Source organism: Podarcis filfolensis, assembly GCF_964270895.1.
Source record: "Podarcis filfolensis genome assembly, chromosome: 8".
In the NCBI taxonomy this organism is placed as follows: domain Eukaryota; kingdom Metazoa; phylum Chordata; class Lepidosauria; order Squamata; family Lacertidae; genus Podarcis; species Podarcis filfolensis.
The window spans coordinates 35,647,871-36,701,765 of record NC_139611.1 but is presented as its reverse complement, the minus strand read 5'-3'; the positions used below and the strand labels follow the sequence as shown (position 1 = coordinate 36,701,765).

Sequence of the window (1,053,895 nt, the reverse complement as noted above, 5' to 3'; positions counted from 1 at the left end):
CGTTGCAGAATAGCCTCACGTGTAGTCACATAGGATGCACACAGGAACATAGGAAGGTGCCTTCTGTTGAGTCTGCCCATTGGTCCCTCTAGCTCAGCATTGTCTCCATTAAACTGTCCAATCAGTTTTCTACAGTAGGATTTTAGGAAGCAAGCTTTTCCCAGTCCTACATGGAGATGGCAGCGATTGAATCTGGGACTTTTTGCATATAAAGCAGATGCTTGACCACCAAGCGAAGGCATCTCCTTTTACAAAGCAGCATCAGTGTGTGAGGAGACATTGAACTGCACATGGCAGCATGGGTCCGCCCACTCAGGCCAAACTCTGGACTTTCCAGGCAGGAAGGAATATACAGGGCTTTCTCATCCAGCTGAGCCAAAGCAACAAAGTCTTCCAGAGCTCTGAGGTCTTCCTGGTTATCCTTCAGTCCTAACATGGTCTTTGTTTCTGACTGTTGCCTTGCCCCTCAGTCCTGACATGCCCATTGAGTTCTGTCCACTGACCTGTTTCATGGCTCCTGACTCATCTCAGACTGTAGCCCACAACCCAGCCCTAACACACTCTTCCCCATATCCAATGGTAATCACACAACAAGAAAGTAGGTGGGTAAGGCTCCCATGAAAGCCACATGGCTGTTACCTTGCTGCTGTCCTTGGTCCTGCAGATCATGCTACTCCTGCTTGACAGTGATGGTCAACCCACTGTTGACCATTCCTTGATGACAGCTACAGCTTTTCCAGCTCAGGGGCTACATTACTGCATGGGCACCCTCCCAGGGGCTGTGCACCAATAATGAGTGGGGCTGGAGCTGAAAGTGGGTGAGGACAGAAGGAAAAGTGGGTGGAGCAATAATGGACAGAGCAATGGATGTGCCTCTTACCTTCTGTATAGTAGGCTACGTGTCATCTATGCATGCAAAATACAGAGACTTCTACACCACAATCCCAAAACCCAGCCCTCTCTATCCCCAAGAAGAATTCTTACCATTCAATGGCATATTCCATCAAGGTAAAAACACCCAACAGACCATGGAGCAAAGACAGGTGGCTGGATGGGTGACCAAGGGATAGGGGGTGGCTTGGGAAGAGATGACACAGAGTAGAGGAAATCCCAATTGCAGGAGACAGAGGCTTTGAAGGCCACATTCAGAATGAGAGGCAGAGGGTTCCTCACCCCTGCTTCAGGATCATCATTATTGCCTCTTGCAGGACCTTGCCCATGTGGTGCTGTGGACCTTGAACTGAGAAGGTTTCTCCATCCCAGTCCAGGGTATGTCATGGACATGAGTCACAAAATTTCTGTCCTCTCCCTCCTTCTCTCCCCCCCCTCTCTCTTATATATAAAAAACACAAAGCAGATGCCATGGGGGTGTGGCATAACACAAAGTGACTGCCTCATCTGAAAAAGGGACATGGCCACAAAATGGTATGGACATACCACCTCCCATAAAAAAACCACCCACCTCAGTCTCTGCCACACTGACTCTTAGCACTTTTCGTCTTTTCAGAAGGGATGGTGGGCGGGATATCCAGTCCTGGCATCCAATGAAATGTGGGCACATTTAAGGATGGACAGGGTATTCTATGTAGAAGAGTCTGAGCCACTGAAAACAGGAATTGAGCAAGGACAGCAAACTGTCTTTCATGCATTGTGGAGGCTTAAGGAGATATCGATCAAGGTCTTTTGCAGGTGCTATAGGAGGTACTGGGGGGCATACTGGTGCCCATGGGCACCATGTTGACAAGTTCTGGGGCACTTCAATAGCAGAAGAACAATAAGTGAATGATTGAAAGAAAGGAAATCTCCTTAATAGGTCAGTTCATCTCTTGACTGGGGGAAGCATTGGAGACCCCAGTGTGGTTATATTGCGTTCTTATCACATGACAGCTCTTCCTCTATAGAGGGAAGCACATATCTTTGAATTATGCATTCCATTTCATATAACAAATGCATCTCTAACAACATAATGAAATTTCATATAAAACTTTCTTTCCAGAAGAATAATCTTTTACTGGTATGAAATACCTCCCCGGGATTTTGTCAGGTTTTAATTTCAGCTTGAATAAATAACCTACGACAGCAGGGCTGGAAGGAAGATAAAAAGGTGAATTTCATGTTCTTCCAGCCTGCCTTAATGGAAATAATAACTACTTTAGTCAAAAACAAGTTTCCAATTAGTTTCCATGAAACAATATTATCCCTCTTTCCCCCCTTTTTCTTTTTTATAGGCACGGTAGCTCATTTCGAAACCTCATTTTGATAATATATAAACATTTCCAGAACCAATATCTGCAATGCTAGAATGACAATTACTGACTTTGGTATTACATGTGGGGAGTTCATCTGAAATAAAAAAAAAGAAAGAAAAGAAAAGCCTATCTTTTAAAATTCTTTTACTGAGTTTTTCAACAATAAAAAGAAGGAGAAAAGAGGAGGAATCAATTTAAAACCATCCTTCAATGAAGATGTCTTTCCGGGAACACTTTATGTTAAATTATTGGATAATGACCACAAGGCCCAGCCTGCCAGAGAAACGGCTTTCTAAAGTTATTAAATTTCATTCTTTAGAAAACAATGAGGCTTTATTGTTTTCTCCTTCCTGCTTCTCATTTGCTTTATTCTGTCTAATTCTGCACAGTGCAGAGAAGTGGGGGGAAGTGGCAACATTACTTAAATTCAGCTCAAGGTTGCCTTATTTATTTTACATTTCCAAGTGCTTGAAAGAATAGGGAGGGGGGCAAGAGAAGAAACCCTGGCAAGCCTAGATTAAATAATTTGAAGGAATTTTTTTGATAAGAAGTGACAGCCCAGGATTTCTTGTTAGCACTGCCTTGTGATTAATGTTTTTCCTCATGTCTGTCATCCATAATCAAACTGTACAGAGTTGATGAAATAATAAATGGAATCTTATTATGCAGTACATTGTATTATGTATAAGGGGGGGGAATACCGGTATCTATTAGTTCCACGCAATAAACTCGTCGCAATGAACCAAGTTAATGGAACACATTTTAGGGCTTGATCAAATTGCCATTTAGTCTCTTTCAACTGACTGCGCTGGACACTGAAGTGGAGACCTTGAGGTATTAGCTCCGTCTGCAGGCAAGGGTGGGGATGCTGTGAATGGATAGCCCAAGCCAGAGTTGCATCGAAACATTGTAGAGCCCTCTCAAGAAGCATATTGGATATATATAACAATTACAGAGTGTGGTACAGAGGGCTGCCCTTGAAGAAACTTGAGTCAGCTTCAAAAGCAGGGACTACATTATCTATTGGAGCACATCACAATAATGTATATATGAAGAGCCCAGCTTTATCAACCAAAGGTCTATATCCAAGCAACTAGTATTGAGAGATAGTACATAACAGTTATGCCTCAGAGCCACTGATAGTCTTCTCATCCATGGATTTGCCTAATACTCTTAAAAATATCCATGTTGGTGGCCTTCATTACATCTTGTGGGAACAAATCCCATAGTTTAACTATGCACTGTGAGAAGAAGCACTTTTTTTGTCCTTAATCTTCCAACATCTCATTTCATTGGATGGCCCCAGGTTGTAATATTATGAGAGAGGGAGAAAATGTAATATATACTTTTTTTTTTTTTGCAAAGCAATTTTCCTGTACACAATGAATGTTTGCATGTTATTTTCACTAATAGATTCATTTGTATGCACACATTACCCCAACGTATGCATTTTTCTGTTCAGACTGCTTGGCTGGAGAACATTGTAGAATTTGGAGAAGTGCGACTTTTGAAGGATGGCTGCGTTTTGATCCGTTCCAAATGTGCAAATTAGGTAGATTCTCCTTTAAATGCAAGCTGAATAGAATTATCCCCTTCCCTAACCAACAGTGTGAGTTCACAGCTAAACCATAGCTTAGTTTAACTGTGGTTTAGAGCAGGTGTGGGGAACCTCTGGCCCTCCAGATGTTGCTAAACTACTCCACCCATCAGCCCCTGCAGGTATGGTCAATGGCTGTGGATAATAGGAGTTGTAATGCAGCAAAAACTGGAGGGCCAGAGGTTCTCCACATCTGGTTTAATAATGACAAGTGAATGTGACCAGTATAGTAAATCAACTGTTTTTGTAGAAACACAAATTAGATGCCACACAGATATCATGTGAAAATGAGTTCATTGCACATGCTAGCATAGGAAGTGGGAAACAAAAGGAATAATAATAAAAAAGTATCTGGTTTTTTATTTTATTTTATTTTTGGATAGTTGCCATGTTCCTGACAACTTGGTAATGATTTTTTTTATGTTTTTATTTTTATAAAGAGAATACCAAAATGATAAACACCATATCACAGGCAACAGAAGGCTGCAGGTCTCTGATGTTGGAACAAGAGCTTGAATAAAAGAATATGGTAAGGCGATGGGGATACAGGCAGAATGCATTTAAAGAAGGGAAGCAGAGTGATAAGAGGAAAAAAGGAAAGAGACATTTACAAATAATTTTATCTGATTCTTAAAATTACATGCTACAGTGTAGGCTACCTGCACGCCTCTGTTTTGAGCTTGCTGAAAATCAATTGAGATTTGCAGCTGGGCAAACAGTGGGCGAAATGAATCTGAATATGTCTACAAATTCAAAAATCACATTTTGGCTTGCCTCTGTTTGCATCTTGCTTTTCTGCCTTTGGATGTTCTTGGAAGTGAAGCTGTATTTGCGTGAATCTTCGCAGAGCGTGAGTTCCAGGCTGGTAGCCAAGGCTCCCTCGACAAACTTCATTTTGGGGATGAAACTAAATTATTTTTCATTCCAGAGGAAAAAAGAAAGAGAAGTAATTTATCCAACTTAAGAACACAAGGAGAGGACTGTTGGAACAGGCCAATGGACCATCTAGTCCAGCATCCTGTTCTTACAATGGCAGACCAGATGCATCTGGGAAGGTTGTGAGCAGGACCTGAGTGCAGCAACACTCTTCCCACTTGTGATTCCCAGCAACTGGCCTTCAGAGGTATATTGTACTGTCTTTGACAGCAGACACAGTACATAGTATCACAAATCATTCCTAGCCTTATCCTCCATGGCACTGTCTAATACTCTTAAAGCCATCCAGGTTGGTCACCACCACTCCTTATGGGAGCAAATTCCATAGTTTTTAACCATGCACTGCATGAAGAAGTTGTTTCTTTTGTCTGTTTGAATCTTCCAACAACCAGCTTTGTTGGATGTATCCGAGCTCTAGTTACGTGAGAGGAAGAAAGACTAACTTCTCAGCATCCACTTTCTCTACAACAGGGGAAGGAAATTGGAGTCTGGATGGTGCTTAGAGCATAAGAGGACAGGGGCCTAGTTTGGAGACTGGAGAACATAAAGTGTGTGTGTGGGGGGGGGACGTGCAACACTATTGTGGTAGGGAAATTTTATTATAGAACTCTTGGCTATTTCAACCTGTCAGGGACTGGCAGGGCTCCGAGGAGTGTGTGGTGGAAGCCACAGGGTGAGAGGCTGATACAGGGGAAGGAGGCAGTGAGTTTTGTGCCGCCCATGAGGCAGGAACCAGGGCAGGAGGAAAGGGAAGAGTCTAGGAAGTCAAAGATGGGGGAGGAGGTGCAGGACTTTGGGCAGGAGACAGGGCTGAAGGAAAGGCAGGATGTGCCAGGAGCAGAGGAGGAGATGGTTCTGGGGGGAGGTGGCAGCTTCCTCTCTGCTCCCTTCCCCACTGTCCCCCAGGACCAGGAAGGGCTTGAAATGACAACTTCTGTGTAGGAGAAGTCTCAGGCTGCTTGTATGTGCCCCTTCAAATGAGGGTACTTACGTTTGGGTAGAGGCATGGTCACACTGTTGCTACAACAGTCCAGCTCAGAGCACAAGCCTGGGGTGGGGATGGTCACTACTTAGCCGCCAGAAGCATGTGCACCAATAAAGAATTAAACTACCAGCTACTTGTCCCCCTTGGGCTACGGGGGCTCAGGACATCCTATATGCCTTCCCCTTCTTTTGGATCTTGCCTGCAGCCTGGGGATTTGGGGTGCTGTTTGTCTCTCTAATTCCCACTCCCTGCATCAGGGTAGCAGTGAATAATAGTCATTACTGTCTGTAGGATCATTCACCGGGGATCTTTTTGGAAGAGTAATCGCCCAGTTGAGAAGTATTTTCTCATTACGGCTAATAGGATGATGAGCTGAAAAATGATCGCAGACACTTATCTGTCTAAAAGCTCCCAGTCTGAATAAGCTAGGATAATTCAGAAATAATACCAGCAAAAGGAATAATGAATCTAACAAAACAGCCATTTCACTTCCTGAATGACATAATCGCTCACGCACCTTTTGAGATACGCCAGAGGGAAGGCTGAGATGTTAGCACGAAAAACCTTTGCCCGAAGCTGTTTTCTTCAAAGGGTAATCACAGTTCTAATTGATTTATTGGTTACATTAATTGATTACAAACCCTGCATAGGTGTATCCTCCCTGGCAAGGCACCAATTGATCAGGCACCTGATACAGGCATTATAAAATCTGCAGATAGCTCACTTTCTAGGGTGGAGGCATCACTCATATATGGGGAAGAACAGGGAATATACCTCCTTGGCAGGAGGCACAGCAATATGTGTGGTGTTCAAATAAACTGCAGTTGGCAACCATCTCCTTTAAGCCCTGGACTGACTCCATCCACCTAGGCTGGCTATTGGATCCTCCTGGAAAGGATGAGGCATAAAAGGGTTTTCTGTTCCAGCTGAGCATTGCTTGACCACATGCTTCTCCAAAGCTCTAGTGTGTCCCTGTAGCCTTGGATAGTCTTTGGTCTGGCCTCCCATTTTGTCCTCTGGTTCTGATTATGGGCTTGTTCCATGGCTCTTGGCTCCTGTCAGATTGCTGTCCACAGCTTATTTCTGACACTCTTCTCAGATGATGCTCACCACTACACAATACTTTTCCCCAAAAGAAATAAATGGTGTCCACTACCATAACCCTTTGCTATTCTGATGAAAAGGAGCTAATTCCTCCAGCCCTTGGGTGGGCAGCAGGTATGAAATGTTATGGGATGAAACCTGCTCCCATTGCACAGAATTCCTGCTGGTGCCCATCACTGGGTGACCACCATCTCTCTCTACCCAAAACCCTCATCAGAGCATCTCCACATCAAGTAATGTTGCTCTTGGGCAGTGCTATTTTCTAGGAAAAGAGGTGATGGAAGTCACCATGAATATCTCCCTCATCCTTTTATAATGACAATGGCACCCATCTGAGAGATGCTGGAACTGAGTTCTGGTGAGTTCTGGCTGAAAAAAGCCCTGCTCTTGAGGGATGTAGAATTTGGGGGGAAATAATGGCAACTGGCAGCTTGCAACTAGCAGGAAAAGCCCCAGATGGTAGTGAACCCTTAAATCCCTCTTCCAAAATTGACTTCCCTCCCTCCATTCTGTTGCTCAGTGATGGCTGTTGCCCACTGGAACTGGTAGGGTAGAAGGCAGAAGAAGAAGAAGAGTCTGGATTTGATATCCCACTTTATCACTATCCTAGGGAGTCTCAAAGCGGCTAACATTCTCCTTTCCCTTCCTCCCCCACAACAAACACTCTGTGAGGTGAGTGGGGCTGAGAGACTTCAAAGAAGTGTGACTGGCCCAAGGTCACCCTGCAGCTGCATGTGGAGGAGCGGGGAAGCGAACCCGGTTCACCAGATTATGAGTCTACCACTCTTAACCACTATACCACACTGGCAGGGAGTCCAACAGCAGGTGGAGCCAAAGGGCCAATAAGAAGACCGAGCCAAGTAATTCTAGTTTTATCCCAATCTTCCCACCCTCTGCTGAGTTCTACAAGGATAACATAAGGACTAAGGAGGAGGAATCTGAAAGTAGGTGCCATCCCCAGAACTGGACACAAGTAAGAAGGCAGATGGCAGCTGACTTAGGGCAGACTGAGGTTGGTGGGTCAGTGCCTCATTTGCCCCAATGGACCATCATCTATTGCCATAAATAGGGCAGTGCAACTTGGTGAGGAGAGCATTTCGGCTTGGCTGCATTTCACTGACACACCCAGGCTCTGATTAGCCAAGCTTCTGTTTTCTCTTTGCTGTTTTCCTCCCCTCTTAAAACGAAATTTAAAAAGTACCGCAAGGCAACTTATGGCTTGGTAAAGCCATAAATATCTACATTTATTATTAAACATATAAAATATTGACAAGCTGGCATCTGCAGCGGGGCATCATCTCAGGATTGATCCTGAAAGCCAGAAAGGTATAATTAGTTTAAACGTAAAGAGATAATCAAGTTGTTATTGTTTCTATTCCTTTCAGTGCTGTGATGGATAGGAGGGCTTGACGGTGAACTCAATAAAAAGCCTTATTGTCATTAAAGAGAGGCTTGAAGGGCACTCTAAGGAAACAAGCATATAGCAGAGCAAGAGGTTTTCCAATCTTCCAAGTTAACATAACCTTGATGGCCTTTGGCTTAGATCAGCCTTTCCAAACCCAAGGTCCCCCAAATGTGGTTGAATTACAGCCCCCATCATCCCTAGGCAGCAAGACCATTTGGCCAGGGATGATTTGGCTAGAGATGATGGGAGGTGTAGTCCAACAACAACTGGGGTCCCCACAGATGTTAGGAAAGGCTGGCTTAGATGACTATAAAGTATGAGCAGACAAATCTCTGTTGAATGGGTGTATCGATAGTTGCTGGTCACCATGACAAATGGGATCTGTAGCATCTGTAGCAAAATGCTGCAGTATGTTGGGTATGCCTGTCCTAGCTGTGCCCTCTTCCAGGATACTCCATTCCACCCCTACCTTTGTTTTCCATTTTGTTCCTCAACAGACATTCAACATTCTATGACTAGTGAGTATGCTCAGCCCTCATTTATTTTTTTTGCCCGCTTTGTTTCTCCCCACAACCCCAATTGGAGCAATTTTCTCCCCCTCTCATGAAAAAGGTAGATATTGCCGAATATAGCTCTCTGCACTAATATAGTTGTCTGTGTGTAGAGACTGTCACATGCTATTGGTTTGTGCATGCTGGGGTGGGTGCGATTCTGGCTTCAGGTTTCCAGGGGCCTGTGGGCAATCTTCCCTCAGAAGTCTCCCCTCTCTGTGGTCTTCCCTTCCCCTCTGCAAGGCAGCACCCACTCGCCCCTTCTTACTACACCCACTCAGAGTGAGGGAGCAGAAGGCAGGTGGAGGTTGCCACTGTCTTCATCGCCTCACCCCTGTCAACACTTGCATCAGGGGCTGCCCATCTCATTTCACCACCTGAGGCAAAATGGGAATTGCTACCTCCTGGCCCTGCACCCCTTCTGCCACTGTGACACACCAGCTCTCACCAAACTCAGTGGGAGCCAGGGCATTCTTCAAGGTGCTGCTGATTGGCATCCTGCCCCCAGGGCAGAGGAGCCAATCAGCAACATGGAACTTGGAACTTGACGGGAGCTGAGGCACTTCTCAAAGCATTTTTGCATGCCAGAACGGCCCCCGCTCAGCAATGGAAGCGGCGGGGTGGACAGAGTGCCACCTCTTGCACTTCTGCCACCTGAGGCAGGTGCAGTAGGCTCGCTTCAGGGGTGTGGCCCTTAGTAGGTGCCCAACAAATCCAGCCACTGGTGCCAGCTCTCTGTGTGTGTTCCTTCTCTCCTGTGAGAATATAGTTGGCTAGAAAACTGTTAACTGAAGCAGGGGTGGGGAACTACAGGCCTAAAGGCCAAATGCAGCCCTTTAAGCCTTTGCAACCCCCCCAGGCTGCACCTTCTCCTTAGCCACACACCCCTCTCCCAAGGCCACACCCCTCACTTGAGGTTTTTGCCTGTCTGGAATTTTGCACCTGGATGGAGGACAGAGAGCAGTGTGGCTCAAAGGAAAAATGTACATTAATTGTGCTGTCCATTTTTGCCTCTGGCCTTGCCCAGCGCTTTCATGTGGGTTCCAGAAGGAAATGAGGTTTTTGTTCTGAAAAGGGTTCCCAATAGTTGAGTTAAGGGCTGGCAATCATGGCAGGATGCTATCAAGAGAGCAAGTTATTAATATTGTATTCTTATTTGGTTGTGATGAAGGAACTGCTTCTGTGTGCAGCTAACAATAAATGGGAAAATTAATAATTCCAATCCCCCCAAAGTGGGGGCAGAATCCACTAATCCAACTTGGGGTCTATCTGTATGCTGACTATGGATATTGAAGACAACAAACTCCCTAGAGCTTTGAGCAGGATTAGAGCACCACAAAAGCGACATTTATTTCAACTAGGATGTTCATTTGGAGCTTTATTCTGATTGTATAGATGGGTAGTCGGACATCTGGCTTAATTTTTGACATCCACAAGCTCGGAAAATATTGTTAATCTTTAAAATCAATATTGCATTTAGGAGATTGCTGGCAGGGCCCGACATTTACAGCTATCAGTTGTTCCGTGCAACATTTCATGAGTCATTTAACCTCATACAAAAAAGGGGAAAAAGAAAACACGTGAGTTCCATTGATCATTCGTGGTCACTCATATACTCATTGTTCTTTAAATTATGTTATCGTTTCTATTTACTCAAACTAAATTCAAGGTTTTAAGGGGGAAATGTTTCGTTGAAAACACAGATAATTGAGAGGAAAGTGCTTGTTTAAAAAATCCACTTTAATTAAATGCCTCCAATAAAATATATAATTTCCTCATCCATGTATATGAATAATCACTGCAGGAGGAGAATCAAATAGCCTTTTAATAGCCTGTGATCTTTATTTCCTTTAAAACTAGGGAGAGAGACAAGCTGTCCTCTACTCACCTTCAACTAACCTAGAAATGATTGCCATCTCTCCCTCACTTGCCCAAACAGAAAGATCTCAGATAGTTTCCCAAGTCAATTGGAGGCTTGAAAAAAATGACACCCCACACCTCTCCCCCAGTATGCAAACACCCTTGCCACTAGTACTTCTCTCTCTTTCTTTTCAAGCCTGGGCAATGTGTATGGAGGTCCTGAGCTGCCCAGATGACAAGATCTCCCTCTCGACCTTGCTGATGTGGTCCAAAGGAAAGCAGAGCAATATGTTTGGCACTAGCTGCAGGAGTTGCTGGAAGGAGGCATACAAGGCGCCAACCAACCATCTTAGGGACTCCACTCCAGATTTGTGTAGGGTTTACTCCTTGACCTTTTCTTCTTCTATCCCACAAGGCAGTGGGTACAGATTGTTTCCCAGGGTTTACTCAGTGCCTCACTCATCCAAACATTAAATCATCTTCCATTTACTGGCCATCAGCTACTGCAGGAACATTGCTGGAAAGCATAGAGGCTTCCCACAGAGGTCCCTTCTGGGGTCTCTTCCAACCCCTGGTCTGAAAATGTTTCTTCACCTTTGTATTAGGTGACCTCAGCTCTCCCACAAATAGCTGTATACTTCAGAAGGGTTTGAGAGGGATTTGTTGTAGGGATATCTGATATGAGCAAAGTGTGAGGAAGGAGGATGCGATGAGAGATTCAATCAATGTCAGCCCTTGAGAATGGAAAGAAGTCATATTTATGGGTATACTTGTTCTGGTGGGGAAAAGTTGTTGTGCAAGAGACGGTGGCTCATAACTTTATTGTGCACAAACTGTTGCCCAAGAGGTTCCTGGTAGCACAACCATTTCATTGGATTCTTCTGTTGCACAACATTAAAACTCACTGTTCTGCTTGCAACCTTACAGAGAACACTGGATTCTGCCCAATTGCTTCTGCAATACTTCTCCCCCTCATCATTCCCCAAACCTGCTGCATTCAATCTCTTCCATGCATTATGGAAATCTTACCAGGTATTATTCAAAACAGAGAAGTAGCATTTATCACACTGGATGCATTGGTTTGTAAAGAGAGCTATAGAAGTTTAGGCCAGAATCAATGCACTGTGATAACTGGAGATGCATGTTTACAGTAGAGAGCTGGTTTGCAATTAAAGCGTGGATAAATACGGCGAAGCTTTTTAGAGATCAATACAGGGTTGATGGGGAGAAAGCATCTTGCCAATGTCCCTATGCTAATTAAGAACAACAAGCTTGTCAACTTGAGCATAACAAGATGGTAAAGCACAAAAAGAACGGCAGGTCATCCACTCTATGGATAGTGTACCTAACAACATAATTGTGGCCTTGGATGCAGGCAAGTAATGTAGGTAAGAATGAAATAAACAAGCCTTCTGGGAGCATAATAACAAAACAGCCCTGTAAGACAAGAACAAAGGTCCATCTAGTCCAGCATCCTGTTTCTTATGGCCAACCATGTGCATTCAGGAAGCCCACAATTGGCAAATCATTGCAATAACCCACTGCTGTTCCCCGCCAGCAGGGATTCAGCGACGTACAGTACTGGAGTTTGATATTAAGACTGTGTATGCCCCTCCAGTCTGATTTGGGCCTGCCCCACCGCCTGCAGTTACCAATATTAAACCCACTTGCTGGTGAGCTCACTGTTCAATCCTGCCCCAGTTTGGCTGTGTATGTGTGTGCTCTCCTGCTAGGAACAGGCACACAGAGGCAAAACATAGTATGTGCCTGTTTGGAAGACTTTTTGCAATGTGGCTTGCAGAAGCTGCCTGCCTCTCCTTCTGTTCTGAATAATACCTGGCAAGATTTCCGGGATGCATGGAAGAGATTGAAGGGAGCAGGCTTGGGGAATGGCATGGGGGGAAGCACTGCACTTGAGTATAGGTGTCTTCAGGGCTAGTACACATGATAGTAACTAGGGCTTCAGGCAAAGCCTGAAGCAAACTGGGCTGATTTAGGCTGAACCAAGTTTTAGCCAAGTTGGGTTGAGACAGTCCCAGATTGCAGTTGAGTCAAGCCATCCAGAGCAATCCAGTGCTTTTAGAAGGGGTGGGGCAGTCAGACAGTGGGGAGTCAGTTATGGGCTGAATAAATATCATAGGTGTATACTGTAAAAAAAAAAAAAAGAATTTGTGAAGAGATCCCAGCTGTGGATTAAATCTAGTCTGAATTGGTTCCCATACATGGAACTTAATCCACGGCTATATTTCCCTTACTTTGTGCCCAACTTATCTGAATCACTTACAGATTTTTAAGTAGCAGAAATGCTTCAGGGTGTGTGGGTGTGTAGATTTTCCCACTGTCGGTTTTCTATCCTTTAAGGTCATAAATCTCACTTCAGCCGATATAAAGAGCACCAGTGTCCTTGCCTTCTTATAATAAGTATTCCAAGACTGCCAGCCAGACGCCGTCCTTTTCCATAGACAGCTCTTGAATTTCTGCCCCTTGCGTAGTCATTAAATGTCTAAGAGCTATAGCAAGGAAACCAACATTCAAGGCAGATCTCTTCCTTCTCGAAGCAATTCCTCTATTCCCAGAAGCTGATGAGAATACCACCTTAGCTAGCTTACAATGGATCCTGGGTGATTTCACTGGGTGGAATGCCCAATAAACATCAGCATATTTCCAAGTCTTAATGTACTGTGATTTTATCCAGCAAACGAATTTATAACACACAAGCTGTTGAATTTTGTCAATAACCATGTGCTCAGGACTATGATAACATTTTGCATGCAACTGGAAGAATAGCAACCCTAAAGCAAGGGAGATTCATACCTGACTCTTCTCATGGCTCCTGTACCAATCCCATCCTTCCACAATGGAATGCACCACATCATGCAGGCTCTCAAACGATCATGCTAATGTCTTGACAAATTGCTAAATCAGCTAGGGTTACCAGGTTTTTTTCCTTTCTTTCCTGGCACTGCTCTTCTATCTTTTACAACTTCTCTAATTTAGCAGGTGAAACTTTCCCCATCACTTTATGTCCATGCCAGGAAAAGGCTTTGCTTGTTAAATTTCTGACTGTCAGACTCAGGAGTAGGTTCAGGAAAAAAAAAAAAAAAAAAAAAACCAGTGGCAACTCTAAAAACAGCAAAGCCCTGTATTTCCTAGTGTTTCCAGTCAAGCTAATAAAAAAATGATAGACTGAAGAGATTCATACAGTGTGTAGAGCTTAAGCATGAAGGAGTTGTTCTTGTTGTTGTTGTTTCACTTTATACCAGAGCTGGGGAACCTTTTTATCTCCTCCTCTGTGGGCCAACTTGGACCAGATGTTTGGTGGCACCACTCAGCTGACCATACATCATGATGATGTCAGATGACTGATAGGTGGGTGGCCCTGCCCACCTATTAAAGTTGACCTGTGGCAGGATGAGGGAGGGAAAGGGGTGTGCTTTGCTAGAGCGTTCACTGCAGGTGAAAGCTCTGCACATCAGAGGGTTTTATTCTGCTCTCTGTGGGGGACTGTTTCTCCCCTACATTCTCCAGTAGAACTGAACTCTGCCCATCTGCTGACTTATGTGGAAATGTGGCAAACTGAGCTTAAGACTGGAAGAACTTTGAGAGAAACCAAAATTCACTCATCCCTAGCTGAGAGTGACCCAGAGCATAGCAACTGTCACTTTCAGGCTTAAGGTTTGATATTGCCACTAATGTTTATAGCATAAGCCATTAACACATTTCCCCTGCTTCCTACAACACTTGGATGCTGAAGGAAGCACACGCATACAAAGCTGGCATGTGTTCTCCTTGCTGCCCCCTTCCCTCGGTAAATTATTTTTGAAATAAAGCCACAAAGTGGTCCCAACTTCTGGGGGAAAACTGAGCTAGGCTTTGGGGGGACAGACCTGATTGGGTATCCACCCTCCCATAATCCAATGTGAATTCCAGTATTAATTAATGTAGGAAGTGGCAAACCTGTGACCCTCCAGATATTTTTGCACTCCCATCAACCCCATCCAGAAGGACCAATAGTTACCTGTGAAGGTCACTGGTTTGCTACCCCTGAATTCAACTACTGGAACATTGTTCTCCTTTGTTATCAGTTACCCTTTCTTCACCTAATTTCAGCCTACAAATGAAATGTCCTTAGAAGCTGTGCAACTTTAATAAACATTCCCAGTGCACTTTTTAGCGCAGCGAGATATGAGTGTGTGTTTCAATTATGTGAGCACTTTAGAACTTTGGGGAAATAGGCATTCCACATTTCTTCATCTTCTAAAATGGTGAATGCGGTCTAAGTTAGCCCCATGGACCAGCAAAGAAGGGTATGTTTGTATCGGGTCACATCGTTAAAAAGATTCTCTTGCGTATATGAAAGCAGTTGCAAGGACGGAAATAATAAAGGCCAGGAAAGCTTTTGATGGGGTACAGAAAGGAAGAACGATGATGTGAGAATTTTTATTAAAGAGCACATCAAACAACTCAGGAACTTCTGCCCCTCTCACTGTCAGGGAATAGTCCTAATTGATTCAAGCATCCCACTCTAATTGCATGGGTTTGAACTCGTCTGTCTGTTCACTAATCTAACAGAGTCATGCCAGCTATTAATCTTATTAATGGAACTAGCCAACCTGTTGCAGATTAGGTACTTGAGCACGGAAGAGCGGCCACCTTGAGGAGGTGAAGAACATGAAAGGAGCCCTGCTGGATGAGAACAAAGGTTGGCCAAACATCCTGCTTTCTGCAATGGCCAAGATAATGCCCATGGGAGGCTCATCATGTGACAGCAGTAGGACTCTCCCACAGTTGTTTCCCAGCAATTATTGTTCTTCTTAGTTTGTTCCCTGGCTGTGGCTACCTGTGGCTACCTGGGAAAGAGATCTCCCACCAGGAAGGCAGCTCATCAGTGTTCTAATGCAATGAAAGGGGGGGGGGGATCTATGCTAGGAATGACTAGAAAAGGGACTGCAAATATCACAATGTTATTATGTAACTCTATGGTGATGCAGCCCCACTTAGAATACTGTGTATAATTCTGCCACAAATGAATCTCTCCTTGATTCATTTGTCTAATCTCCCTTTAAAGACACCTAAAGCTACAAATTTAGCACTATGTACCTAGGAGGGAGCACCACTGAAGTACCAGTGATGCTTACTTCTGAGTAGACATGGTTATGACCTCAGCCAAAGCTACTGATATCAGACAGGTGCCTTCACTGTACCTCTTTTTGGTGCCTGCTAAAAACTTTTATTTTATTATTATTAATAAATACATAAAATAAAAGCTGCTGAAAACATTTTACCAAGATATCTAGAATGCTGATTTGTTTTTAGTTCATTGCTGGTTTTAATTTTTAGAATATTTTATTGTTTTAATTTTTTACAACCAAGCATTAAATAAATGTTAAGAAATAAATAAATATTGGGGGGCCACCAGGGGGTGCATTGGAAGATGGCCGACAATAACATCTCTCCGACCCACACAAGGTAATTAAGAGGCTGATATGGGAGTATGCAGCCTCCCTTGCCCCCCAAGGGAATGGGGGGCACTGCCTTGCCTGCTGTGTCCATAATTCACCCCCGGACTCGAAAGAAGGGGGTGAGGGCACTAGGCACGAAGCCCTCGGGTGGGGTCGGCTCTCCCGGACACTGTCTCTGATCGCGCACTGGTTTGCATCAGCTCGAAATATATAATTGGAAAAGAAGCAAATGCACATATTTCAAGTGAAGATCGGGAGTAAAGACTGCTAATTAAAGGGATCTCTGTGATGTGGAGCAACGGGCTGGATTCAATAATAAATCAAGAAGAAGTCTCATCAAAGGATCGGTATGTCGGAGCAAGACTGAAAAGGGGGGGACTTTTCTTTTTTTGTCCTATGTGAGTACCCAATAACCCTCCCTCCTAAGAAAGAATTGTTGCAAATTACTGATTACAAGCAGGAGGACTAAGAACTGTGTGGAAATTAATTACTAATCAAAGATATGGCTTGTGGAACATCGAGAAAAGAAAGAAGGTTCTTTGTGATGCAGTTAGAAAAAGAGGCTGTTATGGCAGATCTGTCCGCAGAAGGAGGGGGAGGAGGACTATGGCTGGAATGTGAGTTCGGCCTAGCAGGGCCCCCTGAAAAAAATTTATGAGAGCGGCAGGTCTGTGGAAAACAGAACAGACCGTGGGAATTGTTTTGTACGGAGTGTTGAAATGATGTCTGTTTATTTTGATATGGCTCTTGGACGAACGTAAAAGCCACACAGGATATAACAACGTTTGTTTTCAACCCACTTGTGGAAATTATCAGAGATCACAAAGAAAGGAATATATGATAACAACAAGAAGATGAGGAAAATAACAAAGAGAAGATTGAATAGAACTGTGACTATTATTTGGACAGAACTATGTCATCAAAGCAGCAGCAAGAGAGATATTTGGATCCCATTCGAAGCTGGAAATATGGGTACCCCCAACAAAAAATTAAAAATTTGGCTATGTAATTTGGAATTGATGTGATTTGGAATTAATGTGATCTGATTGGCCTGTTAATAAAAATTATTTTCAAAAAAAGAGAGAAATAAATAAAGCTGGTGACTGTCAGCATAGCTTCTGGCACAGCTGCATAGATGACTTTTGTGAAGAAGTACAGCATGTTCTAAGCTAACAGTTAGCCGGGCTCTTTGGATGGCTCTGAGTTCTGTTCAAAAATTTTAAATGTGAAAGAGGTGGCCTTGAACTGTGCAGGGACCTATATAAACCTGAGGAACTGGCAGAATGATCCAAGCCCTGACTGGGCTGTTGCAGGTGAGGACAGAGTGGCATCATCGCCTCCACACCTGCTGCCCCATTGCTCACCCTGACTGAGGCAGAAGGCAGAGGGGCAGACAAAAGCCTAGTACTGATGTAGCAATTGGGCATTAGAATCAGGCATCAACACATCGACCACGAAGCAGTGGCAGTGGCGAAGAAAACTGACTTTACCACCACCATTGTGTCCTCAAGTAGACATCTGGCAGAGCTTCCAGTATTCAGCTTTATTGAATGAACCCAGGTTAAAGGTAAAGGTAAAGGTACCCCTGACCATTAGGTCCAGTCGCAAATGACTCTGGGGTTGTGCGCTCATCTTGCTCTATAGGCCAAGGGAGCCGGCGTTTGTCCGCAGACAGCTTCCGGGTCATGTGTCCAGCATGCCTATGCTGCTTCTGGCGAACCAGAGCAGCACACGGAAATGCCGTTTACCTTTCCGCCGGAGTGGTACTTATTTATCTACTTGCACTTTGACGTGCTTTCGAACTGCTAGGTGGGCAGGAGCTGGGACCGAGCAACGGGAGCTCACCCTGTTGCGGGGATTTGAACCGCCGACCTCCTGATCGGCAAGCCCTAGGCTCTGGGGTTTAGACCACAGCACCACCCGCATCCCTGAACCCAGGTTAAAAGGTAAAGGAACTCCTGACTGTTAGTTCCAGTCATGGCCGACTCTGGGGTTGCGGCGCTCATCTCGCTTTATTGGCCGAGGGAGCCGGCGTACAGCTTCTGGGTCATGTGGCCAGCATGACTAAGCCGCTTCTGGCAAACCAGAGCAGCGCACGGAAACACCGTTTACCCAGGTTAGGGTTGGCATTATTATGACAGGAGAAAACACCTCTCTCTCCACTTTTCCCAAGACGTGCATTCATTTTACACACCTCTCTCATGTCACCCCTCATGCACCCAAATGTTGCAACTTTTCCAACTGAGTTCAACTGGACTTACTCCCAGGTAAGCAAGCAGAGAATTCCAACCTCCCCGCTCCCATCTCTGATTCTTTCCTTGCTAGAAAATGGAGAATCATCATAAGAGCCAGGGGGTACTAGTTGGCTGTGTGTGAGAGAGAGAACATTCATTATATAAGCAATTGTATGAACTCTTGTAACCTTATTATTAGATGTCAATTTTTGTGGTTGCATTTGTTGTTGTTTCTTAAATTGTTTCAATGTTGTATTTTAAAATGTTGGAACCTGTCCTGGGATCTTGGGGTGGAAAGGCGGGTAATAAAATAATAATAATCTAAGAATGTAAGACCTGCTGGATCAGGCCAGCATCTCATCTAGTTCAGCATCCTGTTCTCAGAGTGGCCAACCAAATGCCTATGGGAAGCCCAAAAGCAGGACCTGAACTCAACTGTGCTTTTCCCACTTGTGATTCCAAGCAACTGGTACATTCCACTGGTACATGATTCTACATTTATGCTGGAAAAGTAAGGGTGACGAATATTGTAATCGAGACAGATTTGTATTCCAGACTAGGTAATCACAAACACTGTCAGCATTGCTAATTTCAGCGGGCTTCATTCTGCTCAAATCTGCACTGGACTATGGCCAATATCTTTGATTTCACCCGCATGTTGTGGGAGCTGTGACAGTTTTAGCACCTAATCAGGAAGTGTTGTTTCTTTCCTTTCCTTTTAAATTATTATTAGAAATGAAAAGCTGAAAAATTGAAGTGACGGGATTATAATGGGACTGCATTCCTCTTGCTGTTGACACCAAATATGGGAGGCTGTCAGCGAGCCTTAAACGAGCAGAATTAACATGGCAAATATATATATATATATATAAAATTTCATTGCAAGTCCTTGGTTTTGACTGCTGAATCACTCAATATTCGACATCCAAACACTAATGGAAAATAAATTAACAGTATATGGGATTATTTCCAGAGGCTTGGAACTGTACCCAGAATGAATCTGAAGGCAAAGCATATGTACATAACAGACGTGATGTGCTTTAATACACTATTCTGGCTCCCCAGAATTGTAATTCCATATACTGTACTGCACTCCTCACCTGGAACAGCATGCCCCATTCTGGGCACCACCTTTGAAGAAGGATAATGACAAGTGCGTGAGGGGTGTGTGGGGATGGAGGACCTGCAGCCCAAATCCTATGGGGAATGGTTGGAAGAGTTGGGTATTTTAAACCTGGAAAAGAGCTGTTTAAGGGGTGGTTTGGAGGGTTGTCACATAGTTGCGACAACAAGAGAAGGGGCCTTTTCTGTTCCTGTGGTGGCTCCCCAGTTGTGGAAAGCTCTCCCCAGAGAGACTTGCCTGGTGCTATTGCTACATGTCTTTAGAGGACAGGCAAAAACATTCCTCTTTACCTGCGAAAAAGACCCTCAAGCCAGTTTACAAAAAGAATAAAGCAATGAGATTATCATAAAAAAGAGTTAAAAATAGCTGTTTTAAACATTTTAGAAATAATCGCAATCAACAATAACCTATAAGCAGATAAGGGAGACGCACCAACATTCTTCGTGTCTGAAAAGGCTTATCTAAACGTGTGTGTGTTTTTTTAAAAAGCAGGTGCCGAAAAGAGTACAGTGAAGGCACCTGCCTGATGTCAATAGTCAATAGGCAGGGAGTTCCAAGGTGTGTGTGCTGCCAAACTAAAAGATTGATTTCTTACAAATGTGAAACAAATATTATGTGGCACTTGTATATGTAGGCATTTCAGCTCATACTTTTCTCTCTCTCTGGTTTATAGCTGCTATGGGGTGGGAGAGATGGGGAGAAGAATGCTCTGGATCATGATCAAAAGGGGTAGACTCCCCCTCCCCCCACTGTGGCCACAGCCCAAAGCATGTAATCTGGCTGCTTTTATTTATTCTTTTTTTAAAAAAAAATGGTTGTACGCCATCATAATGTATGTATAGCTTGGCCTTTATAACCTGAATTCAGAATGTTGGATCAAAACAGCTTCTTTTTAATGTTTGGAGGCATTAAAGTGGGATAACTGGCCTCTGATCCATAATAATAATAATAATAATAATAATAATAATAATAATAATAATAATAATTTATTATTTATACCCCGCCCATCTGGCTGGGCCTCCCCAGCCACTCTGGGCGGCTTCCATAAAAACCAAAAATACAATAAAATATCACACGTTAAAAACTTCCCTGAACAGGGCTGCCTTAAGATGTCTTCTGAATGTCAGGTAGTTGTTTATCGCTTTGACATCTGCTGGAAGGGCGTTCCACAGGGCGGGCGCCACTACCGAGAAGGCCCTCTGCCTGGTTCCCTGTAGCTTTGCTTCTCGCAATGAGGGAACCGCCAGAAGGCCCTCGGCGCTGGACCTCAGCGTCCGGGCAGAATGATGGGGGTGGAGACGCTCCTTCAGGTATACTGGACCGAGGCCGTTTAGGGCTTTAAAGGTCAGCACCAACACTTTGAATTGTGCTCGGAAACGTACTGGGAGCCAATGTAGGTCTTTCAAGACCGGTGTTATATGGTCTCGGCGGCCGCCCCCAGTCACCAGTCTAGCTGCCGCATTCTGGATTAGTTGTAGTTTCCGAGTCACCTTCAAAGGTAGCCCCACGTAGAGTGCATTGCAGTAGTCCAAGCGGGAGATAACCAGAGCATGCACCACTCTGGCGAGACAGTCCGCAGGCAGATAGGGTCTCAGCCTACGTACCAGATGGAGCTGGTAAACAGCTGCCCTGGACACAGATTTGACCTGTGCCTCCATGGACAGCTGTGAGTCCAAAATGACTCCCAGTGTGTATATATATATATATATATATATATATATATATATATATACACACTCAGCCCATGTCAAGGGTTATTCATTTATATTCACACATTGTCTTGAGCAAAACGGTTACAAGAGGGAAGTTCCGTTTTGCTCTGTAACCTCTCTGGCATCTTCCTCTGACATTGTTCCCAAGCTGCTGCTGGTTAATAAGAGAGAATGTGTTAAAGAAATCTACTCATTTGCAAAGCCAGTCGTTAGTAAGAGGCAAGATGGTGTTACCACTAGGGAGAACTGGCATTGCTTGGCTGACAAGGTCCCTTACAGTCTTGTAGAGATTTTAAATGGAAGGAACAGGCTGATGTTGTCAGCTTCAATTTGCCCAACCATCTGATGGTGCTCCGAACAATTAGCATCTACAAAAGAAAGAGACAGAAGGAAATAAAAAAACAACTAAATATAAATATGGAGATATGCTCCCTTTTAAATAAAATATTACAGAAAGCTGCCTGCTATCTAGTATTAGGCTCCAGGGTTGCCACTTGGAAACTTTTTCTTCTTCCCTGGAACTGCAAGCACCCCCCGATCCTTGGTGTGTGTATATATATATATATATATATATATATATATATATATAGCGAGAGAGAGAGAGAGAGAGAAAGAAAGATTTTAGTAAGAGTCTGGTGCAGAGACTTTGAAATAATGACAGTCACAGCATGCGTCAGTTGGAACAACCTGCACTGCAGATTTCTGAAAGGAGCAGAGGGAGAGCACCATTATTTTCTCTGCTTTTTTCTCTCCACTGCGATCTGGTTGTTTTGTACAACATTTAGATTGTTTTATCTTGGCCCACACTATGAAAGGTCAGAAGCAGGCCACTCTCCATTTTGCCTTAGCCCCAAGTGAGTCAAGTGTACTGATGGAAGGATCTGACAATTTTGGTTCATTTGTCCAATCTTAAATTCAGTTCTGTACATTTCTGCAGCGATGTGTGAATTTCTTTCTTAAAAAAAAAATCTTCATGAAAATTCATCAGTATTTCAATGTGAATTTCTCCTAATAAACACATTTTTCTACTAACATATGCATTTTCGCAAGCTATGTTCCTTTCTATATAATGCATTTTAATATACTATTTTCCACTAACACATTCATTTTGTATGTAGACTTTCCCCTAATGTCTGCATTTTTGCAAACATTGTTTGTTTGGAGCATTGCATTGCACAATTCAGATAAGTGCAAATTTCAAAGGATGTCCATAATATGGTTCTCTTTTGATTAAGAAAGTATGGATTTGATAGAGTCATTTTTAAATACGAACTGAATCAAGTTTTTCCTCCATCTTTAGTCAGGAGCCAGGAACAAAAAGCTAGGGGCAAAACTAGTGGAACAAGAGGAAGACCAATGAAAGAGCCTTGAGGCAGAAGCAAGAAGCAAACCAGAAATAAGGATTAGAAAATAATAATAATCAGGAACATGCCAGAGCTCAGAAAGACCATGCTTATGTTCACTTATGTTCCTTCCTGTGTGGGTGAGCAGAGTCAGTTCAGGGCTGGAAGGTATTTCACGAAGAGGGCTGCCACCTGCAGTTCAGTAGTCCACCACATGGGGCATCTGTGCATAGATTCAAGAGCTCCAACTAGTAAGAGATGCTGGTCACTGCTATGGGCTGATGGGAAGAAGGAGACTCCTGGTCTTATTGGTAACCATTAAGAAACAGGTGGATTCTCAGGTGCCTCAGTCGGCATCATGTAAGTAGCCAGTTGCTGACTGGATAGCCACCTCTACTGATGTCAAGGGCCCGCACCAGGAGTGGCAGTTCAATCAGCAATTACATGTCTGCCTAGTGTTGATGGCAACACTTCATATTTCTAACACCATCTCTCTGTTGGGATGCACCAAGATCTCAGGTGTGAATATTTGGCTCAATGTTTAGGGAGGCTGTAAGGGGTTTGAAAGCAAAGTTGTTCCTAAATAGATTCTTTGAAAGTAAAATTACGGAAAACCTAGCCCATTTTGTCTCATTGCTTTCCCCACCCACCCAAGAAATCACTCAAAGGGTTTTCATTATATTGACTGCAAATGGATGGAGAAATGGAAGACATATCACAACTCTTCTCAGCCTTTCAATGCTTAAGGGCTATTACACTCAGGTCCTCCTTGCAGGCTTCCCATAGGCATCTGGTTGGCTACTCTGAGAACAAGATGCTGGACTAGATGGGCCATTGACCCAATCCAGCAGGGCCCTTCTTATGTTCTCTTTAGAACCCAAAGAATTACCACCTTCTTGGCTTTTCTTGCAGCACAGAAGAGGCAGTGAATACTTCTACACACAGCACATAGATTCACTATGGAATTTACTCCCACAATAAGAAGTCAACTTGGATGACTTTGAAAGAGGATTAGACGAAGTCAATGATGATACAGCTGTCAGTGACTACTAGCTATTATGGCTATGCTCTACCTTCATGGTGAAAGAGATAGTCAACTGAGTGCCAGTTACCAGGAATCACAAGTACATGTGGGCTTCACACAGGTATCTGGTTGGTCACTATGAGAACAGGATGCTGGGCTAGATTGGCCTGATGCAGCTGTAGGGCTGTTCTTATGTTCTTATATTGTGGAAGGGTGAGAATCGCCCATTTTCTTGATTGCCTTGAAGCAGTGAGTGGTGGTTACTGCTAAGTAGGCACAACTTTGTGTATTCAAATTTACTCTGGAATAATCGATAGCATCTTTCCCTGATCTGGTGCACTCAAGATGTTTTTGGAGCACAACTCTCATGGATGCAGGAGAAGTGGCCATCTTCAGACCTGAAGGCTGGCCCTTTAAGGACTTTAGATCTCAAAAAGGTGCCTGGGCAGAGGAGGACTGGAGGCAAAGGCTCAGAAAGCACCAGCTCACTTCCAGCCCTTACTGGAGCAAGTTGCTCACTGGGAGCTTTCCATGGTGATGCATTGTGGACTCCTCCATGGGCCCAGAACAGAATATTCACACACCCACACCATCAATTTAAAATACTCTTATACCGCTCTAACAGTTAAGGAGAATTTTGGGAACTGCAGTTTGTTAAGGGTGCCGGGAATTGTGGTTCTGTGAGGTCAGCTTCCTTAAGCTGCAGATCTCAGGATCCTCCATGACTGTTAAAGTGGTATAAGGGAGCTTTCAGTCTACATTGTGGATGCAACGTTGGATTTCTGTTATTTTTTTAAAAAATAAAACAATGAAATGAAAATTGCAGAATTCTGACTGCATCTGTTCCACTAGGAGTTCCAAACTCTGGGGAGACATCTGAGTGAGGAGATTATTGGAAGCATGAATTTGGAAACTGAGCCTCCTTGACATTTAGAAAAGGCAAGAGAAGTTTATTCCTTTTCCTGGTTGTTGGCTGGTTTGCCGACTGTTCCTTCCACAGATTGTTTAGGAGAAGCCAGGAGTGTCTTCAGTGGAATGGTGTGTTAACACCCTAGGAACAGCAGAAAGTTAGTTTCAATGCACATATAAATTCATGTGCTACTGCTAAACTTCACAGCTTGGAGGAGTTTTTTATTTTAAACAAAGATGTATTTCCCATCCAACTCCCCTCCCCCCAAGTATAATTATGGTAATATATACTTGTTAAGTTTAAACATGAAATGCAAACTGCTTTTCTCCCTCTCTCAGTTTTTGGTTAGCAAACTATCTGTACTGGATGCAAAAAAATGCCTCTGATTTGATGCCAGATGTTTTTGATACATTTCTATATTTACTTCAGAACAGTTTAATTATGATTAATGCTCAGAAGGCAGCACTCACGTAATGTTCATGAGGAAGAAGGAAAGTGATGGTGGCGAGAGAAATATTTACAAGCGTATAGTCAAGCACAAACGCTCTGCGTTCCAGAACGCTGGACTGAAAGTTATACGTAGTAAATGGATTGCAGACAGACAGAAGACACACACACACATACACAGAGAGAGGCAGAGAGAGATTCTTATGGAGAAAATATACACAAATAAGACATACATACTGAACATTGCCTTCAAGCCAAAGTGGACTGAACCCTTTTTTTTTAAAATCGAGTAATGCATCTTGAGTAACCCTAGTGACCACTGGATGTCACTGTTAAGTCATACAAAGACAGTCCCTCTGCCCTTCTCTGCCACTGCTTAAAAAGATATACAATTTTTCTTTACCCCCCCCCCCTTTTGGTGCTTTCTTCTTTGCAACAGTTTTTATGCTTGCATGAATGCTCATTTTGGGTGTGTAAATATCATATTTGGGTCCAGGAGAAGGGAGTCACCCAGTTAGCTAAGAGAGAGAGAGAGAAGTTGATCTTTTGGAAGTTATAATAAAAAAAGGAGTTTAAAATGTCAGACAAGAGCAGATCCTATGAGAATCTAGCAAATGTGGAGAAGATTTTGCAGGGTGGGCTGTGGTACATTAAGATATTATCAAGGCTTCCTCTTAAGCAGTTCTCAAACAAATCATTGCACAACCCGCAATTAATTTATGAAATTCATCACTGTCCTGATGTAGAGCTGGCTGAGTCTCAGCTTCAACAGCTTTCCAGAGCAATTCTGTGCATGTTTACTTAGAAGTAAGCCCCATTAGTTGCGTGCAGCATCCTCCTGGGACTGCAGCCTTAGCGCTGTATTTCTGATCAGTCTCACCTTTGTTAAAAGCTCAAGAACCATGTTGGGGGCAGGGGATGATGATAAACTGACCACAGTGAGAGCCATTTGTGAAAAATGTTGGACTGCAATTCTCCAAAATGATATTTTAGTGGAAAATAAGTGGTGTCTGCTTGGGTGAAAGTGAAGAATTTCAAGAAAGTAAAAAAATACAAGCAATATTTCTCAGTGCTCGCTCAAGACCTTTGGCTATCTGAAGTGGTCCCAGAATGCCTCCACTTCCCTATTAAGTTTGTTCTGGACCTTCCCATTCCTGTTAACTGCAGTTAGCTGTGTAGAGCAACTGTTCAGAGTTTGTAGACAAACTGGGGGCTGCATGTGAGTGGTAGATGGAGCCAGAAGCAAAAGTAGGTGATGATGTGGTTTGTATACTAAACCACATCTCGGCCATACAGAAGTCAGGTATTCTGTGCCTACACACACACAAACACACATCTTCTTCCTCTGAAACAGGGGCAGAGAACCTTTTCCAGCTAGTGGAAGGCTAGTGTAGGCCACCAACCTCTGTGGGCCATTTTGACAGGCGAGTGGTCCTCCTCTTGTTAATTTGAAATTAAATTGTGTGAGTCAAAGCAAAGGGCTTTGTAAGTGCTGACCATCTGCTAAGAACCTAAGAAGAGCCTGCTGGATCCAGTATCCTGTTCTCACAGCGGGGGAAACCTGATTGATGGCTGCAATGATCAGTGGCTCCTGTGAAGCCTGATTCCTCTACCATGTGGTTTGAAATCGAAGGCACAGGACTTTCAGCAGAAAACGGATATCTCTATTTGCAGGTTGGTGTGGCTTGAGGAACACAGCCTCATGGCCAAATTAGGCCCACAGAGTGAAGGTCCCCCACCACGGCTCTGGATGGAAAGACCAGATTTTTCCTATCCCCAGTTTAGACACTACTAGTCTGTAGAAATCCTAAGCATCTTTACTCACTGAGTTTGATGGGACAGGTAATTGTGTTTGTGATTGTCAGCCGAGTGTCCTGTTCCAAATTCACAGCTGTTTTGAAGAGTTGTGTGAAGTCTGATGCAGTGCAAAACCTCACATCTGGTGTGTGAAGCTAATAAAAGGCATCCATCCACTCATCTATTTTGAGTCACCTCCAGCTTCTGAGCTAGTTTTGCAAGTAAGTGTTGCACAAAGAGGGAAAGGCACCCCACAGGTGTAGAGCAGAATTGAACTTCTAGGTAAGTGCAGGAAAGAGATCCCCTTTGAGCTGGAGTTGAAGTTAGTGCTCAAACATTAGGAGCACCAGAAACTTAAAATGCTCCGTTGACGGAGTTCAATTATCTTTTTGTCATTCCTTTTTATGACTGCAGAGTACAGCAGCAATCAAGACACTAAGTCAGAGGTTGCAGATCCCACAGCACTGGACTACATACAGCTGGAGCTGAGATGCTCATAGATGCTTCTTTCTGAGGCAGAAGACCCAAGCACATCCTGACTTAATTTGCAGGTCCAATGGTGCAGGGAGTGCAAGGCATGAAGTGCTGGTCTGTAGGCTAAAGGGTTGTCCCCTTAAGGACTGTAGTTCTTACAAAAGGGAATGGTACCTAGGAGAATCTCCAGCAAATTTTGCTGGAGGAATTTGCTCAGGTGGAGCTCTCCATGGTGTTGAGAACCATAAGCGTACAGGCACATTCGACTCACGTGCGGCCGCGTGTACACATGGGACCGGGAAATAAATAAATACTTCAATTTAAACTGCAAAAATGGTGTGAAAAGAGTGGGGGAAATGGTTGCTAAGTGCTTCTGGTTTTTTAAAGGGTTTTTAAAGGGTTTCCAGAGCTTTAGAGGGTTTTAAACAGGATTTTTAGATGATGTTCCCCACTATACGTGATTTAATGTATACATGCTGTACCTGGGAAGTAACCCCCATGTAAGTGGAGTCGCCTGTCTATGACAGCCTAGGAGAGATGGAGCAAAGTCCCTAAAGGGTTTGGCCCACTTCTAATCTTTGCTTGAGCAAGTTGCTCACCCAGAGTTCTCTGTGGTGCTGAGAGCCATGAAACTGCAGCTTAGGAGATATGGAATCAAAAGCCTTCAGCCCACCTTTGACCTTTGTTGGAGCAAGTTGTTTACTCTGCAGTGCTGCTGTGCCCTGTGGATTCCTCTACAAGACCGGATCGGGCATTCCTGATGTTTAAGCTCCTTACATTGCCAACCACCCGATATGCATTTGGCATGTATATGCATAGGGTGCAATCCTATGCCCCCTTGATTGTAAGCCCCACTGAAATCAATCCTGCTTATTTCTCAGCAGATATGTGCTGGGTTGCACTGTAAACTCATTAAAATGCACAGAAATGGCTGATGACAAAGAACGGCATATGGCATTAAAACAAGAAAGGCAGAGAGAACATTAAAACACTAACGTTTATCCACCCGTGGCCAAGATGCCAATTTCTTGTGACTTGTTGAAGTCTCAGGCACACCAAACACACATTCAGGCTTCAGATAGCTCAGTATTTATCCGTTGGCTCCAAAAGAGATTTAGTGATTATTTGCCGCTGATAAAGACACAAAGGAAAAAACATCATTCATAAAAGGAAAAGGGCATGCAGGAAGAGAGAAGGGGAGAATTGTGGCCAGCGAAACGTTGTCATTAATAAAAATGACCCAAAGCTGGTGTGTGATGCACTGAGAGTTTTCAGGATTCAAGTGTAAGAGGTACTTATATCAGGTTGACTGAGGAAGCTTTCCAGTAAAGTCAGGGGTGGGGAACCTCAGACCTAGTGGCCAAACGTGTGTCTCCAGGCTTTTCTAACTGGCCTTTGGGACTCTCCCCAGCTGCATACTCTCTCCATTGTCCACACCTCTCATCAGCTGTGCTTAACACCCTCCTTGAATGCCTTTGGCTGGCTGGAATGTGTCCTTGAAAGCTGAGGATGCTTCTTGCTTGTCAGAACGGAGCATGTGTGAGTCTGTGTAGCAATTAACCTACTATGCAAAGTTAGCATTGACAATGATTGCTCATTTTGTTTTTGCCTCTGGCCCTGCCCACCAGCATCATGTGGCCCTCCGAAGGTTATCCAGAAGGGAATGCAGGCCTCAGGCTGACAATGGTTCTCGTTTTCGGTCATTATCCTGCCTTCTCAGAAACTCTCCCCTTTCTCTGAGAATAATGCTGCCTTGTGAGGAAGGTGATGTCAAGCCAAACACTGCAGTCCAAACCAGTGTCACTCCACTGGTGCAGAGATGCTTGTTTTGCTCACCAAACATGCAGGTGGAAGTGCTGCTGACAGGATCCCAAATTGGGTATTCCAGGGATAGGGAGGGCTCAGCCGGCCTGGGATCTTCTGGATACTGAGTCAGCCCCACTCCTCTTACATGATTTCACTGGTCCCAATTCAGCCCTGATCAGCAATATGTCTGTCCCCACCTATTATCATTGTCACTGATTTATTAATCAACTTTTAAACAACAGTTTCAAGGCAATTTACACAAAGATAATTACAGTTAAAAACAGCAAATGCATTTAAAACAAGACTAAAACTATACAAAGTAGGCACTCTGAGTAAAGACCCATTCATGTCCATTATTATCAACAGGTCTATTCTGAATAGGACTACCTGCGAATACAATTCAGTCTTTTTGCTTTGGAGGGCCAAGTATAGTAACATAATGATGATATACTGTAATAAACCTGTTTTGAAAAAGGAGGCATGGCCAAAGATGAAAAGTGATGCTCCAAGGATACAGTGGTACCTCAGGTTACATACGCTTCAGGTTACAGACTCTGCTAACCCAGAAATAGTACCTCGGGTTAAGAACTTTGCTTCAGGATGAGAACAGAAATCGTGCAGTGGCAGCGCAGTGGCAGCGGGAGGCCCCATTAGCTAAAGCGGTGCTTCAGGTTAAGAACAATTTCAGATTAAGAATGGACCTCCGGAACGAATTAAATACTTAACCCGAGGTACTACTGTATGGCTAAAGGAGAAAGCACAAGCCTAATAATATGTGTAATCACCTATATTCTATTTTGAGGGCTGCATCCAACTACATTCTACTCAGAGTAGACCCATTAAGATTAATAGCCATAAGTTAGTTGTGCCAGTTAATTTCAACAGGTTTGATCTGAATAGAGCAGTAACAGCATTCGCACCACAGTTTATTCCATTTCCTCCATGTTTCCTTAACTCTTAATTTCCACATTATATCCGAGCTTTCACATAACGTAAAAGCCATTTTCAGAAAACTAAGGGCATATACAGTATGTGCAGTGCTAGTTTCCATATTATTTGCTTCCAGAAAAAATCCATTTGCAGCCCTTCTTAACCTGGAAAATTGAATATAGTGATGACATTTGGGATATTATACTGGCATACAGTTATTTCCTGCTGTTTTCCTGCGGGAATCGTGAGGGGAACAGAAGCATGCAAGTGTGGAAAGGATGGGGGGGGAGTAGTGGTGTGATCCAATGCCATTTGTTGTGTCACACCACACCTGCTGGTGTGATTGAATTTTAGTGCAACATGCCAGCATATTGGTAAAGAATACAGGTTCCATAATACAGGTGCTGCAGTGTGAAAGGAACATTTGGAAGTGGGACAGAAACACTAGCATCATAATCAGCAAAACTAAGGCAATATTTCTGAAGCCTGAATGCACCCTTAGTTGGGTGCAACCTTGAGCCTCTAGAGTCCTTCTCCAGTTTCTTACCATTCTATTAACCTTCTCTACTCCTTTCTAGTCAACTGTATAGAGTTATCATGAGTTACATGGCAAAGCTTCATTCTGCTTCCAGAATCACGGTGCTTATTGCCTTATAATTTCTTCTGACCACTCTCTATCCTACCATCTGGTCTCCAGTTATCACCACTGGAGCAATTCAATAAAATCTCTGCAATAACATGATATGATTCACAGAGACAGGAACCTTTATGCTCCTGGTTTGTTCTGCTGGTATTATTGCTATTATAATTATTATATTACTCTAGCTTTAATTTGATTTTTCCCCCTGCTGCCCTTCAGTCACAAGTTTATCAAACTTTTTCAAGACCTGCTTAACATATTTTTTTCCCATGAGCAACTTTGGATAAGGTAGAAACAGAAAAATAAACCTTAAATGTGTTAAAAATAAATGCATAAAGATTTCATAGGAATATTAATTCTATTGATTGCAGCAACCACCAAAGGGTAAGCCAACAGCCAGAAGACGAAACACGGAACAAGCTGTTCGATAATCATGCCGTCCCTTTATAGCACCCCAGGGCAGTGGCCTCTCATTAGGAGAAACAGCAGAGAATGTTCAAACTCAGCAAGATCTTGGCAGAATTATTGGGAGCTGTTTTAGAGCTGGGCATTCCGTTTCCCTAGAAGATCTCCTGAAATCAAAAATGGCCCAGCTCAGGAGAAACAAAAGACATGCCTATCTCATTAATCATTGTCTTGGGAAACCGACCATCTCATCCCCATATGCTGATACAATATTGTGGTGTCCGTATTCTTGCCTCTCCTGCAAAACATGGAGAATCTGCCTTCTCTTGGGCATGGTGGAATCTGCTACACAATAGTGAGTTGAAGCTGAATGATTAGCTGCACAGCAAGCAGCCTGTGAAACTGGCCCGTCCCCAAGCAACAGGAGTAGAAACTATTAGTCCCATCCTTCCCAGATGGGATTTGCAAGAAGGAGCCTTTGTCTCAGACTGTTCTGAATTCCATCACCAAGCCGTTTCCAATATGAGGTAGGACTGAACTGAAATGGCCTCTGTGTATTTTACAGCCACATTTTCAGGTGGCAAAATGCAGGAGGGGGCTGGCAGTCTCCCGGGAGTGGTGGTGGTCTTGGTCCTCTTGATACCTAGGAGGCACCATTTTGATTTCTCAGATATTTCCTTCAGATGATGTAACATGATTTGTTTTATTTGAATCCATTTATGCACCCCATAAAACATCTGTACCTAGCCATATGAAGCTCACTGGGTGACCCTGGAATCATCACAAGGTTGTTCTGATGAGAGTCGAGCTGGTTTTAATTTCAGTTCTTTCCTCCCTGATATATCCTTAGGGTGAGGAGGGAGGGAGGTCTTCCTGAATCCATGCCTCCTCCAAGCTGTATAACCCAAAGTATGCAACACAGGTTCACCTCAAATGTTGTCCATACCTTGCTCCACATGTTCATAAAGCCATGTGTGCAAGTCTCTGAATTCCCTTTTCAACTGAAAAGTGCCTCTGGGTACTCACCACACGTGATCAAAAGTCAACTAAAGCAATCAACCCAGTTATGTAGCACCCACTGCTAACTGCACCAGGATGTCATACATGATGATCTGCTAACATCACACAGCATACAGGGTGGACCGGCTGGGTGCCACATAGGCCTCTCTAGGCAGAAAGAGGAGAAGGAGGGTGGCAGGGCCAGCCAGCCATTAGGTGGGATGAAGCCACTGCCTCTGCTGGCGGAAGCCCCTGAGGTGGTGCCCCCACAGATGTCCACCCCACCACCTCCTCAGCCATCGCATTGATGCCAGTCTCAACGATGCATGAGATTTTGCAGAGTGCATGAGATCTCACTGGAAATCAGCGAGAGCTTGCCAAAAATTGGTGGCAGCAGCACAGGCGGTGGCAGTAGCAGCAGCAGCAGCAGCAGGGCAGGCCGGGCAGCACAATTCATTTTAAGTGGCAAAATGGGATGTGCTGCCCCTGAAGGGCAGGAAAGCTTTTATAGTCTTGAGGTGCTCCTCCTCTCTGCTGGCAAATGCAGGCAATGTCAGCAGAAAGTGGCTTTTTGCTCCACTTCCTGTCCTCTCACAAACATGCAACCCACTGTGCCCCTGCGGGGAGCGATGGTCATCAAACACATAGTAAAGAGAAAGAACAACAGTATGGTGATTGATGAATAGATGGGCCTACAAATTTTTTATACAGTTGTGTGTCACAGCCACCCATCCGCATTCATTTTGCAGTCGCAGCAATTGCTGCCTATTCTGTACATGGTTACTGAACACACACCAGCGATGAAATTGTGCTCAGGCGCTGATCCGAGGCTGTCTTCAGTTGTGTGAAAGCACCTTAAACAAGAGAAAGCATTAAGCTCATTACATTTTAGAATAGCAAAGCTTGATTAAAGGCATTCGGTCTGCCTTAAGGAATGGAGATTGCTTTCACGCCTCACTAACTTTACAGTTCCATTGAAACGTTATGGCAACTACGATCATCTGCGGTAAGGAGATATCGGAAAGTGTTCCGCAGTAAACCTCACACAGTTACAGTATGGGTCCAATCCCACATTCATTGTCAAGGTGGAAATATCATCCCAATGTAGCATTTAGCCACTTCCATAGTTGCTTTGGATTGTCAACAACTGTGGCAGGGGCTGAGGTTCACCACCCAAGATTTAGGAGCATCCCTGTTGGATCAGGGCAATGGCCAACCAGATATCTGTGGAAAACCAGTCAGCAAGACCACAGGAATCTGTTTGTTTGCTGTGAGAACAGGTTGTTGGATTAGATGAGCCATTGTCCAGGCTTTTATTCTTTCTTATGAATAAGTACATTTGACATTCTGGGCTGCTCCAGAAAACAACATAAGAGGAGTCTGCTAGGTCAGGCCAATGGCCATTTAGGCCAGCATCCTGTTTTCACAGTGGCCAGCAGGGTTTGGTCTCCAGCAGTGGGTATTCAGAAGCATTTCTGCCTTCAGCTATGGAGGCAGAACATACCCATCATGACTAGGAGCCATCGCTCCATGAATTTGTCTAATCTTTTTAAGTGTTCTAGGTTTGTGGCCATCACTGCCTCCTGTGGGAGTGAGTTCTGTAGTCTAGCTGTGCACTGCATGAAGAAGGTCTTTCAAACATTTGCAAACACTCAAATGTTGATCCTGGACTTCTTTCTTGCTACCAGCAGAAAAGAGTTTATTACTATGATTCTTATTCATCAATGCCCCTTGCTGATTCAACCAGAGACTGCTGTTGCTCCACAATCTCAAAAATCAAGATTTGTATTTTCTGGGATGGGAGTAGGGAAAGAACCCCACCAGCAATGGATGCTGACCGTGATCTTATACAATATAACTGCAGCACACCTACAATGTTTCCCCTCTTGCCAATTAACTTGCCTCAGCACCTGTGCTTGGAACCTCTTTGAAGAAAGGAGAGTAGTTTTTTTCTTCTCTTTTTAACAACACCCCTGTTCTGCCTCAGCTAAACAGAAACAACTGTGCACATCTCCTTCAGAAGAGAGAGGGGAGGGGAAGAGGAAAATCTAATGGAGCAGCCACCATGATATGCAAAGAAGCACAGGTATAATTTCTGAGCACAGTGAGAAGCTTTTAAGAGGAGCTTAAATAAGTGCCGTATATATGTTTACTACCACAGCAGCTGACATGTGTTTGTGAGTGCAGGTCTCCACGGGGATAAAATGAGAAGCAGCAGAGGGCTAGTGAACACTATAAATTTTCACAGCAAGCCAGAAGAAAATTATTTAGCACTGGGTGGATGCTCTAATTTCTGCAGATCTGAGAAATGCGGCATTCTCTTGTCCACACTAGAACTTCTTCTCTTTTGAGTCAAATTCATCCCTGTGGTAACTCTGCGTCACTAATGTTTATGAGCAGAGTTGCAAGTTGAGCAGAAAGCATCAAGAATGCACCTTAGTCTTTCCATTGTCTTTAAGAAAAGCACAATTTGGGTTGTGGGATGAGCAGGTGAAGCTTTGTGATAGCCTAGAGATAATAAGCAGGATCACCAGCTAATTTATTTGAAGATTTACAGTGGTACCTCGGGTTAAGTACTTAATTCGTTCTGGAGGTCCGTACTTAACCTGAATCTGTTCTTAACCTGAAGACCACTTTAGCTAATGGGGCCTCCTGCTGCCGCCGCGCCACCGGAGCACAATTTCTGTTCTCATCCTGAAGCAAAGTTCTTAACCTGAAGCACTATTTCTGGTTTAGCGGAGTCTGTAACCTGAAGCGTATGTAACCCGAGGTACCACTGTATTTATTTAGAGCGTTTGTGCCTAGCTCTTCAGCAAAAAAGCACACACACCCCAAACCAGTTTACATGCAATCAACTTAAACAAGACAGTCCCTGCCCACAGCCTTACAATCTAAAAACAACAACAAAAAACCCACAACAGCACACAAGGTAAGAAGGGCAGGGAGGGAAGAGGAAAAGAAATCAAACTCAGACACCGTGGTGTCTTTATGATATATAGTTTATTTACACATATATACAACCTGAAGCCTAAATGGAGAGGGATTCAGTGCATCACATCCCAAGAGGTTTCTGTTTCTCCCCTCATGACAGCCTCGCAGCAGCAAATCAGCCATTTCTCTCGGACCCCTAACTTCCTCCTGTCAGATTGACTCATATAATTCCTTCCTAATCTTTCATTGCCCTGCTCCTTTTGCTGTGCTAATGGATCATTATCCCCAGGCCATAACCTCAAAGGAAATTAGGCTGAGTTAATGAACTTGTACAATTGTTTTACACTTGTTGATTCCATGGGATTAGGAATAGCTGGCACCCTGCTCAACACGCAGGGCCTGACTTAATTAGCCTTCACATATGCTAATTTCAGGGGCTTTGAAGTGGGGTCTACACAACCTATTACACAAACTGGGTCTGACATCCCATTTCCACACGTAAGCGCTAACTGAATTCTAACGTTTGCTGAACCCAGCCATCCAGCACTCACTGATGGCTATCTGGAGTTATGAGGTGGTTCTGTCTTCTCCTCTGACTCAAGTAAGGTGTCTTTGGCAACAGGTTAGTTAGGGAGTGTGTTTGTCTGTGTGTAGACATCAAAGTAACAGAGCTGGTCCTTGAAGGAATCTGGAAGGCCAGACTGTAGAAGCCAGAGATGGGGAACCCTGTGGTATATGTTAGATGTTCTTGGCCTTCAAACTCCCAACAGCCCCAGTCACCATGGCCTAAGGTCAGGGATGATGAGAGTGTAGTCCAGCCACATTTGGAGTGCCACTGGTACCCTAGCGTTGACGTAAGCCCTCAGTTGAGATATGGTAGCACTGGAATAAAACATTTCAGCTCCGAGTGACCTTGGGCCAGTCACTCACCCTCAGCCTATCCTACCTCATGAGGTTGTTGTTGTTGTGAGGATAAAATGGGGAGCATGTATGCCACCTTGAGCTCCTTGGAGGAAAGGTGGGATAGAAATATCATAAATCCATCACCCACAATTTCTGAGGGTGCCCTAGGAGGTATTGGGAGGCATACTGGTTGGCGACCCTCATGGTATAAGATGAAGGAGCTGGATAGAGGAAGTGGAGGCACAGACTCCCTTATTTATTCTGCACAACAAAGATGCAAGACCCCATCCAACCTACTGAAGCCATAGCACTAAGAGCCATTCTAACCACATGTGCCAATGGGATTTAGATGCAGACAACCGAATCAGACACTTTTCAACTGCTGGAATGTAGCATCACATGGGTGGGTGTGCAAGGACATTTCTTATTAACATAAGCACCACAGTCCTTATTTGCATGGTGAGATGCTGGTTTATTGCTTTAAACCCATCACTCTAAATGGAGCAGGGTGAATACAAGTCAAATATCTGTTGGTCCTGGATCTGAGAATGGGGGGTTAACCCTTTACGGCATTAATAGCTTGTCACGTCCCCTGACATCTGAGGAGTCCTGCTGCTTCTGAGCTTTGAGGAAGTCGCTTTGTGCTAATCCTCAGCTAAATCCTCAATCCAGATTATAAACTTTGTTCTCTCTTTGATGTATTCTCTCGCCCTAGGAATGTTAATGGAGGTCAGGCACCCCATTCAGAAAAGGAAGGATTCTCGCTCTGTAAGAACACTTTTGAACTTTGTGGGAAGTGGGAGGGAACTACCTTCCTGCAAGCATTGAACAGAATTACCACATGCTGCTGAGGCTTCTCTTTTGAGGGCTGCATCCTCTTCCCAATCAAAGTTTCTGCACTTTTCACAGGCACAAATCAACAGCCAGGCTTCTTCTGGAACCTGAGCCTTTTCTCTTCACTTCTGGTCCCTTTTCCTTTTGTGTCATGTATTTTAGATTGTAAGAAAGGGCTTTGAACTGAAACGCTTCTTTGATGCATCTAGATCCATCCCAAGAGGCAGCAGCATAAGCCGCCTGCAGCCAGCACACTCCAAAGACTGATTTCACCCCTTCCTTCCTCCTCCTCCTTCTTCCCAGAAACCCCTTGCCCTCCCCCAGAGCAGTTACCCTGGCAACCTTCCAAATCCCCAGTCTCTGGACACACCTGGGGCAAGAAGTTCTCTTGTCTTCTTGTTGTTGTTTATTCATTTAGTCGCATCCAACTCTTCGTAACCCCATGGACCAGAGCACGCCAAGCACTCCTATCTTCCACTGCCTCCCGCAGTTTGGTCAAACTCATGTTGGTAGCTTTAAGAACACTGTCCAACCATCTCGTCCTCTATCGTCCCCTTCTCCTTGTGCCCTCAATCTTTCCCAACATTTTCCAGGGAGTCTTTTCCAGGGAGTCTTCTCTTCTCATGAGGGGACCAAAGTATTGGAGCCTCAGCTTCAGGATCTGTCCTTCCAGTGAGCACTCAGGACTGATTTCCTTCAGAAAATCTTGTCTTTTTAATGACCCTCAATGGCTCTCTATTGTTCCCTTAACTAGGCTTGCCATGTTTCAAAAAGTAAAAACCAGAGCTGGATGTATGGCAGCCCTACCTAGCTTGGCCAGGCTACCCAAGGATACATTTGCAGTTTATATTTCTCCCTTCCCACCCCAAATAATCACAATCCTAGAATTTATTAATTTCTAGGTTGATCCTGTCTATAACACTATTTTGATTATGTATTTTGTGTTTTTATATTGTGATTTTATCCTGTGAACTGTCCAGAGAACTTCAGATATAGGGCAGTATACAAATTTAATAAATAATAATTGATTATCAGCCCAAATCAGGTCCCGGGACTGAAGGGTTAGCCACCCATGGTGTCTACTTAGGTAGGTTCACCATTTCCCCCTGCTATCTGCTGCAAAGAACCAATAGGTACAGAGGTTAACGTCTAACTTGTTCATCTCAAATCCATAGCCTGTAAGTAGATTAATCCAGCCTCGATAACAGTGACATGTTGTTTCCTAAGTTTCATTCTCAGTGCATGGCATTAATAGCCATGCAGTTGTTCTTACATTAATTAATGAATGCGGCATCAATTCCCCCTGCAATGCGTGGCATCGTCATCACTTATTAACTTTTATGCTGCTAAAACAGGCCAGCCAGATGCCCTGGACACTCTGCAGCTGTTGTGCAAGAGGGAATTTTGGCAGATGCAACTTCTCTTCCTTCAAGGGGCCTGATCTACATCCCTTGGAAGCTACTGTGCTGTAAACAATGTGCTATGAGTGTCTGTGGCCATTTGCAACATGCCCATCAACTTTGAAAGCGTGTCTGGCATCCTCCTTGATCAGAGCTGGCCCTACCATTAGGCAGACTGAGGCAGCCATCTCAGGCAGCAGATATTTGAAGAACAGTGGTTCCATTCTCCAGGTGTTCTTGCTGAGTCTTCCCTGGGTCACATTGCCTGCAAGCCATTCTCATCCTCCTGAGCCAATGGTGAATACATTTGCGCGCTTGTGGACACTGATGCCAGAAAAAAAAGGCACCAAATCCAAACAGTGCTTGCAAGGGAACAGAGCCTCTAGGATATTGTGGAACATTAAATTAGGCACTCCTGCAGAGGGAGGGAACCATTTCAAGTGCCCACAATGCTCAAGAATTATGCTACATCAGATTTTCAGGACGTCCCGGGAATGCTAAATGGCCATCTCTCTCTCTCTCTCTCTCTCTCTCTCTCACACACACACACACACACAACCTGGGCACTGCTCACCATGGATGGAGAGGCACCTTCTACAGAAACATTTTGAGCATCTGGGCTTAGTTGTTGACTTGTGGTGAGAGTTGCCCCTGGTATTTTTTTCATCTCTTTTGCATTTTTAGTACATGGAATAGTCTCTGTAATGTGAGTCAGGAGGGAAATTTTATTTTAGAACAGGGAAATTGAAGTGCATGTGGAGGGAAATTTGATTAAGGAATTCTATTAATTCTCTTCATTGGCTGGAGCACTGAGGGGGGCTCTGTTGCCATCTTCCCTGTGAGAGGCTGCCCTTCTCTCTTCCCTTCCCCCTTCCCTATTTGACAGAAGTTCTTTTTCTCACACAGTGGTGCATTGTATGGACAAAGAACATGACATAAAGCCTCTTAAGTACAGTGCAGAGGGGGTGCCAGGATAGGGTTGCCATATTTCAAAAAGTAAAAACCAGGAAACTCCGAAAGTTGTTTTTTACCAAAAAGAAAAGCAGCAAAAAAAGCAACAACAACCCAACACAATTTTTCAATTGACTCACCTAAGATCCAGGACAAAACACCGCCTTTTGGAAATCCCCCCTGGACATCAATTCCGCCTTTGAAATCCCGGTAATGTCTGGAAAATTCCAGACGTATGGCAGCCTATGTTCACTGTTCCCCTGGCACCACATATCCAGTTGCTGGCACCACAGTTTAAGAATGATATTGACAAGCTAGAATGTGTGCAGGGAACAGCAACAAAGCTGATAAAGGGCATGGAAACCATGCTTTATGAGGAATGGTTGAGGGAGAAGAGTATGTTTAGTCTGGAGAAGAGAAGACTGAGAGGTGATGTGGTACAGTGGTAAGAGTGCTGGACTATGACCTGGGGGACAAGGATTTGAATCCTTGAATTTGAATTTGAATCACATGTAGAGCAAGCTTGTTTTCTGCTGTTGTAGAAGATGGGACCCAAACCAATAAATTCAAATTACAAGAGAGAAGATTCCTACTAAACATTAGGAAGAACTTACTGGCAGTAAGAGCTGTTTGACAGTGGAATGGACTCTCTTGGAGAGTGGTGAACTCCCCTCCATTGGAAGTTTTAAAACACAGATTGGGTAACCATCTGACAGGGATTTTCTAGGTGTGATTACTGCATTGCAGGGGTTTGGACTTTGCTGCCATCTTGCCCTTGGCCTCAAGCAGCAAAATATATTGGATAAGCCCTGCTTGTAGCCAGTCTAAAAGATAAAACCAGTAAAGTCAGATTGGGGGACCTGTGACCCTCCAGATGTTGTTGGATTCCAACTCTTCTCATCCCTGATGGTTGGCTGGGGATGATGGGAGTTGGAATCCAACAACATCTGGAGAACTTGGGGGTCCCCCATTCCTCAGGTAAAGCATGGCAGATGAGAGGCTTTGTGTTGGCATTCTGTCTGTTGCATTTCAATTTCCATTGCTCTGGGTCTTTCCCTCTCGGCCTATGGAGCGAACATATTTGTACAGAGTCATTTGTCATGCAGCCAGTGCATTTTGAATCTGCACAGTCTTTTCACTGCTGATGAGGAAATATCATAGAATCCCCTCGTCTCTTTCCACTTAGCCATGGTTCTCTGCTTTCTTCTCAAGCCACCCGGAGCAGCAGAATAAAGCAAGAGCCCCCCTCCATCCCCCATCCCAGGCAAGGGTACATACGAGAGGTCTGGTGTCGACAGTGCAGTTTGTCACACTGGCCTAGGAAAAGAAAAAAGCTTACAAAAGCTTTATTAACAGGCTCATTAGCAAAGCCTGATTTACTCGTGCAGACTTTTACCACTTTCCCGGAGCATCAGTTGCAGGGCTAATGAATTCGCTCTGGTTTGCATGCTAATGAACCTTCTGCGACTGCCCGGGATCTGTTCTTCAGAATCGAACTTTGCTGTCACTTGGAGAATATTAATAGATGTAAAAAAGGGGAAGGAGGGAGGAAATAATAATAACCTCCAGGTTCAATGAGACCAGTAGCAATCTGAAACCAGTGTGGTGGAAATTGTGCTTTGTATGTTGTCGAGTTCCCAATCTCAGTTTGAATTAACTGAATTTGAGATGTTACTTCTAGAAAATTTCCCTTACATTAGCTGTCTGGAGCCTCAAGTGAATAACTAACTTTTTTGTGGCTCTACTTTGAATTCCTATAAACAAATAAACAGAATTATGCACCAAATGATTTTCAATTGCATGCACTCTGAAACACACACATACACATTCCTCCACTGGGATAAAATGAGTACAAATTCCACCTGGCAATAGGTATGAAATGGGTGGAAATGTTTCTTTTTGGAGGGTCCACAACTCGGTGGCTGAGCACATACACTGCAGAAGGCGTTAGGTTCAATCCCTGACATCTCCAAGTACCTTTCTGTCTATCCATCTATCTGAAGGGGCTTTTTCAGATGACCTGCTCATTGAACATTCATCTTGATTTGCTTGACAAAGCTTTTGCAGAGGTTGAATTATGTCCAGTCCTTATTGAGCATTCATTCTGATTTGTTTGCAGGGTAGTTACACAACAACAATCATTAAACATAAGAAGATTCTGCTGGATCAGGCCAAAGGCTCATCTAGCTCAGCATCCTCTTTGCACAGTGGCCAACCAGTTGCCTCTTTTGTGAATCCCACAAGCAGGACCTGAGTGTGACAGTGCTCTCCCCACCTCTGATTCCCAGTGTCTGGTTTCCTGCCTCCAACACTGGAGGTAGAGCATAGCCAATGCGGCTAGTACCATTGATTTCCTCATCCTCCCCAAATTTGTCTAACTTTCTTTTAAAGCCATCCAGGTTGGTGGCCATCACTAAACACTTGCAGGAGAAAATTCCATAGTTTAACTAAGTGATGAATTTTTGAACCAGTTATATAGAAGTCAAAATTTATACCCCCCCCCGCTTTATTTGTATTTTGAGACCCTAAATACAGTGATACCTCTGGTTATGTACTTAATTGGTCCTGGAGGTCTGTTCTTAACCTGAAACTGTTCTTAACCTGAAGCACCACTTTAGCTATTGGGGCCTCCCGCTGCTGCTGCGCCGCTGGAGCACAATTTCTGTTCTCATCCTGGAGCAGAGTTCTTAACCCGAGGTACTATTTCTGGGTTAGTGGAGTCTGTAACCTGAGGCATATGTAATCTGAAGTGTTTGTAAGCTGAGGTACCACTGTAATCTGAAGGCCTAAACCATAGCTTACTTAGCATATGCTTTCATTCCAGCACTGACTGTGAAGGTATGTGACTGTTTTGAAAAATGTTTTTAGATAGAATCATCAAATTAATTGTAGAAGGGAACCGGAGGATCATTTAGTCCAACGTCCAGAGATGTTCGTAGTTTAGACCTTATGTGAGTTTTCTGTATCAGTACCACCTATGGAAAAGAGAGAATGCAGTATAAATTTGCAGGGAGGTGTTCAGAATCTTCTGTGGTTAGAACTGAGAGCCCACAGCTATGTACACAGTTGTGCTTGCAGGAGGGGATCCCCCCCAACAGAGGATGATTGAACAGGTATTGTAGGCTTGTAGGGTTAGGGAGGCAGGTGGCTTGGCGAAGCCTAACGGCATCCCATTTCCATTTCTTATCCTTCAGGACATGACGTTCATACATATTCAGGATGGTCTTTGCAGCTGCTAATAAGGACTGGCACCTTAATAAAAAATTTAAGGACCTGTGAAGCCTCTTCATACACCACCGGATTCTCGAAGTGCACGCAGACCTGATAGAAGAGCAAGCACCTACTTTGTGCTCATTTCTTGGATTGCGGACGCATTGTAACCAGAGACCTTTACACTACATAAGTGCTGAAAACATTTCAATGTCAAGTATACTTTTTCTTTCTCTTTGAGAGCTTTTGACATAGCTTTGACTTCAAAAGAAGGTTTCTACATCTTCCCTCTGTACATACAGCCCATCAGAGTTGGCACACCTATGAACTTTTGTTAAAATACACCCCCCCCCAAGAAACAAACATTAATATTTCTCTATGCCATGCTCCAAAGGTCAGCCTTCAGTGGTTTCAGAGTAGTTAGCTGCGGGCTTAGGAATGCCGCAGGCCTGCCAAGGTCATTGAACTACGTTAACCTTATGTTTGAGGTTTTTTCTTCCTTAATTTCCAAATCAATGGAAGGTGATTTTTGACAAGCCTGGTCCCAGACAAGAGTCAGGCATTTGCCAACGACACTCTGTTTCACCCCTCCTTCAGAAGCATTGCTTTTCCCTCCCACTTCACTAACAAGAGATCAAAAAGTTAGTTGACACTCAAGGCTGATTCGTGTGCCTTAGAAGAAAAATGGGAGGTGTTGGGATTTTCCTGATGATAAACAATGGAGGAAGATAAAAGGGGAATTCTTCAAATAATACAGTTTGGGATTGGTTAATGGGCTTGAGAGAGAAGCCATAGTCACACCACACATGTGGTCACATTTAGGTAAAAGGTAAAGTTAAATGATCCCTGGATGGTTAGGTCCAGTCAAAGGCAACTATGGAGTGTGGCGCTCATCTCGCTTTAGGCCAAGGGAGCTGGGGTTTGTCCACAGACAGTTTTCCACCACAGGTGGAGCACATTTATGTCACTTTAGCAGTCATAGCTTTCCATGAAGAATCCTGGGAACTGTAGGCTGTTACGGGTTCTTTGGGAGTTGTTAGGAGTCCCCCCTCCATTCCCACCACAGAACTACAATTCCCAAAGTGGCTTAGCAATCAGTCCGTCTCCACAGGGAACTCTGGCAATTGTAGCTCTGTGAGGGGAGTAGGCATCTGCTAAGAACACTCAGCATCCTTAGCATGCAACAACTCCCAGAATTCTGTGGGGAAAGCCATTGCTGTTCAAAGTGGTATCATATTTGTTTTAAATGTACGGTGTGAATATAGTCCTGATCGTGCTGCTGATGGAGACAATGTGATCAGGTGCAGTGATCTTGTATAGATCAAGTAATCTGGGATGGAAGGGAGATGAAATCCTCCCCCACCCAGGACAACTGACACGGAGAAGATCACTGACCCTGATAATAGTGTCAACTTACCCTCTTTCCAGTCCTCCCAACCTAGATCACTGTCCCCATTGTGGAGGGGCTGATGTGAAGGAAATTGCTGTTCAATCATGCTTCTATTAGCAACTGAGTGAGAACAGTAATCTTGGCTGGATTGGGAGCAGGGGATGGAGGTTTTTAGATTTTGAATGCGGCGGGGGGAGCTTTTGATGATCATCTAATCAAAATTATCTGTGGCATGCATTATTACCTTGCAGGATGCTGGATTGAAGAATATATGGGATTTTGACGGAACACTGTAGCATTATTCATAAAGCTACGGATAGAGGATGTCATAATGGCTAGCATAGTAAATTAGCCTAAAACAATACCCTGAAATTATAGACTGGAGGTCATTCTTTTAAAATAACAATAATAATAAAAAGGCTGGCTTGATGGCAGTGTATGCTTCATTTAAATTAATTTCCATGCTACACTAGAGAATTGAGTTATTCGCTGCTTTGAGCAGATCAAGTGCATGGAATAATTTTGCTTCTCGGGTCAGCCCGGGGAGTTTTTTGAGCAGAATTTGTTCCATTCAAACTGGATAGAACTTTTGAATAAAAGGTGGGATTCTCACAGATTCTCTTTAATTTCTGTGTTGACCTTCTTGGCCTCTGCCAAATGCCCTCTTTGAATTGGTGGTATGTCCCATGTGAGGTCTGAAATCTTCAGGAGATGGGATCATGGCCCAGAAAAAAATCAGAGTCTGGATTAAGAACATAAGGAGACCGTGTTTGGAACAGATTAAATGCCCTTCTTGCTTCAGAGCAGTAGCAAGCCAGATAATATCAAGAAATCTGCAAGCAGGTAATGAAAGCACCCATCTCCCACTCACTGACACACATCCCACTTCACTGGCGAGTATTTGTGGTTCCTTGTAGCTATCATTGTTAATACCCATTCATATGCCTGTCCAAGTCCATTAATTAGCCTAAATCTACTTTTAAAGTTGTCTATGTTGATGGGTACCAACTCACCTTGTGATGGTGAGGTCAATTAATTGCATACTGTACAAAGGAACCCATTCCTTTGTCTGTTCTGAATCTTCTGCCAATGGATTTCATTGGCTGACCTCAATTTCTATTATTACAGCAAAAGGGAGAAGAAGGGGGGGGGAGAACTCTCTATTCTGGAGCCTTCAGAATAATAGTGTACTCAATCATATCCTCAGCTGTAATTTCTACTGTTCTTCAAACCAGCACAATGAAAAACAGCTGGCTCCCCCTTTCTGAGACTCAAACTGGGGAGAAGGTAGCATATCTTATACATAATGTATCTTGCATGTGAATCAGTCCAGTTGCTTACAACAGAGGTGTTGAGTCTGTGGTGCCAATGGACTACATCTCCCATCATCCTTGACCGCTGGCCATGCTGGTTGGGGTTGATGGAAGTGGGAGTCCAGAAACACCTGGAGGGCCACAGGTTTCCTATCTTCACCTTAAACATTCAGGCAAACTCTTGCTTCACTTTATTTCCTGCAAAGAGATTGGTCAAGTAACTCAGGATGTGGTTTTAAACACAGCTCCTAGGCAGCAAGTCCTCAGAAGTTCATGGGGTGATGATTTTGAAGAAGGTATTCTTTGAAGTGACCCCAAGGCTCTGGAATTACCTCCCCACAAAAGTGTATGTCATATCTTCATTCTGTAGTTTAGGAGATGCACCTTTGAATATACAAACATGGTGGGGGTGATAAGTTTGCTTTCTGCCTTGATGGCTCCATTCCTTAAGAATCAAATCCCCACCTGCCTACATAACTCAACCATAAACATTGTTTCCTGAGCACCATAGAGCAGATCTGTGGCACTCCCATTATTGTTGGACTATCATCTCATCATCCATGACTACTGGCCACTACTGGAGCTGATGGGAGCTGGGTGGAGCTTACTATATCAACATTGATATATTAAGGGCGGCCTGATTCCTTATATCCTTGACTAATCACACAGTCTCTGTCAGTGGTCCCCCATGGCTCAGATGCACAGCTTGCATTTATCAAGAGCCATGCTTTCCGGCATTGTGGGCCCAATTCTGTGGAACTCCCTCCTGGCTGAGATCAGGCAGGCCCCTTTACTGGCCACCTTCAGGCACTCGAAGATGACCTTTCCATTTCAGCAGGCATCTCCCACCCTGCTTAACTTATTTTTTAGTTCCTACCAATATATGTAACCAACAATCTTCATATACCCCACCTGCAATAAATATTCCATGTACATACAATGCAAATAATGCAGAAAAATCCTAAATTTGTAAATAGTGTAGAATTGATTGCATCAGTTAGGTAAGTGTCTTCTATTGTCTCAGAGTGAGCCATGTGGTGAGGGGACAATGTTGTCCTTTCCAGATTACTAAAGCCAAACATTTTCAAAATGTCATTGGGTCTTTGTGTTCCTGAATTCTCTAAGATGCTTTGCTAGTTTCTCCATAAGGGCTATATTCCGTGGTGTATTCCGCCATGCCTCTAGAGTTAAGTTAGCAGCTGTTTTCCAATATTGTGTTATTATGTTTCTAGCTGCAGACATGCAAAATATTAGTAGGTCCAGTAAATTTTTGTGGACATCTATAAACAGGTTGAATAAAGCAAGCTTCAGAGTAGTTTGTGTCACCTGTCTCATAATAACTTATTCAAATACTGTTTCCAAAATAATTGCTCAGGTTCACATTCCACATATAGAAATATGAACCTAACTGTTGACATCCTCTCCAACATAAAGGACTTGGAACTTGCATCATTTCTTCAGTGTGTATTGCCATCTGCATTTCAGCAGGGCATCTTAAGTAAGTTGTGCCATGCCAATTTATCGAACTTATGTATGCAGCTGTACTGTTTGTTTGTCTTCAACACCATATTATTTTGATGGATGAATTGTTGATGGATTGTCATGTAGGCTGCTTTGTGACCATCTGTGGTGAAAAGTGCTCTATAAATGAAATGAAAATGAATTAAAAATTTGTGGGCACCAAAACTGGCTAATCCTGGCATTTAGTAACCAAACGTACATGTCAACCTGTATGCCTAGAAAAACCACAATGTACAACAATGCAAAAAGTCCTTGCAATAGTACTTAATGCAGCAAAAGACCAATAAAGAGAAAAAGAGATATTATGAATGTAAAGATTTAGGTACCCCCCTGACTATGATACTCTGAGGGCAATGTGCAACCATATATTTAATGAACAAAATTAATTGGGGTGGGTGAATGCCTGTAACTTAAGACCAGCATATTAAACAATGAAATGTTACTCTAAATATTGTTTTACACTTGGATAAGCAAGACATGGTTCCCCCCACCTCTCTTTTGTTGGAGAGACGGTGCAGATTCTAAATTACAGTTTAATTGAGGAATTGCAGTGACTGGCTTTATCTTCTGCTTTTTGTTTAGGCATTATAAAATGTGCCTGGATGCCAATGGCAATACCCAGAGGCATTCAAAGAATTCCACTCTTTGCATTATTATTATTAACCTCCCCAAACCCGTTCTTTCCAGCTTTGCTTGATTGAATTCTACTCTGTCAGTTGAATAAAGATATTTCATTAGCAGCGAAAGGGCAAAGCTGGGCAGTGATCCATCACCACACTCACCCTCTTCACTTACCGTGGATAGTGATGGGCAAATCTGTCAATTTCGGTTTCTCTGTAGCTGCTTTCACATGGCAGTTTATTCCATTTCCCTGACGTTTTCCTGACTGTTCATTTCCGCATTATATTTGAGATTTCGAACGATGCAAAAGCCACTTCCGGAAAACTAATGGGATATAGTACAGTACATGCTTAGCACTCACTTCTATGTTATTTGATTCTGGGGGGTGGGGGATCCAATTGCGGCCCCTTTCACCCAGAAAATTGCAGGAATAAAATGACAAAATTTGGAGAGGTATTGTCAGGGTACTGCCATCGGATCAGGGTAGGGAAGCAGAGGGGCAGTTGGGTTACAGGGAACCTCCAAAAATCTTGTGAAGCAGTTCCTCTTCCTGTGGTGAGGAAAACCCCACCTCCAGTGGGGAAGAGGGGAAAGGACCAGAGGATGCTGCTGGGAGCCTCAGCACTGCTCCTGGCCAAGCCGGCCAGGAGGGAAGCACTCCCCTTCTGTTGCCCATCCTGCGCAGAGGTGTAAAACGCAAAGAAGGAAGGAAAAGGCTGGGGGTGATGAAGCTCTTATGCTGGGGGAGGTCCCAGAAACAACCACTCCCGGATTCTGCTAGCGACTGAGGCAGACATGAACTTGTGGCTCTGCACTGTAAATAGTTTTGCACCAAAATAAAACCTGTTAAAGACAAGTTGGAGTCCTGACTGGTTACTCATGAGCAACCACCATTGTCATCTGACAGATATACCATGCCCACTGGTGTGAATGAAATTTAGCATGACATGCCACAGTCAAAAAGCCACAGTTTCGTAACACAAAAGGGACTGGAGTATGAAAGGAATGTTAGAAAATGGAACAAATGGGATAAATATTTTAGAAAGCATATTGAAAAATGAACCTCTTCAGTTGATGCCTGTCTTCCAAAGGATTGGTGCCACCATGCTTCTGAAATCATGTGGAATGGGCCTCCTAACAGGATAGTATCTGCAGCATGCTCTCTCGTGCACAACAGTGATTGGTTGGGTATGTAGGAGATGAGGTCCCAAGCTGGTCTCAGCCCATAGCTATATAGAGCTTTGTACATGAATCTTAGCACCCTGAATCTAGCTTAGAAGCCTTCCAGGGCTATCACAGCCAGGACACTGACTTGGGTGGTGATGTGCAGTTTCAGTGAGATGTGGCCTCAGAGGCCTGTCCCAGTTGCTAGAGTAGCAGTTGCATTTGGGACTAACTGCACTTTCTTAGCACTCTTCAAAGGCAGCCCCACAGACCACACATTGCAGTAACCTAGCCATCAGATCAAGATTCTTCTTCTGAGATTCCCCTGAACCTTCAACAGAGCAGGGGATCTTTCTCAGTGCAGTTCCGGGAAAAAGAGCACTGGCTTTTACCATTTTATGTGAACATCTAGCCATTTCCAGCTCTCTCTGTGCCCTCCCCACCCACTCTGTTTCTGTACCAACACTTTGAATCGGGATCTTTGAGCGACAATGTGATAAAATGATTAACTTTTGGTTTTACTTTCTGGAGTCCCATTATCTGAGACCACGAAGGGACTAATCAAGCACATTACTCAGATCATGTTCACACTGTACTTTTTTGTCATCATTTTAAAAGCAACTATTTCTTGCCTTCTCCATTGTGGGGACGGTCAATTACATCGTGTCCCAACATGAAGGGGGGGGGAGGAGGGAAGGCGATGCTTGAAACCAGTAAACAATAAATATTTAATTAGCTGTCCATTTAGACAATCACAGCAGGCAGCAATTCATCACAGGCTTTTCATTTCATATTCATTGACATGTCAGTAATGCAAACTTAGCATCGCAGCTCAGCCAAAGGCTCGGCCGTGGCCTTTAATGAGATCAGACTGAGATGACGTTGACTTGATCTGAGCCTGTGATCTCAGCCTCCAACTCCCTCTGTTCCAGCACAGATCGTTACTACACTTCAAGCAGCAGCAGCATAAGGATGGAATGTGCATATTAGAATCTCACTTACTTTTTAAAAGCCTGCTTCTCTGAATCAAAAATATATTACAGTGTTTGCAAGAAGAGGAACGGTGGAGGTTAAAGGGTGTACAGTGGTACCTCTGGTTACGAACGCTTCTGGTTACGAACACTTCAGGTTACGAGCTCCGCTAACCCGGAAGTAGCTGCTCCTGGTTGCAAACTTTGCCCCAGGATGTGAACGGAAATCGCACGCCAGAGGTGCACGTGCAGCGGGAGGCCCCATTAGTGAAAGCGCACCTCAGCATAAGAACAGTTTCAGCTTAAGAACGGATCTCTGGAATGAAGTTCGTAACTAGAGGTACCACTGTATATAGTTACATGCTACCCCAGTCTCTGAGTGGTGAGAGACTCCAGAGTTTCCTTGGAATGAAGACTGTGTTTTCTTTAGGATATATGGTTTTATTTGCACATCCATACATCCTGACCATAGGATGGACGACTTCCCAGCATTAACACTCCAACAGGTCTTGCTTCTCTACTTAGTTTCCAGGGGAGCTCCAATGTCTACCACAGAGTCAACACACCTCTGTCTGCAGCTTGTAATGTCAGCCCAACTCCCACAACAACTCTGTGCCTTACAGAAGCCCTTTGGTCAATTCTTCTCCATCCTAGGATGATATGACACCCAGACACATGAGGTGGGGAAACCCCAGCCATTTGTTCCTATGGCAACAGACCTCGTTCTTTTCAGATGCAAATGATGGGTACCTAGCTGAGCTGATATATAAAGCTGGCTTATGCTGACTCAGCCCATGGCTCCATGTAGACTAGCACTTCATGGAAAACCTGTGATCTTCCAGACATCGTTGGACTTCCATCAGTCCCAGGCAGCATGGAGAGTGGTCTTGGATGATGACATTTGTGGGTCCTCTGGATTTTTGTGCTTCAGCCCTCTGGCGGCCAACCATAGGAATAGCACCAAATCCAGCAGCCTATAAATCTTAGTATTTTCAGTTTCTCAAGCAAACCCCAGGTCTAGAGTTTGAGCCCACTGGTCAGCTCTCACAAGGAACAGTATAAGAGGCCAAAAACTATCTGGAGGCCTTGCTGATTCAACAACAGTTTGTGACTTGTGCTTTGAGAATTGGACATCTGAACTTCTGGCTGAATCTCAACATTCATTCTGGCCTTTGCTCCAGCTTGGCCATTCTAGCTTCTGATCTTCAGATTTGGACCATTCTGGTGTCCTCTGATTCATGCTTCCTACCAGCCTTTTCCTCAGACACTAGCCCGTCTTTGACATTATTGACCACAGCCTGGCACACTCGGCGTGAGACAAATTGCATCATCCCTATGTAAGACTGCCTGGGAATTATGAAATATCTGAAATAACAACAATAATCATATTATTAAAAAGATACATAACAATTGGCCTGATTCAAACCCACTGTCATGGTCCTGTCTACGGGCGATCAAAGTCCCAGCTGAGGACGTCGGGACCGGGGGCAAGATGGTGGGGTGGGAGCAGGAACGAGAGTCCAGAAGCCAGGGGTCCGAGGGTCAGGAAGCAGGGAGTCACAAAGTCAAGGGTCTGAGGGTTGAGAAGCAAGGAGTCACAAAGTAAAGGGTCCAAGGGTCGAGAAGCAAAGAGGCACGAATTCAAGGGTCCAAGGGTTGAGAAGCAAGGAGTCAAGTAGCTGAGGTCCAAGGATCAGGAAGCAAGGAGCCAAACACAGCAAGGCAGGAAACGTGTTTCTGTGGCAAAGAGCCAAAGGCAAATGCTGACCTTATATCCCTTCCCGGCTCTTGCCACCAGGTGCAGTGAGTTACCAAGCGGCCTCACCTGTGCGGCTGTGCCTTGCCTCTCCAGAACAAGCTTAGGAAGGCCCCAGTCCTGCAAAGCCCTACTGGTCACGGGGCCTGGCTCCTGCATGCACTCCTGACACCACTGCCTGAGGACTGTTTACAAGGAAGCATTTCAGCAGTCTTTTTTTGGTGTTGGTGGTGGGGAGGAATGCACACATGGCTTTAAATGTCGCATAATGGAGTGCAAAGCTTAATTTAGAGCAAGACAGCTTAAAAGCCGCATGGAGTTGATTGATGAGACACCCCAGTTGTAATGATGGCTTACCACGCTTTCTGTTGCTAACAGTGAAGTTTGAAACAATGATATATATTTAGCAAAAAAGAGAGTAGAGCTTTGGTATTCCACTGCTCTACACAGATGTTAAATAATGATAATGGGCCAGAGACAGCATTTCACACAAAACAAGTCCTCAATGTAATAAATGAAGGGGACTGTTGTTTGTTTGCTTGTTGGTGATGTTTATTTATTTATTCATTTTTTAAAAAAAACAATTCACTCAGGATCAAATAGCTCTCATTGTTCATACTGCAGAAAAGGGGAGGGCATGTTTTTTAAATACCTATTTTTAACTGCCTTTTACTGATATTTTTAGTGCTCTATTCCTTTTTGCAAGCCACATAGGTTTTAGTACAATCAAGTGCTATATAAATTTTGCTAAATAAAATAAATCAGTATAAAAACTTAGTACCACGCCCAGCAATCTTATGTTGGCAACCATTTTCCTGCCATCAAGGAACAACACTTGATGGTCAGGGAAATAAAATATATTTAACAACAACAGCAGCAGCAACAACACTGCTCTCTACTTAATGAAATCATTTAAAAATACATCATAAGAAGTAGCCGGGGTTTAAAAAGAAGATCACACTGTGATGTGACATGCTTTTTCTTTTCTTTTTTCTTTTTTTGCATTCAGGAATTTGCACATGATTCACAACCCACAACATGATTCATTCATTCAGAATTAAATGGTGAATTGCAAATTGGAATATGACATGAGATGACAGCTTGTGTATATTAATATGAAGATTCCACAGAGCATCCCAATTCAAAAGCAGATTGAGATGTAGTACAGTATAAAATCAAAGCGGGTGATTCAAGTCTGGATGACTATCATGCCTATTTGGAGCCATTTTTTTAATGCCTGGGGCTTATAAACAGGGAGGTGCTGAATAACAATCGATCCCTGTTCTCCATTACTTTGTTGAATGTCTTTGTAAAAAGCCACCAAGACTAGTGACAATCATCCCATTTTGTGGGAGTGAGTTCCATGAGTTGAAATGAAAGCATCAAACAGCACTTTGGACAAGTTTGATCTGGATTCCAGTAGGATGCAGTTAATAACTCAAGCCATGTATTTATCATGCTGGACACAGGCTGGCCTCAACCTGGATGTTAGTACCAGCATTGCTTAGCTTCCGTGAATGAAGTCCTTCTGAGCACTCCATCCCCAAAGCTATAGGACTGCCGCCTTGGAAAGAGCATTGCTTTTATCAGAGCAGCCTATAAAGGCGGAAGCCTCAACGTTTTGCTATAAGTATTTAATATTTTAGGCCATATGAAAAATCACAGATCACCAGCTAAATATTGCAGAAGATGCTTTCTTAATTGTTTGCATAAACCTGGTAGCATAGAAAGGTTCTCAGCAAATGTCGCCCAATTAAAATAGAAGATGCTTGAAGATGCTCCAATGTCTGTTGGAGGATTCAGCTATGCTATAAGATATTATTACTATTACTATTTACTATTAATCTGCACAGCTGTGCCTTGATGATATTGCTGTATAATTCACTGATTATTTAAAGAAAGGCAGAACAGGAGTATTACAAATAGATAAAACAAACTAGTCCTGTCATTCTTTTGGATTTTTATGTTTTTTATTTTTATTGCTCTACATTGGAATGCAGCTGTGACAATATTTAGGCAGCAAAAAGCACCCAGAAGAGAATCTCAGATTTAGGTAGACAGGGTTTTAACTTAAGACAAAATTGCAGCTGGTGGGAAAGTTGCATTCCAACACGTTTCACTATTCCCCATGTGAGCCTTAAGTATTTCAGTGCAGGTATTTCATCAATTATTTCTCATCCCCCTGTAAAAGGTGATCTGTTGCCACCCTCTGCTTAACGGCTCCCTAGTCAGGCACAGGAAAGGCTGGCCTTGCTGGAACCCTTCCTACCTCCCTCAGATAAATCTATTTCCTGACATTTTACAATGGGGGGATTTATTGTTTTGGCCCCCTTTTCAAGGCGAGAGAACAGCCACATTTATACCATAAATGCAAAGTGCTATGACACCACTTTAAACAGCCACGGCTTCCCCCAAAGAATTCTGCAAACTGTGACCTGCTGCCCCCTTTTTGGCCAAAGGAAAGGGTATAAATGTTTGTGTGTGTGATATTTCTTCCTGCCTTGAAGGATCCCAAGGCCAGCCTGGGTTGGCCATTGGCCCAGGGACGTGGGTGGTGCTGTGGTCTAAACCACTGAGCCTCTTGGGCTTGCCGATCGGAAGGTCGGCAGTTCGAATCCATGTGATGGGATGAGCTCCCATTGCTCTGTTCCAGCTTCTGCAAACTGGTAGTTCAAAAGCATACCAGTGCAAGGACACAAATAGGTACCACTGTGATATCTCCATGAGCTCTGTCACTTGTCAAGGTGTTCTGTTGTGGCAGAAGTGGTTTAGTCATGCTGGCCACATGACCTGGAAAGCTGTCTGTGGACAAATGCCAGCTTCCTCGGCCTGAAAAGCAAGATAAACACTGCACCCTATAGTTGCCTTTGACTGGACTTAACCGTCCAGGGGTCATTTACCTTTACCAGGGCCTGAAGGTACTCCTCTAACAAGGCTGCTACTCACAGTTCAGTGTTTCACCTCATGGAGCAGCTGCACACATGCACACAGATCCAGCAGCTCCTAGCAGGGTGTATCTACATTAATGTACATTAAAGACAAGGTGGCTTCGTCCACCTGGAGCAAACCGGTGGCACCCTCTAGATGTTGTCAGACTCCAGTTCCCATCAGTCCCATTCAGAATGGCAGATAGTTGTCATGATGGGAACTGAAGTCCTGCAGTCCAGGAGGTTTCTGGACCCAACACAGTGTGGATCCAGAAACCAAGGACCTGCTGTTTATGGCAAAGTGGCAAACAGAGAAAGGGTGAGAAAATTTAGTCCTCTCACCATCTGTAGCTAATCCTTTCCTTCTCCCAGGCCTTTGGCTAATTAAATAATATTTGGTCCTTTAAACTGAGGGAGGGGGTAGTTATTGTTTTTGTTTGTTATTATGTGTTTCTAATTGGGACGCGGGTGGCGCTGTGGGTAAAAGCCTCAGTGCCTAGGACTTGCCGATCGAAAGGTCGGCGGTTCGAATCCCCACGGCGGGGTGCGCTCCCGTTGCTCGGTCCCAGCGCCTGCCAACCTAGCAGTTCGAAAGCACCTCAAAGTGCAAGTAGATAAATAGGGACCGCTTACTGGCGGGAAGGTAAACGGCGTTTCCGTGCGCTGCGCTGGCTCGCCAGATGCAGCTTTGTCACGCTGGCCATGTGACCCGGAAGTGTCTCCGGACAGCGCTGGCCCCCGGCCTCTTAAGTGAGATGGGCGCACAACCCTAGAGTCGGACACGACTGGCCCGAACGGGCAGGGGTACCTTTACCTTTACCTATGTGTTTCTGTGTTGTAAACCGCCCTCTGAATTTCAGGTGAAGGGCAGTATAGATATTTAAGAAATAATAATAATAATAAAAATGTCCAGAGGGCTACAGGTAGAGATAGATGATCTTGCACCCCTGGCAGAACTGTCCAGGTTGCACCCCTAGCCACGGACAAATTATCTCTTCTTTCTGCCTCTCCTCCAACCCACCCACCCCATTCAATTCACCCTCTATTTAAAACCTTTTCTTATGAAGCAATAATCAACATTTTTATTTATGGACATATTTTTAGCGGATTTTGCGCTCCCTCTCACCTGTGCCCCCTGGTGGGTGCCCACCTCTCCACCTTTGGCCCTGGCTACAGGTAGCTGATACTTGGCTGAGAGGGTTAATTTCTAGAGGGAGGTTTGAGCTGCAGAATTCAGAGAGAATGAGAATCAAGGTAAAGAAGAAGAGCGATAAAGGGACCATATGGTAGAAATCTATTCATCCACGAATGAATGAAGCTTTCAAGCGGCTGCTGTATATTCTTCTATGGAAAAGGAGCTCTGGTAGAAATGTGTTTACTAAATACATCATTATCATGCATTGGTACTGCCGCACGAGCCATTTTTCAGGTTGTGCATGATAAATCTATAGGCAGCCCTAGATCATTTGCGTTGCTCGACTCAACCAAGCACATGACAAAAGTTAATTAGAGTATCGCTGCCTGGGACAGGATTACCTGCTGAGAATGTTCCATTGCTCACGGCAGTTCAGCCAAATGGTTACCCACAATGATTTTTATTATTAATAAATGCACGGCGCAGTAATTATAGACTTTTTACAAGCAACACAGACTCATCTCCAGTGTCGTTAAACCATTATGCCACTCGGAGAGACACACATCGCGCAGCATCTGCGATGCTTTAGTGGAAGGTTTTGGTGTCAATAACACCATTTGTTATTCTTATAAATAATAATGGAGCACATTTTAAATGGCCCAGTGACGCTCATCCTAATTGGTGGGCACAGTTAACAGCAAGGCGGGAGGAATCTGGCCAGTTCAAGTTTACAAGAAACAAGACAACAAATAAACAAACCTATCCACTTCTGTTTCAAATAAGAAGTCAGATACCCCACACCCTTTGAAACTCTTTCCATTTCTTGCATGCAGGTGTTCCCAGTCTCAGTGGCCAGCACCTTCAAGTAGGGCAGGGGAAACCATCCCATCCTGAAACTTTAGAGAGATGCTGCCAGTCAGTGTGGACAACACTAAGCTAGATGGGCCAGTGGTATTACCCAGTATAAGGCAGCTTGCTATCTTTTTCTAGGGAAGGGCCGTAGCTCAGTGGTAGAGTATCTGCTTTGCATTGAAGACAGTCCTAGGCTCAGTTCCCAACATCTCCAGGTAGGGCTCAAGAAAACAGAATAAAGTGCTCTCTGACTGCAGCCTAAGTCTGAGAAAATGTGGCATTTCACCGTTGTCCATACATGCCATATAATTATATATAATATATATATATATATATATATATATATATATATATATATATATACTGCCATATAATTGTAGATACAGTGGTACCTCAGCTTACATACACTTCAGGTTACATACACTTCAGGTTACATACGCTTCAGGTTACATACTCTGCTAACCCAGAAATAGTGTTTCAGGTTAAGAACTTTGCTTCAGGATGAGAACAGAAATTGTGCTCCGGTGGCGCGCCGGCAGCAGGAGGCCCCATTAGCTAAAGTGGTGCTTCAGGTTAAGAACAGTTTCAGGTTAAGTTCGGACTTCCGGAACGAATTAAGTACTTAACCTGAGGTACCACTGTATATGAAGAAATGTCTCTCCCCACCTCACTGATTATGCTTGGCTGTTTCCCCTGCAGTTGGATCAGTTATTTACTTCTCTTTTGATTTTATCCTGTTTTAAGACCAAAAAATGGTATATCAATAACATTGCAAACTAACTTCTTAACATATTATGTAGGACAGCTTCATGCATCATGAATCCACTGGAAACACTGGCATTTCCTGCAGACAGTATGCAACACTGGTGGATTTCACACACGAGTGTACTAGAGCTGGGGAAGATGTTTGATGCAATTCACATTCATCTACCTAATTCACACTTTCCAAAATAATTTACAAAGTGAAATGCAGCCATGCTTCAAAATTCGCACATCTCTGAATTTTGCAATGCACTTTCCTGGCCACACAAGCTATACAAAAATGCATTTATGATAGTTAAGCATTCATGAAAATGCATATATTGGTGAAAATAACACACAAAGCTGCATTACGTTTCTGGAAACTGCTAGGCAAAAATATATCTATTAAGCAAAACAGCATGCAAAAATGTGTATACCAGGAGAAATTTGTACTAAGATGCTGGAGAATTTTCACGAGGGCTTAAGAAATAATAATTTGCAAACTGATGTTGAAATGTGGAGAACTGAATGTAAGGTTGGAAAAATAAGAAACTGAAAGAAACCAAAATTCAGATGTCCACTCATCCCTAGGACATGCACATATCCTTAAAGTAAACACTGGTATGTGCTTGTTTCGGAAACCTCAGGTTTCCCAGAGAACTATACTACCCTGGCACACGCACACTCCTGTGTGTTGATGCTCACTTGCTATGTGTTTGTTGTGGGAAATGGGGATTTAACCCTTGATGTTTCCTGCAGCCTCTGTGATGGAGGAGCTGCCATTAATTTTGACTTATGAAAACTGGGGGGGGGGGGATTGAAGGTCCCTGTTGCAACAAGTTCATGATGTTTTGTAGGTGCTGCTGAAGTATCCTTGGCCACACCCCATTTTGTTGTATTGATTTTGTTAAGAAGCAGCAGCAGCAGCTGAAAACAGTAATAATAAGGCTAAACCATAGCGTGAGAATTATAAAACAGAATATACCATAATGTGACTGTCAGCTGATATATTTCACCCTGATGTCATTGTAACGGCTGCTGTCCTGGAGGGCAAAAGAAACCCCCCAGGTAAACTCACAGGTGGCTTCAGAGGTAATTAAGGAATGGTTTCTGAATCATCCTTCCGACTTGTCATCTGGCATTTACAACACACAGCATTTGTCAACATGAGGGCAATTCTGTTCATGTAATTACCGATGTAAACTGCACATTTTGTCTTTAAATAGAAGCTTGTTATGAAATTCATTTAACACCTTTGGATTCAGTCAAATGAAAAACTCCCAGGCCCGATTCCAGGTTCACCTCCTCTAGATTCCTGCAGAAATGACATCCAGGATGTCTGGTTTTATTAAAGCCCAAAGCATCTGCTCTATAGCCACTCCACAAAATATTTTGTGGCCGAATGTGGTTGCTGGATGAAGCATGAAAGGAATAAGGGCACAAAAAGATCTTAACACTGGACCTTCCAAATCTAACTCTTGTCCATCACACACCTTTACCTGGAATTGGCTTATGGAGCCCATCCATGGATGCAGTAGAATGGTGCTCGTCAAAAGCAGTGTGGAAATGTTTTCCCTGTGGGAAATAGCCTCCCCACCAGTAAGACCCCATCTGCACTTTGCAGCAGCATCCAACTTTAAAGTGTCATAGCTTTCCCTCTAGCAAAGAATCCTAGGAACTATACTTTGCTAAGGGTGCTGAGGCCCTCTAATTCCCCTCAGAGAGCTACAGATCCCAGAGTTTTTTGACAATCAATCCCTGTTCCCAGGGAACTCTGGGAATTGTAGCTCCATGAAGGGAAAAGGGGTTTCCTAACAACTCTCAGGCTGGAATAAGTTCCTCAAGTCTGTTTTATACTATATGATGATCATCTGCCATTGTCTTTTCACTTCTGCATCTCTCTGCGGCTCTTTGCTCCAGCAATCAAGTCCTTGGTCAATGCAATGTGCAATAACTCACCAGTGTTGGGTATAAGCACAGGAGGAGTGGAAAGGCAAATTTTTCTCTGTGCAGATGACATTCGGTTATACATCACCCACCCTTCCCTTGGCAGCGAAAGTTTCCGATTGAACTAGGGGGATCAAGTTTGGGATTTTTGATAATGAAATGAAGAAGTTTTATTCTTTTATTACTATTAAAGACAGATGATACAAAATGGAGCAGGTCCATTTTCTGGGAATGTTAGTCTCTCTTCATACCAGTAACAACACTGCAAAGGGCAGGAAAGGTTTATGAGTTCCATCTTACCTATGTTCTGAACCTGAAACTGGCACTATCCCATTCATAAGCCTATCAGCCCAGTCCTCACTTACATTAAAAAACAGCAACAACTGTGTAAGCTTAGCCACACTCTCAGGACACCACAAAAATGTTGTACAAGCAGAGGAGATACACATGCAAAGTGACTGGGAAAACAATTTAAAATCTAGGCTTGGGTGTGGGCCCTGCTACTGGGAGAGACTGCAAAGTCACCTGATACGTGAGATTAGAAGACAAATATCAAAATAGACAATTTCCTTCTGTCCAATAGGTGTATGCATCAGATAAAATATTCAGAAGTATTCTGTTCCCACCGCCATCATTGGTACTAATAGGAATGATCATTAAATGAAGAGAGGCTTCTGTAGCAGTTCGTCCATAGGAAAAAAAATGTGCAAGAAAGGAGGAAGAGGAACCAATTTCAGCAAAGGAACAACAGGGGGAAAAGAAAGAGAAGCAGACAAGAGTTATTACTGATCTACGGTGAGAAAGATTAAAGGCAGCACCTACCCGGTGGAATTCTGCAAAATAACCGGCACATAAGATCAAAGGGGATACAGAGTGAAAGCTCATGGCTATTAAACTGGCAAAAAAAGCACATACAGAAAGTAGGAATGAGATTGTTAGCAAAGGGGGCATAAGAATTCCTCTCTCCTTCTTTTTGATCAGGGGGAACAAAATATGGTGGGTAAGCAGAAGGGTTTTGATAGAGATTTGATTTTGTGTCTGCAGAGGAGAAAAAGGTCTTGCGACTTGGAATTGGGCACTCTGGGTGCCAAATTCAATGGTTTTGCACTCTGCACCATCATGAAAGGTCAACTGAAGAGGGAACCTTTTTTTGTTGGCTGTGCTTGGGCATCTTCAGTGGAAGCTGGCCCAAAGGAGGTACTGAAGCAGGAAGAAGCAGGGTCATATCTCAGAGGTAGAGAGCATCTGCTTTACATACAGGATTCTTTGGGAGACATCATGTGGCTTTAAATGTCGTTTAAATCAAATGCATCTTACGTATGCAGCCATCATTGCACCAAAGTACCGTAAGTGCTTTCCTAAACTTTCCGATGCAATTAACCATCACTTTCCTTACAGCAAAAAGCCCAGTCTTTGCGGGAAGCAGGTTTGTCATGCAAGACCTCAACTACAATTCCTCAACCTCTGAATTTGCTAATAGGTGATTAGTTCCCATCCCCAAACAGCAACAATCAGATAGCACCCCATATTATTTGTTTTTATGGTGCTCTCTTTTTAAAAACGTTTTATTGCTTTTATGATGCATTTTTGCATATGGCATAGAGCATTTTATAATACTGGGCTTAAATAAATAAATAATAAACAAATAAAATGTGCTTTTATGGTGTGCACATTTCTGTTTGGATCTTAACCAGACTGATGCCGACCAGTGGTTTCTTGAGGTTGAGCAAAAGCACTGCCCTTTTTACCTACCAATCCCTCTTAAAGTTTTCACTGATGTACTGTGACTGCACTTTCCAAAGTAGCCTGTGGGGATATTCATCACTGTGTTCATTGAGGTTAATCCAATCACAGCTAATGACGATCTCCTGTCCAGCTATGGATATGAGACAAAAAGGGGTCTTATTAAATGCATTCTTGTGCCTTAACACTTCCAGCCATCCCAAAAGAAATTCTGTTGCCTCCAATCCATCAGCCATTGCACAGCAGTGGTGGAGGGAGTCATTATCAGGTGGGGGAAATTCCCCCTCCCCCCATTGACAGGGTGATCAGTGGCTTTCAAGATCTATGGCTTTCTACCTGAGCAAACTTCTAAATCGCCCTTTGTGATTGATACTGGCAGCGCTTTAAGGAACTGAATCATTCAGTGTTGCAGAAAATAAGGTGCTACTTAAGGCGTTGGATTTTTAAAAAGTATATACTTTAACCTTTGGGTTGTTGCAGATGACAAATAAGCGGGGGGGGGGGACTGTAAACGATGGATAGTTTCTCAGTGACTGGACTCCAGGCTTGGTGGAGTTTCATGGACCTTATAAGTCAAGGATAGGGAGCCCACAGCTCTCTGGATGTTGTAGTACTCCAAATCCCATGAGTCCCAGCCAACATGGCCAATGTTTAGGGGTAGTCCTAGAGGGATAGTATGTTTAGTTTATGTTAACGTACTCACTGTTTTTTGTACCATCTTCATGTGTTTTATTCAGCTGGAAAAATAATGAGTGATCTGAGGTTTGTACCTTGGGCCTTCTGCATGCAAAGGGTGTGTTCTACAGCTGACCTGCAGTCCCTTCCAAAAAGAAATGGGAAATGCTAGGCACCCCCATCCTGGCAACTGGATTTGCATCCAACAGTTGCACCACCTTGGCCAACCTGGATTTAGGAGCACACACTCTGCTGATCTAAGGTGCGGTTTCACCTTTGGATCTGACTCTATAACTACTAGATGGTTTTTTTATTTTATTTTTAGGAACTGATTTGCCCTCATTATCTGAGGCAAAGTCACTGAAGATGCAGTTTCGGAACAGAAGGACTTGTCTTCCGTTTCCCTGCATTGTGTCAAGCAGCCTCCAAAAAGCCAGCTGTCAGTCTTACACATCATTAAGAAGCAGGTTCCCTATGGGGAATGTTCATGTATAGCATCTCTCTCGTTTGCTTTGCTTTGCTGAGATGGTGACTATTCCCCTCACGGAGTCTATATCCGGAACACCACATCTTTGAATGATGCACGGGTGCTTTTCCAGAGCCAGAATAATATATCTGAAGGGGAGAGTGGTGGGGAGGTCAAATCAAGAAGATGCTTAAGAAATGCAGAAGCTTTGTGGAAGTGCAGTCTATTACTTTAACTGTGGTTCAACAGGAAAACATCACACTGGAAGAAAGAATAGGCATGCCACAAATATCCACATCTTGGAAGTATATTTTACTCCTGAAGTGTTGTAATTGCAATAACAAAAATATGTATTTTTGCTTCGGCAGATGAGTGTCTTGAACAAGAAACAGGTTTACAATAATTTCCTTGGGTCTACTTTAAAAACACACCAGTCTAATGGGCTGTACTGCTGTTAGGGATGTGAGAAAGCACCACTTCCCCTGTATTCATTGCATGAGCATTGTTTCCATTCCACTGCAGTTCACTTTCTGCTGAAACCTATATTATATGTCTTGCTGACTCCTGCAGCAAAATTATGCCCCATATATAAGTCATTGCACAAATTATGTAATTTACGTTGTCGTTACCCATGTCGTGGAACGCCCGCACAAGGATAGAGAGGTTAGATTAGCTCCCTCCTTGTTATCTTTCCGCCAGCAGGCTAGTCCTTTGACAACTAGGTGCAAATGATGTTGACAACAGAGGCTCTGTCAAGGCAATTGGTATTTTAATGCTGGTTCGAAATGTGTTGCATTGTATTGTATTTATACTTTTCAAGTTTATACATTTCAGGAATTTTACAATCATTTTGACATTTCAAAACTTGACTTCCTTCCCCCTTTCTGCAGTTCCTTAGATTTGTTTTTAATATCTTCTGCATATCCAGATTAACTTGATTTGCTCATTTATTCATCTTCTTAAAATACATACTCTTATAAAACTGCAGGTTATTACAATAATCCTGCCAATGTTTTTATCTGCTTATAATTTACCCGTAAATATTCAATAAACCATTTCCATTCTTTTATTTAAAAGTTATTTAAAGTTTGCTGACCCCTGGTTTATGACTTGGTTCCAGGCCCTTTCACCTTCTGAATGACTTCTATCCCAGGTGAGTCTCTGGTCTAGAAAAGAAACTTAGCCTTCAATACATCAAATATTATCTAAATTCTACCTTTATTTATTTCTAACATTCACTAATTCTAGCAGTTATGGGTGCCCTTGCACCCTCAAATCTCAGATCTGTAACAATATTGTTTCTGGACTGAAAGCAACAACACCACTTAATACCAATCATATTCGCAAGAATAATCTGCATTTCAGACATGGGGTGAATATGTGAACACCACCCATTTCTGCTTTTGTTTTTGTTGGCATTCTCCAACTTTCCTAGCTGTTCTTCACTAGATGAATTGAACGCAGAGCAGTGCTTCCAATCTGTGAAGCTCCCTGGGCTTTTGGGTGGGGGAACAATTAGAGACAGTGACCTGCAACACGCACAACCATGATTTGGACCCATTTTGCAAATGAATGAATGAATGAATGAATAAGTGTGTGTGTGTGTGTGTGTGTGTGTGTGTGTAGAAACGCCCAAAAGATGCAATGCCAAGGACAAAGGGAGTCAGAAAAAGGCATGAAAATAAAGGGGCCAGTCTCACAGAAACTCCCTAAGGAAGGATGTGTCAAGTTGGGGAAGAGAGATTGTCAGATGAAGCTTCATGGATTGGAGTTTTAATTTGAAAGTGGTTGTGTTGACATAAAACAATATAAATGTCAGGGCACTGTTGCTTTCCCTAAAGGTCAAAAAGAAAGAGCATACAAAAACTGTCTAAAGATGACGTCCCTGAATTGCTATTTTCAAATATTTAGTCATTGTGGAGGGGGTATCTATCAATTTCAGTTGTAGAGTGGTCAGGTAAGAATCAGATTGAGCCAGATCTACACTAACTTAACTCTTCTGGACAAAACTCCAAAAAGAATGGATATGAATCTCACCACAGGGTATATTCAGATGTGGGGAAGATTTTGTTAGTTTTCCTAATTATAATGCTTGTGCTTCTGTCCTGTTCTCTAACATTTGTTTCACACTGTAATACCCACTGCATGATGGAACTGTGGTTTTTTTGACTGATATAATGACATGTCACACACAATTTCATTCACACTAGTGGGTGTGGGGTGACGCATCAGTGGACATCACCGGACAATGTTGCTGCTTCCTTCGCATATTCACACGTGTGCTTCTGTTCGCCCCATGATTCCTCCATGAAAACAGCAAGAAAGAACTTTACATATTTGCCCTAAATTTCACCACTTTACTCACCCATGAGGCAAGGTGAGGCCAGGGGTGTAGGAAGTGGGGTACAGCCCATCCCAGATGTCACCCTGATGGGGAGTGACAAAATGGCAGGCGGCACTCGTCACCACGGGGCCTGCAGTGCGCACAAGCCATTTCATCTTGGCACCCACAGGCTCCGAGCTGTTCGCCCGCTGCCTCCCCCCAGCTGTAAGGCAGCTGAGGCCCCGCTGCATGCCCTGTCCCATATGGTATGCGGTGCCCATAGGGACAGCACGGGACAACATGGCGCAGGGGATGACATGAGCCCCCATTCCGTCCCTATGGGCATCTTGCTCCACCCCTATGGTCAGTTCACCCCGCCCCTGGGCACGATGCCTGAGAGGCTTCCTCCGCTGCTGCATGAGGTGGCCATAGGATCATATTGGGACAGTAGATCTGGCCATAGCTGTCAACTTTTCCCTTTTCTTGTGAGGAATCCTATTCGGAATAAGGGAATTTCCCTTTAAAAAAGGGAAAAGTTGACAGCTATGGATCTGGCCTCCAAGGAATGCATCGTCTGCTGCTGCTGCCTTTGCCACAGTGGCAGCAGCAGCAGCTGAATCACCCTTCTTGGAGGCCAGATTCCCTGCCTTCTTGGCAGCCCTCCTCCCAAATTCTGCCTCTACAGTGGCCACTTGGTGAATAGGAGATGCTGCTTGTCTCCTCCCACCCCTAGGGAGAAAATGGGGGCTGCCTTCTGGGGTCTCCTGGGCTTTGCACCTGCCCAGCGTGATCTTCACTCCCCCTCCCCCACCCCCATTCCTGAGGTAGTTCTTCACTCGCTGCTTCATCTCTGGTGGGAAGGGGCACCATTTTGAGGTTCACCTTAAGTGCCAAAATGTATCGGGCCAGCCCTGACTTTGCTCCCATTATTTCCTGGGTTAAGTGGGCCGCAAATGGAATCAGATAACACACAAATGAGTGCTAAACATGCACTCTGTTCCATTAGTTTTCCAGAAGTGGCTTTTATGTCATGGGAAAGCTCAAACCGTAAGTGTAGTTAGGGTTGTAAGTAACCAAAAAGTGACCTACCTGCTCAGTTGATCTTCCTGCATAATCTGCCCTTTTTACACATTGCGGTATTGCTGATATTGCCTCAGTCATTTATCATCAAATGGTTTGTTCTAATTCATGGGGTGAATTTTTTCTTATTGTCCTTAGCCAATACTTTGTTTTTAATCGCATGATATTATATGAGAAATGGATTCTTGAATGTTGTTCTTTACTTTTAGTTATATTTGAATCATTGCAAGATGGCAATGTGATCTTTTTGTTCTATATTTTGTCATTTCTGTGGGTTATAAACTGCACTGGGTGCACCATAATGCTGAAAAGTGGCATAATGTGTGGTTTTTTTTAAAGGGGGAAACAACCTGAAACGAAAAAAGAAAAGACCTTTTGAGAAGCCATAACATAAATGCCTAAAATAAACAGATATTCCAGCACCTCCTTCCCCCCTGCTCAACAGTGCAATCCTGTGCATGTTAGATCAGAAGTAAGCCTTTCTGTATTAAATGGGGCTTATTCTCTCATAAATGTGCTTAAGTGTGCTGCGCTATAGAATCATATAAATTGTTGAGATTAATTTCCTTGTCTTGGGACTCATTCTACAACAACATATAGTGATTTTACTCAAAACATGCTTCCCAAGCTCCACATGCTGTATCCCATCCCCCCCCCCCCAACAAGAAAAGGAATCATTAATATTGTCAATGCAGACATGTCATACAATGTACAGAACTACAACTGTGGGTGCATTTTTCTCTCCTAAGAGGATTGCGCTAATTAAACAAGGAGAGATTATCAGACTTTGTCTAAAGCTGATAAAAATCCTGCTACAAATTAAAATGGCATGTAAAAGCTAATCTATCACAAACCGGGGGGGGGGGGGCGGGGGGGGGAAGCTAATGTATTTGCATTTATTAAAAATGTTATTCGTCCTTCACACAGTTTCCCCTGCCAAATGCAAACACTACCATCAAACAGAGCTTTTTAAAATGATGCACAGTGGCAGGATCAGGTAGTTACTTTTAACAAAGTGTTTTATTGTTGATTGTTGTACGGGTGACTCCTGAATTTGCCTTTATGCTGGTGAAATCCAATATCATAGACGGGGAGGCGGGGATTGTTAGCCTTCCAGATGTTGTTCAACTCACATCACCTAACATCACTGACCATGCTGGCTGGGGATGTTGGGTGCTGGAGTCCAGTGTTATCTGGAGGGGCCACAGATTCCCTATCCCTAGCACCCTTCCTTAACCTGGTACTCTTGAGCTGTGTTTTGGACTCCAATTCCCATCATTCCCAGAATGCTTAGCCAATGGCTAGGGATGGTGGATGTTTTAGCCCAAGAACATCTGGAGACTCAAGGCTGAAGAACATTGCTCTAAGCCAAACTAGCTGGGGATAAGCTAGACTCTACCATTGCACCCAGCTTCTTAGGAAAGCATACCCTCCAACACTTCTCTGATGAAAATAGGGATGACCCATTCCACAATGATAATTTTACTATTTATAGCCCACACATCTTACTGGGTTGCCCCAGCCAGTTTCCAGCACATATAAAAACATAATTAAACATTTTTTTAAAAAATTCCCTATACAGAATTGCCTTCAGATGGCTCAAGGTTCAGATTCCCTCCAACATTTCTCCAATGAAAATAGGGGCATTCTAAGGAAAAGTGGGACATTCTGGGGTCAAATCAGAAACTGAGATGGCGTCTCTAAATCCCTGGATAATAGGGACACTTGGAGGGTCTGGGAAAGTCTCATTTCAGGTGGGAGTGGAGATTTAGTGCCAGCTCTACCATTAGGCAGAGTGAGGCAGCGGCCTCAGCCAGAAGATGCTGATAGGCAGGGAGGGGCTGGACTGCCCTGTGGCCCCTTAGATAGCTGTCTGCCAGAGCTAAAATTCTCAGAGTGGTTTAGCAGTCCCATATAATTATGGGGATTGTAGCTCTCTGCGTGGAATAGGGGTCTCCTAGCAACTCTCAGCACCCTTAACAAACTGCAGTTACCAGGATTCTTAGGAGGAAGCCAAGGTTGTTTGAAGTGGTATGATACAGCTTTAAATGTATAGAGCAGGTGGGTCCTTAGTCACATGTCTTAATTTCAATGCATCTACTCTAAGTAGGACTAAGAGTGAATACCACCCTTACTCAAAAAACGCACTTCTCTACATTTCCCAAACAGCATAGTTTATTTCTGGCTTGTCCTGAGAACACAGTAAATACATACTCTCTCTTTAAAAGCTTTACCTAATGCTTACCTTCCATCTCACGAGAGCCCTTTCGCTCTCACACAGGCAAAGCGAGGAATTTCTTTGCTTATGCCGCTTCCTGGGTCTCCAGCCCCGAATACATTGCCAAATTGCTCCAAGTGCCAGCGCAATTCAGTGCGCGACATGAATTATTCATAGAATGGTTATTGCCAGCCCGGATACATAATGAGCAGTGTTGTTCTATGTACTGTACGCATGTTAAATTGTTCATGCAATCATGCTCTTGTCAATACGGCTTAGGATTAGAAAGTCTCCAACACGAATATTCACTCTTTAAAAGTATAGACACGGCTGGCATATAAGTGAGCCTCCCTGCTTATGTATCTGTGGTTTTTATAAATCAAAGGTATCAGGAGGTGACTGATAAATTTAAGCAAAAATGCAATAACTGAAAATGTGATGGGCTATTACTATATAAAAAATAGAATATTTTTATGGGGAGGGGGTCAGTCTGGCTGATATCTGTGAATCCCTTCCAGGACTGTGATCCAGTGTCCAATATGGGTTTGAATCCAGTGGAAGAGGCTGCAGAAGCTGCCAAACCATTTCTTTTGTTAAGATAATGGCTTTGGCTGGCCACTTACAGTAAACACCAGCCTCCCAAGGAATAAGCTACATTGCATGAGCTACAACAAAACTATGGTGCTCTCCAGGCTAATGGGTGGACTTTTCCTGCCATATAGGAGAACAATAGCCAGAGCCACTGTGCTTGAGAGTGCTGAAAAGCTGAATGCTAGAAGCTGCAGAGAGAGAGAGAGAGAAAGATGTTTTCACTCTGTGTTGGATCCAAAGCTCTGACTAATGGAGAAGCAATATCTTTTGGGGTGCTAATGCTGTGAGGCTCTCCATTTTTATGCTCAGGTTATATATGTGTGTGTAAACAAAACCACATATCCTAAAGACACCACAGTCTCCACAGACCTAAATTCTAAGGAAACCAAACCCCGGAAAAGTGCTTGAAACACCTGGAATCTCTCACCGCTCAGAGACTGGGGTGGCATCTAACACTAAAACATCATTAGAAAACAGCATTAGCCATTGCTTGTGTACATGGGATGTAAACACCACGGAAATAAAAATAATGAAAGGCAGTAAGAAATAGGGAGAGGTCAGGGAGGTCCCTCTCCAATGCACCAAGGCACTGGTTGTCTGAAAGGAAAATGTGCCAGCTGGACTAGGAGTGACATTGCAAGCAAAGTGTGCTGAGGATGCAGAACTGCTCAACCCAAGAGAGGATAAAGCCGAGTGGGAGACACGCTGAGAAAGAGAAGGGGAAGCAGGAGCTGAGGAAACGACATGCAGGAAAGGAGGAGCGAGGGAAAGAGGTGGCAGCAGAGAGAGTGAGGATGAATGGAAACCTAGGAGAGAGAAGGGGAGAGAGAGAGAGAGAGAGAGAGAGAGAGAGAGAGAGAGAGAAGGTATGGGTGAATGCAGTTTGAGAGTCAGGCCTGAAGGAGAGATTGAGTGAGTGGAACAGAGGACAGGAAGGGGGCACTAATGTGAGACTGAGCATGAAACAGAGGGGGAGGAAGAAGCAGAGAGCCAGGAAGCAAACAGAGAAATTGAGCAGGGAAAGTAACAAGAGACAGGCGTGAGACATCAAGGAAAGCAGGATTAAGGGGAAAGAGAGTAGAGATTGCAAGTGAGGAAAAGTGGATGGGAAGCATCAGCAAAGAGGGAGGGAACAGATAGGGAAGGAAGAAATGGGAACGGAAGTATGTGTGGAATGTTGGGGGCAGTGTATGCCGGCAGCAGGCTAAGCGGCAGGATTCCAGACACGAGACTTGAAATGTAGGGCTGGAGATACTGGGAACTGAACATGGGGACTTCAGCATGCAGCAAGGATGCTCCACCACTCAGCCAGGGGTGTCTCCCAAATAGACCTAGTGGGTCATGTAGCCATGAAATCCCTCTCAACATACAGTTGCAGATGAGGCAAATTCTGTCAGCCACAAAGTACCAACGTCTCACATCCAAAGTCAAACAGTCTGTGAGGCAGTGAAGTGGAGGTGAGATGTGGAAGGGAAGGAGAAAGCATAGGCAGATGGTGGTCCTGGCATGCATGTCATGGAGAATCACCAATACAGTGTTTAGAACAGGCATCACCTGACCCAGAAGAGGTTTGTGTACACATGGCTTGTTTGCTTATTTAAACTTATTAGGATCAGGATTTGGAAACAACTTCCCAATACATGTTTCTGAAGCAGTCAGAAGCAGCTCACAGGATGGGGAGGAGCCGCTTTACTAACTTCTGGGCAAGGAACTAAAGTTTCCAGTGTTCTCTGGGGACAGTGGTTAATTGTGGGGATTTTGGCCCTGTGAGGTGAATAGGAGTCTCGTAACAACTCTTAGCACCCTTAATGCAGTTCCTTGAATTCTTAGAGGGATAGCTATGACCATTTAAAGTGGCATGATACTCCTTTAAATGTATGGTGCAAATGTGGAATAAGAGCCGCCAACTGCATTTCCCACAATGCCCCAGATGTAGCATTACCCCACAGCATTCTGGGAAATTAAAATAGTGACTTCCACCTACTGCTCAATGGGGCCTGCTGGCACAGAAATGCTTCAGGACTGTTCAGATCTAGAGCTGTCCTTGTTTATAGCCCAGCTGTTAAGCAATTCATGCCTGGTAAAGAACAAGAAGGGAAAAAAACCAGCTGAAAAGTGAATAATAAATGGGGAAAAGGAGAGAGAATGACTGCAAAGACAGTGAGAAATTAATAACTAACAGGACAAAGCATCTCTGCTTACATTCCCCGTAAACCAATTTCCCATTGGCATGTGTACAATGGCTTTGTTTGTTGATTTGTTTATCGGTTGAACAGGATACATCCCTTCAGTCTCTTGGCTGCTCTGAGCTGCCGAGGTTTTGGCAAGCTCTGCTGCTTTAGTAAAGTATCCATTTGTTTGCAGTTTACTCCAAGAAGGCTGTAATGCATATGAAAAGTGTGCAGCTGATTCACCAGGACATTGCCTACTTGTTAAATATGCACTTTTCAGGAGTATGCTGGCCGAAAAACCCAAAACAGCGGTGGCAAGGAAAATCGCCCTTTACCCCTCTTTTGTAAAACAGGGTGCATAGCACGAGTGTTTATGGTAATTATGCCTTTGTGACAGCAACAGAAAGAATGCCATTAGTGGGAAAAGGTTTCCCACAGCCCGGGTCTTTTGATATGCCTTGCATGTTGCACAATAGTAACAACACAACATCCTACAGCAATTGCTAGCAGAGAAACATTAACTTTTCCCGATGCACTTATCTTAACTGATCCCATTGTACTCAGATATTATAGCTTATGGGATACAATATATTAGACAGGCTGCCTGCTGTGACAGAAATGACACCAACAATTTCTCCAGTTTTACATCCGTTTAACCCTAGGGTTGGCAGATGCTTCTTAGATCCACCCCTCCCCCCCCGTGTGATGTCCGTCATTTTTAATATGTGCTTTCTCATTCCAGAGCTGCTCAGCCCTGTGAAACATAACCAATGTCATTTATTCCTTATTGTGTAGCAATGTGGTATAGTGGGTTGAGCACAACTGCGGGAACCTGGCTTCAAACCTTCTTGCTCAGCCAAGAAGCGCAGAATGTGGCCTTGATCCCAAATCTCTTTTGGTCTCAAGCTACAGTTTTTGGAGGCTTTTGTTATTCATTCCTCCACATTTTTTTTTAAATATAATTTTTATTAACAGGCCAATCAAATCACATTATTTCCAAATCACATTAGTTCCAAATTATACAGCCAGATTTTTAAATTTTGTTGGGGGTGCCCATACTCCAAGCTCTGAACGGGGGTCCAAACATCACTTATATTGCTGCTTAAATTAGACAGTTCTATCCAGTTCTGTCCAGATAGTCTCTTTATTACTTTCTTCACCTTCTTGTTGTTATCGTATATTCCTTTCTTTGCGATCTCTGATAATCTTCACAAGCGGGTTGGAAACAAACATCGTCTGTGTGGGTTTTACACTCTCCAAAAATCATATCACATAGGGACAGACACCATTCCACACCTCCGTAAAGAATTTATCCTCGGTCTGTCCATTAATTTTCCCAGGCTTGCCAAGTATATCTGAGGGCTCTGCCAGGTTTAGATCACATTCCATTCATCATTCACATTCCGATGATCCTGGTCCTCCTCCCCCCGTCTTTCTTAGACAAGCCTGTCTTAGCGAGACGCCATTTAAAACTGCGTCATAAAATTTTCCTCCGTTCTCCAATATTTACCAGTCCTCTCTTTGATCAATAATTCACTCCACACCGTTCTTGAATTCCTGCTTGTGATTAATAAAATTCAACGATTCAACTTTCTGGGGTGGAGGGTTATTAATACTCACATAAGGCAAAGAAAAGAAAAGTTTTTTCCTCCACCCCCCTTCTGTTTCACTCCAAACATACCAGTCTCTTAATGGTGGTTTATCACTTGATTTATTTGTCCCGGCCGTCTCTCCAGTCACAGAGATCCATTAATCAGCAGTCTTATCTCCTGAACTTCGCTTGATGTATGTGCTTCAGCTTCTTTCCAATTATATATTTCCAATTATGTTTTCGAGCTGAAGCAAACCAGAGTGCGATTGGAGAAAGCGTCAGGAAGAGCTGACTTCACCAAGGGCTTGTGCCAAGTGACCAGGCACCCCCTTCTTTCGATTCCGGAGGTGCATTATGGACACCGCTGGCAAGGCAGTCCCCCCATCTCCTTGGGGGGTCAGGAAGGCTGCATACTTCCCATAGCAGCCTCTTAATTACCTCGTGTGGGTCGGAGAGATGTTATTGTTGGCCATCTTCCAATGCGCCACCTGGTGGCCCCCCCATTCCTCCACATTTTTAACCCTCTCAGGCTGTGTCTGAGAGCAAGCAAGATGATTCTAATAAGTTTCCTCCCCAGTCTCAAACCATCTGTCAAAGCCTAAGGGTGGTGTGGTTGTTCTTGTTGGTGTTGTTTGTTGGTGGTGGTGTCTTGTTGGTGGTGTCAAGGACATATTGAAGGGCCCCCCGGACTAGGTTTTGAAAACAGGAGTGTTCCACAACATATTCTTGACACTGACCCCATTTCTCCTATGCATTTAAAGCAGTTTCATACTACTTTAAACAGTCATGGTTCTCCTGCCCCTCCTGCCCTGCCAGATCCTGGGAACTGAATTCTGTTGAGGGTACTGTGGGCTCTCAGAGACCTTCAGTTTCCAGAGTGCTTTAACAATCAAACCCTTTCCCCAGGGAACTCTGAAATTGCTTTCACAAATGAATGAGATTGACATTCCACATATTCTAACCGTTCTTCTGTTTCAACAAAATTAATAAGTGCATTATTTACTTTAAAGCATTTACCTGCCACATATATGGCACTTCAAAAACCTTTAATATCTAATACTTGGGGATGTGAATTTGAAGGATAGTCTTTGCGCTGGACTGAGTTGGTTGATAAAGGAAGAGAGAAAGATTGACCCTAGCTGAGCTGTTCATTGATATAATGCTTCAGTCGCACTGGAGGACAGTGAATCAAGAGGAGCTGTCCGCCCACTTGCAGCTAAGCCACTAAAACCCCACATATCAAAAAAAGGCAGAACAGCTGGCCACATTTGTGATGAGATGGGGTGGGGGCAGCTTTGTGCATGTGTAGGAAATAAGCTCGTACAAATGAGACCCGAAACAAAATGCAACTGTGCAGAATGCTTTGTTGTGCATATTCCAAGTTTTCCTTCTCACCAGCTCACCTTACACCTCATTCTGTAGCCACTGAGCATGCCTCTTGTATGGCTTTAAGAGAGGATTGGACAAATTCCTGGGGAACAAGGCTGTCAGGGGCTACCAAGCCATGATGGCTAGGCTCCATCTCCATTGCTGGAAGCAGTAATGTTTCTGAATACAAGCTGCTGGAAACCACAGGAGGCGATAGCTCTCTCGTGCTTGAATCCTGCTTGTAGATTTCCTACAGGCATCTGGATGGCCATTGTAAGAACAGGATTCTGAGCTAGGTGGGGCATTGGCATGATCCAGCAGGATCTTCTTATGTTCTTATGTGTGTGAAAGAGGGTCCTCTCTGAGGGCTTAACCCCCCTTTCCAAACCTGTACTGATGGCTTTTGGAGGGCCTGCCTAGGGCTCCAAATCTGCTTAATAGTCAGCCATTGCAATACAGTCAAACCTCTTCTTACGTCCACCTCTGCTTATGTCCATTTCACCCAACGTCTGCGGCAAACCCGGAAGCAACCAGCAGGTTTGCCTCCATCCGTGCATGCACAGAACGGGGCAATCACCGCCTGTGCCTGCGCACAATGGCACCTCTCCCAAAATGGGTCCATTTTGACCTCTGGACGGACCTCTGGAATGGGTTGGGCACAAGTAGAGGTTCCACTGTATGTTGGACTGTTAATCCTGGAAACTTTAAGGGGTTAGCTTTCTATTAGGATATATTAGATGGGGGGAAATGCAAATATGAATGTGGCAATATGAATTCAGACCTGGGAAAGAATGAGAAACCAAGAGAAAGTGAAATTGACAAATCTGCCCATTCCTAAGCACCACAGAGATGCCATGCAGGTGACACCTAAGCAAGATCTTTAGGAACACAAACTAAACCATAGAACAGAGGCAGCTTACAAAAAATGTTGCTCATGGATGGAAATATGTCATTTCTGCAACAGGCAAACTCAGATGTAAATCACCATCACATCTGACTACTATAATTCACTCTATGTGGGGCTGCCCTTGAAGACAGTTCAGAAACTGCAGCTAGTGCAGAATGTGGCTGCTAGGTTGGTAAGTGGGGCAGCCCAGTGGGACCATGGGCCATGCATCCTGAAAGCCCTGGACTGGCTGCCAGTGAGCTACCAGCTCCATTTCAAGGTGTTAATACTAGCATCTAAAACATAGTTGTCAACTTTTTCTTTTTTTTTTTTTAAGGGAAATTCCCTTATTCTGAATAGGATTCCTCACAAGAAAAGGGAAAAGTTGACAGTTATGATCTAAAACCCTAAATGTCTTGGGACTCAATTCCCTAAAAGAGCACCTTCACCAATACCGACCACTTGAGACCCTATGATTTTCAGCTGACATCACCAGAGGGCTTCTTTGCAAAGGAAAGCTGAAGTATAAATTCAATAAATAAATTGATCTGTGAAATGTATAAAGAAGGGCTGTTTTCTATCCTGCTGCTGCAGAGCATGCCTGACTGTTAAAGAGGGGCAGTAGGACAAACAAAAATCCCACCAAAATACTTTCCAGTCCATCTGCCACTGTGTTTCCTTCCTGAGCCATTTGTTGATGGGCAGGTTGTATCTAAAGGTGTTTTCAGCAGTTGAAGCCAAAAAGAGAGAGTTCAGAATCCCATGTGGTCAGTGAGCCATGCAAAATGCATGTGCCACAGCTGTGTGTTTTATTTATGAGCCTTTCTTTTAAAATGGTGCCCACGGCTGTCATCACTATGCCCTATTGCTACGGATGGCATGTGCTTCCCCCCAGCTGAGCCTCAAGCTGCAGAAGAGACTATACTAGTTGGTGCTGTTGTTAGAAGAGAATGCAAGTGGTATGCTGGTAGCACTGTTTAAACATTAGTGTTTAAAGCCCTAAATGACTCAGGCCCCCAAATACAGTGGCACCTCGGAAGTCAAACGGAATCTGTTCCAGAAGTCTGTTCGACTTCCCAAATGTTTGAAAACCAAGGTGCGGCTTCTGATTGGCTGCAGGAAGCAGGAGCATCCTGCAGCCAATAGGAAGCTGCGGAAGCCGTGTCGGACGTTCAGGTTCCCAAGAACGTTCACAAACCAGAACACTCACTTCCGGGGTTGCAGCGTTCAGGAGCCAAAACATTTGACTCGCAAGGCGTTCGCAAACCAAGGTGTGACTGTACCTGAAAGACTGCTTCCTTCCCTACAGACAGTCTCGGGTGCTGAGATTGCCAGAGGGGGTCCTCTTGGTTGTTCCACTGCCCTCAAAAGCTCAGAGTAGTGGTGACCTGGGCAAGGGCATTCTCTGTGGCAACCACTCAGTTGCAGAACTCCCTCCCCACAGAAGTGAATCTGGCACCTTCATTATACAGTTTCTGATGAATGCCAAAGGCACATCTCTTTTGACTCTTCAGACGTATATTTTTCAGACCCACCTTAAGTTTTCTGACTGTAAGCTGGTTTAGACTGTTTATAATATTGTACTCAGATTGTTGTAACCCACCCTGGGACCTTAGTGTGAAGGATGGGATGATTATGATGGTGGTTGTGGTGATTAGAAATAGCAGCAGCAGAAGAAGCAGCAGCATTGCAAGGCTTTGTCCAATATGCCCAAAGTATTGCCAGTACTTTTGGAAGTGGCATGGATAGATTGGTTTGTGTTTCCACCTTTGGTGGGGGATGTCTAACAGTGCGGGAATTCCGGAACCCAGTTGCTGATTACTGCCAGGAACATCTCCACCTTAGACTGCAGGCAAGTCATAAAACTCTGCTGCTTCATCGTTTTGAACCTAATGACCCTGGATTCCTGCATAAAGACCTTCTAAAGCAATTGTGTACAGCGGCAAAGTCATGTACAGCATGTAATTGGAAGTCTCCCAAGCACCTTTCTATAAAAAAAAACTTGTTGATTGATAATGTTTGGGAAGCCATTATTATGCAACACCTTACTTAGCAAATGCACAGAACAAGGAATCCCCAACTTTTTTTCTTTTCTTTTAAAGATGCTATACAGTGGTACCTTGGGTTACATACGTTTCAGGTTACATACGCTTCAGGTTACAGACTCTGCTAACCCAGAAATAGTACCTCGGGTTAAGAACTTTGCTTCAGGATGAGAACAGAAATTGTGCTCCAGCGGCGTGGCAGCAGCGGGAGGCCCCATTAGCTAAAGTGGTGCTTCAGGTTAAGAACAGTTTCAGGTTAAGAATGGACCTCCGGAACGAATTAAGTACTTAACCCGAGGTACCACTGTACTGACATAGATACTGTTTTTATCCCGTGTGGAAGCTCTGAACAAATTCTAATCAAATACAGATGCATAGTTTTTCTTTTCTTTTCCTGATTCTGGCTTGGCTACATAACTTAAGCATCCAAACTCTCCCAGTACTTAAGCAAGCTGTGATTCTGATGGAAATTACTCCCTCCCTGTGGTGCCAAATAGGAGAATTTTTTCTTTTGCTAAATTGTGGGAGGCGATTTCTGTTGGGGTCGCAGCTGGAGGAGGGAAGGGTTAAATGTCCCTGGGTACTATCGCATCTGTGAAACTTGCTGCCCTCTGAGCCTGGGATTTAATTTTATAGAATGTTCCCACAAGTCAACTAATTAACACAATGGCTCCAGTTTGGCCTGCGTTCCTAAATACTCAGTAGCTGTCAGGACAGGGGCAGGGGGCACTTCTTATCTGGCTTTCCAATGCTGGGGGTACATGATGGGGAGGGTGAAAGGTTAGCTACATCTGCTTTATCATCTCTTCTTCTAGGGACAATTATTCATAATATACCCTGAGGTCAAATCCACCCAATACCTTTAAAGCACATGGCTCCCCTTAAAGAATCATGGGAACAGTAGCTTGTTAAGGGTGCTAAGAACTGTAGCTCTGTGAGAGGTAAACTATAGTCCCCAGGAACGCTTGAGGGGAAGTCGTGTCTGTAGAAGTGATACTGATGTGTTTTCAGTGTATGCTGTGATTGTGACTTGATCTCATTCCCTCTGAAATACCTCCATGACTTAAGGCTGCTTGCTTCATACTTGAATACCTAGGCAGGGGTGAGGAAGCTGTATTCCTTCCTATATTATGGGAATGCAACTCCCATCATTCCTTGCTATTGGCCTAGGTTTTAACATATGATCCGTGTTTCTCACCATATTCTTAGCTTGTCATCCAGCAACAATTCGAGCAGATGCAACAAACATTTCTTCTTTATGGCCCCCCCGCCCCGAGTGTCTGTAATATTTAAAAACTGTCAACGTATCTTCCCTTAATCTTCTTTTGCCTAATCCAATTCATGCAGTTTTTGCCCCACATAACTCATCTTCTAGACCTGTCATTATCTTCATGGTTGTCCTTGGAATCTTTTGAAACGTGTCAATAACCCTGTGGAACTGTAGCACCAAAAACAACTTTCTGTTCTAAAAGTGCAAGTTGTGCATCAATTGCAATGGGGTTCTGTGATTCAAACAAACTTGGCCCGACTTCAGAAAATGTGGTTAAGAAGCTTGACTGTGTTGCTCTCGCTCCTGAACATTGCCCAGGTTCACATGATACATCTTGCTTGTTGCCTTGTTCCATCTCTCTTAATGGCTGTTGCTTGTGCAAGCTCCCTGTGCAGCAACACAGACAGAAGTGTGACCCCTTCCTGACCTGTCACATGGAAGAGATGAGAGGGATCTGATTTTTGCCCATAAAGCCAGTCCCTCGCACCTAATGGCGCACAATTTGCGGCCCACATAAAAGGAAAAAGCAAAGAAATATCCCCAGCCATATTTATGGGGCAGTAGTATAATTCTGAACTCGGAAGGTCTCAAGCCTCTGCGCCTCCATCCCATTCAGCTGAACTGCTAGTAGAAACCAATATTTCACACCAAACGACCAATAAATGGAATTAAAAAAAAATCCACACACAGAAAGAGAGATAAAAGCAGAAGGAACCACCTAACACTCAGAGAATTATGTGTCATTGGCCCATATAATATTAGAGGCTGATTATAAACATTTCAAACTGTCCAAAGAAGTCTCTGTGGGATTATTTTTTTGTTTATATGTAATGGCCTCTGAAACTCTTTATGGGTTAATGCACAAAAACATGTTTGCGGCCAAACCGCTTGCCCAGGCACCGTCCCCCGCCAGGCGTAGCCGTTCGGATGACATCTTCCTTACCGTCCATAAAAATGATCTACAGCAGGCTCCAAAGTTATTCAACAAACAATTTCCAAGGAACACTTTTACTACACTGTATAAAGCAGCTGTAGGACTCCCCTTTCGGAGATGTCAAGCTTTTACACCGCATCCACAATACGCCCATAGATCCTCGTCTGGAGGGCGGACGGCGCTTCCAGTTGTTAGACAGAATGTCATTTGTTCCTCTAAAAGGAAAGGGGAGCAATGCTTTGGATTGGGGTCTGCGACTGTGCGTATAAAGAGGCAAGCCTACCAAGTATGTGAGGTCAACATTTGAGTGGGGGAATATTTGCCACACCCTAACTCCAATCTTACAGGATTTGAGACATGTGGAGTTTAACATTAGCTGGAAAAATAAGCCACAAATTATGTGTTGCCAAACGCTTGGCAGACACTGAAAAATTATATGCTGTTTGGTGTGATTTCATCTTAATAAGCAGCAAATACAGTCATGCAGTACTCTCTCTCTCTCCACAGTACAATGTGAAATTTGGCTTTCCTAATAGTCTGAAGTAAGTTACCAACCTAATATTAAGTCTCTCTCGGATATTCTGCACTGCTTTTCATAGTTCTATGATCTTTATTGTATTTATTTATTTGATTTACTTCAATAAAATCTTTTTCAAAAGTTTGGTTCCCTGCGACTTCTTTACAGGTGTGCTGCCATTGTTCTAACACAAAGGGCAATGGAAATAGAAATAATAAACGTTTATATTTGCATATATACTGGTACATAGGATGCAACTGAAGACTTGCTTAGGCCCACATCTGCACTATACATTTAAAGCAGAATAATACTGCTTTGCAGTGCTATTTTTCTGGGAAAAGAGGTGCCAGAACTCACCATGAATGCCTCTTATAATGTTCTCTTATAATGGCAATGGCACCCACCTGAGAGGGGCTGGAGCTGAGTTCCGGTGAGTTCCGGCTGAAAAATGACTCCTGCTTCTTTAAAGAGTCATACCTTTCCCCAAGGAATCATGAGAGCGACAGATTGTTATGAGTACTGAGAGTTGTCAGGAGAACCCTGTCACAGTGTTACATTTCTCAGAGAGGTTTAGTGAGAGGAACAGGGAGAGGAGGTGAGGCCTTAATAGCGGCAGCAGTTCTCTAGGACCTGAGGCAGATGTCATTCATAGATATAGATATAGATATAGATATAGATATAGATATAGATATAGATATAGATATAGATGATATAGATGATACAGATACAGATACAGATACAGATATGAATGAGATCCTTCCAACTGGAAATGCCAGAGATTGACTTTGAAGCCTTCTGCATGTAAAGCCTTGAGCTATGACCCCTTATCAAAGTTGTGGTGCTGCCATATACCACACCACACCATTGTCCTGTCCATGACACTACACTGGCTCTCATTGCCAAACAAGAGTAATAGTGAACAAGAAGGGGTGTCAAATGCAACTGATCTAACACCGCTGCTGTCAAAATTCAACCATATGTAGATGTACAGGTGCTCAAAGTAAAACAACAACAACATTGTTGTTGTTGTTTATTAACTTTGTTCATTTATTTCTTACATTTCTTACATGTAGTAAATTTATTTATTAAATCTCTACCCAAAGATCACAGGGCAGTTCACAGCAGTTTTACAACAGTTTTACAAACCTTGCTTCTCCAAGCTGGAGTTGCTGCGGTGAAACAAACTGCTTCTCATCTTTGATGTGTGTGGATTTTGATGCACCCATGGGTCTCAAGTTTGTAACTTGATATAAGGTGGGTCACACCAATGTTGCCACCTTTTGGAGCAAGAAGAGGAAAAGTAGAAAACTCAGAGAAAGGATCAGGGTGCATTTATTAATTGGACTCGGAGGGAGAGTGAATGGACAGCATAGACAGTGAGGCGGAGGCTAGGGCTTCTGGCACAGCCTCATATATTGGGATAGTCCCTATTTTCAATATTGAATGAATCCACTTTGGCCAAGAACCCCTGGCACATGCTTTGATCACATCATTCTTGATCTGTCTCAGTTTGTATGCTTATCATTTGGCCCGCTCTGAATAGTTTGCTTCATCTGACTCAGATCCGTACTGATGGCACATTCTGAATGCCAGTACAGCAGCCTATTACTGTAATTTTGCCCTCTGCCGGGCCGTATGTGGTTATTACTAAGTGGAATGAGGAACATCCTCCTCCATCCCGGCTTGTGGAACACATCTGCTCATGAGGAACCTTCTCATGGGTAATGTTTAAGGGCTGTGTGGTAGGCTTCAGCCATAGAAAATGCAGTAGTTTAGTTACATATTTCACAAAAGTTGCATAGCACTTTTTTTATATATTTAAAAAAACCCTCACGTGTGTTACCAAAAGAAAAAAAAGTGACAGTAAAAAGAGAGTAAAAAACAATTATTTAAGCCATAAAAATAATTAAAATCAACAATAAGCTAGAAAATTTAAACACATGTCAACATTCTACATGTCTGGATAGGCTTGTCTAAACAAAAATGGTTTTTAGCAGGTGCTAAATAGGCAGGGAGTTCCAAAGTCCTGGGCCCTGCCATGCTAAAAGATCCATTTATGACAAATGTGGAAGGAATATGATATAGCACTTGAAACATCATCAGTTCTGCACAGTTTACATATATACTTTTGTGTGTGTGTGTGTGTGTGTGTGTGTGTGTACCCACACCCACCCACCCTTCCAGGCAAGCAAGAGACATGATCACAACTCAAGGACACAAGCCAGGCACAAAAAAGCACTCAAGGAAGGGCAGAGCATAAGCAAAACGGGACATTGCCTGATGCAGGGATGGGCAGCCGGTGAACCTTCAGATATTGCTGGACTACAACTTCCATCATCCTTGATGGGTGAGGCTGATGGAGTTGGAGTCCAAAAACATCTGGAGGGCCCCATCCTTGGCCTAGTGAGAAAGGAGTGGATAGAGGGGCCTGCAGGGCTTCCACACCCCCATAATAAAGGAAGGGATAGAAGCCTGTTACCTAATACCTTCTACCTTTCTATTTTTAAAGCCAGCCGTGCTTCATACAGAGCAGCAACATATTAAGATCAAGGGACATCATTGCTATTCAGATGCAGGCCCTCCAGCAATAAGGAAATGAATGTAAAATTTCCAACATTGCACTGACCAAGCACATTAAATCCTTCCCTACCTAGGCCAGACAATAGCATCCGACAATTTGCATCTCATTCCAGGAAGCAGGGGGTGAGCGGGGCAGGACACACGACGGCTGCAACATACAAAACTTCTGCAAAAGGCAGTCAATTGTCAGTGTGAAGGAAGGTGATGGTATGACTGATGTGATGCTTACTGATGTTAAATGTGGAGCTGATACCGAATCTGTAGCCAGGAAGCAGAGGTAAACGGATTTATGCTGAAATTTCATTGCATTTAAAGCATCAATTGGTGTGTGCACTTCTGCCTTTAGCAGCAAGCCGGCAGACAATAAATTCTGGTTGCAAATTTAGGCCTTCACGGCAGTGCCTGCTGTGTGATGGGCCACAACAAACCCCCAGAACATTATATTTCTTCTGCCGCTTTGATTACTTGCATTTTGCCTGGGCGACATGACAAGCAACCAAATCCGACAACGGGAGAGAGATACACTGAACGCAGGTCCACATATATAAATATATGAACCTAATAGCCTTATAGATAATGAAGTTGCTGTTGCTATTAAATAACTTATTGATATAGTGTTACCTGGAACTTATGTTCCCGCTCCCAGGAACTTAAAATGGAAAAAACAGACAAGGGTGGGGGACATTTTTCAGCCAAAGGGCCATATTCCATTGTATACAACTTTCCAAGGGCCACATGTGAGTGGTGGATAGGGCTGGAAGCAAAAGTGGGTAGATCAATGGAGAGGACTTTTGCCTTTGTACAATAGGCTACATGCCAGCCAAAGAAAATTCAGAGTTTTCTCCACACCTCCACCCAGGCATTATCACAGTTCAAATACACATTCCAGACATATAACAACAGACAAGGAATGTATAGAATGTGGCCTAAGGAAAGTCCTGAGGATTGGATGTAGATAGACTTGGAGGGCTGAATTTGACCCCCGGGTCTGAGGCTCCCCACTTTGATATGAATGGGCAGTGGGTTGTTGCAAAGGCTTCGTAGAAAATATGGTCTTTGATGAGGGATAGGTAGGAAGGGAGTGATGTGATTCCATACAAGTGTTCTGGAAGATCGTGCTAAGCATACAGAGCAGGAAGGAAGGAAGCATGTTAGTATTTGATGGTGCCAGAGTCTTTTGGACAGCTGAGAATGGTGAAGCCCAATGAGAAATGGCCACTGGCAGGGATGTACGAATCTGTTAATTTCAGTTTCTCTGTTTCGCATGTTTCCAATCTTCAATTCAGTTCTCCACATTTCCACTTTGACTTAATAAAAGCCCTCATGAAAATTCATCCTTTTAGTGCAACTTTCTCCTAATATATACATTTTTTGATTAACAGACACATTTTTGCAAAGCAATTTCCTCATATGTAATGCATTTTTGCATGCTATTTTCATAAATATATGCATTCTATGCACATTTATCCTCGTATGAACACTACTTGGCTATGCATTTGTAGAAGTATTTTGAGGGATAACTGTGTTCTGGATTGCATATTGTTTTGGAAAGTCAACCTTTAAATGTGAGCTGAATTGAATCTCCTATCCCCTCATAAGAGGAGAAAGATAAGTGCACAAAGACCATGGAGAGCTTGGAAGGGAAAGATGGGAAGCTTGTGCAGCTGCCTCACTGTACTGGTAGTGCTGGCTCTGTACTCTTCAATATTTTGTATAACTTACAAGGATGTCCCTCTTTGCTCCTGTGAAATAATTGGAAGGTATACAAAAGCCAAATGTCAGCCCTTAGATGCTTCAAAGGAAGGGGCATAGGAAGGGGGGGAGGTGGGGGCAGACCGCATTGGGTGCCCTCACTGAGGGGGGTGACATTTGGCGTGCCACCCACCCACAACTCACAAGCCTACCCTGAGCTGTCAGGGTAAGGGGGGAGCAGCGCTGCTTTGCCGGCAGCATTCCCCCCTTCCCCCTTCATTTTGACAGCTTGGGGGAGGCCTGGGAGTCGTGGGCAGGCGGCGTGCCAAATGTCCACCATGGGCAGCTTGTTCTGCCCCCGTGAGCTGCTTGCCCCACCCCCATGGGCGGCTCTCTCCACCCCTGGCTGCAGGGTGTGTACACCGCTCTGGGCACCCAAGCAGCTATCCTGTGCCTGGGAGGGCACCCTCCATGCCACGCCTCCCCTTGGGAGCACACCTGCCCTGGGCAGCACGGGCATATGCTCCGCCGTTGCCTAAAGGGAATGAAATTTCAAAAGCAGATAGAGGATGTATTAATCACATTTTTGCAGCTCCATTTCGTAAAGTGTCTGAAAATAATCCCCCCCTACAATAAACTAAATTGTTGCCTCCTGTTACGATTCTGTCTGAAGTTCAGCCATTCCCTGAGATTGACAGGATTGCCTCCCGTAAGGACAGTCAGGTTGGCACGCCTGCCTACTTTCCACATCTTATGAATAAGCATACAGTCAGGTGCACATCCCCTGTAAATCTCTATTCACCCCAAAGGAATAATTGCTTGGCAATTCTGTGCAATGAAATGAGCCCACGTGAAAGAATTTGTGCTCAGAACCATTCCTCGTGACTCCTTAACTTTTCCTCCATAAGCCCAAGAATATTCCTCCTGCTCTCAAACTTCTCAATGAGTAGCTTGAAAAGTTTCCAGGAATGTAAAGAATGTAAGGATTGGGGGCTTTGTGCCCTTGCTTTTTTCAATGTCACAACTGTCTCCTGTGCAGAATGCACTTCTGGCCAGAGGCAATGGCTTAGCCATTCAGTTCAAAACAGGCATCCCCAAATCCCAGGACACCATTTGACAACAGCCTTCGGCCAACCTCTCTCTCCCCTCCCTCACTTGGGGGGCTCTGGCTATTTATACTTACCTCGTTCTCCAGAGACAGGGTTCTGGTTCAACTCACAGGTGCGACATTGGCACAGATGTGCATCACTGGGAACACAACATACACATTGTGAGCTATCAGTGACTCTAATTAATTTAGGCAGCATGAGAAGGGATGGGAAAATCTATCTGTTTCATCTCTCTCTGTCATGTTCTCATTTTTAAAATCTTCATTTCAGTTCTCCTCATTTCCGTATAAGTTTGTGATTTTTTAAAAAAAGTCCTCCTGGAAATTCATCAGCATTTTGGTGAAAATTTCCTAAAATGTGTATTTTGATATGCAGTTTTGCTTAATATACACATTTCTGCAAGCAATTTTTCATGTCTGCTAATTTCACAGATACATGGATTTTTATGCGCACTTTAGCATAGCACATGTATTTGTGTACTCGTTACTTGGCTGCAAATAGGGCATTGCAAAATTTGGAGAAGTGTGAATTCTAGAGGCTGCCTGGTTTTCAAGTCAGGTATTGTTTTGGGAAGTGCAAATGACCTTTGTGTGCAAACTGAACTCTGAATTTCTTCCCCATAGCTTAACGTGAGAGAAGGCTGTGGAATGAATTGCAATAGGAATAAATGAGATTAGCAAAGGGTGTAGAGGCTGAATTGTGAATAGGGAAGTCCCTGGTGTGAGTCTTGTCTCTGCTATGAACTCACTTTGGCAAGCCTCAAACATCTGCCTCAGTCATCTGCAGTACGGGGATAAAACAGCTCCACCAGTAATAGGCCACGTGGATATCAACTAGAGTATTAATTAAATGTTTATTATGACTGAGTGGTGCTTGACAGGACATGTGTAGTTGTGGCTAGGTCTGCACTCATGAGAAACGTGGCACTGTTGCACCATCTTCAACAAGATAAACACTTTCCTGGCTACACCTGCTACTTGGACATCCAGGAGCAAATAATCTGAGTCAAGGAATATTTCCAAAACCACAAACCTGTTTTCCCAGGATGAGGATGATCCTATATGAGACAGTCTGCACCCTTATCCAGTGACAGTGAATGCAAATGTGGGGAAATCCACAACATCAGAAAGAAGGAGTTCTTCACACAGGTAAACTACGTCAGGGGTGGGAAACTGAATGAGGCCAGTGGCCCAGATCCTTACCTTCCCCACCCCGCATGGGCCAACTTTATGTCATTATGACATTGAGTGACAACTTTAAAGGAGCTTCTCTCAATGCCCAACATCCAGTGGGTGCTGAGAGGGAGCTACTTTGAAGTCCTTCTGCAGGGGGCAAATGCTGATGGTCTCCAACTCTCATCAGCCCTGGAAAACATGGGTAATGGTGATAAATGATGAGAATCTAACAACTTTTGGAGAGCAACAAGTTTCCCACTGCTGATATTAAACAATGAGCCACAAGTCCTCTGCCTCTGAATTATCATGAGTGAGAAAAACGTGGAGTGACCAAGTGGTCTCAGGTTCAGAGTGGGGATTTTGCTGAGAGCTGGAAATCCATTGAGGGCAGTTGTCCAGGCCCCACAAAATCTGGAGCCAAGCATGGGGATGTGCTTCCCCTGTCTAGTTTGGAATACAGAAAAAGGGGTGATCTGGATAAGGGCAAATATCAATAAAGATATCCCTATTGATTGCGATAATGATGTTAATAAATGTGATGGTCCTGCTGTGTCCCTGCATGCCAAACAAATCTTAGTTCTCTCTTTATGTCAAGCATTTTGTCTGCTCCATCAGATGGGATATAGATTTCCCCTTCCCTCACCCTCTAGAAAAGATTATCTTTTTAATTTGATTTCTTTTTTCCCCTTTTTGGGAGGGGGGAAGTTGCCACACTCATATGTGCTATGGATTGTGACGCATAATTTTGCTTGATAACATATTGATTTTACAAAATTGGCGGCCTAAGCTTTCAGCAACTTCCACAGATCAGAGAGTTTTGATGCTTACGTTATTTCTTTTTCAAACACACACACACACACAGCGCTGCAGAAAAGCAACAACCATTATCTGAAAGGAATTGCAGATCATCTCGGGTGAATCATGAATAGCTGGAGCTGTTTTGTTTCAGAGCAGCTATGAGAAGGTAGAGGGACAATGGGCAGAACAGACCTGCCAGTGGTCAGTCGATATGTTTCTATGCTAGGATCTTGCCTGTTTATCTCTTTTTACTGCCTCCCTCAGACACATTTATTCCTAGACTTTGGAACTGAAGAGACACTGTAGTGTATTGGTTGAATGTTGAACTAGAACCTGAGAAACCAGAGTTCAAATCCCTACGTGGCCATGAAGCTCGCTGGATGACCTTGGGTCAGTCACTGCCTCTTAGCCTAACCAACATCAGAGGGTTGTTGTGGGGATTAAATGAGGAGGGAGGAGGGGACAACAGATACCACCTTGAGCTCCTTGGAGAAAAAGGTGGGATATAAATGCAATCAATCAATCAATCAATCAATCAATCAATCAATCAGTAAACTAGTACACTGCAAGTGTAGCCACACTGTGAATCAGAAAGAAAACATGGTTAATATCTTAGCTCTGCCACAGGAGCAGCTCAGTGGGTGGAGATGGAGCTGCTCTAGCTTCCTGACAGGTGGGTTGCTGTTGCTTGTTGGGAGGGGTGAGGTGGTGGACTATGGTCCAAACCTCCTCCATTTTGGCCTGTGAAGGCATTTTCCTAATTCACCCCACTTGCCCCAGACCTGGGAAGCAGGTGTGAATCAGGTAAGGATACAGCTGGATCAGTTGTGCAGTTAAGTTACCTGTGAAGAAAGCACAGCTGAACTCACCACCTGCTGGATGATCAAAGCCCTGAGCAAAGACCCTTGTGCTGTGGTTCCCAGTCTCCTGACAACCAGCTACATATTGGGTGCTTGGGAAGTGATGCACAAGCGAAGTGGACAGCTGGACAAGGCAACCCACCTGTCAGTCATCAGAGTCCATATTAACAGGCAGGTTGTCCCACCTACCTGTCAAAGTTGGCCTGCAGGGGTAACAAGCCAAAAATGTTTCCCAACATTTATTACACCCAGCTGGCTTTATTAAACCCAATGTAATGGCTTGTGAATTGTACTGTACTTGTTAAACTATTCATTTTTATCACAGTGTTTATATTCTTTGATTTAGACTGTATACCCTTCAGAGTAGAATTTCTTATTTTAATTGTGTACAGAGCCGTGTAAATTGCTGGTGCTATATAAACAAATGTTAAGCATCACCTTTCTTCCAATGAATTCAAGTGGTGCTTGTGATTCTCCTCCATCTCCCCATTTTATTTGCACAATAACCTTGTGAGGTAGGTTAGGAGGAGAGACTGGGAGTGTCCCAAGGTCACACCCAGGGAGCTTCATAGCTGATTAGGGCTGAACCCTGGTCTCTCAGGCCCTCCTCTGAACTCTGCATCAAACTGGCTCTCTGACTCATAAGGCTGGATTCAACCAAGTCCTACTCAGAGTAGACTCATTGAAATAAATGGACCTCAGTGATGTCCTTTAGTTTCAATAGGTCTACTCCACATAGAACTAGCATTGGCAACAACCCAAAATGTTTTACTCACAAAGTTTTGGAAGTCTCCACTTTTACACATCTCTCCCCCTCAAATAAAGTAGATAATAGGGGGGAAAGGTGTTGAGGGATTTTATTTTTACAACCCTCTGCCTGAGGGTTACAGCAATGGTGTGCCAGGTCAAGAAGTTGGCCCACACAAGTGGACCATCTGTTTGGATGGGTGGGTGGAACACTGATGCAAACTTAAATTGTGGGCTATAAATAGGTGGAACTGGCTGTCCTCCAGGGCAAAGCATTCATTGAAAGTCAGCTCCTCTCTCTAGTTATTGGCTGAAACTGTATTCCCCAAGAAGGCTAACACTGCTGCTGTAGACTGTAATCTTAAACACCCTTCCTGATAATGAAAGGGCCATTAAAGCCAGCGGGACATCCATCAATGGATGTGTTTATGATCAAGGTGTTTGTAGAAACAAGAGAGAGAGAAAATTAATAGGGCTGTCAGTCAACTAAAAGAAATCTGTATTGATTAATCACACAAGCTTCGGTCAATTAATTGGTTAACCAGTGACTTAAATTTGCATGTGGATAAAAATAGTGGGTTGTATCCAACTAAGCTATGCTTAGAGTAGACATGATGAAATGAGTGAAGCAAAGTTATTCATGCCCGTTAATCCCAAAGGGTCTGCTCTGAGTAGGACTTACACTAATACGACCTGTTATGCTGCTCTAGAGCAGGGGTGAAGGACACATTTTTCAGGTATTTTGAAGCAATCCCCCCTAATTGTACAAATTCCCTGTAGGACACCACAAACTTTTTTTAAAAAAAGAAGAACAAACGCAAAGTGTGTTTTGCTCCTTGCTTATGCTCTGTATCAGTGGCAGTTCCTTCACAGGAGCCAGTAATTCTTATCTACTATATATTTTGGAAAATGGTTTGTCTGCCCATCCATCTGTTCTCCAAAGGTTTGGCCACCCCTCAAGATATGGTCACCAAACTTGGTATGAGAGTTCCTGAGCTAGGGGGGCAGGTTGTAGGTGTCTGGCTGCTGGCTGCCATTTTGAATCAAGACAGCAGACTGAAGCATGACTTTGGCATGACTTCTCCATTCTTTTTGGCATAAGTCTGGCCACCTCTCAAATAAGCAAGGACCAACTCTCTCAATATGAATCTACCTGGATGCTGAGATCAGTCTCTGAGGCCCTTCTTCATTTGTCTGCTCCACGAGAGGTTTGGCGGGTGGCAACACAAGAACGGGCCTTTTCTTCATCGGCTCCCTCTTGTGGAATGCTCTCCCCAGGGAGGTTCGGCTGGCACCTTCATCACACACCTTTAGGCACCAGGAAAGACTCCTTAACCAGGCCTTTGGTGAATTGACTTCTGGAGCCCTTTTAAATGTGTTGTGGAAAGGGGGAGATTGTTGGTTTGTTTTCATTCATATTTTTATTATGTATTTTGTGTTTTTTATATTGTAATTTTATGTTGTGGACCACCTTGAGATCTACAAGTATAGGGCGGTATACAATTTTGATAAATAAATCATCATCATTGCTGAACTTGGCACAAAGATTCCCAAGGTGGGGGTCTTCAACCATGTTTGGGTGCTGGGCACCATTTTGGATCAAGATGACAGGCTGAAACCTGACTTTGGTGTAACTTTATCCACTTATTTGGCATAGCTTCAAAATCCTCTTGAGATATCGTCCCAAAACTCAACATGAGGCTTCCTGAGATAGGGGTGACAGCTTTCATTTACATTTGGGCATGGGTTCCATTTTGAATCAAGATGGTAACCAAAATGTTATATTGGCATGACTTCACGCAGTTTTCAGCGTGGGGGGTTCAAATTCACAAGTTACACTATCTGTTTAAAAATCACAATATTTTATGGTTTCTACAAATTCCTGGGCAATACAAGGCACTCCTTGCTAGTCTATATTTTGAAAAGGTAGTTTTGTCTGTTCACAATGCATTTGGATAGCTTTTAAAACTTCGTAATCAAATTTTTCATGATGGTCCCTGAGATCAAGAAGCAGGTTTTTATCTATGTTTGGATACCATTGAATACCATATTGAATCAAGATGGCAGACAGAACTTTTGAAAACTGCATTGATTTTTTTGCTTTCTTGGAATTCCCAAGCAACGCTGGGTATGAGGCTCCTAGTCTATTATACACCAAACATTCATTTATGTGTTTGCCTTCATTCAGTAACTGACAGGCACACACACAAACAAGACAGAACACTTTAAGGCTTTTTATTTATAAGGATGTGACGAAGTTTCACCTGCCTGAAGATGAAGTTGAATTGGAGGAGGTTTCAGACAATAAGAAGTGTTTCAATATGGTTTTGGCAGTTTGCTTTCAGTTTGGAAACTGAGAACAATCTACCTTTATCTAATTTGTGAACATGCTGTCTCTGACACTGCCTGTCATTTCAGTGCTTAAAAAGCACTTTCACTTAACGCACCTAAACCCCCTGTTCCTGTTTTTCAAATTGTACGTTATCGGCTTTCCAATGGTGCACCCTCCCCCACAAATTCCATATTTTTTGTCCAACTGCACACTTAAGAAGAAAACCTTGCCAAGAACTACAATTTTTCATGCAAATTATTTCAGGGGGCACATGACAGGGGTGTGCAGAGGATGCCCAGCCATGACATAACTCACATGTTTATACACAGCACACACACACACACACACACACCCTACATCCAGTCACACAAGAGGATTTTCACAGTTCAATGCCATATTCAGACAGACAAAAGTATTTGAGGATGGCATAGAGTGGAGCTATGAAGGGCATGGTTTGGGGAAGGCCTCAAGGGCCAAATAGAGAGGCCTGGAGGGCCTCAAAATGGCAGCTGGGCCTGAGCATGTCTTTCCCTGGTTCTGGTCCTGGTGCTGCAAGCCCTCCCTCTCTGCAGCTGCTATATTTAGAAACCAAACAGCCATGTCAGAGACCTTATAACATCATGCCTGTTGTGGCCCCGAGCTTCTAACTTTAATTAGAAACTTCCACATGCAATGAGGTGATACTGGGGCACCACTGAGGTGATTACAGGAAATACCTGGGGCTGAAATAAAGGTATCTGCCATTGCAACGAATCACATAGCTTCAACCCCAATATAAGTCTGTTAATACTGAAATACGAAAAATAATACTCTCTGTGTGAGAAAGACACAGAAAGACACACACACACACACACACACAGAAAGAGAGAGAGAAAGAGAGAGAGAGAGAGAGAGAGAGAGAGAGAGAGAGAGAGAGAGAGAGAGAGAGAGAGATTCATCCTCTCTTTTCAGCCTGAGAACTACTCCCCTCATATGAACTGTTTCTGGATTGACTTTGTATTAAAATGACATTATGCTGCAAAGTGTGGGAGGGGGACAGATATGTAGCTGCTGTCATGAGAGAGAAAAATGAGAAAATGTGGGCTTTGATTCTGTTGGCAGGCTGGAGGGTAAGGTAATTCCAACAAGGAGGCAATGAGGCAGGATTTAAGATTTCTCCCTGTTGAATTTGGAACCTGGCGTGGAAGTGTGGGTGAGAATTGATGTTATTATAGGAACCCAGCTGGGATCCAAAGCTGTCGCTTATGTGTTGCATCTAAGAAGACGGTGAATAAAGGCCACATCCACACTATATGTGCAGAGCACTATGATACCACTTGAAACTGTCACGACTTCCCCCAAAGAATTCTGGGAGCTGTAGCTTGCTAAGGGTGCTGAGAGTTGGTAGGGGGCCCCTCTCCCCCCCCCCCCCGAGCTACAATTTCCGGAGTTCAATGAAAAGAGGGATTTATTGTTACATTAAGGCTGTCATACACCTGGAATTTCTTGGACATAGCCGGCATAGCTGTCAACTTTTCCCTTTTCTTGCAAGGAATCCTATTTGGAATAAGGGAATTGCCCTTAAAAAAAGGGAAACGTTGACAGCTATGATAGCCGGGATTCGCCTGTCAGAAATAGCGTCTGGGTGGTTTTCCTAAAGAAAAAGCTCAAAACCTCAATTTCGGGGGGGCAAACTTGGGGCAAAAAAGGAAAAAGCTACCTCAACAACTTTTGTATCCAGGCAGTCCCTGAGCTTCCCCGAACCTAAGTTTTCCCGGGCATTGTACATTTATACAAGGACGTTGATCCTGATTTGGTAGTAAGACAGACAATACAGATGCTTTAACAATGATATCACATGTTGTCAACCAGATACTCCCATCAGCAATCTGGCTGCAGCATTGAGTGGTCAGGTTACAGGGAACCAGGCAGAGGGCCTTTTTGGTAGTTGTGTCTGCCCTGTGGAATGCCCTCCCAGCAGATGTCAATCAGAAAAGCAGCTATGTGATTTTTAAAAGACATCTGAAGGCAGCTATGTTCAGGGAAGTTTTCAGTTTGTGATGTTGTGTTGTGCTTTTACTATTTTTTGTGGGGAGCCCACAGAAAATAGTCATTGTTATTATCCAAACAATATGATCCACTGTTTACAATATACATTTCAAGCCTTTCATTTCCATAATTAAAACATCACCACCACCAACATGAACCATATTTCTCTCCATAGCACTGAAACAGCTCTGAAAAAGAAGCATCCATATAGACACTGAATCTTGTGCAACCTATTTGGAGCCCAGGTTGCGATGGTGCCACATCTGAAGAGTGTGCAGCTTTGTGGCACATTCAGTACATTCATAGCCATGGCCATATCAGATTCCGTCCCTGATGCTGCAAGTTGTCCCGGAGCAAATCTGCTCGCACATTTATTCCCAGCAGCAATTTGCTGCATTTGGGGCAGGAAACTTCCTCAGTGATTTTGCAGATGGCACTTTGCAGAGACAGGCTTTACCTAAAGCCTCAAATGAATGAGATGCTGAATTATAAGCAGCGGCATTCCTCTCATCCCAGCAAGTGTACACGGTCATCCCTGGATCTTCTGGGGATAAGCTGCACAATATTTCGGAGCTCATTTCACACAGTGGGCTGGGCTTCCTCTTAAGGAGAGTGGCTCCACTAAAAGAGGATTTAGTGTGTATGTGTAGACACTGTGAATCAGTACACCAGGACAATCAAAACAGCAGGCTATGCAATGCGTTTTTTTATTTATTCATTTATTACTACATTGTTATCCCACTTTTCCTCCAGAGAGTTCAAGGCTGTGAACAAGGCTCCCCCCCCCTTCCAGTTTTATCCTCACAGCAATCCTGTGACTGGCCCAGCATCACCCAATGAGCTTTATGAGTGGGGATTTGAACCCTGGTCTCCCAGGTTCTAGTCCAACACTCTGACCATTGTACCACACTATCAAATGATTCTGGTTGTGATCAGCCACCAACTAACCAGGAACAATTGATGAAGTTACAACAACTCTCATAAGACTGTGCAGGGCAAGACGCACAACCAGCCCTACCATTAGGCATTTTGACAGAAATGTTCTTGTATGGAAACTTCAGGCTTTACTCTAGAGAAACGTCTCTCAAAGTCCACTCTCGTCACACCAGAGATGGAACCCAGGATCTTCTGCATACAAACCATAGGCTCTACTACTGACATAATCTGCAACTGTGCTGTGTTAGCTTACTCACATGTTTGAAAGTCCCAGACAGGGTTTCATAATGCCTTCCAACACATTTTTCAATGAAGTGTTTCTTTGATGACTTGGTGAAAATGATGAGGACAGTTGGGCCTTCACTGCAGAGACTGGGGAACCTATGTCCCTCCAGATGCTCTTTTTATCCCTGACCATTGGTCACACTGGCTGGAACTGATGGGAGACGGAGTCCAACAACATTGGGATGGCCCCAGGTTCCCTATTTAATAGTTGTGCTAAAGAAGAGGTAGCTTCCTTCTTTTGCACAATTCTTAAAGGTGCATGAGCACTCTGCCCTCTTTTTCCATCTGGCCACCTCCAGTGTTAGATCCAGAATAAGCCAATTGGGCCCTATTGAAATTAATGGGACAGAGTAGCCATGACTTAACTTGAGTCCCATTTGTTTCAGCAGGAACAAAGTTCAACTAATTTAGTCTGGATATAACCCTATGTTTTCCTGCTGGTGATGTTGGAAATATGATAGGGCAGAGACAGCTAACTCTGGGTGCTGCTAACCTCCAGCTCCCATCAGCCCCAACCGGCATGGCCAAAAGTCAAGGATGATGGGAGCTGTAGTCCAATAACATATGCAGAGATGCAGTTTATCCCCCTTATTTTGGGCAGCCACTCCCCCTTTCCCATCTCATCTTTTCTCTGATTTAACTAACTCAGTTTTATTTTCTTATTCTTTAGAATCACACTTATATTTAAGAATTCTGACTGTATTTCTGCTCTTGGCAGTTCTAAGCACACAGCTGAGCACACGCAAAGCCTAGCAAGGATAATTGCACCAGCTGTGACATTTTAAAGCATGCATTTGGACCAAAACAGAGTGGTGTGCCCCCCCATCACTTCTGATTGACTTGGGCTTTACTTGGATTTGCATTTTGCAAATTTCAAATATTAGCTTTCTGCTGGGATGCTTAAACACTTTGAAGACTGTTGCAGGTGGCAGGCTTGGCGCCTTCGACCTGGAGGTGGAATTCATGTCACGAGTCATTGCAAAGGTGCATCACAATGAGATCACCTCCCTAGCTGTAGAGAACTTCGTTACTTGGTAATAGGTAGAAGGAATTAAAAGAAATCTGTGATAGTTTGGGTTGTAGGAGGGAGAAAGAGTGTGTTCATCATATTTGGAGGAACACGCAAACCATTCCACTGAACAGACACAGCCAGGACTCTCACCTGTGAACATATCATCGGAAACTGCTAGATCTTCATGAAGCTGCTCCATGTGGGTAAACTACTGAAGTGCAGGCAACATCTTCTCAGTGAAGTAGAGGCCCTAGGCTGGCTGCACCCACCCAGGCTGGACAATGGATCCTTCTGGGCAGGAAGGAGTATAACAGGGCTCCATGCTGCAGTTGAGCTTTGCTTCATGAGATACTCCCACAGTGTGGGCAGTGATAATCAAGAGACACTAGGAATGTCAAGCTTGCATCAACTTCTTATGAGCAAATCTCCAAATCTTGTTGATGTCTTCCAGGTCTCTGGTCACCTCTCTCTTACAGTTTCCATGAGTTTTTGTGTGTCCCTGCAAATGTGGCTGTACTTGGGTGTGGACTTGCCCTACAGTCCTTATTCTTTACTTGTTTTCTTATTCTGACAGGTTGCTTGGCCCTGGCTGTTCTTGGGTCCCATGACTCCTGGCTAACTCCAGACTACTGCCCATGGCCTAACCCTAAGGCACAGGAAGCTGATTTGTTCTGGACGGACCATTAGCTCCAAGGAGATCCCAAGCAGAGGTTTTTCCCAATCTTGCTGCCTATAATCCTCTGGCTGGAAATACCAGGGTTGAAGCTGGGACCTTCTGCATGCAAAATACCATTGAGTTATATTGTTTCAAGGAACTGACACCCAGGAACTGATCTGCACATAATAAGAAACACTTTTCATATTGTTGTTGCTGTTATGAGTAGTATATAGACTTCTGGTTACAACAAGATGTTGGACTAGATGGGCCATTGGCCTTATCTATCAGGCTCTTCATATGTTATGTACTCCCTCCAGCTTTCCTCTCCCCATAAAACACTTTAGGCACCTGGATTATAGTACACACATACAGGTTTGGATTCAGGTATTGGATCAGCTTCATCCCAACAGTAATTTACAGTCTGGGAGCAATTGCCCAGCTGTTTCTTACCTTCGAGCTTCTGGCAAGGTCCTGGAGGTCCTTCATCATTGGAATGGCTTGCAGAGGATGTCACTAAACACTCATTTAAGCAAACCCTCCTAAGTAAAAGAAGAAAACAGAGAATGGAATAGATCTTAGACTTCAGAACACTCATCTCTGTAGACCTGATGCACTTTCACACTTATCCAGGCTGTGTTCATTTCCCTCTTCCAATCAGAATGGGCCTGAGTGGCAGATTATTAGCAGTCATGGAACAAAAGGCAATAATTGCTCTTCCGAACAGGTGCATTACAAGGTTACAAACAGCATCTCAACCACCAAACATCAATCAACACAATAAGATAACGTCTGGTTATGTATCCTTATTGAAAAAATAAAATAGCCAGCAGTGGTCATTAGGTAAGGTGTGGCTTCTGACACTATCAGTATAATTTTCATCCAGTGTAACCCCTTATTAAAAATTGCTCCCATAGCTGGGATGCAATTACTCCATCAATTGTTACAGTTGTGTGTTAATCATTTTCCATAGTTACCACCATTTGCTAGAGTTGATTGCATGCCACAGTTTGCTTTGGTCTTTTATTAGGCACTTGCTCAAGCCAAATATTGGGGACAGATGTCTTAAGTGGGGTGTCACCGTCAGTAACAGATGCCAAGCAAATCTATTTAAGAGGAAATAGATTTTATAGGAATGCCCCTGAGATCCCATGCTGGATAATAACAGCTGTTGGCATAGTCTCTCACTATTTATTAGGCTGAGACTGTTCTCACTTGCCATCGGTGTGAAGATTAATAATAATAATAATTAAAAGCAAGGCATAATGAATCACTTTACTACAAACTACCTCTGTGTATAAGGAAAATGGACAGATTATGCTTTCATGTTTTTGTGCATGTTCAGACATTTCTACCCTTCACTTCTTCTGCACAGTAGGTGCAGCACAATCCCCTCTCCATCTTTTAAAAGGCACTGAGTAAGGAGTACTTTCCCTATCATCAGTTTTGAGTTGAGTTTGGTTCCTAGAACTTCTCATGAACTATAGTGGTGCATTGAGTGATATAACAGAATCCTTACTGAATGTTGATCTATCAACAAGTCCAAAACTAACATTTGTGTGCATGAAAGGGTTAACCTGAGCCTTGAGCTCAAGTTACCAGAGTGGGTGTGGCTTTGCAGGTTCTCTAGGCAACCTCTGCTCCCACCCTTTTCAGTCTTTTTCTCTCTTCCTGCTTCCTGGAACAAGCAGAAAAGGAGCCATGCGATTTGGCTCTCAACTCAGCAAATTGTGGAAAAGAACCAGATCTCTCCAAAAGTGAGATTATACAACCTGCATCTTTGCTAATCCAAAGATTGCATGATCCCTTTGCAATGAAACCAAGTAATTGTCTGTTTAAAGCCATCTGGAACCTCTTAATCTTTATTTTACTGCCAGTGGATGGAGACTTGTTTGCTGTAACTTCTGGAAACAATGTGAGTAAAATATTCACTCCTCACCTTATGCAGGCTGCAATCATATAACCTTGGAGTAAGCTCTATTTAATTCAACTGTGCTTCCTTCTGAGTGGACATGCATAAGATTGTGCTGTCCATAGGGATGCAAGGAGTCAGCAATTCCCATATTGTCCTGCTCTAAGTAACCGTGGAGCAGGCTTCTGAGATCCAGTGCTGTTTTTCAGGGGGTACTTAAGGGTATGCAGTACCTGCCCCTCTTTTTTGTTGTTGTTGTTGCTGTTAAAAGGTGCGTCACTTACTGTAACAACTTCATGGTGAGTACCAGTACCTATTTTTCTAGAAAAGAAAAGCACTGCTGAGATCTATGGGGTTTGCAGGAGTAAATCCTCCACAGACTGCAACAATCTACTGGGTATAAGGGATAAGGCAGGACCTCAAATAACCTGGATCTGAGATGTATGGAGTTTACCTGTATATGTTAGTACCACAACCTTGAACTTACTTGGCAGCAAAATTTCAGCCAGAGCAAGTCCCACAAAGTAATGTGTCATGTGCTGGTGGTACTTTGTCTCTATAAGCATCCTAGCCAGTGCATTCTGCTCCATCTGCCACCTCACGCCCAACCTAAAGGGTATCCCATATAGAAGGCATTGCAACAATTTATTTATTTGTTGCATTTATATCCCACCTTATCTCTCCAAGGACCTTAAGGTGGAGACATGGTTCCCCCACCCCCATTTAATACGCACAACAACCCTGTGATGTTGGTTAGGCTGAGAGGCAGTGACTGGTCCAAGGTCACCCAGTGAGCTTTGTAGCTGAGTGGAGATTTGAACCCTGGTCTCCTAAGGTCTATGTCTGACACTATAACCACTGCACCACACTGCCATCACACTAACTGGGGGAGTTACCAATGCGTGGATAACAAATAAACTTAAAAAGAATGCTGACCCATTTTTATTTTGCCAACTCAGTGAGTAAAGAACTTGAACTCCAGAAAGGAGGGGCGACGTTGCTTTGGACAGAATAAAGAGACAAGGGACGTGGTTATTTTTAAATGTTAAAAGCGTTCGTCTGCTAAGAAGCATGATAAGTGAATCAATCAGAAAGGAGTTGGTGGGTAGAAGGATTAAATGGGCAATAAAAAGGATACACGGCTGACCTCCAATGGAGGAGGGAGTTGATAATGGGATAAGTAAATCTTATGAAGATAATAAGGATATAATTATGGTTGAGCTCAAACTACTAAGTACATAGTTTGAACCTCTTGAGATATATGCAGATATAAAATTTCAGGATAGTTTGGTAGCAAATGATTATTTTCCGTGCCCCTGTGTAAGAGGCTTGATTAGTGCAAATACGTGGTCCTCTTAAACTTCACCTACCATTCATAATGAGGAATATGGAAGGTCTTTTAGGGTTTCTTTCATATTCTCAGTGTCTCAGGGCCGTAGGGATAGTGGAGATGGTTGGGGGTTGGTATCCCCCTCACAGATATTCTGCTAGGGTCAGACAAAACTGTCAACTCTCTCCCAGTTTGTCCCTTTTCCAGTCTCCAGTTCTCCCCATTTCAATGCCAGTTTCTATAACCTGCATGAAAATCTGTGTGCATTTTCTGTTTATTTGGGGTGTCATGAAAGATCAAGGCAGTAGTTGGTTGTGTAATGTTATTGCATTTTAATAGGGAGGGGTAGAGGCACTTTTGGAATTTGTATGTGTGTGCTGCAGGCGCCCAAATAACTTCATGGGTCTTTATGAATATTAATATAAAATAAAATAAAAATAAGTAAGCAGCGTTGCAGTTAAGGGCCTGGGAGCCACATTCTTTTCTGGGTAAATTTCCAGAGGCCACATGCCAGCAGTTGGCCAGGCAAGAGGCAAAAGTGAGCAGGGCAATGGCAGCAATTTTTACCTTTCTACAGTAGGCTAGTTTCTGCCCACATTCACACATCCTTCTCTATTCTTCACCAAGGAAGGGAAGAGGCTCTCTCAGAGAATGTGTTCCAGCTAGACAATGGCACTTGCACTACCCCAACTACTTTTTAGATCATTTAGATAAGTTATTTTATTTTTTTACTGCATTGTTTCAATACTGTGTTGCCACCCTGAGCTCCTGAGGCGGCGGCGGCGGGGGAGTAGAATATAAATTTAATAAGTAAATAATGAAGATGTTGAGGGCCAGACTGAGAATTTTGGGCAGGGTGGGAGAGGCATTTTAACCCCAGGCCTGAGGTTCTTCTGAGTTGTTTACTAAGGGCCAATGAGGGCTGAGGAAATGGAGAAGCACAATTCTTTTAGATTGTTCAGAAACAGGGCTATGTATTTAATGCAATTGAACAAACTCAACCCTAATGAGACCAATGTATTTATGTTGTGGCTAATCTGTGGTTCCTTTCTTCACACAATGCATAAACAGCTGAGGAGCTGGGGGAGGGGCTCCTATCCCCATAGTGGCAGACTCAGCAGGAACACACAGGGCTAGGTCACAGCTTTCTTCGTTATTGGATGAGATGCATTGCATTTTTATTTAGACTGTAATCTTTTCCAAATGTGCATTTACTGCATACTCATTAGCACATGCAAATTTTATGCAAATCGGTGTCCTCTTTTAACATTGGCGAGGCAATGCTGGAAGAAGAAGAAGAAAAAGAGTTTGGATTTGATATCCCACTTTATCACTATCCTAAGGAGTCTCAAAGCGGCTAACAATCTCCTTTCCCTTCCTCCCCCACAACAAACACTCTGTGAGGTGAGTGAGGCTGAGAGACTTCAAAGAAGTGTGACTAGCCCGAGGTCACCCAGCAGCTGCATGTGGAGGAGCAGAGGCGCGAACCCGGTTCACCAGATTACGAGTCCACCGCTCTTAACCACTACACCACACTGGCTCTCTGGAGAAGTGAAAGCACACCCCCTAGGCATGACTCAGTTGCATCTGGTTTGGGTGGATGGAACACCCTCATCCACAGATGCAGGAATAGGGGCCATGACTGGTATGGGAGAATGTGGGAGGCTTGTTGTGGAGTGAAGGTCAGGCTCCACCATGGAGGCAGAGCAGCCGGGTGGCTCATTCCTGGGAGCCACTCAAAAGTCCGAGGCTTCCACATATCTGCACATGCACACACATCTTGCCGTCTGAGGAAGTAAGCGGCATGATCCCAGTTCAAGGGAAAATTCCAGCCAGGCAAAATGACTCAAGGAGGGCATGCTTATGAAGACTATGGCCTGAGAAAGGGACTGTGGCCTGAGGACAGGTTGTAGCCTAGGGAGGTTCTCAAGGCACTGAGGTTCCTCACCCCTGAGTTAGGGCCTACTCTAAGCAAGACAATGGAGGCAGGGAATGTGTGAGGCAGGCCAAGAGGAAAGAAATTCTATGGTTAGGGAAGAAGCAGAAGCAGTAGAAGAAAAGGACCACATGCACAGCCCCCTTTCCTCTGGCCAAGGCCAAAGATTTGCTCCAGCTCTCTATCAGTATCCCATTTCCATTAGAAAGCAGCAGAAGTTAAATTTCAAGGATGGAGTTTGAATGGCCTTTAACCAGAGTTTTCATCCTGCAATCAGTCGACAGTCCCAATACTAGAATTGATTTCTTAACACCCACTTCTCTTGGTGCAAAGAGAGCACCTGATCTTTGGCACTCAGGAGCACTTAAAGAGCTCCCTTTGACTTCATCCCCACCTGCAATTTGTGTGATGGTTCGCTTTGATACTTTCCAAACACAATTGGTTGCAGCAGTGGCAAAATTTGCTCCTGCTGTTGATTGCTGGTGTGTGTATAAAGGCTGGTTTAGAGAGTGGGGGGGGGGGAGCAGCTTGTGTTTTAAGGAAGGCTAATTTTCAAGAGATGATGGAGGTGCTTAAGAAGTGGAAAAACAGTGCATAAAGAATGGGAGTCATGTTTCAGCAAAAGTGACAGGTGCATGATTGAATAAAATGAAAGCAAATGTGACAGACAACACGGGGTCTTGCAAGATACCGTAGACTTTGTAATTTTTTTTTTCTTTTAGCGTTCAAAAATGCAAGCATAGCCCTGGGAAGCAGCCCTTGAATAACTGTCAATCAAAAAGGAACTTTAAAGTGCCGTGGGGCGGGGGGAGGGGAATGAAACAAAGAGAAGTACAAAAGCTTCATCCAAACCAAATTGCTATCTAGGATGTTTTCTCTTTCCCGCACCCACCCCACAACACACACCTGCTTATGCAGAAATATGCACATAAACTGTACACATCATTATGGCTACTTGGATGCAGGTCAGGCTGTAATGTACGCAAATGAATACCTAGATGAATAATGGGTGATGAGACAGTGTGATTGGCGTGCACAATCAGCTGGAACATGCACAAGCAAATTAGGTCATTGCCTCCATCGTTCTGCAGTGTCAGTGTAGGCGCATCCATCACAATGTGGGTTGCCAACTTTGGACTTGAAAATACTGGGCTGTCTTGGTGGGGCCAGGGGGGGTGGAGTGGAGAAGAGGTGTAGCTTAATGGTGAAGTATATGTCTTGCATACAGATGGTCCCAGATGCAGTTCCCTGAATCTCCAGATATAGCTGAGAAACATCTTGTCTGGAACTTGAAAAACTGGGGCCAGCCAGTATAGATAATGGTGGGGGACCCCAATGCTGGGGCCAGAATGTAGCTCTTTAGACCTCTCTGCCTGGCCCTCAGTATGCTCCCCAACTCACACTGTGTTCATCACCAGCCCTACTCCAAGCCCCTCTAAAAATACTATTTTGTCTATCTTGTGAACTGTGATTCTTGCCTGGATAAATATGTGTGAGTCTGTGTGCTTAGAAACATCTTTTCCATAGCTGGAATGCTTCATCTACTGGCATGTGGCCCCTGGAAGTTTCCCAATGATGAAATGGGTTTCACAAGCTGAAAAAGCTTCCCCATCCCTGTCTTAAGATCCAATCTTTAGATTTGCCAGGTAGAATTGTCCCCTGCTTGGAACCCTGGGGCGTTGCTACCAGTCTGTGTAGATAGCACCGAACTAGATAGACCAAAGGGTCTGACACAGCATAGAATCAAAGAATTGTATAAGTGTAGAGTTGGAAGTGACACTAAGGGTCATCTAGTCCAAGTTCCTGCAATGCAAGAATCTCAACTTAAGCATCCATGACAGATGACCATCCAACCTCTGCTTAAAATAGGGTTGCCATACATCTGGAATTTCCAGGACATATCCAGAATACCACAGTCGGAAGCAGTTTCGAGGCAGAAATCGGCAAAATGTCCTGGAAAATCTGGACGTATGGCAACCCATGTCTGCAGTGCTTTTTTCACTTTTTGAAATACTTACTTAAAAAACTCCCAAGGAAGGAGAATCCACCACCTCGTGTGGGAGTCTGTTCCATTGAAACTGGAAACCAGGGATGCTTCCCATGTTCCTAATCAGCTGGGGAGGGCAGTTGTGGGATTCCTTGGAAATTCAGTCTGCCCACTGCATGTCAGTATTCAGCCCTGCCCGCACCTGGAGCCTGAGGTCTCCTTAGAGGAGGAACAGGATTGCTCAGCAGATTCTCTGCACCTTGAGGTGTTGGATCCAGACACCAAAACCCTGAGACTAGACTTCTTGACACCAGTTTATAAGTGTTGACTTCTCTGAGGGTGGATCCTTTATGTAGCCAAACTGGTGGATCCTTGTGCAGCCAGAATGGTGTCATCCAAGTCCATGCAGGATATGGGGAGAGCAGGTTGGTACGCTTGCCCTGAACCTCAGAGGCTAAGCTGGTTGGAGGGCCCCACCCAGGACACACTGCTTTTTTTGTTTGTGTTTATAACTTTAATCTAATAAAACACTTATCCTAGGCCTCAGACAAGCTCTCCAAGGGCCTGGTGCCATCCATGCATAAGCTGGCAAGGTTTGCAGAAGAAAGGAAAATCTTTAAATAAAGAAGGAACCCCAAAATCAACTCAGTGAGGACTGAGCATACCCAGTAGCCATGGAATAAGTAAGAGAAATGAAATGTAAAACTGGAGCAGGAGGATGGATTGGAGCATCACAGAATGAGACAGGGCCGGCTGGTTGGAACCCTGAAGAGGAAGACTCCATTTTGTTGAAGGTTATACTTCTAAGGCCAAACAAAGAAGCATTCAGCAGGAAGTTGGAACTCTTTGCTGCTTGTGATTACGGTATTGAAAGCAGACAAGAAAGAACTTTCATGGGACACGCTTCCCAGCCAATCAGTGATGGTGTGCCTCTTCTTCCCTGGAGTTTCCTTCCCTTGGAAAGACATGTCCTAAAAAGCCTTTTCACCAACAGGCCGCATATTTTATGCCCTTAGGCTTCATTGACTATTTATTAATTGTTGTTATTTGGCAGATTTATATCAGGCCCTTTTAGAAACAGTACACAAGGTGCCTTACGTAAAATCAATAAAGGAGGAGGGGACAAATAAATAAAACATTTGTAATGTATAATAAAATCAAAATTATTAAAGAGAGAGAGAGAGAGATCTGCTTTGGGTGCAGCTGTCTTCCCAGCCCATCCAAATCTCTTCCGTCTTCACAACAGTTATGACTATGGTTAATACTGAGTAGCTAAACTTCTCTGGTCTTATGCTAATTGTGAACATTCTGTGACATCACAGAAGGAAGGTCATTGGACAGCAAGGTTTGCAGACAACAGGTAGTCATTTATACCCTATATACTGTTTTCTGAATTTTCAGTATCCATTTACCTTATTTTCATTTTTAAAAAACATTTTCTACTGTATGTTTTCTCTCCCCTTGCCAGTGAGGACAATTTCCCCTGTACCCAGGAGGCAATTCCAGCATCTAATAATTTTCTCTCTGTTAGGAAGCTTTCCCTGATGGCACAAACAAAAGGCCTCTTCCACCCATCCCCAGGCCAGCTTCTGGATTTAGTTGCTCCATGGTGTTCTGCTGCACAGATGTCTCCAAAGAGACAATGTGTGAAGCTGCCTGCCAGATGACAAGAGATGCTTTGAAATTTAGGCTTAGACAAAAATAATATTTCTGGTTAACTTATTTTTACAGAGTGTGACAAAAGCAGAGTTGAGGATGGTAGGAGAAATGAGGAACATTCTCCGATTGTTCTCTTGATATGGGGAGAAAATTAATGGCAAATGAAGCATGCCTTCCTCACATGAGCTGCAAGGTCTGCCCCCCAAAAAGATTCAGTTGCAAATCTCAGGTTGAGTTTTCCTTGAGTGCAAGTCAACATGAATGTCTTCTGTGTATCTTCTGTTCACTTCAATGGGGCTGCCCCAGGAGAATTTTCATGAAGAAGCAGGCTTTGCTTTTCTTCCAGCAAAATTTAAGTACATTTCATTCATTCATTCATTTCCATTTTTCTCCAAAGAACTCAAGGTGGTATACACACATCTCATCCCCATCTTATCATCACTCTGTGAGGTAAAGTTAGGCTGAGAGGCAGTGACTGGTCCAGGGTCACACAGTGAGCTTCATGGCCAAGTGGGGATTTGAACCCTGGTCTCCCAGGTCCTAGTCTGACACAGTAACAACTATGCCACACTGGCTTTTTAACCCAGGGCCATAGCTCAGCAGTAGACCATCTGCATAGCTGTCAACTTACAGATTTGAAAATAAGGGACCAGCAGCCGCAAAAATAAGGGATCAGCAGCCAAAATAAGGGATTTTCCAGGCACAGGTATGTTCAACTTCTGAGCCCCTCTGAGCCAAAGGCCAGAAAGCCTAGCCAGCAGTCAAACGAAGCCTGAAGCCTCAAGGAAAACCACCGTCACCTCTCCGCTGGGAAGCGCTGAGCAAAGGCGAGTCCCCAGGCAACACAGCCAATTTGATCAGCACAAGGCATGCAAGCTCCACCCCCCAGTCGTTCTTAGACTTCTTATTGGGTGAGCAACGCAGCCAAGCAACACAGTTGGAGCCTCTCTCCTCCCTGGCCGGCAGGGAGGGAGAGGAGCTGCTTCCTTTGAAACCCGGGAAATTTAAGGGACATCATCAATAAGGGACAGCAGCGGGACACAGCGCTGGGATAAGGGACTGTCCCACCAAATAAGGGACGCTTGACAGCTATGACCATCTGCCTGGCATACAGAAGGCCTAAGGTTAAATCTCTGGCATCTCTAGGTATGTCTGGGAGAGACCCTGGCCTGAAATCCCAGAGCAGCGCTGCCAGTAAGTGAGGACAATACTGAGCTAGATGGACCTCACAGAGCTACACTTCCCAGAGCAGTTTAACCATCAACAGGGGTCTTCTAACAACTCTCAGCACCTTTAGCAGACTACAGATCCCAGGATGCTTTGGGGAAGCTATGACAGTTTGAAAGGACATGATACTGCTTTGAATCTATAGTGCCTTAGGAGCTTCAAAAAAATCCTTCAATTTTGTGATACATTTACATCTCTTTCTCTTAAATTCTCCATGCATTGCTCTGTTACTTATTACAGACTGAGATCAATTAACTTCTTGATTTCTTTTTAAAGGAAGAAATGAAATACACACGAGTGCAAGAAACCTTCAGATTCTCTCTGTGCTTTGCCTCTTGCTTACTATGTCAGTTCATATCTGCAGGGAGAGAAAGGGAGGTAACTCTTATGAGCTATGAAATATTCATCGCCACACCAGTGCGTTAACTTGGCCTTACCTCTTCAAAGGGAATGCTTCTCGGCTTGGATCTCAAGAGACCGGTTTGCGAGTCAGGCAAGCTAGTGAGTAACTTATTGTGTCATTAATATATTGGTCGTGTCATCTCCTCGTTCTCATTAAAGAAACTCTGAAGTCCATGTCAGCCTGTGAAGCTGCCCAGCTTCAGATGATATGTCGTTTCCCTTCCTCCTCTTCTCCCTATTTTTATTTTATTATTTTTGCATTCAGCAAGCAGCAGGATGGATTAACCCTCCAGGATTGAAAAGTGAAAAGGTTTTGTAGATGTGTTGAACAGATGCTATAAAAGATCTTTCTTTTTTTTAAAAAAAAAGAAAAGATGAGGAACAAACCATCCATCAACTGGGATTTGGAGTGAAATATTGGACTCTCTCACGGTCAGCACCCTGGCAGCTGAAGCAGCATTCAAAATCCTGTTGTTAATTCAATTCAACATGTTAGACCAGAAACGCTAGCAATGGAGGAGGGAAGGGACAGATGATAGCTTACTCATTTGGTTTCTCTCATGGGTGGACTTGCCCCACCCTGCATTGAGGGGCGAGAACATGGCCTGAGTTGGAGAGGGTCAAAAGGTTTACTGCTTCAATATTTTATAATCTGAAATCTGTGAATTAGAGAAGACCCCTAGCATGAATTAGACACGACCCCTAGCTTGGTATCACCCTCATGTCCTGGTTGTGGGCTTTCCCAAGCTGGTTGGTCACTAACTGTCAGAGGCAGCATGCCTCAGCATACCAGTTGAGTGCAGCAACACTTGTTGTTCCAAGCATCTCCTGCTTGCAAGCTTCCCATTGGGGGCATTGGTTGGCCACTACGAGAACAGGATGCTGGACTAGATGGGCCACTGGACAAAGATCACTGTAAATCTAGCCTACTGGAGTAAGGTGGCTGTAGGTGTAGCCTACTGGACAATGTAGCCTATTGGACAAAGGAAGCTGTAGATTTAGCCTGCTGGATGAATGTAAGAGTCACATCTATTTCTCTGCCCACTTTTGCCAGTGGCCCCACCCACCACTGACATCTGCATGTGGCCTTCAGGCTGAAGAGGACCCCCCAAGCTTTAAAGTCTCACGAGGACATAGCCCTCCAAATAGCAGTTTGGCTGCTCATTCTTCATTGTCCAAAAGTCCTTGGGAGTTTATGGTTCAGTGCTAAATCTGTATCTTCCTTTTTGATGAGCCTTTTTATGATGGATAGTGTAAATTATTTTAAGGTAACTTTTTTTGTCAGCTTGAACTCCTGACAAAGATAAATTGATGTGATGTCTTTTAAACTGCCCTTATGAATTAACGCTCAACTCCCCTTCCCCTCTCCCAGTTCAAGTAGGAGTTTCAAAAGGTTTATAGATGATTATTTTGCCACTTTTCAAGGGTCCCAGTTAGGGATGCAGAGTCACCCGCTTGTTCAGCTCAAAGGCTATTGGATTTTTGCAAGCATTCCCTTTGAATATTCAGAAACACATTAGAGGGAGTTTTGTGTGTGTGAATATTCAAAATGAATGCCTGCAAAACTCAGTAATTGAAAACCAAGTAATTACAGATATGCGAAGTCACTCAATGTCACACATGCTGCAGGCTGAGAAACAAGAAGGGGATCAGGGGTCATCTCAATAGCTTGGATTGTTCTGCCCTCCATCACAGCAGCTGTGGTAAAAATGGCGCCTCTGAGCACATTTTGGCATGTCACTTCCGGTAGATCATGGGAAATTACCCTTTCTGAAACATCTCTAGCAGGAAGTGGCATTTCTGATCATTTCCCCAATCATCCCCAGTTATTTTTTTTATTGATTTTCCACAGTTTTTAACAAATGATGACCAACTTAATACAAATATAAAAGCTGACTCCCCCGCCCCCGATGTTCCTTTTATTTTCCTCCCTCCTTTGCTGTTCCCAATACATTTCCACCAGTTGCACTTGTAAACGTTTTGTTTGTGAAGTGGGCAGGAAGGTGGCAGGAGGAGGTCATTGTCAGTCATTTCCAATATCGGCCCAGTCATTGGGTTTAGCTTGTCTCAAAATGAGCCCTGGATTTTTATTTTTTTTAAGTGGGGGCCTGAATTTTTGAGGGGCCCCCCATTTATAATTACTCACTATATATCTAGCCCCACGGCTTTTACTTCTTCATCACAATAATGTCTGTATAAGAGCTCTGATGCATCTCAGTGCTATGCTAATGAGAACTAATGCAGGAATATTTATGCAATCCTTTTGAAATGCCAAGTGTTTGGGGAAGAAGGAAGTGCAAGGAATAAGTAGCATGTGGTGGTTAGAGTGCTGGACTAGGATCTAGGAGACTAGAGTTCAAATCCCCACTTGCCCATGAAGCTTACTGGGTGACCTTGGGCATGTCTCTTAGGTTAGCCTATCTCACAGGGTTGTTGCAGAGATTAATGTGGGTGTATACCTCCTTAAGTTCCTTGGAGAAGTGGTTTGAGATAGGTGTCATAAAATATAAATAAATACATATTTACATGAAAAGCCAGTGTGTTATATTCAGGAAAAGACAGAAAGGAAAACTACAAAGGGAACCCCTGTCTCACCTGCCACTAAAAGGCTGCATAAGGATATCATAATGTAAGTGGGATCTGCATTTGATTCTTACCCAACTTAATGAGTTAGAGAACTTGTTCAATATACTTTAAGGACCAGCTTTCACCAGCATTTTCAGAAAGCAGATTCTAGAGTTGCCACCAATTTTCTCCCACAGCAAAACTGGGAGGAACTATGCTGGGGAGTAACGTCCAAAGAATCTAAGCAGAACAAATAGGGTTTCAATAAGGCTAGTGGAATTTCATGGGGAGGCGATGCGGGGATACCTACATCGCTGCTTGCACATAATACTCTTGTCAATCCTCTACTGGGTAGGGGCAAGAATTCTGCAATATTGGAATTCTTGCTGGGAATCTGTGCTTCTTGAAGGTACTCTCCATACAGTAGGTAAAGTTGGCAAGTCCTGGAACAAGCTGCACAGAAATCAATTTTTGGTTTGTATCCAATGTCATTCTACTCAGAGGAGACCCATGGAATCTAATGGACATGGTTAATGCAATGTTATTAATGTCAATAGGTCAACTTTGAGCAGAACTTAGTTGGATCGATGTGTCCCTTTGTGTCTAATTCAGTGGCTCCCTTTGTGGACAAGCATAGGTTTTTTTGTGTCTTTTAGAGCAAATGTTTTCTATATGTGATGAAAATGTAGTGTAGGGAAATAGAAAAAGTTATTAGATCCCCTATATCAGTAAAAAAATATTTTATTTTATTGCAAAAGGGTAGAGATTCACTTTTTCTTTTCTTTTACCACACTCTACTGATAAAGAACCTCCAGAAGTGGTTAGCAACCTGAAAAGCAGAATTATAATAAATCCAGTGATAGCATAAAACAATCTTTTTAAAAAGCAATAGCTGCAAAGAAATAAAAATGCACATTAAAACAGTAATAAAATCCTTGGGGTATATTGAAGATGCTCTCAGGTGCCATCAGGAACTAAAAATTAAAAATTAGATAATTAAGCTTAAGAAATATAGAGATAGCAAATCCATAGAAGAACAGAGGAGGTCCCAGTATAAAAGGAAGGATTAAAAAATAATGAGATGCACATTATTTTGGCTATGAGGGATGGCACAAGAGTTCAGCCCCTGCCAGGCTTGGTCCTGATGTCACCCGATTTTGTGATGAACTCAATGCCACAATTGGATCACAACTGGAGGTCCCTGGAGCATCTGTGAATTACACCTTGTGGGATCAGTTTGAGTTGTTACAGCCCAAGGATGTGAATAGGACACTTTTCGTGGTGAGGCCAACTATGTGCCCTCTTGATCCCTGCCCAACATGGGTGATAAAATCTAGTAGAAGGGGATTGACTGAGTTGGTCCAGGGAGTGTGCGGTGCCTCACTGTGGGAGGAAGATATGCCCATCACCTTGAAAGAGACTGGGTGTGGCCCTTCTTAAGGAGGGTGTCCCTGGGAATATATTTAACTCTGATTAAATCCTAGAGGGAAACAGGTGGGTGAAAGAAGAAATAGGGTGGATGCATTTGGGGTCCAAAATTTGTGATATGCAGGTGGAGAGATTCAGTCCCTTTTTGTGGGGGGAGATTTTATTTTTTAAAAACTAAAACTACTAATAAAGCTGTTAAATAATTGGAGGTTCCTCTTCCGGTCTGGGGCTCAGTCTGAGAAGATTGAAAAGAAGCTAATAAAGTTCTAAAGGGATTCATGAGTTTCAGATTTGATATGTTCTTCTTCAACCCCATCCCTAGAAAATGGTGTCCATTCTCAATATCATGGAAAATAAAATGGTGTTCCAAGATTAAGTGATTTGCTTTGGCTACCCACTGGTCCATAGCCAAGCTATGATGCAACCACAGTGGTAACCCAACTGACCCTTATTTACATGACAGTAAGTAGAGAGGGGAGCATATGTTTAGACAGATAAATCTGGAAAAAAATACATGGACGTTGATGGATGAGTCAGGTTTTGCCAGGTGGGCTGCCTGCGATGATAAATCCCCTTGGCTGTTTGAGGGATCTTTCCGCTATAATGCACCTCATTGTTCTCCCTAATGCAGGGTTCTAAGAATAGGATTAATTAGCTCTCGCCACACCACAGTCAGAAAGGGTTGCGTTCATTTTCATTAGTGTTGACCTGATCTCGTCTCCAAACCCACATTGTTATAATTGTTAACGATGCTCCTGAGAGGTATTACTATTAGCGAGATGGAAAAGGCACCAGGCCAGCTTGTTTATAACCTAAGGTTTGTTAATCTGTCAAGTAGGAGAGAACTATTTGTGTGTGAGCTTTGTTGGCATGTCATGAATCAGTCTCCTTGTCATCGTAACTTAGTGTTTTTTTGAGGAGACCAGCAAAAAATGGAATCGCTGTTCAAAACAATCAACAGTTGAGTTAATAATGGTCCCATGCATTGTGAGAGGTAGTCACATTCACACCATGCATTTAAAGTGGAATGAAAGAACTTTTAACAATCATGGCTTCCATCAAAGGATTCTGAGGGCTTTAGTTTATTTAGGGAGCTGAGAGTTGTTAGTAAACCCCTATTCCCCTTCACAGAGCTATAATTCTCAGAGTTCACCATTAAGAGGGATTGATTGTAGCAAGTGCCTTTTTTTCTAGAAAAAGAGGTGCCGGTTCTCACCATGAAGTTGCTACAGTAAGTGCCACACTTTTTAACAACAACAAAAAGAGGTGCCGGTACTGTATACCCTTGAGTACCCCCTGGAAAAAAGCCCTGATTGTAGCTTATGGAGGGGAATGGGATCTGGCATTCCCCTTCTGCTCTGGCTGGTGTGAGTGATGGGTTTGCAGACGTATCTGTGATTGCTCCACTCCTTTAAGCCCCACTACTGGAAATAGGAAACTGCCTCATACCAAGTTAGACTCCATCTAGCTCAGTGTTGTCAGCACTGATTAGGAATGGATCTCCCAGTTTTCAGGAAGGGGAGATTCCTAACCCTACCTAGAGATGTTGAGGATTGAACCCAAGTCCTCTTGCATGCACAATGCATGCTCTACCATTGAGTACACCTAAACGTAAAGTAAGTTTATAGTCCTTATGGCTCTGAAGAAAAGCTTGAAATACGCACATAGGAAACTATTATATACCAAGGCAGACCACTGTTCCATCGGGCTCATCATTGTCAACAGCAGCTGCTCTTCAGGGTTTCAGATAGGGAAAATTACCTGCCCTACCTGGAGGTGCCAGGAATCAAACCTGGGAACATCTGCATGCGGTGCTGATACTCTACCACTGAGCCACAGCCTCAAAGGACGATTTCTTAGGAACATAGGGAGGCACCTATATATCAGACTTGACCATTGGTCCATCCAGTTCAGTGTTGTCTACCCTGACTGCCTGTGGCTATTCAGGGTTTCAGGAAAGAGGTTTTTTCCCTCCATCCCCAATCCTACCTAGAGATGCTGCAAATTAAACCTGGGAGCTTCTGCAAGCAATGTGGATGCTCTGCCGCTGAGCTACGGTCCTTCCACCAGCAGGGATTAGATTCTCCCCCCCCCCCCCCAGATAGTGAAGCTGAAGCCTGGGGCTTGGCCAGCGTGTCACTAGAATCCAGGGGTTTAGCCAGCAATTTAAAAATGGAACCTCCTCATGTATTCCCCCCCTTTCCGAGACCCTGCAGTGCTATTTTTCCAGTCAGAATCAGAAATGGGCACTTATCCATTGAATAAAGTCCTTTGAGGAGTTGTTAAGTTTCTAAAGCAGAGTGAAGCATATCATTTTTCATTATCAGCACCAAGTAGCTTTCCTTTCTTTTTTACCCCAGTCTTTAAATAGCCTGCAGGCATGATTTCCATACGTTTAAAATGATCCTTAAATACGAAATCGTTTTTACATGCTTACCATCTTGTCTTAGACCAAGAACATGCTATTTTTAAACAGAAATGAAAACTATTATTTTTTCCCTAAGCATCAAAGTAGACTGATTGCCAAGGAAAGAACATTAAAATGGCCTGTCCACCCCAAAACAACTATGAATCATCCATGCAGGTTCCCATCTTTTTATGTCAGGGCTTAAGCAACACCTAAACTTCTAACAAACTTCTATTGTAATTTAGTGATGCTAGAAATATTTTCCTCTTTGTAGGAAAACCCAATTGATAAGAGCCAAATGGTGATGTATTTTCCTTTCTGTTTTTAATGTTGTGGAAGGCTTTGATATGGAGCAAAGCATTCTAGCATTATACTGAAATTTTCTACATTTTTCATTGGAGCTTTGTCAAGTAATGAAAAAGGAAGTTGCATGGGGAAATTATCAAGAGAGAGAGAAAATGTTGGTGGAATTCTCATGGGTGGAGCTGTCTGTGTGTGTGTGTGTGTGTGTGTGTGTGTGTGTGCGTGCTTGTGCTCACCTTACTTTCAAAGTGTCTGAGGATTTGTGTGAGTGCCCTTTCATTTATTCTACAAATCTCTGGTGGTCTGCAAAAGCCAGGTCTCCTGGGTGCTCACACTTGAAAGCCCCATGACACCCTCTGTTGAGCTTTCCTGTAAGTCCTCTGAGGATGTTTGTGTTCACCTAACTTTCAAAGTATACGGGCATTTTTGTACATGTCCTTTCTTTCATTCTACAAATAATCTCTCTGGAAATCTGCATGCTGCAGGCTTCCTGGATGAACCTCTTTACCCTAACCCTTGGCTGCTGGGAAGTGTGTTTTCAGGGCCCACCCTGCTCCTGTCTTCCACTTTAATTGTTTTCAATTCTAAATTCTAAATTGTTGTAGATAGTGAAAGGTATAATAATAATAATAATAATAATAATAATAATAATAATAATAATAATATAGGTTGCATTGAAATGGACTGATGTTAGCAGATGCTAGGTACTCAGGTAACAACTTTACAAGGATTGGAAGTGACGCTGGCAGCCACTTCTGGAATTGTAAATCAAGGCTTTGTCAATGTGCTGTTTCCTTTTGTCAATAATTTGGCAGGTAATCGCATTAGGCCAGCTCTAATCAGTGGAATGTTCACTCCCTGATCATAATCATAGGGGACAGCAACAATGTGTACTTTGGTAGGCGAAAACAGAAGTGGACTTCCTAGAAATGTATTTTTTGAAAAATCATCCATATTTATTTATTTATTTATTAAAAAAGATGTGCTAATGTAACCATTTGCCTGTTCTATGAGTTTTGTCCTTAATTAGTCCAAGACGAAAGGGCACTGCTTATTAAAGATGCTTTTATCACTCCACTCGCAGTAACCAACAATTAACAAAGGGAGCTTAAGCAGAATATGATTGGCCCGCTGAAACGACCCTTGTTGTTTCTTTGGAAACGCAGCCACAAGGGCCTGTCATTTCCCCTTCCCTAATGTGCATATTAATTAGAGTTATGTGGAATGCTCAGCCATTTAGATTTTTGGGACAATAAAGACCTTCCAGGAAGGGGGGGGGTGTTCCATGTTTTTCTGTGTATAAGACGATTTTTTTTCCTTATAAAAAAATGTTTAGAATTGTGGGTCGTCTTATACATGGATAGTGCTGAGGGAGGATAGGAGATTGGTGGCAGCTATGAGCAGGAGATTGCCAGCGGCGATTGGGCGGGTGATTGGTAGCTGCGGCAAGGTCTGCTGATGATTGGCTGCTGCTGTGGCAATTGGGCGGGTGATTGTTGGCTGCTGGTGACGAGCGTGCAGACGATTGGTGGCTTTGGCAAAGTGTGTGATTGGCAGCAGCAGTCAGGTGGGTGAGTGATTGTTGGCAACCCGCCCCCCAAAGTTCAACAACTCTGGGCAATCTCCCCCCATTTCCTTAATGTGGGGTCCCCCAAAATAGGAGTCGTATTATACATGGGGGCGTGTTATACACGGAAAAATATGGTATTTCTTAAAGCCTCCCTTAAAGAACACAACTTTGATGCTGATCGCTGCCAAGGGAATAGAGAAAAGTTTTCTCTCTCTCTCAGAACACTGGAACTCATAGGCACCCAAATAAGTTGAAAATTGGATGACTCAGAAGAGACAGAAGAAAGAGACAGCACATAGTTAAACTATGGAGCTCACTCCCACAGGAGGCAGTGATGGTTACTAACTTGGAGGGCCTTAAAATTCATGGGGAAATTCATGTAAGTTAAGGCTGTATCAGTGGCTACTAGTCATGATGGCTATGCGCTTCCTCCACAGTCAGAGGCACTGTCGGATGGACAGAGAGATGCTGCACTTATGTCAAGCTTGAGGACTTCCTGCAAGCATCTGGTTGGCCTCAGTGAGAATAGGATGCTAGACTACCATAAAATTATGAAATGAAATCATCCCTGACCATTGGCCCTCCTGATTGTAGCCAATTGGTGTTACTGTCCAAAACATCCTAAGAGAAGGAAGCGCCAAGGTGCCTTAAAATAATTCCAGCTGAACTACTGAATTCCTCTTGGAGGCTATATCCATCCCCACCTAGTATGTGCTCAGGAGAGAAGTCTCCGTTCACAATTCAACAGAAGTTCTTCATTTTTCAACGTTAGCATTTATTACCATTTGCGATTGAGAGAAATGAAATATAATATTATAGGGGAGTTTGAACTCTTCACATAATTACATGGTTTCCACCAACACTGGAAGCTATCAAGCTGCTTAGTTTGAGAAGGCAGATGAAAACATCCTACCCGGTGGTGCCAATGTTCTCTTCACTACTTTAATATATATCATTTATTAACAAAATTATTGATTGGCTAATGTTTATCAAGCTCTTTTGAAGAGGCAAGACACGATGTAAAACTTAAACATTCCTATCTATGCCAGCCGTCATTTACTAAAAGAGTTAATGTATTCATTCTGATGCAGAGGGTGCTACCATAAGGCTGGGCATATGCTTTCTGTTTCCTAGTGATTTATGCATGATGGCTGTCTCTTGTAGGAAGAAACAGTACTCAACTATACACTGCACATTGATCTAGCTATCTTTCTATATCTGCGCACACACATTTTATGGATATCCCTTTCCCCTAAATAATATAAAGAACAGGCTGTGGTCAGAAGTGTAGTGGTCCCGGGTCATAGGGGATTGAAGACCTATTACTATTTGTGCAACACTCACCCAGTCAGTATGAACAGGGAGCTTTTTGGTCTTTTCACCCTTTGTGCTGATTGGAAATAATCAGAGTGAAAGGAGGTGAGTCAGGCACTGAGGATTGTCTCCTAGGGTCACGCTGGAGAAGGTATTGAAAGAACATTGAGGAGTTGTTCTGTATGCTTCAAAGCTAGCATTTAGGAATGCGGAAAACGCAAGGCACTTCTGTTTCAAGAGAATGGTGTGCAAGTTCTGTTACATACAATGGAACTTCAAGGAAAACACAACTTAAGTCATTCAGAAAGAAGATACTGGAGCACTCCAAATCATTTGCTCATGTACATCCACAGAAAATAGTGGAGTAGATCTAGCTGAAAGGCAACATATGGCGCTCCGCATTGATTGTTTCAATACATTACTGTATAATTATAATTAATATTATTTCATCATCTTAGAAGTTTGTAGAATCTTAGAAGGGGGTGTGGCTATGAGGGGTGTTGTTGTGAGGGGAATGGTTGTGCGTATCTTGAAAGGACCCTGCACTTCTTAATTCTCTGCTACATTAGTGGCTGTGGTTAATAGAAGAGCCCTGCTGGATCAGATCAGTGACTCATTTGGTCTAGCATCCTGCTCTCACAAAGGCCAGTCAGATTTCTATGGGAAGTCTGCAAGCAGAGCCTGAGTGCAAAAGCACTCTCCCTGCTTATGATTCCCAGGATAGAGAACATTGGATACAGCGCCACATCTTCTGAACCCTAAGGTAATCCGTAGCCATCCATTTAAGTGTGTGTGAAACTTAGTGTTTGTGATAAACGCTATGCAAATAAATGTATAGTGCTGTTTCCAGCTGTTTGCATTTATGTAAAACACAATCAGACTGATATAAATTGTTGGGAGGGAAAAGTGATCTTAAAACAGAATGTCTGAAACAAATTGCAAAAGAAAAAGGAAATGGATGTGGTCACTGAGAGAAAAGCCAACCTATTTTAAATTCTAATTATTAAAATTTCTCTCTCTCAACAAGTGAAATGAATTTAGCCATTCATGCATAGTAGAAAAGTCAAATCGTCCGAGAATTAAACAAAAATGAAAATGAAAATGAAAAAAATATATACAAATGGGAGTGTTCTGATGTACCACTGAGGGAGACATCATTTACAAGTTGACATTTTGCAGCTGTACTGAAGAAGAATGCAATTTTTTTATTGTGCTAGGTAAATCATGCTCTCCAAAGAATGTAGAAATAATTGAAAATGTTTGCTATTTTTAAATAAACATGATAAATCTCATAAGTCTGTAGTAGTTGGATAGAAAAAGAGAATCAAAACGCTGAAGCTCCACAGTGAGGATTTTGGTTTCTGCTACACTGATCTGCAGCCTGCTAAAGCAGAGATGGGGAAGCTGTGGCCCTCCAAATATGGTTGGACTCCAGTTCCCATAAACCTCAGCAAGCACTGCCAATAGCCTGGAATTATGGGAGTTGAATTCCAACATAATCTGGGGCAGGGTGGCAGGCAGGCAATGTTTTCACATCCCCAAGTTACAAGAAGCTTGCTTTTACCCTTTGAGGCTGGTTTCTTTCAGAGTTGTGCATCTGAAAACAGTCACAACCTACACATTTGAAATGGCATGACATAACTCAAAAAGGCCCTTTACTCGTAGCTGGGAATGTCACTGAATCCGTAAAATGTAGTGTAAATAATTGCCATCTGTTTGGTGTAGCTGACCTTACATGCTAATCACAAAATTACAGAAGTTAGAGGAAGGAGACTGTTTACCTCTCTATCTTCTTTCTTTCATTGAGCAATTGTGCATTAATGCACATTTTGTGGCATTTAAGGATGGAGATTCTGATTCTTCCCTTGGGTGGTTCAATGGTGTAATGGCAAACTCCAAGAAAAGAAATACGTGCATTAGGCTGGAAGCAAGATTATCCAGAGGCATTATTGTTAAGCATCTTAAAGGAGTTGTCATAAATGCACCACTATCCTTGTTATGTCCCCATTATTAAACCTAGTAAACATGGTCTTCAAAAACTTGAAAAAGTCATTTCATCAGAGGTAGAGGGTAATGGTGTCAATGGCCTGGTTCACACATAATGCCATGAATTAATCACGAGTTGTCTCACAGACAATAAAACAACCCATGGCTTGTTTCTCTAAAGTTTGTTTTTCCATCTGTTCTTGCCTCATCCCTTTGTAATATGGCTAGCATCTGAATTGGTGTGGTCAAACAAACCATGGTTTAGGAAGTGTGCTAGATTGATACATAACAAGCCATAGTTTGCTTAAAAAAACAATCACCCAAAGTTAATAAACCATGGCTTTGGATGGTGGTTTGTGGGCAAGATTCACATATAACAGTAAGTTATGATTTAATAAATGAGATGATGCAATCATATCACCCAGGGGTGGGGAAACCAGGGGTAGTGCCACATTCCAGTGGTAGGTGGGTGGGGGGGCAGAGAAAACATTGGGTAGAGTAATGGCTGTGTCTTTTACCTTTGTAGGCTACATTTCAACCATACAAAGTTCAGACGGAAACACACCTGCACTCCTTCTGCATCCCCCATCCAGAAAGGGAAAAGGCATTATCAAGGAAACATTACAAGCAAGGAAAAGCACTCAGAGGTGTAGGTCAGGGTCAGTGAAGGGTGTGACTTGGATAGATTCCTGAGTGTTGGAGAGAGGGTTTTGGAGTACCACATTCAGCCCCTCTGGGCCCGAGGTTCCCCACTCCAGTATAGATATGACAGTACTTGGATGTGTTGAGAGAAAACCTGTTTCAGCAGACAATCACAAACTAGTTCATGAGAGTCCCTTTCATTTGAGGAAGAGGACTTAATTCTCCAGATTGGGTTGCAATTGATGGACAATTTGTAGAGAGTGCCTTTTTTATTTCAGCTGCAAGCTTTGCTCTTCATGACTAGTGTCTGCCTTTTATCACTAATATGAGCTAAATTCCCTTGCAAACAAATTGCATCTGGTGTTTGCTTCATTGAGGGAAAAAAATCTTTTTTGTTCAAAAGAACTATGCAAAGAGGCTGTCTCCACTATTTTCAACAGGACTGACTCCACACCATCTGTTTGGCATGTGCTCACTAGATTGCTGAGTCCATTGCTAGAGAATGCGCCCCAGAAACTGAACAGATGACATTTAAACGTGACTGACAATTAAGCAAAACCTCTTGTCTTTTTCTTCTTTTTTTTTGTAATAGCAATGGTCAACAGGATTAGGGAGTGATCTAAGGGACACAGGAAGATGGAAACTGTGTCACTTTGCAGAGCGCTTCAAACACTGTCATGTTGGTGACTAGCTGTGAATGAAAAAGGGAAAAAAGACTGTCACCTCAAGCATCGCCAATTAAAGCAGGATTTGTCTAAGCTTGTGTTTGTCTCTCTACCAAAATCTGTTGGCATATGTGTGCTCTACAAACAGAAGATAGAAATATGATATACTAGCATACACCTACGGAGCGACACTAACTAGGGAATTAGCACATTTGTTTGAGAGAATTGTCTTTTTTTCCTCTTGACATGCTGTGATAAACTTTATCTTCACCCACACGGTGAACCTCATGTGTAACCCATAAACCAACCAGAAGGCAGGCTTAGGTTCTGTAAAACTATCTCTCAGAAGGACAAAGACTTCTGGGAGTCAGAGAGAGCACCAGACAGGATTGTCCCTACAGAGCTATCCCAGTGCCAGGAGTACAAGTAAATCCTCAATCCCAACAAAGCCTAGACTGCTCCTGACTACACCATGCTATCCTACATCTAAAACATTTAGTGGTACAGACTGTTCTTGGCTTCTCACAGTGTTCTAGCTATTCATATTCTAACTTTTCATATTCTTTACTAAACAGCTATTGTTCCTCTACTGTGAGGAGAGAGCGCAGAAGTTGCTTTAATACCAAAACAGACCACTGGTCCAGCTTGGTCAGTACTGTCTACAACAGCCTTCTCCAAGCTGGTGTCTGCTAGGTGCTGATGGTCTACAACTCTCTGACCATTGGCCATGCTTGAAGGGGATGTGAGTCCAGCAACACATTGGGGAAGGTTGATCTATGCTGACTTGCGGTGGCTCTCCAGAGTTCCCCCCTTCCAGTCCTTGACCCTTGGACCTTCTGTACGTGACACATGTTCTACCGCTAAGCAATGGCCATTCTCACTAAAAGCAGCTTCTGACTTCCTAGAGAATGTAAATAATCTACCATTAGGAATGAGTTTTATGATGAAATGAATTGGGTTGGGAGAAGCAATCAGCCAAATGTAAAATAATAATAATAATAATAATAATAATAATAATAATAATAATAATAATAATTTAGATAAAATAGGGGAAGCAGGTCTGCAAATGCCCGATTCCAGGGGAAGAGCAGAGTATAAGTGCTTTGCTTATTACAGGGATGGGCTGTTTCCCTCCAGATGTCATTGGCCTACAACTCCCATCTTCCCTGACCATGGCAATGGGAAATTCAGCCCATCAACCTCAGAAGGGTCAGAGGTTCTCTGTCCCTGGCTTATTGATTACTTCCAGGTTTATCATAGCTAATCTTGCTTTCATTCACCAAGAGCTGCTTGACAGCAAGGAGGCTCAATGAATCTGCACTCCACAACATTATTTTGAACTTCAAAATAAGGTCCTCGGAGCTGGACCTCAGTGTCCGGGCTGAACAATGTGGGTGAAGACAGGACCAAGCCCATTTAGGACTTTAAAGGTCAACATCAACACTCTGAATTCTGCTCAGAAACGTACTGGGAGCCAATAAACATCCTTTAGGTCTGGTGTTATGAGTTGGGTAGCCTTGGATTTTGCAAGGCCTTAACTCTTTTAGTCCTAGTTTCTCATTTACCTTTCAGGGCTGTTGTGAGCATGCTCAGACTGGGAGGGGAGGCAGGCATGCATGGAAATAGTCATGTCTGGCAAGAACTTATTCTACCTTTGGCAACTCCTGATTTAGTCATGTGTTTCTCATGAAATCCTCATTTGTGGGGCCTATTTTGTATTAATTTTAAGTGTTGCTGATTTGGAACTCATGAATATTCATGCACCTAATTTGCTTGCTGCCTGTTAGAATTATATCTCCACAGTGTTTTGTGTGTGTGTGTTGTTTGTTTTATTCCTGCATTTCTCTATGGCACACTGCCCCACACCCAATTTCCTCATGCTGGCGGTTCCTATTTCAAGAGTCTCTTAGCACTCTTCTGCTTTGCAATCTAAAACTGCAGCATCTTTGCCTTCATCAGGTTTTGCAAATGTGTTCCTGGTTCCACAAGCAATTTGTTTCTCCTGGCACCTCTTCTGACAAGGAGAACCTTCTCCTGAAGGACTAAGCGATGCTCCCTGTGAATGTACAACTTGCAGCCTATTCTTGCTCCCCTTTACTTAGAAAGAAAACCCGCTGTGGGGTTTTTATTTCCAATGGGATTTATTCCCAAGAAAAAAAAGCATATGGGATTGCAGCTGAAGATAATATCCTTTTCCTCCCATTTTAATAAACAAGAACACTCCAAATGTTTTGCAAGTTATTTAGAAGTTTAGCAAATATATATATAGCAGAAACAAATGCACAGAATACTATGTCACTGCAAAAATATATATCCACTTCTGTAATCATATTTTCCACACCATGCATTTGTCCATTATCTCTCAAAAAGAATTGAAAATACTGCCATTTTAGTCCCAGTGATAATGATATTGGGTGAATTTTGGCCATTCCAAAGTGACTTAATCAGAACAAAAATTGCAGCGTGGCGGCAGCAGGAGGCCCCATTAGCTAAAGTGGTACCTCAGGTTAAGAACAGTTTCAGGTTAAAAACGGATCTCCAGAACAAATTAAGTTCTTAACCCAAGGTACCACTGTACCCTTAACCAAGAGGGGCAGGCAGAGGCTAAAACCTCCCCTCCATGTCAGTATATGAAAGCATCGCAGCTGCCGACACCCAGATTGTTGACATTATATGATGCGGCTATCTGTGGGAAGGAATTTTCCCGGAAGTTCACAGGCTGGAAAAGGCTCTGTGAGGAGTGTAATTTGAAACCTTCCGTTTGTGTTTGTACAGGAAGTTTGTCAGACTTGCTAGAAGAATTGGACTGAACGGTCATGTTTTTCTCTAGTGCTGTAGACAGAAATAAAAGAATGTAAAAGAGACGTTTCTGTCTGTCTCCTTTTCCCTGCTAGGGAAGAAGCAGGAGGAGGGGGTGTGCATTTACCCACGCTTGGGAAAATGCCGCCTATCTATATCTCCCTGGTCTGTCTGGGAAGTCAGCCAGAGGAGGTTACCGGTATGCAAGCTCCAAGGACAGTGAGAGGGGCCAGCCTCTGTGGAGGGGGCTTGCAAACTAACACTCCAGCTAAGACTAAGGCTTACCTATGCCTAACCTCACAAAGTTGCGACGATTGCTATGAGGTAGGTGAAAAATAAGTGGCAGTTGCCAGTTTGCCACAAGAGAAAACTCCTGCCCTCCTGACAATGTCCATAGCAAGGTCTTAGCATTAAAGAAGCAGCATATAAAAAAGGAGTAGGAAATCTGAAAAAAACAAGGAGGAGTGCTAGGCCAGCCTCAGTTTACGCCCCCCCCCCCCCGGGACAGACCCAAGCAAACTGTGCCCACCCTCTGAACAATCCCCAGTTCCATACCTTCCTGGGTTTTAGTTGAGATTCCTGCATTGCAGGGGTTGGACTAGATGACCCTCAGTGTCCTCTACATGTCTGTGGTTCTATGACAGGTTTTCTTATAAGTTAGTTGGTTACAACCCCATGCATTTATATAATGCTGCATATGGCACTTGTAGCACTGAGTGACTTTTCCTGAGACTTCCTGGTTCATCCTAGCAAACCACTTCAACAGCCAGTTTGTAGAACCATACAAACCAATGAATTGTGTGCACCTTTTGCACCAGTCTCAGAGCTTTGCTATACTGTTGGTGGCAGTATGCCTCTGAATACTAGTTGCCAGGGATCACAAGTGAGAACGTGCTATTGGGACAGTGGGACATCTGTTGGCCACTGAGAAAAGGATGCTGGACTAGATGGGCTTTTGATCTGATTCAGCAAGACTCTGAAAATGCTCTTCATCCAAGTACAGAAATTTGGGTACCAAAAGAACGCAACCTACACAGATGAAGGCAGCAGAGAGGAGAAAGTGGAAAGAAAGAGGATGGGAGAACAGATCTCTATAATGGACATAGAGTCAAGACACTGACGTTCCCCTATCTGGTTTACTAAAAATTTCTGGCACTAGGCTTCCTGAAGCTGCCGTACAACAAAAATTTGTACAAAGGCTTAAGTTTCAGCAGCCCTATGTTGGCTCTGATTACTTAACATATTAACATTTTATCAGCTGAAATCCCTTGTGATGTAGTAGGAAGCAGCCAGGCAAACCCACCTTTCTCTCCTATGCAATGTCCTTCTGAACAATCCAGGTTTTTATTAATACCCAGTAACAGCTGCCCTTCTCAGGGGAAACATAGGAAAAGTTGATGCCTGAATTCAAAAGCAAAACAAAAAGCACTGATTTCATTCAAACCCTCTTCTTAATACATAAGAGCAGAGGAGATTCCATCATCCATGTATATGTATGTGTGGATGCACACATATATTTGCTACATTATTGCAGGGAGAATGAAAGCTGCTACAGACACATTTGCAAACAAGAAGAGTTGTCTAAGTTTTTGGGTGCATCTGAAATTTGAAGAATGTATAGTGTCTGCATTTTAAGGTTGGCTTGAAATGTAACCATGGTGTCCAGCAAAAATCAAACAGCTCTTGGGCTGCTTGTGAGTTACAGAATTGCTTCCAATCCTTTCTTCCTTCACTCCTATTTTTCAAAGGCATGTGCAGCATTTTCGTTTCTGCTTCTGTTACAAAGCATTGCCTTAGGCAACTGTCTTGGGATAGCAAGCATTGGGGACAGTCTGGAGGGAAACTGTTTAGAACCAGTCCTGACAGATTTTGGAAGCAGTGAGGTCACCTATTGGGTGGAGGCAGTGAAGGTCCCTTGGCTTTGTGGAGGATCTGTCTCCACTAAGGTTGTTCAGCATTTGTGCAGAGAGACAACTGCACATTCATTTCATCTGTTAAAGCTGGAGGAAGCGCTGCCAAAACAGCAGTTCCAAGATTAAACCAGCAAAAAGTATCACTGTCAGTGCTAGGCTTTAGGTAACTGTTGAGTCAGGAGTCAGGAATAGATCTTGCAAAGATGGTACAGTGGAGATGTTGCCTAAGTACTGTCATTTTTTGACCAATATTGCTGGCATAGCATGCTAAATTTAATTCACACTTTGTGCTTCTGTTCCTCCATGATTTCCCCCTGAAAACAGCAGGAAAGAACTGTATGTATACCACCCCAAATTCCATTCCTCTACCACTGGGTTAAGGGGGCTGCAAACAGATTTTTTTCTGGAATCAGATAACATGGAAATGAGCACAAAACTTGCACACTATGTTTTCTGGCAGCAGCTTTTATGTAAAAACTCAAATATAACTCATGTAAAAACTCAAATATAATACATAATGCAGAAATTAAGAGTTAGGGAAATGTCAGGGAAATGGAATAAGCTGCCATGTGAATGCAGACAGATAACTCATCCACATTTCCCCTTGTCCCATGCCTAGAAACTACAAGTCTGAGCTGTTTTCCTGTTGCACTGCAAGTTTCCCAGGAAAAACCCACTCTTTAGCTTTAAATTGGAACAAACAGCAATCAGAGAACCAAATTGCTGTTTGTTCTGATTCTGACCGAGCACTAAAAAATGGTTTTCCCCAGGGAAGAGCAGCAGGACAAGAGGAAGTGTGGATAGGCCCTGAGTAAGGAGTCCATTAGGGACACGAGTGGCACTGTGGTCTAAACCACTGAGCCTAGGGCTTGCCAATCAGAAGGTTGGTGGTTCGAATCCCCACGACGGGGTGAGCTCCTGTTGCTCGGTCCCAGCTCCTGCCCACCTAGCAGTTTGAAAGCACGTCAAAGTGCAAGTAGATAAATAGGTACCGCTCCAGCAGGAAGGTAAACGGTGTTTCCATGAGTTGCTCTGGTTTCGTCAGAAGCAGCTTAGTAATGCTGGCCACATGACCTGGAAAAACTCTTATTTTTCAGTATTTGGCTCCAGCAGGACTGGGAAGACAGGGGTACTCCTCCTCTAAATCAGAGGGGGATGACAGGCCTGTTTCCTCCAGCCAGGAGGTTTGGAGGGTCTTCTCCAAAGATGAAGTCAGAGCTTCATCTATATTGAGTATATAAGGGTCACAGCAGTCTCCCAAGCAACCTGGTCCTAAACTGACCACATTATATATTAGCACTAAAACACTGAACTTGGCTCACATGGTGAAGCCTGCCATTTTCTTCCCCAAGACAAACCAGTAAAGAAGGACAGAACACCAAGCACAGCTTGAAAAGAGCCTCCAAGAAATTGGGTGGGTGGTATATCCTGTTTCATCTATGTTAAGTGAACCCACTGAGCAGACATAATATTCTGGAGCTCACATTTAATCCACAAAACCCTCCAATTCTACCTAAAGTTCAAAATACCATCCGGTTTTGCTTTCTACTATAACTTTGTAGATATAAATATGAAAAGATGCAGTGCTCTCTGTCTGGCTCTCCCTGAGAGATACTGGCATCCTGTGGTAGCTAGAATCCAGTTCTTTAGCATGTGCAATTTTCTGTTTGATCTGAGGGGCTCTTGCATCTTTCCACTTTTCTCAGGCCTAGCATCTAGCCTTAGAAGTATCTCTTAAGAGTCTCTTTGGAACAAGAAAAGCTAGAAACAAGGGAGGGGGTATGGAGGAGGAGGAAGAAGAAGAAGAAGAATGAGGGAACATGCTCTTGAGGAGGTCACTCTGTTCATCTAAATTGATGACAGGAATAAAAATCAATCACTGCACTCCAACACTAATTCATTTTAAAGGCTCAGAGGGAGTCACACCATTAAAAACAAAAGCCAGAAAGGAAAGCAGATTGAAGGAAGAGGCCAATAGCTGTAGATCTAAAGCAGACTCTTAATGGAGCCAGCGGGAGCATAAGGAGAAGTATTCCAGCAGGAAGGATCGCAAACGGGGCATGTGCTGTCTTAGCAATTACAATCATCAAAAACTTGTGGGAGCGTCCATCATCTACTTAGAGGGAGAATGACAAGAGGAATATTATGGAAGTCCTCAATATGCTGAATTTCAAGGTGAATTCAGCTCTGTTGTGGACAGCCATGTGATTTTTTTAAAAACGTTTTTATCTGCTTATCATACCAAGAAGCCACAAGGCAATCAGTTGACAAAGCCAGTGTGGTATAGTAGTTAAAGTGCCGGACTTGGACCTGGGAGACAAGGGTTCAAATCCCCACTGACCCATGATGAAACACACATCTGGGGCTGTTCACAGTCTCTCAGTCTAATCTATCTCATATGGTTGTTGTAAGGAGGTGGCAAACCAGGTAGGCCTCCACGAGCTCCTTTGGAGGAAGGTTAGCATAGAAATCTGAAAATAAATGAATAGAATAATAGAGTTGGAAGGGATCCTGAGGATCATCTACTCCAACCCACTGCAATGCAGGAATATGTAGCTGTTTCATACGGAGATCAAACCTGCAACCTTGGTGCTACAAACACACTGCTGTAACCAGCTGAGCTAAATTTCTGAAACTAGGGAACCATGACACAGCTGAAAACTTTATAGAACCAGATGGCATTCCACTTCCTTGCTGTATTACCTGAATCATGTTGATCTGGTAGCTACATTTCCACCCTCTGTCCCTCACCAGTGGTGGCACTGCAGGGCATCAGGAAGCAGCCCAGCCCAGCAGCCTCCTCTCCTGAAAGCTTAGGGTAAGGTATAATTCCTGCAACCAACTGTCTCTACTGAGACCCCTTAAAGCAAAGGCAAGTATGCTGCCCCCATCTCCTGAAAATTTTACTAAAGTGTCAGCTCCCGATTCCAGATCTTAGTGTGATGCTGAATTAGACTTTCATTTTTTTAAAAATAATTTTTATTAACTGGCCAATCACATCAAATTAAATCACATCACATAATTCCAAATTACAAAGCCAAATTTTTAAATTTTGTTGGGGGAACCCATACTTCAAGATCCAAAGGGGGATTCAAATCATCTTCTTATTACTGCGTTAATGTCCAAATCAGTCCCATTCCACATCATATCTTGTTCATATAATTTCTATTTTTCCTTTACGATCTCTTCTTTTAGTCTCCTTAAGCCGATAAGCAAAATAATAATCCTGTGTGGATTTCCCGTTCCTCCACTAAGTCCAGATGGTTTCCATATATCTCCTTCGTAGATAGCATCGCTCTTTCCATCATGAATTTGGCATTTGTCGCTCTTAAGTCCCACTGAGGAGTTGATCCACGATATGTAAACAACTCTATTTCTCTCTTTCTCCTCCCAGACCCAAGAGCTCCAACAATGCCTCCCAAAATGGCGACGGCATTTTTAACTGCGTCATTCCAAAACTCTTAGCTTTCCAGCTTCATCTTGAAACATTGCTTTGGTTCGAAAGTTTATCTCCACACAGCCTTAAATCCACAGCTTAAGTCCTTAGTTTCTGACTCATTAGGGGAGGGGATTCTTGTTAAATCACATAAGAAAAAGGAAGGCAGGTTTTTCCCCCCTCCCCCCTCAGTCATTTGTCATACCGTATCTTGATGTATCTTCTCATATTTTATTCTTGTCTTGTTATCAGAGATCTCTTCTGTCAGCAGTCTTTACTCCCCTTTTTCCTTGAAGCATGTGCAATTTATCTCGTCCAAATTGTTTCTTTTGAAGATGCTTGCAACTAGCGGCGCGAATCAGGGACGGCGTCCAGGAGTGCCGGAATCCCACAGGAGGGCTTTGTGCCTAGTGCCCCCACCCCCACAAATTCGGGGGTGGTATAGGACACAGCAGGCAAGGGCTGTCCCCCCCACAATCCTGGGGGGGTTAAGGAGGCTAATTACCCCCATCATAGCCTCCAAATTACCTCGTGTGGGTCGGAGAGATGTTATTGTCAGCCATCTTCCGATGCGCCACCTAGTGGCCCCCCCTGAATTAGACTTTCAAATTATTTAAGATTCATTTCCCCCACTAAACACCAAGCTGCATTTTGGGAACAGGAGGCAAATTTGCATGGAGAATTTAAGCAATGTATTCTGCAAGGGAAGAACAGACTGCTTGGTTTCTTTTATAACAACACATTAGATTTCTCTTATCAGTATTCTGGGGGGAAGGAAGGGGTAGGATGAAACAAACAAACATCGATGAAGGAAACAGCTTTCTGCTCTCCCCCCCCCCCAACAGCTTGGTATTTGCTCAACTCCCTCCCTCCATTCTTCCCAATATCCCTTTAAATTAAAAGGGCATGAATATGAAACAGTGGAAAATTAGAATTGTAAGCTCTTGCTGGCTTGATTCTAGTCGCCTGCTGGTATTATTCCATTCTATTTATTGATCCTTGTCCCTGATTTACACCTCACTAAGAAGCTGGCACTTGAGCTGCTAAAACCAAGGTATGCATTGGCAATCAACATGGAAATCACAGCCCAAGCAAGTCGGGTAGCTGGTCATCAACAAGCAGAACTTATCGGGCTTTGGCTTCTTGGCAGACCATCTCCTTTGCATACAGAAGGTCCCAGGTTCCATTCCCAACTTCTCCAGGTACGGCTGGGAGAGACTTGAAACCCTGGGGAGCAGCTGCCTGTAGATGCACCAGTGATCTGACTCAGGCAGTTCCCCATGTTTCCTATTTAGGAAAGCTAAAGGTAGGAATGGCAATTTTGTTTTCTCTCATTCTCCTCCCCACAATCTGAATTTCAGTTCAGCCTGTTTCTGCTTCAGTGTATGGATTGTTTCCTCCCCTCCCATAACTGCACAAACATTTGTGTACATTTCAATGAGCATATCTCCTGGTTTCTGCACTGCAGCCTCTGACTCCAATTCTTGATTGCTGCTGGACTCTGGTGTCATGACTCTGGGCGAGTGGGCGGGGAGAGGAGGGACAGATAGACCACTCTATAGATTGCCTAGAGGTCCTAGGTTACAGCTGTGCCCATTTTATTTATTGATTCCATTTATACCCTGTCCTTCAAAGGCATCATATGAGCAGCACAGAATATTAAACACCATTAGAAAAACAAGAACCCTGAACGCACAAAAATAAGGTAAAAAGAGCAGATCTGTAAAAGCTGCATGGAATAAATCCTTAGTGCAACAGATTAAGTTAAAAGATCTGGTTTAAAAACAACAACAACAACAACTGTCTTTGCCTTTTGTTGCAAAGACAGAACAGAGACCAGGCAAAACTCTCTGGGTAGAGCTAGGGTCACCAACATGGCACCCATGGGTGTTGGTTTGCCAGCCAGTACCTCGTCTGGAACCCACAAATATTCATAAATATTGCCTCAATAATCTACATTGCACAATATACAGGTATTGCTTGAGGGCTTCTCAAAGGCACCTGGTTGGCCACTATGAGAAAAAGATGTGGTCAGAGCAGTATGCTGGACTAGATGAGCTTTTGTCCTGACCCAGCTGGGCTTTTCTTATAATCTAATATTCTCATGTTATCTGGTAAGGAAGCCTGTCCACTCACACTGTCCCCATTGCTTTCTATGCTGGTTCATCTCTCAGCCTCTAATTTCCATTTTATTTCAAGGGTTTTCATCTCCCCCACCCTGCAAAAAAGCCTGTGTATTTTCCACACATACCCACTGGCAAACAACAATCTAAATATATATTGAAAGCTAGTAGCAATTCTCACAAAGAGAACACACCAATCACACATCTCTTAGCACTCTCCTCTCAATTCTTTGGGGACTTGTACAAACAAACAAAAAAAAGCCTACAGGTGTGCTTGCACCTCCAAACAATAAACTTGATTGTTTCATCAAACAGACTTTATAGAAGCATCTATTTGCATGACTTCAACGCACACGTGCACACACACACCCATTTATACATAATTGAGATTGTCCCCACCTTTAAGACAGACTTCATACAAATGCAAGGAATGCAGGTGGGCAAATAAAGCTACCCCAAGATTACAACAAAAAGTTTTTATTTGGATCAAAACCAGAAGCTGCATAATTCCTTTCTGCATATTTTGAATTGTTGCCTAACCTGCAAAATACCTCATGAGTTGGAAATCTAATACAGTGCTCATCTCTGCTTTTGTGCAAGAGTAATAATCCTTCAAATAGTCATCACAGCTACCCTTCTGTCCCTAAACAGTCCCTGGCAGATGTGCCCTTATTAATTTCAGGATTTAGCCTACCCTGTTCTGTGGGCTCTGGATGGAGAACAACATTTCAAAACAACCCCCTGGGTGGATTTATAATTAATCCTGTTTAGCAATGATTAATTAACTGGACATCAGTAAAATGCCCTATAATTTATCTGGATTTTTGTCTCCAGATTAATTACAAATGTCTTTAGGGCTTCAGTGTTAGAATTGCCAGGTCTCCAGATGCTGGGGCCCTGAGATATAAGAGGTTCACTAGGATGAGGCGAACCCTAGTAGCACTATGGAGAATGTGTAGATGGTGATTCCTAGCATGTCAGTGGGTGGTGTTCTGTCCAGTCGCTTCACTACTACCACTTCTCAAGGATCTATCCCCCTTCTGGGTTCTTCCAGATCAGAAGATATGGTTTAGAGTCAATTACTTCTAAATAAGGTAATGGCACTTTAAGACCTCAGGCCTTCCCAGATCGGTGGAGCCAACAGTATTTCCAAACCAGCCAACCTTTATCAGCTCTCAGTAGTCTTTACAGCCTGAAGAAGCAGTGATCTGTCCAAGGTCCTGATCAAGCTCTGTCTCTCTTTTTTGGCCACATGTAGTTGAAGGAGCATCTCCACCCCCATTGTTCAGCCCGGACACTGAGATGCAGCACTGAGGGCCTTCTGGCAGTTCCCTCACTGAGAGAAATGAAGCTACAGGGAACCAGGCAGAGAGCCTTATACCGATAATGGCGGCCACCTTGTGGAATGCCCACCCATCAGATGTCAAGGAGATGAGAAACTATATAACCTTTAGAAGACATCTGAAGGTTAGATCTATGTTTTTATATATGTGGAAGCCACCCAGAGTGGCTGGGGCAACCCATTCAGATCGACAGGGTACAAATAAATTATTATTATTATTATTAGTAGCAGTAGCAGCAGCCGCCGCCGCCGCAGGAAGAGCTCTTGTGACAAGCAGAAAGCAGTTTCTCTCTTTGGTCCTGTTACTGTCAGGTCTCAGCCAAGCATGGAGATAAACCACAGCTTTTTCCTGTTATTCCCATACAGTTTGTTGCCGCCCTACTCCAACCTGATGTCTTGGAGAGCTGCTGCCAGTCAGAGTAAGCAGTCCTGGGCTAGATAGACCCAATGATCTAGGTGCAAGGCAGTTTCAGCTGACCCACAGAAAGCCTAGCAGCAGGGCCAACCCAATACATTTTGACACCTGATTTGAACCACAAACTGGCACTCCCATCCCCACCAGGAAAGAAGATCCACACCCAGGAACAAGGGAGGAAATAAAGATGTACACTGGGAACAAAGGGGGGGGGGTGTCAAATCACCTTAACCCAATGGCTGAAGTGGAAATCAAAGGCCATCACTCTGAATTATGCTGTGTGCATTTGTGCAGAGCCCAGGAGACCAAGAGGGCTGCCCCCACCATTTCCTTCCTAGAGCTACTGAGAGGTGGCATGGGAGAGCAAAGGGCAAAAGCACACAGAGCAAAAAAAAGTGGAACCCTTAATAACAAGAATAACCTGTACTTTTTCCATAGGTTTTAAGAAAACAATTTGCTTTCTTTAGGAGCAGCAGAGACTGCTAGTTGTTGGCAGAATTCTTATCATGCAAAGTTGGAGGCAAGTTACTTTCCACCCCACAGTTCTAAGATTTCTATTTGCTTCGCTACTGCCTTTGGCCTATCAACAGTTTAAACACTGACGTGTATTAGCTGTTTGCCTTCACACTTGTGCAGTTGTTTTCAGATACATTGCAACATGCATTGCTCATATTCTCTTGTGTTTCATCAGTGTGGATGTTATGGCTTTTATAATCTTGGAGTGCTAGTGTTAAGATAGATGTATGCGAAGATCTGTCACATTTAATTATCTCCTCCATCAAATTCAGTAAGTGGCCTATTAAGAGAGAAATGACTGGTTCATATACTCATTAGAAAGGGAAGATTTCATGGTACAACAAAGAGAGAAGGAATTTTTATTTCTGACTCAGCCTGGAAGAAAAGGGTGGTTGGGGGTGGGAAACCTTCACAATGCTTAAATGAGAATGTGATAATGAATGAACAGAGTTGGGAGCTTTCAGAAACTAGCAATAGATTGCGGTTCATTTATAATTATGGAGAAAGAATATGAGGGTGAGGTATTACTCACTTTTGAAATGTGAAAACCATGCAATTAAAAACTGAAAACCTTCTAATTAAAAAACTACAATATGTTTAAGACAAGCTGAAGGAAGAACCACTTCACACAAACTGTGGAACTCTTTGCTGCAATATATTGCACTGGATATTATTGTGGTGAATATAAATGATCATTATGGAGGATTCATGGAACTGAAAATAATTGTCCTGTTGATTATTATCCCACAGTATTATTATCTTTGCTCAACCCAGCACCTCCTACGTATGCCACCAGGGCCGGGGACTGTAAGAGGCAGCAGTAGACACCCAATGAGAATGTCCTGGCCTGCGTGGGACTAATATCTAACTGCTTCCACAGCCAGGAGATTCAGCTGCAGAATGGCATTTGCTGGAGACGGTGGGACTGAAATATACCTTTGCCTTGCTATAGTGACTATTGTATCACTGTGTGTTTTATTGTGTTTTAAATATATTGTAAGCCACCTCAAGAACTTTGCTTAGTAGGCATGATAGAAATACTCCAAAATAAATAAATAAATATGCCTCTTCCATTTCTGAGACAATATATCCTTGGCTGCCAGAAATAACAAAATTAAGAAGAGATAAAATATGGAACTCACTGGGAACAACAAATTACTCTGGAGGCAAGTGAGTGAGGGATCTGGTTGGTTAGACCCAGTGGAATAACCCACCTCTTATTAATAATGACCAGAGATTGAGAATTTGGCAAAGCATAGACAGAATGAACTACTGCCCTAATCCCCACATTGGTTTGGGCTGAGGGTGTTGCAGAATTCCAACAAAAGAACAGAAGTAGGAGCAGAAAGTGCTGGTGTTCACTTAGTTCTCCCATGCCTGGAATGGAAATCAAGGCATTGAAGGCAATCTGTGTTCACTGTTGCTTTCAGTCCACAATTGATGTGTAGCTGATTGCCTGCCCTCTACCCATATGCATTCTGTTTCCTTTGCATTGAAATGAATAGCGTAGAAAAACATAATGGCATAATTTACATAATCAGTTGTGCAAATTGTGGACAGCAGGAAACAATAATGTAGCTTTTGGTGGAAGATTAGCTGCAGTGGCATGGAAACAGCGTTGCACATAGTACACACAGAGCAGAATGGAAAATGGTGTTTTCTACTTTGGCCACCTCATGAGAAGAGAAGACTCCCTGGAAAAGACCCTGATGTTGGGAAAGATGGAGGGCACAAGGAGAAGGGGACGACAGAGGACGAGATGGTTGGACAGTGTTCTTGAAGCTACCAGCATGAGTTTGACCAAACTGCGGGAGGCAGTGGAAGACAGAAGTGCCTGGCGTGCTCTGGCCCATGGGGTCATGAAGAGTCGGACACGACTAAACGACTAAACAACAACAAATATCCCTAGTCTGGGCAGATGGGGTCAGGTGCATCTGCATCTGCTTCAGAAGTGTGGTTTTACTGGTTTACTGAGAATTGTCAAGAGTCTCTTGTTCCCCTCATGGAGCTACAATTCCTAGAGGTCTCTAGGAAGACAGAGGGGAATGAGGGTCTCCTGATGACTCTCAGCACCCTTAAAAACTACAGCTGTTCTTTATGGGAATCCATGACTGTTTAGAGTGGTATTAGAAGTGTTTTAAATGGGTCGTGTCAATGGGTCCTGGCATAGTCTGAACTGGTGGTATAAGACAATTTCATATTTACCAGATAAGCCAGGCTAGAAATGCCACTCCTTATCACTCATCATAACTTTCCACATCGGCTAGAAGCCTATACAGTGGTACCTCGTGTTACAAACACTTTGGGTTACAAACACTTTGGGTTACTAACCTGGAAGTAGTACCTCGGGTTAAGAACTTTACCTCAGGATGAGAACAGAAATCATGCGGAGGCGGCGTAACAGCTGCCCGGCCGCAGTCGGAGGCTCCATTAGCTAAAGTGGTACCTTAGGTTAAGAACGGTTTCAGGTTAAGAACGAACCTCCAGAATGAATTAAGTTCATAACCAGAGGTACCACTGCATTTATTTTGCAGGGGAAATAACATTACGTATCAGCCTTTGAGTTTTCTCTATAGAGCTTCTGATGAAAACCCTTCAGAATATATATACGCTGAGGGAGAGGTTTGGTAAAAAGAGGGTGAGAGCAAAACAGCAAAGACGTGATGAGATCCAATGAAAGTCTACTAGAGATGAACTTCAAATACAGCACCTTTTCTACCTGGTTATTCCTTCCCCTTATAAATAATGCTCAAAGAGCTGCTAACATTAGCTGTGGGGAGCTTCTAGGCACGTTAAAGGGAACATTAGCACACATGCCAGGGAGATAACCTGAATATCTGTGCAAGGCAGATGAAAGATGAGGCACAGAGAATACAGAGTGAGTGAATGGAATGGCACCCCTGTTTTAAGGGCTCCCGTAAGGAGCCATCTTGAGAGGGCCAAGTCTGAAAAATGGACTCTCCAAGAAATGAATAAATGGTAGCCCATATTTGATCAGTGCAAGTACCAGGGCTAGGTACAAATAAACACACACACCACTAGCCAAATCACAAAGCAAGACATACTAAAACAGACCATCAAACAAATCACACAGCTGTATATTAGGAGTAGGTATGAACTGAGTAGCCTAACCCTGTCCCATTCCTACCTTCCTGATGATGATGATGATTACTGCAGTTGCTTTCTTTACAAATAAAGAAACCAAGTGGCTTGCAACAAAAAACTAAAACCAAGTACAGGGGTACCTCGGGTTAAGTACTTAATTCGTTCCGGAGGTCCGTTCTTAACCTGAAACTGTTCTTAACCTGAAGCACCACTTTAGCTAATGGGGCCTCCCACTGCCGCCACGCTGCCAGAGCACAATTTCTGTTCTCATCCTGAAGCAAAGTTCTTAACCCGAGGTAATATTTCTGGGTTAGCGAAGTCTGTAACCTGAAGCGTATGTAACCTGAAGCGTATGTAACCAGAGGTACCACTGTATAACAAACAAACAATTTAACTTTTTTAAACACCCTATACAGTTAAAAACAGAACTCAGAGGTTCCACTAATTTTTTGTGAAAAACTAATAATATTTTTTATATATATAAAAAGGCCACAAATACCTGAACTGTGGGACTGAAAAGGAGACAGCACTGAAGAGCAACTCTAAATTTAAAGACAATCTTGAAGCCAGGACCAACAAATAACCCAGAATACAAGTTTAGGAATACTTGTTAGTCCATCTGGAACAGGAAGTGCTCATTCTCTCCAGGAACATCCAATTACCAACCTGAGTGGATTAAGTCTGGGGCCTGAACAGTCTGAGAAGTTGGCACTTGCAGTTCCATGGCTTACCACATGAGGCAGGCAAGCATATATCCAGCAGTTTTCAGTAGTGGTTTTTTAAAAAAGAGTGTATCCAGTTACTTACATAGACACATATCTTCCCCCTTAAAAATAAAACTACCGGTAAATGTAATTTTTTAAAAAATATGCTTTTGGGAGTCTGCCAATGGAAAAGTTTGCTCTCTCTTTCTCTAAAGACTAAGGTAACACTGGTGCATTTATTCTCTCTCTCTCTCTCTCTCTCTCTCTCTCTCTCTCTCTCTCTCTGCCTCCTTACTTCTGTTTGGTAAACTAGAAATGAACTCAAAACAAAACAAAAAACCAAAATAAATAAATAACAATACAGTCGGTTGTAAATATTTACCAGTCTTGTGAGACATAACTTCTCAGGTAAGGCACTATATCTGTGGCTTTCCAAATACCAGCCCGGGTTACAGGTGTTCAAACAATCTGTGTGGGGAACACTACAAAATCAAATCAAGCACTATATTTAGCTAATTGTCAAGGAGAGAAGGCGAAACGGTGCTACCCTCCCATTCCTTTATAGTTATGTTGTTTTGCAAGCTGGGCTCCATATGCTTCTAATTGACATACAAAGGGAAGTGTGTGTGCTCCTGCTCGTTAATTTGCAGAAACCAAATATTTTGTCATCCCCCTGAAACTATCTGAGATCCATTTTGAAGCAACCTATAATTAGACTTCTGCTATTTGTGAAGTGAGGGAGGATGTCCTGGCTTTGACTCAGTCAGCTGAATGAAAGAGGGGCGGGGAGAGGAAGATAATGATGATTCCCTACCTCTAGGCAAACAGCTATTGGCTTGCACCATTTAACTTTGTGATTACTCTGACAGCAGCAGTACACTGGGGCAGAGGACATTGAAGAAGCAGTAAAAACACTCAGTCGTGCAGGAGCACATGGTTAGAAACTAATGATTCCAGCTTTATGGAAGGTAGATTGCAGGCTGTGGCATATTGGTCATATTCAATATGGTTATGAGTTTTTCTATAATTGGACCAGAACTAAGGCTAGTGAGTTCCACATTTCCTGGAGGATTTGTAGCGTTTCTGTCTTTTATTGCAGGGGTCACCAACATTTTTTGCCCAATTTGGAATTGTGTGAAAGTACGATGGGTGCCAGTCACAAAATGGATGCTATGGAACATGTCATGGCACACAAAATGGCTGTCTGGGGGGGTGTTGTAGTACAATTACTGTCACAGAAAAAGATACAGTTTAAGTAGTGTAATAGTGCTTTAAATGTATGGCACAGATGTGGCCTCTCTCTTGGCTTTTTCGTGTGTTTCTATACAGAGTTTTAATATTGAAAATGGATCACTGAGATATTGTAAACAAGTCTGGCACCAGAGAGAGAGATAGAGAGAGAAAGAGAGAGATTTTCCCCCAAAAGGGGTCAATCTTGATTAGGCAAGGGGTGGTGGTAAATAAGGAGCCCCATCAGCACTATACATATAAAGCTGTATCATAACACTGTACACAGTCCTAGCTTCCCCCAAAGATTACTGGGAACTGAAGTTTGCTAAGAGTGCTGAGAGTTGTTGAGATCACTGTTCCCAATGTGATTTAATAATCAATCCCCATTCACAGAGAACATTGGGAATTGGAGCTCTGTGAGGGGAATAGGGAACCATTAACCGCTCTAAGCACCCTAAGCAAACAAGTTCCCAGAATTCTTTGGGGGAAGCCAGGACGGTTTAAAGTACTATTGCAGAGCTTCAAATCTGTGATATGAATGTGGCCTGTGTTTGCACCAGGCGGCTGAAGTCAACTGAACATAATTTCTGAATTTCGTGCAGAAAAATAAAGCTCTTTGAGCGGCAAACTGTTTTCACTGCTCCATTCCTGTATTTATTTAATGTTATTATTTATTCATCCAATTTGTGTCCCACCCTTCCTCCCATAGGAGCCCAGAGAAACAAGCAAGTGATAAGACAATTTTACAAACACCTTAAACACACCTCTTTAACAATAATCTATTTCAACAAAGTTGCGGACTAGGAAATATCTCAGCTTAGAAGGCGGAAGACTTCAGCAGGTGTTGAAAAGACAACAGAGACGGTGCCTGCCTAATATTCAAGGAGAGGGCATTCTAAAGAACAGGTGCTACAACACTAAAGACCCAGTTCCTACAGCATGTGGAATAAACCTCCTGATAAGATGATTTCTGCAGGAGGCCTCCCACCTGCAGAGCACAGTGGTCGATTGGCTATACAGTGGTACCTCGGGTTAAGTACTTAATTCGTTCCGGAGGTCCGTTCTTAACCTGAAACTGTTCTTAACCTGAAGCACCACTTTAGCTAATGGGGCCTCCTGCTGCCGGCGCGCCACCGGAGCACAATTTCTGTTCTTATCCTGAAACAAAGTTCTTAACCTGAGGTAATATTTCTGGGTTAGCGGAGTCTGTAACCTGAAGTGTATGTAACCTGAGGTACCACTGTATAAGAGGTGAGACAGTTTTTTCACAACTTTAGCTCCTTTTAATACCCCCGCCCCACAATGTTTCCGAGGCTGCTGGGAATTGTAGTAGTGCAAGAGTATCTACAAAGGGTCTACACTGCAAACAGATCAAATCTACAGTGCATGGAAACTGGGTTGGTGAATGCAAATACAGTACTAGAAATAAAAAAATGTATCTGTATAGGAATGTGGCTTTTATTGTGAGGTGCATTCAGGAATTATTACTGTTTTTGTATTCAAATAACCCTGCTCCCCATTCTGAGTGGGAAAATCTGTAGGAGGTGTTCTTTGTGCATCTGGCTGAATGTGCTTAGAAGAAGCTTCCTCGTGATGGGAACCCCTGCGGCTCCACTGCTTTCTCCATGAGATATTTGAGCACATTAATCGTAATGCCTGAATCAGTCTTCTGTCTGTGAAGCACCTGCAAAATCAATGTAGAAATTCATATACATGAAATTCCATTCAGCCAAGGAGCTGAGAAAGAAGGTATACTGAATTATTCCATCGCTGACTTTGGCTCAATAGCACATTGGGAGCATAGTTTATACTGCAGTGCACCCAGCCATTGATGATCAAAAGAGGTGCTTGCATACTCAACCCAAAGCAGGTCACTGGGCCACTACTTCCATTGTCCATGCTATCAGAGATGGAGTCCAACACCTTCTGATGGAGTGGGATGTAGTCCTCAGTGCACAAGCTGCTTCCACAATGCAGAGTACTAACCAGTATACGATCACGGCCAGTGCACAAGCTGCTTCCAATGGGATTTTAATGTAATAGCATACTGAACTGTGGCAACAGGAGATTTACACAGACACTTCTGTAAAACTACCCTTCTTTTCACTAGACTTGAATGTCAGGATGTCTCTAAGACATAAATGTCAGGAATAATCTGATCGATGCCCTACCTCATTAAGGGAACCAGCTCAATTAACTTGGCAGTCACTTCTTCAGATGAATTTAACATTTGGCCATCTGATGTGCACGTTATTGGGCCATGAAAGGATATCAGGTGTGGTGGGGCAGTCCTAAATTTTCTAACAAATCAAGCCCTCAGGAATTTCCCTTGGGAGAAGTGTGTATTGCAACAAATCCAGCTGGAGGGGGATTATCTACTAAGCAAATATATGCAAATGTTTGCATATTTTCAGCTTTCTTTGACATGTAATTGGAATGGCCTTAGTATATAAAGCTGGAAGGAAAGTACTGTCCAAGACGACATGGAAAAAATAAAATAAAATTGTGAAGATTCTTGAAAACCTACTGAATAGCACAAAACACAATTCTGCTTTCTTGGACTTGCCTGGCAGGCAGAGCAGAATGTGTGTCCCTAAGAACAGATGGGCCTCTTCTCAGAAACAAGACTTCCTTCCAAGTAACAGCAAACATTCTGTACTGCAGGCTTCCAGGAGGCATCTGTCACCATTGGAAGCAGGATTCTGGGCTAGATGGACCTTTGGTTGGATCCAGCAGTGCTGTCCGATCCAGCAGAATGCCAAAAGAACTTCTCAAAATGGATTGAAGAATGACAGTAGCTCAGCGGTAGAGCAGCTCCTCTGCATTTAGAAGGTCCTGGGGTATCACCAGGTAAGAATGAGAGAGATCTGGAACCCTGGAGAACAACTTCCACTCAGTGCAGTCAATACTGAGCTAGATGGATCAATAACTGAGGCAGCTGCTACTGTGCTACTGTGATGCAAGAAAATGACAGCACAGTTGAATGGGAGAGATTGAATGTCATGTTGAGGCAATTATTCTCTTAAGACAAGTGTTTTGGTTTATGAGATGGTGTGATTTTCTCATCTCCTTCCCACTGTCCCAGGGTTTCTTCCAGCCCCCTCCCCAACCAATTTCAGAAAAGACACAAGGAGGAAGAAGAGAGGAGAAAGCCCTATTGCACAAACAGAAGTCCTTGCACAGAGGCTTCTACTGATGGGACTCTTAAATCACACAGTGCAATACATGTACTCTTGGAGAGGAAGGGTGGCACATAAATTCAATTATTAATTAATAGGGGCAGATTGGGGAGTGAGCAATCCTAATTTCATGTTGACACTGATAGGGTAACGGAACCTAGCTTTGTTCCTCGGGCTTCCTAAGGAGGTAAATAGTATATACAGGATTGTAGCCAACTTTTACTCAGAGTAGACCCAGTGGGTTGTAACCAGTGATAGTCATACTCTCAGTATAAAGCTAAATATCAGTGATACAAGCTCTACCTGTTGGCATTACAAATCTTATAAAGGAATACAGCCAATTTTTGAGAAAAGGGTGTAAATGACTAAGCTTCTCAACAAAATTTCCTCTTCCTGGCCACCACCCTTAAAAATATTAAGTCATCCCAGCATGACGAAATCCAAATCTACTATGCTTTGAAGAATGCAACATTTTTTTCATCTTGGAAGTTTTCCTCAAGTATTCATTGATTTCATGGTGGCATTAATAAACATTGGGTGTATAGAAATTTTGGTTGGTGGATAATATGAAGAATATTTTCAAAGTCCTCAGCTTGGACTAGGATACCTAGAAGATAACCTTCCTCAGTACAGACCAGATTGATCTTTAAGACCTGCTGTGGGCCTTCTCTGTTTTAGCACTCACCCTGTGGATTGCCGTCCCTTGTGTAACTTATGAGGTACAGATAGTAATGCTGTTTAAATGCCTCTTAAATAAATGGATTCTTACTCTTCATTTCCCACCCCCTTTCTTCTACACTGCTCAGTTTTATTTCTCATATGCAGTTGTGCTTTCTTCTCTTTTTCGTTTATTGAATGTTGTGTTTTTGCTGTATTTTTATGTAAATCTCTTAGAGGTTTTTAAACAGCACAAAAACTAGTATAGGAATAACTTTGCAACATGTTAACTCTTTGGAACCACCACAATCATCATTGTTTTGCATTATTTTTATTTTAACTCTTTTTGCTGCATTCAGCAGTCTGCAATCTCATCAAGGCTTTGTCATATTCAAGGTGACATATAATGAAATGCATGTGATATTTATACACTTTTGAGCACTACAAATCCAAGGCTGCAATGTTACCAAGAGCAAAATAAGCAGGTGGTCAATATCAAATTTCACAAGCCATCAATTAGCCCAGTAACTATCAGATACTAAGACCACTGGACATACCATTACTTAAACAATTGTTGAATATCACATATTGAAATCAAATTCACACAAGGCTGCATGCAACTAAGCCATATCCAAAGCAAAGACTTAAGTTAGGCATGTGCATTGATATCAGTGGACTGAGTGTGTCTTCACCAACCTAATGTCCTCCAGATATTTTGGACTACCACTTTCTATGCTGCCTTCTATGATGGCCAAATTGCTTGGGGCTGCTGACAGTTTTAGTTCAAAATATCTGGTGGGCACCAGGTTGAGAAAGGCTGGCTTAGTTGGATAAACCCCACAGAATACTCTGACCAGCTCCTCTGTTCAAGACCCATAGAATTTAATAGGGTTTTCAATGAGAACATGCTTTGAGGATTATTGCTTCTCAGTTGAAAGGCTCCTGGTTTGAAATGGCATCTCCAAACTTCACACCCCACAACATTTAAAATATTAATGGCAGTTCTTTGGCATGTTGTTCCCTGTTTGGAACTGAAGCTATTGCTCTTTAGCTGACAGTCTGGAGCCAACATGATTAACAATCAGGAACAGACATCATGGCTCATACCAGTCTGTTGTTTGTTTCAGAGCTTTGAGAGCACATGCTCAAATGCAAGACTCTTTGTTGGAGGATAATGGAAGTTGGGTGCAATCAATATAACATTTCTGTTATTACAAATGAAATTTCTCACCCAGTTTCTTGAAAGCTTTCATCCTCTTTGAAAGAACCTTACATTTTTCAACCTCATCATTGCAGCACTTGATAATTTCTTCAAAGCTTTGGACAGTGTAGGGTTGAGCTTAGCATCTCCTTGCAAGGATGGCCATGGGTGGTATGTATTACTCTTTCTATTAAATATTTCTCTATCTACCTGTGCTTCCCAAATTGAAAACTCCCCATGGAAGAAGTAACCCTATGTTCTTTGCCTCTGAGCTTTGATGGAAGCACGGGAAGACAGGGAAACCAAGCACCTGAGATTGGTGTGCTTGTGCATTTTGTGTTCAAGGGAAGTTCTACCATTTATCTTTTAAATCTCTCCGCACTAATTCCTTTAAAGGAAATAGACTTTATTTATTTATTTTTATATAAATGTCATGTGTACAGAAGACACTCTCCCCACCCCCCTATGATTACAGGGAACCCTAGCTGAGGTTCTCACGGTTTTCCCCCAAGAATTATGGATACCAAGAAAGGCTACAGAGTACAAACATGGGAGAGATGATTTGCAGATTGAAAGAAACAACATTCACAAACATATATTGGTCACCTGGAGAGTAAGGCAAGCACAACACAAAACATGTACCCCACACATGAGGTGTTGTTTTTTTTTTTACAAGGAATGGGTGAATCTGCCAATTTCAATTTCTATTTTTCCAACCATAAATTCAGTTCTCCACATTTTCAAATCAGTTTGCATTTTAAAAAATAAATAAGCCTCATGAAAAGTTTAGTGCCGATTCCTCCTAATATACACATTTTTTGTATGCACTTTTGCCTAATGTACACGTTTATGCACAGCAATTCTCCAAAGATATGGGCATGTTATTTTCATTCATGCATACATTTTTATGTACACCTAACAAAAATGCATGCATACACATTACTTGGCTGCAGAATTTAGAGCTGCAAAATTTGGAGAAGTGCACACTGTGAAGGGTGGTTGTCTTTTGGTTTGCATATTGTTTTGGAAAGTGAAACTTCAGTAAGTTTGCCTTTAAATGTGAACTGAATCAAATTTCTCCATCAACTTGAGGTTTCACCAAATTTGTTCTCTCTACTTTGATAATTTTGGATGTTGTTTCTTCTGAATGCAGTTGGCATGGGTGGGCATTGCCATGGCTCCATCCTCCTGGCGGCAGCATCCCTGCCTCTTACCTGGAAAGGGCAGGGGAGCAGTGCAGGACAGAAGAGGAGGGCAGTTGTGCTACTGGGGCTGAGAGAATACAACAATTGGCTTTCCTGTCATTGGCAGGATGTCTTTGTGGAATCATCCCACCATACCCACGAAAATTTCACCCCAACATTTTCTGCCAGTTTGAAATGGCAGTTCCAAACCTCACACTCCACAACATGCAATTTCTTTTCTCATTAATTGGAGGAGAATAATGAAAAGTTTTTATCACAACATCTTTCTCTCTATATATAATAAAAATGTAATAATGTCATCACGCAGGCCCCACTGGAGAATCTGTAGTGCTGCATCACTGTCTTGGATTTGTATGAAGTCAGAGTACAGGATCTATTGCAAGACTCTTCATCTTCACGCTCACTCTCTCAAACACTTTTTTTCTGCAACAGACTAACATAGCTACCCACCTGAAAGTCAACTTTCCAAGATAACTAAACAAGTGACACCTTCAACAAAGTGTTGCTGTGCAGTGATCCTGTTCAGATTTCCAGCAAATCAGCCATCACCTTTTCCAGCACACTCCTCAACTCCTCTCACCCCCACCCAGTGTTCCACCTCACCACCAAACAAGCACTGAGTATGCCCAGCCCTCATTTTCTTTTATGTAGCCAATCTTATTTATACACATTGTTCTACCTACAACATGAGAGTCCTGGGGCAGCAACACTGAAGAGAAGTACAGCCAGCGGATGATGAGCCACTAGGAGGCTTCACCCTCTGCCTCCCAGGAAGAACATTGTGACAAGTGGAGAACAACCCTGTCTCGTTCAGAAACCAAAGAGGAAGCAACTGCAGGCAGCTTGCTTCACCATTTCCTGCTAGAAAGCACACTTTGAAACTAAGAAGTAGTACCTTGGTTTTGTTTTCCCCTTCTCCCTCTCAGCCCCTTTTCCTTTTGTGCCATGTCTTCAAAGCCTGATGCCAAGCATTGTCTTATTTATTATCACTGTACACTGCTCTGGAAACCCTTTTCAACTGAAGAGCAGAGTAAGAACCATTCAAATATTTAAACAAACTAAGCAGGATTTTCCCTTTCTTCTCCTCCCTTCCCCAGCCCCTCCCTTTTCGTCTTTGGAAAATGGAAGCCACAAGTACATGCAAATGCACTCACCGTTCTCTCCAGTAATGAACATGAAAAGCTCTCAAATATTACAGAATCTCCTCCCCCTCCTCCCCTCATTTCAGGTTTATGCCTCTTTACTGTATGTGCACGGTGGCAACATTAATGGACCTTCGCAAGATTGGAAAGCTTATCTATTTGCTCAGCTCCCTTAATGCTCATTGTTTGTCCGCTGCTGCCCACATAATGTTTACTTATAGAATACCCTAATTAAACTGATGTAAGAGTGTGTGGGAGAGTGCTGTTAAAGTTAATGGGCCAGTGCTTTAAAACTCAAGGCGCTTTTAGGGTCATACATATAGTATATTGAAATGTGTTTTAAGTTCACCGGGTGTGTGTTTACAAGCATGTTGGCGTTAGGCATGTTTTGAGCAACAAATCTTTTGACTAAGAAACCTGCAACAGGGTGCCAAGCATACTTTATGGATGTATTAACCCCCCCCCCACAAAAAAACCTGAAATCCATTGGTATAAAATTGTCTTTGATAATCCTGCTTTAATTCCAGAGGCAATTGCCTGTAATTCTAGCTATCCATAGCTCCCCCAAAGTGATAGTGCCGTAATTAAGCACCATTAAAATTTAATGCCTGGGCTTTAACTGCTGCTTTCCTGAATTGCTACCTCATAACCCTAATGATGTGGGAGGGCGTGACACTAAATAAACTATTATTAAGTCCCTGATGTGGAAACTAACTCACCAACTATCTCTATCATTCTGTTGTTCAGGAATAATTACTGAGAAAATTATATACCATGACGTGGTGTGGAGCTCTGGAATGGTTCTTTGGTTCACATACTGAGGTCAGGTGGTTCCTGCAGAAGAGAAAGGGAAAAACTGGGACGTGGCAGCCCCAAGCTTGTGGTGAGGTGGTAGCATTCACCCTTTGCTGCCACATTCAGAATTCAGCTTGCATTGGGATGCATTTAAAAACCATAGAATCATAGAGTTGGAAGAGACCACAAGGGCCATCGAGTCCAACCCCCTGCCAAGCAGGAAACACCATCAGAGCACTCCTGACATATGGTTGTCAAGCCTCTGCCTAAAGACCTCCAAAGAAGGAGATTCCACCACACTCCTTGGCAGCAAATTCCACTGTCGAACAGCTCTTACTGTCAGGAAGTTCTTCCTAATGTTTAGGTGGAATCTTCTTTCTTGTAGTTCTGGGCACCACAGTTCAAGAAGGACACTGACAAACTGGAACATGTCCAGAGGAGGGCAACCAAAATGGTCAAAGGCCTGGAAACGATGCCTTATGAGGAACGGCTAAGGGAGCTGGGCATGTTTAGCCTTCTTGAACTGTGGTGCCCAGAACTGGACACAGTACTCCAGGTGAGGTCTGACCAGAGCAGAATACAGTGGCACTATTACTTCCCTTGATCTAGATGCTATACTCCTATTGATGCAGCCCAGAATTGCATTGGCTTTTTTAGCTGCCGCGTCACACTGTTGGTTCATGTCAAGTTTGTGGTCAACCAAGACTCCTAGATCCTTTTCACATGTACTGCTCTCAAGCCAGGTGTAACCCATCTTGTATTTGTGCCTCTCATTTTTTTTGCCAAAAAAAACCAAACCAAACCAAACCACACAGCAATAAGCTTGCTTAGCATCATCATCAGCATGTGACCACTTTGGACAGCTGCTAGGGCTCTTGGTGCAGAACCCAGCACTGACACCTGGCCCTCCACCTTTTCCAGTGCTCCAATCAGCTTTGCTCTCTGGCATGAAGCTGACTAATGGCAGGTAGTACCCATTTGCCTTAATGGACGCACGTCTACTGCTGCAGAGCTTCTTCTGAAAAGGCAAAGCATTTTGGGCATAATGGTTCAAGTCACAAAGCTAACCTTGGGCCACTCACTGTCTCTCAGTCTAACTTAATTCACAGGGTTGTTGTGAATATATAATGAGGGAGGAGAACCCCATGTTGAGCTCCATAGGGGGGAAAGGTGGTATATAAGTGCAATAAATTAAATTAAATACTTCTTTTGTAAAGGGGGGCAGTTTTTTTCTCTTTAATATTCATTGCTCCGTCAAATACCTCAATATATCTTTGGCTATTCCTTTCCCATCCCCAGTATGTCTTCTGAGGCTTGTTTCATTTTTGATTTGCCATTAAGATCTTTGTTCTAAAGGGAAATCACCTGCTTAAACTTGCTCAATTCATCGCCACCAAGAAAAAAATCAATCATTATGAAGAATAGGACTCTGTGGCTGCCTAGCTGATGTAGCTTCTTAAGCATATGCTAACGTGCATGTCACTGTTGCTTAAACAGTCACTCTGTGTTGAACATTTTCACCAAACGCACACTAGACATCCTTGTAATGACTAACACTGTGTACAAATCAAGACATGCTCAACAGATGAAGACAGAACTTGAATTTCGGAGTGCTGTTATGGGCCCAAGTCAAATGTGTTACTGATACGAAACAAGGCTAGATTGGAATAAGTAAAAAGATGTGCCAATGAGTTGCTCATGGAGTAAGGAATGATGGGCTATAGCAGCAAAATCAATGGGTCATTTTTTGAGCCAAAATGGCAGGTTGTTGGATATAGAGGGTACAGAAAGGCTTAGTTTTTGCCACGCTATCATGGCAGATGACCTGTTGAAAGTATTGCAGATACCAGATCTTACATTTTTATTTATATAAAGAGAGAGGTAATTATCATTCATTAAATTTATAATCTCCTATTCAGCTGGAAGCTTCCCATAGACAGACAGACAGACAGACAGACAGATATCTAGTAGCCTCATACATAATGTTGCTCTGGAATTCTAAGAAACCCGCCAAAAAGTTTGTTTACAATATCTTAAGAGGTGTCCAAATGCATAACAAACAGACATTTTTCGAAATATATAGTAGATACTGTAAGAAAAACACTGGGGCCTAATTTGATTAGTAGAATGTCTGGCATCTGGTGGGTGGGGGCTTTTGTGTTGTGCTCCAGAATTGGCCCCTCCCTTCAGGTGTTCAGTTAAATTCAGTTAGAAAGGCCAACTGTCATTCTTGCCTCTTTATTGCCTCATGATGTTGTTTTAGTTTCTCTCAGATAGTATATTATTGTGTTACAATTTTATTTATTGTTGAAGCTTTGTTTCACATATATGTGAGCCGCTGAAATGGTGGAACATTTTAAACTTGGTGAGTGAGGGGATATTCTCAATCTGACAGAAGGATTGATTTTTTAAAAAAAAATCACCTCACCCTCCACAACAGATACAGCTCTCTCTCTCTCTCTCTCTCTCTCTCTCTCTCTCTCTCTCTCTCTCCCCCCTTATTCATATTACGCAGGTGCTTTCTTTGTACTGTTTTTCATGACTGTTAAAACTTCTAAGAGGAGTCCTCTTGTGGCTCAGCAATTGGTTGAACAGCAGGAAGCAGAGAGCAGGAATAAACAGACAGCTCTATGGATGGAAAGATGTAGAAACTGAGTCCCCCAAGGAGTACTGTGACCTCTGCTTTTTAACCTGGCGTTAGCACTGAGGTGGTCAAGTTTGCTGATGATACTAAAGTGTTCAGGGTTATTAAAACAAAAAAGGGATCATGAAGAACTCCAAAAGGACCTCTACAAATGGAGTAAATGGGAAGTAAATTGGCAAATGTGAAGAAGTGTAAAGTGATGTGTGTTTGGGATAAAAAATATCCTTAATTTCACATAAATTCTCACAGGGTTTGAATAGATGGTGACTGACGAGGAGTGAGCCTTATGCTTCCAGTGGATAACTTGATGAAGATGCTGACCCAGTGTGTGGCAGCTGTGAAAAGCATGAACTTCATTCGAGGGATCATTAGGAAAGGAATTGAAAATAAAGCTGCCAATATTGCAATACCGTTGTACAAATTGATGCTGCAACTGCATTTAGAGTATTGTGTACAGTTTTTGATGCATCTTATCTATTTAACTTACAAGCACAAAGTAGGAACCCCATCATGAAAAAGTAAAACAACCTCTGCTTGGTTATTTTCTTCACTCTCTGATTTCCTCTATGCTTATTTGTCAAACAACAAACTTGCAAGCCTTACTATCACTTGCAAAAGCAAGGGGTTTCTGTCTATAAAATGATTTCACGACTCCTCTTCTGAAAAAAATATTGGAACTGGCTGTCCTTGCACCCCGCCCCCTTTCTAAGGACTCATTTCAATTATAAAACTAAACCAACAGCCTACACTAAAGATACTATATAACCCACCTCAGAAAATCAGATGAGCTAAATTAAAACAATTAAAACAATTAAATACCCAATCGGCAGTTTTAGTAAAAGCAGATTATTTTGGGTTTTATTTAATGTTTTCAGATTGATATCACACCAGTGAATGTGAGATGTCAAATGAAAGTTGAAGCTAAGGTGGTGAGAAAATGGGTCTCCCCAGTTTCATAGCCATAGCCAGTTTATTTATATATCACATTTTTCACAAACACATCTGTGCTTGAAGTGGTTCACATAAAAAACGTCTAAATATAGCAGTGCAATAATTACATAGTGAAGTATCATATCACTGCAATATTACACTAGAAAAATAACTCAGTTCATTTAAGATAAAAGTTCATTTGGAGAAAGTGGATAGAGAAAAGTATTTCCCCCTCCCCCATAATCTATGAGTTGATCTACACACAGGAAAAAACATACTATTAATAAGTCATAAATTCAATCGTTATAACGAAAGAAAAAATGCTATGTAAAACTGCATAGAAAAGTTTTGTGCTCTACAGCGCCATCTGGTGCTGCATGTTCATAATGCATTCAAAACACTGTTTATTTGACTAATGTAGCTGAGTCCTAGGACTCTTGAACATCCAATGAAGTGGAATGTTAAAAGATTCGGGACAGATAAAAGAAAGTGCATAGTTAAACAATGGAACTTGCTCCCAGAGGAGGCAGTGGTGTCCACCAAGTTGGATGTCTTTCAATGAGGGCTGGACAAATTCCCAGAGGACAAGGCTGTCAATGGCTACTAGCCCTGATGGCTGTACTTCGCTTCCACAGTCAGAGGCAGTATCCTTCCAGTTTCTGGAAACAACAGAAGGGCAGCATTCTCTTGTGCTCAGGTCTTTCTTATGGGTTTCTCACAAGCATCTGGTTTGCCACTGTCAGAACAGGATGCTAGACTTGATGGGCCATTGGCCTGACCCAGCAGGCTCTTCCTAGGTTATTAATACAGATCACAATTTAAGTGAGCACAAAATTCACCAATTGAATCCATCCAGTCCACCATTCTGCTTCCCATAGTGGCTAATCAGAAGCTTCCATGAAAGCCACAAACAGGGCATGAAGGCAATTGCCATCTTCCATCAGGGTTCCCTAGCAACTGCTATTTTGGGAAATACTGCCTCCAAAAATACAGCCTGGTGCAACATTAATGCTTGTGCCATTACAGCAAGTGGCTCCCCAACACATATTTAGCCAAGGTCAGGGTGAGTGAATTTTGGGGGCCTTCAGAAATTTACTGATGAATACCAGTGAATATTTTACCACTCATTCTGCTGCCACAAACTCATCATAATCGTAATCACTTTGGCACTCCACTGCTGATGCTAATTTTATCCAAAGAAACTTTGGGATGGGGACATATTTGTGTCTCACCCCTTGATGGATTATCCCAAGAGGTAGAGGTGGTTTCTGAGCTGCTTAGCAAGCTCTGGAGTCCACATTACACAGAAGGACATACAGCTGTTGTGTATCTCATTTTCCCCAAACTCACTGTAGCATTCAGAGGGGGCTGCCCTTATAAAAAAAAGTTTGGGACTAGCACAGAATGAATAATACCTTACGCAAAGTGAAACACAGCTATCCTTCAAAATTCACAAACTTGTGATGCACTTCTCTAAACCCCCCAAAATGTGCATGTTACAGGAAATTATATATTAGTTAAAATAAAAAGCACTTTTAGAGAAGAGAGAGACTTCCTGGGACTTATCCTAAGGTAATATTGGGAGGACCAATTATATTTCATTGTCTGGCCTGTCTCTGGTGATGCTGTGTGCTTCCTTGCCAGAGAATATCTCTGAAATACAGACTGGGCTTATGGCACAGGGTCCATTGCACTTCTGATTTCAAGAGACGATGGAAACATCCCACTCGCACACAGCATAAATCTGGTAGGCTGAAACGGTTCCCAAAGGAAATCCTTTGCACAGCCTTTTTTAAAAAAACTGTTCCTCAAATGAAAATGCTGCTTGGCTCTGTTCCCTGCTGATTGACCTCCCAAGGACAATTATGCATTATGGAAGGTGCTTTTTATCACATTTGTAACAGGCAAGTACTTTGCAATCCTTATCTCATTTAAGAACACAATCATGTTGTGGGCTAGGTCAACAATATTAACATTTATTATATTTTTTGTTGCTATTAGTATTAGTATAACCTGGGACGCGGGTGGCACTGTGGTCTAAACCACTGAGCCTCTTGGGCTTGCTGATTAGAAGGTCAGCGGTTCGAATCCCCATGGTGGAGTGAGCTCCCTTGCTCGGTCTCTGCTCTTGCCAACCTAGCAGTTCGAAAGCACACCCAAAAGTGCAAGTAGATAAATAGGTACCGCTCAGGCGGGAAGGTAAACAGCATTTCTGTGCACTGCTCTGGTTTCGCCAGAAGTGGCTTAGTCATGCTGGCCACATGACCCGGAAAAACTGTCTGCGGACAAATGCCAGCTCCCTCAGCCTGTGAGCGCTGCAACACCAGAGTTGTCTGCGACTGGACTTAACTGTCAGGGGTCCTTTATCTTTACCTTTTTTAGTACTGGTATGAGTATGAGTGTTAGTGCTGGGACTACAATGCTAAAGATAAGCAAACTCAGACCTCTGCGAAGGCCTTCCAGATTGTATGAGTGTGTTTATGATAAAGCGTGTTCTCCTTCATGGAGTGCACGTGTTGCAGTGGGGGCTGACAGCACACTCCAAAGTTGTGGGGCGGGCTAATTGATTGTTGGCCACTGTTGTGATTGGGCTTCCCTTGCTGTTGGGAAGAAGTTAATGTTGCCATTTGTTGATTGACAGCCAGAAATGCTAAAACTCCCTGCACGAGGCGTAGAGCTTCCTCTTTTCGCCCCATGCATCGGATTGCCTGTCCCCCCCCCCGTATATTTAGGGTTGTTCACTTTGAGCTTGCTATGCCTGTCATGGGGTCGTCTGCTCTTGGGGCAGGGGCCCGGTAGGAATTTTGTCCATCTGGTTGATTGGCTGGGGCCATTTGGTTTTTGCCTACTGCGTAGCAAATTGTCACAACTTGTAAGGTTGCGGTTAGGCATTGGTTTATGGTTTGGTTGGTTGAGGGGCATGGATTGGCTGTGCCTGCCCCTCTAATGCTGCTGCTGCAGCATTAAAGGAATACAGGGGCTTACTATTGCTTTTTTCCGAACCCTGTCAAGGGGCTAGGGCCACGCAAGAGCCCCTGGTTGCATTTGGGGAGGGCTGAGAGCAGGTTCCCTGCTCCGTCACTACCCCCAAGTGTATTCCCCTTTTCTGACTTTCGCAGGCATGCGGAATGTCAGTCTGTCCCCCACTGGGGGGCAGATAGTTGCAACCAATGCCTAAGCAACCACTCACATTTTTGTATTTTAATAAAGTTGTGACCAAAATTATGCCAAAAACCTTAAACAAAATTTCTGTGTGATGTGTGAGTTATTTGGGGTGGCCCTGGGGACCTCGACACACAATATAACTCTGGGTGAGGAGCCTGTGGTTGAGGAATGGACTATGCTTTCAGTCACCTGTCTGTTCCATCCTGTGTACTATTCTGTGCTATTGTGGACGAATCCACAATGCTGATACACTCTTAACTTTTTCCTTCCTCAGTTGCTGTAAGAACACTCATTCCAATCACCAAACCCAGCAACACCTGTTCTGAGGTCCTCTGGGACCTTTGCTCTAGAAGGGTTTCTTCTCAAATGAAGCCTGCCTATGCAGAGTGCAAGTCCTCTGGAGTGATATGCATGAATCCAATGAGCACATTGATAAATCAGTGGACAAAGGTGAAGTGGCTGATGTAAATATTATGCAAATGTGAGCAGCACACCACACAAAAGGTTAATTTCCAAAGTCACTGTGTGCGATGTGCACAGGAAAAGGACATTCATTTCCAGCCACACATGGCATTGAGAAGTGGGTGGAAGACATTTGGATCAAGAAATGGATCAAGGAGGTAAACAAGGTGAAAGCTTTGCTTCCTCTTAAGGTAGGTTTGCATTTACTTGTTTGTCCCAGTTTTTGTGTGTTTGTTTGCATTTTATTTTTAAAGTAGTGTAAGTTGGAGAGAGAGAGAGAGAGAGAATATTGAACACAGGTATATCTGGAAACCGAGACAATGGGACAGGAAATGTGATGGAGGGAAGCCAATTTTTTTTTTATAAATAGAAAAAAAACCTATTTGAAGAGATTAATTAGGTGGTTTATCTGCAGGCAAGCATCTAATGCACTTTTGTGGAGCAAAGCTTATGGTCACATCTCTGGAGATAAAAATAATTCTGGGGCTATATATACTCTTAATACGAGCAAGTTTTGACAAGGAAGTTTGGAGATTATGGGTACTGTCAGACATTTTGGAAAAATAGTATTGTTTATGAAAATAATTATGGAAACTGGGGAACAATTGCCTTATTATTTTTTTTTACTTATACCTGTTTAGCTTGTCCTTACCTCAAAAGTATATGCAGCAATTTCCATGTTTATCCTAACAACTACCCTGTGAGGTAAATTTACTCTAACAGATGGTGATGAGTACAATGCCATCCTTGTGGTCAAGCAGAAACTTAATTATTTATGAGGATATTTAAAGAACCAACAGCTCGTGATAACATGTGGGGGTAAACACCAAATAACAATATCAGTTCATTAAAACATCAAACATTCATTTTTAGGAACTGGGTTTTGTAGGGACACGTTGTACTTTGAACAAAGGTGGTGTATAAATCAATAGAGGACTGTGCAAGAAGTATGTGTTTGTGCCAGAAGAGTTGACTAGGTAGAATAATGTCTTTACTCTCCAACTCTGCTGATCCAAAATGGCTGCCTGAGTGTGAGACTGGCAGTGGCATCAAATCAGGAGAGTTCATAGGGGCTGCCCTGGCTATTCCTCTGCACTTCTTTAAACCTTCATTTCCCTCCTCCACCTCACCTACCCATGCTGTGATGATAGCCCAGCAGTTATTATGCTGTTGTCATGCTGTAGTTCACAGCGCCATCTGTCAGGTCAGTTTCAGCTTATTCTTTGCTGGAGCAACTTCATAGCTCTGTGTTCTGCAGAGCACAGCTTGAACCCTTGCTTACAGGCTGAACCTTGTCCCTCCTTGCCTTGTCTTTCAGCCTGGTTGGGCCTTGCCTTCCCACACTACAGAGCATAGTACCCCCATTCCTTCTACTCTAACATAAATTGGGTAAGTAGACACCCATTGTCTGGCTTTCCAAGGAAGACATTGACCACATTTAATGAGTATGTTAAAGCCTGTTTTGGTTGTTGGTGTATAACTTTGAGAGTGGGGAAAGGCAGAATTAGAGGCAGTGCCCAAAACCAGAAGAACACCGGGCCAGAACAAAATAGTATCTTGTATCTATTCCTCTGTGCTCAGCTATTGTTCCTTTCCATGTACTAAATAAAGCACTGTAACAGCATCTCTTTCTGGATGCTGAAGGATGCTTCAGGGAGCACAGAGGAAGAAGTCAAGAGCTCACCAGAGGAGCTAAGACATTCCATTCTTTCCCTGCTGAAATAGTCTCCTGACTGTGGGAGGCTTGTTATGTCTGTGTTTCTCAGTTTACAGGTCGGTCCACTTTGAAGTCGGTAGCATGGCAGCTGGGGATTGTCCAAACTATCAGTCTTGGTTTCTCTCAATTTATCATTTTTCAAATCATGAGTTCAGTTCTCCATGTTGCCACATCAGTATAAAGATTGCTTCTTTTTAAGTCACCACAAGAAAGTTATCAAATGTTTAGTGTGCTTTTCTCCTAATCATATTTTTGCTTGCAATACACTTTATACAAGTAATTTAATCCTAATAGAATGCATTTTTGTTTTTGTTTTTCATTACAATGCATACTTTTATGAACACTTTCTCTAACATCTGCATTTCTATACAGATTATGAATTTGGCGAAGTGTGAATGTCAAATTATGGCTGGGTTTCAGTCCACATCTTTTTTCAGGAAGTGGGAATTGTGTAGATCTATAGGGTGTGTGCTTTTGTGTATGCATGCTTTATATGGAGTCAGATAGTCGGTCCATCTAGCTCAGTATTGTTGGCATTGAATGGCAGTAAGCTCTCTGGGATTTCAGAGAGGGATTTTCCCCAGCCCTACCTGGAGATGCGAGGGGTTGAACTTGGGACTTTCTGTGTGCAAAGTATGTGCTCTGCCTCTGAGCTATATGGGACTTACTTTCAGTGGCAGTTGCGTGTAACAAGAAATGTAGCTTGGCTTTAGGACATCAAAGATATTTAATTTCTAGCCCCCAACCCTGCCTTGGCCATTCTGTCACAAAGAAAGAGGTCTGTAGGAAAAGGTCAAAGCAAGGAAGGAAATCAGACTTTGAAATGTCTTCTAACACAGACCTCCAGTTTAGAAATAGTCTGTTTGTTTATACTCAGTGGGTCTATTGAGTATGGCTTAGTTGGACAACATCCAGAGTCCCTACATTAGAACATAAGAAGAGCCCTGCTGTGTCAGGTCAATGGCCCACCTACTCCAGCATCCTGTTCTCACAGTGGCCACCCAGTTGTCCGTGGGAAGCCTGCAATCAGGACCTGAGCACAAGAGCACTTATCCCTCCTGTGGCTTCCAGAAACTGGAATTCAGCAGTATTACTGCCTCCAACCATGGAGGCAAAGCTATCACGGCTAAGTAGTCATTGATAGCTTCATCCTCCATGAACTGATAGTGTTAGTCTCTTGAGCCATTTTCAAGTGAGTATCTTCAAGTGGGTGAAGTTCCCCATGTAACAAAAACTTGCTTCCTTATTTCATTGTGCCATGGTGATTCTCTCCCCCCCCCACTTTTATTTTTTATCATAGATCACCTCATTATAGTATATAGGCCAGGCTCACTTGTCTGCTGATGGAGAGCAAAGGAGTGACCTTTGAGCATCTAAGTTCAGGAGGAAAGAGGCATTAATAACATCTCTTTGGACACAGGGGAGATGCACGCTGACCCTCTAACAATGATGCGGCACTGCTGTGCTACCTTCACTGCAGGTGTAAGTTCTGCAGTGACTTTTTGCTGTGGTGGCCATCAAACATTCCAGACACAGTACTAGAGCAAAAACACTGCAGACAGAGCTTTCTCACACACCACATCCAGACCTTAAATTCAAAGCACTTTAGCAGCCATGGCTTCCCTCGAAGAGTTCTGGGAGCTGTAATTTGTTAGGAGTGCTGAAAGTTGTTAGGTGGCCCCGATTCCCCTCATGGAGCTACATTTTCCAGGGTGGTTTAACAATTGAGCCTTTTTCCCAGGGAACTCTAGGAATTGTAGTCTTGTGAGGGGGGTGGGGGTCTCAACAATTCTCAGCACCCTTAGCAATTACAGCTTGTGGGATTATAGGGGGGGAGCCATGCTTGTTTACAGTAGTGTAATACTGCTTTTATAGTGCAGATGGGGAATAAATCTGGAATGGGGGGAAACGCATGCTGCCATTTTGATGACATTGACATTATGTGGATGCTGCAGATGAACTGGAATGAATGAGAAGCACCAACCCCACAGTAAAGCACTCATCTAGTGGCACCCTTTGCTTCCCTTTCCTAGTAAATGGAACCTTGCAATTTATGCAAAGCAGCTTCATGGATATTTCATGTTTCTCCTGGGGATTGCACAGATATTTATAATGCAGCTGTTTTCAGCAGTGCACACAGAAAAATCCTGCAAGTCTTATTGAAAGCCTTTTATAACCTATTTATTACCTATTTATTATGTTCTCCTTCCTCCAAGGAGCTAAGAGTGGCTAAGAGTGGCACATGAGGTTCTTCTTCCCTAGGCATAGTGGAGACATAGTAGCTAGATGCTTGTAATCTGATCAAGTAGATCAGAATTTATGTTTTCTCCCATCAATACCTGAACCATTCTCCATGCCCCACAGCAGTCAATTTGTGATCAGAAACCACAACACTTACTCAGAGTTCCACATGGGGCCATGACCCCCAAAATGTTGATGGATGCCCCCACCCCCCAATGTAGAAGGTTCTGGGCCAGACAAAACAATGTCTTGATAGATACAAGGCAGCTTTACAAGACCAGCATTAGCCCCCAGAACACCTGGGAGGCTGGAGAAGAAGACTAACCATTTCACTTTCCTCTTTCAAAATACGCCATTGTTCTAACTGTTTTATATGATGTATTATTTCAAGTATGTATATACTGCTGCATATTCTGAATTTCTTTTCTTTTTTCTTTTTTAATTTTTTTATTCAAAATTAAAACAAAACATATTATCCAAAAACATATCATCCTTATTCCTCTCCCCCATTTTTCCTCCCTCCCCCCACCCTCCCACACAAAACCTACTCCCCTCCCCCCTCCCGGCTTCCCTCAGTTCCAGTCTTTGGTTTCTCTGAGAATGCTGTTTTCTGCATGTTACAAAGTTGTATAGATCCTCAAACTATTTAGCTGATTATTATCAATAAAGAGTTTGTGAATGTTTATTCAAAGCCAGCCAAGGAGTCCAGTTCGCTTTGTTGCGTCTTCAAATACTTTGTAAAGGGTTCCCATTCATCTTTAAAGTCACAGTTATCCTTGTCCTGTAACTCATATGTCAGTTTTGCCAGTTCTGCATAGTCCATCAACTTTTCTTTCCATGATTCTTTAGCTGGGGTTTCTTCAGTCTTCCATCTTTGTGCTATTAGAACTCTTGCAGCCGTAATATTCCGAATTTCAATGTAGTGTACCTAAAATGTGTAAAACACCTAAGGAATGAGAACAATTAAAATCTATCCCAGAAACAGAAGCTGCCTTACAAATGGCTGTTGAAATAGGAAAGTCTTTCCCAAGTGCCTGAAGTTCAGCAGGAGAAGGTCTATGACAACTCAGCCAACATAGAGAGAGCTCTGTCTTCCAACATCTCACTCCCTGCTACCTCAGGCAGATTCCTTAATTTGCCCAATGGCAGGATCGGCCCTGAGTGTCACCAGAAGAGTTTTCCTTTAAAATCAAATAGCAGATCTGGATAGGTAGTTTCTATTTTGACTGTGACTGGGGTAGGATAGGAGACTTGAACTCTCCTTCCTCACCCCACTGGTCTGAAGACTACTCACACTTTCCTTTGGGTGTTATCTGACCACACATCAGATGCCTTCATGCAATTAAGCTCATGTGTAGTTTGGTCCAGAGATCCCAATGGTGCCCATATGGGATGAAGTACTCAGCAGTCTCTTCTCATGGTCTCCCCTCTACTCATGGATTTGAAAGCATCAGTCTTTGTTCTTGCTTTTCTTCCTGCAAATTGTTGTCTGCACTGCTTTTGTATCATTCTGATCCATCATATGGGGGCTGCCTTATTGTGTCTTTGATCAGTATTGTAATGTTCTCTTTCCTTCTGCTCGTCTAATGCATTGTATTTGGCGATCTCACTTCTCCATAGCCTCCATAAGCCTAAGTCTGGGCTGTAATTTTATTGATATTATTTTAAAAATCTAAGCAGCTCCCCAGCGGGTGAGCTGCAAATCTCCTGGTGTGTTTTGTAGCACAAACTCCAGTAAGAAAGTGGTGCAAAAAAGGAAAGCCAGTCTGATCTCAGACAGAGATAGGAAATTGGTTCCAGACAGCAGGATGATTAGTACCTTCCCCACCTTTGGAAGCCGAGTAAAACATTTGAAGGGGGGCACCGCTATGGAACTCCAGTTCTAAGAGGCCAAACTGCCCTGCACTCTGCTTTCCTTTCATTGGTAAGCAAATACTTTTTTTGCTCCAACAGGCCTTTGGCCACTAAATGGCTGTTGTGGCAGGCTCTTCTGAGTGTAGGTGTTGCACTTGTGCGTGAACACACTTTTAAATTGCTTTAAGTGTTCTCAGTGCTGTTTTAATAGGATTACTTATTTAATTGGGTTTCAAAAATATTTATATTTATGTTGTGTTTCTGCTGGATCTGTTTTAGTTTATGCTGTGAGCTGCTTTGACTCCTACAATGGGAGAAATGCAGGTTATAAGTAAAACAGATTAACAGCAACAAGTCACATTCCTGACCTTTTTGCTATACTAAATCCAACTTTAAAATGCCTGCTAAAAACACTTCTATTTCACCATGCCTGTGCAAGCAATTAAGAGCATAACTATCTACTATAGTTAACTGAAGTTTGATTTCAACTTTTTTAATTGTATGCATTTAAGTACTATTGTTGTATACTGTTCTGGCTTGCTTTTTAAAAATGAAGTAGCACTGTTTGTGTGTGTGTGTGTGTGTGTGTGTGTGTGTGTGTATTCTTATAAACAAATATATCCACAACCCCTTTTCATGCCCCCTTGTCATCTTGGACCTAGGGACTGGGTAAAGGAAATCCTCTATCAGCAATGTTCTACTGTGACCTTTCATGGGGAAAGTCTTGCTTTCCTACGTGAGGAGTGAGGGAAAGAATCGCTGGTACTGAAGGAGGAAGTTGGACAAACAATATTAGGAAAGAGTTAATGGCATGGCAGAGTTTATTTGCCGGACTTTCTCTGATACCATCATTGCTGGAGGAATTGGCTTCTCATTGGGCCAGTGGGCTCAGCTGCATGCATTTGGCTCAGGGTACCGTACCTCAACGTTTTAATGCTTGAGGTCCCAGCTCACAGCAGAGCTAATTTGGAAAACTGTCCTTTTAGAACTCAGCCAACTCTCCTAGACCTCTGACAATTTCCTGGGAAAGAAGAGATTTGCTGCTGAAGTTCTTTTCAGTAGAGACCTCCTGGTCTGGCTCCCTTCGAGCAATGAGAAGGGTTTCCAGAAGCAAAGGAGAAGAAGGGTCTGGCACATACAGCTGTGCCCCACAACAGATTGGAGTGGCTATGGGGGATCAGGAGAAGCAGCTAGGGGGCTACAGCACCCAGCATTGCCCCCAAAGTAGTTGCCACACTCTGCTTAATGGTAGCTGCACTTCTGGACACCTCCGAGCTGTGGATTTACTTTCTAAACATAAAAATCCCTCCCTCCCAATTGACCACTTCATATTTAAAATTGTAAGTACAAATGCACATTCACCTGACTTTGCTCCCAACCTGAAAATTTCTACTCCTCCCAAAAATTTGGAAGGTTTCCTCCCCCATGACCCCTGCCCCAAAGTTGTGACATTTGTGGAGGGAGTGTGATGTATTGGATCAGCCATACTTTTTTTGTTTTTAAGTGTCATACCAAAATACACATGGGCAACTCCTTATAGCATGGGGAAAAATATAAATTATTCTGTGGATTACTCAATGGTTTCTTGTACAACACAACTATAGCAAATATTCCCCAGGGAGGAATTAAGTTGTCTTGCCTGTCATTCCAGGGTAATTGAATTTCCTTCTTTGGTCTAGCTCTAAGTTATGTCTCATCATTCTCTGAAGGAAGATTGTTTCTCCCATTGGAGTTATAGGAAACTCAGCTAGTAGTTCCTTTCTTTAAAAAATGATGTGTGCATATATGAAACTTGTTTTAAAGCTGCTGGAAATTGTATGGTGATGAAGTGCAAAGCTTGCTTTAGAGAACCTTGGTTAAGTGTCTCACTGTGTTTTGCACAGAGCAGTATACGAATGTAGGACCAACTGATTCACTGACCACTCCCCAAACAAGCCTACCACAATTGAAACTCCCCACTGCCTCACACACAGGACTGGTCCTAACATTAGGCAAAGTGAAGTGACTGTCTCAGGTGCCATTTGCTAGCACTTCTGCCACATTGTCTAACCTTCCTTTCACACTTCATTATCTGTTGAATTGGGGACTGTGCCATTTTTGACCAATATATTGCTCTAAATTTCATTCACACCGGTGGACATGGTATGACACAACAATGAACATGATTGGACAATGTTTCTGCTACCGTTACTGCCTGTGCTTCTGTTTCCCATGGTTCGCCCATGAGAAGAGCAGGGAAGAAGTGTATGCTAGTATAGCACCCAAATTTCATCACTTTACGCCCACAATTTTCTTCATTTAAGGGGGCTGCAAATGGATTTTTTTCTGGAATCAAATAACACAGAAATGAGTGCTAAGCGTGCACTATATTCCATTAGTTTTCTGGAAGTGGCTTTTATGTGATGTGAAAGCCGAAATATAATGCATAAATTCACAGGGAAACATCAGGCAAATGGCTTAAACTGCCATTGAATGTAGCCTAAGATTCAACTTCTAGGTCAAGCTGTGGCTGTATGGGGAAGGAGTGCCATCTTGTCATCCAAAATGTCTTCAGATGGACCTGCTCAGACAGATGTTTCCCCCTTTTATGTCCCTGGACCACGTTTGATGCCTCATTAATTCACCTTATGCAATGTGTCTGTAAGATAGCTGATCAACTCCTGAGTCCTCTGAGTCTCTTGTAGGCCACAGGCCACATGACCGCATCATACACAGAATCATGATGAAGATAACAAAGAAAGAAGCACTTATGTTTTGAGCTAGGCACAGAGCCAAGAATTTAGGAATGTCCTTCAAAACAAAAACCATAAAGAGCAAAACTCAAATGTTCAATGAAGTTTTCTTTCCCCAGGAATAATCAGTGGTGGAAGGGCAAACACCAACAGATGATCTGATAGTTCTTTGCTTCCCAAATCTTAGGATATCTTGACATTGGTGAAAAGAATGGAGCTGACCCAGGAGTTTAGGTGACGTTGTCTAGCATCCATCCATTCCTGAAGGATTATTTTAATGGCTAAGGTTAATGGTGTTTCTAATAGGTTTTATCCACAAATAAATGCTTGCCTTGGTGAAATCTGCATACTTGGCTGATTTGAAATTATTAATGGCATGCCTTAGACTAGCTACTCAGGGAGAAATGTCAATAACATGCTCTCAAAATAACTGACGTGAGGGGTTTCGCAGTGGGGTTTTTGACTTGGACACTTGCTTCTGACACATATAACCACTTATTGATTTGAACGGGGCCAGTTTTGATGTGCATGGGGTTTTTTATTTCCTTTTTTTGCTAATTCAAACAAAAAAAATGAAACAAATATGAATACTTCTAAGTCTGTGTGGGTCTGCAAACTCAGCCTCTTATAAACCAAAAAACAAAATGAGACCATTTGTTGGGCCGGCTTAGAAAAGGAATATGCAATCTTACAAGTTTTATATAATGTTGGCTGCTGCTGCTTCCAATAATGATAATTGTAACAATATTTTCTTTAAGGGGAATGGGTAAATCTCTGTTTCTGATCTATGCCAATTTCACACATTTTACCTGCAATTCCATTTTATTTATTTTTTGCATCTTCTGCCTTAAAAATAACACTTCTCAAAATACAAAGTATGCATTTTATTATTTAGTAGTATAATGCATATTTCAAATGAGCATATTCTCTCAAAATACTTATTTTAAAAGTATGTTTTGATGCCTTTAGACTGCCAGAGTGCCTTGGAACATTCAAAGTAATCAGATGTATGGAGAATAGCTAAGTTCCGATCTGAACAGAAGACAGAAGCAGGCACTGAAATGTGTCTTTCAATTTCTGTTTTCTTCCCTGACAAAGAGGCTTCCATTCCCTTTCAGGCCCAGTGGAAGCTGTTCCTTTGGGGCATATGTGGCCCTGACTGCCCCAACAATCCCAGTATGACCTCAGCCAGCTTCCACCTACCTGGCTTCTTACTTACAACTAGTCCAGGGCATGGAACTGTCAGCCAGCTTCCTCCTCCTCCTCCTCAGTCTCAGTGTTGCCTAGGGTTCCCAGACACATCCAGTTTTGAGGTGCCTCTGGGCATTTTTTCCCTTCATTTTGGATTAAATGTCCGGGTTTGGGTTGTTGTTGTTTTTTTGTGTGGCATGCTCAGAAGGCGCTGTGCCCCAGATCAGGAAGCAGGCATTGTGTGGCCTGGAGCAGCCTGTTGGGCGTCGTGCTAGGCCTGGTGCTGTTTCCGGCCACCACCAGGCCTTGCATGCCCTTCCTGGGGCCGCAATAGGCCCCATGCCAGTCATGGCAGTTGCCTGGCCTTGGTGACCTTCCTGGGGCCACTCAGCCTCCCATCCTGAGCAGGAGGTTAAAAACAGCAAAGGGAAGATACGGGGAGGGAAGAAGGGGGAAGCAGGTGGGTGAGGAAGGAGTTAGCAGCAGGGAGGGGGCAAATGTGGGATATGCAGAATGTTGGTGGGTGTCCCAAAGGTGGTGGTGTCTGTGTTTTTGAACCCCAGAATATGACAACCCTAGTGTTGTCCTTGTAGAATTCAGCAATGAGGAGGGGGATGGGAACCAAACTAGAATCAGTTTGGTGTTTGACTTCTCCCCCAGGAGGCAGTGATGGCCACCAACTTGAATAGCTTTATAGAGGATTAGAAAACTTCATGGAGGACAAGGCTACCAGTGGCTGCTAGCCACAATAGCTATGTTCTGCCTCCACTGTAAGCGGAATCATGCCTCTGAATACCAGTTGCTGGGAATCGCAGAAGGGCAGAATTCTGCGGAGCTCAAGTTCTGCTTGCTGGTTTCTCACAGGATTGATCAGCCACTTTCAGAACAGACTGCTGGACTAGATGGGGCATTGGCATGATTTGCCAGGCTCATCTAATGGACTTACCTAAATTCTCTTTCGCTTCCCTGAAAATAACTTGGAAGTTTCCTCCAAGCAAGAGTCTCATGGTACACCAACTTCTGCAACAATGTAGAGATATGTTGACCAAATGTTGCTATTTTACTTTTGACTGAAATAATTCAGACATCTCCTTTGCACACAGAAGGTCCCAGGTTCATTCCTCGATGTCTTCAGGTAGGTTTGTTAGAAACTGAGATATGAAAGCTAGGAGCTAAATGGCACCTTAAACCTAGGTTGTGGGCGCAACAATGGAATGTCAAGGCACACATTTTTATAACAAGAACACGAATCTGAAAATGAATGAACTGCAGCTAAAATATTATGTTCATTTTTCACATGGTTTTGTCCTTCCCCTGCTCGCCCCCCTAATATTCTTAAGAGAGTCTCTTCTCCAGTCTTCAGAGAGTAGCTGGAGATGGGGAGGCAGAAAAAGGTCCTCCTTTCCTTCCACTCTGCAGTTTTACTCTGAAATCTTAGGTGCAGTATTGCGTCCAAAGCTCAGAAACTGCTTGCTCTAATGAAATTCCCTGTCACAAAATGTGCCTAGAACAATGCGAGTTTCAAACACTGTTGGGAATGTTCCATGTCTGAAATCCTGTAGAGCCTTTGCTGGTAAATATAGACATTACTGAGCTAAATGGAAGCTATTCAGTATAAGTTTGCCTCCTATTTCCCCTTTTCCAGATTTCCCACCTGGGCACAGCTTCCAGATTTGCCTCAAAGTGTAACTTGAGGCAATTGGCAGTGATTGCAATCCTAAACATGATCTTGGTGGCATGCCTAATAAGTCCTTTATGAGGAAAAAAACAATCTTTTTGGTAACCATTTTCTCTTTCAAAGTTTATTATTTCCCCTGATATTATGCCTATTAATTTCCCAAACTCCTTACAGTCATGAAAATTGGCTATGGCAACTCTTCTCTTTCTCTTTTGATGTATATTTTTATTAAATTGTGTTTTTCCCCCCTGTTAAAGTCCCCAGGAATTTTATGGAATTAGAAAACCCTGAAATGAGAGGCAAATTACTTAATTTGCTCCACACGTAATTCACAATTTCTAGGTATTTGGGAAATCTGATTGCTGTGGAAAGCATAATTAATCAGAAGAGCCTCTGAGGATAAAGTGTTGTGTCATTAAATTAAGTTTCCTTGAGGTATCCTGCCCTATGAGTGACATGTGGAAGCAATTTCCAGTCCCTGGAAAGGGTCAGTAGAATCAGCCTCTGGCATCTCCTTAGTGAAGGCTTCGTTTATCATCAACAGCTTTGAAGTAACAGATATACTGCTGAAGGCCAAGATCAGATAGCTCAGGAAACCATTGGACTCCATTTCTGAATGTTGTTGGGTCTGCTTGCATGGACAATATTCTCACCAGCATAGCCTAATGTTCACTTCTATCTGATTTTATCCCAAAACCTTATAATGCAACAAATGGAATCAAAGCTGCAATGAAACCGACAACATTGTGCATGTCTTTGTTGATATTGTTATAGCCCCCGCCCCAATCTCCACAGCCATGCTGAGATTCCAGGGGTTACCCAGGGTTTGTGTTTCCTATGGAATGAAGCAAATGGAGTTCGTGGCATCTTTCTGATATATGTTTTATTTACACTTATATACAACCTGAGCCTCCTGTGGAATGGTTCAAAGCATGACACTCAAAATGGGTTCTGTATCTTTCCTGGCTTCAACGTTGGATCCAAAACTGGAGGCAGCCCCCATGGTGCTCTTATCCCTACTTTCTCCAGCTTACAAACTTCTTGTAAAACACAACTGTTTTTCCAAAGGCCAGCTAGAGAGGCCTGGAGGGTGACATTTGTCCCCTGACCTGGGGTTCCCCACTCCTGACAAGTTGTGTTGTGGCAAATTCAGAAGATCAGGGTTCCTTCATGGTAATCACAGCAATGGCCCCTCACAGTAATGCCCTGTTAACAATACACTACCTTCTAAGATTATACAACAATATTACAATTATACGATAATATTTATTATTAGGGATGCATCACTATGATCACTGCAGATCTGCACGTGTTGCCTTTCAGCAAAATCAATATTCTGTGCATGTACATTGGCAAATGATTTGGAGTACTCCAGTATTATATTTCAGAATGACTTAAAGTTGTGTTTTTCCTTGGATTTCCATTGCATGTCATAGAACTTGCACTCCATTGTCTTGAAACTGAAGCACACTGAACTGCTTTCAGTGTTCCTAAATGCTTAGCTTTGGAGCATTGAGAAGAACCCGTCGGTTTTCTTCCTGAGTGCCTTCTCCAGAGTGACCCCAGGAACTAAACCTCAGTGGCTGATTCACCTCCTTTCTCTGAGAGTGTATTTGAACTGTTTGTCTTATGTGGAATTTTTTTTTTAATAGTGTTTTTACTGTGAAACCACTTCAATATTATTTTATGGGAAGTAATTCACAAATGGGAGCAAATAATTAACAAACAAACACCACTGAATTATCAGTTGCAGTTACACTGACTGGACATTCCTGAAGTCCAAACGCTTGTGGCTATTCTGGTCTTGCACATCAGCTGCTCCTGCCAACTACACCCAGGTGCACCTCTGCCTCTTCTGTTAACAAAATGCTTCTTTTTATGATGCTCATGACAGAGCGTGGGCCCATATATTAAAAGGAAAGGGTTCTGAGATGTGCTGCACCTGTCAGTCAGGCTGTGGGCAGCTGTTGACTGGAGACTGTGAGGTCAAAACCAGAGAACAAAGGAAGGCTTGTCTTGAATGGGAAACCTTTATAGCTCTTCCTGGTGAAGAGAGCCAGTTGCCAGCTTGGTGGGTGGAGTCACCCCAGGACATAGAAATGCTTAGCTTATTGCTTAGGTAGACTCTGCATTTTGTGTGCCCATCGCACTGCCACACAGGGCAGCTGTTGATTCTTGGCTCCTGCACCAGAAGCTCCTGAGAGCATATTGCACAGGAGGGATATGGGAGTCCACATCTGAGAGCAGAGCATGGTGATTTGCACCTCTGTGGGCCTCTCTCTCTGTCCATCAGCACTCTCACCAGCCCTTACTGTCCCTGCTTTGTGCTTTGCCTGCCTGGAAGGTGTCCTTGAACTCTGACAATGCCTCATCCTTCCCACGATGGAGAGAAGTGTGTGTAGAAACAGGCTTAGTGTTAAAAAATAAATAAAAATGCATTCATTGTTCCACCCACTTTTGTCTCTGGCCCCGCCCACCCTGCACATGGCTCCCTGATAGGTTGCCCAGATGAGAATGCTGCACTGGCTGAAAAAGGTTGCTTGCCCCTAGTGTGGAGAGATGTACCTTACAGTTTCACCCAACTACTCCAAGGCAGTTCATGGGGCTTTTCATAGCAGGTGCTCCCAGTGGTTTTGGAAGGAAAGCTACAAAATATTTGAGGGCCTATCATCTGATTGGAAGGGCATATATTTATTGCTGGAGCTTGCCTGCCTGTGATTATGACACAGCCATTATGTGGTTGGTGCAATGTAGTGGCAGAGGCAGTGATCCTGTGTATGCTTACGAGGGAGCAAGTCAACATGCACACTTGGGAACTTGCTTCTAAGTAAACATGCCTCAGGGTGGCAGTGTATATGATTCAAAAACTCCTGACTAAGAAGGGGGGAGAAATTGGATTTGGTTGGATTTTAATGAGAAAGTACCTAATTCAGCTGGTTTTAAACTAAAGCCCAATTATCCTTCAAAATTTGCACTTCTCTGATTTCTATAATGACCGCTCCCTGCATTAAACGGGGGGCGCCCTTTGCGTGGACGCGTGCAGCCCCTGGACCCAGTGCGGCTCCATCAGCATAGGCTTGGCCTCGCCTTCCCCCAGGTGTGATACCTGAAGGTCTCCGCCTACCTTCAGGTGTACCTCTCGGCCCAGTATACCGGAAGGAGCGTCTCCACCCCCATCGTTCTGCCCGGACACTGAGGTCCAGCGCCAAGGGCCTTCTGCCGGTTCCCTCATTGCGAGAAGCAAAGCTACAGGGAACCAGGCAGAGGGCCTTCTCGGTAGTGGCGCCCGCCCTGTGGAACACCCTCCCATCAGATGTCAAAGCGATAAATAACTACCTGACATTCAGAAGACATCTTAAGGCAGCCCTGTTCAGGGAAGTTTTTAATCTGTGATATTTTAGTGTATTTTTGGTTTCTATGGAAGCCACCCAGAGTGGCTGGGGAAACCCAGCCAGATGGGCGGGGTACAAATAATAAATTATTATTATTATTATTATTATTATTATTATTATTATTATTATTATTATCCAATCCCACCTGGAGGAAGCGTTGCCAAGGAGACCAGGCCAGGTGGGGGAGGGACTACCTGCCCACACAATAGAGGGAAGATCTTACCTGGGAATCCTCACTTGGCTCCAGAGCTTCTCCCACCCTACCCACCCTCAGTTAAGTCTTATTTTGCAGGTTAACCTTTTCTTCACAGGTATGCGGGCGCTGCTATGTCAAGGTCGCTGTTGAAGGGCTGGAAAGGAATTCCCCTGCATTGGCAGGTTTTTGCCTTTCCCGTAGCAAAACGTCACAACTTTGGCGGTATCAGGCCTTGGGCGGAATCCTTTAGTCTATCTTCCTGAATGGGAGGGGCGTGCAGCGGTGACCCACGCCCCCTTCCTCTTTGCCACGGTGATACCAGGTTCCCCGTTAAAGGGGTTTCTGAGGGGAGGCTTTGACCGTACGCCGAGAGGTCGTCATTGCTCTCCCCTGCGACGGTGCCATAACGGGGGTGGCTATCTCTGCTTGAACATATGTTCTCCAGAGACGGCCTGTTCCCCCCCCCCCCACTGGATAACCCTGATGTTCCCTAGATCCCCGGCTGGGGACTGGGGAAGGATAACGTCCAATGCCTGAGCCAAGGTCTACCCACATCTGAAATATAATAAAGTTGTGGCCAATTTAATCCCATAGCACGTTGTCTTGAGTCGTTATTCCACATGGGGGGAGGCGCCCAGGGTTTGGGGGACTCCACCTGTCCACACAATGCAGTTTTCCAGGCAAAAGCAATTAATACAAAAATGCATACATTAGAGGGAAAGTGCATAGGAAAATGCATACACCTGTGAAAAGAACATACAAAAGTGCATTGTATTAGGGGAAATTGCTTGTAGAAATGTGTATATTCAAATAAATCCACACTAAAATGCTAACAAACTTTCATGATACTTAAAAAAAAATGCTACAGAAATGTGAAGGATTAAATTTAAATTTAAGGTAGGAAAAATGAGAAACTGAAATTGACAGATTCATCCACCCCAAGTCCCAACTAAAGCAACAGACCTAACCCTGCCTACCTGTGATTAAGCCCCATTGCATTAAATACAGCATTCTTCTAAGTAAACTTGGTTATGATTGTGGTATGAAGTAGCATATTGGATGGGCAGGGGAGGTAAGGGGAAAGGGTTGAACCTCACTCACTGTCATGGCCACAATTCAATGTGTGGGTGGGGCTTTGTGAAAATAAATTTAAAACTTTTACAAGAATGCTTGAATCATGGATCATCAATGTCAATACCACTTCCACTCTAGGGTGGGAGCAAATTGCCATACCCCCAATCACCCAAAAAGAGCCAAGTTCATTTAGCCCTTGGGAGGATCTAGGGGTGGTCCATTGTTGGGTTCAGACCGAAGCTCAGCCAAGATAGATCAATTTATCAGTCAGTTCTTCCCCAAACTCTCCCTCCTCTTCTTTATGGCATCCTCCCTGCCTCCCTTTTAGAGTGCGAGTTGTGTTAGACACCTGTAAAAGGGTCCGAGTAGGAGTTTTTGGGGAAGCCCCTAATTGACTCAGGATAAATTTCTGTTAAATTCCTGAGGCATTGTGGGTAGGCATACTCTTTGGTTGCCTTATGCTGCATTGCTTTGTGGGAAATTGGGGGTGCCCTGTGGTCTGGACATGTGTGCCAGGGAGAACACTGAACTGGTGGGGCCATGGTGTGCTTGTTTGATTCACAGCCCATGCCCGTGTTAACAAGGAGGAAGAGGTCATTTCAATTCTTGCTACTGGAACACAGGTGGCTCCTGATTATATGTCCAGGAGCAGGAAGAGAAAGGATTTCTCCTCCTATAAGGAACTACCCTCCTCAAACTATTTTGATTCAGTTGATTTGTTCAGTCTGGTTATTTGTTTATGCAGATCCTCCTCATTCCGGTTGTTATATTTCAATAAATGTAACCTTTTCCCATTTTAAATTGAGTCTTGAGTCTTCTTAAAGACTCCCTTCTCATTAGTGAGCATGTTGGATAGTTCAAATTTTTTTCTGCCTCATTCCTGCCCTGCAATATGGTGGTGAGAGGAGCCTACCTCTCAGGGTTGTTGTTAGCATGATGGAGGCAATGCATGCAGAGTGCAGTGAGCAGTCCATCGTGCAATGTTCAAACACTGCATGTGGATTTTTTCCTGCAAGGAAAAAAGTTTCTGCTTTGGAAGGACATGGACTTTTGAGAACTTTACCCCTGGATGACTGCTCAGTGAGTTTGAAAGCCAAAGCCCCACTGTAACCTGAGCAGTTAATAAAATCTATTGCCCCATGATGGATTTTTTCGTCAAGTAGAATTGATCTGTCCTCCTTGTGATTTGCGAGATGGAGGGGGAAACAGCAAATGCAATCAGGATTTCTGGTGCCCCTGAAAGAGCACCGTTCTGTCAGTCTTTTAAAGTCTGGGAGTAACTGAAGGCTGTGGTGGTCATTTCTTTGATTTATTGAAAATAAAACACCCTTGATTAACATTTTAATAAAGAAGGTCTTTCTTTTGGCACGCAGGGTCTGAGGAGCTATTCTCCCCTATCGTGCAAATCTATTCCTTCTCCGGTGAGGGGAAGAATTCCCCCTTTCCAGAAATCCATAAAAGAAGTGATTTCTTAAGCTGTTACTTGTACACACCGAAGTGAGAGCTTTCTTGGGGTGCGCTCTCTCTCTCTCTCTCTCTCTCGTGTGTGTGTATGTGTGTGTGTGTGTTTGCTTGCGAGGGGTGCGCTCCCGATATGTGTTATGCAAAAATGAGGATGATTTGTGAAGAAATCATCCTTGTAAAGCTATTGGTTCTGGTCATCAGCCTTTATCCAATGCTTTGGTGATGCTGCTGCTGATCTATTTGGGAAGTTGGCTGGCTCTCAAGGCAGTCTCTCTCCCTCTCCCTCTCCTCTCTCTCTCCTCAAAGGCTGTTCCACAGTGAAAATATGCTCAGTGCAGTTGAGTGCATGAATGAAAAAGCCTCCAGTATCTTCTAGGCTAGCAAAATGCAGCACAAGGCTCAACTTACCCTGGCTTTCCTCCTGTCCCAGGTAAGGAATTTGGTGCTTCGATCTGGTCCTAGGGGTTATGTGTTTGTGTGTTATCTATCTGTGTTTCTTTCTGGGGTTTTTTGGGGGGGAATGTTTTGCATTTGGCTATCTGGAAGTGTCTTGATTTCTCAACGATCGCATGCCGACTTGAAAAACACACAGATATGCACGATGAAGTGTGGATGTGAGAAGCAATTCTCCGATGTGAAAAATGCCTCCGTGTGCTTTCCAGTGACAGGAAATTAGCGACATAATACGTGTGTGTGCATGCAAATTGTATTTCCTTCACATGAAAGAGAGTACGGATTGCTGGTTCCGTGGTGCCAGCAACAAGATATTCTATCACCTTCAATGCTTCAACTTTGATTTTTTTTTTTGCTTCTCCTTCCTATGGCTTCTGCCAGGACAAGATCATTACATTCCTTACTCCCCACACTCGTTAAAAAGAAAAGAGGAAGGGAGAAAAACGTGATTAATTTTTTTAAAAATAAAAAGGGGAAGAATAAGGGCTTTCCCCTGCCTCTCCTCCTCTGCCCTACCGCTTTGGTGAATTTGTAAAATCGAGTATTAATGAGCAGCTCGGCAGCCTTACCTCCCGCCCTCTTCTCAACTGTAACAGATCCCACCCCCCTTGCAAAAAGGTAAAAAAGAAGAAGGACATAGACACCCAGCCTTTAAAAAGCCAAGAGGCTGTGGAGCCCTGCTGTTGCTGTCAGTCAATAGCCGAGGAACTAGCTGCTCTCCAACTTCTGCACTCCTCCCTTGCCTTCCCCTCTGTGAATATGATACGGATTTCATTTTGGGAAGCAGCGTGTGATGTTTAAGGCTCCTTTGTTGTCATTCGGTGTGATGCTCCTCCATCCCCTTGTTCATCCCCTCTCTCCTCTCGCTTGTCTTAGGGAGCTTAATCTCTCATTCAGCTACAAGTCTCTGTCTCTTGGATCCCTGGGATGGTACTCCATGGTGATAAAAGTTAATTCCCTATTGGCTTGGAGACTGACTCGTTTTTTGCTTTTAACCCTTGAGGGTGCATGGGAGACCAATGCCTCAGGCGAGAGCAACTTAATGTGCACGATGCCTCCCAAATGAGAGGAACAGCTGTAGCTCGCTGGTAGAACATCTACTCTGCAGGCAGAAGGTCCCAGGTCCAATCCTCAATGGTCTTGAACCTCCAGATAGGACTGGGAAGGACTCCTGCCTGGAAACCTGGGGAGCTGCTGCCAGCCAGTGTAGAAAATGCTGAGCTATGATTTGACTTTGTAAGGCAACTTCTTAAGTTCCTAAAACATCATAAATCTGGCTGCCTTCTACTAGGTCACAATGTTTGTCTGTCCAAGCCACTGCTGTCTGCTCTGACTGGCAGCAACTCTCCAGGGTCTCAGGCAGAGGTCAGTCCTAGCAACTGCTACCTGGCCATTTTAGCTGGAGTTGCCAGGGATGAGATTTAGGACCCTTTGCATGCAGAACATGTTCTCCAGCACCGAGCTATATGGCCCCTCAGCACTTCGACAGCCCTCTCTATTTATGGCATATAAGTTGCAACTATTTCTCTCTCCTCTTACTGTATTTTTTTTCCTATTGAACCTGGAAAAATGGGACCTCCATGTGTATTTTAGAGACAAAACTGTGAAGATACTAGTAGAGTACAGAAACAAGTAATAAGTCACAGTTCCCTCTGTTCAGCCGCAGCAGGGTAGTGTCACATGCGTGCTCATAACTTAGAGCGGGGGCACTACAAATTGGTGTCGTTGGGCTTGGCGATTGCTTGGGTAGTGATTTAAGGACAAGACCTGCCATTTATTGAATTAACTCATTGTTTAAAAGTTTTCTAGCATGTAGCAAGCTGGGATCTTGGCCAATGCTGCAGTAACTCCCATTACCAGTAGCTCCACCAAAAATGTTAGCTTTACTACAGAGTCCCAATGTTGTGTGAATCTGGCTTCTAGTTGTGTACACTGGTGTTAGGGCAGCAAGAGTTATGGCTCTTGTCTCCTAATACAGCTCGATTAAGGCGGATTAGAGATCTTCAGTGTCAAGTGAGAATCAACTATGATTGACCATGTGAAAGCCATGGTTCGCTAAATGAAATGTATTGAAGTGGTCTTGAAGCAACAAAATCTAGGGAGCTGTGGCGTGGATGCAATTTACATGGCAATTGGATGTGTTGAGGTCATTTGAAATATGTGCAAGTGCTGTGTGGAAGAGGGGGAACTGTGTGCACGTAATAAAAATGGATGGGACAGGATGTGAAGAGAAAACCAAAACAACTGGTCAGTGGTTTAACTGGTTGCAACTAGCAAATATATACATACACTTTGGAGTGTGAGAGGGTTGTGGTATTTGTGATGTTGCTACTGGTGACAAAATAAGGTGTCAGATGTGCCTTTTCCCCAGTGTGTGACTTGGCTTACTTGCTTGAGTTATCTGCTCTGCAGTCCTCTTGTGCGATGCACCTTGCTGTCTCTCCTGCCCTTTGTTTGTAGCAGCAGACTATGATTTGGAAGATTTTCCCTTTAAGGTTTCTGTAGTTGGGCACACAGAGATAGACTTCCTGAGGTCAAGGAGAAAGAAAAGGTGAAATATAAAAGGAGAAGAGGAAGGAGGCAGGTGGAGAAAAGGAAAAGAGCAAATGCTGGTAGAAAATAGGATGACGAGTTAAATGTTGTGACTCAAATCCAAATGATTGTGCCCTCCTTGCAAGGAATCAGGGACTGTCTGTCTGTCTGTCTGTCTGTCTGTCTGTCTGTCTATCTATCCCAAAACCTGCTCCTCTGTCAAGCTATTCAGATGCCCTTGGACGAATGACTATGTCTCAGCTTAACAGACTTTACAGGGATGTTGTGAGTTGCAAATGCAAGCCTGAGCTCTTTAGCAGAAGGGCATTCAAGACACACATGTGTAGCATTGCTTTTTTTTGGGGGGGGGACAACAAACCTGCAGAAGCTGACCTGTTTCTAGTCACATGCTGGTATGTTCAAATGCTAGTTTTCTGCTCTAACAAGTCCTCTTTTATCAGCATGGCTGGAATGTGTGAAAGTCAGTCTCCTTCTCCTTCTCACCTGTATTTCATGACTCATACAAAAGATGGCCCACATTCTATCATGTCTAACATGTCCTTTGTTAAAGATCAGATGGTATCAGTTGATAGGGCTTGTCCTCAGAAGCTGCTTCAGTGCCAGAACTCAATGTCCAAACACATGGAGCAAAGCAAATGAAGAAAAGATTAACTCTGGGTATGTACAAAGTGCTCCACCCTGGTGACAGAGTTGAAATGGAGAGGAGCAAGGTTTGCAAACTGGAACAGGTGATTCACTCTTCTTCTTCTTTGGGAAAGCAATGATTCTGACTGAAATACCACACTTTTTTGGTGGAAATATTGGGAGAAAGAGGCATTGATGAGAAGCCTTGCGACAGCTGGTGAGATGATGAGGAAAAGGCTGCTGTTAAAGGGGCTACTCAGATGGATTGCTTGACTTGGATAGCTTCCGTGCAGCAGCAGAACTAAATGGTACAAAATGGGAAAAGTTACCTGCATGCAGCCATCTGGCAAGGCTCGTAGGCGCAGTGATATTTTTCTCTTCCTCAGCAGCAGCTACAACTCATTATTCCTTGATATCCGGCAAGTGGAAATGGGCAACATTGATCTTGATCAACTGATTTATAAGCGATGCAAATCTGTTGCTGTAATGCCTTCCAGGGAAGAGTATAATTCAGCTTTGAGTTAACGATCTAAGTTTGGGTTACAGTGATTAGGGAGAGAAAGTACCTTCTGAGCAGTGTGTTGTAGGCCCATCAACATTCTAAACATGCATAAATTACTCAGTAGGTGAAAATGATTTTTTTAAAAAAAGGGGGGGTCATAAAGATCATGCACTCCCAACAGAACTTTGTGAGACAATCCTCTGCTGTTCTGGGGGACATTTGAGGCTCAGATGCGTTCAAGAGTCTTCTTACATATCATAGTAATAATAGCAGACTGGGTGTGTGGAACTGAGCTGTAATTCCCCTTTCTGTGCTTTTGGAATAGTGTCAGGAGCAGGGAGTTATGGCCACATCTGGAATGTGTACATCTTTCCAGAAGGAAGATGCAGAATTCCTCCTACATACATTTCCACTGAAGCATGGAAAGAAAAAGTGCATCTTGGTTCCCACAAGTTGGCCATAGTACATCAACACGTGACCAGATCATCACTGGTGGGAACCAGCACATGTAAGTTTCTAAAATGGGGATAGGGTGTGGAACTCCAACCCCCATCAGTCTCAGCCAGCGTGGCCACATTGTGAGGGATGATGGGGTTGTAACCTAGCAACATCTGGAAGGACATGGGTTCTCCACTCCTGCCCTAAAGCAATTTCCCTATGTTACATAAATGGGCCCATAGCTATGCCTGGTGCCTGTTATAACAAAGAGCAGTGTGTGTGTGTGTGTGTGTGTGTGTGTGTGTGTGTGTGTAGCACTCCATTAAGCTCTTATGTCCCATTGGTATTTACTATGGATTGCACACCCTAACAAAGGGGAGGACTCTCAACTGCAGGCAGCGTTCTGTGCATGCTGGAGCCACTCCAGTCCCTTCTGTGACTTCATGAAACATGCAAAATGGTGTAGTTTTGATACACATAGAGCCTGCACATCTTTCTGCAGTGTGATCAGTGTACAGAAATTCCTGCCATCTTCCCAGTACCAATGGAACAGAGAAGTGTCACAATGGAGAGCATTCAAAAGCCAATATCAAGTGGTAGGCTAGATGGCTATGGCTGGCCACTTCTCTATTTATAGAAATAGACAGAGCAGTCTAATTCATTTTCACATACCCTTTAATGCTAAATTCACTGTGCCCCATTTTCTGTGAATTCTTTTAAACTGCTGAAACATTCACATTTAAAATGCACGTGTTTGTAAGCACTTTCTTTGCAATACATTTTGTCCCTGAAATATACGGTACTTATTTTTTTCACCCAAACTGCATTGCACATAACTGGCAGTGCATGTGTGCAAACATATTGATACTTACATTCTGCTCTGTGTAGAAGTTTGTGAAGTCTGGGATCTGTGCATTTGTTTTAAAATTTGAGACCAAATGAACTTTGAGCTTATCCACCCTTACCTTTCCACCGCTCTTTCCAGGCATGGTCTGCAATTTAAAGATTTGTGTCTTAGCAACCCCCCTTTTTTATTTGCACCAGTGCTTTCCCCATGAAAACACACTCTTTAAAGCTCAATCAGAGCAAATGGCAATCCACTGAGAACTTGAAGTTTGCTCTGGTTTAATGCTAAAAAAAAAAAAAAAAAATCCCATTTGGACACAGAGCTTTTAAGCATGGAGTTGTGCCTCGAAAGAGTGGAATTAAAGGTCCTACATACATTTCTGCTGATTTCTAAAAGGAGGGAGAAAGGTATACAGACTGTTGAGGCTGTCTAGAATTGACACTGGAAACGGGGTGTCCAGGACCTACTCTTTCTAAAAGTTCACCTTATCCAGCCATTGGCTTCATGCTTTATAGCATTTTTTCCCCCACATGATGAAGTTGGGCATGGAGTGCTCATTTGCTAAGATGGGCTAGAAATAATGGGCATAGTTGTTTAGCTAATGTGTGCCTTATGGAGGTCTATGACAGCAGCAGGCAACCTAAGGCCCGGGGGCTGGATGTGGCCCAATCACCGTCTCAATCCGGCCCACAGATGGTCCAGGAATCAGCATGTTTTTACATGAGTAGAATCTGTCCTTTTATTTAAAATGCATCTCTGGGTTATTTGTGGGGCCTGCCTGGTGTTTCTACATGAGTAGAATGTGTGCTTTCATTTAAAATGCATATCTGAGTTATTTGTGGGGCATAGGAATTTGTTCATATTTTTTTTTCAAAATACAGTCAGGCCCACCACATGGTCTGAGGGACCCATGGCTGAAAAAGGTGGATAACAATAACTTGAGCTGTAATTGCACTCAAAATGGAAACAATAACTTGAGCTGTAATTGCAAAGGAAAAAGTCTCATACGCATGATCTACTCGGAAAGCTTATTTTTTAAATACATAGTGAATTATAGAAAACACAGAAACCACCAACTTTTTCATATTTCTCCAGAAGAGGGCTCCCTGCACAGCATGAAAACCAGAGATAAGATTCAAACAGAGGGATGGGTCACAGCTGTAAAAGAGGGAAAGATTGGGGGGGGGGGGGAGAGAATCACATTCTATACAGAAGTCATGTCAAAATAACTTTAAGGGTTGAACTCTGAGTTACTCACTCAACTTGATCTCTTGTTCGTACCAATCTAGTGCAGTATTTGATCATTAATCGTTTTCAGTGAGATAGGTTTTCCTGTGGTGGGGTGGAAATGAATAATTGATACAGAAATGTCCTTTAATTTTGTTTTTTTCCCCAAGGAATGAAAACAAGAACCTTGGCAAATGACCTTTCTGACTATGGACTCTGTACGTAGTTGTTGCTTTCCATTTCCGATGTGAAAGCAAAAAATAAACATTGTCCTTTGCTATTATGGAGAAGCATCTTGAGCAGGCAGCAGGTTTGAAATGCTGTTTCTGGGTCTGGAGGAAAGAAAAGTCAGATGGGTGCACAAGATGATACACCGTTAAGTCAGTTGGCATAGGATGCCACAAAAATAATTTATATGTGCAGTACAGTGCTTAAACTTTAACGTACTTCTGTGTGCTTTCATGGGGAACATGGTGGACAGTTAAGCTTATCACTGCAGATGGTAACATGCATGCAATGTGTGGTTGTGATCATGGTCTGCACTATGAAAACATAGATCAGATTTTGAAAGCACATTCTGAGCATGTGTTGCTAGCACATACAAAGGTAGGGAGATGGATGGTGAGGACATATATTTTACATTCCTGATATTGTTGTCAAAGGTCTTTGCTGACATGATGAATCATGGCTTGAGGTACTTGTACCTAGGTACCAATTAATGTTACTGGAGTGGTGCAGAGCTGCCACAGTTCCCTCTAGGTGGATCCTATGATGTGCTAATACTTGTAGAAAGGGAGTTGGGATAGAATCCTTAGTATTTCTTCCGGGCCAAAAGGAACCAATGCCTGGTGGGCAGAGGCAGGCTAGACCTGGAAGCAGAGGTTCCAAGCTGCATCCAAAATTTGGGGGGCGGATGCTGTTGCAATGCGCAATGCATGTGACACCCACCCCACCTGCCCAGGCCTTCATTTGTCTCCATCGCTGCAAGACTGAGACTGCCTCCTCCCCTGCAGAGGCACTTTTGTGTGTTCCTTTGATATCTGGTGTGCCACAACAGAAAAGGCCCTGCTTCTGATCAATATCGACTTACCTTTAGACACTGAAGGGAATTGGAAGCAGGGCCTCCCCTGAAGATCAAAATGAAAAGTGCACTCTTGAAATTGAATGGCATGACTTAAAACTGTTATGTACTGAAGTTCTCACCCTGGGCCAGCAGGGGGATACTGTAGATAGTTATGCAAATAAGGGATTGAAAGTGACGTTCAGTGATTGGATAGTTTTAGAAAATTGTTACAGTTATGTTGTACTGGAACTCTATATAAGCAGGCTGACTGAACCCTTCAGTTCAGTTCTGTCCTGGCCTGTGAATAAACAAGAGCTATTTGAAGAATCGCTGTGTCGTCTGATATGTTCACCCACAACTTAACAAAAACAGCCAAGCTGGTGCCAAACAAGTTGCTTTGCTTTCCTTTGGACCACATCAATGAGGCTGAGAGGGGCTGCCCAGACTTACGCCCTGGGGAGGTCACTTAGGTGCTGCTAACACAGAGGTTTGACTTCACCCCTGGAGGCACACTCCATTGTCTCTGGAAACAGACAGATGCCAACGACTTAAAATAGGGGTGAGAGACCTCTAGCTCACCAGATGTTCTTGGACTTTAGTTCCCATCAGCCCCAGCGACGTGGTCAATTATCAGGGATGGTGGGAGTTGCAGTCCAGTAGCTTTGGAGGGTCAGAGGTTCTCTGACACCAAATTAAACTGCTAGATAAGCTTTCCCCAATCTGATGCCACTGAAAAGTTTTGGACTACTGCTTACATCAGCTCCAGTCTGTATGGCCTAACTGGGGATGATAGGAGTTGCAGCCCTACAACTCCTGGAGGGTTCCAGGTTAGGGAAGTCTGTTGTAGATTCATTAAGCAGCCATCACCTCTGGTATCGTAGCTGCAGTTGTGCAATCGCATGCCTTAAACTTCAATTGAGTGTTAGCTGGAGCGACTACTGGCTTACACTGCAGCTTTTGCTCACCCCTGTAATTAACAGAAGCAGAGGCAATTAATGTGAAATTGCCAGCTGAATGAAATGTTTTTTTTTTTTAATTTGTATTTCCCCCTGTTGTCCTATGAATCCTTCGTTTATTAAACATAGCACCAAGTTCCCTCTATGAATTCTGGAATACTTGAGACCCCCCGCACCAGGCTCAACTCTACACAAGGCATACAGTGTGTGTTCTGAAGCATTAACCCACCCTGTCCCTCTTTGCAGCTTCCAAAGCTGTCGGGACTCTTTCCCACTCATATGTTGCTTATTTTCCACTGATGGAACAAGCCCATTTGGCTGCAGGCTCCCCACCACGACAGGTTTTTTGTTTTTGTTTTGGTCTGTGTTGGATGTGCATATAGCTTTCTGTTAGGCCAGGATTTGGATCAAACAGCTTTATTATGAGTTGGCAGCTTTTGCCTGACCTTCTCTGCTGCCATTTCCACTGGGGCGAAGTGTAAAAGCGGAATCTCATCTTGCAAAAACACCAGTGCAACTCCCGGCAAGTCAGAGAAGCTGCAAAGGCCTTGTGTATACAACCCAGTAAGACTTTGGGATCTCCTTTTAGCCTTGTAAGCATTCCTTCATTGCTATAGCTTCTAGGAATACCATAAGAAATAGCACCGCTGAGGAATACTAATGGGTCAAAGAAGGCTGGAGTATTAAATTAGGGCTGTCAGGGGATGTTTACACAACTGTTGGATGTGTGCCTGCTTTGAAGAACAAACTTCCTGATAAGGAGAGAGGGGAATTGGTTTAAATGTGGGGCTTTGTGAATGTGTGACCGCAGGAACCTGTTTTAAACACAGGATGTAGGAAGCTTCCAGTGGCTACTGTGAGAAAAGGATGCTGGACCAGATGGGCTACTGACCTAATCAAGGAGGCTCACTTTACATTCCTAAACCTGGTCAGGCTATTTGCCAGTCTAACCCAGCATTGCCTACTCTGACTGGCAGTAGCTCTCTGAAGTCTCAGGCATGGGCCATATATACAATCTGAGCATAGGTTGGAGGAGCTTCCAGCATTAACACCCCAACAGATCTTGCTTCTTCATTAGTTTCCAAAGGTGGGGGGGGGGTCCAAAGTCCAGCACAAAGCAAACAGTCTTTGTGCCTCTATATTCCAACTCATGCATACATATAACTCTGGATATTGTTCTTCTCCAGACCAGCCTGATGCGGAGATAAGGAAAGGCCCACCCATTTGTTTCTATGGGAGCCTCTTTGGACTTGTAAACCACAGACCTTAATTAGCCAGCCAAAGCAATTACCTTGACAAAGGAAGTGTTTTGGTAAGCTTTCCCTTATGCATTCTATATAGGATTGCAGGTTCTGGAAGGGGAGCCAGGATTCCACCCAGATGTCCCCCCCAACTCATTATCAGTATGGTGTGATCGTGGCCTCAGTCAAAGCTGGGTTTTGACAGCCAACCTTCCCTATTTGCTGCTTCATGGGATTGCCATATTTTAATATTATTTTATTGAAACTTTTTTGAGTGCAATACCAACACTGCAATGCAGTCATCATCCTGCCATTGTTGAATATGCGCCCTCTGAACTCCTGAACTGCAGTCATTTTGCTGCTGCTTTAGGAGACTTTCGATTCTCATTCTCCCAGTATAATGACAAACTTCTGAAATGCAATCGTCTCATTTTTTCTCTCTCCCAGTGCCTGTAACTGCTTCCCAGGGGAGAGTGAAGCTCTGGAAAACAGCTTTGCCAAGCCCGTTTGAAGCTCTGGATGCTTTGGCCTTGAGGCATCTAGGCAGGCAGGTTTGCAGCTTCTAAGTGCTTACTCACTCCTGCCTTGTAAGGCTTATTTTACTAATTTCCCTAGAGATGGGCCCTGTTCTTCTTCTTCTTTCCCTTGGAGACCCAGGACAGTCAGAAAACCGTAGAATTAGCATCCCTTAGAATTGAGGTAAATACAAATAATACTTAAGAGTCATGGAACTTGAAGGCATCCTGCTCTGAAGATGATAAAAGGGTTAGCATGCCCAGTCTAAACTTGAAGTATAATAAACACAATAGGATTTGGATGGAAATCTAGCATTCTTGCAAAATTGGAATTGTTTCCTTGGATGAGATGACCCCTGCTCCAATTGAATAAGTGGAGTCCTTATTTTCTTATCCATACCCTTGGTAAATCAATATCCCTATGTCTGTGTCATGGGGGGGGTGCATTTAAATTTTGCTAGCATTAATAAACATATCAGCATTTTTTCCAAATTTAGCACCAACTCCAGGCTCTGCAGAATCATCTCCTCCTCCTGATTTCCTACCCACCTTTCACCATGAGGTCCCAGGGTGGCTTACAACAATGGAAAAATACAATATGAAAAACAATTAAGTCTTATGTGTGATCCTATGCATGCCTTATTTACATCCCATTTGGATTACAGTAACACACTCTACATGACTACCTTTGGAAAGTGCTCAGAGACTTCATTGGGGCCAAGGCACAATGGCCAAGTTGCTGGTTACTGGGAGAACAGGAACTCCTTGTCACAATAGCTCTGCTGGTTATTGGTCAGTTTCCAGGCACAATTCAAAGTGTTGGTTATGACTTGGAAAACCCTACACAGCTTGAGCCCAGGCTTTCTGAAGGACTGTATTTCTCTATATGAGCCTGCCTGGGTTTTGCGTTTTTGGGGGGGAGGTCTTTCTCTCAGTCCAATCTGCTTCACAGACATCTTTGGTGACGACTAGAGAGAGGGTGTTTCAGTGGCTGTCCTCAGATTGTGGAACTCCCTTCCATGGGAGACTAGGCTGTCTCCACCCTGCTTTCCTATTACCAGCAGGCAATGCTGCCTCCTCCTCCTCCTCCTCCTCCTTCTTCTTCTTCTTCTTCTTCTTCTTCTTCTTCTTCTTCTTCTTCTTCTTCTTCTTGTTCTAGCAAACCTTTGGCCTTCAACAGCATGTTCTGACAGGATTTTCTGTGGGTGGTTGTTGAACTTGTGTGTGCTTTGAAATGGTTTTAAGAGTTTTCAGTGCTGTTTTTAATAGGACCATTTATTTAATTGCACTATTATTATTATTGTGTGTTTTTAGTTGTATCAGTTTTCATTTATGCTGTGAACCACCTTGGGTCCTGTACTGTGAGAAATTTGGTATATATAGCAAATAAGCTAATAAATAGCAAGTCCTTGTCCAGACATACAGAACCAGTGACCACCCAGAAGATGTTGGGCTCTCATCAGCCCCAGCTTCCGTGGCCAATGGTCTGGGCTGATGGGAGTTGTGGTACTGGAAATGAAGTGAGCAGACCCATTGAGACAGCAAGTAGAAACCTCGCAGCTCAGCCAGAGGCCCAGCTCTCACTGGCCTCTGCTGACTGGCAGCACCTCTCCAGGCTATCATCTTTCCCAGCTCTACATGAACTGAATGCCTATGAGTCTGTGTACTTTGCTGCCAGACACACAATTTGAACAATTTGACGTTGTTCCTATTGTAGGCAACATATCATTTTCTCTCTTGAAATTGGGCTGCAAGTGGGCTTTGGAAAGGGAGAAGAAAAGAGAAAGCTGTGGATAAAAAGTCAGGCTGAGCCGAAAGTGGAATCACAATGTGAATGGGAAATGGTTGTCAAGGCTGGCATTTATATCCCTGAGGTACTTGACAGCTGGATATGGTGTTTAGACCAGGTGGTATTTCTGTCTCTCTAAAGCACGGACCATAATTGATGAACTGATTTGAACTGGCTGGTGATGCTTTGAACTCCATAAATTGTGCCTTGTGCATAGGAAGCACCTCATTAACCTACAGCGGACACGACTGGTGTCCTGAATACCAACTTTCCCTTGGTTCCTGTGGTTGGCGAATGTTACTAGACTTCAGCAAAGAGACAGAGGGAGTTGGCGGAAATAGGTCACCTATTGTGCAAACTAGGCTCTTACGAGCATTGGATTATGACAGGCTGTGCTTTTCTTCAAATGCCCTTTTTATATATAAAAAGGGGGAACAAGGGTTTACTTGCTTGCAAACGGAAGTCTGTAGACTGCTCAGTCAATTCTTTTTTTCATGAAAGAGAGCAGTATGTTGAAGGAGTTTGATATCTCCCTCTTCATCCATTCTAATGAATTGATGGAGGAACCACTAGCCTTCCAGGTGTCAATGAACTACAAGTCCCATCATCCCAGACCATTGGCCATCCTGGTGAGGGCTGACAGAGCCCAACCACCTCTGGAGGGCCACCTCTGTTTTATTGCAATAGTTTTCAGCTTATTCAGACCCATCTTTTAACCCAAACATGAAGTTGGGAACTGTCATCATTTGCCAACCGAACCCTGGGCCCATCAGAAAGTTGGATTTGACAAACAGTGTGCCCCCTTCTGTCTATCTGCCTGCCTTCCCTCCCCATTAGTGATCCACTGCCATTAGGTGAGAGATGTACTTTTTTTCCAGGCCACCTTCCACCAAACAGCCCCAAACTCTCTTGTGTCTCCTTGATAACACCTCTTGGTGGTGTTGGCTTTGACTCTTGGATGTAGGTTGAATATATTCATAGAAACCACAAAGATTTGATGAATCAAGATTAAGTGTTTACCAACAGGTTTTTCTTGGGGAGGGGGAGATGTTAACATGTGAATTGTTACATTTACACAAAACATTCCCCCAAATAAGCAAAGTGTACAGAATAGAGCATAAACTCACCTGGCTATACCTTAGCTATATGGGTTCCCAACTGCTGAAGCCTTACATAGAATCTTGTGTTAATGCTGCTCACCTTATGCCCTCTAGCACTGTGTGTGTTCATTTGTATTCTGAGACCCATCTTGATCTGCCTTTCACTATATATACCCTTAGGCTAAGTGGTCTCTCAAAACTCAATCTACAAACATTTCAAACCTCAAAAGAAAATACACTTGTCCTGATCCTACAGCAGAAATGACTGACTTGCAACAAACTTCCCTAATTTGTAACACAACCCCTTCCAGTTTGTTTATGAGACAGGCAGGGTTAAATAACAGGAAGCAAATTAATCCCTTAAAGTCCAAACAAACTATGTATTGGACTTTTTAGTTCTGTTTAAACAGTCCAGTTCTATCACAATGACCACATTCTTTTCTTTTCGTTTTCTTTTTAACCATATAATGAGAGTAATGCTGCTATTAAAACCCACCATGGCCCAGTGGTGGGTCCCAATCCATCAGTTGGAGGCCAGCATAATACAGTGGTACCTCGGGTTACATATGCTTCAGGTTACATACGCTTCAGGTTACAGACTCCGCTAACCCAGAAATATTACCTTGGGTTAAGAACTTTGCTTCAGGATGAGAACAGAAATCTTGCTCTGGCAGTGCGGCAGCAGGAGGAGGCCCCATTAGCTAAAGTGGTGCTTCAGGTTAAGAACAGTTTCAGGTTAAGAACAGACCTCCGGAACGAATTAAGTACTTAACCCGAGGTACCACTGTAATGCATGCCTGGGTCTTAGTGTGTATAAAATAGCTGGAAAACTGAGCTACAGGAGACCCTTCCCCTGAATGGTCATTTATTCAACTTTCTCAAGCAACGCATTCAGACAGTTACGGTACTTGGCCTTCCCCTGCTGCAGTAGCCGGTACATTTTCTTTCTTTATACCATATAGATAATGGGATTATCTGTCCTCACACACTGGCATTCACACATGCAGAAACTCCAATAGTGGCTAGCTTTCAATATGTTGGCCTCTCTTCCAATCAAACCCATGTCCTGCTCCCCGAAAACATTTTGTTGTTGTGGTCAGGGAGGAAAGTGGGAAGAGAAGCACATATTTTGAATTCCTTGTATCAATTGCTGACACCTTTTGTTGGAACTAGGTAGTCAGCTCGTAACACGTTTGCTGTAGCATTTTGTATGGAAAGAATATTGATTCTCCCACAATGTTACAAAGATATCCTTTGAAATATTTCTCTGTGTTTGTATACAGCTGCATCTTCAGCAGTGCACAGCTAAGGAACTGTGACCTGAGAATGCAGTGAAAGCTCTCTCTCATCACAATCAAACGTAGCAGCAATATGTCACTGATGCAAATGTACAACCGGGGGTGCTTCATGAGGAACTAGTTCTTTGAAGAAATCCAATGCATCTGTTCTCTTGGACTAATGTGCAGTGAAGAACTGGATGTCTACTCAGAAGGAAGAACCACTGAGGTTAATGGCACTTGCTCCTGGGAAAATGTGTACAGCATTGCAGCCTTAACCATCTGTTGCTGCTGCTGTTTCACTTCCCAAGTATTCAGACAGTTTTTGGCTCAAAAATAAAATAAAATAAAATATCTAGATCAAAATAAATTTAAGAGGAAATACATTTCAAGAATGCATATTTAATTAGAAATTATATTTGTAGATTTTTTTTAAAAAAAACATGCTGATTAATGTGGAAATGAGCCAAACTGAACTCATGAACTAACAATGAACACATGACAAACTGACGTGGTTTGCAAATAGACCTATTCACTCCTACCTAAGCATCACTCTGTTGCAGGGTTCTTTTGTGGTGGATTCTTCTTCACTGGAGGTTTTTAAACACAGGTTGCATGTCAGGTATTCTTTAGCTGTCATTCCTGCATTGCAGGGGGTTGGACTAGATGGCCCTTGGTGTTCCCTCCAGACTCTACAATTCTATGATGTTCTTGTTTTGGAATTCTTCTTTTTACCCAAAGGAAGTATTTTAGTGTGGATTTCAGCCAATCCGAATTATTATCTGGAAGTTAATCAATGACAAATTGTCACTACTGGATTAACAGCCAGCTGTTTTAAAGCAAACAACATGCCATGGGAAACTGCTACTGACATCATTTCCCAGCTTAACAATAATACTAATAATAAGAGGCTGCGGCAGTAGCAACAGGAAGATGTGGCAGATTAGATTTTCTTTTGCTATAATGCTGACTGTCGCCTCTTAGAATTTCCTAAGAGGAAGTGGGAGCTTGCAATGTACTTCAGATATTTGGGCATCATGTTAAGCAGCTGTCCCACATTCACTCCTGTGTGACAAACTGAACATCTGCTTCAACCATCCCTCTCTCATGGTAGTCTGCTGCAATGCTGTAGTCAACACAGGGAGAGAGGAAGCTACCTTATAATGAGACAGACCATTGGCCTATCTAGATCAGTCTGCACAGACTGTCAGTGACTCTCCAGGATTTTCAGACAAAAGACATACCGAGTCCTGTGTGAGGATGTTGTGGGTTGAACCTGGGATCTTCTGTATGCAAAGATGTCCTACCACTGAGCTACTGCCTTTGCCTGTGAGAAATGATAGAGGTGCATGCCCCCTTCTAAGTACACCTGATGTTAGAAGGATGGCCCTAATGTTAGGTAGGGTGACATTGCAGCCAGTTTGGGATGTCGTGAAAAGAAAGCAAATTATTCTATATTTTGTTGTTAAGAGCATAAGAAGGGCCCTTTTGGATCAGACCAAGGGTCCATCTAGTTCAGCACTGTGTTCTCACAGTGACTAACAGGTCTCATGGAACCTGAGTGCAACCACAATCTCCCCACCACCTCATGATTCTGTTATACTGAGGCATACTGTCTCTGATCAGAAGGTCAGCGGTTTGGATCTGCATGACGGTGGTGAGCTCCTGTTGCTCTGTCCCAGCTTCTGCCAGCCTAGGAGTTCGAAAGCACACCAATGCAAGTAGGTAAATAGGTACCACCATGGTGGGAAGGTAAACGGCATTTCCAAGCGCTCTGGCACTTGTCACAGTGTTCCATTGCACCATAAGCAGTTTAGTCATGCTGGCCACATGATCTGGAAAAGCTGTCTGCAGACAAACGCCAGCTCCATTGGCCTGAAAGTGGAAATGAGCACCACACCCCAAAGTCAAACTCCACTGCACTTAACCATCCAGGGGTCCTTTACTTTTACCTTTGTGAGAAGAGATCTTAGGTTCATGATAGGATTTTTAGGTGGGGGGGGTCATTCTGGATGATGCCATGAGTTGCTTTCAATTCTCCCCCCCCCTTTTTTTGAGGGGGGGATCCTGAGCCCAGGGCGGGTTAGAATCTAATGGAAGAAGTTGCCAAACTGGTCAGACAAGTTTATTTGTAACTGTAGCTGGCCACTTAAGTGCCCTCATCAGCATCCCAAAAATGAGCTAGGTTGCAGAAGCTACAGCTGTGTGATGGTGCCCTCCAGGTGGGCCTATCCTCCACCTCCCTGACCTAGCTGCTAGGTAAAAGAACAATAGCCAGAGAGTGTGTGAGAGAGCTCATCTGGAAACAGGCTGGAAGTTGGAGACACAGAGACATGCTTGTTCTGTGCCAGATCCAAAGCTATAACTAATGAAGAAACAAGATCTGTTGGTGTTAATGTTGTGAGCCCCTCCATCTTATGCTCATGTTGTATATATGTGTAAATAGAACCCTGTATCCTAATGGCACCACAGTCTCCACTAATCTTCCTTCCAAGGAAACAGAACCTGGGAAAGTTCTTGACAACTCTGTAGTCTCTCAACCCTCTGAGATTGAGGTGGTGTGTAACAATATAGAGAGTGGCTGTTTGTTAAGATTTAAGATTTTGAATTTTAGTATTTTCTTTGTCTCAATCACTGTGCAGGCTTCCGGGGTTTCATAGACTTGACCCTTCTTTCTTATCCAATTCTGTTGCATTATGGCTGAGATGTCCTTGTGCTGCTAAACTCTTAAACCCTGGCTCCAGTCACGGCTGGACCTTGCGTTTAGCTTTTCTGTATCTCTGTAATATTTGCGCCATGGAGAGTTTTTTAAGATGCTGAAAAGCCAGCCGTATCAACGCAGTGATATATGGTGCTGGTTTCTTGCTGATGTAGCTGCTGAACTTAGTATCCCTTCTCATGTGCTGACAGAGGAGTCTGAGCAAGTAGATAAAAATTGAATATATTGAAAAGTGCAAAACAAATTGAAGAATGAAAGTTTTTAAAAAATCAGTTCGGTCTACTTTTTGTTGTTGTTGGCTTGCTGCTTAGAGGCAGAAAAATATCATCTTGCAGTAGCTGATGTATGACGAGGAACGTTTAACCCTCTGAGTTCTAAATAAAGGCATGAGCACACGTCTTATAGTGTTACGATATCTTTCTTTAAGGGAAAGGGTTTTGGATTACATGATACGTGAGGGAAACCTTAAGACTTTTGATCCATGAAACCTTCCTGAGGTGATTGGAGCATCCAGGATAAGCACATGGGGCCTCTCCAGATTTTCTGGGTTTTCTGGTTGTAGTAGTGGTAGTTTTTACCAGGTGAATTCTGCTACATTCTGTGCAAGTGTATGCACAGGAACTAGCCCAGTGTCGAAGGTAGAATTTATGTTCTTTGCTTTACCCTTGTGAGCTTCTGGCTCCACCCACCACTGACATGCAGCTCTTGGAAGGTTGTCCAGAATGGAATGTGTCCCTTGGGCTGAAGAGGGATGGGATAGCTCAGTTGATAGAACATGAGGCTCTTAACCTCAGGGTTGCAGGTTTGAGCCCTACATTGGATGAAAGATTCCTGCATTTCAGAGGGTTGGACTAAATGACCCTTGTTATTTCTGGCTATGCAATTCTATGATTCTGTGAAAGTTCTCAGTGCTTGTTTTAAAACTAAAAACATCATGCAGAATTGTTTTCTTAAAGTCAACAAAGGTTGCCTGCAGAATCATAATCACATACTATATTTTTCTATGCCTGGTCACCGGAGATGTAATCGGTCTTCACATGAACATTCATGACAATACATTACTGTTTTAGCACTTAGAATTGGGGGATTGATCCTTGTTGTAGGTGTTGGGAAATAACTAGGCCTTGCGGGGGGGGGGGAGCAAGGTAAGAATATATCTCTCCTGGTCCACTGTAGGACTGAAGATGTAGAGTAGATGGAAGCCAAGGGAGATCAGTAAGAGACTGATGAGAATTATTTTGCACTGCAGCTGTCTGCTTGCCAGACTTTTGAAGCTGCTTGTCCATCTGTTGGCAGTTTTCTGTGGTGCCCTCTCACCTAACCAGCTGCAGAGTTGAGGTTCATTGGGAGGCTGCCGCATAGCCACTCTGTGAAGCAGCCAGCATTTGTCTTAGCCTTTGCTGCAGATGCTGTCACTTAAGTGGGTAATGGTAATAATAGTGTAATCATTTGTAGGAGCAAAGGAAAGATGTGTCTGTCATGGTTTTTGGAGAGTGGAGGAAGGAGAAGAAGGAGGTCGTATCATGGTTTGATGGTGGACAGATGTTGGGGTTGTATTCTATTCAGAGCAGATTCCACATTAGTCACATCCAACACTGTCAGTGGGTCTACTCTGAGTAGATAATAATATAATAATAATTTTATTATTTATACCCTGCTCATCTGACTGAGTTTCCCTAGCCACTCTGGGCGGCTCCCAATCAAGTATTAAAAACAACACAGCGTTAAATATTAAAAACTTCCCTGAACAGGGCTGCCTTCAGATCTGCCGTTAGCTCACAACCATTGGAATCAAGGGGGAGCTGTCTGTCAGTGATGCATACAGTAGACACAGCAAGCAAGGACCATGTTTTGCAGGGCAGGTATCGTATCAATCCCATTTTTGGGGAATATTGCCTGTGCGCAAGATGGAGCTGATGGAGTACAACAACTTCTAGAGGGATTAACCATCCCTGTAAACATAAGGACCTAACAAGAGCCTGCTGGATCAGGCCAGTGGTCCATCTAGTCCAACATTCTGTTCATACCGTGGCCAGCCAAATGCCTGTGGGAAACCTGCAAGTAGGACCTGAGGACTTTCACCTCCTGTGGTTTTCGGAAGAGCAATCAGATCATGACATTGCCAGTCAAATTTGGTTACATGGCAGCAATATCATGGAGGGTAATCTCAAAGCCTCCTTTCCATCAACCTTTTGCACTAAATTGGAATGGAAGGAACACTTCCCTATTGCCAGGATAACTATCTTGCTATCCTGCTCTAATGGTGATATTGCCCACCAGTCAAGGCGTGTTGATGACTTAGGGTCAAGACAATGGGATCACTTTTCCCTTGAATCAATCCTTGAAGATGAATCCCTTGTTGTACCAAATGCAATGGATTTCACTTTGGTTCTGGGCACAGTTGAAAATGCTGGTGATGACTGTGGTTTAGCACTTGAGTATTCATTCATTCATTCATTCATTCATTCATTTTCTTGGATCTGTATTCTGTCCATCTTCCACCATGGAACCCAAGGTGACACAGATGTGATTCCCAGGCAGGTTGGTCATCAGGCACTGACCAGAGCAAGACATACTTAAGCTTCAGCAAGGAGGTGATCTCATTTGTCTTCAGACCATATCCTGGAATATCTGAAGGACTGCCTTCTCCCATACAGGTTTGCTGACCTGGACATGGGTGGTTGTTGTTGTTCAGTCGTTTAGTCGTGTCCGACTCTTCGTGACCCCATGGACCAGAGCACGCCAGGCACTCCTGTCTTCTACTGCCTCCCGCAGTTTAGTCAAACTCATTCTGGTAGCTTCGAGAATACTGTCCAACCATCTCGTCCTCTGTCATCCCCTTCTCCTTGTGCCCTCCATCTTTCCCAACATCAGCGTCTTTTACAGGGAGTCTTCTCTTCTCATGAGGTGGCCAAAGTATTGGAGTCTCAGCTTCAGGATCTGTCCTTCCAGTGAGCACTCAGGGCTGATTTCCTTAAGAATGGATGTGTTTGATCTTCTTGCAGTCCATGGGACTCTCAAGAGTCTCCTCCAGCACCATAATTCAAAAGCATCAATTCTTCGGCGATCAGCCTTCTTTATGGTCCAGCTCTCACTTCCATACATCACTACTGGGAAAACCATAGCTTTAACTATATGGACCTTTGTTGGCAAGGTGATGTCTCTGCTTTTTAAGATGCTGTCTAGGTTTGTCATTGCTTTTCTCCCAAGGGACATGGGTGGTACTGTGGTCTAAACCACTGAGCCTCTTGGGCTTGCTGATCAGAAGGTTGGTGGTTCAAATCTGCTTGACAGTGGTGAGCTCCCGATGCTCTGTCCCAGCTTCTGCCAACCTAGCAGTCTGAAAGCACACCAGTGCAAGTAGATAAATAGGTTCGGCTGTGGCAGGAAGGTAAACAGCATTTCTGTGTGCTCTGGCACGCATCACAGTGTTCCGTTGCACCAGAAGCAGTTTAGTTATGCAGACCACATGACCTGGAAAGCTGTCTGTGGACAAATGCTGACTCCCTTGGTCTGAAGCAAAATGAGCGCTGTACCCCATAGTTGACTTTGATTGGACTTAACTGTCCAGGGGTCCTTTACCTTACCTGGCTGCCTGTTGACATCATCTTTGTAGGTACTCCTAGGTGTGTGGGAATGTTCCTGGAAATATTTTGTATTGGGACAAGGAAAAAGACCTTCTTGGTGGTTGCTTTGAAACTCCCTTTCAGTGGAATCTGGTTTACAACCCTTCTTTAATGATTTCCTAATTCTTAAGAAGACATTTTGATTTTAAAGGGTTCTTTTAAAGGGCTCTCTGGTTTTAACTGTCTGTGGATTTTGAATATATTTTATTGTTGCTGTGCTGTGTTAGGTCTTGTTATTATTTTAGTGTTTGATAATGTTCTCAACTGTTAACCTGTTCTTTGTTAGCTATATTGAGATATGCTGAGGGAAGGTGGGGCATAAAAATTTTAAATAAATAAGAAGAATAGAGTACAAAGAGCTATGTTTAGAATCAGGGAATCTACTCCACAGATGAATGGATCAGTGCATGTCAATTTCACATGTGACCTTTTTAAAATCTATTATCGATTTCATGTGTGCTCATTAGCAAGTCTATCCCATCCTGTCTTCCCCCCATTAATTTGTGGTTTTGTTTGAAATACACATCAAGACCCATGTTTGAGCGCACATTTAATCACAAAATACTTCATGCATTTCTAAATATATTTAGTTGCATCCAAGTAAGTTTGACTTGGAATAGACCCATTGGAATTAAATTCTTTCCATTCACTTCAATTATTCAGCTTTTAGCATGTCCGATGCTAGAGAGAACCTTTTATTCTAACATAGTTTTACACGTTTTGCTACATTTTTTGTGCCAAGACATGTGTCACAAAATTCAGAGAAGTGTGAAATCTGAAGGACTGAACCATGGATTAGTCCGAAAGGTGTGAATTTGGTTGGCTCACTTAAAAATTTTTTTAAAAAAATAAAAAGGTGCATGGAATGAAATTCTCCTCCATCCTCATACCAGGTAAAGTAAATTGAAATTCATTGCATGGGCTTCCAGTGTGCATACAACTACCATGAACTACCCAGACAAATTGAACAGCAAAATGCCTTGTTTGTTAAAACTTCATGGCCTTTCTTTTCCTTCCTCAGGCTTGTGAGTTTTGTCCAACACAGGGCTGCCTTAAATAAGCCATTACCATCAAATCCTGTGACTTATGAACAATTAATTTACTGTTGCAGCATCACCACGGGTTTTTGCAATATTTACTTGTGACTTGCATGATTCATCTAGCGCTGCTGGAGTTTAAGTGCCAGTAAAGGAGCGAGGACACAGATGAGTTCAAATATATTCAATCTCTTATAATATTGCCAAGGAATATTGAAATATTGTTTAGCTACACTAATCGTCAGTTGGTCAGCATGTGGGGTTGAACAACAAGAGAGCAGCCATTTCATAGAATCATAAGGGTTGGAAGGGTCTCTTTTGGGAACTGTAGTGATGAAATCCTAAGAATTACGTTAGGGAATCCCCCACTTATGCTTCTTGGAACAACATTTCTTGGTTTCACTGTAGAAATGGAATTATGCTGGAGTAGTTTAAGACTCTGATGCAGATATGCCCAGTGGTGTATTTTTTGATTTTGACATTGTTTGCAGTTTGATCATCCATCTAGGGATGACCAAATTCGTCAATGTCAGTTTCTCACTTTTACTTTCCTAAGCTCAGTTCACCCCTTTTCTTCAGCAGTTTACAACATGCATGTTTGTATGCATTCCTTCTAATATATGCATTTTTGCAAGCATTCTCCCCTAATTGTTATGCATTATGTGTGTCTGTGTGGGTGGGTGTGTAATTTGTGCACATGTACCCCTACCACAGGATTATTATTATTTTTGTACACCATTTTTTGTTTGTGGGGCTAGCATTACAAAATTTTGAGTTGTGTATTGCTCTGGGAATTGTGAATTAGGTAGTTTCCCATTACAAGGCAAATTGAATGGATTTCTTCCCTGTCCTTACATCACTTTCCTGCACTTTACTGCATAATACAAAAAAAAAAAAAAAAATAAAAATAAAAAATCAGCTGCTACAAGATCGTTTCTGCATCTTGCCAATTTTTCAACTGACATAGTTGTATTTAAGCATTTATATCCCTCTTAGAACCTAAAAATAATGAAAGTACATTAAGTTCTTTCCTTTTGACTCGGTGTCCTTCTATGCAGGGCGTTCCCCTCCAGCCTACAGAAATCATGAGTAAGCTGACCATGTACCAGAGCCAAATAGAGTTGCAATGGAACTTAACTCCCTTTGGAATTGCTGTACTTCTTGGTTTACTGTTAGATCTTTTATTCTCATCCCCTCTTGACAGCCCCCTTTTAAAACTCCTGAAAGGCCCAGGGTCAGAATGTTCATTTGAGGCCCTCCTTCTTCTTCCTGCACCCAGGGTCAATAGCAAACCAGCCCCCAAACTAAAAGTGGGGGGTCCCTAAAAACTCACACAATCCCTTTTAAGTACACACACTCTCTCTCTCTCACACACACACACACATATAATCACATGGAAGGAGTAGGTGAAGATTTTTTGTCTCTAAAATGCAAATATAGCAATTATATTGGGTTCACTAGAAATATATAAAGCAGTGTATCCAGAAAAATCTATCTTGTTGGAGCCCAAGATCAGAGATGCTGCTGGGGGCGCATTGTGATTTGCATGTGCTGCTGAACTATATTTGTGCACTTTGTGTGTGCGTGTGCATGTGCGCATGCACAAGCTTAGGAGTCACATTTCATGACATTTACACTCCTCCACAGAGTAACATAACATCCTCAGAACTGGGGATTTGACAGCAAAATGCAGAAGTGTGTTGTAATGAAAGCTTCATATCAGAGCCATCAGAAAACCTAACCAGTTTCAGTTTTTATTTGGAATGATGGACACCCCCCCCCAAAGGGGGAAAACAGATGCACAAAGCATAGCATCCCTTCTTAAGTGTATCCTATTATGCTGCTGCATGCTTTCTGGCATAACCACCCATATCATCACATTGGCACATAGCTTCTCATCGAAGGGGTCCCACATTCTAGAAGGATTTTGAACAACCTGGGAACATTGGTTCAGCACTCTATGGTAGGAGTGGCTAACCTGTGGTCCTCCACATGTTGCTCAACTCTGACTCCATAGTCTCCAACTGCCCTGAAAATTCCAGGACCATCACAAAAACCCTTAAGCCATCATGGCTTCTCACTTTCTCATGTAGAGTCCTGAATTTCCATCTTTGTTGAGGCACACTAACAGGAAATGACTTCACATTGGGGGAAGCGAAGGGAAGGAAGAGTCACTGGCTGAGATCTCCTCTGCCACCCCCTTGGCTGCCGCTCCTGGGAGCTGGAGAAGGCAGGGTGAGGGGAAGAGGGAAGAGTTATGCCAGGTCCAAGGGAGGGAGCCACGCAGGCCAACTGGCCAGCTGGCTGATGGAGTAGCAGCAGCAGTTGGAAGAGGAGAAGGGGTAAGACAATGGAGCCACTTCTGTCACCACCACTAGTTCTGCTATGGGACCCTGTGACTGTCTGGCCTGGTGGACCCCCAGCCACACCAAATAAAAACAAGAAGGAGAAAGTGAACGAGGCCAGGTCTAAAGAGAAGGCTGCAACTGGAGGAGACCGTGGGCAGGAACAGACTCTGGGGTGTGGGGAAGGGTGTAGCTGGTGGGGTGCAAACAGGTCTGTGGAGGGCTAAAGTTTGAGGGGTGTGGTGGGCAAGGAGATTATGGGGGTTTGGAATGAGCGCTGGAGCTAGCTGGACTTCAGGGTGGTTGTCTATCATGAAAAACTTTGATAAAAATATTAACATGAATGAACCTACCCACCTACTCTGGCAGTGATACTAATGTAGAATGGAATGGCCCTTTTTTCATCTGAAGAATGTTGGAGGCTGTGTGACGCCCAACAACCAGAACCTGCATGGTCGATGGTCAAAGATGATGGGAGTTGTAGTTCAGCAATATCTGGAAGGTCACAGGCACCAGCAGAAGAATGTGTTTTCTCCTTCGCAATTGGATGCTACCTGAAGATACAGAGCAGCTTCAATTGACCCACCTGTTATAGTAGACCTTGAGGCTTGGGGGAGACCAGTCAGATCTTGGGGTACGCCAGCTGGATCCATTTCTCTAACGCCTGCAAAGTCAAGCAAACAAACCACTTGTAGTTTCAAAGCAGTCCCTGCAGTCACGTTGAATCCATTTTAAATGCATACTGTTAATGTATTTCTCTTTTTTAAAAAACAGTTTCAAAATACACATTATTTCAATGCATGTTGAATATGTTTTTGTGAGCTGTGAACTATGTCACAATATGTAGAGAAGTGTGAAATCTGATGGATCGCTATAGTCCGAACCAAGCACCTGGGAGTCGGGTCAAATCAGAATGGCAAAGATCAAATTCTCGAAGCAGCTCTTATCTGTATGCAGTCCCCACACATTCCATTGATATTACATGTTTGCTGGAAGGTTCATCCTTGCTGGCTGCATTCCTTTCCTCTAGAACGGCCTGTCTTGCTTTGTTTTAAAAGCCAAGACAATGTTTTGTTTTTTGGGTTAGGTGGGGAGGAGAAAAAAGCAACAACATAGTTGCCCTACAGGATGCTGGCACATCGAAATAGACCTCAGCAGTTTCAGTGTGTGAAATGGCTGGTGGTGCACAGCTCTTTAGAGTTCATATATATATATATATATATATATATATATATATATATGCATTTTATAACTGTATGCACTAGAGCCAAAACTCAGATTTAAGTTCTCAAGGCCCTGGGGAGGCAGCTGAATCTTAAAGAAGAACAACTCCTAACAGCTTGCACTAAACATTTGAATATACATCCCCAAAAGGCAAAAGCATGCAAACAAAAATGAAGAACAGAAATGAGATGGTTATTCACCAGTGGCAGCTAACAAAACAAGCACAGGGTCTATTATTGCTCAATCACTGAGGGTTTTCCAGAGGCCTCTGGTTGACCGTATACTTTGTAAGCTGTACTTCATGAGGTTTTGGTACAGTGGAGGCTGTTCTACATGGGTAAATGGGACACTGGCCCCAACTTCAGTTGACTCCAATTATTTGCTCTGGCACCACCTACTGTTCATCTCCCTGTCTTTCCTACCAGTCCCAATGGGCACTAACAGCCACAGCATTGGTATGATCCGGTAAAGTAAGAATTCCTCCATGCTGAAGTGGATTAAATTCTACTTGGGCTTGAACTGGGTGAAAAGTTTAGTTCTAATCCAAAGTGGTTCAGGAGGCAGCCTCTAGAAAACCTGTCTGAAACTTCCTACTTTTGGATTTCACACCACCACAGCTGTTTTACTGGGATATTATTTTCAGTAAGATATGCATTTCCTAGAGAACTGTAGTGCAAAATTCAGAGAATTGCAAACTTTGAAGGATGGCTGTGTTTCTGTTTGCACACTGTGCCAATTGGGTAAATCCAGTTTAAATGTGATCTGAATCAGGTTTCTCCCACCTCCACAGTGGAGTGTCTTAGTTTGGTTCACAATGATTATATTTTGTCTCCCTATTCTAGAAGACAAAATGATGATGAAAGGTGGAGCTTCACACCAAATAGTTTACTCTCACTATAGCAATCTTGTTTTTGAGCATTTTAATCCCAACCATTGCACTGTATAAACACACTTTCTTCAAAACAGGATGATCTGCTTCCATGTGGTGCCGGCTGCTTTGAAAACACCAAGCGTTTTGTTGCTTTCTTCTTTCCCTTACCTCCAAGACTCAAACAAACAAACAATATTATTATTACTTTTCCAGAGGGGTTGCTTGGTGCAGCACAGGATATTTTGAGACTGGCTGTGTAATGTTTTGGGAATGTACTAGGACGTCTGTTTCTCATAACGTGGCAGTGAAACCTCCCAAAGCATGCCAGCTCAATGATGTTCAGAATGTCTGTTCCAAGGGTGGTGGCTTGCAATGTTCAGATATATAAGCTAAAAATAGGATGCATTGGAACCCAGAATGCAATAATGCTTTATTTTTATTTTATTTTAGTGAGAGGATGAGTGCTTTAAAAGAGTGAACCTCTAGGCACTAAGAAGTGTGAGGCGGGGAGGTCACTTAAATCCTTGATATGATTTGATTAGATGGAACCTAATCCATATAAAATGATTCATAGTAGTACTTGTTTTTGAGTTTTACAGAGAGGTAGTATACAGCTGTAGCTGAGAAAATGAGCCGGGAACTAGTAAGAGCTAGTTAAAATCTCTCCTCCTGCTCTCTTATGGTGGGACAGGAGGAGGAACATGCCAGTGGTTGGCGGGACATGAGGCAAAGTGGGTGAGACAATGGAGAATAATGTAAGAAATATAAAAAACATAAGAAGAGCTTGTTGGCCAATGGCCCATCTGGTACAGCATCCTGTTCTCACAGTGGCCAACCAGAGGCCAGTGGGAAATTCCCCAAAAGAACCAGAGCAAAAGAGCACTCTCCTCTCCTGCAACTAGTATTCAGAAGCATTTACTGCCTCCAGCTATTAAGGCACATAGTGATCATGGCTAGTAGCCTTTGATAGACCACCAATTTGTCCAGTCCTTGTTTGTCCAATACTATGGAGAAGTTCTTTTCTCTCTCCTGAATGGATGACTCCTCCCTTTGGACTGTAGGCAACAGCCACGCAGAAGCCAAAAGTGTCTGCATCTCTTTACATCTCTCCATCCTGGCTAGAAAAAAGCAGTCCATGAGCCGAAGATTCCCCACCTCAGGCTTAATGAAAAGCATCCACAAAGTCGCAGATTCACTCCCTGGTGCTTCTGGAATTGGAGAGAGGGATGAACCCTGTCTGTAGCTCCAGAAAGCGGTTCCTTGGAGGAAATAGTTCAAGACTAAATGGACAAATAGCCTGGCTTAGACTGCATTCCTGACACTACTTACCTGGAAATAAACCCTATTGGATTCAATAGGACTTATATTAGAGTAGACACTGTTTATGAGAGTCAGTGAAGTGTAGTGACCAGAATGTTGGACTAGGGCCTGTGATAGTGGGATTTAAATTCCTGCTTGGCCATGAAGCTCACTGGGTGGCCTCGGGCCCGTCACTATCTTTCAGCCCAATCTACCTCACAGGGTTGTTGCAATGTACACAACCTTGATCTCCTTGGAGAAAAGGTGTAAAATAAATGTAAAAGTACTGTAACTTTTTTCAAAAAAATGACTGCAATGTTAGCAAGTCAATAGTAAGGCGGGTTTAATGGAAGGCACATACCTGATTGGTAAGGCAAAAGCTCTACATGTAGAGATCCCATGTTCAGTTGCTGGCATCTCCAGGACTCTGGGAATAGGTTCCACCTGATAATCAGGATAGCTGCTGCCAGCCAGAGTAGACAATACTAGCTAGATCAGGAAGAGTGAACCTGCTACTCTTCAGATGTTGCTGGACTCCAGCTCCAATCAGCTCTGTGCTGGCTAGGGCTGATGAGAGTTGGAGTCCAACATCATCTAGAGGGCCATAAATTCCACACCCCTCAGCAGAGAGCAGCTTCATATGTCCATAGCCTAGTGCAGAAGTATAAATGGGTATCTTTGTAAAGATCCAATCATACAACTCACCTGAATTATGAAGGGGAGGAAAGTCAATCCCCATGTGCTTTATTATTTTTTTTACAGCATTCATTTTTCTTAATGCCAAGGTTTATTTCTACTCTCTCCTAGCCTCCTGTACAAGGTGCGTCACTGCTGTCTCGAGACAGCAAAGATATATCTCCAGTGTGTTTGGGGAATAGCAGTTAGCGGAATGTCATCACCTGTAAGGGAAGCTTTAATATTAACATTTTGTTCTTGCTCAATAAACGGGGAATTTATTGATGACTGGCACATTAACAAATGTAAAATAAAGTGGGAGTAGATGGTATTCAAATCCTTTCCTTGTGCTTGATTTACTTCAGCTTACAGCTCTTAAACCCCAGGTTCATTATTCCGAGAATGTACTGGAAATGGTGTCTTGTCCGTGCAAGAGAAAATGCAAAAGGAAATTAATTGATTTCAGAATGAATTTTTCTGACAATGGGGTAAGAGGCAGCAGTTGGGCCTGAACATTTAGGATTTCAAATGCCATTTTTTGGCTTTTGCAGTGGTCTCTGAGTAGTTTTCTGCCACCTCTTGTTTCCATTCCCCCTTTCGTTGATGCATTTGTCAAAGAAGAAGAAGAAGAAGAAGAAGAAGAAGAAAAAGAAGAAGAAGAGGAGGAGGAGGAGGGGGCAGGGGGGCAGAGACCTGCATCATGTGCTGCTCTACCCCAATAGTTACACAGTGACCTGTGAGCTAGCATAGACCCGTTTTGCACATAATGCTAATCCAGGGGTGGGCCCACTTCAGTCTGGCAGGCCATTTATGCCAAACTGTCCCAATTGTCGTACCTAGAGGCAGGTAAAGCCATGACTGTCATAATGATGAAGTCTGTTTTTAATTTTTTTAAATTAAAACCACTTGCAAATCATTTGCAAAGGTGAGCCCCTTTCAAGTTGTTACATATCACCACCATTTCTTACCCTTTCTTCACCCTAACACAATATTAAAAGCAGTTAAAGACAATCCCATGGGAGTGTAGGGATCTGGACCACTGGTCGGATTCAGTCCTGCCCCCTCCCCATGGTAAGCCAAGCCATGAATGCATGAGAATGGGGGCTTCCAGAGAAAAGAATGTGCTCCCCCATGAGTTCTGCTACTGTGCTGCAGAATGCTAAGCCACAGTTTAGCTAAGAATGTCATCCAGGCCAGGAACTGTAAAGACGTTTACAGCAGTTTCATTTTTGTAGGAGCTTGTGGGGTTGTTGTGGTGGTGGTTATTAAAAAAAAGAGTTTATAATAATCACTGTCTCATGTGGAAATGTAGTGAACTGAACTTAAAGGTTGGAAAAAACAGAAACCAGGAAAAGCTGAGTTTTGTCCTTTTCTGGAAGTGTCACAACTAGCAGCAGAAGGAATGGAGCTTAGCTTCCCATTCTGTACTCCAAAATCTGCTTTAATGACCCTAGATACACTCAATAAATTTAAATACACTCCATAGATTTAAAACACTCCATAGATTAAAAGTATATCTGACCCACCTTTAAAAGACATGATTTCCCCCAAAGAATAATAGAGACTCTTGTTTTTTAAGAGTGCTGGGAATTATAGCTCTGTGAAGGAGAAATGATAGTTCCTAGGATTCTTAGAGGGGTGTCATGTGATTTTAATGTGGGTTGGATGTGTTTTAAATATATGTCTGCTCCCCACAGGATGTGATGACATCACGAGATGACTGGCTTATACTTGCCTTGGTTGCATACTGGTCAGAGGACACTTGCAAAGCTCACCTTGCTTACAGATCTTTCTGGAACCTTTCCTGGGAGGTGTGACTGAGCCTCTCTACTCATAGTACTCTATAATGATACCCCATTATAGTGATACACCTTGCAAATTGTATTAGGTAATTTCCCTGACTTAAGACTGTAAGTACTTAATATAGCTCCAAAAAGCTCTGGGTTTATTTTTATTTTTTTTTAAAAAGCAAAGTGACACCTCTTAATTTAAACCTAATTTTAATTCCTGTAATGCCACTTGTAATAATGTCTAAAGTCCTCAGTATTAATTTGACTGGAAAAAATCCAGAAGGACTTTCAATTTTTTCTCATTAAAAAACATTATAGATATCTTAATTAAGCACTGTTATTAATGGTAATATTACTCAATTTAAACCTACACTAAGATGCCATTACCTCCAGCATGATTAGTCAGATGAGCATCGCCACGCAAGGGTGCACACCACAGTTGTGAATGCCTCCAGATCCTCAGTTGTCCTAAATCGATGTAGGTCATTCGGGAAGCCCTTCCAGACATCATAATGTTAAGTCAGTTGAGGATGAGATGGCCATTCTTGCTATTTATAACTAGGGCTGCTGGTTGACTCTTCGCTAAAAGCTGTGTGTGTTGCTCAGTGATACAGTACTCAGTGCAGTGGCATATTACTATTATCTCAGGTGTTGAGATCCACAGAGGAGGCTCTCTTGGTAGTTCCACTGCTCTCAGGAGCTCAGGGTGTGTGGCTTGCATAGGTGCTGGCTCCCTGGGGCCCCAGGTGCCTGAGCACCCACAAATTTCCCCACGAAGGGGCCAGGGTCCCACAAATTTCATCTCCAGGGCCATACACGCTACATAGCACCCACAGTCCCAGGCATCCACGGTTGCAGGGCCAAGCTGGCACTCCTGGTGGCCTGGGAAAGGGCATGCTCTGTGACAGTTACCATCCTCACAGAGATGCAACTGGCACCTTCACTCTACACTTTTCACCATATGCTGGAGGACAAACCACTTGACCTTGATCTTTGACACATGAGGGGTGGGTGTGTTTGTAGGAGCCACACTATTATTGTGATTTTTTTACAACTGTTTTTATATAGTATTTTAAATTCTTGTGACCCACCCTGGGTGAAGGGTGGTTAATTAACAACAACTACAGCATTAACATTTATTTGCCTCTTTTCCCATGAAAAGTGACTCACACTTTTTACGACTTACAATAGAGGAGGAGGAGGAGTTTGGATTTGATATCCCGCCTTTCACTCCCCTTAAAGAGTCTCAAAGCGGCTAACAATCTCTTTTCCACTTCCTCCCCCACAAGAAACACTCTGTGAGGTGAGTGAGGCTGAGAGACTTCAGAGAAGTGTGACTAGCCCAAGGTCACCCAGCAGCGGCATGTGGAGGAGCGGGGAAGCGAACCCAATTCACCAGATTATGAGTCCACCGCTCTTAACCACTGCACCACGCTGGCTCCCAAGAAGCATTGAAACCAAACAAATGAATAAGAGTAAAACAATAGTCTACAATGCCTCTCTAGAAATATGGTCCCATCTGCACTGTGCATTCAAAGCAGTATCATACCACTTTAAAAACTCATAACTTTCCCCAAAGAACCCTGGGAACTCTAGTTAAAAAATGAAAATGCGGGAGGGGAGACCCCCTCACACATGTTCCTGCACCTTAACTTTTGTCATTCCTGTTCAGCGCTGTTTACACTTAATATAGGTCTCTACGGGCAAAAGCTTTGCGTTGCTGCCACATCAGCTGCCGTGCAATGCTCAGCAGCTTTAATTGGGCAGCTCAAGTGGCTTAAAATGAGTGGTTTATGACTTGCCATCGGGGTATATGGCTTCATTTTAAATAGCAAATGCTTCAGTGTTTTGAAATGATTAGGGGAAAGCCAAGGGCCTAAGTGGGCCTGAATGAAACCCAGCGAAGTATTTTGATACATTTTATCATCCTTTCCATTGAAATTCAAGGCACTGATTCCATGAGCATGAAAGATGAGATGTCTTTATAGCAGTCTTTGTACACGAAGACTAGGAGGAAAGGAGACCAGAGCAACAAGAACTGATTAGAATACCCTCTTTTTTAGGGAAAAAAAATGCAGGTAGTGAACAGTCATGTCTCTACCTATGTTAAAATGTACAGGTGTGCGGGAAGCTGTTTTCCAAGGGAAAAAGGCAGATGAGTGTCTAACAACTGGCATATCAGCTAGCAAGGAGTTCTCAGATTCTTGTAGACATTTTCCTATGTTTGCTGATGTGCATAATAGCATGTTCTGGAGGGCCCCAGAGTGTGAAAAGTAAAAGGCACTTAATAGCTTTTGCTTTAATAAATCATTGATTTAAAAGAGGCATCATCCTGCTATTAGAATGCAGTTTTGGAGGGAGGAAAAACTTCTTTAAAACTGAGCATAATGTTGTGTATCATTGTGGAACATCTGGCTGCCATTTCTGGCAACAGCTGTTTAGTACCTGAGATCTAAACTAAACAAGATTTTATCCATTGATGGTGGTGTTAATTTTCCTGGAAGTATTATGTTCTTACTGAAATATGACAGTCAGTATGTCTCTTTACGTGAAAGGTTTCAAATAAACAGATTGATATCAGCACCACAGTGAAATGGACATCATCGGAAGGTGATGAACTCTCCTTCACCGGAGGTTTTTAAGGAAAGGTTGGGTGGCCATCTATTAGGGATGCTTTAGCTGAGATTCCTGAATTTCAGGGGGTTGGACTAGATGCCCCTTGAAGTCCCTTCCAACCCTACAATTTTATGATGAGACATCTACTAATCTATTAACAGTGTCTAAAGAAAAGAATATTAAGAGCAAACCTCAAGGATCAAGAAGGCTCTCTTCAGAGTCCCAGAGCCAAGGGCACTATCCCATGCATGTCTATTCAGATTTAATTCAATGGGTTTTTATCCCATGTTAGCAGATATAGCATGGGTGGCAAGCAACTGTAGCCCTTCAGTCCTCTCCCTCTGGCCCTCAGAACTTTTTCCAGACTCACTGCCCCTGCTTTTTCCTACAAATGTTTTTGCTTGGCTGGTATGTGTCCTTGAAATTTCTCAATCTCTCTTGGTGCCCTGGATGTTGGTTAGAGAGGAGTGTGTGTAAAAACTAGCCTACTGTACAATGGTAGAATTTGCACATTTGTTGCTCCACTCCTTTTTGCCTCTGGCCCCGCCCACCACTGGCCTGTGGCCCTGGAAGGCTGCCCACAATGGAATGCGGCACTCGGGCTGAAAAAGGTTCCTTGTCTCTGGAGTATAGTATCGCAGCCTGAATTAATTTGGTGCTGGTTTAGCACCCCTTCCCCCTACTCCAAATCAAATAATTTCCACTGATTTGCAATTGATTTGATTCACACCTGTGTCCCTTCCTGAAAACCAGTGTGTGGATCACACCACTTTTTTATTTTAAAAAAATATTTTTTATTTAATTTTTTTAAAAAAATACACGCAGCACATTACATTCCAAAGGTGCACACTATGTTTTATTGCTCTATTAATGTTCAAGTGAGATATAAATAACTTCTAGGAAAAAGCTGAACAACTGAGTTAAGACCATATTTTGCTTATGGAACTTGCAAAGGATTTGGATATATTTTCCGACTGAATTAAAGAACTAAATGGCATGAGGTGATATGTGGCTGATCCAGTCCTTGTGTGATGGGAAGAAACCATGGGAGGGAAAGTCCTTGTCCCAGGTCTGGGACTGGTGTTAAACTGATGTGGGCATGGCCTGGTGCAATATAGGGTATTGTGTGTGTGTGTTCCCTTCCTGCACCAGCTGTGATTCAGCCCCATCATTATAATTCTGCCTTCATGTCTGCATTCAGACAGCATTTTATTCCACTTTCCTGACATTTCTTTACAGGATAATCTCCACATTTTATATGATATTTCACATGGTGTAAAATCCAGTTCTGGGAATCTGGTGGAATCTAGTAGAAGTTTAGCACTCATTTCAAGGTTAATTGCTTGCATAAAATAAAATAAAATAAAATAAAAAAACTGGAGCACAGGATGAAATTTGGGGTGGTATCCCAACATACAGCTCTTTCCTGCCATTTTCATGGGTAAATCACGAGGGAACAGAAGTGTCATGTAAAGCAGTGGTTCCCTGATAGAGTGGTACCACCCCCTGGGGAACAGTGGGATTACCGGGGCAGGGGATGGTGCACTAAGAGTCAAGGGAATGGCTAGGGGGCGGCTGCACTGGAGGTATAAATGACTGTCAGATTTTGAAAATCTAGCATCACTGGATCAAGTTCACTAATTTGGTTGAGTTACTTAATTAAACTAAATAGTTTTAATTGGATTTTGAATAAATGTGCAATTAATTGCTATTGTCTTGAATTTTATTGCGTTACTATCTTGGTGTGTCTTGCAAACCACCATTCTGAATAATGCTTTTTAATAGCGTAGGGTAGGGGGCACTGGGGATGAGTTTATGGAACCAAGGGAGCCGCGGCATGGAAAAGTTTGGGAACCACTGGCATAAAGGGTGGTGGTGTGTGTGATGACCTCTGCTGATGTCCAATGGTGTAAATGCAATTCAGTGTGACATGACTAGATTTTGATTTAAAAAGCCACAGATCCTAAACACAACAGGTAATGCAATGTAACAGGAAGATTAGCATATAGGGCAGAAGCATTTTAAGCAGGAAAAATAACACAATAATCCCCATACCTGAATGGTCTTAAAATCTTCACCAGTGGTGATGGAATGTTCTGCAGGGATCTTCCACTGCTAAATCTGACATGGTCTTATTATCCTATGCCCCCTCACCTTTCAGATCTTGAACATTTATTTATCTATTGAATTTCCAAGTTTCCTTCCTCCCAAAAGAAGTTCAGAATTTCTCTGGCTGTTCCACTAGGGCAGATGGGTCGCTGCCCCATCAACCTTAACCTGCCCTCAGCCAGCCCTCACCTGCTCTCCTACTTATTTACTCCAGGGCGTGGAAGCACTGCCCTATTAGCTTCATCCCCCTTGGTCTAAGGTGTTGCCCTTATATAACTCACCACAAAAGAGGATGGGGACAATACTAGAATTAGTACTGTCTGCCTGGCATTGGGTCTCCGGCTCCACCTACTGCTGAACTCCTTAATTTCTGCCACATCAGTCTCAAAGGGCACAACACACCATTGTTGTTGTTGTTTAGTCATTTAGTCGTGTCCGACTCTTCGTGACCCCATGGACCAGAGCACTCCAGGCACTCCTGTCTACCACTGCTTCCCACAGTTTGGTCAAACTCATGCTGGTAGTTTCGAGAACACTATCCAACCATCTTGTCCTCTGCCATCCCCTTCTCCTTGTGCCCTCCATCTTTCCCAACATCAGCGTCTTTTCCAGGGAGTCTTCTCTTCTCATGAGGTGGCCAAAGTATTGAAGCCTCAGCTTCAGGATCTGTCCTTCCAGTGAGCACTCAGGGCTGATTTCCTTAAGAATGGACAGGTTTGATCTTCTTGCAGTCCATGGGACTCTCAAGAGTCTCCTCCAGCACCATAATTCAAAAGCATCAATTCTTCAGCGATCAGCCTTCTTTATGGTCCAACTCTCACTTCCATACATCACTACTGGGAAAACCATAGATTTAACTATACGGAGTAAATATTTTTGAGAGAAGTCCCTTTTGTTGCTGCAACAAAATCTCTGATCTGGAACTTCTGCAGAGTAGAAATGAATGTTCCTCACCACAAGCATGACTTTCAGAGCTTTACTGGAAACACTCATAAAATAGTTACAAATAAACATTATAAAATTACTCTTTAACAAACACATTGCTCTTTAACAAACTAACAGTGCAGTCTCATCTTCATTTTAGTCCTTTATTCAGCCCACAAACTTTCCTCTCTCTGATCCCAGAGAGAGAGATCCTGTGCAAACATCTTGCTTGATCACCATTGTGGAGCTCAGCTTCTACTGCTATTGCTCCTGGCTCCATCAAGATGCTGAATTCTCAAATTTCACCTCATGCTGAGAAAGATATGTTCAGGTTTCCAAAGATGAGTCATCAATTAGCCTTAAGCACTCTCCTTGTCACATTTACTAGAGACAAACCCCTTGTGCCTAATGCAAACTGCTCTGCAAAGCATTTTAAATACAATGCATTCAAACAGAACATTTTATGCATATGAAACTTATATTGTTAAAACCTTTCTGTCACCCATTCTGCATGAGAATGTAGGAAAGGTCTGGTGGATCAGGCCAATGGCTCATATGGTCCAGCGTTCTGTTCTCACAGTGGCTGGTGAAAAGCCTACAAGCAGGACCTACAAGCAATACTCTCCCTACTTGTGATTCCCAGCAACCCATGCTTCCGCCACACCCTCCAATTTCCCCGATTTTCCAGGGACAGTCCTGGAATTATGATTTGATCCTGGAATGTCCCTATTTTCCCTGCCAGCTCCAGTGCCACCAAGCTTGGGGAGGCGGATGACCCGGCGCTTCTCCCAAGCCGATGGCAGAGGCAGCAGCGGTAGCTATGAGGAGACATCCTGTTGCCCCTCCATGGCCACCGCTGCCAGCCTCCTCCCTTGGGCAGCTCATAGCGGCTGCTGGAGAGCAGGTGTGGAGGAGGAAAGGCTGCTGGCTCTGAGCGCTAGGCAAGGGACATGGTTGCCCTGGGCAGGAAGAAAGGAGGAACAGAGCTCAAGGAGTCTTGGTGTGTTTTTTAAAATGCTTTGCGTGTCTGCATCTAATCTTTCCCCTTTCTAAAATTTATTTGTTGGTGTGTGTTTTTCATTTTGTGAATCTACTAAAGAATCAAATCAAATCAGGGTTTTCTCAGGATGGTGGCAGGTGTGTGTCCCATTGGTGAAGTGTTGGTAGCACTCACTCTTCTTCTAATAGGAAGTGCTCTGCGAGGGACACAAAAATGGGGGGTCGAGGAGCGTCCGTTACAGGGGAGTGATAAATGTCCCTATTTTCATCTGAGGAATGTTGCAGGGTATGGCTTCCTCTTACTGCCAAAGGAGAGCATAGCTACCATGGCTAGTCACCTTATCATTTTCTCTGCCACACGGCTTAATTCAAATTGTCTCTTTTGCATTCAGTCTGTGTTAGGGCAGCAGCCCTTTTGCAAGCACTAAGCAATGTCTGACTTGGAAGATGGATTAAGGTTTACCCTGCTTGACACACAAATCAAGTTGCTTTTGTATTGCTATAAGTGGTGCTGTGGAAAGGCAGGCTGTGAACTGTGACTCTGTCTTGTTTCGGCTTTGGGACAGGGTGAGAAGAAGCCGGCTTTGAAAGCCTGTGCCCAAAGAAAGCCAATTTGGGGGTGTAGGATCCTTTCCTTTTGATGTTTCCTCCCAACAATGATTAAAAAGTCTCCCTCCTGGCTTTCTAATCCAAGCACACCATGCATCTAAATATATTTGTCACAGTGAAAGGAGATCCATGGCTCCACAGATGCTGTTTCTGATTTATCTCAGGCATGCTTAACGAGAAACGCTCCTTTACTCTCTCTCCCAGTTTGAATTACTGTGAAATGACATGTATATATATATACATAGAGAGAGAGAGAGACGTGTGACTGTGTGTGTACACAAAAGCCCCAGCACTCTACCCATACATTGATTTAAATGTTTTGCGCTACATACTTTGAAGTGACAATATTTCATGTGGGTGACGGATGATGGAAGGAATATGTTCGGAGAGAAAAAAAATAAGCAACATTAATTTCACATTTAATGCACTTAATGTTTGTTTTATGTTAAGAAACTGGAGGACAAGAATGGCATATTAGCCCTTGGACCTGATTAATTCTAAATAGAGGTTGCATTTCACTTCTGTGCGTAACATTGGGTTTTCCCCAGCACGTGTCAGCATCTTGTTTCTGTGTTACAGTGTGGTGGAGTGGTTACAGTGTGGGAATTAGGATCTTGAGAACCAGGGTTCAAATCTTCACTTGGCTATAAAGCTCACTGGGTTACATTGGGCCAGCCACTGCTTCTCAGCCTAATCTGCCTCACAAGGTTTATTGTGGGGATTAGGTGGGAGAGAACCATGCACACCATCTTGAGCTCCTTTGAGAACGCCTGTCCCACCCAGAGAATTTGCCACACCCCAGCTTCCCTTTCCAAGAAGGCTCAGTTGGCTTTGCCCAGGGGAGAAGCTGGTGTGGCCACCTGTCCTAAGTGAGAACTAGTCGGGAGAGGAGATGACCTGGTTTTATAGGCTTGCATCTCCTCCAAATGGTGCGGTCCTTTCTTTGTAGTGTCTCCCATCTCAAGGCAACATGGGCTTTGTTAGTCACCTCTTTAGAGAATGAGTAGGAATTTTGAGGGGAGCCCCTAAATGTTCTTAGGGGAGCACAACTAGTTTGGTCACACTGGGCACAGAGCCTCCAGGGCACTGCGACTATGATGTAGAATGGAAGGTGGGGGTACCAATTTTGGTGTTTCACAGGGTGCTACTGAAATTTGAGACCTCTAGGTCCGCCACTATCAGGACTCTCCTTTTTTGCCTACTTCATACTGCTGGGAGTCTTGTTTTAGGAGTGCTGTAGTTTGGTTTGGTTTAATTGCCTGTTAGTCTTGTTGGGAAAGACAGGTTAAGAGGGGTGAGATAGCCAAATGAGGTGTTATTGGGTTAATGACACGCTTGGTCACTCTGTGCTTTGCAGGAATCATGGAGGGTGCTTTTTGGCATGCATGCCTGTGGTGGGATGCTGAGGCAGCAGGGCCATGGTGTACTTGTCGAACTCTTATACGCAAGGTGTTCAGAGCAAGGAGGAAGGGTCCCTTCCAGTCCCTTTCTCTGAAAACATGCCTGCAAATGTGCTCAGCTGTAGGGAGGAACTTGATCCCTCATAACTTAGGGAACGTCCCTACTCCAACAGCAATACAATTGCATCTTATGTGGGGGGGTCGGTTCCAAGGGTTCCACATATTTGCAAAAACATGTATACTCAAACTGCCCCCGTGCAAGTATGGCTAGCCTTCTGGAGCTTGTGTGCTGAGCAGGCCTTGCCCACCAAGCAAGACTGAGTGCTTAAAAGCTCTTTTTGTGTCTGGAAAACCCAGCAGGAAAAGAGCTTTGAAGCTCTCCTGCCTTGCTTGCTGAATCTCAACCAGCTGACCTTCAACCAGGTATGATCGAAATCACACAAGTTGAATGTGTGTAAGATGTGATCATGTTGCATATTCCTATTTAATTAACCTGGCTGTTGTTGCTGCTGTTGTTGTTGTTTTACATATACTCAGAGTTGTGTTTTACATTAATATAATCTTTGTCCAAAGTTTGTGTCCTATATCGTCTTTTGGGGTGCGGTGGTCAAAAGGTGGGGTATAAATGCAATTGATCCATAAGTCAGGAAGTGAACTTATTTGTGAGGCTATTTTTTAACACTTTGCTTGGAACAAGCTAGAAATTAAATTAAAATAAATCCATTTAAGAAAATGGTGCACCGCCCCACCAACCTCACTGGCCTCACCAGCTCTCAACTGCTGGCCTTCCCACTTACAATAAGTCCAGAGGGTGGTGCTGTCTGTTAGCTTCCCCCTCCCCCTTCTTCTTTGTATTGCCCTTGTGGAACTCAGCAGGGAGGAGGATGGGGGTTAATCCAGAATCAGCTGGCTCTGCCTGTCATTGGCTCTGGCGCCATCTGCTGTTGGTCTCCCTGCCTCCCCCCCTACCAGTTTCAATGGACACCATCTGCCACTGGTACATATCAATACAGATCCAGAGGTTTTCTTTTCCCCAGCCGTAGCAATCAGTGTCTGAAACTGATGAAGACATCCCTTTTTAGCCTCATACATTTCATGAGAAGAGAACAAGCTGAAAGCAGTGATTTAGCCTCACCTACAGTAATTCTCCTTCACCTTTATTTTCCATCTGTGGCAAGTAAAATTAGGTCTGCTGAGTGACCACAAATTTACTATCTTGCATGGGCAGATCCATTCACCCCCGGTGGCAAGCATTCAGTCAGTCCTGATAGATGGCCAATTTTGTGGTAGCAAGATCAAAAAGCCAAATGTGCAAGGGCATTGCTTGTTTTGGCACCTTAACAAGTACTTAACAAATGGATGCCAGGAGGCGACTGAGATTAAATTGTAAAATCAGCAGTTAGTCAAAAGGTAGGAGGAAGCACATTTTCTCTCTCAAAAGGTAAGTGAGGAAAGTCAGCATATGGATTTTTTTTTTAGAGGGTAGGAAAAATGTTTTAAGTGCAAGAGATGAAGGATTGGTGTACAGGTACACGAAATGGTGTGAACTGCAGAGGGGGAGAGCACAGTTGCACTAAGTCTCTTCAGGCATCTGGTTGGCCACTGTGAGAAGAAACTGGTGGAATAGATCACTGGCTACTGGACATTATGGCTGTGCTCTGCCTCCATTGCTGGAGGCAGAAAGCCTCTGAATACCAGTTGCTGATAAATTACAAATGGGGGAAATGCTTTTGCACTCAGGTTCTGCATTGCATTTACATTCACCATCACCTGTTTGTTTTATCATAACAAAGGGTCAATGCAAAAACTATTGGGAGCTCTGAATGTGCACAGCTTTCAAAGATGCTGTGCTTGTTAAATCATTTTTTGGAGGCAGGCATGACTTGTAAAAAAAAAAAGAAAGGTGTATGTATTTATTCATGAGACGGTTGTTCCATCCCAGTCCGTGCTAGACGACACCTTTTAAATGTTTTATTAGTGGCAGATTAATTTTCAACACAGAGCACTGAGAGGAACCAGTTAGGATGTGTTTCAAGCGAGCCGAACAAGTGTATGAAAATGCGTGAAACTTGCTAAAGGATTATGCAATGAATAATTTAAAGGCTAAATATGAGACAAGTAAAGGAAAAAGCTCAACAAAGAGAATCCCTCACCAAATAAGCCACTGGAGATGTACAGAAATGCAAAAAGGAAAAGGGGGAAAAAAGGAAAAGAAAAAAGAAGAAACCCAAGTCTTCAAGTGTAATGTGAGGAAGGAGTGGTGGCAGGGGAGTTGCCAAGTGGCAATGGTAAAAATCAAGATTGCATCATTTATGATCTTCCACCCAATAATACAAATAAAAGTTAAAGGAGGGTGGAAATTCATCCCATATAAAAAGTGCTGCTTTGTAATGAAAGATTGGGCTGTGTCTAAGACACAACTGGGAAACATTTGACCCTCCAAATGCCTTTGAATGACAAGTCCTATCAACTCTGACCATTGCTGACTGGGACGGATGGGAGTTGGAGCCCAACAACATTTGGATGGCTATGTGTTCCCCATACCATCTCTCTCTCTCTCTCTCTCTCTCTCTCTCTCTCTCTCTCTCTCTGTGTGTGTGTGTGTGTGTGTGTGTGTGTGTGGTGGGTGTGTGGGTGTGTGTGTGCATACAGATATGTATACCTTGGGTGCCTTCACTCCCTTTTTTTTTTTTTTTTTGGCTTAGGGCCGGGTATATTGCCTTTTCTGTGTGAGCGCTTCCCCTCCTCCTTTAATTTATGTGCTCATTAATTCTGGGACTGCATCTTATAGAGATGTAGGGAAGAGTTAGAGTATGCGGTAATTCTGAGCTGGGGACCTGACATTCTCTGCTCTTGATTTAATTAGAGGGACAATAAGATGGAATTAATTAATTGTTTCCCTCCCACTCCTCCTATCTTCCAGGCCCCGTAAGGCACTCTCTACCAAAATGCTTTGATCTTGAAAGAGTTTGAAGTCTTTGAAGGACTTGATTTGAGCGAGGGCTCACCAGTGTCCAGCCCCAGATGCTGCTTAGGAGGCTCCGATTGGGCAATCCCAGGGAAAGAGGAGTACTAATTAAAGAAGGCTGTTTGAGCATGTGCACTGCAGGCCATTCCCTCACAACTGAATCTGAACAGTGCCTGCCCCCACCACAAAAGGGAACAGCAAAGGCCGGTCCATTGGGGCAAATGGGGCACTGCCTCGCCAACCTCAAGCTGCCCTCAGCCAGCCGCTTTCTTTCTTATTTACCAGCTGTCCAATGGGCAGCACTTGCTCCCAACTTCCTCCTTCTGAGGTCTCAGTTATGACTTTTGTAGCAGCTCTGCTTGTCACTGGCTCTGGTTCCACTCACTGTTATCTCCTAGCCCTCCACTCCACCAGTCCCAATGACCACCAGCCATTACTGGTCTGGGGCTTCTAGGCAAATGTGAATGCTATCTTCTCTATTTTTATTATCCTGTAATTCAGTGACCAAGGTGGGACTATAAGTTTAAGTCCAGCCTCTACAAGCTATTTTTTTGATCAATCCATACTGCAACGTGTGTGGTTTCCATGTGAACCAACAGATCCACTACCTTACAGAAATACTGTAAGGAACAAGAAAATGTATGCAAAGAACTCTTAGAACTCTAGAGTCATAAGGTCACTTCTCTACATGCTCATATCACTTTGCTTTTTTTAAAAAAAGTTCTCATGAAAAGTCACCAACATTTTAGTGCAAATTTCTTAGTTCAAATATATACATGGTCGTATGCGATTTTTGTCTGACACACACACATTTCTGCAAAGCAGTTTCCCATAATATAATGCATTTCAGTGCACACCTTGCTCTGGTGTATGCATTTTTATACTCATGACTTTGCTGGAGACACACACTGCATGTTTTAGAGAAGTGCACATTTTGAGCAATGTTTGCATTGGGCTGGTACAATATTTCAAAAAGCATGGCTTTTATAAGTTCACCTTCAAATGAGAACTGAATCAAATCTTCTCCCATCCCTAGTTGTGAGGCAACACTGGCTAGCCACACCCACTGCAGCCACCATCTGCATGCAAAAGATCTCTACTCACATACAGTTCTTCTATGCAAGGGGGAAATCTGTCCCATTCAAGGTCTCCCACCCACCTCACGTGCAGGTTCTCTAATGCGTGTAAATCACCACCCTTTCCCAAATCAGCCATATGTGCAGATCAGGGGTCAGCAAACTAAGGACCGCAGGCCAATTCAGGCCCAATTGCCTTCAGGATCCGGCCCACAGACTGTCTGTGGATCGGCATGGGGATTCTGTTCGTTCGGGCTGCACCATTCTTTTTTCCTGTGCCATTCCATTCCCCCCCTCCCTCCCTCACACCACGGCGGTGCCTCCTCCCTCCCTCCTCCTGGCTTCTCCCCGCCCTGCCTAGAGGAGGAAGGGGGCTGGGCTCAGCTGGCTGAGTGCCATTTTAAGCAGCCGCTCTCTGGAGCCAGCCCTTTCACGCCGCTCATCTCTCCCCCCCCCCCGCCACCCTGGTGCTCCCGTGGGCCAGAGAGCAGAGCGGATGAGTTCTCTCTGCCTACCCACAAGAAGCAGCAGCAGCAGTGGTGGTAGCAGCAGCGGTGGCGGTGGTGGCAGCCCCTGGGAAGGTAAGCGCAACGGCTGAGGCTGGGGCTGGGGGGGTGGGGAGGAGGGCTACTTGCCCCCCATGCCTCTTCTTCAAGCTGCCTCCCCTGGTGCCGCTTCTCCAGCCCGCCACAAAGTCTGAGGGACAGTGGACTGGCCTGCAGCTAACAAATATTGCTGGTGTAGATGAGGAAGAAGCATTTGTGCTGTGGGTGATGGTGCGGTTGTGGTTGCTACATGCATTGACAGCAGCGACAGTGCATTTTTGGGACAAGCACAAGACTGCTCACCCATCACTGAGAAAGGTGAAGATGAGGCATGCTCATGCAATGCAAACAAATGGATGATGTGCATTGGTATCTCATTTCCCACAAGATGATGCAAACTGTTTGGGATGTCATTCATTAGTATGTTGAGGATTGGCAGGTTGTTTATCATAGCACCCGTCACTCCAAAGTGCACTTTAGCTGTTTTTCCAGCAGCTCTGGATTTATTCAGAGTGTGAACTTGCTGATGGAGAGCAAAAAGAGAGGAGAGTGAGTATGAGATGGCAGGGAGAAAAGTATGGGATCTCAGTGATGATGGATAATATTCCATTAGTTGCCTCTAATGGGAGCTGGTGGAGGTTTTAAAGGAATCTGCCAAATTAGAGCAGCTGCTGGTAAACTTTCAAGTACATTTTAGAAAGAGGGAGAGAAAGCTGTTATTTTCTAAGTGGGTGCATATTGTACAAATAATTAATTTGCTGGTGTTCAAAACAGAGTGTGTGTTTTGCAGGGGGTACACAATTTCAAAGTTTTTATGCCAAGTAGGGATGGGATAGAAATTTTTATTTTATTTTATTTGCATTTTAATGAGAAACTACTCAATTTGTACTTCTTGAACTAATAGGCGAACTGAAACACAGCGATCTTTCAAAATTTGCATTTGTTTGAATTTTGTGATGCAGCTTTCCAACCATGCAATGTGTACAAAAAATGCACATATTGGGTGAAAGTTCATAAAGATGCATCTATTTGTGAAAATAGCGTAGAGCAATGCATTATGTATGGGCAAATTGCCTTTAAAAAAAAGAGAGAGAGGGTGTATATTAGTCCAGACTAAATGCAAAAATGTGTTTATGAGGAGAAAAATTGCCCTAAAATGCTGATAAATTGTCCTGGGTGCAGATTGCTTTGGAAGCTCAAATCAGAAAATGAGAGAAAGCAAAATTGATGGAGTTGCCCATCCTTAATCTCAAGCTAAATTTGGTATAGGTAACAAAATAGGGTGATGAGAAACAAACTATCAAAATCTGCTCCATTGTTGAGCCTCAAGATGACACTCCAGGCTGGGGCCAGAAAATAATGCTGTTCAGATGTGCTGGCTGTGTGTAAAGGCTAGCTGTGAGTAAGGTGTGTGGGTATGAGTGTGCTAAGCCAGGCTCCCACCACATCACTATTTCCATCATTCTCCACGAAGTAGAGGGCAGAGTCTGAAGAGGTTACCTCCTCTGCTTGTAGAGGCTCCCCACATAACTTAGCATCCCAGTAATGACATCATCAATGTGTATAATGCTTCTTGAATTCTTTGCAAAAGGCAATTTTTTATTGGATATTTCTGAGCTAAGACCTAGAGATCTTAAGTCTTGTAACACTCTTTGTATGGTAAGCAAGGACCTCTCTGCTTGCAGCAGCACCCAAAGTTACTTTGAACCATTGGCAATGTGGTCTTTGTTTCTCGCAGCATCCCTAGAAACTGCTACCAATATGTTCAGAAATATCTAGGGCCTTATTCTCTTTTGTGGTATGCCTGCAAAGAACAGTCCTTCCAGATGTTTCCTCCTCTCATCTGCCCACATTCTTCAATAATTTACAATGAGATGGGCTAGCCCAAATTTAGTCCCACCCTAATGGTTCCGTATTCTGACTCTCATCACCATGGATCCATTTCTGTATGGGATGGGCCCTGATCTAGCCTGATCGCAGTCCAGGAGACCAAGAGGCCTCTGTCCATTCCATCTAAAATCTAGTGCCCAGTATCTCTCCACACCCAATCCATATGCATACACATTTTGAGTGAACTCTAGCGAAGGATCACATACTTTAGAGTTAATAGCAGTGACCTTTGGAGTAGCTGCTTAAGGCTGAAGATTAATTAGGGATGAAACTGAATTTTGAGCCATTAGAGAAACTTTGCTTAGGAGTGAAATCTTTGTCGGGGGGGGGGGGGGAGAGAATAGAAGTACTTGAGCTAAAAGAAACCAGAATTTTGGGTAATCTAGCTGTGATGGGTTTAATTTCAGCTCTTGCTCCCCATACCTTGAAAGATGGATGGTTTGTGGTGATCTTGGTGCTTTAAGCATGGATGGAAGATATTTGTTTTGTGTTGCTGCCCATTTTAAATGACACTGTTAGGGCCCTGAAGCCATAAAACCTGACCATCCCTGACAGAAGAGCCCTACCTAGACACACTTGCCCAGTGAAGTCCTAAGGATAAATGTGTCCTTTCCATCTCTCTCTCCCCGCTAGGAAGTTTCATCTGTAAATTAACTAAAGTGAAAGGAAAGGTACTTAACTTTGTGAACTTGATGGGCAAAAACCTGAGAGACCATTTATACTAACACCGGCCTGTAGATAGATGGAAGGATAATACTTGGTGCAACTGAGGGGACAGAGATAAAAAAAGACAAAGAGATTCTTGAATTCTGCAAGGTGAGATTTTCCAGATGAGTGACCTGCTGTCAGGATACATTAATTTTTGCTGCAAAAATACATTGACAGCAGCATCTCTTTTGCAGTGGTGGGAATTGAAGTTGACATGATACACGTCTCTCTGATTGGGCAAGTTTAGTATTTTGTCGTACCTGTACTTTGTGGTTTTATGTATGGTGGTAATTGGTCATTTTTGTCCATGTCTTGTTGGCTCTTCATAGCAAAGGGGTAACAGGATAAGTCTCTTCTCTTTCTGTCCTCCTTTAAGTACAGCTCCATGTAGGCTATCTTCCAGTGAAGTGGTGGACCTGTACTTGAACTTCAGAGCAGAGGTGGAGAAAAATAGAAAACAAACATAGAGAACTCATGTGTCAGGAAGAAGGCAAGGCTAGAATACTGATCCCTGACATCTAGTTTATGTAGGTATTTGTATGGTGGAGCATTCAAGTCCATAAGGCCAGTAGCCCATCTAGGCCAGCATCCTCTTCTCTCCAAGGTCATCCAGATTTCTTTAACAATCCCAAAGGAAAGCGCTAGGTGCAACAGTGTTCTCCCCACTTGCGATTCCTAGCAACTGGTATTCCTTTGCCTATGCTGAATCTTCCAACATTCAGCTTCCTTGGAAGTCCAATGGTTCTAGAGTTACAAGGGCGAGAAGAAAACCTTTCTCTATGCATTTTCTCCTCAGGAAGCCCAACCCATAGTCTGGAGTGGTACAGGGTAGTCACAGTTTTACCAACTGAGTTAGGACTAGACCCATCTCAGTTTTTTAATCTTGTGAAACCACCCTAAGACCTTCACATGAAGGGTAGTATATAAATTTAATAAATAATAACAATGATTTCCAGTGTGATTGTATCAGGCTTCAGCCCCTTTACTGCTCTCCAGTTCCTCATTGGTGACTTGCTCATAAAAGGAATGGATTTTCTTTAACAGCTCTCATGAGCCACCTTTTGGCAACAACTCAAGGCATTGCAGTAGTAGATGACAGCAAGTACTGAGCAACTACAGACTTGCCACCATCCCCCCCCCCCCCATGGAAGCAAATTCAGAGGATTGCACCTAAGCTGAAACATTGGGTTGGGGGGGATTGCAGGAAGCTGGAAGTGCTTTGATAAAATTGGCAAATTCTTTTCTGGGCAAATTTTGCACCCATCCTTTTATTCACCAAGGCTCTCCTAAATCAGAGGTGGTGAACTCTGTACAGATTTAATGTGGTCCTCCATGCCTCTCATTGTGACCCTGTGATTCTCCTGGGCATCTCCCATCTCCAGGCCACACCTCTCAGAGCCCCAGCTTAGCACCTTCTCTGAGTCCTTTTACCTAGGTGGAATGTGTCCATGAACTGTGGCAATGTCTCTTTCTTGCTGGCCGGAGGATAGAGAGGGGTGTGTGGAAATCCCTGATTTTTACATGGCTGGTTAAGACTCATATCCATTGCTCTATCCACTTTTGACTACACACCGCTCAGCATATGTGCCCACCCAGGTTTCTCATGAGGGAAAGTTTCCCTCGAGGTGACAACTCTTTCCCCATCCCTATTATAACAATGTATAACATGAATATAAATCCCAATACATAGAAGACATATTTTGTTTGATTGGTTTGGTATACAATACCAACAGCAGTACTACATTTTCTGTCATTATTCTCATTTCCATAATATGGAAGGAGTATGTGAAGAACAATTCATTGTTTCATTTCAAGTCTCTCCAGGAAAGTTCTTGCGAAGTTGGTGATGAGGTCCTAGTTTCATGAGTCCCCGGCCACAGAATGAACCCATGCTCTGCAAAATAATCTCCCTTGTCTGTTTCTCTTATTGCTTGCACTTGCTTTGCCTTTCTTTCCATTACAGCATATTGCCATCTTAAAATTTCTGTTCTTGAAATGTTCTTCTATCTTCAGTTTTTCCAGTTCCTTGCTGTTACCTGTCTGGATTCAGCTTACAGCATTGTTTACACCTCTTTATATGGTACACCTGATTTTTGGTCATCAAACATTTTTGATATATTTCTATCCCTCTGCTTTGGTACAGATATTCAGTGATGTTTTCCTCTCCCTGTACTTAAAAAAATAAAATAAAACCACTGTTTTCAGAGAGCCCATAAGAAGCACATTCATCTGGGCAGTAATTCAGCTAATATTGCTTTGGTTTTCACCAGCTTACTGCTTCCCATCTTCCCTCCAGTGGACTATCTTGCAGGCCTCGCTATATTTTGTGTGTGTTCGCCAGACAAGGCATTAAAGTCATTGCAAGTCTGCTGGTGTAATTGCTTTTGTTGCTCAAACGATGGCTTGCGGGAATATCAGGCAGGTGTAATGCTCTCTATTCCTTATCGACATAACAAGGAGTGTGACTTTGCTGTTTCTGCACTTGACTTGGCAGCCGAACCAGGTTTTTTGAAACTCGAGGGGCAATGATGGTCTCTGTGAACTCTCTCACCCCAGTCCCTGGTGTGCCTTATGCCTGCATACTATTTCATCATTTACTTTTATTGTGCCTTCCAGTAAAACACAAACATGAAGCATATGCCTGTATGTGTTTGTTTTACACAAGCAAGGATGCCTTGAGCCAGCCTTAGAGCAGATGATGGAACAGGCAAACCTAAGACAGCTCATAGGAAGCTGCCTTATACCAACTGAGATTGCTGGTCCAACTATTGCAGTATTGTCAACACTGACTGGCAGCAGCAGCTCTCCAGAGTTTCAGATAGGGGACATTCCCAGCCCTTCTTAGATGTTCTGGGTATTGAACCTAGGACCTTTTGCATGTAAAGCAGATGGTCTATGGCTGACCTACGACCCATGATATGAGATAAGACTTCTGTTGCAATAAAATGGATTTTACTTCTAGGGATGGAGGAGGAATCTGTCCGGTCTTCCTTTTGCAGTGGAGTGCCCAGATTCAACATTCCTGTAATTGCTTGTGGACCAGAACATAAGTTTCAGTTAGGATCATAGGAAGAGCCTTATGGAAAGTCAATCCATTGGCTTATTTAACTTAGTATTGTGGACACTGAGTGGCAGTGACTCTCTAGGGCTCCAGGCAGGGATCTCTCCTAGCCCTTACAAGTTCCCACTGTTTGAACTATGGTGGTTTTTTCCCTCCCCAGCCTGAACTTGCTGTAACTCAGTTTCGGCACCTCTCAGGTGGGCACCATGAACAAGGGAGATGTTCATTGTGTGTTCCTGAACCTATTTTTCTAGAAAAATAGCTCTGGTTTAAAACTCCATCTTTTGCATGAAAAGTATGCATTCTGGGAAACAAAATGATCATAGACATTCCCAACAACAAGCAGAATCAGACACGGAATAAAATCACCACCAGGCCCCTTTGTTCAAACTGTGTTTGTTTCTGACAAAACGCCACTGCCTGCAGCTCACCTAAGTGTACAGTATAATGATACATACAATTCTCTAGGTATTCATCCTATGATTAGTCTGTGTGAGAGAGGCACTTGCATGGCACTTAAGCAACCAACAGAGCTCTCTACAAACGCAACTCCATTGCCACCCCCTCCCCCGCCACTGAAAGGTTATCCCTGACATTACATCAGGCTGAGCAAGATGTTTAGGGCACGTTCGATCAGATGATTAATAGATACATGTGCCTGCGTACACTATGATGTATTGCAATGCCCCTGTTGCTTTGACTCAGAGTTGCTTACTGCCAATGCAAGAGTGCACAGCTATTTAAAAATGACACTCTTCTGTACCTCTGGATCCAGTGCCATAAGCATCTAATAGGCCAGGATTCCACGAAGTGGGCCTTTGCTCATGACAAAAGGTGGAGGGATTGCAAGACTTAATCATTCAGCTGCCAAGTTGGAAGGAACTTAAGATGCCATCTATAGTCCAACCCTCTACAATGCAGGAATCACTTGTACACACATTTGACAGTGTTATCATAAGTTGATCATTATATGGAGCAGGGATGAGCTCCTTGTTTATGCAAACTGGTCCACAAGCAAGATGAATTTGGCAACACTCAGAACCAAGTCATGTCCACACCAGTCATTTAAAGCACAAGATTTTCCCCAAAGAACCTTGGGAACTACAGTTTAAGGGTAATGTGAATTGCAGTTCTGTGGAGGGAAAACTGCTTTTTCCAGGATTCCTTAGGTGAAGCTACATTCTTTTTTCCCTTTTTTTTTAAAAAAAAACCAAATGTTATTGGTTTTTATACAAATACAAATACAAGAACCATTAAACAATCACCCAGCAGTACATCTAGTGGTATTTGCTCTATCCACTGACTTTGGACATAAACTTACACATTCGGTGTTCAAACATAATACTTAATGTAACATCTCCACTGAGAATATTGAGCTGTTGGTATAACAAGGTCTTAATCTGGGTCGTTAACACAGTTTAAGAGGGGTCCACATTCCTTGGAAGGTATCTCTATTCGTTATTCCTTTAATTGCCCTCCTGCCTCTGGTGAGACACTCATACATTGTTGTATCCTATATATTATTTCCCCATATGTATTTCAGTCTGGTTCTTCTATTGTTGAGCGATTGCTAATCATGCTGTGGTTAGTAAGAAGCCTACTAGTTCTATGTGGTGCAGGGTGGAGCCCAAGTCCAAAGACAGTAGGGCTAAGGCAGGATTTGGAGAAAGGGGTTGGCTTCTAATAGTGGATATAATGAGGAATACTCTGTTCCGAATGTTTTTGACATTGGGGCATTCCCGCCAAACATGAATAAATGAACCAAGTTTCCCACAACCCTTCCAACATAAAAGGGACAGGGAGGGATTCAATTTTACCAACCTGACTGGGGCCCTGTGCCAGCAGAGGATGACCTTGAGGAGGGCTTCCTATAAGGGAGAAGAGATGGTTTTATGGAGGAGACAGTGGTCCAGACCACCCTCCCATTGGTGATGTTCAATTGGGTGAACTAATTCTGATTCCCATACTATTCGAGTGAAGCCATGTTCTTTGAAAGTGTGTTGAATGTGGTTTAAATGCATAGTGCGGATGTGATCAAAGTATATTCTTAAAGGAAAAATGAAACTTCTGAAGAAAGTTTTACAGTGTCAGATGCACTTGCATTTGACAGCACACAATTTCTGACATTTAAGCATATTGGGAGAAGTGGGTGAGCGGGGGGGGGGGGCTCTGGAGCCCAACAGAGAGAAGCACACAGTGCTGACTCGCTCTCCCTTTCCAAAAGGGTTTAAATGGCATTTTGTGATAGGGGGAATTAAAAGCAGAGAGCCATCTGACAGGAAAGCTTAACTCTTAGGGAAAACTTATGCTGTAGTTTGTTTATAAAGCCATAATAATAAAGATAACTGATCCCCGAGGAAAGGGATAAAATTGGATTATATTCCGCAGTGCCTGCTGTGCCTGGCTGCCCCACAATAGAAATTCTATACTTATCTGTGGGTGATGCACTTTTCCCCCATTTTTTTTAACACGATGCTTGCAAAACAACAATTATATACATTAACTGTAGTCGGTGCCAGGCGAGAAGTTATATGAAATGCACAAATATAATCCTCTTAGACAACCTAATCAAGCATTAAGGCTGTTGCATTTGTGTTTAGAACAAAGCCCATTTGATTGATTTTTTCCTGACTTGGAGAAGATTTTTTAAAATACATGTTTCAGATTTCTTTTGCTGAAAGCAAGCTGCTTGCTGGCACATTCTTTGAGTTCATTGCCTAATTATGAGCCCCATTGATTGCCTGCTCTCAGACACCCACAGCCTAACCCCAGTTGACAGCCTTGATAGGAAGAATCTGTGGGTGTGTCATTGAAAATCAAGTCTCTGGGCTTTCCCTCCTGCTGCTTTCCACAAGTCTCTGGTAATAGCATCGATCTCATGTGCTTAAAAAATTCCCCTGCCCACCCCACATCTCCTTCTCTCTCTCTCTCTCTCTCTCTCTCTCTCTCTCTCTCTAACACACACACACACAAATAAAAAAAAATAAAAAAATGACCTGACTCACTCTTCATTTCATCGGGGGGTTGCTCTCATGTTGTGAGTGGGCTAGTTCTTATTAATGTTAATGAGACCTAGTGTGTAAATTCAATTAGCACTAATGAGAGTTACTCCTATAAACTTTGCATGGATCAATGGGGCGCTCAGGGCAGGCTCCAGCATAACATTACCTATTGAGTTCTTAAAAAAAAAAAAAATCTCTGTGGTATAATTAAGTACCTGCATTGGAATATATGAATCCGTATTTTGAAATGCATCAAACTCTTATTTTTTTTCACCTGAATTTACATGAATGTGGCGGTGGGTGACCATGCATCTCAGTCTGAGACGTATGGAAAGCTCCTTTGAGAAAATTCACTGGTTAATAGCCTAGTTCTCATGGAAGAGATAAACTTGAGTCTGGTCCAAGGGCAGCTGCCTACAGTCCTATGATTCTAGTGGGTTGATCTGTGGCTTTAGTATGTGCTCTGGCCACACTAGAAACCCAATTTTCAAAGCTGGTTAGGAGAGGAATGTGGAACCTCAGGCTTGGAAGCTGAATGTCAGGACTCTCTAAGGGGTCTTCAGGACTTGCCACAGGCCACATCCCCTCCCCAGCCACACCCCTTCTCCTCAGTCTCCTCCTCAGGCCCTAAAAAGTCCAAATCACAATTGTTCAATCTAGAGTTTAACTTCTTGTTTGTTTGTTTTTTTAAAAGGGTTCTAGCTCTCTTCAGGTATGTGGTTGACAAAAATGATACATGTTACCCCCAGTTATATCCTACTGTGCCAGACAAGTGGACCTTCCCACACAGCCATACTAAGATTAGTGCAGGTAACCAGGGGTCAATCAGTTTCCCATGCAGAGCCAATGCCCAACCATTTAAAAGGGCGAATCCGATGGAATTGAGGGAGGAGGTAACAGAATTCTTCCCTTCACTTGGAAGGCCCAAAGGGAACAGGTTATTGTTTTATTAATCAAAAAGCGATTCAACATTCATAGCCCATCTTCTTTTGCCATTTCAATCAATGTTCTTTATCTCTCTGAAAGAAACTCAAAGAATGAATCTTGCTTGCAATAGTATCTTTTGTAACTGACATATCTTGAAACACTTTACCTGAAAAGATAGTGGAATAGAATAGTTTCACTGGGATGAAACAACAAGGTTTGGGGAGCCGGGATGTACGTGACTTGATTCTATCATTGTTGTAAAGTTCAGGGAGAGATGAGGGTCTCTAGAGCAAGGGCAGCAGTCATGGAAGCCAGGGTCATTGAATGAAGCTGCTTCAACTCTTATTATCCATGGCCTTTGGCCATACTGACCGGGGGAGAGAGCACCATATTGGCTATCCTGTTCCATCCTATAATATGGTAGTATTTCTCTTGAGCACTCATTTATTTTTAATTATTTATTACACTCATATACAGCCTTTCCTTCCAATGAACTCGTGTGCATTGGTCTACTCTCCCCATTTAATCTTCATGGCAACCCTGTGAGGTAGGTTAGTCTGAGAGGCAAGGAGGAGTCCAAGGTCACTTACACTGAGTTTTATGGCTGAGTGGGGATTCAAATCCTGGTCTCCCAGTTCAGAGTCCCAATCCCTAAGCATTACTCCATGCTGGTTCTCATATTGACACTCGTCTTAATGAGTGCTTTTATTATTTTTAGAAAAAAAGATGCCAGTACTCACCATGAAGTTGTTACACTAAGTGCCACACTTTTAACATGTGTGTGTGTATTTGGGGAGTGTCAGTACTGTGTAAGGTACTCCCAGAAAAAAGCACTGATCTTGACACTTCCCTCAAGCTCCCTTCCACCAACTACATACCCTGTGGGCCTTTCACAGGGAAATGCATATGTAGTGAGATTATTATTTCATTCATCAAAGGATGCAGCTCAACTTCACACACCCTTCCCCCTCCCAAAAATGTTCAGTATGGCTTTCTTGTCAGTGTCTGATAAGCCTTGGAACCTGACTACCTCACTAAGCAAAAAAAATATATATAATGTTATCCATTCCCCATCCCATTTCCCCAATTAGCTCACACAACACTACTTTTCCACTGCTTGAAAGTGCATTTCACACCACAGTGATCTGTCATAGAACAGTGTGGCTCAACAGTGCAACAGAGACAGTCTCAATGGACTGCCCATTGCATCCAGAAATGAATAGGCTTGTATTTCTTTCTGTTAATCATTTTCAAAGCAGGCCCATGTGAACACGTGGACCTAAACCGGGTATGTCCATTGAGTGCAGTAGGTCTACTCTGAGTAAGACATATGTTGTAAGCAAGCCATCACCTTTCTAGAGTTCAATGTTTCCACTGCTAGATCCACAGAGAGAATAGACATGGGATAGTGAAAGCGGTGGCCATTCAGATGTTGTTCGACTCCAGCTCCCCAAAGTTCCCAGCCATCATGGTCAATAGTCGGGAATGGTGGGAATTGCAGTCCAACAAGGTCAGGAAGGCCACAGTTTTCTTATCCCTAAATCACATCATCTTCTGTCACTATGCCTGTATTTATGAAGCAGTATATTCTGTTTTCCTGATATTTCTGTTAATTTCCACATTGCAGTTGCACTTTCACGCACAATGAAAACTCCACTTCCATAAATACTGTGGAATACAGCACAAGTTTCACACTTACTTCTGTGTTATTTGCAAACAATTTTCTTTTCTGGAAGCAAATAACACAGAAATGAACTCTAAACTTGCACTATATTTCATTATATTTCCAGAAGTGAAAGCTAAAACAAGAGCCTCAGTTACAGCTCAAGGGCACTGCTCAAGAGACAAGGCTGCAGTTTAGTGGCAGGGCATTTGCCTTGCATGCAAAAGGTCCCAGGTTCAATCCCCAGCATTTCCAGGTAGGGCTGGGAGAGACCCCTCACACCTGAATCCTTGGAGAGCACATGCCAATGAAGACAATACTTAGCTAGATAGACCAGTAGTTTGACTTGGTATGAAGCAGCTTCCTTATTTTTCCAGCTGGGTAAGAGCACTCATGGATGGAGTGGCCTGGGAGACAGTCCCAAGGGCCAAATCAAGAAGCCCAGAAAGCCATGTTTAATACCCACTCCCAGGGCAGAGTTTCCCCCTGCCTGATTTTGTTCTGTTTCAGCATTCTGTTAAATGCATGAGGGCACAGACTGTGTATTTAATTTAACGAAAATGATTTCTTCGCATAAGGTCCCAGTGTGGGTTAGAACAGTATAGTAAGGCGATATTAAAATTGCTTAAAACAATGTGCAATGGAGTATTAATTACTGAAATCAGTTAAATCCATTTACATCAGATGAATTTGATGGTCTTAAGAACATAAAAAAGCCTGCTGGATTAGACCAATGGCCCATCTAGTCCAGCAGCCTGTTCCCACAAGGGCCAGCCAGTTCCTTGTGGGAAACCTGCAAGCAGGATTCAAGCAGAAGAGCACTCTCCTCTCCTATGGCTTCCAGCAATTGGTATTCAGAGGCATTTCTGTTGTGGAGGCAGAGCACAGCTATGGTGGCTAATAGCCACCAATAGCCGTCTTCTCCATGAGGTGATGTGTGCCCTGCCTTATTCCCCTGAACCATCCAGTAATTCATGCAAAGATCTGGAGTTTCTAAGGGCATTCAGATGAGCATGTTGAAAAGACTCCTTGTGATCTGGAATTCTGGTAGTGTGGGGGGGCAGTGTTCCTGTTGCTGGTACTACCTATCCACTCACCACCACTGTTGCTGCTCTGTATAGAGGACGGCCTTCCCGCTGCACTGGAGTTTAAATTCCCAGTGCACGCGTCCTTGTTGGCCCTGATTGGTTGGCGAGGCTCAGCCCTTGAGTGAGGTCCCACCCAGCACTGACAGCACGGGGAGGCAATGGCAGGGCCCAGGGCCTGGCTGCAATGCCAGCCACCAAATAAGGTAAGCAGACCTATGCCACTGCTGCTCTGTATAGCTGACCCCAAAACTTCCACCGCCAAGATGCAGCAGAGTGCCTGATCGACCCTACCCTGATCTGAGCCTTTCCACCTGTTTACTTGCATCCAGTCCAGGGGGTGGTAGCATTGCCTGACAGCTTCCTCCTCTCCTCTTCCTCCTCCTTAGCCTCACATTGCCTTTGTAGAACTCAGCAAGGAGGACAGGGACAACATGAGAAGTTATTGGCTATGCCTATCATTGCCTCTGGAGCTACTTACTGTTGGGATTCCTAATTCCTGCCCCACCAGTCCCTCCTCCCTTTTAAATTCTACAAGGGCAGCACTTTGTCTTCCTGGACCCCTCTGTGTCTTGCTTGCATGCAAATTTCTCCCCCATTTTTCAGGAGACCCTCAGAGGTGTAACAATAACAAGGTGACACCACGGATGACATTCTGCCAAGAAGGCTCCTTGTGTGATAAAAATAAAACAAAACCTTTAAGGCAGCATTCCAAGAGCAGCTGGTCTCAGGAGACCTCCACAGTAGGTCCTTGGAAATTAAAATGGTCCATTAGAGCTTCGATTCTCTACCTGAGATGAAATCATGGCATTTACTTAATGTACAATTAAGGCAGCACTGTTTTGGAGAGGAGGTTTTCAAGGTAATAGTATCTCATTCCATTCTAAGGCAGAGAGAATGCCCTCCCCTTCACTCTAGCCATTGCAAACTGTTGTGATGTGTTTTTGACTTCAGAGTATGCGTAGGGCCTGCAAGGTGTCCCCCAGTTTACAAATGTGCCCACAGGCCCAAAAATGTTGGTAACTTCCATTCTGCCGGTTCATTCTGCCTTGTGTTCTGCTCCTGATGAGCTCTAGTTCAAAAATGAAAATTTGTAAAATGGATGCGGCAAGTGGAACATATTGGGGCCAGCCCTACCATTAGGCAGAGTTTGTTGTTGTTTAGTCGTTTAGTCGTGTCCAGCTCTTCGTGACCCCATGGACCAGAGCACGCCAGGCACTCCTGCCTTCCACTGCCTCCCGCAGTTTGGTCAGACTCATGTTTGTAGCTTCGAGAACGCTGTCCAACCATCTTGTCCTCTGCCGTCCCCTTCCTCTTGTGCCTTCAATCTTTCCCAACATCAGGGTCTTTTCCAGGGAGTCTTCTCTTCTCATGAGGTGGCCAAAGTATTGGAGCCTCAGCTTCAGGATCTGTCCTTCCAGTGAGCACTCAGGGCTGATTTCCTTAAGAATGGATATGTTACCCCTTCTTCTTGTGCCCTCAATCTTTCCCCACATCAGGGTCTTTTCCAGGGAGTCTTCTCTTCTCATGAGGTGGCCAAAGTATTGGAGCCTCAGCTTCAGGATCTGTCCTTCCAGTGAGCACTCAGGGCTGATTTCCTTAAGAATGGATATGTTTGATCTCCTTGCAGTCCATGGGACTCTCAAGAGTCTCCTCCAGCACCATAATTCAAAAGCATCAATTCTTCGGCGATCAGCCTTCTTTATGGTCCAGCTCTCACTTCCATACATCACTACTGGGAAAACCATGGCTTTAACTATACGGACCTTTGTTGGCAAGGTGATGTCTCTGCTTTTTAAGATGCTGTCTAGGTTTGCCATTGCCTTTCTCCCAAGGAGCAGGCGTCTTTTAATTTCGTGGCTGCTGTCACCATCTGCAGTGATCATGGAGCCCAAGAAAGTAAAATCTCTCACTGCCTCCATTTCTTCCCCTTCTATTTGCCAGGAGGTGATGGGCCCAGTGGCCATGATCTTCGTTTTTTTGATGTTGAGCTTCAAACCATATTTTGCGCTCTCCTCTTTCACCCTCATTAAAAGGTTCTTTAATTCCTCCTCACTTTCTGCCATCGAGGTTGTGTCATCTGCATATCTGAGGTTGTTGATATCTCTTCCGGCAATCTTAATCTTAGGCAATCTTAGGCAGAGTTAGCCCCCCCGCCAATGGTGGATGGAGGTGGGATGTGGAGCATCACTGCCTCTTGTGGGAGTGAACCCCAGAGTCAGAATCATAAAGTTATAGAGCTGGAAGGGACCACGAGGGTCATCTTATCCAATCCCTCCAATATTTTGTCCAGTGTGGGGCTCAAACCCACAATCCTGAGATTAGGAGTCACATGCTCTACCAACTGTGTGTTGTGTGAAGAAGCACTTTTTCCTTTGTCTCTCCTGAATGTTGTTAGTTGACTTGTATTGGTTTCATCAATATTCTATGGATTTTGCATTTATTGATATTATGATTTATTTGTGTCAAATGTTCATATTTATGTTTTATTGCATGTGTTGTGAGCCTTCTTGGGCACAAGCTTGTGGGAAAGTGACATACCAATAAAAATATGGTGATGTAATGCTGTTTAGACTCAATGGAGGAAGAACTTGGGCTTTGGCTGACAAGTGAAAAAAATAGAAATAAACAAACACTGTTGCCATGTTCTTGGCTCATCTCTAGCCTTTAGTGACAAGGCTAATGAAGTGCCCAACGTTTCATCAAATTTTGAGTAACACATTTTTAATAACCTACTACCTGAATGAACGTGCTTCCCCCGATTTCCCCAAGAAGCGAGAGTAGCCATGGCAACCTCTGCAATTAATTTTCTCCTGCAGGATACCTTGAAATCTAGAATCAAAGAGCAGAGATGCCCACCGCAAATGGTAGGAGAGAGTGACAGGGGTGGTGTTGCAGCATTGTGCCGGTGGGGGAGAGAACTTCAATAGGGAAAATATCGATGATCAGTTGCAAGAGAGAGAGATGGACAGAAAGATTTGAATGAATGAATAGATTTGATGGTTCTCTTATACTAAAAGAAAGAAAAAGAAACAGCAAGTGACCTTCATTCATTCCTCTCCAGGGATCAGATGAAGAGGCTACAATCTTAAAGCTCCTTTTGCTCTTCTGAATGTGGACTCAGGAGAATGGAACACTTGATCATTGTGCTTTGATATAATCTGTCCTATGTGCTGGCGCTCTCTAAAGCTCTTCCGTTATCATGTATGCCCTACAAAAGAGGGTTATAAACACCAAGTGTCAAGAAATTAAAAAGAGATGGGGTACAACAGAGTAGATCAGAGTGGAGTCTTCAAAACAAAATCCCAAGCAAAAATGCCTGGCAAATGGAAGGCAGAAAATGCACAGTGACTCAAATATGTATCATCAAGAAAACACACACAATGAGTATTTCCCCCCTTTCATGCTACTTGTACAGCTCTATGAGACTTAAGAGAGAAGGTGTAGACCTACATTTCCTTTTTAAAAGTAATATTTTATTTTGTTTTACAATTACATACATATCGTATAAAGTCACAAAATAGACATGTAAATGTACAAGTGGGGAACTTCAGAGCTTTGATGCCTTTAGACTATATGGGTTTATTTACACATCTATACAACCTGAGCATAGGATGGCAGGGCTCACTGCATTAACACTCCAATAGATTTTGTTGAATGTTGTGTTGCTTGTCTTTTGTTCTCATACACTTTACATTGCTACTTCACGCTTTTCTACTTAAACAAAGATTGCAAGCAGATTTTCTTAGTATGATGTTTCACCAGTAGGAGAACATCAGTAAAGCATTGCCAAAATAATAACAGCTGCTGGAGACCCCAGGAGGCAAGTGTGCTCTTGTGGTTGGGTCTTGCTTAGGGTTTCCTACAGGCATTTGGGTGGCCACTGTGAGAACAGGATGCTGGACTAGATGGTATGATCCAGCAGGCTCTTCTTATGTTTTTATGGTTGAGACAAAATCATACCGTTCATATGATGTCATCAGGTTAACTTATTTGCTTGCAATGTTTTAGCAATGTGGATGTCAACAGGAGGAGGGGAAGAGAAATAGACAAAATAAACAAAGGAGCAGGATCCTTAAATTTTGGAGCTGTGAAATTATATTTTGGAACAATTCTAAAACCCACAATTAGGGCAATATCTTTATTAGGCCAACACACATTTTGCAAAAAAATCTGTGTGAACTTTTGAGACTTTTAGAAAGCTAGGAGACCAGAATCAAACCAGAATTCAGTGGGAGTGGAATGCTGGGCAGAGCAAATCCACATAACTATAAAGCAAATTGAACTCTCAAATCCCTAATCAAACCAACACATCTGCTCTCTTTGTCTCTTGTGCCTTTCCTATTTGAAAACCACCCAAGCCAATGCTGCTGTATGCCCTCTCACCAAGCTATAGTAAGCCAGCACTCATTTTCGTCTCCATCTCTCTCTCTCTCTCTCTCTGCTCCACTCTTATGGTGATATTAGACTTTAGAAGGATTAAGTGGATGGAAAAACAAGGAACCTCAAGATGTTTATTTGCAGGGAGATTAGCAAGTACAAAAGATAACAGCATCCCACTCAGCCACCATCATTTTCAAGGGAAAAAGCCCACCAACCAAGCATGGCATAGAAACTGCTTTTCCTGAGGTCATCTTAATGGAGTCGCTTTATTTTAGAATGGGGTGGGGAGGGAAGCAATGTCTCTTTGGCATGCATGCAGTAGTCCAGCATTTAGTCATGCTCTGCCGACCCAAAAGGCAAAATTCATTTTAAAACAATACTTGTCTGAGCAGCGAACACAGAGGCTGCTTGGCTCATGGAACTGCACACTGCACTCTGACTAAAGTGTTTAACATCACTTGCAAAATCCAGCAGCTTCAGCCTGAAATCCAGGTTTCCATAGAAGAAAGACCCAGTGCATTCAATGGAGCTTACTCCCAGGCAAGTGTGTGACATAGTGAAGTCCTAATGCATAGCTTTTGCTGTATAACATTATCTTTTCATTTGAGGAGCCATTTGTCTGTGGACCTGGGCAAACGGAATTGTTTATCACAGGATGTGGTGATGGTTTTAAAAGTAGGATTATACAAAGCCATGGAGTTGCATTCAGTGTTAGTCCTACCCAAGGAAACCCATTGACATTAATGGGCATGACTAACTTTGGTCCATTAATTTCAGCGTGTTTACTCTGCATGGGACTAGCATTGGGTGCAACACATGGAAGGTAGGACTATCAATAGCTACTAGTCATGATGTCTGTAAACTGCTTCCAGTCTCAGAGGCAGTATACTTGGTAGAAATCAGTTGCTGGTAGTTTTGAGTGGGGAGAATGCCCTTCTACTCAGTCCCTGCTTGTTGGTTTCCCATAGGCATCCAACTGGCTACTTTAAGAATACAATGCTGGACTAGATGGGTCTTTACTCTGATCCAGCAGGGCTCTTCCAATGTTCTGTTATTGAATCAGGAGAAATGGTTTCAAATTAGAGCTACCACTTATCTATGAACTTTCCCAACAACTGAGCAATAATATTCTATGTCACTGTCATGACTAGCAGCCATTGATAGACTCTTCCTCCATGCATTTGTCTAATCTCCTTTTAAAGCCATCCAAGCTACTGTCCATCAGCACGTCTTCCTCCTAATCTGATCCTAAGAATGCCAATCATTCCAGACTGGCTGCAAGGGAATGGACTTCTGTGGATTTTAAAATAAATAATATCCCAAGCACAGAAGCCTGGAAAGCAGAGGGCAACAAATGCACAGTACCTCAACTGTGTTTCATCAAGAAAAAAAGCTCTATGGGACCTAATAGAGAAAGTGTCTATCTGTATATTTTAAACAGGGATGCTGGCTAGTTATGTGAAAGCAGGGTTGGGGAACCTTAGGGGCAGGGCTCAAATGAAGCCCCACAAGCCTCTTCATCTGGCCCTTGGGAGTCTGCCCTGGTCTCACTTACAAGCCCTGCCTTAAAACCTCCTTGGGTGCTTCTGCCTGGCTGGAATATGCCCATGAGCCCTGATAATGCCTCTTGTTCATCTGGATAGGAGAAAGAAAGGGGTGTGTGAATGTGTGTAGAAGCTAGCCTACTGCCTCTGGCCCTGCCCACTACTGGCATGTGGCCCTTGGAAGGCTGCCCAGAAGGCAATGTGGTCCTCCAGCTGGAAAACATGTTTTCCCTGGTCTATTGCCTCTGTGCGGAATACCAGAGGTCCATCAACAGTCTCTAGTAAACTAACTGCTACAAAGTACCGGTATATTAGAAGATAATGTGTGTTATTATGTAAAGCCTCTGAAATGACTCCCCTCCCCAAGCATATATATTCTTTTCTCCTTTTTTGTGCTGCTTATGATTGTTTTACTGGCATAATGCTTCATCTTTGCAATATCAATTTGCTGCAATCCCTTTCTCACTAATCACGTATATCTGAGCGGTACTTTAAGCATCCGGCTTAAAGTAGAGATGCCTACATCTGTGTTTTCAGTTTATTACCCCCAAAAATCTTGTAAAAGGCATGATCTGTCTCACTTAATTAGATGTCACTGGCATCCTCTCTTGAAAATGTTCATTGAATGGGTTCTGAATATTAAAATACTGTGGTAGTGATTGGGCGGGGTGGCAGCAGTGGAGAGGCAGTCCATGAGCTTGACAGGTGAAGCAGAGATAGACGCTCAGAACATCTGTGTCTAAGTAGGTCTGACAGGGACTGTCGGGAAGTCTCTTTCTCTGCTGCAGAAGTAAGAATCCATCTGAGGAAAGAAGATAATGCCTTTAATTAGATAATTTTAAAGCTAGATTGTCAGTTAAGTAATTTGAAACTTTAAGCATGAACCCAAAGAACAGATCATGGTTCTTCTCATAAAGCACTCCAGGATAAAATGTAGACATTGAAAGATGGATATAGATAGATAGATAGATCCACACACCCCTCAAAAAGCAACATTTATAGGTCTAGTTTTAAAGTCAGTAATAAGGTGTGTCTACCGTAGTCTGTTGCTTTTTTGTGGGTTAGTCACACCACATGCTGTGAGATTTTGACAAGGAATTTCATTTTCTAAATAGTAAGATTTTGCTATACCCAAATATCAAAGGGGAAAGCTCCCCCCCCCCCGTCAGATCTTGGCAAGGTTTAGCCTCCAGGGCTTAACTCTGACTCACAGGTGCTTTCTTCAGACATTTCTTAGAACATATATATGGGTGGGATCACGGACAAACTACATTCCAAGATATGTGGTAGATTTGTTTTAAAATACACATTTAGTACAGGTCAATGCAGAAATGGGACAGAATGGCCTAAGAAATGAACTGATTTGAAACTGACATGGACTGGTAGTAGTAATAATAATTTTTTATTATTATTATTTATACCCTGCCTATCTAGTTGGGTTTCCCCAGCCACTCTGGGCAACTTCCATGATCCATCTATTTCTATTCCTTTCTACTGTGGTGAAGTCTACCTTCTTTCCAAATTAGGTGCCACCTTGAAAACCTCTTTTACTGCTTGCCCCTCAAGCTTGTCATAGTCAATAGACTGCTCCCTACAAAGCAGGGGTATAAAGGCCCCATTTTGGAGAATGATGGAGTATGAGCTTCCTTTTGTGCAGCTATATACCGGTCACCATTGAGGGTGTGCATTAACCTTATTTTTCCAATAGTTCTCCTTCTTTTCCATCATCTACTTTCCATATCATTAGACCTCAACTTTCAAGAGGTTTCTTTAGAAGAAAAATCCATTTGGTGAAATACAGGTTGAAAAAATACACTTGACTTCTTTGTCACTTACACAGAGAAATCTGGATTTTTCAGACACAAAGACTTGCTCATATGAATCAATTTTAAAACATTTCCTGCCCCTCCCCTTTAAACAAATATATTCAGCCCTAAATGAGGTACCTTTCAGAATCTAATGTTTGCAATATAATGTAGGAAAAGTATTCCAAAAGAATAGTTTAGAGGGGGAATTACATGGCCTGCAAAAATAAGTGCTCTTAATGTGTTTCCCAGGTTACTCTTTTATCAAGTGCCTAGACAGATTTTTCACTGCTAAAACATGTTGCTTATTTTTTTTAGCAGTCCTGGCTGATAAGTGCAGCAAGGAAATTTGTGATTAAGCTACAGTATCTGTTTAAGGTGCTTTCAGAGCCATTTCTAGCCCTGAAGGGCAATTTCCAAATCAGTACTTCTAAGATTGTAGGTGCATTGGTAGATACTATATAGGAAAGATAACACACACTTTTCTCCCACGAACCTGCAAAGAATGATTATTATATGCATTTCATATGAACATAAGAAGAACCCTATGGCATCCAACTAGAGGTCCACCTAGGCCAGGATCCTTCTTCCATCTGGCTTCGTGCAGCACCTCCTTGAGGACCAGCAGCAAGGCATGAAGGCAACCACCATACTTGGTTACTTGATCTTGCCGCCAGCAACTGGTACCTGGAGGTTCAATTTAACTGTCACTCCCTCTTAATACTGGACTCGGGCAGAATGTGCCAACAAATTTGTAGCCCACTCACAAATAAGAGAGAGGTATGTCTATCCAATTACTTGGTGCAATATGGTTGACAGGCGTTAAAAAAGCAACCAGCCTGTGGGCAACTAGCTTTTCCGACACTGCAAGTCGAAGGCTGGTGCTGAGGCTTCTCTAGTTTCTAGTTCTTACAAGGGCAGGGCTGTCAAAGGCTGGGTCTGAGAACATCCTGTCCTGGTATTCAGGACCTCTCCCCATGACGATGGGTAGTTGGAGTCCAGGGTTCCAAAAATGGTTGATTCTGGGAAGGTGTGTGTGTGTGTGTGTGTGTGTGTGTGTGTGTGCATAGCTACAAGCAAGCTGACAATCACTGGAGGGGCGGGGCATATTTATCTGAATATCTACAAAAAACATCTTATATTACCTTGTTTGCTTATTTTAAAAAGTACTTTGTTTGTTTGTTTGTTTGTTTGTTTTTTAAAAGGGTACTTGACTTGCGTTGCTGAACACAAACAAAAAATATGCTTCTTTCTCTTCAGAAATACAAATCTAATTAAGTGTCCATTTGCATTTCAAAGGGGATTGCAACTAATGAAAGAGTAATCTGCCAAGTAGGCATCTGTCTTAAGAAGCAAGAGAAGAAAACTTATTACCAGTTGATGTAAAAAATCTCTCATCTCTGTACGTCTCCACTGAGCTGCTTTGTGTGATTTGAAAGGAACACAGGAAGCTGCCTCATTTATTTATTGCATTTATGCCTCACCTTTTCTCCCGTGAACTCAAGGTGGTGTACATTGTTTCACCCCCCATTTAATCCCCACAACAACCCTGTGAGGTAAATTAGGCTGAGAGGCAGTGGCTGGCCCAAGGTCACCCAGTGAGCTTCATGGCTGAGTGGAGATTTGAACCCTGGTCTCTGAGATCCTAGTCTGACACTCTAACCACTTCAACACACTGGCCTTATCCTGAGGCCATTAGTCCATCCAGCTCAAAACTGTTGACATGGACTCATAGTGACCGCCCAAGATTTCCAGCAAGGGATATTCCCAGCCCTACCTGGAGATACCAGGGATTTAAACTGTGACCTTCTGCATGTAACACACATGTTGCACTACTGACCTAAGGTCCTTTCCCCTGTATACATGTTCAGTAAGCTCACAACTTACACAGGGCTTACATCCCAGGCCTAAGGCCAAAATCATGTATAGTCAGAATATATTGGGTACAATGCTGGGTGGGATTGCCAAAGACTGTTTTCCCAGACACCCACCCACCCACTTTCCAACCTGCCCCCATTTTATTTTGTTTACATTATTTTGCCAAGCACACAAAGCTGAATGTGCACAAGTTAAATGTGTGTAAGTTGCAGGCTTACTGGATACCATGTTTGATTGTCTTGCTCACATCAACTGATATGCAAGAACCAATGTGGTATAAAGGAAAGGATTTGAGACCAAGCGAGTGCTCAACACTGAAGCTCCCTGAGGGATGTTGAGCCAATCACTATCTCTCAGTCTAATCAACCTCACAGGTTTGTTGTGAGTATAAAATAAGATCGCCCCTTATATGCCAGCTTTGAAAAAAGGAGCACTTACATGATAAATAATATTCTAATTTGTAACTTTCATATTAGTGCTCATTTGTCTATATTTATATGTGTGGTACTTTGCTGTTGCCGGGAGGCAACAGTATTCAGCATGCTAATTGAAATCTGAATTAATATATCTAGCACACAACTACCTGGTTTATTGGAGAGTAGGGTTCCCCACTCCTTCAAAATTTATTAATGTTGCAATCCTATACTATACATATTTACCTGAACCATACAGATGGAATTCATTGGGACTTACTTCTGAGTAGACATGCATGGGATTCCACTGTTAGGTATCACTAGCAAAATGCTCAGGATGAGAAAGGCCTTGTGCACTGCTGTTGTGTTGATGAGGACAAATAGCACTGGCGTGGTGGCAGAGAGGACAAGATGATACAACTTGAGTCTGGCACCATAACCTGAAAAACCAGGACAGCTGCTCTCATGCCTCTACAGGGTCCACAGGTGCTGATGTTTGGTTTAGGCCAGGAGTGATGAACCTGTGGTCCTCCAGATGTTGCTGGAGTACAACTCCCTGACCATTAACACACTGGCTGGGCTTGCTGGGAAATGTAGTTCAGCAACACCTGGAGGGCCAATAGTTGCTCACTCCTAGCCTCTAGGCTCACCTAGCCTCCAATCTCTCCAGGGCCTGGTCTTACTATGTCAACTTGGGATCCACCATTTTAAATTGCCCACAATGCACTGGGACAGAGCATTGTGGGCAGCTGAAAGCCAGCTGCTTTAGATCACGTTGTTGACCAGTGCTGCCAGGAAGATATACATACATGCATGCATATATATATATAATATATATCTCCCCCCACACACACTTAAGCAAAAAGCTTTTGCATGGCTGCAAATGTATAATAAACTAGGATTATGACAATTTGCCTATAAATACTTTGTCATAAGTCAGGTGTGTGTGCTTGCATGTGTGTTTGGCAAATGTGTCTATTTGTGAAATCTGTTCCACTCAATTATAAAGCCCATTCCAGCTGTCTCATCTTGGCTTTCCATTTTGCTGATTAACCCAACTACTTGAATAAATTTAACAAATAGGATTGTTCTTAACTACAAAATCAGGAGGTTTCTTGCCCCATCCCCCTTGCCGTTTTTGCGTAATGTCACCTGAATGAATGCTAACTGTAACGTGAGCTATAACAGGAGATAAAGGAGCAACATAATGTACAATTTCCGACCACATAATGGTAACTCTGAATAACACATGCTCCAGGAAGAAAAGTAATTCAAGCTATATTATAACAAATGCCATATTTCAAAATGGAAACTATCCATCACGGGCTAGAAGGAAGTGTTAGTGTACTACAATAAGTCTAAGGAATGTACTTAGAAATTCTTGTAAGAAGTCCATTAAAAATAAATTGATTGACTTAATTTTGGGACAAATTGTAATAAATTGTAAGTGACAGTTACATATGGTTCTCTCTCTCCTCTTTCTTTCTTTCAGTGCAAAGGAATCATAATTACAGACAGTCAATGGGCAGAATGCAATATAATAAGAAGTAGCTGCTGTCCATAACAATTTTTCCTTCTTTTTAAAGAGAGCTGTCAATGTGAAAAACCCACAAAACTTTAAATTAGATATTTAGATATTTATTTTTTCCTCAGTTGATTTACAGCTCCCCTCCTTTACAAATTTTACCGCTGAAAATCAAAGCATATAAAGTGACAGTAAATAATAATAGGAAGGACCCATTTACACCTATTGTTCATGCTGGCATCAGAAAATTGGAAATCTGCTAGGAGAGTTATTAAACTCTCCCTCTCTCTCCATGGATAATTCATATATACATGTATATTTCATGCTTTCAAATGAAGACTTACTAAAAGGTGGAGTAACTTTTCTCTCAGTGTGGCTTTTATTACCAAGGAAGGACACAAGGCAGGTGGCATCTATCAAACTAATTTTAAACTGGGGAGTTGAATTTCAATGGGAGGGTTCTGTGTTTGGCGGCTTTGCAATCCTCTGTGTCTGAATGTCTTTGAGAACAGGTTGTGGAACACATGCATCCTGATGTAGAGTTTCAGGTGGGCATGACTGTGCAAGGATACATTTTCCATTGATTCCAGTGGTGGAAGCCAAACCCATATGCCCCAGTGAGCCACAGAGTGGGCATTATTCAAGGTGATCTCGGAAGATCTGTGTCTGAATATCTGCCTAGTCATGAAGCCCATTGAGTTTTCCTGGGAAAATAACTCTAGGTTGTATCCAATGCTAGCCTACATAGAGCTGACCTATTGAAGTTAATGGATGTGGCTAGCTTAGGTTAATTAATTTCAGTGGGACTGCTCTGAGTAGGACTTACCTGAATGCAATCCCATCTCTTAGCCTGTCCTACTTCATAGTGTTGTCGTAATGCCAAGCAAGTACTATCAGAGTCGTGACTTAATACAAAGTGGATGGCAGCTCAGCTTTTATCAGATTTCTTTTGGTTATTAAAAGGGAACAGCATCTTTATGGTAGGGAGTCTCTGCTAGAAACCTAGTAAGCCCACCACCCTCCCACCTCCTCCCCATACTGAGAATGATCTCATCCTTCTAAAAAGCCTCCAGATCTGCACCCACAAATTTCTCTCCTTCTCTCTCTCTCTCTCTCTCTCTCTCTCTCTCCAATTTTGAACCATTTCCAAGCTGAGAGTTTCAACACTGAGAACTTGGGGCTCACACCTGTGTCTTGTGGATATACATCACCATTTTCGAAGTGCATGGATAAAGCAGTGCGGAATCATCGCCATCATCTCAGCCTTGAGTTCATCCAGTCTAACATGTCATTCACTGCTGTGACTACATTGCCAGAGTCTTGTAACTATAGCACCCAAGATAAGAGTTCCAGAAAACGGTGCACTAACTGCTGAGGAAGATGGCCTTGTAGGAGGCATAGAGATCAGTTGCAAAAGGAGTTACATGCATTTCACCTGGAGCTGGAGTTAACAGCATCCATCTCTAAGGGCATGAGACTTCTATGCAAGTTAGACCCCCATTCCCTCTTATCTTGAATAAAGTGCCAGGAGATAATGGACATAGCAGTCTCCCCACACACACACCTTCCGGTGAAAATTTAGCAGAGCAAATTCTTCCTTCTCTCTCTCTCTCTCTCTCTCTCTCTCTTTTCCAGAACCTCTAGCGCTGTGCTTAACCAGAGCTTTGCAATTTGCTTCATTATTATGTATGAGGAAGCAAATGGGCTCTCTGGCGTGTCAAACCTTCCTTTTCGAAATATCCCATTCAATTATCGCCTATTGTAGGCCCCTTTTTTACTTATGGAATCATTCAGAACAGAAGTAGATAGAAGGGCTGTAGATTAACTGATGCAATTTTATAAATAGCCTCTTCAGTGGGTGCTGAATTGCGGCTCTCCATCTCTGCATTGGTTTGGTCCCATTTGCTCTCATATTTGATAGGCAGATAAGAGAACAATGATAGCATAAATAAATCAGTCATATTAACCAGATCAAAGAGGCCATTAAAACCCCTGTTTGGAGGGCACCCCAAGACTGGCAAACTGGAGGTATCTTGCTGAAGCCCAATCCAAACAAAAATTGATCTAGGGACTGCATCACATGAAGAACTTTTGCCATGTGGATCAGCTACTACAGGGGTAGCCAATATAGTACTCTCCAGACACTGGACAACTCCCACCCTGAAAATATAAGAAGAGCCTGCTGAATTAGAAGAAAAAGAAGAGTTTGGATTTGATATCCCTCTTTATCACTACCCGAAGGAGTCTCAAAGCGACTAACATTCTCCTTCCCTTCCTCCTCCACAACAAACACTCTGTGAGGTGAGTGGGGCTGAGAGACTTCAGAGAAGTGTGACTAGCCCAAGGTCAGCCAGTAGCTACATGTGGAGGAGCGGAGACATGAACCCGGTTCACCAGATTACGAGTTCACTGCTCTTAACCACTACACCACACTGGTTCTCACCAAAGGCCCATCTAGTCCAGCATCCTGTTCTCATAGTAGCCAACCAGGTGCCTCTGGGAAAACCCACAAGCAGGACCTGAGCACAAGAGTGCTGTCCTCTCTTGCCATTTCCAGCGACTGATATTCAGAAGCATACTGATCATTGTCCATACTGGTTGAGGCCAATAGGAGATGCAATCCAGCAACACCTGGAGACCACTGTGCTGGCTTGACTACCCACCAGCTACTATCAACTCATCTGTATCTTGCTGGTGGTTTGCAGTAGTGTGAAGAACACCACATGGGCTGCATCCACACTTCACATTTATAGCACTATTGTACCACTCTAACAGTGATGGCTTCCCCCAAAGAATCCTGGGAACTGTAGTTTGAAAGGATTCCCAGAGTAATTTAACTATCTATTTCTCCTCCCAGGAAACTCTGCGATTTGCACCTCTGTGAGTGGAGCAGGTGTCTCTGAACCTGTACCCTTAACTAAGTACAGTTCCCAGGATGCTTTGGGAGAAGCCACAGGTGTTTAAAGCAGTCTAATGCTGCTTTAAATGTATTGTGTTCATGTAGCCACAATGAACAATCAAATTTGCAGTGTTTCTATATATTACAGTGGTACCTCGGGTTAAGAATTTAATTTGTTTTGGAGGTCCGTTCTTAACCTGAAACTGTTCTTAACCTTAGGTACCACTTTAGCTAATGGGGTGTCCCACCGTCACTGCACTGCCACCATGCAACTTCTGTTCTCATCCTGAAGCAAAGTTCTTAACCTGAGGTACTATTTCTGGGTTAGCGGAGTCTGTAACCTGAAGCATCTGTAACCCAAGGTACCACTGTAGTCATTACAGATTGGATTGACTACCACCAATCATTATAGCACTATTGAGGATTTCAGACAAGGGACATTCGAAGAGCTACCTGGAGGTACCGAGAATTGAACTTGGGACCTTCTGGTTGCAAAGAAGATGCTCTGCCACTGAGCTAAATAGGTTTCATAAGTGTTTGCCAGCTCCCTAGAAAAAGTAACATTCAATGTGAAGATCAAACCCCATTTAAAATAGTTTACTTCTGCTGCCAAATCACATGTGTGAAATTAATAGATTTCTTTCCCTCACATTTTTCTGGGTTGTAAAGTTGTTTTGTGATTTTAGAACACTGCAAACTAGACTTTGTTTCCTTTCCCTTTAGCTGTATTCTCCAGATGCACATAGCAAAGGTCACTTGGCACGCATAACTGGCAGTGAGACGAATTAGAGGCATGCTAATCTTGACTGTCTTTTTAGAAAGCCACCATAACACATAGCTAATCCCCTAGAGTGGTGTCTTGAAAGTGATATTTGTTTGTATAAGATTTTCAGAGAAGAGTAAATGGAGATTCGTCAAGGTGTTACATGGATTAATGTTAATGCTGAACTTTCTGTTCTGACTCTATTAGCATGTGAAAATATAAGAATGCCAGCTTTCGAGAGCTGTTTCACACAATCATTTGAGCCTAGCAGAGTTGGGCTTGAAGCTGATGGGGTCAAGAGGCATCATAAATGATGTACAGATCTGAATTTCAGGCTCCTCAATTACACAGATAGTGATATGCCTTTACCATGTTGGTGAGACTAGTGGGTGTCATCTTGGTCCCCCATATGAGACACACTTATGTAATGATCATATCTGGAAACCAATTGCAACACTAATCTGTTGGTATCTGAGTGGAAGCGCTAGGGCTGAATCCAGCACTGCAGGTCCTCTGGCACAATGGACTTCCATAAGCTCAGTGGAGCTTACTTTTTGTCCCCTCCAGCCCCCCATCATACCCTCAAAATCAACTCTGGAGGGTTAGGGGACCCTCTAGATCATATCTGGGGGTCATGCAGGAGGTGGATGAGATGAAATGGAAGTTCCATTGTGCCAGTAAAACTATGCACACAGAGCACTAGATACAACCCTAATTCTACAAAGTAAGTTATTATGCTTTAGGAGTCCACACAGTACTGGTAAACCATTTTGTTACATTTGCATTCCCAGGAGAATTTCAGCTCGACCTCTGTGGTTTTCAAGCACTCACCCCTTGTCGTAATCCATGGGACTAGCCCAAACAAGGAGGTGGGTCACTGTTTCCAAGGAGACAGAAAGGTAAAACAAGTTTGAATCAGCACCATGGAGAGGGACTTGGTGGGTGGGTGTCAGCTGAGGCAGAACATAAAAGTTATCTTAGTAGTGCCCTAGAGCAACTGTGGGGTAATAATGCCTACCTCTTCCCAAAATGCTACATCTAGCCAGTTAAGGGACTAGTGCCTTCCTCTGCAGCCATTGGCTTCTTCTAGGTTTCAGATGGTAGGGCTATTTCTATAGAGCTCTCCTGATCCTCCAATGAGTCTATGGGCCAATTATGAGAATCTAGTGGCAGAAGAGTCTCCCTTGGGTCTCAAGGGAGGAGATATGGGCTTTGATGGTCTGGACTGTGAAACTGCAGAGTGGCAAACGAAGCCTATCAGTAACAACAGGCTAATTCCTCCTCCTTATTAGCATTCACAGAACCACAACAAAGCTTGATGCCAAGTGGCAATCAGGATTGAGTGCATAAACAGGGCAATTGTGCAAACAGCTGGCCAGCTGTGCATCTGCAATTATCCAAAATGCGCATCATGCAATTGCTGCAGTAATAAGGCCTTCGCTTGCATTCCTCCAGCTTAAAAATATCCCCCTCCCATTATATACATCAGGGTGACATTTCAGAGAATAATAGATGTAATGGGCCGAAGTAGAGTTGTAGGGGGGCTTGAGTTATTTTGAGATGCTGTAGATGGTTCTGTATCCTGTGTGGATAATGACTAAGATTGTTAGTCTTCTTAGAGTGATTCATATGGTGTTCTGGTGGCACAATCCTCAAGCAGGAGTAAATTTCAAAGTTTACTTCTGGCATGTTTAAGTTGAAGTAGAGGGGATCCAGGAACTACAGATAGAATTCAATAGGAATCTTAGGGCTCATCCACATACTGCTGAATCAGAGCAAACGGCAGCTAGGTTTTCCACAGATTGCTCTGATTCAGTGGTAAAGCACTGGTTTTCCCAGGGAAAGTGCTGGGACAAAATAAAAAAATAATAATGCTTGGACACAGACCTAGAAAGCTCAGACCTGTGCATAGAAAGTGCAGAGAAAAGGTAAGCGTGGATGAGCTCTACGTGCTGTACATGTTTTAAGCTGGTTACTATTTTCCCAGGAAAAGAAACCTATGTTCTTTATTTTTACATTTAAATTCCACCTTCCATTCAAGGAGCTCAAAGGGGTGTACTGTGGTACTTCGGGTTACATACGCTTCAGGTTACATACGCTTCAGGTTACAGACTCCGCTAACCCAAAAATAGTGCTTCAGGTTAAGAACTTTGCTTCAGGATGAGAACAGAAATTGTGCTCCGGCGGCGTGGCAGCAGCAGGAGGCCCCATTAGCTAAAGTGGTCTTCAGGTTAAGAACAGTTTCAGGTTAAGTACGGACCTCCGGAACGAATTAAGTACTTAACCCGAGGTACCACTGTACATGGTCCCCTCCCATCATAACCCCAGAACAACCCACTGAGATAGGCTGAGATTGAAGCAACTGGGCCTAGCTCACCTAGTGACTTTTTTGGAAGCAGAAAATGTGCAGAAACCCCCTAGGCAGCAGGCCCATAGGTGTGTCACCTGCCCCACCACCTCCACCAGGAGGTGAGAAGCAGTGTGTCCATCAGCACCAATTTTGGTCGAGATTGCATCCATTTTGGGTGAGATCTCACCTGACATCAGTGCGATCTTGCCCCCAATCAGCGCTGATGGTGGTACTGCTTCTCTGCCAGCAGTGGATGTGGCAGGCAGTGGCGGAGCAAGCTGATCAGGCACCTGGGGTGGCGTGATTGCCCTGCGCCCAGGGGCAGTGCCAGCCACCTGTAGGGGTGGGGCCAGCTGGGTCAGGACACTCCATGGGGCCTCTGAGGAGTCTGCCTGCCTTCTCCCACTCAGCCGCCCTACAGCTGAGGGGTAGAAGGCAGGCAGACTGTTTTGGGGCAGCGCGGAGCCTGCAGGTGCCCAAGCCACCTCGTCACTCCCAGGAGAGACACATGGCTCAGGCGAGCTGCAGGCCCCGTGGTGAGTGCTGCCAGCATTTTGTTACCCACATCAGTGGTGACACCTGGTGCTGACCGCCCCCACTGCCCCCCTTCCTCCGCCTCTGGTGGTAGGAGCAGGTAGGTGGGAGTTGGAGCCATGGCAGAGCAAAGTGGCACTTCCCGTTTCACCTCAAGCATGAAAACAGGATGTGCCACCTTGCCCTTAGCAAACTGCAGTTCCGAGAAATCTTTGGGAGAATCCACATCTGTTTAAAGAGGCAAAAGAGTGCTTTAAATGTATGGTGTAAATGTGACTAAAGTTTCCACATGCACCCCAGCACCACACACACACACCATATAGTGTCACAGAAGCAGATACTTGTTTTAGTTTAGTGGACTTGACATATATCCACTTCTGTAGTTGCTGATTCTTCTTTCCATCTGCCTTTCTTGGTTAGATGGAGAGGTCGTGTTTGGAAGCAGCCATCTTCCTTGGCTTCCAATTGGCCCTTCACACTTACAAAGAAAAATCGCTTGATAAGGAACTCTTGAGAAAATAAAGTATTGGACTTGTGGCAGGAAGATACGAGTCTAAAATAGGATGAAGTGAGGCAAACAAAGAGGACAAATGCTTGCTATCTGAAAAGATTAGATAATTCCTTAGCAGATTGCTTTGGAGCCTGTCAGGCTGCTGAGCTGTGGGATGTCTCTTACCTGAACTGATGCTGAGCAGAGCTGAGGTTCTGAAGGGCTTGGACAGAAGTGGAGTCAATTGTTTTAGAAAGTCATTATCTTCTGTTCATAAGGAGGACATTGCTAATGCTTATGGGGGTCCTTGTCTTGGCTCTGTAGCTGACCTTGCTCCACCCTTTAATGTTGATGCTCTTTTCTTTTTTTAGAAAGTGATGGCAGCTATGGGTGGATGAAAAAATCCAGCTTAGTCCGCATCATAATGCAAACCTATCTAGGCAGCAAGCATTCATACAACAGACTATTCCATTTCCCTGACATTACCCTAACTGTTACTTTCCATGTTATAGTCAAGCTTTTACATAACATGGAAAGTCACTTCTGGAAACCCAGTGGAAGTGAGGTGCTCATTTGCGTGTTAATTGCTTCTGAGAAAAACCCGTTTGCAACTCCATTAACTCAGAAAACTCGTAAAGTGACAAAATTTGGGGTGGTACACCAGCATGCAGTTCTTTCCTGCTGTTTTCATGGGTGGGGGAATAATGGGGGAACAAAATAACACATGTGTAAAAAGGGTGAGGGAGTGTGATCCAATGACATTTGCCCACTTGTGTGAGTGAGATTGTGGGTAACATGCCGGTGTATTGGTAAAAAATAAATAAATCCTGTTTTGCAATATGAAGAAATAATTTACAAATGTGTGTGTGCATGTGCATGCAAATCAGGGACTCTGATAAAGCAGGGTTGCCGCCCCCCCCCAGTGCATAGAGGGATGTACTTGCACTCAAGCAAATTGTTGTTATTTATTCATTTACTGCTCCATACCAAAATAGGCTTCTAAGTGGTTTACAAAAACAAAAACAGCAGTTTGACAAACATTAAAAAATAAACATCAGTCATTACAATACATGGCAGGGAAAACCTGCTAATGTGGCCAGCAGCATCTTTAATAAGGCTGCTGTGGCATGTCTTCTGTTAGCCAGTCAGCCTGATAAAGACCACTATTTCCAGTCTTCCCCACCTCCTCCATCCTGTGGAGGTGGGCATCCTTTGCGGCAGGTGATACCAGCAACAAGCCAAAGTGAGCCTGGATAAGTGGGTTGCTAGACAACACGGAAGGCTGGGTGGGAGCTATCAAACACACACACCCTTCCAGTTCCTGCTCTCATCATCCACGTCAGGGTCAGACAACAGTGAAATATTCAGCAGCAGAATGGCTGGGGAAAGCTCTGTCACATCATGACTAAGTAAGTCCATAAACTCTCCCAACTGCCCCCTTCTGCAATGAGGCTTCTCTCTTTGAATGTTGTTGTTTAGTTGTTTAGTCGTGTCCGACTCTTCGTGATCCCATGGACCAGAACATGCCAGGCACTCCTGTCTTCCACTGCCTCCCGCAGTTTGGTCAAACTCATGTTCGTAGCTTCGAGAACACTGTCCAACCATGTCACCCTCTGTCATCCCCTTCTCCTAATGCCCTCCATCTTTCCCAACATCAGGGTCTTTTCCAGGGAGTCTTCTCTTCTCATGAGGTGGCCAAAGTATTGGAGCTTCAGCTTCATGATCTGTCCTTCCAGTGAGCACTCAGGGCTGATTTCCTTAAGAATGGATGCATATCTCTTTGAATAATTCACTGCAAATGTCCCATTGCATTAATGCGGAGCAGGGATGGGGAATTTTTTTAAAGGCTTATGCAAAAGAGTTGCTTGGGCACAAGCTTGCATTTCGGTGAAGTAGTTCCTTTGGATTTTGGCCTGTCTTGTAAAGATTGGGGAAGTGCGGGGGGAGAGAAACCTGTAAACATGGCGGGAGCACAACTTGAGAAAACAACCACCAAATACCCACTAAAGACCTTATCAGTTAGGCTGCGACAGCAGCAAAGAGAGACATACAAGGAGCAGCATCCACTTCTTCAGGGTTTATCAGTGTGGCACAGGTGGTGTTTCAAAGTGACAGCAGGTACCTACTAGGACTGCTATATCCCGCAGCCGCCACCATCCACTCCTCCAAACCCCAGTAGGATGTTCAATTTTAAAGTAATTTCAAACACCATCCAGAAAGTTAATGGAATTCCACCCCAGCTCCTTTTTTTTAAGAAAAAAAAAATAGTCTGTTTTGGTACTTTTTTGTCAGAGCCCATAGAGTCCCTTAACAAATCCCACATTTATGAAAGGCCCTTTACAAGCACAATGGCAGAATTATCACACCGCTGCCAAAAGCATTTGCTCTTGGTTAATTCTAATATCTCTGCATACATATGCTTAGGCTGAATGAAGGGACCTTCCCTAGTTAAATCCCATCATCTGCTTTGCTCCCTGCACTCTCGCTTTCATTTGCTTGCCTTCTGCAGCAGAGTGGGAGCCGTTACAGTTGCACAAAACTGAGACCTCATGCCTTACATTCAAAGCAGTATTGTACCACTTTGACTGCCATAGCTTCCCACAAAGAATCTCGGGAACGGTAGTGGGTTAAGGGTGCTTAGAGTCAACAGGAGACCCCTGTTCCAGTCACAGAGCTACATTTCCCCTGAGTGATTCAGCAAGCAGTCCCTCTTTCCGGGGAGCTCTTGGAATTGTAGGTCTGTAAGGGAACAGGGGCTTGCCAACAACTCTCAGCACCCTTAACAAGCTACAGTTCTCAGGATTCTTTGGGGTAAAGCCATAACTGTTCAAATGTGAGATGCAGATGTGATGTAATGAGAAGGGTATTCATAGGATCAGAGCACCCATGAGGTTCTGGGTTTACAACATGAGTATGTAGAATCATAGCAGATGGGTATCGTGAGGTCTGAAAACTTTTTACGCCACCTGGAAACTTCTTGCTTATTCATATTCTGAACCAAGCCATTCCTCTGTCACATTGTAAGTTGCTGGGAGGGATATAGGTTTGCATGCCTAAAATTCTTCCACATCTTGTGATTGTAAAGGGTGCTCAGGTAGTGATTCTGATTAGGGGCTGAATTAGGGGCTGTAAGCCACCTTCTGGCAAGCATCAGTGCTGGGCTATAGGACTTGAGTTGTTGTTTTTTCTCCTGGCATGGTCAGGACTGGAGTTGGATGAAACCCTGGGGCAGATCAACACAGATCAACACAGAGGGTTGATTTGTGACAAGTCGGACCAGTGGACCATCCGTCTCAGATGTCTTGACACTGACCTGCAGTCCATGATTTCAGACAGCGAACCTTTTCCCAACCCCTGCTTAGAGACCCTGGGGATCAAAACTTGGGCCTTCTGCATGAAAAGCAGGTGCACAAGGGTCTTGTGGCACAAGACCTTTTCTCCAGGATCCTGTAAATTAGGGGTGGCTAACCCATGGCCAGTGGATCACATCCCACCTCCATCAGTAATTGTAGCCCCCCAAGATCACACAAAATTTCTCATTTGAAAAACTGTCTAATATTTCCTGATTGCTTCAAAGGTCTCTTGCTGGGATGCCAAACAAGTTGTTTTGTCTTCCCCTCCCACCCCCGCTCCTCCAAATTTATCTCATGTATATGAAAATATTACTTTCATTCTCCATTTGTCACCATCAAATAGTTCAAAATGAGGGTAAAGCCTGTGGTCTCCTTGCCTGGTTGTCGTGAGACGGTACTGAACTGCAAGTTTAGGCTCTTGAAACAGTGACATTCCACTAATTCAATATTAAAGAGAAGTGCTTTTCTTTCTTTCTTTCTTTTTAAAGAAAGGTTCTATTGCATATCTTTCTGCAATAAGCTTCTCTCTCCACGAAGAAATTAATATAATGTAACCATTTTGAAATGCCATATAATAAAAATGAACATGGGTTATCACAACCTGAAAGAAGTGATTAAAAGATCCTGCTTCATTTTCCGTTGTTACGGTGAAAGGGAAGAAGTTCTTTCATAATGCAATCTGAGTAATTATCCCCGTAATTCTGTGAGAAATAGAACCCGGCAGGTGATGTAATCTTGTGAAGAAGCAAGTGACCTGTTTTGGTTTTTTGGGCAGCAAGTGACAGTTCTTCCCACACTCCTTTTTTTTTTTTTTGGTTACCGGATTCAGTTGACTTAAGAAACGACCTCTGTTTCACTTAGGCCCGAAGCGATTTCCTAACATTTTAGCTTTGTATATTGCTTGACTGGGGAAAACGGAACTGGATTGCCAGAGGTCCCAATATAATATTAATTTATTAATGAAATGCAAATGAGGTCATGCTAAAAAAGACATAGACAGATGGTTTCTTCTCTTTCCCGTGCCATCAAGTCAGGAAATGTGATCAGAAGGCAGGATGTGAAATGCCCTTTAAGTGGCGGCAGGCTTGGAACTAGCTTCAGGGATGTCAAAATTGTCATAGGCATTTGGACACTGGCAAAATTAATGACTGATGAAGAGTGGCATGCAAATTATGAGTGAATGGCACCTGCCTCCATTGTCGAACATGCAGTTATTTATTTGCATCACCCCAGACACACCTGGGATGCCAAGTGATGTGAATGAGAGTCCATTGTCCAGATTGTCTTGTATCTAACTTAGTTTTATTCAAAGCAAAGATGCAGCTGCAGGATAGATTCCTCCTTTTCGTGTTTTGTTCTTCCTGTTCACACTTGCCTCATCTTCCTACTTGACACTTTGCACCATGCAACCTGACCTGTAAAGATCTGGGGCTGTTTCAGTCCGAGTCAATCGTTGCCCAGAACCTTCTGAATATGCCCAATTTGGCTCAGACCTCAATCAAATATGCTGTACAGCCTTAACTAAAACAACAATGAAGGGCCATAGCTCAGTGGTAGAACATCTGAGTTGCAAGCAGAAGGTCCCAGATTCATTCCCCAGCATCTCCAGATAGGAGATGCCTGAAATCCTGGAGAGCCACTGCTAGTCCGTGTAGACAGTACTGGGTTAGATGAACCAATGGTATGACTCAGTATAAAGCAGCTTGCTATGATCCTATGAACTGAAGACAGAATTACGAAATCAGAGATAGGGCAGAAGGGCCCAGTGCAAGTGGTCAGCAAAAGTCAAAGCAAGCAAATGATGGAAGCGGCCAATGTCCATGCCTCCTGAATAACAGAAGGAGTAGAGCATTCCAGAGGGTAGGGGCTACCACAGAGAAGGCCCTGCTTCTATGCTTTTAAAAGAGCATGTACTGGCCACCTACTTGGATAACTTTGAAAAAGGATTAGACAATTTAAAGGAAGAAAAGGCTACCAATGGCTACAAGCCAATGTGGTTATATTCTACCTTTGGTATACCTCTGAAAACCATTGATTCACAGGTGAGGAGAGTGCTGTTGCTCTTGGGTCATGCTTGTGGGTTTCCATACAAAATTGGTTAGCCACTGTGAGAACAGGATGGTGGACTAGATCAGTAGATCCCAAAGTGGTAGTGGGATTACCTAGAGGATTCTAAGAGGCAAGGGGTCAGCAGGGGGGTGTTGAAAATGAAAATGACTTCCAAATTTTGACCAAGTTCATCAGTTTTTCTGAATGAATTAAACTTAATAGTTTTAATTGTATTTTAAATAACTGTGCAATTAATTGTTGCTGTTCTGAATTTTATTGTGTTGTTATCTTCCTTAGTGGATTGTGTAAACTGCTATTCTGAATAATGCTTTTTACAGAGTAGGGAATGGGGCACAGGAGATGTGTTTATGGGACCAAGGGGATCGTGGCCTGAAAAGGTTTGGGAAACATTGGACTAGATTGTTCTTTGGCTTCATCCAGCAGGGCTCATCTTATGTATGTTCTCATAGGAGGAGCACAAGGATGCTGTAAGACTGCAGCCCTCTCCTCAGAAGGAAACTGGGGGACAGAGATGCTATGAAACCATCTGGTGGGAATCTACCCTCTCTCCCTCCCTCCCTTCCCAGTAGAATTCCTTTGCACTTGGTCCTCTGTTATTTCTTCTTCTTCTTCTTCTTCTTCTTCTTCTTCTTCTTCTTCTTCTTCTTCTTCTTCCATTTTGTAAAATGGTTTGGAAAGAATGCTTCTGTCAATACACCACAGTCTCCCTTTCTGATTAAATCTCACCTGCTTTACTCAAACAAAAAGTTCTTCATGTCTTGCCTGTGCCCGGAGAATTAGTAACTGAAGGCATAAGGCTTTTACCAGTAGATCACTGTCTCTGGGCTAGCAGCAATCAATACAAACTGCATTGTTCACACACACACACACACACACACACACACACACACACACACACACACATATTAGGGGTCCACATCAGCAGGGTGACTTGTCTCTGCTTAACTTGAGCCCCTGGACCTGTGTTTTTCTAGATGGTATTTCTCTTTTAAACAAGAAGGTTTCCCAGTCTGCTAAACAGAACAGTCAACAATCCATTACATCGGACTGAGCAGGTCACCAGAAAGCAAAGTGCTTCTTTGCAGAGAAATTAGCTGCACGGTTGCACGCCTCTTGGCTATGCATACCATCTGAGCCAGCATGTATGAACTGCTGAACTGATGTGTCTGGAAGCTTGTTTTTGCTCAGATAGATAACCAGCTAAAGGGGCAGTCAGCAATTCTTTGGGACTTATATTCCCCATCCCGTTTTATCCCATATTTATATATTTTTCACTGAGCCAGCATCTGCTTGTTTCAACTTGGAAACATATAGGCTCCAGAATTGCATAGAATGAACAGAAAGGTAGCTAATTCTTCAGCTGTATACGGAGGGAGTGAAGATGTATTTGTAACTGACTTCATTGGGTGTCCCTTGCCAACTCTTTAATACAGGAAGTGGCCATTCTATGGACTGAAATCATTGATCCATCTACCTCAGTATTACCTACACTGACTGGCAACCACTGTCAGTCAGAATAGGTAATACTGTACTAGCCTAGGTGAACAAATGTTGTTGTTGTTGTTTAGTCATTTAGTCGTGTCCGACTCTTCGTGACCCCATGGACCAGAGCACGCCAGGCACTTCTGCCTTCCACTGCCTCCCACAGTTTAGTCAAACTCATGCTGGTAGCTTCGAGAACTCTATCCAACCATCTCGTCCTCTGTTGTCCCCTCTTCCTTGTGCCCTCTATCTTTCCCAACATCAGGGTCTTTTCCAGGGAGTTTTCTCTTCTCATGAGGTGGCCAAAGTATTGGAGCCTCAGCTTCATGATCTGTCCTTCCAGTGAGCACTCAGGGCTGATTTCCTTAAGAATGGAGAGGTTTGATCTTCTTGCAGTCCATGGGACTCTCAAGAGTCTCCTCCAGCACCATAATTCAAAAGCATCAATTCTTCAGCGATCAGCCTTCAAATAGCCTGACCCAATTGCTTCCCATGATTCTTATGTCACTCAGCCTCATATCCCTGTCTGCTATATGGGAATGGTAGCAGTGACCTACCTTAAAGAGTTGTATGTAAAGACTGAATAGGTAAGTGGTGAAGTTTTTCATGTTAAGATGTTAAGTGGTAGTAAGTTGATCAACAGGATGAGACAAGTCATACGAAGGAAAGAAAGGGAGATGGGGCTTATCAATTCCACCTTTTACAACTCCTAAATGAGAAACATCTCAGCAGTCCATTCTTTGTTGCACGTTCTGTCCAAACATGTTCTGTGAATAGGTGTTTGTGTGCTCTGATTCTCCATATTGATCTGCCTTGTGTACTTGGTTCTTTCCTCACTTTGTATTTAATGGCTGTGATTTTTCAAAAGCTGTTCCTCCCCCCCCCTCCCATTTCTGTTGGGGCCTGCAAGAAAGAAGATTGCCTTATTTCTATAGGGCAAAATTCTAGAATCCACTATGCCCTTGTTGCCAAACTTGAGTTGAGCTTTACCACAGAGCATTTCATAAGCTGTTGTTGTGGCCATAGCTCATATGCACTGTTGTGGCAGTGATCCTATGCGGTGCCGCTTTGTTAAGTGGCTTTCCTACCAGAAACCTGCTTACAAAGCAGTTACTGCACCCTGCAGGATTGATACCTCCCCTCAATAGCTGTTGAGCAGAGGCATTGATCCTGTGAGGTCAGTCAGGTAGTACAGTCAGCCAGCACTGGGCTCCAACCTTCTCCTGGGAAGATGCAGCCAAAGCTCATCATTTCATGGGTTTCCCCACCTGCCTATCTATCTTTCCTGCCTGCCTGATGCATCACTCCCTGGCAGACCCAGATTGCTCTTGACCTTGCATTGTGAACCGTGTCTCAACCCAACTTTGAATTCCTCCAAATTGTCCTGTTTTGGCTCAGTGTACAGCCCTAGCATTCAGAAGAATATTATCACCAGCAGTGGAGATATAACACTGTCCCTCATGCCTTGTAGCCACTGGCAGGCTTAACCTTTTTGAATTTGTCCAATCCGCTTTAAAAACCATCCAAGTTGATAATCAGATAATTATGACAACCCAAATACAGGCATCATGCTATACTTGCACAGAGAATATAAGCACCTCATAATGTGTGGTACATCCCTTTGTGAGTCCTACTCTGAATGAATCGCTTTGAGAACTGCATTCTCTATTTCTTCCTAATTGGCATTGCCTAGTGTTTTCCTATGTGCTTCTTCAAGGGCAATAAAAACAATAGATAAACCTCCTCCTAAATCTTCCCTTTATTCTTCTTTTCCTTTCCAAATAGCTGCCTTTAAGTAAGAGATATTAGTATTATCACTGGCTCTGAGTAGGGATGGCTCCAGTTACAATATGAACATTGTTTAAAAACAGCTTTCTCCCCTTTCTCAATTGGAGAGGTTCTCTGTTAATTCCAAGCACCAAGAGACAAATCAAGAGGTTTGGCAATGCTAGGGAACTAACACCGCTAATTTGAGAGTCAGATACATGCATTTTAGCTGCCAAGAGTGTGCAATATAGGCGTCTCATTACAATTTATTTCCTTCACATCGACTTGTAGAGCAGTTAGTCTTCTTCCAGCAATTTCACCTCTGGGTTCGTGCAGCGAGAAGGGGGCGGAAGGCAACCAGCATACGTCTACTCCATCTCTCCCCTTCATTGTCATTCTGGTTCCGTAACAGGGACGTGGGGGTATCTGCCGTTCTCCCTTTTGTTAGCTTTCCATTCAAATTTTGTCAATCAAAGTGAACACATGGTGGTCATTTAGAAGTCACAAGGAAGCTTAGCAATGGAAAGAAATGGCAATCAAGAAGCAAACTTCAGGGTTGGATTCTGCGTTTTACTTACACCAGTGGCTTAATGAAAAAACTCTGCTGCAGGGGTGGGAGACGAATGTGATTCAGTTCACATTTAAAGGCAAATCTACCTACTTTTCACTTTTGGAAGCAATATGAGAACTGGAACAGGGCAAATGCTTCCAAATTCATGCTTCTGCCATTTTTGCAGTGCAGTTCTCCAGGCAAGTAAGGTGTACAAAAAAGCTAGGGCAATATGCACATACAGACACATATGGAGAAGAGAAGAATGGGATGTGGGACACTGTCTAAAGCAGGCTTCTTCCAACTCGGCCCTCCAGATGTTTTTGGCCTACAACTCCCATGATCCCTAGCTAGCAGGACCAGTGGTCAGGGATGATGGGAATTGTAGTCTCAAAACATCTGGAGGGCCGAGTTGGAGGAAGCCTGGTTTAAAGCTACCCCCTTCATTAAAGTACTTAAAATACCTGAATATATGTCAGTATATCTTAGGCTTTTTGACATCTATTGGACTTGATACTTTTAGCTGCATTATCAGTGCATTATATTGTATCATCTGTTGTGCCAATTTTATGTTATGTAAAAATCATGGGTCCCCCCCTTTTTATTTTCTTATTTTCTTTGGTCTTTATTAATGGGGAAAGAATGGTTAAAAATGCATATATTAGTGAAAATAACATACAAAATGCATTACATTAGAGGAAACTGCTTTGCAAACGTATATGTTGGGCAACATGGCCTACAAAAATGTGTATATTGGGAGAAATTCAGATGCATTTTCATGAAGACCTTTTTTAAAAAATCACAAATTGATGTAGAAATGTGAAGAAAGGAACTTAAAGGAGAACTTATACTTGAAGGAGCATCTCTACCTCCATCATTCTGCCCGGACACTGAGGTCCAGCGTCAAGGGCCTTCTGGTGGTTCCCTCGCTACGAGAAGCCAAGTTACAGGGAACCAGGCAGAGGGCCTTCTTGGTAGTGGCACCCGGCCTGTGGAACGCCCTCCCACCAGATGTCAAAGAGCAAAATAACTACCAAACTTTTAGAAGACATCTGAAGGCAGCCCTGTTTAGGGAAGCTTTTAATGTTTAATACGTTATTGTATTTTAGTGTTCTGTTGGAAGCCGCCCAGAGTGGCTGGGGAAACCCAGCCAGATGGGTGGGGTTTAAATAATAAATTAGTAGTAGTAGAAGTAGTATTAAAACTAGAAAAATGAGAAACTAAGAAAAGAAGAAACTAAATTATACTGATAGACATTCCAAGCTCTCCAAAGAAGAGCAGCAAGGTAAGCAAAAGTTAGTCTGAAGTCTCTCACTGCAAACTCTCACTTTTCAATGCATTCACCAGTAAAATACCTATTTTATATGCATCTTTTATGTAAAATTTTGTGAGCACTTTTTCCCCACTGAAAAAGCACTGAAAAATCTATAGATGAGCATAATCTGACTGGGAACTGCATTTGGATCTGTAAGAAAGGCCATGTGTGCTGGGATGAGAAAAGCAAAGCAAATAATTTCCTCCAGTATTTCTATCTGTCAATTTCAATTTCTCTCGGTTTCCTTCCCCCCGCCCCCAGTCTTCAGTTCACCACAGCTCTGCACCAACTTTGACTTTTAAAAAATCCTCATGAAAATTCATCAGTATTTTTCATTCACACATCCCCTAGTACGCATATTTTTGTGTGCACTTTTGCACAAGCAACTTTCTATGGAAATCACATACTTTATCTATTTTCCTCCTGTAGTACAACAATATTGTTTAAATTCAGTCGCCTGATTCACACATATCACTAAATTGTGGTTTATTAAAGGATGGTTTATTAAACCTTGATTTAGATTTATGCATGACTGCAAACCAGTAGCTTAACTGTGGTTTGGTTAGTGTCAACAAGCCACAATCCAAAGCCATGGTTTGTTGTTGGCTTATGAACTTTATTTTGTTTTGTCTGAAAGCTTGGTGCTACGTGTGAACTGCGCACCCATTCTTAACCATGGTCTGTTTGGCCAGCCCAGATGCTCACCAACATGTGTTAAGATGAGTTAGAAAACAACTCAAACTTTGGAGGAATCAATCATGAAGGGATAATACATGGTTGACTCATGGTTTCTTAAACAAAGCATGGGTTAGCATTTTATGCAAACCAGGCCAATGTCTGTGCTTGCATAGTATAAATTACAGAGTGCAGAGAACTCTGATTGTTTGTGGAGGGAAGGGGCTACTAGCAATAGGATGGCTTTAATCATTTTCAAATACTGCTTTGGAAGCAATCAACTGCCTTTTCAGTAAGGAGTGGGAATAGCAAAAATCCTGACTCTTATTTTTTTCACTACTCTTCAGTCAACAGACAATGAAAGATGGTGCCTATTGCACAGGGTCTGTTTAGCCAGAGGCTTTGCTGTTTCTTTTCAAGCAGCAGAGGACAGGAATCCTAACCTGCAGAGCTGCAGGAGGTAGGGGCAGTGGAAAAAGGGGGGAATGAGTTTTGAGATACAATACTTTGACCGCTCTGTTGCTTGCACTTAAGTATGCCGAATCCTGCTGGTTTGCAACTGTTACAAGGACTGCACAGCTTCTCGCCATGTACTCTTTATTTTGTGGAGCTGTGCCTGGGGCTCTCTATGAGCTGAAGCTGGCTTAAAACATGTGGATTTTTTCTTTGCCTGAGAAGAAAGAGTAGGTCTGGTAATGAGGAAGTTCTACAGGTATTCTGTGTTTCTCAATTTCCACTGACTGACTGATTTGAGGCACAGGTCTAGCTCACATATAATGTGCATTTACTGTGTGTATGTGTGTAAAGGAAACTTCCAGACTGTCACTATTTAAAGGAAGAATTCAACGACAGAGCAGCAAATTCAGATTGCACAATTATAGTTGATTAGGTGGTCTTGTGCAACAAACTCACAGTGAGGGGCTTTGGGTTCCAACGGTGCCCTGTGAGGAACTCTTGGAGTTTTCAAATTGATGAAATTTTGGTGCTGCTGTGATTTCTATTTTACTGAGATAGTTTGCTGCTGGTGACTTTCAGTTGTATTCATTTTTTCTTTTATGATCTTGCTTTGGATACACTTGTGTCATGGAAATCTTATCTAAACAGATGTGTTTTGAATAGATGCTTAAAGTCAAATGCAGTTGCCTGAGAGCATATCCTCTCATCCCCTTTTTTGTGTGAGAAAGCATGCTGGCCATTTTGGGCACAGTGATTTCCCCCCCCCAGCTTTTGTGGTGCCCCAAAACACACATTTTGGGTGTGGTGCTCTCATGTGCTTTTGTGGCTGTGGGCTTGCATGGGTCACATGACTCATGCAGGAGTCATGCCCTGGAAGACATGTGTCCCGATTTTCCACACATCCCAGTTGGAGGGTATGTGAGAGTAGGTGTCCCAGAGTGTCCCAGATGGACCGTGCGACAACAGAGAAGGCCCTGCTTCTGTGATGATACAATATGAAGATGGCCATGGTACATCTGGCAGGGCCTCTTCTGAATATCATAGGGATTGACTGAGTCTATGAAGGAGAAGGTGGTTCTCCAGTCCTGGTCCCAAGCTATCCAGGGCTTTATATGTCAACAGCAAAAGCTTAAATTCAACCTCAAATTTGAACTATCCTTCCTCTTCTTAACCCACCAAATCTTCTCAGACCTGTGTTGCCCCACTGTAAACCCAAAGTGTATTATGCAATATGCTTTCCTCTTCATTTCCTAGGTGGCCACAATCTCTGGAGATTAGGTTATTTAACTGCACTGGCTCAGCAGAAACAGATCTGCTTTGTGGATTTTTCACTCTGAGCGGAAGGTCTCTGTTTCTGAGTCTGCCTGCAAGCTCATCTAAGAATCTTGATTTTGAAGAGAGGGTTTCTCCCAAACTCTACTTCATGTCACAGTTTTGCTTTGCTGTGTGCTGGGTGGAGTCAAGAGGAAGCATGTGAACCCTAGTTCCTAGGAGATATTTGCAATATGCGTAAGAAGGAAGACCATAGTTCAGTGGTAGAACATCTGCCTTGCTTGCAGGAAGGTCCAGTTCCCTAACATCTTTAGGTAGGGCTGGGAAAGACAATTGCCTGAAACCCGGGAGAGCTGCTACCGGTCAGTGCAGACAGTACTGAGCTAGATGGACCAAAGAGTCGACTCACATGCTAAAACCCAAAGAGTATGAGCTATGTTCCTACATAACTGGAAATGGGTATTTTGCAACTGGTCACCTTGGCTGCAACTAGTGCTCTAGTTCTTCAGGTGCATGTTGGAAGAGCTATTGGTCCCTTTGGGTTGCCTAGTAACTGAAGGAGATGTTTCCAGCTTCAAAATCTGATATTTTCTTTTAAAAAAAATTATTTGGGGGAAAAGAGAGCTTTTCAACCTAAGGTGATTCAGTAATAGATCTCCTGCACCACAAGGAGGGATGAGGGAATTGGAATACAATATATTCCAATTAGGAATCCTGTTTATACCCTGATTTCCCCCCCTTCCTCCAAGGAATTTTGAGTGGAGCAACTGATGCAGGTGGAACAATTGATGTGACACTTATCTCTATAAAGTCAGAGAAAATCCAGTGGTTTCTATATCCTCAGCCTTTACACAAATGCTTACCAAACATCCATCCATCCATCCAAGCAAAATGCATTATCACAGTTCTCACACAAATTCCAGCAATGGTAAAGGAGTGTGCAGAACAGGGTATGGCCTGGGGAGACCCTTGGGGGCAAAATAGAAAGGCCCGGAGGGCCACATTTGTCCTCTCAGTCTGAGGACATTAGTGTCTAAAAGGAAGCCCCCAGGCTTTTCAACAATTAGTTTGGGGATGAGCTCAATGTGATAGGGTCCACATGGGGGAGGGGGCAATGTAGCAACATCCCTCAACTTTCCTCTTAGTTTTTGTGTTTTCCCATATCCAGACTCTGTATTTCAGCTATTGCATCCATGTCTGTTTCCCGTTTTGCCTTTCCTGTGTCTAGAAGTTGATGAACTGGCAACAACAACCTTCTTTTGAATTTCTTCACTGTGTGCAAATGCCTAGGAGTGTTGACAGTGCTTAAATCCACAAGTCTCTAAACGCAATCCGGCTCCAAGTCCAGCCGCTCATTATGCTATTGTTTTGCCGAGGTAGCGGCTGGCTGGCCTGAAGCCGTGTGCTGTAAACAAGCTTTATTCATATCGGCTGTACGTCTGTGACACGCAACAATCCATTTGCTTATGAGCCCAAGACCCCCCAAACAGAGCAAAATTAGCAGCATTGTCTGTGCTGATGGGCAGCATCTTCTCATATTTCCCAAGACTTAAATGGTGATGCAGAACCATAATTAGTGGATGTAAAAAATTCACTCTAAATCAGACAGATTGGTTGTCTGATTGTTTAGATCTCATTTAGATGCCTGTCTGGGGTGCAGAAGGGTTGCCAGTGTGGCAATGGACTGCTGAGCTTGGTTTGGGAACAAAACCAACTAATTGTCCTTTTACACTCCACACCACAATATATTATTCTCCAGACAATATATTTCTATTCTGCAAGCTGAATTATCATCTGATAAATGGATCTGGGAGACAATGTAGTCTAGAGTTAGAGTGTTTACCTGAGATCAGGGAGTCCCAGGTTCAAATCCATATTAATCCATGAAGCTCACTGGATGACCTTGGAATATTGCCTCAGTTTTCCTGATTATCATACTAGCACTTCTCTCCTGTTTTCTAAAGTGTTCCTTTCACACTGCACTACCTGTAGTGTTTTGGAACTGTGGCTTTTTGACAGATAAACTAGCATCTTGTGATAAATTTCATTCACACCAGTGGGTGTGGTGTTACACAACAAAGTATGTCACTGAATAACATTACTACTCTGTGAAAAGAGATTGGTTGCTAAATCTGTGGGTTTTAATATTTGGTTAAAAGGGAAAAAATAAATATATACAGTAAAAGAAGGAGAATTCCTTGGATGCCTGTATCCATGTTTGGGGCAAGTACTCTTTGGTGAGAGAGCCCATCAGAGATTTAAAATGAAAAGTCATGCAGCAAAGGAAAACATGGAAATATAGGCTGTTAGACCTTTAAAATATCCCATTCTAGGTTTCTTCCAAAGCTCCCCTTTTCCCTTAGCATAGAAAGAGACCATACATTTGGCAAGTTAAAAATGGTTTACTTACGAACCCTTCAAAGGTCCAGTTCATGTGCTTTTCCACACAGCAGCAAGAAAAGATGAGCAGTTTAACTTAGTCTCACAATGGCAAATGTTTCTAAATTATTTGTCTAGAAATAATAATAATAATAATAATAATAATAATAATAATAATAATAATTTATTTGTACCCCACCCATCTGGCTGGGTTTCCTGAGCCATTCTGGGTGGCTTCCAACAAAGATTAAAAATACATTAAAATGTCACACATTAAAAACTTCCCTAAAAATGGCTTGCTAAAGTCATACAGTCTAAGCTTGGATCATCCTTACTGGAAGGGTTCACATGGTGCAAGTGAGAGAACAAAGAGTTTAGTAACCTCTCCTCTCAAAATAAGGGGGTGTGACCAAGCTAAGCCTGGCATGACAGCTTATTCTATGGTCTTAACCCCGTCATGCATTAGTTAGAGTTAAGTTTGTTGGCTATATGAGGCTGGCATATCTCACAAAACAATTCTGGGAAATGGAGCTCTGGGAGAGGTGCAGGGAGTGTCCTTACAAATCTCAGCGCCTTTGACATACTTCAGCTCCCAGGATTCAGGGGGCGAGGCGGGCATGATTGTAAAAAGTGATATCTAGTGCTCATATGGAGTACATTTGGCCAAGGTGAAAGAATGTCCACTTGTGGAGTTGTATACTTCAGCTGTTGTGCACACAGATATATACAGACTGTGCACTTGTTGATTGTTACATTTGAATAACTGTATGAGAGCTCAGTTCAGCTTCATGTACACAGATTGTGCAATCATTGAATGCAGTATGTGAATACCCAAATGCCTGAACAGAGTGGACTGTGATGTGAACTCTGATCATGCCACTTGCCTGCTGGCCTAAATGCAGGCCAGAGAGGGGTGTGGAATAACTAACCTCCAGTACAAAAGTAATATTTACTTTAACTGCCCCACCACTTTTGCCTCTGGCCATGCCCACCATATCAGGGTGACCCACAGAAGACTGCCCAGAAGGGAAAGCGGGTCTTGGGTTGAAAATGCTGCTGTTCCCCAGTTTAAAAGAACAGAAGCATGTGAGTCATCATAAGTTAGAGGACAGTGTTTTATCCCTGTGCTTTGATTATCTTCTTGGTTGACTTTGTGCCGAATAATATAAAATGATTACTCTTACTTTTTAAAAAGAAAAAAGAAAAGAAATGGATTAAATACATTGTTGCTTATTCATTGTGGCTTGCACAAATTCAGGTCCCTCAATTGTTATTTTCAAGGTTAAACAGCTTTCACAGCAACAATTGAATCACTTTTGCATACTTGAGGGTACAGGGTGACGGAAGGAAATTCCTCATGTTGTCTCAGCGAGCCAGCTATGCCAGCAATAAGCTTCTTCTCACTCCTTCAGGGCAATCCCAGCTCACTGACACCACTTGCAGAACTGAAAATAGCAACCTTTGAAATACTACTGCAGGGGAATGAATTCCAAACAGCTCATATTTTATTGTATTTGTAGATTATTCCTCAACTTTGATGTACAATTTTGCAAGTGTGATTTATCCCTTTCAAATAAGACAATACATTTGCACATCTGGCTCTTATCACCATTACTTAAACCAGGGATGGAAAACCCATGGCCCTCCAGATGTTTGAACTCCAGCTCCCATTAGCTCCAGCCAGCATGGCTTACGGTCAGGGATGATGGGTGCTGAAGCAAACAACTTCTGAGTGGATGTGGATGTGGAATAGTTTGTTTAAATGTTAGGGTTCATTATTGTTCCACAGGGTGTGTACCACTTTAAAAGCCAGGATGCATATCCTGACCTAGTTTTTACAGCTGTGTAGCAGTGTAGCACGTGCCGATAAGTCACTGTAATTAGCTGGGTCAGCAATTGTGAATGGTTTATAATGTGCTGTATGTACCTTACTAAGGGACACAGGTGGTGCTGTGGGTTAAACCACAGAGCCTAGGACTTGCCGATCAGAAGGTCAGCGGTTCGAATCCCCGTGACGGGGTGAGCTCCCATTGCTCGGTCCCTGCTCCTGCCAACCTAGCAGTTTGAAAGCATGTCAAAGTGCAAGTAGATAAATAGGTACCGCTCTGGCGGGAAGGTAAACGGCGTTTCCATGCGCTGCTCTGGTTCGCCAGAAGCAGCTTAGTCATGCTGGCCACATGACCTGGAAGCTGTACGCCGGCTCCCTTGGCCAATAAAGCGAGATGAGTGCCGCAACCCCAGAGTCGGCCACGACTGGACCTAATGGTCAGGGGTCCCTTTACCTTTATGTACTTTACTCTGCCCTCTGGTGGATGGATGGGTGACGATTATAGATACTATGTAAGATATATATTAGAGGAGTTTTGTTATTAAACCATGCAAATATATTTTTGTGTCTCTTCAGTGTTTCCATCTGTATGGTCTACTCTGCACGCACTCTGTGGAATGTTCAAATGCTTAATAGTGGAAATTCCCCATCCCTAGCCTGTAAGGCAGCTTCTGCTTGGGGAATATTGGACCTAATCCCTTCCAAAATCAGGACCCCCAACCCTATTCCTCAAAAGGGGTTAACCCACACAATTGGATATAAATTAAATCTGCAGCCTCAAGCCAATGGTGCTGTCAACTTCATCATTTCTAGATGTAGCCATTTTGGCTAAATCCCTTGTTCAGCTTACAGGGGAGTGAATCCAGTTCCCATCTCTTCCAAAAACACTTGGATCTGCACCACTAAAGTTAATATCAATGAGCCAACAATTCCAAATACCTCCTGGTGTGTTGGGCTCCAGCTCCCATCACCCCAAGCCATCATGGTCAATAGTCAGGGATGATGGGAGCTGGACCTCAACAATATCTGTAGGCCCACAGGTTACACACCCCTGCAGTAGAGGTTGAGCAGATATGCCTTCTAAACTCACTACTTCTGTACAACATTGAAAATGAATGCAGAACATATCTTTACAGTAGTGCTTTCCTAAACATTTCAAATTAAGGAACCATCACCCCTATTCTTAAAACTGGAAGTTCATCTTCATCTGCTTTGTGGCCTTCCACTTCTGTGAAGGTTTCCAGCAAGGCTTGTGTGGTCCTGTAGCTTGAGAATTGGTGTCTTCAGGCTGCAGATTCTGAAGTCTGAGGTTCCCTTTCCCAAGTTTGTAACTTCCTTCAGAATGAGCCTGTCTGACATTATGAGGCATTTGATAGAAACTCAAGTTCCGTTGCTTTCAGTTTATGAGCCATTATATTCCAATGCACTGGCAGCTTTTTAGCAACCTATTGTTTCAATTCCCTATTTAGTATGCATAATGCAACCACACACCTGATGTCCTCAGCAGGCTATGGCAACACCAGTGGAGAAAGGAACAGGGTAAATCACTCAGAATAAGTGACTAATTAATCATAATCTTGATTCTAATAACATACTGTCTCCGTCGGCAGATTTGTTTGTCTTCAATCTCACAGTCTGAGAAATTCTAGTAGTCAGCCAGCCCCCCATGGTTTGCAAATTGACTTTATGGAAGGGAAAGTGAGAGGAAAAGTTTCTGTCTTGTTAGGAAACTTGATTATGGAGGTAATTACTATGGTTTTCTAAGCAAGACTCAGATTAAGGGAGAAAGGGCATGATAACTGGCCATGTTTCCCACTCCAAAAAAAAAAAAAATGTTCTTGCCTCTTGGTGAATAATGAGAGCTCGTATTTTCCATCCAGCAAATCATTCCCTCTCTTGTGACTCTGTCTCTATTATGACCTCAGGCTTAAATTAGGAAAGGCTTATAAATTCAGGTACCTCCTCGGATGAAAGAAGGAAGCGAAATCTAAGGCAGGTGTGAGATGAAGAACAATGCAACTGAAAAATTGTTTCGAAATTACTTTAGACACATTATCAGATTTAAGCACACAAGACAAGCCCTGCTGGATCAGGCCAATGACCCATCTAGTCCAGCATTCTGTTCTCACAGTGGCCAACCAGATGCTTGTTGGAAATCCTCAGACAAAACGTGACACAAGAGCACTCCTCTCCTGCGGCTCCCAGCAACTGGTATTCAGAAGCATTGCTGCCTGCAACTATGGGGACAGTGCGCACCACCATGGCTAGTAGCCATTTATATCCTCCTTTAACCTAACCATGTTAAAAAGTACTTTCTTTTATCTGTTCTGAATCTTCCCAATTTGTCTCTATCTCCATCTCTATTCAGTTACAGAAGACTGCTTTGAAGGTGGTGGTGGGCAGATCCTGTAAAAACATGCTTTTAAGAGTATCATTCCAGAAATTAGGGGTGCATTTTGATTTTGCTTAGCCTCTCATACAAGCTTACTGCATGCTTAACTGCATTGGCGAAATGTGTTCTCTCCCTCTCTGCTTTCAAACACAAGCCCATTAGCTAGTCTACCAGGGAGTAAAAATAAGTTAAGTGAATGGCACTCACAGTTAAAGTCATAACTTTATAATTAGCATCCCACTTTTGCAGGGAAAGAACTACAGAGCACTCTGGCGAAATATACTTTTTGCAGGCTGTGCTTAAGGGAGCTTTTCCGGGAGGGAGGCGGGAGGGGTGAAAATGACTAACACAGCCATTTCAGAAAACCTTATGTACAGTAAGTAATAATTAGTTCTCCATATTATTAACCAGAAGAAGCACTTAAAGTTTTTTGACATACCTAATCTCTGTGCCTGGGGAGCAGTGCGGAACATTTGCATTAAATTATTCCCTTGTTTCCCAAGCCCTGCCTGCCCCTTTCGTATGAGACTTTTGCTGCCAGCATTCTTGAGTCTGGCACCAGCCTGCATATCTTACTGCTAATATAGCTGTCTCCTGCCAGGCACATCAATGTAGGGTGCACTATAGTACTGCATGACAATAAGGAAAGGAGGAGAACGAGGCCGTATGGATCTGGCGCCGCTTCCTTCAAATTAATGGAGCGACATCAAAGGGCAAAGTGCCTGATGCGTTCCAGGCATGGGCTCTGCCAGGGCACTTGGAGGAAGGCAAGGGCAGGAAGGTACAGTCTTGAGGAAGAAGAAGAGCAGTGACAAGGATAATGGAGATATTTCCTTCCCTTGCTGCTCATGGTACAGAGCGTATAGCAGCTTAGTGCACAGGGTTTTAGTAATGTATTCGATGGATTGACATTTGTACAACCTGCTTCCAAGGCTGCCTGCTATGACTGCACTGATACAACCATTGGTCTAGGATACTATCAGGTGGATTTTCCAATAGCTGACTAGGTTTTTACACCTTGGTTGAGAGAGTGGGAATGGGAGAGGGAAAGAGAAGCTTTGCAAAGCTCCTCCATCCTCTTCAAATCAGTAATGGCTGGACTTGTAAATGAAACAAGCTCCACACAGGAAGACATAAGAGGAAAATAAAAGATGGGGAAATCTCCTTTGGAGAAACATGGTTGGAGGCAAGGATTTCCCTTTGAGCCTAGGCAGAAGTACTATTTCCTCTTGTGCACTCCTGCATGGAAAAGCAGAGAGCCTGCTGGATCAGGCCAAAGGCCCACCTGGTTCAGCATCCTGCTCTCTCTGTGGCCAACTATGGAAATCCCACAAGCAGGGCCTGAGTGCAATAGTGCCCTCCTCACCTGTGTTCTTCAGCAACTGCTTTTCAGAGGATGCTGTTTCAACAGTAGAGGTAAGACTTAGCCATCATGGCCTATAGCAATTATAAAATTATAATTATGAGGCATTATTATTATTATTAAATTTGTTTGATGCTGAACACAGGGTGGCCTTTAGGTGACTTACATCAAGTTTTAAAGACATACACAGTTATTTAAAATGAACACAGGAGCATAGGAAACTGCCTTATATTGAGTCAGGCCATTGGCCCTCTTAAGTAGTATTGCATACGCAGCACAGCAGTGCCTCTCTGGGGTTTCAGGCAGGGTCTCTCTAAGCCCTACCTGGACATGCCAGAGATTGAACTTGGAACCGCCTGCATACAAAGCAGGTGCTCTACCACTGAGCTATGGCCTAAATTTAACAAATCAATCCATAAGTCAACAGCAGATTCCACAGGGTGGGAAACAGGTTTTTTTTCAGCACCCAAGGGTGACAAACTCTTCACACACCTAGACCATATCCCATCAAATGCCCAGGAGAAGATGAAAGGCTTGACACAGAAAATATGTCAGTTTCAGACACAGGCAGCATACATTTTTGTTTCTAGTTTAAGATTTATAATGCCACCTTTTTATGTTGCAGTTTTTGTTTTGCACAATTAGATTTTATTTTTATTTTTTTACAAATAAAAACTTTTCAAAAGAAAGCCACCATTCATGTGAGGTGGGATTTTAAAGGCCCCTGAATTGACATCTGAGCTAGGCTTGAGAGAACTTTGCCAGTAAATAAACCTAGTTTTGAATTGACTGTCCAAGTTGAGACACCTTTTCCTCCTGGACTAGACACATCTAACAGATCACACAGCCTGGAAGCAAAAGTGTTAAGCTATGGATAAGTTGTGAGCTTGCAAACTAAACACATCCTTACCCTTGACTGTCCATAATAAGTGTGTTTCTTCTATGCAAAAGATAATGTAAACCAAATAACCTTTTAAGCAAAAGCCAGTTCAGCTCAGGCTTACGATTCATTCTATGGCACTTCACCTCTGAAATCATACAATGCATTAATATTCAACCCCCAAAGCTTCCTGTACTTGATCCTTTAAGCTCATTAATCCTCCTGCCCTCTTCTAACTTTCAACAAAGAGCAGCACAGAGAATCCATATATATATATGCCCATGGGGGTAGAAATGTATAAACCTTTTCCTTCGTGTATGAAATTAAATCCCATAATCAAAGCCATATTGTAATAAGCAATGGGTGCTTATTAGGGCTGTGCACCCAGTCCAAACAAATTCCAGATCCAAACTGAATTGGGCCAATTATCCAGTGTGGGTTGAGGCAGCCCCAGATTGCCCTGGGTCTGACAGGGTCTGACTTTGGGTGTCAAAGGGAGGGGGAATGGTCAAGACATGAGGACAGTGGGGTAGAGAACAGTGGAGGCAGAGTCTCTGCTTCTATCATATGCTTTCCTCACTCTCCTCATTACCAACTGCATGTTTAATTAGAGTTTAAAATGATATTTTTAACTTAGGGGCTGTGGAAAGTAATCAATTGGTCTCAGGCCCTGGATTGGGCCTTAGGTTGGGTTGGGCCCAGATTGGTCCAGGTCAGATCAGGGCCCAATCAAGATTACCAAATCATGCCTGCCACCTTAAAAAGCAAATTGCATGTAAGGTTTGCCCTTACGAGCTTCCCAAAAGCAAGGTTCCTGTTTGTTATGTAATCCAACCAAGTTGCAAAAGTGGCCACAACTCAGTGATAGAGCAAATGCGTTGCACAAACAAGGTCCCATGTTCAACCCATGGCCTATATATCTCAAACAGCCTCATGCTTGAATTCTAAGAAACATCAGTGTCGTTTTGAAAAGTTCAGTGTACCACCTTGATTCAAAATGACACCCAGCTGTATCCAAACACACGCAAAAACCTGCTTCTGAATCTCCGGAATGATCATGCGAAACTTGGTTGTAATATCTTAAGCGGAGTCCAAATGCAAAGTGAACAAATATATGGTAGGTCAGGTGGAAAATGATGGAGAAGACTGTTCTCTAGCTGAGACCCTAGAAATCTATTGCCCAGCGGTGCTGTGTCATTCTTCTGTCTGTGTTTCCCCAAAACCATCATCACAGTTGTCTATCAGTTAATGGGGGAAATGCCTTTGAAAATTGTCAGAGAAACGTAGATTAGTGGTAGAGCATCTGCTTTGTATGTAGAAGTCTCTGTTAGTCAGTGCAGACAGTACTAAGCTAGATGGAGAAATAGTCTCACCCAGTATTAGGCAGCTTATTTTGTTCCTAAAAGGCATTCTCTCTCTCTCTCTCTCTCTCTCTCTCTCTCTCTCTCTCTCTCTCTCTCTGTGTGTGTGTGTGTGTGTGTGTGTTTGAAATTCTCATTGGTAGGGGGCAGGCTTTTTAAAATTGCAGTCAAGAAAGCTCACAGGTTTTATAAGTGTTCCTCTCTCTATTGGTCGAAGCATAGCCACTTCCTCAGGTGCCGGCAGTTCCTACCCCCGCCCCTCCACCCAATACATCATCTTCATTATCACTGGAGCACGGGATTATTGGCCTTAGCTTAAGCAGGGAGTTCAGAGTTGTGCAGAGTGGATTTTAGAGAGATGGCAAAGTCTGATATGCAGTTCCAGACATCCTCCTACAATCCTTTGCAGATGTTCTGGAAGGGCTAAAAGCATGTCCCATGTGCATTATGAGATCTGTGGCATTGTGGGGGCACCCTGACAGAACATTTGTAATGGGGCTCATAAACATAAATTGCGAAGTGGCTTCCTTGTCTGAGATTGTTCAATGCCAACTTGCTTGGAGCAAGTTGCTGAAGATGTACTGTAATTGTCAATTAAAAGCATTTAATTTCGGCAAAAAGCTACTTTAATAAAAGAGCATTGTCTCATTCCAGATAATTATAGCTTGCATCCAAACTGCATAGAGGGAGGGCAGAGAATATTTGACCAGATGCAACTTATGAGAAGTGACACAAAATAGACGCAAAGGAGTAAATCATAGATTCAATTTTTGTTGATTACTAGTTCATATATAATTATGGACTCCAGTGTGCTCTGCTGAATGGCAATTTGCTGCTTGTTGTTGGCCTAACATTAATCATTCTCCTTTTCTGGATCAATTGTGAAAAGTGTTTTTTCCTTTATCTTATGAATGGTTATTTGAGGATTATTTAATAATTTAATCTATTAAAATGGATACAAGTGCTTCTATTTCCCCCATAATTTAACAAATGAAGGCTGCAATCCTTAAAAAGAAGAGAGGCTTCTACCCTAGCCATGTCTACCCAGAAGCAAGTCCACCCCCAAGCATGCTGATCCTTTCTTCTTATATCTTGTGGACCTGTCTTGACTCTAAACCTCATCACTAGAGATTGCTGTTTGGAGGTGAACATGTGGTTAGGATAATACTTGGTGATAGCCATGAACCTGCAACCCAGAAGGCCAAGTGCCTTTGGCAAATTCTAATGCTAGCAGATGGTTTCTGCCTAGGCCATATAAGTTTGAATAAAATGAGCAAAACATTTCTTAGGGTGGGTGGAAGCAGACTACTTCTTCTCCTTCGCCGCCTTCTTCGCCTTCTTCTTCTTCTTCTTCTTCTTCTTCTTCTTCTTCTTCTTCTTCTTCTTCTTTATCCTAATATGTGGGATATGACATTCCCCCTGCAGACTAATTCTGGGGAGAAATGTGATTTAGGTTCCTGATAAAATGTGCATATAAATGCATGTATTAGTAAAAATACCATACAAGCACACATTATATTAAGGGAAATTGTTCTGTAAAAAAATGCACATATTAGGGAAAAAACTGCATTAAAAATGTGTATATTAGGAACAGCTTTGGGTAGTTGGGGCAAGGGTGGATGATTTTAATCACCATAGCAGATTAAGCAATTGTGATATATTGCTTAAGATATTGTGATTATGTATTGACCCCTTTACACTAATCCCCAAGGTGATCAGATGCATTCTCTCTCTCTCTCTCTCTCTCTCTCTCTCTCTCTCTCTCTCTCTCTCCTGATCAGAAAACAACCATTTCTTCCAGGGGGCTAAATGTTGTACTGCTGAATGTAGCACTCACCAAGGATTCCTTTGAGAAAACTTATAATTTTGTTTTCTGTGCCCAATTTTGTTTTCTATGGTATTATACAGTTCTTAGTCATTTTATTGTCATGGTTCTCTACTTAGTTTCGTTTGGTACCTTTTCATATATTTGCACAAAGTTCCTTTTTGAATACTGGTCATTGACCGTACCAATTTGGTTCATTGATAAACTGATTATTGATCACAGACATGGATGAAGCACAGGGTCCATCCCCACCCCTGCATCACGATTGTGACACAAGCTGTAAATGAAGTACCAGGATACACTGACCAGAGATCAGGTTCACTATGTGAAGTTTGGCCCAAACTAGCTTGCTGACTTTCAAAAGCCATCAATATGCCTAGCTTCAACAGAATTGCCCAATGCCCTTTTAAAAAACCATCGCTTGAAGAGCTAAGTAGTGCTTTCAACAGCTGTGTAATTGTGCCTCATGACAAGTCCAACCAGTTCATTCAGAAGCGAAGTCTTTAAAAGCCAAGGATGCACCATTTAGATCGTACCCTTAAAGCACAACCTGCCAGCACAGATCTGTGCGAGATGAATGGTGCCAGGCTGACTCCTGGATGTTTCCATTGTGTCGTCCCCCAGCAAGATGTGGCTATGGACAGAGGAGGGGGGTGGAAAGTACAGATGCAGTAGAAATCTCTAATCAATAACTTTCTTCCTGGAGAGGGTTTTGCATTTTGGTTTGTGGTGCCCATCATTTCAGTCTGCTATAATGCCAGACTAAAATGATACTACCTCATAGAGTGCCATTCACCAAAAAACGGCAGCTATTACAGAATTGCTGTTTTTTAAAGAGGTGGAAATACAGAAGACCATGAACCAATGCATCAAATCAGGAAGAAAATTGTAGGCTATTTTCAGTTTCAGGGCTCCATCCCTCAATTTGCAGTGTCATCAGCTTGGCCTTACTTATGGTGTTTAGAGTTACAGTAGGAAGGGGAGAAAAAGAGCAGCAGGGAACCTGGCTGAAAAAGCCAGAGAGATCATTAGTTCAATTGGGAGGGGGAAAGCACAGAAAATGAACTGCGGCAGAGAACGATGGGGTGTCCAACAACACACAACTTCTGAAGCCTGCAGAAAGTAGGATATGGTGAGATATTTTCCTAACCCTGCTAACTAAGAGGTCAGAATTATGGAAAATAGGAAGTTGCTTTTATTCTGAGTCAAGCTCTTTGGTTTTTCTAGCTCAGCTCCGTCTACACTGACTGGCAGCAGTTGTCCAATGTGTTCTGCCCCTTCCTGGAGATGACAGGGCTTGAACTTCTGCATGTCAAGCAGATGCTCAGCCCTTGAGCTACGTACCTTCTGGAATGGAAGCAAGAGAAAGAGAAAGGTCTAAAATTTTGCTTGCTTATAGTCATCCCCATACTTCTTCCAGTGGATAACAGTGAAACAGAGAGTGCAGCTGGAGCCTACTGGAGGTCACAAGAACATAAGGAGAGCCCTGCTGGATCAGACCAAAGGTCCATTGAGTCAGGGATCCTGTTCCCAAAGTGGTCAAGCAGTCACCCATTAAAAGCCCACAAAGAGGCCCATCTGCTCTCCAAACCAGCTGGAAGTCAGAGACACACCGCCTCCAATACTGGAGGCAAACATAGCCATCAAATCTCATAGCCACTTATCCCCCATAGATCCTCCGTTGAAGCCATCCAAATTGGTTGCTATCACCACATCTTGCAGGAATGAATTCCATAGTTTAGCTCTGCACTATTATTGTGCTTTGATTAGTGGAGATCCAGGTCCCAGAACATTCTGTTCTGTTACTGGCAAAACGTTTGTGTATGACAGGAAGGGGGAAATTCTTTATTCCCAATGACAAAAAGTGAATGATGGAGGTTCTGTTTCATGGTTTCCCCTTGGAAAACATGGGCTTTCCTTTCTGAACCTTTGCTCTTCATTTACTTCCTGATCCTCTCTGAATATTAGTTTCTTCTTCTCCCTCCCTTAGTGTTTTACGGCTGTGCTACCTCAGGGTTATTGGGTTGACTGTTTATTTCGTGGTCCCTCCTTAGAAGATGAGACTGATCTCAATTATTCAGTCTGGAGAAATTTTCTCCCTGACATAGTTTTCCCTTGGCACTTGTAAGCAAAGCATAGACATGAAAAGGAAGAACTTAGCCGACATTGATTCTATCAGTATTCTATGTGGTTTGCATTTCAGCTATTGAGACTTGACTAATATTCTAACGAATATAATAATTTCCAGCTCTTTTGGAGAGTGTTTTGCCTATATGCAGAAATGGCAGCATGCACAAGTTGTGCATCATTTCCTGATCTACCCTTTGCTGTTACATGTGGTACTGTTTCTAGAGGAAGGTTGTTTTCTCTAGCTCTGGAAGCTAGGACCTGAATCAATGAATTCAAGTTACAAGAAAGTAGATTCTGAATAAACATCAGGAATAACTGTCTGACAGCAAGAGGTGGTGGACTCTTGGAGGTTTCTAAGCAGAGGTTGGCTGGCCATGTGTCATGTATGATCTAGCTGAGGTTCCTTCATTGCAGAGGGTTGGTCTAAATGGCCCTCAGGGTCTCTCCCAACTCTACAATTCTTTGATTCTATGATTCATTTGCCATCAAAAGCAGAGTTACTCATCTCACTGTCTGCTGTGGTGAAATTACATAACTTGTACAATTTATGCAATTAGTTGCCTAAATTGCATAATTAATTAATTATGTATGTTACATTATTATGTTATTCTACCCCATTCAGTTCAGTGCAAAGGAAACATAATGCAAATAAGGTAAAACAAAACAAAACCACCTCATAGTGAATTACATCTGCAGACCAAAAACAACAGTTAATACCAATTGTATTCCACTGGATTGATTTCCATTCCAGGCATAAGTGAACATAGGCAATTTCTGAACAGAACAGTTCTCCCTAGTAGAATGCATTTCTGTATGTTGTTTTAACAAATGCACAATTTGCATGCGCACTTTGCTCCTAATATATGCAATTTTTGTACATGTTGCTTGGGTGGAGAGTCACATTGCAAAATTCAGAGAAGGGTAAATTTCGAAGGATGGCTGTATCTCATTTTGCACGTTGTTTCAGAAAGTGCAAATTAGGTAGGTTCACCTACAAATGCAAAATTAATTGAATTTCTTCCCTGACCCAAGTGAAGAATAAAAGGGCCAAACAGTGTTCAAAGAGCAAGCCACCTCTCCCACCCGTTGTTCTTTGTACCATCATTCATTCTCTGCTCCTTCCCCTTACATGTTATTCTCATTGTTTCTTTGTTTCCCTCCACTACACCACTCTTTGCTTCTGGTTGAGGCCAAAATTTTGGGGAAAGAACAGTTTGTAGAAGTTTTGCCAGCATCTGCAACTCAGGACTGCTAAGTCCATGTGGTTTAGAAGGCATTTTGCATAGGAGTGTGTTTGCTGCAAGCTTTACTGATAGCTCTCATTAGCTCTCCGGGGGTTGCACACATGGTTTTCGAAACCAGTCATCACATTATTAATTTGCATAAAACCAACCATCTTCTGCTGCTGTTCTCCTTCACACATTTGGCGTGGGAAACTTGGAACAATGTACTTTCACATTTCTGCGACAGAAATGTGTGAACCACTAGGAAGCTGTAATTTTTTCTTTAAGCTCTATCTGTCTGCCATCTTCTCCCTCTACTACCACCAAGAGTTAAGATATACCCGATGAAATTATAGCTTTGGGTCTTGAAAAGTATCTCCCTTACAACATAGCTACCAGATCTGTGATTTACCATTTCATTAACCAAAAATAAAAAATAATAGTCCTTTCTGGACAGCAAAAGAGGGTTGGATTATTGCAATTTACAGCTTTGTCTTAAAATCTTTACAAGGTAAGTCCTCAGCAGGAGAGGCAGATTTTTATTTTTTATTTTTGTATTCACCTGACCTGCCAGCTATTTTTTAAGGCCCCTCTGTTCATTTCCAAGAAGCCAGACTGCCAAACTCCAAAGAAGAAAACTTTGCAACAGCCTCATGTATCACAATGTTTGAAGTAGGTATTCACCATGGCTACATAAAAAGTGCCTTGAGGAAGCTCTGGTGCAGCTGCCTATTAAATGTTTCTTCTTAGACAATAAGAATGTCAAGGGCAGCTCCTACAAAGCTGGAGTGGTGGAGAATAAGGTGAAGGCTGGGCAGGGCAGAAGCAAACAAGCACAGGGGCATGATTGCCTTCTTTGAAGAGAAGGGCTGTATCTCAGTGATCCTGACAGAGCAACAACTGTACATATGAAAGGTCCTGGGTTCAATCCCCATCCAGGCTGTGAAATGCTCATGTATGAAACATGAAGAGCTGCTTCCAGTCTTTGTTGATACTATGGAGCTAGATGGATGGTGGTATAAATGGCACCTCTGTTCCTATGCTTAGAATGGTAAAGAAGCTCAGCCTGAAAGCTTTTGTAGCAATTTGGCAATATAGGTGATCCAACTTCTTGGTGTTAAGAGATACTCTTGCTGGTCATGCTTATTTCTTTGCAGTTTTCTCCATCAGCAAAAAGCTGATTGATTCCCTGTCTTGCATATCTCCAATTCAAGGACCATCTGCAGATGACAAAATCCACTATGTGCCTCCACTATTTGCCTATTAATATTTGGCAAAGAAAGAAAGAAATTAATTCTCCTCTTGTTTTGGTTTAAATGGCAGTGAATAAGCTGTCACCTCTTGATTAAGATTTATTGGCAATCAGTATGAGACCTATTGGTCTTCAGTGAAACTCTGGAAAGGAATCTAAGTCATAGGACCCAGAGCATGGGATGAAGGCACATGAGGCAATAACCTTGGCAAAGCTAAGCAGGTCTGAATCAGTGCCTGGGAGTCCCCATCAGAGAACCCTGTTCTTGCTGCCTTGAGTTCCATCATAGAAGAAACAATGAATACATGAAACCAGTGCCTACCTAGATTTAGAAACACTGCCCCTGAGAAATTCACTAGTCCCATAAAACTATTCTTATCTTCCTTTGAAACTCACACTCATGTGCAGGACCTCCAAATTCCCTTTGAAATTTGCTTTAAGGGATAATGACTCGTTTGTCTGGATGTGTCAGTGTGTATAGAAACTGGCCCATGGTACAGAGATCAAATTTGCATTTGTTGCCCCAAATTTGCCTGTGACCCTGCCCCCCAGCAAGTGGCGCCCCCATGGGTTGTCCTAAGAATGCAACCCCGGACTGAAAAAGTCCCCCACACTTGCATTACAGGGTGAGTTGCCTTGTAGAGTTATTGTCAGAAACTTGCATATTCTCTGAGTCTTCTGTCCCCTGTCACAATAGCCAGGAGGACAAAAGGAACTCATGTCTGAGCAGCTTGTGGGCACTTAGTGGCCTTGCTGCCATTCATTTTAAACCCTTTATTTCACGAGGTGCGCCTGCTGTGTTCATCATAATAGGCTAATGCTTTCCTGGTTTTAATTTCGGTCAGTCCCTTGGTCTAATTGAGGTTCTTTGCACTTTCTTTGATTGTAATAATGCAAAGCTTTGCTTAAGCTCAGTTATTCCAGTGATGCCTTGCGACTCAAATTGCACTCGGCAAGCGTGGCGCGCGTGACTGTGGGGAAGAGACAAAAGCAGAATCTTTCCCAAACCCAAGACACATGTTTTTGAATGATAAGCCATGTCCGTACTTTTGTTTCTGAATCAAATGATATATTTTGGAGAGAAAGAAAGAAAGGAAAAGGGATTTACAACAACTGAAAACTCTAAGACCTTCATCCTGGGGGAGTGACTGCAGTGAGCACAATTAACTCTGGATAAAGGGTGGCTTTGTACAGCGCATCTCAGATGTGAATATTTTTTCCCCATAATTGAAATTGGAACAGGGGGACTTTTTACAGCCCTTGATGGGAAGGCAGAGCAGTAAGAACAAGACACTTTTGTTTCAATTTACTGTACCCTACAAGTGACTTTTTTGACTTTGGTGTATGCAAAAGTCATGAAAATCTACCCCCCCCCCTCCAGATGTATGAAATTCTACTGCTCCCTTAAATGATTCTGCCTTAAAGCGGCTTAAGGCTGCATGAATAGAACCATCATTTCTGTGTGACAGGGAATAATGATGCCACTTTGTGCTATGCTAGTTACTCCTCATCTGGAATATTCCGGTCAGTTTGGGGCACTGCGCTTTAAGAATGATATAGACCAGATATTAGGAACTTCTGACCCTCCAGGTGTTGTCTGACTCCGGCATCAGCCCCACCTAGCATAGCCAGTGTTCAGGAATACTGAAAGCTGTCCAGTAACATCCAGAGGCATCCCCTCACATGGTGCCCTCCAGATGTTTTAGTCTCCAACTCCCATCAATCCTGATCATTATACATGTTGGCTGAGGCTGATGGGAATTAGAATCTGAAACATCTGGCCCTCACTGCCATCAGTCTCATCCAGACTGATTCTTAAGGGTGATGGGATACGTAGCCCTGAAATATCAGGAAGTTCCCACTGTGATGTAGGGGGGAAATCCCTGGGGAGGAAAAGACACAGGCAGCTGTGGGGAGGCAGGGACTGTTCCATGGGGCAAGACCTACCTTGAATGAGTTCCTGTACACATTAGATCTGGGGTTTGGTCAGCAGCTTTCCCCAGCCCTACCTGGAGATGCTGGGGATTGGACCTGAGACAATCTGCATGGTCTACGGTCCTCCCCCCAGATCAAGAGGATGGATTGCATTCAGAGCCATTTGGCCACAAACACCTTCTGTAGCCTAGGCACTAACTGCAATCCCTGGTGTTTGAGGTTCTGTTTCAATCTGTGGCCTTTTTATTGAGGTTAGGAATTCAACATAGTTGGGTTTTTTTAATATTGATGCTAGCAATTAAAAGTAGCTTCCTGCTTCAGGAAGTGGGAAGCACTGATGGAGCAAATGTGTGTTTTAAATAATTCAAAATTGCAGAGTGTGGCACAAAACCAACCTCCTTCCACTTTCAAATGGAAGCTTTTTGTTAAAGGGAGGCGGAAAGGAGGCCCTTGGAAAAAAAAACCAAATTATTTCATGCCCAGCCATCACAGCTCCCCTCCTCAAACAATTTCTGGGCTGAGCACGGTTGGAGGGACAAAAATGAAAAGAGTGCTTCAGTAATTTTAAATTGCTATGTGTGATTGAAATTACTGGATGTCAGTATGTTTCTCACACATTGCTATTTGTTCTTGTTTACAAGTGAAGATGAGTAGATTTTCTCTGTGGTACAGCTTTAAATGTGTCAAATCTACCTATTTACAGTGGTACCTCAGGTTAAGTACTTAATTCGTTCCGGAGGTCTGTACTTAACCTGAAACTGTTCTTAACCTGAAGCACCACTTACTTTAACTAATGGGGCCTCCTGCTGTTGCTGCGCTGCCGGAGCACAATTTCTGTTCTCATCCTGAAGCAAAGTTCTTAACCTGAAGCACTATTTCTGGGTAAGCGGAGTCTGTAACCTGAAGCGTATGTAACCTGAAGCGTATGTAACCTGAGGTACCACTGTACTGGCCAAGAAATTTTTCACTTCCGCACAATAAAAATAATAGCTGTGCTTGCACTACCCCTGTAGTCTACATAACACCAAAAGCTGTCTTACAGGAGTTGGTCCCACCATCACCATGTAAACAGGGGGGAAAGGGAACTAGACTAAGACTCTTCCCTCCCTCAACCCCCCAGAAACCTGAATTAGTATGTTAGATACTCAAAAATGTAAGAAGAGCCTGCTGGATCAAGTCAATGGGCCATCTAGCCCAGCATCCCATTCTCTCAGTGGCCAACCAGATGCCTTTAGGACACCCACAAGAGCACTCTCCCCTCCTGTAGTTCCCAGCAAATGGTTTTCAGAACCATTTCTGCCTCTGACCATGGAAGTAGAACATGAGCAGCGTGGCTAGTAGCCATTGATAGCCTTCAGCTATTGATAGCCATGTTTTTACAATTTTCTTTTAAAGCCATGCAAGTTTCCTTTCCTCCTGTAGGAGCAAGGTCCATAGTTGTATGAAGAAATGCTTTTATTTATTTTTATCTGGCCTGAATCTATCAACATTCATCTTCATTGGATGTCCATGAACCCTAGTGTTAGGAGAGAGATAGACAAATTTTACTCCATCTGCTTTCTCCATGCCATAAATAATTTTATAAACTTCAATCATGCCACCTCTTACTTGCCTCTTCTCTAAACTAAAAAGTTGCAAATTCTGCAACCTTTCCTCATAGGGGAGTAACCCCCTTGATCATTTTTGGTTGCCTTTTTCTTTATCTCATTCTGGTGTTTCTCATTCTGTTGTATGTGAACACTGAGCATTCAAGCTTTATCTGACCAGAGCAGGGGTGACAAAGCTGTGGTCCTCTATATGTTGTTGAACTCCAACCCCCACCAGCAACAGCCAGTATGGCCAATGGTCAAGGATGATGGGCACTGTCATTCAGCCACACCTGGAGGCCTACAGCTTCTCCTCGCATGTCTTAGGTTAGTGATATTGTAGAGCACCCTTCAGTTTAGGGCTTTATTAGGGATGAGGAATTGGAGGCTCTCCAGATGTCTCTGGACTTCACCTCCCATCATCCCTGACCACTGGCCATTCTGTCTGGGCCTGAAGGGAGTTGCAGTTCACATTTTTACATTTCCTTAACACCATCCTGAGTTATACAGGTGTAACAGGTATCACAGAACAGTAAGACAAGTGGAATAAAAAGCTGAAAAAGAGTCATGGGTTGTTGGTTTCCCATAACAGATATATATCAGGTGGCACTTTTAAGTGGTGGCTGTTTCTTCCTCGAGAAGTAGTTTATTTGGCAGTAAATACATTTGTGGAGAGAAAGAAAAAAAAAATAACAACAGTTTTTGTCCCTAGCAAACATATATTTATAGAAGGTAGCATAATTCCAGCAGACTGTATGCTAAGAGTTTATGGATCATTAGGAACACTTTTGCTGCTTTGGGAGCATTTCAACACACATATAAATGTATGGTTGGATGGTGGGAGGCACCAGCTGAGGACTCCCTAGGGAAGAAGATTCAGAGCCAGGGAATTGGTGGTGGGATGACAATGAGTGGTCAGAGGGAGAAGACTGGGAGGAGGAGGTGTCAGAAGCAGAAGAGGGGACAGGGTTTAGTGATCAGGAAGAGGCTGTGGCAGAGCACCGTTCAGCCTCTGAGGAAAAACTGAGGGTTGGGCAGGAGTGGGGCCAGGTGGCAGAGAGACTGACTATGGAAGAAGACGATGGAAGAAGTCTCCTCCTACTTGCAACCAGCTCACCTCCCCCAGTCTCCCACATCACACAGTGAAATGAAACAGGCAGAGCAGAGGGGGGCTGTGTGCACACACAGCCTGAGACTGCATGCGAAAGACCTTGGAGAGGAGGAGTTGCAGCGAGCACTGGGAAGAGTTGCCGGGGCCATGAGGCCAGAGCTGTGGATTGTTTCCTCAAATAAAGAGTTAATTTCACTCCAGCCCTGACACATAAGGTGTTTTGGAAGGTAAAATACTTTTATGTTTTGGATGCTTTTCCAAAAAATACACGTTGGACCAGGATCTGTTGATGATCAAGTATGTCTGCTTTCCTCTTATTTGTTTGGGAAATCATATACTGTCCACACATTTCCTTATATATATGGTTATTTGCCTCACTGTGTATACAGTGGTACCTCGGGTTACATACGCTTCAGGTTACAGACTCCACTAACCCAGAAATAGTACCTCAGGTTAAGAACTTTGCTTCAGGATGAGAACAGAAATCGTGCAGCGGCAGCGGGAGGCCCCATTAGCTAACCTGAAGTGGTGCTTCAAGTTAAGAACAGTTTCGGGTTAAGAACAGACCTCCAGAACGAATTAAGTTCTTAACCCGAGGTACCACTGTATAGAATCCTATGAACACTTACATGGGAATATGCACCATTGGACCCGATCAAACTTTTTTTAAAAAACACACACACACACAAACTAACAAAAAGCAAAAGCAAAAACGGGCATGGATATGTTTGCGGCACACAGCCTGGGACACAACTGGATTCAGTTTTAAGAGGTTCCTTCTGGAGGTCCTTCTATGTTTGCAGACTCTGATGTGCTCTAAGTTATGCCAGGTACTGGTGCTATAATTTTGTTTCCCACATTGCTCCAGTGTGATACTACATTAGCAGGATAGGGGGATGGCATCTAAACCTAGTCTCCTGGTATTGTTCAATGTATCAGACTAATCTTTTAAGGGGGGGCAGTCATAGGTGAGCCCTGTAAGGATGTGGGGACCTGGCAGCTGCCCATAGATGTGACATGAAATACATCCATACCATAAGCTGGCATCTAAGAGAGAAGATACCAGAGAAACCAGCAAGTTTAAATCTAGCTTGATTTCAGGTTAAACCTCTGAATCACCAAAACAATTTACAGAATTTTTTTTCTAATCCTGATTTTTTCCTCCCAGCTGGTATATAGAAATTCCATATACATATGTAGTTTTGCCACACTACTGATGTGTGGAAGAGCCAAAGTTAATTTTCTGATAGGGTGGTGATTCATGTTGCTCCAGGAGGAGGGTGAGTTTTCATTGAAATCACTGCTAAAAATGAGTTTATCCCATCACATGTTAATAGTGCTTTTAATGCAATCTGTTCCCGTATGCTAGAGAAAGATGCACCCAACCCCAATCTTCCAGCTATGTCAATCATTCTCTGGTCTTTATCCCTGTGTGAAGCAATGGAGGATAATCAAAACCATTTTTTCCATTAGAGTGTTGACTCTAACAGAGCAAGATTTCAATTTTTCACATGCAAAAACTTTCTTGGGGACTCTTAATGCATTTGAGGTCAACAGTAGCTCCTTTGTACATTAAAAAATATTGTGTTCTGCTGCTGCTGCTGCTTCTTACTTTTATTTTATTTTTTTAGAAAAGGCAAGTAATTACAACAGAGGGTTATGGACCAAGGTCTTGGTTGCATATTTGTGAACTAATTAATTTATGGCAGGTATAGTTCTCTCCCCCCCCCCCTTTTTTTGTTTGCCTATTAAGTGTTTATCTGTAATGGTTTGCTTCTACTTCTAATGGGTTTTGCTCCTGCAAAAAGGTCATTCCTGATGCAATGCCATAGTTGCTACTAGGATATAGTAAGCATTAGAGCTTTTGCTTTATTATAATGTACACACAAAATGTTCAGCTGTTGTGCTGAATGACTTCCCAGGTTCTTTCTGAAGAAAGGGGCAAGGGGATGAGGATGATGGTGATGATACTTAATGGTATGCAAATATTAATAAAACCAAATTGAATTTAATAATATTTTAAAATGAGGAAGAGCTGTAGCTCTGTGGCAGAGCATCTGTTTTGCTTGCTGAAGGTCCCAGTTTGAATCCCTGACCTCTCTAGGTAGGGTTGGGAGAGATCCCAGCCTGAAACCCTGGAAAGCAACCACCAGCCATAGAATCATAGAATTATAGAGTTTTATAAGGCTACTCTGAAGGTCATCTAGTCCAATCCCTAAAATGCAGGAATTTGCAGGTGAACAGTATGGGGACTTAACTCACAATCTTGGTGTTATCAGCACCAAACTCTAACCAACTGGGCTAACTACCAGTTTTAACAGTATAAGGCATCTTCCTTTGCTCCGAAGGGCCTTGGTGTTGTGAGTTACTCCAGTATATTTGCACTGATTTAGCCAGAAAATTGGGTGATGGAAGGCAGCTCCAAACACACACACAAACACCAATCTTAGTGAGTCATTGTCTAGAATAATGCCTGCATACTCTTCTATGTAGCACAAATTAAAGGTCTGGAAGCTGGAAGTATCAGCCTTAGAGAATCCACATGGGAAGTAGATTCCCACAGTTTCTCCAATGGTTACAGTCCTGCTCTGCCCACAACAAAGAAAAGAATAGAGAATTTTTGGGTAACTTCATGTAAAGGGCTACATTTCATTAAAAAAAAAACAGTGGGTGAAGAGTGCACGGCTAAGCCTAAGCCATGTTCCTTGCATTGCAAAAGGAACTGACGTGATCTTCAGCCTTAGTGACAGCAGCCAAGAATAGGGCATCCTAGTAGGGTAGCCCTCTAACTTGAAAGGTTGCCATAAGGGACAGTTGTCTGATGGCATCATCTATTTGAAGGATGTGTAGTCCAAATCTGGTTTAGAGAGAAGGAACCATCAGAGTGCAGATTGGTGCGGGGGCGGGCTTAAAGTTGCATACCAATAGTTTACTTCTGCAAAGGAGATCAGTGCAGGGACACTTTCCCACTATGGAGATATGGACTGAATTTCTATTTAATTTTTCAGGTATCATTTCCAAATTTCTTTCTATACATATAAACCTGCATATGCAAATTTTATGAAAATATGTCTGTTTTGATGCATTTCCCTTTTTTTGTTGAAGTGTAAAGAGTTAAAACATGTTAAAGGCTGTAAAATTAAGTCTTAGTTGAGTCTCTATACCAGCTACTTTGTGAAATTTTTTGTAGGTGGGCAGCTTGATGCTTTGATGCTGGGAAATGAACTTCCTGGGTACCCTACAAGACTGCAATTATAGGAAATGGGATAAAAAAACTGTTAATGTCCCTTTGTGCCATAAAATCCAAAGCGAGTAGTTAGATAAGCCTCATAAAAAGTGTGTGTGCGCGCGTGTATTGTAAATGTGATATGCATAATGAATGGTTGGATAAATTCCACTTTCTCTCTTCCAGTTAGGCAGGGTAATATTAAACAATTAAAACCCTTCAGATGTCCATTAGTACTTTAGTCTATTTTTTGTCATTTCAAATAAGTTTTTAATGGTAATAGATACCTACAGTATTCTCTTCATTATGCATAGATTTCCAGAAAGGCAATACCGGTAATTTTCATCTAAACGTTTTGTGATGGAGCGCAAATTAACTTCTGAGCCAACACAGTTATTTTCAAAGATTGTTGGGTATGATTTTTTAAATTCCTCTGCAGATTTTGAAAGACCCGCTGGTATGATCTAAAGTTAGTAACATCTCTCTAATACAGTGGCTTTGATTTCAGTGAGATTCCTTGGACATATGTGGTTTCAGGGTTATTTTAGCAAGTCATGAATGCATGGTATAAACTAATGGTACGCCCCTGGATGTTAATACTGCAGAACAGTGCACAGAAGAATGTAATTTCAGTTGCTGAAATGTGATGAATGTTTCTCAGGAAGTATACTTGGACCTCTTCTGCTGCTGTGCTGTGTTATTCTAACTGCATTGCTTTTGGTGTACATTTCACATTGACTTTTTGTTTTATGTACGCTGCTGTTATATTTGTGTGAGCAGCTTATTTTAAATAAAATAAATAATATATATGTGTTTTCCCATTTCATACATAGGAAATAAGAGCTACTAACTGGCTATGTAGTTTTGGTTGCCTATTTAGCTGACTGTCTTATCACTACAAAACCAATGATGCAGTCAGCTAAATAGGCAACCAAAAGCATTGAACAGCCTGCAAATGAAATTCTCTGTAGCAAAGGCACTGTCAGTTGAAGCAGATCTATCCAAAATCCAAAATGGCGGGACAAATGTCCCACGAATCTGTCATAATGGGTCTTGAGTTCCAGATGGAGCTCTTTGGGGAATTTTGACATGTAGTGCAGACACCTGCTTAAAAGTGTGATCCTCACAATGTGCTTCTTATAACTGACTTAAGTTTTAGATGGCTCCTCAAGCATATCTGTCTGTCACTAAATCACCTTCTTAATGGTCCACTGTCAGGTTTTCCTGTCTTTGACTATCCTGTGTGTGATAAAACAAGATTATAATAAACACATCATTTCTTTTATGAGTCCTTTTTCTTATAAAATTTTCCCTGGCGCTATATGGCTCGTCTAAAGAGATTGTCATGTTCCAATTCCAGTTAATGGAAGCCTATTGCTGCCATACCTTTTTAGTGGGAAGAGAGCTTGGAATTCATATGAGCCAATAAAGTTCCTATAATTTGCATTTTCATAACCCACCTTTCAGTGTTCCAAGTGTGACTTTCACTCTTAGGACAGAGCCTGGCTGTAAAAAGGAAAGGAAAGGCCCTTTAAAGGGATATTTGTCATCTCAGAAGGATCTTGCTGCCAAATCTTAATAGCATTTCTCACAAAAATGACTTCAATTCACTATCTGATGTGGAAGCAACACCGTAGAGGTTATGAAGAGAAGTTTCATGAATTATCACTGGGTTGTTGGGTGTCTTTTTCCTCTCTCTCTCTCTCTCTCTCTCTCTTTAAAAAAGAAAGGAAATGTGGAAGAGGATTAAATTCTATGCACACAAATCCAACAGCCCACCACAACTCAATGCACACACAGCATTGCATGGAACTGTTGACTGGTAAAATATGATCACTGCAGCTTTTGTAGGCTGCCATGGCCAGACCTTTGATGTTTTATCACTCAACAGCTGTCCATCAAAACTGGCATAAATAATGTGGGCAGGTGGGACAGCAGTTGCAGCAAAGCAGATCTATGACTTCTGAGCATGCCTCCTGGGGGTTGCCAATCATGTGGGGGAGGAGGGACGAATCCATCTATTTCCATGACAGGGAAGGATGTGTGAGTGTGAAGAAACTGCAAAGTAAAACTCATGTTCATTGTCCAGTTTTGCATCTGGACTTGACCACCACTTGAATGTGGCCCCAGAAGGCTGCTGAGATGATGTCAGGGACTGGCAGAGCTCTGAGGAGTGGGTGGAAGAGGTACCAGGGCCAGAGGTGGATCCATGGGAAGTGGGTAGCAATTTATGGGGTTTTGTGACTCCCATGTGGCAGGAACCAGAACTGGAGGATAGGGAGGGGTGTGAGCAATTGGAGACAGGGAAGGAAAGACACGGCATGGCAGAAGTGGAGGGGGAGATGGTGCCTGAAGGGAGAGAGCTGGCAGAATCCCCTCCATCCTCTCCCACACTGTCCCCCAGGACCAGAAGAGCCTTGAAGAGGAAGGCACAGCAACAACTTCCGCGTTACAGAAGTCGCAAGTTGCTTGCACTCTCACAGTCAGACAAAGGTACTTAAATTTGTGTGTGGGAATGATTCCACCATTACTCCAGCTGTCTACCTCAGAGTGCAAGCCCAGGGAGGGACACCAGCTACAGTACCAAGCCACCAGAAGCATGTGTGTGCATGCTTAGTGCACCTCAGGAAGTTCATGCTTTGTCAGTAAAGAATTAAAACTGCTGGCCATTTGCCCTCCTTGTGTGACCAGGACATACAATCATACCTTGGGTTATGAATGCTGCAGGTTGTGCGTTTTCGGGTTGCGGGCTGCGCTGAACCCAGAAGTACCGGAATGGGTTACTTCCGAGTTTCAGCCATACACAGAAGTGCCAAATGATGTCATGTGCATGTGCAGACGCAGTGCTTCAGGCTGCGAATGCTGTGGGTTGCAAACGTGCCTTCTGCACAGATCACGTTCACAACCCAAGATATGACTGTACAGCAGTGTAGCCCTCAGGCTTCAACAGGGTCCCCAACCATGGAGAAGACAATGTTTGTCTACAGTGGAGGCTGTTCCATTTAGGTGAATGGGGCACTGTCCCACCAAGCTCCAGTTCACCCTCAGCAAGTCCCCACAGGCCTAACTTCTTACATACAACCAATCGGGGGTCAGGCACTGCTGGTCAGCTTCCTCCTTCTTAATGTTGCCTTTGGAAAACTCAACAGGAAGGATGATGGGGACAAAGCTAGAATTAGTTTGCACTGCCTATCATTGGCTTCCTGGCTCCACCTACTTTTGGCCTCTCTGCTTTCTGCATCGTGAGTCCCAATGGGCAACAAGACACTACTGGTTGGTTAGCTGGGCCAATGACCTATCTTAGCATATGGCGTTTTCTACATTCCTGGCATTGAGGACAGAAAGTTACATAACTTTCTCCATTGACTGTGCTCAGGTGTTTGGCTTTTTTGAACAGTTTCTTCGCACAATGAGCCCTGTGTTGCATTAATAACCCTGGCCAAAAATTCATCGTGGCAGATGGCTGGGTTCACCACTGGAGCCCCGCTTAAGATGATTTTGAGGGCTGAACTGGTGCTTAAGTTATGGGCGGCCATCTAATTGCCACCCGGATGTGCTGAGACACTTTCAGCTTTCGAAATGAAATTAGCAGTCTGGAGCTTATGGCTTTATGATCTAATGCCCCTGAAGGTGATAAATAATGGAGAAGAGTTACAGTGGAACAAGTTGAGAAAATGATTTCTAAACCTGAAATTGCCCAATCTATTTTGATGACATTGAGACCAGCTAGTTGGAAATTAATTTTATGTTCTGTGCAGCAGCTTGTTTCAGAGGCTATCTCCCTGCTGTTAAGAAACTCTCTGGAATGCCTCTGGAGGGGGAAAGAAAGGAATAAAGAAAGAAAAGAGAGGAGGAGAAATGAGTCCATAAACTGATTTTTTGATGGACGGGAATTGCTAGCTTTTTTGAGCAAAACTCTGTTCCTACTTAATACTTGCAGGATCAGAAGAAGTTCAACAAGTGCAGCATGTTGTGCAGCATGACTAGCCTGTGATAGAAGCAAGTTTCACTTCCTGAATTTTTGCCACCATTAGATCAACAGTTGCGAGTTATGGCGAATTGTTTCTTCACTTAAAAGCTTAAGAAGAGCTGGTGCAGCAGTAAAATGGCTAGCACATTTGCAGAGCTAAACAGTGTCTGGTATGGTTTCAAACTGGATGGGGAAATTGTGTGTTGAGACCCCTGCATTCCAGGGGTTGGACTTGAAGAATGTTTATTGCTCAGATAAGCCTTGGCGTCCAGCCCGCTTCAGCTGCGCAGTTCTGCTAGGCCTCCGGACTTCAAAGGCCACATTCCAAAGGCTCTGAGCAAACGCAGAGATTAAGCAGCGGCAAGAGAAAGCTGTAAACTCAAGCACTTTCTTCAGTGTGCTTAAATAAAGTCCACTCAGGATCTTAGCAGCTAAAAGCAGTTTTTATTTACAGCAGACTATCCATTATCTATCACAGTGAACAGCATCATGAAAACACGTCCTCTCTCCTCAAAAGCGAAAGTAGAGAGAAAGAACAAAGGCTGGAGACTCTCGGAAATGACGAATCTCCCCCCTCCCAGATTGTAGGCAGGGCGTACACTCTGAGCTGTTTAACCCTGTAAGCTCAGGTTCTCCTCACAGGACTAAATGACCCTTTGGGTCCACAAGTCTATGATTCTATGAAGTCCAGCATCCTATTCTCACAGTAGCCAACCATCTGCCTGTGAGAAACCTGCAAGCAAGATTTGAGCACTCCTGTATTTTCCTAGCAACTGGTATTCAGAAGCATTACTGCCTCCGACCATGGAAGCAGAGCATAGTGATTGATAGCTTTGTCCTCCATGTATTTCTTCAATCCTCTTTTAAAGCCATCCATATTGGTGATCCTTATTGCCTCCTATGGGAGTGAGTTCCATCATTTACTTGTGTGCTGTGTGAAGAAGTACTTTTTAATATCTGTCCTGGATCTAGCATTCAGCTTCGTTGGATGCCCATGAGTTCTCGTGTTATGGGAGAGGGAGAAAGCATGTCTCTATTTCAAGACATAGAGATGGTCTCCAACTTGGATAAATTTTGAAGAGGCTCAGACTGGGTGCTATCCAGTGTTGGAGGCATGAGACTTTTCCTCTGATCGATAAACTGTTTGCAGCAGGGGTGTTGTTAACACCCTCAGCTGTACTTTGTTAATGAAATGAATGTTGTAGGTTAAACAGAGTATGTGTCCTTACCCCCTTCAATGTTTGCATGGTAGGTTCTTTTCTCAGTTTGTATTTATTCTGTTCTGGGGACTGTGAATTTTTCAAAGCAAGGACCTTTAGCAGACAAGACAGCCATTTAATTTCAATAAAGGAATTTTTCATGGTGTATGTGGGTAAGGAACGCAGAAGCAGGCCTGTGCTTTTAAAAGATAATTAATTAAAAACCTTCTGGGTGCAGGTGAATTTGGCACCTTGCCAAACATCTAGGAGAGAAGAATGTGATGGGAATTGTGCGGCTAGAATGATCTCGTTTTGCAAGAGGGCTGGGCCAGCATCTTGTAATTATTCCCAGGAGAAAGCAGGGCACTTTGGGTCAGTAAGATGATCTCACACACATCCCTTGCAGGATAATTTCTGAAGCCATTCAGGGTACTCATTTCTTTAGTTTGATCTCCACAGTAAGCCAATAACACCTATCTGTTTCTTTGCTGAGAGGTTTGGATAAGAGGTTTTCACTTCAGCTCTCTCCAAATGCTTTAGTTTCCTGTCCCTTTACCATCTCCAGATCAAGATTCCATTGATAAGACATACTGAGAAAAGCAATATTGATGTGATTGAAAGTATAAAGATGTAAGAACATCAGAAGAGCTCTGCTGAATTTTGGCTTCTCTGTCCCTCTCAAACTTAAGTCCAGTGCTCCATATTTCCACATCAGCTGTTGATTTAATTTTTTTAAAAAAAAATTATTCCAATGAAGATTCATCAGCATTGTACAGTGGTACCTTGGGTTACAGACGCTTCAGGTTACAGACTCCGCTAACCCAGAAATAGTACCTCGGGTTAAGAACTTTGCTTCAGGATGAGAACAGAAATCGTGCAGCAGTGGCGCGGCAGCAGCAGTAGGCCCCATTAGCTAAAGTGGTACCTCAGGTTAAGAACAGTTTCAGGTTAAGAACAGACCTCCAGAATGAATTAAGTTCTTAACCCGAGGTACCACTGTAGTTGAATTTCTCCAAATGTACACATTTTTAATGCAATTTTGAATATACACAAAATGATTTCCCAAATTATAATGCACAACCTAATGTTCTTTACCTTAGGGTTTGGGGGGAAAAAATTAGGGGGCTTGCAAACTGCATAGCAAAACTCTGGGAAGCGTGAATTTGAGTGATTACAGCGTTTCAATTGGTGCATTGTTTCAGAAATTGCATATACAGCATTGTAAGTTCACCTTTACATGTGAACTGAATCAAATTTCTCCATTCATACCCAGAGAATAAGGTGATCTACAAACTACTGCTGTCTGAACACTGTAGGGTGGACCATGGCTTGTTCTTTCTGTCCCACTCCTGGCTCCTTCCAATGTTCTAGTTTATCACTTGAACAAAAGGTCAAAGTTGTTGCACACCATTTAGGATGAGGAATATATCCATCTGCTCTGCCTGAGCTCTGCCAACTTGTCTTGGCGTCAAGCTCTCAGGCTACCGGCTGAGATACATTTAAGTGAGAAGAATGGAGTTCAAATGCCAGGTGTGTTAAAAAGCACCCACAACACCAACCAAATAAATTATTGGGTTGTATGCAGTAGGGTAGTGGCAAATTCAGAAGTTCAGGGCTCCTTCATGACAGTCACTCCGTCTCAAAACCATGGTTCCTTGCAGCCACACATCCTTCTAAGATTACACTACCTTCTAAGATTATACTTGTTGTTCTTTAGTCATTTAGTCGTGTCCGACTCTTTGTGACCCCATGGACCAGAGCACGCCAGGCACTCCGGTCTTCCACTGCCTCCCACAGCTTGGTGAAACTCATGTTGGTAGCTTTGAGAACACTGTCCAACCATCTCGTCCTCTGTTGTCCCCTTCTCCTTGTGTCCTCAGTCTCCCAACATTAGGGTCTTTTCCAGAGAGTCTTCTCTTCTCATGATGTGGCCAAAGTATTGGAGCCTCAGCTTCAGGGTCTGTCCTTCCAGTGAGCACTCAGGGCTGATTTCCTTCAGAATGGAGAGGTTTGATCTTCTTGCAGTCCATGGGACTCTCAAGAGTCTCCTCCAGCACCATAATTCAAAAACATCAATTCTTCGGCGATCAGCCTTCTTTTATGGTCCAGCTCTCACTTCCATACATCACTACTGGGGAAACCATAGCTTTTACTATACGGACCTTTGTCGGCAAGGTGATGTCTCTGCTTTTTAATATGCTGTCTTGGTTTGTCATTGCTTTTCTCTCAAAAAGCAGGCGTCTTTTACCTGGCTGCTGTCACCATCTGCAGTGATCATGGAGCCCAAGAAAGTAAAATCTCTCACTGCCTCCATTTCTTCCCCTTCTATTTGCCAGGAGGTGATGGGACCAGTGGCCATAATCTTAGTTTTTTTGATGTTGAGCTTCAGACCATATTTTGCGCTCTCCTCTTTCACCCTCATTAAAAGGTTCTATATAATTATACAATAATAATAATAATTCGTGGTGCATTGCAAAGATCAATGCAGACCTCCGTGAGCTGCTTTTCAACTAGATATATCTATTTTCTGTGAATGTAGGCAAATGATTTAGTGTGCTCCAATATGTTCTTTCAGTGTAACTTATCTCAGTTTTCCTTGAAGTTCTATTGTACGTAACAGAATTTGCAAACCATTCTCTTGAAACTGAAACACCTTGTGTTTTCAGTGTTAATGCTTAGCTTTCCAGCATGTAGAATGACTCTTCCTCGGTGCTCTTCCTCACCTGTATTACTCACCTCCTTGCATATTGATTGGCTCTGAATAGCACATAGAAAAATACTTCTCAGTTGCTTAAAAACTCCACTTTCAAGCTGATTGGGCGGCTCTAAGGTGCTGAAACCTCTAGGCCAAGAATGAGTAACCTGTGATGCTCCAGCAGTCATTGTCCCAGACAGCATGGTCAGTAGTCAAGAACAATGGGAGTTGTAGTCCAACAGCATATGGAGAGTCACAGGTTCATTGCCCAAGCTCTTGGCTTCCTGATGGTTTTTCAGAGCCATGTGCGTGCTCCACTGAACCTTTCAAAATATTGGGCAGTATGTGTTTGGCTTGTTTTGTCTCTAGTTTTCCATCATCACAAGCTTGTTCTTTATTTAAGATTACCCAGGAAAAAAGCCTTATGAGATTTCAGCTGCACTCAGAGGAATCACTTTGGAAGTGGACTTTGACAAATTCCTTTCTTTTTGCCTTTCTCCTCCCTTTCCTTGGCCAAGCGCTCATACAGTGACAAGGCAGATCAGTGATCTCATACAAACACTGACACAAACTGTACTTAACTTTCACCTTCAGATTCACCTTCCAGCATGCTGCAAACATTTCATTTCAAGTCTTCCTCCAGGTAAACATCTTTTGAATGATAGCCAAAACTGGGTAAATTGTGGCTTATGCTGAAGATGGGAAGTAGTGTTCCTCCCGCCTCCTGCAGGCTATGTTTTCGTCTTCCTCCAAAAGACTGAACAATGAAGCTGTGTCCAGCTGAAAACTTTGTTGTCTTCAGGGCTAGAGTAGTCGTTCTCCAAAGTACCCCGTATGATAGAGGCTCAGTGTTTAGTGTTTTTGCTGTGATGCATTATTCAAGAGTACCACTGTGTTGAAAATGTTCCTATCCTTCCTATGCTGTGCAGTGCAATATATTTTGCTTCCCAATTGCCTGACAGGGAAAGCAATGTCTCCATTGAAGTATTGCTCCATATTACAGATATTGCTTACATCATCTTATTCATCCTTTGCATGCTGGTGGTCCCAGGGTTTACTCATGGGAGCTCCAGTTAAAACTATCTCAGGTTGCCATGTTGGATCAAAATAAATAAAAATAAATAAATCAAACATGCCAACTGATTGGCAGTGGCTCTCAAACATACAGAGTTTTGGACAAGAATCTTTCCCTCTCCTGCCAGGGGCTGAGCCTGGGACCTCTTGCAGGCAAAATATGTCCTCTACCATTGAGCATCATTAAACTCCCTGTTCCCCGTTTGCAACATTGGTGGCTGCTTGTGGGAATGGAAATTGTAAGCTCAATGGTGTCATGGTTGGTAGGTAGCAGCCCATAATGTCCCTGATAATGGCTACTTTGGGCCTTAATTAACAGATTTGCACCATGTACAATTAGTCCCATGGACTCCTCATTGCCTTTCTTCCCCCCAGTGCCCACAGATGTTAACATTTCAAAGACATTTAACAGCTTGCTTCTCAGAGACTGCTTCCGCACAAACTGAACTTTCATGTCCTGGGAGATTACTGGCACTCAAACACTGAAATCAATGGGCAACCCAATAGGACATACACACACACACACGCCAAAGATGAGTGTCCTGAAATACCTGTTTGATGTGCTTTGTTAACTGCATTAGATTGACTGCATGGGAAATGAATTTATGTCACTTCCTCTTACAGTTTGCATGAAAGCTCCACAGTACACCCTCAAGGCAAGAACTAGCAAACTTAAAGGGAAAATTTTAAAGTAACTAGCAAACTTAAAGGGAAGGTGTGATGTAAGGGAGCATTTTTAATCTCGTGGAAAGTTGAATCCAAACCTGCTATCATTTGCAGAAGCCAGCATGAGCGGTGAACAAGCAGATATGAAAAGTCATTTTCCCCTTTGTTTTCTCAGGTGCTGCTGCATGTGTTCACGGAAGATTTAGAATGCATCCCTGGATTCCAACAAAAGGTTTTTCATATTGAACACCCGTCTGCATTCATGGCGGACCAGCCGATTCTGAATTGTAAGGAAGCTTATTTTCATATGTCATTTCTGCACACGCACACAAATTGTATTAACCACAGCCTGTGTGTTCCTATCATTTTTGGAATATATCAGAAAATTCATTGTCCTTGTGACAGGCTCCCCTCTGTTGTTCCTACAGGAGTGTGATTACTTCTATTTATTTTATTATTATTATTTTGAAAGCGGGAGAGGCTTTTTCTAAACCCGTATTAATACAGACTTTTCTTTGTATTATGGTTCTGTGTTGAGTAGTTCCTGTCCATTAATTAATGGTTGGCTTGAATATTGATGTGGACACTGGGAATAATCACTGTACCCTTTCTCTTGAATTATTTGGTTCTTGAATTAATTTGGCGGTTTTGTGCTGATAACGAGTGAGTATGCTGGAGAACCTTGAGTTGCAATTGAGTGTGTGTCTTGCAACTTGTCTACAAGATGTTCCTGCTATGTGTTGAACCTCAGAATCTGCTACTCAAACCTTTCCAGACATTATCCTATCCTCTGCATTTGAACCTCTGGTGACCAACTGCTATTGCCAGTTGGGAGTATGAATGAACTGCATGGCCAAATTCCATTTCCAGCAGACAGGTGTTGCATTAAAGTGCTGGCACTGATGGGAAGAGGCTTTGTGTGCTTGGCAAGCAGATAGCACAAGGCTAAATGGTCCATAAAGTCTTAACTGTGCTTTCTGCACTTGAGTTGTTTGATCAAGGTACTAAGGGGGAACTGGAGAACATGTAGTGGTGTTACCATTCATGTTTCTGGAGGTTTCATGACCGATGGATGAAGTGTTGCATCCACAAATGTCTTGGATTTGAGCCAAGGTTGTCCAAATATAGTGTTGGTGGTATTTCTCATAGAGGAACTGCAGAAAGCCTCAACTGCATAAGACTCTTGATACGTGGTTTGGAAGAGGTTTTTTCACTTGTCTTTGCGGTGACAAAAGTTAATGGTTCCTAATGCCTGGGTGGAGTGGATGAAAGCCCGGAAGCTGAGCTTGAACGCTGAGAAGATGGAGATGCTGCGGGTTGGTGATTCCAGTGTGCAGAAGATGGGCCAGTTGCCTGTGCTAGATAGGATTGCGCTCTCTCTGAAAGAACAGATACAGAGTTTGTGGGTGCTCCTGCACCAATATTGGTGGCTCAGGTAGCCTCAGTGACTAGGGATGCCTTTTACCAGCTACAGCTGTTATACCAGCTATGGCCATTTTTGGAAAGAGATTGTCTGGTCACCATAATTCATGTTAAGCTAAAGACTCAATTACTGCAATGCATGCTGTGTGGGGCTACCCTTGAGATGCCCAGAGTGACGGGGGAAACCCAGCTGGATGGGCAGGGTATAAATAATGTTGTTGTTGTTGTTGTCCAGAGACTCCTGCTGGTGCAAAATGCTACAGCTAGATTTTTGATGGGAACAGACTATCACCAGCATGGAACTCCAGTGTGAAAAGCTTGCATTGGATGCCCACACCCTACCAGACCAGGTTCAAGGTTCTTATATTAATTAACAAATCCCTTCATAACTTGGGTCCAGGAAACCTCAGGGACTGCCTGATCCATTATATCCCTGCTTGGTCACTAGGGTCTTTGAGGAAGTCCCTGTTAGTGGTCCCCCATGGCTGGGTTGCATGGGTTGTATCCACAGAGGGTCATGTGTTCAGTATTGTGCCACTTGAAATCAGAAAGGCCCTTTCCCTGTTGAACTTTTGGCACTTACTGATCACTTCTTTATCCTTCAACAGGCTTTTAATTGAATTCTGTTTTTATTGTTTTAATTCATTTTTAACTATTCTTAGAATTGCTTTTTTAGTCTCCTGTGCACTGCTTAGAGACAAGTGTGATTAAATGGCATACAAATCACTGTAATAAATAAATAGATGCCTGGTGACCACCGTTCTCAAGGGGTGTGAAGCAAACCTTGTGCATTCATAGCAGTTTGCTGGGGAATGACCTGACTTGTTCTCTGCCTGTTTTTCATATGTGCCATCCTTGGACAGAAGGAACAATGCAACTCTTCCATGTTTCCCAGTTAGTGTGATATAGACATATCTCAGCAATGCATGCTCTCAGTGATACTGGATCTGCATATTGTAGGGAATCTTGAATTCCCAAATAATTCTCCCTGTAAAAAATTAAAGTGAGTCAAAATACTCTCAGTGATTTGCAGTATCCACTTCCTTTGAGCAAAAGGGAGCTTTAGCTGTCTAGTCGTCATTACTATTGGACATCTTGTTTTGATGTTCAAGAGGCTCTCATGGATATTTGATCCTTCTAGGTTGTGTGTGTAAAAGGATTCTGCGTGTGTTTTATTGTGCTTGTTTCAAGGATAGTGCACATGTTGTTCTAGAAGAACATGCTCTAACATCATATCCCCCTTTTAAGGCACATATGCTTGATTTTTGAACATCATTCATTCAAAAGGACTGTGGCTCAGTGAAACAGCACATGCTTTGTATAGAGAACCCAGATACAATCCCTGGCATCTCCATGTAGACTCCTGCCTAAAAACTCTGGTCAGTGTAGTCAGTAATGAGCCAGATGAACAAATGGTCTGACTTGGTATAAGGCAGTTCTTTGTGTTCTAATACCCCACCCCACCCCATGCTCAATAGACTCTAGGGCTTAATATGACTTCCCAAGAATAATTTTGGTCATGCAAATCTTTCTTCCTTTCCTTGACCCTGACCATTAGGTCCAGTCGTGACCGACTCTGGGGTTGTGGCACTCATCCCGCTTTATTGGCCGAGGGAGCTGGCGTACAGCTTCCAGGTCATGTGGCCAGCATGGCTAAGCCACTTCTGGCGAACCAGAGCAGCGCACGGAAACGCCGTTTACCTTCCCGCTGGAGCGATACCTATTTATCTACTAGCACTTTGATGTGCTTTCAAACTGCTAGGTTGGCAGGAGCAGGGACTGAGCAACGGGAGCTCACCCCGTCGCGGGGATTCGAACCGCGACCTTCTGATCGGCAAGTCCTAGGCTCTATGGTTTAACCCACAGCGCCACCCGCATCCCAATCATGCAAATCTTAATGCCAAGCTAATAAAGGTACACTCCACCATATTTAATACTACTTGAAGGTACGAAGGTAAGTGTTGATAAATTCACTGGAATGTTTCAAAAAATGATGTAGACCCCTTAGTTCTGCCATGCTTTTGAAATTATGAAAACAAGGCAAGGATATGCTACAGTGTGAGTTTCCATCATACACTGAAGATGTACCTTTTTACCATGATTTTGGACAGTTAAGGTATTCTTGTAGAACTTCCTCTTCTCTTTTGGTTAATATATATCATGTTGTTTCTGCTTGGGATATTTATGGTGAAGGGTGGGTAAGAAATCTTATCAGTAGTTAAATTAAAATTTCCTCAGAAACTGAGGGGGGCAGGAGGAAAAGATAGAGGGAGAGAAAGAGGACTGGTTGTTAATTTGAATGAGCATTTTGGCCATAGTTCCCAAGGGGGCTTAGTGGTTTCAAATCAAGCAGGAGGAAACAGCCTCATTTTTTTGCCTTTTGCCATTGGCCACCTCAAAGTGATGTGCAGTTGGAGGGTGTCTGATTCAAATGTCTTGTTGGCTTTTTCTTTTCTCTGTGTTTGATCCTATAGAAAGGAAAAGCTGTTTCAGCCATATCCAATTGCTGCTTCTGTGATAACCAGCAAATGGCACTGGTGTGAAACTGGCATAATAATTAAGACACCATTTTTAATATTAAGTCAAGGAAAGACAAAGCAAGGCTGCTGCTTGTTATCTTGTTGTGGTTTTATATTTGATGCAAGCTGCCCCTTGGGGAAAACATAAATATAATAAAATTATATGTATAAAACTATAATGATATAATAATAATAATAATAATAATAATAATAATAATAATAATAATTTTTAGTGAAGAACTTAGGCAGTTCTACTCATCAGAGACACCAAATTGGTATGATATATCATATTCCACTTCGGTGGAATGTTGGCCCTACACTTCTAGCCAATTTAATCAGATCAGAAGTTCTAGGTCTCAGTCATGATGGATTAAACCCTGCACTCTCATTAGACACAAGGGGCATCAAGGCAATCCACTGTGCCACACTCTGGGTGAAGTCAGCCCACCGCTACCCTGCATTAGTACAGTAGGTGCATTGCATGCATGAGGCCACCTGGAGAGAGTGATTTGCCTGAGGCCACATTCATGCCACACCGTGAAAGCACTATGATACCACTTTAAAAAGTCATGAGTCCTCCCCAAAGAATTCTGGGGTCTGTAGTATGTTAAGAGTGCTGAGAGTTGTTAGGAGATCCCTGTTCCCCTCCCAGAGCTCCAGTTCCCATGATGGTTTAACAACCAATCCCTCTTCAATGGGAACTTTGGGAATTAAAGCTCTTCAAGGAGAATATCCTAACAAGTCTCATCACCCTTTATAAACTACAGCTTGCATAATTATTGGAGGGATGCCATGGCTGATCAGAATCTATGTGCTTTAAATGTGTCTTAAGTCAGTGGTATGGAGATCCAACCTCAGGATCCAAGGTTGATGTGTCTTTCATAGCAAATGTCCCAGAGTCCCTACCAGGACCAGCCAATTCCCTTTGGTCCCAACATCTAGTGGGCTCAGCTAGGGACACCCATTCCTCTCCCAATTAGGAGAGGCATGTGTGCAGCTGGAAGGTTGGGAAAATAACAGGTCAATTATATTAGCCTCTCCTCAAAATCTTTGACGCTCTGGGAATTCGATCCACATATTTTCAGTGTGGGATGATAGCAGTGTCCTACTTGAGGGGATTGCTTAGCAGAATGAGATAAGAGATAAGGGCAAGAGGGTATAATCAAACCCCAAGATGGATCAGTGCGGAAGAAGTGCCCCTAAACCAGAGGCTTTCCAGCCGACTCATCAATATTTTTTATTGTCTGTTTGACTAGGCTGAGCACTTTTTTTAATGTTGCCATTACTCAAGAACAGTGTAATTTAGTCGTTGCATCTGCATGTGCAGCCCACCATGAGTATGTAAATTAATAGAGCAAATATGCAAAGCAAGTCTAACGGTGATTGCTTTTGTAGTCTTCAATAAACAGAGTACTTTTAATTCTCAGCTGAAGATTGAAAAGAACAGTCATATTTTGTTGTAGGGGAACATCTATCTCCCCCTCCCCATGCTCTGCAAATCCCCTTGATATTTTTAATTTAAACAGAAACATGCCACACATACCATTGCCACTGCTTCCGTCAGTAATTAAGAACGGGGCTTTTTTTTTACTTCCTTCTTATGTATTTACTACTTAGTTGTAAATGCCCTTGTGTTCATTATTCATGAAAGTTACGAGGGGAAAGAAAGAGGCAGAAGTGAAGAGGCCTCTCTCTCTCTTTCTCTCTTTATTATTTGCATGCAGGCTGAAGCAATAAAAAAGTTTGCTTCCCACATTCAACAACCTTTTAAAATGCCTTGTAGTGAGATATAAAACAAAGTGCAATAAAGAAGTTTGAAACAGGGTGGGGAGATGAATGTTTTGCCTATTAATCTATGAAGGAGAAAGCATCATGAGAATGTAGGGAGAGCGTGCTGGATCAAGCCAGTGGCCCAAATAGTCCAGCATTCTGTTCTCACAATGGCTGTCCAGATACCTCTGGGATACCTACAAGCAGGACCTGAGCACAAAAGTTTTCCAGCAGTTGATTTTCCAGCAGTTGGTATTCAGAAGCATTACTGCCTCCAAACATGGAAGAAAAGTCTCACCATTATGGCTGACAGCTGTTGGTAGCCACTACCTCCTCCATGAATTTGTCTCACCTTTAAAAACCCTCCAAATTGGTGGCTATCACTGCCTACAGTGGGAGCAAGTTCATGTGCTGCATGAGCCGAAATGGGACATTCCAGGATCCAATCAGAAGCCAGGGTGGCTTTTGTAATTCTGCAATGTCCCGCTCAAATCAGGACTGTTAAGGGATGTGGTGTGGTGTACAGTGGTACCTCACAAGACGAATGCCTCGTAAGACGAAAAACTCGCAAGACGAAAGAGTTTTTCGTTTTTTGAGTTGCTTCACAGGACGAATTTCCCTATGGGCTTGCTTCGCAAGACGAAAACGTCTTGCAAGTTTGTTTCCTCAATGCATTCCTATGGGAATCCGTGCTTTGCAAGACGAAAAATTCGGAAGACGAAAAAACTCGCATAACGAATTAATTTCGTCTTGCGAGGTACCACTGTACTCCAGCCCTAGAAAAGTGTCTTTTCCTGATGCATACTAGGATTGGAACAAGAACCAGACCCTGGTAGGAAAAGAGGCTTCTCCAAGACTCAGTTATGCCTTCCCCTGCTCTGCCTCAAGACTTACAGATTGTTTGGTTTACAGAATTTATATCTTGCCCTTCCTCTGGGCATGATATCTTCTTGCTTATACATACACCTCAATGCTGCTATAGTCTTTCTAACAATGACTTCAGAAGCAGATCATCTTTGTATTATGAGCAGGACTGTTATGATAACAACGATAACAATCTTTAAAATATTTTAACAGAATGAATGCTTGCATCCTGATCCTTTGCATGATTCCTCATAAGTGTGGGGAATTCGGAACATGTGGGCCCTCAACCTCTGGTTCTGAGTGTGAAAAATTGTCTTCTTGGTTTGAGTTGATTTGAGTAAGTAAGTGTGTGTGTGTGTGTGTGTGTGTGTGTGTGTGTTATTATGCAAACACAGAGACACAATAAATGACTCAGGTCAACTTGAAACAAGAACACAATTTTCTACTGAAGTTTCTGAGCATGTTTCATCCACCGCCCCCCAAAAGCAAAAAAAAATGCCTGAGCTCAAGAGAATTTCAGATGACAAGTAAAAATGGAACACAGCAGGCAAACTCAGGGTAGCAGCAGTAGAAACATTTCTGTTGGTGCACCTAATTTCTCATTGTTGCTTTCCTCTCTCTTTCTTCCCCCTTCACTTTAGCTTTTGACTAACCTACGAAAAGATAGCTAAAATGTTCTGCCCCACCCCCCAGCTTCCAGTGTTTCTAAGGAAATCAGCATGACTTCATCTTATATCTTCTTGGGTCCCAGAGACACTGGTAAATGTTTCATTGCTATAATCTTTGAAGCCATCCTCTAGATATTTAGCCACTGCTGACATATTTATGTGGCAAATGACACCTTTCTTCATCTAGTTTACTGCAGAATTATGGCGTTTGCATCCTGCTCACCTTATTCATAAAAAGATATATATACCACCAACTTGTATAAAGTAACAAGGCAGTGTACAGCAGACTACAGACACTCACGAGTCTTAAGCTCAGCAGAAGGGACACTCTTGGAAGTTCCACCTCTCTCAGAAGTTCAGAGGGGAAAGGAATTTTCTGTGGCAGCCCCTAAGTTGTGGATTTCCACCCACACAAGATGCTGCTCATTGTTCATATTAAAGGTTTTCAAAAGGTAATTGACCCTGTTCTCTCACTAGATGCCACCTATTGGAAATTTCCATTGACTCCATCATCATGATGCTCCTGGCTGCACATAGCTCTTTAGCTTCAGTAACCACCTGGGTCAGCAAATTTCTAGCAGTGGCAGTCGTTCTTCATGCGGAGATGATAGAACATCACCAAGCAACCCTGCTACATGCATAAAAATAATCATGTTGCATTAATCATGTTTTACTTTTTAACATACACGAGTTGTGGCTTTTGCGGGGGGGGGGTCCTTTTTAAAAAAAATGACAATAAATGAAATGGTATACATGAAAAATGAAGGCAATTAACAAAAAGCATTGGGATGGCGTGCTGTGAATGCAAAGCCAGGAAGAGCATTGCCAATGATTTAAATGTCAAAACAAAGGCAGTTGTGACCCTTACTTGAAAAGCTTTAATTTGGATGTTAATTAATGGCTGACCTCTTCTGTCACTTACGTGATGGATTGCATTTTCTGGGTGTGCAATCCTTCAGATCGGGGTGGGTGGTTGTCTGTCCATCGGCAGGTTCTTGCGTCTGCTGGATTTTAATGAAGAATTTCCTTCCCAACCCCATTCATTTTGCCCTGGTGCTGTTAGCTTAATTTACTTCCACTGTGTGGGATTTATTAACTGATTAATCACGGGTGCTTTAAGGTGTCTCTGCTGCGTTCTTTGATGAAAGTTGCACTTTTGTTGAGCCTAACAGCAGGGTCCTCTGAAGAGCATCCAGTACTAGAGCAACTCATCGTAGGGGGTGCAGATTTTGTAAACACAACACAACACGCCGGAATACAAAAGCATATTCCCTAATGCTTTCCTATTAGTGCATGAAAAACATACATAAGAGAAAGGCATAACTCATTCCTTCTGTGCACACAGCACCTGCTTTCAACCTCTTTCCGACATTCCTAAAGGTCAGCTTTGGAAATGCAGCATTGGGGAACATCTGTGACCCTCCAGATGTGGTAGGACTCCAGCCTCCATCATTCCCAACCAACATAGCCAGTGGTGAGTGATGAGGGGAGCTGTAGTGAGCTACAGTCTGAAGGTTCTCCATCCACAGCTTCTCTACCCCTTGCTTCACTTAAGGACTGTCACCTGAGCTGGATGGTACTCTGCTCCTAGCTGTGCATCTTGGTCCTTTTAAAGCCAGAAGAGCCATAGCTCAGTGGTAACAACATTTGCTTTGCATGTGGAAGGTCACAGGTTCAGTCCCCAGTATCTCTAGATAGGGCTGGAAGAGACTCCCTGCCTGAAACCCTGGCGATCCAAAGCCAGTCAATAATCACCCAGATAGTCTGACTCTGTATAAGGCATATTCCTGTTGTTCCCATGGAAATTTAGAGCAAGTTATGATGAAGGCAAGCAAAGCCCCTCAGGTTATTTTGAAATTTGTATCTATGCATATAAATTAGCTTATGCAAGTGTTACACAAATGTGTGACTCCCTTTTTGGTGGGACATTTCCTCTTCATTGGGAATGTGGCTGTCCTACATCTGGTTGGGCACAGCAGACAGCATTGTGCTAGACCAGGGGTTGGAAACCTCTGGCCCACAGCCCATATTTGACCTGCCAGTCCTCCCCATTTGGCTCTCCAGGCCATTTCATAAGAACATAAGATGAGCCTGCTGCATCAGTCCAGTGGACCATCTACTCCAGCATCCTGTTCTCAAGATGGCCAACCAGATGCTTGTAGGAAACCTGCAAACAGAGTCTGAGCAAAAGAGCACTTTTGCAGTTTCCAGCAATTGGTACTCAAAACCATTGCTGCCTCTGACCCTGGAGACAGAGCATAGTCATCATGGTTAGAAGCAATTGATAGTCTTTTTTCCTCCATGAATCTGTCAAATCCTCCTTTAAAGCCACAGGAGATGGAGGCCATCACTGCCTCTTTTATATGCAAATGACTTTTCAGAATCTTTTATTTCAGCTAAGCCATGTCCATCTGCCCTCCACCTGCCAGGATGGTGTAGTGGTTAAGAACGGTGGACTCATAATCTGGTGAACTGGGTTTGCTTCCCTGCTCCTCCACATGCAGCTGCTGGGTGACCTTGGGCTAGTCACACTTTTGTGAAATCTCTCAGCCTCACTCACCTCACAGAGTGTTTATTGTGGGGGAGGAAGGGAAAGGAGATTGTTAGCCACTTTGAGACTCCTGAAGGGGAGTGAAAGGCGGGATATCAAGTTCTCCTCCTCCTCCTCCTCCTCCTCCTCCTCCTCCTCCTCCTCCTCCTCCTGCCCTGACAGGGATGCTTGGGAAATGCTGCACAAGGGAAAAGAAAAAATGCTCATTTTTTTAAGAAAGGAGCATTCTTTTTTTCTTTCCAAAGAGAGCAGTTTGTATTCAAAGCACTTCTTCCCAGTGTTTTGAATACAATGATTCCCTGGATTCTTTTGATGTTCTCATAACATGCCATAGATTGGCGGGGGGGGGGGGGGCAGGCAGGTAGGATTTAATATCTTGGGGCGGGGGGGGGGAGTGATTTGAATTCAGCTCTTCTAGGCCAGGCTTTCACGCACAATTTCATACCATTTTACTGCATGTTTCTTCCAACACATTCTTTGTGTTTTCCCTAATGTAATGCATAATATTTTCATGAATGTATACATATTTTGTGAAATCTTATTTGGTTGGAGAATGGCCACATCCACACCATACATTTAAAGAACTATGAGGAAACAGTTATGGCTTCCTCCAAAATAAATATGAGCGCTATAGTTTCTTAGGGGTACTGTTCCCCTCACACAGCAGCAACTCCCAGAGTTCCATGTCAATAGAGCTTGATTGTTAAACTACTTTGGAGAATTGTGACTCTGTGGGCAGCTGTTCCAGCAGTGGGAGAGCTGGGAAGCAGAGCTCACTTCCATACATGCCAAGCATAGGCACCAGGTCTAGGGAACTCTGGGTGCCAGGGCACCCCCCCCCCAAAAAAAATTGGGGGTGATTAGCACCCACAATGCAAGGCTCTGACAGTACCTCCCAGACCACGTCGGAAGTTCTACCAGGCCTCCAAATGCGACTTCTGGTAGAAACCTAACGCAACAGGACATCATAACACCACGTTACATCACAGGCGCCATTGAGCACCCATAACCTGGGGCCAAAGTCAGCACCCCTGGCGCCAAGTGTCCTGTAAAAAGGCACAACCTGGATTTTTTGTAGGAGATCATGTTTTTGTTACTGCATGAGATTGTGCTAACTGTTACCAGGGGACATCCATTCCATTAGACTGCCTCCGTGTGAGATGTAGGAAACAGGGCTTATTTAATCAGCTTTGCTGGAAGCCTAGCTTCATCAGGGACCTCCTGTCCCTGAACTGTGCCAACTGATCATTATAGAGACAACTATGGAGTTTTGATTTTGATTTTCCTCTTCCCTCCCTGCCCCTTTTCTCTTGCTTGGCTTGTTTGCTTGGACTGTAAGCCTGTTGGTAGGGACTGTCTTGCTTTGATTGTTTGTAAGTCACTATAAGAGTCTCCCAACAGCTCTTAACAAATTAGAGCTCCTAGGTTTTTTGTGGGGGAAGCCATGACTGTTTAAAGTGCTATCACAGTGCTTTAAATGTATGGTGTGAATGATGAACAGTGTTGCATTGCACCACTCTCAGAAGTGTGAGTTTCAAAGGACAGCTCTTATTCAGTTGGTCTTTATTAATTTATACACCGCTTATATGTCAGTATATTAATTTATACACACTTAAATATGTGGTTTACAACTAGCAAATCAATACATAATTAAAATACAGAATAACAATTCCATTGGGAACTAAAACATCCTTAATTAAAATATACAATGAAATGAGCCATTAAAAGAAAGGCAATTACAACAGTTTTAAAAACAGTTAAAACAATGAAGTCTGAAGTGGTGTTCTGGGGAATGTGTGCCTAAGCAAGGATGTCATCAGGAGATGTCAGAATGCCAACACTGATAGGACTTCAGGTAATATTTCAGAGAGTGTGGATTATGTTGGTCCACACTGTATTGTGAACCAAGCTGAATTTCTTTTGCATCCCTGCCCTTGTGTGCATTTTGTGCACTTTAAACCACCCTTCATTAAAGGATGTAAAAGACGTGTGTGTAGGGGGTATGAATTTGAAACCCCATTGCATATAGGAGAGGTTTGTGCTTGCAAACATCTTCACAGCATGTCTTTCTGAGCCCATCACCGCATTGCACAATTTGTGATGCTTCTTCTTCTTCTTCTTCTTTTTAAACATGATCAAAGCTTGCAAAGAGCACAGTTGAGAGCTGCCAGGTGGCCAAAACAGTTGCCTCTTTCCAGCCATCCGTGTCAGCTTTTTAATAGGGCCTGAGGGGGGAAATGAATTCTGAAAGAGGCTTTGATCTTTATGCATATACTTTTAATTTTAACTTTTAAAAGACATTTCAGATCAGAGCAAGGCTATTATGCTGAACGGTGTGTGAGGGAATTAATTGGTGGCTGAACTACAGTGCCAGGGCTGAGTCCAAGTGGGAGCCAGGCGGAGACGCTAATATTTGCATTTCATTATTTCTGCTGCCAGGATTTAAAAAAAGAAAATCCACAGAATGAGCTCCACCTATGCTAGAGTCCCCACATATTCAAGAGAGTCTTGGGTGTCTGTTTGTCTCGCGTGTTTTGCATGTGGCAAACCACTTTAGAAAATGCATTTATTAACATTATTAACAACTCAAAAGTGCAGTAACAGAGCATTATATCATACAAAGCAAACAAACTAAAAGAAGAGAAAGAAATGGTGACACACCAATATAAATCAAGACATCCATATTTCACAACATAGGCACTGACTCCTAGGGGCCGAGGCAATTTCGGTCCTCCAAATATGTTTTTTAGGGGTCTGGGCCCCTTCAGTAATCAGAAGATGTCTGTATAAATTGTTGTGGTGATTCAGAGATTTAATATGAAATCAAGCTGGATTTGAGTTTGTTGATGTAGCAACAGTAAAAGTAAAAAAGAAAAACAAAAACAAACTACATATAAAATCAATTAAAATCCTGGGCATTTTTTTTATTGTTTATTTGGAAAATGTCTAAAACGTGGCTCTTTGGGCAACCCAGTCAACCCATAATTGCTTTTGTTTCTGGTGTTTTTGATCGGTTTTATATTTGTTCTCTTTTGTAGGTTATCTTGAAAATCTAGATTAATAATCATAATAAAGAGTTTGTTTGTGTCTCTGGTAACTTCTCTCTCTTACATCTTGAATGTTGACAAATTGGATTTTTAAAAGGTGAAAAAATATTAGAATTGGAGCTGTCAGAGAAGCACAAGGGAAACTGTGTTTTAAAGCTCAGGAACTTGGCAAAGTTTTTTATATTATGGATTTTTATATTATGAATGTATGTTCTGTATTATTTTATTAATACCATTGCCTAATACAAGATTGTCATGGCCTTTGGCTAGAACAATAAACTTATGAACTTGAAGGTTTTCCATTGCAAGCTATTGAAATCCTAGCTGCAGCTAACATTCATGTGTCAAACCACATTTGATATTGGGGGAAGTTACACCAGAGGCAGATTTAGGGGAGTGCAACTGCTTTGCCTGCACTGGGCACCAAGTCAAGAGGGAGCCAAAGGGGACAGACACTGCAATCATGACTTAGAACAGAAAGTGAGAGGTGTGGGTGGGCAACAGAGTTTGGCATTGCACTAGGGGCTGCTGAAATTTTAAAGCCCAAAGTCTGCCACTGGTTACAGCAGCACTTTCATAAAGCTAGGAAAGTTTGATAGCTTTCCACCCATTTGATGTGACACACATTTTCTAATCTTACTGTCTTCTACATGAGAATGGCTTTTGTTGAATGGCAGTGACTGTCTGTCTGGTGGATAGTGAAGTTCCAGGCTGCACATTAGTATGAGAAATGCAGAGATACAATTATGTTAGAAATGAATTTATAAACATATAATTTATGTTGCTTGTTTGCTCCCCTCTTATTGGCTATCTTTGAACCTAGTGCTGTGGTTTCCAAGGTGAGCAGTACTGCCTCCTGGGAGGCAATGAATTACCTAGGGGATGATAAGAGGCAGGAGACTGGCAGGGGGTGCTGGAGATGTAAATGATTATCAGACTTTGAAAAACTGGTGTCACTGAACCAAGACCATCAGTTTTGCTGGCCTTCTTACTTACAACCCATTGAGAGTTTCCTCCTCCTTAATCTCAGCATTGCCATTGTAGAACTTTGCAAAGAGGATGGGGGCAAAGCTAGAAATAAGTGGTTTTTGCCTGTCCTTGACTCTGGTTCCATCTACTGTTGACCTCCTCTGCCTTCCATCCTACTAGTCAAGGTTGACTTGAATTGGCCCAATTCAGTTTGAGATTCAGCAGAATAAGATGCACAGCCCTAGTGTATATATAGGTACTTGAACATGTTGCTTATCGCGGTGCACATCTTATAGGATACAGTGAATAATTCATGCTGCTCACCATGTCTGATTGGTGAACCTCAGTGACTTTTTTTTTGAGGGGGAGGAGCAAATTATACCACTGTGAGCCCAAGAACTTTAGAACAGAGATCCTGGACAGGAGTGGGGGTGGTAATACAAACTGCAAAGTTTGACTTCCTGACATCTTTTGGCATAAAATTGTTTTGTCAAGCATCATTTACTCAAGGCACATTCATGGAAATAGTGGATGCAAAGAATTTTTGCAGCATCAGTTGCTCCCAAATGAGAGAGCGCTAGCATAAATAAAAAGGAAAGGTTTTTCATTTTCTCATCAGGTTTCATAATTGTTCAGAGGTTGGGGGAATCAAAATATAAAGCAAGTGTGTCAGCATCATCTGTTACTGTTTTCTTTTTTTAATGCCAAACACGCCTTTCCAATGTAACTTGCACATAAATAAAGGTGATGTGATGAAGACAACATGCTCCATTAACCTCTTGGTTGTGAATGGAGGTGATTGAACTGCGGCAACTGAGCTCGATTTGAGATTAGATCTGTTCCTGGAGCCATGCCAGGGACCAGCCTAGTTTACAAATCACACTTTTTTGAAATATGTCTCAGCTTTGGTTGGGTGATGCCAGACAGCTGTTCATCTAATAGCCTAAATCAATGGCCAACTGCTCACAATTAGGAGGTATGTCAGTTGCTCGGTGCAATGAGAAAACCTTACATTAATTATGTTTTCAGAAGAAACTCTTAGTGAAAGAAGGGGCAAAAGCCAAACTCTTTCCCCCACCCTTTATTTCCTATGCCCAGTTGGCACATCCAATATTAATCAAAATTTCAGTTAGGTAATATTTTCGGATATAACTCAAATTGACTAGCACAGTTAGGTTAAAAAAACTTTTTTTTTAATGACCTTATCAGTATCCTCTTCTCATTTATCAGGTAACAAGGATGCTTTTTGATGCCCCTTTGAAGGACAAGACTAGGGTGTCTCACCATTCATGACAGTGTCCGGATCACAAGAACTAGCCATTCTATTCTGCAGTAGTTAAGCCATATTTTGAATACTGTGTTGAGTTCTTGATGCCACATTTTAAGGAGGACATTGGCAAACTGTTACATGTCCATAGGAGAACATCTAGGTTGGTGTGGTTCTGGAAACTGAGTCCTGTGAGGAATCCTAGAAAGAGATGGTTATTTTTAGCCCAGAGAAGAGAAGGGAAGACAAGATAGCTGCTTCTGAATATCTGAAAGGTTGTCATGCAGTGGATAGTTGATTGTCACTGATGGCCTTATTCCCAATGGATTGGTCCAGTCTTTCAAAGCCATCCAAGTTTTTGGCTAACATCACACTTCTGAAAGCAAAACTACGCCGTGTTTAAATAAGTCATTTCTTTTGTCAGTCCTGGATCTTTCAACACTGCAGCTATGCAAAGCCCCTCTTTTTGGCATGTTAGATATAAATGTATGGGGCTGTGTACATTGCTAGTCCCACTCAAAGTTGACCTGTTAGAGTGTGGCAGACATAGCTTCATTAATTTCAATGGGTCTATTCTGAGTTTAAATTAGTTTGAGACGCCACATTATATGGCACAATTTTAGACTCTTCAGAAGCTCAGCTGTGAATGCATAAGAAATGCATAGATATACAGCCATCTCCTCTGGAGATACTTTTACTCATAAGAAATAAAGACAACAGTCAAGTGAGCAGTCATTGGGGTACTTGATATATGTACATGCTACATAATGGAATACAATACAATAGGTGTTTTTTTAAAAAAATGCTCCTTTTGGTGTATGCATACATTTGTTTATTGTCAGTCACTTTGAGTTCCTGTGGCAAAGAAAGCAACTAATTAATATAGAATACTAATAAAATGCACAGGAACTTAACTAGAACCATGCTGGATCATGCCAAAGGCTCATTTAGTCAAACATTCTGTTTCCAAAGTGGTTAGTCAGTTGTCCCTGGGAAGCCTGCAAGCAGGACTTGAGTGCAACAGCACTCTCCCCACTTGTGATTTCTAGGAACTGGTATTCCACTCAAACAGTGGAAGTATAACATAGCCACAGTAGGGGGTAGCATGGTGAGGCTGCAGTGCTCACCTACCTCCAGGCAATCACATTGGGAAGTTGAGGGGTGAGGTGGTGGAGAGGTCTGTGTGGGGAGAATGCACCGGCAGGAGCACCAATTAGCTCTGCAAGTGCATCTGAACCATGCAGACCTCACTGCTGCCTTGTCCCTCCACTACCATGTAATAAGCAGCAGTGACACAACCAGGACAGATGAATAGACATGAACTATTATTTAAGTCATAAAATTTATATAATGCTTGATTGTAAAGACACAAACACATCACAAAGCAGTCAGGGTCCCAGAGTCCAGCAGCATTCAAAATTCTGAGCCGGCGGCTGCAGAGTCCTCAGCTTAAGGAGCTAAGACCATGGGCAGATTCTGCACCTGCTGGAAATCAGGAGACCACTGAGCTTGAGGCTGATGGGCATGACCCACTAGCAGAACCTGCAGAGAGATCGGCATTGGCTCCCAGTACGTTTCTGAGCACAATTCAAAGTGTTGGTGCTGACCTTTAAAGCCCTAAACGGCCTCGGTCCAGTATACCTGAAGGAGCATCTCCACCCCCATTATTCAGCCCGGACACTGAGATCCAGCGCCGAGGGCCTTCTGGCAGTTCCCTCATTGTGAGAAGTGAGGTTACAGGGAACCAGACAGAGGGCCTTCTTGGTAGTGGCGCCCGCACTGTGGAACGCCTTCACATCAGATGTCAAGGAAATAAGCAGCTATCCCACTTTTGAAAGACATCTGAAGGCAGACCTGTTTAGGGAAGTTTTTAATATTTAATGCTGTATTGTTTTTAACACTCGATTGGGAGCCGCCCAGAGTGGCTGGGGAAACTCAGCCAGATGGGCGGAGCATAAATAAATTATTATTATTATTATTATTATTAACCTCCTAAACCTGCAGAGTGAGAGACTGGACCCTCCCCACCCCCAGAGGCACCTTCCCATATTGAGAAGCCAGTGTGGTGTAGTGATTAGAGCAGAGCTTTCCAAACTTTTCGTGTTAGTGGCACACTTTTTAGACATGCATCATTTCACGACACAGTAATTCAGTTTCACTAGCAAATGGGAGGTTGAACTTACCCCTTTCTAGCCCCAGGAGGAGCGTGGGGAGCATTTGCATGACACACCTACACACTGCAGTTGACACACTAATGTTTCACACAATGTGGAATAGGCTGAGATTGAGAATGCTGATTTTATATGTTGTGGTCTTATTGTGAACCACCCTGAGACCTCCAGGTATAGGGTGGTGTATAAGTTGAAAGGAGGAGGAAGAGGAGGAAGAGGAGAAGGGAGCCTCCTGCTTCAGTCTGAGAACAATTAATTTGCATGTATGTGGTGGGTTCCAAACCTCTTGGTGGCAGAACTTCATTCTCTAGATCTGCAGTTGACATTCGCTCAATGATTATAAACAAAGAAAGCAGCTGCTACCAAGTCAAATAATTGGTTCATCTAGTTCAGTATTGTCTGCACCAGCCTTCCCTTAACCTGTTGTCCTGTAGGTGTTGTTGGACAACAGTTCCCATAATACATGATCATTAACCATGCTGACTGAGGCTGAAGGAAGTTATAATCATATTGAAAGCATCAAATTGGGGGAAGCTGTTCTGCACTGGTCTCCAGGTTTGAGCCATGAGTCTTTTTTAGCCCTACCCAAAGATTCTGGGACTCTTCCTATGCAAACCTCAAAATGCTAGCTCTATTCAGAGTAAATACATTGACATCAATGGAAGGGGCTAACTTAGGTTCATTAATTTCAAATAGTCAACTCTGCCTTAGTTGGTTTTAGTTTTTGGAAATCATTAGATAATACATGTCACACCCATATTAGTTGTCTTCAGGCTGCTGAACAACTTAGGTTAGTGACCTAGAGAGCTGGTATGATGCAAAAAGTGATGAAGGGCATCAGCTCCAAGCTTGGTTCAAATTGCAGCTCCCTTATAAATTGAATGAGTAGCTTTATGTGAGCCATAGTCTTCTACTTTTAGGGGGGTTTTGGTATGGAATATGGAGGCAAGATTACAAGGCTATCTAGCATTGTTGCAAAGATCACAGAAAATGTACACAGGGCATTCTGAGGATATAGAAAGTAGGGCTATATTATGCTGTGTATGAGTTTGCACCGGTACAAATGCTAAGAGTACAGCACTCCTTTCTGGAAACCCAGAGGATCAGGCTCTTAAGAACTGTCAAAACATAAGAGGCCAATCAAGTTGAATTATTCTCTCTCTCTCTCTCTCTCTCTCTCTCTCTCTCACACACACACACACACACACAGAGAGAGAGAGAGAGAGAGCAATAGAGAGCAGTAAGTTAAAGTTGTAAACAAATGGCTTTTATATGGAAATAATTTTTATATCTTTATACCTGCCATAAAAAAACACAATTTGAATGAGACATTTCCTGAATGACAAGAAGATGGGGTTTATAAAAAAGATCTCAGAAGGTGGATATTTATTGTTCAATTAAAAGTTAAAGGTCACAATCCAGTCCAGAGTTAAGTGTGCTTAAACCTATTGATTTCAATGGGCTGAAGTGCCCTGTAATAAATCTAGGTTGAATTCTCCCCAAATTGCATGCATTTCAAAACGTTCATCCTCAGAAAGAGGTGCAATCTATAGTATATGCATATACAGTGGTACCTCGGTTTACAAACACTTTGGGTTACAGACTCCGCTAAGCTGGAAGTAGTACCTTGGGTTAAGAACTTTGCCCCAGGATGAGAACAGAAATCGCACGGTGGTGGCACAGCAGCAGTGGGAGGCCCCATTAGCTAAAGTGGTACCTCAGGTTAAGAACGGTTTCAGGTTAAGAATGGACCTCCAGAACAAATTAAGTTCGGAACCAGAAGTACCACTGTATACTTATAGAGACCATCTGTTCCTATGGGATACAGAAGGGTCAAAAGTAGGGCTATGCACTGTCGGCTTGATCTGGGGGTTCGGAATCAAGACGACCCTGATTGAAGTAGTTCAGGAGTGCAGCTTATGTTTAATTAGTAAAATATTTTTAAAAAACCCTAATTAAACATACAGTTGGGAGCTGGGAGGAAGGAGACTTATTAATGTTTCAGTGTAAACCTATCTTTATGTTAAGGTTGCATTCAACTGTAATTAAACAATCAAGTCTTTTCCTGGTTGCATGGATATTGTGTGGCCTCAAAACATTAAACCAATGAGCAGTGGTGCTCCCCCTCCAAACAACAACAAAATAAAGTAAAAAGAATATTGAATGCTAAGGGCATATAAGATAAGAAGAATCTTTTTCAATGAGTTATTTTTCAATCATCTCCCCCTGGAACTGACAGGAAGAGAAAAAAACCGCATACTTTTATGTTCTCTGGAAATCCCAAGAGACTAAATTATAGCATGACAAATAAACAACTTGCTGAATTCTGTTAGAGGGGAAACAGTTTTGTAAAACAACAGGCATTTGAATAAACCATTTATGCATTTCCTGTTAATGGCAGCAGCAGGTGAAACACCTAAGCAATGGTAAATTATAAGAAAGCTCTGTGGAGTTTTAGAAGATTAATTGTCTCCTTCTAGGACCAGCAGCAATGAAAAATTAGTGTTCATTGTGAGAAACAATGGCTAACTTAGCCATTGTCACAACCTGGGCTAACAGGCTAGCATTATGCTCTGGTCCAAAACATGCCACTACTGCCATGTTGGCAAACATGGTCATTGTTAGATCTGACATGAAACACAACATTGGGTTGGATCCAGAGCAAATCCATTGAATTTAGGTCTCATTGAAATCAACTGGACAAGTTAGTCATAGCTTTCTTCAGTGAAAGACTGTAGAAAGAGGAGTCTCCTAAAGATAAGAATTGAGATTTGTGATGAATAATATTGCTTTGTTGCCTGGTATGACCTCATACCAGATATGGTAGCACACAAATGATGCCTCTGGGGAGCAAGGCTCATAGGACAACATCTGTGAAGGTCCATGCTCAGGTTCTTCAAGCTCTGGGCTACAAGATTACTGTAGGCTACAATTCTCTATCTGGAGGCACAGCAAAGAAACCCTGTATTTGGCCAACTCTTCCTCCTCTGACTCTGAACATAACACTATGCAGGATGCTTCCACCTGATTTGCCCAAGTCCACTTACTGAGTTTTATAGTTCCAGTTACAGATAGGTAGCCGTGTTGGTCTGCCATAGTCAAAAAAAAAAAAAAATCCTCCCAGTAGCACCTTAAAGACCAACTAAGTTAGTTCTTGGTATGAGCTTTCGTGCGCATGCACATGTGTATCTGAAGAAGTGTGCATGCACACAAAAGCTCATACCAAGAACTAACTTAGTTGGTCTTTAAGGTGCTACTGGAAGGAAAAAATTTTTTTTGTTTTGAGTTTTATAGCTGAGTATGGAATTGAACTAGAATCAAACACAGACATTAGGGCTACCGTACCAGAATATTTGTGCTTATTTTTGTAGGACACTATTGCCTACCACACTTGAAAACTTGTTCACATTCTGAGACTCTTGAAATGTTAATAATTTGTCTAATAATGCTGATTGCTTGGTTTGGAGAAAAGAAACAATCTTCTTTTGTCTAATCTTCTTTTAAAGCCATGCAAATTAGTGGCCAACACTGGCTATCATGAGAGTGAGCTCCAAAATTTCACTATACACTCTGTCAGATTGCCAAAAAAAGCCCTTCCATCTGTTGTCTGACACTGTAAGCAGAACCAGGCACACCGCTTGTAGTAATAAACTTTATTGCTCAGTAACCAAGGAGTCAGCACATGGCACATCCATCAGACAAGCAAGTAAGTTGCAGAAGCTAAAGTTCTGGCCCCTCTTCCCCCATATTTATACCTCCCTCCTTGCATTTTTCCGCTGTGACTCAGCTTTTCTTAATTGTTCTAGCCTTTTCTCGACCCTTCAGTCCTGTGCTGATAGTAGAGGAGGGGAAGGAGATGAATCAGGGCTGTATTGCAGAGCAGGAGACACAGCCCCTGCTCCGTCTCTGTCAGCACCTGAGGCTACCTCAACTGTCTCCTTTTCACCCTCACTCTCTGCTGATGATTCCTCCCTGTCCCACCAGTCTGAACCTGGTTCAATGTCCTCTTCCCTCTCAGGTGCCTCCTGGGTCACTGGCTGCCACCACTTTCCCTCGTCCAGCCAGTCCCTGACACACTTCATGAATAAATTCTTTCTCTTTATCTGACCTTACTCTCACAACGTTCTGCTTCATTGGAGGTCCACAAGTTCTACTGTTATGAGAGATGGAGAAAAAAATATTTCTCTATCCACTTTCTCCATGCTGCACATAATTTTATAAACATTTATTATGTCACCTCCAGCCATTAGGATCGCCCTGTAGTTCTCACACTTTCCAAGATGCAAGAGAAAGACAGAACACAGGAAGCTGCCTTAGACTGAGTCAGACCGTTGGTCCATTTATATCAATATTTTCTACATTGACTGGCTGCAGATCTCCAAAATTCAGATGAGTGTCTTTCCCAGCCCTACCTGGAGATGTCAGGAATTGCACCTAGGGCCTTCTTCATGCAGGGCAGGTATTCTCTCACCAAGATATGGCTCTTCCTCAGATGCATCACTTTGCCCCCATACACGCACTGCAATGCCTTTAGGATGGTAATAATATTCCAAGGTGTTAAGAGCTAGCAATATGCATAAAATTGTCAGTTGACCTATAGATATATTCTCATTATTACTTACTCAGCAGAGAAATTAGAGGTATGCCTTACTCAAGTTGGTGTAATAGTATTTATTATCTCTCGCTGCTCTAGAAATGATTCCTTGCAGCTTAATTGCTCTCCTGCTCTCCACCTCCTCATTATTTATATTTTGTGGGGGAGGGAGAGGGGAAGAGATTAAATATAAGGAGTGAACCATAAGGGTTTTCTTTTTTCCTTGCTTCATAAAATAAATAAAAATCAATTTATATATATATATATATATATATATATATATATATATATATATATACACCATGATAAATGTGTCAGGGTGAAAAATGTCCTCAGGAGGTACTGGGATTATCTTAATAGGATAGACAATTAAAATGATTCCTATGTACTGATCTAGGCAGATGTCATGGCTAAAAACCTTTGTGATTAATTCTAATTTTAATGCCTTTTCTCAGCATTTGTTTACCCATTCATATGGAACATGTGAGCTTTTTTGTGTGACTTTCCCCCCACAAAGAATGTGCCCTAGACTGATACTGCACAAAATTACTCACCACCAAGCTAAAGATCATCCAATGATGCTGAATGCTGAAAGATTCCAGACAGACAATGCATAGTTACTGTGGAACTTGCTCCTACAGGAGGCAATGCTCGTTGTCAATTTGGATGACTTTTAAATAGTTTTAAAATCTGAAGCTTGTCTCTCCCAGGCAGTAAAGTCTTCCTCTCCTGCTGTGTAGCATCTATATATATGGCATATATACGGTATATATATACGGCATATATACGGTATATATATATATATATATATATATATGGCATTTCCGTGTGCTCTGGCTTCCGTCACGGTCCTCCTTGCACCAGAAGTGGTTTAGTCATTCTGGCCACATGACCCAGAGAGCTGTCTGTGGACAAATGCCAGCTCCCTTAGCCTGAAAATCAAATGAGTGCTGCACCCCATGGTCGTCTTTGACTGAACTTAACTGTCCAGAGGTCTTTTACCTTTTTACCTTTTATATGTAGCATGGGAGGTGGGCAAGGAAACAGGCCATCCTAGCTGAATGAGGGGAACTTGTCAGAAGCTGCTGGATCTAGCACTGGGAAAGCACAACTTTGTGTACAGTGCCCCATGCAGAGATCCAGTGTATGTGCAACTTGGAGCATCCTCCTAGACAATAAAGCGTTCTGGATATACAGTAGAGTGTCTCCGCAACAGAGAGTTCTGCAGCTTAGGTGCCCTCACCAAGAAGGTCCTGTCTGACACATCGGGACTCTCTCTAAATATTGTGGGCAGGTTCATAAGGCTAGAGGTGGCCTTTTAGGTTTCCAAGCTCCAAATATAGTGTTGGCTGTTTTTAAAACATTTGTTTTTTAAGGGAGCTGTCAGCTCCCTGAAGAAGGAAAAATTAAAAAGTCACAAAATAGTACATGGGGACTAGTTCTCCACCCATCTAGGCTGGCCACAGCTTCTCCCCAAGGACAATCCAAACTTCATGTTCAGACTGAGACTTTGCCTGGACAATGGTAGCCTTTACTTACTCTGAGCTTGGTTCAAACTCCCAGCTCTAAACTCTGTCTTGACTTGTGGTTCCCACTCAGTGGCTGACGTTTTCTCGGTACTGACACTTAGGCCTATAAGAAACATCCATCCTTCATGCTTATGAGGATTGAGCTTGGTTATTCCACACCTTTCCTGCTGACAAATGTAGGTAGCATTTGAACTGGCAATTGCAAGAAGGTTAGAATTTCCATCTGATTCCAGCTGAGTGGGAACTGGGGAAATGTTTGGGACTACTTTGGGACACTCATCAGGCTCTCAGAAGACAGATGTTCTAGTTTACAGACTTCATGTTTTGACTGGGTTTCTACAGATAAAAAAGGTTTTGCTTTGTTTTCCTGGCTTTCATCACCGTGTTTTTCAATCTCATTGCTTTTATTACCTGGTTTTATTATTGCCATATAACCCTTATTTTGCATTGTGTCTTTAATGGATCCCCTATTTTTTGTGAGAGTTCCAAAACTAATAAAACTTCAAATTAAACTTTGTGGAAACAGTGTTGGCATCAAGGGAAGAGCCAAATATCACAAATAATGATGATTACAATTACATTTTAAAAATCCTACTCCTTGATGTTCCCTCAAAGGATTCTTCAGTACTCTTAAAATATCAGTTAAAACATGATTTAAAACTTTACTATAATACAAGATTGTTGCAGTACATCCAAATTAGGCAGTCAAATCTCCAGAGCATTTATCCACCTCCAAAGGCCTTGGCAAAAAGGTGTTTCTTGGTCCATTAATGAAAGCATACAGTGACGGGGCCAGTTGCACCTCAGATGGGAGAGAACACCATAATCTGGGGAGCACCAGGGAATATGTCTTCTCATGCTCCACTTCCCCAAGGTTAGAACCTCAGAGGATATTGGCACCATCAGTAAGGTCTCCCTCACTCTTTTCTTTCCGGGCTTAATGGAGGGAGAGGAGTGGGTTATATGTGTTTTCCTCACTTAAAGGATAACCTGTGAATCAGCTGTAAGATACATTTATGAGCTGTCGAGGTCCTGTCAGCAGGTTGCTTGAATGGCTACAGCAACTGGGCTTTTTCAGAAGCAAGAGAGAGAGAGAGACCACAAAATTAACTGCTGGGCTCCTTAATGTTGGCCAATTACAATGATATGCACGGTCTTAACTCGAATAAATATCCTGTGGTTACAACGCACCAAATCCTGTTAATAACGTGGTGACCTTTTAAAAAGAGAGTGAGCACACGTTGTGTTATATTACTCTATTAATGGTGTAATTGCTGGAAGTTGTTCTTGGCCAGTCAACCCATTCTGGCACGGTGAAGCAGCTAACAAGAAATGATTTTTTTCTTCTTAGAGTAGTCTTTCGGTTTTAGCATGGCACAGGACGCTCAAAATCCATGTGGCAGCATTGGTGGGGAATCTAACAACATCTGGAAGGCTACAGGTTCCCCATTCCTGGTATGTAGGGCATTGAAAATGCAGGATGTTAAAGATTTAATGTCTGACATTTGAAGATAAAAGGATCTTCAGTTTGGAGGCTGGGAAAGAACTCTGCACAAGACTTGGAGGGCTACTACCATTTGGGAGTGGACTCGATGGATCGATGGCTCTTGTTTTTGTGTAACACACAGCCTTATTTATTCAGCCTTGTGACCTATGAAAGAGAAAGGAAGTCTTGTGCTGTGTTCTTCCTCCCTTTTATAACTGCTGGTCTACTGTAGGAGAAACAGTGTGATTAAGATTTTCCTGGGTTCTTGGGAGAAGTTGGCTGCGTTCAAAGAATCTCTGACTATTTGTCAGCCACACCCTTGCTCTGGTACTGCTGATTACCTTCTAGCGTGATTTTTAGATTTCAGCTGACAGATGGTCAGTTCTTAGTCCTTTTCATTCCTTCACTGTGATCTGCTGTCTACAGTCTTGTAGGGTTTCCCTCCGGAGAATAGAGAGACTATGTTTGTGGCCACTTCCTTTCATGTGTGGGTGGATGGTTATGATTAAAACTTCCCTGGGCAATGATCCAAGTCTTCTTGCAGTGGAAAATCAGATCCATCCACATCCCTTGGTCCGCGTAGTTTCTCTCCATGTAAAGATGCAAGATCTCCTTTGAAGGAATCACCTGGGTGTTGCACAATAGCTGGGCTTTTAGTTCAGCTTTAGATATGGGGCATTGTTGATTGTCTCTGCTCCAGTTTTGAAATGCGAACAAGAGTCACTTGTGGTATTTAATATGTGCATATTTTTGGTCCTTCTTTTTATTTTTTATTTTTAACCAGAACAGCTTGACTTGTTTTCCTTTGACAAGCTACATACAGACTCTTCAATAAATTAGAATTTGGCATGGGTGACACACGGCATGCTTAGCTGGTGCTGTTCATTTTCCTGTTCTAATCAAAGAACTACCCTCTATCCTTTTGCTTGCAAATTGAGTAGCAGAACACGGCCCCTCTTTCATCTTAGCTTCAAGTTTACAACAGTTTTCTAAGCTGCATGTCAAAGTGTTTCTCTTTATTATTATGAATTATTATTAGACATGTGGCGGCTGTACTGCCAGACCTTATTGTAACTCTAAAAGTTAACTAATTCAAGGTCAGCAAAACAGAAGTCAAGAATTTCAGCAAGTCCCTTTTCCTTTGTAATGTGTGGCTTTATTTTTATTTTTTTAAATATATAGGGCAGAATTGCTGACATTGGAAGTCAAGGCATGGGGTATAAAATCAAAGTCTCCCAGAACGTTCTTATCCATCTTTCCTTTCTCCACCCCCCCCCCCAAGACAGTGTGATTCTTATGTATCTGGCTGAAGCTAATGCTAAAATGATTAGAGTACCATGACATTTCAAAACAGAGAGAGAGAGAAACAATGTAAGTTGTATTTTTATGTGGGTGTTTTTAAAACCCACAGTCTAGCATTTTTCTGTCTATGTCACTACTGGTGATGTTTGAATTTTCTTTTCTGATCAAGTATTTCTTTACTGTGAAGAATATAGTTGTTCTGAATGTTATTCCACCCATTTTATATGGCCTAGTGATATCATGCATGATCAGGTGCACCAAACTCTAGGGTGTTTGTAGAAAGGGAGCCGGGTCCCCCTCAATGTTGAAGGAGCCCTGCATGCACCGTGTGCGCAAGATGTCACATGCTGTGTGCGACGGGCATCACAGCTTCAGCAGCTGTCTCCTCCAAAAGACATGACAATGTGTACTGGGCCCCCTCAATCTTGGGCGCAACCGGGTGTCCTTTTTGCATGATAAAATGCAGATTGTTTTATGCAGGATTAAGAGTACAACAACCATGATGCATTGTGACCACAAGCAAATATGCATAACATGAATACACCAAGAACTATGACAACAGCAAGATATCACTAATGTAGAGTTTATGGTTGTGTGGACAAGGCTTCCTAAATATTTTTCTTAAAGAAGAAGGTATGAGAAGTGTGAGTGAGCCCCCATCTCCATCTATGGCTTCACCTTACACTTTTCCAGCTGCTGTTTGTGCACTCAAAGATGCATCCATATGTGTTTAAATGGAGAAAAGAGATTTGCTGTGCAACTGAGAATGAAAATTGTATGTTCAGTATTATATTGGTAAATGCTAGTATCTACCTCTGTTTGAGTCAACTAAACCTTACTCATAGAGTCATTCTCCACCTCCATTCTTTATGCATTTACATAAAGTACTTTTGCATGGTGTAGGTGTTGAGTAACAGTTGCGTGGTTTCTTATTCTAATTATGTTCCATTAGCCTTGTCCACATATAACACTAAACCATGGTTAGCAATGTAAGAACAGGCTTCAGTGAGTCTTGGGCTTACACACTCTCCTCTCTAATGGATTTGGCCAATAATGTCTTGATCACAGTTTGTCATGCCAGAAAACATACTGACTCACAGCTAACAGCAAAAGTAAAAAGAGGGGAGGTGGCAATATGAGACTTTCTGTGGCTCATGTACATCACACTAAACTGTGATTTAGCATGATGTATGAACTTGGCCATTGACTTAGCAATAGGCCAGATGAAAATTTAATGCTCATGTTTCCCCAACCCCCCCAAATGATGTCAGTTAGAAAAAGTAGTTTCCTTAATCATAGCTAAATGCGAAAAAGATAGAGACTAAACAATGCCACTCTGATTATTTATTCCAAACATCTCATTTACAGGAAGCTCCCCGCTCCTCATTTGGCTTGACTAATCTAAGGCATAGCAGAGGAGAGTAATAAAAACAAGCACTTGCAAACACTTGCTAATTAACTTTGACACAGCATGCTTGTGAAATGCCCTTATATAACAATTGCAAGCTGTTTAACTGAGGTTAAAACATGCCGCTGGACAAATTTGAGCTTAAAGTTGCCTCTATACACAGTGGATATTGACCTGTGTGTGTGTGTGTTTGCAGAGTCTTTTACAGAAATCCTCAAAACAACACAAGGAATCACTACCAAAAGGGTTTCCCCCCCTTAAATTTATTAAATGCCACAAAGCAAACACTGAGAAATGTGCCTTTCAAATTCCTGAATAACTACTCCTAAACAAACATTTGATATCTTGGGAAGATTCATGCATGAAAATGAGTGTAAGATTGTGGCAGATAAAACCAACTCAAGACGTTTTACCATCTGAAGTAGAGAACAAGTTGGTACCTCTTTCTCTCATCCCCATTTCATGTACCTCCAGGTGGTATCATATTTCAGCAATGGCAGTGGGACAGTGTCTTCCACCATATTTGAGTGTGTCAGGTGTGTTGTGGTGCCTGGCATTTTCAATATTTCCCATAAAAGTGATAGCTCATATATATTGAGATGCCCAGGAATTTTACACCAATTAAACATGAGCAGGCATTACAGCATTTGTTCGACAGTGAGCATGTAACCAGGCAGAATGGCGAGAAAGTGGTGACAAGGAAATGAAGATCGGAGACAGGCATGCTCCGTTGCTTGCGCTGTGCCCCATAACTTTTCTATGTAATACAGGCTGTCATTTTTCTATATGGAGGATGTGGCAAAAGTTTGTGTGAGTGCCGACTCTTATGCTGAAATTTGGATGAGCAGTCATGGCTGGAACTGAATAATTATGGAAGTGTAGTCCTCTGAAAACATAAGATGAGCCCTGCTGGATCAGACCAAAGGTCCATCAAGTCCAGTATCCTTGTTCCCACCATGGCAACTAAATGCCTGTGAAAAGAATCTAATTGAAGGACACGGTTAGCAATGGTTGCTAGCTATAATGGCTGTGTTCTACCTCTACTGTTTGAGGAAGTATTACTCTGAATACCAGTTGATGCAAATCACGTGGGAAAAGCACATTTTCACTCAGGTCATGCTTATGGGTTTTCCATAGGTTTCTGCTTAGAAACAGCAATGTTTGTGGGTTTCCCATAGGAATCTGTTGCGCCACTGTGATAAAAAGATGCTGGACTAGATGGGTTTTTGGCCTAATCCAGCAGTACTCTTCTTATGTTCTTATTTCACAAACAGGGCCTGAAGAAATCATCGTGTTGTCCTCTCCCCACCCCCCACCCCAACACATCTGAGGTTATTAGGATGGTATTCATTCATGGAATCATTCATTCATGGTTATTAAAAATAAAGCAAGACACCATTGTGATGTTCAAATCACATTTTTTTTTTAATCCAGAAATTAACTTGGGCATGTATGTGATCTCCACATCGCAGATCACTCCACACAGCCATTTCAGCACCCAACTCTTTTAATATCCAGTACTTGATCCTTAGAAAATTAAAGAAAGCTATGAGAGCAAAATAATGAGCTCAATGAGGGGGACTTGACTACATTGACCAGGTATAATCTATCAATGGATTTTCCTGAACTTCAAGCCTTCCCATCCATTCTGAAACTCTGCACTATTCTGGGAGGTATAGATTTTCTTTCTACATCCTTGTACTTCCATGTAGAAAAAAACTGTTGTGTTTTAAAGAGGAGGAAGGAAGCTATCTAGGATGAGACATCAACTTTTGTGTTAATATCCCTGGGTGTATTGTGTGAACAGAAGCTCATTAGGGCTGTGCAAATACACCTCCTTTGTTGGATTTTTTTTCTTCCAATGATGTGGGGGGCAGGAAGAGAAATTCATCAACTTCTATTGGGCTGTAGGAGTGGGCAACAATCATTAGTTTTTTGGACCAGGGAGGAATTAGTAAACTGACAATTATAAGGTACTCCAAGGAACCCTTTTCCTCCACCCCCACTTTTTATTTTTTTTTAATTAAAAAAATAAGGTGAAAGCTACCTTAAATATCTAGGAGATATGAGTCCCATTGTGAGCATTCAAAATGGAAATACTGGGACAAATGAAGAAGTAGTAATTATCAAAATACAAGAAAAGAGATGCAATAGGTTATGTAATAAATCAGGCATGAATTTATTGTGATTTAATTAAATCTAATTGGTATAGCAGTGGAAGTACCAATTATAACTGGCTGTTGTTTAATTGGTGTGTAAATCTTGAGTGGGCTAATTGTTGACTGTCATGCTTAACAATGGCTTTGTCAGCTGCCCCAGGGAATGGAATATGGACTTCATATATTACTTTTTTTTGTTTTTTTGGTATATTGTCAAATTAAAATGGGGTTCAGAAATGTGCCTGGGAATGAAACTCAGTGGTGACAAACTCTCGTTTGCAGGTATGTCATATAAGGGGGGGGGGATGCAAGATATCTGCCCACACATATTGATCTAGGAAATACCTCCTGGCTTGCCATGTAGCAGCTAGAGATTGGGTGGAAAACTTGTCTCATTTTGCACTTAAAGGAGAACCTTCCTAACTGTCCCCTTCTGAAACAGTGGGAGAACCACAGTCCTTTGAAATCCAGTTGTCCAGCCAAGCAACAGGTACAAACAAACAAACAAACAAACAACACATACAAGGAGAAAGTGTGAATAAAAATGGATATATGAGTTAAAATATGAGACAAAAACACATTGCATTGGAAGAAATTGCTTTGCAAAAAATGTGTAGGCTAAAGTGCATACAAGGCTGTGTATATTGGTAGAAAAATCACACTAAAGATTGGACTAAACTGAGGCTATTGGAAGAGTATGTGTGTGGACACCACCAAGACATATTTTTCCCCCTTTCTGTTGCTTCTGCCCCCTTTTCCACTACCCAGGGACATTGCCTCCATAGGAACATGGGGACAGCCATCTTGTTCTCCATGGGTCTGAGAGAGTTGAAAGGGGTAAGTTCACTCCAAAGCTCAGAGTGAATCCTCACTGCCCTGAACTGTGAGTAAATATTTGCCAGTTACCAGGAGGCACAGATTGCAGGAAAAGCAACAGTTAGGTTAAGAAAGGAAGTAAAAGAGAAAGTGAAAAGAACACAAACAAATGGATAACGAAGTGAATGTGCTCTTTAAAAATGAGACTTGACCAAAACAAACAAAGAAAGCAAAACTAATGCACACTATTATGATAGCTATAAAGAAAAGGGCTCAATAGCTAGTTCTCTTCTCCCTTCCCCACACACGCTTTTCTCTTCCAAAGCTGGAACTGAGTCATAAGTTGGCAGCTAGGGGGAGGGACAGGGGGCTGAAGAGATCACAGTGAGCCCGCAGGCAGCCACTCGCTGATGTCTGTGATTAAGTGCTGTTTATAATATCGAGATTCAGAGTATATTATCTTATTGTGGCTTTTGATAGCAAGAAAAATCCAGTGTGTTTCGGGTCACATTAATACCATACATTTAAAGTGCTATGATCCCATTTTAAAGAGTCATTTGCCTGTTGTTATGCCACTCACAGTGTTGTTATTCCACTCACAATTGCCAGGGTGGTCTAACAGTCCATCCCTCTCCACAGGGAACTCCGGGAATCATATCTCTCCTAACAACTCTCAGCACCCTTAACAAACTACAGCCTTCATTTTTTTTGGGGGGGGGGGATAAAGCCATGACTTCTTCAAATGGTATCATAGTGCTTTAAATATATGGTGTGAACCACATAGCTTCTGCTCCTGAGTCCTTCACAGGTGTCTGTGGGTAGCTTTACACTCCACAGTTTTGGACAAGTGAGCTGTCCAGGCTGTCTTTGCACACTCAGGAAGCAGTTGCATGCTATGCTGGGTGGCTGTTTTAACATACTTTCCATCTCATACCTGTATCTTGTTGCATTTATAAAATCATGGTAGCCATTGGCACCAGGACCATGATGACCTGCAGATGACTGCCATAGTCACTATAGCACAGTGGCAGAGCCTATTATTTTCCTGCCAATGGTCTTGGGTTCAAACCCTTCAGCACATAAGAAGCTGAATCACACCATTTTTCCATCCAGTATTGTCTACAGTGAGTGACAGCTGCTTTCCAGGGTTTCTAGTCCAGCATCCTGGTTGCAGTTCTCTCCCAGCCACATCTTGAGATGCTGAGGAATGAACGTGAGGCTGTCTGCATGCAAAGCAGATGCTCTACCATCAGGTTCAGCATGTTCGGTTAAAGGGTACCAGTGATGGGAAAGAACTCTGTATGATACCTTGGAGAAGACAGGCAGTACTGGACAAAATGGACAAATAGTTCTGGTTTAAGGTCTTAGAATTAAGCTTCCCTGGGCCTGGGATTAAGCACAAGACCTGGGGCAAGAGAAGTAGTTTGTGGGCTTTTCAGTTGAGCTGCAGGTTTTCCCCCAAAGGAAAATGATATACACCCGTCAAGCCACATTAATCCTTCTATATACAAGTGGGACCCGCAACAAAATTTAGGAATATATCCTTACCTCCTAACTGTTCTGTTTGAACGATGAACTCAGCAGCATGGAGTCAAGGCAAGGCTTGTGATACCCTGGACAGCTCCAGGCAGGGTTCAGGCTAGAGAATCAGATAAGAGCACAGCCCAGATGTTACGGTAGCAGTCATACTCCAACTGAGTCTCACATAAGGAACTGCAACTGTATCTCTGCTGCTAGCTCTGCTTCTGTGACAAGAGTCACAGTCCAAAACTTTTACACTTGTCTGTGAGTATATTTTTTTTTTTTTTTTTAAATTAAGCATACGATCTTGTAGTGCTGGTGGATCACAGCTGTGCTGGAGGCTCTGCTAAAATAAAAAAGAGCCATCAAGCCACCAATCTTTATTCATTTAGTGCTGATGCAAAATCCCCTTGAAAGCAAAACAATTTTTAACAGGATCATTAGCATATGAACTATTGCTCTTGTTCTGCAATGTGTGTGTTTCCATTTATTTATTTTGAAATGGATTGCTTGAGACATATTCTGTCTTTCAATTCCAGCTGCCTTTTCAGGGTCTTTTTGACCAAGCCTATCTGATGTCCTCTGCAAAGCTCACACCACTTCATTATATTTATGCACTGACACTTTGCAAATGTCTGCCCACAAGATTCAATTCCAAGTAGCCAAATTAAACACAGCTTGGAGGAAATATTGGCAAGATGGCTCTTTCTCCACACCCCTTCTATATTTTATTGCCCCATATTTTAACCAGCACAGATAAGATGAAAAGGTGTGTTTTATTCAATGTGTAGTCACACATTTCCCCCTATCTTTTTGTTTTATCTACAAATGCTGAAATTAAATACATCAGAAATGTGTGCTTGCTTTTGCTGTGCCGGGAATCAGATCCCTAAAAATATATTTTAAAATATCTGATTAAAGGCCTTTGATAAACGTGATTGTGGAAGATTCATTAATAGCAAAGCCATGCTGCCAAGGATGTTTTCATCGCCGTCTCATGCTGAGATCTTATGATACCAAGGTTTTCATTCCGGAATGATTTCTTATGGCGCTTTTAACAGCTTAATTATAGCTTTTTGTTCACCATATTTATTTTAAAGCCTCATAATTGTGGATGTTGATATCATAAGTTTGCCTTTTTGATGGTGGTACTATCTACTGTGAGGTACAATGCACAGTAGAAATGTTTGATTAAACTGCTCTTTCACGCCTGTATCAGCACAACTGGATGCCTTCATCTGCCCCAGCTGTAACAAAACGTATCTCTCCCATATCAGTCTCTACAGCCACAGCTGTAACTCTCCAATGGTTTAACTTCACCCCCAAAGGTGCACTCTTCCATTGTCTCCTAAGGCAGACAGATGCCAACCTCTCATTTAGATGTTCTACACCATAGGTGTCAACTCCCTGGGGTCCTGGGTGCCTGAGCACCCACAAAATTCCCCATGAAGGTGCTGGGCACCCACAGTTTTTTGTGCCAGGGCCATGCACGCTGCATGGCACCCACGGCCCTGGGCACTCCTGTTCCACTCTATGTGAGTGTAAATATATGGGAGGGTAAGAGTGGAGCTGTGCTTGCTAATTGCCAGTAGTGGCTGCTAGCCAGGATGGCTATGCTCTATCTCGACAGTCAGAAGCAGTAGTGCTTCTGATTACCACTTGCTGGAAACTACAGGAAGAAAGAGTGCTCCTTGGTGGGTGTCCTGCTTGAGGGTTTCCCAGAGGCCCCTGGTTCGCCAGAGGCTGCAGTAGATGAGCCATCAGCCTGAACCATTATGTTAATCGCTTGCAGATTGGCAAAGGAGGTGGGGTGTTGCTGCTCTGGCTTCACAAAGCACAGGTGAGCCTGTAACATGGAGCCTCTGGTATGCAAGCAAGCTTCTCCCACAGTTAATCACCTTGCATGATCTGTGATCTCAGTCAAGGTGGAATCCTGTCCCTTTTATAAACACTTTGCCCCATGCATGAACAGCAGTGGAGGGCACTGAAGCTATAGGTCAGTGTTGGGTAATCTACTTTGCTCAATAAATGAATTCTTTGGGGGTGTCGCTGTTGGTGGTCTTAGGGCTCAGATAGGTAGCTCATTTCTGCAAGGAGCCCTGTTTTGCATAGTGTGGGTCCAATTTTGTGGAACTCTCTTCAAGATGAGGTCAGACAGGCTCCCTTCCTATTGGACTTCTGGTGCTTACCAAAGACTTTTAAAATATTATTCCAGCAGGCTTTCTAATTGAATTCTGATGTTACGTTTTAAATTCATTTTTTACTCTTACTGTATTAGATCTCCTGTACGCCACTTAGAGACAACTGCGATTCAGCAGTCTACTCATGGTTGAAATAAATATATCATGAAATAAATAAATCTGCTCTGCATAAAGAAGGCCTCAGCCTTCTTAATCCCCAGCATTTCAAGGTAGGCTAGGAGAAGTTTGCTTGAAAACCTAGATAGATGCTGCAAGTCAGTGTTGACAGTAGTAACCTCAATGGACCAATGATCCCCCTGTGAATGTACAATCCAGAGTCATTTTAGAAGATAGGAAAGTTGCGAGGGGAAATAGCAGTTTCTGGGACTTACGTAAGTAGTGTACTAAAAAGCATAGTAGAAAAGACCAATATGAAATAGTTGCACATTTTCCCTTCTCTTGAGCCACAAGAGAGGATGTAAATGCATGGTCATGCTTCCCCTTTAATAAATAACAATGGGCACCATTTCTTTGCTCCCCAAATATTATTTCCAACAAAGGTCAAGAAGGGTTGTGTGTGTTGTGCTTTCCATGCTCATGAATCGAAATTTGCAGAAATGACTTTCAATCATATCCAAATGGATTTCAGAAGGAGGGGGAATAGATGGGTTCTCTGCAGTGACGCAAATGAAAAAAAAAAACAACCCAACAACTTAGACAATTTCCAATCTGTCGTAAATCTTGCATCTATTTACACGCATTACATGCTGCCTCTGGGAGTTCTTTGGCAGGACATTATCCATTTCTGCAAGTGGATGTGAGAGAAGGGTCACCATCACCTGGCCTTGAAGATACCTTTGTACTATTTTAATAGCTTCGCAGCATAGGACGCGTGGTGCTGGGTGATGCTTTGCACACTGAATATATTCTTACAATAAGTTTTGGGTCAGAAGCAGGGATGTAAGAAGGCAGTGATTTCCAATGTGATCTGTATTTGGCATAATCGGTGCTGTTTAAATTGTACTGCAGTTTGGTTTATTGTGTGCATGTTACATAGGTTATGGAATGTGGGTGGCACTGTGGTCTAAACCACAGAGCCTAGGGCTTGCTGATCAGAAGGTCAGAGGTTTGAATCCCCGTGACGGGGTGAGCTCCTGTTGCTCGGTCCCAGCTCCTGCAACCTAGCAGTTCGAAAGCACGTCAAGGTGCAAGTAGATAAATAGGTACTGCTCCGGCGGGAAGGTAAATGGCATTTCCGTGTGCTGCTCTGGTTCGCCAGAAGCGGCTTAGTCATGCCAATAAAGCGAGATGAGTGCCGCAACCCCAGAATCGTCTGCGACTGGACCAAATGGTTAGGGGTCCCTTTACCCTTTACCTTTACATAAGTTACACAATTGTGTAATATATGTAACCGACATTCACTTCATTGTAAAGGAAACTTGAAAGCAATGTTCAAAAGTGGGGGAACTCATTCATTACATATCTGTTCCCAATGGGAACATGGGAGGATAGGAAGCTGCCTTGTTTTGAATTAGACAATTGGCCCATCCAGCTCAGTATTTTCTGCACTGACTGTCAGCAGCTTGCTGGGATTTCAGGTAGAGGGCATACCTAACTTTACCTGGGGACGCCAGAAACTGAAGCTGGGGCCTTCTGCATGGAAAACAGAAGCTCTGCTGCTGAGCTATGCCCCCCTCTTTGTTTAAAGAAAGGCCATTTGTTAGTTACATTCTAAGCAGGTCACCAAATTCTCTATCGCAAATGAGGACACTGTTAAGAAGGGTCCTAAATCCCTAGTTGCTGGAATCACTAGGGATTCACTTCTTCCACAGTGTAGTCCCTAAACGGGCCTGTTACCTTTCTTCTATATGGTTCTATCACTGCCAGGTTATCCTCTGGGAAAAAGTCAAGAGATGCTGCATTTATGGGGTGCTGTTATGTTGATGGCATGTCCTGCCTGGCCAGCTCTGTTGCACAGTAGCCATTGATTGACTTAGCCTCCATGAATTTATCCAAAACTCTTTAAAAGCCATCCAAGTTTCTGGCCTATATAAGGCAGTATAAGCATGATGGGCCAGAGTTTCAATATGCAGTTTGGTTTGACCATTTTGCAATGAAGTATCCCCCACTTCTCTCCCCCTCCTCTGCTAGTCTTCCTGAATCCCTTTGCCCTTTGCATTCATTCCTTAACCAGTGTTTAATTCATTACTGTCATTAGGGTAGAGAATAATACGCTTAGTATCTCAGCACAGGCAATGACAAGTCCTTGCCTCCTCTCCCTTCCCCTCCCATACAATGTAGCAACACAGAAACTCTTTGCGGCAATTTCACTTTATCTTAATGCACAGTATCTGGCTACTGCTGCTGCATGAGATATCCTTCTGTATAGCTTTTCAGTGATGAATAGGGGATTATGGTACAACATGCCGGTCGACACTCTATTTCACTCTGAGTTTGAAAAACCGTGCCTCCTTTCTTGGAATCTCTAAAACGAGAGAGGGGGAGAAAGCTGGAAACAAAGAGAATAACCTATTCAGCTATGTATGGTCTACAGGTAATTTTGAGATAAATGGCTGAGTCAGCTTAGCTTCTAGCTAAGCAGCTCTGGCTATTTGCAGTGCTAGTGTCCACTCATTTTTTCCCTTGTACCTCAGTGCAAATTCTAGTTACCCCTTTTTCAGCAACTGCCGATGGACACAAGTGTAGGAAGCTAAGAAGCAATAGCTGCTTTTTCTCAGTGGGGTGATTAAACACTGAAATGACATGTTGCCTCCTTTCTGCTCAACTGCATATTTTTGCATTCATCCAGTGAGATACTTCCATCCTACTCTTCACCAAAAGTGGTCACATAACAGCCTGAAACAAAAGAAAGCACCAAGGCCATGCAAAATGTAATAAGCCAGAACATTAAAATTAATTCTTAGAAATAAGGGAGCAATCCTAATCCAAGACCTGTCAGGATGAGCTGGGTTAGGATCCAGAGGAACCAAGAGGTTCCAGACACAGTTGGGAAATGTTGGTGTAGCTCCCCATCCTGTCTTAGCCAAGACCCAGCAAGCTGAGCAGAGCCCAATAGATCTTAAGACAGCATAAGCCCTGAAAAAGGGGCGTGGCAGGTGTGTGACTTGCTCAGGACCAGAGAGAAGGGTCTAGGCAAACTGATGTAATGTAAGCCAGCAAAACGGGTGGTGTGACTCAAACACTATATGAAAAACTTGCTTTCCTTCTGCTAGGCTGAGGCCAACTCAGTCAGCAGTAGCCCCACTTTTGAATTGAGTTTGGATCTAATAACACAAGAAGAGCCAAGTGACCCATCTAGTCCAGCATCCTGTTCTCACAGTGGCCAACCAGGTGCCTGTGGGAAACCTACAAGCAGAACTTGAGTGCAAGAATCCTCTCCCCTCCTGCAGTTTCCAGCACATAGCCATAAGCATTGCTGCCTCTGACCATTGAGGCAGAGCATAGCCATCATGGTTAGTAGCTGTCAGTAGCCCACTCCTTGATTAATCTGTCTAATCCTCTTCTGAAACCATCAAAGTTGATGGCTATTACTGCTTCTGTGGGAGCAAGGTCCATAGTTTAACTATGACTGTGTAGAGTAGTGGTTTCATTTTATCTGTCCTGAATCTTCCAACATTCAGCTTCATTGGATGTCCGCAAGTTCTAGTGCTATAAGAGAGAGATGTACTTGACACTGACTCCAGCTTGTTTAATGTCAGCTTCTTGTGTACAAGATTGCTCTTTAACATAATTAACAGCATAATTATCAGAGGAGGAGATCACCTTTAATTTTTGCACAGTTGAATTATTCCAGATATCTCCTTTTGTTAATAATAAATAGGGTGGTGGCCCTAGTAAGGAAGGACAAAGACACTGGTTTCCATTCCAAGACATCTTTGTTGCATGCAGCACTGTTTCCATTCTGCTGCAGTTCACCTTTTGACAAATACTATGTCATTTGTCTCACTGTTTACTGTAGTAAAATTTTACAAAATCACTTGCCTAACTAATTATGCTGTTATTGCATTCATTTCACACACCCTTTATTTCAGTGAAAAGACCATTCATTTCAATGCAAAGGAAACAGTGCAAATGGGGGAGGAAGAGACCATCACCAAATGAGTTTTGTTTGCAGACTGAAAACAACAACAGTAAATACTACTCATATTACCTGGATTGATATCCATTTTAGACTTCGGAGAAATCAGTGAATATTTGCAGTTTCCATTCTTGTTTCCAATGGGATACTCTGAAATCACTAGGCCCTGGTTAATTCACCTCTTTATATCTTGCCCCTTTCTTCCTCATGTGGGCAAAAAAATCCTGTAAAAACCCAGGGCAGATGACCTTTTTTGTCTTTGTTCTGATGCAGAAATTAGACTTGTCAGCCATGGATTTAGGGGATTAGCTGGCTGAGTTGCCACATGTTAAAAGGCAACAATTTCACCAGTGCCTTCTATTAAAACTTTGGCACAGTATAGCAGATTCAGTGAAGTGTCTGCTTAGAAAGAAAAAGACTGAAGAATGGATTTGTTGCCTGGAGGAAGAAAAGAAAGAAAGAAAGCAGAGTAGGACAGTGCTTGCTTGAAATTTTCCTCTTGGTGTTTAATTAGAATCACAAGTTATTTGCTTTCCTTTTTAAAATTCCAAGTAAATATGTTTTTCAAGCTAGAGCACAAAGGATCAAATTCATTATAGAAAATAAATCCTTCAAAACCAGAGGAAAGCTTCACCATGACTATGGGGATGATGTTATAAGAAAGCAAACCTTAGTAAGAAAAGCTAAAAGGACTGGGCAGGTTCTGCTGAATGAACAAAAGTCAAGGTCTTGACTGAAAACTTCAAAATGCTTAAGAGAAAGAAGAATAGGAACAACTGCTCACTCTATCCATTGTCCTAGCAAGACAAGAAACAAATGGTTGTATCCAATGTTTGTCATACTCAGAGTTGATCCACTGAAATTAATGGGCATGCATAACTCAAGCCCATTAATTTCAGTATGTCTACTTCAGACATCGGTGAGGAATCCAAAGGTGCAGTGCAAGCCAATGTGCATTTACTCTGAAATAAGTCCAACTCTACTGAATGGGCTTACTCTCAGGGAAGTGTTTATATGTTGTTTATATGCCTTAGATACCTGATTAAGATACCCGCTTAAGAGGCTCATTATAATGGGGAGATGTTGTAATGAGGTTGGGGTAAAAAGAAATTAGGGTTTGGAGTTTGATCTCTCTCTCCAGCCATATGATTGTGGTATATAAAAAAGAGACTGCTAAAGAGGTCAGGCAGAATGGACAGTCTTAGTTTGGCAGATTCCTTTTCATTCATTGGGTTAAAGGGAATTTGTGTAACTAAAAAGCTGACAAAGTACAGGTGATGTGTTGCCACAGAAACTAAAAAGCTGCACAGCCTTCTGGAAGAGGACATTTATCTCTCTTCTCATCACTAGCAAGATATGATGCTATCAAGGTATCAGGGGATGAAAGAGAATAATAGTCTTGAAACTGGGTCTGAAGGAGACACAAGTATTTGGCTGTTTCTCTATAATGAATCCAGTGCCATGGCATTGTGGATTTCCCTGGAAACCTAATGGGGCATCTGCTGGAGTGTTCATGCTGTGAACCTTCCATCTCAGGAGCACCATGTGTGTAAATGAAACTGCATTTCACAGAAATGCCTTTAGTCACCAGTTACTTTCATTCAAAGGAAACCCAACTGAAGGTATGTGCCAGGACTCCTGAACCACTTGAAAATTAGGGTTTGCATAACACTGGTGTTAGAAATGGGATTGTGGTCCCTGGAAGAGAAACTGTGAGCCAAGGTTGCTTGAGCTAGAATAAGGGGAGAAACAACAACACTTCAGGACTCAGCAACCTATTGAGGGTCTCACGGCTAGTTTGGAAATGCAGCTGAAGCAGAATCTGGAATCTTCACAGCTGCAAAGAGTTAAGGTGCATCCAGAAGCCCAGTTCCAGGGCTCCCAGTCAAAATTGTCAAGGACCAGCCATAAAATGGATGATTGGATGACTAGCTAATACTTGATAAAATATTTAAGTCTGTAGCTAAATCCCAAATGACTTTGGTCAGCTTAGAACTGGTGAATGGAGGTAAAAATGAAAGGCTGAACAAAGATTGGTGGAGACTGGAAAGAAGACTGCAGGAGGTGAAGCAAGAAACAGCCTGCCCTGGGAGGGAGTGGCCTAGCAGTCTGTAATGTTGGGTAAGGAATTCCCAGTTATAGGCTCTTCTGCTCCATACACTCCCCATAAGGGTCTTTATTTTATTTTTTTAAAAGATATTTATTGAGATTTTACAGACAATAGAAAATTACAGAATAAAAAAGAAGAAAAAGAAAAAGAAAAAGAGAAAAAAATACAAAAATACCAAGAACAATACAAAATACATGAAAAAATAGGGGGAAAAAACAGAATTAAAGACAAATCAATCTTTTCACATCTTTATATTTCAATTACTTGTTTCCTGACCTCCTCACGCCTCCCTTTTTTGTATTCCAATTCACATAATTAATTCAGCAAATCCTTACCCGCTTTGTTTGTATCTTGATTATATATCTTAACATGTTATTACTTTATATTTCCATCTAATTATCAATCCTTTTTTAGATATTCTTTTAACGTTATTACTAAAACCATCTCATTTCAATCCTACATCATTTTAACATTCATTAATTTTACAATGTTTCTGCAAATAGTCTTTCAATTTCTTCCAATCTTCTTCCACCAACTCTTCTCCCTGGTCTCGGATTCTGCCAGTCATTTCCGCCAATTCCATATAGTCTATCACCTTCATCTGCCATTCTTCCAAGGTGGGTAAATCTTGTGTCTTCCAATACTTTGCGGTAAGTATTCTTGCTGCTGTTGTTGCATACATAAAGAAAGTTCTGTCCTTCTTTGGCACCAATTGGCCAACCATGCCCAGGAGAAAGGCCTCTGGTTTCTTCAGGAAGGTATATTTAAATACCTTTTTCATTTCATTATAGATCATTTCCCAGAAAGCCTTAATCTTTGGGCACGTCCACCAAAGGTGAAAGAATGTACCTTCATTTTCTTTACACTTCCAACACTTATTATCGGGCAAATGGTATATTTTAGCAAGCTTGACTGGTGTCATGTACCACCTGTATATCATTTTCATAATATTCTCTCTTAAGGCATTACATGCCGTGAATTTCATACCTGTGGTCCACAACTGTTCCCAGTCAGCAAACATTATGTTATGTCCAACATCTTGTGCCCATTTTATCATAGCAGATTTAACCGTTTCATCCTGAGTATTCCATTTCAACAGCAAGTTATACATTCTTGATAATGTCTTAGTTTTGGGATCTAACAGTTCTGTTTCCAATTTTGATTTTTCGACCTGGAAGCCAATTTTTTTGTCCAAGTTATAAATCTCTCTCCCATAAGGGTCTTTAAAGCAGTGGACAGGTCCCTCCAGCTGGAGTACTCTAGAAGCTCACTCTTATGATGGCAAGAGAGCCTTGGAAATTAGAAATAATCTCCCAAATAAATGGTAGGGGAGGTATACAAGAGAGAAGAATTCTGGCAGCTAGCCTTCCCAGCCAGCTGTGATAGTTTTGCAGAAATTACCATCCAGATTTAGTAAACATCTTACACCTGCAGTTTGGAGTACTAAAGTCCCAGCTAACCAGAACTCGGTTTGGGAGTCACCAACTAAATTTTACTCAGAGTAGATCTACTGAAATTAATGGACCTACGTGAGTCATATTCATTTTAATGTGTCTACTTAGAGTAGGACTGTCATTGAATGCAACTCACATAGATGGAGGGAAACCTGCAAAGCCGTTAAGTTTAATCTGAATCTCATTATGATACATTCTGAAATGGAACAAGATGTTTTGAGGTGTTGTGTAATCTTGTTCCTTGTAGGCTAAATCAATGGACCAGCATCTCTTGCCAATGTTGCTGTTATACAATAGCCAGTTTCTGAGAACCAGGAGATTTCGCACATGGGGCCACATGGTCCAGCTGACATCCTTCTGTGAGCTTATGTTGACTGATGGAAGGATATTGCAGAAGATCAGTATGCAAAATGCAGAAGGGTCTGTTTTGATCTTAGATATTGGAGACTGCCTATCCTATACAGTGGTACCTCGAGTTACAAACACCTCAGGTTACAAATGCTTCAGGTTACAAACTCCACTGACCTGGAAGAGTTACCTCGAGTTGAGAACTTTGCCCCAGGATGAGAACGGAAATTGTGTGCCAGCAGCACAGAGGCAGCAAGAGGCCTCATTAGTGAAACCACGCCTCTAGTTAAGAACAGTTTCAGGTTAAGAACGGACCTCCAGAACTAATTAAGTTCGTAACTAGAGATGCAACTGTACCAAAGTGCCCTGCATCCTATACATCAACCTAATTTTATGTAGGTTTAGAAGAGCATGCTTAGCTGCTTTTGAAATGGGTAGAGGTGGTCAAAGGTAGTTTATCAAATGACAAGGGAATGCAAACATTCCTACTGGGCATATACAAGCTATTCTAGCAAATGATGACACTCTGGATCAAAGTCATAAACGTTGTTTAAATATATTTAAACATAATGCAATACAGAAAAATGGATTGTGAGTTATCTGTTCGGTGAAGCATGTGGTGAAAGCGGTGTCAGCGAATGACGTCCAAGATTGTGGGGTTCATTTTTTCTTCTCATGTTTTGTTCTGTCTTTTAAATATAATTTCCAATTTCTACATAGTTGAAAGACTACATAGGTTTCGTCATGATATATGGCATTATTCTTAATCAAGTTTAGTTGTGGGTTTTTTGGTTGGGTTTGTGTGTATGTGTTTCATTAATGACCTACAGACATAGTCACTGAGTTCTGTCAAAACAACTGTGTGACTGTAGCTATTTTGGTGGAGAATCTTGCCAGCTAATTGTGAGATCATATGAGGGAGGGAGAATTTAAAGTTAGACCAAAATACTTCAGTTCTAAAACTTACAATTTATTTGTGGAATTTATATCCTGCATTTCAAACTTCAAGGCTTACAGCAACAAAACAACAACTTCCAGTGAACAGTAAGACTAAAAAAAAAAATAAAAAAAAATCTGTCATACATGACTAATAGATAAACAATTCGGGCTGCAATCCTGCACCCAGTTTCTTTGGACTATGCCTTACTGATGTCCAATGATATTTCAAAGTAGGATTGCATAGAACTGCACTGTAAGGCTGTGATCCTGCGTGTATTACCTGGGAGTATGTCCAATTGAGCTCTGTGGCATTTACTTCTAAGTTAAAATACATAAGATTGCACAGTTGTTCTTGTAAAAAAACAAAACAGCAGCTAAACGGCATTTAAAATCACCAGACGTACCACTAAAAAAATATAGACTTGGGTGACCAAAAGATAAGATGGTGCCAGAAGAACATTTCTTAGGAGAGACTTCAATCGTTTGGACAGCAAACTCCAGTATCCAAATCAGGGGGCATTATAACCGAGTTAGCTGCCCGATACCAAGTCTTGCCATTTGTCCATATCACTCAAAATTATCTTCCTGAGTTTTCCTAGCTTGGTACCCGCCAAATGCTGTTGGACTCCAGCTCTCATCATCATTGACCATTGGCCAATCTCCCTCAGGCTGTTGGGAGCTGGGATTCAAAACATTGGAAGGCACCAGGTTGTGGGGCTCCCACTTAGCTGTGGCTCTCCAGGGTTTCGGATAGTGTTGGATATTTTATAACGCTATGATTCTTTTGTAACAGAAGATGTTAGGAATTGAACCTGGAGTTCTTAGCGTAAAGCTACTTTGAAATGGAAATGCAATTTCTTTAAGTGATGTCTAAAGTATGTTTCCTTGTTTGAATCTATATACAACAATATGGTCTTGATGTGTCTTATATTTATTTGAATATCTTTAATGTATTTATCTATTTACTGACATATTTATAATCTCCACATGCATAAAAGCATAGTAAGGCGTGTATATAACATACAAATGTTATATATATTTTTAAGATAAGTAAAAGCAGCAGTAAAAGCATAATTTAGAACATCAATAAAAAGTCAGTAAGCACTGGTTGGTTGGTTGGTTAGAAAGAAAAATCACATTGCCCAAGCAGGCACATTTCTATTGCTTGTGCATGTGGTGGATGCAACTAAGACTGGAAGACAGTGTTGGCAGTATGGATTAAACAGTAGGCCCCCAAACCTTGTGGCTGAGGCCTTTTAAATCCTTTGGTCCCTCCCCTCTTACAAGATTCTGTGGGGTGATTCCCATCCTGCAGCATCTCACAAGAGCCCAGCAGGGCGATGTAATCCTGCTTCCCGCACCACTCTGGGAGCTCCTGTGCTGTAAGGCAAAGTTGCCACACTACAAGGCAGGCTTGGAGTGGGACCTTCAAAGGCCTGTCTAAACAATACGGGTTTTCAGATGATGTCTAAAGGAAGGCAGGGGCAATTCCTACCAAACCTCTACTGGTAGGGAATTCCACAGGGCAGGGCCTGCCATTCTGAAGACTCGGTCCCTGGTAGAGTTCAACCAAACTTCAGGGAAATGCCAAAAGTTCCAGATCAGAGGATCTCAGTGATTGAGGTGGAACATAAGGGATCAGACAGTCCTTCAGGTACTTTGGGTCCAGGTTGTTTCAGGCTTTGTGAATTAACACAAGTACCTTTGAACATTGTTGAATATCTTTGCATGGTGAACTGTGCATCGCCATCCAAAGGTTTTCAGAACCCCCTGAATGCTTAATCAGCTCAACTTCAGCTTTTAAAAAAACAAGCTCTGAATGCTTGCTACCTTGAGGACAATTGGGCTACAAAACCACCACAACTAAATATCATGGGGAATGTATCACTGTCCTTGTCAGCACATATGTTATGTTCATAATCACCACTGGGAAAATTTCCAGAGATAACAAATTGACTGGTTGCCAAAATGACATGAGCACCAGCTGTTATCCCAGTTTATTAAGCATTATATATATGTGTGTGTGTATATCTATCTATCTATCTATCTATCTATCTATATATATATATATATCTCACACAACACATTTATCTGATCCTCAAGAAAGTCATATTATATTGACCAACAATGGATATTTCACTTTCCATGGGGAAAGCTCCTCAAATACTGGGAGGCTCATGGAGAGACATTGTTTCTTCTGGAGAACCCACTAATGACGTCAATTACTCATACTCCAGTTTACTCTGAAGGGCAAGAATAGCCAATATAGTTGCTGCTGGGCTACTACTCCCATCGGGCCCCAGCCACCATGGCCAATGGTCAAGGATAATGGCACTGTAGTCCTACAACATCTACAGGGTAACCACATTGCCTATCCCGGCTCTAGTCTATTCAGTAGCAGTGTCCTACTTTTAAGCTGTGATCCTTATTACTTTTGCAAATGATGGAAACATTCCAGTATTGGCAGCATTCTCTGCCATGGGTTCCCAGATATTGTCTCACATCACAACAAAGAACAAGTTCCAGTTTTCTGCATGTTAGACCAGATAACGGTAAACACATGTTCTGACTGAAAAGGCAGGACTCAGGAAGAACTCCAGGGGTATGTTACACTATCTTCCCTGCCCCAGGATCAATCCCTGGCATAACCAGGTAGGAGAACTGGGAGAGTCACTGCCATTCAGTGTAGACAATACATTGGCAGATGGACCAATGGTTTGACTCAGAATAAGGCAGCCTCGTACGTTCCTATGGGATATGCAAAGAGAAATTCTTGGAACATATTATACTGAGTCAGATCACTGCTCCATCTGCCTTGGTATTGTCTAAACCAAGGTTCCTTAAGAAGTTATTGGGCACTAACTCCCATATCCAAAACCATAGACCATTCTGACAGGAGCTGATGGTACGTGGAGCCTAATAACTTTTGGAGGGCACCAGGTTGCTTACTCTTCTCTAGATGTTGGTTACTCTTCTCAGGACTGACCACTAGCAGCTTTACAGGATTACAAAGATTGTTTCCTAACCATTCCTATAGATGCCAGTGAATGAGGCGGAGACCTTTTGTGTGCAACATAGTAAGCTACAGTTTACCCCCCTACAATTTGTTTGCTGTCTTCAGTACCAAGCTTCTTATTTAGGGATGCCTCAGTAATCCAAAAAGGTTTGATTTTTGGACTAAGTATTGCTGATCAGCATGGGAAATTAATGATACTGAACTCTCCCCATGATTGATTCTATCCAAGCTACTTTTCTTCAGAGAAAATAAATTATTGATTCATAAATCAATTTATTGGGTAAGCTAGCTGGGGGGGGGGGGGATGATGATGAGTTGTGCAAACTAACTGAGTAATTAAGAATAATTATAGAATGTGCATAACTATGGACTGTTGAAATGAAGTGAGTACCTACTAGATATCGTCCTCATTCCAAAATACATTCAGTATACTAGAGATCCCTTTGAATTTTTCGGGGATCAGGCTGGCTTTGAGTTTCAGGACTTACAATACTCCAATGTGAGGTAAGTTTTGCAAGCCCCATCACTTACTCCCTGGCTCATATTTTACAACTCTTGGCTTGCCCAGCACCTGCAATTATAGGAGCCCTTGGGAAAAACTACATTCCCCATGGGCTGTGCAGGACTTCATTTCTGGTACTCTACCTATATGTTGGAAAGGGAAGAGAGGCAGAGATCAAATCTCCCCTCTTCTCTCTAACTGCAGCTGGATCAGAACTATCTCTGCTGCCCCAGCTGGGTAAGTCTTGATTAAAAGGAAGGAGGCTAAGATCTGGGGATCTGGGTGGGAAGGAGAAGTTGGGAGACTTCTGAAGTCAAATTGGTTTAAGAAAACAGGAGTGCTTAGGCATTTCCTTGAACATTCAGTGTGGACAGGGCAGGGTCACAACCCAAACACCCCCATATTTGTCACTCACCCTTCAGACCTTCTGTGGATTGTACAGAGAAGATCAGGATGTGAGAGGGTACTACACATGCAAGAATATTGGGTTTGGGCTTGTGTGTGCTTGTGTACCGCTGCCCTGCCCTAAATTTGTGAGTGTTCATATGTTTCACCAAGCCCCCGTTCTGATGAAAGCATGCAGATATTGTCCAAATATGGGGACGCAGGTGCCGCTGTTGTCTAAACCACTAAGCCTCTTGGGCTTGCTGATTGTAAGGTAAGCAGTTTGAATCCATGTGGCAGGGTGATTTCCTGTTGCTTTGTCCCAGCTCCTGCCAACCTAGCAGTTCAAAAGCATACCAGAGCAAGTAGATAAATAGGTACTGCTGCGGTAGGAAGGTAAACTGTGTTTCCATGAGCTCTGGCACTCATCATGGTGCTCCATTGTGCTAGAAGCAGTTTAGTCATGCTGGCCACATGACCTGGAAAAGCTGTCTGCAGACAAATGGCAGCTCCCTTGGCCTGAAAGCGGAGATGAGTGCAGCACCCCATGGTCGAATTTGTCTGGACTTAACCGCCCAGGGGTCCTTTATCTTTACATTTACCCTGTCCAAATCAATAGGATGTGACCTATGGAGAAATCATCAATCTGTATAATTTTCCACAGTTGCTTGCAAAAAGTAGGATATCAGAAACATTCCATGAAATTTTCTTAAATATCAAGAACATAAAGCAGAAAGAAGCAAGCCTCAGTATAAATAAAGGATCAAGACATTCTGTATTCCTCTCTTCTTTTTGCAAAGGCTCACAGTATTTGCTAGCAGAACTATTTTTTTAAAAAAAGAGTGTCATTCACTTGCAAATCATTTGAGAGCACATTGAAATTATGCTGTGTTTGAAGAAGAATTTGTAAACTCACGAGAAGCCTGTTAAAACTTTTTCCATCAAATGGTCTGGAAGTCTGTTGCAAGGATATTCTCCATGGTCAATTAGAAAGCTAATTTTGGTGCCATATTCCCCCCCTCCAGCATTGTATTGATTTCTTTTTAAAAACAAACAAACCCCTGTCCATTTGCTGAAACATTGAATTATGTTTTGTTTGGGTTCCAAGTCCAATTCCTGGAGGGGTTTGTGTGTTTTTTGGTCAACACCAGATGCTGGGTTTATACTGTGGCGGAAAAAGTCGGATACAGATTAAATGTTTGGTATTGGTTATATCTCATTTTCTCTGAGATGCCTGTCTGTTCACAGTTCAGAGATTTTCTTGGAGATAAATCCTCTGGGACAGAATAGGTATTATTTGTATGCAGTTCAATAGTATATGAGATTGTATTTCTTTCTTCTGGGAGGGGGATCTTCTTTGAGGAAACATGGAACCTTGATAGCATTTACTCAAGCAAGAACTGAACAGCCCAGTGTGTGTGGATTTGACTCATTTGCTGAATCCATTTTGGAGGACAAGATCAAGCTATCTGTTTTTGATAGAAGAAATCTTGTTTCCCTCCTTCAATGAGAAGTGTTGTATTCTTATCATTCCTCAAACTTTTGGGATAGTTGGAGGAGGTGTATCTCCGTGCTCTGTATTCAGGGTTGCACCCTCTTCAGTTATTCTCAGAGAAGACCCATATTCATTAACTTCAGTAGGGTTACTCTGGGTAGGACAACCTCAGTGATTTGAGGTGCACAACCCTCCACCTACCCTCATGAACGTTGAGAAATAACGTTAATGAAGTGTCTCATGGGATTTATTCCCAGTAAGTAGGTATAGCAGTGGTGGGGAACCTCAGGATCTGGTCCTCCAAGCCTCGTTATCTGGCCCTCAGAACTGTCTCCAGGCCACACACCTCACTGGACCCCCTGAATTGTTTTTTTTGCCTGGCTGGAGTTTTCCCTTGAACTCCAGTATGTTTCTTGTTTGCCTGGATGGAAAATGTATGACGATGTGTGAGTTAGTGTTGAAATCCAGAAATCTACTGTTGCCCCACACACCATTGGCATGTGGCCCCCAGAAAGTTGTCCAGATGGGCATGCACCTCACGGTCTGAAAAGGGTTACCCCTCCCTCGGGTGGGTGACTGCAACCTGAGTGTAGCAATGCATGAGAAATGGACAGTATTTCACAGGCTTGTTTTGCTGTTCTCAAGAAGATTAAATTTTCCAAGGTATTGGGATTTCAGCTCTTAAAAACAACAACAATGCAGATAATGAGATTTTTCGCCCTTGCATGCTGCACGCAGATGTCGAAGTGAAAGAAATCAATTTTGCTTGCATGTGAGCATACTCAAGAGGACGGTAATTCCATTTTAACTATGGAATACTCTTTGATTTATTAGCATTTTTTGATTATTCCATAAGTTTCACAGATATTGCAGCATGCTGTCATGTACAGACTGAACACTCACAATACCTATTATGGAGGAGTGCCAATTGTTTCTGAAGGTGTGGAGAACTCAAGGAGCTGTCAACAAAACCCAGATAGCTCATGGGTAGGTAAAATAATGAACTGGGCCAATAGTGCACTTAGGAGTTGTTCAGTCAACGATAAAGCATGAGCCCCCATTGAGTGAAGGAAGGTGGGTAGATGCCCTCATTTTACCTGATCCAGAATGGCCAATCATTTGACCTGATTGAAATGAAGACCCCAAGGTCCAGTGACGAGCCTGAAGCCATGAAGTCTGAAGGCCTTATAAGGGGGGCAGGCGACTTCAGTGCCACCCATGCAGCATTCTAGTAGCAGTGATGGCTGGCCCACTGGCAACAGAGGCCTGGAGGGACCTGTGACTGTCATGTGAAAGCATATTCATCTGTGGAACCAACGGGCAAGACCAAACTCCCTCTCAGCCTCTGAGAATATCAACATCAGAAGGGGCAGGTGCAGCTACCCAGTGATGGAACTGGTGCCTCAAGCCCTAAAAGACTAGACTCCCCAGGAGTAAAGGGTACCTAAGAAGCAAATGATTCTTTAGAACCAAGGAACCTGGATGGGTGAGCTAACCAGTGGCAGCTGGGGCTGGACAGGGTCTGGGTGACTAGGCTCCATAAGCTGTCATTTGCAGGCTGTTAGCTGCTGGATCAGGTCTGTGCAGACTAGCTGCTTCTATCTGCTTCCTACCCTGACTGACCTTTTGGCTCCTGCTAACATGTTCCTTTTGGAATCCTGCCTACTTTGACTCAGTTTTGCATCACAACCTTTTTAGACTGCCTCATCGTGCTTAATCTCTGCTTTTCCTCAAGACCCTACACTTCTGGAGTGCCTCAACTGCTCCCCCTTTCCTGGGGGATCTAGCTTCCCTCTCACCTTTGCCTCAGGTACCAAGCCAGGATAGTCATGAATAAGACCACCTTGGGGGTGGCTCCCTAGCAGTGCAATAGCCCATCCAAAGAGGTCACCTGTTGCTGTCTTTATGTTCTTTTCAGCTAACAGGCTTTTTAAGAAAACCTTTGTCTCTCACTCTTATGGTATGGTTTTGACTCTGAGTTGAACATTGTTTTAGTCTATCCCTGCTAAGAAGGAAGTTTTATCATTCATTTCTGTTTCTTGTTTAGTGCTGTTTGTTTTGATTCTGTTTTGTAAACCACTCAGGGAATAAATCTTCAGGATTTCAGTGAGGGGTCTTCATAGTCCAGTGTGCCTGGGGATTGATCCTGGCACTCTTTGCATACTCTATCGCTCAGATTTCCATTTAAAATATCATATCCTTTCCAACCACTGGCACTGCTAGAGGATAGTGATATGTTGATGACCCTAGATATATATAAAGAGCCACTGCCTTTTTTATGGGGGTACTCAATGATATGCAGTATGGCACTCCCCCCCCAAAAAAAGTTAAAAGTGTGGCACTTACTGTAACCAATTCATGTTGAGTGCTGGAATCTTTTTTTTCCCTTAAAAAGCCCTGAAAAAGTCTACTAAAGAAGTTTTCAAAGTCTGCTGGGCAAAATATGAGAATGCAAAGCAAAGCTACAAGACCTAATAGAAGGGTGGAAAAGTGTATAAAAATTAATTCTGACTTGGAGTCCTGTCATATCATCACAATTCTTTGGTCACCAACTATCTTAATTTGCCTTAGTGAGTCCCACAAAGGAACTATAGCGCTCTCCCTCATGACTGGGCACTTAGAAATTATTCCCTGAGCCTGCACTAATGGGTCCTGTGTTAACAATCTTCCCCAATGCAGACTTCTATCAATGTTAGACAACTTTAATACACTTTAGGCAAGTCCCCCCCCACACACACCTTTCATATGATAATTTGGAAGCCTGTGAGTCCATTTTAAACAAATGATGCTTGGATACACCAGACATGCTGGAGAAATGTGTAATTTGGCGAAAAGATCCTTGGTGGGGATGCTTGCTTTGAAAAGCGCACTTGAAGTTCTGTCATACCTGCTAGTGATTTCTATTAGTGGGAGATATAACCCCCCCCACACACACACACACAATAAATAGCAGGCTCTTATTTCAAGGGATGTCAAAAAAGATTTGTTCAGTTGTGTGTCACAAATGTATAGGGTAAATAATCTTGCAGTAAAGCATCTGCCAACAGCTGCATTTAACCCCCCCCCCCCTTTCTGGAAAAAGCCTGCTTTGCTAAGCAAATAAGAAATGCTACTTTCAGTTCTTCCTAATTAAGCTTAAGAGCATGCCAACTCTCAGCCTGACAGCATCTCAGCTAATGTTTTTTAATAGCTCCCTCTCTCAATGCATTCCCAATTCACAGCAATCTGCAGTAAAATATATTCTTTCCATGACTTCATAAATTGGTTTAAAGTATAGGAGCTCCATGGAGTAGCTGAGTTTCATTGCTGTGTCCCTGGTCATACCGCCTTGTTAACTACCATCGAGATGGGGAGGAGATCAGGGACAGAACACATGCTTTGCAAAGGAAAACACACGCGCACACACCCAACTGGTGGGCTTGTCTGTGTGTATGTGTGTGTGTTAGCCTGTCTGTCATTGGGTGCATTCAAATACGGGGCATATTGCATTAATAATAATAATAATAATAATAATAATAATAATAATAATTTATTATTTATACCTCGCCCATCTGGCTGGGTTTCCCCAGCCACTCTGAGCAGCACCCAACAAAATATTAAAATACAATAATCTATTAAACATTAAAAGCTTCCCCAAAGTCAGATAGTTGTTTATTTCCTTGACATCTGGTGGGAGGGTGTTCCACAGGGCGGGGGTGCCACTACTGAGAAGGCCCTCTGCTTGGTTCCCTGTAACTTGTTCCCTGTAACTTGGCTTCTTGCAGCGAGGGAACCACCAGAAGGCCCTCGGAGGTGGACCTCAGTGTCCAGGCAGAACGATGGGGATGGAGACGCTCCTTCAGGTATACTGAACCGAGGCCGTTTAGGGCTTTAAAAGTCAGCATCAACACTTTTACTCATGCTCAGAAACCAGTGTTATGTGGTCTCGGCGGCCACTCCCAGTCACCAGTCTAGCTGCCGGATTCTGGATTAGTTGTAGTTTCCGGGTCACCTTCAAAGGTAGCCCCACATATAGCGCATTGCAGTAGTCCAAGTGAGAGATAACTAGAGCATGCACCACTCTGGTGAGACAGTCTGTGGGCAGGTAGGGTCTCAGCCTGCGTACCAGATGGAGCTGATAAACAGCTGCCCTTGACACAGTATTGACCTGTGCCTCCATGGACAGCTGTGACTCCAAACTGACTCCCAGACTGCGCACCTGGTCCTTCAGGACCACAGTTACCCCATTCAGGACCAGGGAGTCCTCCACACCTGCCCGCCTCCTCTCCCCCAAAAACAGTACTTCTGTCTTGTCTAACTCTCCTGATTATAATGCGAGCACTTCTACCCCATTTTCTACCATTCTTTCCATGTTGCAGTCCTGTTGCTTTTTGATCAATACAATAATTTTAAACCAGGATGAGAAATCTTTCCCCAGACCCAGCTTTGGCACTCCTATCCTTGGAGTGTGGGATCAACTCATCTATCATGCATAAATCTCTTATGCTCATGCTTCTTGCAGAAGGCAGATTGACATTGGCTGTCCATTGGAAGGCCAAATCACCTCCTTCTCAGGAGGAGTGGCTAGAGAAAGTATTGGACATTGCATTGTCAGAACACCTGACATATTAATGGTTCTTCAAAAATAGATCCTATTTATTTGATAGGTATTGTTATTTTAATTGTTGTTATTATTATTTTATTTATACCCCACCCATCTGGCTTGGTTTCCTCAGCCACTCTGGGCGGCTTCCAGCAAAATATAAAAAATAATAAAATGTCAAACATAAAAAAGTCCCAATGCAGTGGTACCTCAGGTTACGAACTTAATTCATTCCGGAGGTCCATTCTTAACCCGAAACCATTCTTAACCTGAGGCGTGCTTTCGCTAATGGGGGCTCCTGCTGCCGCCGTGCCGCTGCAGCGCGATTTTGGTTCTCATCTGGGGGCAAAGTTTGCAACCCAAGGTACTACTTCCAGGTTAGTGGAGCTTGTAACCCGAAGTGTTTGTAACCTGAAGCATTTGTAACCCGAGGTACTACTGTACAGGGCTGCCTTCAGATGTATTCTAAAAATGGTGTAGTTCTTTATCTCCTTGATATCTGATTGGAGGGTGTTCCACAGGGAAGGTGCCACAGAAAGCCCTCTGGTCCTGGAAGCAAAATTTAGGGGTTCAAAATTTAGGATGTCGAAATCCCAGGACCTTTAAGCTACCTTTCTTTGAAATGCTGCAATTTCCACACAGAACAAGAAGAGCTGAGTAATCTCAATGTGTGAATGAGATGGTAGTGCTGGGAGCAGTGGTAAGGATTTGCATTAAAATGTGAAGCTGAAGCAAACATGTTTCTCCCCCTTCCCTGAAACCCATTCAGCTTAAAGTTGTATATATGGCACAAACAGTGGATGTCGTTAGGATGTTTTCTCTGTGAGTTACTGCATTGTATTTTTTCATTTGATTATTTGCAAGCTTCCTGAAGGCTTGTTGAAGTCAGATTGGGAGAGTAAGAAAGGAAAGGGAAATAAGTAAATGTTGTTGCAAACAAGGAGTTATCTACCTTTGTAGGTAAAAGCACAACAGCAATATTTTCAGAACTAAGTGCAAACAGAGTGGCGATGGGGCTTGTAGCATTTTAGGTGGTAAAATAGAATGTTGTGCAATTGTACTTAGATGAAATGTGTTTGTTATTTTCTTGCCTTCCCAAATGTAAAAGTATCAGAATTTAAATCAGTTAATAAATATTCCAGCACAAAACAGAGACATTAAAATTACCATTCATTAGTGGTCAGCGCCTTTTTCTTTTTACAAAGGGATCACAAAGCTAGAAAGTAATGCTAAAACATGTACTAAGCCATTAATTCAGGAGAGTATAAAATTAATTTTGCCCCATCCTCCTTTTTAAAAGCTCACCATAAAAATCTTTATGCACCCAGCTGTCTATAAAACATGATCAAAATGATAAATTTGATTAAGTGTGTGTGTTTTCAACATGGCATGATAACAGGCAAATGTTGGTGATGACAACCTAGAGAAATTGTGAGTCTTTCAAGGACAGTGAAGAAACAATCCAGTTCATTTGCATGAATCCAAATCCATCTATGAGAGCATTTTTGAAGCAATGGTAACTTTCAGTATACTAACTGTGAAAGTATTTTGCCATTACTTTCCAAAACACATTCACCTATGTCTACTTTATGGTAAAGACATTGTTCCTGGAGATCTTTCTGTGTCGTTGTCCTTGACTCTTAAGTTATGATGCAATAAACAAGAATTGCAGACACCAAGCCAAAAAAGACTTTATATCCAAAATGAAAGGGCAACCTCCATAGACTGTTAGGTTGCAGTTTCCATAATCCCTGACCATTAGCCATGATGGCTTGAGTTGACGGGAATTGGCAACATTTAGAGGTACTTGAGACCATATTATCTGTGAATCCTGTGAGACCAGCTCCCTGCTTTGCGGGCCTATTTCCACCTGGCTTGGGAGGGCCCTTACTGATTCTAGGTACAGAAGCTGTTTCTGAAGGCATCACCTTCACCTTTATCATACCTTCTGGATCCAATGAAAGTGGATCATGTGAGCTCTTATGGTTGCAAAGGGGCATATACTTGGAGGCTGAAAAAGTTAATGACCATTGTTCAATGGTCTGAAGATCTTACTGCCCTTCCTACATTTGAATTCATATTGCTCAGTTCTTCATTTCATTTAGTACTTGAGTTAATGTTGATGGGAGTATCAGATCAGAATTGTTTTGAAATATTTGTCTTCCCCAATAGTTTTCATCCAGACAAAAGCACTTCTTTCAGAATGGAACTTGTGATGACCCCACCCTTTCTTTTCAAAATTTACAGAGGTCAGTTAAGCTTGACCTAGAATGAGAGGGCTGTGGAGTTGCATTATCATCTTGAGGCTCAAATTACATTGTCATCTTGATTTATGAAAGCAATTTGTCTATGCTTATGGAGGTTGTATGCTTAAACCGTTGAACATTTAATTGATGAAGATACATTGGATCACCAGTATTATTATTTTTTTAATTCAGCTGCTCCCATGGTTACAACTGGGGGATTTCTTAAAGCCACTATCTATAATGTACTTTATGCCTGCTATCTATTCTCCCTCTAGACCAGGCTTTCTCAACCTCAGCCCTCCAGATGTTTTGAGACTACAATTCCCATCATCCCTGACCACTGGTCCTGCTAGCTAGGGATCATGGGAGTTGTAGGTCAAAAACATCTGGAGGTCCGAGTTTGAGGAAGCCTTCTCTAGACCATAACAGGCATTATTCTTTGGCATGTGAGGGGTGTGTGGGGGTGAAGACTCATGCGGGTGAGATGAGGAACCTTGGCTGCTTCTAGGGCTGGCAGAAGATGTCATTCCTTTTCCTCCTCTTGCTTTCTGTCCCTCTTCCTGCTTATTTTAAAAGGACGTTGCTGAAGGCAGCATGACAAGAGCACCATTGGTCTCTCTGGGTTGCTCTGAAGATGGTGGGGGTCCTTCCTCAGAATGAAGCATTCTGGGTGAGGTGCCTGCACCATTGCTGCTTTTCCACAGTGCCTAGAAATTATCCTTTAAATTTAGTTGAGAGTTGAAAGACACACCTTAAAGTTTAATTTCAGAAGAGGGTTTCTAGCCACCATGGAAAAGTGATGGTGGCATAGGTACTCTTCTGGACCACCTCAAATAGAATGCCTTGCTCACCCACCTTGGGGTGGGTGCTCTGTGGAGTCCTGAAGGAGCTGGGTGTGTACCGCCAACATCCGGCAACATGGTGGCACCATCACAGCTTGGGTAAAACTCAGTCTGGAGCAGATGTAGAAGTCCCCATCTTTAGTTCCATCAGCTTCAGGTAAAGTTGTCAAAGACTCCTGCCTGAAACCCAAGAAAGCTACTTCCAGTAAGTGGAGACAAACCAGAGTGGATGGACCAATGAGCTGACTGTATAAAACAGCTTGGGAAGGTCTATAGTTTAATTGTAGAACATTTTCTTTTACATGTGACAGGTCCCAGTGTGCCTTTTTGTGTGTGGCTGCTCTCATACAGTGGAATTTCCTCCCAAGAGAATATAGACTGACTCTTTCTTTGTTATACTTCCTCTGGCAGAAAGCTTTTGAAAACTAAGGGGCCGATAATGCTGATCACTGGGTTGCTGCCAGGGCAAACCTTTTTTTAATTTCTGGTTTTAAATGCATTATCATTATTGTTTTTAACTAGTTTGTTGTCTTAATCTGTCTTCTAAAAATGTTGTTTTCTAAATGTTTTACACTATCTTGAATCCCCAAATGGGAGAAAGGCAGGATACAAATATAATAATAGTAGTAGTAGTAATAATAATACCAAGGGTTGGGGGACACTCATCTGAATCTCTGGAGAGGGTTGGTGTATGGAGGGGCAATACTCAACTTTCATGTCCATCCTAGAGTAGGTGGACCAGTGCTCTGATAAGGCAGCTTCCTCTTTCCCGAGACAGTCCTGCAAGGCTGTCCCTCAAAAGCCTGTTTTGTTCATTTCGTCTTTATTATTTTGCACGCTGCAGCCGTCTTTGAACTCTGTGGCTCTCATGGAAGGAGCGTGCTGCAGAAATTCCACTGCTCCGCTGCTTTTGACAAATAAACGCCTTGAGAATTCCAAGGATTGCAGACGGCAGAGAAGAGAGAGAGGCGCACACACATTCAGGCATACACACATTCGCACACTGGGAGCTTTGCCCATTTTTCATTTCCAGCCAGGCAACTCTTGTGTAAAAGACAATGACATATGGGGTGGCATGGCACGGTGTCTGAGAAAATTACATTTTCTCTGAAGGGGGGGTTGCATACGAAGAAGCCAGCACTTTTCTGCAACTCACGGTTGCTTCTCACAAGATGGCTACCTTGGGAGGAAGAGAGACAGGCTGCTGGAAACTGCTTAGGTTGGGACGGCTGCTCACAAGGATTGTGCTGACATTACCAAGGTTAATGAACAGGCACATGGAGAGGAGTGGGATTGCTGGTCCCTCCTCTCCCCTACCGTGTTCATTGCTATGCCTACGTGCCTGTACAAGCAGCTGCAGGCTCCATGTAGAGTTTTTGTATGTTTTTCAGGAGTTGGACTGAACATAGTGTTGGGACCAGCAAGTGTAATCCTTCTTTGTATAGTCTATGACAAGGAGCATAGGAAGTGGCTTTATACCAAGCTAGACCAATGGTCCATCCAGACATTATTTGCATTGGCTGACAGTGTCTCTCTAGGACTTCTGGCAGGAGATGCCATGGATTGAACCTGAGATCTTCTGTGTGCTGAGCTATGACCTAACCCATATTTTACCAACATAGGATTCTCCCTATGTTGATAATACTGAGTTAAATGGATCAATGGGCTGACTTGGTGTAACTTGGTATTGTTTACACCAGGGGTGGGGAACCTGTAGCCCTCTAGATGTGGTTGGACTACAACTCCCATCATCCCTGACCATTAGCTTTGCTGGGTGGGACTCATGGGAGCTGGTGTAAAACAGAATCTAGTTTCCCAGTTCCACATCTCTGCACTAGCTACGCATCCTGATGCCCACTTGTGTCCTGTCCCAGAATCCTCCTAACAACAATCACTGAAAGGCTGGGGCTCATCTCACCTGCCTCTCTATTGTAATTCAAGCATTGCTTCACTCTTTCTACTGGATCAAGTTCTGAAATGTTCCACATCCCTTGTCTTGTTTTTCAAAATGTGTATATTACAAAAAAATACCAAAACAAACCAGAATGCATACAGACAGGTGCATATTAGGAGAAATTCATACGAAAATGCTGATGAATGTCCATGAGGACTTTAGCAAACAAATGTGGAAATGTGGAAAACTGGGTTAAAAGAGAAATGGAGAGAAACAGAAATTGACAAATTTGCCCATCCCTAATCTTTTCAGCACTACAGATGCTGTTTTGTTTTTGTTTGTTTTTGTTCTTTTGTTTTTGTTTTTGTTTAACCATGCCTGCCTGCAATGCTTGATGGTAACATGGAGACAAACTGTGTGAAAGAAACTTATCTGCATTGCAATAAAACGTTGGAAACTAAGTTCAACATTTGCACAATTTGGCTTGGTGATCAGCCACATAGAAACAACTGCTCCATGAAGGTTATTCCGTTCATCCATATGTGCTGGCCATATTGCTGGTAGCACTTTGAGTCAAGTACAAAAAATATATATCTCTGCATTTATAGTAGGGATGTGGTGAAGACCGTCCCCACTGGAAATTTCACTAGACTTTATCAAAACTTAATTCACTTCCTTCAGAGCTAGAGGAACCCCACAGACTGAACTTCTCCATAGGGGGCAACTCTAGTGAATAAGGAATAAGTAATGGATTCAGCTACAAGGCACACATTTGTCTTTCTTTTCCTTTAAATGTGTGTTGATGTGAGCCTGGCTTGAGTGGATTGTAGAGTAGAGGCCTTTAATTTGCAAGCTCTCCAGCATAAATCTTGTTTTACATAACACTCTCATACAGACCTTGCCAAATTGACATGCCCCTTCCAAAATAATTCACCATGTAATTAAGTTTAACATAAAGTTTATTTTGTACGACGACGCCTTCTAGCCCAAAAACACTTAACTGAATTAAATGGTACAAAACCAGCTTTTGATGAATGGAAAGAAGTGGTGCTCTGGAGGCACTGAAATGGTGGAGAAATTAAAGCATTCAGTGTTGCAGGTGGGAGAGAGTAATCAAATTGAGAGTAATCAACAAAATACGGGAACTGTGGAAATAGGGGAGGGAGACTGAAATATTGGTTCAAGGGGAAAGGATGCAGATTGGAATCTTCTTCCAGTTGCAAAACAGAGGACACCTAGGGCACACTCACACCTTACATTGAAAGTGCTATGATACCACTTTAAAGAGGAATTATGGAAGCTGTAGTTTGTTCAAAGTGCTGAGAGTTGCTAGGAGACCCTTATTCCCCTCACAGAGCTACCTCTCCCAGAGTTCCCCATGAAGGGGGATTGATTGTCAAACCTTTTTGGAAACTGAAGCTCTGGGAGGGGATTAGGAAGTCCCCTAACAACTCTCAGGACTCTGAACAAACTACAGCTCCCATAAATCTTTGGAGGAAGCTATGGCAGTTTAAAGTGGTATCATAGTGTTTTAAATGAATGGTGTGAATGTGACCCTAATGTCTTTTTACACATTCAGTGAATACGTGGGTGATTTGAATTGGTGCCTGCTGTCTTTGCTTCTGACCTCCATCTATTCATGTGACGGTCTGAAAAGTATCTATGCATGTGGTATACATTCCCTCTGTGTGCTCTGGAGTCACGAGAACCAGGGACCTGATTGCATGAAACACCTTGATTGTTCGCCACCTCAAGCTCCTTGGAGAAAAAATAGGTGGGCAATAAATGCAAGCAACAACAGCAACACAACATGAAGAAAGACAAGGAATTTGAAGGCTGTCAGGTGGCCTTCCTTAGGCCTCTAGACTTTATATGCAGGTCATGTCCAGTGCAAGGATCCATGCAAAATGTAGTTGGTCAGGACTTCTGGGACCTTAGAAACTGAAAGGCTGGAAATAGAAAGTGTCTGTGAGGACACTTTATTGGCAATGGGCCAGTAAAGTAGGAAAAATCCAGTTCCCAAGCTGCCCAAGACTATCCCAGGCATTGGGCAATCTTATCAGCTGTTCACAGTGAGTGCACAGTTTGATATACAATGAACTCTCTGTCTCATGAGCTCACCAATTTTGCATGCATGGAAGCATGAAAATAAGCTAATAGGGCATGGAAGATAGGGTTTTGTGTGTGTATGTGTGTGTGTGAGAGAGAACGAGAACACTGAGTCATGGTGGCTCATGATTCAGGACACTTCCCGGAGAAAGCGCTCTCTCATTCTTCATTGCCTCCCTGAAGGCAACATCTAAATGACTTCGTCAAGAAACATTAGAGGAGTTTCACTGAATGGACTCTGCATAGACAATGTCTATACCCATTCTCAGCAGTGTTCCCTGGAACCTTCCCAATGGTTACTAAGAGCATAAACCATTCAGTGCACTTTATTTTCTCACTGTTTCTTTGCCTTGCAAAATTTCAAATGCTTGCATGAATAAGCTCACCAGTAAACCATTGCCAAACTCACTGAGATTCACTCATACATCAATAAATATTCTCAAGACAACTGATTGACTTCTTCAATCTGGAATCTGTGTATGCATTCAAGGGGTGATTCAGAGTCCACTGGGCTGAAGGGCAACTCTTACAAAGACCAGGTGTTCTGAATTCATCTCTCCCTTGTCCCAGGTAAATGAGCCAACCAAAGAGTGCCAGGATGACTATCCTGTTTAGAAGTAACAAAAGAGTTTACAGCACCTTTGAATACAAATTGTAATTATGGCATATATAAGTTTTTGTGGAATAAGAGAAGAACAGGGGACAGGCTTACATGTTCTTCGGATCTGACCTTCCTTCACTGAGCTTTGGGGAAAGGAATTAAATCAGAGTTTCTTTCTAGTCACTGTCCAACTATGTTTGTCTTCATGATCTAATTGCTCTCTTTTTCTGATATTGATTGCTCTTGCTTAATTGCTTCTGAACACCTCTTAAGTAAAAGGTGTGAATGGATGCAATAGTTGGAACTTGGCCAACAAAATGCTCAAAATTGCTTGGAGGCTTTTTATGCAAAGCAAGCAATCAGAAGACTTCGCAACCTGATTTTCCAGGGCAAGAAAGATCCTTGTGTCTGTCATTGATATTGTAGATATTAATACTTTACAGATGAAAGTGACTGGATGCATAAAAAACTTACTCCTTTAGGAATGAAACATTGTCCAGACCCATTAGATACCATTAAAAAACTTTACTTGCAGATCTTTCTTTGAAACAGAACAAGAACATCAAAAATAATTCCATGCAATATCTTGTGATGTTCAGCACAGGCTCAGCTTCTTAGAAATAAAATATAATTCCAATACACAGGCATTTCACTGTGAATTAAACAATTATAATTAACAAATGACACACAACAGCTAGCAAGAATGTGTGGCTAAAACATTCTGCACTTCCTATGGGCAGACTCAAGTTGGTCATGTTGTTGGCCAAGAACCACCTGAATTTTGCAGTAACAAAAGAATGGGAAAACTACTGCTGTTTGACTCCCATTCCCTTCAGTTCCTGCCAACATGGTCAATGTTCAGAGAGACTGCAGGTCAGTGGTATCTGTGGAGAGCCACAGATTCCCCATCCTTACTAATGTAATCAACAAATGTTGCCACCTGTCTGTTTCGAGAGACAATGGAGTGTTCATCCAGGGGTACTGATTTTTCCTCAGGGTTTACTCCTGAAGCCTTTCTCATGAGTGTATCCACAAGACAGCATTGGTTTAGAATGAGAGTTTTGCTTCTGTTAGATGGGCTACCTTCCCAGGTTAACGAGTCCCATCTGTCCCTCATTTCCCTCTACTTGCAGTAACTGCCTTCTTGACTGCTGGATCCACTTGCCTAGGAGCAAGCTGGGCTGCATTCTGAGCAAACATGAATCAGGCTGTGCTGGTAGATGAAGCCCTATGAAGTTATCTCTATGAAGTAAGTGGTCCTCTGCTATGACACCGATGACTGAAATTTGTTGTCATGTCACAGACTACACTGTAGTAAAAGGCCACTTGTTCAATTTACCTGGCACTTTGAAATAATTTTATCACAAGCTCAAAAGCAATTCTTATTTCTTATGCCTTATAGCTATTCCCCCCCATTATTTTTCTCAGATCATATTTCTACCTGTTTTTTCCTCTCAAAGCAAGTTCAGCTGAGTGTCAGAAGTTAAAAAGTAAAGGGTATTGTCATTTACCCCACATTAACTAGTTGTGACAAGTGAAATAGCTTCAGGGTTGCACAGAGTTGGAACAAGGCGGGGGAGAGACAAACTTACTCTTAGGAACAAGGTGGGGAACAAAGGCAGGGAAAACATTGGCATTCACATTCCGCCACCATATTATGAAAATAAGAATAATGATACAAAGGGGAACATTTTATACCAGACAAATGAAACCAAATATTGCTTTTATGTAATGTAATTATTTACATGCTATTACCGTTGGAAAGTTGGTGCTTTAAATGTGTCTCTAACCTGGAGACATTTCTTCAAAATAAACCAGATAACCATTTTCATACAGGAGAAGAGGGGATTGCACTAAGGAGGTGTCATTACCAATGACCCAAGGGCTTTGTAGGATGCAGGAAAGAACTCTGGTAAGAATGAGGTTGGGCTGCTTCCTCAGGGGAAGAACTATCTGTACCTTTTGTAGGCTACACCACTGACTCAAAATGTGAGTTTGTTGCAGCATTGCTATCTCCCCTGCATTGCAGAAGTCAGATATTTGCAAAGTAAATCAAAGAGCATTTAAACACCTATCCAGTTCTTCCAGGGAGGCAAAGCCTGCCACACCTGAAATCTGCCAAAAGGCTTCAGTTGGTTCTGCCTCCCTGCTGAGACAACATTTTCCTGTAACTGCCCTAGGGTGGGGCAACTAGTAGAATCCCCTGGAGCTGTCCAATGTCCTTTGCTTATTTGCTTTCTTCTTTGTCCTGATTTCTTTCACCAGACACTACATGCTCTCTCTGCAAGCCTCAAGCTCTCCACACAACTGGACAGAGCCACCATTAACCTGCTGGTTGGTAGTGACTCCACATGTGCATTCATTGTGCCAAATTTAGTGTTCCTTCTTTCTAGTGCATTATCTAAAAGTTGTGATGGGCCTAACAAAACCCAGCTTGAGGCTAAGGGTAGTCCCTTGCCAATTCTCTATGTAAATTGCAGTGAAACTAACCCACTATAGTTTTGAGGATCACATATGCAATTCCTTCAACTGTTCCTTATCAGGCTGGGTTTCTAGACCCTTGATCGCCCTCCTCTGCACATGTACCAGCTTGTCCACACCCTTCTTAAACTGTGGTGCACAGGACTGGACGCAGTACTCCAGGTGCGTTCTGACTAAAGCAGTATACAGTAAAGTGGTAATTTTTCAATAGGAATTCATATTAGGTTGGGTTGAATAAAACGAGCCATACCATATATGTGCATGAACCTAGCACAGGAGTCTGCTTTAAACAACCTTGTGATTCTGTACAGAAGTGTGATTACACTTTCTTCTGGAGTGGCATAAAAAATAATATAGTGTGCATGTCCATGTGTATGCAAATCAATTGTAACCCAACTTCCTTTTTGCGTAGCTCTTATTTTGTTTAATGTGTGTTCGCAGTAATTTGCAAAAAAAAAAAAAAGTTTTTGTGTGGGTATTATTTGATTCCCTTCCAGATATTTACTGCACAAAAGATGTTTGTTTTTTCTATTGATATAAAGTGCTCTTTGGAGACCATTTCCCAGCATTGTATAATAGTGTGACACCCCACCCCACATGCACTCATTTTTATATAAATATTTTTTAAAAACCTGGAAAGCTTTTTTCATTCTTTTCCATTTTGCAAACATGTTATTTTGTTGTTTTACCAGCAATGCTGTTCTTTGACCAAGCCAGGAAAAATAATACTGGCATTCCAAAACTATGCCCCTTACAGGGTGTGGAACTGGGATTGGTCTCCCTAAGTATAAGGAACATTTATTAACTGGATGAAACAAAAGATTAGGGCAAACAAATAGCTATTTCTTCTTTCTACATTGCAAGCAATTTTATGAGAGCACAAAACAGAGAGTCGAAGACTGCTTCTTGGGGTTTTTTGTCCCCATCCAATTTAACCAGTGAAAGTGAAAGACTTATTATACAAAATGGGGGGAAAGAGATATTTGAAACAGTACAAAATTGGGATGGTGAACCCTTCTCTGTATGAGGGCTGGATTTCCTTCTAGGGGCCATATGCTGATGGAAAGTAGAACCACAGGCAAAAGTGAGTGGAACTGTGAATGTTTATTTTTCCTTGGTACAATAGACTTGTTTCTACAGACAAGCAGACATCACTCTGTATCCTCCCTGCAGCCAAGCAAGAAGTGTTATCAGAGTCCAAGGACACAGTTAAATGTTTTTAGGTGCTCATAATTCTTTGTACCGTAATTGTTTTTAATGTGTTTTGGTTTTAATTGTTTTTACTATATGGGGAGGAAGGGGAGGATAGAAACATAATGGTTGTTCCAGGTAGCAAAAAAACACTCAAGGGGATGGGAAGGTGGGCCAAATGAACATCCAAAAGACCTCTTGTCTTCTGTAATGCCCTAGTTGCTTTTAGGTTCCCATCTACTGCTACCAGTGGCTACCAGTGGCTAGTTCAAATGCCCTTGTTTATTTTTGCAACTTCCTGGAGGTGTAATGCTTGTGTGATTTGCACTGGCTACCAAAGTGCTAGTACTAACCTCTAAGTCCCTAAAAAAGCTCAAGACCAGGTTGCTTGAGAGACCACCTTATCCCTTACACACCCAACAGATTTCGGAGGTCTGTGGAGGTTTCTCTTGTAACCTCAAAAGATCTCAGAATCCTGCTCTGTAGTAACCTGGAGCAGGGATCTTAGTGTGGCTGCCCATATTCTGTGGAATAGCATTCCTGTTGAAATATGGCAGGTGCCCCCTATCTGCAATTCCCAGAAACAACTGAAGACATTTTTGTTCCAATAGGCTTTTCCAGCTGGATAAATAGGTGATTCATAGAACTGTAGAGCTAGAAGGGATCTTGGGGGTCATCTAGTCCAACCCTATGCAATGCAGGAATTCTGCCCACAGTCATCCCTGGGTGGGCTCAAGCCACCGACCTTTTGGTTAACAGCTGGATGCAAAGACTCGGCAATATAAATCAATATATCGCCCAGGACTAGTATGAGGTACAGGCTGCGTTGACAGTTTCACTCAACGGTATATCACTGGTGAAACCATCACCTTCTGAGTTCCTGTGCTACCAGCACAAGGGAGAAACAAGTTGCAAGCTGGGTATTGGAGGCAGAGGGACTCAGAAGGTAGAGGTTTCACCAGTGATGTACCGCTGAGTGAAACCGCCATCATCTGCCCTTCAGCATTTGCCAGAAGGTGTATAATGAAGGTATCAGATGCACCTCTGTGAGGAGTTCCACAGCTTAGGGGCCACCACAGAGATTGTCCTTCTCCTGGGCCACTGCTCCAAAGCTTTGAGGGTGGAGAAACTACCAAGAAGACACTCTTTGCCCATCTCATCATCTAAGAGGGTATGCAGAGAAGGAGATAGTCTTTCCACGAATATCAACTTGTTAGAGTTTTAGTCTTGTTTTAAGTGCCATCCCTGAAGGCTTTATGGTATAAATTTCCCTCAGGGGTTCAAGATGGAGGCTCACACCAAATTCCTAATTGGTCAGACTTTATGAACTACAGGACAGAAGAGTCCATAGGATCTTTCCATTATGACACTCTCTATACAGTAGAAAGATGGGGGGAAACATATCTGTATCTGCCACCCCATTTCTTCCCCATCTCTTCATCCAGCCACAATCCTTGAAATGCAACTTGCTCAATTCATTTTCACTGCAGCTATCAGAGCCCTCCTTGTTAAGTTGTTCTTCACCCTTAACAGTCAGCATTAGGTTCCCCATTAACTGGTTCTTAGCTATTTTGTGATCAAGCCGCACTCTTATGTAATGACTCTGGCCTCACTGATGATTTGGTTTTACAGAAATTCTGTGTCAGCTTCAAACTGAGTAAATGTGCATGCAACCGTGGGCAAAGGTAGATGGGGAGAAAGAAAGATGCAGTGCAACCCCCCCCCCCCCGCCCATCTCCTTCCATCGTTAGCCAAATGCAATTTTTTATATAAAACTATTAGTTGTCGCCCGCACATATTGGTTAGTGTCCTGAAGGGGATTGAACATTTGTTGGAGAATCTGATGTAGGGCTTAATCGTAAAGGCAATGTGGGGGGGAGGCAAAGTCTGGTTGATTAAATGGGAACTGAAACAGGCCCATTATCTGTTTATAGCTTTCTTTGAAAGGTGAGTCGGTCTCCAAGGCCCCAATTTTCCAAAGCTAATAAGCAGCTTTTCTCGACTAAAAGAAAAAGAAAGAAAAAAAGTGACTAGAAATTGTACTTTTTATGTTCCTCAGCGTTCTCTTCTGTGTTTGGCAGCAACTTGCTCTGATCAATGCTCTTAAAACTTTAAGCATCAGCACTAAAAAATAAGAAGAGGTTCCTGGGGTTGGAGGCAGGGAAAGAAAGGTGGACAATAGTGCTTACCAGATTGTTTATGTGTGTTTGGTACCTGCTCCCCCCGCCCCACCTCATTTTCAAGATCTGGATGACATTTTACACTTTCCTACAGCAATATCTTTTATGGGATAATTGCCGTAGGCAGAACATAATGTACTGCTAAACTTTCCTCTGTTTAAAAAATCTTATTTCTCTCTGCACTGCAGAGTTGTTTCTGCTGTTTGTTTGTCAAAGCACATGCCAAGGCTCAAAGACTTGGGAAAGGTGGAGTGTTTGCTTGGAGCTCTCAAAATTGTGCTTGAGTGCAGGGGGTGGAAGTGGGCTTGCAGGGATCAATTTAAAATAACTTGATCTGCGGCTTTTAAAAAGCCATAGGCCATAGAGGGGAGGCTTGGCTCTGCATCCTCGATCAGTTTAAAGAAGAAGAGGGCCGTCTGCACGGAGACTGGACTCAAAGCTTTTACTTACGCAATAAAAGTTTATTTTATTTCCTATTCTCCTTCCTAATGGCTGCTATTACTCTGAAACTATCCGACTGTTTTGTAGTCAATAAAAAAGGCCAGAGAAGAGCCTTTCTCTTCCTGAAAATGGTGTAAAAACTAAAGCGCTTGCGAAGACACTTCCTGAAATGGAATGCCCAGGTGTCCTCTCCCTGGGGAAACAGTTGCAACCCATTAATGCACATGCATTAGCCAAGAGCCAGGAAGGCAAGCGTGGCCACATTATGAATGTACAATTTGTTGGGACATTTCTCTCTCAGGAGTTTATGGGATGGGGTGGGTGAGCTGTCAATTTCTTTCAGTTTCTCATCTCTTCCAACTATATGACTGGCTCCTTCCTTGTCCTGCCAGCAACAGGCTTGTTTCAAAAGGTTTTTGGGAACTGACTGTTTTTAATGAAAGGGCTGGTGCTGTGCTGTGCTGTTTGTATTGTAATTATATATTTAAATTTATTTTTATGTGTCTGTGTGGTTATAATTCTATAAAAGTTTAATTGTTTTAATGGATTTCCCCCCATTTTTTTTAGCTGTTCCTATCCCCAGCCCACCCCCCGTAAGTCACTTTGAGTTCTGTCAGGTGGGGTATAAATAAATATATATTAATAATCATTTGCTCACAATATTGACTAATATTTGTATTTTGCATGCAAATTTCCCTTAAAATAGTATGTGTTTTTTTCACTGTGGCAATAGAAAGTATCAAATTCAAAAAGTTCTGAATTTAGTCAGGAAAGTATGACTATAGAGCACATTTAACAGGTACTCCTGAGTCTTCTGTTGCAGCCACAGTCTGCAGTTTAAATCATATGCCACCGTGTGATTGGCAGGTGGGCAGCCCCTAACCCTCTGGCTGAATCCATTTTTCCCATCCCTGATTTTCGTAGTACAAACAAATTTCTCTCCTATTCCTAGTGTGGGATCTGGGCAAACATTCCTAAGTGCAGTTATTTTGGGGTTTTAGTATGTAAATGTCCACATTACCAGAGTTTGTTTTCTTTTTCATGCTGGCAATTCCCCTGATGTAGAAGATCTGACATAAGTGCAGTGGATTTTTGGATCTGGTCTAGAGCCATGGGGACATAGGAACACTTAAGGGCATTCAAGTTGAAAACTTGAGTGTAAAAGAACAGCTGTGGAAGGAATTCCTATTTTCTAGCTCATGAATGTTTGAAACCACATACTGGGATTTGCTGGAGCCAAAACCATTCTGTGCACACTAGTTTTGTGTTATAAACCATCAGGGCTACAGGCTATGCCATCTCTCTAGGTCATCCTTTTCCAACCTCGTGCCCTCCAGATGTTGGTCACACAGGATGGGGCTTATGGGAATTGTAGTCCAAAATGTCTAGAAGGCATAAGATTGGGGAAAGTCAGTTTAATCCCTTTGAGCAACCTTTCCAACCCAATGCCCTCCATATGTTTTGGACTACAATTCCCATCACCCTTGAGAATTGGTAGTGTTGACCAACGGCTGAAAGGAGTTGCAGTCCAACCACACCTGGAGACTACTAGGTTTGGGGAAGGCTGCCCTAGGCAATAAAACTTTTCCAGGTAGTAGTCACAGACCAGTGGTGGAACACATGTCTGGCATGCAGAATGTCCCCAACTCGATCCCTAGCATCTCTTGTTTAAAAAAAGACTAGGTAGCAGAGAGGAATGTGAAGAAGCAGTGATTTCTGTCCCATCACGGGCTCATTTCCATTCTGTGGCAGTTTTGCTAAAATCTATGTTTTTCATTTTGCTATCTGCTATGCCCAAAATGTACGGTACTTAATTAATGATGTCATTAATATCAATGCATTTCAGTGGAAGAATGACATCAGAACAATGAAGAAAATAACAAATATGTAACATTTGAGGACTAAAAGAAGCAGCTCATATTCACTTGCATCTTTTCCATCCACAACCTCAGTGGAATGTGACCCAGTGGAATTCCCACTCCTGTTTCCCTTTGTAATAAAATTCTCCCAGACACTGGGTTGGACTGACAAATATACATACCTGGTACCTGATAGTTTCTCTCTTGAGTTTGCTGATTCTTTATGCTGCCCTTAGTTAGATTTTGGTGACAAATGTGGCAACATGTTGTGTTGTTCACCTTTCTATATAATCTGAGATTGAAATCAGCGAGAGTCATTTGTTCCTTTCAGTTGTCATTAATTAGCAGGATTTATGGGGCTGTTTCAGGAATCTGCTCAGGAACTCCCCCCTTCTCCTCTTCTGGCTTATCCCTAACTTTGTTGATAGAATTATATATGGGGAGAAGACTGTTGCCATCCATTTCCCCCAAGTGCCTGCTAATTAACACAGTGAAACAATATTGCTGTGAGCTCTAATGTCCTTGGTTTTATTGCCTCAATGGTCTGATATGCAAATCATCTGAATTTCAAAATAGCAAATGCACAAGGGGTAAAATAAATAAAACCCATATCACAGCTCTATGGCATGCTTTTGTCTGCAGCCATTTCTCTCAAAGACCCCCTTCCTTCCAAATAAATATTTGGGAAGGCTCTAGTGGGATATGCATGAAGAAGATGCAGAGAGCTTGGAAATGTATGTAAATAGGCTTGGAGCCATTGTTTCCAGGACAACTGCAGTTGTCAGGTCACAGGAAGTACTGTAATGGTTCCACTTTATGCTGCACCAGTTGGAGCTCTACTAGAGTAATATGTTCAGTTACATAGCTTTCTAGTCTCCAACACTGTCCCTTTACTTTGGACTGCTCCACATCTTAGAGGAAGGCCTTGAACAGTTTCTTCTAAGAGATCTTGGTGCTGAAATGTCTGTCAAAGTGTTTTGATACATGCACCCAGAGAGAAAGCCCAGGGGATTCATACATCTTCAAACCTCAGCAGTCCTCATACTTAGCTGGAACCAGTCACTCTCAACTATTCCTTATCATTCAGGCTCAGATTCTGTCTCTGGTCCAATTTGCACATACCCAGAACCCAAACCATGGCTTGCTATGAGCAAGCAAAGGTGTGGGCTCCCACAGTGAAGATCGTGGCCACTGCATTCCTTCTCTAGTCATCCTGCTGGAACATTGCTTGGTACTAAGCCATAGTTTGGCTAAGCATTGTGTCAATAAATAGGAAGAAATGAACCTACCTCAGTATTGTCTATGCTGACTAGTAGCAGCTCTCCTGGATTTTAGACATGAATCTTTTCCAATCCCTACCTTGAGATGCTGGGGATTGAACCTGCGACCATCTTCATACCAAACATGTACTGCCAGTGAACTATGGTCTGTTCACTTTCAGAATGGTATTAGAGCACATGGAATGGATTCAGAGGAGGGCAAGAAGACAATCTAGATTGATGAAGCATTGAAGCAATTGAGTAAATTTAGCTTAGACCAATGGAAGACATGGAATGAATTCTTCAGTAATCTGAAAGGGGGTAAAACTTGTTCCCTACTGCCCAAGGATGAGATCTAATGGCTTAAGATACAGGAGAATAGATTTTGGTTGAACTTTAGGAGGATTTCATGATTGTGGAAGGAGTTCATCAATATAACCAATTATGTCTATTGCAAGTGGGTTCTTTCTTTCAGAGAGACTAAAATGTTTTAGACTACAATTTTTATCAGCCCCATCCTGCATGGAAAATGATCAGGGATGGTGGGAGCTATAGTCCAGAACAATTGGAAGGCACAAAGTTGCTAAAAATTGCTTTTATCTGCTTATTTTAATTGATTGCATTTATAGTAATTATTTTTGTTTTCGTTGTGAAAAAGGGGGAATATGGTATCCTACTAAAGTTAAATTTTCATGACTTCCGGGTTAGCGCCATCGACGAATGGCGGAGTTCCTCAGACCGGAGGAACGGGCTCTGTGGAAATTGGGTCTTCCTGTCACGGCAAAGGCGGGGACCTGCTAGAAATCCCAGGCGGAGAAGCCTGGGAACGTGGGGTTCCGCAGAGCACCAAGAGCGCCTCCCCTACTCGCGAGGAAACCCCTTTTCGGGGCTCCGGAGTGAAGTGGGTTGAGCAGCGCGGTGCTGCGAACTGATTGCTATTTCCACGGAGGGAAGCCGCACAGCCATTGCCGGAGAGCGCTGACTTTTTCCGGATGACAATTGGACTCTAAATCAAGTACCCGTGAGTAAAAACGGAAAATTGGATCAAGAAATCTGTAAAATTTGTGAATTAGGCAATGAAGCGGGAAGGTTTAAACAGGAAGTCCGCCTTCCGCTTTTTGTATATAGACTGAAGCAAAGACCTTGCAATCTAATAGCCTGGAATACTGTTTTAAAGTTGGAAATTTTCTGCATCTACGACCAATAAAACCCCCTTGGAAGCAGGAGAAAAGGGGGGGGGAATTTGACTGTTAAATTCCTCTACTCTCCTCCTGCAGGATTAAAGTTTCCATCGTCCCAAACCTGGGGACGGGGTGTCTGGACAAAAATTGTTTGAGACGTCCATTGATTGAAAGTGGAGCACTTTGACAGATAGTCAAAAAAGAAAAAGAAAAAGAGAAACAAATTCATTTCAACGCTGCTTTCTGCATTTCTGCATTTTAAAGAAACAAAGTATTTGAAAATCTCCTTTGTTGGATACATTTTAAAGATGGATACAAATAGAAATTGTGTCCCCTAGAGGGAGCCTGTCAGTTTGTTATTGCAGCTTACTTGGAGACCTTACAGCTGTGAGATTGGGATCGTGGGACCAGCCGCTTGACCTTGAACAGAAATGTGTTGGAAGGAAGGTTTGGTGTCTGCCCTTGGCATGACAAATGCTTTGCTGGAGCAGATGCATGAGAAAATGAACTTGATGAATGAAAAGTTGGACTTGATGAATGCTGTAGCCAGTGAATATGATTTAACAGGAAATAAGGATAAAGAAGCTATACAGCGACCAATTCAGGAATCTGGTTTGACAGGGCAAGTCCAAGGGCAGATGAGGAAGGAAGAGGCTGCGATTACACCTCAAACAACACAAATGGAGAGATCCAAAGTCCTGCAGGAGCAAAAGCCACTGTATTGGAAGATTGAACTTGGAGTGTGTCTGGAAGTGTTTGGAGTCAAGGAAGCTCTTAACTCTAGTGGGACTATGAAACAGGTGGACAACTATCTTTTGGATAACTATTTTTTGGATTACAAAGATGATGACAGGGAGTGGGACTGTGGGGAATGGGCTAGTCTGACGAAGGAAAATGGAAATTACTACTGGTTGGAATCCTCCGGAGACCCACTCCCCAAGGAGAAAGGGAAGAAACTACGAAAGAAACCAACAAAAGACAAAGAAGTGCGTAAGCACAAACAAGAACAAGAAAATCTGCAGAAGGGGCCTAGAAGGGACTTAAGGGCCTCGGACATAAGATCACCAGATTGATGGACTGGATGTAATGGTCAGAAAGGATTGACACAACCCGAGACCAGGAAGAAGGGACGTTGGATAAAAAATAGAAATATCAAGAAAATTTCCTTTTTATGTATGGAATTAGTGTAACACTAATGAAATATCAGGGAACATGCTGGAAAGGAAATAAATTGGCTTTAGTAGAAAAGATTTAAGGAGATATGTATGAATATGGTTTAAATTTTGAAATTTTAAGGTTTTTAAGGTAAGATAAGGTTAAAGAAATTAAGGTAAATTGAATAACAGAATATACTAAAAGATGGTAAGGATATGTTGAATTAATAAATAAGATAGATTGTTAAGATAAATTATTTAAATTAAAATTGAGAAGTATGGGAAGAATTTGCTGGAATAATGAATTAAATTAGAATACAAAAAGGGAGGTGTGAGGAGGTCCAAGAAATAAGCAAATGAAAAGATGCAATTTGAGATTTGTATTTTTCTTCTTTTTTTGGTTTTTTCTTTTTATTTTATTTTATTTTTATTTTTTGCTGTATTTTTCTGTATTTTTCTTTTTTCTTTTTCTTTATAAATTTTTTATTGATTTTTCAACACATATTAAAAGACAATACGACACAATACATAAACAAACAAACATATAAACACGTATAATTTCTTGATCTTTCTTTCTTAAAACCTTCTTTCAGCGACTTCCCCATACCTCCCCTTTCTGCATCCCTGTTTTAAATCAATCCTGCAACCCCTAATTTCAACTTCTTATAGCTCATTCTTTAACTCTTTTTTTCCATATCCAATTGTTTGTCACTGCAATTCTATTTTACATTACCCAAGACATTTTAACATTCATTAATTTTACAACAATTCTTAAGATAAACTTTAAATTTCTTCCAGTCTTCTTCCACCGTCTCTTTCCCTTGGTCATGGATTCTGCCAGTCATCTCCGCCAGTCCCATGTAGTCGATCACCTTGGTCTGCCATTCTTCCAGTGTGGGTAGCTCTTGTGTCTTCCAATACTTTGCTAAGAGTACTCTTGCTGCTGTTGTAGCATACATAAAAAACGTCTTATCTTTCCTTGACACCAATTGACCTACCATGCCCAGGAGGAAGGCTTCTGGTTTCTTCGCGAAAGTGCATTTAAGCACCTTTTTCATTTCATTATAAATCATTTCCCAGAAGACCTTGATCCTAGGGCACGTCCACCAAAGGTGGTAAAAGGTACCTTCCGTTTCCTTACATTTCCAACATTTGTTATTGGGCGTGTGGTAAATTTTTGCCAGCTTGACTGGGGTCATGAACCACCTATATATCATTTTCATAATGTTCTCTCTTAAGGCATTACATGCCGTGAACTTTATACCGGTGGTCCATAACTGTTCCCAGTCAGCAAACATAATGTTATGACCAATGTCTTGTGCCCATTTAATCATAGCTGATTTAACCGTCTCATCCTGTGTATTCCATTTCAACAGCAAGTTATACATTCTTGACAGATTCTTAGTATTGGGTTCCAGTAGCTCTGTTTCTAATTTTGACCTCTCCACCTGGAAGCCAATTTTCCTGTCTTGTTTAAAGACTTCATTTATTTGGTAGTAATGAAGCCAGTCTCTTACTTTAGACTTCAATTTCTCATAGCTCTGCAATTTCACTTTTCCCTCCTCATACTCTATAATTTCCCAATATTTTGGCCATTTGGATTCCATATTAAGTTTTTTCACTTCCTTAGCTTCCATTGGTGACAACCACCTGGGGGTTTTGTTTTCCAACAAATCTTTATATCGAATCCAAACATTATATAATGCTTTCCTGACAATATGGTTTTTGAAACCTTGATGGATTTTTACCTTGTCGTACCATAAATATGCATGCCAGCCAAATCTGTTATTGAACCCTTCCAAATCCAAAATGTCTGTGTTTTCAAGAAGCAGCCAGTTTTTCAGCCAGCAAAAGGCCGCTGATTCATAATACAACTTCAAGTCCGGCAGGGCAAACCCCCCTCTTTCTTTCGCATCAGTTAATATCTTAAATTTTATTCTGGGCTTTTTGCCCTGCCAGACAAATCTAGATATATCTTTTTGCCACCTCTTGAAACAATCCATTTTTGTATTTTTCTTTTTTCATACTTATGTACTCATGAAACTTTGAATAAATATCATTTTTAAAAGAAAAGTTAAATTTTCATATTTTTATAGAAATGTTTTGGCATTATGTTGTTGAGGCTGCAATAATAGGAGCAATGTGATAGCCTTATGTGGTGGTCATGCCTGGAAGTATCAACATTCTGGGATCAGATAATTGAGGAAATTGACAAAATCACACACCAGCAAGTTGTGAGGACCTCAGAGTTGGCACTACGGGGCCCATTTACAAATTAAAATCAGGACTTGACTGACAAACCTTTAAATGGATTTATTCTGGTGACAGCACATAGGGTCATGAGCAACTTCTGGAAAGGCTTCAAAGGGGCTACTTTAAAATCTTGATATAGAAGAGTGTGGTGTATAGCCCTCACTGTAAAGCTACAACACTATGACTGGCAACAGGCATAAAATATATGGACACTGTTACTGGAGAGTGCTGAAACTTTGTCTTTACAAATACATTAGAAAGTGGAATTCTAGTATGTATGGTTTATATATGGGTTTCATGATAATCATTTTTTATATACGGTACTTTATATTTATAGAAATAGCTTTGATTACTGTGTGGGATTTTTTATTATTATTAGAAGGGTGACGATATATCCAGAGTGGGGAGTTGTAGTTCTTTGGTTTTCTTGACTTTGATTGTCTAATTCAGCTGTAAAATGACACTAAACATTTTTGTAATTTTTTTTTAATTGTTGCAGTTTCTGTAGTTGAGTGGATTTTGGGGGATCTGTTTTAGTTTGTGACCATGAAGCTTAGGAGTTATATTCCTAAGAATTTTCCATTTGGTTAATAATAATAATAATAATAATAATAATAATAATAATATAATTTGCAAGTCTGCCAGGGATGAGATGTGTGTAGGGCCCAGCTCTGTAAAAAAATAATAATAGTCAAACCTGTAGCCGCTCTGTGAGTGGCTGTTTAAATCTCTACCCCACCTTACTTCAAAGTTGAAGAAACCTACATTCACATTTGTTTGTTTTTTTAAATAAAACCACAAAGAGCTTCCAACTAGTTCCTCTTTAATTTATTCCATTGAAAACCATGTGAGAATCTAAGTGAAGAGACTTGTCAGCTTTAGCTGGCCGTAACTAGAGCAGGCTGTCACTTTGGTCACTGATAACCAAAATACATGCTCTGAATCATGTTTAGGCAGACATGCATTGTCTTAATTGATCTGTGTTTCACAGCCTGTGACAAGGAATAGCTGTGATTGCCAGTTTATCTGACAAACAACTCATGGGAAGATCTCTTTTGCTGCAATTTCTCTCTCTTTCAAAGAGTGTTAACTGTTCAGCGAGCATGGGAATTGTTTTTTCTTTTCTTTTTTGGGGGAAATTGCATGATGCTACACGCTCTTTTGGATCATACCAGTGGACCTCCACATGTCAAAAGGGGACTCTGTTAAAATATCAGATGTACCGAGGTGCCTCCTGAAATTGGGAGGGGGGGTTGCATTTGCATTTTGTCACACATGTGCCACCGCCCCCAACTCAGCCAGGCCGACTCGGCCCGCCACCCCCACTGCCAGACACCTTACCTTTTGTTCAAGGCCATGAGGCTGAGGCCACCTCAGCGAGGCCACCCTCTCCCCTCCGTGAGGCCCATTGAGATTACTAGGGTGCCTTCCCTGTGGTGATCGTGAAAGGGATGTGCCAGTGTGAAGAAGCTTTGCCATGGCAAATCCTTTTAAGGATCACCATGGAATTTTGTGGGTGACTCAGGCCCCTCCTTGAAAATATGGGGGGCTATCACAGTTCAGAGTTAGCTGTTGCACCTATGTAAAGATCAACAAATCTTGTTAAGGCAATGGTGGGGGGGAGGGCAATGTGTAAGGCAGCTCCCCAACATCCTCCCTTACCAGCAGATTCTTCCTATGCCTGTTGGGGGGCAGTAAGAGAGGTGAGGTAGCTTCTTCCTTGCATGGTTGTGCCTCACCCCGCTCCCCCGTATTTCTTGCTATGGATGAGCATTAGCCACCTAAAAGGACTGGGGAGGAAATTTACTTGCATTTGAGACAAGCTTAGTGAATCAAGTTATTTTCCTCCTCCTTCATAGCAATAACCAAAGTTTTTCCAATCATGATGCCCTACCATTTCATAGCAACAGTTTTAGCAGGAGTTGAGGGCACTGAGCTGGGTTGATAGCAGGGATAAGTAGAAGTGGACTCCCTACACCCCTTAAAGGGAATCCTATAAAGGATCTTGGGATTGTCTGGCTCTGCTTGGGGGTTGGCATGCCAGCCCCAAAAGTATGGCAGTAATGCCATAATATCAGTCCCCACCATGGTGGGCCTGAGCTTGGATTCCCCCATGGAGGATGATGGCAGAGAGTTGGAGAGAAATTTGGTTCAACTCAGTTTTTAATGTGAATCTAACAAATCTGTGCTTCCTGAAGCAAAGTGTGAACCAAAACACAGCTGTGGAATGGGGAGATCATGCCATCAGTGTCAACAATACTGAGCAAGATGGACCAATGGTCTGATTGGTTATAAGTTAGTTTCCAAGGTTCCTATGACCTGACTAATTTCTGTGTCTCCAACAGCTGCTTGAAAGCACAGAAGCAAGCTCAGGTTGTTTTTTAAAAAAGAAGAAGGCAAGAATGAAATGATATGAGAAGATGGTGGTGGTGGTGTCCCTTTGCCGGCAGACACCATGACAGTGAAATGTTTTAAGGGGTATGCAAATGCCCTGTCAACAGAAATAATATTTGTGGATTAAATCTATGGGATTGGGGGATTGCTCTAACCTGGTGCAGTGAAGCAATGGGGGAAAATGGGAATGAAAGGGCTTAGTTCTCTCTCCTCTCTCTCTCTCTCTCTCTCTCTCTCTCTCTCTCTCTCACACACACACACACACACACACAAAATATATGTATACATGGGGCTCGGTAGAGATGCCTACAAGCACAAAATGCAGTTGTCATAATTTTACTTGAAATAACCGAGAAAGACATTTGATGGATTCTCCAAAACTGTGGAATGGGGTAAGCCAACATGATGCCTTCTAGATATTGTTGGACTACAACTCCCATCGTTGAAGGCCTTTGGGTTAAAAACCAGTAAATGAATAGACCATATCATGCCACCATCCCTATCCCTACTGTAAAGACTATTTTAAAAAAATAAATAAATCATAAAATGTCTAATTAACAGGTACAATTATTTTCCTGTTCTATTAAGGTGTCTACAGCATTATCCTAGCCATGTCTACTGAGCAGTAAGATCTACTGACTTCAGTGGTCCTTGCTCCCAGATAAGTGAAGTTCAGATCTTTTTAAATAGCTGACCATGTTGTCAACAGAAAATCCTGCAAATACTAGAAATGATGGTTTCCCACATCCCTGTAATAATTCATGCACTTCCAAGCACAAAAGAAGCAAGAAAACACACACACAAATGCAGCACAAAATGAAAGGAACATTAATTTGTAAGAGCAAAAGTTCCCCTTCGTATATTGCCTTTTGGAATCTCTGAATAGAACATTAATTGGCTAGAAGGATTTGTGGAAGTGGTATGGGACCCAGAGAACTTGACTTAGCATGAGGCATGTAGTTTCTGCTCTTCAGAAGGCAGCACAAAGCACAAGAGCCTCGGAGGGTAGGAGAAATCAATTTTCAGCAATTGCACAGATTTCCAGCTTTGTGCTTTAATTCTCTTTTCTTGTTCTCTGTGATAAAAAACCAACAACAACCGCTGTGTTGGGCAGGTCCCCCCATGTTCCAGATTATCTTTCCTCAGCATCACAGAGCTGAAAAGTTGTACAGAGTTAGACAAATCTGGAAATTCGTCCCATTCCCAAACTGTGAATGAGAATTTATTCAGGGCACCCATCCTCAGTTTCCACTCTATAGCTGCTTCTGTTCTGGCTGGGCTGTTCTGGATGGGCTTCCACCCATGAGTGGAAGAGTACTGAAACATTGGTTTGAGCAATAAAGTTGATCCACTTCTGCTTTTGACTCCAGCATCATTGTTCAGAGAGTGTAAAAAGCTTCACTTGTACCAGGAATCTTACTTCACATAAAAGAATCCAACCCATGGGATAGTCCATGCAAATGCTAGGAGTGTTGAAAGAGTTTCAGGGGGGTTTTGGGGTGGAGAATCATACTAAACATCAATGAACCAATGCAGGGGAGACTCCATATGAATTCGCTGCTAAAAGCTTTTGTCATATATCAAACTTTAGCAGCAGCCAGGTGCAGAAGGGAGTTATGAACCAGCTAATGCATGCAATCGCCTCAGTTCCTCCTTGCAAATAGCTATGTTTTGTGAAGCAGCAGTAGCCTCGATGTAGCTTTAGTTAAATTGGCAGATTATACTAATGCTGCTCTGACAGCATTTGTCTTCATGCTCTTCAGCAGCACAATGACTGTTACAAAGCCTTAATTCCAGAAATAAACATGCTTTGCATCATACATAATCTTGCAGCTTTCATGTCTGGTGATGGTATTTATTTCGGGACTCTTTTCCTTTTCCCACTTCAAGGCTGTGACAGGCTTAGTGTATAGGGTGCTCCTTAGGAGTCCAGTTAAATGATTGAGAATGGATTTGCAGGGTATAAGCTGTTTAACCTCATTCCTCCATGTTCTCACCTGGCCATTATTGAATATTACTTCTCAGGTGGAGTCCATAGAAAGCCTGAGATTACTCCAGCCACCTATCCTTATCTTTTGCTCTTACACTCTTTCTTTCCTTGTTTTTCTGCAGTTAGAAACTTTAGGTCAACTTTAGAGGAGGAAAATTCTTCCTTTACTTCCATCCCTTCCTGTGCATGCAACAACAAAAAACCAACCATATCCCAACTATAAGAATTTCACTCAAATTTTCTTTCACCTATGACAATTACCAGTTGTAATTTCTTTCTTGTTAATTACCGTATTTTTTGCTCTATAACTCACTTTTTCCCTCCTAAAAAGTAAGGGGAAATATGTGTTCATCTTATGGAGCGAATGCAGGCTGCGCAGTTATCCCAGAAGCCAGAACAGCAAGAGGGATTGCTGCTTTCACTGCACAGCGATCCCTCTTGCTGTTCTGGCTTCTGAGATTCAGAATATCTTTTTTTTCTTGTTTTCCTCCTCCAAAAACTAGGTGCATCTTGTGGTCTGGTGCGTCTTATAGAGCAAAAAATATGGTACTTTTCTTCTTGTTGAAGAAAAGAAAAACAAGATTTTTTTGGCACATCACTCATATTTACCAGTGTCCATTTGCACATCAGTAAACACACACACACACACACACACACACACACACACACACAGAGCATCTTCATATCTGAAATCAAGATTGTGGTGTTTGTGTGTGTGATGTATTTTATTGATGGAGAGGATGCAAATGAATGGAAGCTACTGAAAGCAGCAGCAAACTGTACAAGCCAAAATTCCAGCATTCACATTGGAAATTCTGATGAATAACATGGAGTTCAGAAGCAGCAGATCATGCACTGAAGGAAATCTTCTCATCCTTACACCATGCATGATTTCCTCCTGTTTCATCCTCAGATTTACTCCATGGGTGGTGGTGAACCAGATGAGTTCCTTGTTCTGTGCAGGATTCTCTGCTCTCTCTTTTCTCCTGACACCTCTGAGTTGCTTAGAGTTCAAAAAGAATTGTGAGGTAGAACAGGATTGTTCCCGTTTTACAGGTTCGAAAGGGAGCCTGAAGGCTAGTGACTTGGCTGTGCTAAGACATCTCTTTCTTTCTGCTAAGCAGTGGCCAGGACAGTGGATTCTCACATCATCAAACAGGGGAAATTGTAACCAAGGCTGTCGACAGAGCAAAAATGTTGTATTGTGAATATTTTGAAACACAACTGTTAAAAAGAGAAAAAAGAAAACATTGACAGACATTCATAAATAATTGAAAGCAAACTGGTGCCTCTTAAATAGAAAAGAAAAACCTCATGAACGAACAGTCAGCTTGTTATTGGAAGAAAAAGTAAAACCAAATTAACTAACTGAATGGTTATAAATTATTCACCCAGGCCTGCTGTTTACTAACAAATGTATTTAGGATGACTTGTTCATGTAACTGTGGAAACAATATCAGAATGTTGCTTAGGTTTCTGGAATATCAGCACTACAAATTGTGGGTGGGGAAACTATTTCTATTAAGGAAGGTTTTGTGTTGTTTTTGTTTTTTTAAAGTTTCACTTGGCAAATCCAATTCGACAAGAAATAAAGTGTAGCTTTAATGAAAAGTGTTAGATGTTTGGTGCAACATTGAGTTTTGCATAATTATTTTCTTAGCTTTGGGTAAAGCTGCAATATGTACAGGAGAAGTAACATTTGAAAAAAGTCTCTGATTCCCTGAGGTGCCCTTGGGGAATGTGATGTGCTTTTAGTATGCAAGGAGCAAACATGGGAAGTCAAAGGCCTTTTATGTTCTACATAATGACAGTATCAAGTTGACTAAACAGTATTTCACACTATGAAACACAGAAGTTGCAGGGATCTGGTGTGTGTATATGCAAGGTAGAAAGAGAGAGAGAGAGAGAGAGAGAGGTAGTTGGGTATGTTTTGGATTTGTTTAAATCCTATCTTGTTTATAACCCATCCATACTCAGGCAGCAATAGTTAAAACTATGTCTGGTCCCAACTCCCCTCTTCTGCATGATGTGGAACTAATAAATGGTTCAATCATAGCACCCACATCTACCCTTAATTCAGCCCTTATAATGAGGTTCAAAAACAGAGGTCTTGATTGCTGGTTATCAACATGTGTTTTCTTTTTAAATAGTTGCAAGATACAGTCTTGTCAAAGGGGAGCCACGCAGCATGTATTAATATTGCATGGCTATTGCTCTATAGGCAATGTGCTAATGAGGCTAGGCCAGCAGGATGCCATTTCTGGTTTATTTAAACACAAATTGGAATTGGCCATAAGGCATTTATGCAAAATTATAGATTGCTTGTTGCCTTTTTTCCCCCTCTAGGAGAAATTTTTTGGCAATTAAATTGAACCGTCGTTAGGTAACTGGAAAACTAATCTTAGGAGGATGTCGGAGAACATTTTGCCGATGGGCATGTACAACATTTTGAGATACACAATGGAGGAAGATCCCTAGCTGGGACTGAGTGGAGTTGGGCTATCTTTCATCTGCCTCTGACAAATTAACAAAAGTGCTGTGTCAGGTTTGTTCGCTTGAGGTTTTTTTACCCAACTTTCCCAAAGCAAATTGGAAAGCGCATCCTGAGCATTTCAGTAAGACTGATTGTCAGACTCTTTGGGGCCTACAAAAGGGAAAAAGGGTCACACTGTGTGCAGGGGTGTACCTAGGGGTTGGGCAGGTTGCTCCCTCGCTAAGGGTGCAGGCCCAATGGGGTGCAAAAACCACACCTTTCCACTCCATCAGGAGTGGCTAGCAGAGAAGGCAGTGAGTGGTGGGAGGGAGGGAGGCAGAAAGGCAAACAGGTGAGCCAATTGAGGAGGAAGAGGGGAGGCAGTGCAGATTGACTCCAATGGCCATGGAAGAAGTCACTGGTGAAGCACAAAAGGTGACCAAAAGCAACCTATTTGAGTTTCTGGTACATGGTCTCTCCCAGCTTTGGAAGCACTGATACACCCCTTTGCCAAGGGCACAAGGAATGGCGGGTTGGGGGTGGGGTGGCACTAATACAACTCCTTACCAAAGGTGCAAGAGAGCCTTGATATAGCTATGGCCATGTGAAATTAAGGATGCAATCCTAATCCCAGTTAATTAGGATGCATTGGGGGTTGCTTCTGAGTAAATCTGCGCAGCATTCCACCGTGCCTTATGGAATTTCCTGGCAGGAGATGCAGATTTGGCTTGGATGCCTTTAAAAAGGATGCTGTGATGACTGTGTGGAAAGTTCAGAGGCAGTAGATCTTCAAGTACCTGTTGCTGAGGAACCATGGGAGAGGACTATTGTCTGCATGCCCTGTTTCTGGCCTTCCCAGAGGCATGTGGTTGGACACTGTGTGTTGTTTTTGTCTCATACAACAGGGCTCATGGAAAAGGTTTGTCAGCAACCCTTAGTCACAATAGCTAAATTGGACCCTGCACGGTCAGAGGCCATATACTCTTGAAAACCAGATGCTGTGGACAAACAAACAAATTCTTTGTTGTGTGCTGTTTTTCCATGTTTGTCAAATTATACAAGCAAAGAAACCAGCCACTGCGACTGCATCCCACCATGATCTCGCTTCTCAAAGCTGTTGGAGAAAGCCTAACAGCACACCCAAATTATCTTTTAAAACCTCAGATTAGCCACTGTCAGTTATTTTTAACAAAAGGTTAAAATGTTCCCGTGGATAATTGATGCTTCACCATTGTGTAGAATAATAAACAGTTAGTGTGTGTATGTGTGTGTATGCACACACTGAATTGGAATCCTTAATTGAAGCAAGGATGTAAAAAAACAGATGCGGTACATGACACATTGAGAGTGGATGTTTACATGGCCGTTGTCATGGAGCAAGAACCTTTCTGGTAAATTCAGCTCTTTGTAGACTGAGCAGCAATGATTTTCCCCACCCCCAGGAACTGGAATGAAGTCTGCTCTTCCCTCCCTTGGATTATTTTAGGGGTTCTTTGGTTCTTTTTGAGGCTGACCCACCTGCCTTTAGCTGAAAAGTGAAAAGGCATCTGATTTTTCACAAGAGATGGGCTGCAACAAAGCTTTGGGGTCTCCAAACCTTTGTGCAAAGCCTGAGTAGCATCAGTGTTGCTACCGTGCTGCTGGTGCAACACTTGGATCGTGGTTTTGCTTCCTGACATGGCTTTGCTTTGCTTTGGCTTTGTGACAGCACATTGCCATCATTTTGCATTGGCTACGTGATGATTCCTGAAGCCTACCCAGAGATGGGATACATGGATGTGTGGTGGATCCTACCCCAATTCTCATATCTTCTGTGTTGTAAGTAGATGTGTTTGTGTGTGGCCCCAAGTAGGAAGGGCAAGTGATGCCCTGATAAATAGGTCAAACATTTTGTTCTGGTCTGCATTCTCTTCCCCCCTGCAAAAAAAACATGTTCTAAAGGGTGCAGGGTAGAAGACTGTTTGTTGCCTGTAAATTGGGGCATATAGTTGGGGGTATTTCAGCCCAGTCCTATGGTTGCTACAACATGGACATCACTCTTCTCTTCCAAAAAGCTCACGTGGTTCATCTGTTGATGGGACAGTTATTGGGATTAAACCAGTTGTGAAAATCTCCCTTTCTGATACAAATGCTCTGACCCTATTTTAGCATCTCTGCAATTCCCAATAAAACTAAACATCTCCCAGTCTCTACCTTGACTTAGGAAATGCTGACCCATCACAGAGGCCAAAACTTTCACTCTGCCCATTCCCCAGCTCAGTAAATCTGCCTTCTACCTTTCTCTCTCTCTCTCTCTCTCTCTTTCTCTCTCTCTCTCTCTCTCACCCACCCACATACCCACCCACCCACACCCTGCCACCAGGGCAGATATATTATAAAACTATTGCAGTTTAGGTTTCAGGGTGCCTAATCCTGGTTGGGCCCCAGAATCAACTTTAGTCCACACTGCTTAAACATTTTTGGTCTAATAGACCCAATTAGAGTCACACAACTCAAATTGATTAATTTTTGTTGTCTGTATTTCAACAATCTCAGAGTTTGAGAGTCAGTAGCACAGATGCTATAAAGGTTGTTGTAAACAACCCCATTGAAGGAGGCCCCATAACAGTTCATGCTTCAGGGCCCCCAAAATTTAGGTCCACCATTGCCCACACCCCACCTTGTACCAAACATTTGCCTTGGTCCTTTACCACTCCTTGCAACACAGTCTCCCAGAGACTTAACACAGACTCATCACTCACCCAACAATCTTGTGATTTCTCTCAAAGTTACTCCTTGTTTATCTGCCATGTTAAGTTGTTCTCCATCCAATGGGTAGGAGGAAAGCTCATTGTGAAACTGTGTCTTGAATAAATCCCAGCCTAAAAGGCCAACAGTTGCTTTGAGGACGCAGATATGCATCAATTAAGTATCCCTTCTCAAAAAGAAACTGCTTGCAAGTCCTTATTTACTGTGTGGATGTCACTATCATATCTTTAGCTAGTAGCAAAGTGCAACCCAGATGGAGCAAGGCAACAGTATGTAGCAACACCATCACTTACTAATGCTGTAAGAGACTAGTGCTTTAGGGAAAGAAGAGAAGCTGGTGAAGGGCGGAGGAGTAGAAAGGGGGAGAGTTCTGTTCCAGCAATTCATTCTTTATAATAGGTTTATAACCATGAGCAATGACAAGCCAAGTCAGACTGATTAGTATCTTATCTCTGTAAGCTTCCTTTGCATGATAATCATTAAGATTTTTCTAATCCAGAAGAATAAGAAGCTATTAGTCAAGCAGTTGTCTCTGATAAGGGGGGGCTAAGTCTTGTTCCTCAATGAGGTCAGAGGCACAGCTTTGAAGGACTGGTCATGAAATGTGGGCTCTAGCTTCAGTGGTCCCTCAAGCTAAGTTTCCCCATTGGGCCTCTTTCTCCTAGAAGAGGCAAGAAGTGCAGAGTGAAAACTCTGGTCTCATTGGACGCTTTATGATGCCACTGGGACATTTGCCAATGGGAGGGGGAGGGCTTTGCCTTGTCATTCCCTGAACCAATCTGTAGCATTTCCAGTCAGTCCCTTTTGAAACCCCCAAGAGCCTCTGCCAATCAAAGGAGACAATGATAAGCTAGAGGAACCAATGGTCTTACGTGGTATAAGACACCTTTCTATGTTGCTATGAGTTCCTCCATTGAGTAAGGGTTGTAGGTCAGTGACAGAGGATCAGCATTGTGTGCAGAAATTCCCTGATTCAATTCCTGGCATCTTCATATAGGGCTCCTATCTGAAACCCTGGAGAGCCACTGCCAGTCCGTGTAGACAACACTGAGCTAGATGGACCAATGGTGATGGACTCAGTATAAGGCACTTCCTATGCTGTTCCTATTATTACTGCATTCTGGAGGCATCTCTGGGCTCACATGTAGTCTGATTTTAACTTCTAGTGGCACTGTTCCTTCTAGATGAGCCGTTCTGATGCCCTGACTCAGAATGGGATCAGATGGGCTTTATATCTCATGGGTGTCATTGCCAACATACCCATAAAGAAGACTCAGTAAAAGAAGCTTGGTTGGGGGAAATGTTATATTCATTTAAAATATAACAAACTGGAGGATCTGCAAACAATAAATCAACATGTTTACCCAATCAAAATATAGTGCAGACAAGGATGTCCTTTGGTAGGAAAAACCAACTTCCTCCCCACAACAGGGCATATTTACAGGCACATCCTGTAGTTCCATTGTAAAGGATTAGAAAGAATTCTTCCTCCTTTCTATGAGAACCTTGAGAATGTGAACTCGACGAGTGAATATGGTGATTGTTAGTACGGAAAAACTACCTGGCCTTCGTGTATTGGGTATAGGATGGGGGTGGGGAGTCAATTTCTTTTTGATGGTGCTGACTGGTGAGGTTCCCTTGGCCCCCTGATGGCTCTTTTGCTGGATAAACAGAAGCGGTTCTTTGTGTGAGTGTGAGTATCAAAGGCAATGTTTGATGTGAATAGAAGCCATGTTGGGAATGGCTGTGAAAGGCAAGACAACATGGCACAGTTTTAATGAAATTGTTCTCAACAGCTGCACTTGTCTGAGACTAAGAGTCAATGTTAAAAGATAAGTTATGTCACTTTGTAGCTATTAGGCTTAGCCCTGATGGAATCAAATGTAGTTTGTTGCAATGCATGGAACACCCCTTCCTGAAAAAGCTAGCAGTTCTGTTTTGATGAGCATTCTCAAGAAAGTCCTGGGCTCCAGCAGGTTATAAATCAGGGTGGTCAGTTACTGGCCATTTTTTAGTTGATTAAGGGTGGGTGTGGATCTCTCCCACACCTTCAAGACTAGTGGATCCCAATGTGTGGGACGTCATTAATGAAGAAAGCTAGTTCTCATGGCAGATAATTCACAAATCATACCAAATAGTTCACACACACACACACACACACACACCAATTAAAATGAAAGAACACGTGCAATTTCTTGAAACAAATATTTTCTAAAGTCAGATACATTCCAACTAACAACTCTTCTTGAGTGGTAGATCAAGTATACAGAGCACCAATATGAACATATTTTCAGAAGGTATAATTATTTTTTATGATGTGCTGCAACAAAAATTTTGAAATTGATTTTAATGTGTATTCAATTTTGTCAATGTCATTATACAGAGAGGATTTATTTATTTATTTTGTATACCACCCTTCATCTGAAGATCTCAGGGCAGTTCACAGCATATAAATTCAAAAATAAAATATAATAACAAAATAAAAACACAAGTTACATAATAAAAACAAGAACAAAAACAAAACAAAAAGCCCCTAACTATGCTATTATTATTTTTATAAAATTATCATTTTAAAGTTGTTTTATGTATGTAATAGATTCATATTTAACTCATAAGCTACCTTTTCTTTTTCTTTTGTATCCATCCATTCATCCATTCATCCCCAAAAAGGATATTGTAGAACTAGCAAAGGTTCAGAAAAGAGGTTCCAAGGGATTGCAGCAATTCCTCTATGGGGAAAAGTTAGGGTTCGGGCATATGCAATTTTTGCCCCAACTTTTAGTGTGAACTTATGTTGAGGAGATAGCAACAGAAGTTAGAGTGCTGCTGCTACCCACAAATATTTCACTGTATATTTCCTTTGGTGCTCTCTGCTGTATTTTTGATCTACTAGTGGTTACCATGGTCACCATATGCTAACTGTTTCAGACTATATTGACGTTTAAGAGAATTCATTAACTAAGTGCTATCTGGTCTGCTCTAAAATGTGGAATGTTTAACTGTATTTTTTTGGGGGGGGCAGGTTGTATTTAATTTGTGATATTTTAGGAAGCTTGGAGATTTTCTCTGAAATACGAAGTGGTGTAAAAATTGCCTAAATAAATCAATTACTAGTGACTGCTATGTGGATTGTTGACACCACCATCAAGAATAAGACTTTTGAAAGACAGAGACAGAGAGAGTAACAAACTATGGAGAAGCCTGTTAATACCTACTAGTCATTCTGGCTATACTCTACTTCCACAGTTGAAAGCAGTGGTTGCTTCTAACTACCATAGAACCATGGAATTGTAGAGCTGGAAGGGACCACCATCTGGTCTACCCCCTGAAATTCAAGAATCTTTGAATCAACTTGGACCTTGAACCCACAACCCTGGGATTAAGAGTCTCATGCTCTGCCAGCTAAACTATGCAGCCTCCAGTTGCTGGAAACCACAGGAGTGGAGAGTTTTCTTATGTTCAGGTTCTGCTTGAGGGTTTCCCACAGGTATCTGGTTGGCCACTGTGAGAACTGGGTGCTGGACTAAAGGGGCCACTGGCCTGATCCAGCCATAAGGCTCTTCTTATGTTCTTATTTCCATTGTTCATCAGTGTTGTTGTTGTTTAGTCATTTAGTCGTGTCCGACTCTTCGTGAGCCCATGGACCAGAGCACGCCAGGCACTTCTGTCTTCCACTGCCTCCTGCAGTTTAGTCAAACTCATGCTGGTAGCTTCGAGAACACTATCCAACCATCTCGTCCTCTGTCGTCCCCTTCTCCTTGTGCCCTCAATCTTTCCCAACATCTTTTCCAGGAAGTCTTCTCTTCTCATGAGGTGGCCAAAGTATTGGAGCCTCAGCTTCATGATCTGTCCTTCCAGTGAGCACTCAGGGCTGATTTCCTTAAGAATGGAGAGGTTTGATCTCCTTACAGTCCATGGGACTCTCAAGAGTCTCCTCCAACACCATAATTCAAAAGCATCAATTCTTCAGTGATCAGCCTTCTTTATGGTCCAGCTCTCACTTCCATACATCACTACTGGGAAAACTATAGCTTTAACTATACGGACCTTTGTTGGCAAGGTGATGTCTTTGCTTTTTAAGATGCTGTCTAGGTTTGTCATTGCTTTTCTCCCAAGAAGCAGGCGTCTTTTAATTTTGTGGCTGCTGTCACCCTCTGCAGTGATTATGGAGCCCAAGAAAGTAAAATCTCTCACTGCCTCTATTTCTTCCCCTTCTGTACATCAGTACGACCCTCTAAAACCTGTACCATTTTGCCTACTGTAACAATCCTCCACCCCATTTTGGGTGCCCCCTGCCGAGCTAAAAGTTAAGCTCATACCTATTGTACCTGAAACAAATAAAGAAGGGACACATAAGAAAGCTGGGGAGAAGGGAAAATGGGGCCAAATTGAAAGAGAGGAACACTTATGATCAGAACCGGAGAAATGTACCATTCCTTTGTATTTACTAAGACATTTATTTGTGTGCTTCTCCCAATTCGGTACACTTTAAGTTTCTGCAGAGCTGTGAAAATGCAGGTTTATCTACTCAGGGCTTCTGTTGTCACAGGTCTTTAAATATCTTTATTTTTTCCCCTCCTGTTTTGAAAGAGAAGGAAAATATTGCAGACCAGGCTCCGATTATTACTCACTTTCATTTTGCTTTGCTACATAAACGATGAATCATGTACTATCGCCAAAACAAGCAAGCACTTTGGAAATAATGCTCTGGTATCGCTTACGCCGCAGGTGGTGAGAGACAAAGGCTTTCATTTTGGGTGATGCTTCTTAAGATAAATCTCTTACCCTTTGGAATAAATAGTGTTCCCATTCATTTCGTGCAATTTTTAAAGAATGCTTCCCACCGAGTGCCAGCTAATGTTTCTCTGGCTGGTTTGAGTAGTAATGGCAGAGTCAGGCATAAGCAGTTCTTCAGGGAGAGCGAGGAGAAATTATTTCACCCACATGATGCCACTGTGAAGCATCACTAATGGCAGCACTCTCAATTGCACATGAATGGATTAGTCAATTTCATCTTCTTATTTTCCAGTCTTAATTTCAGATCACCACACTAGTTTGCATCAAAATTAGTCAGCATTTTAATGTGCATTTCTATAAATATATACATTTTGTGTGCAATTTTGTCCAATGTACACATTTTTACAAGCCATTTCCCCGTATACAATGCATTTTGCATGTTATTTTCGCAAAAGTTTGCAGTTCTGTGCATATTTTTGCCTAACAAGACTCCTTATTGAATGGTTTTAAAAATGGAAAATTTTACCACAACTACTGTAGAAGTGTTGATTTTGAAGGCTAGGTGCATTGCAGTTCACTGTTGATGCAGAATGTGTGAATTTGGTATTGTCTTAAAAGGCAAATTGAACCAACACCCCCTGCCATACCTCCTGTCAATGTACATGGTGATGATCCATGGTTGCATCACTAGTTGCACAAAGGCACACAGGCAAGAATGATGATTTACCAGGGATGGATGCAAGAAAACAGAAGATCTCCCTTGCCTCTAAGGACATTGAGTACTACCTTAGTTTCATTTTTGGATGAGGTCTATGCGGTTAAGTTCAAAGCTTCAGGGGGAAATGAGTTTTGCAGAGGGGTATGAAAGATGTTGAAAGCCCCCTTCCCAATTTACATAACGGGACGCAGGGCCATATAATTGGTCTTGCATCCAGCATCATGTGCCTACCCACTTTCATCCTCCAATGTCTGTGCATTAAGCATTGATGTCTGAAGAAGGAGAGCCTACAAATAACACATGACCTGGAACCTTGCACAATCAGGGTTTCATGTTTTATGGAGAAGCATGGTGTAGGCCCCCCTAACAGCTTGGGACCAGTTTACTTCTGAGATCACCTTACCCCATCTTTGCCTACTTGACTGCTTCAACTGCTTTACTCTGCAGACATGACACTCACTAAACATTATATGTAAATAACCATATGAGTGTATGGCTCAACTATTTGTGAACACAGATTGCACACTCATTGAATGTAATGTGCAAATATTCCTCAAGGGTTGAGTAATCGAATGATGCACGTTAATTAGCTCTCTAATACGGTGACCTTGACAGTGACTTAAACTGCAGACCAAAGTTTATGGGAGAGGATTTAAAAAGAAACCCAATGCCAGTTTAGTGTAAATTATCTGGCAAACAAAACACAGTTGATTTTTGTTCTCAGAAAGCTTGGGAAGCATATTGAAAGCTACAAAAAGCTATAGTTTTCTGCAGTGTGGTTTGCAGGCGTTGTCCAGGTATGCCTGCCCTTACATTTTGGTGATAGGCTGCAGGTGCTAGACTGAGAGGTTCTGGTTCCTTCCGCTGATCTAGCTTTAAATTTCTTTTAAGGGAAGGTAGATGTAAAATATATGAATAATGAAGAAGAAGCAGATGAGATGATGGGCTCCAGTTTGTTTGCTATGAACCAGTTGCTTCTGCTTTTGCAGCATATCCAGCATAATTGGAAGTAAGACTTTCAAAATAAAGTGGAATTGATATCCATAAATTTGGAATAGAGGAAGCTGCCTTATACTGAATTGGACCATCTAGGCCAAGGGCGCTGGCTGCTAGGGTATTGGACACTGTGGAGGCCCCCCTTTTTTTGAAGGGGTCAGAGCCCCTCAATGTTCAGAGGACCACCCCACATGACATCAGGACATTTCACAGAGTTGTACATGGGTCCCCTCATTCCTCCAGAGAAGGTGGCACCTCTGATATCGGCCGATATCATTCACAATGCCTGGCAGCTGCCATGAGATTGATGGGATGTAGGAGGCCTTTAAAGCACTTAGGGGAGAGACTAGGGATTTAAGCTAGTGCTTCTGCCTACAAACCATGTTTTCGACTGCTGAGCTACACCCCTTCCCCAAGTTTGCTGTGCACCACAGCCTTAATCCTTAGGGAGTTGAATCAAAGGGCAAATATCCACTGCTACAAACACAAATCAGTGTTAAAGTGTTCTAACTGTCAGGGACATAGAGTCTTTGAGAATGTTAAGGTTTTATTTTTGCTTGCTTGCTTGAATATTCATTGGAAGCTCTAAAGAAGATTCAGGGTGGTGAAACCTAAACTCTGCAGTATGTCAGACAAAGTTTCTGACCACCACATCCTTAGCTCATGGCTGACAGTAGCCCATATTTCAAGTCCTTTCCATGAATTTCTGAACAATGATCAGAAAACAAACTACAATGTTTGCGTATCAGCTCTCTGGACCCGTAGAATTGACCTGTATTTTATTTTAATGTATGTTGCTGCTGCTTTTGTCATGTTTTGTTTTGTTTTTTAATGATTATTTGGGTCAGACGTGGGAAGACTTAGAATTCCCTTTTCTTTTGAGGTTTTTCAGCTCAATGGGAGAGCTGTGATTAAATTTGTAGTACACATAATGTCAACTGGCAGACAAAAACACACCACACACACACACTGTAGAATACAGATATAAAAAGTTTCTTGAAGGACCTGACGCTGAACATAATGCCAACAGACTGGTAAAGGAGCAACAGGATGAATGAAATATAGTTTGTTTTTCGTTGGAAGATGCTTGGCACAGACTCTGTTCTCCTCATGCTGAGTTTTGGAGCCTATTCTGAGCCATACGGCATATTAAACATAATAAAGATGTTCACTTGGCAGAGGCAGCATGACTAGGGGTATCAGAAGAGCCATACAGAAGATATCAATAAATAAATAACTTTGCACAGAAATAAAAGTTTGAATATATACACATCAGAGTGTTTTATGGAAGTGAAAAATGAGTGGGTGGAGTGATGTGATGGGTGTTGAAATGGTTGAGCGATTTTGTTTTTGGGATTGCAGTTTTTGTGGTTCATAGTTGTTTTACTTAGTGCATTGTTTTAGAGGCATTTATTTAATTGTATTACTTGAACTGTATTACTGAAAATGTGGAATTATCATGATGATTAGTAGTTGTAGGGGGGGCATTGTTTGGTTCTGAATATGAACTGTGCATTGTAGTCCTTACATTATTTCCTTTTCATTGGGATTTATAATCTCATTTAAAGGTTTTGGTTGAAATATGACATGGTATATAAATGAACTAAACAGATAGATCGAGTCATTTGGATATGACTGGTAGATTTTTTAAAATATGTATTTTTATTGGGAATAATGATGGGAATTGGTAAGATGATATATTAATTATATTTAATCTTCTAAAGACCCATGTCTGTGGGATAACAACAAAGGGAAAATGGCTTGGTGCCTGGATTCAAAACGTAGGGCTAGCACACAGATAGCCCCAGTAGCAGACTATTGAGTCCCATCATTAGGCGGATTCATGAAGCATATAAATAGGCTATTGAACGTTATTTATTTCATTCAGCTGTGTGAAGCAGCTGACCCCCTTTTACCCCTTTTTCAATTAATGCAATGTAATTTTAAAATGTGATATTTACAGTTTCTAGGTCTCAGACATGCATTTTCCTTATGCAACAGCAATGAAATAATACAAGTAAGATTCTGTAGTTGTTAACTGAAGCAAAGTACATGGGCTGAAGCTGGGAGCTAATGTTTAGGCATGTCCAACTCCTTGGCTTGCACCTAAGACAGAGACAGAAGTACAGGAAACAGGCTTTACTTCTTCTATTTCAGGAGAAGAGGAGGTGTGAAGTAACTGAGCCTATTCTAGCAATTAGAACTCTGTGGTCCTTAACTCCTTCAAATACTATGCCATTCACAGTGCAATCATTAAGATTCATAAAGTCAGCAGTTGACATAAGTGAGCATGGCCATACCTGTTGGTACTGCTATTAAATGGCTGTTTAGCAGTGCTTTTTTCTTTAAAAAATGTTTGGGGTACTCTCATTTTCCTACTCTTATTGAAATACTGCCCCTTGATGAGGTCAAACTTAGATTCACAAAATGTTTAGGGCTATGCATACCCCTGCATCCCCCCAGAAAAAAAGCACTGCTGTTCAGCACCAATAATGGGGAAGGGTCAAAGCTCAGTGGCAGAGCATCTGCTTTACGTGCAGCAAAACCCAGGTAGGGTTGAGAGCTTCCTCCATCTGAAATCATCGAGGGTTGCTGCCCATCAGTATAAACAATACTGAGCTAGATAGATCAGTTGTCTGATCAATAAGGCACTTTCCTATGTTCCCAATACTTTCTTAAATATGCTGCAGTGGTGGATGAGCTCCCATTGACCAAACTCAGCTATTTCCACCACTAAAGAATAAGGAAGTAGCTTGCTGTTGTTTCCGTGGGCCCAAATTAAGAAATCTAATTGTGTTCCGAGTGTTCTCATCAGTACTGTGATGGGGCCCAAGCCCTCCTTTATATTCCTTTGAACTCTGCTGTGTTGATCCCTTTCCTCCCCCAAATTCCCTGGTAGGTCATCAGCAACATGATTTTTTCTGATGTTCGCAGTATAAGGTCTTTCTCACAGGAAACTAGAATGATATGTCAAGGGTGCACAGACATTTTCACTATACACCAATGTAACGGTGCCCAGGGCCTCTGCTCTACTAGTATAGGATCTTGGTGCAGCATTGGGCCAGGAGGCCAAATATTTCTCTCTAGTGGCAGAACTGAGAAGTATTTTTTTCCCAGGAAACTGTGCTTTGTTGCCTCTGCATCACCCTGAATGGTAAATTGGTCCTCTGCACTGTGTGTGTATATATATATGTATGTATATAATGGGTGTCCATTTATATTTTTTATTTGCATTATTGATTTTTTCCAGAATAATATCAGTTCAATAAAAAAAGACACTGAATTGCAAGGTGTGGAGAAATAGCAAATCCCACTTTATCTAATCAATATCTCCTCATCTCCCTGAATAGCGAATTTCCCTCACGGGCATTACATTTCCAGCATGCTATTGTTAAAGCTTGTCAAATTACAAAAAAGGAATTAATTACATTGTCTTACTTAAATGTGTGTATTGTTGCTATTTTGACATTTAAATGATTGCTGGTGATACAGACTCCCATCGTTGATGGGAGAGGATGCTGATGGCTGTTTGAAAGCCTCATGGAAAGTCTTCCTTCTCAATCTAGGCAAAAACAGCAAGGGGAGCAAAAGATTGGTTCTTATTATTCCAGAAAAGTTCTTGAGCATAACACTCCAGTTGCATGACTGCTACATAGCTTCTATGCTGCTGCCAATCTTTCAGTCTGTCAAGGGGCATATGAATGGCGTCCCCCAACTGACAGCTGAATTCCTCCACAGAACCAATGTGTGTGGGAGGTCTTTCTCTGTCACTCTCTCTGTCTCTCTTTCTCTCTGCCAGGAGTGGCTAATATGGTACCCTCCAGAAGTTTTTGGATCACATCTCCCATCATCCCTGACAATTCCTGTTGGGGCTGATGGAAGTTGGAGTTCCCATGATCTAGAGGGCACCAGGTTGAGGAATGGCAGAAAGCAAGTCTTGTTATTTTATTTCAATAAATGCCTTGAGCTCATAACTTCTGCATTAAAAATATATATGGTGCATTTGCACCTAATGAAACAGAGAGCTTCACAGATCAGCAGCCTATTAGAGATGGATCTCAATTCCATAAATATGAAAAGCTTTCCATAAGAAAAAGCCCATGCTGAACATAATCACAGTGGTCTACACAATAACAATTATGGCACTGTTGAAGTGTGGAAATTCATATATTCAGGGAGGCGCTTTGATAGTCAAACCAATCATCCTACAGTAATTTCCATCAAACAAACAGAATTGGTTCTTAATATGAAACAAAATTATTACCCAGCACTGTGTTGTTAGGCTTAAGGATTTTAGATGCCCAGGCCAAGCCCGGGATGATTACTATATCATTATTAACTGAAAACATTTTGTTCTTGCCTGCTGTTTCTCACATTATAAACCTGGGGTAACTGCTCCCAAAGTAGATGCTTATATTTCAAGTTTGTTTAACTCTGCTTCTGATTATATTTTGGTGAATAAATTTCACTCTGGACAAATACTAGAAAATAGTTCACTTCTTTGGACTTCACTGTGTGAAAGATACCCAGTATTTTTGTCCTAGAGTGTCAAGAGGGCTCATTTGGGAATCCTGTAAACCATTAGGGTGACCACCTATGCATCACTCAAAGAGAGGACAAACAAGGGGATAAATTTGCATACATTTTGCATATGCTAATAGATGCAACTTGAGAAAAAAATATTATAATTTAAATATAAATACTGAGGCTACTCATTCTACCATTTAGGTGCCAACTGTTGATGGGTAATTTCAAGGCCCCTATACTCAATTCTTAGGATCCTTTATCTTTAAACCGGACTTGCACTCGACCACCCTTCAAATATAGGACTTTTTCAGATAGCAGATTGTCCTCTGTAAAGTCTGAAATGTACCCACCCTATATAAGATTGCCCCATCTCTCCAAAAGGATATTGTAGTCCTGGAAAAAGGTATAGAACCAATCATCCTGCAAAGAAAAGTGAATGACATCTGGGTTGTTTTCTTCACTTAGGGAAATAAAGACGGCTATAGGTGGTGGTGAGCATGAGGATAGAAGTTTATCAAATGATGTGTATAATGTGGCATGTATAGCAATGCAGGAATTGATACTGTTTAGCAAAATGAGTGCTGTTGGGGAACTTGCTTCTCACTGAAATTAAGGAGCAAGGTGGAAATTAGAAGAAATCTGTGTGGATAAACTTGACATTGAGATTTTCAGAAAATTCTACCCTTTTGTGCAAAGAGTTCTTTGGATCGTGAAAAAAGTCTACAGTAACTTTGACTCCCACAGCCATCCTGCATGAATTATCGCGAAGCTGTTAAGACCTAGCTACCCCAGTGCTCAGAACTTAAGCCTTCACTGTCATACCCCTTTTGACAGATACACATAAACTTTGTGAATTCAGATTGGATTTCAGTGCCAAAAGTTCCCTCAGAATTTGGCCCTGCCCCCCCCCCCCATTTTGCTCACTGACACCAGGTACAATAAACCAACCAAGTATTGTATATGCATTAGGTCACTGCAGTGCATTAAAAGCCTCTCCGTCAAGAATGCTGCTACGAATTAACCTGGAGCAGGGTTTTTAAGTGTAGCTGCCCCTTTTCTGTGGAATAGCTGTCCTGTTGAGATAGCTGTGCTTCCCAGAAACAAATGAAGTCATTTTGGTTCTAACAAGCTTTCCCTGCGAACAGGTCTTTGCCAGGGTGATATTGTGCAGGGGTCCTGCCTGAGAGTTCCCACAGGTCACTGTGAGAACAGAATGTTGGACTGAAGGAGCCTTTTGCAGATCCTGCAGGATCTCCTTATATCCTTATGTTCCTATTGTTTTAAATTTATCTGCTTTTAGTTTTTGTGTAGTTTTGAACTGTTTCTTTGCTGTTTTATTACATTTTGTATATAGCCTTGAGATATGTGTGGAATGATTAATAATAATAATAATAATAATAATAATAATAATAATAATAATAAATATTTAATGGACACTTATGCTCTTGTTTCTATCTCCCCCCCCCCTTTGCCTCTCTCTAGTGGTATTTGATGATTGTCAAGGAAATCACAAATTGAACTTTGAAGTTTCAAACCCAGGCTTCAAGGTGGAACCAAATGGGGTTTTAGTTGCACTGAGAAATTTATCGGACACTGGCAGAGCCTTATTCATTCATGCCCGGTCAGCTCAGGCTGAAGATACAGCAGAAGTATTGCTTGTCGACAGAAAAGAGAAACAAGGTTCTTTAAAGGTAAGACTAAAACAAATGTAAATCAAAAGTTTTCCTGCCGCTAGGGCAGATTACTCGGGACTAGCAGTTAAATGGGGATGTCCTTTAGCCATTTTAACAGAGAATAGTCACTTCAGCTTGATGTTATTTTCCAAAGACTATTAATAATATTTTATGCTCTGCATTGTGAAAGAACATTTGAAAGGAAAACAGTATAGTTCATATTGCATCCAAGCAGTACGAACTCAGAAGTGTTACAGGAGCAGCTGACCCTTGAAAATCAAATAATTGATTTTGGTGTCTGCCCTGTAATGTGTTGAATGCTTCACTGATTTGAGAGGCTGTTTTTTTCGTTTTTTTACTAATTGTGTTTTTATACGTTGTAACCCATCCTGCAAGAAACAACAATAATTGCTAGATCACATGCATTTTTCTGAACTACGTAGTCATGAATCTTGTCAAAGGCATCAATCCAGGTCCACACTCCATACTTAACTACTCCAAAGCGGTCTGACTGAATGCATTGAGATTGCCCCAGCGGGTATGTCATTTGGGAATATTCCATGCTTGTGTTGCTTTCAGTTTATCCCTTTCAGGACAGACAAAAGGAACTACTATTCAAAGAATATATACTCAAGCCATGCCATTTGCTTCCTTGAGATGCTGTGATAGTCATTGACCTAGGTGGCTTTTAAAAAAGAAAAAAGAAATAGACAATCCCTGGCTACTAGTCATGATGGCTATACAGGCCTTGTTGCTTGTTGCTGGGGAACAAGAGTAGGGAAGGGTCATTGTCATCATGTCCTGCTGCTCTTTCCAGAGGCAGCTGGTTGTCCATGTCAGGAAACAGGGTTCTGGAATAGATCAACCTTTGGTCTGATCCAGCCGGGCTCTTCTTATGCCCTTTCATATCCAACTCCTTTCATATTTTGCAATTTCAATCTAAATCCAGCCTTGGCATACAATGGAGGAGGTGGCAGAGAATTGAGGTCCTTTTGCAAACTGATCGAAATGTTTACAGCACATGCAACCACATAACAAAGGAATATCTGAGATAGCCTTCATTTCTGCACCATGGCATTTAGCAAAGAGGCAGTCACGACAATGACTTACAAGACAATTACGCCAGGTACCTTTTTTTACAGACCTATAATTTAGGATGACAAAGAAGCCATAATGAGAAGGTTATAAAGGATGACTGATCCATTGTCTCTCTCCACTATTTAGCTCATCAGGCAGGCAGCAGTTTCATCACATTTCCTGCAGACTTGGTAGTTTGACTTAAATCTTCCGTTTAAGAGAAATGTTGGCTGGGAAGAGAAGGCTAAGGCAACTTTTCAAATTATTTTCTCTGCCCAATGTGTTTTGATCTCAACTATGATCTGTAGAGTGTCTCGTGCAGATTGTGTGGGCAGATGTGTGTTTTCTCTTTTGTTATGTGTGAACCTCCTTTGAGGCTATACAGGGGTTGGAATGAATGGATCACTCTTTTCAGTGCATGGCAGTTTCACATGTTCTGTTTCCCACATTAATAAGAAGTGCCATGTTTGATCAGGCCAATGGCCCATCTAGTCTAGCATCTTGTTCTTACAGTGGCCCAACAGATGCTTGTGGGGAACCCACAAGCTACACCTGAGTCCAAAGGCACTCTTATCTCCTGCGGTTTCTATTAACTGGTATACGAAAGCCTAATGCCTCTGGCCATGTGATATGCAGTGGTATATCCCCATTGGGACTGGTGGGACGGAAAGCAGAGAGCTCAACAGTAGATGAAGCTACTGCCAATGAGAGACAGTGCCAAATAATTATAGCTTTGTCCTCATCCTCCTCCCTGCTGAAAACTGAGACTAAGGAGGAGGAGGAGGCTTACAGGCAGTGCCACCTTCAGGAATGAATGTAAGAAAAAAGGCAGGCAGGTGGGGGCTGGCTGATGGCAAATTGAGGTTGGTGAGGCAGTACCCCATTTACTCTAATGGCCCAGTTTTATGTGTCTATCTGGAAATTCGTATTTAAGTACATATAAAACCATTGCCATAATATTGTTTTCAGTTATCTGCATAGAGTTTGTCTCCATTTCACATCTAAGGCCCTCTGATCTATTCAGGTATAGTGGGTGGGCTCAAGGAACAGGGTCTTTTCAGTTGTGGTGCCAATGCGCTCAAAAGTTCTCCTCAGAGAGGCCTATATGGCCCATTTCCTGACTTAAAAAGGGAGCCAATGAACCAATGTAGGGGTTTGTAGTGGGGTTTTTTGGGGGAGGGGGTTGTTCGTTTTTGTTTTGCTGCTACTGAGTTTGCTGCTAAGTTTGCTATCTGCTCTAACTGCTGATTTCTTATTGCTACTGTTTTTATTATTGCTGATATTGTCACTATTGCTATTGTTGGTTCTTTTATTGTATTGCAAGCATTATGATTAATTTTGCTTTCTATGATTCACTGATTTGAGTTTTCTAGTGGAAGACAAATGATGCCTAGGCATCAGGCAAAAATGTTTCTCTATAACCAGGCCCTTGCACTGATTAAACAATCTATGGTCTTTTAAGGAAAGTATGGCAGAAATCCTGCACCCTACCCATGAGAATTTCACCCAAATGTTATCTCCCATGTGATCATTTTCAAATGCAATTCATTTTCTCATTAACTGATAGAGATTGGTTGCGGGGGGGGGGGGGGGACATGACAGAAAAAATTCCCCTAATTTTAAGACAGATGTCTCCACTTGCTGGCACTCTAGCTTGTACATCTACAGAGTGTTTTCTCTCTAGGCTAAAAGCTTTGCCAGACACACATTCTCGATATGGTCTGTTCCCAGCCTCTCAAACTTCAATCCGGTGTGATTTTACAAGAAGCTTGGCTGCTTTTATTCATGCTTTGTAGCCAGAACATGTCAGCCGGCAAACAGTGCCACGTCTCCATCTGTGGGCAAGATGAATCTTGGCTAAGAATAGCTCTGCTTGGAACCTTAGCTTGTTAGTAAAATTGTGTAGGGTTAAGAATAGGCATATGCTGGTTTGCTGCTTAGCGTTTCAATCTGCAGATGTAGTGGAACCTCATTTAACGAGAGCGTAAGTATGCTTTAAAACCTTTCCCCACTGACTGTGACTCTTGCTCCTGTTTGGAATGCTGTAGCTGACACCTGTGAAATCCTGTTGTTAAATTGCCCTATTTGCGGGAAACCTGACATATCTGGGAATGACTGATGGCTCAACGGTCTCTTAATACGTGGGCTGCCATCTGGGGGAAACTTTGCTCTGGAGAACAACACATCAAATGGTCCTGAGGCACATGGTGCAGGTTTTTTTGGTTGAAGCTAAGTGGACTTGATCCTGACAATTGTTTGCATGGCAGATTATTTGGAAACCATGGACACAATTGGGTGCAGAGTTAAGCACATGAGCAGTGCAATTCCATCTTTAAATTGGCAGCGTGTGAATCCACTACAGATCAACCACTACTGATGTAATGTGCTTTATGTGGGTCTTGTATCTGATCTGGATCCGGAACTGTTATATTGCCATGGTAAATATAATGCTTGACTCTTGAGCATCTTGGCAGACTGTAAAAGTGGTGTGCAGTGGCCAGACCATTCACAGGAGTAGATGGCTGTCATCAAGCTACCCCTCTGCTGAGAGATCTTCACAGGTTGCCAATTAATATCCAGCCAGGTTGTAGGTTCTTGCAAGGCCCTAAACAACTGGCCCCAAAGAACCTCAAGGACCACCTAATTTCTTATGCTCCACCCAGTTCACTGAGATCCTCTGATGAAGCACTTCGCCTGGTTTTCCACACCCCTAAGGTTTGGTTGGCCTTTCCTAGGGACTCAGCCTTTAGTGTAGCTGGCCCAGGCATGTGTAACTCTCTGCCAGTGGGTATCATCCCTGTTTTACCCCAACAGCAACCATGCTTGAGAGAGAGACTTCATAACTGATCTAACTATAGGATTGAAGCAGGGCTTGTCCCCCCATTGTAGTGGATTGTTATTCCATCAGAACAGAGGAGAGAAGGGAAGCAGGGCTGTCCTATCTGAGTGACCATCTGCCTTGGTTTCTCCTGAACCAACTCCTAGAGGCCAGCTACCTGAACTGTTTCCATCTCAGCTGCTTATTAAACTGTAACTTTAATGAACTGGTGCCAGACCTTCCTCCCCCCCGCATCCTTCTTCCCTCTTCCTCACTTTTTCCTTGTGTGTCATGTCTTATAAGATTGTAAGCCTGAGGTCAGGGACTATTTTACTGTTGATCTTTACAAGCTGCTCCAGAAGCCTTTTACGGTTAAAAGTGGGGCAAATCTTGTTTAAATATATACATGAAACCAATTCAGATCCAGGTCTTACAAATCACAGCCCAAACAACAACTGCAAACTTCTAACCAATACACCACACTCTCATGATTTCCACTCTGCATACAACAAATGTAAACTTTGCAATAATCAAACCTCGTAATAAATCAAACCTCAACATACAATTTGCTTTTATTCCATTTAGCCTTCGTGCTTTTGTATAATGTTTTCCCTTATGAAGCAGTCCAAACGCTGAGCTCTGTAATTTATTGGGGCAGTGGAGACACAGCACCCTAGCATGGGGTTTTTCTCATCAGCATAGCTTTACCATATTTGGCTCTCACTGAGCTCCACTTTGAAAGCTCCAGTTTGTTCTGAGTCACAACCTTGGGCGAATAAATCATCACCTCTAAGCAAGGAGGGAAATATGTTTAATCAACAATTAGGCTTATGCAGCTAGAGAGCTACCTCAATTGCATCTAGAAAGCTGAAACGTATCCCTCTGTCAATATATAATTGGGGCAACGTTGCTTAGTGTTTTTTGAACAGTGAGAGAATACACCAGGGATACAGAACTCTTTTCAACCTGAGGGCCACACTTCTTTCTGGACAACCTTACAGCGGCTGCATGCTAGGGGTGAACAGAGCAATAGATATATTTTTTTACCTGTGTACGGTAGATTGGCAGCAACACATTGGATGGGATTAATCATTGACATTAATGAACTTAAATTCAGTGAGTCTACTCTGAGTAAGACTAGTGTTGAATACCACAATACTCCTCTCTGACCTCCATCTAGGTAAGCAAGAGTTGTTATCAGAGTTCACAGTCATTTTCCAGCCAGGCAAATGTGAAAGGTGGGGCTGGTGAGGGGTGGGGTCTAAAGGGAGTACTAAGGGCTCAGCTGAAGCAAACAGAAATTTGGGTTTTCTCCGAATTGACAATTGTTCCGATTTAGCACAAAAGAGCAGGTTTTCCCTGAGAAAGGAGAAGGGCAAGGGGGGAAATTCTCAGAGCCATGCTTTCTAGGCATGGGACCAGTGGCAGTATTGACAAGTCCACAGTGTCCTTAGGAACATAGGAAGCTGCTTTATAATGAGACAATCCATTGATTGGTCCATCCAGTGCAGCATTGTTGACACAAACTGTGCCATGGCTCACCGATAGAGCATCTGTCTTGCATACAGCAGGTCCCTGGTTCAATCCTCAGATAGGAATGAAAGATAATCCTCTTTGATATGATGTAAAGCTGCTGCCAGTCATTATGGGCAGCATTGAGCTAGATCAGGCATAGGCAAACTCCGGCCCTCCAGATGTTTGGGACTACAATTCCCATCATCCCTGACCACTGGTCCTGTTAGCTAGGGATGATGGGAATTGTAGCCCCAAGCATCTGGAGGGCCTGAGTTTGCCTATACCTGAGCTAGATGAACCAATGGTCTGATTCAGTAGGAAGAAGCTTCTAATATTCCCATGACTGGCAGCACCTCTACAGTCCTCGATCTGCAGCCCTAATCTGGAGATGCTGGGGACTGCATGAAAAGCAGCACTTTGCCCTGGGCATGCACCTGGCAACTCCATAACTGTTGCATTTCCACATTCACAATGATACCACTTATGAGAAGCTTGGCTCAACTTATTTGCATCTTTTGCCCAACAGGGCTGTATTTATAGGAACATGTTTTTTTGATTGATTAGTCCCTCATACGTTCCTGTAATCTGTTGGTGATGGACATGCTTTCTGCCAGTTCTATGTAAGTGCTCCTTGTCAAGGGGTCAAGATTAATAGCTCCTTTCTTCTCCATCCTGAGTGCTTTGAGAAAAGACTTAATTGCAACACTTACACCAACTCATAATCATCCTGAAATGCGTTTTTCAATTAATAAACCAATCTTCAAAGGCAGTGAACACACTGTGTGATGAATAATACTTGATAACAACAAACCGAGCTAGAATATATATCTATATCTATATCTATATCTATATCTATATCTATATCTATATCTATATCTATATCTGAATGAGAGAGATCTATATATATATTGGTGCATTTTGCAGGACAATGAAATGAGAATAGCTTGATTCTCAGTGAAGACTTGTCAATAACAGTGAATGGAGCACTGATCCACCAACCTCAGTCTGCCCCCAGCTAGCATACATGCCTTTTTACTTACAAATAGTCAGGGGATGGCTCTGCCTATTATTGTCTCTGGCTTCACCTACTGTTGATCTCCCTGCCTTCTGCCCTACCTGTCCCAGTGGGCACCGGCCACCACTGTTGACTTTTGATGTGCCCCCCCCCACTCTATTTCAACTAGCACCTCTGCTTTCTAAGGCAGCTTTGTGTTTCAAATTAGCAACCACACTCCAGCACACCTATCCCAACCTGGCACCCTCCCAAGGTAATTTGACACCAATTCCCATCACCCCCGACCATGGGTCATGAGGACTGGGGTTGATGGGAATTCAAGTTATGCAGCATAGAATCATACCATAGGATCATTTCATGGGATCCCATCTGGAAAACACCTGGCTGAGAGAGCTGTTCTAACAGTTTTGTCATCCTTTGATACCTATAAGCAGGAGTCATTGGGAACTGCTGAAAGGCCAACAGGGAAAACACAAGAGGAAAAGCTCTTCCAAATGCCTTAGCTTTCTTTATGTGGGGTGATTTTGGTGCATGTAGATGTGTGTGCATGCTTGTGCACATGCTTTCACAAGAGCCACACACCCGGGAGAACTTTTTATCATCTTTAATATGATCAAGACACATGTGGGTGGAATTACGCTGTCCATTTTTGGTTAATTATAGATTCTGGTAGATTACACTGCTGGGGAAAGCTTGCATCAGGGATAGGGAATCTGTGGCCCTCACTCCAGATGTTGTCAGCCAGCTCCTCTCAGGTATGGGTAATGCAGCCAATGGTCAGGCATGATGGGATCTTTAGTCCAGCAACTTCTAAATAGCGGACAACAGATTTCCCTTACCATCTTACTGGGGGGGGGGAGGAATCCAGCATAAAAAGTCTCCTAGATGCAAAACTGAAACAAAACTTGGAAGGTTATTAGGCTGGAAGTTTTTGTTCCTCTGGCATGGTATATCTGTGTGGAAAAAAGAAAGAAAGAAAGAAAGAAAGAAAGAAAGAAAGAAAGACGACACATCCACCCCTCCTTTTGTTTGTTTTTTACCCTCTTTCAATGACTTGTATTCCAAATTGTTCTGCAGAATATGTGCCCATTCCCTTTCAAAACTAGGCTTGAACGTTTTTGTGGGGAAGAAACAGCAGTAGTTGATGCAAAATAAAAAATGCTGCCAATATGAGATTTTTCAAAACCTATTTAAAACAACAACAAACCCTGACCAGCCAAGTTTAAAAATATTGGAGAATCAAACTTGGCCATTTAGATGGTCACCTACATAATTTGGTTCCAGCGTTTGCAAAACAGCAACTAATTGAGTCCCAGCACTCTCTTGATTCTCAGGTCACGACACAACTAGGCACCAATCAGTCATGCATTGTATGACAAGCCCTATTAAATATTCAGCTGTTCTCCGTGGTGATTAGGAACCATTGTTTAAAACGTTTCTGCTGCAATGAAGTAAAACATCCAAGCTTAGTTTGATTGGTGATGCAAACACACAATCCTTTTTAAGCACCTTGGAGAACTGTATCATGCTAGGATCTTATGGTATGAATCCAAAAGAAGGCAAAATACACCACAGACAAAATCTGTGAATTTATTTTTGAGAGAGAGAGAGAGAATTAATTTTTGCCAACTTAGTTTCTTCAGCAACTGCAAGCACAGAATCCAAGACTTATTCCGAATGAACCATAATGTTTAGTAGGAGAAAATATTTGATTATATTTCTATGCTGCTTTTCATTCAAATGAATTCCAAAGTGGCTTACAAACAATAAAATAAGAATAGCATGATAGAGCATCACAGAACATCAAAACTATATCACATATCATATAGAATAATTAACAAATCATCAGTGAAGCAATTACAATCTATAAAACAATTGACAAAGCAGCAACTAAAATAAGCTAAACATCACAATTAAAAGCAAATGTCATGTTATATGGTTAACAAATCAATACAGCATTTATAAGCTATAAAACAATATTAACAACATTAACAAAACAGCAGCCAAAAATAAACTAAGCAACTACGGAGGTGGTGGAAATGAGGGAAATCATTCAAAATTTCTGCCAAATTCTGCTGGCAGCACATTCTAGAATTGTTGGGTTCACTCACTGAACTGTAGAGGAAAAATCATGTTTATCATCTATTTATTTTATGAAATCAGAATCTATAGAAGTGGCTGAACTCTGAAACAGGCTATGACAGGGTCAAGATTGCTTCACAAGACCTGTAGTCTAGGTCAGTGGTAGATGGTGAAATGGTGAGATGGTTCACTAAGCAAAACTGCTAGCTGCCTTGGGGAAGAGCCCTGTAGCTCAGTGGTATAGCATCTGGTTTGCATGCAGAAGGTCTTAGGTTCAACCTCTGACATCTCCTGGTATGGTTTGCAAAAACACTTATCTGAAACCCTGGAGAGCCACTACCAGTTAATGTAGTGCTGAGCTAGATGGACCAATGGTCCGACTCAGTTTAAGGCAGATTCCTCCTTTTTTTATGTGTGGCAGTAGAACATAGGGAGGAGCCCTCTCAACCATTGCCTTTCCTAATCTGGTGGTGGCGTAGGTGGGGAGGGATATAAAAAGCAGAACTGTGCAAGTAGACACTTATTATTTGAATGGTTGTCTCTGCTGACGTCAGTGACCTGAATCCAATTCCCAGAATGGTTTAACAACTCATCCCTCTTTCCAATGAACTTTGAGAAGATGGGGCTTAAAAAACAAACACACACTTGAGCTTTCTTCCTCGCCTGCTATTCAACTTGCTTGGTCAGGTTTTGGTTTCTGGATCACAGCTGTGTTCAGCTATAACCCCCAAGGCACAACCACAGTGATGTGGGAAGCTCTGAGCCACTCAGGAGCCCCTGGGCGGTGGAATCTGTGAGTTCTCCAACTGTTTTATGCCATATCAAGCTGCCACAGGGGGTGGGATAGGATCTGACAGCTATGTTCCACATAAAGCGATATGCAGCATGGGGGAAGAATGGAGGGGGAGAGAACATTTCCGAGGTGAATCAGCAACAGTATTTGTTTCTCATTCGTATAAAAGTTGCAGAAAATAGCTCTCAGACATGTGCCAGGACTTTCTTGAGGTTAAATCTAGCTGGGAGCTTCATGGGGGTGAATAGGAAAGAAAGTTCAGAGCAATATAAGCAGTGTAAACAGTATGTACAGCCATCCAAGAAGGTTTGCTGGAGTAATTGACATGACCTAAGGTGACATCCTCTCTGTCTCTTTTTCTTTCATCTACAACACAATGTGACAGTATTTTTTCTCCACCAACAGTATTTATCTCTGTGTTGCTGCTGTGTGTGCATGTTGCTTGCTGCATGCATTTGTGTGGATGTGTGCATCTGGGGTAGTTAATAATGTGCCCTTCAGATGTTATGAGCCCTAGCCAGCATGGCCTATGGTAATAAGAACATAAGAAGTTTGTGCTAGATCAGGGCAGTTTCCCATCTAGACTAGCATCCTGTTCTCACAGTGGCCAACTAGTGGGAAACCACAAGCAGGACCCAAACACAATATCACACTCCCTTCCTGCAATTTCCAGCAGCTGATAATCAGAAGCATCACTGCCTCTGACTGTGGAGGCACCACTACAGAGGCATTGTGGCTAGTGACCATTGATAGCCCTCTCCCCCATGAATTTATCCAGTCTTCTTTTAAATCCACCCAAGTTGGTGGCCATCAGTGCATCATATTGGAGTGAGTTCCATGGTTTAACCATGTGGTCTGAGCTGATAGGAATTGTAGTTTGGTTGGCACCAAGTTGGCTGCTATTACTATTTATTAAATTTGTATACCACCCATCACCCACAGATCTCCACAACATAAAAATGCAAGATAAATAGCACAAAACGCATAACAAAAACAAACCAATAATCTCCCCTCCCCTCCCACAAACTCATTTAAAAGGGTATTGGATGTTAATCAGCCAAAGGCCTGGCTTAGGATACTGGGGACATGCTATGTGGTTGGAATCAATATGGCCAATGTCTGTCTAGCTACCTCCATGAGTGACTGCTGTTGTATGTTTGTGGAACATGTGCTGTGTGAAGTGGAGTCCAAATTAGCTCCCTGCTGAGACTGGTGATGTCTAAACTCCCCTTAGCTGAATTTGAAAATGGCTCAAGAGCTACATTCACTTTTGTAGCTATCAGAAGCAGGAAAAACAATTCATTTCCCTCCTTAGAGTTCAAAAAAGACATGTAATAAGGACTGGTGTCAGGAGTCACCACCCTCTGGCACAGGCATAGGCAAACTCGGCCCTCCAGATGTTTTGGGACTACAACCCCCATCATCCCTAGCTAACAGGACCTGCGGTCAGGGATGGTGGGAATTGTAGTCTCAAAACATCTGGAGGGCTGAGTTTGCCTGTGCCTGCTCTGGCACTTGCTAAGGCCTATGCAGCAGTTGCCAACCTCTAGCTCAGCAATTCCATTTACCTTTGGAGAGCTCTCAGAACAATCTAATTCCATCCCCTCTAGACAGAGATGTGATCAAGGCTGGTGTTGAGGTCAACAGTGTCAGACATGATAGGTCAGCATCATCAGGCTCCATCCACCCTGTTGGGATGTCCTGCATGCTTCCAGCCAAAGAATGCATACAACAGATACTTATTACTTTATTGTCAAAGCAAGCACTTACGGCAGCTCCTACAGGGCTCCCAATACACGGGCACACATATTCTAGTGCCTGGGCAACTGTTCCCAGGTTGGTGCCCTACAGAGAAGGTGTGGCAGCATGGGCGGCCACACTCCTCCACCAACTTATGTACCCTCCCCTGACGGGTTGTGCTCATGCAACTGGAAATTTCTCTGCGGAAGTCATCACTGCTCTTCCCACTTCAAGCTTCTCCTGGTTCTAGGAGACACCAGGGCAGGGAATGGAGGGCATTCTCCCAATCCTGCCCTGATGAGCCTTTTCTTCCTCCTCTGTTGTGTCCTGTGCCCCCTTCCATCCCTGATAGCTCCAACCCCTCCTCTTGCCCAGGCTCCTGCCTCTGAGGTGGCACAGAACCCCCCCAAAGCACTGACTCCCTCTCCTAGTCTGCACCTCCCTTGCCTGCAGCACACTTTTGCCAGAGCCCTGCCAGTCCCTGACATGGGGCCTACTACCAACCACTAAAGCCTCCTTGACATGGTCCTCCATGCTGATGTTATCTGCTCATCTGTCTTCACCCAGTGACCAAACAATGACAGGGGGAGCAGCAGCTGCCTTTGCTCTCCTTGAACTTGGCCCTTTGGGGAGCAGGTGTGGATTGGGTCCAGTGAGGAAGGCAACTGAATAGGCAGCAGCAACAGTGGCAAAGAGAAGGAGACTTTATTCAAGGAGGGGGATCCACTGGAAACACGGCTAACTAAAAAAAGATGAAACAACAACCCTGGAACTTGCACGGTGCATAATGTTCTTATACTATATTAGATTGTTTATAATTTCATCTATTGCTTTTCTGAATTACTGCTTACACAGAGCTAGACAAGTGACTGAAAGGAAGGATTTGTAAGACCCACTGGTCTCTGGGGCCTTAGAAATCCTCTTTTGGACAGTGGGTCTTTGTTTAGCTCCACGGAAACACTAATTAGTGTCCAATATTATGACTAAAAATGGATTTAAGTTTTAATCATGTGCAGGAACTCGTTTGTTTTTATTCCAGACTGCAAAGGAGCTTTTGGGACTGTCATGTTTCATTGGTTGTTTTGTCTTGCCATGTTCAAGACAGATATTTTGCTTAATATCATCGGGCCTTTCTGGTTACAACTGCAGCAAGCAGGAAAGTGAAAAAAGAACAGCAATAGGCAGCCCAGGAAGATCACATAGGAAAAATGGCATCTGTTCCTAGGTACCATTTGGCTGCTTTTGCAAAGAGCTATTTAAAATAATAATAATCATACAGTGGATGTTAATTAGGATTGGCAAATCTGTTAATTCTGGATGTTTCTTATTTTTCCAATCTTCAGTTGTTTACATTTCTACATCAGTTTGTGATGTTTTTCGCTTTAGTCCTCATGAAAATTTATCAGCAAATTTTTCCTAATATAACATTCAATAATTAATTTAACTTGCTGGATTCTCTTTTATTTATTTCTGAATCTCTTTTATTTATTTATTCTTCTTTTTTACAAAAAGTAACTCCAAATGACCTACAACAATACCTGTGTTATTTGTCTAATATGCACATTTTCGCAAAGCATTTTCCCCTAATATAATGCATTTTTTTCCTTTTTTCTTTTCACGTGTGTGTGTGTGTGTGTGTATCTCACAATAGCTGGATGGAAGACTGCATTGCAAAATTCAGAGAAGTGCATATTTTGAAGGATGGCTCTGTTTCCAATTATGTATTAGTTCAGAAAGTGTGAGTTGTGTGAGTTTAGCTTTAAATGCAGAGGGAATAGAATTTATCCCCCATCCCTCGGATGCTATAGAGATGCATGGTGTAAGCATTGCTGAGAAAGAACCTGGTGAATTTGACTAAACTCTACGAAAGACTGTTAACATTGGCTTGCACATTCCTGGCAGTTGCAAGTTAGACTTCTAAAGTTTTGCTGTCAGTGTTAAATCATCAAGAAAGATTACTCCAGGTAACTCTTCCACAGCTCCCATCAATAATGCCTGGCCGAGCTCCGTCCTTTAGAGACTTAAAATTTACAGTGAGCCTAACATGCTTTTGTGGCCACATAATTATTTTTATTATGCTCTGTGGCGGTGTTGGCTGCCAAAAGAGGTTGTCCTAAAATCCCAATGTGACAAAAATCAATTTTCAGATGCAAATTAGGGTGCCATAGGTGACATTTTTCATACCCAATAAATTGCTTGTCTGTGGCTTTGAACTAATGGCCACATAAACAAGAGAGATTGGTGGTGAGGCGTTGCATTATAATATCTACCTATGTGACTTGTGCTACACCAAACTACAAAGGACCTCACAAGGGTTGCTGTATTCTTTCCTACATTCTCCCTCTAAATTTAGCCTGCATGTGAATTGAATCATCTCTCCTGTCCCTCCAGAACAGCCTAACACAACGTTGGCTAGATGCTGTTGGACTTCAACCATCATCATCTCCAGCCATCATGGCCATTGGTCAAGGACAATGGCAGCAGTAGTCCAACAACATTCCCCCAAATTTGGGAAGGTTGCTTTGGGCAGGGTTGGAGGAAAACTCAGGTTGAATGCAGCCTTCCATGCTTTGCTATATGCCCCTCCTCCTTAGCCACACCCACCCTCAGCAGACCACATCCTTCACTGGCCTGGATTCATACCCTCCTGGAGTGTTTTTGCCTGGCTGGAATGTGTCTTTGTACTCTGGTAATGCTCCTTGCTTTAATGGAATGAGCACTGAAGTGGGGGGGGGGACTAGCCTACTGTACAAAGGCAAATTGTAACTTTATCATTCCACACATCATTAGAATTCAAATACTATGATCCAACTCACTGCTATGTTCGCTTGTGTTTGGTCCAGAGGTTGCAGCTAACACAGAATGCAGCAGCCTGGCTCTTAATGGAGCATCCCATGAACCTCTGCTTAATGACCTGAACTGGGTGCACACAGCCAACTTCAATGCCTTATTGTCAAATCTGACCCTCCTGACCTCCCACACCTTGCACGTCTTTGCTTTAACTCTGATAATGTCTCCTGCTTGTCTGAATGAAGGATAGAGAGGTGTGTGTAGAAACCAGCCCACTGTACATAAGTAAAATTCACCTTAATTCCTCCACCTACATTTGCCTCTGGCCCTGCCCATGACTGGCATGTGCCCCTAGATGGCTGCCCTTCTGGAACTGCAGTCTGGGGGTAAAAATGTTTCCCCACCTTTGCTACAGAGCCTTGCTTAGCCCTGATCCTCAATCTTTCTTTCCCTGTTAACTGTACTCTCAGTGACACCCTCTGTCTGGCACAATTTTTTGCTTCTTTGTTCAATGCCGCTCTCCGTGCCTCTCGCTGGAAAGCTGTCTTCAAAGAAAAAAGAAACTTGTCTTTGTTACATTCCAGGAGATTTCACTGAGAAAAGCCTGAAAAGGTACGTCGTGACAAGATATCATTTGAAGCCCCCTTGAGGATGGCTGATGTGATGAGCCAGCTTGGTCTGAGTAACTTTTGATTCAAATGTGTAATGTAGAGAACAGAAGTGGCAGTATGAAGGAGGGCTTGGTGATGGTGTTTCTTTGGAATCCAATATTTTCGGAGGCCTGCCTCGGATATAAAGATCTAAATGCCTTTGAAACTCAGAAGGGGGTGAAAAAAAGGGAAGGGGAAGCAGAGTGTCTGAAATTTTAAAACAGAATCTCTTTATTACATTCGCCTGTTAGGAGATGAACCAGAAATACTGGATGCTGCAAAGTAACTTCAGTCTTTACTGTATTCATTATCTGCCCACGAGTGACAGGACTACTTCCCCTTCTCTCTGCCACCATGCACACTCCTGGTTTAAACCTCTTTCTAATTAAGAGGCCATAATAAGCACAAAGGGATAACTCTTGATTAGTTATCACAGCTGTGTTTCCCTGAATTGCAAACACAACAGCTTGGATACTAGGCTACAGGGGAAACGTCTGCTTTTGTTGAGCCACAACAACATAACTCATCTTCTTGTGGGTGAAACACACTCTACAGCATGTGCACCAAAAGAACTGAGTCCATCCTGGGAGGGGTGTTACTGCTACCTGTGATTTTGTCTTAAAACAAGAGCAGCAATAGCAAAACAGAATCAAAATTCTAAATAATCTCATTTAAATAAAGAGGGAGAAAGCTGGGTGTTCAGCTATTGTTGAAACAAATGAAGCTGCCTTATGCTGAGTCAGACCAATGCCTCATCTAGCGTAGTATTACCTACACTGACTGGCAGCAACTCTCCAGGATTTCAGAGAAGTTTGTCTCCCAACCCTACCAGGAGGTACTGGAGATTGAACCTGGGCTGCAAGACAGATGCTCTACCACTGATATATGGGGCTTCCCCTTATAGATATCCATCCTGGGCTTTTTACTTCTCTGAGTGGCAACTGAGTTTTACCAGTTGCTGCTTTGAAATGGGGATTGGGAGAAGTGAGGCCCATTTCCCTTTCAGGTATTTGGGAAATTCCATCCAATGCTCCCGCCATTCTGCAATGTAAAGCAGATGTAGAGGTGGAGAAGGACATAGAAAAGGTACAACAACAAGGAAAAAGGTGCTGTCCCACCATCTATTGCTTGCATACTCCCTTCTTGACTTCTCCAATCATTTCCTACTTGGAGAAAGGAAAAGGTACTAGAGATGGAGCACATGATAGTGAGAATAGTTTCTCATTGGCCAACAAACCACCAATGACTGACGAGCTAGTAATTGATGAATGAGCACCTGGGTGGGGGGAACAAATGCCAGTTGTGGCTACATCAACAGACATGACTTTCATCTCTGAGTAGCAGCCTGCAGTTGAGCTATGCACAAGGCAGAGCTTCCTACATGCACATGTTTCCATCTGGGCAAGCTAGAGACAGGAATCATTACTGTTTGCCAGCCAGGCAGAGAAACTGGAGCAGGGCCAGTGAAAGGTGTGACCTGAGAAGGAGGAAGTGTGGCATGGGGAGAGTCTGGAGGGCCACATTTCCTCTCTAGGTCTGAGGTTTACAATCTCAGGAGCAATATGAAGAAGGTGGCTGCTATGAGTTGAGAGCAGTCACTGCAACAAATATTTTTATGGGCAAATGGTTCCAGGCAATGCCAAGTGAATCAAATGATACATATGATTTTCTAGCGTACACTCGCCCTATATGGCAGAGAGAGCACCTTTGTTAAAAAAGAAGGAAGGAAGGAAGGAAGGAAGGAAGGAAGGAAGGAAGGAAGGATCTAATTCAAAGACTCAACTCCCATCTTCCCTGCTGGTTGGGACTGATGAGAGTTATAGTCCAAAACAGCTAACAATCAGTTATTATGATCAACAGACCTGAAAGAAGAGCAAAAAGAAAATCATATAAAGCAACATAATCTTAAGTACAGAGGAAAATACAAAAGAAAATGTCTATATAGTATGCATGTACACAAGATAGCAAATGGTCTAAGTTGCCCCCTGCAGCTTTGCATGGTTAATTATCCGCTTGTTCTCACTGTCTCTGATAAAATTTGGCCACTACTGATCACACCTAATGTATCCTCCTAGTTTGAAAACATAGGAAAAGTCAGAAAAACAAATCTGTCCATCCATCTAGCCAGTCTTCCTATCTGATCTGCTCACTGGGTTGCCTAATTTGCATTCTGCCCTATTCAATTATGAATGTTTCTGCTGCCAACATCAACCATTTTTAATTGTGAGGGGGTCTTTGATGCATGCTTTCCTTTCTTGAAACACCCTGAACAGTTGTCTGGTTCCAAACCATCCAGTGTCTGCCTTTTAAGCAGATGAAATACAAACCAACAACTCTTGTTATCTTGGCTTTTCCACTGCAATAATGAAGTATCGCAGACTCATAAAAGCAAACCATTTCATGTTTTGCTTATGCCACTCCAATGGGCGAGTTGCATGGGATGGTCCAGCTTTTCCTCTTTCCCACAGCAGCTCCCTGATGAAGACCGGCGGACAGAATTTTGGGCTGTGAACCAATGTGTACTCCACCCTGTTCTCTTGGCAAGAGGTGTAGAGATGGAAAATATGGAGAGTGATGTTCCCTTTCCTTTAAAGGGCATGGCAAAACATTCCCCAAGCCAGCTGTGCAGTCCAGCAATCTGGATGCCCGAATAACCTCTGGCTCATTTATTGGAAATATTTTGCAAATAGCTATGTGGCAAGCACTCAGGCTGAGAAACATAGAGTTATGCAGTCCAAGATCTCTCTCTCCATCTGCAAATCAATTGTTTATATGCTCAGTTTACTTGTGATTATATTTGGAAAGGTTCAAAGTTGAAAGCAACTTTACAAATTGTGCATGTTTTCTAGACCACAGTCCCAACAGAGGGACCAGTATCAGTTGCACGATACATTTTAACTCATAGTTACTCAAATGTTTGTGCACTTTTGGCTCCGTCTAAACTAACTTTGTCCCCTGAGCCTATCATTGCCCAGGTAGCTCCCTCTTCAGCAAGCAAAATGTGCAGATTCCTCTCATGTACATGCATGCTGTTCACACCTATCTATGTAAATCAGGGGTCACCATGGTGGTGCCCTCCCGATGTTGGATTACAGGTCTCATCTGGCATGGTCAGTTTTGGGGGATGTTGTGAGCTGTAGTCATCTGGAGAGTTCCACCTTGTCTATCCTGGGTGTAAAAAATCTATGTATTATGGTGCTAAACTTGTCTTACACTGGCATTAGAAGAATAGAGTATCTCCGACCTCTTCCTAGGCCTAGCCAGCCAGAGAAGACAGGGGTAGATACAGTTGCTGTCACCAGGAGCTTCCATAGATTCCCCTTTCCATGGTTCTGGCATGGAAGCTATGCTGACTATAATGCTAAACCTCTGTGACTGGAATGAATGTGCCCATCTGCTGCAGGTCTTTGTACACACAGTGGTCCATTGGTTTAGCTTGGCCAATAGATAGCTGGATAATGATAGGCATGCTCAGTATGGAAAGTGTCACATGAACATCATTACTGTTCCTCTTATGTTTCTGAAATGTATAGATCAATTGGGCTGTCTTAATACATTTCTCAGTGGAGCACTGTTCATGGTGTTATGCTGGGAGAACCTAGTTTATTTGCTACCAATGCACGGTTATGTGGTACATTATAGTGGTACATAGTAGCTTGTACTTCAAAGGTTTCAGAAGAAGTCACATGCCCCACCCAGGCAACCTCCATCCAGGCAGAGCTTAGATTTGCAGCCAGACTGTAGCCTGTGCTTTCAGAACAAACTAGGCCAAATCCGTTATCTTGCTTACCTTCACAAATCCTTAAAAGCAGCCAGTCTCTGAGCCCATCTGCAGCTCCTTGGGCTTACTCTGAATGGAAGAACCTACAATCTTAAACTGTATTCAGATTCCCATTTACTGTGCCCTCCCTGAATTTCCAGGGCTGGGCTTTTAATCCATTTTCACACACCATTATCCTAAATGGATATGTATCCTATATTTTGTGATAAGGTAGCACTGTTTATGATGTGTCCTTTCTCACAACAGCTTCACGCCACTTGGAGTTCATGATAAGCCATGCCTAATTTGTTTCTAGCCAAGGTGTAAACACCTTTGCATAAGGTTAACTATATCCCCATCCCATCAGTGCCTGGTGTGTTCACAACAGAAGCAGATCTGACACTAATTAAGCCCTGATGATAGGAACAGCTGGGGGGGGGAGGGAGCTGTGAAACACACCATGGAGATGGACAGGAGCTCCACTGTGCCTAAGGCAGTAATGTGAACACACTCTTAGTCACCAACTGCCCATGGTCAGAAGAAACAGCAACATCACCTTGTGTTTGTGTACATAAACACCAACATATTTCTAGTCATAGTATACATTTCTCTCCCCTTCCCAGTTCATAAGGACCCAACAGCCATGCTGTTTACTGCTATCTGTTTAGAGATCTCCTCCCATTGGAAATACCTCAAAGTTTCATCTCTGATGGGATGGCAAGGGAAAGTTTGGGATCTGGCTTTTTCTCAGCATCTAGCGCAACACAGAAAGGTTGTTAGAGATCAAACTAAACATGATCATTTTGACAATGTATGGCTCCCATACATGAGCTATGTAAATAGAAGTGAAGTCAATGTCAGACCTCCAGCCACTCCTGCTTATTTATGGAGAGGCTATGTCATGGCCAATTGAAGCCTTAGCAAAGCATTCAATGATTTAGTTACTTGCTGCCCCCTGCTCAGTTTTCCTTCTTATGTGTGACTGATGTATGCACTCTACGGGTTTTGCTGAAGTTGATCAATGCCATTTTATTATTATTTCTTAAAAATCTACTCCCTAAAATTCATAATGTACATTTGTATGGATTTTATTTCTAAGACACTTAGGGAGTCAGTCTTGGTTGAAAAGCTGGGTCTAAATAAATACATTTAGCCTGCATATCACATTCTCAACAATTTGAGAAGCAGGTTGTGTCTGAGGATCCTCCATGGAGCAGTTTGGTTGCCCACATTTGTTCCTTCTTTGGCAGAGCAAGTGCATAGCAGAGAGAGAGAGAACATTTTAAAAATGCAGTCAGGGTAGAGGAGAGAATTCTGAGTCAGGAAATATATTCAATGATACACCATTAGGCATTTTAGCACTGTGAGAAATGTTAATGCATAGCAGGCACATGGGATTTGATGCTCAGGCTGGGGCTTAGCATTGCTCATGGCAAAAGACCAGTCTTCTTCTTTTTTTGAAAAGGACTTAGAAAATGGCATAGTTACATAATCTGCCCTAAAATAACTTTTTTTTTCTTTTTTAAGGAAGAAGCTCCACGAGTTAGAGAAATTCTGTCTGCATTGCAGTCCATGTTTAAATCCAAGAAATCATGGGTTACAAATTAGTTTAGCATAGTTACAATCTTGGAAGCTGGAGATACTGTCTCATTCTGTCTCGTTCACACATCACCGTCTTGAGGGGCTGGGAGCTGGGGGCACTGTCATACAGTGGTTCCGCTCCTTCCTCCTGGGCCGTGTTCAGAAAGTGGTGGTGGGGGATGAGTGTTCAGACCCCTGGGCTCTCACTTGTGGGGTGCCTCAGGGTTCTGTCCTCTCCCCCATGTTTTTCAACATTTACATGCAGCCGCTGGGAGAGATCATCAGGAGGTTTGGGCTGGGTGTTCATCAGTATGCGGATGATACCCAGCTGTACCTCTCTTTTAAATCAGAACCAGTGATGGCGGTGAAGGTCCTGCGTGAGTGTCTGGAGGCGGTTGGAGGATGGATGGCGGCTAACAGATTGAGATTGAATCCTGACAAGACAGAAGTACTGTTTTTGGGGGACAGGAGGCAGGCAGGTGTGGAGGATTCCCTGGTCCTGAATGGGGTAACTGTGCCCCTGAAGGACCAGGTGCGCAGCCTGGGAGTCATTTTGGACTCACAGCTGTCCATGGAGGCACAGGTCAAATCTGTGTCCAGGGCAGCTGTTTACCAGCTCCATCTGGTACGTAGGCTGAGACCCTATCTGCCTGCGGACTGTCTTGCCAGAGTGGTGCATGCTCTGGTTATCTCCCGCTTGGACTACTGCAATGCACTCTACGTGGGGCTACCTTTGAAGGTGACTCGGAAACTACAACTAATCCAGAATGCGGCAGCTAGACTGGTGACTGGGGGCGGCCGCTGAGACCATATAACACCGGTCTTGAAAGACCTACATTGGCTCCCAGTACGTTTCCGAGCACAATTCAAAGTGTTGGTGCTGACCTTTAAAGCCCTAAACGGCCTCGGTCCAGTATACCTGAAGGAGCGTCTCCACCCCCATCATTCTGCCCGGACGCTGAGGTCCAGCGCCGAGGGCCTTCTGGTGGTTCCCTCATTGAGAGAAGCAAAGCTACAGGGAACCAGTCAGAGGGCCTTCTCGGTACTGGTGCCCACCCTGTGGAACACCCTTCCAGCAGATGTCAAAGAGATAAACAACTACCTGACATTCAGAAGACATCTTAAGGCAGCCCTGTTCAGGGAAGTTTTTAACGTGCGATATTTTACTGTATTTTTGGTTTCTATGGAAGCCGCCCAGAGTGGCTGGGGAGGCCCAGCCAGATGGGCGGGGTATAAATAATAAATTATTATTATTATTATTATTATTATTATTATTATTATTATTATTACTAATATAAAACATGCAGGTCCCATTGATGAAGAAAAAATGTCAGTTACTCACAGCTTCTTCATATTTAGAAGAATGTCTTTGGATTCTAAGCTCACATGGTAGGAATCAGTTTTGTTAGGAACCATGTTAGGAACCATGAAGGGGAGGAGTCTATAGGGTTCCGTAAACAGCAATTGGTGAGGTGGTGAGCATTCTGTTTGCAGACAGTAATATGAAGAGGAGACTTTCCAGGTTCCTTCCCTCCCTTCACCACCTCTTGTAGCGATCAAGAACCATTCACCTAAGCAAGGACTCAAGTGATTAGAACACAGCAGGTGCTAAACCCATCCCTGAGCTTATCTTTGTGTTTTGTAGCTGGAGTTCATTAACTTGTCAGCACTGATTCCTTTTGAGCAATGTGGAGAAATGAAAGCGGTGGGTGGGTATGGAGGAGAAAGATGATGAAGCAAATCAATACAGGCTCTTAAGCAAGTGCCCTGCTTTGAGTCTGAAGCCATGCAGATGCAAGCTCAAAATGGTTGCATCATGACATTATAGCATAGGTTAGTGGTTTTCAGAGTCTGGTCCTAGGAAGCTTGAGATTCTTGGGTTTGCTCATGAGCAGGGGTGGGTGGAGGTAATTACTTCCCTGAAAGGCAGCTTCACATGCACTAGCTATTTATGAGAGACGGTCCATGTCTTCTATTAAGTTGGACCATTCTCGAATGATGAGGGTGAAGTTTTTGTTAGGAAAAACGCCGGGAAGGCCACCAACTTCCCAAGACACCGGGGCGGCTCTCCCAGTCATTCTCTGGTTGTAAATCTCCCTCAGTCCAGAGAGACTGGCGATAAGCGACCCCTCCATCCTGAGAGGAGCACATTTGTCTTCTGGCAACTCATTGCAGAAGAAAGAGACAGTCAGTAGCTCTAAACTACTTCATTTTACAGTCTATATGCAAAGAATCCATCAGCGTGTCTGTGCTCTCTCAGCAGCAGTACAGAAAAGCATCACACACAGAAGTGAAACTAAAGTTCCAGCAGTATTGAGACTTCCTGTCTCATGCTCTCAGACACTCACATGATATAAACAACATAGTGCTACATACTGGAGCAGCACGGGTGGATAAAAATCCTAACAGTTTGGATAAAAATCCTAACAGTTTTCACATGCTTGAGAATTGCATCCAATTCTGAGAAAAGAATTAAATAAAAAATTGTCCAGTAGCACATTAGAGACCAACTAAGTTTGTTCTGGGTATAAGCTTTTGTGTGCATGCACACTTCTTCAGATACACTGAAACAGAAGTCACCAGACCCTTATACTGTATATAGTGGGAGGGTGGGGTGCAGTTTTTCTCAGAAGGGTAGCAGGAGATGGGTGATGGACTCTATGGGTATGGTAAACCTGTTGACAACTGTTAATGACTACAATTAGTCCTACAGGAAAAAGCAAGGGATAGTATGCAGATGACCAAAAATAGCTTTAGCATATGTAAAGAGACAAGAATGCAATATCTCTATTCAGACTAGGTCTCTCCATAGTTTTCAGTTTAGTAATAAGTTGTAATTCAGCAACTTCTCTTTCAAGTCTATTTCTGAAATTCTTTGGTAATAAGACAGCTGCTTTGAGATCCTGTATTGAAGATCGTGAAGCTAAGGCTCCAATACTTTGGCCACCTCATGAGAAGAGAAGAGTCCCTGGAAAAGGGAAAAGACCCTGATGTTGGGAAAGATTGAGGGCACAAGAAGAAGGGGACGAGATGGTTGGACAGCGTTCTCGAAGTTACAAACATGAGTCTGACCAAACTGCGGGAGGCAGTGGAAGACAGGAGTGCCTGGAGTGCTGTGGTCCATGGGGTCACGAAGAGTCGGACACGACTAAACGACTAAACAACAAAATTGAATTTCCTGGGAGATTGAGGTGTTCTCCTACAGGCTTCTCTGTCTTGTGATTCCTGATGCCAGATTTATGTCCGTTTATCCTTTGGCATAGGGTTTGGCCTGTTTGTCCAATACAGCCTATCTCAATCAGATAAAAAAAATAATATTTTATTTTCTTTCTTTCTTTTTTTAAAGAGTAGTTTTGTTGTAGATCTGCAAAATTGCCCAAAGAGTAGTTTGCAGTACATATGGAAGATTCTTCTCATGCATATGTTCTAAGAAAATATTAAAGAAAGCCAAATGATTATTTGGGTGCATTCTAATATGGGAGATATTGCATTACTTTTCCTGATTATAATGCTAGTGGTTCTGTGCCATTTTCTAAGGTTCCTTTCACATTGCAGTTCCTGTTGCGTCATAGAACTGTGGCTTTTTGACAGATAGACTGGCATGTCACACTAAATTTAATTCACACTAGTGGACATTCTGTGAGACAACAATGAATGTCATTGGACAATGTCATCCCTCCTCCACCCTTTCTGCACATGTGTGCTCCTGTTCCCGCATAATGCTCCCGTGAAAACAGCAAATGCATATTTCAGCCCCAAATTTCTTCACTTTGCGCCCACATTTTCTGGGTTAAGGGAGCTGGAAATTGATTGTTTTCTGGAATCAAATCATGTGGAAATGAATAGTAAACATGCACTACCTTCCATTAGCTTACAGGAAGTGGCATCCACATCATGTGGAAGTTCAAATGTAATGCAGAAATTAACAGTTAACCGAACATCAGGGAAATGGAATAAACTGTGTGAACAAAGCCTTCAAGGAAAATAAAAGCAAGAGTCTTCTTTGCACATCCCTGTTGGAGTACGTCTGCAGTGAAGCATCCATCTCCCTGGCCAAGCCTTTGCATCTGGCCAGCATGTTATCCAGACTGCGTGATGCAAAGTTGCACCCAATCTCTTTGCCAACATTTGCCCTTATTTGTATCCCCGAGCAGAATTGCTAAGCTCTTAGCACCAAGCAGTTAATGCCCGTTAATTAATTTGGATAGAGGAGTAAATGTGTGAAGTGTGAAGTGGATTGATGCACTTACATTTCCTAGCTCTTTGGATTCTGTTTCAGAGTTTAGCTTGTTTCAAAACAAGCAGTTTGGCCTTGGCCTCCTTCTATGTGAGCATTTTGTCTTCATCACGGACCACCACTTCAACTGTCAGCCCTGGCAGGCTTGGCTTAGAGTGGGAATACAGGAGCACCGTGATGAGCATTCATTCCTTACGACCCTCATCTCAAAGGTTGTTTTTGGCAGATGCCAGTGGCTAAAGTAGAGAAGGTCAGGATCCTCTCTCGATTACTAGACCTCCTTTACGACTCGACATTCAGACTGCAGCATGGAGGAGTTCGAACAAGAGCTCTTCCACTCAGGGCCCTTTTCAGAGAATGCCTATGAACTCTGACAAAATGAGCCTTTCACAGAAAATTTGACATTTGTATGCATTGCAGTGAGCATGCTTAAAAGAAACAGCATTAAGTTTGTGGCTGGGATGAAATGAACTTCAGGGTGCAACGAACACCAGTAGCGATGGTATCCTACTTGAACACACACACACACACACACACACACACACACACACGATTGGTTCAGAAGACCCTTCTTTGAATAAATGATTTATTCCACAATCTGAAACACACTTGCAAGGGAGCAAACACGATTGAATACAGCAGTACTTAATTGCCAAGTATCCATATATCAGAATGAGTTTTTATTTAGCAGTGTTGCCAGATTTTGCATTTGCTGGCTCGGAAATAGCCATCTCAGTGGTTTGAAATATTTGCCCCAAATATGAGACACAGGCTCTATGAGGTTGTTTCATGCCAAATCAGCCCATTGGTCCATCTAGTCCAGATTCGTCTGCTTGGACCAGCAAAGTCTCTCAAGCAGACGTAGGTCTTTCTCAGCTGTACTACATGGAATCTTTTTAACTGAGGGGGATGGATACTGAACCTGAGCTCTGATGAGGCCAACGGATGTGCTCTGCCACAAGAGTTGTGACAAAGCACCAGCCCCATCTTCCCTGCCCTTTCCACCATCTGTACAAAGAAGCTGTGTGTCTCATCCCTTTTTGTCAATTCCTGGGCATAATACTGTGCAAAAACAGACTCTGCCAAATAAGTGAGAGAGAAAATGAAGGGCAGGGGGCATAAATCACTGCTATTACTGGTTGAGTTTTAGGGTACTAAAACTGATTTTTCACCAAAGGCAGGGAGCTGAGTGCACCACTGTGACTTCAGGGATACAATCGTTCACTTCACCTCACCCGTCTAACCTGCAAGTTGATGCCACTTGTTATATCTTGCTGTGTTCCTTTGTTTAGAGATGGGGATATTTCTGGTCGCAAGCTATCCATCGAACACCAGAAGGAATTTGCAAAGTGCACCCGCTGCGTGCATGAACTTCTCTTCTCATTATATTTGTTTAAAGTGGCTTCCCTGTGCACAGATGCCAGCAGTGCATCAATAGACCCAGATGGATCATTTTTATTTCAGCACAGACCTAGACTACCAGGGCCCTGTATGGCAGAGCCAATAAAATATCTAAAAGTAATTTTTACATGCTGCACTATTGCTTAAGGGAAACGAGAAATTGCTTTTGTGCTTCATTCTCATAATGGAATGAGATCCATATTGGACAATGCACACACATTTATATTTACTTTTTAAACATATATATATATGTGGGTGGAAGGCACAGTCAGTTTATTTATATATGACATTCTCCAAATATACAGGTGTGCTCAAAGTGGTTTGCAAAAACACACACATGTACAATAGGACACACCTTACTTTGTAGTTTTGTTTTAAAGTTTTTAAATATTGTGTAATATTGCATTTGAATATGAATGTTGTGTTTTAATTATTCTACCCCAACCTGGGGCTTTAAGGTGGAGGGTGGGAAATTAATTGCAAGAAGAAGAAGAAGAGTTCAGTTAAAATATATTCAAAGGAAATTCATTAGCATAAAGCTTACCATGAAGTCAGTTAACAGTCTCCCAAAGTTGGCCTAAAGGAGGGGTGTCAATAACAATTATTAGATTCCCCCATTATAGTGAATGGGGTCTAGAGGACTTCATTGTCTACATAGTAATGCAGTAAGGTAAAGGTAAAGGGAACCCTGACCATTTGGTCCAGTCATGGCTGACTCTGGGGTTGCAGCGCTCATCTCGCTTTATTGGCCGAGGGAGCTGGCGTACAGCTTCTGGGTCATGTGGCCAGCATGACTAAGCCGCTTCTGGCGAACCAGAGCAGCGCATGGAAACACTGTTTACCTTCCTGCCGGAGTGATACCTATTTATCTACTTACACTTTGACCTGCTTTCGAACTGCTAGGTTGGCAGGAGCAGGGACCAAGCAACGGGAGCTCACCCCGTCGCGGGGATTCAAACCGCCGACCTTCTGATTGGCAAGTCCTAGGCTCTGTGGTTTAACCCACAGCATCACCTGCGTCCCTAGTAATGCAGTAACAGGTTGCATTTTTAAAAACACTGCGCAGGAGGTGGGGGGTGGCCTGAGAAGAGTCCCAAAGGACCTGGAGGGCTACATTTGTCCTGCTGGCCCGAGCTCCTCACCACCACCCTGCATTTCATTTCATTTATTTATTTTATATAACCCACCTTTCAGCGATCATGGAGCCAAAGGCATCATACATGTGCTTCCAAGGTGGCCACCCATTCAAGGACTGTCCCAGACCAAACACAAACCCAGACCTGCTTAGTGTCATCAAAGGAGCAGCCTCATGCACTTTCAAACCATACCCTGTGACCATCTCCTTACTGTCTAATCTATTAGAATTTCCAAGAAATGTTTCTAAATAATCTCTAAACTTCTGGCTCTGGGAGATACTTCACTGGGACATATGGAGTCAAGAAGCAAAGAGAATTTATCTGAAAGCCAGTGCTAACATTCCCAGTGAGGAAATTCATTGCTGTGGTATGTTTTTTCAGGGAAATAACCTATATCTACAGTTTAAGGAAAGAATATGAGAGCGTGAAACTGATTGACTGATCACATTTCTTTCTCCAGAGCTTCAGACAATGAAGCTGCTTGGAAACTAATGAATTTGAGCTGAAACTGCATTCTATTGAGATGTATGCGGCCATGGCATTATGACTAATGGCATGAGACTGACAAGATGTAAATCATTTACTGTGCTGTGTAATGCTCAAGTCTCATTCAGCTTGCCTTACAGATATGAATCATTTTTAACTAGACTAGGGAATGCCCCCACAAAACATTGATTAAGGGTAGAAAGATCTGAGATCCTGACCTACGTTTTATAACAAAGTATGCAAACACCTGGAGTGATTCCAGTTGACATTTTGGTTGGTGAGATTCCATGACAGAATCCTAAAAATAAGCTGGATTTTACTGCTCTGTGACCATTGGACCACCAGAACCATTAGATGCAAAAACCTTAGAACATTCAGAAATGGGTGGAAGATTGTTGTGCCATAGAAAGAATCATTAGAGACTTCACTCTCTTAAGCATCCTGTGAATGGAGACGGACCATCTTACTAACATGTGTCTGATCTGCACGTGTGTGTGTTTGTGTGTATCCCCAAGACTTCTGTGTATCTCTGTTGGGACTCAACTTCAGATTGCTTATTGTAGTATCTGGAGCATCAAAGTAACAGATTGTTTGGATGCCGTCTTTCCATCTTTTATGACATGGGTGGCTAATGGTAGTGCTCTGGAATACACTCATCGGATCCAGACACCATGGCCCTTGGGAACTGGATTCTAACATATGGAGGATGATCGGTTAACCACCCCTGCTTTATGGCTAGCCTTCTCCTATATCTGTTGGGAGTTGTAATTCAGTAACATATGGAGGGCTGAAGCTTCCCCAAACCTGTTTTAGAGGATGGTCCAGAGTCCTTCAACTAGTTCTAAAAGGGCAGAATCTTTCAAATCTAATTAATTATCAAGTTTATTTTCTTATCTTGGAGGGGTATGGGGAGGGCTGGGAGTGTGAGGTGATTGTACCTGGGTAAGATTTCTGTAGATAGGTCTGAATTTATTTATTTATTTATTTTTTTAAAAAAACCTTTATTCATTGATCTGAGATTTATTTGAACAGCTGTTCTTTTTGCTCAGTTATGAAGCCCGGAGCACTGCAGAGTCTTTGAGAGGGCTGTTAATAAGAACAAAGATTTTTAATGATTTGGCAAACATTTTTGAAAGTATTAACTGCCAATATAGAGTCTATGATAACAATCAAGTGGTGCTTGGGATAATTTGTACTTGGCACACTTGACAGATATTAATTATGTCCGACAGGATCCGTGTGAACTCCTGGCAGGCAGGGAAGGTATTGCGACACAGACAAAATGATTTCCCAGTCATCCAATACAAAATCCTCCTCTGGAACTGCAGTGATAGAATGTGTGTGTGTGTGTGTGTGTGTGTGTGTGTGTGAGAGAGAGAGAGAGAGAGAGAGAGAGAGAGAGAGAGAGAGAGAGAGACTGGTCTATCTAGCTTTCAGGTTGGTACAGAGAAGAAGCAGGTGCTGAAGAGTCCTCCAGAAGTAATTTATCCAAATCATAGTCTTTCTTCCAGAAGCAGGGGAAATGGCAAATATTGTCTATACTGACTGGCAATGGTCCTCTAGGGTTTCTTGCCTCTCTCCCTCTGTATCACTAGTCTCCCATTCTCCCTCTCCTGCCAGTGGGCACCACAACCTGCTGGGCCCTTCCCTGGGATCGTCTTCTCCCCATTCTGTGCTCCCCCAGGCTCATCCTGCTCCTGGCTCTGCCAGCCCCTGACATCCCACACATGATGTTAGCTGTAGAGCAGGTGGGCATGGTTTGGTTGAAATGGCATTGTGGGTCAAATGAGGAGGTCTTGAATGATTAATTAAGCTCCCTAGCCCTGTTGTAGACTCTTCAACTAACATCATGAATGTTAGTTTCCACTTTGCAATTTCATGGGTTTTTTGCTTGCAGCCATTTCATAAACTTATGGGGAAGGAGCCATGTTCCTGCCCCAGATCTACACAATCAAACCTAATATATAGCTAATCAACATGGAACACAGCTTCCTGGTCAGCCATAATAGGTTACCGATTGCCACGCCAATGATGGTTCCAACTCTTATTGTGACAAATAGGCAACGGCCCAGCTGTCTGACTCATACCCATGACGGCTTCTAATGAAGTTTTCCTTGCTAAGACTAATGGTGTCTGCTACCAGGAAGTGGCCAGGTCATTCATTCAAATTTTGAATGTGTTAGGATCCCAAAGGGACTTTCCCCAGCAAAAAATAAAACAGAATGGAAAATTCTACAGCAAGGGGAAAAAACATTATGCCCAAGCAGCATTCCACTTTAGATGGACCTTAAATCTGTTTAGTTGGAGTCCACAAAAACAATTTCTGTGTCACTGTGAGCATAAGCCATGATGACAGACAAGTTATTGCTCATATTCGGTAGGAAATCAAACACCTTGATACTATGGTGTTGGAGTGAAAATGTTCCTTTTGAAAAGTGCTATGTGATTAGCATGATAGTCAAAGGATATGTGTTTATAGTGTGTGCAAAATGTATGAAGATACATTGAACCATTAATCTGTCTAGTCTAGATCTGCAACTCTCCAAGATATTAAAGGGGCCTTTTTCAGCCCTCTTAATTGAGACTTTTTCCTCTGCCAAATTTGGAGTGCTAGGAATTGAATGTATGTACTCTTCCACTGAGCTATGCCCCTTGACTTTTGATAAGATTTGTGTGGGACATAGGTCCTTGGTATTTTGGGTAATACCAAAATTTGGGGGATTTTGGGTAAATTTTTGTCATCACTTATGCTGGTGCTGCAATCTTGTTTAGGTAATTAGTATTGCATACATGTAAATGGTCCTGGATTGACTCCCAGGAATCCACAAGGGTGGATGTTGTTGTTGTTCCTACTGTTTTTAATACAGAAGTCTGATTCATGTAAGTTGACACATCAACTGTGTGTTTTTGCATGTGTGTGGACTCTCTCTCTCTCTCTCTCTCTCTCTCTCTCTCTCTCTCTCTCTCTCTCTCTCTCTTACACACACACACACACACACACACCTCCTTGGAGAGAGTGAAATTAAAAGGCAAAGCATTGCAGTGCTCAAGATCCTCAATATCCCATACAATGAAAGGCCAAAGAACCAAGGCAACTGTCTGAGGATGGAGGCAAATTCAGTGTTAGCATGAATCTTTCATAAATAATGGAAGGTGATATATAATGGCAAGAGAAGATTGTGCCTGTGCAGTTCTCCTGACCAGTGGTGTAGCTAAGGTTGGGTTTTGGGGCTAAAGCCCAGCACCAGGATCTAGACTAAAATAGATATGCTGGGGAACATATATGCAAATGTTCAGTGCTGGTTCTCTCTGTTTCTCTTTTTCTAGTCATAAATTTAGTTCTTCATGTTTCTGGAGCCCTTTGTGATTATTATTTAAAAATAAATCTCATAGAAATTTGTCAGTGTTTTGGTGCGAACTTCTGCTAATAAATATATTTCTGCATGCATATTTGACTAATATACACATTTCTGCAAGCAGTTTCACCTAATATAATGCATTTTTGTATGTTATTCTCACTAACATATGCATTCATATGCACACTTTCTCATAACATATGCATTTATGTGCACATTCTTTTGACTGGAGAAGCACATCTGTTCTGAGTAGAATTAGCATTGGATCCAACCCTTGCTTCAGAAAGTAATGGCAAGTTCCAACATACAATGTGGGGCATCATTAGACTTCCTCTTCTGAGACATCCTGATACATGAACACCTATCCAGGATGCAGCCAATACCAACATTCTGTGTTCCTGCAGGCACAGTTGTACTCTTACTTCAAAATTGTGACCCACACACTTCTGCAATCAGATCAAACAGGCTGACAGTCTCAGTCACTTGTGCTGGCATTTCTCTTTCCATACCTTCCTTCAGCAGAAATGGAGAGCTGCTAATATAATCACTACTGCTTTCTTGACACAATGTGGTTATAGGGATGCAAGGTGAAGCATGAATTATCTGTCATTATTGACATTCTCATAAATAGGCCGATCCTGAAGATTTCACTTGAAGAAGCTTAATAATGATCTTCATTAATCAGAAGCCTGATCCTGTGTCTTGAACTAACAATACTTCTACAGCTAATGAAGGTTGAGAAAGTCTATTAGTAGGACTCTGGCTCATGGATGCTTTTATTCAGAAGTAAAAAATATGTGCAAGATGGATAATAAATTATGCTGTCCTAAGAAGCCTTGGGCTAATTAATCTCATTATTCTTTCCTTCTTTCTTTAGGAAATCTTTAAGGCAGAAGGCAGCCTTGGAATTGTAAGGCAAAGAAGGTCCATTGTGGCAACTCCAATCTTAATTCCTGAAAATCAGAGATCTCCATTTCCAAGGCCCGTGGGCAAGGTGAGTGATAAAATCTGCTGGCCTTAACCTAAATTGATTGTAACCATTTGCCTTTGCAGAGTTATCCATGGCCACCACCAATGTGATTGAGTAGATCTTTTTTTTTTTTTAGTGTATTTGGATTAGTGGTGCTTCTGAATTTCCGCCAGCCCAATTTATCTCTGAATTTTAAAGTACTGAATGACCCAGTCTTATTTTCAGAGTGAAATCAGTGCATTAGAATCCTCTATCTTATACTTATACCAAAATGCTGGGAAGAACATGTGCAAGAATAGTTTGCTGCAGATTTTATTTCCTTCAATTTATTCATAACTTCTATCACTTTCCCTGCTTTTCTGGTTCTAGTTCAGTGGTAGCGTATATGTCTTGCATGCATAAGATCCTAAGCTCAATTTCTGGAATCTAGGACGAAGAAGTATCCCAGTGTGAGTTACTGGAGAGCCACCCAAAACCATAGTGGTCTAATTAGTACAGTGGAATTCCTTGTGTTAACATGTAAATAAATAAAATACTCGCTGGGGCCTCCGAACCTGAATCTTTTTAAAGATAACTATGAAAAATGTTGGTCAGAAGTGAAAAAGGACTTAGAAATATGGTCAAATTTGAAGCTTTCCTTGCTAGGCCGTATTGCTGCTATAAAAATGAATGTATTGCCAAGAATGTTGCTTCTGTTTCAATCACTGCAAATTTTGGACAAAATGGACTGTTTCAAGAAGTGGCAGAGAGATATCTCTAGATTTGTCTGGCAGGGCAAGAAGCCCAGAATAAAATTTAAAATACTAAACGATGCAAAAGAAAGAGGTGGATTTGCCCTGCCAGACCTCAAACTTTACTATGAGTCAGCAGCATTTTGCTGGCTGAAAGAATGGCTGCTTCTTGAGAACACAGACATTTTGGATTTAGAAGGTTTCAATAATGTATTTAGGTGGCATGCATATTTGTGGTATGATAAGGTCAAAGCACATAAAGCATTTAAAAACCATATTGTCAAGAAAGCATTGTACAATGTTTGGATAAGATATAAAACCCCAAGGTGGTTATCACCGATGGAAGCAAAGGCTCAGAAAAAGCTTAATATGGAGGCCAAATGGCCGAAATATTGGGAGATCTTGGAACAAGAAGGAGATAAATTGAAATTGCAGAGTTTTGAGAAACTAAAAGACAAAGTGCGAGATTGGCTTCATTATTATCAAATAAGGGAGGCTTACAATCTGGACAAGAAAATTGGCTTCCAGGTGGAAAAATCAAAATTGGAAACAGAACTGTTAGATCCCAAAACTAAGATATTATCAAGAATGTATAACTTGCTGTTGAAATGGAATACTCAGGATGAAACGGTGAAATCTGCTATGATAAAATGGGCACAAGATGTTGGACATAACATTATGTTTGCTGACTGGGAACAGTTATGGACCACAGGTATGAAATTTACGGCATGTAATGCCTTAAGAGAGAATATTATGAAAATGATATACAGGTGGTACATGACACCAGTCAAGCTTGCAAAAATCTATCATTTGCCCGATAATAAATGTTGGAAATGTAAAGAAAATGAAGGTACATTCTTTCACCTCTGGTGGACGTGCCCAAAGATTAAGGCTTTCTGGGAGATGATTTATAATGAAATGAAAAAGGTATTTAAATATACCTTCCTGAAGAAACCAGAGGCCATTCTCCTGGGCATGGTCGGCCAATTGGTGTTAAAGAAGGACAGAACTTTTTTTATGTATGCTACAACAGCAGCAAGAATACTTATTGCAAAGTATTGGAAGACACAAGATATACCCACCCTGGAAGAATGGCAGATGAAGGTCATGGACTATATGGAACTGGCGGAAATGACTGGCAGAATCCGAGACCAGGGAGAAGAGTCGGTGGAAGAAGACTGGAAGAAATTTAAAGACTACTTATATAAATATAAGTTAAATATAAAATTAATGAATGTTAGAATGATGTCGGAATGAAGTTAAGTGGTTTTAGCGGTAATGCCATAAAGGAGTATGTAAAAATGGTCTGTTATTAGGTGAGAATGCGAAGTTATAATACAGTAAGGTAAAGGATTAAGATAAAAACAAGGAGGGAAAGGATTTGCTGAATTAACCAATTGAACTGGAATACAAGAAAGGGAGGTGTGAGGACGTCAGGGAAACAAGCAAATGGAAGACAAGACATGAAAAGATTGATATGTTTTTAACTGTTTTTTCTTCTTCTTTCTTTATTTTTTTTCTATATTTTTCTGTACTTTGTATCTTTTCTTTTCTTTTTTCTTTTTATTACATTGTAACTCTTTTTGAAACTTTAATAAATATCTTTTTTTAAAAAAGTAAATAAATAAAATAAAATAAATAAATAAATACCACCACTACAAAAAAGCAATATTGATGTAACTACATGCATGCTGAATTCCTTTTGTGTGCTGGCTTACCATCATCCACTTGTAGTTGTGCATCATGATTAAAACTACAAAAAGCCCTATTCATGTGGTTGTCTAGCTGGCTGTGTTAAATTCTTTTTGAATTTTGTTTTACTGGTCATAGGAGTTCATGTGAACATCAGTAAAACACCATACAAAAAGAATATTGATCTAGTCCTAGGTATGGGCTCACCAAAATGGTTTTTTTGCAGTGTTTTATATGCGGGCATCGGTAATGTGGAAGATTAAAAAAAATGGTGAGGTGAAGGGAAAACTGCAATTAACTGCATGTGTTTCAGTACCAAAATTGATTTTAGAAATTCTTTCATCAAACTGGAATAAAGGAGAAGGTAAAACATCGGCAAAAGTGAGTCTACAGAATAATAAATAAATGGAATGCGATAAATTGACTCTTGCCTTATTTTGGAGAGAGAAGCCTGGTGTTTGTTTGTGGAATGGATAGATTTTTTCATTGGAACATCTAATTTGGTACAGAAAGTAATTTCCACTAATTGAGATGGGTTCCAATTGCCATATCTAAAGCCACACTAGCACACTTACCTCTAAAATTCCTATATGTGGTTGCAATGGTTTGTGTTTTCAAGATGTGGGGGGCAGAGTTCTTGTGTGCACTAGAGCACTTAACAGATTTGTAAGAAGGAATTGTTTTAAATATATATGCACATCTGGCAGTGAATATGGGAAGGTGCCTCATTTGACCTTTTTCACAGTTGCATTACATTTGAAGGGCAAAGCACTTATGAGATGTTTATCAGCAGCTCTATATTCATCCACCACAACCCCCCTCCCTTTTTGTCAAATTCAGGAAAAGGTTGCTTGGAATACCCTTAACATTTCAAGTGGCAAACTCAGCCCTTGAATCACAATACTTATTGTTGGATCAACTGAATCAGATGCGGGCTAGGGTGACATTGCAACATTGCCATACTTAAATAGCTGAATGTAATAGGGAAGAGTTTTAGACTTGGTTATTTCTGTATTCAGTAGGATTTTAACCCTGTTGCATGTTACATTGCTGTGAGAGCTGGTGGACTTTAAGAACATATGAAGCCCCCTGCTAGATCATAAAGTATTGTTTTCCAAGAAGAGCTGAAGACAAGAGGTCTTCCCCCTTGTTGCTCTACCCCAGCCACTGGTACTCACCAACATTCCTCTTGATGTGGGTCCCACTTGGCAATTGGTTTAAACTAGGGTTTAACCTAATTTGGGTCTCCAACTGTTTTTGGACTACAACTCGCATCATCCCTAGCTAGCAGGACCAGTGGTCAGGGATGATGGAAATTGTAGTCCAAAAACAGCTGGAGACCCAGGTTTGGGAAACACTGGTTTAAACTGTCTTTGTACATAAAAAAAAGACCACGAGCCCTGCTCAGTCAGGTCAAGAGACTCTCTTGTCTGGTATCCTGTTTCCCATAGAGGCCAACCAGATGCCTCAGATTAATCTGCAAGCAGGATGTGAAGTCTTCATGAGAACATGGACAGTATGAGAACCCAGGATGAAGTGCTTTGCTTTAAATGAAAGCAGTTAGAGGGGAAAGTGTGTTACTATCAGTGTCCTGGTCTTTGAGAGGCCAAGGCTCAGAAGAAGCCTAGCCAGATGCTATCAAGAGGCCAAGTCAATTGACTGTGTCGGTAATCCAGATCCCCTGCAGCTCCTTGGGGAGATCCCAGGGTAGCTATACCAAACCTTGTCTCTGTAAACTCCTGAATCCAACTGAAGTCTTCTCTGTGTTGATTGAGCTTTAGTTTAGTAATCCCCACCTCCCTAGGAAAGCTCACTGGCTGGCTTTTAAAATAGGCATCACCTGATTTTGCAATCTTTGGCTCCTGTGAGTGTGGGGAGATTGGGTACTGTGGGAGACAGTTCCACTGAATCAGTTGATGGCAGCAAGGGTTTGTCTTCTGGCTGGAAGGAGCCTTAAAAAAGTGCTTTGGTCAGATACGAAAGTGGTATTGAATATCTAATGCAGGGGGAAAAGAAAACCCATGTGGGGGCTGAGACAGTCCCAGGATGCATGATACCACAGGTTTGCTGAACTTATCTGAAGTTATGCAGGTACTGGGACAGGGGTATGCACTTGTGAAGTGTTAGCTTTGTTACTTGCTTTCCTTTCTAGCAGGCCCATTTGCTTCATTTTCCACTTGATATTGTGGAAATTGTTTTCTTTTGTTACTGTTCCGTAAATGTTTAATTTGTTTTGCTTTGGCACTGATTACAATGGAGACCTGGCCAATCTCTACAACTTTGGAATTTAGCATCCAGATGGCATGTAGCTTGCAAAGGAGTGTTGCACTGTTCCTGAAGGAATCAGACTTGCCAAATGCAAATAATTCATATTATATAAGCAAATGAAAAGGGTGAGGTGGGGTGGGGTGGAGGTGAGGGTATCCTCCAAGTTTCATATAACTTCCAGGGACTGCTGGGGATAGAAGGAATGCATAATAGAGGCAGGACGGCCAAGGCTGATCAAGAGGAAGAGGGTTAACAATTTATGGGGATTTCTGCCACCAGCAAGGAAGGAGCCAGGGCTGGTAGAAGGGAAAGAGATTGGAGATTGGAGAGGCGTAGGATGTGTCAGCCAGTTACTTAGTCAACAGAAATGTGTGTTTGTGTGTGTTCAGTGCACCTTAGGACCTACTGTAAGCGTGTGCTCTGTCAATAAAGAATTAAACTACCAGCCATTTGTCCTCCTCAGACTGAGTGTACTCAGGACAAAAACCTTATAACTGGAGAGTTGGAAGGGATATTGGAGGTCATATAATGAAACCCTCTGTTCAACAATGGACCTACATTGCAGCATGAAACAGCATTATGTCTGTCAGATGGCTGGTCAGCCTCTGTTTAAATACATCCAGGAAAGACAACCCCATCTCATCTCTTGATAATTTGAAGCTACTGTCAAACAGTTCTTACAGTTCAAAATTCCAACTACTGCTTAGCTGTAGTTCTATACTATTTCCACTCCCTGGATAGGAGGAGAAACAGGGAACAAATCTGCCCCATCTTCTGAAATGTAGTTAGTGAGATAAACAGCTACCATGTCCCTGCTTAATCTTAAGAACAGAGGAACTGCCTTATACCAAGTGAAATCATTGGGCCATCTAGCTCAATATGGTCTACACTGACTGGCAGCAGCTCTGGGGTTTTAGACAGGGAGTCTCTCTCCCAACCCTACATGGAACCTCCTGCATGCAAAGCACATGCTGTGCTGCTGAACCACAGGCCACCATCACATTCTTCTGAGCAACCCATCTTGGCAGGCTTGGAAAACTACCCACCTGAACAGTGACTTTGCATTTTGAGGATAATATAGGAATAAAGGAAGCTGCCTTATACTGAGTTAGACCATTTGTCCTTCTAGCACTGAATGGAAGCAGCTCTCCAAGGTTTCAGGTAGGGAGTCTCTCTCAGCCCTACCTAGACATGTTGAAGATTGAACCTGAGAGCTTCTGCATGCAAAACAGAAGCTCTAACTACAGAGCTATGGTCCTTCTTAGCTGCCTAGGATAGTGTTTGAACAGTTAAACCTGCCTTATGCTGAGTGAGACCCATGGTTTATTAAGCCCGGTGTGGTCTACAGTAGCAGTAGCTTACTAAGGTTTCTAGCAGCCGTCTTTCATAGACATATTTGGAGATGCTGGGGATTGAACCTGAGGCCTTCTGCACACAAATCAGATGTTCTGCTATTGTCCTCGTTTTTTTCTTGTCTAAACAAACCTATTTCTTCAAACCATTCCTCAAAGGACTTGGTATCAGACTCCTCACCATTCCGGTTGCCCCACTATGGACCTGATCTAGTATGTCAGTGCTCATTTAACACAATGCCCAGAAGTGGACTTAATATTCCAGTTGTGACCTCAACCATTGCTTCATATTGGAGAATGTTCATGCCTCACCACATTCAGAACACTGAAAGATCCCCCCTCCTATAGAATTTTCTTGGAATGTATCAGCCTTCATTCCTAATAAACCTAATGCTGCGCCTCTTGGCAGTTTCAGGAAATCTCTCCTATGAGGAAACAATGGGAAAACAAAAATGAAATGACTTTTGCTTCTACCATTCATGTATTTATTTCCATTCACTTGTCATAAAAAGACATCAGGAAGGAATGGGGATTCATGCATTCATTATTAATTTGCTTTACAAGTAAATAAATATCAATGGTGTGCCCAGGCCACAAGTGTTTACTTGTACTGTACCTGTGAATGTAGCTTTGGGAAGCAGCTCAATCTGTTTCAGAGCCACAACATTTCTTTACAATTTGACTTGTTATTTGGGACCAAATTACATTTGTTAAAAATGAAACTCTTGCCTCCCCATTCACTATAATGGGGAAACTACAAATGGCTATGGTTTGGGGGGTTTTTTTGCTTTCACAGAAGTGAATGAAATTTGCAGGCACAACAGTCCCTCCACATTCAACTGAGCCTGCTAAATTGTAGGCAGGTAGATACAACAATTTTATTACAGGGCATCTTTAAAGTTCTATACTAGATATGATTCTCAAATGCAGAAACTGGGGTGGAGTGGGGCATTCCACTAATTATTTTTTGATCAGGAAGACTGAAATTCTCCAACAGTTCAGTCAAGTCCTGAAAAAGCACTCTCAAATTTTCAACCAAAATTATTTTCATAGCAAATCCAGTCCAGCTTTAATTTGCTTTTCTTTGCATTTCTGGGCTGCTTCAATGTAGCTGATTGTTGAAAAATACTGGACAGGGAAAAGAAAGTACTTCTTCACACAGCAGATAAACTATGGAAGCAGTATAACTCTAAATTCCAATTGCTGGGAATCACAAGTCTTAAGAGGCAATAGTGCTCAGGTTATGCTTGCAAGCTTCCCATGGGCATCTCGTGGACCACTTTGTGAACAGGATGCTGAACTTGATGGGTCTTTGGCCTGGTCCAGCAGGGCTCTCCTCCTCGTCTTGTGTTCTTAGACTTCAGGCAGCTGATTGAGTGAACACTAGACTGCAAAAGATTGTCTTTGGTACAGTGATGTGTTGTGTGTTTCAATTTGAGAATGGGGGCATTTGCTTTTGTTTTGTTTTCTGTACTGGCAGAATCTCAGAGAAACCAAAGAAGAAAAAATGTGCAGGCGAGCCAAGCAGCTTGGGTGTAATAAAAATGTAATATTGAGTGTTATTGAGCTTGCTCCCTATAAGGACGTACACAGCTGAGCTGATCAATAAAATGCTATAATGAGTTATAGTCATCAGATTGGAGTGGGGAAAATGAATTAGCTATAACTTCATACGGTCATTTTCAGAGAAGTTACTTGTCTGGAAAAGCTACTTGCTGGCAATCTGTGCTCCTCCGGCAGGAATGCAGTTACAAACCACTTCTGTGTCAACAAGGAATAAAGACAGAGCATCTCTTGTTCCTGAGCATGTGGCAATGTGACAGAAAGCTACGGCCCATGTCCTCGTGTAACTGGAGACTGATTTGAGCTGCCAGTGGCTGAAGGTCTCTTCCTCTAGGGAGTTGGGCACGAAGCTGCCTTTGCTAGTGCAGTGACTATGAATACAAATTGCACAGTCGAGCTACCTAGTGTTGTAAGAAGAAATGCATTGCACAGTGGGCTAATGGCAAGTCATTGGCTGGATTCAGACATATCAATATCAGTCTGACAAACCATGGTTTATTGGATGGAAAAGAAGTGTTGTGCATTGGTACTTTAGCCTTTTACATGCCTTAACACAGGCATAGGCAAACTCGGCCCTCCGGATGTTTTAGGACTACAACTTCCATCATCCCTGACCACTGGTCCTTTTAGCTAGGGATGATGGGAGTTGTAGTCCCAAAACATCTGGAGGGCCAAGTTTGTCTATGCCTGCCTTAACACATTGCTTCTCTGTATTGCTAGATGTTTGAACTCTGAAATTGTGGCTTAAGCCTCTGGTTGGTATGCAGATTACTCAGAGTAGACACATTAGAATTAATGAGCATGATTAAGCAGCTTTCTGATGAGGAAAGGCTGCAGCATTTGGAGCTTTTTAGTTTGCAGAAAAGGTAAATTAAGAATATACACATGATAGAAGAGTATACAATTATGCATGGCATGGAGACGGTAGCTATGTTCCTATAGCTAAATGGGCAAATAGTCTGACAGGATAGAAGGTACGTAGTTTCCTTTGTTCCTGTAGCAAAACAAAGTACTCTTTGGCATATCTACTCTTCTGAGTGTTCAGGTGTTTTGACTTGCATGTTGATGTACAGCTCTGGGCTCAAACCTATAATGCTCTGATGTCTGGGTCCAGGATATGCTTATTACTGATGAATCTCATCCCTATAGCTTCTTCCAACATTAGCCATATGTGTGTGGATGATACACAAGCCTAAGGCATGTGCTTCTGCTAAAAACTGGAGAGCTGTGCCTTAAAAGCTGACATGCTTGAGTGCTCTGCTAGATGAGGCTAGAGCGTGCAATACCTTGCATGACTGAATCTTACATGAGTACAACTTGATTTGTGCTTGCAATTTCCTCACTAATAAACATACAACATGTCCAAACTTAGCTAGGACTAATTTACGACTGTTTTGATGAACTGAACCACTGCATCAAATCCCGCGGACGATACAATGTTTGGGAATGGCCTTTCTTCCTTTAAATAATGCAGCCTAGAGACTATGGACTGGAGGAGAAAGTCAATTCGGTTTGCATTTAAAGACACTTTTGCACTTTCTGAAACAATGTGAGAATGGAAGCACAACTGTCCTTTGAAATTTACACTTATCTGAATTTCGTGATGGAGTTCTCTGACCTACCAACGTTTACAGAAATGCACTCCATTGCTTGTGAAATGTGTACAAAATACAAACATGCCTTTACTAGAAGAAGCTCACAGAAATGCTGAATAATTTTCATGAGATTTTTTAAAGAAATGCAAATTACTGCAGAAATGTGGAGAACTGAATAACTTGGAAAACTGAGAGAAGCTAAAAGTGAGGGATAATAATAAAATTAATAATACCATTTAATGCCAAAATAGGCTTCTAAGCAGTTTACAAGTATAAAATCAAATTCTATTAAAATATAAAACATAATTTAAATACACAATTAATGTTTGCAATAAAACAATTCAATTAAAACAATAGTAATTAAAACAGGACACACAGCTCAAAAGATCAAGGGAATACATATGTAAACAAGTGCAACTTCAAAAGTCGGTGGAATACCAAGTAGGATATAATTCAGTGGGGTGTATTCTATAACACTGGTGCCACCATATAAAAGGTCCACTTCTTCATCGCCACACACCGAATTGTGGTGGCGATTTTTTATGAGCTTGAATGTTGCAATATTGGACTGTTGGTTTCTGCATAACTCTTCTGCACTTGAACACTTTGAGTTCATCTTCACTCCCTGAAGCTGTTCTTTAGTTCTGCCATGTTTCCTGTGGCAAAATGAAGATGTTTCCTTACACCAGGAGTGGTCAACATGGTCCCCCCAGATGTTGTTGCCTACAGCTCCCATTACATCTCAAGTGGCCATGCTGGCTGGAGCTGACGAGAATGGGGTCCAACAATATCAGGGCCTCACATTTCCCCAGACCTAATATAGACATTCTGAAGAACAGCCTGATTTTTTACCCAAATGCAAGTTCACCACAAGCAATGTTCTTGTTGCATCATTCCTGGCTGGTCACATTTGCTTTGGGAGTTTTCCAACCCTCCGTTAATGACAGTAAATGGGAATAACTAAGCATCTGCCTTTTTGAAAGCACAGAGGCAACACTTTCATAAGCGAGATGGACATTTGTGTTCTTTAATTATTAAAAAAGAAAACTTCTAATTAGGCAGCACAACAAAGACACAATGCAGAGATCCATTTCCTCCTTTATATTATTGCCGGCCTCTCCTGTCCGCCTGGGAGCCAGCTTATTGCTTGTAACTGACTACCCCCTTCCTCAGTATCTCTTAATTAAATAGCTATCAGACACCAAGCATGAGCCTGTGTTGATGGGCCTGGCCATTTAGCAGACCTTACACTTCTGCATGTGAGGCAGCATTCTTGTGGGAAAACAATGAGATTAAAATATTTTAATACACTCTTGGCAGCGCTTCCGCTCGACGTCCAGATGGCCTGGGTTACCAATGTTGACGGGTATTATTGATGCATTTCCTCACATTCTCTTGCTGATACAAGCAGAGGGATGTCATATTTGGGGGCTGGCAATTTTTTTGGTCTCCATCCATATGCTACTGTTACAATTTATTTGTCCGCCTCAAGTAGGATGAAGTATGGAATAATGGGATGCACCGTACCCTTTAATTACTGGGATTGTTTATTTGTCAGTTGCTCACGAAGAATGACAGATATTTATCCTATGACGAATGGAAGGCTGGTGGTTTTATCTGCTTTACCTGGTGGAATTGTGTTTTGCCAATTTCTTTTTTATATTCTATCACATGCAGTTAGAATCAGACGCTGACAGTTATGTCAGTCAGGAGCTGGATGTCTCAACTTGACGCTGGAATCATTTGAGCATAGGGATAGTCAATGTAATGCCCTTCTCCAAATGTTGTTGGACTGCACCTCCCATCATGTATGTGTGACATTATGCATGCAATGTGCACACATCACATCACCAGGTGGAGGCCAAATGGAGAGCCCAGCGTGGCATGGCTCAATGGCTGGCTCCTCCTGCGAGAGAGGAAGATGCACTGCACTGGGCTCCCCGCTTGGCTGCCTCCGGATGATGCAACGTTGCGTGTGTATTGCAGGTTATGCATATGACAATACACACGTGCAATGCACATTGTTGGGAGGAGGCTGAGTGAGGAGCCAAGTGCAGCGCGGCTTCCTCTCTCATGTTTGGGAGGAGCCAGCCATTCAACCTCCTCCACCCCCTCAACATTCAGGGGGCCTGGCCCCCTCCCAGCAAATATTGAGGGGGCCAAGGACCCCTCCATTGCTATGCCATATTCAGTTTTCTCTGTGCCCTAGCATGGTTTGGGACACTGTCAGGACCTGCCAGGACTGGAATCAAGAACTGTTGGCTTTGTTTGTTGAGATACCAGAGCTATTACCTTGGGCAATGCATCATTGTTCGGCTACCATGAGATAGATTAGGCTGAGACATGGGCTTGTATAAAATGCTGGTTCTACTCAGAGTAGACCCATTGACATTAACAGGCATGATCAATGGGCCAATTGATTTCAATACGTCTATTCTGAGTAGAACAGACATTGGATGCAATCTGTTGTGACTGACATGGGTTTTGAACCCAAGACCAGTCTAAATTTGACACTCTTGTCTCTACACCTCCGTGCTTCTCTTAGAAGGCAGAGTAATAAAATACAATAATTTGCATTTGCTCTTTCCTGTTTGGGGTTTCTAGAAATTACAAGACATGGGCCAAAGCTACTCATCACTTGGCACCACTTGTTTAGGGAAGCTTTTAATGTTTAATAGGTTATTATATTTTAATATTCCGTTGGAAGCCACCCAGAGTGGCTGGGGAAACCCAGCCAGGTGGGTGGGGTATAATAAATAAATAAATAAATAAATAAATAAATAAATAAATAAATAAATATATTATTATTATTATTATTATTATTATTATTATTATTATTATTTATACTGAAAAAGACCCTTCTTCTCATTTGGCTATTGGGGGATACTTGGGGTGGGTTTTTTTTTGGGGGGGGAGCAGTGAAGTCTGTTTAATAGGCAACAGTTGACATGGAAAATTAATTGGTTCTTTTCTAACCGTGGCACAAATGTGCCACCTTCCTCCCCCCCATTTGTACAAGTGGCACGTGCATGCCACGCAGGCTGCACAATTAAGGTGAGCATGTTATGCAGCATACTCACAGGGCCACTGTGGATTTTTGAGGGGGCTGACCCCCTCCTTGAAATTTTGGGGGTGCCCTTGCACCCCCTGATGGTGCCTATGCTGTGGTACCATTTACACTATACATGTAGAGCAGTATGGTGCCACACTGAAGAGAATTCTGCAGTTCCCAGAGTGGCTGAACAATTAAAGCCCTATTCGTAGGAAACTCTGGGAACTGTAACTCTTGGAGGGGAATAGGGGGTCTCCTATCAACTCTTAGCAAACTACAACCTCCAGAATTCTTTTGGGGAAAGATATGGCTGCTTAAAGTGGTGTCATAGTGCTTTAAATGTATGGTGTGAATGTGGCCTGTATGATTCTTTGATGCCTTCATCACAGAGTGGCTGCAGTTCAAAAGACTACTTTAAAGGAGTGTTCAAAGACTGGCATGCATGGAATTTCAGATTCCACCTCTTTAACTGTTGTCTTTCTGCAAATACTGTAAACTGAATTCCTTCCTCCCTGAAAATTCTCCTTAGTTTCAAAAGCAATTTGGGTGGGACTGGACTTCAAGAAAAAACAGGATTATCCCAGACTGTGTGTGCATGGAAATTGCTGTGTGGTCCTAGAGGGGGGAGAGAAGTTGTTTTTAACCTTTTTTAAAAAAAGAAGATTGTTTTAAATTGTTTTAGAAGTTATAACTGTATTAGGATTGACATGTTTGCTGCTCTGAGCTCCTTTGGAGAAAAGTTGTGGAGTAGAAATCGAATTAATAATAAAATAAAAAATAATTTGTCTCATGATTGGAGCAGAAATCAATCCATCCAATATTATCAGTATTCACTGTTGTTGCTTTCAGTCTATAAATGATACCTAATTGATAATGTTCCCCATTTGCAGTGCATTTCCTTTATATTGAAATGAATTGGGTGTGTTGACAATGTGACTTGCTCGGTTTGTGCAGCTTTTTGCAATTACGTGAAATATGCAGGTTACATAATTTTGCCACAGCAGAGAGTGAGATGATGTATTTTTGTAGGTGGAAGACTAATTTCAGTGGAATGGGAATGGTGCTTCTGTGTGACAAACGTGGGGCGAAAAATTATGCCTTGGAATCATAGAGTTGGAGTGCAGAAATCACATCCTTCTTAAATCCCTAAAGAATGGTACTTAGGAGCACAGTAGGCAGCCATTCTGTGCTCACAGTAAAGCCTAGCTAAGGACATTATGAGGTTTTGAGGAAGCATGGGCTCCTAGGAATGCACCAGAGCAAGGTCCACCTGAGAGAATGAATGAAAAAGACACTTTGTGAGCCACAGCCCCCGGCTGACAAATCTGGTCAGCCAGGGGGCATGGCTTGGGCTATTTAAACAGCTGCATGGCTGGGGGGCTCTCCCTTCTTGCCTACTTGTGCTTCGGATCTCCTGCCCTCCCACCATATTTTCATGTGTTCACCATCTTGGCCTTGCTATGGACCACGATTGGTCACCTGTTGAGGGGGGCAGGTAGGAATTTTCTCACTTGGTAAATTGACACCAGCCATGTGGTTTTCGCCTGCCTCGTAGCAATCGTCACACCTTTGTAAGATTTGGTGGTTAGGCATTGGAAAAACCTGGTTTATGGGAGGGGAGGTGAAGGCCTTCACCTGCCCCTCCTCTTTAAGGGTATTCTCTTAAAGGGATCTGGTGTGTGTGGATCTTGTCTGAAGCCCAACTAAGGGATAAGGCCATGCCATGACCCCATGAGGGACCCTTGGGGAGTTTGCAGTTAATGGTCATTGGCAGGTGGTTGACCCTTACTGGACCACCTGCATGGCGGGCAGGAGTCAGATATAGTCATTTCTAGTCCAGTGCATAAGCCAATACCACTCACATCTGTAACCAATAAAGTTGTGGCCTTATTTAGCCCATAAACACAAAATTCTGGTGTCCTTGACATGCAAAAAGACACTTTGCAAACACTTCTTGCCATCTCAAAATTAAGGCAAATGTAACACACAGACAGACAGACAGTGGTGTCGCAATGGGGGCGGGGGGGCAGTATGCCCCGGATTCCATGTCTGCAGGGGTGACAAGTCACCCCATGGGGGCTCGCGGTGGTGCGAGAGGCCATTGTGCCGCCGCAGCTGCATGTGGAGGATCCTCCGTTCGCGGCTGTAGCCGTGAGCAGAGGATCCCGGCGCCGGCGGCAAATTGCTAAGTACAGCACATGTGTAGTGTTGCACGCATGCACTGTACGTGGCGATGCCACACATGCGCTATATAGCGGTTTGCCACTGGCGCTGCTCCAGTGCCTTACAGACGGTGCCAGGATCCCTCCATTGCCGCTATAGCCATGAACGGCTGTAGCGGTGGTGGAGGGATCCCAGCACCGTCCGTACAGCACTGGAGCGGCACCGGCGGCAAACTGCTATACAGTGCGTGTTCGGCGTCACTACGTACAGCACATGAGTGCAACGCTGCACATGCCCTGTACTTAGTGATTTGCATGCATTGTATGTAGCGACACGGCACATGCACCCTACATAGCGATGCCTGCCCCAGGTCTCACGACACCTTCCTTCATCCCTGCAGAGAAACAAAAGGATGTCATCAAAATCTTCTGTCCTTTGTGATCATTTTTGAATGCAAATTGTCATGTCTTTAACTGGGGGTGAATGGTCTTAAACTGAAGGAAAAAATTGGGCATAGGACTACTTTAAATGAACACAGCCCTGATGAAATATTCTTGTGCAAATAGTTCTGCTTGCATAAAACATTTTCAGAAGTATTGTTGTTGGCTAAACTGTAGACCTCACACATGATGACAAAGTAATTATAAACTGAATTATAAATACCACCCTCTTTTTTAAGCAGTTGTTTTGGACTGAACAAGGGAAAAGGACGTGGAAACTTTTTTGTTTTTTTAAAAAGAGGGAATGTCCTTATCTAGTTGCTGCGGTGACAGATTGGTGGGAGATACATTAGTTCTATAGCAACAGCAGAATTAAATTTTCTGCCCAATATTGAAATATCAGTACCTAATTTCCTGTATCTTCATAATAAATCACACTAATGACCTTGGATATATAATCTGGTCTATGCTCAAGAGCTTACTTAGCAAAGGATAATATGAAGGGATTAACTCCTGTGCTGGGAGTGTTGACCTAAGCCTTGGGATTTAAGGAAATCTTGATTTCTTTGTAATGAAAAAGTAGAGATGTAAGTGTACAATGTCCCGTAGACGTGCTTGGGTCTCTTGCTACAATGTGGCATAGTGAACAAATAGATTCTTTTTTAAAAAAAGAAAGAAAAGAAAATGCCTCCTAAGTATCTGCACACCATGAATGTTCAGTGTCAAGTAATAGATTTGGATCTCTATTAGCAGTGCCATTCCTCAAGAGAACTACTTTGAGGCTGCAGTCCTAAACATTCTTACTAGGGAGAAAGCCCCACAGAAGGCAGGGGGCCTTACTTTCAGTCTACCTATTTTCCATTGAAAAGACATGCAGGTCAGGTTGGAGGCTGTGGGTAGGAATCTGGGGACCACTGGTTTGTGTGTGATAAGAAGAGCCTGTTGGATCAGGCCAGAAGCCCACCTAGTCCAATATCACAGTAGCCAACTAGATCCCTGTGGGAAAACATCAAGCAAGACCCCAGCACAAGAACACTTCTCCCTCCTGTAGTTTCCAGCAACTAATATTCAGAAGCATTTCTTCCTCCAGCTACATCACCATGATAGCAGCCACTGGTGTAGCTTTCTCCTCTATGAATTTGTCTAATCCTCTTCTAAAGCCATTCAAGCTGGTGGCCATCACTGTCTCTCTTGGGAGCGAATTCTGTAGTTAAGAACTGTTTCGACTGTTCTGAATCTTCCAACATTCAGTTTCACATGACGTCCCTGAGTTCTAGTGTTATGAAGGAGGATACAAACATTTGTCTATCCACTTTTCTTCATGTCATGCATGATTTTATAAACTTCTGTCATGCCACCCCCCTTTTGCCTTTTCTTCTAAACTAAAATGTCCCAAATGCTGCAACCTTTTATCATAGTGGAGTTGCTTGATCCCTTTGATAATGTTGGTTGCCCTTTTCTTAATCTTTTCCAGCTCCCTGAACCTCAAAGACACAGTGGTTCAGGCAGCTGCATGTATATAAGCAAAGGACGGCGTCTGTGTTTCTAACCAATCCAGAACATAGAATTCCTCCCTGGAGAGCAGGGAGCAGGCTAAAGCTGAAATACTATGCACACATAGTCCCGCTGAACTGAGATTTAGTCCTTAATAAACATGCATAAAAATATGCTCACAAGACAGGTGGTCCAGGACACCTGAGAGTGATAGGAGCTCATCAACTGAAATATTAACCTCAATCCAAGCAGTGCCACCTCTGAGATCTATGACTGCTGCAGACATACATAAACCCATGATCATTGTGGCAAAAAGATGTGTTAGAGACTAGCATGGACAACCTAAAGCCTTGGGAACATATCTGGTCTAAGGGTTTTTGCCTGAGGGGGAAATCATTTGGCACACCAAGTCAATGGGCAAGCAACCATACAGAGGCAATGAAGGGTTGAACTGGTGCTGGTAGGAATTTCAGGCCTTTCCTTGCATCTCTTCTCTCAGTCAAGAAGTTGAGCACTTAATTTAGTGGCAGTTTCTATTAAGGCAAGGGTAGGCTGAGGTTCCACAAAGCAGAGCTGGCTATAAATTATGAAAAGGTTAAGGAAAGCAGCCAGACAGATGATTCCCAAAGAAGGTAATGTGTGTTTTATATGGATCTCATACGCCGTCACATGTAATTAGCTGGGACTTTGAGGAGGGGCAGATGTTTGAAGCTCTTTCCCCTGCCTTTGTGCTGCTAGCACTATTTAATCATCAGTGATTAATGGGGAGCTTTTGATAACAGTAAATTAAAGAGGGGAAAGTGCTACCATCATTTCAGCAAAGCTGAGTATATCACTATCTCATGGGCTAAACCCCATGTCAGCTTGTTTGTTAAAAATATATGTAACACTGAACCAATCCACATATAAAAGATATGATGCATTATATAGTAATTGCATTTATTACCCCAGGCACAGTTATGTTATTTGGGGAGCCAGGGAACACATTGACCTGGATCCAATGATAATTGCTATGTAGAACTACGTGACTCTCATGATTTTGCTGCTGGTGAGAGCAATCCAGCTGTGTCTATGTTTGAACCTGGAATCTCCTACATGCAAAGCAGATGCTCTACCACTGAACTATGGTCAATGATTCTCAGGTCAACATGGACTGATTCAAAAGGTACAGCAGCCACGGGCTCAAACACTTAATTTCTCTTTCAACTTGATTCTATGATCTTCTTTGAACCTGTCTGTCCTCAACAGACCTGGTGCTAGATCCCAGCTGTTGTTTTGCCAATGGTGAGATATGTTGCATTGCTTTGTAAGCCTCTGAGGATGTGAGTATAAACCACTAGTAAATAGCAAATACTTTTGCTGTGACATGTTCATAGAGCCACAACTATTGATGTTTCTCACTCAGAGGACTAGTAAAATCATTCAGAGAGAGAGAGAGAAAGGGTGCTGTCAGAAAATCAACTACCAAACCACTAATAATGCTAGTCTGGGGACCACGAATAGATAAGGAAAAAGACCACTTGGAATTGATTTCTCATTTCTTCATTCTTGTTCATCTCTCATTGGTAGGACTGACCCCAAATCTTCCTCCCCTTTTACCACTTCATTCTCAATGAGTTAAATGGAGGGGATTTCATTGATTTGGGGGCAGCAGTGTGAAGGGGATGGAATATATGAGCCTTCCAAATGACCTCAGATCCACCATTTTTATCTTCAATAAGTCCTGTGCAAAGAACCTAAAGAGCAGCCTGCTGGATCAAGCCAGTAGCCCATCTTGTCCAGCACACTGTTCCACTAAGCATGGGAGAGAGATTCAACTCATTTCACATTTAAAGGCAAACTGACTTAATTCACACTTTCCAAGAAAATGTGTGAACCAAAACACAGTCATACTTTGAAATTCACACATCTCTAGTTTTTTCAGTATGGTTCTCTGGTCAGGCAATTTGTACAAAAAATGCATACTAAGGTAAAGTGTGTATATAAATGCATGCGTGTGTGTACACATACATTTAAAGGCTAAAACACTATATTAGAGGAAGTTGCTTTGCAAAATAATGTGTATATTAGGAAAAATTGCATGTTATTTACAGAGAAATTCACACTAAAATTCTGATGAATTTTCCTGAGGACTTTCTGAAAAATTACCAACTAATCTGGAAATATGAAGAACCGAAGACTGGACAAATGAGAAACTGAGATAAGCTGAAGTTGATACATTTGCCCATCCCTAGTTCTCACAATGGGAGAAGGGAAGCCTCCAGTAAGGATTTGAGCACAATAGCACTCTCCCCTCCTGGGGCGAACAGGTGGTATTCAGAAGCATTTTGCCTCTGACAGTGGAGTTAAAACATAGCCATCAGGGTTATAGTAACCATTGTACTGTACAAGGTACTGTGCATTGCCAAGCAGTGTAATTCCAATGAAACATCTGTGCAGAAATTTTGATTTGACAGACGGCACTATTACCCTGCCAAAGCAACCTTGAGGCACCTTCATTCCTTTGACTTCCAAAATCTGGCTAGAAAAACCTTGGCTCGGCCTTTGAGTCAGGGCCCAGCCATTCCCAGACCCTGAACCTCAAATCAGCTCCTTGGAATCCCCCCAGTAAACTGCTGCAGAACCAGCAACTCCAATGACCCATTGTTCCTGAAGAGTCTCCAGACCCCATTGTAAAAAACAAACAAACCAGGAAACATAGTATCTACGGACTTCACATGAATTGCCTAGGCTTCCAGCTGGATGCTAAACCTCAATTCATCACCCCAAGGCTACAGAAGAGGAGATTATGATCTTTACTTTAACTTCAGGACCATTGGTGAAGTCCTTGAGTGGCTATTGAAGTTACTATATAGATACAGCTGCCAGGATCAGAACCTCACTGAGAACTAAGAAGTGCCAGAGCTTACATCTCCTATACAGGTTCTCAGTTTGAGCCAGGCCAATGATGAAGCAATAGCTTCCTTGAGCTGTTTGACAAGTTCCTGTTGGTGAGCTTCTAGGAGTATAGTCACACTCACTATGGACTTAGCAAGGTATTTCAGGTAGGAGTCCCACTGTCTTCCAACTGATAGCCACAAAGTATTATTGCAGGTTGTTAGTCAAATTGTGTGCTGTGGGAGTCACCTGCTTCCTGCTAGCATAGGATGGCCTTTTCCATATAGGTAAGAAACTGCACATTGGACAAGTTCTGTTGTGAGCAGTTGACACCTAATTTTGCCTCATGCAAAATTTCAGGGCCAATTGGTAACGTTGCCAGAGCAATACATATGTGGGAATTGGGGAGGAGGTGTCTCTCTAATCTTCTCCTACCATCTGTTTATTTGTTTGTTTATTGTACATACTGCTTAATCGAAGTGGAATGCATACAAAATTTCAAACAGTCTATAGTCAATAAAATCAATTAAAATAATTAAAATGAAAAACATCCTTAAAATGCCTGCTGGAACATGAAGGTATTTGTCAAGCAGCTGAAGCTTAAGGTGTGGAGGTGGGGCTGTTTGATTTCAGCCAGAAAGGAATTCCACAGAATTGGGCCCAGAATAACAGACAGCTTCTGTTGCATCTGAGCCATGGGGAACACCAAAAGAGATCCCCAGAGATCTTGGTGGTTGGGTAGTTACTTACAATGTCCTTGGTCCAAATTTCTAACAACCTAGAACTTGGCTTGGCAATATGTGTACAACCAATAACATAACCAGTGGATAAAAATAGAATCACACGCACTCAGGGTTTGGTTTTTGCTTCTATACTTCTAAATTGCGTGACAATCAGATCAAAGGAGTGTGCTTTTTCTCTTTCGCACCAAGCACTACTGACCTGTGGGCCAGCTTCTGTGTTTTTGCTTTTGCAAGTATTTTAAAGGCTTCCCTGCTCTCTCTCTCCCGCCCCCCCTCCCCCTCATCTTTCCCTGCTTTCTTCCATCAGCACACTTCAGGGCAACAGAGGCAGTTCTCTTATCTCCCTCATTAATTGTTCGTGCCACACAACTGGTGACCTGATCCAAGTGAAACTCTCTGAAGTCCTCAACCCAAGCTTCCCACTGTGGGAGGGACGTTTTGCTTGGGCATAGTTCAGCCAGGGATCTAAAACAGGAAGTGAGAAGGCATTCTTCTATTTCTTGATGCATCTCATCATGATCCTCTCGGTCTCTTTCCTTATAGCTAACAATGTGCTGAATAGTCTTGCCAACAAGCTTTGCCTCCTAGTTTATCAAAGCCTATTAGCAAACTTACGTTTGGAACATAGGAGTCTTCCTTGTACCAAGGGCTCATCCACACTTACACTTACCCTGCTGCTTCCCCCAGGAAAACCCATTGTTTACCACTGAATCAGAATAAATGTCTAACTTTTTTGTGGTTTGGTTTTTTTTTCTGATTCAGCAGTAGATTGTGTTTTTTCCCAGGGAAAGCGGCAGGATAAACCCATGCCTAGAAAGCATGGAACGAGTGGAAAACCTTTTGGACCTGTACTTTTTAGGCACAGGTGAAGCGGAAGTATGCATGAGCCCTAAGGGTATAAGTGTAGAGCTTGATGTGGTATACAGTGATACCTCGGGTTAAGAACTTAATTCGTTCTGGAGGTCCGTTCTTAACCTGAAACTGTTCTTAACCTGAAGCACCACTTTAGCTAATGGGGCCTCCCGCTGCTGCCGCGCCACCGGAGCACAATTTCTGTTCTCATCCTGAAACAAAGTTCTTAACCTGAAGCACTATTTCTGGGTTAGTGGAGTCTGTACCTGAAGTGTATGTAACCCGAGGTAGCACTGTTTTGACTGTAAGTATAGGACTGACAAATAATTAAATGTTTCCTGTTGTGTCTTAGAATTAAGGCTTTAAAAATATTATTATAATTATTACTATTGATTTATTCATCATTTTCCAAACCACCATTTGAAGGCAATTCACACACAAGATAAAAACACAAAAACAACAAATCCATTTAAAACAAGTGTAAAACCCTACCAGGTGGAAACTCATGGTAAAGACCCATTTACCATGGGTCTTTTTACCCATTTCCAGCTGGAAAAGCTTGCCAGAACAAAAGTGTCTTCAATTGTTTCCGGAAAGTGCAGCTAGTGAGTGCCAGTCATATCTCAACAGGAATGCTATTCCACAGAATAGGGGCATCCACACTAAAAGTCCTGTTCTGAGTTTCTGCAGAGCAGGCTTCAGAGATCTTTAGAACTTGCAGGAGAAACTCCGCAGTTGTGGAGGGATGTTGTCAGTTCTTCCTCTCTGCACCTCATACTAAATGCAGCCTCATCCTTTGAACACAGGACCAAACTGAAGTAAGAATAAGGGATCATTTCCAGTGTGTTAGATAATTCAGCCAACTAGGATACACACCGTGTATTAGATAATTCAGCCAACTAGGATACCATATCAATAATCACAAACACCTACTTGTTGTTTTTAAATGAGTATGTGAATCCACTGATGATCAGGTTGCAATTCACAGGCTCATGTTGTACCTTTAAGGTCATAGTTGGAGCAATAGGTGAGGAGTGGCTTCCCTCTGTGGTTCTTCTGCCGACACCTCCTTCAATTGCAGGAATCATAGATGGTGGGATGACTGAAGAGAGGAGGAAAAATGAAAACGGAACCCACAACAATTTTATCTCTTGCTTAGAGGTATAATTGTTCTCTGGCTTGCTGTCTGGGAAACCTATTTTTCTGGCATAAGCCAAATGAGTTGTTTTCTTCTTTTCTTTTTTATCTATGACAGATCTGAGTGCTTTAAATATCAATTTGCACACTTCAGAACTTCCCACATTCCTTGATAATCTGGGAAATTTCTCTGCATCTTCCAGTAAGCACCATCAATCTTGCCCAGAATACACAGACTCCTGAAATGATTTTAATATTTAATAAAGTTTAATAAACCTACTGAATAATTTTCATACAAAGTTCAAGATGTGTTATTGTCTCATTACCATGAACTAAGCAGTGTTGCTAATGCCATTAAATCATTTGTTCTTTTGATTTGCCAGAAGCATTCACATTTCAGGGAAAATTAGACAACAAAGCATGATCCTGGGAAAGGAGCTTGCTTCATTAAGCGAAAAGTTTGATTTACTCCAGTGTTTATCCCTAGAGTCTGTTTGCCAGTGAATGTGCCATTATCTTGAATTATATATAAAAGAATCTGTGATCTGTTTTAATGTGTCTCTGAATTCATGAATCTTGGCATATGCGAGTGGGTGTTGTGGATTTTAGTTTGGTTTCCCATCCTATTCTTTAACAAACTAATTATGGAAACAAAGGCATTGATGATAGCTTTCTCGAAGGAGGCAGCCCCTGCACTGTAATGACCGTGAACTTATTTTCCAAATCCTAAGGGTGTGTGGAGTTCAGGAGATGTTATTCTTAGGAGCCGCTTGCATTGCATTGTCTTAGCATTTCCATATATACTAGGGAGGTGGAGATACCCCAAGTATCCCATTTATTGGGAACAATACAGGGATGTTGTGCTTGCAAGGTCCTGCACTCTTGATCCTGCATTGAAAATGAGGTTGGATTAGATGACCTCTGAAGTTCAGCTCTAACTTTGACTTCCTGCTTACTCAGGGGAAAGGCATTCCATTTCAAACCCTGCTAAATCAGAGACAATGTGGGCAAGTGATTCCCAGGTATGAGAACTGTGGTCTTTGCACTCCCTATAGATGGGGCTGCACTCCCTCTGAAGGAGCAAGTATGCAGTTTAGGTTGCCTCCATGGCAAAGACCACCTACCACCAACTTTGTCTGATGAATCAACTGCACCCTTTCCCTGCCTCAAGGATAACTTGGGCACCATGATCCATGCACTGGGAACCTCATTTTAGACTACTGTAGTGTGCCATGTGAGGGACTTCTCTTCAGAGTGGTTCCGAGGCCTCAGATTGTGCAAATGTCATGACAGGGTGTGGAGTCATGTTCCTTACTGCACACAGAGCTGAAGATCTGTACTAGCTGCCTATTAGCACATGAGCCAGTTTTAAGGTATTGCTCATTATATATAAAGCCCTAAACAACTCTGGGTCAGGTTACTTGAAAGGCCAAGTTCTTCTTCATTGCCCAGTGAAGCTAGTTAGCTGCAAATCTCTCTGTCTTTCTGTATCATATATTAATAAGGCCCTCCCATAAACGAAGAACTATGCTTGCATTATTCAAAGTGTAGAATACAAAGCCATTATCCACAAAAGTTACATTTCTTAAAGTTTAATAATTTAATAGCTCAGACTTTTCACATAATCCTACCATTAGGCGTAAAAACAACAATGCTGCATAATATTATGGCAAACAGTTGTGTGTGCCTTGAAATTATCTCATTTTTCAAAGCAGTGTGAGGAAATACACTATTACATTAGGCTGATTCTTATATCCATTTTCCAGTGTAATGGAGAGTATTTTTTTGGGAGATATATTTATATATTTCACATATGATTTATGGTCCTAAAGTCCAGGAGTGACCAAGACACTGACTCAGAGGCATAGATGCCAACTCCTAGGGGCCAAAGCAGATATATTTTGGAGGGGATTGGGCCCCCTCAATTTTTAGAGAGTGTTCAGCACTACCCCCTGGATCTTAATGACATTGCGTGATGTCACGTTGTCTCCCCCCCCCCATCCTCTGAAGAAGCTGGTGCTGCTCAGAGGCTACAGTGTTGCAAGGTGGGGAGCCAGATTGGGTATCCTATCTCTGAGCCTGATGGTGGTAATGAGGAGAGCACTAGGCACAAGCCTTCTGAACAAGCTCCCACAGGTACAGGGTTCACAGAACCACAACCAGGACTCCCACAGACACCAATTCCATGGCCTGAATAACTGCATGTCTCTTGCAGTACCTCTCCAGTCTAGTGGTACAGGAAGTGCACAAAGTGAGGAGCCAGTGAATGCAGGGCGGGGGGTCTTGAGGGCAGAGGGTTGGCCCTTTAAGACACTCCAGTTCTCCAGAAGGGGACACAGCCTGGGAGACATGAAATGGAAGCAAAGGCCTTCATTCAATTCCAATCCCTGCCAGAGCAAGTAGCTCACTTGGAGCTCTCCTTGGTCCTGAAGCAGCTGACCTGCCTTGCCACATGGGCTCCCTCATGGGACCAGAACGTATTAGGGTTGCATTTTGCTCTGTCTGTACCCTGAAATACAATGTGAATTTAGGTTGATTTGGTGGAGGTTCACATGTTTTCCTTTGTTGTTGTTTTCAATCAATTTTAAAGATGCACTTCTGGGTGTACTACCTACAATTTAGCACTCTGAAGAGGCTCATATGCCTATAAATTCCATAAACTTTTGCCTGAAGGAGAAACTGCTCTAGACATTTTAGATTGCTCGTTATAACAAATGGGGGAAACTCTTTCATCAGAGCAGCTTGAAGATGGGAGTACAGATCCAAAGCAACTTAGAAACAGATCATCCCCCCCCATTGCACAAATACAATGTGAATCTTTGGGGCTCTGCACACCCCTATTAATTATCACTACTCATTTTAAGTTAAATTGTTTGAATTATTTGAATTTGATTATTAGCAAACTTGCAAACCTTGAGACTCATTTTGTAGCTTTTGAACCAGGGGTGGGAAATCTTATGTAACTCAAGTGGTTACTGGAGTACAATTCCCATCCTATCTCTGTGTTGATCATTACATCTGGGGCTGATAGGATTTGGGGTCCAGCCATTTAAAATGTAATTCGAAGGGAAATGAAACCACCTAAATATCTTCTTTCCCCTCTTTTACGGTGTCAGAATAATATAAAAGCAACTGCATTTTTTAGCTCATCAAGCTTTCAGCCTCATTTTGAGCCTTCATCTGCTTCCTCCTGATCCCAAAGATGAAGCATAGAGAGCATATTTTATGCTGCATTATTATTTCTGTATATCAAATGCTTCACTAATATATAGGGCGCTAATGCAGAACTTGGAATCCAAAGGGCTTTTTGATAGGCATTTTCCGTTTCCAAAGTTTCAGAGAATGGTTGTTTAGGAAATATATATCCACAGCACCACTTATATGGATGTAGGTAATGTGATCAGTGTTGAAATTAATATTTTTGGATAGGAAGCATGGAGTCAAATTCTACTGTGTGTATATGTATGTTGGGGGTGTGTGGATTCAGAGATAGGTGACCCTGATGGGGCTCTGATGAGGAGTGGTTTGTATCTGGCCACACCCATTAGTGGTATGTGTCCCCCACCCCCCAAAAAGGTTTTATATGAGGAGATTCCCCACCCTATAGGATTCCTAACATTCCACAGTGGTGAGCCCAGATCCATCCCTTCCAATTGGTCCGGAAAGCTTTAAAGCCATCCAACTTTTTTGGTAAGTAAGCATTCAAACTAACATGTGACTTGATACTGATTGATCAGCCCACTATTTTATATCACTAATCATATAAAAAAAGCAATGACATATTTCAAAATGCAGGCAGCTCTCACTTACACATGCTCAATATGTGTGTGACCATGTATGCATGCATTGCGCTGAACTCGGAAGTGACCTGGAAACATCATAAAGATGTCACTGAAGCGCCACTAAAAATGTGGAATGGGGTGTTTGCAGGCTTTTTCAATGAGCTTCAATTATACATGATTTCACCGATGCATGCAGTGCCTCAGAACGTAACCCTGCGTAAACGGGGGGCTGCCTGTATGAAATTCAAAAAGCATATGAACACTCCAGCTTCTTTGTCAGAAGACACTTCAGTTTTACTTGGTCCTGATTCCAATTGATTTTTTTTTTGTTATGTGTGAGCTTAAATTCAATGCAATATCATCAGCAGCACCCCCACTCCAAGGGTGTTTTATTGGAAAAAGATGCATAAATAATGCATCAATGGAATGAGCTACTTAGCAGATCGAAAATGCTGATGGACACTCATGACATAAGGATAAATGACCATTTTTTGAATTGTTTGAATCAAGTGAATTGTGTTTCTTTTATGGTGATGGTGAGAAATGAGGTGTCAATGCTATTATCGACTGGGTACTTTGGACAGTTACTTTCACAATCAATAAAAAGGCTTATTTTGATGTTAGTTTTAAAAGACTAGTGCAAACAAACATGAGACACAACTCTTGGCATCTGGGCTTCACTTCTGATAATGCTGATGATTCCATTGGATTACGTATCCTTTTGCCAATTGCATCTATTCATCATTAACCATGGTGGTGTCCATGGCACCACTCTGGATGGAGCAGCTACGAATGGTTTGGTTTTTTCAGCCAACCCTGCATAAAAAGGCTAAAACAAACAGAAAACAGCCACCAAAGGCACATAAAGTCTAGCTTAGGAATGGCTAATGTATGACTTTCCAAATGTTGTTGGACTTCAGCTCCAATCATCTCATCCCTTACTATTGACCATACTGGATGGGGCTGATGGCCGTTGTAGTTATACAACATGAATTGGGCCACAGATTAGCTTCTCCTCCTCTAACCTGTGCCATCCAGCAATCTACAACACATATGTTAGGATGTTCCATATCCTAAGAGCCTTGCGACTTTGTGTGAAAGCTTTATATACTCCAGCACCTTGGGTTTCTTTTCAACAGGGACCAGTCAGGTGCCTCTGGCAAGTCACAAGTGAGACATGAAGGCAATAGCCACTTCCTGCTGCTGCTCCCCAGCAATTGCTATCCAGTGGCATACCAGAAGTGGCATATAGCCATCAGGACTAATAGCCATTCATAACTCAAACCACCACAAATTTGTTCAATCCACTTTTAAGTCAATTACAGCTCATGATCACCAGCATATGTTGAGGGAGTGAATTCCATAAATCAATCATGCAGTTATTTTTTTTAAAAGCACTTCCTTTTGTCTGTGCTGAATGTACTGTCAACCAATTACGATGAACGAAATCCTTTGAAAGCCCATGATGCTTGATGATAGAAAGTCAATGGCAGGACATTCCAGGTAGTGGCAAGTAGAGTTGTCAGAGAATTCAGAGAAAAACAGAAACAAAATGGGAACTTGACAGTGTTCACTTATTCATCCCATGTTTGGAAAAGAATTCAACCCAGCAAATGCTATTGATATTCATTGTTGTTTTCTGTCCACGAATGATATGTAGTGATAAGTACTTGAAGGCTCCCCCCACAATTTGTGGTGTGTTTCCTTCACATTGAAATGAACGATGTAGACTAAAGTAATGACAACATAATTAATTACACAAAATTTTGCCATAGCAGGCAGTGAAACTGGTAAAACAGGACAGAAGCTGAACTGCAGCAAAATGGAAACTGTGTGGTATGCAATGAATACAGGGCAAAATAGAAATATTGTATCCCTAGTGGCTGGTTTCAATAACCATCTATTTCATTTTCCATGATTCTTGCATGCAGCAAGAAACTCAGCCAAGTTAACATTCCACCATAGCAGGAGGAGACTTTATCAGTTCTCCCAGCGAAGGCCTTTCCAAACGACTTCAGGACTGTAGCGAGAATTCTGTCAAAATCACTGAAGCACATCTTGACTTCTAGAGTCAAATAGTCCATCATTCCACAGGGATGCTCATTTGGGGAACTCATTAATGGCTCATCAGTTGCCACTGCTGAAAGACTTGAAAAGTAAACAGATTCCTATTTTTGAATTCTATTTTTGCATTTAATTTTTAATGAGGCAGTTTGCATTAAGCGTGTGCACACGCAAGTGTATATGAACCACCATCCGCCGTAAAGATTATTTTAGGAAACTTTTCGTCCCCCTTGGCAGTTGCAAAGCAAAGTTGATTGGCTTTTTAATGAACTCTTGCATCAGTTAGAGAAAGAACATCATCTATCAAAGTGAGGTGGGGGAGATGAATAGTTTTAAAGTAAAGATGGTGATGATTTTGTTTTTGTTTCGATTAGACCTGAAACAAGTTACGCCCAACAATAAACCCTCATCAGGTATCTATTGTATCCCAACAGGGCTTCACTAGTCAAATGACCCACTTTACAAAAGGCAGACCCTTATCAGCATTTGTGTCAAGTCTCAATCATTAGTCATGGTTCAACAGACCACATATTTCATTTTCATTTTATGTGTAATGCAGGTTAGCTCAGCACAGAATTTTGATCTTTCTCTTTTTTGGCAGCAGGGCATAGATACCTTCCCACTATGCTATGCTAAAATCCTGAGTGGTCGAAGCTGCTCCAATTCTGTCTGGGGAGTGATGGGAATATTGCGGTTGATTTCAGATCAGAGCTGAGCTAGTCCTGCTACTTTATGAAGTGCTGGATTAAGAGAGGATGGCTTGAAATTTTGCAGATTGAAAAACACGCAGACTGCTACTTACTGACCTGTTTCCTCCAATATTTGATGCTTTTTCTGCACAGAGCATTGCGAGAAAGTGCAAGCTCCCCTGGTTATCCAGAGCTTATATGATCAGTGAGTTTGCACAAACAGGAAGAACAGAGAGGGACACTTCTTTACCGAGGTCGATTTTCAGCAAAGAGGCACTAAACATAAAAAGTTACAGTCTTAGTCGCCCATAGCAAAGCAGTCATGCTCTCTAAAATTCAAATCGAACACTCAGATATGGGAGGAGGATTAGGAAAGGATTATCCTGGGGCTTTTGTTCCAGCCTTTTATTTCTACTTCTTTCTTTCTTTTACTTTTGCAGATTTATGGCTTCTTTTATATATAGCTTTTTACAGCCCTTTAAACCTCCTATTTATTGTTATCATATCTCGCTATAATAATAAAGTCTCACCAGCTCCAGTATTTCAAACGAGTTTAGTCAGAATGTTTCATAGTTCATTGTACCAACTGAGAAAGCAGCAGTCCCTCAATGAAGGATATTTTCCCTACATGCACACTGATGCAGTTGGGGCATTTGTTCAAAACCCAGTTATTTTGTGATGCCTTTGCTGGTCACTAATAGTCCATTAAGGGCATTAAAATCAACACAGAGAACCTGGCTAGCCTTAGCATTTCCTATCTGGTTGTGATGATGCAGAGTCAGATTTTTTCACTGCTAACAAGAGTGTTGCATTTCAGCAAGGAGAGCATTCTACAAGAGGCCCTATCTTTATTGGCACCCTGCCGGCTTTTGAAAATGCCCCTCTTTACACAGGCATTCCCTTGGTCTATTCATGTGGGTCTGGTGTTTTAATTTGTGTGTGGATTTATTGCACATTTTAATCAGGGGCATTTCTGCTTTAATGTTTTAACAGAATTGTTTTTATTAGGGGAAAGACTAGATATTAATATTGTTATTGTTTAGTTGTTTAGTCGTGTCCGACTCTTCGTGACCCCATGGACCAGACCCCATGGACCAGATACTACTAATATTAATATTAGTAGTATTAATAAAAGCATATTTTAATTATGGCATGTTTTAATGTTTATATTAACAATTGTATACTTCTTACATTTGTAGACCACTTGGAAGTCATCTTGGCATCAAGGAGGTCAGACATGCTCCTCACTGTTTCTTAGCATGCCTAGACTAATGTGGTCCAACTTTTTAGACCAAGTGGGCTGCAAGAGAACTTTGACATGGAACTCATGGGCTGTACACTGCCTTATCACGTGGAGGTGGGGAGGAGCAAGGCCAAAATTTTACACCCCTCCCCAGCCTTTGCACTCCCTTCCCAAAGCTGGCTAAGTGAAGCCCTGGGCTTTGGGAAGGAGACATGAGGCACTGGCTGGATCCCCAAGCTGGGGAAGTGCTAACTTGGCTTTGGGAATGTTAAGTATAATTGATATACAGTGGTACCTTGGTTCTCAAACTAAATCCGTTCCGTTTGACTCCAAAACTGTTCAGAAACCAAGGCATGGCTTTGATTTGGCTGCCTTGGGTTGGCATTTTTCTTATGAAATTATTTGGATGCATCTTTGATGTTTCTGTTTTGAAGAAAGTTCTCCAAGTAAAGTCTTAATTAAACTTAAGGGCCCCAACAATGTGCCCCCCGAAAGAAGTGAGTTTTCATGCATCCCAGGAGTGCCAGCTTGGCCCCAAGACCGTGGGTGCCTGGGGCCATGGGTACCATGCAGTGCGCATGGCCCTGGCACCAAAATTTGTGGGTGCCCAGCCCCTTCATGGGGAATTTTGTGGGTGCTTGGGGCCCCAGGGCCCCAGGGAGCCGGCACCTATGGTGCATCCAGTCACTTCAAACTATGCAACATTAATTTTTGCAATGGGGAAGGAGGCAGGAGGACTCTATGACCCTGTCAGAGCCCTCACACCTCCTTCCAAAAGCCCAACATCTTGCTTACCTGGCTTTGGGTAGGCAGAGTAAGTGCTGGGGGTTGTGTCAAATGTTGCCAAGAGTGATGCCATGGGATTGCTAGATGTCTGAGAAGTGGAGGGGAAGCTGGCCAAGTCAGTCTCGACCCAGCCTCCTGAAAGCAAGCTTCACTTGGTAGCTTGAGGAGCCAGCTGGCCAATTGGTACAACTGGCTCGATCAGAGGTGGAGAGAGAACCAGAGGACGGGACTTGAGTCCAATCTTCAAGGATGTACCACCTTCAGCACAGGCATGAACGGATGTAGATCCCAGCCCCCACGAGTGCTCAGAGGCGGGCAAAGTTCTCACACTCGGAACACGAATCATAAAAATGACTAGGCCCATATCACATTTTAGAAGTTCAGTGGTGGGGGAAGTGTCAGGAGCTGGGGCAATATCTTTGCTTTTGTCTGGACATGACTAAGAGCTGGGGAAATGGGGTTCAAAACTCCACTCAGCCATGAAGCTCACTGGGTGGCTTTGGGCCAGACACTCAATCTAACTTACCTCACAGGTTTGTTGTGGGGATTAAATGAGGAGAGGAGGTAAAACCATGTACAGCACCTTGAGTGCCTTGGAAAATAAAGGTGGGATATAAATATAACAAATAATCAATCAATCAATCAATCAATCAATCAATCATAGGTTTTGCTGATGTACCTTTTGAGCTGTGCAACCTACAGTTTGAACTGGTGCTAAGACTATGTGTGGATTTCTTTTAAGTATCTTTCAGGGTTTTCATAGCCAGGAGTCCATGTGTTTTATACAAGGGTGGGAGCAGGGACATCAGGGGCTAAATGAGGAGACTTAGAGAGTGCAATCAGGTTTGCGGGCCAGTGGTTCCCTATCCCTGGTTTATCTGAAAGTGGCTTTTATTGGTATGAACCCATTGTCTAGAAGACCATTGTATTATGTGTGTTTAAAAAAGAATGGAGCCTTAATTAAGGTAAAATGTTGATCTTTCTGAAGTGTGAAAGTAAAAAGAAGAAGGGGGGGGGAGCCATAGTAAAGAGCAGGGTTTTTTGCCATAACATTAGAGAGGCTAATAATCTTCAGATTTATTGTGGATTTTGAGCCTTTATCTCTGGAGAAATGAGCATAGAAGAATTAAGAGCAAGAAAGTGCTGTCCGTTGTAGTGAGCAATTATTCCGAGTCCTCATGTTAGGGCATTATAGGGCTTCGGATGTTCTCATTAATTCAGAACCAGTTTAAATAAAAAGATTTATTTAAAAGAGGAAGGGGAAGGCAGAAAACAATTGAAAACACATTGCCTATATTTACTCCATGTGGTAGGAAGTTCCGAGAGAAGCCTCTTGAGTTCTGTGTGGTTCAGATTTAAATGAGAACCTACCCACTTCCTGAAACAACCTGTGATCCAAAGCTCGGCTCTCCTTCAAAATGTTCACTTCTCCAAATTTTGTGATGCAGTTCCCCAAAAATGTACACAGTAATGCATATATTAGGTAAAGTGTGCATGAATGTGCATATATTGATGAAAATGACCCCCCCCACACACATTATATTAAAGGGAATGGTTCACAAAAAATATTTCTTGCAAAATTGAATACAAAAGGGAGTATATTAGGAGAAATGTGCTCTAAAATGCTGGTGGGTTTTAACAACAACAACAAACTGATGCAGAGATTTGGAGAATTAAATGTAGGACAATGAAACAGAGTAGATACTAGGAGGATGTTGTAAGACTGTGATTAAATGTGTGTGTGTGCGTGTGCTTGTTGATGTGTAAGAAGGGAAGTATGTGTGTGTGTATGTTTATGCATGCATGCGTATGTAGGAATGGTAGGGATGAAAAGAGGAATTATTTTCTGTTCTACTCTGCATTTGTCACATGCAGCACTGTTTCCACTCCACTGCAGTTCATTTTCTGCCTTTTTTTTATTTACATTAAATGCAAAATGGGGGTTGGGAACTGCAAGCAATTATATATGTTTTGGGAGGGACAGAAAGCCACAGCAACAGTGAATACTAATCACATTCCCTGGATTTCTGTTTCAGAGACAGGAGTAGTAAGTAGTAAGGGAAGTTTCCACTCCAATTTCCAGTTCTGTCTCAATTCCTTGACATAGCTAATGAATGAGTGTGTAGGACATTAGCGTATAGGAGAGCACCTGGCTCACTTTTGCATTAGCATCACTCACACCCAACCCTGGCCTGCAGACCTCATGAAGGTTTGCTGAGCTCTTGCTGAAAATGCCCCCGCTCCTTGATCTAGAGATTACAATAGATGTACGCTGCCTTTTGCCACAAACTTACTGGGTCCAATGTTGCATGTTAACAGGTAGACAGCATCCCTGCAGGGATGATGATGAAAATACCATAGGTTGCAACATTAAAGCACAATATTAAAAACAGTTTGAAACAACTTACAATCACAAAAGTGAAATGGGTCCTAAAAATATTAATTCCAGGTATCAAAATAGCTGCGTGTTCACAATTCATCAAACACTGTATAATGAAGATGTCAGACACACCTCTCTAGGGACTGCCACATAGCAAGCCATCTGTCAGGCCACACCACCTCCAAGCTTCAAAGGCTGGTGGAACACCCAAGGGAATGAAGTGGTCTTTCAGATATTTGGGGCCTTAGTTGTTTAGGGCTTTGAACACATTGAATTGGGCCTGGTGACAAACCAGCAATCAAGGCAGGTGTTTTAAATGTGAGAACCCCAGTCAATAATCTGGTCACAGCATTATGGACCATTTCAAGTTTCCAAGTCATCTTCAAGGGCAGCCCCATGTAGAACACAATGAAATAATCCAACCTGGAAGTTCATGGAGTAGAGGGCCAAGTTATTTCTGTCTGACAGGGTCTGTAGATGGTGAACCAGTTAAGTGCAGACAGTGCTGTTGTATTTGGTTCCTACTTGTGAGCTTCCCATAGGCACCTGTGAGGCCAGGATTCTGGACTGGATGGGCCTTTGGCCTTATGCAGCAAGCCTCTTAGGTTCTTATGATATGATTCCAGCGCTTTAAGATACCAGAACTAGGCTCTGGCAAGATCTGAAGGATCAAGGTTTCCCCAGCCCTGTTGCTAAAACTTGCTGGAATTCATAACTAGATGTACTTACAGATAAAATATAGAACTCCACCTTTTGCTTCATCAAAGACTTACGGTTTCTTGCATGCTTAATATTCAGTATTACAACCCTTCCCATTACTGACTGTAAATAATAGCATTAAAAACCAGGCAGCATATTTCTAACATCATATCAACATAAAGTGCCTTTTAATATTCACTAAAACCAATTTAATGTGAATGAGTTTACTGATTTAATGTTTTTTTAGCTAGCAAATGTTTATTTAGTACGACTCTCTGATGTGAATTAAATAGTGTTTTAGAGCAGCAAAAGTGAGCATTTATTTATATTACAAATGATTTGAAAATGAGAAGGGATATGATGTATAAAGGGGTGGAAATTTTTATGATACGGAGTTGACCTAATTTGGGCTCTTAAACTTGCTTTTTGCTACCAAGTCACTTCACATAGGGATGTGGTCTTGTGACACCATGCTGCTTGGGTGAATATTAATCAAGTTTGCAGCAGCAAATCGAAAATGGCCATTGCTTTCTTGGATGCAGACAGTGCAGTGGTCCAGGGGTTCAAATGTCACCCTCAAATGCATATTTCCATAAGGGTCATGTATTGTTGCCATGACCACTGCTTCAAAATTTTGCCTTACTGGTGAGACAAGGAAGCTGTTCAGTAAGTCAAGGATTAAGGTTTCAGAGGAAGTTCACCGGGATAAGGTGTTGCTTCAGCACTTTGGTGTAGGTGAGCCAGTGTGGTGTAGTGGTTAGAGTGTCAGACTATGACCTGTGAGACCAGGGTTCAAATTACTAGCCAGCCATGAAGCATGGGCCAGTCACTGCCTCTCACCTCACAGGGTTGTTTGGGGGATGCAATGAGGAGTGGGAGAACCATGTACACCACTTGAAGCTCCTTAAAGAAAAAGGTGGGGTAGAAATGGAATAAATAAATAATGAATTGAACTGCTTGGCTCTGCTGCCAACTTTTCATTGGCATGTCAGTGTCCTTGCCCTCATAGCCAGATGAAGAACGTGAAACTCGGGTTTCTGTTTTTGCCAATTTTTTTGAAGCCTTGGTACCTCGGGTTAAGTAGTTAATTCGTTCTGGAGGTCCGTTCTTAACCTGAAACTGTTCTTAACTGGAAGCACCACTTTAGATAATGGGGCCTCCTGCTGCTGCCGCGCCGCCGGAGCACGATTTCTGTTCTCATCCTGAAGCAAAGTTCTTAACCCAAGGTACTATTTCTGGGTTGGCGGAGTCTGTAACCTGAAGCATATGTAACCTGAAGCGTATGTAACCCGAGGTACTACTGTACATAGGTAAGGCAAGAGCTAAAGGCACAGCAGGTGAATTGCATGTCTAAGCTCCAGTAGAAATGCTGACTCAACAAGCTTCATGCCCCCAATTTTCCCTTTTGAAGAGCAGGGTGGGCACAAGCCTTAGTGTGGCAAATGACAGGCATCTCTGGTCTGGGAAAGCACTTCTGGACATGCACTCTGCAAATAGGTTGGGCCTGTGAAATTTGTTTGCACCAGCGCTGGCAACTCCATGTCCTTGGCAATGGAGGTGCTGGCACAGTCTCTGACTTATTCTCAGGTCAGGAGGCTGCTGCTAACTGACAGGAGTGATAGGAGGGACTGGCAGTGGCCCTTCCTGAGGTGTCTCATATCACAGGGGTGGGACACCTCTATGACAACCCACTTGAACCTTCCTCAGGACCGAGCTCCTGACACTTTGGACCACTGCCCCCCTTCTCCAGCTCAGACATAATTTTGACTCCCTCATCCCTCTCAGACCCTACCCCTGGTTCTCTCTCCAACTCCCTCATATCTTCCTCCTCCTCCTCCGAATCCACCCATCCCTTCCATGACATCTCCACTGGGCTCATGACACTCAGGAAGGCTCTGATCTACAGACCATGGAAGTCATCTGGCTTCCTCCTCATGAGAAGGGATGGAAGGTGATGTGTTAAATACGGGCACCATCTCTCTGATATTGGTCTTCTACTCAGGCACTACCACTGTCTCTGCTTCTGATATAGGACCCATTTGGAGATCCTGGAGGGTTTGGATCTGGTAGTGGCACCAGTAAGGGCATATGGATTGCCCCCCACCCCCACCTCAAGCAGGGTATCTTCCCAGGCGATGTTATTGGGGTGGTGGTGGTCTGTATCTGCTGACTCCCCTTGAACTCTATGTGTACTAGAACAGGTGATAGGGTTATTTTCCTCCTCAAAGATCTCATCTGGTTATAGGCTGTTCCTGAGAGAAAGCTGGTGGAACATGCCAGGATAGTGGCAAGATCCCACTTCTGCTCTCCATGCATCAATCTATTCTGTAACTCACAACTTATGTATGCATATGCACCCTGAATATTGGCAGGCTATAGATTTCATACAGAGAGGGTATTAATGTAAAGCTTGCACACATTATATAGATGAGCTAGTCAACATGTGAATATAAGGATCAGAACCAACATCAACACCTCTGCTTCACATTTAGGGTGCATTCAGATGAGGGTAATATTGTGTTAGTTTTCCTGATTCTAATACTAGTAATTATAATCCTTCTGCTATTTTTCTAACATTCTTTTCACACTGCAGTAGTTGTTGTGTTGTGGAACTGTGAGGTTTTTTTAATCGATGTACCACCATGTCATGCTAAATTTCATTCACCCCAGTGGGCATGGTACGATACAACCGTGAACATCCTTGGACAACATTGCTGCTGTACCTGCATCTTCCTGTTTCCCCATAAAAATGGCAGAAAAGAACTGCTTCAGATTTCATCACTTTACTCCCCCCATTTTCTGGGTCCACGGGGTTACAAACAGAAGATTTCTGGAATCGATTACACATGGAAATGAGTGTTAAACTTCCCTCATGTGCTGCTAGGTTTCCAGAACTGCTTTTTGCACATGTGAAAGCCCAAATATAATGAATAAATTACCAGTTAGGGAAACAGAATAAACTGCCCTGTCAGTGCTGTCTTGGTTCCAGATTCCATCTCTAGACACGTCCTATTTTGCCTGCTGCTTGTTTTATAATTCAATCTTCCACTGGCCACTGTCTGTGTGCCTCTTGGTGTTACAATGCAATCAGCTTAAGAGCAATGCAGAATAAATTGCAAGCACCACACCTGTTTATCCATCTTTCCCATTCTGGAAGAGCAGCAACCACAAAGCCTATTGATTAAAACGCTTGGATCGGTTTCTGTGCTGCCATTTTAAGCTGAAGTGCAGGGACAATTTCTGAATAAATATCGTACGATAACCTATCAGGCATGCCATCCCTTCCTGTTTTTTTAGATATTCACATTGGTTTCTCCTTGTTCCTTACTTTGTAACCAAAAAAATGTGCACCCCCCAAAAAAAAAACCCTCATTGGATTCCTCTCTTTATTGCAAGAAAAAAAGTAGGTGTTTTAATTAATAATTAAAGTATTAAGGGCTTACAAGATTTAAAAGTTCAAGGTGTTAAATTGGTCCAGTGGACCAGCTGTCTGTCCTTGACAGTAGTGTCATTATCTTGTCACCATCCAGACCTGTGACCTCTAGATAAGTTACTTATACATGGGGGTGGGGGAAAATCTTCCTCCCATGACCTTCAGTACATGAGCCATGGATTTGTTTCCTAGGGAACTGGTAACTGAGAAAAATCTATAATTAGATCTGTGGGTTATAAGCTACATATGGGAACCGGGTGCTATGTGTTTCCCTGCAAAAGTAAAGCATTTAGATGTAATAAGCTAGATCCAAGATGATTTCAATTATGAGGGATTCATTTGAGAAATTATATCAAGTACTCTGGATTTTCTTCTCACCTTTCTCCCTACCCCAACCCCACCTCTCTATGCCGCATGAAGTTTTGTGTGGGATGATGTTATTAGGAATCATATCTTGTCGGAAACAGTTGGAGTCAGGACCTGATTGCCCATAGTGAAGTCATTGGGAGAGGATGAATTCTGTCATTTACACACACACACACACACACACACACACACACACACACACACAGCTGTGATCCTTCAGGTTTCTAGTTTTGTGGTCCTCATTCGACAAACCTCTCTGACTTGGAGATGCAAGATTAGGAATGTGAAGGCAAAATAAGGCACTGTTATGCATGTTAATACCTCCAAAGTATTTCTGTCCTCCATCTGTCCTACATCAAGGACTTATCCTCATCTCAGTGTATTTATCCTCATGACAATTTTGTTAAAGTAGATTTACGATGTGGCATAGAGATAACAACATGCCCGATCCTACCTGAGATTTGAACCTGGGTCTTAACGTTGTGTCAGAAGCAGCTTTCCAAGGCTTATATTTTCAAAATGCTATGGTCTGTTGTAGAGATTTTCTGATTTTTTCTTCCCTTTGGGTTTTGAGCTATATGATTAGATAAATGCATTGTTATCCTCGCTAGTTTATAAATGCTAAAGAAATGCAGGTTTAACTCCCCACCAAAATACCCATGCAAGCTGTGCAGTGGGATGGTTAGTGCATTGGACTAGGACCTGGGAGACCAGGGTTCAAATCACCACTTGGACATAAAGCTCATTGTGTACCCGTGGCCCAGTCACTGTTGTGAGAATAAAATGGGGGGGGGGACATGTAAGCTGCTATGAACTCCTTGGAGGAAAGGTGAAATATAAATCAAATAGTGAAGGTCTTGTGAGATTTTCATCCCACAAATTTTGCATTGCAAAAGGCGTACCTTTATGTTGGTTTTCATGTAATTTATTTGAACTACAAACTTTGCAAACCCTAATAGTGCAGCAACAACAACAAAAAAGTGTTTGGCATGTGTGTAGATTAGTGCTACTCCATGGCCTTGGATATCTGTGCAGATTATTGAGCATTGCTGCAAATGAGGCAATGAAAATTCGCATGTGGATATGGCTACTGTTTTGATTTTAATTGGATTGTAAAGGTAAAGGACCCCTGACAGTTAAGTCCAGTCGCAGACGACTCTGGGGTTGCAGCACTCATCTTGCTTTACTGGCCGAGGGAGCCAGTGTACAGCTTCTGGATCATGTGGCCAGCATGACTAAGCCGCTTCTGGCAAACCAGTGCAGCACACAGAAACGCCGTTTACCTTCCGGCCAGAGCGGTACCTATTTATCTACTTGCACTTTAATGTGCTTTCGAACTGCTAGGTTGGCAGGGGCTGGGACTGAGCAACGGGAGCTCCCCCCGTCACGGGGATTCGAACCACCCACCTTCTGATTGGCAAGCCCAAGAGGCTCAGTGATTTAGACCACAGTGCCACCCGTGATGGATTGTATTCAGATTCAAATCCAAATGAGCATTACTTAGCACAGATACACATGCAGATTTGGAACAGGAAGGCCAGATTGTCAATCTATACTCAGGCATGAAACTCACTGGATGAATTTTGACCAATCCCTCTCTTGGGGCTCATCCACATTCTCCTTGGACTGAACAGTTTTCCCTTTGCCCCTCTCCTTTCCCAGGGAAAGCCTACTCCTTATCTCTAAAATGGTGCAAACTTCAATCTGGTGAACACCTGAATTGCTCATTTGCTTTGATTGAACACTAAAGGATGGTTTTCCTCGGAGGGAATGCAGAGGGACAAGAGGAAGTATGGTATTCATAGAATCATAGAATCTTAGAGTTGGAAGGGAGCCACGGGTCATCTAGTCCAACCCCCTGAAAATCATAAGCTCTCACTCAATCTAACCTGCCTTGCAGGGTTGCTATGAGGATAACTTTGGGAAAGTTGGAAGGGAGAACCATATATTCCAGTTTTGAACTTCTTGGAGAAAATTCTGCTGCATTTGCAACAAGAATAACAATGTGTTGCAAGAAGGCCTAGCTGCAGCTGTGCTGTAAACTTCAAAATACCTCTAGGGAAGCTGGAGAATTTTGTTCAATCTGCATTTAAAAATGAGCTGACCTAATTTGCACTTACTTCCTGAACTAATATGGAGACTGGAATGCAGTTTTCCTATGAATTGTGCTGTTCACTGAGTTTTGCAATGCAGGAAACTCCCCATTTACGTGCATTCAAGGCACGCACATCACACCACCTGTCCATCCCCCAAACGTAAGAATGGGATATAAATGCAGTAAATAAGTGATGCATGTCTTCATTCAGCCACCATTTCTGCACCCTAAAATGCAAAGCTTTAGCCTAACAATCTAGTGTCTCCTCAGTCATACAGTGGTACCTTGGGTTAAGAACTTAATTCGTTCTGGAGGTCCGTTCTTAACCTGAAACTGTTCTTAACCTGAAACACCACTTTAGCTAATGGGGCCTCCGACTGCCACTGCACGATTTCTGTTCTCATCCTGAAGCAAAGTTCTTAACCTGAGGTACTATTTCTAGGTTAGCGGAGTCTGTAACCTGAAGCGTCTGTAGCCTGAAGCATCTGTAACCCGAGGTACCACTGTACTCATAAATAACTTATCATTCAGATAACTCCCCAGAGTCTTTTCTGTTCACCCCTGTTGGTATAAGTAGAACTGAAAAATGACAAGTCTATCTAGGTATTTGATGCCAGCCCCTAGAAATGTAAAATCCTAGGTGCCCTCTGATGCTTTTGTCTGATAACTGTTTAAGTGCTTCCTATATTCCTTGCAAGGGAGGAGGATGGGAAGAAAGCCAGAATAAGTTGACTCTGCCTGCCATTAGCTGTTCTGTCCCACCAGCTTCGGTGGTTACCAGCCGCCACGGTTATGGGGTGCTGTGAAAAAGCAGCATCTTCTCAATTATTTTGTTTATTACCGTTGTGGGAACGCCATTTTGATTTTCTGCCTGAGGCATCAATGTGTCTTGGCCCATCTCTGTTGGATATATAGCCCTAAAGCCTGCAGGAAACCACAGCAACGCTTTGAGGAGCTGCATTGCCCAGCAGATATACATTTTATTATTATTATTCTGCACTTAAAATAGTAAAATTAGAGCAGCATTTCTAGTCACATGCATCTCCCAATTAAAATTGACCCTTGGGGATTTGACATCGAATAGAGGATGGGGAAGAAAAACTAATTAAACCTGCAAAAGGAAATATAGCAAAAAGTTAAGAGCCAGACTTAGTTTTCTTTGCTGAATTAAATTGTGCCTGTTTATTTGTTAGTGTGCAACTTTTCTGCCTGTCAGAAAAAAGGAAACATTTATTACAGTAAAGAAACACACAACCAAAACCAAAAAAGTGCACTGCAAATACAAACACACCTACACACACACACACACACACACACACACACACACATTCATAATCTGTACTGCTGGATTCCTGAAAAAATTATGTTCAAGAGAAAGGAGGTGTACATGATTATTGTTGTTCTGTATCTATTTATCTCTTTTTGAATTACATGTTTTGGTTACATCCACGCCAGAGTACTGTAATGTGACTTAAAGATGTTTTGGACACTTTGTATAGGGCAGAATGTGGCAGCTGAAATGCATGTTGGCATTGGGACTGCATTACACTTCTTCTGTGGTGGTACCACTGGCTGCCAATTTTTTCCCAGACCCCATTTAAGGTGCTGGAACTGACCTTTATGTCCCTAAACTGTTGGGGACCAGGCTATCTGAAGGATACCTATATAATACCCACATGAAGGATACCTTTGAGTTCAGTTTCTTTGGTCCTGATCTTTGACTCGCCACAGAAGCTGTCTGGTTGGAGCACACCATAGGCAGGACCCTTTTTGGGTTGGCCCCACACTGCTGGAGTGCCTTCCCAGGGAAATGGACATTGCTCCTTTGCTGCTGATTCTTAGAAGGTGCTTAAGGGCTCCCCCCCCCCCTTTTGATCTGCATTTGGATAATTTTATTGAGCTCTGTTTATGCTGATATTTTTAACACCTTTTTAGCACTGATGTTTTGTGCTATTTGATTTTTTTTCATCATCTGGGATTGTTGATACATTTAATAATTTCAATGATAATTTTATTATTTGTACCCCACCCATCTGGCTGGGTCTCCCCAGCCACCCTTTGTTTTACACACACACACACACACACACACACACACACACAAAACAATATTTCTCATTATATTTATAATACTTTTTGTTATGGTTTGCTGTTGCAAATGTAAGCTGCCTTGTGAGGGTACAGATACACTGGGAACAGGGATAGAAATCTCCAGAACAAATAAATATATAGTATATAATCCAACCCTGTCAAGTAGGCGAATGTTGCTTTTAATTTATACTGTGTAGACTTAAGGTCACCCCCCACCATGCATCTAAAACACTCTTACAGCATTGTATCACTTTAAGAGCCATGACTTCTCTGAAAGAAGTCTGGGAACTGTAGTGTGTTAAGGGTGCTGAGAATTTTTAAAAGACCCTTAACTAACCATAGTTCCCAGGATTCTTTGAGGGAGTTGTGAGTCTTACAATTGAACGAGATGATGTGGGTGCCTGGAATGTGTAGAGCAGGGGTAATCAATGTGGTACCTGAACTACAATTCCCATCATCCCTGACCATACTGCCTAAGGTTGATGGGACTTATAGTGGGCACATGTGGAGTACACCATCTTGGATACCCTTGGTATAGAGCTTCTGTTAAAATCCAGGTACTTTTGTGTTGGGAAATGGAAAATTATTTTGAGTGCAACCACATACCTGCCTCTGAGACTAAAGGATGTGCAGGAATACTTGGTGTTTGGGGGGGGGGGGTAGACAGTTATTAAGTAACATCACCTCTGTGGTTGCTAAGCTGGAATAATATTGTCAAAAGCAAAATTGTTGTGGTTATAAAACTACACACACACACAAATCCTCTCCTGGGGATATTGTGGGCTGATGTTCCCTCCGCCTGGCTCCACTTATCTATTTCTTTCTCACTCCTTGGAAAACGCTCTGTGATTTACTTCTGTGATAAGATCAGAACAGCTGAGGGATCATACTGTTGAAATGAGCTTAGCTGGAAGGGACATGGTAACACCTGTTGAAAAATGGTGTTGGTGAATTTCTTCTGGCCAGAATTCACTGAGTATAAGGGACTTCTAAGTATAGTTGCCCATTTGTTTTATACTGCTTGTAGGAGTTTATCAGCCTTCGAATGCCATTTGCCTTAGCTTTGATTTCCCTTATGGAGAAACCTCAAGGGATGCAGTCTTTTCCTGCTTCAGAAGTGCTCCTTTTCCTGTTCAGAAGATTTGAATTAGGCCTGAATCTCACAAGAACATTTATTCACAGGGGGTGTTGGAGAGGGCAAAATGGGCAAGGAGCCAAAACCAACCCCTGCCCAGATTTTTCATAGTGTATTTTGTGGAAGCAATGTAACTTCTCTTGGCTGGGGGGGCACCTTATAATCCCCCCGTAAGTCTTATTGGAGCAATGCCACATCATGGCACAGAACAGCCACCTGTAAACTGGTGCCCTCCAGATATTTTGGCTTACAATTCCCATCTTCCCCAGAGAAGATGGCCAGTGGTCCAGGATGAAGGGAATTCTTGTCCAAAACATCTGAAAGGCAGAAAATCAGGGAGTGCAGGAACAGAATCATTGCAATGGGAATTATGGGAAGAAATTGGGTTTGTTTTCTCCACCTGGCTTGGGGCAGGGCCTGACAGGCTCCATAAAGGAGTGCTGCTGCTGCTGCTGCTGGGCAGAGAGGGCTCCGTTTTTGTTTTCTTTTTAAAATTGCTTTTATTTTTATCTATGTCATTTTAGATTGTGATTGATATTAATGCTGTATTCTTAGTTTTTAGCTTTTATGAATTAAGTGGAAACTGCTTTCCATTTCGTTGTGTACTTTCTGATGTGTTTTATTTATTGTTTATGACCTTCATTAAGTTGGTGATTATGTAATTCTTGTCATGCTGTAAGCCGCCGAGCATTGTTTTAACTATGGAAAGGCGGCTTACAAATAAAAGGATGATGATGATACACTGGGATAATGATGGTGAAGAAACAGGGATGGACTGTGGCCAACTAAGCCCTACTCAGAGTAGACCCATTGCAGCTAATGTCCTTTAGCTTCAATGTGTCTACTCTGTGTAGGGCCAGCATTGGATACCATTTGATGAAATGTTCTAAAGATGCCAGAATGGTGTTGCTCTCTTATTTATTTCATTTATATCTTGCTTTTCCTAAAAGGAGCTCAAGGTGATATACATGCCTCTCCCTATCGCTATACTATCCTTGTGTGGTAGGCTACTCCGAGAGCTGGTGTCCAAGGTCACCCAGTGAGCATCATGGGCAAGGAGGAATGTGAACCCTAGTCCCTCAGGACTTAGTTTGACACCTTAACCACTATGCCACACTGGTTACTATTACCTGGACCCTTAAAAACATGGCATTTTGATTTCTGCCAATCCCCCCACAACTCTACACTCTTCGGTGTTATCAAAACAGGAGTGCCAACACACTGTGGGAGCAGATAAGCCCCGTCCCACATAATTGATCACATGATATGGTGTGTGCGCACACCATTTGAATGGCAATGCCCATCAACTTTGGGGGTGGGGTAGGGTGGCCCCCTCAAATATTTTATTGGGGGTGGGTGAAGGGACCTCAACCAAAGGAGCACACATTTTGAATTGTGTCAACATTCTATAGGCATTATGGTTTTCCCCAAAGGATTCTGGGAGCTGTGGTTTATTAAGGGTGCTGAGAGTTGTTAGAAGGCTCCTATTCCCTTCCCGGAGTTACAATTCCCAGAGCAGTTTGACAATCACTTCCTATTCACAGAGGATTCTGAGAATTGTAACTTTCTGGGAGGAGTGGGGGCCTCCTAACACCTCTCAGCACCTTTAACAAATTGCAACTCCCAGAATTCTTTGGGATAAGTCCTGTCTATTTAATGTGGAATTATATATGAATGTCACCTCAATTAGAAGAGGTCCATATTTCTGTCATTTTTGGGAGCACGTAGCTCCCTCTTGTGGCTAATTAAACTTTAAACAAAGTATCAACTTAGAAAGACCTTCTTCTGGGTAATTGTCAATGTCGTCATTCCAGACTTTAAAAGAGCAGGTGCAAGGATAGACTCAGGGATGGGCAGACATAATTGGATCTTGACTCTTGTGCTTAGTTTTCATTGCAGGTGTTTTGCTCTGAACCATATCTAGGAGGGTTTTTTAATGTTAACTTTATTTGCAAAATTTGGAGGGAGAATGACTAGAGGCAACAGCAAGCTTTTCAGGGGGATCTGAATGACTGTCCTTCAGAGCAATAGAATGACTTCCTGCAAAACAAACTCCTTTGTCTTCTGAAGCACTCACTTTGACCACATTCACTTCATACATTTAAAGCACTATGATACCACTTTAATAATAATAATGGCTTTGTCCAAATAATTCTGTGAACTGTAGTATATAAAGGGTGCTGAGCACTTTGATTGACCTCTATTCCCCTCACAGAGCTACAGCTCTCAGAATGGTTTATCAATCATACTTTCTTCATAAGAATCATACTCCTGTGAGGAGGAATAGTGTTCTCTTAACAATTCTCAGCACCCTTAAAAAAAACTTCAGCTCCCAGAAGTCTTTGGGGAAACCATAGCTGTTTAAAGCAGTATCATAGTTCTTTAAATGTATAGTGTAAATGAGGCCTTGAAATGTTGAGAGGGTGCTGTGGACAGCAGTCAGAACCAAGACTTCCTGAAAACAAACTCCTTTGTCCTCTGAAGTGATCACAGATCTCTCATGTGGAAGAGCTTTGCTGTTCACTTCTGACACCATGTGCAGAATTCCCTCTTTGTTTTAGTGAATTGAACAACTCTCCAGTTTCCAGTGAGAACCGGTGGCGTTGCTTGACCCAAAATGCAGCAACTGTACACTTTGCACTATTTCCTTCTTGGCAGTGCCACTACCACCCTCAGATATTAAGGGGATGGTTTTCCAACAGAAGGCATTATCTGTAGCAGCTGTAGAATTCCCTCTCCCCAGAGGCACACCTGGGACCTTTATGATGTAGCCTCATTGGATGCTGCACACACACCTTTTTACCCTCACATGGGTGGGTAAGAAATATTATGAATAATAATAGCCAGCACCACCATTGTATATATAGAGGAAACAATATTTCTTACATCATGAATGTTGCCTCATATTATGGATAGATGAACTGTATTGTTTTATTGCTACTGTTGTTGCAGGTTTGTCATGGTCATTGGCTAGAACAATAAACTTATATTGAATTGAACATCTTTAAAGAGACATGGCAAGAGTCATTATTATTGTTTAACTGGCAGCTAACATTGATGGCAAATCTCTCTCACACACACACACTCACCTCCCCCCCCCAAAAAAAAACAGGGAGGGGGCACATCGAATTAGTGTCTGCTAGGTTCTGTTGGCATCAGGTTACACCTAGGATTCTGGGGGAAGGCAGGGAAAGCAATGTCCTGATCTCCATTGCTGAAAACATAAACCCCAGCTGTTACCTAGACCTGTCTCATGCCTTATGTGAGGCCCCATCTGCACTATACATTTAAAGCAATATCATGTCACTTTAAAAAGTCATGGATTCTCCAAAGAATCCTGGGAACTGCAGTTTGTTAAGAGTGCTGAGAGTTGTGAGTTCCCCTCACAGAACTACAGTTCCAATACTACCCTAGGAAGAGGGATTGATTGTTAAACTACTTTGGGAATTGTAGCTATGTGAGGTGTAGGAATCACAATATAGGCATGCTACAAGATGATAAATTGTTCCTAATTCCTTTTTGCTGCTTCCTTGGCTTGTATCCTCACTACTGTGTTTGCCTCATACAGGTGGTAGACAATGACAGACCAGAGGGCTCCAAATTTCGGATTTTTGGGAAAGGTGTGGACCAGGAGCCAAAGGGATTTTTCAAAATTGTCGAGAGCACAGGAGAGGTCCTTGTGACACGGTCTCTGGACAGAGAAGCAATGGCCACATACCAGGTAAGTCTCCATGCAATGTATTTGTGTGTGAGTGTGTGCGCATGTTGTTCTCTCTCTCTCTCTCTCTCTCTCTCTCTCTCTCTCTCTCTCTCTCTCTCCCTTTTAACTTGTGATTGCCTCCAGACTGTCACATTTTGTCTGAGTGATTCAATCACATACCAGACCTTTATGTTTGTGCATTTGAAGTGGATTTTAAAAACTTTGTCATCCTAGCACAATAAATCCACTTTTTAAAAAAGAAAAGAAAAAGAAAGAAAGACATTTTGTGGTTTGGAAAGTGATGGGGAAATGCATTAGAAATTGTGAGATGAATGTATGGGAAGGTTTATAAACCCTTACAAGCAAATCAGGATGAATGCAGGACAAATGCTGATTGTTCTGTAACCACCCTGCCAACAAATCAGGATGCATGCTCAGTAAATACTGGATATAATGCAACTTCTGTGTGATCTTTGTGCAAGAAAATCAGGATGGATGATCAATAAACAAGTAACCTGGAGGGGCTCTTTATCTTCATGGGATGTTGCAAAAGTTATGCTTTATGTTTCTTGGCTTCAATTTGCTGCTTCTTCATAGTGTTGTAGATAGTGATGTAGAAAATTCAAAACAAGTGAAGTGATGAGGCTGGCCAGAATATGTGAATCTTGTAGGGCCTGGGCAGAAATTTGTCCCCTTTCTGTTGCTTTCCAAGAGCTCACTATGCAAAAATTCATTTATCAGAACACAAGAAATTAGTACCCAAACCTCACTATATGCACTGCAGAATCAGTCAAAACGAAAAGCCAGACTTTGTCCACCTCCTTATTGGTGTTTTGCTTGTCAGTGCCAAACATTTTAGGATAGAAACCATGCAGGGAGGAAGAGATCAGAAAAATATATATTTTTCTTTTGTCTCTCTTCTGCTGGTTGACTGCAGCCATTTCAAGAAGGGTGGTGAGAGTTGGGACAAATCACAGATTAGAGATATAGGAAACAATGGCAATTGTCAGCTTGTTATGCAAACACTCCCCTAACAAACAATTTCCTGGGTACACATTATGTTCAGAAAGCAGGACCTGTGGGTATTTACCAAATATCAAACCAAGCAAAATACAGCTCCTTCAAAACTTCTCTGAATTCTGTGGTATGGACAGGAATTGGAACATATCAAGGGTTTCAATGTGTCCACAAATGCCACTTTGTTGACCTCTGTTCTAAAGACAGTAGCACTGCCTGTAGAACCAAGGCTGCAGTACCTGTAGTAGCAGGATCAGACCATATATAACAAGGCTGTATGGGCCAGAAAATAGACAAGAAAGGAAGAAGGTATTGTCAGAAAGTAGGAAGGCAAGTTACAACTTAATGGTTCATCTCACCAACAAACTGTATAGGCTATAGATCAGATAGTTGCAGAGGTTGGGTCTCTTGATTCTCATGGCACAGGGAGTAGGAAGTTAGCAGTGCCTGTTATTCAGGGCTCCAAATTCAAGAGTGTAGGCATGTAACACTCCTTTTAGGTGTCAAATCCTGTATGGCCAAATAGTTGGGCAGCCTTCTCTCGTAGTAAACCAAAGCATTCCCCATGCTGGAACGATTACAGCACGTCTTCAAATATAACCCCAATTTATTTCCTTTAGAATAGTCTCCCCATGCCCTTAAGCCTTGCAAATCACATAAAACAATATATATTGCAGCATGCTAGATGAGCCAGAAAGGAGATGCAAATGCATCTTTTAATGGGCTGCAACTCTTTCTGTGTGACCCGTGATAATTCTGGTGCTCAGCAGGCCAGCCAGAGTCCCGTTGAGCAAGCTGCAGTCAAGAAGATCTGCAGAAGGAGAATGCTCAACTTGATTAGTCAGTCTTTGGAAAAACAATGAACTGGAATCAATGAAGATGTATTGTGAAGTCAAGAAAGCAGCAGGGTTCTGTCCCCCCTTTGATTTTTCTTGATACATGAAAGTATTTGAGTCTCTTGCAAAGTCTTGGGAAAGTTTCTTTTTTTTAAGAAATGCTTTCCTTCGTTTGGTGCTTATGAATTATTTTAAGAGCACAATGGAGATGAAAAATAGGAGGAGATGACTCTCCATGGAAAGATATAAATATTTTCTGAACTGTCAGTGCAGCAGAATAGAATCCTGGTATTCTGCAAAGCTGGAAATGATAAGTGGGTCATCTGGTTCAATGCAATAGGCTTGAGAGATGGGCCCAGCTCATTCAAATTACAATTTTGACAGAGAACTTCCTGCGGTACATTTTTTTTTCTCCAGCAGAAGAATGATTTGCCACTTGTCTGGAGCAAGGAGCCATTAACCTCAAGTAAATGGCTGAGCTGGAAGCCTTCTAGGTAGTGTCACCATTAACTTCTGCCTAAAACAAAATTTAATGTGAACTTGGAAGTTCTTGCTTGAGCAAGGAACTTTGATTTGACTACAAATCCCATCGGACCAGCCAGCATGACCTAGTATCAAGGGTAATGGGAGTTGTAATTCAAAAGACCTGGCCGGCACCAAGTTGGGGAAGGGAGAATTAATGTGTAGATGTTGCAGCTTTATCTTTTAAAAATAAAAACAGAGACAATTGCATTTAGAAAGAAAGAAAGAGAAAGAAAAGGAAGGAAGGAAGTAGCACAGATTAACTAATGGAATTAGCTCCCACCTTTTCATTTAGACTCTCACAGACTTGGTCATTCACAAATTATTCTTCTAGTCTGAGTAAACAGCTTGCAAATCAATTCAATAAACAGAAATACTAAATCCAATTCTGTAGATGGAAGGCTATTAATACATTAACCACCCAATGTTTGTGACAGATAATTTATGGCTAACAATCAGGCTCCAAAGTCATTTTATTTTCCCCAAATTGAAAATGTGTTTTCGTTTCACGGAGTGTGCTCAGCTTAAGCGGGGGTTGAGGAAATCCCTTAATTACTACAAAATATTGTTCCACATAATATTGTACAAAATATTGAAAACAAAATCCCTTGTTTGGAAGAGCAGTTTTGTCTGGTACTTTCCAAAACATAGTGAAAGTCAAGTCTGTCTGCGTGGGAACCAATATTTATTTTACTTACTTGTTTGCTTATTTCGTATATTTATATGTCACTTTAAAACTGAGATGCTTTCAAAGTGGCTTGCAACAGATGCTAAATAATAAAAAGTCTTTAAGCAGCCATAGGAATGGCTGGTGAACCTTTTTCAGGCCAAGGGGCTGCTCAACCTTCTGGGTACCACATGCCAGGGATGTTGGAGATTTCTGAGTCCTGGGCCCTTGCAATATATGATAAAATGTGATAGCCCAGTGGCAGAGTACATGTTTTGCATGCACAAGGTCCTAGGTTCAACTCTCAGCATCACTAGGTAAGGCTGGGAAAGTCTCCCTGTCTGAAACACTGGAGAGATGCTGTCAGTCAGTATAAACAACACTGAACTAGATGGACTATTGGTCTGATTCAGTATAAGGCAGCTTCCTGTTTTCCTACTTTCCAAGACTTTCCTGGGTGTCATTCATCTGTCACATAAAGTAGGCTCCCACTACCATCATTATTTGATTTTTATTCTTTCCCCTCCCCCCCCAACCTGATTTTAATAATCATGTTCAGTATCCCAATTAATCTCTCTCAGAGAAACAGGGGTGCTTTCTTGCTTCTCTGACGGAGCTGTGGGCTTAATTGGTCTGAACGCTTCCTCTTATGTGTCACTATCTAAAGCTTGGGATCCTTGTCTAGGAAGACAGCCTGTCACCGCAAGAGAAGGAAATAAAATGAAACGTGGAGAATGAAAGCTTCTTAACAATTGATTTCACATCCGGCACTTGTTAAACATTTTTCTTAGACAAATTTAAAAAAGAAAAAGAAACCTTTCATAATCTCTGTTTTGTTTCCCTTTTCATAAAGGGGGAATTGCCTAGGTAAATTTTGTCAGGATTCCAATTTTCATGATGCTGGCTGAGTGGCATTATCAAACTTCTCCCCACCCACCTACCTTGCCCCGATGTCTTATGCCTGCAAAGTGTCAGTTTCCGATTGTGTTTGGTTTCAAAGTATTTGTGCTCTGAAAGCAGCTACATAAAAGATTTGTGACTGGCTGCTATTATCTCCTTAAAAGCTGGAGTGCTCCAAAAGGCTGGCTCCCCACCGCCTAATTCTGACTCTGGAGCTTTTAGAGCTGACAAGTCTCAAGCTTCTGATCAGAGTATTTTGTTGTCATATAGGCCCCACAAATTAGTGTGTTTCAGGAGAAGCTTGGGATCCCTTTGGTAAGTAAATGCATGCCAGTTTTAAGAGGGACAAAGTGGGAGAGCGCTATTGCCTTCAAAAGAGAATGTAAGAATAGCCCTGCTGAATCAGACCAAAGGCCCATCTAGTCTAGCAACCTGTTCTCTGAGCTTCAGGCATTTTGCATGCCTGCAAAGTATATATTCTGTCACTGAGCTCTGGCATTGTTCTGAACCAGTATTTTGGGTTTGATAATGATATAAACACATAGGAAGAGCCTTGCTGAATCAGGTCAATGGCCCATCCAAGCCAGCATAGGACAGCCTCAAGCAGAACCCAAGCACAAGAGCCCTCTCTTCTCCTGTGGCTTCCAGCAACTGGTATTCAGAAGCATGACTAGTCATAATGCAGAGCACGTCATCCTTATCATCCATGAATTTGTGCAGTCCTCTTTTAAAGCCATCCAGGTTGGTGGCACAGTCTCCTGTGGGAGCAAGTTCCATAGCTGAATGCACTGTATGAAGAAGTAAACAGCATTTCCGTGCTCTCTGTTCCACTGTGCCAGAAGCGGTTTAATCATGCTGGCCACATGACCTGGAAAGCTGTCTGTGGACAAACACCGGCTCCCTTGGCCTGAAAGCGAGATGAGCACCACACCCCAGAGTTACCTGTGGCCGGACTTAACCATCCAGGGGTCCTTTACCTTTACCTATGAAGAAGCACTTTCTTTTTTCTGTATTGAATCTTCCAACACCCAGCTTCGTTTATATTACTCTTACCTTTTCTCTAAACTAAAACATCCCAAACATTGCAAACTTTCTTCAAAGGAAAGTCACTCCATCCCCTTGATGATTTGGGTTATCCTTTTCTGAAACTTTTCTGACACTACAATATCCTTTATGAGGCGAGTTGGCCAAAACTGTGCACAGTATATGCAATGTGGTTGCTCCATAGATTTATAGAATGGCATTATGATGTCAGCAGTTTCATTTTCATTTTCACTTCATTTCCTAATGATCCCTAGGGCAGAATTTGCCTTTATACATCTCTTGCACACTGATCCAGCAGAATGTTCATTCCGTATAACAATTAAATGGGACTGTAGTGTTCAAAGAAAACAGTATACATACCTCTGAACACCAGTCCCTGGGGGACATATAAGGGTGTTGATGGTTTTTATCTTTGTGACATGCTTGTGGGCTTTCTGGATATAAGCGGTTGTCTACTGGGTTAAGCTGGATGCTGGACTTGATGTATGTTTGGTCTAATCCCCCAAATATCTGCCTATGTTGCCGTTCCTGTTCTGTGGAACAGCATCCCTTTCAAAATTGGACAGGCACCTACTATCTGCACTTCCAGAAGATATACTTGTTCCAACAGGCTTTCCCAGCTGAAATAATAGGTCCTTGTCTATTTTGTATTGTTTTAGTTTTAAACTTATCTGCAGTTTTCATATTTGTGTGTTTCACTTTTTTCTGTTTACATCATACATCACCTTGAGACATGCCCAGTATTGTGTTTTGGGCGGGAGGCAGGGCACCCAGTTCCTCACATGTGCATCTGTAGAACACAGAACTTTGCAACATGTGATTGTCATGTACCTTACTTTTGTGGTGTGGGGTCTTGTTAAATCATTTTATGTACAGGCATCAAAATATGTAATCCAGTAAATGTCACAGAAGAATACTTTTGCATGGCAAAAAGGATTATTTAAGCAAAAGCTGGATTTTAGCAAAACAGCTACCTAAATTATTATTGTAAGGTATTAGACTCACAGCACACTTTTCCTTCGGAAAAGCTACCATCCAGATCAGAGGAGGTCCAGTCCCATTTAACTTCAAAAAATGCATCAGATCTTTCTACATCATTAAATGGGCCTTGGTGTGCTTTCATGTTCTCTGTCACATTTGGTTATGTAATATAATAAATCCTCTTGCTGTTTTCTCATCTGTTGCAAGGCGAAAGAGGTATTTTACTTTCTACCTGCAAAAGAAATATCCCTCTGAGGCTTGAAAGCCCATGCATGCCAGTGTTCAATTTCCATGCTCCATTTCCACATCTGTTAAACAAAATTTTCTTTTTAAAAATCTGCACAAAAATTGTGACTTTTTGTGTTAATTTCTCACAATATGTAGTCTTTTTTGCTTTTATTTGTATCATTTGGCTTAATATTTGCATTTCTGCAAGTGATTTCCCCCAATATGTTGTAGTTTTATACAGTATTGTCGCTAACCTGTTCAATTTTGTGTAAATGGTTTGGTTGGGGAACTGAGTCACATAATTCAATGTGTGAATTTCAAAGAATAGAGGTATTCCGGTTTACTTATTAGTCCAAAAACTGTGAATTGGGTAGGTCTGCATGAAAATGTGAAGTGCACACATTTTTCCCCCATTCTTCCCAGTATTACATAACTTGTGCCGACAAAAACATGTATCCTCCCCTATTTTGTCACTGCATATGAGTTCCACCAGGAAGCTGGGTTTTGCTGAAGCGAGACAGAAAAAGGGGGGGAAAGAGCCCTGGATATGGCTTTAAGAGCTAATGCATTTAGATCAGTGGTTGAGTCTTAAAATGATTGTCACAGGATGCAAACAACCAGAGTAAAATACATAGCAGTCACTGAAGAAAATGGATTGAGTACATAAAGAGAATGGGTAAATGAGAAGGTTAAATGGTAGCTGGCAACTCTTCTGTACAAACTGTTGCAGAAATTGAAATGTAACTATATTCGAGGGAAAGTAGAGCTCCAACTTTATATGGACAGCCACAGAGACAGCCCACAGGCCTGCGTGGAAGAACATTGTTAAAATCCAGTGCATCCTGTTCTGCCATCCTTGTTTATTAAGTGAGAAGCAGTTCCCCACAGTTGTGGTTTTAACACACATATTAAGGATGTAACCTGGGTGTTTCTTAAATTGTGATTTCTGATGTTAGGATTGGTTTATATTCAGATCTTTGTGCAAAACCACCTTCTCTCTGAAAAGTTTTGTCAAGTCACACATGTTACACAAAGGGATCTTTACTGAAGCAAAGTACAGTCATACCTCTTGTTACATTTGCTTCGTCCCACGGCAACCCGGAAGTACTGGAAAGGGTTACTTGAGGGTTTTGCTGCTCGCGCATGCACAGATGCTCAAAATGATGTCACACGCATGCACAGAAGCGGCGATTCGCGACCCAGAGACGCGGGTTGCGTTCTGCGCATGTTGCAAACGGTGCTCCAGAATGGATCCTGTTCGCAACCAGAGGTACCACTGTAACAACAAAGATTCAGCTTCAGGCACAAAGTTATAACAGCCCCGGCAGCCAGGTTGTTCATCAGCGCAAGATGATCTGAGTATATTACACCAATCTTGGCCTGACTGCACTGGCTACCAATTAGTTTCCAAATCCAATGCAAAGTGCTGGTTTTTGACATATAAAGCCTTAAATGGCTCAGGACTGCAATACCTCAAAAACAGCCTCTCCATATTAACCTACCTGGACTCTGAGATAATCATGTGAGGCCCTTCATGCAAGAGAGGTCTGGAGGGTGGCAACTGGAGAATTGGCCTTTTCTGCAGTGGCTCCCCGTTTGCAGAATGCTTTCCTCAGTGAGACTCGCCTGGCACCTTCATTATATATAGGCACCAGGTGAAAATGTTTCTCTTCAACCAGGCATTCAGCTGATTAACATTCAATGGCTTTTTAAATTTGTTTGTGGGATGGAGGTTTATTGATTTGTCTTTGTTTTATTATGTATTTTGAATTTTTATATTGTGAACTGACTGGTGGCAACTCATCAGAATTCCAGGCAGTGTTCTCTCCCAGCCCTACCTGGAGATGCTGGGGATTCAACCTGGTCCCTTCTGTAGCCCTTTCTAATGTGACTAATGTACATTCTCAAAATGCTTTCTAATACAGTGAGGTGGTGCAACAGAATACAGATTCTAGCTTATGGAATCTGAATTGCTCCCTCCCGTGCTGGAATACCTTGGGAGGTGTACAGCAGTGGCCATGCCTTGCATGCTGCAAGATCTGCAGGTCAGAAAGGGGAATGCCAGAACACCTTGCACAGGAGACCCCTGTTTATATCTGTCCAGAGCTGGCCTGGAGTTTGTTTGAAAGTAGTGACTAGCTGAGCCTGCATCCCTCTTTCTGTAAATACACATGTTGGAGAAGCTAGACTTGGCAACTTACATAGTGACACGGTGAGCTTATTGATGCATGGAACTACTAGCAGAACATTAAACTGCAATCTGTTCTGTACAGAGACTTCTTCACTCTGCAAACTGATTATCCAGTCATTTAATTCCTGGGCACTCTTCTTTGAACAATGGAGTAAATTGCTGTAACACCTAAGCAGAGAGAAAAAACACGTGTGCCCACTTAATAGCCTAAACAATGTGTCAATATGCTGAGGGGGTGTAGGGAGAGCAGTGATAGATGTGCCATTGTTTTCACAGTTAACATGTTTTTAATAGCAACCATTAATCTGGGTATTAAAATATGATGGGTCCCTACAAAATTGTGGGAGGGTGTGGGAGGAATGCAGTAAGTTTAGGAGAAAACATGCCACTAACAGAATTGAGAAATTCAAGGGCATGCCTCTGGGCCTCATTGTTTTTCTTGAGCAGTAGCTATTGATCAATACAGTGCTTACTATGTGTAGAACATGCTTTGAAGTTCTGGATGCAAGCGTCTATGTAATTTCCCCAGCCTCTCATTGACTGAGCTACCTGAACTGAAATCTAAGAGGCAACTTAACTCCTAAATCCAGGTTGGCAAGGTTAGGAAATTGATCAGTTGAATTCTGAATAATAATAAAAATACCATTAACAGGGTAAGCAGGGAATATTTCCTAGGAAACTTGGAATTAACATCAACCCCAAAAGTGGTGGGCGGGGTGGGGATGCAGCCAGGCTTCTGAAAGAAATGTTCATTCCGTCAACAACATAGTTGGCAAAAAAAGAAGACGATGGAGAAAACTTTTTCATGTCCTCTGGTAATGTTATGCATTTTAGCAAAGATGTAAAAAATGGAAATAAACTGTGACTGCTTCCTCACCACTGCCCCCCGCACCTAATTCTGTTCCATATATACAGACAAAATGTAATTTATTTTAGAAGACAGGAGATGCATTTCAAGGGGGGAGAATGTACTACTAACCACCGCCATTGGCATTATTTAACTTTGCAAATGTTTTACACTGGAAAAGGGCATTAATTGTGTTGATGTGCTTTGTGCAAGGCAAAGTCAACAGAATATATGCAGTTCAAGGATGCGGCAGTGGTGAGAACACAGCCAGAGCCAAGATTCATGCCTTTGATAGAGATTAGATCACAGGCATCTAAATTGTTTAGGTGGTCTTCCACTTCCCTATTTTCAGAGGGAATTAAACTATGTCTTTCTTTTAAATAACCATAGATCAATGGGAATAATGAAACAGGCTGCTGCCATCATTTATCTCTTGCAGAACTTTTGGATGAACTACAGTGGGTGGTGGGTGGGTGTTTGCATACACATGCAGCACATTATTATCAAAAACAATTTCTATACTGCATTTCATTTTGCAGCACCCTACTTTCCCCCTATATAGTGTGGGCTTCAGCTAGTTGTATTTTGGGGGGCTGAGTAGGAATTCCCTGGTTGGCTCTTGTGACTTCCTGTTTCTGCCTACTTCACACTGTAGAACATATTCTCTTGAGTTGGCATTATTTGGCTGATTGACATTCAGTTTGGGCAGGTATGGAAATGTAAGATCTGAATTTACTGCAATCCAGGGGCATTCTGCGGGTGATCAATCACTCAGAGCCAGAGACTAGGTGGTAAGTGGGAGTTCCCTTGGGACCTGGCCTATGCATCACGTTGAACATTGGACAGTGGCTCCTTAGCAAGGAGAGAGGTTTTCTCCCCATCCTTGGCTGGGGAACACATAGTCTGCTAGTTTCCATGTCTAGGGAGTGAAGGATGCTTCCCTTGTTATGTAAGCAATTCCCCCCGCCCCCATCTGTAATTTGGCAGATCCTCTAATTTGTTACTTTTTAATAAACATAACCTTTTTAAACATTGACTACAGTGTCTTAAATCTTCTTTATGGGTGTGAGGGGAAACATTTTGTCTATCATATCACTTGAGCAGTGTATGTTTTTAAAAATATTTTTAGCGCTGATTAGAAGGGACAGATGTAGGTCACAGATAAAATAACAAGGAACCAATGAAGTTCTTGCATGTATGATGCACCCTGTAGCTCCAGTTAAAAGGATCTCTGGTTGCTGGTGTCTGCCCGAGTTCCCTGGAAAAGCCACTGCCAGGTGTAGCAGTTAACAATGGATTAGCTAGATGGGCCAGTCATCTGTTTCAGTGGAAATAGCTTCATATGTCCATTCAAATTCTCCTTCAGGAAATGAAATGAAACATAGAGACACAGGAAGCTGCCTTATCTGAGTCAGGCCATTGCTCCATCTAGTTTTAAAAAAATAAATGGTAAAAGTTTTTTAAAAAGATTTTATTGAAGTAAAACAAATCTATACAATAAAAATAACTGAAAAACAAGATTTTGTTTACTGAATCTCTGGGACCATCACCTGAAAGCTCTCAGCTATCAGGAACTCTTGACATGGATGCCTCACAATGGAAAACCTTATAGCACTTGTGACGCTCACTATGGTATAAAAGTATACGGGGTTTAGCATTAGCTGGAAAAATGACTCATAAATTTCATGTTGTCAAAGGCCTGGAGGACCCTGAAAGGGTCTATATAACAAATACAGATAGATACACAGTACTCCTTCTCCGAATTACAACATTAATTTTGGTTTTCCTAATGGTCGTAAGTACTTTACTCAACTGATATTAAGTCTCTCAGGGACAGACTGCTGCTTTATTTTATTTTATTTTTAATTCAGTATTTCCTACACTCACTGGCTGTAGGTCTTTAGGTTTTCGGTCAGGGAATGCTTCCATCTCTACCTGGAGATGCCAGGAATCGAACCCGGGACTTTCTGCATGCATATCAGTTACTTTGTCATGAGCAATGGCCCTACCATGTCACATTGGGTGCCCCAAATTGGTGTCATCATTGAAAAGACTTCAATTTTGCAGGAGAAGAAGGTGTTTGTAGTTCACAATTAAATTAACTAATATTCAGTATTTTTCAATCCACTGTTTTATACAACACATGTGGGTAGGGGTGGGGTGCAATGTTCTTGCTTTATGGGACATGCACTCCTTCCAAACCTTTGCACATTTCTGAGGAAGCGGGGAAATGAGGTGCCCCTCCCCCTTTCAGAATTGCCGTTATCTCGGGCAACATTTTTCATTAATCTCGTTACTAAACTAACCCAGCTTCCCTGTGGAAATTAATTACTATGGTAGCATCAGGAATTTTAATTTCCATAATATACCAGTGAGATATACTGCTGTTTCTTTATATATGATCACACAGCGGGGCAATAATCTATTGTAATGAGCTTTATTACAGAGAGAAGGGGACAACAACATTTAATTAAAACCAGTATAACATGTTCTGAGAAGTTGCTTTTGAGTTCCCCGTTGCCTTTGGTGGGTCCAGATTTGGCAGTCTTAATTTGCAGCATTAGCCTGATGACTTGGGCTGTAAGCCTAACTGCCCCTGCTGCATGGTGGCAGGGGAGGAAGAGGAGGCAGGTTACTGAACTGGTGCAGCAATGAGACCCAGATTTGGCTCGATGTTGGGCCTCATGACAGCAGCAGGGCTGCCTTGTTCCCTCCCTAGCCCAACTTCACAGCTCTCTGCAAGCAGCAAATTCACTTGCCCATAGCTTCAATGGGTGAAAGGCGAGGTCTATGCTTTTGGGATGATGCAGAGAAGCTGGTAGGGTTGGATAGAGGGACTGCTCTGCCTAGAGTTGGAAAAACCTGTTGATTTCAGTTTCTCTCTGTTTCTATTCCACCTGCCTGCCTCCCATCTTAAGATAAATTATCAGTTTGAAATTATTTCTATTTTAAGTCTGGCTGGAAATTCATCAGCTTCTCCCCCTAGAATATACAGTACATTTTCAAATGCAGCTCTGCCAAGGAACTTATTTATTTATTTATTTATTTATTATTATTATTTGCCATTTCCTCTTATAATGCATTTCAATTATACCTTCACTGATGTATTCACACTTCTCAGAATTTTGCAGTGCAGTTATTCAACCAAGTAATATGTACAAAAATATGTGTATTCAGGCAAAGTGTGCATAAAACTGCATAATATTGGTTGAAACAACAAACAAATATTATGCATTATAGTAGGGAACATTGCTTTGCAAAAAATAAAAATGGGTATAATATACAAAATTGCATACAGACGTGTATATAACGAGAAATTTGTAGCAAAATGGTGGTGAATTTCCGTGAGGATTTTTTTAAAAAAAGAGCAAACTGATGTGGACATGTAGAAAACTGAAATTAAGACTGAGAAACTGAAATTGACAGATAAACCCTTTGCTACTTACGAAAGAGGGCAGACCATCTTGGCAGATCCATACCTTGATTTTTCTATGAGTTAAGTACTGTAAAGTCTTCAGGACTGGGGTGAAAAATAAAGAAGGAAATCCACATTTCTCAGGTTCTTCCTGTTTCCTGCATGGCAGCTTATTAATGCCCATTTTAAAAATGCAAGATATGAAAGTAACTGTCAGGGAGATGACATAAGTTGCCACCAAAGACCATAAATGCCATGAAGTCCATTATTTCTTATTTCTAAATGAAAACGTGGAAATAATTTATGAGTTCTGGGGTGGGAAATTGCTATCAACCAGCATGCTGCGTAGGGGGTGCTCCCTTGAATTCTACTCTCATGGTTATCTCTTGCTCTCCAATTGTTTGACTACTATTGTTCCCCCCCACATAATTGTAAGGAAATTCTCTAATAAATTCTTGGTGAAAATTAACTGTCAGTTAGTACTACCAAGAATAATAGTCTTTTATTAGAAGCATGACTATTATGTGGTGTACGGTAATTTATAATATCATGTTTTACCAACCCCCGTAGGATTTTTCTTCGGTTTTTGCAGCTGTTTCCAGAATATATTGGTTACTGTAACATTATGGCTTTGGGTAATAAATGCCATATACTTTCCCCCTTGCTACCTTCCCTCTTATTTTCTCTAAGAATTTGGGTCTAATTTCAAAGGGTTTCAAAGGGTAAAAATGTCCCTGCTTTCAATTTGTTATGATTTATGTTTTCCCCCTTTATACTTTTACATAAGGGTGTTCCATTACGGTGAAACACTTGGATTTCCATCTTTCTGTAATGCAATGAGTTTGGGACACACAGGTCCACAAAGGATAGTTTTGTTGTTAGTTTCCCAACTTTCATTGAGTGAAAATGTTATGCTGTCATGATACATGTCATGATAAAATACATTGTTTTATTTGGCTTCACATATTGGGGGAGATAATTTCTCTCGGGTTTTGAAGTACTAGATGTTACTGGGACGAACTGTAGTATATAATGTCCCCCTGCCCCCCTGCTCACCAGCTACAACGCGATGCAATGCTCTTAAGGACAGGACAGCTAGAAATAATGGATGGGAATTTCAGGGAAGCAGATTTTGCTAAATACTAGATGATTCTTCCTTGTGTTAAGAGCTGTTTGGCAGAATGCCTGGTGTGTGTTTGTGTTGATAGTCAGTTCTGAGGATCTTTTTTATTTCTTTATTTCTTTTTTGTTTGTTTAAAGCATTGATGTCCTAGAATCCATTTTCAAGCCATTGGCTCCTTAACTCCAGTTCCCCGTTACATTGATCAGTTTGCTTTTGATGACCTGGAGTGAAGCCCTGACAATTCTTCATAGAGACAGTGATGTGGAAGGGAGCAAACTTTGCCCTAAAACCCATCAGGCCCAGCCAGTATGGCCAATGGCCAGGGGTTGTTCTCCAGCTAAATTAGTTCCCGATCTGTTTCTGAGCTAAGTCCATGATCTTAGAATTAATCCACAAGACCAAAGAAAACTTGGAGTCTAGCTATCTGAAATAATTCCTCTCCCTGCGTTAGTTTACCTGTGCCTTCATATTGTGAGAGGCATCACATCGTTCCACTACCATCTAAAATATATCGGGTGGTGATACAAGATAGAGTTGTATTTTTATTGATCTACTGCTGTTTCTCATTGTTGATGGTTTTAATAGTTTTATTAGATACTGATTCCTTGCATTATATTTTATTGTTGGTCTTAGTACTGTTGTTGGGACGCGGGTAGCTCTGTGGGTTAAACCACAGAGCCTAGGACTTGCCGATCAGAAGGTGAGCCGATCAGATGGGGTGAGCTCCCATTGCTCGGTCCCTGCTCCTGCCAACCTAGCAGTTTGAAAGCACATCAAAGTGCAAGTAGATAAATAGGTACCGCTCTGGTGGGAAGGTAAACAGCGTTTCCGTGCGCTGCTGTGGTTCGCCAGAAGTGGCTTAGTCATGCTGGCCACATGACCTGGAAGCTGTCTGTGGACAAACGCCGGCTCCCTTGGCCAATAAAGTGAGATGAGCGCCACAACCCCAGAGTCAGCCACGACTGGACCTAATGATCACGGGTCCCTTTACCTTTTTAGTAGTTGTTACTCATCCTGGGATTTATATGAAGGGTGGCTTACTAATATATGTAACTAACCAGAAGTCTGCAGGCCCTAATACCTGGTCTAAACCATACAAAGATGTACATCTGGCACATGAGAATATAAGAAAAAGAGTTGAAATATGTTCATTTTGCATCATAAATATAATGTGAACCATTATTTTTGCAGTTGAGGCATAGGAACATATGAGGTTGTCTTACATAGAATCAGTCTGTTGGTCTCCCTCCCTCCCCCACCCCCATATTGCATCTAACTTAATGTTGTCTACTTTACCTGGTAGTGATTCTCCAGAGTTTCAGAGAGGAATCTTTACCAGCTGCACCTAGAGCTATGACCCTTCCACATTATCCTTTCTTTGGGTCAAACCACTAGTACCTCATGATACATTAACTTCAATGTCTAGCATAATTCAAGTTAGATATATCAGAGTAACAGAGTCTCCTGGAATATTGGTGTCAATGAGCAAACTCAGTGTTGTTCTGGAAATCTATTTTGCAATCCAGGCTTAAAATTAGTGGGGCAAAGGGAAGGGTGCTTTGCTTACAAAATGTCCCAAGTTTCAATATCTGATATAGGGATATTGTACGTTGTCTGATACTGAGTCAGGTTGCATGTCCATCTAGCTCAATATGGTCTACACTGGTCAGCACTGACTTTACAGACTTTCAGACAGAGGTCTCTCCTAGCCCAGATTGGAGATGCCAGGGATTGAACCCGAGGCCTGTGTGCTGTGTCCCTGCCCCTTAGATCTCTGTAATATCTGGACAGTTACAGTCAGTCAATGTAGACAATACTGAGCTAGGTGGACCAACAATCTGGATCAGCTTAAAGCAGCTTCCTGTGTTCTGATGTAAACCATTGCCACAGGGGTAAGCTACCACCAGCTCTTAATATTCTGTGACACAGAAGGGCTTAAACTTAGTGTTCTCTCTTTCTCTTCTCTCTCTCTCTCTCTTCCTCCCCCATGATTTCAGATCAGACGAACACAGCCCAGTTTCTTTTGTCTTGTAACACAATAGTAATTCTCAGTGGTTTCTCCACTCTGCTCAGCTTGTCCCATTGAATTGTCTTTTGTCTACTGATCTACAGTATCCCTTTCCCCTTCACTGAAATTGAACTTTTATGGCCACGTGAAATTGCTTACTGAAGAAGGGCTCCGTGAAATGCCCCAGTCCAATCCTTCCTTTTATATCAAAGCTAACAGCATTAAGCTTTGTAAGTTAACCTCATTAATATGCTGAGTTCTTGCTGAACCTGCACACGGGACATGAGGCATGAGGTGGGGAATTCAGTTCCAACACTAAAGAGAATGACTAAATAAACTTTGATCTTCATGTTTTATGCAGAAGAAAGGGAAAGAAGGAGAAGTGGGGTTTCTTGAGAGACGGATTGAAAGCCTGGCTCCAGTGGAGCAATATCTGTAACAAATCAGAGCTGTAGATTCATGTATTCAGGGAGCAGCATGCCAGTGATCCTGTTGGGAAGATATAACCTGCAGGCTTCAGCTAGGAAGATACTATCCTTGACCCTTCCTCAGATGTCTAAGTAAGTGTGAATGTGTGGTAACCTTAGTTTTAAGAATGAGTTCAAAGGCTGCCGATATCTCATAAGAACATACAAAGCGCCATGCTGGATCAGGCCAATGGCCCATCCATCATTCTCTTCTCACAGTAGCCAACCAGATGCCTACTGGGAGCCTATAAGCAGGACCTGAGCACAGCCACCCTCTCCCCACATGGGATTCTCAGCAACTGGTATTCAGAGGCATGCTTCCTCTGACAGTAGGTGGAGAACGTGGCCATCATGCCTAGTAGTCATATTTTACAGCCATATGAGTTGGGGGCCCTTGCTAACACTTGTGGTGGTTAATTCCACAATTTATCTTGTTATTATTGTTATTATTTGATGTATTTATTTCTTGACTTTCTCTCAAGTTGGGGTTCAAAATTAAACTGTGGTACTGGCTATGTTCTGAATATCTGATACCCACTAGAAAGGCTGCAATGCTATTCCTATTTGCCTTAGAGTAAGTCTTTTGAACTGAATGGGACTCACTTCTGAATACACATAGGGCTGTAGTGGAAGTCAGACACCATGCCTGCTTTCGTGACATGTAAATAGGGCAAACAACATCCAGGTAGTGGACTGGTATATAAGTTCAAGTTAAAATTTAACTACTCATCCATCTCTTCAATGCTGTTGTCCATTTTCCTCTATTCAATTTCCTCCTTTGTGTCTCCTGTGCTGAATTGGGTTCTTCTAATCATGGAAAGTGTCCCAATTTCTCTCTTTAAGTACTGTTTCTTTTGTCTACCCTCAGTGCTTTGTCAGCGGTAGAATTTTTAAAAAAGTTTTACTCAGTTACGGTATTGATGAATGCCTAAACCTGTTCTCTGCTCAATCAGAAATAAAGCTCTCATTGATTTACAATGAGAAGAACTGGCCAACAGCAGCAATAAAATGAAATGTTTTTAACAATTTACTACTGTGCCAGCTCTCTCCTCCTGAGTGTTGCTTACAGTGATACTTGAGTCCTCCCATACTTGGAGGTAGAGCATGACTGCTAATGCCCAGAGAAATTGCTCTCAACACAAGTTTTATTAGATTCATAATGCTGTATCTTTCTTGAAGACCCCAAACAAGAGGTGTTCAAATGTATTGCTTAGCCTGCAACTTGTTTTTAAACTTGAGGGTTCACGCGATAACATTATGAAAATATTTACAGAGTATGAAGATCTAAAAGTGAGAACATGTGCATTAAATATTTGCCATGTGCCTTACGTTTAGAACAACCTATTTTGCTCATAATGATAAGCCATGGTTAATGTTAATCAACCATAGTTAAAACTGAAGTGTCTGGTAGACAGTCACTTAAGCCTTGGTTTATAACATTGCACAGCAGCTGAGCTTTGAGAACAGTTTGAATTTTTCCCTGCTTTTTAGACACAGTTCTGTAGGATTGGGTCAGCAATGGCTCCCTTAATACAGTTAAGGAGGAGGTCCAGGTTCACATGTAATACTAAACTACGGTTAACATTAACCATAGCTTATAAACTAGCTACAAACCTTGAATAATAAGTAAACTTTAACCATAGTCCATAGCTGTAGTTAAAGCACTGGGCTGGCTTCATGCATAATATTACAACATGATTTAATAAACCCTGGTTTAGCATCAGGTGCAAACAAGGCTAATGAAAGCTATGGAAGGGTAGTGGTGTTTAACGAGGAGTTAAACTAATTCAGTCTTAATGCAAGACTGACCAAACCATTTGTATTCATGATAAGTACCTCATCAGTTCTATATTATCTCTAGTTGAAGCCGATGCAAAAGATGAAATGTATGCAGCCCTCCCACAGATCTAAACAAATTGTCATCATCATGGCTTACCTGCTGTGAATGGAGAATTGATTCACAACTGCTTTAGGTACACAATCACAATACTATGCTTGGCATAATAGGGTCTTGCAGTTATCATATCTCTCAATTTACTGAAGACACCAGAAAGTGACTATTCAGTTCCAGTGATTAGAGGCAATACCCTGCAGACAGCTTTCGTGAAAAGAGTTTCTTCTTAAATGATAATAGTTAAGGAAATGTTGCAATATGGGCAAATTGTGACTTGGTCAAAGGACCAGAATTTCACACTCTGCAGGGAGGTTGGATACACTTAACACCAATTGTATAAAGTTGTAAATGTGCTATTTCTCAACAACGTTTAATGAAATGTTTTCTTAAACAGCAGAAAATCAAATTGTGACACACACCCTCCTGAAAGCAACTGAGTTCTTTCATTGAGGATATTAAGTCTTCCCAACAGGCAGTACTAAGGGGGGGGGGAGGGTGTAGTGGTCTTTACAAATATTTGTTTGGGAAGTTCAAAGATGGTAATTTCAGAATCTGAGCAGCAAATCAAGGCCATTTGGGCAGTCTCCTCCCATCACTTCCATAAAACCAAAACACACATGCACAAGTTCTCTGACAATGCAGCTACTTTTTTGCAATTCTGCCTTTCTGTGTCGAATGCTACCATTTCAAAACTACCACTTTCAAAAGCAGAAATAGAGGACATATCTCCCCCTATTGCAAATACTGGAAGATATATTTTTTTAAAAATAAAATAAAAATATTTTTTTTGAGCAAATTTAACAAATCAAATTCTAATTCAATATAACAAATTACATTTTTCTCCCCCCTCTTTCCCTCTCCCACCCTCCAGCGACTTCCCTCAGCTCCCCTCTCTGATGTGTTTATACATATTATTCTCTGCATGTTATAAAACTGTACATATAATTGCCTTGTCTATCATATGTTCTACAGTCATACCTAGGGATAAATACACTTCAGGATAAGTATTTTCGGGTTGCGCTCCGCGGTGACCCGGAAGTAACGGAGCGTGTTACTTCTGGGTTTCGCTGCTCGCGCATGTGCAGACGGTCAAAATGACGTCACACGCATGCGCGGAAGTGGCGAAACACGACCCGTGCACGTCAGATGCACAGACGCATCTTACGTTCTGTTCAGGATGCAAACGGGGCTCTGGAACGGATCCCGTTCGCATCCCGAGGTACCACTGTACTAATAAATTTGTGGATGTTTATTCAAAACCTGCCAAGGAGTCCAAATCCTTTTGTTGTCTTTTTAAATAATTTGTAAATAGTTCCCATTCTTCCTTAAAGTCACAGTTGTCCTTCTCATGCATAACTCATCAGTTTTTCTTGCCATTGTTCTTTTGTTGGGATTTCCTCAGTCTTCCATCCTTGTGCTAACAAGACTCTTGCCACTGTTGTAGCACACATAAATAAGTTTTTTGTTTTTCTTGGCAGGTCTTGTCCTAAAATCCCAAGCAAAAATGCTTCTGGTTTCTTAACAAATGTCATTTTGAACATTTTTTTTTCAATTCATTACATATCATCTCCCAAAATTTGTTCACTTCTCTACATTCCCACCACATATGGTACAAAGTACTTTCTTTTTCTTTACATGTCCAACATGTATTTGACCCGGTTTTATACATTTTTGCCAGCAAATACTGGAAGAATTAATTGCTTCCTTTGATTCACTTTGCATCTGCAGAAGCACTTTTACTTGTTTTGTGCCTCAGATACACTTTGTGAGTAAATTTCACTGACTTCAGAAGCACTTCTGAACAGGCAGCTCTACAAGGGAAGCGTATATATCACACACACTACTTTGTTCTGATGGGGTGGGTCTGGAGCAGGTCTAACATCAGGGTGGTGTGGAAACATCTGTGGTTTCATGGGAGAAAGGGTATGGCCATAGCTCAGTGGCTGGGCATGCTATGCATGTAGAAGGTCCCAGATTACGGTAACTTCTGTACATCTCCACTTAAAATGATAGAGTTAGACGGTCATCCAGTCCAATATAGGCTCTACAAACACCTCTGCTTGTGTTTTTGAAGAACCACTGGCAGTCAGTGTTTAACTTGTTTATCTGTAAGATTTCTAACCTGCTCTTCATTAAAATAATTCAGAATCTTTCAAGATATATCTGGCAGGGCAAAAAGCCAAGAATACAATTCAAGTTACTAACAGATGCGAAGGAAAGAGGTGGTTTTGCCCTGCCGGACCTGAAACTATACTATGAAGCGTCTTGTCTCTGTTGGTTAAGGGAATGGATAAAACTAAAAAACAATAAACTGTTAGATTTAGAAGGATTTGACAACAGATTTGGATGGCACGCTTATCTATGGTTGGAGAAGAAGAAAAGTCATAAGGGTTTTGAGAATCATATTTTCAGGAGTTCCATAATAGAAATATGGGACAGGTATAAAAATATACTGGAGCCTAAAGTCCTACACTGGTTGTCTCCACTAGAGGTTATGAGTGTAAAGAAAATTAATATGAGAGGGAATTGGATTACTTACGGAGACTTAGCAATTAAAGAGGGGGGGGAATGGAAAATGAAGCCATATGAACAAGTTAAAGACTATGTGTTTGATTGGTTGTATTATTTTCAGGTAAATGAAATGTTCAAAAAGGACTTTAAAGAGAGGGGATATATAGAAAAAGAATTGAAATTTCAAACAGAGATAATAAATAATGATTTTAAGATAATGTCAAAAATGTATAAAATGTTACTGGAATGGCAAACAAAGGATGAGGAGATAAAGTCGGTTATGATACATTGGGCCAGAGATTTTGGTTATAATATACAATTGGCTGATTGGGAAAAAATATGGAATGAAAATATGAAATTTACTGCATGTACGGCGTTAAAAGAGAATATTATGAAAATGGTATATAGATGGTACATTACACCGGTTAAGTTAGCAAAAATGTTCAAAACATGTAATAAGTGTTGGAAATGTAAAGAAAAAGAAGGATCATTCTTTCATATGTGGTGGGAATGTAAGAAGGTAAAAGGTTTCTGGGAAATGATATACAATGAGTTGAAAAAGATGTTTAAATATACATTTGTAAAGAAACCAGAAGCCTTTTTGTTAGAAATAACAGGAGGAGAGATAAACAGAAGAGATTATAAACTTTTCCAATATGCAGTAACAGCGGCAAGAATATTAATGGCCCAAAAATGGAAACAAGAGGAGCTACCGACCCTTGAAGAGTGGAGAATGAAACTTATGGATTACGCAGAATTGGACAAAATGACTAGGAAAATTAGATATCAAAGGGATCACAAGTTCATCGAGGACTGGGCAAAGTTTACGGATTATCTGAAAAACATATGTGATGAACAGACAACACTAGTGGGTTTTAAAGAGGTTTTGTGATAGTCGAAGGTGTATTGTAAAAAAGAAATAGAGATGAAAGGATAATTCAATTGGCAATATTATACATAGAAAATGCGTAAAGATAGCAAATATGGATGATTGGTGGAGGAGCTGGTGGAAGTACAAAAATTGGAAATTTGAGAACATGGTTGTGTTGATCAATTTGTAAAGGAAAAATTGAATAAAAATTTATTAAAAAATAATAATTCAGAGTCAGGATATATAATAATAAGCATAAATAGATGTAGATTATACTGTACAATATGAACCAGTATTCTGAGACCATCTATGGCTGATTCATTGTTAGAATTATTTTCCAAAGGGCAAAGTCCTTTTCTGTTTATTTTCTAGCTGTTGCAAGTGGCATATTGGAACGAAGCACCCAATTTCTTCATACCTGTAAGATATAGTTGGATTTATTTTTATTGTGGAGTAAAATATTCCTGCATTGCACAGGGTTGGACCAGATGGCCTTCAGGACACCTTCCAACTCTACAATCTCATGATTCTATGATCCCTTTGGGACCAAACTGTTGTGCCTCTTTTTCAGAGCAGCAAGTATATTAAGCCCTGTGGGCAACAGCTTCATTTGTAGAAAGTGTGGGGTGGGGGCAGGGGCTTTTAAAAGATTTAATAATAAAAGAATCTTGGGATTCATAGTCATTCAAGCCTAACATAGTCACACTTCTTAGTAGCAAAAGAAAAGCAGCCGATGACCCAGAGATGAGACCCCAGGGCAGAGGTGAACTGATACCAGGTGTTTGCAGACAAGAGGACTTCATTAACAGGCGTCTTACGTCTTGCAAAGCAAAAAGAAGTAAGACGTTTTGACAATGGCGTGGCATCCTTGTTATCTCAACTGAGACCAAAGGGCAACAGCAGGCGTGCTCCACCCTTTACATGTGGGTCTGCTGGGGAAAGCAAATAATAAAATCATGTTTTAAAAAGAAAGAAAGAAAGAAAGAAAGAACTTCACGTTTTGCGAATGCCATGAATCTTGTGGAAAGGGGGGGGGAGAGAGAGTGAAATTCCACTTAACTGCATAAAACAGGGAGCTCAGCTCAGATTATATTTATTTCTTGGATTTATATCCTGCCCTTTGTCCCAAAGGAACCCATGGTGGCAAACACATTCACTTTTTTTTAAAGCAGCATTCTAAAACAATTCATACATTCTATGAACAGCTTCAGTTAAAACATTACAAAAAAACACTTTCAGTTTAAAAAAGCATTATATACCATCAACAAGTAATGATTTCTTATTATCTATTAAACAATATTTAGGAACCTCTTGATTGTAATAAAACCTGTAAGTGGTTTTCAAGAAATTTCATGTAGCTTCATGCCTATTGATAATATCTGCTTCTATTTCATTGTAAGTGGTTGTAGGAACAACACAGAAACATAGGAAGCTACTTTATACTGAGTCATACTCTTGGTGCATCTAGCTCAGTATTGTCTAAGCAGCTCCCCAGGGTTTTAGACATCTCCCTTGGAGATGCCAGGCAGAGAACCTGGGACCTTCTGCTCTGCCACCAGGTGCTATGCATCCTTCTTCCTCTGTGCCACACGGCTCCCACAGAGGCACCCCCTACCTAGGTTGTGTGGCAGCAGCAGGTTCTAATGAGATCTCACGAGATTTGGGTGAGGTCTCATTGTAAGAGGAGGGACTAGAAAGTCAATTCCAAATGTTGGGCAGTGAGAGGGAAGAGACTATGCAGACAGGAGGCATTGCCTTTGTATATCAGTTGCTGGGGATTCCAAGTGAGGAAAGCACAATTGTACTCTAGCCCTGCTTATAGGCTTCCACAGGCAAAACGCCCATCCCATCCAGCATACTGTTCTTATAGTGGCCATTTGGTTGGCCACTATAAGAACAGTATGCTGGACGGGATGGGCGTTTTGCCTAATCCAGCAAAGCTCTTATGTTCTAGTCACTTTCCTGTAATCCCCATAAGGGGGCCAAAGAAGACTGATGGGAGTGATCTAGAGGACATTTCTACAGCAGCTATGGCATTTGACATTCACACCTATTTTCATTAGCCTAAGGCAAACATTGTTTTGACCAGATAGTGATGAGTTGAGATCTGGTTCTCTGTAACTTGGTATTGACTTGCCAGCATAGTCCGGGAGAATGGAATTGGGCTCCTAACTGGAAATTGCCAAGGATTTGGACTGTGCTGTCTGTGTTCAGTTGTACACCACTTTGTGATGTTTTATATGAAAGTGGGGCCTATTTATTTAAATAAAAGGCAGAGGCCCACTTAAGCGCATTATGTAAGAGTATCTTATTGTCTATTGCAAACATAGTGCTGTCTCTCTCTCTTATCTGTCAGAGGAAAACATGGGAGTGGAAATAAATTTTATTATTATTATTACTCTATCCTATTAAAATATATTGTGATGTGCAGCTGGCTGCATATAGGGTCAATGACTGTGCACTGAAATTATTGTGTGTTATTAGTAATTATAAGGCACTCCAATGCACTATAGTATAATGCATCACATATAATAGATCACCCATGCTGTGAATAGAAAATTGATTCAGGTCTGCCTCAGGGCATTGTGGTTATTAATGATAATTCACCATTTGGGTGCCCTGTGATTTTTTATAATCATTTACATAGAATTTTAATCTGCAAAAGGGCAGATTTATCCTGGCTTTCTTTAAAATCTGATTGGTTGCTGATGGTTCCCATTTATGGTTGTGTGAGCAAAGGCCCCTCCAGACTGTGGCTTGTGTGTATATTCTGCATCATGTCATTGATGCAATAATAGTGTATTTGCGGTGATTTTATACTGAACCATCCACACACCATTCCAATATATTAGTTTTCCTCTGATGCTTCCCCAATGTTATGACATTGTTGCTGTCCCCAGGGCATTCTTCTGCAGCAGTGCAACAAAACAGTACAAAAAGAAAGAACAGAATGTTTTCGGTATGAAAAGTTACAGGGGTTTAGCAGAAAACTATGGGAAATGCACTGATTAGGAAAAAGGCAGGATGTCCAGCACGAAACCTTTGAAGGCACAAACAGTATTGGATGTGGGATCACTTATAACTGCCCTGAAATCACTGTGAGCACGAATAATAAAGAAGGCACAATGGAAAGCATATATGGAAGTGCCCCATTTCACCAAAATAGGAACAAGTAAAATGATATAATGTAACCATGATGGGGTACCATGTAAAAATGCTTTCTCTCTCTCTGAAATATGGTGGACCCACATTGCATTTCCATTGTGCGCAGTGGCCCCTTCAATGTAGGTTTTAGTTTACTGAGCAAACATTTGCATCTTTCCTGTTTACCTTGTAAAGTGTTGAAGCTATTCCATCAGTGTGTCTCTCTTTCAGTCATATTTGATTAATCAGGTAATCATACTGGATGCCGTAGTTATTACTGTCAGATAATGGATAGCATTTGTAATTAACCATTCCCAAAGGACCAGGAGAGCTAAACAAACAGGAGGGTCGATTACCTAGAAGGAGCAAGTGGTACATTAGAGATTATAGTTATTATAGCAATAATCATCGCACAATAAGACAATTTTAATTTGAGGAGCCATCTGCACTATATATATATATATATATATATATATATATATATATATATATATGTGCATGCATGCAGGATGTGGAGTGTTGATTCCTGTTTCCATCTTATCAGACTCTGGCGAGGGGGCAGGGGATTACAATAATTATTTACATAGACAAGTGATGAAGAAGTCAGCATTTCCCCCCCCCCTCTGGTGACAAGTTTCCCTCTGTAACATTAGATTGCAAACAGAATGTTTCCTTACATGTTTTTGTAGGCTCCTTACAAAATGTTACATGCCGCCCTCACCGCCCCTGCCCCCACATAGATCATTGTAGGATATGCACACACAAACCAACAAGAAAGTCTCTTTAATGTTTCAGCAGGATACATAAGGTTTTAAATAGAGGTGGTAAATGTCTGAAATGATGTTCTCCATCCTTTGGACACCTGCTTCTTTGGTCTAGGCTCAAGTTTTTTATTCAGTTCACTGTGATCTGATGTTATTGACTTGGCATGGGCAAACTAGGCCCTCCAGATGTTTTGGGACTACAACTCCCATCATTCCTGACCACTAGTCCTGTTAGCTAGGGATGATGGGAGTTGTAGTCCCAAAACATCTGGAGGGCCAAGTTTGCCTATGCCTGTTATTGACAGTTCATGGACTGTCATGGACTCAGAAAACTCTCTTCTATTTTCACACAACTTGAAATTCTGTGATAATTCTCAGCTCAAAAACAACAACACTTAAATGAGTATGTAAGAAAACATACTTCATTTTTTTATGTAGTCATCTGAAAAAAACAGCATATTGATAGACCACCCCCATATAAAATATCAAGACAGTGTACGATAAATATACTGTGGTTAGAGACTGGGTAGGGATTCAGTTTGGTTAACTTTTTAATATGAACCAGCCTAACTGGTGCTTTCCAAAACAATTATGAACTGAAAGACAGATGTTCTTCAGACATACATTTCTCTTGTTTTTGAGTAGTTTCCCACTCCATCCCCCAAAAAACTGCTAACTTGCACAAAATTAAATAGATTTTTCATATTTATTTAATAAAAATTATAGATCACAGCCTCATACAAAATGTCAAGGTTCTATCAAGGAAAATAAGCAAGTAGAATAAAACAAAAAAAATAGGAAAATATAATGAAACACAAAATAATCATAAAAATGACTGGGTAATCTAGAAAAGGTTTAAACAACTGAATAGATAGCTATCATAAAAAGGTATTCAAGAGACTCCTGAAAATTACCAGTGAAGATACCTATCAAATCACTGCTGGGAGAATATTCCACAGCATGGGACCAGAGACTATGATAAGGCCACATCCATACCATACATTTAAATAGCTAAAGTGCTATTAAAATCAGTCATGGCTTCCCCCCAAAGAATTATGGGAGCTGCAGTTGCTTAAGGATACAAAGAGTTGCTAGGAGGCCCACATTTGATTGTCTCACATTCTGTTGTTGTTGTTATACTTATATATCACCTGCAAGTGTTTGCCTGAGAAGTGTGAGCTTTAATAATATGGAAGGGATGTGATAATCTCATTTTTTATTTTTATTTTTGTCTTTTCACCTTTAATGTATCTGAGGATCTCTATTGAGATCAATGAAAGTCTGGCAACCATGTAATTTTTACCTAAGCTCCACAGTTAACTGGCAATCCTTCATCTATTCATCTAGGCTCAAACACTCAATATAGTTATCAGTAGAGACCAGAAGAACCTCCTTCCTAACCTCCTTCCTAACCTCCTTCCTACTAAAGGCTAAATCCAGTCACCTGAAGTAAAAAAGTAAAAGTAGCTGTGGTGTACAATTGTGACTGGGGTGGTGCTGGGACAGGGGGAGGTTTAACTTGGGGAGCATACAGAGTTCTTAGGGTGGAGGAGAATTTTTTCAGTTGTACCTCCCTTGGTTTATTCCCCTGGATATCCGGCAGTTTATTAGGGCTGGGTGGAGTGTCAACCAATCAGGAGGAAGCGAAAAATTAATAAGTTAGAACCTGACAATGCGATGTCCGATAAGGCTTGGTTACAGCCTGGATAGGACTTGGATAGGGGTTTGATAGGCAGGGCAACCCAGATTATTTCCCAGAGGGGAAGGAAAACATCCTAGAAAGAGCTGGAAGTGTTTTACAGTGGTACCTTGGGTTACATACACTTCAGGTTACACACACTGCTAACCCAGAAATAGTGCTTTAGGTTAAGAACTTCGCTTCAGGATAAGAACAGAAATCGGGCTCCGGTGGGGCGGCAGCAGCAGGAGACCCCATTAGCTAAAGTGGTGCTTCAGGTTAAGAACAGTTTCAGGTTAAGAACGGACCTCCGGAACAAATTAAGTACTTAACCTGAGGTAGCACTGTACTGGCTTAGCAGAACAAATAGCCATTATAAGAGGAATCAATTTAATTAGAAACAGGTTTAAAGTGGAAGTTTTATGTAAACTTCTTAATCTCTTCTGTAAAGTGATTTTGACTGAAGCAAAGTATTGTAGTCATTAAGCTTTAACCCTCATTGAATGTGTTTAAATAAAATTTCAGGGTTTTCTTTTCCCCCAATGTTCCTCATCCTTACTGTGATCCTCTGGCTGAGGGATAAGTGGTCACAGGTTTTCCTTTCACATTATTAAGGATCCTTGCTGTTGGATACAGTGGTACCTCGGGTTAAGTACTTAATTCGTTCTGGAAGTCCATACTTAACATGAAACTGTTCTTAACCTGAAGCACCACTTTAGCTAGTGGGGCCTCCTGCTGTTGCTGCGCCGCCGGAGCACGATTTCTGTTCTCATCCTGAAGCAAAGTTCTTAACCCGAGGTACTATTTCTGGGTTAGCGGAGTCTGTAACCTGAAGTGTATGTAACCTGAGGTACCACTGTATTAGTAAATGCTACCATATACAGAGAATCTGTCAAAACAAAAAAAAAAAATTTCTTTCCAGTAGCACCTTAAAGACCAACTAAGTTAGTTCTTGGTATGAGCTTTCGTGTGCATGCACACTTCGTCAGATACACACAGTGTGCATGCACACGAAAGCTCATACCAAGAACTAACTTAGTTGGTCTTTAAGGTGCTACTGGAAAGAAATTTTTTTTTTTTGTTTTGACTATGGCAGACCAACACGGCTACCTATCTGTAACAGAGAATCTGTGTTACAGATATGGAGTGTCTAAGTTTCAAAGCACCAAAAAGCTGGCCATGTTACTTATATCCCATCTTTATTGAGGGAATTTTCCACATAGGGCAGTGGTCAGAATTTCCTGCACAGCAGTACACAAGATTTTTTGTTATGTGGATAAACATACTTCACATGCTACTCTGGTAACTTCTGCTTCAGTTGTAAGGGCACTTGTTGACTTGAACATATGACCTCCATTCTTGAGGTGGCTAGTTCTTGTTGAGATTGATAGGGCAAAAAGCAGGAAGACCAAAGGTAGGCAGAGACAGAACCAATAACAGTTGGAGACAACTAGGTTTAGCCATAATCTCATCCCTGCTGAGTTCTACAAGGGGGAAACAGAGACTAAGTAATAGGAAGAGGACAGCCAGGACCTCCCCTTTGGACTAGTTGTAGTGTCCAATTCCACCTAATGTACCAGCCTCCACTATGATGCATTCCACATCACAGTAGACAGGTTCTAACAGCCATGACATCAATCCTCCCTCTCCCTTGGAGTAGGCAAGGTGGGCTGTCAATTAGAGTCAAAGTTCAAGAAATCATCAACGGCACCACAGTAGGAAATAATAATAAAAAGGCATATCACATTAGAAGCAGACTTTAGAATGCAACTTCAGAACCACTGAGTTATAAATATGAGATCATACTCACAACTATGCTCTGAGTGGCATGCACTTCAAACATTGCTTTACATTTGTATACACATGATTGACACTAATGATTCTAGAAGAGATGCTGCTTTCTATCAGATGCATAATTTGTTTTTGGTTGCTTATAACACAGAAACACAGTGCCACCTCACTCAATAGGCTATATGTTTCCCCTGGGAAGACAGTGATGGAAAATGACTAGTGAAGGAGGTTTGCATGGGGTGTGGCAGCTAAACTCCATGCAGTAACTGTGCTTAATAAGTAAGGAAAAGAACTAGTGAGCTATTTGTGATGCAACATATCAAACTCTAGGTGTAATTAGGACATGAGAAATGATTGGCAATCCTACACTAGTCCTCATCCTTCCTGTTATCAACTTAAACGTTCTCTTGTTAGGGTTGATAGATCTCTTGGGACTCAGCAAAGCTACATATTACCATATTTTTCCATCTATAAGACACCCTCATGTATAAAATGCCCTCTTTTTTGGGGGACTCAGATTTAAGAAAATGGGGGGAGATGTATCCATGTATAAGATGCCCCCTAATTTTTGACATTATTTTTAAGGGGGAAAACCTAGTCTTATACATGGAAAAATACGGTATGTTAACTGCGTAGCTGTGCCATTAACTATGGGATTATTTTTAAACAAAATTACAAGCATGGGAGCCCAGATTCAAATTGAAGCCATGGCTTGGGGCTGGGGCAGGCTATACTTTCTTGTTCACACTGTGGCCTTGATCTGAATTTGTCTCCTTGCATCAGTGTTTTGCATGGGGCGGGGCTCTTAGTGCAGTGAATGGGAGTTCAAATAGTGTTTGGAGAGAGAGGTGGAAGCTTACAACTGTGGCAGGGAATGACTTATCACCCCCACTTTTTATTTTTGGCAGGGTGGTTGGCAAAACAGCAGCAGCTGTAGCAGACCTAGGCCACCGTCTTGATTGAGGGCAGGGTTATTGTGTGAGCAGACCTGCAGGTATAGTGTGTAAGCCAGAGGAGATGTTTTGTTGTCTGGGGTAAACAACAAGATGGCGCCACCTCTTCATTCCACATACAGAAGCCAATTGGATGCTTAGCTGAATCTTACTTCAGTGTGGGTGATAGAGTCCTCCACTGCACCAGAGACAGCATGACAGATTGAGGGGGGGGGCAGCAGAAGCTATGTGGTAACAGAGAGGGAAATTGATAGGGTACTCAGAATGAACAGCTGAGGGCTTCTGCTGTTGCACCCACAACGTCTGCCTCTTCAAGTGGTTGTCTCACTTTGCCTAATGGTTGTAACAGCCCTGCTAGATTCCTTCCTTCCATTGAAAACATCAACATTTCTTCATACAGTGTTAAGTTTTATTGATTTTTGCCTCCCCTCCACATGCACACTTTCCTTCTCCCAGGCCAGTTAGTAGGCAGATGGGAGTCTGATCCTTTAAAATCCACAAAACTGAATTAAGCCCATGCCTTATGAGGTTTCCATTCTTCTCTTTGCTGCAGTTAACCTTTTATGTAAATGACCCTAGTTCGTCAATAAGTGCTCAGACTCCTTAATCTGTTTGTATATCAAACTGGGCTTTGACAGTAGGAGGCCAATTGCAGACAAGGAGAAAGTAATTCCACCACAGAAGGTCAGAAATCAGTGCTTTCAGTTACTTTTAACTGTTCTCAAAGGTTTAGTTAATGAGGGAAGCCAAAAACATCATAATGGGTAAACAGGTGCTGATTTGATTCTCCACTGGCATTTTCAGATCACCATTATTATTTTAAATACTCACATTAACTTTGTTTTGACTGAGGTTGCCCACTTTCAGCAAAGCTTCTGAAGGGCAAAGGAGTTTTGAAATGCCAGATTTCTGAGCATGGAAAGCTGATTGTATTTCACGCTCAAAGTAATACTCCTCTCCTCTCCTGACGCATTGTGAGTGGATTAAATTTCCTCCACTATTAAAGAAACCTTTCATCTGTATATGTAATATGAACTAAGAGTGCTGTTGACAAGCCTTTGTAAGCCTCCAGAATCGTTCAGCAGCCTAAAATACACTGCCCCCCAAAAGTGGCTTAGATTTTAGAGTCAATAACGGTGACATCAGTACCCACAGTTGGGCAATGCCTTTATGAAGGCCATAAATGTGAGCATTAGAGGTTCCAACAGGCATTCCACCCTATCTTGGGGCTTTACTACATGCCTGGAAGTTGATGATGTTCTTCAGCTCATCAAGAGAGGGAAGGACATCCAGCTCTTCCAAGACAGGCAGAGTCTGGATGCTGTCAACTGTTGTGTCAGTGATCATGTTTTATGAAAAGTACAGCTCTTGATAGGGCTCTACCCATTGCTTCATCTCCTTGCTACAGTCTTGTGATCATCTCTCCAGACAAGGTGTTCAGCAGTGCAGTTTTTCCCTTCACACATTTTGCAAGTGTTGCTGGTGTCAGTAGAAAGTAGCTAATGCCACAGAAGGCAGAATCGGGATTCAAGATGACCTTAACAGTTGGGAGAACTGGGCTAAAACTAACAATATGAATTTTAATAGGGACAAACATAAAGTTTTACGCTTATTCAGGAATAACCAGCTGCAACACTGTAAGATGGGGGACGCCTGACTTGCCAATAGTACATGTGAAAAGGATCTAGGGGTCCGAGTGGAACACAAGCTTAACAAGAGTCAACAGTGTGATGCAGCAGAAGCAAAAAAAGCTAATGCTGTTCTAGGCTGCATCAACAGAAGTATAGTGTTGAGGTCAAGGGGAGTAATAGTACCACTCTATTCTGCCTTTCTCATATCACACCTGGAGTAATGAGATTAGGTGCCACAATTTAAGAAGAATATTGACCTGGAACATGTGCAGAGGAGGGCAACAAAGATTATCAAGGGTCTGGAAACCAAGACTTATGAGGAATGGTTGAGGCAGTTGAGTATATTTATCTTGGAAAAGAGTGAGAGGAGATAAGATAGCCATCTTCAAATATCTGAAGGGCTGCCCCATGGAAGATGGAACAAGCTTGTTTTCTGCTGCTCCAGAGGGTAGGACTCAAACCAATGGATTCAAATGACAAGGAGGATGATTCCAACTAAGGTGGTGAATTCTCCTTCATTGGAGGTTTTTAAACAAAAGTGGGGTGGCCATCTGCCAGGGGTTCTTTAGCTGTGATCCCTGCATTGCAAGGGAACAGACTAGATGACTCTTGGGCCCCTTCCAACTTTACAATTTTATGATTTACACCAGGCATAGGCAAACTCGACCCTCCAGATGTTTTGGGACTACAACTCCCTTCATCCCTAGCTAACAGGACCGGTGGTCAGGGATGATGGGAGTTGTAGTCCCAAAACATCTGGAGGGCTGAGTTTGCCTATGCCTGATTTACACACTCATGTTGCCCACCACCACCCCGGATTTATGAAAGGTGCTACAAGGCTGTTGTTTATGGACTTTTAGGAGACTCCATAAAGGACAGCGGCAAAGGACTTTTAGGAGACTCCATAAAGGACAGCTGCATGTTCGACCATAATCGACCATAATCTCAAGTGTGGAAAGGAAGGAATATGCATATTAATTGGAGGGGCAGGGGAATGCAGTTCTTCATTTCGTTAGCAAGACTCCTTGAAAAGGCAAATTATTTTATACATCAGCTATGTGTTGGAACTGACAGATGAGATTAATATGCTTCTTAAATTACCATTACTAGGGGTCAATTAATAAGTGAACCAACCTTGTGAATGTCATTCCAAGAGACCAGTTACGGGTCCATAATGGTCCCTGTCAAATTACGTAAATTTGAGAAAATGAGAAAGCTGTCAAATAAATGGCAAGCCAGGATATACCTACTAATTGCATTCTACATAAGGTAAATGAGGGTTTTTTGTGCTTGTTGGTAGGAGGTTCATGGAGGATGAATCCATTTAAAATGGATTTATACACTGAATTTGGCGGTTCCAAACCAATCAAGCTTTGCCCACATCAGTCCATTCCTTGCATCAAGCACCTACTCATGTCTGAGCTGTACATGCAGTGTCTTAAAAAAATATATGAAACACCAGCCTGACTAATAACTTTGAAAATTATATGCAACCCAACCTCAAACATTATATGCAAAATATGAATGAAAGAATCAAGCCTTATGCATTCTTGAAGTTTGTAAACATATATGCTGATAAAATCAATTATTTTATCTTTTCATGTGCTGGTTACTTTATGGAACAGAGTGTATATGGATGTAAAATGCATACTAATATACGGTACACACACAAACATGTTAGTAATGCATATAATATGCACTAATTTTTCATATTTTTATAGGGGGAAATAGCTTGCTTCTCACTGAGATCAAGGAGTGAGATGGGAATGAGGAAAAAATATGTGTGAATAAATTATGCATAAAGATTTTTGGAAAGTTTAATCTCTAGGCATATTTATTTATTTTATATATTTCATGGAATTGAGTGTGTGTGTGTGTGTATGTATCCTTCAAATTGAGGGTTTTGTTTGCAGGGGGCCCGGTGTGTGTTGGACGCCTGCAATGTCATGTGCAATGCATGGTGCACATCACAATTTCAGCACCCAGTTCCACAGAATTGGCCTAAAGTGAAATTTTGAAGTCTATTTGGATGTTTCTGCTTGTTAATATCTGACAATTTTTCACTAGACTTATCAAAACTTTTTTTTCTTAATCTGTTTGTGTTTTGGGAGGGGGGTGTTTGGTGTATGGAAGAACCTCAAAATTCTTCTTCAAATGAAAAATGGTAGCCATTCAGAGATGTTACTTATTCAGAGCAATTCAGATATGCGGAAGAAATTTGATTCAGTTCACATTTAAAAGTCAATTTCCCTGATTTGTACTTTCCAAAGCACAGGCAGCCTTCAAAACCTGTGCTTCTCTGGATTTTACAACATAATTCTCCATGTATTTTTCTTTTGTACCCCAGCACTCATCCTAGAGAAGGGCTGCAGCTCAGCTGAATAACATCTGCTTTGAATGCAGAAGGTCCCTTCCCTGACTCAGTTTCTCTCCATCTCCAGGGCTAGGAGAAAACCCTGTCTGAAATCCAGGAGAGCCACTGCCAGTCAGCATAAATGAAATTGAACTAGAAGGACCAATGGTCAGTGTAAGGCAGCTTATGTGCTCATCTTGTGGATAAGTAAAAAAACATTGGACAAGAAAGTTCAGCCTGACAGTACTTCAGAACCTTTGCACAAGTTCTGCTATATAATCTCGTGCAGCTAGGTTTTTTTACTCTCACTTGTTGCTTGAGCTGCAGACTCAAATCTGAACTCTTCTCACCTCAAGTTAACTTATTTTCCTAGTTAACGTTTCTCCTCACAACCTGCCTTTGTGTTCATTCACACCTCAAATCACCTCTGATCCTGTGGCCAATTTTCTTCTCTTATTTTGGTGGGGTGCTTTGGAGACCTCTGCCAATTTTCCCTCAAAAATTCACAGCCACAGGGATGAGTGTAATAACAAATATCCTGTTCTTTTTATTGTATGAACTGAAGAGTAATGATACTATCTCTTCGGTTCTCTTGCCAGCTCCCTCCTGAGAATAAACTGTCACCCTGAATTTCCCTTATGCTCACTCTCTTCAAAGCTAATTACATGGTTGCTCCAGAGAGCCTCAAAGACCTAGCTTTGTGTCCCCACTTCCATTTTGTGTAAATGTTGAGCTTAGTTCACCACTATGGCCAATTATTTTATCTTTGTACTTAAAAGACGCATTGAAAGCAACACATGATTTTTTTTAAATGTGTTCAATAGATGGAAGATTACAATGGCTATTATAGCTGACCAAATGTGGCCTACCGAATTAATATCAGGAAGGGATCAATAAAGAGTTTGTTCAGTCTACTTTTTGTAGCAGACCAACTCAATTTGATGACCCCAAACTGGCTTTCATATTGGAGCACGATGCTTGATAGGATTTCACATTTCTACAGATTTTGCAAAGCACTTTTAGTGCACAAAGGCTTGCACAAAAAATATGTACCGTATGGTGAAAAAATGCTTTGGATAAGTTTTTTAAAAAATGCCTTTTAGAGAAGATGGGGACAAAAATGCACACAACAAGGAATATAATACAATATAAATGCACACTTTCCCTGCAATCTTTTGAAAGATCCAAGCAAAACTTTGACTAAAAAAAATACTAAGACAATTACAGACAATACATTAAAACAAACTTACATAAAACAATCCAGACTACATTGAGAGAAAAGAAACTATGACTGAATGCCAGTGAAGCAGGATATGGACAAACTTAGGCAGAGATTGATATCAGAATCACTTATATTATACCTGGATCTTTAATGATGCTGATTCACCACTTGTTCAGAAGTTTCACTCACCTTTGCACTTGTTTTATGAGTGTGAGACTTCACTACACTGGGTTTTAATGAACCCAAGCTTCCCTATTTACTACTGTAATGTTTAAAACAGATTTTAGGCACCTGTGCTTCCATAATTTTTGACTGCCAGCAATTCACTGAGAAAACTTCCTTTGAAAAGTGTGTGTACTAGACAGGCATTAATTAATTGCCTTCTGTACAGTGTTCTCAAGGTGATGTATAATCAAAACAATTAAAAACACAAATAACACCAAATACATGTAGAACAATTGTAACACAATGCTAAATTGAGACTCATATGAAATATCCATTTACCCAGGAAAGTCAGTTGCACCAAGAATTCCTTCTATCATTTCAGAAAGTGCAAAATGTGGGCATCTGTCATAGCTTAACAGGATTGCTATTCCAGAGAACAGGGAATATGTTTTTTAAAATGACAAATAGTAAAGTCAATCTGAATGTTTCAGTCAATGAAATTTTGGGTGGCTTTGAATAAGTGAGAGATGTTGTGAGAGGACTGTTGTGGTTCTTAGCAAACTTAAAAGAATACAGGGTTATCTGTTTTCTTCCTTCTTATTAGTGTAACTTACTTAAACCTAAAAGCCTCTCCAAGAGGCTATGAAGTGATACACACTTCCATAGCAAGGCAATGTTTATACAGTGGTACCTCGGGTTACATATGCTTCCAGTTACATACGCTTCAGGTTACAGTCTCCACTAACCCAGAAATAGTGATTCAGGTTAAGAATTTTGCTTCAGGATAAGAACAGAAGTCGTGCTCCGGCGGCGTGGCAGCAGCAGGAGGCCCCATTAGCTAAAGTGGTGCTTCAGGTTAAGAACGGACCTCTGGAACGAATTAAGTACTTAACCCGAGGTACCACTGTATATCATTGTTTCCAGGGGCTGGTTGGAGAAGGGAGGAAGGAATGATTTCGTTCAACAACTTTTAATATTAAATTGAGTAGTGAAAGCAAACAAACTATATTGAGCAAGGAAGGAGGAACTCTCAAAAAAGAAGAAACTTTCATTACCTGAGGGAGACAAGATTTGTACAGCCTTCAAAAACCGCTCCAGAGAACTCTGCTCTGCCCTTTTTTGCTCAGCCTTGGGCAAGGCATTAAGAATGGTTGGGTACAGGCAAGGGAGGACTGAGCTGAAGGCTGTGTATGCCTTGTCTCCATCAGGAAATCTAAGCTCATTGCCTTGGCCTCAGGCAGTTGGGTGGAACTGAATAAGAGATAGCTGAGTCATCTAGGGCTGGGAGGTTGTATGCAGTGTTAGAAACTGAGATATGAAAGCTAGGAGCTAAATGGCACCTTAAACCTAGGTTATGGGTGCAACAACAGAATGTCTAGGCACGCTTTTTATAACAAGAATACAAAGTTGAAAATGAATGAACTGTAGTTAAAATATTATGTTCATTTTTCACATAGTCTAGTCCATGGGTAAGCAAACTAAGGCCCAGGGGCCAGATCCGAACCAGTCACCTTCTAAATCTGGCCTGCAGACAGTCCAGGAATTAGCATGTTTTTACATGAGTAGAATTTGTCTTTTTATTTAAAATTCATCTCTGGGTTATTTGTGGGGCCTGCCTGGTGTTTTTACATGAGTAGAATGTGTGCTTTTATTTAAAATGCATCTCTGTGTTATTTGTGGGGCATAGGAATTCATTCTTTCCCCCCCAAAAAATATAGTCCAGCCCCCCACAAGGTCTGAGGGACAGTGGACCAGCCCCCTGCTGAAAAAGTTTGCTGACCCCTGTAAGTCCTTCCCCTGCTCACCCCCCAAATATTCTTAAGAGGGCCTCTTCTCCAGTCTTCAGAGAATAGCTGGAGATGGGGAGGCTGAAAAAGGTTCCCCTTTCCTTCCACTCTGCAGTTTTACTCTGAAATCTTAGGTGCAGTATTGCACCCAGAGCTCAGAAACCGCTCACACTAATGAAATTCCTGTTCACAAAATGTGCCTAGAACAATGGGAGTTTTGAACACTGGTTGTATGACTTCAAATGTTGTGTTGCAATGAGCAATGAATGGTTTTCCACCTTGAAGATCCTGTTTCCCACTCTAGATGGGTTTTGTTGTTGCTGTTGCATTTATTGCCTTAAATGAGCTTGCTCTGTTAAGTTAATTCCTTCCATTGTGCAGATTACCTGCTGTCAAATCCCATTTGAAGGAGCATCATCTAGCAATGGGATCACCAGGAATATGTCACAGTTTAAAGAGTTATGAATCTGTAGTCTTTAATGAAATTTGTAAAGGTTTCCTCATGTTTTCCTAGCAGCAGAACTAAATAGAGGTGACTGATTTCATGACAGTTTTTATTGTACACGTGCAAACATTGCACTTCCAGTTCAGTTCTGTGATTGTAGTTTCTGCAGGAATGTTAACACAACTGATCTTAAAATTATCTGTGACTGCTGGATACCAAAGAGACAAATATACAATGGGTATATTTAAAATAATAGTTGTTTGAGTTGTTTGTGTTGGTTACCACAGATCAAAGGTAGGGAACTCAGAATTCTGATAAAACGATAAAGGAACCAGAAATTGCCAAAGTTCACTTATTCATCCCACATCTGGAACTGAAATCACTCTAGTGAATAGTGAATACAATCTGTATTCACTATTGCTGTTGCTGTTTGCCAACCTACCCATAAAGAAGATTAAAGAATGGTGAAAAATGTTTCTATTGATTCTAAGTAGAACAACATAGAGGATCTGCAATAAGCAAATTATATTTGATTAAACAGGAATAGCTGAATCAATGTATTGTCCAAGCATAGAAGCTCTCTAATGCGAAAGAGTTCAGCTCCCACCCATCTCCTGGGCAAGTTTTCAGGCACCACTTATGGCCCTGCAGCAAAGGATTAGAAGGAATTTTTCTTCTTGCTATGAGCGCATTGGGTATGTGAACCTGACAACGGCACTATGACCCCACTGACTCAGTGTTAACCCCATTGTGCTTGCCAAGCCTAAAGGGCACATTAAGGTGGAATTCACAATAGAGTGCTAATGAAAATTCATGAGGATTTCTTTTTTTAAAAATCGCAAACTGATGTGGAAGTGTAGTGTGGAGAACTGAACTGAAGATAACCCAGAATTGACAAACTCACCCAACCATAGTGGTAATTCCATGACCACTAAAAAGATTTCCAAGTATTGTTTCCCAGTCTTTGCACAAGACTTGTGCTGCTACATATGCTGGCTATGTGTAAGGGTTTTTTCCCACCTTCATAGTGTCCTCCTGCACTGTCTTCCAACCTTTTATCAGGAGCCTGGCTTAATTTTATCACTAAAAAGGCACTTGTTATTTGCAAATGAGGTACTGAAGAGCTCTAAACTATTGCATTTGTCAAGGAAGTAATATAATGCACATACATTCCTTTGCTCAAATTGCACTGAAATATGACTTGCTCAGTCTGCCTGTTTTATTTGTTACTACTGCACCTGTTTGGAATATAGATATTAGTATAGATATATATTTTAAAAATGAAGAGAGTATGTTGTGTATATATGATATATATTCACACACACATATATCGAATTTATTCCTAAACCATTTTACCTGCTAGATGGTGAATCTATTTACTGTCAACTGTAATGAGTGCTCATTTATATCAGGCTTTTACCCAAGTGGCATTTCTGCATGCAACTGGTCTGCTTTGTCAAATAATGGTTATAGAGTTGATGTGACGGGGCTGATTATGAAGCTTGGGGATTAAGATGTAGCTACTGACTTTCACTAGTGGATTTCCCAACTTCAGTGGGTGTTGAAAATGAAATTGCTAGTTCAGGCTTCACCAGCCTGGTTAATGCCCCCCCAGATGTTGCGGAACTGCAAGATGTTTCTGGATTGGCAGAGTGATGCCCAAATCTGTTTGACAGAAATGTTTGTGGAGTTTTTCTGGGTTCAAATAGAAATATAAAATGGGGGTGGGCAGGAAAGAGTGTATGGTTTTGAGAGATGTTTCTTCAGGGGATGGGTTTAAAAATTGTTTGGCATTCTTATTGGGAACACTATGCATAAGTGGACCAGGCTCCAAAGGATAGAAGTGTGTAAAATTATGCATGGCATGGAGAAAGTGGATAAAGGAAGGTCCCCCCTCTTTCAAAGGGGGTACATTCTGGGATCAAATCAGAAACTGCGGTGGCTTTTGTAAATTTGGGACTGTCTCTGGAATCAGACACTTGGAGGGTCTGATTCTGAACTCTACAATTTCTGTGTGCTGATATGAAGGCGAACTAACTCTCCGCTTAAAGTGGTAATTGTTCCATAGAGGTAAAGTAAAGTAAAGGGACCCCTGACCATTAAGTCCAGTCGTGGATGACTCTGGGGTTGCGGCGCTCATCTCACTTTACTGGCCGAGGGAGCTGGAGTTTGTCCGCAGACAGCTTCCAGGTCATGTGGCCAGCATGACTAAGCCGCTTCTGGCGAAACAGAGCAGAGCATGGAAATGCTGTTTACCTTCCCGCCAGAGCGGTACCTATTTATCTACTTGCACTTTGACATGCTTTCGAACTGCTAGGTTGGCAGGAGCAGGGACCAAACAACGGGAGCTCACCCCGTCGCGGGGATTTGAACTGCTGACTTTCTGATCGGCAAGCCCAAGAGGCTCAGTGGTTTAGACCACAGCGCCACCTGCATCCCTGTTGCATAGAGGTAGCTAAGGTTAAAGCCATAACAGTCAGAGTCAGTGTCTGCTGCCTAGCAATCACACTTCCCCCTCTGAACACAGCAGAATTGCCTCAGGCAAAACAAGAACTCTTTTGCTATGTCTGTCATTGTCTCTGGCTCCACCTACTGTTGGCTTCCCTGCCTATTGTTCTGCCAGTCCAATGGGTACCAGTCACCCCGACAATGCAGGTCACCAAAGCTGAATGCATGAACCTGCACATGGGCATACTGTGACGGTCAATACATTATGAAGAGCATTTCCAGGTGATCTGCTCAGCTGAGCAGTGCATTTGAAAGCAAATGTGCCCTCTCTTTTTCCCTTGTGAAGAACATTGATCAAAGGAGGAGGGAGTAACAGCATCCTTTGATGCTTTACTACATAGGCGTGCACTGAGAGCCTTCTGAAAACTCTGGGGTGAAGAAGTCCTTGAAATCTCACAGGCAGCAACCACTTAGCCATCCATTCAGCTAATTTGGGGCTCATTGGCAAAAGCATTATTTCTTTGCCAATTAATGCAGAAAGGTGTCCTGTGTTTCCTAGATTATTTTTTTGAGACAGAAAACAGATAATGAGAAAAACAGAAGCCTGTTAGCTGTCCTGCTTTGCTTTGAAACCATCTGCAAAGGCTACCCACCTTGAAATCTATGCACTTCTCTCCATTGCCCCTGGCTCATCATGATCAAAAATCAAATCAACTGTAGGAATCAATGTATGACTTGCTCTGAATCCTCACTGCTAAAATACTATCCTCACTCCGCATCATTCTCAAATTTGCCCCTATAAAGGGAAAGGAGAAAAGTTAAATTAACTATACTTAGTATTATGCCTTAATCTGTTTAAAGATCCTGGTAACAATAAGTTCTGTTGATAGAATTATAAAAATATGTCGCTGAGCATTGTATTGGCAAAAGAACTGAACATAATAGGGAATTCAATAGAGCTGACTGTAGACTGAATCAGTAGAAACTCATTTATTTAAAAGTAACAAGCAAAGGGAACGGGGGATGGTCTGCTACCCAAACTTCCAGGCAGAGAGGGCAAAGAGAAAAACTAGAATTGGCATACTCTAGCCTTTTTATGATTATTTTGATAACAACAAAGATTGAGTGTTGGGACAGGGTTGGCAACATTCCCAGTTTAAATGTGTCCATTTAGAACAAGTTTCTGGTTTCTGGTTGAAATGGGAGATATCAACTATAGCTGTAATGGATGCATTAGCAACAAAATATCTGGCATATGGCCCCTTTAAGAGAAATAGCTATGACCCAGGAGTACAGCTCCTAGATTGCTGACTCAAATGGCCAGGCTGAAGAAGTTGAGTCACATTCACACCTTGTATTTAAAGCACCACTTTAAACAATCATGGCTTCCTCCCAAAGAATTATGGGAGCTCTAGATTGTTACGGGTGCTGAGAATTGTTAGGAGGACCCTATTCTCTTCCCAGAGCTACAGTTCCCAGAATGGTTTAATATTCAATCCCTCTACACTACGGGAATTGTAGCTATGTGAGGGAAACAGGAGTTTCCTAACAAGTCTCACCTTCCTACAGCTTCCAGAATTCTTTGAGGGATTAAACCTTATTGAACACATTGCAATTTATTACTGAGAAAGCATGCAGAGGATTGTCCTTAATCAGTTAAAACTCATACAATTAATCTCCCAATATTAATTTGTGTGATAGTCCAAGCATTGAGTCTCTGTGCTCTACCAACTGTGGGTGGATCTGTCAGTTTTTACTTCCCTCAGTTTCTCATTTTTGCAAACTTAAATTCAGCTCTCCATATTTCCACATCACTTTGAATATTCAAAGTCCTTTTGCATATTCATTATCTCTCATTTCCCGTTACATACACAATGTTTGCAAATATTTTCCTCAACATCTGTATTTTCCTGAACACATTTTTGTGTGTTATTTTCACTAAAACATCCATTTTTTGCACACATTACCCTAGTAAATGCATTTCTTACAAACATCACATGGCTGGAAAATTCATAGAAGTGTGAATTTCAAAGTACGCCTGTGTTTCAGTTTATGCATTGTTTTGGAAAGTGTGAAATTGGTAGGTTCTTCTTTAAATGGGAACTGGATCAAATATCACCCTATTATGCACAGCAACTTTGTTTAGAGGAAAACAGAGTCAAATAATTATATATTACATATATTGCTCTGTGTGTGTTGTGCCACTGCTCCCAAGAAAGTGTTGCTGTTGTTGTTGTTTTTAATAAGCTGACTTTTCTTCCAGTTCTTCTTTGCTTCTTTTGTTAGTAGCGATCAAAACATTCTTGGTAGGGATGGAAAAGAGATAAGCAATAATATGGATAATGAATTTGGAACCTGTTTTTACTTACAATGCCTTATGTAAAAATCTTCATTTTGTAGATTGCAAGTTGAATTTGTAGCAGCTCCAAAACCAATAGCTAAGCCGGAGCCATCATTTACAGCTGATTCAATGTTTTGTTGTTTTAATGAGTTTTTCATAATTCTGTAAAATTGCTGAGGTTTTGAAACTCCCTGAAGGGTTTTCTTCCCAAAATAAATATAAAGATCTCTTAAACATTTGTACTGTAGATTGTGGAATGCAAATAAATTGTGTTTGTGTTTGTTTTTTAATGGAAAAGCATAGTTAAGCCACAGAAACAGAACAGATACAGTGCATAAAAGGTACATATTGTAACATTTGCAGTGAATATTTCTCTAGGAAACTATATTTCATAGATCTGTAGCAGGATAGAGCAACTCCCCTATAAATAAAGGTTACAGAGTTTGAGACTCTTTTTTTTACTTTAGAGAAAAGACAAATAAGAGGCAACAATAGCAAAAATCATTCATGGCATCGAGAAAGTGAATAGAGAAATTTTCCTCCCTCTCTCATGACACTAGATATTGTGGACATCTGGTGAAACTGAATGTTGGAAGAATCAGAACAGATGACAGAAAGTGTTTCTTTACACAGCAGAATTCATTCTCACAAGATGCAGTGATAGCCACCAGTTTAGATGACTTTAAAAGAGGATTAGTGAAATTCATGGAGGAGGAGGTTATTGAAGGATACTAGCCATGGTGACTCTGCCCTGCCTGCAACGTCAGAGGCAGTGATGCTTCTGAACAACAGTTACTGGGAATCACATATGGGGAGAGTGCTCTTCAGCATCCATTTTGCTTGAGGACTTGCATCTGGGTGGCCACTGTGAGAACAGGATGCTGGAATTAGATGGGCCATTGGCCTGATCCAGCTGGCTCTTATCATGTTCTTATGTTCATTTCTAGTTATACTAAGAAATGATGCATCTTAACTTTCAGCATTGTTAATGAGGACTAGAAAATGTTCCTTTAAAGGCCAAAATGAATGCTAAACAAATTGGGATTCCCAAAGCACTATGACTCTTAACCAGGTGGTATGTATGACAACAGCCACATGGATTTGGACCATATGATGTTCTTCGATATGAAGCCTGTTAATGGGTATGCTCTGTGTTTAGAGAACTATACAAGTTAAACAGCAAGAAGGTGCTGCTGCATTCAAGACCTGCTAATCGGCTTCTCAAAATTATTTGGCTGGCTGTTGCAGAGAACTGAGTGTTGGAGTGAACAGATCTGGTCCAGTAGGGCCCTTCTTGTGTCCATAAGTTCATATTTCCATATATTGTGGGGAGGGAAGTATATATCAGTGGTGTGCACAGATCAGGGGTGTGCATCAATTATATGGGTGGGCCACATAATGCAGCAAAATTAGGTAATCTTTATTGGCCAAATTATCTATGGTGTCAATAAAACACACCCCACACCTGTGCCAAGTCAGATCAGGGCCTCCACAAAGCATCCTTTATATCCACTATTTCTTTACTTTTCTAATGATTATATAGCTGTGCATTTTTATCGATTTTTATTTTTCTAGGTTCATGAGCTTTGCAAAAAGTGAGGCTGTCCTAAATGTTGCCCATGAAGCACTGGAGAATTCTGGATTTTGTTTTTGTTGTTAAAACACAGTAGTGGAGGATTTATTTGTTTTTTTAAAAAGTTAAAAGCTTTCACCAAATGTGTTACTTTTAAAAAAAAATCCTACGTTGTTCTTCTTTAACAACAAAAGCAAATGCCATCTCTCTTCAACATTTAAAAACAGCCTCACATTTTAGGGCCTATCAGAGGACAACAACAAACTATGACCCATCCATCCCTTTAGTTCCCCTCCAAAAGCCCCTGTACCTATTCGTCTACAATTTGTCATGTTCATCTAATCTTACTCCACATAGCAGGCAATTAGATGTCCACAACTGCACTCTTCCCACTTGTGTTCTCTGCAATGGATCTGAAAATAGGAATGTGTCTTGTCAGCTCAGTATTGTCATCTAGCTCAGTTTTGTCTGTACTGACTAACAGAGGCTCTCCAGGCAAAAGTCTCTGCCAACCTTAGCTGGAGATGCTGCTGTCTGAATCTGGAGCTGTCTGGATGCAAAGCAGATGCTCTGCAACCGATATACCACTTCCCCAAGCTGATCGCAATCCCATCGCTGATCTCACCACTGATAGTGGAGGTAGTACACAGCCAGCATGGCTAGTCATCACCAATGGCTTTATTTTCTATGAATTAGTATAAACTGGTAAGGGATGTCCTTTATAATATTGCCCTCATTCATCACTATGTAACAGATACTTGAATTTCTCCAGGCACAACATTATTGTAAATGGACAACGCCTGGTGCTCTGGGGGAACAGAGATATTTCTGAAATATGGGTATCACATTCAAATACACAAATAAAATGTGTGATCATGGGGGGGGGCGTATTCATTTCGATAACTCTCTAGTGCTTAACATTTGCTGGAAATAATATCTCCCCAGTCAAACATGCAAGAGATAAAACATGCATAATAAGAGGTTTCTATCTAAAAATAAGACACTTGTTCAGTCTCTTCTGCCTTTGTGTATTATGGAATAGAGGGAAAGGAAGGGGAATTTTTAATAGCCTCTTTAATCTCAGTGCAAGCACCTCACAACACCAATTTATGAAATGCTGAGCTTTCTTTCTCTCTCTCTCTCTCTCTCTCTCTCTCTCTCTCTCTCGAACACACCCTCTCACACACAGATTCAGCTACATTAATAAAGAAAATGAGTTTTAAATGTGTTATAACACTGTGACACCAGATGGCGCTGTGGAGTTCCATGTTTTAGCAAAGTGATTTCCCATTATTAGGTTTACAACACGTTTTGCTGAAATGCTTTTTTTATGTGTCTAGATCCAACCACATTCTGTTACATGTACATTACCTGAATAACAATTGATACAAACATAGGAAACTTCTCTATTCCCATTTTGACCATAGGTACATCTAGTTCAGTATTGTAAGCACTGACTGGCATCATCTCTCCAGAGTTTCAGGCAGGAACCATTTCTAGCCCTACCTGGCAACACCAAAGGTTGAACCTGAGAGCTTCTGCATGTGAGCTACAACCATTCCCCTCTGAAATCTGCAGATTTGTGCTTCCCTGTTCAGGACATGGGAAGCTACTTTCTCTTATGTCAGGCATCCCCAAACTTGGCCATCCAGATGCTTTGGGACTACAATTCCCATCATCCCTAATCACTGGTCCTGTTAGCTAGGGATGATGGGAGTTGTAGTCCCAAAACATCTGGAGGGCTGAGTTTGGGGGTGCCTGTCTTAAGTTAAGGTAATTGGTCCAGTTGACATTTACATTGACTCTTTGCAGGCTTCCCATTGGGACATCTGGTTGGCCACTGTGGAAACAGGATGCTGGACTAGATGGACCATTGGCTTCATCTGGCATGCTTTTCTTACATTTTTTTAAATGAATACTGGGCACTAGGCGAGACGGTGAGCAAGAGGAATAAATAAGCGTTACTGGGGCCAGAAACAGATCTCTCATACAAGGGGCTACTAGTCTCCTCTTTGAGAGCAACCCAGGGCAATGAATATTTGGGAAATAGAGCTTGCTAGCCTACTGCATCCTTCCCAGGAGATGAAATAATCCACGGGGGGTCTTGAAAGTGTTCCGACTCATTTGTTTATGCAATTAATCCATTCCTTTCTCAGTGTGCATGATATTTATGAGTTATTTATAGGTTCACAGTGAACCCAACTGGGAGCGAATTAGGTCAGAATTCTAATTCCTTTGTTAAGAGGAATGGCTTATTATCTCATTCCAGTCTGGTACATTGTGTCTGTGTGGGGGCTTGGCTGTGCAAGGTTGGAGAGCTCAATATTTATTTTTTGGAAAGGGACTATCTGATCCCATATGTTACTACCAGAACACTTAACCGGAACACAGTTCATTTCACGTGTGTGTATAATTCTCACTTTGAATTGAATCCCTATCCTGCACTGCAGGTCAGGCGCCTATAAGTTAACTCAATACAGTTTTGTGTTTGGAACTAGTTCACTTCTAATTGGCTCAATACACAGTTTTGCTTTTCTCCTTCTTTGTACTTGTTAGCTGCATTTTAGGGGGTTGGTATTGGCTTTGTAGTATTAAGGATGGGGGAGGAATTCAATTGAGTTCATGCTTAAAGGTGAACCTACCCAATTTGCACTTTCTGAAACAATACATGGACCAAAATCTACACTTTTCAGAATTTTGCAATGCTGTTTTCCAGCCATATGTAAAGGGAAAGGTATGCATATAATTGCACAAATTCATGGAGAAATTCACACAAAAATATGGATGAATTTTTATGAAGACCCTTAAAAAACATGCAAACTGATGGCAATGTAGCACAGGGTGGGACATTGTTTTATATGATAACTCTAGTGGGCTATAAAGCATTGTGTTACAGCTTCTCCCAAAGAATTCTGGGAGTTGTGGTTTCTTAAGAATGCTAATTGTTAGTGGGCCCCTATTCCCCTCACAGAGCTACAATTTTCAGAGTGGTTTCACAATAAATGCCTCTTCACAGGGAACTCTTGGAATTGGAGCTCTGGTTGGGGAATATGGGTCTCCTAACTACTCTCAGCACCCTTAACTAACTACAATTCCCAGGATTGTTAAAAGGAACCTATGAGTGACTGTCTCACTCTACCTAATAGTATTGCCACTACATAGCTATGACAATCTCCAAACCCCAATGTGGACACCTGCATACTGGCCATGCTCTATGCGCAGGGCTGGAGAAGCTGTGCAACATCAATGGGGTGGGGGTGAGGACTTTGACTCAATGGGACATCTGTGTATGGTGAATGCATGAAAGGTGCTTTAGACTCTTTTGCTTCCAGGAAATCACGGAAGCTGGTATTCTACTGCAGTATGTAGTATTTCCCCCACTGTTTTAATTGGCTCTCTGTGTGTACACGGCCATGCAAATGTGTGCGTGAGAGTGCATTAGGAAGTCCACTGCAGGCCACTAGGCCAGTGCTTTTCATGTCATTAATCAGGTCCTCCCTGCAGGCTTCTTGTGCGACTCTGGATACATTCAGATGTGGGGAATATTACATTAGTTTTCCTGATTATAATGCAAGTGCTTCTGTCACATATCTGAATGTTCCTCTCAAATGGCAGTCCTTGTTGCATCATGGAATTGTGGCTTTTTGATAGAAATGGTTTTGAAGTCTGTGGCGGCAAAGAGCCATGTGACAATTTCTACCTTCTAAAGTAAAATCCTGGATACAACTAAGGAAAGGGGCTTTGAGTTCTTTCTGTCTAGAATAGGGCAGAGCTGATAATGATACAGATGGAAGTGGCAAAGCTACACCTCTCTACTCTGTTGGTTGCTTTGGATTTGATCTGTGAGCCACTAGATTAGGTCTGTGAGCCACTATTTTTGTCCAAATACTTGTCTTCATATCACATATATAGGAGAAGCAGTCTATTTGAACAATAGCTTCATGAGAACAGGAAGGATATTCCCCAAAGCCCACAGATACAGCAATTCTTTACTTGCTTGCTTTTAAAGATTACTGTAGCTGTGAAAGGTGGTCAAGGGTGTGTTTCGGGGGGTGATCTGAACGTGCTTTTTGAACAGGAGATGCAATGAGGAAAGTTGATTTCTCAGGAATGTTTATTAGCCAAGAGTGAGACCTTTCTGGAGGGAATGATTGATTGCCGTGCAACATATAGCATGAGCTACATCAAATTCTCAGCAAGTGCAAGACATAAATTCTGGATGCCTGGTGAAAGGGAGCCACTAATGGGCATATATCTGAACCAATCATGTTACACCACTTGCACTAGGAGAACTTCATTGGCTCCCATTGTGCATCTGGGATCAATTCAAGGTGGCAGGTACAGTCTAGGTATGAGTGGGGTAGGGAATTTGGATTTAAAAGAGAACATATACAACCCACACTTTCTGAAGCAGTATGAAAATGGAAACTCATGTTTCTGTTGAAACTCACTATCCTCTGAATTTTTCAGTCTAGTTCCCCAGCTAAGTACAGTGTACAAAAAACGCTTATAACTGAGCATATATTAGAGAGCATAACATACACAAATGCATTATATTAAGAGAAATTATTTTGCAAAAAGTTGCATATTAGGCAAACATACATACCAAAACATGTATACTGTGAGAAATTCACATCAAAGTGTTGATGACTTTTCATAAGGATTTTAAAAAAATGCATACTGATGTGGAAATGTCGGAATGTGAACTTAAGAAAAATGAGAAACTGAACTGACAGATTCACCCATCCCTAGCCCAATTCCTGAAGTCCTAAATGGCTTGGAACTTGGATATATGGAGGAGGACCTTCTACTGTATAAGACATGGGAAACTGTTATCCTATGTGTCCTGAACCCCTGGACTACTTGGCAGCAAGTTGGTACGTCAAATCCAAAGTTTCAAGTCTGAGGGATAATTCATACAAGCAACTTGCAAAGGTCAGGAAATGCAATCCAGGGTCAATCAAAGTAGCCAGGTCTGAAGACCAACAGTGAGGATACAGTCTAGAATCAAACCCAAAGCATAGTCCCATAGAGGTTCATTCAACATGGGCAGTTGAGCAGACACAGCTCCTCAGCTCTGCTGTCCTTTTGTAATTTGCATGCTGATTGCAACATCTGGGCTTGATGAGGCTTCTGACCCCCACCTGTGCCAAGCCTACTCCAACTGAGGAATCACATGCTTCCTCTCAGAGTTAGCAAGCTCCACCTGGCCAGCTAGGAAGCTGGGCTTGGGGCCCTTGCCTGCCTCAACCTCTTAGAGTGCCACTCCCATTGCTCCCTGCACCTCAGCGACTGCCTTGTTGTGGAGACAGGGTCCTGCTGCTCTGGTTCCTGTGCACTGACCTCCATCCCCTCACCAGCCTCCATTACCCTGTGAGTACTTTCTTCCCCATGCCCTGCTTGCCCCAGTGTGCCCCAGTCCTGGCTACACCTCTCATCAGAATCCTCTTCCTCCTCCCTGTCGTCCTGCCAGTTCATGACATGATGAATTGGATGCAGCCCACGAGTTCTCCCCATCTGACTTACATCCTCCCCTTCTCATTCTTTGTCCCCTACCACCACAATTAGACTTAAGGGGGGGAAAACCTCCTTTTGAAGACAATCATTGTTGTTTTCCCAAGCCTAGACACAGGGCCCAGAGCCATTTAGCATTGCAATGTGTGTGAGAGAACCCCTTTCACACCAAAAATGCTGCCTGTGACATTTAGGCTTGAGGTAAGGCTTGAGGCTGAGGCTGTAACATGAAGGCTTTAGGCTGTAGTATGAAGCACTTTAAAAAGAAACAACAGCTAAATTATCACACAGGGTTAGAGAGATTGCTGTTTGATGTGTGGTCCTGTATTAAGTATATCTTTGTATTATGTAAGTAGATGTAAGTCTTAAGTGTGCGTGTGCCATTCTATCAATTTTTGTGTAGTAAGGATTTGTTTGTGTGTATCCATGCGTGTGTGTTGTTGTGTGAGTGTCTTGATGTGCCAACTTTTGGAATGCCGCCCTCAACAGCTTTGAACTGTGGCAATGTAGGCCTCAGACAGATAAACATTCCTCACTCCTGTCCTGTATAAATCTACCTGAAAGGTAACATCCAGTGCTTCCCCCCCAAAAAAAAAAATGTTTAGGGGTAGTCTCATTTTGACTTAAGAAAATCGCCATTTTATAGTTCAAATCATGAAAAATAAATACAGTGGAAGTTCAGGTTGCGGATGTAATCTGGGACAGAGGCACATCCACAACCCACAGTGTTCACAACCTGCAGCGCCGCATCTGCGCATGCGTGTGATGCGATTTGGTGCTTCTGCGCATGTGCAAAGCACGATCTAGCGTTTCTGTGCATGTGCGAGCGGTGAAACCCAGAAGTAACCCTTTCTGGAACTTCCGGGTTTCCTGTGATCCATAACCTGAAAATGCATAACCCGAAGCGTCCGTAACCCGAGGTACCACTGTACAGTAAATGGACAAAAGTATATTCACAAAATGTTTAGGGGTATGCGTACCCTGCATACCCCCAGAAAAAAGCACTAGTAACATCTGTGTGGAGGACTCATCTCTGAGACTCCCCATCTTCAAGGATGGGGTGGGTTGTGACTGGCAATAAGGTCTTTTCAGAGCCCTCTTTATGGAATCTGCCCTGTATCAAATTCAGCTGGAACAAAATCCCACAGGATTTTTCCTTGTTGCAGTGGGTGAGCTCCTTGAATTTACTTTGTTTTGTACCAGAATAGAACCCCAAGAGCCAAGGGTGAAAGACATGTAATTAGAATTAAAGAACTGGGTGTCTCTGAGCATACACTCATAATTTGTTTTCAGTTTTATAACTAACACTGCTTTCACACAGAAGTCTACTTGTGACTACTCCAAACTTCATTTCAGCAGCCTGATCTGCCTTGGAAAAGTCATGTTGTTTTTGCTATTATTAAATAATTGGGCATCATCCAGTGATACTGATCTACTGCAAATGTTCTCCACTCTGCCCATCCCTAGTTTAGGAGCTTGATCCACTGTGTTAGATTGAGCCATACTTGGTATGGTGACTTCTGAAATCATTACAAGGGGCAGAACAGAATACTCTGGATAGAGGCAGAATATAGTTGCAACAATTCCCTCCTCCTCCTAAGAGTCTATTTGTGCATCTCCACTACAACCTATCTTTCAATTTATTTTGTGGTTCAGTATGTTCCCCTTAAGTGTAATTATGCTTGAAGGAGAGAGAGGAGGGGAAAGAAAAGACTTATTCTAAGCAAATATTCACTTCATTAGCATCAAATTGTGTTCCCCCTTTTTCCTTCTTTCGTTGCTTCCTCCAGCAAATTTGGCAATTCAATTGCAAAGTGCCCAATGGGGATCTCAGCGTGAACTCTTTCATTTTTCTTTCAAATGCTTATGCTCACAACCATCCTGCCTTTAGCACAGAGCTCAACCATCCCAAGTGCTAACCTTGCCTGCGGCCTTGTTATGGCGAAAATGCTGATGTCAACATTTCCTTTTTATCTTCCTCCTCCTTTGATGCCCAATAACAATCTGATTCCTGTTAACTTTCTCTTTCCCTTTACTTATACAGTTCCAGGTGGAGATCACTGATGCCAGTGGCAAAACCATAGAAGGCCCAGTCCCTCTAGATATCATCATTATTGACCAGAATGACAACAGGCCTCTCTTCCAGGAAGGACCTTACATTGGGCATGTCATGGAGGGGTCTCCAACAGGTAAACTAACTGCAGACATACTGCAATTGCTTATAGGTTTTGTTTCTCTGCAAATTTTATGCATGTTTATCCACTTGAACTCAATGTATTCTGGTTGACCATGATTGACAGGGCTCATTTGACACAGGAACTGTGAACCTGTGGCTCTCTGCAGATTGCTAGACCAGTGACTCTCCACAGATGTCACAGGACCATTGGCCATGCTCACTGGGGTTGATGGGGGTTAAGAGTACAACAACACCCGGAGGGCCAGATGTCCCCCATCCCTAATTTAAACTGTGTTTCCGTGCACTGCTCTGGTTCGCCAGAAGTAGCTTAGTCATGCTGGCCACATGACCCGGAAGCTGTATGCCGGCTCCCTCGGCCAATAAAATGAGATGAGTGTTGCAACCCCAGAGTTGTCCGCGACTGGACCTAATGGTCAGGGGTTCCTTTACCTTTAAGCACAAGGAACGATGGAAGGGTGGATAACAGATATAATACAAATAAAAGGAAAAGGCAGTATATAGAATGCAATCAGTAACATGCTAAAAAGAACTGCCAGTGTCTGTTGCCAGTGTCACATGGAAAACATTTTTGTCCCCTGAGTTCACTTATTCTATAATTTTTTTTTTTTTTTTAATATGGTTGGGAATGGTTTCTTGTGCAGGATTTTTTTTTTTTTTTAGAATCTAGATGCTCCATTTGAAAAGTGTGACTTTGATTTTGAATTATTTGGTGGATACGTTGTGCGTTTGTTGTAAACTGACGTAGTCATAGAAATGTAAAACTAGTTCATTGCCATTTTTGCAACACATCTGGGCTCTCCCACTGAGACTGTGACCACTCCTGAATGAAAAATGACTGCTGTATTATTATTTGGGGACTGGCTTGATGTAAGGTAGTGTGCCAATATCCTAGAGATGCAGGAAATTGTTTTCAAAGATTGCTAATGCACTTCTTGCAAAGCAAGACAAAAGTTTGTACTGTAAGGAGGGACATAAAACAGTGAGATTGTGGTGTTGGCTACAAATGTAGTAGAAGTGGGAGAAATCTGAGGAAGCACAACAAGGCTGCAGCACTTCAGATTGTAAGTTGGAGGTGCCTTGTTCAAAAGCTTTCCCAAATAACACACATACATATACGCACATGCACACAGTATTCCTGGAAATTTTGTTAGCATATCAGTCACAAACATAGTGGCCTAACATTTTTATAGTGGCTGGCAATTTTATTTTATATTATTTTTGGTAAAGAATGGGCACATAAAAAATGGCACCTGCTCTCCCTAGGAAGTTTTCCTTTAGCACAAATGTGTCTTTGAATCCAAACTACTATTGTCAGGCATAGGAAACTTTTGGCCTGCTGGCCATATTAGGCCCAGTTCCTAATTTAGCCTGCAGGCCTGTTTTCCCCAAAACACTCCCATCTGCCCTACACTAGATGTAATGTATGGCTGGGCAGGTAAAGATACAAATACAGAGTGCACTCCATATTGTTCCTTGGAAATCAGGCCTCAATGACAGCAGCATTCAGCACATCAATGCTAACACTGCTGTGACTGACACCTTTGGCCAGTTTAGATAACAAAACTGTGTTTTCAAATGTGGTGCACATCTGAACTGAGCCTGAAAATGGACAAAATGGGGCTTGCAGTGAGTCCATTTGAAGGCTTTGTCAGCACCAGTCAGCCTTCAGAGGGGTATTACCTCCATGGCTAGTCGCTGTTGATAGCTTTACCATCCAAGGATTTGTCCAGTTTTCTTTTAAAGCTACCCAAGTTGGTGGCCACCATTGCCTCCTGTGGGAGTGAGTTCCATAGTTCAACTATGTGCTGTATGAAGTACTTTCTTTTATTTGTCCTGAATCTTCTAACATTCAACTTCATTCTTTGTCCATTAATTCTAATCTTATGAGAGAGGGAGGGAAACATTCCTCTACCCACTTTCTCCATGTCACACATGATTTTATAAACTTCTTCCAAGCCACCATTTACTTGCCTTTCCTCTAAGCGAAAAAGTATCAGTTGCTGTAGGGGAGTTGCTCCATCTTTTTGATCCTTTGGGATCCCCTTCTCTGGACCTTTTCCCAACTCGGCATCACTATATAATTGTGTACGATCAACCATATTGCCATTTAAACATCCCATTCTTCCCACCCACCCTGATTTTTTCTTTCTTTCTATTTTTCATAGCAAGAGGGTTTTATAGGAAATAAATTTCTTAGCAGGACAGATGTTCTGGCTCTTTTGTTGTGTTGCAAAATGATTCCGTGTCCCCAGTGATCAAATGTCTGGGTTCCTTAATTAGGGGAGAAACTATAAAAGCTGGAGTGATATTAAACTTTCTTTTTAAGCAAAGATAAAAATTGCTGAAGCCTGCAATGGAAAGCAAAGCAAATTCCCATTAGTCAATGTGACACCTACATTATTTTTTTTAATGAATACGCTGGTGCAGGGGAAGCCAGTGTGGTACCCTGCAAATGTCAGTGGATGCAAAGGGTGGCACTAAATGCTAGTCCTACTCAAGAGTAGACCTATTGAAGCTAATGGGCATGATTAACTTAGTTTCATTAATTTCAGTCGGCCTATTCTGAGTGGGATTTAGTTTATATACTTTACATGTGTGTCCTGTATTTCTGTCAATGAGCCAAAGGTGGCATACATGGTTCTCCCCATCTCTGTTTTATCCTCAAAACAACCTGGGAGATAGGTTAGGCTGAAAAACAGTGACTGATCCAAGGTCACCAAAGTGAGCTTTGTGACTGAGTGGGGAGGTAGTAATGGTCACCAACTTAGGTGGCTTTAAAAGAGGTGGCTTTTGTCTTGACATGGAGACATGCCAGGTAGAATAGACCCCCGTCACTCCTTGAATGGATGTACACAGCATATTCAGTCAAATTGAAGGCTCTTCTTACATTCTTAGAATTTTTCACTGCTCTAGAAGATGCTCCAGAGTGCATCTGTGGTGGTTGGCTATTCAGGACAGCTTCAGATGGAGCCAAGCATTCCTAGCTCTCCCCTCAGTGGTTCCTGACGCAAACTGATGCAATTTCTTTTGTGTGAATGAGATCTGCATTGTAACCTGACTTCTTTGCGATTGCCACAGGCGTACATTTTCACTAATAGCACCATTAAAGAAACTCTGAGTTCTGTCCATGAGCAAGGACAAACCCCCAATTTCCTTTCTTCTTTACCGGAGAAACAAAATTATAGATAGCTAACTCTCTAGAAGGACACTTTGTTGTGCCGGAGGACTGTATTCATAATGATCTAGTGAGGATGTTATCATATCACAGGTGAATGTGAGAGGCAATTACTGGCTGCACTTCACAAGCAGAAGCCATCCACTGTCAACAAATGAGCTTAGCGAGGGGCCAGCTAGCCAGACACTTAACAGGCGTGCTGGCCTTTTGGAAATTTCAAAGCTGACGAAAGCTGCTGTTTTCTCCCTACTTCCCTCACTTAGGATTGCTTAACAGTCATCACTAGGATTCTATTTCATTTGCTTGAGTCAGTTTGCACCAGTGATTCCTCATATGTTTTGACTTCTATCCGCAGCTTGGAGCAAATCCTCCTAAGCCCAAAATGTGGTGTGTGGGGGTTTTTTTTAAAAAGAGTGGCTGGTTAAAATTGCTTTTGAATCACATTTAGAAAAGAAAAGAAACATTGGCAACTTGTTTTTCCATTAAGCCATAATAACTCATGTATATTGCATTCCAGCTGAGGAACCCCCAAAGCAGAACTGATGGAAAGTGCCTGTAAAGAATTAGCAGGAACAAAGGGGCATTGAGAACAGCACATGGCATGGAATTAAGAACAGTAGCCTTGAGGAACATTTAGTATCATAAAACCATCATTTGCAGAACTGGATGCAGAAACAGAGAAGGGGCTTGTCTAACGCAGGACATGCATTATGGATGACCACATGCTAGGAGGTTGTAAGCTGCTGTCATTCATGGAATATGGTTTCACAGAAGCAGCCTCCTCATCAGTGGTGGCTGGTGTCCATCTGGACTGGTAAGGCAGAAGGAAGAGAGGCCATCAGCAGGTGGAGGTGGAGCCAATAACAGGCAGAACTAGAGCCAGTGACAGGCAGAAGCAACCAATTCTAGTTTTGTCCCCATTTTCCTTCCTGCTGAGTTCTACAAAGGGCAACACTGAGGCCAAGGAGGAGGAGCAATCTGAAGGCAGTGCTGCCACCCCTGGACTGGATGCAAGTAAGAAGGCAGGCAGTGGGGGGCTGGCGGAGGGCAGACTGGGCACTGCCCATTGGCCCTAATGGACCACCTTGCACTGTACCTCTAGTCACATGCATCATAGAAGGCTGCCCTCTTTCAGTTAATCTGATACTAGCAGCAGCAGCAGCAGCAAAATCAAGGTTAGCGTGGAGATGCATAGAAATGAGATCTTCATCAGCAGGGTGCAGGAATCAAAAGACATTAGGCAAAGTCATCAATACCAAAGTTCACCGGGGGAAATGGGCAAAGCTACAGTTAATTCTTCCCCCATTGTCCATTCTGCAGCAATTATTGTTTGATGCTTATGTCTCCTGGGTTATAATGAGAGTTGGTCTGCTGTTGTGTTGTTTGTGTGTGTGTGTTTGCATGCCCAATTCAGTTTTGCTTGTGATCATGTCTGGTGCGTAGGCAGGGGAAAAATAGGGCCACTTAAGCTTTCAAATGACTAAAATTGCATTCAATTTGCTGAGCACGGCAGGATCTCTTCTTGGCTATGACCTGTGATTCTAACAACCTCAGGGAAACTACGGGGGTTCTCTTAAGAGCTTTCTGTAGTCAGCAGATAGAATAGACATGTTTTTTTTCCCCTTCCCTTTCATATACAAAGCACTTCTAGCAGAAGAACCCATTTACAGACAATTTTGTTTTCCTTACTGCTAAGTACATCCATAAGTGTGTCCTTGAATAAAATCCAAGGTGTTCCAATTATTAATCCACTACAGCCAATACTGATCTTCTCCCACCTCCTGGGCCTTTGCATGCTTACTATACATGCACAGACAATTGACTTCCATACCTGGTTTTGTGTTTTAGGACAGAACATGAATCTAAATCAGGAGCCAGCATGGTGTAGTGGTTAGAGTGCTGCTTTGGGCAGCAGCTACTGAGGGTATGGTGCCATTGTGAGCTGTCTGGAGGACAAGAGTTGAGTATACCATGTGGCTTCCCCTGAGCACCTTAAACTAGTTAGCTACCCCCAGGTGCTTTGATGCTGTCCAATCACTGATGCTGAAGTAAGATTCACATGTTGGGCTAGTTGATATCTGTATGTGGAATGGAGTTTGTGTTTACCGCATGCATCATAATGTATTGACCTGGAACACAGGAAGCTGCCTTACTCTGATTCAAATCATTGGCCCATCTAGCTCAGTATAATCAATACTGATTCTCCTCAAAGTTTCAGGCAGGGGACACTCCCAACCCCACTTGGAGGTGCTGGCAGTTGAACCTTGGCCCATCTGCATGCAAAACAGATGCTTCACCCTTGGCCCTGGCACTGCCTGACCTACTTCTGCAAATACCTTCATGCTAAATGTTACATGTTCAATACTCAAAGCAATAGTATTATTTATAGCATTCTGCCTACAGAGTTTTGTGAAAATAAGCAACACCCTGATTGATCGGTGGAGAAAACCTTGTAATGATAGTTACAAGTAAATTACAGACATGCAATTAGACTATTGCTAGCTCTAATGATCTTAAATTAAAACTGTGAATAAAAACATTCAGGGCAACATCAAAAGCAAATTTGTGTGTGTGTGTTACATACTTCACAGTGAGAAACAAATCAGTATAAACTCCTTTTGATGTTGCTTGCTTTTAAAGACCGGAGGGGGTGAACTTGCTGTGCAGTTTGGGTATGAACTCAAGAATTATGATTGATACTAAAGGTCCAAAGGGAAACCCCCAAAGTAAATCTTGTCTGGTTCTTGACTTGCCACTAGATTCAACTTGTTCATGTAGTTCAGAGGTGGCCAACACGGTGCCTTCACAATCTTGTGGATACGGTTTCCATCATCTCTGACCTTTGCTCAGATTAGTTGGGGCTGGTGAGAATTGAAATCCAGTATCATTTGGAGGGCACCATGATGGTTATAGAATCATACAATTATAGAATTATAAGGTACCCCAAGGATCAGCCACTCCAATTTCCTGCAGTGCAGGAATCCCAACTAAAGTATCTATGATAAGACATCCAACCTGTGCTTAAACATCTCCAATGAAGGAGAATTCACCACCTTCTGAGGGCATCTGTTCCACAGTTGAATAGCTCTCACCATCAGAAAGTTCTTCCTAATGTTTAGTGCGAATCTCCTTTTTTTTGTAACTTGGTTACAAAGCTGTTGGTACAGGTCCTACCCTCTGGAACAGAAAAAAAACAAGCTTTCTCCATCTTCCATGTCACATAGCATTTCTCCTTCTTCTCCATACAGAGGATTTACCATGTGCTTGTTCTTCCTCTTGCTTCAAACATAGCCAAATAAACATTTTTGATTATTTTTAACCTCTCTTGCAAGCCTCATTCTGAGCTTTGGCCTGCCTGACCTTTCCCCCACAACTGTTGACTGACATGTATACTCTCCCTTCATGTTTTCCCATTTTTATACATCCCTTCTTAAATCTCAACTCATCTGTAAGCTCCTTATGCAGCTACACTGGTTTATTTAGATGCCTCTCACTTTTCATTCATTTGTAGCTTTCATTTGTCTAGCTTTATTTGTATGTTGGGCATATTTCTTTTGAGATGTTGGTTCATCCAGCTGTGATTGGCACAAGCTCTCCCAGTCTTAGTGAGAGCTCACTCTCAGTACTACTTTCTTAGATCCTTAGATATCAGGAACTGTACCCAGGACCTTCTGTGTGAAAAGATGTGCTCTTCCACTGAAGTATGTCATCATCCCCTTATTTTAATCTGTCTTACACAGCATCAGAGCATTGATCCATCTGACTGGCAGCAAATCATCCATGCCTTGGTTTTCTGTCTTCATTGTCCTTTTAATTGGACATTGCAGTGATTGAATTCAGAATTCTGTGTCCAGGGCAGCTGTCAACCAGCTCCATCTGCTACGCAGGCTGAGACCCAACCTGCCCGTGGACTGTCTCGCCAGAGTGGTGCATGCTCTAGTTATCTCCCGCTTGGGTTACTGCAATGCGCTCTACGTGGGGCTACCTTTGAAGGTGACCCGGAAACTGCAACTAATCCAGAATGCGGCAGCTAGACTGGTGACTGGGAGTGGCCGCCAGGACCATATAACACAGGTCTTGAAAGACCTACATTGGCTCCCAGTATATTTCTGAGCACAATTCAAAGTGTTGGTGCTGAACTTTAAAGTCCTAAATGGCCTCGGCCCAGTATACCTGAAGGAGCGTCTCCACCCCCATCATTCAGCCCGAACACTGAGGTCCAGCGCCGAGGGCTCCCTCACTGAAAGAAGTGAGGTTACAGGGAACCAGTCAGAGGGCCTTCTCGGTAGTGGCACCCACCCTGTGGAATGCCCTCCTGTCAGACGTCAAGGAAATAAACAACTATCTGACTTTTAGAAGACATCTGAAGGCAGTCCTATTTAGGGAAGTTTGTAATGTTTGAAATTTTATTCTGTTTATAATGTTCTGTTGAAAGCCGCCCAGAGTGGCTGGGGAAACCCAGCCAGATGGGCGGGGTAGAAATAATAATAATAATAATAATAATAATAATAATAATAATAATAATAATAAAAAATAAAGCCCTGCATTCATTTTCTACTGTACTTCCAACATATCTGTAACTGTTGGAGGAAGTATGCTTCTGAGTATCAGTTGGTGGGATCACAAGTGGTGAAAGTGCTGTTGTGCTCAGGTCCTGCTTCGGGGCTTATCAGAGGCATCTGGTTGTCTGCTGTGAGGACTGGACAGACCTTTGGCCTGATCCAGCAGGACTCTTATTATGGTCTTGTATTCTTTGTGCATTTGTGATATTATCTAGCAAGCCAACAAACCTCTCTGCATGGAAAACAACACCCACCCACACCAAGGAGAGAGGTTCTTTCCTAGCTGTGTCTTTGCATAGGGTCATTTTCAGGGGGTAATCTTTTGGGTGGGGGATAGAATAACAGGTGGTAGCCATCAATACTTAGAAGGACCACTGCAGCACTAAAACTGATGGCAGAAATAGGGGGTGGGAATAGAGCTAGTAGTGGTACTACTACTATGTTTTATCCCAACTTCTGATGAGCTCAGTGTGACATGTATGGTTCTCCCTTCTCTCCATTTTACCCTCACAACAACAAATGTGAGGTAGGTTAGGCTGAGAGGTGGTGAATGGCCTCAAGGGTACCCAGTGAGCTTCAGGGCTGAGGAGGGATTTGAACTCTGGTCTCCAAAACCCTAGACCGACACTCTAACCACTATGCAACACTGATTCTACACACACAGAGTACACACAAACATACTGGCACCTCAAAAATTCTAAATAAAACTTTAACCTTACCTTTAATCAAAATTGCAGTCGGTGAGTCCTGAACAGAAAAGATAACAATATCTCAACCATTTTTCATCATTGCTTCTTCTGCATTAAAATGCTGCTTTTGCAACCTATTTCCCAGGCCCGGAACAATCAAAGCAACCATGTTTGGGGATCTATTTATATTAGACTTGGTTTGTTAATTAGGGAGGGAAAAAAGCATGTTCCTTAATTAAAGAACAAATGAATTTTTTAAGGAAGCATTGAGGATCCCCTCTGGGTACTAAAGATTGTGGGCTTCAACAAGCTAGCATAATTCTGCAATGCTTTGCCGGGAGAAACTCATTTGTGCCGCGGCATGCTGAAAGAGGCTTTATTGTCTCTCTTTAAGCATCTATTTGTGTGGCCTCTGAGGGACCGAAGTGAGGGGTATGTGCTTAGAAATAACAGGGGAAGGGTCAAGGAGATAAAATCAATTCATCCAAGCAGCTAATTGGTAGATAGTGCCACATGCCTTTGAGTCAAGGTGATGATCTGGAAAGTGAACAGATACTCTACATGTGCTACACTTGCATGCAATGCTGGGTGCTTGCCCCACGCATAACTCAGAGTTTGTTGTCTTGGGGAAGGCATGCTTGTTTTCCACCTGGTCTATTAATGTATTAATTCTGTCAGAAGTGCAACAGCAGGGATCTTTGTTTGTAACTGAAGGGCTAATTCTGTTATCAGTAAGTCAGCTAACCAAGAGGTAGGAGGTGTTGCTTAGCAATCAGGCAGAATGGGCATGATGTTTGCTGAGGTAGTACATGCCCTGATTGCCTGCAGTTCTAAGGGAGTTTTCCTTCTGTATGTTTGTTTGAATGTCTCACTGCTGTGTAAAAGGTCTGATGTGAGAAAGGCCTGTTCCTTTCTCCTTAAGTCGTACACTGTTTTCATTCAGTTTCCACAGTAAAGTGTTATGAGGATTTATTTTCTGTCTGGACTCTGCCTGTGTTATATAAGTGACTTCATGTGGAGCTTTAAATGGAAAGTTCAAGGAAGCTGAGAAGTCTGCAGGGCCTAGTTCTAAGGAGCAGAACAAAACTGTTCAGTTTAATTAGAATTTTGGATTGTCATGTGCTATAGGTTCCCATGTTCTGCTGTTGCATTTTTTGTACTGCTGTTTATTACTACTCTTTCTTGTGGTATTTCAAATGCTTTATGATTTATAATATTTTAAACTGAGATTCAGTGAAGACTCTCTGACTGGAAAAGCCTCATATATACAGTATTAGGCCTGTGCACTAAATTTGAACCTCAAGCCAAATTGGGCCTATTTGGAGAGACTTGGGCACTGTATGAGTCTGGTTCAGAGAACCACAGATAGTTATGGGTTGGGCTGGATGGCCCAGGGTCTCCTGCCTGCCTGCATAATACTTACCACTTCCAGATTATCTCTTTCATGCAACAGTGTATGTATGGGGGCAATATTGCAAAGTGTGAATGATGCAAGTGGCTTTTCCCTACGTGCTGAGCAGAGGGGTTGATTAGGCATACGGAGGGGCAAATCCAGTTTCAGTAGGTAGCTCGAAATGAGATGCAAGTTTTTCTTTCCCCTGCCCCTCTCCTGGCTATATGTTTAATCAGGGTATTTAAATGATAATTAAATATTAGCACATGGGTCAATTCATATAAACGTTTGAATTTTAGTTAGGATCCTTTGCACAAGTGCTCTTCCCAGTGTGGTGTGGTGGTAGACTTCTAATCTGGTGAACCGGGTTCGCGTCTCTGCTCCCCCACATGCAGCTGCTGGGTGACCTTGGGCTAGTCACACTTCTCTGAAGTCTTTCAGCCCCACTCACCTCACAGAGTGTTTGTTGTGAGGGAGGAAGGGAAAGGAGAATGTTAGCCGCTTTGAGACTCCTTCGGGTAGTGATAAAGTGGGATATCAAATCCAAACTCCTCCTCCTCCTCCTCCTCCTCCCCTAACGTTCCACTCAATCTAAAATTGCATGGCATCTTGGTACATAGGAGGGGTATTATGGTCCCTATTCACATAGAATTACTGATGGCAGGAGCCGAGTAGTGGGGTGCCTAGTCCCATTCCTGTTTTTAGATGTGAATCATCCATTCTAGACACCGGCCTTGTTTCTTCTCTGACAGCCTCCATAGGTAGTTCAGGGGCTGGTACCTTAAAGTGGTGGTGCTGTTTTGCCTTGGGCCCAATGCTTATTTCATTTTTGAGCCCTTTAACATTCATGTAGGAGGTCATAAATTTCTCTCTCACACACACACCTTGCAATCATGGACCATATATTTTAGGTGTCAGGTTTAGAGACTGATGATCTCAGCTGCATTATTTCAAGTCCTGGCTTTCCTGCCTTCTTCCCACACAAGCGGACGTAAATCCCACTGCCCCAGCTACAAGGGTCTTATAACAATGGAGAGTCATTTCAGATGACAGCAATACATCTGATGCCGCCTGATGCTGAATGTTCAGCAGAGGGCGGCGTATAAATTATTGACGCAGGTGACATAAGTCTGCTATCTGAAGAGCTGCCAGTATCAATCAATAGAGAGATTTGCTCCACCTTTGTCACCCCGAAAAAAGGGAAGGAAGGAAAATCTGGCTACCATGCAGATTCCCTGCTCTTCTTTTATTTTTATTTTACAGAGTACTGCAGTTTAAAGTGATTTCTACCCTGTTTGAAAGAAAACCCCTGGTTTGGAATTACAGTCAACGACCATTACCTGTGTGGGTTTCATTCCTGGGCCCTGCATGCATTGACAGAGCATGTATAAGTGCACCTCATCCCATTATACTCCGCTTACATTCCACCCTTTTCGTGATGTGTTTAGTGACATTTTCAGGTCACTTCCAGATTTGGTGCCATGCGCATGTGCATGATTGCATGTCATTCAGACGCTTGTTAATCAGTCGTTGCCTGTACTTTATATTGAGAATCCTTTGTACTTGCTAGGAGTATGGTGGTGGTCTTGGGTGCTTGAGGAATTTGATCTTTGATAGTTCAAAGAAGGATGTTGCTTTAGCAAAGGGTTTGGTATCTGGAATCTTCATTGCATTATCCTTGAGATCCGGTGTCCGAGTCTGTGCACTAGTGCACTTCCTACTGCAACAGCACATAAGGTCATTCTGTTGGACTCAGCTCCGAGTACTGCTGTCTAAACCATTTGGAGATCTAACTGTCAGACAACTAGAGTGCAGGACAAAAATGTGAGCACATAGAAGATTTCTTCCTAAAATAACAATACAAGGGCATTTATTTTCATAAAAGTCTGCATTAAAAGGAATGCTTGTTCAACAGAATTTTGAAACCTAATATTGCAAAATTCACAGTATTTTTTTTTTAAAAAAATGACCTCCAGCAACTCTTCTGCAGCTTCTGGGAGATGTTTGGCATGATAGATGATAGATTACTTCTTGATGTAGCAAATCAATACATCTTTATTTGAGAGAAAAGTTTAAAAATGTAATCAAGAAGCTTTGGCAAATTGGATTTAATGTTTTCTCCGCTCTGTAAATATCAGCCTCTCTCCCTGCGGTTAAGCATTATCTGGCCTTCAAAAATCTAAATTGGTGAACCCACAAAAACACTCCTCACTGGTGTGTCTGACAGAGCATTATCCCCATGTATACCTTGGTAGATAATACATAATGTATGTCCAATGAAAGGGCAAACAGCAGACCCTATGGACAATCTGCTGGATCCATTTAATTAGCTCATTTGTTATAATAGCTTGGTCTTTATAAAGATAGGGCTTCCTGCTTGAAAGTCTCATAAATAACAAAAATACCTTGAAAAATGGCCCTGGAAGAAACATCGCAATGTGACTCTCCCAATTCGAGGCAACGTTTGCATTCTAGACTCCCTTGGGTTTAGGTGGACGACCACAGTTTTGATTTTAAGTTGAGATACCGCAAAATCCCAGAGGGGTTAGACCTCTGTTTGGGTGAATGGTTCTTCAGATACTTCCTCATTATCAATAACACAATGTAACATTGCAAACATGTTAAATAAGATTTGCTGCATCAGACAAATTGAACATCTTAGTCCAGGATCTTGTTTCCCATGGTGACCACCCAAATGCCTCCTGGGAGAACACAAGCCTGACTTAAAGACAGTCTTCCACACTGCTGTTCCTCCACTTATAGTCTGGAGGCTTCATGTAGCCCTCCTTAGTAGCCATTGATAGACTTCTAATCCATAAAATTGCTTATTCCCTGTTTAAAGTCACCTCCACTGAAAGGGCTGGGAACCATGATTGAAAAATATATTCCTTACCATTCTTCTTCCTTCACCACACATTCTTGCTTTTTGCACTGGCAGCTGCTGGCAGTTGTAGGTGCCTGTGCTGAAATGTACAGAACGAAGCCATTTACAGCTACCAGTGGTGGCTGGTTCTCATTGGAACTGGTAAGGCAGAAGGTAGGGAGGCCAACAGCACATGAAGGCTCAGCCAATGACAGGCAGAGCCAGGTTATTCAAGTTTTGTTGCTATCTTCCTCTTCCCTGCTCTTTTCTACAAGGGACAACCTTGAGACTTAAGGAGAAGGAGGAAGAGGCAGATAAGAAGGCAGGCAGGAGATAGCTGGCTGAGGGCAAGCTGAAGTTGGTGGGACAGTGCACCATTCACTCTCATGGGCCATTCATCCTAACAGACCAGCATCCACTGAGGACAAAAAAGCTAAAACCTTAATCTGGAATCACCCATCCACCCCCACCAATCTCCAAGCTGTGAAGGGGCTTCAACAAAGGCCCTTCTAGCATGTATCTTAGGTTTGGTTTCCTTGGAATGAAAGTCACTGGAGACTTACAACATTTCTGTGACATAGGTTTTATACATACATCTAGGCTTGGCAGAAGATTAACACTCTCAACAGACCTTTCTTCCCCATTGGCTTTCTAGAGTGGCTCCAAAGCAAAAGCTTTGGATTGTTCACAGAGAGCAAATCAGACCTCAGTGTCTCCTTCATCCCATGTTGCAGGACTGCAACCTGAACTGAAGGCTAGCTTGCCATCTCCCCTGACCAGGAAAATGGATGTATCAAATCAACTCCTGTCTTTCTTGCCAATTCACTAATATGGCAGCTTTTCTGGGTCCTCAGGGACCTGTCTGGATGTGCCTGGGCCAAGCTCTTTCTATATATCTTGCTAATGCTGGGTCCTTTTATGGTTAGGGTTACTGAGCTGGGGTGGATGGGAATTGCACCCAGAAGAAACACCCTTCCTTCTTGGGGTTTTCCACATATTGTAGAATGTGAATGATCACCTTGATCAGTTGCAGACAACATGGTGCCCTCCAGATACTGGTGAAGTCCAACTCCCATCAGCCTCAGCCTGCATGGCCAGAGGCCAGGGATGACAGGAACTGGAGGAGTCTAGCAATACATGAAGGGCACCATGTTGCTTATCCCTGGTCCAGATTATTGGAATGTGATCAAGGATCCTGATTTCTCCCATTCTGTGTACCTCACATCAGCAAGGATTGCCTCTTGGACAGTCAGTAGCCTGAGCTGTAAGCATGTCTGGCTGCAACTGTACCAGCCGTGCTTGCAGATGAGTTCATTTCACGGTCTTTGCTCTCTGGCTTTGGCCCAGAGCATTTTCTGCCTGCAATTGGACTTCCTTAATTTGTCTTTTCCACACCCTGTAAAATAGCATGAAGATCACGGCAATGTTTCACATTGTTCTAATTGCATTTTAATTGTCCTGCGTCCACCCTGTTTTTACAGGGGGAGGGTGGATTTACAAATGAAGTGATTGCTGCGTTGTGTTACTCCAACGATCACACTGCTCTAGCTGGAATGCACACTTTTCCTCTGGCCCTCCAGTCTTATGTAAACAACAAATCCAGTACAATATCAGAAGTCCACCAAAACACTCCCATTTAATTGTCCCTGGGTCCAAATCTATCAGTGCTTTGCCTTTTAATCTGGTGGTTTACAGACAGCATCCTAGCTGTTGAGCACAGAATGTGGCATTTATGAGATAACCTGCTGTTGCGATAACTGCACACTCTCAGATATAACTCCAAACCATGATTTGATTCGGTGTCCCAGGAACTTGGTTTCAAGGACACCACTCACACTTTCTCACCAAAGAAAAGAGAAGGTAACTTCAAAAAAGAGGACTTGGATTTGCATAAAAATTGCAGCTAACCTGAAGAAGTACCTCTTGTCCACCCAACCTGCCTGGTTGCTAAGACTGTTGGATGAGGCTAGTTTTCGTTTCTCTCCCTTTCTGATTTTCTCCAGTCTTAAATTCAGTTCTCCACATTCTTATATTAGTTTGTGAAGTCTTTTTCTTTAAAACCACTCATAAAAATTCACCAGCATTTTAGTACTAATTTCTCCACATTTTTGTATGCAATTCTGCTCAATATGCACATTTCTTCAAGCAGTTCCCCACATTTTTGTATGTTATTGTCACCAATGTATGTATTTAATGCACAATTTGCCCCCAGTTTATGTACCTTTTTGCACGTTACTCAGTTGGAGAACTGCATTGCAAAATTCGGAGTAGTGCATATTTTAGCTGTGTTTTGGTTAGCAAATTGCTATAGAAAAAACAATTTCACCTTTAAATGGGAGCTGAATCAAAATTGTCCTAGCTGATGCCTTCCTGTTCATGCTCTAACCTGCAGAATGCTCAGCAACAACCAGAAAGGGGCCTTTTTTTCCAAAAGCAGCACCTTCTCCATGAGAACTGAACTGAGGCAAGCACCTCCATTAACCCAATCTCTGCAGTTTCTGAAAATGTATTTGTTTTTGTACACCTTTGTTGGCTATTCATACCATCTGTTTTCTTCTCGCTGTCTGCCACGGCCACCATCACAGCCGCTGTTTTATTCTGAAATTTGTAATGTTTTCCTGATGTTTTTCTGAACCGCCTTGTTATTATATACAAAAGGTGGCATAGTGAGCAAAATAAGCAAGTAAGAGAAATACAGAGATGCACATTTAGAAGTTGCTTAATAGTTACAATATTCTTAGTAGTAATTAAGGTACGTCAGGCATCTTCGCTGTTCAGCTTTTGGTGAATGTTGAATCTTCCTTATGCTGGCCTTTCTATTCCTATTCCCTATTCCTTTGTTTTTAATTCTGAATTAAAACCCACCTTGCAACCCACCTTGGGACCTGCTGCTGAACCATGGGTAATACATTTAGTAGTAGTAATTGTAATAATAAAAAATTCAGTCAGTCTTCCAGGGGCACCATGTCAGTGGTGGCTGTGCCCCCGTCCACACATATGCAATGTACCTCCTTAACTAATCTGTACATATCAGCTGGTGAAGGGAATTATTTCTTCATCTTCACTCATCAAGTGACAGAAGGGATAGTGATTTGCAGCTCCAGCAATCGGTCTACTTCATGCCCAGTCCCTTTTGCCATTATCACTAAAATCAGTAGGGTGCTTGGGAGGGCATAAAACTCTGGGAGTTTGTGGGAGGAGAAAATCAGACTCCTGAACTAGGGGCTAGCCACTCCTGCTGTGGATGCTACAGATTAAGATAATAATGCTGATCTTGGTTGCGCCCCCTTGCTCTGCAGCTCTGACAACTACTTTACTGCTCAGTCCTTTCTTATTTATGATGGTTCTTATTCCCATTGCTCTTAGTACATATTTGTGCCTCTCTCTCTCTCTCTCTCTCTCTCTCTCTCTCTCTCTCTCTCTCTCTCCCTCCCTCTCCCTCTCCCTCTCCCTCTCCCTCTCCCTCTCCCTCTCTCTGGGTTTCCCCCCCTCCAGCTATGATGCGGCTTGTATTGGATGTGTGTTGGTTTAAGGTCTTCAGGATTAACAAGCGTGGATGTTGTTTTCCTACAGTGACACTTTTTATTGAATGCCTTTTGATTTTAATAAGTTCCTGTTTAATTAATTGTATTGTTCGTTTTATTATTGCATGCCAATGGTAGGGGCCTTCAGGCAGAGAGGTGGTGTGCATATTATAAATAACTAACTGCTATTATTAATAAATAAGTGTGCTGTTGAATTGAATCTGGGCTGTGGCTTATGAGGTTCATGCACTAGAGCATAAGTCTACTTATTCTCTCCTTAGAATAGCAGCATGCAATCCCTGGAGCTGAATCTAGTTCTCACATAGCCCTCTTTGCAAATGTTCCAAGAAGCGAAGAAGTCATGAAGGTTGCCAGCGATGAGGGCAGCTTTGTGTAGAGAGGGGAAATCATTCCTGCTACCTTTGCAGGGCCATTTGCCCCCTGAGATAGTGGTGAGGAGGAATTGGTGACCTTTGTTGGGATAGCACACTTTTAAGTGAAGGGCTTGCATTCTGATGGCCAAAGGTTTTCCTTTTTATTCTTCCTTTAAACACATTAAACACACACAAAGAACAAAGCTAAGCTACCACTCCAAGAGGCAGGTCATTCCTTTGCCAAAGTGGGCCAGAATGTCCCATGGGAATAATGCTGATGCAGTGTCATTTCCAGGGGCATTTGCAGGGTGTGTGAGGCCCCAAAGTGCTGTGACATCCCCACCTATTAAAATAAGATTAGTACAACCTTCAGAGAGGGTTTAGAATTGTTGGAAGGCTCGATGCAACTCATATTGCAGAAGAGGAGTTTGCAAGGGATTCAGACAGACAGAGTGAAGGACAACCACTTGCCCAGACTATCCTCATATCTTTATCCTCTCAGCTTCCATCTCTATTTCCTTGTTGTTCAGAGTGATACCTCTTAAGTTGCATCTTGTTTAGAACTTCCTCCTCCTCCTCCTCCTCCTCCTCCTCCTCCTCACACTTCTCTCTTGGATCTTAAAATGGAAGTTATCTTTAACCATCCTCTGAGAGAACTTGTTAGATTACAAGTGGGCATTTTTCTATTAGGTATTTTCTGCAGTCAGTAAACAAGTTTATTACTTTCTTACCTACAAGCATCTCTCTCTGTGTGAATGAAACAGGTAAACTCCACTCTCTAACCAAGAACCATGAGCTAAATGCTGTATACTAAAGAGTTTCAGTCAGTAGTTCACCCATATGAACCTGTCTGCCCTCTGAGATCTTTGATGGAGGCCACCCTCACAGGCATGCTTGGTAGAAACACAGGAAGGGGCCTTCTCAACGACTGCTCCCAGACTCTGGAATTCCCTTCCTAGACAAGCCTTGTCCTTCCACCAACAGGTGAAGACTGCTTTGTTCTAGCAGGCTTTTGGGAACCAACTGTTTTTAAGGGAGGGCTTTTAATAGTGCAGTATTGTTGGTATAATCTGCTTTTAATAGATTTGTTTTTATAATTTTTTTAAAATTCTGTTATACTTTAATTCCTTTTTAAACTATTATCTTGTATATGGCTTTAGCTTTCTGTATTTCTTGTGTTGTTTTAATTTGTGTAAACTGCTTTGAGTCCCAGTTTGGGGGAAAGGTGGGATATTACTACTATTTCTACTGCAACAACTGGAAACTACAGGAGGGGAGAGAGCTGCTGTGCTCATGACTGGCTTGTGACATCTGGATGGCCACTGTGAGAACAGGATGCTGGAATGGAGGAGCCATTTGCCTGGTCTAGCAGTCTCTTATTAAGTTCTTATTTCCATACATTTGTATTGTTTTGTTATCCATACCTACTATTGCACTAGACACTAAGGGAATCACCATATAGGCATGTGAAATCATTAAATATTGCATGCTTGGCAGTGGAAATACTGGAGATACTGCCTAGAGTCTTCATTAAAGGATTTTTAATCACTCAAAGTGTATTTGTGAAGTAAAGGAGGGGGAAAGGAGATAATGCTACTGGCACATTATTAAGCTTCCATCGCAGACGCCAAAAGGCTGGAAAACATATAAAAAGGGATTAATTAAAAACAGGGAAAATTGGGTTGTTTTGTTTGTATATTGTCCTATAGAGACCTGGTAATTCATAGCTTGTGGGCTTTCATTTTTGACATCCTCACACAGGGTGTGTGGCCTATGGAATGTTAAATTGGCTGACCTGACCTGGGTCACAAAGTTCTGCTGGGAGTTCTCCTCATTGGAACACAGGGAAGGAGGAAAAAAGAGGACATCAGATGCTCTTGCTTTGCCCAGGGACTTTGCAAAATTTGCATATAGCCTAAAACTGCTGATCAGAGCTGATCTCCACCACCATCATTATAGCTTAAAGAAAAGTCTGAATATTCAAGACTCTTTCCCCTCATACTTCTATCCCCACCCTCCCAAACTTTAATAGTCTGAAGGGGAAGGGGATGTAGGAACGAAAGTGGGTCACCGATGAGCCATGAGCTGTGCCTGGTGCCAAGAGTTTCAATGGACTGGTTCTACAGCGATAGGCCACCATGGACCAAGCTGTACTCTTGCCTTGGCTGAAATCGTTTCTCCTCCTTTTGTCTTTGCTGTCTGCAATTTACAATTTTCTGTAGAAAAAAATGTGCTATTATGCAACCATTCCTAAAAGACACAGGGCAGTCATACATATTCAACTATATATCAAGTGGTATGTGTCCTTCTTCACACTGGACATTCCTCTGTTTGAAGATCTGTGTCTAGATCAGGTGTGATTTAAAGATAGAGTACCCTAAGGAGGAAGGACTACAGAAGCCTTGAAGTTGCCTATCAATCTTTAGCATCCAGACTGAAGTAGCATACCAGTCACCTGGGCTTCCTTCTGTCCCACTCTGGTGATATAGAGTGTATTTCTTTTTTAATTTATACTCACCATTAATACGCATCTGTGCATCTCAGTTAGCAGATGCAAACTTATACAGAGTTTATCCTCTTTTTGATGCATTTCATTGTATTTAAGTGATGTGTCAGTGGCTGCTCTAACTCTGTAGGATGGACATGAGAGTATGGCAGCATAATAGCCCATGATGCTGTGCTCTTAGACTGAATACTACCTGATGCCGAAATGATTTTGTCATTGGGATGTCTGTCTTCCTTCTTTCCTTTAAAAAATTAGCAGAGATAACTGTTCAGGCTCTGTCCTTTCTGACATTACAAACACTGTTATGTTTTTGGAATTAGGCTGTTAATATTATTGGCCCCATAAAAGTTATTGCTCTGCATTGCCGGGGATTTTGAAGGTCACTTGTTATGCGTTTGCCACTCAAGATGATAACGTGAATGAAAGATAAACGGAAGGAAAATGGTGAAGTGTGTAAGCTAAATGGGAAGCAGGCAGGGGATGCTCAGGCCCCATATAAATTAGAAGTTGCATCCTGTCAAATAGCATTTTAAATCTGCTGTACTCTTTTGGTGTTTATGCACACATACTCCTGGGCTCTTGCTGAGGCAGAGGTTAGGTTCATTATTCACTTCATGTCTGCCTTCAGGTAAACTGAATTTCTGATATTATCGCTAAATAAAGAGCAGAGCCCAGAATGGAAGGAGAAAAGGCCAGTGCTTTGGTGCTTATGATATATGAACATTAGAAGAGCCTGCTAGATCAGGCCAGTGGCTCTTCTGGTCCAGCATCCTGTTCTCAAAGTGCCTGTGGGCAACATGAAAGCAGAACCTGAGAACAAAAACACTCTGTCCTCCTGTGGCTTCCAGCAACTGGCATGCAGAAACATTGCGGAAGGACAATGCAGCAGTGAGCATTGGATTGGCTCCACTTCTGCACCCCACCATCTTGCCCCCGACCCTCTCAGTGACCAGCAGCAAGGCACAGCATTGGAAAGTCCAGAGAGCAATGCAGCTTCACTTATATCACTCCAATGGCCTCTAAAGGTAAAGGTAAAGGGACCCCTGACCATTAGGTCCAGTCGTGGCCGACTCTGGGGTTGCGGTGCTCATCTCGCTTTATTGGCCGAGGGAGCCAGCGTACAGCTTCTGGGTCATGTGGCCAGCATGACTAAGCTGCTTCTGGAGAACCAGAGCTGCACACGGAAACGCTGTTTACTTTCCCACCGGAGTGGTACCTATTTATCTACTTGCACTTTGACGTGCTTTCAAACTGCTAGGCTGGCAGGAGCAGGGACCAAGCAACAGGAACTCACCCTGTCGCGGGGATTCGAACCACCAACCTTCTGACCAGCAAGTCCTAGGCTCAGTGTTTTAACCCACAGCGCCACCCGTGTCCCAATGGCCTCTACTTCCCATTTATTGCTCCCTCTTGATATGCCTTGGTTCCCCCAGTTTCAGAAAGCTCTCACTATGCCCCGTGCTCGTTTGGAGGCTGGTATGTAAATAATTGCCCAGGTAAGGCAATGGATCTCTCTGGTGCCTGAATACTTCCCTTGCCCCATTTCTGTTGAATAACACAGCTGCTCCTCTGGAGCGTGTAAATATTGCACCATGGCTGTTGAAAGGGGATTTTTTGAGAATGCAGACTAAAGCCGGTGTGAAATAGAATAAAGTTACTCCCCCTGAAGCACAGCAAGGAAGACAAATGTGATGAGGAATTCGGGATGTGATAACAAAAAAATCTACTGTTAATCCCTCACAAGGGATTAAAGTTCCTTATCAAATTTCCCCTGAAAAGGCTAGCAGAGCTGGTTACCAATTAAGGAAGAGAAGAAAATATCTAGGATTTCTGCCTTTGTCTTTGGAAGCATGGAATCTGTGGCCCTACACCTCCCATCAATCCCTAACCATTGGGGGTGATGACAGTTGATCAATATTTAGAGGGTGACAGGTTCCTCATCAAAGTTCTAAAGAGTGGTGCTTCTATCTCAGTTTGAATGCCCTCATTTAACTGCAGTTTCCTCCTCAAACAATATTCAGAACACAAACACTACACCAAGCCTTTTTCAGATGTGCCTGTTGGTTTCCAGGCAAAATTCAGGACGCTCACATTAGCATTTGAAGCCCTAAACTACCTGGGTTCCAAATATCTGATGGACGGCTCTTTCCCTACAAACTTGCTTGGGTGTCAAGATTAGCAGAGGTAGCCTTCTTGACCATTTCACTGCCCAGTGCCCTTAGACATTCAAGGGGTGGCAGCATTTTCAGCATTGCATTTTAAATTGCCACAATCTACCCTGAAACATAATGGTGAAAGATGAGTCATGAAATGATGATGATGATGATGATGATGATGATGATGACAAGGTCCAACTCAAACTGTCTGAAGTGGTGGAATGTAACTGGAGAGCAAGGGTTAGTGAGGCACCTGATCAAAAGTCTGAAACCATGCAGTGGCTCCCAGTAGGAGATGTCTCCATCATTATTAACTCTCAGGAGGAACTTTAAAACATTCCTGCATTGTTCACCCAAACATTTGATGCCTGAGAGAGACTGTTCCTTGCAACCCTGAAAGTATCAGCTGTGGCAGTTTTACATGTTCTTAGGTGTGTTCAGTTGCTTTAAAATGTTGTTATGTGTTTTTAATTGGTTTAAGTAGATTTTTACATACTATTTAATTTTATTGCTTTATGGCAACAAAGATCATGATGAAAGAGATAGCTAGATTTCTCCCAAAGGCTACCAATTTCTGACCCCTGTCCATTATTTCCCATAACTCATCACTTATATATCAGGAATGCCATTACAAATTTTCTGACTGGCCAATTCAAGACAGATTGCAGCTTTTCACATTTTCATATTGCAAATGAATGAGTGAATTATTCAGAGTAATAAACTGCTGAACGCTCAAACTCCTCTCCTAATAAAAAGTGAAGGGCCTAATGGCTATTTACCGTATATAATTTATATTTATATTGTTAAATGCTGAATATCCTTGAGCTAAATCCTCCCTCCGAAATTCTTGCTAGAATAATTCATGCTGCATTCTGCAAGCAAAGACAAAGCAACAACAGCACACACACACACACACACATTGTATCCCCCCCCCCCCAAGTTATTGAAGACTGCTGGGTTTGCCTAAAGATTTTGGCAGTGGCATTTGGCAGTGGAAAGGGAGATCAAGCAACACAAGGGTGGAATACAAAATTATGTGAAGAGAACTATTATAGGGAGGGTGCCATTGTGCTCACAACCTGCTTGTAGGCTTCTCATAGGGGTCTGGCTGGGCACTATGAGAACAGAATACTGGACAGAGAATTGTAGCTCTGGGAGGGGAATAGGTAGTTTCCTAACAACTCTTGTACCCTTAAGAAACTCCATCATCCTTGATGACTGACCATGTTGAGTGGGACTGATAGAAGTTGGAACCCAACAACAACTGAAGGGACCATGTTAACTACTCTTGGTTTTGTTGTTGTTGTCTTGTTGGTATCTCCAGTCTAATAGATTTCTAGACAGTGTGGGCAGGGTCCCATGCATCCCATGGCCCCACAATTGTAGTGTGTGAATGCAGTCACAGGGGTTTGGCATTCACTGCCTGAAGAACCTTGCTTTTCACTTTTCACCCAACCTATTGATCCTGAATCCTGCAAAGATAGATCTGGGACTGTTTGGCTGCTGCTGGGAAAAATTTAAGAGGTGATAAAGAAAGTTGATCTGACTTACCTGTTTTGGATAAAGCTCAAAGTTACATTTTATTCCACTTTCATCTGAAAATATAAATGAATCTTGTGTCCTGTTTCTGACAGTGGACAGCCAGTTGCCTCCAGAAAGCCTACAACCAGGCTATGAAATCTGTGTAGTATGGTGAGACTCAAATGTGGATGTAGACAAGCAAAAGATTAATTTATTATTATTTTATTAGTCAACATAATTTTCATTAATTAAATGGTACTTGCCCAAATCAGAAATAGAATTTCAAGTAGCCACTATATATTACACCTGGCTTTTCATCTTAACCAATAATTCTTCGGGAGTATGATACGTGGAACGTAAGCATAACCGAATATATTTCACTGGCTTCATCCCTGAACATTAAAGTTACATAAAAAAGTCCCAATGATGTGGAACTCTTTTCCTAGAGATGTCTTTTAACAAGCCCTTTGCGGAGCTCATATTGGGAGAGTTATGAGTGAGTGTGTTTTATGGAGTAGAATTATTTAATGCCTGGATTGTAATTGTCCAGGTATCACTACTTTGCTTGTTGTGTTTCATGGAGGAGCTCTGAAACAAAATTACCGTTCAAAGGGAAATTAAATCATTGGCGTCATATACCCCCGCTGAAAGTAATATTCTCAATTTTGGAAACAGAAGCAGTGCTTTGATTCTTGGATCACAGTGTAGCAGCGTTTAAGACTTTAGCTGACAGAAAAGGCACGTAAGAGGTGACATTCCATGAGAGAGGCTTATAAAATTGTGCATGGCAAAGAGAAAGCAGATACAGTGGTACCTCAGGTTACAGACGCTTCAGGTTACAGACTCCGCTAACCCGGAAGTAGAATCTCGGGTTAAGAACTTTGCTTCAAGATGAGAATAGAAATCGCACGGCTGTGGCGCGGCGGCAGTGGGAGGCCCCATTAGCTAAAGTGGTGTCTCAGGTTAAGAACAGTTTCAGGTTAAGAACGGACCTCCAGAACGAATTAAGTTCTTAACCCGAGGTACCACTGTAAGCGCATTTCTCCCCTCTTATATGAACATCCAATGAAGCCTGAATATGCATTGCTGAATATGCAGCACATACTTAAACTATGGAACTCACTCCCACAGGATTCAGTTAACTTGAATACCTTTAAAAGAGAAGTAGACAAATTCACAGAGGAGAAAGCTATCAGTGGCTACTAGTCATGATGGCTGTACTCTGCCTCCATGACACTGGCAGAGGAAGAGGAGTGCGGGGGGAGCGCACTGCCCCCCGGCAGTGTGATCCCAGCAGGGTGCCATCGTGGCTGCCCCCCGCCCTGCCCCGCCCCCAGGACATGCACCAGCCCCACCGGTGCCAGAGCATGAAGCTTCACCACTGCTTCATAGTTGGAGGCAGTAATACTTCTGAATACCAGTTGCTGGAAACTGCAGGAGGGCAGAGTGCTCTTGTGTTTGGGTCCTGTTTGCATGTTTCCACAGGCATCTGATTGGCCACTGTGAGAAGAGGATGCTGGACTAGGTGGGCCATTGCCCTGATCTAGTAGGCTCTTATGTACTAAATATACTGTACAGGTCTTTGTTGAATGACTAAGGAGTACCTTGTCTTATTCAATACAACTGGACTTACTTTTATTAGGCAGTTGTCACTTAGATGTGCCCCTCTACTAGTCATTAATTTCATATTAAGGGTAGGCAACCTGTCACTGTCCAGATGATGTAGAATGAGAAATGGAACAATGGGAGTTGTAATCCAGCAGCATTCAAAAGACCTTATGCTATTTTTAGAAGCGTGCATGGAGGCAAGAGCTTTCATTCTCTCCTCTCAGCTTAGCACTATGCTGGGGGTGAGTATAGTGTGTCCCTGATTGGGGTGGGAGAGAAAGGACCTGTTCTGCTTGTCTACATATACACTGTGTGGTGGTCATGTGAGTTAATGGGTGGTGCATGCATGGGGAGCATGTATGAGTGGTTTCTACAGATATATGTGGCAAGTGCAGTGGCAAATGTGACCACCCCTGGCACACAGACCTCAGAGGATGGCCCAGCTATGAGAATGTTAGCCACCCCCCACTACTTTGAGAGGCTGCGAATACATTTCTAAAATAGATTCTTGGCACAGGAAGGTAGGGGTCAATGAGACAGCATTGTCCATTAGCTTTGGAATAATCAGGCTTGAGCCCATAGCTAACAATTGCAACTGACTCCTTTTGAATGGGAAAGCGCACTTTAAAGAAATATACCAATGACCAATCTGTAGAAAACTCCAATTTTTAATGCTCCTTTAACTCTTGCTTTAATTGAATTTTAGGCACTATTATTTAGCAGCTTTTCCTATTTCTTTGTATCTTCCTTTTAACACAGTTTAAAAAAAACAAAAACCCAACAGACCTACAGATGGTCCACTTTTTTAGTCGCAAACGCATTGTATGTGAACTTTCAGACTCCATACAAATGGATCTCTTTTATTTCTTCCACTGGCTTTTCATTGCTTTGAAGTGCTAATTCCTTTCAAAAAGAATGGTTTAGAATGATTAAAACATCTTGTAACCTATTTTTCCAGCTAGAAGGAGAAGGGAGAAACCTAGGAGTGATATTGAGAAACTCCTAAAGGTGAGATATTGCTGATACCAATACACAGGGTGGGGAGCAAAAACGGGAATGTGAGATTACAAAATTGGGGAGAGACATTATCGTTTTAGAATAGTTCGACTGCTTAGCTTATAAAATGGGGGAAAGAAGTGGTGAGCCCTAAGTTTGTTGGAATTCTTGAGAGTGAACATAGAAGCCATTCATTTTTCATCTTTTGATTTATATACTCAGTTAATACTGTCCTAACATTGCATGCCAAGCATATTGTATGGCTTGCCCTGACTGGCAGTAGCTCAGGCAGAGATTACACATCCCCACCATGTTAACTGAGAAGCTTTTAAGATGCCAAAAATTGAACCTGGGACCTTCCCCATGCAAAGCATCCTCTGTGTCACAAAGGCCCATTATTTACCTGTTCATCATATGGACGCCTCATATGAATACATTATACTGAGTTATAGCATTAATCTGTATACTGTTGACTCCAGATGGAGGTGGTGCAGCTAGGTGGTTGTTGTATTTAATGGTCTTTTGGTTCGGTGAACTCTTTAGATCTCCAGGGTTTATTACTTCACTTCACTTTCCCCCTCTGCTGTTCTTGGCTTAAAAGTGCTCTGATTTACAGCCAACGGTGGGAAACCTCAGGTCCTGGGACTGAATGTGGCCCTCAGCACTGTCTCTAGGATGCACCTCCTCTTTAATTGCACACGCTCTGTCTAAGAGGCCACATTTCTCACCAGCCTTGCTTCACACCCTCCTTGAGTGTTTTTGGCCTGTCTAGAATGTATCCTTGAACTCTGATGGTGTTTTTGCTTTACTTGCTGGAAGACAGAGAGGGTGTGGGTGTAGAAACTCACCTACTGTAGAAATGCAGCATTTCCATTTGTTGTTCCATCCATTTTTGCCTCTGGTCCTGTCTCCTCGTGGCATGTGCACCCACCCACCCCAAAGGGCGTATGGTACATGGGCTGAGAAGGACTATATCGGGGTCAGCAAACATTTACAGCGGGAGGCTGGTCCCTCAGACCTTGTGGGGGGCCGGACTATATTTTTTTTTGGGGGGGGGGATGAATGAATTCCTATGCCCCACAAATAACCCAGAGATGCATTTTAAATAAAATTCTACTCATGTAAATTCTACACATTCTACTCATGTAAAAATACGCTGATTCCTGGACCATCAGCGGGCCGGATTTAGAAGGTGATTGGGCCAGATACAGTCCCGGTCCTTAGTTAGCCTACCCATGGACTATATACCACTGTGCTATATAGAGCTTTGTTCCATCATCACTTTAGCCATTTATGGCCACCTGAAATCAACCTCAGGTATTTGGAAATTCTGAAGAAAACAGGCTAACCCCAACTGAAACAGAATAAATAGACATCTACAACAATTGTACGTATGGGCACCACTATTTACTTATCTGAACACTTTTGTAGTGTGTGTGTGTGTGTGTGTGTGTGTGTGTGTATGTAGGGGTGATAGCTAAGCAGATTTTGTTCAGTGGGCCATTGAAGTTTACTTCAGAGTCACCAGTAAAGATGGTTGTGCATGCTTATCTAAGCCTAATACTACACTTAGCTCTAATTATATAAGAACTGTATTCTGAATGAGTTTGATAGTTGACTCCCACCATGCTTTTGTCCCCTTCAGGCAATTTTGGTTTCCATTGGTTCATGATGCTTGGGCCAAACCAGGTCGCGTGGGTGTTCTCATAGACTCAATTTTCAAAAGACATTTTCTGGAAGCCCGTCCCCAAAAACAAAGAGCTCTACTTAATAACTCTGGTTTTCTTTTGGGAATCAGTCACATGGAAAATAATTGGAAAGCATCTCAAAAGAAGTGACAAATCATGCTCATTACAGCTACATTTTAATGAAGTCCTTAATGACACTTTGAATGTATGCTGTGCAGGCTTTGAAAGTAGCAGTCATGAATTAATTTCAAAGCATTATGTGGTCCACAATATGTAGGGCTGAGCAAATTTCATCTTCCAAAGAAACACACTCCCAGTCTTCAGCAGTTGTTGGCGGGCCTGCAAAATGGGGAGATGCTCACCCACTTAGCGCAAGGACTGGAAGTAATCCCTACTCCTCTGGCTAGCTAGGTGACATTTCTAAGAGCCTATTCTGAGTGAGGGTGATGGTTAATGACTTCTATTGGATTTGAGTTTATAATCTCATCACATGGCCAAATCTAGCTGGCTGTGTGAGAGTGTGAAGACAGCATACTGCCTATGTGTGATCCCTGATTGGCTGTGATCGTTTCGTGAGAAAGCCCCTTTGTAGAAGATAAATTATAGATGTTGATTTGCTCAGGCTTTCTAGGAGGGATAAAGTTTAGTCTTCTAACACGGGAGATATGGCAGGCATTTCCATATCCACCTCTATATAGATAGAGGCCTTTGATGTATGTGTGTGTGTAGTCAGGCAAAGCTGTTAGTTTCTACTGCTGTTTTCACCTCAATGGATATTTGCCCAAGTTTCACCTTTGTTCTTTACACAGAGACAGAAGACTTTCATTTATTTCCTTCTGCACTCCTGCGTAATATGCAGCAGTGCTCACACCGAGGCTTCTCTTCACATATGCTGTGGGGGGTGGTGGTTTCTGCATAAATTTAAATATTAGTTCATTGCTTTAGCAAACCTCTAGGGTCTTTTTGATGCATCTAAATGATATGGCAGAAGCACAAAAGTGGGGAGAATATTTGTTTATATTCTTCTAAGAAACAGGGAGGGTACTTTTTATTTTCCTTGATGGAAACAAGCTTATACCCCCCCTGCTAGCACACACACAACCCCCCTTGCATGAGTCACAACTTCTCTCTTTGCAAATGATTCCTGTGGAAATCTCCGAACAAAAACTTGTTAACGCCAAATGGGATTTGTGGACTTAATTCCAGCATGCATGAATGTTTTGCTTCCTACCCCTTCCCTCCACCCCGGGGCTGAAAGGAAACCTCAAACTGCCAAGTTGTTAATGGAATTTAGTATGTCTGTCTTTCAGGGATTTATAAACAGACAAAGTTCACCAATATCCAAATTATCATCAAAGTCTAAAGCTGAGTGACATTTCATTCCCCGCTTTTACTACTGAGAAGCCTTGATGGTTCCTAAATCTATTGGAATGCCTTTCACGATGCAGGTGGGAATCTGTGTGAGACTCAGCATTGAAACAAATAAATAGCACTAAAATCTTCATGTTATTTCAATGTACTGCAATGGAGCGGATGGAGAGTGCTTCACTTTGCAGAGTAGGGGACAAGTATAAAGGCCATATAGGTTTATCACTGTCTGAAATATCTGGCCTCAGGTATCATACTTCTCTGACTGTCTAGGGTCATGCCCACACCATGTTTTTCAGGCACATTTCAAGCGCATGGCTTCCCCTGAAAAATCCTGGAAATTGTAGTTCACCCTTAGTTCAACTCTTAAGAACCCTAAACAAAACCAGTTTCCAGGATTCCTTGCAGCCGGGGTGGGGGGCTTTAAATACTTTTAATGTTCTTTAAATGAATGGTGAGGAGGTGACCTAGCTCTTAAACTATTAGTGTAGTGCACTCAACTTTTCTTTTTGCAAAATGTAGGTTTGAAGATTAAGTAGGTGCATTGCTTGGGGTCTGATTGAAAGTAGCTGAAGGTTGGTGAGCGTGTTTTTTCTTTCTTCCCAGTATGTAGGATCAGGTCCCTAATTGTATCTGAAGTTCATTTGAGAAAACCACAGGACTGAAAATGGATGTTTCATTTCATGCTGTTTCCAAACAATTTCTCTCTAACACTTCAAAAGATGTTTTACAGCTGAGTAAAGCTGAGCAAGATTCCCTGTGTTTATGGTCTTAAAGGAAAATAACAGTCATTATTTTTTGCTGACTAAGTGATCTTCCTTCATTAATAAGCCCTGATAACAAAATTAGTTCATCATAGGAACATAGGAATCGAGTCTGACTATTGGTCCATCTAGAGCAGCATTGCCTGCACTGATTGGCAGCCGCTCTCCATGATTTCTCTCTGGGGAAATTCCCACCGATACCTGGAGATGCTGCTGGGAATTGGACCCATGCTCCTGCATGCTCCAACACTGAGCGACAACCCTTCCCAACACTTTTGTTTATTGAAAAAAAGGAAACTCTTGTACAGTGGTGCCCCGCAAGACGAACGCCTCGCAAGACGAAAAACCCGCTAGACGAAAGGGTTTTTCCATTTTGGAGGCGCTTCGCAAAACGAATTTCCCTATGGGCTTCCTTCGCAAGACGAAAGCCCATAGGGAAATCTCCAGGACAGCGAGGAAGCGCAGCGCGTCTTCCACACTGTCCTCGGACCTCCTCCGAAGGCTGGCGGTGGGGCGGAGAGACCTCCTCCCGCCGCCAGCCTTCCAAAGGCTCCTCCGAAGGCTGGCGGTGGGGCGGAGAGACCTCCTCCCGCCGCCAGCCTTCCAAAGGCTCCTCCGAAGGCTGGCGGTGGGGCGGAGAGACCTCCCGCCGCCAGCCTTCCAAAGGCTCCTCCGAAGGCTGGCGGTGGGGCGGAGAGACCTCCTCCCGCCGCCAGCCTTCCGAAGGCTCCTCCGAAGGCTGGCGATGGGGCGGAGAGACCTCCTCCCGCCGCCAGCCTTCCGAAGGCTCCTCCAAAGCTGGCGGTGGGGCGGAGAGACCTCCTCCCGCCGCCAGCCTTCGGAAGGCTGCTCGGAAGGCTGGCGGCGGGAGGAGGTCTCTCCGCCCCACCGCCAGCCTTCGGAAGGCTGCTCGGAAGGCTGGCGGCGGGAGGAGGTCTCTCCGCCCCACCCCCAGCCTTCGGATGGCTGTCCTGAAGACTTGCAGTGGGAGGAGGGTTTTCCTTCCCACCGCCAACATTCAGAATGCGCTGCGCGCCTTCCCCTCTGTTCCCGGACCTGTCCTGAAGGCTTGCGGTGGGGAGAAAAGCCCTTCTCCGCACCGCCAGCCTGGCAAGCGGTCTCCATAGGAACGCATTAATTGATTTTCAATGCATTCCTATGGGAAACCGTGCTTCGCAAGACGAAAAACTCGCAAGAAGAAAAAACTTGCGGAACGAATTAATTTCGTCTTGCGAGGCACCACTGTACATAGTGTCAAAAACTTGAAACTTATTAAAACATTCCCTGTTGTTGACATTAAGCAATTTCATATGTCCAAAGGGCAGATTAACATCCTAGTGTGATAAAATGCTGAGAACCCTATAAGGACATCAAATAGGTAAGAGAGCGTGTAAGGGTGTCAGATCAGCATCCGACAAACTTGTGGACAGCAGAGGAGGGAGAGATGGAACCAGGAGGTCTATCCTGACAATGGAGTAGTAAATCTGAACCACTTTCTGACAGATTTTGCAGCCTGTTCAGAAACTGCAAGCGATTTAACGGCTTACTTGCTTGTAAAAGGAACACAGTGCAAGTGTGTGTGTGTGTGTGTGTGTGAGAGAGAGAGAGAGAGAGAGAGAGAGAGAGAATATATATATATATATATATGTGTGTGTGTGTGTGTGTGTATGTATCATTTGCAAACTGAAAGCAATGACAGTGAATACCAATCACATCCACACTGGATCAATTTCTGTCCCAGATATGGAACGAATAAGTGATCATCATTTTCCACTCCTGTTTCTATTCATGAAAAAAATTATCTGACATGCCTAGCTGCAATGTAGCCTATTGTCTGTAAAACTCATCCATTGTTCCACCCACGTCCCACGGCCTCCAGAAGGCTGCCTTTGAGAGAATACCTGGTGTAGGACAAGGGTGTCAGCAAGAACAATCAACAAAGTACGCGAAGATTTACTGATGGAGACTGGGTAGGCTGTAAAATATCTGTGAACTTACCTTTACTCTTTTGGCCAGACCTGCCCCCACCACTGTATTTTCCATAGTTATCCATGCCAGATGTGATGTAGCATTTGTATGATTCCACCAGCAGCACCGTTTAGAAACTTTTAATATCCTCTTCCCTCCCCTCTACCCCTCCCCTGCAACAGTAATTTGTTTCATCAAGGTTTTTATGACAAAGGAGATGGTTTTTCTTATTACACTGGATGATGAAAATGTGTCTCCAGGAGCTCAATAACCTTTCCCCCACTAAATAAATAAAGCAGGTGGATACGAATGCCAGTTCTAAATAATTGGGTAGTTTATATTCTAATTCTATTGTTTGTTTCTGAAAAAGGTTTGAGAATTATGATTCAGAAGGGACGGGGACGTGTTAGCTTTCTTTCTGTTTTTTTAAGCTCACTTTACAATGTGGGTTGTTGTTTTTTGTATGTGCTCCCCCCCCCAGGCCAACTACTAGTGTGCTATTAGTTATTCCATTAAGCCACATCCAATTTGTTCCCTTTTGTTTATTCAAGGTTTTTAAATACTCTGACATTTTCAGGGTAGCTTTTTATTGAAGAAAAATGTTTTGTGGAGCCCACCCCCTTTTTGTGTTTGGGTAAGTGTGTGGGAGCATATTAATGATTGCTGAGGTCTTTGTGCAAAGTGGAGCTGGTTAAATTCTGTGGTTTTGACTGTTTATTTTTCCAGATTTGCTGGAAAACTTGATGCCATCTAGCAATAGGATTGAGGTGGAAAGAATCGGTTCAGACAAGGGGTGACAAAACTGGGCTCCTGAACCCCACAGGGGTGCCAGATAAGGAAGGTATAAGGAAGGTAGTTGGTCAAGGGAGCTGTGAACTCAAAAAGTTTGCAAGTTTGCAAATAAAACATGTAGTTCATTTCTGAGCTTGGCTTGGATGAACTTTGCTGACAGCTTTATTTTTAACAGGTGTGCATGGTTATTCCTAGTGACTTCAGAACTCCCAGGTTTTGCAGCTCTGTATATCAGTCTTCTCCAGTCTGGTGTCCACCAAATGTGCTGAACTGCAACATGCTGGCTGGGGCTGATGGAACTAGTAGGGCGAAACATCTGAGGAACAGCTGGTTGGGGTGGCTACTCTTGATCCTTGCACAATGGCTCTAAATACCAGTCACAGAAAATGTTGTTAGCATGTGTTTGTATGTAATTTCACTGAGTTTTCTTGCTGCCCCACTCTTTACCTTGGGGTCAGACTACATGTGACATTAGTAACACAATTGCACCCTTCTGTGCAGGGTTTTTGGTTGGTTGGTTTTTCTTTAAAAACATATATCACTGGATTTGGATGCTAATGTGGAATTTAGAGAGGATACAACCCTTGAACTCTTAACTGTGTGTCTGATCCAGATTTCCACTGCCAAGAAACAAAAAAATAAATAAATGGATGGCATCTATTTTGCCAAGCAAACTTTATGAGTGGAGACCCGATGTCTCCACTCAAGTGGGTAAAGGGTTAACCCCAACACACCAACACACCAAATGCTAGGGCTCCTGTCTGGATTTAGGGACAGCCTGGCTCTTTGGGAGAAAAACTGTGTTAAGGCTGGAGCTTTGTGATTAACCTAACATGGTTTGACCCTTAGCTGCAACCAGGCCCTCCTGTTCACTTCCTTTCCCACCTTTTTGATCTGCAGCTTACAGGTTTTCCCCATCCCACCTGCATTTGATAGTTCCACCCTGCTTTGCTGTCTCTCCATAGCTCCTGGCCTTCACTTTGCAACTACTACCGTTCTCCTTTGCTGCTCTTCTCCGATTCGATTGTCAATGTCCTCAGTTCAAGGGAGCAGAGCCCACTGAGGTTCTTAGGGCTTTCATGTTCACAATAGCTTGGTCTTTTTTTTTAGTTTTGGTCATTGCTGCTGGCATTACCCTCCCTTGCTCCCAAATCTTCAGATGTTGCAATTGAAACTTGTGCTATACATTCACAAATACACCACTCGGAGCCTTCAGCCTGTATTGCTGTAGAGCTCTCCCTTTTTGCTGGCTAGCCAGCTACATCATTCACAGTTGTCATGGAAATCACCCTCTCCATGACAGTATCTGTTCTCTCCAAGATCCGCTGAGGACAAAGCAGGAATGATGGCGGCAGCAGCAGCAGCAGCACAAAAGGCTTACATTGTGCTAGTTTCTCTGGCTTTTTTCTCTTGTTTGGAACCCAGCTCTCCATTGCAGGAGCTCATTTGGGAAGTAACTAGATCTGACTTCTTAGAAACTAGAAGGCCTCTTTCCCACAGAGGCTGTAGTCCAGTGATAGAGCTCAACCTTCAGAGCTGGTTGGCAGGTGAGGCCGCTGCTTCAGGCGGCAGAAGCCCCCTCCCCCCAAGGCAGCATGCCCACGGGTGCCCCAGCTGTCCCACCACCTCTGCCAGTGGGGAAGTGCAGCTAACATTGGTGATGATTTTGGGCAAGACAGTGGCCAATTTGGGTGAGATCTCACCCAAAATGGCCACCGTCTTGTTCACAATTGATGGTGCTTCTCCACCAGTGGTGGATGTGACAGGGCGTGTTTCAGAAGCAACAAGATGGTGGCAGCGACGACAGCAGGGCAAAGTGGCACTTCCCATTTCACCTCAAGTGTTAAAATGGGACATGCTGTCCCTGCCAACCTTTTCATGTCAAAAGTCCCCCATTCAATCCCTAGTATTTCCAGGTAAAGCTGTGGAAATCCCTGTTTGCAACACTGGAGAACAGCTAGACGAATCAGGTGTTCCTATGTTTCCCAGTAAACACTAGTGGATTAGCTGGATGACAGATAGATAGATATACCAGGGATTGGGACATATCTAGTGGGCTCTGCTCAGTAGATGATCCACACATCTCTCAAGCAGCCAGAAGAGGGCTGCTTATGAAGATGCTTTGTGTTAGAATGTACCCCTTGTAGCACCATAAATGGGAAAAGGTTGGGATGAAACATCTCTGTGTCATCACTCCCATGCTGAGAGTCAAGGCTGAGCCAGACACTTATATCAGAGGTGATGGGAATAGAGCAGCACAGACAGCACAAGGGCAGAGGCATATGTAGGCTTAAACCCTGCCAGAAGTCTAAGATCATGTTTGGTAAAGCCATGAATTTGCCCTATTCTCAGGGAGGGTTGAAGAGCTGGTTTTTTCCTCTGCATAAATTTCAAGGGATTTGCTGGTGGCACAAACAAGGCATGCTGGTCCAGGATCCCAGAATCTAACAATTAATCTTATCCTCCCAGTCCCCCCCCCATTTCTGGTGATGTAGGTGACCCAAAAGGGGTGGTGGCAGCAGCAACTACTGTAGAAAAAGACTCCGCTTGCAGCAGTTGGGAAAGGAAGGGTGGTGAGAGGCTCTCCTAAGCATCCCCCATTCTTCACAGGGAATAGTCCTTTCTGAGCAGCAGTAACACATAGATGTAAATCAGCCTTCCCCAACCTCTCCAGACGTTACTGAACTACAACTCCCATCATCCAAATCCAGTTGTTGTCCAAAACATCTGCCAGGTTGAGGGAGGCTGCTTTAGAATCTTCATACCTGACTGCCAAACCAACCTCCTTTAATTTGTTTGTGAATGATTGTGACATTGTTCCATCATGCCTTCTCCCAAGACCATTATTTTCTCCAGTATTGGAGAAGGGAAAGCATTGACACTGAAGAGTAGCAGACCTTGAGCTTTGAATTCATGTTTCTAAAATGCATCACATGATGGTTTCTGGTCCCCAAAGAGGTGCTTAGAATTCCAGAGTGTTGTGCCACAGGGAAGCTGAAGGCATCAGTAAGAAACTGAGAAGGAAGGTTTGGAAGGACATGACAATCGGCAAGTTTTTTTTTTCTTTTTCCCAGGAGCAGAATCCCAAAGGAAAGCTAAGAATCTGCTTTATGTATACGCCCAGCTGTGACGCCCAATAAACCTATCCAGTATCCCACATAAACTCTTACTGCATCCCTTCTAGGAATGCTGCAGGGGTGAAATGATTCACTTTGCATTTAAAGGTGAACTTACTGAATTCACACTTTCTGAAAAAATATGCAAATTGAAACAGCCATACTTCAAAATTTGCACATGTCTGAATTTTGCATTATAGTTCTCTAATCAAACAATGTGTGCAAAACCCTAAATACTGGTGAAAGTGTGGATAAAAATGCCTAGATTAATGAAAATGGCATACAAATGTGCATAATATTAGGGGAAATGGCTTGCAAAAGAAGGTCAAAACTTCATACAGAAATGTGTTTATCTGAATAAATCCATGCTAAAATGAAGCCCCGTGAAGTAGGTTAGGTGGAGAGAGGCCGTGGCTGGCTCAAAGTCATCAGTGAGCTTTATGGCTGAGTGGAGATTTGAACCTGGTCTCACAGGTTCTAGTTCAGCACTCTAACCACTACACCATAGTGGCTCTCTAATGTGCCCTCAGAATATTTTGATGGGAGATACCTTGGAATCTCAGCTGTAGATCAGAAATGTTCATTCAGTTCTCATCAGATTGAACATGTTATGCACTGTTTGTTGTTCTGTCCTTTGCATTTGGGGCTCGGGGCAGGGGGCAGGGTTTTGTCACCTGTTCCTTGGTTGTAATCAGATCAGCTGCCTCAGGAAGTGGTAATCAAACTTCTAGCTGATCAGCAATTGTGTATAACACATTTGGTAGATAAAGTTGCGCTGGAGGCTAAAAAAAAAAAGCTGTGTTCTAGTCATTTCAAGAATTATAATGTATTATAAACTTCATTCCATGCTTTGTTACCCCCTAAAGAATGGCCCACATGGCTATTTAAAATTGTTCTGTGCCCTTCCATAACATGGTTCTCCTTTAATTCCTATATTGCTTTGGAAATTTTATATTGTAAGGCATTTGGCTGTGAATAATAAAGTTGACTAACCACCTGACAGATTTGAACATGCCTAATCCTTGTACAAGGATTTCACAGTAGAGATGAAGACAAGGTCCATGGTAGACAAGTGAACACATGCAAAGGTTCTCTAAAGTTAGGGTAAGCATAAGAACATCAGAAGAGTCCTGCTGGCTAGGTCCATCTACCCCACTATTTCCAACCAGATGTGTAGGAACTTAGGAACCTGCCTTATATAGAGTCAGATGTTTGGTCCACCTGACTCAGTATTGTCTACTGTATTATTTGAGACCAGGGGGAGGGGGGTTCCCAGTCATACCAAGTGATTCCAGGGTCAAACCTGGGACTTTCAGTATGTAAAACACATGTTCTACCATTGAGATATGAGATAATGTTTTGATCCTATGTCTACTTATCTGAAAGCAAGTCCCAGCTGACACAGTGGGACTTGTTTGTGAATAAACATAGCATATTACTGAGATGCACATCAGTCTGCTAAATCTGAAGGGTCAAACACAAATCTTTGGGGACATAAATGCACGAGAATTGTATGATTCAAAAACTTTCAGATTATTCTTATTTTTTATATGATCTCAAGGAAAAGAGATGTCTGACTGATCTATATCAGGCAGTTTTTTGTTTTAAGGATTTTTGTTTAAATGATTTTTAATGCATCTATCACATCTTTTTTATCTGAGGCATTTCTAAGAAATACATTATAAATCGGCTGACTTTATGCTGATTTGTGTCAGTAGAAGATCTGAGTGTCAAACAACACTTGTGAATGCTGGTCTGAAATTTCAAAAAGCATAACATATCAGGGGAATTAATAATAATCATCATTCATTTGCTTTTGAAGCTTTGAAGCTTTATGATTTCCCCCCATATAGTAGACAGTTTCAACATTTTTAATAATTTGATTTTTTTAAGCTCTAGCAGAGATTCTGGTAGTTTGTTTGGGTTTTTTTTTTTAATTAGGCAAATTGTCTGGCAAATGTCTGTCAGGAGCTAAATGGGGCACTATGTATCTTTGAATATTATCTACAAACCAATACTGTCAACAAACTTCCTGGTAGGTTTCGTGTAGGCTTCTGGATTGCTGTGGCATGTTTCTGAATACAAGTTGTTGAAAACCACAGGAGGGGGCGGTGATTGGGGCATCTGGTTGGCCACTGTGAGAACAGGATGCTTGACTAGGTGGGCCATTAGCCTGATCCAACAGGCTCTGCATATTTTCTTACGGGTAAAAATATCTCACCTCACATTTGTAGTGTACAGGTACCTGGGTAACATTACAAAAGGAGGTTCCAAAAGGAAGGATGGTGGAAGCAAATGCCTTAAGAAAGGCATCACCATGCCCACAAAACATCTCAGCAGATGTCCCCTTAAAAATCTGCCGTATGTGGAAGACTGCTTATTCTTCCTTCTCAGTTCTCACTGGGTCAGCCTCTCCTACACCAAGCATTCCCACATTTCATTAGTTTACCTGTATACTCCTCCTCCCATTTTGAACAGTGAGGAAGATGCAAAGAGCTTTTCTTTGTTAGCCAGCATAGTAATGGATGAGAGAGGCACATTTTCTCCCATTGATTGGGGAAGGAAAACATGCCCACACCATTTTGTGGCTCTGACTCTTTTTCTACATTTTTGGATGTGAAGCAGCTATTTTGAGTTATTCTGTGACCTCATGGTATCCATTTTGTGTTGCACCATAGCTTCATGGCAGCCATTGTGTGAGTGGTGCCCACAACAACACATCAAAATTCCAAAGATGCCCGTTAGTCCAGAAAGGTTGGTAACCCCTGCTATAAGGGGAAGTCAGGATTCATTGGAATAGCTGAGGGACTGGTCTTTAACAGCAACCCAAGAATAAGCTCTAGAGACCCATGTCACATCCATGGACACATTTTGATAAACTATCCTGCCATCCCTGGGGGTGTCAGAGTGTCTGACACATACTATGCAAACCAAGGACTCCAGAGCAGTTGCCCATAAATGCTCACTGGGTTTATTGCAATTACAATTTTGAAAATGAGTCTCTACAGGACCTCTGTAGAGCCATGCTAGTTTAAGCTCATTGTAATCAACCGAGTTTTGGCTTGGTATGAACTTACAGCAACAGCAATAAATCAGTCCCTGTTCCTTTGGCATTCAGACTGCCCCTTGGAGATTCTCTCTGCAAAGTTTAAGAGAATTTAGAAGCATTGCCTCTAGCACGGTTGCATTTTTTAAACACAATCACACTTCTGGGTCCATAGAATATTGATTCCCCCCCCACACTTTTTCTGCAAGTTATTAGTGGTTTTATTTTTATTCTTTTTAGGGAGAGAAAGGAACTATGCAGATCCGTGATCAGAATCCGTTAGCAGGCTGTTTTCCTCTTCAGGATTTAGGGTGCATCTATGATTGGAGGCAGTAAAGCTTTTGAATAGCAGTTGCTGGAAACCTCAGGAGGGGAGAGAGCTCTTGCATTCAGGTCCTGTTTGTTGCCGAAGCATGTGGCTGGCCATTGTGGGAGCAGGATCCTAGACTAGATTTGCCACTGGCCTGATCCAGCAGGCTTTTGTGCATCCAAAAGTTGCTTCTGACGTTTTTTAAAAAAGGAACCAGAAATTTAGCTCCTTTCTGTAGAGAGACAGAGAGGTGCCTGCTTTTGCAAAATACCCTTCCATCTACCTGCGGCCAAGGACAAAGCATCTCCCATCTTGCGTTAGATACAAACTGAAAAGGCCTTCCAGCAAGTGCTCAAAAGTACCAGAGACAGAACTGCTGTGACAAGAGATGCGTGGCAGCATCTGAAGCAAGCCAAAGCCTTTATTTACTTTAGAGGGAAGCAAGGAGGGGAAGGAGGCGACCACCAGAGAGGATGCCCAGAATAAAGAATGATCTGTCTGAAGCGGCAGCGGTTGTCACATGTGAAGGACTGGTGTTCTTTTCCACCTGCCACGCTAAGTGTTTGAGGGCTGATTAAATGCACCTTTTGCTATTGCTTTGCTGCTGTAGCATCCTTTTAAGCCACTTGGCTTGCTCAAGAGGATGACACAATATTGAACTCATTGCACAGATTCATTCCTCTTCTTCCTCCTCCTCAGTACATTTCTGTAGCACTTTGAAGTTTGCAAAAAACAGCTTCCATCCATTATAATGACCGCTCCCCGCTTAAAACGGGGGGCGCCCTTTGCGTGGACGCATGCAGCCCCTAGATCTGGAGCGGCTCCAACAGCATAGGCTTGGCTTTGCCTTCCCTCAGGTAGGATACCTGGAGGTCTCCGCCTACCTCAGTCAGTTGTCCAATCCCACCTGGGGGAAGTGTTGCCAAGGAGACCAGGCCAGGTAGGGGAGGGATTACCTGCCCACACAATAGAGGGAGGATCTTACCTGGGAATCCTCACTTGGCTCCAGAGTTTCTCCCACCCTACCCACCCTTAGTTAATGTCTTATTTTGCAGGTTAACTTTTCTTCACAGGTATGCAGGCGCTGCTACGTTAAGGTCGCTGTTAAAGGGCCGGAAAGGAATTTCCCTGCATTGGCAGGTTTCGCCTTTCCCGTAGCAAAACGTCACAACTTTGGCGGTATCAGGCCTTGGGCGGAATCCTTTAGTCCATCTTTCTCTTTGCGGCGGCGATACCAGGGTTCCCCGTTAAAGGGGTTTTCTGAAGGGAGGCTTTGACCGTACGCCGAAAGGTCGTCATTGCTCTCCCCTGCGGCAGCGGCGTAACGGGGGCGGCTATCTCTGCTTGAACATATGTTCTCCAGAGCCAGCCCATCCCCCCCACACACACTGGATAACCCTGATGCTCCCTAGGTCCCCGGCTGGGGACTGGGGATGGAGAACGCCCAATGCCTGAGCCAAGGTCTACCCACATTTGAAATTTAATAAAGTTGTGGCCAATTTAATCCCATAGCACGTTGTCTTGAGTCATTATTCCACATGACGGGGGGACCACACGGGATCTGGGGACTCCGCCTGTCCATGCAATGGCCTGGCCTCCTAATTGCCTGCCCTTGTGCCCATTTTAAGGAAAAGGAACTGAGACTGATAAAGAGAAATATAATGTAATACATCTCTAGGCCAAGGGTGAAGAACCTTCCCCAGTCTGACGGCAACGTTCTCAGTTTGGCTTGATTTGGGCCTTGGGCAAATTTGGTGCACATTTGTGATAGCATGTACTTTATTTAAATGTTTGGATGGACTGAAGAATAGATGCTATGGTGTGTGTTTTCTTGCACATTTAGTCCACTTCTTTTATAAGCACAATCTGGGTGAATTGGCAAACCAATAAGCAGAAAACAATAGTAAAGTCTCAAAGGAGCTGAGCACTGGTACACATTTAAAATCCTTAACATGTCTGACTGGAAGGTGGCAAAGCCTAAGGCATCTCTAGTTTGGACTCCAGGTAGCAAGCATAAAGAAAGCAAAGATGTTTGCATGCCTCCCCTAGTCCTCAGATGTCCCACCTTCTACTCTGCTTCTGCATCCAGATTAGACCACACTGGACTAAATGGCATAAAGCTGTTTAATATGTGTCTGTCTCATGCTTCTCTTTTCTTGGGAAATAACCCTTCTTAAGGCCCTAAAGAGCTGCTGCTCAGAACAGCCAACACTGAACAAAAGCAGGCATGCACCCCTTAGCCTAATTTTGAATGTGTTTGGAATGCGATCAATTCACCCTCCTGGCAAGAGAGATCTGCCTCTCTCACAGCATCCTATTGGTTTGGGAGATAGAGACAGAGGCCCTGCCTACTTTTTTGGGGGGGGTCTGGCCCCACCCACTGCTGGCTTCAGCCCTGCCCACCACTAACATGTGGGGTCATTGACACAACAGGTGACTGGTTCCCCACACCCAGGGCAAGAGGGATCTAAGTCTTGAGTCAATATAAGCCAAGTTCATAATTCTATGTGGCTCCCACAATGGACATCTGAAGCGTTCTTCATGAGATACCTCCAGCCTTTCTTTCTGAGTGCCAGGATGCAAGAAGTGACCTTGAGGAAGCAGGTTTTCCTCCAGCACAGAGTGAACATCATGAGGTTATTTATAGGAGCCTGCCTGGGCAGTGTAATCAAGGCCTTGAATTGCCATTTCAAGAGAGAAGGAGAGACAAATTAAATTAGGCATTTGAGGGAGGGACCCCTAACATCTTTAGTGCAGCTCAAGTACTCTTAGCACATTATTAAGTAATTTCTTTGTGGTTTCCCCTTCAATTATAGCTATTTCATGCATGTGTTAGATGGGGCCATTGTAGCAGTCAGGGACCAATTTTCATCATAAGGCTGATTAGACATTTAGCTTCATTCTGCTTCTGAAATGTCATCATTTTTTCTCTCTCTTTGGCTTCGTTTTTGCTACTCTCTTCATCCCCTTTATTGATTCATGCACATCAGTCTCTCTTCCCCCCTCAAGTCATCAACTTATTGTCTTAATGAAAACTTGTTTGCGTTTAACCTCCTGGCGCAAAAGAGAACCCCTGTTTGCTGTTGCAATGCTTTGCCTGAACATTTCAGCATTTTCCTCTTGATTTCTGCACACCCAGTACATCACACACTGCAGAAACTACTGGGGCTCAATATTGCTGCTACAAACAGCTCTGGCAGCCTGCTTCCTTGCCCACCCATGACCACCAGCAATTGAGGTGGGGCACAGAACAATCAGGGATGGGAGAGGAGGGGAAAATAGTTTGACTTTAAAGATGAAACTACCTAATACACAGTACATGAACCAATACATAGAAAGTCTTCAAAATGGTGACTTCCCCAAATTTTGAAATGCAGTTCCCAATCTAAATAATGCAGCTTTAAAAAATGCATATACTGGGATAAAGTGTATACAACAATGCACATACAACATGAATAAAGCATGCTACATTCGGAAAATGGTTTTGCAAAAAAGAAGAAGTGCATTTTAGACAAAACTGCATGCAAAAAAGACTATTTATTAGGAGAGATTTGCATTCATATGCTGAATTTTTTTCATGAGGCCTTTTGAACACTGATGCAGAAATGTAGGGGTCTGAACTTGATATTGAAAGAACAAGAAACAGAGATGAACTTAAAATGGACAGATTTACCCATCCCTTATGATAACCATCTGCCTAGTAGCAAATCTGTGACAATGGACTCGCAAAGCTTTTAGGGATGTTAGCACAGTAGTAGAAGAAAGATTGAAGCATTGCCTCTCTATGCATACCATGATGGTTTCCTGCCGGTGAATGCATAATCACAGTCTTCCATTTCCTGCCTCTCTTCGCTTCCTTACACTCCAAAGTGTGCTCTTAATGAAGTGTCCACCTTTTCATTTTGTGCAACTCTAGTAGTTCTAGACAATAACCATTTGCGGAGCACATTTGAGGGCAGTGATTCATGGTGCTCTGTGATGCCCACATGCCTCCTGGATTGATCACGTCAACAATGCTTCAGTTCATTCATTCCAATTTTATTTTATTTTTTTAATGAGATAAAGTGGCCCATAAAAACTAACTGAGGGGAAATAAGCTCTGCTTCCAGAATTGGCATGACCATTTTGGATCAGTTTCAGTGGCTCCAGAGCTAAGTCCATTCAACTTGCATGTGGCTTTCCAGTCATTCTGTTCTCCAAGCCTGACTCCTATAGACTTCTGGAGCTTCTCCGTTGGTAGTTTCACACCCACCTCCCCCTCCTGTTGCCACAGTAAGGTGTGTGTTTTTTTAGTCACCCAAGGCAGAGATAATGAAAGGTAGCCCATCTAGGAGAATTAAAACTCTGATCCTAAACCTCTGCTGCCTTGTGGGATATCTTCGGGAGAAGGAAAGGCTAAGGAGTAAACCTTACACAAATCCGGAGTGGATGGCTGGATGGCAATTTGTATGCCTCCTTCTAGCATCTCCTGCAGCAAAGCTGGTGCCAAACGTATGACTCTGCTTTCTTTGGACCTACATCAGCAAGGTCAAGAGGGGGTCTTGTTGTCTGAGCAGCCCAGAACCTCCATGCACACTGCCGAGGTTTGCGCCCCAGAAAGGTCACTTTGGCATTGCTGACGCAGCGGTTTGACTTCACTCCCAGAGGCATACTCATTCAGTCAACCTTTATTGGCATAATTTAGACAATAAAACCATATGGGGGGATGGGGGCCATCCAGAAAACATTGGTAATCCAGACATATTGAACACATAAAACATATAAAAGACTCAGTTTGTTTGGTTTGTTTAGTCGTTTAGTCATGTCCGACTCTTCGTGACCCCATGGACCAGAGCACGCCAGGCACTCCTGTCTTCCACTGCCTCCTGCAGTTTGGTCAAACTCATGTTGGTAGCTTTGAGAACACTGTCCAACCATCTCGTCTTCTGTTGTCCCCTTCTCCTTGTTCCCTCAATCTTTCCCAATCTTTTCCAGGGAGTCTTCTCTTCTCATGAGGTGGCCAAAGTATTGGAGCCTCAGCTTCAGGATCTGTCCTTCCAGTGAGCACTCAGGGCTGATTTCCTTAAGAATGGATAGGTTTGATCTTCTTGCAGTCCATGGGACTCTCAAGAGTCTCATCCAGCACCATAATTCAAAAGCATCAATTCTTCGGCGATCAGCCTTCTTTATGGTCCAGCTCTCACTTCCATACATCACTACTGGGAAAACCATAGCTTTAACTATACGGACCTTTGTTGGCAAGGTGATGTCTCTGCTTTTAAAGATGCTGTCTAGGTTCATGGATCACTGCCTTGTCATGGCACAGGGGCTTGAATAACTCAGAGAAGCTATGAGCTATGCCGTGCAGGGCCACCCAAGATGGACAGGTCATAGTGGAGAGTTTTGACTAAACGTGATCCACCTGGAGCAGGAACTGGCAAGCCACTCCAGTATCCCTGCCAAGAAAACTCCATGGACAAAAGACTCAGTGGCCACCATTGAATAAAATTAAGTAGTTTTAAATTTGAGTTTAAAAATCTCGCCTGAATATCTTGAAACAATTTCAGAGATTGGGAGGCACACTCCATTGTCTCTCGAGACAGACAGATGACAACAACCCTACCATTTCCTGTGAAGTTTGCTGCTTGTGCAAAATGGTTGGAGGAGACTCTCTGGAGACATGCTGTGTTGGAACATGACATAGGCATTCCGTGCAAAAGAGCAAACAGCAGGCTGGGAGTGGTCATCTCTGCCACTTTTGGGGTGTGTGAGTCTTTAAAGTAGCAGTAAGAATGTGTGGATCTGTCAGTTTCTCTCAGTTTCTCGTTCTCCACATTTCCACATCCGTTTGCAGTTATTCTTCATGAAACTTTGTGAGAAAACTATCTGATGGATAAAAAAGCAAGGACACACTAGTGGGGCAGACAACCCCTGGAGGGTAGGCTGATATGATTTGCAGTACCCGATCATGTCTTTAGTTCCTGGAAACCTCTTTTGATTTGTTTATCAAGCTGCCTGTGGGTCCAGTTATGGGAACTTGGTGTTATGGCTCAGATTGTGATTAGGTCTTCAGTAGTAGGTGTGAGAGAGAGAAGGAAAGAGGGGGGAGGAGGGAGGGGGGAAACCAATTCATGTGGCAGCAGCTGACATTTCATGTAAAATTTCAAGCAGGTTGCCTCTCTGGCTATTTTTAGTTCAACGTTTCAACCAGCCAGCATAAACAGCATCTTAAGGTGGTAAAGAGTGTCACAGTCATAAATCTTTCCCTCTTAGGAGTTTGCACTTGTGCTATTACAGAAGCATAAACCTATTACTTACGGACTGAGTGACACGAATCCGGGGCTGAAGCTCTCGGAAGCACAGACAAAGCAGATTAACCCACAAAACACAGCACCAGACCTATGTAGAACCCATCCTTCCTGATCTTCTGAAAGGGCTGTTTCATCACTGAGACTTATCCAATTATTCTCCACACACCCCGATTGTATAGTCACAAGAGAGGCGTGCAAGAAGGCATTGTTTTCCATTCTGCCCTGTATTCCTTGCATGCAGCACCATTAACAGGTTCAAGGGGGACAGCAGAGCTCTAACATACATGGCTAGGTGCAAGCTCAGAAGTTGTTCCAACACTTGACATGCCCCCTAAGTTCCTTTTGTGAAGAGTGGGATGGGCATAGTCATTCATATGGGTGTTTTCCTGAGTCTTGGGATTAGACAAGAAAGCAGGCACTCCTCCAAGTAGGTAGAGTGTATATATAGAACGAGAGGAACTGGAGACAGTTCCAAGTGATACCAAAAAAGCTTATGCTGCAGAAGCAGATGCCATCTTCCATAGCAGGTTTGGGAGTCACAGGTGCAAGCTGAAAGAATGTATTGAAAGGGCAGGTCTTCTTGAGACACACCCAGCCACAGCACACCAGCCTTGTAGTCTTCCATAAAGCAGCCTTCCATAGCTAGAGGGAAAGCTATGTTTTCCTGAGTATAATTTATGCAAGGGTCTTTCCAAATGACTGTGTGTGACTCTGTGACTTTGATGTTCAGTCCTCCAGGTCTTTAAGTCCTCACATAGTTGTGGTAGTAGTGACCATTTGCTGCAAAGTCCATGAGGCAAGCAAAAGGTGACATCCAATGCTACTCTTATTCATAACAGACCCACTGAAGTTAGTTGGCATAACAAGCTTACCTGACGCCTGCAATTTCCCCAAATGCAGGAAACTCGACTGCATAATTTGTGACAGCAATACCTCAATAAGTAACTCTCGCCATATGAACTGACCCAGACCCTGTAATCATAATCAGAGGCCCTTCTTCATGTGCCTCCACCATGAGAGGTCTGGAGGACGGCAACATGAGAACAGGCCTTTTCTGCGGTGGCTCCCTGTTTGTGGAATGCTCTCCCCAGGGAGGCTCACCTGGCACCTTCACTACATATCTTTTGATGTCGGGTGCCAATGTTTCTCTTTAACCAGGCCTTGGGCTGATTAACATACTATGTCCTTTTAAATGTGTTTGTGGGAAGATGGTTATTGGTTTATTCTTTTCATGTCTTTATAATGTATTTTGTGGTCTCTTTTTGTATTTTTATGTTGTGAACCACCTTGTTACCTTTGTATGAAGGGCAGTATACAAATTTAATAATCCCAAGGGTTCCCGTCTTGTCGCCAAAAGTTGGGGAAATGACCCTTTTGTGCTTTCCAAACCAAACATTATATTATCTCAGCTCAAATTAAGCCATGTCTTGGAGATTATGCAAATTATATTTCTTTAAGTTATCAACAATATTTCCCATTAGGAAGAAGGGGAAGTGCGGGAACCATGCATTTTGATATTCTTGTTGTGCTTAATGCAATATGAAACTTGTTTGCTGAACCTGTAAATAGTTGTGAATCCAAGCCTTTGTTTTCTGTAAATATCTATTTCCATGTTAGCAGATTTGAAAATGGAAAGCATTTGTGAAACCACTGCTTTGAATCACAGCAACGCAGATTATCAGATGTCTTAACTATGGTTGCTATGGGCATTAGTGGTATGCATTTGGATGCCTGTGTGCAGTAACACACACACACACATCCCTTTCTGATAACACACACACACACATCCACACATCTGGGAAATTGCTCCAATTTAGCTTAACAATCTTCAGTCTTTGTGACAATCATATATATCATCTGCCAATATTTTGCAATTCTGTTTGTTTTATGTTATCACAACGGCAGTAGAAAGAATGATATTTTCCTCTCTTTCCTTTATTTCGTTTAGTAATTATGGTGCAGCTTTCAAGAGGATCAGTTTCACCGCCTTCACATTCCTAATTGCTTTTCAGTGCAATATAACAGGAACAATGCAGTTGCTGAATCTGCACTGAATATTGCTTAGAATGGTTAATGGTTGTTTCTCTCACCCACTTTCTCTTCTGTGCTGTTAACACCAAGGGTCCATGGATGAGAATGCAGGGAGCATATAAAATAGAGAATTTCCAGTTGGAGTCAGATTTTAAGGACAACATTAAAGGTCAGCTTGGGGACATATAACAGGGGAAGTCCATAGCCTTTATGATCTGCTTGTGAGTATCCCAGATCCATTATCCATCTGCTGCTGAAAGCAAAACACAAGACTAGATGGATCTTCAAGTCATTCTTTCATTCTTCATGAACAATATTCCTTCTACACATGGTAGCACACATATAAACTATGGAACCTGTTCCCACAAGAGGCAGGGATGGCCACCAACTTGGATGGCTTTAAAAGAGAATTTGACAAATCCTTGGATGATGAGGCTATCAATGGCTACAAACTATGATGACTATGCTCTGCCTTCACTGCTGGAAGCAGTAATGCTTCTGAAAACCATTTGCTGGAAGCCACAGGGAGGGAGGGGTGGGGAGTACTGTTGTTTTCAGGTCCTGCTTGCCTGTTTCCCACAGGCATCCCACAGGTTGACCACTGTGATATTAGCTAGAAGCTGGAGGCAAAGCAGCAAGCGAGGAAGTGAGAGAATTAGAGCGAAGTTTGGTTTCTCTTTGAAACCAGGGCTGTAGCTATGGGGGAAGCAAGACCCTCTTAGGCTGTTAATGCTGTGAACCCCCGCATCGTAGGCTCAGGTTGTATATAATGTGTAAATAAACAATATAAAGACACCACAGTATCTACTGTGCCTCATTCCAAATGGAACATGAATCCTGGGTAAGCACCAGGAACCCCTGGATTCTCTTACTACTCAGAGATTGTGGTAGCATGCAGCAATAATATCTATATCTGTATGTTTCCAGAACAATGGAATTCCTACTGGATCAGTTGCACTTCCAGCACTCCAAAATCCAGGAAGATGTTTGGCTAAAGAGAATTTTGGAAGATTCTCCCAAGTATATAATAGGGAAAATGCTTTAAAATGTACAAACAACTTCATTTGACTTTGACTCATATAGCTAGAGTGTGCCCTAGTTGGTTTTCCAAGGGCTGAAAGATTTAAACCATAATTTTTCAAATCTGACACATAATCCATAGGTATAAATCATGTGGCTCAGTATTAGATCACAAACTGTCATTGGCATTTCTTTGTGGATAAACAGACGTAAAATAATAATGTTTAAAAGTCTATCAAAGTCAGTAAGTTATTTATTGTATACTCATTCCCTCCCCCCCCCCCTCCTCCTGTAAAAAGAAAAGTCCTATAGGAAGCAAGAGGAAAGTTTGAAGGCTAATGAATTCTCTATCTCCTCCTGAGATATAGGATCTAAGCGGGGGGGGGGGGGGGAGTGGAATTATAAATGCAATTCCTGCAATTCTGAAGAGCATTGTTAATGCCCTTGAAAGAAGCAACAACTGAGCAGTTGTCTTAAAGAGAACCTTGCACATTGACTTTCAGCTGTTCGGGTGACTAATCTGAAGGTTTACAGTTCAAATTCACAGAGAGTAAGATTTCAAATAAGCCAGTGGAAAAGGATACTAATAAATCTCAGAAGTGAGTAAGGCCCCAAGCAAGAGCTGTATCCACTTGTTGTTCTTGTTTTTAATCACTCTGAGGGTTTTTTGGGTGAAGAAATCCCTTTATGCAGTTACGGATTTGATCCTGTAATCTGAAATATCTTATAAAACCAGATGAGAGTATTTTGTGTGGTTGTTTTTGGCATAGAGAAGCAATGCAAGCCAATGTGGTGTATTGACCAGAGTATTGGATGCTCGGAATTGCAGCTCTGTGAGAGGATCCTCTCACCATCCTTATCAAACTACAGCTCCCAGAATTCTTTGAGGGAAGCCAGGTGTCTTTAAAGTGGTATCATAGTGCTTTAAATGTATGGTGTGAATATGGCCTGTATTGGTGACATTCTGTAGAATATTACCCCCCCCCTTTTTTTTTAAGGCTCAGCCTGGAGTAGACACAAGAATGAATGTTAAATAAAGAAAATCGTATTTCTATTTGTCATACACTGAAGGCTTACAAAGTTGCATGATTCTAGCCATGTCTACCTTAGAAGTAAGTCCTGTTGAATTCACTGGGGCTTACTCCCAGGTAAGTAGGGTCAAGTTTGCAACCTAATGCACTCCCATTATCACTGGTGTCAACCTAAGCAGAATAGCAGTAACAAACATTGAAAGGTTTGGAAGGTGCGCTAAAAACCAGTCCGATCGCCGAAAGGAAAGGAAGAAGAAAAATGCAGGTTAATCACCTATAATGGAATTGCCTATGAAAAAAATCAGTGCTGTAGAAGGAAGAAAACATGGAAAGGGCAACATGTTGTTTTTAATCATTTGTATTAATTTGAAGAGGATTACTTTTGGGGAAATCAATAAACAAGTATATAATACTTCACCCATATAAAAAGAATCATGTCAAGCCTTAATTATCAGTTGTGCTTGGGCTTTGAGATCTTTAGTGGATCAATTTAACAAGAGCTGACTCTGAAATCAATATTAGGATGAAATGATAAATTGCAACACTGTGGTGCACTGATGCTCTAAGATCATCAGTGGTGAATGAGGAGACCTGTGTGCCCAACCTCCAAATGTTCAGCAGCAGCCAACATAATGTACATGTATGACTGGAACCATAGTCTCCATTCAGAGTTTCCAATTAAAATGTGGAGGTTGGGAGCAAAGCAAGACCCCTGTCCATATCCCTCCTCACCCTTTGGGTTGGGTCCAGACATTGCAAACAGGAGCATTCCTTCCACCTGGAGAAGGCTTTGGATCCAGCAGAAGTACCCCACAGATTTAGCGGGTGGGAGGGCTGCTGTAGAGAGGGAAATTTGGCAAAAAATGTCTCAACCCTATCTACTGTGGAAGTGTCATACAAACATAATAACAAAAGACAATCCTGCTGGATCAGACTAATGGCCAATCTACTCCAGCATCCACTTCTCATGTTGGCCAGTGAGATGCCTGTGAGAAGTCCAAAGCAGGATCCAAGCACATGAGCACTCTCATCCCTGTAAGTTTCCAGCAACTGATATTCAGGAGCATTACTGCCTCCAACTCTGGAGGCAAAACATATCCTTCATGGCTAGCCTTCTCCTCCATGAATTTGTCTCATCCTTACTTAAAGCCATCTAAGTTGGTGGCAATCAGTGCCTTCTGTGGGAGCAATTTCTATGAAGCACATTAAGAAGTACTTCCTTTTTATCTTTTTGTCCTAGCCATGGGACCTCAACACCTGCTAGCAAAGTACAAGACAATGAAAAATCATCAACATTCACTAAGGGCTCATCCACAGTAATTTCCCTTTGTGCTTTCTAGGCACAGGCTCGTACTTTTCAAGTTTGTGCCTGGGCATCTAGCACGTGGTCCTCAGACAGCTAAGTGGCCCTCAGGCTGAAAAATGTTCCTATTTCTGCCCTAGAGAGCCACTGCCAGTCAGAGTTAACAGTACTAGATGGACCTAGAATCAGCTTTGCACCAGACATTTGATCCTCTCTCATGGTTGAGTGTACTACATTCTGGGAGCCACAGTGGAGAAAGTTCATTTTCCTACTTACCCGCCAGCTATACTACTCCTATTGGTGGAACATGGCTATGTATGTTTACATATTACATCCAAGTAATTAAGTTGTACACTATAAAATGCAGTGTTCAATGGGTGTACAATCTGTGTGCCTGTGTACACAATAGTTGAGCAGTACAAATCAACAAGTGGGCACTCTTTCACCTTTACCTGTGTAAAGACAGCTTCTACCTGTGTTCAGTGTAACATATCAACAAGAGTAGAACAATACCTCATTTACATTCATTCAGGATTTCAGTGAGCGGTTACAAACCTGTGTTGCACGAATAGGGTTATTGTCCCCCTCCCCCCCAAAAAAATATAATTCATATGAATACATCTCTTGATTGGCTGTTGCGTGAGCATTGGCTCACATGCAGATTGGAGTTAGAATGTGAGCAAATGTGTGAAGGCCATCCTTTGCTTTGATGCCAAACTTAATAGCAGAGGATTAGCACGCAGCCAATTAAACTTGCCACTCAAAAGAGGAGCCACAGAGTGCAAAAAGAAGAAGAGATGAAGTCATGAAATATTTAAGAGTTCATCAATTCATCACCCCCAAAATATAATGCATGATGTGCAGTTGGAAATAGATGATGATAAATAATAGCATCAGACAGAGAGTGATTAGTCTTTTTCAGCACAGAATTTAGGAGCCAGGAATTAAAAGGCAGTGCTGATGACCTCATGTTTTGGAAAACTGGAACATGACATTATTCTGGAAGTGAAAAATACAGCACTTCAGCCAAAGTGATTCTTGCCTGAGAGGGACAGAGATTTCTTTGGTGTCTGGAGGTGATGCTCTAACTTTTGAAAACAAAGCAAAACAAAAAACTTATTTCAAGCCTAACTTCACGCACAGCCACAACTGCATAGAAAGTAACCACAGGCAAGCTTCCTTCTACTCCTGGTTCATAAAGAAGCTGAACTATCACATCACCATCAAACTGCAAAGTGGTTGGCTTAAATTCTGCATGGTTTTGTTTGCAGCAGGAGTGTGATAAAAACTATCTCCTTGTTTTTGTTTACTTTTGCAAACTTGGAGGTTCCACTGAGCCTGCTGATAGTTCCCATTTGAACACTGATGGTGCTGGAGGAGCACACGGCGGCAGTTCTGTGCTATATCAATCACTGCACAGACACTGTCACAGTAAACAAATCCATCCGGTTTTATCCCAATCAGAAACCCTGGATGAATAGAGAGGTCCAGGGCCTGTTGCGGGAAAGGAACAGGGCTTTCAGGTCAGGCGAGGTGCAGCTTTACAGTGTGGCAAGAGCAAACTTGAAGAGGGGTATTCGACAGGCAAAACGGGATTATAGGCTGAGGATTGAGGATAATTTAAGGAGTAACAACACAAGACAGATGTGGCAGGGGATTCAGCACATTACCAACTACAAACCTAACCTTGGTGCTGTCGACGGTGACCCTTTGCTGGCGGAGGAGCTTAACCTCTTCTTTGCTCGCTTCGAGAAGGAGCCACCTGAGACGCCGGTATTACAGCCACCAGCCCATAGGGGCCCCTCATTCACGGTAGAGGAGCATGAGGTGAGAAAGGTATTGAGGATGGTGAATCCGAGGAAGGCGGCTGGACCTGATGGCATCACTGGAAAGGTGTTGAAGGGCTGTGCGGATCAGCTGGCGAGGGTCTTTACTAAGATCTTCAACAAGTCCTTACACCAGTCTATTGTCCCACCCTGCCTGAAGTCGTCAACTATTGTCCCTCTGCCTAAAAAATCCACAATCAGTAGTTTGAACGACTACAGACCAGTTGCACTGACTCCAATCATCATGAAGTGTTTTGAGAAACTGGTGCGCCGTCATATTATTTCCTGTCTTCCATTAACTTTTGACAACTACCAGTTTGCATACAGGGCAAATAGATCCACAGAGGACGCTATCACCACCACTCTCCATGCTGCTCTGTCCCATCTGGAGCAGCCGGGAAGTTATGTGAGGCTGCTGTTTGTGGATTTTAGCTCAGCTTTTAACACTATCCTCCCCCATAGACTGGTGTCCAAGCTAGAGGCGATTGGACTCTCCAACTCCACCTGTCTCTGGGTTTTGGATTTTTTGTCAGAACGTTCTCAGAGGGTTAGAGTAGGGTCACATATGTCCACAGCCCTTAGCCTTAACACCGGCTCACCACAGGGTTGTGTGTTGAGTCCCCTGCTCTATGCTCTCTATACGTATGACTGTACAGCCATCTATTCCAGCAACAAAATCATCAAGTTTGCTGATGACACTACGGTGGTAGGGCTCATTTCAGGAGGGGATGAGTCCGCCTATCGGGACGAGGTGGAGCGGCTCTGTGTTTGGTGTGGAGAGAACAATCTGGCTCTTAATACGGCTAAGACCAAGGAATTAGTGGTGGATTACAGGAAAAAAAAGGCGGACATTCAGCCCTTGCATATCAATGGGGAACGGGTGGAGAGGGTGGCGGAATTCAGGTTTTTGGGAGTAACTATCGATCAGGGCATGACTTGGAGCGCAAATACCACTGCTCTGGTGAAGAAGGCCCAGCAGAGAATTTATTTCCTCAGACTTTTAAAGAAGAACAACCTGAGTGAGAGACTGCTGGTGTCCTTCTACCGAGGCTCCATAGAGAGCATTCTTACATACTGTATTTGTGCTTGGTTCTCCAGTTGTACAGCTAGGGAGAGGAAGGTGCTCCAGAAGGTCATAACCACAGCACAAAGGATTATTGGTCAACCTCTCCCATCCTTGGAAGAATTGTACGGTTCCCGTTGTCTTAGGAAAGCAAACAACATCCTGCAGGATTCATCTCACCCGGGATACAGTCTGTTTGCACTACTGCCGTCTGGCAGGAGATATAGAAACATCAAGTCAAGGACAAATAGACTGAAAAACAGTTTCTACCCGAGAGCTGTGGCCCTTTTGAATGCTGTAACTCGATAGTGTGACTTGGGAGATTGATGGGTGTGGGTGTGGGTGTGGCTGGAATGTGGTTTGTGGGTTGTTGTTGTGGTTTTGCTTTTGTTGTTTTTAAGGGATGGCATCCAATTTCGTTGCACTTGTGCAATGTTGCACGTGTGTAATGACAATAAAGAATCTATCTATCTATCTATCTATCTGTTTTGGTGGTACTCAAGAGTCTGAATTTGCTCCTAGCATACAGCATGTTAGCCTTCATTGACACTCCATCGTCCTGAGGTTTCCTTGCCTGTTACTTTTCATGTTTTATGTGATCCTTTGCATGACATAAAAGCCAGAAATCTAGGAGAATCTAGTGGAAACTTACGTTTGTGTTAATTGTTACCGGGAGATGCGGTGGGATGGAGTTTGCAACCCAGTTAACTTCAAAAATTGTTGGCGTTTTGATTTGCAATTGCCTCACAGTTCTTATGATCATGCCACTTCCACTCACATGATGAAGGCTAAAATATACTGATTGTGTGCTATGTTGTGAAGAAGCATTCTGGGGGTGGCACTGTTGCATTTGTGGTTGGGGGTGTATTTTGTTCCCATTGTAGTAGCAAATAAAGACTATGTGACATTTTCTGTCAAAGCTGGAACAGAAAAGAGACTGGTGGCTCTGATCACGTAATGCAGTTATCAGCAAGGAGAGAGAGAAAGGAATATATCTCACTGTAATACAAACTGAGTCTTCTCCAAAGTAATTCTTTAACATTGTTATTTTTCTTTTCTCCATTGGCTTTAATTAAGATAGCTCCTGGCTTACAAAATTAGTGGAAGTGGAGAACGTTTACATATATCTATTTAGAGCAAATTAACTAATCAATTTCATTTTGCTCAGTTTATTTTCTTCTCTCTAATATATTACAGAGGGTGCGTGGGTGGAAGAATAGTACAGAATTTGGGCTGCCCCTGTTCTGTGGAGTAGCATTCCTGTCAAGGTATGACAGGTGCCCACTATCTGCACTTTCTGGAAACAATTGAAAACATTTTTTTTCTGACAGGCATTCCCAGATCGAGAAATGAGTCTTTGCCAGGAGTGTCTGGTCTGTCTTGTTTAAGTTTTGTTTTAAATGTACCAGCAGGTTTTTGATGTGTGTTTTTCACTGCTTTTTGCTGTTTTTATTGTACATTGCCTTGAGATGATTGTGAATAACAACAACTCATGTGATAACAACCCTTTGTGCTCAGTTTCTGTGCACCAAAACTGCTTTGCACAATCTGGAGAAGTGAATAATATGCCTGGGACTTGCACTTCCATCCTCAGGCATGTTTAGTTGCCATCAAATTGGGTTGAGCCACTTCAAAAAGAGAACCGAACTGATTCTTTCTCTATCCCTTGTCCTAGGCTGACTCTCTAACTGCTATTCTGTAGCATGGGGAAATGCTAGGAGGGAATAAGAAAGAAAGCAGAGAAGCAATAGTGGGAAGGGGCGAACCACCCCCCCTTCACCCACATTTGGATATGGAAAGCAAGATAAGGCAAAAGTCTTGCAGGATTTATTTCTATTCGTAAGCTCTGTGCTTAGCCGTTCTAGACTATAAAGTCCGCATCTGCATTTAAACAGCCTGTAAACGTCTGGAATCAAATTTGAATTATGGGAAGCAATCCCGGCTCGCTTTGGGGGGAAACGAGGAAACTGGCCCGGCAAATCCAGCAATAAGTGCACATCTATGATGGTATACGGTAACAATAAAAATGGCTTGGATTGAAAGCTGACAAGTGAAGTGCTGAGGCCAGGAGGAGATGGGTGAGAGATCAGCATCTAGCCGTGAGACAGATTCTGCCTGCTCAGCCTGTGAAGGTGCTAAAGGACAGAGCAAGCTTAAAGGGCTTGCTCTGAGGGCTTTCCCAGCCCTGCAACCAAAGTTCCTATAATTAAGGATCAAGCTTGCAGTTCCCAAGCTGATACACAAATAGATTGAACACTCCCCACTCCATTTTGTAATCAAGTTTTGGGTTTGTTAGTTTGTAATGCATACACAAACGTGTGTTTTATGGGGGAAATGTGTATAAAATGAGAATTTGAGGAAGAGAATGCATACAAGATGCACATTTAAGGGATAGGTAAAGGTGTGGCTCTCTGCCAAAATCAGGCACCCTTGATAGGCAGCACCTGCAAAACCCTGTGCCACTGCCCACATGGTGCGATTTGAAACCGTGAGGGCAAAGCAAAATGTGCCACTTGACAATATTGTGACATAAGACTATTAACTGGTGGACAAGCCCTGCTCAGCTGTCAAAATGGTCTGTGAGGATTGGAGGAGCCCCCTAGATGGAAATAGTTTCTGACATGGGATGTCAGAGAATTCCAAAGGATACAGAAATGGGCACGGAAGTTGCCAGTGTTTGCTTATTCATTCCATTCAGTCCAGAATGGAATTCAATCCAGCCAATGCAATCAGTATTTGCTGCTGCTTTTTTCCCCTCACCCCACAAACAATACATAATTGATGACTCCTCTGCTGTTGCACTGTGTTTCACAGAATCATAGAATTGTACAGTTGGAAGGTACCCCAGGGGTCCTCTAAACCAACCCCCTGTAGTGCAGGAATCGCAGCTAAAGAATCCCTGATTTTCAAAACCTTAAGTGAAGGAGAGGCCACCACTTTCCAAGGTAGTCCATTCCATTGTCAAATAGCTATTACCACCAGAAAGTTCCTCCTGATGCCTAATCAGAATCTCCTTTCGTGTACAGTGGGTCTGCCACTAACCCGAGGGTTCGGTTTCAGGGGTCTGTGCACAAAGGCAAAATTGTGCAGCCAGGAACCCCTGGAATCACTCCCATGTGAGACAGAGGGCTGCTTACTAAGGGCATGAGAGGGCCCTGAGAGCTTCCCAGAGCCCTCCTGTGACCCTTCCAGACCCTGCTAAGTAAGGTGGCACCTTCCTTACTGGCCTCTGGGATACCCCCCAGAGCATCCACACCTCCTTCCCAGAGGCTGGTAAGGAAGGCAATGTGAGGGCTCTGAGATGCTACTGGAGCCTTCATGCCACCTTCTCAAAGTCCAGTAAGAAAGCAAGGGCTCTCCATTTCTTTGTTCCCCCACCACCCGCGTAAGACTGTGATCATGGAAGTAAAGCATGCACAAGTTGTGGGCTTCCTGCATTTTGAATCCATTGGATTGGATGCTGCTGCATCTTCCAAGTGACAGCCCTTCAGATATTTGGAGATGGATATTATGTCACTTCTCAGTTTTCTCTTCTCCTGGCTAAACATTGCCAACACCCTCAATTATTCCTCATAAGGCTTGGTTTCCACACCTTTTACCATCTCAGTTGCCCTTTGCACATGTTGCAGCTTGTCAATATCCGTCTTAAACTGTGGTGCCCAGAACTGAACACAGCACTCCAGGTGGGCTCTGCCCAAGCCTGCACAGAGTGGTACTATTCCTTTCCTTTATCTGGTCACTATACTTCTGTTGATTTAGCCTAGAATTGTATGAGGATATATTTTTTTGCTGCTGATTCACACAGTTGGCTGATGTTAAGCTTGTGGTCTACCCTTAGATTCTTTTTACCGGTACATGCACTGCTGCCAAGCCAGATGCCCCCATCTGATTTTCTTCACATTGAAATGAATGGTGCAGAATAATATATGTTGTTGTTGTTGTTTAGTTGTGACTGACTCTTCATTACCCCATGGACCAGAGAATGCCAGGCACTCCTGTCTTCCACTGCCTCCCGCAGTTTGGTCAAACTCCTGTTAGTAGCTTTGAGAACGCTGTCCAACCATCTCGTCCTCTGTCATTCCCTTCTCCTTGTGCCCTCCATCTTTCCCAACATCAGGGTCTTTTCCAGGGAGTCTTTTCTTCTCACAAGGTGGCCAAAGTATTGGAGCCTCAGCTTCAGGACCTGTCCTTCCAGTGAGCACTCAGGACTGATTTCCTTCATGGAAATTACTTCCTTGTTGTAGCAAAGGGGCTTGAATAACTCAGAGAAGCTATGAGCTATGCCATGCAGGGCCATAGTGGAGAGCTTTGACTAAATGTAATCTACCTGGAGCAGGAATCCAATATTCCTGCCAAGAAAACTCCATGGACAAAGACAACAGAATAATATATAGATAGCATAATTAGTTACACAATTAAGTAAGTAAGTAAGTAAGTAAGTAAGTAAGTAAGTAAGTAATTATGTAATATTCCACCACAGAGGACAATGAGATGAATAACCCTATCCCCCATCTCTGCTATAGGGGGAACGTAACATATAACATTTTCTGACCCTTCCTTCCTCTCTCCAGCTATCTTTGGATTTAGTAGTTTGGTTCCATCTCTATAAGGGAGCTCAGCAGCAGCACATCAGTATCAGAAATGGTTCCTTCCCGACAATGCACCTTCACATCCTTATTCCTGGATGTGCCATATTTCACAATCCCTCCAAGAGCGCCAGGCTCTTAATGAATGCTTTTTAACATATGCTGGCGTTCAACAACGAGGTATATTTCTACCAACAAGAGTGGACATAACTCATTTCCAAGTAACCTTAGCACATGAACAATTTCTCCTACCCAAATACCTATAAAGTTCCCTGGGGTGGGGGAGAGGGTGGAGGGAGTAGGAGAGGTTAAGCGCTGGAATTACTAAAGTCTGACCTGGCTGTAAATCTCCACTTGGCTGATGTTTTATGAGAGCATTCAATGGAAAAGTAATTCCCACTTACTACTGTTGCCTTGCCTTTATAAGTCATTTCTGACTGATTGCTGTCATACTGGAGGTTTTAGCACCAATCCCGCTCCCCAAGGGCTTCAGTGGTATTTTAAATCTCATCCAGTTACAACAAAAATTCTGGGTGGGAAATAAAAAACCTTCATGGAATAGCATTGTTGGGTGTTGTCAGGGAACTGACATCGGAGCCAGGAGTGGAGGCAAGGCTCCCAAGCGATGCCGGAAAAGAGCCCAGCAGGGAGAGAGGGGACTCATCGGCTGGGGAAGGAAATCAGCGTAACACCAGGGATAAAGGGGGGCGGATGGGGGAATCGGAGAGGGGGCTCCAGGACTCTTCGCCAGAGACCAGCGGGGAGAGCACAGGTCCTCCGCTACCCACACCCACCCTGCGCAGAAGACTTCCGCGCAGGGAAAGTAGGCGTAGACTTGGCGTCAAAGAACTTCTTTGCTGGAAGAAGTTCAAGAAACGCCCACTGACGGATTCTGCTAGCGACTGAAACAGCCACGAAGTGAAGGGCTGTCCAGCCAGGAAAAGGTTTAACCAGGCAACCTCGCCAAGAGTGGCGGCAACTTACGCACGAGCAACCCCATATAACCATTACAGGTGTATACAGTGGAGACAATCAAGGGTTATTATATAAACATTTAATTGGTTACTTCTTAATAGCTGCAAGAATATTGATAGCTAGAAACTGGAAAGCAGCAAAGGGTTTAAATGTGCAAAAACAGTATAATGTAATGTAGCTTGCACTTTCTGAATAACTGATGCAAAACTGTTGTGTGTCTAGGGGGCAAAAAGAGAGATACTTTGATGACAGACGGTTGGCCATTTATCCATCACATGAACAAAGACTCTACAGGGCATACTGTACCTGCTGCATTCCATAATATATGGTTGCGTTAACATTTTTCCTTCATGTTAATATTAGCAACTTTCAGTCTCTCTCCACTTCATTGCTTGTATGAACTTTGCTACTATTGTTTACACCTGAAATATGTGGGTTAGGGAAAATCGAGGAAGGGGGTGTTCAGTTTGCTTTTTTCCCCCAGTAGAAAATTAAATAAATATTAAATAAATTATAAGACTGGTTGCTGTCATATTGGATGTTTTAGTGGCTCCCCCGTCCCCCAAGTGTTTCTGTGGTGTTTTAAATCTCATCCAGTAATTGATCTGAAAGAGAAAGTGACAGTTGCACAGAGTTTTACACTGAAAATGTCCAGTGTTCCAAAAGTCTGTATCTGTCAGCTCCTCCTGTTCAACTTCACATGGAAAAAGAACGCTTCACAACAGACAGGGTATAATATGCATAAAATAGATCATGGATAGAGATAGTATCCATATAAGACTGTATGTATGTGATGCTTGGGTTTGCCTGAGCTTGGATTGGAAACACTTGCGTGTGGCTGCCTCATGTGGTGAACATGCAGAACTTCATCTTGGAACATCTTCCTGATTCAGAACTATTTTTAGCTTCCACAAAAACACAAGAGCTTTCTGGATCAGGCCAGTGGCCCATCAGGTCTTCTCACAGTGGCCAACCAGATGCCTATGGGAAGCCCAAAAGCAGGACTTGGGGGTAACAGCATTTTGCCTACTTGTGATTCCCAGCAACTGGTATTCAGAGGCATACTGCCTTCAACAGTGGATGCAGATCATAGCCAACAGGGTTCACGGCCACAGATAGCTCTCTTCACCATGCATTTGTCCAATCCTCTTTTAAAGCCATCCAAGTTTGTGAGCATCACTGCCTCTTGTGGGAGCATGAAGGGGGGCTGCCTGTGCAGCAGGGAGTTTCCTATACTTATGGAAGTTACTCATGAAAAGTAGAAATTCTACATTGCATGGACAAGCAGAGCAGGCTTCTTGCTGTAGTAGACAATCAGCCTCCAATTCATGGATCACAGCAGGGATGACAACAGGCACAGAACTTGCATGCTTGTTACCAACATCTTTGTTTGCACATGCTACTTCTTCATGAGCATAATGAGAATAAATGGACACCGCCTTCCTGGTTCTGGTACAGTTCTGTGCATCCATCAACTTGCGACTCCTGATTCAATTCCTGGCTTCTGCATCAATCCCAGTGCTGTCTGGTGCACTTTGGGGACTAGTAAGGTGGAAGGCAGGGAGATCAACAGTAGGTGAAGGCACAGTCAAGAATAGTCAGTGCTAACTAATTCTAGTTTCCCCCCATCCTCCTCCCTGTTGAATTCTGCAAGGGGCAACACTGAGACCAAGGAGGTTGTCAGGCAGTGCAGTCCCCTGGACTAGTTGTAAGTAGCAAGGCAGGCAGGTAGGGACCATTTGAGTGTAGACTGGGGCTGGTGGGCCAGTATCTGACAGCTGCCTAAAGCTCAGCCTTGATTGCGAGAATGGGTCTTCATCTCATGGACCCATTGGGCGGGGAGTGTCCTTGCACCCACTGCCCCAGTGAATTTATGTCAGGACAATCCCAACCAACTAGCGTTAAGCTTGTTATACTGACTTTTCCTTCACAACAACAGTGACCTGCAAGTGTAGAATATGGAATATCTATCTGCACATATGAAACTGTCTGATACCAGGTCGGACAAATGCAAACTTACCTGATCTACACTGCCTGGAGCAATCAATTTGTGAACGTTGTTGTCTCTTGAATTCTGCTGTGACATCCTTCTCATTTATTTATTTATTTTAAAAGAGAAATGTGTTTGAGAATTCATTATTTTGAGAGAAACTACTTTTAGATATGCATATTTTGAAAGAAATGAGGTTTGGAAATGTGTATTTTGAAAAGTGAAAGAAGTTCATATTTTAACACTCCTAAATTGTGGATTTGTGTGGGTAAATGGGACAGGGCAGATTTAACGAGTGAACACCTGGGGCACAGAGAGATCAAACATCTCTAGTACACTTCTTGGGCTGTCAGTATGGAGGCTCCATTAGTAAGCAGGGCTCTCCTGACCTCTCCCTATTAGCCAGGTGAGATGTTTACTGTGATGAATGCTGAAAGGGCAACTTGAATCTTTAAAGTAACTTGCATTAGGCAGCCATGTAAATATGCATTAGACAAAACAAGAGTTCCTGAGGTTAGGAAATTTTTGACTCTGCAAAATGCTCAGCTATTCTAAGAGACTGAACTCATTAATTCTTGCTAAACATCCTTCTATTGAGCGAGGCCTCCAAGTTTAATAACAGCCATAAGTTAATATTTGAGGCTGCAATTCAAATGTACTTGATTGGAGACATAATAGATCGTTCTTCTTTTATTTGTTTTTGCTTCCCCGGGGCTTGTTTTTCTTTAAAGTACAAATTGACAGTCAAACATGTAATTAGTTATGATGAGCGTCGCAGCCAGTCATCTACCCTCCACCATTCCACTTTCCAAAAAGTTGATTTATTTTGATCACAATGAATTAGGCAGGCCTTTCATAATCTAGGCTTGCTTGCTTCCCTCACATCCCCTTTTCAAATGAAAGAGGCAACCATTATGTGTAACTACCTTGCTCAAAAGGTGACATGAGATACAAGATTGACATGAGAGGATGGGCTCTCACCAGGAGGTTTCGCTCTTATTTATTATTATTTATTCATCACGTTTATATACCATCTTTTCCTCTAGGAAGCACAAGATTGTGTAGATGGTTTTTCCTTCCCCATTTTATTCTCAGAACAACCCTGTGAGGTAGGTTAGGGTGAGAGTGAGTGACTGGCCCAAGGTCACTTTGTGAGCTTCATGACTGAATGGAGATTTGAACCCGGGTCTTCCATATCATAGTTCAACAGTCCACACACTTCACCACACTGGTTCTATTGACCAGGCATTGCCAAGTCTGTCAATGTTGGTTTTCTCTCAGTTCCTCATTTTTCTACTCTCCAGTACCATTTTCTACATTTCCACATCAGTTTGGGATTTTTTTTAAAAAAAGAATTCCTTAGGGGAATTCATCAACATTTGAGTTTAAACTTCTCTGAATAGGCATATTTTTATAAAGCCACCCCCAATATAATGCATTTGGTATGTTATTTTCATGAATATATACATTCACATAGACACTTTACCTTAGTATCTGTCTTTTTTTGGTACCTATTACTTGGCTAGACTGCACTACAAAATTCAAACAAGTGATTTTTTTTGAAAGATTTGTGTATGTCAGTTTCTGTATTCTTCTTCTTCTTCCAGAAAGTGTGAATTAGGTAAGATTTCCTTTAAACACAAACTGGATGGGAAACTTTGCAAAATGAATGGGACTACTTCCTCAGATGCCTAGCTTGAAGTAATGACAAAAAAAAAGCCAGTGTGCATGAAAAACTGAATTTTTCCTAACTGTGAGCACAAAAGCATTGTTTGCAAGTATGTGAAAGAACTTTGACAATTCTGCTGATTGTACATATGTTAATTAACTTGTTCCACCATTTGATTATATAATGCACACAAGCGCAAACACACGTATGCAATGCAACAGACATATTGTTTTAACACAATCATTTTGCAAGCTGTTGTTTGGGGCCGCAGAACCTAGCTGCATTTATGATTGATGCCCAGAATGGAAGCATTTATAAAATGACACCAAATTAGAAATAGTCAGTTTATGAGTCTTGGGAAATGAATCTTTTATGAAGAATAAAACTTTATGATGGAGTAATGCCAGGGAGGTATGCATCTTCAATTTAATACATTTGGGTGATTACTGAGCTATAGATCCTTTTGAAATATGAACCCAGCTACATGAGCACAGACCAAAACCAATTGATCTTCATGTTATTACCTTTTAAAGAAATGCACAGTGCTTTTTAAAAAAAAACAGAAAAATCTTGTGCAACAATAGTGAAGAACACACACACACACACACACACACACACACACACACACACTAATTAATGCATTAGTATTAGTTCAAAAATGTGTATCATTTGGATGGGTGGGGATATGTTTGTGGAGGGAAACAGCAGTATCAGTGAGGTGCTGAGGAGCAAAACTGTGTACCGCATGGTCTGTCTTACACCCCCTAAATAAAACTTCAGCCCCCTGGATGTGGTGGGTTGAAAGATATTGCCCTTAAAGGAGGCATAAACATCAATGGGCATGAAGCCCCTGTGGTCCCATAGCTGGACCCTACCACTGGGCAGAATGAGGAAGTTGCCTCAGGTGGCAGATATTGTGGGGCACATAACAGCTGTAGTTAGGTGTTGAGAGCTCTTTGTGCTTGTTTGTAGCCTCTCAGCCTCCTGCTAAAGGGTGCTGTCCCATCACTAGTGCTGAAGTAAGATTTAACTAGGAGTCTATGTAGCTTTAGCGGTTGGAATTGTGGGTGAAGGGATCTCTTCCTTCTCCCCAGGCAGAAAGGTGTATTGAACAGACCCTAAGCAAGACCCTGCCTTTCCTCAAATGAGTGAACAGCAACACTCATTCTTACAGGGTGTGGGTGAGGGAAGGGATGTTACTCACATACAATGTTAGCGTAGCCGCCTGCTCTCTCTGTCCTTGGTGACTCCAACTATATCAAGACTCACTCTCCTCTCAACTGAAGTCTCTTGGGATCTCTATGACTGAGCCATGTTAGGTTTATGCTATTGACCTACTAAAAAGGTTCTCCTCTTACATATTATAGAGGATGCCTCTTCCCACATGATACTTGCTATGGCACATTAGTGTTTCCTCTAGAAACAAACTATATTTCTTGTTTCAAAACGTTTGTCTCACTCGTATGCAAATTTAATTAACAAATTGATTGGCTAATTGACTAAAACTCACCTCACTAATCAACAAAGATTCCTGGAATTAGGTGGCAGGCAGAATCACAATTATGTGACAGACCTAATCATTATTATTCATTATTACTATTTCTCCTGCAACAACAGGATGAATAAATACGCATATATGCCTTTACCATAGGATATTCCCCAAGTTCAACCTCTAAAATGCCAGGGGAGTGAAGCCAATGTGGTAGCCATAGCTGTATCCCAATCTACCATGATGCTCTTGAGCAACTCCTAATTCATTTTGGTGCAACAGAGAAGAATCTCATGGTAGATTATGACCAATCTCTCTAGGAAAGATCCCCTGTCTGAAATCCTGGGGAGCCATGGCCAGTCAGTGTTGAAAATGTTGAGGTAGATGGACCACTGGCATGATTCTGGAACTTGAATTAGACTTTCTCACTCAAAATCATTTCAGCACTACTTGGAACTGAGTGTAAAAGGGGATTTTGTGGGTAAAACAAGGTTGTTTTCCCCTCACTTCAAAATAAATATCCATTGTTTCTGCTCTTTCTGCAGTGGTGGCGAACCAAAGGGGTGAAAGCTATGGCCTACAATGTTTTAGGGGACTGCTGCAGGGTGTGTGTACCAAGTGGGGTGGCACATCAAATTGCACTCCACAAGCACTGCTCTCCATTTCGAGCTGCCTGACTTTTAATCACTCATGTACAAGCCCTGGTTGCTGTCAGTTCTCAGTTACATTTCTCAAGGGTGTAACTGTGCCTGAGGTGGCAATGAAGCAAAGCCTTAGAAATCTTCTTTTCAAGGTCGCTATAACAAGAAGAAAGAACCTGGAAGGGGTGGGTGGCACTGAACAAAAACAATGTTCCTGGGGGAGGGAGGGAGCAAGGAAGCAGCAGCAACAGCAGCAGCAGCAGCAATATATTGGCTTCTTTGCAGTTCATGAGCTTGTACAATGAGGAAGAGGTAGACAAAAATTGTTGCCCCTAATTATCCTAAGAGTTAGGATGTCCTAAGAATGCTTCTTTCTTTCTTTTTTTAAGCAAACCATTTCTTTGCACCATATCTGTGATTTAAGGAGAGAGGAGGAAGGAACACTTGATCCCAATGAACCTATCAGATTGGTGCAAGAAAGCCCAGGAAAACCTTCTTTGCAGATCTCTAGTCAGAACTTGGTTTGGGGAGTTTTTGCTGTGTATTTAGGAGGCAGGCTTTTAAGTGATTGAAAAGGCAAGTGAGAAGAGCCAGCTCATGTAAATTGGGATGCTAGATTTGGAGAGGAAGGAGCGGTCTTAGGCCTCCGGGGTTAATAATCCCCTGCCTTCTTTTAATTACAACTTGATCACAGCAGGGGATTCTTTAGGCTGCTGAACAATATGCCTAATGAGGTGGGTATGGAAAAATTCATTAAAGACTTTTAATTGAGTTTGCAGCATCCCCTGGTTGATTGAGGATGAAGTTCTTCACCAGTGTACTTTGGGTGTTAAGTCCTGTTTGGAACTGAACCACACACTGCAGGGAGTGAACACCAATAATGCCTCTTTGTATGCATCCATTGTCACATAGATGGGATCCTTTGAACACATCTTTGGTTGGTTTTGGAGTTTGTAACGAAGCACATGGAGACAGACAGTAATCTCTTTGACATGTAGGGCCCATATCATTGCCATGCTTCTTTTGTTGTGTATTTGCTTAAAATGTTGGTGGGGTGGGGGGTAGCTTGCTCTTCAACTGAAAAAGGCTCCAAAATTGCCTTGCAAGTCCACTTAGCTTATTGGGTGGGTGGCATTGCGGCCAGGTCTCAGGGCCTCCAGTGATCCAGCGGTGGCCTGAGATGCGCGCCTTCCTCACAGGGGCTTGGGCTTGGCCATGACGACAGCACTAGGCAGGCCCCCGCCCAGGAGGGTGGGCCCCGCTGACCAATCAGCGCCATTGGGGTGTGTCTCTGCAGTAGATTTAAACCATGGCATGGCCAGGAGACTGCCCTTTGCCGGCTCTCCCACCCACCCACCTTCTTTTTCATTTTTACCAAGATATGACCTTGCTATAGAATAATGTTGACCGCAATATGTATGGGACCAGGAGGGAATTTTTCCACTTGTCAAATTGGCTCCAGCCATTTGGTTTTCGCTTACCTTGTAGCAATTTCACAACTTTGTGAGGTTAAGCATTGGGTACGGGAATCCTGTTAATGGGATCCGTGGGTGTGGATTCTGTCCCAGGCCCAGACATACCACTTCCCCAATAGGGACCCTTCAGGGTGCCCCAATTTGATGTAAGTTATAGGGCTCTCCCTATTGGTGGTTTACATTTAGTTGGACTCCCTGCAGACAGGGATATAGTTGGGATATAATCCAGCTTCACCCAATGCCTAAGCCGAACCACTCAAGTTTGTAACCAATAAAGTTGTGGCCTATTTGAACCCATAAAGCAAAATCCACTTGTTCATGTGTTTATTTATGCACCAGGAAACTGCGGGTCATGGGGCCTTGGCACGCAATGAACATTAGAACGTAAGAGCCCAGATAGATCAGGCCAATGGCCCATCTAATCTATCATGGTGTACTCGCAATGGCCAACCAGATGCCTCTGGGAAGGCCACAAGCAGGAGCACAAGAGCACTTCCTTCCCACTTCTCCACTCTTCTTATGTTCATATTATCTGTATTACTACATGCCAAATGTGAAGTTTTCATACTGGTGTTATTCTTGTTCTTTTCAGGAAGTACTGTGATGCGTGTGACTGCCTTTGATGCTGATGATCCAGCTACAGACAATGCTCTGCTGAGGTATAATATCCTTAAGCAGACCCCGGACAAGCCATCCCCAAACATGTTCTATATTGACCCGGAGAAAGGAGACATTGTCACCGTTGTGTCGCCAGTGCTGTTGGACCGTGAAGTAAGTTGCAATTTTGTCAGTTGTTTATGGATAGATGCAATATGCAAAAAGAGGTAAAGGTGGTGTACTGGTTGTTTGTCTACTGCAGTGATAGCCAAACTTGACCCTCCAGCTGTTTTGGGACTACAATTCCCATCCCTGACCACTGGTCCTGTTAGCTAGGGATGATGGGAATTGTAGTCTCAAAACAGCTGGAGGGCCAAGTTTGGCCATCAGAGGTCTACTGTCTCTGCATTCTTATATGGAGTATAGTAGGCCATGGTTGGGGGAACTTTGCCATGGGGAAAATATGGTGCTCCAGGACTCTCTCTCTCTCTGGCCCTCAGGACTCTGTCCAGGCCACAACCCTCTCCCTAGGCCACACCTTTCACAAGTCCTCATCCACAGTCTCATTGAGCGCTTTTGTGTGGCTGAAATATGAAACTGAACTGTGAGAATACCTCTTGCTTCCTGGAGGATGGATGGAGATTTGTGTTTATAGATAACTTTGACTTCTATATAGAATGCAACTCAAAGTTATGAGTTGCATCCATTGGTCTGTATTGTGCTCCACCAACCACTGGCATGTGCCCCCCCCGGGAGGTTTCCCAAGAGGGAGTGCAGTCCTTCAGCTAAATAAGTTTCCCTGCCTGTGCCGCCAGCCATTCATTGAACATATTCTCTGGAATACTTTAGGAAAGCATGGGGCAGGGAAATATCTAAACAGTTGAAGGCCTTCTTGGTGACCAGAAGAGGCTATGGAATCCCAGCTTTGTCCTTCCTTTTCAGCACCTTCTGAAGGTCTCTTCAACATTCAGCCAGGATTTTGACTAGTGAATATATCTTTATACTCTCTATTGTTTTCTGAAGTCTGAACTGCCATCCCTCTCTTTCAGAAGTTGCAAATTTCAGTATGTTTTGCCATTGGTGGTTTATGATTGTTAGCAGGAGCTCAGGAAAAATATCACGTAGTGGAAAAAGAATTCAGTGGCAATCCAGACTTCCAAAAACCTATCTGTCTGTTTACTTTTCTAACTATTTTCAATTTGCTGTGTTCTTCAGGCAGTGAGATAAAGATGTTTGTGAGAATCTTAGGAAGCAACGATCCAGATGGAACGGCTTCATTTGGGGAATGGCTGTAGCTCACTGACAAAGCATGTGTTTTTCCTGCAGACAGTTCCGGGTTCATTACCTGGCATTTCCATGTAGGGCTAGGAAAATCCCTACCTGAAACCCTGAAGAACTTCTGCCGGTCAGTAGAGACAATACTGAACTTGATAGCTCAGTGTAAGGCAGCTCCCTTTGTTTCAGGTTCTTAGAACATAGGAAGCTGCCTTAGACTGTCTAGTCACCAGTCTATCTAGGTCCATGCAGTCTGTACTGACTGGCAGGAAGTTTCCAGGGTTACAGACAAGCAGTCTCTCCAAGCCCTGCCTGCAGATGCTGGGGACTTAGCCTGGGACCTTTTTCATGCAATGCAGATGCTCTGCCCCTGAGCTACGGCTCTTCTCCTGGTTCAAGACCTGTCAAAGTTGCTACGCCTGACAACTGTAAAGTTCAACAATGCTGAGAGATGAAATCGGAGAATTTACTAATATGATTTAGGAGCTTTAATCTGCCATCTGTTTGTTTGCTGCATTCAAACCAAGACATTGCTGATACGGAATTTCATAAAACAGATAAAGGTCTTACATACAGGATAAGCTTTGTAAATTCCTCCAGTTCTTTTGAGGGTTCCTCCTTTGCATAAGGGAAGGGGGGGAAGGGCATAAATCTTTTGAGCATCGAGATCTCTGCACAAAAACAAAACAAAGGAACAGCCTTTGGAGAATCTGAGGCATTGTGAAGGACCCAGATGTGATGTATGTAACAGGATTGGCCCAGTATGATGCTGAGACAAGGTGGAAAGTGATAGCTATGCCACACTGCCACTGATGCCCCCCCTCGGCTGATGATGACCACTCTGCTGCTCCCCTCACCAATGACACTGATGCCATTGAAGGAAAGGGAGAAAAAGGAGGCCCCAAAGGAGGCCAGTGGGGGGGAAGGAGGAGATGTTGGTGAAGGGTGCAGTGGGTGAAACACAGGTGGTGAGACAGGGAGAAGACACTGTGGTGAGAAGGAGGAAGCAGCAGAAGTGGCTTACTGGGTAGTCATGTATCACAGTTCCCCTTGGTCTGAGGAAGGATTAGGTGAGAGTTGAAAATTTCTTTGTTGTTTTGGAAACTCTAGTAATAAAGTCAAGTTTAATTTGGAGCATCTTGACTCTCACTCTTGTTATGGGACTGCCACTGAGAATTGCGATGGGGTAAACTTCCTCAGTCGGACATGGAATTGGGGTCATTTCTCTTCCCCCCTGCTGAATTTCAGGAAAAAGCCCACCCACCTTCCTGCAAATTCCTTCAGACTAAAATCTGACCTGTAGAAGAATGTTCAGGGACATTAAAGCCACCAAGAATTGTATCTCTGTGCCAGGAAATGTGAAACCTGCTAACATCACGACTGAAAACAGTTTATCGGTGATCCATTTTGTAGCTTAGTTTAGGGACACTAATTCTGTGATGTGAATGCTTGAGTAATTACATGTTTGTGAGCTGCTAAATAAAACAACATGATCTGTATTTTGTTGACAAATGTACAGATTAAAACTGGTGCTACCCATTTCCATGCAGCCCTGGTGGTAACTGTGCATAGGGAATTGCAGCCTAACTGTGATGACTCATTTGCTATGTAGTGTGCCATCAAAATAAGGGCAAGGCAAACGACTTGGAAGATTTCCAAGGGTGGCATCTGTATAACTCAAAACTTGTGAAAGGATTTCAGAAGAGGGGCCATGCCTGTTCAGCTGGAACTACTATGTTCTGTTATGAAAATGACTTACATACATAAAATTGTAAGTAGCTGGCAGCGCACTCCCCCTCCCCGGGTATCTGATGTTATTCATTTCCTATAAGTTTGAATACAAATTTAAGATTTGTAGAGTCATAATAACTGGCTGCCACATTCGACAGACTGTCTATGATTTTTCAAGTCAGGTTGGACATTCTCCCCCTCCCTAAAATATAAACAATCTTAGGATAAAACCAATTTTTTGAAAACTGAAAAAATCAATAGGAGGGAATGAACAATACTAGCTTCTCAGCTGTGTTGTAAAGATCACTAGTGATACATGAAATAATGATGCTATATTTACATAGAAAGAATGTCTTGAAGACTGAACGGGTATTACTACTGGAGAGATTGTGGCAGTGAAAGAACTGAGCCACTTGTGATTTCCTTTTAATAGCTCATACCCCCCCTCATTTCTTTATCAGCGTGACCTTAGGGTGAAGGGTGGGTAAAAATAAACAAACAAACAAACACATAAATTATAAAAATAATATCTTAAAGAAAATAAGAAATACAGAATGATTGGGAGGTGAGGTTGTTACCTATCATAAACTTCTAATCGAGATACTACTTATGGAGCAAAAAACAAAATAAATTTAGAAATTGACATGATCCAGCTTAGGAACTGGGATTCAATATGTGAAATATTCAGAAGCATAGAAGCTATGTGGGGAGAATGTGGGATTCAGTCTATTTTTCCAGAAGGGAGTTAAAATTTAGACAAAGACTGATAATGCATGTGATATTAATTTGTTTGTCAATTATTAACTCACTTGATTACTTTGAGGACATAAAATATCTTGCTTGTAACTTGGGCTACAATTCCTCTTCCCTGAGAAGCAGCTCCTTTTAACTCAGTGGGACTACTTCAGATAGATAGATAGATAATTAGATAGGTAGGTAGGTAAATAGTTTTGAAATAGCCAGGAAAACAATGGGGGGAGAGAGAAACCCCTTAATGACAACAACAACAACAACACCCTTAAAGTATCACATACACTGTTTCACATACTGTGTGTTTATCTTAAGAGTTTTAACATGAGTAGACAAATAGTTAGATAAAACGTGTCTTTTTGGATGGGCTGTTGCTGTTTTGAATTACAGTGGTACCTTGGGTTAAGCACTTAATTCATTCCGGAGGTCCATTCTTAACTTGAAACTGTTCTTAACCTGAACTTTAGCTAATGGGGCCTCCTGCTGCTGCCGCGCCGCGGGAGCACAATTTTTGTTCTCATCCTGAAGCAAAGTTCTTAACCTGAAGCACTATTTCTGGGTTAGCGGAGTCTGTAACCTGAAGTGTATGTAACCTGAAGCATATGTAACCCGAGGTAACACTGTACCACCCCACCCCGCACCCCAAAAAAAGAAGGAAAGAAAAGGAAGGTTTTTATTAAGCTCATTCCAATCCTTTTTTTTGGGGGGTGCACGGTGTGGAGACTCAAGGGTGCTATGTGCACCCAAGATATGTTTCCTGGAATGAAGTCAGTGTACTTGTTGCATGTTTGTAACACACACACACACACACACACACACACACACACACACACAAAATTGTCATGCTATAGTTTGCCTGGCTGCCAACAGATGGCACTGAGAACTGCTGTCCCTGAGCTCTTCTCACTCATCTACCTGCCAACCATGGGTCCCCTGTCCTTGCATCCAGGTCCCCAGGCTGGTGGGGTTACTGTCTTCCATCTTCTGGTGTCAACTGTGTGTGGCCTGGCCTAAATGACCTCACAGGCCAAATGTGGAGGTCTAGTGGGCCAGATTAGGCCCAAAGGCCAGACGTTCCCCACCTCTTCTTTAAATTAATTTGCCCAGTTGTCATGCAGTGGGCAATAGGTATTTGGGCTTTGATTTTAGACCTATGCCACTTCCCATTCCAAATAGAGAGATTTGTGTGCTGATTTATTTATTTGTTAATTATTGCATCAAGCATAAATGCCAGAGACACTATAAATACAAGTCAAACCTGATGAAACTTACCTTAGTGATTTTTATCTGTGGTTGTGATGGCTCAAATGTGGTGCTTTTATTATTCTTATTTGTGGCTTCCATCAAAGAAACTGGCTGAGCTGAAAGATAAAAAATAGTGTAAACTGAGGGAGTGCATGTGCTCTTGTTCTCCAAGCATAAGCACGGCTATAAACTGTTTTTAAAGTAACTGCATTCATTCAGTGATCAAAGCTATTCATGTTTTCATGTTCTTTTTATTAATTTTTGGCCATTGCTTAGATGAAGATGCTTACGGGTAGTGTTCCACTTAATTTAAGCCAAATTGTCAAGGATGCAAAATTCTACTTTATATATATAAATATAGTTCAAGTTCTTTCATGTTTGCATGTTGTACAGAACAGGAACCTGGAGATAAGTGCTGGAGGTAGAATATTGAAATGGAGATTGCATCGTATCTGGGGCTTTTTGATTTCCGTTTTGAACAAGCTGTAACCAAGTTACTATTAAAAGAAGAAGAAGTAGTTTTCCACTTATTAAGAGGAGCTCTTGTAAGACAGCGCTGAGATTTATTTCTCAGCAGCAATTTGAGAAGCACCTTCTATCAAGCTTTTTTCATCAAGTCATATTTGAATGCCAACATGCCTATGCAGCTGATTGAAGCTTTTCTGACTGGCCAGTTCTTTTAATTATTGTTTTGCACTTTTTGTTGTACACCACCTTGATATTGCAGTATTTAAATTGTGTTAAATCTCTCTCTCTGTGTGTGATAGTTTTAAAATAGCCAGGAAGACACAAAAGAGGGAGAAGGAAACTCCACCCCTTAACAAAAAAACAAACAAAAACCCTTAAAGTATAACAGTGTTTCACATACAGTTTAAGTCCTCTCTCTCTCTCTCTCTCTCTCTCTGTGTGTGTGTGTGTGTGTGTGTGTGTGTGTGTGTGTGTGTGTGATGAACATAAATGTTTTAAAATGGGTAGACAAACAGATAGAAGATGGCCTTTTGGATGGGCTGCTATTTGAATTATTTCTCCCCTCCCCCCCACCCTGAAAACAAGAAGAAACAAAATGAAGTTTTATTACTTAACTCATTCAAACTCTCCAGGTGTTGAAAACTAAAGAGTATTGTGTGCACCAAGGGTCTTTCCTGGAACAAAGTCACCATACTTGCTGCATTTTTGTGAAACATTGTATACATACTGTATACAGTGGTACCTCAGGTTAAGTACGTAATTCGTTCTGGAGGTCTGTTCTTAACCTGAAACTGTTCTTAACCTGAAGCACCACTTTAGCTAATGGGGCCACCTGCTGCTGCCGCGCCACTGGAGCACGATTTCTGTTCTCATCCTGAATCAAAGTTCTTATCCCGAGGTACTACTTCTGAGTTAGCAGAGTCTGTAACCTGAAGCATATGTAATCTGAGGTACCACTGTATCTATATCTATATCAGCCTGGATAGCTCAGTTGACTAGAGCATGGTGCTGATAATGCTCAAGGTTGCCAGTTTGATCCCCGTATGGGGCAGCTGCCTATTCCTGCATTGCAGGGGGTTCAACTAGGTGATCCTCAGGACCCCTTCCAACTCTACAATTCTATAAATCGATATCTGTATAGATTTGCACACTTACACATTGCCATGCTGTTTGTCAAGCCATCAACAGATCGTATTGGAAACTACAGTGTGACAAGAGGCAGTGGGGGGGGGGTCACATGAGGGGCAGCCAGAACATGCTGTGGAGCCTCTGAGCTCTGCTTACTCTTTTTCCTTCCAACTGTGGTCCCACTGTCCCTGGGATTCAGGCCAATCAAATGCTCTCCCCAAAAGTCCTATTCAGCCCCACAACAGGTGAAGTGAAGCCCACACTTCAAAGGGAGGGAGGGCGGGATGTGGGGTACTCCAATGATGAAGAGTTGAGTTTGGGGTGGAGCAGGCTTATAAAGCCTGACTGCCCACCACTTCCTGATTGGCCATTCAACCTCCTCATGCCTCCCCCAGCTTCTCCCACGGGAAAGACTTTGAAAGTTTTCTTTCCTATGAGAGGGAGGGTGTGGCAAATTCATTCCCTGCTTGAGGGTGGGAGCAGTGTTGCCACTTCTGGACTGTATACTACTTTCGGAAGACCAGTTCTTCACTGTAGGATTTCTGCAGTTGGTGGTTTTTACTGCTTCTGCAATTCACACCTCGTTGCAGGTGTTTGCTCCTGACCTGCATTGCGTTCTCTCCAGCCTATCAAAGTTCTGTTTTATTTATGGATTTTCTGCTGGAATATTATTTTGAAAAGTGCACGCTCTTCAGAGTTTGTGGCACACTCCAGTAATTGCAGAACAACATCCATTTTCATTTTAACAAGGCACATAAGGATATATTTTGTGAAGCTTTATGTGCATTTCTCCTATGCCTTGGGAAATCTCAACATCTTTGAAAGTGTCAGAAATAAAGATTGAGGAGAGACGGGGGCAAATCATACCTGCAAACTTCCATTGGCAAAACTCCCCCCTCTTTTTGTGATTCACAAATTTTAAGCACAAAGGCATTTCTTGCAAAAGTATGTGATGTATAGGCCTGCAGGTTAGAAATAGTAAATCCACAGTGAAAGGTTGAAATGTCCCCGCCACCCTGGGTGGGTGAGTGGGTTTGCTTTGTTTCATTTGCTAAGATAAAAATGACATTTCGTTAAAAGCATTTATAAACCAATTAATATTTTGAAGATCTCTAAGTGGTCAATTGAAGTAAACAGGAAATTATGCAAGTCTTGCATTTAGAATGGCTTTCCCTAACATTCAAGATGTTTGTTGGACTACTTCACCATTGGCCATGCTGCCAGGGGATGATGGGAATTGGAGCCCAGCAAGATCTGGAGGGCACCAGGTTTGGGAAGACTGGCATTCAAGTGGACGCAAAATACCCTCGAGCTCAGATATTCCATTATCTTACCTGCCCCTCTAGACGAGCACTAACTGGGAGAACAGATTTTTATGTCAATGATATCTCTTCTAGTTGTTTGCTGGAGGGCTTTCCAGCATCTGCTTTTGAGGACCACTGCCAGGCACCCTGACCAGATGGTATTGTGAAGTGGGAGCATGGGGGAAGCTACTTCAGCAAAATGCAAATGCATGGGGGTATCCAGGTTAAGGGTGTTGCCATCAGCCACTTTGACCTTCGTGGTGCCTGCAGTGTCACCCCACACTTTGCAGGGCATTTATCCATCACTTTCCTGATTACAAGAAGTCCAGTCTTTTGAGGAAGTAGGCTTGTTGTTGAAGACCTCCCAATCAACTATAATTGTGCAACCTGAATTTGCCAGTCTGTGATTGTACTTACAGCCAAAATTAGCAATAGCCTTGAAGTGCCCGTCACAGTGCTGGTGGGATCACTGTGTGAACCCTCTAGATTTTCCTCAGTGGAAAATCTGCATGATTCAGAAAGTAGGTACCCCTTTCTGGTGACTATTTTCTAGCTCTGAATTTGACAGCACATCAAATTACCTGCAGAAGTTGTACACCAGCGCTGTAAGTGGCAACGACACTGAACATCATAAAATTCACACAAATTCCTCAGCATACTATCACTACATCTGTGAGAGGACAGGGACATCTTTTTCTGCATCCTTCCTTTCCCTGTTTTTGGTAACATGAATTTGTAAGCAGTCAATACACTTGCCACCTACTCGATCTAAATGCAAATTTTGAGCCCACCGTTGCTCTCTTCTCTTTTTAATGAAAAGATATTAATCTTTTGAGCGAATGCATTTTGGTGTGATCTCTGCATTACCTTCCCAGGTACCTGTGTTTACATTTGCTTTTACCAACAAACTCTTTTCTCTCTTAAAGTTTTGTCCTCTGTAAATTAGAGCACTAACCCTGTTTAGGGCTGCTGTTTAGAAGCTATCTGCTTTGTCTTTCAGATGCTAAAACATAAAGGGTGTAATCTCGGGGGAAAGGCAAGTTACATGCTTCACAATCCTTCCTTCATGGGAGGAAATAGTTCCTTCCAAATAAAGTAGAGGAAATAAAATACACTTTCACTTCAAGGCTGTCTGTTGGTATTAATTTGTTAGAAGAAAGGAACAGGGCTGGCTCAGACTAGTTCATTGCCTTAGGCAAAAAATAATTTTGTCCTCTCTTTGAATATGGTTGCATGTAGCAGGAGAGTTTGGATGTCATTCTAAACCATGGTTTAGCATGATGAATATGAGATCTAGTGAACCTTAGGCTTATGAGCTTTCCTCATGGCCATCCCTTCTCCTCCTCTGGCACAGCCTTGAAGAATTCAGAAGCATCCTATTCCATTTTTGTTTAATCACCAGCAACTGTGGTTAGCATTAGCTATGGTCTGCATGAGTCAAAATGGCTTCCCACCAAAGTTTATGGAGCTGCTATGCTTAAGCAAGCCACTGTTAATATTAACCACAGTTTAGGGCTCTAAACCACAGTTTAGAGAAGCCACATTGTGGGAAATGGAAGTGACAACATCTGAACTCTTCCTTTGGATAAAGGATAGAGGGAATGTGCACGTCTGAGGTTCACTGGGGTCTTGTTTTCATCCTATTAAACCAGGGATAGCCAGCAGAGTATGCTGTATGCTGTTTGGACTCCAGTTGCCCAGCCAACATTGCCAATGGTTAGGAGAAATTGGATTTTAAGTCCCCACATCATCCAGAGAGCACCATATGGACTACCTCTGCACTAAACTGTGGTTTGGCTTAGAAGTGTCTTAGGATCTGACCTGTGGCATCCCCTCCTTAACCCCTTTCCCCTCGTGCTGCTTAGGAAAAATATCCAGTTTGCATGATTTTTTAAAAAATTATTATTCTAAGTCTGTTTGCTGTGTAAGGGGCAGCAGGGAGGAGAGGAGAGAAAAAGAGAAAGGAGGAGAAAGGAGGGCAAAAAGAAATCGAGATAAATGCATACAGAGAGAGATGGGATGTGGCACAAACAAACTGAGTGAACCACCACTAGCTCTGAACTTTGCATCTGGCACAGTTCAAGAGTGGGAGTTGAAACCCAGGGACTAAATGCTTTCAAGACTTTCTCAAGGTCACACATCTCCACATACCTCACCTTCTCCCCCTGGGCCACACCTACTTACCCTAGGCCATCCATTACATCACCTTCTTTCCCCAACTACACTTTTCTTTCACCTCCTCACCGGTCTTGCTTCACACACCCTTTAGTGTTCTTGCCTTGACAACATGTGTTCTAGAACTCTGATAAATTCCTCTTCCCTGAGTGGATGGAGGATAGAGGTGTGTGTGCACAGATATGTAGGACAAACATTTGCTACCCATTATGGTTAAGAAGGAGAGAGCTTAAGTACTATGTTGGGTTTGTACGACAAGCTAAACCAAATATTGGTTTAGCTGCTGCTCCGTGCTGACCTAAAAAGTCTAGGGAGGAACAAAATAACTATGTTCTCCTCCTCAGGAACCAGAATTTTCACACATTTGTGCTAAGCTTAGTCAGTGTGCCATGTGAACATGACCATAGGCCAGGATCTATAAAAAGGGATTGGAAACCCCAGTTTTTCAGCTTGATGGTAGCTCAAAGCCTAAAGACATTTAGTCTGCTATGCCTTTTATTGGTGGTGGCAGTTGTGTACCATTGAAATGGGGAAGGAAGGAAGGAGGGAAGGAAGGAAGGAAGGAAGGAAGGAAGGAAGGAAGGAAGGAAGGAAGGAAGGAAGGAAGGAAGGAGGGAGGGAGAGAAGGAAGGGGCTGACTAGATAGGAGAGCAGAAGGAATTCCTCTCCAGTTCAGATTAATATCCAAGAGCTGGATAATAATTGGGAGGTTGTAATACTCACTTTGGGATTAAGGCAGGCATTACAAGACCCCCAAGTTTGTATTCCCAAATCTAGAAGTAAGAGCTTCAGAAAATCTCTACATAATCCAGTATGGGACACACAAACAAAACAAAATCCCTTTGCAAGTATCTTCATGCCAACACTCCTAATTTACATAAATATTAGCTGGCAAAACTCTTCCAAACCTTTCATTATGTTATTATCATTCCCTTTTCACTTTCACATACTTCAACAGGTAGTTTAATAGTCAGATTGTATTTTTTTTTTAAAGAAGGCTGACATTAATAACGAGTGCATTTTCTTTTCCATTACAATCTTTGATAGATGAACAATATAACACATCAGGAGCATCATAAATGAGTGTTAAATCTCAAGGACACCCCATGGTTTTGGATGTGGAATAAAGCATCTTGTAGAACAGGCCAGCATGTAGGGTTTATTCACACTTTTGAATGGCAGATGACTTTACTGTTTGTCTCTTGCTTGTATCCCTGTCAGAGCCCAAGCATAATTTCTCTGGGATTGATATCAACCTTTTTCCACAGGTCTCCTCCTAGGGATGGAGGATAATTTTGTTAAATCTGTGTTTTAACTAGAACTTATCTTATTTGTACACAGTGAAGGCTAGGCTGAGGGACAGTAACTGGCCCAAGGTCACCCAGTGAGCTTCATGGCTGAATGGGGATTTGAACCTGGGACGTCCGGGTCCAAGTCCAACACTCTAACCACTGCACCACAGTGACACACTTGACTAGGCATTGCCAAATCTGTGAGTTTTGGTTTCTCACCGTTTCTCATTTTTCCTAAAGTTCCGTTATTGAAATTTCCAACTCAGCTTGAGATTTATTTGTAGAAACCCTCATGAAAATTCCCCAGCATTTGAGTGAGACCTTCTCCAAATATACCTATTTTTGTATGCAATTTTGTCTAATATTCACATTTTTATATGCAGCTTTTACTAATGTAATATATTTTTGTTAGTTGCTTTCACTAAGACATGCATGCTTTATCCTTATGTAACTATTTTTGTAAGCTTTATGTGGCTGGATTGCAAAATTTGGAGAAGTGTAATTTTCAAAGGGTGACAGTTTGACATGGCACAATCCGTTCTACCATTTCAGGACTTTACTATCACGTTCTGTTGCATCTGTAGATGGAACCTAGGTAAATCCAGATTAACAGAAATGGGAGGTTCTATACCAAAAATGAGGAAAGCTGTTCATGTGCATTTAATACCACAGGAAAGAATAAAAAACTGAAGGCTCTACAAAGGGGTCTGTTCTGTGCCTTAACATCATACAAATATGAGTCTGCTAGATCAGGCCAACAGCCCATCTAGTCCAGCATCATGTTCTCACAATGGCCAACCACATGCTTGTGGGAAACTGGCAGAACTGGATCACCACATCACTCTCTGTTGAATTGAATTGAATTTATTATTTTGGCCACAGACCAGTTCCAGCTCACATACAATATCAAGGAAGTCATAAAACACGATAGGGATACATTTGAATTTGCAATTAGGTATAACAGGGACAATACAGATATAACACACAGTTAAAAAATATATAAATTAAAACTTAGTCACTAAAATTCAACCTAAAATTATCATTTAAGGCCTTAATCATTATGATAGCACAGATTTGTTCCCTAAGTTTTATGGCAATCACACAGAATTTGGCTACCCTTAACGTGATCTCAGGATCCTTGTCCTCTCCCAGGGATTTTAGACACTGAAGTTCAGGCTTGCACTCTCCATTACTGTTGTTCCCAGAAATTGATATTCTGCCTTTGACAGTGGAGTAAGATCATAGTCATTGCAGCTTAATTGTTCAAGGAACTGACTTGTGGAACTTTCTGGGTTTCTTTCTCCACCCCTTTCTGCCGCAGCAATGCCTCTTTTTTCAGACGGTGCAATATGTACAGGTCCTCAAAGAATAAAGAATTGTTAACTTGGCTAACAGAGCAGTTTCATGACACCCACCCACATGTTGTTTCTTTCCAGGAAAGTGAAAGGTGTAATTTGTACTGTGATTTCCTTCAGGAACTGATTTTTTTTCTTGTAAACAGTAGGGCTAAATCTTGTGTCTCACCTTTCTTCTTAATCCGCACTCACAGTAGGAGAGCTTATACTGAGCCTAGCCCAGTGTTGTCAATATTGACTGGCAGCAGCTCTCTGGGGTTTAGGGAAGGAGTCTCTCCTAGCCCTGCCTTGTAATGCCAGAGATTGAACCTGGGACTTTTTGAATGCAAAGTATGTGCTCTGCCAGGGATGAAAGAAGGCATCATTTTTCATCCCTCCCTGTATTTGTCACAAGCAACACTGTTTCTGTTCCACTCTGTTCCATCTTCTGCAAAAAAAAAGCTACATTGTTTGTCTTGAATAATTTACGTAATTTCCATAAGTAATTATGTAAATTATGTCATTACATCATTCCACCCTATTCATTTCAATGCAAAGGAAACACAACACACATGTGTGTTTGGGGGCAGGGAGACGTAATCATTTATGTATTGTTTTTGGACTGTATAAAACAATGGGGAATACTGATTGCATTATTTGGACAAAGGGATAAAGGACAAATAAAGGAACACCAGCAATTTCTGCTCCCATTTCCATTTTTAACAGAATTGTCTGTCATCCTTGAACACTTCCTCCCCCCACTCTCCCCCAAACATGCAACTGTGTACTACAGAACACATCTTTTTCTTCAATGGCAGGGCGTAGATATGAATTCCTAACACTGGGGAAACACGACCCATAGTGAGGGATGAGGACAGCCATCTTCCCCACTCCCCCCAAAATTCTCATATATTAGATAGAACATCTAAACCACACAACAATGGTTGTGGAATCAGGACACACACACCCCTGCCGCTGCCGCCAAATTCTAATATTCCTGTTAGGTATCTGTTCACGCAGTGATAACCCCATTAAAATATGTTGTTCTTAGGAGATCAAACCATTATCTCATGCTGAGATGACTAGGCTATCAGGCAATAAATGATCACGATGACGATAAAACCATTATCTGAATTTACCATATATGTATTTCCCATCAAATAAATGTTATCTGTATCAAGCACAAAACCAGTTAGTTCTCCTAGGAAATTACACTTCCCTTATAAAATATACTTTAACCTAGTAGTCTCTCTCTCTCTCTCTCTCTCTCTCTCTCTTGCTCTCTCTGTGTTTATCTTCACATATCTGAATAATGAATTCAACAAGAATACTGAACTTGTGAGTTTTCTATGTGTGATAACCTTTTTTCATATGTGTCCAAAGTATATTACAGTATAAATGTAATACTTATTAATTAGCAGGTGTACCCCCACGTCTCCCCCCCCAATCATCCTGCCACTGCCACCATTTGCCCACCCACCTGCTCACACCTTTTTGCCTCCTGCTTTGTCCTCCGCCACTGCCACTGCTTCCTACGGTAGCAGGCACGCCCTCCCAGAGGCACTTTGGTGCAACTCTTTTACGATCGCCTAAGTGCCTTCCAGAACCGTAAATAGGTTGCACTTTGGCTGGTGCATCCCACTACTCCTCTGCATCTATCCAGTCCATGACATCTGTTGCATGAAGCCAGCTCCCTGTACACCAAACCAATGTAGACATTGCTGAGACAGGAATGTAAACATGCTGGGAATAGGAGCTTGGGAGAACACATCTTTGTTTGAGTCTTTGTCCGTCATGTGATACCCAAAATCTTCCTGACACAGCACATGCAAAAGGTGGGTGTAAGTTGTCCACCACTCACTACCATAAAGCACCATGCTCAACGCACAAGCCTAGTAGATCTTCATCTTGGTATTGGCTGTTAGCATCACATTCTCCCATACCCTTTTAAAGAGGCAAGCCATTGGATTACTGTGATGTTAAAAGGTCTGCCTTGGACAAAATATCTGCCTTGGTTTCGTATCGAGATCATTCTATCATTTTTGAGATTGCATCCCAGTACAGCTTTTGCCACTCTTTTGTTGACTATGAGGGCCACTCCATTTCTTTTACGGGTTTCTTGCCCACAGTAGTAGATATGATAGTCATCCGAACTGAATTCTCCCATTCCCGTCCATTTTAGTTCACTGATGCCCAGGATGTCAATATTTATTCTTGCCATCTCATTTTTGACCACATCCAACTTACCCAGGTTCATGGTTCTTACATTCCAGGTTCCTATGCAATATTTTTCTTTACAGCATTGGACTTTCCTTTCGCTTCCATGCATATCCACAACTGAGCGTCCTTTCGGCTTTGGCCCAGCTGCTTCATCAGCTCTGGATCTACTTGTACTTGTCCTCCGCTCTTCCCCAGTAGCATGTTGGACACCTTCCGACCTGAGGGGCTCATCTTCCAGCGTCATAACTTTTATATGCCTGTTGTCTTTGTCCATGGAGTTTTCTTGGCAGGGATACTGGAGTGGATTGCCGGTTCCTCCTCCAGGTGGATCACGTTTGGTCAAAACTCTCCACTATGACCTGTTCATCTTGGGTGCCCTGCTCGGCATAGTTCATAGCTTCTCTGAGTTATTCAAGCCCCTTCGCCACGGCAAGGCAGTGATCCATGAAGGGGAGGTAACTGGTTACCCACTGTTATAACAGGATGCTGGACTAAATGGCCTTTGTTCCAATTCAGCAGTGCTTTCCTTGTGTTCTTACATTCCTAGTTGCAGGGGAAGAGGGTGAATGTCTTTGTGCCCTGCTTGTGGGCTTTTTTGGGGGGGGTCTGCCATTGTAGGAAATACGATGCTGGACTAGACAGGCTATTGGTCTGGTCTAGAAATGCTCTTCTTACGTTCTTCTGAACATTTGGCTGTGGGACACCACAGTACAAGCCCCTTCTGACTATGGTCTTCAGGAAGTCTTAGAGAGTTGTTGGGAAGCTAGATGATGATGTAAGAATTGCAGAGCCTTTAAGTTTGATGTATATATTGTTAGAAAATGTATCTTAGAGTGGTGGTGTAGCATAGTGTCTAAAAGCATAAGTCACCATCCAGAAAGCTGTTATTTATTGCATTTATCCATCACTTTATACAACAAAAATTATCAAAGTGGTCTGACAAGATAAAAGAAAACACATTAAAGCAATTGAAGGACATTGTAAAGAAATGAATGATACAAAGTACACCAAATATTCATTCAGCGATTTCTTAATAAGGATAAGTCCTACCCCAACCCATTAAAAGATGAACACCTCACAGGAGACAAGTTTAATTAACCAAAGACCTGGCTAAACAAAAGACTGACAAGGATGGTGTCAGGTGTGTCTCCCTGGGGAGAGCATTCCATATCAGTTCTCATCTCAGTCACATACTCACTTGGTGATTCTAGACCAGTGGTGAGGAACATCTAGCTTTCCAGATGTTGTTGAACTGCACTTCACATCACCCTATGGACAGTGTTGGCTGGGGCTGGTGGGAGTTGGAGTGCAGCCATGTCTAGAGGGCCACAGGTTAGCCGCCTATGTTCTTGGTTCATTACCCTATCTGCTCTATAGATATTCTACTGGCCCATATTGCAGTACAGTTGAAAGGATCACTGAGATAATGTTTGTGAAGTAGTTTGAACACTGAAGTGCGATATAAATGCTACACTACTCAGTTTTGCAAAGTGTATAGCTTCATGAGAGCTTTGCATACTTGATGTTGCATAAAATCTAGTTTTATTCCTTTGAGGTGCCCCCCTCCTCATTGCTTAATTTTTTTCTCGTCTTTCAGGGGAGAGAGGTTAGGCTCTTGTTTTTCTTTTTTTCAAAAGGTTCCCACTGTGCTCAGAAGAGACACGAACCATTCTGGCTACTGCTGACTCGATATGTTATCACAAAGTCATCTGAGGTGAAATGCAGGATGAAATTATGGATTTATCTGCTCTCAAGATTTTTGTTTGACCTGAATACAGACTGGAAGTAAAACAACTTCCAAACAGTTGATTCTTTCGTTTAGTCAGGCTGCTGGTGAACATCCACTGACCCCAAACTCCTTCAAGGGGCATGGAAACGAACAGATATAAAAATACTCCAAACCTGCCCCAAACCATACCTTTACAGAGTCATTTCTATTGACTTCCACAAAACTTCAAATTGAACCCTTGGTTAACTTCTAATGTTTCATGTCTTGAATTTTTTTAATGGTGCTTAAGAGCAATCCAAACCCACTGTCACAAACAGAGCCCCATTGCTCATGCCTACCAGGGTGGAAGATACCAGAACAGTATTTTTGCTGTGCTAGCTCCAAGCTGGCATGGCAGAAGGGCTTCAGTTGAATACCTGGATGGTTTATCATTCATCTGATCCTTGGCTGACCCAGATTCTTCCCCAGCCCCTTAAACTCCCCATTTCAGTGGTATAAACTGGCTACCACACACCCATAATTTAGGTCAGGGCAATTGGGAACTCCATATTGGTAGAAAGCTTCACCACCACACTGGCAGATCCCAGTGTAACCATGCACAGTTGGGTATAGGGATGCCTTGGCCTCATCCAAACCCTCTCCAGTGTGGCAGCTCTGCTAATTTCTAAAACTAGATGCAGCAATGAGCTCTGAAGCAAACCAATGAAGCTCATCTCCCTCTTTGTTGGCATGTGTGGGTTTATTGTTGAGACTTGCAGATCACTCTAAAAAACAGTTTGTCAGTTTTCCAACTGTTGATTCATAATTCTATGTCCACATCAATATTCTTTTTAAATAAAATAATAATAAATAATACTTTTTGCAATTATTTTGTTTTGCCAAATACATGTTTGTATGCATTTTATACCCAAATGCATGTGTCCCAATCCATGTGTTACCCAGCATAGTTGAGCTGGATCATTGATCTCTCCCACCATGGGCCAAGTTTGACAGGTTGGTGGGGTTGGCCACTTGTCAGTCACCTGATATCACAATGATGTCAGGCACCTTGATTTTGCAAACAACTGATCTTCAGCACTTGCACAGACTTGCACAAGCTGGAGGTTCCACATTACTCTTCAAGGAAATTAACTTAAAGATGCAGACTGAACAAAGTCCTTGAGCATTCCTACTTGGCACAAAGGCCTCTTACATCATTGGCTAGCTCAGTACTGTCTGCTCTGCTGCATCAGGCAATGGCCCATCTAGCCCAGCCCCGTTTTCACAGTGGCCAACCAGATGCTTTTGAGAACCCTGCGAGGAGAACTTGAGTGCAACAATTTTCTCTCTTCACTTGGGGTTCCCAGCAACTGGTATTTGAAAGCATACTTCCTCTGGCTGTGGTCTTCAAGTCTATTGCAGATGTATCTGGTCATTGGGACAAGCTTTAAATCCATCCCACATTCTTACAGCAATCGAGGGATGTATGTTTCATGTCTTTGATGCTTCAATAAAAGTTGGTTTGAGGAATCTATGTATGACTAATAAGGCAGCAATGCATTGTGCCTAATTATGTTCTTTAAAGTTATAAGTTGGTGCAATTAAAACAGAGAGAAATATTGACAGACATTTGTGACATAAATGCCATCTCCTTGAAAAGAGCTAGATATATATAAATTGTTGAATTATACCCTAAAGAATGGTGCTGGTGCTGGGGAAATCTCCAGGATGTCAATCAAGGCTTCCTTTTGATTTTTCTCTTGGATCAGAGAACTTTTCTCCCCCTTCAAAACACATTGAATCAGCTGGAGAATCATTTATAAAACATGAATACGTGCAAGATTTTGCCGACTTGAGTGCTTTTCACCATTATGAGCAAGAACAAATAAATAGCTTTGGAATCTTGATTAAAATGTAGCTGTGGAATTTTGAAGGAACTAGCAAAAAAAGAAGTGTTTGCAATTGCTTCAGCACTTTGAAGCATTGGGCTTACATGCAGGCAAAGTGTTTAAAACTTTAACAATGCTGAAGGGAAAGTGTACATATACTAGGCCAAACTAGACACAACTTCAGAGGATTATTGATGCCATTTTGACAATGCAAATACCAGCATCAATGGATGGATATTCCTCAGGACCACAGGGTGCCAATGCAAGGGGGCTGTGACTCAAGTGGATCTAGGCAACTACGTCCTAGATTGGTGTCAGGATCTATTTTTAGGGTCTCCACAGCCTACACCATGAGACTCCAGGACCTTTGGGTACTCCTTCTCCTGAAGCAGTGACTCAGAGGTCATGGAAAAAATACATACAAATGATTTCCAAAGGGGTGGCCTGCTGGATGTGCTTCCACTTATAAACACAACACGCAACAGAATACGGGAAATTGGAATTGTGGTATGAAACAAGAACCTTGCCTGGGGAAAGTCAGCCTCAGGAGATGTTTATTCCCATCTCCAGGACCAAGATGGTGGATGAACTTCAATGGAATCTTCCTTTTTAGAATCCGGGTTTTGCTTTGTGGCACATTTTGCTGATTTGTTATTCATTCAGCCAGAGATCTCCAGTTGGTCTAAGGCAGTGACATTAATAGCAGAAGATATTTCCACCAGATGCTGTTTTACTAGCCATTTAGAAATGATGACATACATCATGCTAGTGTAGACTGCTTAAGTGGTGTTCCGGAATGTACCATAGTTTACTCCAGAAAGAAGGTGGGGTTCTTTTTCCTTTTCCTTTGGGCCTGGTTGTATATCAGTATAATAAACAACTGTCATGTATATTTAAAACTGCCATTCCAGGATTTTAATTATGTCATCTCCAAATAACTTCTCCTCAGAAGAAAGCTGTAGTGACAGCTTGTGGGCTGAAGAAAATGAAACATGACGTGGCTCGTTTTCTTTTCCTCCTAGAGCTAAAATTTAATTTTCTTCTTCTTGACAAGAAAGTATTTTAATTAGAAATTATTTCTAAATGTGCTCTCATCCTTCCCCCCTCCATAACAATACAGAGAGGATTTAGATGGTTGCAGATGGTATGCAAGCATGCATCTATCCACAAATGTTGTCTTTGCCTGTGCAATATTGTATTAAAGCAGGATTCTGCAGATATGAAATAGATGTCTGAATAAAGAAAGGATCTTTAAAAGAATGAGAAAAGGGACCACTTTTGAAATCCAAGTTCTGCAGAACCTTGCAAAGAGGGGGGGGGGGGGTAAAGTTCAATGGTAGAAGACCTAATTTGTACACAAAAGACCACAGGTTCAATCATCAGGTATGGCTGGAAGAGATGCTTGTCTGAAATGCTGGAGATTGCTTCCAGTCATTGAGCCATCATCAGTCGTATTGATCTAGAATCTAGATGGACCAACGGTCTGACATGGTATAAAGCATCTACTGATGTTCCTAAGGGTATGAAATTTGGAAGTGCCTCCCTTGGGTCAACACTTGCTGCAGAATAGGGGTGGATTTCAGACTGCATCTGGGGGATACTACTTTTGAATGCTTCCTCTCCCACAAAACCCCCTCCAAGACCAATAACAAAACCCCACCCAGTCTGCAAATAGCATCATTTCCTGTCAGGGAGCATTGCACAGAAGTTGCCTCTGCCCTCCAGTTTAATTCAGGACAACAGCATTAGCACCCATGCTCCACGGTAGGAAATGACAGTTCTGAACATACTTTGTTTCCAGTAAAGTATGAGGCCTGCAAGCAGGATTTTACTGCTTCTAACAAGCTATTTATCCACACCCCTTTCTAAAGGTGGGAAACACAGCAAAATAAGGAGAGTGTCAAAGGCCCAGCATCCTATTCTCATAGTGGCGAACCAGATGCCAAGTTGGTACCTAGGTTTGGCAGCTGTAGTTTAACTATGGTGCTTGGGAAGAGTCACAGCTCAGTGGCAGAGCATATGCACTGCATTCAAAATGAACATAAGAACTTAGGAGGAATCCCGCTTCACCGGGCCAATGGCCCATCAAGCATCATGTTTTCACAGTGACCAAGCAGGTGCCGGCAAATAGAACCCAAGTGTAGCCGTACTTGCTACACCTATGATTCCCAACAACTGGTCTCAGGGCCACACTGCCTTTGACAGTGGAGGTACAAATTAAAATTTGTGGAGGTAGAATGTATCAGGTTCAATCAATTGTCAGTATTAAAAGGTAAAGGTAAAGGACCCCTGACAGTTAAGTCCAGATGCAGGCGACTCTGGGGTTGCGGCACTCATAAGCCCATTTCCTAATTTTCTATGCAAATATGATGTAGTTATGTTATTTTTGCTTGGGATAGGGAAGTGTTGTGCCTGTTGAGTTATGTCAAAGAAGAAGCATTAAAAAGAGACAGCCTAGTAGCTGCTTTTAGAGAAATAGACATGAACCCACTCGTATGAAAGAAGCATCTCCTAAGAAGCCTTCTAGACAAAGGGTGGTGGTGAGGGGACAGCCCTAGATTTGCAGGACCCTTTGATTTGGAGGGATGCTCTCAACCTTCTGCATTTGACCTTTGTAGATGGAGGCCGGTTCTCATTGAGAAAATACTGGTTATAACTTTACCAAAAAGAAATATCACCAATAGTTGCCTCATAATGAAACATTTCAGGCCTTTACAGCCTCCAGATGTTTTTTCTTGATTCCCCCCCCCCCAGCCTATTGATGTCAGGTTTTTCCTTTGAGATGACCTTCAAAATATAAGAATCCCACTGTCAAGATTTAATTCTCATCTGTACAAAGGAAGCTACTTTTCAGGAAGCACACTTCACATTTCTGAATTCTTTGTATTAATATGTATGTTTAATTGTCTGCGAAGGATTTTGCTAAAAGATTTTCTTTTTCTTTTTCTGTCAACAAAGGAGCAGCATCCTTCTAATTCAAAAGGACATAACACAGGGAGCAGAGCGTGATTGTCTTATGGAGTGGTTGTCAGAAATTCTATAAGCACCTTAGTGCCGAAAGGGCAATTACATCTGAGTGGAAAGCTGTAGATTCAATTAAAGCCGGCTTTCAGCAAGGCAGTTACAAAGGAGGAAGAGCGTGTACAACTTAATTTAGGATGGGTCATAATTGTTTTAAAACAAAGTAAACATTTACAGCTTTCTAAATCAGCAGGATTCCCTTCTTCCCTATCTGTCAGACGAGGCCATCTGCCTCCTAGCCAGAAGCCACAGCAGTAACAGAATGTTAAGCAGGATGTCCCAAACATTTAAGAGGAAGCTTCCCTGACTTGCAGTTGGAAACCTTGTCCTGTCCTCCTGCTCTTATCAGTTAACAAATGGTAGTGACCAGATCAGGGATGGAGAATCTGCAGCCCTGCAGAGGTGGTTCGACTCCAACTCCCATCAGCCCTGGCCATTGCCCATGCTTACTGAGATTAAGGGGAGCTGGAGTCCAAAAAATTCCTACCCGGCCCCCAGCCCAAGACAGGTGACCAACCAAAGTCTAAAGCAAGGCCAGAGGGCACCTAAAACAAAAGGGAGGGTGGGCTGGTGTTTGGCAGAATGAAGCAGGTGCTCAGCACACATTGCACGGCCACTTTTGTACCCCCCACGATCACCCCACTCAATCACGATTGGCCAAAAGAGGCCTGGGGTGATCGTGGTGCCACCCTGGAGTAAAGGGCATCACTCCCCCCATGCCAGGGAACTGTGTTGTGGGCCCGCCCACAACCAGGACCATCCTTTAAGATGATCCAATATCTGCAACATCTAGCTAAGTGACCTATTTAAACACAATGGGATTTACATTTCATGGGGGGGGGGGTCATTAGCTTCCAGAGGACACAAAAAAGACTTCTGGGTGGTTGTTGTTGTTTTAATCTTTGTGGAAATATAGGGATGTGTGTATTATTATTATTTTTTTCTGGCTGCTTAGTCCAGACACAAGAAGCCAGCATGAATGTAGAAATACAAATTTGGAATGTAGATGATGTTTGTCGAGAAGAGATAAGCTTGGTTGCTTCCATCTTCATAGCAATGCTGCCTCTCCCCCCCCCCCCCCCCGTTTTCCTTCAAATCCTTTTCAGGACAGATAAATTAAATTTCTGGATATTATACTGCAGCAGATAAACCTAATGGATCCAATATTTACTGTAAATATTGCAGCACAGAGTGATGATAGAGGCAACTTTATAAATACTTGAGCCTTTTTACTATCAAATACCTCTGAAAAAAACTGACACTATCTGGAAAAGGTATCATGCAATGCATTATGAAAAGCATACTAGGGTATTTTGTATATCTATTTTATTAGCAAAGTGGCATTGGCACTAGGCCCCCTCCCTCCCTCACAGTGCTAAGTTACAACATATAGAAGGGGGGAGGGAAGGAGGGGAAGTCAGGCAAATATATTGAATCGCTTTACATGTAAATATGAATGCTATTCAAATATTGACAGAGTCGGGGATCTGATAGTAGCTTTGAAATGAACAAGGAGAAACAGCTGGCATTGAAGAAAGAGAAAGGGAAAAATGTAGGCGTGTGTGAAGGGCAGTGACAAAAACATTAAGAGTTAATGGGGGGAACTAAGAACAGCAATCCAAGTAACCTGATTATGGGCACCATAAGAGTTGTTTTTGAATTAACCTCACGGGGGAAGATGGCCTAAGAGGGCACTTCCAGGAAGCCTGTTTATTGAACATTCATCCTAATTTGTTTGCAGGGAGATTAGACCACTGTGGCTGTTTAATTCATTCGGATGTCTTTGTGGGGAGGCTAAGAATATGTTGCATTAAGGCAAGTGTTGCCGTGCACTGTCCTGCATTATTGCATCTTTCTGTCACTTTCCTTATTGCAAAATGTCTGATATGTGGGGGTGGAGGAGTGGGTTTGTTGCAGAAGTCCTCCTGATCAACTATAACAACAGAGCCTGAATTTGCTGGCAATGGAATCCCACCTGAAAGTGGGGACGGTCTAGAATCTCACGTAGTGAATTCAGTTCTCCAACTCAGGCCTCTTTCAGCACATACCTAAACTGTGGAATTCTCACCCACAAGAGTTAGTGATGGCAACATTTCCCAGAGTTCACTGGGAAGAGGGATTGATGGCTAAACCATAAACTATGCACCGCAAGATTCTCTGGGGAAACCCTTGAGTGCTTGAAGTGTCTTAAATGTACGGTGAAGATGGGGCTTATGATATTAAGCTAGTAATAGGAGCAGGGCTCTGAATACAGCTAATTATATATATTTTCATGAGTTTAACTGAATAATGTTTTCTTATCTATTTGCAGTTTTATTTTAAGCTACTTGGAGAGTGCCATATGGTGGGAACAGCAGCGTTTAGATTTAAATAAATTCACTGGTATATCTCAAGGGGAGGGAGAGCGATCCCTGCAAGCAGAATCTTCCCAGCAATATCTGATGGTTTGTGCTCTTAATGATGTGTTGCCCATTTCCATTCCACTTTTACCTTGTTCCAAAAAGCAGCAGAAGGCAAACCAAACATTAATTTGTCAATGTCAGGGAAGGGCAGGAATCCCACTTTGGACAGCACTGAGTAGGGATGTCGGGGAATTCCAACACGTGGATAAAATCAATACAGTGGATATGATTGGTATTCACTGTTGTTGCATACAATCAATTATGCTTTCCCCTACCCCAATTTGCATTGAAGTGAATTGGGATAGAGTAAAGTAATGGCAACTTAACTCGCTTAGTGTTCATAATTATGTTACTTGTGTAAGTTACATAATTTACAGTTACAGCAAACAGTGAGATGAATCGTGTGTTTTTTTAGGCAGAACTGCAGCAGACTGGAAACAGTGTTGTGTGTGTTGGACACAGGGCAGAATGGAAAATGCTTAGGACAGCTCAGTTGGTAGAACAGGGGTTCAAGCCCCACATTGGGCAAAAGATCCCTGCATTGTAGGGAGTTGGACTAGATGACCCCCCATTGTCCCTTCCCGTGCTACAGTTCTATGATTCTATGATGCTGGATGCTGATTGACTATAACTTATGGGATTTCCCAGCATCCAGTGTTGACCACAAGGGGTGGGAAACTACTCAGTCTGGTATGCTGAGGTTGGGAGCTGGCTGCACACATACCCACCATGCCAAGCCACAAAAACCATTCCTGATGAATTGGGGAAATGGGAATACTAATAGGATTGCCTGTTACATGACATTTACGGGTCACAGCTTTAACATATTTGAAGAAAAGTAAAGAGAAACCATTGACAACAGATTAATATGAGGAGTAAATGCTGAACAGTGTGTTCATTTTGATTTCAACAAAAAGATGCAATTTGTCAAGTTTTATAGTTAAATAATCCCATCCATTTAGTTCAGCGTGTCCCAGATGTTCAGATAAAGCCACATTATTTTAAGAATGGTGCTGTCATAGCAAACCTTTCTCTGTAAAGCTTTTCTGCATACTTTATTTATCTGCCTTTTCTTCTGCCTTAAAAAAAATACATTCATTATCTCCTACAGGCTGTGGGGTTGGGGAACGCAAACAGCAAAACAAATGGCCAGGAAAAAGAAAAAGAAACAGAAAAATTCAGGGGGGGGGGGGAATGGGAAGGAAAGAAAGTGTTGGCAACATGTTTTTGTGTGTGTTTTCTATTTTGTGACTTGTGCAACTTTTCCGCTTCATGGTAGAAAATTGCTTTACAAATTGCTCCGGGCAGTAAACTCAAGAAACATGTTTCCAAATTTGTTCCCCAGTCTAATACTCTCCCCACATCTCCTCACTTTGAAGGGGCTTTAACAAGTAGTTTAAATGTTGCCATTCCGCCCCCACCCCCTGCTTAGAAATTCATGGGAAAGAGCTGGAATGGGGGGGGGAGAGTTTTTTTCTGTATTTTATTTTGTTTGCTTATTTTTTATATTAAAAAAATCACACCATACCAAGCATGTATAATATCACAAGTAATTTCTTTAGGAGTTTAGTCTATTCCCTCTCAGATCCCAAACCCCTTGAATAAATTCAGAATCTGGATACAGCTCTAAGAAGGAGCGTCATTTTCCTTTGGGGGCTACCCCCCTTGCAGAGCAATAGCCCCAAGGCTGACCTAATTTGCTGCTTCTGGACATGTTAAAAGAGAGAAAAAGAAGTCCTTCCAGGTTGCTAGGCAACAGCCTGAAGAATCTCTCCAACCAAGACCAGGTGGAAACCTGCATCCCATGGTTGTTTGCCAACCATAAATGACCTCTTAAAAAAAAACAAAAAACCTTATATTATGAATGTCTTGGGGCACCAGAACAGCAAGCGGAAGATAAGCCTCTTGGGGGAGTAATATTCAGTGGGTATGATAGTGAAATGGTAGCTCTGCCTCTAATTACCAGTTTCCAGGACACATATAGGGTTCATTCATTTGCTTGTGGGGGTTCCTGGATGGAAGAACAGAGCTCCCCTTGTCTCCATAACTTCCAGATAGTCAAATTCCAATCAATCTGGATCACAATTCTTCAATACGCCTTCCATCTTTATCATCACCTTTATTAACAAATTTATATACTGCTTAATTCCATAACAGGCTTCAAAGCAGTTTGCAAGTATAAAAAATCAGTTACACACAAATTAAAATGGGCAATAAAATGACACAAGAATTAAAACAGGGGAGTTGGGTCATGAGGTCAATGGAATGCCTGTGTAATCTTCAAAAGCCAGAGAAATACCCTTATACAGGGGCAGCTCATATTTCAGCATGGAGTGCATTCCATAAGACTGGCATTACCAGTGCGAAAGCCCACCTCTGCAGCACACAAGCTGGTAATCATTAGGCTGTGGCAAGATGAACTGGCTTCCATTTGTATGTGGTTGTGGCCACAGCTGAACCTAGAAGACTCAAGAGGAGGGGAAAGGCTAACCTGGATGAATAAAGTCCAGTTGTTTAATTTAGGTCAGAACAAAGGAAGGGCCGTGAGAACTTGCTGTCCATAGGAACAAAGGAAACTGCCATCAACACAGGGACATTTCATTGCAACATGCAAGAGCTGGTTCCACATTTGCAAGTCCTGGCTTCTGTTCTCCTTTAGCTGCAGTTGCACCCTCGAAAGAGGAGAACCCATCTGTCATCTGTATGACAACGTGTTTGGAAGATATCTCAGCATTTTTCAACCGAGGAGTCTTCAGATTAATTTATAGAATGTGGGAGTCAGCCCATTTTTTAATAGATTCCTCTTAAATCACAGTAAAAACCCATTTACAGTACATCAGCCCTTTGATCTGTGGAGTGATAGGCTATTGTGAATTGACAGGGATGTTCCTTCTTCCAAGGTGTTTGAATGAAGAATTCACACCCGCATTTGCTGGTTTCTGCATATTCCACAATATGAATCTATTGGGGAGGTTAGCAGTATTGCTGAACCTGACAAGCATCTTCTATTGGAAATCATACTGAATATTAGCTGATGTTGTGATGGACAGGTTCATGGAGACAAGAAGATAGGAAATGGCCATAATGTCTATCCATCTAGTCCAGTATAATCCACTCTGACTGGTAGACACACTACAGGTTCTCAGTCAGGTGTCCTTCATATCACCTATTAGAGCCCTTCATTGTCTCTACTGATTAGGAATGCTTTAGAATTCTGATGAAAGCAAAAACAGGAGCAGAAATTGGTGGTGCTTGCTTATTCATCCCATGTCTTGAATCCAGCGCATATGATCGGGACTCGCTGCTGCTTGCAGCCCAGAAACAATACTTAATTGATTAGCCTCCTGTCCCATTTGCATCGTGCTTCCTTGCTCAGGTGAAAGCAAAGGCAATTTGAGCTGGCAATACATCACAGCATCTCGGCCGGCGCCAACATAGCACAGGCAGGCAGGGAAAAGGGAGTGAGGTGCAGTGAGCTGGCAGCGGCTGGCGAGCCATGATGTACTGATGGCTCAAAAAGTCTGAAACCGGTATCACAATGTGAACGCCATACTGGTTTCAGACAGTGAATCAGAGTATTGCCCAGGGCTATTGGTGAGCTGTACAGATCAACAAGTGTGCAGTGTTTCACACAGACATTTGTGTGTAGCAGCAGTAGCGGTGTAGTTATGTAGAACAAGCCCTATATAAAGTGGGGGTAGGGAACCCACTTCCCTCCAGATGCTGCTGGAGTCCAACAATATATGGAGACCTACACAGATTCCACCCCTGATATAAATGAATCACCACCATCATCCTCACTTCAGTAGCCTTCAGCGTTTCCTTGAAGCCTTTGATGTGTGAGTGTCTCTTTCAAAGTTGCTATGACACCGTGCAACAAATTTGAAAACTTCCTCCCTGAATTCCTAAATGATCTGACGCCACCCACCCCACCTCTGCTGTAAGTATCTTTGCCAGACACCAGCTGCCGTTAGACTGTCTGGCAAATTATTCTCCATTGTCGAGGGAAGAAAAGGTCATATATCAGTGGTTCTGATAATGAGTTTGATAACAGAAGAGCAGGGTATGCATTTGCTATAGACAGAGTGCGGGAGAGCCGGGATGAGTGAGAAATGCCATCACCACCTACAGATAAATGGTAGAGCTGTGATTGAGGGCTCACCTGATTCATGAAACACTGTCAATATAATCTTCCCTAGGCAGTGAACAAACTCTCTGACTGCATTAGGTGCCTCTGTAATTGTCTTTCCCTTGCTTCATTTTATGCTCTGCGCTTGGCACTGCTTTTGATTCTCATTATTTTAACACGCTTTTTTTTTTTGTCTCTGTTTTTGTGAAGCTTGCCCCTGAGATTGGTTGGCTGGCAAGCTTCAATCGAGAACGGCCTCTGAACAGCAGCCCGATTGCAGTGCTCTTATCTCCCTCCCTCTCTGGAATCACACCCTGGCTCAAAGCTGTTTTTGTACAGAAATATTTCCCATACCTCCTCCATGCCTGGTCCAACCCTGCCCCATTGATGGCATCCAATGTTTCCCTGCTTGATTGGATGCCCATGTGGCCTGCTTTCCTTTCCTTTACTGGAAAAGCTGTCAAGACAGTTCTGCACTCGAAAGTGCCCTTGATTTGAAGTAGGGATGCAAGAAGGCATCATTCTCCGCTCCACCTTATATGCATCACATGCATCACTGTTTCCACTCCACTGCAGTTCATCTCTCAGCTGGAAGCCACATTATCTATTTCATTATCAGCTGTGGTGAAATTCTTATTATAATCATTTTACTATTTATTAGATGCCTTCTCTCAGTGCAGAGAACTATGACTTGAACAGCTCACAACTTTAGAAAGTTCTTCCTAATGGTTTGCTGAGCAGACTTTCTTGTAATTTGAACTCATTGCTTTGGGCCCTATCCTATAGATAAATAAGGATTGTTGGCTGGAACTATGAACCAGCCACAACCCCACTTCTAACCACATATCTGATTGTAATAACTGTTTGAGAGTGAAACAGGCTGCTGTGGAATGTGGTAGACTCACCTTTGCCAGAGGTTTTCAAACAGGTTGGATGGTCATCTATCAGGGATTTTTAAATTGTGATTCCTGCATTGCAGGGGCTTGAGTTAGATCAGGGGGTCGGCAACCTGTGGCCCATGGGCCACAAACAGCCCATGGGGGTCGTTTAAATGGCTCACTAGCTGCCCCCGAACTGAGCCACCCGCTCAACAAGTCCCCCGCACTGCGCTAAACTGGCGGAGTGGGGACTCGCCTCCGCGGTGCTGGAAATTGTGTCTGCGCAGATGCAGACGCAATCCAGCCCACGGAGCGATTCCCGCAGGAGTGAACCTGCCCAGGCGAGGTAAACCTTGCTGACCCCTGAGCTAGATCACCCATGGGTCTTTTCCTACTCTGAAATCCTATTGTTCTATATTAATAGTGGGCTACTTTGCAGGGCTTTTGTAAGCTATAATGCACCACAAACACCACTTAAACACAAAAAAACTATATATGGGAATAACAGACTGTGTCAGCTTCTGATTCTGAATGCTTTTCAAGGGTATCTGCACGTACGGAGTGTTACAGTAGTCCAGCCAGGATGTAACTAAGGCATGCATCACCGTGGCCAAATCCAACATACCATGCAATTGTATCACCCCTAAAGAAACATGGGAATTGTAGTTCAGTATTCTCTGTGTTAAGAGTTCTGAGAATTATAGTTCAGTTCCCAGGATTCTTTGGGGTTAAACTGTCCTTTAAATGTATGGTGTGTCCACAGCCTAAGAGTCTTAGCACTGGAATTCCATATTCAAATCGTAGCAAATTTAGCCTCTGGATTGGTGTGAATATTTAAGCCATTGCATTGTTATGATTTTAGAAGGATTTAGAAAGGTTTTAGTAGGATTTAGTTTGTGCTGAGGATCCTTGCCTTTAACAGCTGCAAAAGAGAGGGAAAAAGAGAACTCAGGTTTTGCATAAAATGTGCAGGTGCCAATTTACAAGCGTAGATCCACATTTAGAAATAATTACTATAATTTAAATATAAATGCATCTCAGCATATTGAGGGGAAACTGAGGCCAGGCGACTTGCATGCCTGCTCAGTTTGCTGTTGATGGGCACCTTCAAGGCTCTCCCTCCACAGGGTTCTTTATCTTTACACTGTACCTATAACAGCACTTCAAATAAAGGATGCCTTCAGGTAGCAGGAAGGTTTTCTTGGGGGAAAGTGGCAGGGGGCAAGGAAGCATTCAGACACAGAGCTTGAAAGCATGGATCTGTGCCTGGAAAGGGTGGAGCAAAAGGTTCATGTGGATAAGCCCTCACTATAAGGCACTGGGGAAGACACTCCTTTACATATAGTATGTCCCAGGTTGTTTATGCTAGCAACAAAAACTTAAATGAGGACCAGTGCGGTGCTTTAAGCACCAGAGTGGTATTTATTAATTGCATTTATATCTCACCTTTTTCCCTCTCCAAGGAAGTCAGTGTGGTGTACATGGTTCTCCCCCTCCACATTTAATCCCCACTGCAACCCTGTTAGGTAAGTTAGACTAGGAATCACTGACTGTCCCAAGGTCGCCCAATGAGCATTATGACCTAACAAGGATTTGAACCCTGGTCTACCAGGTCCTAGTCTGACACTCTCATCACACTGGCTCCCATTAGATTATCCCTCCTTGCACTTCTTGATAACAGTGAGGCTTCAACATTTTGTACCAGCTGCAGCTCCCTGACCATCTTCAAGGGTAACCCCACATAGATATTTGCATGAAAAGGGCTACTTCAGCTTCAGTCTGGGTTGTTGTCTTTTTTTAATTGAAGATCTCTCTTGAGCCTGTAATCAATCCTTAAGATGTTTTATACTCTTAAATATATATCCTGGGACAAACATACTTTCTTTACTGAAGGGACCAAGCCAGAGACTTTCTACTCATCCATGTACCGTCCTGTCAGGAGATTTAAACAGGAATTATAAGATGTTCTCCCTGTGCACAGTGATTTTCAAAAAGCAACAGTAGATGAGCTGTATTTGCATGCTCAGAAGGGGCCCCGGGGACAATTCTAAATGATAAACTGGAAGCCTGTACAATCATTCATTAAATATAAATTATTTGGGAGTTAAGAAAAAACTAAGCACACCAAAAATATGTTCTTCTTTCCATTAAATGCTTGCTTTATTAGAGAGTGAAGAGGTCCTATGGCTGGTTCTCAGAATGTTCTCCACTGTCCTTCAGCATAAACTTCTCATTGTTGCTTGATTTGTATGCTGTCTTTCCATTAAATGATAAAAATAATAATGTGGCTTACAATTATGAGAATGGCAATATATATATATAAAATCAACAATTGCAAGAACAATGTTATAATGACAGCAGTATGGAAAGGGCATATATGTAACAACATACCCCACAAAAATATTTCAGTGCTATAAATGTAACATAAAATCTCCGGGCAGAGGCCAAACAAACACAAACACCAAAGGGAGTGTGAACAGTTTTGCCTTAGTCACAGGAACATATGAAGCGCTCTCATATGGAGTCAGACCAAGGCTTTCAGGAAGGAAGTCCCTCTCAGCCCTACCAGGAGAAGCCAGAGATTGAACCTCATCTGCATGCAAAGCAGTTGCTCTATCGCTGAGCTACAGTCCTTCCCATTAGATCTTCTAACCACGGGGGTTATGTTCACTACAAATTAAGGGAATACGTTCATGAAAAACAGCATACAACAATGCATCACAATAGGGAAAAATTCAAAAATGGCTATATTTTTTGGGGAAAATATGCACTGAAATACATATTCATTCTTCATTCATTAAAGTGGAAAACTGAATTTAAGACTAGGGGAAATCACAATCTGAGATAAACTGAAACTGATAGATTTACCCATTCCTAGCTAGGGTTCCTTAGGAGACAGCCAGATTCAATACGCAGATGATGAAGGAGATGTCACATCAAGGGCAAGATTAAAAGTGCACACCACTCCTACTTCAACACCAAAATGAGTAATGTGTGATTTAGGCTAAAGTTTAACTCCAGCTTGATATGCACCTCATGTCAAACATCTGTGGTCTTGCACTCAGCTGGTGACTGAGAACATCATACTTTTCGAGCCTAGATTCCACACCAATGAAAGAATGTCCTACCTCCCACAAGGTTTGGTTTGGAAGACTACGTTCAGAATTTGGGGAAAGCAGAGGATGTACAGACAAAATTCATACTGGGGATGTTAGAAAGCTAAAAAAGGAATTCTGACTTGCACATACGCCATTATCCTCCTATTTGCTGGATATCCACATATTTGCAGCTGCCTTTAAAATAACCACAGTTTCTGAGGATCAAGTAGTCACAACCCTTCCATTTTGTTCAACAATTCCTCTAAGCGGTTTGACTGAATCTGATTTGGAATGGGACATTAGGCTTCAGAGACTCCCCGAGGGACTTCTCCGAAAATGTCTTACCTCTCATCTCTCTCTCTCCCTCCTTCCCTCTTCTACATCTTCTCATCTCTGGCGTTGACCTCCTCTTTGCTTTCTTCCTGGGGCTCAGTGGGCAGGGACGTTGTTCTCATTTTCCATTGCCCTGTCTGCGACTTGGAACTTCACTACCGTCCTCACTTTGAACCGCTTGGTCACTTGCTGCCTTTGTGGCGTCCTTTAACCTTCCTTTGAATTTAGCTGGGGGGGTTGGCCGACCTCCACACGCTCCTTTCCTATCTTTTCTTGCAACAAACTTGAGTGTGCCTGCTAAAATGTGAATGGGATTGGCGCAGTATCAAGAACAGGTAGTTCAAGGAGGGATTTCAAAGGAGTACATGGATAAAAGAAGGGGGAAATGTGTCTTAAATACTAACCTGCAGTTATTACTATGTTGCTTTTATCAGTTGGTGACCTCATGTGATGAATTTCTAGACGGGGGCGGGGGGAACCTCCCAAGTCTATCTTTCTGGTTCTTGAAATTCTCCCTACACCACACACACTTCTCCCATATCATGGCCTTGCTTTGTACACTCACTGAGTGTTTTTGCCTGGCTGGGATGTGCCATTGAAATCCGATGACGCTTCTCACTAGCCTGGATGGAGAGGGGTATGTGAATGTGTCTGTCATCACCATTCTTAATTTGTATGCCACATTCCCATAGTTAAAACCATACTCAAGGCTTTGCATGCAACATGAAAAGATCTACATAACTGCAAAAATATAACTAAAGTAGTCATAAGCAATAAATAAAAACATATCAAAAAGTACACAACAATAAACCATCTCCACATAATAATAACCATCTCCTAATAAGATCTAAAAATAAAGATACAAAAGATCAATATCAATAATAGCAAAATTAACATCTCCCAAATTAAATCTTGACCACCAACAAAAAACCCTAAAGAATACCCTATGACAAGAGTCTGGAGACATCTTGAGAAGCAGGTCTTGAAGGGCTCACAGTGAATATGTTCTCTTCTGGCCTCTTCCGCAACTTCAGCTTTGTGGCTGGAGTCAGGACTCTGCTTTCCCCAGCAAGGTGGAGAGAGCCTAGCAAGGTAGGGAGCAAGTATTATAGTAGTCACAGAGATATATTTTACATTCCTTGGTTTGCCCACTTCTGCTTCTGCCACTATCCCCCACTGACATACAGCCCCTGGAAGATTTGTCAGGAAAGGAGCTTGGTCTTTGGGGTGAAAAAGGTTCCCCACCTGAACTCTAGACAATGCTGAACATGCAGTTCAAAGTAATGCAGCCAGTCAACATGGGAGAAAAAGCACTGGCTCAATCTTACAAAAACTTAAGCCCCAAATGCAAGCTGAAACAAATCTCCATCAAATTAAACAGAGACACTTCCAGATGACCTACTTATTTACCATTCGTCATGATTTGTTTGCAGGGAGGTTAGATAATGTAAGCCATTTATTGAGCATTGGTTCTGTTTTCTTTACAGGAAGTTAGATGACATGGCATCAAACATTGTCCCACACTTTGCAGTGCATTTCCCCATTACATCGTTTATTGTAAAAAGTCTGACTGGGGAAGCAGGTTTATTATGCAAGAGCTCCAAATTTGCTGGTGTGTGAATGAATCCCACTGGAAAATAGTGGCAGCCTGGAAATGTCCAGAGACTAAAATCAGAATCAAAACCTGGAGGGCACAAGTAGGTCTTCTCCTGGTACTAAAAATACATTGAAATAGGCCCCAGGCAAACCTCTTTGGGGAGTGCATTCCATGCAAGGAGGACCACTACCAAGAAGGCCCCCTTCTCTCTGGTTGCCATTTTCTAGGTAAATGGATATTGTTATTTTCCTGCCTCCCTTTCCATACCTTATAAAAACAAGGGATGCCAATTTATATGCAACAAACTTTGTTTCGGTTCATGGAAGTATTGGAAAATTGGTCTGAATGTGCATCAATGAAGAGAAAACCAATAAAATCTTCATCTAAGACATCTAAGTGCATATGCTTTGAGTTAGATCTCTACATTTTCCCTCTGTGGGGATATCTGCTGATGTTTAATTTACCTCTTGAAGGAGGGCTACAGATGCTTAATGGTTCAATTAACAAACAAATGAATTGGTACACTTCCAACCTTCTGACTGGTATACCAACCTTCTGACATCTTGCTCTTCTTTAATTGATCCCAGGCTATGTAAGCAAACTGTAGTAATGACAATGCAATAGTTTAAAGAAACATCTATGAACCTGCCTGGTTGTGCTAAGGAAAAAAGACACACCTGTAGCCATTTATGAAAACTCCCTCTCAGTTTTACGGCTCCCTTGGTGCTGTTGGGACTTAGCTCAGAGATGGCAGAAGCTGCAGGAAGGAGACTGGAACAGATAGAAGCCCTTTCCTCTTCCCACTTTCATATTAAAGCCAGAGATAGAACATCCAGCCCCCTCCCAAGGGAGAGAGAGCGTTGCTGGAATCTGAGGAGGGCTCTGAGCCACAGCCTGAGCAGAATTCGGGGGGGGGGGGATAAGCATCTCCATCATTCTCTCTCCCAGGATTAGTTTCTATCCCAGGAGAAGAGACAAGTTGCCCCCGCCTAGATTCAATGCACGTTTAAAGATTAGGTGCTCACTCGTGAATGAGATTCTAATGAGTGTATCCATCTCTGCTTTAAAGCTGGATAGGTGGGTGTGGAATTCTTGTTAGAACAACTTTTCAGGTCCTGCGCAGTCTTGAACTTCTTGAAACTGCCCCTGGACTCATGAATCTTTGCCTCTGTTCCTAGACCAAGCCCATCCTAGCCAACTCATTGCCTTGTGAGAGCTCTGAGGCTGGGATAACTCATTCCCTCCTGCTGAGGCCATACTTTAATTGTGTATTATTCTGCCTTAATAAGGATCATTTCATTGCTTACAAGTAATAGCATATGCCGTCCTGTTTTAGAACAGGAGCCAAGGGCAATCAGGCATTTTCAAATGGAAACAGGTAGACCTGTAGTTAGCCAGGTTCTAAGCTCCACAGGGCTTCATAAACCCAAGCCAGCTTGTTGAATTGTGCCTGGAAGTAACTTGGAACCCACTTTTTCCAGCACAGGCGAGATAGGTGTACCCTGCTAGCCAGCTGCTGCTAAGGGTCTTGTTTTGCCATATGCTAAACCAGATCAGGATTATGAACTGTTTTCAAGGGCAGCCCCATGCAAAATGCATTGCAGTAATCAAAGCTGAACTAATATTTATAGGAGTCACTGGAGAATAGCTTCCTAGGGAAGCTGTTGTAGAATCTGACAATCTGCACATTTGGCAAGTTGAAAGGCTGGCTCAAAGAGCAGCCAGGGAGTGTTTGTCACTCATAAATCCTTCACTGGTGCAGCAAAGGTTCAGCTTGAGGACCTTGGAGATCATGGACTGGTCCAATGAGTCCATAAAAGAAAAGCTAAACCATCCATTCAAGAAATATGCAGAGATGCTGGCCTAATGAAAATTTGATGACCTGTTTCAGAAACCAAATTGGGAGCGACCACAGCTAAATGACATCTGGCAGTTCGCAACACACAGGGGATCAGCAGGCGCTATTATTTTTAGCTTAAAGGCAGAAAATGCAATAAATATTAAATCGAACCATGCCTCACTCTTATGCAAGTGTTGCTGGATTTGAGTTGCTTGCTTTAACAGTTCATTATGTTCCTGTTAAATATAATGAGTTTTACTTTGAGTACCGTGGACTTCTGGATTTCAGCAAAGCCTATATACATGCACATATATCTTTTTTGTATTTAATGCACCACTTCATTTAGAAATAGAAAGTGAAATGTTGGAATGCGTGCCTGCATGCTTCAAATATTTATTTGTCGTCCCCACTGCTGTTTAGTTTAAACATTTGGAAGTCTCTCCCCACACCCCCTTTTCTCTTTCTCTCTTTCTCTGATCCCACGAGACACCCCATGAAAGAGTTTTGCCTCTGGGTATCAATATCTCCATGCAACACAGCTGTTAGACTTGGGAGCGTGATAGATTCGGCTTTTATGAACGTAATGAAATGGAATTTTAAAATGCAGTAAAAGGGGGGGAAACAGACATAAGCTGGCACATCAAAGGGAATAGTGTATTTCTGCTTTGGTTCCTTCAGGAGCGCTCCACGCTTTTGTGCCACTTTTTTGAAGCGGGAGGCGTGCAAGAGATTCAGCCTCCGACTCTCCAAACTCCAAATGAGGCCAAGCCCCGTGTTCACAAATCAGAACGGATTGAACTGCATATTAATCAAGATCTGCTTAAACTGCTCTCGCCACTCAGGGTGGTGATGGCAGGGAGGGAGGGGGGTTTCTAATGCTTTTCTTACAGAGAAGGGCATTGTCATCACTGGTCTGGGTTATACATGGGAAAACATCTTGCAATGGAGTGACCCGTGTAATGAATCAGATGCAATCAAACAGGAGGACCTTGTCTTCTGGGCACCATATGAATAGGTTCCATCTGCCCACATGGTGTGATTGAAATCAGAGGTTGTGTGCCTCCCAAAGGACTGCAAGATTACACTGTAATCTGCGCACAAACACAATGCATGGATCCTACTTTCGAACAGACAGCATATCGGAAACAGTATTCCCGTGTTACCAGCAATGTGAGCTGGTGGTTGGTGGTAGGCCAGAACTATAGTCTATAGCAGGGGAAGCCAATGAAGTGCCCTCCATTTGTTGTGAACATCAACTCCCATCATCAGTGGCCAGTGACCATTCCTGCTGGAGAAGATGGGAGCTGTAATCCAAAGTATCTGGGAAGCACCAGATCAGTGACTCTGGTCTATATTCACCTATGTGAATGGCTTTAAAAGAAGATCGGACAAATTCATGGACAGCAAGGCTATCAACAGTTGCTAGTCTCAGTGGCTCGGCTCTGCTTCTACAGTTGCTTCTGAATACCAGTTGCTGGAAACTACAGGAGGGAAGAGTGCTCTTGTGCTTGGTTTTACCATAGGTATCTGGTCGGCCAATATGAGAACAGGAAGCTAGACTAGATGGATAACTGGCTTAGTCCAGCAGGATCTTGTGATCTTATATGAAGCAATTTTAAGCTCCTAAGTGGTTTGAAATCAAATGCCTGAAAAGCAGGCATAAAAGTTTGCCCATGTCTTGAGAACTTATTCTGAAACTCTTCTTGAAGTTCCTTCTATATTGGAAGTGCACTCTGTGACAACTATAAACAATGTAAAACTAATGCTTCTGTGTGATCCATGCTTTTGCATGGATAAATTGCTTCTTCATGGGTTTCCTTATCTCAGTAGCTTCTTCTACATATTGCTATGTCTCCATTAACATATAACTTTGCCTTGTTTAAGGGGACATTCAGTGAAGAATGCAGCTGTTTTCCATCCCACATCTGCTTAGTGTCCCAAGGCATTTTGTGAAATTCATTGCTTCACCATGTCACCAAAAACATGGTTTACCTATTGGCGTTAGAAGCATCATTAGGTGCCCATATGCCTTGATTATTAAATAAATAAATAAAGTTTGTCATTTCGTACCATACTAGGTTGTCTTTTTAGCTACTACCAGTAAGCCCTTTTAAAGCATCACCATTGGAAAACATAAATTACCTGTCTGGAGTCCCTTTTTCCCTATTTCAAGACCTGTCATTAAACTAAATTTGACCCACCTACTGTACCTTCTCTGCACAGCGAGGGGGAAACACAGTGTGATTTGAAGAGCTTCTGGATGGTGATGATGATGATTGAAGATAGTGAAAAAAGCTGGTGGTTCAAAGCAATGGAGAGTGAGAGCACTGTCCCACCCGGGCAGTTTTAGCAGCATCTGATTTAGAGCTGGATGAATCTGTTTGTTTCAGTGTCTCTCGGCTTCCTCAGATGTTCACCTCCGCACATGAGTGCTTGAAGTGTGGGCAGGGACACAAATGCAAGCCCTAACCCCAGTGTCATTGATGGATCATGTCCCTTTGAGTTTGAACATGAGTAGAACCCCTCATGTGATCAGGATCCCTGATTGTGTGAACATGAGATCAGCCCTGCCAGATCAGTCCAAAGGCCCCTCTAGTCCAGCATCCTGTTTTCACAGTGACCAACCAGATGCTCCAATGGGAAACCTGCAGGTAAGAGCTGAGCATAGCAGCCCTCTCCCCTCCTGTTGTTTCCAGTAACTGGTATTCAGACTCATACCACCTCCCACCGTGGAAATAAAACATATACATTAGGGTTGGTAGCTATTTACAGCCTTATACTCCATCTGAGTAGCTGAGTAGAAGCTGTCGCCCATAGGTGTTCCTTGCTCAGTACAGGGACAGTGTGCCCAGGGGCATTGGTGGGGAGGGGCTTGCAGGAGCATGTTGACCAATTCCCCATTTTACTTCTTCAGTTTTCAATTTTTCAATTTCCACATGCATTTGTGTTTTTAAAAAGTCTACATGAAAATTCAAACTCATCCTCATGCAGATGTCTCCTAAAATATGCATATTTTTTTTGCATAGTTTTGCCTAGTCACCTGCATTTTTCCAAACATTTCCCCCTAGTGCGATGCCCTTTTTGTACATTATTTTTATGAATGCATACCTTTTCACATGCACTTTTCACCATTGTTTTTTTCTATGTGGTGGAAAAACGGCACCACAACATTTGGAGAAGTGCGCTTTTCAAAGCAGGGCTCTTGAATAGATTTACAGGGTGTGAATGTTATAAATTAATAAATTAATATAACAATGCAAACCAAATGAATTTCTTCTCAATCCCCAGAGAGATGGCACCGCCTTTAATGACATTTCTGGTCAGTGTTTGAATGAATGGGTGACCATCTGGGAAACAGATTTACCTTGTCTTACATGAGAGAAGAAAGGTGGGATCTAAATGTAAGAAAATTAAATAAATGTAGCTAAGCAATATCAGTGTGCAAAAGGTCTGAAGTTCAGTTCTTGGCATCTCCAGGTAGGGCCAGGTAAGTCTCCTGTCTGAAAGCTGGGGAGCCACTTCTAGCCAGTGTAGACAATAGTGATAGTTCAATACTGAATGGTTCAATGCTCTGACCTGGCAGTTTCCTATGTCCCAAGTATGGTGGAGACAGTCCCAAGGCTGTACATATTTGAAACCATTTGGGCAGCATGAGTCATCCACTGGACAATGTAATGAGTGGCATCTCCAGCACTCAAGTATATTGCAGAAATGACGTAATATGCTCTCATTGCAATGACTTTGAAAATCATAGATGTAAGACTTTTACAGTGTATCTGCTCCAAGTGTGCCCAAGTGAACTGTGGACAGAAATCCAACAGAGAAGATGAATGTGTGCAGTGATATGGAATATGGATGTCATCCTGTGATGATAAGCGCCCCCTTTTTAAAAAATTTCAACATACATGCATAGTTTAATTAGTTAGTTGATTGAAGTTCTGAATCGCTCCCCACAACAGGCAGTCCTGATTTACAACTATAAAATTCAACAATACAGTAGAAAATATATCAACATATTAAATATATAGCCAGAGTAAAACATTTCAATCATTGATGCTGCCCAAATGCCTGAAAAAACAAAGATCAGAAGCATGATGATGATAATAATAATAATAATAATAATAATAATAATAATAATTTATTTGTACCTCGCCCATCTGGCTGGGTTTCCCCAGCCACTCTGGGCGGCTTCCAACAAAGATTGAAATACATTAAAATGTCACACATTAAAAACTTCCCTAAACAGGGCAGAATGATGACATGGGTGCTCTGACACTGAACTGGGGCTCCTCCCTAATCTTCACCCCAAAATTATGAGAACACAAAAATTACTATTTGTCTAAAAAGTGACCTGACATGCAGTGGATTTTCTTTTATGTGAGCAAAAAACGTCATTTGTTTTCGACTGGTGAAAACATTTAATCTACTTTTCTCAAATGTGAATATTGCTTGGTACTGATTTGTCTTGCTACTTCTATCAGCAAATGCTATTCTCTGATGTAGCCAACTTAATTGAACAGCTCCTTGACAGGAATTAAAACCTGTTTTACAAATTAGCATCTTTTTTTCTTTCTTTCTTTGCTTTCTTGCTTTCATTTCCCCCCTCTTTTACTCCCCTCTTTCTACACCCCAATTCTTCTAAACAAGGCAGTTTCATTCTGAATATTTCCTAGGTGGCAGAAATAAATAAATAAATAAATAAATAAATAAATAAGCAAATTGCTTGTGGTGGCATTGAAATTCTCCCTGAAAAAAACACACCAAAAAAACATCACATTATGCTTTCCACCTATTTCTCAGAGATAGCTGCAGCCCGCGGAAAGCTGCCCGCTGTGCCTATACATATTCAGAGGACCATAATAGAGATTTGTGACTGAAATACACAGCGGCATGTCTTCCAAATGCCTCCATTTGGAAAAGATTAGAGTGTGAAGTTTAAAGAGTACATTTTTTGTGGGGTGTTTTTTAAAAAAAATATGTCAAGGGTCACTTTGGACATGACAAAATCCTCACAGGGATATATGATGATAATATGAGTGCACAATGATTAGCACCCAGGTTTAGCATAACATATGGACTGATGGACACTCCTAGGTCAGAAGGGTTTACCTTCTGACAGATAAATGACCACCTGGAACTGCTCTTTCATGGATATAGATATACTTGACTTGATTGCACACATGTGATTTTGTTTTGTTTTACAATCATCATGCAGATGGCCGGATGTTTCCTACATAGTTGCCTTTCTTTACTTTTTCATCCTGCAGGAATGTTGTTCCCATATCCTGAGACCGTGATCCTAAACGGCACTAGCCTTCCCTGCTTGCACTTTGAGCAGGTGGAATGGGGGATCTCTGTTCTGGTGGAGTGAAATTAGCATCACTCTGGGCGGAGGCTGGTAGAGCTGTTCTGAGCTGGGCTGTGGAGGCTGGTTCATTAGAGCAAGTGGGGCACAGCCCCACCAACCTCATTCTGCTTTAAGCCAGCCCTCACCTGCCTACCCCCTTCCTTGCAATCAGTCCAAATAATGGCACTGTCTGCCAGCCTCCTGTTCCTCTGTCTTAGTGTTGCTTTCATAGAACTCAACAGCGAGAAGGATGGCAAGAAAAGGAGAATTTGTTGGCTCCCCCTATTGTTGCTTTTGGCTCTGCTAGACATTGGCTCTGGCACCACCCACTGGTGGCCTCCCTAATAAGCCCCAGCATGGCGGGCTTGGGACTTGGAGTTTACCATCCATGCAACTAAGGAATAGTCACTTATCTGACATGGGCTGGATTTAATAAATACATTTCTTAGTCTGTACCCAACATTCTTTGCCTGATAGCGTAAGGGTAAGTATTAACATTGTCCAAGAGAGGGATCCAGTGCTGTCGTTGTGCTAGATCTATTGTGCCACAAAGTTACCAGCACTTTACTTAAGCATTCTCTTGCAGAATCTCCTGCTGGTGCCAAACGTTTCCCCATCAGAGCAGTATCCTACCAAGTGACTTTAACATAGCACTGCATGGGATGTAGCCATTTGTGTCTTCTACTTTTAAAAAATGCTAAATATCAACGCCAACCATAAGTAATTCATAACGCAAAATGAATGAGAGCATTTAAGCCCTTAATTCCAGGCATTAATGTAAAGATCATAATATTTCAAATTTAATTAGAAAAATCATGTTCATTAGTAGATCTTCAGAGATTATCTCCGTCTAAAGCCTTTTACCAGCTATTATACTTCCAAAGTTTTATTCTTCTCAGGTTCCAATTTTCGATAGGCTGTCAATTTCACCAAAGCTGTTAAAAACCAGTTTTCACACTGAACTCCTTTCCCTTTACATCTGTATTTGCTTCCCCATTTTTGTGTATATGTTAGACTGTGATCCTACCCACACTTTGATATTGCTAGTTGGGGGGAGCGGGATAATTTGTGGGCCCCTCTGCACCAGCCTCCATTGATGGAGAGCAGTAGTGTTGATGGGGGAAGATCTTTGTTGTGGAAATGGCCAGCCTTCGCTGGAGTGGAAGGTGACCTTGGGCCAGTCATACTCTCTCAGCCTAACCTACCTCACAGGGTTGCTGTGGGGATTGAACAAGGTGAGGGAGAGCTATGCAATGCCACCCTGAATGGAAAAGGGGGGGTATACTAAAATAAGGTTAACATTGGCAGTTGCCAGTGGATGACCCCTTAAAAGGGTGTAGTGGCAACAGTGGCAACAAAACCAAAGAGGTAACAAAGCACATCTAGATCTCAGTGTGGGGCCCCATTATGCCTGGATCTAGTGCCAAGGGGGTGGGACCAGGAAAAACCACACCCACTTTCTGCCAATCAGGGCTCCAGCTCTGGCTTTACCCTTCCAGTCATCCCCTGGGGCAAGGTTAGGATTGCTGTGCCTGACTGATGATTTACTAGACTTGCCACTTAGAACTTGTTTCCTTAAGTCTCCAAAAGACTTGCAACACATTTGGAAACATAAGTACAATGGGTGATATTTCCAATGCTAATGCTATCCATTGAAATTAATGGACATGATGATTCTTGGTCTGTTGTTGTTTAGTCATGTCCAACTCTTCGTGACCCCATGGACCAGAGCATGCCAGGCACTTCTGTCTTGGTCTATTATTTTCAATTGGTTTACTCTGAGTAGAAATTACTTGGATACAACCTATTATGCTTTCAAATGAATCCGTGCAAAACCTCTACAATTATTTATAACACACCTGCAGACATTACCAAAAAATGCAGTCCCTTATTTGTTTCAAAGAAACACTTAAAAAAAAAACCATTCACTTCACCACTAAGTTTGGTCTCCAGTGTTTTGTATTTCCCTTCCATTCACATGATCGGAGCAAACAAACAAGTGGCCAGTCACTCTGGGCGATCTAGAGGTGCTTGTGAAGCAGTAAATAAGCCAAAGAATGTACTCTTGAGTATGCCTTACATTAACAGAGAGGACAACTGAGTGCAGCATACGCCAAGGGACCATCTTGACTTTACAACTATGTCTGCACTGTAAATACAGCTTTAGTCAGGATCTTTTGTTTATTTTTTAATAAGGAAAAAGAAGAAGATATGGCTGTTCAGCTCAGCTGGCTAGTCATTCAGAGATTCTAAGGATATAGCAACATAAAATGTGCACAGTTCTGAGCCATTTCCAGACTGCTGCTGCTATTTTGTGGGCATGATTAAATCATATATTGGCAAATTCTGGATGCACGATTAAAGGGGATTTTGAGCTCTTGCACAACAAAACCCTCTCCATCCCACCACACCTTTTGTGGGAAGGAAAATAAGGGCTCATCCACATTGACCCGTAATTTGATTGTGTTGAGTACCGATTAATTCTCCTGGGTCCGATAGCTTTTCTTGTAGTTCTGCAGCTGTGTCTTGAGAAAATCCAATCTTGCCCACTGAATCAATCTTATCAGATGTTAAGAAAATACAAAATGGTGGGAGTCTGGCCTGGGGAAAAAAAATTCAGGGTGCAGGAAATGTACATTTGTAGTAGTCAGAAGCAGAGCCAGTGTGGTGTAGTGGTTTTAGAGTGTTGATTACGACCTCAGAGAGCAGTGTCCAATTCCCCACTTGGCCAAGAAGTTGACTCAGTGACCATGACTAGGGTGGCCTTCAGCTACTCACCAGCTTTCAGGCTAACCTTCCTCACAGGGTTGTTGTGATAATAATATGGAAAGGGAAGGAGCCATATGTACCATTTTGAGCGCCTCGGAGGAAAAATGGTGTGGTATGCAAATACAGTAATAAATAGACGAAAATTAAAGCGGATTCTCCTTTCCACCCATTTCTTTTAAAATTGTTTCTGTGGTGTTTCTATTCCGATCTTGACCTATTTCACTGACCAGGTAGGGGAGAGGAGGAATTCCCCCCACCACTCTTGCAGTGCTCTGAATTTTCCTGAGAGAGAAAACTGGAGATAGGGATATTTCATCAGGTCACTCAGGGTTGCAACTTTGGAGGCCCCAGGCATTTTGAATGGAGGAAGACTCTTAAGATCATGTTGTTGACACTCTGCTTTGGGTCTTAATTGGTGACTTTCTTTGTAATCTAACAAGCTCCTGCAACAAGGGGTCTCATTCCCAACTGTGCTGGACCTTAAACTTTGCACCTTCTCTGTACACAGCTGTGTACTTTTAAAATTTAATGGCCAAAATGCTGACCATTTCTCCAGACACAAGGGAAGCTTTTTTGTGATTTCTATGTGATCAGCACATAATTTCTACTGTTATGGCTATCGGATAAGGGGATGGTTGTTGTTTTTTAAGGCTTTCATTTAGCTAACAGCTTTTAAAAAATATTATTATTAACAACAATGATTTATTCATTGCCTTCTAAACTGCCATTATATATGAGATAATTAAAAGCAGTTAAACAAAAACAACAAATACATTTAAAACAAAACTAAAACACTAACAAATGAACACTTATGATAAAGACCTGTTTATCCATTTGGGAAAGCCTGTTGGAACAAATGGTTTCTGGAAAAGGCAGATAGTGGCCACCTGTCCCACTACAACAGAAATGCTATTCCACTGTCCAGGGGCAGATCTCAGATGGGTTGCATTCAATTAATGTTTACTTAGAGTAGACACATCAAACTTAATGGTCCTAAATTGGTCTTGGTCATTAATTTCAATGGGTCAGAGTAGAAGTTAGAGGAATACAACCCACTGTGTTTTGCAAGGCTTTTCAGTTTAGGCATGAATTTGCTGGTTCCTTTTTATTGTCATTTTGGATAAGGAGTGTATTACCCCAGGTTTCAGTAGCCCTCCTCTTTTGCAACTCAGCTTAATGGTTGAATGGCTTTTGATTAACATATGTGTGTGCATGTGTGTCCGTGTGTGATCTCACTTATGGACCTAGAAAGCATTTCTGGTCTCTTCCCTATCCCGTTTTGTTATTCATCTCTCTCTCACACACACTCACACTTTGTTGTGAAAGGCAAGATTGAGGAGCATAACTTGAAATTCAGCAAAGCAAATGAATACTATTAATCCTAGATCCTTCTAGACAGGTGATAGCACTTCCATACTGTCTCAGTTTTGAGGTGGGGTACAATCATGTACCAACAAATTAACTTTGCAGATTCACAGTTGTTTGGGAGATCTTGTCCAATACTTCTCCCCAAAGACCAGATCTTTTGCAATAAGTGACAAGGAAATGCACCAGAAATTGTAGAATAACATTTGCTTTGACACAGTGTCACCTAGCCTCCCTGCAAACAAATCAGAACAAATGCCCATTAAATAGCTAATGTCAGCTAATCTTTCTGCAAAACAATTCAGGTTAAATGCTCAATAAGCTGGGCATCTGGAAGTACCTCGAGTGAGAGAGATCTCCATGCCTTTCCCTTTATGTTTATGCTCATGGGGAAATCTCCCTTTTATTTCAAGCAGGGAGCAATCCAGCACTTATATTTGCATCATGATGTTTCTTGATGAGCCAACCCTGGTACAAAAATGATATATTCTATTATTATATTTTCACTGTAGTACCTTTAAGCCTCTGTAGAGAAATGCATCTTTCTGTAATGATCTGTTTGATGAAAAATATTCCACTTTCCCAGGCGAAGCTCCATTATTTTGGTACCTGCAGCCAGGTGTTTGCATTCCTCTCATGTCCCCCATGTCTACCGCCACAGCACAGACAAATAGGCCAGTGTCCAATCCCATTATGGAATACACACTTAGAGCCCATATGGTGTTAGTTTTCTCATAAATAAGTCATGCTGAGAATGACTGGATGCATAGAGGACCCCTGTTCCTGTTCCTCCATAGAAGAAAGTATTGTTTTGTTTGTTTGTGTGTGTGTGTGTGTGTGTGTGTGTGTGTGTTTGTGTATATATACATATATTTAAAAAATCCAACCCAACTGCAATTTCAGGTCAGCGGTCTTTGTATACTTTATTGGAATTAGATGAAACAAATGAGATTGTGGTGTATGAGGATCAACAAAATTAATAAAATTAAATTGTAATTGCCGTTTAGCAGCCGCATGTTGTGTGATTTGGTGGCTAATTTGAATCCAAAATGATGTTAATTAAGTGCAACTATTGCAGAGCTAGATAGTTTCCATCGACAAGCAAATATATTTTGCAAGCATAGCTCAGGATCTGGCAGACAGGAGAGGGGAAAAAATAAACATGTCCAGAGCAAAAGTTGTCACTGCACTAATGTCCTTCCCAATATAATCCATGCATGCATATATTTTATTACTGGTTTTGGAAAATTGGGAATGACAGCAGAGTTTGACTTGTGATAAGCTGCACTAGACTGGACCTATAGGGCAACAGACCCTCCTTCTGCAGCTGCTTATGCTGTGTGCTTTAGGTCTTTGTAAGGTTTCTCCAAGTCCTATCCATTAGAAGAAGTGCACAGGCTGAAATATTCTGTTCAGACTTCACTTTGGTGCTTTGGAAAATAGCAACATTAAGTCTGAAGTACTGTGCAGTCTGTCTGATTTGGTTCGAAGAAAGAGGTCCTCTGGCTGGGTCGGGATGGCATGGGGATGAGGGACCAACTCCCTTCTCTTGCGGGGGCCCAATTAGTGCCAGTGCATTCCGCTAAGAGTTTGGGTGTAATCCTTTATTGCCTCCCTTTCCATGGAGGCGCAGGTTACAGCAACAGCTAAGGTGACATTTTTCCATCTTCACCGTATTAAGCAGTTGGTCCCTTACCTTTCCCCAATCTGGCCCCAATCTGGCTACAGTGATCCATGTGACGGTCGCCTCCAGGCTTGACTACTGTAATTCACTCTATGCTGGGCTGCCCTTGAAACTGTCCCAGAAACTCCAGCAGGTTTAGAATGCTGCAGCAAGCCTCCTCACAGGGTCCCTGCCATGGGAGCATATTCACCCATGCTTTACCAGTTGCACTGGCTCCCGGTGGAGTATAGGGTCAGGTTCAAGGTCCTGGTTTTGACCTTTAAAGCCCTTTGTGGCTTAGGGCCCTCGTATTTACGGGACTGCCTCTCCTGGTATGCCCCACAAAGGACCTTGAGGTCCATGAATAACCATAGTTTAGAGGTCCTGGGCCCTAAGGAAGTCAGACTATCCTCCACCAGGTTCAGGGCCTTTTCAGTGACGGCTTCAACCTGGTGAAATGCTCCGTCCCATGAGACTAGGGCCCTACAGGATCTAACCTGTAAGACAGAGCTATTCTGCCTGGCCTTTAATTTGAATTCAGCCTGATCTATTATTTCCCTTCTCTTCCCTCCACCTTCCCTTTTATGAAGATTACCCACTCTGGGACCCCACAGCTAATTCTCCCCTGGCCTCCTCGCTGGCCCAAGTAGGACTAATTCAGCCAGCTAGCCCTGGTGACTATCTAATGTTTATTGGATGGATTTCCCCCAAATTGATTTTTGAACTTTGAATTGTATTGCTGTTCATGTTTTTATACTGTATTTATGCTGCTTCTATGTTGTATTACAATTAAGTGTTTTAAATTGGTTGTTAGCCGCCCTGAGCCTGGTTTTCTGAACCGGGATGGGCGGGGTATAAATAAAAATTTATTATTAGTATTATTATTAGTATTATTATTGTAGAACAGCGGTCAGCAAACTTTTTCAGCAGGGGGCCAGTCCATTGTCCCTCAGAACTTGTAGTGGGCTGGACTATATTTGGGGGGGGGGGAATGATGCAAGAGCACCATGAGCCCTGGTGGCTGCTTACCTGTGTCTTGCAAGCAGCAGGGACTGACGGTGGTGGCGGTGGCGGCAGAGGGATGATGAGCAGCACGCGGAAGGGCTCTGGAGTGGGGCTGCTTAAAATGGCGGCTGCTTGTGTGCTGCTGCTGCTGCTGGCACCAACAAAGCCCAACCCCCTTCCTTCTTAAGGCAGGGCGAGGAGAAGCCAGGAGGAGGGAGGGAGGAAGCGCCGGTGCCACTGCCATGTGAGGGAGAGGGAGAGGGAGGGAAAGAACGTGTGCATGCTGGCGATCCTTGTGGCGATTCCCAGACCATCCACGGGCCAGATCCAGAAGGCAATTGGGCCTCATCTGGCCAACGGACCTTTGTTTGCCTACCCATGTTACAGAACAACAACAAGAAAGGTCTCTCTTTTCTCTCTCCTCACCCTGATGTTTTCTGCATATGGAAAGCTTGGGGGAAATGTTTGGATTTTTGCAGACACACTGCACATCTCTTCTAAGCTTAATAAAATGCATATAAATATTTGTATGTTTACATCTCCCAGCATATGCGCCCACACTTGTATGTGCATGCTTTCTATATGATTTGCTACTATTTTCTTTACCTTTTTCGTGGGCTGACAGATGGAGTGATTCTATGGCAATGCTTCATGTGCAGATTGCTTGTGCGTTTTTTACTAAGTGCTGTTCTATTGCTGCCCAAAGTAGTAGTTATACATGGGTATGCATGTGTGTGTTTGTATGTGCCCAGAGAAATGGGTAGGGCAAGTCAGACACTAAATGTTTTGTATGCTGGATATATGGAAGCCTGCACCATTTGGCTGAGCTATGTTGAAAAGACAAAATACTCAATGCTTGCAAATAATAAAAAATGAGTTAATATACATTTACAAAATTGCACATAGTATTTCATTGACAGTTGAGTCTGGGAATGTCAGCATTCACACACTGTTCTATTCTGCTGTGGATCTGATTATGGGCAAATTGGGCAAACGGTAAATATATCCAAGCATTTCACTCCATGATCTTGACTTGAGACTAGAAAGGTGAGAGAAATCAGAACTGGACAGGTGCATCCATTTCTTGCATCCAGCAAAGTACAGACCAGAGAGCTCCTCCATTGCTCTCCCTCCTGCCCAGAGTACCAAACCACCACCATTGCAACTTAGATGTGGAGAGCGAGCAGAGGCTGCAGTGCAAGTCAGCAACAGAGAAGAAGTGTCACCTGCGCTGTTTCCTCAATACCTTTTGCTTCTTTTTCTTCCTGGTGCTGCATTGAATAGGAGCATAGGAAGCTGCCATTGGTCCATCTAGCTCAGCATTGCCATCACACTGACTGGCAGTGGCTCTTCAGGCTTTGAGACTGGGACTTTCTGTGTATTCCTGGATGTGCTCAGGATTGAATCTGGGACCTCCTGTGCGGACTGCAGCTGCTCTCTCTTCCCCATAGTGGTGCTTTTCCATGTAGGAAGAAAGAAAAGGAAGGGGGAAATTAAGGTGCTGTGGTGTCCAGAACAACATAGGGAGTGGCACTCTTATTTTCTTGCTTCTGTTTGTTGAATGTTGGGTGGCTTCTCCTTTGTTACTATACATTCCCAAATAAGCAAGGAGGTCACTAGACAAATTGGGGATCTGTTGAGGGCAGCTTTTCCAGGGCCCCCTCAAACCTGGAACTGGCCTGCCTGCTTCTTATAAAGAAAAACATTGCAAAAGCCTTTTTCTTGTGCCTGAATTTCTGTTAGAAATTGCTGCTCTCACTGAAGGGTTTTGAAAAGCACTTTTACTTTTTCTCTAGCTGCACTTCTAACCAGAAACCTGGGATGCCTTTGCTCCAGCAGGCCCACAGAACATAAAAATAATCCCAAGCCGATCTAACCTCTTTTCCCCTTCTGTCATTCTTCTAAGCAGAAGTTGGGGGGAAACAGAAAATTGAAAATTGAAAAGTATGTATTTGGTTGGATTCTCCTCCTCCTGACACTTCTTTATTTGAGGATCAGCCGGTTTCGCATCCAGCAGTCAGATGAATGACCTGATATAGTGACACTGAAGATGAGAGAGTCTCACTGAAGATGAGACTTGGCATCTTTCAGGGCTTGACAATGAAGGAACAAGAGGCACGGTTGTTTTTTTCCAGTTGCCTGATTGCTTGGACATCAATATCACAGGTGGCCAATGTGGTGCTCTCCAGTTGTTGCTGAACTACAACTCTCAACCACCCTAACCCCTGGTCATGCTGTACGTGGCTGATATGACCTGGAGTCCAACAAGATCTGGAGATTGCCTTCTGTGATTGCCTTCCAAAGCTTTCATGCTAGTACCAAGAAGTGTAAAATGTGTTTCTAGTGCTGTGAAGAGAACAGATTGCTTTAAAAGCCTGAGTTCTCACAGTGGCCAACCAGCTCCTGGTGGGGAGTTTGCAAGCTGGACATGAGCACAACGGCACTCTGGCTACCTGTGATCCCCAGCAATCAGTATTCAGAAGCATTACTGCCTCTGGGAAGGTACCCCATCTAAGGAGAAGAAAAACTGATCCTAAACCTCTCCTGCCTTGCGGGATATCTTTTGGAGAAGAAAAGGCTAAGGAGTAAACCCTACAGAAATCCAGAGTGGAGTGCCCAAGACAGTTGTATGGCAGATGCCCCAGTCTATGCAATAATTTGCAACCTGCTCTGTCCAGGCTGAATTTTGCAAGATGCACGCACAGTCCTCCTCCTCTTCTTCTTCTTCTTCTTCTTCTTCTTCTTCTTCTTCTTCTTCTTCTTCTACATTTCCGAGCACAATTCAAAGTGCTGGTGTTGACCTTTAAAGCACTAAACGGCCTCGGCCCAGTATACCTGAAGGAGCGTCTCCACCCCCATCGTTCTGCCCGGACGCTGAGGTCCAGCGCCGAGGGCCTTCTGGCGGTTCCCTCATTGCGAGAAGCAAAGCTACAGGGAACAGGCAGAGGGCCTTCTCGGTAGTGGCGCCCGCCCTGTGGAACGCCCTCCCATCAGATGTCAAAGCGATAAACAACTACCAGACATTCAGAAGACATCTTAAGGCAGCCCTGTTCAGGGAAGTTTTTAATGTGTGATATTTTAGTGTATTTTTGGTTTCTATGGAAGCCGCCCAGAGTGGCTGGGGAAACCCAGCCAGATGGGCGGGGTACAAATAATAAATTATTATTATTATTATTATTATTATTATTATTATTCAGCGGCACTTTTGTCCACCTGGAGATTAAAGACCTCCCCTTGCCACCTGGTGGTGGGCATGCAAACCTATAGATTTCAGGGCAGCCCTGGCCATCTGGCAACCCTGTTTAAATCACATTCAGTGCTATTTTTCTAGAAAAAGAGGTGCCAGAATTCACCATTAGTGCCTCCCTCATGTTCCTAGAATGGCAATGGTGCCCACTTGAGAGGTGCAGGAACTGAGTTCTGATGAGTTCTGACTGAAAAAGCCATGTTTAAAATAATTTATTTAGCAGTAGGAGGGTTATTTTCTGCCCACATTCTAAGTGTAACTAATTTTGAAGTAAACATTTTTAGAAGCAGGGTTCTAGAGAAGATTTTCAAAATTCATTTGCTATTTATAGTTGCAGTTCAATTGCAACTCATGCCTGAAAAAATGAGGCCTTTGGCATTCAGGATGAGTCTTGATGAATCTCCCCACCACCAACACAGCCATATATCTACATAGCAAATCCCTGTCTACTTTTGGCTATTAGCATGTCTGTCAGAATGTCCAAACCAAAGAGCTTTGTCAAAATCTGTTTCTTTCTTTTCTTTTCTTTTCTTTCTCTCTCCCCCCCCCAATTCTTATCTTATTACAGGGTCATTTGGGGGGTAGAAGAGCTCAGATCATACAATAGTGCAAAAGCAGAACAAAGCAGGACAAAGAGAGTGGGAGATGGGGGTGGGTGGGCAGGAAATAAATAAATAAGCCCAGTATCTGATGCAAAATCTATCTGCATTTCAGGAGCTGTCAAAATGAAAAATTATGCTGCAATTTTGGCCTTTGAAAAGATTAATTCATTTTAAAGAACTGCATGCACACAAACACACACGTTGTGGAAATGGAGAGTCGACTTATCTTCAAGAATGAGCGTGGAAGGCTAAACCCTTATTGCTTTATCCAGATCTTGAATGTCACTTCTACGATGCCCTTAAATCTTGAAAGAACAGCAAATATGTGCTTGTCATTTTCTTAAATGGCATAAATCCATGAGGCAGGGTCACTTGGTTATTAGTGAAAATATATTAACCAGGATTTTATGGTGTTATATTCTCCAGAGATGTTGTTTGTCATTTTTGCTGAACAAAGCTGCTTCTACCATCCTCTTTTGACCCTGGGCAGCATTTCTGAATGGCTTGGCTAGACTGACCAAGCTTTGGTGATGGGTATGCCAGAATAGCCATCATTTGGAAACAAATTTTAATAGTGAAAATTTGGCTGATGACCCTTTCAGTATCAAAATTTGGCTTCCACTTCCTCCAACATTTCATAAGCAAAAACAAGACTGTGCTTGTAAGAACACTTCAGTTCTCTTATCAAATATTACTAGGAGAATGACGTGTTTCTTTTGTCTCTCTATGAAATGATTTGATCCTTAAACTATAGAGGAGAAAGCAGTCAATGGCAGCTTACCATGATAGCTATGCTTTACCTCCACAGTTGGATGCAGTAATGTTTCTTAAAACCAGTCGATGTAAACAATAAGAGGGGAGAGTACTCTTCTGCTTGCATGCCGTCTGTGGGTTTCCCTCAGGCATCTGGTTGGCCACTGTGAGAATAGGATGCTGGACTAGATGGGACACGGGCCTGGTTCAGCAGGTTCCTTGCTTACCTGGAGTAAACTCTACTGAATTAAAGAATTTCCGAAAGGCAGCAAGTCAGTCAGAAAATTGTGGGCTCTTTGACATTTTTGCGGTCTTCCTAAAAAATTCTCAACAACTTTTGGGGTGCTCTGGTTTTTACTTTTTGAAATATGGCAACCCTAATTTAAAAGGACTGATGGCTTCTGTTAGTATTGCATTGTAATAAGCTAGTGATCAGCCAGGTCTTGCTCATCTCTAATTTGCAAGGACACAGTTCTTGGCTAGTTAAATGTACAGTGGTACCTCAGGTTACATACACTTCAGGTTACATACGCTTCAGGTTACATACTCCGCTAACCCAGAAATATTACCTCGGGTTAAGAACTTTGCTTCAGGATGAGAACAGAAATCGTGCTGTGGCAGCAGGAGGCCCCATTAGCTAAAGTGGTACTTCAGGTTAAGAACTGTTTCGGGTTAAGAACGGACCTCTGGAACGAATTAAGTACTTAACCCGAGGTACCACTGTATATAGATACACATTTAAATAAGATACACATTTAAATGAGTATTTTGAAAGTAAATGTGCCCCAGCTGTGGAATATACTCCCTCCTGAAGTTCAACTGCCATCAACACTATCCATCTTTCATCACCTTCTGAAGACCTACCTTTTCCATCTGTCCTTTTAAGTATGTTACCTATACGACCTGCACTATGACAACTGAGAGGCAAATTATATTTTGACTGATTTAATGGTGGTATTATTCATTTCGCTATCTCATGATTATCCAAAATGATGGACAGGATGTACATCCAATAAACAAATGAACAAGCAAATGAACAAACAAAAACGTATTTGTTTTTGGAGTTAAATACACTATTAAATATTAAGACATAGGCAAAATAATATTTTGAGAAGTTTTGAGAGGAAGCAATTGAAGATCAATACAGAAATAAAACAGCATGACAATAAAACATGCAAAAGCAGTAGAGACCAGAAAAGTGGCATAAGCCCATCCCTAACTATTGCTCTCTGAACCCTCTCTTCATTACATCTTAAATTCAGTTCTCCACATTTTCACACCAGATGCAATTTTGTAAAAGTTCATGAAAATTCATAGGCAAATATTACATATTTTTGCAGAGCAATTTCACCACATAAAACAGATCTATTATAATGCATATATATTCGCTGCAAATCTAGAGGTAGAGCATACCCTTCATGGCAATAGCCATCCATAGCCTTTTCCTCCATGAATTTGCCTAATTCTCTTTTAAAGCCATTCAGATTTGTGGCCATCACTGCTTCCTGTGGGAAGGAGTTTCATGGTTTAAATATGCACTGGGTGAAGAAATACTTTCTTTTACCTATCCTGACATTCAACATTCAGCTTAATTGGATGTCCATGGTTTCCAGTGTTACAATATACTTAGGGAGAGAAACTTTTCTCTATTCACTTTTCCCGTCCAAGCATAAGTTTATAAATTTGTATCATGTCACCTCTGTGGTGTAGTGGTTAAGAGCGCTAGCCTCGTAATCTGGGGAACCAGGTTCGCGTCTCCGCTCCTCCACATGCAGCTGCTGGGTGACCTTGGGCCAGTCACACTTCTCTGAAGCCTCTCAGCCCCACTCACCTCACAGAGTGTTTGTTGTGGGGGAGGAAGGAAAAGGAGAATGTTAGCTGCTTTGAGACTCCTTCGGGTAGTGATAAAGCGGGATATCAAATCCAAACTCTTCTTCTTCTCTTCTTCTTAAACTGAGCCTTGCATTGGAAACAGGCATCCATATTTAACATTGGTAGTCATATCATGTCACAGGCTCTGCCAGACCTTAGTCCTTGATCCAGGTGTGCTTAACTCCTTACTGGTAGCAATATGCCATGTGCACACACACACACACACACACACATGGATTCATGGAAATAAATAAAGACACATCAAGTCATTGGTTGATCTAGTTCAGTAGTGTCTCCTGCAGGAGTAGGGAACCTCTAGCATGCTATACAGTTGTACCTCGGGTTACAGATGCTTCAGGTTACAGGCTCCACTAACCCAGACCTTTGGCCATGCTGTGTGGGGCTGATGGGAAGTGCAGTCCTAAAGATACATGTTTCCATCATGTCCTTCTGAACAAAAATATTAGGTGTTTTCATCACACAAACAGCCACTCTACTCTTTTCTTTTAATCAGACTAAGTTGGAAGAGCTGGCTTGGGATGGGGGAGGGAGAAAAATTATATTCTTTAGCAGCATAACAAATCTCTCCAGTTGTCATTTTCATTTGCCTTCGTGTTGCGGGTGCTCTTCTGTACTAACTCCAATAGAATTTAAAGTCATCGTATCAGCATAATAAGCCTCTGCCTTTGTTCCTTTTATTTCTTGGAGATTAGCTCTTTAGACAGTGTATATTGAACTTACAAATTATTAATGATCCGAAATTTGCCAACACTGCCAGTTGGGCTGAAGTTAAACTAATCAGAAAAGTGATTTTGAGCAGTAAAACATAGCAGTTGTATGATTTAGTGCTGTGAGATTATATGTAGAAAATCTACTGCTCAACATCATTCTCTTGTATCCTGGAAATTAAAGAAAACGTTTTAATGATTCCGTTAGCAGAGTGTGCTGAGCAAGTAAAGCCCACCAGGGGTATCCATTACAAGCCAAAACTTGTTACTATATTGCCACCTAATGGCAAAGACAAACAGGAAGTGGTTGCATTTTGATGGAGTTTTTCAGTTGATGACATTGTGGAATTAATTGGCCATTCAAACTATCAGGCCTTTGCTCCCTTTTCAGGTAAATCAGAAAGCAATAGAGCCCACAAGAAAGATGAGTGTATCCCAAGGAAGTGAGTTAAGTGCCATGCTATGGCAGAAAGGCAGGAAATCTTCCAGGGCCATTGTCAAGAATTGGACTTGCAGAAGCATGCCCACTCCTGGTAGATGCTGAATTGCACCCAATAGCTGGAATACTGTACCTGACGACAGCTGTGTAATTCAGATGCCAATGTATCAATTGCAAGCACATTCAGAAAATGTTTGCAGTTTGGATGTAAGGTAAAGGGACCCCTGACCATTAGGTCCAGTTGTGGCCGACTCTGGGGTTGCAGTGCTCATCTCGCTTTATTGGCCGAGGGAGCCGGTGTACAGCTTCCGGGTCATGTGGCTAGCATGACTAAGTCGCTTCTGGCGAACTAGAGCAGCGCACAGAAACGCCGTTTACCTTCCCGCCAGAGCGGTACCTATTTATCTACTTGCACTTTGACGTGCTTTCGAACTGCTAGGTTGGCAGGAGCAGGGACCAAGCAACGGAAGCACACCCCGTCACGGGGATTCGAACCGCCGACCTTCTGATCAGCAAGTCCTAGGCTCTATGGTTTAACCCACAGCACCACCTGCGTCCCTAAATGACTCTCTTGGATGGTGATCTAGTTGATAGAGCCAGGGGAGAGGGGAACAAGCATATCAGTACTGTCCAAAGATTCACATGCTTTGCACACTTACTTGGAGGGTAATCCCAGTGAACTCAGTGGGGTGTGCTTCTATGTAGAGATGCTATTCATATCTTATTTCTGGGAATTCCAGTGCAAACCTGATCTGCAGCTCCTGGTGGGGAGGTAACTACCAGCCATGATGGCTATGCTGTGTCCACAGCTGGAAGCAGTAATGTTGTTGAAAACCATGGGAAGGGATAGTGCTCTTGTGCTTGGGTCCTGCTTGCTGGTTGGTCATTATGAGAACAAGATGGTTGACTAGATGGGCCATTGGCCTGATCCAGAAGGTTCTTATTATGTTCTTACAGGATATCAGAGAATTTTGACAAAAATGGAAATGGGAGTGGAAACTGAAAGTGTTTGTATACAGTGGTACCTCAGGTTACATACGGTTCAGGTTACAGACTCCGCTAACCCAGAAATAGTGCTTCAGGTTAAGAACTTTGCTTCAGGATGAGAACAGAAATCGTGCTCTAGTGGCACGGCGGCAGCAGGAGGCCCCATTAGCTAAAGTGGTGCTTCAGGTTAAGAACAGTTTCAGGTTAAGTACAGACCTCCAGAATGAATTAAGTACTTAACCCAAGGTACCACTGTATATACATTCCATGTCCAGAATAGCATTCAGTCCAGTGCATATGCTTGGTATTCACTGTTTGTTGCTTTCAGTCTCCAGATGATATGTAATTGGTTAAGCTTTCCTTTGCATTGAAATGAACGGGGTAGGGCAATGTAATGACAATGTAATTTACTCAACTTAGATAATAAGTGACATATAGCTACATAATTTCACCACAGCAGACAGTGAGACAAAGTGGTTTTGGGGGCAGAAGATGGAGTGCAGCAGAATAAAAACAGAGTTGCATGTGATGTATCACATTTTAATGTGGAAATGACAGGACATTCTTATTAATGAGCACATGTGAAACTAACATAGACTGGGAATCGACTGATCTATCCAACCCTGCTTCTGAGTAGTCATGCTTTTGACTGAGGATCCTGTAAATCAAATTCTGATTCTCCCTGTCACTCACACTGATGTCCAGAATACTGAACAGCAAGGAAATCAAGCTGGGACCCTTGTGCCACACTGGTGCTGTCACCCAATTAAAGAAACCTTGTTTGATTAATTCTATGAGATTCCACCAACCAATCAATTCGTCAATTAAATCAGCATACCTTTGCATTTGAATGAAACGGAACAGACAGACTTCCATTTATTTTCTTCATTATTATATGATTCACCCTGTCTAACCCAATATTGTCTACCCTGATTGTCAGCAGCTTTCTCGGGTTCAGGCAGAAAAAAAGGCATTTCACATCCCTCCTAATTGGTGGATTGGGGACGGGGGTGGTGCTGTGGGTTAAACCACTGAGCCTAGGGCTTGCCGATCAGAAGGTCAAAGGTTCGAATCCCCACAATGGGGTGAGCGCCCGTTGCTCGGTCCCTGCTCCTGCCAACCTAGCAGTTCGAAAGCACGTCAAAGTGCAAGTAGATAAATAGGTACCGCTCCGGCGGGAAGGTAAATGGCGTTTCCGTGCACTGCTCTGGTTCGCCAGAAGCAGCTTATTCATGCTGGCCACATGACCCAGAAGCTGTATGCCGGCTCCCTCGGCCAATAAAGCTAGATGAGCGCCGCAACCCCAGAGTTGGCCACGACTGGACCTAATGGTCAGGGGCCCCTTTACCTTTACCTTATAGATACAGACTAGGGAAAAATCTGTATCTAAAAGGCTTCTTGGAAGCTTCTCAGCATGCCCTCTGTACTCCATCACCCTCCCACAATCAAGTACATTGACACTGTGGTTTGTTCATTGCCACCAAGAGATATCCGAGGTGCAATGAAATGATAAGCTAGGCAGGCTAAAACTGAGATAGCCATTTGCTGGCAATGCTCGTCATATATAGATCCACTGCCCTTTACATTTTCAGTAAGGATTCCTCTGACGTTGATGTAAATGCATCACTGACTTGCAAATTTAAATACAGGAATGTTTTATAACCAATGCTTTCCATTGTATTATTTTCTAGTACCATGACCAATGAGGCAAATAATCCACGGCCATTAAGTTTTCTTTATGAAGAATTGAAATGTATACGCTACTTACAAGGCCATGAATAATAGAGTTCTTTTCTTAGGCCTTGGAAGGCTTGACACACATTTATTTCTCCTTCTTTCAAGAATGCATGGTGGCCCGCTGCACTCAATATGCTTGTCATTGTTACAAGTTTTATGGCTGCTTTCACAAACCATCATGCATCACTCGGTGACTGACTTAAACCATTGACTTGCATGCAAAACTGTGAAAAGAGCTGTTTAGTTCTCCATTTGTATTAGCTAACCAGAGCCATCATTTTCCCCACTGTTGCTAGATCTAAATCACTAGGATAAGTGACTAGTTGCCGCCACCACTGCCAGAAGAACTCTGAATGCTAGTTGCTAGGAATCCTAAGTGGGGATATTACTATTGCATTCAGGTCCTGGTTGCAGGTTTCACCTAGGCATCTGGTTGGCCACTCTGAGAATAGGGATGAGGCCTTGGCCTGATCCAGCTGGGCTCTTCTGTGCTTCTATTTGCCTGATTGTGTCTCCATGGTCTTAGATCCAATTGAAGCTTAAGATGTGGTGACTGGATTTGTATTATAGTAATTTTGACCTCTCCAGAGGAGCAGGCTCCCCCGTATTTTGACAACCATATGTCAGGAGTGCTCTGATGGTGTTTCCTGCTTGGCAGGGGGTTGGACTCGATGGCCCTTGTGATTTCTTCCAACTCTATGATTCTATGATTCTATGATATTTTGCAGTCTTTGGCTCCTACATGGATGGGGAGACAAGGGCAGTAAGACACTCATTTGAATCAGAGGAGAATGACAGGGCTGTACCCTCTGGCTGGGAAGGTCCTGAAGAACATCATAGTGGTTCTTTCTCCAAGGATGAAGGCAAAACCTGATCTTATTCTGTGCTCTCTACCACACAATTCTCAGTCCGCAGGCCAGAGGGGATGGAGGTTGAAAGAAGAATGTCTGAAGAGGGCTTATTTTATATCTGGTACTCACAGTTCCAAATAAAACTTTAAATACATCTCACCAGCCAAAAGTCTGCTTCTCCATTGTGTCTTGCAGTAACAATTTTTTTGTCAGATTTACATTTTGGAAATAAATGATAGGCACAACAATTAAATGGTGCAGAAGAGAGCATTGCAGACATTCTGAACCCAAAAGGGATGGTAGTCCTTCCCCAGATCAACAGACTGAGTATATACAACTAGCTTTCTCCTTCCAGCTTCATCTTGTAGCATTTCTGTATATGCAAACTGACTAGCTCCCTGCAGGGCTGCAGCTCTGCTTCCACACTCCTGTGACTGAGCAAAGAAATTAAATGGATCCTTGCTCATTGAGAATTATCTACTTAACCCACATGGCTGACAGCAGCTGGGAGATTCTACCAGCCCAAGAGAGAGGGTAGCATATTGGTCCCCCCCCCCAAAAAAAAAAAATAATATGTGCAGAATTTGCTCAGGAAACTGTGTTTTAATACCCATATAACTTGCAGCATCTTTACTAAACATGGGCCTTATATGAAAGCAAAACAGACAGGAGTGTGATACGCAAAGAAATTTAGTGATCATGTGCAGAAAATTGAGAGGAGCTTTGGCTAATTCAATAGGCACTGATGGAATGCAAATACAGGGCATTCTGGACCCCAGATTTATGGGCAGATTTCACTCTCTCCAAACAATTTCCCATGCCACCCCAAGCAGATGGTATATCTCATCTAGACTCCAACTAACTAACTCCTCAATTAATCTATTAAATGGGTATAATCACATTGATCTGTGCTGCAGGATGCTGCCCAGTTCAATTAATTAATTTTCTCAACAGGCTTGGAGATCAGAAGATGAAAGCCACTGGATAACAAAAATAAATAATAATATTAATAGCCCAGAGAGCCACATCAAAGCATCATAATTTCAGCTTCTAATTGCACTCATATCCTTGAGCAGATGGTACAGCAGGAGCCTTTATGGCGGCTTACTAGGGAAAAGTCTATAACCGGGAGATTCAAACTTGTAGGCTCCAAAGTGGTTTCTTGGCCATTGAAGAATGGACTTGAAAAAAAGAAGGAAGCCCAGGAAACAGGGCCAGCCCACAAAATGGCCCCCTCTCTAGACATAAGCAGAAGCCAACCTCGTCCAGCTTCTACTGAAGATGAGACATTGTCCTCCACTGTGTAGGCAGCAGGCTAGCTTAGGAAACCAAGGGCAACCTGTATGTAGCAGTTGGGGAGAAATTCACATTTAAAGGGGAACTTAGCTGACTTGCACTTCCCAAAACAATACGTAAACCAAAACATAAAATTCATACTTCTCTGAATTTTGCAGTGCAGTTTTCCACCCATGTAACATGTACAAAGATGCACATACTGGGAGTGAAGTATGCACATGCAAGCATATATTAGTGAAAACAACATAAAATAATACATTGCATCAGGAGAAGTTGTTTGCAAAAATGTGTATATTAGATAAAATTGCATATAAAGAAGAAATTTGCCCTAAAATACTGAAGGATTTTAAAGAGTACTTTGAAAGAGAGAGACAGTTGGTGTGGAAAAGTGGAGCAACTGAACTGAAGATTGGAAAAATGAGAATCTGAGAGAAACCGACATATACATTTGTTCATCCCTAGACGCGGGTGGCGCTGTGGGTTAAACCACAGAGCCTAGAACTTGCCGATCAGAAGGTTGGCAGTTCGAATCCCCGCAACGGGGTGAGCTCCCGTTGCTCGGTCCCTGCTCCTGCCAACCTAGCAGTTCGAAAGCAGGTCAAGTGCAAGTAGATAAATAGGTACCGCTCTGGCGGGAAGGAAAGCGGCGTTTCCGTGCGCTGCTCTGGTTTGCCAGAAGCAGCTTAGTCATGCTGGCCACATGACCCGGAAGCTGTACGCCGGCTCCCTCAGCCAATAAAGCGAGATGAGCGCCGCAATCCCAGAGTCGGTCACGACTGGACCTAATTGTCAGGGGTCCCTTTACCTTTTTACCTGCGTGGTACACATAGTTCTGTCTGGCTATGGCTCTTATAGTCATTGCCGGCATTACTTTTTGAACCCAAACCTTAAGTCAGTTTGACTAATGGAGTGACAGGGAAAGACCATAGCTCACGGGTATACAGCATTTGTTTGGATGCAGAAGGCCCCAGATTCAGTCCCCAGCATCACTTGGCAGAACTGAGAAAGACACCCTGCCTAAAACCATGGAAAGCCACTGTGTAGATGGTACCAAGTTGCATAGACTAATGGTCTGACAAGATATAAGGCTGATTCCTCTTTTCCTGTGAGTTTGGTGCAGAAAATATCTGTGTACACAAAGAAAAAAGGTACCGTAAAAGGAACTCTCAAAGACCTTCAGAGCTGACTCCCCATCACTGAACCCCTTGGCTTCACTTTGATTTGTGCCCCATATTTTTGTTTCAATACATACGTATTCTCACCAATAATTATATTCTGACATTGATAAGCAGGACTGAATGGTGTGGTGAACATTTCATGAAAGGCACTCATTTTCTGCAGTGCTCTCGGTATATTGATTAAACTAATTGTTTCACCAAATGCCTCCCAGTGCCTCTTTTCTTTGAGCTAAAGTTTAGCATGTAAACTCAGCAATTATGTTTTGCTCCAGAAGCTTGCTTTTCTTGAAGTGACCTAGATAGCGGGGCCTTCAAGCTGCTTCAATATGGAATGCCATTTTAAGTTTAAGCAAGTTTATCTTTCTTCCCCTCCCCTTTCTTCTTTGTCTCTTGATACAGTTTGAGCAAATAAAATTAACATTTTGTCTAATAGGTCCTGCTTTTAATCCCCATTGAAAAGATGAAATTTGCAGCTAAAGGACACACCCGCACAGCTCTGTTGTGGAAGGACTGGGTAGAGAAATGACGCAGCTTGCTTTGTGTTTCCCACATTAGTTTTTGTGCCATTAAAAGAAAAGATAATCTTGAATTGTCATGATAATTTAATATCCTAGTTTTTGGTGCTCAATATTAATTGCATTCAAATCTCATTAGGGGGCAAAAAAAAAGTTCTTAAGGAATTACGTATAACTTCTCCTACCAGTATGCTTTAAGTAGTTCCAACCAAGTTCAGGGACAATCTAAAATATCTTGCTGTCCACAGGAAAAGGCAAAATGGTGCCCCTCATCTATAGATTTATCCAATCACATGGGCAGTTGAATCTTATTTTAAGCATTCCAGGTATGGAGGCTGATTTTAGGGACAAGTTACATATAAAATATGATCAATGGCTGGGTAGCATGACATGAATGTGTCCACCACAGATCTCATAGCATACAAAGCTATATTTGAAGATATTGATTCTTGCCCTACTGCCATTCCAACTCTGCCTGTCTGTTGCAGTCAATAAAGATTTGACCTGACTTTTGCCCAATGCCCGATCCCCTGTTCCAGATATTTCACCACTCTCATGGGCTACATACTGTGTCTGCCAGGGACACAGATTCCCAGCATGTTCTACTTCATGTACATTTAAAAAGAAGCCAATTGCAGCTTTGTAGACTAAGGCAGGATATTTCAGGTGCTTCCTGGTGTCATTTTATGAGATAACCATTGTTAAGTCCAGTCTTTGCTTGTGAAGGCTCAGAAAAAATAAAAGTTTATTCCCTCTAATCTTCCAGGGATTTCCCTATTTAGCAGTCGGCCATGTTTTTCTAACTCCTTGCAACTTCCTTGTCAATTGACTTTCTTTTAATCTACAAAGAGTTGTCAGTAAATGAAGTTCTTACAGACCCTGCAAGATATCCTGCCTCGTCACAGACCTACTTATCTACCAACTTGCTCTCCTTCCTTCAGTGAACTGGCATCCCTCTGTTCCATTTCCCTTTAGGGAGTCTTTCTTCTTGCTTGTGTTCCTTTGCCTGCCCATAGTTCTCATCTTGCTCCTTCCATGGCTCTCACACTTTTTGAAGTCTTCAACTTGTGTCTTTAGCTCCATCCTTTTATCTGTGCCTTATAAGAAGGTATGTCCACATGAAATGCTTTTGGCCTTCAGGGAAGATATCAAATCAGTGTGTGCACTGTAAAAAAAAAGCCACCAAAAATTAATATCTGGTGTGTTAGGGGTATGTGAGGTAGGAATAGGGGAGGAATATATTTGGTCCATTTTCACCCATCTGGAATCCTGGAGAGCCCCTGTCAGACAATGTAGACAATACTGAGTTAGATGGAACAACTGGGTGGTAGCGAACTAACTGTAACTCATAGTAGAAACATTGAAATTAATGGACCTGTGTTCATCATCACCTGTAATTTCAAAGGGATTATTCTGGCTATTGGATACAACTCACAGGCTGACTCTTTATAAGGCACCTTGCTATTTTCCTATGTTTTCTATGGAAGGGCTACAGCTCAGTGATAGAGCATTTCATTCTTGCTGTACTCAAAATTCTTCCTCTTCTATTCCTTAGCTTCCTTATGTGAAAGAGTTAATGTTTGTGGAGCCTTCAGGTATCCCATAGTACCTTCACACAATGTATTTCACTCTTGCTACCGTGCATTGTCTTCAACATTAAGTTCCAGATTAAAGTTAGAACAGATTTTTATTAACAAGCAAACACCCATATATGCACATCTATCAACTGAACTTAACCTTCCTTAACTGGACAAGGCAACTTAAGGCTTCCTCATAAGATTATATTCATCCTAAAGATACAGTAACACACATAATCACAGGGTGTGTGTGCAAAGGGGACTGAAGTACAGGAGAGAAGAGGAGGCATGGAAATGTGAATTGTCTATGTGCAAGGGAGAGCTGGAAAAAAAGGAGAAAGCAGGTAAAATAAGTTGAAGGTGAGAGCAAAGTGTGTGCAAAGGAGGCTGTAGAATAGAAGAAGAGAAGGGACAGAAATGGGCATGATCTGTATGCGACGGAGAGTGGGGTTGGGAAAGCAGGCTGAAGGTGAAAATGTGAAAAAGGGGTTGCAAAAAGCAGGTAGTATGAGGCATGAAATGGGGGCATGGAAGGGTCTGCAGAATAGGAGGTGATGCTGGTTTCATAACTGTGTGGAAGGTGAAAATGGGTGAAAAGCAGGGCTGCAAAGGAGCAGGAAGTGGCTTCAGAAGTAGGTTTGGAAAGGTGAAAAAGTAAACTTAGTTGCATGGGTCAGGAAAGAGAAGCTCTGATTGACGTGGGGGAAATCAAGGGGGGTTGTCAAGATGAGCAAGCAGGGGTGCACACACACCCTAGTAAAGATAGATATGGAAAATTAAACTGATGTTCTCATCAGTGTGTGTGGGAGACATATTCCTATAGAGATGATAATTTTACCAGCCCATTGCAAGGTAGGCATCTTCTTTTATATCGGGGGTAAAACATCAGTGATATAATTGAAATCCAATTTATGTGATCTTTCCTCTGATCATTTAGAATCAGATGAATTTATATTCCTCAGGAACTACCCTACAGGCACAAAAATGCAGTCACTAGGCAAGGCTGATCTCATGTGTTGATTCATTACACTCTCTGCAGGGTGCTTAGTTTTTGAAAGCTACCTGGAATTACTGCTGGCAATAGAACACTAAACTAAGATAAGCTTTCCATTTTTTAAATAAAAGGAAGCAGAAGAAGAGGAAGAGGAGGAGGAAAAGGAGGCAAGGTGGGGCCACACATAAAGGGATAATAAAAATACTGATTACAACTAATATTAGATACCCTGCTTTGATTAAATTATCAGACACCAAACTGTAAATATCACTGATGTTTCAAATAGGACTTAGCTATGTGGAAGGATCTGTTGGGTTGTGTATGTGTTATTTATGATTTCTTGTTACTTTCGTTTATATCCTTGCCAGTCTTCACTGATGCGAGTGAAGGTGTGATGCAATTATGAATGGCACAGGTGGGGTTGCCAAGCAGGTAACCCATCCAAGTACTGAGCAGACCCAGATCTAATGGAAGTTCTGATGATCTCATCTAATGCACACACAACACATTTTTGGCCACTTCACCCCCAAAAGGAAATTGTACAGTTCAAAAAGGGCAACCAACGTGGTCAAGGGGATAGAGCGACTCTCCTATGAAGAAAGGTTTCATGATAGAAGTGTGTACAAATATGCAAAGCATGGAGAAAGTGGATACAGAATAGTTTCCCTCCTTCTCTCATAAGACTGGAACTTGTGGACGTCCAACGATGCTGAGTTTTGGAGAATTCAGGACAGATAAAAGGAAATACTTCTTCACATGGTGCACAGTTGGAACTCACTCCTGCAGGAGGCAATGATGGCCACCGACTTGGATGGCTTTAAAAGAGTATTGGATAGATTCATGGAGGAGAAGGCTATTGATGGCTACTAACCATGATGGTTATACTCTGCCTCCATAGCTGGAGGCAGTAATGCTTCTGAATTCCCACTGCTCTTGTGCTTGGGTCCTGCTTGTGGGTTTTCCACAGGCATTGGGGTGGCCACTGTGAGAACAGAATGCTAGACTAGATGGTCACTTGGCCTGATCCAGCAGGCTCTTTTATATTCTGAGTCTATGTATGTGAAGCTGCTTAACATGAAGGTTCCCTTTTGCAGACCTTCTGTCAAGACATTGTGGGAAGGTTCCACTCCCCCCCCCCATATTTAGACTGAATGCAGCTGCATTAATAAGGCAAGGGTTGACCAGCTATTGAAACTTGCCCTGTTTTTCACTGCGTCTAACACCTGCTTTGTGCCAGTATGGGTGGGGAAAGAGAGAGATGCGAAATAGCACACCACTTTCCCTTTAATATTGAAGAACATTAACATCATGCCAAAGATGTAAAATTGGAATTGTGGGATGTTTTGCACCTCGCAGCACTAATTTCCAAACTAACCTCTATGATTTCATCCAGTTGAGGTAGGCTTGACAGGAAACTCCAGTAATTGAGTTCTCTTGGACATTCTGACCATCGGCACTAATTTGCAAAGCAGATTAGACAGAGGAATACATTTTCCACCTTGACCTTTATCACATTACTTTCTTGTGGGGGAATAAGGAGGTGTATTGAGGGGGATGTGGCCTTTGGTGCACCTAATTTGTAGCAATGTGGTGTCTCTGCAGTTCCTGCTCCCCCCTCCCCACCAATGTTAACCGAGTAAGGTTCATTTTGATTCTCTTAATAAGAGATTATGTTCAATTTGGCGTAAGGGAGCTGTCATAAAACATGTTATCTTTTATTACCCTGGTGGAAGATATTTTTCTAGTGAATCATAAACGGCACACTTAAGGAAAACTTTAATTTGCACCTTTATGCAGGAAAGTTGTATGTGTGGTTTAATGTCACATTCTCAAATCCAGACCCACAGATTTCATATTGAACTGAAGGCATATTGAGGTGTATTTTTCTTTCTTTCTAAATAAAATAAAATAAAATCTACCTGAGCTCATAGAGCTGAATTGCAGTGCTTTGAGGATTATTTCCACACATAGCGGCAGCTGATCAGAATTCTTTGCAGATTATAGGAGACAAATCACCTGCCTAAATGGTATGGAGAGCAGCCAATATCCAGGCATTGCTGATCTCAGTGATAAACGCACATTATTTGCAATGTTAGACTTGGGGGGGGGGGGGGCAAAGGGAGAGAGAGAAAAACTCATTATGGAGTAAAGCTGTATCTGGGTCAAATATTGAATTTGCTCCAAAGGACACCAGTTTGAAAAGTATATTTGAGGAGGATTTACAAACTATCCCACCTTGTCTGGTGCTTAAACAGTGGCTGTCATGACCAAAGTTCAAAGTGTTCTACAAATGTGTCCTCATCTGAAGACCCTATATGTGTGGAGCTCCCACAGGTGAAGACTTCGTAGCATTAGACTAATGGCCCATCTAGTCTAGCATCCTCTTCCCTGCAGCAGCCAACCAGATGCCTCTAGGGAGACCCAAGAACAGAAGTTGAAAGCAATCACCCTTCTCCTCTATACAGCAAGTGGGCCTGTGCAATGGATTTGGCAAAAGCCTGAATCCCAAACTGAACTAGGCCAGTTTGGGAAGGATGCAGACTTTGGACAAGTTGGGTAAAGAAAGCCTTGGATCACCCCAAGTCAGATTGGGCATCCAAGAGCAATCTGGGGGTGGTGCCAGGGCTGGGCTGGAAGAAGGTGCTTTGGCTACTAGGGAACACATAAATGGAGCAGGGTTGAACCCTCCACTGACAAGCTGGTGAGCAGAGGATCAAATGCTGGGGTTTACTGTGCCAGCATGTTGCCCATCAGAAATGTACTGGAGAAACAGGTCCCAAGAGGATTCACCCTTTTGCTCTCTGCTGTGTGGTCAGGGGAGGGGAGAGACACAGTATCTCCTTCTGCCATTCCTTCCCAATGTTATGCTTAATTCGGGTTTAAGAAACCCTAATTAATCGTTACTCCCTGCCCCACCCCAATTGATTCAGGGCCAAATTCAAGCCAGGTCAGGAGTGATCTGGGCTCTGGAATAGGTTCAGGTGACAAACAGTGAACATAAATGATTTGAGAATAACTAGGCAAGAATGAGCCTGAGACCTGCATAAAAAACATGCTTTCTGAGTGAAAAATGGTCCCTCCCCACATATACTTCTATAGGTGCTTCCACACACCTGGATCTTCTCCTCCCCATTGAAATCAATGAGGTGCACTAGAGTTTGGCTCCAGAGCCTCTGCATGCTTGCACAAAATAGCTGGGATTATTTTAAGCATCCTTTATGGGGCATGATGTACAAGCAAGTGAATCAAGTGAATTGGCGGTAGGCAGGCAAATGTACTCAGAAGGACAATTTTTCTCTTTCCCATTCTATCCAATTCTTACATCCAAATTACGCTTCTCCTGCAGACAGTAAATGGACACCGGTTTTCATCATAGCAGAAATACCACATTGCTTTGATTAAATGGTAGAACTTCCTTTGAAGCATCATAATTGGAAAATGGGGAATTAAAAAGAGAGTTACAATAATGTTATTGTGAGGTTTTGTTTGTGACAAACCATAATTCACGCTCTGAAAGCGCAGCTGGTCTTGTGTTTCCTCTTTGCCCTGCAAACACAATGGGCCCTTTAGAGTAAATGTTAATATTATGATAATCTGAATAGCTGCATTCCTTCAATTCCAATTCCTAATTTGTCAGGGTTATAACACTTGTTTGCATTGGCTGCTCTATATGATTATTTTATTTCAGGTAAATTGAATAGGTACTAATAGCAGGTGGATTTGGGGGGGTGGGGAGTGATGGATGATCCCGTTGTTTTAAATAAACATCAGCTGTTATTTCCTGCAAGTATACATTATCTTGCATATTTGCATATTTGCATAGTTTATGTGAAAGAAGAACAGCAACAAGTCTAATCATGAGATGTGAGATAGCCAACATTGTGCCATTCAGATGTTGTGGAGTGTAAGTCCCATTGCGTGACCAGGTGGCAACAGCCCAAGCCCCCAGGGATCATAAGAAAGGCATAAAGACTCTGACAATGTTGTATGGAATTAAAATTAGGCCACAACTTTATTAAACTTCCAAATGTAGGAAAACCTTGGTTTAGGCCTTGGGCGTGTATCCCTCCCAGCCCCCCAGCCGGCGGGAACAGGGGCTCATCAGGGTAAATGGGATATGGGAGTGCTCTGCAGTGTAGCAGGCAGCCAATCCCATATCCCCACATGCAGGGTAGTTCACTGACGACTTTCAGTGTATGGCCAGTGACCCCATATATATAACCTCTTCAAAGGGGGGATCCTGGAATTGCTACTGCAAGGGGGGCGAGTCACCACTTCATGCCCCCCCGGGGAAGAAAAAACTAAAGGATTCCACCCAAGGCCATAACCATCAAAGTTGTGATGAATTGCAATGAGGAAGACAAAATCTGCCAATGGAAGAAAATTTATTCCCAGTCCTTCAACAGCAACCAGTCAAAGACCGTAGCAGCGCCCACTAAACAGGAAGAAAAAGTTAACTTGCAAACAATTGGCCAAAATTGGGGAGTAAGTCCCTCCTCTTGAGGAGACCTCTGGGTGAAGACAACTGATAGGAGTCAGCTTCATTTAAGGAGTGGTTTCAGCAGCTCCAACCCAGTACTAGGCTGGAAGAATTGCTGGAGCAATGCATTTGTACCAGCACTGTGTTTTGATGAGTTTGGCCGCTTGATTATTGTGAATCTGATAATGGACTCCCCTGGGGCTGTCTCTTGTCTATACCCTTGTCTGCCCAGTGATCAACTTGAACATAACCTCAGACTGCCCTGATCTTGCCTCTTGCATGATCTCTTGTTATGGAGCTGGCCTTGGCCTTGGATACTACTACTGTTTTTGCTAATTGTTGATTTTGCTGCATCAGATGCAGAGCAGGTAGGTATGGTGTGGGGGAAATGCCCTCAAGGGCCAAACTTTAACGCCTGCTGGGCCTGATTAAGTCCATGGGCTGAAGGTACCCCACCAGTGTTTTCAATAATAACTCACATATTGTAGTATGCATGAGGTTCTGTCCGAGAAGCCAATTTACTTCCTTTGCAATGATTAATTATTTTTTTCCTCTGCTCTGTCTTTCACAGTCTGTTCCGAATATTGGGAGTTTAGGGCTATTCATCTTTCCTTGGCTGAAACAAATTTCTTTTGCTTTTAAAGCCTCAGAAATGTCATGAAACCACAGCATTCTTAGAGATTGCATAGCTTCACCCACAGAGAAAACTCTCTAGATTTCAGCTTGGTGTTTGGTGTGGTGGGGGCAAGGGAAAGAATGACGGATTGCTTGGTTTAGGGGGGAGTTTTAATTCTCATTGTTGGTGATATTCATAGATGGACTAGATGAAAGACTTCTTAATATTCAGTAAGGGCAATAATACAGTTGTGTGGAGGTGGACAAGATTATTATTAACACTGTAGGTGGTTTCCCCCCTCCTTGCTGCTGTAAATGGTTTCAGAGATATGACAGCTGTGATTGATTTCTGAAAGGAACTTTTTGAAATGCTTTTCAAATATTTTTTCCACACCCTTTCATTTCTACCTCTTGCATTTGGAAATTTTGAATATAGTGGATTATCTGGTCCCTATAGGTTCTGCTTATTGGGACTGACTGTATCTGAATCATTAATGCATATTCCTATAGAATCAGGATAGTACAATCAGCTATGTTGGGTCACTTGCTATACCTCTCAGGTATTCATTAAGCTATTGGTGTACCAGAACATCAGATTCCGTCTGTGAGCAGCCTAGGTCATTTTGGAGAGCAGGCTTTCAAAATGTTCTTGAAGTGAACATTTTCCCTACCAAATTCTTTTTGGGGGGAAGGCCTGAAATTCTATCATGCCGCCCAATTAACTTTTCTGTGTCAGTATAGGGATTCTCCACAACCCCAACTGAAAGACAAATAGGCCCTGAAGCAGCAGCTAAAGAAGATCTTATTCCCAAAGTCAAAGAGATTTAGCCATACTGTATTACATTGATGAGGGGTAATTAAGCCAATTCAGAGTGAGGACAATATTTATTGAATGGGCTTTATTCTTACTCAGGATTGACTTATTTTTGCCACCAGTGATGTCATCACATAATCAAACCTGATTGGATCTGTAACAATGTCTCTTGTTTCATGGAAAAGTGCCCACTTTAAACAGAGCCTAGGCAAAGCTAAAAAGAGGTATAATGATCTTAATGGGTGGGCATTAAATCATTGCTCCTATGGTGTCTCATTTATCAACTGTAGCTAGATGTTGGGAGAATTGATATAATTACAGCAGGGAACCCCTTCATTATCCCATAAATTTGCACTTTAGTCATTTAGCCTGCTGCAAAATGACTAAGGCTTGCAAAATTTGTGGTCTGCCAAAGAGAATGAAGTAAAAAAAGGGGTGAATTACACCATTTCTCTTTGATTTTTTCTCTACAAAAGTTCTGACTCTGGCAATTTTGGAGTCTCTGTGGCTGCATTTGAATGGTTGGAAAGCTACTCTGTGGAGTGTGCAGTACACCTATAGTGCTATCTATGCTACCTCCGTGTAAGTTAAACAAAATTAATGGATGGCTATAAGTTATGGTGGGTTAAGGATGCCAGAATTGGTCAGTTTTGGTTTCTCATTCTTCCCAGTCTTAAACATTTCACTACATTTCGATATCAGTTTGCACTTTTGTGTGTGTGTGTTTTTAAATATTGGGGGTGAGGGAAATCTCTTGAAAATTCACCAGCATTTTACCGTTGATTTCTCCTACTATATGCAATTTGTATTCAGGTTTCTATAATATACACATAATATACACTCCCCACTATACATCTTCATTTGTTTTTATTAATATCTCCACACTTCACTCAAATATATGCATTTTTGTACAGAGTACTTGGCTAGAGAACCGCATTACCAAAATTCTGTGGAGTGCAAATTTCAAAAGGTGGCAGTGTTTCGGCATGTGCAAATAGAATAATAGAATTTTGGAACTGTAGAGTTGAAGATACCATCTAGTCCAACCCCCCTGCAATGCCTAAATCTTTTGCCCAATGTGGGACTCAAACTCACAACCCTGAGATTAGCACTGAATACAGCCAGATATTATATGGAATACCAGCAGCCCTAAACTCCCAATATTTGGAACAGACCATGAAAGACAGAGAACAGAGGGAGAAAATAATTAATCGTTGCAAAGGAAGTAAATTGGCTTCGGGGACAGAACCTCATGCATAGTACAATATGTGAGTTATTATTGAAAACACTGGTGGGGTACCTCCAGCCCATGGACTTAATCAGGTCCAGCAGGTGTTAAAATGTGGCCCTTGAGGTCGTTTCCCCCATGCTATACTTACCTGCTCTGCATCTGATGCCATATAGGGCATTCCAAGACATGGCTCATTGTCATAAGCAGCATTTGCAGGCACCTGTCCCTTTGCAAACTGCTCATTTTCTTGATTTTAAACCATGTGGGGCAAAGGATGTAGGGCTTGCAGACACCAACAATCAGTTGCTCGGCAGGACATCATTGATATCATCCCACCCTTCACCATAAAGTCCCAGGGCTGGTTACAACAATTAAAGCACAATGTCAAAAGCAGCTTAAAGCAACTTGCAATCATGGAAAGAAGGTGGGTCCTCACATTCTACATCTCAGGTGGCAAAAGCCAGGGTAAGAGGTACATCTTCAGCATCTGCCAAAAGCTGTATAATGAAGATGCCAGAAACATATCCTCCAACATCCTGCTGATCAAAATCAGGACATTCATTTTTTGGTCACGAGCTCTCATGGGAGCCAGCCGATTCATGCCAGAATATGAAGCCCAAACCTGAGTGTCTTTTGGTCCGGCACTCTGGCATGAACCAGCTGGAGTGCGGGACCAAAAAATGGGACATTCAGAGATCCCATCAGAAGTTGGGATGGCTTCTGTAATTCCAGGATGTCTCACTTAAAATGGCAAGGTTGAGGGGTATGCAGACACACCTCTGTGGGCGGGGAGTTCTACAGCTTAGGAGCTGCCACAGAGAATTTCCTCCCCTGGGTCATCCCACCCAGCTATGAGGGCAGTGGAACAACCAATAGGGTCCCCTCCACTAGTCCTAATACCCGAGGGGCCTGTAGGGATGGAGGTGGTCTTTCAGGAATTTGGGGCCTGAGTCGTTTATGGCTTTAAACACTAACATGAGCGCTTTGAGTTGGGCCCTTAAATGAACTGGCAATGGCAACCAATGTAGGGCTGCTTCTACAACTTCTAATAAACATGTGTTGTTTGTATATCACTAGGGTTGCAAGGTCTGGAGCATCCCAGACCCTGAGATTTCAGGGCTCAAACCTGAGACCTGGGGCAGCCCCCAGTGATGACATAAAGGGCAGACCCTGGTGATAGCATTAAACATAAAACATTCAGATGACATATCATCAGCTGCTTTTTACAATAATCAAGCCTCAAAGTGATGACAAAAGCAATTCTGTTTAAAACAGGGGTAGTTAAAATAATGACAATGAAAAGACATGAACACTTGCCCAGCAACCAGGATCCTTCGGGGGAAGTCCTGTGTTTTCACTGTGCTTTCAGTGTTTATTGTGTATGCAGCTTAAGACCTTTATGGCTGCCCCTGGACTTTTCACTTCTCAGGGAAATGGGGAGCGTCTAGCAATGCAATCAAAGTCTCCAGTCCTATGCACACTTACTAGGAAGCAATGGCATAGTGCTATTTACTTCTGAGTAAGCATGAGTAAAATTGCACTATAAGTCTTGCTAGATTTGTAACGGATCTGTTGGAGGAGATAAAAACCACCTTAATTGGAATATTCAGCGTTTTCTGAGCACTTTCTTGCTTTGTGGTGTGTGCGATGGCTATAGGAGTTTGGACTGCAGAAAGAATGTATAATTGGGTGCTAGAATTTGATAGTCACTCATCTCTGAGGATGCTACATCATGTCAGCTCGTCTTTTGATTATTGGACGTGGTAGGACTCTACAGGAGCTCATCATTGCCACTCAATAATTGTCACCAGCTTCTCTCCAAAGAACAAGTTGCTCAGTCTCTCTCTCCTCTTCCCCACCCTGTGTGTGTCATATGCAACTTTTCATCAGCATTCTCTCTGTATTTCCCTCTTGCATTCCTCTTACCAACATGTGGTCCCCTCTCCTGTCCAACTCCATCTCTGTTGCTTTTGAAGAGCAGTCAACTATCACCATTCTTAGCTGACTGGTCCCCTCATGCCTTACTGATGCTGAAAAAGCACATTGTCGGCAAATATGGATAAAGCTGCGATGGATCCACATTACCTTTTGGAATAATAAAGGGAAGAGTTTCGTTATCCCATCCCATAAGATTTTCACCCACTACAAAGCTATATAAGAATAATAGGCAAACAAGCAAATGATGAAAGCTCAGGTTGTTGTTTGAGTGAATGGAGTAGAGCATCTACACAGCTGATAATTAGTTGCTGTGGGTGCAATTAAAATGGCATTTGGATGAAGCAGGAGACAGTTTCAGAACTCAGATTGGTACTTAACTAAATTCTACTCAGAATAAACCCACTGAAATAAAAAAAAATCTAGCTTACTCATGTTTGTTCATTTCAATAGGTCTGCTGTCAGGGAAGCTTAGTTGAATACCAGACTCAGCTCCTAAACAGGAAGCACACACAGTTCCCAGTGGTTCACATACACATATGCTCAGTGGATATAGCGCAGTGCTCTGTGTCTCCGAAAAGCAGAGGGAAAGAAGTGAATTAGGTAACTTTATAATGATTCTTTCTGTGGCCACACTCACTCCATAGATTTAAAGCAACAGCTGTAGCTTCTCCCAAAGAATTCTGGGATCTGTAGTTGGTCAAGGGTGCTGAGAGTTGTTAGGAAACCCTTATTCCTCTCCCAGAGCTACAATTCCCAGAGTTCCCTGTGAAGACGGATTGATTGTTAAAGCACTCTTTCCCAGCCTTTTCCCAAATGTATTCAGTTGGAAATTTGTTCTAAAGTGGAGTCATTTGTCTCTCTTTTCCAAAGGCTAAATGTCTTCCTGTCCTTTTAAAATCTTTCTCCTATATCACTGTTGTGAATCGCAGAATAATAGCTTTTGAGAATGCATGAGTGAAGTAGCTCATGACTTTAAAAGAAGATGACCACCACCTGCTCCTTCCCATCTGCATTCCCCATCAGCGATGTGGCCCTTGAGGTTTCCCAGCAGATGGGCCCATGTAAGACAGCCACACAAATCAAGGAAATGTCACCTTTAATAAGTTTTAATACCATTTCCATACAGTTAATCTCCGTTCCTGGTAGAGCTTGAAATAGAGTAGGTCACTTGAAATACACTGGGCGTGGCTATGCCCCTCTCCTTGTGTGGAGGTAGGATTGAAATAAGAGGAAGCAAAGGGACAAGAGACTTCTCTTCAAAAGACACAATTAAAGAGAATGAGTGAACTGGAACAGTTATGGCAGGAGGCAGAACAACTCCGGAATTAAAACAGAGTTGCTAGGAACATACTGTTCTTATTTTCCACCATTTTACATGCTTTTCAGACAAAAATAAGAGTTGTCATGCTTGCTAGTCCAAGAAAAGGTACCTTGTACTGATGCCCTCCAAATGCTTTGGATTATAGCTGATCAGAGTCTCTCAGAGTTGTAGTCCAAAACATCTGGAAGGTACAAGGTTGGAGAAGGCTGGAAGAGATGTTTTGGGCTATGGCTCCCATCAGCCCCAGCTAGGGTGACCAATAGTCAAGGATGGCAAGCACCAGGCTGGGATGCTTCAACATATCTGAAAGTTACTAGCTGGTGAAGACTGGCATAGATAGTTAGGTAAAATTCTCAGCACATATATTTGTCAGGGTTTCCTGGCTTTTGTAATAAGCCAATTGCCTTCTTTCTATTAAGAGAAAAACATCCTGCAGATCAGTTTTACCTAAGGGTGCCTCTGATGCCTTAATGGATATTTCTAAAATGAGATCAATGCATTGCACACTGGGTAATGTATTATTCTTTTTTCATCTCTGCAGACAATGGAGAATCCGAAATATGAGCTCATCATAGAAGCAAAAGACATGGGGGGCATGGATGTTGGGTTAACTGGCACTGCCACAGCAACCATTGTCGTTGATGACAAAAATGACCATGCACCGGAATTCACCAGGAAAGAGGTAAACATTTACTTTAAGATGCAAAACAGTTGAGCATTGCTTGTTCAATCACGCCAGTTCCTGGAAAATCAGGAGAAGAGAGTGTTCTTGCGCTTGCATCCTGCTTGTGGGTTTCCTACAGGCATCTGGTTGGCCACTGTGAGAACAGGATGTTGGAGTGGATGGGCCATTGGCCTGATCCAGCAGGGCTCTTCTCAACCTGATCTTGGATCTAATAGAAGTTGATGGGCACCCTCTGTGCTTCAGACCTGTGCGGAGGTTTCTGCAGGGAGGTTGTGGATGGTTTCACCATGGCACACAGCAAATGCTTTTAAAATATGCTTGGGAAGGTTATGTTTGTTTAAAAGTGTGTCAATTCAACGTTGAGTATTTCCAAGAGCAGGCCTTTAAAACTTTGCAGAGAGTCTTCCTCAAATAAAGTATATTTGCCGTTTCACTCTATTGAAATCCAAACATGGTACATTGCTTGTGTTGAATTGTGTGTGGTGTAGAGAAAGGATTGAAATAGTAGGAAGCAAAAGGTTTGTGCTGATGTATGGTCATTTTAAATAATACTCTCCAAAAAAGAAAAGAAAAACCATCCCATTAATTGGCAATGATGCAAATCAATGCCAGATTCTGTCTCCAGTTTCCCATCTTCCTGGGGCTGACTGGGATTATTTCACATGAGTATATCCCTTTTCACCTGGAATTCACTACCATTTGAAGCAAAAGCTGTGACATGGAACTTTGATGCGAAGCATTTTCTTTTGTTTGATCCAGTTGTGCGGCTTTTTTATATTCTTATGATCTGACCATTTCTAGTGTCCAAAGGGATTTTTGACCTTCATTAGAAAAGCAGACACCTCAAGCGGATTTAGGGGACTAGCACTGGTTCCATTCACACTGCGTGTGGAACCTCGTGGATACTATACGGGACATCACAACTATGATTTAGAATAGAGCGCGAGAGGCAAGGGGTGCTGATTTTTGGCATCGTAAAGGGTGCCGCTGAAATTTCAGAGCCCAGGGTCCTCCACTGCAGGTACCTCCATTGCCCTACCAAAATTCCTCTCCATTTAAAAAACAGTTGGATAGAAGGCAAATGGACCTGTTGTCCCAGAAACAGAAGTCCCAAACCACTTTTGATGCACAGAACCAGTTGTGAGACTCTTTGGATCCAGACCTCAATATACACATGAATAAGCCTATGTCGCCTCCAGGTACGTTGACTATTATAACCAGGTAGTACTTAACACACAGTGCCGATTAGTGTGGCACTACATTTAGCGTTAGTCAATGAATTAATTAGCAAAAAGAAATGTAAATTATACTGGTAAAGTGTATGCAGTGTCGACTATTAATTGAATCCGCCTGCAGGTGTGGCTACTCTCTTCAGCTGGAGTAGGAGGAGTGAGAAAAGAATGAAAGACTCAAAATAGCCTTTAAAAGAAAATTAGACTCATTAACTAAAGAAACAGAGGCATAACCTTTTAGATTGTAATTACAGCTGCTATGAAATAAGACCCTTGAATTTTAGCGCATTTTACAGCTACATGTGGGGCTTCTTCCTCTCGTTACATTTTCTTTGCAATATGCACTGGGATGCAGCATACATATTTCCAACCCCCTCTTTTATTAGTGATCTTAAAATTGCAGCCAACTAAGTCCTACTCCGAGCAGACCCCTTGAAATTAATGGGCCCATAAACTTAAATCCATTAATTTCAGTGGCTCTACTCAGAGTCAAATTTAGCTGGATGCAGCCCTCAAATGTTGAATCAAAACCAAGATTTTAAGCAGTGTGGCTACACTTGAAATGACCTCCCCCACAAAAGCACCAACTGGATAAAATTCCCATTAAACTATAACAACTGTTTGCAAACAGTGTTCCTGGACAATATGGGGAAATGCAGGAGGGTTTCAGAGGTTGGGGGATCATTAAATGTGGAAATGTTTCCCAGTAAAACAACTTCTGAGTTCCTGATCAGGTGGAAGTCCCCTGAAGTGTACGACAGTTGTACTTATGTGTATCAGTGGAACAGTTATGGAACTTTGGCTTTTTCACTGATCTACTGGCATGTCACACAAAGTTTCCTTCACACCAGTGTGCGTAGTCACTGGACAACATGGCTACTCCCCAAACTTCATGCACATGCATCTTTCTGTTCCTCCATGAAAACAAAAGGAAAGGCCTGCATGCTGATCTGATGCTCCAAGTTTTGACACTTTACTGTGGATTTTTTTTCTGGAACCAAATAGCACAGAAATGTGTGCTAAACATGTGTTGTAGTCCATTCATTTTCCAAAGGTGGTATTTGCATCATGAGAAGGTTCAATTATAATGTGGGAATTAACAGGGAAATATCAGGGAAATGGAATAAACCAGGGGTCAGCAAACTTTTTCAGCCATGGGCCGGTCCACTGTTCCTCAGACCTTGGGTGGAGCAGACTATATTTGGGGGTGGGAATGAACAAATTCCTATGCCCCACAAATAACCCAGAGATGCATTTTAAATAAAAGCACACATTCTACTCATGTAAAAACACGCTGATTCCCGGACCGTCCGTGGGCCGGATTTAGAAGGCGATTGGCCCAGATCTGGCCCCCAGGCCTTAGTTTGCCTACCCATGGAATAAACTGTCATGTGAATGCAGGCATACACAAACACACAAATACCTTTCTTTACTTTTCTGCCAATATATATTTCAACGGTTCTTTCTTTCTTTTTTAAATGGCCTATGTTATCGACTGACAGAATAATTTCTGGCTGAAAGTAGCTTTGGCTTCTATTTTTCATTCATTCTGGGAGTTGCTTTGGGTAGCTTAGAGTATATCTGTTCTCAAGGTCCATTTGTCAATTCTGAATGAATGGAGACCAAGATTGTCCCAATGAAAGTCAATTAAGCTACACCAGGGATGCAGCTAGCTCAGAAAACTCTGGGCAATACATTATTCCAGGCTTGCACTTTCTTCTGAATGTGAGCAAAGGAATTTTGAAGTACTCTCAAGTCTCTCGTGGCAGCACTGATTTGTGCACTCTCATCCATCTAAATGAAGCATGAATAGGAGAACTTCCCTGTGTCTTTTGTCCAAAGGTATTTGTAAAACCTGCACAGCTTCTTCTGATTTCCCCTGTTCCTTATGTCAGCACCTTCTGTGCCCTTTATCAACACTGAAAGAAGACTGTCAGTCTATACGTGAAGACAAATGTAACATGAAAGAGGATTTCCAGCAAATTCTCCAGTTGCCATACTGATCTGTACATATAGCTCATATACATGACTCAGACACTGTTCAGTTTTGCCCTGGTCTTGAAGTTTTAATTGTTATCTCCAGCAGAGGGAATGATCTCTGGGGAAAGTGTAGTTGAGTGGTATGTATGCAAAAGGTTCCAGGTTCAATTCCCCAAATCTCAAGGTTGGGATTGGAGAGACTCCTATCTGAAACACAGGAGAGCTGCTGCCAATCAGTGTATGAGTTACATGCACCAATGGTCTGACTCAGTATGAGGCAGATTACTGTGTTTTTCCTGTCTTTATAGCACATATTGAAACACTACACGAGGGACTTGCCAGTTTAGCATTGCTGCCTCCAATTGTAGAGGCAAAGCATGGCCACAAGGGTTAGTGCCTACTGGTAGCCTTATCTTTCATGGCTTTGTCCTCCTTTAAAGCGATTCAAGTTCGTGGCCATCACCTCCAACTTCACAGGACAAGCAGAACTACTTCTACTCTGGACTGCAACCTTTCTGCTAGTTTGATATACACTTCAAAATTGTTCACGCTGCCTCATGTGACAAATGCACACACATACGGCCCCGTAATTAATTGGTTTCCTTTCACCCGGAAGCCTGGGTCATAACTGCAGAGGCACATGTGCTGTAGCCAGAATCCATTTACAAAGTGCCTAATTAGCTGCACATACAAAACGTCTATTACTCACATTGACAGCTATTAATGACAGGATGCCATAAGGAAGTTCGCATCCAAAGTGGAATTAACAATGCCCCCCTCCATAAGTATGCATGCATTTCTCAGAGGACAGAAGCTTCCACCACCATCCCCTCAGGCTTAATTATCATCCACATCTATCTGGTTAAATATGAACGCCTAAATATTTAGTGGACCTGCTCATTTGCATAATAGCTTGAATTGCAATTGAAAAGGCAATGATCAATAGTCACATTCTGTTCATTTAATAATGTGATGTTTAGTAAAATTGATTTATTTTCTGAGGGGAGGGGCAAAATATTTCACTCTTGCTCATGCTATATTTTGTTGTACTCACAGGCTTGGTCCAAATGATGGTTTGCCATAATGTGCAAACCCTGGTAAACCTTGGCCTGTGCACTTCCTTCTCTTCTTCACACATGCATGTTCCCTCGGCCCTAAAGGTGTTCAAGGCAAAAGTGGTTGCCGTGCTTGCTTATGCTGCCCCGCTCTGGGCCGTGATGACAGATCTTGCTCCCCTTGAGACTCTGCAAAGCCAATTCCTACGTCGGCTCCTAATGCTCCCCCTGTGCGTAAGCAACGCAGCCATGCGACTAGAATTGAAGGTCGCATCCCTAGAAACTTGCCTGTGGAAGCAAGTCTTCAATTACTGGTTATCATTGTGGCATAGATTACCAAACCATTACCTTGCCCAATGCTTATGGCGAGATGAATTCTCTAGCCTTTGGACTAGTAGAATTCATGCCAAACTCCTGAGTTATGGAATCTCTCCCTCAGATTCCCTAAAACTAGACCAAATCACTGCTCAGAGACTGATCCGCCAAAGACTGGATGACATCGATTTACAGCGAAATTATACGCTGGGGGGAGGTGTTTGTTCGCCCCAGAACATTGGTATCACTTTAACTTACTGCGTTCCATCATACCTCTCCTCCCTTTCGACTGTTGCACATAGACTGGCCTTCACCAAAGCGAGGTTTAACGTTTTTCCCTCCAATGTCCTGAGACATAGGTTCTCAAAGGGCCAAGCCCCCGCTGTGTGCGAATGTGATAAGGTGACGCCGGAGTCGCTCCAGCACATTATGTTCACTTGCCCCTTGTTTAATGTGCCACGGGCAAATTTGTTGGGATCAATCATACAGAAACTAGATGGTACCCCACCAAAATTCCACCTCGCCCAAATTTTGCAGGACAAGGATACCCACACGACCCTGAAGGTGGCTAGGTTCCTAGTTGCTGTCCTTTCCCAAAAGCGACGCCAAGGAGCTCTACAAGCTAATTAAGGCGTAGTATGCCTTTCCATTTTATAGTATTTTATTGTTATAGTGGTGTTTTAGCGATTGCTTTTTTTTCTCCTTATGGCACAAGCTGTTATTTATGTGTTGTTTTTACCTGTATGGGCCTATGGCCGTAATAATAAATGATATTCACACATGAGAAGAGCGCACTTAGGGCTTATCCAGACCTCTGTTTGCCCCTCCACTTTCCCCAAGGGAAACCAGAACTTTAGAGCTGAATGAGAACAAAAAGCAATCAGGTTTTCCATGAATTGTCTTTAGTTCCAATTCAGCACTAAAGAGTGGGTTTTCAGGGGGGAAGCAGTGGGGCAATGGCAAAACTGCTCAGACCTATGCTGCCCAGGTGTGGGACAAGCAGAATTGTGGATGAGACTTAACCTTTGCAGTTAGCAAACTGTGGTAGAAAAACTGCCCAAAATATGAGCTAACCGGCAAAAGAGGGTGAGCCCCGGCCACGCCGGCCCTAAATAGGGCAGGCCACGCCCCCCCCAGCCACCCGATTGGCTGGCTGGGGGTACGACGCAGCCGGGATTCCACTGCTCTTGCGGGGGCTGAAACCAGCCCCCGCTCATGTGGGGTGGGCGTGTAGCCCACAACCCCACCTCCTGGGCAGGCCGGAAGTGGCTTTGTGAAATAGTGCTGTATGTAGACTGTTGTTGTGCAAATAAATGTGGGAAGAATGGAAACGGCTGGGGTTCTTACTGCTGTTTTCACCTGTGTAGTTCTTGTGGGGACAAGAGGCATTATGGAAGTTGAGGATTATTTGCACATACCTTAGTTGTGGCAGCAAGGGGAAAAGCAGGGAGAAGGGGAATGGTGCACAGAATGAACAAAATGTCTCACTGGTGCTCAGTCATAGATCTCTCCTATCCTGTTTTGTGTGGATTTTTTTTGAAGGGCTATAACAAAAAGTCTGCATTTAAATTGTACACATTTTGTATAAATGTGCTTCACATTCTAAACCAAAATTAAAAAATCCATATTTTTCCATCCAACCTTCATTTTTGTGCACATTTTCTGTACTCCAAAACTGTATTGCAAACCCTGGAGAATTGTGTGGTCTGATCAAAAGCTGCTTTCCAATGCACAAGCAAGTTCTGGAATGTCAGAGTGGGTTGGTCTGCTGAGAAAAGTGGACCAAACAAGTTCCTCCACCATCTATGGATAGCTGAAAGGGGACTTATGGTAGTCACATTCAAATTTCTAATGGCCTGTTGCATGGAAAATAGAGCAAACTTGGTCCTGAACCAATGGATTCAAATGACAAGAAAGGAGATTCCAACTAAACTGACTTTCTGATGGTAAGAGCTGTTTGACATTGGAACGGACTACCTCAAAAGCCGATGAACTCCCCTTCAATGGAGGGTTTTTTTTAATGCAGAAGTTGGATTGCCATCTGTCAGAGATTCTTTAGCTGTGATTCCTGCATTGCAGGGGCTCGACTGGATTATCTTCCAACTCTCCTATTCTATGATTTCCCATTAACCACTCCTGCACATTTATTCAAGCCAATTCCTATTGAGAAGTCTGGAGTCAGCACCTTACATCCTTGGGAAGCTTCCAGGAGCCCAGGGCCTCACTGTTGATGTATTTTCTGGGGCCTCCTTCAAGCAATTTCCTTCTGCCATGCACAAATTTAATTTCTCCACAATGCCCCCAATTTAGTATCACTCCAGGATGTGGCGGGAGGTTTAAACGATGGCCACTCGTCCATGTGGTGATGCTATGAACCCTGCCACTGCTGGCACTGCTACTGCCATGGAATGCTGCCCAGGTTTACTGGTGGAGGAGAGGGGATCATCAGTGGGCCCCTTGCCCATGGCCCCTTGCCCAGAGTCCTCTCAAAACCAGAGCTGACACTTCCTATTGATTTCATGTTAGCAATGCAAACTTGCTTTCATTTCCACCTTATGATTCACTTAATGTTTACACGGAAAGAAAAGTGCCTTTCTTTCAAGCAGCCACAGGAATCCAGGAGTGGGGGGGGGGCAAGCTACTTGTCTGGTGAGCGCCCCCCCCCAATCATCCCACCTCTGGCTCCACCTATGAACTCAATCCTGAATATGTATGGCGGGGGGGGGGGAATCCTTAGCATCTAAACTATCCAGTTGAATGATTGACAGTCACCTTTAGAGGAGGAGAAACTTGTCCTCAAATGAGAGAAACAAGATTACTACTCATTTTAAAATAACAAAATAGAGTGCCAATACATTCTCTTCAGAAGAAGAAAGAAAATGAATGTTAACAATAGGATATGAAAAGGGCTCTCCTAGCCCACTTTAACATCTTCAGATATACACTGCCTGCATATTAATTTGATTTCCTCAGATATCCTCTTATGCCTTTCTCAAGAACACCTTATTGCAAAAAGGGGGAGCAGCGTCCGTTTGCCACCACATCCTTCCACTTATCACATAATTAGACCTGGATATGCAGCACAACAGTGTTTTGCGTTTATCTCTTTCCCTGGCAAGGGTTGGCTGCAATGCTTTTGTTCCACTCTCTGCCAAGGTCACCAAATGCATGCTGTTGTCTCTGTAATCTCCCGATAAACACATTTCAGTGGGCTGCAAAGTGACAGGGCACCTGCCTTTTACAATAGAAAGCAGCAAACACTTGTAAAAACATTAAGAAGTTGCAACGATCAGGAAGGAGCATTCAAAGAGTGCAAAATTGGCCACGACACTCAAAAGGTCCTTTGGAGTTCTCTGGCCCTCTCCACCGCCCACACAAGAAAACTGATTCTTCTTTGTGAATTGTGTTTTCTCAATTTGCGCACAATTACCTCCAACTATTTCCATACATTCCTTCAAAAGGTTTGTTTTCATAACCTTAAATTTATTCCCCTTGTTTAAGCATCTCAAATAATCTGCTCAGCATGATTCAGATACTTGATTCTGACCCACCACCTGCCTCGCTCCCCTTTGATCAAGGCTGGTGAGCAAAAACAGATTCTTTTTTAAAAAATAATGCAGCCCTGATATGAACCTCCACCTGAGCCTGTGACTTTTCCAAGACCTTTGGCTGTGCTCAGGTCAGCATCTAAGCCATGGCGATAAAAGCATCCTTCCCTCTAAGCCTGTTGCAATCCCAACTACTCTCAGAAAGCTCTCCCCCCCCAACTCTAATCTGTGCAACATCTAAAACACAGAATACAACTCCCAAATAGCATTTGCCTCCCAACATTTCTGATCTCAAAAGAGGCAGGTGGGGAAATTATGTACAGAGGATGAGTTCATAGTGGAGAAACACAATTCCATCCCTTGGGCCCACTTTTTTCTGGAGATCAACAAATGGGTACAAGTTCTACATGTGCAGGCTCTGTTCAGACCTCTAGATGAGTGCATGGGAATTGAGGGAGGGGCCGGGATTAACTATTCCCTATACACCCAAGACACACCACTATGCTTCTGAAATACGCACACACAGTGTCTATATCATCTATCTATCTATCTATCTATCTATCTATCATCTATCTATCTATCATCTAATGTAGCATTTAGAAGGGCTTCTTTCATTGGGGTTCAGAGCTGATTTAATCAGTTCAACTGGTTTGGTGAACATTTCACTGTGCCATAATTACTTGAATAATATATCCTTTCCCCTCCCTTGTGAATAGGGAACAAGCCTCGGAGTTGAAGGTCACCCTCTAGTTCTCTTTATACAACCCTCGGGACTCTCCCCAGACCACACGCTTCATCAGTGCTGCCTAACTCCCCCTTGAGTGTTTTTGCATGGCTGCAATGTATACTTGAAGTCTGATTATGTATCTTGCTTGCCTGGATGGAAGAAAGAAAGGATTTGTGTAGACTAACCTACTTCACCCACTTACTCCTCTGGCCATTCCCATTGGCATCTGGCCCTTGGGATGTTTCCCTGTCCCCCATGAATATGTTTAATCCTCTTTTAAAGCTATCCAAGCTGGTGGCCATCACTGCTTCTTGTGGAAATGAGTTCAATAGTTTAACTATGCACAGTGCGAAGAACTACTTCCTTTCAGGTCGTAACTAGATGAGATGATTTTGTTTGTCCTCAATCTTCCAAAATTCCGTTTTATTGCATGAACTCGTAGTATTATGAAAGAAGAAGAGAAACTTTTCTACTCATGTTTTCCATGTCATTCATAGTTTTATGCCCTTCTACCATGTCATCTCTTACTTAGTTGTTTCATCCCCTTGATCATTTTGGCTGCTCTTTTCCAAAAAGCCCAGTTAGCAGCCATGTATCCATTCCAGGAATATTTCCATAAAAACTAGAGTCTGCTGCTTATGGGTAAAGCACATGCTTTTCATGCAGAAGGTCTCAGATGCCACCCCAACCCTTCTTAAGGGATCTTAGTTACTAGGACAGACTTCTGCTCGTCAAGATCTTGGAGAGCTGCTGTCAATCGGAGTAGATGATTTCTGGCTAGATGAACTCATGGTCTGACTCAGTTGAGGGCAGCTTCATACGTGTAGCTCTACCGACTTAGAGCACAAGGGGAAATCTTGAGAGCTTGCCTTCTCCCCAACCTAGTGCAGGGAAGCAGATGTCTAGGTTTGCATCATGCAATGTTCTTGGCAACCGAAGTTCCTTTCGAGCAAAATAGTCCAGGCCAAGTGAGTTATCTGGAGTCTCGTCTGTTCCACTTTTGGCTTGCTTCCCTGCCTTGTTTTGCTTTCCAGCCCAGATGCTCACTGGCTCACTTGCTTAAAGGGTAGCTGTATCTCAAGCTCACTGTCTGACAGTCACTTAATATTTATTTGTTGGCACAAATGCTTTTTCCACAGTTCCCAGCCATATGCTACTGGGAGGCAAGGAGGAACAGCTTTGTACAGTGCATAGCACTAAATATATCATGAAGTGATGGTTTATATATTAACAGCAACAGGCTTTTGCATGTGTTTAGGGATGAGGGTGGCGCTGTGGGTTAAACCACAGAGCCTAGGACTTGCCGATCAGAAGGTCGGTGGTTCGAATCCCGCGATGGGGTGAGCTCCCATTGCTCAGTCTCTGCTTCTGCCAACCTAGCAGTTCGAAAGCACATCAAAGTGCAAGTAGATGAATAGGTACCGCTCCGGTGGGAAGGTAAACAGCATTTCCGTAAGCTGCTCTGGTTCGCCAGAAACGGCTTAGTCATGCTGGCCACATGACCTGGAAGCTGTACACTGGCTCCCTCAGCTATTAAAGCGAGATGAGCGCCGCAACCCCAGAGTCGGTCATGACTGGACCTAACGGTCAGGTGTCCCTTTACCTTTACCTAGGGACATCATGCTTAAAGCACCTTGCATACATAACCACAGTCATTTAGAACAGTCCTGTAGGGTAGGCCAGTATTATGACCCCACATATTTGGGGGGGAGGGGTTGACCATCTAACGAGGCCATGGCTGGGATTTCTGTTCCCAGCTTACACCAGTTCAGTGTCACCCATGATTCTCAAGGGAAGGTCTGCACAACCTGATAACCACGATTGTTCAGTAATTTGATTTCTGTGAACTGGCTTGAACAGCATCTCCCAGCCTAATTTGTGAGCTGGAGCACAATTCTTATTTAGATTTTTGCTAGGGAGAGGGAAGAAATTCAATTCACCTTCCAATGCCAACTAAGTAATTCACATTTTTTCAAAACAATGTGCAAACTGAAGTGCAGCTAACCTTTGTAATTCACACATTTTCAAACGTGGTGATGCAGTTCTCCAAGCAAACAATGCATTTGAAAAAATGTGTGAGAAAGTGGGCATAAAATGCATATATTAGGGGAAATAAAATAAGATGCATAGGACATATGCACAATAAAATGTTGATAAATTTTCATGTGGATAAAAAGATAAATAACATAACATAAACAAATGCAGAAACATGAAGAATGGAACTTAAGAACAGAACAAAATGAGAGGGGGGGGATTACAGGTTCCTCCATTCCTAAATTTCACACATCGTCAAATTTTGAGGAGGGGTGGCAAAATTTGCCTATTTTAGGATAAAATAGGTTTTGAAATGTGCACATTGAGATATAAAATGTATATTTAAATACACATTTTGTGATGAGAAGAAGTACTATTTAACATTCAGAGGTGCTGCTTTGGTTTACTTTCTTCTCTTCCCTACCCATCCTTTTTTCCTTCTTTTGTTTTAATCTAAGCCTTTCGGTAGCTACTGTTTCGTTATAATTAATTGTATGCAGATACATATTAAATACAGATTTCTATGCAGATATATATATATATATATATATATATATATATATATATATATGCAGATAGATGTGGAAACATGGTGAATCTGTGCTGATAAGTGAACACATCTGAAATGGTTACAGACTGGTAGTAGGCTGAACTGTCCATCCCTACTGCCAGTGGAAGATAATTTGGATGTTACATATGGGAGATATCTCCAACAAGGGCTTCTTGCTGTCAGCCTCTGGCAATCTTCACTTCCTCTCCACCAGTGCTCTGTTTTGACAGCAAACTGAACTCTGTGCTTCAAGGTGCAGTTTGAAGAATAACAAGATTCTTCCTTATCCACTAGAAAGGCCATGTAGATCCTCTCTAGCCTGAAAACCATTTTTGTGCTGAGTGTTTTCACCTTCTACAACTGTTAAAAATATAACTTGCTTTTTGTAGTGAGGGGAGCAAACTGGTATTATCATGAATCCATCTGGATGCAAGGAGATCTTCCTAGGATTAAAGTTTTCTTTCACTTGCCATTCCATAAACTAGTGTCCCTGGGAAAATTGTAAAATTCTCTGAGCTCCTGATAGCTCCCTGAATCTTTCCATATGTTGTAAGTCTCAAATTTTTCAGAACCCCTCTGAAATGTGCAATTTAGTCCTATTACCTAAGCTGCCTGCAGCTTACTTTTGACTCACTCTCTCCTACTTCTTTCTCTCCGTTACTTGCAACTGGCCTTACCCAAAAAAATAAATTACAACCTGCTGCCTTGCTGGCCCAGAGATACCTTTGATCTTTCTCTTCTTCTATTGCTGTCCGGTGTTATCACCTTAAATTTGCTCCCAAGAACAACTTGATTGCTTTCACCAACTTAAATTTCACTGCTGCGCTCTTCCCTTTCACATCAACACTTGCCTTTCCACAGAAGGTGCCGCTTCTTTCAGCGTAGCCATGGATGTGATCAAACAAGATGGATTTGTTCACAAGCCACCTCTCCTCCTTTTGCTAGGTGCATGTTGGATACTCCTGTTTGAAGCCCAAAACTCACACATCATCAATCTGCAGACTAGCTTCATCGATCAATGAATCCATCTGTGCTTCCTCAGAGCCCCTCTGCTTTTCACAGTTGGTAACAAACTCACAAAAATAAAAGCATGAGATACGTTAGAAAAATACTGAGTTTGTTATGAAAACTCGTATGCCTCTCTGGTATGTGAGTCTTAAGTCACTGTGAGCATTATGAGATGTTTGAAACTCCCCCCAGAAAACTTTGCCACCACCTCCTCTGTTGTAAATGGTAATTGGGGGAGCCTGACAATGCCCATAAGAAATCTCCAAAGTGATCTAGTAAGTAAATTTCTATGTGGTAACTATAGGTGAGGAAGAAAGACATTCAGCTCTCATTTTAACAGAAACCTACTGCACCTCCTCAACCAATATGCCAGCCAAAATACTTCTCTCCTTTGAAATTTGCACTTCTCTGGTTTCGCAATGCAATTCTTCAACCAAAGAATGCACTGAAAAATGTGTGTATTGGAGAAAATCTACGATATATTCTGGAAATTGTCTTCATGCTATGTGTTTGAACACCTCTTAAGAGATCATAACCAGTATTTTGCATGGTGGTTTCTGAGATCAAGGAGCAGGTTTTTGTTTCTGTTGGGATACAATGGGATGCCATTTTGAATAAAGATGATGGACTGAACCTTTTAAAGCTGCAATGATTATAACCATATTTTTGCATGATGGTTCCTGAGATCACAGAATAGATTTTCCTGTTTGTTTAGATACAAGTGGACACCCTTTTGAGGGAAGATGACATAATGAACCTTTCAAAACTTCACTGATTTTCATAGAATTGTAGAGCTGGAAGGGACCATGAGGGTCATCTAGTCCAACCCCCTGCAGTGCAGGAAACTACCCAATATGGGGCTCAAATCTATGACCCTGATATTAAGAGTATCGTACTCTGCCGACTTTTATATGTCTGTTGTCTTTGTCCATGGAGTTTTCTTGGCAGGGATATTGGAGTGGCTTGCCAGTTCCTGCTCCAGGTGGATCATGTTTGGTCAAAACTCTCAACTATGACCTGTCCATCTTGGGTGCCCTGCACTGAATAGCTCATAGCTTCTCTGAGTTATTCAGGAGACTCTTGAGAGTCCCATGGACTGCAAGAAGATAAAACCTATCCATTCTTAAGGAAATCAGCCCTGGGTGCTCACTGAAAGGACAGATCCTGAAGCTGAGGCTCCAATACTTTGGCCACCTCATGAGAAGAGAAGACTCCCTGGAAAAGACCTGATGTTGGGAAAGATGGAGGGCACAAGGAGAAGGGGACGACAGAGGACAAGATGGTTGGACAGTGTTCTTGAAGCTACCAACATGAGTTTGACCAAACTACGGGAGGCAGTGGAAGACAGGAGTGCCTGGCATGCTCTGGTCCATGGGGTCACGAAGAGTCGGACACGACTAAACGACTAAACAACAACAACTCTGCCGACTGAACTACTGATTTGTTTGTTTGCTTGTTGCTTAGAATTTCTGAGCAAAGGTGGGCACAAGGCTGCTTGTAACATCTAAAACACACACTTTCAGGAGGAAATTGCCTGCAAAAGTTTGTATATTAGGCAAAATTGTGTACAAGAATGCATGTATTATGCAAAATGAAAATGTCTGTGATTTTCAGGCTATTTGGAAAAATGAGAAACTGAAAGGAGACAGAATTGTTGGATGTGTTTATCACTACTCCCAAGTAAAGAGTATAGGAATGCAACCTTAGGGTCATATTCAATGTAGGACCAAGTAACTTAGCAGCAGACTTCTCTGAAGTGTTTTGCACCAGTAGGACATTGTTGCTCAAGAGAATGCATAAGCAGGTTGCTGGTATCTTCGTTGTCCAATAGCTTGCTCAGTCTGTTGCACAATGAGTTACTTCTTGTACAGCTATTGCATTGGGTTCCTTCACTGCACAACTTTAAAACTCACCCATCCACTAAGAGCCCGTGTGCCAGGTGACAGAGAGCTTTGGGTACAGCCCAATGAATTGTGTCTAAAGTTAGTAATACCCATAAGGAGAACCCCTGAAATTAAAGGACATGGCTAACTTAATTCTATTAATTCCAATGGGTCTACACCAAGTAGGAGTTAGTTGGATACATACAACCATTAATCCCGGTTGAATTATGTTGTTTTCTGCTGGGTTTTTCTTGCTGGTTTCTATGTAGCCACAAATCTTGAAGCATCTGACTAATTGATTCAATATTATAGCTCACAGCTGGAGGGGAAAATATGTATTAGAAGACATAGGAAAGGACATATTTTCCTCACTTAGCAGTTTTGACCTTCTCAAGGTCCCTGCCTTAAATAATAACTGAAGTTGTAAGTAAGTAAGGCTCAGGATCCTTTGGGCACCTTGAACTCTCATTGCCTTCTTGTTTAATGGCCTCTCTGCCTTCTATAAGCCCCTCTATCAGACTACCACCAGGACTGCTTAGAAATATCTGGGGTGCAACACACTTTAACCTCCAATTAAAAAGGATCTTGGGGCCTCTTTACCTGTAAAGCTCAAAAAGAACCTGCTTTGCTACTTTTGCAAGTCAAGCAGGTGCTAAGGATCAATGCTCAATCATTGTTCCTGAACAAAATAGCAAAATAAGTCAACAAAATGCCTGAATCTTTGCAACAAACACACAACTTAAGAAGAGCCCTCAGAAGAAGCATCCCTGTTCCTCAGGTTTTCCTGGATGTCTGCAAGTAGTAGTCCTCCCTACTGTTGCTCCATAGCAACTGGCATTGCTATGGGAAACAGTCCCTGCACATGGAGATTCAATTCATGGTGTACAGCAGCAGCGAGGAACCTATGATCTGGGGCTTAGTGGTGGGAGGGAACACAGAGGAAGAACTGTGATGGTGCCATAGGGGGATATGCCCTGGCAGAATTACTGGGGACTACCCCTAGATCTCAGGTTTGGGCCCTGAAAACTCAGGATCTGGAAATCCTACCATCAGCTAATACATAGTAGGATTATGCCCTAAGGACCAACTCTCCCCATATGAACCAACCCAGACGCAGCAATCATCATCTGATTCCCTTTGTGTGCTTCTCCATGAGAGGCCCAGAGGACGGAGACATGAGGATGTGTCTTTTCTCCCCATTTATGGAATGATCTACCCAGCAGTTACATAACTTTAGGTGCCAGGTGAAATTGTTTCTCCATAACCAGACCTTTGGCTGAGTAAATATTCTATGGCCTTTTAAATCTGTTTGTGGGAGGGAGACTATTGCTTTATTTTTGTTTTCGTATGTATTTTGTGTATTTAGCATCTCATTTTGTATTTTTGTGTTGTGAACTGCCCTGTAATCTTTGGCTAAAGGGCAGTGTATGAATTTACTTACTTACTTACTTACTTACTTACTTACTTACTTACTTACTTAATTGATGCCTTCCTCAAGGAGGTGGACATGATTTCCATTCAATGGAAACTGCTTCTCCCTCCCAGTACTGCTCTTTGAAGCTACCCCACATGGATCAGCATGGTGTGGGCTTTGCAAACTTTCCCATGCTCACCCTGCTGCTGCTGTGAGTCCCCCCCCCCCCGAATAAAAGGGAGAAAGAATTCTTTTTCACCTTCATTCCCCCACCACTGCTTTGGGAAGGAGAAAAGAAAAGGGTGAGTTAACTTCCCTTTATGTGCTCCAAATTCCATTCTCTCTCTTTGCCACATACACAATTCTTCTGTTCCATTTTTGCAAACAGTGAAAGAAACAAGATATGCTGTCACAGAGTTCCGTCACCACCTCTAGTGTAATATATGACAGCCCCTAGGGACTATATCCTCTTTTAGTCTTATGATTAAAACCATAGATGTGGCCAGTGCATCCATAGAGTTCCTATCAACGGTAAACATTCACCTAGGGGGCTTCTTTGCCCTGGAAGATCTTTTTTCCCACCTTGTATCCACTTGGGAAACAAATTCCTTTATGTCTTGTTTACACAGGCTGCCTGCCAACGTTTCTCAGAATACCAGCTGGAATTGTACTCTGTTGTGGAGATGAAACATTTAGTGACAGACTCAGGCCAAATGAGAACACGTTCTCCCCTCACAGAGCTACAATTCTCAGAGTTCCCCGTGAAGAAAGATTGACCATTAAACCACTCTGAGAACTGTAGCTCTGTGAAAGGAATAGTGGTATAATATTGCTTTAAATGTCTAGTGCAGATGTATGGACCCAGGCAACAGACATACACCACATGAAGTGGGAGAGCTGGAATATGATTTGTGTGGATGCTTTGAATAGATATTAAATACGTAGATTCCAATACTACATTCCAGAAAGTACCTGATACTGTCTTTGAACAACTATGGACGGCTTATTAGCACAGCATGAAAATTCTTATTCAAAATGCACTTCTCAACACTCTTTTGGGAAGAAACTTCCATGCCCTTGACATGCAGGAGAAATTCCACTTTTCCTATCGTTGGAGCCCCATACCAGGAAATGCAGTATGGGCAAAACCTCTCTCCTCCAGCTGACCATTAAAAAGCACAAAAACATCTGTCAAACAAGGAGTTGGCCAAGAGTTCAGCATGTGTTTATCCTTGTGCTATTAAGTGAGTGTTTCATTCCCTTTCTCCTGTTCAGCACAGGATCAAGTGGCTAATTGAAGACAAGACATTCAGTGCATTAGCAGTGCTGCATGGAAGACATGTCAACATGCCTCCTTCAAGTGTATCCATCTAGCCTGGGTTGATAATAGCCTTTTATGTTCTCTTCTTTAACAATGCCTTTTCACATGCAACAGAAAAGCACAAAAATCAAACATAAAAAAACAGGCAGGGTCATCTGACCCATGTAATTGGAGGCCAGCCTCCCACGTGCACATTTTAAGTTATTCATTATCAGAGTGGCCTTTTCCTCAGTGCTGCCAACTGGTGCATCTTGCAGCAGGGTTGTCTGGCAGAAGGAAAAGAAATTGTTCAGGCCACCCAGGGTGAAAGTCTTAGCCACTGAGCAGGAGGGAGAGGCAAAAGAACAGGTCAAGTCTAATTTTGCCCTAAGCAGATTCCAGCATTTCATATCCACATACACCCCTTCTGCAGATAAATACAGGTGCAAAAAGTTCAGTGAAAGCGTAAGATCTACAAGAGTAGCTCCCAATTGACTTTCAAGATCTGGGGGCACTACTCCACCCTGCCTGCAGGGGCAGCATGGAGCCAATGCATTGCTTTGTTGCTTCCCACCTTCTTGTATGCACTGCTTGTTTACTGTGACACATCTGCAATAATTAAGCCAAGCATTATGACAGACACAGCCTTTTTTTTTTCTTTCTTTCTTTAAAAAAGGGGGGACCCAGCATTGGTAGCAGCCTGGCCAACAGGCTGTGAAACAAAAGCTTATGTGTTTGCTTCTTATCCGTCCTTCACCGTAAGGTGCCAGAACCTATAGCAACAATAGAAAATAAAATTATGAAACATATAAAACATGACAATTATTTTAAAAATCACATAAAATTTTCCTAATGGAAAAGAGCAATGTGCAAAGCATCTCAAGATTCAACAGTGTATCCCAAGCATCAACAGTGCTTGTCTGAAAGAGATCTGAATGAAAATGTATAAACTGGAATCCCAAGGGGTTCTGTTCACCTTGTCAATCTTGAGATGGGAGGAGGGTTTTCCAGTTGGATCAACAGCAACAGGGGGTAGGGAACCCATTCCAGTGCTTTGTTTTTGTTGAACAGGATTGAAGTGATGGGAGTGTAAATGGTACTGAGGTTATTAATTTAAAGTGAATGAACTACTGCATCCTTCTTGGTTATATCCCAAAAATGATAAATGGAAGACAGTATTTCCCCCATTAGTTTCTTTAAATAAATAAACAAAAAAGACGCAAGAGGAAGAAAAAAATTGGGATAGACGCGTGGATTTACGATACATGAGAAATAGCTTATGAATTTAGATTATGCTTTGACACGGAAAAAAATTGTACATTGGCTCATTCATTTTAATATAGCAAAGAAAAATGGTATGTAGTGCCAGCTTTTAGAGAACACAGTGGGGTTTTGTGTGTGTGTGTGTGTGTGTGTGTGTGTGTGTGTGTGTGTGTTTAAAAAATGATTATATAATAGCATCATTAGCACCTGTAATGCAGCTCATACTATGAAAATGTACAGAATCAATCAATCTCACCCAGTAACATCGGCCTTTTAATAGAGACAGTTGTTGCTGTGCTGAGCAAGAGAATTAGATTAGAAGATAGAGTGATACCTTCTGTCAAATCAATCTGTTGGTCTTAGTGTACACCAGTGCTGGAACTATGAAATATTATTCAACAAACAGAATTCCATAATACCTAAGAGCCAGCTCATGCTTCCACAACGAGGTGGTGTGGGCATCATACAAGGGACTGTCTGCTGCAAGTTGTATAGACACTTGAAACTGGCCCCACATCAGCAATCAATCATGATAACGAGGCCACATTCACACCATACATTTAAAGCACAATAATTCCACTTTAAACAATCGTGGCTTCTCCCAAAGAATTTCGGAAACTATAGTTTGTTAAGGGTGCTGAGAGTTGTTAGAGGACCCCACAGAACTACGGTTCCAATCCTCTCCTGTGAAGAGGGATTGATTGTTAATCCACTCTGCAAATTGGAATTCTGTGAAGGGAATACAGACCAGGGGTGTCAACTTGAATAAAATATTGGTGGGGTAGGTAAGCCCCGCCTCCCATAATCAATCACACCATTTGCACGCACACCATTTGATTTTTTTTTAATGAATATTTATTAAGTTTTTCAATTTTATATAAACACAAAAAGAAAAAGAAAAGGAAAAATATTAAGAACAATTCAGTTTCAATAACAGTCTTTCAATCACATGTTTCTTTGACTTCCTCATACCTCCCCTTCTTGTTCTCTAGTTCAATTTGTTAATTCAGCAAATCCTAATCTCTTAACATTCCTTTTAGAATATCACCTTATTTTCCACTCAACTTTTTTAAATTTAATAACAAAAACAATTATAATCCCCATTATCTTTATCATAACAGCTAGAGACCACCAAAGTTCAAACCAACATCTTTTCAGAGTTCATTAATTTTATAGTATTTCTGTAGATATTCCTTAAATTTCTTCCAATCTTCTTCTGCTGACTTTTCTCCCTGGTCGCGGATTCTGCCGGTCATTTCTGCCAGCCCCATACAGTCAATCAACTTCATCTGCCATTCTTCCAGAGTGGGTAGATCTTGAGTCTTCCAGTGCTTTGCTATGAGTACTCTTGCTGCCGTTGTAGCATACATAAAAAACGTTCTGTCCTTCTTTGGCACCAAATGGCCGCCTATACCCAAGAGAAAAGCCTCTGGTTTTTTCAGAAAAGTATACTTAAATATCTTTTTCATTTCATTATAAATCATTTCCCAGAAGGCCTTAATCTTTGGGCACGTCCACCAAAGGTGAAAGAATGTACCTTCAACCTCCTTACATTTCCAGCATTTATTATCGGGCAAATGCACGCACACCATTTGAATAGCAATGTGATAGTCTAAAGTGGTATCTTAGCACTTTAAAAGTATGGTGTGAATGTGGCAGTGTTCTCCAAGGTTGCATTCAGACACGGATTCACTTCCTCCCTCATGGAGTTGAGGGAGCATGATGTAGCTGAGTCTAGGAACAGAACTCTCTGGTCTTAACAACTTTATGCACTAACTAGCACTCAAGCACACTTATGTATAACTGCAATTTCCCACAAAAAGGACTTGCACCAATCTTGGTTAGTAGCCATTGATACCCTTTTGCTCCATGAATTTGTCCAATCCACTTTTAAAGTCATCCAGAGAGAATTGCGTGTTGAGACCCCATAGCCACCCACCTCGTTCATGAATAAGACACAAGGACACGGATATTAGGTTAATGGTTATTGGGCAAATTTAGGCCACAGCTTTATTGGTTACAGAATGTGAGTGGTATTTGCTTAGGCATGGGAATTGACCCGACTATATCTGACTCCTGCCCGTCACGCGCCAGAGAGAATTCTAGAGTTTAACTCCATACTACATGAATTTCAACAGTATTTTCTTCCATCTGCCCTGGAACTTCCAAACTTTTGTTTCCATAATTTCTAGTGCTATGGGAAAGGGAGAAAAAAATTATCCATCCGTTTTCTCCATTCATATAGAAACCCCCGACTTTTGCATGACTAGAATATAGTCTCCTGTAGCAAGACAGAAGTTGTATCCTTTGATGTGTGCACTTTTGCCACTGGACCCACCCACCACTAGCATATGGCCCCCAGAAGGCTGACTACAAAGGAATGTGGGCCTCAGGATGAAATGGTTTCCATCCCTGATCTATTACCGTATTTTTCCGTGTATAACACCCCCCCCCATGTATAAGACAACTGCAACAACAAAAATTGAGGGAGAAATTGCCCAGAGTTGTTGAGCTTTCTTTGGGGGGGGGTCACTGCCACCATTCGCTCAACAGCCTACCTGCAACTGCAAATCACACGCATCGCCAAGGCCATTAATATCGAGAGCCAGTGTGGTGTAGTGGTTAAGAGCAGTAGTCTTGTAATCTGGGGAACCGGGTTCGAGTCTCTGCTCCTCCACATGCAGCTGCTGGGTGACCTTGGGCCAGTCACACTTCTTTGAAGTCTCTCAGCCCCACTCACCTCACAGAGTGTTTGTTGTGGGGGAGGAAGGGAAAGGAGAATGTTAGCCGCTTTGAGACTCCTGAAGGGGAGTGAAAGGCGGGATATCAAATCCAAACTCTTCTTCTTCTTCTTCTTCGTCTTATACACGGAAAAAAACAGTACATAGTTTTCCAATGAAGTTAGCCAGGACACAACAGCAAGATCCCCCAATGCATTTCCCCACTAACAAAATGGTCCCAGTAGTATTTTCATCTCTGGGGAGGAGGAAGAAGAAGAAGAAGAAGAAGAAGAAGAAGAAGAAGAAGAAGAAGAAGAAGAAGAAGAAGAAGAAGAAGAAGATAATATTTGCAGGTGTGATGAATGTGGCTGCCAGGATTAATTTTTGCTGGCTAGAGCCTAGCCTTTGAGTAAAGATAATTGCACATTACTGCTATCGTCAGAAGCTGCATCCGGGGGGTGGGGACCCATGGATATTCTCGGTTACTTGGGGTGGGGGAACAAAATGTTAGCAAAACTGAGGAGGAACATTTTACAGCATTTGTTTTAACTAAACAGGATACACAAACAGGTGGCCTACAGAGCAAGGCAACATGAAATCATTGTGTGTGTGTGACAGCAGCCTATATAAGAGATGGAAATGCAGAATGCAAACTAAGGGCACTTACTTTCAGACATTCAGGCCAAATCTGCCCCCACCACACACTGAAAGCATGATGATACCATTTTAAACAGCCATGGCTTCCCACAAAGAACCCCAGGAGCTGTAGTTTGTGAAGGGTGCTGAGAGTTGTTAGGATATCCCCATTCCCCTCCCAGAGCTACAATTCCCAGAGTGGTTTAACTATCAATGCCTCTCCCCAGGGAACTTTGGGAACTGTAGTTTTGTGAGGGGAATAGGGGTGTTTCCTAACAACTCTCAGCACCCTTAACAGTGTAGATAATACTGAGTTACTATAAGACAGCTTCCTGTCTGTGTTTCCTCATAACTTCTTTTATAAGATAAAGTTGTCAGCCATCTTGGGGTACACATTTAAGGACAGAAAGGTGTGACAGAAATGTTTCGAACAAATAAGCTTGCGATTGAAACTTGCACCCCCAATGGTGCATTCAGACGTGGGGAATATATTATTTAGCCTTTCTGACTATAATGCTAACACTTCTGTCCCATTTGCTAACATTTTTTTCACACTGCAGTGCCCGTTGTGTTATGGAACTGTGGCATCAATCATACTTGATTTCATTCACACCAGTGAGTGTCGTGTGGCACAACAATGAACATCATTAGACAATGTTACTGCTCCCCTACCCTCTCCGCATATGGATGCTTCTGTTCCCTCGTGACCCGCCCCCCCTTTCCTGGAGACTGCAGGAAATAAGTGTGCGCCGATGTCCAACCCCAAATTTATTCACTTTACTCCCACAATTTTCCAGGTTAAGGGGGCTGCAAATTGTTTTATTTATTTTGAATCAAGTAACATGAAATGAGTGGTTCCATTAGTTTTCCAGATGCGGTTTGTTTCATTGTGAGAAACCTCAAATATAATGTGGAAATTAAAAGTTATGGAAATGTAAGGGAAATGGAATAAGCTGCCCTGTGACTGCAGGCTTAGAAAGGATTGTGTGCCTGTGCCTGGGATGTGTGTGTGTTAAGGTTGGCGGCTGTGTTGAAAATAGAATGCCTGGTCTCTGTGTTACCTTTCATCTTCAGCCCACTGTGTGTCAAGAGGCCAGGCAGGGAGGCCACCAGGGATAAAAGGAGTGGGTAGGTCCTCTGAATCCACTGAAGTAGAGCCTTTTTCAAACCAGTGGAAGAAGGGAGGCATTAGGTGTGGTGTGTGTGTGTGTGTGTGTGTGTGTGTGTGTGTGTGTGTGTGTGTGTGTGGTTTCATTGCTCAAAAGAGATGTTTCCAGGACGTATCGCTAAGGGGCATGGAATACAACTTTGCCATTAAGCAGATTAATTTTTATTTTATTTTTATTTCTGTCTCCCAGCATGAAACAACTCTCCTCCTTCTCTCCCCCACCCCCACCCGCCCAAGTCCTTGAGCTCCTGAGTGAAAGCATCACAAGTAATTAAGCAGAATACCCCGGTTGAATATTAAATTAGAAATTAAGCTAAAATGCTCATCCACCGCAGCTCGGGAATTTTGAGCAGATCGCCTTAAATTTGATGGCAGCGGTGCCTGCATATATTTCTTGAACTGCATTGCTAGCTAAATTGATTGAATTAAACATGCTTCGTGATGCTCGCTAACCTTTGACCCCTCCAGTTACTCAGAATAATCAGGAGGCTAATTATCCTGGCAGGAGCTGAGCTTTGAAGAATCAGGGGCACGGCTGAGTTCAGAGAACCTACACTAGTATTAATCAGGATGTCATGACTGAGGTTCGCTGAGAAACGCAAAGTGTCGCAGGACCATCATGGTGGAGTTTTGTTTGTGAGATGTTGTGACTGTGACTCCAATGGGGAGGTAGATGAGGCTTGTTTGCATGAAGACAGTGATCTGTTTAATTGTGGGTTATCCATTTTCACAGAAAGAGGTGGGAATGTTTTTGTTCAACAGCGGAAACAGTGTTATACACCTTCCAGCAGGCAAAACAGGTTGGGCTGTCACTGTTATTAAAGCAGTGGTACAACATGCTTAGCATGACAGGCATAAATCCAACCGGTGATCTTTCCCCATCACAAGTGATGTTGCCTGAAAATATGAAACTCAGTGGCTCAAAATGCTCTCTTCAAATATCATCTAAGCATTATTGCTGGATCAGGCCAATGGCACATCTAGTTCAGCATCCTGTTCTCACTGTGGCCAGCCAGGAGCCTGTGGGAAACCAGCAAGCAGGACCTAAGCAAAACAGCACTCTCCCTTCCTATGGTTTCCAGCCACTGGTATTCAGAATCATTACTGCTTCTGACTGTGGAGACAGAGCATATAGCCATCGTGGTTAATAGCTGTGACTAGAAGTTCTTCTCTAAGTCTGTTTTCAATCTGAGATGGAAAAAAGTCATCTCAAGATGGCCACTTCTCAGCAGTGCTACCTCACAAGGGGAAAGCTTGACAACTGCATTTGCTTACATACATATTGGAAACAAAATGCATCCATTCTCCTTCCCCCAGTTCATGTGAATACAATGTGCAAGATGGATATTCTTGGACAGGTACTCTAGTTGCTAATGTGTGGCTTTCCAGATGTTGTTGGACTCCAACTCCCATCAGCCCCATGCACCATGGCCAGTGGTCAAGGATGATGGGAGTTGTAGTCTAGCAACAACTAGACAGCCACAGGTAGCTATTTCAAAGCTAATATGCTAATACCCACTGCATGAAGAGTGCCCCAAAGAACTTAAGCTTCTCTGTGGTGGCCATGAACCATCTAAAACCTAGACAACACATTACCCAAATCACCTGGAGGCTTTTTACACAAGCCCCACCCATTGGTGGAGGTGCCTTGTGCTGGCCTAGAAATAAAGGACTCAGCTAGATTGGTAAAGAAAAAATGACTTACATGCATTGTGTGTACGATATAACATTGTGCCACCAGATGGCGAAGTAGAGTCCTGTTTTTCTCTACCTGTTTTCCCTGTTTAAATTTACAACGCTTTAAACGGAAACTTTGTTGATGTGTCTAGATCCAGCCAAACCCCACAATGAGAGCTCTCAGTAGTATGGCCCTAGTCGTTCCTTAGATCTTTGGGCTGAGGAATTATATTTTCGGGTTTAGGATTGTGCTGGCCCAAGTCATTTTGTTACAGGAACTGGAGCACAAATGCACCCCCCCCCCCGCAAGAGACAACTCTTTAAAAAGCCATTCAATACCATTCAGACACCAATAACTCCTACTTCATCTCTCCCTTTTTTTGAAAGTGCATATTAGCTATGTTCACCTTTAAATGTGAAAGGTACTGAATATCTCCCCCTTCTCTATACTGCATCAATGCTTCTGCTAGTTAGTTGTGCCCTCATATGTGCAGAGGTGTAGTGGTCTGGGGTTGGTGGAGTATCAAAGACCCATTACCATTTCTGCAGCAAAGTCCCAGAATCCAGTGTTCCTAGTAGAACCACCCAATATGCTTGAAATTTGAGCTTAATAGTCTCTGAGATAAGTGAAATGAGGTGAGCCAACCACTAAGGATTGGATCCTTGGGTCACTCTGGAGACAGTGTGTGGGAAGAAGAAGTTGTGCTGTATGATCCCAAACTAAGCATTTAGGAACACTGAAAACACTTCAGTGCTTGAGTTTCAAGCGAATGGAGTCCAAGTTCTATTATGTACAATGGAACTTTAAGAAAAAACACAACTTAAGTCATTCTCAAAAAAGATATCGAAGCACTCCCAAACATTTGCCCGTGTACGTGCACAGGAAGGGGGGGGGGAGATCTAGTTGAAAGGCAGCACATGGACATCTGCCTTGATCATTGCAAGGCATAATTATTTTTACTGGATAAATATAAGATGATTGTATAATTTTAGAAGGTTGCATAATCCTAAAGGGCTGTGACTATCTTGGAAGGACCTAGCACTTCTGGATTCATGACTAAACTTCTGCATATGTGCAACAGCAATATTCTGTATGATTCTGAGAGTCTGTTGCTCATGAGCCTTGACATTTGGTTGGTGATGCAGAGGCATTCAAGCTGGCTTGGGACTTTCCTCTGCATCCCCAAAGTGGCCTGAGACCAAAGCAGGTGCTGGAGAGGGAGCCTGGTTATGCTTACCGTGACTCACCTTAAATCCCCCCTAATGGAAAGCCGCATGTTTTTCCATGCCCTTATTTATATTAGCAAGTAAGCATCAATAGCTCAGCCAAGTATGTCAACTTTGCAACAGCTCAAAAGATTAAAGAAACACTCTGTCCATAAATGCCGAGCACTAGAAAGAACTGCAAACATTTAAAAGCTGGAGGGGAGGGGCATTTGCTTTCCCTTGCATAAGAGCAGCTTCCATTAATGTCAAAGAGCTGTGCTTGCTTGTGCCTGGGAGCATGGAATAATAAATATTGTTGAAAATAGCAACAAAATTGAAGCCTCCACTTTAGTGGCACCCACCCCCTCATTTGAAGGAAAGCACTCAGGTTCTCCAAAGCCCAGGGAGAGCAAAGGAAGGCTCAGGTGTTCTTGAGCAGTGAAAGACAGCAGTACATTTTGAGCAGTATAAATCTGCCCTGAGATTTATAACAAAGCAGACCAAAAGTGTACACACACACACACACACACACACGAGAGAGAGAGAGAGAGAGAGAGAGAGAGAGAGATCACGGTAGCATTTATTTATTGAATTTATACCCTGTACTTCCTCCCCCAGAAGCTCTGAGCAGCAAACAGATACACAATGTAAAAACAAAAACAAGGCAAAAACATTCTAACAACAAATACAATTAAAAACATTTAAATGCAGTTTCAGTTTAAAAACATTCTAAAAGCACTTGCAATTAAAATATTCTTCTATCCAGTGATCTTGGTGCTTTCAGGAACAGTATTCTTCAGCCAATAAATGCCTGGGCAAACAGAAATGTTTTTTAATTCCTGCTGATAGTTAAAAATGATGAAAACAGGCACAACTCACTAGGGAGGGCATTCTGCAACTGAGGAACTACCACTGAAAAGACCCTGTCATGGGTCTGGGTCAACCAGGCCATCTTCAAGTTTCACAGGAATCTTCACAGGGCAGAATGGAAAGGGAGAAGAGACTCGAGGGTCTATCTCTACAGCAGCCTTTGCTAACCTGCTGCCCTCAGGATGTATTTTTGGAACTACAGCTCCCATTATGTCCTGTTCCATTGCCAGTGTTTCAGTACAATACAACTGGCATTCCAGTTCATTTCTATAGGAGGAATAGGAGAGCTCTACTTTGTCCTTTGCCTCAGGCAGCAAAATGCTTTAGGCTGGCCCCACCTGCCATCTCATTTTGCTGCTTGCATAGAGGCTGGAGCTGTCATTGGTTGACGACTGGTCCCCCTGTCTCTGGCACTGGTTGGGACCAGCAGCCATTTTAACTTCTCCCCAAGACCTGTAATGTTGCTCTGAGTCATTGTGAAGGAATAAAATGGCAGCATCCATCAGAAAGCTCTTTACTCACATTTCTTCATGCATCAGCTGCCCTTGGCCTGTGTGGTTTCTCTGAAACATTTACGCCATTTAAGAGACGAAGGTCACATTCACACAGTCCATTTAAAGCACTATGAAACCACTGTCAAGGTTTGTTCTAAGGAATCCTGTAAGCTGTAGTTTGTTAAGGATGCTGAGAGTCTCTTAAATGCCCCTATTCCCCTCATAGAGCTACTGTTCTCAGAGTGGTTTAACAGTCAATCCTTCTTCACAGGGAACTCTGGGAATTGTAGTTCTGTGAAGGGAATAGGAGTAATCTAACAGCTCTTGGTACCCTTAACAAACTACAGCTTCTAGAATCATCTGAGGGAAGGCATGACTGTTTAAAGTGCTATCACAATGGTGTGAATGTGGCTTAAGTGAACCCATGATATTTGGGTGGCAGTGAGGGGGGCAGATCTGTACATTTCTTCTGTGATGTCTGAAGCACAGTCCAAGCTGTGTCCACTTTGCTTTAATAATATATATATTGTTGACATGTTGGGAGCACATTAAACTGAGCAAAACAAGCAATAAGCTGTAGCACATAGTAACAGTAAAACATGCTTGAAGCTGCTTGACACTGCATTATACAGTAGCTCAGTGGTAGAGCATCTGCTTTGTATGCAAGAAAATCCCAGTTTCAGTCCCCAGTACTTCCAGCGACGGCTGGGAGAGACTCCTGCCTGAAACCCTGTAGAGCTGCTGCCAGTCAGTGTAGGCAATACTGAGCTAGATGGACCAATGGCCTGACTCTGTAAAAGGCAACTTCCTGTGTTCCCAGAGTACATCCTCTGATCCAGTTTCAAACAAATGTTTCTTTTCTTGGAGGCAAATCTCAGAGGAGGGAATGACATTTCTTGGCTCTCTAGCCATTCTCTTCCGGAGCTGATGCATCTCCTGTCATTTTTCATCATTTGTGAGCTCTACGAGGGAAAACAAACACAGAGATAGGATGCACCAAGCACCTTCAGCCAAGGAACGATTCCCAGATTAATGCAAAGCGACTTGCACTTTTAATTTGGTTATTCTCAACTGGTGCTCCCAGCGGGTGGAATCCTAATGACTCATTGGGTTTGATGCTCATCAATCCAGACCATGTTTTCTCTTTCGTTACATTTGCTGCTCTCCAAGGCTCTTTAATTCAAACCGCGTTGGCACCACAGTCTGTGACAGAAATCTGTACCTTTGGCAAAGCCACAGAGTCTAGTTACTGATTCTCCTACTGAGCACTTTGCCCAATATTTGTATGGGATACAAAGCGACTATACCATTACAAGAAGGCTTTATGTGCATGGGTGATTGAGTAGGTCATTTTCAAACAGTTTGGCTTTTCAGCTGACTGAGAGGTCCTACCTGGAGCTGTGTGGAACAACCTCACCTGCATATTTCCTGCTGAATTCTGTAGTGACTGAAATGAGCAGTGGCATATTAAATTTAGGAGCAAATAAGCTGTGATGGTAGGAGATCTGTGATCAGATCTCCCTTTATAAACACACACACAGAAACTATCAATTGAGAGTGAGTGGGGTCATACTATAGAGTTTGCTACCACATACTGTAGTGATGGCCTCCAAGTTGAATGGCTTCAAAAGGGGGAGTTAGACAAATTAGTGGAGGACAAGACTACTAGCCATGCTGGCTATGTTCTACCTGCAGTGTCAAAGGCAGTAAGCCTCCATATACCAGTTGCTGGGGATCACAAGTGGGGAGAATGCTGCTGAGTTCAGGTCGGGCATGTGGGCTTCCCTTTCAGACACCTGGTTAGCCACTGTGAGAGCAGGATGCTAAACTTACATGGGCTTTGGCCTGATCCAACAGGGCTCTGCAGGCTGAGGTGTGTCATTTGTGTGACACAATATTCCTTGGCTCCCATTACATGGAGAAAAGTGGGATGCAAATGGCGGTAAACAGATAAGCCATGTGGCAATTTCATCACATGTCTATCTCAGTAGAGGTCTTTTTCATCCATGTTCTCAAGGTGTAGATCTGGACATGTAAATCAATGCTAAGTTGCACTTGAGGATTTGAAGTTTCTGCTTGCGGCCAGTTGCTTGCAATGAGATGAATAAATCTTTTTAGGAGGTGAAACTTGCCAGGGAGAATGTCTCAGCTGGCATGTGAACAAGTATAAATCTGCTGACCCAGTTTAAACCAATTGGGGATTTGGCCCAAGGTATGCCATTACTAAGTGATGGTTTTTAGATGGATGCTGATGGCAACAGCTTAAATACACATCTGGACTCATCTATTTTGTTCTCAATTGACTGTGGTGCTTCAGGGATGTGTAGATATTAAAGACGAAGAAAATCAATTAATGCATAATCTAATCATATCTAACAGTCACTGGAGGTTTGGCTACCAGCACAACTTCTCCCAGTCTAACTATTTTTTCCAACTTTAATGGGGGTTGCTATGTTCATGTTATTTTCAGTGTTAGTGATGTATGATCTAATGCTCCCATGTGGGTATTTCTCTTACTCTGTGTGCTGAAATCTGTCCTCTAGTTTTTCAAAACTTTCGTCCCCCCCCCCCTATAAAATCAGCTTGCATTTGGGGGGGCTCATTCTCAGGGTATTTGAGAATTCCTTTATTATGGGGATGCAGCGTTTTGAGCTTCCGTTATTTTTGTGAGGTGTCCAAGGGTAGTGTATGTGTTTTCCTGCCCAGTAAACATTTCCACAACACCCTGAAATTTCTCCTGTTTATCTGCTGTTCCTGATCTTAAAAAAAACACCTGATGGGAGGAGCTACCTCCTGACACCTTACCCTGGGCTTAAACTAAAGTGCAGATATCTGTGGAAGCTGCCAAGTACAAACCACTGGTGAAATGATTTGAAGAAAGAAAGGACACTCGCAAACCTTGGCCTTCTTAAAAGCTAAGCACATAAAAAAAAAACCTGCACCCTATTCATGGGAATTTCAGTGAGTTCCCTCTACACACTTTGATAAATTTAGGTGCTGTTTCTTTTCCCATTAATTGATGGGAAAATGCAACATACTTTTTTTGCACTGCACTAAAAGAATATAAGATGTGCCTGATCAATTGGATCAATGGCCCACCTTGTCCGGCCTCCTGTTCTCACAGTGGCCAACCAGATGCCTGTGGGAAACCTGCAAGTAGGGACCTGAGAACAAGAGCACACTCTCCAAGAACTGGTATTCAGAAGCAATACTGCCACCCATAGGAGCCATCTCCTAGGGGCTGAGATCCCTTTGCCAATAATTTGAAGGGGCTGCTCTCTATGGGTTTGAGCTCCAGAGACACATGCATGAGTGCAAAGAGATGGATAAGAGAGAAAATAGCATGGCTTCTTTGAGCAGTGTTGTTACCTACCCAAAAAGGAATGCAGCAAAATGTTTGGGTAGTTGGCACTGGCTAATTAGAACATAAGAAGTGCCCAGCTGGATCAGACCAAACACCCTTCTAGCTCAGTATCCTGTTCTCACAGCAGCCAACCTATGGGAAGCCCATAAGCAGGATCTGAGTGGAACAACACTCTTCCAACTTGTGGTTCCTAGCAACAGGTAGAAGAACATAAGAAGAATCCTGCTGGTTCAGCCCATAGGCCCATCTAGTTCACTATCCTTCTTTCCTGCTTTCTCAGTGGCCAGACAGACGGCTATAGAAAGCCAACAAGCAGCTCCCGAGTGCAACAGCACTCTCTTCTCTTGTGATTCCCAGCAACTGGTACTTAGAGGCACACTGGCTCCAACAGTGCAGGTGGGACTTAGCCATCCTGGGTAGTAGTCGAGGAAGCTTCATTAAAATTAGGATGTTGCCACCTGCTCATCACCACTTTGGATTCTCTTTGCACCTTTGCTCTTTGTCCATAAGCAACAGGCATTGAACAAAACCAGGTCAAGTTGACTCCATGCTGGGCTACTTCAAAGTTGACTTGGACCATGTAAAAGTCTTTCCACCTAGGCTGTAAATGGTTACAATGCTGTCACCATCAAGGTTTCCTCCAGCTCTGTGGAAATTTTTAAATGGAAAAAACACTTAAAGGGGAACTGGATAGCTTGGGGAATAAGCTTTGGGAGATCCTCCAGTTATTTTATTACAAAGAACACTGTCGTCCATACAGACTGGAAAGGACAATGAAATATTATGGTTCAAGTAGAGAGGGGAAATAATCAAGATGTGTAAAAATCACCTTTAAAGCACTCTGCTCTTAAAAGCATTCTTAGTGCATTTCCTCCTCCAAGCATTGTATTCCAAAGTACCTTTATGTATTGTATATTGAATCTCTTTATATTAAGAGGAGTTAACAAAAGATTTCATCTTTTTTATTATTCTGGAGAGTTTTCAAAGCCTGTCTCAACAATCACGTGGTTCTTTATCTTTAATCTTTCAAGAATCAGAGCAGAGAAATTGTAATACTGTTTCTTATACTTTACGCTCTCTGACTGCATTATTTATGGCCTGTAAAATTTCAGTTTCACTCAAGGATTACATTTTCCCTTTGGTTGTGGTGAATAATTAATAACACCTTAAACAAATTTGTTGTGCCGACTGTGGTCATTTGTTTGATGGTAGTAACATTTATGGCTTTCTTTATTAATTTTGAGTTCCAAGCTACGGTGAAGGAAGGCAGCACGGGCGTGATTGTCAATCTGACTGTGGAGGATCGGGATGACCCAGCAACAGGAGCATGGAGAGCGGTTTATACCATCATCAATGGCAACCCAGGACAGAGCTTTGAAATCCATACGAACCCCAAGAACAATGAAGGGATGCTGTCAGTTGTCAAGGTGAGCAGAAGGATTAGCTGTGCCTCTTAGACATCTAAAGAATGGCCATAATGCCTTATGTTGCCCCTTTTCAGAAGTGCTTTAAATTTTCAGAGGTTTCTGTTGTCAGAGGTGGGGAAGCTTAGGCCTGTGAATCACCTGTGGCCCTCCAGAGCTCCCTATCAGGCCCTCAGAAATCTCTGCAGGCCACTTCCCTCAGTGGTCATGTTTCACACCCTGAGTGTTTTTGCTTGGCTGGAATTTGCCACTGACCCTTGTTTGAAGGATAGAGGGTGAGTGTAGAAACTAGTCTGCCGTTCAGAAACTTGCCCAGAAGGAAATGTGACCCTGGGGCTGAAAAAGGTTCACCACCTCTGCCATTGTTCATTTCTAATGATACGATGCTGCTTGCTAAGCTAGCCATGAAGTACCCAGCAGGAATTTTCTGAGGGGAGTGATTGATTGCTGTGAGAAATGTGGGAAGTTTAGGCTGTGTGGGAAGTTTAGACTGCGTGTTTCAGGCAGTTGTGTCTCCCTCTTGAAGAGGGATTTGAGCAATTTGGCTGGAATTTTTTTAAAAAACAAAAGTACAGAATACAGAAGGAAGACAGAACTAGTGATTGGCTACGGGCCACATTTGGCTCTAGTCTGCAAGCTGCCTACCTCTTCTTTAAATTTATCTTTAACTCTGAGAAGCAACAGGGACGTGGGTGGCGCTGTGGGTTAAACCACAGAGCCTAGGACTTGCCGATCAGAAGGTCGGCGGTTCAAATCCCCGCGGCGGGGTGAGCTCCCGTTGCTCGGTCCCTGCTCCTGCCAACCTAGCAGTTCGAAAGCACATCAAAGTGCAAGTATATAAATAGGTACCGCTCCGGGAGGAAGGTAAACGCCGTTCCGTGCGCTGCTCTGGTTTCACCAGAAGTGGCTTAGTCATGCTGGCCACATGACCCGGAAACGGTATGCCAGCTCCCTCGGCCAATAAAGCAAGATGAGTGCCACAACCCCAGAGTCAGTCATGACTGGACCTAATGGTCAGGGGTCCCTTTACCTTTACCTTATGAGAAGCAAACCTGGATTTCTTCTGGGCCTTCTTTGACTTACCAGAGGCGGATTCAGGAGCCGCAAGTAACTTATTGGTCTGAAGGACCTTGTGTTGTGAGCATCAACATAAGTCAACACAGGCTGTGGTATGTGCATCATGGCTACCAATGTTGGTGGCTATATTGTACCCTCACTGTTGGATTCTGTGTGCTTCTAAATTCCACTTATTGTGGACTGCAGGAGGGTAGAGTGCTGTTGTGCTCAGGTACTGCTTGTGTGCTTCCCATAAGCATCTAGCTGGCCACTGTGAGACTAGGATGCCAAACTAGATAGGCCACATCCAGCAGGGCTCTTTCTGCATTCATACATAGGATCAATCCAGAATAGGAAACATTGAAAGAAGTTCCTACAAGTTTCTAGACTTCATGGTTGCACAGAGAGGGAGAAATATGTTTGAGAAGGAGGCAACATTTCCTGTTTACCACTGATGAGAGACTAGCAATGGTTTAACCCAATATTCGACAGTGCGTAGTAAAGGTATGGAATTCACTCCCACAAGAGGTAGCAAAGGCCACCAATCTGAATAAGATTAGGCAAATTTATGGACAATAAAGCTATCAGTGGCTATTAAACCTGGTTGATACATTATATTTGGCTGGCCACTATGAGAACAGGGTGTTGGACTAGGATGGCATTTGGCCTGATCCATCAGGGCTCTTTTTATGTTCTTATGTTCTTGCTTTTCAGCCTTTGGACTGTGAGATTTCAGCTTTCCACACACTCCTGATCAAAGTAGAAAATGAAGATCCATTAGTTCCAGACATAGCATATGACACCAGTTCCACCGCAACTGTTCAGATCACGGTTCTGGATGTCAATGAAGCCCCTGTTTTCCACCCAGACCCAATGACTATCACCAAACAAGAAAACATCCCCATTGGCAGTGTTGTGTTAACGGTCAATGCCACAGATCCAGACACCTTGCAACATCAGACTATAAGGTGAGTAGAATATTCCTGAATTCCAGCTTACTATTACTAGTAATTTCTCATGAACTTGATTTTTTTTTTAAAAAATGAAATGCTAATATTGAGGTTTGCAAATATTTCAGATTAACTACCATATGGCTTTTATATTTGATTGATTGATTGATTGCTGGGATGCCTATCCTAACACATGTCTTTATTTGAGCACTGTCAAATAATTTAGAAACAAAGACTGAAAATTGGATAAAGTTCACGTTGAAAAGACCAATTTGAAAATCTGGATCTTGATTTTCAGAAAGTGTACTGGGACCTTGATGCTCCTATGCTTCAGGGTCACAAAGAAACATAAAAGTTGGGACATGTGTTCAAGTTCTCTTGCTTTAAATTATGTGAACGTGTAATTTATTCTGCAAAATAATGTTGGACAAAATAGTTAAGGCAGGTAACAGGGTGGGCTGGGGGAACGACTCCTTTGTTTAATAGGCCAAATGATATTCATATTTAGTTATCACACTCACTGGTGAAATGATAGCTATTTGCCCCAATTTTCCAGTGCTACTGGGAAATAAATGTCCTTCAGTTGAAGCATTGACATTAAACAAAGCACCTACTTTTAGAAGGGGGAAAGACCACCCAGGATCAATTCTACAGAATGATGTCTCTGGTAATATCACACACGTAGTCCCTGTCTCCAAGGAAGTGTGTGGACTATTAAATGCTGCCATTGTCTCATGTTTAAAGGATAGAGAATCAATTACAATACTATTTTGTGACATATGAATGTGGTTTCCTGTTCTGAACCTCCTGCAGCCACAGTATGTGCAAATATATCAGATTATTCTCATCTACCGGCACTTTTGCACATCCCTGCGGAGAGAGAAACTATAGGTTTTTCACTCTAAAATTGACTGGCTGTTTGGAGTAGGGATGGCTTGGGAATATAGAAACAGCAAATCCTGTGATAGCCAGCTGACATCCAAACTGTCTGCAACTGGCATCATTGTTAATAATATGTAATGCATGGATGGATGTGTGGACCTTTGAAGATGATTGCCACTCCAATCCACAGCCCCATGCATTTGCCAGTGTACTTTTGGAATCTCTGCTTGCACAGCTGTGGTCTTCACCATCACTTTTAATGCATGAGGAAGCAGCCCACAAAGTTTCCTCAAAGGGGTTGTGTCTTTCACTGATATCAGCTAGAATTGTCTTTTGCAGCAAGTGCGAATTGGGGTGGCTTATGCTTCCCAGAAGCCCCAGAAGCAAGGAGCTTGGAGGTGACTCAGGGCTTTTGCCATGATGTCTCCTAACTTACCTGCTTGGGGGCTCTTCTTTCTTCCTGACTGGTGCTTCCTTTTCTTTGAGCATTCTTCCATCTCTGAAATCCAGTCTCTGCCTGAGCATTTCTGGACCCACTTTAGAGCAATCCTGCAGAACTATAGCTTTGACACTGCAAAATCCCTACCTTCTCTCAGCCTTGGGCATATCTGTTGGGCCCTACCTTCTCTCAGCCCTTCCACATATCTGTTTCCACCCACCTCTCTATTATTCTTGAAAATGGACCAGAGATGTCCTTCTGCATGCCTGGTATTCCTTGATTGTTTGCATGACACACAAGCCACAGAACTCCTTAACAGGGTCAACAGCACTTCTTTGCTATACATACATTACAAGAAGACCAATCCTGGGTGGAACCTCTCACATGTCCCTGGGAGTGATATAGGAGAAGTCATATGTGAAGTGGGGATTTACTCTCTCACATTTACAGAGTTTATATTTGTAACAGGAGGCCATAGCTGTTGCATTCCTCCAGCATTGGTGCATGTGATGAGGGTGGCTCCAGTTGGCAGCTTGCACAGCTGCTACATTCTTTCTGCCCATCTGTTTCTGTTCTGGAGGAATCAGTGCTAACTCCTGTGCTTAGCATATCTCAAGCTAGGGATGGATGGATAAAGCTGTCCATTCTGCACATTGTCCTGAGAGTGGTGTAGTGGTTAAGAGTGATAGACTCGTAATCTGGGGAACCGGGTTCGCATCCCTGCTCCTCCAGATGCAGCTGCTGGGTGACCTTGGGCTAGTCACACTTCTTTGAAGTCTCTCAGCCCCATTCACCTCACAGAGTGTTGTTGTGGGGAAGGAAGGGAAAGGAGAATGTTAGCCGCTTTGAGACTCCTTCGGGTAGTGATAAAGCGGGATATCAAATCCAAACTCTTCTTCTTCTTCTCTTAATGCACACATTCTGTACACAAATCTAGCAACATTCTTCACAGAGCTATTGTTCCTAATATAATGCAATTTTGTATGCTATATTCACAGATATGTGTAACTTTATGCACACTTTCTCCTAATATACATATTTTTGTATACATGTTTTGGTTGGCAAACTGCATTCCAAAATCCTGAGAAGTGCAAATTTTGAAGGATGGCTGAACTTCACTTCATGTATCACTTCATGAAGTGCATATTAGGTAGGTTCACTCCAGAGGGCACAGGATGGAAGATGGAGCTCTGCATTCTCATCTTGTAGGCATTTGAGTCTTAGATGGCCTGTTACCCCAAGAGGCTGGCTCAGAAAGCAGAGAGTTGGCTCAGCCCAGAAGCACATAACTCATTCTGCTAAGAAAACATTTCTGCTGATCATTGCACTCGTGGTGTATACAAACAAGCAGTGGAGTCATTTGGGTGCATGTGGCTTGAGTGAAGCAGAAGTGGAAACAATGCAAAGGAGAATTTAAGCAGATACGAGCGTTGCAAATTGCAATGTTAGGTGAGAAAAGTTAGGGTAGATAATTAGAGGGTTCAATTCCCCACATCGTTAAAACACCTAGTTAAAGCAGAGTATGAATATTTCATGCACCTGTGTCAGAAATAACTATGAGCTCTGCCCTTAACAGGTGTCATCTCCCCTGTTTATTTTTTGGGGGAAATTTATTTATTAAATTCAGGTTTACCCACTTCATTTTGTTTTAGTCTTTGCTCCAGGGATTCCTGGTGTCATTTGCTGTTCTCAGGGGTGGCTGCTGATGGATGGACAAGTGCTGAGGAATTTCTATTATGTGTCAGAGCATCAATATATGACTACCATCACCACCTCCAACTACCTCCCAGGTGCATCACTTAAAACCTAGCTTGTATTGAAGAAGTCCTGTATTCCCTGACGGGGGTTGGCCTTTTTGATTACAAATATGGTGCTCAAGTTATTGACAGGTGTAACTATTTCCAAGGGAGCTATTTTGACAAGAACAGGCTCATTAATTATTTGCAGTGTTTGATCTTTCACAGTGGAAGGGATGCTGTCTCCAGAGACCAAAGGTGTGAGACAGACTGTGGGCTGCTATTATCCTCAATCTGCCTTGAATACCAGATCCCTCCACTGCTCCCCTCCCCTCCCCCCTCAACCAGGCCCAGCGATATTTTGGCAATTCCTATAATGATTATGTTGCAAATGCAAATCACAGCTGGTATTAATGGCTCGTCGGGGCGCTCGTTTGCTTTGCAAATAGCATAACCTAGCCAGACAGAACGGCAGACATCCCCTTGGCCATGTACCGCCGCAATCTCCTGCCGAGGAGTTAGCAATCTTGAATAACAATGGCGCAGAACCTAAACGGAAGAGGCTCCCAGAGCTCATGACATCGCTTAGACCCTCGCTTGCACTGCCAAGCCGCAGGATCTTTCTCTCTGTTCCCCCTAGGAAAGCTTTGCTTTCCTCAGGCTGAACATCTCAAAAAGAGCAGCAATAACAACATGAAAAGCAAAGCCATGAGGTTGGGGGCAAGGCAAAGATTCCACATGAACAAGGATGTTAACAGAGGAGGGTTTGGAAGGTGGGGGAACCAGCAGAAATATGGAAAAGGCTGAGAAAACTGAGTGGCTTCACAAGATCATACCATTGTACTGAGGGATATTTCAGCTAATGTTGATTTTAATCACCTTTTGAATGTTTTTAAATATCTGTTTTTATTGGGATTTTTAAAAATGTTTTATTATATAATCATGTAAGCCACTTAGAGATTTTCTTACAATGAAGTGGTATATAATTTTTGTTAAGTAAATGAAAATGAAAATCTAACTAACAGTTCCCAGACCAATATGTGAAACCAAACATAGCTGCCCTTCTAAATTTGCATTATTTAAAATTTTGCAATGCACTTCTCCAAACCCAACCCACCACCATCCCAAACAGCATGCATTAGGGGAAAATGTGCACAAGAATGCACACATTGGTGGAAATAATGCATGAAAATGCATTATGTAAATTGAATATTAAAAGTTCTATTTATTTATTACATTTTGATACTACCTTTTCCTCCAAGGAGCTCAAGTAAGTGTACATGGTTTTCCCCTCCCCGATTTATCCTCACAACAACCTCATGAAGCATCATGGCTGAGTGGGGATTCAAACCTTGTTCTCTCAAGTCAAAATACAGCATTCAAAGCATCACATCACACTGGTAAATGTGATTTTTTTTCTTTTTTGAGGGGATGAATTTGTGAACTGATATGAAAAATGGTGCAAACTGAACTTAAAGCAAGAAAAATGAGTCACTGGGGGAAACTGAAGTTGATAGAGTCACACACACACATCCTAATTGTGCAAGACTTGGAAAATGGTGCAAACTGAACACTTGGAAAATGAGACCCGGGGGTGTGTGGATCACATGGGCTGATTTGATCCAGTCCTCTGACTGCTACCACTGGATTAGCTTTTCACAACTGACTGCTGAAATCTGAAAACCAGCAGTTGTCTGTATAATATTCCCTGTTATTAACAGAAGCCTAATGGAAACATGTGCTTGTATACTTATTTAGCTGTTGTGGGTGAAAATGTTCCTGGAAAGCATTATTCCTCAGCTGCACAGCTCTTTAATGCAAAGGGAGCATCTTCAGGTTGCTTGGTGAATAACTAGGAGATTCTCCAGACTTCTGGTAATGAGCAACATAAGCTAGCCTGATATGTGCAATGTTCAGAATGCAAGAAAAATAATATACTCAAACACTCAGGAACATTGGCTTGGGTGAGATTAAAATTAAACTCTCCCTGGTTTGGAGGAAGAAATGTCACTGGGCAGAGCACATCACCATCCCTACTGGTTTTCTTTTTACGTTTTTAATTTTGCTTGCTTTCTCCATCTTTCAGTTAAAGGATATTGCCATATTAAAATTTCCCATTCCTTAAATGTTCTTCCATCCTAGGTTTTCTATTTTCTTGCTGTTATCTGTCTTAGCTGCAGCTGGTAGCATTGATGACAAATCTTTATATGCTACACCTGAATATTGGTCATTAGACGCAGCCCCATCTCTACTGTTAAGTTAACCTCAAGTTAAGTTTTCTATTTATTGTGTCATTTTTCTTAGAAGTCGGGGGAAGTAGGACCCCAAACCATTTATTGTGCAACAGTTAATCCAAGCCAATGTTTAATAGATTCCAAATCACAATTCCGAACTTTGATTTCTTAATCAGGGATTCCTGTCAGTTTTATAACAGATTTAAGAGTTTAATTTTGAGTGCCTCTTCCCCATCTCAGAATTGTTAATCAGAACATTGTGTGTGTGTGTGTGTGTGTGTGTGTGTGTGTGTGTGTGTCAAAGAGATGTTAAAGGCCAAATTTAATAATGTTCCCTACCATGGGAAATTAAAAGAAGAACCTCATTCTCAGAAATCCATTATTAACAGTAGATCTTAATTAAACATATTTACCAGCTTCAGAAATATGTCTTTATGGAAAGATCCTTCAAGGTATTTCTTTCCACCATGGGCTCAACAAGTCCAGAGCCTTCCAAGAGTTAAGGCTTCACACTAAGTATAAATAAGTTGTTTACTGCACTGTAGTGGTAATTTTTAATTAAAGCAATGCTCTCTGCTTTCATATTTTATTGTGGCAATATATTTTTATTACCTACTGTGCTTCTGGAGTTTTAATTATTTATGTAAATATATTACTGCAACTTTCATTCTCGGGAAATGATGTGAGTTGATCTTTCTCTTGCAAAGGCGGGAGCATGGTTGATTATGGTTTTGCAGCATGTCTAATTGATTAAATAGCTATATTTAATTGGCACACATATTATCTGAAAATATGGGTATGTGATATATATATATATATATATATATATATATATATATATATATTCAACATCATACTGTTACAAATGTTCCATCTGCACAAACATATCAGCTTGCCAGACAGATCAGCCCCCCCCTCCCATTCACTGTTCTTGGCATTCTCCTGAACCCCCACATACCTGGCCCTGAGCCATTTTCTAGATGGTTTCTACACACACCTCTCTTTTCTTCATCCAGACAAGCAAAAGGCATTGCCATAGTTCAGGGACTCAGCAAAAACATACAGGATGTAAAGCAGGAGCATTGCAGGATATGGCCTGGGTAGTATTCAGAGGGCTAGATTTGGTCCCTTGCCTGAGGTTCCCCACCTAGATATGATTCTAGGTAACTTCTTAAAGAGATTCCAGGTGAGAAATGAGTAGCTACATTTATCCATGGTAGCAAAAAGGAGAAAGTTTTGTGGAAACTAAAAATCTTTCCATGACTTGAGTTTTATTTGGCAAAAGTCTACTTCATCCAGTGCATGTACTGGAGAAAAGTAATGCTATTTCATGGCTGGTGATCTGGAGAAAAGCCATGAAGCTGCTTGAGGTGGTCTCTTTGGTATAGTTGTGTGAGGAGATGCTCACATTGAGGAACCCTTCCAAATTTATTCTACGTTCATTGAATGAATTCCTGGATCAATGTCCCAGAGCAATTTTTTACTGATTCAGTTTTCAAAATATACACCAAAATAGGAACAACATTTATACCATCATTTTAAAACCATTTTCATTTAGAGAGTGGGTGGGGAGAGAGGAAAAACCCTACTAAAACCAGCACTAACAATAACTCAGCATAACTTGATCATTTCGCATCTATGATTTGATGTAGCACAGCCGGCAATTATCAGCTGCAAGATGCGGGAAATGCCAAGGGGAAGCTTCTTGGAAAAATGAAAACAAATCAGATCTGGATATTTAATTTATGTATGTAAAGAGATGGAGTCTGCCTAAAACCATTTACAGGGGACACTGATCTGCTGAAGTTCTGTTTGCGAAGTGGCTCTTCAACCCAACTCCCAAGCATTGCAGAAACTAAGCAGAGCAAGAAGTAACTTACTTCTGTTGTCCCTACTTATGCTGCCAATCACCAGCCCTCTGTGAGCAATGAAAGCATAAGCTATGAGTCATGAAACTAATTCTAGAAATGTATTTCATACTCTGCTGCTGGCTTCATCAAGCAGAGCTGAGCACTCTCTGTCAAAACGTGATGGGAGCTGAGAACTATCATTCCTTGCTGTAATGGCGTGGGGATTAATTTTTCACTCTCTTTATTGTAGGCATGGACCAATAAGCTTGCTGTTGGATTACTCAGCAATCTCGTTTCAAAAAGCACCACACACACACACACACACACACACACACACACACACACCTAGAGAGTCTTGAGCCAAAGGTTTCTGCATGTATGCAGCTAGGCACTCATTCATTGCTAAAAATGCCTTCCAGAGTTTGAAAAGCTTGCCTCCAGGCTCTTAAGTCAGACAATTTCTTTCCTTGTGTAGACAGAAAATATAATAAATCTATAGGCCTAAATTAATAGCCTCGCTTCCACCTCCTCAGTAGTCTGAGAATTTTCATCTTTTTAGCTGAATGTTGGAAGACTCGGAACAGATAAAAGGAAGTACTTATTCACACAGCACATAGTTACCTTAATGAACTTGCTCTCACAGCGGAGTTGGATTTAGGGCAGTGCAACTGGTTCCGCTGAGCTGGGCACCTAGCCCAGGGGGCGCTTCAGGGCATCACAGCTATGATGTCCTGAACTGAGCAGGGCACCACTAAAATCTGAAAGACCAGAGTCTGCCCTCGCTCACAGGAGGCAGTGATGGCCACCAACTTGGATGGCTTTACAAGAGAATCAGACAAATTCATGGAGAAGAAGGCAATCAACAACTTCCGGCCACAATGGCTATGTTGTGCCTCCATGGTCAGAGGCAGTGATTGCTTCTGAATACCTGTTGGTAGAAACTACAGGAGGGGAGAGTGCTGTTGTGCTTGGGTCCTGTGTGAGGGCTCCTGTTGCTGCAGATTCTACAAAATTATGCAAAAGGAAGTTAAAAGAGTGGACTAAACATATATTAGCTAACACTGTGCAGCTCTTGCCACACGTTGAAGTGGCTGTTGTCCCTGAGTGTCCTGCAAAACAACCTCCCTCTGTTCATCCACTCTCAGAACACCTTTGTCCCTGCTGCTCTTATGGTTCAGGCAAACACACGAAAAATCCTTAAGAAAGCCCAGAGCCTTTCAGTAGCACTAGCAATTTTTCCCAGAGTCCTGCCTCTATAATTGCCCAATGAGATGGCATTTTATGACAAGACTGCCTCCAGTAAAATGAGACACCCTTTCAAAAAACCACAAAAATACCCACCCTCCTCCCTACCATTTTTCTTTCAATAACCTCATGCAGCATTTGCTATTAGAATTGCACTTAGGTTCGTTTAGGAAATGGTTGGAACATATGAGCACTCATTTTTCACCCAATAGCTTTCTGCAATATTACAGTAATAGGAAAAATACCTCATGGAGTTCAACTAGTGTTTTTTCTATTAACTTTGTAATAAGAGGTCCAATTTCTGTAAAATAGCTTCTGAGTGTAAGTGAAATTATGCACTTTGTTAGGCAGCAGAGAGACCATAAGTCACCCATGAACTGAAGTTCTTCAGAGCTTATAACCAGCAGTAGGTCGTGTGCCCATAATGTAAAGCTTGATCATTACATATGGAAATCCAGTGTAAGGAGCAGAACGCAGGTTTCATCTCTTGAGAGAAGCCATAACTTTGGAGAAATGATAAACCCAATCTTAATCATGTAGCCAAGCTAATTGTTTGCCAGCGGAGACCATTTATGTATTTATTTAATATTTCCAATATTTACAGACCACTTTTCACCACAGAAGGTCACAAAGCAGTTTTACAGAACAATCAATGAAACAATTCACCCATCAAATAAGTTGGTGTTTAAAAGAATTTAAAATTTAACATAAGCATAATATTTATTTATTTCATTTCCTCCAATGATTTTAAAGAAGCAGACATTGGTTAGTAGCCAATGCTAGTCATACTCAGAGTTAATGAACATGAGTAACTTGGTTCAGTTATTTCAATGGGTAAACCTCCTGTTCTCATCCCCACCCAAATGTTACGTAGGTTATACTCAGTGACAGTGAATGGCTCCAGGTGAGACTGACGGCTGAGTCACATCCCAGCACTCTAACCACTACACCACCCTGTACATGCGTGTCTTGGGTGGCAATTAAAATGACACATAACAGACTGGCAAAAAAGAAATAGCCCTGTATATGGCCTATGGAATAACTGTGTTATTTTCTGGGGTAAGACAAAATCTGTCAATTTGGGGAGACAAGTGAATAATCATTACTATGGAAGAAGGGGGGGCTCCATTTGCTTGCATTTAGCTGAACAGCTTTGCCACTCCTTCAGTCAGATCTGCAGGCAGGAGGCTGGTGGCACTGCAGTGCTGTCCTACAAATAGATCCAGAGGGAATCACACTGCAACAGATGCTGATTATGCAGATGCATCCTGGCTGGAGCCAATGGGGTTTGGAGTTCAGCAACATCTGGAGGACAACAGTTTCCCTACCCCTGGACCACAGAAAGCCATGATGGGAATGATGCTTCTAGTTCAGCATCCTGTTCTCACCTGGGCCGCCCTGATGCCTGTGGGAAACCAGCAGCTACGACCCAAACACAGGAGCTCTCCCCCCTCCTGCAGTTTCTAGCAACTGGTATTCAGAAACATTACTGACTCCAACTGTGGAAGCACAGCATAGTCCTTGTGACTAGTAGATGTCGAAAGCCATAACTTTGTCTAATCCTCTTTCATAGCCATTCAAGTCAATGGCCACCACACTTAATCCATGTGTTGTGTGAAGAAGAGTCAGACCATGGAGCCATCTAGCTCACCATTGCCTACAATGACCTCCAAGGCATCAACCTTACCTGGAGATGCCAGGGACTGAACCTGGGACCTTTGGCAAGTGAAGTAGATGCTCCACCGCTCAGCCACATTCCCTTCCAGGTAGCTTGCTAGTCAAAGTCCCAGTGGGACTTCAGCACAGCAGGCAGAAGGGAGGGGGCATAATTTCCACCAGCAGAACTGTCAGTGGCATTGTACATCTTCATTGTTGTTTTTCCTTTCCGGTTGCCTTCTTTTTCTTCAGCTTAACTCCCAAACAGCAGCAGCAGCAGCAACATTTCATCTTTCCTCGGCTTCGAGAGGCAGCCAGAGAGAATAAATAAATAAATAAATAAAGTACCCAAAGTGTTTTCGCACAGTGTGTAATAACAAGTGTAAGAAACTCAACTTGATGTGTGATACATGAAATGCCTAAAACATAATCCGGCATTCTCTTGAGAGCAAAAGAATAAAACGAAATGAAATGAAAATGAAAATAAGCAAGTCTCCTCCTCTCCCCGCTGCGGCAAGATGCAAGCAGATCTCTCCATGGAATTCAGACAACCAAATGACACTGCATTTTTCCTGCAAGCCTTTGGCTACAATTGTAGTGTACATTTAAAGTGCTACTATACCATTTGGCTTCCCCACAAAAAAAAGAGTTCTGGGACATGTAATAGGTTAAGGGTGCTGAGAGTTGTTAGGAGGCCTCTATTTTCCCCAGAGAGCTATACTACCCACAGTTTCCTAGGAAGAGGGATTGGTTGATAAGCCACTCAGAATTGTAGCTCTGGGAAAGGAATAGGGAGCGCTGGCTCAGAATGAGATTGGTGGAGCAGTCCCCCATTTGCCCTGATGTGCCAACCTCCACTGTTTGCTTCCATGGATGGTAAGTGGGTGTAGCAACCTCTTTCTTTCACTGGGCTGGATTGTCAAGGATACAAGTAGCATCCGTTGCCCCACCCACCACTGCCATGTGCCCCCCCCCGGAAGGGAAAGCGGCCCCCAAGCTGCTCTAGAGTGTGTTAGAATGCAGGGAACCAGCTTATATGTATAGATAATTCACAATAAAGCATGCTGTTCAGTTTCTCAGTCTCATAGCATCCTTGGATTGTCACATGTCCTGTGGGATAACTCAGTTATCTGTTCCTTCTCAGTTCTTTGTCACGTATGAGGTTTTAATTCATTCCTCCAGGCCAGATGAATCATGGCAATGTTTCCCCATCACCACCCCTCCCCCCTCCATCCCTGCTTCTTTTAAGAAGAGCAAATTAGAGAGACAAGGTACTCTCTCAAGCATGTCTTTGCAGGCTGTTAAGAGCCTGACACTGCCTTCAGCAAATTTGGAAAGAGGGATTTTGGTGTTTTTTTTAAGGGCCTTTTAAATATAAGCATACACAAAACCAAACCCAGCTTTCTCTTATTGCTAGTGTGTAACATAACACTCCTGTTTGCCTCATTATATCTGCTTTCCATATAATGCTTTTAACATTGTATGCAAGGCTTAGGGATGAATGACTCTGTCAAACTTAGGTTTTCTCCATTCATCTTCCCACCACCACCTTAAGTTCAGTTTGCCTCACATTTCCACATCGATTTGTGGTTGTTGTTTTTCTTTACTTTTAAAAAAGTCTGCAGAAAATATATAAGATTCATTTGCATGCAAATTTCTCCTAATGTACACATTTCCCAAAGCACTTTCTTCCAATATAATGTTGTCTTGTACATTCTATTTACTCATATATGTGTTTTCTGAGCCTGCTTTTCAGTCAAAGAACTGCATCACAAAATTCAGTAAGGTCCAAGTTCTGAAGCACAGTTGTGTTTCAGTTTGCAAATTAGGCAGGATTGCATGAAAATGTGAAGTCAATTAATTTTTCCCCCAACCTTTGTCATTGAGTGCACAAGTGTCTGATTTTCACAGTTTCTGTTAAATGGAAGAAACATGGGTTAGGAGTCTCCACAAATGTAAATGCCCATGCATGTGCAGTAGGGGGAATCTCTTACTGCTGGATCTTCTGGTGTTAATTTAACACCGAATGACTGCATGGCGAGCCCAAACCCCACGGCAGTAGGGGACACATCTGCGAAGGCACCTGTTAGTTAGAACACTCAAACACTCCAGTTAGCTACACCTCACTTAACTCATCCAGCAATCAGCTTATAGTATCTGGGGCTTTGATGGTTGTTCTGCCCACTTCAGTCTACTAAAATACCAGGCCCCCCTTGCACCTGTTTGTAATCAAGCACCAATCACTGCTGATACTTCAGGCATCCTTTATCTTCAAACAGTAGATGTGCTTTCTGCCTTATCCAAGTTAATCATGTTTAGCTCTCAGCTACCCATTGCTCTTCCGCATGAAACTGCAACTTGTCAAAGTGAACATGAAAACTTTCCCTTCTGGGGCCGTCCTTGGCAAGTGAACCACCACCTCCCTTCTCCTTTTCTTGCATGTGTTTTTATTTGATGGAAGAGGGGAGGCAGGATATTGGATGGCTTTCTGCAAAGCCTTTGGCACAGTCCTGTGCATAGCTGTCAATGTTTCCCTTTTTTTAAGGAAAATTCCCTTATTCCGAATAGGATTCCTTGCAAGAAAAGGGAAAAGTTGACAGCTATGGTCCTGTGATCCTTACATTGTACTGTAATGAATCCAAAGAAGATGTAGCTCCAGTAATCACACATTCTCTTCGTTTACCCTTGCCTCCATATTTTTTTTTCCTTTTCTGTTGCCTCCCTTATGTTGTTTTCTAGATTGCAAATCCCTTTAGGGTAGCTACTTACTTATCACCTAAAGCCAGAGATGTATCTCCAAAAAAAAGGTGGCAGAGCGACTAGTTTTGCATAAAAATTGTGTATGCTGATGTGTGTTTATTGTGTTTCCACACATGCATACTACTGTAATTTAAATAATGATATTCTGCATCTTTCCGTTGCTCAGCCTTCTGTCCAGGTGTGAACAGTTCATGGGCTCTTCAACTCGCTCACTCAGCTTTTTATCTTTATGGAGAAGGGCCACAGCTCACTGGTAGAACATCTGCTTTGCATGCAGAAGGTCCCAGCTTCAGCTCATAGCATCTCCAGGTAGGGCAGGGAATGCTCCCTGTGTGATGGTCCAATTCAGTAGAAGGCTGTTCCTGTGTTTTAAACTGAATTTCAGCCAGAGAGCTCAATGGCTATGAAAGTATTTTCACACCGGTCCTAACCTGATTTCTGGCAGCCAGAACTGCTGACCTCTTGCAACATTGTTGATCTAAATGGGAATAACGCTTCACAGGAGTGAGCTACTTTTTGATGCCTTCGCCTTACCCGCCCCCGTGATGCCTCCTGGGGTGGAAAAAAGCCACTCTCTCTGAGAACTGTGCCAGTTAATAGGCTTATTTTGTCCAGGCACTTCAGACGTTTCATCTGCCGGCCTCTCTGTCTTTGAAGACTGCGTGGCAACTAACAAGGCAGGGAGATGCTGTGGATTACTGTAGCACTAGTAACGCTGATTATACTGGGAACAGGAACCAGCTAAGCGTGTGTAAGAATAGTGGGCTAAAAGTCCCCCTTGTCTGTTAGCAAGCAAAATCTCCATGGTGGGAGTACATTTAAAAACATGAGAGGAGCCTTGCTGGGTCAGGCCAAGGGTCTGAACAGCATCCTGCACCACATTCACACCATGCAATTAAAGTACTATGGCGCCACTTCAAAATTATTATAGGAGCAGTGGTTAGTTAAAGGGTGGTGACACTCATTGGGAGACTCCTGTTTCCCCCCACTAAGTTACAGTTCTCAGAGTGATTTAATAATCAATCTCTCTTCACAGGGAACTATGGGAATTGTAGATCTGGGAGGGGAATAACCCCCTCCTAGCAGTGCCAGATTATCAAATAGGCAGAGTAGGCACCAGCCTATGGTCCCCATGCCTTTGGGGGCCCCACGACAATCAATAATATTGATTTGATCTTGAATCAATCAAGCTTTCTCAGATCAATGTTATCCCACTAGAGTCCACACACTGGGGCCTCCCTGAGATTTCAACTGCCTAGGGGTTTCCACATGGTTTAATTCAGCACTACCCCCAAACAACTCTCAACATCCAAAACTACAGTCCCCTGAATTCTTTCAGGGAAGCCATGAGTGTTTGAAATGGTATCATGGTGCTTTAAAAGTGGGGTGTGAATATAGTGCTGTTCTTTAAGGGTGCATGCAGATGTGGGAAATACTGAATTAGTTTTCTTGATCATAATCTAGCACTTATATCTCATTTTCTAACGTTCCTTTCACACTGCGGCGCCTGTGGTGTTTTGAAACTGTGGCTTTTTGACTGATATTCCAACATGTTCCGGCTAAATTTAATTCACAACAGTGGGCATGGTGTGACACAACAACGAACACCACTGGGCTGCATCTCTGCCCCCCCCCCCCCGTTCCCCCATGAAACAGCAAGAAATAACTGGATGTTGGTACACTGCCCCAGTTTTCATCATTTTTCATTTTATCTTCCATGATTTTTCAGGTTAAGGGGGTTGCAAATATTCCCCCCCCCCACTGTAATAACATTCCCAGAAGTGACCTTCATGACATGTGAAAGCTCAAATGTAATGTGGAAATTAACAGTTAAGGGAATGTTAGGAGAATGGAATAAATGGCTGTCTGAATGCAGCCCAAGTGACCAACCAGATGCTTAGGGGAAGCCCACAAACAGGAGTGCTCTCCCCATTTGCAGTTTTCAGCAATACCAGAAGTAGATTTTGGTAACTTGGGCAGGCATGGCAAAAATTAAAATCAGCAATACAATCCAGGTAGAGCTTTAAAATCTCCCAGAGAAGTCCTCCTTGCCCACAACAGGAACCCAGGCTAGGAACTAGTATTATTTTGTGGTGGCACCATCATTCAGTGGGAGAAGATTTTATTTGCATGAAATAGGCTATTGTGGGTGGAGGGCAAAGATGCTGCATCACAAGCAGGCTACATAGACAAGTGATCTTACAGTCCAATGCAATTTCATATTGTCTTTTGGAGAATCTATGGCCTAATAATGCTAATAATGGAGCCACTGTTTGCATGCAGAAGGTCATAGGTTTGATCTGCAGTTGAAGGGATCTTGGGACTGACCCCTGGTGGACACATATAATGTTGGAGTAGATGAGTGAGGGATATGATTCTGTATGTTCCCTCCTCTCCATGAGTTGTGGGATAACGGAATTCTTCCTTTCTAGGATGGAAGAAGCATATCTTTTAATGCACATGGGCACAGACTGCTTCGTAAAACAGCCCCTTGTTTTTCTGAATTACATTCCCAAGTGTGATCACTGTATATAGATATTTCTTTCAAAATATTCCAACTTCTTTGATTCTTTATGATTCTTCACAGCCACACATTTTCATCCATAGGGATAATAATAATAATAATAATAATAATAATAATAATAATAATAATAATACAGCTTGATAGCTAGAAGTATTTGGAAGGGGTTTCAGGAGTAGACAGATGAAGAAAATCTTTTCATTTAATTTCAAATTGTATTTAACAGCCCTATGATCACCACTTTATGGCTTTAATTTGATGAGGGAATATTTACATTCCATTTTAAAGCTCTCATTGCAACAATTCTGCAGGTTTTAGATTCATTTTTTCCCCTCATCCCTTTCAAATTTTTCCAAATGTAATTAATTACTTGGACATTTTTCCAGATACTATCATCCAGTGGCAAAGAACTTGGCAATTGCCTGATCTTTTTTAAATTCCCTCTGTTTAAAATCGTTCCAGAAAATGATTATTAAGGTTAGTTTGCTAAATCTCCAGGCTGACATATATGATAAATCAGAAGTGAATTTCAGGTATGGCTTTCCATTGATGAGGAGTGGTGTCAGAAATAATAGGATGTATTTGCAGAAATAATCCTCAACCTTACCCAGGATTGCCAACTGACTACAAAAAGCTATGTGGCCTGCTCTAATATCTTTATATGCAACTAGTGAGGAACAGTAGAAATTGCTCAGTGTTTAGCCTGGAGAAGACAACATGTGGTAGCTGTGTCGAAACTGTGTTTGGTTCCTTTTAGGGCAGTGGTTCCCAATTAGTGGTCCACAGACCTCAGGGGGTCTGCATAATCCACCCAGTGGCACCATTCGCAAAACAAAAACTACCACGGAAATATCCAAAATTTCAAAAGTAGGAGGTTCACGGCTCGGCTTTTGAAAAACAGGGGGCCTGCGTTACTTAGCTAATTGGGAACCACTATTTTAGAGGAATTGTTTGGGAGTGACACAGCGAGAGGCCTAAGATAAGGGGATATATTTTTCTGTAACTCCCACTGAGTATTATGAAAAAGTAAAATAACTAGGTTTTCCTGCTCATTCTTCATTTTCTTCATAGTGTGCAAAATCAGAGTTTAGTTTCTTATAAGCAGTTAGTAAAAGTTAGTTAATAACTGGAATTATTGTTAAAGAAGCTGAGCTTCACAGAACCGACAATCCTGTTGAGAAGGCTTTAGGAGTTGCAATAAGCTGTCTGCAAAGGCTGTAATGTAGAAGATGGATCAGATTTACCCTCTGTTGCTCAAGATGCCTAGAACAGATGGGTGGAAAATGCAGGTAAGCAGATTACATCTAAACTTTAGGATAAACTTTCTAACGGTACAAGCTGCTGAGCAGTAGAACAGATTGCTTCTGCAGGTGGTGTATTCCCCTTCACAGGAAGTGCTTGAGAAGAGTCTAGGAACCCATCTATTAACCATGCTGTAGTTTTCTTGTACATTGCATATTCTGCACTGAACTCGTACAGAGGTTCAACATAAATTTGGAGAGCATAAAATTTTCCTCTACTACGTTTTCAACCTGGTGCTTGAGTTGTTCAGACTGGAATGAAGTAGTATTTCTGAATTTTAAAAACATGCAAGCTTTTCAAACTCTTAAATGAGTGCCCCACTCCGAAACTCATAAACCTAAAATCATTGTTGCTGCCAGAATAACTACTTGCACCCCCCCAAAAAAAGCTAACTTAAATTTTAAAAAACAAATTTCTTGTGGGAAAAATGAAAAGCACAAAACATGAATCTACCAAATTTATTTTAAATTGAAAGAACAAGTAATACATCCATCTTTGATTCTCTTTCTCAAATACAAAAGAAAATGTTTTAGCACACAAATCATTTTGAATAACCTTGTGAATTGTGTTGTCGACATTTCTCAAAAGTTTCAGTTTCAGGCACATCAAAATCTCACTTTGCGTGCCTTTTCCTTTGCAAATTCTGTCACCGGCTCCTTCAGCTCAAGAGCTGATGCTTTGACACGTTCCACTGATGTAGTTGCCAAGCCAACCAGTCTCTTTTGCAACATTGTTGAGCATATGCAAGTCTTTATAAGTTTCAGCTTCGAGAAACTGTGCTCACCACTTGCCACTGACACTGGAAGTGTGATAATGATTATTATGGCAACAGAAACATTGGACATGTTATCCAGGAGTTTTTGTTGTAGTATGAAGAGAGGTTCTCCTTGTGGCATCATGGACTTTGGAAGTCTTCATTCTATTGCTATAAGTTCATAGCACAAATAAAACTGTAGCCCTTAAAGGTCAAAACTGTGTCTTTCTCAGGTCTGTCTAGCTGCCCTAACGATAACACCACTCCTTCCTACAATAAAAATATGAGTGGCCTCTTGGAGCATATTCCTCATTTATATAATGCATGCAGACAGGGTGAAGGGAGGCTTCTGGTGATGGGACCCTGTCTGTAATGGACACCAAACCAATGGGACTCTCTAGAGCAGGGGTCAGCAACCTTTTTCAGCCATAGGCCGGTCCACCGTCCCTCAGACCATGTGGTGGGCCAGACTATATTTTGGAAAAAATTAATGAACGAATTCCTATGCCCCACAAATAACCCAGAGATGCATTTTAAATAAAAGGACACTGTAATGGGAATTGGGGTTGCTCGTGCGTAAGGGGGCTGCTGCTCTAGGCAACGTTGTCTGGCTAAACCTTTCCCTGGCTGGACAGCCCTTTCTCCGTGGCTGTGTCAGTCACTGGCAGAATCCGTCAGTGGGTGTTTCCTGAACTTCTTCCAACATAAAAGCTGCTTGACGCCAAGTCTCCGCCTAGCTTCCCTGCGTGGAAGTCTTCTGCGCAGAGTGGGCGTGGCCAGCGGAGGTCCTGGGCTCTCCCCGCTGGCCTCTGTGGAAGAGTCTTGGAGCCATGTCTCCGAAGTCCTTCCCTGCTCCCCTTTCTTCCTGGTGTCATGCCGATTTCCTTCCCCAAAGGAAGTGTTCTCTCTCTCCCTGCTGGTCCCTTCTCCTGCATCGTTGGGGAGCCTTACCTCCACTCTTGGCTCCGATGGCAGTTCCCCGACAGACACATTCTACTCATGTAAAAACACACTGATTCTCGGACTGTCCACGGGCCGGATTTAGAAGGTGATTGGGCCGCATCCAGCCCACAGGCCCTAGGTTGCCTACCCCTGCTCTAGAGATATAGCAAGCCCTTTTTCTTTGCAGTTTTAGTTGGTCACTGAAGATGCACCACTTCTCCTTTGAGTGTTGAGCTGCTATTATTGAGTGTCCTGCTATATACCATCTGACTTGTTGATATGTAGATCTTACACAGTATGATATATTAGGGTGGGGTCATGCTACTATATTTTTTATCTTTTTTAAAATGTAGCCCACCTTGGTTGAGACTTTATGATGGTGATGATGACAGGGGTGCCAACTTGAATAAAAAAATGGGGGGGTGTCAGGCAAGCCCCACCCTGCATAATCAATCACAAGATGTGACACACACATTTGAATGGCAATTCCCTCTCCCCAAGTATTTTATTGGGGGGATGAAAGGACCTCGGCTCCTAGTCATTAGCTCCTATGGATGGTGGTGGTGATGATTGTGATTATGATAAAAATGGAGTAAGAAAAAGGAGAGGGGGTGGAGAGCAAAATCCTGTGAGTTGTCAACACAAAATCTGATTCTGAAATTGAAATACAAAATGAATTTCAACATGGACAAATGTCAGGTTCTACACTTGGGCAGGGAAAACAAACTGCACAAGTATAAATAAGGGTCACCTGGATTGCCAGTAGTACATGTGAAAAGGGTCTGAGGATCTTAGTAGACCACAAGCTTAACATGAGTCAACAGTGTGATGTGGAGCAAAAAAAAGCTAGTGCTATTGTAGGCTGTGTCCAAAGAACTCTAGTGTCCCACTCAAGGGAAGTGCCTAGGTCAGTCTGGGCACCACAATTTAAGAAGGGTATTGGCAAGCTGGAATGTGTGCAGAGGAATCATAGAACTGTAGAATTGGAAAGGATCCTGAGGGTCACCTAGTCCAACCCTCTGCAGTCCTGTTCACACTTGTCTCTGTGTGGGCTTGAACCTGCAAGCTTATGGTAAACAGCCAGATGCACTGATCCATTGTGCCACAGAGAAGTCTGCAACTTACTTACTCAGTTATCATTAACTATTTAATGGGCTTGGTCCAGCAGGAAGGGGTTGCAGTTAGCAAAGGTGAAACAGGCCGTTTTTGTGTGTGCTTGCAGGTTAGGAGTCTGCTATGGATAAGAGTGATCAAGACGATAAAGGGTCTGGAAACCAAGCCTTATATGCAACAGTTGAGGGAATTGGTTATGTTTTGCCTGGTAAAGAGGAGACTGAGAGGAGCTATGATAGCCATCTTCAAACATCTAATTGGCTGTCACATGGAGGATGGAGCAAGCTTGTTTTCCCCTGCTCCAGAGGATTCTGTGATTCTATGAAAGTTGGCTGATGATTGCTCATTCTTTGTTTGAATTCACACAACATCCAAAGTGCAACAGGGCAGAGCTGGGAGGGATGGAGAGTGGCAGAAGAAAGTCGAGACAGGGAGCAAGTGAAAACTTGAGGAGGAGGAGGAATCAGAATAATATATTCCTGGCCCTCCAGTATTTTGCTGATTAAAATGGGGACACCACTCCAGTTTTAATACCATGTATCACTGCCAGACACACATCCCACACTCCCTATTACACATTACAGACAGTTCCACACCACCTGCTGTATCGGTTTACTCTTCAATTGCCTATTATCCTTTTATTCAAAAGCCAAAAATTCAGGGAAATGGAAGAAATATTCATTGGACAAAATGACATGCTGTTCACTATAGCTGATCAGAAAAGAGTAAATGTGTGAGTAAGGATGAGCCAGTTGGATTTTTATGAGGGAGGGCGTTATGCACAATTCAATTGGATTTCAACTTTAAAATTCCGAGATGTGTAATATTATGCATGGTGAGGAGAAAACATAAATAAGATGTTTTATGGGGCCACCCAATATTGGAAGATTCAGGTCAGGCTAAGGACAGTACTTCTTCATACGGTGCTGATTCACTGTCATAATGGCCGTCAACTTTGGATTAGACAATTTCATAGAAGATAAAGCTATCAATGGCCACAAGCCATGATGACTATGTTTCACTATCAGAGGCAGTACATTTCTCAAGGCCAGATTCTGGAAATTGCAACTGGGGAGAGTGCTATTGTATTCAGGTCCTGTTTGTGAACTTCCCATAAGCATCCGGTTGGCCACTGTGAGAACAGGATGATAGACTAGATTGAACTTTTGCCCTTATTTGCTCTTTTTATGTTCTTAAACTGTGCACTTGGCCTAACTGAGCACCTCCAGTTGAATGTTCACAGAACACTTGTGTTGCAGGCAGAGCTACAGTGTCTGGTTCAAAGGTTAGCAGCCCAAATTGTTGCCCGAAAGGGGAATTTAAATCCTATTCTTTATTCTTCTTTATTATATACCAGGTCTTAGCACAAAATCCAGAGGGAGAGAGAGAGAGATGGAAGGAAAAAAACTCATTTGGTATCTTTTGAAATCTCTCTGCACTCCAGGAAGTGTTTTTATGGCCCGCTGCACTTTTCGCATATTATCATGGCTTTGCTAACACATGCAGACTTCTGCATTTTGTATCATCAAATATTTAATGGAAAAAACTAGCCAGCTGGTTATGGTTTCCCATTTGAACAGCCAAATGCGGGCAGAAGATTAGGTGGAGGGCAAACAGAGCAAAGCTAAGAATTCGGGGACCCTTCATATTTCTTTCTGAAGCACGAAAGTGTAGTTTCATTTATTGGTGCACTTGGCCCTGATTCAAAGAACTGGTTTTCATTATTTATTATCTTCTCGTTAAAAGAAAAAGAAAACAAGCAAAAGGTTTTGGAGGTCACTGGCACTTTGGATTCTGAACTTTGCTGTCCACCTGTTTGGGGTATATAAATCAAAGGGATATTCCCAATGTGGCAAAATCTAAAGATGATAAATCAGACATTAAGGGTGGTTGGAAATCAAATGGTGAGGAAGAAGGTGATCAGACTGTGGCTGAAGCTGCCCCACAAAATATTAAGATATTCATTCATCTACTCATACTGAATGGTGACTAACAGATTGAGGTTGAAGCCTGACAAGACAGAAGTACTGTTCTTTGGGGACAGGGTGTGGGGGAACTCCTTGGTCCTGAATGGGGTAACTGTGCCCCTGAAGGACCAGGTGCGCAGGCTGGAAGTCATTTTGGATTCACAGCTGTCCATGGAGGCACAGGTCAATTCTGTGTCCAGGGCAGCTGTTTATCAGCTCCATCTGGTATGCAGGCTGAGACCCTACCGCAGCCTATCTCGCCAGAGTAGTACATGCCCTGGTTATCTCCTGCTTGGACAACTGCAATGTGCTCTACGTGGGACTACCTTTGAAGGTGGCTCAGAAACTACAATTAATCCAGAATGTGGCAGCTAGACTGGTGACTGGGAGCGGCCGCCGAGACCATATAACATCGGTCCTAAAGGATCTTTGCTGGCTCCCAGTACATTTCCGAGCACAATTCAAAGTGTTGGTGCTGACATTTAAAGCCCTAAACAGCCTTGGCCCAGTATACCTAAATGGGCGTCTCCACCCCCATTGTTCTGCCCAGACACTAAGGTCTAGCTCCGAGGGCCTTCTGGTTCCCTCCCTGCAAGAAGTGAGGTTGCAGGGAACCAGGCAGAGGGCCTTCTTGATAGAACACCCTCCCTCCAGTTGTCAAGGAAATAAATATTTGACCTTTAGAAGACATCAGAAGTTAGCCCTGTTTAGGGAGGTTTTTAAGGATTGATGCTTTTATGTTTTTAGATATGTTGTAAGCTAGAGCTGCCATATGTCTGGAAAATCCCGGACATCACTGAGATTTGTCAACCGAAAATGGTGTCTGGGTGGAATTTTCAATTCCCGTTGTAAATGTCCGGGGAAACCCAAACATATGATAACCCCTGTTGAAAGTGGGTGTTTTTTTGCTAATTTTGGTTGGTTGGTTGGTTTTGAGGGAAAGCAGCCAGCGTGCCTTCATCTCGGTGGCCTTTTCCCAGAGAACCATTGGTTGATTTATCTCCCTCCTTCCCTAAGCTGGAAGCAGTGCTAAGCCGAGCCGTATTGAAAGCCAAGGCACAAGGCAGGAGTGTATGTGTGAGACGGAGCTTTGGTCTGGCTGGAAACTTTGTGAATTCTCCCTGTGACCCTCAGTTCCCAGCCAAGCGGATCCCCTGGATGTGAGGGATCCAGCCAAGGGGGCACCCTGTGCATGCCAGCCTGTGAGTTTGTGTGCTGTTTGTGTGTGTGCATGTGAGAGTGAAAGTGTAGGAGAGGGAGAGAGGGAAAGAGTAGGAGGGAGGGGGACCGAGGGACAAGAAGCCTGCTCTCGGCGCCCGACTGTCCTCACTGCCCGATCCAAGCCCCCCAGGGCAAAATCAGTAGCAGTGCCCCCCTTTCCTTTACAACAATTGGGAGGGTGGAGGTTAAGTGTTTAGTGAATTTTTTCAAGCAGCAGATGAGTATAAATTATCCTTCCCTGACCACCCCCCAATATGTTTGCAGTACGCGGCCAGAGTGCATAATGTGCAATTGGATTGGTCTGACAACACCACAGCTCTTTCTCTGTGTGTTCATTCACAGAATGGGACAAAGGAAATGTGGAGCATTTGTGCAGGACCAAACAAGTTGCACTAAACCTCAGCATATTCTGTGGCCACCACCTTTAATTCTTTTATCTGCCCATGGGGTCTTCACTGATCATCAAAACAGGTGCATGGCAGACTCTAAAGGCAGCACAGTGGTCAGCTACTGATGTCTGTCCAAACACTCACATTTGAATGATGGCCTGTTATGCTGAGCTTGTTGAATTGGATACACACAAAAAGAAAAGACTGCAAATATCTGGCTTTGATATAAAGCAGGAAGGGGAGGGGCGCAAGCAAAAGGGAAAGTAGCTGTGTGTAGTCCCTTTATTTCCTTGATTTGATGTGTCTTTCTAAAAATAGCAACAGGATGACATTGCAGGCAACACTTCTGAAAGGCAACATTTGCAAAGGCCCCTCCTTATATTTTATTGCTTTTACATGGAGTTGTTTAGTAGCAGTGGGCTTCAAGATAACAAAGTTATAATGCATGCCTTATCAGCAGCTCCCATGTTTTGTCTACCGAAACTAAAAATTTTGTATTGTGTCACCTTTATTGACTCAACACATCCTCTGTCTAGCAGTAAACATAATGAATAAGGAACACATGGTAGAAGATCACATGTAAGTCATTGGATCTGTTCAAGAAACTGCAAGGCAGAATTGGATTAAACGCTGTCTTTATAGATTTGAGTGTTGCTATCTTGCAGTCAATAATCTACACACCCTGCTCAAGAAGCTAATGTTACTGCTACTACTGTTGATGCTGAATTATATCAGTAAATGAAGTGGAAAAACTCAGAAGGAACTGTGAAGAAGCAACTTCTAAGTGATTTCAAAATATTGGGAGACACGATTACTCCATGGATCGTGTGCTTTTTTAAAAAATCATGCACTGCATAGTTTAACTATGGAACTTGCTCCCACAAAAGGCAATGAGGGCCACCAACTTGGATAGCTTTGAAAGCTATTGATGGTGACTAGCCATGATGGCACTGCTCTGTCTCCACAGTCAGAAGCAGTAAAGTTTCCAGATACCAGTCTCTGGAAACCACAGGAGGGGAGCATGCTCTTATGCTCAAGTCCTGCTTCTTGGTTTCCCACAGTTTGGCCACTGTGAGAACAGGATGCTGGTCATTGCTTAATCCAGCAGGACTCTTACATTCTGATGGAGGCATATGGAGAAAGGCTAGGAAAATCTGACTGGCCACTAATGAACCTTTGATCCAGCAAAGTTATTGTTGATTTTTTGAAAATTGTCACATTCTGTAAGCAAACACTTTCTTTTATATATATATATATAAATATTTATTAGATTTTCCAATTTTATACAAACACAAAAAGAAAAAGAAAAAGAAAAATATTAAAAACAAGTCAATTTCAGTAACAATTTTTCAATAACATGTTTCTTTGACTTCCTCATACCTCCCCTTCTTGTTTTCTATTTCAAATTGTTAATCCAGCAAATCCTAATCTCTTAACATTTCTTTTAATTAACACCATATTTCCCAATCAACTTTTTAAGTTTTATGACTTAAACAATTTTAATCCCTATTATCTTTATCATAGCAGCTAGAAACCACAAAATTTCAATCCAGCATCTTTTCAGAGTTCATTAATTTTGTAATATTTCTGTAAATAATCCTTAAATTTCTTCCAATCTTCTTCTGCTGACTCTTGTAAGCAAACACTTTCAAATATATTACTGGAAGGTTTTCCTGACTGACTGATTGTAGGAATCAAATAATGTTCTCAGCAGGAAGACATGGCCATGCCCCATGGTTTATCAGCACTGATTTGGCACCTGCCCTGTTGTGTTGCTGGTGGAACTCATTTATGCTTCATTTTTGCTATTGTTTTCCGTTGACTCCAAGTGCTAAGACCATTGATTTGCAGCTTCCCAGATCTGCCTTCTTCGGCCAGCATGTCATTGGGGCATGAGCCAAGACACCTATCCTCCTTCCCACAAACCTCTTTATGACTACACTGCTGCTGGCTCTGAACATTCCTAGTCTATGTCGTTGGCACATGTGGTGGTGCGGATTAGATTTCGGTGTTCTTATTGTTCCTGCTTGGAGCAAAGCATCATCTGCCCATATGACCGAGGTCTCAGCAACTGCCATGAGGTGTAGATGGCAAACAGCCTTGTGGATATGGCCTTTTAAACAGTTTGCATCCTCTGCCAGCAAGCAGAAATGGCTTTGGTTGCCATGATGATTTATTTCTGACTTGTAGTGAGCAAAACTAGTTATTATTGGGGTGCAAGCAGCATCTGATGAAACACAAGACATACCCAGAACTGTATCTTAAACCTTCACAAACATGCTCATACCAAGAATAGTGCAGCTATGAATTTTTGAGCCAGGACTTCATTTGGATGATAATATATATTACGCCCATCCATCTGGGCAGCACCAATGATTGGCTGTTTGCCCTGTATTTATGTTCATCCTAGGTTGGCACTAGTGGTTCTGATGAGGATGATCCCTTTTAAGATACTGTATTCTGGCTTATGTTTTTAACATTTTTCTGTGATTTTTTTTTATTATTGTACTTTCACTCTGGTTGCAAATTGTTTTAACAGGTTGTTGTTTTTTTGCAGTGCAAGGAATATATAAACTTAACAAACCTAATAAGTAGATCACTGTGATCATCTGGAGAAGCCCTCTTTATTGCCCCACAATCATTTCATGCTCATTTGGTTCATACATGAACCAGGGCTTATAGCACGGTGGCACCACTCATTTGGATGACTGTTCCTATTGAAATCAAGCAGGTACCGACCATCCTGGTAGTTCATCACCTGCAGAAAATTTATCTCTTCAGCCTAGCATTTTTAGAGAATTATTTTTGTATTCAATGCCAGTCATTTGTTGTGCACTTTATGTTTTCCTCCCTAACTTTATGATATTTTAATTATTTCATTGTACACCACCTTTCTAGACCTAGATATGAGTTGAAGGTCTATAAATATTCCTGTCAATAGAATTTAAATAAAAACTGTTCATATTTTTAAGGCTATTTTCTTCAAAAAGCAATAATTCTACTCTGAGACACCAGTTGTAAATAACCACCTGAAATGCATCCTGCCTACTCTTGATTAAGAACTTTTATTCTTTGTTGTTGCATAAAGGTGCCTTAAACTTTAATAAGAAACCGCAAGAGATTGACAGAGCCCCTGTTCAATCACACAAAGAAGATTAAACAAGATAGCAGTGACAGGTGGTACAGAAGTCGGTGGTGATAGTGTGAGCAACTATATTACAATAAAAGAGGTACCTTTCCATCAACAGCAAGGAAGAGGGGAATATGTACACTGCTCTCCCCCTTTTCCTGGGGTACTGAAATTATTATGCAGCATTAATGCAACACGTTTACTGTTCACAGGGCTTTTTGCTAGCATTTGCAGAAACCCCCTCGGGTAGAAACATGTTATTGCTGTTTTATGGACAGGGAACTGAGGTCAAGGGCTGTTTCTCATTATACGTTCTATATCTGAGAGCGGAAAGCACATTGCAAAGTATACATCAGAAGCAGCTTGCTTGATGGGGCAAGGCCACTACCCTAGTTTCCTGGCAGGCAGGTAGCTGTACAGGTGAGGAGGAAAGGGAGGTCATTGAGGTGCAAAGGTACCAGCCAGAGTAGGAGCTACTAGCTACGATGGCTATAGGTTCTACTTTCACTGTTAGATGCATTGTGACTCAGATATCAGTTGTTGGGAATCACAGTTGGGCACAGTGCTGTTGTGCTCTTGCCCAGTTTGCAGGCTTCCCACAGGAATCTAGCTGACCACTGTGCAAACAAGATGCTGGACTAGATGGGTCATTGGCCTGATCCAAAGCTTGTCTTGTGTTCTACATCCACTGTCAGAGGCAATATGCCTCTGAGTACCAGTGCTGGGAATCACAAGTGGGGAGAGTGTGAATGCACCCAGGCCCTGCTTTTCTGCTTCCAAGAGGCATCCTGTAATTACAGGATGCTGGATCAAGTGAGACATTGGTCTGATCCAGCAGGGCTCTTTTTAAAGCTATACTTAGTGAGTGGAAAGCCACATTGTACATGCATGTGCATTTTTTCCACTTCACATATTAAGTGTGAATTTTGTAGGCAGGCATCTGGATCTCTGTACAAAATAAGTCACAAGAAGTGGTCCTGAAAGCAGCATAACTTGCCCAGAGAAAGGGGCAATTCAGCTCAGCTTGAATTTTATGAGAACCAAAATACAGCCACCCTTTAAAATTCACACTGTCCTGAATTTTGCAATGCCATTCTCCAGGCAAAATATGTGTAAAAAAAGATTTGTAGACTAGCACAAAGCTTACATAAAGATGCATATATTAATGAAAGCAACATGCAAAAATGGATTGGATTAGGGGGAAGCGCTTTGCAAAAAATGAGTTTATTGGGCAAAATTGCACGCAGAATGTGCTAAGTAGGGGGGAAATCACACTGATGAATTCTCATGAGGCCTTTTTTGTTGTTTAAAAAGGGAGTCCCAAACTTGTGGAAATGTCAAGAACTGAACCTATGGTTGGTAATGAGAAACTCAGAAAGAAACTAAGAAGTTGACAGGTTTAACCACCCAACCACCCCTATTTGAGGACCCACTCCTGGAAACCCCCCAAAGGGCATCCTGATTCCCCTCCCCCACCCAAAAAAGTGGCCTTGTGTTGTTTGTCTCCTGCTAAACGAGTTATGCTGAGCAAGATTTTCATGTAGTTCTTGCCTCCAAAGTTGCTGCCTATTACATGTAAGCCCTGCAGGGTATTCTGTTGCTGTCAGTGGAAGCTGAATACAGTGGTACCTCAGGTTAAGTACTTAATTCTTTCCGCAGCTCTGTACTTAACCTGAAACTGTTCTTAACCTGAAGCACCACTTTAGCTAATGGGGCCTTCTGCTGCCAGCGCGCCACCGGAGCACGATTTCTGTTCTCATCCTGAAGCAAAGTTCTTAACCTGAAGCACTATTTCTCGGTTAGCGGAGTCTGTAACCTGAAGCGTATGTAACCTGAAGCATATGTAACCTGAGGTACCACTGTATGTACATTATGAAACACAGGAATGTGAAGTGGGGCATCTGCATGTCTGTGGGGGGGGGGATTGTTGTTTTAGTCACAGTTTCATTATTTTATGTGATTTTCTCTACCATGAGCCCTTCTCTCTGCATTGTTTCACTAGCAGAACTCTCATTTACATTTATAAAAAATAAACCAACAAAGAACAATTGTCTTAGTTAAGCAGCATTATTCACTTACAATAGGTAATATTTCTGGTATTTATTTATTTTTTAATATAATAACAACAGTATGCTCTGCCAAATTGTGCCTTACGTGCTTCAGCTTTGAAGTGCAATCCTTTACGGAACAGTTGGGAAATGTATTGTGATCTGTTAGAACCTCTTGTTCCTCAGATGTCATAAACTTGAGGTGCTGATTTTTATTTTTTTTAATCAAATTGTTTTAGGGTTAATTGAGCATTTTCTACCTGGGACTTGATTCACCTAGCCTTTTTCTGTTTTGATTCCTTTCTTTTTCATTTCAGCGCTATCTCTTGTTTTATTTTTTTAAGGAACAAAGGAATAGTATGCATTAATTAAGAGCATTGTTATTATTCTAATAACTCATTTTCATGGGAGATAAACTCTTTAAATGGTTATTAACCCAGAAGTATAGGCAGAGTTGATGGACTGCATCATTCACTATTCATTAGCGGTTGCATCTGTCGTGTTCTTTGCCCTTTCCCAGTGGTGCCAACTTGTTCCTGGGATGCCAATAATGACAGCCTCATTTGTAGCAATGAGGTATTAACAGACTGGGTAGGGTTGCTATAGATGAGACAGTCTTGATGGCATCAGAACTACTGTGCCTTTCTTCATCAACCATAAATATTGTGCCTGTAATGTTCCAGTTGCAGTGATGTCGAGGTCCAGGTTAGACCCGGTCTACACCCTACATTAAAAGCGCTGTTACTCTGCTTTGAACAATCATGGTTTCTTCCAAAGATTACTTGAAATACGGGTGCTGAAAGTGTATTTATTTGCTTATGTCATCTGTAAGTAAGGTTCACCATTTTGTGTGTGTTTTTTTAAAAAATCAAACGGTGTATGAATTTTACAAAATAAATGAATATATCCTGCCTTTCTTCCAAAGAGCTCAAGGTGGCATACATGGTTGTCCCCATCTCAGTTCATTCCCACAACAGCCCTACAAAGTAGGTTAGGCTGAGAGGCAATGACTGCCCCAATGAGTTTCATAAGTGTATGGGGATACAAACCCTAGTCTCCCAGTTCACTTTCAGGCACTCTGACTACTACACCACACTGCTCTTGTTAGGTGGTCCCTATTCCCCCACAAAGCCACAGCTCCCATAGCGGGTGTCTTATACACCACATTGCTTTTGTTTTGTTTTTTTTAAAAAATGAGAGTACAGTTTGTGAATGTATATACAGTTTGTGAATGTTTGTAAATAAACAAATTGCAACACATTTATTTTAGCCTTAGATTAGCTGCAGGGCTCTTTCAGCTTGAGTTCAAGCTGGTCTGCAGAGGAACATTTCCCCTTGAATTCAGCTTGATTTCCATGCAAAGGGAAACAGCTGCGAAGGACAAAGCTTCCTTTGCCTGCATAGCTTGAAGAAATCAAATTATGTAGGCAAAGGGACTTCTTTCCTACAGAGCCTGGCTGCCTTTGCCCATAAGGTTTGAAATCCAGCTGGCCTGCAAAAGGAAATGCTTCACCTGATTGATGTCATGTGACTGACAATTGGATGAACCTGGCAACCTGTCAGTGTGTCCCATGGGGAGAGGCAGGCATCAGGATCCAGCCCCCTACCCCTAATTCATGGTGCGTATGCAACTTAACATAGTATTTTTATGTCTTGTGTTTATGTGTGTGTGTGTGCGCACACTAACATACACATAATCATTTTGGTATTACTTTTTATATATGTAAATAAAAAACAATATCTGGAAGATGCCAACTTATTCCAGAAAGATAAACTTTCTCCTGGGATGACAAGTAGGGACTCCAGATTGTTTGTGTCATATTGAGCCAGTGGTTTGATTTCTTTTGTTTAATACAGAAAGATCAAAATTTGGACACTTAAGGTTGGTGTCAGGAACACAGTGAATGCAAAATGTATGGCTGTGGTTGTGTATTGGAGGAGGAATCTCTGAGGAAAGGATTAACAATTCCACCTGTTGACTACATGCATATTACAAACCACCCAACTTTCATTCAGTCAATAGGTGCTTCACGTTTGCATCAATTTGGTAACTGGTTGGAATTTTCTTCGTGGACCAAAGGCTCCAGGAATGGCCATAGCTCAGTGGGAGAGCATCTACTTTGCATCCAGAAAGTCCCACATCACTTCCCAGCATCTTCAAGTAGAGAAACCCTAGCCTAGAAGCTTGGAGAGCTGCTGCCATTCAGTGTAGATCAGGGTTTCCTAAACTTGGGTCTCCAGCTGTCTTTGGACTACAATTCCCATCATCCTTGATCACTGGTCCTGCTAGCTAGAGACGATGGGAGTTGTAGTCCAAAAACACCTGGAGACCCAAGTTTGGGAAACCCTGGTGTAGATGGACCAATGGTCTGACACAGTGTAATGCAGCTTCCAGTGACCCCATTGTACTCAAGCAGAGCCTAAAAGAACTATTTTCTTGCTACAGACCATCTTTCCATCCCAACCAGTTACCAAATCAACACAGACCTCTCAGCAGTTAGTCTTCCACATTATGGAAATCAGCAAGTTATGATGACAATGAGAGACAGACAAGTGTGTGAAATTATACAAAACAATGTCAAAAATGGCAGGTAACAAGGGGCACAGATGCCCTTTAATGCAAACAGTACAAGTGTCATGTGGCACACGTCCATCATTAATGCTCCCAGGCCTTGATATGTATAACTTCCCCATTCTAGACAATAGATGTCTGTTTGATGGATAGATGGATTGTCCACATGTCATACAAGATCACAATTTGTGTCTGAACTGACCCTCACTTGACTTCATTCTTGTGACTTGTTTGCCACATCACATCCCTCATTAAGTGTCCATTGACTGATCTTTAATTTCTGCCTTGCTTAATGGCTAGGTAATGGGGGTTGCCTGTGTCATTTTCTTGTAAACTCAAATTCTTATATGGCCAGTGGTGATTGCACATTTCAGAAAGGTATCTGATAAACAGCTGGAGTGGTATGCATTTTTTTCTCCTTGCTTTGTGAAACTGGGAACTGCAATTCAAAGTGTGAAGCCTCTAAATTGAGCCCCATGGTGCCTGTGCTCAAGGTAAGTTCTGTATTAATTGAACTCAATTCACAGCTGATTATTGGGTTTTTTTCCTCCCCCCTAGGTACTCCATTAACAAAGATCCAGCTGAATGGTTGGAAATTGACCCTACGAATGGTACAATTCGCACCAGGGGTGTCCTTGATCGTGAATCGCCATTTATTATCAACAATGTGTACACTGCACACTTACTGGCAATAGATAATGGTGAGTAATGGCAATTGATGAAAGAAGAAAGTGGTTGGTTGACATGCTTTTCATCCCATTCATTGTATGTCACACTTTCCTGAAGAATCATTAAGAACAGCTCTGTTGAATCAGGCCAGTGGCCCATCTAGTCTAGCATCCTGTTCTCACAGTGGCCAACTAGATGTCCCATTGGGAAGCTTTCAAACTAGATGACTGCAGCAGCTCAACAAAAGCATCATTGATGGTCATTGACTATGCTTGCTGGGGCTGATGGGAGTTGTAGTTCAGCAACATCTAGATTGTTCACACCCCTGCTGTGAACAATACTGAGCTAGATGGACTAACGGTCTGATTTGGTATGAGATAGTTTCCCATGTTTCCATATCTATTCAGGCACATCCATTCACAAACAAGCAGCCGATGCCTCTTGCCTTCATTCATGCATCTATTATACATTTGCAAAGTGGCCGTCTTCTTTTTCCAGTGCATCCAGCAAAAGAAAAATCTCAGAAATGTTCTCAAAAAGATTGTCATTTGAGAGATTGCTTTTCAGCTTTGACTCTGTTAGAAAGGACCATCCCCATTGTGAGGATGTATTTCTTGAAGAAAATAAAGGTCTACAGACCAGTCCTCAGGAGGTTGGATATATTAGCATTAACAGATTTAATTTTGCCCCCCCCAAAGAAATTATTTCAAGCCCCTAGCACCACAGTTCCAATAACTAGCTTGACACACCAGAGACTATCCCATTTAACGTATAATAGCAATTACATTGAAAAGACAATTAAAAACCCCTTGTTAAAATGCAATATTTTAAACATATTTTGTGGATTAAGGTTCCTTCTGTCGCACATAATCTAAATTGGAAGGATTTTATGAAAACTCATTGCAAGTTACTTTTGTCGCACATTAAAGCCTGAGATGGGAGGGAGAGATGCTGCCTTTTCCTGAACAGCTGAAAGGCACAAAATAAATAAGGGCTTTGTGTGTAATGTTAGAAAAGCTAATATGCTTAACACTTCTCGGGGATGCAGCTGGTTTTTAGCTGCAGCGATGAATTGTGAAATGCTCTTTTTAAGAGGGTAATTTTACCATCTTTTTCATATTGCACGAGTCAGTACAAGGGAACATTTGCAAGGTTTTGACAAGAATATGGCTTTAAAATGCAAAACGGAGAGCAGGAAGAAGGTCCCCTTTGCCATGGTGATTTACTCGGATATTCATAAATGTACGTCTCTCGCAGAGCCATTTCTGTGGGAGACATTTTTTTTAAAAAAATGCTATTGAAATTATTCCGCATTCCACATTTGTTGGTTTTGGATAATGCATCTTTTGTCGAGTGTTTGTGTTAGCTGTAATGTGATTAGAACCATAAGTTGCTGTTTGCAAAGCAATGTGTAGGAAGCTGGTATTAGGAGGAGATGAATGTTCATACACTTGGAGCAATGACTGCAGCAGGGAGGGGGAACCCTGTTCAGACCCAAGGCTGCTTTCACTTCTGGATGACCTGCCAGCAGCCACATGCCACCTGTGGGTAGGGCATGGAGCAAAAGTGGATGGTGTTGGAAATGCCAGTGTTAACCTTTTAGAGTGGGCTAGTTTGGAAGGGACGCGGGTGGCGCTGTGGGTAGAACCTCAGTGCCTAGGACTTGCCGATCGCATGGTCGACGGTTCAAATCCCCGTGGCGGGGTGAGCTCCCGTCTTCTGGTCCCAGCTCCTGCCCACCTAGCAGTTCGAAAGCACCCCTAAGTGCAAGTAGATAAATAGGTACCGCTTTATAGCGGGAAGGTAAACGGCGTTTCCGTGTGCTGCACTGGTGCTGGCTCGCCAGAGCAACTTCATCACGCTGGCCACGTGACCTGGAAGTGTCTCTGGACAGCGCTGGCCCCCGGCCTCTTAAGTGAGATGGGCGCACAACCCTAGAGTCGGACACGACTGGCCCGTACGGGCAGGGGTACCTTTACCTTTACCTTTACTAGTTTCTGCCCATGCTCTAGCCCACACACCTGTCTCTGTCCTCCTTGCTGACTAGCAAGAGGCATTATCAGAGTTCAAGGACTCAATCACAGCTGGGCAAAGACACTCAAGGAGTATGTAGAGCAGTGCTGGAGTCCTGGGTTGGGTTCTGGGAGCCGGACAGATGTGGTGAGCTGCATTTGGCCACAGGTCTAATGTTCCCCACCTCTCAACTACAGCAGAAAGGCAGCCTTCAAAGGAGATGCATCCCTCTAGACATAGCACTCAACTTTAGTCCAGGAGTTCCAATGAATTCTCATGAGTAGGTGGACATTCTCTGCCACTGCTTAAAAGCTCGTCAGGTAGGCTGGGGAACTTGCTGGAACAACTGCAGAGATTCTGTGCAGCCCTGAAACTCAGGTTACTAATCTGGGACTTGTGGACCTTGCCCCTGGACCAGCGTTATAGCTGCCCATCCTTCACCTTGTAAGGGCTCCTGGGCTACATCTGACTCTTTCCTTGCCGCTGAGTTAATCTGCTTTAATAATGCTTAATCTGCTTTAATAACTATTAATCTGCTTTAATAATGCCTCACTTTGATACATCTAAGTAAGTACATGTAGTGCCATGTGGGTTTTTTCTTTTTTGGGGGGGGGGGAGCCAAACCAAAGTAGGTCTTTGGTCCCATCTAGCAGGCCTCCTGTTATGTGTACAATTAGATCCACAATTCCATCCAGAGCCCTTTTGGCTTCTGAGAATTGAACATCAGTGCCTTCACTGTTCTCCTTCACAGAGAACTTGAAGGACCACACATTTCCACAGTTTTACTGACTGTGTGCAAGTCAGTAACTTAAACACTGTGATGAATGGATGATCCAATGTTCAGCTGCTTGAGCTCAAGCTGCAGCTAGTGCCATATTGACTATTAATAGCAGGGTAGCTTAACCTACAGTTCACGGAAACCAGCTGCAAGCTGATGGTCCTGTTCAGGGTTCACTAAGTGACTAGCTCAAGATTTGTGATGGTGTGCTTTAGCATCAGCTTAGGTCAATTCCCTCCACTGGGTTTGGTTCCTTGAAGGAATATTGTTGATCTCTGTCATTCTGTGACCAAACTTAAGGCACGAATGCAATGAAATTATTCCTCTATAATTTTCCTAGCCAACCAACACTAATGCTTAATTTTCTCAAGATTATTATGTTCCCAATGAGCTACATAATGCATGTAGGCTGGCGCTTGAATAATCCAAAGCAAGTATGAAATGATTCCTAGATCTTTCAGAAAAGGTTAAATTAACTGAAAGAGTATCAAATGGAAATACTTTGCTCTCTCTGGGAGAGCAGTGGCATCTATAAATGTCAGTGCTAACATACCGGTGTTGGGGGGTTGTTGTTGTTTTTTTGTCCTTTTAATATTACTAGGAAGTTGGGATGGGAGGGAGATTAGATCCAGGTCACATTCAAACATGAACCTACCTAATTCAGACTTTCTGAAACAACATGCAAACTAAAACACAGCCACCCTTTGAAATCCTTGCTTCTCCAAATTTTTCATTGCAGTTCTCCAGCAAAGTATTGTGTGCAAAAATGCACATACTAGGGTAATGTGTGCATAGAAATGCATTGTGTTAGTCAACATGACATACAAACTTGTGTATTTAGCAGGAAGCTGCTGAATTTTCAAGAAGAGCTTTCTTTTTCTAAATCAATGTGGAAATTTTGAGAACTGAACTTAAGCTAAGAACAGTGAGAAACTGAGAGAAACTGAACTAATAGATAGACCCATCCCCTCTGGGGAGGACCCCTGACTTAATGGCAGAGCCCGTTTTCAGCATGCGGAATGCTCTGAGTTCAAATTCAGAAAAGACAGAGTTTCAGATAGTGGGACTAAGAAAACTCCCTGACTGTGAGTCCTGCTAGGCAGTGGTATAGTGGTAAAATTTGAAGGGCAAGAGGTCATAATGACAACCTCCACAGCCACTCTCCCAAAATCAGTCCCATAGGTGTCGCCTCAAGGAGAGTCTAAAATTGCAGTTAGTTGTGTTGATTCATCATAATCGTCATCATCATCATTATTATCAGGTTGTATACAACTAAATAATATCCCTCATGCAAAAAGTTTTAGCTGCACAATGGAACTTTCCCATTCTAACCTCTGACCGTGTGACATGTCAACCTGTCCCAGTGGTTCCTCCAACCCTCCAGAGAAGATTTATGGAGCATGAGAAGAGGGGATAGAGAAGTTCCATTGTGCAGGTAAAATGTCTTGTGCTGGTGGAACTGTCTACTTGGATAGTGACTAGAGAGAGAAAGAGAGAGAGAGAGAGAGCAAGCATTATTATTTGTATTAACTAAAGATCTTCAGTCAGCTGAAATGCAACCTTACTAATCATGAAATGAAAAAAATCCTGGAAATAAGTCAACTGGGAGGAAATTTCAGCTCACTTATAGAACATTTGGAATCACGAGGTGAGCAGGCAGATGGCTAAGTTTGCTGGGGATACCAATCAGTCTGGGTGATGAAAACAAAGACAGATTATGTGGTGCTCCAAAAAGATTGCTCCAAACTAAGTAAAGTAAAGGGGCAAACACAATATAATGTAAGCAAGTGTACACTAAGTGTACACTAAGCTAGTTGTTGGGGAATGTGAGTGGAAGAGGGCTCTTATCTTTATGTCCTGCTTGTGGACTTCCCAGAAGTATCTAGTTGGTCCTTATGAGGCGGGCTCTTCTTATGTTGCCAGAACTGAGCTCCACTGAGTCTAATGGGACTTACTCCTGGGTAAGTGTGCACAGACTTGCTTCCTTAAACTCTTATTGGAAAAATCTTTGCTATTGAATAGTTGATGGAGCACAGTATTTAATTTCATAGATAATAAAATGTGACCTTTTCTGTGGATGGGATCTCCCTTTTATAACCCTCTCCTCAGTGAATGTCCTAATTTGCTTTGTAGTCTCTTGCTTTCTGTAAAGGTCAAGGCACTATCTGTAGTGTATGTACTCTTATCTCCCCCTTTTTTTATTAAAGGCTTATGTGGACACAGAAGCTCTAATCTATTAAGGGAGAAATTAAATTCTGAAGGAACTTCCACGAAGCAGAGTTAGCACATTAAAGTGGATCAAACCATGTTTAATCTGGGAGTGGATTGAAAATGGAATAGCCAAAGGCAACACTCAGAAAGCATTAGAGGTTTCAGGCTACTGAGAGAAAACAAATTTGAACACATATTCACGTGTGCTTAAAAGTGATTTGCTTCCTTGTTGGTGGGAGCTGTAGCAGCAGAAAACATCAAAGGAAATCCATGGTTCTATGGACAGCCTTAGATATACTTACATATATTGTGCTTTGGAGATTACCGTATTGGTCTGAATATAAGCCACACCTTTAAAATTCAAGGAGAGGAGAGAGAAAAAGGCAATGCCTAAATATAAGCCACTCCCTTAAAATTCTGCAGGCACTCACACTCGTTCCGTTTTACCATATGTTTGTTTCAGCAGCGATATTGTAAAAGCCAATTTTTGTAAGGTTGCGAATTTAAGCCGCACTTTAACTTTTCATGGTCGGAATTTGGAGAAAAAGTGTGGTTTATATTCAGGCCAATACGGTATATACAGGCAGAGAAATACAAAGATGGGGAGGTGTTTGAACAAAAAAAGAGCCCAGTTGGATGGGGCCATTGGCCCATCTAGTCCAGCATCCTGTTTTCACAGTGTCCAACCAGATTCCTGTGGGAAACCTGCAAGCAGGACCTGAGCACTCTCCCCTCCTGCGTTTTCCAGCAGTTGGTATTCAGAGGCATACGGCTGCCAACAAAGGAAGTAGAACCTAAGCTGGATTTTTTTTAATGCTATAGAAAAAAAGCTATAAAAGCTCTTAATGAAAAATTCTATTCACGACAGATCACTTCTCTATAGCGCCATCTGGTGTCACGTGTTTATAACACACTTACAATGATATAATCAACAAGTGTAGCTGAGTCCCTAGTCATCGTGGCTCATAGCCACTGATAGCCTTATCCCTTATGAATTTGTCTAATCTTCTGTTAAAGTCATCCAGGTTAGTGGCCATCACCAAGGTGAAGGCAGTGGTGGCCTTTCTTTCATTTTTCAGTCCCCAAGATGATTTTATGATTTCCCCTTCCCTCCAAAATCGCCATACAGTGGTACCTCGCAAGACGAATGCCTCGCAAGATGAAAAATGCGCAAGACGAAAGGGTTTTTCGTTTTTTGAGTTGCTTCGCAAGACGATTTTCCCTATGGGCTTGCTTCGCAAGACGAAAACGTCTTGCGAGTTTGTTTCCTTTTTTCTTAAAGCCGCTTGAAGAGGTGCAGTTGCGACGGACCGTGCTTCGCAAGACGAAAAACATTGCAAGACGAAAAGACTTGCAGAACGAATTAATTTCGTCTTGCGAGGCACCACTGTACTTTTCTCTCCCCCCCTCCATTCTGTGGCATGTTTGGAACTAGCAAATCAAAAACCTCCACTGATCTGCCCTGGTGTGCCCCAGACATGCCTCATTTTGTCCTCTCCATCATCAGTGCACTGAAAGTGGAGCAGGGACACCACAGATGCAAGGAGGACAAATTACTCCATCTATGAAGGACAAGATCCCAGGCATGTCCTCCTGGGAACCATAGGATTGCAGCTTGAGCACAACTGCAGATGATAGATAGATGATAGATAGATAGATGATAGATAGATAGATGATAGATGATAGATAGATAGATGATAGATAGATAGATAGATAGATAGATAGATAGATATAGATAGATGATAGATAGATAGATAGATAGATAGATAGATAGATAGATATAGATATAGATAGATATAGATATAGATAGATGATAGATAGATAGATAGATAAGCAAAATATCAGAGGAATATAGGATTCTGCCTTATATTGAGTTGTCATTGGTTCATCTAGGTGAGTCTGCACACTGACTGGGAACAGCCCTCCAGAATTTCAGGTAGGGGTTAGTTTTCCAGCCCTACCTGGGGATTCTAAGGACCTTATGCATGCAAAGCAGATGTTCTACCACTGAGCTATGACCCTTCTTACTTTTTTGTAAAAAAAATTTAAAGGTATTGCTTTGAACTTAAATAAGATTTCAAATTTCACACTGCTGAATCAGTTTATCAGTTAAAGGCTTTTAGTTTACTTAGCATGTGTTTGAAGTTACCAGGCAGCAGATTTATATTTATTTCTTTTTTGCAAGTTATTTGTCACACTGCAGGTATTCTCTCCCCATTCACCCCCACTTTCTGTCACACAGGATGGAATGCCTCTTCCAAGATGATGCTTGCTGTGACACACGCATGCATCATCCACAAACAAAGATGCTATGCATCTTACTCCAGAAGTATGCTTACGCATTTGCAAATATATGCAAATGTCACTGATAAGACAAATTGACTAGAACGCATATGATAAATCAACTGAAGGCTTGTTTAAAGAGGAGAAAAGTTGCGCAAACTTCCCAATTTACCAATGTGGGCTGGGGGAATGGGAACATAGGAAGCTGGCTTGTACCGAGTGTTGGACTACTGGTCTATCCAGCTCTGTATCATCCACAGCAGCAGCTCTCCAGTGGCTCAGACTCAAGGGACTCTCCCAGTCCTACCTGGGGATACCTGAGACCATGGACCTTCTGCATGCAAAGCACATGCTCTACTGCTCCACACATGCTCCACTGAGCTATAATCCTTCTCTTTTAAGATTACATCTGTGCAGAGTGTGCCTGCAAACTAAAGCAGGTTTCCATTTAAGCGCCTATGGTAGCCACTAGGTGACTAGGAGTTCTGTGCAGGTGGGTGTGAAGATAGCTCCCTCCTTTGCATGCATTAGAGAAGTACAGAGGGCTGCTGTTGGAAGGGCAGAGCTTCCTGTCCCTGCCCTGCCAGCAAGCTATTGACATTTGTGGGCTTGTCTAAATCTCCATTTGCAGAGAATACACAGGCACACACTTTCCCATTGACCACAGCATTGGGGGCTATTTGGTTTATGACAGTTAAAGAGCCTTAGGCCTGGGGGCCAAATGTGGCCATCCAGGACTCCACATCTGGCTCTCAGAACTCTCCCTAGGCCACACCTCTCACCAGCCCCACCCTACACCCTTCTCACATGCATTTGCCTGGCTGGAATGTTCCCTTGAACTCTGATACTGCCCCTTGCTTGTCAGGATGGAGGGACATAGAGGGCTGTTTGAGTGTGCGTAGAAACCAGCCTACTGTACAATTTTGCTCTGTCCGCTTCTGCCTCTGACCCACCCACTAGTGACATGTGGACCCCAGAAGGTTGCTCAGAAGAGAATGTGGCCCTCAGGCTGAAAAAGGTTCCTCACCTTGGTGTATGCCATGGACTTGCATGGGGGGGGGGCTATTTAAACTGACATGGAAGCCCACTCTCTCATGCCTACAAAGGAGAACATGAATTGGCTTCTTCACCTTACCTTCTTGATGGTCAGAGATCAGCTAAGAAGATAATGCTATCTATCTATCTATCATCTATCTATCTATCTATCTATCTAATCATCTATACTGCAGATAAACAAATAGAGGTGAGCTTAATTACCCCCCTGGAGCTCTGTGAATCTTCATTTCCAGTCTCCATGTTTGATGCAGAGAAAATGACAGGTGATATGAGGAAGATGCAAGCAAAATAACTAAAAAGTGCTGCCTAATAATTCAGTTAGGAGTTGTATTTCCATCTGCCGTAACCTGTTTATATACATCATGATGCCTGAAATTCAATTACTGCAGATTGATTCCACCTAAAACACACTATTTGGAAAGAAATCAGGCAATTAGTGGCCATGGCAACCCAATTAAGCTGCATTTACACCCTTTATTTTAATTGCTCTATTAATTGAAGAGGAAAAATAAATGGAACGCTCAGCCTTTACTTGTCATTTTAAGTTTTAGCAAAATATGAATTGCAGAGAAAATATCATTGAAATTAGTCACTATGAACTGCAGGTTTGGGGAAAGAGAAAAATTAATTTGCAGCAAACTGGTTTTAAGATGGATGGCGCACGTTAGTAGCTATTTGATAAGAGCTTTGCTTTTTGAAGTATAATTACTCAAATGTAGAAACTGAACACATTATTGAAATATATGAGTGATTGTAGTTTTAAAGGGCAGCTTGTTTTTTTATGAATTGTTGAGTGAAATATATGTTAGGGAGGATGGAGTGGGCTGGGGAGACACCGAGCTCTGCATTATGGATCTGCTTTTTTCCAAAAGTGAGAGGAATGCATTTAAATTGGAGCATTTTGTATCAGCTGAAGATGCACAGAAATGATTGATTTTAAGTCAAGTGCAGAGATATTAACAGGATCACATGAAGTGAAATCAACTAGTAAGGCGGACAAGTCAAGAAGATTGGAAGACCGAGGACTGATTAACACTTGCGCGCCTGTTAAAAGTTGGCTCATTGTCTTGTGGTGACGTTCATGCCTGTGGTTGTTAAGATCTTCCAGAGCAGCAATCCCAGCAGTTTCTTCCCTTTCCCCTTCCCTCTTCATTTTACTTAAAAAATATAGGCAACAGGGGGAAAAGAACACTGCATAACAATACAATAAGACCTCTAATTAAATCAGGGGTGTATAACCTGGTGTGCTCTTGATGTTGCTGATGTTGCTGAATCTCCCCTCAGCCTTAGTTAGCATGATCAGTCATCTGGTATTAGGGAAGTTGTAGCCCAGCAGTGTCTGTAAGGCCACTCTTAGCTAGTGTGTGCATAATAACTATTGGCAGACCTGTCCTCCATGATTGGTCTAATTATTTCACAACATGCTGTGGCCATGAGTCACATGAGTTCATTCTTATGTGTTGAACAACAGATCTCCCTATTTGTTTGCTTGTACTCATAGCCGATCAGTTCCTTTGGATAAGGGGTCAGCAAACTTTTCCAGCAGGGGGCCGGTCCAGTGTCCCTCAGACCTTATGGGAAGCCAGGCTATATTTTGGAGAGAGAAAAAGAACAAATTCCTATGCCCCACAAATAACCCAGAGATGCATTTTAAATAAAAGCACACCTTCTACTCATGTAAAAATACCACAAATAACCCAGAGATGCGTTTTAAATAAAAGGACACATTCTACTCATCTAAAAACATGCTGATTCCCGGACTGTCCGTGGGCCGGATTTAGAAGGCAATTGGGCCAGATCCGGCCCCCAGGCCTTAGTTTGTCTACCCATGCTTTGGATGGCTTCAGTGCCTGGTTCAGGTTCTGGGAAGCTGTAGCCCTCCATATATTAGTAGACTCCAACTCCTATAGGCCCCAGCCAGCATGGCCAATGGTCAGAGATGAAGAGAGCCAGCGTCCAACAACAACTAGATCCAACAAATCCACAGGTGAACCGCCCCTGGATTTGAACCAGGAAATACCCTCAAGTGTCTATAGCAGAGGTGGAGAACTGTGGCCCTGCAGATGTTGGTGAACTCCAACTTTCATCAGCTCCAGTCAAGGATCAGGGATGAAGGGACTTTTAATACAACAACATCTGGAGGGCCAAAGGTTCACCACATCAGGTTCACCAGAAATGTTGATCTATAGAAATGTTCACCAACAATAGACAGCTGACATACAATGCAGAAGATGGTAAAGATCTAACATTTTGCACACAACTCTATTCTTTTAATCCAGAATTGTGGGCACTGGCATATATTTATTCTAGGTTTTGTTGTTGTTTAGTCATTTAGTCTTGTCCAACTCTTCATGATCCATGGACCAGAGCACGCCAGGCACTCCTGTCTTCCACTGCCTCCTGCAGTTTGGTCAAACTCATGTTGGTAGCTTCGAGAATACTGCCCAACCATCATGTCCTCTGTCGTCCCCTTCTTCTTATGCCCTCAATCTTTCCCAACATCAGGGTCTTTCCCAGGAAGTCTTCTCTTCTCATGAGGTGGCCAAAGTATTGGAGCCTCAGCTTCAGGATCTGTCCTTCCAGTGAGTACTCAGGGCTGATTTCCTTAAGAATGGATAGGTTTGGTCTTCTTGCAGTCCATGGGACTCTCAAGAGTCTCTTCCAGCACCATAATTCAAAAGCATCAATTCTTCGGTGATCAGTTTTCTTTATGGTCCAGCTCTCACTTCCATACATCACTACTGGGAAAACCATAGCTTTAACTATACGGACCTTTGTCGGCAAGGTGATGTCTCTGCTTTTTAAGATGCTGTTTAAGTTTGTCATCGCTTTTCTTTATTCTAGGTTAATAAACCTGATAAACGAGTGTGACCTTGCAAAGGGACACATTTCTGCATATAGATAGTTTGCAATGCCCTTCCCCACAATTTCAACTTTCTAGTCCTTTTATGCAAGCACTTAGATTCCTCCCCATCACCAACTATGCAGCATGTTGTTTTTAATAAAAGCATTTTTTAAAAAAGAGGAATGCCATCTTTTTGATCCACCTAGGGATTTGGTTGGATGGCCACATGTCAAGTTTGGAACCATATTTGGGTATTTTCTGAAGTACTTCTTTCTCTTTCTTTTCACAACGATATTAAATACATACACAAAGCAGCCCACAGAGTGTAGCAGCCATCACATCCTTTAAAAGCAAAAGCAAGCAAAAGGCTGAAATGAGAGCACTGGGGTAGGAAAATCCAAGTCTAAGCTCAAGGTCACTGAGGTCATCACAGGCCTAAATTGTGCTCTTTGATACATAGCAGTGAATTTGGAATAAATTCCACTGTCTCCTATGAAAGAGCTGCCTACGTGAACTGGGTTGAAATATAAAGCATTGAAAGAAGAAGAAAAGTGTTTAGATTTTGGGCAACTCCCCCTCCCCCAACATACACAAAGGTGCTTCCTGAATCTGAGAATTTTAATTGGAGTTCTGTACAATGGGTGTTGCAGGTGGTTTTTCCAATGCAACTTTTTCAGAGGGAGGAGGATGGAATGACTTGTCAAGCCAATAGCTGACTTCTGGGGACTACATTAAAGCTGATGGGTTTGAATCAGGGATAGAGTGAGGTTTCAGAATGGGGGCAGGGCAGCTCATAATGTGAAAGTAATCTGGAACTGTACTGAAGCACAACAATTTTTGAATATGGATGGGATGAAAATAGAATTTATCAAAAGCCAATCAGGCTCCCCCAAATTCCTACTTAACTGTGAATGGCATCTGGATGAGCCCCACTACACAAGGGTAGGAGGGCAAGATGCCACTACAAAGGAGGAGGATGAGTCAGAACAGGGGCTAACCTTCTACCCCATGCCAGTTAGCCAAAACAAGCCACATGGTGAAGAGCAAATGCCCTCCCACTCTTGGAGGAAAGCAACATGAGACTTCATCATTGGGTTGGAACAAAACCACCCCCAAATAAAGTTGTGAGTGATGTTATTATACTTCTTCATTATCTTATAACTATAGCATGCCTTTGTTCCATCTTGGAACAGAAAGTGGCATAGATGTGGTCTCCAGGAAGTCACCTATCCAGGCCATAAGAAGACATGCTTAGCTTTAACAATGTGGTGGCGTTGTGTACCTTCAGGCCATACCCTGTGACCTTACACAGGGACGTTGCTCTCATTAGGCCAGCGAGGCAGCCGCCTTGGCTGGAAATCTCAGAGGGGTGCAGTACTGACCTTTGAGGGGCACAGCTTTATACAGATTAATTTTTGTTACATATTATAAATTCCTGATAATATGTTACTTTTGAAGAACTTTATCATTTCTATGAGACATCTGTTTTTGAAAATTGAAGTTAGAAAAACATTGGGGATGCAAATAGTTAGCCTTGCCTAGGGTGCAACATAGCTTGGCACTAGTACTGACAAGGCATCTTGGGAACCTCAGACCTGAAGGCCGAACATGGACCTCGATGTGTCTCTATCTGGCCCTCTGGGCACTCTCCAGGCCACACATCTACTGGAGCTGCGCTCATCACCACCCTTGTTTCAGATCATTATTAAGTGTTCCTGCCTGGCCTGCAAAGTCCTTGAACTCTGAAAATGCTTTTTGTTTGTCTAAATGTCAGCAAGCATAGACTTTGGTCTTTCGAATTTCAGCAGCGCCCTGTGTGAGCCCAAAATTCAGTGGCCCCCCACTTCTCACCTTCTGTTCTGCATGTGCACAATGCCATAATTGTGATGCCCTGTGGCATGCCGCCCTCCTCAGCTCAGTGCCCAGTGTGGGGAAACCATTCTCACTGCCCTAAATCCACCTCTGATGTCTACCCACTTTAGCCACTGGCCCCAACCATCACTGGCATATGGACCCCGGATGGTTTCCAGAAAAAAATAACCCCCCATCTGTGCACTCCATCTACCCTGTACTTTGCAAAACGTCTGCAAGCTTTCCAGAGAAGATAATTGTCACCTTAGACTTGCTTACTGTTCCCTCTCCCCCCGCCCAATTACTAGCAATTTTGCGAGAGTGAGATCAGCCGCTTATACTTCTTAAGATTATGTTCACTTCCAGCTATACCACAGCTTTAAGAAGTGTTCTGTTAATACAATTCATTAGCATGGTTCTTTCTTTCTTTTCCCCCTTCTGTGAGATGACAATAACTTTGTCTCTAAGAAGGGCTTCCAGAATAATTTAGAAATTCTGATTAAAGTTCCTTTAAAGTTCCTTTCTCCTAATTGCCACCGATAAGAAATTCTCATAGAAAAGGGATTTAGATAAATGTTCTATGGTATTGCCAGACACAAAGAACTAGTGGTTTGAAGCTACTCCCTGATCTAATCAAAAATATTCAATCTCATTAATAATACTGTCTCTCTGTATTCACAAATGGCTGCTTTTGACTCTACTGTGTTTTTATTAATTGCACACATTTTTACTGTCATTTTAGCATTTTGTTTCTTGGTCGTCCTATGACCACAGATTACATTCTACACATGTACAATCTGTGTACACAAAAGGGGTGTCTGCACATTGCATTCAATGAGTGTTCAGCCTGTGTATCCATGAGCACGAACAGTTGAGCTGTACACTTGTAAAGTCAGTCAAATGTATTATTCAACAAGTGTAGTCTGTGTACCCATGTACACAATAGTTGCACGCAAACACCTGTACCACTTTAGAGACAGCTTATACCTGTGATTAACATAACATGTGAATGAGCCTAAATAGTTGAGCTGCACGCTCATACAGTAATTCAAATGCAACATTCAGTGTGTACAGTAGATAAGCTGGAGAAATCAATCACTACACACCATTTCACACTCGGGGTACATGTGTGTGTCACACATTCCATTCAATGAGTATACGGTCTGTGAGCTGTATGCTTGTACACTTATTCATATGACTTCCAATGAACGTAAAGCAACTGTACCAGCGCACAGCAGGTGAACCGTACAAATCGGCAAGTGCGCATCCTTTCACACGAACACTTGTACCTGTGTCAAGACAACTTGTACCTGTGTTCAGTTTAACATGTAAATAGACCTATTGTTAAGCTAGTTTGCTACTGTGTTGAGCGGAATTGCTCAAAATAGCTGTCTAGGATAAGGACCCCGAGATCATCTGTAGAAGCATCTCTGGTCATTCTGCAAGTTGGTGAGCCACATTTGACTTTCTGAGGGCCAGAGACCAGTGGTGGGTGGAGCAAGAGGCAAAAGTGGGCAAAGGAACGGATGTGACACTTTAGCTTTGTATGGTAGGCTAGTTTCTACATACACTCTCACACCCCTTTCTATCCTGTATCCAAGCAAGCAAGAGGCATTGCTAAGAGTTCAGGGGCACATTCCAGGCAGGCAAAAACACTCAGGGAGGCTGCTATTTTATTGCAGTGTTATATTTTCTGGTTGTTGGTGTCAAAAATTTACTTTACTTTACATCCTGCTAACTTTTGCTAGATTCCCCCCCCCCCCGATTGAAAGTGGGGTATAAATGACTGGAAATTTGTTTATTATTTACATGGAGCATTTATAGCATCCAACAACATTGTAGCATTGTACAAAACACACACACATATTGGTGGTGGTGGTGGGGTGCAGCATTTAAGTGCTAAGAAACTTTTTGATTAATTAAAAAGGTGACCCCAATAATTCAAGGAGCTGATTAAATAACAATTTATTTTTTAATTTGAGTACTTAAAATACTGCAGATGACATCTTAAAAGAGGTGTTCCCTTTCACATGGGAAAAGCAGGAAGGAAGCATTTTTTTTAAGATTCTGTCACCATATAAAAATAAAATGGGCTGGAGTCGGACTAACTTAACTGCACTCCCAAGTGCCACTGAAATCAATGGGACTTAAGTTAATCAGTGTAAATATTGATTTCAGAGGACCTAAATGGAAACAGCTTAGGCTGCAATCCTGTACACACTTAGTTGGAAGCAAGTGTCATTGAACTCAGTATGACTTACTTTTGAGTAATTGCTCGTTTTTGCAATCTAAAGTGCCTTTCTGTATCAGTTTGCATTAAAAAGATCTTGAAAATTCATATGCATGAAAATGCACGTGTCCTCATATGCACAATTTTGTACGCACATTCCCTAATATATGCATTTTTGCAAGCCATTTCTCCAAATATATTGCTCATATTAAAAAATTTCTGCACACTTCCCGCCCCCCCCCCGCCAAACACACACACATATTTTTAAACCTCACACCATCTCTGTTTCAAACACATCGACTTTAATGCAGCCTCTTTTGGTTGGCAAACTGCAGTGAAAAATTCCAAGAAGTCTTCATTTCAAAGGATATCTGCATTTCATTTCACATCCTGTTTTAGGAACTGCAAGTTAGATGGCAAATGCATCTGCATCCTTACTTCTGAGCAGTTATGTATAGGATTGCACTGTTAATCCAGCCACAGTGGAGTAAGCATGCACCACACATTTCAAGCAACTTTTCTTTAAAGATGCCAATTTATGCAGATTTAATTGGTTAGATGATTAAGACTTTTTTAAAATTTGACTGATAGTCCTAAGTACTGTTATTACAAAAGCATTCTGTCATCCTTACGAAGATGTCAAACTTGCTCTTGATAATTCCTTCTCTTTGTTGACTTGATCCAACTGTCTCATATACTGTATATATTTAACATATTATTATTATTATTGTTGTTATTATTATTATTATTATTATTATTATTATTATTATTATTATTATATAATTTTTTATTTATACCCCGCCCTTCCCAGTTTAAAAACTGGGCTCAGGGCAGCTAACATCAAATATAAAACATTGATTAAAATGTGACTTAAAAACAGCATAAAATACAACATAAATGCAGCATCAATGTCAATAAAATTCAAAAATTCAGGGGTCATTTTTTTGGGAGGAAACCCCAATCCATAAACATCAAATGATCACCAGGGCTAACTGGCCAAGTTGTTCCTACTAGGGACAGCAAGGAGACCAGGGAAGAGTTTAAATGTGGGGTCCCAGAAGGGTTTCTTCATAGAAAAGAAAAGGGAAAGGGAATAGAAGATCAGGCTAATTCAAATTGAAGGCCAGGCGGAATAGCTATAGAAAAGCTATTTAGGTAATTCCTAAATACACTTTTATAACTGCAATAGAACAAATAATGAGACTATAGTATAGTTAACTTAGTGGTTAATTCAGCCCTGGATGTGTCTATTTATCTCTAGCTTGTCTTTTGATGTATTTCTTGCTGCAAAGTTGCTAACCAGTTACAGTTTATGACCTTGACATTTGCTTGTTTTCCTTTTGGAATTCTGGTGTATTTCATGTAATTGGTTATAAATAATACACATGGATGATAAGTCACCAGAGCACACAAGAGGCAATTTTCTGCTCCTTGTATTGTACATATTAGCTGAGGGATCCTTAAAACATTTAGGGGATGAAGATGACATGTAAACAAGATAGAGCAAATGAAAATGGTATCTGCAGATGGAGAAACAGGGCCAGATTTGTAATGCTATTGGGTTCTAAATTTTAAAAAAGAATACAACATTAGTTAATATAAGATAAAAAAGAGGGCATAGCAGAAAATAGTATCAGCCCAGTGGAAATAATATACACTGAATTAAAGATAGTGTTTTAATTAAGTGCATGAAAGACTGTCTTTTATGATCATATTTCAAATATTCAAATGCCTGTTTTTTCATCCATTCTCCTCTGACGTGGCTTAATAATATATCAAGAACAAAAAAGGGGGGTGTAAAGGAGCCTTTTTGAAAATTCAATTAGTCCATCACTAAGGGGGAGAAATAATTTCTTTTTCATTAAAAGGAATTCAACCCTTTACTCCTTGTGATGAGAGAGAAAGAGAGAGTCTTGAATTCTGACAATTCTGCCTTTGTTATGCATGTATGTATCTGTAACAGATGAGGTGTCATCCTTGGGATAATTTATCATCCTAACAACTAATATTTTATTACAGTTAGTGATTTCTTGAGATCTAAAGAAAGAAAGCATTATTTTCCCCCTTTCCTGGCAAACTTGTCAGGAGCTATTTCGTAGGCATGTCTGTTTCTCCAGCAGGGTTCTTGGGACTTTGTGACTTAGGGGGCATTCAGATGTGGCAGACATTGTGTTGTTCTCATCCAGCCCCCTCATCCAGCCCCCACCTGCCTGCCTTCATACTTACAACCAATCAGCAGGTGGCTCTGTCCACTATTAGCTCTGGATCAAACTACTGTTGGTCTCTGTACTTTAACCCTCCCAATCCCAAAGGACAACAGTAACCACTGTTTCAGAGAAGAAGAAGAGTTTGAATCCGATATCTGCTTTATCACTACCCGAAGAAGTCTCAAAGCGGCTAACATTCTCCTTTCCCTTCCTCCCCCACAACAAACACTCTGTGAGGTGAGTGGGGCTGAGAGACTTCAGAGAAGTGTGACTGGCCCAAGGTCACCCAGCAGCTGCAGGTGGAGGAGCGGAGACGCGAACCCGGTTCACCAGATTACGAGACTACTGCTCTTAACCACACCACCACACCAGAGCAACCAAGCAGCATGTTTGATGGATTCAATGCACTAACAGTGCACTAACAGTACCCCAGAACTGTGTCTGTGCCTTCTGGATTTATATGACCATTTGTAGCTGAGAGATGTGAGGATCCCTTACTGTTTGAGAATGTTTTGTCTTGGTGGCGGCACAGAGAAGTCATTTCATTCTCCATTCACATATGTACCTATGTATCACATGGAAAAAGAATTATGTGAACCATGGACTGCATGGAGACAGTTATAAGATGAAACTGAAAGGACTGCCTGTGCTTGCCCTCCCCACCTACACTTCCAGTCTGTTGCACAAAGGAATCAACAGCCTGTTGCACTTGCTCCCCACCCCTAATACTGTGTGAATGCTTTGCAATTTGTATTTTTTTTTATTGAAGTGGAGGAAATATTCCAAGAGCACATAGAAGATACATGCAAGTGCATGTGTTTACTTTTGAAAGCAGTTGTTTCAAAAGAGCGTGCATGTGGCAAAAGTGACTAGTAATGAGAAATCGCACTTTTCACCTTTATATACGGCCCTTGGATCAACTTTGGAAACTGATGGAAAGTTATTAACACCTGTCAGCCCTTTGTTGGCCTAAGTAGAATGAGGTGCTGGTCTTACTTCTGCTCCCAGAAGACAAGTGTCTATATGGTTCTCACAGTACCTCCAGGGGATCTGTTTCAGACACTGAGTGACAGATTGCACTGACCGCAAGGTGTATAAACTACCCTCCCAACCTCTGTGTCTGGTTACTTCCAGCATAGGTGTAAAGTGCATTGGCTGTCAGTTGCATGAAACCTGCTCTCTCTCTCTCTCTCTCTCTCTCTCTCTCTCTCTCTCTCGCCCCCCCTCTCTCTCCACACACACACACACACACACACACACACACACACACACACTTCAATAGAAGGAGCTCATTCTCCACTGTTCTGCTGCTGTTCTTATCTCTCTAAACAAAACTGAGAAGAAAAAATCTTGCTGTGGGTGTAGGTGGATGTCAACAGCTACCAAGACAGTCGCATCCCAGGCCCTCTGAAAGCTTCAAGTTCCACTCCAATAAAGAGCTGGGTGGGGTGGATAGGCTCACACTGGAGAAAACAGGAATGTACTATCACCAGCAATTTTTTTAAGGCACCTGTTGATGTGTCTGATGCAGGTTCCCTGGGAGGGAGAGTGAAGAAAAAGACTGGGAGAGAGCAAGATGTCAGCAGCAAGGGCATTTCTGTCCCAGAAATGTCTGTCCCTGGAAAACTGGTGGGAAATATTGTTAACGATAAAATAACCAAGCGTATAGAAGAATAAGCCTTGTTGAAGCTGAGTCAGCATGGCTTCTGCAAGGGCAAGTCCTGCCTCACTAAGCTATCAGCATTCTTTGAGAATGTCAACAAGCACATAGTTAGAGATGATCCAGGTGACACAGTGTACTTTGGTTTTCAAAAAGCTGTTGGCAAGGTACCTAACCATAAACCCAGTCGTTGGAGCCTCCCAGTAAGACTAATCTAAGGTCAGTTCCAGGATTTATGCAATTACTTTTAGTTTGAAATTGCCCTTAACTGCATGCTTACCTGTGATTAAACCCCATTGACTTCACAGTTTGAGCAAACATGCGTAAGATTGCACTATTAGTGCTCTGTGTAATGCTTACCCACAATATGGCTTTTTTATTTCTCTTATATTTACTGATTTATTGATGGATGATGATGATGATGATGATGATGATGATTATAGTTGCCAATGGTACAATAATGGGGATAAAAATAGTGCCTGCATATAGACGGGCCAATGCTCACCAGAAGGAAACACAGCATTTAAAATGTATAGCATTGGCTGATGGATGTCTTGATCATGCAATACAGTGGTGGCTTGGTTTAAGAACAGCTGAGTTTATGAATAACTTGGATTAAGAACGCTGCAGACCTGGAAGTAGGTGTTTTGGTTTGTGAACTTTGCCTTGGAATAAGAACATGTTCCGCTTCCTGTTGAGTATGTTCCATTTGTAAATTGAGTCCCCCGCTGCTATGGGAAAGCACGCCTTCATTTAAGAACGCTTTGGTTTAAGAACGGACTTCCGAACAGATTATGTTTGTAAACCAAGGTACCACTGTACAGTGTACATAAATGTCCAATTCACAAAACTCTGCTACTTTCTCCATAGGTAGCCCTCCTGCAACAGGGACAGGGACACTGCAGATTACTTTGGAAGATGTTAACGACAACGCCCCCTCTCTTTATCAAGCGGTTTCATCTGTCTGTGAAGATGCGAAAGATGTGAAGGTCATCTTTGGAGCCTTAGACAAGGATATTCATCCTAATGCCGAACCATTTAAATTTGAGTTGAGCAAGCAGTCTGGACAAGATAAAGTATGGAAAATCACAAGAATCAACAGTAAGTATATTAGAAATAGTACCCCTTCCATTATTCAATCTTTTAAGTTCTCTCTCCTCCCCACACCTTTTATCCATCCCCAACTGTTATCCACAAAATGGATCCTTGTTAAATTTCTCAACCATTCTGTCTGATATTTCCATTATATCTAAGGCTACTTTCTTATCTGTAATCAACTGTTATATATAAAACTGGTCATCCTTAAAAATTTCTCAGTACTTATGTCTGAGATTCCAATTCAATATATTATACCAAGTTTCCCAAACTTGGGTCTCCAGCTGTTTTTGGACTACCTCCCCCATCATCCCTAGCTAGCAATACCAGTAGTACCAAACAGCATTAAACTTTGTTACTAAGCATTTTCTTCAGATTTTCCTCTTCTTCCTTCTGGGATTTGTGTTTTGCTTCCAAGTCTGCCTCCGCCTCACAAAAAAACTTTGATCACACATACACACCATATATGTAAAGCACAATTTTTGCATGGTTGAAGCATACCATTTTCCCCAGAGCTACATTTCCCAGCACCATTAAATCTACATTTCCCAGGATTTTGTGGGGAGCAGTTTGTGTTATTTGTATGGTGTGGCAGATGTGCAGCTTCCCGCTTCATTCAAGTGCCTCTGTTTTGTTTGAAAAGCAACAAAGCACCTGAAGCTCATTTGAAAGTGGGACCAATGTGCTGAAATACAGCCTGAAGACAGTCCAACTAAATCTTGGTTGTGGGAAATGGCCAAGCAGTAAGAATTTTCTGATGCTATTGTTGAAAGCACTGCCTTTGGCCACAATACACAAATCCTGGCCAAAGTCTCCCTGATAGGCTCTGAGGTTGACTCAGACTGTTATAAAAGCTGTCCAAAAATTCGGTGACATAAAGGAAGTCAAGAGGCTGACAGATTTCTGCTGAGGGAGCCCTTAAGTTTTGCTGCGCCTCTGAAGTGCGTTGAATTATCTTCTGTTACAGTGTGTGGGAAATTTTGCCACTTCCTTAGTAGAAAATGAACACTCAGGGAGTCTGAATCAGCTCAGTGTATTATAGCCATCCCATGCAATGCAATGACTAGCACACCTGGTGGGTTTCTATTCTCATGAAATTGCAGGTGTGGGGAGAAGTGTTTCCCTGTCTTATGTTTTCTCCTGCTGAAGCCATTCCTCAGCAGATGCCTTTCTACCTGCTCAATTATGATTGCAAATAGACACATTCTGGCCTTCACTGAGCTTTAGTGATGGTTTGAGATCTATTAGCATACAGAACCAGATATATTTAGCTTTGTTAAACATTTTCTCAGATAGCAATACAAACTTGAGAAGTGTTGATACGTTAGGTCATCATGGAAGCAGAATTAATGGTTACCCATTTTGGGAAGGAGCTATGAAAAAACATTAATACAAAAAGGGTTGGGATATGGCTTTAGTTGAAATGTTGACACATAAAAATCACACTGGCTAAGTGGAGTCAAAAGAGGAATAATTCTGGATCAGAATAGTTTGATTTTGCAATGCGTGTGAATAAGAAAATTAATGATGTAATTCTGCCATCTCTTTACGCTGCTTGGTGGAATCCTAGCTGTTTATATTTGCTGTAGTAACATTAATAATAATAGCAGCATCTGTTATCTTTCTACTGTTTCATAGAGAGTAATTCTTGTGTGATTTTTGCTGTGCCGATTAGTCTCTGGAACTGAGTTTTATTCGCAATTTAAATTATGTTCAGAATTTTATTTATGTTTTGAGTTACATTCTTTGCAGCAGTTCAGGAACTGCCTTTGCTACAACTTATTTTTCCTCCTTTCTTTACATAAGAATGGGTGATGGAGGTAATGCTTCAGGAATTTGATATTTGTGGATTTCTCTTAGGAATTTGTCTATCTATTTGAAAGAATTTTTAAACTTCTTAAGGCTTTAAAAGATCAAAACGGTATATGCAACATTCATAGAAACAATAAGGCAGTATAAAACAGTTACAACATTTATAAAAAGCAGTAAAACAATGCTATAAATGCAGATTGTGGTAGGAATTCAATAATCTTTTAAATCAGGAAGAACCTGGGCAGAGAAAGAGACGTCGAAGCTTTTTTTACTGTCCCCTAATTGTTGTTTCCTCTTTCATTTCAGACACCCACGCCCAGCTCATTCTGCCACAAAACTTGAAGAAGGCGAACTACAACATCCCCATCTTGGTGACCGACTCAGGGAAACCACCTCTAATTAACAATACAGAACTGAAAATCCAAGTGTGTTCCTGCACAAAATACAAAATGGACTGCAGCGCATCTTCGACCCTTCACCTCAGCATGGTCCTCTTCTTCATTTCACTCTTCAGTTTATATTGTAAGTTTCCCGAAAATGTCTAACACTAGAGTTAGTTCACACTCAACCTGGTTCTGTTGATTGATGTGTTCATGCCACTGATGGGGGATGAAGAAGCAGGGGGAAGTTCATTCAGAGTGGGACCTCTTTCATCAGTATCCCACCCCGCCCCACCCTCGTCATCCAGTCATGATCCTATCTAGCTGAAGTAGCAGCCAGCCATGGGCTGCCTTTTTCCCAGAATACTGCAGGGCACCTGCTGTGGGGATGTTTAGAAAAGCAGGAGAGGATATGTTATTTGATGATATCCTTCCTAATTTGTGTTAGCAAGTTCTATATCTTAGCAGAGTTCCAAACATTCCCCCTTTTTAAATTTGCACAGCAGTTAGCTTGTTGCAGGCTCATCTGAGCCTCACTATATTCCTGTTAAGATCCCTTCTTATCCCTCTTAAAAAGAGTAGACATGACAATCTTATTAAAGTCACTATAAAAGTAGTTTACTCGCAGTATCATCAGTTCACAACTGGATCCCTAAAGGCAGACTTAGGTTACTCTATATATATATATATATATATATATATATATATATATATATATATACATACACACACACACTCGTGGAACTATCCCATAAGGGAGTTAGTCCCAAGTGACTGTGAACAAGTAGTCACTTTTGCTCACATGTAGAAAAACAAAATGGAGAAGAGGAGCAAAAGAAGGAGGTATGCTCCTCTTGCCCAGATTAGGCCATGCCCACATCTAGTCACATGCAAATGAAGTTTGGTCCCAGCTCAGGAGGAAACAGGAAGTTTTCTCCTAGCTGGTACAAAGCATGTTGTACTTGACTGCTATGTGTTTCACATCCTACACCTGCCACAGTGTCACTCTGTGGGAAGTTAGCTTCTAGCTGCCTTATGCTCAGCAGAGGCAACAGTGCTGAGGAGCCTTGCTAGGATGCAGTGGCCTCAAAGGGTGCTGTGTGTTGACTCTAGGCCTGCCTCTGATGGATGACAGCTCTTAATTTCAGAGATGCCGACTTGGCTCTAAGTCAAGCAACAGGGAAACAAATGATGCTCATTCAGAGAAGGCATAAAGCAGATTGTCAACAGAAAAATAACAGTTTTAGACTACAGTTTATATAAAGCAGCGGTGGGGAGCCTGTGGCCCTGAACTCCTATCAGCCCTAACCAGCATGAGCAAGTCTTGAGAATAGTGAGAGTTATTGAGTCCCACAACAACCAGAAGGCATCAGATTTCTCTCCCCACCCCCATTCCTAGACTTACATAATTTTTTTTCGGGCTATGACCCTCTCTGTTCCAAGTGCCCACCTCTCACCCTACCCTATAAAAAGTATCAGTCAGAATAGCAGTTTGCACAACCCACTAGGGAAGATAAGAACACCGACAAAGTCAAAATAGTAACAATTTATTTCACAATTATTCAAAATCCAAGTAAAGCAATTAACCACAGATCTAGACTAAGGTTACCAGAGGTCCCCATTTCCTCGGGACAGTCTCTGGATTTGCAAATCAGTCCCCTAAAAATCCATTGAAGTTGAAAAGCCATGCCTTCTCACCCCTGACCTACTGAATTTCATCTGCTTGAATGTGAGCAGAACTCTCTGCTCAGTGGGGGACTCTGCTGGTCATACGGAGATTTCTACTCTTGTACAATTGAACATCAGTACAACAACTACTGCAGGCCTTCTGTTAACAACATAGGATAAGGGCTGCATGCATGGGGGCATGGGTGTACAGGAACTGGGGGCAGGTCTTGTGTGTACACCCCTGACCCACCCCTTCCTTGAAATGTTGTGTGTTCACATGAACACAGTTTGATGTCAGTTAATCTCTGGTCAACCTGATACAACAATAATGGCCACAGATGAAAGCAGCTTTCTGCAGTATTTCCACATGTTTAACAACTTAGGATCACAGTGGTACCTCAGGTTACATACGCTTCAGGTTACATACGCTTCAGGTTACAGACTCCGCTAACCCAGAAATAGTACCTCAGGTTAAGAACTTTGCTTCAGGATGAGAACAGAAATCATGCTCTGGCGGTGCGGCGGCAGCGGGAGGCCCCATTAGCTAAAGTGGTGCTTCAGGTTAAGAACAGTTTCAGGTTAAGAACGGACCTCCAGAACAAATTAAATACTTAACCCAAGGTACCACTGTATATCCAACTAAATTCTACTCAGAATAGACCCTTTGAATTTAATGGACTTAAGTTAGTCATTGGATGCCACTGTTAGCCTCTGCAGAAAGTAACAGAGAAATCAGGTCAAAGAGCCATCTAACCACATCTACTCAGAAATAAGTCCCATTGAATTGAATGGTGCTTACTCTCAGGTAGGTGACATTAGAATTGCAGCCCAAGGATTTACCGTATTTTTCGCCCTATAGGACACACTTTTTCCCCTCCAAAAATGAAGGGGAAATGTGTGTGCGTCCTATGGGGCGAATGCAGGCTTTCGCTGAAGCCTGGAGAGCGAGAGGGGTCGGTGAGCACCGACCCCTCTTGCTCTCCAGGCTTCAGGAGAGCCCCACCGCCAGCCCCACAAACTCGGGGGACAGCGGGAGGCGCAGCGTGCCTTTTCCACTGTCCCCCGACTTGGTTAGAAAGCTGGCGGGGGGGGGAGAAGCCTGCTCCTCCCCATCGCCAGCCCCGCAAACTCGGGGGACAGCGGGAGAGGCGCAGCGCGCCTTTCCCGCTGTCCTCCGACTTGGTTAGAAGGCTGGCGGAGGACTTCCCCCTCCTCCAGCCCCGCAAGCTCCCAGAGCGATGCCAAAGCTGCATGCAGCTTCGGCATCGCTCTGGGTCCCGTTCTGGGGGCTGGGGGAGGGGGAAGCTCGGGCTTCCCCCGCCCCAGCCCCACGCCTGGGGGGGGAAATAACATTTTTTCCTTTATTCCCCCCCCAAAAAAAATCTAGGTGCGTCCTATGGGCTGGTGCATCCTATAGGGCGAAAAATACGGTATTTTACATTATGCTTTTGGATTTCTTACCCACCTTTCACCACTTTGCTACAACGCCAAACATTTCTTTCTTTCTTTCTCCCCGATTCCACACACGGAGGTGGCTCATTTTAGAACTGCCACGAGTTCTCCCACAGTCCAAATATTTATCAGAATAATCAAAGGTTACGGTGCTGTAAAAAAGAAAAAGAAAACATGAGAGACCCTTAATGTGTATTGAGCAGATGAAATATCCCCATCACTGGTAGCAAAATTATGGGCTTAATTTTTGCTCGCACATCCAGAAAGAGGGAGAGGAAAAAAACCTGCTTACTTGCTTGGCTTCGCTCTTGGTGCTTATACTTTATGAGCCACTTCTGCCTGGGAGGTAAATCCCTCTGTCAAGTGAGGATTTTGCTTCCCACGCCAAATTTTGTGCCTGCGTGCATACGTTTGACAATCTGGAATGGAGGATAGATAGCACAATGTGTGAGCCATTCAGTACGACTATGAGCCCTCTGTGATTCTCTTGCCAGAACAAAACATCTTGGTATTATCATTTAAATGAAGCAATTATTATCTAAGCTTGGGATATGTTCAGGAAGTCAGTGGAATGATATGTGGTTGAGGTTTTTATTTTATTTGGGTTGGGGGGCATTGAATGAGTTTAACTGCTCTGAAAAACTGCAGGATGGCAAATAATCTCGAAACAGCATATGCAATGACTGCCCCTAGCAGTAGATGGGATGGATTCCAGCTGCATCAACCATGTGAAGGGAGAAAGCTAGTATTCTACAACTGAGTTCTACTCAGAATAGATCCATCAAACTTAATGGACTTAAGTTAAGCCAGAGCTGCACCATACATTTAAAGCACATCCACTGCATATTTATTTCATAAATAAATTATCAATGAAAAGAATTGACAGTAATAATTGAAGTCTTTTGAAGAGTTAAATAACAATAGAAACAGATGGAAACTCACATCAACTTTCTAAACACCTGGGTAGGCTTGTCTAAAAAAAAGAAGAGCTTTAGCAGGCACCAAAAAAAAAGAGTACAGTGAAGGTGCCTGGCTGATCTCAATAGGCAGGAAGTTCCAAAGTATAGCTGCTGCCATATTAAAAGAGTGTGTACAAATGCGGAACAGGTACAATTTTGTATGCCACCTGTAGCAGTGCCGGTTCTGCCGATTGCAATGGTTGAATGGGCATATATGGGGTAAGGCTCTCTTGTAGGTAAACACAGATTTCAAGCTAACTTTTCCCCAAACAATCCTGGGAGATGTAAATGCTAAGGATTCTGGGAACTGAAGTTCTGTGAGGAAGAAACTGTTGTTCCCAGTATTCTTAGGGGGAAGTCGTGTGCTTTAAATGTGAGTTGGGTGTGCTTTAAATGTATGTTGTGGATCTGCCCTTAGTCATGTCCATTAATTTCAGTGGGTCTACCCTGATTAGATCTAACATTGGATACAGACCCTATTTTTGTTTGTTTGTTTGTTTTATTGCATTGATATCCTACCTCCCCCCCCCAAAGAGCTTAAGGCATAGTCCACCTCCTCCCCATTTTATTCTCATAACAACCCTGTGAAGTAACTTGGGCTAAGAGATAGTGACTGGCCCAAGGCCACCCAGTGAGCTTCATGGCCAAGTGGGGATTTGAACCCTGGTCTCCCAGGTCCAAGTAAAACACTCACCACTACACCACACTGGCCCTCAGGATCAAAATGTGCTCTGGAATTTCTGGGTAGGTAAACCTAGATCTCTGCAGGTCATCTAGGCTTGTTCAGTGTGTTTATCAGTTCCTATAAAAAAAAAAAGCCCAAAAGCAATTAATGACCAAAGTAAATGTAAAAAAATACATAAACATTATTTAAAACAACTTATTTTAGCAGTGGAATATCACGTTATTAACACTTTCAAATTCCCAGAGAAACAAAAATAAAATCTTTTACTGTCACTAAAACAATGACAATGTTATGTTGGTGCTTGGAGGACTTCTCTAGGAAGAAGATTTGTATGGGGAGCTTCGCTGGACTTTTAACATAGACCAGTTGCTGTACAAGAGTAGCTTCAAACTGCATTGGTGGTTCCTCTACTCAGTATGCTGCACATTACTCATGGGTACAGCAATTAATTGCAAGCTGATTTAGGAGCAGAGACATGCTTTCCGCCACACCCTAAAAAGAGCCACTCACTTCCTGTATGAAGGATGTCGTTCATCATTGACTGTAAAGAGTTCCCAGTTTGTGAAATTCAGCTCACATGCTGGGATTATATGCAATCAGGACACCCACAGAAAGGATGTATCCAGAGTTCACACAGCCATTACAGGTGCATGGGACAGTTAAGCTGTGCCCCCCCATATCTCATTGACCATCAGGCCCAGTCCGCCCATTGGGGCAGGGTGAAGCAACTACCTCATGGGCACCCTGCCTGCCCTACCACCTCTGATGGAGAAGAGGTGCTGGGGTCGGTGCTGCTTTCTGGTGACATCTCTGGAGATTTCACTGGACTTCCATGAGATCCCATGGAGTGTGCCAGATTTCATGAGATTTTGGTGAGATCTCACTGGAAATCAATGCCAGTAACAGTGCCACTTCTCCGCTGGTGGTGGTGACAGGTCACAGCGAGGTGGCATTTTGCCTCAAGTGGCAAAATGCAAAGTGCCAGCCCTGTTGAAACCAACACCCATCAGCTTCTGCTGGCACGGCCAACAGTCAGGGATGATGGGGTCCAGCAGCAGCTTATGGGTCACATGTTAGCTACTCTTGGAACAGGAGTCTTCCCCAACCTGGTGCTATTCAGATTTTTGGAAACACAACTCCTGCAAGCCCCAGCCAGCATGGAAAAAATCAAGCCACAGATAATAGTGAATACCTTTAGAAATCTATCTTTCCCCCTAGAGAAATTCGGTGAAATGTTCCTTCCAGACCCTAGAAATAGAGGATTTCAAGAGCCCATTTGCACATAGTTCTACCATACGCAAAAGTTGGTGCCCCACATTTCCTGTCCATTTTAGAATAGATATGAGCACTACGATGCTACTTTGAAATGAGCTATAGGAGCAAAGGATTGTTCAGTCATTTTGAAGTCAGTCTAAGCAACCTTTAGTGCTCTCCCTTTTCTGAGTTGCCTTGGGGTCTAGCCAGGTCTGCAAACTGCAAAGTTTGACTTTGGCAGCGATAAGTTAAACACTCCATTACCCTGCCGGAAAGTGAGGAGGCAAAGACTGAACTCGATGTGAAGAGACTAAATGAGTTTTGTGGAGTCTGCATTGAAATTAATTTGTCAAACTAAGTGTGAAAGGCCTCAGGTGTGCTGGGGAATGGCGCATCACACAGATGCCAGGACTCTGATTGCAAATAAACCTCAAAGATATCCTTGTATTTAACTATCTATTAATTTCCTCAAGCCTTCCAGTTGAAGTGACAATTCCTGGTAAGACTTCACCCCCTGGTGAATCCTCTGCATCCACCCGCCCCCTACTTATGATGATGCCACTCTTTCCCATTTCAGCAATGAACCAGAAGACCTAAGATGCAATATAGTCTCACTTCCCCCTCCAGTCTACAAATCCAGAAGACATAAACCATTAAACATTTCATTAATTGGATGATTTAAATCTATTTGAGTCTCAAGCGAGCAGAATTTGAGGGAATAGTTAATGGAGCAAAGCAGCCTCCCCCAACCTGACAGTCTCCAGGTGTCAGATTGCAAATGGCATCATCACATGGGTCACACTCTGACTAGGGCTGTTGGGACTTGGAGCCTAATAGCTTCTGGAGGGCACTGCGTTGGCTATCCCTGCACAAGAAGTTTCTTAGCAGCCACGTGAAGCTTGCTGATCCTATATATTTACACTCCATTGAAATGAATGGATGAAGCCAGGAACTTGTGGATGATTTCACACAAGAAATAAATACATATAGGAAATATGTATTCTATGCATACACATCCACATAAAGAGGAAAAGAGACGATGAATAAATGTGAAAGATAAGTGTATCCATAAGGCATAAATACTTGATCATTCGGAAATATTCCTACTTTGTGATCCAGTTGTTTTTTTATCAGCTTTTCCTCAGAAGTGAAAGCAGCACTTGAGAAGATTAAACCTTGATGCCTTATGTGGTGTATCTTGAGGAGGAGAGGGGGGAAATGTTTAATATTCTCTGGTTTTGACAGAGCTAAATTACTGGTTTGTAATAGACTGTGTTTCTTTTCTGGGCGGTTTATTAATGTCAGGCGTATGACTGCCGAGTCATTTTCTGAATTGTTTTAAAACAGTCTATAGCTAAAACCAGCCAATAATTCACAGAAGATAATTTACTTGACAAATTTTGGCTGCTGCTCTGCTGGCAGGGAGGCCACAGAAAATCACAATTTCAGTCTGCTCAAGTTTATCAATTTTTTATCTAACCCAATTTATCTCCTTGTCTTCCATGGGATTCAGTATTCAGTGTGTGATATTCCAAACTGCAGCAGTGTTGGAGGACTTTCAGCATTCCAAATTAAAGCTACACCAGCTGACTTTTTTTTTTTTTTTTTTTTTTGCTGCCAAGGCCACGTGGTGCTTTCTTTTCTTTCAACTTCCCACCTTCAGTTGCATTCCCTGATTGTGCAATATTGTTTCTACAGAGTAGCATTTTCATGATTAGCCACTGGTGACATTGCCAACTCTAGATATATGTGAGAGCTCCCACTATGGATCTGAAGGATCTTCAAAGTCCTAAGGGTTCTCTTGCTGTCAGAAAATACCTAGTGAGCTCTTCACTCAGAGGAGTTTAGCGCCTTTCATATCTTCAGAGTCCTTCTGAGATCTGCTTGTTTAAGCAGTCTTCCCCCATTAATCACTATATCACCAAGTGTGTTGCCTCTCCTTTTCTTCAGCTAACCCTTTCCCTCCTTGACTTGCCACTGAGGTGGCTAGCCCCAAAATCGCTGCCTTTTCCTTCACAAGAACATAATAAGAGCCTGCTGCATCAGGCAAGTGGCCCATTGAGTCCCGCATCCTCTTCTCACAGTGGCCAACCAGAGACCTGTGGGAAACTTGCAAGCAGGACATGAGCACAAGAGCCTTCTCCCCTCCTGCAGTTTCCAGCAACTGGAATTCTCAGTTATATTTGCATAGGAGGCTTGTTGCTACACATATTCAAACATCCCTTTCCCAGGCAAAGAAAAATTAGCACAGTTGAAGGACACATTCCAATTAGCCAAAAGACACACAAAGAGGGTGTAAGGCAGAGTTTGGGAGGGGGCGTGTCCTAAGGAGAGTCCCAAGAGCCAGATTGGCCTGAGGTTCTCCATCACTGCTATAGAAGAAAGCACTCTGGCCTTAAAAAAAGCAGTCATGAATTTCCTCCTCCCATCCTCCTTTAGGGAGGGAATGTGGCTAAATCAGCAACCTGAACACTGTTGACTGTCTTGTTAGCACTTTGATTCTGATCAGCTTCCCATCTCCCTGTTCAGTAGCAGTCAGGTTTTATTGAACCTTATGCTGAAAGTGCATGTTTTTAATCATCTGAAGATTAATTCAATAAATATCTGGAGAGAGGGTAATTGTGCTTCTCCCCCCTGAAGAAACTGAGTGATCAGCTAGCAAACTTGAACGTCTATCCTTATCAACCAAATGACTGTATATTACTAGAGCCAACTTGAATGGCTTTAAAAGAGAATTAAAGAAATTCACGGATGGCTGATTTCATGGCTGTGCTGTGCCTCCGCAGTCATTGGCAGTATTGCTTATGAATGCCAGCTGCTGGAAGCCACAGGTGACGAGAGTGCTCTTCTGCTCAGGTTCTGCCTTTAGACTTCACATTAAGGCATCTAGTTGGCCACTGTGAGAACATATTGCTGAACTAGACAACCATTGGCCTCATTCAGTTCTTAACATTTTCTGAATGCAATTGATCATATAAGTCCATTCCAGTCTTAAGACCTGGTTTTGCAATAGAAACTGCCTCAGTTACTCTGGAGGATGACCTGACCTGTGCTGTGAAAAGAACAGTGGAAGTGCTATCACGTTGATTCATTTTCATCATCACCCAATAGCACTTGATACCATCAGCCATGGTATCTTTCTGGGCCATCTGGCTGGAATGGATATACAAGCTGTCACTCTTCAGTGGCTCCGTTCCCATCTGGAAGGCTGGATCCAGGTGGTGGTGCTAGGAGACTGCTCTTCTACTCCATCACCTTTGGTCACCACAAGGTTCTGTTTTGTTTTCTATGCTTGTTAACAAATACATTAAACCTTTGGGTGAGGTCATCCAGAGGTTTTGGCTGAGATAGCCCCAGTGTGCAGCTGACATACAAAGCTATTTATTTTGTTCCAGTATTTCAAGTTCAGGGAGGCACTAGAATTGATACTCCAATGTCTGGAGCTAGTTCAGGAATTGATGGAGTTTAACAAAGTAAAAACTTAATCCTTACTACAGGGATGAGGAATCTGTAGCCCTCCAGCTGTTGTTCCACCCCCCTGGACCCCAGCTGGAATGGCCAATGATCAGAGTTTATGGGACTTGCAGTCTAGCAACTTACAGAGGGACATGTGTTCCCCACCACTGACTTACTAGATGGAGCTACCATTAATGAAGAATGCTGGTGAACTAGGTAGGGTAGTTCAACCCCTTCTGGTTGAGATCACATTCACCCCAAAGGTGCAGGGTACCTAGCTTTGGTTTAGTACGAGATCTATCGCTTTCCTTGAAGCAGAAGTTATGGTGGTTACCAGGAGGACTTAGATGACCTTTGATTTAGATGATCGCCATTTTCTTGAAGAAATGTTATATTAAACATAGCATAGTTTCTTGGTCAAAAATGATGGAACCCTAATCACATAATTCTCGAGTTAGAGAAATTCAGCATAAAATTTGATTTGAGTAACAGACCAGTGATATTAACAAACAAATCTTTTAGTGGTATTATAGTATTCCACACAACGCCCAATGTGCCTGTATCAGAGATACAGAAACAAATTATTCAAAACAAACAGCAATAACTATCTAGCAAACAAGTAACAACCATTGAGGCCTTGCTTAGTCAGTATATGTTTAGCAGTCAGTGGAATACGCAGTGGAAATGGAGGCCACAACTGTGAAATTATTTGCATGCTAATAAGTCCCCTTCTCTTTGGGAGTGTCATTTCTGTATGGCTGGTAAGAACAGTTTTAACAGTATTTGGATTTTTAAAAAAATCTTCCAGAGTCTTTGTTTCTTTGTGCTTTAAGCATAGAGGTCCATTGCAAGCTGATGAGGAAGGCAGCTAAACAAAGACATTGTGTTATAGCCAACCAAGTCATCACAGAAATAGAATGACTTCCACTTGTGCAACAGAACTTCTCCTCCCTTTCTCCCCACAAACACTTCTCCAAAATTTGTTCTGGAGACTTCCCTAGCCCTCCAGAAAAGATGTGGAGGGTTGTGTGGGGCACATGGGGGTAGAAGTGAGGGAGGGGAGAGTTTGTTACATCAGCAGAAATCATTGGTTGGCTTCAACCCAAAATCTTTGAATTAATGATGATAAAACATTTCAGAAAAGTAAGTAGAACATTACTAGTATTTTTTAAAAGATACACACTGCTTACCGTATTTTTCCATGTATAACACGCCCCCATGTATAAGACGACCCCTATTTCGCTACAGCCACCAAATGTCTGCACACTTGTTTCCAAAAGTCCCCCTGCCCACTCAATGCAACCATAGCCAATTGCATGCACACCTCACTGCTGCCGTAAATCACACACCCAATCGCCTCTGCCAATCTCTTGCTGGCTGCTGCCACCAATCCCCCCTGCCCACTATCCATGTATAAGAGGACCCTCAATTTTTGCCTTTTATTTCTAAGGAAAAAATATTGTCTTATACATGGAAAAATACGGTATATTCTCACAATCTCCATTAATCTGGAAAATTAGCCACCATTTCTTGGGGTTACCTGATACAATTTCTTTCTACTGGCAGTCTATTTGTTCCCAAAGTGGTTGTGTGCTTGGTCATGGTCTTAGAGACAATGTCCCACAAAACAACATAGACATGCATTGCATAAGAGATGAGAAGGCTTTGAGCCTTCAGGTGTTCTTGAACTCCAATTCCCATCAGCCTGCATGGCCAACATTCAGGGATGGTGAGAGATGGACTCCTGCATCTTCTGGAGGGCTGCAGGTTCCCCCACCCCTACCTTATATCAAATCAGATCATTACCCTTTCTAGCTCACTGTGATTGGTATCATCTCTCTTTCTGCCTTGCAACCCTTTGCTCAGGCACAGAGCTGTGGCCCCATAAGCATGGCAGCTTGCTAAATTGAAATGTGGACCTACTACATAATGGTCTTATGATCACTCCCCCTCCGAGAGCCAAAAAGGCGGGAGGGCTCAACCGCTCACTCTCGGAGTAACTAGCACAGATTAAAATCTCCATTTCACTCATAAAAATGCATTAAGCATATGAAACAAATCCATGCAGTTATTACTGTGATTATGAGTATGCCCAGATAGTTAAAGCTGTGTTAACTCTATATTAAATGATCTTGAATATGTACTCAAGGGTGAGTTTATATAAGAACATTAGGAACTTACCATTCTTAATAAAAGAAGAAAAGCCCTGCTGGATCTGACCAAAACAGATGCCTCTGTGGGAAGCCTGCAAGCAGGACCCAAGTGCAACAGGAACTCTCCCCACGTGTGATGCCCAGAAGTTGGTGTTCATGGTAGAACATCTCCATTGTGGCTAGAACCACTGGCAGCCTCCTCTTCCAGGAATTTGTCTAATCCATTTTTAAAGCTGGGGACCTCCTGCAGGAGTGAATTTCATAGTTTAAGCATGTGATATGTGGAGAGATGCTTTCCTTTATCTATCCTGAATCTTCCAACATTCTGTTTCAATGGATGTTCCCAAGTTCTGGTACAGTGGTACCTCAGGTTAAGTACTTAATTCATTCCCGAGGTCCGTTCTTAACCTGAAACTGTTCTTAACCTGAAGCACCACTTTAGCTAATGGGGCCTCCTGCTGCCACCACGCCGCCAGAGCACCATTTCTGTTCTCATCCTGAAGCAAAGTTCTTAACCTGAAGCACTATTTCTGGGTTAGCGGAGTCTGTAACCTGAAGCGTATGTAACCCGAGGTACCACTGTATTATGATAGTATTAAATGACTGTATTAAAGGAACACTTGTTCCTATATTATTCTGAATGGATGTTAAACGTTTTGGAAAACATTTCTCCATGTCCCACCACTGTTTTAATTAAAGCTGGTAGGGGTAGGCTTTTCTAGGTGGTAGCACCTGGGCTCAAGAACACTCTCTCTAAGGCCATTAATAGCACCTTCCCTTTCTGTTCTTGATGCCTTGTAAACATTAATAGCACACAGAAATCCATTGATGGATTATGGATCCTCTTGCAATTTCCTGAATGTCTCCCCCTCCCTCTGCTTTGTTTCTCATTTTGCATCTCAGCTTCCTAGACTGGATTTCTGAAGATATATTACTCAAGGGCTGCAATTGACCAATGTAACATTTTGAACTTTTATCCTCCAGCTGTAAATTGTCATAAATAATTGCTTCTGAACATGGGTAATTTAATGTGCCTTGCTTAATCATGTGCAAGCAATCAAGTCAGCAAAACCTTCAGATTAAAAGGGATATATATATATATATATATATATATATATATATATATATATATGATTGTCACCTGCTTGCTAATAACCACACATTATTTGCCCATCGCTTAGGTCTGTAAGAACTCCTGGCTGACACCTGAAGCTGACATTATTGAGTTGCCATGGTGACAAGCAAGCAAAGGATATGCCATCCCAGTCAGAAGATCACCTTTGACTCTTACGATTCCTTCACTCCTAAGCCTCAGTCGTGCCAAATGTGGCACTTTGCAACTTCACTCTGTCTGTCCTCCCAGCTGCACGATAAGTTTCTGACAAAAAACCTCCTGCCTCGGTCTGACTTTACCAATGGGTTCCTCGCCCAAGAAGACGGACGGTTGATGTTGTTGCTCGCCGAACGGTTACAAAATAAAAATAAAAACACCACATAAATCTGATCTTCTGGGAGCAGAATTACAGAAGGACTCCACCTCCCCTCTCTCTCTGTTGACTTGTTGCTATTCAACTGTTTTAAAAAAAATTGTCTGTGGGTTAGTATTTGTATATGTATGAGTGTATGTATATGTATATATATTTATATAGAGAGAAGAGATATACAATAGGGTTAGCTTTTGTATGGCATTCGCCTTAGGCTCACGGTCAATGGAGCAGAGCAGCACAAAGGCTCGGTAACAGATCAACATACCAATAATAGCTCAACTCGCTGTGTAAGCTGCATATAGAAGGGGAGATCCAATATTAGTCATACTCAGAGTAGACATGTTGAATCAATGCACCTGAGTTACTTGAGTTCCACTGGTCACAGTGGGTCTACTCTGAAGCACGACCAAAAGAGAACAAATTGTGGTGGTACCATGAGAAATGACCACTTTGGTGGCAGTTCCTTAAGAAAAGAAGTCCGGTACCATTCTCCCAAAGGTAATGTATCTTTTGTTAATTCATCCTTCCTGATCACATCCAAGAATATTTTACTCTTTCAGCTAGCTGTGGAAGGTGAGGGAAAAGTAACACTTAACCATGTTCTAGGGAAAAGAAAGTAGCTCTTGCTGATGGATCATCTATTTAGATATTTCTGGTTTTATAAAAATCTATTTTATATCTTGTCCCTCCTTCCCAAAGAGAGCATGGGGTAGAAAATTATTAAAAGAAAACACCTGTTTAAAAAACAAATAATAAAACATCAATGACATTTTGATAGAGAATCAAATGATATCTCCTTAACACCTCCTCAAAGGCCTGAACAAACAGATGAGTTTTAAATTTGTGCCTGAACATAGGTAGAGTGGGGACGACCCAATTTCAGCTGGAAGGGAGTTCCACAGGCTGAGTGCCAACACTGAGAACTCCTTTAGTGAAGTAGCCAAGCTCTTGTAACTGTCCCATTTCAGACGGTAGGTTCACATGATGGAAAATTCCAATGTAGAAAAAGGATACTTCCATATAGAATAATAACACAACAGGGAAAGCCTTTCCTCCTTGATATGGGTTGGTTTTGGATGTGAGAAAATTCCCTGCATTGAGTACCATTCCATCATGTGAAACGCCCTCCCCCTCCCAAAAAAAACCTCCAATGTGAAGTAGTATTGCCCATACACAGGTTCAACATCTCAATGAGAATGAAGTCTCCATGTTTGTAAATGGCAAGAGGCCACACCCACCCACCCTGCTTATTTGGAACAAGCAACATACTGGCACACATTGCCCAATCTCCCCTGGAGCAAGCAGGATGAACAAATCAGGAAGGTTTGATTTCTCACACCAAACCATGGCTTAAATGTTAGCTAGTGATCATGGCTGGTGGGGAGAGGGAGATCCACAATCCCAGGTTCAGAAGTAATTGGATGCCAAGGCGTATGGAATTGCTTCTTCCTCTCAGCAGTGCAGGAATGTTCAATCTCAATAAACAACAGTAAGTCACAAATGCTGGCTTATCATTACAACTGAACACAGCCTGTGTGTCAATTATAAATAAGAGATCGGAAGGTGTGCCCTTTGACTTTGCTATAGGCAAAAAACTGATGCCATCATCTAGCATTTCCACCTTCAGATAATTTACAATGAAAACACTTGAGAATTCAGTGGTTGGGCACCAGGCGGTCATCAGCTTTAGGGGTGGGGGAGTCTGTAGTGTCATTCAAACTCATGCATATGAGAACACCTATCAAGATCTCCCATTGGTGGCCCTTTTTTTTAAAAAAGTTCCTCAACAGCCTATTAATAACCAGTTCTCTCAATGCCTTTGGAAGCTAGCTCTCATTAAAGTGACACTTGAGCACACCTAGTGGGGTGGGGGGAAAGTTGTTATATAAATATATACATATATATAAAATTTGTTTTGAATATAGTATATATACATACATACACAGGTACACACACAGTTTAAATGAAAACTAACAATGAAAACTCCCTCTTTTCCCCCTCTTTCTTTTGGTCCATGCAAAATAACCACACTTGTTTGCAAACTGTAGGAATAAAGGGTGTTCATTATGTATGAATATGAATCCTTTTTTTAAGGGGGGGGAGTATTATTTGGTGAGCATGTAAGGAAATGGCAAAGTTCTAATTGTACCAAGACGTCCATCTTGTTAATAAATTGTAAATGATCCACAAAGCTCACACCAAATTTTTTTTATAACAAAGGAAATATCAGCAAAAAAAGAGAAAGAAGTATATTAAATTGACAGACTGTGGCTTTTAATAGAATTTGACAGTAACTAGGGGTAAGGTAAGTGTCTTAGACTCTTTTAATAAAGTTGCTTATTTAAAGTTTGAATTGCAGAGCTTTCTTATGCAAGAGAATGTCGCAGCTGTATATTTTGGGTTGGATTTGAACAAAAACTTACACACCATGCTGTATGTTTAAGCGTTACCTTCTATGTCATACCTCTGTTCCTACGGTAGCTTTTTATGAATCATTAAAGAAATCCAACCGCACATTTAGTTTTTCATACTCTTACACCAACTAGCAAGTGTGCCTTGAAAGGAAACCACTCTCTCAAGCTTCTTTGTTGTACCAACCATGATTGTACATTCACTTTAAGACCAGATGTTGGCCCTTTTTAAAAGAAACACGCTCCCCCACTCCAAATATTTTCAACGATACACAGATGTTGCTACACCATCGGCAATGATTTCCCTGTTCAGTCCAGTGGGGAAGGGGTACAGTTCAGCCTTCTTAGCCCTTTGAGTTGGGAAGCTGGCCTCTCTATTAAGACACCTGAGCCATGTTCATAGGAGCTCCAGTCGTGCACCAGAGCACATTAAAAAACCATGACTTGGACCAATGCAGGTCAGCATAAGTTGGGTTTTATACATTGTTTGCAAAAAATGCTTTGACAACACATAAGGGACAGACCGCAATCCTGAAAAAGTCATTGCACATTGTCTACAGAAGCATGTATTCAGTGTCAGTCATACTCAAAGCTGGCGCACTGAAAATATTGGATATAGATCTACTCTAAGTAGCATTTAGATGCAAACCTGAGTATCCCAACTTTTGAGAGACTGGGGGGATTGAAAGGTGCCAGAAAACAGGGAGTTGGAGATCCTATTATAGTGCAGCAATCTGAAATTTTTTTCTTTTTGTCTCTCTGTTGCTGCATATTTAGCATAAGGGTAAACACAGTTCTGTCTATTGCCGATGTAAACCTATCAATATGGTCCATCTCTGGCCAATGTTGCATCACTCAGAAGGTGGAAGGCCCTTATTCCCCAAATGTTGTATGTGATCAAGATGTTTTGAAACCATAGGAAATGTGGAATGAAACATGGATTATGGATGAATCTGTCTTTTTTGCCTCATTGGCAACCCAATTTTACAAAAACAGGCACCAATCCCATTTATGTCATTTCTTAGTTTTTGAAAAGGTTGTGATTAGGTATTCTTTCGGGAATGTAAGAAGGCTTGTTAAAGCAAGCTAGCCCACACAGATACATGAAGCTTCTAATCAAACAGTGCCATTTTTCAATGTGGTACAGACGTTGACCTTAAACAGATGCAAGCTCAGGTAAATGAAGTTGAATGAAGATTCAGTTGTAAACCTATGGGATAAGGTTGGAAGAGGAAACTGTTTTTCTTGGCACTAATGAATCTGATTGCAACATGTTGACCCACCACTCAGCAAATCCCATTTAGCCCTTAATTTGCTAGATTGAGCATATAAAATGGGATTCTCTGAAGCCAATGGAACAGCAAAAGCATGCAAATATTTTATTTAGCTCACTGTTGTTTTCATTTCACCCAGATATCGAGAACCTATAAAAACTTTGCTGTTGCATGAAAAAGACAACATTTAATTTTTTTTGACTTATTTACACTGAATTAAGTGCAATATTTATTAAGTGTTAAGGCACATCATGTGCAAAATCATCTACGTTGAGAGAAAGGCGCATGTAAAAACAGCCCTGGCATTAAATAATTTTGTTCTTTAAACAGAATTTTTGTTAAAAGCACAACTTTAATATAACCATTATTAAGCTAATCAAAAAATTGTGCTGATTAGCAGGGCAAATGCCATTTTCAATAGCAGTCACAAATGGAGAAATTGCCAGAGTGCCTTGGGAGCCTGTTCATATCTTGCTTGTGTGCATATATTAATGTACATTTTTGTTCGGCATTTGCAAAGCTGAAAGATCAAAGCAAAACAATGCCAACGGAACTTCCTCTGGGTGCCAAGGCAAAAATTCTAGATTGGAGAAAGTGCATAACTACTCAGCCAGATTCCCACTTGACAATGAGGAATAATTCAAATGACTGTTTTTCTTATGGATTTAGACTGATGCTCAACGGAAGACTTTTTGGCTTGTCATTTCTATGCCATTCTTTCTTTTGTTATTCAGCCCAATATTCACCTACACCATTTGCATGCATATCTCTCTCTCTCTCTCTCTCTCTCTCTCTCTCTCTCTCTCTTCCATGAATCTTCTGAGCTGAACAGCAAAGTTATGACCCAGAGTCTCTAGAAGCTGCAATGCTTACGTGATATGACATGTTACGTCCACACCCAAAAAGAAGACTACCAGACTAACTAAAGAACTAGGTGCAAACAGGGGAAACCAATACTTATGTGTAACGGAATGCTTCCTCTCCCCGGGGCATGCAGACTACAAGATTATATGTTCCACAGCCAAAGATGGGGAAGAAAGTCTCCCTCCTTGCTAAGTAAGACTTGGTTAATGGAAGCCCAAACTGGGCATTCTGGCCCCATTGACCAACATTCACCATGATGTGCATGCCAGGCCCACAGGGAACCCTCCCAAATATCAATTTCTGGTATCAAAATCTGGAAAGAGCACCTTTCACTCCCACGATGCCACAAAGTGGCAATAGTTTCAGATCTTTTCTTAGCTGCCAGCACTGTATGTCAAACAGCCAAATGAAGCCAAAGCGGGAAGAGGTGTTCTACAGTGTAAAGTAGAAGAATATGTAAAGTAGGAGTCCCAATAGCCCCCCCCCCAAAATAAAGGTGCTTAGCAGAAACTCACACTATAGAGGGAGAGAGACTGACTGTTGCAAAGTGAAACAGAGGGAGTAGAGGGGGTGGAGTATCATTAAATAGTAGGCTGGTCCAACCCTCTGGTTGACTCTAAGAGACACATGGCCTCAAGGGCACCCCCAGAGGAGGAGGCAACTTCACATCTCCTTTCAGAGGGGAGTGAGGCAAACCTACCCCCATGAAAGGCAGGAATGGCATTCCCATTGTGTCCAATGTGACAGCATGCGCTGCAGGCATAGATAATGGAATGAGGCAGGGAATCTTTCTCAGACCTACCTTGGAGATCCAGGGATTGAAACTTTTTGCAGATGTTCTACTGCACACATAGGCAAATTCGGCCCTCCAGATGTTTTTGGCCTACAACTCCCATGATCCCCAGCTAGCAGGACCCAGGGATGGTGAGAATTGTAGTCCCAAAACATATAGAGAGCCGAGTTTGCCTATGCCTGTTCTACTGAGTCACTGCCTTTTCACTCCCAAAGTTCCTTGGCAGTGGCGTAGCGTGGGGGGTGCAGGGGGGGCGGGCCGCACCGGGCGCAACATCTGGGGTTAGGGCAAATCCATGGGTTAGGGGGCGCAAATCCACGGGTTAGGGGGTGCAAATCCACGGGTTAGGGGGCGCAAATTACTTGCCTTGCCCCGGGTGCTGACAACCCACGCTACGCCACTGTTCCTTGGGATGGAGAGTACAAAAATGCAAGCAGCTGTGTTGAGCCAATGCAATGAGCCAAGGATCACATGACATTGGGCCAAGAGCAGCATGCAACCATAGATCAGAAGGTTGCATTTCTGTACACAAAAGTTGCTTACAGAGGTCGCACCCAGGGAAAAAAAATGACCATAAAGACCAAAAGCCAATACCCAGCAGTGGGCTATTGTAGCAAGAAGGTTCCCTGTACGTGATAGTTGCTTTCCCACCAGTCTCAACCTTTCAAAGAAGGGTTAAAAAAACAAGCAGCAGCAGATTAGCTCAGAAAGCAAGCGTGGATTTGCAACCCAGAGGGAACATACTTCAGGAAAGGTCTCTTAATAAACAGTAGAATCAGGGTTATGGCTTCCCACCTTGGGGAAGGGCTCAATGATAAAACAGGAGGCCCCTGGTGCAATCCCCATAGGAAGGGGAATCCCCCTGCCTGAAAACCTGAGGAGCCACTACCAATCTATGTAGACAATACAATACTGAGCAAGATGGACCAATCGCCTGACTTTGTATAAGGTGGCTCCCTATGTTCCTATAAGTATCATTTCTTGGAAAGGGGAAAGGGGAAAGGGTGTGTGTTTGTTGGGTGGAAGGATGTTTCAGAGAAGGACCGTAGCTCAGTGATAGAACACCATCTTTGCATGCAGAAGGTCTCATTTTCTATCCCCAACATCTCCAGGTTAGGGCTGGAGGACTGGAGAGCCACTGTCAGTCACTGTGAACAAAGCTCTCACTTAATACAAGGGATCTTTTGATATTCCTGTGTAAATTCACCAATGTGCCTTCTTCACAGGGATGAGGAAGCAATTTGTTATATTTCTCACAGAAGACTGGCCTGATTCAACACTCCTGGACTTACTTATGAGTTAGAACACAACTCCCATTATGGGAATTATGACCTTCAGTGGATTTTTTTTTTGGGGGGGGGATGCATTTTCACATTTTGCAAATGAATGCACTGAAAGGTATGCAATTGGAGTGCAGACTTTTCATGTACAGTCATACCTTGGAAGTAGAACGGAATCCATTCCGGAAGTCCATTCAACTTCAAAAGCATTCAAAAAACAAAGTGCAGCTTCTAATTGGAAGCAGCAGAAGCCCCATCAGAAGTTTAGCTTCCAAAAGAATGTTTGAAAACCAGAACAGTCACTTCCGGGTTTCGATCATTCGGGAGCCAAAACATTCCAGAATGAGGCTGTTTGAAAACCAAGGTATGACTGTATTCTTAAAAAAGAAAATCTGCAGGAAAATGATGGTGAAATGGGATGGGATTAGGCTGTACAGTCCCTCCCTCAATTTTTGCTTGCAATTGTGTTTTTGAATTTTTTTTTTTGGGGGGGGAGTTACCTATCCTCTGCCAAGACAGTTCAGAGCTCTTGGTTTTTCTAAAGATGCCTCTTCTAGGGACAGGAGACAAGGGCCATTGCTCTTGCTGCTGTGCTAAGATGATGTGCTTTCCTTCACTGCCGGGAGCTGGATGAAAACTCAAAATCTCTCCTCCAGCTTGTTGCCTCTGTTCTGTAACTTACAGAGGGGCCCTCTAATTATAGCAAGGAAGGAGTCTCCATGGCCCAAAGGACTTCACATTACACTAAAGCTGTGTTTTATTATTTAGCGGTTTGCAAGACTATCACAGCTGCTGCAGGCTTTTGTAATGCGCCTGTTATCACAGTAGGAAGGTTTGCTTTTCAGGGCATGAATTTTGAATTGCAGTAGGGAGCACACCCAATCTATCCTGGCATCTCAGAGACTAGAAGAGATTCTCTTGCTTTCCTTTGGGCCATAAAAGAAAGATTATATTTAAAAAAAAAAAATATCAGAGACAACAAGCACCCTGATGAATCAAAGCTCAGCATTTAATAACGTATCCTGTGCAGCAATGCTGGTGGTCGTGGGTGGGTGTTAATTTCTTGCTGTCTGCCAAAGTGGATAAATAGGTGCGCCATAAATGTGGCAGAGGCAACTGACAAGCTGCTACAATAGTAAGAATGATCATCCTCATTATTATTATGACGCTTTAAAATTTATGCCCCGCTATGCGGCTGAGAAAAACCTCCAAAGTTGCTTGCAATAAAAAGGACCAAATACATACAGGATAATAAACCAGAAGTCATAAACTGAAAAGTCACGAAAACAAAGCAGAAAGAACAAGAGTTCTAATACTGGGGAAATAAAAAATCTCCAGGGATGGAGGGCTGCTGTTACTGTTGCTGCTCCTGCTGCTACTACTACTATTATTTTGTTTAATTATATATCTCATCTTTTCCCTGAAACAGAGGCTGAAAATAGCTCACAAAAAGTAAAACAAACATAGCTAAAATGCAGAAAGCTAAAGGCATATAAAAAATAGCTATAAAGGAATTTAACTACTGTTGCACCCCACCACAATCTCAAAGCAGTGAGAGAGCAGTGAGGGGTTCTGGGTGCTTACCCAGCATTCATGTTTCCTTTGGGATGGGGCACAGTGGAGACTGTAGTGCCTTTAGGACATATGGTTTATTTACACATATATACAACCTGAGCAGCATTAACACCTCAAGGGGGCCTTGCTTCCTGCTCCCCTCCCCCAATAGCCCCAGCCTTGGATTCAAACAGAAATAAAACATTACTCTGACTCTCTGTTTTTCCCAGCTTCTAGCTTCTAGCTAACGTATCTCCAACTCTCAACTCTGGCCTTTGGCTTTGTATTCATTCAACTTGTTTTCATTATTGCTTGTTAGCCGCCCTGAGCCTGGCCTTGGCTGGGGAGGGCGGGGTATAAATAATAATCATCATCATCATCATCATCATCATAATAATCATCATCAGTGAGTTAAGGTACCAACCCACTTCCTTTGTTTCCTTAGACAAATTAGAAATTGTGACAATTCTATAATAGCTGATCTCTGATTTTAAAATTTTATGTTTTTTTATTGTATGGTTTATCTACCACCATTGTAAACCACTCTATTTTATAAATGAATAGTGAAATATAATAGCTGCAGTGATGTACAGCTCAATGCTATGCATGCTTACCTTGAGTAGGAGACTTTTAATCTCAAGGTCATGGGTTTGAGCCCCATGTTGGGCAAAAAGATACCTGCATCGCAGGAGGTTGGACTAGATGACCCTCGAGGTCCCTCCCAACTCTATAATTCTATCATTCTAAATCACACAGAGTTCAATGGGGCTTACTCTTAAGTGCATATGAGTGCAGACTAATACAGTGACAGGTTACAGGTAGGTAGTCATGTTGGTCTGCCGTAGTCAAAACAAAATAAAAAAATTCATTCCAGTAGCACCTTAGAGACCAACTAAGTTTGTTATTGGTATGAGCTTTCGTGTGCATGCACACTTCTTCAGTGGCAGGTGTGTTTGTGTGTGTGTGTGTGTGTGTGTGTGAGTGAGAGAGAGAGAACACCAAAATAATGTCTTGAAAGTGGAATACACCTTCAGTGACCAGTGGCATAGCGTGGGGGGTGCAGGGGGGGGCCGGCCGCACCGGGCGCAACATCTGGGGGTTAGGGTTAGGGGGCGCAAATCCACGGGTTAGGGGGCGCAAATTACTTGCCTTGCCCCAGGTGCTGACAACCCATGCTACGCCACTGTCAGTGACAAAGCCTTTCTAAAATGAATGCAGCTATCATATAGCTGCTGTCATTTCCAGTGCATGTTCCAGAGAAGCCTTGCTTGTTTTAATTTCACTATGGCTGTTGCTACTTTTGTCACACGATCAGGGAAAGAAAAAAAGAAAGAAAGAAACCCAACTTGCGCCGCTATCAAACCGACAATGAAAATGCAAGCTTTCAAGTTTCTAAGCACAGCCAGCGCTCACTTGGTTTTACTTTAATGGCAGAAAACTAATGGAATAATTCCATAACATAAAGCTTGATTAAAGCGGTAATTAAAAAGGAATTGATCTGACGCATCCGATTCTTAAAATTACAAGACTATGTAAAATTTAAATCTTTATCTCTGTTGCAGAAGCCTTGAAGACTCCTGGGTTGATGGGGAAAATATTTGAGAACAATAAGCATTTTTCACCAAAGTGAGCCTTTAACATGGAATAAAAACTGGGGGGTGGGGGGTGGAGAGAGAAGAATCCGCACTGTGATTATTCCATTTTCCACAGAAGAGTGCCTTGCGCATTACATTAGTGTTTGCTATTAGCGTATTTCATGTCACTCCATCATACTGTCTTTCAGTCAAAACCTTGCACTTGTCAGAGCAGATGGAAAGTTAGTTTAAATTAATTGATAGCATGCTGTGCACAGCTTGTGGTTTCAAGAACACGCAAAGAGAGAAGATACACCAATTCTCTCTTCTAAAATACCTATAAATTCAAGGCAAAATCTCTTAAGAAACCATCAGGAAATTACACTTCACCACAACAACTGCTGTCCCTTTTTTTCTGAAAAAAAGAAGAGAAAAAAAGCAATGTAGCTTTGATTTTGACACGAGGCGGCAGTGGTAATAAAATTGGTTGAATGCACATCATTTGGTGGGGGGAATGCAGAGCAGATAAGCCTTGTTGCGATGACACAGCTCTTACTGTCTTTTCCCTGATGTTTTCTTTTCCCACAAACACTTCTAGCCCAATTGATCAGCTATTCTGATTAAGGATCTAATCGCCTGTTTATCAGAAGGTTCCCTGTAAATGGAAAGAGGCCAAGCAAAGTCTGCAAAGTGGACATGTCACTCTCCCTCTGTGATGGCCATTCTTTCCTTCTGACAGACACCCTGAGTTTTTAAACTTGCTTTTTAGTCCATCTTTTCAATTGACTTCCATGCAAAAGTCTCTATGGTAAGTTATGTTGCTCTGAGTTAAAAGAATCTGCCCATTTCTCAACCCCTTTGTTGTTGTTTTGGTGCCCTGCCAGAATTCTGAACCATGTTAACCTTTGGGAATTTCCTGTGCAATGAAGTAAGAGTTGCCACTTAGGGGCTGGGATCAGAGCTCCACCCTGATAGGAAAAAAGGCTGATGAAGCCAAGAGTTTACAGCCTAAGAGAGTGTTTTTGTAGGATTCTTTGGCATGCACAGGGAAGCCTTTAGAAAGGATCCTGTGACTGGATGTAGTTTCAAGGGCCAAACTGGAAATCCTATAGGGCCCCTAAGTTAAAGAGGCACACTTAACAGCATGCGGAGTTTGTCCCTAAGAAATCATTGGGATGTGATACAAAACTAAGTTCTAGCCAGACAGCAAGCAAACAACAACCGAGATGAAAATGCAGCCTGTAAAGATCAGACAACAGAGAGAATGCTGAGATGTTCAGATATTAAAGAGAACCCACTTCCTTCCTAAATAAGCCTTCTCAGCTTGCTTTAGCTAAACAGACATGCGCTCTTAACAAGTATATTCATCATGATGACCTGCTAACTTCACAGGTCTTGGATGCGATCCTGTCAGTCATTGGAGGGGAAATGGAAGGGAAATGGATGCATTTAGGCCTCCCTCAGTCAGTTTGATAGACACATATTTCTTTGAAGCTGTGACAGGCGGCCTCCCAACTGTCAAGTTTGATTTAGCATTTCTAAACACTTGGTTTAGAACATCCTAGATTGGGATGGCTTCCAGTGCTCCTTTCCCTGCAAACTCCTCTGAAGAGGCATGAAACATCACTTAAGGAGGATGTATTCATGTCTATTTCTTTTCCATGAGGTGCGTTCAAACAAACCGGCTTCTAGAACTTTGACAAACGGCTAATTAGATGCGCATAACTCCTCTTAGGTATTCTCCATGAATCTTCAATTCAGAAATGAAATGGGGAAAGGGAGAAATCACTGAATCAGCTCCAGGATGAAGTAACAAGAAAGAAATATAGTCTTCACAGAGATGAAATTATCACGCCCAATTACAAAGTTCCCAGCAGGGACTTAAAAGCAGAAATGGACACATTCAGTGTATTTCTGGTTTGTGTCAGTTCCCCATAAGTCCCATTGCATTGATCTGCAATTAAAAGAAAATCCACAGGAAAAAAATACATTTCAAAGCATATTTAAAACTGTATTTTCTCTCCAAATACATATTTTAAGCACACCATGTTACTTTTTTGGAGCCAAGAACTGCATGATGCTTGGGTACTGCCAGTGGAATAATTGAGTTCCAATCTGCACAGTAGTTGGGAAGATGAGAATCAGGTGGTCTCATTTTGGTTTGAGGCCCACTTTCTTAAAGAAGCTTCCTTCCAATACCTGCTGACTTATGCCATAAGATCTGCTGGGGGAGGCCCAATCCACAGTCTCACCAGTGGATGTGACCTGTTTCGTGATGACATGGTGGCACTCTAGTCATAGAACTTCCTCCCTGTAGATTTGCACCTGCCCTGCTCCTCTCTGCTGTATCATTGGGAGTGCTTCATATGAGGTTCTGCACAGATATGGGGCTCTGGACATGAGGACATGAGATTATGCCTTATTATAGGGGCACATGAATGAAGAAAATCAAACAAGATCCGAATGTGCTGTAAGTGACGAAAACTAACAGCACGACCAAAGAACAATTTTGTCCTGAGCCACAGACTCAGCAGTAACTTTTTATAAACTTGGAAGTCAAGGTAAGATTTGACAAGGAGTTGATGGATCTATTTTTCTGCAATTGCAAATGTGATTGCAATTGCAAAAGAAGAGGGGAATACTGTAAGACAGAGGTGGGGAATCTTTGACCCTCATTTGTTGTTGTTGTTTAGTCGTTTAGTCGTGTCTGACTCTTTGTGACCCCATGGACCAGAGCACGTCAGGCACTTTTGTCTTCCACTGCCTCCCGCAGTTTGGTCAAACTCATGCTGGTAGCTTCGAGAACACTGTCTAACCATCTCATCTTCTGTCGTCCCCTTCTCCTTGTGCCCTCCAACTTTCCCAACATCAGGGTCTTTTCCAGGGAGTCTTCTCTTCTCATGAGGTGGCCAAAGTATTGGAGCCTCAGCTTCACGATCTGTCCTTCCAGTGAGAAGTCAGGGCTGATTTCCTTAAGAATGGATAGGTTTGATCTTCTTGCAGTCCATGGGACTCTCAAGAGTCTCCTCCAGCACCATAATTCAAAAGCTCTCAAGAGTCTCCTCCAGCACCATAATTCAAAAGCATCAATTCTTTGGTGATCAGCCTTCTCTATGGTCCAGCTCTCACTTCCATACATCATTAGGCCTCCCCATTTGACCCTCATTAGGCCTCCCCATTTGGCCCATGACACTGTTTTGGCCAAGCCATGCCCTCCCATCCTATATCTGGCATCGAGCACAGTGGCCTAATCCAATTTCACACCTTTACCCTAGGAATTGCAAAGTTGTAAGAACTCTGAAGGAACTGTAGAAATAAGTGCTACATAATCATCACAATATGCCAGCATTGGTGACTGGTGGCTTGTGGCTGGATCTGAATGAAGATGAAAGCTAAGCCCATTAAACCTTACCCAGTTCTGATACTTAACATATTGTAAGATTTACCACATTTCAGAAACCTCTTTCTCTGAAGGCATTCAGAGAAAACATTATCCAGGCAAATGAGGCCACCTTCTCACAACTTATCACTTCAAATAAAAGTGTGAGTATCATAATTCAGCCCAGAATCTATCAAGTTTGCAAAGCCTTTGACCTCTTTTACTCCCCCCCTTCCAGAACCACCCCTCCTTCCAAACTGCTGAGATGAAGTGCTGGAAAAAAGGCCCTCATAAAATGCTCATGAATAATTCGATAGTCATAAAGAAACAGGGAATGAGAGAAAATTAACTTCTCACCTCCTAGTGTTACTTCAAGATTAATTTGCCTAAAAAAAAACAAAACCTAATTAGTTGGCGCTCCTCGGGTAAGAAAGGGAGAACAAAATAAATGAGGGTGTTCTAGGGGGTGAGGAAGAACTGTTGGTGTAAATGTACTGGGATCTGTAAGCAAACAGGTTTGATGCAATCCTTTTGAAAATAGCTAGATTAAACCTTCAAAGAGAAAGCTTCCAGGGAATAAATTGAAATACAACACAGTTGGGGGAACACACTTCTTTCTACCCCATTCCACTTGTTTAAAAATAAACCATACCTCTAAATTAAACAATCTTGCTGAAGTGGAAAGAGTATGCTTAACGGTCCCAAGTTCTCAGAGGCTTGCTTTGAAGTCGAACTTCTGAACTGTCGGTTTGGGGAGGCAGACAATAATAGCTTAAGGTCCATCTGCCTGACCAGCTGAAAGCATAGTTAGGCTAGCCAACAAAATGTTTGTCGGTTGCATCCATAAACGTGTCCTCCATTCTCCAACAAAGGTGCTGTCCATGGTACTTTACCTGCTATCATTTCCCCCCTTACTACCAAGATTTGCTGAAATTGTGCATCCAAACGTGTGTGTGTGAGAGAGAGACATTTGCTCTCATATATTTTGGACCTATAATTCCTAGTAGTAGCACTGCCTCCCACTATTTCTGGGATCAATGATTCTGATGTTAATGAGGCTTTGGTCCTCTCACCATCTTTCTTCCCTGTGCACAAGATACTCTGAGACTGGTAGCTGTTGAGAGGGCATGTCGCATATGAAAGCACAAGTCTCTATGCTTTCAGACTACAAGTTTAACTGTATATTCACTTTCTGTGTGTTTTGACCAGCAACTCACAATCCACAATGAATGTGACTTTTTGACTCTAACACTCCTGATTGCTTCTAGAAAAATTCAAAAAAATCTCCACCCTGGCCAGCTCAGCAGGGCTTTTGAACTGGTGGCTCCACCACTACAGACTCTCTCCCCTCATGTTACTCTGTCCATGAGTCAGATGGGCTCCAAATGGAAGGAGTGGGAGAAGAGAGGATAGCATCTTTATAAGCATTTGCCTTTAGCAGAGAGAGACAGAGAAAGGAAAAATCCCTCTGGCAAACTTTTCTTCAAAACGAAAGAGGAAAAAGTGAGGCAGTTCAGGCCTAGCATGATCTAACACCATTGCTGATGATTTAAGACAACTGATCCAACTTCCTCCAGCTCCTTGACACATCAGGTCTTACTCCACCTTTGTTCTCTCTCCCTTTGTTCTCTTTTAATTATAATCCCTCTAAGCCTGGACATCATCTGCTCGCCCTAGCCAACTCACTACTTGAATACTAACTGTGGAAATGAGTCTGGGTCAGGGAGAGGGGGAGAGTTATTTGTTCTTCACAGGCTCCAGTGCTCACAGAAGAGTGCTGAACCCACTGCTAGAATACAGCAGCTTTGACCTTGATCAAACAATACAGATGGTTTTGAAACACACACACACACACACACACACACACACACACACATATATCCTCACAAATTCATGAAATGCATGCAAGGTTGACAGCAGCAGAGGCTCCACGCAAGTTGTGGGCTGGGCAAAAGAAAAAAGGGGGTGGAGCCAGAAGCAAAGGGGTGGAGAGAGGGATGAGATTGGCACAGGTCCCAACACCCACGCAAAGACTTCTCTCCATCCAGGATGCAGGCAAGAAAGAGGTATTTTCAGATGTCCAGGTGTTAAACAGAACCCGCTTCCCACCAAAATAAGCTTTCGAATCTAAGCTTGCTTCAGCTAAACAGGCATGTGCTCTTAACAATAATATTCATCATGGTAAAGTCCAGTTTGTCCAGAATTCAGCTTCCAAGTAAATTGGCTCAGTTGCATTCCAGTCACTGAGATTGCTGCAAAACAGTTGTTTATGGGTTTGGCTAGTATTCCAGTGAGGACAATTTAAGCATGCAAAGACTTGATTTTATTAATTTATATTCAAAGTATAAGTAGCTTAATGATTACAGAGCTCTTTCTATCCCACAAAGAGTCAATTCAACGTGCAGAAGAACTTGTTTTGCCTAACTTGGGCTAAAATAGCCCAAAGTGTGGCATAATTTCCCATTTTTAATTTGGTTTCCTTGTGTTTCCCCAAGCATTTAGCAAAAGAGTCTTTTAGTACATGCAAATCACATTCTTCCCAAAGAGAGAGGGAACCTTTTAATAAAACTGCCAGCTCTCTCTTTTTTAAAAAGTCGTACACTTTGTATTATTAATGTGTCAGATTTCATTGCATGTTTTCATCCTTCCACGAGCAGAGGGACGAGGCAGTGAAATATAACAGATATGTCAAACATAATATATGGAAGGATGATTAGGAGGAAACTTTCAGCGTTTGTTGCAGATTAATATGTTAATTACAGCACGCATTGTGTGTGCGTGTGGTGGTGGAGGGAGAAGATTAAGTATCTCCAAAGTAAATTTATTTTTTAACCAGCTTTTATTCCTCACACTTCATAAATTAACCAACAGAATGGGTAATGGAGTGCGATTCCAGCGCGTTAGAAACGGCAAAGCCCAACACGAACAACATGAATGTGGATCCAGATAATGTCTTGCTTCCTAAATAAGCTGTTCATCACTAAGGTGATGCTTTGTCTTCAAGCCACTTGTTTTCACAAACCTTCCATATGTGTGTCCTGGAACAAAAGAAAAGGTGGGTGGGGAAAAGAACTGTGGGTGCTTTGTGCCAAACCCTTGACTTCTGGACGAGCTATTCAGTCTAGAGACTGGTAGCATCCTTAGTTTAGTCCATTTTTAAAAAGACTTCCAATGAGGTTGGATATATATATGATGCATTCCTCTCTCCCTCTCGCGATGCGTTTGTGTGTGCTAATGCTGTCCACCAGATCTGGCCAAATCCCACATCCTGCACCAAAACAAGCTGATTTGGGTTGACCTGGAATTTGGACACTTTGGGTTGAGGCAGTCCCAGATCATCCTGGGATAGATTGGGTTCACCCATAGTGACCCAGGGCTGCCAAAGGTTGTGGGGAAAGGTCCGCTAGCAAGGAGAAGCAGCTGCTCAGGCAGTCTGAATATGTCTCCTGCTTCCCCCCTCCTGGCCATATGTTTAACTGAGGTTTAAAGGTCCAAATAAATAAATAACCCACCTATTTAGCCTCACATCCTTTGAGTCGGCTAGGGAGAGAGATGGTGACTGGTCCAAGGTGAGCATTATAGCTGAGTGGGGATTTGAACCTTAGTCGTCAGTTTCCTGGTCCCACCCTTTAATCACAGCACCATCTCTCTCTCCGCCCCCCCCTCTCTGTGTTGGTAAGAGAGCTTCCAGATTGTTTCTATTTACTATTTTTGAGTGGTACTCAATCCCATACCAGCAAATTCAAGTTTCACTGTTACACTTGATTGGGAGGACTTGCACAACAAAAGGGAGTTGTTAAGAGACCCATCTTTTCCTCACAATTCCAGAGTAGTTTAACAGTCAAGCCCTCTTCCCAGGGAACTCTTTTCACCCTTAACAAACTACAGCACAGAGAATTCTTTGAAGGAAACTGTGACTGTTTAAAGTGGTTTTACAGTGCTTCGAATGTATGGTGTGAATGTGGTCTAAATGTCCATAGGTTCTCCCTGCGCAGCCATTCAGTGGGCTCTTAGTACCACAAAGAAGACTTCTCCACACATCAATCTGCCTTGCTGGATCAGGGCAGAAAACCTTTTGTCAGTTCAACAGCTGCAGAAGCACTTCCGCACACACAAAAAGGTCCCATTATTTCCCACAAGATAAACACAGATTCTTGCCCCAGCTCTTCTAAATCCATAATTTAATACCATAAAGCATCTTGGTTTTCTACCTTAAGACGCCACAGTTTGTCACCGCTTGAGAAAGATCAAAGCCAGCTGCTGGCCTGCTTTTTGACTAACGTAAAACCAACCCAGACTAAAATTACTTTGTGGAACAACTTTGTTCAGTGAGAGCGCCTTGAAGTTTCAATCAACACCAGTGTCTTCAAGGAGACAACAGCTACCATGAGATCACACTTTATTAAAACGCCATTGACAAATCACTTAGCAAAGGGATGGTAATTAATTGGTGCTTTGCTGTATGATTACTGGCAGGTTGGTGTGTTTAAGTGGATGCTTAGAATTGTTACTACCACATCAGTGAGGTGTTCGCTATGGCTGGGGGGGAGGCACTGGTTCACTGGGGCAACTACATGTCCAGAGTTTTCACATAGGCCTAGAGCGGGGAAGACTTTCTTCAGTCTGAGGGTCACATTCTCTTCTGTTTACAAAATCAGAGAGCAGATACTATCCTCCCCTCCCCACCCTGCCTCCACAGGCTACAGAATTGGCTTTCAAAAGAACGAAAGCAACAACAGACCTCTGTAATACATTTTAGGTCAAACTGTCAAGGATAATCCCATGCAAAATTGGCATGTCTGGGCATTAAGGTTGACACACACAAAAATCGCAATAAATGATTCCGGCTTGATAATGCTTTGATTGCTAAATTCAGCATGAAAAGCATTTCCTCTCCTGGTAATAACAGAATTAAAAAGGAGAGACATCTATGCATTCCTTGATGCTGCAAGATCTACTTCCCAGCAAGGGATGAACTTGCTTGTTATTGTAAGGACAGGCACAGAACATGTAATTCACATCAATTTCTGATTTGTGGAGGGGAGCTTAATCAGCAGTGACATTTTGATGAAGCAGGTGGGAAAGCATTAATGCCGCAGAAAATATAGTATGTTCCAATAAATAACAAAAATTCGAGAGAAGTTGTTTGGAAATTCTCAGCACCGCCTTAAGATCTACAAGGGAATGCCTATAGGGGTGGTCTGAAAAGAAGATCTCCTGCCAAAATCTAAGGTAAAAGTTACACTTCACAAAGATTCTCTGACAAGAGAGACTGAGTGTTAAGCTGTTCTGGGTACTGTAGCTCTGTGATGAGAAAAGGGGGTCTCCTAGCTACTCTCAGCACACTTAACAAACAACATTTCCCAGGATTCTTTGGAGAAACCCATTATTGTTTGAAGTGGTATGATACTGCTTTAACTGTACAGTGCAGATGGTCCCTAAATATTAGCCACAAATCAGGGTTGAGCTAAGTAGTGAAATCTTCTGATCTCATTGAGACCACACCAATAGAGGGGTGGTGGGAAATTTGTGAGCTGAAGGCTCTCTGTAGTTTGCTCTCAACACACTAAAATATGGTTTAGCACAGCGATAGGAACCTGTGGCCCTACAGATGTTGCTGGACTCCACTTCCCAATATCCCCAGCCGGTATTGTCAGTAGTCAGGGATGATGGCAGGTGCAGTCCAGCAACACCTGGGGGGTGTCCCTGGTTTAGCTTGATGTCCAAACATGAACCTCTGTCTCCACACAGTGCTGACCACAAGGGAAGTTTGGGAACTTGCAGTCATCCAGCTTTATCAGGAATCACTCTTTCCCAATTCTACCTTGGAGTTCACTCAGAGCTTCCCAGTTTTCATTATCTCCAGCCTCTCATCGGCACCCTATAAAGGAAGGGTTTCAGGATGACTGGGCAGTAGTTCTTGGTTTGGCTACCTGCTTGGACAAGCCCTTTCTCCACAAAATTCTGGTTCTAGGTCTGTTTTCCAAGCTGGCATCCAAGGATTGTCTGAGGAGATCCAGGCCAAGTATTAAAACACAGTCTAACATGGTCCACCACTATCACTTAGCTCAAAATAGAAAATCTCTCACCGCATTCCTTCAATTACTTCTTCTGCATAATATGCTTTAGCTTCGTAAACCTCTCTCTCCTATATCTATATCTATATCGTATATCTATATTGTATATCTATATCTATTCACACAATCAATTCCAACCGCTGATCTACAAAGGCATGTCTCAGAATAGGAGCCCACCTCATTGTGAGCCAAATTTTTCCCCAGCCAATCTTGATTGAAAAAAATTTTTTGACTGACACTGGCAAGACATATTACAACCCCCACCACCACACCCCCTTTAAAAAATCTATTGTCATCTCAGCTCTGATTGGAATCTGGGGGAAAATATGATGGGTTTCAGAAAGATGAAGAAGAAATAAAATGTTTGGCCAGCTGCTGCCTCCATAACTCAAACTGTAATTGCAGTGACAAAGCCTGAGATACAAACCCCTGCCCCACTCAAAGATGTGCAATAGCTGGCTAGTTTGCAATTGTGGAGCCTGACAACCTGCTGCTTTAATTGTTTTTTTCTGGATGGCTGAGGTGAACAATAGTTATTCGCAAAATGTAATGAACTGAAGCCTGCAAAATAGAAATTTTATAAATGGAGTCAGACCATGACAAATGTTGCCAGGAGGGTGTGTGTGTGTGTTTACACACACACACACACACACAAAATAGCAAACCTTAAAACTGTTTTTCTTAAATGGGTGGTTGAAAGTGAAGACCCTATCATCAGACCCTATCTAGTGCATGAGACCACATCCAACGTTACTGATTCAAATCATGAGTTGTGAAGCTGACATGTTTCAACAAATAGTTAAGATTAACCACAGTTTAGGGTTTCAGCATGGGCCACTATGTCTTTTCTTTGAAGCACTGTAACAGCCCACAGGTTGTTTTAATGTTTTGCTTATTGTCTCACTGGATGCGTATTGCCTAGGCAGGCACATTATATGGCCCATGAAAGAGGTGAAACGACTGAACAGAATACCAGAGTTGGGTGAAAATCAGGTCAATTTTTTTATTGACTTCAGCAAATAAGCAGGGTTGGCATGAAAGTAGGGCAAAGATCAGTTGTTGATTCCACTCAGCCCTTGCCGATGGAATATTGCTCTGACAGGGTCTGGAAGCACCCAGCGCCTCTCTGTGGGAGGCACCCAGTGTTGAACCCTGTTGTGGTGCAAACCAAGCATCCAGAGTCGCACAAGGTGACTAGGGTGTGAGATTCCAGCCAGGCAGAAGCCTTCACCTGAGTTTAGGCCATGTCTTAGCCAATCCAAATATTATGTGTTTGAAATTCACAGACCCAAGAGGTTGGAAGACGGCCTGTTCTGCATGGGGTTGCACTCACCTGGAAGGAGCAGGTCTTTAACTTAGGGATCCTCTTGGATCCAACAATGGAGACTCTGGTTTCCTTGACAGGAAGAAGCATCTACTTCCTGCTCCAGCTGGTTTGCTACAGCGACCATCTTTATGAAAACAGGCCAGAAACCCAGTGCTGGATTTGCTCACAAAGCAGTGTCTGCAGTTTAAACTCTCCAATTGAATAAATTTGTTTAATGAAATATCAGTGTGGAAGGGGGGGGGAATCATGCAATCCCTGCAGATGTTTCTTGGCCTGCGATGAACTGTGAGCCTACCTGAGGGCAGACAATTAAGAGTCTAAATTAGAATTTTATATCTGGCAGTCTATTCCGCTTCAAAATGACAGAGAACATGCCATGGGTGTGATCTTTGGCAAGGAGCACACACTCAAGGAAAGTTTAAACTAAGTAATTTTAACATGATTGGTTGGGAAGAACCTAATGCTTTCCTGCTCACCTCCATCTACTTTCACTACAACATATCCAGTTTTAAAATAGCACAGTGGCCGGATATCCCTATAATATGATTTGCACGCATGGTATTCATTCTCCTGCTGTTTTTTATGGCATAGAAATGTACAACACTGCCTTACACCGAGTCAGACCATTGGTCCATCTAACTTAGTATTACCTGCTGTAGTGTTTCTCAAAGTGGGTGGTACCACCCTCTGGGGGCAGTGGGGTTACCTGGGGGGCACTAAGTGGGAAGAGGGTGGCAGGGGGCATTAGACATGTAAATGATAATCAGACTTTGCAAAGCTGATACCACTGGATCAAGTTCATCAGTTTTGTTGAATTAATTAAACTAACAAGTTCTAATTGGATTTTGAATAAATGTGCAATTAATTGCTACAGTTTTGAATTTTATTGTGTTATTATCTTCCCTAGTGGGTCATAAAAACTACTATTCTGAATAATGATTTTCTAGGGTAGGGTAGGATAAAGTAGAATAAGGGGCATGGGGGATGAGTTTATGGAACCAAGCAGGAAGTGGCCCGAAACCACCTTTCTCTCCCAGCCCTACCTGGAATTGTTGGAGATTGAACATGGATTCTTCTGCATGCAAAGCAGATGGCTCTACCACTGAGATACAGGCCCCTCCCCAAAAGTGAGGAAGTGGCTGGAAGAACGGTGGCACTGAGGCTACAATCTTGGCATGCCAGATATAATCTGATGTGCTTATGTGCATAGCCAAAGAATGAGCAGGGTGAAAGTTAAAGGACCATAGCTACTGAAAGTTAGTCCACTAGGGTGAATGGGGCACTGCTCCTCTGCCAGCCTTAATCCAGCCGCTACTTGTCTGCCTTCTTCCTTTCAACCAGTCTAGCAGTTGCACTGACTGTCAGCTTCTTCCTCCTTCCTCCATCTCAGTGCTGCCCTTGTAGAACTCAGCAAGGAGGAGGTTAAGAGCAAGAATTAGCTCTGCCTGCCATTGGCTCTGGCTCCACTTACTCTTTGGGCTCCCTGTCTTCTGCCCTGTGAGTCCTAATGAGCACCAGCCAGCACTAATCACCACCTCCTCTTCCTGATGCGGTTTTGCCAGCTGCAACTTAGTCTACCCCCCCCTGAGCCCCCTCCCCCTAAAAAAATCAGTAGTTTGTGAGAAGGAGAAGACATGACTGGGGTGAAATGTCATCCTTGCCATATCTTTAAACAGCCTGTATAAAGATCACCTTCACTCATTACCCTTTGAATGATTTGCTACTGCTTTTATTGACTATCCATAAGTTACCCTGCGAGCCTTGGTGGCTGAAGGGTGTGAAGAAAACCTTGCAGTCATTAATAAATACTGTCAAATTTGTGGCACACAGAAAAAGGCAAAAGGCCACCAACTCTGGCATCAGCGTAGTCACTTCTCAACGGAGAAGTCCCAGGATGTGCTCATCGGCAATACACCGTCAAGAGCATCTGAATACAATTAAACTCTTCGCTTGACACATGATCTCCCTTGGACTTTTACCACCAGAAATGTAATTCAGTTAATAGCTGATTAATTTATTTTTAATCAAAATGTTTTCGCTTTGGCATAGATTCCCTAAAGGTTAATGGTTCCAGTGAATTTCTATAAAGCCCAAGAGTGTCCGTACCGAAGCCTACAGAGATTGACTTTGCATATTGATGATGCCCTTAACTTTCCCCTGTTGAATATTCATCCATACTGAACTGGAGACCTTGTTGCCAATTTGTTGCAAGCCGTGGTAGGAAAGGGATCAAAAATAAAACTGCCAATATGGTAATTTCTTTTATACAGATCTGTTGTGCAGCCCCAGTTAGAGCACTGCATACAGCTCTTGTTGCAGCATATCAAAAGCATAAAAATATAAGAAAGGTCCTGTTGGATCAGGCCAAAAGTCCATCTTGTCTAGCATCCTGCTCTCAGTGGCCAACCAGATGCCTGCAGGAAACTCGCAAGCAGGACCTGAGGACAAAAGCTGCTTCCCATGGTGGATGAAAGAACACAGTCATTGTGGTTAGCAGCTTTTGATAGCTTTATTTTCCATGCATTTGGCTAACCCTCTAACCCACCCTTTCATTCAGGTTATAAATAGGTATAACAGGTTTTAATAGTGTGTTTTTGCATTGCTGTAACCTACCCTGGAACCGTATGGTGAAGGGAAAGCAATAAAACAGAAATAACAACAACACCGCTCTACCCAAGATATAGGGAAGGAATGGGTCCCTTCAGATGTCATTGGATGTTATCTCCCATCATACCTTATCATTGGCTGTGCTGATTGGGGCCAACAGATGTACAACAACATCTGGAGAGCCACAGGTCCCCCCATCTCTGCTATGGGGTTTCTGTCCTGTGACTATGGTAGCATATTCTCATAATGGGATGGGGTGACCGTAGGAAGTGGAGTCAGACGGTTGGTTGACCTAGCTCAGTGTTGTTTACACTCATTGGCAGAGGCTTTCCAGAGATTCAGACCCAGGACATTCCCAGTGCTACCTGGAGATGCTGTGGATGGAATCTCAGACCTTCTACATGCAAAGCAGATGCTCCTCCACTGAGCTATGGCCCTTTCCTACAGAAGTAAATTCCTGGAGTGTATAATCTATATGAGGAGCTCCCCTCTGGGCATATTGATTCTGTACTACTGAGTTTATTTTATTTAATTAATCAATCAATTAATTAACGAGTCACTTTTAAAGCATCAGAGGAACTTTGCTTGAAAAGCAGTGTGTTCACAGCTTAGGGGAATGGAAGAAAATGAGCAAAGTATGGAAAAGGCAAAGGGGGATGAGCAACGGTTTTGCAAGATGGTTTTAGTAGCCATTTGGTGAAAACTAGCAAAACAGCAACCACAGTGGCATGTGCCAGGTACATCTTGAGTGTCCATTCCTTAAACATGAATGTCTCTATCTGCTTTTGAATTTGAGCACTTAAATCCATGAGAGAGAGAGAGAGAGAGAGAGAGAGAGAGAGAGAGAGAGATTGTTCTGCGATCAAACTGGGGGGGGGGATTCAATTCAGTTCACACTGAAAGGCGAATGTAACAAATTTGCACTCTCAAAAACATTATGTAAACCAAAGCATAGCCATCGTTCAAATGTGGTACTTCTCCAAATCTGGCAATGCAGTTGCAAAGTGATGTGTACGAAAAAGGAATGCACTCATGTGAAGTGTGCACAAAAGTGAATATATTTGTTAAAATTAACAAACAGAAAGGCATTCTATTAGGGAGAATATAAATATTAGGGGAAACAACACTTTGAAAACATCTGCTTATTAGGCAACATGGCATACAAAATCATGTATATTAGGAGCAATTCACACAAAAATGCTGATGAATTTTCATGAGGACTTTAAAAACGAATCACAAACCGAAGTGCAAATGTGGAGAAATGAATTCAGGACTGGGGCGGGGGGGGGCAGATCAGACAATGAAATTGATAAATTCATCCATCCCTAGCCGCCACCCTTTGTGTATTTAAAGGAGGGTTGGGGATGCTAATAAATTATTGCTTATTATTAAACAAAACACAGGCTTCATCAATAACCCTTTCCTTTTTCATTCCATTATCATGACATTGTCAATTCATGGAGGGTACACACACTGGCTGATATTTCTCCGCAACTAATGGAAGCATTTACTTCTAAGAGCACCTGCTAAGGAGAGAAATGCTTTGCAAATGAAATTATGAATGAATGGAAATGTCATGTATATTTCATGTGCAGGTGGCACCAAAGAGGCAGGCATTTCTTCTCAATGCATGTGGAGGGCCCATCATAATGCACCTGCTTTGCATGTCAAATATCCAAACTTTGTGCCTGACATTTTCATTTAAAGGGTAACAGGGTAGCCGGACTTGGGGAGATCTGGCTCCCTCTACCTGCAGTTGGACAGAGCTGATTGTTCTAGATAGTCCAAGTGTTCTAGATGGTTCAAGAATCAGTACAGCAGCTTCCTATGTAGCCATGATCCTGCCCCAGGGAACTTGCATGATAAAATGGGAGAATCTATATATCATTGGTAGAGCACCTGCTTTGCATGTAGAAGGTCCTAGGTTTGGTCTTCAAAATAATAATAATAATAATAATAATAATAATAATAATAATAATAATATCTTTATTGTCATTGCCCCCTCTCAGGGACAACGAAATTACATCTCCAGATAGGGATGGAAAAGACATCAGCATTAACCCTTGACAGTGGAAGCAGCACTGCCTCACCTCTGATCTTCTGAATCCTGTAATCCAACTCCATTTTAGGTTTTATATGATACAGCTATTTACTATATTCATCACTAAACTAAGCAGTGGAGGTGTATGAGACTGATTTTATTATCTGCGTTGTAGATTTTGTTCCCTATTTATTTTATTCCATTCATTTTTTCCAACTGACCACATCTGTTATGCTATGTACATTTACTCTAAAATATTTTAGGTGAAAAAATATTTGAAAATACAATTATTATTATTTTCATTAAAAAGGAAAATTAATGAACGAAGAGAAGATTTTTTTCCCCAGTTACTTTTTTAAAGGCTCTACCTGTTAACACAACTGCCAAACACTTTTTGTTGGTGTTTTGAGATTGGATTGAGTCAAACTGGGGATCTTGCAAGGAAATCCCTCTCCCAAGACGTTCATGGGAATCTAGCTCAGCCAGGTTGTTCAAACAAATGCCTCAAAGCTAGGATGCTTTCTGAAGCTTATCTGGACCCAACAGAACCTTCAGCTGTTTTGAGATGTGATTTGAATGGACTCGATATCAGCCGCTTCTGCATCACATTCTGATTTCGCCTTCTTATCCATGTGACATTGACCAACAGAGTAAGAGGATTGGGCTCCTTTGCAGTATTAACTGAGCTCATAATGCTCCTATTTCCTACCCACCCTTTTTTTGTAATCTCGTGCAACAGATCCTGCAACCAACGTCATATGCGAGATGCGACACCAGGGAATGTGGTCAGAGAGAACGGAGCCCACAAGACATATTACTGCAAGAACATAAGTGATGGGATTTCACTGAGAAAGGCTAAGTAATGTTAATTTCCTGGAAGCAGATCCAACCTTTGGACCCAATGGCTCAGGCCTGCAGGCGACACATCTGTTAGCCCTGTGAAGGACTGGGTTGGGGAAAGGAGCTGGCAGAGCTACTCAGAAACTCAGCTGGAGCCCTGGAAACTGATGTTTCACTTGATGTGGCAAACGACAGGGCTTCCAGAATAATAATGTCTGAAACATCATTCTTTATTATTTGATGAAAATAAAATAAATACCACTCACATTCACTGCACTTTCCTTCCTCCTTAAAAGCACAGAATTAACATATTTCAGGACTGATCAGTCCGGTTTTAAAGGATTTTCTTTAAAAGTGAGCCGAACTTTGCAAACAGCCCAGATTTTGAATGGCAGCCCATGAATGCAAATTGGAGAAGATTGGCAACACCACCATTAGCAAATTAACATCATCCTCCCTTTGAAGGGAAAGTCAATTTTATTAGCAGAATACTAATGGGCAGTTAAAATTAGGATTGGTTATCCAAGAGGCTAGACAAGAGCTGCTGGCATAAGCAGCAGAGAAGTAGGGGCTGTATTGCAGTGGGCATGGGTGGGAATATGTAATGGCCACAGCTCAAGTGAAATGACGATTGCTCAGTGACAGAGCATCTGCTTGGATGGAGATGGTCCTATGTTCAATTCCTCACATCTCCAGCTATGGCTAGGAAAGGCTCCCTGTCTGAGATTCTGGAGAGCCACTGTCAGTTATTATAGCCCAGGGATAACCAATATCCCTTACAAATGTTGCTTGACTTCATCTCCCATCAGCCCCAGACTGATGGCCAATGGCAGCTGTTGTGCAGCAACATCTGGAGGTCCTGAAACTTCCAACTTCACTGAATGGCCCCATTGGGTTTCAATATTTTGAGAGAGGGAGAAAGACTTCTCTCTAACCACTTTCTCTACATCGTGTATAAGTTTGTGCACCTTCTATTATGCCCAATGAATGCATGATAGAATGAATACATTGAGTCTGGAGAAATAGTGAGTACAACTCACTTTAGAAGGTATGTTGATATCTGACACTAAAAGGAGCCCTCTTGGAATAGACCAAAGGCCCATATAATTCAATATCCTGTTCTCACAGTGGCTAACAAGATGCACATGGGGAATCTGCAAACAGAATCTGAGTGCAATAGTACTCTCCCCACTAGTGATTCCTAGCAACTGGTATTCAAAGGCATACTGCCTCTGGCGTAGGCAGTGGAGTAGCGTGGGTTGTCAGCATCCGGGGCAAGGCAAGTAATTTGCGCCCCCTAACCCTGAGTGAGCCAGGTAGGGGCAGAGAGCTGCGAGTGCGAGCGCGCCCCCCAGATGTTGTGCCCGGTGCGGCCGGCCCCTCCTACACCCCCCATGCTACGCCACTGGGCGTAGGTCACTAGCTATTGTGGCTCCAAAGGTCAGTAGCTGGAATTAGTAGTTGCTATGGAGCACCACACATAATACAATCTGGAGGAACTTTTGAGGGCAATAGGAAGAGCCACACATGACCCATAGGTGAAAGCCCCTCCACACTCTGCCCTGCCTTCTCTCTGACAATAAAGTCACGTGCAAACACATCTCTTTGGCAGCCCCAACTTCCAGCACTGAAATGGGCTATCTCCCTGGCACTTTAGGTCTTTGAATGTTGTCATTAGAGCTGCTAGAAATTCCTTAAACAAGGTTTGATTTTTGGAATACTCCAACTCAGGAGCCAGCTCCTTGATAAACAATCATTTGTATTTACCCCATATTTCTGTTACTACTCCTCCCCCTCATCCTCCCAAAACCAATTAAAGCCCACTTAAGTCAACACCAACAACGGACAATGGGGGCCTTCTAACATCCTACTTGTCATCAAAAACCATTAACCCAGCATTCCCAAACCACACTGCAATGAGGGCTCAGGTGTGGGAGAGACTTGGATTAGTTCTTATTATACCAAATTGGCTGGCTGATTCTCAGCCCCAGCAAAGTGGATTTTGTATCTGTGACTGATTGATTAACACACAGCGAGCTCTTCTGTTCCACGGGGAACATGTTTCCTCTTTGTGTGCATTTGCAAGAGCATGCAGAATTGAAAGGGCACTGCAGAGGTACTCTCTGAGAAAACAAAGCGTTTGCCACCTTCTGGCATGGACCCATTTTCCTCACCAGATGTTTCAGGGTCTTTTCTGTTTTCACCATTGGAATTTCCAGGCTAGAGCTCTTATTTTCTTTATTTATTTAGACCATTTATGTACTGCTTAATTTATAATATAGGTAAGCAGTGCAATAACGTAGAAAACTAAGTCAATAACAAGAGGCAGCTTAAGCAACAACTGTTCCAAAACTGCAGGGTGTTAGGTATACAAATGTTCCATTAAAATAAAAACAGATATACCACCTCCGACAGCCAAACTAGTAGCCATTGAAAGCCTTATCCTCTGTGAATTTGTCTGATCCTCTTTTAAAGCCACTCAAGTTATTGCTCATCACTACACCTTGTGGGAACAAGCTGAGCTATGCTCTATGAAGAAGTACTTCCTTCTCTTTGTCCTGAATCTTCCATTGGATGACCCCAAATTTTCATATTATGAGAGGAGAGAAATGTGCCCCCCCTATCCACACAGGCCATCTGGACACAGTATTCACCATGACGGGAAGCTGTATTGTATTTCTAGTTAAATTAAAACAGCCATTTCCACAACTGCAGCTAGGCATAAAAAAAACCCACCTTATGCATTGCTAATTTGTTTTGATGTTTTGCAAATCTGTGTCCATTTTTGTCCTTTTATGGGGCAGTGATGCATTTTCTCTTTCTTTGGTGATGCATTAAGTGGCCACCCTAGTGAAAAAGGCATTCCTTTGGTCTGTACCCTCCTGCCAGTCTTTTTTCTTTGGATTACACAGGGCGATGGACTCACCAAAGTCTCAGGAATCTCTTGTAACTAGAAGGAATGCTTACAGCTCAAGGGACATTTCATTGCAGAAGGCAAGGGCTGACAGAGCATGCTAAATGCCTTCCAGGACTCAGCAGCTGGTGCAGAGAATCACAGCTGGCTTCAGAGCAGCGGTGGCAGTGATTTGAGCAGCAACATGGCATAAAGGGCACCTTTGCACCCCGTATCCACTGCCACATACAGAGTCCCATTCAAAGCCCATGGTGGGACAGGACTGAAAGCAGAACAGCCAAATGCTGTTCCAGTGCTTGGTAGCTGCAAAGTAGCTCTCAGCATGCTACTCAGAAATCCCAAACTAGTCATAAAGACCAGATGCCCTGAGCAGAATATCTCAATCAGCTCTGTTTCTCTTGGAGCCGAGTCAAACGATAAAGAGAACAGTATAAAAGGCATCCCTTACGTTTGAATGGATGGGGGAAAACAAGAAAAAACAAAGCATGTGCCCCAAATAAGGGTGCAGAGTGCATCAAGGGGAACGTTTAGATTTGCATGACCCAATGACCCTTGTCAGATTCTCCTATGGGTAAAACAAACATGCATGGAAAAGAGTTACCTTGTGTGTCAGGCACTGAGGGGGAGGGCTCAACTCAACTGGGGCCGCCAGTGGCTTTTCTCCTGGGCTGCCATCACTCTGCTTCCTTAGCCAATCGCACTAGGTACTGTGGCTCTAGGTTGCGGCTAAGGATGGGCAAATCTGTCATCTTTGGTATGTCTGAGTTTCTCAGTGTGCCAGTCTTGCATTCAGTTCCCTACATCTCCACATCAGTTCACAATTGTATTTTATTAAAGGGAGGCTGTGTTTTGGTTCACAAGTTTCAGAAATTTCAAATTAGGTAGGTTCACCTTTAAATGCACATTGATCCTCTCATGGAAGGGGCACACAAAGAAGGATTATGGTCACAGGGCCCAGGTTGATTCAAGGGGGAGAGGCTGTCCTTGAAGTATTATGGTCCTGAGCCATTTAAGGCTTTGTAGGTCAACCAGCAATCTGAACTGAGCCCAGAAACTGATTGGAAGCTAGTGCAGTTGAGCCACGATTGGCGTTATATGCTCAAACTATCTTGACCCAGTGAACAAACAACCTTATTTAATTTACATACTGGTTATATGCCACAATGGCTTACAAGCAGTTTACAACTATGAAATCAATACATAATTAAAATATACAATAGCAATTCCATTAAGCCAATAAAGCATCCTTAATTAAAATACACAATAAAGCAAAGAAACAAAAGGCATAACAATCAAAATAATAAAATCACCACTAAAGAGGAATGTTTGCCTTAAGAGGTTGGTCTTCAGGATAATGTCAACACTGTCAGGGACTCTCACATTACAGCAGGGAAAGCATTCCACAATATGGACTCTGCCACTTAAAAAGCCCACCTCTGGGTTACCACAGTCCCATAATCATCATGCTGTGGCAAAACTAACTGGGTTCCATTAGCTGATCATAATGCCCTTACCAGGCATATTGGTTAAGATGTTGTATCTCCACTGACAGAGGTAGAATGCCTCTGAATACCAGTTACTGGAGTAACAAGCAGGAACAGGGAGCACTGTTGCACTCAGGTCCTGCTTGTAGGCTTTCCATTAGAATCTGGTCGGTTGTGAGAACAGGATGCTGGACTAAGATGGGACTGATCCAGCCTTATTTTATGTTCTTCACTTGCACAGAATGCTTTCCAGACATACACCAGGAAACACTCTTTACATGTTCTAGTGAATGTGCTTAAGTTAGGGGTGAGGAAGCCTGCTTCTGCTGCAAAACTACTCTTGCCCCCCCCCCATGTGTTCCTTTTGTTTTCTTTCTTAAATTTACCGCCCACCATTCCCTCAGATTAACTGGCATCTAAAAGGAACTCCGGTAGAAGGAAGCCTGTTGTGACAATTCACTGGAGCAAAGGCCAGACTGCTTAATTAAAGATGGAGAATAGATTGGCTTGGGAGGGGAGGGTTTTGGCCAAAATTTGGGGAACATTTGCTGTGGGGATGGGAGAATACAAAACAATAATCTGAGTACAGTCACCTTTATAGAAGTCAGGGGACTAAGTAGGGTTCAATGATCAGTTGTTGTTTTTATCAAAGTCAAACTGTTGAGATTGCTTCGAACCTTTCCAGGGCATTGCACATATATCTTCACTGAAATCTTTGTAATTTTGTATTTTTGTATCCAAATCATCTTTCTGGGATTTCAACAAGGGGGATACTTGCTTAAATAACTGGTGGCAGTGATGGCCATCTAGGATTTTTCACCTACCAATTTTTATTGAATTTGAACCTGGTTGAATGCTTTCTCCATCCTTCCAATGTGCAAAAACAGCACATGTTCCAGGAGGCTATGTTCCAGTAGGCCATGGATATGAACTCTTGGAATCTGTTCTGAAAAAGTCGTCTGTGGAGTTCAACATTCTTGTTAGCTTGTCCGGAAACAGCCAGTCGGAACCTGTCATGAAGTACCTCATTACAGCAATTTCCCAACTCTACATTCCATCAATTGATGAAGGAAGACAGGCATTTGCATGTCATTCCACTGAAGATTTCAATGCAGAAGACATCACATGGGTGACAGTAAGAAAAATAAGTTTTCTTTATCTGCATGCTCAACATTTCTCAGTTCAGGAAGAAAAATACTGAAAGCCTTGGATTTGGGGTAGATTTGATTTTCAAGAAGAGGCTCCAAGAGAACCTTTATCTTTCTTTTTTTCAAATCCTACCAAGGCATTTACAAAGGCACAGATCTCGTTGGAAGCAGGAATATTCATTCAGAAGCTCAAAACTGCAGAAGTTTAAATGTGAGCAGCTTTGTGGAAGCCGAAAAGCGCCATTTCCTCCATCTTCTTCAGAAAATGGCAAGTGTCATTCACAAAGCCCAAATTTAATGAGTGATGGCATCCCACCTATTTTATAGCTGTAAAGGAAAAGAAGAAGAAAAAGACCCACCCCGGTCCACTCTGAGGGCTTTGCAGAACAGAGTGTACCAAAACGGACAAGGACAAACCAGTCAATAGAGCAACTGTGAGGCTTTCAAGAAGCTTTTGATGAGGTCGCTCAAAATGCTAGTCGCAGGATAAGAGGAAAGTCCTTTTTCCCCTCTGTGGGTTAGCAACACATTAAAAACACAGGAAGCAGAACATAAAAAAGCAGATTGTCACAAAGCAGAGAACTGTAGAACTGCAGAGGATTATGTTGGGCCAGAAAGCAAAAACTTGTCCTTGTGGTGTTCAATACACCCAATTTCCCATTTAAACTGGGTCACCTTGCCTGTGTATTGACAGCACAATAGGGAACTGTAGCCCAGGTAGCTCTTTACTTGTGTGCTAACACTGCACAGATAGTGAACAGGGGTGTGCAAGAATTGCTGTTCATTTCATTATTCCATTTGTCTTTGTTGTAAATCACTTATTTCACTTTGGCCACATCCACACCATACTGCTTCAAGTAATCACAGTCCCCCCCCCAAAAAAATGGGAGCTATAGTTTGCTAAGGGTGCTGAGATTTGTTAGGAGGTCTCACAGAGGCCTCACTATTCCCCTCACAGAGTGACAGTTCCCAGAGTTCCCTGCAAAAATGGATTGTTGATTATAACCTACCTTCCCTCCCAAAGGAACTCAGTCCAATTGCCAATTGGCAACCAGTGTCAATGCATACTCTATGTGGTGTACTTTTAGATGCTCTTGGGCTTCAACTCCCATCAGGCCCAGCCAGCACAGCCAATGCTCTGATACGACAGCAGTTGTAGTCTAACAACATCTAGAGTCCAGCATCTGAACTTAAGAAGCTACATGATACTCAAACCATTGGTCCATCTAGCTCACCATTGTCTGCACTGAGTGGCGGGGTTTCAAAGAAGGGGCCTTCCTTGGAGATGCTGGGGACTGAACCTGGAACCTTCTGCATACAAAGCTGAGCTGCAGCTCTTCCCCAGCGCACCACATTGTTTACCTCAGTCTGGTTCTATGGTGCCTGAGTGCAGGATCTTTTGTATACCAGCACACATGTCAATACCCCCCATCATACAGGTAGGTGACTCCAGAAAGCTCTTTGAAAGGCTGTTGATGCCATTTGCAAGCACATTAAAACAATAACAAGTCAGTATATGAACTGCTGGAGAAGGTCATTTCCATAAAACAATGTCAAAGTCAGGCCGCATCAAATCCGAGCTAATATTCAGGGGCTGGTTGCAAAGTCATTTGTGAGCGACTCCATTATTTTCACTAACAAGCACTTGCTCCCATAAGTAATCCCAGTGAAACTGCATTGGCATTATTAGGAAAGCTATTAGACAGCTGAAATAATTTATGCCCTCATCCCCGCAAATCATTTCACCTCTCCTAGTCTCTGCACTCACCCCTACTGGCTTTTACGCTCTCTTCAAACCCCTAGTCCTTATCGTAAATCTTTCCAACTTTCTTTGTCTGACTCTCATCTGTCCCCATCCCTCTCTTGCTACTTAATATTTCAGATTTATACAGTGCTTAAGAGCAAGGGTGGGCGCAATGGAATGATGTTCTGACTTGGTATAAGCCAGCTTCCCATGTTCAACAAGAAAACTTCCAATCTGATTTGCATTCAGAAGGTCCCAGGCTCAATCTCCAGGTAGGACTGGGAATGTCCCCTGCCTAAAACCTTGGAAAGCCACTGCCCATCAGTGTAGAAAGTGATGTACTAGATGGACAAGTGATTTGACTCAATAGGAAAGAAACTGAAAATAAAACTTCTGCTATCGCAATATATAGTGCAACACCATTTGGAATATTATGTATATTTCTGGCCACCTCATCTCAAAACGTATATTGTAGAGTTGCAAAGGGTTCAGAAAAGGGCAACCCAAATGATCAAGGGGATGGAGTGGCTTCCCTATGAAGAAAGGATGCAGGATTGGGGATTTTTTTAGTTCAGAGTGAAGGAGAGAGTTGATAGAGAAAAGCTTTTCTCCCTCTCTCCCGACACTAGAAGTTGTAGACAACGAATGAAGTTGAACGTTGGAAAACTCAGGACTTCATGCAGTGAGTAGTTAAACTATGGAACTCACTCCCACAGGAGGCAGGGATGGCCACCAACTTGGGTGACTTTAAAAAACAATTGGACAAATTCATAGAGGAGAAAGCTATCAAGGGCTACTAGCTATGATGGCTAGGCTCTGCCTCCACAGTTGGAGCCAGCAATGCTTCTGAACACCAATTGCTGGAAACCACAGGAGGGGCGAGGGCTCTTGCGCTTGAAGCCCGACTGTGCATCTGGTTGGCCACTGGATGCTGGACTAGATGGGCTATTTCCCTGATCCAGCAGGGCTCGTCTTGCATTCTTAGTATAGCTTCCAATGTTATGAAACTGTGGGGTTTTTGTTTTTGTTTTGCACGGAATTCAAACACCTACCCCTACCTTCCCTCCCAGCTGTACGTGTTTTATAAATGGGTTTGGCCACAAAATCCTTGTCAAAACTTGGTCATGTGAAGCCCTTTGAGCTTGTCAACACAGTTTGTTTTTTTCTGCCCCCCCCCCTTTTTTGCATCCTCATCAACGGAAGCCAAGACAGTGTTCCATGTTAGAGAGAGAGAGAGAGAGAGAGAGAGAGAGAGAGAGAGAGAGAGAGAGAGAGAGAGAGAGAGGAAATTAGTGTGACTCAGAGCTGGTGCCAGCTCTGTAATGACTGTACACAGATGTTTGTGGAGTAAACTTCAGAAAATATGATTAAGACTGAACAATCAGCCATTCGCTGTCAGGCAAAAAATACTCTAAGTAGCTGCTTGAGTGGAAACATGTGCAAGATGAATGAATCGTGGACGGACCCCAGATGCATAGCAACAACATCTGTGGCAATGAAGTCGGCAACAAGGATTTGCATATTCATAGTGTCATTATTCTGCCTGTTTCTATAGATCTCTGTGTTGAACTAAAAAGGCATGAAGCTTGCCTGCATTCACCAGCGGTGGATGTGAGCACCATCAGGGGCCACTGACTTAATCAACAGAGAAGTCTTGTTATTCAGTCGGAGCAAAAACTTAAATATATATATATATGAAAAATGGTTACCTTGTTATCTGATGGCAGCAGAACAACTTGGGAGAGCTATAAATGGCAACTTAATGCAAACACCTGAACCTCCTGGCTCTCCTGTGCTGAAGGCTGCTATAAATAATGCAAAAGATTAGCTGCTTCTTGTAGTTCTAATTTAGTCTGAGCTGTAGCACAGAGGAAGGTGAAGTTACCAAAATGAAAACACACCCTAAAAAAGTATCTAGTGCATTTCTGGGCCTCATGTTCAAATCCAAAGGCAACCAGCATTCCTTTTTAAACAAGGTTTCTAGATCTCCTGGTGATGGAGGTCGATCTTGGCTTTCATGTGAAATAAGCCAAGGGGAAAAGTATAGAGGAAGAAAATGAAACAATGTCAGTGCAGGATGCAGCTACAATGAGAGACCAACTGCCAGCTGGCAGAGGAAAGTAGGATGCTGCCTTATACGGAGTCAGTCCATTGCTCCATTCAGCTCAGTATTGTCTACACTGACTGGCAGTGGCTCTCCAAGGTGTCAGGCAGGGAATCTTCCCCAGCCCTACCTGGAGATGCCAGGGATTGAGACAGGGACATTTTCCTTCTCCATTTCATCCCTGCTGCTTGGCCACATTTCAGTGTCTTTCTTTCCCTTCCTTTCTGTTCCTTTGGGAAACTGCTAAGCTACAGAGTCCCACTCAAGTACTGCAGTGTGTGTGCAGCTGTCTCCTGATGGGCACGCTCCCAGATTTGCAAGAGAGCAACTCCAACTAGTTAGCCATGGTGCAAAAGCATGGGGAGGGGGGTGTCAGTGGAATGGAAAGAGGTGGTGTGTTTTTTTGGGGGGGGTGCAAGGAAGGGGGCATAATAAACACTCTCCCGCCACTTCAGTACCTTCTCTGCATCCAAAGGAGGATGCAAAGAAGGACTGGAGAGTGGGTGTGGCGTGAGCCCAGCTAGAGAGGCCTAGAGGGCTGCATTTGGTCCTTGAGCCTTATTTTTACTTACTTATTTATATCCCATCATTCTCCCTGATGGGACTCAAGGTTGCTGGATATTCCTGATCCATACTGTAACCCAACACCTTTAACAAACTTCAATTCCCAGAATTCCTAAGATTTTTTCTGGTATACCTCAGCAAAATGTATTTGACAGGCCCTGTATGTTCCTATGTGGAGTGGCTGGAGCATGTCCGACAGCTTGATCTTTAGTTATTATGGCATTAATAGCCTGTTTAGGGAAGTTTTTAATATTTAATGCTGTACTGTTTTCAACATTTGATTGGGAGCCGCCCAGAGTGGCTGGGGAAACTCAGCCAGATGGGCAGGGTATAAATAATAAATTATTATTATTATGTGCCCTATGCCATAATAACAACCCCAAAAGCAGAACCAGTCCTAAGCCTCCTGCCTCAGGGAGCAGAGTATGTGAATAGACACAGCAGTGAAGCACTGAAGAGCAGAGCCATGTGTATTACACAGCCTGTTCTGCAACTCTCAGCTTGTCTTCGGCCCTCAGGTGTGGTAGAAGATGATACAAGATTCAACAGTTAGTCCTGTTGGCTTCAGAACACAGAATAAAGAAGCTTAGGTGTCTTCTTTTCTCCCTCCTGCAGTACAATGTCTTGGGCCAGCCCTGAAATAAAGGTTAATCTATGCACTTGGGAGAATCGCACTTTGTGATACAATGTACACCCACCCTCACTGGAACTGTATCCCCTTTAGAAAGAGGGACACCCAAGTTGAAACAGTGAAGCACAGTGGTGTGCTTAACACATTCCCTCTGCAACAACAGAACTGAACCTCTGCAATCCACAGAATCGTGCCTTGCATTAAATCTGCTCCTTTAGAAAAAGGAAAACAACCCAAAGCCCACCTGTATATTTTGTGGGTAGTGAAGGGTGACTGTTCCCTTATGAAAGAGCCTAACTTGCAAGGGTTCTGCAGGGAAATCAAAGCTTTCTGCAAGCATTCCAAATCCCTCCTTTCACCACAAGGGAGTCATGTTGAATTCACATTGCAGGAGAGAGCAGGGTACCCATGCTGACATGATGGATCTTCCTTCCTCCTGAACCCATTTCTCATTAATTTGAAATGATTAAAGGGTCATCAAAATTTAATACATCAAGAGAGCAGCTTCTTCGCAGGAGCCAAGGATGAAGTCGCTGTCAAGGATGAGCAAGATACAAGCATACCTTCTGCCAGTCAGCTTGCACAAGCAGAGACTAGCCATTTATTTATCCTGCAAACCTTTCCTCTCCCACATGCACACAGCTACATCTCCTTCCCCTTGGATGTGCCAGCACTGTTTCTATGGAGGAGAGGAAGCCAAACTAGGGCTACCAAGAAAATAAAAAGGCTCTCTAAATGATTCTGAATCTACCAGGTGCCCTTGTCATTAGACCTCATTTGCAGTGGGAGGAGATTGAAAGGATGATCTACCATCCCTTCCCATGTTAAGTTCTATGCATGAGTCAGAATCATATCACAATTATCTGGAATATGTTGGGTGAGTTGAAGCTTTGGAAAGGCAGCAAATTAGCTGTCATTAGTCAGTTGTTCTGGAGAGAGAGAGCCCCACCATCCACCCACTTCACCATTTCTAACTGAGAATACTGAGAGTGAACAGGGACATGGGAAGCTGCCTTATACCAAGTCAGTCCACTGGTCCAATCAGCTCAGTATTGTCTGCATTGACTGCCAGTGGTTCTCCAGGGTTTGGGAAACTGAGTCCTTCCCAGCCCTACCTGGAGATACCAGGGACTGACCCTGTAACCTTGTACCACTGAGTGATGGCCCTTCCTCTATAGATTTATACCATCCATGCAGTTGATGGTGTGGTTTGCGGGAATTAACAAGGCCAAATAAAATTAAAATGACTTTGTAAATGTATCCCAGAAGTATAGATGAGCTAATCTGTCACAATATAGTAGAGAGTCTTGTGACCCCTTCGAGATTAACAAATGAGCTCTCGGGGACTACAACCCACTTCATTAGATGCATGAAGTGCTAACCCAAATTGCAAGTATATCTAGACATAATTTGGAGGGCAGAGAGTTATAAACATTGAAGTGAGAAAGAAAGGAAATGCAGGAAAGTCCAAGCCATGACGATCACAGTTGCTATTCAAAACCAACCACCACCTGCTGATAGCACAGACATCCTGGCAAGGGTAAGCCAATTGACACACACGTGTGTGTGTGTGTGTGTGTGTTTAATAATAAAAAAACTTTATGATTCAATCCACAACTGTAAATACAACATTTAAATGAACAAACCAGCAATACTTTCACCATAAATAATGTGTCAAATAATGGCAGTGCCTATTTCTTAAAGAAATGCTGCAGAGTGGCCTAGGCAGAGTCCAGACCCAGGCATGGGGCTGGTGGGTTCTTTGGAGTTCTGCCCCTATGTGGTAGATGGATCTCCACTCTCAGGACCTGGAATGGTCCTCCTTTCCACTCCAGCAGCAGCCCCAACTAAAGGAGTTACATTTCAGTTTGGAAACAATTTACTTTTGTTCTAAAAAGTGCTCATCATTTTTAGGGGTGCCTGAGAGTATGTGGGCAAATAATAAGGCATTGTGTATTCAAAAGAAATGTGGGAAAGTTGCTTTGTATGGAAGAGCAGACTTCTACTTCTCCTTTCCAAAACCAGAGAACTGTAAAATGTGGTGAGATGCATCACTGAGCAGCAGATTAAATATGCAATGAACTGTTATGAGATACAAGTTAATAGTATTTATACCTTTATCTTGGGATCTTGCATACCTTTTTTAAAAAAGCATTTAAAATGCTTCAGTGTTAGAGGACTGAATTCCTTCTGTGGGTTTTTATTTGCGCTTCAGATACCAGTCTAAAGTAACTTCATAAAAAAACAACAACAGTGGTTTGTTTTGCCTTATCTTGGTCATGTCAGTGTCATGGAATTGTCCATTTTAACAAAAAGTTGCAAAGGTGAGGATCTTTGTTTTGGAAAGCTGTGACCCATATTAAAGATCAAAGCGGGTGCCATTTAATGGTGGACCCAAAGTTCTTAAGGCTTCTTAAGGTTGAGAGAAAGTTTCTTTGCTTACTTCTCTATGGACATGCCTTGTATTGAATTGGATGTGGCCTTGGCTATAGGGCACATGCAATCTGATCCAATACAGTTTACTCAGAAGTGAGTCCCAATTTGAGATTCATGGAGCTTGCTTCCAAGTAACTCTCAAGGAAGCTGTGCATAGGATTGCAGCCTTGATGTGGTAGCATGCAGAAGCATAACTGGGAATTGTACTCACAAATCCCATGATGCAATGCAACTATGAGTGAAGCAACCTTTGTGCACATGGCACTTGGGGTCCCTTCCAGCTCTATAATTCTATAAACACATGGCCAACAAGTTATGTGCACATAAAAGTTAAAGCAGGCATATTCATGTATGCTAAGGGAGCAAGGGGTAGTTGGTATGACAGCTCTCCCCCCCCCCTCTTTTTTTTGCTGTGGCTGTCATGAAGAAGGAAGACTACTGGTATGGTTCTTTTTATTATTATTTTCTGATTTATTAAAGTAGACTATGCAACTGCTTTCCTGCTGAAAAGAAGATTTGTCCTCATTAACCCTCATTATCATATGCCAAGCTACTCACATGAGGAAAGCCAAATGACAGCTCCAGCAGTGGGGATGGGGCCAGTTGTGGGTCCCCCCCCCTGTTATCTACCAGGAACGTGCAGTGAAATGTTTCACTGGTAAGTATTTGGAACTTAGAACTGTGCATATGAGCTCATTCCTTCCAAATGCACAATCCCCCTCCAAATCCTAGGCCCCAAGTAAAATGAATATTTGTTCTATTTATGTCTAAGTATTTATATTTAAGCACCTCCCTGTTCCTTTCCTGTCAGCTTCATCAATTTGTCTCTTCAAGCTTCCACCCCCATTTCTGAAGCTCCCCATCTCCTTAGCTCCCTGGAAGTTCACAGATCCTCCTATCTTTGGGCATTCCAGCTACAAATGATCTTCAGTATCAGATACTGGACAGCTGCACTGGCTTTCAGTATTCTATGACTGACCCTTTCCATCCTGCCCAAAGTTAGAATGCTTTGTGAGTTCACTCGAAGTGATGACTATGAACAGTTGTTGTGTGAAGAAGTCTTCCTTAACATTTCATCCTTCAGCTAAAGTTTCATAGAGTCAACCCCAGATTCAGCTATCATGTAGAGGAAATGAGCATCTTTCTAAAGTGCCATGGGCATAACACCGCTGGTCTCTTCTCTCTGCCACCTCCAAGAGACAGAAAGAAGAGAAAATAAGTGTGCCTACACATACACTTTGTTTCCCCAAAGGATCCAAGTGAAATAATTCATCCAAGTCTTCAAAAAGCAGATGGAAGAGGAAGTGGGAAAGATTGTCACCTTTCCAATTTGCCCTATGTGCTTTCCATAGGTGAAAAGCCAGCAACCCTGACTCCCTTAGCTCCTGGGGGAGCTAAGATGCCTTGTGGACACCAGGGAACATCTCAAGAGTTCAATTGTGCCCTGTTTTAGACCAGGCATCTCCAGGCAGGGCTGGGAAAAACTCCTTCCTGAAACCCTGGAAAGCTGCAATGTAGAGGATGCTGTGCTAGATGGTATGATGACCCAACAGCAGCTTCTGAAGGAAACAGGGCAGGAAGAGAGCTTCTTTTCAAAAACTTGAATGACTACAGAGTGGAGTTTTCCTCCTCAGCATAGACCCACTCAAATTAACGAACCTAAGTTAGTCATGTCCCTTAACTTCAATGGGTCTACCCTGAGTGGGCCTGCTTGCCACTCAGGACTCTCAAAATCATGGCTGCCCCTAATCAACCTGGAACAATTGGTGTGGTAAGCAGGACACTCTATTCCCCCTACATTGCAAACTGCCTCAGCCTTAATAAACTGGTCAGCTGTTCTGGAACATAAGCGTGTATCCCTCCAAGATGCCCCAACCCACCCCTCTCTCCACTTTCTTTTGACTGCTTTTTATTCCCTCTTTCTCTGGTGAAACTGACTTGCGGTGTGTATAGTACAATAAGACTGATCCCATCCTTTCTTGAGGTCTGCCAAACTAGCCACATTGGCCTGTCTTCTCTCACTTTGCATGCAGCATCCCTTCCAGCTAGCTCTAAAAGCAATTAGAAACCCAGATGCAGCATGGGCAATGCAGGGATGCTAAGAACACAGAGAGACAAAGGCTCCAATCTGAACACTAATGACCTTTGCAGGGGGCAGGGGAGCGCTTGATGTATCAATTATACCACAAATGCTTGCTTGCTTGCCTTTATTTCTTTTTATTCTTTTGCCCAGGAACAGCTCCAGAGATGGACAAAGCCCTCTTGGGTTCTCAGGGAACAATTGTTGCTTTGATGTTTCTTCCTGCTTCCTTGCTTAATAGAGGGCAGGTTGATACAGTTTTTAATTCACCCTCCCACCAACCCAGCCCCTTTTACTAAGGGCAGCGAGTTCTGCTTCAGAACAGCCAAGCTTTTATCTCTCCTGTTCTTAACGGTGCCCTTTCCCTCTTTTTATGTATTTCTCAAAATTACTGGCCCTGCACACAATATGTCACCTTTATACCCCTCCACAAATTGAATTCCACAGTTTCAAAAGCCTTGGCAGTGTTTTGCACTACAGGATTTGAGAAGTGGTATGTATGTGTGTGGCAACACTTCTTGCTTTATATATGACACACTTGTTTGGCCAAATCACATTACGGCCACTTCATGTTTCAGCTGAAATGTGGATTTTTGTAAAGTGGTGGGGGTGAGAATTAACAAGAATATGTTAATTAAAAACAAAGGCTGTCCAGAGTTCAAAAAAATATGAAACTGGATAGTTTCACACAGACACAACAAAATTTATGGATTTTTAATTTTAAAAATGAAGAATCCCTTAAAAATCAAAAGTTTGATATTTCAAATACCTGATATGTTGCAAAGCAAACTTAGATTTGGTTTTAGCTCATTCGGTTGTACTGTCTGATGAAGCCACAACAAGCTGGAATTCAATGAGGATTCCAAGGGCTCCACATTACATCACTCTTCCCATTGCTAGTGAACCAATCAGTATCAAAGGGTAGCACAAAACTGCCTACCTCCAACACCAGTAAAATGCAAAGATAGTATTTCCACTGCTCCTGTCCAATCTCCCTCATGAAGTTACATGATGTGCTGGGGTTATACAGTAAGCCTGCAAATTACACGCATTTAACTTCTGCACATTCAGCTTTACATGCTTGGCATTAGACAGACAGACAGACAGACAGACAGACAGACAGACAAATAGAAATAGACAGACAGGGGACAGACGTCCAGGAAAAAAGACTTTGGCAATCCCACTGACCATTAAACCTAATGTGTTTTGACTATACACAACTTCAGCTTTAGACATGATCCCCAGAACCCCACATAAGTTGTGGGCTTCCCATATATGTGTTGTTATTAATGGTGTAGTGTCATACATATAGATGGTGCTTAACAAGAGTGAGAGTAGATTCCTGTGCCAAGGACAATTTAGGAATAGTCTCCCCTAACATGATTCAACCCAGAGGGTGCTGGACTCCAACGTCCATCAACTCTCAACCAGCGTGGCCAATAGTCAGAGATAATGGAAGTTGTAGTTCAAAACACCTAGAGCAGGGGGTTCCACAATCTGCATTCGGTGTCTCCTACACTTTCCCTCCTAGCAAATTGAGCCTTGGATATGCAAACCCAACATGGCCACCTGTTCAGCATTCATGAAGGTGCACATGCCAGGCCTAAAGGGCACCCACAAGAACCAAGAAAAGCCAAAAGCTGTGGAAGATAACTGACTAGTGCCCTTAATCCAATAATGCCTCAGGGTGTTTATTTATTAAGGCCCCAAGGCAGGCTATAACTTTAAAACACAGTATTAAAAACGCTTTAAAACAACTTCCAATCACAAAAGTAAGGTGGATCCTAAAAACATTCACCTCAAGTGTCAAAAGTCAAGGTAAAGAGTTGCATATCACTCAACTGCCTCGATGAAATCAGGGCATCCGGGGGGGGGGCGCAAAACGTGTGAGATTGTGGAGCCCCAAAATGTGTAAGATTGTGACCTCTGCAAAGGCAGGGAGCATGACTCAGATGGGAGCATGAATGGGAAGATGCACATCCCAGTTTTTGGCCTCAACATGTTGGGGGATAAGGCAGTGTGGCTTCAGCATTCACCCAAAGCTGTATAAGGAAAGTGCCAGATGAACCTCAGTGCTGCGGGAGTCCCAAAATTTAAGGGCTGCCACTGAGAATGCCCTCTCCCAGGCCGGAATCACTACCTGATTTATTCCATTTCATTTATTATATTTCTCTGCCGCTTTTCACTCACAAATCATAAAGTTGCTGACATACAATATGTAGCAACATAGTATAATATAACACTTGCAACATAAATTATATAAAATAATTAACATATCATCAATAAAACAACCACCTTCTATAAACACTATTATAAGACAACTTTAAACAGCACAACCACAAGAAAAGTCATTATAAAATTCACAAAGCATTACAGCATTCATAATCCACAAAATATTAACAAACTGACAACTAAAAACAAACTAAGCACTGCTGAATTCACACAAGCTCTCTGCCCACCCCCATGACTCAGTTCATCCAAAAATACATTCACATGATTCTCCGAGGATGGAGGAACTACCAAGAGGACCCCCTCTACCAATCTTAGCACCAGAGAGAGTCTGTACGGAAGGAGGCAGTCTTTCAGATGCTTGGGACACAAGCCATTTAGGGCTTTAAATACCCCTTACCTGTCCACACACACAATGCCAAACAAACCAGATAGTTATACAAAAAAAACCCCCACCCCAAACCATAAAAGGTCAATGAAGATCACCCAACAGTGTGGAGTAAGACAAAAAGAGTAGTCCCAGAGGCCAGTAAGGGGCTCCTCAAAATAAATACCTACTCAGTCCCAAAAGTACAACTAGAAAAGTCTACTTTTTTAAAGGAGAGATGGATGGAACTGCAAGGAAGGACAAAGGACAAACTGGGGGTGCAGCTGGCTGGCCAGATGCCCCTTTCCATTGGGTTCTTCAGCCTTCATGATCCCCCAGGCCCCCACCCCTTGAGAGACACCAACCAGAGACTTCTCCAGGAAATGGATGTGTTTGGCAAACTCACCCCTCCTACAGAGCAGGAGCAGCCTTGTCTTAGCTCTGTTGCCTATCCATGTGTGTGCGTGTATGTCTGAAGCAAATTTCTTTTAGGTATTTCACAGATAGTATTTTTGAATGTATGTAATTGCCTCAGCTGTTGGATACTGAAAGGCTCTTTCCCCTAGTTAATTGCTCTCTGAAAGGCAGTCCCAAATAGAAAATGAGAATTTTTAAGGTCAGCGCCAATGGGTAGGCTTAAGTAGTTCTAAAAATGATCACACTTTTCTAGATAACCTTCAAGAAAATTGTAGTTCAGGAAGGCTATTTCCTTCTCATCTCTGGCCTTGGATGGGTGGCCTATCGACACAGGTTCCTACAAGCTTGCTGGGATAGGCTGGGGGGGGAGGCACAGGAAAAAGGATGAGGGCCTCATCCCATTTTGACATCTCCGCCAAGAAACTATTTCCCCCTCTTTCCATCCTTAAGCGCTGTTCACTTGGAGATAATCAGAGAAATTTTAAAGTCATCTGCTTGGGGCTCTTATCAGAATTATACATTTGGTGTTGATCACTTTTTGGAAAAGTTATTCTAAGGCAACCTTCTCCTTTTATCTCTTATTGCGTTCGGCAAAAAAACCCCTTATCGCCTCTTTTAGCTAAAGGTATGATAATTGGAGCTTCGCAATTATAGGTGCAGCATACAAAGATTTAATGGGCCAATTTGACAAGGCAAACAAGGAAGTGGAAGGAATTGCAGCTGCTTTATCTGTTAACGCTTAATAGTATAGGGTTGTGTTTTTCCCTTAATTAATCCATAGTTATCAAAGTAATTGCTGGTAGCTATAATTATAAATAAGAGATCTATGTCTGCATAGCAATCTCAGGGTGAGGGATGGAGGGGCAATAGAGGACTTGCTAAGTGGAATAATTGAAAGCAATCACTCTTAGGACACTTTCCTCACAAGATGTTCCAAAGTCTGAGAAGCCTAGTTCTCTCTTAATCAGTGGCCATCACTGCCACCTGTGGAAGCAAGTTCCAAAGCTTAGCTAAGTTTAGTATAGTTTAACCAATCCATTTGGCTGAAATTAGGTCTTCTGATTGATTAGCAGTGGGATCTATAATCCAATTGCAGAGATCCACTCTGAGTCCCTCAGTTTGCCTACTCTGGGATAATACATGCATTACATTTTACATAGTGTACGATGCCCAATTCCTGAGGCAGCTTTAAGGGCAGGGAATATATTTTAGAGATAAATTAAGAGAGCAGCCTCTCTCCCTACATTGCATCGTAGTCTCATGGCTGAGCAACAATGTGCAGAGCCCAGTAAAGAGTGGGATGCCAGTCAACCAGAAGAGTCTCTGAGGTGTACTTACCTGGAGGCAGAGTCAGCATCTGAAGTAAGGTCTGGTCCTAGGGTTGGGCGAACTGCAATCTATGTGCTCAGACAGTCCAGGAGTCAGGGAATCCAATGATCATGGGGCCAAGGGCCAAGAAGAGCAGGAAGCAACAAGGTAGGGCCAGGAACTACAAGCATTGCTACCAGAATCTTCACAGCTGCTGGAAGCTCTGCTGAAGAAAACTGAAGCCAGCTGTTTCTCATCAGTGACTTCTCCTCTGTGTCCTTGAAGGCTGATTAGCTGCAGGTGGTGTGACTTTACCTTCTCCCTCCTCAGGCTGCTGTTCAGCAGGCAAAGCTGATTCCTGGGCCATGGACACGTTGTTACAACTCCCCACCTAAAATCTGAAATGGCAGAATCCAGAATTGTTTCCCCTTGATGTGCCATCTCATTCTGCATATAAAATGTGGGTTGGCTCCCCATTCAAACCTACCCTGATGGCAGAATAAGAGAAGACATACACATAACCCCCCAAAATGCAGGTTAGTAGACATTCAATGGCTGCACAGCAGAAGAAACAACCGCCTGAGCTCATGCAGTCACTAATGATCTCCCCAGTGAAAGAAAATCCATGACATGGAGCCAGTCCAAAAGAGAGGTATTGTGGTTTTTTTGTCCTTGTGTGTTTGCCTGGGAAGAAGGGAGAATGATTCCGTATGTGTCCTCTTTGGGGACAAGCTTTTTGATGCTCAAACTCAAATTGTTCATGTCATATACAAGGTTGTTTTGTGTAAAACAAGTTTTCACGAAATGAAAAGAAGAAGAATAAGCCCACTCATCGGCTACTGTGGACATGGGCACCTCAAGGGTGTCTTTAAGCCCACAGCAAGCTGAGCACTAGAAGATTCTGGACAGACAAAAAGGAACTGATTCTCCACACAGTGCGCATTTAAACAGTGAAACTCACTCCCACAGGAGGCAGTGATGGCCCCCAACTTGGGTGGCTTTAAAAGAGGACTGGACAAATTCGTGGCTACCAGCAATGATAGCTATGCTGTACCTCCACAATTAGAAGCAGTATGCCTTTGAACACTGGTTGCTGGGAATCACAAGTGTGGTTGAGGTCCTGCTTGTGGACTTCCCAAAGACACCTGGTTGGCCACTGTGAAAACATGGTGGACTAGATGAGCCAACAGCCAGGATCTTCTTATGTTCTCAACAAATGGCATTAAACCATCTTTATGTAGAAAGGCTTGAGTTTTACAGACCCTAAAGATAACCTGTTGTCTAAATGGAATCAGTCTGTCGAAAAAGAAATCAGATTCCAACTTGTACAGCAAGTGCCCAGGTATAAACGGATATGCCATGGTGTCAACCTGGAGTGAACAAGGCATTTGCCTTTTCATAGCTAAGTCTCCTTGCAACAAACACCAGAGCGGTAGAGTAATTCTTTCCTCATCACCGCTTCAATGTTTAATTCAGGGAACTCCAGGCATTTAACCACCTGCAGGTAACCACCATTCACAGTTGTCTTCACTGTGTCTATGTTTTGCCATTTATACTTGGTTACATTTTGTGCCTGGGTTAACAAAGAAGAGTATGCATTGACATAATGGTTGTTAAAAATGGTGCACATGAAAAACAATGAGAGTAATCTTGTACAAACAACTGTGGCAGGAAAATGCCAACAGTTCCTCCATCATTATATAACTAATTATTAATGGGTATTAATGCATACATGCAATGCAATGAATAAGGATGGACAAATCTATCAATTTCAATTTATCTCCATTTTTATTTTCTTTTTTCCAGTCTCAAGTTCAGTTAACCACATCTCAGCGTCCAATGGGGCTCATCAACCTGAGATGGTAAGCCAACTAGGAGAGGGAAAACTCTGATCCTAAACCTCCACTGCCTAGCGGCTATACCCATTCGTGATCAAAGCTTTGGGAGTAAACCCTGAGGAAAAATCTGTGCCCACTGCCTTGCAGGACCTCTTCAGAAGAAGAAAAAGTAAAGGAGTAAACCCTACACAAATCCCAAGTGGAGTCTCTGAGGTTTGGTGGCATATTATATGCCTCCTTCCAGCAACTCCTGCAGCCAAGCTGGTTCCAAATGTCTTGCTCTGCTTTCCTTTGGACCACATCGGTGAGGCTGAGACGGAGGTATGTCTGGACAGCTGAGGAGCACCATACACACTGCCCAGGCGTGCACCCCGGAGAGATCATTTCAGTGCTGGTAGTGCAGCAATAACACGGGAAGCGGCTGTTATGATGTTACCAGCCTCTGCAGCCACAGGAGACACTGTGATTCTCCAGTGGTTTGACTTCACACCCCAAGGTGCCCTCTATTGTCTCTTGAGACAGACTGATAACAACAACTTCCAGGTGAGTGGGGCTAGGATTGCAGCCTTAGATAGTGTTGCATTAAAATCAGGACTGATCTGACACACACACACTCTCCCCCACCCCAATCATTAGTATTGAGAAGAAAAGAACAACTGCATACAAAACAAGTTGCTGAGTTTTTATCACAACAAGGTGGCGAGATTGGCTTTGATTGGAAGGGGCCATCTTACACAGCTGGGAGTCCCCAGCCCTCATTGCAGATCTGGTGGTCATGCCCTTAGTGCCAAAGGGTATTGGTTGGGGAAAGTGTAGAGAGGGGAGGTTATTTCCAGAGACTTGAGTTGCTTTCAGACTCCAAACTGTTGCTCACTTTGTTTATTGCCCCCACTGACCTTTCCAAATGCCAGCAGTCCATCAGACATGGTTAGACACATAAGAAGCATTAGAAAATGCAATGGAGTGTAACCAAAGTCACCCATCTTTGCAGGCTGCCTGAGAATGGTTTCAGGAGCTAAATAACAGCACCTCTGAAGTGATGCCTCTTCCTCGCTTTTGTCACAGCCGGCTTAATCTCAGCAGACAGAGTCAGCTTTGCTTTTTATTTCAAGCAGCACTGGCAGAAATGGGATTTGGCTTGTGCAAAAAGTTTCTGAGGGCCAGGACTGGCCGCACCATTAGGGCAACAGACACAACTGTCATAGGTGGAGGGTGCATGCTGGTGAATTTGACTGGCCTTCAGTGTCCTGTCCTGGCTGTTCCTGCTAGTGATCAGCATCCTGGCAAGGCCTTCCAATCTTCCCCTCCTTTTTCTCATCCTGCTTGCAGACCTCCCAGAGGCATCTGGTTGGCCACCGTGAGAACACAATGCTGGAATAGATGGGCCAACAGCCAGACTCTTTATATGCTCTCATCATATGATATCAAAGCATCTTTATTTAGAAAGAGATGAGTTCTACAGATCCTAAGGATAACCTGACAGCTGTTGTCTAAATGGAAGAAATCAGTTTGTGGGGAAAGAAATCAGATTCCTACTTGTACAGCAAGTGCCCAAGTTTAAAGGGTAAAAAATAGGCCATGGTTTCAACCCTGCGTGAACAATGCATTAGCATTTTCACAGTCAGGCTTCCCTGCAACAAACACCAGAACAGCTGTCTGCTACTGTTTACTGGTATGGCATTGTTCTTTGGGGGGGGGGGCGGTTCCTTCAGATGTTTGTCTACAGAGCTTGCAATTCCTCCCAACCTGCTGATAACTCCATCTTTTGTATGGTTGGTGCTATTTCACCTACATAAGGATACAGACTCAGATAATGAGTTAAATATAAGTATACAGCAGAGGTAGGGAAACAGATATAGCCAAATCCAGCATTGTTGCATTACCTGCCCCACCCCCAATTATTATTTATTTATTTAAGTTCTATACCAACCTTCATCGAAAGATCTCAGGGTGGTTCACAAAATAAAATACAAGATAAAACACAAGTAACTAGTTAAACCGAAACATAAAACAATAATACCCCCCCCCCATATGGCATCAGGTGATGTGCAGGTTGGCATGGCTTAACCCAAATCATGCCATGGGCCAATTGGGGAGGCTTGATGGACCTACTCAGACCTTCAGGGTAGAGATTCCCCAATGTTGGTATATAGGATATATTGCACCCCCAAGTATTGCTAACCCTAAATGTAACACTTCTTGCTGGGAAGCAGTCATGCAGTCTGTTTGCGCCTCTAAATAATTCTTCTACATCGCAAGGTGATAAAGACTGCATTAATCACACCACAGAGTAGCCTCTCCCCTCTCCCCACCTGTTTTAGCTCAGTCCATCTTGCAATTACCGCATGCAGCATAAAATATAGCTCCCTATTCATAAACGAGGGGCTCGCTGGTGATTCCGGAATTACTCTGACAGCACTGATATTTCAGGCTGGCGCATAATGATTGGCTAGCTTTATCAAAGCTGACACAGTTCCTGCATGCTTCAGTGGGTCCCCCACCTGCCAAAACATTATCTGAGCCAAGCCATTCCACACCAATGGAACCCTCCTCATTACATGCACCGCAGCCCTGGAAACAACCAAAGTTTACTTCCCAGTCCCCACAACTGCCTTTCTTGTCTGTTTTCCTAAGACAAGGTGGCATCTTCAGCAGAGCTGATTTTCCAGGTGGATCAAAACTATTGGCTGAACAGAACTTTTAACTTTCAAGTTTGGCATTCGCATTTGGAAGTTTGTTCCTTTCACAGATGGCTGTACGAAACCCTCAAGCACAAGAGCACCCCCTGTTTCTACGGTTTCCAGGAACTGGTTTTCAGAACCATTACTCCTTCTGACCATGGAGGCAGAGCCTTGCAGAGGGTGCAGATAACAAACTGATTCTGAGTTGATGTCACCGCGTGGTTCCCTTTTCATCTCACCCAGGAGAAGAGCCGGCCCAAAATTTCTCAGAAAAGAATTTCCCAAGAAATTCTCTTCAGATGCCAATCAATGGGAGAGGGAAATTGTACATGACCTTAATATTGACATAGTAATCCCTGTGGAACATTGTCACAATGGGGAAAGAATAACACATCAATAAGACCCATCCAAGAAGATGGCACACCAGATGATATTACATAGTTTTATTACATATACATCACAATGAACAATTACAAACATTGCAACATTCCAGGCCTAGAGTGTTTGTTTATTATATGTAGAACATGCTCTTATGTGATCTGGAATGAAGGGAAAGAAAAAAATAATAATTTCATATTTATATGCCTAATTTGTTGTTCTTTTTTTTAGTTGTTGTTGTTATCATCATCATCATCATCACCATTATCATTATTGCTGTGTTGTGCTTCTGAGCATGCAAGTCTGTTATCCCTAAACTGAAAAATCTCAATCTCTCCCTGGTCCTTTCTCTGTGATAGAAATTATTTCATAATTTTCTTCTGGGGGAGATTCCATGGCTGCCTGCATTTTTTACTCTCCTTTGTGGTGTGGTTCCGGGGGCTGTCGTTATGAGCTCCTGCACTACAAAATATACTGTCCACAGCAGTCATAGGCAGAAGATTAGACGATCAACTATTTCTACTCCTGTCTCAGGCTACAGCCCTTGACATAGAGTACATTTGAGTTCAATCCCCCATCAACCCTATATGTGATCTTCTTTCTCTCTTTCCAACAGGGGAAGTGTCTTGCTACCATGTACTTTTCACCGCTCAAGTTCTAAAAATACTCAACTATGCCAAGCAAAACTGCCTATTTAGTTGAGGCCACTCAGCAGCAGCTGAGATCAGTTAAATTAAAAGTTCACACTGTGTAATTTTAACCGCCCAAAACTTAACTTTGTCGCTATGGCACTAAATTGGCAGGTGAGGTTCTAAAAGGGTTGCATTGCACTAAATGTCAACCTTTTCCAGTCACATCTCACTCTGCAAGAGACAAGGCTTTGGGAAAACCATAGTGGCTGAAAGAGAACAAGGTATAATGGAAATGAGAGGAACTTAGACTCGGGTTTAAATTATTGCTTGTCAACCACCAGATTTCAACCTATCCTGCCTCACAAAGCTGTTATGAGGCTAAAATGCCACCTTCTGCTCTGTGTTTTCTAGTACATTTCAGGTCCAAGTTCAAGCTGTTAGTGGTGACATAAATAGCTGTTAACAGCTTCAGAATAAGGGATCTGAAAGAGCAGCAATGTAGGCTTCTTCATGTGCTATGCTCAGGGCCGGATTTAGGTTTGATGAGGCCCTAAGCTACTGAAGGTAATGGGGCCCTTTATATGTCCAGCTGTCCTTTGTCAACAACAAATTGTCACTGTGTTGTTGTTGTTGTTGTAGTTTTGTTCTTTAATATGTGCTTTATGGTAATTTATGGACCTAATAAGTATCTAAAGCCATTTGCACATAACAAATACGTATTTTATCAAAGTAATTGTTGAAAAGTCCATGCAAAATGCCAAGTCCATGCAGAATGTAGGCACCCTATATATAGAAATGGGCAAACCAGTGTTATTTTAGGGAGCAGGCTAGCAGGCGGGGCCCATTACTTACATCATAGGAGCCCACGCAACACAAAACACTGTTGCTGTACGTAGGTTTTATTTTATTTCATCTTATAGTCTGGAAATGTACATCCAGTTTTTTCCCTTTTGGGGGGCCCCAAGAGAGTGGGGCCCTAAGCTATAGCTTGTTTAGCTTATACATAAATCCGGCACTGGGTATGCTGAATACAGTGGTACCTCGAGTTAAGAACTTAATTCGTTCCAGAGGTCCGTTATTAACCTGAAACTGTTCTTAACCTGAAGCACCACTTTAGCTAATGGGGCCTCCCGCTGCTGCCACGCTGCCGGAGCACGATTTCTGTTCTCATCCTGAGGCAAAGTTCTTAACCCGAGGTATTATTTCTGGGTTAGCGGAGTCTGTAACTTGAAGCGTATGTAACCTGAAGCGTATGTAACCCGAGATACCACTGTACCGGTGAAACACAGGTCAGAGTCTGAGTATCTGTGTTCACAACAGCTGCATAAATCAATAAGTGCACACTCCTTCATACAAACACTTGCACATGTGTAGAGGCAGCTTGTACCTGGACACAATGGAACATGTGAACAAGTCTCATTATTATTTTAAGATTAGTGTGGGTTATTTATTATTTTAGGTTTGTTACCTTATACAATGGGACGCGGGTGGTGCTGTGGGTAAAACCTCAGCGCCTAGGACTTGCCGATCGCATGGTCGGCGGTTCGAATCCCCGCGGCGGGGTGCGCTCCCGTCGTTCGGTCCCAGCGCCTGCCAACCTAGCAGTTCGAAAGCACCCCCGGGTGCAAGTAGATAAATAGGGACCACTTACCAGCGGGAAGGTAAACGGTGTTCCGTGTGCTGCGCTGGCTCGCCAGATGCAGCTTGTCACGCTGGCCATGTGACCCGGAAGTGTCTGCGGACAGCGCTGGCTCCCGGCCTATAGAGTGAGATGAGCGCACGACCCTAGAGTCTGGCAAGACTGGCCCATACGGGCAGGGGTACCTTTACCTTTACCTTTTTTACCTTATAAAATGGTTGCTTTAAATGAACTGTGCATTCCACCCAAGTGGTAAATGGTCAAATTATATTTAAAAAGTATCAATCAATCTAATTCTTCCATAGCAGCTTTCTAATGATTAAAGGCATCCAACCTTTCTCCAACTTCCTCTCCCTTGTTCTTATTTTTGGTTACTGAGCACCTTCTAAACCCTTCCATCATATTTTAGATTTTGCCAGTTTCTGTCACTTGGGAATCTTCTCAGAAGCTTCACTGACCTACTGATGATCTCCTGTGGTGATCTCCCCAGGGAGACATCAGCACATTCCTCTTTGTGGTGCATTTCTTTGATTTGGGGAGCAGAAATGCATTTTCTATACAGGGAACTTGCAATTTATGCAGAGTTCACTTGTGTTCATTCAGTTTTACATCCTTGGCAAAAAATATAAAGGTGTCAAAAGCAGGGCTCAGATTCTGCTTGTGGGCTTCTCATAGTTGGCCATGGTGAAAACAAGATGCTGACCTAGATGGGTCTTATCCTGATATTCTTAATCCTGGGGGAAATGGACAGATCATCTCACCAGGTATAAAGCAGCTCCCTAGGTCTGTTTGCACCCACAGCTCAAAGGCAGAGAACACTCCTTCCATGCAGAACATCTTAGAATCAGATAGCATTTAATGGGGAAGACGTCTTCTGCAACCCCTGGAGGACTGTCTATCAATCATAACAGTGTACCAAATGGATGAAGAGTCAGACCTGGTATACATCTCCATGTTCTTCCTGTTCGTATTGCAAGCCCAGGTTGCACTGTAAAAGACTGTGGATGGAGCTCAGCCTGAGTTTCTTCTAGCCCTTGCCTTCTGTGACTAGCATTTAAAATTTTAAAAAATAATAAAAGAAACTGGAACCCATCTGGTGACTGATAGCTGAGTGAAACTTCACCTCACTCGAATCAATTTCCCCCCCTGCTAATCTCCTCACAATGCAGCAATTACATGATATCTCCGACCAGACAGCCACTAAACGCTGTCCTCCAAGGGAATTAGGCCTTCTTCATCTCCTTTCCTTTCTGCACTGGCTAATCATAGGAGGATGGTAATGTGCTGTAGCCGCCGTTCTCGAAGGGGTGAGAAAGTAATCGTGGAGACGCTTGGAGAAATCGGCTGCGAGCAGAAAGAAAAGAAGCTGCTCTGGATATTCACTCTGTCATTATTGCCATTAGTTGCTCAGCAGGATGTTTTAAAAAGTCTTTCTTTGCCTGCATATGTTTTTTTTTTCCCCTTTCTTTTTGCAAAGTTGAAGACAGAAATGCAAGGCCAGTTTTGCCTCGATATTTAGCTCATGTAAGGAGATACTCAATGATGCTCAAGGTCCAAAAGCAGAGGTGGGAAGGTCAGGCTTGGGGGAGCCCTCCAGGCTTCTCCATCTGGTCCTTGGCATCTTCCAAAAACCACACACCCTTCTCAGCCACATGCACTCTCCAGGAAGCTCCTCTCACCAGCCCCACTTCATACACTGCTTGAGGGTTTTTGTGTGGCTGGAAAGTGCCCTCTTGTTGGCCTTGGTAGAGGAGCTTTTGTGTGTAGAAATTAGGCTCCACTACTGAAAAGCTGACATGTGCATTTTTTGCTTCACCCACTCTTGCCCTTGAGTCCACCCACAACTATCATGTGGTCCCTGAAAAGTTGTATCGGAAGACAATCTGGTCAGCAGGTTGAAAAAATATCCCCCATCTTTACCTGAAAGGGGGCATAAAGATGTAGGGACCTCTTTCCTTTGGTCACACGATGCCCATGTCCAACCATTGGGCAGAATGAGGTAGCTGCCTCAGGTGGCACAAACTGGGGTGTGGGTAACAGCAGTAGTGAAGTGTAGAAGAACAGAGCTTTGTGTGCCCCACAGTCCTGATGCCTTCAGTTTGCTAGAGGATGCTGTCCCATCACTAGTGCTGATGTAAGATTTAGCTGGAGTTGAATAGAATGTCCCTATTTTCATGTGGAATGTTGGATGGTATGCATGGAACAAATAATATTGAAAGGTATGTGTGGTGCCTCAAGCAGCTAGATATCTTGGGCTGGGCCTTCATGTTCCTCTGGTGAGGCAAGAAGCATACAGTCAAACAGCTGACAGTGAAAGAGAGATTTTGTGGAGAGATGGAAGCCCAGATGCAATGCCAGGGAATGCCAATATGAGCAGGAAACATTGGGGTGTACTCACCAGTATTGCACTCAATGCCCCATCCACACTCACTCCAACTCCCCTGTGTGTAAGTTTTCTGCATCACGTGTGTTCAGTTCCATCCAATCAATGAATTCAAAAGACAAGGAAGGAGATGATACCTAAAAACTAGGAACAGTAAGAACTGTTCAACAGTGGAATGGACTATCTTAGAAGGTCTCCTTCCTTGGAGGTGCTTTACCAGATGTAGGATGGCCATCTGTCAGGGATTTTTTTAGCTGTGATTACTGCATTGCAGGGGATTGGACTAGAACAGCTTTTACTGCTTGGTCAGATTCTTCTATCTTGTCATTTGAATCCATTAATTTGAGTTCTACCTGCTGCTGCTGCAACAGAAAACAAGCTTGCTCCACCTTCCATGTGACAGCCCTTTATGTTATTTGAAGATGGCTGTTGTATCAACTATCAGTCTTCTCTTCTTTCAGCTAAACATACCCAACTCCCTCAACCATTCCTTATTAGGCAAGGAATAGGAAGACATTTTTCCTCTCTCATAATACTCAGACCTGGAGTCATTCAATGAAACTGAATAGTGCAAGATTCAGGCTAGAAAAAAGGAAGAGCTGATTGACACAGTGCATAATTCTTGTGGAATTTGCTACTGCAAGATGTATTGAGGACAATCAACCTGAATGGCTTTAAAAGGAGATGGAGGTTAAGGCTGTCAATGACTACTGGTAGTGGTGGCTATATATTAATTCCAGTATCAGAGGAGGTATGTCACAGAATTCCAGCCGCAGCAGAGAGCTGTAAAGCTCTCATCCTGCATCCATGCCTGTCCTCTCATAGGCATTGTTTGGCCACTGTGGGAACAGAATGCTGAGCAAGGTAGACCTTGGTACTGATCCAGTGGTGTTTTTATTATGTTCTACTCTCTAAATGGAACCCTCTAAGGGACGTGGGTGACGCTGTGGGTTAAACCACAGAGCCTAGGACTTGCTGATCAGAAGGTCAGCGGTTCGAATCCCCACGAAGGGGTGAGCTCCCATTGCTCGGTCCCTGCTCCTGCCAACCTAGCACTTTGAAAGCACCTCAAAGTGCAAGTAGATAATTAGGTACCACTCTGGAGGGAAGGTAAATGGTGTTTCCGTGTGCTGCTCTGGTTTGCCAGAAGTGGCTTAGTCATGCTGGCCACATGACCCGGAAGCTGTACTCCGGCTCCCTCGGCCAATAAAGTGAGATGAGCGCCACAACCCCAGAGTTGGCCACTACTGGACCTAAAGGTCAGGGGTCCCTTTACCTTTACTCTCTAAATCAGCATTCAAAAGGGGGCTATTATTCTTTAAAAGGTGCAGACATTTCCTATAAAGTACAGAAAACGAGGGTGACCATACAGGATAATGGTGCTCAATAACAAATAACTTCATGCCAGCATGGAGTGCAATACTTTTGGATAATAGGAGCATATAAGGGAGAGAAAATGTAACATAGGAATGGGGGACTTGTGGAAATCCAAAGCCATCAGCTCAACCTGCATGGGAATGGTTTAGGGTGACGGGGAGTTGTAGTCCAGGCACATCTGGAAAACTCCAGTTTCCCCATCCCTGGCTTAGCAAAACAATAATCGCTGATGAAGATGGCTGCTGGAACAGAGTGATCCTATGTTCTGCTTTACAGATGAAGCTCCTGTATTTGAAGGTGTCCTCTGTCCAGTCTAAGTCCAAGTCTTATTGAAAGATAAAGAACTCTAAGAGGGACCTTGTCCATCAACCATGAGCAAGGATTGAGATTACTTGGCCACAGTCTTCCCCAATATTTTTTATTTAAATTATAGCAACTATTTCCAAATTTGCATCTGTATATATAAATTAGCACATGCAAATCTATGCAGTCTTTTTGTCCTATATTTTTGGGGGATGCATTAAATGGCTACCATACGCTGGAGACATATCAGAATCCCCTTCCCCTGAAAAAGCAGCACACATTTTAAGTGAGGTAAGCTAGAGCACAGTCTCTTGTGGAGGGCTGGCTCTTAAGTCGCCGAAATGCTTCCCTCAAAATGCATATTTTAGTGCTCAAAAGGGACCTGGTCAAGGTGAAATGGAAAATTAGCCTTCCCTTGCAAGTTTCAGAGTTCCAATCTATATATTTCAGGTGGCACAGAGAGTCAGAAAGATGTGCCAAGCAGTCACCCAGCCCGCTAGACAGCAATATAACATTATAGCAGCTGGACTATCAATCCAAGTCTCTCTGGGCCAACTCCCTGGCAATCAATCAGATGATGCTTGTCAAGAGCGATGCAGAACAAGATTAAGGCAGAATCTTAGACTTTCGACTCCAGATGTTGGCAAGAGACCGGGATGCTTGCAGACATCAAAGGTAGAAGGGGAAGGCGAATACAGCCTGGCACAGACAAACAGACAAAACTTATCGACTGAGCATCTGTTTGGTGCCCCTATTTCCATCCTCATACCACCCCAAGGGTGTTAAAAGTGGCAGGATTCAAACTGAACAAGTTAAAAACTAAGGTTTTAGAGAAAAATTTAACATCGATTGAAAGAGAGAGGTTTCAGAATGAGACAGGTCTGACTGTGGTTAAGAAAGTGAAATATTTGGGGATTAACATGACAGCAAAAAATGGGAACTTATTTAAGGATAATTATGAAAAATGTTGGATGGAAGTGAAAAAAGATTTAGAAATTTGGTCAAATTTGAAGCTTTCCTTGTTGGGACGAATTGCAGCTATAAAGATGAATGTATTGCCTAGAATGCTGTTCTTGTTTCAAACATTGCAAATTGTGGACAAAATGGATTGTTTCAAGAAGTGGCAGAAAGATATCTCTAGATTTGTCTGGCAGGGCAAGAAGCCCAGAATAAAATTTAAGATATTAACTGATGCAAAGGAAAGGGGTGGATTTGCCCTGCCAGACTTTAAACTTTACTATGAATCAGCAGCTTTCTGCTGGTTGAAAGACTGGCTGCTTCTTGAGAACACAGACATTTTGGACTTAGAAGGTTTTAACAATGTTTTCGGGTGGCATGCATATTTGTGGTACGACAAGGTTAAAGCACATAGAGCATTTAAGAACCATATTGTCAGGAAAGCTTTGTTCAATGTCTGGATAAGATATAAGGATTTATTGGAAAATAAAACTCCAAGGTGGCTGTCACCAATGGAAGCAAAAGCTCAGAAAAAGCTTAATATGGAGGCCAAATGGCCAAAATATTGGGAAATTTTGGAACAAGAGGGAGATAGACTAAAACTGCAGAGTTTTGGGAAACTAAAAAATAAAGTGCAAGATTGGCTTCATTATCATCAGATAATGGAGGCATATAATTTGGACAAGAAAATTGGCTTCCAGGTGGAAAAATCAAAATTAGAAACAGAACTGTTAGAACCCAAAACTAAGATTTTGTCAAGGATGTATAACTTGCTGTTGAAATGGAATACTCAGGATGAAACGGTGAAATCTGCTATGATTAAATGGGCACAAGATGTCGGACATAACATTATGTTTGCTGACTGGGAACAGCTGTGGACCACAGGTATGAAATTTACGGCATGTAATGCCTTAAGAGAGAATATTATGAAAATGATATACAGGTGGTACATGACCCCAGTCAAGCTTGCAAAAATATATCATTTGCCCGATAATAAATGTTGGAAATGTAAAGAAACTGAAGGTACATTCTTTCACCTTTGGTGGACGTGCCCAAGAATTAAGGCTTTCTGGGAAATGATCTATAATGAAATGAAAAAGGTATTTAAATATACCTTCCTGAAGAAACCAGAGGCCTTCCTTCTGGGCATTGTCGGCCAATTGGTGCCAAAGAAGGACAGAACTTTCTTTATGTACGCTACAACAGCAGCAAGAATACTTATTGCAAAGTATTGGAAGAAACAAGATTTACCCACTTTGGAAGAATGGCAGATGAAGATGATGGACTATATGGGATTGGCAGAAATGACTGGCAGAATCCGGGACCAGGGAGAAGAGGCGGTGGAAGAAGATTGGAAGAAATTTAAAGACTATCTACAGAAATATTGCTAAATTAATGAATGTTAGAATGATGTTGGATAGAAATTAAGTGGTTTCCAGCTGTAATGCTTTAAGAATATGGAAGAAGGGTATAAATAGGTAAAAAAAAATAACTAAAATGGTGTTGGATTGGAAATAAGTGGTATTAGCAACAAAGTTAATAAGAATATGCAAAAATGAATTGATAATGGATGAAAATACTGAGTTATAAAATGTTAAGTTATAGAGATAAGATAAATGAAAGAGGGTAAGGATTTGCTGATTTGATTATTTAAATGGGAATACAAGAAGGGGAGGTGTGAGGAAGTCAAAGAAACAAGCAAATGAGTTTTAAATTATGAAAAATAATTGTTTTTAATTTTTTGTATCTTTTTTGTGTGTGTTTACTCTTATTTTTTTCTTGTTTTTTTATTATGTGTTTTTGTATATCTGTTTTTTGTAAAATCTTAATAAATATTTCTAAAAAAAAAAAGGGTGTTAAAAGATAGCCATGAAAGTTATGCAGTGCCAACTGCTGCCTACTGTATTAGCATTCTAAGGCTAGATTTTAGGCCACATTCATACCATATGTTCGAAGCACTATGATGCCACTTTAAACAGTCATGACTTCTCCCAAATAATTATGGGAGCTGTAGTTTGTTAAGGGTGCTGAGAGTTGTTAGGGGGACCCAGAACTACAATTCCCAGAGTTCCCTGTGAAGAGGGATTATTAAACCACTCTATGAAGCAGTAAAAAAGCTTGTGACTATCCGTCCTCCTACCTCCTGCTCCACCAGTTCTGATGGGCCCAATCCACCAATGGGGGGGGCTACAAAAGTGAAGTTGCACCTTTCTTTGAGTTCTGGCTCATAGTATCTTCTGTTCAGACCAGATGACCATTCCAATTTATCCACTCTCTTTGCACAGCTCTACCTCGTGTCCCAAAACATCCCCAGCCCCACTCTCCCGACGGACATGTATTCAATCAAAAGTATGTGTTTACTTCATCCCAGCTGGAATCTGCTCCTGGATTTGATCTGGCTATTTTCTGCTTGTGATACAACATTTCTGCTGCACAGATTCCCTTGCGCAAATGTCCTGCTCATCCCCAGCTTTGGCTTCCAGTGATAGATAACATAATATTAAATCCCTTCCTGACTTTAACATGCTTCCCCACCCCCTTTCCAATTTTCTATGATGCCTGAAGGTTCTCACAAAAACTAAACTGGCTGTTGTTTTCTCTGTACCCGACTCCCAAGAGCGAGAGCTGAAGTTTTGCTTGGGTGCTGATAATTCTGAACCTTCCATCTTAAGGATTTCAAAATTAGCATCATTGTACCTTGGGAATTGTGTGTCTTCTACATTGAAATGCTTAACCAGTTGATAGGGGGCATTTTGCAAAATATATTCTCTGGGTGGAGGGTGTGAAATTCTTCAACAGGTGAAGGTGGCGTCATTTCTCTTTAGAAAAGTTTCAGCTCTTTTGAGTTTTAGTCTGATGCAAGTTTTAGTTTTGTGAAAAACTCTCAAAAAGTGTGAAAGTGCCAAAGTTTCCCTGCCAGGAAGCCTAATGGGGAAGGATAATGGAGTTTTAATGCTGTGAACTAGGGATGGGGAACATTTCACCTTCTAGATGTTGTTGGACAGATTATACATCATCCTTAGTTATTGGCCAACCTGGGTAGCAGGCATGCCAACCCCAGGCGGTCGTGGGTGCCCGGCCACCCACATAATTTTTTTGTGGGTGCCCGGCCTCCGGCCTCTGCCCCCACCCACCACTGCAGCCTCCACAGTCACCTCTGCACACTGCCACCTGCCACATATCACCTCCATGTTTCTTCGCCTCTGCGGAGGTGCAGACCCCAGTCGTGGAGGTGGAGGGTAGCACCTGGAGGCCACAGCAGGCAGCACACAGAGGCAGCAGGCAGAGCGCTCCGGTTACAGCTGTGGTGACTGGACTGGATCCTGCGCCTCCTCCACGAGGCCCCAGAGTGGAGGCGCAGTCCCCAATTCAGTTGCTGCAGCTGTGCTGGAGTACCTGCACTACGACCTAATTACGGTGTGACTTGACATAATGACCTCACACTGTGATGTAATTACGGTGTCGCACGGTGCGCGCCAATGTTGTAGGTGCCCCTGATGTGTAGGGTGGAAGGGAGCTGGGAGTCCAGCAACATTTGCTTATGCTCAGTCGGTATATATATGTAGATAAACTTACTGTAATCAAAGGAATGAATGAATGACTCAATGAATGAATGAATGAATGAATGACATATGCCTCCAGTGACCTCCTTTCAAAGGAAATCGAACCTTGCATTGCATATTTGAAACATCTCACTGCTTGGACGTGGGATGCATGGAGGTAATGGTATTTTAATATTGGTACTGGAAGACATGGGTTTGCTTGCAACTCCTTCCCATCCTCCTCTCTTAGTCCATTGCTTCCTACATCCACTAGGGTGATCTGACAAAAGATATCAACAGAGGGACATGTCTGTTCCATGCTGGACTTTGGTGCTCCCCCAGGAACTTAAAAGTGAAGCAAGATGTATGTGGGTGCATTCTATGCTCAGGTTTTAGGTATAAAAAACCCCAAACCCATATATACTAAGGACACCACAGTCTCCACTGACCTTCATTCCAAGGATGCTGAACCCTGGAGAAGTGCTTGGTACCCCAGAGTCTCTCAACACTCAGAGTTAGGGGTAGTAAATAACAATATTTATTAGCTGCCATTCAAAATATAATTTCCCACAAAGAAGCATTTAAAACAATTTAAACTGTATGAAACACTTCAGTATATCATAGTCAACCATACCATAATAAGACTAAAAGCAGAGTCTATTGCCTATTGCTATCCCCCACTCTTACCTGCCCAGTAGACCAAATATGCTATAATAAAAAATACATATATTGCTTGATATGCATCATTTATGCAGATCACAAATCATGCTATTCACTCTTCAGAAACAGAAAATTAGTATTAAGACATTAGATAATGACTGCCAACAACATTCCCCTTAACATAAAGGCTGCTCAAAGGAGACAAAGACTCATTCCTATTTAATGACATTTTAAAAATAAATTTAAAAATCCTTATTGGTGTATTGACTTCCATTCTCTGCTATTGACTCTCCTCAGGCTACAAAATGTATATTTCCATGACAAAGCTGCTAGTCCACACCCATGCATGCACACATGGTGCTGCAACCAACTAGAGTCCTACTCAAAGTAGACCCATTGAAGTTAATGGAGATGGCTAACAGGTTTATTCATTTCAATGTTTTTTCTCTGTGTAGGACTTAGTTTAATACCACTCACTGGTTTTCAGAGTAGACCCATTGGAATTAACTTCTGCTTGAGGACATGGCTAACTTGGGTTCATTCATGTCAGTGGGTCTACTCTAAGTAGGACTAAGTGAGGAACAGTCCATTGGCATCACCTTCTCCTCATCTGCTGAGGTGGAGACGATATTCCCCCATCCCAATTTATCAAAAGGCTGATCTGACAAGCAGGAGTATGGGGTAAATTGCAACTCTTCCAGGGCACTGGGCTGAGCAGAAGTAGTTTAATTATCTCTATTCATCCCAGTGCAATGTCATTTTGATTCCAGCCTCTCTTTTTGTCACCACCACCAAGATCAGTGCATTCAGAAAAAGCACCAGAACATCAGAAGAAACTGCTGGCCCACCTAGTCATCCTTCCTATTCCTACACTGGCCAACTGGCCAATTAGATGCCAGTGGGAAACCTGTCCATGACCTGAGATTAACAATGCTTTCCCCTACCACCGTTTCCCTCAACTGGTAATCGGAAGAATTATTGGCTGTAGCTGTAGAGGCAGAGCATAGCCATTGTGGTTAACAGCCATCAAAAGCCTTCTCCTCCATAAATTTGTCCAATCCTCTTTTAAAGCCATTGAAGGTGGTGGCCATCACTGCCTCCTGTGGGGATGAGTTCCATAGTTTAACTATGCACTATCTGTCCCCAAATGTTTTTGGGGAGAACCACAGCAGGCCCTTGGACCAAGAGTTAGCCATCCTCACCTTAGTTAGGAAAGGTGGCTGTTCCTGTGCAACTAACTTACTGTCCTACCCAACCTGATAGCTATGTTCTACCTCTACTATTGATGGAAACTGCAGGAGGAGAGAGTGTGGTTCTTCTCAGGTCCTGTTGGTGGGCTTCCAACTGAGGCATCTGGTTGACCACTATGAAAACAGTCCACTGGCCTGATGCAGCAGATTCCTCTTATGACCTCCATTGGATTGTTCTGGCAAACATATTAAGGTTTACTTATTTATTTACTGCATTTATAACCCACCTTTTTCTCCAATGAGCTCAAAGTGGAGCACATGGCTTTCCCCTGCCTCATTTAATCCCCACAACAACCCTGTGAGGTAGGTTCAGCTGAAAGGCAGTAACTGTCCCAAGGTCACCCAGTAAACTTCATGGCTTCATGGGTATTTAAAGCCCAGATGTAGCTTCCAGATGCTCTGTATGCAAAACATCTATCTACAGGCTGGCATTCATCAGCTGGAAAACAAAAATCCCCAGAATATATTATTGGCACGCCCTCCCTCCCTCTGCCATCATCCCTTACTAATAGTCTGTTTTTTAACCGGGAAACACTGACAGTAAAGAAATCTGAAATATGATGAGTAAAAATACACCATATATATTCCCTCATGTCATTTTAACAACAGCTGATATATTGCAATTGTATGCACTTTTTAACTGCAAGTAAAATAGCCATTACACTTGTAAAAATTTTATGTGCAGTGTTATTGGAGAGAAAATGGCTTTGACAATACATATTTGAAAAAATGTTACTCCTATTTGGAATTCACGGGAGAAACCTCCTTGCAATATATCAACCGTACAGCCAGGCTTCCATCATTATATTTCCTTTTCTAAGGTAACCATTAAACTGATACTCTGAAAAACCCGATAAACTGGTGTGTTGTGTGTTAAGGGGAGTGGGAGATTCTTTAGTTTCCTGTGGGGGGTATGGATGAGATATAAGGATATTCAAGGATTAAGGAAATTGAAAAGTTGACACTGATTAAGTGTTTATCACTGTTAAAGCAAGCGTTCTGGAAAGTAAAAGTGGATATTAATTATATAGCTTGGTGGGGAGAGGGAACTGAGTATAACAGCATATGCCATAGCTGATTATTTTTTCAGTGCGCCAAGGTTTCACAGGCATTTAGTAAAAGTCAATACACAAATGCCATGATCTCTGTGTCTATCAAGTAAGTAGGGAAAAATAGGTAAAATCATCATAAAAAAACCAGGAGAGCCTATCACATCAAACAAATTCCATCGAGTCCAGTCTTATCCAACCTGGTGCCCTTCAGTTCTTTTGCAATGCAATTCTCATCGGCTCCAGCCAGCACAGCCATGATAAACCCAATATTAGCCATCCAGATTCTTTATTTTATCCTCTGTTCCAGCAAATTCAGAAATATACTGCTTCTGGAATTGGAGGTTCCATTTCCATGATAGGTAATGGCTGTTGATATGGTGGTTGTTGTTGGCATCTGAGTCCTGGGAGACTATGGAGTGTGTCTCCAGGGGTGAAGTCAAACTGCTGCATTAGCAGCAACCAAGTGACCTCTTCAGGTCGCAAACATGGGCAATGTATGGAGGCCCTGGGCTGCCCAGATGACAAGGCCCCCCTCTTGGTCCAAAAGAAAGCAGAGCAATATGTTTGACGCCATCTTGGTGCAGGGGTTGCCGGAAGGTGGCATATAAGGCGTCACCCAACCATATTCAGCACACCACTCTGGATTTGTGTAGAGTTTACTCCTTAGCCTTACATTCTTCCAAAGATATCCCACAAAGCAGCAGAGTTTGCCTTCAACATGGGCTACCTTCCCAGGTTGACGAGCCCCAACTGCCTCTCACTTCCCTCTATAGCACCTGCAAAAACCACCTTCTTGACTCCTGAGAGCTGAGTTGGGACAAAAAGATGGTCAAACTACCCCAGAAGGAGCAGGATGTGTCCCCTCCAGAGGTACTACCCCTCCCCCTAACACCCCATACAATTAATGGAAATGTCATCCATTAATTGGTATACTCCTTAACTGGTATCTGCAATCAACAGATCCTGTCCTGGAGAAGAGAAGATTTAGACATCTTCAAATTCTCAAAAGGCTGTCATACTGCAAAGTTTGGGAAAGGGCAAATTTCAAACAATAGCTGAGGTTTGGTTTGCAAATTGTTTCAGAAAGTGCAGATTAGGTAGGTTTGCTTTTAAATGTGAACTGACTTTAATTCCTCCTCCACCCCTAGCTGCCATTACAAATATCACACACTGAGTCAGGGGCCAGAGTAGATGGCCATGCAGCTCAACAATTATACATTTCTAACAACTGATGAAAAGACAGCGTTGTGGATGAAAAGAAGGGGCAAAGGCAGAAAGACGCTTAGAGAACAAAATTCACATGATCAGCCAATGCGATCAAACTTGGTTTTCCATGGGATAAACTGCAATAATCACATGGCAATTTCTTTGAATCTTATCACAGTCTGACAATCACAGATTGTGTCAGTTCATCACCTAACTTCAGAGAGTGAAAATGGCCTATCTAAGATAACACTGAGCAGGGGGGGAGGTGATGGGTACAGTTTTATCAAGTGGAAAACTGTTACAATCCACCTAGCTAACTGACTGTGTAAAATCCTACCTTGAGAATGGTGTGACATCCAAAGAAACAGATTTTCAGCACTGCCTCAAAACAATACCCATGTATGCTATGACTAGGGGCTGTGCCCCAGCTTTGTTGTTGTTTAGTCGTTTAGTCGTGTCCGACTCTTTGTGACCCCATGGACCAGAGCACGCCAGGCACTTCTGTCTTCCACTGTCTCCCGCAGTTTGGTCAAACTCATGCTGGTAGCCTTGAGAACACCATCCAACCATTTCGTCCTCTGTCGTCCCCTTCTCCTTGTGCCCTCAATCTTTCCCAACATCAGGGTCTTTTCCAGGGAGTCTTCTTTTCTCATGAGGTGGCCAAAGTATTGGAGCCTCAGCTTCACGATCTGTCCTTCCAGTGAGCACTCAGGGCTGATTTCCTTAAGAATGGAGAGGTTTGATCTTCTTGCAGTCCATGGAATCTCAAGAGTCTCCTCCAGCACCATAATTCAGAAGCATCAATGCCCCTGCTCGCATTGCTTAACTCCCCAACCACGCCTATACCTCTCAGTACAGTTTAACAATCAGTCCCTCTACCCAGTCTGAGGACTGTTATCTCTGAGTGAGGAACAGGGGTTACCCAACAGCTCTCAGCACCTTTCAAACTACAGTTCCTGGGATTCTTTGGGGGAAATCCATGACAATTTAAAGTGGCATGGTACTGTTTATAGTGCAAATGGAGATGTGATATTGGATACAACCCAAACTTTCAAGGAAATAGGGGGTGTGGCATGGACAAATAACCTTCCATGTATGGGTTGACTTCTCAATGAGACCCTAGGACTGCTTGTTTTTCCCCTTTTTTTCCATAGAAGGGTTCCTGTGCCATTAACAGGCAATTTAGCACATGGATGTTTTCTTGTCAAGGAAATGAAGTGATAAGTGTCACCTTCTAAATTTATGCACATCAGGCAGCAGATCAGGGGCAGGGATAAGGGAACATTCATATTCCTACAGTTAATTCTCCAAACTAAGCACACCCACCCCCATTTTTCTGTTCAAATTGGTCAGGTTCAGAATGTTAGAATTTAAAATAAGTGTGCTTTATCTGGTTCACTCACCTGTTAAAATAAGCACAGTTATCATTTCACCATGTGAGGATATTTGCAAATAAATAAATAAAATAAAATACAGTCTACTACTTGCATCCCACCGAATCCACAAATATATAAATTTATGTTGGGAGTCGGAGGCTACACATTTTATCAAAGTGACAAAACGGGCTCAATCATAGGGGGAAAGCACTTATCCAGGGAAGAAACCCACTGCTGAAAACTCCTATCATTCTGAGGCAACACTCATATAGAAACACTGCTGCATTGGAACTACGGACAGACAGATCCATAAAAGTCCAGTCCACCCCAGTTCTACATGGAATGGGATTTAGTCCATCCTATCCCATTTCCAGGCAGATTTCGAAAGCAGGGGATCCTTAAAAATCCATGCAGAAAGAAACACAACATTCAACCCTCCCTGGCCCCACAATCGGCAGGGGAGGCTCTGGTGGTGGTGCTGCCCCTGGGGACTGTCCACTTGGCAATGACCAGTGACAGAGCCTTTTAAATAGTGATTCCCCATTTGTGAAATGCACTCCCTGGTGAGGTCTGCTTGTCTCCCTCTATATTAATTTTCAGGAAGGATTATTTAAAAAACAAACAAAAAACAAAACTGTTTGCCCAGGCATTTAATGGCAGAAAGTCTCTATTTTTGGCAACCTTGAAATTATTATTGGAGAGACAACGCAATTGTTTTCACAAGTTGTTAGCTGTATTGTTATTTTATTTTTAGTGCATCATTTTAAGTCTGCTGTGTTTGTTGCCCTGGTCTCCTTTCGGAGGAAGGAAGCAATAGATATGGATATAGATATAGATGATATATAGATATATAGATGCTAGATAGATAGATAGATGATATAGATAGATAGATAGATAACTGCATCTTTTCAGGTAATAGGATCACTGAGTTTTTCTTGCCTTTTTAAGATGCTCCAAAACCTGTCATCTAGTCCAGAGCAGCTAGCATATGGACCTATTGCTGTTGCATGCTTTGACTACACTAGAGCAAGACCACCACCCCTGGAAGCAATTGTGTGCTCTAGTGACTAATGCCCCCATCTGCACTATACATTTAAAGCCCTATAATGCCACTTCAAACATTCATGGTTTCCCCCAAAGAATCCTGGGGACTCTAGTTTCTGAAGAGTGCTGGGTGTTGTTAGAAGATCCCTCACTGGGCTACAGTTCCCAAGATGGCTTACCAGGGACCTTTGGGAATCGTAGCTTTGCAAGGGGAATAAGGTCTCCAAACAACTCTCAGCACCCTTAAGAAACTAGAGTAGCAAACTACAGTTTCCAGGATTCTTTGGGGCATGTCAAGGCTGTTAAAGTAGCATAAGACTACTTTAAATACATAGTGTGGATTGAAACCTAGAGTGTTAGTTGAACAATGCCATAGGGTCACTTGCTTGCCTTGGGCAAGCCCCTAGTGTAAGCAGGACCAAGGAGTGTTAATCTGTAGCTCTTGGCCTAATTTAGTTTAATTGACATGGAGAGGGAAAATGGTCAGTCAAGAGGTAGGGGAATGAGAGACAGAAAAGATGAAGGTTTCTGCACAGGCTAGTGTACACATTTAGCTGATCACAAGTTAGTATGGCTAGCATACATTTTGGAAAAGAAGGAACATAGCCAAGATACCCCTTCTCTTCTGCATTCTGAAAGCTTGCAGGTTCTTATCAATTTTGATTTTGATTTTTTTAAAATATCCTTTTAAATTAAAAAAAACATATGTAGTACTAGAGCACTGTAGACATATACACATGTAGAAACCATTCCTTTAGTTTTCAGTAGGCCCATTTCATTTCCAAAGTGCAAACGCAGAGGCACTCAACCACCTGAGTTCACTCTTAGTGACCCAGCTCTACATGACCCAACTAAACATGCCAACTATCAACATCATTCCTCCAGGACCACTGGTCAGGACAATGGTATCCCATGCCCAATAACTGGGCCCATCATTCTTCCTACAAAATGAAAACAGAGCCTTCTTTGCACAAGCGCACACCTGGAATCTATTCTTACCCACAATATTGGTTTTTGTTTCAGTAAACAACAAACTAGAGGGTTTAAATCAAACGTGGTGGTGACAATAAATCCTCTCCTCTCTCTTTTTCTTCTTCTTCAAAGTTTCAATATATGTGTTCCATAAATAAAATATACAAGGGGAAACTGTGAGTGCAGTATTGATCCCAGTTGTAAGTTAAGACGTAGAGAATTGCAGTGCTGGCATTCACAATCCTGTGAATCGACAATAAATCCCCCACATCCATGGCTCGCTAGGACCCAAATTACTATTCTGTGCACTGCCAGTTGAAGGGAAGTCATTAATTAGTTCGCCTTCCTTCCGCAGGAGGTAAAGGTAGAATTATCCCTCTATGTGTTTTCTTTTGTTGTAGCTTTTCCAGGACCTTCAGCAAATGGAGGGATAAAAATAAGCTCCCAGAGAATCCACAGTGGTCATTTGAAAGCACAGCTGGAGAAGGTGGAGCGAGACAGCAGACATTCCAAAATTGCAGAGAAGAAAACAGGGACACGCTTGTAACGTTCCCATGCCAAGGATCACTGCCCAAACTATCCTAGCCCCAAGAACATGCTGCTGAAAGTTCAAATCTGCCTGCTTTGTTCATTTACTGTCATGGCCTCTTCTGTGCTCTTTTCAGAATCAAAAAATACATGTGTTTGTTTTGGCTGAAGAAATTAGGGATGGGGAGAACTTTGATTCAGTTTGGATTTAAAGGTGAACCTACCTAATCACACTATGCAAACCGAAACGCAACCCTCCTTTGAAATTTACTCTGCAGTGCAGTTCTGCAGCCCAGTGCAAAAATGCATATAAATGTATGCATATAAATGCATACATTAGTGAAAAATGGCTTAAAATAATGCATCATGCATTAAGGAAGATTGCTTTTCCAAAACGTGTAGATTGGGCAAAATTACACACAGCGAGGTTCATATTAGGAGAAATTTGCACTAAAATGCTGATGAATTTTCATGAGGGCTTTTATTTTTAAAAAGAAACACAAACCGATGTGGAAATGTAGAGAACTGAGCTAAAGATTGGAGAAATGAAAAAGTGAGATAAACTGAAATAGAGTGTTTTGCCCATCCCTACTGGGAATACCCAACTGTCATACCAGCAAGTATCAACATCAGGAAATCTCAGCTTCATCAGCATCAAAACGGCAAGCAGTGTTTCACATGATTCCCTAAGATATGTGCATGTACATTTATGTTTCGTGGGCTACATTCACCACCACTCACAATGAAGAGATTTCACTTTCATAGATCTGTGACAGGGACCTAAAATCTGGCTGCAGCAGAGGGAGAAGTGAGACTGTAAGGCCCACACCACGAGCTTGGCTGTAACTAACTTGTCATTTTCCCCTTCCTGAACTGTCTTATTCAGTGGCCATCTCACCAGTCCTGAAGCATTTGTGCAGTTGTGATGAACAGATGCCTGAATTCTCTTGCTCTTTCCCTAACACTTTCCCCATTTGTATTATGTCTAATACAAACCCAGCACCAGTCGTCATCCAGGTCAGGCACTAGTTGAGCCACAAAGAGGAGGAGTCTGTTTCACCAATGTGTTATTTGAAGGCAAGGGCTCTGTCCTGCTCTCAGCAGGAGTCTGTCTGCCCAGCAGTCCCCCCACAGGAAATGGGTGGTGCCCTACCCGACCCGACCCATCTGCTGGCATCCTACCTGAAGGAATGTCTCCACCCCCATCATTCAGCCCAGATGCTGAAGTCCAGCTCTGAGGGCCTCTGGCAGTTCCCTCACTTCAAGAAGTGAAGTTATAGGGAACCAAGCAGAGGGCCTTCTTGGTAGTCCTCCCATCTGATGTCAAACAGATAAACAACTATGTGACTTTTAGAATACAAATGTATTCTAGCCTTGTATAAGGCAGCCCTGTATAAGGAAGTTTGAGGTTTTTGGTGTTTTTATATTTTGCTGGAAGCTACTCAGAGTGGCTGGGGCAACACAGTCAGATGGGTGGCACATGATGATGATGCCTTGGGCATCGCTGGGGGGAAATGGCCTCACGGGTCAAATTGGACCCCCTGGTGGTCTGGAGGTTCCCCAGCCCTGCTGCAGGTGGTGCCAGGGGTCAGAACTCCCTAAGGACCCCCAGGTATGACACAGACACAACTCTAGAGAGTTATGGCCCTACTGGAGTATCTGCTGAAGTCCCTATACCTATAGTTGATACCCAGCCAGAAAGTGGTTTAAAGCATGCATATAAGGCAGGTGGGAAGAAGAAGAAAAGTAAACCTGTGTCTTAAGTTCATTAAATCATTAGCAAAATCTGCACCTTTAACCTGCACATTCTGTAGTTAGCATTCATTTATGAATTAATCATGATTTTCTAACTATCTATCTTCCTCACTAGAAAAAGAAGACTGGAAGCATGGAACGGCAATTTAATTTCTTGATGAAGTGCCTGGATAAATAGCTGTGCAATCCATGCATGTTTACTCAGGAGGAAGTCCAACTCAGTTAAACAGGACCGTAGGAGCCAACTCCTAGGGGCCAAGGTCCCTTTGTCCTCTCCTAGGAAACTATTTGAAGGGGTCAGCCCCCCCCCAGTTGATGGGCATTGCCATTCAAATTATATGTGTGTGCCACATCTTGTGACTGATTATGTGGAGCAGGGCTTACCCCTCCCCATATTTAATTCAAGTTGGCACCCCTGAAAGAAACTTACTCCCTAGACAGTATGTTTGGGGTTGCAGCCTAATAGTGCAACCAAGGCACACTTACTTCAGAGTAATCTCAGCTGAAGGCAGTGGGACTTACTTCTGCTTAGGAGTGATGCTGTTCCAGACCCTCATTTTCATGAATGCAAAACTCAGCAGTTTTACATCCTTAAATGAAGCTTTATTGAAGTATGTTAATAACAGCCTCCAGGCTACCGAAGTGTAGATTCCACTCCCTTGACAATTTTGCTTGAAGAGGTTGTTCTGCCGAAGGGACTTTGCTTCAGAACACATAATAAACTCCTCTGCACTTCTGCAGAACACAGCAAGCAATTTGTAAGTAAAGACTGGAGTCCACGAGAAGATTTTCTTCCTTAAAAAAACAAACACGAAACAGTCTGGAGTTGCAGTTACAGCATCACCCAGCGTAATCCCCTGGATTCCATGGAACCTTCTGACTTTTGCCCCAGAAATCAGAAACATGCTGTATAATTTTAAAGTCTTTATTAAACTTCTTAGACCAACCAAACTGTCACAAAATAAAGGTATTGCCATAATATGGATTTGGGATTTCTTTTTTCTTGTAGATCAACACAATCACTTTCACTTAGTAGCAGTAGCAGTATTACTACTAGTACAATATTATCAATAATGGATATCCAAGGCAGTTACTGATTTAACTTGAAAAGTACAATATATGGTAGATTTTTTAAAAGCAGATGGACAAGAAACAATCAGATGAGATCAAAGCAAGTGGCTTCCCATTCAAAGAATCAACCAGGGTGTCCTGAAGATTATTAGGCAGAGTGATATTATATCTATATATACAGACACACACACACACTCTTTCTCCCTCACTAGAACAGCGAACAGCTTAGGGCCAGGGTACCGTAAGTATCACCTGAACCTCATATCCCAGGTAGCTCACCAAGATCATCTGTTGCATACCCTCCAACATTTCTCCAATGAAAATAGGGACATCCTATTCAATAACAACAAAAACAACAACGGCAGTGGCAATGGCAGCAGCAACAACAATACCCTGCCCATCTGACTGGGTTGCTCCAGCCACTCTGAGTGGCTTCCAACAGATATAAAAACATAATAAAACATTAAAAACTTCCCTATACAGGGCTGCCTTCAGATGTCTTCTAAAGGTTGTATAGTTACTTATCTCCTTGGCTCAGGGGGTCTTATAACGCCATACCATCCAACGTTTTGCCATTGAAAATGGAGACGTCCTGAGGAAAAGCTGGAAATTCTGGAATGAAATCAGAAACTGGGATGACTTCTGTAAATCCAGCACTGTCCCTGTAAAATAGGGACACTTGGAGGGTCTGCTGTTGGTGAGGTTCATTTGCTAACAAGAAATAAAGTGTATAGTGTCATCAGCCTAGTATGGTGGGATACTCTGCCAATAGAGGTTCAGCAGGTGCTGTCTGTCTCAGCATTTTAAACACCTATTGAAAACTTTTCTATTCCACCAGACCATTGTAGGCAATTAAGAATACATATTTCCACAACAGTTAATTGATGTCTGAAGATCTCAGAGCCTGGGCAGGTTTATATAGGAGAACACAGTCCTTCAGATAGCCTGGACCTATGCCATATAGCATTCAGCTGTGACTTTAGAATAACATCCATGCCAACAAGCTTTTCCTTTCTCAAACAAATCTTAAGAGCATGATTTTGGACTCCATAAGTCCACATCTAAATACAGAGCATCTAAGAGTATTTAGTATTGAACAGCAGGCCGATTCCTTTTACGGATCAGTCTGGCTCCACAGCTCAGTGATTCTTTAATTCCTGTGCCTTAAATTTTATTTAAAGTACCAGATAAGTCTAACTAAAGCAGGACGCTTTTATATTTGAACTGAGGCAAAAGAAACCTTCACCATATTCTTTCTCCATTGATAAGATCCCCAAATCCTTTGCAGCTGAAAAAAAATATTACATGGGATTTTTAAAAAAGGATTCATGCTCTGACTTATAAACTGACATATGAGCCAGTCACTGTAAGGAGTTCTCTCTCGCAGAGACATTCAACCGCTGCGACTTCAAGCATTTTAAATTCTCCCTAAACCCAATCCCTGACAGATGACAGCAAAGAGAAGTAAATGCGTGTCACTCCCCACCTTCCCTCCCCACATAACTGCTATTACAGTTTTACTTATTTATCTAGGTATATTGTGCACTTTCCCTCTGGAGGAAATCAAGGAGAGGAACAGTCTCAAAGAAATATCTTTCAGAAACTTTGTGTGATGAGACTTGACCAAACACAGAACCCTCTGGAGTACCCGGAGGGTTTAGTTCTCTCTGTGTCGTACGGGGCCTGTACCGAATGCTGCTTCCGCATTTCTTTCCAAACCATTCCCCCACAACTAATAAGAAGAAATTTTGTTGGAGAATTATGGAAAAGGACAGAGAAATGTAAATGAAACTCTCAAGGGGTGGGGTGCAAGCTTTTTTGTGCTTGCTTTGCTTTTCAAAGGAGTATTGTGAGTGTCCTTTCTCCCATTTTACAAATAATGACTCTAGTGCAGCGGCTCCAAAACTGTGGTCCACAGGCCAGAAGTGGTCCATGAGCTTCATTCTAGTGAGCCATGGTGTGTTTGTGAAGAGCGGCAAAAGCAGTGGTTGTGTACAGTGAGCACCATCAGTGGCTGCTCCATCGTTCTAAGGACACAGCAGTCCTCTCATAAGTGACAGGGGAGGATGTGACTTGGAAGGAGTGAAGAGGATTGGCAGCAAAGCATCTTGCCTTGCCTGCAAAAGGTCCCAGGTTTGATCCCTGTCATCTCCAGGTAAGTCTTGGAGAGACCACTGCCTGCAATCCTGGAGAGCTGCTGCCAGCCAGTGGAGACGACATTGAGTTAGATGGACCAGTTTCTTAAGGCAGCTCCTTCGCTGTGGCTTAACTGTGCCAAAAAAAAATGTTGCATGCTGTCAGAGCAAGCTCCCAGTCGATGTTCTTAAGTCTTATTCCCTTGACCAACTAAAAGGATTGCTTTGTTGAAACCTGTAGCCATGTTTACCAATTCACTTTCTGGCCCGCTGAGTAATAACTGGCTTTGCTGCTAAAAATGCTTTGCTACCAAGACCCGCAAGCACATTTCTCAACCCCTCATCAGCGGAAATAAAGACTGCTGCCTGCAAGAGCCTAGAGAGGCCCAGCCAGGCACAATGCATAACCTTCAGAAAGCTAGGCGTCTTAACCTCCAGACACAGAGACGAATCAAATGCTAAGCACATCTCACCAAGGGAGGTGGAAAGGTTATTATTAAATGTTTTCAATATATTTAATCTGGGACTGGATTGAAAGTATTAATCAAAGCTATATATTTTGCAAGGCTCCTTGCTCTCCTAGCTGCCGCAATTTTTATCCTCTCTACGCATGCCGGGAGAACACAAAAGGTCTTGGCATTTCAGAGCCTGATAAAGTTTAATTTGTCTGTTTGTCTGATAAACAACTTGGATGCATCAAATATGTAGGGAAATATTAAATCCCACAAAACATGGCTGAGGTGTGCTGAGCAGCATCGGGAGACAGGAGATGCATAGCAGAAGGGGAAGACAACATAAGCCAGAGCCGGTGTAAAAAATGGGTTGGAGTCCACAGAAACTGATGTCATCATAAGCAAACCATCCCCACTATTTGCCAGGATGGCAGGAAGGATTGGATTTCATGGAGATATTCCTTTGCCCAGCCCTGACAGCCTCCATTGGTCTCCCACGAGCTGCCGCCTGCAAAGTGAGGTTTCCAGACTCCTCTGGGCCAACCTAAAGTATCCAGGTTTGCCTTCCTATCACTAGGTGGCAAGGGAAGGGCTTTCCTCTCCAGCTGGTTGAGATGGCCTTCCCTCACTATGCAGGTGAGACGGAATGACCCTCTTGCTTCAGCTGGACCTGGGAACGCCACCTTTAGCTAAGGTTCCTATCTTAATTTCCAACCAGTGGCATATATGATCATTTATTAGACCCTGAGACTTTTTATTTGAATGACACGCTCTCAGCAACTGTGGTTGATTCTCAATGCATCATGCTTAATTACATCACTGGGGGCTGCCCCTGTGACATCACCGTGTCCTTCCCCTATGACATCACCAAGGACTGCCCCTAGGTCTCAGGTTTGGGCCCTGAAATCACAGTGTCTGGGGTGCTTCTGAGCTGGCAATGCTACTGAGAAGCAAAGCAGGCATGGAGTTCCCCTTCTGCCCATCTGATGGGTGTGCTTCCCGGACAAGCACTCTCCAGAGAAAAGGAGGGCTTCAGCTTCAACCTCCCTGGAGTCCATAGGATCTTGAGCTGACGCCACTGCTATCATGCTGAGCTGAGAGAGGAAGATGAGCCAGCAATTGTCCCAAGCAGCAGTAGTGAGGGAGCATCTCTGTTGCTTCTCCAGGGCCTCTCCAGGGTCGCGGCTGCTGGCTTCCTTCCTTGGGCAGCTCATAGCGGCTGCTGGAGGGCGGACAAGCAGGAGGACAGGCTGCTGCCACTGAGGCCCAGCCTTGTGTGATGTGCTGTGTCTGAGGGGCAGGCAAAGGGCAGGGCCGCCCTGGGTGGAATAAAGCAGGAGCAGAGTGCACAGAGTCATGCTTTTTCAATTAAAAAGATGCTTTGTGCATCCGTGTCTAAAATTCTAAAATTTATTTATTGGTGTATGTTTTTCTTTTTGTAAATATAGTCCTACCTTGAATCCCAAATGCCCTGCAAGTCAAATGTTTTGGCTCCCAAACGCTGCAAACCTGGAAGTGACTGTTCCAGTTTGTGAACTATTTTTGGAAGCCAAACAGGGCTTCTGCAGCTTCTGATTGGCTGCAGGAGCTTACTGCAGCCAAACAGAAGCCGCACTTTGGTTACCAAACGTTTTGGAAGTCAAGCAGACTTCCAGAACGGATTCCGTCTGACTTCCAAGGTACAACTGTATACCAAAGAACAGAATAGACTAGAACAGGGATTAGGGGATTTTCTCAGAATGGTGGAGGGGGTTTGTGCTGTGTCCCCTTGGTGAAGTGGTAGTGGCACTTGCCCTTCTTCTGATAGGAATGCTCTGTGGGGGGACAGGGGCAAAAATGGGGGGTTGAGGAGGGTCAGTTTGGGGACAGTGGGAAATGTACCTCTTTTCATCTGAGGAATGTTGGAGGGTATGAACAGATCGATGACCCATTTGAAAAAAAGGCAAAACAATACATTAAATAGCTTCATTCTACTATCAAGGGGTATAACATACAGTAACTGACACTTATAAGCAGCTTGCAAGTAGCAGTGGAAAGCACCTGATTTCCTTGGTCAGAGAGAGCCCAGATTGCAGAGTATGCGTGTATGTATGCATGTATTTACTTATTTCTGTATATCCCATCTTTTTCTCCAAGGAGTTCAAGGTGGCATACAAGGTTCATCACTCCTTATTTAATCTCTCTAACAATCCTGTGAGGTTGGTTAGGCTGAGAGGCAATGACTGGTCCAAGGTCATACAGTGAACTTCATAGCCAAGTTAGGATTTGAACCCTGGTCTTCCTAGGTCCTAGTGGTTAGAGTCCAACACTCTAACCACTGCGCCACAATGGCTCTGAGTCAAGGTGTCCATGAGGGGAGACACAAAATGGAGGCAGAATACTGCTCTTTGGAAATGCAGCTGCTTGCTCCCATTTTGATTCCCTAAACGAAAGGCTGCCTCAGCTTTTCAAAAAGCCGAAGAGGAAAAATGCAGCATAGTATTAATGACAGTCTAATTACTCCAGCTAATTAGGAAGTCTGCATTGTAGTTATTTAAGAAACACCAGCAAATGCAGCATTATTAACCGTGTGTAATTGACAAACAGCTGTTAGTTTGATGGAAACAGGAGATGGAAAATACAACTCATCACTGGAACACAAAAGGAAGAAAACCACATCTCTCTCTTTTGGGGGAGATTATTTCAAAGAGAATGAAATCCATTCATTCCCAAAAGATCTTTATTCAGCACAGGATCTGAAAATATTGCTTCGATGGAGTCATAGTTTTAAAAAGCACTGCAATTTTAGTAGGCCTTTGGAAGATAGAAATCATGGTCAAGTTCCCTGCAAGAGATTGCCAAAGTTGAACCAAACTGATTCCCCCCACCCCTACAATTGGACTCGGATTCTGTCCATGTGTTTAAGTGTGTAATGCATATACTTCATTCACACACTGGGCTTCCATTCACCTAAACTAGGTTTGCAGACTGGGTTTTGCCAATAAATTTTAGCATCGTATGAAAACAGATGCAGCCTTTGTACAAGAGCTTCAAAATGGCATTAAGATCCCATTATCACCAACATAGGACATTTTCTCACATGCAACAAATGACTTAGGAACTAAAAAGACTTTATTACATGTCATATTTTATCCCAACACCTTCTACAGATGTATGTGCCACCTGTAGACATATTTTTCCAAAAGAAATGGACCCACATTGACAGAAAAATATATTTTGAAGAAAAACGAGCCGATTGAAAATGCATTACCACGCTGTAAAGGTAAAGAAGGTAATTGTTTTTTTTCAAAAAAAAATACCTAACATTTTTGAAAGATAAATTCCACATTGGACAGGCTCTTTAAAAATCAATTTGTGCTTGCTTCCGCCTGTAAAGATTTATTCCTAGGGGGGGAAAGCCATTAGTATTAAAGTGCTTAAAAAGTTGGCAGACTATCTCCAAAGGCATCAATTTCTAGTGCTAATTACAACTAATTATTCACTCAGCAGTTGTAAGTCGCATTTGGTCCCTGCGGGTGAAGGCGAGAGATTTGTCACTCTCCAACATAGTGGGTTCCGCGTGTTTGTTTTGAGGAATTTTTTTCCAGGACAAACATAGAAGCAGAGAGAGGATCAAGTTGGCATCTCTCAATATTTCTCCCATAGCCACTAGGAAAAAGTCTGAGGACTCTCCAGGTGGTATAACGAGACTGAGCAAAATCCAATGACCCTTGAAGTTCTCTCTCTCCGCCCACCCTCATTTGGGAATTTAATCTATTCTCTGGTGGAAGATAGTGGTTGATTTCCCTGGGAGGGTCCTGCCACTTTAACAGCTATGTGCTGCTGCTGCTGCTATTTTAACTTACATTTGAGTTTGCATTTGGCTTTATGTGTTTTAACTTTAAAAAAATAAAAATAAAATCCAGGGATAAGGATCAGATCAGTTCCCAACTGGTGGGTCGGATGGTTTGATCCCTTCAAACCCCATGGGCTATTTTGACAGGTGAGTGGTGCTGGCCAGCTGTAGGGATGGGCGAATCTGCCAATTTCAGCTTCTCTCAGTTTCTCCCCCCCCCCATTCTTAAGTTCAGTTCTCCATATTTCTACATTGGTTTGCAATAATAAAAAATGAGGCCTCATGAAAATTCATCAGCAGATTTCTCCTTATATACCTGTGCAATTTTGCCTAACGTACTCATTTTTGCAAAGCAATTTCCCCAATGGAATGCATTTTTGTATGCTATTTTCATAAATGTATGCATTCTTATGCACGTTTAACCCCAGTATATGAAGTTTTGTACAAGTTAATTGGCTAGAGATATTGCATTACAAAATTCGGAGCATCGCAAATTGTAGAATGGTGGCTACATTTCAATTCATACATTGTTTTGGAAAGTGCAAATTGAATAAGTTCACCTTTAAACATGAGCTCAGTCAAACATGATCCCGCATCCCTAACTAGCTGTCAATCATCTGATGTCACCATAGTGTCAGCAGAAGTGCTTCTCTTTGTCCACACAGTTTGAAAATCAAACTGTTCTTTGCAAACATATTGTCAATCAGCTGTTTGTTGGAACTTGCAAAGGCACATGGATTTGCTGGCACTTCTCATCAGTTCTGGGCTTGGTTGGTGCCTAGATGGGTAATCGCCTAGAAATAACATGCACACCACATTAAGTTCCATTATAGAAAATAACAGGGCATAAATGGAAGAATTCTTTTTCTGTTGCCACTCTTAGGGCTATCTACTCCCAGAATGATTTAGCAAGAAAACACTGTGTCAGCCCATAGGTCCATCTAGCTCAGTATTATCTTCACCAACTGGCAGAGGCTCTCCAGCATTTCAAGCAGGGGGGAGTTTCCCAGCACTTACTGTACTTGGAGATGCCGGGGATCAAACCTGGGACCTTCTGCATACAAAGCCGATGCTGTTCCACCGAACTACAGTCCCTCCCAAAGGCACTTTGCTCATGGCACCTTGAAACTTGAGCCAGTCTTACTAGAACATAGGGCATGAACTTGTGCACTCCTCTGCCCAGAGTACTGGCTATCTGTTCTGTGTGACAGCTTCAGGACCTGCAATTCTTTGTGGAAGGCAGAATGCCATCCAAAAGCACCCTTGTCTATTCTGTAGAGTAAGCGAAAGTCCACAGTACACATTAATGCAATGCTGTGGAAAACCTTCTCTCTCATACTACTAATAATAAAAAGTTGTGTGTCCATGCCAGAGAGAGGCAATAAAAGGTCAGTAATGAAAGAAATATATCATTTGTACAACCAGCTGGGCTTGATTTGAGATTTATAATCCGTTCTGAGTGAAGTAATGTGAGAGGCTTGAAGATAAATTGGCTCTTTAGCTATGATTTCTGTAGGGTACCACCCAGGAATAAAATATGAGGGATTGTATATAACAGAGAACAAGACCTAGTCCATTTCTCAGCATTTCATGTTCCTTATAAATAGCCATTTCCTCCTCCAGCAGGATGCTCGGCATCCAGAGTTTTCCAGAAAAGGGTATTATTAAAGCCCTGTTCAGAAGTTGTGCCTGAAGAGGAAATATTACAGCATCAGTAGGACCCATAGGGCTGTGCATGTGCATGCCAGCCACACACCCAGGACCATACATGGAAGACCTTCTCACCCACCACTGATTTACAGCAGCTGCTGTTGATGATGGAATTTTTGAACTTTTTTTAGAGGGGGCTGCCAAAATAGATTTTGGGCTAGGGAGGGGGTGAATGCTGGGATTTTATTTCTATCTGCTAGTTAGTGGGTGGGAGTATTGTTTTATTCTCTGCATGCTGGGAAGGTTTCCCCAGTATATTGCATGGAATGTAAATGTGGTATATGATCCCCCTTTTCTATGGTAAAGGATTCATAAAATCAAAGAATTGTAGAATTGGGAGTGACCCTGAGAGTCATCTAGTCCATCCTCCGGCAATGCAGGAATTTATGCATATATATTTTTTACAATAAGAGATGCGGGTGGTGCTGTGGGTTAAACCACAGAGCCTAGGACTTGCCGATCAGAAGATCGCAGTTCGAATCCCCACGACGGGGTGAGCTCCCGTTGCTCGGTCCCTGCTCCTGCCAACCTAGCAGTTTGAAAGCACTTCAAAGTGCAAGTAGATAAATAGGTACCGCTCCGACGGGAAGGTAAACGGCATTGCCGTGTGCTTCTCTGGTTCGCCAGAAGCGGCTTAGTCATGCTGGCCACATGACCCAGAAGCTGTACTCCGGCTCCCTCGGCCAATAAAGCGAGATGAGTACCACAACCCCAGAGTCGTCCACGACTGGACCTAATGGTCCCTTTACCTTATTTTTTACAATGTACCAGTTACGTGGAGTCCCCTTGGGTGATAAGCAACTAATAAGTTTAATGAATAAACGAACAAACCAGTTGACATTCTGTGAAGTTCAGTTGCATCTTGGAGCCTAGTAACCAGAGCAAAATGCTTTGGGTCAGGGTTAGCAGGAGAACAATGTAAAGATGCAAGAGGTATTCATCAGAAGTGACAGTCCAAGTGCCACCAGCACTTCCATGAGGACTGATGATCCACAAGGAAGTGTGTGATGGAGTGTCATGGGAAGCCAGCAGAAGGCAGAAGCTGATTAGCTGAAACCATCATTCAGCATCCAAAAAAAAAAAGTCATTCCATTCTCTCCACCCCCCCAATATGTTTTATGAACAAATTGTAGTGAATTATTTATTTTCAACTATTTAGTGAGCATGGGGAGCTAACGTTTCTTTTGCTAGGCTGCTAAATTTTTCAGTAACCCCACAGAAGGGCTTGGAAGATGTTTCAAAATGCAGAAACAGAGAAGCCCTCTTCCTCCTCCGGCCAGGCCATGGCGTGTTGGAGAACCGCAATCAGTGATGCCGTCATGGAGATCACAACAGAAGTGCCAAAGTCAAGCAAAAAAGGCCTTTGCCCAGTTGAAGGACTTTGGTCCCTTCTCAATCCGGCTTTCCAGGTTGTGTCCTTTTGCTGTAAGGACCCGAGCATCTGTCGGCATTTGCAGTGCAGGTTGAGCTCCTCTGCGTACTAAGAGCTCATCCATATTAATAGTGTGTTTCAACAGTGCTGAAACTAGGAGCTTCTTGGATATGCCCTTGGTGTCTTCACCTCCAAAACCCTGCCAGGTAGTTCGTTCCAAAACACTTATTACTTTTAGACAGAGGAGGATGCTCCCTTGTGTCTTTATTTTAATTTGAATTCCATTTGTGTTCTTTTGTCAATTTTTTCCCTGCAAAGAGTTATGAATAATGCTGACATTCGCTCTACCATTATAGAGTTTGAGCCCTTTAATTAGATCTGCTTATTCCTTTTTTCCCGCTAAGGTTAAAGTTTTCCCCTCCTCCAGCTTGTCCTCATAATTCATTCCTGTAAAAGTTGGAGGCAACATGTTGCTGCTTCCCTCGGTAGATATGCTCAGGCTCCCTTCAAGAGTCAGGCTTTGCCTGGTGATGTAGCTGAAACTTTCCACTCTGAGGCCACATCTGCATCATACATTTAAAGTTTGGTGATGTAGCCTCAGAGCAGAAAGTTCCAACCATAGCTGCATCATATATTTAAAACCCAACTACACCACTTTAATTTTCATGGCTCCCACCCCCAAACCCCGCAAAAGAATCCTGCAAATCCTGAGCTTTGTTGAGGGTGCCAAGAGTTGTTAGGAAACTCCTGTGAGCCAGTGTGGTGTAATGGTTAAGAGTGGTACACTTGTAATCTGGTGAACCAGGTTCACTTCCCCGCTCCTCCACATGCAGCTGCTGGGTGACCTTGGGCCAATCACACTTCTCTGAAGTCTCTCAGACTCACTCACCTCACAGAGTGTTTGTTGGGGGGGGAGGAAGGGAAAGGAGAATGTTAGCCGCTTTGAGACTCCTTTGGGTAGTGATAAAGTGGGATATCAAATCCAAACTCCTCCTCCTCCTCCTCCTCCTCCTCCTCCTCCTCCTCCTCCTCCTCCTCCTTCTTCTTCTTCTTCTTCTTCTTCTTCTTCTTCTTCTTCTTCTGTTCTCCTCATGGAGATTCAATTCCCAAAGTGACTTAACCATCAAACTCTATTCCCAGGGAATTCTGGGAATTGTAGCTCTGTGATGGGAATATGGGTCTCCTAACAACTCTCAGCACCTTCAACAGACAAACTGATGTAGAAATGTGATGAACTAAACTTAAGGCTGGAAGAAATGAGAAATTGATAGATTTGTACATCCCAACACCCAAATGGGTCAGGCTTTATGTTGCCTTGAAAGCAATATGAATTCCATAGAGAAGCTGTTCTATCCCAGAGTTAGATTACACTTTCTCACCTACTCTCAGGTGCGGTCATTTGTATTACAGTTTTCTGCAGTGTTTTCCCACCTGCACACACCCCAGGCACTACCTGCTTGCACCAGCAAGTTTTTCAAGGACACTTCCTGACATAAACTAGGAAGTGCAGCCAAAGCCCATTAAACTCTTGAAAATTTCTTTTAACTAGATATTGCCATTGCTCTATCCCAAACCACACAATAAGAGACAGGCAGAGAAAATCAAGCTTGCACTAGGCAAGATTTTCTCCAATGCTATTAACCCCCTAGTGGTTTATATCTTTTTAAGTGGTGCTAAGGCAGAATAATGTCCATTATTTTTCCATACTTTGCAAAAGATGCAATCATAATAGACCCCTTAATGGTGGGTCAGGAGAACTGAGTCCCCAAGCTGTTTCTGACTTTTGGCAGACATGAGAAGCAAGAAGAAGAGAAGGAAAAACTCCACCCTTTTATTATTTAAGCCACTCTACTGCTTTGTAACACTGTGCAGGAAAATATCGTTTAAAAAAATAAAAATAAAAAATCTCATTTTAAATCCTTCAAATTGCACTGTCCTCTTTAGATCTATTTCCCAATTACTATGTTTTTGTTCAATATCTGCTGAGCGAGGAAATCTTAAGAAAAAGAAGCAGTGCTGCAAGTACATTCTTCCAAGTACATTTTTTTCACACTTTCATTATTTCCTTATTATGAACAAATGAAAGTGCCACACACAGTGTCAAACCATTGCTCTGAACAACCCACTTTGGTTGTGAGGGCCTCTGTGAGGACTCAGGTCAAGTATCCTTCCCAGGGAGTGCTGAGCAACTGAACTAGGACCCCCACCCAGTGGTTAAAAAGCTCCTTTTTCATGTTGATTGGGCAGTTATAGGATGCTGGAGGTAGGGAACTTGCAAGGAGCCTGCTACAGAAGTAGTAACGGGTCTTTGACCCCTCTGCCACCCTGCCATCACAGCTGCAACCTGCCATCACAACTGTAGGTTCTGTGGGTCAAACCTGACATAGTGATGGCAAACATTTGCTATCACAGACCCCAGCAACTTTGAACTTTGTGGCAACTTCATAGCACATGGTATGCATCTGCACCCATCATTCCACTTGTCAGATGTACAGATACATTCATACTATATAGTCTATTCATTTTTCAGAGTATCATATACCATTTATGGGACGCGGGTGGCACTGTGGTCTAAACCACCGAGCCTCTTGGGCTTGCTGATCAGAAGGTCGGCGGTTCGAATCCACACAACAGGGTGGGCTCCCATTGCTCTGTCCCAGATTCTGCCAACCTAGCAGTTCGAAAGCATGCCAGTGCAAGTAGATAAATAGGTACTGCTGCGGAAGGAAGGTAAACGGTGTTTCCATGTGCTCTGGCTTCCGTCACGGTGTTCCGTTGCTCCAGAAGCAGTTAAGTCATGCTGCCCACATGACCCGGAAAGCTGTCCATGGGCAAACGCTGGCTCCCTTGGCCGGAAGAGAGATGAGTGCCGCACCCCATAGTCGACTTAACCGTCCAGGGGTCCTTTACCTTACCTTATACCATTTATAGAAGAACTTACATTGGGCATCATTTTCAATGATTTACTGACAGAAAAATGCTTCTTTGTCTTATATTTCTGCCACACAGAACTGCCAAGATCTCTTTCTAAAAGGATCCTACACTTCGTTTTCTTAAAAGATCAGTTTGATGGATTATATAAGAATATCCTCATTTAACCTCTAATCACTCTGCCAAAATGGCCACACAAGGAGCTGATCACCCAAGTGTTCATATTTCCAATTGTTGCGTTAAACCTAAGATGTTCTGAAACCATTAATAAGATGGAGGTACCCACCCACTTAAATTTTAAACAGACCCCTATCTTTCTACATAGTTGAGGCATAGTTATTTATTTATTTCAACTATTTATATGCTACATAACGCCTTGGTTTTGAAGCAGCCTACAGTAAGATTGCAAAGGGTATAATAAAGAGAAAACCAGTTAAAATGAGCTGTAAAATCAGAAAGCTTGCTAAAAATGCCTGCTGAAATAAAAAGGTCTTCAGCAGAAGATGGAAGTTCAATGTCTGATCTCAGCTGGAAAGGAATTCCACAGAATTATGTCCATAATACTGAACCCTTTGTAGATGTGAGCTCCGTGTCTGAACCATGGGGGACCACTAACAGTGACTCCACCAAAGATCTCAGGGATGTAAGGGGTCAGGCAAACCTTAAGGTATCCTGGCCCCAAGTTCTTGTAAATTAATATAATCCTATAACACATACCAGGATGTAGGTCCCACTAAATGCAGTGTGTCTTATTTCTGAGTAGGTATATATACACAGCTAGTGATTACACTATCAAACACATGGATCTGTGGCTATCATGTCTAGTTTGAGCCTTGAACATTAACTCTATTATACAGCACCACAGATAATCCTTTTCTACAAACTCTCTACAGTTGACAGAAAGTAGAGTTTAGATTGATCCACCATTGTTGGCTTGGGGTGGAGATCATCTTGTGCTGATGAAAATCTGACACACGCTGACAACTGTTTGATCCAGAAAGGTAAGGCCTGGTGGTAACAGAACAGGCAAATGCATTCCAGAAAAGGCCCTTAGCTCAGTGGTAAAGCATCTGCTTTGCATGCAGAAGGTCCTAAATTCAATTCCTGGAATCTCCAGGAAGGGCTGGGAGAGACTCCTGTTTGAAACTCTGGAGAGCTGCTGTCAATTGGTGTAGACAATACTGAGCTAGATGGACCAATAGTCTGACTCAGTATAAGGCAGCTTCCTATATCTGCTCACCTTGATCAGTGCTTTAGTCACACTTCTTTGTAAGGGATATAATTTTGCGCACAAGATCTCAGCAAATAATTTTTATCTGCTAAGGACAAGTAGCATCTTCTCAGGAGTCAAGAAACTTCTCCTCTGCTGGAGCATTATAGAAACATTTTTTCCACCACTGACATTTGCTTGCAGCCCACCCACAAGGTGAAGGTGAGCTTGTTCTCTGGGTTCTGCCATCTGTCAATTATGCTCAAAACTTCTGAACTCTTTCTTGTCGGAAGCATAATTGCCACAAGGGGACCAGGCCAAACAGAGACATTTATCAGATTAATTCAGCTCCTTCAGATCTGCTTCTGTTTCATGTGGAACTGTTCGTGATATCATCATCATCATCATCATCAAATTAAATTTTCATACCACTCTTCATTCAAATATCACAGGGCAGTTTACAATATAAAAACACAAAAAAACACATACCATAATAACAAAAACAGTAACATACACTACACAGTTTAAAAGGCCATAGATTTTCTAATTAGCCAAAGACCTGGGAGAAGAGGAATGTTTTTGCCTTGTGCCTAAAGATATGTAATGAAGGCATCAGGTGGGCCTCCCTGGGAACAGCGTTCCACAAATGGGGTGCCACCACAGAAAACGCCCTTTCTTGTGTTGCTGCCCTCTGCACCTCTCATAGAAGAGGTGCATAAAGAAGGGCCTGATATTATGATTGCATGTTCATATGGGGAAAGTCTGTCCTGGATGGTAGCTTTACTACCATCTGCAAGCCAAGCTTTTCAGTGAACAGAAAGTTCATCAGGTCTGCATTCATTCATTCTTCAGGTAAATAGAACATCAAGGTCTAAGGACAGGTTATATTCTCCCCAGTAGTTACCCACCTAAACTTCACAGGTGAGGACACCTGAGAATAGTCTCCAACTGCTATCTCAGCTGCCAAGTAGGCTCATATGGCTGTGGGTGGTCTGTGTTGCTTATGAAACTCTTCAAAGGTCCACGTACAAGCATTGTGTGGCATTAATAAATATAACAGGTCATAGTCAACACTGCATGAGCAGACTTCTTTCCTACAATGGAGCTTTCCATTCCCACCCACCCCCCGGCAGCCCCCTATGTCTGCCCCAGATGGTTCCTCAACCTTCTGGATCAGGTTTTGAGGGTTTGGGGGGGAGAGGAATTCCCCTTGCACAAGCAGAAGCCTGTTTTGCTCACACTATGGCAGACCTAAGTGTCACACTCAGAGCTGACCTATTGAAACCAGTTGGTATGACCCATCATTTTCAAGGAGTCAACTCTGAGGATAATAATGGGTTGTCTCTGATGTTAGTTCTACTCGAAGTGGACCAATGGAAATGCATGCACATACCTAACGTAGACCCATTAATTTCAGTGGGTCTACACTGGTTAGGACTTAGGCCACCTTCACACCATGCATTTTAAGTACTATTATACCACTTTAACAGTCATAGCTTCCCCTGAATAATTCTAGAAGCTGTTGTTGTTTATTAAGGGTGCTGATAGTTGCTTGGAGACCCCTATTTCCCATGCCTGAGCTACAGTTTCAAGAGTGGTTTATCCCTCTGCCCAGGGGATCTCAGCACCCTTAACCAAAATTTTGAGCAATCTCTCTCTCTTGCAATCTTTCGCAATAACAAAATTTTGTTTTGTTTTTTGAATTCCTGACATTGCCGTACCCAGTGTTGCTTTCCCACAAGGGCCTCTGCATTTCAGCTTCCCCTGCAAGATGAGTTTTGACCTTGATAGGAAATGACTTGGTCTAAGCATAAATCATTTATGGGCTTTACATTAAAAAAAAGAAGAATTGGTGGGGGAAGGCAATGACACCCCCTTCCTCAAATCATGACTAAAAGCACACATCAAAAATGAATATGTTATGCATGCACAAAATACAAATTCCTTGACTTCTAGGTGAACTTGGAGGGTACCTGAGAAGCTATGACCTTGATTTTAGCTATTGATTAACAGTGGGAAGCTGTTGAGCGAAAATATCACGGTTAACATATATCATGTGAAATCAATGCTTTTGGAGATGGTAACATAAAACCGGATTGGGGAAAGAATAGGCCAAGACTGTTTTCAGTAATGAAAATATGAGTCTCCTTGATATTCCCAAAATTAACGGTATTGACATGTGCAAGATGATATTGAAGAAATCCATCTTGAACCAAGCTATGGCTTTATAACATAACAGTCATCTACAAATAGCTGAAAGGGCTTCAGATTTTCCTTGTTTATGATGTGGTGCACACATATCCATTCATACGATGGAATATTAATGCTATTATTTGTTTCTGTTCTATAAGCCTGATCTTAGAGCAAAAAAATTAATGTATCACATGCAAGGATTCTTATGCTAGTTTAATGGTATAAACCAGAAGTGGTCGATGTGGTGCCCTTCAGATGTTGTGAGACTACAGTTCCCATCAGCCCCAGGCAACATGTCCAATGGTGAGCATTACTGGGTATTGAGGCCTAGCACTCTCTGCAGGGCATCACCTTAAACCCCCAGTGTAAGCTGTAGCTCTGCAACAATATACTGAGGGTCACCAATTCAGCAGATGCAAATTATGAAATTAGTTTTGATGCCATGGTCAATTCTTGTAATTAACTAATTATGGTGAGCCAAGCAAATTAGACTAGTAATGTAAAAGCCTTAAATTTTGCATGCAAGTGATAAATGTTCCATTTCTGAATGGTCACCATTCTAAAGAGTCAATTCAACACGAATGACAAATATTTGTTTTAATGCCCAACAACTTTCAATAGATTCAGGGTTGATAATATCCAGCCAGTTCGGATGAGGAACCTTTAAAATAAAACTAGATTTTTATATATATACACTTGATGAAGTTTATAGCTTACTGGTTACTCTGAAAAGGCACCACACTTGGTTTCAGAGAAGCACTCTTTACAAAGATAATTAAGAATGTTCTCAAAATTCACACTTTAACATGTTCCTAATTAAACCAATTCCTCCTAGAATGGTTATTGGCATTAAACTACAAAAATACTCCCAGCCCCTTCTAGGTTGTCTGCTTTCCCCTCAGGGAAACAGAATTGCCCTGCTTAGGTAACCCATATTTCAGCTCTTCCTAGGCTCTGAGTTCATCCCTATCTAGCCACATTCCAAGCACTAACTCTTACTGACAGACAAGCCCTATCTGAGCTCTCACAGGCAGTCAACTCCTATCTTAAATGTCAGGTTCTAACTTCTAACATCCTGCTCTCTCCTGATTGGATGACACTCCGCCCAGCTTTGATTGGTTTCTGGGTCAACTGGAGGCCAGTCCAGGGTCTTTTTACTGTTCTAAAAATGAACCATACACACACACAAACACCTTGTTCCACTTGACTGGGGCAGATGGCCATTTAAATCAAGCCTCCATCATGAGCTGGTTTGGCCCTGAGTGATGTCAGGCAGATGCACCCAAGTGATGCTTACGAGCTGTTGTGCTGCTTTTTGGAACAACCACTTTGATGGATTTTGTTATCATCAATCTTTGGGTTTTGCTTTGTTTTGTAATAAATATCAAAAGCAAAGTGCAGCTAAAAAACAAACAGGGGCAATTATAGGAAGCAAAAGAGGGAAAGAGTGATCACATTTAGCTCTCTTCCTTATTAAAGCAACAGGCAAGTTTTACATGGTGTCTCACATGACAGATGAGGCTGACAATTAAAATTATTTCAGCATAAAAAAGAATATTTTACCCTCACATCTCTGAGAACTGTTTGTATTTGCTTGACGGTTTTGCTAGGGAGATGTGGCTTCCTCTGGTATCTTGATCCCTGAAGTGCATCCACCCAGTGCAATACATTATTCAACCTAATGATTCTTTCCTAGGGAGATAGGAAATTGCCTTTATAGGGAATGAGCCCATTGTGAGCCGGCTGCAATTTCACTGGATTTCAGATGAAAAGTCTCCCCCCAGACACACCTGGAGATGCTGGAGATTGAACATTCCACATGCTAGGCCTGCTATTCTACCACTTATGTAGTTACAGCTCTTCTCTTTTCCAATGTAGGACAAGGGTGGGGAACCTGTGGCCCTCAAGATGGACTACAACTCCTATGATTCCTGACCATAAGCCATGCTGGATGGAACTGATGGGTGTTGGAGTCCAACGTCATCTCACCTGGGGGGAGAGAGGTATCCCACCTTTGATGTACGAAAAGCACAGTACAATCTATAAAATGACTCTGAGATGAACACAGAGATATGCTGTGTTCAAGACTACCACTCAATTTGCAGGTGTCCCACACCGTATGCATTTAAGATCTTTTTGGTCTTTCCCGTTTTCTTCTTTGAAGAACTAGCTAGCCATAGAAATGAAAAGACAGAAAAGGTCACATAGGCAGCATTCACGTGGCAATTTCTTCTGTTTTCCTAATATTTCCCTCTTCAATGATTTCTGCACTATATTTGAGCTAGTTCTGGAAACAGATTACAGCACAAGTTTGGTGCTCATTTCCATGTTATCTTCAAGCTTTGTGGAAGTGAGAGCTAAACTTGCCTTAATGGAGGTCCCTATCTAGCACCTGTGCATAGGATTTTTGCATTATGTCTCTAAGAAGTGAGCCCTGTATCTGGATGTTCTTAATGTTTGGCATTTTATTATGGTTTTTATGTGTGTTGGAAGCCACCCAGATTGGCTGGGGCAACCCAGGCGGGGTATTATTATTATTATTATTATTATTATTATTATTATTATCTGATGCCCCATATTTAAAGTAGCATCATACCACTTTGAACCATTTCCAGAGTTCGCTGTAAGAGGAGTTGATTGTTAAGCCATTCCGACTGTAGCTCTGAGGGGAATAGGGCTCTCCTAGCAACTCTTAGCACCCTTAACAAACCACAGTTCCCAGTATTCTTTGGGGGAATCCATGGCTGATACTACTTGAACTGTATAGCACAGATGGGCCCTGAGTTTGTTTTGCTCTCTGTGTGTGCAGGGTCGGCCCACCCATAAAGTGGGCTGCGGCAGCCACCTCGGGGGGCAGAACCCCAAGAGGCAGTGCAGATGGAGTGCATGGGCACTCCATCCGCCTTAGGTGACAGTGGTGATGGCTTCCCTCTCACTGAAATTTCACAAGATCTTGCCAGAACCCACAACTGGTGCTTCATGGGCACCACTGTACAGCCCAGGTAAGGGAGGTGGGGTTTGGTTTGGTGGTGGGTTGACAGGGTGGCACCTTCCCATTTTGCCTCAGGCAGCAAAATAGAATGGTGTGTGTGTGTGTGTGTGTGTGTGAGAGAGAGAGAGAGAGAGAGAGAGAGAGAAGCAATGCAAATTAATTTTTTCAACAAAAGAATTCATACTATAAATATCCATTTGTCTCTTGGGCCTCACATTCAAACGCAAAGGAATGGCTGGAAATTGGAAGTTGACAAAAACTCTTTTGAAATTCTGTTGCTTGCAAATCAAAGCCTGAAGCAGATATGGGATGTGAAAGGTGGCGTGCTCTCTGAACCCCACTGTGTCAAATTCTTCTTCTGGTTTTCTTACAGGGTGATGAGAGGCTGGAACAGAGCTTCCTCGTCTCTGAAAAGACATGGTTTCCTGAAACAGTGTTCCTCAGTGAGAACAATAGACCAGGCTTTCACGTTTTCTGTTATATGAAAAAACAATTTATCTGGCTTCCACACATCCATCCATCCATCCATCCATCCATCCATCCCCCCCCCCCCTCTCAATCTCTCTGCTTTGGAGATGTTTTGGAGTGAGATACCTGTCAGAGTTTGAAGAAGGTGACACCTCTTCAGCTGAGGTTTCGAAGAGAGAAAGACAAGAATTTCTATCTGGAGTTAGCCAGTAACTAGGGGTAGGGGGTGAGCTGTCGTAGGAACATAAGAACACAGCAATTCTGCTGGATCAGGCCAGTGGCCCATCTAGCCCAACATTCATTCTGTTCTCATAGTGGTCAACCAGATGTCTGTGGGAAGGATCCAGGCAGGACCCAAGCACAAGAGCCCTCTCCCCTCATGTGGTTTCCAGCAACTGGTATTCAAAAGCATTGCTGCCTCTGACTATGTAAGCAGTGCATGGCCATCAAGACTAGTACCCATTGATAGTCTTATCATGCATGGATTTGCCTAATAATCTTTTAAAGCCATCCAAGTTGGTGGCCGTTACTACTTCCTGTGGGAGCGAGTTCCATAGTTAAACTATGTGCCATGTGCATAAGTACATTTCTTTCTCTGTCCTGACCTTCATTGCATGTCCATGAGTTCTAGTATTATGAAAGTAAAAATCCTTACAGGAATGCTTCTTATCTTTTTCTACATTTCTAAATTACGCAAAGGTTACCCTAGTAACTTGTCACCACCAGAGAAACTAGGAGCACCTAGGGGTGTTCACACATTATTACATTCCATGAGTGTATAATCTGGGTATTTGTATACACAAATAGCTGAGCTTTGCATGCATAGTTATTTACATGTAATATTCAATAAGTGTACAGCCTGTTTACCTGTGTGCACAACAGCTGAACTGAACAGATTAGCAAGTGAACACTCTTTCACGTAAACAACTGTTGGTGTGTTGAGACGACTTGGACCTCTGAGTTCAGTGAAACATGTGAACAAACCTCATAATGATATAGGTGACTCCAAGTTTTTTACCCTGTTCAGATCTAATTGGCATCTATTGTCCCAAGGACAAGGAACAGACATTTTCATGTCAGATGCATTCCATTCCCTTCCCTTTTTAAAATTATTAGCATGTCACCATACAAAGTGTCTTTCAAATTTCAGTCGCAGCATAGCAAAGTTCTTGGGGTCTGAGAGAACCTGCCTGTGGAGAGATGTGCCACAGCGCAGCATGTGTGCGCTCTATCTGTCATCATGCAGCCTTTTGGCCTGTGATTATTATCCCCCTTTATTACCCCTCTCTTGCAGAGGCATCAGCTTTCGAGACTCAGACTCCACAATGTCAAACACATAATGCTTCTTCCATAGAGGACCCATCAAAGCGATGGTAGGCAGAACAATGAAGAGGCACCCCTAAACACACCAATGTGAACCAGCTGCAGCAGTCATTTCTGACACCCTTTCATGCCACCCGCCTCACCCCTGCCCTCCCCACCATATTTTAAAAAATTAAATAACCATTCACCTGGAGGCAGATGCAGACAAAGAGTGGGGTTTATCTCTGTGAGGCTGGAGATTAAATTCTATAGTTCTTCTGCCATTCCAGTAATGAGCTCATGTGGAGAGATGAGTATGATCGGCATGTGTGAAATCCCAGCACAATAGTGTGGAGGCCAAGTCTGTCATCACACTGAGAAGTATTACAGAGAGGAAAATACATTTTTCATTTCTGCACTGTTTTAGGCCACTTCGGAAATTCATTCGTTCCTATCCACCCCCATTAGCAGAGCTATTGTGCATGTCCATTTCTGAAAATGGGTAACACAGTGTGTTAGGATTAAGGGCATTGTAGAACAGATGACTCACAGATGGGGGTGGTTCAGCTCTAGATTGAGGACCACCGAAGGAGGGTAATAAACCAGGCAGGCCTACAATCCTTGAGTAATAGCTCAGAAAATAAACAGAGACAGTCGATGCTTGTTATGTCACCTCGGTTATTTTATTATTATTAAAGGCACTCTCACTCACCTGAAGTTTCAAGCCCTCCATCTGCCACGGTGCCACCTGGATGGGGGCAGGTAAACCTGGGGACTTCAAATCAGGCTTGGAGGTTTAGCAACCCAAGATAAAACAAATGCATAGGCCAGGGATGGAGAATCTGTGGCCCACCAGACATTGTTGGACCCCAGGTGCTTTTGTCCTTGACTACTAATCATGCTAGCTGAGGCTGTTGGGAATTAAGAGTCCAACAGCTTCTACAGAACCCCAAGCTCTTGATTCCTGCACAGGCCGAATGAACTTGCATTTTCAAGTCTGTAATATAGATGGATTATATCAGAGCCAACTCGTTACATAGGGCCCACGGTGGACTCTCTCCTAAGTGAGTGGGCCTTCCTTAAGCCCCCAGGGAAGCTTGCCTTGTAGCACAGCAGACACGTGGGCTGTCTTTCTTTCTTTTTCCCCATTTTACTATAAGGAGTGGCAAATCTCATGCTTTGATGCTGGCCATTGGCGGGTGGAGTGAGGATGGTACCAATGACAGCTCAATGCTAGGGCTCAATGATGGGACCTGACAGCATGCAGGGTCCCCAAGCATTGCCTGCTGTTGCCACATGCTGACTCCAGGCCTGGATGATATGTAATTTCCCCAAAGCTTATGCTTCCTGTTAAGTATTCCTTCAGCTTCAGCTTGACCATTACCATCAAAATCCTGGCCAGGCACATGGGGTGATCAAATGTAATTGTTTGGGTGGAGGGGTGCCCATTTTCCCAGTTCTGGAGGGGCTTACATATACATGGGACGCGGGTGGTGCTGTGGTCTAAACCGCTGAGCCTCTTGGGATTGCTGATCAGAAGGTCAGCAGTTCGAATCCCCACAACGGGGTGAGCTCCCATTGCCCTGTCTCAATTCCTGCCAACCTAGCAGTTTGAAAGCACGCCAGTGGAAGTAGATAAATAGGTACCACTGCAGTGGGAAGGTAAATGGCATTTCTGTGCTCTCTGGTTTCTGTCACGGTGTTCCGTTACACCAGAAGCGGTTTATTCATGCTGGCCACATGACTCGGAAAGCTGTATGCAGACCATCACCAGCTCCTTCGGCCTGAAAGCCAGATGCGCACCACACCCTACAGCCGCCTTTGACTGGACTTAAACATCCAGCAGTCTTTTACCTTTACCTTTACCTACATATACAGATATATATATGTATATGTATACAGGAGTCTTTCAGGAAGCCCCAGTGGAGCTGTTGCTTCAGCAGTGGTCTGGCTCAAGATGAGGTGTTGGGAGCTGGAGGCTCAACCCCTTCCTGGTTCTCAGCCAGGTTCCGTCCCAGGCAGATGCCTGCATGTGAATATTTCTGAGTAGTCCTGCAGGAAAGGTGTCACAGTCCGGTCTATGGGCGATCGAAGTCCCGGCTGAGGATGTCAGGACCGGGGGCAAGATGGCGGGGTGGGAGCAGGAACAAGAGTCCAGAAACCAGGGGTCTGAGGGTCGGGAAGCAAGAAGCCAAACGCAGCAAGGCAGGAAACGTGTTGCTGTGGCAAAGAGCCGAAGGGAAATGCTGACCTTATATCCCTTCCCGGCTCTTGCCACCAGGTGCAGTGAGTTACCAAGCGGCCTCACCTGTGCCTTGCCTCTCCAGAACAAACTTAGGAAGGCCCCAGTCCTGTAAAGCCCTACTGGTCACAGGGCCTGGCTCCTGCACGCACTCCTGACAAAAGGTAGATTTATGCAAATGGACACGCACATTGTCGCCAGCCCTGGAGCTCCAGTGTCAGTTGCTGTCTCCTCTGGAGATGAAGGGAGGAGACAGGAGGAAACTGGTGTGAAAACCACTGGTCCAGCAGCTGGACTGCTGGAAGTTTGCAGCAACAGTAAATTCCTCAGGGTCACTGGCAGTGCAAAGATTTTGCTGGAGGATGCTGATCCTCCTCAGGATCAGCATCCTCCAGCAAAATCCTTGCACTGCCAGTGACCCTGAGGAATTCACTGTTGCTGCAAACTTCCAGCAGTCCAGCTGCTGGACCAGTGGTTTTCACAAGGGAATCCCTTTTACCGGGTTTGAGCAGGGCTGAACCCTGACCTTTAAAAGAAAATGACTCTTGTACCACCAAAGACTGAGAATGTCCTTTAAATGTAGCCTTGTCTCCTCATCTGGAAACATGTACAATAAAGGCATTTCTTCTCTCCATATTACAGCATTCCTCTATGTAATGAATTCTCCCTAACAGGCTAAAATGTCTTTATTAGGAAGGAACAACCTTTTCTGCCTCATTATGCACCAAGTCCCATTCCAGACACAGTGGCAAAACATTCATATGTTAATATCCGCTCAGGATGTTGCACTGTGTGAAACTTGACACCCATTCAAATAATAATAATAAAAGTTGAATGTTTCTGGCTACTGATCAGGACAGATGAAATAATGACCTGGAGTTTTAATACATCCAACGATTCTTCTCAGAGCTGGAAAAAGAAATAATCGAAGAGGAGCTTGCTTCTTCCCCCCGCTTGGGAGATGATAGACCACCTTGTGCTATTGACTGGAAGTTCAGAACTGACAAAATACTCTGCCATTTCACCCAGGGCCACAATCGCACCATATATTTAAAGCACTATAACACCATTTTAAACAGCCACGGCTTCCCACAAAGAATTCTGGGAGCTGTAGTTTGTTAAGAGTGCTGAGAGTTGTTAGGAGACCCCTGTTCCCCTTACAGTCTTCAGAACAGTTTAGCAATCAATCCTTCTCAAAGAGAACTCTGGGAATTTTAGTTCTGTCACCTCTAGCAAACTAAAGCTCCAAATTATTTTGGGGAAGCCATGCCTATTTAAAGTAGCATAATAAAGCTTTAAATGTATGGTGCAAATGTGGCAATACGGAAATTCTATTTTATTTCCCTTTCCAAGCATTATGGAATGAAAGCAAACTTTCTGATATATGTTTCCTCTTTGTTTATTAATTCATGATAAAATAATGCATTTGAAAACGTTAAAAAAAAAAGGTGTACTCTCAATCTTTTGATCTATATTTTATGAATTCTCTCCAGTCATGGCATTTGATAGAAATGGGTGTGTGGTGGCAGCGGCAAGGGCGGAGGGAATGACAGAAAATTAATGACAGAAAATTAATAGGTTGGGGAGGAGAGGAGATTTGCAATTTGTATGTTTGATAGTGCACGTGTGATGTTGTATTTAAGGCACTTAGCCAGAGAAAGTGTAATCTCAGAATCCGGGGGAGTGAAAGCGCGCTTGGAGACAAATGACAGCAAAGCTACTGAATGGACTTTAGGTGTCTTAAACTGGAAAATAAGCAGCTTTTCAGGTCAGCTGCTCAAGCCATTCCAGCTTATGGTGTTGGCCTTGTCACATTTCTGAAGATGAAAGGAAGATACTTTCTTTTTAAAAATAAAACTGCTCTTGGTAATCTCAGCAAAGGATTGTCCTTTGGTTTCACTAAAACAGGCTAGCAGAGAAAGCAGCTGCATCTTGAAAGAGCAGGGCTGGCAGGCTGACCCATCACCATTTAACAGATGAAAATATGGACACGGCTTGTAACAACGCTATTCTTATACCAAAAGATCACTGTGCGAACCCTGTCCTTTCTACTATCACAGGCTCTTTATCACCTAGGCATGTTTGGTATTCATTTATTCTGCACAGAATTCAAAGCCAAGAACAGGAGGATGTAAGGCAAGCCTGCTGGATCAGGCCAATGACCCATCTAGTCCAGCACCTTGTTCCCATAGTGGCTAATCAGATGCACATGGGAAGCTTACAAAGAGGACCTGAGCTCAACAGCCCTCTCTCCCCACTTACAGTCCCTAGCAACTGCCCCTGACCACCTCTCTGACAGCGGAGGTAGGACAAAGCCACCAAGATAAGTAAGGAATGGCAGGAGCAAATTTTATGCACTCTGTGAGTAAGCACTGCCTGTTGTCTGTTGTAAATATTTGCTTGCATAATATAAGGCAGGAGAATGTAATTGGTGCAGTGTTGGCAACCATTTTTCTGTGGAAGGCTGCATTCCCTTAGGATGCGGGTGGTGCTGTGGTCTAAAGCACTGAGCCTCTTGGGCTTGTCGATCAGAAGGTCGGCGGTTTGAATCCCCACAACGGGGTGAGTATCATTGCTCTGTCCCAGTTCCTGCCAACCTAGCAGTTTGAAAGCATGCCAGTGCAAGCAGATAAATAGGTACTTCTGCGGTGGGAAGATAAACGGTGTTTCTGTGTACTCTGGCACTCATCGTGGTGTCCCGTTGCACCAGAAGCAGTTTAGTCATGCTGGCCACATGACCCAGAAAGCTGTCTGTGGACAAACAGCAGCTCCCTCACCTGAAAGCGAGATGACCCCATAGTCACCTTTGACTGGGCTTAACCGTCTGGGGTTCCTTTACCTTTTTTTACCTTCCCTTTGGGGGATAATGTCTCAGAAGTTGCATGTTAGCTGTGCACAGGGTCAAAGCCAGCAGTGGGCAGAGCCTTGCCTTTTCACTCTTTCTGCCCTTCCCTCCCTCTCCCTACCAAATGGGTTTCCTGGCAGAAACAGACCATGCTTGCCAGAGTGTTGTGTTAGCCATTAGTCTGTAAGCTTAGGATAGGCTGATTTCCCCATGGAGTCAACTGCAGGCTTAGGTCCATACCCACTACTGCCAAATGGTAGCAAGAGGAGAACGGAAAGCAAAGCCAAAGTCAAACTGAGGTCAGGTCCTGTAGCCCTAACATGTGCTTTCCTTGTGTTATTATTATTATTATTATTAAAGCTCGTCTAACATTCACCCCACCACCACCCCTTTTTGAACAGGCCAGGGCGATAGGGAGGGAGAGTTCAGTCTTGACAAATGTGAGACTTCAGTTGTGTGATAAGAGATGTTTCATAAGAGTGATAAGCTCCTCTACATCTTCCATCATTGAGAGGTCTAGGTCCTCAGTTGAGGATACAGGGTCTGAGGTTGTTCAGGGCCTGACATGACTCAAAGACTGCTTGCTTGCAGGCTTAGAGGGCTACATAAAGTTAGGTGGAGACCTACAGTGCTGAATTTAGGGCAGTGCAGGTGGTTGCCCCTCACAGAGTTCTGAGCCAAGGAGGTGCAAAATTGAGAAGATTCATAACTGAGAAGATCCACTTGGGGGGTGTCAAAATTTGGCTTTTCTCAGGTTGCCATTTTAACATTCTGCTCCTGAAGGCTACATTGGGCCACAGATCGCTTACCGGTTCTACGCATCAAGGGCCACTTTCTCCTCTCCAGCACTAGACTTCAAGGCCCCAGTAACCCCCTAGAAGAAGTAGTTTTCCCTAGGGCTACTACAATGTGAAAGTAAAGTTTTCTGCCCAAATTCAATAAAGGGCCAGAGACAAGCAGAGGGTGGTATCCAATGCTGGTCCTACTCAGAGTAGATCCACTGGCCAACTTAGGTTCATTTTACTCTGAGTAGGACTTAGTTGGCTAAAACCCATATGACTTTTTTCAACTAAATTCTTCTCAGAGGAGACCCATGGAAACAGATGGACCTATGTTAGCCATACCTATTATTTTCATTGTTCCTACTCTGAGTAGGACTAGCATTGGATACAACCCCCTATGGTTTATTTCCCTATTTGTGGGGAAATTACTCCATTTGTTTCTGATCCCAATCCAATGGTGAGGCCAGAGAGGCTTGGCATTTATAAACATTCGAGCTGCTGAGAATTAGCCCTTTTCTTTCCCATTCAGTAATTGTTGTGTTTTGCCACTTTAGAAAAGGAGATGGATTAAAATAGCTAACTCACATCTGAACTACTTTAAAACAACGTAAGCAGAGTGGGGAAAAAAGCCCGTTATGCAAATATAGGATGCTGTTTCTAAGAGAGGTCTCGTCTTTTCTAAAAGCGGGTCATTCACTCCAACAGATGAAGAAATCTGCAATGACCCTCACTTTTCAGAACAAATGGCATCACTTGCCAATTGGTTTCATTAGCTCTCTCCACTACCGCTGCGAGACATAACTCCAACGGAGCTTGATGGTTTCTAAGTTGCATTCAAGAGCGATTCCCTTTCTTAAAGGAGCTTCTCTCAGCTGTAAAAATTAACAGGATATGGGTTACAGGACAATATTTTCTGTTAAGCTCTGATTGGAGCATGCAAAGTTAATAATCCGTATGGCTATGAGCAACCTTACAAATCTCTGCCTTTCAGTGAGCTCGGAAGTGAACATTTGAGCTTAGGCACTTTCGGTGAATTAATCTAATTGAATTAGAGAGAATCCATTCATCTAGAATAACTAGTCACTATGAAAACAGCAGGGCCAATGATCTTGTACGCATCAGTGTTCTGAAGTAACATGGGAGGTGGTGGCCCATGGCTATGAAATGTTCTGCATAAGGATTCTTGCCCGGCACCCACATTTATACCCTCTTGGTGCCACACTAAGCCTTATGTTGTTGTTGTTGTTGTTCCTATGGACCTTCTAAGCAGTGGAGGCTGGCCCATTAGGGCAAAAGGTGGTCAGAAGGTGGTTCTAACTGTCATTGGCTCTGGTTCCACCTATTTGAGACTTTGTGAGATTTTTCAGTTTAAAGAAAAGGCAGGTAAGGGCTGCCTTCCTTTTGCACCATGTTTTCCAAGGATCAAGTTGTTGTTGTTGTTGCTGTTGTTGTTGTTGTTTAGCCTAGAGCAGGAATGGCCAAACTTGGCCCTCCAGCTCTTTGGGACTACAACTCCCATCATCCCTAGGTAACAGGACCAGTGGTCTGTGATGGTGGGAATTGTAGTCTCCAAACAGCTGGAGGGCCAAGTTTGGCCATGCCTGCCCAAGAGCTTTCCCCAGGGAAACACACATTTTACAGCTGAATTGGAGCAAACAGCAATCTGCAGAAAACTTGATTGCCATTTGCTCTGATTCAGTAGTAAAACACAGGTTTTGCTGGGGCAACAAACTAACTACCGGTAACTAACTTGGATAGTGAGCCTTAAAGCCCAGAGCTGTCCCTAGAAACACAGCACAAAAGGAAGTATGGATGAGCTCTTTAAGAGATGACATGATGGAAGTTCATAACATTTTGCATGGCATGGAGAAAGTGAATAAAGATTTTCTCCTTCTCTCATAACAATAAAACTTGTAGACATCTGAGGAAACTAAATGTTGGAAGATTCAAGACAGGAAAGAATGTACTTCTTCATGCAACACATAGATCAGCGATCAAATTTGTTCCCACAGAGGCAGTGATAGTCCCAACTTGGATGTCTTTAAAAGATGATTAGACAAATTCATGGAAGGGAGCTTCTCAGTGGCTACCAGCTGTAATGGCTGTGCTGTGGCTCCATAGTTGGATCCTGGAGCCTGCTGGATCATGGCAAAATCAGCAATGAATTGGGATCAATTTGGTACCCAGCACCACTCCTGCAATCCCATGTAGAAGATGTGGCCTCAAGTGCCTTCTATCAGCTTCAGTTCTACTATTGGACAATGAAAGGCCTAGCCACTGTCATTCATGCTAGATTATTGCAGTACAGGACGACTCTTGAAGACTGTCCTTAAACTACATCTAGCACAGAACAATGCTGGTCAAGTATTTAGCAGGTATGAGTTATACACCTTTGCCTGCCCAAAATTTTTTCCAAGAATTGAGCTTCCATGGCCCCCTTTGGCCACTGGCAAGAACATGATACTACTTCAGGCTCTTCTCATGTGCTTACTTTTGAAGTGTACAATTCTGGGAGTGGGGTGGGGTGAATCCTTAGAAACATCACAAGTTTCACAGACAAACTAACACCTGGGTACTATTTTGAGAATATTGAAAGGATTAAGAAATAACTTCCTTCTTAGTGTACAAGAGCTACCAACTCATTAAGGGAAGGAAGAACCAGGCTTTAATATCCTTCGTCTCAGAGCCCATTAGGGTAAGTTGCGGCAAGCTGAGCAAAACATCACTGAAGGTTCCTAGAAACAGCCATAGAAACCGTAATCTTTGCTGGGTTTTTAGAGTCCAGCCAGAAGCAGCTGCATTAATTCTCTTATGTGCTTTGACCGATACAGTGGTGGCTTAATTGGGTTGATTTTCTAATTAAGAAACTACTTAGGACTTGTCAGTTGTAGCCCACTCAGTTTGTTCTTGGTTTAAGCTTATGGCTACACAGATAGTAATCTCCAAACGACACAACATAACCCATTAATATAATTGCACATGTTCCTACATGGTTCTGCAACACACACACATTACTTATTCAGCCAAGACAAAAGTGTATCAAAAGTCCATTTTATTCAAATCTAAAACAGCCTTCAATGAAGAAATATTATTAGGCAAGGGGCGGGGGATGAAAGAAGGAGCAAGAAAACCGAGAAACTGTTTGTAAAACATAACTCTCGTGCCCAAAGGGACTTATCATTTTCATATTTTAAATCTAAATGCATTTGAGTTATTTTGTGTTTTTGTAGCAATCAGTTCACATTATGAGAATAGGGGAGCATAATTATGGAAATTAAGTACAGATTTCATTTGAATGAACTCATCAGATGGAATTACAGCCTTTCTAGATTGGTCGTCTGGCTTTATGTCAGCTGATTTGCATAAAACATTTAGCTTAATGAGAAGTAAACAACAAGACTGTGGAATGCATTAACCCAGGGGGGGCAGAGCTGACATGTAAGAAATATTACCAATGTAGATCTTTCTTTCTTTCTCTTTTTGTGGTGGTGGTTGGGGGCACAGAAGGCCACGACTCGGAGCAAATTAGAGACATAAAGGCAACTTTGACCCGGATCATTATTCTTCATGAACAGCATTTCCCTCTCTCACCACCTACAGTCAAAGACTAAGCCATTTTTCAGGTTTATTCACCTGTGGTTGCCTGGAAGCAAAATGTATCATAACCTTGTTGTAATAGTAAGACAGATTCAAGCTCAATTCTTGTGTCTCTAGGCTTGGATCCCCTTTGGCTAGCTTTCTAAAACCAGGCTCGTTTATATTCCCTGGGAAACTAGACATTTATCCAAACTCCCCAGAGGGCTTGATTCTCAAAAGAAGCATGTGTGCATGTACACACTGTCTTTCTGGTATCTTCATTCATTATGTTTCAAGAAAGCAGTTGTTCTAAAAATGTGGTGATTAATTGCTCCAGCTTAAAAAGCAGCTTACCATTTAACCAGGAATCAGCACCTATATTTAATACCAGGGTCCAACAAGTGGGGCCATCTTTTTTTCTTTTCTTTTTTTGTAATGGCTACCAATTATTCCCCTAGAGCACTTCCAAAAACAGGGCATTTAGAGGGAAAGGTGACAGCCACAATCCAAGCAGAGCTCCAACAACTTCTACTCTGTCCTCTCCTGACCACATGTGAGAGCCCCTAAGGGTATAACAGATGCCTAAGAGCAGGCATAGGCAAACTCAGCCCTCCAGATGTTTTGGGACTACAACTCCCATCATCCCTAGCTAACAGGACCAGTGGTCAGGGATGATGGGAATTGTAGTCCCAAAACTTCTGGAGGGCCAAGTTTGCCTATGCCTGCCTAAGAGTGATTTAGTTACGCAGAGAGGGTCAGGCTGGAATTGCCAGACCTTGGATACTTCCAGACTTCCAGTCCACTGTATATCTGGTAAAGTATACTACCGCCACAAGTTTAGTCCAGAATTCTGGGTCCTCATAGCCACACTTTTCTCAGATCTTTCAAGGGGGTGATCCTGGAAACGTGAGGTATCCTATCCATCCAGTTGCTCTACTTTTCTCATTATCCCCACCCTTTTCTCCACCCACATGTCACAGTGGAGCTGCATAGGCCCTCTTTCCTTGCTGTTTCTAGGGGGTCCTCACTGTTGATTCTTACTTCCAAAGTTGTGCACAAGCATACAAAGGCTTTCAACCTTTTGGGGAGGCGGTCTGAAATAAACCAGGAATCTCGGTTGAGTCTAAGCATGAATCAAGCCAGTCAAACTAACGAGCAAGGCAGGACCACAGGACAAGCCAGAAGGCAGGATCAAAGAACAAGTGAGAAGTTAGAACCAAAAAGCACATCAGGACCAGAGGCAAACTAGGAAGCAGGGTCAAAGAACAAGCCAGCAGTCAGGACTGACAAGCAAGCCAGATCACACTAGAGTTCAGACATACCTTGTTACTCAAACATGGCTCAGTTGAAACAGGGAGTCTTCCTGCCCAGAAGGCTCCACTGGCCAATATGGATGGGTAGAGTCAGTCTGGAATCTTCTTCAAGTAAGAAGATACCGGTTGCAGTTCCCTGATTCGCTACGGGGACAGATGCATGCAGATCAGGCAGTTACTGGCATCGAGCCCCTATTTCTCAATTCAAATGAAGTGGCACTCTCTCACTACTGGTCACCACTGCGGCCATCCATAATTAATACAGATGCACCAAGGGGTTAGGAAGCAAGGCATCAGGCGGATGTCATAGGTTTGGACCCTTTTATCAGAACTACAGCTCAATTTGTGAAGAACCGTTTGCTAATATGTAGCTGAGAAAATGACTGTTGAGGAGCTAGGAGAAGATAAATGGCAAAGTATTTTTCGGTAAAGAAAAGAGATATTCAGTTTCTATTAGTTTAAGAGAAAACCACTTTAAAGTTTCTTTAAAGTGGTATCTCATGGCAGCTAGAGTGAATAAGTGTAATTGAGGTGTACCAGCAAATATATGTCAGCGTTCTTTGTAAGCTAATGGTAATGATATGTGCATGAAGTGGAGCTGTGGGGAAGTTCAGATATATTGGAAAGATAGGAGTATAACTGGAACATTTCCTTTCATACTTTTGCAAAGTCCATGCACACATATGGGGCTACAGAAACATGTATAAGCAAGTGATGAGACCCCTCCACCACTTATTACTCACCCCTCCCCATAACTTTCCAGGGGGCTAAATCTTGTGCTGCTGCATGTAAGAAGAAGAGAAGAAGAGTTTGGATTTGATATCCTGCTTTGTTGTTGTTGTTGTTTAGTCGTTTAGTCATGTCCGACTCTTCGTGACCCCATGGACCAGAGCACGCCAGGCACTCCTGTCTTCCACTGCCTCCCGCAGTTTGGTCAGACTCATGTTTGTAGCTTCGAGAACACTATCCAACCATCTCGTCCTCTGCCGTCCCCTTCTCCTTGTGCCCTCCATCTTTCCCAACATCAGGGTCTTTTCCAGGGAGTCTTCTCTTCTCATGAGGTGGCCAAAGTATTGCAGCCTCAGCTTCACGATCTGTCCTTCCAGTGAGCACTCAGGGCTGATTTCCTTAAGAATGGATACGTTTGATCTTCTTGCAGTCCATGGGACTCTCAAGAGTCTCCTCCAGCACCATAATTCAAAAGCATCAATTCTTATATCCTGCTTTTTGAGACCTGAAGGAGTCTCAAAGCGGCTAACATTCTCCTTTCCCTTCCTCCCCCACAACAAACACTCTGTGAGGTAAGTGAGGCTGAGAGACTTCAGAGAAGTGTGACTAGCCCAAGGTCACCCAGCAGCTGCATGTGGAAGAGCGGAGATGCGAACCTGGTTCCCCAGATTACGAGTCTATTGCTCTTAACCACTACACCACACTGGCTCTCACCAGTAAAACTCACCATGGATTAATGTCAACAAAGTTACAATTTTGTTTTTGATGCTTTGTGTTCTATAATACAATGCAGCAATTAGTAATTTCATTGCTATAGTTCTCTGTCTGATTTTGTTTAGTATTGTTTCATTTATTTGTATAAGGTTTCTTTGTGAGTATCTGTCATCGACCATAATAATGAGATAGATATATGATAGATGATAGATAGATGGATAGATAGATATACACCCTGATTCTCCAAAGTTAGGACTATTTTTTTGGAACGGGGAAACTGGTGGGGAAAGGAAATCTGTGGCCAAATTGTGTTTTCCGAGTGTTCATATTGAACACTCAAAAATCCTCTCGACAATTTTCAAGTGTTCAAGCACAATTTCATTGTGGGGAAAGAGGAGGGGGCTCACACGTCTCTGGTCCCCAGTTAAACATGGAGAGATGTAACCCTCCCCTTTTCTTGCAAATAATTCTATAGATGCATATGCACTATATAACACAGTTTGAGAACGTCTGGCTGAAAGACTTCCTCTGAGGGAGACCTATCATTATTATAACAGGGTCGCTTAATGCATTCCTGATCTACCAGAAGAATTGAGTAAACGGAACTGTGTTTCTAGACAAGCACCTTGTGATGCAAATTTGACTGCCTCCTTAATTCCCCAAGGGAAATCCCGGTATCAGATTGACAGAGAACAAATAAAGTATGCGAGCTCCCTTTTCATCTAAGCAATGAGGTTTATTACTACTGCCTGGGCTGTTACTGGGAAAGAGAAACATTCTGCCTGGCTGTCCCTTGAATTGCCAACGACAAGAGAGTGAGATGCCTGTTGCCAATTCAGTGAGTTGGAAAAGCAATGGGCAAATGAAGAAATACAAATTCATGCGGAAACTCCAAACGGGTGGCGTGCCTTAACTGCCGATGCTGCCTCAGTGGCTCTTCCTGCCCAGGATGCTGAGAGGTGGGTGGGTGGGGGAAACATCCCAAGGACACACACACATACACAAGCACGCAAAAGGGTAAGAGTTGAAGTGAGCAAAGTGGGAAGCTGTCGCCCTTGAAAACTTGCTGAGCTAGCATGCAGGTGACGAGTTCTTTGCATTTGCAAAGTGCAAAATACCTGCATTATTATCAAAAACAAATGAAGCTGTGTATTATTAGCATTATCCATCAGATATACAGCCCTCGAAGGATGTAATATCCGTTACAGCCATTAACCTTGGAGATAGTCAAATCCACCCCAGAGAACAAACAAGTCTTTGCTCAATTAAGAGCTGGAAGGTAACAAAGGAATGACCACTGGCAGCCTTTTGTGGGAAGGTCAGATAACAGTCCAGAGAAGAATCCAAATCATACACAGCTCTGCCCTGACAACAATGGCATAGCATGGGTTGCCAGCTCCCAGGGCTGCACAGAGAGGGTGGGATGGAGGGAGGGAGGGAACCAGACAAAGTATGCATGTGCATTCAACTGCCTAATGGTGTCCACATCACCCAGAAGATCACAGCCGCAGAGAGGGGGGGTCATTCCATTGTCTGGAGAGGTCACTTCCTGGTTCACATGGAGAAGCCATTTTCAATGGAGCCCAGCGATGGAAGCACGCAGCTGTAGTGAGGCAGCACAGGTTGTTGAAATTTTGTGCCGCTAACAATTTTGTGCCTAGAGCAACTGCCCCCATGCCCCCCAATGCTATACCACTGCCTGACACATCATACTGATTATCAGCCATTTCCTAAGTCTATCTTGCCACTCCTAATTTTAGTGACAGGTTACATTTATTACAAGAATAAGACGAGCCCTGCTGGATCAGGCCAATGGACATCTTGCCCAGCATTCTGTTCCCACAGTGGTTGACCAGATGACTATGGAAGGCCCCAAAGCTTTGTTTATATACAGTATTTCAACAATTCCCTTCCCTGAGCTACAAATCCCAGTGTGGTTCATCAATCCATTTCTCTTCCTAGAGTACTTCTAACAATTCTCGGCACCATTAACATACTACAGCTCCCGGCCTTTCAGATCTGGCAAAGAGATAGAAACTGCACCACTAAGAAAAAAACTCAGGTTAAGGCTGAGGTTCAAAGAAGAACCAAAGAACTAAAGAACACCTGGTGGATTAAAAAAAGCTCAAGAGATCTAGCACTTAGCCGACACTCATAATGCACAGAGTTTCTTTAAAGCCACAAAGACCATCTATGGACCAATAAATCATGGCATATGCCCTCTACACAGATGGTACCACACTTCTAAAAGATAAAGAAGCTATTGCATTGTGCTGGAAAGAACATTACCAGGACCTCCTTAACTGCAACTCCCCCGTAGCTGCTGAGGTCCTCTCACAAATTCCACAAAAAACAAATTAGAGATGAGCTTGTAGTATCTCCAAATACGGGAGAGTTGTGTATAGCTGTTAACCAAATGAAAGACAACAAAGCCACTGGACCTGATGGGAAACCTGCCAAAGTCTTCAAAGTGGGCGGAACTGAACTTACACAACAACTTCACAAGCTCATCTAAAAAAATCTGGGAGAGAAAGGAGATCCCAGCAGACTTTAGGGATGCCAAAATGATAGAATGGACTGTGGAAACTATTGTGTGCAGGTGGGATGTTGGTGGGTCAGTCCACCATGATAAGCCTGACCAGTAAAAAAAGAAGAGCAAAAAACATATTTCGGTTTCGAACTTGCAATGTCAGGTGTTGGGCAGCCCTTTATCATCACAGATGAGAGGTTTCTCTCCAGTTTCCTCTATGCTGCACACAGCTCCAGGTGAGAAAGGGTAATAGCTGCAGCCCCTCATTACCTCCTTTTCCAAGACTGAAAGTTGGCTCTCTTAAGATAAAATGGAGGCTCAACAGCTAGACCCTTGGCACGGCAGGATTCTGTCCTTCTCGGCAAGTCCCGGGACTGGCTTTGCTCCGCTTTAAGCACTTAATTGGCTGCCAAGCTCCTTAGGTAGCTAAGCTCTGAGCTAGCTCTGGGAGCTGGTGGAAGCTCAGAAAAGACCAGCTGCAACATGGGCTAATCAGGAGGGAGCGGTGAGGAGAGAAAAGGTAGTTTTTCGCCATGCAGTGAGAGAATACAAGGGCTTTCATTTGAGCCAGGGCTGAGGCCCAGACCAGTAGACCTGACACTGACATCTCCTTTCAATATTAGATCTGTCCTGAAATGCGTCAAAGCATAATTTTTAAAGATTGCTTCCAATTACGTGCAGAAAGCATTTCCAGCTTCAGTAATTGCAGCCTGCCCTTTGTGTCTACTATCAGGAGAGGGTGTAACTTCAGAGACCAGGCATTTGTCAGAATAAGACAAGCAGTCCCTTAGGGAACCATAAGGAGAAACCAAGGATGAGATAAACAAGGCAACTCTCAGTCAAGGAAGTACCCTTTTATGTTCACATAGCCAATCAACAAATTTTAAAATAACCATGGGATGCAACCCTCTCGGAATTGCACCCTTTCATATAGCTGTTGGGTGGCAGCAGCTGCTGACCATATAAACAGAAAGCAGGGAGACCAACTGTAGGTAGAACCAAAGAGCAGTGGCGTAGCGTGGGTTGTCAGCACCCGGGGCAAGGCAAGTAATTTGCGCCCCCTAACCCGTGGATTTGCGCCCCCTAACCCGTGGATTTGCGCCCCCTAACCCATGGATTTGCCCTAACCCCAGATGTTGCGCCCGGTGCGGCCCGCCCCCCTGCACCCCCCACACTACGCCACTGCCAAAGAGCCAATGGCATGTGCAGCCATCAAATTCTAGTTCTGGCCTCCTCCTACCTTCTGAGTCCTGCAAGGGAACACTGAGAATAAAGAAGAGGAGGAAGCTGACAGGCAGTGCTGCCACTGAACTGGTTATATGTAAGAAGGAAGGCTGGTGGAAGCTGACTGAGGGCACACTGAGTTTGATGGGGCAAAACCCCATTTGTCCTAATAAGCCAGCCTCCACCTCTCATGGGATTGCACGCTAAAATGCTCCCATATAAATACACATGGTAAATAGGACCCCCTGAAATAAATAGGACTCCCTACATATGGAAAACTAGCTCATCAGAGTTTGTGCTGGGTTAAAACTAGCTAATCAGAGTTTGTGCTACTTTCCAAGTAGAATCAGAGAACTGGAGGGGGTCTTTGGTGATCTAGAGTATCTCCAACTAATAGCCTCACCTTGAAGACTTCCAGCCACAATGAGACCATCACTCTCAGTAGGGCAATGACAAATCCCTTCATATTAGTCACATACACACACCCTTCTAAGATTATACAATTTAATAATAATAATATGCATTGCAACAATAATTGCAGATCTGTTTGTGCTACCTTCAGCTAAATCTACTATTTTCTCTGCACTTAAATGGTTCCACTCTACATAAAAAAACTTGCACACTATGTTCTTGAAAGTGAAGCATCTTGTGCTTTCAGTGTTCCTAAATTCTTAACTTTGGAGCATACGGAACAGCTCTTCCTGGGTATTCTTCCACACACCTTCTCCAGAGTGACCCCAGGAGCCACTCTTCAGTGGCTGACTCACCTCCCTCCACTCTGATTGGCTCCAAGCAACACAAAGGGTGAGAAGACCTAAGTGGCTAAAAAGCTCCAATTTCATGCCGATTGGGTGGCTCTAGGATGCTAGAAACAGGGACCCTGTGGCAACATATCTTCAACACCCTGTAACCTCAGACCACTACACCTGTGACAACTCCTTTAGGTAATTAGTTCCCTGGTTGGAGAGGCTCTTACTGTGCTCTATTGAAAAAAAGAAGGGCTTATACCTGTAATATGCAACTGAAATTTGAAGTGGTGTAGTCACAGTGGAGTCATTCCACAAGGCTATTTTGAGCGTGAAGCTGAACTCATAGCTATCTACTAGCCTTTTGTTGTTGTTGTTTAGTCATTTAGTTGTGTCTGACTCTTCGTGACCCCATGGACCAGAGCACACCAGGCACTTCTGTCTTCCACTGCCTCCCGCAGTTTAGTCAAACTCATGCTGGTAGCTTCAAGAACACTATCCAACCATCTCATCCTCTGTCGTCCCCTTCTCCTTGTGCCCTCCATCTTTCCCAACATCAGGGTCTTTTCCAGGGAGTCTTCTCTTCTCATGAGGTGGCCAAAGTATTGGAGTCTCAGCTTCAGAATCTGTCCTTCCAGTGAGCATTCAGGGCTGATTTCTTTAAGAATGGATAGGTTTGATCTTCTTGCAGTCCATGGGACTCTCAAGAGTCTCCTCCAGCACCATAATTCAAAAGCATCTATTCTTCGGCGATCAGCCTTCTTTATGGTCCAGCTCTCACTTCCATACATCACTACTGGGAAAACCATAGCTTTAACTATACGGACCTTTGTTGGCAAGGTGATGTCTCTGCTTTTTAAAATGCTGTCTAGGTTTGTCATTGCTTTTCTCCCAAGAAGCAGTCATCTTTTAATTTCGTGGCTGCTGTCACCATCTGCAGTGATCATGGAGCCCAAGAAAGTAAAATCTCTCACTCCCTCCATTTCTTCCCCTTCTATTTGCCAGGAGGTGTTACCTTCAATGAATTTGGCTATCAGTGGCTACTAGCTATAATGGCTATGTACTTTCTCCACTGTCGGAGGCAGTATGCCTTGGAAAAGTAGTTGTTAAGAGTCACACATGGGGAGAGTAAACTTGAGCCCATGTCCTGCTTGTACGCTTCCCAAAGACATCTGTTTTTTCATGCATGCAAACAAGACATGAAGGCTGGCAACATCAACCCAGCCATGTTGGAATCCCATGCAGATGACTACAGTGCTTGGAGACAGACAGTCAGGTTGTGAATTCACAGTAGTGACCAGAGGACGAATGACCACTGGGAAGAGTACAGAGAGAAGAAACACCTTGGTGCACCTGCAGTAGCACAACTTTCATCTGCCCCAGCTGCAGCAAAACATCTCTTCCATATTGGTCTCTATAGCCAAAGTAGGCATTGTAACCTTCCAATGATTTGACTTCACCCGCAAAGGCACACTCCTCCATTGTCTCCCAAGACAGATGGATACCAACAATGCTTTTAAAATCCTATCATGGAGGTACATATCCAACTATTTTTGGCCAAGTGATGATAATGACATCATCACTGAGAGCCAACAAAGCTGAAACACTCGGCCTGATGCTCCCTATTCTCTGCAAGTTCATTGTAGCAGATTGGTTGTAACAACCTGGTTGCCCTGGCAATGGGGATACCCTTGTGAATATATATATATATATATATATAAACATCCTTGAAGTGCCCTCCCTCCTTTAACAATCACTCAAAAGAGAAACGGGACACTTTGTAGGTGCACAAGAATGTTTAAAAAAGACCTCTTCCCTATTGCAGCTCAGCTTTAATTTGAATTTCTTCGGCACACACAAAAACACACCCGATAGCTAGCGATTTAAAGCCTCTGATCCTCATAGTATTGATCAGAATTAATAAGAGTTCTCACAGGGCATGCATATATTTATTTATTTATTTGTTTAACTATTTTATCCAGCCCTCTTGTGACTACCTTCTTTTCTAAGAGAATAATAACCGCAACTCATTAAATCTCTTCTGACGTGCAAATGCACCTTGTCCTACATTCTTCTCATTATTCCTGTTGCCATGTCTAGACCTTTTCCATTTCAGCTCTTTGTGGGCAGGGGGAAAGGTGGAACAGTAATAATAAGGGAACTTCATCTGAAAAATGAGGGGGGTGTGGGTGTACCTTTGAATTAGTTTGCATCCAAAGTCCTTATGCAGTTTATGGAGATGTTGAAAGGGGCATGCTGATTGCTCCTCGTGGTAACTACCACTTGTGGAAATGGCAGATGCAGCCTGCATTTATTGAATTATAGAAACACTGAATTATACAATGGCAGAGGTATTTTGCCTGTTGGCAACACACAGAAAGCTGTGGAAGGTACTCTATTCGAGTCAATGGGCCCCACCAACATCCCACCTGCTTTGCTTCCTACTTACAGCCAGGGATGCCAACTCCGGCTGAGGAAATGCCTGGATATTTTTTCCCCAACCGAGATTGAATTTCTGCATGTTGCTTTACTCCTGAAAATGCTGCTTACAATTCACAGATTGAGTCTGACCCCTTCGATTCATCTTTAAACAGTAAACCCCAGGGAGAGTGGCAGATTTCCTCAGAAAACCACTCAGGCCATATTTACACCATACATTTAAAACACTGTGAAACTACTTTAAACAGCCATGGCTTCTTCCCTCCAATAATTCTGGGAGCCCTAGTTTATTAAGTGTGCAGAGAGTTTTTAGGAGACTCCCATTCCCTTCACAGAGCTACAGTTCTAGAGTTCCCCGTGAAGAGGGGTTGATTAAACTACTCTGCTAATTGTAGCTCTAGGATGGAAACAGGGAGTCTCCTAACAACTGCCTGCACCCTTAACAATCTACAGCTCCCATGATTCTTTGTGGGAAGCCCATAGCTGTCAACTTACAGATTTGAAAATAAGGGACCAGCAGCCTTGAAAATAAGGGACCAGCAGCCAAAATAAGGGACCTGCAGCCTCACCTGTTCCAGGCACTCCAGTCTTCCTGTCCTCCTGCAGTCTGGTCAAACTCATGCTGGTAGCTTTGAGAACACTGTCCAACCAACTTTGTAACCAGAGGTTCAACTGAATAGAATCTGAATCACATGCACCACAAGGCCTATGCAGCCTCAACTTAAGATGGCTCCCCAGCCTGGCTTTGCACTGCAAAGTTTGCAGCAACACGTGCAACAAAATGGCGTCCAGCATTCAAAAACCTTCTCAGCTTGCATTAACTAGCCACACACAAGGCATGTAAGTTCCACCCCCCCAGTCGTTCTTAGGCTTCTTATTGGGTGAGCAACACAGCCAAGCAACACAGTTGGAGCCTCCCTCCTCCCTGGCCAGCAGGGAGGGAGGGAGAGGAGCTGCTTCATTTGAAATTTAAGGGACATCATTTAAGGGACATTTAAGGGACATCCATCAATAAGGGACAGCAGCGGGACATGGCGCTGGAATAAGGGACTGTCCCTTCAAATAAGGGACACTTGACAGCTATGGGGAAGCCATGACTATTTAAAGTTGTATCATCATGCTTTAAAATGTGGTGTAAATGTGGCCTCACTCTCTGGGGCCATTTCTGTCAGCCTTCTAGGCTCGTTGTATTCTCCCTCAGTGCAGCTAGGACTAATGGGCATGACACTTGCGTACTGAAATGCTTTAAATTTAACATATTATTTTCACCTTAAAGCTGTGCTGTCTTTCCCTTCTTTTAACATATTATTTGAGCTGGCCTCTTTCCATTTTCAGCAGATCCAGGTTCTTTTTTAAGAAGCCAAAATTATTATTATTATTATTATTATTATTATTATTATTATTATTTTCAAGAAATTCTGTACCAGTCATGTTAATGTTTACTTGCACCTACGGTTTGGCCTTCACAACTCCTATCACTCAGCTGCTTTATGTCCTTGGTCCATAGTAGTGCCATCAAACTGAAAACTCTCTTATGGTAGGCATTATATACAGAATAGAAAATGTGAAAGACACCATTTTCTTCACTTGGTTGCCACTACCCTTTGACATTTGTCTGAAAATCTCCACCCATCTCTGATCTATATTCGGCTCCTTTGAGAAAATATCTTCCTTTTGTAGGAATGGATTTAGACACTAGGAGAGGATATGTTATTTAGTTATTATCTTTCCTTGCTCACGCTAGTGAGATCAGCAGAGTACCATCCAGCTTAAACTTGGAAGCTAGGACAAGGTTGATTGAACCTTCTAGAAACAATAATCCAGGATGCTTTAAGGTAGACTGGATTTTCCCTTTTCTCCTCCTCAAAAACAACAACCACACACATTCTGTTTTGTGAAGAAGTAATAGTAGTATTTACTTACATAATCTAGGTCTTGAAGTAGCAATTACAGCAGCAAAATGAAGGCAGGTTTGTAGCTACTATCTAAATTACAAAAGTACAAAGTTTAAATTCAAAAATGGTGTCTGAGCTGCACAGCTCAGACAAGCACATGTGGTCACCTTGGAGGCATGATGAAGAAAGAGGAGGCTACCCAGGCAGGAAGGAATTATATGGTGTTACAGCTTCCTCCTGCCAAGGCAGACAAAGGAAGTAAACTCATGGAGTTCTCTAGAAAATTTTACAGGAAAGCTCTGTGAGCCTCAGCCCCTTCATGTACCCATCTGGCCATACAGTGCTTGTCAACATCTATCCCTCTAGCAAGAGTCTCTAAATCAACCCATTTCAGAGCACTAATATTTGTTTTGTTTTTTTAAGGGATGTCTCAGCATCATATTATTTCTCCAGGTATTCAAAGCAACCTGTCAATATCTTGCTTCCTGTCTCTCAGATATTTTTTTTTTGCTGTCAGATGGGAAGCAATTGCCACAAACAATCTTCCATAGAATTTGTGTTCTCTCCTTCTGTGGCATCATAGCGTTCTGTGCAGCTGACATTTGTTACAATCCAGTTTCTTCACAGCATCCTGAACGTCTCTCTTCAGATTGTGCTGAAAGCAAACTCAAAAAGGAGGGAGAGATTTGTGTTCTCCCTCACTGAATGCTCCCCACACATTCTTCTTTGCACATTCTTCTTCCATCACTGAAAAGAAGGACGCCATCCATGCTGGCCAAAAGTGTGATAGGCATTCAACAGTGGGTAGAAGTGACAAATACCTTGTTGGTATGTGCCAAATCACATGTTTGTATTCCATTTCTACAAACTGAGAAAGCAAAAAGGACTTAAAGATTCTATCTTCTTGCCAGAAGAGGGGGAAATCACTGTATACTCTGAGGGCATTCCATTTCTACAAACTGAGAAAGCAAAAAGGACGTAAAAGATTCTATCTTCTTGGCAGAAGAGGGAAAAATCACTGTATACTCTGAGGGCAAGTGCTTCTACATCAAAATTCAAAGTCTTCATCCCACCATGTCTGACCCACCCATTAGCCTCTGTGGAGCAGTTGCTTTAGGCAGCAGGCTGAGAACAGCTGAGAGGAGCTCTTGTTGCCTGCAATCGCCACCAGTGGCACACCTTAATATGACGTCCTGTGTGAGACCAAAATTTGACACACACACCACCAGCCCTTGTGATGCCTTTCTGAAGCTGGCTAAGTGAGGTGCTGGGCTTTAGGGAACAGGTGTGAGGCTCTGGCATAGTCTTAGATCCCTCCTATCTCCTTCCCCAAGCTGGGCAAGTGCTAACTAGGCATTGGGAAGCAGGCAAGAAGGTGCCCTCTTGGCCTGGTGCCCTGTGCCAATGATGCTCCCCTAAATCCGTCTCTGTAGCCACCTCAGAAGAGTGGGGCTGCCACTGCTGCTACTTACTCTTCTCCAGCCTCCTTTTTTCTCTCCTGCCACCTCCAGCACACCGGGGCTTCGCTGGGCTGCCTCCAGTCACTTCAGGCAATGGCAGTGAGGAGGAGGTGTCCATAGCAAGGGGACACCATTTTTTGTTTTGCCTAAGTGGCCATATGTCTTGGACCAGCCCTGCATCCCATACTTGAGGCAACTGTAGATTATATGGCATTCACACCCCACTGGTGGTTATTCAGCTGCTTTAATATAAGATACACTGACCTGTGTTTTGCAACATTTACAGAGGCATTGTCAGCACATAAGATGACACGGTGTTAATGTTGATAGCATTCTCCTGTAGAATGTTGGAAATCTGTGTCACAGTTGCCTCACTTGTCTTGTCATTGTCATTGTGAAAATGAAGCAAGCCATACTTAATTCCCTCTCTGTCACTCATAGCAGTCACACAGTTATTGGGACAATTTCCCTGTGTCCCTTGTTGGTGGCAACAGATCCAGCTGGGATAGGGGAACCACATCTGCATACCATCCGAGTCCTTACTCACATGTTCTGGTTATTTTGGTCCCAAAATGTTTTCTGCTATGCTAGTTCCTTTTGTTCATCCATAGGAATTTTATTTCTTTTCTTGCTTGCAATTTTTTGGAAGCATTTTGTTTGTACACCCTTGACTTGCACCATTTAATGGTGAGAAATACCCGTGGTAAACCTACAGAACTTCAGCTATTATCACTGGAATTTCTGGGGACAAATCTTTTTCAGTTAAAAAAGAAAAGATGAGATTTGTTGCATCCTTTTGTTGTTGGTTTCTCATTTGTTATGCTTTCTGCTTTCTGCATGGCTTCTTGCGGCTTCTCTCCTCTCCTATTTAACCAAATACCCTCGGTAGCATAAAGTGCATTCTGCTGTAACTATGTCGACTTTGTGAAGCCAATTTTTGAACGCATCTTCCTTGCACTATTTTTGTAGACAGAAACACAGCTCCCCTTTGGAATTGCACAACAACACATTTTATGAAATGATTTGAGAGCTGTTTTCTTTCTCTTTTTACTTTTTACAGCCACTCTCAGTAGCTAGAAAGCATTGCTTTTAGATTTTCTTAAATTCATTCAGCTGTCTCCAGCGGAGAACAGACCCACTGAAATTGAAAGGTTATGTCCATTAATTTCAGTAGGTCTACTCTGAATAGGATGAACACTGGCTACAAACCATAGTTTTACCCATTTTGGTGTATCCTGCCCTGGGCTCTTTTGGAATGAAAGGTGGAATAGGAATTTAATCAGCAATCCTGTATGTTGAAAAGGGAATCCAAAACACGCTTGGAAACAACAAGGCTGGATGATATGCCATGACATATAAAATGGTAGGCCACTTTCATTTTATTTTTCACAACTACATGTGGAATATATCTCTATCTCTATCTATCTCTATATATCTCTATCCAGTGCTTTTTTTCTTTAAAAAATGTTTAGGGGTAATCTCATTTTGACTTAGAAAAATCACCATTTATAGTTCAAATCAGGAAAAATAAATACAGTAAATGGACAAAAGTACGAAGATTCACAAAAAGTTTAGGGGTATGTGTACCCCCTGCGTACCCCCAGAAAAAGAACACTGCCTATATCTATATCTCCATGAATTAGGTGAATAAGGTGATCTGTGCTCATGGTTGTATGTGGTTGCAGATGGAACCATGCCAGGGAAAGCATTAGAGGCCATTCCCTTTAGTCCAACCTAGAAGCCAGGGGCAGATTATAAGCAATCATTTCACACAATGGCCAGACAGATGTTTTTGCTTCTCAGTCACAAAAGAACAGCTAAGAAAAGCATGTTCCAAGGACCATCTGAGAATCATTGTTTCCCCAGAAGGACTGTGACAACCTGGCAGAGATGTCCGTCTGGCAGCTCAGTAGACTTCAAGGGGCACCTGTCTGCTCATAGATAATGTAAGGCACTGGCAAGTTTACCAGAGCCTTTGGAGAACACCTCTCAAATTATATACTTCAAAACCAACACCCCCCTTGCCAAGCAGTCTGGTGGAGTTGCCAACCATAACATGATCATTCTGAGTCCCTGTTAACCATAATTGCCTTGACATGTATTTTTTTCGCATCAGCAATTCATCTCAGCAGCATTTAAGTCATTTGCCTTTGGTCTGCTTTGCTTTCTTCCCATCCTTTGCTCGGTAGCCTTTGGTGTTGGCTACATCTGTGTTTTCCAATCCTCTTAAGGCGGCTTGCCCAAGCTGGATTTTTTTTTTAGGAAAAGAAATAAATGAATGCAGAGATGCTTTTTCTCCTGTTCTTTCAACCTCTACTTGCTCTTCAAACTTCAGCTCCAATGGGCAACAGCTGGGAACAGGTAAAAATGGAAAGAAGTGGGTAAGAATTGGAGCCATAGTTTGTAAAAATTGGTGGAAGGAAGGTTGTGCTGGTGGGACTCGATTCCATTGCATGGACCTCTCTCATAAACACTAAAACTTGTGGGCGTCTAATGAAACTGAACGTTGGAAGATGAAAGAAAGGACTTCTTCGTGCAGTGTTTAGTTAAACTATGGAACTCACCCTTTACAGGAGGCAGTGATGGCCACCAACTTGGATGGCTTTAAAAGAGGAATAGACAAATTCATGGAGGAGAAGGCTATCAGTGGCTACTAGCCATGATGGCTCTGCTCTGCTGTAATGCTTCTGAATACCAGTTGCTGGAAACTGCAGGAGAGGGAGAGGGCTCTTGTGGTTGGGTCCTGCTTATGGGTTTCACACAGGCACTTGTGTGCTCACTGTGAGAACAGGATGCTGGACTAGATGGACCACTGGCTGGATCCAGCAGACCCCTCTTCTATCCTTATTCAGCTCTAGGGTGCAAGGAGAGGCATCGTGATCCCTGTCCCCACCTTCCACCTCTTGCCTCATCCCTAGTGCAATTATATTCCCCTTGATCACTTCCCAAGTCCACGGATAGTGATTTCCTCAAACATGCCCACCAGGTGCCAATGTCGTTCTCCTCTGGGCATCAGCAAAGCCCACCTCTTAGGTTTTCACAGTGCATTTCTGTGCAATGGGGAACGTCGGGTCTTGCGGGGATGGATGTGGCCTTTCCATCTGGCCCTCAGGACTCTAAGCAGAGCAACATCCCTCAATGGCCCTGCCTTGCACCCATCTTGGTGTTTTGGCTTGGCTGGAACATGTTCTTTAACTCTGATAGCGCTCCCTGAGTGTCTGAATGGAGGACAGAGAAGAGTCTGCGAGTGTGCATAGAACTATCCTACTGTAAAGGTAAAATTCACATTTGTTGCTCTGCCTACTTTTCCATTTGGACCTGCTCACCACCGTCATGTGGCCCTCAGAAGGGAATGTGGCCCCCTTTCTGAAAAAGTTTCCCCACACTTGCTATATGTGTTTACTCAGAAGTAAGACCCACTGAGTTCACTTTAAGTTTGGGAGGCAGGGAAGAATTCCCCGAAACTGCACCACCACCCACCCACCCACATTTATAGCTGCCGGTGGCTGTTTGTGTGCTTTTGATGCTGTCAGCAGTTACTCCCCCTCTTGCCCTTGTGTGCCATCCTTATAGTTCTTTCTGATCCTTTCCCGACCTGGAGGAATTGGCTTCAGAGCCAATTCAGGATGGAGGCAGTAAAGGGAAGCAATGTTTTGGAAGGAACTTAGTTAAACTTAGTTTAAAAATATGAGGATCACAAAATAGTGCCCAGCATCAGCAGGGAAAGGTAATAACCCAACTACATTGTCCTCCCACCCCAAATAATGGCAGAGTGCCTCTTCCAACCCCACAGGCTGAAAATATGGTAGTGAAGTTGCAGGAAACTTTTCAGCTCAGCTTTTTCTAAAGACTTGCACCTCAGATAGCATTGTTGTGAGCACCCTACTATTCCCAATCTACAAGTCGATAAAATGTCTTAAGAGACGCTTCCCTCCATTAAATATATTCCTGTCAAATCAAATAACTTGTTCTTTTAATCCCTCTCTGCCTCACAGTAAAATTAATGAATTTTCCTTACAAAATACTTGAGTGTGTGGGGGGGGGAGGTTTTACAATGCAAAACTCTGTCGCTTATCTAGTTATATCTAAATTAACAGCATCTCTTGCTAGCAGGTGCTATATTTGGAAAGCAACATACTGTAAGCAATTAGAGAATTGTATGTAAATATATAATTTGTCTGACGAAAGAAGCTCTTTAGTGTGATTAACTCTCATTTAAAACTTCACTGTCAAAGGTAAACATTTTTCCCAAAACTACTGAGTCAGGCTCAGAAATCTATCAAAAAATGTGTTGGAATTAGGGTGGGTGTGAGGTGCCCATTATCAAAAATAAGAAGCTAAAGTGTTTGTTTATAGCTGGGGGCTTCAGGGTAGGGGGGGAAACCCCCCAAACCCTTATATAAAAGCATTACTGCAACACTTTGAAAAGATGCAGCCAATATCTTCCCTTTGGAAAACATTGCCAGCAATATGCTGAGGACACAGAGCTCTACTTCTCCTTTATATCTGCAGGTGAGGCAGTGGAAGTGCTGGACTGCTGTCTTGCTTTGGTAATGGACTGGATGAGAGCCAACAAGCTGAAGCTCAATCCAGTTAAGACTGAAGCACTGTTAGTGGGTGGTTCCCTAGACTACGCAGATGGATAGGAGGTTGCCTGCTATTGATGTGGTTACACCCCCTCCCATCTATGCCCCTATCTGGACAGGGATAGTTGAACTTTTGTTGTCTATGCTCTGGTAACCTCTAGGTTAGATGACTACAATGCATCACACGTAGGGCTGCCTCTGTAGATGGTTCAGAAACTTCAGACGGTGCAGAATTTGGCAGCCAGGTTGCTTACTGGGGCAAGACGGTTTGAGCATATTACACTGATCCTGGCCCAACTGTACTGGCTGCCAATTAATTTCAAGGCCCAATTCAAAATGCTGGTTTTGACCTATAAAGCCTTAAACAGCTCAGGACCACAATATCTCAAGGACTGTCTCTCCCCATATGAACTGACCCAAACCCTGCAATCATCATCTGAGGCCCTTCTTTGTGTTCCTCCTTCACAAGAGGTCCGGAGAGTGGTAAGTTAATGAGCTTTTTCTGTGGTGGCTCCTCTTTTATGAAATGGCCTCCCTAGAGAAGGTTGCCTGGTGCCTTCATTACATAGCTTTAGGCACCAGGCAAAATGTTTCTCTATAACCAGGCCTTGGGCTGATTAACATTCTATGGCCTTTTAAATGCATTTGTGGGAGGGGAGTCGTGGGCTGTTTTTGTTTTATTATGTATTTTGTGTCCCATTTTGTATTTTTCTGTTGTGATATGCAAATTTAAACAATAATAATAATTCCCTGCAGAAGTAAAAATTAAAGATAAGAAAGTACAGTCATACATCGGGTTACAGACGGTTTGGGTTGTGCGATTTCAGGTTGTGCACTGTGCTGAACCTGGAAGTACCGGAATGGGCTACTTCTGGGTTTCAGCGCTTGCGCATGCGCAGAAGCGCTAAATCACGCTTTGCGCATGCACAGAAACACTGAATCGCAACCTGCACATGTGCACATGCGGCGCTGCGGGTTGCAAACGTGCTTCCCGCACGGATCACGTTCGCAACCCGAGCGTCCACTGTACTCTGGACTGGGATCATAAAGATAAGTGCGGTGGTACCTCGGGTTAAGAACTTAATTCATTCCGGAGGTCCGTTATTAACCTGAAACTGTTCTTCACCTGAAGCACCACTTTAGCTAATGGGGCTTCCCGCTGCCACCGTGCCACCACTGCACAATTTCTTTTCTCATCCTGAAGCAAAGTTCTTAACCTGAGGTACTATTTCTGGGTTAGCGGAGTCTGTAACCTGAAGCGTCTGTAACCCGAGGTACCACTGTGCTAAAATGATTTCAACTGTTTTTCTGAGAAGGCAAAAGATACAAAGATGCTCACACAAATCCCCGTCTCCATCAACATTTTACCATGTTGCAACAAGGGCCTAGTTTGAAGTTGATGATGTTTATTCTGCTGTGTCAAATCCAATTTGGAAGGTGCTCTTTGTGTGAAAACTTGAGAAAGGCTTGACAAATCAGCAGTGCTGGGAACTATTATCATTCATTACCCAACTTACCAAGGCGGAATCTTGGGCTGATGCGGTTGTATAAGGTTCCTATCCACTTGCCACAGCTACTTGAAATTTATTTAGGCATGATGGCAAGATATGAGGAGGGGGCTATCCCTCCCTTAAAAAACAAACAAACCCACAACATGTGTTATTTGTGCTCAGTTACTGTTTCTACTGGCTTGGCTTGCCTGGCAGCCATTTTGTGTTATGCCACAACCCCACATCAGCCATTCCGGGGCTGCAGCCTATGACACTTTCTCAAAACTCCCAAAAGCTTTGGTGATCCCTGTTCTCGACTGCCATTGTCCAGTGGTCATGGTTACTAGAAACACTGCATGTGTGTAGAGGTCTTTTTATTATTTCTACACATATTTCAGCTCTAGAACTGAAAACATACTTGGGCTGGATGTTGTGTGCTGTGAATAAAAGGTGGGAGGGCCATCTCTGTCACCCCAAACACTTTGGAGGACGGATGGGATTATAATGTTAATAATTACAACAATAAAACCTTGTTTGTTAACAAATTCATTTTCAAAACAGTGTTCCAGTTGGGCTCCTAATGTCTCTCTGCAAACAGCACAACAAATAGGTCGACATTATGCCGGGGAATTATCTCAGGCCATGTCCTCCTCCCGTTAGACAGAAAAACACTCATTCCTATATGAATGAATGCCTTCCTCATCACAGTAATTTACTAATGACGTTTCATGGTTGAGGGTTGCAGGTGGGGGAAGCGTTGTCTAGCATTGGCAGTAAAATCCAAAATGAAATTTTAAATATCCTTGCGAAAACTTCAGTCGGGGACAGAATGCAGCTGGGGGAAGGACATAAAACTGGATTATGTGTCTCTGTATCAAACAGAGACATCTGCTGGTCAGTCCCAAAATGGCCCCAACATTTCGTTCTCTCAGGCTGGAAATGCCCTTATTTCCAGCCCAAACCGATCCCGCTCAATAACAACACAAAAGAGTTTGCCGTAACAGGAAGGCACCACGTTCAGGCTGCTACCAGCCCCTGTGCATTAGCGAGGGGTTATGCATCTGTTCTGTACAAACCCCAAATCACGAGCAGAACTGGAGGTGGTATGTGGTGAAATTATGCCTTAAGGTGGTGGGAGCAACTTCCAGCAACCTCTGTAGGCCACTGCATTGGCTACCCCTGCTGTAGCATGACCCAGAAGCGGAGTCCATCATGGAGCAATATATATATACATTTATACAGTAATCCCTCATCTTAACTTGCGCGATTTCAACCACAAGCAGTCGAAGGCAGACTGGTTGACATTGCACAAGTCAAGTCCCAAGCAAGGCGTACAGCTTAAAACCTCTTTTCATTCCAGTTCCACTTGGGCTCTCAACACAAAAAGAGCTTTTAAACTCTCTGCCTTGCTTACTGGACAAGGTCCACTTAGTGCACCAGTTTGAGGAGTGCTGAGGATGCTGTAGGGCACGAGTCGGCAAACTATGGCCCGGGGGCCGGATCTGGCGCAATTGCCTTCTGGATCCGGCCTGCAGATGGTCCAGGAATTGCTGCGTGGATCAGTGTGAGGATTCTGATTGTTCAGGTTGCGCCATTTTCACACACACACCGTGGCGGCGGCACCTCCTCCCTCCCTCCTCCTGGCTTCTCCCCACCCTACCTAGAGAAGGAAGGAGGCTGGGCTTTGTTGAGCCACGGTTGACTGAACGCCATTTTAAGCAGCCCCTCTCCAGAGCCAGCCCTTTCACACTGCTCATCGTCCCCCCACCCCCACCCACTGCTGCTCGCAAAGCACAGGTAAGCAGCCACCAGGGCTCGTCTGGTGCTGTGGAGAAGGGTCGTGAGTGGGGTACTTTTTTCAAAATATAGTCCAGCCCCCCACAAGGTCTGAGGGACAGTGGGAAAAGTTTGCTGACCCCTGCTCTAGGGACTCAGCTAGGTAAAGGTAAAGGGACCCCTGACCATTAGGTCCAGTCGTGACCAACTCTGGGGTTGCAGCGCTCATCTCGCTTTATTGGCCGAGGGAGCCGGCGTACAGCTTCCAGGTCATGTGGCCAGCATGACTAAGCCGCTTCTGGCGAACCAGAGCAGCGCACAGAAACGCCGTTTACCTTCCTGCCGGAACGGTACCTATTTATCTACTTGCACTTTGATGTGTTTTCGAACTGCTAGGTTGGCAGGAAGGGACTCAGCTCCACAGCTGCAAATAAAACATTTTAAATGTGTTGTAAAGTGCAATATACAGATGTGACACTAGATGGTGACAGTGAGCTATTCAAAATTCAATGTATTTTTCAAAACGTTTTTTAAAAAGCATTTTCACAGCGTTTTTTATATATGTGTGTAGATTCCACCTCACTATCCCCGCCACCTGCTACCTGTGGGGCATCTCCAAAGGTTTGACTATGAAGGTATTTCACATATATGTGTAACCCTTGCAATCAAACCCACACATAAAATGAGGACTTATTGTAGTGTATTCCTAATCACATCTCCTCAGTCATAAGCCCCACTGAGAAGACTTGCTTCAATGAGACTTAGGCTGTGTATACACCATACATATAAAACACAACACCCCCCCCCCCAAGAATCATGGGAACTGTAGTTTACTCCCCAGAGCTATACTTCCCAGCACCCATAACAAACTACAGTTCCCATGATTCTTTGGGGGAACTCATGTGCTTTCACTGTGTGGTGTGAATTCAACCTCAATCCCCATCAAGGGCTTATAGCAAGGACATGGAATATGTGGCCCTCCAGATAGTGTTGGACTACAACTCCTATAATCCCCAAACATTAGCCATGCTGATTGGGGCTGATGGGTGTTGGAGCCCACTAATGTCTGGGTGGGCTGAAGGTTCCTCATCCCTGACAGAAATGAGTCATCTTAGTTCTCAATGGCTCTCATTAAGAACCGTGGGACAAAGTAAAGGGGTTACAATCTGAGATGCAATAGGGAGTGAGCAAAGTATGTTCATTGTTGCAGATATTGGAATATCTGGTGGGGGGGAGGTTCCCCAGTAAATGACTTTGCGAGGGGAGGAGTCATTCATTCATAGGGACAGTAATAGTATACACAAGAATAGTCCTGCTGGATAAGGTCAGTGGTCCGTCTGGTGCAACATCCTGATCTCACAGTGGCCAACCACATGCCCATGGGAGGCCCACAATCAGGACCAGAGCAGAACAGCACTCCCCCATCTACTATGATGGGGCAAAACATACCCAATACCCACAACCATTGGTCTCCAATGAAATACATCCCCAGGAAGGAAAGGTTATAATGCAGATGTTTTGTGTTTGCATGCAGATGTTCTTCACTCAGTTGTACTCCATAATGGATTTGATATTCTTAATTCAGCATAAACAAAAATTTATAGAGATGCACATGTATTCATTCCAAAGATGTATGATACAAAGAATTGTGTTATGTAAAGATTGTGCTTTTCATACTCCCACCATATAATTTCCCCCACCACACTCTGGATCTCTCTTGCTCTCTCACACACACACATACCCCAAAGCCAAAAATATAACACGTTGTTCCCTTAAAATATAAAAAATGAATTGCAACATATACCTACATCTCTAGCAATAGTCTGATCTCACTGATCCCTTGGAAGCAGGAAGAGAAAGGTTGTACTCAATCAAAGCCAAATTGAACAGTAAATGGTAAATTAGCATCCAAATTACAGCAGTACATGAATCATAAAAAAAAACTTGGAAATATCAAGAAATTTCCAGCTTTGTATTCAGCTAGTGATGTTTATAGCTGCAGCTCTCTCATAAACGGGTAGGAATAAAGAAACTGAGATGTTCCTAAGAACAGCCTGGCCAATAAAGAGAAAATTTGCTAAACTGCCATAATAAAGCATTAATTTCTACAGGGAAGGGGAACTTCCTTGTAAAGATGTTTACTATACATTAGAAGACGTCCATAACAGTTTGGTTTAATAAAGTCTCTTTCTCTTGTTTCTACGGTTCTCATCCTGTAATGTGGTGTCAAGACCACATAGAGATAGACAATGATTATCATCCATTCTGGGTTAACTCAAGTCAAGTTACTCATGGGAGTTGCTCTCAATCTCTTTGCCAACCCTTAACGCGTCTTAGTAATTAGAATTGACAGTCAGATGTTAGATTAAAATAGAGGCTGGTCGTTGCTATGTTAAAGAGATGGTACAAGATCCCTTATTTGCATGTGTCTCCTTAATAAAGTGTTTGCTAAGTGGAGACGATACTCCCAAAATGAAACTGGGTTTTTTGTGTGTGTGTTTTTTTTGCCTTTCACGTACTGCAGACATCACTCGGATAGGCAACAAATGAGCAAATCTTCTCCGAGCCGCTTTGATGGTGTCTAAATTTAATTTCGGAGTTTACCATTGCATCAGCCGGCTCCTCGTAATCATTTGGCATTTTACGGAACAGAGAAAGATATTTAATTGGAGGCAGGGCGTAAAGCCCAAGTCTCACAATGGGGTTCATTCCAAGGCAAGGCCAGCAGTAGGCCCTTTGCAGAGCTTTGGCCTCAGCAAGTGCCCAGTGATGCCTTCCACTAGTGCCAGCCCTGCCTTGTTATGCTGTCAATTGAGTTCTTTTTGTTGCCTGGGCAACAAAAGAAACATTGATTGATTTCTGGCCTGAGCTTTATGGGCTTTGTGATTGTTGGTGGTTTTGATGCTCTATTTTGCTTTTCAAAACTATTAGTTTTACATTAGGGGTCCTGTGAATCAAAGCACAAGATATATTATATATAGTGGGGGGTTTTTCAAATAAGAATATCAAGTGCCTGTACTCATACCTTTATAAAATGTCATGGGTGCCAGCACAAGTGACATACTTTGTAGTTTTTTGCCACTGCCACCACCCCACATTTTGTACTACCTTAGCCATTGAAAAAAAATGCAATCAATTGGTGGTACAACCTAGCTGAAATGCAATTGATTGGTGGCACAACCTAGCTGAAATTCAAATGAATTTGTTTTAAGCATTCTTCTGGGTCTCACGGGTCAGATAACAAGAAGGAAAATATTTACAGTGGTACCTCGGGTTACAGACGCTTCAGGTTACAGACGCTTCAGGTTAAAGACTCCGCTAACCCAGAAATAGTACCTCGGGTTAAGAACTTTGCTTCAGGATGAGAACAGAAATCGCACGGCGGCAGCACAGCGACAGCAGGAGGCCCCATTAGCTAAAGTGGTACCTCAGGTTAAGAACAGTTTCAGGTTAAGAACGGACATCCGGAATGAATTAAGTTCTTAACCCAAGGTACCACTGTACAGCCCAAAAGTGGATGGTGAGGGGGAGGGAAGAAGCTGTCAGTTTCTATGATCAAACTGAGGTCTATGGATGTTTATTAAAAAGCAAAATATGTTGTTCTTGTTTTCTGGGGGGGGGGGGAGAAAGAAAGAGAGAGAGAGATTCCACTGAGATAAACCTTGAAGCCTGAGGTCATTAAGCTGTAGATAACGTTGCAAGAGGTGCAGGCAGGGCAAAGTGAGGAAAGAACAAATAATGGGGTAACCAGATTAAAGTTGCTGGTTTAGACATGGAATTCCACTGGCGGAATGCCTCTTATGCGGTTCAATTACATTTTTTTAAAAAGCATTAATTCTGTTTTAAAGGTTTGTTCTCTACAAAATGGCCAAGTTGTTTAAGTTAAAAGTGAATAAGTACCTAACGAGTCATTAAAATCTATAAGACTGTGCAGCCCGCAGGCAGCTCCATTACCTAGACTCAGTCAATTGTCGCACCATGTGATAAGATGAAGACGTTGGGTTGTTATTGGGAAATATAAAAGGTTGAACGGGGCCACTAATAAGCCACTTCAGGATGTGTTAAACTTGGTAACACTGTTCGGAAAAGCTTGGCGTGTTTTCCCAGACAGTTTTACACTATTAGAGAGTTTGTTTCTTGGAACTGTTGTTTCAAAGAGCATTCTGCTCACAACAATTCACATCTGTCAGAATATTATGCCGGTTCCAAGATGCAATTGGTGCCTGAGGATTTTTAAAATGTCCTTAGCATGTCCACTTGGGAGGGTTGATGAAATGTTAATGGTAGCTGTTCTTCACTCCATCTTAGTGAGAAAGACAGAAATTACAGGAAAAGATGAATGGTATTGAAGTGTAGGTGGGTTCCCATGAGGCAAGACACAATGATAACAGCAAGAACCTTTATTGAACTTACAGAACTAGACAACAGGGGAAAAGCAACTGCTTATATACATTTCTGAAGGCCTGGGCCACTCCCACTCCCAACGTGATTGGCTATCTAAACTCCCAAGCTGCGAATCATAACTCGGAGTTTAAGGGCCAATGGCAGAGGCCCAAATCCTGAAATGTTCTGTGATGTATCGAATCAGAACACAGGGGCTCAGAATCCTTAGTCCAGACTCAAGCTCAGGCAAACAGAGACCACTGAATACAATAACAGGTATCACAACCTGGAGAAGCGAAAAATTCAAGAGGAGCCCTGCCAAAACCAAGCAAAGGCCCATCTAGTCCTATGTCCTGTTCTCATGGTGGCCAACTAGTTGCCCCAATGGGAAGCCTGTGAACAGAACCTGAGTACAACAGTGCTCTCACCACTTGTGATTCCAGCAACTAGTATTCAGAAGCTTAGTAGCCATTCATAGCCTCATCCTCCATGAATTTGTCTAATCCTCTTTAAAAGCCACCCAAGTTGGTGACCATCACCACATCTTGTGGAAATGAGTTCCACAGATCTCAAATCTTCCAATTTCCAACTTCACTGGATGATCCTGAGCTCCAGTATCATGAGAGGGGGGGAAATGTCTCCCTAGCCACTTGTGCCATGCCCTGCACCACTGGAGGTGGTATGCGTCCGAATACCCGTTGCTAAAATGCATTGCTGGACATTTTTAAATGGCAGCTTGTCACTTTCTGCATCCTGAGATGGAGGCTACATGTCAGATGTCAGCATGGCTATGGGTATCATATCAAGGTGCTGTGCAGCTGCTTAAGGGTGCTGCATGCTGCTATCAGATGCTTCCCAGTGGGAAATCGACACCATACAGTAGGGATGGAGAACTTCAGGTGTGCTGGCCCAATGAGGTCCTCTGCATCTGATGCTCAAGGCTTTCCCCAGGCCCCACATTCACCTCAGCTGCACACCTTCTCCCCAGGCTGCATCCCTCAGCGAGGAAGGGCTGTAGCTCTGTGGTAGAACACCTGCTTCGCATGGAGAAGGTCTGAAGTTCAATCCCCAGCATCTCCATGTAGAGATGGGAGAGACTCTGCACCCAAAATCCTGGAGAACAGTTGCCAGTCCCTGAGCTAGTTGGATGGTCTGAGTTAGATGGATCAATAAGTCAACTTCCTGTGGTCCCAACCTGGAAGCCTCATTAAGTGTTTGTGTCCTTGAACCCTGAGAGTGAATCTTGCTTGCCTGAAAGGAGGAGAGAGAGGACTCTGTGCAGAAACTAGCATACTATGCAAAGGGAAAAAGCCCAGGGAGGTGGACCATGAGAGGGAAACCTAAGACGGAGCCATGCTTCTTTTTAAAAAAGAAGATATGAGTTGCATAAGCTGAACATATGCATTACTTTACTTAGAAATAAATTCACTCAGTTCTATGATGTTACTCTCCAGGAAGTATGCCTAGGATTGCAGTCTTTTTCTTTTTTAATATAATTTTTTTATTAAATTTGTCAAACTATTTCACAATACTCTCCATATCAAATAAGTATGTTGTTTCATAAATTGACTTCTCACCCCCACCTCCACGGTGTTTTTACTCGAACCTTTTCTACTGCATTATATCTTTAGTTATTATAAAAAGTGTCTCCATCACCATTATTTTATTATTTTTCTTCCACTGCTTTTATCTCAAATCCTGCCTGCGATTTCATTTGACTATAGCAGGGCTGTCCAACAGGTCGACTGTGATCTGTTGGTCGATCACAGGATCACAGAATCCTGGTCGAACTTTGAACCCTGAGCTATTCCCCCCCCCAAAAAAAGCTCACTAACTTTGGCTGCTCTGTAAAAAAAAACTCAACAAGTTTGGTCAATTCAATGGGTAGATCACTGCCAGTTTTTTTATAGTGGGAGTAGATCCCAGTCTCTTGGTAACTGGACAGCCCTGGACTATAGTATTTAGGATTACAGTCTTAAGATTTGCTTTTTTCTCTTTCACCAGTGATTGGAAAGAAAGCTCATCAGAACTTAAGAGAACTTAAGAGAAAACAAAATATGTTTTTCCCTCCAAAAAAAGGCCGCTATTCGTTATTTACAATTTTAAACCCAGCAAGCGGATCTCCACATCAATACAGGAAAACATATGTTGAATTCTTCCCAAAGAATAAGAGGAGGAAGGAAGGAAGGAAGAAATAGATGATCGAAAGCTGCATGGAGACGCATTTAAGCAATAAAAGACGTACAGAGCATCATAATGATCATACATTATTAATTATAAACAGTATTCACTTTGCAGTGTACAGCTGTCAATGTATAAATAGAAAGAACTCAGCAAAACTATTGCATGGAAGAGAATCCAAAATTAGGGGCGGGGGTGGTTTTTTGGGGTGGTTTTTTTTTTAATGTGTTTGCACTTTGTGAATTATTCAGCATGCAAGTTGCCTTTGCAAACAGTCTGTGAAGAAATTGTCCTGCACAACCCCCATGGGATGTCAGTGGTGTTCATTCAGGAGACGTGGTGCTCTTTATCAAAAGCATTTAACTTTTAAATAAAATCTGAGCTTCTTGAAGAACTGCCTCTCCACCCCTACCCCCTAAAGCCATTGCATGCATTAAAATGTCCTAAACAGAAAACACTGGGAAGGGCTGATGCACGGCTGCCATCACGTAAAAGCATTTTATTAGAGCAAAATATTAGTTTTGTTTGTTTGTTTGGCATTCAGCAGCCGGCATCCTTATTACCGCAGAATGCCTCTGGTTCCCAGCCTAAAGGCATTCAGAGTTCATCTAGAGATGGAGCAGGGGACCGCAGGCACTTCACTTCTGCCCCTCTTGCTGCTGAGCTGAACACCACTTCCTATCCCAGTGTTGTCTGATAAGCTTATGGTGGGTGGGTATGATGCAAAGCTCAACCTGATGCTCAGCAGATTGATTGCAGGTGGAGGTGGGCAACCTGCCCAGGGCTCCCTCCAACCTGAACATGGAGTCTGAACATGAGACCATTCTGCATGAATCACATGTCTTCAGCCTCTGAATGTGAGTCAAAACCTTGGCATTTCATTCATTCATTCATTCATTCATTTTATTTGTATGCTGCTTTTCCACCAAAAAAGAAATGCTCAAAGCAGCCTACAAGAAAGAAAACAAAGCCATTTCAAGAGGAAATAGTGCAGGCCCAGGATTTGGGGTATAATACAGAACTGAAAGAGTGGGGGAAATTACGGAAAGTAAACTGGAAATTTATGGCGTGCTACACTCTGAGGGAAAACTTTCAAAAAAATGCAATACCTTTGGTATTTGACCCCATGGTAGCTTTCAAAAATGTATAAAAATATATCTAGTACTTGTTGGAGATGTGGAGAGGAAACTGGTACAATGTTTCATATGTGGTGGCTATGTAAAAAAACTAGGATTTTCTGGGATTATATTTATTCAGAACTTTAAAAAATGTTCAGGGTGTCTTTTAAAAAACAAAAACAAAACCAGAAGCTTTCCTACTCAGAATTACAGGACCAGACATTCTGAGGAACGTAAGAGAAATTTTTCTGTATGCCACTTTCACAGCGTCTAATTGGAAAAGTGATAAAACCCCTTCCGGATCAGAATGGTTACAAAAATTGGTTGAATATGCACAACTAGCCCAATTATCTGAAAAAATGAAAGATAAGTCAAAACTAACATTCGTTGTAAAATGGGAAGTTTTCAAAATATATCTTAAGAATAACTGTTGCAGTATGAACTCAGTCGCTGCCTTTGAATAACTTCTGTAGCTGTACTAAGTAAAAAACAATGACTCAGGAGAAATAATATTTTATTATAAATTGAATGGGTAGGTTTATGCAATAAGTTTGTAAATATCAAATGAAATATGGAGATGACGGGAAGTTAGATGCACTTAAAGAAGATTTACAGTCAGAACATATGAATTTATTTTTTGTTAACTTTGTATTTCGTATAACAGGTGACGTAAATGTATGGGGGGGTTTGTTGATGTTTAAGCACAATAAAGCATAAAAAAGGAAACAGTGCAAAAAAAATTCATAATAACATAGCAAAACAACACAATAGCAAATACAAAAAAAAACCACATTTCAGTAATATAACTATAACAAGGTTACACAGGCAGCATCCAGTGGCCAACGGCAAAAACAAGGGAGTGTTACAGTTTCATTTTGGCTCTAGAAATAGTCCCTCTTCTGTAGCAGCTTCTTATAGGGCTTCCAAGGACAAGGGGTGGGGTAGCTGCAAATAACCCTCCCATGATGTTGCTCCCTGGGATGCTGCAGGACAGGGGAAGGCAATGCAGTATCCTCTATAATGCTGGGTACTCCAATTCCCATAAACCCCAGTCAGCTGGGTCAATGATAAGGGATGGCGGGAGCTTTAGTTCAACAGTTTGCAGAGATTCAACCCACAGGGCTACTCTTGTTGCTGAAAGTCAGTGCAGACAGTGGGTGCCACCAGTTGTGACTTTGCACTAGAAGAAGCCCTCTTATGGCTGGCATTTGGCACACTACCAGACGTCTGTAAAAAGATTCCTTGCATTTTCCCACTCTAGCCACCATTTCCTCACCTCCCTTGCTTTCCAGTTAGCAATTTTATTCAACTTTTTGTTAGAAGAGGTGCAACCTCCCCCCTAGCCCGACATCAGTTAATCTGCATGCCATTCCTGATATAAAAGTGAACTGTCAAGGGCGTCGCAAGAAAAGGTCTACAATTATAATGCCGCATAATCAAGAAACACCACCTGTCTCAGAATTCATTACCTCTGTCAAGCAGGCAGCTGTATATTCTCCACCACCTGACAGAGAGGGCGCAGAAACTCCACAGAGTGACAGGTGATGCTTCCTGTTTAAATCTAAAGGGACACCAACAAAATTATTTTAAACAAATATTTTAGTGCCCGCTTGTTATTGACTCTCCAGGGTTTCCAAAACAGACTCTGAAGAACACTGAGTAGCTTTTATCTCCCTGCCAATTCTGTTTTCTTTTCACTTGGAGAATGAAATATCCCCTGCCCCCGCTGGCAGGCTGTGTAAAGATGGGCAGCATTCTCCCTTGCCGATACTCTTATCTTGAAAAGAGTGTGTCGTGAAGTGGTCGTGTCCATTTGGGAATAGGCCATCACGCGTCAAGCATGATGGAGAGAACTTTTCTGGACAGTTCCAAGGCTAACCTTCCTAGACACATTGTGATTTAAGGTTAGGAGCAGCCTTCCCCAACCTGCTGCTCCCTAGGTGGTTTGAACTCCACTTCCCATTACCTCAGGAGTCTGGCTCTGGCTCAGGGAAAGGTGCCCTTGTGGTCTGGGTGAATCCTCTGGGAGTTATTGTGAAAACACTAAGGCCGGTGCCTCCCCCCCAATGCAGCGTCACCTGGGAGTCACCACTCCGGTGTCCCGTCATGCTGATGTGACCCATATCCAAGGACATGAACACACGACAAGCAGAGTTCAAACAGAAGCTGAGCCTTCAGGTGTAACATCTAAGCCTAATTTATTGTGCACAAAATCAAACGTAACATAACATGGCTTCTCTCTCTGTCCTTCTTCCTCGGAGAGAGAACTGCAAAAGCAATAGCTATACCGAATGGAACAGCGTATCTCAATTTCCGCTTACAAGACTCCAACAATCAGAGCTGGAATGTAAACACAGACATGTGACATGTAACAATCCCACACATCTGCAGCACGGGAGGAATGGAATTCCCAACACTTGTCCTACTGCCTCAGGTGCAAGGGCCTCTCCATCTTCTGCAGTCAGTTCTGAGCACTGACCTGGCTCTCCATTGGGTGCCCCTACATCCTCCACCTCTATGCCCAGATCACTGCTGGATGCAGGAGGCATCATAGGACTCTTATCAGCTCAGCTGTGGCAGGCCAGCTCCCTCAGGCCTCCTCTCCCTCCTCTGTCACCTGAGGGCAGCCATTCCATCAGACTGCCTCTGTGAGAGAGATGGGAAGCAGAAGTCTTGTTTTGTCAGCTTTGCTGGATGCCCAGCTCCATCAAGCACCTCCTGCCCCTGAATTGTGTCAGCTAATTAATATAGGGACACCTGTTTAGAAACTGATGCCTGAATTTGTGTTTTTATTTTCCTCTTCCTTCCCTGTTCCTTTCACCTTGTGGGTTTTTTGTTTGGTTTTTGCTTTTGCTTTAGATTGTAAGCTTTCTATTACTGTCCTGTTTTGATTTTATGTATGCCACACTGGGAGCCTTTTGAGCTGAGGATCAGGGTACAAATTCTCTAAATAAATAGATAGAACATTATTATAAAGTTCCCATTCACACACCAAGTGGCAATTCACCCCCTCTACCATAGCACACTCCTGCCAACCTAGCAGTTCGAAAGCACGTCAAAGCACGTAGATAAATAGGTACTGCTCCGGCGGGAAGGTAAACAGCGTTTCCGGGTGCTGCTCTGGTTCGCTTAGTCATGCTGGCCACATGACCCGGAAGCTGTCTGCAGACAAACACTGGCTCCCTCTATAGAGCGAGATGAGCGCGCAACCCCTGAGTCGGTCACGACTGGACCTAATGGTCAGGGGTCCCTTTACCTTTACCATAGCACATGGTGGAAAAATCTTCTCTGCTTACAGTATGCCATTCCTGCCACCCAGATTGCTCTGTAGTGAGTCGTCCTCCACTTCACTGATTTAAAAGCCAGGAGACTGTTTTGTTCTTTTGGCTAAAGGTTGACTTGTTAAAGAGGTCCTACACGATGTTGTTGTCATGAACTGGCAGGACAAGGGCGAAGAGGAAGAGGATCCCAGTGAAGGATGTAGCCAGGACTGGGATACACCGGTGCAAGCTGGGGATTTGGAGAGGTTGGTGTAGGAAGTACTCACGGGGTGACAGAGAATGGTGAGGTCAGTGCACAGGAACCAGAGCAGCAGGACCCATTACCAGGGCCCTAGCTCTGTAGAAGAACACAGGCTGGCATGCAAAACCTGGCAAAGGCAGCACTGGAGAGGTGCTGCCACACAATGTAGACCAGCCTCCCCCTAACCTTCTACCCTCCAGATGGAGTAAGATGCTAATAGGAAGCTTCCTTGTACCAAGTCAGACCATTGGTCCACCTGGCTCAGTATTGCCTACACTGACTGGCAGCAGATCTCCAGGGTTTGGGAAGTGAATATTCTTACCCCCCACTTGGAGAGACTAGGAAATTGGGCCTGGGGCCTTCTGCATGCAAAACAGATGCTGTACCACTGAGCTGCAGCCTTTCCCAATGTCTTGGGCTACAATTCCCATCATCCCTAAACATTGCCAATGCTGGCTGGGGGTGATGGACATTATACTCCAGAAACACAAGGAAGGCACTGAACTGAGGAAGGCTATTGTAATAGACAATACTTGGTTAGATGTGCCAGTGGTCTGGCTCAATATAAGGCAGCTTTCTGTTTCCCTAATAGCACCATCTTCTACATCTTTACTCAAAGTCCTGTGACTCTCAAAGAAGTGGGTCTAAGTCAGTGGGGTTTTTGCAGAAGTAAAAATATGGATGCAATTTGGCTGAACAAGCCATTTCAAAGAGAAGAGCTGGAGTCACAGGTTTCCACTTTTAATGTCTCTGTTGTGTGTGGGCGGGGGGCAGGTTGGGAGAGAAGCCAACTTCATTCTGAACACATCACAGAGAGCCTGGAAAGGATCACTAAATGGAAGACAAACAGCTAAGCCGGGAAGACAAATTAGCATCCTTAAAATAAGTTAAATATGGCAACAAATAAGAAAACACCAAAAGGCATTTTGCTGCCTTCCGCAGGCCTTGCAAGATGTGTTGGCCATTACTCCTTATTATTGCCCTGGGAAAGAAATGTGCGCTGAAGACGGAAAATGAAGTTAGCAATGATTTTTCAGTCATGAACCTTTCTCCAGGGATGAGTTATAAAGGAAGAAATGTAGCCTGCAAAAAGGGAGGTGGAAGGCAAGAATTGTCTAATTTTATCTGTTGAAAGATAACACACACACACACACACACACACACACACACGGAGGGGAGGAAAGCTTATGACAAAAGGAGCATTGAAAGCACACAGTTGTTAAGCCAAGTGTGTGGCATGTTTGGATCCTGAGGGTTGTGCTTTACTCTCACTAAGTTTTACTCAGAGTAGACCCATTGAAATGGACAAGAATAACTTAGGTCCATTCGTTTCAATAGGCTGCATCAGAGGTAGCAGTACGTTAAAGTCAGTTAGCAGCATGTTCCGCTGGCAAAATGTTTTGCCTCAGTGCAATTTTGTTGTGCAACTGATTGGACAATCTGTTGCGCAGTGAGCTTCTGTGCAAATGGAAAGCTTTGCTTCTTTGTTCCGTGTCTTGAACAATGGGCAGGGTATAAATTATAAAATTGTTAATATTATTATTAAATGGATGCAGTGAAAAGGACTGAGAGTAGTTGTTTTCAGTCTGCAGAACAATATGTAATGGGTTAAACTTTGTTTTGTGTTTCCTTTGCATTAAAATGAACGGGGTGAAATAACATAACCATGTAGTTTGTGCAATTAATTCAATGGATTCCATAATTTTGCCACAACAGAAAGTAAGACAAATAGCGTACCTTTGGGTGGAAAATGAACGGCAGTGGAATGGAAACAGTGCTGCATGTGACAAATACAGGACGGAACAGAAAACAATGCCTTATGACATTACCAAATAAATCTTCTGCCTTCTTTTGGTAATGATCTAGGCAAAGCTAGAACAGTTTGAAGCTCCATTTTATTTGAATGGGAGACATGTGTTTGCTGCTTCCATGAGTCAATGGATCTTGAAAGTGGTTACCTTTGCCCTGATTGGTGCATATTTTAATTCATTTATATGTGCAGATATTTGCAGGCCCTTTATGGAGTATTCAATTCCTTATCCCACTGCATTCTTCTGCTGACCCTTCACGGTGACTTTGGAGGACAGAAAACGCTGCCTTCTTCCATCCCTAGCTCTGCCCAACCACATGTTCATTACAAGGGCAATCCAATGAAAATTGTAATCACCAAGTGAAATACATAGAAACTGCCGCTTAGGCAAGAGAGAAGAGCCATGTCTGCATTGGTATGCGCCCATATAGCACAGGCAATGTGATGAGGAGGAAATGGCCAAGATGCAGAATGCGACTTTGAGCTTTTAAATGGCGGAGCAATGCATATGAAAGAATGGAAAGGAGTCATGTAATGATTAAGAAGGCAGAGCATTATTAGCAAGGGTCCAGGAAGAAAAGGTTACAGTTTTCATTTTATTTTTTTTAAAGGCAACTTTTAAGTGATGAAGAAATGTCATGAAGTTAAAAGGGGCGAGAAACAATAAAGCTTAGGTTGGACCAAGTTATTTATTCAGCAGAGAACTAGATTAAGGAATGCATTTAACAATCACGGAGCCACACTGTGAAGCCTGCTGGAAATTGAGAAGGTAAATAAGTAATGGAAAGGTCAGTGGAAATGGGAAAAATCTGAAATAAGGACAGATTGGGGGTATGCATTCACTACATGGAGGATGAAAGAGGAAGGAAGCCCAAATGGTATTGTGAACTCAGAGTCTAGCAGCAAGCAAGGCACTGAGTCAGAGGCTGTAGCGTCAAGCTGGGTTCCTGGCTCTGTGTCTAATGCTGGTGACCAGGGAGTGGGTGTGTGGATATGGAGTGGCACTAAACTTGAGACTGGAGAGCAGTAGCCCAGTGGATCATTGTATGGTAAATTCTGTGCTCTGGATTGTCTACAGGACCAGCAAGGATACTTGAGAGTTCATCCTGATTCCTTTAGACTGCAGCCCAGTGATTAAACGGTTGCCCAGAATGGCAATGTATGTGGAACAAGTTTCCTGAGCCACAGGTCCTTGGTCAATCTCTAGAGAGAAACAGAGAACTGTGCTGAGTGGAGAAAGACAGACAGCCACTCTTGCCAGGCATTTACCAACTTCCTCTTCTCTGCCCTCCAAATTTAGGGGAGACTAATCCCCTGTAATCCAATTAGAAAGGATCAGCAAAGTACTCTGAGCTTATGAGTGCAGCTGTTGAAAACAATGAGATGGCACTCTTGTTTTTTAAGTTGGGCACTAATTTATGATGAGTCATTTATTTAACACTTTCCAATACACCTGATTCAGATTAAGTCTCCGTGAGTCTCTTTGTTGTGCAGAGTAAAGAGATGTTAGGTTAAGTGAACACTGCTGTGACTCCCACTCGCAATTTCCTAACTGCTGTTGTGGGTTTCAGAAACACACCACAAATATGGGCAGAAGCCAGAGGTGGTGAAAAAGCCAGCAAAAGACAGGCCTTCTGGAGTTCTTGAGGTCAAGGTGAACTCTATGACACTGCAGTGTCCATTACTGGATGCAAAAGCAGGTGGAAACATTCTTTATGGGGCTATCCCTTGGAGTTGGTCTGGAAGCTACAGTTGGTGCCGAACATGTCAGCTAGGGTCCTTGTGGGGACAAACAGATGGTGGTTTAGAATATGATTAATAGATTAATTGTAATAATAAGAATAGCTTTGTAGCCAAAATGCTTTTGGTTGGAATCTTGCAGTTGGTGAGGTCCGTGAGCTTCCATCAAGCTCTGGATATTCTGCAATTTATTGCCAGCTAGGTTTGACTCAGAGCAGACCCACTGAAATTGATGGACCTAAGTTAATCATGTCCATTAATTTCAATGAGCCTGCGTATGACTAGTACTGGATACAACCCACAAGAAATGGAAACCTCGCTTGGTACTAGAACACTGCTCGAAATATTTGGTTTGGTAATGTTACACAGCTGGTTCCAAAACATGGTCCAGTAATATCGCAAAGCAACTGTTCCAATATACATGCAAGATAACCACAAGTGAGGAACAGAATGCCGGGGCCAAATGACTACCTGGCTTGATGCCAGAAATCCCCAGTGGCAACATCCCCAAATGCTGGCTCTCCATTTTTACTACCCTTCCAGGTAATTGGTTCCATTTTCAAACTACTCATATTGTCAAGATGCTTCCCTTAATGTTCAGCCAAAATTTGCCCACCAGTCACTTAAGCCCATTTGCATTCAGACATGGACAATATTTCATTAGTTTTCCTGATTATGATGCTAGCACTTCTGTGCCATTTTCTAATGTTCTTTTTACACTGCAGCACCTGTTGGGCTATGGAACTGTGGCTTTTTGACCAATGCACTGGCAGGTCACACTCAATTTCATTCACACCAATGGGTCTGGTGTGGTACAACAATGCACATCATTAGACTGTGCCCCTACACCCCCACCCTTTCCACACATGCATGCTTCTGTTCCCCTGTGATTGCTCCATGAAAACAGCAGGGGGAAACTATGCTGGGATACCACCCCAAATTTTGTTACTTTGCTCCTGCAATTCTCTCGCTTAAGGGGGCTGCAAAAGGTATTTTGTGTGGAATAAAATAACACAAGAATGCACTATATTCTATTAGTTCTCCAAAAGTGGCTTTCACTTCATGTGAAATCTTGAATATAATGAAGAAACTAACAATTAAGGAAACTCGGGGGAAACGGAATAAGCTGCTTTGTGAATGCAACACTAGTCTGATTCCTCCCCTTCTGAAGCAGCAGAAAACAAATCTTTGCCCTCTGCTCATCCCTGAAGAGTGCCATCATGCTCCCCATCTCGTCGGTCTCCAGGCTAAACATACACAGTTCCTTCAACTTCTCATCATATAACTTGTCTTCCATCCCCCTGTCCAAATTTGTTACCACTTTTGTTCCCACTGACCTATGCTAGTGAGGTCAAGAGTTGTTGGAAGGAACTTAGTATAGACTCTCTTTGAAGCATAACCTTGAGGATCTTGTAAGCCCTATGGCAGGGGAGAGGAGCTGGATCCATCATATATTACCTCAGGTGCAGGGCAGGTGGGCGTACAATGGCTAGGCCAAAAAGACGACACAGGCCTTTAATTAGCCAAAGGCCTGGGAGAAGAGTTTTTGGCACCAGGCGAGCCTCCCTGGGGAGAGCATTCCATAAGCGGGGAGCCACCTCAGAAAAGGTCCGCACTTGTTTTGCCTCCTTCTCAATCTCTCGCAAAAAAGGCCCACAGATGGTCATTGCAGGGTCTTGGTCTGTTAAAACAGTTAAAGCAGGGCTTGGCAGACCTAATCCAGTTCATGGGCCAGAGGTGCTGCCCTAGGGAATGAAAGCAACCTTGCTAAAGGTAAATTGTACCAAAGATGAATAATGAGAGGGTCGTAGCTCAGTAATAAAGCATCTGCTTTGTATACAGAAGGTTCAATCTGCATCATTCCCAGGTAGGGTTCAATGCTATAGAGTTGATGCCAGTCAGCTAGATCGACCCATGGCCAGACTCGGCTTAAGGCAATTTCCTATGTTTCTATAGTAACCCCCCCCCCCCAAAAAAAATATGAGGCTCAACAAAAAATAAGAGACTATGAAAACCAGATTTAGGTAGTGCAAGTTGATGACCTTCATTTTCTCTCCTGCCTTAAGAGTTTGTTGGTGGCCAGAGAGCCAAAGATGGCTGCATTAAATCGCCTTATATTTTATACATTCCACGATGGCATAGCGTCATGAGCCTGAAGGGATAATGTTAATGCACCATTTAAATCCTTTAAGTAGATTAAGAAGAATTATGTCCCCCCACTGAGAAAACAAAACAGGAACAGGTGGTGGAAACCAGTTTTCTACACGCAGGTACAAATTAAAACACGAAAGGAATCTAGGAAGGATGTTGGGGACGGGGGGAGAGAAACCGCAAACATATGCTGATCGGTGTGAAAGTATGAAAACAAAATCAGCGATAAGAGGGAAATAAGGACTTTGCAAATTCCCCTTCGTTATTTATGTTTTGCATCCACTCTTCTGCTGCATTCTGTACATTTCAGGTGTTCTTTTAGTTAACTTTTATTAACTAAATGAAAATGCAACTCTCAAGCTTCTGGGTATACTTGGAAGAGGCTTTGGGAAGGAAAGGACTTCATATAGCTATGGAATCTTGCTCCCACAAGATGTAATGGTGGCCACAACTTGGATGGCTCTAAAGGAGGATTAGAGAAATTGATAGATAATGAGGCTTTCAGTGGCTACTAGACATGATGGCTTGGTTCTACCACACTGTCAGAGGTTGCATGCCTCTCAATATCTGTTGCTTGGAATCACATGTGGGGTGAGCGCTCATGCACTCAGGTCCTGTTTGCAAGCTTCCCAAAGGTTGGCCATGGTGAAAAGAGGATGCTGGACTAGTGTAGGGCTGCCATACGTCCAGATTTTCCCAGACATTACTGGGATTTCAAAGGTGGAATTCCTTTTTATTTTCCAGGCGCTTTTGTCTTTTCCAAGAACTGGAAAAATTGTCATCATTTTAGCCAGTATACAATACCCCCGTATGGCTTCCACACTGCAATACCTCAAGGATTCCCCATATGAACCTGTGGTCTTCATCAGAGGGTCTTTTTCTTGTGCCCCACCGGAGGGAGGTGTCCACAGAAGAAAAAGACCTTTTCAGTGGTGGCCCCCTATCTGTGGGATGCTCTTGCTAGGGAGGTACACCCAACATTGTTCATCTTTACATGCAAAGCTATGACCTTTTAGTTCACTCAGGCCTTGGGTAGTTAAGTTGTCTCCTACGATAGAGCACATCTTTTAGTAGGGTGGGTAGAACTTGGTCTCATTGTACTGGAAGAGGATTTTATGCCATTTTGTGCTGTTGGATGATTATTATTTTTTCCAGATTTAAACTGCTTTTATTTATTCAATTTTATATTACTGAATTGCATGGAGCTGGTTTTGTATAAAATGACTGTCATGTGTAATAGATGAATAAAAGCCACAATCATGCCATTTTAAAAGAGAGAGATGAAAATGTGGCTAACAACACAAACCCTACAGTGCTCTCTGAGGTATGGAATGACGGCGAAATAGTTTCATCAGGAGGGAGGAAGAATGTATCAAGGCCAAAACACCTCGATCAAATAATGGCTGTGTCAGGAATCAACACAAAAGGGGCAAAAAACAACCACAAATACCTAACTTGCTTAGGAGAAGTCTCCTAGGAATCATAACCTGCAGCAGCTAATTTCCTGAGGAGGGGAATGGCACTTCAAAGCATTATGTTGGAATAATTGAATATGTAAAGTGCTATATAAAATAATTATCTAAAGTGAAGCAGATTCAGGGGCAATTTAATACTTTAGTGTGCACAGCAGAAAATTACAGGTATTATAAGAGACTAAAAGCTGCCATAATAACGCCTCAACAGCATATTGCAGTGTGGTCAACACCTGCTAAAGTGTTTCGAATACAGCTGCAATGCCAAGACAAACCTGCATTTTTGTCAAACAGGTACAAGTCTTCTGCAAGAAAATCTCACTTCGAAAGAAAAATGTGTACAATGATTCCTTAATAACTAAATCTGACCTGTCTATTAATAGGATTCAATTTTAAAAAATAATAATAAAGAAACCCTGAAGCACCAAAGGGATCTAGAATTGCTTTATTCATTGAAACTCTTCCCTTTGCACCTGCCTTGGTTCCTAGCCAGGAACCTGCCAAGACTTTTCTATAACCGTGTGTATTTGGCAGTATTCCCTCTACCCTTTTATTTGACAAAAGGAAACCCTGTGACTCAGTAAATGTTCATTACTTTTCAGAATGTTTTCTAGCCAAAGAATTTTGAGTTCCGGACCGAGAATGATGGTTTGGGTCGGAGCAAACAAATGCCCTCTTTGAAGATGCGCAGCATGTAAGGACTCCTTCATTTAGAGAAAAGGTGAGTAAGAAGAGGCATAACAGACGTTTATAAGATTATGCGTGGCATGGAGAGAGTGGATAGAGACAGGTTTCCCCCCCTCTGTCATAACACTGGAACTCATGGACATACAACGAAGCTGCATGTTGGAAAATTCAGGATGAATAAAAGGAAGGACTTCTATGGGCCACCAACCTAGATGCCTTTAAAAGAGGACAGGACAAATTCATGGGGGGGGGAATGCTATCAGTGGCTACCAGCTTGAGCGTAGCCAGAATTTTTTTTGGGGGGGGACCTTGGGGGGGGCAGAACTGTCAGTATTTTCACTGCCACTACAGTCATACCTCATGTTACGTCAGCTTCATGTTACGTTCTTTCAGGTTACGTCCCAGAAGTAGCGGAAAGGGTTACTTCCGGGTTTCGCCACTCACGCATGCATGCAAAATGACATCACGCGCATGTGCAGAAGTGGTGAATCGCAGCCCACGCATGCACAGACACACCGCTGCAGGTTGCGCTCTTTTCACGTTGTGAACGAGCCTCCAGAACGGATCCCGTTCACAACCAGAGGTACCACTGTATTGCAGAGGGTCATGTGATCGGATGTTTCCATTCCTTATCACTGTTTTGTGTATAAGTGGAAGTCAGGTTGATGAACTTCCGCTCTTTGTTCTCTCCCTCTCCAGACAGAGAGGATGTGTGAGAAGGAGCTCACATAGCACGCCATGTTTCTTTTGTTTTCTTTGCTGTAAATAATAAATGCTTGATGCCACAATTCCTGCACAATCTTGCTTCTGCTGACTCTGCTAGTCTGCTGATAGCGTGCACATGTCTTCTGGATGTGTCTATATTTACTACGGGACTCCAGCAAGGGGATCATCCTGTTAAGAACCTCAGTTTGCTATGTACTTTTATTGATGGGGGGCAGCTGCCCCACCTGCTCCCCCTTGGCTATACCCCTGGCTACCAGTCATGATGGCTGTGCTCTATCTCTCTGGTTGGAGACAGTCATGTTTCTGAATGCCAGTTGCTGGAAAGCACAGGAGGGGAGGAGGGCTCTTGTGCTCAGGTCCTGCTTTCTCATTTCCCATAGGCATTTGGTTGGCCACAAGAACAGGATGCTAGACTAGATGTGCCATTGGCCCAGTCCAGCAGGGCTCTTCTTATGTCAAAGGCAACTCAATTTTCCAAGCAGCTCTTTGGGTCCCAGCCTGAATCCTTATTTCAAGCGCTTGCTGGTAACTTAATTTCTGACTCCTGCCACCTATAGTGCCTTCCAATGTGTCCTCACCAGGGAAGGGCTATAGCTCAGTGACAGTGGACCTGGATTTCATGCAAACAGTCCCGGGTTCAATGTCTAGCATCTCCTAGTAGGTCTCCTACCGGAAACGCTGGAGAGATGCTGCCAGTCATTGCCAACCACACTAAACTCTCTGGATCAATGGTCTTTCTTGGTGTACGAAAACCTCCCGTGTTGCACTGTGACATTATGGAGAGAAGTTTTCAGCCCCAAATTTCCGATATTCGGTTGTAGTATGGAGAAAGAGCCTACCAAGAGCAGGTTAACCGTGGCTAGTTTTTGTAGGCAGGTCCCTGGAAATCTGTAGTCAAATGGCATGTGAAGGGCATTCAGTCATAGATAGAATAGGAATGTAAATGTCACACAATGGGCTGTGAAACAAGTGTGAAAGATCTTGTTTTAGTGAAGCAGCTGAGAAGCAACTGCATTATACAAAGTTGACCTAAAAGCTGATAATCTGAGAAAAATCTAGCCAATTCTGTCTCTCTCTTTTTTATACGTGAAACTGCCTGATGAGAGCTAAGAAATGGCTTGGGCTTTCTTTTTCATGCACACTTCCACCTTGTTTATCAGCAATCACGTGGCACAGGGTGTCTCTCGGCACTTAGCAATGTGAATCATTCATTCGTAGCTCTGAGTTAAATTACTAATAGTTTTGTGATAACAATGTGCTTTATTGATATTCTCCCGTGCTTAAACACTCCTGATGGAATTCTACTGTCTCTAGTAACCCTGAAAAGGATCTGAGGAGCTAAATTATTTTCAGCCATGGTAAGGAATTTTCTAAGTGACAAAAGCTACATGGGGGGGGGGGATAATACGCACTAGAGCAGGACTGGGAGATTTGTGGCCCTTCAGATGTTGCTGAATTACAAACCCCATCATCCCTGATCATTGGTCATGCTGGCCAGATCATCTGCATACATCAAAATAAGCATCTTTCTATCCCTGATTACTGGGAAAGAAGAGTTTGCTGAAGCCAATTGGAGCACCAAGTCCTTAATATAAAAGTTAAAAGGGGAGGGAGCCAATTTTACATCCTTGTTTCACTCCTCTTGATGTTTTAAAGGCTTCAATCATACCTCCATTTAGACCAACTCTGACCCTCATTTCCGTATCGCTATATAGTTCTTGAATCAATAGCAAAAGTTTGCGGTCTGTGTTGGATCTTGATCATTTCTCCCACAGTCTGCTTCAATTTATAGAATCAAAAGCAGCGGAAAGATCAAGAAAGGCTGCATATAGATTATTCTTGCAATTCTTAGTGTATTTCCTTACAGTGTGGTTCAGAGTAAAGCATTGATCAATAGTGTCATATCCTCCTCTGAACCCTGCTTGTTCTTCATAAATGATGTGGTTAGTTTGCAACCAGTCTAATAGTTTTTGGAGAAGATGCCGAGATAAAGCTTGGAGGAAATATGTAGCACACTAATTGGTTGATGGCTATGAGGGTTGTTCCTGTCCCTCTTCTAAAAAATCGGAAATATGATGCTCATTTTTCAACAAGGATGCGATTTTCCTGTACTATTTATGGCAGTAAATAAGGCTGCCAGGATGGGTGTCCACCAATCTATGTTCTTTATATCTTCTCCAGGAACCTTATTTATTTTCATATTGGAGATAAGGGTCTTTACTGCACTGCCAGAGACAGGGAGCCATTGAGACTGGGACACATTAAAACATCCTTACACTCTACCATTTCCAGTGTAGGGCCATGTTACTCTCCAAGTACTCTTGAGAAGTAATTAACCCACCTGGTGGCAGGAATTGAGGCTTCCTGTGTTGATCTCACTTAGTTTAAGCCCCGGGCAACAATTTCTTAGAATTTAACTTCTTTTCTGTTACTGCAAGGCCCAGTTCCTGCCACTGAGTTTTCATATACTCAGTTTTCTTGTGTTTCAGTAGCCTTTTGCAATCCAACCTGCTTTTAATCAGCATTCCATGGTTGTTGTTTTTCCTCTGATCCAGTTCTTTACCTGCATTAATGTCCAGAGATAAATGCTTCCCAACTGGTCTATGAGAGCAAAAAGACCCAGGGAATAGCAAGCTTCTCTCTGTGAGTCCATGTGGATCTACGCTCCACCAACTCATCTGATTCTCTTTTTAAAGGCATCTAAGCTAGTGGCCTTGGCAGTAGTCACTAAACTACATCTGTTCTCATCCTATGAAACTTTAAATTGAATCTTATTATTGTCTTATTAGAATTCAAAAACCTTGGTTAGGTTAGTAAATGGGGTGGAAACTTAAGTCGTAATAAATAATAAGATGCCAAGCTATTTCCTGGCTCAGCCTTCCCAGCGGGAATTTGTGTGTGGTTTTTTTCAGGATTGTTGTTTTGTGGGTAGGGAGAGGAAAAGGGAATTACCGGCCTTTATAGAAGAGAATGGAAATGTTTTCCACTAATTTTCGGGGACGCTGAAGTGAAACTTTCAGCCGAGGAGAGATAATGTTCTGCAGCAGCCTAGCAAATAAGTTCTGCAGAAATGCTCCAGTTGGGCCGACCCTGAGCAAAATGCAAATGGCAAAATGCAAATGGCCTCAGTTTGCGTCCTCTTCTTTGTCTGTGCCCTAAACAGAGCAGCTTTTGGCAAAGCAGATTTACATATAAATCGCTATGTAAATCTGCAATAAAATGACCAGATTTCTGAAGTGCCAGCAGACTTCCATTTATAAGGTTTGCATGAAAAAAAACATCTTAGGTTCTATGAGTAACACAATTTGGGGAAATCCCACCCCACCCCCCTTCAACAGTGGAATAAATAGCTCCCCCCCCCAGTAGACCAGGAAATATCCCTGAAATTGTTTTTGAAACACAGTGACTTGCAAGCCAAAGAAGACTTACATAGAGTGGGACCACCACTGAGGTCCACACCATGCATTTAAAGCACGTGGCATCTCCCAGAAGAATCATGGGAACTGTAGTTTACCCCTCTTGGAGTGCCAGTTTCTATTATCTTTAATAAACTACACTCCCCTGGATTCTTTGGGGGAAAGTGATGTGTTTTTAATGTTTACACAACCTTAGTGCAATGAGGTTTACGCCTCAATATGCATGCTTCTGACTGCAACCTCATAGCAGTCCTATACATGTCTACTCAGATGTACGCAGGAGTGCCAACCAGCTTGGCCCTGTGACTGTGGGTCCCCAGGGCCATGGGTGCCATGCAGTGCACATGGACCTGGCACCAAAATTTGTGGGTGCCCGCCCGGCCCTTTCATGGGGAATTTTGTCATGTGCTGTGATCCTGTGGTGTCAAAAGCTTTTGACATCCCACCCATTTTACACTTTGGCAACACCCAATTGATATGCACCACCCCAATGGATCAGTGTGGGCCTCAATCCACTCCAGGTGTCCAAATTTGCTGGGGAGCATACTCAGAGCAGACCTACTGAAATGAGTGGGCCTATTATGTCTATTAATTCTGGTGGGTCCAATTTAATGGTTACATCTCTGGATGCATCCCATTGAGTTGTCTGCAAACAAGTTCCACTCATGAGTAGACCCACTGAAATTAATGAGCCTAAGTGAATCGTGCCTATGAATTTCAATGGGTCTGCTTTGAGTAGAATAGCACCCATAGTCTCTGTGGAAACAGCAGGAGAAAAGTTCACTTTCCTGTTAAGATACAAAACCATTTTTTCCTTGTGTTTTAAAGATCACATTAGTTCATCATGTCCACTTAAGTATATTTTTAGATGCTGAATGCAGGAAGGTAATGAGTTTTCCCACTCTTTAAAAAATTTCCACCACATTTCCCTTTTGGGTAATTAGGCAATGGGGTGGGGAGAGAAAGACGGTTCTGTTTAATTTTCTCTCTCCAAAAGCAACTTGCTGTAAAAGGTTCATTTAGCTTTTCCAGACTAATCCCCAATAATCAGGAGATTGCTACTTACCAGGATTAAACCACAAGGGGGTGGATTCCTTAGCACAGAATTAATCTGTGCTAAATTCTTCATATGCTCCCAGAGGACTGAGTATCTTTTGTGCTAGACTTGACAGTTCAAACATGTCCAGTAATTTTGACAACTCAAACTTTCAGAAAGGCAATAAATATGAACCAGTGCTTTTTTTCTGGGGAGATGCAGGGGTACGCGTACCCCTAAACATTTTGTGAATCTAAGTTTGGCCTCATTGAGGGGCAGTGTTTCAATATGAGTAGGAAAATGAGTGTGCCCCTAAACATATTTTTTTTAGGAAAAAAAGGACTGGCACTAACTTCAGGGGGGACAGTCCCAAAGCTATTTTGCTACTGCATGCATAGATAATGGGTTTGTATCCAACACTGTGCAAGACCAATGAGATTTCATCCTCCTTTCCCTGTGCACCCCTAAAATCTGCTCTACCAACCCTCTGAGGCAGATTTCGAGGGTGTGCCCAGGTCTGGAGAAAAGAGATGAGTTCCACCACATGAGTGAACACAAGCAGAACAGCAGTTCTCATTTCAGTGAGTAAGACTATCAGCCTCAGTTGCACTGATGCAATACCTAGCCAGCTTGATAACAACATAAGCAGAGCTCTGTTGGATCAGACCAAAGGCATCCTGGAATGGGGAATATTGATCCTCCAGCTGTTTTTGGACTCCCAACTCCCATCAGCTCTACTCATTATAACCAATGACTGAGGATGCTTGAAGTTGTGGTCCAACATCTGGAGGGCCACAGGTCCCCTTCCCATCCCTGTTAACTCCACCCCCTGTTCCATATTTGCATATATGGCCCCACCCACATCGCTCCCCTGTACCCTAACTCTGGCTGGTCAAGTAGCTTCCACAAGCATGAAGTCTGCCCACTCCTGGTGTTGAAGATCTTGTCCCCGTTTCTTGGGTGTGGACAGTGGAGCGAGGGATGCTAAAGCAGAATCTTCTGTAGGATCTCCCACCTAATGCTCAGTGAGTGGCAGATGGTTACGGATGCTCAATAAGGCATAAAAGGGCACTCCCTCCCTCCCTGCCAGCTCAACTGCATATTTCTCTATTATTCTCTCTAAGCTCCAGCTCTGAACGTTGACAGTGGGAAGATTACTAGGTTAAGCCCTGGTTCAAAATACATTGTGAAAAGTTGGCAGGCACCTGTAGAACCAGAGTAAGTCAGGGGCATATGAAGGTCCCAAGTCATACCTTGGCAGCAATTAAAAGTAGAATTGCTCCATGTTTCTGCACCAATACATAGCACACACACATTTTATTCATGCTATAGGTTCAGACATTGGGAAAGGCTGCTTTAAACAAGTCTCAATGCAATACATGACAGAGGAGAATGCTAAGGAGCAACGATTTGCTGCTTATGTGATCTTGAATACACACACAGGACCGATGGGAGGATAAGAGATAAAGATTGCGTAAAGCATTTGGCTTAGCCAGGGGACAAATATTAATACAGCATCATATCCTCTGACAAATAATTTTCTGTTGGAAACACCTGGCACCAATTATCAGATGGGGTGAACAATCTAGCTGACTACTGGTCGAAGTAAGAAGTCGGTAGGTGCATTGGGGTTGGAGAACAGACAGCAAAGTGTGTAGCCTATACAAGTCCATAGCCTATAGTGGAGATGCAGTGGCAAGACACAAACAATTTGAGCTAACTCGAGTCAATATACTTTGTGACCCAGTTGGAAGACCATGTATGGTGGGGAACAGGCCAGGCTTCTGTAAACCAGTGGTGTGTTTAACACTTTATGCAAGATTGAAAAGTGGTTTGCATGAGGGATGCTCAGTGACAGAGCATCTGCTACACATTCAGAAGGTACCAGGTTCAAGACCCAGCATCTCCAGGTAGGACAGGGAGATACTTCTGTCTGAAACCCAGGAGAGCTGCAGCTGGTCTTTGTAGCAATGCTGAGCTAGACGGGCAAATTGTTTGACTCGGTACAAAGCAGCTGCCTATGTTCCTAGCCTATAATTCTCTTGTACAGCCAGCTCCTCATCTTTTGCTTTGCTGGAATTTATTTACGTGTACCTTTCTAGTACAAAGAAGAGAACTGCTGCTAACCTAGAGAGCTGAGCTAACCTGAGTGGGAGTTCTTTCCAAAGCAGAAAACAACAAAAACCAAAAAGTCAGGGGGAGGGGGGAAGAGAAGGATTGGAGGGCAAAGCTGGCAGAAGAAGGGCAGAAGATTCCTGTAAGATACAGGTGCACTATTCATTTCTACCCAGTTGAGCTAAACCTCACTTTTATGCTGGTTTGGGGTCGTGATTGACAAATATTCAATTTACAAGCTGCTTTTCCATTTTCTTTACACTGGAAGCTCACCTTTCACAAACTCAAGCTTAGCCCAGGCATCAGAAGGAATACTTTATAAGCCCATAATGCGACTTTTAAAAATAGAGTATACCCTGGCTTTCAAGGTGGGGAGGAGTTTTTTACTTCAAGCAGAACAACCTCTCAAACCTGAGAAATTTTTGCACCACGAATAAAAGCTCTTTGTTCACAGCAACAGTCACCTTTGCAAACAGTGCTACAATTCACCTTGAAAGCTAAAGAGCGTTGTTATACCTTGGCAGGAAGGCCATGGGACCAGCGTGGGGAAGAAAAAAAGAGAGCGAACAAAGAAAGGTGCACATTTACAGACAGATGTGTCATGTCCTACAGCCACGTCCGATGTAATTTTACTCCTGGATGAGCAGCAGCATTTTAGGGACACCTATCTAAAAACATTATTTTGACAGCGACAGTTACAAGGCCAGCATGTAAATGTTACAGCCATATGCAACCTTGGGAGGTGCAGATAATGAATCGGGACAGACTAAATGTGGACGGGGGCGGGGGGGACACCTCCTATTTTACACAGCTCATAAACTACAGAATTTTGCAACCATGAGACATGATGGCTTTAAGAGGAATTTTTTTAAATCATTGGAGGGTAAGGCTATCAATGGTTACTAGTCATGCTTCTGAATACCAGTTGCTAAGGAAATGTGAGTGGACTGTTCTGCTCATATCCTGTTGGCGGACATCCCACAGGCAACCAGTTGGCCACTGCGACAACAGAACGCTCAATGAAGAAGTGTTTGGCATGATCCAGCATGACTCTTACGGTGATTTAACATGGATAAACAACTCTTATAACCAGCTGGTGGAAATTGGGAGGTGGAGAGTACTGATTCACTCAAATTCTGTTTGCGGGCTTTCCACTGTCTTCTGGTTGGCCACTGTTAGAAAGCAAGCTGGACTAGAGGGCCCTTTGGCATGATCCAGTGGTACCCTTCTTATAAGATTCTCTTGCAAAGGTGCAGTTGGGGGTGCAGAGACAATAGGCCTGTTGAGGCAATCCAATCCCTCATGGGATGAGTGTACCAGTTTCACCTATCCACTGTCACCATCTTTATCCCCCGCCATAAATTAGAGGAATAACTTCTGAAGCAGGGAGCCTATTTTACTCATAGACGCTCTCTACCAAATTTAGAATTCTGCTCTTCCAAGGTTTGAAATCAGTTGGGGAACCTATGTAAGTACAATAATCTCCAAGGTGAAGACTATTGCCCTCATGTTGGGGAGGGAAATGAGGGCAGGCAGAGCTCCTGCACTCTATTCACCTGGGGGATTAGAGCACAGTGAATGCTTCATTCAATGTTTAGTTTGTCATCACCAGTTTGTAAAATCCCTTCTTTAACTACTTTTAGTTAGTTAACAATCAACGGATATCTCAGTGGTAAAGTAAATGCTTTGTCTGTAGAAAGCTCAAACTTTGATCCTGGTATCTCCAAATTTTATAAAGGATATCAGGTATCCAGTGTAGAGAAGGCCGTTCTCTGTGATTTTGAAGAATCTCAGGTGTGGGGAACTTCTGGTCCTCCAGATGTTGCTGAACTACAACTCCCAACATCCCTGGCTATTGGCCAGGCTTGCTGGGGCAGATGTAAGTTGTATTTCATCAACACCTGGTTCTCCACATAAGTACACGCACAGTGAGAGGTTCATTTGATACATGGTTCATCCCCCCCCCATTGCCTTTGAATATGAGAATTGAAACAATGATAGGTAAGGAATTTGGTGTTGCATAATTCTATAAGTGGGTCCAGAGAATGGACTTACATTATTAAAACTAAGCAGGTTTCAGGTAGGTCAGTTCTTGGATAGAAGACTATGTCAGTCAAATAATTACAGATTTAGTTTGCATTCATGTTGGAGAAAACGTAGCTGAGAACTTTGGCTTGTAAAGCCTATAATTTCATTTGAAGCTCAATAGATTTTTTAAAAACCTTTTCAAATACAAGTATTGATCTTGTAAAAATCCATCTATTTGCAGCCTGAGCACTTTGTAACGTATCAAAAAGCTGTAAAGCAACTGTTAAACTGAGCTTTAAAGACAAGGAATTTACCTCCATGGCTATTATATAGCATACTTAACACTGGAAGCAGATATTCTACGCCAGGGTGGGGGAAGCTGTGCCCCTCAAGATGCTGCTGGACTTCCAAGTCCCATCAGCCTCAGCCAGTATGACCAATGGTCAGAAATTTCTGCCCTCCAGATGTTGCTGCACTAGTTTTTCCACTTTGGTTTCACTTACAACGAAGGGTGGGTTATAAACATTTTAAATGAATAAATTCAACCACCAGACAATCTCTACACATGTAGACAACCCAGCAGGAACACAGCAACCTGCATTTTACAAAGTTTGCAAGGAATTTAATTCAGCAACCATCCACTGCAAAGACATATTTAATAGGGCCCAGAGAGAGTATGTTGATTTTGTCAAGTAACTATTCTACAACAGTGAAGTGCAATGAAGCAGCTCCATTGGTGATTACAAGGACAGTAGGAAGCAAGATCTAAAGGCTCGGCAGGGGTCATTTACGGTAGCTGTTACCCACTGCAAATATTTTAACCAAAAGAATCATGATATCGAAGGGAACAGATACACATGCTGGCTAAGTAGCTATTCCTACCCCTGTCCATTGATGAAGGAATTACATGAAGGAATTACACTGTTGTGCTCTCTTGATAATAGTTTGTGACAGAAAAATGAAAAGAAAGTTATCTGCGGCCCCCTTCCTTCAAATGATTCGTACTGTAGTATTGTTTACCACTTATTTCCTTTTGTCAAAAAGGCAACTATATTGAGGCTCTACAATTTTATTCAAGTCAAGAGGCAGGCATTCAGACAACTAAGTTCTTTAACTGGTCAACAGCCCTAAGTATTAGAAGCTTCAGATCTTCCATTGCTTCTGATCAAGGAGTTTAAAAACAAGTCCACTCTTCCTTTGTTGGTGTGTCCTGAGATTTGCATATTAAGTGAGTATATAGAATTGGCAAAATTAACCTCAATTATAAGATACCAATCAAATCAAAAGTTAAGAATGGAGTGGAAGTATTTCAAAGATTATATGTCAAAATATTGTTCTAAAAACGACATGCTAATAGGCTTAGAATAAAAAATGTACACAATAACAAAACCAATAAAGATGGAAAAATCAGAATTTAACAAAAATAATTTATTATAGAATTCAAGGGAAAAAGGTATAAAGAAATATAAAGAAGTTGAATTGCTGTGGAGGGAAGTAGAGGGTGGGTGGTGGGTTTTATAATTAAGTGTAAAATTATGTAGCTGTTGTAATTTACATATTATATTTTATGTGAGGGAATCATTGGGAATTTTGGTTATTATGTATATATGTTAAGTTTCAATAAAGATCTTTGAATACTAAAAAAAAAGGAGTTTAAAAACAAGGATGGGGGAGGGAGAGCTACAGTTCTGTTCCAAAACTTTGCATTATTTTCTTTTTATCCAGTGGCTGAGAGACAAGACTTTTAGGTGCTGACAAAGTGCTATGTTGGCACTTAAATACTGTCTTCTGGCATAGCCTTCAAGATTACTCTCCAAGTTGAGCAAAGGGACTCACTTAATTTCCCTTTAACAATTCTCCCCAGATACACTTTCATTCTCCATCAGGAGCTGCTGGTAAGGTTTTTAACTGGTATCTGGATAGTTTCTTTTGATTTGTTGATGGAATGCTGCATGCCTGCTAGCTATGTGACATAGCTCTGGATTGCAATTATGTACTTTTGGAGGAAAAGAAAGATGGTTTATAGCAAAGGTTCCCTGCCACTATCAGGCCAGATGATGGGTAAAACTGACTTTGTGCTATGGGTGATATATACAGAATGCAAACTCTTTGAGTGAGCCAGCATGGTGTAGTGGTGGACTCGTAATCTGGTGAACCGGGTTCACTTCCCTGCTCCTCCACATGCAGCTGCTGGTTGACCTTGGGCTAGTCACACTTCTCTGAAGTCTCTCAGCCTCACTCACCTCACAGAGTGTTTGTTGTGGGGGAGGAAGGGAAAGGAAATTATTAGATGCTTTTAGAGTCCTTAAGGGGAGTGAAAGGCGGGATATCAAGTCCAAACTCCTCCTCCTCTTCTTCTTATCGTTCCATTGAGATGCTCACTAGAAGGTTCTTAAGAGCAGCTGTTTTTATCAACACACACAAGAATGAGGCATCTGACCTAGAATATATACCAATATCCAACTCAATTCTCCAAGTGTGGATTGTTATGCAACCAAAATGCCATTATCCATGCATAGGAGGTAGGCGTCAGAAGACTTGGGGAAGCGCAAGGTTCAAAGAAGGACAAAAAATATTTAAGGAAAAGGAACAAAAAAGATTTAAGGGGAGGAGCCTACAAAATACATCAGTTAATCCTGAACATTCTCAGTAGGCATGTCATGATGACTTAATTGAAGTGGTGAATAGAAAGAGCAGGGAGACAAGCAGAATAGAAAAGAGCAGCACTCCACAAGGAGACTTTTCCTCCCAGGTTGTATTTGTATTCTCTTAGAGCAGGGGGCTAAAACGTTCCCAATCAACACGGTCAGTGATCAGAGACGGTGGGAGTTGCCATCTGAAGGGCCACAGGTTAGCCACTTGCCTTGGAGATTCATTCAACAGGCATTTATCTATTGTGGCATGTCAATGATAATGGATGTTAAGGTCAAACTGCTCAGAGACTGGAAGACCTCATTGGCCTTCTCCCCAAATAAAGCAAAGGGGCATAAAGGGGTTGAAACTGTTATCAGCGACAAGCAGCAACTGGCCCAAGTTGAAGTTCTGGTGTGATTGCCGAAAATAACTTGGGGGGGGGGGAGTTTGCCCAAGGTGTTGCAACTAGATGAGCCTTGGGGATCGCCACCAGCTTTATGAACATGTGTGTCCTGTGGTTTGGACCTAGAACTCACTAGTGGGGTAAAATCAGTCTGAACAGCTTTTTGTCACTAAGAACTAAGAACATACTAACTACTCAAAGTCAATTTCAACAAGAGAACAATGAACAAAAAGTGCAGACCAGAAAGCGAGAAAGCACACCTAGCAAAGAAGAGAAGGATCTGTGCATATATGCATAAAGCCATGGCAACTACCGTTTAATGAACTATGAGTTTTGTGTGTCCGCCCCTCCCCCAACATCAAACTATAACATTTTTCTCCAAAGTCTGGTTTGCTTCATAGCTATTCTTGCCTCATTCTTTCATAGCCTGGCAAGTGTTTGGTGTGGCTAGCAAACCATAGTTAAGGGTGTTGTTTTCATTCACAGCACCAAGCTTGGGTTAAAACAAACTGTGAGCCAACAATAAAACTTGGCTTCAGATGATCAAACTAAACATGGTTTAAAAAGCCATAGTTCAATACACAGTAAGCTCAGCATTATGTGTAAACCAGGCCTTTGTGCGTCTAAAGTGAGTGAGAAGGCAGTGCCTTGAAAAGTGAAGGTAAGGGTGACTGCCCAGAACTGAGGAAAGTGCACACCTAAGCACAAGGCATGTGTGCACCGTTAAAAAGACTGCAGTAAAGCAAGGGTGTCTGAGGCCTGGATGTCATGGGAAATATGGAGGCCCAGCATGACCTGAAAAATCATTCAGATGAGGCAGAATTTCAGAAGCTGGTTTGTATGTCAGCTAAATCAAAGGCCACACATTTCGAAATATAACATGCCCATTTTAAAATGAAAGCTTCATGTTCTGAGACGCAGATTCCAGGCTCTCCCTTTCTCCATCACCTTCATGTCTTCTAAACTGCAGGGTAGCGAGGATCCGTACAACAGAATCAACTTCTGTTAAAGACTTAGCTAAAGTAGCTGCACCACATAAAAAACAGAGAGGGCCTGTTTTCATGGCAAAATCTTATTTTAATGTAGAACATTTCAGATTAATAAATAAATAATTCTGCAAGTTAAAAAATATCATTTATATTCAAAACAAGTCTGTAAACGTCATAAAACACATTACAACTTACTTTTCTCTCTTCGATATTCGAACTCTTGATTTCACTTCTGAAATCATAACTAGTTACTGCAAAGCTGCAGACACTTCATTCCATATACTTGTTATCTGGAGAGCACTTGAGTAGATGAGCCAAAATACACAAACAAACAAACACCCACCCACACCAAGGTGTTTCCACGCTCCGACCTAGCAAAGCTATAACTCAAGTGGTGGCATTCTGTGCCATGCCAACATGGTTGGCCTGATCAAAGAGTTTAGCATAGAACAGAAGGGAAGGGTGTGTAAAACAAACATCTTATTGGAGTAGTGCTATGAGATGCTGTTTTGTTTGTGCACTTGGACAAAAAGTCTTTCCTTACTTGTCCCTTTTATCTAGTAACTCTGGTATTGATCTCCCTCTCCCTTTAATGTGTCAGAGCACTCAGGTGTTCAGCGACTCTTTTGAAGATGTGGATTAAACAAGGCTATTGATTTGGTGAGCAAGGCGAGGGACAACACACAGTTCATAGGAGTCACCACTGGCTTGCCATTTCACTAAGTATAGTTTACCCAGCTCTTTCAGTTTGCAGGAAGTATCATCCAGAACATAAATGTGCTCTTCCTCTCTGGCAAAGCATGTCAATGCAACAAGAATGGCCTGGCAGTTCAATACTGAATCCTTGATGAGATTAGGGACAGTGTCTGCTGGTTTTATCAGCAACATTCCCTCTTTTTATATACAAACACCACATGACTCTCATTTAATTAAACAGGCATTTGTTGTTTTTTAAGCTGCCTCATTTATTTAAAGTTTGCTGTTCTGCTGAAACTGAGTTACTAAGGATAGAACCTGCTCTGAGGCTTTAATCTGTTTAGTTCCAAGATATGCAGCACTGTTACTCATAGTGTCCTCCAAAAAATAGCGATAGTTGACCATCATTCCGCAAGAGGCAGTGATGCCACGGGGGCTTGTGTCGGCCATCCAGTTCAAACGCCATAACACTGCACCGTTCTGAAGATGGAAGTTTGCCACAGGGTTAAGGGCATAGCCACGGTGCTTCTCTCCATACAGATACCAGGCACACAGTCTCATAAGCGGCTGCTGTAAAGCTCGGACCAGTCTTTCCGACCTCACCCATTCATTGTTTGCTAAGAGGCGCTTTAGAATTTCAACAGCAGGATCTCCTGTGATCTCAGATATTTCTTGATATTCAGGATCTGTGAAAGGATCACATCTGCCTGCCTCCTTTGACTGTGAAGAAAGAAGGCCCAGGAACCATTTGGTGAATCCCGGAATGGGAGACAGAGTAGAGAAGGCTTTGATCTGAGGAAATTCCACCTGCAGTTTTTCAGTTTATAAAGAAAAGCAATCTATTATTATTATTATTATTATTATTATTATTATTATTATTATCTCAGTAGGATAATAGCAAGAACACATACTATGTTTTCCCAGAAACTGGCCAAATCAATTCTTAGAATCAGCAAAGGAAACAGACCAGATCACCTTCATAAATGAACAGAATGGGACCTTAAGTCAAGAGCATGCTGGTTATGTGAGTTTAATATCCTTTTAGAACCATTTCAGAACACAGTTGGAAAACATACCTACCAAGGTGGGAAAACATTTAAGATACAAATCCCTCATCTCTCATTTCTGTCTAATGAAATAAATATCCTCTGCCCAACATATCAAGTTCTCAAGATCCCAAGACTGAGGTAGTAAATTAAGCTCCCAGCAGGGTAGTTTCCATACTATAAAGGCTTGATCAGCCATTCTCTAACAACTATTAGATGCCGCTCCAAGTATGTGAGATAAGCAACCACTTCTCTTGAAAAACTCAGATGATGCCAAACTGCTTGGTGAACAAAAATATTTATCTTATCCACAGTTTAAATCTGTTTAGCAACAGGACAGCAACAACAGTACACCCCCAAACACACCATCCTCTGCAGAGAAAGAATGTCTCCATTCATCAGACTAAGATTAACTGTGGGGAATTCAGAGTAGCAGTCACCCTGGAAAGGAATTTTCAATTTGAGGGAACTGCAGCAATATGCCTCCCTCTCCTCTGTCTATCTCACACAAAATAAGAGTTAAATAAACAAACTCTGAGTTTAACATATACCAAGTGACTGGTAGCTAGAGGTATGAGTTAAGAGACTTGAAGCCATCTTTTAGAATAAAGAGTCTGGACAAGGAAGTAAGGCATTCTTATTTCCATAACAACAAAGCTTGTAGCTAAAAATTCAGGTGCCCCTAACCTGAACAGAGTATTTATTTGAATAGCATAGTCCACATGGGTGAAATGGGAAAGCTCTGGATCAACTGTACAATTCTATGATTCTATTACTGTAAGAGCACTGTTGGGTCAGACCAGTTCAGCATTTTGCCTCCACAGTGGCTATAGGAAACCCACAAGCAGGATGTAAGTGCAACAGCACTCTCCTGTATGTAGAACTTGATGTATTTTTTAATAGCATTTCTTTTGTTTACAAACAAAAAAAGAGTAAACCTCAGCATAATTTATTAAGGCAGAGTCTATTTAGAATGGGGGGAGGGATAAGAAAACCAATCATGTGCTTCTTTTATTTTAAGAAATAAGAAGACAAATTGGCAAAACGACCCAGTTTTTGTAGTATCTCATATCTGATGAATGGCTGAGTTTAGAAGCTTATCTTATGTGGCCAGTTCCTGAAGAAAATAATAAATAGATGCAGTAAAGCATGGCCATTTATGCTGCTGCTAAATTGATGTGCTACTTTCCAGGGTTGCTAGTAGAGATCCGTTAATGTTTATTTCCTTGTCAGAAACCCACACACCATTAAGAAGTAGATGCTGGGTTTATTTTGTTGCTGCTTCTGTAGAAGGTTGCAGATTCCTTTCTATTATCAGTGACTCATCTAAAACAACACTGAACTGCATTAGCTAAGGCAAGGGGAAAAAGAAAGCAATGCCACCATCTTTATCCTGACTATAACAGATTAAAGTAGTCCTTGCCAACAGCCTCACCAGACAGAATAACTCCTCCTTAAAATAAGCTTGGTTTGTTGGTCCTATCTTGCACATTGCAAAGATTTAACACATATAGTCTTATGACACGCTTACAGCCTAAAATTTATTGCAGCATAAGCTTTTATCCGATAGAACCCACTTTATCAGATGCATTGCAAAGTTTTAAAGCTAATTCCTACTGATGCCTGGGAAAGGAAACAGAAATCAAAATCTGTGGCCTGCTGTCACACAAAAAAATATTTACTAGAATGACTGCACGCTCCCAATCCTGGGCACTGTTTGTGATCTAGTAGCATGACATGTTAATAGGTGATGTTTGCAGCTACCTTTATGAAGAGTGGCAGCTGAGATGCAGTTTCTGAAGCTACAGTGGCATTTACAGACAGAAATGTCACACTGGGTTAAAGTGAAGGCAAACATGGATAAAGGACTGAATAATTTTTACTGGAGAATGGCCTGGTTTTTAAAAAAGTGCAGCATCTTAGGTAACCCTGTTCCTTTTGCAACTTACCGTATTTTTCGCTCGATAACACGCACCTGACCATAACACGCACATCGTTTTTAGAGGAGGAAAACAAGGGAAAAAACATTCTGAATGAAACAGTGGATGTATCATTTTTGTGCTTCATGCTGTGGCCACAGACATGTGATCTGATGGTGAATTTGGGGTGACCCAATGCAAAAATCCTGAGAATCCCTGTGGATCCATGCTTTGTAACCACGTTTTTGCACCATTGCAGCCCCAGGCAACAGTGGGTGTGTGATTTGGGGGGGGGGGCAGGCTGTAGCCATGGACATGCTATGTGCTCTGATGGTGAATTTGGGGTGACCCAATGCAAAGATCCTGAGGATCCATGTTTTGTAACCACGTTTTTGCACCATTGCAGCCCCAGGCAACAGTGGGTGCGTGATTTGGGGGGGGGCAGGCTGTAGCCATGGACATGCTATGTGATCTGATGGTGAATTTGGGGTGACCCAATGCAAAGATCCTGAGGATCCATGTGGATCCATGCTTTTTAACCACATTTTAAGTGGGGAAGGAAGGAAAAATACAGAATGGACAAGGAGCACGAGAGGGGTGTGCAGAGAAGCAGCTGGCTAAGAATGCAGGAGAGGGGTATAACGGGAGGGAGGAAAGGAAGGCAAAAGTTTTCCCTCACCTACCCACCCAAGCCAGCCAGCTCTCTCTCTCTCTCTCTCTCTCTCTCTCTCTCTCTCTCTCTCTCCCTCCTGCATGTTTTCAGCAGCACCGGAGCACAGAGACGACACTCTGCTTTCCCCTCTGCTTGCCTGGAGGGGAGGGGCTTTCCCTGCTCTTTGTTCCGTTTGAGCAAACACAGCAAGGAAACAGAGGTGGGTGGGCAGTAAGACCCTGAGGCAGAATGCAGGAAAGCAGCCACTTCCTCTTTTCAGGTTTCCCTTCTCCGAGACGCGCGATTTGATTTTTGCCTGATTTTTTTTGCCATTTGGCTCCAGGGACCACACATTCGCTCAATAACACGCACAGACATTTCCCCTTCCTTTTTAGGAGAAAAAATCTGCGTGTTATAGAGGGAAAAATACGGTAGATAGATGCCCATTGTGGTTAACCTGGGGCACATCAAAGGCTGCAGGAAAATGATTAAATATTTCATATTGATCATATATCTAGAGACTGTTTGCGTGCTGCAAATTAACCACAAGAAGCTGTGTGCAAAGGAACAAGTTTCCTTTTTCTGTACTTACCTTTCCTCAAGCTTTCTACAAAAGAACTTGACTAGCGAGTTTTCTTTTTTCTAACATTACATTTTCAAAAAACTTAGGCTGTGGTTTTGTGTAAAGTGTTAAACTTTCAAGTTACATTGATTATTTTCTGCTATCTAAGGAAGCTTGGTGTGGGTTTCCTGCCATATACATACATATGCAGATATCAAATAAAGGGATGAGCTGCCTTAAGAAACAAGAGTAACTGAAGAAGGTCAAAAGTCCCCATTCCTTGGTAAGACACTTGTCCCTTGCTTAGCTCTTACTGAGCTAAAGTAATATCTGTCTATTTGCTGATGCTAAGAGAGCTCTACACAGTTTTACACTACTTTGTCAGAGTCCCTGCCCAAATACAAAAAATAATTTAGAAAAGAGTTTTGCTGTCATTTGTTTTACACACAATTCTATTTGCACTCATGTCCTTTTAGTGACAGAACTGCCCCAGCTATTCTTGTTTCTCCTCTTAAACTAACCCACAGTTACTGAAGTTCACAAACATCTCAGGGTTCAAATGGTTAAAATTTCCACCACTCCAGTTCAAACTTCAAAGTATGTCACTTCACATTCTGACACAGCCATGATGGCAATAATTTAACATGCTCTTTTTCTTGGGAAATTAAAAGTTACAGAAGCTTGAAATTAAGTGATTTGGAATTAATCAAATAGATGAGAGAAAACAAAGCAAATAATGATATATCTTATTTTCCCTGCATTGTTTATTCCCCAAAGGATATTTCACATCCAGCCATGAGAAATGTATTACAACACATTAGTATCTATGGGAATGAACCCCAGCAAATGGAGCAGTACCAAGTAATTTAGTTTGGTATTTAAATGAGTAGGCTGCACTCTTAAGACAAATTCCGAAGCATCTGCCTTAAACTAAGTTTAAAGCATACAGTGCTCACACAAATAACCCGTGGACTTTAACCCAAGTGAACAATCCCAAACCCACTAGGAGTGGTAATTTCCAGAAACCTAAGTTAACAGATGAGGTGGAAGTATTATAGTAAGATTTTCACATTCATTAGATATGACATAAATGATTCTTTGTGACAGGACACCTTGGTAGCAAATTAACAAACGTTACTTTATCATAATAAAAATGTTTTCCAGGAGATGATCTTCACAATCCTACCATGTTGGGGCTCTTTCAGAATGCCTCATTTCACACACTTGATGAAGGGAAAGTCACACTCTGGCTCTTCCAATATGTGAATTTGACCTAAGCAGTTTCTGAACACAGGAATCTCATTATCAGGAAGTCTGGAAAAGTAGGGTGAACACTACACACTGCTAATTTGGGGCATACTTTTAAGTTTCCTTGCGAATTTCCAACAGGGTTCTTTGAGGAGGTGGGCATGGTTTACTCCCAAACAGCCTGGTGGGCCAAACTCTTAAGGTCCAGTGGCTTGTGGTCCCTGGCTTGCATTCCAGAGTGGTCGAGCACATGATTTGCATGCAAGGTTCAATCCCTGGTATTTTTAGGTGAGGCTGCAAAGGATTTCTTCCTGGAACCTTAGAACATTGCTGCTATTCTATGCAGATAATACTGAGCGAGGTGGATCAATGATTTGACTCTGCATAAGGAAGTTTCCTGTGTTCCTATACACTGCATTTCAAGTACAAGTGCACCAGAAGAAATGAAGATAGTCACACGTCATGTTACATTTGCTTCATGTTACGTTCTTTCAGGTTACGTCCCGCGGTGACCCAGAAGTACCAGAAAGGGTTACTTTTGGGTTTCACCGCTCGCGCATGCACACAAGCGCCAAATCGCGCCGCGCATCTGTGCAGATATGGTCTTCAGGTTGCGCTCTTTTCATGTTGCGAATGGGCCTCCAGAACGGATCCCGTTCGCGACCAGAGGTACCACTGTAAATACAAATTAGATTCTAGTGCTATTAACAAATGGCAATTTTTCACACGTACCTGCAGTTCCTTAACAACTCGCTTGATGAGGTACGTCCCCAGCTCCACACCCTGCAGGCCCTGCTGAGTCAAACTGATTGAATAGAAAATTGCAGTGGTGATTTTGCTCAGATCCTCAACTTCTAAGGGGGGAATCTCCTTCACTATGGCCTAGAGAAAAATTAACCATAAGTAACATTAGTAACTGCAATCACCATCAAAATTCAACAATTTCACATTCTATAACCCACTGAATCCTACATAAGCCAAAATCCTGTGACCCAGAAGACTTGCTTTGCATACTCAGCTGTCATGTTGAGAGTTTAACAAGCAGCTCATGGTGCAGCATTAGGGCTTGATAATAGGAAAACACAAGATGTCAGTGCTCAACTCGGCATGTGCAAGCCCTTCTGTTTACCCAAAGAAAGTCTCAGGACAGTGACCAAAGTTTACTTAAGTCTCCTATTTTCATCAACAGAGTGTAATATTGCTGTGAAGTATGAGCAGTAGCCTAATGCCTAATACTTTACAGGGCTAAAATGACAACTTTTCAATTCTCTGCTACACTGGCTGAATTTGAACATCACACCAAACCACTGCTTGCACTAAGCATAGTTCAGAGCTGCTTGTTTGTTTGTGTTTTGCTACTACTCAGCCCTCTCAACCTCAGAGCAACAACCTCAACTATGGTTTGTCAATTCAGACTTCATACACTGTTCTGAAACCCAACAGGACAAAGAGAAGTATATAAAATGCTTTAACAAATAAACCTTAATTCAAATCAGTTTGCAAATCTACATTAAGCTTGCTTTTGTAATTCTGTTCAGACGATCTGGACACCACATGTAACTATGAATCTTCCTTAATTCTAGTTATTATCTCTATGGACAGTTCCAAGAAATTTCACAAGAAAATCTTACTTCTAAAGATGACATGCATAAAAGCACTTGCTGCTCTGTTTGACGACTTTCAAAAATATTAGTAAACAAAGGAATAAGAGACATCTAAGAAACAGTATTAAGACAGGCTAATCACTTCCTTAGTCATCAATAGAGAGCAACAACTCACTCTAGGCGACTAAGCATGGAAGCTGCATGAACAATTATTATTAATTATATATTTTTCTTCTTCTTTACCACAAATGATTAACAGAGGTTAATATAGACAAATGAGCTACTTAACATGCTCACAAAAGCATGTTGAAATGTTATATTAAGACATTTGTTTCAATCACAAGTTTTCACTTAGATTATGTTTAGGTACTTTATTTCCAAGGATCTGCTTGGAAGTGTTCCATAGCCACATGCTCAAGGCCTGATGATTAATGTGCAACAAAATTTTTCACAAATTAAGTCGAGCAACTTTACCTGGATGCTGCTAGATATCTCGTCTGTAAGTGCAACATGCAGAACAACCAACGGCTCGCCAGGTATTGCACAGTGGGCAAAGTAATAGCACCTTCTGTAAGATCCAACACGGCGTTTCATGTCCATCCAGTTTCTAACAGGATGTACAGCTTCACTACTGGGGGAAAAAATAACAATTACATTTTAACACAGAGAGATGACACTCACAAAGGTCTGCTCTCTCCCTTATATTTATTTTGTCACGCAACCTTGAATCTGCATGTGTACATGACTTCCTGAACTTTTAAAAAAGAAGACACCAGCAATTCTTGGCACTTACTCACTAATCTTTTGAAGAATCTCACAAGGCGACTGCCATGTAACTCGCTCTAAATTTAGGAATCCTGTGGAAAACCATTCTGACAGCATGTTCTTTAACACTCCATTCATTTCCTAAAAATAAGAGGGAGGGAAAACCATTTGATCAATTTAGCAGTAGAAGCAGCATAACAACATAGTTTCATGTAAGAGGATTGCTTACAGCACTAAACTATTGGCATCTATTCAAAATGAAACCCCCACTGAGTTCAATGAGATTTGCTCCCAGGTAAATGCCTACAGGACTAGAGTCTTAGTCTTCTATTATATTCAATATAAATTACAATGACTAGTCTTCACTCAAATAAGTATTATTTCATTATTATGTTGAAGCATTTCTATGCAGAAAAGAGATCAGTAAAGTCACACATCAATATTTTTAAAATCCAACAACAATAACCAACAGATTTTTAAAGTAACAGATTAAAGAGGGCCAAAGCTCAAGATTTAAGAACAGAGAGGTCTTTGCCTGGTGCCTGAAATTGTGGGTGCCATGCAAGCTTTGCTGGAAGCTGGAGGGCGGTTCCCTAAATTGAGTGTTATAATTGAGCAGGTCCTTTCTCTGGTCACTACCCACCTCACTTCAGATGACAGGAACACTGCTTGCATGTTTTGGCAATCATTTTTTTCCAACTGAATTAAATTGAATGGTCTTTTACAGCCTACTCTATATATACTTCCTGGAGAATTCTGGCAGAAGGATATGATAGAAGAAATATAATTAAAAGTGATGCATTCATCAGCTTATGTGTTAACTTTAGATAACAGCCTTTCCAAAAACAGAAAAAGGAGGCAAGGAGTTATATTTTTTTTAAAAAAAAACATTTTTGTTTATGTATGTATAAATAAAGCAAGAAGCTATGTTTGATCCCTGCAGTAGTATTTCTCAAGTGCAGCTTAGGTAACCTGTCTGCTAGCCCATCCTAGCCAATGGCCGATAATGAGCTCTGCTGTACTGTTTAAGGCCAATGCATGGAGGATCAGGCAAAACTATGCCTCCTACTGCCACACATTTGTGGACTAGGAGGTTGTTGGAAAGGAGATGAAGATACCCTGCAGCTGTGGCCCTGTTCACACTGATGAAATCATGTCAAACTGTGAGGGACCTTGGCAGACATCCTTGCAAGTCCTCTGGCGCAGTAAGATGTTTTTCAACTGGTGTGCAGAATGTAAACTGAATAAAACATTTAAAAACCCATACAAAAGTGTCTGTTTATAGAAATAAAGGCACCCACCAATGAACAGTGTAGTAAGTGACAGCTGCCACAAGTTATCACCCCCTGCAATGTCAGTTGGAGCATCATTGCTCCAAAGGGACATCAGCTGCTGAGGGTTTAGCATCAAGGCAACTCAACCTCTTGGGAAGCATAGTAAAAAAAGCTCTCCTGCCTGTCTTGGTACTTGAATTTGCTGCAATTTATGGCTAGACTCAGAATGACCTTGGGAGCATTTTCTAGTGCAGTCAGTTACTGGCTTTCCAAAGAATCCCCTAGAGTTTCATTCCCAACACTGCATTGTTGTATGAAGTATATGCTTAAAAACAAGTTTACTGGGGATGGGGTGGGGGGACAGACTAAGTAATTTTAAAATAAACACAAAATAGTAGAGACTGACCTGAGGCTTGTAATGAATAGAGAACAGCTAACAATCCTTCTTGAAATATTTTACAGCTAGCAATTCCTTCTTTTTGGAATGGTAATATTGCTATAATACAGAGCAAATGCTTAACATTCTCTGAAACCATGTATGAGGGTGTATTTGTTAAGTGTCTGCAAATTGTTGAAGGGGGTAATCCATAAAAATACTGTTTAGATTACTCTGCCACAGACCTCAGTTTAAGCAAATAAATATAGTGGGGCATTTTACAGAAAATAACAATTCAACCAGCAGGAGACATTAGGGTGATGAGGTAGTTTGCCGCTACAAAATACTCAGGACATCCTCACCTACCTGATGATTTATTGAAAAATGCACAGCACAGTTTCATGAACTGAGATCTCAGAACAATCTCAGCAAACCACAGACATCTGCCATAATGCTCTTACAAGAATAAAAAATGAAGTACTTAAAGGAATACATCAGAGAGTTTTCACTTGACCAAGGTAATTACTTCCAAAACCCCAAAATGAAAGCTTTTCTATCAAAAACAACAGATTATCCTTTTATACACTATATTCGCTACTGGATTAGTATACTAGCTCTGAGTAGTATACACCATAGACATACTTCATTCTACAGTAATCCATCGATGGCATTAAGTTAAATTAATTATTGTCTCCCGAAAGACACCAGAGCAGCAAAAGTCAATCTTATATCCTAGCTCTAAACGCTTCATTCACAGATACACACATTTTGTTTAAACTTAAATTAACTACTCTGTTCCACATTAAGACAGATACAGTGGTACCTCGGGTTAAGAAGTTAATTTGTTCTGGAGGTCCGTTCTTAACCTGAAACTGTTCTTAACCTGAGGTACCACTTTAGCTAATGGGGCCTCCCGCTGCAGCCGTGCCGTCGCCATGCGATTTCTGTTCTCATCCTGAAGCAAAGTTCTTAGCCCGAGGTGCTACTTCCGGGTTAGCGGAGTCTGTAACCTGAAGCGTTTGTAACCTGAGGTACCACTGTACTTCCTTTAATTATGTCTATTAACTCTCTCTTTTCAGAATTGGCAATATCAAGTTTGGTGCTTTCCTTTCTGTATGCAAATTATGTTCTGAGTGTCATAAATATCAAATAAATTTAACATCACAGTCCCAATGCTGGTGCCCTCAGAATCCTATCAGAGCATCCACCAAGCTTTTTAATTACATCCAGGCCAAATTACAAATTATAATGGCAACAGTCAAATTTCTGCTTCATTTCCCTCCCCCTCCCCCAAATTGTTTGCTTTGCCCTCCTACCATTCTGATTGGCCAGAAGACTTGAAAAAGAGGAGAGATAATAGTTATATCTGTTGGGGGTAGTCAGTTAGAACTGTTCTTTCTCCTAATTGGCTGCCATCAGCAAAGAAAACAGTTCCAATCGGAAGCTACCAGAAACAGGACACATTGATGCCAAAGAGAAGAAGTACAATGTAGCAGCTGTGCCTCAGTGCAAGGCAGATAGCTAAAGGGGGAAAGGAAGAGCATCTAGGAGCAAGAGAGTCCATGTATGCATAGCTGACTGTGGAGAAAGAAACAGATGAGAAAGGATAAGTTGGTTGGCAAAGGGAGAATTTGCTTTTTGTAAAACAGCTGTTTTGTCTGGGAAAGGGAGAGAAAGAAATGCATTATGTGAGATGGGTGTATTGCATGGGAGAGAGAAGCCACATCAGTCACTTTGTGAGGGAGCCCACTATGCTCTCTCATAATTCCAAATGTGCCCACAAGCTCAAAAGGCCTGTGGATTCCTATTCTATTCCAACAGAAGTGTTCTCTTTGCCTTGCAATGGAAAAGTTAAAGCAACAACCCCCAAAATATTCCACAGAAAGAAGAAAAGCTTCAGCAGCATGTCTGCTGTAGACAAAACAAACTCATGATGATCAGGAAGAACCTGTTACAGTTCTGAGTCTACTAACTCCAAATCAGGAAGAGAAACTGAAAAACCTAATGCCTCCAGAATTAACATTCTTGTCCTTCGCAAGAAGTCTAGCTCAGATGGCAAGACGTGAATCCAGATAGAATTTCTACAGCATCACATATGAGGCAGAAAATTATTGTTCTTTCCAAAAACCTAAGAAACATATTTAACGAGTATGGTCAATGCATTTCTTATATAAGCTCATTATTAGGGAAGAAAGTCTGAAATACTTTTTGCTTTATGCTGCTTCTACTTCCTAATACACAATTTAATATTTTCTGGGTTACCTAATCCTGGACCAACGAAAGTGATTCTTGCGCAGTCATATGCAGACAGTCTTCTGCATATGAGGGTCATGTTTCTAATGTGCGACAATATAATATCATTTGCCAACTCCTAAAACCAAGCACAAGGAAGCTTCATTAGAACAAAAGGGTAGTCCTCCTTCCCAATTTAGGCTGGGGCTGATGGGGTAATGGAGAAACAATCAGTTGTGAACCATTGACTTAATGCATAAAAATTAAAGTAGTTCCTCTAACTTCCATTAAGAAAAACTCAGAATATTGTAATGCAGGTTGGCATTAATTTGAGTTACTTGGAGTTAACTACCTTTTCTCTAAATTAAAGTTGGAAGACTACTAGTGAAGTTGCAGTTGTGGATCTGGATGTTCCTGTGGTAAAGGGAGATAATAGCAGCAGAACTGAGAGTACATGCAAACTTCTATATTTGGTGCAGGGCTGCTTGCTTGTGTTATATTTCTGTATTTTGGATCTACTAGTGGCAATATGGTCTCCATGTTTTGTGCTGCTTTAAAATGTTGATTTTTATTGTAGTTTCTGTGTTTGCTTCTGATGTTTTTATTATGTAAACCACTCTGTGATTTATTTGAAATATCGAACAGTATATAAATCACCTAAATAAATAAATAATTGTCAGCTTCTATAATGGATATGTAATAGCACAGAAGGGTTGCCATGATGCATGTAAACTTAAATGAGCAATTTATAAAATCAGAATTTCAAGCTGTTAGCTCCTTGCAAAGGGCACTTTGAAAGTTATTGTCCTCATTGAAATATATATAACAGCAAAATTTCCTTTTGACTGTTTGCCTTATTTAAATATTGAGCTAGAATTTCTACAATCCCTGTTTCACTTGCAAAGGTCTGACTGCTTAGTCAGATACTGGTGTCAAGACCATTTTTAGAAACAATATTATTGCGCTGTCCACATGGTTTACTATTGTTTTGACTACAGAGATGTGTAAAACTTTATAGGCGATGAGACTTAAAGAGGAGCTCTGGGGCACATCATGCCTTGAAAGAAAAGCAAAATCTCCTTGGCGCTTAAAAATAGATGGTCTTCCATGCTACCAAAGGACATTTTTTATACTCTCAGGGAAATTCTTTTTACCATAAAATGTACAGTTGAACTTTTGCTGGTAGATATGCCTGAATAGAAGCGCTGTACCTAGGTCACAAGAATCTATCATCTTCCACAAATTCAGCAGGAAGACATTTACTGTTTCTTAGCAACTAGTCACTAAGGAGTAGAGTCATTTTCTCTGGGCCATTGCTCTTGATCCTGGTGACTGTTTAACCTTAGAATACTATCCTTGAATACAAATCTATCCATATTTTGAGGGATGTGCATTCTCTCTCCACTATTCATTGTTCACATAATGCAACGTTCAACATTTCTACTTATATGCTCCGAGCTATAGGAACAGGCTACAGTTCTACTGCTGCCGAGGACAATTTGTTCATCATGAGTAGTAGGGCTCCAATGACCTCAGCCTCGGTCACACTAGCAAGACCAGCAGGATGAGGACTACAAATCATGTCTAAAAACATATAATTCAGTCATATTCCAACAGCACTTGTATCTTGATGACCAAACAATCTTATTTATGACTGCAATATACTCAGTCATGCATTGGATAGAAGTAGTGCCATTAAGGGTGAGAATAAATAAATGCTGTGAATGTGTGGAAACTATTGCTGGTGATGGCCTCATCCTACAAGATGCTGTAGCAGCTCCTGGGATTATGTATGAAAATTCCAGAACTCACAATAGGCCACCTCAGCAGTCACTGACTCTACTACACCAGTATTTGGTGCCCTGCCCTGGCTGCAGCATACTAATGCAGCACAAGAGGACTCACTTGATCAGTGCTTGGGCATGTAAGAAGCTCAACAAGATATGTTAAAACGCCATTTGATGGCTCAAAAGCAGGATCTTCAACAAGGATTAACTGTTCTCCTGACACATGTGGCAGAACTGCTACTCTACAGGAAGCTATTTAGACTGAAGTTACTAAAGCAGGTTTATAGGATAAGGCTTCTGGAGCTTCCAATTTGTAGTGCTGAATTAACCAGATATAAAACCCCATATAACTAGAGCACAGTGTGTCATTTTAAAATGACGTTTTGGGAACATTCTGTTTGCTCCTGCTAAACTGCATCTATGTGGATGGGGGAAAATATTTAACCGCTGATGCTTCCATCTTTTAGTAAGGCTACTAGTTAGCTGAGAGGCGCTGCAGCCAAAAAATATAGGTCCAGGAAAAGGGTACCAATTTCTGGGCAGAAGCAGCAAGCTTCTAGAAAGCAGCAGAATCTGTACAATAATGGAACTAAACAGTAGTGTTATTCAATGTCTCTGTCCAGGGGGCTGGGGATCAGCATTCGCTGCCAGCCTACCACTGCCAAAGGACACTGCTGGAACAAACCAATGAAGAAGGATGAAGGACTTGCGTTCTGACCATTATTCCTACACTCTGAACTAGATATGTAATACTTGTAATTATAAACAGCTTGTTTCTTACAAGTATGAGCTGTACAATATGCAGCAGAATCTTAAAAAATATAGACACTGGTCCAGGTGTATGAAGTGGCATGTATAAAAAGTATTATGAAAACATTTTTTCTCAACAGACTCTCTGGTCAAACTTCTTAAAATCTAGAGTATATGTCATGTATCTTGCCTAACATCAAGGCTAGTGCAGAAATAGTTGAACTGCACCTCTTGCGTTTCATTCAGCATTCGTTGCTAAGGCCAAACATATTATTAGCACATCATGTGCTGATCTGAAGCAGCTGAAAACAGAACCCTGGCACTGATACACAAACTTTGCCCTAGTAAGCGTGTCTGCCAGTGCTGTACATGAGTATCAGACATTTTACACACATAACTATGTGACCATTCCACACACACCCTCCCACGTATTGCATGAATGAACCTGCCCCCATTTACCCCATCTCACCCTGGTCTAACATCCCATACATATAAGGAACAAATATGTGTCAAATTTTCACTCTCCTGAATTTTTAAAAAACTTTTCCCTATATGTTGGGAAGGGAACTTCTGTGGCAGGGAGCCTGCTGTACTCATGTAGTCTCCCCACAAGATTTTGAACCCTGATCTTCGGTGCAGGAGTAGGCATTGAGGTAGGACTGAAGAGTTTGGAAAGTGTGAAATAGAACATAGTTTATATTTTGTGGTAGGATAAGTTGTAGTAATAGTCCTCTTCAGGTGTTGAAACCTTATGGGATGAAGGGGACAGTGGGGATGAGCCTTTTGACCCTGATGCTGGCTTCATCAACTTTGACATTTTGGGAAGGGAACTTCTGTCACGGGGAGCCTTCTCTTCACTACCAGCATTTATCTGCATCTATAGAATGCCCCATCAGATCTAGTTAAAAACAACAACACCTAAGCAGAATAAAATGCAATCACATCATGGATTCTAAACTTCACTCAAATGGAGAGCAAAGACTCCCAGGGCAATGAAGTAAAGACTGGGTCAGATCAAACTGGTAGGCTTCATGACATTTCCAAAGCTTGTCAGGCTGTTCACTCTTCCTGCAGGCCTCACTTCCATACTTTTAACAGCAGCCTGCCTCAAAGGGAAACCAGGCGATGTTCTTGGCATGAAGTTCCAGGAAGGTCATCACCTGCTTAATTTCAGTGTATCAAATTGCAGCAGCACAGAAATAGAGCTATAAAAAACTGGGGAAAGTGCAATCTAGAAAGATATGCATATTTGGACTACACTGAGTCTTCAGTCAGAGGAAAAACTGACTGGAGATGTAAGCTGTCAAGAACGCCTCCCTTTGCACCATTGATTTCTTCACCTCCTACCTCAAAGTTATGCTGTTCAACTGAATACTGTTTTTACCTCTACAGCACTAAAATTTGGGGTTGCCCAAAAAGACTGACTTAAAGTAGCACAGATGAGACAGAGTCCTTCACACAATTTATCATTAACTTATGGCTTTGACACAAGATTATGTCAATGGCTTCTGGTTGAGATGACTTTTAAAAATTAAGACAGCCTTATCAACCTCACAGGGCTGTTGTATACATTCGCCACCCCAATAGCTTAAAGTTCTTTGGCTTATAATAAACAAGTTTATGAAGCAATTTAAATAAAAATAAGACACATATTCAAAAATAATACAACCCCCAAAGTTAAAACACTGAAGAACTATGGGTGCAAGAATATAAAACAGTGATATATGCCATTTAAATAATAATAATTACGATAAACGTCAATGAATTTCTGCCTGCAAGGCTGTTTTTAAAGGAGAAGAGTTGGAGCTGCGGAGGATGTTTACCTTTCCCATTACCGTACATGCAAACAAACCTCACTTCAGACCACATATTACTGATATATGTGTGTTGCTGTTGTTTTAAATAAAAATAGCTTTAACTTAATCCGTTTAAAATTAATACTGGGAGGCGCCTTGAGTCTTGCACTGGGAGAAAGGCGGGATGTAAATAAAGCAATTAATGAATACATTGTAAGCCGCTTACGAGATTTGTAACAGTAGGCGGTACGAAATATGGGCTGCAACCAACTATGCCTTATTCAAGAGTAGACACACTGAAATTAATAGACACGGCGAAATTGCGTCCCTGAGTTTTCCACTGGTCTCCTCTGAGTTACACACACATATCTGAATGTAAGGAAAGAGAAACCCTCCCGGGGCTCACCCTGACATGCGGCCCTTCGGCCTCCCTGGCAGCCAGGGCTTCGAGCAGGTCCCTGCGGAGCTCCACCAGGAAGCGGAGGCCGCCCTCCTGCCGGCCGAGGTGCTGGAAGAGGCCCCGGTAGCGCGGCGTGAGGTAGTGGCGGAGCCGGTCCTCGGCCTGCAGGAGGGCGCCGGGTTCGTGCTCCCCTTTCTCCCCAGCCGCCTCCTGTTGTTGCTGCTGCTGCTGTTGCTGCTGCAGCAGCCGGGCCACTTTCCCGCTCACTTCGGCCACCCGGCCGTGCTCGACGCCGAAGTCGCGGGCCAGGCGGCTCAGCAGCTCGGCCCTCGGCCTGCCGCTCTCCAGGGCGCGGTAGTAGCGCATGAACTCCGCGCTGCGCTGCTCCAGGGCGGCCCCGGCTGGCGCCGCCACTTTCTCCCGGGTCTCGTAAGGCGGCAGCGGCGGGACCGCGCGGCTCAGAGCTTCTTCCATGGCCGTCGGGCCTGGGAAGGCTGCGGTTGCCATGGCGACGGCGCTAGGCCGCGGCCTGCCGGAAGAGCGGAGAACGAGGTGGCGGAACAGCTGGTGCTGCGCCGATGCCACGCACGGCCCCGCGCGGCGCATTATAAAGCCCAGCGAACCTTTTCCCTCGTTTGTCGGAATCCCAAATTCGGTATACACTCGGGCGAGTCAATGGGGCGGGAGGCCTTCCTCTTAGCACTCTCAGGGGGCGGAAGAAAAACAAAGAAGGGGATTGGACCACTGCGGTCGCCATGTCTTTTTGCGGCCAATAGCAACAGACTAGGGGCGGAGGAAACATGTAAGCCGTCCTGAGTGTGGCGGAACTTGCCTCAGCAAGGAGGTCTCTGCCATGTTGAGAGTGGCAAGGGTGGGGCGGGGGTGTGGAACCGCCTACTTCTATCCCTAGCCCTCAACTTCAAAAAGAATATAGATCTAGAAAATTCAAGACAGTATTCTGAAAGTACAAAAGACGTTTTCCCAATTTAGTGCCTCCCTAGGAAATTTGAAAAGCAGCTCCTATATTCCGAAACTACAGAACAGACTTTCCCAATCAAGTGCCTTCCTAGGAAATTTGGACACAAGCTCCTATCAGCCCCAGCTGTTATATAAAAGAAAGATCAGCAACTCTGTTCAAGAAGACCCCGTGTGCAGCAACTGTGGAAATAAAGATGAAGTCCATTCCAAGAGGACATTAGGTAAGGAACTGAAAATGAAACTGCAAAGAGGATGTCATCACACAGACAACTGGATCTGGCTGTGGAGCAGCATCACTAAGAATGAACAAAGCTGATTCTGAGCGAGGGCAATGCTTCCTCAATAGGCTTGACCTGAACTAGCTTTGAAATTTATCAAAGACTTTTTCATTTGCAGAAAAGGAGTTAGAAATGTCATGACAGAAGGTTGTAAAACTATGCATGGCATGGAGAAAGTGGCTAGAGAATATTTTTTTCTCCCTTTCACTTGACACCAGGGCATCCAAATAAAACACTTCTTCATGCAGCATGTAAGTAAACTATGGAATTTGCTGCCATCAAGAGATTGTGATGGTCACCACCTTGTATGGCATTAAAATAATATTACCTTCATGGAAGATAAGGCTATCAGTGGCTACTAGCCATGATGGCTGTGCTAGAGCCTCCAAAGTCAGGTGCAGTAATGTTCCTGAATATCAGTTCCTAGAAAATGCAGGAAGCAAGAATTCTCAGGTCCTGCTTGCAGGTTTCCCACGGACAGGTTCGTGCAGAGGGGAGGGGACATCTGGGCACACTTGACCTCGGCCTCGGAAGGCTAAGCCAATTGGCTGTTTTTTCTTCTTCCTTTAGTTTATAACTTTGGCCACTGTGAGAACAAGCAATGGTGGTCTGGGATGTTCTTCTGGGGGCTTCCATCTGACAGACTTAGGCACTGTGTTCTCCTGATCTCCAGCAATCAGCTCAGGACCCTGAACTTGGCCTGGCTCTTTGAATTGGTGCTGGATTTATGGGCCATGACAGGTTTACAGCAAACACTTGAGGAGGGCTATTATCAGATGGTAATGAGCAGCTTACAGAAAGATATAAGCTCCTAGACACTTCCTGCCCTTAGGTTCACAATCTAAGAAGATAAGAGGCAAGGAATGAGAGGTAGGAGGGGAAAGCAATCTCAAGCACATGTTCTTAAATCTGTAGCCAATGTCAGTGGTGAGTCTGGCGGTCCTGCCCTTAAGAATATAAGAAGAGGCATGCTGGATCAGGACATTGGCCCATTGAGTTCAGCATCCCCACAGTGGCCAACGAGATGTCTATGGGAAACCCAAAGCAGGACCTGAACACAACAACTCTACGCACCTGTGATTCCCAGCAATTGGCATTCACCGCCTCTGACTGTGGAGGTAGAACATAATGATCATGGCCCTAAATAGAGAACATCCACTCCTCTGAAGCACTCATCCCCTGAGACCAAATCCAGAAGCAGAACTAGTGACACTGCCCAGCTTCTGCCACATAATTGTTCCCCAGATAGCTTCTGAGCACAGGAGCATTTCAGGCTGGTTTTTGTTCCAGGTCAGTTGGCAACTTTGTTGACAGCACTGTATTAGGAAACTTTGACACACAACAAAACTCACCGTCACCCTGGAAGCAGTCTGCCAAAAGTATACATGGGGCTGATTTTGTGACTTGGAAATGTGCTCAACGAAAGCAAGCATAGCTGGTCTGGATGCATGAAAGGGGCTGCACATTCCAGGGCTATTGTAGTTGCTGGTCAAGCATTTGAACCTGGGTCTACCCAGCTGCAGAATTACAATCTTGAAAGGTCTGAAGTGGATGGGTGGAAAGCTTGATGGCATTCAGTCTTTGATTGCTGGATGACATTTCCCTCTCTCTTTCCCCACTTCCCCTTCCAAAGGTTCTCCAACTTTCCAAAGGTTAAAGTTCTGTTTGCAGATTCTGGACCAAATTAATTTCCACTGGAACACAGGTCACAAGAGTCAGATTTCAGAATACTTCTGTAATTTGGCACAGTCATCTGCAATTTCCCTGCCTCTGAACATAACAGCAGAGCGGTTAAATTAACAGCTCGATACAATGCGGGTGAAGTTCTGCCTGAACGTTAGCCTTCTCAGAGGATAAATGACCTGGAGCCCCTTGGAAATCAAAGTCCTTTATTACAAAAGACCTGACAAGAAGTAATCGGTTTCAGGACGGAGGCTGTTACATTGTCTACCAATGACCTTAATTTCAACCTTTTGGGAGCAATCTTTCCTTCCTCTTGACTCCTTGAAATTGAATGGCTATAACTAAATTAGGCCACTTGGAAGAGTTCTGTAAGGCACACAACGAAAGCATCCCAACACAGATGGGTTTGTTTGTTTGTTTGTTTTGTTTTGGAGAGCAATTTGATCAGATGCTGGCATTTGGGAGAAACTTACGGTTGTAGACCAGGAGTTCTTAAACCACTGAGATTTGGTTTGTTGGAGAAGGGACAGGTATAGGTGTAGTGTAAAAGCTGAAAGATTGAGCTATGAATTAGAACAAGAAGGGAGAGCCTTTTGAGGGCCACGTCCTTTCATTGTCAACCTTTTGGGGACCACATGCCCATGTTGGGTGAAGCCAGATGCAAAAGTGGACAGAGCAATGGATATGACTCATACCTTTGTATGACAGGCTGCATTCCTGCTGTGCAAAAGCCAGAGCTTTCTAAGCACACACTCCAACTATCTCTCCATCCTTCCCAGCAAGCAAGAGGTATTATCACAGTTGAAGGACACATTTCTAGCCACACAGAAGCACTTAGAAGGCGAGCCTACCTAACTTGCACTTTCAGAAACCGTATACAAACAAGGATGCACCATCCTTCGAAACATTCCCTTCTGAGAATTTTAACAAGTGCAGTTTTCCAGCCAAGTCATATGTGCATAAAGCGTGCATGAAAATGCATATATATCAATGAAAATAATATGCAAAAATATGTGATATTAATGGAAGCTGCTTTTATATAGGGAAGAAGTAAGTCTTAGGATAAATCTGCACTGCAATGCTGATGTATTTTCATGAGAATTATATAATTGTAAGTTGTCTTTAAACCGTTTTTAATATTGTGTTTCAGTGTCGTGATCCACCCTGGGACTTCAGGCTGAAGGGTGGGTGATAAATTGAATGATTGTCATCATTATCAGCTGATGTAGGAATGTGGAGAACTGAACTTGAAACTGGGAGAAACTGAGAAACTGAAATTGATGGATTCGCCTGGGGCTAAATGCAACCCAGGCATCTATTGTCTTCAAGCAACTGTACACTTCTAAACTGAAACTAGTTTGGGGTTTTTTTTCCCCTCTGTGCTCATGGGTATTCAAGAATAAGACAACATTATTATTACAAAGGAAGACAAACGGAGGCTGTGTTAGAGGCTCAAGCAATTAAAGAATTTTTTTTTCTTTCAAAAAAAACACCTAATTGCTCTTCTGCTTCATTCTCAATAATCAAAGGCTTTTGTTCTCCGACACCATTTCTCCTTTGTTTCTGCGCGTGGATTCATGAAGACATCTCTGAGCGAGTCAAACAAATGGAATTGTCGGGCAGACGTACTGCTCTCTGCTCCTCCCTTTCATCCGGGATGGCAAAGTGTTTTATAAAGATGATTTAAATATGCAGAAATGCTTGTGAGCTAGGTAAGCACCACAATTAATACTAATAGGCTCATTTGATGTGCTTCTCAAACAGCTGCCTGTTTTGCAGATGGATATCAAGGGAGAGGAGGTTGCAGTTGCTCTTTCAGAAACTATTGGCAACATGCTGAGCCAAATCACAGAATTCAAGGGTCCACAGTTCCCAATGGAATTCAGCTGGGCTTGCTTCTGAGTGACACAGAAATCTGCCACTGGGAATTGTGACAGCGGGGACCTTTTCTGAACTAAGGAAGCCAGTTAGGTGCTAAGTATTGATACAATACACCCCAATCTCCAAGCAGTGAGAGACTCTGGGGTTCCAAGCACTTATCAAGGCTTATATACTGTATTGCATCTATTTATTGCATTTTTATATCCCACCTTTTTCTTCAAGGGATTCAAGATGGCATACATGGTTCTCCCCCTTTTCCTGTTGTCCTACCTGCCCATCTGCTTGTTTTTAATACTGGGAGAAAATAGTACATACAGAAAAAAGCATACTTGTTATGTATGTTGCATATAGAAGAAATAGTATGGGTGGATGTTTTCTAGTATTCTGATAGTTATTTTATATTCTAATGGTTATTATTATTATTACAATCCAGCTAAGATCCTGCAAAATGGAAAGAGATCCAGGGCTTCCCCAATCTGCCTTAATACAGATTATATTCACTATTAAAAGACAAACAACTCTTATGAAATCCTCAGCTAAACTTGCACGCACCCCCCCCCCAAATAGCAGAATTGTATGGTAATAACATATCAGACCATTTCCCCTCCTTTCCTTTCTTAAAACAAAGTCACCACTCTTACTTATTTAGCAAGTGATTTGTAGTTTTCCCTTATTTTACAGCCCGTGCTTGAGGAAAATAAATCTTAATAGCAGTCATTTCCTCATGAAAATTCACCCCAACATCCTAAAACTCCTAGATGTTTCCTGGGGTGGCAGCAGTCAGCAGAAACTTGCTCCATGCACTAAAATAGAGGAGACTGTACATTCATCAAGACCTAGACATATCATTTTGCTTATGTTACTAGATTCAGGTAGGTAGTCATGTTGGTTCGAAATAAAATTTTAAAAAATGTCCAGCAGCACCTTAGAGACCAACTAAGTTTGTTCTGGGTATAAGCTTTCGTATATGTATCTGAAGAAGTGTGCATGCACACGAAAGCTTATACCCAAAACAAACTTAGTTGGTCTCTAAGGTGCTACTGGACAATTTTTTTAAAATTTTCTGCTTATGTTAGTTACTGCATACACAGCGCTTAAAAGATTGAACCATAGTTTGGCATTATAGGGATGAGCTGCTATGTACCTCAGGCTACCCATCCCTGCCCCTTTCTCTAGAATGGCCATGAGGAGATTGGGAGCTTCCACTACTGTTGTAGCTTAACCACAGTTTAGGGGTTCTGGCAGGGGAGCGATGCCATCATATGCTCTTGACTGAAGAGTGGCACGGTCCTATCTGGGATGGTCATCTTCTACCAAGCATGCCACTTCAAGAGGGATGCACATGGAGGAATGAGAAGGGAACACCCACCTGCTCGCCGGATCTATGGTGTGTGGTAGATGACTTATGGCCTTTTGCATAGCAACCAGCTTAATTCTTCTCAGCCAATCGGAAGATGTTGAAGCTGTAACTCTCCAGAACTGAGAATCTATGGTTTTCTTGTGACTGGAGCTGAATAATGTTTCCCCAATTGATGGACTGGCCATCTGGACCTCGAAGGCCTGGTACAAGATTATCAGATGCAAGTAATTATGAGTGCTTGCAACCAGAAGGGGGGGGGGGCATCTGCTTTCTTTTAATCTCAACTCTTACCCAGAAGCCTAAGTGTCTTACTGAACCAAATGCATGAGCCGAGTATCTTGACACACTGCAGTCAAGTTTAGAGTGGTGCAGAACAGACTAGGGTGGACACACAGCTTTGCACTCAAACCATCTCACTGCTGTCTCCACCCACAACCAATGGCCACCTGAAGTTTCCACCTTTCTCTGCCTAACAAGGACATAAAAAGAACCCTTCAGGGTCAGACCAAAGGGTCACCCAGTCCTGAATCCTGTTCTCACAGTGGCCAGCCAGTTGCCCCTATGGGAAGCCCGCAAACAGGACCTGAGCATGATGGCCTTCTCCCTAGCTGTGGTTCTCAGAAACTGGCATTCAGAGCTTGTAGCCATTGGTAGCTTTCTCCTCCATGAATGTATCTAATCGTCTCTTAAAGCTGTCCAGGTGGGTGGCTGCTATGATATTGTGTAGGATATAATGGTAGGGCCAACCCTGATCCCTATACCTGGAGCTTCCCACTTTTTGTAGAATTAGGGATCTGAAATAACCGTATGCATCTTCTGCTGTTTTCCCTGGAAATGCGAGAACTCTTGGAAACACTTTGCATTCGATTTACGTCTGCTCTGTGTCAGCCGTCTGTTTCCCATTCCTGTGGGTTTGCTATTTTCACCTCCCGCCTCCTCCTTTTTAAAGCTTATTCTGTTTGCTTGCCTTTTAATTGTTCCATCAATTAAGATGTTTTAAATGGGCTCGCATTCATGCCTCAAATTAAGCTGGTTTTGTTTTCAGCTTTTCTTTCAATTACTCCTGTAATTAAAGCTTCCTGGAAGCATAGTGGGAAGTAGAAATAGCATCCAATTCTTTCTCTCCTTTTGGTCACCTGAATATTCAAACGGCTACCACTCATCTCGGAAACAGCAGGTACAGAGGGAATGGCAACTTCTGTGTACTTTCGAACAGAACGGGGCATTTTTTTCTTTTTCTTTTTCAGAACAACAGCCTCGTCATCCCAGAGGGGGAGGGGATGCTTCGGAGGCCGTCTGGAGAGCCTTCGCTTAATTATGCAAATCTGGTCTTAGAAGAAACTTTTTAAAAATGCAAAGCCCGCATTTCCCATTTGAAGCAAAATGTTTTAATCAAGTCAGCCTGCTTTGTTGTTCCCCTCTCACCAGCCAACGTCAATTTAGGTTTTTAAATATTTGATTAGTGTCGATGTTCATCCCAGCTACATCGTGGGAGCTGAAGTTTGAAGTAGTAGATCTTTCACTTGGAAGGCTTCAAGACAATGAGAGCTAATTTTCCCTGACACTTAACAACTTGCCAGAGATATTGCCCTGGAGGTGAGCTGTGCCTGAGACAGGAAGATGTGCCAAAGGGTGGAAATATGTGCTAATAAAGTCTAAAACATATGAAGCGAGCACTAGGCACAGGAGCACCGGCTGAATGCAAGGTTGGCAGCAGGGCAGGGCTCCAATCTTGCTTCAGCAAGCATCTGGCCTGGGTAGGCCCACTCATGAGACTCAGTGAGATAGTTGCCTCAGGCGGCAGACAGGAAACAGCAAGGAGGGGCAGCAGACCTGGCCCCCAAGGAGCACACTGCTCAATGCCACCTGAGCTTTTTGCCTGCCTCCTCTCTCCTCAACACATAAAATCTATTTCATGGAGTATGAGGAACCCCACAAAGTACACGCAGCAATGCCACTCCCTGCCCTATAGCACCTGCCACCTGAGGCTGCTGCCTCATGGTAGAGCAGGCCCCACCAAGCCACAGCTGTTCTGGTGATTCTTGAGTAACTCTGCTCTTGTATAAAGCTTCCAGCTCTTCCCACCTCTTTACAACAGGGGTAAGGAATATATGCAACTGTTTTATATTATATACTGTCTGCTTGTGTGTGTACCCGTGTTGGATTTTCCAAAGCTGTCGAGTTTACAAAGTAAAACCATAGCATAAACCGTGCTTTGTTTGAAAGCCCAGAGTGGAAGCAAACGTTCATCATCCAAGCAAATGAATGCAGCATTTAATACAGCTGAAGCCACGAAGTTAGTTTCTGACAAGTCTGTTTTGGCATCTGTCACGAGAAAACTGTTAGTTGTGTTGGGGTTTCTGAGTGAGTTGTCATATCTCTGCCCTTCTTTGTACCGTGATGGGTCAGAGAATAAAGTCAACAGCCGGCGCGAGCTAATGAAAACGGAATCCAGATCTAATGAAGAGCTGGACGAATAACTGTTAACGGTGGCTCCGGAAAAGATGACAGCTTAATTAAAGTCCTCGTTGGGAATATAAGATGACATATGTTAGCTTCTGGGGAGGAATGGATGCATACCAAAATATGCACACTTCAAAGGTACAAAAGACCTGGATTAAAGTTACTTAAAAGGTACAAGATGCCAGGCCTTTGAACTTCACCTTCTGGCTTTGCTAGTCAGCCAGGTGTTGTGGGAGCGGCAAAAGGGCACAGTTTATCCCTCTGGTTGTTAATCCCTCAACATCTGGAAGCTGGACTGCCATCCGTTGACTAGCTCCATTGCCTTTAACATCATCTTCCTTTGCAGACAAGTACAGGTGACAGGTGGGAATAGCTTTCCTTGCCGATTCTGGGCAGTTCAGTTTCCTCATAGGAGACCTATAGAATTGGTTTGGGTGTTTTGGCAACCCTTGGTTTATTATTGTGACGGGTGAGTAACAGCAAACCTGAGGCTGTTGTTTCTACCCTCCCCTCTACCCCTGGTATATTTGTAAGGAGCATATTGGAAACATTTGCATTTGAGTTTTCTTAACCCCTGTTTTGTTTTACATGTAACTACTAGGGATATTAGGGACTCGGGTGGTGCTGTGGTCTAAACCACAGGGCCTAGGGCTTGCCGATCAGAAGGTCAGCGGTTCGAATCCCCGCAACAGTGTGAGCTCCCATTGTTCGGTCCCAGCTCCTGTCCACCTAGCAGTTTGAAAGCACATCAAAGTGCAAGTAGATAAATAGGTACGGCTCCGGCAGGAAGGTAAACGGCGTTTCCATGTGCTGCTCTGGTTTGCCAGAAGCGGCTTAGTCGTGTTGGCCACATGATCCAGAAGCTGTCTGCGGACAAACACTGGCTCCCTTGGCTTATAGAGCGAGATGAGCGCGCAACCCCAGAGTCGTCCGCGACTGGACCTAATGGTCAGGGGTACCTTTACCTTTTTACTAGGGATATTGGGGTGTCAGAGAATTCTGATGAAAAGAAACAGGAGCAGAAATTGCTGGTTTGCTCATTCATCTGTTCAAATATATAAAAGGATGTCACATAGAGGAGCGAGAAAGGTTGTTTTCTGCTGCTCCAGAGAAGCGGACATGGAGCAATGGATCCAAACTACAAGAAAGAAGATTCCACCTAAACATTAGGAAGAACTTCCTGACAGTAAGAGCTGTTCGACAGTGGAATTTGCTGCTAAGGAGTGTGGTGGAGTCTCCTTCTTTGGAGGTCTTTAAGCAGAGGCTTGACAACCATATGTCAGGAGTGCTCTGATGGTGTTTCCTGCTTGGCAGGGGGTTGGACTCGATGGCCCTTGTGGTCTCCTCCAACTCTATGATTCTATGATTCTATCCCATGTGCAGAATGGAAATCAATTCAGCAAATAAAATTGGTCCTCACTGCTGCTGTTGCTCTCAGTATTGTTGTTGTTGTTGTTAGTAATAATTACCTGCCCTTCAATGCAAGGTCCCAGGGCAGGTTACAACATTAAAGCCCAATCTTAAAAACAGTTTAAAACAAGATGGCTCCTAAAAATATACTCTTCAAGGAATGCAAGCGCTATGAAATTGGTTATGTTTCAACCCCCTGCCACTTTGCATTGTGTTTCCTTTGCAATGAAACACAATGGGGTGGAATAATGTAGTGACAACGTAACTCACATAGCTTACGCAAGTTGTGTGATGAATTACATAAATCACAACATTTCACCACTGCAGATAGTAAGACCTCAGGGTGAAGGGCAGGTAATAAATATAATAACACTGGTGGTGGTGGTGGTGATAATGTTGGTCTTAGCAGAAGACGATGTACAGCAGAATGGAAACAGTACTGCATGCAATGATAGCCCATGGTTCAGCATCGCATCCTAACAGTCCTCTGCTGATGTTTTTGCAACATCAGCTTTTGCAATAAGGCTCAGATGGCATTTCTGCACCAGGCAAAGGCCCTTTTATTTTCCCAGGCTTTTAAATCAGATTTGCTGATGGTTTTTATGCTGCTTTGTATCTGCTTTATCTATGCTAATTGCCTCCCCTTCCCCAGTTCTTTAAAGTTGTAATGTCTTAATGTTTTAATCTGGTTTTAAGCAGTTTTTATTGCAATTTCTGTTCTTTGTAAGCTGTGTTGCAAACTTGTAGAAGGACATGTATTAGTCCCTATAAATAAATAGATTCAAGCACGCAAGTAGGACATAACTGGAGGCAAACGCCAGGCACTCGGATACAGCAGCAGAACCAACACCTGATGTCAGATTCCTTGGAAAGAGGCTCCACAACCCCACAGTGCTTTCAACTATTGACTCACTCTCCTTCCTCTGCCATCTGCCAGAGCACAACCGGTGTATTCTCCTTTCTCTGGCCAGTGAATGAGGTGATAACGAGGCTTTCAAGTTTTACTGCTGTTTGCGACAGATTAACAATGGGAACCTATGACTCTCCCAATGGCACAGCTCCCATCTTCTCTGGCCATTGGCCATGCTGCCTAAGGCTGATGAACGATTTAGTTCAACCAGAGGCAGTAAAAAAAAGCCACCAGCCTGGATAGCTTCAGGTTAGACAAATGCACGGGGGATAAGGCTGTCAGCGGCTTCTTGCCACAAGGGCAATGCTGTATATCCACTGCCAGAGGCAGTGATGCTTCTGAATTCTGGTTGCTGGAAACCACAGGAGGGGAGAATGCTGTTGTGCTCAGGTCCTGCTTGCATGCTTTTCATAGGCACCTGCCTGATTTCAATCGGGTGTGAGTTCCATAAAATTGGGTCTGCTCCACTGGTGACAAGACTCCTCACTGACATTAGTTGTGCTTCTGGTCCACAGCAAGCTGCTAATGATGCTCTCCCATATTATATCAGCGAGAGACTTGTGGCATAAAGCAGCCTCTAAAATTCCTTGAGCCTAAGTTGTTCGTAGCTTTGTACACTAGTACAATAGCCTTGAACCTGACCCAGTAGCAGATGGGAACCCAGTTTGGGTCTTTAAACTCCGGTGTCATGTGTTGGCATTGGCCTGTTCCCATCATGAGCCTAGCTGCAGCATTTTGCAGTAGCTAACAGTTTCAGACCAGACCCAAGGGCAGCCTTGCATGGAGTATGTTGCATTATGGGCTATTAACCTGCAACATACCTAAGAAAGGAATCCATAACACCAAGATTGTGCATGAAACAGAAGGCATCTTCCTAGTGTGATGGTAACAGCTTATTGCCTGGATTTCTGCAAAACTCTAATTTTGCTCAATATGTGACACACTAGTGTATAAATTTGTCAGACCCTCTGTCATTTGTAAATCCCTGCCCTCCGAACTGAAATATGCTCCAGACTGCCCCATCATCTTTCTTTCAGCAATTATCTAAATTACCCCACACTGGGGCTACTTTGGGCTATCTGTAGCATGAACCCCAGGAGAAACTCCTGGTCTCTTTCCACCACTGGTTAGAGTTATAATTGTGTGGGTGCTTGGGGATGGGGGTAAACCCTATTAGCTTGCAAGTGTAATTGGATCAGTGAAGCATGATGATGCCAATGACTTCCTAGGGATTCTGCTGCAACAATTCAATTAAAGGGGAAGAGATCTGTGGATCTGGAGAAAGCCATAGCGGTGTGAAAGAGGGGAGATGGTTTGCAAACAGTGTACACTATTGGGAATGACTAGATTGCTTTGTATAGAGTAGAAGTTTTCAGGCTCTTTAGGAGTGCGTATCAGAGATCTGCAGCTGAAGAAAAAGCAACTGAGTTGTGGAGTGTGTGTATTTATGAATAGTGGATTTCAGCTAATGGGACAGATGGCTGATTTGCTTCAGAACAAGGCCACATTTACAGCATACATTTAAAGTGTTATGATACTACTTTAAACAATCATGGCTTCACTCAAATAATACTGGGAACTGTAGTTTATGATGCTGAGAATCATTGTTGTTGTTGCTTAGTTGTTTAGTCGTGTCCGACTCTTCGTGACCCCATGGACCAGAGCACGCCAGGCACACCTGTCTTCCACTGCCTCCCACAGTTTGGTCAAACTCATGTTAGTAGCTTTGAGAACACTGTCCAACCATCTTGTCCTCTGTCGTCCCCTTCTCCTTGTGCCCTCAGTCTTTCCCAACATTAGGGTCTTTTCCAGGGAATCTTCTCTTCTCACGATGTGGCCAAAGTATTCCTCTCACAGAATTACAGTTCCCAGAGGGATTTAACAGGCAATCCCTCTTCCCAGGGAATTCTGAGAATTGTAGCTCTGTGAGGGGAATGGGGGTCTCCTAACAACTCTCAGCGCCCTCAACAAAGAACTGCTCCCAGAATTTCCTGTGTGGACCCATGGCTACTTAAAGAGGCATCATGGTGCTTTAAATGTATGCTGAGGATACATGTCTTGGTCTGGAGTAGCCCTGTTAGCTGAAGTCCACTATTCACAAACACACCTCTCCTGGCAGGATCACTCCAGAATTGTAGAATTGTAAGGGGCCCAGAGGGTCATTGAGTCCAACCCCCTGAAATGCAGAAATCACAGCTGAAGAATCCATGACTGATGGCCATCCAACCTCTGTATAAAAATCACCAGTGAAGGAGAGTCCATCACCTTCCAAGGTAGTCTGCTCCACTGTCAAACAGCTCTTACACATGAGTGAATACTTCTATATACAAAAAAATGAAAATCAAAATGAAAATCTCTTCTCCTGTTCAACAAGGTCTCTGGGAGAAAGCTGTAGCTTTGTCCATAGTAGCTTTCTATGTGAAAGCAGGTTTTTGTTTTTGTTTTTTCATGTGACAGCATTCAGTAGCATGGGTCTTTACCTACAGCCTGGAGGGGCTCAGCTCAGGCGCTGGTTTACCATGTCACTGAGAACCTTCATCTCATCTGGGATGCCTGTCAGGTTGTACACTGGAAACAAGTTCCTTACTTCTTTGTGTTCTTGTTCCAGCAACATGGCAAAAGCTAACAGATAGACCTTTCAGCCTGTCTACAAGAAGTGAAAGGACAACACCGGGGCAGTGAAGCAACGGAATGTGAACTCTTTGGAACACGCAGCACTGAAAACCATCAAGAAGCCTCAGGGTAGCAAAGCCCATCAGCTAATTTGCCCATGACAGGGATGAAATCCATGTAATTTACGGATTTAATATCGTCTGTCACTTGTGCTTAAGGAACAGAACAAAGCAAGATCTAGTACAACATAGAGTGGAAATGAATCTGTAAGGTGAGTGACAGAGATGTTCATTCCATTCCCCGCTGGGCTCTCTTCTCTCGTCCACAGTCATAAGAATAGATATATGTATGCATATATACAGGTATACGTATGAGTGTGTGTCCAACTAAGTTTGACTGAAGTTAATAAACATAAGTTCATAATGTGTATTAATTCCAGTGGGACTACTCTGATTATGCTAAATTATGGATAGGTAAAGGTAAAGGTACCCCTGACCATTAGGTAGTGGTGGAGCTTCATGCTCCGGCACAGGGGGGGCGGAGAGCAGGGGGGGCGGAGAGCAGGGGGGCTGGTGCACACCCCGGGGCGAGACGCATTGCCCGTAGGGTGTGGCATGCATCCTGGGGCGTGGCACGCCAGCCATAGGGGCATGGTGCCCAGCGTGGGCGGGGGGGGCAGCCACAATGCCACCCCGCCGGGATTGTGCTGCCGGGGGCAGTGCACTCCCCCCGCACACCTCTTCCTCCGCCAGTGCCATTAGGTCCAGTTGCAGATGACTCTGGCGTTGCACGCTCATCTCGCTCTATAGGCTGAGGGAGCTGGTGTTTGTCCTCAGACAGCTTCCAGGTCATGTGGCCAGCATGACTAAATCGCTTCTGGCAAACCAGAGCAGCACACGGAAACACCGTTTACCTTCCTGCTGGAGCGGTACCTATTTATCTACTTGCACTTGATGTGCTTTTGAACTGCTAGGTGGGCAGGAGCTGGGACTGAACAACGGCAGCTCACCCCATCACAGGGATTCGAACTGCTGACCTTCCGATCGGCAAGCCCTAGGCTCTGTGGTTTAGACAACCCTACTATTACATGGAGCAGCAATAGGCAACACGGTGTCTTCTAGATGTAATTTGATTTTTCAAATTTTATAAACCACACTTTCACAAAATATATAATAACGGTTGGCATAAAAACATAACACTACCAAAACTTCAGTAAAAACATCAGTAGTTTATCAATAAAAACTGGTGGAAATTCAACTCCCATTAGCTCTAGTCAGTGTATCCCACTCTACTTAACCCTGCAAAAAAATGTTCAAGGAGTAGTTTAGAAATAATCAGTTACTACCTTCTAAAATAAAATTTTAAAAAAGGAAGAGGACTTGGAGGGAGAGAAGATGAAAAAGACAAACTCATATTCCTAGAGAGGTGAGAGAGAGGGAGACCATAGAGAAGGAAATGGCTGATGCAAACCCAGAATATGGCTGAGCAGTCTATAATGGATATAACCCATCAGAACAGCGAAGGGATGGATCATCTGCAGCTGGTGAAAATGTACAGCTATTATATTAAGTTTTAAAAGTAGGGTTTTGTTGAGGTATGAAATAAGAAAACCCAAAAACTGAAGAAGGAAAAATTAAGGGGGTGTTTTCTTAATGACATCATGCAGATGCCCTGTAAAAAGCATGTAAACAGAATGTGACTATTCCACAATAAGTGACCAGTGTGCAAACATCCCTGTTCTGTGTGGAAATGAATGTATAATGTTTTTAAGGGGCAGTCCCACACACCCATGATCTGCAAAAGGGTTTTTCCTTTGTTGGGGAAAGAATTTTCTCATTCTGAAGCAATGGTTCAGAGACTTTGCTTTCATTGTAAGGGAAATTAGATACCGAATGGGGGTTTTTGTGTTTTTAAAAAAATTTCCTCCATTGGGATGGAGAAGTGGAAATCAAGTGAGTTAAAAGCTTTCCCCCTCTGGATTGCTGTAAATTTGCAGTAAATGCCATATCTGGTGCTAAAACCACTCTGAACTCAATTTAAAGCAAAATGTGTTCATCTCAGACCAAGAGGGTTATAATTTTCTCCAGAAGATAACGTACTAGCTACAAAAAGGAGGCATAATGAATGGAAACATTAAGGTGGGGAAGTGAATACAAAATCCATGATTACATTTGGTTTGGGTAATAAAACGGCAAATAACCTGCCAGAAAGGAAGAGGGGGAAAAATATTTAAAGAAAACTTGCCAAGTTACATCCTCCTCTTTCATTGTCCTACATCCCTTTCCCAACAGAATTAATTTTAAAATATCTGAGAACTATAGAAGGGCTCAAAGTTGTTTTCCTTGGATGTTTCGTCGACGGGCTGTGAAAAGAAAGATTGTAAAAACACTCGTGAGCACCATCAATTTTTTGCCCTGAATAGATTCTACAAGTATAAAGAAAACAATTTGCAATTATGCTGCAGAGAGAGAGAGAGAGAGTTTTCTGCCCTTTTTGGTGCACAGAAAGGAGAAAATGCTTGGTTACAAAACTGGTAGTCAATAACTGCTGGGTCTAAAGCAGGAGACCCCATTTTATTAAGCCCTTTGTCTTTTGACTCCTTTGTTTACTTGAAAGTTCTGTTCCTAAAAACCTAAAACGAGCCTGCTGGATCAGTCCTTTGACCATCTAGTCCTGCATCCTGCTTTCACAATAGCCAAACAGATGCCTGTGAGGAACCCACAAGCAGAGCCCAAACACAAGAGCCCCCTCCCATCACATGGTTTCTAGCAACTGATATTCAAAAGCATCAATGGCATAGCATGGGATGCTGGAGCCCGGGGTGGGGTAAGAGGGCTGCTGTGGTGTAAGTGTGCCTTGCTTCTAGCTTCTAGCTTCTACCTTACACACACACACACACACACACACACACACATCTCTCAACACTGGCCTTTGTCTTTCTAACTACCAGTGAATTGAGGGAGGGGAGTTGGACCAACCCATCTCTCCACTGGCACAGAGCCACTTCCTTCGTTATCTTAATGACCCATACTCAGACCATCACCCCACCAAGAAGCTAGCCTGGCTATCCCAGGAATTTGATTCCTTGCTTAGATTTCAACACTTGCTGGATCCAGGAATTAGAAGAGTCTTGGCATACAGCCTACCCCACATCAAACTCCTAGCAATTTTCGTAAATGCACTCCGAGCAGGTATTGCCACTCCAAAAGAAGTCACATTGAAGACCTTTTTGGAGGAGAAATTGGGATATAAACAGATCCCTCTCCCCCCCAAATAGCATTAAATAACCATTGGGTGGTTGAGCTGCAAAGGCCACCCTAGAGATCCATGAAGGAAGATAAGATGCAAATTATAAGATAAGCAGGTGAGCTGTGCCTAAGCCTACAACTGCTTGGGAAGAAAGCAGTGTGTCTCATCACACAAGCCAAGAGCAAGCAGCCCTTTGTCCTGCCCTCAAATGATAAGAGAAGTAACAGTGGAGTCTGGTAGCAAAAAACCTTCTCGTTAACCTCTGTTTCCTGCTGATCGATTTGCGGTTATGGATCTCTCTGGAGGCAGGAGCTGATAATTGAAGCAAGGTCAAGAGATGGCAGAGAACATGGATTGCTGAAGAAAGAAAGGCTTCATGCCAGTATCTTGAAATAAGCTCCAAAGATGGAGGTGCCTTGCTATCGCCAGTCAACAAGGAGAGCGGAGAAATAAAGACAGGAAGGCATCGAAGATACAGTTCAGAAGACGTACCTTGCTGCTTTCACCAACATTGGTGATGCACTAATAGAAATTAGATTTCTATTTCTGCTTTTCATACTGCTGGATTTGGGCTGGTGTTATGCAATGTTTAGCGCAGGGGTATCCAATATGGTGTCCTCCAGATGTTGTTGGAAAGCAAATTTGTGTATTAAAAAAAGCCTACGAGGTATAACTCCAGCCATTCCTTCTGTCTCCTAGGACTCTGGTTCATGAAGTGGGCAATTCCCTCCTTGACTTTATGAGGCAAAGAGCAAGGGATAGTTTGCCCATGTTTGAGAATTTTATTTGGAGTCATTATGAAGGTTCATCAGTTTTTTTAGTGTGCAATTTCTCCTAATACAGTATGCCTATTTTTGTTCGTGATTTTGCCTAGTATAGTGCATTTTGGCAAACAGTTTCCCCTAATATAGTACATTTGTATATCTTGTTTTTGCAAATATTTACCCTTTTATGTACCCTTTCCCCTTATGTGCACATTTTTGTTTTTTGTTGGAGACTTGCATCATAGAATCCAGAGAAATATGAGTTTCAAGGCAGAGCTAGATTTTAGTTCACATATTGCTTAGGAAAGTGCAAAGTAAATTTCTCCCCCCACCATAATTAACAGGTTTACAAAATGTGGACGAGTGTGTACACTTAAGCCTTTCCCTTCTGTTGCACACATAGGTCCATCCCTCAGGTCTTTCCCTTCAGTTATGGCTGGAACCTTTTAACAGGAGGTGCCAAGGACCTGGGACCTTCTGCATGCAAAGTATGCACTCAACTGCTAGACAAGGGTGCCTTGTTATTAGCAACACCAGTTGCTGGGAATTTCAGGTGGGCAGAGTGCTTTTGCAGGCTTCCCACAGGCATCTGGTCAGCCACCGTGAGAACAAGGTGATGCACTAGATGGGCCATTGTCCTGTTCTTAACCCAACAGAGTGACTAGATAGTGTGCATGTGCTCTGCCACTGAGCTATGTCATGCTACAAGGTGCTATGTTCACTGATAACATGTCTATTAGCAGTAGTGGACAGCATGGTGGAGCAGCAACGTGCACATGACCTCCTATCACTGCTGATTACTGGGAAGAAGAGGGGGAGTATCAGGCGTGGGCCGGCAGCCAGCTTGGTAACAGCACACAAGATGTAATTAACTGGTAGATTTATTGCAAGTAGCAATTAGTCTCTGACCACTCTCTCAGAGCATCCATTCATCACAGTCAAGTTGACCCTTCTGAAGAGTTCTTTCGGTTTCTGCAGAATATCCTGAACTTCTGACCCTTACGTTTTGGGGCTTGTTTTATTTCTAGGACTTTCCCTATTCACCTAGTTTTTGGACTAATGGTGTTAGTTGCCTCCTCTTCCTTTGAGGAACTGCTCACTCTCCTTTGTGTTGGGCATGACTGTTCTTCTTGCGAGAGCTGGCTGCTCTCCAGCCCGCTCTGCCAAAGTAGATAAGCTACATTCCTGCCAGCTCCCAAAAGAGGAGGGGTTGATAACCTCCCTGTTTCAACTGTCTGAGAAGTATGCAAGCCTCTCTGCGTCTGACTGCTTTCTATATCAGGCAGTATGTCTTGGCTTTGGGCTGGCGTGTTCACAACAGGGAGAAATAAAGCAATGGGGGAGTCAGTGTGGTGCAAGTGCACCACTGACGTCAACTCAGTGCTCCTGCCTGTGTGTCTGCACCACACTGACCTCCCCACCACCTCCCTCTCTCCTCTCCAGTAAACAGTAGCAACAGCTATTGGGAGGTCAGGTAAGCACCACCATCTGCTTCCGGTTATTATTCTTAATGACATCTCACATGGTGAAACCAACAATCTTGAGAATGAAGGTTGAGTGGCTATATGGTGGAACGAATGGCTGTGCTGTGTCAAGAGCAGGATCACTTTTGAAAAGTAGTATCCTATTATGGAAGAAGCCTTACCATGACGCCACCAGCTAAGCCACAAACATAAACAAGGTCACCTTTAACAAATCCTCGCTGGGAAAGGAGGGATCTGGTTATACGGACACTGCCTTGACAATTCAATTTTATTCCCCCTGCCCCACAACAGTAGCAAAAAAAAACTACTTCTGAACTGCACTTAAAATTAATTTGCTGTCGCTCCATTTGTCTTTGCCGCCAAAGCTTAAATCAATTGTACAGTAGCATCATTTGTACATACTTCCTGCAAACCTTGACAGTAATGGCCACAGCGGGGTGTCAAAGAATAGATAATTCCCCAGTAGATTCAAAGTACATACCTTGATGTAATTGGGACACATGAGTAAGATGAAGTGAGATCCAGAATCATTGCTTGCTTATCTGTTTCTAAAAGTAAAGCAGATTAATAAAACAATTCCAGTTTTTGGATGGGGGTCAAGAATGATGCGTTTGTGTGAATGTTAAACCTCAGTGCTGCTGAATGAATGCAACTTTTCTCTGACTTCTCGTCTACTGATGTCTCTTAGGATATTACCCATTTCTCATTCTATTTTCTTAATGATTTCCCATTGCACGTCACTCTTTTGGACTTGCTTCATGTGGCCTAATAATTTTTCGAAGAAGCAGCTCTGAAGAATCAGATTTGATTTGACTGATGAACTGTCCCCTGTGTTCCTGAAGTTTTTTATTTTCTCTTCCCAGTCCTAAATTGTCTTTTAACACTGTTAAAATAATGTTGCAGAGTCAAGCACTCTGGAGTCTGCAGAACATCAGAATGAAAGTTCTCCATGATGATACTAGTTGAACTCAATCCTTTACCTGTCTACTAAGAAGGAAGCTCCGTTGAGTTAATCAGCATCAGCAGGATAGAATGGTTGACTTCAAGCTCTGTTTGTTGGCCTCTTGGGAGCAATTGGCTGATGACTGTAGAAAAGAGGATGTTGGTCTAAATGGACATTTGGTCTGATCCAGCACAACTAAGAACAGATAACAACATAGCTTCTTATTATCATACTCTAGACATAAGAATGTTCTGACTCTAGACCCAAGAAGGTTCCTACTCCGAACCCAAGGAAGTTCCTATTCTAGACCCAAAAATGTTCTTATTCTGGACCTGTTGTTGTTGTTGTTGTTGTTATCGTTGTTATCCTAAGAAGGATTCTTATTTTCTTTTAGCTGCATAACCAATTACTTGAAACAGAGCACTAAGAAATGCACAAACCAAGTGACTTCCAGACGGAAAGTGGTATGTAGATATTTGCAGACAGGTTACACACACACACACACACACACAGACCCCCCCATGATCTCATGATATTAAGGATTAAAGTGCACTCAAAAGCCATCACTGTTCTCTTCTGATGGTTGCCCTCATTCATCTGTTTCCAGTGAAATGGACTGAGATCTTCATCTTCCCAATTAATTGCTGCAGTTACCACTTGAAAATGATTACCCTTCTTCACGGGGCACTGCAATCCATCAAAGGGTGCTTTGATTGCATGAATCAATTGCTCGTGTATAAATACCAGGGTTGTTGGCTGGGTTAGTAGTTATTGTACTTGCACTACAAAATTACCGATTCCCCCCTGTAAATGTTGCTGGTGTGCATTAATTAGAGTCAACTTCAAAACCCCATGCAGCTGTGTGTTTTGCTTTTGCACTGTGTACATATCACTAGCTGAACTGTGCTGTGTTGCAAGAGTGAGCTGTAACTTCTTTCTTGGGTGGTCTCCTGTATGATTCACTCAAATCCACCTGGTGCCCCAATGTGTTGTCCATTTGCAAAACAAGCATGCATACCCAGCATCTCTGGACAGCAAGCTGTGTTGATCTAATTTCAAGAGGGGTTTTCACTATGCCACTCTAAATTCTACACAGGATGAACAGGCCAGTCTCAGTGAATGGTATCATAAATCTAACCTCAGAAATGGCAATATCCAGAAGCCAGTAGGAAAACATTTCAGCCTAACAGGATGCTGTTGTTCACCTTAAGATGAGCAAAGTAATTTGTCCCACCACAGCTGGGTGCCACCACAAAACATTTCCTGTCACACCACAGCAGATAAACTGTTCAGCAATACTGATTATTAAGTTATCACTACGGTTGTGAAGAAGGGTGACTGTTTACTTGGCAAACACGTTAAGCTCTAATTGAATTGTCATGGACAATGCTGTTTGCATTTCATTTACAAACATGTAAAACTGTTGTCACACTCTGCAGTTCACATGCCAACCCCGTGTGTGTGTGTGTGTGTGTGTGTCTATACCTCCCCTACACACATCTATACATATGCCAAATTAGGATTACACTCCATGATGCATCTGATGAAACGGACACTAGTCTATAACAGGAAGGTGCCACCCAACTCCTTGGTGTAGCTTAATCTCCAGTATGGGGATCTTGAAGGAATGTGAATGCATTGCATTCATAAGTGCCAACTCCTAGGGGCCCAGCCCAATAATTTGGGGGAGCCCCCGCATCAGGGGGCAGGGGAGGCCAAGCATGGAGCCAAGTGTAGCACAGCTTCAGTGGCTGGCTCATCCTTCTACTGCTGCCATGGAGGGGGAAGCAGCTCCTGGCCAGTGGCTGTGGCAGAAGGAGGAACAAGAGGCTGATTGTGGAGCTGAGTGTGGCATGGCTTCATGACCGGTGCCGCCGCCTCCTGCTGCCGTGTAAGGAAAGCAGCCCCCAGCCACTAACAGCAGCAGCAGGAGGAGAAAGAAGCCGAGTGCCAAAGAGGAGGAGCTGCTGGCCATTGAAGCTGTGCTGCTGCTATGTTCGGCCTCTGCCGCCTGGCTCCTCTCGAAGCCCTGATGTCACATGCATGTCATTACCCCCCACCCACCCAAATCTCCCTCGCAAGGTGGTGCCTCTGGTTGCATCCTTTGGATCCAAGCTTACCCTAGTCCTTCAGTGACACACATCCTTTCAGCTCTGCTGATATCAAAAGGGCAAGGGACCTTTCTGTGGTGGTAGGGGGTGATTTGATATCAGATCTCCCTACCTAAGAAGAGCTGTCTCTTAATACTGACGAGACCTGATGCCAGGACCCATAGAATCACAGGGCGAAAGTCTTAAATTATCTTTTTTGGAGGTAGCAGTGTGAAAGCAGTAGTGCTTTTATGTCAGGTGTCGGGAACCCTCTTTCTGGCCCTCAGAACTCTCCCCAGGCCACACACACCCTTGCTGGCCCTGCTTTGTACCCCAAGTGGGTGCATAGACACTAGCCTGCTGTACAAAGGGAAAATTCACAATCCCTGCTCCACCCACTTTTGAGTCTGGCCCTGCATACCACTGGCATGTGGCTCCTGGAAGGGAATGTGGCCCTTGCATGTATGCATATAGGTAACTCCTTCATGAGAGTGTTTGGTTGTGGAAGAAAAGTTGGAGAAGGTGATCAGAGGAGGCCAGAAAGATTTGTGGAGGGTTTGGAGAGACAACAGGGGTTTGATGTGTGGAGGAGGTAGTTGGCAGAGCTTCAGACTACAGAATTTTTTTCTAGTTTTCTAGGTTTCCCCCCTAGTTTTCTAGGTTTTGGGTTGTTGTTGTTGTTTTCCTTTTTCTGGGGGGCATTCTGGCTTTACACCATTTTACATATATGTGTGATGACCAGGAACAAAACCCGTTTAAGTTGTGAGCTACCTGTATTCAAAATTATGCATGTGGGGTTCACAAGAACATCCATGCATGAACAGAAATAGGGGGGAGGCTGTCTTCAGAATTGCAATTTTCTTATCATCTGTTCCCTATGCCCCAAGAGAATGTCCAGATTCTGGAATCTTATTTCTGAAAGCAAAGGAGCGTATGTTTGCTTACTGGCAAAGGGCAATTGTCCTTTGCTTTTATAGATAAGAAGAGATGTGTGTTTAAACGAAGCGACTGCAGACTTCTCTCTTCAACATCTAGACTTTTCATTTCTTTTTTTCCCTTTTTTTAAAGGGGGAAAGAACTGAAGTGACGTTTACACAGCTTTATGAAAAACCCAAGTGTCAGTAGAATTGGGGGAGATAAGCTGCTGTTCCCTTAACTTCTCTAAGCCAGAGACTTTGGAGAGAGGAACTCCCTGGGAATGCTAATGGGCAACACAAAAAGCCTTTTTTATTGCCTGAAAAGAAAATGACCATTCCTAAAAGCTAAAATTACTCCTTTGCTGCAAACCTGCTTTCAAAAGCACAGATTATACTCAGAGGTCGCAATTGGCAAGGATGAGGCAGGCACCGTTCGTGGGGTATAATATCACAGCTTTATTTGGCATTTTACGAGGGTTATGACATTCATCTAAGCTAAACCTTGTAGGGGGGTTTAAGGCCATTCAGCCCCCTTTTTCCCATGCTGTCTTGCCCCTCAGGCAATCAACTCGGGCCTGAGGCTTGTGCTCAGCATTAGCTCCAGGTTTTAGAGAAACCTTGGGCAACCCACCCTCCATACTGTCACCCCTCTTCCAGCTTGAAATGCAGCAGCAGAGATCATTCAGTGTGTAGCTTAAGAGTTAATTCTGTTATCAGTACTTCAAGTAATGAAGAGGGTGTGGTGGTGGTGTTGCTTAGCAACCAGGCAGTGTAGCATGATCCTTAGTGAGGGAGAATATGGTCTGATTGGTTGTGTAGTTCTGAGGGAGTTTTTACTTTGTATGTTTTAGTTGACTATCATTCTGCTTTGTATAAAGTCTGAACTGAAAGACAAAACCTCTCTGTTCCTTTCTTCTCAAATTATACACTGGTTTTGTTCCGTTTGCTCAGTAAAGTGTTATCAGACTTTTCTTTCTGGACTCTGTCTGCATCATTTAAGTAACTCTGTCAACACTTCCTCCTCATTGCTACCCCCTGAGAATGGAGGAGAAGTTTGACTCAGCGTGCATTTGAAGGTAAGTTTAGCTAATTCACACCTTCTGAAACAATACACAAAACAGAACACAGCCTTCAAAATGCCCCCTTCTCTGAGTTTTCCAGTGTAGTTATCCTGTGAAGTAATATGTACAAAAATACATATGCTAGGGTAAAGTATGCATAAAAATACATATATTAGTGAGCATGACCAAAAATTAGCACTAAAATGCTGATGAGTTTTAATGAGGACTTTTTAAAAAATCACAAGCATGGAAACATAGAGAACTGAATTTAAGACTGGGAAAATGAGAAACTGAAATTGAGGGTTTCATCCATCCCTACTTCAAAGGGAGCCCACTGTCAGGCAAGAGTCCTTACCTATGGCATCAAGTTTTCTATGTCCATTGAATGTAGTTAATTGCTGACTTTTCAGCCTAAAATAATATGCATTCATATGACACCCCCCCATCTCCTATCATGGTCCAGTCCAGAAATAGGCTTATTGTCTTACCCTCTGCTGTTTGTAAGAGCTAGAACTACATGCTCAGCCTATATTTTCCTATTTCCCCCTGGCCTTAAAGAGCAATTTTCTATATACCTACCCAATACATGGTTCCATTTGATCTCCCCTGGAGTGAGCTGGCATGCAGTTGCTATTATAGTATCTGAGGAGGATAATTCCACACAGTGGGGGTCAAAAGGATTTCCTTTATGCATTCTTTCAGAGTTGCAAAAGAAATGGTTTTGCTATTTTAAATAATAATAATAATAAATAAATTGGGAGAGAGAGATAAAGGCCCTTCTACCAAATCAATAACAAATTTTACAGACCTGAGGCAGATTGGTTCAGGAAAATTCAATACAGACGACACTGGTTTTACTTCAGCAGAGTCCTTTTCATCTGGGAGATGTAATAAGGCCAGAGCTGGTAACCTGAGCCACTTTGTTCCTTGATTCACTTTGTGGTCATGTGCAATAACTGCTGCTTGGGGCAGGCAGTGTTTGGAGGATGGTGAATAAGCTAATATTTCACAGCCTAGCATGCTCGCGTGCACACACACACATGTGCGCACACACAATCTTGAGATGCCTCCTTGCAGAGCTAGCCCTATCATTACGTAAAGCGAGTCAATGGGCTCAGGTGGCAGATGCTGGCCCTGCCATTCCTCCTCAGGGAGTCATCCCCCATTGCACACACTTGCTGATTGCAGCAAATGTGTTGGCCTGGTCTCAGCCTCCTAGTTCACTCAAACAGTATTTATGAGCAATAGCTTAAGGAAACCCCCTACTGTTGGAACTGGAGGAACATCTATTATTTTGAGAATCAGGCAGTGTGTGTGTGTGTGTGTGTGTGTGTGTGTGTGTGTGTAAATTTAAGAAGACCTCTGCTGGTCAACTTAAAGCACCATCCAGTTTGGTACAGTGGTACCTCGGGTTACAGACACTTCAGGTTACAGACGCTTCAGGTTACAGACTCCGCTAACCTAGAAATAGGACCTCAGGTTAAGAACTTTGCTTCAGGATGAGAACAGAAATCGTGCTCTTGCGGTGCGGCGGCAGCAGGAGGCCCCGTTAGCTAAAGTGGTGCTTCAGGTTAAGAACAGTTTCAGGTTAAGAACGGACCTCCGGAATGAATTAAGTACTTAACCTGAGGTACCACTGTATCCAAGTTCCCATAGTGCCTCCAGTAAGCCCGCAAGGAAGGGATGAAGAGGCATGGAACAGCTAGGCAGGTTTCAGCACCAAGGACAGATCCTAGCAAGGCTCTTGCTCCCAGGGTTGGAAGTGAACTGATGACCGTGGTACTGGAACACTGATATCAAAACACAGATCCATCTTGTTCAGTCCTGTCTAAACAAGGGGTGGGTGACTTCATCCCCAAGGGACTGAATGTGGCCCTCCAGGACTCTCTATCTGGCCTCTGGGACTCTCCAAAGCCCACATCCCTCACTAGCCCTGCTGTGCACCCAGACTTTTTTTGCCTAGTTGTAATGTGCCCTTGATAATAGCTCTTGCTTGTCTGGATGGAGAAACGTGTGTGTGTAAATTAGCTTACAAGTGGAAAATTGCACCAGATACGCTTGCCTCTTGCCCCACCCAACACTGCCATGTGGCCATCAGAAGGTTAGTCAGATGGAAATTAACCCTTGAGCTGAAAAGGTTTTGCTACCCCTGATCCAAACAGTCTGGCAGAAGGTTTCAGACAGGAGTCTCCATCCCAGTAGATTAAACCTGGGATCTTTTGCATGCAAAGCAAGTGCTCTACCAGTGAGCCACATCTCTTCCCTGACTGTAGCGTCTGAGTTAGTGTCCCGGTCACTGCTAGATGCTAAGTTAATGACAAGCATCCTATAAGCAGAAATAAATACATGGCATTTTCTGAATGGTTAGTTGACATATTAGTTTGCATCCCAGGCTAAGTTGTTCTTTATTGTTGCTGTTGTTTATCTCGCTTTTCTGTTAGAAGCCGTCAAAGCAGCTTGTGAAGGGGAAAAACAATACAATCAAAAAGATAGAAGGAAAACCAGACAGCCAATAAATAAATAGGTGAATAACAGAACCTCATGAAAATCACATCTCAGACTTAAAGCAGCTGTCTATAAATGCAGCACAACGGCAAACATTAATGCATAAATCCAGTGCAGAATTAAGGGTGCTGAAGGTTCTATGTGGCACTTGCAATCACATCTTTGGGTTTCCTTTATCTGATTGCTTTAGAGATGTGTGTGTCATAGTTGTTGTTGGTGGGGTGATTGCAGCAGGGGAGGGTTACCCCCCCCCCCAGATACCATGACCCATATAAAAAAAACCCACCCCACACATCTGTGATTAAATGAAGCAAAACTGATGACAGGTTTGCAAGCAGAACAGTCACTGAAGCTCATAGGCCAGGCACCTACTGAGACATTTCAAGTTATTTATTACATTTATATGCCAACTTCTTCTGCAGAAAGCAAGGTGCCATACAAAGCTTTCTCCTCTATCCCAGCTCTCACTTTTACCCTCACAATACTCATGACTTGGCCATGGTAGTTCATGTTCTGGTAACTTCCAGATGGGCTTGCCTGTTCATTTATGGGCGCAATTCAAAGTTATCATGCTCGGGTTTAAAGCCCTAATCCAGGCATGGCCAAACTCGGCCCCCAGATGTTTTGGGACTACAACTCCCATCATCCCTAGCTAACAGGTCCAGTGGTCAGGGATGATGGGAGTTGTAGTCCCAAAACATCTGGAGGGCCAAGTTTGGCCATGCCTGCCCTAATCAAATTAGGGCCCAAATATCTGAAAGGCTTTCTTCTTGTCTACTGACACTTGTGGGTGTTAAGGTTAGCAGGGGGGAACCTCTTGGTAGTCCCTCGTCCCTCAAAAACTTAGGTGGCAATGTCCCAGGAGAGGGCCCAAAGTTGTGGAATTCCCTCCCCACAGAGCTGCATTTGACAACTTCCTTATACAGCTTTCATCATATACTGAAGATGCACTGAATAGCCAAAGATCATCTGTTGAGGTTTATGACGGTGTGGGGATTTTAACCTTCACTTCCGAAGCCCTAGTGTCTGACACTCTATCCACTACAACATGTTGCCTTTCGATTTTTCCTTCTCTCACCAGACTATCCAAATCACATGTTACCTACAACCATCACCTTGAATTGCCTTGACCTTCTTATCTTCCTTTCCCTGCCCTCCCACTCACTCCAATCCCATGCTTAGTGAATAAATTATAGAGACATATGCTTGCATTACCATAAAGCCAGGAGCTGTGGGGAAATGTGGTGAATTCCCCCACCACCACTCAACTCTCTAGAGTGATACATACATAGAAATTCTTGATTAAAGAAGATAAGATAGAGTGAAGGAGCGATGGGAGCGATTGTTGAGTCTAAAATTAGGAGCAGAGCTAAACCATCAGCTGAACATCAAATTGAAATCCATATCTCTTTGGAGCCTTCAGAAGTCTGAATTCCTCTTACATTTCCTCTCCTCTCTGCTTTCATCTCAAGCTTTCTGTCACATCATTTCCCTGGTCTTGTCTTGAGCTGAAACGAACATGTACAATTCCATCAAATACTTTCCTTGTGGACCTCTGTAGGCTCCTCAGAACCAAGGGGATCAATATAAGGATGTGACCAAGGAGAAAGGTGATGGGCAAGCTGTCAGTCCTTTTGGGGGTGGGGAATAGTTTTGGATTAAAAAATAAATGGGTCCACCTCCACAAGATGCTTTCTGCTTTCATTCTTCTGTTCAGAATCTGATTGAAACTGTATAGCTCATGAGAGGATGGACCTTTTTCTTCTATTGAGAGCCACACATCTTCAGGAGTAATCTTTGTGGGGGACACATTCCATCAGAAGGTGGGTTTGGAACCAGTGGGGTCGGGATGTCAAAATTTGGCATGTCACCTTATTTTTGCTCCCTTTCCTCTCTCTCATCCTCAGGACTCTCCCTAAGCCACACCCCATCCCTGGCCTATTGGAGCTGGGAAAGTCAATGTTATGCCCTCCAGATTGTTGGACTCCCAACTCCCATCAGCCCCAGTTGCAATGGCCAATGGCTCCAAGTTGATGGGAGGCTGCAGACCAACAATCTGGAGGGCACCACGTTGGCCGCCCCTGCTTTGGAACAGCAGGGCACAAATCTTATTCTGTCATTTATGTAGCAGAATTCTTATTGCCCAGGCTAAGCATGCTCAATTTCTTCAACATCTTCTCATAAGACTTGGTCTCCAGGGTCCTCGCCATCATTGTCACCCCGTTTTGGACTAATTGAAGCTTGTTGATAACCTTCTCAAACTGCAGTATCCAGAACTGGTCCCAGGGCCATACCCAGTGCTTTTTTTCTTTAAAAATATGTTTAGGGGTAGTCTCATTTTCCTACTCATATTGAAATACTGCCCCTCAATGAGGCCAAATTTAGATTCACAAAATGTTTACGGGTATGTGTACCCCCAGGAAAAAAGCACTGGTCATATCAATCCAGGGATGAAGAGTTTAATAAACCATGTGATAGGCAGAAACTAAGCAAGTGTAGTTTGCATAGCACAGATGCACCATGGTGGGTAAACTTGGAACATTTTGTACAAATGGATTATTTTTCAAAGCTAGCTTCATCAGCAAAAGGAACGAAAGGGTGAAAAGTATTTACTTGAACATCTTTGGCTTTTCTGCACAGCGGGGGGTTGGGGAGGGAGCCGTGCAAATTAATGCATTGTTACATTCCTTCCCATGCTAAATAATAAGGGACACTCAGCAGAAAATGAAATGTAACTCGCTGTTCCAGTGTTGAGGAATTGCCTAGGTGGGGATTTAAAATATGTCAGGCCTCTGCTAGAGACTGTAATAAGGTGAACAAAATGCTGTTCACTCAGCCTCTAGGAACGTATTTGTCTTGTGAATTATTCCCCACGGGCACCTGCAAAAAGTTTACCACCCTTATTATGATTTGCAAGCGAGAGTGAACGAAATATGAAGATAACACAGGCCAAAGAAGGTTCCGGGACACTGAGGCCTGCTCTCTGCCCTGGTCGCCGATTCCCCTGATGTTGAGGTGTTTCAATCATGATGGCAATCGCTCACCTGTCAAAAGTATTGATCGGTGGTGGCTTAAGGTCCCGCGTAATGAGCTTGCATGCTTTAATTGTTTCAATATGGATCTTTTCCCTTCGCTTCCTGGAGTTATTAAGGCCATAGGTATAACAAATATGGTAATTGAATGTATAATGCTAGACGACAAGTCACCATGTCGTACTTAAAAGCAGGGCGAAAACGGATAAAGCAGAAATATCACTTTTCGTTCTAGGGTTGTTGGACTGAGTTATTGGTGCACATATGGGTGGTTCTGCCCCCTGGAAAGCAGTAGGATTACCTGGGAAGGCACTAAGAAGCAAGGGAGGAGGCAGGGGGCACTGGAGATGTAAACAATCACCAGATTTTGCAAAGCTGGCATCACTGGATCCAGTTCATCAGTTTTGTTGAATTAATTAAACTACATAGTTTTAATTGGATTTTGAATAAATGTGCAATTCATTGTTAGTGTTTTGAATTTTATTGTGTTATAATCTTCCTTAGTGGGTTGTGCAAACCAATACTCTGAATAATGCTATGTATAGGATTGTGGGGAGGGAACTGGGGATGAGTTTATGGAACCAAGGGGTTGTGGCTCCCTGAAAGTTTAGGAATCACAGCGCTTGACATTTCCCTCTGGTAGCATCTTTCCTCCATCAGGAATGCCATCCACAACATTAGAGGTTTGCTGACCTGCTCATCTTCCAATGGGATACATACTGCCATCTGCCTGCAATACCCTTTTGCATGCTGTGTAGGGCAAACAGACCAGTATCTGCAAGGGAAAGAATAAATGGTCACAAATCTAGCACCAGAAATGGCCAATCTCTAGAATCTGAGGGGTGGGGAGAAGGACATTTCAGCCTTCCAGGAGGCTCTGTAACTAATCTTTAAGTGGCCTTCCTTGAACAAGGGATTGCAAAAGGAGACTGAAACCAAGAATTGCAATTTGTCACAAGGCTCAACGCCGTAGTTGATAGTGTGTTGGACTAGGACATGGGAAACCCAGGTTCAAATCCCCAGTGTGCCATAAAACTCACTTGGGCCTGTCACTTTCTCTCTCTCAGACTAAGTTACCTCACAGGGTTGTTGTGGGGATAAAATGGAGTGGTAGTGGCCTTGTTTTGTTTTATTGACCATGTTTATGGACAGCTTCAAAGCATAAGGCCATCAAAGCTTATACAGTGGTACCTCGGTTTAAGAACAGTCTGGTTTAAGAATGATTCGGTTTACAAATTCTGGAAGTTTGTAATAGTGTCCCGGTTTGAGAACTTTACCTCAGTCTAAGAACGGAATCCGAATGGTGGAAGGGCACCAGTGGTGGGAGGCCTCATTAGGGAAAGTGTGCCTCAGTTTAAGAATAGTTTCAGTTTCAGAACAGACTTCTGGAATGGATTAAGTTCATAAACTGAGGTACCACTGTATCAGCTTCAGGTGCTATTGTGAAGAGACGGTAGAAACTTGTTACTTTATTATTTTCACCGCATACTGCTGAAAACAAGTATATTCCTCTCTGCCAATTTTGGCATATTAACTTCTTTACATTTCACAAGCAGTAATTTATATGGATTACAGGGAGTCACATCCAAGCCCTGCGCTGCAATTTACATTGTTGACATCTGCAGGTCACCTTTTCCTGTTAACTCATCTGAGCCTCTGGGCCCAGGGATATATTTTTCCATTTGAATTACAAAATTAAATGAGTGCCGAGATAAGTAAATAAATGAAATCCATGTATTTCGTAATTTCCCATGAAAAGAGAAAGTGAGGAAAATATTACACTTGGCACAGTTGGATCTAATGCAACATTAATCTGATCTTACAAAATACATCTCTTTTATTATTATTATTTAATCTTTGAGGAGATTGCCAAGACCTTGGAAATCTTGTTTTTTTGGATGGGGGGGGAGGAGGAGGAGGAGAGAGAGATGATGATGTGGAAATATGTACATTAAAAACGGTGCTGAATAATCTCAGTAAATCTCAACACACCAGTCTCTCCTGGCCTAACCTGCCTCACAGGGATGTTGTATGAGTTTAAAATGCAATTTCCCCCTGCTCAACAATTTATAGCCATATTTCATTAATACATGGATATTAATTTGGTACTGTAGCACTTTATCATTACTGGATCATTTGTATGTTTTATATTTTTATGAACAAGGATGATCCAGTTTTCCTTTTTTTTAAAGTGTCACATGGGAGAGAAAATGAGTGTGTATTTTGTGTGTATGTGTGCATGAGAGAGGGAGGAAGGGAGAGGGAGACAGACAGACAGACATGTATGTCACCTTGAGCTCCTTGAGGAAAAGAATATAAATAAATCTTTAAAACTGGGGAGAGGAGCTTTAAAACTGGGAGTAGCTTTTATGAGCTACTATGGATGGGAAGAAATTTGATTCAGCAGCATTTAAAGGCAAACCTAAGAATTCTGAAACAACATGTGAATTGAGGCAAAGTGATCCTTTGAAATTCACACTTCCTCCCATTTTAAAATGCTGTTCCCCAGCCAAGCAAATGCAAATATCAGAGTGAAATCTGCCTGAAAATGCATGTACTGTAATACTGAAACTGACATACAAAAATGCATTCTATGAGAGAAAATTCCTTTGCAAAAAATGTGCATAGTAGGTTAATTTGGATAAACAAAAAATGTGTATTAGGAGAAATTTGCACTAAAATGCTGATGGATTTTCATAAGGCCATTTTTTTAAAAGAAAAAGAAAAATAATAAGGAACTGTGTGTAAATGTTTAGTACTGAACTTATGACTGGAACAATCAGAAACTGAGAGAAGCTGAAATTGATAGATTTTCCTGACCCTGCGACGTATGCACAAAGAGGCTGCACACTCCCAATACACATTTACTCAGAAGTCATTTCCACCATGTGCAGTGGTGCTTGCCTCCAGGAAAATGTACACCTGACTGCAGTCCTAAGTATGGCCAACCTTTTGCCAGACTAGGTCCCTGTTTAAAATGACCTTTTAGTCACCTCAGTGTATATGACTCCTCTGATTCACTCTCCCTCTTCTTAATCTCTTTGGAGGCAGTCTGAAGAAAGCTAAGCACCATTCTACCCCATTAGAGCCAAAGGAAATTCTACGCGCAGTTAAACATTCCTACTGATTTCACACCGATGGCACATCTGACTTTCTCAAGAGTGAACTCCAGCCTTTACATTTACATGTCCTGGTGACAGACTATAACTAGGTTCTGTGCACATATATTTAAAGCAGACGACTTCCCACAGATGGTCCTGGGAACTATAGTTCATCACTCACAGTCCTACGATTCCCAGCATACTTAAGAAACTACAATTCCTGGATTCTTTGTGGGGAGGGGAAGTCATGTATGCATGCAATGTCATGCAATGTGCTTCAAAGGTATGATGTGCACCCAGCTTAAGAATTAGATTCTGGGGGGGTTGGGTTCGGTGGGGGAGAAAATTACTTCTTGTCCCATGGGATGAACAGCCCTCTGGAAGTATTTCTCAGAGTGGCATTTCGGAATAAGCCTGATGCTTGCCTGCTTGAACAGAGCTTCAGTATTTGTTCTCACTGGATAATCTGGGAAGACAAAGCAAAGCCTCAAAATAGTCAGTCTCCCTAAGGGCTCACCTCCCTTCCAGTCCTTTAGAAAACAAAAAATTGTTAGCATCCCATTACACATCACACTAGGACATCTTGCCAATGTGTAAAGTGCATTTCAGAAGCCCAGCTCACATCATAGACCATTGTGTGAAGAGGTGGGTGAAGTAAAATGCCAGCCATCTCTCAATTCAGAGTCTCTTTCTTAAGGTGCGCATATATATATATATATATATATATATATATATATATATATATTCATTATCTTAGGGAGATGAATTAACTGTGCAGTTACTGCTTCCCTCAGCCACCAACCTGCCTAATCATGATCTCTGAGATCTGGTGAAACTGAAAGCAGACACTTATTCAAACACCCACCTACCCCATCCATTGGGCTACTCACATGTCCATCAGACACATGTCCATCAGAAACTTGATTGGTGAGGGTGCATGGTGTCACCCAGCTGCAGTTGAGGAGTCTAGGGAGTTGCTCAAGCAAGTCAAACTGTTTGTCCATCTAGCTCTGTCTTGTCTAAACTAACTGGTAGTGGCTTTCCAGGCTTTCAGAAAGGAGTCTCTGCTCATCCTACCTGGAGATCCCAGGGATTGAACCTGGGACCATCTTACATGCAAAGCAAATTCTCTCCCAGTTAAGCTATGGCTCTCCCCCATTCTCCCTACAATTTATACCATATTTCCACCTCTCCCTATTGCATATGCAGATCCAGCTCTGATTATTTACATATTTATTACATTCATGCCCCACCTTTTCCTCCAAGGAGCTCAAGGTGGCATACGTGGTTTCCTACCTCTGCATTTATTTTCTTTCTTTTTAAAATAATTTTTATTTGGTTTTTACAAATATAAAATTATAATAATACCAGAACACACATTCACAATTAAAAGATTCCTCCGCATCTCTGGACTTCCCACCTTCCCCTCCATGCATTCTATTGATAAACCTTTTCTACTGCATCTTTTTCAGTAATCCATTTTTTTTAATAACTCCATTATCTCCATAGTACTTGTTACATTTCAAGTGTTATTGCAATCCTGCTAATGTTTTCATCTTCTTACAGTGGTCTCCAAGATAAATTATCCCCCCCCCCATTCCTTATGGAAATTTTGGTCTTCTTGGTTCCTTAGCTTTCCGGTCAATTTTGCCATTTCAGCATAAAAGTAAAGGGACCCCTGACCATTATGTCCAGTCATGACCGACTCTGGGGTTTATCGCTTTATTGGCCGAGGGAGCCGGCGTACAGCTTCCAGGTCATGTGGCCAGCATGACTGAGCCGCTTCTGGCGAACCAGAGCAGCACACAGAAACGCCGTTTACCTTCCCGCTGGAGTGGTACCTACTTATCTACTTGCACTGCATGCTTTCGAACTGCTAGGTTGGCAGGAGCAGGGACCAAGCAACGGGAGCTTACCCCATCGTGGGGATTCGAACCGCAACCTTCTGATCGGCAAGTCCTAGGCTCTGTGGTTTCACCCACAGCGCCACCCGCGTCCCGTATTTCAGCATAGTCCAACAGTTTAATTTGCCATTCTTTTCTGGTAGGGACTTTATCTTTTTCCATCTCTCCTACCTCTGCATTTCATCCCCACAGCAACCTTGTAAGGTAGATTAGGCTGAAAGGCACACTGACTGGCCCAACGCCACTCAGTGAGTTTTCTGGCTGCAGGATACAGAAGGGTGTGTGAGTGTGTATTGAAATGATCCTACCATACAAAGCTAACATTTGCACTTGATGCTCCACCCACTTTTCCCTCTGGCCCCACCCACCACTGGCTTGTGCCCCAGACAGGAATATGGGCCCCAGGCCGAGAAATGTTCTCCACCCCTGCTCTGGTGCTTCCAGCCCCGCTGCCTCCTGTTTTGGCTTCTGGGCATCAGAGCATATTTTGCAACAAGACAAAACACAAGCGTGACTCCTCTGCTGGCTATGGAGCCAGTGCCGAGTTCATGTTGGTGCCAGCGATGAGCATCCAGCAAATCTGTTGATTTCTCCCTCCAGCGGAAATGCCGCCCAGCTTTCCTCCCAAGCCAGGCTTCAAGCTGTTCGGTAAGATGTTCCATCCTGAAAATGCCGGTTGAGAAGCAGAGAGGAAAAGTCCTGTGATTAACAGGAGAGGCTTAAAGCTTCCAAAGAGGGTTGGCTGAACACACACAAATGCACACTCATGCATGCTCAGGGCTTTCCTTCTTACAGAAATGTTAAAAGGATCTCTCCTCCTGAATTTCTGATTCCTTCTCCCCTTTCCTGAACTCAGGGGGACAGTAATTGTTTTGTTGTTGTTTTTCCTGAGAGGCTTAATTCTTATCAATAAATTATGGAGTTCCTTCTCCTCTCTGGCTGTTTCAGTCTTAAATTCCTTTCTTGTAACTTCTTGGGATGAGCTTACTAGTGTTTCCCTTTGGCTAGATACCACACAAACACTGCTCCTTCTTCAGCAAAGGTTGAAAGTTTATCGTCAGCTTTTCTCTGCATTGTAAGAGGTCTGAATCACAGGCCTCTGCTGCAAAGCCACAGCTGTGACTGGAGCAAATGGGAGCTTTCCTCTCCATGCAAACATCAGGCATGGAGGAAGAAGTGTTCTGGACTGGTACCAGAAGGGGACAAAGGGTTAAATCGGCATCCCTGTTTTCCATGCTGGGTCCACTCTGCAACTGCTCCCCAATGCACTATTTCCAAAATAAAAAACCATGCAGTCACTGACAAACAGTATGATTTGCATTGCATGCAGTTTGACCCTTTAGCTGAGGTCTTTCCAAGCGCTGGCTGCTACCAGAGGTCTTTTAAACTCAAGAGATGGGGAATCTGCAGCCCTTCCAGATGTTGTTGGCTGGCAACTCCCATCAGCCCTGCCCATTGGCCATGCTGGCTGGGACTGATGGCAGTTGGATTACTATGGGGGGGGGATCTGTTTGTAGCCCACTTGGCCTGGAAAATTGTGAGCATAAAGAGACAAATTTGGGGGTGGCAAAAAGTTCTTTCCTGCAGTTATCATGGGCAGAAAAGAAGCACACATGTGTGGAAAGGGCAAGGAGTAGTGATGTGGTCCGATGAAATTTGTTGCTCTGTCACACCACACCCACAGCTATATTGGTCAAAAAGCCATAGTTCCATGATACAACAGGTACTGCGGTGTGAAAGGAAGATTAGAAAATGGGACGGCAAGACTAGCTTAATAATAAGGGAAACTAACATGATGTTCCCTTTGCTTGAATTCACCCAAAGCAAAAAAGCAGCCAGCCCAGAACCTGGTCACCAGAGCTATTTGAAATGTGCAGCCTCTGCTAGCTGGTATTTTCAGAATGAACCAGACCAAGGTGGGTGCCTGCAATCCCACTTCCCAAATACATTTATATTCAAATAATGTGTGACCAAAGATTCCAGCCAATGCTTAATATATATATATGCGGGTTTTTTCCTCTCCTTTTAAAACTCCTGTATCACAGATCTCTGCTCTTAAGCAACAAATATTCTCAAGATGTACAGTTCTCATTCCCGCTTGTGGGACCATATTTATTATAGGATCTTCCCCCTTGGCAATTCAGCCAAAGGTAGTCAGTTGCCTGACATGCAACAGCCTGCTTCTGGCCAAGCTAACACATCGGATTTCACACGGCTGATTATGCTTTTGTCAAAGCTGCAAAAACCAATCTCCCATCCTGTCATAGGTCAGGCGGCTTTGCTTTGTCCAAGGAAGGGGAGCGGATGGAAGAAGCTTCCGGATGACCACAAAAGGTTTGCACAGCAACAAGTGGGTTGCATCCCTTGAAAGCTGCTTCTCTGTGTCATGACAGTGAAGCTCCAGGTTTGAGGTTTCTGCATCAGTAGACCTCCACCCCGACCCATCCATGCGCCTGTGATGTGCTTGCCCTCACAGCATAAGTGGGCCAGGTCAGCAGCTCTTCCAGGAAGCTGCCATGTTAATTTCCCACAATGCCCTTGACACATGACCTCAGTCTAAGGCATTGTGGGAAATTAACTTGGTAATTCCAAGACCCATATGACTTGCACAAAAACATTGCTTAATGGAGGGGAAAATAGGAAGCAGCCTGCACCAAGTCAGCCCATCAGTCCATCTACAAATGCCTCTCCAGAGCTTCAAAGAGAAAGAAGTCATTCCCAGCCCTACCTTGAAATGCCAGATTTACTTAACATTTTGTATATGATGGAAATTGGATCAGTTAGCAGTGGTTTCTGACATATTTTATTTTATTTTATTGCTGGAACACACACACACACACACACACACACACACACACTTGCAAGAAGCTTTCTTCTTAATCTTTTGTCTTTGCATTTCTATTGCTGCATTTCTAAGTTTAATTTAGATTGCAGTCATCATATGCAATATCAATTCTTCCTAGCTATCTGCTTTTCCAAGAATCCCAGCAGAGGGAGGGTTTGGAATCTGGGAGTCCTCCAGTGCCAGACTCAAAAGCACAACCCTTTTCACAATCTACTCTTGGCACAAATTAAGAAACCATCCAAACTGGATTGCTCAGTCATTTAGCGTGACTGCCTATCTAAAGTGGCTACCTCAGAGGCTCGCCTTAAGAGAGGATTCCTTATGAATTCAGTCTATTTCCAGAGTCCGTAACTTTCATTTGACCAGGAAGGCTGTAGTTCTCTGCTAAGCCTTAGTTTACCTCTTTTTCCCTATAGTTAATCGAAATTTCATTAATATGTATGGTGCGAATATGCACATATTCTTCTAGCCCTACACTGTTGCACAGGCTAAGTACCACAACTGAAATGAATGACCCCTGTGCAGGGTGGGATAGCGGTTAGCGTGTTGGGTTCTGATCTCCCCTCAGTTATGAAGTTCCCTGGGTGACTTAGGACACTTGGCCATCTTTCAGCATAACAGAGGTGTTGTGAGGATAAAACGGGGAGGGTGCAGATGTAGCCATCTTGAGCCTCTTTGAGGAAATGTGAGAATACACACCTAATAAGAAACCTTCCTCTGTGGAGTTTTCCCATAAGGATATAGGAAGGTGCCTTAATACCAGGTGAGATGATCTGCCCAACTGACCCAGTATTGGTTATTCCCATTGCTGCCTGGACTCAACCCATCAGCTTGCAAAGGCTGTGCTGTATCACAGGGTGATGATGGTCCCTTCCCTGACAGTTCCTAGCAGACCATGCAATATATTAAATAAATCCTTCCTATGGTTTTCTTTGTTACACTGCCAAGATCTTGCAGGAGCAGCAGCTAGATGCAAAACAGGTTAGGAAGTATAATATTTAATCTGTTACTGTGCATTATGCTTCATCTATCAAACAGAGTGTGAACGAACCCAGCTATCTGTTTAATGGATGCATTCTGAAAGAATTCGGATCCCGCAGAAGTGCATATTTTGTAAAGCTGTCTGGCTATGATGAATCGGAACGATGCAGCTTATTATTAATTAAACCCAAAGATCAGCGAGGCTGGTGATGGCTCTTTGCATACACTCTTCACTTCAGTGAGTCCTACTGTTTATTTCCCAGCCCTTCTAATGAAATGCCAGAATTGCTGCATATTATTATTTTTCCCCATTAACAAATAAATTTGAATGGATCCATCCTAAATATACGGGGGGGGGGGGGGGGATATCTTCATTACAGAAGAAAAACATCAGGCAATTAGCCTGGAGGATGCTGCAGGTGACACAGTTGTGACATCATTAACCAGCTCACGTGTGTAAGATTTGCAAAAACAAATTTCTCTGCTTCCCACCTTTCTAAAGAATTTTAACGGGGTTTTTTTGAGTGAATATAGATGTATTATTTGAAAGAGCATTAATCACGGTGAAATCTTTAACTCCAGTGTGAAGCCAACTTAACTGTGGCCTTGGAACTTCCAACATACATAGCACAGGGTCAAATGCTGCATCAGCCACTGATGTCCCACTGGTGAGTCAGACAGGCAGCCCATGTTTAAAATATATATTTAACAGCACAGGCTACCAACTTCAGTAAAATATTGGGGTGGGTGGGCAGGTAAGCCCTGCCCTGCAATATCGATCACCTGACACAGTGCACACACACCATTTGAATGGCAATGCCCATCAACTTTGGGAGGGGTGGCCTCCTCAAATATTTTATTGGGGGGGGGGACAAAGACCCCTTAGCCCCTAGGAGTTGGCTCCTATATAACAGCACATCCTAGGAACATTCAACCACTCTCTGCGGGTGTGGAATAATGAGGCAAATTTTACTCCTCCTCAAATTAAACTAACATGTCGGAAAAACTCTACCCCTCCACCACGTCAGATATGCCCCCCCTACAAAGCCTCAAGTGACTCTGTTCTATGCTGATGAAGAATTTACCTCTGCCCATCTCAAAATGCTCCACTTCTACACACTGCAAGGAAGTGTCAAGAGTAGATTACTTTTAATACAGAATGACCACAAACGTTTCTTCTCTGTGCTTGTTCAGTGCCATTATTCAGGTTGTTATAATCACTACCATCTTTATTAAGGGCACGTAGGCTTCACCCTTTAGCCAAAAAATGCTCTAATATGGTTCCTGCCTTCAGGCTCACAATCTAAAAAAGACACAAGGATAGGGTGGCTCCTGCCACACAGTTCTTCCTTCGAGCAGTTGACTTGATTGCAGTTACGATCCTCTTCCCTCCCTGATATCAGTGGCTGTTCTCACTATCTCACCATCCCACTACCACCACGCCCAGGAGCAGAGATTGTGACAGTGTACAAACCAGGAGAGTAAGACACCAAAATGTTGGTGAAAAACGGGGGCGTGGGGATTCAAATCAGTTTATAATGGCTCCATGGTCAACAGTTGATTTGTTCTACCAGGTGTAAATTTTGACTCAGTTTAAAAATGCCTTTTATTTTTCTCTTTCTTCCTTGGTGGCGCTCTCTCTCTCTCCCCGCCCCCTCCAATTCCCTTGTTTCCAGAAGGTCATTTCATTTTTCATTCTCCTTCTCTGAGCAGATCTCTTTCCTTTAATTTTATTTAATTGATGATAACTAATTGGCTCCCACTTTTGGGAAAAGTGCCATCAGAGCCTGCTGGGTTTTTAATTTTTCCGCCTTCCTAAGTAGCATCTCAGGTGGAGGTCTGGAAATTAAAACCTCTTTTCTTTTCTTTTCTTTTCCTTTTTTAAAGGTAATATTACGGTGAAGGTTATTAACTTACTTGTGAGCTCCATATTTTGCTTCTCAGATACTCCTCTCTTTCACTTTGAGTACTAGCTGCTGCTATGAGCCCCTTTTGTGTAAGAACGTGTCCCTATATAGGGAAGTTCCAGGAGGCTGGGCTCCATTCATTTGGGTCTAAACAGAGACAACATTTAGACAATGCCTCTGAATACCAGTTGGTGGGAATCACAGGTGGGCCGAGTGCTGCTGAGTTCATCTCCTGCTTGAGTGCTTCCTATAGACATGTGGTTGGCTACAGAATGCTAGACTAGATGGGACATCGGCCTGATCCAGCAAGCTCCCCTTATCTTCTTATGCTTGGATCAAGAAGAGCTATACTGAACAAGACACAAGCAGGAATGCAAGAGACTCACCGTGCCGCTACCTGAACTGGGCAGCGCTGGTGGGCAGGGATGCCTGAATGTGTGTTGGAGAAGACCTCTCTTTCTCAAAAAAAGTGCTTAAAAGTCAAATGGCCAAGGGTCCTACTTTATAGAAGACAGTCTTCTGTTTGAAGGAATCCTTTACTTGAAGAGTTGTCCTGTCCATGTCCAGTTTAAAGATAAGGAACCACAAGAAGGAAGATGTGGGGTGGGACTTGAACTTGCCCAGTTTGGGGGGGGGGGCTTGTGGGTGGGGGCGGGGGCTTATCCTTCTATTCTATTGCAGATGTGCTTCCAAGTAAGCCTGCATTTTTTGCTATTGCGGATTACGAGAACAGTATGCGCTCTCCCACCTATGGTGCTGATGATGGGAAAATTTCCCCCACTTTCAGTTTCAAAACAAAAAAAAGCCCTTTCTGGTGCGGATGAGTTTCTGTCTCGAGTGAAGCTTTTGTGTTGCCCTCCAGCACCACCTTGCTGCCCATCGCAGTATCGTTTATTGCTTTTTCAAAAGGCTCCTTCAATTCTTCGGTTTCTGCTCTCCGCCACCAGGAACTCTTTCCCGCGACAGGAAGCCCTTGGGCCACCCTCTCCCTCCTCAAACTGGGCCTGCAAGACAAGCAGTCCCACTTGCTCCCACTTGCATCTCCTGTGACGGTTCTCCTTGTGTCTCTTTATTGCAACCTCCCTTACAACACCCCTGTGAGATAGGATAGGCTCAGGTGTAACTGGTCCAGTGAGACTCACAGCAGTGAGATCTGTACCTGGTTCTCCCTGGTGATGGGCCAATGCTGTAACCTCCATCTCTCTCTCTCTCTCCTCTTTATATCCCACTCAGAGCCATGGAGATTGAGGGTGCTGTATGCAATCATGGTGAGAACTGTATTCAGAATAAATCCAAGTCAAGCTTGAGGCAAGGATGGTATTTGGCTGTTGAATATTAGGAACTCTTGGAGTGGAAAGACCTGGGTTCAAACCCACGCCAAGCTATGACACTCACTAGGTGTCCTTTGGCCCAGTCTCTATCTCTGAGCATAACCTGCCAATGACCTGCAGTCCTGCCTCTAAATCAGAGCTTCCCAAACTTGGGTCTCCAGCTGTTTCTTTGGACTACACCTCCCATCATCCCTAGCTAGCAGGATCAGCAGTGAAGAATGATGGGAATTGTAGTCCAAAAACAGCTGGAGACCCAAGTTTGGGGAAACCCTGCTCTAAAGGATTGATTCCTCCTTTACTTGCCATGCAAATGGGCCTTTTTATAGCCCCATTGTAAAGTCCACCCACCTCACACCCTTCCTGGGGTCCTGGATCATGCTCTACTCCCTGCTACATTTTTGGAGATAGGCAAGTAACATTCAGCAACGTCTAAGCGAATTACTAGAATCAGACAGGAGCTAAATCACAACATTTTCCCAACAGGATCCCCATCAGTCCTTGCTGGAAGATGGTATTTACGTCCTCAGTAAAATGTTCCTTTGCAGATGAGCAATTGTTACCCTAACCACTGCAAAGTGGTCTCTGGATCTATTTTAAGCTGCATAATGTACTATTCAATATCCTTTTGATTATGGCAGAGATTTGAGCCTTTACTTGAAGAGCATGTCCCTGTGTGTAAGTTTTGTTGATGTGAGTACTGCAAATGTATTATTTACGACAGAGAAAAGTCCCCCCCCCCCCGCTGCCTCCTTTCGCTGTTTAAGGCAGCGCAGGTGCTTTTTGCAAGACCCTTTGCTGTGTCTCAGGAATGCCTACAGCTCCACCTAGTGGGAAAGCATGTGGGCATTTTTCTACATCCTGTTATCATCAGTCTCTTACGGCAAAGGTTCCCCATGTTTTAAAATGGATCTTGTTTGTGCATATGTAAGGCTTGTTCTTTTTAGGAAGCAGAAAATGGAGGGTGCTGTATATTTTGAAGTGAGCTCAAGGAGATTTAGCAACAGCTCTGAAAGGTTCCCACTGCCTGATATCGTTTATTAGAAGAAGCAAAAATAAGCCACACCTCAGTGGGACTCCAAATGCTTGCAGACATCCCCCGACTCTTAAAAAGGAATCTTCTGTATCTAGGGCAGATTCCAAACTCATCAAAAGCCTTAGCACACAGCAGAATAGACTTGATAATAACAGAAAGTGGGATGGTCCCAGTGCAGATAGAATAATAGAATTGTAGATATGGAAGGAGATCTCTGCTTGAAAATCTCTAATGAAGGAGAGTCCACAATCTCCTGAGGGAGTCTCTTCCACTGTTGAACAGCTCTTACCATCAGAAAGTTATTCCTGATGTTTAGTTGGAATCTCCTTTCTTGTAACTTGAAGCCATGGTTCAAGTCCTACCTTCCAGAGCAGGAGAAAACAAGCTTGATCCATCTTCCATGTGACAGCCCTTGAGATATTTAAAGATGGCTATCAAATCTCCTCTCAGTCTCCTCTTTAAGAGGCTAAACACACTCAATGCCTTCAAGCGTTCTTCATAAGGCTTGGTTTTCAGACAGCTGTTGCAGCAAAAAACAACCACCACAATGCAGTGGTGTGGCTAACTTCTTGCCCTTCAGATGTTGCTGGACTACAGCTACCATCATCCCTGACTAGTAGTCATGACAACCAGGGCTGATAGGATCTGGAATCCAACATCATCTGGAAGACCACATTCCCCAACTCTACTCCAGAGGAAGAGTGGGTACCACTGCCTTCACTCTGATTGGTTCCAGGGCAAGGCTCCCAATGCTTCCAATGAAGAAAAATGTATGATGTTGGCACAAGCTATGGCAACTTGTAGGAGTGCCACTGGTGTTAAGTTTGCTACCAGACTTACGCCCTTTCACAGCCCCCTCTCCCAATGTACCAAAGTGCTCTTGGGTTTCTTTGCTTAAATTGAAGTTATAGCAGAGTTTAAAGCTTGGAAGCTGCAACTATGCAGTCCCACCACCAGCTGTTGTGTTTCATTCTCATGACAGCAACATTGCTTTAAAAAGGTTAATAAAACACACAAAAGTCCCACCGGTAAAAGGGAGAAAAGGTTCTTTACCTGCTTCGTCTTCATATTTACAAGAATGGCTTTGGATTCTAAACTCACATGGTGGGAGCTAGTTCCATGGATGCCTCATTCAGGAGAGATAGAGTGATAGATGATGATGATGATAGATAGATAGATAGATAGATAGATAGATAGATAGATAGATGATAGATAGATAGATAGATAGATAGATAGATGATAGATAGATAGATATAGATAGATGAGAGAGAGAGAGAAGGAGAGAGAGTGTGTGTGTTTTGCAAGGAACCACAAAATGTATTTATCCCTATCTGTTGGTTTCGGCCCTGCCCTCTGCTGAATGGAGGCATGCAAGTTTGCTTAAAATCAACAAATGTCACCTTCAACTTTGCTGCATGCTAAAGCTTTTCTTTGCAGGGCATTTAGCTCAGCTCTGTTTATTAACAATATACCCACGACCTAACCATGTTGACTCTTGCTCTTGTTGTTGTCAGTCCCCCACCCCACCCCCGCCATCTCATTAAGTTTTTCAGATAGAGGGTTAAAAACAAAAACTTCACAAGTCATTGCATTCATAGGAGGATCCCTCTCACAAGCACAGACACCATCCTTTAAATCTCCTTCTCATTTGTGGCAAAATGCAAAAGAGGATATAATCTGTTGGGGAGCCGGAATCTGAGAATTGGCCTCCTGAGGTTTGATCATGGTGCTGGAGATGAATGGAGATGTATCAACTCTGGCATCTCAAAGCTATGCAATTTGCTGTGGGAGAGAGGAAGGACTGGTGGATTCAGTGGAGGATGGGACAGAGACCTTTCAGTTTCTATTAGGGATGGGGATTCAGCCAAACAGGCAGGAATAACTCCCCAAGTCCAAAAATGAAAACAAGGACTGCAGGTTCAAGAAGAAAGACCCGTTATAAAGACTGAAAGAGCCAGTTGCCATCACCTGTAGGATACAGTCCCATTAAAAACGAGGATTCTCAGGAGGAAACTTCCCAGGTAAAGAGAGACAGGCATGCACAAACACCTTTGCTGCATCATTATTTTTTTTACCTACCACCATGCAATTTGGGGAAAACACTGCCTCTGCCAGTGTAAAGTAAAACCTGTCAGTGCCCATGGTACCTTCCCAATTCTCCCATTGCAGATGCTATTCGCATCCCCCTCTTTTTTATAAAAAAGGTGTTAAATTAACATTTAAATTATTTTCAATCCTTTCCTTGACTACATTTCCCTAATAATCATTTCTTTCATGATTGCGTCCCTCTCCTTATAATTGTAGCATTCCTCCCACTTTCTTTTGATTTCCTTTGATGCTCATTTCTCCCTCCATTCTTTCTTCAGTGAAGCTTAGCCCTCCTCTTGCCCTCTGGATCTAACTCCCTTCCACAGGTTAGTAGCTATTGATCCAACCATTCTTTTTCATCTTACTTCAGAAATTATTAAAGACTCTGCTGCTTTTCCCTATCAGCAGCCTCTTGGACTTCAGTTTTGTCCTATTCCTAGGTCAATTGTTTAACTCCCTTTTCTTCTCATGCTTTCCCATCTTATCCTTTTCTCTCTAACTCATTCCTCCTTCTGAGAGGCATTTGTTTGCCTTCTGTGAGGGCAGGAAGCAGCTACTCATGATTGTCATATGATCTCTTGTGTCAGAGCCAGTGTGCTCTAGTGGGTAAAGCGTTGAACTAGTACCCAGGAGACCAGGGTTCAAATCCCCACTCATCCATGAAGCTCACTGGGTGACCTTAGGCCAGTCACTGTGCCTTTCAGCCTAACCTACCTCACAGGTTTCTTGTGGGGATTAAATGAGGAGAGGTAGAACCATGTTTGCCACTTGGAGCTCCTTGGAGAAAAAAGTGGGCTATAAATACATAAAATAAAATAAGTAAGATGGCATCCTTTTTGCACCTGAACAAATCGTAAACATGGGAGGGCCAGAGGGTGAATGCTGAGGTGAAGGCTAGGCAAGGGAAACATTCTGGCCCATATCATAGATGCAAAAAGGGCAGAAGGCCACAATGAGAGCCAGTGTGGTGTAGTGGTCAAGAGCGGTAGTCTCGTAAACTGGGGAACCGGGTTCGCGTCTCCGCTCCTCCACATGCAGCTGCTGGGTGACCTTGGGCTAGTCACACTTCTTTGAAGTCTCTCAGCCCCACTCACCTCACAGAGTGTTTGTTGTGGGGGAGGAAGGGAAAGGAGAATGTTAGCCGCTTTGAGACTCCTTAAAGGGAGTGAAAGGCGGGATATCAAATCCAAACTCTTCTTCTTCTTCTTCTTCTTCTAGACTGAGACAGGATTTTGGATCTAAGGAAGGGAAAAGGGAATGGGAGTATAGGAGCAAGAAAATCTTGTTTGGATGAAGCTATAGAACAGAGAAGAAGCAAAAGGGAATTGCTATGAACTCCTCAGCCCCTTCAGGATCCAGCATGATTTGGCAGCCCCAAAGAAAGAGGAGGAAGACCCATTGGCCCATCTAGCTTAGTACTGTCTACACTGGGTGGCAGCAGCAGTCCAGGAGGTTGCCCCCCCCCCAGGCCCGTCTGCAGAAACCAGACTCTGAATACCCATTCAGTACAGATCGTTTTGAGCGGAGTCGTATTCTCCTGCCAGGGAAAAGAACGCTGGTGGCCGTGGTCCAATCCGCAACAAATTGCCTTTGTTCTTCCAATTAATTTTGCCTTCCACTTAGTGTGCAGCACATGTATAATTAGCTCTCCGAAATGAGAGGGAAATGTTGTTCTGGAAAAAAGCATATGAAATACCCCAAAGAGACCGTCCAGCCGGCTCTCCCCAGTGTTCTCCATCATATCTGTTACCACTTTAATTACCAGTGAGCTGCCTTGTTTAAAGTTATTTTATGGATGAGGCCTTCTCCACTATTAGGAAAGCGGCAATGTAGAAAAGTGGTGGAAAGTGTTGCAGAAACTGCATTTTTCTGTATGGAGTTGACATTGTGTATGCGCTCCCTTTAGCTGGGTCAGAAAACCCTGTGGTGTGAATGTCTGGATATAACATCCTTGCGGTGGGTGGGCGTGGGGAAAGAAATCAAAACATAAAACGTTTCTATTTGGAAAAACCTTGGCTGGCGTTTTCAAGTGTTTTACTTGAAAACTCAAGCAGACCGGTTATTCCCTACCTTTTAACATGCAGTACATCTGCTATATAGGCACTGTGGTGTAGTAGCTGGACTAGGATCTGGGAGAACAGGGTTCCAATCCTCACTCAGTCATGAAGCTCATTCAGTGACCTTGGACCAGTCACTGTCCCTCACTCTAACCTACTTCATGGGATTTATGTGAGGGTAAAATGAGGATAAGGAGAACTATGTACACCACCTTGAGTTTGTCCTCCTCTATCCTCCCCATCAGAATGCCAAGTTAACCCCGTTTCTGCACCAATGAAAGCTGCATTCTAACAGCCACAGATTTTGCCTGTAATTCTGGGAGATATGTGCTGCTCATGTCTCCTAATCTGAGATGCCAACTGTTTCAGTTTCCTTGATTCAATTCTCTCAGTTGCAGCAAGCTCTAGAGAACATTTCAGAAACATCAATTCTTCCCCCACTTCTGCTCTCATTGTCAATTGTCAGTCTAGCAACTGTTTTAAACACAAACACACTCGCCCATATCCAACTGGTACAAATTTATGGGAATTTAGGACTAATGTTATCTTTCTCTCAGATTCCCTTTTGTCCTCTTCTTATAAAAGGTTTTCAGAATTTTCAGCACTGGAAAGTTCTCTATCTACTACATCTTTGTTAATAATCTCACTTCTGATTTTATCCTGCCTGCTTTTAAACTGGCTGGATACATATTTACTACAGTCTTCCTCAACCTGGTGCACTCCAGATATTTAAGAGTAGCACTCTCATCAGCCCTGGACAGCTCAGCTTAGCTGACTGGGACTGATGGGAGTTGGAATGGGGGTTACCAATGCTGTGCCTTCTAGATGCTGTTGAACTACAGTTCTCATGTTGGCTGGGGCTGATGGGAGCTGTAGTCCAACATCTGGAGGGTGTCACATTGTCTATCCTAAACTAGAAGATGACAAAATAGATGAGGTTTCATTTGCTACATACATATTTCACCTTCATCCAATGGCATTCAGGGTTACTAAAGCAAACACAATTTTTAAAGAGTAGATTGGTGGCCTCTTTAGATCTAGATGTTGTGGGACTCCAACTCTTATCAGCTTCAGCTACCATGGCCAATGATCAGGAATGATGAGAGCTAGGGGTTCAACAATGTCTGGAGTAACATGGTTACCCCAGTTTTAGATACTGATGCAGCCTACTCTAGTGATTCCCTCTCACAATGGAACAATCACAAGTTCTTTTTAAGCTCCTGATCATTCCTATATCACCACATCCTTACATGCCCCATGTCTCATGTCCCATATGATGTCAGATATGGGGTGGGTAGATGTGATTATGGGAAAACAGCTACGGATCAGGATCCATGCAAGGCCTGATGAGGCCCACTGTCTGGAGGCTCCCTATCTTTATCCTAGAGCTCTATGGCCTGTTCTGCCTTCCCTCAGGGTATCCTGTGTCTTGGCTCCTATCTGAAGATCATTGACTTACAGCATAATTGTTGCCAAGGTGTTTATTCCAGAATCCATCACAATGCCCAGATGTAGATCAGACTACAGGGTACACAGTTCAGAAGTTCATAGCAGAGCTCTAGGATACATGGCTATTGTAAGACATTGTCTCAACATTTGACATGCCCCACGAGCTCCCCCTTTGGAGAGTGGGGTGGGCCCAATAATTCACATTATTATCATCCCAAGCCTTGAAAGAGGGCAAGCAAACAAGTGCTCCTGCAAGTAGGCTGGGCTTGCTCATGCTGGCGCAGCCAGCTCAGCATCCTTGTAGATGAAGGCAAAGTTGATAAAATTGGTTCACTGTCTGATCCAACCTCAGAACATCCTCAGAGGTGTGGTGCACTTCTATGATGAGAGGCAGTGCCAAAGACAAGTCAGGTGGCTGCTCCTCAGTTCTCAGGATGTCTGATGGTACCTTTACTTGACAACTGGCTCAGTCCCTCCCTGGTGTACTGATCAATATCTCTCAAACCATTGGGCCCCACTTCAAGATCCACTTCCATGGCCTCATTGTTCTGCTCAGCCCTATGAAGTTGTTTCCATGGGACTAATGACACTCAAAAATTTAAGTTACCCCCTGGAAAATTGGTTGCCACGACAGTATTTTCTGCCCTTTGGTGGGCTTATTAGGAGCTGATAGCATAAGCTACAGTAAGTTGATGTACATCAATACCTTCCTGACTTTTCCTACTAAAAGGAGGTTCACGTGCCATTATTATTGTTTTGCCACTTTGCAGAGTTCATTCTGCTTCTATAAGCTGCTGAAGAGCATAACAATTTATGCAAAACAACAACAGCCCCAAAGCAAAGCAAAACAACAACAAAGAGTTTGAGTGCAAATTTGTTTCCTCCACAGAATTTTATGCAGACAACAGAATCCACCTCTCCATGCCATTATAATCTGAGTATCCTTGGACTAGCTTTTTTATGACAACACAGACCACAAACTGGAAAGGAAGAGAGTGGAAGAGACATAATTGTGCACTATCATTACTGAGCACTAAATGAACCCCATGGAGCATAATGCAGAGAAGCATACTTTCTCATGGTGCCTTTAGTTCCCCGGGGGGTCTGTTAAGTACTTTGTAGTTCTCTTCGTCAGCCTGAAAAGAAGCCACCACTGGGAGTAGAGCTTAATGTCCAAATTCCCAAATCATTTAGAGCAAGAAATATGTTCACGCTTGACTCATGGGGAAGCAGAAATGTACATATCAGAATTCAGGATGGGATGCCAGATAAACAGATAACAACTAAAGAGTCTCCAGTGCCTTTTATCAACCAGGCTGCACATATGATTTATGGATAACTAGCGATAAAACGTTAAGGGAGTTTTGCTCTGGAAGCAAAGGTATGTTGGCCAAGGAGGAGCTGTCCAGTGCTGAAATCCAGGCAATTGTTTATAGCCTAAACAAAAGCAACCTCACTCTACTCGTGGCCCTCCACGTTTTGTGGAACTACAACACCCATCAGCCCCAGGCAGCATAGCTAATGGCAAGATATTATGGGAGGTGTAGCCCAACATCATTTGGAAGAACTCTGACCTAGAGCATTGGCACTGAAGAAAAAGGGCCAATTTAAAGGCAAAGGCTGTGTGCTCCTCTTCTGCCTCCTATTGTATGCATGGCTTAGTGGAGAGGGGAGGTAGGAGACAATGCAGCTCTGAGCCTTTTTCATCTGCTAGAGCTCCGGGATAATTGATGGGCCCCTTGTGACAAATGATCCATGACCCATTATCACCCCCACAAAGAGCAGCAGCAGTGTTTGTGTGTGTGTTTGTGTGTGTAATTATATGAAATGTATTAAGATCTGTGTAACTGCTATCCTATGCCTACTGTGAGTCAGCTCAACTGAACTCAGTGATGCTTATGTCTGATAAGTCATAGTTTTAATGAGAGATCTGTGGCTTGCCGAGGTCCAGTATAACGTCTCTTGTAAACACGTTACCATTTACATTGTTAGGGTGAAAGCAGGGACCCCATTAAAAAAAAGAGGAAAGAAGCAATCAACCTATGTTTGATTTCTCCCCTCATTCTTTGACTTGCTTGTTATGTTAACCTGTCACAAGAAACTCAAAAGCCTTGTTAATACCTCAATTCATTTGCTGAAATCAGTGGACTAGCTTAGAGGACACAGGGTAGGCTATGTAGCACACACAGCTCTGCTCTCCTACGCCTTACTCTGCTGCCCATCCCTAGTATCTGCTGCCTTTGGCAGCTGCCTCACTCTGCCTAATGGTTGGGTTGGCTCTGCTCAGAGTTCAGGCAAATTGTCTCAAGTTCAGAGGCTAGTAGCCCCTCCGCTGCTCCCTGAGAAGCTTTGCACAGAGGCCTTTCTCATTTTGCCTGGAGGGAGGGTTTCATCACAACCGTGCAAGGCCCACGCATGGTTGCTGCAGGAAACATCTAAGAGGTAGGGTTATAATCTCGTCCTGGGTGTCTGCTGTTGCCTCCTTTGAATCACAGCCCAGATATGGCGGCTGCTTCCTTTTCAGTACTTTTCTTCCCCTGTCCTTCATCTTTCACATGATTTAATTTCAAAAGAGCCACAGAGAGAGAGAGATCACAGCAAGCCTCGAGCCCCTTCGGAGCAAAGCAGAGGTTCAAACGGTGGCATACAGAAGGATTTGTTGAGCCCTGTTCACTTCCTTAATGGTAAACACACTGCCTAGTTTAATGATCACATTTCAAATCCACATGTGGCCCATTAAAGTGGTAACATCAAAGCTTCAGTGTAAGAAGGCAACAAGATAAATAATTGGAACAGACTCTCTTTTTTTATTAAAAACAAGAAACAGGGACATTGTGCACTAGAGGGCAGTATCTGCCATAAAACTGCAATCTGGATTTATGCTTCTAGAGGATGAGAAACATAAAATCAGCTATGGCCAAACTCCAAGGAGAGGAAAACAGATGTCCCTTTGTGCCAGGAACCAGAACTGTCATAGGAAGATAGGAAACAGCCTCAGCCCAAGTCAGGCTACTGAAACACCTGGCTTGGTATTGTCTATACTGACTCACAGTGGTCCTCCAGGATTTCAGGCAAGGATCTCTCCAAGCCCTACTTGGAGATCACAAAGGGTAGATCAGGTTAATATGTCAACAGAGCTGGCTCACCCATCAGGGATTACTTGGGTGAGCAGGTGAGTTTTAAGCAGGTGCCTAAATGTCAGTCATGAAGGCTTCTGCCTGCTGTTCATTGGAAACACATTCCAGGAACGGGTGCTGCCACACTAAAGGTCCTACTCTTAGTGTAGCATACATATTTGCTAATGAGAAAGGATGGCGACCAGTCATGGAAGAACAATGCCAAGGGAATTTGAGTGCAATTAAAAAACAAATGAACAAAATAAAATCAATCTATGCTTTCCAAATTGAGGGTTTAGATGACCCTCTCCTCCCCAGTTGTGGTTGCTTTCCAATATAGGAATATTAAAATAAAAGGTGCCAGTGTGGTGTGGTGGCTAGAGTGTTGGACTAAGACCAGGGATGCCAGGGTTCAAATTCTCACTCAACCGTGCGGCTCATTTGGTGAGCCAGATTCTTAAGCTTCACCTCCCATGGTTCTTGTGAGCATAAAATGGGGAGGGAGAAAGCAAAGCATACTAACTTGAGCTCATTGAAAGAAAAGTGGTATATAAATAAAACAAAAACAACTCCACTTGAGAAGTCCAAATTACTCAGATTCACAAACGAGTTTTGTATTTTCAGTTGTAGCTCAGTGGGTTTTCATTGCAAAGAGCTGGTGCACCCAGCTGGGTGTCATGGAGCGCTGAGTAATCAGAGATCAAGTGGTGTGTTTGTGTGTATGAATCAGGGCTGAGTGTAATCGTGGAGTACATTGTTTTTGGTGTGGGCTGATTACCATCAGCTCTGTGCTATTGCTTTTTTACTTCAACTGATGAACTGCAAAAAAAAAAAGAAACATCAGTTGCAAACTTGGTGTTTCCAGGCACAATTCAAAGTGTTGGTGCTGACCTTTAAAGCCCTAAACAGCCTTGGCCCAGTATACCTGAAGGAGCATCTCCACCCCCATCATTCTGCCCGGACACTGAAGTCCAGCGCTGAGGGCCTTCTGGCGGTTCCCTCACTGCAAGAAGCAAAGTTACAGGGAACCAGGCAGAGGGCCTTTTCAGTAGTGGCACCTGCCCTGTGGAACGCCCTCCCAACAGATGTCAAAGAAATAAAAAAACTATCGGACATTTAGAAGACATCTGAAGGCAGCTCTGTTTAGGGAAGTTTTTAACATTTGTTGAATCATTGTATTTTAATATTCTGCTGGAAACCACCCAGAGCGGCTGGGGACACCCAGCCAGAATGGCGGGGTATAAATAATAAACTATTATTATAATATTATTATTATTACTTGTAATCTCAGGGGCAAATGGCACTTAATACAAGAGATCTGTGTTCAGAATTCCCATTCTAGCCCTTTCCACCCCTCTCTGCCCTGCTTTAGCTAAGGAACGAGGAACCTGTGCCCCTACAGATGCTGTTGGACTCCCAAGTCCCATCATTCCCAGCCAGCATGTTAAAAGATTTGGGGTGATGTGAGATGTCGTCAGTAGCAGGCAGTGTAGTGATAGTGGTGCTCACCTGACCTGACAGTCACATCTGCTTACCGGGGAGGTGGAGGGAGGTCATTGAAGTGCAAACACATTAGCAGAACCAAATCTGGCACTCCTGCTGATGTGTTTGCACTGCAAATTCCACACTGCAATTCCACACTGCCTCACCCTTCCTTCTCTAGTTCCTGGTAACCATCAGAGGCTCAACTGTCAGGAGGTTAGGTGAGCACCGTTGCCCCACCATGCCATCTGCTAATGGGTATGGAATCCATCAGGCAAACTAAGAGCAAACACTGGTTAGAGTTTACAGTTTTTCTCCAGTGAGACAAACCATGGGCCTAACTTTGGACAGCACACTAAGCCAAACCCTGATTTAGCTCACAGTAGCACTGGAGGAGCAATGTGGCCACAATCTCCTCTCCAGAAATCAGTGTGCTTACATAAAGCTGGTTTATTGCTATTTGTGAACTGGGGCACTGTCACAGCATACCTGCCTCACATAAGCATGTAAGAGTAATCACTCCCTTTTGTCTCAGACCAAAGGCTTATCTGGCTCAGCATTTTGGTCAACAATGGCCAGCAGGATGCTCCTGGAATGCTCAGAATCAGAATGACAAAGCAACAGCCCTTCCCCGCTGTTCGCCTGCCAGCAACAGTTTAAGAGGTATAGGGCCTCTAAGCACGGAGTTTCCATTTAGCTATTATAGCTGATAATATAATGCAGGAGCCTTGCTGGATCAGACAAAGGCCCTATCTTGTCCAGCATCCTGCAGCCCACATTGACGGACCAGATCCCCCTGGCCACCCAGACCCCATGGCAGAATAATTATTCGCTGTGCAAAGACTTCCAACAAAATGTTATTCACTTAAGACACAAGATCCGCGAGAGCATGTCCTACACACAGATCTAGCCTTATTTTAGAGCAATTTCAGCATTTTTATTAGACAGTTCTAACAGGACTGGAAAGTCTAAGGCTGGTGGTACACGATGCATTTTCTCCTATCTCCATTTGCTTTCTTAATACAGCTTAAGAGGACTTCCTTGGCACCTTGAGTAATAACAGTGTCCATGTTATCACCACAACAGACATGAGATGTTTTACGAGTGGCACAAACAGATGGTGAACAACAGATGATGCAGAGGGGTGGAGAAGTATCTTGCATGCTTTAGACAAGGTGGGGGGTTATTACAACTTCCAGCTAGTCATCCCAAATAATCCTATCTTCCTCTCTTTATTTCTCGGTGCCTATTAACAAATGTTCAACTCCTAAAGGGGTTCTATTGCTGGGAAAATATATAAATGAGGTTCCCAATGTCTTCTAGAGCCCCCTACAGCTATTACCTTGAGTGGATAAAGACCTGTTATGGACCATTATGTGGCTCTTTCAGTTACAGCTACGTAGATGGAATCCCACCTGGTTCAGATCAGGCTTGCTGAGTCTTTTCACAAGCAAGCCAGTTAAATGGAGGGGCTAACCAGCAATTGACATATAGCCTGGCCTGTCATGGGACAGGTCCTCTCTGTGCTATCTCTGTGCAGCTAAGATTCAAAGCAAGCATGCATGGGAGCTTATCATACGCCCCATCTGCACGGTATGTTTAAAGCAGTATCATGCCACTTTAAACAGTCAGGGATCCCCCCCAAAGAATCCTGGGGATCATAGCGTTCCAGTTGTTATGAGACCCCTTTTCCCCTCCCAGAGCTACAATTCCCAGCATGATTCATCAATCAATCTCTTCCCATGGAACTCTGAGGCTATACTGTATAAGTATGTTGACGCAAAGTGTAGTGGATTCTTAGGCTGCAATCCTAATACACTTGTTTAGTAGCAAGCCCCACTGAACAGCGGGATTTTCTTCTGAATAAATATGTATAGGATTACACTGTTTAAGAGTTCTAGTCTGTTGATGGAAACTCCAGCCAGCATGGCCAATGGTCAGGAACAATGCAAGTATGTGGTAAGGCCAGAGCTTCCCAATCTCTAGCATAAGCAAATGTTATATTTGCATTTACGTTTATCCTGGTGCAAATGACATTTGCTTTGTAGTGTGCTGGATTGGGGTTGCGGCTATCTTGTGCTAGAGCACCTACCTGCAGCAATAGGCCCTGTCTCCTTTGCTGCACTCTGCTGGGATATAAGATCAATCAATAGCAAGATCCTTGACCAGTGATTATTAAAAGTGACTGGTGGAATTCCCTTGGAGGGCACAAGACACATGGAAAAGAGGGGGTAGTGATTGAAGGTGCAGGAAAGGATATGATCCTGAAGCAGGCGGGGTTATTTTTCAGTCACCAAGCCAAGACCCAGGTAGGCCCATGAAGCACAGGACCTTCACTGATTCACATTGGCTTTGGGATGGTCTTCACATCCAGCATCCCATTTAAAAAAGAAGGGAGCCCAGGATGAGCTGCTGGGATGTCCCAGTAATACTTCCCTTTTATTCCTTTTATTCTATGAGGAAGGCAGAACCATCCACCCCCAAGTTAATAATACGTTTAAACAGGTATTCTCCATACCTGGGAATAAACTAGCTTTCTAAAGGGATATCTCCCAACTGCAGAAGCCCATTCCCAGGGCAGCACTGCCTGCAGCTTACTGAAATATGACCTTAATATATCATTTGCCCAAAACCACAAGCTGGTATCATGAAGAACACTGACTGATAATAAGAAAACTAAAAAGAAGAGTTATGGTTCATGCAGCCTAAATCCCCCAGAGCAGATTGCTTGTTGTATTAAATCCATTACTAACAGGGCAACATACTGGCACAATGACAGATTTTAGAACACGATGTTTTCATTCTTGTACTCCAGTCCACAAAAGTACCTTACAAACACATGACAAATTTGTTGTGCAGGCTGATGGAAAGGACTAGTCTTTAGCCACATCACTGAAAATAATTACAAAAAGGCCACAAGTAAAAATGTTCTTTTTCTTTTTCTTTTTAAAAGTGCGACCTCACAAAAGCACACTCATAATGTTAGTATTTTCAATTCAGCTCTTATCAAATTCTGCAATGCCATCAAATTCTGCTTAAACAAATGAAGTTTATAGAACGTGTTACTTTGAAAAACTGTGTGAAACCCACAAATACACAAGAAACCAGAATAGAAATTGTTCCAAATCTAGCTATACAAGGTACATTAAGAATGCAAGTTCTACAGCAGTAGAAAAATGCGTTTACATATTAGCAGTTGAAAAACAAAGGAAAGAAAACAAAAAGGCCGTCTTCAAATCCCTGTAGGCTTGTAAAAACCGCTTCCTTCCAGCACCCACTGTAGATTATTGGCAAGCTGTTGAGGGGATTAAAAATAAAGACACATTTATTAACAAGAATGCTACCAGAGAAAACTACCAATGTTCATAAGCAGTGTTAACAAAGTCTGCATCTAAAAATACTTTTTACTAAAAAAATAATGTAGCAAGTAGAGTCCAAGATTAGGACCAAGGATCAAAAACACTACTCAGCTATGAAGTTGCTAGTCCATGACCTTGTCCCAGTCACTTCCTCCCAACCCATCCTATCTCTTAGGGCTGTTATGAAAACAAACAAGAGGCAGAACTACATATTGACCTTGGGGTTATTGAAGGACCTTGGGGTTTTTGTGTAGCCAAAACAGAGCCATCGAAAATAATCCAGAGGCAGGGGGGAATTCTCAAGAAAACCTTGGGGGAGGCGGGAAATATGGATGGAAGGAGAGGCTCCCAAAACAGCCCCAAAAGGACTAAGTATGCTCAGTGGTCATGAAATGCCAGCTGATTTTGTAGATGGTGAGGGGAGAAAATCAGGGAGAGAAATGTAATGGAATATCCTGGAGGCGACCATGGGTGGCTGGCACACTGAACAGGAGCCCTCCACACTGCAACAGTTTGTGGTAGGTTCCACTTGTTTAAGAACCTTATTAACTAGCTTGCTGGACCACTAAGTCAGGCCCAACACTGGCCAGAGTGATTTCTCTGTAGCTTGCAAGCAGGGAATGCGGTGACAGCTGTATCCTGCCAGCTGGTATTCAAAGAGATATAGCTCTATAGGCTGTATAGCGCACAAGTGACTACTGTTACTATCAGCTGTTTCTATCAACAAGATTCTTCTCCACGCAGCCACAGCTACACCTGGTGGCAAGAAGTGCCTTCCATTTATTTCTTCTATTTACAGCCTACTGCCAGTAATACTCCAGGAAGCATTATTCTATTAAACTTAAGACACTCTGGAAAACTGGGGCATGGCACCCATCCAGATGTTTAGCAAGCCAAGGCCTATTTAGCTTTAGCTGTATGCATCTCGTGTGTGAATCAGCTCCTGTTCTAAACAAAGGGGTAAATTGTTCCAACCTTTGAAAACAGACAGTCCAAGCCTAGCACTCTTTGATACTTTCAGACCCAATTCAAATACAGGACTACTTTTAGTTCTTTCTGGTAAAGGGGTGGCGAATTAGTAGCTCACCAGATGCTGTTGAGTGCCAACTCAACCCCAGCATCATGGCCAATCATCAGGGACAATGAGAGCTGGAAGTCCAGCAACATCGGGAGGTTCATGGGTTCCTTACCCATTTTAGCAGGTATTTTCCCTCTTACCAGAAGAAGAAAACAAAGCAATGTAAGATTGTGGTGCTGGTGCAACCCATCTTATCCCCTTCATCTGGGTTCCCAATCCACCTGTCCGCTCCCACAGTCCAAAAAAATAGTTTCAGCTCCCAACATGTAGCCCTGCTTAACTTCTTCTGCAGACACTGAACTCACTTGATGTTTTGGTAGCAGGTGCCTTGTTCTCGCCTTCCAGCTCCTCCACTCCAGCTTGCGTCATGAGATCTGCGATGTTCTTCTCCAGGTCGTCAATACGGCAGCTCATGTCATCAAGTGAATCGAGTTAAAGAAAACAGACTAGAGAAATGCAAAAGTGGAGAGATACCACCTGACCCTCAGAAAGCCTAGATATTTAAAATGTGGTGCATTTTTAGTTTATTGCTTGGTGTGTGTTTTTTTAAATTCATGAATGTTTTAAATTGTTTTTACTAATAATTTTATTGTTTTATTCTCTTTGTAAACTGCTTTTTTACAATCAAGCAGTTTATAAAAGTAAGACCTGCTCAGCACCAGCTGAAGCGCTAACAGCTTTAGAAAACAGTAACACAAGCAGGACATGAGGCCTCTTCTACAGTTGCTCCCAGATGACCGGTACTCATCAAGTTGTTATGGCTAGTAGCTATATGCCAAGAAATCATCATTCACTTCCTGCAATGCTGCCAGAAAAGACAATCCTGGGCTGGGAGAGAAATATTATATTATCTGGTATATAACAGCCCTCTACCTTCCCTTCCTTTGTCCTCAAAAGTTAGGCTCCATCACATAGTGTTTTAACCATCACTCACTCTTTCCCACTCTGGAAAATGCAGCTCTGTGAGGAGAGATGGAGTCTCTGAATACTTCTTAGCACTTTTAACAATCTACAGTTCCTAGGATTATTTGGGAGAACCCATGACTGTTGAAAGTGGTATGATACTGCTTTAAATATACAGCCTTTGGAGGAACCAAGTCATTTGGGGGATTTATAGAATTCATCCATTCTGTACATCACACAAAGAGCTCTGTTTAAAAGATGGAAAACCCAAAGGATATTCCGGCCAATAATCTGGTCAGACATGGTTTGAAACTTGTCCTGCATTTGCTGCAGCAGTGTCTGCACCTGGTGAGAAAAAAAAAGTAGAGTTTTGCTTTAAACAGGAATTATCTGGGGCCACAGGATTTTAATTTCTTAGCCCCCAGGTGCAGTATTTAACCCAAGGGAGGCGTTTTGCCCAATACTAAGCTCTGCAAGTGAAATGTTTCCATCACAACTTCTGAAAGTGAACACTGGGTTCTGACAAAGGTCCGAAGCATACTTGAGCTAAGAAGCATTAAATGAAGTTCTGAAGAGTTAGTTATGTGAAAATATATATTCTCGTGGAAACTGCCAGGCTGGCAAATAGCAAATTATTAAGTGTGGTGGTGGCGGGCTTGTCAATCCAACAAACATAAAATTGCATAGAGCATCACCACTGATAAAATATTATATATGGATGTTTCAATTTCTCTTGCTAGGGTGGGATCCCAATGAATAAGGATACAAAATGCATCCTGAAATATGTTTCCATAATGCTCTGGGCCCAATTCAACGTTTTGTAGCCTGAGGTGGCCAAGACAGTGACTCCCCACTACACCACATACAAAAGGTGACTGGACTGCAGCTGAATCCAACTTTAATGCTGTTGACAGGACAGCATTGCCAACACTGGTATGAGGGCAGAGCACCAACTTAGCAAGGGCATGCAGCACACACACAGCCCTGCCCTCCAGAATCCTATATTGGCTCCCTGTCCCTCAGCATCTGCCCCTACCAACTACACTGTAGGAAGTACCCTAATGGGTTGTTGTATTCTAAATACTGGTATTAGTGAATCTTTGTTACTTCCAAACTGCCTGGGAGGGATCTGCGTTCTGAAAGGCAGGATGTAAATAAATTTGTTACGTACATAGTGTACATATAAGAAAAGGGGGGGGGCAGAATGTGTGTGTGTCTTAGGCCAGATTACAAAAATACACAATATTAAGATATATACATTATATAATATCCATCACATATACATTTTTTCTCTCTGGAGTAGTCATTAAAATAAACCGCACAGAGCAGCCCCCGCCCCAAATATCCAGAGGCCCCACTCCACCCCAGTGCCACCCCCAATCTCTGTAACAAGCAGGGCCCCCCTGGGTTTCCATGGCAATCAGACCCGCCCTGAACACTCCTGCCCTCGTCTCCATGGTAACCCCCCCACTGCTAGGTAGGCCCGCTTCTCTCTTCTCCATGGCAACCCTCTCCCCCACTTGAGTGGCCCCAGTCGGTCTCCATAGCAACCGAAATCCTTTCCCGCCCGCTCCCTGCATTCCCCGCGGCTGCCTTTTTTGCCGCCTCACCACGGCGGTGAGGTCTTGCACGGTCTTGGGGTCCGTCTCGGCCATGTCGGTCCTCTCCGTATCCAGCCTCTTTCCCTTCTCCAGGCCCGACTCCAGAAGGCGCTTCCGGCCTCGCCTACGAGATTTCTCCGCCCTCTCTCGCTGCTCCGAATCCGGCCGTCCTGCCTCAGGCCTCGCGAGACAAAACGGACAGGACGAGGTCGAGAGATTGCAATGCATTGTGGGAGTCGTAGTTCGCCCCGTTGGACGCCCTGACAGGTTTGTGTGCGTGTGTTTTGTTAATATAAATTATTTTCTTGCATGTGGTTGTGCTTAATTATTATTTTAAAATTGCGTTTTGGAACCCGTTCTGGTCAAGAAGCAGGATTAAAAAGAAAACCTTTCATAAATAGGAGCGGGGAAAGAGGCAGAGCCTTATGGGAAATGGAGTGTTTTTAGCAATCCAGCGGAGTGGCGAATAGGATTGTGGGGAATGTAGTCTCTGGTTCACAGAGGAAGGAACATTTAGGGCACTCACAGTCTAAATTCAAAATAGGAAACACGCGAAAGGTCGCACCGCTCTAGCCCTTTCATTTCTTTGTTGACCTATCTTCTGTATCCTTTGCATTAGGAATCTTTAGAAGTCTTTAGATTTGAGATCAGAAACGATCAAAGGGACTCCAGCAATGTGTGACTCTACTCTTTTCGCTATCTCTGTGGGACCAAGAGCTAGGAGATGAGCACTGTGGGAAATGGAGTCATGGGTGTATTGAAGGTATCAGGAGCAGGCAGGTGTAAACTGAGAAGTGATAGGGTAGTCACTTGCACATCACCTGCCACCCAAAAGGACATTGATTTGCATAACATTTGCACATACTAATTTATATTTATAGATGCAGATTTTAAAATAAGTTCTACAATTGCTAGAGAAATAAAATATATTTTAAATAGAAATGCAATCATCTAACTTTAAGCTAGATTTGGACCAGAAAGCCCTTGAAATAGTGGACACCATCAGACAGAGAAATGTCTGTAAAGCAGGGTTGCCAAATTAGAAGCATCACAGCTGCAAATAAAACATTTTGAATGTGTTGTAAAGTGCAATATACAATTGTGACACTAGATGGTGAATGTGAGCTATAGCAAATCCGATGCATTTTTCAAAACGATTTTTTTTTAAAAAAAAGCATTTTCACAATGTTTTTAACATGTGTGTAGATTCCACCCCAGACTGCGAGATTTCAGGACCCAAACCTGAGACCTAAGGGTACCCCCTCATGAAGTCATGGAGTGGTATCTGGAGATGGAGGTTAATTGAGAGATGGGAACAGAGGAGAGCAGACCCCCACCTCACCCCCACCCTTGGAGTACCTGTGCTATAATTTTCAGCCAGCTCCTGTAGCTTTCCACCCATAACTCAAATGCTGGGTATAACTTTCCAGTCAATTGAGATTGTTTTTCTTTTATCGTTTCCACCATCATTTTATTTTTTGCCTTCTCTATTAGATTGTATGTCACAGATGCAGAACCTGTGACCCTCCAGATGTTGTCGGACTGCAACTCCCATCAGCTCCAGCCAGCATGGCCAAAGGTCAGAGGATGATGAGAGTAGTGCAACAGCATTTGGAGGGCTACGGGATCCCTGTCCTTGATGTATGCCATTGTTGCAGGAGATTGCCTTGATGCCATCCTGGTGCTGCTTAGAATGGGTGCTCCCTCTTCATCCTTACACAGATGGCACCAGCTGGCAGAAGTATGTGCACCATCTAAAAGCAAGCAAGCACTGTCCTAGGCGGATATGCAGAGCAATCAATTAATTTGATTGAAACTAGAATTCTAGAGATGGGAGGTACATCTGAGATCATCTAGTCCAATCCCATGCTGATAATGTTAATCAGCTGCTATGACATCCCTCCATGGTAGCCACCCAGCCTCTGTTTAAACATCTCTGACAATGAATCTGTTTTAGATTTATTTTCCTTGGGGAATCTTTTCCACGCTTGGTTAGTCAAAGAAGCATTGTCAGTCCATTTTTATTTGACCGCAGCACATGAAAGTTTGGAAACATAATCCTGCTGCTTATTTTGATGCTTTGAGCATAGACTTCCATGCTATGCAGGTAATCTGGAATCAAAAGGGGAAGCCATCTGTACAAACAGTAGATTCTGTGGTGAAAGATTATCTGAGTAAGGTTATGCAGAGGTTGGGCACTGAAAACAATATATGTGATTAATGTGCAGTAGGGACTTTCCTTCAGTGTTATGTTTTATTATTTCTAATGCAAAGACGCCAGTTGATTAAAGAGTTTCTGTTTTCAATAGAAGAACTGCTACCTGCATTTTTAAAAAAAAGGTTGTGTTGCAATTGCTTTGGAAGGCAATCTGCTGAGGCCATTGATTCCTTTGAACTCATCTGCTGATATCATGTAGTCAATTGCCAACTAAGGCTACCACACATTTGTTGGAGGCTGTGCACGTTTTTCCATAGCTCATCAAAGCAGCCTCTTTCATTGGGTTGCTTACTAAGCCCCTTTGTCTCTCCTACTTTATATCCTTTTAGTTAAAACTTAATTGCCACTTGCATTCTATTGATCTTTCTTAATACAGTTTGCTGCTTTGGGGATGCTGTTGTGCTCAACAAACCTATTCTTCACATTAACCTATAATCTTTTGTCTTCACTTAATTGCATCCCTGCAATAACGGGCTGGAGAAATAACTGTCCAAAGTTAGCATTCACTACAGAGATGCGAGTAGTCTAGATTTACACCCACTATAATCAATGCATACCGTCCAATATTTCTCCAATGAAAATAGGGACGTCCCATTCCATAATGATAATTTTACTATTTAAACCCCACACATCTTACTGGGTTGCCCCAGCCACTCTAGGCAGCTTCCAACATATATAAAAACATAACAAAACATTAAACATTAAAAAAAAACTTCCCTATACAGGATTTCCTTCAGATGGCTTGGGGCTCAGATAACTCCATACCCTCCAACATTTCTCCAATGAGAATAGGGACATCCTAAAGAAAAGTGGGACATTCCAGGATCAAATCAGAAACTGTGACGGCTTTTCTAAATCAGGGATGTCCCTGGAAAATAGGGACACTTGGAGGGTCTGTCAATGGAGTTATATTTCTTGCATGTGGAGGAGTAGCAAAATAGTAGTCAGAACTCATTTTGGCTACTATCTATTCTAGAAACATCACCACCTTTGTCACCTTTCTTATAATGTGCCTTATCTGCTTAAGTGTGCACAGGACACAATTCAATGTGGCCTACAAATCCAGATTCCTATATGGCTAACTCATTCTGTGAGTGTGGACCCTTTTGTAGCCAAAACAGCCCACTCTTCTTGCACAAAAGAAAGTTTTCAGTGTGTTTGTGGGAACCCCTAGTATAGCACAGGTTAAAAAAGAAATTGGAGAAAAAACTTTGCAGAGGGGATCTGAAAACATGCTCATTAGGCACAGAATGCTGACTGGCAGTGGAAATCACAGGAGAGGGGAAATGGAATGGAGTATCTTGGCAGGGGGGCTGGCTGGCCAGCAGACAGGCTGGCACACTGAACTGGAGCACTGTACATTGCAGCTTTTTGTCGCAGGCCCCACTTATAAACCATTAACAATCAAATCCCCAAAGTCATACTGAAACCCAGAGAGCTGGCACAATCCACAAAAGGGAAACGGGAAAAAAATAACATCCCTAGAATGCTCTAGAAATAAGGCAAATTTTGACTTGATGTGTGCTGAAGAAGAAATGTGCAGAAGCCAGATGAATATTTTTGAGGAGGTGTCATACTCCAGGGGATGCCCCCAAAGGACCAGTTACAGCATACTGTATATAATACTTCACCAAAGTACTCGTCAATGAGGACAGGGTTGCTGGTGCAGCACAGTCCAAACCAAAAGGATGAGCGGCAAATAAGGTAACTCCTGGTTCAGATCTCATATCCGCTGTAAGTAGGCTTAAGCAAGCTTCTCTCTCAGCCCCCCATCTGCAATATATTACAGTGGTACCTCAGGTTAAGTACTTAATTCGTTCCGGAGGTCCGTTCTTAACCTGAAACTGTTCTTAACCTGAAGCACCACTTTAGCTAATGGGGCCTCCTGCTGCCGCCGCACCGCAAGAGCACGATTTCTGTTCTCACCCTGAAGCAAAGTTCTTAACCCGAGGTACTATTTCTGGGTTAGCAGAGTCTGTAACCTGAAGCGTATGTAACCTGAGGTACCACTGTACTTTATAGCAGGGGTAGCCAATGTGGTGCCCTCCAGATGTTGTTAGACTCCAAGGAGTCCAACATCTGGAGGGCACAATGTTGATTGCAGTGGTACCTTGGGTTACATACGCTTCAGGTTACATAAACTTCAGGTTACAGACTCCACTAACCTGGAAATAGTACCTCAGGTTAAGAACTTTGCTTCAGGATGAGAACAGAAATCGTGCTGCGGCAGGTTAAGAACAGTTTCAGGTTAAGAACGGACCTCGGGAACAAATTAAGTTCCTAACCCGAGGTACCACTTTACTCCCATGTGTAAGGCTTATAAGCAGATGAGGTGTGTGCTTGGAACACCTGAAAATTCAATGTAGATTGTAAGCATCATCATTATCACCAAAAAGGTGGGCAAAAGGATATACAAGAACCTTGGCTAGTACTGACATTCACAAACCTAAATGCTGTCCAGGTTTGCTCTGTATTCATCTAAGAAGGTCTCTGAGAAAAGCAGAGCATCCGTTGATGTAATTTAGGATAGTGTTGAGCTTGGGGGGGGGGGAATCATCGGCCGAATGTTACCCTGTTCCTGAGCTCTTAAAACCCTGTCCCAGATGGAATTAACCTGGGCTGACATGACATTTGAGCAATGCCACATTCTCTGCTTTATCACTTCAGTTAGTTTCCTATACGTTGCTGCTGCTGCTGCTGCTGCTGCAGTAGCAGCTGTCCTCAGATGGGCACCTGGGAGTTTGCCATCTCCTGATGCCCAAAGGAACCCTGAAGGAAAAACAGAGAGAAATAAAAAGCAGCAGCCGCAGCATATATGCATATATTTATTTTGTAAAAATTAGTACCTTCAATATCATTTCCACCAGTGATCATATGCGGGAGGTAGGGGTGGGGGCAAGGACTACTATCCTCAATGGCTATGTTTTGCCTTCACTGTCATATGCGTCTGAATACCAGCTGCTGGGAATCACAAGCGGGAAGAACGTTGTTGATCTGTGGATCTGTTTTCAGGCTTCCTATTGGGCTATCTGACTGGCCACTAAGAGAACAGAACAGTGGACTAGATGGGCTCTTGACCATGATCCAGCAGGGCTCTTCTTATGTTATTATGACCCAACAGGATTCATTCTGTGTCTAGAGGACTGCTTTAATCACTCTAAACAGAAAATGGATTTGCACACCACCACAAAGTGCACGTTCTGTCAAAATGCAGTTATCTAGAGGGTAATCTGGCAAGCACTGCATGTGGGAGGCAGGCAGAGATATTAGTGGGTTGAGTTTGCAGGATTGCATGGTTCACTCTGCGTCTATTTCTCTCCCTACCTACCACACTTTTTCTTCCCCACTACCACCACAGTACGATTTCCCCATTCAGGGCTTCCCATGGACCACAAGGTTGGGGAATCTTTGGCCCACAAGCCAAATTGGGCCCAGCACAGGTCCAGGTTTGGCCCACAGATCAATTTTCCCCAAACCATAAAAACCTGCAACCTGCAGTGTTGCAACTCACCACCCATCAGCTCTCTTGTTCTAAGGCAGGCTTCCTCAACCTCGGACCTCCAGATGTTTTTGGCCTACAACTCCCATGATCCCTAGCTAGCAGGAACAGTGGTCAGGGATGATGGGAATTGCAGTCTCAAAACATCTGCAGGGCCGAGACTGAGGAAGCCTGGTCTAAGGGATGCTAATTGGAATACTCTTATTGCCAGAGAAATGTTTCTATTAAGTGTCATGTGCCACAGTTCTAAAGCCGGACAGTTTGTTCAATACTAGCATCTCAAAAGGGAAATTACATTACTGCATTTTGTGCAAGAGAAGTAGGATTTTGGTGATTACTTTTAGATCTGCTAGATGCCACTGGCACGTAATTTATCTGTGCTTTGTGTAGTTGGTGCTGCGTGTCTTGTGTAGCAACTAAACTGCAGAGTCTGTAAGCTGCCATTTATGATTCCCGCATAAGAGTAAGATCTAGCAATTCAGAAGGTTTCTTTAAAACAAGAATCCTGCTGTGAAACTGTGTTTTACATAAGAACCTCTCCAGGGAGGCGCATTGGTGCGCAAGGAGATTGGAACCAGAGGAAAAAGTTCTGCAAGGTCATTCCTTTCGTAGAAGCCCCGATTCCCAACATTGTGCCGGTGGGTTCAGTGGTGCCTTAGAAGTCATCCCTGGGAGCCTTAAAAGACTCTAACCTCTTCCACTCCCTGCCCCCTTGGTCATGAGGTGGTGAATGTGGTTATGTTTTTCTTCCTTGAATAATACATAGAATTGAAGGAGAAAGTTGGAAGGGTGGTGCTCTTTCTTTCCCACTTTCAGCTCTATGTGCTTTTCATGACTCAGATAAATTCTGCTGGATCTGACTTTTGCCCAGATCTCTTGGGAAAGCTGAATGGGGCTGGGGCTGTGTGTGTGCGTGCACACGCTTTCTCTCTTAGTGTCTCATGGCATGGCAGCTGATCTGAGGTAGTGGGAGATAAGTGACCAGAGCGGGTGGCACACACAATACTCACTCAGAAATCCAAATTTGCCTACAGGGCTGAAAAGGTTGGTAACCCCCTTGACTGCTGGTTGATTTCTCTTCCATGCTCTGTCTCAACTTCCTACTCTGATTCTTCATCCAAGAAGTGAAGATTTTGTTCATAAATGTATGGAATGATTTTGTTCTTCCCCCTATTACATGTCACATGCAAGCTGCAGAAGATGAGGGGCTCAGTTGAGAGACCACTTTTTTTGCACTTGTCCTTGAAATTTTCCATCCTGGCTGGTTATAAGAAGAACCTGTAACTAAGAACTTGTCCCCAAGATTGTCCTCCTCCCTCCAAATCCATTTCCCTTTTGTGCTATGTCTTTAGATTGTAAACCTGAGGGCAGGTACTGTCCTTTGTTTATTGATCTGTAAGCTACTTTAAGAACCCTTTTTGGCCAAAGATCAGGCTAAAAGTTATTTAAAAATAAGATATACAGTGGGCCCTGCAAGAAACAATTGCAGTGTCTGTTCATGCTCTTATCCAACAGCTCATTCCATTCCCCTCTCCCAGCATTCCATGGTTTGTTCAGTCCTCATTAAGCTGTTGTGGGGCATCTGTTTTGTGTGCCAAAGTTCCCCAGCTCAAACCACAACATCTCTAGTTAGGGCTGAGGATGTCCCTCATCTGAAACGCTGGAGACCTGCTTCTAGTCAATGTGGACAATACTGAGCTACATGAACTAATGGTCTGTCTCAGAGTAAGCCAGCTTCCTGTGTCTTGGTGGTGGTTTCTTTGGGTTTTGTTTTTTGCCACTTCAGGTATTTCTATCAACATTTTCTTTTTCTTTTTTTGTACTATGCAAGCGTCAGGGTTGTCCCAGTGCCTCCTCCATATCCCAGTGGCCACATTTTAGCTCCATTTCTGTTGGCACTCACCACCTGAGTTTGCTGTTAGAGGAAGTGATCTCCTATTCTATCATGAAAAAGCTGAGAAAGGTCAAGGTGTCTGAAGGTGTGCAAAGCTTATGGCAGTGGAGATATTTGGAAGTGGCACTTGCAAATATTTCAGGTTCTGAAATATTTGCAGGACGTGCCATCAAACCCTGGGAAGGCATTTTAAGATGACACTCACCATTTTCTTTGTTTCGTCTTGGCAACTCAAATCAAAGGAATCCAAAACTTCTTGGAAGCATGAAAATGAATTTTTAATACATCAATTACAATGTGGGTAGTCAAGGGTGGAAAGTATTAAGGAGAAAGCAAGTAGAACCCATCCATAAGCCTAGAAGGGAGGAGGGATGTTCCTTGAGGGCTTTCAAATATAAATGAAGTTGTCGGAATAACATTAACGAAAAGAATATAATTAGAAATCAACAGGCACAGAGGAGAAGGGGAAACAACAAGCTGAACTCAGCCTTTTCATGAATCACATAGCACTGAAATGAAAAGCTCAGGAGTAGGAGATGAGATACAAGACTAAGGCCAACATAATGGTGATGTCTAGGGGGGGAAGAAACACTACTCTTGTTTTTTCTTCAAATCCTACAAATACTTCAAGCTTTCCAGTTGCTTTTCAGTAGGGATGGTTGAATCTGTCAATTTCAGTTTCTCTATGTCTCTCATTTTCCTCATCTTATTTATTTATTTACGAACACAATTTCTATAACACTTAGTATACTTAAAAAATACATATCTAAGCAGTATATAGAAAACCAATGCAACAACCGACAACGTAAAGAACTACCAATGTACACAGATATAAAACTGTTATATTCATACAAAGGTAGTAATAAATATAAGCCAATATCATTTACATTCATTTACATTCAGACACATCCTCCCCTCTCAGCCTCCTGGCTCTCACTCAGGACTCCACCCACCCAACTTGGCTCTCACCCAAGGAGTAATCAAACTCTTAGCTCACTCACAAAAGTCTTGCAAAGAGGAAGGATCCTGGATACTGCTGGTGTCACCCTTGTCTCCCAGTCTAGGTTTGCTAGAGTGGGTGGCGGTTTCTCAGTCTGCCCACAACTGTGTCCCATTCAGCAGTCAACTGCACTCTCTAAAGTCCCCTACATGAGAAGACAGCCTCCAGCAGTAACCAATAGTAGGTCAAACGGTCAAGAAGGTAGTTAATGCACATGCTGCAGAGGGAAATGAGGGGCAGATGGGGCTCATCAACCTGGGAACATCTAGAAGGAGGAAATCTCTGATCCTAAACTTCCACTGCCTTGCAGGACAACTTTGGGAGAAGGAAAGGCTATGGAGTAAAGCCTCCACAAATCTGGAGTGCAGTCCCTAAGATGGTTGGATGGCTCCTTGTGCGCCTCCTTCCGGCAACTTTTGCAGCTAAGCTGGTGCCAAATGCATTGCTCGGCTTTCCTTTGGGGGGTCCCTCTCAGCAAGGCCCAGGACCTCCATACACATTGCCCTGCTTGTGCCCTGAGAGGTCACCTTGGTGCTGCTAAATGCAGCAAAAACAACACAGAAGGCAGCAGTTATGAGTTATGAGTCTCTGCAGCCACAGCAGGCACTGTAATTCTCCAACAGTTTGACTCACCCCCAGAGGCACACTCCATTGTCTCTTGAGACAGATGGATGACAACAAGGATGATGCAAATGAACGTGAACTTCTTCCCCATCATTAATTTTCAAGTTATGTTCTTGGAAACTGAAGCTGATCTATTTTTCTGCTAGGGCTTGTTAGCATAACAATGCTAATGAACGATGAAATTATACTCGATTTATTATCGTCTCCTCTCTACATCCATGCATTGTGATATCCATGGGAAGGTTACAATGTGTCATTAAAAGTGATGGGAGCGATGCAAGCTTTCAGCATGCGTAATAATATCAAGGGGGATTTCAGATATAAATGCAGACTAATTAAAGGCAGGAAAGGTCTTTGACTGTGAATCACAGGCCAGCAATTCTAGGCTCAGGGATGGGTAACCTCATACCAAGGGCTAAAGGTGGCCATCCAGACTTTTCTTTGTGGCTCTCAGGACTCTCTCCAGACATTAATATACCTGCTTAAGGGCTTTTACCTGGCCAGAATGTGTCCTTGAGCTGTGATAATGCTTCTTGACTGCCTGGATGGATAAATGTGTGTGTCTGACATTGACTTGTACATGGCTGGAAGGTAGCCTACCATACAAAGGTAAGAGTCACAGCCATTGCTCTGAATAGTTTTTGCCTCTGGCCCCACCTACCACTGGCCTTTGGTCCCTGCAAGGTTACCTACAGAAGGAGAAGTTCATCATCCCTGCTGTGGCCCCTGGCAGAGAGAGATTCCTCGTCTTAGAAAGGGAGATGTGATGACAGCGTCTCCTTCTCTGTTGCTGCCACAGTCTCTGTTCTCCTGGCCCTACCAATGTCAGGGCTCTGATGTCCAAAATGGCAGCATACAGGGGCAGATTATGGAAAATAGAAGATTAAGGGATCACTGGAAGTCTGCCGCACAGAATATGGAGCAAGCTCTCTTGCTCCGGAGAGGAGGACTAGAACTAATAGGACTGGAAATGATAGGGATCCTGATTTCAGTAAACCATTGGGGAACTTTCCAACAGCCAGAGCTTTTTACCAGTGGAACAGGCTGCCTCTGGAAGGCTGTGCTGTCATTCACTCAAAGCCATCTGTAAGGGGTGCTGTAGTTGCATCCTAGATGGGGGAAATTGCAGCCACTGGGGGAAATGGCATGAGATGCAAAGCCTAAACATATATAGCTGGGATAGGGGGCCTGTGGCCCTTCAGATTCTTATTTTTTTTAACAACTCACATCATTCCTGACCATTCGCCATGCCAGCTGGGGCTGATGGGACTTGGAGCCTCCCATCCCTGGTATGAGCGCAGTGATGAGCACAATGACCATTTGCTACAATGGCAGTGAGGGATAACACAATCTTCCTGGCTTTGCTCTGATAATTTAACACCGGTAGGAGGACATGATAAAACCCTGGTCCCAATTATTCCTAAATGAACAGGAGAAAGTTATCAATAAATTCTAGTGCTGCAATTTCACGCTGCAGTCCCCCTTTGGTATTTCTTTCTTTTTTATTTTTAAACTGTTTAATAACATTGACCTTCATTCAACTGGCAGTCATCATCTAGTCCTGGAGGTGTCACAACAACATCTTTTGTCAATCTTCTTGAAGCAGGTGAAATATATGGAGAAAGTGGATAGACAGAAGGTGTCCTGCCACTCTCATAATATAGAATCCATGGGATAATCCAAAGCATCTGAAGAGATTCAGGACAGACTAAAGGAAGGACGCCTCCGCATGGCACATATTTAAACTATGGAATTCTCTTGCACAAGGCATATTGATGGCCTCTAGCTTGGATGGCTTTAAAAGATGATTAGACAAATCAACACAGGATGAGGCTATCAGTGGCTACTAGCCACAGTGACTAGGTTCTACCTCCACTGTCAGAGGCAATATGTTTCTGAATACCAGTTGCTGGGAATCGCAGGTGGAGAGAGGGCTATTGTGCACCAGTTTTGCTTTAGGGCTTCCCATAGGCATCTGTTTGGCCACCATGGATGGCATTCAACTACGTTTTACTCAGAGTAGAGCTACTGAAATTAATGGGCCTAACTTAGTTGTGTTCATTAATTTAAGTGGGCCTACTTTGAGTAAAATCTAGTTAAATTCCACCCTGTGGAAACAGGATGTTGGACTAGATGGGCCTTTGGCCTGACTCAGCAGCCAAGGTTGTCTTATGTAACAGGAGGAATCAGTCTGCAAAGATAGGACTCATGATGCTAAACTTCCTCACAGGAGCCTGGTCTTTGACATATCTGTCAGCTTTGTGTAAATGAACGTCCCACTCTGGGGTTAAGAGATGTTATGGTGCTGATGGTGGTTTTGAAAATAGCAGGTGTTTTGAAAATTAGTTTTCTGATAACAAAAAAGGTGCAAATGAGTGGATCCTACAGATTGCATCACACTTTTTGTTTTCTTTTTTAAACATAGGACCTCAGATGTTTCTTGCTCTGAAACCTGCAGGGTATAAAATAATGCAACTTTGCCTTCCTGAATGTGTCGAAGTAATTTTGAGGCCCGAACATGTTGTCCCCTTTCTCTCCCGACAGCAATTAGCTCTTGTAAAATCTCTCACATGTGCTCAGAATTTGTAAGGGGATTTAATTCTTGCGTTCCTGCTGTGAGACCTACTGCGAATTCTTCTCTCAGCCACTCTGAAGACTCTCAAGGTCAGCCGAGCCTAGAATTGCTGTGCTGAGGCAAAATGTCCACTCTACTCTGTTAACAGAGGCTGCAAAAATTGGGGAGGTTAGGATTTCAGCAATGATGGGGGAGGGAGCGAACAGGCATAAAACATGGAGACTGGACCATTAGGGCAAATGGGGCACTGCCCCTCCAACCTGAGTCTGCATTTAGCCAGCACTCATTTGCCTTGCCTTCTTGCTTACAGCCTGCCCAGATGGTAGCCCTGCCTATCAGTTTTCGCCTCCTCTTCCTCAGTCTCAGTCTTACCCTTGTAGAGCTCAGCAAGGAGGACAGTGGAGGCAGATTTAGGGGAGTGAGACCAGTTCACCTGCACTGGGCGCTGAATGGAAAAGGTGCTGCAGGAGGCACCGCCAGAATGGCAGAAGACGAGAGGTTCGGGGCAAATGTTGGCATCACAAAGGGCGCTGCTGAAATTTGAAAGCCCAAAGACTGCCACTGCCACCTGTCTGTCGCCTCCTACCACCTGGCGGTCAGGTGGACCAGTGTTGGAAGTTTGAATGCAACTCAGCTTGCAGAAGAGGGGTTTGCATGTGTTAAAACAATAGGGTTTGGGACCTCCAGATTCCCAGACCATCTATTGCTCCTCCTTGCTTTAAACCCATGATTCCCAATATGAGGCACATGCCCCACAGGGGGACAATTTGATTTTTAAGGGGGGCAATTCGAGAATGAGTTATTAACAATGAATGGCCTTTTAGGCTTCCTCCATGTGAATAGGAGTTTACTTTTTGAATAATAAGAATTATATGTCATGAGGGGTGTTTTTTAGAGATGCTTAGGTGAGGACATGGGTGGCACTGTGGGTTAAACCACAGAGCCTAGGACCTGCCAATCAGAAGGTCAGCGGTTCAATTCCCCGCAACGGGGAGAGCTCCTATTGCTCAGTCCCTGCTCCTGCCAACCTAGCAGTTTGAAAGCACGTCAAAGTGCAAGTAGATAAATAGGTACCGCTCCAGCAGGAAGGTAAACGGCATTTCCATGCGCTGCTCTGGTTCGCCAGAAGCGGCTTAGTCATGCTAGCCACATGACCCGGAAGCTGTACGCCGGCTCCCTCGGCCAATAAAGCGAGATGAGCGCCGCAACCCCAGAGTTGTCCGCGACTGGACCTAATGGTCAGGGGTCCCTTTACCTTTAGGTGAGGCGTGGCCAAAAAAAAGGTTGGGAACCACTGCTTTAGACTGATACTCTCAGATTGCATCCTGTTTTACAACTTCCTCCTCACACTTCTCTCTCAGACCTCAGGATCCAAAAGTCCAATCTTGCCCACTGGAATCATTTTGAAAAGAGCTTGTATTAAAAGGACTCGTGATTTCTAGTGGTGGCAGTGGAAAGTGTAAGTAGTTGTCTTGTAAGTGGAGGAAGGGCAAGAAGAGTACTGTACTTGTCTCAATCAGGTCTAGTAACTTAATACATCAACCTGTCTGGAACTTCCTTCACTGTGTGGAACTGGAATCATGCATCCTATTCCCCAACAGAAATGACCACTAGCTGTGGGATGTAGGAATGGCCTTCAGGGGAACTTTTTTTATTGTCAAGCCCCCCCCCCAAAAAAACCCCTGAGATGAACATTAAGTGGGAGTGTACAGAAATATAATTTAAATTGAATAGATTGGATATGTGTTTTGCATATATGCAGTCTGTACATCCAGTCTATTAAAAATATTTTTTGGTCTATATACAACTAAGTTTTACTCAGAGTAGACCCACTGAAATTAATGGGCCTAATTAATTTCAGTGGGCCTATTCTTGCATTGCAGGGGTTGGACTAGATGACTCTTGGTCCCCCCAACTCTACATTTCTCTATGATTCTATTCTGAGCAGCTTTGTGTTCATGTGACATTAGGAAAATGATCTCACCTTTACTGATCTCCGTATGGAGGTACTGATAAGTTTTTGAACCCCAGAATTTCAGAGTATGCTGTGAACTATGAATTTGTTGAAGCATAAATCTCCATGGAATCATTACTGTTAAAGTCACAAAGCTTCAGTTTGGTCCAAAGGGGAAACTTAGAGACAGCTGAAAAAGTTCTGCTGTTATTTCCATTGGATATTCAGCCTGCAGGGAGATTTTCTAGGTGCCATCTGTGCCGTGCTATGCAAAGGATCAGGAAGCATTGATCAAATGCTATAGGAGCATCAGGCACAAAGCTCATTTGCTAACATTCTGTTCGATGCGATAATTGCTTTTCAAACTTCATTAACAGGAAAGGGCAAATTACCAAAAAGTTCCTTACAAACTCAAGGAAAAGAATTTTCTGGGCTTGCGGTTTAGTCTTCAGTGGCAATCCAAAATTGCCAAAGACAGATTACTGCTAGGTAGTGTGTTGGGGTGGGTGTTGGAAAGAGTAAGGAGGAACTAATGGAGCTATCAATTGGTGATCCCTCAAAGCAGCCTTCCCTAACCTGGTGCCCTTGAGACCATTGGTTCCCAAACCTTCCCCCCACCCCTCATCTCCCACTTGAACATTGCTGAGGGTCTTGGTGGAGCACTTAATGATTTTACCACCTGTTGCAGTAGTTCTAATTGCATAGTAGTAATGCAATAAAAAGTAAAACAAGAAATAAAAGGAGCAAAATAAATACAATTAAAAATCAATATGAATTTTCAATGTGATGGATGTGCCATTGCTCATCTTCAACGACAAATCCACAGACACAGACCACAGATTGGAAACCTGACCACTGGTCTCCTGTTTCCCTGGATGGTGGATAGCGATTAGTGTGTGTTGAAACTAGGCTTCTGTACAAAAATAAAATTTGCATTCATTGCTTCGCCACTTTTGCTTCTGGCCCCAGGGAGCTTACATTCTCTGATCTAATATTTTTCCTCTAAATCATCATAATAATTATTAGCATTTGTATGGCTATTTCTAATATACAAAGCACTTCCTCTGCATTATCTGGTTGCAATCCTTACAATTTTATAAGTGTGCTATTACTCCCATATTTCAGATGGGAGGTGGACACAACTGAGGCTGAGAGCAAGGGGCTTGTGGAAGGGAATGCATGGCAGAGATGAAATTTGAGCAGTCTCTGGTTCTTCGTGATTCATAACTCAGCCAATATGCTGCCCCATATCCTGCTGTTGTTTTGAGTAACAATAATGTGGCAGAAATGTACCTTGGTCCCCCATTTCCCAGGTAGGAAATCTAAGAAAGGGGGCAGGGAGAGAGGAAAGAGTTTGCTACAATACCATACAAATAAGTCACTACATAAATCTGTTATATGATACAGACCAGTGTGATAGCAGGGCATAACTTTTTAAAGCTGAGAGCCTTTCCTGATTAATTATTTCCTTTCCAGAGGGCATCTCATTGAAGTTGCAAGAAAGTCACAATTTGGCAGGTTTAATTAAAAGCTTCTGCTCTCCCTCTCCCCCCTCCCCTCTCTTTCCCTCTCTCCACCTCCCCAACTAGAGTAATGAGTGGAAATTTTATCCTGCAAGCTTAAAGCAGACAATGATCAGGATTCCTGGGCAATGTGTAAGCCTAGAATTCTGAATCTGAATCATCCACAGTTCAAGATCACAAGGCTGTTGGGGGGGACATCTGGGGTGTGTGTGTTGCAAGTGAAAAGACAGGACTACATTGGGTGAATACATGGAGGGCAGGTGAAAGAAGCTCCTACTATGGTTTTGCTTTATATTTTAGGTAAGCAATGGGGAACCTTCGTCTCTAGTTGTCATCAAACTCCAGCTCCTATCAGCCCCAGCCAATGATCAGGGCTGATGGTATTTGTAGTCCAACAATGGGCTCATCCACAGTTCCACTTGTCCCAGGCCTAGAATGCATGGGTCTGAACAGTTTTGCACTTATCCTGTGCTTTCTTGGCACAGGTCCACGTGGTTTTCTGTTTGCCCCACCACTTTCCCCAGGAAAGTGCTGAATTGGCTCAAACATCCATCTGTGGAAAAGCCAATTGACATTTGCTCCAATTCAGCTGTAAATATTGGGTTTTCCTGGTGGAAAGTGGCAGGACAAGTGGCAGTCTGGATGAGCCCAATGTCTAGAGGGCACTTCATTGGCTACCTCTATGTCAGGAAATGGATTGTAGGAAACAATGGCACAAAGCAGCCTTCTCCAAACAGGTGCCTTCCAGGTGTTACTAAAATTATCAGCTCCAGCCAGCACAGACAATGATTGGAGATGATGGGTTGTAGTTCTGTGACATCTGGAGGGCCACAGTTTCCCCATCCCTGTTTCAGATGAACACATATATTCTTTCTAAGGTGCAATGGAGTCTTTTAAAATTGGCACTAACCTTCCCAGCAATGTTTGTGGGAAGTATATACTATATACTATTGAAACTTGCAGTTCTGTGTTAATTAGATGATTAAACAGATGATAAGCTGTGGTGATTGATGAGTATGTGGACTAATCACCCCCGCTCTCCCTCTCTCCCCCTCTTTTTTTGCAGTCCTTGCATTTGGGGTTAATAAGTCACACCAGGAGAAAAGACCCATATCCCACAATGTGGAGGGTACAATGATGTTATTAAGCCCTGACTGATAAAGCTAAGAAGATTCAACCTTATCTCATTAATTAGCTGAGTGCCCTTAGCCTCAACATTTGGCACATGTAAGGGCCTCAATCCTGAGAGATGCTGAATGCCCTTGAATTCCATGTTGCTTCAGATTTCCAGGAACTGACATTGCTCAGGTTTTCCTGGAATTGTTCAGGAGTAGACCAACACCTGCATTTAAACATTATTGAAATGAAGATATGAGTAAGAATATATAGCTCTGTATAACATAATCTTGTTCTCCTTTGAGGATTTTTTCTTTCTGTTGCTGGGAGTTGTGAGTTCCATACTCTGCTGCATATTAATTAAGCACCCAAGTTGCAATTCTAAATGCTGTTCCGTAGTGACTGAAACAGCTCCAGGAGGTTCTGGGGACAAAGTGAGAAAATAATGTGTCAAAGTAAGAAGAATTACAAGGTGAAGGACATCACTGTAGTAAACTAGCCCTTTCTTTAGAATCTCAGTCATTTCACTCAATCTGTTTCTATGGATCAACATTATTTTGATCATCAATGAAAGGCAAAAATGAAATTGCCAAACTCGTACCAACACTGATCTGAGTGGTACTCTAGTGTAGGCCATTTCCTGAAAGTGTTTTTATGGCAGACACGGATCTTTACTATGAAAATATTCTTATACATCACCCACAACCATTACCAGTAGAAATAAATTATTGCACCAAGTTATGATGCAATTACCCGTCTTCCTATCCTTACATAAACTCTTAATCTTTTTATTTTAAAAAATGCTATTCTCATCCAGTCCTTGAGAATACAGAATGTCACGGTCATTTTGCTTGAAATAATCCTGCTTTTCAATAACAGAAAAAGTCCTAAACTTTTCTTGCTCATTTGCTAATTGCAGGTGCCCACTGGAAGAATCTGGGTTGATTATTTCATCTGATATGAGTGATAAAAATAGAATACATGAATCATTCCAGTACTTTAAATTCACAGGAGCAGCGGGTTTTTTCCCCTTCCTTGAAGAGCTCTGAAAGGATTCGTTGGCATTTCCGTTGCTCCTGACAGACAAAGCTGAATGCATTTAATTATAAGAAATAATTTGTCCTTGTGTGTGGAGGCGAATCGTTAATTCTGCCCCCCTCCTTTGCTACTCTTGTCAACGTGGGCCCTCTTCAATAATGTTTCCTTGAAAGAACTTGCAAATAGAAAGGTATTTATTTGTGCCATTCAAAATATGTATTTGTTGTATTTAAAAATAATAAAAGCCAAACAGTAAAGCTGTGCTGCAACAAGCAAGCAAGCAAGCAAGCAAACAAACAAACCATAATCAGCTTAGGTTCAGAAAATAGTGGCCAAAATTATCAAGGGGGTGGAGCAACTCCCCTATGAGGAAAGATTGCAGCATTTGGGACATTTAGTTTAGAGAAAAGGTGAATTTGTGCATTTCTCTTAATATGTGCATTTTTGCAAGCATCCCACCCCCCCATAATTCATCTTTGGTATATTAGTTTCACTAATATGTGTGTTTTTCTCCCCAGTCTCCCCTAATAAAGTCTTCGTCGTCTTCTTCTTCTTCTTCTTCTTCTTCTTCTTCTTCTTCTTCTTCTTCTTCATTTTTTGGTTGGAGAACTGCATTGCTAAGTTTGGAGAAGTGAGAAATTTCCAAGGATAGCCATGCTTCCATTTGCGTATTGGTTCAGGAACCGTAATTTTAGATTCATGTTAAAATGTAAATTGAGCCCCATCCCTGACAGGTAAGTTGCCCAGAACCCAGAAAAGCAAGGAGGTGGCTGCACAGGAAGAAGGAGGACAAAGACATTTGGAAGACCCTGCCCTGCTCTGCAGAAGTGCAACTACCCCCACTGTAGGGGTTGTGACACTGCAGGAACAACTTACGGAGGGAAGATCAAGATTGTGTGCAAGTCAAAAATTAACTCACAAACCTATCCCCCCTGCATCCCCACTCAACACCACTGTGAAGACCTTTTGGTCTCAGTGGGAAAGTATGGCGCTTAGGAACGGCATATTGTACAGATGTTGGATAGAGCCCACTGGGACTGAGTATAGGTGGCAGCTGAACATGCCTACAGAAGCTGGTGAGGATGCTATGCCATGTCGCTTGAAATGCTGGGATGGCCCATATCCTGAACCTTTTAAGACCGAAAACATCATCAACTGGGGGGGGGCAATCTTTGCTGGCCTTACCCTCATTTATTTAACTGCTTTATACCCCACCTTTCCTCCAATGAACTCAAGGCAGCGTACATAGTTTTCCTCCTCCCCAATTTGTCCTCACAACAACCCTGTGGGTAGGTTAGGCTGAGAGGAAGTGACTGGCCTAAGGCCACCCAGTGAGTTCCATGGCTGAGTGTGGATTTCAATCCTGGTCTCCCAGGTCCGAGTCCCACATTCTATGACCGCTACATGAAACTGGCTCTGCCTAATCTTCCTAGTCTGCATTTCCAAGGGCACTGCTTTTCTCCTGTCGCTCACATACAATGTCTGATTTAGATGCAGATGCCACTCTCTCCTGAGCTAGGGATACCTGCAAGGCCCAGGCCCAAAGCAGCCATATCCATTAAAAGCCTTGATTTTGTCATGATTGTTGGCTCACATTGCCAGTTGGAGGCAAACTATTGTTCTTTGAAAGAACAACGAAAGTATGGTAGTCTGCCTCTCCATCTTCCTCCATTAAAAAACATCACTATTTACAATCACCAGGGGTGTTGTTACATGGATAACTACCAGTGAAGAATGCTAGTAAATGTTAGATTAACAGCTGCAGGAAGCAGCTGGAATGCATGCTGTATATCAAGCGGTCTTAGAGTATTAAATCTCCCACCTAAGTTCTGAAAAATCAAGACTGAAAAAACTTCTCAGAAATGTACGGAGTATCTCATTTTATCTAGAAAAACAAATTAGTTCCTGCTTTCCATTTGGGATTTACCCATGGGCCCAGCTTGTATTTGGATAAAACTGCCTAAACTCTGCTAGGATTTCATAAACCCAGCAATGGAAAACCTTGAAAAATCTAAATTTGTCATTGTGGCATAAGAATAGTAGCTTTCTTGTGGTTAGGTGAATGGGGGCCCTTGCAATGGTACAGCCACAATATAGAAATGTACATCAAAAAGTTGATTGCACACCAACAGATTGAAGGAGAGAACAGCAGCAAGAATTTAATATTGGCTTTAAACCCTTGCTATACAACCTGGAAAATGTTTTTGTTTGTTTGTTTTGTTTTGTTCCTGGCTGAATGACTATGCTTTCCATAGAGATTAGCTTATGTGCTGTTATTAGGAATGCACTGATTCAGTTTTTCAGATGATTGGAAGATTAAAATCGGCATAATCTGCACAAAAAAGTAGGACACTGTTCTTTGCTTCTCATTAAGAGAGAAATAGTAAAAGGAAAAAGGGAAAAAAATCAGTAAAGTCTTGGTTTTGCAATCTAGCTAAATGGGAAAGATCCTCAAGTTCACACTCCTGCTCAGGTGCCCCCCACTAAGTAAATATCATTTTTGTATTGCAGATGTACCTTTGGAAGGGCAGATTTCAGTCATGTTTTTATAGATGTTGAATGGGCAGGGTAGGCATAGGGTAAGATATATTCAGAAGGCAAGTCAGTTTTCACCAGTGCAGCCAGTGTCAAGCTCCTTGGTTGGGCGGGGGCAGGGGAGGTCACTCTCAATGATTCCCTGAGTCCCTTCCAATTCTTGAGATCCTATACCCTAAAGGGGTTGAAAGCTGATGGAGAATTCTTAAGTGCCTTCATCAGTATCCTAAAAGAATGGGCCAGGCTGCAAGAGCCTATAACTAACTGATGTTGCCCTCCGGACAAATGGGTGGGCCTTCCTCCCTTACCTAACAGCCACGTGGTGAGAACAATAGGAACTTAGTTGTTGTGAGCTGAGTAGAAAACAAGCTGAGAACTCGTGGGCATTCAATGTTGGAAGATACTTCCTCATGCAGTGCATAGTTAAAACTATGGAACTCTCTCCCACAGGAGGCAATGATGGCCACCAACTGGGTTGGCTTTAAAAGAGAATTAGACAGCTTCATGGAGGAGAGGACTATCAGTGGCTACCAACAATGACTGACATGCTCTGCCTCCACAGTTGGAGGAAGAAATGCTTCTGAATGCCAGTTGCCAGAAACCACAAGAGGGAAGAGGGCTCTTGTGCTCAGGTCCTGCTTATGAGGTTCCCACATGCATCTCCTTGGCTACTTCAAGAACAGAATGCTGGAGTTGATGGGCCATTCGCCTGATCCAGTAGGCTCCTATTATGTTCTTATGTGGAGCTGGACACAGAGACATGCATTGCTCTGTGCTGGATCCAAGGATGTGACTCATGGAGAAACGTGATCTTTCAGCATGTTAATGCTGTGAGCCCCTCCATTCTATGTTCAGATTATATATCGGTGTAAATAAAAGCCACATATCCTAAAGAGAGCACAGTCTCTGCTGACCTCCATTCCAAGAAAATCAAACTCTGAGCAAGCACCTGGAACCTCTGGAGTCCCTCGCTGCTCAGAGTTTGGGGCAGCATGTAGCAATATTTTCATGGTATTAATTCAAAGCATTCTTGTGTGTACACAGCACTTTTGTGGGGGGGTTTTCTTTTGAGATGTATCTGGAGGGCGCCAGGTTGGAGAAAGCTGGATCAGGCCATGGGAATTCCTACACAATAATTTCATCCCAGTCAGGTTCTGCCAGGCTGCACTAACTGAACTTTTGAGTCAGAACAAAGGCAAACAGTTTACCATCAGGGAAATATAAAATACCGAGATAAAAATCAAAAGCTCTATTGATTTCATTATCTAGGATTTCAGGCTACTTTAAAACTCAGGAATTTGGGGGATTAAATTCTGACCTTCCCCTTTCCTTCTCCTGATGCTCAGATTGGCAGCAGCATGCATGAATTTCCTCCTGACCCACTTCTCTAGGAGTTTTGCAGGATATGGTTTTGTTTAATTTTCCTACTTTCAAAGAGATATTTCCTCCCTACTGAAAAAACACACAGTATCTCATCTATTGTACAGGACATAGTTGTGTATTTTGTGTTCTCATTTTGTATTTTTATGTTGCGAACTGCTCTGTTATCTTCAGATGAAGGGTGATATGCAAATTCAATATGAATAAAAATAAATAAATTTAATACTGCATTTATGAACATAAGAAGCTGCCCTATACTGAATCAGATTGCAGATCCATCTAGCTCAGTGTTGCCTACACTGACTGGCAGCTGTTCTCCATGGTTTCAGACAGGGAGTCTTTCCTAGCCCTAGCTGGAGATGCTGGGGATTAAACCTGGGACCTTCTGCATGCAAAGCAGATGTTCTGCCACCGAGCCACAGGCTTCCCCCACATTCTGCTAAGCAACCTATCTTGGCAGGTCTAGTAAATATCATAGTAAACAGTAAACTAAATACCTGAAGATGGACTTTGCATTTTGAGGGTTATGTAGGAACAAAGGACCTGAGTGTAAGTTGCTTGTTTTTCCCAGCAGCTGGCTTTCTGCTTCCAACAGCCGAGGTAAAACATAGTCATTGTGGCTAGCAATTTCTCATTGACTGTGGCTTGTTAGGGAGGAACAAGCTACAATTCCTGATCCAGATACTGGTTTCTCTATGCTGTTTGCACTAGGGAAGAGCAAAATATAATAAGGAGGAGAGGCACGTTGGGGAGAATGCAACAAATTATATGCAAATACAGCCACAGGGCTCTAGAATTTTTTTGGGGGGGACACAGAATAAAATAGATACCATAGGGTATACAGCACTAGTAGCACATTACCAGCCTGATAGCTGCTACTGTAAAAATGCTATTGCTGTGAAACCTTCATGATTCAAGGCAGGTACGCTTAATAGCAAGCCCGGGTGATGCTTTGGTTCCTTTGGGAGACAATTTAAAGCTGATTTACCTTTCGTTCTTTCTTCCCCAACTTTAAATGAGGTAGCTCAATCCAGCACTATATATTGGCCAGTTTTACAACTTGGCAATGCTTCGCTGCGCCTTTCAAGAGGCTGGATTTTGCTACATTAGTCACGGGATAACAATCCTGTTCAGAAATGCAGTCAAAAGTTTTTTACTCTGTCATCAAGGACGTTTCATTCAGTCTCGCACCTCCTCCTCTTCACTCAATCTCCTCTAGTCTGCAGTTTCCTATCAACTGCACCTTATCTAGCTCTGAAATTAGCTGTCATCCTTTTAATTTCAGTACTTATACTTGTGAAGTAGGTATCATAATTTATCCATACTAGAGTCTCTGCATCGATTGTATTCAGTTGGCCATAGATTTGCCTACTATTAAAGAATCTTTGTAGAGAGTTGGGTCAAATAATTAGTTCCAAGGTCTGAGCAGATATTATAAAATAATCAATGAGATCTCTTCAGTGCCCTCAGTGTTCAAGCACGAACTGCTCCTAACACGTGTAGGTAGAAATTGTAAGATTTGTGCACCGCAAGATCTGTGGTAAATGGATTATGCAATTCCACTCTTCATTTATTGGAACGGACACCCATAGGTTCCACTCCTATATTGATATTATAATCAATTTGCATTCAGGTAGGTAGTGGTGTTGGTCTGACGCAGTCAAAATAAATGAAAAAATTGTCCAGTTGCACCTTAGAGACCAACTAAGTTTGTTCTGGGTGTATCTGAAGAAATGTGCATGCACACAAAAAGCTTATACCCAGAACAAACTTAGTTGGTCTCTAAGGTGCTAAGGGACGCGGGTGGCACTGTGGGTTAAACCACAGAGCCTAGGGCTTGCCGATCAGAAGGTCGGTGGTTCAAATCCCCACGACGGGGTGAGCTCCAATTACTCGGTCCCTGCTCCTGCCAACCTAGCAGTTCGAAAGCACATCAAAGTGCAAGTAGATAAATAGGTACCACTCCAGCGGGAAGATAAACGGCGTTTCTGTGTGCTGCTCTGGTTTGTCAGAAGCAGCTTAGTCATGCTGGCCACATGACCCGGAAGCTGTACGCCGGCTCCCTCGGCCAATAAAGCGAGATGAGCGCCGCAACCCCAGAGTCGTCCGCAATTGGACCTAATGGTCAGGTGTCCCTTTACCTTTAAGGTGCTACTGGACAACCAATTTGCAGATACTGGACATTCCAAAGGGGTGGGGAGCACAGTCAGATGATGACCCCCCCACACACACACATTGATTATAGTAACTGCACAGGGCTAAAGCAAAGCTTTATTGAATTGAGTATCATGTTGTGCTGGGACTTTGCTGGGGAAGTGGTAGCAGTTGCAAGCGTCTCTTAAGGCAAGAATGGGCAAATCAAAACCATGGTCAGCTCCCAGTTGTTCCTGCTGCCTGAGATATTGACCATACCTATTGGCTGTACACCCTGGGACTGCTGCCTTTAAAGAGCCTGTAGCCAGTTCTGCATATGTGTGTTCCTCTGTGGTTGTAGAGCAGGAGAAGCTGCAAGGGACTCATCCACAGAGACTGAGGATGATCTAAGAGCCACTCCCTCAGACTGAGATGGTGCAGGAGTAGCAGGCAAAGGGTAAGGAATGTGCAGGCACAATTAGCAAATGATGGCTCCCTTCCAAAAGCAGGGTTTGCAGGTGCCACTGAACAGCTGATCAGCCCTGCTACTGATCAGCCCTGCCACCACCAATCAGTTCTGCTACCATTACCCATACAGTTAAAATCAAACTGCACAGGCAAAAACCAGACACTGCCAATCAACTGATCAACAGCAGCTGAAAACCCTCCTTTTGGGCAGGGAGTTGCATCTTTACCCGCATTGCACTTGGCACCATATATTACATCAAATATGCAGCAGGTGGGTGTGGTTTGGAGAAAATGACATTATGGGCCAAATTAGGTCTAATTACACCCTCAGGCCAGAGGTTTCCAACCACTACATTACATTGGCATTTTGTCAGTGCTTTCAGGCCAAACCCAGGAGATAAGGTAGACTTTGAGGCATGCAGGATCAAAGTTGTTTAAGTCAACTCTGTTCCCACTCTCCAATTTAAGATGTTGTAGAGACTTTTGGGAGGACTTCATTGGTTTAAAAAATATGGGGAAAGCATCCCTGAAGTTGATGCAACAAAAAGTGCCTTTAAGCTAAGTGAGGCTGCTTGCCAGGCACCTAAACTGCTCTTTTAATTAAATATGGTCATGAAATTATGTGAGCAGTGGTACTTGGCCGATCCAATATCTGCCAACGATAACTGCCTGTACCAGGCAGAATTAAATTACACAAGAAGAACTAAATGTTCCTTTCAACATATTGCTTCTTTCTGGAAGAAGAAAGGGGAAACAGCATGAAAGAGGGAATCTAAGAAAAGAAGCACCAGAGCACAGTCTGAACTCATCGAATGGAGGCTGATGGAATCAACATATTGAAAAGAAGCCAGAAACTCTAGTACAATGCTTTAGCCCCATTGAGATATTTTCCTTCTGACACCATTCATGCTTATTTCTTCTTGGTCATGATATATAGGGGCAAACTACATGCCATATTGATTGGATGTGTGCAATTAACTTGCACATTTTCTTTAATTTACATAACTGCTGCACATTTTCAGTAAGTGATAAGAACCTAAAAAAAGCCCAGCTGGATCAGAGCAGTGTTCCATCTCCTCCAGCATCCTGTTCTTAAAGTGGCCAACTGGATGCCTGTGGGAAACTCACAAGCAGGACTTGAGCACAAGAGCACTCTCCCATCCTGTGATTTCCAGCAAGTAGTATTCAGAAGCATTACTGCCTCCAACTGTGAAAGGCAGAGCATAGTCATTATGGCTAGTAGCCATTGATAGCCTTCTTCTCCATTAATTCATCTAATCCTTTTTCAAAGCTATCCAAGTTGGTGGCCTTCACAGCCTCCTACGATCCACTCACCATTATTTCCCCCAGTGCTTCTCAGCTGACAGAAGAAGAAGGCTGGATTGCAGGGGGGGAAGCATTTGGAGAGTGAGTATCTTCTTCATCATGAGATGGGACTGCATTACTATGAGCGAGTCAACAGCCTCCAACACATCACAGATGAAAATAGAGACCCACTTGTGTAACACTCCTGTTTCCATGCCAAGGAGACTGGCTGAAACCCCCACACCCTTACTCATTGCTGAAGTCGCTGTGTTCATTTCCTCTGCGGTAGCCTGCTCTCTTTGCTAGCTTAAAAGCCAAGAGGCTGTTTGTTCTTTTGATTAAAGATATGCCAGAAAAACAAAATGGCTCAACAATCTGTTATCAAAAAAGAAAAGAAAGAAGAGATTCAAACAACATGTGAAATGGCAGGCTGTGTGCTGCCTACCACCTTGATGTTCACGCACTGTACATGAGTGTGCTTTGGAGACAAGATGCATCATTTCCCAGGGAAGAGGTCTTAGATAAGTCACTCTTTGCCTTATTCCCCCCGTCTGCAGTATGGCGACACTTACTTTTACAGCAGAGCTGGGAAACCTGTGTCTCTCCAGAAATCATTGTACTAGAACTCCCATCATCTCTGGCCATTAGCCATACTGGCAGAGGCTGATAGGAGTTGGAGTCCAGCAACATCTGGAGGGCAGCAGTTTCCCCAAACCTCTGTTATGGAGTTGCTGCAAAGATTCTAAGAAGAAAATGCGGGTGAAAGACTTCAAACAATTGAAAGCATGGTACTAAATGTTAATATTATTGAAAAGCCTTCATCTGGGACATTTATTTCCTTTACAAAATACTTCCTTTACAATGCAAGATGTTATCACAGTTCAGATAAACAAGACATTTCTTTTTAAAATTCTTTCTTCATTATCTTATATGTAAGAAAAAATGTTTGCTAGTGTAAAAAGTTTACGGAGGGCAGGCTGCATGTCAAAGCGCTCTCTATTATTTTCTTCCTTAAACCCGAGTGCTAAGCAAGTCATTTGTTGTGCAGTCCTTGTACAGATACAGATCAGTTGACTGCAGGAGGTTTAAAAGCTTCTGCATATGGGTGTTTTGTGCCTTTGGCTTCAAGGATGCAGAAATGCATCATCGAGAGCTCTTTGATATGCTCAGTGCTCAGCATTTTATAAATGGCCAAGATATATAAGTTCTATGTGAACCTGTTCCAGTGCTTTGATGTCACGGATGGCTGTAAAGGGCATTGGAAAGTCAGAGGCAACTACAAAGAGCCCGTACAGCTGAAATAAGCAAAAGTGTCCCACTGCTGCCCCTTTCTGTCTCTCCCAAAATGGGGGCCTTGTTGTAGTTTGTCACTCATTTAATCAACATGATGTGAAAGTTGGCGGAGGGCTTAGGGTGCCATCCGCCAAATGCTCCTGCTGCATGCATGCCCTTCATTGGGCTTGGGCAGGACTCTTGCACCATCAACAATGGAACTGGAATCAACGGAGATGTCAACTGCCAACTATCAGAGTCAAGAGCTGAGGAACTATAAAGCCAGGAAGGAGAGCCTGTGCTCCTCCAGGGGCTGTTGGGCAACAACATGCATGCCCATTGGCCATGCTGGCTGGGGTTAGTGAGAGTTGGCGTTCAACAATATCTGCCTAGGAAGATATATCTAGGAAGTTGCCATATCCCAAGTCAGTCCAATGGCCCATCTTAGCTCAGCTTTGTTTACAATGAGTGGCAGAGGATTTCAGGCTTAGAGGTCTCCCCTAGCCCTACTTGAAGATGCCAGGGACTAAACCTGGGACCTTCTGTATATAAGTAAATATATTTGCCCTTGAACTGTGACCACTTTCCCAGGGCCACGGGTATCCCTATACCTGCTGTAAAGATTTCCTGCCTTCTCCTCCTGGGCTTTCTGGGGCTTTGTAGATGACACAAGAGCTGTAGACCACAAGCTTTGCATTCAGCTTCAGTCTCTAGTATCATTAGTTAAAGCAGGGGTTGTCAACCTGGTCCCTACCACCCATTAGTGGGCGTTTCAGGATTCTAGGTGGGCAGTAGGGGGTTCTACAGCACAAGCTGAATCCTCCTTCCATCAAGCACTGGTGGGCGGTAAGGAAATTTTACCATCAAGAAAAATGCATTAGTGGGTGGTAGGTATAAAAAAGGTTGACTACCGCTGAGTTAAAGGATTGTAGGAAGCTGGGCTGACCTTGGAAATCCTCTGCCAGTCAGAGCCAGGGCTGACCCAATACATTTTGCCATCTGAGATGAATGGCAAGAAAGCAGTCCTCCAAGGCTCAAGTCCATGTTACAAAGCCAACTAGACTGGTAGCTGAATCCTATTTCAGCACTGATGACCGGACAGCACCCACCACAGCAGTAGGCTAGTTGTGAACTACAGTGCAAGACATGTAGCACACAACTCTATCCTTCAACATTTATGCCACCTGAGCAGCTACCCCCTTCAGCCTAATGGTAGGGATGCCTCTATCAATGAAGACATGACTGGACTAGATGGAACAATAATTTGACTTGCGATAAGGCAGGCATCATCGTATGATTGGTGCCTGATCTAGCTCTTGGATATAAGTTCTGTGTAAAGCCCTCTTAACCAGAGTGACTGCTGGTAAAATTTACAAATTGGTGCCTGGTGCAGTGTAATTTTTTCTCCCTCTCCCCAGGACTGGATCAAGACATTAAGTCAAGGCACATAGTACCAAAGGCTAGCCAAGTTATTTTGGCATTTGAGGCAGGAAATCCTACAAGCTCCTCTCCCTTTCCTGGCACTAATAAAACAAATGAAACAACTAATCATTTGCTGCCCTTTCCTGACAGCCAAAATCAGCTGCTTCAGGTGGCCGCCTCATTCTGCCTAATGGAAGGACTGGCCTTCCATAAAAATGGAATTTGGTTCAGCCAATGATGTTGATTGGCAGCAGGTTCAGGACAGGATCAAGAAAGGACTTCTTCACATGGCATGCCACTAATTTATGGGCAATTGGACAAATGATTGGAGACTAAGCTATCAATCAGAGGGTGTTAGCCGCAATAGACTCTCCAGTTAGTATGCCACCAAATAACAACTGGGGTGTGAGAGCAGGAAAAGGAGATGGCTTCTGGGCTTCTCTGGTGGTCCACACTGAGTAACAGAATGCAAGACTGGATAGACTTTTGGTATGATCCAACAGGATCTGCCTTGCATTCTTATGTAACCTCTCTTGGACTCATGGATGGGAAATCTCAGGCCTGGGAGTCAAATGCACCACCCCTCTCTGTCTAGCCCTTGGTATTCTTCCCAGGTCAAACACCCCTCCCTAACAACAACTCCCTACAGCCCCTGTTTTGCACTCTCCTTGAGTGTGTTTGCCTGGCCAGAATGTATCCTTGAATTCTGAGCATGCTTCCCACTTGCCTGGATGGAGGGGTGCACATGTGTGTAAAAACTAGCCTGCTATACCAAGTCAAAATTTCCATTTATGCTTACGCCTTCTTTTGCACCTGGCCCCACCCACCTATGGCATGTGGCCCCCAGATGGTTGCCCACCAGAAAATGTGGCTTCTGGGCTATGTTCACCACTCCAGTTCTAACTGCACATGTTCAGTCTCTTTACAGTGCTATCATGCATGTGTCCACTCAGGAGTAAGTCCCATTCAGTTAAATGGGGCTTACTCCCAGGAAAGTGGGTCAGGATAGCTTACTTTTATTGCACTGTGGGCTGCCTATCCTGCGATATGAGTGGTAGCTCGTGTACTAACCTAACAATGCAGTGTCTTTCTCTCCATGTCTATTTGGTTGGCATGATGTTTCCACTTGCCTTGATTACTGGACTTTGCAACTCTTGAGACTGGGAACTCTGATAATGTGCATACTTATTTTTGGGAAGGTGAGATCTGTGTGATGCTGTGCACTCATTTTAAACATGAAACACAATCTCTGGTTTGCAGGGAAAGGTCAAAAGTCAATATCCAAAAAGTCTTTCAAGGCATTCCAGGGTCTTGTTCATTTGGTTTCCTCATTATCGTTCTCCCTTAATGTAAGGAAGCCTTTCATGAAGAGTGCCGTCTTGCTCAGCTAGCCTTCATGATGGGTTAGTTGTCTCACGCTTATACCTGGTGAAAAGATGCATCACCACCTATCCTAGGGGTAGGGGATACCTCTCTATCTAGCTCTCAAAATGCTCCCCTCTCTGTCCCTCACACACTCCACACCAACCCACTCCACACACCCCTGAAGTGCTTTTACCTGGCCAAAATATGCCCTTTAACGTTGATAAAGCCTCTAGTTTCTCCTGGTAGAGATGTGCACATGTAGAAACCTTTGGCTTTTGCATGATTGGAACACAGCCTATTGTACAGAGGCAAAGAGTCACACAACTGTTGTTCCGTCTACTACTGCACCCGGCCCTGTTCACCCTTGTCTCTGTCTCCACCCACTTTTTGCCCTGGCCCCACCCACCCCTGGCATGTGGCCTCCAGGAGGTCTCCTATGAAGGAACATGGTCCTTGGGCTGAAAAAAGGGTTTCCCACCCCTGATCTAGACTAGGGCCACAGCTTGGTGTTTGTCTCACTCAGCCTGTAAGCCAGACTCCTACGTGGGGCTCCTCACATCATCAGCACTCTTTAGTACCCCAGACCCTCCCTGCCATTGCCGGTACTGCCTGAGCATTGTTTGTTACTGTTCTCAGCAATGTGCTTTAAGCTTCACCCGGGCAGACTTTTGCAGAAGCAATTGCATTTGAAAATGGCGAATTGCAAGCCTTGGGCTAACTGCTTTGCTTTGTGCATTACAGTACACAGATTATTATTATTTTGCAGCAGGATGTTCATTATCCTTTGTAGATGTACTTGATGGGTGAGCCAGTTGCATCCGTAGTGAAGCTTTCACTCTCGTTCAGTGTGTCACTTTCACCAGAAGTGTTGGCGTTCTTTAGCCTCATGATTCGGGACTGTAGCCGCTCATGCTCCCTCCTCAGCTCAGAGTAGGAGTGGGAGAATGTGTGGAATATGGAGGTGGCTGGGAAAGCCATAATGAGTATCCCACTCAGGATGCTGCTTAGGGCAACCATCTGGCCCGGGACGCTCCTGGGTACCATGTCCCCATAGCCCACTGTAGTCATAGAGATGATAGCCCACCAGTAAGAGGCAGGGATGCTGGTAAACTCCAGGATCTTCCCAGATTCGTTCTCTGCAAGGTAGACCAGGGGGGAAAAGAGGGTGACGGCTACACACAGGAAGAGCAAGAGCAGGCCAAACTCTCTTGCGCTCCTCCGGACGGTGAGGCCCAAAGTCTGCAATCCCAAAGAGTGCCTAGCAAGGCGCATGACATACAGTATCCTCAAGGCACGTAAGACCCGTAGCACCAAGCCCACCTTCTCGAGGTACGAGCTCCCGCTCGGCCTGCTGTCTTTCTCAGTGGGCTCGTCATCCAGCACAATGAGGGATGCATAATATGGGGAGATGGCCAAGAAGTCGATGATGTTCAGAGGACCTTTGAAAAACTGACATTTGCTCTTGGCCTGGATGAATCGGAGGCAGAACTCCAGGGAGAACCAAGCCACACAGATGGTCTCAATGATGAAGATGTAATAGCACTTTTGGGAACATTCGCCCTGCATATGGAAGGAGACAAGAAAGAGGTCAAAATGAATGGACGTCTCTCTCAGTTAAAAAAAATAAATCAGAAAAATACAACAGAGGCTGTAATGTACACCGTGTGTGTTACCCAGTCCTAGTGATGAGGGAGAAGTTTTATTTGCATTTTAATGAGAAGCTATCTCATTCACATTTCTTGAACCAATGCGCAACCCACAAAACATAGATATCCTTTGAAATTCACACTTCTCTGAATTTTATGGCACAGTTCTTCAACACAACAATGTGTGCAAAAATACATTATATTAGAGGGGAATGTGTATATAATGTCAGTTCCTAGGGCTCCCCAATTCCCAGGGCTCCCAAGACTCAGAGTAGATAATAAACATCTCTTGATCTCATGACTCACCCTCCTACCAGCCATCTGCTACATTTGGATCTTTACATGACTCTCCTTCTGGGAAAATGCCTGCATATAAAAGGGATATAGGAACAACCTATTTTACCTTGTCATTATTTATTATAGATTTATTAGGCCACCAGTTCAGCAGCTTCCCATGTGCTGTGATCCCTGCCACTTCCTATGAGTCTCAGTTGCCACCATTGCTCATACAACCCACCATATGACAGCGCTTTTTGTTGGTATATATTGGATGTTTTATTTCTATTAGTTGTGGATGCTGATGTGGCCCTTGTCTTTAAGGCAGTGAAGTTGTGATGCATGCACATAATTCAGAAATAATTTTCAAAAGGTGCAAGTGGCTGAATGATTTATGGAAGGCACTTTGTGACTAACCAATGTTTGTAACTGACCAGCTAATTGGGTGAAGTTGCAAACCCATTGAATCCAGCTTCTAACAAGAGGTGGCTTGTGAAAGTTCCTTGCCTAGAAGAAAGGCAGGCGGGGGAGGAACCTTCTACCATTTAGGCATTTTGTATCTGCCTTGTCCTCAAACCTCTTACAAGCGAGAGCTGTTCAAATCCCCTGACTGCATTGCTGCCATGAGGATTTGCTGAGTCACTTTTCCTGCATTGCTGCTTTTGTTTGAATATTTAAGCCCAGGCTCTAGTTAAATCAAACTGTCCAAGGTGAGAACTTGAGAACAGAAATGGAAAAAATTAAGTACCTCCAATAGGTCACTTTGGCCTTTGAATATGTGGTCGTAAGCCAATATCATTTAACCACAAAGGCTTTTGTGGGCAACCCTGAATCCCTCCTCTTCATTGAATAATGAATCTGGATATGCTCAGAGAGAATTCTAACATTTCCTTATGGATCACTGAGAAGGTATTGTTCAGTCATACCATTTAACAGCAAAGGTTATTCAGTAGCGCTGTGCCAAAAATGTCTCCTGCAGCCCCCCCACCCTGCACTGGTCTCCATCAAGTTAATGAGAAAAGAAATTGCATTTGGAAATTATCAATGGGGAGAGAACATTTTGGTGAAATTCTCAAGGGTGGGGGGGTTCTCTTTGTGTGTGTGTGCATTCATGTTCGTGTGTATGTGCACTGACCTTACTTTTGAGGTGGCCAGGTGGTGCCTGTGAGTGTCCTCTCTCTTTTGTTCTACAAATCATTGCACCAGGGTTTTTTGCTCTGCAACCTTCCCTGGTTCCTTCACTTTCAATTAAAGCCCACAAGAAGGCATCGTAAAGGAGCTCCTTTCACAGGGATTTTTCAGATCAGGAAGTGTGGGAAGCTGGGGAGGGTGCAGAGCACTGGGGAAATGGGTAGAAATGGGATGAAAGAAAACACATTCACACATACCACCTTTGCCCATCTTGAGGTTCTAAAGAAAATGAGAATGAGGCAGAAAAATGGAAACCTCTTTTATAGATGAAAACCTCTGGGAAATGGGTTTTACAGATTTCAGCATAGCAGTATTATACAACTGCCTCCTCCAAAGAATGTGTGGCTATGAATCTGAAGTGGTAGTAGCCTATATATATATACATATATGATGCACTTAAGTGGGCATTTTTGGGTGGCGGCAGTGATAGAGAGGCCAGAAGGGCAGATATTTCAAAGATACATGAGAGACCTTGTTGTGCAGCAACTAGCATGCTTGACTATGACCAGATAGACTTGGCTTCAAATCCCCACATTACCAGGACACCTGCTAGATGATCATGGACCAGTCAATGTCTCTCTAAGACTAGTAACAAGTCCACCTTACAGGACTGTTGGCTAAAGTCCAAAGGACTGTGTGCACTGCCCTGAGATCCTTGGAGAAACAGTAGGATGAAACTTCAGCTCAAGGTTCTGCAATGAGACGGTCAGCAGTGCTACACATCACTGACAGCAAGCACCCAATGATGCTCACCTGGAATGCAATCCCTGAGCAATACAGTAGTCAGCTCAGCAGTCTCAATACAGATGTGTTCCTGACCTTGATAACTACCCTCTGAACATAAAAGAAATGTCATTTGTCAGCAGGGAAGAAAGGGTTTGGTTTTGAAACTTAACAAGTATCTTCCTCCCCAACCCCGGTCACCAAGACTGTTTTGGATGGCTCTTCCAGAATTTCACAGGTTTTGTAATAGCAGCACATGCTAAGATCCAAAAAAAAATAATGGCTGGTGGAGAATTGGCATGGTACCAGCCAATATGTTACTAAATGGTGATTACAGGAGCAGGATGAGACTGGATGGTTTAACCATCTGTGACCAAAGATAGTAGAGAGGCAAAATCGACTTTCCATTCATTTTATGGTCTCATCCTCATGTACAAGCTGGAATGTGTACAGAGAAGGGCAACCAAAATGATCGAGGGTCTGGAAATCAAGCCTTATGAGGAATGGTTGAAGGCACTGAGTATGTTTAGCCTGTTAAAGAGGAGACTGAGAGGAGATTTGATAGCCATCTTCAAATATCTAAGGGGCTGCCACATGGAGGATGGAGAAAACTTATTATCTCCCGCTCCAGAGGCTGGGACCTGCACCAATCCCACCTAAAGATCCAATTCCCTCAACCATTCCTCAAACAGAATAAAATAGAGAAACCATAACAATACAACCATTAGTAACTGTGTCATGGTATAAAATTCCACATATAGAAAGCACAATTATAAGTTTGCTTAAATTAGTCCCCAGTGCAGCATCACAATATTTTGCCACCCTGGAAGAGGTGGAAGCTTTCTGATCTGAAAGGAGTAAAAAGGCATAAAACGCATCCAATCATCCTGGGACTCCCGTAAAAGGGATTCAGAAGAATCTTACATACGTTGTAATAAAAGGAACAGTACATAAGAACCAGATATATTGGTTCTACCTCTCCAGATTCACAGGGGCATTTACATTGACAAGAGGATATTTTTTGGAACCTCCCCTCCAGAAGTACTGATGGAAGAACATTTAAATGCACCAAAGTAAAGGCATGCTGGAGAGCCACTGCCAGTCAATGTAGTTAATAGTGATCTTGATGGACAAATTGGTCTGACTTGCGATAAAGCAGTTTAGGGACATAAGAACAGGTCCTTCCCATTAAGGCATCTGGTTGGCCACTGTGAGACCATGATGCTGGACTAGATGGGTCTTTGGTCTGATCCTGCGGGACTCTTCTTATGTTCTTAAAACCTTGCTATGGCAAATTTCAACTCCCAATAAGCAGTGAAATGGGGTCTTTGGTTGTTTCATTTGGGATGCATTCCAGTCAGAGGACCAAGGGATGGTGCTAAACCATTTCCTCTGTGCTATTTTCCCCTCTCCCTTGTTTGATAGTTGCCCCATTAAGGGAAACTTATGTGTACTACAGTTAATCCAACTATGGTCTCAGTGCAAACAATCAAAGATAAGTGTTTTGATCTTAAAAGTAATGTGCTGTTTCTGATGATTTTCCTATGGTAGTGATGATGATGATGATGATGATGATGATGAATCATTCCTCTTCTCTCTCATTTTTAAATTACCCTGTGCATTTGGGATAACAACCCAGAAATATTATGCGTGGGTGGGAATGCTGGGGAGAGGCAAAGCACAGTGCTAAAGCCCCTGGATTAAAGGGATTCTGACCTGCTCAACAAATTGGCCCATGGCACTGCACAAATATCCTGGGTGCTTGTTTGCACTTTTCCCTTTTGTAAAAGATAGTTATTTGCTGCTTCCACAGCAGAAGACATGTTGCAGACAGCTTGCTTAGTTTTAAACCCTCCCACCACCACCCCTGAAAAAAATCAGACCCAAGGCATATGTGTTTGCATTGAAAAACAGCCTTATTACAACCTATTTTTTTTGTGAGGAGAGAATTAAAAGACTGAATAGTGGGTGGTGGGGATTTAGGTTCAGGAGCTCTGGGTCTTCCCTCCCTCAGTCTGAAAAGAAAAGCTGCACACCCAATGAAACTTGTGCTTCTGTGCAAACTTAATCTGATGGTGCAAGTTGTTATGCAGCATGGAAATTTGATTGCTTAGTCACCACATGATTAACCAGCTTTTAAAAAAACAACAAACAGAATCACACAAACAATCAGTTCACAGCCCTAAAGTGAGGTGTATTAACATCTCATTTGACACATTCTGGGGTTAAGGCCTGACATTTGAAATAAGTTCCATCCTGATGCTCTAGGGAGGTCTGGCACAAGTGAAGCCATTTTCTTAGCTCTTACCACTGAATTTAATTCATGTAAGAATATAAGAAGAGCCCTGCTAGATCAGAGCAGAAGCCCATCTAGTCCAGCACTGTCCTTCCTGCAGCTGGCAGCCACATAATTTGCATAAGCCCATCAGCAGAACATGACGGTAAAAGCCACTACCTAGGTCAGAGGTTTTCAACCTTTTGGATCCCCGGCTTCCTTGACCAGCTACAGTCATTCTGCAGCACCCCTGTGGGGCTCAGAAGCACAGTTATGCCACCCCTTGCCTGCAGAGCTGGCAGCCTCTCATCCCTTTTCGAACACCCTCCCTTGTGGAGTATTTCCTCAGCCTCCTCTCCTCTTCCCTCTCCTTGGGTGTCCTCTGGGCAGCTGCTGCTGCCATCCCAGGTCTCTGAGCTGCCCCCCCTCGCCCAAAGACAGGTGCTACCTCATGCTGCCCCACAAGGGCCTGGAAAGCACCCCCTGGCTAGCCCCAGAGACACCCAACACCTGGGGAGCTTGTAGCCAGGGCTGCTGCAATGAACAGCTATGCAAGCTTTTAGTAAGCAGAAATGCAAGAGGGCATCAAAGGAGGGAGGAAAGGAAAGAGGGATAGAGACCAATGTTGCCCATGGCACCCCTGACCACCTTTCAAGGGACCCCAGGGTGCCACAACACACTGGTTGAAAACCACTTCCCTAGGCTGTTTCCCAGCCTCTGCTATTCAGAGATATACCATTACAAGTAACAGACAGATAATTGTCACCCAGTTCTTTGAAAACCAGCCTTCCCTGCCTCTGGTCCACAGTTTTCACTGAGAGATGCCAAACTCCATTGCAGGCCATTGGTGCGGTTGCATCCAGCATCCCTTTGAATGACTTGTCAGGCAATCAAGCAGCCTTTTTTCTGTTTCACACCTCCCACAGTACGCTAAAATGTGGAAACAGTTGTACTGGTTGTACCGCATGATGCATAGTAAAAGCGGGGAGAAGTAAATTAATGACATATACAGTGAAGCTATGTTCTCCTTTATTTTGTTTTTGCTTACACAGTTATCCCTAAGCCCCACCACAATGGGCAGATATTAATCCTACACATGTTTACTCCGGACGAGTAGTCTGCCTGAGTTCCACGAGGCTTTCCACCTCTTGGGCTGTTCCGACATGGGCTACAAAACAGCATACATTAGCCATAAACTGACATGCCTCATTTGTCCCTAGGATGTCACAAGCTAGCTAGGCATCTAGCTGATCTGAATCATATGCTAGGAAAAAGCTTTGCAAAGGATTTCTGTGCCTCTTTGGTGTTATAATTCATCTTTAGAGCAGTGCGCAGATTTCAGCATCATTGAGTTCACGATTAGTTGCTTTACTGAGTCAGACCTCCGGTTCACCGAAGCTCAGCATTTTACAGCCTAAGGGCCACATTTCCTTCTGAGCAGCCTTCCAGGGGCCACATGCCAGGAGCGGGGCTACCCACTTTTTGCCTTGGCTCTCCTCTGCAGGATGCGCCCCCCCCCCGAAGGTTGCCCACAAAGGAATGCAACTGCAGTGCTGAAAAATGTTCCCCACTCCAGCTTTAGAGGGGGAGGACTTCCTGACAGTATGAGCTATTTGACAGTGGAATAAACTGTCTCAAAAGGTGATGGACTCTCCTTCATTTGAGGTTTTTTAATCAGAGCCTGGAAGGCCACCCAGCCGGATTGTTGTAGCAAGGGATTCCCTGCATCAGCACGGGAGAGACGATGACCTGGAGGTTCCTTTATGATTCTCCGATTCAAACACACAAAGCGACAGAAGGCTGGCAAAAAGAAGCAGGATGTTTTTAAACCAGCTTTCTAGAGTTCTTTGTGAAGTACAGTTTCTAGCTTTTGAACCTTAGCTCAGTGGTTGAGCATCTGCTTTGCATGCAGGAGGTCCCGGGTTCAATCCCTAGCAGCATCTCCTGCTAGAGCTGGGAGAGTTCCCTATCTGAAACCCTAGAGAGTCATTGCCAGTCAGTGTGGGCCCTGCTGTGCTAGAGGGAACAGTGGTGTAAGGCAGCTTCCAAGGTGTCTATGAACCAGCTGCTACAGCACTGCCTTCAACCATTATTTGATCTGAGGACATTAGGAAGTGATGTTGCTTTTCTCTGCATCATGAAATTTCCCAAAAGTTGCATCTTAGGCTGCTCTTAACCAGCCCTGGCCTTGTGCTTTTGTGGGGTTGGGGAATGTTTGTGATCAGCTGGCTACCTTAGGAAGGTGATTCTGATTTGCTTGTCTGTGATTTTAAGTACAGGTTGGCGCAATGGGAGTGGGATGTTAACTATTCTGCATTAATTCACATGATGCAGCAATACTGTGATCGCGCATAGGTGGCAGCTCATTTTCTCCTCTCTCTTTATCACCAGTTTTGTGCATTTGACACAGATATTATTTTGCATGCCTTGTAGGAAGAAGGTGTAGATATCTTTATGTGCACATCTTTATAAACACTGTTTTGGTGGTAGTGGTGGTGTCAGTGTGGTTATTTTGGTACACATTGCACCAATGTATTCTTGCATCAATGATGACTTCAGTATATCTCATAAGATTGCTCTCTCCAGGTACCTTAAAGGCAGATGGTGAGGGTCAGAATTATTCTTATTATTACTTCTACTCCTCTGCTGCTGTTACTACCACTAAAGTCCATTTCAAAATACTCAAGTGATAAAGAGAGAGACCAGATTCTTTGTTAGGAAACAGTGAGGATAGTGAACTAATGGCCTTCCAGTTGTTGTTGGACTACAACTCTCATCATCCCTGCCCCTGGGACATGCTGGTTGCAGGCTGATGGGAGCTGAAGCCCAACAACTGCTGGATTTTCACAGATTCTCCATGGTGGAAGTTTGTGTGCCAAAGTGAAACCACTGCACGACATAGGTATGTTTAGAGAACCTTGTGGGCATTCCTTGCTCAGCCTCCCAGAAAGCCTCCATAATACTAACTTCTCAGCAAATGTGCTTTGGATCAAACTGAAAAAACAACACTGATTTAACTACAAAGAATATTCTGGCACTCTAAAAGGCAAAGGTTGCATTCCTAAACATGCTTTCCTGGGAGTAGGTGCATTGAACTAGGGTTGCCATATTGTGGGCAAAGTTGTGGAGCTTTTGTTTTCAGGGAGGGGGGCAAAGTTGTTGTGGAGCTTTTCTTTTTTTGTTTTGCCCAAAGTTGTTTCCAACAGCCAATTGCTGGCTATGTCTGGGCCTGGCAACCCTAACTGGAAAAAAAGGGACTTACGTCTGAGTAAACATGTGCTGTTCTGTAAGAAAGAAAGAAAGATTGTGCCAAAACTTTAATTGGCTTTCCTTAGGGTTTTTTTATTTTAAAAATACTTTTTTGCAGAAAATATTAGTGAATACTAATGGCTTTAAAAGAATAAATACAGTTGGAGGGAAAGACAGTCAACTGTAGCCTTTTTCATTCCTATTAATACAAAGAACATGCATTTTTTCGAGATTGTTTTCTTAAAAAAAAATTGGCAATATAGCCAGCAGTGAATGGACTGGCTTCCTTTCCATTTAACATTTATTTGCAAACAATCAAATGCAAAACCAATAATTGCTTAAGGCATCCACAAGCCCTGTCTAAGGAATCATGCCCAATCTCAGTGGCTTGACGGATTCACTGGTGATGAAAAGGCACCCTATACATACTCAGAGGCAGTGTTGTGTGAATATACATTTGTTCTCCAAGGAGTGGTTTATAGGTTTGGTAGTTCTGTTCTGTGTTCCTGTACAATTCAAATGGTATCTGTGAAAAGGTGTTTAGCAGAGGCAGGAATGATTTCCTTCCCAACCAGCCAGTTAGAATATGCAAAAGTGTTACTCTCTCATTTCACAGTTTCTGAGCTTGCTCTGAACTGAGCTTACTAGCAACCTTCATTTCAAATTAAACCCTGTTGCTAATCCACAAAAGTTGAACCACTCATTCTAACATACATTGATGAACCATTTGATCATTTCCCCACTGGACCACCTCATTCCCCCACCCCCTAGAAAAACTAGATTTGTCTTCATGCTGGGAATAATTCTGCCTACACACACACACTTCCACACTTAGGAACCACTCTTGACAGATAGGACACTTTCCTAAGAAGTACTTTACCACAACAAACCCATAAAATTAGCAGAGAACCAGCCTGGTGCAGTGGCTAGAGTGTTGACCCAGGACCAAGAGACCTGTGTTTGTTCATTTTCTTGGTTTTGTATTTATATCGCACCTTCTCACAACCCTTTAAGGCAGGTTAGAGTGAGAGTTGGTGAGTGGCCCAAGGTGACTCAGTGAAAAAAGAAGCAGGGAACCCAATCACCTAGAGAAATCCCCTACCCCCTTATATGTAGCTATATGCAAGTGGAGCATGCTATCACAATGCCCCTCCCCATCCATATGCATATTCATTAGACATAGCATTATACATACATGGGGACAGTTGAACCTGTGTGCATAGGCAATAAGGGTACAATACTCAAAAGCAAAAGAGAGGAAAATGCATGAGTGAATTAGTCCAAACGCAGGCATGCAGTGTTGGCTGCAGAATATTATGATGTAACATAGGTCTGCAGATGTAATATAACTGGTGATGTTTATGGTAATAGGAACAGAAGAAGGGCCGTGCTAGATCAGGCCAAAGGCCCTTCTAGTCCAGCATCCTGCTCTCACTGTGGCCAGACAGATGCTTGCAGGAAACCCGCAAGCAGGACCTGAACACAAGAGCATACTCTCATCTTGTGGTTTCCAAGCACGCAGAAGCATTACTCCCTCTGACCATGGAGACATAATAGAGGCTAGTGGCCACTGATAGCTTCATTCCTCCATTAATTTATCCAGTCCTCTTTAAAAGCCATCTGAGTTGGTGGGCATCACTCCCTTCTGTGGGAGGGAGTTCTATGCATTGCCCACAAGCGGGGTGGTAGGAACACAGCAACCGTCTTTGGTCCATATAGCTCAGTACTGCCTACACTGGCCAGAAGCAGCTCTTGTGGTTCCAAGAAGGGCCCTCTCCCTGCCATACCTGGAAATGGAAAGAATTGAAACTGCGCGCAAAGCCGATACTCTACCACTGAGCTATGATCCTTCTGCATGGAGCGACACTTTCCCCACTTAGGAAACCTAAGAACTCCCAGCATCTGCCTGTGACAGTGGAAGGAGAGCATAAATACAAAACAGGGGCTTACTCACCCTGTCTTCTTCTTCCCTCAAGTCTGGCATGGTGCTGACACAAAGGCTTATCGCTGTGGTGGCCACAAAGAGGATGGAGAGGCAAGCAAAGATTTTCCCCGGGAGGCCCGACCGGGGGTTTTCCACCATGTCCCTCAGCTTGCTCATAAACTGGCCAAATTTGGTCTCCTCTTCCAGGACGCAGGCCGTCACTTTGCTCATCTGCATCTCCTCCTCTCTACGCACCTCGGCCAGCTCCTCAGCCTTCTGGAAGAGCTTCCGGAAGCAGCAGTTCTCCAAGTTGGACTCCTCGATCCCCCAGTACTTCAGCTCCTCCTGGAAGGACAAGGCACAGGTGTCGCGGAGGAGCATCAGTTTCCCTGCGGCGAGGAAGCTGACAATCACCCCAAAAACGTTGGGGTTCCGGTCGAAGAAAAACTCTTGCGTGTCTTCATCGTAGTCATCACACAGCTGGATTATCTCTTCGTAGCTGCTGCAGAACTTCAGCTTGCTGAGCCGGGATGCGGGGAACTCGTCCAAGGTGCTCCAGGGCAACAGGTACTTGATGCCGCCAACGTTGACCATGATCTCCCTCTTCAGATCGACTGTCCCGAGCCGATCTGGGTGGTAAATCCTCTGGGCCCGTTGGTAGTGGACCCCTTTGGCGGGGGGAGTCTCGACCACTGAGATGGGAAACAGGTGGTTCAAGGAAGTGCAGGAATTGTAGCTGTAGTCGTGGTCACTGCCTCCAGAGAGAATAGGCATCTCTGAGGGTTGTCACTGGAGCTCCAGCACAGAAGCAGCATCAGAGCCAAGCTGGCTAGGGAGGTGGAAATGGGAGGGAAAACAGAGACAGGATCATGACCATTGTGAGATGAGGAACACAATAACATAAGAAGAGCCCTGCTGGATCAGGCTAATAGCCCATCTAGTCCAGCATCCTGTTCACCCAGGTTTCTGTGAACAACTTATAAGCAGGACCCAAGCACAAGAGCACTATCCACTCCTATGATTTCCAGCAACTTATATTCAGAGGCATACTGCCTCCGACAACAGAAGCACAACATAGCTATTGTACTAGCAGCCCCAATTTGTCCAATCTTCTGTTAAAACTACCCTAGCTGGTGGCCATCTTTTCCTCCTGTTGAAGTCAGTTCCACAGTTTGGCTATGTGCTTCATGAGCAAAAGCATCTGTCTCTCCTAACCAGTTGTTGTTGTTGGAATGTTAATAGCAGCTTTCTTTTCAACAAGAAATGCCAGGACAGTTTGCAAACAAATAAAATCCAACAACAAAATACCCCTTTATTTACAAGGAGGGATTGGGGATCTCAGGCCCTGCTGGGCCTCTCTATCAGGCCCTCGGGACTCTCCACAGACCACACACGAGCCATACCCTCTCACTGGCCTGGCTTTACAGCCTCAAGTGCTTTTGTCTAGCTGGAGTGTGTCCTCTGGCAATTCTTCTTACTTGCTTGGACGGAGGATAGAGAGGGATATGTGGGTGTGTCCAGAAACTAGCCTTCTGCACTGGTAAATTTCACATCCATTGCTCCACCCACTTTGGCCTTTGGCCCCGCCCACCACTGGCATATGGCCCTTGGGAGGCTGCTCAGAAGCTACCTTCAGAATGCAGGGAATGCATCCCTCAGGCTGAAAAAGGTCCCACACCCTTTGTTTATGGTACACTTTAGCTGTTTCTGCTGACACGTTCTATTTTTCTTTTAAAAAAGAGGGGTAGCTACTGGATTCAATCAAAGCTTATTCCTGGGAAAACTTGATGTATAACCTTCAAATCTGCTTATATATTGAAGTCCTCCTCAATGACACCCTGGTGGAGAAGCCACTCCTGTAGTGCGAACAGAAGTGTCGCATTGAAAACAGCCCTGCTGGGATCAAGCCCAAAGTCTTGTCTGGGTCCAAGATATAGACAAGCTGGAATGTGTGCAGTGGAGGAGAACCAAGATGGCAAAGGGTCTGGAAACCAAGGCTTATGAGGAATGGCTGAGGAAGCTGGGGATGTTTAACCTGGAGGAGAGAAGGCTGACAGGTGATATGCTAGCCATCTTCAAACATCTGAAGGGCTGTCCCATGGAAGATGGAGCAAGCTTGTCTTCTGCTGCTCTAGAGGGAAGGACCCGAACCAAAGGGTTCAAATTACAAGAAAGGAGATTCTGCTTAAACATTAGGATGACCTTTTTAATGCTATGAGCTATTTGACAACGGAATAGACTACCTTAGAAGGTGGTAGACTCTCCTTCCATCTGCCTGGAAGGCCATCTGCCAGGAATTCTTTAGTTGTGATTCCTGTATTGCAAGGCGTTGGAATAAATGACCCCTGAGGTCCCTTCCAACTTTACAATCCTGTACTTTCCAGCAGAGACCAGTCAGATGCCTCCAGCAGGACATGCAGGTGATGTCTTCTTCTTTGGCTTGTCCTCATCCTTTCATATTCAGAGACACAGTGCCTCTGGATGTGAAAGTTCTATTTAACTATCAAGCCCAAAAGCTTTTGGCTGACCAACTCATCCTGAGTTTGTCTAATCCTAATAAAATAAAATAAATCTAAGCACTTCCCCTCCCCCACCTCACTAGATTCCTATTCCATAAGTTAATCATGTTTATATGGGCAGGATTTATTTTTGCCTGCCCTGAATCTGCTGCAAATCAACTTCATTGAATGATGGCATTTCAGCAAGAAATCCTTCTAGGTAGTACAGCGGTACCTAGGATACTCTCAGGGATTAATTAACATGATGGCAGTTTGTCTGTCCTAAGAGAACAGGCGGCAGTGCTTACAAAGGCTGTCCATCTTAGCTGGAAGTTCTAAATGTTGCTCTTCTGTTGATGATGTTTTAAAGTTATACACATTTGCACACCCCCAAAAGAGAGAGAAGCAGAAACGGCAATAACATATAAGTGAATAACTTCTCAAGGGTTTGAGAAGTGTCTAACAGGATTCTCTTGAGCATCCACAGACTGGTTCCATTTCACATTCACAGGGAGTCCAGAAGCTTCCTCTATACTGGGTCAGACCATTTGTCCATCTAGCTCAGTACTGTTGACACTGACTGGCAGCTGCTTTCCAGGATTTCAGTCCAGAAGGTCCCCACTGCAGCTCTACTTGGAGATGCCAGAGATTGAACATGGGACCTTCTGCATGCAAAGCAGATGCTCTGTCACTGAGCTACAACATGCCCTTTCCACATTTTACCATGGATGCAACAAAAGCAAATAGAAAATCAGAGAAGCCTGAAGTTTTACAGTTGGTGAGCTGCTGTGAATCATGAAAAGCATAGGAGGAAGCTGAAAGTTAGCATATGTCCCCCCCCCACCATAAGCTGAAACAGCAACGATGTATGCATTTGATTTCTTCACACAAATTATCTTATAACCTTTACAACAGCCCTGTAAGGTAGACCAAATATCAATATCCCCATATTGCAGACTGTGGGGCTGAGGTTGGTGTTCATCCTCTCCTTTTCACAGACACCGCCTGCCGCTGGAATTCCGTCTCATTATTGCTAAATACACACACGTCCCCCCTCCCCTTCAAGTAGACATCGCACAAAACCAATTACACATACAATGCTGAGAAGCAAACCCCTTTGTAGAGGTTTGGAGCTGATGGGGAGTAAGCACAAAACCCCTCCAGTCTTATTCCTCTCTGCCTCCGGCTTGCCATCCATCCCGGCGCAGGCTGACAGCATTCCAGAACGAAGTTTCGCAAAGTTACTTACTGCGCTAAACATGGGCTGTGTCCGGGTCAACTGTCTCCCCAGCAGCAAGAGCAGAACACATTGCGAGGAATTGTTGCCATTCCTGGGTGATGGAGAAGCATCAAAGCACATTTGTTGCCCTGGTTCCATGGATGTAATAAAATTGCTCTTGGCCAGCATCTGCTTCTTGATATTCTCTCTCTCCTTTATAGACTGACTCCCTCACTCAAAGACCCTTTCAAAGACTTGGAAGGCATCCCTGAATCTTCTTGGGCAACTGAAAAGAGAGACAAAGTCTGTATTCTCCCTCTCTCCGCTTTTCCTCCCTGGAGGGCTGTCAGTGTGGTCCTCCTGACAGAAGGAGGAGGGAGGGAAGAGGGAAGGGCTTAGACATAATCTCTCCCTTGTTCTCTCTTTCCAGCATCCTCCAGCCCTTCATCCTTAGAGCAGACTGCAGGGCATACCAGCAATTCAGCAGCAGTCTGGAGTGGAAGCAGAGAGACCCAACAAATGCTCAATAATAAATTGATGCTGACAAAGACAGTTCTCCATAACACTTGCCAGTGTTTTTTATTCTCTCCCTGTTCTTTGGCTTTGGAGGCAGCAAGTGAATTGTTTCAGGGTGTTTCCCTACACACCCCAGAAGCAGCTTCCTTTCAGGTGTTGAGTTCTGAAAGTTCCAGGTTTCTAAAAAAGCACTTTACTATTCCACATAAGATTTAATAGTGCATGTGCACAAGGTAAGTTTGCTGTTGTGGTAGTGGTTCGGGGTGTGTGGGTGTGTGCCAGGATGATGGATCCACTATGGGGAAGAAGGCTCCTTTCCCTTGTGTAATAACCTGCTGACAAAAGGTTTGGGACAGCTCCATGAGTGATGGAGCTTGTAGGGGGTTGCACAACAGCTGTTCCTGACTTTGCATTTGCATCAAGACTCTTGCATACACAGAGAGCCAATGGATGATTTGGAATACTAATATGAATCACACATAGTATGTATGCAATGAACTCGTGTAATTTCAAACTTGTTTGGTTGAAGGCTGGCTGAAATCTCACAAATTAACTGTACACAAGGTGGATAGCTCTAATGTGTTGGGTTTTCCTGGTGCAGAAACACATTTTTGCGTATTCGCACCACCCCCAGAACAGAACCCCTGTGGAAGACATGATCATACTGTATATATATTTGATCTCCCACAAAAATTACTAGCCTGCTGGAGTCTGGCAAGGGAATGATGGGGTTATCTGCTGCTTCTGCAACAGCTTGGTGTTCTGGATATGGTGGAGAGGACTTCCCCCATCTGGCTGCCTTCTTAGTTTCCATGCCAGGTGCAGAAGAGGGACAGAATGCTCCATCCTTCCTGCAACAGTCGGCCCAATTGCCTTTAAGGAATTCCTTGTCGCCTATGGCAACTGGGCATATCCTTACAGTGTATTTTGTGTATACACACGCACTAGCTGCCAACAATCCTTCCCACTCTCCCAGCTTTCTGACACATTCCAGTGCATGGGTAGGGAATCTCAGGCCCGGGGATTACATGTGGCCCTCCAGGGTGCTCCATCTGGCCCTCAGGACTCTTCCCAGACTACACTCCCTCACTGCCTCTGCTTTCATCCTCCCTAAGAGTTTTTGCCTGACTGGACTGTTTCCTTGAACTGTGATAGTGTTTCTTGTTTGCATGAATGAAGGATAGAGACGGGGTCAGTGTGTGTGTGCAGAAACTAGCCTACTGTATAAAGGTCATTTTTTCATCCATTGTGCCACCCACTTTTGTCTCTGGCCTCTCCCAATACTGGCATGTGGCCCCTGGAAGGTTGCCTAGAAGAGTTTGAGGCTCTTGGGCTGATCATGGTTCCCTATCCTTGGTCTAGTATGATCCAGGTTCCTTGCATAATGGAACTTTTGAAATATTTAGTTACATTTATATCCTGTCTTTCTTTCACCATGGAATTCAAGCTGGCATACATAGAATCATAGAATTGGAAGGGACCCTTAAGGGTCATCTGACCCAACCCCCTACAATTGAGGAATCACAGCTAAATAATCCCTGACATCCAACTTCTGTTTAAAAACCTCCAGTGATGGAGAGTCCACCATCTTCTAAGGTAGTCAATTCCACTAGCAAACAGCTCTTATCATCAGAAAATTATTCCTAATGGTTAGTCAGAATCAACTAGAGAGGAAAAACAGTTCACACAAGCAGTTGTACACATCATCAGGGTACATCCGAGATGACTAAATTGTGCAAGATTGTCCCTTCTTTTCAATAATAGCCACCAATACTGTCCTAGAAGATGGTTAGGTTTATGAGCAATGATGACTGGTGACTACAAACTATTGAACACACACACAAGGTCTCTAATTTGGGAAGGGCTGGAGAGATACAATTTGACTGTAATTAGAAAAGGAGACATTAATGATGACGATGATGATGATGATGCCAATCTGACTGGGTTGCCCCAGTCACTCTAGATGGTTTCCAGCAAAATATATATTTGTGTGTTTGAGTTCAGCCTGTTGGCAATCCCCAGACTCTAGACACTTCATTATACCATGTTTTAAAATAGCCAGCACATAGGCTGTATCGTATCTACATTTGTCTGACTGATTATGTGATAAGGCTCAATAGTAATTTGATTTCCTTTGAAACAGGAATCCTCCTGAAAGGGATGTTGTGCAATCTTCACACTTAACATTCTTTGGGGCTTGTGCCCCTTAGGCAAAAACAGTTGCATAATTTCATAAAGAGACATTATTTATCAAACACAATACTCTCTCTCATGCCCACCACCTAACCAACATCCTCACCAGTTACATTTGTAAATGATTTAAAAATAATGCATGTGTAATTGGTTTCCCCGCTCTCCGTTGCAAGCAGAAACATTTTTCAAGCTTGTGTCATCACAGAGAAGGCTAAGTGTGAATGAAATTAATTTTGGGAAGGCTAAGGGGCAGGCATGGTCTCAGGCAAGACAGAAAACCCGACTTGGTTACAAATCCAATCTTCTCTTTGGTCACCTCCAGGCCATCAGTGTTTTGCAGAAGAGATTCTTCAAGCACATACCAGAACAGTGTTTGGGACTTTTTACTTTAGAGAAAAGGTAAGTCAGAGATGGCATGATAGAACTTTATAAAATTATGGATGGCATGGAGAAAGTGAATAGAATTTTTTCCCCCTCCCTCTCTCATAGTACAAGAACTCATGGAAATCCAATGAAACAATGAAATGTTTGGAGATAAAAGAAAGCAATTCTTCATGCACTACATAGCTAAACTATGAAACTTGCTCCCATAGGAGGCAGTGATGGTGATCAACCTAGATGGAAGAATAGAAAAATTCATGAAGGAGAAGTCTATCAGTGGCTACAAGTGACAATGGCTATATTCTGCCGCCCACAGTTGGAAAGAGGAATGTTTCTGAATACCATTACTAGAAACCACAGGAGGGGAAAGTGCTCAAATTCTGCTTGCAGGTTTCCCACAGGCATCTGGTTGGCCACTGGGAGAACCGGATGCTGGGCTAGATGTGTCATTGGCTCTTCTTATCTTCTTAATTCCCAGAACAGTTTAACAGTCCCCCTTCCCAGGGAGCTCTGGGAATTGTTCCTTTGTGAGGAGAATGGGGTCTCCTAACAGCTCTCAGCACCATTAACAAGCTACAGTTCCCAGGATTCTCAGGGGAAAGTGATGACTGTTGAAAATGGTATGATACTGCTTTAAATCCAAATAGTATGGGAAACAGCTTTACTAGAAAAATTAACCAATAAACTGAAACTGACACGGGGACAAACAGAAGAAGACGCCTTTACCCCGGTATGGCTCCCCTTCATCACATACACAGCCCAACAAGACAACGACAAAAATCCACCAGCAGCATACAAATCAATATGGCTATCCTGATCCAAAACACCCACCCACCCCACTCACACATGAAAACAAAGATCATCACAGCCAATCACAAATGAACAACCACACCCTAGGCCAACCCCAACCTCTCTCACCATCAAAGGATCACAAGTGAATAGTAAAGAGAACCTGCGCAAGCAATGCTGACACAAAACCCCACACATATATTAAGTAAAATAGAAGCATCGCCACCCGACCCCGACCCCACTCACCTCCCCCCCACCTATTTCCCCCTCTTCTTCCTAATGTCAAATGAAATTGATCTGTAAAAAATGTTACTTGGGGAGAGAGAGAGAAAGAGAGAGAGAGAGAGAGAGAGAGAGAGAGAGAGAGAGAGAGAGAGATTGCACATACTTTTGTAAACTAGGAAAATCTTTAATAAAAATAATTTTAAAAAAATGTATGGTGCAGATGGGGTCTAATTTTCTATAGTCCTCCCACTGCCACCACAATCACCAAGGTCATTCACTTGAAGTTCCCCTCTCCACCTATTTGAATACCAAGTAGTTTTGTTCATAGTCAATAAGAAAAACACCAAGAGGGCTGATAGCAAGTATACATTGCCTCCCTGCTTTTTCTTCTTCTCAGCATGCACATCCAAACTTTCATTTACTCTTAATAGCATTAGTATAGATTTTGCACTCTATATGCTTTGACCTGCTCGTTGATGCAGGAGATGTTTCCGAGCTATAAATCTTTAGCGTGGACACAGGTCCCCCCCCCTTCTTTCCAAACCAAGTGTAAAGCACACTGCGGCTGCCAACATGCCATACATTTAAAGCACATTTTCCCTCTACACACACACACACACACAGAGAGAGAGAGAGAGAGAGAGAGAGAGAGAATATACTGGGAACTGTAGCTTGTTATAAGGGTGCTGGGAATCGTAACTCATGTGGGCTAAACTATAGTTTCCAGGATTCTCTTTTGTAGAGAAAATATGCTTTTGACGTGCTTCAGATTTACGGTTTGTGCACAGCCTGTGATTGCAGAGATTAAATTGTGGCATTTGCAACTAAATGTTGCAGTGTGGAGCCTTCCCTGGTCAGGATTCCAGCTACTCCATTCAAACTCCCCTCCTCCCCAATTCTTAACCCTTCCCAAACATTCCATCAGCATTCCCTGGCTACTGAGGTTGCTCAGACCTTAGTCAAAACTTTATGGATTTCCCCTTTTTTTGATTGGGGCTTTATTTCTCTTTTTTTTTTAAATGGGGAAGCTCTGCTAGCAGACTACATGGAATATTTAAAAGGTTTAACAGTCTATATTCCCATGCTATACTGCTGCTTGCTTTTGTGGCTTTAAAACTCTGTCGCAAAGTGTGCTTTAGCCATGCACTTCTGATTTAGGGATCCAGCCAAGTCTTTTATTAAGTACCCCACATGGGTGATCTATACATCTATTTCCTCCCACATTTCTGATATCATGAAATCTTCTGAAACACTACCTGGGGAATACATTCCTAGAATTTTTATTGGAGGAAAATTGATTGCTTTTGTCTACTTGCTCCTAATGCTGGACTGTAAAATTCAATTACTATACAAATTCAGCTCTGTGTTTATGATGCATTAAATGTCAGGCAAAGAGTTATTCTAATCCTTAGAGAATTCAGAGGTGATCTGTTTGAAAGGAGCACGAATAAAAGAGAGGCCTGGTTAACAAGAAGTGCATCACAAAATTCAGGGAAGTGTGAATTTTAAAGGTATTCCTTTAAAAGTTCTTGTTTAGGGAAGTGGATTCAGCCTAGTGGTCCATTAAGTGAATGGGGAACTGCCCCACCAAACTCAGTCTGCCTTCAGTCAACCCTTGCCCTTCCTTCCTTCTTTCTTACAACTAGTCCAGGGGGTGACAGTGACTAACCACTCTGAGACCTGTGGATATAGGGCAGTGTACAAATTTAATAAACAAAAATAATCAGTGCCTTTTTTTCTTGGGGGTACTCAAGGCTATGCAGTACTGGCACCTCTTTTGTTTTTGGTGTTGTTGTTGTTTTGTTGAAAAGTGTGGCACTTACTGTAACAACTTCATTGTGAGTACCGGCACCTATTTTTCTAGAAAAAAGAGCACTGAAAAAATTAATAAATAAAGTTTCCTTCTCCTTAGTCTCATTATTGCCCCTTGTAGGAGGGTGGGGACAAAAATAGAATTTGTTGGTTCTGCCTGCTCCTTCCGTGATCCTCTCTGCCTTATGCCCCATCAGTCACAAGGGGCACCAGCACCAGCCCTCTCACCACCTTGCTTCGCCCCACTGCAGAACAAATCAAGTGATGATGCTGATTCCCAGGTCTTAAGAATAAGGGCTTTTCCACACTTCCACTTGCTACCTAGACATGTATCCAAGTGGTTTTGCTCCACTGCTTTCCCCTGGAAAATCTACTCTTTAGTGATAAATTGGAGCAAACGTCAGTCTGGAGGAAACCTGACTGATGTTTGTTTCAATATTCCGTGCTAAAGATTGGGCTTTCCTGGGGGAAAGTAGCAAGGCAATGACAAGTCTGGATAAGCCCTAAGAACAGTGGTGCTGCTGCTGCTGCTGCTGATGATGATGATAAATGATTCTGTTGGTTATGGTCAGCTGAGTTGTCTTGAGCTAGTTTCTGAGAATATGGGTTTATGGTTCTGTAATTTCAAAGCTGAGAATGTGTGCATGGTTTGTGTTTCACATCGGTACATCTCATCATATTTCGACAATTTAACGGCCATTGCGGTGCTACTAGGGAAGGAATTTGGGGGCGATGCCCAGGGCCCACTCAGTAGAATGAGCAAGACAGCCTCCAAAGGCAGTAGAGGTAGCTCACTTGATTGTGGAGTGATGCAATACACATTATCCTCTAAAGGGAGGGGTTTCATAAGACCAATGAATTATCTCATTATCTACTATCTCCTTGAAACTAGAGATGCTAGGGACTGAACTTTGAACATTCTGCAAGCAAAGCATGTGTCATGCCACTGAGCTGAAGGTTCCTGAGATCAGCAAAAGCTTTGGAAACCAGAGCCTGAATGTACAGGAAGTAAAAGGCACCTCTCCATTGATTCTTCTTGGCCAAAGAATCCTCAGGGAAGCACTATTAACATAGAAAATAACTCTCCTGTTACAGCTGATTGCTTTGGGGTGACAGATGTGGCTTTCCTCCCAACTGAGAAATCAAAACAATTCATTCCACATTTAGGAAACATTGCACCTGCAAGGATGGACTGCAGCCAGCCAAATTGACCTTTGTGGTCCCTCCATTGATTTCACAGTCCACAAGTTCTCTGATTTGTCTCTGAGATCAGTAAGTCTCAGCCTAGGTAAGTCTCTAGCAACCTCTTGCACCATCAGACAAGGTCTCTAAACTCTGGATCCTTAACTTCTCCTCCTAGCTATGAAAGAGAATCAGTTTCTTAAGTCTCCAAGCTATGCCCAAGGCTGCCCTGTGAGCTTCAGGGCTGAGCTTCAACCCCAGAGCCATCTGACTCTCTGGGGCAGAGTTACCCATGCGGTTCACAACTGACCTAGAAAATGACTTGATCTGAAAGCATCCTCAGGGGGTTCTCCTTTCATGATTCATCTGGCTCAGTCATTCCTGCTCAGTTGAAAAGCATTCCCCCTTTGCCCCCTTCTGAGAGGCCTGTTTTTTAGGAGTTCATTATGAGTAGCAAGCAGCTTGTGAAGGCAGCTAGACCAACAGCAGAGCCTTAGAAGCCTGTCTTCAAAGAACCCCTCTCCTCAGGGATATCATGTTTGTTTTGAAAATCAATCCGCTTGGCTCTATCTGCCTGGTAGGGGCTCTAGTTACATCCAGTTCACTTCTCTTACTCCGAACCCACCTTAATGATACCTGCAGCCAAGCTGTCTGTAGTTCTAGCACCCATTAAGTGGTTCATCTCCTCCACCTTACTCTGTTATCAGTCCTCAGGAGTTCACAATGGCCTGTAGTTCCTGCTGAAAGCTGCTTTACTGCTTTGAATGTATAGTGCAGATGGGTCCTCACTATTTGCAACCCCCCTACTTGCTCCATGTGTACATAGACCTGCAACTCAGGATAAAACTTTGTGAATCTGATTAAGTGCACTGCAGTCCATGAAAGCTATGGTCACAATAAACGTGTTTATCTGTAAAGAGCAATAAGACTCTGTTGTTTTTGGTGCAATGGATTAACACAGATACCCCTGATGGGATTGTTACATATCAGGCCATCTCACAGCTGAGAAGAGCAGAGTTCTCCCTCAATCACCAGCTTACTGGGCACTCACCCCAGATGCTTAGAGTTTGAATTTACATGTGGATATTCATTTTTCTGTCCCATAATTATCTTACGAAACTAGGAGATTAAGCAATCATATGGATGCACAGATGCAGTTGCTTGTTGTTCTCAGTGAGGCAAACATATTGGATTCTTGCAGAGAGTTATCCATAGGGGGTAGGGGGAACCTCCCTAGTTTCATGATTTGACAACAGAGCACAAAGCAAGTTGTGTGGAGTACAATAAAGCAAAATAAAATATATACCCAAGGTTGGAAAAATAGGCCAAGACATGTGACCCATTTTACAGAAAGAGAAGTAAGAGATTCAGGCTTGGCATTTAGTACAGAGGTATTGTTGCATTAAAAAAGTGTGTGTGTGTGTGTGTGTGTGTGTGTGTGTAAGAGAGAGAGAGAATTATCAAGATTACAGCAGGTACAAAGGGGAGAGGTAACTCCTTTTCTTTGCCACAGACTTCAGAACAGGCAAATCTGTCAATTTCACTTTTTCTCAATTTCTCATTTTTTTACTCTTCAGGTAACATCCCCACATCTGTTTGTGATTTTTTTTCTTGTTAAAAATGTCCTCAATTTTGCCAAATATAACTTTTGACCAGAAGATAATGTATTTCTTTCTGAACAGCTGTCCTAGTGGTGTACATAACTTCTTTTTTATCATTCTTAAGGTTTCTTGGTTCTAGTCCTCATGGTGCCCAAGTCCATTGTACACACTGCTATAAAGCCATCCATAGGAAAGGAAAAGCCAGCTTCCCCATCTTATCTTCCCTGTTGCTGTCTTTCATTCCCAACCTCCTGATACGTGGACCTGGAATGTGGTGAATTTTGATAAGCTGACTCTGAAAGTTGATGTACAAGGAATTTGTTGTCGTCTGCACTTTTGCTAAGAGATTAGGTATATATGCAACAAAATGGGTAAAGCACACAAAGAATGTAAAACTCCAATTTGTTTTTTTTTCGGGGAGAAAGTCAAGATCTGCAGGGCTAATAATTAAGATCTTTCTAATAGCTCTGAGGCTTTGGAGCAAAAAAAAGAGTGTTCTTCACCTCACTTGCTCTGGAGTGCTGCTGTTGATGTTTTAATCAAGTTCAGAGAGTTGAAAACAAGGTGGCATGCCAAGGTTTGAAGAACGGGTATTTGAGCTAATCCTTGTCAGCTTTTTCAAACATAAATCTGCCCTTTGACAAAAGCTGGCTTTCCTGCTTGCGTCTCATTGCCCCCAGCCTTTGTGCCCAGGCGCATGAGATACTGAGCAATGCAAATCAGAAAGCAGCATTGGCAAAATTCGGAATTGGGAGCCTTGTTGAATAAATGTGGACTTTTAGAAGACATGTGAAGGCAGCCCTGTTTAGGGAAGTTTTTAATGTTTGAAGTTTAATTCTGTTTTAAATGTTCTGTTGAAAGCCGCCCAGAGTGGCTGGGGAAACCCAGCCAGGTGGGCAGGGTATTATTATTAATGTGGCCATATCTCCTGCTTTGCATAGTGCAGCCCTTTGTTTCAAGGTATCCTCTATCTGAAGGGTTGACTGGTCCAAGTCCAGTTTAAAGGCAAAGAACCCTAAGGAGAACCTCAAAGCTGCTCACCCACAATTGGCACCTGCACAGCAGATTGTGCAGGCAGACAAGCCGCCTGGTTAGAGGTTCCCTGATGTAGTGAGATGTATTGCATTTAAATTTATAGCAATTATTTCTAAATTTACTGGAAACCACAGGAGGGGAGATTACTGTTGCACTCAGGTTCCTGCTTGCAGGGTTCCCACAGGCATCAGGTTGGCCGATGTGGGAATAGGCTGCAAGACTAGATGGGCCATAGGCCTGATATAGCAGGTTCTCCTTGTGTTTGCATGTTCTTCAATGAGAAGGAGTTGTTCTCTGTGTTCCAAAGCTAAACATTTAGGAGCACCAGAAACACTCGGTGCTTCAGTTTCAAGAGAATGGTGTGCATGTTCTGTTATGTACAATGCAACTTCAAGGAAAACACAAATTAAGTCACTCTGAAAGGAATATATTGGAGCACTCCAAATCATTTGCCCGTGTATGTGAACAGAAAGCAAAAGATTTGGTTGGAAGGCAGAACATGGAGATTGGCACTGATCATTGCAAGGCATCCCTAATTATTATTATTGTATAATTATAAGATTATTATATGCTCTTTGAAGGGGGTGTGGCTGTGAGGGGGCGTAGCTGTGCTTACCATGAAGGCACCCTGCACTTCTGAATTTGCCACTACACTACTGCCATTAACCAACAAGAAATCCATGTGTTAGAGATCTGAAGAAGGCTAAGCCTCAAATACCTCACCACAACAGATATGGTGTATGACCTTGAAATGTTTTTCGGATCACTGTAATTCTACCGAGTTCACAGTTCTGTAAACTTTGAAGATGAATGAGAAGGGGAAAGACGCACATCAGCTCAAATGAGGAAAAAAATGGAAACGATAATTGAAAATTAAATGAACTGGAAAAGAAGAACAGATGACTAGTTGGGGAGGGGGCAGGAAAGGAAAGCAATTCAGAAACTCAGGGGTTAAAATGCCAAAGGATCAAAACAAACAGAACAAAAGAAATATGGAGAATAAAATAAAAAAAACCCAGAAGAACTAAGGGGGAAAATATCCGCTTAAGAGGAGGAGGAAATCAAAACCAATTCTGCTATAATTATATCTATTGATAGAAAGTTATAGCGAATCACAAGTTAGGCTGCATTAACATGGCAATTTATTCAATTTCCCTGACATTTCTCTAACCGTTAATTTCCACAGTATATCTGGGCTTTCACATGATGTAAAGGCCACTTCTGGATAACTAATGAAACATAGTTCATGTTTAGTGCTCATTTCCATGTCATTTGATTCCTGAAAAAAATCTTTTCGCAGCCCTCTTAACCTGGAAAATTGGAGGATTGAAGTGAAGAAAATTGGGGTGATATACCAGCATACAGTTCTTCATGTGGTTGTTAGGGGAAAACAGAGGCACACATGTAAAGAAAGGGTGGGGGAATTGTCCAATGATATTTGTTGTGTCACACCACGCCCACAGTTGTAAATGAAATTGCACATGACGTGCCAGTATATTGGTCAAAAACCCACAGCTGCATAACACAGCAGGTAGTGCAGTGTGAAAGGAACATAAGGAAATGGGATAGAAGCACTAGGGCCACATTCACGTCATACATTTAAAACGGTATCACACCACTTTAAACTGTCATGGCTTCCCCCCAAAGAATTCTGGGAGCTGTAGTTTGTGTTGTGCTGAGAGTTGTTAGGAGGCCTATTTCCCTACAATTTGCAGAGTGGTTTAAAAACCAATCCCTTTTTACAGGAAACTCAGAGATTTATGGCTCTGGCAGGGGAAGAGGGGCCTCCTAACAACTCCCAGCACCCTTAGAAAACAACAGTTTGTTAATCAGAAAATGAGCTTTCAGAAGGGAGAACCCTCATCAATGCAGATTTTGCATTCATTCTAGGAGCCCGATTCGAAACAATGCCCACTGCAGCTTTGTACGTGGCAAAGACTGAAGTGAGGTTGCAGCTATGGGTTGTTGTTTATAAAAAATGCAATTGGTCCTACATGTAAGGAAGATCTCTTTCTTCACTAACAAGAGTAAAGCTCTCCAGAGCAGAGCGGTGCAGGACATCTAAATATTTTATACCATGAATATTTAATACTTGGAAGATTACCCCTGAATTTAAGATGGCTAAAAAAAGAAGTCATCTGTTTTTTTGCTGCCACCCCTTAAACTGTGGAGGCATCAGGATTCCACGATAACAGATTACTTGAGAAAATCATTTGTGTTGATGGAGGGTGTGTTTTTTAATAGTGAAATTGAAAGAACTTTGTTTTTAATACATGTTTCAGTTGACACTTAAGACCAGTGGTTTTAGAACTCTAGATCCTGAAACTCCTTGTAGTTTCATCAGGAGTTCCAGCATAAGAAATTCAGAACGGCAAACAAATTCCCCTGAAAGACAGATTGCTCAACACTGCCATAGAAAGTAGCCTTATACTGAGAGGGATCACTGGTTCATCTGGACAAGCCTGGACAGGAAATGGCATGGAAAGAACTCTCAACCAGGTTACTGTACCTGAAAGACCATTTCCCCCTCCATTTCCTGGTAAGGGCACTGAAATCAACAAATGGAATCTGGTTAGTCTTACCACAGCCCAATGATCAGCTTGTGGTGATGTGGAGGTGGTTTTTTCCACTGGTGACACCAGTGTTATGGAATACGCTCCCTGCTGAAATATGAGAAGCTTCATCTATGTTGGCATGCCGTTGGCTTTCGATGATTCACCTGTTTTCATTGGCCCTTCCTCAACCTGAGTCTCCTGTTTTAGCTGCTGTGCTGCCCTAATGGGATTGTTTTACTGTATAGTTTAATCACGTATGTTTGTATCTTGTAATGCTTCATAATTGGTTTCTATACTTTGTAAACCACTTAGAAGCCTATATTGGCATTAGGTGGTATGTAAATTAAGAAATGATCATAAAATAAACCATGTCTCAGATTCCACGACACAAGAAAGGTAGGATATAAATATATGAAAATACAAATATAAAACAGTACTTTCTCCCCCTGCAGACTTCTAGTACTCTGAATTATAACCTCCATTACTTATTGAAGTTGGCTTTCTAGACATACTACGCTGGACAGATCACTGTTCCATTTGATAAAATGAAGGAAACTAACCCTTCCTAACTCATCTTCATTTCCAGTACAGGCATCTCACGATTCTCTGCCATCCATAATTAAAATGCAATAGCCTTCTTTTCATTAATAGGTAGGAAAGAGGCACAGAATGCCTTTGTACCTGCCTGTAATGTAATCAGTCCAAAGTCTTGAGTAGACAGCATTGGTTTCTTGGCTGTTACTGGGCCCAATTTACAGCACTTGTTTTAAAGAAAGCCAGTGTGGTGTGTTGTTGTGGTTAGAGTGTAGGACTAGGACTTGGGAGACTGGTCTGTGTTAGGTAACTAAAAAGGTAATCAATAATCAAATAGAAGAAAGGAAGGAAGGAACTTTGTGGAGTGTCATGTGTTGTTGTGTTGCTGTTTACTTTACATAGCTTTTGGTCTTATGGTTTTATGACTTATTTTGTTTTTGTTTTTCTTATTGTAAGCCACTGGAAAAACTATGTTATGGGGAGGCATAGATAGATAGATAGATGATAGATAGATAGATGAGATATAGATAGATGAGAGATAGATAATAGATAGATAGATGAGAGATGATAACTAGATAGCTAGATAGATGATAGATAGATGATGATAGATGATAGATGATAGATGATAGAGATAGATAGATAGATGAGAGATAGACATAGATAGATGAGAGATGATAGCTAGCTAGACAGACAGACAGTATCTAAGAATCACAGGTAAATCCAATATGGTGCCTGATTTCATCTGCCAACCTGCTTTTTCATACACTTCCTTAGAGTATGGTCTGCTAATGGTTGCTCATTGCAAAATACTTGGTGTTACCTGTCTGTTTTATAGGAGAGAGGAGCAAAGCAAATTGTACCTATGGCCTTTGCAATAGCACTTCCTCTCCTCTGATCAAAGTCACAGATCCTTTTCATGGGTGGCATCATTTTCCCCAACTTTCCCAAGTTCCACTTGAAACTTCAGTTCGGAGACCTGAGAAAGTGACACCTGCTTTACTTTCCTGCTGCCTGGCTGGCGGTGACTTTTATTTCTTGGCCATTTTCTCCCTTCCGATAGAGGTGACAAACAGCAGCACTGGAATAGCCTGACCTCCTTTCCAATGAAATGCCAGTTGCCCGATCAGGCTAATAGGCCCCAGGGGTCCTACCACTGGCACTTTCTATTGTAGACCTAAAGGAGATATATAGCAGGAGCATTAGGAACAGCCATCTGTTCCCTGTGCACGGCGGTGGTGATTTGGAACCTAAGCCAACTTCGCTTAAGGAAGACATGGAACAAGTAGCTCATCAATGAGAGATGGGGCTGAGTAAAGAGAAGGGAGTAGGTAGGATGCTTGAATCAGTCAGGTGGTTTGTGATACACTGATGTATCATACTGTTGCTCTCTTTTATTGCTCTCTGACAATGTTGATGATTACTGCTGCTTACTATGATTTCTTTGTTGCTATTACTGCTACTAGCACCATTATTATTATTATTAGATATGAAAAGAAACCAGAGTTGTTGTTGTTGTTGTTGTTGTTGTTGTACTGACTGAATACCCTGCCCTCCCAAATGAGTCCAAGGTGACAAATACAATACAATCTTTTTCAAAGCATTCTAAAAGCAATTTTTGTTAAAACATTCTGAAAACAGTGAAAAACATTCTCTCATCTCGTGATCTCAGGGTTGCCAGGAACACTGTTCTGAAGCCGTCAAGCATTTGGCAGACAAGAATACAACTTCCATCACCCTTGACCAATTGCCATGCTGGCTGAGGCTCATGGGAGCTGAAGTCCAAAAATGTCTGGAGTGCCACAGGTTCGCCACCCTCTGCTATTAGCTATGAAGCAGGAATGGGGAACCTGGTGCCTTCCGGATCGCTTGAACTACAACTCCCATCATTCCTGACCATTGGCTAAGTTGGATGGGGATGATGGGATTTGGAGTTCAACAACATTTGGAGGGCCACTGGCTCCCCACATGACATGACAATGTCCACTGACCCAATCAGGGGTGGGCAGCACTTGTGGTCTATCACATGAGGCTCCAAGACCCTGGGAGCAACGTTTATTCAGGCAGCTGGTGGTTGGGGAAATCCCTGGGCCAGCCACATGGCGCATTGGAAGTTCCCGCTGGTCAGCAATTTGAATTCTGGCCAATCCAGGCAGTCCTAGGGGGCGGGGCCTGGGAGTGGACTGGGACTTTGCTGTAGTCTGCTCCCAGCCCTTAAAAACTGCCACAGTGGGCTTTGCTCCCTGAAGTGGGGTCACCGTGAGTGGGATCCCAACCAGTTAACTCTGAGATCCAAAGAGCCATTTAAGGCATACCCAAAGTGATACATGTGTTCTGATGGAATTTCCCAAGGCTCTTACTTGAGAAATACATCCGCCTGCTTCTAGAGTGAAGGGAAGTGCTCAGTGGCAGAGCATCTGCTTGGCATGCAGAAGGTCTTGGATTCAATTCTTGGCATCTCCAGGTAGGGCTTGGAATCTCCCCTGTGAAACCCTGGAGAGCCACAGTGCTGAGCCTGGTGGATCAAGGGGTCTAACTTGGTATAAGGCATGTGGTTCTTTTGGTGCGGGTCAAAAGTGCAATTAACAGGCACCACCATCCATGCCAAAGCCCCAATATCTGTATGCTTGATACACACAAGAAGTTTGTGCTCAGGGCTCTCTCTCTCTCTCTCTCTCTCTCTCTCTCTCTCTCTCTCTCTCTCTTTTATGTAACTTTTTCTCAGTGGTGAGCAGAGCATCTGTTATGGGGACACATGGCTGCCCCTGGCAATGCTTTGCATCCACATATTAGCAGCAGCATAAAACATTTATGGTCAACACTTTGCTTTTTTAGATGGCTCTTAGCAGAGCCGCCACATTGCCATTAATTTTTCTGCTCCCGCCCCACCGCCCCAACTCTGCTTTCATTTGTCTTGATGAAATGTGAAGCTGTTGCTATGCTTTGCTGTAATCCTCTTACACTCTGTTTTTGTGTGTGTGTGTGTGTGTGTGTGTGTGTAGAGAGAGAGAGAGAGAGAGAGAGAGAGAGAGAGAGAGAGAGAGAGAGAGAGAGAGACCCCAATGGGGAAATTCCACGTTTTTTGTTTCGTCTGTCTGTCTGTCTGTCTGTCTGTGTGTTTTTTGCTTTGTGTGTTTGTGTGTGTGTGTGTGTGTGTGTGTGTGTACACACATACACCCAATATGCTTCTGCAGTAAAGGAAAAGATTTTCAGCCTTACAGCTTTGGCACTTTAAGGCTCTTGGGTGTTCTTGAGGCTAAGAAGTGCTGAGAAATCTCGACCAATCCTCTGGAACAGACTCGCAGTATTGCAAAATGCATCTGTGAAACATTATTTATTTGCTGGTGTGTTCTCTCAGTTCATACCCATTCCCTTTCAGACACAACAGGGCCCTTATGGCTGGTGGCTTATAACACTCTTCGCAAACAGCCTCTCCAGATGTCCTTGTAATTGCGTGTTCCTCTGGATTTGGGCTCGCGGTGATATTAGGGCATTTATTTGTGATCCTGCATTCAGTACTGTTTGTGCCTGCAAAGGTTTTGTGGCGATCATACTGCTTCGTTTCTGATCAGTCCTCATGCCATAGCTTCCTGCAGAAATTCTGTCACTTTTCATTCCCCAAATGTTCTGGTGTGTTTGTGTGTGTTCTGTTTTGGTTGTGCCATGTGGCACAAGGGCCCTTCCAGGCAGCAAAAATGCTATAATGTTGGGGAAGCATTGCAGAACTACTAATAAAGTGGAATGATGTATTGATTGTCCAGTATAGCTCTACCACTGATGCTTTATTATTGCATCAATGGCATGTTGCGGAATATACACCCCTCCTCACAAACAACCTCAGCAGCCTGGAGAGTCCGTAAATCATTAAAATCCTGCTCAACAACTCCCATAAATTCAACAGGTATGTATGGTCACACAGACAGTGCAAGGTAAATAAATCTCCATCACAGTAATTAAAAGCATGAAGCCTAACAGGTTGGGGGAGGGGAGCGGGGGAGAGAGGGAAAGGTGACAACCTTAAAAAGTCTCCAGGGGAAGAAAAACAGGGCAAGCAAAATGTTCTAGCCTCTAATCTTGCAAATCAAACCCAATAATCTTCTTAGCTGTTCAGCAGATCTATTTTAAATGAGCCCCCACTCCTCCCAGCTGCCCCAGCCACCTGATCTCTGACTCCAGATGTGAAGCTATTGGCTAATACAGCACTTCCAGGAAGGTTTTATAATCCAGATCTAGGCACGATATAGTTCCCTCTCATTATTACATAAATGAGATGGGAGCAACCTCCTTTGGCCACTTGGCACCACATCCGGCAAAGAAAACCGCTGTTTTTCCAATCATCAACATTTATTCAAACTTTCTAAAAGATTTGTAGGGCTGAATCTTGTCAGAAAAGCACCTCTGTCTTGAGCTGTGAGCCTTGCATCAGAACTGCTTAGTGGGTTGGCATCCTGCTGTGGTTACCCAGTGGCAGCAAACACACTCTCCGCATGCTCAGAGTTATTCTCATCTTTATTTCACATTAGATGAATAGCTCAGTTGTGAGATGATTCCTAACCTCAGTAAATATACTGTTGAAATCAAGGCAGCTAAAGATCAGTGCTTTGAGCTGTTTTGGAGATATATTCTCTGAGAGATATATTCTCAAACCTTATTGGGATTTTCTTCCATACCTTTGAAATGAACCGTGAGATTTATTGTTTCAACTGAGACCACACGATTTCTGCTATTTATAGGTAAAGGTTGGAATCCTATACTTCTCTGGGAATAATAATCCACATTCCACTTAATGGGATTTACTTCTGAGGAGACATGCACAGGAATGTACTCCGAGGTTGCATAGAACCAACTAGCATGAAAGATAGATAGATAGATGATAGATGATAGATAGATAGATAGATAGATAGATAGATAGATAGATAGATGATAGATAGACAGACAGATAGA

At 42.8% G+C, this 1,053,895-nt stretch overlaps 4 protein-coding genes and 4 long non-coding RNA genes across 11 annotated transcripts; 3 read left to right on the top strand and 5 right to left on the bottom strand.

The window, feature by feature from the left end:
- The first annotated feature begins 96,331 nt into the window (after positions 1-96,331).
- On the top strand, positions 96,332-761,911 carry CDH13 (cadherin 13). 2 transcript variants are annotated; one of them, XM_083626042.1, is made up of 14 exons: positions 96,332-96,562; positions 290,030-290,141; positions 386,783-386,991; positions 418,288-418,404; positions 464,668-464,820; positions 516,175-516,319; positions 582,728-582,906; positions 658,415-658,555; positions 690,247-690,429; positions 692,197-692,450; positions 723,752-723,894; positions 743,867-744,097; positions 746,210-746,425; positions 759,092-761,911. In XM_083626042.1, the coding sequence occupies exons 1-14, from the start codon at positions 96,461-96,463 to the stop codon at positions 759,097-759,099; spliced, it is 2,193 nt and encodes a 730-aa protein (XP_083482168.1). In that variant the 5' UTR covers positions 96,332-96,460; the 3' UTR covers positions 759,100-761,911. The 2 variants fall into 2 exon arrangements, with proteins under 2 accessions (XP_083482168.1, XP_083482169.1); XM_083626043.1 differs by lacking the exon at positions 96,332-96,562 and adding an exon at positions 168,497-168,912.
- Positions 761,912-912,233: 150,322 nt separating this feature from the next.
- On the bottom strand, positions 912,234-977,982 carry LOC310768283. The gene is made up of 2 exons (XR_014551261.1): positions 977,831-977,982; positions 912,234-913,025 (listed from the first exon to the last, which is right to left on the bottom strand). It is a non-coding gene; the product is annotated as an uncharacterized lncRNA (long non-coding RNA).
- On the bottom strand, positions 914,914-932,725 carry MLYCD (malonyl-CoA decarboxylase). The gene is made up of 5 exons (XM_083626062.1): positions 931,960-932,725; positions 923,367-923,479; positions 923,048-923,204; positions 921,702-921,851; positions 914,914-916,349 (listed from the first exon to the last, which is right to left on the bottom strand). The coding sequence occupies exons 1-5, from the start codon at positions 932,557-932,559 to the stop codon at positions 915,816-915,818; spliced, it is 1,554 nt and encodes a 517-aa protein (XP_083482188.1). The 5' UTR covers positions 932,560-932,725; the 3' UTR covers positions 914,914-915,815.
- On the bottom strand, positions 917,119-921,204 carry LOC310768267. Its single transcript, XR_014551242.1, has 2 exons — positions 919,590-921,204; positions 917,119-918,532 (listed from the first exon to the last, which is right to left on the bottom strand). It is a non-coding gene; the product is annotated as an uncharacterized lncRNA (long non-coding RNA).
- A 2,511-nt stretch (positions 977,983-980,493) lies between the features above and the next one.
- Positions 980,494-988,072, top strand: LOC310768268. The gene is made up of 2 exons (XR_014551243.1): positions 980,494-980,681; positions 981,160-988,072. It is a non-coding gene; the product is annotated as an uncharacterized lncRNA (long non-coding RNA).
- On the bottom strand, positions 987,649-991,995 carry HSBP1 (heat shock factor binding protein 1). The gene is made up of 4 exons (XM_083626147.1): positions 991,819-991,995; positions 990,487-990,553; positions 989,611-989,727; positions 987,649-988,163 (listed from the first exon to the last, which is right to left on the bottom strand). Exons 1-4 carry the CDS (start codon positions 991,861-991,863, stop codon positions 988,153-988,155), a joined length of 240 nt encoding a protein of 79 aa, XP_083482273.1. The 5' UTR covers positions 991,864-991,995; the 3' UTR covers positions 987,649-988,152.
- Positions 991,996-1,019,916: 27,921 nt separating this feature from the next.
- KCNG4 (potassium voltage-gated channel modifier subfamily G member 4) lies at positions 1,019,917-1,036,548 on the bottom strand. 3 transcript variants are annotated; one of them, XM_083626067.1, is made up of 3 exons: positions 1,036,162-1,036,548; positions 1,032,445-1,033,243; positions 1,019,917-1,022,690 (listed from the first exon to the last, which is right to left on the bottom strand). In XM_083626067.1, exons 2-3 carry the CDS (start codon positions 1,033,186-1,033,188, stop codon positions 1,021,908-1,021,910), a joined length of 1,527 nt encoding a protein of 508 aa, XP_083482193.1. In that variant the 5' UTR covers positions 1,033,189-1,033,243; positions 1,036,162-1,036,548; the 3' UTR covers positions 1,019,917-1,021,907. The 3 variants fall into 3 exon arrangements, with proteins under 3 accessions (XP_083482193.1, XP_083482194.1, XP_083482195.1); XM_083626068.1 differs by having other exon boundaries at positions 1,032,445-1,033,239; XM_083626069.1 differs by lacking the exon at positions 1,036,162-1,036,548 and adding an exon at positions 1,033,735-1,034,071.
- On the top strand, positions 1,032,841-1,036,694 carry LOC310768276. Its single transcript, XR_014551252.1, has 2 exons — positions 1,032,841-1,032,981; positions 1,036,562-1,036,694. It is a non-coding gene; the product is annotated as an uncharacterized lncRNA (long non-coding RNA).
- The last annotated feature ends 17,201 nt before the right edge of the window (positions 1,036,695-1,053,895 follow it).

Bases quoted from the DNA above. Each gene is read 5' to 3' on its own strand.
- CDH13 (XM_083626042.1), top strand. From the start codon at position 96,461: ATGAAACCAAGTAATTGTCTGTTTAAAGCCATCTGGAACCTCTTAATC. The intron at 96,563-290,029 runs GTGAGTAAAATA...TTGTTTTCTCAG, and splicing joins CTGTAACTTCTGGAAACAAT to GTGCTGCTGCATGTGTTCAC. The intron at 582,907-658,414 runs GTAAGTTGCAAT...TCATCTCTGCAG, and splicing joins CAGTGCTGTTGGACCGTGAA to ACAATGGAGAATCCGAAATA.
- MLYCD (XM_083626062.1), bottom strand. From the start codon at position 932,559: ATGCGCCGCGCGGGGCCGTGCGTGGCATCGGCGCAGCACCAGCTGTTC. The intron at 921,852-923,047 runs GTAAAGTTGCTC...ATTTTTCTCTAG, and splicing joins AGATATCTAGCAGCATCCAG to GCCATAGTGAAGGAGATTCC. The intron at 916,350-921,701 runs GTACGTGTGAAA...GAAAAACTGCAG, and splicing joins GAGTTGTTAAGGAACTGCAG to GTGGAATTTCCTCAGATCAA.
- HSBP1 (XM_083626147.1), bottom strand. From the start codon at position 991,863: ATGGCCGAGACGGACCCCAAGACCGTGCAAGACCTCACCGCCGTG. The intron at 990,554-991,818 runs GTGAGGCGGCAA...TTTTCTCACCAG, and splicing joins TGCAAGACCTCACCGCCGTG to GTGCAGACACTGCTGCAGCA. The intron at 989,728-990,486 runs ATATCCTTTGGG...AACTCGATTCAC, and splicing joins TGACCAGATTATTGGCCGGA to TTGATGACATGAGCTGCCGT.
- KCNG4 (XM_083626067.1), bottom strand. From the start codon at position 1,033,188: ATGCCTATTCTCTCTGGAGGCAGTGACCACGACTACAGCTACAATTCC. The intron at 1,022,691-1,032,444 runs GTGAGTAAGCCC...TTCCATATGCAG, and splicing joins TGAGGGAAGAAGAAGACAGG to GGCGAATGTTCCCAAAAGTG.